The sequence below is a fragment of the Mesocricetus auratus genome, unplaced genomic scaffold (assembly GCF_017639785.1).
Source record: "Mesocricetus auratus isolate SY011 unplaced genomic scaffold, BCM_Maur_2.0 Super-Scaffold_100691, whole genome shotgun sequence".
Taxonomy (NCBI): domain Eukaryota; kingdom Metazoa; phylum Chordata; class Mammalia; order Rodentia; family Cricetidae; genus Mesocricetus; species Mesocricetus auratus.
In genome coordinates, this window is record NW_024429267.1 from 35423967 (window position 1) to 36577399 (window position 1153433).

The 1153433-nt window shown below is 43.3% G+C and overlaps 3 protein-coding genes and 2 long non-coding RNA genes across 9 annotated transcripts; 2 read left to right on the forward strand and 3 right to left on the reverse strand.

Moving 5' to 3' along the window:
- Positions 1-131202: 131202 nt before the first annotated feature.
- Trim42 (tripartite motif containing 42) lies at positions 131203-151637 on the reverse strand. The gene is made up of 5 exons (XM_040740359.1): positions 151104-151637; positions 147715-148412; positions 144973-145793; positions 141389-141613; positions 131203-131447 (listed from the first exon to the last, which is right to left on the reverse strand). Exons 1-5 carry the CDS (start codon positions 151442-151444, stop codon positions 131361-131363), a joined length of 2172 nt encoding a protein of 723 aa, XP_040596293.1. The 5' UTR covers positions 151445-151637; the 3' UTR covers positions 131203-131360.
- On the forward strand, positions 151598-270276 carry LOC110342865. 2 transcript variants are annotated; one of them, XR_005874982.1, is made up of 5 exons: positions 151598-151876; positions 172699-172783; positions 246139-246293; positions 269596-269696; positions 270071-270276. It is a non-coding gene; the product is annotated as an uncharacterized LOC110342865 (long non-coding RNA). The 2 variants fall into 2 exon arrangements; XR_005874983.1 differs by lacking the exons at positions 269596-269696; positions 270071-270276 and adding an exon at positions 259120-259204.
- Clstn2 (calsyntenin 2) lies at positions 220583-785983 on the reverse strand. Of its 2 annotated transcripts, XM_040740356.1 has the most exons (18): positions 785655-785983; positions 566744-566866; positions 354366-354561; positions 353291-353499; positions 341505-341654; positions 316056-316241; positions 307030-307278; positions 300886-301007; positions 259156-259318; positions 246084-246250; positions 238914-239062; positions 236830-237053; positions 233696-233866; positions 232926-233071; positions 232692-232815; positions 231794-231978; positions 230989-231146; positions 220583-221914 (listed from the first exon to the last, which is right to left on the reverse strand). In XM_040740356.1, exons 1-18 carry the CDS (start codon positions 785767-785769, stop codon positions 221854-221856), a joined length of 2898 nt encoding a protein of 965 aa, XP_040596290.1. In that variant the 5' UTR covers positions 785770-785983; the 3' UTR covers positions 220583-221853. The 2 variants fall into 2 exon arrangements, with proteins under 2 accessions (XP_040596290.1, XP_040596291.1); XM_040740357.1 differs by having other exon boundaries at positions 220583-231146.
- An 18058-nt stretch (positions 785984-804041) lies between these two features.
- LOC121137541 lies at positions 804042-951435 on the reverse strand. Of its 2 annotated transcripts, XR_005874820.1 has the most exons (4): positions 951325-951435; positions 950397-950739; positions 901729-901834; positions 804042-804172 (listed from the first exon to the last, which is right to left on the reverse strand). It is a non-coding gene; the product is annotated as an uncharacterized LOC121137541 (long non-coding RNA). The 2 variants fall into 2 exon arrangements; XR_005874819.1 differs by lacking the exon at positions 951325-951435 and having other exon boundaries at positions 950397-951318.
- A 74100-nt stretch (positions 951436-1025535) lies between these two features.
- Nmnat3 (nicotinamide nucleotide adenylyltransferase 3) lies at positions 1025536-1141234 on the forward strand. Of its 2 annotated transcripts, XM_013120984.3 has the most exons (5): positions 1025536-1025653; positions 1083643-1083792; positions 1129233-1129416; positions 1134079-1134158; positions 1139878-1141234. In XM_013120984.3, the coding sequence occupies exons 2-5, from the start codon at positions 1083684-1083686 to the stop codon at positions 1140240-1140242; spliced, it is 738 nt and encodes a 245-aa protein (XP_012976438.1). In that variant the 5' UTR covers positions 1025536-1025653; positions 1083643-1083683; the 3' UTR covers positions 1140243-1141234. The 2 variants fall into 2 exon arrangements, with proteins under 2 accessions (XP_012976438.1, XP_021089025.1); XM_021233366.2 differs by lacking the exon at positions 1083643-1083792 and having other exon boundaries at positions 1025541-1025653.
- The last annotated feature ends 12199 nt before the right edge of the window (positions 1141235-1153433 follow it).

Sequence of the window (1153433 nt, forward strand, 5' to 3'; positions counted from 1 at the left end):
AAAAAAGTACTATTGAGTTAAGGAAGCCAAAGCAAATACACTTAATGCCCTATTCCACATCTACTGTATCTAGAGTAGGCAAAACTGATCCTTAGTGAGGCGTTAGGATGGTGGACACACTTGAAGGGAGATAGTGTCTAAAAGGGGGGCATGAGGTATCTCTCTGCAATTCTGTCAATATAGAATTTAAGTGGAGGTTGCAACACAGTTGTACATGTCCATCCATGTCTACATAAACTAAATTAGTTCTCTTCTTAACAATTATGTGTTGTTTGCTAATTATGTCTTGATACAAATGTACAGAAAAACTAAGATCTGCCTTCCCCGGGAAGCCATAAAGGTGGCTAACAGTTGCTTCAGTTCCCCTGTATCTTTGGAGGCACTGGTGATATTCTATTCCTTTTCTGTGAGCTCAGCTGAAGATGTAAAAGAATATTTGTGGCATTTCCCAGCACTTACTACCTTTGTCTTGTGGATGGCTGACGGAAACCTGTCATATCGCTGAAGTCTCTTCTGACATAAATCAAGTTTTCAGGCATGGCACAGGTATTTTGTTGAGTGGAACATACATATTTTAGTTTCTTCTTACTTATTTTCTGAAAATCACACATATGTATAGGGTATATCGTGACAATTTGATACATAGACTCAATGTGCAATGATCAAATGCCATTCCCATCTCCCCTAACAGTGATCATTACAGTGTGTTGGGTAACTTCAAACACTTTCAGTTCTTCATAAAAGACATAGTGATTTGTTGTAAGCAAAGTCACCCCACTCATGTGTAGAACACAAGAAGTTATTCCTCCTGTTATCTGAGCTCTATCTGCTCCTCCTAGCCTCTAATGACTAGAATTCTGCTCTCTGCTTCTGTAAAACCACCTTTAACTTCTCTGCATGACTGAGAACATGTAACATTAGTCTTCCCATATCTGGCTCATTTTACACAATGCCCTCTAGTTCCATCCACATAGTTGCAAATGACAGTCTTTTTCTACTTTGTGGATGAATATTTTTTCACTGAGAACACAGGTATTTCTCTGGTCACTTTGGCAGACATTTGTTTTCAGGGAGAATCCCCAAGTGGGTCCCTCTGGTTAGGTTGCTTCCTAGTGATTTGAGAAAAGGAGCTCAGTGTGCCTTGGGGGAGTGATCCCTTGCAATACTCACTGCATTGAGAGGCAGCTGGAGAGGACAAACACACAGATTTCCATAGGTGCAAGGAGTCTTCTGTGAGGTAAGGGCCGAGATTCTGATGCTCACCCTGGGAAGGATCAGTTGTTTCAGGCAGGCTTCCAGGACTGACACAATCTAGCCTAAGATCTTTCAGTGGGAAAAGGGACACCTCTGAAGCTTTGGTCTGGAGTCCCAGGCTCAAATATGGGGTCCGAGGGACCATGAATGAACAATTTCTGATGCAGGGTATAGTTCTAATAAGAAGTCCTTTATGACTTAGTGTCTTAGTTAGGGTTTCAATTGCTGTGAAGAGACACCATGACCATGGCAACTTCCATTTTTTTTTCTTTTTTGGTTTTTTGAGACAGGGTTTCTCTGTGGCTTTGGAGGCTTGTCCTGGAACTCCGTTCTGTAGACCAGGCTGGCCTTGAACTCACAGAGATTCAACTGCCTCTGCCTCCCGAGTGCTGGGATTAAAGGCTCTCACCACCACTGCCTAGTGACCATGGCAACTTCTATAAAATGAAACCATTTAATTGGGGTGACTTAGAGTTTCAGAGGTTTAGAACATTGTCATCATGATGGCAAATATGGTGACACTCAGGCAGGCATGGTTCCAGAGAAGGAGCTGAGTGCTCTGCATCTTGATCTGCAGGCAACAGGAGGGGACTGTGTGCCACACTGGGCATAGACTTGAGCAAAGGAGACCTCAAAACCCACCCCACAGTGATACACTTCCTCCAGCAAGGTCATACCTACTCCAACAAAGCCATGCTCCCTAATAGTGCCACTTCCTTTGGGGGGCCCCTTTCTTCCAAACCACCACCCCTGGGGTGAATAAGCCGAGGTGTCATGGTAGACTCAGAGGCTTGTTTAACTCAAAGCCACTCACAGCTTTCTCCTTCCACTGCTTTTTTTAATGATAAAAGATGAAACATTGGGCTTGTTCAACATGCCAGGCTCTCCCGAAGAAGGAGTGGCTATGTGGTCTAGTTCTTGCCAATAGGATTAGGTAGAATTCTTATTTCCAATTAAAAGGGGTCCCAAGAGGTGGCTCAGCAGGTAAAGGTGCTTGCTAAAGTCCAATGACCTGAATTCAGCCTCCAGGACCCACCTTGTGACAGTAGGAAAACAGATTGCTGCAAGTATGTCAAGATATGTGTTAACCCTTAGTCCCCTACAGAAAAATACTGTAATAAGAAAAATTCAAATTAAAGCCAAATCACATTGTCCTTGGATTTTCTTCACTGGAGGTGTAGCAGCCTTTCTATGACCACGTATAACAGACCAAGGATCTAGACCTAAGACCTTGGATCTATGAAGATTTGCTTTAGTGACTTCCTGCCTTGTCCTGCCTAATTTGGTATCTTGCTATGGATTGGTGGCTTGCTATGGAAGGCAAATATACTCTTACTTGGATTAGCTCCTGTTAGTTGGGTTTTCTGTTGTTTATAGTGAAAACTGTCCTTTAATGCTGTAGGGATAAGGTCTCAAGGTGGCAGATCCTGCATTGCTTAATGACAGGGGCTTGCAGCTACTCAAGTGATTAATTGGAAAAACGAAAGAAAGGTACTCATGTGATAACCTCAGCTGGTGATGTGGATCATGTAGTTTTAGGCATTATCTCATCCTTTCCCAAAATAGCATCATGACAGGCTGGAAGCAGGCACCATCAACCTTGATACCCTTGGAGGCTAAAGCCCAGAGATACTCAATGAGGGATTTTCTAATTATATAAGCAATACATGAACTGGAACGGCTGTAATCATGGCAAAGATAATCTCCTGATGGTGGCACATAATCCTTTGTGTCACAAGCTCTTGGGTGATCACTGCTCGAATAGCTGTGTTTGGTAGACTATCCATCACCAGTTGGGAACAAGCGAATATCTGTACAAGGAGGCAGTTTACGTGATGATGTGCCTTCATAAATTCACAAGTCTCTTCTGGGGGATACAGGATTTCCCACTGTTTTTGAAGATGCCTGTCTTTTAGGAGAACTCCCACTTTTGACTGAGCGTGCACCCTCCCTAGAAGGACTCATTTAAAAAATTCATTGAGGACTTTGTGTGCCTCTCCCACAATGAGGGATGCTCTCTCAGCCTGGACACACAGGGGAGGGCCTAGGCTCCTCCCTGAATGAAACAACAGACTCTGGAGATCCCCCATGGAGGGCCTCACCTTCCCTGGGGAACAGAGTGGGGATTGGGAACGGGGGAGGAGGGGAGGGAGAGGGAGCTGGGATTGACATGTGAAGCAAGCTTGTTTCTAATTTAAATAAAAAAATTGATTGAGGAACCACTCTTGTGTATTCACCATATAAAGGAGTCTTTCTAGTCCCCTACTCTTTGTTTTCTTTGCCCTTTGTGGGAGACCCCTGTTTCTTAGGTGTAGAAGTGGTCCATGTCTACCACTTCTAAATGCTGATTTGATAGTTTGCCTTTTCTATCTGAAGACTTTACATTCATATCTTTGTTGTGTCTTCAGCATCTACTGGGATTTTAAGAGAGACCTCTTGATTTGTTGTTTTCATAGTTTTTTTTTTAATCAGCAGGACTTCCATTCTTAGTCCATATTTAACAACTACTGCTTCAAGGGCAGTCTTATTTACTCTTCACCTCCACATCTCCAGGTCTCATGGCAGGAATATTTACACACTAAGTGGCCCAAGGGAATTCTTACTGTTTCTGTATTTGGACCACCATTGACAAGCTTTCCTGGGTGATTTACTTCAACCACATCTTTCCCTCTGGTGGACGAGAACTGTAGTGGGACACAATGATCTCTGGCTCTTAGGGGGCTCTGGATCTTTCCAAACAGCTCAGTAGCATGTGTTGAGCCTTTGGTTGCCAGGAGAACCCCTTGTCAGATACAATTTTTCTGTAGCAACATTTTTACTGACTCAAGTCTTTCTGGGGTTGGAAATTATCTTTCCCACCTTTGAAAAGGAAAACCTATAGTCTTTATAAGGTCAGATGTGGAGATGACCTTGGGAGAAAACACAGTCCCATGAAAGTACTTTTTAAAGAGTGAGAATGCTTTTCTAAGAATGAGTTATTGCAAACAGTCAATCTATTGCTTCAGGGAGTAATTGCTTATTCTGGTTCTCATTTTTTTGAGAATACAGTCTATGGTGGCAAACAAAACCAAACAACAGTTCACTTCAAGGCAAACAGGAAGCAGAAGGGCCATAGCAAGGGGGTCATGGTCATCATACCCCAAAGGACCTACCTCCAGTGATTGACTTTCTTTAGCTAAACTAAGCCCCCAAAGTTTCCAGAACTTCCCCCAAATAGCACCATGAACTAGAAACCTGTTGTAGGAGATATTTCATATGCAAACCATCACACTCTACTCCTAGGTACCAGAGGCTCATTGCCACCTCACACTGCAAAATGCATCCAGTCTATCTCACTATCTCAGACAGCTCCCAAAGTTTATTTGAACCTTTTCTGAGACTCAAAGCAAACTCCTTAGCTGTAAGACTATATATATTCTTCAGGATACAGTGGCATATAATAAATTTGACTATTCCTCAAATGAAGAATAGGAAGATAAAAGGAAGGAACAAGACAGAAAACCAGGAGGAAAAACATTGTTTTGTAGCTCCATGTGTGACATTAAGAAGACACAGTGGGCTATGGGCTCCAAGAAGGACTAGGCATGCTCATCCTGGTAGCCTTGTCAGTTGCTGCTTATGCTACCTCTCTGTTGGGGCAGATACTGGCTGCATGTGACCTTCTTCAGCAGGTGTTCTATGCTCCTGATGTCTCTAATATTCTGAATTCAGGCTTAAGCTTACATCCCTCCCTAACAGTTTGACTCCTTACCTTCTCCTATTTACTTAGGGGTCAGGCTGACAATTAATTATTTTTGTAATGAAAGATCCTGGCTGGAGATGTGTCTTGGGGGTAGAGGACTTGTCTAGCATGCACAAGGGCTGGGTTTGATCCCTGACACTGCAAGCTAAGTAAATACAACTTTAGAAAATGAAATAAATAAAAAGAACCTTGGCTCCCAGCCTCTGTCTAGCTCCCAGTCTACTTGCCGCACTCCCTCAGAATCTACAGAGGCTTTGAACAGATACAATCTGCATTCTCGATGCTTTTTCCAACTTTTTTCTTCTCATCTGGATGCTGCATCTACGTTTGCTAAGAACTGTTCTTAGCAAACTTCCCTGTGTCTTCTGTGTGGACAAAAACATGGTCACTCGTCTTATTCCTAAAAATTTATTTGTGTGGGTGAGTACACACACACACACACACACACACACACACACACACACACACACACACACACACACACACACACGAGCCATGGAGGGAGGTCAGAGGTCAGTTTGGCGTCATTGAGTCTCTCCTTTCGTCAAATGCAGCTGGCTTCAAGCACAGCCTGCCAGTCTTGGCAGTACGAGCCCTTCTTGCTGAGCCATCTTGAAAGCCCTTTTCTCATTAGTTTTGACCTCTTCCTGGTTTCCACTTGGCAATGTCTTCCCTGAGCTGTTGTCGGCTCTTTGTGGACAGTTGTTTCTCAGCCCTTCTCTGTCATCACCTTCAGTCCTTTGGCTGGCTTCCCAATGAATGATGGTATTTATTACAGCAGTTTTTAATTGATTAATTAATTACCTAACTAATTTTACATACCAACCACAGTTTCCCCTTCTTCCTCTCCCTCCAACCTCATCCCCACCCCATTCCACTCCTCCTCAGTTTCTATTCAAAAAAAGGACAAGCCTCCCATGGATCTCAACAAAACGTGGCATATCAAGTTGTAATAAGACTAAGCACCTTCCCATGTATTAAGACTGGGCAAAACAACCCAGCATGAGGAATAGGTTCTCAGAAGCCAGTAAACAAGTCAGAGACAGCCCTTGCTCTCACTGTTAGGAGTCCCACAAGAAGACCAAGCTACAAAACTGTTACATATATACAGAGTGCCTAGGTCAGTCCCAGGCAGGCTCCATGGTGAGCCCCTATGAACCAGGTTAGTTGATTCTGTGAGTTTTCTTGTGATGTCCTTGACCCTTCTGGCTCCTACAATCCTTCCTCCTACTCTTCCACAGGATTCCCTGAGCATGGCTTAATGTTTGGCTTCGGGTCTTTGCATCTGCTTCTACCAGTTGCTGGATGAAGCCTCCCTGAGGACTCCTGGGCTAGGCACCAATCTATCTCATAGCAGTTTCAAATCTTATTCTCCCATCTCCACAGCCACCGTAGTAGTTTCATGGATGCACTCTGCTTTAAATGTTGCCTTTATTTTGTGTGTTATTTATTTATATATGTTTGTTTTTGCAGCTCTGGGGGGGGTGGAACCTAGGGCCTTGAACATGCTAGGCTCATGCGCAGACCCTCAGGTACATCTTCAGTTCTCTTTTGATTTTCTCATCTTGGCAAAGGGTCCCATTAGATTGACCAGGCTGGCCTTGAACTCATTCTTTAGCTGAGGCTGGCCTTGGATTTGCACTCTTTTTGCCTCTTGTTTGTTTCCTGAACAGCTGGGATTATAGACCCATACTTCCAGACCTGGTTGTTTTTGGTGCCCTTGAAATTTCTACCGAAGAACTCCAGACGTGACTCTCGGCATGCTTTTCAGTTAGTTACCCAAAGTGGCCATGTGCGGCCCCACCATGTTCAGACTGCTTAACCCTAGTCTTCCCTCTCCCTGGAAACAACCTCACTACTATCTAGCTACCTCCCAGTTCACGTCACAGGACTCTGAGGCTTAAAGACTGATGAGTGGCTTTGCAGTGATTTAGAAAAAATTGTCAGCTCCCTTCTGAGTTGGCCCTGCCCGCACGCAGGCTCAGATCCTTTCCCTTTCCCTATCTTTGTAGTGAGGCATGCTGGGTCACTCTGATTCCATTTCAGGTCCTCCGTAAGCTTAGTCTTGTCCCTGAGTCTGGGGCAGTCTTGCCCTCGCTCTCCCTGGCTCCTTTTCCTGTGAATATTCTCTGAATAACTGCCTAGTATTCTTTGTCACTTCACCCTGTCGGTTTTCATCATGACACTTATTTATTCTGTGTGTTGTCTGCTTTTCTCATTAGGGTATATGTGTCTATGTGAGGCGTCTACTGCAGTGCATACCTGTTGAATCAATAATAATGAACGAGGACCGACCTGGAAGGTCTACCTTTGGTCTCAGTTGGCCATGCCCTCCCAAACTGTGGAGGCTGCTGTTTTTGGTTGCTTAGCGCCTGCTCCTGTTTTGTTGTGTAGAAACACAGAACACATCCACATGGCAAGGGATGAACTCCGCTGGCCAGGCTGAGTTCTTCGTGGTCACCGCTGGAGTTGTTGCTCACTTTGGCCAACCTGAGTGTGTCTTCAAGCCCCATGGACTGGCCTTGGTGAAAGACATTCTTTCTTCACTAGGTGTGAGGCTAAAGGGATAAGAGCTCAGATCCACTGAGCAGATAGTTTGAGATAACAGAGAGGCAGAGATGTCAGGTAGAGAGAGATGTGATGGTTATGCAGCCCCTGGGTTCAGGTACTTTCAGGCCCAATTTGTCTTCCCTTTCTTGGTTTTGTTGGGATCTGTTCACCCCTCAGGGAATAGCTTTCTTCACTTATAGACAGACTAAATGGTGTACTGGAGTAAATCACTTATTCTCTCAGGAACTCAGTTTTTTCTTCTGTTAAATCAGATTGATGTTGTTTAGACAGCTTGGCTTAAGGCGCTCCCATAAGGTGTCTTAGTGTTTTATTGCTGTGAAGAGACAGCATGACCACAGCAACTCTTATAAGGAAGACATTTAATTGGGGCTGGCTTACAGCTCAGAAGTTAGTCTATTGTCACCATGGGAGGGAGTGAGAGCATGGGGCAGGCAACAGGAAGAGGAAAGAGAGTCACCGGGCCTGGTTTGAGCATTTAAAACCTCAAAGCCCACCAGTCAGTGACACATTTCCTCCAACAAGGCCACACCCCCTCCAACAAGGCCACGCCTCCTAATTGTGCCACTCCCTGTGAGCCTATGGGGACCCTTTTCATTCAAACCGATACATAGAGGCTTATGAGAAAGTGCTCATAGCAGGGCTTTTTTTTTCTTTATTGAGTCAGTGTTGGTATATAACCTAGGTTGGCCCCAAGCTTGCAATCTTCCTGCCTTAGCCTCTTATGTGCTGGGATTACATGTATGCTACCACACCCAGTTGAAACTTCCTTGAAATACCTATTGTGATCCCAAGAACTTGATTCTCTGTGTCCTCAATCACAGAAACTCACAGTTGCCCCCAATTTTCCCTAGAGAGGATTTTTGAACTATGCATGAACAGCCAAGCTGTGTAATTTGGGAGACTGTTATTTCGGGTCTGAAGGCCACAGTCTCTGTCATGGCCAACTCACTGAGCATGCTCGAATGCTGAAATGGCCACGCTCCATTCACTCATTACCCCTGACATTTCCTGTCCTTGACACACAATCTCACAGAAAATGTGAATATAGTGGAGCGAGCCTTTCTTGGATGAGTGTCAAAATCTTTTATTTTCATTATGTTTTCTTTGAGCTGTTGGGAGACTTCCTTCTTCATTAGCAATGTCACACTGAGAGCTTGTATGCTGTGGGCTTTGATCTAAAACTGTTTAAAGTAAAAGCAGCTGCTTTTGCTGAGCAGCCACAATCCCAGGTCCCCTGAGAATACAATAGAATCACAAAACGCTACAGCATGACCAGGACTCTGTTGGTGGAGAAGCCCTGTCCACGTCCCTAAATAGGGAACTATCAGAAGTCTGGCCTTTTGAGTCCTTTCCAAACTGTGTCCTTCATTTCTGGCTGCCCCTCCCACCAACTTGAAACACCCAAGATCTGAAATGCACACATGAACTTGAATTTCCCCCTTGCTGTTATATGCACCGAGACCATCACTTGACTATGTCCACTCCAGTGGATTAAAAACGCCTGGTACCTTCCAGTAACTGGTGTTTGCTGAGCTACTGTTATCCTCTGAACTCCAGCCCCCCATTTCTCCCTCATGGGCCAGTTAGCCTCAGCAGCCTTAATCACCTGCAAAGGGACAGTCATCCTACACATCACCAGATCCTCATCCCCACTGTCTCATCTTTCAGTCCCCCTTTTTGCTGGACCCCAGGCTCTGACCTTCACATTTATCTTGACTCTTCTTTAACTCATTTCTTTGCCCTGGTGCTGTTAGTTATTTTATGCAATCAAGTTACCAAGGACTCTTTGTCAGGTCCTGTGTAGACACCAGGGAGACAGAAAATAAGGCTGCTACCTGAACCACTGGGGCAGAACAGCTGTGCCTCCACCCGAAGGACAGATAAATGTTTCTTAAATTGCCCTTTTGTGCTTTTTACTTCTCTGGGAAAAAAATCCATCCAGGGTTTCTGTTGTCTATTTCTAGTGAATGAAACCCAACTATAGTCAAGAGTTTTCCAATACTGTGTTCGTCTGCAAGCACCTGAAATATGCTCGGCATGAACTGAGATAAGGTGTAACTATACACGTGGGATTCAAGAGACTGAACACAAAAGAAGAAAATAAAAGAATATGAAGTATCTCAGTGGGTTTTAATTACTTGTTAAAGTTATAATATGCTGAAAGTATGATGTAAGCTTGCATTAAAGGTAAAATAGTTTGGCTACATTGGGTTGATTAGAACACGGCTGAAATGGGTGACTTTTGCTTGGTGTATAAGGGTTCTCCTGAGGAGAGTTAATAGGATAGCTAGAGATGGTGGTAGGCTTTGGAGTGGCTCACACTGTTCTTTTAGCATGCTGGGGAGCCAGAGAAGCAAGTTGGAGCCCAAAGGCTTGGGAACCTGCATAGCCACAGTGTAAGTTTCAGAGTCCTGGGAACCAGGGCCTCTTATGGGAGAAGGCCAGGAATTCTCCCTTCCTTCATTTGATCTTGCAGCCCCAACTAGATTGGATGATGTCCATTACATTGGTGAAGAGGGTCCTCTTGGTAGTCTGATGGTCCTGATGCTTCTGTCTCCTGGAAACATCATCACAGGTACCACTAGAAAGAACCATTACCTGGGGGAATACCTTAACCCGGTTAGCTGACATATGAAATTAACCAACACATATGGCTGTTATGAAACTAGTGATTACACTTGAGTGTTGCATTTTGTTTCTGTTGTCAGCAGAGATTTATGTAACATGGGCTTTCCTATGGCCTTACTCTTTTTTTTTTAATTTAAGTTAGGAACAAGCTTGTTTCCCATGTCAATCCCAGCTCCCTCTCCCTCCCCTCCTCCCCCATCCTCCCCACCAGGCCCCCCAGTTCCCCACCCAATCCCCACTCCGATCCCCAGGGAGGGTGAGGCCCTCTATGAGGGGTCTCCAGAGTCTGTCATTTCATCCAGTGCAGGGCCTAGGCCCTCCCACAAGAGTCCTGACTGAGAGAGCCTCCCTCATTATGGGATGGGCACTCAAAGTCTATTTGTACACCAGGGATAAATACTACCCAAGTCCCCACAGAATACCTAGGCCTCCTCACTGACACCCACATTCAGGGGGTCTGGGTAAGTCCCATGCTGTACACTCAGCCATCAATCTAGGGTCTAAGAGCTCCCCCTTGTTCCGGTCAGCTGTTTCTGTGGGTTAAACCAGCCCAGTCTTAACCCCTTTGCTCATCAGTTCTCCCTTTCTGTCACTGGATTCCAGGAGTTCAGTTCAGTGTTTAGCTGTATGTGTCTGCCTCTGCTTCCATCAGTCACTGGATGAAGGTTCTGTTTCCCAGACTCTCTGGCAGTGGGATTGTAGGCTGGCACTCCCCTGATTAATGTCTAAAATCCATATATGAGTGAGTACATGCCATGTTTCTCTTTTTGTGACTGGGTTACCTCACTCAGGATGGTTTCTTCTAGTGCCATCCATTTGCCTGAAAATGTCAAGATTCCATTGTTTTCTTCCACTGAATAGTACTCCATTGTGTAAATGTACCACATTTTCTCTATCCACTTTTCAGTTGAGGGGCATCTAGGTTGCTTCCAGGTTCTGGCTATTACAAATAATGCAGCTTTGAACATAGATGGCCTTCCTCTTAGGGACTTAATATACATCATAATGTATACTATAATGTCATATAATCTGCATTAACTTACATAATAATTCATAGTATTGTATACACCATAACATATAATATACGTGGTTGTACATATAGTATACATCATAATGTATGTTAATGCCATTCTCAGAGAGGAAGTACTCTCAACTGCTGGGCCAGCTCTCTAGCTACAAGGGAAATTATGTTTTTATGAGAGTGTTGTCATCATCGTTCCCCTTCTCATTCTCTTCCTCCTCCACTGTCCTTTGAGACAGTGATTCACTATGTCACCAGGATGGCCTTGAGCCCATGAATCCTTTTGCTCCATCATTCCTGGTGTTACGATTACAAGGGTATCCCGCCACACGCAGCAGGTCTTTCCTTCTTCCTTTGGAAATAGATGTTTCCTGCTTTCAGCTCATTCTCTAATCATGTTTGCGCTGCGTCTCCTTTAACTAGCACGGCTTTCATTTCTTCTCTGATCTCCCTTAATTATGTCTTTACTTAATTACATTTGGCTCTTTTCTTGCTTCTGTTCCTTGCATTCTTTCTGTCTTTTCTGCCACATGTCATCTGCATTATCTGCTGTCCAATATCGTCTTCATTTCTTTATGTTTTGCATTTTGTCAACTATTTTCTAGTTTCTAGTGTTTGGCTAGCTGTTCATAGTTCTTTTTTTGTTTTTTATTTTTATTTTTTGGACAACCTCCTTTGATTCAGGCATTTCTCGTTTATGGTTTTCTGTTGAAGGTATTGTTTTATCACTGCCTAAAAACACTTTATTTTCCTGTGCATGGGTGTTTTGCCTGCTTACACATCTGTACATCATGTGCATGCAGTACCCAGGAGTACCAGAAGGGGGCGTTAGAGTATCTGACACGGAAATTATAAAAGGTTGTGGATTACCCCGTTGGTGCTGGCAATTGGACCCAGTCCTCTGGAAGAGCAATCAGAGCGCTTGACTGCCGGGCCATTCATTGCTCAAGGTCTCTTACTAGTGTTTTAAAAAATTCATGGCAACAGGTTTATGTATAATTTTTTCCCCTGAGAGCAATAGTTTTTGATGATTGTGATTCATTTATTGATAAATTTCTTCAGGTGTTTCTGCCTTTTAACTTCATATAGTGTTTACATACGCTATGCTAGTTCACTCTTTAAAAAGTCCATTTTCATGAACTAGTTGACTTTTTCAGTTTTCTCTGTCTATGTATAACTTCTGGTGGAATGCCTTACAGTCCATAACATTCTCTTCACTTCTTGTTCACACACACACACACACACACACACACACACACACACACACACACACACAGCGTGGGGGGCATAAAGTCCACCCATGGCATGCTTTGTGAGAAGTCTTCTTCCCTTTCCTCCCTTGTTTCTTGGGAATCCAGGGAGCTCCCCCACTGGGTTCTGCTCCTCTGCTTCTCATAAATTGATGATGTAACTTACAGATTCTAGGTGAGCCCTGACCTTCAGGGTTTTTTTCTCCCTGAACTCAGGTCTGCCATCACCATTTCTTCACAGCTCAGTTTCTCAGCCTTTTCTCCAGTCATTTGGCAACTTTTAAGCACCTTTTTTTTGTGGGGGGGGTTGAAAATTGTTTTTCATTCTGTGTTTCACTGAAAATGGAGCTTGTGTATTTTTCCCACATTTCTTCTTCTTTTCCTGGACTTTTATGGAGGAAATGGAGATGTAAGGGGACACATGCTGCCATGTTTGCACCAGAAGCCCTCCAGCTAATCCTAATGATATTTACCTGTGTCCTTTCCTGATGTGAAAAACTGAAGACCTGAAACCGAGAGTCCCCAGAAGAGTCTTTCCCACCTAGCAGGGAAGGCTAAAACAGACAAGCACAGAGCTCCACTCGACCTTGGCAACTCAGAGCTCCGCAGTGAGATACTTTGGTTGGCTCTGTGCCAGACTATACATGGTACAGCTTTGCAATTGGGCCACTTTGAAATGAAATCCTCATGCATAGTAACACCATTCTTGCTCTCTAGGACCCTAAGAGACCCAACTGTGTAAATTACCAGAGAGTATCAGTTACTACAGCAGTATTATATGAAAATGTGGTTTTCTCATTACAAGAGTGAGGCTGCTTGGGCTACGCGTACCAGTTCTTTCTTTTTGTCTTGTAAGTAGATTTCTGTTAGGTGGCTTCTTGTAGAGGTTACTGTGTTTGCCTATTAAGGCTCTTCTTGGAATTTGGTGGAGGCTTAGAATTCAGGGAACAATGATTGTTCAAATTATATATATATGAAGAGTAAATAAAGAACCTCAGCACATGGGCCTTGTAATTGCAGTCTTTTCTGGTGGAAAATTTGGTTTTCTGGATCCCAACAACACCCAGACCAACAAAAGATACTGAATTTCTAACCTGTCAAAAGTTACGTATGGTTAATTATATTACTGTAATTGTGCCATTGTGATTGTAACTTTAAACACACTACCATAAAATCTCATGGTCTAGAAATCTTATGTAAAGTCTAGAGAGAGCTTTGCCACAGCCTTCTGTTGCTTGCAGAGAAGGGTGTCTGCTGTCAGAGCCCAGTCTGTGTGTCTGGGGGAGTCTCAGGTGCTTGCTATGCAGCTGGAGTACATCGGGAAGGTTCTAAAGTTGTTAAGCGCAAGCTGCAAGATTCTAAGATTAATTGTGCTTCACTCTCCAGTGAGATTAGTGTATTATAAATCATAGAGGCATATCCCATCAATCTGGTGGTGCCTGGATGCAGAGAACATGATAACCCCTTGCTCAGCAGAAACACACCTTCAATCCATTACTGTATCTCTCCTGGAATAAACCATGTGCTCCTCAGAAAGAGCCAGGACATAGGACAGCATTTTAAAGACAATTTTTGAGACAATATGGATTCTCTTCCAAGAGGAAAATCATTTCTATGGCTCTTTCCATGTCCCCACCCCCCACAACAACAACTTGAAACAAGCAGGTTCAGTGATGTGTTTTCTGGTTACTTAGTACTTACTTATTTCCAAGATGAGTTCTCTGATGAAGGGATGTGTTAGTTTGGGTTTCTGTTGCTGTGAAGAGACACCATGACCATGGCAACTCTTAGGAGGAAAACTTTTAATTGGGGTGGCTTGCTTACAGTTTCAGAGGTCCAGTCCGTTATCATCGTGGTGGAGAGTGGCAGGGTGCGTGGCAGGTGTGCAGGTAGAGGTTATGCTGGCTACATCTTGATCAGAAGGGATGAGGAAGCCAACTGTGACACTGGGAGTAGCTTGAGCATATGTGGCCTCAAAGTCCACCCCCACAGTGACACACTTCTCCAATACCTACCCCAACAAAGCCACATCTTTTAACAGTGCCACTCCTTTTGGGGGGCATTTTCTTTCAAATCACCATGGGTGGTTGCAAAAGAAAGAAAAAAAATACATGATCTTCACTTTCAATGAGTCTAGTGTTTAATTGGTGAGAAATACATATAAATCTCAATGATAGCCATAGTTTATATAGCACTTATTATACACACAAATACCAACAGCATATGCTAAGAGATTACTCACAGAACATCCTTTAAAATAAACACTGGGATGTGAGGTAAGGCAGAGACCAGTGCTGGCTGGGATAGGCTAAATGGTCCCTGCAGAAGGGACACCGGTGCTGGGTCTCGAGGGTGAGCATTTGAGCGGTGAGGCCGAGTGTGCCTTGCATGAGAGCTGTGAGGTGACAGAGGCAGTGAGTTGATACCAGGAAAGGAACTTGGAAGCACCCAGCAGAACACAGAGCGGGAGGGCGTCTCATGCTGTAAACTTCTCATCTCCTGTGTCCTCTCCATCATCAGAGCCAGCATCTTCCTCTTTTGGAGAACCCCACCTAGTAGAAGATAATTCCACTAGGGTCACCTCGTTGAGATGAGGGGTGGTTAGGAAGGATAAACCGAGAAGGTCATTTGGCTAGTTTGTGCCAGTTGAGTTGTGTGTGTACACGCTGCTAGGGTCAGTGGACCGTTTTTTTGGCAAGGAGATGAAACAAATTTCCCTTCTTCCCCCTTCCTTTGAAATTATACTTTATTTGTGTGTGAGGTGAGTATATGTGCGATGGCATGCATGGAGACCAGGGCACAGCTTTCAGGAGTTAATTCTCTCCTACCACGTGATTCTAGGCTTTGAACTCAGGTTGTCAGGCTCGATGGCGAGTGTATTCTACTGTGGAGCAGGCGGTGTGCAAATGAACAGATACAGACTGTGTTAGACGCATGTTCTCTTGGAGCACCCTGCCTAGCAGGATACAACTCTATTGGCAGCGTCTCATTGGAGTGTGGCTAGGCAGGTATGGTAGGCTACGCTGAGAAGGTCACTTGCCTGGACTGTTCCGGACTGCACTCAGACCATAACTGTGCCTTTGCTCCTTCTTTCAGGTCATCCTGCATTTTTCCACCTGGGGAGGCAGGGTGAGGTGACCAAGGTGGCAGAGCACATTTAAGCTGATTGAGCACCTATTCTTGTTTGTGCTCAAGAGGGTGAACTGCTTGAAAAAGTGTGGTATGGGTCTCTTGGTGAAGATGATGGCTGAGCAAGAGGAAGTGATGTGCAGAGGGGGTGAACCATGTGGTTTTCTGTGTTTGAGGTAGTGCCCTGGGCAGAGGGAGCAGCCAGAGCTAAGTCTTTCTGTAGGAGGTTACACTTGTGTTGAAGGCTTGATGACTAGGATGCAAGGAGGGAACATAGTTGATGATGTCATATCAGCATCTGTGGTCTTGTCCCCTTGGCAAACTTCCCATTTTAAAAAGAACTCTTTGGCTGCTATGGACATCTATCCCTGAAGAAGCCAGAGGGTAAGGAGATTAGTTAGAGGGCTTGTGCCACAGTACAGGTGGGATGTGACAGGGAGAGAAGAGTGTTTGGAATCTGTATGTGTTGGAAAGAGGATGGGTAGGTGTGCTCATGGTTGGGTGGGGCATAAGAGACGGAAAGGCTCAATGGTGACCTATAGTGCTTTGGTTCGGCTCATTGGGAAAGCTGCCTTGCATGTCATTGTGCAAGAATGAATTTCAAGGGGGAATTTGGGGAGCTGATACTCCAAGCCATGAGGCAGGCTGTGATCCCCAAGGGAATGAATCTAAAGAAAGGAGATACAAAATCTTAAGTAAGCTCCCGGGACTCCATTGCTTCAAGGATCCTATAAAGGCCAATAAAGAGAAGCCATCAAAGGAGGAAAAACAAAGCGTGTACTCTGCCTGGAGGCCAGGAACGTGTTTCCAAGAGGAGGTGAATACACCTCTAAGAGGCCAGTGCAGGTAAAGAATGGAGCTCCCCCAAACCTACCGTGGCAGGATTGTGGAGAGGTGGAGAAAAGGTCTGGTGGAGCCTGGAGACAGCTGTGAGAGCCACACCTTTTCATGGAGTTTTGCCACAAAAAGAGTCTGAGAAATGGAGCTGTGACTGGTAGGGAAAGTGGGGTCAAGGAGGACTAGTTCTAAGACTAGATGGACACAGCAGGTGGCTCCTTCCTACACCTGGAAGGCAGGTGTGTGGTTGGTCTGGTGCTGCACAGGGCAGGGTTTCTCTTCTGATGCTTTGAAGTTTCTCAGCTGAGTGTGAGAATGGAGGTGAGGGAGAGGGAAGAAGGTGTAGGGTGTGAAGTGTGAATGTGGGGTAGCACTGACGGCTCTTGAAGTCAAAATGTGTCCAGACAGCATGCATTTATTTGGGTGTCAGTCTCATGTCTAGATACAAGCTCTACCTCCAACAGGGTAGCCTTTGGCGATAGCTCTGCAAATCATGTACAGGCTCAGGGAACCTCCCATGGATATGTAGGACCCCAGATGATGCCTATGTCATGGCCACCATAGACCTGCTCTCTCTATCCTTTAGCTATCTGGTGACGTTTGCTGGAAGGCTACAGGAACGATGCACATGCATTGGAAGGATTTTAAAGACCAACACATATGGACTTGGGGCAGAGGTGCATTGGCTGACATGTCAGAGCCTCTCATTGCCTAGGAGGTAACCAAGCAAGGATGAAGGGATGGGCCTGGTAGGGCAATGGCTCGATGGTCCCAAAGGGATCAAAGGTGTTTGGATGTTTGCATTGGTGTGCTGGTTAGTCTTCGACAACCTGATATAAACTAGAGACACTTGGGAAGAGAGAACCTCATCTGAGGAGTTGCCTCCACCAGATTGTCCTCTGGGGTGCTCTCTTGATTATTGTTGGAGGGGAGCCTGGCACACCGTGGTTGGTGCTAATCCTGCGCAAGTGGTAGAAGAAAGATAACCGAACAATCCAGAGAGCGAGCCAGTGAGCAGAGTTCCCTCACAGTCTCTGATGCAGTTCCTGCCTCCAGGTTCCTATCTTGCCTTCCCTGGATGATGGGCTGCAACCTGTAAGCCAAACCAGCTCTTTCTTCCCCCAAGTTGCCTTTAGTCAGTTTGTGTTTTAATTTAGTTAATTTATTTGCTTTACATTGGGACCACAGCCTCCTCTCCCCCCTCTCCTCCCGCCCCACCCTACCTCCCTCTGTCCCCTCTCAATCCACCCCTCCTCTGTATTCACTCAGATAGAGGCGGGGCTCCCCTGGGCATGAGCAGAGCAAGGCATAGCAAGCTTCTGTAAAACCAAGCTCTTATAATGAGTTTGCTCAGTTCTGTTTCCCAATTAACAGCCTCCTTTTCTGCTCTAAGCCATACTTTCCACCATGTCCTGAATTCCTCTCATATCCAAAGGGCAAAATTGTCTGAGTTATTTATATAAATTCATGGAGCCTAGCTAAATACTACATGCTAAACAATTATTCACTGTTTATCTGAAATTCACATTTAATTAGCACCTTGAATTTTTATCTGGAAGCTCAACTACAGTTGGATACTTAGGGGAATGACCCTTGTCTTCTACAGGCAGATCAAAACCTGTACTTAGGTCTCCAGCCAGGCAGGAATATGAGAAAATGTTGCCAGAGTTTCAGCTTGGTTAGATTCTAGTGTTTTGCAATTATGACATCCAGCCAAGAACTCTTTTAAATCAGCACACAGAGAAAATATGTGGTGAATTTCCATTGAATACTGTAATTTTCAACTTCAGTGATGTGTGTGGATGTGGACTCATTACCTTCCCAAAGCACAGGACATCTGAAAGCCTTCATTAGGGCTCACCTGCCTATGAGGAGTTTGCCACCTGCTATTACTACTTCCATCATCATCATTGTCAGTAACCTTGACCACAGCCAGCTGTGTAGGCAGAGGGCAGGTGGTACAATGGTTAGAGTGTGTATCCTGGCTGTACCATTTACTAGTTGTGTGGTGTTGAGAAGCTGTGTAATCTCTCTGTCTGTTCTGCAGTTTTCCATTGTGGGTAATCTACTTCCAAGAGGTTAGTGAGAAGGCTAAAGAGTTAAAATACAGAGTTTATAGAATAGTTGGTACTTGGTATATAGTGGATAACGTATTAGAATTAATTTTTTGGTTCTTTTGAGACAGGGTTTCTCTGTGTAGACCTGGCCGTTCTGGAACTCACTCTATAGACCAGGCTGGCCTCTTGAGTGCTGAGATTAACAGTGTGCACCACCACTGCCCAGCTAGAATTAATGTTTTAATATAATGTTTTATTAATTGAGGATTTCATATATACGATGTATTTTGATAATATTTACAGCTCCACTCCTCCCCAGCACCTGAGATCCCACCCTTACCCTCTCACCCCCTCTTTTTCTTTCATAACCCAATGTGTCCATTTTGTGCTGCCTGTGAAGCATAATTAATGCATGCAGCCTCACCACAGGAGCTCAGAGGAGGGAGTGGTCAAGGGAATGGTGAATATTCTCCAGTGCTCCTGGCGGCATCTTTGCATCTTTCCCTCAGTTTCCCCTGCACTGGTAAAGCCGAGTGAAGACTTGCTGGTGTGAATGCTAACATCGTTGCCAGCCCGGGAAATACCAGTGACATTTATAGCTGTTTCCCCAAGGCCACTGAGTTTCAAAATACTCTACATCCTGATCATTTCACTATCAACTTATTTGTCAAGTCTAAGGCAAATGCTCACGTGGAATGAGCTTTATAGATGTCTTCCAAATGAGAGCAAGCAGAGACCTCACTCAGCAGCCACATCTTAGTGTGTGTCAGTACTTGAGCGAGAGTCAGTTACAAGTGATGATGCATTAAAGAAGTGACCAACATGGCTTTCAACACTTGACACCCATGATCTCTGAATCCACCAAGTCTCTCTGAGAGCTGGGTGTTATTAGAGCTACACTAAATACAAGAAAGTGCAGGTGTAGAATGGCTAAGGCATGCTCAAATTCTATTTTTTCTAAATTCTAGACAGTAATAAGCCAATCTTGGATTCAAGTTCAATCTTGTCAGATTTTAAATTCCATGCTCCAAGTGTGTCAATGTGTTTCTCATCTTAAAAAGCTATTATAGAGGAGGAATTTGGTGGTTCATGGACTTAGTCAACTGCAGGGCCTACAGTGATCAGAAACAACAACAACAAAACCCTTGGTTTCAGATTGGTTTCTTCCAATGTGGATTATGCTGTGGCCCCGCCTTGATAGAGAAGGGGGTGTATGGTCTGAGGTATGTCCATATCTACTTCCCCATGGATGTCTCCTTAGGGGTCCTGGGACAGAAATGGAGACATGAGGAGGTGAAGGCTCCCTTTGTAGTCTTTTGCTCACCACCCATGGGAAGTGTCACAGGCTCCGTTCTGCTTCAGGCTGGCTTCTTTGCTGGCTGTTTCCGCATGGTATAGTGTGGAGCTTTGGGGCATTGTTCACTGAGATCCCTTCAACTTTTTGAGGACCTGTCAGACAGCAGCTCTACATCTCTTTGTCTCCCTTTACCAGCCTGGCTAACCTCTCCCATGGCTCTGGGGTTATCTGCTCTTTTTTCAGGGCACCAGTCTCTGTTTGGGAGCTGGGTCCTGGCTGTGGGGAATTCTTAGGGAGCGGCATTCTTACTTCTTTCATTCATGCAGAAAACTCTACAAGTGCAGTGCTTGGGCCCTTGCTCCACAATTCTGTGCATCCACTGTAGCCTTCCAGAGATAGGTGGGAAGGGGCTGAGGTATTTTTTCATCTGCCCCACACCATCTAGTCTCTAGAATTCACCCTGCAATTCAGCAGTCAGGGAGCAGCTAACCAAGGGAGGAGTTTTTGACATCTTAGTGATTTCTGGGTTTCCAGTTCTCTCCAGGATACAGTATTGTGATTGTCACCTTAGCCCCTCAAATGGAAACCCTCAAATATTTATCTGGGGAGGCCACAAACCTAGGCATTAAAAAGCAGACAGATCTTTGTATTTGTGAAACGTTACAATTAATATTTCATGGAGAAAGGATTAATAAAACATCATGCAATTAGCTGCTTCCCTTCAGCAATCTCATCTCATTAAAGGTTGTAGGAGGCAGCCAACACACCTCCTGAGCAAGCTGCTGGTTGGACTCTGACTTTCAAGAGGGGCTGCTGGCTCAGGGGAAGGCAACAGTCCCCATCCTGCCTTATTTGGTGAAGTATTTTCCCTTGTAAAAGGTGAGATAATTGGGGCCAGCTCTCAGTGTGGGATAACTTGTGACAGCCACACCTTCATCTGCATCTCTAGCATTTTCTCTTCATTTATTCACTTGTTATTCTATTCACTTTGTCTTCTACATGCTAGTTGCTGTGCTAGGTGGTAGGAGCAGTGGTCTGTGACTTCATCTCCACCTGCATCTCCACCTCCATCTCCATCTCCAAAGCCCTGCTGGTTCCCATAAATGACTTCTGTTCCCTTACCAGCTTCCTTGCTAACCTCTGCTCAGGCTTCTACACCCTGAATATATGGACAGGTGCATTTCGCTCTCTGGGGCTCCCTTCCAGCTACCCGTCTCTGTGTCCTAGAGCAGTACTAATGGACCTCTTGGCTCCTCCTCTCTTCATGAGGAACGGCATGGCAGGGGGAAGGATGGAGCTACTGAGAGCTGCGCTAAGAGGAATTATTTGAACTTAGTCTTTCTCACTTAGGCCTTTCTGTTTCTTCTTTGGTCATGTATCCTCTGGAGGCTACTGGTTAGAGAAGAAGAATGGCTCTTCCTTTGAGTCTCAGGGTTTATGGAGGCTGGCAGGTGGTCTTGGGTGGAGAGCCTCCTCATCTCTCCAAGCCTCTCCTTCCTATCTAGTGATAGGATGGGAATCGTAGAACTCACAGCAGGAGGTGGCAATAGGACTGCTGAGACATTTTGTGAAGGGGGCGCTGTGATTATGAATTTGGGCAGTGCTGTGTGGTGCCTGATACCAGAGGTGCTGGCCCACAAATGGCTCCTAGGGGACAGGTCTTTCCTGTCCATGTGTGTCACCAACCGTTTTTCCCCCCTACATGCTGTCATCTCTGAGTGGTGACTGTTCTTGTCTGTCACCCTCTCTGTTTCCAGTCTGATGTTCCTGTGTAAGACTTTGCTTGGTCTAGGATCAGCACGTTGACATGGCCCTAAGGCCCCCAGAGACCAAGCTCTCAGCACGTTCTGATTTCCATCAGACCACACTAGTTCCCTCCCCTCTGAGAAGCCCAATTAGGCATGTGGGATGAAAGGGAGGGCACTGGGCTGTGATGCTAATCCTGGCAGCTTGACAGTCTGTCTATGTCCCAGGTTCCCTCCTCTGAGCCCCTCAGGGCCAGAAGAAGAAAAGAGGACCTCAGTGACAGCATCTTCAGAGTCAAAGTGACAGGTGAGGAGATGCTTTGTCAGTTTCATTTGATCAACCCACACGGATAATCTGGATATCCTCTGCTACTCTAAAAGATGGATTATGAAAGAGTAGTAACCTGGTCGATACCTTCTGCTCACCAGCCGACTGCATGCTTACGGACACCTGAAAGAGATAGAACTGGGGAGAGATTAACATGAATTTGATTGGAATCATTGTGATGGTCAAGCATGAAGATGGGGTCTGGCAACCAATACAGCTGGGGTCACCTGGCAGGTTTACCTAAGGATGTGATTCAGTTAGGCATTTCTTTTTATGGGGAAGGTAATAATAACTGATGTCCTTGGTGCTTTGACAAATCCCCCTTCATGCTGGTGCCCCATTCCCTACTGAATTTGCTTCTATCAGCTCACAGCTGTCTTATGAATATCATTAGGAATAATCTTATTGATACTTTTAAATTTATTTCGACCAGTAGTGTTTGGTTTTACTTTAGGTCTCTGGCCTATCTAATCTCTGGTTCTTGGTTACACTAGCATTGTTGGATATGGGTTTCTTCTTGTGAAGTGGGCCTTAGATCAAATCAGACATTGGTTGGTTATTACTAGAAGTCCTGTGCCAACATTGCTCTAGTGTATTTTACAGGCAGGACAGATTGTAGATTGAACATTTTGTGGCTGGTTAGTGTTCACATCCCTCTTAAGGTAGCCTGCAGAATACCTCACCGAAGGTATCAGTTTGACTTCTTCATGTTCAGAGAATTATGTAGATATTGTCCTTGGCAGTGTGGTCCTGCTGTCAGTTTGCAGAGAGCAACTCTTTGTCTTAGCAACAGCCAGGGTTGTTTGGGGATTTCCATGGGACCCCCTTGGCCAACAACTCCAGTGAGTGCAGCCTAATCCTGCCACTGGAAGCAACATGAGATGGCCAGTTGAGACTCTGTATCCTCCCATATTAAGAGTCCTCATTAGGATCACCTTCAGGGATTCCAGGCAATTTCCCATGCACTCGACTTCCACACCACAAAGCTGGCCAATTTCAGCCATCTCTGCCTCCACTCTCTCCCTCCACCTCATCTCCCCACTCCCTGACCTCTATCCCCCTCCTCTGCTCTCATCCTCACCTGCTCTCAGTCCACCTGTAAAGTCTATTCTATTTTTCCCCTCCCAGGGAGATCTCCCTTAGACTTCCTTCTCTTTACTAACCTCTTTAGGTCTATGGGCCAATATCCCACTTATAAGTGAGCACATACCATATTTATCTTTCCGGGTATGGGTTACCTTACCCAGGAAGACTGTTTTTCTAGTTCTACCCATTTGCCTGCAAATTTCACGATGTTATTTTTTTTTAACAGCTGAGTAATACTCTGCTGTGTAAATGTACCATATTTTCTTTATCCATTTTTTGCTTGAGGGACATCTAGGTTATTTCCAGTTTCTGGCTATTGTGCATAAAGCCACTATGAACATAGCTGAGCAAGTGTCCTTGTGGTGTGATGGAGCATCGTTTGGGTATACGCTCAAGAGTGGTATCCTCTGGATCTTGAGGTAAATCAATTCCCAACATTCTGAGGAGCTGCCTTATTGATTTCCATGGTAGCTGTAAAGTTAGCACTCCCACCAGTCATGGAGGAGCGTTCTCCTTGCTCCATGTCCTTGACAGTTGTCACTTGTGTTATCAATCTTATATATTCTGACAGGCGTAAGATGGAACCACAAAGTAGTTTTGTTCTTCATTTCCCTGATGGCTAAGGGTTTCTTTAAATGTTTCTTAGACATTTGAGTTTCCTATATTGAGAATTTTCTGTTTAGGTGTGTACCTCCATTTTTAATTGGATTATTTGTTTTTTGATATATAGTTTCTTGGGTTCATTATATATTTTAGACATTAGTCTTCTATCAGATGTGGAGTCAGTAAATTTTTTCCCATTCTGTAGGTTGCCACTTTGTCTGATTGATGGTGTCCTTTCCCTTACAGAGGTCTCATTTATTAATTGTTGATCTTAGTGTCTGTATTACAGCTGGTCTGTCACAAAGTTGTCTCCTGTGACAATTCATTCAAGGCTATCACTCACTTCTCTTCTATCAGGTTCAATATATTGAGTTTTATATTGAAGTATTTGATCCAATATGAATTTATTTGTATTCTTCTACATACAGGCATCCAGTTTGACCAGTACATTTGTTAAGGATGCTGTCCCTTTTTCCAGTGTGTGTTTCTGACTTTTTTTAAATAAAAAAAATCAGGTGTCCTTAGGTATGTAGACTTATGTCTGGGTCATCAATTCAGTTCTATTGATCAATGTGTCTGTTTTTATGCTAATACCATGCAGTTTTTATTGCTATATCTCTGTAGTACAACTTGAAATCAGGAATGGTGAGAACTCCAGGAGTTCTTTTATTTTTCAGGCTCATTTTGGATATCCTGTTTTTTTTCATATGAAATTGAGAAATGTCCTTTCAAGGTATGTAAAGAATTGTGTTGGAGTTTTGATGGGATTGTATTGAATCTATAGATTGATAAGGTTTTTTATCATAAATATCTTTCACTTGATTGGTTAGAGTTATCCTAAGACATTTTATGTTATTTGTGGTTATTGTGAAGGGAGGGTGTTTTTTCTCTGATTTTTTTCTCAGCCTGTTATCATTTGTATATAGGAGGGCTACTGATTTTTTAAGTTAGTCTCATATCCACTTACTTTGCTGAAAGTGTTTATCAGCTGTAAGAGTTCCCTGGAAGAACTTTTAGGGTCACTTAAGCATACTATCATGTCATTTTCTAATAATGATACTTGTACTTCTTTCTTTATAATTTGTATCTCCTTGATCTGCTTCAGTTGTCTTACTGCTCTAGCTAAAACTTCAAGAACTATATTGAATATATATGGAGAGATTGGAAAACCTTGTTTTGTTCCTGATTTTAGTGGAATTTCTTTGAGTTTCTTTCCATTTAATTTGATGTTGCCTATTGGCTTGCAGCAAATTGCCTTTATTATGTTTAGGTATGTCCCTTATGTTCTTAATCTCTGCAGGATTTTTATCATGAAGGGGTGATGGATTTTGTCAAAGGCCTTTTGTGCTTTTTATGAGATAGTCATTTTTTCCTTTCAGTTTGTTTATATGGTGGATTACATTCACTGATTTTCATGTATTGAATCATCCCTGTACCTCAGGGATGAAGCCTACTTGATCATGGTGGATGATTTTTTTAATGTGATCTTGGGTTTGGTTTGTAAGTATTGAGTATTTTTGCATCTATGTTCATAAGGGAAATTGGTCTGAAATTCTCTTTCTTTGCTGAGTCTTCATGTAGCTTGAGTATCAGGGTCACTGTGGCCTCATAAAATTAATTTGGCAATGTTCTTTCTGTTTCTATTTTGTGGAATAATTTAAGGAGTATAAGCATTAACTCTTGTTTGAAAGTGTGGTAGAATTCTGTACTAAAACCATTTAGCCCTGGGCTTTTTTTGGGGGGGGGGGGGAGGTGGGAGCTGGGATGTTTTTAATGACTACTTCTATTTAATTAGGGGTTATGGCTCTACTTAAATAGTTTATCTGATCTGGCTTTAACTTTGATAAATGATACCTATAAGAAAAGTATCCGTTTGTTTTAGATTTTCCGGTTTGGTAGAGTACAGGTTTCTAAAGTATGTCCTTATAATTCTCTGGATTTCCTCAGTGTTTGTTATGTCCCCCCCTTTTTGTTTCTGATTGTGTTGATTTGGATATTCTCTCTGTCTTTTAATTAGTTTGGGTAAGGGATTGTCTATTTTGTTGATTTTCTCAAAGAACCAACTCTTTGTTTCATTGATTCTTTGTATTGTTTTCTTTGTTTCTATTTTGTTGATTTAAGCCCTCTGTTTGATTATTTCTTGATGTCTACTTCTCTTGGGTGTGACTATCTCTTTTTGTTCTAGAGCTTTCAGGTGTGCTGTTAAGTTTCTGGTATGAGTTCTCTCCAATTATCTTATGTAGGCACTTAGTGCTAAAAACTTTCCTCTTACACCACTTCTCATTGTGTCCCATAAGTTTGTGTATGATATGTATTCATTTCCATTGAATTCTAGAAAGCCTTTAATTTCTTAATTGTGTGTGTGTATGTGTTTCCCTTCTTTTGATTTTGTTGTGAGATTATTTATTTCAGTCATTTTCATGGGTGTAGTTAACTTCCATAGGTTGGTGTTCTTCTTCAGTATCTTCTTTAGGGCTGACTTTATAGATAGACATGATTTAAATTTGACTTTATCACAGGATATCTTATTTTCTCCATCTGTGATGATTGAAAGTCTTGCTGTATATAGTAGTCTGGGCTGGCATCTATAGTCTCTTAGCGTCTGCAGCACATCTGTCCAGACCCTTCTGATTTTTAGAATCTCTATTGAAAAGTCAGGTGTAATTCTAATAAGCCTGCCTTTACATGTTACTTGGTATTTTTCCCTGCAGCTTTTAATATTCTTTCTTTGTTCTGTATATTTGGTGTTTTGATTATTATGTGGCAAGGGGACTTTCTTTTCTGGTTCAATCTATTTAGTGTTCTGTAAGTTTCTTGTACTTTTTTGGAATCTCCTTCTTCAGGTTAGGCAAATTTTCTTTTATGATTTTGTTGAAAATATCTTCTAAGTGTTTGAACTGGGATTCTTCTCCTTCCTCTATTCCTAGTATTCTTAGGTTTGGTCTTTTCAAAGTGTCCCAGATTTCCTGGATGTTTTATGTCAGTAATTTTTTAGATTTAACATTTTGTTTGACTGACATATTTTCAATGCCTGAGGTTCTCTCTTCCATTTCTTGTATTCTGTTGGCAAAATTTGCCTCTCTGGTTCTTATTCAAATTCCTAAATTTTTCATTTCCAGAATTCCCTCTATTTGTGTTTTCTTTATTGCTTCTATTTACATATTCAGGTCTTGAACAGTTTTATTCATTTTCTTCACCTGTTTGTGTTTTTTTTATTTCTTTAAGAGACTTATACATTTCCTCTTTAAGACCTCTATCATCTTCAGAGAGTTGGTTTTAAGGTCCTTTTCTTGTGCTTTAGCTATGTTGGAATATTTAGGGCCTGCTGTGACAGGATAGCTGGGCTCCAGTGGAAAAATACTGCTCTGGCTGTTACTGATTGTGTTACTATGCATCTAGGCATCTGGGTTTGGGATGATTATAGGTCTAGGTGCTGGTTTCTGGGTTTGTCTTTGTTGGATGAGTATTTTGTTCCTTGATTTCTATTTCCTCCCTGGATTTTCAACAAGTGTGATGGCTGTCTGGTGCCTGTTTTCCTGGCCCGATGAGCCAGTATGCTCACAGGGAATGCCTGTGGCTGTTGAATTCTGGGCTATGGGATGAAGTTTGGGGAAGAAAGGTTGGAAAGGTCTTTGTGGTCCTTTGGGGCATGGGGTCATAGAGAAGAGGGAGACCACAGCAGGTTTCCTGTTGCAGAGCTGGGGATGAGACTGGAGTGGGGAGTGGATCTCAGGAGCACTAAGAGAGATGCGGGTCTTCTGTCTTCAGCCTACTTGTTGCCCTGGGAAGAGCTGCCCTTGGTTAACCAGGGCATGCCTGCTAGAGTTGGGGTCTGGGAGGGAGGTTAGGAAGGGATTGTCTGTGGGATCTATAGGAGATGGGAGCAGAGTGGTAAAGGAGGCTCCAGAGGGCATTCGGATGCAGACTTAGGGATGAGACTGGGGGAACAGAGAGAGAAAAAAGAAGGTCTGCAGGCAGCCTGCCTGGTTTTTTGGCAGGCATGGCCTGTGGGTTAGCTTGGGTCTGTCTTCTGGAGTTGGGGCTTTATTTATTTATTTATTTATTTATTTATTTATTATTTATTTGTTTGTTTGTTTGATATGCAATGCTGGTGTGTCCCCAGGGGATGCCTCCTGGTGTTGGAGGTGGGGATAATGGGATGGGTTGCTGGAAGGAGGTTCAGGGGAGATCTTTGTGCAAGGTTGGGGATGGGGTTAGAGAGGAAAAGGAGACCACAGCAGGTTTCCAGCTGTGAGACCCAGGCTGGGGTGTGTGTGTGTGAGTGTGTGTGAGTGTGTGTGAGTGTGTGTGTGTGTGTGTGTGTGTGTAAGGGGTGAATCTCAGGGGCAGAGGGACCCAGGAGTATGGGTCTGCCTTGTTGCCTTGGGAGGAGAGGCTCTTGGGTTAGCAGGGGTGCTTACTTGGTCTGGGACAAAGCAACAAGTTGGGGTTAAGGTTAGAAGGGGAAGGTCTGTGGGATTCATGAGAGATGAGAGTATGGTGTGTGTGTGTGTGTGTGTGTGTGTGTGTGTGTGTGTGTGTGTGTGTAAAACAGCCAAGGGTGTTCTGCTGCAGAGCTGGGGGTGAGGCTGGGGATTGGATCTGGGGGACAGAGCCCTTCCTGCCTCTCAATGGCACTCACCTCTCATTAGTCCACCCTTCCAGGCCTGCACCTGCCATTTGCTCCTGCGTCTTTGTCCCTGAATTATAGTCACAGACTGTGTTGTGTTGTTATCTTTGGAATACCCTATGCGTGTATTTACTGTGTGAAAGGAACTAAATGATGTTTGTTGATTAATTTCCTCAAAACACTTGCTGTCAATCACAAGCTTTGCTGAGTGATCAGGGCCACAGGCTTCATAGTTAATGATGCCACATTAACTGTTTGGCTTCCGAACTGTTAATCTGTCTAAAGTTACCAGTAATGAGACACGAGCTGTGAGTCAACAGTCCCACGTGGAGTTTATTGGTGGAGAAGAAAAGAAGGGGTGTTTGAGGTGGGATAAGTGAACCCAGTGGGGAAGGCCCTCAAGCTTAGCATCTGTTGGAGTAACAAGAATCACCTTGAAGGGGCCCTGCCATTTAGGAGACAGGAGTGAGGAGCGTTGGTCCAGAGAAGAGAGAAGGACCTGATCCCCAATATTAGTTGGGGATATACAGGGGTTGGCATGTGATTGAGGTAGGAAGTGATCAGTAAAGCCCCATGGGGGGAACGGAGATGGTGAAGTAAGGGTGTAAGCAGGTGGTCAGGGAGAGGTGAGGGTTTAGGTGAGAGGCCAGGTGTTAGAGCTGGCCGCCCGGACATGAGCTCAAAGGGTGAGATGAAAAGGGGTCATTTGGGGAGAGCCCTAAGCCTGAAGAGAGCCAGAGGCAAGAACTTTACCCAGTCGAGGTGAAGTTCCTGTGTCATTTTAACAAGAACATTTTTTAAAGAATGGTTAGTATGCTCTACCTTCCCTGAGGACTGGGGGTGACAAGGAATATGAAAATGCCAAGGAATGTTGAGAGCTTTAGATAGGGTTTGGGAGATCTGAGAGGTGAACTCAGAGAGCCTGGAATCCCAAACTGGGGAATAACTTCTCTGAGAAGGATGTCAGAGACTGTCTGGGCCTTTTTGTTAGTGATAGGAAATGATTCTACCCACCCAAGAAGGTATCAACTAGTACCAGGAGATATTTAACTCGCCTGACTATAGGCATGTGAGTAAAGTCAACTTGCCAGTCAGCCCCTGGAAGAAAGCCCCTAGCCTGGTGAGTGGGAAAAGGGGGGTTACGATACCTGTAGTTAGGGTCTGACATCTGACAGGTTTTACAGGAGGCAGTGGTAGTTCTTTTTTTTTTTTCTTTTGGTTTTTACGAGACAGGGTTTCTCTGTATTGTTTTGGAGGCTGTCGGTCCAGCCTGGCCTCGAACTCACAGAGATCTGCCTGCCTCTGCCTCCCAAGTGCTGGGATTAAAGGCGTGTGCCACCACCGCCCGGCTGCAGTGATAGTTCTTAAGAAATGTAAGTCCTCGGGAGTCGGTTGGAGGTGAGCCTTGACAAGATGAGACTGAGCCTGACTGTTGGGGTGAAAGAGCTGGTGTAGACATGACGGAATTTGCTGAGTGTCAGGAGGTGACTGTGAGAAGGTGGGTTGTGGTGTATGAACTCCCTGTGGTGGGTGAGGTACATCTGGGTCTCAGAGGGCTGCGGCCCTAGCTGCTTCATCAGCCCGGTTGTTGCCCCTAGAGATAATGGAGCTGTCAGTCTGATGAGACCAGCAGTGAATAATCCCTATAGCTTTGGGGAGGTGGGAGGCCTTTAGCAAGGTCATAATATAACCTGAGTCAGTTATGGACCCTCCTTTAGTAGTAAGTAGCCTGAGCTCTTTCCAGATAGCAGTGTGGAACAGGAGGATGTGAAAGTCATATTTGGAGCCTATGTAAATATTTAGGGAATGTCCCTGTGCCAACTGGAAAGCACGGGTGAGGGCTACTAATTCAGCTTGCTGGTTAGTAGTGTGGGCAGGGAGTGCCTGTGCCTCCACCACCCTGGTATCTGATATTATACTGTAGCCTGCTCTATGGGTCTCCCCATGTAAAAAGGAGCTGCCATCTGTATACCAGGTATAGGTGGCCTGGGGTAGTGTGCCTTCCTGCTGTGTGTGTGAAGGATGGGGTGATAGTTCCTCTAAGGTTTCAATGCAGGAATGAGATGGAGGTAGAAGGTTTGAGATATTGAGGGGTGAGCAGGATTTGAAAGTAAGGGTGGCATCTTCTACCAGCGCCACCTGGAGAGAAAGAACTCGAGAGGGGGTAGAGTTTGTCAGCCTCTGTAAGTTAGGAGGTGAGACAGGTTGTGGTGGGAAAAGACAGTGATGGGTGACCCAAAGGTTAGCTTCTTTCACTCACGAATGAGGAGCTCAGCAGCTGCTAAAGCGCGTATGCAGGGTGCCCACCCTTGGGGAGTTAGGTCTGGTTTCTTTGACAGATACACTACAGGAGCAAAGGAAGGTCCCAGCTGGTGACCTGGGACTCCAAGGCTGTTTCCCTCCTTTTCTGTTACGGAGGAGAAAGGACGAGTTAGGTCTGGAAGATGAAGGGCTGGGGCCTGGAGAAGAGCCTGTGTGAGTTTCTGAAAGGCCTTAGCAATGGGGTTAAGGAAAGGTTCGTGTGGAGAGCCAAGAGCTGCCTCATATAGGGGACGAGCAAGCAGAGAGCGGGAGGGGACCCAAGAGCATAGGAAGCCAGCTATCTCCTCTTTAGTAGAAGGAACTGCAAGAGACTGGTTAGGTTCTTTCTGTCTAAGGTAATAGCTTTGTGAGTTGAGGTGACGGTTTGTCCCAAGTAGGTGACTTGAGAAGTAGACAATTGGACCTATGTCCCCTGCTGGACAGTAAATTTAGAAGAGTGGAGGTGTCAGTCTGGCTAACTCCTAAGGACGGGCTGCAAAATAAAATATCATCTACATATTGTATAAGCTTAGATTTGGGGAGAGACGGAGAGAGCAGGTCAGAAGCCAGAGCCTGGCCAAATAAGTGTGGGCTGTCCCAGAATCTCTGAGGTAGAATGGTCCAGGTGAGCTGTGTAGAGGCGTGAGTGTCAGGATCAGTCCAGGTGAAAGCAAAGATATTTTGAGACTGAATGTCGAGAGGTATAGAGAAAAAGACATCTTTTTTTTTTTTTTTTTGGTTTTTTCGAGACAGGGTTTCTCTGTATTGTTTTGGAGGCTGTCGGCCCAGCCCGGCCTCTGCCTCCCGAGTGCTGGGATTAAAGGCGTGTGCCACCACCGCCCGGCTAGAAAAAGACATCCTTAAGATCCAAAACTGAGAAATGAGAGGTCCCTGAGGGGATAGTGGAGAGGAGTGTGTAAGGATTAGGTACCACAGGATTGAGGGGACCTCTGCAGAATTAATGAGCTGGAGGTCTTGAACCAGGCGATAGGTCCTATTAGGTTTTTTAAACTGCCAGTTTAGGGGTGTTAAAGGGAGAGGGTGTAGAACAAAGTAACCTTTTCCTTAGGAGGTCAGAGATGTTAGGCTTAAGTCCCCTGAGGCTCTGGACTGGGAGTGGGTATTGGACTTGATTGATGTACCTTGAGGGGTCCTGAAACTGAATGACAATGGGGGGATGGTGCCTAGCCACAGAAGGGTTTTGGGTGGCCCAGACTTTGGGGGTCTACCTGAGAGGCTGGTAGAGGAAATGGCTTACTGGAACATGAAGGGTGGGTGGCTAGGAGGAGGAGGAGGAGGAAGAGGAGAAGGAGGAGGAGGAGGAGGAGGAGGAGGAGGAGGAGAGGAGCCGCTGGTGAGTCTGGAATTAGGCGAATGTGGGGAGCAAGAGAAATAGAAGCTCCCACCTTTGCTAAAAGATCCCTCCCTAGCAAGGGCACAGGACAAGTTGGTATAACTAAAAAACGAATGAGTGAGGGGAATTCCCCTGAATATGCAGCTAAGTGGTGGAGTCTGTTGAGGTAAGTAAGGTTGTCCCCCTACCCCAACAATAGGGAGAGAGGTGGGTCCCCAAACCCCCTCAGGACTGAGTGGGTAGCACCAGTGTCCAAAAGGAAGGAGATGGATCGCCCTGCTACTTTAATGTCTACCCAGGGCTCCCTGTCAGATGACAGTGGTTGGGTCAAGAGAGCCCGGGCCCCTTCACTCATTGTCATCGTCCATGGCCAGGACTAGGAAGTCAGCTAGAGGGCGGTCCTCGTCTGATGTCCTCCTGCTATGAGGGGCACGGGGACAGTCCACTGACCAGTGGCCCTCTTCGTGGCATTTTGGACATGGTTTGTGAGGTGCACGGGGATTAGGGTGAGCCAGGGTCTAATGCCCTTCCTGACTACATTTGAAACACGGACACTGCGGTCCTCGAGCCCCGGAAGGAAGGGATCCCAGGAAGACTTCGAGGCTGGTCGGACGGCCTTGGCCAGCATCTGGTGCTTGTTCTTAAGGGCCCTATCATCTCTTCCGTGTTACACCTTGAAAGCCACTCTTAAAGCCTCTGCCTGTGGGGCTAGGGGTCCCCCCTCTAAATTCTTAAGTTTAGCCCTAATATCAGGATAGCTCTGAGTAAAAAATATGTCATAAGGAGCTGTCTTCCCTGTGTCCCCTCTGTGTCTAGGTTGGTGTACTGTAAGAAGGCGTGCTAGGAACTGAGAGAGATCCTCTGTTTTGTTCTGAACTACATCTAACTTTTCAAAGTTAATTGGTTTGGGGGCAGCCTTACATAGACCAGTCATGAGGCAGGTCGTAAACTCTAGCCAAAATTCCCCCTGGGGTGTTGTAGTCCCAATGGGGCTCCTGATCTGGAACGGCCTCTGTCCCAGTAGGGTGAGCCGCATTGGTTTGGTGTACTTCATCTGCATACGCCCTAGCCTGCTCCCAAACTCCCTTCATTCCTCAGGTAGTGGGTTATTAGTCAAAATCATGACTATATCATGAAAAGCAAGGCTATAGGGTTGAGCAAATACTGAAACTCCTTTATGAAAGCCGTGGAGTTAGCAGTATAGGAACCCAGTCTCTGCTGCATCTGAGAAAGCTCTAATAGTGAGAAAGGGACATGGACCTTGACCGGGCCATCCCCCCCGCCAGCCACTTCTCGCAAGGGGAGAGCTGAGGCTGGGCGGGCTTTGGCAGGTGCAGGGCCTGTAGGAGCTCTAGAGCGGGTGACAGGCGGAGTGAAGGTGGGTGTGAGGGTTGGGCCCTTGGAGCGGCCCAATACTGGAGAGGACAGAGCTGAAAAGAAACGGAAGAGGAAGAAGAAGAAGGGGTAGGAGAAGAATGAGAAGGTTTGGTCGAAGGTTGGGAACAAATTGGTGGAGGCTCATCAGCAGGGCCTAGATTGGTGGAGTTTTCCTCAGGTTTAGTTTCCATAGCTAGAAGAATGTGAGATTTAGAGGGAGAAAGAGAATGCTTAGCAGAGAGATAGAGAAAGGCTTGGACATAGGGTAACTCCTTCCATCTACCCGATCCCTGGCAGTCATTAGAGAGGTCCCGTAAAAATCAGGATCCAGAGAGCCATTTGGTGGCCAATGAGATTTGTTATCTAAGGGGTATCTGGGCCATTTCTTAGTACTGAGATAAGTGAGTCTGGATGTCTTAACGAGAGGCATTAAGTGAAAGGGCTTTAAGATTTCTAAGAGGCATCCCAGAGGAGTGGATGGGCTGACTTCCTTGGTTGGTTTGTTACCCATGGGTGAGGCAAAAAAAATAAAAAATAAAAAAATAAAAATAAAAGAAAAGAAAAAAGAAAAAGAAAAAGAAAAAGAAAAAATTGGCAAAATCAACTCTTCAGAGCTTGTCAACCCGAGAGTCTAGCCAGGGCAGAAGAAAAACTGCCTAACATAGGACCCAGGGTCTGAAGGCTGCAAGAAGCCATCGAAAGGCTGGAGAGAAAGCCCCTGAAAGAGCCGAAACGATTACCCATAGGCCCCTCCTGTGAAAAACAAACCAAAAGTGATTGTCAGGCAAGAGGGGTTGGCAGTAACCTGGAAGGTGGTGGCCGGGGGGTTCCCTGCTTCCAACAACACCAAGAAGGTTGCCAGACGCTCAACGGTCAATCCTTCGGGTTCAGGGAAATGTTTATGCAGACTGAGAGAAGGGTTCCTTACCGAATTGTAGCTGCTGTTGGATGGAGGGTTCCAGCGTTCGGGTTGATGAACTGTGGGCCGCTGGTTCAGAGTTATGGGGTTCAGCGGGTAGGTGGGGGAGGTCGTGGAGAGGGCCTATTCCTGGTCAGGGAACCATATGTTGTTAATCTGTCTATAGGTACCGGCAATGAGACAACAACCATGAGTCAACAGTCCCACGTGGAGTTTATTGGTGGAGAAGAAGTGGGGTGATCAGGGACCGACCTGGGCAGAGCAGAGGGGGCGGGGCCGATGGCGGTGCAGGTTACAAACCAGTGATGATGTAGCTGGTCACCATGCTTACCCAGCCTGTTGTCAGGGGGGCGGGGTCAGTGTAATGCCGGAGTTTCCTATTTCTTTTTTCTCTTATTAACTTCATTGAGAGGCAATTTATATAATGTCACATATTTGAAGTGCATGCATCAATAAGTTTTCTTAATTATCGAAATCTGTGAAGTCATTGCCATGGTCAAGACAAAAGCTACTTTCATTTTCATCACCTTCTTGGTTATAGTTCAGCCCTTCTTACCCCTAGGCCATTGATCTATTCTTTTCTTTAATGTATTCTTTTTTCAGTAAAGCCTAAGTTAAAGTAATAACTGTATATAGTTTATAAAGGTTATAACTTTCATATCAGTTATAGTTTATATACAGTCACACAGCGGTTTTTACTGCTTACTTTCCACCTCGCCTAGTAATTTTGAGATTCATTCATATTCTAAGTGTGGTAGCAGCCCATTCCTTTTCTAAAATTAAAATTTTGACATACTTGTAGAATCATATGCAGTTGTAATAAATAAGACAGTCAGCAAGCTATGTGTATAACATTTTGCAAAGTCAGCATAGAACTAAAACTAAGATAATGACAGTGATAGAGAAACCACAAAGAAGGAAATTTCCCATGTTACCTTTGCTGGACCCACCCATTTTCCTCATACCTAACACCTCTTTAAAAACTGGACTACTTTAAAAAGGGTTGCTTTATATATTTTTGTATGTTTGTATGTGTGTCTGTGTGAGTGCATGCATAGGCATTTATGTGAAGGTTTGCACACATATGCATGCATGCAGAGGCCAGAAGGTCAGGTGGCTTCTGATGCTGCTCTCTGCCTCTCCCTTTGAGGCAAGGTCAACCTGGAACTTGAATTTTCTGAGTCAGGATGGAAGCCATCAAGCCTCGGCAATCCAGTCTCTGGCTCTCTTGAAACTAAGGTTGGAGGTGGCAGGTATTTGAAGGGAAGCCTGAAGTGTTTGTTATGTGCGTGCTGGGATCTGGACTCTGGCCCACATGGTTGTACAATAAGTCCCTCTAGTTGCTGAGCCATCTAACTCTGGCCTCAGTGCTAAGTTGAGTGGAGGTAAGAATTTTCCATATGTACTCTGCCTAGCTACATGCATTACTAGCATCTTCCACTAGAGGGGGTGTTTGCTATAATTAATGAACCCACATTGCTATATCAAGTTATCACTAACCTCTTTCGTTTATATCAGATTTCCCTAGTGTTTTATGCTCTGTGGATCTGGACAAATGTGCAATGATATGCATCCACCGCTACAGTACCATGCAGAGTAGTTTCACAGCCCGTTTCTCCCCCTCCCCCCAATCCTCAGCGCTCTGCCTGGTTCCCTCCATCTCCTGGCTCCTTGATGCCAAGGGTCTTTTTATTGTCTCTGTGGTTTGCATTTTTCAGAATGCCGTGTAGTTGGAATTATACGTATATAACCATATCACATGGTATTTTTGCACTTAGAAATATGATTTTAAACTCCTTCATATCTTTGTAAGGTTGATCACTTGCGCTCAACGCTGGGTTAATAGTCAACTGTTGGGAAGCACACTGGTTTGGTGTCCACTCACTACTGAGGCATGTCTTGGTTGCTTCCAACTTGTGACCTTTATACACAGAGCTACTCTGAACACCCATGTGCAGGCTTTTGTGGGGTCATGAGCCTATAATTCTGGGTAAATAGCAACGAGCTTGATTCTGGATCACGTGCTGCTCGTTAAGTTTTGTCAGCCACATGTTCTCCCTGAATGCTTGTGCCAGCTTGCGTCTCCCCGAGGAAGGCACAAGGGCCCCTGTTGCCTGGTGTCTTAAGCAGCGTTTTCTTTTGTTTTCAGACTTAACCAGGCTGATAGGTGCCAACAGGTGTCTCATAGCTTTAATTAGCATTTTTGTGGTGACACATGTGAATCTTGCTGTGTGCTTATTTCCCATCAATGTATCTTTTGGGGGGCTGTTTGTTAAGGTCTCTTCCAGCCCATTCTTTAATTAGATTGTTTGGTTGCGAATTGTATTTTAATCGTTCACTCTGTTTTGAGCTATAGTCTTTTATGGCACATTTTGCCAGTATTCTAGTCTGGTCTGTCTTTTCACTCTAATGTGGTCTGTCTCATGACGATTCAGTATGAACCCAGAAGACTGTATGGTCTGCTGTTGTACATGAAGTGGGTTAGATGTCTGTTATAACTAGGCAGTTAACAGTGCTGTGTTCGACTCTGTCCTTACTGATTTTCTACTTCCTGGGTCTGACCTTTATGAATCGGAGTCACAGGTAGAAGGGTGGATTCAGCTGTCTCTCCTTTCATCTCCTTTATCTAGTATTTTTATGCTTTTTAAGGTCATTTTGTTAAAGATTGTCATATCTTGGAGAACTAACCTTTCTACCATCATGTGGTCCCCTGATAACCTTCCTTGCTGTGAACTCAGCTGTGTCTGAAATGAATGTACCCATCCTGCTTCCTATGAGTCTCTTTCTCCACAAGGTGGTTCTACCTGCCTTTACCTTAGAACAATCCTGAAAGCAAGACCCACTAATTTTAAGTGCCTTTATTGGGTCAGAAAGGTTCCCAGGATTAGGAGACTCGGTTAGTAATTCCATATAAGAGATTTTAGAAGCATTATCCCCCTGCTGAATTTTAGGGGAAAACATTCGAGAAAGAACAGAATTTCCAGAGAAAATCACAGCTGTTGCAGGTATGACTGACAAAAGTGAAACTTAAAGCTGCCCAAAGAATCAACAATATAATGAGAGAGGAAAGAGCCTGCAAGCTTCATGAATTCAGCAAAGCCCTACACTGCTCCCATGGTTCACTCGTTCTCGTGAGTGAGAATTGTGAGAATCGAGAATTGGGTCTCTAAAGTTCTTGCCCCAGGAGACCCACTGGATAGGTCATTCATATGCTGATCTGAGATTAGGCTGCGAATCTCTTGACAGTAGACATCAAACATACAATTAGGTCTTGTTCTTAAAAATTTTAAATTTAATCTTTGTGCTTTATTGGTGCATTTAAAATGTTGATGCTGAGTTGGAACTGTAGCTCAGTGGGTACTTGTATGGTCCTAAAGTTGATCTATGGCCCTGAAAACCATAAAACCCCCAAACACAATTGGTGTTCAAAGAGATCAGTAATACACTGGTTCAGTATCTGTATTCATTACTTTCTGTGTCTGTGATAAAACACCATGAGCAAAAGTGACCTATAGAAGAAAGGGTATTTTGACTTATGGTTCCAGACGGTAAAAGTCCATAATGGCAGGGGAGGCAGAGTAGCAAGTCACAGGCATGGTGACATATCTGCCCTTGCAACCCTCCCCCCATAAAATAAAATAAAATTTAAGGGAGAAAAAGAAGAGAAGAAACAAACAAAATTGAAAAGGAAAAATCAGTCTTGTCAGGGAGGCTGCAGTATGATGCAGCGATTCCCGCAGTACACGCTTTTATCTGTGTATGGTTGCCTGTAAGTGTTCATTGCAAAGAGGCATTGGTCTGGTTCGAGGCCTCTGGCTTCTACTACACTATTGATGCTGGGCCTCACTGGAGCTCCTCTTGGATATCCTGTTGTTGCTCTGTGTTGTGGAGATCCTTCAGCTTTGGGTCTGCAGGAATGATCCCTTCATGTGCTCCAGCAGATCACAGATGGGGTGGATGTTGAGGGTGGGCCAGCTCATAACCCTGGTTCTGGGCCTGGGTAATTGTAGGGTTGGTCAGCCCACCAGCTTTCCTTGTCCTCACCACCAGGGTGAGCTCTCCAGCATTTCTCTGGATAGTTCACCCTTTGCAGTGATGAGCAGGGTGAGCAAGGGGCGGGGCCAGTTCTCCTGCTGTCCTGTCCTGGTGGGGAGGGGAGCTCCATTCTCCCACACCTACACCTTCAGGGCCAGCTCTACTGTGCTGCCCAGGCATGGTGTAGGGGCCACATTCCTGAGTGCTGCAGCTGATGAGGGGCAGGGACAGCTCTCCCACCTGCCTCAAGCATCCATGGGAATGAGAAGGCTTGGGGGAGGGCATCTCTTCATTCCCCTCCTTGCAGCCACAGGACAGATGAGTAATGGGGACAACTCTCTCATGCTCACAACTTTAGAGTTGGCTGACTGACACTTGCCAACAGGATTGCCTCTATTGCACTGCCCAGGCAGAGAGCTCACATCTTTAATTGCAAACATGAAGCAGAGAGCCAGCCTATGATTTTTAGAATCCTGAATTCAGGGATATATTTCCTCCAGTGAGACTGAACCACCCCCAAAGACAGAGCCACCAACTGGGGGCCAAGTGTTCAAATGTCTGAGCCTATGAGATACATCTCATTCAAGCAGCTGTGATATCATATTTATTCCTTCTCTCTGTTTGCTTCTTTATTCTTGATTACTATTTGTGTCTTCTGCTTTTCATTCATTTTTGCCCTTTTGTGTTTGTGTATATGTGTGTGTTATATTTCTTTTTAAAGATTTACTTATGTTTACAGTGTTCTGCTTGCCTACCAGGAGAGGGCAGGGCACCAGATCTTATGGATGGTTGTGAGCCACCATGTGGTTGCTGGGAACTGAACTCAGGACCTCCGGGGGAGCAGCCATTGCTCTTAACTTCTGAGCTATCCCTCCAGCCCTCTATGTGTGTTTTAAAGGGCTATTTTGCTTGTATGTAAGTCTTCCTACCATGTGAGCACATTACCTGTACTCACAGAACCAGCTTGAATCTTCAGAGTCCCGTGTCCAAAGTTTGCAGTGTCTTCAGCAATAGGGACTTACCTTCAGCCTCTGAGACCAAGGACAATAGTAACAGCTTATATTGTTTAGGTAGTCACTTGAACTATTGTGACTAAATACTCAAAATTCTAAAGGAGGGTTTGTAAGGAGATTCCCACCCTGTTCTGCAGCCACCTCAGAGCCCTCAAATAACACACAAAGACTCTATTAGTTACAATGCTGTTGACCAATGTACTTCTGTCTTAAGTAGTAACCCATAACTACTACTAATATACTAATATATAATATACATATACCTATAAGGTCTTATCTTACCGAGAATGCCAGACTTGTGTCCTCTCCTCCTGGGATCACATGGTGACTCTCCACTCTAGACTACATTTCCCAGAATCCTCCTTGACTCCTAGTCCCGCCTATCTTGCTTCCCTATTGGCCAACAGTGCTTTATTCATCAACCAATCAGACAAACATATACACAGAAGGACTTCCCCCATCAAGGATTCTTACTTCTTTCTCCCTCCCTCTTCTTAGGCATCCATCCAGCACCCACATAACAAACACTTCAGGCATTCCTTTAAATGCCTGCCACATCTAATCTGAGTTTCGAGAGATTCAGAGACTGGATTGCCGAGGCTTGATGGCTTCCCTCCTGACTCAGAAAATCTAAGTCCCAAGTTGACCTTGCCTCAAAGGGAGAGGCAGAGGAAGACACCTGACCTTCTTCTGCATGCACGCATAGGTGTGCAAACCTTCACATAAATGCCTATGCATGCACTCACACAGACACACATATAAACACACACAAATATATAAAGCAACCTTTTAAAAGTAGTCCAGTTTTTAAAGAGGTGGTAGATACGAGGAAAATGGGTGGATCCAGCAAAGGTCACACAGGGAAATTTCCTTTGTGGTTTACTCATTATAATGTTTTCTAGTTCCCTCCATTTACCTGCAAGTGTCATGATTCCATTTTTCTTTAGTTAAATAGTATTCTGTTGTGTACATATGCCATGCTTTTATTACCTGTTCCTCTGCTGAACAATTAAGTTGTTTCCATTTCCTGGTTATTGTGAGTAGCAGCAATGAACATGGCTGAGCAGGTATTATGGAGTTTGAGTCCTTTGGACACATGCTGAAGAGTGATATAGATGGGTCATATGATTGATTTATTTTTAGCTTTTTGAGAGTCCTTCACACCAATTTGCACCAATTTGCGATCACATCAACAGTGAATGAGGGTCCCCCTCACCACAGCTTTGCCAGTATTGGTTGTCAATTGTTTTGTTGATCTTGGCCATTCTGACTGGAGTTAAATGACATTTCAGTTTTAAAAGGTTTTAATTTGCATTTCTTTAGTTGTTAAATATAATGAACACTTTTTTGAAATATTTCTTAGCCATTTTATTTCTTCTATTGAGAACTCACTCTGTTCAGATCCATTGTCCATGTTTTTTTAATTTTATTTTCCAGTTTAAATTTAGATAAGAAACAAGGTTGCTTCACAAGTCAGTTCCAGGTCCCTCCCCCTTTCCCTCCCCTCCCCCCGTTATCCCCTCATTCCCCCAGGGAGGGTGAGGCCCTCCATGGGGGTGTCCATAGTCTGTCATTTCATATAGGGCAGGGCCTAGACCCTTCCCCAAGAGTTCAGAGTGAGAGTGCACCTCACATTGTTCTATGGGAGTCCAAAGAAACCATCCTGAGTGAGGTAACCCAGTCACAAAAAGAGAAACATGGCATGTACTCTCTCATATATGGATTTTAGACATAGATCTGGGGAGTGCCAGCCTACAATCCTATGGCCAGAGAGTCTGGGAAACAGAAACTTCATTTAGTGGCTGATCGAGGAAGAGGCAGACTCCCTTGGTTAAGTACTGAGCTAAACTCAAGGAAGCCAGTAACAGAGAGGGAGGACTGATGATCAAAGAGATTAAGACTGGGCTGGTTTAACCCCCAGAAACAGCTGACCAGACAAAGGTTAACTCTTGAATCCCAGGCATCAGCCTGGGAATCCAGCATGAGACTGATCAAGACCCCCTGAATCTGGGTGTCAGTGAGGAGGCCTAGGTAATCCATTGTCCATGTTTTTAATTGGTTCATTTGTTTTCTTGACTCTGTGTTTTGAGTTCTTTATATGTACTAGATATTAATCATTTCTCAAATGTATAACTGTTCCTTCTTCACTCAATTGCTTCCTTAGTTGAACAGGAGCTTTTTAAGCATATGAGGTCCTACTTGTCAACTGTTGACCTTAATTCCTTGGCCAGTGGACAGAAAGTCCTGTCCCACACCGACACCATGTAGGGTACTGCCCATGTTTCCTTGTAGCAGCATCATGTTTCACTTTGAGGTTTCTGATCCACTTGCAGTAATTTTTATACAGCGTGATAGATACTGGTCTATTTTCATTCTTCTGCGTTTTGACATTCAGTTTTCCCAGCACTGTTAGTTGAAGGTGCTGTCTTTTCCCCAGTGTGTATTTTGGGCTTCTTTGTCAAATACCAGATGGCTGTGGTTACATGTATTATAGCTTGCCTCCTTCTTATATAAAATAAAATGAAATAAATACCTTTTAGTGACTATTGTCAAAGCCGCAACATATATTCACCACAAGTCTGACTCCACTTTCAAATGACTTTATGCTGTTTAACAAATAGTGTATTTTATGAGACTGACTACTGCTTACTGCTCTAAGTAGGTACTTATGAGTAATGTAATTTATAATATAAAGTGGTCCTAATTTCTCACTCCTGTCATTTCTGCCACTCATTTCACTTATACATAAACATATGTATTATATATTGTATTAGTTACTGCTCTGTTGCTGTGATAAACACTACAACCACGGGAGGGTTTATTTTGGGCTTGTGGTTTCAGAGGATTAGAATCCATTATGGCAGGGCAGAGGCAGCAGGCAGCAGTCCAGAGCATATATTGTGAACCACAAAGCACCCTCACCCCTTGACACACTTCCTATGAAGGCCACACCTCCTAGCCCTCCCTCCTAAAATAGTCACTAACTGGGGTTCAAGTATTCAAATGCCCAATATTTAGACTGGGTATCTCATTCAAACAACTACATATATAGTAGCTGTGTCTAGAAATATATAATAAAACACAGGTTTGTATTCATCATTTTGCAGAAGTGTTATCTATTATATCAACTGAAAATAAAAAATGAAAGTTTTTGCTTTCACCTATCCCTTCTGCAATATTTCATATCCTAATCTACCTAATTTCCTTTTCTCTGAAAAACTTCTAAAGTTTCTTTCAAGAAACACATCCTTCTGTTTTTCCTTTTCTGAGCCAATCTTTATTTCTTTTTTACTTTTCTAAGAATGCATTTCTCTTTTAACATTTTTTATTTATTTTATATCCTGACCACAGTTTCCCCTCCCTCCCTCTACATCTCCTTTGCCCCACTCCCCCTCAATCCACTCCTCCTCTGTTTCTGTTCAGAAAGTGGTGGGCCTCCCATGGGTATCAACAAAGCTTGGCATATCAAGTTGTGGTAAGGCTAAGCACCTTCCCTTGAATTAAGGCTGGGCAAGGCAATTCAGTATGGGGAATAGGTTCCCAAGAGCCAGACAAAGTGTTAGGGACAGCCCCTGCTCCCATTGTTAGGAGTCCCACAAGGAGAACAAGTACACAACTTGTTCACATATATTTTCAGACTCTGTGAGTTCCTGTGAGCCAGGTTAGTTGTTTCTATGGGTTTTGTTTTTTGTTTTTTGTTTTTTACAATGCCCTTGACCCCTCTGGCTCCCACAATCCTTCCTCCTTCTCTCCAGCAGGATTCCTAAAGCTCAACCTAATGTCTGGATCTGGGTCTCTGCATCTATTTCCATCAGTTGCTGGATGAAGACTCTCTGATGACAACTGGGGAAATTATCAATCTGATCACAGGAGAAGGCCAGTTCAGTAGCCACTATTGCTAAGCGTCTTAGCTGGGTCATCCTTGTGGATTTGTGGGAGTTTCCTTGGCATTCTTTCTACCTGACAACACCTCCCCCCCACTTTCCAATCATCCCTTTCAGTACCCCAATCTGATCCTTCATGTTCCCTCCCCAGTCCACCCATGATCTCCTCTATTTCCCCTTCCCAGAGAGATCCATTCATCCTGCCTTGGGTCTATTTGTTAACTAGCTTCTCTGGGTCTGTGGATTGCAGCATAGTTTTCCTTTATTTTATAGTTAATAACCACTTATGAGTGAGTATATACTACATTTGTCTTTCCGGGCTTGGGCTACTTCACTCAGGATGATTTTTTCTAGTTCCATCCATTTTCTTCAAATTCCCTGATGTCATTATTTTTAGCAGCTGAGTAATACTCTATCATGTAAGTGTATCACATTTTCTTTATCCATTCTTTGGTTGAGGGGCACTTACGTTGTTTCCATGTTCATTTATTTATTATGAATAAATCTGCTATGAATATAGTTGAGCAGGTGTCCTTGGGGTATGGTTGAGCATCCTTTGGATATGCCAAAGATCGGGATAGCTGTGTTTGAGATCAACTCTCAGTTTTCTGAGATACCACCATATTGATTTCCATAGTGACCATACAAGTTTTCAGTCTCACCAGCAATGGAGGCATATTCCCCTTGCTCCACATCCTCTTCACCTGTGTTTTAGAACTTAGTCATTCTGACAGGTTAGGTCTAAGATGGAATCCCAGAGTTGTTTTGATTTGCATTTTCCTGATGGCCAAGGATATTGAAGTTTTCTTTAAGTCTTTTCCATCATTTGAGATTCTTCTGTTGAGAATTCTCTGTTTAGATCTGTACTCCAGTTTTTAAAATTGGATTATTTGTTTTTTTTAATGTTTGTTGAGTTCTTTATATATTTTGGGAATTACCCCTTGGTCAGATGTGGGTTTGATGAAGATATTTTCCCATTCTATAGGTTGCTGTTTTGTCAGAGTCCTTTGCCTTACAGAAAATTTTCAGCTTCATGAGGTCCCAGTTTCATGAGGTCCCATTTATTAATTGTCAATCTTAGTTTCTGTGCTACTGATGTTCTATTCATGGAGACTGTCTCCTGTGCCAATGTGTTCAAGGCTATTTTCTACTTTTTGTATCATTTTATGCCCCCACCCAGAAATGTATGATTGATCCTCTCCCTCTACGTCCTTCACAATTTGGTGGTGTCACCATTTTTACAAATTTAACTACTGAAATGGGCATGTAGTAGTATCCATTGTGGTTTTAGTTTGCATTTCTGTTGATACTAATGATTTTGAATATCTGTTCAAATGTACATTTTATCTCCTTAATAGCCTCTTAAATATACTTTTATTTATTTTGCGTATTTTCTTTTTGGATAATTTTTACTATTGTGTTTTGAGTGTTCTGTATATGTTTTTAGATGTTGGTCATTTTTTGAGAACGTCCATCTCCATAGTGGCTATACAAATTTACTTTAGCAGTCATGTGTGAGGGTGCCTCTTTCTTCTCATTCTCACTGGCACCTTTGTCATTTATTATTAGCCATTCTGACTAATTCTGACTAGAGTGAGATGGACCTCTAAGCAGTTTTCATTTCCATTTACATGATATGAACACTTTGCCCAGATAATTTTGGCCATTTCTTTTCCTTCAAGGACTGTCTATTTAACTCAATAGCCAATTCGTTGAATGGATGGATGGATTGCTTCTTTGGTGTTTAATTTTTGGAATTCTGTACAGATCCTAAATCCATGCTGGATGAGTAGCTGGTAATATTTTTCTCTCCAGTTCTGTAGGCTGTCTCTTCTTTCTGTTGATTGTTTTGTTGGCTACACAGAGGCTTTTCAATTTCCTGTAATCCCACTTGTCAGTTGTAGGGATTATGTGCTGTTATTGGAGTTCTTTTTGGAAAGTTCTTGCCAATGCCTCGATCCTGAAATATCCTGTCCATGTTTTCCTCTAGCAGGCATTTTCAGGCTTTCAGACCTTCCATTAGACCATCATGTTGAACTGATTTCTGTGTGGGGTGAGAAAATTTTATTTGTGTGTGTGTGTGTGTGCACGCGCGCGCGCAGATTTTCAAGCCCCGTTGATGCAAGTGACTATCTTTCCTCCAGTGTCCAGTTTTTTTTTCACTTAAAAAAAGGGAGATCGGGTGTCTTAGCTGTATGGCTTCACTGCTGGATCTTCTGTCCTGTTCCATTGGCCTATATGTCTGTGAGTAGAATCCACTTGTTTTGTTGGTGTGAGAGGTAGCATAGTTTGAGATAAGGTATCATTGTTCAGGACTGCTTTGCCTATTCAGGGTCTTTTGTGTCCCTTTTAATTTTAGAAGTGTTTTTTCTTCCTAGTCCTGTAAAGAATATCATTGGAATTTTCATGGTGGATTGTACTGAACCTGTAGAAAATTTTCAGTAATGTAGCAATTTTTATAGTATTAATCCTGACAATCCATGAACGTGGGAGCTCTTTCTGTCTTCTGGTATCGCCTTCACTTTGTTTCTTCAAACTCCAAAGTGGCTGATGATGGCCTCGAACTCATGATTTCTTGCCTTTGCTTCCCAAATGCTGAATTACAGGTATGTACCATCAAATTCAGCTCTATTATCATTTGGCAAGTACACGTATGTACATGTGGGGTGTGTGTGTGTGTGTGTGTGTGTGTGTGTGTGTGTGTGTGTGTACACATACATGTGTTAAACATGGAGCTCACAGGTTCCAGCTAGTCTGGTTAGTTAGTTTGCTCCAGGGATCCCTTTTTCTACCTCCTGAGTGTTGGGATTACAGGTGCCTGTCATTCATGCTTGCCCAGCTTTTATGTGGATTCTGGAAATCTCAACTCTGGTCCCCATGATTGCATAGTAATTGCCTTACCCAGTGAGCTGTCTCCCCAATCCAAAGCCCCCATTTTTGTATGTTGACTTTATGACCTACTACTTTGCTGAATGAGCAATAGATCTAAGAGTTTTCTGGTGGTATAGTACATTACATGTAAGATCGTGTAATCTGCAAATAGGACCAGTGATTTACTCCTTTTATATTTGTATCCCTTTTGTTTCTTCCTCTTGTCATATTGCTCTTGCTAAGACTTTGAGTACTATTTTGAATATGGATGGAGAGACAGTGGTAATCATCTCACTCTGAATTTTAGGAGAAAGGCTTTATTTTTCTGCGTTAACATAAAGTTCTATAGGTCTGTCATATATAGTGTTTATTATGCTGAGGCATGTTTCCTCTAGTTCTAGATTTTTCAGGGATTTGGTCATGAAGGGATGTTGAACTCCATCAAAGGCCTTTACTTTGTCTTCTATTGAGATGGTTATGTGATTTTTGTTGTTAAGTCTGTTGTGTGTTGCATTACATTCATTGATTTATGTGTGTTAAACTGTCCTTGTACCCATCATATGGAACCAACTAGATCCTTGTATAAGATCTTTTTAATGTGTTTTGAATATAATTTGCATGTACTGAACATTCCCTTCATGTCTACCCCACAGGAGGAGATACATAGCTCCAACAAACATTTAAGGTTCCTGTACCCCTCTCACTAATCCATTTCCAATCAGCTACTATCTTAAAGTTAGAATGCAAAGCCAACCATCTTCACTCAAACTTATAAAAATGACAAGGGGAAGGAGCACAGAACACACTCACACATTCTGGTACTCACACACTTTTTGTAGTAGGTAGTAAGCAAGGAGAGTGTGCACAGCTCTTTCAGTCCCTGTGTCTATGATAGACAAGATGTGAGTGATGTATTTGAGTCCTTCTTCTACAATACATGTTCCATTTTCCTTTAAAAACATTGGCTGATATCTTTTTGGTGGTTGGACTTACCCTTTATCACACAAGGTCTTGAATTTTCAGTGGTTCTGCCTTGTGTCTTGTGGGATGGGGTTGAGGCTATAGGTATCTACTACAGTGTTGCATTAATTTAAAATTTTCTTTTAAAAATTACATACTTATTGAGTGTGCATGTATGCATGTGCTAAGGTCAGAGGATAAATTATGGAACTCTATTCTCTCTTTCTGTCCCATGAATGTTGGGGTTCAAACTTGGATTATCAGGATTGGTGCCTTAAAGTGTTCAGCTATCTTCCTGGGTCTTTTGTTTTGTTTTTGAGACAGGATCCTATTTACATAGCCCAGACTGACCTTAAACTTGTGGTTGTCCTGAATCAGTCTCCTAAGTGCTGTTGTTACAGGCATCTGCCACCTTGCCTATCTTATATTATTTTTTAATATTGACCATGGAAATACTAAGAGATGGACCAAAGAAACTATCTATGTTTTTGACATAATCCTATTCATTTCAACTGAGTGTGAGAAACCTGGTTTTCATGGATTAGTTGGGATTGATTCTAGGTAGTATAGTTTCATTTCCTTTTTTGCCTGTTGGTTTGAGGAAGCCAGGTGGCCAATGTTATTTCTCTCAATCTTCAGTTCAGTAAACCACATTAATCAATACTGGAAGTATTTGTGTGTTCTGAGCCACAAAGATTTCGAGACCTTCAGCTGTGGAGATAGAATTTAAGGTTATATTAGTGTGCTTTAGATACAACATTGAAAAGAGCCATGCTCATGTTCAATTTTGGATTCCTGAATCTGAAGTAGTCTGGCAGCACCAACTGGTCAACATTATAAACACTGTTTTGTATCTTGTGACAAAACCCTGTTCTTTCATGGTATTGTCTCCTATCTGTCTCTGGTATAGAATCTTCAGAAATCCAGCCCAAAATTCTGGGACAGCCATGCAATAGCATGGGCACAGGCCTATTGCTGCTCTTCCTGTGGATAAGTCCTCGTTCAGAAATAGCATGGGATATTATGATGGTGACAAGACATTTGCAATTCTGTTGACAGAAGTTCAAGAAAAACAGAGAGAAGACAAATTCCCTTCCAGAGTATATTCCTAGTCTATTGAAGACATGCTTTTTCCCCTTCCATGAAGAAATGTATGTATTATAATGCATTTGTTGGTAAGTGGCTGGCTAGGACACCTAAGAGAGTTCTGCTATTCCAGAGATCATGACTGCATTCTACCATTGGCAAACTAGGCTCTTGGCAACAGCAGTAGCTAACAGCCTTGGTGAGGAGAAGGCCAGGGGAGCCCATGTTTAACTGCATCCATGCTGCCCTGCCTACTTTGTACATGTTCTAAGATGGTTTGTGTTTTGTGTATACTATGAAGAACCTCTCAGCAGAGGCCCTCCTTTAGAGTCACCTGGAACATAATTATCTGTCACTTCTGTGTGTAATGAGAGGTTTTTTTGTCCTGGCTGGTTCAGCTGCCCTTGGGCCCCAAATAAACACACTGATGCTATTTGAATTATAAAACTGTTGGCCGGTGGCTAGGACTTCTTATTGGCTAGTTATGTCTTCATTATTAACCCATTTCTATCAAGCTATGTATTGCCACAAGGCTGTGACTTACCTGGCAATGCCTGTTACTCCTTCGACAGCATGGTGACTCTGCAAGGAGGGTTCACCTATATTCCTGCTTCATCTGTGTCACTCATTAAGGTTTATCTCACATCTTTCACAGAATTTAGGAAGTAGTTTTAATTATTTCTTTCATTTTTATATTTTAAAAATATATTTTTAAATTTATTAATTTTTTACATTCTAATCCCAGTTCTCCCTCCCTCTTCTCCTCCTGTCCCTCCCACTAACCCCCCATCTCTCATGCGCTCCCTGGAGAGAGTAAGGCCTCCCCTAGGAAGCCTACCTACTAAGTCTGTTCCATCATCTCCTTGAGGCAGGGCCAAGGTACCCTTGCCCCCATGTCTAGGCTGAGCAAAGTATCTCTCCATATAGAATGGGCTCCACTAAGTCAGCTTGTGCATTAGAGTTAGATTTTGGACCCACCACCGGTGGCCTCGTATATTGTCCCAGCTGCACCATTGTCACCTACATTCATGGAGTCTAGTTTGGTCTTATGCAGGTTCCCCAGTAGTTTTTTTCCAAAAATGGTTTTAAAGAAACGGTCTCCTTCGCCGAGACTCTGGTGTGCAGTGTCAGAAATGTTAGATGCTTTGCTTTGTGCTGAACGTTTCCTAGGTTGTTTCCATTGTTAAAGCCCTTATTTTTCTCTGCTCTTTATATCAGACAATTCTTGTTGATCTATTTTCTAGATTATTTTTCCCTGTGTCATTTCATGTTAAAAGGCTCACCTGGTGAATTTTTGGTTTTACACATTCCCCCTCCCCTACTCCTTCTTTGCTTTTTTACAGCTCTAAATTTTCTCCATTTCAAGAGTATTTGTTGCACATCATCTGGGGATGTCGGCACCCTCCTTTTTAAGAGGACTTTGCCTCATGGGAGTGTTTGTAACAGTTCTTGAAGTCCTTGCTGATCCTGTGGTCTGGATCATATTAGAGTTTGCCCATGTAGCATGTGTTTCCCCTGAGAGCTGATCACACTGCTGTGACTTTTTGTCTATCAAGTACTTTTAAATATCATTTTAGACATTTTAAGCATTATATTATAAATATTTTGGTCTTCTTATTTTCCATGGAGAATGTTTATTTTATTAGCAGGCAATCAGCCTACTTAGGCTCAAAGTTTTCTCCTGCCATTTGCTGATAGTGGTTGCAAGGAAAGTCTAGCTTTCAAAATATTCCCTGTGCCCCCTTGGGCCAGTTTCATGTATATAGCGTGTCAGGACAGAACAGTGGATGGTATTTTAACCTGCAGTCCTCAGTCTTCACACAGCTGTGCTGCACATGCCCAGCTGAGGGAAGATACTGGAATCGGGAGCAGCATCCCTTTCTCCAGCTGCTGCTCTCTCAGATCCCCATACTTTTTAGCTCTCAGAAATCTCTCCCATGGGTTCTTGACTCAATTTTCCTTTGGTCTTTTAAGGTCCTGGTCGGGACACAGTTCTTCAGTGGGATGCTTGTTGGGTCAAAGTCAGAAGAGAGAAGAGCCTCATCTAGGAAGTTCAACTCCTCAAATGGATCGTTCTGCTGTCTCCTCCCTCTCCCCTCCCCACTCTATCTGCAGTGGTTTCCTTTTTAGTCTCTGAGTAGTTTATGTTTGTGTCTGTGGTTTCAGCTGGAAGCAGTGGGGACAGCTGAGGTGGATTACTCCATTTTAACTGGCACTGGACTTTCTAGGCAATGGGGTTTTTAACAATGTTGCTAGCACACTGGAGTGTGCTGTCTGAGAAGTCGGGGATTTTTTTTGTACTAGTGAGTAGGGCATGTTGGTGAGTGAGAAGCTGCACTGATGGTAAAATGGAGAATTCCATCTCAGTGAAGTGGGGTTGGGACTTTATTCCTTTATCATTGATGAACAAACATCCAATTATTTTTGGAACATGCCATTGCTTGTTGTTCACTGCCAAACACATTGGAAGAAGATTTTTTTTTGCCTAAAACATGATGTCTGGTGGTATTTAAATAGCAGTTGGTGCTTATGTTTGCCAAGGGCTGTTGTAGTTTTTGTATGAGTTTTTGGTTGCTGAGTTCCTGAATGGAAACTGGAACCCTTGAGGCAGCTAAAGAACAGCCTTTCTTCCTTATGAGAACAAATAGAATCCATAATTGAAGTAAAAAATCCCCATACTCAAATAAGATAGGAGACCACTGTGTCCTCTCTTGGAAGGTTGCTTATGTCATTCTGGGGTGGGTGTGGGGAGACATGTCACCTCCTCTTTCTACATAGAGTGCCTTTGCTAAGAAACCTTGTTTCATCTTTTGATGTGTGTTGTTTATATAAAAGGATTTTCCCCCAATTTTTCTCTACAGCAAAAATGAATTACATAGACCTTTGTCCCTCTGAGTCCCAGATAAGGCAAACGAAGGTTGTAACTGGAGTTTGTCTTGAACCCACAAGTTTTGCTCAGTAGACATTATACAAAAGGTCATGATGCCCAAGCCCCTCTTTCTCCTGGCCCAGTTTCCTGGGACTCTGGGGACTGGGTTGTAAATTGTCGGCAACTCCTTGCCTACTGGCTTCAGTTACTGGTGGAGAAATGTCATAGCTGAGGTCAAGGCTTTTTCGATCAGGGAATATTCTTGCAATTTAGGGAAATGGTTGGACAGAATAAATGTTGTAGCAAGCTATTTCTTGCAGCTTGTGTTTGACAGAATTAAAAGACACAAAAAGCCCTTTGGCCAGTCTTTGTTGCCAAGGGTTTTGAAAATGTTCATTTTATTCTAATTAAAAATAACCAAAGTACCATTTAGCTGAGGCATAGAGGTGGGCTCCAGGCTGCTAGGCTCAGAAGTATTAGGCATATCTAACCTTCACAAATACCACATGTCCTTCCTGGGGTCTCTTCCTGGGCAGCAATTTCTTGTTATAGTCATTATGGAGACCTCACGTGAAAGAAGAGTCATAATGAGTATTCAGAGAAGGAAGTTAAAGACAATTTTCCATCTTTTCCACAAAGTAGCTTGCTGGTTACAGTCCCACAGCAAGATGGGTTGAACTATACAGTTTCATTTATAGACGAAATTTCTACCTCTTCTTAGCGCTGGGCACCTCCCAACTGCGCCACTGGGAGGGGTTTCTGCAGTGATCAGGTCAGAAGGGACCAGGGAGTAGCGCTTGAGTTAAAGTCAGAATCAGTACTCAGCCACATGTGAGCATAACAAAGGCAGCCTGCATAGGCAGTGGGGGCTGGACTGAAGGAGGGATGAAGGAAAGTGGTCCAGGAATAGAGTGGGGTGGTCCTGGGTAGTTCCCAGCATTGGGGAAGCTGAAGCTTACACTCGTTAGTTAGGGTAGAGTGGGGTGAGGTAAGGGTGGAGGCTGATGTCAGATCCTTCTAAAGGTTTAAGAAACCATCAGTCATTAATTGAGGGTTCTCTTCAACACTTTCATCATTTACTTCAATTCCTATTGTCCTTCCTTTTTGCCACAGAAGTGGCAGCAGAACTCATTGTAAAGAAACATTTTTCAGTTTTTAATTTCACTTTACAATGGTATTATTTTAAAATCTTTTCATCATAATATTAAATGTGCTAAGTGACATGCAAAGCAACAAGCAAAAATTTAGATGACGTGGAAAAGAATCAGGAATAAAGAGAGAATGTCTTAGGCCTTGGATCTGGGAGGGGGGAGGGGGACCTACGGGGCAACTGTGAGTGGGGTTTTAGTGAGTCTCCCTGGAATTTGGGTGAACAGCCTTCCAGTCTTTACACATGAAGCATAAATTTCCCTTTCTGCCACATTTTATATAGATTCATTGATTTTCAAAATGTGCCAGGAGGACCTACCTGAGATGGTGCTGTCCAGTGCACTGTTGACACATGTTAGGGATGGAGCCCCACAGAGCTCTGTCCCCAATTACTGGCATGTTGATGAAGGCCAGAAGAGGCAAGCCCGAGCAAACTCAGTAAAGCACACACAATGCAGATATGAGTGAAAGAAGGGAGTAGGGCATCAAACACACAAAGACTCCTGGCTATCTTAGGAGCCGCAGGGAAGGTCTTACTAAAAAGGCGACATTTGAATGGATGCTTGAGACAGTGACAGGGCCACGTACACACCTGGGGGATAGAATAGAAAATACCAGGGGCAAAGGTCCTGGGCAAGAGGTGTCAAAGGGGTCAGTGCGTGTGGTATTTGGATTCAGAACTGCCAAGTTCAAAGCAGAATTGACCAATTGAAGCAGCCCTGACTTCTACTGTGGGCATGATGAGAAGGCCAGAGCAGGCAAGGGATAGACCCGCCATTTCATCTCAGTCTGTCTTGCTCACGTAACCATGCTGCTTGCAGAGGGCTGGATTAGGAAGTGCATTCTGACCAGTGTTTTCCATTGGGGCATGCGTTAGGAGCAGGCATTGTCTTTGAAATAATGTTAAACTGATAAGCACAGTACCAAATGTGATTTGAACTTGACCTTGTGAGGTATCTAGGTGAATCATGCTACCCAGATGAACACTCCAGCTCATCCAACAACACCTTCTGGAGCAAGAAGCACACTCTGGAACACTTAGAGGTGACTTCAGCTATGCTTGAGCTTAGTAGATTGCCCTGTGGTGGTCCAACATTATTTTGTCAACATCCGTGGCATGTTTTGTCCTGGGAAGCATCTGATACCATTTAGACAAAAGGAGGCAGAGCAAAGTCCAGAATGATCTAATTAAAGTGGGAAGCTCTGCTTCCCATGCTGGTGTAAGGAGACTGATTTTTTAAATCAATGCCATTACAGTCACTCGGTGTGGGGAGCACAACTCTCCAAGAATCTTCTGCACTAAGACCTTATTATGATGATGGGTATAAGAAATATCCATGCGATGTGCACATCCGAGGATAACAAGAACTCCAAACTATGACAAGTCCAATGAACTGTTTAATTGGAAAGGATTTTATCAGAGATGGCTGCTGCTGCCCTGCTGGCTTGCTGGCTAAGATGGGAAGCTATGGAGTGTCGATCATCACCAACATTCCTACAACCCGATGGCAGAATGAAACCATATAAATGCAAATTATGCAATAATTAAAGAGGAAAGAGTCAATAAACAAAAACATTTCGATGTGTATGGCTTCCAGAGTCTTCCACTGCCTTTGAGATTCCAGCAAACTCTGAGGATATGCTCTGACACCTTCCTTTTCCACTGCTGACTGGAGCAGGAGGTTACCGAGGAGGAGTTGCAGGGGTGGGTGTGAAGGGCCCTGCCAACACATTGCACAGACAGTGTCAGAGCGATGGGAGATTAACCCCTCACTGGATGAAGGCAAACTCCTGCTACCTACCTACCACTTCTCTCCATTGTCTACTGTCCTGCCAGGGACCTGGCCCAGAGATGTTCTGAAGAAGAGAAAGAAGAGAAGCGTTTTGAGATAAGGAGGCCATACTAACATGGTGCCTCTCCCATGTTAGTGTAGAAGGTATGATGTGTTGCATTGTGCCTTCCTTTTGCCCCGTTCACAACAGTGTTTCTATTAATGGGCGACTCATGCTTTGCTGATCCTGTCTTCACAAACATTTAATTTATTTCCAGTATTTGTTATTGCAAACAAGTGCCATTGATTGGCACATCTGCTTTTCTTGATGAATTCTGAGCTCCACAATGGCAATGCTCATTTTGTTATTTCTAACACAAAGTATAGCCCTGACATGCAGCAGATGCTTGGTAAATGAAAGCCAATTAAACTGAACTCTGAGACTCCCAGATAATCAGCCATGATGAACATGGCTACAAATTGAGGGCAAGGTGAGGAGGCATGATAAGGTCTTCATTTGCTCCCCAACCCAATGCCTCTTTTATAACCTGTAGCTTTCTGCTTTTGCTCTCCTTAAGTAGGAAATGTTCCACCTTCTGTTCCCATTACTCACCTCTCAGTTGGGGCTCTTGAACCTCCCCTTTCTGGCCATATCTCAAATTCTGACCATAGCACTTGCTAAGAGGCACAGCCCTGGATCACAGTAGCTGTTTGTAGTGCCAAGTTAAAACTGGCTTATTTACATGCTTCCAGTTAGTCACTTAGCCAAGTGGTCAAGGTCCAAGAGTTGAGATTCAAACTCAAGACAGTCTGAGTACAACTACCAGCTGTCACTTGCTGCTGTGTGAAAGTGGGCAAGTCAATCTGTCTTTCCTTCTGTGAAATAGAGAATCTTACATAATATCTACTATCTTGATCCCATTGAATATTTATAACAATAGTCAAGGTAGCTTACCAATGGAAATTTACTTTTCATTGTTGTGGAGGCTGAGAAGCCCAAGCTCAAGGCAGATTTGATAATTGGTAAAAGCCTGTCTTAACAGTGTAATGGTTTGAATAGGTATGGCCCCCATAGACTCGTATTTGAATGCTTAGCCCATAGGGAGTAGCACTATTAGGAGGTATGGTTTTGTTGGAGTAGGTGTGGTCTTGTTTGAGGAAGTGGAGGCTGGCTTCAGGCTCTTATATGCTCAAGATAAGCCTCGCATGGCAGTCTCTTTCTGCTGCCTGTGGATTAAGATGTAGAACACACAGATCCTTCTCCAACACCATGTCTGCCTGCATGCCACCATACTTCTCACTGGGATGACAATGGACTAAACACCTGAAACAGTAAGCCAGCCGCAGCTAAATGTTTGCCTTTATAAGAGTTGCTGTGGTCATGGTGTCTCTTCACAGTAATAGAAACCCGAACTGAGACAGGCAGTAAATGCCACCAATTTCCAAGTTGAAAGGGTGAGCCATGCCATGGTGACAGCACATGATCCCTCTCTGTGCTCCCAGAATGACCCATGTTTAGCTCTGTCAATGAAATCAAATCTGTTTTCAGAAGTGATTATGCACACTCCTGGCTGATGCTTCATGGTCTGCCCAGTTTTTCAATGCAGAGGAGAGGGCTCTCCTTGGAGGGAGTTGTGTGGGTGGAGTTTATGCTAAGCCTTGTAGACTTTACTGAAAAGACTCATCTCAGGCTCTTGCTTACTGCATTTTCCTAGGTCTCATCCCAGAGAAACTGTACAGAAGATTCAGGCTTGGGTCTGCATATCACCAACAACCCTGAGTTTCTCTCCCAAGCAAGTGATGAGAGACCAGCTTAAAGCTGGTTGCCTGGGTGCCCTTCTAAAGCCTCTCAGTGGACAGCAGGAGTGGACCCTACTGCTGGCCCCGGAGTACCAGTGACAACGATACCATCTAAACCTCCACATCCTACACACAGCAGCTTTTCTAACTGCTCCACATGTATAAACTCATTGACCCATTCAACAATACTGGGGCAAATGCAATGCTCTGAATTTTGTGCCATCAGGAAACTGTCATACTGGCAAATCTGTGAGTTATTTGCAGAATGGTTAGAAGCTTAAGCTCTGGTCAGACCTTGCTTTGGATTTTGACTTTGACTTATTGGCTGTGTATCATTGGACCAGTTACTCCCCCTCCCTCAAATCGATCTGTCTCATCAACTAAATGGGTGATAATGGAACACATTTTGAAGGATTTTTATAAGTTTAAATGAGAAGATGAATGGAAAGCAGTTAGTACAACCCCTGGTACCTGTGACATACCACCCACTGAAATAGCTGTCTAGCATCCAGAGTGACACTAGAAGTAGGCATCACTGTTTTGACTTTCACTTTGAGCATAAGAAAACTGATGGACTGAGAAACCAATCAAGGTCGTGTGGATGGTAAGTAGAAGAGGTAGCCAGGCCTGAGGTTCAGCAGATTTGGGAGGGAATGAAACATGGCACTGGGATGTATGCCTTATGATTTGAACCTTTTCCTATAATATATTGGGAGTCAGCTCCAAATAATGTATAATGTAAAATAGCAGGATTAGAGGAATATATTAAAAAATGAAAATGATAAATTCAGAATGGATGAAGCAGTTTTCATTGCGTTGTAAGCAGATTGGAATCTGGAGGGTTCCCTTGTGGTTTCCAGTCTCTTGTGTTCTGGAACAAATAATTGGATCGGGGCACATGGATAGTGGTAGAAATAGAGATAGTTTTTAGAAGAGTATTTCTGAGATTCTGAGGGTAGAAGTGGGACAGAGATCTGGGTCAGCCTGGAAGATCAGTGGCACTGGGTCACAGTCATGACTGGCTTTTTCCTCTGCTCAATTATACAGCACTCACATTCCTCACATGAGGATATTGTGGGCTTTTCTCCTATATGCCTTGACCCTTATATGTAGCCTTTGGTGGTGGTGGTGGGTGGCTATAGGATTAAGGTTTTTTTGTGTGTTATTGGCTTCTTTCATTTGTAATGTTGATACCTCTTCCTGCCATAGTGTCCTCTCACAGCTTTTCTCCGAAAGCTATGGTCCCAGAAATATTTTGGGGGAGCTGAATAATGATGATCAGACTCCTATATTTTTTCATGCTGATGAACAGCATAGCACGATCAATCATCTGCCTAAAAGAGACCATATAAACTCCTTCACTACCTTGGAGAGGAGCCTTTGGATCTGTAGTAGGAGTTGGCTGGTATCCATGTGTCACAAGGAGTTTGAAAATGCTGTATACTAGAAAATTGTTTTAGAAACTTAAAGATACAAGGTCTAAGAAAGAGCAACTGATTATGTCCATCAATGGTCTCCCAGGACCAAGATTGTCCTAGGAGACCTGTCCTTGTATAGCTTGCTTCTGGATTGTTAAAAACAACAGCCACCAAACAATATATCACTAATGGCTATATATGGAGAATATAGCAAAATGCAAAAGAATGGTTTTAAGAAGGAAACAGTGGTGGACTAGATTAAAAGGTTGAACAGTGTGAAGCTGTAATAATGGATCAGATACTATAGCAACAGTGCCAAGAGAAAAACGGTGGCTGAAACCGAAACATAACGTTAAAGTTATTAAAATGTGGCTTATCTTTGTATTTCAGAAGCTGTCCTTTGTTTTCTTGTTTGAGGAGCTGGTACGTGCTTTTGCAGCTTTGTGTTTAAGCTGTTTCTGAGGCTGAGAAGACTAAGAAAGGCAACACTTTAATTTTACAGATGTACTGTTTGAGTTCTTTTAGTTTTCGTCGTGTAAGTATTATCCCTGCAAGGTGTCAGTCTCATCAAAATTTCCTTGACAGGACTCATCTATCAGCACTGATTAATGGTTATAGTTCACTTAAGTGTTCTAGATAACCACATGCTGCAAATTTTATCTGGAGTAGTGAGTTACATGTGTAAGAATGTTCTCTACCTTTCAGGTAAGGACTGCCATGCTGTTACTGGGCCATGTAGGGAGCTGGGTGGTAATAATAAATCCGTTGGCTTTAGGGCATTCCCATTAATATTGACTACTACACAAGATCATTTAGTAAGGAGTCCTGGTTATTGATTAAGGCAGAGAATGAAGTCCTGTTTTGGTTACCGGTAGTCACTGGAGTGGAACTTTTGCTAGGTAACCTTTGGAACTGAAGGGAACAACTTCCTGTTGCTAGGTACTCCACTGAGGGAACCCTCTGTTCCAGCAGTCTGGTTCCCAAGGCTGTGGAAATCACTGTCCCTTTAGAATCTCCCTTCTTCTGCCTGCCATGTCTCTGAGGGGCAGGTTGTTATCTGTCTGGGAAATGTAACATCCCCAGAGTTAATGTTATCAGTTTAGCCTATTCTCATTTCTATAATCATCTCCCCCAGGGCCTCTTGGACTTTTTTTACTTAATTTATGATACAACCCCTAATACCAAATGTAAAACTGAACTTGGGATGTCTGGAGACTCACTGCCTCCTTTTGTAGTGCCCTCCTACTGTCTGGAGGAGACTGACTTATGAAATAAGTGCTTAGCAGTAATCTGACCTTAAGAAAATATGCTAATAACCTTTCATCGTGGTAAGCTTAAGCTTAAATGTGTTATTATTAACTTTTACTTCTGATGATTAAGACTCCTTCCTTCCTTCCTTCCTTCCTTCCTTCCTTCCTTCCTTCCTTCCTTCCTTCCTTCCTTCCTTCCTTCTCCCTCCAGAGCATAGAAATGACAGACAAACCCTATATCGACCCTAGTAACAACCTAAGAGAGTGATAGACATACCTGTTGTCCTTTCCACCTTCCTTTTTCTCCACCTGTGACTGAGTGTCAAGAGTGCATCCTGACCACCACCTAACCCCTACCTGTAAGAAGACCAAGCTCACACATGATGAGCTCCAAATTTAAAGGAGGCATACAAGGATTAACAGCTACTGGTGCAATGTATATATATAAAGCCTGAGAGGTACAGGAGCCATGATTTCCTGGGAACATGAATCCCTAGAAATAAATGGGCTCACACAAGTGGAGTCATACCCCTCAACATGTTCTGGGTACCTGTTGTGGAACACCTTGATGTCTGTTCACCCAGTTAGCAGATAGCAATTGTGCCAGCTAAAGATGCCTCAGGCCGTGTCGTGGTACCCACATGGGGGTGGTCATGATGACTCTGCATCCACAGTACATCCAGACCCTTGGTTCCCTGAGCATCACCACACCCCCAGCCTTTGAAACACTGACAGCATTTATTCACCATCTCCGATATCTCTTTCTTCATTACATTTTTAATATACAAAGACATTTTGGTATTTATTTTAACATATACCTTAGAATTTGTAAACTTATAAAATAGAATTTGATACTAATATATCCCTTCTTAATATAATTGCACCTATTTTTAAATTTTTTTTCTTTTACTTTTGTGGTTATAATATAAGTACATCATTTCCCCTTTCCCTTTCCTCCCTCCAAGTCCTCCTATACACTCCTCCTTGCTCCTTCAAATTCATATCCTCCTTTTCATCAACTGTAGTGACATATATGTATGTGTATGCACTTGTCAGATGTTTTCAAATGGTACACTTATGACTCAGGCATTTATTTGTATGTGAGTTTTATCATGGAAGACATTTTTTAGCTTTATAATTTTTTAGTTCATAAATCACATTCATCCTAGATTATTTTAAATTATAATCATCTGTATATGTCTATGTCCTGGATGCCAATCATTCATGTATGACTAATGGTGGTAAACTGGATGGTTCAGGAAAACACAAAGTGAACTGTATAGTGAGTAAGTTAAAGATTCATAGAGTCACATCTCCGTAGTTATAGGCAATAAAATACATTTTTCAGAAGACAAACAGAAATATTAACTATAGTCATGATATACAAGCTAAAATATTTATGCAGCAGTATATTGATACCTACAACTTTCTTGCATAGAATAAGTTGACTCATATAATCAAGGAACAGATATGTGGTATAAAATTCTTTGGATTTGTTTGTATACTTGAAACCTTATCTGATGAAACACTGATAAAAAATTAAGGTGATGTAAAACATTCAGCTAAATGACAGCTGAGAGAATTTACTAATAATGTTTCAGCAGTATAAGAAATACCAAAGGAAGATTTCCGGCCAAAGGAAAAACGCCACCACATGAAAGTCTAGGTGTCAAAGAGCAAAGAAAACCAATGACATGAAATTGAAAGTGTTTCATATTCTTTAAAGCTAATTAATTTATTAAAGTAAATCTGGTGATAATATATTAGAATATATATATATATGTAAAATAAAAACAGTAGTACAGAGGATAGTAAACAGAATTTTACCTTTTTTGGTATGTGTAGTATGAAGTTAATTAAAGGTAGAGTGAGACAAACACATATTTACTCTGAATATATATATATATATATATATATATATATATTTGAGAGTAACTATAAAACAGAAACAGAGTTATAGCTAAAAGGACAGTAAAGGAGGTATAGTTTAGAACCAACAAGTGCTTGATTAACCCAAATGAAAAAAAATAAAGGAATAAAAAGTAGAAGATAAGTAGGAAATAAGAATTTATATAAACAGTCTGGACATGCTATTTAAAAGATAGAGACTGTTATGTTGAATAAGAAAGCAGTGCTCAACCTGTAGTTGGACTTTTTCATTGGGACCTCTAGCTCCCCAATAATGACATGGAGACTTATTATTAATTATAAAGCTTGGCTGATAGCTTAGGCTTGTTACTAACTAGCTCTTATAACTGAAATTAACCCCTTTCAATCAATCTACTTTATGTCTCGTGCCTTTATCACCTTTACTCTGTACTGCTCATGCTGCTTCCTTTCTGTCTGTCTGGTGACTCTGACAACTCCTCCCTTCTTCTTCCCAGCATTCTCTCTGCCCTGAAAATCCTGCCTATCTATTGGCCATTCAGCTTTTTATTAAACTAGTCCAATTGACACATATTGTACAAAAAGATTATTGCACAACAGCAACCCTATGTTGTTTATAAGATACACACTTGAAATACAGATAAAACCTAAGAAAATGTTTGAGAAATAAGAATGTACACTTGAAAACACCAAGCATTAGAAAACTGGTTTGGTTATATTAAAAACCACCTAAGAAGCATCTTTAGAGACAAAAGAGTAATTTTTTAGTAAGAGTCTGAGTTTTGGTTTAATTATCGCTTTAAAGGGTCCTGAATTTTAAACAGATTGGTGAACTAATTTTGTTTTGTTTCTAAGATCTGTTCTCTCTCTTTCTCTTTCTCTCTACTCTCATCCATCTCATTTCTTTACTCTACCATTAATCTACTCTTAAGTACTTTTGCAATTTTGTGGCCTGTAAAAATTCTTCACTAACTTAATGAAATTTTTTAAAGAAATATTGATAATTTCATCCTTTTAAGAATACAACTGCCTTCTTTTTCCCCCCTGTCCTTCCACAGCCCTTGACTACACACACACACAGACACACACACACACACACACATATACACACACACACACACACATATACACATACACACACACACACACACACACACATATATATATATATATATAGTTTTTATATCTAAGACTACAGGATGAATTCAATTTTGTTTTCTGGTTGTCACTCTATTAGTAAAACACCTTGTTTACACTACATTTAATTGTGGAAAATTTCCCCAACATTGGGACTTTGGTTGTTTTCTTTGTTCTTGACAGTTATCTTTCATAAGTAGTTGCATGAACACTATAATATCAATAGCTACTAGCTTCCAGTAGGCCCAGCCACCAGGTTTAAAAATCAAAGATGTCATTGCCAAGAATTCCCTAAGAGGTAAAATGGTCCCTAGTATAGAATGTTTATCCTCTAATATTATGTATATCCAATCAATGACTCATACACTGATGATTCCCTCTTACTGAATACCTGTATGTTTCCAACCTTTTGTGATCCTAAGTTTTACTACAGGAGACATTTCTATTGCCTGTCATTATTTAATTTGGACCCTTATTTCCTTTGGGTCAAATTCCTGAAGGAGGTGTATGTTACCATGTCTGGTGCAGCTGGGACTTGACCTAAGGTGGTGTGACAAGGGAATGAAGAGAGGACAGTGACACAGAGAAAACAAGAGACATGTACACAGACCAGCTGGGACCAGGTGGGCTGTGTGCACTCTGATAAAGTCAAGGCAGCTACCAGAAAACCCTGGAACCTCAGCACATTTATTATGTACACCATGGAGTGGGGGGTTGGGAGTTAGGTACTCTCCATAGGAGGTCTCTTCGGGCAGGCTATCTTAGGTTACAGTTATTTTGGAAGAGGAAGCCACAGTAACTAGTGTTTGCACTCACTGGTCAATCTACTACCAACATTCACAATCAGATTAAGAGGAGGCTTAGCCAATTCTGAGCCTGTCCCATAGAGGAATGGCTTTGCCAATTTCCTATGGGTCTGAGACCTTGGTCCTTGACATGGTCTTGTCCATATCAACAATACATGTTTTCTTAGGACTTCATCTGCTCATTACACATTCACTCAGGGCTTCCTTGACTCCCCACAGTATGTGGATAAAGAGATATCCTTTTTGGGCCTTTAAGGTGAATAGTGATTGTCAGACTTAAAGCTTGGGTTTTCCGTGGTCTCTTGCTTAAATTCGTCCTGTTAGTTTAATTTACCTGAAGTAGCTGTGTCACCAAGAAGAGTGTTTGACAACTTCTATATTTTGGTTCTGGGTTAACAAATTAGTTATCTGATGTATATATTACTATAATAATCCATAAATCATATCTATAGTCTATAAATCAGAGAATACTGACATGATGGGAATGTAAGAATATTAATTTATGGAATGCATTATGATAGACTGAGATACATGATAAAGAAAACTGTGGCACATCCATCAATGCCTCCACACTCAAGGAGATGGTAGATGCCTAGGCTGGCAGGGAGGGAGCCAGGAAGTAATTTGATGCTCATAGATTCTGCATGGAAGGGAATTAGGAAAATGCCGCTGAGTGGCATAAGGGGAATGCTAACGTAGTATTGACTTTCAAAAGACTTCTCAAGTGTGGTTTTCTTTTGTGTCTTTTCTTCCTGGACCACCAAAGTGTCTCGTGACTCTAGCTGTGGGAGTTATATGTGAATTTGGAAGGGAGATAAACTCTCTTGGCTGTCATGTGCACTGCTCCTCTAGCCCAATTTTCCTCCTGTGTTCTCTCTTCTCCATTTCATAACCATACTCCAGTTAACTTTCCTGTCCCCTCATCAAGGATGACTGACTGCCCTGAAGCCCTGATGGATCAGGTCATTTCGTCATGGGATCCCATCACTCTCAGCTTCCCTTCTTGGCTTCCGTTTCCATTCCCATTCATTGCTTGTGTGTTCGGCAGGGAAAAGCAAAGAGTATTTCTGCTCTTCTCCATAACACTAGCATCCACTGTGTTGCCTGGTGCCGAATATCCATGCAGGAGTGTTTCTAAAAATGAACAGGAAAAAGAATTCCCCAGCAGGGAACTGAGGACTGGAATTCTGTCCCTGACAGGTGCTGGTCAGTGAAGCACAGGGCTATAGTTTCTAACCATATCAGCTTGTTTTATAAGACTCGTTATAGGTTGTAACAAAAGGAATGCTTGGTACTTAGATATGGGAGAATAAGCTGCAACTCCCACCCCCTCCATCTCAGGAGGATTGAGACACTCTGAAGGGTCTTGTAGTTAAAAATGTAAAGTTATTTAGCGGAAGCCAGGGATTCCAGATAAGGGAACGTTGTGGGTTTTGCTGGATCAGACCACTACCCACAGATCAGTTGGATTTATTCCCCACATTCTGGGCTTTACGTGTGTGGGAAGGTGATGCTAGAGCTACAGGCTGTATAACCCTTTCCTAGTCAAGATCATGGCTTGTTATGGTTCCGCCTATTAGTACCAATTCACAGGTCGACTATTAGCATGCTCTGCATTACACAACAGGATTCATTTCCCACCAACCACAGCCTTCAGCCAGGCTCTGCTGTTTCCTTTCCCTACCCCTTGATGATAGCTTGGGAAGCTTATATAGTGTTGTGGTTCCTATAATGCTAGGCATGGTCATGTTGACAGTCAAGATGTACATTTAAGCAGCAAGGAGCCAGCTAAATTGCAACTTCAAAACTTGACCCTCTCTCCCATCCTTCTTCACACTTCTGAAGCTTAGCCTGGGACTTGGATCTCATTTTCCCACTGTTTTCATTCCCAGAATCTCATGGGATGGGTAGGAGGATGGAGAATTAGAAGAAAATGTATGAAGCTCTTAGTGGACTCTGCTGTTTTATGGTGCTCTCTTAGCCTGTGGGGTGGCTGTAAAGGTGTCCAATGCCAAAGAGGAGTGTGCTCACACTCTAGTAGGTACATATATGGGCTTTTCAGAAGCCTCTGAGGCACCTTCTCAATGTACATGTCCTTAATCCTTAGACTCTGGTTAAGTGATTCAAATGACCTCTCATGACCCTTATTCCTAACTCCAGCCTTCCAAATAGTCTCTTCCACAAGTTCCCCTGACCTATGGTAGATACACTCCTTCCTCTAAACTGTGGCTATCTGGCCTCATGGGCTCTCATGGACTGCTTTGCTAAACATTGTGTCTTTAGGAATGCTAAGACCCAGGAAACTATGCTCTCTCTACTACAAAGTCTAGGCAAGCCACAGCAAAGCCTCCCATAAAAAGGCCTTCAGTCTTCACTGGAGCAGCCTTGGGTCAGGAAAATATGGAAATCCTTCAGCTCAGCAAACATCCAGCTGGGGAGGGCTGCACACATGCTCTCTGTGGTGCTCCTCTCTGAGGGTACCCCAGAGTCCTCATCCGACCCAGGTTTCCAGTTATGCTCTCTGCCATGCTCCTTTCTGAGGGTGCCCCAGGAACCTTCCTTACCTGGCCTAGGTTTTACAGTAACATTCACCTTCCTCCATCCATGTCAATATTCTCTGATTTCCTGTATATAAAGGAGTGTGGGGATAGGGTTAGGGTTACAAGAACTTTTGATTCTTTCTTAGCGTCTCAGCCATGGGGTTGATTCTGGGCCAAGTAAGAAAATGTCATTATTCTCTTTATGTCTAGATAACACATGACCTCAGATAACACTGGCAAGGGATTGGGCTTGGCCATCTCCATGATGTTTTGCAAGTATTAAGAGAAAGGAAAGAGCAGCAGGGCTAGGCGTGTGGCAATACCAGGACCTGGGGCCTGAACTGAGCTTTGAAGGATTTTTTAGGTAAAATATTGGATGATAAAAGTAATACACACTCTTTATAAAAACGGAAGCACAAGTGAAATAAAACTGTCTTCCCTCCAGCCTCCCTTCTTTCTCAGGATGACCTGTCATGACCATGGGCTCTGCATCCTTCCAGACCTTTTTTATGGACATATGAACTCACTTCTAAACCACAAATAAAACACTCCCCCACCCCCATAGCATGCCATCTGCGTTGGCTTGAAGGGTTTTAAACAGTTATTTATCCAGGACTTGTACTCTCCAGTGGTTTGCTGTCATACTGCACTTGTCACCAAGGGCAGGGTGATAAAGGAGGTTGTCCCTAGGTGGAGAGATGGGCTCAGCTTGGCCCTGTTCAAGGATGCCAGGTAGGAGGGATCTAGAGGGCTGATAACCAGTCTGTGTCTTGCTGCCCAGCCACAGGCCCTGTGCATGTGAAGAAGGCTAGCAGACAAGGGGAAGCCAGTTCTGAATTATGATGAAGGTATTGGCTCTTCTAGAAAGTTCCAGGTTAGAGGTGGAGCAGAGAAGGGAACAGGCCCATTGAATGGTGGAACCTGCTGGAATGTGTCCCCTTCCCTGAGCAGGCAAAGAAGCTTAATAAGTTCCTGCACAAATGGAAAGTATGCATTGGGAGTCTCCTTGGGGAACTTAGAAGGCATGTTCCTGTCCTTTGGGAGCTGGTGGTCCAGCTGGGGAGGAAGTCAGGCTTGAGAGAAAGTGAATAATTAGAGTGGGGTGGAGGAGTGCAGTGTTGCCAGCTTCTGTCTGTAGGCACCCTCTTCCAGATTCTCAGAGAGTCAGAGTCACTGTCCAGTTCAAAACCTTCACAGGTCTAGTTTCTGTCAATTCCAGAAAAAAGAAAATATCAGCTCATGTTAGAGAACACTTAGGGAGGGAACATACTGACCTGACCTTACCCAATGCTATGGCTCCATTTCCATTTCCTGGTTCGTCAGAGATTCTAGAATTCTCTCCACATATGGAACCACTAACATCTGGCCTCATGGCTCTGACATTTCTTGGCTTAGCCACATACTGGTCTCAGACTGGATACGGTCCCATATGTTTACCAAATCTCTCTTGTCCTCCCTCTGTCTGGTTAGCTCTTACCCCAGTCACATCCTGTTTGTTTTTTTCTAGCCCTTCTCCAGATGTCTCCCTCTACATTGTCTGTCTAGTTCTTACCCCAGATGTCTCCCCCTACCTTGTCCGTCCAAGTACTGACCCAAGGTGTTGTCTGGGTGGTTTGGGATTTCCTCTCAAAATCTACCTTCACTCTTCCTTTGAGCTAATCTGGAGTCAAGCACATGGCCAGCATCCCCTCTGGTGCTATACTCTCTTCTGTAAATGGAGACCTAAATTGGTCTATATAATAAGAGGCCAGAGTCAGATATAGAGGGAAATACTGGTAGATCAGAGAGACGGAGCAGGCCACAGCACACCTTACCTTCTAGGCGTCTCCACCAAGAAGAGAAAAGAGCGATTTCCTGCTTGTCCCTGATCATATACTGATTCTGACCTGATATGTCAACTTCCTGCCTGGATCACATGGCGACTTCTCTTTACTACATTCCCCAGAATCCTCCTCGACTCCTAGTTCCACCAATCTTGCTTCCCTATTGGCTAGCAGTGCTTTTTTCATCAACCAATAAGACAACATATACACAGAAGGACTTCCCCATCACTCTTCTACTGCAGTGTTCATGTCTGACCCTTCGCAGAATGACACAAGATGAGAGGAGGCCCAGGTAGCCTAGTTCTCAGACAGGGAAGCCTGTAGGAAGACATACCGGCTTTTCTACAAATTAAACTTTACATGCAGTGACAAACCATTACATGCTCTGCTGAGGTAGAAAATGACATTCTTCTCTAAGCTCTGTTATGTTTGAAAGTTATTTGAATAACAGTGTACATGGACATCCCAATCATCTCCATGTATGAGTAACTCTACTTGGAGGCACAGTATTTTGTTTGCAAACATCATTCAGCTTGGTGTTCAACTGATATGAATTAGCTCCTAATTGCATTTTGTGAGTACTAAAACTATTAAAAAATAAAATTGCCTCAGAAAGAGACTATATTTCTTATATACCATGCTGTGGAGAGCCTAGGATAGCTTTCAAAAGCTATGAAGCTGGGGCCTTTGGCTCACTAGGTGACTGATGGATGCATTTGCTTTCCTTAGGAGGGTGGATGATGGAAAACAGTGACCCTCTGTCTGCACAGTGCCCTCCCATTTGCCCTGTTGCCCCCATCACCAACTTGTGAAATTCATCACTCATGTGTTGTTCAAATGGTCAGACCAACCAAAACAGTCAGAACCTACCAAGCAGACCAAGGGGAAATGTACCCACATCCACTGATCTTAACTTCCCAGAATGAGTTTTTCTGCCCTGCTCTTTGATGGATGATGTATGAAACTTATGGGGGAGACTCACTGTAGTATTTATTGTAGCTTTCTGGTAAGGATATTGTCCACTAAATCAGCAGATCTTGTTAGAAGAGTTACATGAAAAACAGAAGCCTTGAACATCAGAAGGGCATTGTTTCATCCCCAAAACTACCATGCTTGACTTTTGGTGGATAGATTCAATTTTGTAATTGATTGTCTTCCTTTGGCTGCCAGGAAACTCGGGGGCATATTTATAGCTCATGTTTTTTTTTCTTTTGCTAGTAAATGACCTTTGAATTCTATATGTATGTATGCTGCTCCTAGATCCATCTTTTCCATTTGTTTATACATCTCTCTGATTTTCATTGGTTCTGTGTTTTTGCTAATGTCTCCAGCAAATACACAGAATTATTGGAATACTATAATATACAAGATTATTTGTTTAAATAGGGCCTCACTCTGAATCCCAGGCTGGCCTTGAACTTGTAATACTTCAGCTCCTGTCTCCCAAGTGTTGAGATTACAGGTGTGCACCACTATGCCTCTACCAAAGCATTTATTCTTTTATACCTCTGTTCCATCAAAGTTGTTCTGTGTTCCTTTCTTCCTCTCATCTTGGATGAAACCACTGTGAATTCCATTGCTTCTATTGTCATTATTTGATAAAACCACTTCTGTCTGTTTACTTTCACAAAGATAGCCTTGTGTATGTTTTGTTTTCAATTGATATATAATATTTGTCTCACCATTGTTATTATCCTCTATTTACTACAGCAGAAAATGGGCAACTAAAAGACTGAAGAGCTTACCAGATCATATATCAAATGAAGCAACTGTATATCAAACCCAGCACCTGCATCTGGAAGCCCTTTCATAGTTACGGCACCTCACTAGACTGGAACCTGTTAAGCTATGCGGTGTCAAATATTGGGTTTTGTCTTATAGGTATTTTGTTTCATGCACATGAATATAAAAATAACCATAATGCCAGGGAGCTGGGTCAGCTGATCATATGTGAACATGAGGACCTGAACTCAGTCGTTGGTACCCATGTGAAAACAAGGCATGATGCTAAACTGTAGTATGTGGTTTTTTTGCTCAGTGTTGCTCTTGCTGGTTGTAGGTTTTAATTTGTGTATGTTTACCTTTCCTTTTTGTGCAATATGCTTGACATTTGTTATCATTGTATATAGTTTTTGCATCAGGCTTAAAACCTTCTTCTTTAGACTAAAAGGGGAATTGTGTTGGTATCTATCCTTGCCAGTGTATTTGTGTTAGTGGCCACACCCCTTTGGGCGTGGTTTCAGGTGATAGAAGGAGGGAAGTATAAAATGGTGGCTTGCTCTCTTGCACTCTCTCTCTCTTGGGTCATGGATCAGATTGGAAGGGCAGAGAAAGGCTACAGCTGTTCTTTATTATTACCTGTGTAAGTTGTTCTTCAATAAAACACCCATTTATCATTTATCTTGGGTCTATTGAATTTGTTATCACCCGCCTTCACTGTGCAGCTATAATCTTAGCATGGGGAGGCAGAGAGGAGGCCCACTGAGGCTTGGGAATGTAGCCTATAGTAGTTTATATACACCGTGGTTGCTGAGTATTGTTTTTGAGCATCATGCTGGCTAGTTTGTTTGTTTGTTTTTTGTTTTGTTTTTTTGCCAACTTGTCACAAGCTAGAGTCACCTTGGAAGAGGGAACCTTAATTGTGAAAACAACTCTATCACTTTTTAATCTGTATGCAAGTCCATGGGGGCATTTTCTTGATTAATGATTGATGTGGGAATGCCCATCCCTTTGTGGGTGGTGCTGCCTCTAGTTAGGAGATCCTGGGTGGCATAAGAAAGCTTGCTGAGCAAGCCATGCCAGGTAAACCCATAAAGAATTCTTCTCTATGACCTTTGATTTGGTTCCTGCTTTACATTCCTGCCTTGGATTCCCTCAGTGGTGGACTGTAAGCTTTTCTTCCCCAAGCTGCTTTGGTCATGACATTTACTACAGCAACAGAAACCAAAGTAGGAGTGAAGCATTGCTGTGTCAGACCTGACCATGTTATTTATGGGAGGATTGTTGGAGGAATTTGGAACTTGGGGCTAAAAGATCCATGTGATGCTGCGGAGTTTGGAAGGCAGGGATTCTGAGAGAGATGCAGGTGATAGAGGTCTGGAATGTGGAGTTTCAGAGGCAGGGAAGCAAAAATTCTATCAGGGTCATTTGTATGTGGATCAAGAGCCTGTGATTCTGGCCATCTCGGGATGAAGAACCAGCTGGGATGAACAAGAGCCCAGTGTCACTAAAATAAAACCTTTGCTTTACTGGGGCAATTGATATTGGTGACCTGGGCCAGAGAAATCAGCTGTGACTAAGAAGAGCTCAACATCACTGAAACAAATTCTTTTGGGAGCATTTCTTCTGGGTCAGTACTCAGCTGTGGTCCAGAATGTTCAAGGCTGCATCTCATACTGCATGCTAAATTTGGTGATGAGTGAGAGTCACCTAGGCAATACTAGTTTTGAAGGCATGAAGAGGTCATGGAGAGCAACTGAGGATCGGCATTGTGTGGCAGGGTTGAAATCCCTGAAGAGAGGTCAGGAGAGTCCATTGGTGAAGGTTTAGCCTCAGTGGCAATGGAGACCTCAGCATACCAGTACCACAGGACCACCACCAAGGACAGCTGTGGAGTGGAGCTGGGTTGAGCCTCTGAGCTGGAGAAATGGAGCTGTCCAGGGTCCTTGGAGCCCAGGGAATTTGTAAGTGGGTTCCAGAAGGCAAGCACTGAACTTTTTATACTGTTACATTTTGGTTTTGCTTTGTTCTAATTGTGGCTATGCCCTGCTTCTTCCCTCTTGGAACAAAAAAGTTTTTATTTATAAGAATTCATAGTTGAGAGAGTTTTGCTACTTTAAAGGGACTTTTTAGAGTGTTTGTAGTTTTTAAAGCTGTGGACTTGTAAAGCTACTTATATTTTATATTGTGATACTGATAATATGGGATCTTATGGATAAACAAGAAAGGAAGGGTTATGATTTAATAGTAATGTGTTGGCGATTGACCTGTTAGGTAGTTAGGTAGTTAGCTATACCTTGGAGAAATTGGATTACTTCTCCAAAGTGGAAGTTTATGACTATGTCGAGAGTGTAGGGGGTCCTTTAGGATATCTCTTGATATTATCATGTTCTGTGACTAAAGTCAATGGGAAACTACAATAACCCAATTCAGGCATGATGATAAAGGGCCCAGACACTTCAGTATGGGAGGTATGAGTCATTTCTCTAGGAAAAGAACCAAGACCTGCTAAAGTCCTTGCTGAGGATAGATAATAAAGAAAATTATTAATACCATCTAGGCCACATGACCAGTTGCAGAAATGAAGATTGTAATTGACATGTTTTTGTTCTATTTTTAAGAGTATGTTTGTGTATATATGAACATGTATTAATCTGGGATTGCATTTTATTTTCTTTATTTCCTTATTGTATAATGTAAATTCAGTTGAAACAATTTCAATGATTAAGCATTGTAAACTGATATTATATTTAAGTAAGGGACAATACAAGACTAACCATTTCTCAATGTAATTTGCCACCTATTATAAAATACATAATGCATTTGTGGTTGTACATTGAATAGTTACATCATGTTAGGTGGAATGGTGAACTAGTTATTGTTTTAATTTGGAAATTGAGCATGACATAAGGAAATGTGGTTTTGTGTTACGTTGACAGGGATTTGGTTTGAGACAGCTAATCTTAGTTGCCAACTTCTAGAGTCAACTAAAATGCAAGTGACTGGGCAAGTGGCGGGGTATTTTCTTAATCAGATTATTTGAAGCAGTGAGACCCAGCCTAACTCTGGGCCTCACCTTCTGGTGGTTGCCCACATGAAAGAAGGAAACTGATTCTTACCTCCTTGTTCCCACTCTTGCTGGAAACTTCATTGACTTATTGCTCTGAGCCATATTAAACTCAGGTAGACTAAAGACCAGCATCTCTCCAGGAGTCATCCAGGACTCCATCAGCAGACCAAGACTATAGAGACACCCAGACTTGCAGACTGGACAGCTACTGGACTCTCAGCCGTTCTGCCATGAGACTGTTACTGATGAACTACTTGGACTGCGTCCTGTAAATACATGAGTTCTATTCCTTTAGAGAACCCCAATGAATAAAAGCAGGAACTCTTTCAGTGGCATCCTCAGTTCAGGCTCTTTCTTTTCAAATGAATTTGAAGTTTTACAAGCTGGTTGCTGAGTTGAGTCTTGTTTTCAGTTAGCAGTGTCGAGCTTGAGGCTCTTCACTTTCGTTAATGAAGCCAATCTCTGACAGCTATAGCGGCTTCCTCTGCATCTGCCTGTTGCCACCGTCACTTATGTTCATGCTTCGTTTGTTCGTAAGCCGCATACTTTCCACATCTTTCTGCTTTGCTTCTTATCTCACTCACTGTGAATCTGGGCAGTGCCGTGAGTAATAACCATTCCACAGCCTGGATATTTGGCTGTCTTGAAGTTTCTTCCACCAAACTAGTTTGCCCATTGTTTTTGAATTCAGTTTCACTCATGTCTTCAGGACAGATCGAGAATGTGGGAAGATGCCGGGCGTTGGTGGCGCACGCCTTTAATCCCAGCACTCGGGAGGCAGAGGCAGGCGGATCTCTGTGAGTTCGAGACCAGGGAGTTCCAGGACAGCCTCCAAAGCCACAGAGAAACCCTGTCTCGAAAAACCAAAAAAAAAAAAAAAGAGAGAATGTGGCAAGATTATTTGACAATATATAACATAAATGACCTGTAGCATGGGTACCAATAGAGTCCTTGTTCCTCTCTGAAACCTCATCAGCCCTGGTTTTTACTATACACATTTATGTCTTCATTATAGACTTCCAAACTTATACCACAATGGCCTAGTAAGTTCCTCCTACATCATTAGAAGGATTCCCTACCTAATGTCCTCAACATTTCCCCCCCAAACAGTTCTAGAAGCCAAGAAATCACATGCTCATAGTCACAGCAATGGCTCACTTCTCAGCATCAAATTGCTCTTTTAGTTATCTTTCTCATTGTTGTGACTTAATATCACACAAGAAGCAATGGAAGGGCGAAAAGATTTACTTTGGCTCAAAGTATATTCCACCAGGGCAGTGAGGTATGATGAAAGGAGTAACTTTACAGCTATAGTGGGAACTTGTTTACATCAAAGTGAACCAGAGAGTAGATGGGGGAGGAGTCAAGGCCAGGCTGCAACTGTCAAGTCTTTCCCCTGGTGACTGTTGTGGAATATTATTTTAAGATGTGTTACATTATTTTATGCTGTGGAATATTTGTCCAATGATGCAAAGATGTGTTGCATTCTTTTAGGTTGCATTTGTTTAACTCTGTGAAGCTGTGTTACTTTGCCTGTCTAAAATGCCTGATTGGTCTAATAAAGAGTTGAACGGTCAATAGCAAGGCAGGAGAAAGGACAGGCAGGGCTGGTGGGCAGAGAGAATAAATAGGAGTAGAAATCTGGGAGGAGAAGGTCTAGGAGCAAGAGAAGGAGGGGAGGAGGACATCAGGGGCAAGTCATGCAGCCACACAGCAAGTCATGGAGTAAGAAGTAAAGAAAGGTATAAAGAATAGAGAAATGTAAAAGCCTGGAGGCAAAAGGTAGACAGGATAATTGAAATTAAGAAAAGCTGACTAGAAATAAGCCGAGATAAGGCTGGGCATTTGTAAAAAGGACTAAGACTTCCCGTGATTTATTTGGGAGCTGGGTAGCAGGCCCCCAAAGAGCCAAAGAGCAAGAGTAAACAAACAAGTGCAGGTGGCCCACATCCTCCAGTGATACTCCCAGCTCCTAGCAGCTCTTCATCCTCTCTGAACATTGTTATTGGCTGGAGACCAGGCATTTGAACACATGAACTCAGTGAGGACACTTAAACCACTAGGTCTCTTTTGAGTTCTCCTCTCTCATTGTCCCACTGCCCTTGTTTTACGATGCCGTGACCTCAATTCATGAGGCAGGCTGGAGGGTTGGGGGGGTCAGAACCAGTTTCCCTAGCCATCCATTTTACTCCTGCATCAGGTTAACTCTGCTTCCAATTCCCCCTCACCCTGCTCTCAGCACCTGAGGAAAAGTTCAACCTTCTGAATGGTCATTAACGCTGACTTTTCTAGATAATCCCAGAAAGGAGCAAAGAGGATTTGTCTCTCGATTTCCACCCTGTAAACTTCAGCTGGAGAATTGCACTCGGAGAGCTTGTTCTTTATAAGCCTATTACAAAAATAATACAGCTACATAATTGCAGGGGGGAAATGAAATTTATTCTCTATCTGTGATGGCCTCAAGGGAAAATAGAAGCACACAGAAAATTCACTACTTAGGAAAAATAACCAGAACCCTCTCCAAATGCTATGTGATTTAGTCATCAGGGGTTTTGGAAAAAAATCTATTTATCTTAAGCCTGTAAAGAAACATCTTCATTGAGAGATTATTCTGGTGAAATTTATTTTAAGGAATTATTTAAAGAGCATCAGTTTTAACAATCATTGATCAGAATTCATCTGCTGCTACTTAGGCTCCTCTTTAGTTATGGGTAATTATTTTAAGAGAACTGATTGCCTGTTATAAAATATAGAGGTTTATGTTATAAAAACATTTCAAATGATCTATTGACTGCTGGGGAGGACTGGGCTAGCTTCAGGAGGCAAATCACTTTAAAGCTGATTGGGATTCATCTGGGCCAACAGGGACGAATGTGTTGTTTTACACAGGTGGCCTGGTACAGAGTATCCACTTGTGACTCAAGTAGGAACCATGGCAGAGGGCTGGAGATAATGTGAGGTGACACATTATCTCCAGGAGGGAGGGGCCTAAGGCTAGAGGCTTCCGCAGAGAGACAACACTGATTCTTAGGGTCTTTCTTCAGTTTCCTGCCCAGGGCTCCAGGAAAAGCAAAATGAAAGAAAAAGAAATCCTATGTTCTGAATATTTTTCTGTGGCAGAACTTATGCCCTTATTTTTTCCAAAGACAAACATCAAGGCTGACTACAGTCTAAGTAGATAAGTGAGTTGTGACTTGGGAAGGGGAAACACATGGCGGAGACAGAGACAATTCATAGTGAGACTGGATTTGCCAATGGTGAGACCTGAACAAATCTTTAGGATGCCCCACGTCTCTGCTCACTTGTGCAATGGGTGGGTGGGTGGGGAAACCTTGTGTCTTACAGCTCAATGATGAAGAAACTGCATGATAATGCACATGAAGGCTCATCCCAGGGCATGATCTCTCATAGGTCCTCTGTCCACACCACTGTAACTGGTTTCTGTTCAATGGGCCAACAATCCCCATCTCAGATTACTTGCCATTGTGATGATTAAATAACATAATTTAGGCAAAGGACTTAACATGGATACACAGTAATTCCTCAAAGTAAGGGTTATGGTTAGGAATGTAAATGTCCCTAATAGTTATGTGTTTTGAAGCTGTGGCACTGTTGGAGTTAGGCCTTCTAAGAAGGCCCTTAGTGGGTATATTGAGACATCAGTCCCTTTTTTGTTGTTGTCATCTCCCAGATACATGAAATAAGCATCTTGTTATTACCGTGTTCTCTCCACCACGATGCTGTGCCTTGTCACATGCTCAGAGTGATAGTACAAGTCACTGTGGGTGGCAGAGGAAGGAATAAGGAAAGATGGCTAGAGGACCAGGTGCAGCTATGGGAAGGCAGTGCCTGAGATCCATGGAATCTCAGAATGGAAGGAGAGAGATGGCTGTGTGTATGAAGTGACAGATTTTCTATTTCTTGTGCTGCTGAGATAGAGGCTCCTGTTGGTCCCCCCTCCCTGTTTGACCATATCTGTTGTGTAATATTATTTAAACTAGGCAAAAATGCTTTTGCTTTGAATATTACTTTCACCATGTAAAGGTATGCTACATTTGTTTATGCTGCATTTGCTTAATTATGTAAAGATGTGTTGCATTTGTTTTGCCTTACCTGCTTAAGATATCTGATTGGTCTAATAAAAAGCTGAATGGCCAATAGCTAGGCAGGAGAGGGATAGGTGGAGCTCGTGGGCAGAGAGAATTAGTAGGAATCTAGGCTTGGGGGAAGAAGAGAGGGAGAAGGAGGCAGAAAAGAGAGGGAGATGCCAAGAGCTATCCAGCCAACTGCCAGTCAGCCAGACACTGATCAAGCAGTGAATAACACCGTGTGCGGTTGAAGGAACAGTGTTGAAGGTGAGTAAGACATGTGTAGCAGGCTTTCTTTTGAGTTACCAATCACTCCCAAATCATGATAAGGAGACATTATTAGTTATAAATGCATGGTCTTAGCTTAGGCTCATGCTTTGCTAGCTCTTTTAACTTAAATTAGTTTCTCTTCATCTATGTGTTACCCTGGGGTTTTTTTTACCCCTCTTTCATTCTGTACATCCTGCTGCTCTGTATAAGTCTGGCTTGCCCCTGGGCATCTCCCTCTAGCCTAGATTCCTCCTCTTATTCTCTCTGCCTGCCACCCCACCTAACCCTCTCCTGCTAAGCTATTGGCCATTCAGCTTTTTATTAGAACAATCAGATGCCTTAGGCAGGCAAGGTGAAATAGCAACACACCTTTACATAATTAAGCAAGTACAGCACAAACAAAAGCAACATACCTTTACATAATTAAGCAAGTACAGCACAAACAAAAGCAACACACCTTTACATGATTAAACAAATGCAACTTAAACAAATGTAACACATCTTCATATCATTAAAAATGTAGCTTAAACAGACATAATACAGCTTTGTCTAGTTAAAGTAAAATTCTACAACAGACCTGGTCAAAGCAGGGAGCAGGGACCAATAGGCATCTCTGAGTCTCAGCAGCAAAGGAAATTAGAAAATCTGTCACTCCGTACATACATACATCCACATATCCTCCTTTCTTTATTCTTTACATCTTTCCCCCTGTTTTCTACACATCATTTAGGCTAAGCACTTATCACCTATTGGTTGCTAGGTTACAGAAAGTACCAAATTCTTATTGGCCTTCGTTGCACTTCCGAGTTGGGAGATCAGCAGTGTGGGGTGGAGCGTGAGGTGCCATTGTGAAGACATTTTCCCCTTAGATGGAAAGAAAACAAGGAGGTTGATCTCCTAGCCATTTTGATTAGCATGAGTTCCACTGTGCCATTCCCGTGCATGTACATCATTTCATTGGGTCCTTGTTTGCTTCTCTTCTGCCGTCTCTTGCTCGGTGCTCTAGATCCTCCCCCAGATAGTTTGTGCTTTGGTTCTCATGTGTTCCTTTGCTCTCCCCTGTCCCTTCCTCACTCACCATCTACCCCTTGAGAGCTCTGCCTTCTCTATTGCCGTTCTCTTGTGGGGAAACATCTCTTTCTCTCTCCTCCCCCACCCCCTGTGTTACTTTAAAATGAGATTCTGCATATAAAAGTCACATGAGATATTTGACCAGGCCCTTGTCTTTCTGAGTCTGGCTTATTTTGCTTAACATAATGATCTTTTGCAGACATCACGCTCACTCTTTTCACAGTTGAACAAAATACCACTGTGTATATGTATCACATTTTTAAATATGATTTTTCAATCCATTAATCTGCTAAGTTTTAATTTGTTTAATGAGACAGGGTCTCATGTAACCCTGAATTAGTCTTGAATTCACCATTTGGCCAAGGCTGGCCTTGAGCGCCTGATCCTCTTCTGTTTAGGCATTTACAGGTATGTACCACCAGACTCAGTCTGTCATTCATCTGTTGCTAGGCGTCTCGGCTGGTTCCATTATCTTGCTATTACAACTAGTGCAGCAATAACCAAGTAGCTCTGTGATGTGCTCACTTAGCATCATCCTTCTGGTATGTACCTAGAACAGGATAACTGGATCACATGATGGTTTTAGTTTAGTTTTTCTGCTCCATACTGCTTTCTAAGGGGCTGCCCCAATTTGCACCCTCCCCAGCAATGGTGGATAAGGATTCTTTTATCACATCTTTGCCAGGGGCTGTTGGTTTTCTCTACAGTAACCCTCTGACCAGATGGAATCGCAAAGCAATTTTAACTTGCCTTTCCTGGAGTTTAACACTTTTGCCAGATATTTCTTGCCTAATGTGCTTCTTCTTTTTAAATCTGTTTATTCAGTTCATTAACCTATTTATTGATTGTATGATTTGTTTTAACAATGTTAAATGTTAAATGTTAACATTAATCGCTGCCGTGTGCCAGGGGAGTATTTGTTTCCCTCCCACTCTGTAGCCTTCTCTTCACACGGCCAATGGTTTGCTTTGCTGGGAGCCTTTCATTTCGTATAATCCCATTAGCCAGTCCTTGGGATTATTTCATGCACTATTGGAGTCTTTTTCAGAGAGCCCTGGCTTATGCCTATCTCTAAGTACCTTGCCTATGCTTTTCTCTAAGAATTTCAGGTCTTACATTTCAGGTCCTTGATCCAATATGTATTTTGGCGGTGGGGGGGGCTGTAGATTGAAGTTACAGATACAGTTTCCTCTCTCTCTTCGTCCTTTCCTTTATTTCTTCTGCTCCCTTTCTCCCTCCTCATCCATCCTTATTTCTGTCAGTTTTCTTGTCACTATTTGTTGAAGCTTCCCCCTCATTCTCTGTAATGTATGTTTCTATACCCTAGTCAAAGATTAGATGGTTTTTATCTATGTGAGTTTACTTTTGGATCCTTATTGTATTCCACTGGTCTTGTGCCATGACCACACTATCTGCACCACATGTCTTTGCAATTTATTTGAGATCAGTACTGTGATATTGCTAGCATTATCCTTTATGCTTAAATTTGTATTTGGCTATTATGGATCTTTAATGCTTCCATGTGAATTTAGAATTATTTTCTGCTTTTGTGAAGAATGTCACTGGGATTTTGATTATATTAAATCTCCAGATGGCTTTCAGAATTATAGTGATTTTTCACAGTATTAATTTTGTTAATCTGTGAGCATGGGAGGTCGCCCCATCCCCCAGAGTCTCCTTTAGCTTCTTTCTTTAGTGTTTTCAAGTTTTCACTGCACAGACTTTTTGCCTCATTGGTCATGTTTTCTCTAGGTACTTAATTTTTTAAAAGCTATTATGAATGGGATGTTTTCTTCCTGACCCTTTTTTAACAAGTTCATTATTAATATGTAGCAAAGCTACTGACTTTCATATGCTGATTTTTTACCATGCTATTTTGCTGGAATATTTCTTAGATCTGAGGCTTTTCTGGTGTCATCTTTAGGTCTACTTAGTGTAGGATCACACCACCTGAAAATAGGACAATGGTTTTTCCTGTCATACCTTCATCCTTTTATTTCCTTCTCTTGTTACTGTTCTAGGTAAGTTTTGCATACTACACTGAAGGGGGTAGAGAGAATGAGCACATTGTCTTATTCCAGAGTTTAGAGGAGTGCTTTGTTTTCCTGATGTCGGTATCACATTGGCTGTAGGTCTGTCATCTCTAGCCATCATGATGTTGATGTATGCCCTTCCTATCCCTGTGAACTCTGTCACGAAAGGATGTTGAATTTGCCCATGGCCTTTTCTTCATCTATTGAGACGAGCATAGGATTCCTGTCTTTTAAGTTCATTTATGTGCTGTATTACATTTCTCTGTTTGTGTGAGTTGAACCACCTTTATAGTGCTGTAATGAAACCAACATGGTTATAGTTTATGGTCTTATAAATGCTCTTGAATTTGGTTTGCAAGCATTTTATTAACAAGTTTTGTATTCATCTTCATCTGGTAAGTGGTCTATTGCTTTATTTTATGTCCTTATTCACTCTTGATTAAAAAATAAATAAATGAAATGAAAAGTTTTTCAGTAAAAAGAAAACTTATTACAAAACAACGTAAGTTTAATAAGGTGACTGAAAAATAAAAACATGGAAGATTTTTTTTTCTCTTTGAGTCAGGGATTCTCTTATATCCTTGGCTGTCCTTGAACTTGCTATGTAGACCATGCTGATCTCAAACTCACAGAGATCTGTTTGTCTCTGCTTCCTGAGTGGAGTGTTGAGTTAAAGGTGTGCACCACCACTGCCTGGCTAAAAGTTATATTTTAAGATAAAAATGACAAAGTTGAAATACTCTTTTTTAAATTAAGTTTTTTCCTTTACTTTATATACCAATCACTGTCTCCCCTCCCTCCTCTCTTCCTGTGAAAAAATATAGTAGAAAGACAAAGGCAAACACCCAAATGAAAATATGCAAAAAGAAAATTAAAAAGATTTCTCATTAACAAAAAATAGACAAAATCTTATAAATTTATGGAAATGAAAATAAAGGTTTTTAGTTGTAAAAAATGTATGACAAAGTGGAAGCTCTGCTAAAAGTATAATGAAAAGGAAAAGAGGCAACATCTTAGAGCAGCTTATTTTAAATGAATTAATTTTAGATGAATTGGTTTTATTATGTGTGTAGAAGTGCTTTGCCTCTCTCTGTGTGTGCCTATGTTGTACTATGTGCATGTAGAGGTCAGAAGAGGGGGTCAGATTTCTTGGGACTTGAGTTACAGACAGTTGTGAGCCACTGTGTGAGTGCTTGGAATTGACTTCTCTGCAAGAGCAGCGAGTGCTCTTACCACTGAACCATCTTTCCAGGCTCTATTTTGTGCACTTGGAAACTGATGATTGCCCGGTGTAGCATTTCTTGGGTTGGAAGTATGGACTCTTGCCTTTCCTGTGCTTCATGCTGGTGCTGAGCCTGTGCTAGCCATGTGTCCTGTGTCTACAGGAGCTGCGACTTTGGAGCCTGTCCTGGAACTCGCTCTTGTAGACCAGGCTGGTCTCGAACTCACAGAGATGCGCCTGCCTCTGCCTCACGAGTGCTGGGCTTAAAGGTGTGCACCACCACTGCCTGGCCTTAAACTCCCTTCTTTGCACATAGGTGCTTCTGTTGATCACACTTAGCCTTACGGTGTGTGGGTTCTAATGTTCTCCCAAGACTCCTCAGTTCATGCTTCCCGAGGTAGCTAAGGCTCTAACAGGCAAAGAGTGAGGTGGTTTCTCCAAAGTCTTTTGGAAGTTGGGAAGCAATCACAGCAGTGAGACCTGTGTAGATGGGTCTGGCTGGATACTTTCAAATCTCACTAAACACTGGCCACCCTGCTGGAAGCCTGTGTTTGCTAACGTCAAGTAGTGTTCTGGAGTTTCAGAGTTTGGGGACTCAGCAGTGATCCTTGTGACAGGTGGCTGCTTGGAGAGGTTGACTCATGCTCTGACCCAGGCTGAGGGCTTTCAAACTCCAGAGTTACTCTGGGTTGACGAGACCTGTTACCAGGCGCCTTCTTTCTCTATATTTTTCATTGTATGGACCAAGCCTCTTGCTGTGTGCACTTTTGTCAGCATCTAGGTATGCAGACTTTCATAACTGTGTCCCAGGGCAGTGTCTCACCCTGGTGCTGGGCTTTGAATTATGCTTCATGATTTGTGATAGTTCTCTGTTCTTAGCTCCCCTGGGCAGCTTGGTTTTAAATAATGGATTAAAAAAATTTCCATTGTATTTATTAATTGCACACAGTACTGTATCATCATAAGGACATTTAATAGATGATTCTTTTTAGGTGTTCACACTCAGGTATAAACTTTCCTCTTAGAACTGTCTTAGCTATATCCCAAAGGTTCCAATAAGCTATGCTTTCATTATCTTCTTGGAGTTTTTAAATCTCCTCCCTGCTTCTTCAGTGACACACTGTTCACTCAAGTGTATCTTGTGCCATCTCCAAGCGTGTAGGGGGGCCTAGATTCCTCTTGCTATTGATTTCTAGGTTTATTCTTGTACAAGCTGATCAGATAGGAGAATTTGTTTTGATTCTTTCCTGTGTGCTAAGTTGTGTTTTCTGACTGCCTTAGTTTTGTTTCCCGTTGCTCTGGCAAAATATCTCCACAAAAGAAGGTGTAAGAAAGGGATCATTTGGCTCACAATCCTAGGTTAAATAGTTCATTGTGATAGGGATGTCAAGGTATCAAGAAGCCAAAGCAGCTGGTCACACCACATCCAATTCCAAGAGGAGAGAGAAGAATTAATCCATTAATGCCAGTGCTCTGCTATATTTCTCCACTTTTATGCAATTCAGGATCCCCTGATGAGGGAATGTTGCATCCACAGTGGGTGGGTCTTCCTACTAATCAAGCTAATCCCACACAGACATGCCACAGGGCATCTCAGTCCAGATAATCCCTCACTGAGATTCCCCAGTTGACTGCAAATTACATCACTTTGACAAGTAAAGATAACCATCACACTGGCCTGGAATACAGTGCAAAAATTGTTAAGTTTGACCCCTGTTCCATTCAACAATGATGCCTTTACCTGGGGTGACTTTTTTTGAGCCCTGGCAGCTTTTGCTGGGCCTGGAATCATATACCTGATCTCTCCAGAGGAGGAGGTTCATCCTCTGAGGTTCCCCGTCCTCCCCACAGTGCTATGCATAGGCAATGGAGTCAAGCCCAGCGTCAGACAGGACATGATTGTAGCAGAAGTGCATCTCCAAGAACAGGGGCTGGCAAGAGACATGCAACTGCTGGAGGGTGTGACCTCAGGAAGGTGAGTCAGTACCCTGTAAGGGCGCTTTCTTATGAGTGTGCACACAGATGGCTGGATCCTCGGATGGCTCCGGACTGCTGTCACAGTACACACATAGCTTGGAGGTCAGTGCACTCTCAGGTAACTGTCTATGTGGCTAAAGTCTCTGACATTCATTAGGGGAGGTGCCCTTGCACTGCAGACAGAGTGAGCATCCATCAGCCCTGCAGACAAGGAATGATAAATGAATATAACCCACGTGGCGCGATAAGACAAAGGTGAGCGAGTGCTGAAAGGCATCACAGAGGGAGGTGCTCTTGAGCACCTGGAATGCTCTTGCGTGTCATTCACTCTTTTGTTGCTGTAACAAATATCAGAGCAGAAAAAGGAAGGAAGGTTTATTTTGGTTCACAGTTGGTTTCAGAGACCTCGGCTGCCTCTGTTGCTTTCAAGTTGGTAGCAAGGCAGAAACATCATGGAGGGCGTGATGGACAAAAGGCATGTACCTGACTGACAGCACCCAGGAAGCAGAGACAAGCAACAGGAAAGGGACAGCGATGCTCTTCAGGGACAGCTTGCAGGTGGCCCACTTCCTCCAACTATGGCCGTCTTCCCCTATTCAGCTGCCTGTTCAAGGCTTTTCATATTGAGTCTATCAATAGATTAAACCATTGATTAGATTTTAGATCTTATGTGTCAGTCACCTCTGGGGATGTCCTCACAGACAAACCCAGAGGTATGTTTTACTAATCTGCCAGGAGTCAGTCCAATCAAGCGACAGTCAGGGTCATCACCTCTCGGAGCCCACATGCTGCCTCTGGATTCCCCGAGTCTCTCAGGCTTGTGTCGGTCTATCTGCTTTTGCATCTCTGTGCTGTAGTGTCTGGCTTGTTTGAGTGGTAGAGTCTGAGTGTGGCCCAGTCCCTTAGGTCCTCATACCACATTCACAGATGGGGCATACCACACACCTACTCCTATTAAGACCCTAACATCCCCATTGTTATCTTGTCAGCGCTGGGCAGGGTGACAGCTACTTAGGCCTTGCAGGGAGGAGGTAGCAGCAGGTCTATTTCTAGAAGAAAAATCTGTCTTCCTTTGTAGTATGTTTCCTGGAAGACCATCATGGTCTTCGAGAGGAGCAGAGGGTCTTGGGGGTCTAAGGAGCGACAAGCTGGGACTGCTGGCGTGGGGGACACACGAAGGTTAAATGACCCTACATGGTGGATGGTGCTAGTACTTGCACCAACAGTGACATCACAGATCAAACACTTCAGGGATTATCTTTCTGGGTTAAGGTTAGCCCCAAGGATGTCACTGAGGATGGTGGTGGATTGTGTTTCTGGATTCATTTAATCACCTTCTTAGGGAAACTCGGTGCGGCTTATCCCTGCTAATAAATCATCACTTATTTAATAATCTGTCTGCCCAGGTATGAAAAGGCAACAACTAGCAAGGAGCGTTTGCCATGCCACGGAAACCCTGAGATACATGGGTGTTGTGATGGTGACTTACCATGGGTTCTCCATGGCCATGGCTGCTTTGGAGCTCCTGCACTCTGTCTGTGTGTAGAGCTTAAGTGGGGCAGGTTCTTGGTTACACAGTTGTCTCTCTCTCTCTCTCTCTCTCTCTCTCTCTCTCTCTCTCTCTCTCGTGTGTGTGTGTGTGTGTGTGTGTGTGTGTGTGTGTGTGTGTGTAGGGGGGATCAGAGGGTTCCACAGCTGAGAGTACAATAATGTAAGTTCTCTTCCTACGCATGCCAGGGCACACTATTTCCTAACATTTTCAAAGTGTTTCCATCAACACAAGCACATACTTTAGAAAGCAAGTGGTGTAGTCGGTGAAAGCAAAGGGGGAAAAAACCTGAGTATGGGTTCTGAGGCCAGGACCTGGGTTTGAATCTGGAAATACATGCTCCAGTAGGTGGGTAATGATGGACATTATGGTACATGGAACAATGATCCTTCAAAGATTTTCATGATCCAGTCTCTGGAACCTTTGGCATGCTATCTCACAGGACAGAAGGGACTTTGTAGACATCATTAAGTTAAGAACCTTGAAATGAGGAGATTATATTGGATCATCTAATAAACCAGTGTTATCACAAAGGTGCATATTAGAGGAGGAGGCCCTATACTACAGGATTCAAAGAGGGGCTGTGAGCCAACAGATAAGGACGGTGTATCTAAAAGCTGGAGAAGTCAAGGAAATGCATTCTCCTCTAGAGCCTTGGATTGCACGGGGCTCTTCTAAGACATTGATTGCAGAGAAATGCATCAGTGCAGGCTCTTCGACTGCTGACACTGTAAGTTATAGGATTTGTGGTTTGAAGCTGCCTGGTTGCAGTGTTTGTTAGAGCAACAGTAAGAACACATGCAGGGATGCAACTTTGTGTCTCAGCTTCAAGGAGTTCATGTCTAATGAGAGTGGAGAAGAGGAGGTAGGAATTGCTTTCTCGGTGAAGTTACTGTGAATGTGAAATCAGTAGCAAGTTTGCAATGCAAGCGGCAGAGAAGGAAGGAACAGAGAAACACCTTCAGCATGGGCTCCTAGACAGAACTTCCCCTCCCACATCTGACAGAGTGCCTGTGCTAATTAGCTTTTCATCAAGTTGACACAAAGTTAGAGTCTTCTGGAAATGGGGGAGCTCGGTTGAGAAGATGCCTCCCCCAAAGTGGCTCAAAAAATAGCATGTTGGTCATGTTTTTAATTGTTGATTTGAGAGGGTCCAGCCTAGTGTGGGTGGTGCTAACCCAGATTAGTGATCTCAGGGTGTGTAAGAAAGCAGGCCGAGCAGGCCATGGAGAGCAAGCCATTGAGCGGCACGCCTCTGCAGTAGTGAGTTGAGGGAAGTGGCCGCAGGAACCTGGAGGCAGAACCAAGTGGGGCCCATAGACCAGTGGTCCGCAACTTCCCTAATGCTGCCACCCTTTAATACAGTTCATGCTGGGGCTGACTCTCAGGGGCACCTCCATCCTCAATGCCTCCTGCCATGGTTGGTGGGGAGACCCAGTGAGCACCGAAAATAAACTTGAGCAGCTGACAAGCAGCACTGATAAGGAGATAATGACTCTTTTCCCAGAGAAACACCGTCATACCTTTCCTAAGCTAACCAACTGATACCTGCCCAGAGACTTTATTTTAGGAGTTTCTGTGACAGTTTCTTTAGGCAGGCACATTTGAGAAAGCTGTGTTCCAGAACAGGAAAAGGACAGCAAACCAACAAACACTGGCCTACAATTTAAAAAAAAATGAGCCAGTAATAATACCAAGAAAACAGCAGTTTAGTCCATTTGCGTAAACCATCCAGAAGACCTCCTGTAGTAATGACTTCCTTATGTGACACAGGCAGAATGCTGCGAGGCATGATCTTGCATGTATTAAGTGCTTTAAATTTGTTAGCAGAGGTGGCTCTTGTCCTGTGGTCCTGGCTTGGCAGGACCTGTGACTTCTTAGAGCAGACTGTGGGTCTTAGAGACAAATGCTGAGCTGGGACAATGGTTGTTTTCTTTGCCTCTGTGAATGGGCGGATGGAGGGCCACCTGGCCACCTTCTAACTAGTATCTAAACCGTTAATGGATTAAAACAGCGATTATACCCAAGCCCTTGTGATTTAATCTTCTCTGGACATGCCTTGACAGATAGACACACCTAGGGGAGTGCTTTATTAAATCCATAAACTTCCCCAAAGCAATTGAGTTGGCAATCAAAAATTAACTAGCACACTAGTTGTGTGCTAGTGAGCAAGCTAACTGTTCTCTTGGGTTCCAATCTCCACAACTATGGAGACAGATGGAGGAAGAGTCCGAGAAACTTCCCAAATTGTTTGGAGAGTGTGGACCATTGGTACTATGGGGTGATAGAGTGAGGCAAAAGCCTTACTTTAGGTAAGTATGAGCTATGGGTAGAATTTATTTGGTATTTATAATTGTGATATGGTATATACAAGACAATGACTATCTTTTTTTGCAATTTTTATTAAAACATACTTACATAGTTTTCCTTATTCCCTCTCCTTCCTCCAAATCCTCCCATGCCCCCCTCTTTACTCCCTCTCAATTTCATGGCTCTTTTCTTGAATCATTCTCTCTCTCTCTCTCTCTCACACACACACACACAATACATATATTTATATGCATGCACATATAAATACAGCTTGATGAATCTGTTTATCACTCAGTTGTTTTGAAGTGTGCTGTTTGATCATGTTAAAGCCATATAGCTATGTGACAAATTTGCAGCCTTCCTTCCCCCTGGTAGCACTGAGACTCTATACTCAACCGAACAGGGCGCCTCCCATTTCCCCTCTCCTCAGTCCCTGGAAATGACCTTTCTACTTTCTTGTACCTCATCTGAGAGGAATCATCGGTATTTATCTTTTTTAAAGATTGACTTATCTTCATTTGTGTATGAGTGTTTGCCTGCATGCATGCTTGTGTGCTACACAATGCCGGATGCCCAAAGAAGTCAGGGGATATTGGATCCCTTAGAACTGCAGTCATAGACAATTGTAGCCACCGTGTGGCTGCTGGGGTGGAACCTGGGTCCTCTGTAAGAATGGGAAGTGCTCTTAACTGCTGGGCCACCTTTCTTGCCTCAGTATTTTATTTTGTGGTTGGCTTGTGTAACTCAGCATGAGGCCCTCAAAGTTCATTCAGATTGTTGTCTCTGTCAAAGTTTCCTTCCAATTTAAGGATGAACATCATTTTACACTATGCATAAGCACTTGCTTATTCATTCATCTTTTGGTGGACACGTGGGGCATTTCCATAGGATAGTTTCTTAGTTTGAATTTCTGTTGCTGTGAAGAGACACCATGACCGCAGCAACTCTTTTTTTTTTAAGTAAGAAGAAATCTTTTAACACATTTTTATAGCATCTTTTGCCATTCAGCCATCATTTATTTTCAACATTTTAGGAAATCACAAGTCTCAACTTTGAATAAATGTTGCAGAAAGACATAGCCTCTGCTGGTTTTACTGATGTGGTCTACCAAACTTCCATAGAAAAAATGATTCTAAATGTCCTCACTCTCTCCCAAAAAAGACGGCAGAGGGAATACTTACTAACTCATTCTGAAATGATCACTGCTTAATGACCCCAAACAAAACAACATTCAGGAGAAGGTAAGTAAAAACAGGTATCTCTCAAAGATGCTACAATAGCAATAAATTTTAGCTAATGGATTATAAAATATGTAATTGAAACAACTATATTCTGGGAACAAGAGTGATTTCTTACAGTATTCAGGTTAATTTGACACTAAACACAAACATCCCTATTCCTCTCTACTAACACACTGAAATTCTACCATTATATCAATCAAAAAATCTTGACAAACACTAGCACCTATTGCTGATAAATCTCTTCAGTTATGAAAGAAGTGGCGTCACTCAATTCTGTCACTCAATGAAGAGTATTTATTGGGGAAAAACTACCCTACAACTAACATTATACTTACAAGTGGTAAGTGGTATAGTTTCTTACTTAAAGGAGAGGACAACGTGTACTCATTCACATTTTCTGTTTACCATTGTACTGTATAGTCCTAACTAACACAATAGGACAAGAAGAGAAATGCAAGAGATGGATCCAAGCTGGGAAGGGAGAAAGTGCTTTAAATTCACAGAAGAAATGGTTACCTAAGTAGAAAAAAATCATTTTTAAAATGTCTTAAACAAAAAGGGACTGTAAAAATTTGCATAATGCAAATATAACCTGCAAATGTCAATTTCATTTTTGTATATCAGCAGTAAAATTCAGAGTTTTAGATGAAGAAATTAATACCATTTAATATCACCATAAATGAAATTCTTAGCACAGCAACGCTTATAAAGGAAAACATTTAGTTGGGGCTGGCTTACAGTTCAGAAGTTCAGTCCATTATTGTCATGGTGACACACAGACAGACATGGTGCTGGAGAAGGACCCAGTAGTTCTATATCTGGTTCTGTAGGCAGCAGGAAGAGGAGAGACATTGAGCATCTGAAACTTCAAAGCCCACCCCCAGGGACAACCTCCAACAAAGCCACACCCACTCCATCAAGGACTACCTCCTAATAGTACCGCTCAGTGGTGACCAAGAATTTTAATTTATGAGTCTATGGGGTCATTCTTATTCTAGCGACCACAGATGGTTATTGTGAAAATGGTGCTGTGAACATGGTGTACAAATCTCCCATGAGGGTCCTGATTCCAGTACTACTCTTAGGCACTTGTCCAGAAATTCCACTTCTGGGTCATGTGGTAATTCTGTTTCCAAGTTTTTGAGGAAGCCGCAGTAGCTGCTTTACTTTATATTCCTACTAGAAATGTACAAGGGCTTCGGCTTCCCTCCTTCCCTCCTGCCTCCCTCCCTCCCTCCCTCTTTCTCTTTTTCTTACCCACCTTTTTATGAGACAGGGTTTATCTATTATGTAGTTCTGGCGGTCTTGGAACTGTGTAGGCAAGCAGGCTGGCCATGAACTCACAGAGATCCATCTGCTTCTACCTCCCAAGTGTTGGTATTAAAGGTGTGCACCACCGTGCCTGACTGGCTTTAGTTTCTTTGCATCTTTTTTTAAAGATGGGGGTCTCACTATGAAAACCAGGCTAGTCTTGAATTCATGATCCTCTTGTCTTAGCCCCCCCCCCAAATGCTGGGATTACAGGTATGTGCCACCATGCCCTGCTCATTTTCTTTATATTATTGCCAGTACTTACTGTGTGTATGTGTGTTGTGTGTGCTCATGTGTGTGTCATGTGTGCATGTGGAGGTCAGAAGACAACTTTCTGATGTTATTTCTCTCCTACTTTTTGGTTGGTTTCAGGATTGAATTCAGGTCCTTAGACTTGTAAGGCAAGCACTTTATTGGCTGAGACATTTTGCTGGCCCCCTTCAACCATTTTAAATCAAGTTTTTCTTATTGTTTAATTGTATGAATTCTTTGTATAGAACCCAAGCCAAACTTAACCTGGTTCAGGAAACCAAGACCATTTCCCCAAGTGCTGTGAAACAAATCCACACTTTCTGCCCATGGGGTCTCTCATTCAGTCCTCACAGCACAGTCCATAAAATTATAATTATCACCTTCACTGTCTTCACTTTAGGGGCAAGAGACCGAGGCTACGAAAAGTCATCACCTATGACCAGAGTCACAGGTTGTAACTGGCAGGGAAGGGACATCATGGCTGGGTCCCAAGTGGTTCAGAGTCCAGAGTTGAGCTCTGAAACTCTCATGTGTGCTTTTGGCCACTGCCCAGATCCAGGTGTGTTCTCGCTCTCTGCAAACACAATCTGTGCCCTCTGCCACTATCCTTGTCTTCCAGCTCTTGCCTCGAGACACATGGGTGTGAGCCATGGTTATGAACCTTTCTAAGACCAGAGTCTGGAGTCAGAGACATGAGACACTTTCAGTAAATCCTTACTAAGCCCCACCAGGTTCCAGGCATTAATGAGACTCTCAGGATTTCAGGACAAGCAAGGCTCAATTCTCTGATTGCTCATACACAGTGGAGAGGGTAGATATAAAGGCTCACATTGCTGTTAATTTACTATAGGTTTTCTGAGACAGGGTCTTGATATGTAGCTCAGTTTGGCCTGGCACTCACTGGGTAGCCCAAGTTGGTCTCAACATCATGGTAATCCTCAGTTGCCTCAGTTTCCTGGTGGTATGAGCCACCATGTCCAGCTCTTTGTTAACTTTTATGTGCCTACTCGGCTGGGTCATGGAATCCAGACATTTGGCCAAGTATTATTCTATGTGAATGTGAAAGCTGTTTGAGGATGAGAGAACTGAGTGACACAGATTTCCCTTGCTAATGTGTGAGGGCCTGATCCTCTCAGCTGAAGGCTTGGAAAGAACAGAAGATCCCTTGAGTGAGCAGGGACTCTTCCTGCCTGGCTCCTTGATCGGCATGTTGGGTCTTCTTGCCTTTGGGGAGATGCAGCTGTTCTTTCTAGTCCTCCATTCTCTTGTCACCAAGACACCAATAACCCTATCAACTTTATTAGGCTAAAGATTGTTGGCTGCAGATATAGATGTTCTTGTCTCTGTAATCACATTAGTAAGTTCTGGTAATAAATCTCTCTCTGCATAGGAACATAAATGTTTCCTCCGCTGGCTTCTCTACACAGCCTGGCCTCTTTGTGGCCCTAGCTTCTGGTTAATAGAATTGTCCCTTTACTTAACTACACAGGCTGGGGAATTACTGAGGGTAGGCACGACATCTCCTTTATTTTTCCAAGTCTAATTTCAGGGTATGCACTGTCATTGAAGAGAAATATCAAAATGAGTTCTCACTTGTTCCCAGTACCGGGGAGAAAACTTGACTTCTGGAAGCCCAACTTTGTGTTCCTGTCCTTGGTTAGGAAAAACTTGTTTGGAGCTGAGATGGTAAATGAAGTGCAGCGACTGACTCTTCCTCAAATAAAGACTGAGATGTGCTTGAACTTCAGTGATAAGTATTTTACCTTTACCACATGGCTGACCTTATGTGCAAAGCCAAATTCATTAGAACTCTTACAATAGTCTTGGTGTTGGCCTGATATTCAGTTCTGCTAGCCTTAATGGAAGAGTCTGGAGGCTTTAATCACAGCTTGTGAATCAGTCTGATTGACAGTGTTTCCATTTTTTAAAGGTCCCCATTTTTTTCATGAGAAATGAATGAGTCCCCTTTCATTTTGTCCCTATAATAGGACATGTTCTTATGGTGGAAGACGTCTCCACAAGCAACCCATCATAGGAGGTACCACTGCTGCTGAGCCTGAGCGATACTGTCATCCAGGGAAGCAGTGCCTGGAGGTGGGGTGGATCAGGCTTTTATTATTGTTGTGCTCCTTCAAAGGAACTTTTGGTTTGTGTATTAGTTGGGCATTCTAGAAACTTCACCAGCTCCACGTGAAAGGGGATGTGCAGGGGAAGATGCTTAGGGTATATTGTTCAGCTTGGCCTTGCTGGTAATGCCAGAAAGCAGGGTCAGAGAGACTTCACCTTGTGTCATTCACCCTCTTCCTCTCTTTTCCTTCGGTTTTGCAGTGGGCAGTGGCCCAGGCTTCTCTGTTGCCCAGTTCTCATGGTAAAACAGGCCATTGATCCAAGTACTTATGTTTGCATGGCAGACAAACCTCCTGGAGAGTCTGGCCTTTCCTCCATCCCCAGTGCGCTGTCTAGCCTGCACAGGCCCAGGTGTGCAGGGGTGGCCGCATAATCACATAGAGCTGCTGCTGCAAGCCAGTGGGTGAGTAGAGAGAGGACTCGGCTGCCTGGTGATCCAGGATGCACCAAACAGGAGCTCGGATTCCCACTGCACATGATAGCACCGTGCTGGGACTCACATCCATAGGACAGATTCATACCACAAACAGCAGTGCAGTGCTGGGACTCACGCCACACATTGATATCAGCAGCAAGAGGCCACAGAGGACAGACAGCATGGGTGTGGGGAACTGTGACTTACCAAAATGCTTGCCATCTCGCTATTAGAGCCCGTACCTCTCAGTTAGTTTGGTTCTGCGACCTCTCAGACCCCTCCTTTCTGAATCACCTTTTGCAGACAAGGGGCTTCTGAGCTGGAAGAGGAAGTGACTGATCCTCAGAGAGTCACTTCCACACAGTTTATGGAGAAAAGCTGAACCATTTGTTGATCTCATGCAGAGAGGAAGGTGGGGAACTTGGACCAGCCTTTGTTGTTTCAGAAGTCTTCATTTCATAACACCACGTTGCTATTTGCAGACCAGATATTTCATGGAGAAAACAGGAATAATGATCAAGAAAATGGGACCATAATGAAAAAGATGCTGAGATACCCAGGAGACCAGGTATCTGCTGGAAACACTGCCTGCAAGGACCTCAGATTTACTGAGTGCCAATCCTATGTCCCACAGAAGCTCACTGCCCTCCACTGGATGGTATGACTTGCCAGGGGACTTATGGACCAATTATCTCCTTGTCAGCAATACTCTTGGGCCTGCGGGTCTTTTCTCCTTGTGGCATAGCATCCATCCAGACATGGAGACAGATTTTACTAGCTAGTTCCTGTTCCATAAATCTGTTCACCAAAGGCTTCACTCATTCACGGCAGCCTCCGTGGACACTGGGTATCCATCCAGCCATGCAGACAGTCTAAATTTGAGTTTACTACTGTCATACCATATCTTATGTCATCACATTCAAGGACTTCTCCACTCCCTCTACCCTCAATGGAATCCCTTCACCTCTTATCACCCTACCCGTATCCATTTCCTATTCTCTAGAGTTTCCGGAGATCTTAGTCCACTGTGTGATGCTATAGTAGAATGTATAGCAGACCGAGTAGTTTAGAAAGAAAATAAACAAGACTGGTAAGTCAGAGAGGCCAGCACCTGTCACTTGCTGTGCCAACCTAAGGTAGAGAGAGTAAGGACAAAAGCGGGGAAGAGGATAGGCTCATTCTTTGATAACAACCATTAAGGTGAGACCCAAGGCTCTAATCGCCCCAGAAGCTTCCCAGCTTAGAGTGGCAATTAAATCTCAACACGAGCTTTGGAGGGGACAAACATCCAAACCATAGCTCAGTGGAACATAGGGGGTCTCTCAGTCACCGCTGTTTATGAACATCTTGCTAGTGCAGTCCCTCTCCTGGCCTCCAGGTGGAGCAAGAGCTTCCGTTCATAAACAGCTCTCTACTGTTTCACCGCTTGCAGTTTCCCCAGGTCCAGCTTTATTTGCCGACCCAACCGGGAGCTGTTGCCACAGGCTGCAGATGTTCACACCAGTATCTGCTGTTAGCAGTCATTTTCCTCTGACAGGAGTAGCACAGTTCATTGTCGTGCGACACAATTCCCGGGGAGACACAGACAAATGTCCCCTCACCCCAGTTAGGGAACCAGTTATAGACCGAAGCCCAATGTGGTGATCAGTGAGTTTTATTTACTTACCGGAGTATGGGTGAGGGGTTATGTCAGGAGCAGAAACCACTCCGAGACGGCTGTCATCAAAGCCCACGCCAGCATGGGTGGGAGCTCATGAAAGCTGGAACCCTGGAGCGCACTGCACAGCCTGTCCCTTCCAGGCAGCTTGGCTGGGCTGAGAGTGTCTCTAGGAGATTTTACTGCTCACCTGTATTTCGGAAAGAGAGTAGCTTAATGTCTCCTGTTGGTTTCAGGGACTTCTGAAGGCTTAGTTGTTTCTTTCCCCAGCTTAAGGAACTTCCCTGCAGGATGGAATGTACCACCCCTCTTCAGACCTTTCTGTGTCTTAATTAGCTTCCCTCCAAGAAGGGTTTTGTCTGGGAGGAGACACCCACCCTGCCTGAGTCTGTAAAAGCAGCCATCCTGAAAGCAGCCATCCTGCTGTGTGAGGGATGGCGCTTACTTCATCCAGGCACAGCAGCAGAGGCAGGCTGCAGGCCCTGCAAAGGTGTGCAAAGAGCAATGGGCACTTTGACGCAGGACTCTGCTGGTCTTAGAGGACTTCGTTTCTTATCTTGGGGCTGGACATGGGTGCGGGGCTTCTGGGTGAATCTACAAGGAGCCGTACCTTTAAAGAAAATTGACTTTCCTCCTTCTCTCCCACAAGTTTTCAACTGACTAGTGCTTTGGTTGGGGGGGAAAGGTTCTTGAACCCCTTCCTACTCTGTGCTGTAATGTTGACTGGCAGCAACAGGTCAGGAGCAGAAGCATTAGGTATGGGTCCCAGTGGCCACAGGAGATTCTCTGGAACCCCACTCTGCAGACATTTCCCCAAGACTAGCTCTGGGTTCAGAAAGGGCAACCCCTTCCTTCCCTTCCCCAGTATGTGGTGTGTGTGTGTGTGTGAGAGAGAGAGAGAGAGAGAGAGAGAGAGAGAGAGAGAGAGAGAGAGAGAGAGAGAGAGAGAGAGAGAGAGAGAGAGAGACAGAGAGAGAGAGAGAGAGAATATGTGTGGGTAAGCTGACTGAATCCAAGGACCAGTACTAGAGATCCCTCCAGCCAGCCAGCCAGCCCTCAGTCCTCCAAAGGAGAACCTCCCAGACAGAGACCTCACAGCCATGGGGTGGCGCCATAGTTCCAGCAAAGTCGACAGAGCCCTTTGAAAAGACTGAATTTCTGGGAACTTGTAACTGAACCCAAACTCCTTCCTCTTGTCTGTGAGACTGCACTCTCAGGGCAATGATGCTATGTTCTCAGCTCAAAACAGGATTAACACCACACTGTAGCTAATGAGAATGAGGAAATCTGTTGCAGAAAGCAGAATTCTAAGCCCATTCGTTCCTTCTGCAGGCTAAGAAGGGCCTCCCATGCTGGCAGGGACAGCTCCTCACAGCCGGGAGCTGGAGGAGGGGGAGCCTCATAAACTGAACTTCCCACATAGAGCTTGTGAGTCCATTGTCAGAACTAGAGAGTTCAGGGAGCTTTTTAGCCCGGTGCAGCATCTTGGTGATCATCCCAAAAGCAGCTGGGACAAAAGGAGGAGGGCTCCCCAACCTAAGCTCCCATCATTTATTCCCCAGCATTCTGTGTACTTCTCCCCACGTGTCCTTGTCCTACCAATCTTTCAAGGGCCAGTTCCCATCGTGCTCTGGGACCACTACCTTCTTCACATTCTGCAAAGCTGGAGGTCTCACTGTTGTTAATTATGGAACCAGCACCGGCACAATAGATGAAACACAAGCCATGGAGAGCATATTAACCATAGTTTATTATAGCGAGACTGAAAGAGGGGAGACAGACATGCCAGAGAGAGTAAGGTAAGAGAGAAGAGGAGAGAGTAAGAGAAGATGAGAGTAAGTGGGCAGGGGTCTGTCCTTTAAAGGGGTCCTTTGCACCTGCGTGCAGACTGGTTCTCAGGGAACTCTGGGCTGGTCAGAGTGCTGCCTGAGTGAATCCTGACATGTAGCAGGGCAGGCCAGGGTAATGCCTGAACCTTTCACTCGCTATGTAGCACAGGCTGGCTTTGAACTCATGATTCCCCTGCCCACAACCCCAGCCTCTGGATTTCTGGGTTCACAGTGTGCACCACCAGGCCTAGCCTGGCCACCTTTGTCTGCCTGTTGCTTCTTGATTCATCTCTGAGGTTGTGATTCCCCTGGGGTTTAGCTCCACTTCCTAAGCTTATGGTGTTTTCTCCACACAGCAAGCACTCGAAGGATATTTATGGATGTTGGAGAGCATAGTAAAACATGTTTGCTCCATATTCAAAGGGCTGGGAGATGTTTAATAGTAAAACATAAAAAGGGAGAGTATGTGGGCCATTACTCTTGCTCTCAGAAAGCTATAGATTATGGCTTTAGATCATAATCTATAAACTAGCAGTGTGACTGTATTATTATTATTAGAAGTAGCATTAATAACAGCACATTTATCGAGTGCCTGATGTGTAGTATTCACTGTGCTATGCATTTTATATATGTTCTTCATTTAGTTTTTCCCAACTGAACACTGGGAGGTGCTTTTGAATTTTCCTTATGGGGAAAACCAAGGCTTGGAGGACTAAATAACCTGTTTGAGTTTAGTACTCAGTCTCTGGGATTGGGTTAGCACTGGTTAAGATCAGGGATAGGATTAGTTAGTAATGGTTAGGATGTGGGGTAGGATTAGTACTGGTCAAATTCTGGGATTAGGTTAGTGCTGATTAAAATCTGGGATTTGGTTAGCACTGGTCAAATTCTGGGATTAGGTTAGTAGTGGTTAAAATCTGGGATTTGGTTAGTGCTGGTTAAAATCTGGGATTAGGTTAGTACTGGTCAAGCTCAGGATTAAGTTAGTACTGATCAAGATTTAGGGTTAGGTTAGCACTGGTTAAGCTGTGTGGGACTAGACAAACCCACATTGCTTTCCAAGGCCTCTGTCTGATGGGATCCGGCTCACACTGGGCCCTTTGGTTATGCAGAGTTGTACCTATTCAGATTTAATTCTGGAAGGGCTCAGGAGTCCTGCCTTGCAGTTGGAGAAACAGTTGCCTGGGGATTGGTGAGAGGCCGGCATCTTGGGAAGCTTGGTTAAACTGAAGTCCTGCATTGTCTTTTAGTAAGCAGCAGACTTGAGCTGCAGAGCTAGTGAAAAGAAGGTGGCTAGGCCTATTTTGCATGACTTGGAAGGGTGGGTGGGGTGAGGGGTAGTCATCTGGGTGATTTTCTTCTTGGTACATATCTCCTTCTCTGGCTATCATGGCACCCCAAATATCACCAGTAGTCTTTATTTGCCCTCAATATAAACCGCTTTGGTGTCTCAGCATCTTCCATGCTTTATCAAACCTTGTAAGAAAGCAACAGGACGGGAAGGGGTGAGGGAGTAGAGTGGAAGAGGGAGAGAGAGAGAGAGAGAGAGAGAGAGAGAGAGAGAGAGAGAGAGAGAGAGAGAGAGAGAGACTATCCAGCCTTCAATACAAACAGACTTCGTGTGTCCATAACACAAAGAGGGATGCTCTCTCAGCCTGGACTCTTAGGGGAGTGCCTGGACCCTGCCCTGAGTGAAATGACAGACTCTGGATATCCCCTATGTGGAAGGAAGTGGCAATAGGGTGGGAGGCTGGGGGGGATTGTAGGGGGGTGCGGGAGGAGGGGAGGGAGAGGGAACTGGGATTGACATGTGAAAAAAGCTATTTAAAATAAAAAAGAATATCCAGTCTTCAGGACCCTGATACCTACCCTTCCTGGACATCCTAGCTCCTAGAAATTGATTCTCTTTCACGGTGTCCAAAATGCCACAGTCTGTTTAGCAAACACAACAGATATTGCTGGCAGTGACTGGAGAAGGGAAGCCAGTCGTCAGTAACATCTTTACTGAGCCAAAGATGCTGAGGATGGAAGCAAGACTCTAGTTTGACACTGAACATTTCCTTGGTGAGAAAAACAGTCTTAAGGAATCGTGGTATGAAGCTCCCAGCACCCTCTGACGCTGGAAATCCCTTCTGTAGAGATCAAGAACTGGTGTCCTATCATTAAAAATTAAGCTGAGGTTGCAAGGTCCTGGAAGAGTAAATTGCTGATATCTTTCTTTGTTGAAAACAACTTGATGCGGAAGAAAGGAAGAGCAAGAGAAACCTGAGAGCAGGCAGGTGTGGGAAGCAGGCCAGCTATCAGTGATGTCTTTGCACTACGATGACAGGTGTCGCAGATATGCAACAGATTGGCCTCTTCTCTGAGGCCTATAGTGTGTGCTGGTGACCCTGTAAGTACTTAGTAGCTTCCTGAGTTGCTCTTTTAGAGTGGCTCAAATTTGATTGTCTTTGCCCTGCTTTGGAAAGGCATGCAGGATATCTTGAATTGGGCTGTTGAACAATGATCCTTGAAGATGCCCAGGCACTAATTACTGAAGCTCAGGGTAGTTTATACAGAAAAGGGGCCTGAGAAGACATGCTTAAATTAAGGATCTTGATATGGGACGATTATCTTGACTTATCTAGATGACCTCAAAATGTAATCATAGGTTTCTTTGTAAGAGGAAGGGAGATGAAAACTTTGCTCCAAATGGAGAACAGGCTATTGATGGAGCAGAGTCGAAAGAAGTTAGAATATGCTAGCTTTGATAATGGAGGAAGGGAACATGATCCAAGGAATGCAGCTGCTAAGGTTGCAAAAGCAAGGAAGAGATTGTCCCCCTAGAGCCTCCAGAAGAGTGTGGTGCTACCAATATGTTGGTTTTAGCCAGTGAAAGCAGTTTTGGTTTGTGACTTCTAGAATGCTAAGGAAATAAATATAAGTTGTTATAAGCCAGTTTGCAGCAATCTGTTACATCAGAAATGAGTTAATATAATACATGGGCTGTTGTAATTTAAAAAATGCCACGAAGAGAAGTCATGCCATACAACAGGACTCACATAGGAGGTTTATTGGAAGAGGAGAGAGAAGGGGCAGAAAAAGGGGCAGAGATGGGGGTAGAGATGGTCCCTGGGGACAAGAATGGTGGGAGGGAGAGAGGGAGAAAGGAAAAGAGATAGCAGGAGAGAAAGTGAGGAAGATAGAAAGATGGGAGGTGGGCTGGGTCCTTTAAAAAGGGAACATAGAGAATAGGCACAGGTGGTCTCTTAGTGGCTGTAGCTGAGGGCATATCCTGTCAGAACCCCAAGGGCAGGCTAGTGCAGATGCCTGAGTACTGACATGGATGAGAGTGAGGGTTTGCATGCATGGGATCCTGACCCATAGAAGCCTGCAATTTAGAAAGTATTTTAGTCAAGTTCTCTAGAAAGATGGCGCTCACAGAAGACAGATATATACAGAAACAAGAAGGGGGCATGTTTATCAGGGAAATCAGACCACATGATTATGGAGAATGAGGGAAACAGGTCCAAGTTCAAAGGTCCCAGAGCCAGTGAGCTGATGATGTGATTTTTCGTTCTGGAAGAGGGATGGGGAGCCCAGGGATAGGTCCACTGGAGTCTAAAGGCCAGAGAACTGGAGACTCTTTCATCCCGGGTCTCTGGAAGGGTGTGTAGAGTGAGGAGACGAGAGGGAGAGAAGATCGTTCCTCTGCTTTATTGTTCTGTCTGGGATTCCAACAGATTCTGTAGCACTGATCACAGTGAAGGCAGAGTTTCTCCACTCAGTCCACAACTCACATGTCAGTCTTCAGTGGAAATGCCTGGCAGATTCAGCAAAGTCACCCGACTTTTCCTTTTAATAGAAAAAGAAAGCGTTCCCTAGAAAGACAAACGTTCCATGCTCTCTCTCTCACCTGAGGCTTCTAGTTCCAAATCTTCAGATGTGAGTACATACCCTGGAGTAACTGCAGAAACCAGGAAAGTAAGAAGGGACCATTGTGTGGGGGAGCAATAGAGAGGGGAATAGCAGGGCACAAGTGATCTGAAGGGGGAAATAGGAGACGTGGGTGGCTCTAATTAGGGAGGGGTAGAAAGGTAGATGCAGAAGAAGGGGAGAATAAAATAACAGTATAGCCTGAAGCTTTTCTGTTGTCCACCTGGTCCTGCAGCAATTTATAAAATAATCACTCAAAGGCTTAATATTGATTGTTTGGTTGATGACTCTGGCTATTATTGGCTAGCTTCTACATTTAAAGGAACCCATTTCTATTAATCTGTGCATCACCATGAGGTCCATGACTTACAGATGATGCTTGGACATTTTTCTCCTTTGATAGCTAGATGGCATCTCTCTGACCTCATCTTTTTTGTTCCTGTATCTCTACTTGGATTTCTCACCTAGCTCTATTCTGCCTGGCTATTGGCCAAATCAGCTTCTTTGTTAACCAATAGTAATAAAACATATTCACAGCACACATAGAGACATCCCACATCATATCAGAAAGGATGTCTGTTGTGGTTTGAATGTAACTGGTCTCCATAATCTCATAGGAAGTGGCATTATTAGGAGTGTGGCTTTGTTGGAGTGGGTATGGTTTTGTTGGAGAAAGTGTGTCACTACGGGCCTGGGCTTTTAGGTTTCCCATGATCAGGATACTGTCCAGGGTCTCAGTCAACTTCCTGTTGAATACAAAATGTAGTACTCTCAGCTTCTACCCCAGTACCACCTCTGCCTGCAAGCTGTCATGCTCTCTGTCATGATGATAATGGACTGAACCGCTGAAACTGTAAACGAGTCACCCCGATTAAATATATTCTTTATAAGAGTTGCTGTGAGTTTGGTGTCTCTTCACAGCTGTAGAAACCCTAAGACAATGCCTGGAAAAGCCATAAGGAATCATTATTAACCAACTACCTAAATTGGTGCATAGATATACATATATAGTGTAAATGAAAATTTCCTATCTGGGATGACCGTACTCCCCTTCACCCAAGAGCCAAAGACCAACTAACAAAAACTCCAGCGATAGGCATGAGAGGCCCTCTTTTGAGTTGATGGTCAGGGATGTCCAAGAGACTCCCCAAAACATTGTAAGTTATTGTTATTGTCCTTGGTTGCCCCCAGAGTTGGAAGGTAAGTCCCTATTGCTAAAGACACCATACACCTTGGACACACTATTCAGAAGCCCCTGAGCTAGAGCTGATCAGAAAGCATCCTTCCTAAGGACTAGTTTTCTTGCTACCAGAAGAGGCCACACAAGCTTCCAAAGGAGAGAGGCAACCAACATTACTACTAAGATATGACACCTATGAACTTCAGCAAAGCCAGCACAGCATGGCAGCCCTGACAGTAATAGCATACACACTTTAGTGGGAACCAACAGCTCTGTAGTTGGACTCAAGACCCACTCAACAAGGGGAAAATTGTGCCTGTACTAGAAATCTGGCCAACTACTCAGGGCTCCTGAAGTCATGGATCTTGGAGAAGTTATAACTACCATTTTACTAGAAAAACATAATCTTTAACTATTTTCTAAATATTTGTCCTCATGCCCACAGGTAAGTGTAGTTCTCACCCATCGTTTAGGAAACTTCTATTTGCAGCAGATGGAGACCATGACAGAAAACCACAACTGGTCAAAATGCAGACGTCTGGAGCCCACTCCTAAATGATCCATCCACGACACAACTCCTTCACCTAAAAGATCAGGCAAGGATCACAGTAGAAGATGGGGCAAAAAGGAGTGTCAGAGCCAGAGGAAGAGGGAGGCTGCTGTGAGATTGTGTTTCCTACTAATGTCAGAAACCACACACATGAAGACTCACCCATATGGCTACCTAAACATGACCTGAGCAAGGGTAATACCAGTAGACATGCTAATGTAGACAGGGGAAAGACCATGAGGCCTCAACACAAACTACAGTGCCTAAAAATTGTCAAGAGCATGAGAAAATCATACCAATTGGTTATCCAATACCAAATAGTCCTGAAAAGAAATGCCAGTAACATTATATGGACTAAGCAGGGTGTATTTATGTATTTAGGAACACACAGTCACAGACACAGACACAGACACAGACACATAGACACACACACACACACACACACACACACACACACACACACACTTAAAGAGAGACCACAGGTCCTAAAGAGACTAAGTGTGGATACATGAGAGGGTTTACAGGGAGAAAAAGGAAAGGGGAAATGATGTAATTATATTGTTTCAAAAAAGTAAAAAATAAGCCGGGTGGTGGTGGTGGTGCACACCTTTAATCCCAGTACTCAGGAGACAGAGGCAGGTGGATCTCTGAGTTTGCAACCAGCCTGGTTTACAAGCCTAGTTCCAGGGCAGCCTCCAAAGCCACAGAGAAACCTTGTTTTGAAAAACAAACACATAAATGAAGTAAAAAATATAAAAGTAAGAGTTACACTTTTTAATAAGAAAATTAAAATGAAAAGGAGTGGGTCCTATGCTGATTGGGCATGAGAAGCAACACTGATTTCCCAGCTCCTGAGTAGTTTTTATCACATTAGGGACACCCTAAACCAGTGATCCCAGGCAGTAAGGTGAGAACCACTGGAAACTTTGAATGCCACCATGCTTAGAGTTGCTGTTTGGCCCCTGTGGTGCAGAGAAGTGAGAACCAAGAGGGGTTAGGCTCAGAGAAGGTAGAGTCTGCATCCTGGTGCTGCCATGTTGACATGCCGTTTGTCCTTGAGAGTGTCACTTGAGCTCAACTCCCATGATCATATCACAAAATGGAGCTAAGAATATAGGCTGCTATAAACTCTGAATGAAATATGGACTGTGATAAAGTCATGGCCAGATTGACATAGTCCCCACAGGTATAGGTATAATAGCTTTGAATGACTGGAAAAATGGTGATGGATTAGCAAAACATCTGAAGTCTATATTGTTTAGGGGGGTAACCCTAACAATTGCATTTTACAGGTGGAAATGGAGGGTCAGAAAACTATGTACATAGAAACTCTTTGTCTAGGGTATTATGTAAAGTCAGAGGCTGGCTGTGATCTGAGCTTCCTTCCATTAGGAGGATGTTTTGTGATATGATCTAAGCCTCCGTTTTGATGTCAATGACTGCAGTCTTCCACTCCATCCTTGTCCTTTAGCTCTCCTCCTTCCATAGGTGGGAGGAGGCAGGGCCAGGGATTAGGCAGAGAAGATAAATAGAAAAGCAATTGCTCTTAAATGAGCTTGGCATGGGTTTCATTGACATTAGGTAGGCACACTCTGGATTCTTAGTGATGTCATCTGCTGTGTCTTAAGGGATAATATGGTGTTTACAAAGAGCCCTGATGATGCTGAAGGACAAGGGTCTCATTTTCCTTGAGTATAGCTGAGCTTCTCTGTGCAGAAATACAAATGAAGAAAGAAAGCCTGCAGAGTGTGTAGGACCTAGCCAGTATGTGTTGAGTGCGAACACGCACAAGACTGAGGGGGTGTGGAGTGGGCATGTAAGTGCCCGTGCCCAAGAGAGCTGGCATATGTGCCCTGTCTTCTGCTGTCTGGGGTTAAGATTCCTGGGAACAGCAGAGGGGCATGGAGAGAAGGGGAGCGAGGAAGGAAAGAGAAGATGGAAGGTTGAGCTGTCTAAGTGGTCGCTGCTGTGCTGAGCTCTGCTGGAAGCCTCTGGACTCATTCTCTTTGGGGATGGGATTGGGACTATTAACCAGGTGTTATCTGCCTCTGCATCTGCACATGCTCGCACTTCAGGGTCTCTGCTGTGGTTTGGATGTTGACTGTTTCCCAAACATCAGTCCACATGAGAAAAAAATGCTGATCCTCAAGGTGACACTGCTGGAATGTTTTGGAAGCCTTAGGAGGGAGTGTCTAGTGGGAAGCCTGGAGGTCATTGAGGACGTGCCGTTGAAGGGGTGTGGAACCCTGGTTCCTTCCTTTTCTCTTTCATTTCCTGACTCCTGGTTGCATATGCACCCAGAGGATCAAGCAATGGCCTCTCTGTCTTGGACTGGAAGCTCAAAAACTGTGAGCCCAAACTAGCCCTTATTATCTTTTGATCTTAATCTCAGTGATTTCTATATAGTAATCCAAAACTGATAATACAGCAGCTGACCACACTGCCAGGGGCATTTCAGAGGCAGAGGGTGAAGAAGCTTGTTGGGAGTGGTGGGGAAAACTTGAGAGAGAACAGTGGGAAGGCAAGGGATGACTCATGTTTTCTTATTATTGGTAGCTTAAGCAATGGAGGACAAAGTGGCAGTGAGACAAAATAAAACAAAACAAAACAAAAAAACAAAAACCAGAACCAAAAAAAACCATAACAAAACAAAAAACCCATGAGATCATCCTTTTTACCATGACATTTGTTTTCATTGTTGAAGCCTCATTCATGAAATTACTAAAAGTGTATTCTAAACATTGGTAACTCTGAGTAGCGATCTAGTGGGTTTTGTTCAAGCTTGGAACTATTTAGACCTGTTCCAAGCTAATTGTAATATCAAAAGAGTGACATTGGCCAGGATCTCTTACTTGCTGGAGACTGTACTAGAAGAAGCAGGAGGCCATGAATATAACATGAGTTCTTGTTCTTAAGAAAGCATTGTAGCACAGTGGGGAGCTGGCTTGTTCCAGTCAGGAGGCAGTAGAGTTCATTTCAGCCCAACCTCTGAGCTGTGTGGCCTCCAATCACCGCATTGCCTCCGCAGACTTACCCCCTTAGCATCAAGACAGGACTAAGAGAAACTTCCCTACAGGAATGGCATCAGAATCAAAGGAGACAATGAGTGTGAACAGACTCTCAGTCCTGGCACTTGTTTGAAATGGTGGCTCTAGGAAGAAGGTGTGAGTGTCCCAGGGTGTCTATGCACTTGCCATCCTCTGTGATAAAGGGAGGAGGGTTCCTAGAGAAACACACTTCAAGAAGGCTTAGAGCTGATATAAGAAGACAGGAAAAAGATGAGAGAAAATGAGTATTTTGAGTAAGTATTAGAATGAGAAACAAGTTCAGGCATCTGGCTTCTTAGCAATAGTTCTTATAAAAAAGGAACTCTGCTCATGTGAGAGAAGGCTTGATTGAGGTTAACTGATATGCCCTGTTTCTGGGCCAGATTTAAAAGATGACAGCATTCCTCAAATTATTTTATAAATGTAGTTATTGATATTCATGGTTAGTGTGAGATTCACTGTTGCCTCATTTTTGGAAATAACTTTTTCAGCACATGCCAGGTGGTAATCTTGACCCAGCAATTCCCTTTTAGGCGTCCACCCTTCAGAACAGCCAAGGGAATGCAAACAAACACAAAGACTTATTGCAGTAGTCTGTCGCAGTGGGAACCTGGAAACCATCTCACTCCAGGGGACAGGTGTGACATACTGTGGATTGTAATGACAAACAGAGCTCTTCAAGTTTAAGCATTGGCAGCAAGACGTTTAGAGAGACTAAGCCACAGGCTATGATCTAACAGACATATGTGACCTTTTGACATGTGACACAGGCTACGATCTAGCAGACATATCTGACCTTTTGACATGTGACACAGTGCTGTCATCTATAGAGTTCGCACGTGAGAACTATTCATGTTGCAAAATTTTCTGATATTTAAAAAAATTGAAAATGTGTATTTATTTATTGTGTGTATGTGTGTGTGATATGTATGTGTGCATGTGGGTAGAAGAGGACATCTGGTGTCCTGTTGTATCTCTGTCTTCCTTATTTCTTTGAGACAGCGTCTCTCACTTGATGTGGAGTTAGGCTGGCATCCTACAGACCCCAGTGAGCTTCCTTTCTCTCCTACCTTACCACCAGCATAGCAAGTTTTGCGTTGGGCTGCACTCATAGATAACCTTAGTCAAATTCCCGTGGGCTTTGGGTTGGAAAAACCTGCTGGAGTATGATTCCAATTATGTAGATGAGCTCATAGGTATTTGCATGTGTGATCAGAGAAATGGGCCCCAAGAACACCAGATGGAACTAGATAATGTTAAACAGAGGTATAAAAGCATTGTTTCAAGTGAAAGAATACTGTTTGCTAGTATAAAGATGAGAAGGAGTAACATGTGTTTTCTTCACAGGAATGGTCTCACTACAGTTTTAACGTATATTGATTCCAAATCTTGATTCCTAAGTGATAGTACTAATTTTATGAAAATAGCATGGTCACTGCATAAAAGCCTAAATGGGATTATTCATATCTTGACTTGGGGCTATTGATTTAAAATATAGCTTTTAGTCCTGATTATTGAATATTGATTTTTCCATTTTCTTATGCTTTTAGATCAATTTCCTTATTCATATCAAAATCGATGTTTGGGAGACTTATTAAAGTTTTCTTTTCTTTTCTGTCTTTGAGCCTCCATAACTTTTTCTTTATTCATAAATAGCAATTGAAGGTTCTTGCTTTTCCCATTTTACTTTCCTTGCTGCTATGCTGTTTAAATTTGTTATATCGCCTCTGTTATATTCATACCCCCGTGTCTTATCTGACAGTCCACACTCAGAATCTAGGGTGTCATACAATTTCTTCCTATGTCTTTAAAGTCATGCACTAGGTGTCCCAGGCCCATGGTGGAAGGAGTTCAGAAGCTGTCTACACTGCAGTTTTTCCTTCTTTTTTTCATCTTCTCTGGGGTCATGTGGGAGAAGCCTGCAATCTAGGCAGCTAGGAAGCTGGGGATAGATACTTAGATTTGCTAGTCTCCTATGGAGCTCTCTGAGGCAAGTAAGTCTTGAGAAGGTAAACAAGGCAAGAGAGAGAGAAATAGTCGCAGCTTATGAAATTGTCAAGTTGTGGACAGACAGGTTTGCTAGGTCTTGGCAGAGGGTCATCCAGACAGGGAGGATGGCTAGGGAGAAGACTCAGGTAGGAAGGGTTGGGCCACACAGCTTCAAGTTGAACACGTGTCCTGGTTCCTTTGTCAAAGGGGTTCAGAGATTATTTTATTTTTGCCTCAGTTTCCCCGTGTATAAAATTCTAGTGTATATCCCACAAGGTTATTGTGGGGAATTAATGGGTTAATATTGGAAAGTGCTTATAACAGAAACTGGGCAAGAATGAGGATGGGGAAATATCTGAGATCTTAAGAGTTGAGGGATAATTTTGTTATATATACTTCATGTTTTCATTTTTCTTGGAACTCTTATTCAGTTCATGGAGAGAAAAGAACTCCATGCTTGCTACATTTAGACGCAATTCTTTTACTTCAGAAACACCCCGTATCTATTATCTTGTCCAGGTCAAATGCTTTCTTCAGTAGTTGTTTTTTGGCTGGGGTTTATCTGATGCAACCAAAGGTCAGCTAGCCTCTGAGCACAGCTTCTCTTTGCCACTTCTCTCTCCTTCTTGTGGGAAATCAATGGTGGCCATCAGTGGGCCCTTGGTCTCATGGGGATTGTGGAAAAGCCCTGGCTACTGTGGAGGGAAGCTGGACTTTTTGATCAAAGCACTCCACAGTGTTCAGTCACCTATGTCTGTGGGCTCTGAGGGCCTGGGGGGTTGGGAAGAGGGTGATATTTAGTTTACTAGCAGAAGTGCTCTGGAAACTGGTGTCTGGGCAGGGGTTCTGATTTGGAGAGCTTGCTGATTACTGTGTTATAAATAAGCCTGTCATGGTCGTTCAATAGGAGGTCACCCAGCACATAGCTGGATGAGATGAATACAGTGCCCCTCACCAACTGGTTCAAGCTGGTTCTGGAAGGACATGAGAAAGACAGGAGAACACTCAGGTCTGTGGTGAGTGACTGGCTAGGCACGGCTGGGAATATTCCTGTGGGGATTTCTGACTCAGTAGGGGATGCAGAAGGGATCAGAGGAGAATTAACAAGTGCTGGGTGTCTCCTGCCTATGCTGGGAGCTAGGTGACTTGTAGACATTATCTCATTTGATCTTGGTAATGACATTGTGAGTCAGCTAACTTCTCTCTCTCTCTCTCTCTCTCTCTCTCTCTCTCTCTCTCACACACACACACACACACACACACACACACACCAGTTTTCATGAGGAGACAGGGCCACTGAGCAGTTAAGTGACAAAGAGCATGTCCAAGGTGACACAGAGGTGTGTGAAAGCACAGGGACTCTGGGGTTGAAAGCACTGGAGAGTAATGCTAATTAAAAAGTTATAGGTAATTCTCTGTGGGTGAATCCATTGTAACTTTATCAGCCCCCCCCCAACTCTGACATAAAAATCAAGGATTTAAAACCTGGGAGGAGCTTTTTATTTAGCTCAGTCCCTCATCAAACAGTGAGGTAAGTGAGCCAGAAGAGTTGAAGTGTAGCAGAAGGGCTGACACCATGAGGACAGGGGCTTGCTATGGTAGTGAGGAGGGCACTCCATGATTGTGGAGGCAAGAGGCTGGGCTGAGGTGACTTCTGGGCTTCTGCTCTCCAGGGTACGATGTGAGGGTGCTGGATTCCTGACTCTGGGGAAAAAAGGACATCAGATGAGATGTGACTTCTTTCTTCTCCAACAAGGCATTGCTCACTGGCTCCATGATGTGAATTCTAGCTAAGGAAAAGGCAATGCTTGGCCACGGTGGTGTCATGTCAAGCCTCCAGGGAGACCATCCAGCTGGGGACTTCCTGGTTTGGCTCTGAGGAGGGTCACAGCGTAAGCACAGCCCCCAGCTTCTTTGGGTTGCTAGTCTGGCAGCCACTTTTGTGCAGAGGGCCTCAGAAATGGCTTCTGCTTAGATAAGGAGAGAAAATACAAGGTGATGTATTTCAGTCCTTATCTCTAAGGAAGGAACTGGGTGAGACATTTTAAACTACGATACCACCAGCCACCATTTCCCCTGTTAATGGGATTAACCAGCACCTAATTGCATGAGGCAATGTTTACTAGTCTTCAGGTTTGGAGACACGTGTCCCTGTCCTGAGTCCAACAGAAGTGGGTTCCCTCATTGCCCACGGCCCACAGGTAAGGTACTGGACACCTGGGCAATACCACTTCCTCAGTATTTGGCTATCACAGTCTTTCCTCCAATCTATATGGTTAGGTGAGTGAGTTTAGACCCACTTGTCAGGACCTGGTTGTTCTAATGGCTAATGGCAGAGATAGATGCTAGGTAGTAGAGATGGAAAGAATTCTTTTTTTTTTTTTAACCACATTGCCTTCTGGGGTGTTGAATATCCTCCTGTAAAACATGCTGCTGTGTTTACATGGTTCAGACATGCATTCATTGTGTTTATGCATTTGTCGACAAGCATTTTTGTTCCAAGACCGATGAACCCTTGGTAAGAGGTCCTTGCTTTTCTACTGCACCCCACAGAGGCCCTGCCTCGCGGCTGGTTGCGCAGAAGTCTTCTGCAGATTTATAGCTTGTCCTGCTTTTCAGCTTCAAGGGTCCTTTAAAGTTAATCCAGGCCTGCCACAGTCCTCAGATGCCCAGTTACAGGCTTTCAACCTGCAGGAGCAGACCATGTGTATCCCAGCCTGCTCCCCACTTGCAGCAGATATTAGATTGGACTATGAATCTCTGGGATTTCAAGAGATTCAGGCTTAATGACCCAGCTCTAGCTCATGTCTATAAAAGTCAGGGAACCTTAGCTAAGTTAGTCGGAACAGCTGGCTGGGAGATCCACAGAGAAACGGGGTCTCAGCAGCAGGGAGGAAGGGCTGGAACAAGGAGACCCACAGAGAAATGGGGTCTCACGGATGCATGGAGGAGGGGGCAGAGCTGAGGCACTTCTCTTGTGGGTGAGGAAGCCCATCTGTGAGGATCCAGCAAGCAGTCTGTGCTCCTTGCTCAATCTTACTTTCCCCAAGGACAGAGAAGGGAGCTGGGGGCTTTGCTGGATGAAGCCTGCAATCATTTTCCTTCCTACTGAAAGGGACACCTCATCCCAGTGGGAAGAAGGGAATTAACACTGTGTGAAGTCCTCAGTTTCTTAAGTCAGAATGTGGCGTGAGGGGAGCCGCCACACTTAGGGCAGATTTGGCCTGGCTGCCTGGTGGTTCATGACCTTGGGTAGACACCTCCTCTCTGAGCTCTGGTTGTCTTTTCTTTAAAGTTGGGAGCAGGAAAGCCTTCCTTACGGAGCTGTGGTGAGGACTGAATGGTGGTACTATTGAAGGGCATGGAAGAGGGCAGGGCTTGGTGTTTTGAAGCAGAAGTGGCTGCATCCATGTTAGAGGTAAGTCAGTAGAGATGCAGCGATGTGAACACGCAACCTCATTCAAGGTTGCCAAGCAATGAGAATAGACCAGGCTCTTCACTTCTGCCTACTGCTGATTCTCAGTCTCTGTGAGCTGAGCTTTCCCCAGTGTTTGTTCTGTATTTCCCCTGCTCGAGAGGCTGCCTTTGGAGAGAGAGAGAGAGAGAGAGAGAGAGAGAGAGAGAGAGAGAGAGAGAGAGAGAGAGAGAGAGAGAGAGATGTGTGTGTTGGGGGGGTGAAGGTAGATCTACTTTCCCTAAAGCACCAGCAGCAAGGCTTGCTGTTCATGCCCACAGAGCCTCATGGCTCCAAAGCAAGAACAGCAGTGTTCTAACAGAAATCCTGGATTTCTCAGCAGATAGATGGACTCACATGTAGCAGATTGGTTGGTTGGTTGGGCTTCTCTGAGGCTCTGTCCACCCCCATTATACATAGCTCTTTGTCTCCAGGATCCAGCTCACATTCTAGGGCTCTTCACCAATAGAACAAATGGCCTTGGGAGATATTAAAAGTGGGGAAGTCTGGGTACCACCTCTCCCTAAGGTAGGAACTGCTTTGTTTTAGGAAGCCAAAAAAATTTTGCTTTAGCAAAAATAGTATTTCAACTGTAATCCACTGTCAGATGGCTTTTGGGTCCCTCCCTGCCAACTTGTCTGGCTTTCCACAAAGGCTTAATTCAGGAAGAATCACATTGTCCAATATTAGACTGTTGTGGGTTATTTGTACACTGTGTGAAGATGTATTGCTGTGATTGGTGCAATAAAAAGCTGAACAGCCAATAGCTAGACAGGAGAGATAGGCGGGACTTCCAGGAAAGGAGAGAAGTCTGGGAAGAAAAAAGGTGGAGTTGCCAGCCAGACATAGAGGAATCAGGATGGACATTACAGAGATGAAGACAGAGGAAGCAGGATGGACAGTACAGAGATGAAGACATAGAGGAAGCAGGATGGACAGTACAGAGATGAAGACATAGAGGAATCAGGATGGACATTACAGAGATGAAGACATAGAGGAATCAGGATGGAAGGTACAGAGATGAAGACATAGAGGAATCAGGATGGACATTACAGAGATGAAGACATAGAGGAATCAGGATGGACGGTACAGAGATGAAGACATAGAGGAATCAGGATGGACATTACAGAGATGAAGACATAGAGGAATCAGGATGGAAGGTACAGAGATGAAGACATAGAGGAATCAGGATGGACATTACAGAGATGAAGACATAGAGGAATCAGGATGGACGGTACAGAGATGAAGACATAGAGGAAGCAGGATGGATGATACAGAGATGAAGACATAGAGGAAGTAGGATGGATGGTACAGAGATGAAGACAGAGGAATCAGGATGGGCGGTACAGAGATGAAGACATAGAGGAATCAGGATGGACATTACAGAGATGAAGACATAGAGGAATCAGGATGGACAGTACAGAGATGAAGACATAGAGGAATCAGGATGGATGGTACAGAGATGAAGTAACCAGCTTCATGGAAGAACACATATTAAAATGTATGAGTTAATTTAAGTTATAAGAACTAGTTAGGAGTAAGCCTAAACATTCATAATAATAAATCTCTGTGTTGTTATTTGTGAGCTGGTCACCCAAAGAAAAATCTGACAACATTAGACTTAGTTTGATCTAGGTCAGACTCATGATGCTATATGTCTCTGTAGAAGAAGGAAAGTTCTGGCACCTGTACAGGCAGCGGGAACTAGCCATATCATGGCTTTTAGGTGGTGAGGAAGATCAGAGAGTGTAATGGAATGATGGGATGGTCATTGTGGGGCAAGGCTGACACCAGGTTTAAATTTACACCAGGTATAAATCCACTTCTTTAGTTCTCAAGATGACTGTGTAAGGTATCATGTTTACTCACTAGGAAACTGAGGGTCAGAGATGTGGCCGACTAAGATGTCATTCATCCATCCATCCATTCATTCAACAATTATTTACTGTCTTAGTGTGGGTTCCATTGAAGTTTTCCTGAAGCAGAGGTTTCATTGCATGTAATTTGTAGAAGGGTTGTTCTAAACAATATGAGGTTCATGGCCTTCATTGGAATCCCAGGCCTTTTATAGCAAAAATAATACTGAAGAGTTGCCCTGATGATGTTGAATGTCTTTCTGTATGCTGCAAATATGTGTTGCTTTTATTGGTCGACGAATAAAGCTGTTTTGGCCAATAGTCAGTCAGAATAGAGTCAGATGAGAAATTCAAACAAAGACGGGGTGAGAAAGAAGGCAGAGTCAGGGAGACACCAGCAGCCACCAGAGAAGCAAGATGTGAGGTAATGCCATGGACCACATGGCAATATATAAAATGAAAAAAAAAAGGGCTAATTTAAGTTGTAAGAGTTAGTTAATAATAAGCCTGAGCTAATAGGCCAGACAGTTTGTAATTATTATCAAGCCTCAGAGTGATTATTTTATAAGTAGCTGTGGGTACCAGTGAGTGGGAGAAACTGACCCAGTGGGACTGGACAAGACAGAGAAAAGTATCCAGTTACTTGTGGCACTCAATGTAGGACTCAAACCCATGACCCTGGGGTTAAGAGTCTCAGGCTCTACTGACTGCATTTTTTAACTCTACAGCTCTCTTAAAAATGTTATAGTTAAGAAATACAAATTAATAGTCATCTATAATAGTCGTGTTAGACTTTCTAGATGTACAAAGATATATTTCAAATAGATAGGTCATCTTCAAACACTTCAGAGATCTACAAAATATAGCATTTAAAATTGTTTATTAGGGTCTTTCATGACAATGAGACACATCTGCTCCTGGTAGCACCAATTACTTCAAGAGGATGATGGGTATTGAAGAAGCTCCTTATGGGGTTTGTTTTCAATGTGACAAGACTAGCCATTTGGGCAAGAAACTGCTCTTGCCTGGACTGCTTGACAATATGCTGTATAAACTGGACATGCAGAACCCACAGAAAAATGACTGCTGAACTTTGCTAAAAGAAGGGGTGACAGTCTTTCAGGGTCCCTGCTTCATGAAAGAGTCTGCCAGACTTTCTGAAGGACACAGAAGAAAGTGACTGACAAATTTTGCCAAAATAGCAGGACAGCCTTCAGATTTCCTGCTTTTAAAAACTGGTTTGTCAGATATTCTAGGCATGTATCCGAAAGTGGATGCCCTAACCTTGCAGAGAAATATTGGGTGACTGTCCAGGCAATCAGCTATCTCTGTCATTTCTTGCATTTTTCAGAAGTTGCTTGCTTGCATTTCCTGTTCACTCAGGTAATATTATTTTCCTTCTCAGAATATCAAGTATTAGATTCAGATTCTCCATGATATGACAGCTATTGGAGTAATCTCCATAATTTGCCATTTACTCATGATTTGGACATTTAGTATGTGTTTCTTACTTGATGTTGCTCTTATTGGTTGTAGTTCCATTTTTGTTTATGTTATTACTCTTTCTTTCTCCTGGACGATATGTGATAATCTTTCTTATTGCAATATTTTTGTATTAGGCTTAGAACCTTCTTATTTAGACAAAAAGGGGAAGTGTAGTGGGTATTTGCTCCACCCATTACCTTGGGTTATCTGGCCAGATAGAGGCCATGTTTCTTGTCTGCCCATGTAACCTCTTATAAGGAAGGTGGAAGGGAGTCACTCGCTCTTTTGGGTGGTGAAGACCAGGTCAGATATAGTAAAGCTGTGTGTGATCAGTCCCCAAATTTCCAAGGAGTCTTAAACTGAATTTACCTTATCCTGTATTCATGAATATATTTCCCCCTGCATATATTAATAAATTCTTGATACCACTTAAATAGACACATGTGAATTTCTTATTACACCCTATCTAGTCCTGGGCTTCAGGACTTTCTCCTCTGAAACTGGGAGAGCCCTGGGAAAACTGGGGGGTTAGCTGTTTATACTCTCTCACAATGATGGGGCAGCTGGGAAGCCAGACAAGTTTGTCATATCATTTAAGGTCTTTGTATTACTTTTCTCATTGCTGTCACTGAATACCTGGCAAGTAGCAACCAAAGGGGAAAACAGTTTATTTTGCCTCAGTGCAGGAACTAGAGTCCATCATGGCTGAGAGGTGCCTTGAGGCTGTGGTGAGGGCAACTCCTGGATGAAACAGGAAGCAGAAAAAGACTAAATGCTGGTGCTCATTTGCCTCTTTTCCCTTAGCCATCTGAGAATCCCTGCCCATAGGATGGTGTAGCCCACATCTAGGTCAGGCTTTCCCACCTTGTTTAAATCTCTCTGGAAAAACTCTAAAAGACACACGTAGAGGTGTGTCTCCCAGGGGATCCCCGATCCAGTCATATTGGCAATGAAGATTAACCACCATCACAGTGCTGATGTGTGAAATCTTGCCCATGGTATGATGCTGTGGTCACTGGGTCTAGTCTCTGAGGTCTAGACTTGAGCTGGAAATGTCTACAAAAGTGAGCAGGGTACCCTGGGTATGAGGAGGCTCAGGGTACCCATAGATTCAGAGAAGGGATACTTGATTAGAATGTAGAGATAGAACATGGGGAGGGAGATAACTCTCCCAGAGGAGCAATAGCCTGTAAAGATATGGCGGCTAGGAAGGACTTGGCCAGCTGAAGATTCCAATCAACATTCAAATCAGGGAAATCACAGATGTAAAAGACAGAAGTGCAATGAAGGAAAAACATGAAATGTCCAAGCATGGATGTGGAACTGCCTTGTGCATGATGTCATCCATGTTGAGAAACAAATTGCCAAAATAGTTTATGACTTAAAAGAGTTTTTCATTTCATAATTGCTGGGGTCACCATTTAAGAGCATTATAGCAGGGTTCTGACTCAGGGTCTCTCCTGAGGTTGCAGACAGAACATTAACCTTGTGGCAGCTGATGCTATGACGGGCTGGAGGCCCCACTTCTGCTGCGGCTCATTGAATGGTTGTAGGCAAGCGTCTTCAGTTCTTTTCTGGCTGTTAGAAGGTGGCCTCAGTTACTTAGCATGTGGCCCTTTCAACAGGCCTGGTTGACTATCTTTTGCTATGGCAACTGGCTTCTCTCAGTGTAAGTCATCTAAGAGAAGGCAAGGCAGACGCAGCAAAGCCTCAAAGACATGCTCTCACACGTCACATGCTGATCTCCACCAGTCTGTTCATTGGAAGCAAGGTACTAATCCAGCTCCACACATTAGGGGAGAAGAAAATGGGTTCATCTTTGAAGGGAGATGTGTCAAATAATCTGTGATCATATTTTACATCAACCATACCTCAGGGTTGACTGGATCCAAGGACAGAAAGGAGTCTGCCATCCTTCCCCTCACATCTGGGGTTCTACCTCTCGCACTGACATCTTTCCACACTGGTTCCCCAGTTGTCACATAATAATGCTGATGGAGGGAGAGTTCCCACAGACAATGATGCCTATTACAAGAGGGGACGGTGGCAAACAACTCCTACAAACGTGACAAGTGAAGGATGTATCACTTCTTGGCTCACTTCAATTATGGGGGTGATTGGAATAATGGCTGGTATGAGAGGCCTCGAATCACCAGGGAAAACATAGAAAGATCCTAAAGAGCCAGTATCTATCCTGAAGTACCAATATCAGAATAAGGGCATAGCATGATCATATCTATTTGTGGAACAATTATCCTGGCAGCAATCGAGAGCTGGATTCAAGCAGGCTGATTAGAGACAAGAATTCTGGCTCAGAAATGATTTCTGTGATACAGCTAGAAAAAAAATTAGTAAGAATTTTAAATGTCATCACTGTGGTAGAATTTTACTTACTCTTGCTTGGGTGTTGGGAGAAGATTCCAGACAGGAAAAATTTCTCAGGCTGTTTATCAGCTACTTGTTAGAATACGAGGCTGTTCCTGTAAAGTCCTCATGGCCCCCATTTATCCACTGAGTGCTTATGAGCCACTCAGACACATCAGTGGTTAAGCCAAAGGAACAAGTTTGTAATGGTAAAGTGTCAGGCATCTAGGCAGGTTAGTAGGGAAAAGCTTTTTGCACAGGAAAGATAACTACTTTCTTGCCCTATGAACAAATTGTCTTCCCCCATGATAATTAAACGTTAGGGATCTCTGCTTTTGTATCTTTTTACATTTCATTCTCACAACCCTTGTGAGGTTGTCTTATATAAACATCAAGAGCCTGGCCTTGCGAGGGCAATTGCCAATCTACCTATGGCCTCAACACAAGTCCCAGGCTTATAAAACTGGGTAAAGTAGGGTACCACCAGCATCAGGAAGAGTGCTGGACAATGAATGCTTTAGGAACTCTTCTAAGTGTTCTATAAACAATGTCCCCTTTGAGTCTTACAACAGTTGCTCAAGTGAGCACTGCCTGGTACCCACTTCACAGCTGGGAAAACAGAGGTCGCAAGAAGGCAAGCAGTGCAGGCAGTTCTTGCTGTGCTGTTCTGTTCACACTGTCACCAAGTTCTAGAGCAGGAAGGAGCCTTGGGTACAGATTCATGAATGTGGGCTGCTCCGCTGTGTGCTCTGTGGCGGGCAGGGGGATGCGCCTGTGAACTAGCCACCTGGGAGCATTTTGTTCTCTATGAGTCTCCAGGCAGGGTTAGGGTTTCAACCACTGTCACTTCCCCTTGGGAAATATTTGATAAGAAATAGGAATGAAAAGATGGGAATAGCTAAACCAAAACCCAAAGCAAAACAACACATCCCTGGAAAACATAATAACAACAATAATGAAATCAATGGTACAACGTTAGACAGGAGATTATAGTAATATGTCATACTTTTTTCCCTTCTGCATTGAGAAGAGACTCTGAAATATTCTCTAGTACAATTTTGTGAAATCCCAATCCCAGTGAGGTCATTAAAAATGTAGCTTTCTGCATTTCTGGCTGTCCTCCTGGGCGTGGCAAGGTCACATACACCTGTTCCTTTGATAATAGATGTGCCATGTGGCTGCTGTTGGAGTTATGGAGTTGGCTCACTCCTCTGCAGGGGACTTAAAGAGTTAGTGTGTGAAAACCAGTACTCTTCTTTGCTGTGCTTCCCAGCAAGGTCTCAGAAGGTCCGAGCTATAACAACCTGTCTCAGGGCAGAGCAGAGATGGACATTTCTACAAGAGGAAAATGGTGACACATTTCTTATCATATGCTGTAATCTATCAGGCCATGACAAATGGATAGTCTCTTTGACTAAAAAAGCCCTCTGTTTCCCTGCTAAAGGGATTGGCATGAGTCTCAATTATAGCTAAGCTAGAGGACAGACTTTGCAGCTAGGCTGTGACTACATACACGGCTCACCTCAAAGTTACACAAACTGAAGTAGATTAAAAATGGAAAATAAGAAAAAAGATCATAATGACACTTGAAAGAAGCACAGAGATTTAAGTTTTCAGAGTTTCTCCATCTGTCATAGTTTTCATGCAGAATAGTGACAAAAACAATATGTGACAGATTTTCTTTTCCAGGGCAGCCTTGACAATATCTGCTAACCCATATGCTCTTCTGCAGAGTGACCTTGGCATGCCTCCATCAAGAGCTGGAGCTCATTCTGCATCATAGTGTCTGGGTGGGCTGTGGCTGCTTTGATCTGTAGGGTAAGAAACATTACTGCCCAGTTCTTCCTTCCTTCCTTCCTTCCTTCCTTCCTTCCTTCCTTCCTTCCTTCCTTCCTTCCTTCCTTCTTTCCTTCCTTCCTTCCTTCCTTCTTTCTTCCTTTTTGCTTTTTTGGTTTTTTGAGACAGGCTTTCTTTGAGTGTAACCCGGGCTGTCCTGGAACTCACTCTGCAGATCGGGGTGGCCTAAAACTTAAACAGAGATTCACCTGCCTCTGCCTCCCAAGTCCTGAGATTAAAGGCATGTGCCATCACTGCCTGGCACTGCCAAGTTCTTGAAGGGGTCTTTACTTGTTGAGAAGCTTCATACCACATCTCCATTTCCAGGCTTTTGGATAGAGAAATCTGATTGCTCTGAGATTGTAGAATTGGCAGAAGGTCCAAGGTCAATGTTATGCTCTAGGATGAGATGCCATCTCAGAACGGAGTTCTCTATCCTGAAGGCCACAGCAGATGTTATGCAGGCTAAGACAAGTAACCAGATGAGTCCTCAAGTTCTTAAGGTACATAACCATGAGTGAAATGAGTGGCAGAACTAGTGTGTTTCGTGGACAAACAAAAGACAGACAAGCAGACAGCACCACACACACACACACACACACACACACACACACACGCACGCACGCACACACACACACACACACACACACCCCAACAAAGCCCAGGTAGTGGAGGGAGTGTCAGTTATAACTAACTGCAAGAAACAACTCAAAAGGAGAAAGGTTTATTTTATTTCAACATATGGTTCCAGTTCATGATTGCTTATCTCCATTGTTCTCTGAGCTACAATGAGGCAGATGATGGGGGGGGGGATCATGTGGCAGAGTTGCTCATCCCATGGAGGCTGGGAAACAAAGAGAGGGAGAAATGAATTCAGTAGTTTCTGGCAGTAGCCTCTACAAGCTAAACTCTTCACTACCTCCTGCAAGAGCACCAGTGCCTGGAGGCCAAGTCTTCAACACATGAGCCTATGTGGGACCTTCTGATGGTCAGCCTAGCTTGGGGCTTTCCCACAACAAGCAATGGTCTGACACATGGATGCTCTACGTGTATCCACCAGATGACCTTAATGAGAAATAAAACAGCTTGGGAGGCCGAGGGCCTTGCTTCAGGTCACCCAAGCCACCTATTATATAAGACCCTTGTCCTCTGACTCCTCAGTCTAGTCCTCTCCTGTGCAGGGTCTGGTTTGATCAGTATCCATCCTCAAGAGGAAGAGCCAAACCTCTTGAACAATGGAAATGCATTTTGTTGTCTTTTTTTTCCCCTGGGTAATACTCTGTAAGAGCAGATGATAATTCTCAAAGGAATATTAAATAAAGAGTTATAAAATAATCTCTGCTGCAGGCAGAGCATTTGCAAGGAAATTTGCTGTGTGATAGTTGTAATGTTAGAACCAAGTGAACTAAGGAGGGGAAGAGGCGCAGGATTCATCTCTACTGCACAAGACCCCCACCCCACCCCACCCCCCGAGCCCAGACATTCACATTCTCCAGTTTAAAGCTTTATGAGCATACTCAATATGTACTATAGCAACAGTCTCCCAACATAAGATGGTTCAATTTAGGATTTTTCAACTGTAAGCTGGGATGAAAACTGTATGAACCTGGTGGAAACTATGATGCACACTTTGAATATCTTTTGTTGAGCTAGTCACATCTGACATAATACCCTCTTGTGATGCTGGGCAGCCAGAGGAGGCTACAGTTCCCAGTTAGTCATGCAGTCACCAGGGGATACAATGGCTCCCAAGTTCTGTGTCACCAGGGATGATGGTTGTGTTTTACATCTCATCATGTTTCCAATAAAATAAGTGCAACATTCAGTTCTTTGTTAGACAATAGACTTTGTGCTAGGTGATTTTATCCAGCTGCAAGCTGATTTGATGTAAGTGTCCTGAACCTGTTTAAAGAAAGCTCAACTAAGCTAGGATGTTTGGTGTGTTATGTGTCTTAAATACATTTTTGGCTATAGTCTCTTTTACTTAGCATGGATTTACTAGGGGGCATAAACCTACTGTAAGTTGAGGAGAATTTGTATAACCATTACACACTTAAAATGTACATATGCATATGTATAATGACACAATCATTTTATTAAATGGATTAAACTCCCATCATTGCTTTCAAACACAGCCTGTCAAATCTCTTAATTTTCCCCTCAATGTTACCTCCAAAGGATTCCATAACTTTTAGTCACTTGTCAGTTACAATGATCTCATTTTCAGGTGTCAAGACAAGTCATGAAACTGAAATACAAATTTTAATATTCTATCATATCTCCCTTTGCTTTCAAGTTAGAATGGTCCAGATATCTAGGGATCTCTAATGAGACAGGGGGACATGGTGACTTCTCTCTCTTCCTAACTGTCCTACTGCCTTTTTGTATCACTGGCTCCTGCATGAACTCCCCGTGAGCTTTTACTGATGGGTGTCTCACATGTAACTGATACTAATTGGAGCAAGATTCCATCAGGAAGACTGGGTCTCTCTAAGCCCTATGTTATCTACTTAACACATCAGAGCTGCATATCCTTGCACCTCTTAAATTGGCAGTGCTATGCACCCAACTTTGTTTCATCTCTCCTGTGCCAGCTGGGTATGAGTAATTTTCCAAGAAAGAATCAATCATGAGTCTCTAGACTGACTATGTCCCAGACTCACAGTGTCTGAAAGATTCTCTTCTTTGTAGAGTGATCAACTTCTGCTATCACAAACCACCCCAAACTCAGCAACACATAACTGCGTGTATTTATTCTCATCATCACAGGTTGCAGCCTTGCCAAAACAGCATGGCTGAAAACCATGGTTCTACCTGGTCTAGGCTCTTCATGGCTGAGCTCAGATTTGATGTGTGTGTACTCCATCTAGATCAAAGTACCTCAAAGCCTGCCCCTAAAGTGACATACTCCTTTTAACAAGGCCATACACACTCCAACAAAGTCATACCTCCTAATAGTGCCACCCCCTATGAGCTTATAGAGGCCAATTACATTCAGACTACCACAATGCCCAAGAGTGGGATAGTATAGTCTTGAGGTAGATTGATTCCCAATTTTCTGAGAAACCTCTATATTGATTTCCTAAGTGGCAGCAGTGAAGGGGTGTTCTCCATGCTCCACATCCTCTCCAGCACGAGCTGTCACTTGTGTTTTTGATCTTAGCCATTCTGACAGGTGTAAGATGGAATCTCAAAGTTGTGTTAATTTGCATTTCCCTGCTGGCTAAGGGTGATGAATGTTTAAGTGTTTCTCAGTCATTTGAGGTTTGCTGCTGAGAATTCTCTCTTGAGATCTGTACCCCATTTTAAAATTGTATTACTTGGTTTGTTAATGTACAGTTTTTTGAGTTCTTTATATGTTTTGGAAATTAGCCTTTGTCAGATGTGAGGCTGATGAGATCTTTTCCCATTCTGTAGGGTGCCATTTATCCTATTGACCGTATCCTCTGCCTTACAGAAGCTTTTTAGTTTCATGAGTCCCCATTTATTGATTGTTGATATTAGTGCCTGCATGATTGATGTTATGTTCAGGAAGTTGTGCCTTGTGCCAGTGCATTCAAGGCTGTTCCCCACTTTCTTCCACCAGGTTCTGTGTATCTGGTCTTATGTTGAGGTCTTTGGTCCACTTGAACTTGAGTTTTGTGCAGACTGATAGATAGGGATCTATTTGCATTCTTCTACATGCAGACATCCAGTTAGACCAGACCATTTGGCTTCTGTGTCAAAAATCAAATGTCCATAGGTGTGTAGATTTACTATTGGGTCTTCAATTCGATTTCATTGACCCACCTGTCTGCTTTTGTGCCGATACCATGTGGTGTTTTTCTTTTTCTATAGCTCTGTAGGAGAGCTTGAAATCAGGGAAGGTGATACCTTTGGAAGTTCTTGTAATGTGCATGATTACTTTAGCTATCCTGGGTTTTTTGCTTTTCCATATGAAGTTGAGTATTGTTCTTTCAAGGTTTGCAAAGAATTGTGTTGGAATTTTGATGGGGATTGAATTGAATCTGTAGATTGCTTTTGATAAGATTGCCATTTTTACTATGCCAATCCTGCCAATCCATGATCATGGGAGATCTTCCATCTTGTGACATCTTCTCTAATTTTCTGGATGTTTTGTGTCAGGAACTTTATATAGATTTAACATTTTCTTTGGTGTATCAATTTCTTCTATTGTGTCTTCTATGCCTGAGATTCTCTCTTCTATCTCTTGTATTCTGTTGGTGATGCTTGTGTCTGTAGTTGCTGTTCACTTACCTAGATTTTCCATCTCTAGGATTCTCTCAGTTGCGTTTTCTTTATTGCTTCTAGTTCCATTTTCAGGTCTTGAACAGTTTTATTCATCTCCTTCACCTGTTTGTTTGTGTTTTCCTGGATTTCTTTAAGGGACTTAATCATTTCTTCTTTAAGGACCTCTATCATCTTAATAAGATTGGATTTAAGGTCATTTTCTCGTGCTTCAGCTGTGTTGACTATCCAGGGCTTGCTATAGTAGGATAGCTGGCCTCTGGTGGTGCCATATTGCCCTGGCTGTTGTTGATTAAGTTCTTACATTGGGGTTTGGGGCTTAGGTGTATCTTTCTTGGATGGATGTTTTTTGGATGGCCCTACCCCTGTACCAGATTTCTGTTTCCTCTCTGGTCTTCTGGCCCAAGGGACCTGTAGTTCTGGTAAGCAGCAAGTCTTTCTGACCAGTAGAGTGTGTCTACTGTGGTTTTGGTGGCCTATGTGGCCTCTGAGGTTCCAGGTACTGGTTTGATCTCTGGGGTTCTTAGTACCAGCTTTGGCCTCTGGCAGAGCAGGGGTCTTCTGCTGGAGTTGTGGGCTGGGATATGGAGCTGAGGGGAGAGGGTTCTGTTGCAGGTAACTGGGCAGCCTCTAAGAAGTGTTAGTGGATGGTTGGGGGAGTCTTCCCTGGGATTCCTAGTATCAATGTGTTATCTAGTAGACCAAAAGTTTTCTGTCAGAGCTGTGAACCAGGATATGGAGCCCAGGGGAGGAGGGGGTCCTGTCTGCTTATCTAACATTTATATAGAACAGTGAATACCTTTCCATGCCAACACATATAAACTTCTCCCATTGCTATTTATGCCTTTATTGTACTTAAAGTAAAGGTTTATCACTATTTAGCCAAGACCTTGGATGGTATGCATTGATGTATTTATGTATGTATGTATGTGTGCATGTGTGTATGCCACTATTGTTTTAAGCAATATTTAATATATCCATATCTCTATATCTTTATACACATATTATTTTTATAGAATACATTCCTTTAGCAAGATTGCCAAAATAGCAATAAACTCTTAACCTCTTACAAAGATTGTACTAATTTTTACTTTTTTTATGGGAAGAAAGCTCACCATATTACTTTCATATAACTTTTATTTACAATGGCTGTTATAGGAGACATTATTCTTTGTCACCTTTACAGACTGGCAGTTCTGATATAAAAATTGGAAGCCCTGGTGGTAAATCTGATTTAGACTTGAGAGGATATGGCGAGGAAAATTACCATGGTTGCCCCCTTCCTTGCTGTCTTGTGTCTAAATTTTGCTGCACACATACTGATGGACAGTGAAAGATTGAAAGGCTGTCTCAAGGCCAGAGGAGAGCAGGGGAATCTGAAGTGCAGGCTCCACCACCGCAGCAGGTGGAGCCTGTCCCTCGAGTCTGCCTAACACACAATCAGCAGCCACTTAATGGAGTGGGCAGACTTCAGACTGTGATTATATCGAAGGTTCCTGAAAATGTCATGTACACCATGGAATAAAATACCAGTGTGTTCACTGGTTGTAATAGGCGATAGCCAAGCATCCATTTTTTTTTTTTTTGCTATCTGCTGTTTCCTTTCCTATTATAAGAACTTAAAAATATTTCCGACACGTTTCTTTTCTGATTATTGAATAAATACATTCTCCTTTGAAAATAGAAGAAAAGCACACAGATACAGGATAAGATTTGCTCGTAATCTCTCCCCCAGGAGCTGAAAGAGCAGATGCTGGTGTTTGGCTTTGACGTTATATACATGCAGCTGGCTCTCTGCACCCACAGGCCCTTCATCCAAAGATCCAGCCAACCGTGGGTCCTGATTTGAATCTTTCTGATACTAAATAGGCATAGTTTTTTTTATTGCTATGATTCCCTATATAATACCTATTTACAAAGCATTTACACCTTGTTAGATATTATATGTAATCTGGAGATGATTTTACATAAAGGGGAGGATGTAAGCAGGTTACATGCAAACACACAATTTACATAAGGGACCTGAACAACTGTATATCCTGGTGTCAGGGAGTGTGGCATGGGCTAGGGGGATGGATAGACCAGAAACGAATCTCTCCACATATTGAGGGAGAACTGCATTGCTGTTGGGTCTGTGGTAACCATGTGCCACTCCCTCGTGGAAGTATTTTGAGTTGCAGTTACTCAGGTGTTCATTTTCAAATTAATGAAAGGAGAAAAAGAAATGGCAAACATGTTCCTTTTGTTTCAAGAAAGAAGCTTCTGGGAGCTTAAGCAGAGGAGCAGAGAATATAGAAGAAGCGCAGGCTTGGGACTGGAGCAGGACTGTACACAGGTGCGGGAGAGGCTTCAGGAAGAGGTCATGGGATAGCTTTGCTGTTACTGGTGTAGGTGTTCTTCATGTTTTCATGAACTGAAGCCAAGTCCGCTGTAAGTGGTATAAACAGGCCAATTTGATTGCTTAGTGGTGTGGAGAAAAACTAAAACAGGTTCCCAGCTCTCTCTCTCTCTCTCTCTCTCTCTCTCTCTCTCTCTCTCTCTCTCTCTCTCTCTCTCTCTCTCACACACACACACACACACATGCATATACTGGAGCATGCACACATGCACACACATGTACATGCATGTGTGTGCGTGTGTGCATGTGCTTGGAGAGAGCAAGACAAAAGGAAAAGGAAACCAATAGACCCTCTTTGTGTCTGAGAGCTGGGAAGGTATGGAAAATTGGCCAAGTAGCTGTGAGCAGAGCGACCCAAGAACGCGGAGATGGTTTATTTGCAGGCTCTAAGGAAAAGGACTCTTGGCTGTGGCATGATTTGCTTCTCTTTGAAGCATGCTCTCAAGGTTTCCATTTTAATTACATCAGTTGTGACTAGAGGCACACTGCTCAGGCATTGCCTAGGCAACCCTCCGTCATGGATGCCCACCCTGGGCAGAGGCCAGGGAGAGGGCGGCTGCACCACAGCAGGGATGTCTGACCCTGCCACATTTGCGGGGCTCCTTAAATGTCAACACATTCCATTATCCCCACAGGCAGATGCTTGTGCTTTTAGCGGCTCTTTGTGTTTTGTATTTGTTGACACGATGGAGGCGCCTACCCTGGACAACAGAGCTCAGGTGTGGGTTCCTAGCGTGCCTTAGTTCTTGGAGGGCTTGGGTTGCTTTAGGACCCAAATGTTGGTCCTTTAAGGCCAAGAGACCCCTGGAAGTCATTTGTGGTGGAGATGGTGATGAGACTCCCAAGGTGTCCTGGGAAAAAAAAACACAGAGATCTTTTCATGGTGGTCTTGGACCAGGACCAAGCTAGTAACAGGCAGATTCTACATAGGCCTCTGAGCCTGGAAACGGAACTTTTCCCTTGTATTGTTTTTTTCAGTTTTCATTTTTTTTTTTATATATGGTTTTGCTATGTAGCCAAAGTTGGCCTAGAGCTCACTGGGTAACTCAGGCTGGCCCTAACCTCTTCTGATCCTCCTGCTGCAGACTCCTGAGTGCTAAGATCACGGGTGTGAGTCACTGTGCCGAATTCTAGGGCTTCTTCACTCCACTCCTGTGCAAAATCACTTGTGTTCATGGATTTCTCTGGGGTCGGCCATTTTCCCAGAGTCTCAAGAACTCAGGAGTCTGCCATGGTTCTGCACTGCTTCCTCTGCTTCAGCAGAGGCAGCCACCTGCAGACAGCAAGAATGGTGACATTGATGCATTACCACCATCTCATTTGTGAGAACTGCGTTAGGAGCCATGCTCGAGAGGGGCCTGGTTCTTATCCTGTGTCCGCATGATCTGTGAGACTCCTCCCCAGTAGGTTTTCCTATCTTCTGTTGCAGAGTTATATACAAGGCCAAGAAAGTAGAAGAATCATGAGAAGCTCCTACAGGGAGTGACAGAGAAAGGAACAAGGGAGGGCGCACTTGACTTCGCTGATTTTGAGGTGACAGTCAAATAATCCCTCTGGGAATCCCGCACATGTACTAGACACTCCGCTTGCCATTCAGGCTGCCCCTGGAGAGCTGGGCAAAAGGAGCTTGCTTCTGTAGGTGAGGCCAACCCACTGTGAAGTCTCCCATCACAATGGGTGTGGTCTTCTTAGCTTTAAGCCTCCTTCAGCACTCCTCTGGAGAGAAGCTGACCGTTGACCTCTCTGTAAACCATAACTGTTTGTGTTTGCCCTCAGCAGACCTGGGGCTTGTTTTGTGCTGGGAAGTAAACACTCTAGTTAAAGGCACGGAGTGCCTGACTCAGGACCCTTATTTAATCTTCTTGTCAGGAATGGGCACCCAAAACTGTGACTGAAGAGAGACGACAATGCAGGGGGAGAGGGAGCTAAAAGGCCTGCCTGCAACAATCAGAAAGCATGCAGAAAGGGCCTCAGCATGCAGAAAGGGCCTCAGCATGCAGAAAGGGCCTCAGCATGCAGAAAGGGCCTCAGCATGCAGAAAGGGCCTCAGCATGCAGAAAGGGCCTCAGCATGCAGAAAGAGCCTCAGCATGCAGAAAGGGCCACGGCATGCAGAAAGGGCCTCAGCATGCAGAAAGAGCCTCAGCATGCAGAAAGGGCCTCGGCATGCAGAAAGGGCCGTGGCATGCAGAAAGGGCCTCGGCATGCAGAAAGGGCCTCGGCATGCAGAAAGGGCCACGGCATGCAGAAAGGGCCTCAGCATGCAGAAAGGGCCTCAGCATGCAGAAAGGGCCACGGCATGCTGGCAGGGTAGCACTGCAGTTGAGAGGGTCTGGCCTCACTCCCGAGAGTGAGGTCACTGTCCTCAGCTTGGTGTCCCCAACACCTGCACAGTACTTTAAAGCTAGCACCTTGCTTTGAGAAATATAGGGTTTTAGGCGATCATCTAGTCCTCTTTTGATAATAAGAGGAGAAGGGACAGCATTTTGCAATTATCAGAACCCCTGATGCAATGGACCTAAGCCACAAAGCAGGACTTGATTGTGAGTTGGTCTTGATGCAGGACCAGGACAGAGTGGCCCCCTTCGGCCTCTCACCTGAGTTGCCTTGACCTTCACATTCTGTGAGCTTCTGTCTCAGCTGTGAGACAGACAAATTGCTACCTTCACCCATCACAGGCTCTGGGCCGGGGCTGTGCTCTCCCTCCACATCTCTGTGTCACTTCCCGACATCTCTGTGTCACTTCCCCCACATCTCTATGTCACTTCCCGACATCTCTGTGTCACTTCCCCGACATCTCCGTGTCACTTCCCCGACATCTCTGTGCCACTTCCCTGACATCTCCGTGTCACTTCCCCCACATCTCTGTCACTTCCCCCACATCTCTGTGTTGTTTCCCCCACATCTCTGTGTCACTTCCCCGACATCTCTGTGTCACTTCCCTGACATCTCTGTGTCTCTTCCCCGACATCTCTGTGTCACTTCCCCGACATCTCTGTCACTTCCCCGACATCTCTGTGTCACTTCCCTGACATCTCTGTGTCTCTTCCCTGACATCTCTGTGTCACTTCCCGACATCTCTGTCACTTCCCCGACATCTCTGTGCCACTTCCCTGACATCTCTGTGTCACTTCCCCCATATCTCGGTGTTACTTCCCTGACATTTCTGTGTCTCTTCCCCGACATCTCTGTGTCACTTCCCTGACATCTCTGTGCCACTTCCCTGACATCTCTGTGTCACTTCCCTGACATCTCTGTGTCTCTTCCCGACATCTCTGTGCCACTTCCCTGACATCTCCGTGTCACTTCCCCCACGTCTATGTGTCACTTCCCCCACATCTCTGTGTTGTTTCCCCCACATCTCTGTGTCACTTCCCCGACATCTCTGTGTCACTTCCCCGACATCTCTGTGCCACTTCCCCGACATCTCTGTGTCACTTCCCCGACATCTCTGTGTCACTTCCCTGACATCTCTGTGTCACTTCCCTGACATCTCTGTGTCTCTTCCCTGACATCTCTGTATCACTTCCCCGACATCTCTGTATCACTTCCCCGACATCTCCGTGTCACTTCCGTGACATCTCTGTATCACTTCCCCGACATCTCCGTGTCACTTCCGTGACATCTCTGTATCACTTCCCCGACATCTCCGTGTCACTTCCCCCACGTCTATGTGTCACTTCCCCCACGTCTCTGTGTCACTTCTGTGCCATGTATCCTCCCCGTGCTTCTGTTTCCCCACTAGTGAAACAGAGACAGCAGTGCCCACCTCATAGGCTAGTCATGAGCATTAAAGGAGCCAACATAAGTAAAATGCTTGGTACAGTGCCTGGAACACAGTTAAATACTAGTTACTACTCGTTACCTCTGTTACTCATTTCCAACTCCACACTCGCTGTCTGATCTTCATTAATGGCAGGATAAACTTAAAACCCTTTTCATGAACCCCTGCAATATGGCCTCCAGCATCCTCGTGTCTCATTCATGTATCTGATATATGAGGCTCCCACCTCTCTCTGGTCTACTCCCCTCCCTCATAAACTCACCCCTCTCTGGTCTACTCCCCTCCCTCATAAACCCACCCCTCTCTCTGCTCCTTGAACTCCCTTATTCATGTGACTCTAGGACTGTTCCACTCCTATGAAGCTTGGACTGGCCCTGCAAAGCCCACCAGAGTGAGCCTTAGTTCTCTCCACCATTCCCTGGCCATCAGCGATGGGGTGGGAGGGGCAGGCCCACTTTGGCCCAGGCTGGTTGGTGCTCTTCTGGGTTAGTTTTCATTGATTGGGTTTGTTGCTTTCTTTAGTGCTTATTGAGAACCTTCCCGTGCCTGACTTTATTAAGAGGAAAGACTTTATTACAGCTCTTTTGGAAGAAAAAAAAACCAAAGAAGTAAGCCTCTGAACAGCCACAGTTTTATAGAGAGTATTATTCCTGAGCCATGCAGGTCCAGAGCAGCTCAACACTGCTTTGAGGCCATTTTGCCAACTTCTTCGACTCCGTGGAGGCAAGGACAGGGAAGTTTTGCTGCTCTGTCTCCACCACAGCAGCTCGAGGCGTTAACTGCCAGCCTCGCCTCCCTCCTCCCTCAGAGAAGGAAGTGTGTCAGAGGGATTCAGGAGCAGGGACTGTAGGTGTGCACGCTGGCATGCGTGTACAGATTGTTTCGGTGTGTGGGTACAGGTGTCCCATGACTCCTACAATGCAGTTCCTGCAGGGAAGAGGGCTGGTCCTGGCAATTGCTTTCCCAGGAACCCATGTGTTTGACAGAGCAGGGACTGCAGGTTCTCACCACGTTGTCTTTGGTGTGTGCCCCCGTGGATCATCAGGCTCTCTCTTTTCTCCTAGGTTAAATTTAGGCCCTTCTCATCTCATGCTGAGTGAAGACAGCCGTGAAAATGATGGTGCTAGTCTAAATGATAGCAGCATTTTCCTATAACCCATGCTTCTCACCATCTCTCAGGAGACACGGGGAAGTATGTGGTAAGCAATGAGGGCTGAACAACTCAGATCAAGGAGTGTCCCCTGTGGATGGTCTGCTGTCCTGCCAGTCTGACTTCTGTTCCTATAAACTGCCACATCCAGGTGCTACCCTGCCTTCAAAATCCAGCTGTGGCCTTCACACTGCCAGGAGCCATGTCCCAGCATCCTAGGCCCCTGCCTTTGGGTTTCAGAATCTTATCAGGACCTGGGCCTCTGCTTAAAGACCCTGGAAGTGATGTGGAGCTCATCTGGATTTGAGATTGAGGCAAAGTCAGGTCCAAACACTGCTTTTCAGTTTCGCCATTGTCTTGTGGTTTAGAAGCAACCTGAAGATAAATAGCTTGGCGGTTTCTGGTCTACTCTGCGGAGCCTAGCTACATCCAGAACACTTCTGCATCACTGGTATTCTAGAACATAGTTGTATCTCCCAAGGTAGTGTTCACAGCCCCCAGTTTCGGCTCTAGTCTTGCCTAATGGCAATTTTTGAACTGTTTATTCTTGGCCCTAAAGTGACCTGTGTATACCATCTGGTGACACTGGGGCTGTACACATACAGGCAGTATTTTTCTCTCTGCCAGGCAACACTTCTAGAGTCTTCTACAGGGGGCGAAATGTCTGTAACAGAGGGAAAAAGGTTCTGATTGCTCACTTTTTTTTCTCTACGACATCAGGGCAGGATGCAGTGGGTGAGGATATGGCTCCTGTGGTCAGCTTTCTGTTTTCCTCTGTTCCTAGCATCAACCCCCATGGAAGCCCCTAAGACATGCCTGTACCAGCTGGGCAGTAACCTGTCCTTAAAAAGCCGAGTTTGAGTTCAAGAGACCCTGATAATCTCTTCATTCATCTCCTGACCCACAGAGTTGTGAGGGGGATTGTCACAGTTTTCCCAATGTCCCCCTTCTGTACTCTGGCCTCCAGTGCCCACTTAACCAGTTTCCCGTATTCACTTCTCTGCTAAGATAACTGGGTGGTGGCAGGGGGAGTGGATGCTGTTGTCATGACTCAGTTGATGGATGAGTACCCAGCTAACTTCTGTTAGATTCTCCTTGGTTGCCCCTCAAGCATTCACGCCATTTTTGCCTAAGTGCAAACTTTCCAGAAGCTTCCCTTTTCCGAATGGCTGTGTCTGTCCACCAGTTCTTATGTCACCCCTGCCCATTCATGCACCCCACTGTTCAGGAGAACTATTGCTCCACCTGGAGTCCCTGCCCAGACCAGGCAACTGCACACAACCCTCCCATCTTCCCTTAGCCCCCACAGTCCATTTCACTAACGAAACATGGACAAAAAGGAATCACAGCTTGTTTTACACCTGTTCTTGTGGCTTCAGAGGCCCTCATGGCCTGGATGCTCTTAGTCCCTGCAGAGGTCCTCTTCCTGCTCAACTCTTCCCTTGCTTCCCACGCGCCAGCCTCCCCACTATGCCCATTTCCCCAGCATGCCAAGCCCCTTACTGCTTCGAGGCTTTGACATATGCTGCCTCCCTTGCTGCTGTCTGGCTGGCTCCTACTGATGTGTGAGGAAGGAGCTACAGGGTTTTAAGGAGACACCCTGTCCAGAGTTCATGCTTCCCAGGTGCTGCCTTTTTCCTTCCTAGGGCTTCCGGTCATCAACTGTGTGCCTGCGTCTTTACTCATTTCTGTCCCACCCTTTAAATGAAAAGATCTGCAGGGCGGGCATTGGCTCTGTTGAATTCAGTGTCATGTTCCCATAGTTGTCTCCCCTCTTCATTACAGACATACTAAGGGAGAGGTTGAATATGGAATGGGTGTTTAAGAGATGAAGAAGCTTTCCTTCTTCCATTGTATAATTTTAGCTTCTTTGTCAAAAATTAGGTGTTCATAGGTGTGTGGATTAATATCAGGGTCTTCAATTCAGTTCCATTGGTCTACCTGCCTGTTTTTGTGCCAATACCAAGCTGTTTTAAGGACTATAGCTCTATAGTAAAGCTTAAAGTCAGGGATGGTGATGCCTCCAGAAGTTCCTTTGTTGTACAGAGTTGTTTTGGCTATCCTGGGTTTTTTGTTTTTCCTTAGGAAGTTGAGTATTATTCTTTCAATGTCTGTGAAGAACAGTGCTGAGATTTTGATAGGGATTGCATTGAATCTGTAAATTGATTTTGGTAAGATTGCCATTTTTACTGTGCTGCTCCTACTTATCCAAGAGCATGGGAGATCTTTCCATTTTCTGGTATCTTCTTAAGGAAATAACTGACAACTGCTCTGTCACACTGAGATGTTTTCAGGTATGCTCTGCTACTCATTCCTTTCTGAGCCACAGCCCTTTCTGTAAAGAAAGAATTCCAGAGGTGGTGAAATGTGTATCTATGTGGAGAAGATGGCTCAAAATACACACACACACACACACACACACACACACACACACACACACACACACACATACGCACACATGTAGAACACATAGCATGATCCTCAGAGAAGGATTTCCATGTGGATTGTAGCCTCAAGGACCAAAGAATCAACAAGAGAGTGTCAGTGTTCAGAAACTCAACTTACATTTGGAAGACTCAGTTCCTGGTTTGGTGGCTCCTCAGAGACCACTAGCTTCTCTAGTGCCCACAAGCAAGCTCATGAGGTCTCTAGAGACGTAGCACTGGGTGTACAGATGCTTTAATTCCAGCCCAAACCTTGTTGGTGCCATGAATAGGTGCGATCATTATAATGTGATATTCACGCAGTTAATTTTTTTCAAGTTTAATTTCACTTTAGTTTATCAGTGGTAGAATCCCTGCTGGCATGTCATTTAATCTACTTCCTGTGCTAATGATGATTCTGAAGCTTTTCAAAGAAATGATTATATGATAATACAAAATTTGATGGTGGATTGGAGCTATCATTTACAGGGATGGGATCACAGCAAAGCTCCCTGGAGCATCACTCTTGTAATATGGGCTGGGGATTCTGCTGTGTCTGCTTTGCTCTGGGATATGGAGGAGTGAGAAGAGGAAGGGCTGGCCCTTTTCCTGGGCCAGAGGCAGACTGCAGACCCTGGGCAAAAGCCGTGGGAAGACACAGACTTAATAGTTAGGAAGAGCACTCTCACGGTGTTGGCTGCTTCATATTGAGATAGATTACATGTTGAAGAAAAGCCTTTCCCATCGATCACTGACTTTTTCAGACACTAGACTGAACACCCAGGGGTCCCACATCTAGACAGAATTCTCTTTATCACCCAGCTACCTGCCACTTGTAGCCCCCATGGAATTCTGAGCCCAGGACTGAACCTGAGCTCTAGAGACCTACAGGCTTGCTGCTTTGTCTCTTAGTTTCATCATAATGAACCAATCACAGTAGTCTATGATGTCAGACATTTCCTTTTATTGGCTTTTGGGAGACTCCTTTTGGAAAACCCAGAGGTACTAGAACCATTCATCTACAACCTCCTTGAAGACAGTGGTGAGAAAAATACATACATATACATATAGATATGTCTATGAGCAGTGCAGTGGTGAGCGGAGTTCGAAGGCTAGAAGCGCTTCTGCAGGGCAGACTGGATATTCTTCAGCAGGCCCCACTTAGCTCGGTTCTTCCCACGCCCATCTGGTGTTACCACCTGCAACGGGAAGCAAAGATTGCATGGGCCCAGCCACCGAGGGATGGCGGCTCTTAGAGCGCAGGCCCACTCCACACACCATCTCTTTAACTCCCCATGACGACCATGGAAAGCTTGCAGGGTCAGTCCCCCTTAAAGATGAGGAGATCCAGCCTCAGGGTACCACAGGCCTTTTACAGTGCCCACAGCTGTTGTGTGCCATTGGCACTCTTCTACAGATCAAGTTCTACTTCTTTTAAGGCAGCTCGTTTAACCAACTGTGGACAAGCATGGTAAACTAGATCCCAAATGGGCTTAACCATAGAACCCCACTCCAGCCTCTGGAACTTTGTAAGTCATCCAATATTTTCCCTTTCATACAGACAGGAATGCTTTGTACTAACTTTGGTAAGTGAATGGTCAGTCAATGTACCTGGGAAAAGGAAGATCACACTGGGCAATGGAGCTAAGCAGGACTTTTTAGAAACCCCAGAGACTCAGCTTCTTGGTGGCTCCCATAGCTTACGTTGACGGTGGTGGGCTTCTCCATTTCTCCTACCTGGTAACATTACCATCCCCTAATACACATTGAAGTTGGGATGAAAGATCCCACTGTCCATACAAATGAAGACATTGATGAATGAATAGACGGGGTGGGATTGGATTTAGTGGATAAAAAGCAAAGCTTATAACAAAGCACAGAGTCTCTATGATAAAAATTTTAGTCTTGTATGTTTGTATTGGGCAAAAATAGAGGTGATATATAGATATAACCCTGATAAAGATGAAATGAAAAATCTAAGATGCACACAGAGCTACTGGGGATAATAGAAAACACCTAATGGTACTGTGAGTTATGGGGTTTGGAAATTCACTAAAAAGAAGACGTTTTCAAGTTTTGTCTTAAACTATAATAGGGACCTTTGAAGACAAAGACTGGGTGATATAATGGACAGAAGGGGTTGAGAGTGTTTATTAACAAAAAGATCAGAGAGCAGAGATCAGAAGAAGCAGGAAGACAGAATTTGAAATGCTACAGATATTGAAATTACAGGGGGTATCTAATTGTCCCAAGAGCCTGACTCAGTACCTGCCCGAGAGAATCACGCTAAAGCTGTGTGATGGTTCTGTTCCAGAAAAGGAGAGGAGAGCTAAGGCTCACTAACTCCTGGGAGCTAGATTGAAAAACTGATTCTGATTCTAGAAGCACATAAAAACAATATGGGCTAACAATGATAGTCCTAGTTCACTTATGACTGTAGATGTAATCATATAAAATCAGACATAAGGTAACTGAAGTAGCTGTTAGCATGGCATATTAAAGCAATACATGGTGATAGGCGAGGGCTGAGTTCATGAAGGTAAGTAGGATCCAGCATAGAAAAGACAACCCCGGTGCTGGGAGATGCTTAGCATAGAGCTTGGACTTAGTATGGGCCAGGTCCTGGGTTTAATTCCTGGCACCAAATCAAACCAAAACAAAAAAACTGGTCATAATTTACTTCATTGATAATGGCCTAAAGGATTTTTAAAAAGCATGTAATTATGTCAAATAATGCAAATAAGTCATTCTCTATGCACAAACTCTCAGAAGCCTGAAAGTCAGAGGACATTTCCTTAACTTAAAGGCTATGAACCTAAGCACTAAATAAAAACCAATGAATCAATGGAGAAAGTTTAGGATCAGCAAATGACAAGTGTATCTACTACCACTGCTGCCATTTTACGTATGACTCAAGGCTCTTGCTAAAGCGATTTGGAAAGAAAAAGAAATATAACCTCAAAGACTGTGAGGGAAGAGATAAAATCACCATTTCTTATATATGATAAGATTATATGCCTGGAAAAACAAGCTGAATTGACAGACTCTTGGGATAATGGAGTCCTTAAAGATTTGCTACAGTTCATTTATTGTCAGGACTGTTTTTGGTTATCCCAGGTTTTTTGGTTTTCCATATAAAGTTGAGTATTGTTCTTTCAAGGTCTGTGAAGAATTGTGCTGGTATTTTGATGGGGATTGCATTGAATCTGTGAATTGCTTTTGGTAAGATTGCCATTTTTACTAGGTTGCTCCTACTTATTCAAGCACATGGGAGATTTTTCCATTTTCTGATATATTCTTTAATTTCTTTCTTTAAAGACCTGTCATACAGGTCTTTCATTTGTTTGGTTAGAGTTACCCCAAGATATTTTATGTTGTTTGTGACTATTGTGAAGGGTGGTGTTTCTCTGATTTCTTCCTTAGGCCATTTATCGTCTATATATAGGATGGCTACTGATTTTTTGAGCTAATCTTGTAGTATCCTGCTGCATTACTGAAGGCGTTCCCTGGTAGACTTTTTCAGGTCACTTATGTATACTATCATGTCACCTGCAAATAGTGGAATTTTGACTTCTTCCTTTCCAATTTGTATCCCCTTGATCTCCTTTTGTTGCCTTATTGCTCTAGTTAGAATTTCAAATACAATATTGAATAGATATGGAGAAAGTAGACAACCTTGTTTGTTCCTGATTTTAGAAGAACCACTTTGAGTTTCTCTCCTTTTAGTTTGATGTTGGCTGTTGGCTTGCTGTACATTGTCTTCAAATTTATCTATGAGATAATTTCTGAATCAGCCATATATTTGGACTATACTAAAATATAGAACAAACACTTACATTATCAAAGTTTGTGCATGATTCACTTTTTTCTAGATATATTTAAGGGGTATGAAACATGTTGATACACATATACACGGTGGATCATTACAATAAGCAAATCAGTATATCTGTCATTTCACATAATTACTGACTTACAGTGTGGTTATAATCTGATACAGTAGCACATTTATCATATATGACACAGTATTGCACGTAGTACTCATGCTATTCATTAGCTCACTTAGCTATGTAGTTTACCTAGGAATATAGGGTTGAAGACCCCAGAAAACCTTACATAAAGCAGTTTGAATAAATGTTTGGATATGCAGAAAACTTATCAATTGCCTTCCAATTAATTGCTCAGTGGCTTTCTAACCAAATTCTGTCTGATTTAAAAAAATAATTGAAAAAATAAGCATAGTGAGTTCCTCCAAAGTTAATACAAATATGTCAGCCTCCATGGTTAGCTAATTTAGATTCTTGAAAAGAAACGAGGGTAATGGAGATGCCTGGCAGTTCCTCACAGCAGCACAAAGCTGACATTAATAGCCAGCTGTTAAAGCAGAGAGGTACTGACACATGAGTGGGGAGTCTTAGATGTCATACCCTGTCTTTATATTTGAATGTTTTCACTCCGGTTTGAGACAAAAACCTCAAGTCTTCTATTTTTCAGTTCCTTATCCCCGTAACTCACAGCTCTCTTAACTCATTTTACTGCCCAGTGGCTCCATGTACAGCTTATGGTTTTCATTTCATCTTTATTAAGAGTATACACACACACACACACACACACACACACACACACACACACACACATATATATGTATATATATATATATACCGTCTCCATTTTTGGGGGTGGGAGAAATGGGTAGTATGTCACCATATATACAATATTCCTTTTACCTTGCATACAGCCCTGTTACTGATAAAATTTTTTTGTTCAAAGTAGAAAATATAATGCTAAAACATACTAGGGGATTCAGAAATGAACCTCCAAATATATATATATATATATATATATATATATAGTGAATATAAGATCACAGTAGCACCTTGACCATGCACTATGGAGTCAAGGCAATCCTTGGAGATAACATTGGTAATGGGCTCATATGTGGAGAGCAGATACTTCTGTTCTCAGCATTACATTCAGAGGCAGACTCTGTATGCATACAACTTGAATGGTGAAACTACAAATTTAGTAAAAGAATATGTGGGAGATTATCTTTGTGCTCTAAGTCAAGGCAAGAACTTTTTAAACAGCACCCCAAAAGGTCAAACCAAAGGGAAAACAGTAATGACTTTGATTACATCAAAGTTCAAGACTTCTGCTATTTCATGGAGTACAGTATGAACAAAGGTGATAGACAAATATCAGAGGAGTGAAAATATGAGCAGTGTCTAAAACCACGATCTGGAATATATGCATCCCATGAGTCACCAAATGGAGGGATGGGTGCAGTAGGGAAGTGTGCAGAGGGTGTGCTTACAGGAGGGATCCCGGAAGGGTATAAGCATTTGAAATGAAATGTAGAGATGACATAGCTATCAGGGAGAAAAATAGAAGAGATCTTGGTAAACACAGGTGAAACTTAGGATATAAAGTCCCTCTTTAGTCATGGGCATAGCCAAATGAAGTACACCTCCTATTCCGTGACCCAGAAATTTCAGTCATAGTGCATTTCTTACATGAGATGAATTATGTCCCTCTGAAATTCATATGTTGTTGTCCTAATCTCCAGCACCTCGGATAATATTTTGTTGGGACAAGGCCCTTAAAGAGGTGATGAGGTTAACATGAGGCCATTAGGGCAGCTGTAATCCAACCTGGTTGTGATTCTTACAGGAGGGTTAGGGTTAGAGTGTAGACATTAGTAATGCATGGGGAAAGATCACTCAGGAGCACAGCGAGAGAGACTTCCAGTCAGACTCGAGGCTGTCTAAGGATCCCTGATCTATTATAGCACCTTGCTACTGCAGCTCTACCTGACATACAAAAACCAGAGAGATATTTTTCACACCTCCATCTCACCCACAAGTTGTCACATGTTGTCTATTGGAGAATTATTGGAAGTAGCCTACGTGTCCCCACTGAGTAGACTGGTGACAAGAAGGAGACAAATGCACACTAAGAAGGATGGTACCGCATCAGAAATTCAGGGACAAAATACCCAGAGTGTTGTACACCAGAAGTTCTCAACTTTATTTACCTTATGATTTATAACAGTAGCAAAATACAATTATGAAGTAGCAACAAAAATAATTTTATGGTTGGGAGGGCCACCACAACATGAGGAACTCTAATAAAGGGTCACAGCTTGAGGAAGGTTGAGAACCACTGATGTAGATGGGACATTCAAACACAGTGTTTAGAGAAGAAAGGGTAAGAGAAGAAAAGATTAATGCAATGCTTTTTGTGTGGACTAGTGATACATCACAATACATATCTTGTAAGAACACATAAAAGTAAAGAGATATAAGTAAACCCCTTTTGGGACAGACGTCACAATCTGGAACATAAAAATAAGGAACTGTCCTTGCAACAATTAGTGCAGATGGCTGAGACCTATAATATCAATCAAACTTTGGGTACATGAAGTTGAAAACCAAACCAGGTCCATCCTGAGCCTGAGTTACTCTTGTTCTCAGGGTTCAAGCTCCTCTGGCCACAGGGCATGTAGGGAAGGACCAGGAGAATTTTACTTCCAGGAAAGTTCCAGAGTTCTTTGGGAAAAGCCATGAGGACACAGAGAATGCAAAGTGTGTATGTTTCACTGCAGGGCCTGGAGCCCCTGTGCAGGAGTAGGTCCAGGGAGGAGGTGTCAATCCTGTGGGCGAGATAGTGGCAGTCACACAAGGCTGTCCTTCAGTCTCAACCTTCAAGATGTATGACAGTCTGGGGAGAGAGAAAGTTGGGACTTCATGGCAGACAGGATGCTCTGTTCTGTGTTCGAGTCCCAGCCGCATCACAGGCTGAGGAGGGGGCCCTGAAGAGACCCAGGGTGACCAAAAATGGCTTTTTGAGCACACAGATATTGAGGGACTGACAGACTGCCTGGGGACGGTGATGTCTGCATCCTCTGAAGGGTTATCAAGAGCCAGGTTCGAGGCTTTGCCTCTAAATCTAATGTAATTCAGTTATCCAATTTATTGATTAAAGTGGCAGACCAATGGACCCTTGCATATATCTTTGTCTGAACCCTCAAACCTCTGTGTTCCACAGCGAAGGGGACCTTAGGGCAATTAAGTTAGCTGTTTGGGGATGGGAGATTTCCTCATCATCGTGGGCTCAGTGTTATAAAGGCCTAGTAGGGGGAAGGTAGAGGCAGAAAGGAGCTTGAGTGAGGGCTGGTGGAGGGAGGACACAGCTGGAAGCCGATGTCTTGAAGATAGAGGAAAATGCATGCGAGTTAAGAAATGTGAGTGCCAAGAAACGGCAAGGAGTAGGTTCTTCCGTAGAAACTCCTCCACCAGGGGTATCCAGACATTGAAGGTGCCTTGATTTAGCCAGTGAGAACCATCTTGGACTTCTGAGCTGTAGAAATGTAATGATTTGTACTGCTTATTCGCTAATCTGTCATAGTCCAAAGGAAATCCACACACAGGTGAACAGGCTAGTCAGAATTTAAAGTGTGGTATAGAGACAATGAGCAGAGAAAGAGGGTGATAGTTAAGAATGGGAAGTGGTCAGGGGGTATAGAGGATATATTGAAGACCACGGGAGGATCAGGAGGAGAAACAGGCTAACAGGCACAGCAATTGAGCAGAACACATTCATCTGTCCTTTCAAAATAGACCGCCAGAGTCTTTGATGGTAGAAGCTTTGAGGTGGAGACCATGAGCAATAAGGAACCAATAAGACCAACACAGTTCATCGTCATGGAGTTTGGCCAGCTAGTGTTGTGGGGATTGGACCCAGGAGCCTGAGCCCCAAACAAGGAAGGCTCTTTCAATTCATAATTCTGCCCCAGAAATAACAATAGATCCATCAAACAAATAACTCTCATTGCTTTGATAGCACCTCCCCGGAGTCAGGTGCTCCATCTCCCGGGCTGGGCTCACTCCTGGACTTATGTATATTTGATTATGGTCTAGGAGGCTGGAGCTCTGGCTATGAATACAGACCTAGGTTCTACTCAACCCCACCTCCTTTGTTTCCTCCATTTGAGCTTCCTCCTTGAGGTAAAATCTGAGTATCTGGGACGATCAGTGATAAGGACACACAGCATCTGACACAGATTTGACCTTCAAATGAGACCTTTAAAGTGTTGCATAGCTAATTTTCTTGTTTCAGGTACTGTACCATGTGCCAAAGAAAATTTCTTAAGGAAATCAACAAGTCTTAGGCTATGCAAATCAAATATAAAGGTTTTATTTTGAGTCTTTTATAAGAGTCCATATGACGGAAGCATGGATAAGGAATGATTATACTACCTCATTGCAGCATTCAAATAAAACCTTTCAGAAATACGCATAGCACCAGTGCCAAAGGAAAAACTTTCGATTTTATAGGAAAGAGCTAAAGCCATTACTTTTATGAAGCTTTATAAATGTCATTCAAACACACCATCTTATTTTCATTTGCTGTTGAAGCCTTTACTTATGCAAATCATGACAAATGTTAAGGAAGCCTGTGTTTCCTCTGGAATGCTAATAGAACCACAAGGAAGGGAGGAAGAATTACTTCTGAAGGAAAAATCTATACTGTAGCTCCTTGAGTCAGATAAAAATGAAGCGTCCAGAAAACCTCATTAATTAGGGTTCTGCTCATTTAGATATTGTGCGAAAAAGCGAAGAAACAGGAATGCATTTCCCTCTGTTTCATCGAGGGCAAATTAATCGCATAAAGACAATTTTAGGGAAATGCTATTTCTTGACTGGCTGTATAAAACATTCAGTTTTCAGGCATCTTATGATACTTTGCGATTATTAATTTTATTTATCAGTTTATTTCTTCACTTCTTAATTTAGACACCCACTCATATATTCATTTGTTTGGCTACATTTTTACTCATGTATCCACTCAATAACCGTTAAGAAGCTGCAGCATGCAAACTGCTTCGGCAAGCACCGCAGGATAAAGAAAGATGGATTAGGCAAGAATTTTGTTTTTGAGGAGGTCATAGTGTGAGAGAGATGAGAGGACCCAAGAGGGTAGGATGACAAACTGATGACAGTCCTCAATCCATCCCAATCCTCACATCTAGAGATGACAGATGATTCATTAAAAAAATTAATAACTACTGAGTGCCCTTCATGGGCAAGACATTTCTGAAGGAGTCTAGAAGCGGAGAAGGCGGATGGGATCAGATTACAGGAGAGACCCACAGTCAAGAGCACAGAGTACACTAGGTAGTCACGAGTGTGAGACTTTGGGGCTCTGGAGTGAGGAGGTCTCTGTGGTGACTGATCAAGAGGCATGCAGGCTGGCTGAGAAACAGCTGAAGAGCAGTCAGACAGGCTTTCTCATCACGCTTCCTTGGCATGTGTCTGACCTCTGTGGGAGGGGGAGAGAGGCGTGACCGTAGGAGGCGTTGGGAATAGCCCCACTCTGCAGACGTGCTACATGACAGCACAAGCGTGACTGTTGTTATTTCCCATTCGCCATCGTTATCAGAGACAAAGACCAATCAGACTCTTTCACTCAAACATCTGAGAAAATGGCTAAAGTGGGATTAACTAGACTGATGGGTACTGAGCCATAGATGGAGACTATATAAAGCTACAGGAAAGCTGGGTTTAAGGGAGCAGAAACTAAGGGGTGACCAAAACTGAGGCAGATTCATAGAGAAGCAGACAGGAGAGCAGGAGGAGGAGAAGAGAAGGAAAGGAAGGGGAGTGGAGGATGAAAAGAATGAAGCAGAGGTGAAAGGAGGAGATGGGAGAGGAAAGGAAGGGAGGGGAAGGATGGGGGAGAGACGGGAGGGGAAGGGAGGAGAAGGAGGGGAGAAAAGTAGCAGGGCTGGGCAGGGAGGGGAGGAGAGTGATGGGCGGGGAGGGGAGTGGAGGGTGATAACTTTCTGGTTTTCATGGGTGTCAAGTCAGACAGACACATGTCTTCTAGAAGTCTCTTGAGTCCCCCTTCTTCTAAACCCTAAGAGAACGGACCTGTCCTCCTTTCTACATTTTAAAGAACCTCTAAGACTTACTCAGAACCCAAAGAGCATCTTCACAGTTACATAGGAGAAGAGCTCTTGACAGTCCGGTATTCTTAATATCAGTCTGATGGCATTCATGAGTGTCACTTGGGGATTCGAAGAAGAATCAGCTCTCCAGTACAAAGAAGAATAGCTTGTTTCCTTGCTTTACAGAGCTCACCTGATTTGCTCAGTGTCTGTTTTTTAACTCCCAGTTAAACCAAAAATAATTTTAGAATAAATATGTGTTAAATATTATACAGGACATACTTGTACACAAGTTTTATTTGCTGTCTGTGAGAAATGCTGACTTAACTGACTGTCCTGCCTCTATGCTGAATTTCACACCTTGTCTTTGCAGGGTGTAGCACTCCCTTGGAGTTTGTTTTTTTCAAATAGTAATTATTTCTTATTCTTCTCATATACAATGGTGTGTTTACTAGTTCCTGATTGTGGCAGAAGGAGGGGTTAAGCTTGATTTTAATTCTGATTTCTATATTCTAACATAAAGCCTAGAAAAAGTGGATTTGAGTTCAGCAGATCCTACCATCCTTAGATCTGGTTGTCAGAAATGGGTGGAGACCAGCAGCCCTGCCTCTGACTGAGATGTAGGCAGCTTTCTGAGTTTAATGGCAGAATTCTCAGTGGTCTCTGATGATCTTCAAGTCAAATCTGGACCCTATCAAGGTATTCCCACTTGATAGGCTAGAGAGATGACTCAGTTGGTAAAGGCTCTTGATAACAAGCCTGAGGACCTCACTTTGGTCCCCAGGACACACATAAAAGAAATGAAACTGACTTCTGCAAGTTGTTCTCCTCTGACATCCACATACACACCATGGCATGCATGTGTGGGTAGTGTGTAGGCATGTGTGCACATGTGGGCTCCTCCAATAAATCTGTAAGAATTAAGAAATCCCAGTAATGCTGGGTGTTGGTGGTGCACACCTTTAATCCCAGCACTCGGGGGCAGAGGCAGGCAGATCTCTGTGAGTTTGGGGCCAGCCTGGTCTATAGAATGTGCTCTATGACAGGCTCCAAAGTAGTACAGAGAAACCCTGTCTCAAAAAACAAAACGAAGAAGGAGGAGGAGGAGAAGAAGAAAGAAGAAAAGAAGAAGAAGAAGAAGAAGAAGAAGAAGAAATAAAAAAATTCTATCTAAGAAATGAATGTACACAGTACCTTGCAGATGTCACTCCATTGCCCAGGACCATTATCGTTGATGGCTCTAACCTTGAACAAATACTCTGTGTTGGGAGTCAGGTTGTGCAGCTCCAGGTTCTGTTGCATGATGTCCCGAATTTGTCCACAGAGTTCTGTTCGAACATTGTTAGGAGGGGTGGTAACAAGCTCATAGAATTCCATCTCAAAGGAGTCCACATCTTCTGTTGGGCATGTCCAGTAAACCTAGGAGAAATGTGTGTATGAGCACGGTGCCAATACACACCCCTCTGTTGTCTTCTAAAGATTTGTGTTATTGACTGTATGTGGGCTGTACTTAAGTTGACCCCTTCTACAGCTGCTGAGGGCTTTGACTTAGATCATGGGTAAGGGTCTTTGGATGCTCTGATGTGCTACACAAAATGGATTTCAGGAACAGAGTTTATTCTTCAGGGTTCTGTTATTGTCAATTAACACAGAGGCAATGGCCTTAGATACAGTTTATCAGATACATGTTGCACACCAACTCTCACATCAGGCTGCATGTCTCCAAACCGGGTAACCCTCAGAAACCTCTAGAAGGCAGACTTCATCCTCCCACTTTACAGACACAGAAAGGATACATTTGGCAAATCCCACAGAACATGGGAGAGTGACACACTTGTCTCCCAGCCCTTTAGAGTGAGCTGGGGTGCAAACTATTTCCTTCTCTACTCATGAGGAAATATCCAACAATGGATACAGAATATTTGTACTCAAATCAGAAGATATCAACTCCTCAGAAGAGACTTAGTGGCAAGTCTCAAACAGCAGATAGCATTTGGCATGGAAATAGTTTATGATAATAGTGTTTTCACATTTATTTATTTATTTTTATTGTGTATGTGTGTGTGCACGTGTACACTCACACCATGCCAAGTGTCTTGGAGTATGTGTGGAAGTCACAGGGCACCTTGCTGGACTCTGCTCTCTCCTTGTATTAAAATTTGTAAGTAAATCTACTCCACAAATAAAATTAACTAATTCTTTCTGATTATCCAAACAAGTACATTTATGCTAACATGCTTTGGGAATGCAGAAAAGGTGTAAGGGATGGAAATAAACACCCCTCCTAATCCACAGGTTGATTCATTACCGTGGTTTTCTATTATCAGGAGATGCGAACACACTAAAGCATGTAATTGTGATTACATGGCTTTAGTTCATTCTCTTAACTTACAGTTAACGTATTTTATATGTTAAAAATCTGGTAAGGCACTGTTTTTAAAAACTCCCATAGAGGCCAGTAAGATGGCTCAGAGAGTAAAGTGCTTGCTGCTAAGCCTGACCACCTGAAGTTTGATTCCCAGGACTCCCACAGTGTAGGTGAGAACTGACTCTGACCTTCACATGTATACTCTGGCATGCACACACACACACACACACACACACACACACACACGCGTGCGTGCACAGCTCATGTGCATGCACACATACACACACAAATAAAATGAATACATGTAATGAAGCTTAAGAAGGATTCTAGAAATAACTGACACCTTCTATAGCTGAGTAGTCGGGTTTTTCTAGTTTTATACTCAGACAAGTGCTGTAATGAATATTTGGGGGCATAAATCCTCGTCTGATTTTTTTTATAGTTTCTTAAGAAATTATTTCTAGAAATCAAATTGAATTTAAAAATCTCTAGGATTTTGCAATACAGACTAATAACTTTATAAGACCAACTAGAATATTTTCTATGCAGAAACCCTGAAGATTTGGGAATGATGTCTACATAGACTTAATCATTTTCATTGTATAGTGCAATGAATCCTGGGAAAGGCCATTTCATGACCCTAGATTGGGGATCTTCATTATTATTATTATTGTTATGGATTAAATCACTGTCTGACCATAGGTGAGGTGGCAGTGATCAGCTTGGTTGTCTTGGTAGGTCCTCCCTATAAGCTTATTCAGGGGGTAACTTCTAGATATCATAGGTGACTTCTCCAAGTTGAAGTATGGAGCCCTTCTACTTCATAGCAGGAGTTGTGGACTCCCTGTGAGCCTGAGTTTGCACTATAGTTCACTGAAGTTACCTAGGCCCTGCTGATTCAGCTGGTTACACAGCCATCTTTTGTGTAAAGGACAGGGGGCCACTGTACTGTGTTCGAGGGTCTCCAGGAGGGCACTTTCCTCCCTGGCACATTTCCTATGGTACTGGTTTTAAGCCTCTGAGGCAAAGATTACAATGTCTCGGAAAGACGGGAAGGTAAAGCTTGGTAAAGCTTGGCCTCTGTCTGGTTTTGATTTCCTTGTGTTTAGACTCTACCTACTGAAGCACAGTGTTCAGACAGCAGCCTTGGTAACACCTAGGTTGTGAGAGACAGACACTGAGGCCCCCGTAACAGGATGACACATAATCTACCTTCTACGGAGTCTCCAGGAGATGTTAGTGCTTGGGAACCATGGGTCTAGACTTCAAGATGCCTATTATCTTTGGGAGAGGGACAAAGGATGAGTTCTGCCATATGGAAGCAGGCCACAGACTAATATGGGAGGTGTGTCCCTGCAGGAACCTCAAAGGAGGCAAGAAACTCTCTAATCAAATATTTAGTTGCCCAGCAATGCTTTGCCTCTTTGAATTCAAATAAGGTACTTGGTAAGTAATTCAATTTAAGCTCAGTTGGATTTCAGAGAGATGATAAGGAATAGACCATTTGTCCAAGTTAGGTCAAGAAGGCCAAAGGCAAGTCTTAAGGGATGGCAGGTAAAGAGATCTAGGAGTGCCCCACTTTCCACATCACCCCTAAAAGAGAAGATGGATCTCATCAGAGAACTGGAATTTTCCTGGGTATTATCATTCTGATCTTCCCAAACCACTGGGAGCCTGAATTCAAGAGAGGCAGCAGTTTAGAGGAACACACAGCTGGCAGCCATTTCTAACCCATTCCTGGTCTCTACTTCCCATTTTCACACTCTCCCAAGGCGTTTTGAAACTTGCTTTGGTTCCAACTTGATTCTCTTTCTTTTTGCTTCTCTCTCTCTTATTTATTTAAGGAATGATCTGCATGAATGTGTGTGTGTGGGCACGCATGCGTGCGTTCACTTGACTTTTATGTTTGTGTGAAGATCAGAGGTCGATAACATCTATCTCTATCACATTATTATTCTATTATTTATTCATATTTATTTCCTAGACAATGCTGCCACTAAACCTGGAACCCCACTATTTCCACTAGACTGTCTGGTCAGGAAGACACTGGGATCCTGCCTCTGCCTCCCCAGCCCTGGTGCAATAGATGCACGCCTGAATCTGACATGAGTGATGGGGATGCAAACTCAAATCCTCATGCTCACACAGCAAGCACCTTGCCTGCTGAGCTGTCTTCCCTGCCAGTTCTCTTTCAATAGAGCAGGGCTGAGGATTTACATGTACTTACCGCTATGGTTTCATTACACTGATGGGCTAATGAACATTTCAGAACCCTACACTATTTGACTAACCTGACTGCTGCAAAGAGTCTAGAGGAGCAGATTCAAGCGACCACCTTCTAGAGGCCAAAGACCACCTTCTCTGACACCTTGCTTTCATCCTATGCCCCCACACCATCCCTTTGTCTTACCTTGGCAGCTCTTGGATACACCAGAGTCTGGTAGATGACAATTGGCCCCGGGGTCTTCACGGAGGTGTCATTGAATGAGTACCAGTTGTGGAAGCTATTGCTATTCTGTGGGGGCTGGGTTTCCCCTGTGGCACTCCAGTAGGTATAGAGGCCGTCAGTTTGTTTGACAGGTGCAGTAGATTGGGCCCTTCCAAAGGTCTCCAGACCCATCTTGGCCTTCTCGTTGGTGGTATTGAAGGACAACAAGGAGGAGCTTCGTTGGTATATCTGCTGGTTGCCGAAGCTGTGGGTGCTGAACGTGACCTTCCTGGCGATCATCATTTCTGAGTGGATAGGATACTGGGAAGGGAGAGAGTCCCCCGAGGAGCAAGCCTTCTTGGGTCCAGTGGGAAAGAGTTCATGGATGGCACTGGAGAGTTCAGCAAAATCCAAGGGGATGCAGTGTAAGGAGTGCAGCCGCAGCTGAGGGTCAGGCCTGAAGGTGTTCTGGATTCCCTCCTCGATCTGATCTACCAGAATCTTAGCAGACTGCAGGAATGCCACCTGTCCCGTTTCTTTCAGAGCTTCCTTGGAATAGGCGATCAGGCCGTCCATTTCGTTCACTTTCATAGTGGTGATGTCCACGTATTTCTCAATCTCCTTCTGTCTGGACACTTCCAGGTTCTCTATCTGCTCCATGATGATCTTCTCTTTCTCTTGAAGGATGGCTCGGAGTTTAAGGAAGCCGTTCCTGACCTCCTTCCGCTTCGCTTCCTTGTCGGCTTTAAAGCTGCTTTTTAAGATGTTGAATTCCATCAGGTCGTTATCAATTTCATATCGGACTGAAAAACAAGTTGGCTACTGTGAAAATTTTCATCCTCCCAGATGCCAAAGCTGTATCAAACTGAAGCAAATTTCTGGACTCAAAGGAAATGAATAGAGAGAGGGAGGAAGGGAAGACACTTGGAGGTAGGCTGACACAGGCTAGAACAGGCTTTTGAAATAAAGTCCCCTCTCCATGCCCCCAGATGGAACTTTCCCCTGCAATAGATCTCTTTTGTAGCAGAGGAAGAAGTAAATTTCTGATGACTGTTGAATACTGCCTTCAAACAAATAATGACCTAGAGTTCTTCAGTATAGACAATAGGCCATTCCTTATAGATATGGACTCTTAAGTGGCACTACTGTGTCCCCTACCTGCCCAGCATTCTATGTTTAGATTGTTTTATTGCTGTTTAGCACTGGTGTTGGAGACTGGGTGGGTGTGCGACTCACTAACTGCCCTGTGCTGACCACTTCAAGCACAGTTGTCTCATCCATGGAGAAGATTTTAACATATGCACTGTATGAGTATTGAAACTAGACATGGTATTCTCCAAAAGTATCCTGGCTAGTTTTATGTCAGCTTGACATAACCTAAGGTCACCTGGGAAAAAGGAATCTTAATAGAGGAAAATGATTCCATAGTGTTGGCTTGTAGGCAAGTCTGAAGGCATTATCTTGATTGATGTGGGAGGACTGTAGCTCACTGTGGGTGATCCTGGATGATATAAAACAGGGAACTGAGAAAGCCATGGATGAGCAAGCCATGGGCAGCATTCCTCCAGGGCTTGCATTTCTGTGTATGCTTCCAAGTTCCTGCCTTAAGTTCTTGCCATGACTTCCTCCTATGATAGATTTTGATGAGGACATGTAGGATAAAATAAACCCTATCCTCCCCAAGTTGTTTTTGGTCATGGTGTTTTATCACAGCAATAGAAAATTGCCTGATCAACAAAGTGAGTTCCTGGACAGCCAGAGCTGATACACAGAGAAACCCTGTCTCAAAAACAAACAAACAAACAAAAAATGAACAGATGGCAGAGGCTTACATAATCCCCTATAGAAGGTGCCATTTCCCTAAGTGGATTTCTAGATCTCAGTGGGGACAAAGACATGTCTGACCCGATGGAGACACATCAGAAATTATGAACCCTTTACTGAAGTTTATGAAGTATTATTGTACTTGGCTTTGGTATAAAAACCAGGGTTGGTTCTTTTATAGAAATTGTATTATACAGCTGCTATAAACAACTGTGAACTTGCAGACAGAAGGAAAACAGAGGCTGGGCAGAGCATTATTGGCTGTTTTGGGATTTTCCTGTTACTATTTATCCATTAGCAGCTCTCTGAATTCCTTGTCTACACCTTTGACAGAAAGTTCATAGGAGATACCTTCAATAGAGATGACTCAGGGTTAGATTAGTTATCCCCCCTGGAAATCGGGAAGTAGGAGATAACAATGACCTCCATGTTCAGTACCAAACAGAGCTTCAGGCTGTGACTAGAGAAAACTCACTTTTCCCCCTTTGGGTAATGAAGCCAAAGTTCAGGAAGATTGTGACAAAACTTAGAAGAGTTTTATGTGCTTATTACACACCAGAGCGTGTTCCTGCACCCCATCCCAGGGATGGAAGAGGGGTGAGAACCTGCTTCATAAGACTAGTTCTACTCACAAAATCCAGTGAGGGAGTTACCATTATCCTTACTATTTTATAGATGAAAACACTGAGTCACAAAGACACAGTGACTTCGTGACACTAAATGGCTGGTGGTAGTTGTCATGGACGCCATGACAGTGACATTCCGGCCATGTCAGGGTCTCCCAGTGTCTGGATTTTTCCACCAGGTGGAGTAAGGCTCCTAACATGTGCCACACACAAACTTCTGGTCTCTTCTGTAGCTGGGAGTTACCCTGAAGGGGAGTGGGAAACCGACCAGGACCTGCTTTGAACTTGGCGATGGCGCTGAAGAGGGCTGCAGACCTCTCGGAACAGGCATCTATGAGGCTGACCGTGTCATGACCGTTGTGGAAAGCGGTCTTGCAGAAGGCGCAGAGCAGCTGGTTGTCGCTGCGGCAGTACTCGTTGATGCGGCTGGACGGGTGGTGGATGCAAATCTTCTCGTCCTGGTCCTCGGCGCTGGTATCCACGAAGACATGGTCCTGCATGGCCACATCCGAGTGGAAGGCTTTGAGGCAGTCGTTGCACAGGTTGAGGCGGCAGGTGACACAGCGCTTGTAGGCAATGCGACGACTCCGGCACACTTGGCAGAGGATGGGCCCCGAGGATCGGTCGAAGCGCCACTTGAGGTAGCCATGCTGCTGCATGTAGCGTTTGGTGAGGCGCCCGCGCAGATAGTTTTCCGGAAGGTGCATCTGGTGGCTGTAGGGCATGCAGTGCGAGCGGCTGCACATGGGGCAGATGAGGATGAAGAAATTCTCAGTGACTTCGGCATGCTTTTGCAGCTGCCGCAGGCACTTCTCGCACAGGCTGTGGTTGCATGGCAGCATGAAGGAGTGCAGGCGCAGCCGGTTGCACATGGGGCAGGTGAGATGGCTCAGCAAGTTGCTGCTGGCGGGCATGGACTTGGGCTCCTCCAGCTGGGTTTCGCTGCTCCCTATGCGGAGGGCGGTCTTGGACCTGAAAGGAAAAGCAAGCACAGGCTTCAGGAACACACCCAAGAATTCCAGAAGGATCTATCCAGAGAGGTGGTCCACTGGAATGGTGATGAAATGGCTCCTGCTTGGTTCCTGGCTTCTTGACTTGCCTCCACTCTCTTAGAAAATAAACACAGTAAGGCATTTAATACCTGCTGCTGGTACCCAAACCATAGCATTTTTAAAGATGATTAAGACTGAATTTAATGCCTGTTTGGACCGAGTACAGCCCCTGGGATCAGCCAGAGGCCTGCAGTGCCCTCCTGCTCATTTTAATTTTGAGGGAAAGAAAAGCAGCAGATCAGTAGCGGTTTGGTGTGGTCAGCTGGCCCTGGGTGTTCCACCGCATGTTAGTAACCACCACAGAACATCGGCAGGAGATAGGGCCTCAGTGACTTTGATGGATCATGGCAGAAGTGATACCACTGCAGGTCTCTGGAACTCAGACCAGAACATTGTCCAAACCACAAACGTGACCTCCCACCCTCCTGTGCAGGGGGAATGTGAGTGATTAAGCCTGCTCTTTCTCTTTCCAGAAGCAGATTCGGGTTCCATACATTCTAGCCGCCTTCTAGACAAGAGTAAGAGAACCAACAGATTGACTCTATTCTTGTTAACATGAGCCCTAGTCCTGTTAGGGCCTATGGTGGCTTCTTACCCAGGTATCTCACCCTGGCGTGGAATGGGACATGTTCCCCCTTGACATAATGAATCAACAAATCCAGTCCTGCCCAGTGACAGGCACACTTTTGGTGCCTGTGCCTGTAAGGCAGTGACATTACCATTACTGTTGCATTCGGGATGGGACAAAGGGAGGTAGTAAATGGCCTTACTAAGATGAGACAATCTTTGAGCTGAGCTGAGAACCCGAGAGCTGACTTAAGGACCATCAATAACACACAAGGGTCTGCCCCTGGAAACTAACACGTGACGGGGCATGGAACTTTCAGAGTTGCTGGTTTAGAGAGTTTTTAAATCTCTTTTGTGCTCAGTTCCCCCACTGTAAATCAAAGATTATAGCACTTCCTTGGGAGTTTATAAAGTGTGCATGAGATAATCCATCGTAAGTGGTAATATGGTCCCTATAATCACTCTCCTGTGCTGTTCACCAGCTAATATCCACAGGAGAGGAGAGGAGAGGAGGAAACCACAATAGGAGGAAATGGTATTCAAGCCGGGAACGCTCACATATGTATCTACTGTTGTGAGTTATGGGTCTTTATTTGTTTAATATCTGAGGTCAGCTTCATGTATTCAATGCTGAGATCTACTAATGGTGGGAGGCTGTGCTTGTGGAATTCAAGTGCATGCTTGACAAGCTGCAGTCAGTGTAAGAACAGTTAGGGAAGTAAGCTCTTGGCTGTGGGAACAGAGATGCCAGCTGATGCATACATTGTAGCTATTCCTACCATTTCCCTGTTCATAGTAAGATACTGGTCTTGGTGTTAGCCTGTGTTCTCTTCTGCCCTAGTCTTTCTGATTTCCCTTTGTCTCCTTCTCCTCTTTCTTGGCCAAGGAACCTGTGTCTCAGAGCACTGGCAGTCAAAGGTACTTCCCAAGAATATTGTCCTAGGGTGGCCCTGAGTCACAGATGTCCCCGTATATCCTTAGGCATCTAGACAGTCGACTCATTCCTGAGGGCTTGGATGCTGAGATCCAGGCTCGCAGTCTCACTGTTTCCTTTGACTTCCTAGCCTCCTGCTTGTTCCTGGAAGGGTCACCTGGAGTTACAAGTCAATTGTGCATGTGGTAGCTGCATGGACTTCTTTGATAAAAATGTTAGATTCAGAATCAGTATATACTAAATGGAGAGAGGATAAGAGATCAGAAAGAGAGAGAGAGAGAGAGAGAGAGAGAGAGAGAGAGAGAGAGAGAGAGAGAGAGAGAGAGAGAGAGAGAAGATCCAGCCTTCAATACAAACAGACTTCGTGTGCCCATAACACAAAAAGGGATGCTCTCTCAGCCTGGACTCTTAAGGGAGTGTGCTACATGTTGGGCTTGCTACCTTACCAAGTGGCTGAGAACCTGAGTGTCAGGACTTTGGATGGGAAAGAAGGAGTGGCCAGCAGTTCAGAGTACCTCTGTAGGTTATTAGGGTCAAAAGTGGTACCTTCAAGTTCTTACTTCTCAGGTAAATGTTGTGGTACATAGGAGGGTGATGAAGAACAGTTGGTATTTTCTTTTTGTATCATATAACAGGCTACAGAACACACACTATATCATGGTCTCCATTTTGTAATATGGATTTTTTTTTAAATTAGGACCATTGGCCCAGCTCTGGATTCAAGTCATGACTCTACCCCTTCCCTGCTGTGTGGTTTTGGATGACTTAGTATCTCCCAGCTCTACATCCTCCTGGGTCCAGTGGGCACAGAACGAGGCAGAGGAATGGTTACATAAGCAGTTACATAAACAGTAAGTATAACCTATCACATGTTTGCAAGATGAGAGCCTTTGGGGTCAAAGGGTGCAGCATGAATTCACTATACCACCAGTGGATGTTTACTATGCATGTAACTGCTAAAAAAATTACCATTGATGTTTTCCTCCCACATAGAGTGCACTCTAGGAAACACCAGCTTGTTCTGGGGTCCCTACAGACCTACAGATAGCATGAGTTCCCTGTTTTTGTTTTTTTTCCAGTGTAACTACAGGATGGATGGCCAGCACTTACGAGATGCGGATGGTACGAAGGCGACCCCTTCTGAACGTGACGATGGCATTGCGGCAGCAGCGGCTCTCATAGTAGTAGCATTTCATGTTGGTGTTGGTTGTGCAGCAGCATTTACAGTTGGGGTCATTGGCCCAGGAGCAGCAGCACCAGTGGCAATTGGGGTTCTCTGCACAGGTGCAGTGGCAGAATTGGCAGTTCCGTTCATCCTTGTAGGGACAGGGGAAGCAGGTGCAGTTCCGCTCGGAGGTGAAGATGAATTTGCAGCACAAACAGGAGAAGAGCCGAGGGCAGCATCTCTGCCAGGTGCAGCACGGAGAACAAACACACATAGCCGTCTCCATGGCTCTTAGATCCTTGGTACTAGGCCTCTAGAGTTTTGACAACTTCCTCTACCAGATTCCTGAGGTCACTTCTCCCTCAGAGGAATCCTTGCCACCTCTAGTGAGGCTGGCAGTTTGGGAGTTGTGGCAGGAAGTTGGCCAGTTTAGGAGGCCGTTGCAGGTGATGTCTCTCCTAGGAAGCTTCTGAGCTGGACTTACCTATTTCAGCCTGTGGACATTTGCTTATGTCATAATCCCTGGCCCCCACCATGCCTTAACATGCTAGGTAAGAGGAGGACACCCAGAGGCAGTATCCAGTATGTGAATGCATACTGGGTGTTTTCCATGCGACCAACTCCACAGGAATGGTGGCACCATGACCTCTTGGATATGTGAGCTGTCATTTGTCACCTTTCAAGCTCTCACATGGATTTCAAGTGTGGCCTTTCCTTGGTAGGTGCTTTTCCTGATTTTTGGGTGAGTTGCCTTCAGGATTTATCTTTAATGACTGAAAGACCAGGGTCTGACTAATTAGAAATCCAGACTGACATGGTTTTCATCTTCCATCAACAGAACTATTTGACAAGCAAAGCACAATATTTACAAATAATGGCAGTGTCACAGTCACTGTAAGGAGAGGAACTGAAGGGACAGAGACACAGGTCACTCAGGCGTTCCCTTCTTTCAGTGGTCCCTGCTCATGTTCATGAGGCATTATTATGCTTAAATCACTCAGGTTTGGGACTCAGGTTTTGTTCCCTCTCTTCTGTACCCCTGCCCCACCCCACCCCACTCCACCCCACCCCATTCCACTGTATCCATTTATCAAGAGGCTAAGGTACATAATCTTCAGCTACTCTTCCAGCATGTACTCAGTAGCCCCAGAAACAGGGCCCTATATATTGGGGAAGAATTTTGCTTTCCTCTTGGTGCAGCTTGCAAAGATGAAAGGAGCAGAGGTTTCATGGCCACACCATCCTAGAACAGTTGCAATGCCTCATTAGATTTCCAAAAGACAGCAGAAGTGAGAGCTGAATTTGGCTGCAGGAGTTCTAGTGAATAATATATTATCTCTTCCCATGATTATCACCTTTGTAATAGTAAAGAACACTCACTGAGTGCTAACTGGGCCAGACTCACATAGAGTTTAGATCTCTACAATTGAAAACCCTGAATCCTAGGGTATGCTTTATTTTTGATAGATATTATTAAATTATTACTCCAAAGCATACTCCAGATTACACCAACACCAGGGGTAGGTGCATGATACCTCCCTTTGTGTTTGCCCAAATTCAGTGTTGTCAATAAGCTGCCTGACCCTGGTGGCACAGAGATCTGAGTTCCATTCACAGGCCATTTCAACATTGTTCTCTATAAGGCTTCCTTTTCTTTGTCTTTTTAAAAACATTGAGATGTAATTCACTCACATTAAAGTGAGCAAGTCAATGCCTTTTGGCGTGTTCATTAAATTAAATTAAATTCATTTTCTAATCCCAAAACATGTCTGTCTCCCCCAAAAGACACTCATTAGAAGTAATTTCCTCCTCTACTCCCCCATCCCTTATTAAACAATCTTTCTGATTTATGCATTTGCCTATTCTACAATTGGAATACTATGGAGCCCTTTTTTGTCTTGTTTCTTAACTTAGCACATTTGGGTTCATGTTGAACCACACATGAGATTTCATTGTGTGTGTGCATGTGTACATGTACACATGCAGGTTTGCTGTATGTGCTTGCCTGCATGTGTATATATGGAGGTTAGAGAGTGCTCTTAGACACAGCCAAACATATTTATTCTTGTAGTGGCAGAGGGTCATAATCGGTCAAAATGCTGAGAATATGTAAGTCTGAGTGGTCAGCTGTAGAGGTGTCATCCACATCAACTTCCCCCAACTCAAAGCTTGGGGACATTGAAGGAGAGTGGACATGAAGAATGTAAACGCTGGATGACGGGCAAGAGAGCTACGAAATGGCATCTTCTGGCATGAGATGACCTGCACAGACCAGACCACTAAAATTTCCAGCATTGTGGGAGGACTGGCTCTGAAGTCCTACCCTCATCTGAGGAGCTTTGACAGTTGTTGGCCACCTAGGGACAGAGGGTCACACTGGAGGTATATGGTATGCTCATGTCCTAGGGGATGGTCCTACATATGTTTATGGACAGCACTAATTGGACTTAATCATTTATTAATTAAAAACTAAGAGGACATGCAGGTGAGAGGGACAGCCCTTGGGGAATCTTGGTGGCAGTTGGAGGTAGGTAGTAGGTTGGAAGATACGATCAAAATCCACTATCTACATTATGAAGCTTTTAAAGAATAGTAAGATTAGAGAATCCCATGTGATCTGGCCAATTACAGAGACTATCAAATGAAGAGAGCCCCATAATTCTTTTTATGTGACCAAAATGAATTCATTAAACCTAAACTGACAAAAATGCAGTTAAGAAAAGGCAAACTGAGCCCATCTAATTTGATGGCAAACAAATAGAAGTTTTTAATAAAGTATCTGGCAGATTGCAGTAACATTTGAAAAGTAATGCAACTTATCTTTTGCCAGTTGTTCTAACAGGACTCTTCCCACAATCATTCAGAGTCACCTGCATGTGTGCAGAAGACACATTTGGCATTGTGTGTGTGTGTGTGTGTGTGTGTGTGTGTGTATTAAAAACACCAGACACTATGGGGGAGGGGCTTATATAAAGTTACTTTTTCAAAAAAGACAAATTCTTGCTAGGTGGCCCAGGGTAACACAGGCTAACAATTCTCCTGCCTCAGTTTCCCAGTGGGTGGTATTGGAAATCTGATTTAGAGTTGACTTCTTAAAGTAATGAAGTTTAAATATTTTAGCCTCAAAGTCAACAGAATGTTAGACAACACCTGTGATACCTAATGGCCACTACTACTCACCCTCATTTGGGGAGTTCTACACAGCAACCCAAGTGGGAGACAGGGCTTACAGAAAACAACTAGGGAAGGAACAGAGAGGTACTACATGAAGAGCAAAATCAGACAAGCCACACTACCTTAGACAAAAATACTGCATGGGCAAGGGAAAAACCACAGGTAAGGCAGTCTATAGAACCAGAAGAAAACATTTGCATAACATATATCTGAGAAACAGTTTGTATCTCTAAGGCATAAAGAATTTCTACAGCTCAATAGTAAAAAGCCATATAACCATTTTGTTTGTTTGTTTGTTTGTTTGAGACAGGGTTTCTCTGTGTAGCTCTAGCTGTCCTGGAATTCACTCTCTAGACACGGCTGGCCTTGAACTCGCAGAGATCCACCTATCTCTGCCAACCTGAGTGCTGGGATTAAAGGTGTGCACCATCATGGCCTGGTCCACATAACCTTTTAAGATAGACAATTTTTCACCCCAAACAAAGAAGACATAAATCTTGTCTGTGTGTGAGGAGGTGCTGAATATCTAGTCATTGGGGACATGTGAATCACACCCACAAGGACATAGTGGTATTTATACCACACAGACAAAAGCAGTATGTATTGATCAAATCAGAGTATTTAATGTTTCCTTCTTAATACTTGTGTTTACAACCTGTTCTATACCCCACCATCACCCATGGGATGCATACTAGGTCACTGTGGACCAGTGCTCTGCTTTGGCAGCTCTGCTGTAGAACGCTAGAACTTATTTTTCTCTTGTATTATTTTTAAAAAGATTTATTATTTTATTGTGTGTGTTTCCTGCATGAATGTATGTGTATCATATGTGTGCCTGTGGCCTACAGAGGGTTTTGTATCCCTTGGAACTGGAATTATAAATGGTTGTAAGCCACCATATGGGTGCTGGGAGTTGAACCCAAGTCCTCTGTAAGAACAAAGGTTCTAAACCACTGAGTCATCTTCCAAGCTTCCTTCCTCCTCCTCCCTCTTAACTCATTATCCACCCTCCCTCTACCTTCTCTCCTACCACCATATCTTTTAATAATCATGGTCCCACATTCAGACTGATTTGTTTATCATTCATATGTGAGGGAGACTATAAAGTGTTGGTCTTTCTATGTCTAGGCTATTTTACTTGACATAATATTCTCCTATTCCATTAATAATGTTGCTGATGATAGGATACAATTCTTTTAATGGGTAAGTAATATTACATTGTATGTATATTTTGTCACATTTGCTTATATTTTTGATGGGCATCTAGGTTGATTTACATCTTAGCAAATCATGAATTGTTTAAAAATAAACATAGGACATGCTTTCTTTGATATGACTTTACATTATTTGAGTTTACATCTAGAACAGTGGCTCTAAACCTGTGGGTTGCAACCCTTTTGGGGGTTGCATATCAGATATTTACATTAAGATTCATAACAGTAGTAAAATTAGCTATGAAGTAGCAACAAAAAGAATTTTATGATTGGAGGTTACTACAACATGAGGAACTTCATTAAAGGGTCACATCATTAGGAGTGTTGAGAACCATAAATCTAGAAGAAGAAAAATAGTTGAGTTGTATGATAGACTTATTTTTAGTTTTTTTAAAGAACCTCCATCTTACTCACTTAATAACTGTTTTAATTAACTTTCCTACCAAATGGTGGTGAGTTTTCTTTTCTCCATTTTCTTCCTAACAATTCATCAGCTTTTGAGGTAAGAGTTGTTCTAGTTGGGGTGAGATAGTAGCTCATTGTGGTTTTCATTTATGTTTCTCTCATAGCTAATGATTGGCGCACCAATGTGGGCCTACTAGAGAGGGTGACCACATATGGCGCCACAACATGGACCTGAGCATGGGAGACAAATTGATGAACATCACAGAAGAATAGACACCTCTGGCCGGGTGGTGGTGGCGCACACCTTTAATCCCAGCACTTGGGAGGCAGAGGCAGGCGGATCTCTGTGATTTCTAGGCTGGGCTGGACCGATAGGTTCCGAAACAATATAAAGAAACCCTGTCTCATAAAAAAAAAAAAAAGAATAGACACCGCTGGTGTACTTCTGGTAGTAGGGAAATGGCCAAAGCCAACGTGACCTGAGAGCCCAAGGATCCTGTATGGATGGTTTAACAGCCTTTAATAGAGGAGAGGATACTGAAATGCTCCTATTTTTGTAGTTATAAAAGAAATCTAAAGAATGGAGGTTAATACAAGATTTGAAAAATGTTCATGAGACAGCCTCAGGAAGCTGTTGCTCAGCTTCACCTAAGAAGGTCTGTGAAAATGCAAATAAGACCATGTCAGATAATGAAAACTTTACAACTTGGATTAGAAAGGCTACTTAAAAACTTTAAATAACTTTCAAAAATTATTGGGAAATATGACCCTACTTAAAATTGTCTACAGGAGATCTTGACCCCCTCAATTAGATTCTTAAGGGCAGTTGTGACCCAAGTTCATCTAGACAGCTCATAGAAGCTGCTAGATAAATGCTAACTCAAATGGAACATGCAATTGGCATGCCCATGGAGCTTTGAAAACACAACTTTAAAAAATAAGTAAAGGGGAGTTGTATCCCCAATCTCCACATAATGCATTAAATCATGCACTCTTCATTTTAAATTTTTGAATGTGGATGCCTGTGAGCAATCTGCTGCAGATAGATTCTGGCATGATGGTATTAGAGTGACTTTCACTCAAGTCAAATGGAAAAATCCTTATACTGGATTATGGAAAGAACCCGATCCTGTTTTAATATGGGGACAAGGGCATGTTTGTGTTTCCTTGCGGGAAGAAAATGAGGCTTGATGGATGCCAGAACATCTGATGAGGTGTGTGGAGCAGAGGCATGCCAGACCTGGTGATACTGCACGGCTGGAGCCCCCTGAAAAGAATTTGAGTGTGATCTGCTGATTCTGTGTTCCTGATGTCACCATTCTGCGTCTGAGGAGGAAAGGAGTTTACTGTTGGAAACTTCCAGTTTCTCAGAAAACCTGCTGCATTAACTTCCCAAACCTGTGAGTTTTCATCCTGGATCCGGCAGTTTGTCCACACCACATCTTGGGACAGACTCATCTTTCCATCTGGTATTCAGTACTCAAGGACTGCAGTATCTCAAACTTATCTTTAGAAATTACAAGTAGCAGTGCATTGGACTTTAAGCTAGGGAAAAAGAAAAGATTCAAAATTGTGGAGTTATTCATACTTCACCCACTAAGAGAACGTTTTATTGTCCCTTGATTGAATTGAAATTATGAGAATTCTAATCTAGCCAATTATATGTCTATTGTTAATAATCATACAGAAATTATTAATGTTTACAACCTTTGCTATGTAAGTGTTAATGGATGAAAAAAGTCAGCTCATTCTGATAAGAATTTGGCATGATATTTACGAGTCATTAGATACAATGTAATTAAGAAGGCAGATTTAGATTTTGATACAGCTAAAACTACTGGAGACATCCTAGACCAATTTTAAAAGGCCATTTCATTTTGATCATCCTTTAATCCTTTTATAGATGTTGTAGCCACAAAAGCATAGGCATTGCTTAGGATTATCTAGCTTGCTCGTGAACTCTTGACGGAAAGTTGGCTCAGAGGTGTGTGGCATCAAGCTATACACTATTCCCTAACATTTTTGATTACAGAGGCTGGTAGTTAAAGATGGGTAAGATCTTTTTGCCTCCAGGTGACCTAAGACAGGTCATACATGACAGAATGTGTGTTCCAATGATGGGTAAGGCTAAACGGTAGAAAAAGACAACCTAAGACAACAGTCATCTGTCCTGTAACAGAAATTTAAGTATTAGTTAATTAAATTTAGAAGGGGAAATTGTCAGGGCCCATAAAGATGGCTCCACTTCATCTTGGCACAAGGTCAGGGAGTTCAAAACTATCCTTAGTAAGTCATAAGACCTAAAGGTCTAAGGTGTGGCTACAGTAGGATGTTTGATCTTGGCTTTGGGTGTCTTAGCTAAATAACAACTCTTGACCCTCAAGGCCAGATAATGAGAAATTGAATCTAAAGTGTGGTTACCAAATCCTTGGAGAATTGAGGAAGTCTATTCCCTTTCATGATACCATGTTCCCCTTTTTGGTTAAGGTATTTAAGAATGGTGCAGAATAATCTTGGGGTGTTCAGTATGAACTAGGTTTTCCCTCCTGACTCTATCCTGTGACTTCATCTTTTCTTTTAACGTCTTTAGCTAGCCTTTCTCAATCTACACTCCTCGTCTCAGGTACAAACCTGGCAAGCTGACTGTCTCAGACCGTAGCTCCACAAAAACAGGCTCCCACAAATGATGTTGAATATTTGTCATAAATTTAGGGACCATTTGAATTTTTTCTCTTAACATGCATCTGCTCATATACATTGTCCATTTTAAATTGGATTATCTGTCTTTGCTACTGAGTTGCTTGCGTTCCATATATATATATATATATATATATATATATATATATATTGGGGAATTGATTCTTTGTTATTTGAATAGTTTGCAAAAATTTACCAACTTGGAGATTTTTCTCTACAATCTTGATCACTTTCCTTACTGTGTGGAATCTTTGTAGTTTGATTTAATCCTCTTTGCATATTTTTGGATTTGTTTCTTATGGTTTAGGGGACTTAGACAAAACAAAATGCAAAATCCCTACAAACACTGTCTTCCCTCCTATCTGGAAGCACTTCCCCTATAATTCCTTTAAGTAGTTTCATGCCTTATACTTATGTATTTGATCCCTTTGAGATTAATTTCTTCCCATAAGGTTCCAGTGGAGACCAAACTACAATATTTTGCATTTGCGTATCCAGTTCCCATCATAATAAAATCTGTAACATCCTAAAACCAAAATAAAACCTCAATCACTGTGAACAGAGACGGATCAAGTAAAACCAACCACATACGACATCTGTGAATGTTAGGAGAATGAGAAAGAACCCTTGTCTACTGGTCCAAACTGATCCCTGAGATATACTATTCAGTGAGAAGAGCAGTGTAGAGATTGTGTGTGGAACCACCATTCATTTCAGGGAAAACCTGGAGTCTTTGATTTATATTTCGTATGCTATGTAAAGATAAACTAAGTTAGATTTATGAGAATGCAGGAACAAAATGGAAGGGACTGTATATCTTAGTTTATGGAATTAATTTTAAAGCAATTTAAATATGATTTTACATAATTATAAACCAAAGTAAATGGCAAAGAATACATTGAAACAAATAAATTTAACTATAAGTCGAGTTTTGCACAGGAGGAATTATTTCAACAAAAGGGTTGGTACATCAACACAGTCATTTGACTAGACCCTCTGTGAATTTTATCCTTTATGATGTAACCAACACAGAACAAAAATGAAAGTGGATCTTTAACGCTGTGTTAATCACACAGGCTTTGGTGTTGATCATACTGTTAAACGGTTGAATGTACATTGAGCAATCATGTGAATGAGGAATGGGTAACCAGATCTGGATAAGAACACAATAAACTAGGATCTATGTCTCATAACACTTGACAGCCCCCTCAGAACTATTTTCATTTTGGTAGAGAGCACACAACAGGAAGGACAGCAAGCGAGTGAGGCAGGAGCAGGTGGCAGCCCAGAAGGGGAGGAATGAGGGCAGATGGGTGGTCTAGCACTGAAGTGTGATGGCCAGAGGCCTGATGAGGATTGAGGCACTTAGTCCCTCCTGTAACCTGGAGAGCCAGCTACTCATAGATATGCTGAATATTTTGAGAAGTTTCTTGCCATGAGGAGGAGCATCCTCAGCTAAAATTATGTCCCTATTCAAATGGCATCCCCAATTAAAGTGGAACAACTTTGAAAGATTACCCCAACTGCCCAAGAGGTCCTGTTTGGTTGGCTGAGGTTTACAACTTTGACTATGTTACAATTTGTTTCTTATTTCTGCTCTGTCCTATTTGCTTCAATCCTGGTGATGGTCTGAATGAGAAATGCAGAAGATCAGAATGCAGATCCACTAGTTAACCACACACCTAGTTAAGTGCTAAGCCACTAGTTAGCCACACACCTAATCCGCTAGTTAGCCCTAGAGGACAGACAATGGTGGCCACACCTTTAATTTTAGCACTTGGGAGACAGAAGCAAATGAATCTCTGTAAGTTCAATGCCACCCTGGGCCACATGAAAGTGAATCAGTCTAAGAGAGAAACAGCTCACATCTTTGATCCCAGTACTGGGATGGCATACCTTTAACCCCAGCACTAGAGAGGAATATAAGGCAGGAGCTCAGTGCAGTCTCAGGGCTATGTGACATTTGCTGGAGAGAATTGCAGTCTGCAGTCACTCTGAGAACAGGGTCACCCCACTTTGGTGTGAGTCTTGGTAGAGGTAAGAACACTCTAGTGGCTTGGCTGCTTTGCTTTTCTGATCTTCAGTTTGAACCCCATTATCTGTCTCTGGAGTTTTACTATTCATACTACAGAAATGCGCCCCATAACTCAGGTATGTGAATTCTTCAGCTGCTGTTGGTCACACGGTGTGAGGTTGTGGAACATTTAGGAAGTTGTCTTTCTGAAAGAAGTGCTCACTGAGGGCAGACCTTATGGGATTATAGTCTTCCCCATATCTAGTTCATTCTGCTTTGTGTTTGCTGTTGAAGATGTGATCTCTCAGCTTCCTGTTCCTGCCACCTGTTTCCATGCCTTCCTTGTCATTGTGGACTTTCCCTAGAACTGTAAACCCAAATAAATTCTTTTCTTTTATAAGTTGCTTTTGGTCATTGTATTCATCACAGCACAAGAAGCAACTAATATATTCCCAAGACTAGTCCCTAGTAGACCACTTTTGTGCAAACCCACATCTCAGAGTCTGTTTCTTGAAGAACCTGGATGAAGTAAACAGGTTTGGGAGCATCTGATTTAGAGGCCCACTGCCCATAAGACCCAGCTCCTTCATTTTGTCCCACAAGAACATCTTCCGGTGGTCCTACTATGGGACATGACCTGCATTCACAGCTCTAACTATGAACTCCCCTAGGAATTTGGCTTATTCACTGTCCACCTAGACGAGGTAGCTTATTATTTGAGGTCATTTTTATCATGAGCAATGTTGCCAGGTAACAAGCTGGCTGTCCACCTTTATTAGTTTCCAGGGGAACAGAGCTGGATAGTTAACCCAAGGTCGTATTTCTACAGAGAAAGAAAATGTGCTTTGTTAACCATTTATTCACATTTTAAAAGCCACGAATTCATAAAGATAACTGCAGGCAAACAAAAATGCAACATCCCTTATTTAAAGATTATTAGGAAATGAACTCATTATTCTGAAACCTGGTAAATAAACAGAAATGATAGTTGATCCAGACTTTTGCCTATATACTGTGCCTTAGGATAATGAATAATCTGATAAAAGGTTTTTTTTAATAGAACTATTCCAGCTGATAAAGGAAGAAGGACAAAATTAAGCTATCATCCTGTTGCAGCTTCTCATGAAAGAGGAATCTAGGCCTGAATCTTCCACAACTGCTAATAGCATCACAGGGAGGCAACTTGATGTTCTGTGCCTCTGATGGGAGCTCACAGTATGACTAACAGCATTCTTGCAGAAAATTCCAACCTAAATATGACCAGTCTTCCAGTTCGTAATAGTCACTGTCAGGGATCTAACATCATGCTGAATGACACTGTGATACTATTTCCAAAATCTAGACTATGGGAACTATATGAGACAAATGAGAAAATTTCTTCAAAGAAGACAATGACAGAAGAAGGGAGGAAGAGAAGAGAGAAGAGAGAGTGATGAAAAACAGATAAACGGAGAGACCAGGATTTGTAACTAAAAGAAAGCTCAGTGGTGTATTAACCAACTGCAACCATGAACTGCATTTAGACTCATTTGAACAGCCTGTAAAATGATGAGTCAGTTAAGGTAAATTTGAAATTGTCTGAAGATTATATAATACAAAAACAATATTAACATTTAGCTGTAACATATTGGTTGAATATTCCTTACCCAGAATGGTTGGAATCAGAGTTAAATCCAGAGTTAAATTTCAAAAAAAATTTGGAGTATTTACACACACATACCATTTAAATTTGTGTATGTATGTTGCATGTATGTATGTTTGTATGTATGCATGTATGTTGGTGGTGGAAAGCAAACCTAAAAAACAAACTGAATTATTTCATATGTACCTTTTGTTCATAGCCTGATGGTAATTTCATTCAGTATTTTGACATTTTGTGCATGAAACAAAGTTTTATGGTGTACTCATTTCTATTTGTATCACATTGATGTTGGAAACATTTTTTGAGTTATGGAGCATGTCAGAGTTCTGAGAGTCGGGATTAGGGATGCTCCCCCAGTCTGTTGTTCGTAGTGTGGTTATTTTAGATGCACTCTTAACTTTTAGATGTAGAGGCAGTTGAAATCACAGATGAAATGGTAAAAATTTGCTTTTCTCTCAAATAATCTACACTATGGGGAAATAGGTCTAGAATTAAATAGGATTAGTCATGCATTTATAAACAGTGAAACTGGGAATTGGTTTGTTGGCTCAGTGTTCTGTTTTCTTTACTGTTACATGTTTGACAATTCGTTTTCAAATGACTAGAAGCACAGAAGATTTACATTTTAGTACAATAATCTCAAGAAAAAAAATCTGTCCATAGGTACTTCCTGCATTCTTTGATTCTTACTATTTGTCTTAGTTAGGCTTTCATTGCTGTGAAGAGACTCCATGACCATGGAAACCCTTATAAAAGAAAACATTTAGCTGAGGTGGTAGCTTATAGTTCAGAGGTTCAGTCTACTATTATCATGGCAGGAAGCATGGTGGCATCCATGGATAGGGTCTGAGAATTCTACATCTGGATTCTCAGGAAGCAGAAAGGAAGAGTGGGACTTGGGTTTCTAAAACCTCAAAGCTTTCCCCCATTCCTACGCCCCATGACACAACACACTTCCTCCAAAAAGGCCACACCTACTTCAATGAGGTCACATCTCCCAATAGTGACACTCCCTGTGAGCCTATTATGGTGGCCAGTGCCATTCAGACCTCCACACTATTGTATAAACTTGTGGATAAAATAGGCCTTATTATAATACACAGGGGGATATGGACAATAGACCTTGGAAGGTTAGGGGAAGGTAAGGTGTGTCTTCTATGGCTACTCTTTGGCTACTGGTCAGCTTAAATAGAAATATGTTCCTTGCAATGCTGCATAAGCTTAAAAACATGAATTCGTGCATAGACCAGTGGTCTCAGATCAAGATGGTAACAGGACCATGCTCCATATGAGACTCTAGGGAAGTATTTGGTCCAAGCTCCCTGTTTTCTAATAATTTATTAATTTTTAGATTATTATTATTATTAATTCATAATAGTGACACATGTGTATTATGGTAATTCCTTCTAGCTCGTTCCCCTCCCTTGCTGTCCTTCCCAGTGTTCTGTGCTTTCCATCTTTTTTTTATGATTTTTTTATTCTTTTTTTTAAATTTAGATAAGAAACAAGGTTGCTTCACAAGTCAGTTCCAGGTCCCTCTCCTTTTCCCTCCCCTCCTCCCGTGCCCTCCCCCCATCCCCCCCCCCCGGTATCCCCTCATTCCCCCAGGGAGGGTGAGGCCCTCCATGGGGGTGTCCATAGTCTGTCATTTCATATAGGGCAGGGCCTAGACCCTTCCCCAAGAGTTCAGGGTGAGAGTGCACCTCACATTGTTCTATGGGAGTCCAAAGTCCGTGTGTATACTTGGTATGGGTACTGATCTGCTGCCCAAGGCTCATAGATTACCTAGGCCTCCTCACTGACACCCAGATTCAGGGGGTCTTGATCAGTCCCATGCTGGATTCCCAGGCTGATGCCTGGGATTCAAGAGTTAACCTTTGTCTGGTCAGCTGTTTCTGGGGGTTAAACCAGCCCAGTCTTAATCCCTTTGATCATCAGTCCTCCCTCTCTGATACTGGCTTTCTTGAGTTCAGCTTAGTACTTAACCAGCCACTAAATGTAGTTTCTGTTTCCCAGACTCTCTGGCCATAGGATTGTAGGCTGGCACTCCCCAGATCTATGTCTAAAATCCATATATGAGAGAGTACATGCCATGTTTCTCTTTTTGTGACTGGGTTACCTCACTCAGGATGGTTTCTTCTAGTGTCATCCATTTGCCTGCGAATCTCATGATTCCATTATTTTTTTCTGCTGAATAGTACTCCATTGTGTAGATGTACCACATTTTCTCTATCCACTCTTCAGGTGAGGGACATCTAGGTTGCTTCCAAGTTCTGGCTATTACAAATAAAGCTGCTATGAACATAGTGGTCAACATACGAAAATCCATCAACGTAATCCACCATATAAACAAGCTGAAAAACAAAAATCACATGATCATCTCACTAGATGCTGAAAAAGCCTTTGACAAAATCCAACACCCCTTCATGATAAAGGTCTTGGAGAGATCTGGGATAACAGGGACATACTTAAACATAATAAAAGCCATATACAGTAAACCAACAGCCAACATCAAACTAAATGGACAGAAACTCAACGCAATTCCTCTAAAATCAGGAACAAAACAAGGCTGTCCACTCTCTCCATACCTTTTCAACATGGTACTTGAAGTTCTAGCTATTGCCTTACGACAACAAAGGGGGATCAAGGGGATACAAATTGGGAAGGAAGAGGTCAAACTTTCACTGTTTGCAGACGATATGATAGTTTACATCAATGACCCAAAGAACTCTACCAGGGAACTCTTACAGCTGATTAACACCTTCAGCAAAGTGGCAGGCTACAAGATCAACTCAAGAAAGTCAGTAGCCCTATTATATACAGATGATAAAAGGGCTGAAAGAGAAATCAGAGAAACATCACCCTTTACAATTGCCACAAACAACATAAAATACCTTGGGGTAACACTAACCAAACAAGTGAAAGACCTGTATCGTAAGAACTTTGAATCTTTAAAGAAAGAAATTAAAGAAGCCCTCAGAAAATGGAAAGATCTCCCATGCTCTTGGATAGGTAGGATCAATGTAGTAAAAATGGCAATCCTGCCAAAAGCAATCTACAGATTCAATGCTATCCCCATTAAAATCCCAGCACAATTCTTCACAGACCTTGAAAGAACAATAATCAATTTTGTATGGAAAAACAAAAGACCCAGGATAGCCAAAACAACCCTGTGCTTTCCATCTTGCTGGCTTTGTTTTCCTTTCAGTCTCCTCTTCTATTTTCATATTACATGTGTCCTATTATCCTTTCCTTCTTCCCCACCATATACATTTATCTTTAAATGCCATACCAATATTTATCTTTCTGAGCTTGGATGGACATGGCTCATTCAAATACTACAGTGTGTGTGTGTGTGTGTGTGTGTGTGTGTGTGTGTGTGTGTGTATGTGTGCGTGTGTGTGTGTCTGGGTGTGTATACATGTGAAGGCCAGAGGACAACTTTTGAGCCTGTTCTCTCCTACATTTATGTGGGTTCCAGGAAATCACATTTAGGTTTCTGGGCTTTTAAGTTGACGGTTTGAATCCAGATGGTCCCCCTAGGCTCATACACTTGAACACTTGGTCTACAGTTGGTGTCACTGTTTGGAGAGGTTATGAAACCTTTAGGAGATGGAGTTTTGCTGGAGGAAGTGTGTCACTGGGCTGGGCTTTGAGGCTTCAGAGCCTTGCCTCACTTCTAGTTCATTTTCTCTGCTTCCTGTTTGATGTTAAAGATGTGATCTATCAGCTTCCCATTCAGGCTACATGCTGCTGTGCCTTCCTCACCATTGTGAACTGTCCTTCTAACAGTAATCCAAAATAAACTTAGTCTTCCTAAGTAGCTTTTGGTCACGATGTTTTAATCACATCAATGAAACGTAATCAACACAGACACAAATAATACATTGAAAGGATTCATTTTATTTTATGTATGCAAATGTTTTCTCTGCATGTATGTAAGCATACCATATGCCTGGTGCCTACAGAGGCCAGGATAAGGCACTGGGTCCCTGAAACTAGAGTTATAAGACTTTAAGACACTATGTGGGTGCTGGGAACTGAACTTGAATTCTCTGCAAAACTAGCAAGTGTTTTCAACTGCTGAGCCAGCTCTCTGTCCCCCAAAATAAATTAAAAGCTTACATATATATTGAACAACATCCAAAATTAATTTGTATATTCACCTGTGTACCTACATGAACAACAACAGCAACACACACACACACACACACACACACACACACACACACATTCTCTGGCAATAAAGGCGGCAGATGCATTCTCTTAGCACAAACGGTTGGACATCTTGTCTTTCATTTCCTGATACCTCGGACTTGCTCATAGCAGGGGCACCACAACATATTAGAGATGCCCCAGAATATATGGAGCAACCATGCTATGCTGTTCAGCTCTGCTTTGGGCAGGTGGGGTATTTGTCACTGTTGATCGTGTCAGTCTCAGAACTGGCTATTTCTACAAACCTCACTGTCCACAGTGCCTTCTACTCTCCATCACAGCCCACGGACCCTACTCGATTTCTTATTGGATTCAATGACTCCCTGCAGCCATGTCTTTTTTCTTCTTTTGGTGATTTCATCCATCTATCCAATGCAAGGCACAGTGTGCGTGGGGATCCTGCGTTGTGATCATTCCTGCCTTCTGGTTCCCAGAGCAGATTAGTTCCTAAGGACTGGACCCCTGGCAAGATGGCTCCTGGTTGATGTGCTCTGGGATGGCTGGGTTGAATTCCTCTACAGTTTGCTTGGTATACAGATGGAGTCTCCCCAAATCCAAGTCCCTGAAGTGTGTTCAAAGCTTGTAGGAACTGTGGGCTTTCCTGGCTGTTAGGTCTGCTGGTCTACAGCAGATTTTGTCAGTGCTGATATCACCAGCTTACCTTAAGTGGGCAGCCTATGACGTAACTTGGTCTCTGCTTTTCTCTGGGTTGCCAAACTCTCCTGCTGTGTCTAGCCTCCCCCACTTCTCTGTTGGTTGCTAAAGTTCTTCCAGACTTTGTCTGATTATAATATGAATTTTCCTCTGCTGTTGACTCTCTTCTCACTCACAGAATCAAGTAATAGATGTTAAATGATTGTCTAAAGAACCCGGGGTTTCTGAGGTTAGGGGATGCTAAGAAGAAGAACTCTTAAATACTCCAGCTCATCCCTCCACCCCATTGCCTGGTTAATACAAGATAATTCCTATCTGTGGCGTGTATACAGAGGTTTATGTATAGGGCTCTGTACATAAAGAGTACGATGGTTTATCTTTATTGGCAACCTTTCTGGATGTGGAAACATGTAGGGAACATGTGTCTGGCTAGATCATTGGGGGTGTTTCTAGAAGGCTTAATTAAGAACAGGAGATCTACTCTGAATGTAGAAGCAACATCCCCTGGGCTGAAGTCCTGGACTTTATAAAAGGGTGGAAAAGGAGGAACCAGTCTCTGCTTCCTCATCAGCCAAGAGATGTTCCTGTGAGTCGTCACTGTTGCAGAGTTCTCCCCACTGTGGTCTGCTGTATCCCCCTATCCCTTACTCTGAGCCCAAGCAAACCTTTCTCCTTAATTTGCTTTTTGTCAGGTATTTGGCCACCATAATGAAAAAGTAACCAATGTTAAGGTTTATCATAGGATTAAAGATTATCTTAAATAATTCCTCTTATTTAGTTAAATTTCCATGTGTGAAGGTTTTTATTTGAAAGTTTTTAGGTAATAAAATTCACTAAAAATTCTTATGTGAGATATTTTAAACCTTCTAAAACTAAACTATGAATGGTAAAGTTGTAGATACTATTTGTTGGGTGTCTCTGCATAGGCATTCTGGCCCTATTAGGCAGTGTTTCCATTTCTCCTGGTGTGACTACATAGACATTCCAGCCTTATTATGTAATGATGAGGATGACACTTACACTTGCCTATTGAGTTAGACTTACCCTGGCTTAGGATCCTACCTAGGAAACCAGAGGTTAAAAACTACCTGTTGTCAAAGTCACAGATACATAGAGCCACAGAACAGAGGCTCCTGTGCTCCCAAAGATAACACAGCTCTTTCTTGTGTCTTAGTGGACTAACTTAGAAAAGTCTGGGCTTCAGCAATGTCACTCCAGCAAGCCAGGTGTAAAATCCAGGTGACCTGTATTCCAGGTGCCTGCCTTTCCCAGGTGTCCTCAGAACAAGATAAAAGAGTGTCACTATACAGCTATGGAAATGAAGGGTGACAGGAAGAAAGTACTGAAAACATTCCATGTGACATTTACTATCCCAGGGAGTTCAGGGTTATAAGCCTTCCTGCATTCAAGAAGCTGTTAAATTCTCTAACTGCTCATTTACCTGATGGCAGAAAATCAGTCCCCACAGATACAGACTGATGGGTAAATAGCTTGATGAGGATGTATTAAAAATGATAAACTAACACAATATGCCTTCTCTTAAGAGAATACCAAAAGCATAGGATTTCTTTTGCAGTATTTCTTTTGCAGTCAGCGTTGACTGGAACACCCCAGTTTTCTTGAGGGATACTGCATTTTTTGATCCATGAAATATTGTACTTTAAGTAAAGTTGGCAGGTCCTATGGGGGCATGCAGAACAGAGCAATTTGGTGAAGGTTGAAGAAATTATGTGTAGGATTAGAATTGAACCTAGAGAACCCTGATCCCCTGTTTTAGATGTGTTTTACCTTGAGCAAGTATGTAATTTCATGATGCCTCACTCCTCCATCCTCACCCTAGATAATGAGAGCAAAAATGTATTATAACAGTGTCGCACCTGCTGTGCGGCCTGCATCCGAGAATGTAGTGAGGTGGTCGGGATAGATGACACAGAGACCGGTTGGTTGCTTTAAGAAAAACTTTATGGTTCCCAAGTCAGCTTAGGAGGAGACTCCAAGTCCGCTTAGGAGAGAGAAGTCTCTCAGGAGAAGTCTCTCCAAGAAAAATCGCTTCCCTTTTTAAGGACTTCTGCCATCCATCTACATACAATTCTTTCCAGACTTCTCACCCTCCTTGCTGGTGGTTTAATCTCCGGCCCCAGAATCGGGGGAGACACAGCAGGGGAACAGGAAGAGGCATCTAGCCGTAGGAGGTGTGAAAGTCATGGTATCTCAGTGAGTGAGCCCTTATCTGAGCCCTATCAAGAGCTTCATAGCACTGAATTGTTTTCAGTAAACATTACACAGCTGCCTGCTCCCAGGCTGAAGGGGAAGTGGGTTTCTGCTCAAGGTCTGGTGTCCCCACATAACAGTGTTTACCTCATTGGAGGGTTGTGGAGCCTGTACATCATATTCAGTGCCTGGCTTCTTATGGGTGCTTATTAATAGTGATCTACGCTATTGCAGAGAGGCAAAAGTGAGCACTGACTCTAAGTGCCAAGCTTGGACCAATGACACCAGTACACTACAGGTTCCAGCCACCTTGGTCTGATTTTGAATTCTGCCAGGCTGGCCCTAAGTTTGAATGTGGTTGCTAATTGGCTATGCAGCATTGCATAAATTGCTTAATATTTGAAAGTTGCTGTTAGCTCATCTGTGAAATAGGGAGCATTATGATAAGAGTATTCACTTTATGGACCATTTTTACATATAAATGAGTTGCTAGTGAATCCTCAAACTATGTCTTGCGTTTGACTGAAATAACTATTATGATTTTCTAGAAGCTACCACTCAGATAGGATAATCCAGTGGTAAAGGACGCAAATTATGTGAAAGCCCCTATAATCAAAGTGTTGGATGGAGCTCATGTGCTCATGTTTCCAGGCTACAGCCTACCACTTGTTTGTCATATAGCTGAACCCTGTGAGTGGTTAGTACACTCGTGGGTTGAGGAAGAAGCCACGAGAAAGAAGGGCGGTTGGCTTGAGAATACCAACAAGTGAGAGATTGTACCTACAGGACTGGAAAGGACCACAGTTTCATATGTTTCAGCCTCATGCTAATGTAACACCCCCATCCCATACTTCCCCAAACCTCTTTGCATTACGCTGGCAATGGAGACCCATTGCAGTTCATCTTGGGAAAGCCTCCAGTTAGTGGGAAGTTCCTGAGATCAGATGTGGCAAAGCCCAAAGAAACAGTCACTCAGGCACTTGGAAATACTGTTTTCTTCTTATAAAATACTTTAGATTGATTTTTATTGATCAGCCAATTTGGGGGATGTTAATACTCCCAATTGGTGAACCACAATTTTTTTTCCATGACATACTCAATGCTTTATTTGCAATCAAAAGCTTTTTGAATCACACAGGAAAATAAGTAGTTTCTTGTTGAATCAAATAAACACCCTATTTGTTTTGTATTAGCCTCAAGCTGCTCTCAAAATCAGTTTTTTCTTGTGCTACTTGTATGAAAAGGAGCATCAGTCTTACTATCTAGCCATATGTAATAGTTCTGAACTTGCTTAACAATAGCTGGTTAATGTTGTTAGTTTGAATTATCTGTGCCCATGCCAACTCTCAGGCCTGATTTCACTGAGTATAAAATGTTCCACACCAGACATGGAGACCCTCTGCAGTGATCCAGTTTCCCCCATGATTGATCATCCCAGGCAAGTACTTTGGGTCACTAGCATGCAGAGCCTGGCATGACCAGCTCTCAGATTTTCTCACCTAGTAGGGCCTGGAATTATAGGGATAGAATTACAACTTCATGGATTACTGATGGTGCTGATAATAACCTAATGTTGATAACAAGAGGGCTTCTGGTGTTTTCTTTGATTCCCAGACCTGTTGTAGAATATTAATTTAAGGTGTGTTACTTTTGTTTATGCTCTGGAACATTTGCTTAATGATGCAAAGATGTGTTTGATTAAATAAAATTCACCTGCGGTCAGGAGGCTGGGTCAGCAACTAGTCAACAGGAAGTTGTAGGGAGGAGCCAGGTAAAGAAGGGTTTATAAGGAGTGGGCAAGCATGCGCAGGAGGACTTTTTGGAAGACTCCGAGGAGGTGAGCTAGGTGAGCTGCATGCTATTCAGCTTCTTTGGGAAGCAGGATTCTACCTCAACCTTTGAATCTTGAGTTCTTTAGCGGGGTGGAGATTTAAATAAGTTTCCTTAGTAGCTTTGAAAGAGTCGGTGCCTGAGGGAACAGAATACTCTCAGGGTACGGCTCTTGTGGCCTAGTGGAGCTGCAGTTGCTGAATTGGATATCCATGGATTAAAGGTCGAAACAAACAGACCCACATAGAATAGTTACGGGGGAGAAAATACCATATACTGGATGTGGGTACAACAGCACCCTTTGCTAGACACCATAATGACTGATTCTTTGATGGTTCTTCAGCAGATAGCTGTGATCCTGCCTGCTGCAAGCATGGCAGCTATCCAGTTAATTCTTCAGTAGGCTTGCAACCCATTTAATCAATATGGATGCTATAATCAACTAGGCAGTACTAAAAGTTCCATAAAGTCAAAACATTCTGGTTGCCATTTCATCTCTATGTTTTAGTGTTAGCTAATCTCGTGTCTCATGACTTAATACCTTTCAGCCTCTATTATTCCTGGATCCCATTATTTCCATTAACATACAGAGGCATTAAAATGTCAATGATATTTCACATTATTCATTAAGATATTACTAAAATATGTTGACAGTATTATAATATTTAAATGTTTCCAATTATTTACTGCTATATTTGATTTTTATACATTGAACTTGTATACTATGATCTTGTTAAATGCATTTTTTATCATAGTAAATTAATTGTAGCCTTCTTAGGATTTTGTTCACATGTCATCTCTGCATAAACATTTTACTTCTTTTGGGGGGGGAGCATCGAGACAGGGTTTCTTTGTGGCTTTGAGGCTGTCCTGGAACTTGCTCTTGTAGACCCGATTGGCCTCGAACTCTTAAAGATCCACCTGCCTCCGCCTCCTGAATGCTGGGATTAAAGACATGGCACACCAACACCCAGCACATTTTACTTCTTACATTGTAATTTTTATAGATGTATAGACTTATTTCTACTTCATCATCAAGACTTCAGTACAGCATAAAATGAAGGTGGCAGGGACTATCTTTGCCATGCTTACTGTGTATTACCTTTATAATTTCCTTCCATCCCTACTTCTAAAATTTAAACAGATGCTACATTTTGTCAAAAATTCCTGCTCCTATTGAGATATTCAAGTGATTTTTTTTCATTTACTTAATCTACTAGTGAGACCATCCATTCTTTAAATTTTCTTTGCAGGATTAAAAAAATTATGAATTATACATCTAATAGTAGGGGGCTGTTCATATTTTGTATTATATCTTATCTGGTTGTGATAGGTTGTGTTTTCAAAGCAAAGTCTATTTTTTATGAATATTAACATAATTATTCATAATTTCTAATTTTTGAGAACTTATAAGCTCTGTAAGGATGGTCATGTTTGGATCTGTGATACTGAAAGTGTACCTTTTCCTTATTCTTTGTTAGTAGAAGACTTTCAACTTATCACAAAATGACTTGGATGCTGGGCATGGAGCTTCAGTCCTTCAATTCCAGCACTTGAGAAGTAGAGGTAGGTGATCTCTCTGAATTCATGGCTAGCCTGGTCTACACATCAAGTTCCAGGCTAGCCAAGGCTACAATAGTGAGACCCTGACTCAAGAAAAAAAGCAGCTTAGTTTTGTTGATTTTCTATATTGTGTTTTCCGTCATATGGATTTTATTTTTATTTTCATTGTATTTTTCTTCTACTTTGTCAATTATCCTGGCTTAGTTTATTGTTTTCTAACTTCTTGTGAAATAAATTTAGACTTTCATTTTATAACTTTCTTCACTTCTGTGTGAGTCTTTAAAGCTGGGGAGATGTGGTTGCTGATATTTGCTGTTTCTGCACTCATAGACGCACTCACAGGAGAGCCCGATCTAGACATGCCTCAGTTCAATTCTCTTCTAAGGTGACTTTGGGTTTTATGAAGTTGACAAAGCTGTCTCACTGACCCAGCATTGTTGGGGAACACAAATGAGAGCATGAGACAAACAATGACTATAATACTTTCTTTGGTTTCACGTGCTCTTCTTCAATGACAGCCAGGTTTTCATCTAGTGGTGAGGATATTAACCTTTGTGTATTCTTTGGGAAGTCACTAAGTTGTGGTGTTATGGGTAGGAGGACAATGCTAAAGGGACCTTTGGACAAACCCTTAGCTTCTGCCCTGGCTTCTCTCTCTTGTTAGATTTATATTTCATATTTTTATTTGAAAAAATGTAAATTTTTCAAGGTGCCTCACATATTTCATCTACACTTAGGATTTTTCCTTTATTAATTACTAATTTTCTAATTCTGTAGTTCCCTCTTAATCCTTAATTAGGTTAGCTAATGTTATATATTAATTATTATGGTCTTTTAGCCAAGGAATCTGCTCATAACACATTTAACCCTATTATTTAATTTTAAAAATTATTCTGTTATTTGTGGGTTACCAATCTATTATCTTTTGAGCTTTTAAAGATTGTTTTTCTCTTTTAGATTTCTGTGTTGCATGAACATATGTTCAGTAAAACTCTGCAATTTTGAATGTGGCCTGGTTCTAATTTATAATGTTATTTCTTTGTTTTTTTTAGATATTTAACAGTTTCAATGTATGTGTTATTTCTGATTCAACAGTTAATTAAGAGAGATCCCCCCCCCCCCCATTTCTAAAGACTTGACTTTTCTACATTTCCGTGCTTGTCACTTATGTATTGCTTTATTATGCTGCTGCTTAGAATGAGGTTTGTATTATAACAGCTTCCTGGGATTTATGTTTAAAAGATGCTAATTTTGTAAATGCACCCATAGCAACCTAGAAAGACACAATTTTCATGATATTGTTCCCATGTTTTGCTTCCTTGTTTTCATATGCTTTCTTTGTCAGAGAGCTAAAAAGGTACATTTAAGCCTCTTGTTTTACGCTTTTCGTTGGGTTCTCTTTGTGTTTCCCATGATTTTACTTTACAAATGTTGACATTTTGCTCTTCGATTACTAATGGTGTGTGATTGTATTAGCTCCCCAGTTTGTAGTTACCATCATTATCAGGTGACTGCTCCTACCCTCCATGCAGTGCTTGGAACCCAGAATTGCTTCTGTCTATCAGCAACTTCACAACTGATAACTTTCTCTACTCAACCATATGCTCTGGGTTAGAAGTATTGTTCGGAGGAAATAGAAGTGGTGTGGCTGCTTCTCTGCCCTAGGTCTTGCATGTATTGTTTGTCCTTGTAGTGAAGAAGATTTTCTGCAAGTTCTTGACTTCTCAGTCCAGTGAAGCCCAATGCTTCTATCTACCCCAGGTGGGAGTCCTTAAGATCCCTCACTTTTCTTTTTCTCCTCCTCCTTCTTGCTAAGTTTTATAAGCATTGAGAATAAATCCTTGAATAAGATACAAATCCAAAGCTGCCTCCCTTGCCCTGAATAAATAGGTTTATTATAATGCAGACAAAAACAGAAGAAACAAATGTATACAAAAGGAACATGTGAATATATAGGCAAAACTGGATAAAAGAAAATTACTTGAGCATAGATTGCTAGTAACATACCTTAAACATTTTATTAACATCTGTTTATTGCACATAATAATGGGTTTCATTATGGCACCTTCATACATACAGAATATGTGTTTATATTACATTTTCCCCAATTACCTTCTCTTGTTTCCCTGATGCTCCCACTGAACCTGTTCCTCTTCCTACCTCCTACTCCTCCTTTTATGCCTTCATTGGTTTGTTTATTTTGATGCCCCAATTAATGCTATAAGGATTGTTCACAGGGTACCAGATGGGGGGATTATTTATCAAAGCAGGAGTTCCTCACCAGTGGCTACAGCACTCAAGAAAATACCTTCCTCTCCCACTGACCATTAAGTACCTAAAGATGCTCAGGGAGAGGTGAGGTTCCATTATGTGCAGACAGATCTTCGTGAGGGAGCCTTAAAAGATTCCTTTTATCTACTCATACTCTCAACAGTCATGTTGACAGGTCCAATCTTGCACGGGTTTTGTGTGATAATCTCTACTGCTGTGTGATCAAGCCTGCAACAGTGATGGTATGTTTGAGATGAAGCATTCTCTCACTTCTCTCCTTCAACTGACTCTCACATTCTTTCCTTTATTCAGTGATGTTCTCTAACTGTGGAATAGGTGATACAGATTCTGTCTTTGGCTGGTATTTAAGTCTTTTATTCTCAGCTCCTTGACCACTAATACACCTCTGCAATTAATACTGACCATTGCAAAAAAGAAAGTTTTCCAACCAAAGCTGATAATAGCACTAATCTATGAGCATCGGCATAAACATTTAAACAACAGCATGATGGACACATTCTGTCCAATTAGCATAATGACGGCTTCCTCACTAGGGTCTATGACTTCCCCATCTTCGGATACCGTGACCTTCCCCTGTGGAACTGGTCTCGTATTTGATCAGAGAACAGAACCACCGTTACTGAGTTGCCGCTGTTGCTTCAGTGGGCACCTGTTTCCCTGCCACTCCATAGTGTGGTACTCAGAGTCTACAGCTATGAAACACCTTTGAAATAAAAACGGAAGGCAGAACACTGTGGGGGAAAAGGGTTAAGTGATGGGATGGCGTAGGGACATGGTAGACAGGAAGAGAAGGGGCCTGGAGATAAATAAAAACTAAGATTGTATGAAAAAAATCCAGAAATAAGTCTGACACTGGGTAAGCTAATTAAAAAAATAATGAAAAAGTGCTTAAGCAGAAGTGGGTAGATAAAGCTGCTCTCAGAGGCTATGGATTCTTAAGTGGGTCCCTCCTCTAGAAAACCCTGACCTATAGGGTGCCTAGTCTTCATCTAAGGCCCATTTGGCATTCTCAAAGCAGTTTTCCTCCATTGCTATTTGGCTGCCATCTCAGGTCGCGTGTAGTAACATGGTAGTGGCAATAAACTTCCACTGTCCTCCCTTCAGGATTAAATGCAGAAATTTAGATAGAATATTGTTTCTCTCTCTGGGAGCCCTAGCATGTTCCTGCCTCCTCCTAGCTCTGGTCCTTTTGTGTGACCATCTTTAAGCCAATCACTGTAGCCAGGAGAATGAGACATACAGAATATGCTCATTCTATGCTCACCTTTATATCTGGGCATTGGCGCATCTCAGGGTACGTGAACCACAGGGCAGGGGTGGTTTCAGAGGGAAATGGGGGGTACATCACCAGCACAACAGCAAATAGTGGGAGACCAAATGCTTCCAATAACATGCCTAATCTGTCCAAGCAGCTTTGAGCTTCTAGATATTAAACCAGATTGAAAGAAATAATGTGACACCAGGATACTGTCATTTATGGAACATATTTTGGGGGGCAATGATATATTAGTCACAGAAAAATCAGATTTATCATGATTCAAGTGCTGTCTCAATCTTTATAGTCTTTATAATCATTTAGTGATATCTTTCCAGGGAAACCAACAGAGGAGAAATGATGTCTCACTCAGTCTGGCTACCACTGGCAATTTTGAGAGATATTGTTTTGAAAACCTGTTTATTATATGTGTTGAGAAACTACAAATTGCTTTCAACATGTTTTTTCAGAGAGGTGTGAAGTGTTCTGAAAGCTGTCAACAAAATGTCAGGTGGGCCAATAGAGAGAGCAGAGGCATTGTGGTTTCATGGTGACTTACATTCCACCTCAGTCTGATTGGCCGACCCGAGCCAGGGTGAAAAGATGAAGTGCTGAGTGAGCTCCCTGCTAATGGTTTCTGTGGGAGACTCGCCACCTTCATCATTGTGATTCTAAGGGGAATACATAGCTCCAAAGACATCAGCATGCCTCTGCTTGCGTAGCAAAACTCATAGCGGGAAAAGAGACCTCAGCACAAATTTCTTTGGGCATCTTTTACTAACAGACTTGGGCCAACTAAGTGATTCTTCAAAAGATTTTCAAATTTCCACAAAGGCAAATAAAATTAATCATAAAATATTCATCATGATTTTTGCCAATATTTTAGGGCACAAGTGTAACTGTTGTTGTGCCAGGGCAGTGATCTGGCAGTACTGGCTGCAGAGAGCCCTGGTGCATAGACTACATAGCAGCAGAGGAATGAACAGAGGCAAGATAGAGCCATTAAATACAGGCGTTTCCAGGGCCTCACTGCCAGCCAGAGCAAGCATTTAGGCAGTCATTGAACAGAGAGCCGTAAACTGGAGCCATAAACTCAGTAAACTGGACTCATGATTTTAGGGCAATTTTTTTCTTGGGATCTTGAAGGGTGAAAATCACTGGGTTGAATTATTTGTCATTCGTGCTATTTATGCAAATTAAATTCACATACTGCAATACTTGTTGGAAGGATTGTGTGCCGACAAGACAATGGTCATTCCCGTGGTGCCAAGGACTTCTAAGGAACTGGCCTGCAAACGTCGATGGCCAAGAAGGAAGTGAGAAGCCAAGCGTGCTGGCATCCTAGCTGACTCAGATCTCTGATACCCACCCCCACCCCCAGTTTGTCTCTCCCTCTTTCTCATGCCTCATGTGCTTGGATGTAAAGGCCTGAGTAGTAGGCTCAAAAGGGGAACTGTTTGAGATATTTGCAGTTCCCAGCCTTGTATATTTTGGGTCCCTTCTCTTGGGATTACTTTCCCTCTACTTTGGAAGCCGTAGAGAAGAAGTCTCCCAGAAAGTTTTGCTTCACTCACACTTCAGCCTGAGCCTCAATAAAGAGAGAAAGGAGATAAGAAAAGTGACTGCAGTGAGGGCTTCAGAACTTTTGGAATCCTCGCCACAGAAAAATCCAGCCCCTTTCCATGATCATGACTAGGAATACACACTGGTCAGTCTGACATCACTGTTCACATCCTTTCTCCTGTTCTTTGCTACTCACAAATAGAGCGTGAAAGACAGGCAGACAGGTGCGGCAAGGCAAAGGATGTGATTGCAATGGTTGCATTAAGGATGGGGGATGGGAGCATGATGGAGGCCTCTGGTGCTGGGCTGGGGTTCTTGGGGTTGTGATGTTACAAAAATCATAGCAGAGAAATAACCATAATGAGGCTCTGTTGAGAGATGCCAGCAAGAGTGCCAGCAAGAGCCTGGTGGCTGCTGTGGTCAGCAGATGTGTCAGTCTTTCTGGACTTTTCGCTGACAAGCCTACCTAGAGTTTCCGCTTCAGTCACTGCCATTGAGAAGGGCATGTTGTTGGTTCTTCTTGTCTTCAGGGGATTGTGGGCCAGTGACAGAGGAGGTGCAAGCCCCAGCCCCCTCCCTCAACAAAGTCAGCTGGCGGAAGCTGAAAGCATAAAGACTAGAGAAGATTGACTCAGAGTCCTCAGGCAAATCATGACCTGATCAACGTTTTTACATTTAGTCGCAATGCTACAGAGATATGGAAGTCAAGGGAAATTAGTTCAGAAAGAAAAAGTGGCTCCTTATTTGCTGGCCTGTTTCACAAAAGAGCACAGATTTGAGATGAGGAGACATGCTGTACAAACCAAGAAGGTAATTTCCATAAAACAAGTTGCTTCCACCTGTCACTCTGCACCTGTCTCTAGTACTTTGGAGATAGCATGTTAACAGTGGCCCTGGCTTCTCAGTCACGGAAAGGAAAAGCAAACTGATGAAAGCAAATAGTGACTCATTGTCCAGAGACAGATGAAGACCTTCAGACACAAGTCAACCAGGGCTCTTCCCTTAGTTCTAGGCCTTTCTGCCTGCACTGCTGTCCTGTGGGATGTCTGTGTTTAAAGAGTGGCTTTCTACAGTTCAGAGGTTTCTTGTTTACACATGGCTCCATCCTGAGGAGGAAAGCTTCTCTTTTCCAAACAATGAAAAGTTCTGAAAGCAGCCAGACCAAATACCTTGACAGTGTGTAGCTGTGGCTTGTTCTACAGCAGGGCTCCCACGTGACTCCTCCAATGGTTGTCTTTGGGTGAAATTTCATTTCACATTGGAAATTGTTTTTCAGGCACAAGGGCCTACATCTACCTGATTGCATGCTTTGTCTTGGAGCTCATTGTTATCCTGGGTGTCAGGATTTCTTTGGCTTATTTTATTTTAATTTTCCTCAATATTTCCTCCTCCCATAGAAGCTAATTCTAATATGTTTTATGCACATTCTTTCACACCACCTTCCACATGTTTATTCAGATAAGTCTGTCTTAAAAATATAGACTGTGGTTGTGTTTTTATTTATGCAGATGTTTCTCTGCTGTAGACCTCATTTTGTTGTTTATTTTTCCTACTTAGTCTGTTTTATAGATTTATCCATGTTGCTGTACAAAAAAATCCAATTCATTTTCACTCCTCCTCCAGGATATCATTCCATTATGGGTAAATGCCACAATTATTTTTCCCGACAGAGAGAATGCCAGGTTGTTTTCTTTTCCGGTTATCGCAAACAACACGGTGGTGAACCTTCCTGCTGTTTTCTCAGTGTCTTTAGGTTTATGCCAAAGTTTCTTCCAGATAAATGTCAGGTATGAAGCTACTTCCTGCCCCTCCCTCCTGCCACAGTGCCTCCAGATGTGAGACTGAACTAGATTGTAATTGCTTTGTTTGGGCCAATAAATGGGTGTTTTGTGTCTGTATCAACTCCTTTGTGTTCCATTGAAAGACAAGCGACCACTATCTGAGCTGATGAGACCACAGGATAAAAGCGTGGTGTTTTACATTTTCCTCATTAAGTTCTCTGAAAATAAGCTGAACATCTCTTCATATTTTGGGATTTCTTTTATGTGATTTCCCCCATGTTCATTTGTGTCCCGCCCCACCCTTTGCTTGCTGATATTTTAGAGAAAATAAAGAATTTTACTTGGAAATCACAATGTATTTAGCTGTATTGTTGGCATCTAGGTTATTTCTAGTTTGATAAAACAGAAGAGTGATTTATTATTTGAAAACTCTATCAATATAATTTTCCTTAGTAACAGACCAACATAAAGGAATTAATTCATCTTAATAGGGAAGAAGAAACATTTGGCAAAATTTTGAAGTACTTTTTGATGAAACTCTCTGAAAGCCAGGAGCAAAATAGCATTTCCTCAACCTGATAGAATATTTATTAAAATCAACAACAAACAACCCAGGTGTGGTGGCTCCTGCTGGCAATCCTGGCACTCTGGAAGTCATGTTAGGAAAGGCACAAGTTTGAGGCCACCCTGAATTGTATAGCCCAGGTCTCAGAGAGGTAGAGAGAAGAAAAGAGAAGAGAGACAGAGGGAGGAAAGAGAGAAGAGAAAGAGGGAGAGAGAAGAGAGAGAGAGATGCTGCTTCCCCTGAAAGAAAAATGGAAAAGGAAAAAGACAAGAAGAAAAATAAAAGCTTACAGGTAGTGCAGTATTCATCAGTGGCAGAATAAATCACTTCTGCCCAACTTAAAAATGGAAAAGGCTTGATAACCCAGCAGAGTGCTGTCTTTCCCCCTCCTCCATGCATTCTTCCCTCCTTTTCTCTTTTATTACCTTCCTACCTTGCCCTCTATCCTCCTCTCTCTCTGATTCCTTTTTCTGATAGAAATTTGCTGTATAGGCCTGGCTAGCCTCGAACACTGGTCTTCCTGCTGCAACTTCACAGTTGCTGGGATCAGAAGTGTCCACAACCACACATGCCTCCTGGACTACTTTCATCATTGCCAGTGTAATAAAGCAAGAAAAAGAAATGTGGCATATAGACCTGGGGAGATGTGAAACTCTGTTTGTAGATGCTGCAACTACCTTCATAGAAAGTCAACATGAATTTACGAAAATGCTCTAAGAACTGTAAAATGAAGAAGCACAAGATCAATAATTAAAATTAACTTGTATTTCACTAGCATCAGAATTGAAGCTGAAATGCTACCAGAGGTTTTATCAGGAGAATAAAGTTATTTATATGGAAATTAAGAAGTACGAGAAAATAAAAATACACAGTAAGCATATGCTTGTATTTTTCAGTATATTGAAAATTATTGCTAGAGGAAATTTAAAAGGTTTAAGAAGTGAAACAATGCTCTGTGTAATGAATAAAAGGAGTCAATATTATTAAGATGCCAACTCTCTTGAAATGGTTCTATAGAGCCAATGCAATCCCCATCAAAATCCTAACACGTAGAACAGGAAACCATTTTACTGTGAATAAGAGCAACTGAGACTTTCAATATCTGATTTCCAGAATTATGAGGAAATAAGGTAGATGCTTAGCTCAATGGTATAAAGAGTCTAGAAATAAACTTGTACATGTCAATGGATCTTCAAGAAAAGTGTTGCAATCGTTCAATATAGAGAGGCTAGGCTTTCTAATAATCAGCTGGATTGGTTGGTTAGTCACAAGGAAATTAGCTTTCATCTCAATCTCATGCTACTGATAAAACATGAGCACTAAAAGGATTTTTTTTAATAAAGGACAAACCTATAAACCTTATATGAATAAAGACAGGATCTTTATGATCTTGGATTTGGTAAGGGCTTCCTAAGCCAAGACACACAAAAACCCAGGAACTTTAGAAAGCAAAATTTGTAATAAATTTGACTTAATGAAAACTAAAACCTTTTGTCGTTTGAAAGATTCTGTTAAGAAAAGGAGGGCATCTGCTTTTGGCAAGGGCAAGGATGTTTGTCAATTATATATTGGTGAGAAGATTTATTACTAGCATTCATAAGTTTCTTAATTCAGTACTGAGAATCCAAACAGTGCAGTTAAAACATGGGCAAAGGATTTAATAAAATTCCTTGACTGTCAAAGGGAGAAAACAAGATAAATAACCATGTTACAAATGATTAGTATCATTTATCCTAAAAGAATTCTACTGGTTTGTTACCATGCTGGTATTGTTTAGGTGACCACATTGTTGAGATTTTAAGAATGTAGCTTCTCTGTCATATACAGAAGATACTTCTCTAAGTAGATGTCCTGGTCCTCTGGCTCTTATAGCCTTTCTGTGCCCTCTTCCTTGATCCTCCTGGAGCCTGTAGGTGTAGGGGTTGTGCTGTATATGTTATCATTTGGGGCTGGAAACCCCATAGTCAGTTGTTCTCTCAATTTTTGCCCAGTTGATCAGTTGGTTGATGGTTTCTGTAGATGCTCTCTGTTTTTTTTTTAAGAAGCTTCTTTTCTGTGGGTATAAGGATAAGCATTTAGATGCAGTTAGAAATTATATTGGTTTGTGAAAGTCTCAGTAGTAGGTTCTCTTTTCTAGTGTTGACATGATGAAGTGGATGTGGGAATTCTCACAAGGTCCCACGCTAGGTGAAGAGCTACAGGCAATTAATGGCTGCTTAGAGAGGGAGAATCAATTTTCTCCAAGGATAAGACCCCTGATAAGATTATCCAACTCAAACACATACGCACATGAGCAAAGCTAAATGGACTCGGTGGGTTTTATATGTATACGTTTGTATGCATGTATGTATATGTACACATGTTTATATGCATATGTATATATAACAATAAGAAGCAGTCATGAATTTGAGGAGAGTGAAGGAGGCACAGGAGGAGTTGGCACAGGGAGAGGAAGGTGTAGAAATGATGGAAGTGCAGCATTCATGTATGAAATTCTGAAAAAATTTCAATTAAAAGATAAGACAGTGAGATATGACTACAGTATAGTTAACTTATAAAAGGCTAACAGTATCATGGTCAAAGAGGAAGTGGTGCAGGATACAGCTTGAACTCCCGTGAACTGCTGGCATGAGCATAAGATGGCATGATTGCTTGGGAAGATAGTTTGATGAGCTCTCATAAAGGTAAAGATCTACCATTATCTTGCTATTTAACACAGATATGATCTGAAAATAACCCACATGTTCTCTAACAAGTGAATGGGTAAGTATATTGTGATATAGTCACACAATGGAGTATTCGTTAGGAATAAAAAGGAATCTAATACTGCAAGCAACAATATAGATGTAGATGAATATCACCATACAAGATGAAAGATGCCAAAGCCCAAAGACAGTCAATGCACTCTGTACTTTCATCTGATGACACTCTAGGAAAAGCCAAACTGCAGTAAAGGACATGGAATGGCATTAAGTAAAGCAAGAAGTTGAGGTGGGAACCACAAGGAGCTGTCTGGGCTGATGAAAATGTTCGGTGTCTTCTGCGTGTTGGTTAAAGTTTGCATATCATTTGCTGGGGCTCATCAAAATACATGTTTTAAGATGGGTAATTTTTTGTATGTTGGCTACACTTCAGTAAATCTTATTTAAAATAGTGTAGTGTTTATTGTGTTGATCTAAATGTTTCTGCATTATTGAACAGTGGGTGAGGTCTTGGAACCCTTTGGGGTGTGGTGGAGTATTGTGAAGAAAGGGGAATGCTCTGGTCTGCAGTGTCCACAACTCTATAGCAGGTCCTAGCACCTACGTGATGATGTCATGGTTCTTACTGGAGCCCCTATCAGTGACTTGTGAGCCACACTTGAGTGCACAGGTGAAAGCCTCAACTTTTCTGGTGAGAGCTGCTTTGCCCCAGCACAATTTAAGGAAGGGGAAGGGAAATGTCAATGCTCTTATGGAGAGACAGAAGAATGTTCTGGAATGTAGGTCAGGGTCTACCTGACTCAGGTGCATCTGCTGGTTATCAGAGGCCAACTGATCTAAGAATCTCTGATCCATCAGGACTATGCTAGGAACTTCAATTTGCTTCTAATGTCAAGAACACCACATCCTAGAAATACAAGCAGACGGGCAATTACTGTAATGCTCTTGGTGAGTACTATAATGTAAGATGTGTGCAGACCAGCAGAGGGCTGGCGCTGTCTTGAGTCCTAGCAACTTCACCTATTAAATTAGAGCCACAACAATAGCAACCTCCCAAGACTGCTGTGAAGAATTAATGGCATATCAAAAATGTGTTCTCAGACTACATATGGCACATGTTGCAGATGATGCAGGCATTCATGGATGGCTTGTTTTTCATTCCTGCTCCGCCTTATCTTTATCAAATGGAGGGTGGCTTGTGCCTAAATAAACAATTCATAGTAATAGCTGCCAGGTGCTGTGTAAACATTATACAGTTTAATCCGTATAATCTTTGTGCTGAGCTCACACTGTCGGCCCCATTTCTCTGCAGAAGAGCGAGGGTTCTCAAGGTTATAGAACTTGTCAAAAGTCACCCAACCAGTGAGCATGGGCTTTAGTGGAAGGCATCTAAAATGCGGGACTACATTCATTTAGTTTCTTCTTTGTTAGATTTGTGTAGGCCTGGCTATGTCTTTATGAAGGATTGCAAATCCACATTCCTATAGGAGCTGTCAGATGATGTAAAAGAGGGGAGATACTCGGAGAGTAGTCTGTGTTGTCATAGTCACCAACCCTACCTACTCCTCCCAAATCCAGCCTCAACTCTCACCTCACTACCCACCCAACTTCAGGTTGTCTCGTCTCCTCCTCCTCCTCCTCCTTATCCTGACTGCCACCTTCATCATAACCCAGTGAATCCAATTTGTATTGCCCAGCTGCTCCTGGACCTGGGGCCTGAAATATGGTAGACCCACAGGAGTTCACACCATTAAAGAAAACTAACCCCTTCCAAAAGCTCTCAAAAGCCGATAGATTCTTTGATGGTGGTAGGATTTCATGCCTCCCTCTCCCACTCCAAGCTGGGAGTTTGTCTGCCTTGATCTTGCACAGGTTTTGTGAAAGCTGTCACAGTCTTTCCAAGTTTATATGTTCAACTGTCTTGTGGTGTCCAGAAACCAACACTCCTGGCTCTTAAAACTTTTCTTCCTTCTCTAAGATTCTTGAGCTTGGGTGTGTGTGTCTGATATGTACATCTTATTTAGGTATGAACATTTCACAGTCTCACCTCTGCATATTCACAAGTTGTGTGCCTCTGTTGTTTAATTGCCATTGATTCCAAGAAGCAGCTTCTCTGAAGAGAGGTGAGAGATGCTCTGATGTACAGGTAGAGCAGTCAGTCACTAGGAGGTGTTTAAATACATTTAGCGGAACAGCAGTAACTCTCCACTACAGCCCATCTAGCCATAAGATCTTGGATCTGTTAACAGTGCAAGAATGCATTCCAGCTTATGGAGTAGGTCTTAGACGCAGTCAAATGTTATAATTGTACCACTGTCATGGAAGTGGGCACATCTTGTCAGGCCAGTAATTATTAGAACTTGTGGGGTTTACGTCTGGGTGAGAATGATCATTTCTTTTCTCCTCACATGTGTGCATAGCACCTTCTGCCACCCTGAAAGCTAGACGGTAGAACTGAAGCTTCCAGATAGGTACCAGTGAGATTTCCCTTGTTCTGTGACTAAAGTATGGAGTGTTTTCAGCAGCAGGGTCGTACTGTCGAGTTCTGGAGATTAACCAACAGCCCTGGAAGAAGCCTGTAATGTTTTGGGGTCTATGGGACTTCATTTGCAAGCAATTTGAGAAAAAGAAAAGGACACCTAAGTGGCATTTACAACTACAAATACAATCACTCTGACAATAACCTCTTGATAACATGTAAAGTCAAAATGTAGAAAATACAAAGCAAAGAAATAATGCTAAAAGCTGTAAGGGAAAATGAGCAACTCCTCTACAAGGACATACACACATCAGACCTTAGCAATGTGAAAGCCCAGAGACCACAGAACATTATATTTCAAGGCCTGGAAGAAAAATGGCTTCACTGACATTGCACACCCAGCAAAGTTATCATTTTAAATTGATGAAGAAATAAGGGCATTTTGTGATAGTTCATAGCTACTGTGCCAGCATTACAGAGGGGTTTTCCTTCTTCCTGCACTGGAGGGAGCCTTACAGCTGGAGCCATGCTCAACTCTGCTGTCTTTGGCTTATCACTGCTTCCTCTTCTGCTCTTTCCAGGCATCCTTTGTGAGTCTTTAAAGTGTCTTCCGTTTCCTCCTCTGAGGAGTGTCTGTTTCTTCTTCTTCACTGGCTCACAAGGGGCAGCTTCCACTCCATCTCAATGGGAAGTGGTCCACTTTCATCTGTCTTACTTATTTGGTTCTTTTTTCTTAAAGTCTCTATAAAGGTTTTTAAGTTTTATCTTTCGGAGAAAAGCCAACTCTTTGTTTTGCAATGTTTTTGTATTTTGTGTTTCTCTTGGTTTTTGGTACATTGGTGTTTTTTTAATTGGCATACATTCATTGGATATATCAATATGTTTCATAAAGGCATCCAGATATATCATGTATTTTGAGCGTATTAACTCCTGTGTATCCTAGGATTTCCCCCTTCCCTACTCCTACTAGCCTGGTTTCTCAGGTGGTCCTTCTTGTACTTTTCATATGAAATTATATACATGTAGTCTAATGTACACATATGAGACAAAACATGCAATATTTTTCTTTCAGGGTTTGACTTATTTCAGGTAATATGATGATCTACCGTTTCATCTATTTTACTGAAAATGAGTAATTTTGTTCTTCTTTATGGTTGAATAAAATTCCACTGTGTATACACACATTTTCTCTTTTAATCTGCTGGCAGACACCTAGGCTGAATCTATAAATTCGTTGCTGTTCATAGTGCTGAAACAAACATGATGTGCAAATAGCCTTATATTATGCTGATTAGACTTTTGGAGTATTTTCCAAGGAGAAGAATAGCTGGAGTATATGGTAATTCTGTTTTTGATTTTTTTGATACTTTAAGTTTATTCTTGAGAAACTCAAACACCCATATATTTTTTCTCCTCTTTTTTTAAAATTTAAATTAGAAACCATCTTGTTTTATATGTCAATCCCAGTTCCCTCTCCCTCTCCTCCTCCCATGCCCCCCACCAACACTCTATCCCATTCCCTTTCTGGTCCCCAGGGAGGGTGAGGCCTTCCATGGGGAAATCTTCAACATCTGTCACATCATTTGGAGCAGGGTCTAAGCCATCCCCCATGTGTCTAGGCTGAGAGAGTATCCCTCTATGTGGAGTGGCCTCCCAAAGTCCATTCATAAACTAGCAATAAATGATAAATACTGATCCACTACCAGAGAACCCATAGACTGCCCAGGCCTCCTAACTGACACCCATGTTCAGGGGGTCTGGTTCTGTCCTATGTTGGTTTCCAAGCTGTCAGTCTGGGGTCCATGAGCTCCCCCTTGGTCAGGTCAGCTGTTTCTGTGAGTTTCTCCAGCCTGGCCTTGAGTCCTTTGCTCATCACTCCTCCCTCTCTGCAACTGGATTCCAGGAGTTCAGCTCAGTGTCTCTTTCCCCTTCTCTGGGGGACCATGCCATATGATATATTTTGATCATACTCATCCCCACTCCGATTCTTCTGGCATACTACTCTTCACATCCTCCTACCAACTTCTTGTCGTGTATTTTTTAATTTTTTTTATCACCCATTGAGTTCAGCTAGTGCATCCCATATATGTTTAGAAACATCCACTGGGATGTGGTTCACCAGGAACCACTTCCTTAAAGGAGCCACTCTCTAATAGCCAGTTGACTGTCTATAGCTCCTCCACTGTGGGTGGGTTCTCATGCTGGCCTTCTTATAGGGCTGAGACAGTACCAAGAGCTTTGCTCGCATGCATTGGCAAGTTTTTAAAGTCCTTAGCATTCTGTCCCACTTGCCTCACCATCAAGGGACCAGTCTTGGATCTCTTGTGCAATAACTTGTCCCCTATATTTTTTTTTCTTCCTCCAGAGAAACAATGTTTCTGTTTCTGTTGTGTTGCCCTGTGTTGAGGCATAGATAAACGTTGTAGTCTCATGACCAGCAATACCAGGATGTGGGACATATTCAGGGTGGGGAATCTTTGGGAATCTGTATCAATTATCTGGGTTTGTGATCTGTTGTCTGACATTTGGGGGTTTCATTCTATGGGTGTTGTATCTGAAATTCCACCCAGTGAAATCTATAGGGAAGTAAATGAAAAGGGACAATGGCTTGTCTGCATTCTTAATGAAGCTTGGAACAACTTCCTTAATCCACACTGGCCTCAGGGTTCAAATAAAAAATGCTGAAAGAAATCAAAGCTGAACTTTCAGACTTGGTGGTGAAGACTTCATCTGGCTGCAGAATTGTTGGTGATGCTTGAGAAATGGACGCAAAGACTTGACACATTTCTTATGAAGCAAATAAAACCTCACAGGTAAGTTAGACTGGGAAACGTGACTGCCTAAGAAGGCTCAGGGCTGTGCCAGCACAGGGTTAGGTTTGCATTCTCTCACCAGTGCTCAGTCCAAGCTGTGTCTCCAAGTGTAATCTCGAGTGGCTCTGCAAGATCAGTTGGGGGACTGGCGGTGCAGCTTCCAGCTTTGGCCAGCTTAATAAGCATCAAAATCTGGGGCAACTGTTTTTTCCTTCAATAACCTCATCTAAGAAACAGGTAAGCGTCCTGGACAAGCCTTTCTCACTACACCTCTCAGTTCCCACTTCTGATTCCCTTTCCATGGCTGCAAGTTTATAATACCGCTGTTTACCAGAGAATTAGGAGGTAATTTAGTCTTTCCGATACTGTGGTTGATCCAAGTCTGCTTCTTAGAATTTATATTCATGGAAAGCCAAGCAAATTTAAAAGCTGCCATCACCTTTATAAGATGTTTAATCAAATGTCTTTTATACACATCTCATCTAATGACATATATCCTTAAATATTTGTATATAAAATTACTAAATAAGACACTTCTGATCCTCTGTGTAATTTCTACATTTGAGGTATCTCTTTTCTGTCTTATTAAATATTTCCAAGAACTTTTGTAGTCAAATCAAATAGCTGTGTCCTTAGAGGAATTGACAGAGACATCTTTTAAAATGCTCAAAATAGAGAAAAAATAATAGAGATAAAAAGACTGCTTTTAGGGATTTACCCAGATCACATTGAATATGAAGAACAGTTTGTGTGATTAAATATCTGGAAAAGATACACATTAAGGTGAATTGCCGATGTGGGCCAGCAGCTGCCTGCCTGGTGGAACCACCCTCTTTCCCAGTGTGAAGCCTTTAAATCTGGTAGCAGTGCCCCAGGGACCCCACCACCCTGCTTTAATTTTCTAGAAATGGTACTGAGCGTGTAGGAACAAGAGAGAGCCTGTATGAGGACCCTGCTCCCCTCACCACCATGTGGAAAAGTGATGCTTCTGAATACCAATAGTGTGGTTCTACCTTATGCGAACCACGAATAACGCTGAATGTATTTCTATTTTTATTTTTGCCACTTTGAATTTCTTGTAAACCGTCTGACTTTAGTTAAGTGAGTCTGTATAGCATGGATTTTTAGGAATTCTGGCTTTGTTTCCATATGTTAATGGTTGCTAATGTCTCTCTCTCCTCTCTCTCTCTCTGGAATGCAGATTGGAAGGGTAACACTAACCCTTTCTGTAAAAATAATAACACCACAAATGAAAGTTGACATTTTGGAGAGAGATTGCTGAGTTGGAAATGAGCAACAAGGGCTATGAGTATACACTTTGAGATGAAAAGAATGAATTTTGAATATTGAAGAAATGTAGAGTAGGATGAGGACAGGGATAGAACACTACGGATGGAATCAGTATTCAAGATGATGCTAGCTAGAAGAGACAGTGTGCTGAAGTCAGAGGAAGGAAAAACGCTGGCTCAGGGATGGGGGAGGGGTGCTCAGCCACACCCTGGGGACAGCTCAGGGAGGGGGGAGGGGTGCTCAGCCACACCCTGGGGACAGCTCAGGGAGGGGGGAGGGGTGCTCAGCCACACCCTGTGGCCCTCTTGTTGCCTTGTCCTATTTTGTTAGTGAAACTTTTCATTGTTATCTGGAGATGTCTAAGGTTTTCCTCTTTATCTTCCTGTTGACATGTTGAGTTTGGACTTGTGTTCATCGTGTTGTGTTTTCAGAGCATGCTTTAATACTAAAGTTTAAGTCTTAAATCAAGGAAACCACTCTACTTTCATCTGTTCGGACATCACTTCTCATTATTTTCCACATCTCTTCCTGCTCTTCCTTTTACTTTTATCACTATAATTTTATAGTCATTTTCTGGGTTATTCTTCTGAGTCAATTTCATTCTGTGTCCAGTGGAGTAACTTTACCCATTGAGTTTATTTATTTAGCAATCTATATATTTCATTTTTAATATTTCCACTTGAGTTTTTGTGGTTTACTGTTATTTTGATTTCATATGATTTTTTTTTCTTCTAACTTCTGCTTGATAGCCCTTCTGAGGATCCTAGTCATGTTTCTTTCAAATCTTTGCCAACTTGTTTATAACTTTAGTTTGATCTGGGCTGCACTTGTGTTTGGTTATTTGTTGGCTTATTCTGTTTTCTGCCTTTCATTGAAACACATTTCTTGTGTATTGGTGCACAGGCTTATTTTATGAGGGAGGAGCTGCCTCGATTGCCCACTGACATGAATCCACAATCACACTCACACACAGCTGCAGTTAGCAAACACTTGACTTTATAGAAGAGCCCTCTGATGCACAGTGGAAAACCCACAATGGCATGTCTTTGTTTCAAAGTTTATCATGTTTATTCTTTGTGTGTGTGTGTGTGTGTGTGTGTGTGTGTGTGTGTGTGTGTGTGTGTGTGACAATATGCATGTTGTGGTCAGGGCTTAACCTCTGAACTCAGATCATTAGGCTTGGTGGTAGGTGCTCAGTGGGTAGTGCTGAGCCATCCTACTGGTCTGGCATTTCTTACTTTAGAAGCTAGAGGCTGAGTGTTTCAGAACTCACTGCAGGAGTTCATGGATGACAGATATAAGTCAGCACCTGTCCTTTACCTATGTAGCTGCAAGAGACTTGTCACTGCACCCCATTGAAGAAGAAAGACATAGGCAGAAAATGGAAGCCCCCCCTAAGTAATTAATCTTCTAGAAGAAAATATTTTGGATAGGTGTAGCAAGTCTTTCTTGGTCCCACCAGTCAGCTCACAATTCAAGACACGCGCTCCGGGCTTCCAGAAGAGCCGCCCACACAGGAAAGAGATCAGCTCCCCAAGACCCCAACCCAGCGAGTCCAGCTTCAGGTGAGATTGGGTCTCTGGCTGGGACCACCCGCCCACCACCCATCCCCCTCCATCTTCGGGGCCGCTCCCGGCTTCCACAAGAGCCGCCCACACAGGAAAGAGATCAGCTCCTCCAAGACCCCAACCCAGCGAGCCCAGCTTCAGAAGAGCCGCCCACACAGGAAAGAGATCAGCTCCTCCAAGACCCCAACCCAGCGAGCCCAGCTTCAGAAGAGCCGCCCACACAGGAAAGAGATCAGCCCCTCCAAGACCCCAACCCCAGCGAGGCCAGCTTCAGCTTCAGCTGCAGTAAAGAAGGAGACCAGTGGAGACAGAAAGCCCCCACCAGCACCCACTGGAAGAAGAGATGGGAAGAAGACAGAATAAGAGATCACTCAGCAATAGAAACACCAACACGACCCCACCAGAATCCAGGGATCCAACACCAGCAAGACCTGAAAAGCACTACATAGATGAAGAAGAGGAGACAGACCTTAAAAATTATTTCATGAAGATGATGGAGAGCCTCAAGGAAGAAACGAGGAAATCCCTTAAAGAAATAGAAGAAAAAACAAACAAAAAAATCCATGAAATGGGGGAAAAATTCAAGAAATAAACAAATCTCTCAAAGAATCTAAAGAGCACCAAGAAAAAACAACCAAGAAAATTAAGGAAACAGCTCAAACAGTTGAAGGATTGAAAGCTGAAATAGAAACGATAAAGAAAACACAGAATGAAGGGATGCTGGAAATAGAAAAGCTCGGTAAACGGTCTGGAATCACAGATGCAAGCATCACCAATAGAATACAAGAGATAGAAGAGAGAATCTCAGGTGTTGAAGACTCATTAGAGGACATAGCATCGTCAACCAAAGAAAATCTCAAAACCAACAAATCCTTAACACAAAATATCCAGGAAATATGGGACACCGTGAAGAAGCCAAACCTGAGAATAATAGGTATAGAAGAAGGTGAAGAACTTCAACTTAAAGGTACAGAAAACATATTCAACAAAATCATAGAAGAAAACTTCCCTAACCTAAAGAAAGATATGCCTATGAAAGTACAAGAATCTTACAGAACACCAAATAGGCTTGACCAGAAGAAGAAGTCACCTCGCCATATAATAATCAAAACATCAAACCTACAGAGCAAAGAGAAAATATTAAGAGCAGCTAAAGAAAAAGGCCAAGTAACATACAAAGGCAGACCTATCCGAATTACACCTGACTTCTCAATGGAAACGATGAAAGCCAGAAGATCCTGGTCAGATGTCCTACAAACGCTAAGGGAACAAGGATGCCAGCCCAGACTACTATATCCAGCAAAGCTCTCAATTACCATAGATGGAGAAAACAAAATATTCCATGACAAAGCCAGATTTAAACAATACGTATCCATGAATCCAGCTCTACAGAAAATGCTAGAAGGAAAACCTAGAGCCAAGGAAGATAACTACATTCACAAAGACACAGGCAATATAGAATCATACTTTACAAAACACTAAAAGAAAAAGGGAGGAGAAACTACACAAAATAACTTCACTAACAATAAATCAAGCGCAAACAAGGATCACCAATCAATGGTCATTAATATCCCTCAATGTCAATGGCCTCAACTTACCTATAAAAAGACACAGACTAGCAGAATGGATACGAAGACAGAACCCTTCCTTCTGCTGCATACAAGAAACACATCTCAACACCAAAGACAGACGTTATCTCAGAGTAAAGGGCTGGGAAAAGATCTTCCAATCAAACGGCCCCAAGAAACAAGCGGGCGTAGCAATCCTAATATCTAACAAATTAGACTTCAAATTAAAATCAATCAAAAGAGATGAAGAAGGGCACTTCATATTCATCAAAGGAAAAATACATCAAGACGAAGTCTCGATTTTAAATATCTACGCCCCAAATACAAAGGCACCTACATTCGTGAAAGAAACATTACTAAAGCTCAAAATGCACATAAAATCTCACACACTAATAGTAGGAGACTTCAACACTCCGCTCTCACCGCTAGATAGGACCTCCAGACAGAAACTTAACAAAGAAACAAAAGAATTAATAGAAGTTATGACCCAACTGGGTTTAACAGACATCTATAGAACATTCCACCCAAATACAAAGGGATATACCTTCTTCTCGGCACCACATGGAACCTTCTCTAAAATTGACCACATAATAGGAAACATAGCAAATCTCCACAGATACAAAAAAATTGGAATAACCCCCTGCATCTTATCAGACCACCATGCATTAACATTAGAATTCAACAATAACACAAATCGCAGAAACCCTACAAACTCATGGAGATTGAACAATGCACAATTGCACCATCCCTGGGTAAAGGAACAAATAAAAAAAGAAATTAAAGACTTCCTCGATTTCAATGAGAATGAAGACACAACATACACAAACTTATGGGACACTTTGAAAGCAGTGCTGAGAGGAAAGTTTATAGCACTAAGTGCCCACATGAAAAAACTGGAGAACAGTCATACTAGAGAATTAATAGCACAGCTGAATGTTCTAGAACAAAAAGAAGCAAACTCCCCAGGAGGAGCAGACGCCAGGAAATAATCAAATTGAGGGCTGAAATCAATCAAGTAGAAACCAGGAAAACATTGAGAAGAATCAATGAAACAAAGAGTTGGTTCTTTGAGAAAATCAACAAAATAGACAAACCTCTGTCCAAACTAACCAAAAGACAGAGAGAGAACATGCTAATTAACAAAATCAGGGATGAGAAAGGGGACATAACAACGGACTCTGAGGAAATCAAGAGAATCATCAGGGCATACTTTGAAAATCTGTACTCCACAAAATTTGAAAATTTAAAGGAAATGGACAATTTCCTGGATAGATATCACTTGCCAAAACTAAATCAAGAACAGATAAATAATCTAAACAGACCTATAACCCCTAATGAAATAGAAGCAGTCATCAAAAGTCTCCCAAACAAAAAAAGCCCAGGCCCAGATGGCTTCAGTGCAGAATTCTACCAGAAATTCAAAGAAGAGCTCATTCCAATACTTGTCAAAGTATTCCACACTATAGAAGCAGGAGGCTCACTGCCAAACTCTTTCTACGAGGCTACAATTACCTTGATACCCAAGCCACACAAAGACACAACTAAGAAAGAGAACTATAGACCAATTTCCCTCATGAACATTGATGCAAAAATACTCAATAAAATACTTGCAAACCGGATTCAAGAACACATCAGAAAAATCATCCACCATGATCAAGTAGGCTTCATTCCAGGAATGCAGGGATGGTTCAACATTAGAAAATCTATCAATGTAATCCACCATATTAACAATCTGCGAAAGAAAAACCACATGATCATCTCACTAGATGCTGAAAAAGCCTTTGACAAAATCCAGCACCCCTTCATGATAAAGGTCCTAGAGAGATCAGGGATAACAGGAACGTACCTGAACATAATAAAAGCAATATACAGTAAACCAACAGCTAACATCAAACTAAATGGAGAGAAACTCAAAGCAATTCCTCTAAAATCAGGAACAAGACAAGGCTGTCCACTCTCTCCATATCTCTTCAATATTGTACTTGAAGTTCTAGCTACAGCAATAAGACAACAAAAGGAGATAAAGGGGATACAAATAGGAAAAGAAGAAGTCAAACTTTCATTATTTGCAGATGATATGATAGTTTACATAAGTGACCCAAAAAACTCCGCAAGGTTACTCCTAGAGCTGATAAACAGCTTCAGCAAAGTGGCAGGATACAAGGTAAACTCAAAAAAATCAGTGGCCCTATTATATACAGATGATGAAGTGACTGAGAAAGAAATCAGAGAAACATCACCTTTTACAATAGCCAAAAACAGCATCAAATATCTGGGGATAATGTTAACCAAGGAAGTGAAAGACCTGTATATCAAAAACTTTGTGTCTTTGAAGAAAGAAATCAAAGAAGATACCAGAAAATGGAAAGATCTCCCATGCTCTTGGATTGGTAGGATCAACATAATAAAAATGGCAATCTTGCCAAAAGCAGTCTATAGATTCAATGCAATCCCTATCAAAATTCCATCACAATTCTTCAAGGACCTGGAAAGATCATTAATCAACTTTATATGGAAAAACAAAAGGCCCAGGATAGCCAAAACATCCCTATACAATAAAGGAACTTCAGGAGGCATCACCATACCTGATTTCAAGCTCTACTATAGAGCTATAGTCCTGAAAACAGCTTGGTATTGGCACAAAAATAGGCAGGTAGACCAATGGAACCGAATCGAAAGCCCTAATTTTAACCCACACACCTATGAACACCTGATTTTTGACAAAGAAGCTAAAACTGTACAGTGGAAAAAAGAAAGCATCTTCAACAAATGGTGCTGGCATAACTGGGTAATGGTATGCAGAAGACTGCAGATAGATCCATGTTTATCGCCTTGTACAAAACTTAAGTCCAAATGGATCAAAGATCTCAACATACATCCAGCCACACTGAAACTTTTAGAAGAGAAAGTGGGAGATACTCTTCAACGAGTTGGTACAGGAGACCACTTCCTAAACATAACACCAGTGGCACAGGCACTGAGATCAACAATTAACAAATGGGACCTTCTGAAACTAAAAAGCTTTTGTAAGGCAAAGGACACAATCAAAAAGACAAAAAGGCAGGCCACAGAATGGGAAAAGATATTCACTAACCCTACATCTGACAGAGGGCTAATCTCCAAAATTTACAAAGAACTCAAGAAACAAGTCTCCAAAACACCAAAGGATCCACTTGAAAGGTGGGGTACAGAGCTAAATAGAGAATTCTCAGTAGAGGAGGCTAAAATGGCCAAGAGACACTTAAGAAAGTGCTCAACATCCTTAGCCATCAGGGAAATGCAAATCAAAACAACTCTGAGATACCATCTTACTCCTGTCAGAATGGCTAGAATCAAAAACACCGAAGACAATTTATGCTGGAGAGGATGTGGAGAGAGAGGATCACTCCTCCATTGCTGGTGGGAATGCCGACTCATACAGCCTCTTTGGAAATCAGTATGGAGATTCCTCAGGAAAATGGGAATTAATCTACCACTAGACCCAGCAATTCCACTCTTAGGCATTTATCCAAATGAGGCAGGTTCATACAACAAGGGCATCTGCTCCACTATGTTCATAGCAGCATTGTTTGTAATAGCCAGAACCTGGAAGCAACCTAGATGCCCCTCAACTGAAGAGTGGATAGAGAAAATGTGGTACATTTACACAATGGAGTATTACTCAGCAGAAAAAAACAATGGAATCTTGAAATTCGCAGGGAAATGGATAGCACTGGAAGAAACCATCCTGAGTGAGGTAACCCAGTCGCAAAAAGACAAACATGGTATGTACTCACTCATATATGGATTTTAAATATGGATCAGGATAGTGCCAGTCTGCACTTCCACAGATAGAGAGTCTGGGAAACAGGAAAGAACCTAAAAGATATGCATATATGCATAGTACCCAAGAGAAGAGGATGGAGACAAGATCCTCTGAATGGATGGGGAACAGGGCGAGGGGGGGTAGTGGGACCTGGGAAGAGTAGAGGGGGTAAAGAGGAAGGGAGTTGGTCATGGGGGAACAGGAAGTTGAGGGGGTGGGGGTAAAATAGGGGGAAGAGGGAATCATAGGATCGAAGACAGATCAGGCACCAGAGTGACCTCGAGTGATCTAAAGGTATAACATCAATTGGCAAGCTAAGCAATAGTGGAAGGACCACCTCGAATGCCCATTCCTGATAATGAACTTGATGTCTATAACTATCCGGGAGCCTTCATCCTGGGACTGATGGAAGCAGAGGCAAACACACAACTAAGCACTGAACTGAACCCAAGGAACCCAGTGACAGAGAGAGAGGAGTGATGAGCAAATTGGCAAGGAATGGGCTGGCAAAACCAGCAGAGACGGCTGATCTGAACAGGGGAGTGCTCTTGGACCCCAGACCGACAGTGGGGAGGCCAGAATGGGACTGATCTGGACCCCCCAAATGTGAGTGTCAGTGAGAAGGCCTGGGCAACCTATGGGGCTCTGAGCTGTGGATCAGTGTCTATCCCTGGTATACAATCTGTCTTCATGTGCCTATGGCACAAAGAGAGATGCTCTCTCAGCCTGGACTCTTAGGGGAGTGCCTTGACCCTACCAAGAGTGAAATGATAGACTTTAGACATCCCCTATGTGGAGGGATTTGGCAATAGGGTGGGAGGGAGGGTGGAAGGGGAGTGCGGGAGGAGGGGAGGGAGAGGGAACTGGGATTGACATGTGAAACAAGCTATTTAAAATTAAAATAAAAAATGATTAAAAAAAAAAAAAAGACTCACAAAAAAAAAAAATTCAAGACACATAATTATTAATTATGAAAGCTTAACAGATAGCTTAGGCTTATTCCTAACTAGTTCTTATAACTTAAATTAACCCATTTCTATTAATTTACATGCTGCCATATAGCTTGTGTCTTGTTAACCTCATACTTCCTCTGAATCTCGCTAACAACTCCACCCTTCTTTTTCCCAGCATCCACTGTGCCTGGAAATCCTGCCTAACTATTGGCTGTTTAACTTTTTATTAAACCAAACAGAGTGATATATTTTTACACAATGTAATCAAAAGTCTTGAAACGTTTCCCTCTTTTTTCTAAATAAAAAGGAAAGGGTTTTAACTCTAACATAGTAAAACTATATACAATAAAAAGAACATTTATCAAGTAGAATTACATTTAAAATACCCAATCCATTTGTATTTGGCAGATTCAAAGAAAGTACTCCATTATTTATCCTATCTTGGTGAGTCCAAATTTTTTTTACCTAATTTACTTTCTATCATAACTAAGGAAAAGTATAACTATAACTATCTTGTCTTTAACTTTTCAAATACCCAAGAAGGATATAATGTTACTTGAGTAAACAGGAAATGTAGAACAAGCCACTTCAAAATCTCTACAAGTGACAGACATCTGACTGCCTGCGCAGGTACCCAAGGTCCTCTAACACTGTGGCATCCATCTTTAGCCTAGAATATCTGACAGACTTTCCTGTGAAGCAGGAATTTTTAAGGATTGTCCTGCCTTATCTTGGCAAAATACAGTAGTCTCTTTCATGTCCTGCTTGTCCAGTTTGGACAGCATACTATCAGCTTATCGATGCTTGGTGGGCAACAACAGATTCTGTAGCCCAGTTATACTTACCACATGAATCTCAAAATGAGATTCCAGAGCCAAAACTTGTTTCTTAATGTTTGCATTAGCCTCTGTAGTAGTCAAGAAGCACACCAAGGTAGTTGGCTGGGTTTTTTGTTTTGTTTTGTTACTTGTTTGTTTGCCTGTTTGTTTTAACTCTTTGGCTCTTTGACTCTTTAAGGGGTTTACCACCAAGCTCCCAAATAAATCACACATACTAATGAATGCTTGACTTGATTTTAGTCAGTTTTTTTTTAACTTAAATTAGGCCATTTACCTTTTGTCTCCGTGCTTTTACCTTTTCTATTTCTGCATATCCTTCTTTACTTCTTACTCCTGTGCTTGGCTGTGTAGCTAGCCTCTGGTGTTTTCTCTCCTTTTTTTTTTTTGTTCCTTGATCTTCTCCCCCCCCCCCCCCCTCTTTTTCTCCTATTTATTCTCTCTACCTGCCAGCTCTGCCTATCCTTTTCCTGCCTTGCTATTGGCCATTCATCTGTTTATTAGACCAATCAGGTGTCTTAGACAGGCAAAGTAACACAGCTTCACAGAGTTAAACAAATGCAGCATAATCCAACACATCTTTGTATCATTAAACAAATGTTCCACAGCATGAACAAATGTAGCATATATTATAATATTTCACAACACGCCTGCATTTAGCTTGGTCATTGGTACTAGCTGACAGAAATGTGGCTTAATATTTGAAAGGGTGGGTGTGTATGGTCACACCTTGCTCCATAGAACCCCTCCCCCAAGACAGGGTTTCCCTGTGTAACAGTCCTGGCTGTCCTGGCGCTTTCTATGTAGACCAGGCTGGACTCGAACTCACAGAGTACTGGGATTGAAGACATGTGCCACCACAGCCCGGCTTCCACAGAGCCTTTTGATTGGAAAGGTGGGAATATATGAGCACTCATGGGTATGAAATGGGGGTTCAGGCAGTGGGGGATACAGGGCAACCTTTCCTATTCCTCTCCCGTGGGTAGCATATTTTACACAAGGTTGTGACAGCAAGCACACAATACATTAGCTGCTGCTTCCATGCTATGCTCATCATTAGGTTTCCTGGGTTGGCTGGGTCAGGTTTGGAGTAGAAATGGTGGTGTTTCAAAGGCTTTGTTTTCAGTACATTTTCTACCTTCTGAACGCAAAAAAATAGAGTTTTGTACTATTTATTCACTAGCAGTTTTTCCAAAGGTTTAACTCACCATCTCAAATACTGTATTTTTGTAATCTTTCCTTTTCTGCTTTTTTCCAAAGAAAAATGTCCAGGCATTTTCTGAGGATGTTTTTCTTAAGGATAGTAGAGGGTGGCTTCTAATAGAGATAGCTCAGCTGACATTGCCTGATTTTTTTTTTTTTTTTTTGTCTTCCCCAGCTTTCATCAGCTGTTGTTCAAGCAAAAGTTCAGAGCTCTGTCCTGTGACTTCCGGCTGTAGCTGCCATGTTATGTCAATTGTCCCATGGTTGGTCTAGTTTATATAGCTCTTCTGCTTCTGGCTCCTCAGCCCCATCTCAACCTCTGCCCAGGTCCACCTTCATGTTCGTGTCGGGATGCTAGAATGATTTGGGTATGATCAAGGACTACCTCATCGCCCAAACTCCCCTTGTGAGCACCACAGGTACCAAGCACTCCTCATCTAACCCCACCCCCAACCATGTGGGGCAGTGGCCTATGTCCTTAAGCCTGAGAGCTTTCCCTCCTTTCAGCATGAGCTCAGAGCCACCGAGGCACTGTCATCTGCTGTAGCAACACATTGTTTCTCAGCCTCCACATGTCCCTTGCCCACTTGAAGGAGCTATTATTGTGTGTAGCTTCTCAGTGGCTGCCAAATGGAGGGGGACTGTTGCACTAATTGCCTGTAAATGATGAAGCTCACAGCAGATGTTGGCAAAAGTAAACCAACAGTTTACTTAGCTTTAAGGCTGTAAGTACTGCGGGGTGTAGGAAGAGAGTCTTAGGAGCTATTCAGCATTATAGAATGAGGTCTTCATATTGGTTTAGGGAGACTGCTGAAGCTTGCAGTAGGGGTGGGCAAAATGTGGCTGGGAAGTCAAATATATGTATAGCCTACTGCTTGTTCCTGTCCACCCAGTCACATCCGTGAGTGTGTGTGTATGTGTGTGTGTGTGTGTGTGTGTGTGTGTGTGTGTGTGTTTTCTATTGTTACTTTCTTGTCAAACTTGTGACCTATGGCCCAGGATGTTTTCCTCTGGTCCTTTGCAATGAAACTGATCAATCCCTGCTGTCTAGTCTGTTGAGTAGAAGAAACTGAAGACTTCCTTCTAACTACCTTCCTCCTCCCCCAGAGGTTACAGAAGTCTTCTCAGACTCCATTTGCCCCCACCCTCCACCACATCTGTTCTGGCTCCTATATCCATCTATGTACTGGGAGTATTGTAACTGTATTTAACTGTCTGTGTTAATGGCCAAGTTTAGGTATGAATTCTTTCTAAAGGGTATTATGAAGTGAGGTGCTATTAGGATCAATAAAAATTTGCTATTTTGTAGTTTTGTTTTTTGTTGGTTTGGTGTGTGTGTAAGTTTTTTTTTTTGTTTTTCTGCTTTTTGGTTTTGCTTTAGTGACTTCTTGTTAGGCATAGCAAGGCTGGCAAGATCTCATCATTGCCTGTGTTAGTACAGTTGGATGTGCTCAACTCTCCCTGGTGGCCTGAAGGCCAGAAAGGCCAACAGAGCTGTGGGTGTTACAACTGCTCTCCACCTAGGTCATGCATAAATCCAGCGCACTGGAAGGGTGAGCAGAACCTCTCATGATGGCAGATTACCTGAGGCAACAGGGTACTGTCTGTGGTGGCTCCTTTACATTGAGTGGCCTCACCAGCGTTCTGTTTAGCAGCTCTGCTGTTTTAAAGACATTCCCCCAAGCATGCTTCCCTTTGCACCTTCCAGGTTATCCTCTATGATAATGTTGTGTCCCTTAGAGGAATGTGAAGAAAAATTACGTAAGGCAAATACGTATGCAGCTCTTCTATTAATAGTGAATGGCACTGATGGAGGATTAATTATCTGTGAGAATGACCTGTACTTGACCTTGCTGTTTATGGTGAAGTCGAGCCCAGATATCATAAAGTTACATGCTAGTTTGTAGTTCTGTTTAATAGCAAATAACCCCTTCTTCCCACGTTATGGTTTTATTGCCTTGTAGACACTTAACTAGTTTTGCATCTGACCTAGAACAGAACCCCCAACCCCCCGCACTTCTTATTTAAATATTCTGTTTTTGAAATGCCGTTTGTTGTCAGATGATACACATCCTGCTCTTCATACAGTCTTGGAATGAGTGCTGCCATCTTTCACTGGGGGGGGGGAAGGGCATCATTTTAAGGCTCTTCTCCTTCAATTGTGTACACGACTCAAGGTGCTTCTCAAAATAGGGTGGGAATGAAGAGCAGCTGAACACATGTCTACCCTGACACAGGCTGCACCAAGGTATCAGCAGAATTCTTTGCAGCGAAGGCATTCTCCAGTATGAGAACAGATAAAAATGGTCATGCGTTGCATCTAATATGTAGCAGAGTGCAAGAAGACTCCTCAGCATCCCTGTGACAGCCACACGGGCCTGGCTAAGCACATTGAGGCTGATAAATACTTCCAGCCAATACGGACATGGCAGTGACATCATGATGCTGCTCTGGAAGGCCATTTGCTTTATCCTAGACAAATGTCAGCGTCACTGCTTTGTAGGGAACAGATATATTGTAAGGATGCTTAGGAAAGACTAGTACATTTTCTAAAAATGTCTGAGTTGCCTCAGAATTGAATCAGAAGGGGGAAATGTGACTTACAGGACAAATGCGGCCCACAATCACTTTTGGAAAGTATGAGGTTTTTTTTTTTTGGTAATAGTTTTATTAAAATGTAACCATATGCATTCTTTTATCTGTAGTCTGTGTGTAGTTGTGTGTATCAATGTCAGAGTTAAATAGTAACTTCAGAGGCCTTAAAGCCTGCAATATGTACGACCTAGATCTTTTTGTTTGTTTGTTTAAACAGGAACTGACTCCTGTTCCTGATGAATGCTGCTTTGGTGATTTTTGTCTCCTCTTGAGATGGCTTTGGGCATGACACAGTCTATAGATAACAGAGAGGGTAATGTGGCATGGATGATTGTCTTAGTTTTCTATTGCTGTGGTAAGACACCATGGCCAAGGCAACTTATAGAAGAGTCGGGGCTCACAGTTTCATATGGTTAGAGTCCATGACCACCATTGGGAAGAGCCTGGTGGCAGGCAAGCAGCCGTGGCCCGGAAGCAGGAGCAGAGAGCTCACATCGAGAAATAACCAGGAAGAAGCAGAGAGCTGACAGAGAGCTAGCACTCAGGGAGATTCCAAAAAGCAGCTCTAGGAGGACACCTGCTGGTAGGTCCTCCCTCCCTGTCCCTCCTCACGATCTACAGGAACATGCTTGAAGAGAAAAGTTGTGGAAACCACCATCCCTCAAGGGTAGGAAATGTTTACCTCCATCACATGCAGTGGGATGAAAATAAGGGATATTTACTTGAGGTTGTGAAAAACTCGATTCGCAGCAGCAGTGACAGGCACACACTGTGGCTGGCTGCTCTCTCCCCACTGACATTGCCAGGATTAAAAATAGCTGTTCTGTTTGTCCTTCAGTCTGGTATTGAACTGAAGCCTTCGAGCATTGGTCTTCTTAGCTTCATGCTTAATGAAGCATAATTTGTATTAATAGCAGCTATTAAATCTAGAGTGCCTAATAGGAATTTAGAGTGGAGGCCCCGAGTTACCGAGCTCCTCCAATGTGGTCCCCAGAGAGCTGAGCTCAGGCTTGAACACTAGCGGCAATGAATCACGGGTCTGGTACAATGAACCAGCTGTGGATGGGTAGGAGGAAGGAGGAGGAGGTGGGGGACAAGGAGTCAGAACTCAAAATGGAAGCATCATGGGGTTCTCTCAGCTTCCAGGTCCTGCAAGGTGGTTGGTCCCTCGGTCAGGCGATGACAACCTTAAAGAAAAAGTGACTTGATTATAGAGATGTAGGTTCAGTTCAGCCTCTAATCTGTGAGCTGGTTTCCATATCTGTCTGTCTCTGGACTTCCAGTTTCTTGTTCAAGACAGGCAAGACAAGGCAGCAATATCTGGGAGTTGTGTAGAAGATTGTGGACACACGTGAAGACCGGATGAGGCCTCCGAACCTCTTTGCTTGCCTCTTCTCTAGACCCGGTTCTATTTTCCCTGGACCATCAAGGATTTTGGCAAGAAATTCTTTGAAGAAGCAAAATACCTACTTTTAGTTCCTAATTGGCCACCATTTTCATGACTTGTCCCGGCCCTCCTCCTCCATTACCATCATCGTGTTTGTTTTGTGTTATACATTTCTCCATTCAAATCCCAGGCTCCAACACCTGCACACCCTTGTGAGAGTTCTTTAAAAATGTGAGAGAAATGTGTCCTGTTGCCTAGAACAGGCTGTGGCCCAAATAACTGAGTGATAGATCATGGTTGTCATTATTACTGTCATTTCATAATTAAGAGAAAGGTTTCCAACACAAGTTCTTCCTGCCTGTCTGTCTGAACATTCCCAGCCATTCTGTCTTGAGCAAATCGCTTAGCTCAGCAGGGCCTCAATGTGTACTTCTGTAAAATGGGGTTGCCCTTAAAAGAACCTGATAGGCTGTTGAGAAGGTAGCCATGAAATGGAAGACTCCAGGCAGTGCTTGTGTCCTAGCTGTTAGTCACAGAAGGGGACACTGAAGTGCCCCAGCTTGTAACCTGCCACACATCCCAAACATTGCACACTGAACACAGACATCCCTTACTGCACTAAGCTGTGGGTCTGGTTCTCAGCACTTGGGTAGGAACAGACTGCTGCAGAATTAAAGTTTTAGAGGAGTTATGTAGCTGGACAGGCTGCTGTTGGAAGGCAGCATTTGGGGCAAGTCTAGCTCCGCTGTATGTGCCCAGGAGAAAAGCCACTTTAACAGTCACGGAAGCCCTGAAGCAGGAAGATTAGGAGCACATTGGAGCAATGTGCCTGTTAGGAGGTACTACCTCTCCCAGGACCCCAGGGCAGGGACCGGCAGCATGGGACTCCTGTTCTGGTGACTGCTGATTTCTGTAATCTTGGCTAAGCTGTCCCCTCCAATCACAGAGGTGGAATCCTCATTTTATAACTTATTAATTACTTATTTTATATTTTCCCATTTAATAATTTCAGATCATAGCTGACCGTGGGTAACTAACACTGTGGAAAAAGAATCCATAGTTAAGGGAAGGACATTCATTTTTATAGTTTAAATTATACTAATAAGTATATGAATATATATACCATTTTATTGATTATTCCTTCATTTTCTATTTATTTGCTTTTATCTTAGATTATATATATATGCATGTGAGTCAGTGTGGTTATGTGTACTTGTGGGTGCATCTTACTGCAGGCTCCAAAAGACAGCTTTGAACTCCCTACTGGAGTTGCAGGAGGTTATGAGCCACCTGATGTGGGTGCTGGGAACAGAACTTGAGTTCTCTGTAAGAGGAAGAGGCATTTTTGACAGGTTTTCATGGCTGTTCTGGAACTTGCTTTGTAGACCAGGCTGGCCTTGAACTCACAGAGATCTACCTGCCTCTGCCTCCCAGGTGCTGGGATTAAAGGTGTGTGCCACCACTGCCTGACAAAGGAAGCACTCTTAACTGCTGAGCTGTCTCTCTCTCTCCCTGATCCCTTGATTTTTTCCTTCCTGGTCTCTCTGTGACTTGTTTCCTTGGTTCTATAGATCTTCCTAGTTGGTTGAGGTAGCATTTGTCTATAGTACTCTTGGAGTTGGTCTAGAAAAATCATGACTTGATCCAATGTGAAGGTGTTTTCTTCTAGTTTCATATCTTGAGTTTATGTTTTGATGTTTTGTGAGTTAATTCTTTAGAGGGCAAGAGAAAGGACAGGGATTGAGTTTTCAGCCATCTTCATGGAGATATGGGTTTTCCTAGCATCCTTCATGGGAGACACCTTCTTTTTCCCAAATATATTTTTGTCTCCTTGAGGTAGTCTCCCTTCTGGGCCAGTCACATTGAAAACAAAGTTTGATAGCTTCTCATGAAACTAAACAGTCTTATCAAGTGACTCAATAATAGCCTCTGTTGTTGCACGAGTTCTAATTGGTCTTAATAATAGAAACCCAGAGTCAGATATGAGGGGGTGAAAGCTGAAAGATCAGAGAAGCAGAGCAGCAGCCACTAGAGCTCTTACCTCTACGGAATCCTGAGACTGAAAAGAGGCTGAGTTCCTGTCTCCTTCTGCCTGTATTCCTCTCTCTGCCCAGCCATCTCACTTCCTGTCTGTCTGTATAGACCTCCAGACCTCTATGGTTAGCTAGTGGCTAGCTCTGCCCTCTGATATTCAGGCAAGTTTTATTTGTTAGAGTATAGACAACATATCACCACACTGTTGGTATTTATCTAAACGAATTAACAGCTGTCCACACCAAAACCCCCACACATAGATGCTTAGAGTAGTTTTATTCATAATTAACTGAATTTGAAAGCAACCAAAATGTGTCTCAGTAAGTTAGTGGGTAAACCATGGCACACCAAGACCATATCTTGTTACCTAGTATTAAGAGGAAATAAACTGGAAAACCATGGAAAATCATGGAGGAAACAGGTGCACATGAAGAAACTAAGGGACTCCATCAGAAAAGTCTCCATCCCCTTTGGTTCTGAAATGAAACTTTCTAGGAAAGGTGAAACTCTGGAAATAATAAAAAAGATCTGTGGTTGTCAGGGGGAAAGTAGGAGGGGAATGATAATAGAGAACTGGGAATGTTTAGTGAAAATACCTCACATGGATACATAATGATGAAAGCATGTAACTATACATGTATTCAGATCCATAGTATGTACAGCACTAAAAAGAAATGGAACCAACCTAGAGCCATTAGATGAATGGATAAAGTAAGCATCAAATACATCAAGGAATATTATTCAGCCACAAAGAGAAGTGAAATTCTGTCATTTGCTGCAATGTAGATAGAACTGGAAACCACTATGCTAGTGAAATAAGCTAAGCACAAAAAGGTAATACTCATGGCATTCTCTTAATCATAGTGATTACTAGAGGCTAGGAAAAGAATTCGGCTGCTGTCGATAAAGGGAGCTTGGATTTGATTAGTGTATGCTGGTTTATGTATGGCCATATCTCACCAAACTGCATTAATATGAACAGTTTTATTATTTTTTTTAGTGAAAACATGAACCTTAAGGTTAAACTAGGGATGCCAAATGATGGTACATCATCAGTTACAAAAATGGACCACTATGCTGAGGAGTGCTGAAGTTTGTAACTGTTACTCAGTTTTATTATGAACCTAAAGACTTAAAAAAAACAACAAACAAAGCCCTAAAAAATGAAACAAACAAGCAGTAGCAGTGAAAAATGGAAAGCTAAGTTGCCAGGATACCCTCATTGTGGAGTTGTTGTTTTTCAAGTCTGACAGCTGACTTGGCAGAACTTGAGGCAGATCTATCAGTATGAGGGATCACAGCTTTTGGAATATGAAAAGTCTCTCCATTTACAGAGGAACAGCGATCATAATATGCTGGTTCTCATGCTTTTTCCTTCACTGAGCAAGATCATTCTGCTAGCCTTAGGGCTGAGATGAGACAGAAACACGAAAAACAAGTTCTCACACACCTACCAGTGGGTCTAGATCTTTTGTTTTTCTTTACCCACAATAATAGAAAATCAAGAATATAAATATTGACATAAGTTAATAAGGAAGAAAACCCCTCATATTGTATGTTCTTAACAACTGACAAATTAGAGAAATAATGCTGCATTCCATCTCCAGACACAATACTCTGTATCTTTCACTGCTACATTTGGTCACTCTCTGGATGGTCTGCTCATGAGAGTGCTTCTGTAATGCTGTTTTCTGAGGACAGAAAGACAATCAGGTGTCTAGCAGAACTCTTGAAGATGTTTCACATTGTTGGTGATTGAGAAAAGTGTCATTTGTCTTGTACTTCTATAGAAATGTCACTCATGTAAGTATGGCACGAATTTGGAAAAATCCCTGTGTTAGTCTGTAGGTTCTGACCTCTCTCCCTTTGCATATTGTGTCTTGCTTGGTACTGTTCAGGGCCTTACATTATCTCTCTTTTTAATTTTTAAGCCTTCTGCCATTTCATTATATGCCCTTTGGTGAATATCTTGATTTTTCCCATATACTCATCTGGACTCCAGCTTTCTACTTTACATGATGCAAGATTTTGATGCAAGCCTCTACTTACTCTTCTCTCAATGGATATTCTTGTCATCTGTGAGGATGGTGCCTTCCTGCCATGTTACACTTTGGAACAATCATTAATTATGAAAATGTGTACTGAGTTTACCTGAAGTTAAGTCACATAAAATATTTTAAATATCTTTAAATCCATGCTCTGCATTTAGTCACTTAATTGAGACATCACCCAACTTTTACTCTATATAATTGACAGTCAAGGATTTTTGCTTGTTTTAAAACTAATTTTACTTCTATGTATAGGTGGGAGTGCCTGTGTATGTCTGACAGGAGAGAGCATCTGATCTCCCAGGTTGAGAGTCACAGGCAGTTATGAGTGCGAGGAACCGAACTTGATCCTCTGTAAGAGCAGCAAGTGCTTTTACCCACTGAGGCTTCTCTTTCGGCACCTGCTGGTTTCTTATTACTTCTTTATTTTAAAGATTTAATGAGTTCTCTGAGAATTTCACACAGTGTTGTGATTTGTTCATACTCATCCCCTTCCTCAACTCTTTCCAGATTCACCTCCCCTTCCTTACCCCCCAAATCAGACTCAATGGGTGCAAAAGTTTGTAATTTTGAGAATTTCGTATACGAGTACTGTATTGATGGCATTGCTATTCCCCTTCTCCCTCTCCAGCTTCCCTTATGCTTCCCAACTCCTCTTGATTTCCTGGTTTTGTCTGTAATTATTGTTACATACAACAATCTCTCTCTCTCTCTCTCTCTCTCACACACACAGAGGAAGAGAGAGAAGGGAGAGAGAGGAGAGAGGAGGGAGAGAAGAGAGAGGAGGGAGAGAAGAGAGAGGAGAGTTTCATTTAGTGCAGTTTGTATGTAATTGTATTTATGGCTGATCACTGGTATTGGATAACCTATCAGACAGCTTGTCCCTGGAGAAAACTGATTGTCTGCTCTTATCAGCCTTTGACTACCTGTGGCTCTTCATCTAGGGATGGGGGCTTGAGAAATTTCCCCCATCAATGTTGGGATGTCAAATGGTGCAGTCATTATGTAGGTTTTATTTTAGACACCCATGCTATTGAGATTTCATGGTGCATTGTCGTTGTCATGTCTGTAAGACATTGTCTCAAGTCAGCATTCGGGGCCTTGCACTCTTTCACTCTTTCTGTCCACTCATCCACAAGGTTCCCATGCCCTTGATGTGGCGGCTGTGTTTCAGAGGTGCCAACTGGAGATAGACACCCTATGGTTATTTTTTTTTTGTCTCTGCATTTTGATCAGTTTGTGGATCTCTGTGGTAGTCTCCATCTGCTGCAAAAAGAAACTTCTTTGATGAGGTGTACGATCTAAACTATTCTGTTAGTATCAAGATAAGTGTTTAGAATACAGTTAGAAACTATATTGATTTGGGAAAACGTCAGTAGTAGGTTCTTCTATAGAGTCTATAACCTTTCCAGCCATGGATAGTTGGCTATGCCAGACACGAATTCCTTCCTATTGAGCTGGCATTAAGTCCAGTTAGAAAGCTATTGGTTATCCCCAAGAAGGAAGTGTCACTATTGTACCACTGGGGTATCTTGCCAAGCTGTGGTCCATAGGCTTTACAACCGGGTAAGGTTATTGACTGCTTCCTCAGATATTTTGGTGACAGGTATGTAAAAGTATTGGATACATTTTGGGAGGGGCAAATTATGTCAGAAGTGGTGACTCATAAGGGTGGCGAAGCATACTCTTCACGTGGACTGCTGTCTGCAGTATTCGTGTAGGTTTGTGCCTTGAAGCAAAAGAATTATGATGCCATTTATTTTGTGGCATTCTCATAAATTTTTTTGAATATGCTTACCAGCTCTGTGACTGTGTAAACAACTTAATTTAAACCATTCATGAGAAGAGAGATATTTCTAGGTAGGTGTGGCTGAGCACTGTAGCCTTGTTTTCAATTTTATTCTCAGCAATTATAGGAATATCACATAGACCGACTTTTGCTGCATGTTTTCATCCTGGTTCTCCTTGGCCTCCAGGCACTGCAGGACACTCTTCTACAGAACTTTGTCAGGGTTTTCACTGTCATTAAAATCCACCAGTAACCCTGCATGAAATCGATTGCACACCCTCTTCTGTGCTATTTGCACAAAGGAGGTCACATGCAAAGAGATGGCTGTATTGACCAATCGTGATTAAATGTCTTTGTTTTGACAAATCACATGATCGTGATTCATCTGTTGGGGCAGTGCCCTCAAAGAATGTGGAATATGGACATGGTTGGCACCCTTGTCAGGGCCAGGGTCTGGGAAATGGAGGAAGTCCCAGCATCTTCAGCTTCTTTTGTCCTTTCCCATATTGGGGTGAGAGAGGAGAACAGATGGACAGGGGGACAGATGACAGCAGAATGGTATTAGTCACTCTTGTTAGGTGGGACTCATGTGTCTTACACCCTGCATCCTTTCCTCATGCACAAACTGCACTTTTAAATCCCCCTTATAAGCTTATGAAGGAAATTCTTTATCTTAGAGAAATACATAAACCAGCTCATTATTCTCTTTAAATTTTAGGCCTTAATCCTAAACCTAGTTATTATGTATATCCTGAGAAAAATGTAACATCAAAAGACACAAAGTCGCATTGCAGCTGTTAAGACAGCTCGCAAGGCAAGTCTTTCTCTCACTCCAGCTTTTGAATATGCCATCCTCTATAAACACCAACTTTGTGTGATACTGACTCATCTTGAAATCCTTATCTGTGGTGTAAGTCATGTTTCTGGCTACACCCAGTAGAGGCCTCTAAACAACTGGTGACGTCTTCCACACCCAGTGTCAGGTAAGGGTAGCTGTGTGGAAGAAGAGAAGGCACAGAAATTAGGTGACGGAGGAATAGAGGGAGAAACAGACGAAGAGATAGATTGGTTTTTAAGGAAATGTATTAGCTGCTTGAGGTTTTGAGGTTCCTACAGGTCATCTTAGTGAAAATTATCACCACACAAGCTGCTCCCACAGTGAGGAATCAGCCAGAGATGAGGAGGTCACAGGTAGGGATGAACTCACAGGTAGGGAAACAGCATAGAGTGTAGGATTTAGGAACACTAAATAAAATGCTGTCACATGTCACATCAAAGGCACAGGAGAGAAGGGGCAGCAAGTAGGAGAGGTGAGGAAGAGGCATTGGTCAAAGTGCTGGAGAAAGATTTCTCTCCAGCTTTTTTTTTTTTGAACATGAACATGGTCTTAGAGCAGGGTGTGCCCAGAAAGTTTTCAAAGAACGCTCCATAATAGTTGTAGCCCAAGTGGCCCAAACATGCTTTATGTTTTATAGTTGAAGATAATTTTCTATGTTGGTGTCATGTGTCTGTTGTACTGATAATTTAGGAGGGAAAATTACTCCTACTCTCAAGTTTTCCTTCCAAATGACTTAAAGAAATGCAAAAGCAAGGACTCTCAGTGTTAGACGCAGACATTCTATACAACACATACAGAACACATTTAAACATAAAATAAGGAGATTTTTACTTACAGTTTTCTGATACACATGTCTCTATGACCTATAATAGAACTAGCTTTTGAATATACTCATGTATTTATTAATATTGACTCTTTTTATAATTAGATTTGTGTTGAACTCTTTATATAAATGCACACAATCATTATCTCAATCGATCAACTGGACTAAAATTGCATAATTAATACAAGAAACATTCCTTGTCATTGTTCACATCTACCATGGGTCACTGAGGGTTGTGTCCCACACATTTACTCAAGGATCCAGGCTGACTACCTTATTGAACCTTTGTCACCCAAACACTTGGCTTCCCTTTCTAGGAAAAGGGAGTGGGGTGGGCTCTCTGTCACACCGTGGCTCCGAAATCCTGAAGTGCTTTGCCTTTGAAGAGACACATAGACACTATCGTGGTCCACAGCCCCGAACTGGGATATGAGCTCTGCAGTCACATCTAACTGCCTGGAAAAGCATATGGCAGACATCACCTGCCTCTGTTATATTGTATAAATAATTTATATTATATCAACCCAGAGTGCTAAAACCTAATTTAGAAGGTGAGAAAACATCAGCAAATTAATAAGATGCTTTAAGAGTCATACTAACAAGTATTATTAAAATGTTATTTTTAAAAACATCTAAACAAAACAAAATGGAAATGCACCTATATGATTTTCCAATGTCTGGTTTTATCAGAAGCAATTTATTTTCAAACTAGTTATTTGTATTTTGAGATGTCTGCAACACCAGTTGTAATATCATATTGGCATTATGTTATGTATTTTCTAATATCAGTATAATTAAGGATAACTAAACTGTTCCTATTGTTGCTTTTATATGAAAATAAGAAAAATTTTAGCCATAATGAGCTATTTTGCCTTTGCAAAATAAATCCCCATCTTAGCATAATTAAAGTATGTCATAATATGCTTCTAGCTTTTCTTTCTGTACTAACTGTACACACAGAGAAAACACGATCACTTATAAAGAACCGAATCCCAACAAAAGCTTAAATTTATCATTTTTCTCAGTAAATTTTGTAATGAAATTATTAGACTATGAATTGTTAAGTTTCCTACTTTTATTATATGATGCAATTTTTATTTCTTTTGAAATAAAAGTATTCAATAAAAACTGTCCTAATGTGGAATTACTGATTTAGAGAAAATAAAGCTCATATATAAGATTTTTTTCTTGGAATAGTTCTGTTCTCTCTCTGCCTCTGTCTCTCTGTCTCTTCAGGTCACATTTCATAGGCATGATAGAAAGTGGTATTTTTTCTCCACTTTGAAATAATTCTGTTAACCCTGGAAGAAACTTTAATGTTGTGGTAATTTTCTTAGGTTGCTATTACTTTGTCTTAGTATAATTTTAAAGTGTTGCCAGTTTTTGTAACACATCAGTTGCTCCCTTACAAAGAGATTATGTTTAAAAATAAGATGAGTAATTAATCACAGCTTAATCCTCGTAGCATCTTGTTTCTCAGTAGTAAATAGATGCTGGAATTGGTAAGAGCCATCAATTATGGTTTGTAAGAAACATGTGCCATGCCATTTTCCTCCTGGTCAGAACATATTTTTTAAAAGTCTCAAGCAGACTTTTTTTATTTTATTTTCCAGTTTAAATTTAGATAAGAAACAAGGTTGCTTCACAAGTCAGTTCCAGGTCCCTCTCCCTTTCCCTCCCCTCCTCCCGTGCCCTCCCTCCAACCCCCCCCCCCCGTTATCCCCTCATTCCCCCAGGGAGGGTGAGGCCCTCCATGGGGGTGTCCATAGTCTGTCATTTCATATAGGGCAGGGCCTAGACCCTTCCCCAAGAGTTCAGAGTGAGAAATACTTATTTAAAGTGGGGTTCTATGCTTCATATTAGAAATTCAGGAGAAACTTTACCTGTAATCAACTTCTCCATTTATAATCTCTGAGCATCATTTTAAAATTAAAAATTTAATTGTTCTATCGAATGTATATACATTGCAAAGCACTAACTTCACAGGTTTATCAAAAATATGAGAGAATATGTTTCCGTGGGAAAGGGAATGTCTCAAGAATCCATCTGTCTGCCAATGACAGCCAACTAATATTTCTGAACAATTGAGAGAAGTGGGAACAGTGGTGGGCAGTGGCTAGTGGTGTAGTTCACCGCCCTTTCATTATCACAGCCTGTGAGTCTCTAGTCCTGCCCAAAGTGGGTGTGGCTAGCGGCATGGTGACCCACACTATCAGTACCATATCCATATGCGCCTCTAGTGCCTGGCATGGCTAATGGCACAGTCCTAAGTCTCCTCCTACAGAAGAAGAAAGATTTTAAGAGCCAGAGGCTGGGAAGACCAAAGCTTAACAGTGTCTTCTAGACATGACAAGACTCTGCACTCATGAACCCACAGAGATTGTGGTTGCCTTCACAGGGCAACATTCTAGAGTAGAGCAGCTATGCATAGCTGATGCTTTATGGGGAAGGAAGAGTCGATTTTTTTTTTTAAAGATGTGGTAGGTCAATTATGTTCCATTTGGCTCTATACTCAGGAGTATATGAGCAACACAAATTGGACTTAGTGTTTTGTTAAAAAAAAGTTACATAGAATGGGGGTGGGGAGAGCTAGAGAGGTGGAGTTAGATCTGGGAATTTTGGGAAGGGGGTTGAATATGATCAAAATACATTGTATGAAATTTTCAAAGAATTAATAAAATATTGCATTCAAACATTAAAGTGATTTATAGTTTGTCTCCTGTTCTATTTTTTTCTCTATAAAGAGAATTTGCTAGACTGTTTTCAGATTCAATCTGATCATCTTCCATAGGTGTCACATAATTACATTTTGCAGAAAATGAGAAGGACTCTTGGGTGATTTGGCAGGGAAAATCAGGCAGATGCAAACAGACTTATCCAAGGAAAGGCTGTAATATAAATCCAGTGCACCATGGTTACCATCACCAGACTCCAAATTGTTGCCTGTCTGTTTTTGTCCTGAAGAATGTCTTGATTCTTTAGGGACTTGGTTGTGTGAAATCCACAGCCAGGTGGCTCTCCATAAGACTATTCATCTTTTCCTTCCAAGGCCACAAGCTAATCTGTGGCCAGTAGGGGGAAAGAGATTCACAGGAAGCTTCTGAAGGCAGATCTAGGAGTACCACTGGAGTTTTAGGATGAAAGCCTGGCAGCTCCAACAAGCTAGGTGTGGTCACTGGTCCCAATATGCTAATTAAAAAGACAATAGTGAAAGGAGGGAGGTTTGTTGACTGTGGCCACATTAGGAAGAGAAGCAACGGGGTCCAGTGGCCACTGTGTCTTTGGGGTACTGAGATGGATTTAAATAGAGGATATATATTTAAATAGAGGACAAAGGGCCAAGGTGCGCCTCTCACCTGTTCCTGGTCCACAGCTGTCTTAGGTCTTTTTTGGCCTACAAGGGGGGTTTCATTGGCTGTCAAAACCAAGTGCAATCTCTTCCTGGGAGATGCGTTTCTTCCCTCATTTGCATGAAGGCCTCTTCCCTTTTCCTCCCCCAGCATGAGATTTTCAGGGAAATTAAGTCTTTGAGATTCATTGTTTCAACAGCCTGATGACAAGAGGGGAGGCTAGGGGCAAGTGTCTCTGTAGACTATTGCCCCCCCTGCTGGGTCAGTTTCAGGAATGGTTGGCCTCCTTTCTATGACTCCCCACAGTCTAGAGTTCCCTTGTTCCACACGAAGATGGCAGCTTTGTGGCAAGCACAACTCTTGTGAAAAGCTTGTAAGAAAGAGGAGTGGAGGTGGTTTGGCGAAGACCCAGCTGTCACCCAGCTGATTTAAGTCTCTAATCTTCAGTTAATGGCAAATGCTGCTTGTGCCTGACATTTGGAGGCATGGAGTCACATGTCTCTCCAGTCCATGTACTGAACTGCCACTCTGTGTCAGTCTAGACTTTTTTCACTCACAGCCCACTCTATCTACCTACTCATTACCTACCTGCCCAGATTCCTTGATATAGCAAAGGGTGCTGCACCTTCATGCTATTTGTTATGAAAGTGTCTCTAGGGATTGCTCAGAGGGAGCTCCTGGGTTTCTGTAACCATTGTCTTTGCCTATGTTCTCATCAGAGTGCACAAGGGTCTCTAGGCCTCACCAACATTTTCACCACTGTCTCTCTAGGTTGCCCCAATTTGCATTTGTAAAATTACCAGTGACATTGAGTATATTTTGTGTGCTTTAATTTCTCAGGTTCCTTCTGTGAATCATCTTGTCATTTTCTTTGCCCTATTTTCTATGGGGTTCTGAAGAACCATTGTGGTCTCTTTTTAGCTGGTGAACAATCTCTCATAGAGTTTGATAATCATGTCTAAAGCATTTAACCATCTCTCTTAGGTGTGTGGATTCCTGTTTAGAGCATCTAGATTTTAATTCATCGCATTTCCTCATTCTTTCTATTTGTCTCACGCACACACACTTGCACAGCTCTTTGTGATAACTTTGAATGATTACTTGGATTACATAATAATCAGGTAGTTTTTAACTTGAGTTTTGAGAGTGGCTAATTAAAAAGCAACAGAAAACCAACAACTGTGTGTGTATGTGTGCCTGCTATCATTAAGCTGACAAAACCTTAGAGTATCTTCCACCATTTCTGAGTTGTAACTTCTGTTTTGTAGTCAGTTGGATTTACATAAAGAAACTGAAGAGAGGGGGAGGGAGCTGGCTTTGCTGCAGCCCAGTCTCTTTCCACCCATTTATCCTGCTCCCCCTTTTTCTCCCCACTTCCTCAGTCTTACCTCTCTGATGTGTTAGTCACAAGACTTCTGGAAATCAGAACCTAACAACTCTATGGTTGTTCCGAAGGCCTTGATCTTACCCAAAACTGATGTCCTTTGAGAAACATTTTTCATATAAGAATGTAAATTCTGTAGCCATACAATGCACATATAAATGGCATGGCTCTGAGTGGTGCATCCTTGGGCTGTCTCTCTTTTGTGCCTTTCACTCAGGAGGCAGACAACCCCCAGGCTAGTCTGTCATCTCTCCCCAGGGAGCACTGAAGTCAAGAGAATACATTCTCAGAGACCTGTCTCAGGTTAAGACTTCCTATGTACAGATCCAAGCCTCCAGAGGCCCTTATTGCAGAAGCCCGAATTGCCTTCCCAGTGTAGGAAGGTATAGGTGTAGGGTGATGGAACAGGTCCAGCCTGCTCCCTCACCCCAGCCAGCAAACAGTTTGGAAACTGCTACCTTACACTTATTTTTCTTGCCGAGGTGTGTCTTTATTGCAGCCAGAGAGGCACACTCATGAACACCTCGCTCCTTTTTGAGTCTAGACACAATATTTATGAAATGAGTTGAGAAAATCTGGCAGCAAAAACTGGTCCACACATGCTGGACACACACACACACACACACACACACACACACACACACACACAACTCATCTGTGGAATCCCTCACCAGAGATCTTGCTACTGAGAATTCTGTTCCTGCTCTACATGGAACACGTTTCCTGAGTGGGAGGCCCCTGTGAGTGAGAGAATCAGCTTCAGGTTGTGTTTGGGTCAAAATGTGTTAGAAGTTAGCTTTGATGATCGCGTTCTAGCAGCTGTTGGGAAGACAGAGTGTGCGTGGAGAGTCTTTTAGTGCGCTCCTACCAAGTGACAGAGTGATGTATTTGTATAAAGTGAAACATTACTTATCATTTATTCACAAAAGGAAAATGCGCATTGCAGTCTTTCCAGCATCTAAAAGTCTTGTCAGTGGCAGCTCGGGGCTGTCCATCACCTGTACGATAGATAAATAGCCACATTTTCCAGAAAGCAGCCTGCTTCTTTGTGATTGAGTTTCACTATCCATATCCTTGTGTTTAGCTAAGTCTGGTGAACACACGGAGAAGCCTGGGACTGCAGAATCCCACAAGATGAGAGTTGTGGGAGGAGCTCTGTACAGCCCATGGAAAGTGTCAGGAGCCATGCACTTCAGTTTCACATGGGGTTGAGGTCATGGAGCCGACCTCAGCAGGTGAGGAACATAGCCTTGAGTAATAAAACCCATGCCCAGGTGGGGGGGTTCCCATACCCACACCACACACTCACTGTTGTGTGTTCAGGTGGTGACAACCAGGTGAGACATGACAGACTGCCCTGGAAGAGTCACAGGAAGAGCGTGGCATGAATGCCTTCAGGGAAGAAACATAGAGAAAGGAAGGCAAAGATCCTTCCAGATCATCATGACCTAGTTTATGGCGGTTGCTGGAGGCATCTAGAGGCTCAGACCCACTGTTATCTTAAGAGTCTGTGAACTGTCATGTATTCCTCCACAGATGTCACTCATGGCTCCAGTTGTGCCTCCTTTGTAGCTTTCACAGCAAGGGCGACTATGCACTTACTATGAGACCATTTGATTTTGTGCCTCTCCTTCATCAGCCTGTGAATCCAGACTCTCTGTAAGGAGCTGTGGTCACCTTTGGGCAATGACTAGGTGAGTCAGTGAAGGCTCCACATTGCTATGTGTCCCCTGGACCTTTGTAGGTTTCAGGATGTAGAGGTCTACAGAGGCCCTGGAGACGATTTTCTGGTGTCACTGTTATGGGAGAGGAGACACATTTGCCCTAGTTTCTATGTGCATATTTTCACATAATGTGATCCCCACTGGCTCTTAGTCACCCCTTGGCTTACATTTTTTAACACAATTTTTACTTTTGAAACTGTAGTTATTGTAACTAGGGGTTTTCAGCTTGTGTCTGGCATTTGGGGGTGCTGGTTTTAGTCCAAGGTTCTAGAAAGGGAAACGGCATTTGTTACCAGCCTGGCACCTGCAGGCTTGGCTTTTGCAGAGGCAACACTTGACACTCAAAAACTGGTATTCCTTGGCATGGGCAGGTATTTGGCTTGGTGGGACAAGAACAGGACTCACAACATCATGTTTGTGTATCATCAACTGTGTGGCCTTGGGCAGGAGACCTGGTCATTCTGGGCTCAACCTTTTCTTTTATGAAACAGGGATGAAGGTTCTTTCTCCTGAAGTCATTGGATGGAACAATTAAGTTGGAAAATACCAGTGAAGTCTTGGTCCAAAATAAATCCTTAGCAAATGTGTGTACATCATCCCCCCTGGCCTTTTACTTTTCCTCCCTTTCTGCAGTCTCCATTGAGAGGGCGAGAAGGGCACCTATCACCAGTGAATGAATGAGTTCACTCGGTGAGAGAGTGTAGGAAGATCTGGGTGGATGAGGGTGTGACCCACACTATTACTTACTTTAGAGTGTTGAATGGATATGGTGAAATTTCCTTAGTGAGTACCCAAAGGTCTGAACGCTGTGGCAGACAATTGAAAGGCATTATCTCATTTAATCATCACAAGAATGCTGTAAGTAAGGTTCCATTATCAACACTGTACAAATGAAATGAAAGGTCAGTAAGAGTGCCATGGGATAATGGTGTCGGAAGTAAGAAGTGATCTTACTAAGGTACCTTGAAACAGGGCCATGAATGGGGCGTGTGTGCAAGTTACCAAGGGGAACCAATGAAGGGCCACTTATCAGATCAAGGCTTCTTTGTCTCTTTATTAACTCTGTGATGAAAAGGAGAAAGTACAATTTAGAATGATGAATATGCTGGCTTAACATCAAGTGGGAAAAAACACTGAGGGTATGAGTGATCTATCTGTACGTGTGAGAATCTGCACTGTGGTGTAGGAAGGTGGGGGTGGGTGGGTTTTGTTGGATACCAAGAGAGGAAGGGAGGATGATAAAGACACTCTTCCTAGGGAAAAGAAAAAATCACATCCTTTTTACATCCACCTGAGAAGGAAGGAGAGAGAGAGCTAGCAAGGGACCGGGGAGAAGGCAGATGGGGCCTGTGAGGGTGCCCACAAGGGGTTAGGAAAGCAAGAATGCCTCTTGTGACATGCAGCAGCGTGCTTGTCATGTTCAGTGTCTTGCTATGATTTGAATTTGTAATGACCCCCACTCTCATTATTTGAATGATTGGGACTCCAGATGCTTACACTGTTTGGGTGACACTCTGGGAATTTGTAGGGCTGAGCTGGAGGAAGTGGCTCACTTTGGGTGTGTCCTTAGAGTTGCATTATCTTTGGATACTTCCTGTTTGGATCTCTTGGTCATAAAGTATGCATCTCTCCGCCAGAAGCTCCTGCTGTCCCAATGTCCCACCCAGGTACATGGGACTGGATTCTGATCCTTACAAAGTTGGGAGCCAAAGTAACCCTTTTCCTTAAGTTGTCCCTGTCAGATATTGTATTAACCGTGAGATGAACACACTAATACAATGTCTGAGGACATTAACAAGTATTTATTTCTTATGTTATGTGTATGGGTAGTTTGCTTGCATGACTGCATGTGTACCACGTATGTGCCTGGTGCTGGTAGAGGCCAGGCAAGGGCATGAGCTCCCCTGGAACTGTTGTTACAGTTGGATGTGGGAATCTTCATGTGGAACAGAGCTCAGGTCTTCAAGACGAACAGCCTAGTGCTCTTGATCCCGGAGCCATCTCTCCAGCTGCCCAAATATGTTTTGTTTGAATTTTCCCCCCTTCCCTCTGATACTCAAGGGTGGGGCTTAGCCTTGTGTTGGTTAAGTAAAACTAGGAGGGAGAATGTCTGGCTGTTAGACATGGAAGGCCTGTACTTTTCTAACAGAAAGAGAGAATTAGTTGGATGGGGGGTGGGGGAAACAAAGTGGGAAGAGAGGAGGGAGGAGGGGAGTTGTGATTGGGCTGGGAAAAATTGATTGATTGATTAGTAAAAAATAAACTAGGAGGGAGAGTCTGGTAATGACAGCATCTAGAATCCGAGGGAGTTCTCTGGACTTCAGTCTTCTTTGGATGGTGGGAAGGAGCCCATCACTATGAGCACCTGTGCCACGGTGGCCCTGAGTGTCACCTGTGTCAGCATGGGGGGGACAGGGAATGGCTCAGGAGGGGAGGGGCCATATAGTGAAATATTTGTTTAACCGTACAAAGATGTGATGCATTTGTTCAATTGTGTAAAGATGTGTTGCTGTTTTACCTTGCCTGAATAAAGCACCTGACTGGTCTAATAAAAAGATGAATGGCCAACAGTGAGAGAGGAGGTATAGATGGGACTTCCAGGAAGGGGTGTAAGTAGGAGGAGGAATTTAGGTCCAAAGAAGAAAGAAAAAGATGCCAGGGGCCAGTCATGGAGGAAGCAGGAAAGTAGGACATACAGAATGAAAGAAAGGAAGAATAGGCTAAATCAAGTTAAAAGAGCTAGTGGGACAAGCCTAAGCTAGGTCTGAGCATTCGTAGTTAATAATAAGTCTCCAAGTCTTTATTTGAGAGCTGGTTGTTGGTCCAAAGAGAACTCCAATTCCTCTGGGTCTCAGGGTTACCAGGAAGAATAACTGAATTTAGGGTTCATAGCTCCAGCAACTCGTTGGTCCTCAATAAATGCCCAGATCATCGTTCTAGTTGTCTGCAATGGCAATACCGCCAGGCTCAGCTCTCATATAACAGGGGACCCGGAAGGAAGCCTCATGGGGTCAATCGCTGTCACATTCACCATGTCTCTCTCACCCACCTGGATATAGGACAGAGCCCCAGAGATGCTGACTGACCCTGACAAGGTAGTGTTCAGCCTCTTATCCCACCACATGTTCGAACAATAAAAAAACCCTCAGCAGTCATCTTTACTGTGAAATTCTAAAATCATATTTATTCACCAATTCACAGTGTCATAATGACCACCAACATGAATCAGTTTGTAGGCATTTACGAGCCAAGGCTGAAAATAAATATCTGTCTGTGTTGAATAGGCATTTAACAAATTACTCAGAAACTGCAAGAATCGAAATTGTTAGAAATTTAAAGTTTGGGAGTCAGGCATGATAAGATCACAGCCATGGGGAGAAACTCAACCGATTCCCGAGAGGTTATTTCCCTATTAAATCCTTATGTACATGTACACTCTGGGCATCCTTCACTCTGCATCAGTTAGAATCTAGTGCGTCAATTAGGCAGGGAGAGGGTACCAAGGGAAGGGGTGGAGGGTAAGGTTTTTCTCTGGTCCCCTGTGGCTGGGCAACCTTATTGACCAACAACGTAATACACGGCTCTGAAGTTAGATTAGATTTTCTATAAATTCATAAGTCCATTTAATAAGACATTTCAAGGTTTGCATTGTATCAGACTCATACACACACAGCCGCATAGTTACCAAATAAATACACTTGTAGACTAAGATGACTCGTTCTTGGAGGCAGCTCAAGAGGCTCAGAAAATGTGTGCCAGGGTGCGCTGGACAGTTCCCAGGTGAAGCTGGCTCCAGGTAAAGACACTCCAGCTGCACTGACCTAATGGACACTGCCCAGTCAGGAGCAGGTGGAAGGGGGTCCATACAATGAGGTTGCTTTTTCTTTCTGCAGGGTGGACCCCAGAGAGGCTCCAGTAGGGCAAGCAGCCTGTCTATCTCAGGTCTTTCCCAACTGAGGTTGAGTAGGTGGGTGGGAACAAACAGGCTTTCCACCCAAGGTTTTTAAAAGATGACATCATCTCTAGATATGGGAGGAGGGAAGGGCCTGAGATCGGCTGGACCCAGAACCTTTATATTTAGTCCCAGCATCATGACTGAAGATGACAGATTCAACAGTATCTATCATGTACTTAAGGAAAGGCGTAGACAATGGCAGGGTGGGCAGACACTACACAGTAGAAACAGCATTGTGGGTGTTATTCAGATAGGTTCTAAATGTGTGCAAGCCACTGTGTGCAACACTGTCACTGTTCACTGCCAGAGAACCAGACCCTGTGTCTGCAGCTGTCTGATTATTGCATGGGCTATGGGAATTCACAAAGGCTTCCTTAAGCTAGGAGAAGTGTGGGGCCAACCTGCTTCTATATGGCTCAGTCAATATGGAGTTTAGTGATCTGTCTTCACCAAGTAGGGACAAGCTAGGTGCATCACTTCCAAACGTTTATGACTCCTGCTGTGTTCCAGGTACTTTTTCCAGGGCTTTGAGAGCTAAAAGCAAATAACAATAAGAATAACCTAAGGATTCTGGAGGATTCAAATTTGTTGGGACTAATGGCCTTTCTGTTTTTTTTCTCACTTCCACATTATAGATATGTATATATACACATACACATATATTATCAGCTTCCCTTCACTCAGTTATGTCTGATATTTTATACTTAATACTCTAATACCATAAACTAATGTCCCATCACATCATTATGACTCTTTCTTACATACATTACAATGCCATGCAATAACATAACAAGCACCACTCTAGTACAGCCAGCTTCTATATATGCTTTCTTCTTTCTATTCTCCACCTGGCTTTTTCCCATCTCCAGCCATGCCTGTCAAGCTCAGGGCACCAACAGCTCTTTCTTGGAGCAGATCATATGGAAACCTGATCGGTCATTCACTTCAAGTGGTTCTGACTTGTAAAGTGATTGCAGTAACTGCCTCTGTGGTGTTCGCATGGCTACACTCCCCATGTTTCCTTTGACATGTGAATCTAAGTGTACACACAGAGCAGTACCCCCGCTTCCTAGTTGCTCCCAATACTGTCACTCCTAATCATCCTAATCAACTTCTAATCCCCTCTATCACCTTCTTAGTCAACATCTCTTCCCTTCCTTTGCAAGTGATGCACCTGGGTGCCTAGTCTAACTTTCTTTCCCCAAAACTTTTGTTCTATTTCCACCCTCTGGAGTATGTCTGTGAGAGTGCCATCAATACTCCACCAGGGCTCTTTGCATCATGGAGAGTGGTTAGTGGTGAGAGCCACACCCCAGCACTCCCTGATGGCCAGAATGGATGCATTGTTGCCTCCAAAGACAGATGCATGCATTTTACTCAGCTATGTGACTCATGGATCCAGTTGAACCCTCTTGGGTCCACAAGGAATCCTTCCAGAGGGCAGAGGCTACTACCTTCTTGTCCACCCCGTTCCTTTCCCACAGGGGTGCTGGAGTCTAGACCTAAAACCTATGTGTTGATTCTCTGCCTTTGCAAATAGACATAACCTCTTCACTTCTTTTTCTGACAGCTCATTCTGTTGGAGAAAAGAATCCTCTATTTATGTGTTTGTGTTCCATATCTTTCCGAAATGCTCAGTATAGAGGGTCCAGATAACAGAAGTGTGTTTTCTTTCTCAGATAAAAGAAAACAGACATTAAAGCCAACATGAGTTGGTTCCTGTGATTAATCCACACCATCTGTATTCTGGAGCCTCTCACATCTGCTGCCCTCTTCTCGTTAGACTTTCGGGATTAGAGCTCCATAGTGATGACTCCTTCCATGGTATATCTGATAAAGGGGGTGGTAGAGCAGCAAGGAGCTGGGCTTATCAACAAATTAAGGCTCCATTTCCTGAGTCCCATGACCCATAGGGTAGAGCAAGTGGGGCTCATCAAGGCCTAGCTATGCTTGCTCCTGTCTTTGGGGAGACACTTACTGGTCCTGCCTGGTAAGGATTGCTCTGAAAAGAAGTCCCTTCCTGTCAGGTGTCATCAGTCCTTCCCCCTTCCACTCTTCTCCCACTCCTGATTTTGCAGATGATGGCTGATATGCTAAAGCCAGGGCTGGGGGAGTCTTTCTCCACCAGGGCATCTTAACTTCAAACCATACTCATTCCCTGAGGCTGGGTGATCTCTGGGTTTCTATTCAATTCAGCATTTGTTGAGTGCATGCTGTGGGTCAGATGCAGTGCTTGGGACACATGGTGACATCCTTAGTGCAGGACCAGGGTCCTAAGACACATCAGTTATCTCTTCTTGCCTTAGGGAGGTGGCAAGTGGAGGTAGGGAGTGTTGGAGGTGTCATATTTTCTAGGGAAGTCTGGGAAAGTAGACTGTGGCTCTTGGGCTCATGGCTCTACCTCAGGATATAACCATGTCAATAGATCAGAAGTACCAGTTCACATATTCTGCTCGTTGACTGCATTATGTGCCTCATTCCTGGAGGGTGACTTTCAACTACTCACTCAGGCCTCCTGATACCCTGGCTGGATGTGATCTCCTGCCCCAAGAGCAAACTGTCTCCTTGTCCCGCATGACAAACCTGCCAACCAGAGTCCTCTTTCCAGGACTGCTCTCCATCACTTTCTGTTTTGTCCCTTAGGAGACTTTTGTAATAAACGGTTGGTGTGCAAGGGAAACAGAAAATAGCCTTAAGTCTTGGGAAAGAAGTGTTGTCAGCAGGGACTTCACTCAGAGAGGCCGGGCTGTAAAAGAAAATTCCCTCTATTTGGTTTCCTTGTCTTCTCACAGGTAAATAATAGGCATGCCCTACATTTTCTTTTCTGTTATTTTTCCCTCCTTTCCTTCTACTTAACGAAAAGGGGACATTCTGACTTCTTAGAGATGTGTGCCTTCACCATGGTCTCTCTGCTGGTATCCCTTTGGAATCCTTGGGAGCTCGGGCTCCCTTTGGAGTCCTTGGAGGCTCAGTGTGGCATCTGTCAGGAGGGACACTTTTCTGAGAATGATGGGTTGGGTTTATAGAAACTCAATATTACTAGTTCTCCTGCCTTAGGGTGTTCTTCATTCCTCTTCTCTGCCCTGAGCTCTGACCTTGACTCTGAGATCCTGATAATGAGGTTAGACTTAGGCCATGGGCACAGTGACTGGTAAAACACCAAGGAGTTCCAGCTGAAGGTTTATGGTGCTTATTCCATAGATCTTACCATAAATCAGGCCACAGGTAACTGGTAGTTCGAGGAAAGGACAATGGTTGGGACCTGAAGGCTACATAGACCACAGGGATGAGATTCCCACTGTAGATGAAACAGCAGGTTTGACTTTGTTATTTTCTCTTTCTACTTTTAGTAACATGGGTTACTGTCCTTCCAAGAGAAGCAGTCCATTCCCCATCCAATTTAGTGTTTGAATTGTGACTGCATTTCCCCGGTCTCACTACAAATGAATAGTGCTGCAGTAACCTGGAGTGTCCTTGAATGACCCTGTTTGCCTGGATGCATACTGGGAGCAAAGCAGCCTCCTAGTGGCCTGGGCTCATTGCTGCAGTGTGACTGCTGCCACATGAAACGGGGCTTTGAAGGAGGCTACTCAATGGACAGGAACTGGGCAGGTGGCCTCCCTGGAGCTGGGTGACTTCAATACAACCCTCCTGGGCAGTGCCTCTCACTACTGTGAAGGGGCACGCGGGCAGGGATCATCTCACCCCCAAGCAGAGGAGACAAGTTGGAATTGGGAGCAGGTCCTTTGAAATGACTGCTTCAGGGTGTGAACTCGGGCCCTGCTCTGTTTCCCTCTCTTACTGCAGCAGGAGCTGGTGATTTCCTCCAGTTTGTTAGCAGCGGACGCTGGTCTCTTCCTCCACAGCAATGGTTCTCAAACCCTGGCCTGCCCGAGAACCAGACTGCTCCTAATGCACAGCTTGCTAAGCCTCCCTAGTTCCCGGGTGCTGCTTCTGCTGGTCTCACCCCACAAATCACACAGCCAGAGAACTGGAGCTGTCCAATGTGCTCAGCAAACCTCCCTCCGCAGAGCCTCCAGAGCTCCTCCCTTCACATATGAACTCTCACATGAGGCTGGTCAGACCCTGGGCGTTGACTGTCAGCCTCCCGCCGCCTCCCCCCTCCCCATGCCCTCTTAAATCACTGTTCATAACCCATCTGCTCTGCCTGGCTGCTGCTGCGCCTATTTAAGGACTTCCTGTCTTAGGTTTTACCAAATCTCAGCCATCAGTCATTATTTCTGCATAGAGGGGAAGGCTTTCCTCTGTAAGTGTCCTGAACCATGATATCGAAGGAGCATTTAGGAGCACATTGCTCACGTCCCCAAAGAGCTCTGTCTGTTGATGGAGGCTGTCAGCACCCCATAGGATCATCCCTACCATCTTAGCTAAAACAGATGACTGTAAAGCAATTATATTATACCCCTAAACTTCTGCCCACGACCGTCCTAACTGCTTCTGACAGCCTCTGGCACTACAAGACCAGGGACCCTCTCTATATGCCATTCATTTGCTCTTCTCCTGCTCCTGGCTTAGACTCTAGCTCACGTGGGTTCTCAATGAGGACCTCCTGAATTTGTTGAACATAACTGCAAACAGAGACTCCCATCTGCTAATTGACTGAACACAGCAGCTATCTGATTGTTCTCAGAAATGCTGTCGAGGTAATTTCTGTCTATCTTTGTTACCATGGGACAAAGTCGAGCTTGGCTTCTATACCATAGCTCCTGTAAAACCAACTCTCCCTTTCTAACCAGTGTCAGAAGGAAGCTAATGCAGAATAAATGCATAAAGTAAAACAAATAAAGACAGTCAAATGAGGGTGCTGGAGTTGACTTCAAAACTGGCATTGCTCATTTCCTTTCCCTACAGCTGGACAACGCAAAGTGGTTACATGAAAATTAAACCATGCCAAGGGCTTTGGCTTGTCAGCCTCGATAAATGTCTGGCACACAGAGAGGAGCCTGTGCCACCACAACCTGCCTGAGCACATGCAGGAGACTTCCGGGATCCCCAGAGGCTGCATGTTATATGAGCATCATCTACTATTCACTGGCAAATTCTTTTAAAGAACTAAATTTATTCCCTCCCATATTTTTTTTGCAAAGCCTATCTGGCTAATTTAAATGGGGGAGATGATTAAGAAAAAGCACTCCTTTCTTTGCTGCTAATATTGAGTCATGGAGGCAAGAAGACTGTTAATTCTGGAGTGTGCTGGGCAGGGCTTTCTGCTGATTGTGTTGCTATTGATTCAAACAGCCACAAGTCTTTAGGATCATTTTTAGAGCAAAGACATGAACAGGGCCGAAATGAAAATCAGTCCCAGATAATGAACACTTCTGCTTGGAAATCATTATGGACTGAGCCCTGCTGGGAAGGTGCTGAGCCTGGGGAGTTAGCTCTTGCCTCAGCAGAGGAGAGGGAGTCAGTGCTCAGTGATTAGCCTGTTCCCTGGGTCTAAGGCATCCAACCCTTGGGAATAGTTGTCTGATTTCATCAATTCAAAAATAACAAGTGGGATTTTGTTGGTTCACTTATTTATTTTTCATTTTTCTCCAATCTCCTGTGCACTTCTAAGAGAGCTTCCACGAAAGACCCCAGAGTTTTCCAGCTGTTCAGTTCAAGGCACCAACCACTAGGGACCTGATGGATAGGCATGGCATGCTGATAGAGCTGCTTTTTTCCCTGGGAAATGGAGGGCTGCTCTCTGTGTCTGCCTCACATGGATCTGCCTGGTGGCTAGTTTCCTAGATGTCTTGCAGGCAAAGTTTTGAGTGGGAAATGAGAAATAAAAAGAGTGAAAAGTTGATGACATGAACTGAATTCAACGAATTCAAATTTCCTCTTTTTTTCCCTCAGTATCATAAATCAATTTTACTGAAAAATAGATGGAGGAACGAATTGGAAGGCCCTTTGTTTGGGCATTGCCAGTGGTTGCTTTCATGTGCTGAGGCAGAGTTCAGTACAAGTAACAGAGAGAACAAATGGCTTAGTACCCTAAGTCTTTCTTTTCTGGATGTTTCCAAACAAAGATTGTTGATCTCTGAAGCACAGGAAGGGGGAGGGATGACGGAAGTAGCAGTGGTCCCCTTCACAGAGACTCAGGTCCCTGGAAGACACACTGCCTTGTTAAATTCAGAGCCTTTGTTAATATTCACAGCATGGCTAATGTGAGGGCTGTCTCGGAAATCAGTTTTTGTATCTGTGTGGCTTGGGGCCTTGGTCAGACTTACAGAAGTTGTTTAAATCTGTTACAATAGAGTCAGCATTTCTGGAGAGACTTCTCCAATGGACTTAATGGCTTTACTCCACTGGGGCAGCCTATAATGTGCTGGCCTCTTCTGATCTCACCCTCCTTCTCCTTTTCCTCTCTGTCTCCTCGGTTACCAGAGAATGGCTGGTTACCTATTTTCAAGCTCTGATAGCAGACTCAGGTTGTCCATTTGGCCAGCTAAGCAATGGGCTGGTCTCTGGCCAAACCAGTCAGCTGCTTCTCCTGGGGCTGAGTCTGCCTCTGCTTGACGGCTCACCTCTTCCTGAGCAGTCACACAGTGTCCTGATCATCTGGGGCTTTTGGTTTTAAAATACGACCCTACAGAGACTGGAAAATGCCAGTGTGATTAGTATCTTGCACTCATGGCCAGAATATCTGATGGGAGGCATATGCTATTACCTACCATTCACCTGGATACCTGCTGAAGCTTACTATTTTATAACCACCCCCATCTTACCCAAGGTAACAAAGTGAGTGTTGGGAACAGGAGAAAAGCCTGTGGTCCCAGTAGCATCATCTAGACATCTCAGCTTTGGGAAAGGCTTTGGGTTCTTGTTGTCACCATTCCCCTGCAATTATGAGTCCAGCCACCGAATGCTTCCTGCAATGACATATCTTTGCTTGCTTATCCAGATGCTTCCCAACTTCCATCTGCTTCCCCCTCCCCCACCTCACACAAAACATAAAGGACTTTTAATACTCCAAACAGCTCACCTAACCATGAATGAGTAATGTAGCCACAAGAGGTAGCTCGGGGGCACAAGAACGGCTTTCCACCCAATCGGAACTGAAAAGCCAGAGCAGAGGAAAGTGCTCTCATAAACCCTAGACTTAAATATTTGCAATCAAAATCTCATTCAAAAAGGATTGGTTTTAAACATACAAAGTGTTCCCTTTACTGCCATAATTTTGGGAGAATTCAGTAGCTCCTAAATGCCTGACTGAAGAATGTCTTTTTATTTAAATAATGGGATTGTGAAGCCTAACTGGTCCTGTAGATTTTCCCCTTGTAAATGTGCAGAAATAGCTTGGCAGAAAAGGGGGCATTTGATTGGGGTAATTCATGGGAGATGTGTCTATTTCCTTTCAATGAATATCAAATCTCAAGTTTCTTCCAAGAGGGAAAAATCAGGGCACTGGTTGAGTTGGTAAATGTGTCCCTTTTCTTCCTGTGTCTTTTGTCACTTCCTCCTCCTCTCTCCTGTGTAATTTCCATGCCTGTTTGTGTCCCTTCTACAGGTCTCTATGGGGAAAGGCCTGTCTCAATCAGCTTCATCCCATTCCCACTGCTGCTGGTACTGTGCTTAGTTAGCACATAGTGGGTGCTCAGAAATGCACGTTAATACGAACATAAGTAGACCATAGTGTAGTCTGCACCTCTGAACTGACTATTAGCAGGACACTGACTCTGAGGCTCAGTTTACTCATCACACACACACACATACAAAACCCATACCTAATAACAGATTTCTCAAATATTTCACAGGTTTGCTTGGAGGCTCAAGAAAGGGAAGGTTTGCACAAAACACTTTGGAAGATGAGAAAGCAGCATAAGGTAGTTCTCCCCAGTGAGAAGCTTGCACAGACCTGGCATGGACCCTCACTGCCTGGAGGGCTGAGCAGAGTAGAGGACATCAGTTGTAACCACTCCCTGAATGCTATGTTTGGATGATGACAAGGGGAATAGTAGGTTGAACCTGAATGCTATGTGATGAGAGACCAACTGTGGATGTGCACCAAGTCAATTCAGGATGGGCTTGGGGCAGAATAGGAGGCTGGGGGTGACCCATACAGACTGAAACAAAGAAGAGCTCAAGGTGTTTGAAATAAACATGTCCTCAAAGCCTTGTGGAACTCTTACAACAGCCTTAATTCTTGCCTGCTATTCTCTAGGCCACAAAAGATTGTCCACCAGTTACTATAGCAACAATTCTCCTCACGAACTGCCCATGTTACCATGTTAGAATGGAGATGGAAAAGTCTTCCTTATTAAAATAAGAAGAAAGAAGAAGAAATTAGGGTTTTGATATATTTGCCCTCTATTCAAAGCATCTCCCCCTTTTATGAGAAGAAAAAGAGGCAGCTGCTATTATTACAAATATGCTTTGAATTCCCAGCAGTTGAATTTCCCAACTTTCATTGCAGACTGAGAGAGCCTATATTTGTTCTACTATATCTGAAAAATGGTGTTGCTTCCTCAAGAGAAAACAGTAACAGGTGATAAGGGACCACAGGCTAGGTGGTGACAGCCTTGTCAACCTTTAGGTTGCTTTTCTCTGGTGGAGTCCAGCCATACCAACCCCATGTCAAAGCAGATTTCTGTCCACCATGAAGCCTTGTTGAGTCACCCCATTAGCTCATTCTTTGGCTCTTGGCAACAGCCAAGTCCAAGCCATCACCTGAACAGTGCCTGTGTGAAATTCTTCCCGGGCCCTATGGTTCTGTGTGGTGATAGCCCTGGATGGGGAAGTCCCACCTGCCTAGACCTTCTCTAGGCAGGTCAGGATGCTTGTTAGCAAGCCCTGTGATGAGGATACACTCTACTTATGGTCAAAGACCAACTAACTTTTGGTTTTAAATTTTTTTTAGACCAGTTTATGTAGTCTCAGAAAGAAGTAAAAGGAAAGGCTCCCCAAGATAGGAAGTGTGTGGTGTGGTGGTGGTGGTGGTGGTGGTTTGTGTGTGTGTGTGTGTGTGGTGGTTGTGTATGTACATGTACACTATGAACTTTTACCTTGAAACTCAATTCTGTCTCAAGAAAGGCTTTCTTTTCAATTCTTAAGCCCTAAGAATTTGGGCGTATGAAATTCCACTGCCTTCCCTATAGAAAGCAACCTGGAGACCAAGCGTAGGGAGGACCTGCTGGTGTCAGTGGAGAAAGGCTATTTAGTCAAGTACATACACAGTGAGTTACAACCCAAGGAGTTCGAAAACACTGAGCCTAGGATAAGTGGCTTAAAGGTGGACCTTTTCCCCTGCAGAAAAGAACAAGATGCTCAGAACTCTGCAGACTGGGTGAGTGACAGGATTCTGGGTGAGCCCAAGGCAGAAGAAATGAGGGCCACAGGACAATGGAACCACCCTGAAGTCCTCACTGGTGGTGACACTGGGCTCTTGGAAGTGCCCCATGGTTGGGACACAGGCAGTGCCCCAAACATAGAGGGTAGATTCCAGGAAGCTGATGACCTTCCCAGACCCGACATAAATTAGAGGCTAGTGTGACAGGCTTGGGCATACATTGGGTTGGGCTTTACAAAAGGGGCACATGGGCTGGTCAGCAGGCCCATAGCACTAGTAGGAGAGGATGGAATCATCCCATTCCAGCTGGGCTTGCCTCGTGCCACTCTGCCCATGTCTGCCTCTGCCCATTCCTTCCTCCTCTTCCTCTTCGCTGTCATCAGAGCCACTGCTGCTGGAGCTCATGCCTTCCTCTGCTTCCTCCTCTTCCTCTCCTTCAGTCTCTTCTTCCCCATGCCCTGGCCCTTCATGTTTCTGGAAGCCAGGAGAGAAATAAAATACGCATCAAAGACAACTGAAATCAAGTAACCCTCTAAATCGTACTGCCGTGGGTTTGATGCTGGCTGCATTCATGTGAACGTGGTGCCAGTCTTTTCTCAGTTCCAACCTTGGGAAATGAGGGTGATGCTTCCCACGTCACACGGCGCTTGTATATACAGAACATCTGAACAGTGTCTCTCTAGAGGGGAGCTTACTAAGTGGCAGGTGGTGGTGTCCTGTTTTTGCTTTAACTTATCTCAACCCTTTAAGTAAACTCTGTAGGCCACCTAATCTGCACTGTTAGCTAATCAAGAGGTCAGTATCGAATTCCTGAGTGTTGGTCCTCTCTGAACTACAGTGGGGGTGAGGGATAGATACAGAATCACTGCTTGCTTTAGGAAAATTCTAGTTATGTTTGTGTGCGCTAAGAATGATGGCACATTTTAAATCAGAGAACACAGTTCACAGGGGAACAGGGTTGGTTCTTGTTGAGAGGAGTAAAGAAGAGCAGAGATGGGAGAATCACTGGCAATAGACCATCAGACTAGGAGGAGTCTGGATCCAGGATCTAGGCAGAGGAAGAACCAAGCTGATTAGCAAAAGCACCCCACCCGGAGCTCCCTTCCCAGAGAGAGGATTACCTCCATAGGGTTGACTGTAATAGTCAGTGCAGAGTCATCCCAGTCCATCTCGGCCTCTTTGGCAGCTTCAGTCTCTTGGAGAAAATGCTGGTGGGCAATTCGCACTCGGTACACACCCATGGCCACAACAAACACCAGCATGCACACCGAGATAATGATGACCACTGTGGCGATGCTCGGGACCACTGAAATATAAAAAGGTATCCAAATGACAAAATGATTAAAGCTATAACTCATCCTTCAGAAGGGCAAAAATCCAGGTCCACAATAAAAGCTTCCCTCTCATTTCCTAGCTGTAGGGCTTTGGACCCTTATCTTACTCTGTCTGGGATATACTTTTATCAAATGTGTATCAGATGTTATACTCACTCTGCTATGGTAATTGTGAGAAGTGAGGGAAATGCCTATGAGCTTCTATGAAGCACACAGTAGGCATTCAATAAATGTAGACTTTCTTCTACCCATGGCTTTTCTCCTCAAATTATAGGGAGGTCTCCACTAAGAGTCAGGCATTGTAAAATTTAGTAGGAATGCAAGTGCTCTCAGATGGTGGTACAGTATGGCATAATATGGCATGTGCCCAAACAAAACGCATGGGTAGATGACTCTGAATAGAGTTAAGTGTGTGAGGGGTTCACGGGAAGCTTCTGAGTTAGCCCTGAAATGACTGGCACGTTGTCTCAGCCCTTTGTACTGATCTCTGCCATTATGGAGTGTGTGAAACTCCTCCATTAGTTGATGGACTCCCTCTTGAAAGCAGGAGTGTTCAGAAAGAGGGTTTGTAGTTTCTCCATGGCAGGATTCCCTTCCTTAGTTCCGAGCACCTTTGGATGCTATAACTGTCTGCTTGGTGGCTGCTCTTGAGTCCCAGTGTCTGAATTGCCATTGAGTATCCTACCTGAACTGCGCTGGATACTACTCCGGGACTCAGGGTGATGGACAGACTGGAGGAATGGTGGCTGCACAATAAGGTGGTTGACGTGTTCCTTGTCAGAGACTCTGACTTCATGCAGGACACTGACCTGGGAAGAGCAAGGAGAGATGCAAGTAGGCAGTTGAGATAGTTCTCTGAATGAGTGAGGGGATGGGCAGGTGAGTTAGGCCTTCCCTAACAGTGGCAGGATACACTCACCTCCAAGTTGAACTCATTGCTAGTGTAACGCCCATTGAGTTCTGAACACTTGATCCGGAACCTCCGGGTCTCAAGGGAAGTGGGATGCCAGTTGCGGTAACGGAGGTGGTGCAGCACCTGCTCGTAGCGGCTCATGGACCCCACACCTGCACCAAGAGACCACATCTTCTATCAGGAGGCATAGAGGAAGGGGAACTGTAGGCAATCCAAGGGTAAAAGTCAGAGGGCTTATGGGTGGAAAATGAACAGAAGCAGAAGTTTCAAAGATTAAACCAATCCAAAGGATTTTCATGTAGACTAGTCTGTGATTGGAATGTTTGTCCTCAGGCTGCCAAACATGGCTGAAACATTTTCCAGGATCAAAAAGTGAAATCACGCTGGGCGTTGGTGGCACATGCCTTTAATCTCAGCACTCAGAGGCAGAGGCAGGCGGATCTCTGTGAGTTGGAGGCCAGCCTGGTCTACAGAGCGAGTTCCAAGAAAGCCTCCAAAACAATACAGAGAAACCCTGTCTCGAAAAACCAAAAAAAAAAAAAAAAGTGAAATCACTATCTTAGTTTCCACAGATTTCCAAGGAGCAAGGATATGGTACAATTTCCCCAGAGGCTGGAGTTACTCTAGAAAGTAAAGTGTAGAAACATAAGAATTTCCACTTGACCCCTAGGACTGTGCCATTTACCCTACCCCCAACTGCTGCCATACTCAGTAGTCCCTTGACAAGGCTGCTCTGAGATGCCACCATTGAGCAGAGGGGCTGTGTGAGACCTTACCATAGATGGAGTAGCCAGCCGTAGAATTAGTGGCATCCAGGTGTCGTTGGTGGAGTTCACTGTGGTTGAGCTCCAAGCACTCTTGTCTTGGATCCAAGTCCCCTCCAAGCACCAAAATGTCACAGAAATCCAAGTTGTGTAGCATTTCTTCCAAGACTGCTGATTTGGGGGCTGTAGGAAGGAGGGCGCATGAGAAACAACAGCATGAAGAGCTCTTGCTCACCATGACATCAGCCTCGCCCACTACTCAAACATCAGGTCAACTTCAAGAAGGTGGTATGAATTGGTGGGGAGAAGGTATGTGTCTCTGAAGAGCCACATAACATACTATCCAGTTCCTCATCTGAGAGACATTAAAAGCCATAGCCACAGCTTGCATTTGGGGAGAGCCAAGTGGCTCTTTATCAGTCTCTTGTAGTTCTTTTTCCATGTGGACAGTGTGTGTGCATGTGTGTGTCCTGGCCAGGCTCTGAGGATCTTGAGGAAAGAAACTTCTTTAGAATCTGGCACAGGAACTGCCATGAAGCAGCCACCACTATGATTTGCTCAAACAGAGATGGATCGTTCATTAATCATCACTGGATTCAATAAGATATAAGCAAAAGTTAATTAATAATTGATATATTAGACTAAATTAATTAGTTCATATACTCCCACAGGAACACATTAGCAAGCTGGTCAGTTTGGGGGTCCTTGCCCGATTTTGTAGCTCCAAATTTCTCAGGGAAATATCTATGTATTGGAATGTTAGACAGTCTGGCAGTCCTAACTGAAAACCCCATTTTAAGATGAAGGTGACGGCTGCTTATGAAATGTATGCTGTGGCCAGGTACAGTGCAAACATAATAGACAGTATTATTCACACCCCATCATTGGGGAAATAGATGATCAAAGAAGTGGGGAGAGTTGCCCGTAGTTACATAGGGAATAAGGGGAGGTATGAGATAGTGTTGTCCTGACCCTGTAATTGGAAACTTGTAACTTCTAAGACCAAGTCTTGAGATATTATTGGTATTTATAAAAACATGTAAAAAGATATTCAAAGGACAAGATAATTATTTTAATTAGAAAATTTCAGTGGTACCTAAAATAGTTTTATTATCATTAACTATATATTATTAGTTTCTGTGTGCCTAATTTTTTTACTTTTAGCCAACCACAATGGTTCCATGTGTTACTAACAATATAGAAAAGCACAATAATCTTCATTAACACTGAGGTCAGTCATTAACAGCAGTGAAGTGTAATATCAAATGTCTCCCAGGTGTTTTCTAACTTCCTTTCAGATAGGTCACCTTCCTCATAATATGGCTGGCAAGCCACACTAGGCAGGTGCACGGACCAGCTGCCATCAATGGCTTTCCCTATGGCACTGTCTTCCATTCCTACTTTCTTGTGTTGGAGGGACTGCTGGATTAGGAGCCCAGAGTGGAGTTATCCATGGTTGAACCCTGCAGGATCTACTGGTCTGGTTTAACAGGCAGGTAAGTCACCGCCAAGAGTGAAATCTACCGTGAGCTGAAGGGAAACACCAGGGAACAGCAACTCAGTCTGGGAGTCATTGTGGCGTTGAGCCAACATTTCCGAGGTAGTGTTGAATGAAGACATATTAGCAAACAACCAATACCAGGGGTCAGGACAGCAGTGGCTACAGAGGAGTTAAGTAGCACAGAAGCATAGAAACACGTATGTGTTGGGGCATTGGGTATGCATTATGTGTGCTCCTCCTGCATAATTATGGATGGCTGTGAGTATATGTGTGTATGTGTCAGTGAGGGGCAGAAGATGACCCTGGAACTTATCACTGTGGCCTAGTAGCAAACACAGTTAGCCCGCTCATTTAAGAGTCTCGTAAAAATGACTATTTCAACAGTAAGTGTAGAAATTTAGAAGAACTAATAATAGCTCTCGGGCACTGGGCTGTGTGCTCTGCATGCACCTCTCATAAATAGAAGGTGAACTGTGGGCCCAGTTAGCTGCTTTCTCCAGCATTGCCTGTGTGTGGGTGTCAGCTTCAGCAAAGCTCGATGCTCTTGGGCTGTGACCACTGAAGTCAGCAGGCCTTCCTTTTTCAGTCTGATTTTAGCCACAAATGAGGACAAGAGAGGAGGGGAGGTCACATGACTTAATGCACCTTGGCATGTAACTGAGAACCTCCCTGGCTGGCCAGGTGTGAAATACCAACTATTTTTAGGCTTTCAGGAGGTCTGCCCCTTGAGAACCTAATCACTGGGGACCAGGGTTGTTTAAGTCAGTGGGTAATTGGGATTATTATAGAAGCGACTCTTCAGGGACTCAGGCCTGCCCGTACCTACTAGTGCATCATTAGCAATGGCTTTGGGTGGGGGAGGGGGGTTGAAGCTGTGCTTCTGGAAGAGGCTTCGAAGGATTGCTCTCAGTTAAGCACTGTCAGGAAATGCTGAGTCCCTCTGAGTTGCAAAAGGCATCCCTCCCTTCCTCTCTACAGACTCCCTCTCTGTGGGTTTCTTTCCTTTTTTCTGCCTCCAGCATATGCTCTTGTTTTCTGTGTAACCTAGTGTTTCTTCCAGGCCGAAACTAAGCCTTCCCTCGGCAACAGCCCTAATAATGAAGCTGGTGGGAATTATAAGTTCCCCAAAAGCTTAGTCATACTGCCGAGTGAGCCCCCAGCCTTCTGCTGCGTGTATGGTAATGCGAAGCTGGGTTCTATCCTTGGCACACCTTTAGTTTTTCTTCTAATGATCGGAATAATACATAACCCACTACAGGACATTTTTGCAGTCACAGAAAATGGAAGGCAAGCAGAAACAAATTGTCTCTATGCATGCTCCTTGGGGGTCACTGCTGTTAGCATCAAGTATCTTTTCTTCCGGGCTTCTCTTTCTTACATGGCTGTGATCATGCTACATGGATACTTCGAAGTCTGCATGTCACTTATTTTCAATTATCATATAGCACAACTAACATGGGTGTGCCTACACTTCGGGAAGTTGTCTGTCCCTTTCCTGCTGATCACCTGAGTGTTTCTAGCTTTGTTTGACTTTTTTTGTATCATATATCATCCTTTCATGGGTGAGCAGTGTGGTTGCCCTGATGTATCATTTTACCAGTCTATACGGAGTTAAGGTCCGCCGTCCCCATGGCCCCATAAGCACCTGTGCCTGTGGTTCTTGTGTCCCCAGATGCCTCAGTTTTGGCAAAGGTGCTCACAATCTTGATGTCAGGGAAGAGAGTCACTCCTCTGGCACTTTCAAACTGGGCAGCAGGTCTCCAGAAGCGCTCTGTTCCCTGGAGGGTGATCTGAGGCTCGATGGCCTGCAGGACCATGATGTAGGCATCCACATCTGGGATGCTGATACACACATCTTCCCCGAAGCACCTGAGAAAACATCTCCAGTCATGGCCCTGATCAGCTGATGATTTAAACCATCCACTCCAGAGCCATGGGCAATGACTGTCACCTCCAGTCCTTGCCATGTTAGCAGTCTCTGCAGATGGCCGCACACCTTCACATTCAAGGCCACATTAGCACCCTAACCACTAACAGTGCAGGGACTTAAGAGATTGGCTCCTGGGAGGGATGGGACTTTTCTATACTAGCAACAAGTAACCACTAAAGCTTTCATTATCTTTTAGCAAAGTAATCCATGGCAACATTAATTAAAAGCAACTGCTTGCTTTTGTGCACTAGTATTTGGTAAGGGAATTGCTGTCTGGTTGGCTGTAGCCATTTTACTAAATGAGGCCCCAGGGCTAGATTCTCCTGCTGTGGCATATGCACGTGTTCTGTCTCTGTGAGGATATCATGGGGGCGTGCACCTCTTCAATGGGTAAGGGCAGAAGACTGAAGTAGTTACATTACTTTACCCTAGTGCCTGCTACATGAGTATCTGGGAGACAGTAATGATATTACTAGAACCAAGGCTTGGAAGAGAGGTAGGTGAGAATCCTTGCCCTGCTTGGTCACTCCTGGCTGGGTATTTCATTGCTCTGTACTTCAGCTTCTTATCATTACAATAGGAAGAGCAATGATTACCCTGTATTAGTAATAACTAGTTATGAAGACCTTCAAATAGCTGCTGACCAGAGCTTGCTATCCCGTAAAGTCCAAGCTTTCTCAGTAGAATCATTGGAGCCTACATGTCATCAATATTCTCCATTATCAATGAATTAGGAGACTTGGGCAAAAATAGTGAGCACTGCCTAGATCAACTGTGTGCTCTAGGCATCAGGCTAGATCCCTATAGAAGCAGCTATCATCCTGTATGCTGAGGGAAGCAGCCAACCAATGGAAGAAGGAAGGGTTAGCTCCCTGTGGAAATGGATTGTTTTCATCTATTTCATGCTCTAGGTAAATGCTGAATTTGGGTGCTACTGCAGGTGCCCAGCTCAGTTTCCTGTTGCCTTTGCCATGCCCATCCAGTGGGCTCCCCTTTCCTTGTGGTTTATGGAGAGCAGGTCTTAGGGATGGACACTGGGCAGCCTCTTCCCTCCTCTTTGCTCCAATTTGGAGCTGACTCAGAGGTGCCTACATCTAATCTCAGGCCTCTAGGTGGGAATAATCTTAATCACTCTATTCAGTGTCGCTTCCCACAGTGAGCATCTCTCTCAGGCCCAGAAATGCAGCCGTCAGCAGACCCATCCTTCCCACCCTGGGTCCTTTCTCCTGTGTTCTTCTATCCCAGTTGCTTGGTGACGCCACTTCCACCTTCTAGGAGTTTCTCTGGGGCTCCTTGCCTAGCAGTCATCTCAAGTAGCTGTCATATCTGGGAAGTGAGCTATCAAAAACTACAGTAATCTCATTAATTCAACTCTGCTCCCTGTGTACAAGAGCTATGCCTTCTCCTCCTCTGACTTACCCATAATATTTAGGAATTCTCAAAGCCAAGTTGGTTAATTTAATTGAATTTAATAAATATTTATCAAGCACCTACCATGTACTAGGTGCTATACCCTTAAATCAGACCATTTTAGACAGAGCTGTTGGAGAATTTATAGGAAATAAACCTTTCTAGGCATCAGATTAGATGTGGAATAGAACACAGAGAGGTGGGTTGGAATTGATGACACATTATTTCCCTTAAGAGAGCAAAAGGAGAGCACAGGTCCCTGAAGCATCCTCCCATAGATAGCAGAGTTGAGGGAAGTTGAATAAGGTAAGGCCTACTTGCAAAGGAACAGTCTTAAGGGACCATTGTTGCTGCCTCAACTGGGCCTGTGGCATTTGGCTTTCACTCACTGGACTTTGGAAGAGAGTCTGAGGCGCCGGACACCTGCTGTTGGGAACTGCCTGGAGTTGATGTAGGAGACCTTCTGGAGGGCTCGGTTGATGTTCCCAATGTCATCGCCTTCCATCACGAGGACAGACTGTGAAGGGTTGAAGTGATACTGGAAGACAGAAGTGGGCATCATAGGAAAGTGACAGGCATGGCTCTCTGACAACCGTGCAGCTCCACAAGGAGGCCACTACGGCCACCAAAGTTATCTCCAGAACATCAGAAGATGATGAATCGGCTATGCTCTCCACCTCCCCAGTAAGCTGTTCTACTTTCTTCCAAACTTCAGGACCTTCCCTAGGAGTTCAACCTAAGGATTAGACATCCCTGGTGATATCAGCCTGAACTACAGAATGAAAATCTGAAAACCCTGTCACAGTGTTCTTGCTAAGAGATATTTTTGTTTGGTTTTACAGACAGAGTCTCACCATGTAGGCATGACTGGCCTGGAATTGACTATGTAGACTAATAGGTATTAGCCTGTGCCTCCTGAGTATTGGGATGAAAGGTGTGAGCCACCATGCCCTGCGATAGCAAGGATTTTGTGCTATTTTCAATCTTTTACCGATATTATCACAATCTATAATCTCATAATAAACACATGAATGTATCCAGAAGACACATCCTGGCAAGGAAAATTTCTAGGTCAAAGAGTAATACATGTTATCTGTCCATGCTGGCAAATTTCTGATTGCTTGAATTGTTAACAAACACACACACACACACACACACACACACACACACACACACACACACCCCTTCCATCTACTTTAACCTCATCCGTCTGTATGCTATCAGTCTTTGGGAACCCAGCCAGGCTTATAGGTGACAAACACCAACTAACTCTAGTTTTAATTCATATTTATCTTACTACATGGAAAGGTGAATATATGTTCTCATGGGTTTAAGGAAAACTATATGCTGCTTTACCCTGACCTGACCCAAATGTCTTCAAAGCAATACTGTTGTTACATTTTGGAAACGGATGTGTCATTGTTGGTGACACTGAACCAAGTGAGTCACTGGCATGGTGGTCCTAGTCAACCGATGGGTCTTTCTTCGTTTCTTCTATCTACTACATAAGTGCTTTATTTCTGCCTACTCCTTAAAGCACCTAGCTTTCCTTATTTAGGTCCCACTAGGATTGTGTGCTTTTTCTTTCTGGTAGCACTTACAAAAGCATGGTAGTAGCGAGATTACATGGCACACTGATGAGGGATTGTCTCACTGAACACAGGGCTCTATTGACCCCTTGCTCCCAGAAGCTAGCGCTAGTGATCTGAGAACTCCTGTCAGATGGATAAGCGAATGGTTCCCCAAGCCTCCATTTTACTCCACAGCATCTCCTGTGCCCTAGCATGGCCTCCTTCTAGTCATTTGCTTTTCAGCAGAGCTTTTCACCACAGTAGCAAACCCGCTGTTTCCCCTTCCTGGGCACTGGAGAAGTGACACTTCCTACCTCCCCTGTGCCATGTGACACCTGACCAATGAGACACGAGAAGAGGTGAAGTATGATCCCCTGGGCCAAGGCAGGGATTGCCCTGTGGAGTTCTCTAGTTTTTCCCCTCCACTCTAGTGACCTTCAGCCTGTACACGGGAACTCTATGTCAGCTCCACTACTTAGTATAAGAGGAAATCACTTCTATGTGTCAGTCACTGAATCTGGAGAGTTACTACCACAATAGGTCAGCCTGCTGGAGGATGAAGTCAGCCCTTCCCAGTCATGATTCTTCTCTGAGGCTGTGTAGCGTGTCTAAGAGAAAACAACATTTGGGATTGTCATTCTAGATCCAATGCACACTATGAAGTACAATTTTGGACAGTTCCTCCCCCTTTCTGGACTTCATTTTCTCATTTAAAACATGAAGAAATGGATAGCTACCTGTCTGAAGTTTAAATGAGATAACATATAGGATGACTCTATTGCAGATGAACTACTTAGAGCTAGAAGTATTTGGGATGTTGTAGTTTTTTTTTCTTTTAGATCTGGAATATCTGCACATAAATGAGATGTTTTAGGGCTAGAATTCAAGTCTGTATATGAAATTCATTTATGGTTCATATATATCTCACCCACACTGTCTGAAGGTAACTGTATATAATATTTTTAATGTGCCTTTGGTTTGGCTTTGGTCTGTCACAGGAGACTAGCTGCAAGTTTTTCATTTGTGATAGCATGCCAGTGCTTATGGAGTTTTGTATTTCAGAACACTAGATTAAGGATGCCCACTTGATATAAAGTTTCTCGTATTTACAAAGCATTCAATATATGAAAACTTGGGTTACAGTTCCCAGTGTTGTAGTAAGTCCATCTTTGTTGAGTCTTTGCTGGTGGGGCCACTGGGCCTTTGCTGCCTTTCCTTCCCCATGCTCTAACCCTTTCTAGTCTCTCAGAGCCCAGGGTAGTGCCCCTCAGAGCCCAGGGTAGTGTCCCTCAGAGCCCAGGGTAGTGTCCCTCAAAGTCCAGGGTAGTGTCCCTCAGAGCCCAGGGTAGTGTCCCTCAGAGCCCAGGGTAGTGTCTCTCAGAGCCCAGGGTAGTGTCCCTCTGAGCTGTGACCTCTGTCCATGCCCACAGCTTCCTTGCTCTAGATTCAGGAGGTCCCAGGTAGATGTTTTACAGCCAGTCACTGGGTGTGTCTCTAGCCACTGTTTCACAGCCAGTCACTGAGTGTGTCTCTAGGCATGGATGCTTCTTCCACTCAGGATGCTCAGTCCTGAAGCCCCCACACACCAGTGGGTCACAATCAGATCTGAAACATTTTTACAAGTCATCCATTTTAGATGTGAGAAGATTTAAGGTCATCCTTCAAAAGACACTAAGAACTCTGGCCTCTCCTCTACACAGGGCCTCGGGTGCTTCACTGGAGTCTTGTGGCGCTGCTGCTGTCTGTGTGGGACCCTCAAAGACCTGGTTACTGGTTTTCCTCAGTTTTTCCACAGGGTCTAGAGTGTCACTAGTATGAAAAGGATGGTTAGCCCTGCACAGCAGGCTGAACTCTGAGTCTGGCATGAGGCTGAATGGGAAGATCTACAGGTTCATCCAGAACAGTGGTTCCCAACCTTCCTAATGCTGTGACCCTTTAATACAGTTCCGCATGCTGTGGTGACCCCCAAGCACAACATTATTTTTGTTGCTACTTTATAACTGTAATTTTACTACTGTTACGAATTGTAATCTAAATATCTGTGTCTCCCGATGGCCATAGGTAACCCCTGTGAAAGGGTCATTGGACCCATAATGGGGTCACCACCCACAGGTTGAGAAACGCTGTTCTAGAAGGATGACCAGGTAGCATTTCTTGGCAATAAACAGAGCACATGTCTCCACTGAATGCTAGCAAAGGCACAGGATTTCCAGGTAATTCCCAGCCCAAGCACAAGAACATCCTTCTAACCACAGAGCATAAAGATGGACGCTGGCCCAGCTGTCAGTATAGTTCCTGAAAGGTCAATAAAAGTCTCCATAGGCTCTCATATTTTTCTAGGTGCAGTATTCCATGCTTTGGGGATATGTGTGTAGTTATGAGGCAGACATGTTTGCACTGGCATAATCGTAGGGGTAAATGGTGTCCATAGTTTCTTAGGAATCTGTGCTGTGACCATAGCAAGCCAGGAAGATGCCAGACAGATATCTTCCACAATGGCCCCTTCTCCCAGACACTCAACTGGCTTCTTCAGCTTCCTTGCAGGTTGGACCATCAGTGAAATCCTGTCTAAAGCCTTCGTTCCTATGCTTCAGCAACAGGCTGGCTATGGCTTGTTGGGCATCTTGTTATTTCTTGATTATCTGCTATCTGCCAGCCTCTTTGATCTGTACCAAATGGCTTAGAGGGTAAAGGCCTTTGTCACCCTGAGGCCCACACAGTGGAAGGGGAAAACTGAGCCCCATAAATTGTCCTCTGACTTCCCCATGAGTAACATTGCATGTGCCCACCTCCAAATACATACGTAAATGTAGTAACAAATGAACAGAAAGGTCTACTGTGCTACAGAAGGACCTGTGATTTGTTGAGAACCCATTATGTTTGCTATAGTGATGTATATCGATATGTTTAGTAAATTAGTACATTGCTAAAAGACGCATTGTATTAATTCCATTTTGTACATGGCTTGGGGGCTGAAATATCTTGCCCGGGGTCACCACGGCAGTAAACAGTAAATAAATATTGGTGTTGAGAACAGTGTCTGGCTATGAGGTCAATGTTCTTTCTTGCTCTCCCACATTGTGAAGGTGATGATGGCAAGGATGGTGCCATGAAAATCAGAACAGGACAGTCTTCCAAAGTGGGGCTGCTCCATGGAATCTTGGAGACTCGTGGGTACAAGGCAACAGCCACCTCAACCCTGCAGAGACCGAAATGTGCTTGGGAAGTAAGCAGAAATATGCATGAGCCACAGGATGGCAAGTGGAGCAAACAGCTGGTGTGAGCCCCTGTGAGTGGAGAAGTTCCTTCAGCAAGTGACACCTCACTTCTTTGTAGGTCAGTCACACAGAAGGAGGCTAGTCACTGGCAAATCAAATGACAGCCATTCAGAAAGGACATGCCAGGGACACGCATGCAGGGTCTGAAGGAAGTTAGTTTTAACAGTGGTCAGGGCCATCTTTTAATCAGATCTGCTGGTGTGAAGGAAAGAGCATGGACTTATTTTGGACAAATCCCCAAGCCCCAGTCCCCTTGCTTTTGAAATGAGGTCATAATATTTAATTTGTTTTGAGGAGTAGAGATAATGAACATAAAACAGCCCCCAGTGAGCGCTCTGTAAACTTGAGTGTCTTATTAACTTCTCTCACAGACCTCGGGCTCTCACAAGCCATGCCTTAGGGATGGGAAAGGATAATTTGCAGTGACTTGGGTACGAGCAGGTGGGATGCTGAGAGCCTCCCCCTAGATCCCTCTATTTGTGTGACACTTAACTTAGCACCTTTTCTTTCCACAGGCTATGACTATTTGGTAGAAATCACTTTTGTTCTTAATTTATAATTCACAAATTGCTTGGATGTTAAGTCTAGCATCTTTGGGTTTTTTTTTTTCTCTCTCTCTCTGTCAAACCTGGAATTCTGCAACAGTGGCCCCTTGGGATGGTTCAATGCAGAGGGCGCATCTAGAGGCAGGCAGTGAGTTGGAGTGAGAAAAAAAGAGAGGGTTGGAGGCTAATCTCTGCAGCACTAGGTGGACAGTATCCCAAGGAAATAGCACATGCTGACCAGACCAGCTTTTCCCAGTAACATGTGATTAACATGTGTGTATGAGCATGCGTGTGTCAAAGCCATGGTAAACAATATCTGGAAAGTCAATTTTGCCTAACCATGCCTTCTGTATTCCTTCCATCTTCCCCTTCAGACCCAGTGTCCAGGGTAGGCACCTTAAACCTTCCTGCATGGCCAAGATTATTCTCTCGTGCTTGAGCTTTCAATGGCTCCTGGTGGTTGGCGGAAAACAAACAAAGACCCGCATCTAAATGTGTCTAGGACTGCCCATGGCATGGTCTTCATCCAGCTCGCTGGTCCCTCTCTTGTGCTACTATTTGGACACCCACAACACTGGCCCTGAGGTTTCTGTGCATTTCTGCAATGCTCCTAGCTCAAATTCCCAGATCTTCTTGGGAGAGGCTGCCCTCTTTCCCCTTCCTTTCTCAGATGGATTCCTACCTGTTCTTACACATTCGCCCCAGGCTTCCCCTCCTCTGGGGAGCATTCCCTGAAGGCCATTTATCCTGAATCTGGAGCTATGGAGTGAGCCTGCCTAGATTCAGTTTCGGGCTCACTGACGTAAGGATGAGGCTTGAGCACCCTTCATCCTTCAGTTCTCAGTATCTGTTTGAGAACATCAGGGTACCTTTATCAACGGGAAGGGGTATCACATACAGTAATAGTCATAGAGCATTTAGAATGAGCAGTGTCTGCCTCTCAGAGCCCTTGAGGAAATGCCAGTGCTCACTGTCAATGTAGTAGTACCCAAGCAGGTTTATTGACCCCTAGGGCCACCCAATTATCTGAAGACAATAAGCCGAGAGCATCCACCTATGTAAACTAGAACCCTATCCGTAGCCGCAATATGTCATGTTTGCTGAGATGATCACATTTTAATGAACATCACAGGTGCTCAGATCAGCAGGCCCTGCTTGCATACCCAGAGCCAGAGTCGTCAAACATCGGGTTCCTGTTAGGAACAAGTTCTGCTGGAAAACGAGTCCCTGGCTAGGAAAGGCAGGCCCATGGCAGACTGGGGACATATGGGCAACAGGAAGAGATCCTCTGTTATTGTCACCTTCCCTTGGGAAACAGCCAAGGGGAAACTACTCTGGCTTCTGTGGGCTCTAGATGCTGTCCTGGTTTCCAGGACACACTGGGTAGGCCACCCTGACTTCCAGAAAGCAGTTGGGGTCTCACCTTACATGAGCCTGTGTTGATTCATTAGGGCTCTTGATGGAACTGACCCTGCTCTTTATTCAGAACTGGGGCTCAGGACCAGAGAGAGCTTCTTACCTGTCAGAGAGAAGCTTCCCCCTCCCCCACCTTCTGGGAGATGCTTTTCTCAGAACACAGCTCAGATTTCCTGAATCACTTGAATATTTTTGTTTCACATAGGCAATAAAACCACAAATCTTTTCATGTTCCTTGTGACTTCCAGATATTGCTTGGAGGCGGGCTGGCTTCACTTTGACAATGTAAGACCTAGTGACTGTCACATCTGTTTCCAATTCTACCTCAGTCTGTCTGCTCTCTCCTTTCCTGTTTGGGTTTTGGAGTCCTAATTTTTTGTTTACATTTTATGCGTTTGAAATGTATTCTTGCCTGCCGCTTTAGTGCCTCTAGGCAAATGAATAGAAAAGTAACCAGCCAATCTGTAGACAAATGAAGTTTCGTACTTCCCTGCAGGCACACATGGGATGGCGTCTACTGTCTATGCTGGAGTACCTGATCTAGCCATTTCAGGATCCGGCAGCAGAAGTCCATCCTGGAAGTCATGGTCACTAACTGGTCTCTGCCAAGGTGTGGTCACACTTTAGCTGACCCACCATTTCTGTGAGGCTTCTCCGGAAACCATTACTTCCCAGCATGCTCAGGTACCGGGTAGCCTTCCACTCATAAATCAGTGTCTTATCCGGAGTGGCAGCGGCGCCTTCCTTACCTTTATTCCTTGCCCGAGGCTTTCCAAGGAATTAATATCCAGCCCTTCTTTGCAGGCTTGCAGACAAGAAATCACCTTCTGGCTTTCCATTTTGCCAGGACGGATCGTGAGGCTGGCGAGGCTGCCATGGAAAAACTGTGCAAAGCGTGGTTTGGCCACTTCGCCCCCTGTAAGAACAAGAAATACTATCATCTGCCTTGAGGAGACCAGGTAGGAAGCACCAGGAACCAAGGTCACTCTTACTGTCTGTGTCTTCTTTAAACCTAAGGGACAGAAACAAGCCAGTGTGTGTTTGTGTGTACACGGGCTGAGCACCGTGGGGACTAGGGTCTTCTACCATGTCCATGCAAGGTTCAAAGTGCACATGCAGCAGCTTCATCCCAAGCCACGCCCATCTCCTCCCTGCTCTCCATGCTGCTCTTGAGGTCTGCTTATAGCCTACCTCACCCAGACAGCCCGTTTCTGGTGTCTTTACTGTATACAGTCCTCCTCTTCCGTCTTTGGAGGGACTGCTTGACTTTTTGTTCAGAGAAGAAACAGAACTGAGTCCCCATCTTGATAGTTCCCAGGAGAGGTTTTGATGGCTCACGGAACACATTAGCGCCCCCTACCTCTCGTAGGCTGTTTCAGTACGAAGCTCTGGCTGCTTCTGTGGTTTTTGTTGCCTGAGGCTTGATAACAGACTGGGCATGCCTGTGAATGTCTTTCCTACTTCTTCAAAGGGCAGCTTCCCAGCAAGTGGCACTGTGGCACTTTGCTGCTCTTTGGCAAGCCAGGTGTGCCAACAAAGCCCTGTCTGTGGGTCGTGGACGCTCCTCGGGCACACAGCTCCTATATTCCTTAGTGTTCAGTATGACTTCATATGCGGTACTCCGCTTCTTTATGCTTTCCTATGGAAACTTCTTAGGTGCTGCCTATTGACTCTCTCCTGCAGTTTTACTGCATGGCTCTGTCTACTACTTGACACGGACTTGCCTGGGCTCTCCCCCCACCTGTTCCATTGCTCTCACTCTTGCTCACCCCCATCCTGTCCTCCCTGTTGCCCAGATGAGGCAAATTTCACAGTTTTTCAAGGTCTCTTAGATTCTCTGTCACTGCTCCTTCCTCAAACCTTACTGAGTCCCTGCTTCCCAAGCCCTGTCCCTGCCCTGAGACCCACTGGGCTCTAGGCTTAGGGCCTGGATCACTGTTAGTTGGTTCTCTTGCAACCTTCCACTTGACATTGCTGGCGAATTGTTTACTCGCATATGCTGTCCTTAGTAGCCTAAATTGTTATCCTCCACCTTGGCTACAAGTTTTAATCATCTGGGAATCTTTAAAAAGATAAACTGGCACCTGGTGCTTGGTCTGACCCCCTGGGGATTTTGACTTAATTGGTACGGGGAGTTTTCAGAAGCTTCTTGGGTAAAGCAGATGTGAATCCAAGGTTAAGAAGCACTGAGCCGTGAGCTTCTCCAGGTTGGGCCTTTTGCATACGCCTTATGTGATCTCTCTCCTTGATGCTACCCGCAGGCTTGCTCTTCGCAAGCTGCTATAATTTATTAGTTTAAGCCTCTCTTTCCTGGATAGCAAAGATCACTCATGCATTATTCATTTTAATGAAGACAATACTGAGCAAGTAAGTATTAGGGGCTGAGGGTTGCACCAGACACTGTGCATAAGTTGACTCATTTATTCTTCTCAAGAACACTTGGCCTCTTGTGTCCTCTTGGCATGCTGTAGTCTGCCTGGCATACAACAGACACTTTATAATTGCCTGTTGAATTGAAGCAGATGATGTGCAGAATGCCATCAGAGTCACCGTGGGCACTGCGGCTCTCTCACCCTTCCCTTCTTGCTAAGGCAGCCTGGAGGCTTTGGACATAGGCACAAGCTCCAGGGACAGAGTCTAAACAAATTTTATTACTCCATCATTGCTCCAATGATGGATTCAGGGGTGGGTCTTGGGCCAAATAAGATGATGAAGCCAATCACTACCTGGCATTCAATAAGCCATAATTATAGATCCGAGAATATGCATGGAACCAAATTTATACTACCATCGTGAGAGATGATGACTGGTAGCTTATGCATAATAGCTTCTATTTTGCTCTCAGAAGGCTTTCAATTAACTCTTGTTGTCCTTCTGTAGAGAACCCACAGCTGCATAAGCCATCTTGTCATTGGCCTAGGAGTGGTAAGGGCAAAGCAAAATGTAGGGCAGAGCTAGAGGAGTCACATGGGACCGAGTAGAACCTCAGTGGGTATCCCTACTGCTGTGTCTGGGATATCCTCTGCTATAGGAACCATCTGTCTTCATGGGTTAAACCATTTTGTCTCACAGATTGTTTCCTTGCCGCAGAAGGATTCTTTGCTTTGCAAGTAAAACAAGTCTTTCTAGTGCTTGGTTCCCAGGGAATCCCAAATAGATGTGACTCTGATGAATGGCCTGAAAGGGACATGGCTATGGGAGGACAATTTGGGGTTTTCTGATCTTGATGCTCCTCCATGACATTCACATGTTCATGCCCTAATGTTATGGCTTGGATGTCAGGTGCCCCCACCAAGAGGCTCCTATATTGAAGAGTGGGTCCCTCATGTTTGGAGGTTGGGTTTTTAGGAAGAAATTGGGTGATGAGGGCTCTGACCAAATCATTGACTTAATCCACTGAGGGATTCAAACTTTGAATAGATTGCGGGGAGGCAATAGAAGCATGGAGAGTGAGGCCTCTTTGAAAGATGCAGGCCATTCTATTGGTCCTCTGGAAGTCCTAGGAACAACCTGACTCCTCCACACCCTTCTGGCAGGATGTTCTCCCTCCACATGGCCCAGAAACAATGGGGAAGGCTGGTTAGGGACTGAAGGTTCTGAAGTCATTGAACCAAGATAAATCCTTCTGTACACGAGGATTTTATTTTTACTTGTATTTGTCATATAAACAAAATGTGTGGCTTATAATCATGTGAATTGATATCTAGAGATCTTTTTTGGCCTATAGAAAAGAGGTCTGAGCATGAATCATGGAGGTGCTATCCAGATGACCGCCTGTTTCCTGCCCTGGCTCTATCTTTGATCAGTAGAGTCAATGAGTATCGCCTACTAGGTGTGACCTGTGTACCTCACACCATGTGCAATCTCAACATGCATCATCTCCTTGAATCTTCATAACCACCCTGGAAGATAGGCAATCATTATATAGGCACTCCTATATAATAAAACTTAGGCTTGAAGTTGTAAATATATATCCCTTCAATCTGAGTACACCATCTATTATCTAGTCTGCCTCATAATCTTACTCAGAGGCTCCATCTCAAAGGCCAATATCTGTGACAGGGTTGGATGCCAAGATACCATGTTCTGTATGTCAACTCAAGAATCTGTGCTGCATTCTGTTTATGAGGCAGAAGTCTGTAGGAATTGGATTTAGTTAGCATTTTGCAATGGGAGAAATACATAAAATTTGAAGTACATTTTACCTAGTAACAGATATGATATAAGGTATCAAAAATAATAGATACACTGGCAATTTTCTCTTTTTAATATTGAAGGTGTCTATATGGGACACACAGCTCTTCCATCAAAATTCAGAATAAACTTGTTCATGAATCCTTTTAAGAGTACAAAAATATCAAAACTTTGTTTCCAGACATGAGCCTGGATACTTTAGACTAGATCAGCATTTCAAAACATTTCCTGTGCATCTAGTCTTAACATTAGGTTCACATAATTGTAGGCTGTGGGCTAGGGTCTTCAGGAGTTAATACTGAGAGGTGAGAGAGACTAAGGTGAATTAAAATATAAGAATTAAATGTCCTAAGATAACCTGAGGTTTCTAAGGCAGCACATGATCAATGTCTAAACTAGATGTCTACTAGGTCAGAGGAAAAAAAGAGCTACCTTGAGGACCTTGAAATGCATCAGGTTCTCTTATATGCTGTTTCACTGATCCTGAAAGATGAGTGTATTATGGAGATCTTAAGCTCTGTTCTTTATGTTTTCATTGGGTATCTCTCCCATCTTACTTCCATTTATGTAAACCTCTAGCCTTGCCACAGGTATGGTCACAGAAGAGGCCCAAGCTGAGTACCTACCCAAGCGTGGGCTTCAGAAACAAACATTTCAAAGGGCAAGGAGGACCTGACAGTGAGTTCACCTTTGGGAGGGATAGAGGAAGAGAATCAGGTATCTTCCAGATGAGGTAGCTTGAAGAAATGGAGAGGATAAATCACAGAATGAAATCACTTACAGGTGCTTCTGGGGCTGAGCCCCAGCACGATGTGTGATACCTGTATGGCACGAGGTAGACTGTCCACAGATGGACCTGCACAGAGACCATGAGAAACCCCACTGATATTTATGTAGCCCCATGGAAGGCAAGGAAATGCCGTGACAGCTCTCAATCCTAAGAGATCATTAGTGACTGCCCACCAAAAGAGGTAGGTGAGCAGCATCACAATGAAAAACCACATGGAAAGGTGACTGGACCACATTACCCTATAGCTCTACATATTCATCTCCCCAGTCAACCTACCATTACCCAAGGAAATGGAAAACTGCCAAATTTGAGGAGATTAAAGCTCCCTCACTCACATGGAATGGAAATTTGAAATGATACAAAGATGGGTGTGGAAAGAAAACCATTTCATCTTTGTGAATTGAAAGTCTGATCTGATTCACTGACAACTCTTTTTACAAAAGAAATTTACAGGTTTTCATAACTTTTCCCAGGTCATGTGGCCAAGAAAAAGTAACATTAAGATTCAGACTTGACCCAAACTTCTCCCTGCACATCAGCTAATCAGATGTGGCTGAAAAAGTTGAAAGAAGACTTACTGGAGGGGAACAGGTTGGGACAGATATGGTGCTGGCAGTGGATACCTGAGTTACGTGGCTTCTGTGGACACTGTCTGGCTTCAGCAGCAATTAGTAGCAGCTGGGATACAGTGGACTGGAAACCCAGGTGTTTTCAAAAAACAGCCAAACAGTTGACCCCTGAGTAGTTTCACACCTACTGGTTTAATCAACCACAGACTAAAATCATCTAAATAGTAGTAAACACAGATCTGTCTTTTTTTCTTGTCATTATTCTCTAAGCAGTAGAAGTCATTACAGAACATTTATACCCCGTTAAGTCTTATAAATAATCCAGAGATAATTTTAAGTATATGGGAGATAATTTGTTATGTTTATGCAAATATTCTACGACTTTATATAAAGAACTTAATATCTTTGATGTTTTCATACCTACATAGCATCTGGGGACCAAGCAGCAACAGATACTCTAAGACAATGGTATTTGGCATACATGATCTAATATAAGCAGTCCTATTCTGAAACAGAGCATTTAATGTGAATGAAGAGCTGCACATCCATCACCCACTGCCTGTGCCTGTCTTCTGAGAGGTGGGGTCTACCCACTATAAATGCAACTCTAAGAGAAATTTAAGGCAAAAGACCTATATAACATGCCACACTAAGTCTCCATCTTCTACAAAGGTATTCAGGAAGCTACCATCTTTCCTGCCATCTTTCCTTTTGCTATTTAGTCTAAGAAATACCTGGGAAAGAGTGGAGGCTGTGCTTTGTTTTGCTTGAGCTGAGCACTGCTCTTTGCAAGGCTTGTGGATGGGGATGCCCCTCAATGAATGCAATTTCACGGATGGCCAACTATCAATTTTGAGCAATGTAAATGGGCAGACTGTCTGAAATCTTGCTTTCTCTTTTTTCCTCATTTTGGTGATCAAGACACCCATGGAATGCAAAGACGAAGTGAAGTGTGTAATAGACCCTCACAAGCTGCGGCTTTAAAACTACGTGCATATAACCTCAAAGGGGGTTCACATAACTATAAGTTGCAGATGACTTGTGAAGAAAAATGATCTGTCATCATGGCTGGCCATGACACATTGTTATCAAGCTTTCTTAACCTTCTTTGTCTTAAAAAAGCTAGCATTTCTCTTGCTTTCATAGCAAACATTTCTATGATACTGCAGAGAACAAAACATAACTTAGGGATGACTCCAAAAGTCAGATCCCTGAAACTGAGAACCTAAACTTATGGAGTCAGAAGGCCACTCATGCATCATCCAGAATATTGATTTTAGTCTCCAGACAAAGAAATTGAGAATCTGAGCGGCAGAACTGTCTCCAAAGAACCAGAGTTGATAAACAGCGGCAGTGAGGTCTAGAGTTCCCCTCTACTCACTCCAAACTCCAGGCCCAGTCTTTTCCTACTGCAGCCTGATGTCTGTCAGGCCTGAAGTTATTATCTTTAGGTCTCAGCTGGAACTTGTCAGAACTCTGAGATAATACCAAGGACACTGATTTGTCCCAGATTCCAGTAGCCTCTCATCTCCTTTGGTGGTGATGTTCTGGTGGTATATATCTACATTCAGATCCAGGTGCTATGTTGCCCAGGCATAGTATAGAACAGGGTGTAGATTATGCCCATGCCACACGTTGTTGAGATGTCTATGGGAAAGTCCCCTAAGGTGCTCAGTACATTGCAAACATGGGGGCTTGATGTGGCGGCAGTCTGTGCTGTTTCTTAAACTTGACCTTGGCCTCCCTGTATAAGAGGCATCCTATGAAAATTAAGTTTCAGGCAGACACCTTGGGGAATGCTGTCTGGATAGAAAGTGCTCTATGCTGGTGTGTGCCTGCTGTTTTTCAGAAGCAGAGATCCAAGGGATGGAGAACAATTTGAATACAGACGTTATTAAGAGAAATTTGTACTAAATTAGAACAAGTTCATTAAGTGGAGGGATGTAGTCGAACTATCTGCACCAATGCTAGGGCCTTGCAGGAAAAAATTGACCTGAAAATGTATAACAAATCTCTGGGCCACATGTGGCTCCATTTGCACTGTGTAAGGCTCATGTATCACAGATTATAGCCCTTGGGCTATGTCTACCTCTTGATCCCTTTGAGGCCAGTCTTTGCTTTGTCTTCTCTTCAAAATTCCAGTGAGAATTTTGTTTGTGCCCTATTCAGCCTCCAATTTTTGGAAAAAAATTCTTCTCTGTCTACTCTTATCTTGTTAAGTGGAGGATAATATTCAGCAAGGGTAGGGCCTGGGATGGAATGGAAGTCTTCCTTATCAAAGATCAGTAGAATCGTTAGGAATGTTCTAGAAATCTAGAAATGCCAGGATTCCCTGCACTGGAGGAGAGCCTCTTGGCAGAAACAGGAATAAGTGATCACAAGGAAAGTGCCACAGGTGGGGACCCCTGCGCTGAAATACATCAAGAAAAATGGGGATCAGACAGGAGCAGTGTGATGTTCGTCTGAGTGTGCCTCTAAAGCTCTTCACACATGTAGCCACTTCACTAAAAGAATCCCTCCCTGCTCAGATGCCTAACACACACACACACACAGGGAACTCAGAGATACCCTAGCCTAGCACAGGATAAGTGTTCTGAACTGCTGCATTCTGTGGCATCTTCTAGAAACCTTAAGACCCTCTAAGACACTGTCATGAATTGGCAGCCATCTGATCTGCCTCCCTGCACAAGTAGCCTACAGGACGTATAGTTAGGTCCAATGTAGCTGTCCAGGGACTAAGCAGATGTGGCTATCTGATTTTTTCATAGTATTTGGAATTGAATTCAATTTGCTCAGTTTTATTCTTGTAAGCAAAAAGTAAGGAAATGGGATTAACCTGGTCTTTACTTTATCTACCTGTTGTGTCCTGCTGTTGTTTGAACGTGTCATCCCTAGGCTCACAGTTTGATAGCCTAGTTCCCAGAGTGACAATGTTGAGAGGTAGTTGGACCTGGTGGGTAATCACAAGACTGGCCTCTTTTCAGTGCTTTGGATTGGAGTTTTACCACTGCATCTTGTCTGCTTGCCTATTCTTTTGCCATTGCGATGCTACAACATATCACACAGCCAGAGGCCCTTGCCAGAGCCAGTTGCCATGCTCTTTGGAATTTGTTAATGCAAATGAAGAATTCAAAGACTTCCCTTGCAGCTCTGCGATGCTGCATGCACCAGGCCTCACTGGCAACACTTCTTAAGTGTAAATGAAGTCTCATTTTTTTAATTAATGGGAAAAATACCAGTGAAAACGAGGTTCCGCTGATTGCATGGCTTTCACATTCACTAACAGGACACAGTAGGCTAATTGGGTCTGCAGAACACAGACCAGCAATGGAGCTGGAGCCAGCTCCCAGGAGAACCCAACACCGCATCCATCAAATCATTTTCTATTCACTTTGTCCGATCTCAACCGGAAATTTCACAAATGAGAACAAGTTCCCTAGTCAACCTCAGAAGCACCAGAAAAGCTCCCCACATTTGCAAACCCGAGGCAATTAGAGGGGCATGCACAGAGCTTTGCTCTATGTATGTAAGCAGACAGTAGAGGGATGAGAGATGTCATGAAGAGGGCTGCTCCACAGGCCATCAATTTCATGGCACTGCATCTCATTGGAAGGTCTTTTGATATGTCATATGCAGGCAGAGATGTGGCTCCCAGAAGAATGTAGGGATTCATAGAAATCCAAATCCTTTACCCAGGCAGGCAGCATGGTGTCCTGAGACTTAGTCTCAAATCCTTTCCTCCACCTCTCCACCATCCCTCCTGGCCAAGTGCATTGCAGTGCTAGGGAAATCTGAGCATGCTCATGCCTCCCGCTGTCAGCACCCCTCTCTTCTTTGTGAGGTGTTACTCATTCTATATTTTAAAGATAAAATTTTGGGGGAAATTCACAGGTGTCATTCCTCTTGGGAAAGTAACCAAGTTTTCTCCATGTCCCCACAAACTGCATGATTACATCCCTGACTGAATTTCTAACTCTGTTTCCTAATTTTTCCTTCTGATACTGTTCTTCAGCTTTCTTTTTGACTTATGCATGGGCCTTAGGAAGACAGAGTCTGTGTATAAGGGCTTGCCTTAGGGGAGGTGAGGAAAGCGAGCGAATGCAGGAAACCTTAGGAGAGCTGGGGCCACAGGGGTTACAGTAGGTACAACGCCTGTAGATTGTCTATTGTGTCAGACTTAGATTAGATAAACAGAAAGGAAGGTAGAGGAAGAACAGAAGATATGTTAAAGAGACACATTCATTCACATGAAACATGACAAACACACGCATTCCACATGGAACCTTGAGGAGTAGGCTTTATTCTTAATTTGGTAAGTTAGAGTTTGAAACTCAGGAGCAAAGATGATGCTGGCATCAGCACAGTGCTTGGTTTCAATATACCAGAGGTACAAGACCAAAACAGCATGGTGTTAGCATGACACCAGACATGTGGACCAAGGGAACAGGGTACAGGACCTAGAGATAATTCCAGCCACCTATAGCCATCTGATTCTCAGTGAAAGTGCCAAAAGCATAAATGGAGAAAGGACAGCCTGCGCAACAAACAGTGCTGAGAGAGTGAGACATCTTCATGAAGTAAATTAAACCTAGACTCTCCATTATTGCTCATTCTGTATTTAAAAATGAGCCAAAAATGAACCAAAGGCTTAAAACTCTGAAACTTCTAGAAGAAAACATACCAGAAATATTGGCACAGGCAATGATTTTTTCTGAAGAAGACTCTAATAGCTCAGCAAACAGAAGCCAGACCTGACAATGGGATTACATCAAATTAAAAAGCTTCTGTACAGCAAAAGAAAAAAAAGAAGAGACAACTTACACGAAAGAAAATCTTTGCTAGCTATCCATTTGACAGGGGATCAATATCCAGAATATATAAAGAACTCAAAAGAACAAATAATTTCATCAGAAATTGCCAAATGATCTGAAGAGATACTGCTCAAAAGAGATACTAGAAATGGCTGATAAATATGTGAAAATTGCTCAATAGCTTTAGCTTTCAGAGAAAAGAAAATTAAATTTTATAATTCAGCTGTATATATATATACATATATATATGTATAAAGCTGCAAGCCTGTGTTTGCTTTAGCACTACCTATAATAATTAAGATACAGAATTTACCTAGGTACCCATTAACAGATAAAATATATAAGGAGAACACACACACACACACACACACACACGAGTATTATTTAGGACAATGAGGAATGAAATCATACTATTTGCAGGAAAATGGATAGAGCTGGAGATCATGGTAAAAATAAGGCAGACACAGACAACTATCATATCTTCTCTCATGTGGAAACTAGAAAAATAAAGCAAATGGCTCAGAGAGAAGGGTACTATGGACACAGAGTTAGGATCCTGTGTCCTGTGTAAACGTAGCCAGCAAGGGATGAGGCTGGGATGTAACTCAAAGGTTTTTTGACTCCCAGGCTGATCTCATTTTGTTGTTTCTTGGAGAATTGAGGTATGCAGCTGGTTAGTAGGAAGGCAAGTTTTGTGTTTTGCAATGAAAGGGTTACAGAAAGTTGAGTTTGCAGCACCTTCATCAGTACACATCCGCTCCTGGTGCCTACCAGGAATTGATATTAGGGACTTCCACTCAGTAAACATACAGAGAAAGACTCAAGACCTTATCCAAACAAGGAAGAACATCCTAGCACATGTCTGGAAAAGAACCAGAATGCAGATGAGTGTCTGTCTGGTTGGTTTTTAATGTCATCTTGACACAAAACAGTCACCTAGAAAGAACTGAGGGATTGGCCTGTGGTCATGTCTGTGGGTGTTTGTCTTGACTGATGATTGATGGGGGATGGTGGGAGGCACCATCCCTAGGCGGACAAGTCTGCCCTATCAAAGAAAGCTAGCTTAGAGAGTTAGGAGAGTGAGCCAGTGAGCAGCATTCCTCATGGTTCTCACCTCCAGCTTCCTTCCTTGCGTTCCCACCCTGACTTCTCTCAATGGTGGGTTATCGAAGTGTAAGGTGTGATAAATACCTTCCTCTCTTAAGCTGTTTCTGGTTTTGGTGTGTTTATCACAGAAACACACTGAAACTAGGACAACAATTTAGTGTTCAATCTTCTTACTATATATAATTGGGTTAAGTGACTTCAAATAAATTGTAATCATATGTCCATTTGAGCTGACATTTATGGAATCCTAGCACCCTCTTCAGATGTGGCCTGTGAAGGAAACAACTTCCAATAAATGGACTTAAAGAGACACAAAGAATATTCTCCATCCTCACTCATGTCTGCCAAAGGGGTTTTTCATAACTGCTATGGACCAAGACTGCTAGAATGTTTCCAATACCTCTTCTTTCTTAATGGAAGTGTTTTATGGTATGTGTATGTGTGTGTTGATTGTGATATCAGATTATTTGTCCTATTAATTTATCAAACACATATATATGTATTAATACATATTAACTAATGTATATTTATTGGTTAATTGGGAAAGACAGTCAAACAAATATTAGTTGACAAGGTGGGTAGGCTATGGTGTTTATATATGTTATTCATACATTACTTTCAGTTTTCCTTCCAGTCATACCACAACCATCACTTCCCTGCCCCCCTTCCTTCCTTTCTTCCCCCTTCCCTTCCTCCCTCCCTCCCTCCCGCCTTCCTTCCTCCTTTCTCTCTCTCTAAGTCAAAAGAAATGAGAGAAAGGTGACTGCTGTACTTGCTTGGGTCCCAAGCTGACAATGAAGCAGGGAAGAGATTGGTAAAGAATATGGAGACACAAGTACCAATTAACTGAGAATTGGAGCAGGCCCGTCACTGCTGGGCACCAGCCTATTCTAACTGATCCAGGGATCACCTGAATTATTTACAGAAGCACGTTTTGTTTGGTGGGACTGTTTTCCCAGGTGGCAAGCATGTGTAACCGGGGAGCAGTAGCTGTAACTGACTTGTGCAAGTAGAGGCAGGTTGCAGCTTGGGGTGACAAAAACCCAGATGTGATCTCTGAGGGCTACCAGGAAGGAATCGTGGTATAGTGTACCTAGTGTCTTTTCGTATAGGTTTTCTCCAGGCAGTGTTGGTATCTGCCTGGGCCACTAAGCCACATCAAGGGCCCCACTTTAGCACAGCTGTGTCCAGTGACTAATGATTTCTGTTCAACCTCCAAGTTAGCGCCTTGCTCTGTTAGTTTCATGGAATCTTGCCATAAGGTACAGTCTACTTCTCCTGGTCACCTCAGGGAGTCTAAAATAGTGAAACAACTCTCATACCCAAGTCCTGTAAAATGTTAAACAAGCCTTGTCACACTCAGGTCAAACATGTCAAACATGACATGGGTAGTCTCAGTTCAGGAGAACCTGTTTTAATTCCTCACTCATCTGTATCTACTCCCTGGAATTTGGTTCCCAAAGCTCATAGTGTAGACTGTATACTCCTTGCATATTTTATCCCATGAAGCTGCTCTGAAATCACTCTTTATCCAGCCCACAGAGAAACATGTCTCCTGTGTGTAACTCCTGGGTCCACAAAGTACAAATTATCATATGGTTGGCCTCTGACATCCACAGGTTCTTCAGGTGGCCCCAAAATACGTCTTTAAAGGTTGTGTCTGCACTTCACAGTTACAGACATTTAAAATTACCAAACAATGTGATACAACAACTATTTGTATTTATATTGTATTATGCACTATGAATAGTCAAGAAGATTTGAAGGATACAGGAGACTGTGTGGTATTATGGAATAGTCTTTTTGTACACTGTGAAGAGAGCTAATGGAATGGCTAGGCAGGAAGAGGTTAGCAGGACTTATGGTCAGAGAAAAAGAGAGCACAGGGATGAAGAAGGGTGGAGTCGCCAGGATGTGGAGAGAAGCAAGGTGAACTTGCCATGCTGAAAAAGGTACTGTCATGTGGTAGAACACAGATAAAAAGTATGTAGATGCCAGGGGTTTGGACACTTGAGTGACAATGAAATCCTTGGTTTCTAAGCAACCTTGAGACAATTAACAGTTTCAGAGATTCTACATTTAACCCTTGATGTATGCAGTCACAGTTTGGAACCAGTTACAATCCTAGAATAATAAATGAACTTATCTAGGCTGATCTAAAATAAAAATCCATTCTCAAGTCAGGCATTCCATTATTACTTAAGGCTAGTGTCTGCATTAATGCTTACTTTTGTAAGTACCAGTGTGCTAGTAAAGAGCTACAACTTTGGTTCTGGATAGATTTCATGTTACTTGTTCTTTTTTTCTCTATCAGGATCTCTCACAGACAACATACTCCACTTAGGGTTACCTTGCCAACAGGCGCCGACAGTAAGTTGCATGGCTATATGAGATGGATGAATGGGCCAGTCATTGGTCACCAGGTATGGTTCATATGTTGCTCCATCCATGTATAGAGTGACCACAGGAAACTCCACATTGATGACATAGTAATGCCACTCTTTGTCACAAATCTAATGGGGAAAAAGAACACAGAGAGAGAAGCAACACTTAAAATTGAATCTACAATGTGAGACCAAACTGCCTTTTAAAATCTCATTCTGAAGGGAAAAGATGTTTTTGGGTCAGTAGTTACTACCCCAAAGACTTAAAGAACATAATTTTGACATATACCACACATTAAGGTTATCAAACTCATTATCAAACACAATGAGAAGAAGAATTAAAAGCAGATCCAGTCACTGGCTGAGTACAGTCACCCTTCAGTGTTCAGAGGATTGGCTCCAGGAACCAATCTGAGTTTAAAAATCTGCGGATGCTCAAGTTCTTTGTATAAAATGGTGTTGCATTTGCAGGTAACATGCGCATATCCTTCTGTGTACTCTAAATAAACTCCAGATCTCTTATAGTGCCCAATGCAATGTAAATTCTTTAAATAATTGATCAGCTGTGTTGCCTAGAGACTAACAACAAGAAAAGAAAAAGCCTACTCATATTCAATATGGGAGCCATTCCTAAGTTTGGGTGGATTCATGGATGTAGAACCTTTAGGCACAGAGGGCATACTGCATTTGATGCATCCGGGGAAGCAGAGAAGGGCCACAAGTGAACCTTTTGGCCTGTACTGAGAACTGGATACTCTTAACATAGTCTTTTCACAGCCAGCCATACCCAGGGTCCTGTTCTTTTTCATGGCTGGAGACCAGCATTGATGGATTCGTAGAATGTGGGTGAGAGGGTGGTGTGACAGTTGATTTTGACTGTCATCCTCACTGGGTTGAGAAACACAGGGAACCAGTGAAGCACACCTCTGGTGTGTCAATGGGGACATTTCTAGGGATGATTGCCTCCATACGGCTCTGACTTAATGAATTAATTAATCCCTTAATGAATTCATAATATGGCCATATTACTTGGAGGTGGTAAAAGCTAGGGATGTGGGGGATGAGGCTAGTTAGAAGAAGAGGTTACTACAAGGGTGTCTTTGGAACTGTATCTCACCCTGGACATTTCCTGTGTTTCTTGACTACCAAGGATGGCTCTGCTCTGCCATCCCTCTCTGTTATGATGGACTGACATCTCCAAAACAATGAGCAAAAGCAGTTTTCTCTCCTCCATTTAGGTGTTTGGTTATAGTGATGTAAGAATAACTGATACAGCAGGAGACATATCTCATGGCCCCAGAGACCAGACTCACATTGTACAATCAGTAACAGAAAACGTGCGAAGGGAGGCAGAAAACAGAAGAGGCAGCAGGACTAGCGCTCCCCTCCCTCTGTGCAAGCCTGGGCTCTCTCCTTTGTGTTCAGTCTCCTCCACTCCCTCTGCACCCTGTGGAATCCTCTGAAGTGTCTTTCATCTGTATCATCTACTCTCCATCACCCCTGCCACAGATGGCAGGGGAGGCTGATGAGTTCTACATGAAGGTGACCTCAAGGTGAGGGCATCAAAGCCCTCCCTCCATTCCACACTGGATTAAATGTGCTGTTTCTCATGAATAGATAACACCAACAGGGATGCTAAATGATCTTTTCCCTTTCATTTTGGAATAAGAATTTTTTTCCTTAATGTTCTTTTTATATTGTCCCATTTCATATCCTAGAAAATTATTCCTTTTGAAGCCTATTAGTATGATAAAGCCTGATGAATATTTTAGGGACTTTAGTAGGTGAGCAGGATGAGTCCAGGCAGTATCTTGTTGAATTCAGTGAGAGTCTCTGACTCAGTTTATACTTCCCACTTTAATCAGACCATATCTAGATGCAGAGATTTGGGGTTGAGCCTGTGACTAAAAGGGGGGGTGATCCTAGGTCATAGGGGTACTAGACAGGAGGAACTATGACTTTAGGGCTGTTGGAAGAGAAGCATTTGAATGAAGCTTCCAACCCAAGGGATCTCAATGCAGCCTGTGTTTGGAGTTGGGGTCAAGGATAGCCAGGCAGCAGAAGAAACTTAGAATATGGTTTACATCTAAGAGGTATCTGGAAGCTTCTGGTTAGTTCCAGGGTAACAATGAAATGTTCTGGACACATTTCCTCCCCCGTAGAAAGTAAGTCATCAGGGAGAGCTGTGTCTGTAGCATACAAGGGCTCCTAGTTCTGATTCCCATCACTACCCTCGCAGCACTTATGGTCTCTGTGCACATGGCAGGTCAATCCCATGTGCTCCAGTCCATCATACTACACTCGGAGGCTGCTGAAGATGAAGTGCAATGGTCATCTGGCCCTCTCTACATTTAGCCTTTTCATAAGACAACAGAAAACATTTCCAGGAAGAATAAGAACCATTTCATATTTTATGAGCACCAGAGCCCTTCCCAATATGGTAGTTTGTTTCCTAGATACTTTTACTACAGTTTTTCTGAATTGTGCTTCATTGATAGGCAGCTTCTATGATGCCTTTCATAATACAGGGAGCCTGTGTCCTGGGCTGAGCCTCATGGTGGAAGTGAAGAGGCTTTCACTCCCTCATGAGTATATCCATGCTCCAAATAGACTTAAAGAATATGCCTTTAACACAGTTTCAACCTTGGAGATGGGGGCATTTCTAGTTACAGTGTTTGTATAAACATCCTGAGGAACAACAGCCATGAAAGCCCTGTTTGGATCACACTGTCTAATGATTTGAAAGTTTGCATGTATCAGTTAATGTTGGCATTGAAAACCCCATTATAAGTGGCCATGTGATGTGCCTATGAATATCCCATAATACACATAACTATTGTCTCATTATTAGATTAATTTCATAACAACGATTACAGATGATGCTATAATCAATTTCTTGGGCATAAATGTCTGTCTGTATTTCTGAATATATCCTTAGGAAAGATGCTTGGAAGGATATTAAATGGCTCAAATATCAGAGTTATTTTAGGTTCTTGATACACACAGTGATTTTTTTCCATATAAAGATTATAACTCTTTATTCTTTTACCCAGAGAATTCGAGAAGGTTCCTGTGTTGTACTGTTGTCACATTAAGTACCAAGTTGGGGAGGGGAATCTCAGAAGTTTGTAAAGGAACACATCTTGTCTTGTGTCTGTGAAGAATCACAAAAGATAGTACACTCATGTGTTGCCAAATCGAAACAGAGGCTTACTACCTACGTGAGGAGCAGCCAAGGCCCAGAGGAATGAGCCGAACTGTGCTCATGAGCTCTTAATTGGGCATCCAAACAGTCTTTTAGTTCACACTAAGCTTATGGCTGCAGACTTGTCCCAGTGAGCTATGTCAGCCGCTGAAGGAGATGCCTAATTAGAGTTTCATAAATGTGGATCTATGATCAGGAAGAGACCCACATTGACCCTTGGCTAGAACGGCAGGAACAGACTGTAATTGAAAAATGATCGAGCCAGGAGGCAGCAGAAATAGAAGTATTGTTACATAGGTCAACCAAGACAAGGAAAAAGGCAAAGTGACCTTTCCTTGGGGGAGAGACGAACTTTAATTCTTAGCTGCTTGTGAATCACTGGCAAACCTAACTAGCTTGGCACCTGTCCCATGGTGGCCATGAGTAGATGCCCAAGGCATGACCTAGACAAGGCCACCTCCTGCAGAACACCTGCAGATGGGATTCTTTGTTAGGTCGTTGTGGCTGCTCTTTAGGTGGTAGTGAAAAAGAGGCCAGAGATTCAGAAACACACACCAAGGGCAGGTATGATTCTGGAAGATTCTCTTCACAGCTGCTTACAGTCTGATTCAAATACCATATCCAGGTTGGAAGTTCTGACTTAGTTTCTCCATTAAATCAGGTATTTTTAAATGCAGCTATTTAGCATGTGACACATTGATTTTCTAAGTACTGTGTCCAATGTCTGTGTCTACTGAGGTTGCAAGAGACAGCAGAGCTTATGAGACAGATTCTTTGCCTTCCCGAGTTTCAATTTAGTGGGGAGGGGGAGAAGGATAGGAGGGTATTGCATACAAAAATATTCTAATATAATGGGGATTTAAATAAGTGCTGTAACTCAAGTGCAGAGCACTCCAAGGTTCCGGAGAATGGAGAGATCTTTCAAGCAGGGAGGAAGTGGAGTTTAGGGTGAATACTGCAGGACTGTTAAGGTTTCATTGGGCAGAAAAGGTAGAATAAATTTCAACAAATGAAGCAGAAACCTCTTATTCCTTTAATCGGTCATTTTTTTTCCTCACTGTTGGAGGCATCAGTTTGGCAGCATATGGTGTCTAATTCTTTCAGTCATTTCTGTAGAGACTTGCAAAACATATTTTGTGGAAAAGAACCCCTAAACCTAGCTAGAGTTTTCAGTCCAACTGAGGCATTGATAATAGGCTGGGATTCATAGTCATCCTAGGTTTGTGCAAGGTGCCGGGTAAATTCATGCTATAGGTGTGCATGTGCGTGTGATATATTAGGGAGATGGGAGGCAGTAGACACCGATGCAGGTTTGGGTGGGTAGGTGTTTGAGAGAGGTAAGGAGTGTGGGATGAGGCTGCAAGCATCCTTTGGAGCTGGAGGACTAAGGACCAGAGTTGCTTTTATTCGGAAGGCAACAGGATCTAGGGGAGGGGGAAGTCACAACAACAATTGTAGCAACCATCAATTTTGGAACATGCCTTCCATTTGAAAGCACCTTTCCATATTCTTGCCTAGGCTATCCAATTCCCTGTTAAAGCAGGAAGATCAATTCTGCTAGGGAGCTTTTGAAAAGGGAATGAAAGAGATGACAAGGCTCCCAATCACAAGGAGCTTGTAAACTTACTGGGAGTTGGAGGTGACATGCAGGCCACCATGGGGGTGGGATGGGGCTTCCATGTTTTGCTTCCTGTCCTTTCATTTCACATAAAGGCAGTGTTTGTGCATAACATTGGATCACACTAGGATCTCAGCTGCTGGGCAGTGGGCTCACATGTCAGATTGTCCCTGAATAGCCTCACCTGGAGATTCTGCGGGTATTTCAAATTCATTGTGTCCCAAATTGGACTCACCAGTGCTGCCCTCTCATACCAGCCTAAACATGCCCTCTGGGTCTCTGTCTCATGTGATCTGTCATCTAAGGCACCACAGCTGGCACGCACCTCTGCTCTAAGCTCTTCCCACTCTGCCATTACAGGTTAGTGTGTTGCTCTGATGCTTCTCTCTTGTCCTCCCTCCCCTCCCTGTCACTCAGTATCCCATTCCTTCTCAATACTTGCCATACTTAACTCAAGAGGGCAAAGAGGTAGGGAAGAGGGATCACTGACTGAGAAGGCAGACCTGGTAGAGACAGCAAGGAGGAGATGCTCAAGTGAAGGAGGGCTCTGTAGCAAAGATATCAGTGTGGGTTGGTCAGTGATCAGTTTGCCCTGGGGCTTATGCAAGGCCCCAAATTAGATGGATAAGGAAACAAAATGAGGGATTAGGAGAGAGTCCATGTAGACTGAGTCTGGGGTTCTGGGGTAACGGGTTAAATACCACCCATTCTTTATTAATTTCTTAGAATTTCTGTTTTGAACTTGGGGAGCAAAATCTTTCCAATTCTTTGCTGCTACATTGGTTGAGTGAGAATGATGATAACTTTTGGGGTGGTTGTGTGAGTTTAGTGTGAGAATTTAGTGAAGGCACCTACAATGGTCAGCATGTATTTCTAGTCTTTATTCCTTCCAAAAGACTGAGATGCTGGATAAAATGGAAACAGTAAGACAAACAAACAAACAAACAAACAAAAAAAAAACCAAGAATAAGACAGATGGAAAGAGAGCTCTTCAGACATCAAGCACAGAGGAATTAGAGATGGGAATTGAAACTAATGGCTGCTGAGGGCTGTGCCTAACCCCATCAGTGAGAGTTAAGAAGGCCCTTGGATAGAAGAATGTGCATTTAGGTCCTTGGCCCTCTGAAAAAAGAGAACTTGAGCTGGGATAGTTGCATGAAGTTGGTACATTGAGGAGACAACTTGAAGCCTGGATCCCAGGACAAATACTGTTGCTGACCCAGGGCTGAAGGGTGGAAGCCAGCCAAGTACTTTGTCTCCTAGGCTTGTTCTACCCTCTGTGTATGTGTCTCAGGTCTAGGTGTAGACAGTTGACACAGGACGGAAGCACTGAGCTCAGAAACTAGCTTAAAATGTATCCACAAAGTCTGTAGGGCCCCTGAAAGACAAATTCAAATAGGTTAAGCATAGATGGGAATGAAGATAACAGTGAGCTGGAGTCTCCATGCCATTATGTAGCATCTCTATCCTGCCACGGCGAGGGTGCCACTCTTCTTGCTAATTTATTTAAGACCTGCACTTCTGAGCCAGTGTACTTCCTGTGGAGGTGACCATGACAACTCAGATGCATTCTACCAGACAGCTGACTCAGGACCACTAGGGACAAGAGATATAGCAGGTGGCTTGTGTCCAAGAGACCATCCCTGTTTGGAATTTTTTGAGTAACATTTGGGCAAATCCCCAAAACAATCCTGAAAATTGTCCTTGCAACTTGTATTGGGAGCATATAAATCAAGAATTTCAGGATCTCAGCATATTCGGTCTCCACAGGGACAGAAAAGCACAGTAGTCCTTTGTTAGACACTGGTGGTGTGCCTGCGCCCTGGCACCCAGGAACTGTGGCATGATGCTCTATACAGTCAGCTGGCTCGTGAGTTCATTCATTCATTCATTCATTCATTCATTATTTTAAAAAAACACACTGCCTTTGAAGGATTCTAATTAAATCTCCCTTCCACACCCCTAGATGATGCTCATTTTAGCTCCTGTTGTTTCCAGTTACCATGATTTTTTTTTGAAGAGCCTGGTACAATCAGCCACTCCTCTAATTAAAATATTTCCCCTCATTCACCTTGGGGCTTGCCTATTAATTTGCCACAACCCCGTGATGGAAAAGTTAATGGCACTGGATAGGAGTCAGAGGTCAGAGCCAGTGACCCCTGGGACTGGGCCTTCCTGGTGCTCTCCGGCTCAGGAGTGGACAGCCAGGTGCCGTGAGGGCCCTATTTGCCATCACTCAGGAAAATGTTCTTCTGTGATCCTTTCAGGCCTTGGCTCCCAAACAGGAGTCAATAAAATGTTGCCTTGTGAGATGTACCACACAGATGCTCTTTGTAAAACCTCCCCAAATACAGCTCATCAGATTGATTTCATCAGGATTCCTCAGGGGTGGTCCAGGGCTCAAAGGGGACAGCATCTCTTGAGAACTTGTTAGGAATGCAGACTTCCCTGGGGCCAGGCCTCTTGTCCCTACTTCCAACAAGCCAGAAGCTCCAGGACAGTGCTTGGCAGGCTGTTTTGGCAAACCCACAGGCAGCTCTGGAGCTAATACACTTGAGAACCTCTGCCTGGAGATGCAGTGTAGGTAGGTGAGTCTCTGTGAGCTTGACTGGGCCTGGCTGTGTGGATCTTTGTAGCGATGTTTGACTGAGGAAGGAAGACCCACTCTGAATGTTGGTAACAGCATCCGATGGTCCCTGGGGAGAGCGAGGGGAGCACCAGTATTCATCTCTCCCTGCTTGCTGACTTCAGTACCTCGTGCCTTTCCCTGCTGTGATGGGCTCAACCCTCAAACCAAGAGCCAGAAGAAACCCTTGCCTCCTTAAGTTGTTCTTGTCTAGACTTTTCTCAAAGCCACAGGAAAAAAAAAGTAACTAATTTTAGAACCTTACTTGTATTGTTTCTTACTAGGCACTTGTAATAAAAATTCCCAGAAGACTGCTGCAAAATTCATTCATTTCCCCCCAACACATGTTTATTGTATTTTCACTATGTCTCAACACATCACGGTCCTGGGGATGTGACAATGAATTACTTGCCAACATCCCCTTTCCCCATCATCAGAAGCTGGAGTCCACATTTTCTTTCTGCCATTTTTCTGGAACTCTAGACTGGTTATCCCAAAACAAATGTCTGTCCTTGTCTGGTTACACTTTCTCCCTCTTTCAGACTTTGCCTCCAGCATGAGCCACCAACTTCCCCTGAGGATGTTTCCTCATGAATTTCCAGAGCCTGGTGACATCTGTCAAGGCCCTGGGGCACAGATTCAGAGCCTCAGGGGCCCCCACTGCCTGCTGGAGGTTGTAAACTTAAATGTACCAAGTGAATTCCTTATTTTACCAGGTCAGGAAGCGTGTTTTTAAGTCTGAGATCTAGGAAGGGGATTCTTTCTCCATGGGTGTTCTTCTCCTGAGCGAGCAGGACCAGCTGCACAGAACCAAAGCAGACAGTGCGTCCAGACAGCAGCAGTGTTGACAGGGAGTCATGTTCACATGGTGTGCAGGACAGAGTATGGGATCTTCTTCCCCAGGAGCCTGCAGACTTTCCAATCCCACCACACACAAGAAGAACTGGACAGTTAGCATTGACTACTTCTGCTTGTCCAAGCAGAGGCACCAGCAGGCACAGGGGCTTCTATACAAAGGGCCAAATCCTTGGAGAGCATGTGTGTAAAGGTTTACATCATTAGACATAGACACAGAGGCCCCATGAGACCCTGGCTAGGGAAGATGGATTGGGTCTTCTCATCAATACCTGTTCATCTAGGAGTCTGGCAACTCTACATTTCTATTGAAACCCAGAGTCTATGAGCAAGTCAGCTCAGAGATGGTATTTAAAACTCATTGGATGCCATTTTCCTTATGTTTAAAATGAGCAGAGCACTGGAGGGAGTGAAGTTCTGAGTGGATGTGTGCTGTTGACATGAACAAAGCCATGACGAGGACTCTAATGGCCCAGATCCATGGGAATGGCAAAATCTTCCCTGGATGAGGTTCAAAGAGATGGCAATGCCTTTCTCTGGTTCATGTTTGGACGCTGATAGTATGTGCAAGAGTGTGCACTCGTTTTCTCCCCACTGGATGTTTATGGTTTGAAGATTTTTCCCCCTTAGAGACTGCTCCTATAGAGATGAACTAAAACTGCCTTTTGTACACACAAACACACACACATACACACACACATAGACACATATATACACACACACCTCTCCACCTCCTGGTTTATCTCCAGGTAATAATCCCACCTCCTCAACCAGCTGTATGTCACATCCCTGACACTCTGTTCAAATGTATGTCATAAGCAAACTGGGCTTCTGTTCTGCTGTGGCTTCTCCATCAGAAGACCGGACCACCAGATTACCAGATTCCTAGCTCTCCTATTTGTGCATCTGTCTTTTCTCCATTCTCTTGCTGCTTTTAGTAAGGGACCAGGACCCAAGCCATGCACCAATCCTGTAGGAAGTTGTGCTTTGTTCAACAAATACTTATTGGTTCTAATGATCTGAGATCAGTGCTTTGCCATGAATTTATTATATAAAGGGAACAAAACAGATTTTATTTTTTTAAAAGAGAGACAGCAAGTATGATGTACATAGAAGCCGAGTCTCCATTGTGTCTGCTAGAAATCCTTTGGGCGAGGTTCAAGGTATAGCAGGGGTCCATACAAGGGAGTCCATGTGAGGCCCTCCACTCATAGCCTTCCACAACTTAGTTGTTGTGGCATGACCTCTCTGCTGGACTTAGGTATGGAGTCTGGCAAGTGACACTGAAAGAAATGAGGAGAGTAAATGGACTAACAGGGTATGGGTATTCAAGGCAGAGGGACACAGATCAAGGGGTAAGAGGGGGTTTGTCTCATAGGAGCAGGAGCCTGGGAGGGCAGGGGCCTGTAAATGACGGCTGCTTCCTTCTCTGAATCCTAGCAGCATCACCACCACCTGGGGTCACCCCAACCTTTCCTAATCTCCCCTCTTCCCATTCCTGTGGGAATTCCCTTTCTGACCCAAGAGAGGGCAGCAGGCCAGTCTACCCTGAAGCTGTGGACCTAGACCTCTCAGGTCAGCTTCTGATGGTGTCCTTTCCCAGCTGTGTGAACTCAGGTGAATCACAGGCCCTCTCTGCGCCTTCCCTTGCAATGCGGAACTGAGAACAGAAGTAGGGGCATCATGGAGTTGTGATAAACACAACCTCCTTCAAATGCTGCCTTACCTTGCCCATGCTAATAAAGGCTAGTGTCACCATGGCTGCGCAACCCTTCCCCCACTCACGGGCCTACACAACTTACATCATTATGGCCTGAGCTCTCTGCTGTTGCAGTCCAAGAAGAGCCTACCCACCCCGCTCCTCTTTGCACTTTGTAGAACACTTCCTCTGCACTAGCTGGTGTTTGTCCCTGCTGTCCTCATCCCTGCAATACATCCAAGGCATACACAGAAATTTACATCTTTATCTAAATATTATAATCTACCCATTTATCACTACAACATGCAAGCAATGCTGAAATTTAAGATAGTTTACACTTGTTTTTTTCTCTACTATTTGTAATCCAATCTGTATTCTCACAGTACATCTTAATTCAAACTAGCCACAATGGAAGTGCTCCTGAGGTCTGTGCGGACAAGGACCACCTCCATTCCATGTCTCTTATGGACTTCTGTGGCACCTTGAACCTTATCCAGGTAGCAGGTGGGTTCTCTGTAAATAGTGAATGCACAAGGGGGAAGCAGAGATGGGTGGGTGGATGAGTATGCTCATGTCTTGAGCAGCCCCTCATAAGGGTCTTGCTCTGTTACTGGGCACACAGCCCTTAGGAAACTAAAGGATCAAATGTGCTTGTGGGTCTTTTCAAAGAGAAGCTAGGGAGGGGCTTAGGGACCCAGGAGTCCAAGGAAACCTATGAAGAAGGAACTGTAAAGAAATGTGGGGTATCCCCAATACATCCCCTAGTTTCTTAGGGACCTTACAGGAGGCAGCCATGGACAGGCAGAGATGAAAAGAATACTTTGGCATAAAATGTTTCTTTCCATCCGTACTTTCTCCATTTGTTCCTTCTTACATAGATGACCATCATGGTGCTCACAAGTGATGTTCCTCACCCCCAGGGAGGTGACACTTTTGGGAAGTTACAGAGGAGCAGGTGGAGAACTCTCAGAGTACATCCAGCCTTTCTGTGTCCTAGAGGTGGTCAGGGATCTCAATGTAACACGGCTAGCTCAAGCTGTTCATGGTGGGCTGGACCCTAGGACTCTTCTCTCTTGTCTTCAGGCCTGGGTTTAAAAAGGTATTTCTTGGCAAAGAGAGTAAGTCTATAAGGTGTTAGATGGGAACCCCATAATATTAAACAAGCAGGGAGCTTGGTCATGTATTTGAAAAGAATTAAAATTTCATTCTGCTACTCTGATTTCTGAGGTTGGCTCTCCCTTAATATAGTCTATCTGTAAGTGATGAAGGGTGGAATCCTTGCAAGTTAAAAATAAAGGAGAAAAATCTCCGTGGATATCTTTAGAGAAACATATTTGTAATTTTGTTGACATATCTCATATCTCAGTCTACTGGCAAAAAAAATCCCCTGAATAATTCAAATAAAAATTTCTGAGCCCAGAAAAAATGGGGAGATCTAGAATTGAAATGTTTAAGTGTTTCCACTTTTAAAGACATGGTACCTGTTGGTGTAGATCATGTTCTGCATGTCAGAGCTCACAGGGGACTTCCTCAGCGGGTGACCCTGTGACCTGGCCAGTTACAGAGGTACATGCCCGTCTGTGTGGGCAGCAGCAGAGAAGAGAACATATGCGCAGAGGCTCTGTGAGTTTCTAGCACAGAGTGCTTCCTAAACGGGTCTTGCTCTGATGGGACTTGGGGCTGTCAGCAGGCCATGCTGTGATCATCCCACACCATGCTTCAGACAGGCAGAGTCATGCCACCACTGCTGAATCACCTGCTCCCCTGTAGAGCCATTTCCCCAGAGGTGGATATGTGTTTCACAACTGCTTTTCCAACGAAGAAGGCTTGCCAACAAATTGCCTCTGCTTGGAATTCCACAGCAAAGAAACTGGGTATTTACTCCAAAGAACCAATCAAGTCATTAGCTTTGGGGGAATCTGTAGGGCTCTTTTGGGGGAACAGTTGCAGTTTAAAACCCATGATAACATCCAAAATCTTGAGCACAGCCTCCTTCTGATAGTATGAATATTTACCAAGTGGAATTTTCACACCTGGGTTTTGAGCTCTGAAAAACTGGTTAAAATTTAGCTCATCTAGCCACCTAAATAAAAATAAAACAAAAACAAAATGAAAGGTGAAAGGAATTCCAGCATGCCCAGACTCCTCTCTCTGGCTTTGGAGAAGTAAGATATCTGTTCACATCCCTGCCCTGCTTCCCATGAACCACTCAGTATAGACTCCATGAGTGCCCACTATAGGCAAAGCATGGACCAGTTCCAAGCTTCAGTTTGTTGTGTATGGCAAGAAATGCAGATGTAAATGCATCTCCTCTTCCACAGATGTGGCTCATTCATCCTGGTTCCAAGAGCTACACTGTTCAGCAAGCAGATTTTATGAACTTTTGTACAAGTTGGGGAGGTCTCAGGTCTATGGCTTTATTGTTATGTTTTTTGTGTACGTGTGTGTTCCTTATGTCCCTCACATGCAGGGCTTTGCATAGAGAAGCTAAGGAGATGAACTGCATTCAAGGCCATCACTGTCAATGACGGAAAAAGCAAAGCAGAATCGAGCATACGCCACCTGATAGCTTGTTAGGGCCACAACTCAAAATCTTCCTTTCTACAGAGGCTGGGTTACTTGTAGGCACCGTATGTTTGAGGACTTCTGCTCTTGGATGGTGGAACATGCACTCAAAACCAAATGAAACCCCAACCATTTATTGGGTATGAATTTGAAGGGTATCTATCTAAGATTCTTGCATGTCAGAAGGAATTCGACACTGTGAGCTGTGGGGTAGTTCTCAGAAAGGAGCAGAGGTCCCTGAAGTGTTTTACTTACGCCCTAAGGACTTAGTTTGTTGGTGTCCCTTCTCCCACATCAAACCTCAGTCCAGGCGGGGGAAAGGAGCGTCTATAGGTTTGCTAGAGGACTGATACTCTGTGGTAGCCATGGGAGTCAGTGGTCTCTAAAGACTATCAGAGTGTGACTGGGCCTGCTCCTGCAATCGTCCGTTTTTCCAGGAAACTCTCAGCCTAAGCAGGGGATGGTAGGCATTGCATTAGGCACATGAACTGGCACCAGGCTGAAGAGGAAGACGGATGGAATGACCGGAGATGGGGTGCCCTGGTGCAAGTGTGACAAGTGAAAGCTGGTTATCTCAATAGCTGCATTATCCATCCCCTAGTGGTGGGCTTCTTCCTTCACTGGAGACCCAGAGAAAGATTGGTTGTTACAATGACTGCGTCTAAACCCGTTCATTTAGATGTTATTTACAACCACTTCATTCCTCTTCAGATTTAACATTAATTTGTGTTAATAATAGATCCTTAATAGCCATCATTAATGGCAACAAAACTAATTGTTTTTCCATTAATGAAGAATATTTTATTTTCAAAGTATTCTACAGATATTACTCCCTTCATTTCCCAGTCTCTCAGTGAGTGAGTATTGCAAGTATTGTACAATGCAAAAACCAAGAATGTTAAAAGTTCAATGATTCTATCAGAAGTGGCTTGGGGGTGGGTAGGCTGCAACCTGAGCCCAGCTCTCCTGAATCCTAATGTTGTTTCTTCTTGGCTGACTTTGCAAAGTGATTTCCAAGTAGCAAACATGGAAATCAAACAGACAACAACAACACAACACAGATCATCAAAGGCAGGCACAGAAGAGAGAAGACGCAGTATTGAGCCAAAAGCACTTAATTCGTCACCATGATCCTTGATTTAGGGTCATGACTTGAGTGGTTTTAGGGTTGGCTTGACTGATTTTCTGTGATTCAGTGCCACAACTGTCCTGTCTCTGTCTCTGTCTCTGTCTCTGTTTCTGTCTCTCTCTCTCTCTCTCTCTCTCTCTCTCTCTCTCTCTCTCCCATATAGATATTTTGATCATATCACTAATTTTCTAATATGTTTTTCTTCAGTAATCATATATAGCTGTGTATATTGTAGATATCACTTGTTTCCTTGGTTACAAGATATTTTTTGAATCCCCAGTAATGAGCAAGACTTCTGATATTCAATTAGATGAAATGCCTGTATTGGCCCTTGTGGGTGACTAAGGAGACATTTGGGGTCAGCATCCCTGATGCTGACTCCAAATCTTGGTGCTCAGGTTTGGGACCCCTTGACACGAGCTTTCCTGGCCTCCAACAAAGCATCTTAACTTCCAACCTTGCTTGCACCTCAGTGAGAACTTTTCAGTGAGAACTTTGGTTTTCTGTAGGGTTTATGTCAATGATAAACACTCAGAGAAATATTAGGTTCTATTACCCACTTCCGACACCCAGGGAGACTCTGCCAGTGAGTGGAACTGCCTGGCACGAAGATTAGCTTCCAGCATCTTCAACTGCATTCCAAGTATCCAGTGCTCTGGCTGGAACCAGCTGGGGTTTTGTTGCTTGGGGTACAGTTCTCAGCCCAGAAAAAAAGAAAAAGTAAAAAAAATGCCCGAATCCAATACATCCTCTCGTGCCCTTGGCTGACCATCTAATTACAAGGTCCAATTAAAGTAATTGCACATCGGGGACCTTGAAGACATTAGAAAATTAAAGGTCACTTTGCCACTGAGTTCCAGAAAGGTATATTGCTTTTGCCGCTCAGTAGGTGGGGCTGTGAGTCATACAGTTGAAAAAACAAACTTAAACTCCAGGGAATCAGTAGAAAAAAACCCTCAAGACAGCATACTATTTGAGCTCTGTATTGGACTGATGGGGATGGCACATGTTTCAGAGACAGGTATGCATGCATGATTGTGTGTGTGCCCGCTCGCACATGGACATTTTTAATACCAAAAACCCATAACCAGATAAATCAGGTTTCCCCATCCAATTATATAGCTGAGCCACAGCTGGTGAGAGTTGAGTTCCATGAAGATGAAGCAAAGTAAACCAGGTAATTCAGCTTTTATTTTGATATAATCATTATTAATTATTTAGGTCAGTGTGAAAAATTCATTCTATGTTCATAATTCAGGAAAAAATTTTGGTATTAGGGATTCCAAAGACTTGCTGTCTTTGTACAATTTTGAGACTTTTTAAAGGACAAATATTAACCAAGACAAAAAGGGAATATCCTCGGAAGTAAAAACTTAGCACTGGGCCTGAGATGGCGAGCTCAGGGATTCCTTGCATTGTAAAGAGGTGATGGCCTGAGCCATGGTTGTGAGCATTGGTTCTCAGGTGCCCACTTTCACCACTCCTGGGAGCACTCAGGGAGAGAAGACAGAAAGGGGGCCTTGACGGTGCAGTTCTTACTGGAGACACCAATGACCGATGAGAAAAGAACTGTTGCATTTATTAATATCTTGACCCACCCAAAATAAATCAAGTATGTTTTGTGAAGATAATACCAATATATCAAGTATGTTTTGTGAAGATAATACCAATACAAGATATATATATATACATATATACATCATATATACATATATACATACACACACACACACACACACACACACACACACACAGAGAAGCCGTGAAAAAGAAAATGTGGATTGGAAAATCTTGTTCTCTGAGACATTTTAGGTCTTGGCACCATCTGGAGCAAGAAAGGTTTCAGTCATGATTGCTTCTTGATGCCACCTGTCTGTGGAAAACAGTTCCATGTGGTCCACTAGCTGCCAGGCATGGGCATCTCAGGCACAACCTAGCAGCACATCCCATGTCCTGTACAATGTGTATTACTGTATTTTCCCTTCTCCCCTCATATAAGACATGACAGTTACTCATTGCTACTTCAAACTGTTTTGGAAGAGCACTAATCTCAGACGAATGCAGCTTCATAGCACCCTTTGCCTCTCCCTTCATCCCCTGCCTCACTCTATGCCCCTCCAACTCATCTTCCTACATTTGGTCCGTGCAGGGCAAAGCAGAACCTCCCCAGCTTCTACCTCAGGTCTCGCTTTAAGAGGACGTAGGATAAGACACAGAGTTAATAAAAACTTTGGAGGACGTATGCACAGCTTCTGCCATAAACATATGTTAAAAGTATTGACACATTTTCACAGAGGGAGCAGACGAGTGGTTGGGAACTTTCCAGCAGCCCACACAGAGGAAGCCCGATGGGCCATACGTCTTAGGTCCAGAAAGGGAACAGGTACCCACTGTTCAAAATGAAAACATCCCTTTCTTCCACAGAGTCTAGACAGAAAGCTGTCTGTGCATCATACAAAGGAGACTCCCTGTGATGTGGAGATCATTGTTCTCAATGCCCTTGTCCATCTACTAAGTTTTGTGGGCTGGTTTTCCTAATGCTCTTCAATGTGGTCTAAGGTAAACATTGAGACACACCCTCTAAAGAGCAGGGGTTTTGGAGAACAGTTAAGGGTTGGAGGCTGAAGACAAGCCATTCCGTTCTCTAGTCCCAGTCCCCTGAAGGGACATCTGTGCTGATTCTTCTTCCCATGTTGCTGTGGTGGTTAAAAGACCCTGGTGGAGGGAGGCTTAACATTTGTTCCTTTGGTCCCCCTTCCCAACGCTCAGCGTTACCTGATTACTATTACTACCCAGACCCTGATTTGATAGAACAGAGGGTAAGGGTTCTGCCTAGTATTCCTCTGACCCCCACAGAACCAGGCTTGATATCGAGGGTAAAGTAAGCATGTCTCGAGGTATTAGAATGAAAAAGCCGATCTTGCTCTTGGCTGCATGACTAAAGCTGCAGTCTTTGGAACCACACGGCTAAGATTGTAAACACCCCTGTACTGCATGTAAATGATTCTCCTCCATCCTAAATAATACCATAGATTTAATTAAAAACACTTTTAAAACATCCTTTCAAAGCCCAGTCCCAGTCCTCTGTTCTTTTTCCAGCTCTCAATTTAGTGACTTGAATGTGATTTTTGCTGAAACCTCTGAATGGCAAATCAAATCTTCATCCCCAAGTGTCAGAGATAAAGCTATGTGAGAGAACAGAATAATTAAAGGCCAAAGAGGTAAACCCGGACTTGGAGTGTAGCCTGAACACAGGAAAAAGGCAGTGTTGTTCACACACTTTCTTTGGCTGATTAAACCAAAGGTCTTGGTTATAAATTAGAACCTTGTTTTCCTGAAATATTAATCTGTGTCTTAAGTTTTTGTTCTTTTTTTTTAGTCTATAGCTGATGGCAATAATGCAAACTGCTGGAGAATGTCCTTAGCTGGGAGGCCTAAGGTTTGCTAGACTCTTTCTGGAATATTCCTTATATATGGTGGGAGGTCCTGCCCTCTGTAGGGAGAGGGGTAGTTTTCCTATAGACTCCCAGCCTTTCTCATCTATGTTCATTTCTGTCCCATGTACTTGTCAGCCCATACACCTCCCCAGACATCCAGCATATACTCACAGGGAGTGTGAATGAAACAGATGATACAGTAAGCACCTCACTGTCACTGAGGAGTAAGTCAGGAAGTCAAGAATGAAGACAGACAGACAGACAAGGATCTTCCCTTCACAGAGAGACAAGGAAAACTTAGAGAAATGGATGCAAGGTGAAAACCATGGATGTCCATACTGATATTCAACCAAAGAGCCAAGGTTTCCAGTTGCTAGGTAATAATTCCCATGCACTGTGTAAATTATGTTCTCATTGGTTTAATAAAGAAGCTAGCTGACCAATAGCCAGGCAGGATAAGGTTAGTCAGAAAAACCAAACCAAGAAAGGGAAGAAGGGTAGAGTCAGGGAGATGCCAGCCAGCCCCAGGAGAACAAGATGTGCTAGAGGATATGTAAAGCCATGAGCCACGAACCACAAGGCAAAACATAGATTAATAGACATGGGTTAATTTAAATATAAGAGCTAGTTACTAATAAGCCTGAGCTATCTGACAAACATTTATAACTAATATAAGCTCTGTGTGGTAATTTGGGAACTAGTGGGCAGGACGGGAAATGTCCCTTTACACCCAGTTGCTGATGTAAGTGGCCATTTTTGATTTGGTATTGTAGTCCCAGTATTCAGCTTGAAATCCAGAGTTCAATGTGCACCCAAGAAGGGTGCTCAGTGACAGGCACCTCCTCTCAAGGATGGGGACTGTGTCTTACCTACCTTTTCACAGAACACTACTGAATAGGTTGTAATTTATGTGCATGGTGTTTTCTGAGCCTAACTCATTTTTTTTTGAGACAGGGTTTCTCTGTGGCTTTGGAGGCTGTCCTGGAACTCACTTTGTAGACGAGGTTGGCCTCGAACTCACAGAGATCCACCTGCCTCTGCCTCCCAAGTGCCGGGATTAAAGGCGTGCGCCACCAATGCCTGGCTAAGCCTAACTCATTTTTTGAACACTATTCATGTCTTTGAGTGAACATGTGTGTATGTTTCTCCTAGGTAGATGCCCAAGCTGGACCAGCTGAGTCCATTTTAGGTACTGCCAAAGAGTTTTCGAGAGTGGCTACATTAGCTACCACTCCCACAAGCAATATTTAAGCCTTCTGTGTGCTCAGAGTCTCTGCCAGATATCTGTATTGTCCATTTTTCTTTTGTTTTTAGAAGTCCTGATAGATGTAGGGTAGTTCATTATGGACCTGGTTGACATTTTCCAGACATTTAATAAAGTTGAACACCTTCTCATGTGTGCTTTGACCATTTGGATAACATTCTTTATAAAATTGTTTGAGTCTTTTGGGGGTTAGTGATGGGGAGTTTCCTCTTATTTATTTTGTTTTTAGACTCCAAGAATAATGCCAATCAGTAAGTAGACACAGGAAGTAATTCTTAAATAAATGAGTGAACCCATATGCCTCTTCTGCTCTCATTTTCTTAATATTTTTCTCTAAATTAACTCACTTTAACTGACAAAATAATTTTTATATCATTTCATAGCTGTGAAGTCATGGTGTAATGTGAAAGTTACACATTTTCTTATACTCATTAAAATAAATGGGTGGCTATTAAAAATTTTTATGTCCATTCACGTATTTCTAATCTCTCTCCTTTAATGTCATTGATGATATATTAATGCCTTCCAAACTAAATGATTTGTTTTCCTTCAAACATTTAAGTATTCCTGACAAGCTGGTTCTGATGAGCCCTCTATAAGCAAGCCCAAGGCAAGCGTGGCCTAAAGATTCATGGAACACATATCTGAAAACAGCCATGTAACCACTCTGGTGATGAGTCTGGGAAGATCATCATGGCAAGGTGGCAGAGAGGACATAGGATTGGACATAGGACAGGAGAGAGAGAGAGACCCAGTGATACACAGGAAAGGCAAAGAGCACTTGACCTGGGTGATGGACAATCTGGACTTCCAGGTTTTAAGTGACCAATCGTACCCTGCTCGTATATAAAAGGCTTTAAGTGTATCGGTGACAAATGACGTGCAGGGGTTAAGACTGTGTAAAGTCATATTAAATGAGCAGCCTTTTCATGTCCTGCCACTCCTTGGATAAGCTGTGTGAGATGAAATGCAGAAAGGCTGCAGCCCAGAGTAATCAATGGCAAATGGCCATCAGCACGAATGCTGCCTGGCTCCACAAGAGCTGGTATAGGCCGTCACAGCTGGACAGAGTAGGTGGTGTGGCCTTTGTGAAGTGTGTGGTCTGACCCAGGTCAGATGGCAGATGATGTTGTCAGTGCCCAGCTGTGATACCACTCAGTGAACAGACTGCCCATTACTGAAAGGTGGGAGGTCACAGTGACTGCTCAGAACATAGGCCTCATGGAGGTACCACATCCCAAGCTGGACCAGGGCATCTGTAAAGGGTGAGAGCCTGGTCTATGGCTCAGCCTCACTTTTCTGAAGTAAAGAGGAAGTGGGATGCCTTTATATGGTTTCAGTCAGACTGGCAGGGACTTCTCCTATGGACACCTGGAAAGGGTCATCACCAGCCCCTTAATTCAGGGGCCCCAAGTCAGAAAGCTACACTTGGTGCTATCTTATACCAACAGCCCTATGTGGAAACTGCTGTTTAACAGGTGGAGAAACTGAGGCACCCATCACTCGGGTCATGCACCCTGTAGTGTCAGAGCTAGGGTTCAAACCCATGAAATCAAGTAATAGAATTTAAGCCCTTCCCCAAGCCAGGTTGCCATTTATAACCAAGTACATTTGAGGGGATAACGACTCATTTCCAAGAAGCCCAAATGCTAGACTCCCCCAGGGCAGGGCAGGGCAGATCTGATTCCGTCAAAATTCTCATCTGATCTGGGGCAAAAAAATAAGGCAAAAAAGACGGTAATGTTAAAACATTGACCATCTCTATTCAGTGGCTTTACATTCATATGTTGTGCTTCTATAACTACGACTTTTGTAGGTAAGGGTGTGAGGGCTGGAGGGCTGACTAACACTCCCAATTTCCCAGTATCAGAGAGTAGGTCCAGAGACATGCATAACAAGGGCTTTCTGCGCAAACCTTCGTTCTTTTCCATTTTTTTTTACATTTATTATGGGGGGTTCCTTTCACCATATAGGTCTCAGGGGTTAAATTCAGGGCACCAGCTTGGTGGCAAGTGACTTTGCACACTGAACCATTCTGACAACAAATAGTTGCTCACACATATTCATTTCTGCCCTCACAGGGCATTTTTGTTTTCTATAAGACCACCACTTGTGAAACTGCCCTTCTGAGGGGCCTTTGAAGGCGAAGCTTCAATGTTCCATGGAAAGGGGACTTGAGCCCTCAGAATACTCCTGGCAAACCTATCCCTTTGTAAAGTTGCCCATTGCAGCACATCTGTAATTCACCTATGCTGACACTAGGGTATTTTTAGTAAAACAAAAGCATCCACTTTGTCCTTTATTTGGGCAAAAATGACTCTTCTTTCAGGTGTGTGTATATGTATGTGTCTGCACATGTGTGTGTATGTGTACATGTAGAAGGCAGAGGTCAATGTCAGGTATCTTCCCCAGGCATGCTCTATATTACTTTATTATTATTCTTTTATTTATTTGAGTCATAGCCTTGGCTGGCCTGAACTCACTATGTAGATCAGGCTGACCTCATACTCACAGAGCTGTACCTGCCTCTGGCTCCTGGGTGCCGGGATCAAAGGCATGCACCACCACACCCAGCCTCACTGAAGCTGGAACTGAACAATAGGCTAGACTGGCTGGTCAGCAAGTCCCAGTTACCTCCTGTCTCCCCTTCCCCAGGGCTGGGATTACAGGTATGTGTTACCATGCCTGGGTTTTTTTTATGCATGCTAGGAAATAAAGTCAGGACTTCATGCATGCGTAGCAAATACTTTATCAACTGTAACATCTCTCCAACCCCATAAAAATTAATGTTTTTTTTAACTTTACATTTTGTAATTTATGCTTTCCTGTTGCAAACCTCTTTCATGCCTGGCCTCAGCTTTTCCAGTTTGGTTATCTATATATCTCTCAGGGACCCCAGACTACTACCTTCCTGGAAAAAATGTAGGCTTGATTCAAATATCAATTTTATGCTTTCTAGCAATTTCCATTCAGTCTCTCCAAGCCACAGTCAAAATGTGAATTCTGGATAACGGTGCCTGGCAGGGTGAGCTGAGACAGTGAGGGGGAGGTTACGTGAGCCCTGCCTATGAATTCATCCCCAAGAAACCCCTATTGTATTGTGCTCTTCAGAGCCAAGCAGGGTTGGTTACATCCTGTATCCTCAGAGTAGGCCAGCTTGCAGTAGGCATTCCAAACTTGTCAGGTCCTGCCCTAATGTGTAGTTCCTAGAGAATATGAGGTAACCCCTGCTGGCTAATTTAGCATCCTTCTCTCCATTCTAGTCCCAATCATGGTACTGTAAATCTTTTTCTCTCCTACTCAACTTCTAGCTTCAGGGCCAAGGTTGAGCTTCATTCACTCCCATAGGACAAAGGCCTGTGCAGAGATGTGAAGCCCTCAGCATACACTGCTTCTTCCATTTAAGCTATTTCCTGCTGAAAAATAAAGACATCAAACCACACAGCATCTAATGAAGCACTAGAGAGTGGGCTTACACATAGCCACACCTATACCAACAACTGGCAGTCTGCCAGCTACCCAGAAGTCCTTTCTTGCACCCCACCCCAACTAAAACACTCTGCCCTCCCCCCAGGACCCAGTTCCTTGGCATCCACGGTCTTTGCTTCCCTACTTTTAGCTCTTATGTCTATGTCTGCATAAAAGGTTTGACCACTAAAACCTTGCTTCCCAAATCTTTTGAAATCTAAAGGTCCTTCCTTCATTACTTTACTTTCCCCAGAAATTCATCTGTAGAAGAGTCCTGAGCAGGTGAGAACAGAATTTTTGAGTCTGGATTCTGTTACTTGCACACTCATGTGTAGTTTAAAATGGTCTTCTGTCCCACTCGGTCCTGTAATGAGGCAACAGGATCCAAGTACACTCTGGTCATAATTGGCGACAAATTCAGAAACAGCTATTTTCACCTAAATTTCTTTTGGTGCAAATTGTATTTTAAGACCACATCTACATACTGAGGAAAAGAACACTCTTGTTCTAGGGACCACTATATACTCTAGTTCTCACTAGGGCAGTGTTTTATGTGGAGATGCTGCAGACCAAAAGGCTCCATGAACTCAGCACTAAGACTATACTTATTCCATCGATAGTATCATCTACCTGTCATCCATCTAGTGTCTATCACCCATCTATCTATCTATCTATCTATCTATCTATCTATCTATCTATCTATCTATCTATCCATCCATCTACATACATATGTACATACATATACACATACAAACATGCATACATATATCTTACAGGTGAGCAAACTGACTCACACAGATGAAAAGACTCACTCAAGGTCACTCTGGTGATATGGGCCAGAAGTGAGTTGACCTGAGAGGTTACAAAGCCGGTGGGCCTTAATGAATATTTACCTCCAAAATAAAGTTTTATTTTAAAATTGCTCTTGCTCAGGACTTACTCATGAGTGAGTGACTGAATAAGTGTGTGGCTCAGTGGACACTCTGTAAACACAACATGTTCTGCATTTGCTCCTTTTGGGTTCCCAGCAAGATACATTATTTTTTATTTTGCTAGACACGGAAAAGACATTTTTTAGTATTCCAGAGTAAGCCTGAAGGCATACTTTTACTGGTGGCTTATGAGACTCACTTTATTCCTATGCTGAGTGATAGAAAAGAACCTTGGTTGGTTATCAGAAGATTCTTCAAGTCCCAAATCACATTTATGTTCCAACTGTGGGCTCACTTTTTGAGTCCAGATAATAGATAAGAGTTTATCTTTGCCTTATGTTCAAATAGCTATAACTTCATTGGCCCCCTGCATTTATGACAGTAATAAAACCTTTGATAAGGTAGCAGTTCATAGGACTCGGTCTAGCTTTTGAAACAGGAAAGGACAGGCTGATGGAAAGGTGTCAGTTTCCAGGACAACCTACAGAACAGTGTGGGCTGCTCTACATCCAATACTGTGTGTGATGCCCAGGAGGCGGAGGCTAGGATCTCCTCGGGGAGGAGGAGGCTGGCACGTGTAGACCCATGGAGTCAATACAGAGATGCTTCTAGCACTGCTCTCTGCCTTTACCTTTGGATACAGGAGTCAGGAGAGAAGCAGAACAAGTGTCACCTCTTCCTCCCTAATGCGAAGGCACAGAGGACAGATGTAGTTTTGCCTTTAACTTCTACTAGTCAGAGGAAATTACTGGAAAGCCTCCACTGGGCTGTCTCAGAAACCAGTATAGAGAAAGAGAATGGCCCAGACACCTGAAGGCAACTGATGGAGACTCAAAGAAATTCCCAAATAAATATGCAAAACTGCTGAGGCTTCGTGGACACCCTCAGCTCATGCATTCTTGTAGTTTCCCCTTCGTGTGTCAGTTTATATCTGGGACAAGCATTCTTGTAGACCTTATCACTGGTTCACACCCATGACCTGCACACACTATTTGAATAAGCAGCCATTCTGAGTATAGAGGAATAAATGATGCCCAGTGCGTCCTTGACAGTACCATAGCCCTCTCAGATCCTTAGCAGGGATCCACATCCAGACAAGACCAATGCCATTGCCTGCACTCCAAGAGCAGTGTACTCTGCCCTCTTGGGCATTCTCCATATCCTCACACTCCTCACCTCATTAGTGTTCTTGCCTATTCTGTCAACCCAACCCTCAGGATTTCCTAAGTGCTCTCAAATTCTGTTTCATGGTAACTTAGCAACTCTATATTCTCGAGTAGTGTGTTTGATGTACAGGCCAGGGGTTGAGCACATTGTCTGGAAAGTTCAAGCTTGACTTCTGCCTTCTGAATAGTGGCCCACACCCATGGATGGTGACTTTCACCTGCTAGCACCTTAGCCTTTCTCTCTGTTGGCTTTAAGAAATCTACAGTCTTCCAAGCTTAGACTTTTTGCCGCCATGGCCTTTTCATCTCCCAGTGTCTAACCTCTAACGGGCTTTCTTTAATGTGCATCTTTATCATATCACAGCACATTTGTGACGAACATTACAACACTTCACAGAAAATGTGAGAACCTTGGATCATTATAACTTATTTAACACTTCCATCATGACTCCATTCATTACACCTTCGTCTACTGTACGCCATGCAGTTCACCGCCATAACCACTGCACTTGCTGTTAGGCACTTAGAGAAGCAGAGAAGGAAGGAGCCTGAGTCCCGACATACTCAGCCACCACATCCACATTTCCAGAGTCTTCCTTCCTTCCAATAGACAATTCTATTTGAATCTCACTTCCTTTTGACTAGAAGGACTTTCCAGGCTGTTCCTTTTGTCTTTTGGCACCCAACATTTTCAGTAAAATTTTGCTTGTTACTTTATACTACTTGTTTTCCTGAATGTTCCTGAATGTGACACATTTTCTTTTCTGAGTGTTTTCAAAATAGTCTTCCTTATTTTTGGTATTCAGCAGGTTGTAGACATTATAATTAGCTTTGTTTCCTTTGTATCATTAAAGCCAGGAGCTTGCTGATTTCCTCCAATCTTTGAAATGATGTTTTCAACAAATTTGAAACAATTTGCACCATCACTGCCTGGCACACCTCTTTCCTGTCACTTGTAAACTCACCTGTTTAATTTAGGTATTGAATTCTCCACCGAGGCTTTCTAAATTGACTTGTAGCTGATATTTCTCCCTTCATCTGTTTAATTCATTGACTATGACAAACACTACTTTAAGCTGTTACTCTGGATCTTCATTTGAGTTTGGCTGTTAATTCATGTATCTAACAAATGTTGTTACACTGAACCCTGGGTTGATACTTTGGCTTCTGTTGTCACTGGGGGAGATTGTTGGCTGTAGTCAAATTACTAGATGATCTCCTAACACTTGCAGATGTTTGGCTTTATGTTTGACTGGGATAGTCTGCTGTTTTTGTTTACCCTTAGGCCTCAGCCAGCCCTTTAACACGGGTGCATGCTCATTAATATCCAAGAGTGCCTCTTCCAGACATTTCCTCAGCTTCTCTTACTTAGAAAAATTCCAAACTGTGACACCTTTGCCCCACACAGTGGCTCTAATGCCTGTGCCCGCTTTCCTATTTGCTGGTGTTGCTATTTCCCAGGCTCGTGTGGCTTCCCTATGCACACAGTTCAGAGGGTGGCTGACAATCTCAAGTATTCTAGGAGGCCATGTGCTCAGATTTTCAGTCTCCTTCCTGCCTCCCTATCATTTCTGGTATTTGCCCTTTCAGTTTCTAACAACCCTGGCATTTCTCAATGCCTTAGCACTTCAGGCTGAGACAGCGTGGCTATCTCTCTCACTCTCCTCCTTCCCTTCCTCCATCCCTCTCGTGCTTTTTTCAATTATTATTAATATGTAATAACTTGATGGAAGTATAATTATACTTTCTCAAATTCACTCATTGTAAGCATCCAGGTCAAGGGGTTTTAATAAATTTATATTATTATCATCAAATAATTCAGTTTTAGAACATCAGCATTGTGCAGTAAAATTGTCTATTTTCACCCTGAGCCCAAGCCCTAGGCAGCACAGGCCTGTTTTCTGCATCTATAGAATTTCCTTTATAGAAGTTTCCTGAACATGAAGTCAAGCAAGTATGTTTGCTTTGTGATTTTAGTCTTTTCAGTTGTTTATTTAAAAGTTCTGAATATCATTCAGAGAACAAATATTAAAATGTTGGGTGGATTTGGGTGTCGTTGAAGGCTTTTTTTCCCTAGTGTCCCTTGGATGTTATGCATGTAGCCAAACTGGTACTTCTACATCTCTTCAGGAACCGCAATGTAGATCCGATTATGACATACAGCCAAATTGGAAAATTAATACACATTTACTGAACACAATTGAAACTGAGTTAAAGATCAGGGGACCCGATACCCCAGGGTAGCGAAGGAACTGAACCAGCAAACAAGCCAATGCAATCAAACACAGGGGAAGTTGCAGTGAGTCTTTGTAATCTCTCCCTGCAATGGATGTAAAGTCAGTTCTCTATTGTGGAGGGAGTCAGAGGTCCAACAGGAATTGTGGCTCAAGAGCACAGTATTGACAGATGAACCAGGAACGTGGCCTGTCAGATAGTAGGAATGACTTGCTTCTGTGACACATTATGCTTCATTCTTCTTAGTAAGGCAGCCGGGTTCACAATGGTGCTGTCCAGTCTGTCTGTGCTATTGGCAATGGCGTGTCAACAAACAATTTCTGTGGCTTTCTGCTTAGATCAACAAATGAAGACATATGGTGACGGCTTTGTACTGCCAAGCTACATAAATCTCAACAAAATAAAAGCATTATGGTAAGCAACATGCTGCTTTATAGAATGGTGGGCTTGTCTAACACTTTAGTCAAATTACTTCCATTTCCTGAGCCTCAGCTGCAGAACTTATAAAATAGTCAAGATTGAACTACAAGAGGAACTGTGTAGTTTGGACCTAATGCTTATAAATTGGGAGTTTTGCAATGTAATACAATAGCATTTAGCAAACTCTAGTTTCCTTTTTATTTTTTAAATGTAGGGTGTTAACATGTAATTGTTTGCTATTCATGCCTCTAAGGCCACAAAGAGCCAAGGCAATCATAAGGCTTGCTTGTCTTTTGATTCCCATTTCTGCTGTCTCAAGAAAGTTACCATCTTCCAAGAAACCAAGGGATGCAGTTGCTGCTTCATAATGAGGCCTTGCTTCCTTCTAAATATGCACTGATTGTCAAGGTGATGGAGGAGGTTCATTATTTAGAGGCGTAATTAAAGGGCACTTCCTTTAGCTAAACTAATGAGCAGTAAGTGCAGCAATATTTGCATGTTTAGACATTAAGGATGGAAACAGATGACTCGTAGGAGATTAGGAGGAAGCAGAGAAGGTAGAACCAATTATTCTCACCACTGGGCCTCCAGGGTTATTGCTTTTCAAGACTTTTTCAAAGGAGATGCCTTCTCTGGGAAGTTGACTCAACTGTCTTCTCTTGCTTTATGGGACGAATGACTGTTTCATTACTATTCCTCAGAAGTAAAGTAATTATGGTGACTTGAACGAGAATGTCTCCCACTCACAGATGTTTGACTCCTTGGTCCCCAGTTGGTGCTGCAGTTTGGGTGGGTTTAGTGTGTGTGGCTTTACTGGAAGAAGTATACCACTGGGCATGTGCTCTGATGTTTCAAAAGTCTCATGCCATTCTCAGTGCACTTTCTCTGGTTCTTGATTATGTTTCAAGATGTGAGGAGCATCTTTCTTCAATTTTCCTGTCCCTGCTGCCATCCGTTCCTTCTGTCATCATAGATTCTAACCATCATGAACCATAATTCTAAACAAACCCTTTCTTCTTTAATTGTCTTGGTCACAATGGTCTATTTCTTATCACAGAAATAGAAAAGTACCCAACACAGTGATCTCTGCTTTGAAAAATGCTAATGCCTGATTCCTGGTCAATTGAGCTGGGAATCTATTTCTGAGTGGACTTCTGTGCCTTGTTCTAAATGCTTGGGGTCATCATGGATATTGGCTTATTCTTGTTAGTTTGTATATTCATGAAGATATTACAAATGCTTTTGTGTCAAGAAGAGTGACTTTTTTGAACAAAATCTAACATTTCTTCATGATAAAAGTCATAGGATTCAGGGGTCATATCTCAATACAGTAAAAAGCAATGTATAACAGTACCAAAGCTTAAACTGTGCTAAATGGAGAAAAACTCAAAGCATGTCCATTAAAATCATGAATGTCCATCTTTTCCCCTCCTATTTAATATAGTGCTTGAAATCTTAGGTGGAGCAGTAAGAGGAGATGAAGAGGATGCAAACATTGTGGTGGTGGTGGTGGTGGTGGTGGTGGTGGTGGTGGTGGTGGTGGTGGTGATGGTGTTAGTGTTAAGAAGTCAAAACATCCTTCTTTTCAGAAGGTATGATTCTATACATAAAAGACCCTAAAGACTCTACCAGGAAACTTTTACAGCTGGTAAACCTATTCAGCAAAGTAACAGAATACAAAGTTAACCCAGAAAAACCAGTAGCCTTTCTATATACTAATGATGTACACAAGAGAGAAATAAAGGAAACAATTCCATTCACAATAGTCTCAAGAAAATCTTACCAAGAAAATGGAAGCTAACAGTGAAAGTTTAAGACACTGAAGCAAGAAATAGAAGTTTCCAGAAGGTGTAAAGACAGTCCCCACCATGTTCATGGATCTACCAGTAGAATTAATATCATGAAAATAGCCATCCTACCAAAAGCAATCTATAGGGTCAATGCAATCCTCATCACAATTCCATGAAATTCTTCATAGACTTTGAAAAAACTTTTTTTTAATTCTTATGAAAACACACACACACACACCCCTAACAACACCCCCCCAGAAAAAACAGGATAGCCAAAGTGCCCTGAACAATAAAAACAATAATCGAAGCATGATTCCCAAGAGCCACTACAGAGCCACAGTAGTAATACATTACAACGTGGCATTAAAACAAACATACTGATAGAGGTAATAGAATTCAGGAACCACACACAAGCCTACACTCTTGTAGCCTCTGCTCTTTGACAGAGTCCAAACATATTATTGGAGAAAAGATGGAAGCTTCAACAAATGGTTCTGGTCAGTCAAAAGAACTACTAGATTCTCCTTTTTTTCTTGCACAAAACTCAACTCTGAATGGATCAAGAACTTCATAAGATGTGACATTCAGAATCTGATACAGGAGAAGTAGGGGAAATGCTTCAACTTACAGACATAGGAGAGGATTTTCTAAATAGCACCTTGGCAACATGGACATTAAGACCAGCAATTGACAAGTGGGACCACATGAAGCTAAAAAGCTACTCTGTACAGCAAATGAAGTCATCATTGAAGTGAAGAGGCAGCCTGCAGAATGGAAAGGTTTTTTTTGGTTGTTGTTGTTTTTACTAGCTGTACATCTGACTGAGGATTAATATCTAGATTATACAAAGAACTCAATAAGGTAAACACCAAAACAAATGAACAAACAAAAACCACTCCATTTTTTAATTGTTACTAAATAGAGAGGTCTCAAAAAATGTCTGAGAAGTATTTCTTAAATGTTAAACATACTTGCCCATTGGGAAATGCTAATTAAACTACTTTGAGATTTCATCTTACTCTAATAAGAATGGCTAAGATTTTTTAAAATGACAACACTGCTATGGATAGAGGGAAAAGGGAATACTTATTCATTGGTAGTAGGAGTGGAAATTGGCTCAGTCACTATGGAAACCAGTGTGGAAGTTCCTCAAAGAGCCAGAGAGATATCTATCTACCATATCTCACTATACCATTCCTGGGCATATCCCCAGAGGACTCTATATCTTACTATGGAGATGTCTGCTCATCCCTGGTCATGGTTGTGCTATTCACAATCAATTAAAAAAACGGAAACAGCCTAGATGACCATCAACTGATAAATGGATGAAAATGTAGTTCCTACATATTATTCAGTTGCAGAGAAAAATGAAAGCGTGAAATTTGCAGGCAAATGATTGCAGCTGGAAACCGTGAGTCTGCTTAGGTAATTCAGACCCTGAAAGATAATGCTACACATCCTCTCACATACACAGATACTAGCTTGGAATCTTTAGATATGCATGTTTAAAACTGAGGACATGTGAAGTCAGGAAAATAGCAAAGGCCCATAGAGGGGAGATTTCAGAGGAAAGGGCTAGAATGGTGTTGCTAAGAAAAGGGGAATAATGGAATTGATGGGGGGGGCAGGTTAGTGGAGGGATTTAGGGAGATGATAATACTCAAGACCACAAAAAATAAAGGTTGCCTCATCGAACCCTTCTACTGTAGAAACTTTCTAAGATATACAAAAGAAGTCAAATTGAGTTACCCTATAACTGAGAGTCTATACTTCTTCCAAGCACCATAGGTTAATAAATGAAAAGTTACTGCCATGTATGGGTGGTCTCTCTTTGAGCTGTTCTTCAGTGGGGTTCCATAGACAACCCCTCCAACAGTCACTGCTTTTGGATATCTTCCAGAACTTGATGGTAAGATCCTATTGGTGAAGATAACACATACTTGAGTCACAGGGCATGGAGAAATCATGCTGACACCTAGCTGGAGACTTTATCCCTATTTAGTTTTCACAGTGTTAGAAGGTGATATGCACACTACTGGAAGGAAAAAAAGTAATCAGCACACTTACTCAGCTGTGAATTAATGCAAACCACAATAATGACTGCTCTGGCAATGTATGCTCACTGGTGTAATAGTGTCATGAATGCTATGGGAATGATTGGGTTCAAGGCATGTTCCACAAGATGGAATTCACCTGTCATACCATTAACTGGGCCAAAAACTTTTGGCTGGGTAGGTTATAGGCCTTAGGGTGAAACCAAGTACTATTATTATAAATGGACAAAGTGTTAAACTCTCCCCTAAGTTCTTACTTTTATAACCACAGATTAGGGAATCTGTTACCCTGCATCAGAGAATTTTGTTTATACAGCAAATGTCCATTAATGCAGATACACAACTCTCCAACATGCAGAGAATTAGAGACTACCAAGTGCTCAGCTCTAAGTGGGAAACTCCTCATCTTCTCTCAAGACTCAGGGATCATCATGGAAGAAGGATTGGAAAGAATTCACAAGAGTCAGAGGTACTGGGCATTCATAAGCATAATTGTATTCTCTGGCCATGAAGGAGCTATTGTGCACATGAACTCAAAGTGGTTGTGACTGCATTCATGAGTCCTTCATGGGATCAAAACAGTTTAAAGCTCAGCAAAGAAGTCTCTGGGAGCTACTGGAAAGTGATGGCTGTTGTGGGAAGGAAAATTAGTTTTCTTCAGACATTCAGGCCCGGAGGGGCTACCTATGCTCTACCAGATGGTCCTACACCCATATACATACAGGGAACACTGATTCTACTCAGTTGGTTTTATATATATATATATATATATATATATATATATATATATATATATATGAAGTTGGGAGGGGAAAGTAGTGGAGGGAATAAGCAAGAACTTGAAGAAGAGGGAATGATAGGATCTGACAAAAATGCATTATATAAATAATGAAATTCTCAAACACAACAACAAAAAAACTTCTGATGACCTTCAGAACTAGACTGAACCACTCTCAAGTGCCTGCCCCCAAGAGTCAATGTATTACATGGTTAATATGCATCCCTGAGACTCTACAACAACCAATCACATTTTAACATGGTGCCTTTTTATCCTCTTAAGAGTATGGGCATTTAAAGTTATGCTCAAGACTCTTCTACTTGTCAGGTCAGAACTGTGGGAGCTCCTTGCTATGTCTTGTTCTTCATGCCCAGCCTGGGTGCTATGCCTAGATTTTGTAGAGTTAAAAGAAAGTGCCAAATATGAAACAAGAGCCTAAGTAACGCTGGTTCCAAGGCTCCTCAACACACAGGGACGTCTTACTGATCAGTGGTCTCACTTCTCCTAAGGAACAGGATTATCGTTAGAATTGGCCATTTTACAATAAGATTCAATTATGCTAATTTCATGTCTTTTCGGAGGGTGGAAACTATCAGCCACATAACTAAAGCAAACATTTGGGTTCTATGCCAAGGCATTAGCTTCCTTCCTTGCCACTGGCACTGATGCCTGGAAGAAACTGGAAAGACTGGAGCATGACTAAGCCAAGATGCCTCTGTTGGGGCCACTCGGGGCTCTGGCAGCTTAATTCATTATCTGAAGGGATATTTCATTTACTGAGCATCTTTAACTGTGTTGACACTGTCTCCTCATTTAACAATAAAACAATATTCTTTGTAATGTTGGTTTATCACCTTCCTTTTCACAGTGCTTTTAAAATACATATTAAGGGCTGTCTGTTGAAAACACACAGTCATTGCCTCTGGGCAGAGATACTGCAGGCTTAAACACAAATAATGATTTCATGGGAGTGAGAAGCTTTGTCTAGCAGGAGATATTTAGGATTAAGGGGACCTGAGAAGGGGCCAGGTCTGCCAGGAGCAGGGTGTAGATCAATTAGCAACTTCAAGTGGTAAAGGAAGACAACTGTGCAGTTCTAGACTCCAACAGGCAGAGAAAGGCACTGGGGCTGCAACAGGGGAGAAGGCAGCCTCGCTATTCTGGACTCGACACTCTGCAGCCGGGTCCATGCTTTTGCATGGGATTCTCAGGAGAAAATGAAAGAATATCTTTTGAGTAATGAGAGAGAAATTGGAGAAAGCCAGTTAAAACCTTCTCTTCAAGTAAATGGCTCAGGTGGGGCTGACTGATAAGTAGACACTCTCAGAGATGAGATGGTATCCCCAGAAGACACTGATAGGATTATCAAGTCCTGGGCATTTCCTTTGGGCAGGTATGTGGATGCTATAGTATCTTGCACTGCTAATCAATGCTTTGCTGATTCCTTCCACTTGATCTCTGCTTTGGTTTTCTGTTGATGTCTTCCTTTAGTCTAGTACCTCCTCTCCACAGAAGCCTTTTCATAATCATAGCAGTCTCTTCTGGCTAACTGCCTACCTGTGATCCCACACTTTTCTTGTGCTATGAGGTACTTAAAGTAGAGCCTGAATGTCAACAGGACAATGATTCTGGGTTACAAGAAAGATCCAGTGAGAAGACTTGAGTCAGAAAAGGAGGGGATCCAGTTAAATGAACATTGCCAATGTCATTATTGTAGACTGTGGTGTTTTCTTCCTATGTATGAACATTGCTAATGTCATTATTGTAGACTGTGGCGTTTTCTTCCTATGTATGAGTCCTCTGAGAGAGTACAGGGCACTTCTTATAGTTGCTTCCTGCCTTGGGACAGAGTGGTCTTTCTTTGGTTGGGGGCAAGGGGGATCTCAGGACAGTAATACTGCCTCCCTTCTTAGGCTATAGCTGAGTAGACTTATATTGCCATGGAGGAAGCCCTGGGACAGGGGATTTAAAGGCACAGTAGTATGTGAGTTTTTGTACTTTTGGGGAGGTGCCAATGATATCCAGAGAATTTGTGTGAGCTGGTATTTTGTTTTGTTTGGTTTGGTTTAAAGATATCTAAAAGAAACAACCTAAAGTGGAAAATATTTATCTGATTTAATGTGTTCCAATGTTTCAGTTTAAGGTGATTGGGTCTGTTGCTGTGGGCCTGAAGTAAAACAGAACAGGAGAGTGGTGGCAGTTTATGGGGGAGGTTATTCACCTCATAGTGGCCAGGAAGTAGAAGGACAGAGAAGGGTCTAGGTACAAGATGTAATCTTCAGAGGCTAATCCCAGTGACTTGCTTCCTCCATCTAGGCCCCACCTCCTAACAGTCCACTGGGACATGAGTTCAATGGATTATATTCCATTGATGAAATTAGAACCCTCACAATGCAATTGAGTCTCAAAAGGCTCATCAGCTAGAAACCAAGCCTTTGACGTGTGAGCCTTTGGGGACAGTTTCAGATACAAATCATCACAGCGTATGTTTGTATCAGTGCAATCAACTTTAAGCTGGGGAAAACGTTTTGTCAAGAGAAAGAGGATTTTCCAAATTTGGGTTTAGCATTTCCAGACTCAAGTACAGCTTGCAATCTTTCTTCCAATGAAGACTGGATCTTCTTTTCCTTTTCTCCTTGCCAGTCCTTTAGGCTTAAGTATAATGTATCTCAGAGAGGAAGAGAAGACTCACATCTGCCCCCTATACAGCCTCTTCTGGAGGCTAGTAAGGAACCGTGCTGGGTGGAAAGCCAGGCACAAACTGTGAAGGGGGTCACGGTAGGCAGCTTTCTTCTCCCTGTCCTATTCTTGAAGTAGAAGGGCTCAGGAAACCTGTGGCTGAGGCATCTGTCTACAGTGATATGCAGAGCAGTCTATAGGCCTCTTCTGAAAACATGGCTCAGGGTCACCTCAGTAAGATGCAAGGAGATGGGACATAGCTTGATTTATGATTGCAAGACCTCCCCAAGGCTCACAGTGATGTATTAGTTTCCTTTTGCTGCTGTAACAAATCACCTCTAACTTTGTGGCTTAAAACAACATAGATTTATGATCTTACAGTTTTGGAGGTCAGAGGATGAAATAAGTTTCAGTAGACTAAAATCATGGCGTCAGCATGGCCACATCCCTTCTGGGGCTCTAGGAGAGAAAGTTTTCCACTTTGTAAACATTGCCAGATTCCTTGGCTCATGGACCCCCACACTCTAGTGCATCACACTGGACCTCTCCTCCCATCTTTACATTTTCTGGTACTCCTTCTGTTGCCTCTCTCTCATTTAGACTCGCCATTACACTAGTCTCATAAAAATAATCCCAGAACAACTTTTCCATCTCAAGATCTTTAACTGCTCACAGATGCAACCCCTCCTTTTGCCGTGTAAGATGATACACCCACATGGGTTAGGGATCAGAAGATGAATGTCTTTGGGGGCCATTCTTGTTTCTGCCATGGGTGGCTGCCTCAGATCTCAAGTAAGGAGGTGTGCCATGGAGGAATTAGGGGCAGCTGTGCAGCAGGGACCAATGGCATGATGAAAGATTGCTGCCAGGCAAATTTAAGATGAAGGGAAGTCAGCTCAGCAATGAGTTGCATGCCACCATCTCTCAAAGAACACAGAACAAATGGAGTAAGTATGCCTCTGCTTTTTCAGAGGATAGATAACGGAGTGTCTGCAGTGCTGACCTGAGAGGAATGTGTGTCTTAAAGATCTGAGGACCATTCTCTGCCAGCACCATGAAGTCATGTAACTACCTCTCCCCCAAGAACTTGAAGAGATGTTGGAGATGGAAAGAGGATGGGTAGGGGTGGGTTCCAAGAAAATCAGGGTTTTGTAGTGTTTCTACTTATAGAGAAGTAAAATATCCAGGATCTCTTTGTATATTTTAGTGAGAGTCACTGTATTTGGGACCCTTTGGGTACACAATATTGACTCAAAATAACCATGTACATTGTTCACCTAAAAAAACACCTGTTTTGGATTCTACCTGCATGAGAAAACAGAGGCTCCATTCAACCTTCCCTGTGTGTTTGGGACACCTGCTCCCAAAGGAAGGTAGGCATCACTGAAGACAACTTATATGTGACTACATAGAGCAGGGCAGTGCTATCACGCTAGAAGAAACAATGCCAGTGTATCCAGGAGTAAGTCTTTAATAGCAGAATTAGAGTGCTGACAGTGCCCAATTATTTTGCTCATTAAGATGACTGGTCTGGACTGGACTGACCATTCTCTAATTAACTCCTTGGCACTGGCTATAATAATGATTGAACTAACCCATTTGACTCCCAGTGTGGCAGAATGGGAAAATGCTAGGAAACTGGCTTTGCATCATTATAACACTCCATCTCTAGGAATAAAGGATGGGGGCTTTTTATTTTTTTAATCTTCTAGGAACTTTCTCATTCCATGTAAGAACAATGGATGGACTTGATAGGCAAAGGCTGTGATTCAAGAAAATGTGTGTAAATCTTGGTTGTAGGAAAACACAGGCCTCTGACTAACTATCTCCTTTATACAGAAAGATAAAGGCCATTGTCAATACTGGAGGCCAGGATGAAGGCTCATAGCCCTCCCCTCTCAATGTGGCCTGGAAGCTACCATGCATGATTCCCTCTCCAGGGAGGTGAGCCATTGGCACTGGGAGAAGAAGAAGCATTAAGAAAAGCACAGTTAATGGCTGAGGAGATGGCACACAGGGTAAAGTACCTGTCACCCAAGCACGAGGACCTGGGTAGAGCCAGACACAGTAGAGAAAGTCTGAAATTCAAGCACTCCTATGGCATGATGGGAGGGAGAGGCAGAAGAAACTCTGGAAGCTTGAGAGGCAGCTAGCGTGGCAGAGTGGCAATAGGAGACTTCATTTCCTGTGTCATGGCATGCATGCACCCAAGTTCACACCCATACAGAGAATTTTTAGAAGGACACAATAAGCTTCATTTATGAAGATCCAGACTTCCTTTTTGAAAAGTATCTAAAGTGCCTTTATTCATTCAACAAACTCTACCTAATGGCCAGAAATTGAGGGTACACTGCAGAATATTTGGTTTCCTGATGCTACACATTTTAAAATGTATTAATATAATATAATATTATATATAATACATATAATATAATCTAATAATATAAAATAGTATTAAAAATTAGGATGACTTACATGAAAACCTGATTTTCAGCTTCCAGGCAGTTGAAAGTACAGTGCTAGGTCTAGATTTGTATGGCTGGAGATGATCTGTAATTCACCCAGCCAGGCAGGCATCTGGATTCATCGGGATGGGCCTCTCTAAGCCTTGCTGCTTCTCTAGGTAGCCCACAGTTTTTAGAGTCTGGGATTCCCACAGTTTTTAGAGCTGGGGACTCCGGCATGAGAATGCTACCAGGGAACATTCATTCACTGGCCATGAACCAGCAGATGAGCCTCCTCAGAGTGAGTCATACCCTCCTCGTCTCTGTCCCTGGTGCACAGGCAAGACAGTAGCTAACCAAATGAGACCAATTTCTGCCTCTCATGGGCTCTGTGTTCTTCACAGATACATTGTTTTCCTCATATGAATTGAGGAAAACACTCTTTTCTGTTTCACTGAGACTGTCACTCAATGTCACTCCAATGAGGAGTACCAGAGAACACCATTCTAATACCAACCAACGGGAAGATGATCATAATTCATAACACAGAATCAAACATATCCAGATAATATTAAAGTCAAGAGGGCCTGTGGATTGATAAACTGTCCCTGGGTATGCTGGGAGTTCTTGTCTGAGTTTGCACATGACTGACTGCCCGGCTTGAGGGATTTGCATTAGTAGATCTTGAGTAAAAATCCTATTAAAATGACATTCCCCTTGCTATTAGTATCACTTTAGTGAGATGCCCTGGATTCTCATGCATTTCCTGGGGCTACCTGGTTAGATTTACAGACATGGGTATAGGGAAAAGGACTGGAAGCATGTGATATCTCTGGGGTATGAGTAACTGCTTCACTTATGCCTTCCCTGGAGAGCTATGTGGGAAACATCCTGTACAATTTACCCTAGCTTCAATGCCAGTTAGGAGCCAGTTGTTCAAACACACCTATTTGGAGTTGGGTCCTGGCATGGCTGTGGAGGCTGGGGCAGGGGATATTAGTTCCTGCAATTGGTCCCATGCATTGTTCTAGCCAGAGTTACATTTGCTTGAATGTAATGCAGTGTATGTCATATCAGACTTTCCAAGTTTGCCCATCCATAACACCCATGGACTTGTTTTGAGTAATGGATACTTTGATTATTATCTGTTCTCCTGGGAGTGACATGACACAAAAATCTACTTGAACTTAATTCCTGCTTGCTCTGCCATTCCTGAATTCTAACACTTGGGTCCAATTCACTGGTACACTGTCTGTATTCTTTGATGCCTGTCTCTGCACGTGGACTTTTCCATTCCAACATTCCTTCTGGGTGCTTCCTTAGGCCCTTACTCACAGGTCCACATCAGACAGCCCTGCTCCTGTCCCTACCAGCTGTCCTGCTTTCTGATCAAGTATTGACTGAATGATACTGTCTGTTTGACCCACGATTATGGAAACTTCTAGCTCTGTACTGACCTTTGGAATGAAGCACAGAGGCTAATTTACAGAAGAAGCTACTTAGAACAGAAATGAAAAAGCCCCAACAGGCATTAGAACCATACAGGACTTTGAGAATTTCCAAGGTAGGCCAGGAGTTTAGTTGTACACAACATATTAGACCAGTTTGAATTCTTGGCAAAGTCCAGCTATAGACTCACTGGTGATTAATCCAGTTGGATCTTTAAAATAAGCTAAGAAGATTCAAGATGGACACGGTTTAAGAATCAGAGAGGAATATAAAATAGCTCAGTGAAATAAATCAAATGTTTGATTCACCATCAGAAGCTTTTTAAAAAGATCTGGGTTTTTCTTCTCTCCATTCTTCTCTTTCTTCCCCTCCTCCCTCTTCCTCCACATCCTTTTACTATTATATAGACATTTACTGTGCACCAATGAAGTGCTCAGAGCTACACTGTACACTGTAAAACTGAGGATTAGCAAGACACTACCCTACCCCCAGGAGCTGGGCACTAAGGGAGCAGGCAGGAGGGTTAACTGTTGTGATGGCAATGCTAAAAGAGTCACAAGGAGCCTGACGCGTGAGGGGACAGATGGTCCTCCAGATATGCCAGACTGATTCCTGGTAGAGAAGCTTCATCAGTCTGTATGTTCTTGGCATCAAGTAGTTTACATGCAAGGGAGCTGAGCAGGGAGAAAGGTGTTTCTACAGGATAGCCTGTATACACCCCTTGGTGTATACAGCATGGATACTGTTAAGGGTTCCTGTGCCCTCACTACAGCCTCTCTCCCTTCACCCGGCAACCTTCCTCATGAGCTGGGGCATCTGATAGCAAGGACTCCTTCAACTTTCAGAAGATTCATTTCTTTAACAGAGAAATGCTACATCGAATTTTGTCCTTCCCAAACTCTCAGTCTGAAATATTAAACCCTGGTATATTTGGAGATATGGCCTGAGGCAGGCAACCAATATGAAATATGTGGTGATATTTTGTTTGTGCTTTAACAAATAAAGCTTGACTGAAGTTCCGAGTGCAGAGCTAGCCACACTAGTTAAACAAAGGTGCCAGGCAGTGGTGGCACACAGGAGGCAGAGGAAGGAGGATTTCTGAGTTCAAGGCCACCCTGGGCTATATGAGATTGATCCAATTTAAACAAGAAACAGAACCAGGCAGCGGTGACACACACCTTTAATCCCAGTACTTCGGAATCACACACCTTTAATCTCAGTACTATGGAGGCAGAGACAGAAGTGATATGGCTGGGCAGAGAGAGGAATATAAGGCTGGAGGAGACAGTAGCTCATGGCATTCAGTCTGAGGATTTGTGGGAACAGGATCACCCTTTTGATCTGAGGATTCAGTAAGATAAGAGGTCTCTCTTGTGGCTGACTCCTTTACTTCTCTCTGGGTTTTTATTATTAAGATCTATTAGCACTCATACTGCAAAATGAGGGAGTGGGAGTAGGGACTGCATGTAGCAGGCTGGTTCCTTTTGAGAGGAGCATATACAGAGTGCCATCTTTCTCTCTCTGGAACCAGGGACAGAGTGGGGAAAGGAGGTCCTCCGCGTCCAGGAAAACAGCTCTTTAGGACATGTATCAATAAGTACCTTGACCTTGCATTTCCCAACCTTCTTGACCAAGAGAAGGTAAACATCTCTCCCTTAAGCCATACAGCCCAAGGTACTTGGTTAAGGCGGCCTGAGCAGACTTAGATGAAGACAGAACTTAAGCCAAGTTTGTAGGGTTCTGTGATGGCTTCAAATATTTTGCATAGTAGGCATAATTCTTATCTATGAAGTAATCTATTTTACATTTTAAATTAGCATGCTCACCACAGAACAACCTGAAAGGAAGGACAGGTGTTGACCATGGCTTTCCCTGAGCCCTGGGTAAGTCACTAGACTGGAGACCCCTGCCTGGAAGTCCCCATGGAAAGCCTGGAGCAGAACTGGGTATGGCTTCACATAAACAGCCTGCCTAGGACAGAGCAGGCAAAAAAAAAAAAAGGAACATCCGTGGGACCCAGGTAATTTGGAAAGTGCTCAGTGACTCAGCCCCTCCTTAAATGCCTGGCTTTCAGAATTGCTATATATTTATCTATACAACCAGGATTCCTTCTTTGTCTATTTTTAATTTCCAACCCTGCAACTTCATTTGCCTGTATCCTTGTTTCTCAATCCCATCTCAGAAAATGCCTCAGGGTATCTATAATTATCTCCACCAGTATGGCAATGTTCTTATTAAAGAACCCCTCACAATATGGAATTTATTTTAATTCACTTCAATTTGTATTATATATTTTAAAACATCCCATAAAAGCCATCTGGCACGTCAGGGCATAGCTGGGAGGTTGCTGAGAAATCATATAAACAATGTCAAGATTTTACTATTCCTCCAAGCCCCAGAATTCCTAACACAAAGAGAGAAATGCAGATGAACACAAATACTGTCTTTTCAATCTACCAGGATCTAGCAGGGTAGCATTTTCTGAGACCAGGCCAGACAGTTGCCACTGGCTCCCTACACTGTCCTTGCTTTTCTCATACTGAAGAGGTTCCATTAGAGGAAATTCCTGGGGCTGAGAAATCTGGACCCCACAGAGCATACATGTGAGCATCTGTAAGGATGGAAGGGGCAGCAATCACCCACATCTCAGTATGGGTAAGTTCTCGCTGAGGTCAGTCCCACCAGGAGCCAGAGGAGGGGGTTAGGAGAAGATGGGAAGAGGCAGAGAAATAAGGAGACAGAAAACAGGGGATTATGAAACACTCAGCCCCAGAAGGGGTGAGGTAGCAATACACATAGTGGGTAGAGACAGGAGAAAAGAGTTCTGTAGGTCATAGCACACACAGCTTGGGATGGAGTTGGAGTAGAATAAAAACAAAATAAGAGGTTGAGGCCTGAGACATTGGGATCTATAAAATGGGCATCATTACCTGAAACCTCACCCCTGTCTCTTAGCATTCTCCTTTTGCGGATTTAATACTGTTTTTCAAAAATAAAACCTGCCGGGCGGTGGTGGCACACGCCTTTAATTCCAGCACTCGGGAGGCAGAGGCAGGCGGATCTCTGTGAGTTCGAGGCCAGGCTAGACCGATAGCCTCCAAAACAATACAGAGAAACCCTGTCTCGTAAAAACCAAAATAAATAAATAAAAAAATAAAAATAAAACCCTGCCCACTTTCACCTCTGGGTGAAGGCCACATCAGTTTTGCTTCCTCAGTGTGAAATGAGTACTCTCTGGTAGTCTCAGCACTGTACGGTCCAGCCCTCAGGAACACACTCTTCAAAGCTCTGGACTCAGCCCAGTCACATGACTTGTTGTGGGGAAGTGTGATGTAGCAGGCCCCGAGATCAAGTCTTAACGCTCTGATGAGTCAGATTTTCTACTTCAGAAAAAAGCAGATACTGCTAACAATACCCTATGTCATTGCTTTCTTCAAAGTCCTCAGATCCCTGCTATCAATCACCTGTCACCAAAAGCAAGTCATTCTGTCCCCCAAAGGAGGAAGGAAAGCATCAAAGGTGAGACATGAGGCTAACTGACACAAAGACCAAAGACCTACCAACAGATCATCAGCTGGGCCTGGGGTCAGGACAAACACCTTCCCAGGAGCACAACAGAGAGTAAGTGGAACAGGCGAACAGGAACACAGGTCCTCTGACCCTGTGGCATCTCAGCTGGCACATGTGGCTCTTTCCCCTCCTACTGGCTTTCAGGAGGCAGTTTCCACCCTGACTTAAGATTCTGTGTGCCTTCCTGAACTGGCTTATCCAAAACCAAGAAATCAAGGAGACCTGGAGAGAGCGTACCCACTACCACCACCCTGAGAGCAAGCAGATGGTCCCTGCAGAGGAGAGAGGAGAAGACATGCCCCGAGAACCTCACCTGGTCCAGCTTCCAGTGAAACTCTGCAGGGCGGAAGGTGTCTGCCTGGTCGAAGTCCTTCCGCAGGAGGAAGACGAGGCGGCAGTTGTGCACATAGAGGGCATAGTGATGCCGGTTCATTTCTGAAAGGCAGAGATGGGGTCAGGGCAGAAGAGAATCTCTGTCCATTTTCACCCAAAGAGTCCTCCGTTATGTCGTTAGGCACAGCTTAGGAGACAAAGGAATGGTCTCTCTTATTTTGTCATCTATAACTAGTTCTGACGAATTTTCCAGAACATATTTAGGGGAAGACTTTCAAATGGAAGAAACACTGGGTGAACCCAAAGAAAACCTTCTGAGAAGCTGTCTTGCCTTAAGACACTGGCCCAACTTCTCCTCCATCAGATCTCAGAGAACGGTGATCGTGTTGGCAAGCTTGTGGTGTGTACTTACAGGGGCCCTCTGCCAATCGCATCGGCTTCCCTGGGCTCCTCCAGCATGGGTGATTTCTCCTGGAGTTCTGGGATTTGTTTTATTTTGTCAGTCTTGACACAGTGACCACACAACACATCTCTTTTGTCTCCCTAGTCTATGCTAAGAGTGCCTGCCTTGCTTTTAGCTGCTAGGAGGAGACAAATTGATTTTCCAGCATTAGACATAACTCTGTGGCTCTTCAAAGCGATAAATAATCCCCCCCTCCCCAGGCACAATGATCAATCAATGGAACTTTTCCTCCTCTGATGTAAAGACTTCCTTCCTGCTTAGGAAATCTTATCTCATGGTTTTAGCCATGACACGAAGAGCCATAAGACACTACCAACTGGCAGGAGAGGAGCTTTTCTGTACCAACATGGAGAGATCACACTTTACTTGGCTGTAGAACACATGGAAATAGACTAGGATGCACATGCACTCCAAGTGGACAAATGAGTACATGGGTCATGAATGGAGAAGAACATAGCTTTATATTTAGACTTCAGTGGAGGACTGGAGAGATAGCTCAGCAGTTAAGAGCACTGGCTGCTCTTCTAGAGGACTCATGTTCAATTCCCAGCACCTACATGGCAGCTCACAACTGTCCAACACTGTCACACTGACGTGAATGTGGACAAAACACCAATGCACATAAAATAAAAATCTTTTAAAAAAGACTTTGGTGGAACTGTTCTTTGATAACAGGAGTCATCTAGCTTCTTGGTGCCTTGGTTTCCTTATCTGAATTAGGGTAGACATAGTGGAGTAGCTTCCTGTATATCCTGTATAAACCTTGCTATGAAGTCAACATTGGCCTCATTTCTAGAGATGAGCTTTAATTGGCTCTATCTAAACAGGCTCCTGCCAATTCCCCAACACAGGACCTGGCTCAAGATGCCTGTCTAAGGTCAACAGAGAGGGCTATTCTCCTGGCCACATGGCCTCAGCTGAGAACTGACAGGGAGGGCTTGGTCCAGGCCAATGGTTAGTACTTTCCTATGCAGCTCTGGGACAGTTGCCACCAGAATGTGAACCTGAGCGATGCCTTCTTTCCTTGGGAGAAGTGAAGTATAAAACCAGAGGTCTGTGGCAGCTGCAGCCTTATCTGTTAATCTGAAACTGGCACATGTGTAGACATAGATCTGAGAAAATGCAGAGAAGAAGAACTTGGACCTTGATCACAATTTACTTACAGGATGCTATGAAGCCACCAAAGATCTGGGAGTTTTCAGGCACAGGAGCTCTACATTTTCTGCATTGGTTTGATTTTAAAGTTATCTGATATCATTTGATCTGGACTTCCCATCTCTGCAATGGATAGCATCTTAATTGCCACAATGAGGAAATGTGTATAAACCATCTGCCTGGAACAGATGCTTGGTGGCTGCTGGTTATTACAAAGGCCATTGCTGCGCCTCGAGACTACAGCAGTACAGACAGCCATGTCAGATGCTGTTTCTACCAAGCATCAGCATTCTCTAGAATCCAAGCCAAATATGGCAGGAGGGAGGATGGGCAGTGGCTATGTGTCCAGTGTTGGGGGGACAGAACCACTTAGCCTCTGGGTTGGCAAAATCCCTCCGGCTTGGTTATGGGTTCTTTCCCTTTTCATGAATGTGTAAATGATTTTCTGTGTTCCTGTTAATAACTGTTAGGAAAAGGAGGGAAGCAAGGTTTTTTGCTTTTGTTAGCTGTTGTTATTTGGAATCAACTGGGGTGAAGAGGTGGACCAGGAAGACAGGATGAACAGATCTCCTCTGCTAGAGCATTTTTCAGTATCTTTCTCCTTCCCTCTGCCTCACTGCTACAGACTCCTGGATCATCACACGGGCTAGGGAACATCTCCCGGTCGGCCAGCCAACAGGCAGCAGGGGATGGGGCAGTTCCCACCTCTTCTTACAGTTGCAATCCTTCTGAGAAGTTGTCTAGTCACTCCAGTGCTGTGGGCACACCCTTGTTTTCCTATAGGCTGGAGGGTCACTGTATTTTTCCCTACTGTGCTAACACTCTGCCAGTGCTAGGTCAGGTTGGCCCCTGTGTCTTAGAATTCCAAGCATCAAATGTCAAGAACTGTGGATAACCACTTATTCACTGTTTCCAGCTGAACTCAAAGTGAGCAGGGTGACATCACCCCAGCAGGAAGGGATTCCAGCTGCAGGGGCAGATGTGTGGGCATAAAGACCCTATGGAGACAGGGCAGAGCTGGGGCAGGGTGTTAGCAGGCAATAGCATCACTCACACACAGAGAATGGGGGAGAGAAAGGCCAGCAAAGGCCCAAGCATCCCTTGTGGCAGAGACACTGCTATGTGTGCACCTAACTCTGCTTCCTTTGCAATCAGCTATATGGTTAATTACATTTCACAGCTGGACACTGTGACCAAGTTCTGGAAAGTGGAAGGTAATGATTAAAGGTAAAACATACAGCCTGCTGTCTTTGTCAATAAAACCTTCTTATACTCAACACTGTTCTTTCTCTTTGATGCTAAGTATAGTCAGACAAAACAATGCAAGGATTCTTGTCTCAGAATACCTGAACCAAGCAGAGATTTGTCCTCCATACCCACCACTAGACAAATGAATGAGGGAAACCATGAGAGGAGAGTGGTGGCCACTGAGAGCTTTATTGGTGGTAATGGTAATGGTGGCCTTCCTTTCCCTCTCTCTTTCTTCCACACAGTTAGCCTTTCTGACTAATCAGTCCTGCTATCCAACTATTAATAGATGACTTTATAAAGGACAAGCATTAGTACATTTTGTTTAGTTCACCAAACAGAAAGCAATATGATGTTCATGAAGGCCAATTTCATAATTTTCTCAATGTTTATATTCTTTGACTTAGCAATCCAATCTCCAGCCAGGAAACAATCAGAAATGTGTGAAAGTTATGTTCTAGAATGCTCACTACAGCACTGTTTTATTTGCCTTTAAAGAGACACTCTAAGAGGCTGACAAAACCCATTAAATAAAGTATGATAAATCCACACGGCAGAGTTTTAAACTGGCATGCAATTTAGTTTTTAAAGACTATTTTATCTGGTAGGCATAGTGGTGCATGCCTGCAATCCTAGCACTTGGGATGTAGAGACAGGAGGCTCAGAAGTTCAAGGCCACTGTGGGCAACACGATATTTTTGTCACATACATGCTTCCAACAAGAATACTTTATTATATGGAGATACAACCTGGGTATAGTAATACATGAAACAATAATCCCATGTGTATTATGAAAATAAATTGAAATGGGAAGAACATTCTACTTATTCATAGAGATAAAAGTAACATTTTAAGGAAATAGAATGTTATCAGATAACATTGCTCCAAGAGTTTGGATTTTTAGGTGCCTTGTATATTTTGATTCTTTCCTGTGCTTTCTCCATCTCTGCTGCAATACATATCACCTTTCCACTTATGATATAAAGTAAAAGTCCTAATCAGACCCTGATTAAATCCCAATATTTTGTATTTATAGTACTTTCCTCCCAGGGAGCTAAGTTAGACTGAAACCTTCCCACCTTCTCTGCAACAACCTTTCTTTTAGATATGTATTTAGTGTGTGTGTGTGTGTGTGTGTGTGTGTGTGTGTGTGAGTGAATGTCTGCATATGTGTATGTATACAAAAGAACAACCTTGTACTTATGGAGGTCAGGAGACCATTTGAAGGAATTGGTTCTCTCCTTCCAAGATGTGTGTTGTAGGCATCACACTCCAGGCTGTCAGACTTGGAGGCAAGTGTCTTTACCCACAACACTGTTGCTCCAGCCCTCTGCGCTAACTGTAAGGTGTGACTTTCTGCAAGAGCAGAGTTGAGGCACAGGCCTTGCAGGTCTGAGGTGCTGAGCCCCTTGCCGGTGAGCCACTGTACTGAGGAGGCATTATTACAGACTGCAGCCACAGCTGCCAGTAGAGTCCCCCTGAGGCACTGACTGGTGGACCTAGGGTGGGGCCCTGGCACCCACACTTCATGATGCTCTGCTGGTTTTATTCTAACAAGAGCCTCCGGCGCCTCTTTTCTAAGAGTCTGGCTCTAGGATGTACAATAAGAGGTCCTAGATACACAAGGAATGCTCTAGACAGCAAGTGATGTTGTCATGGCCCATTGCGCTAATTCCCCTGTTTCGCTGGCCCTTATGTAGGCAGAAACACTGTCTGGTTTCTGTGTTTCCTTGCGTGCTCAACACACATCCAAGAAAGAATCATATCCGTGGCTGCTAAATCTTGATTAGCTGCCTCACATCTGTACCATGCTAAGATGTGGCCTCAATGTGACTTTGGCCCCAGAGCCATTATGTACAGAGCAGCCACCAGGTGTTGCTAGGACCAGGCCACTAAGCCCAGCACTAAGATCATTGTCACCTCATGTGGGTCCAAGAAATCCTTCCTGCATGAAGGTCCCAGAGAAAGTCCACTGCTGGTGCTGACATTTCCTACATAGAATTGACTTACGTGCCTGTCTAAAAGGAAACACAATAGCACAGACCATAGGGATCACCTGGGATGGAAAATGTGGAGGTCCTTGTGGTGGCATGAAATGGAATAATCCCAGAAACAGTGATGATGGTACCAGCGATACCACATAAACTAATGGTCCACTGCTTCTGTATCTGATTTAAAGGATTTCATATTTTATTTCATACTTATTTCCTGCACTTGGCATGTGGGGACACTGAGCTTAATAAGTCCTCAGAGGTTATACTTACACAGCCATCTGGTTGAGCTGTGGACCTGGGCAACACGTACTAGGCTGCCAGTTATCCTCTGTACTGCCTTACAGCTATAAACATGGAGTATTTATGTAAATAAATACATGAAATACTTGAGCATTTTAATAAAAGTTACATTTGAAATAGAAGACATAATGAAGGCAGAGTTGTAAATCTGGCAAAAGCTCTCAAGACACACGCGCGCGCGCGCGCGCGTGTGTGTGTGTGTGTGTGTGTGTGTGTGTGTTGCACGTGTGCACATGGAGGCACAGTGACACATGCTTAAGATGTGGACTTAGAAGAGCCTAAACTGACACTCCAGTTCTGGTGTTTATTGGCTGCGTAACTACTTGGCACAAGATGCATAACCTCCTTAAGATGGGAAACTCAATGACACATTCATAAAAATTCCCTGTAAAGGTTCAGAAAAGGAATAGTTTACACCATGCATACATTCCAAGTGCCCAACACTGCTCTGAGCACTTCACATATATTTAAGTTACTTAATCAGTAATAGCTCATGAGGAAGATGATTCTATAACAATATCACCCATTTAAAAGTGATGGGGCATGGTCAGTCCCCAGAGTCACCTTGTATGAGAGAAATGTGAGCATCTGTTAGCTATCACTGTCCCTTTTCAAACTACTGCTTTAATGCTTTCATTCAATACTTATATGATATAGTAAATGTGTGGTTTCTTTGTTGCAGGAAGGATGAAGAAGTCCCCCCACCCCACCCACACCCACAGCATCCCTAAGGTACTTCCATAGACATGTGCATTCTGAGGAGCCCAGTTTGAAGACCATTGATTCAGACTGCTCATTCTCTCTATTTGCAGCTTTTCCACTCTTTCCCAGCCCTGCTTTACCTGAACCTTAGAAAATGGGCAGCTGGAAAACCAGAGAGCAGACTACACGCTCCCTATTGAGTTTCTATTTTAGCACAGCCTCCATGTCCCAGCCATGGGGACACAGCAGGTTAGAGACTCACCAGTTTTATCCGAATTACAGAGGATGGTTTCCTTCTCAGCTCTCACCCCGGGGCTGGGACCATGTTTCATCCACATGGTGATGGTGAACTGGTCTGTCAGGTTCTTGGGCACAATCCCATCGGGGATCTTGGCACCCTGCCTGCCATCAAACTTGAAGATCATCTCACTGCTGTCCACCAGCAGTCCTGCAGTCCAGTTGGTAGCCGCGCTAGGGGATGGCAAGAGGTCAATGATGCCCGAGGATGCTCCTGCAAGGGGAAGAGATGAAAGCTCAGTGGGTTTTTCCTCGGAGTGGGAGGTGTCCTTATCTTTTCACTTGTGTTTCCATGTCAGACTGCAATTAGTGTACTTAATGAGGTCTGTGCCCACTCCTGACCTAGGTGGCCCAGGAAAGAGCCCAATATCATTCTCGTCTCTGAATTGCTTCTGGTCTGCTTGGGCATACTTGCAGAGGAAAGTGATACATATGTCCAGGCAGGTGCAATCAACTACTGTACAGGGAAAGGTGTGAAGGGAGCCTAAAATGTTGGAGAACCATGGAACTTGTGTTAGCTTGATTTCCTGCAGACAGCGTTTCATTTGGATGAATGGATTCATTCATGCACCCATCAATCAATTAACCTGTCAGTCATTTATTGAGCATTAACCCTATATCCTGACCCTTGCTAAAGTCTGTCCACATGAAGGTGAACCAGACACTTATTGCTATGGAGACTCTAAGAGACAGCATAGTATGATCTGGGTTATGACTGGGGAAGAATTCTGAGTTCTCATCTCGAGAGAAGGTGGCAAGCCACATTGTACATACTACATTTTTCTACAACAATTTTTTGAAGCCAAATGCTGCAGCACTTGAGAACAGGGGCCCTGAGGTCTGAGGCACTTGAGCACTTGAATTTGACACTTGGCAGCTTGACTTGGCAGCTTTGTGACTGGGAGTATGTCCCTTAATCTCTCTGACTGTATTCCCTTTCTCAGTGTATGTGGGGCCTGAATGGGATTATGCATTCAAGCTTGCAGCTATATGCTTAACACATGATAAGTGCTCACTCGGTGTGAGCTACAATTTTATCATTACCATTACTGTGATTTTTCCAGGTTAGAGCAGGAGGGTTTATCCCAAACCAGCATGACAATACAAGACCCACCAAGGGCAGCTCTGTGGAAGGATGGGGAGAGGGGACCCCTGCCTGTTCTTCAGGGAGGACTCTTGGGACCCCATTTGTTCCATAGAAGCAGGGCTCAGATGCTCAGGTAAGATGGGGAGTGGTTGGGAGTTTCCTACTATGTTCAGGCATGAAGAACTGACAAATGAAGGCTTTGCCAGGGGTGTGCATGAGGCTGTCTCCTGGCAGGCCACTCAGCAGTCATTGGAAATGTTGTGTTGGTGGTATGAAAGTGAGAGCGGCTGCCTCCCACTGTACAAGCTGATGGATGGTGGTCCCACTGTACGTGATGATGGATGGTGGGACCTGTGCACCATCTGATGTTTGAGGGGTCAGTAGCCTTTTGACTTCTGCAGAGCACAACTGTCATCTCACCCAGGGTTTGGGGTTCAAGGTCAGCTGTCATGAAGTCTCCTACAGTGGAAACTCCTCAGGAAGGGACCACATTGGAAACTATATATAATGTTCATTCTAGCCAGACTTCCCTTTGACTTTGGAATGGATCATCAGACACATATTCATTAGCTTGGAGGAGAAGATTGTACTACATAAGAAAAATGTGGTTCCTTTGAGCACAGATGCTCTGTTTAGCATATGAAGTTCATTCTGAAAAGGCCTCTAGAAAGGCCATCCTTAAAAAGGTGGGGAATGTGGGCTCTTTATTTGTGATTCTCTGTAAGAGGTATGGGCAGAATTGATGCATGATTCGCATGGGCATTTTCTAGGGATGTTGGCTGTAACTGCACTTTACACATAGTAGGTACTCAGTCCTTATTTACAACTGTCTTTCCTCTTTTCCAGCACCCCCTCCCCAGGATATTTGAGTAGAAACTGGGGAGATGACTTAATCAGCAAAGGGTCTACCTTTCTAACATGAAGTTAGGATCTCCACAACCCACATAAAGAGCCAGGCACAGTGGCGTGTGTCTGTAAGCACAGAAGTAGGAGGGAGTGGGTAGAGACAGACAGAACCTGGAAGCTCACAGACTAGAGCCGGCCTAGCTAAAGCAGTGAGCTTCAGTTCAGTGAGAGACCCTGATTCAAAATTAAGAAGGAGAGTGACAGAGGAGAGATACCTAGTGCTTACTTTTAACTTCACACACACACACACACACACACATCTATGTGCTCATGTATGCACATCTACACCAATAAATACATACAACATACATACACATAACACAACATATACACAATACAACACATACATATATGATAAAAAGGAAAGAAGGAAGGAAGGGTGGGAGGGAGGGGCTCTGACAATCACCTAGTGCTCAGGCGACCATCCTGCTCTTGTTCATGTCTTATTGCTCTTATCCTACCTACTTATTCTCGCGTCACAGTGCTCCGCATGGCATATACTACTTACCTGAAAAAGAAGTTCACATTATCATTTTGCCTTCCTTGGGCAGTATTCTCAATATATATTGGTAAAAAGGACACCAGTCATGGTGGTAGTAGAGAGAGCTCAGTGGGCGGTTTGGGAATGACAGATTTGTGGCATACTGAAAGGTTCATTTTCCCATCATGTACAGAATCGCATCACAGCAGCCTCTTTTACTGATGAGGGCACTAGATCTGATGCTGGGATTTGTGCAGCATGAAGACAACCAGTGACTCAGGCACATATTATTTGTTCTTGAAACCCGAGGTGGCTGTGGAGATGCAGGCTGATCATTTAGAACCCCAGAAAAGTCACGTACATTGTCTTGTGGGGGTTGTTTTGCCATTAATGGAGCAGCCAGGGTGGCACACAGGGGACCCAGGGTGATGCTTGGCAGGGCTGGGAACTTACATATGAGGATCCCTCTATCAGTTAAGAATTTTTCTATACCTGTAGAATTCATACAGCACTTAAGAATTTAGACCAGTGAAGGGATTGGGTGAAAAATTTCCCCCAAACATTTGGAATGAAATACAGAGTAAGGACTAGTGTGACAGAGTAGGAGAGGCGTGAAAGGTGTTTTGTCAGCAAAGTGGCGAGAGAGTAACCTAACCCAGAATGCAGGTGTTCTATAGACAGAGCTGGAACCCAGAGAACATCATCTTTTTTATACTTTTACTTTATTTTATCTCAAGGAACTTTCCATGGGACACTGAATGGATACCAGACCAGAATTAGTAAACTACCACGCCTGTTCCTTTGTTATGTCTGTATGACGAACACCACTAAGATTCTGGTTGGTAGGTAAGAGGTCCTGGGCTGAGGGAGTCCAGACTTATAATCAGCTACTGAGTGGGCCCATCATCAGGGTTTTCCATTTCCACAGCCCAGGCTCCTGCCTGAGCCTCCTCAGTGACATAGAACAAAATTCTACAACTTTTTGTGTATTTAGCAATTGTGGAAACTGAAGGTCAGGGAGAAAATGACTAGACCAGGGTTGCACCATGACATGTCTAGCTAGAGACAAGTATAGCAGTGACATGCAGATGATGTGTGTCTGATACACGACCAGCCACCCAGGTCCCATGAGATGCCCTTTCTCCATACAGGTGTCTGCTCCCAGAGAGGGACGCTGAGATCACCCAAGCAGAGCTCCAGTGTCTTCCTGTCTCCTGTGAGGGGATGACAGTCCCATTCCCTGTCTGCAGATGTTGCCTGCTGGAGAGCATGATGCATTTAAGCAGATGGGGCAGACTTCCACTGACTTAACAGATTGAATACAGTCCTCGGTATAGTTAAACTGAGGAAGATTCATTTCCACCCAACGTTCTGACACCTCTTCTTCCCTGAGCAGCCCACGGGAAAAACAAGACATGGCACTTGCAGGCATGGTGTGGCAGCAACTGCCCATCCAAGTATGCTTGCATTGCACCTTTAAGAGTCCTCGGTGACAATAACGGGAGCCACTAGATGCAAAGAGTTGATGTCCTTCTGACGCACTACGGCTTCAGTGCTAGGGGCTCCAAACCATCAGCAAGTTCTGATTCTAAGTCTCCAGGCTCTATCAGGGTGGAGTCGCTGCTTTGGGCAGCAAATAGAGACAAGGCAGAATGGGGGAGATTTATGGGCACTGGACAGTGTTGGAGGTCAAATGGAGCATGGCGAGGTGGCCACTTAAGTCTGTATTCTTCTGTGCATGGCCTCTAGCATTCCAAAGTGGGACTGTGGCCAATAGTCATGTGCATGGAGCCTTTGAGTCCACTGAGGGCACAAGAGGGGTGAAGATAAAGTGGGAGGATCTTGAGAGAGACACTGTCTCATCTAAGATCAAGGCTCATCCTATAGTATTCTCAGAAAGACATATTGTGAGAATTAAGCAAATGTATGACGTCACTCCATATCATCTCAATAATTGTGTATTCAATATCTAAGCCATGCCGGGCACTGCCATGAGAGCACAGTATTTAGTCACACAGAAATGGCTCCACCTTTGGAGACCCGGTAAGCCTTGTACTTTGTAGGTGTAACAGTTGAGTGGGGTAGAGTACTTCAAGGTAGAGGTTCTTGGCAGAACACAGGAAGGCCTTCTTCGAGTTCCCGGTGTATCATTGGGCCAGGGTGATAGAAGAATGTATGTATGCATGACATAATTCTCTGACCCATAATATTTACTCAACCACATGTCCAGAGAAATGAGAATGCAAGTGACATACCATATCAGGGAAGAAGCATAAAGTGGTAGTCCACAATTCACCATGAATCTTTCCCTTCTTTCTGGGGATAAATGGTATTCTAGACAAAGGAAACTCCATTAGCTGGGATTTTGTTCAATCCAAGGAGAACATGTGTTAGAAATGACAAACCTCTGTTATTTTAAGCCAGTGAAATTGTGAGGCCATTAGTTACTGAAGCCTAACCTGGCTGACCATCCTTGCTGATATTTCACAGAAGCAAATGGTTTCTATTTTTCCATCTACATGCCTGAGGTCTGAAGGAAGGTCTTGAGAATAGAAACTTGAATTTATAGCCGAGACAAGCTGGGCATTGGTTGGCAGGTAGGTAGCCAGGCTCCTGGGGTGGAGTCATGGACACCTACTTAGTTGGGGTATCGGAGCTTCTGGTGGTATTTCTTTGGACAGGCTCTGCTAAGCTACAGGCTATCATAGAGAACCATGGACTCTCATACTTCTTCAACATAACATTGCAACTCCTTTTCACATGTCTGTCTTCCCAGGAAACCAAACTATTAGGTGGTTTAATGTTATAGATGGTTCTATATTATTTCAAGAGTTACACAGCATTTAGACAAACAAGAACATTTGTTGAAGCAATCCATGTATGAATGAATCCCCGACACTCCAGTGTACACACAGGGTTGGGTTTCCACCCTGCTCTGGCTTGGGGTGCTTCTTGATTTTAATAGCATGCTCATATATCATGGCCTTTCCTTCAACAGGATCTGTCCTGGGACCTCTTGATTTACAAACAAAACAGCTGCCCTTGGCATTATATTCAGGAAGTAGTGGCCAGCTGCCAGGAGCCCTTGATCCTCTGAGGAACAGCCTGGCCTCTGTGTGACAAAGGCCATATGCACCACAAAGTGTTTTCCTATTTCATATAATACATAGTGACATGGGGTCAAGGAAGGGAACCTTTTCTTGGGCCGTTGTTAATGTCAAATTTGATTTGGCTGAGAGCTTTCCCCGAGGGCTGCTTCTTGCATGTCATCCTCAATACAGTGCTGTGACATTTCACATCTGGAAAGCCAGGTCCTGAGACAGGACCCTCTGAATTCCTCAAGATGGAGAAGGCAGTGGCCACGCCTTCTAAGAAACCTGTTTTCATGTAGAGTCTGGAAGATGAGATCAACTTAAGCTGTTTCTGGTCCATGATCTGAAGGAGATAGGTGCAGGGAGCTTTACTGTATTGTTCCAAGGTAGAATGGAAGTGTCTCCATGTTTAAATCTCAAGAAGCAAATGTCTGCCATCCAGTGTTTCTCCAGGTCCATCTTAAATGTTGTCACATCTTCCCAGGTGCCGTTTGACACCAGCAAGCATCAGCTACTGCCCTCTTTTTCCTTAGCCAGGATTGCTCAGTGAGCCTCTTGGGAAGTCGCTCTGGCTGGGCCACTGTGTAACCACTCTGATACAGAGGATGCTGCAGAGCCCCAGCTCCCACAGAAGCAACACAGGACTTCTTGTAACTGGGCGAGGGCACAGGTGACTGAAGGGAAGGGCTTGGGAGAGAAAAGCAAAGACTTGGAGATGAGAAGAAACAAGGAAAGGGGACAAGATGGGAGGCAGAACTTCGAGGCAGAGTCTCAGGAGAATGGAGAGGAGGCTGGAATGTGGGCTTCCACAAGGTGACTGCCAGTGCTGTCCTATCAATGTACCCTGGCTCCTGGGTTTCTGGTTTAGGTTGTGACCCCTGTGGCCCTATTAGACACTGATGCTGGTACATTATATCCCTTCTATCTTCCTTCCAACAGCTAACCACTTGTTAAATCTTGCTGATTTTGCCTCTTAACTGTCCTAAATTCATCCCTACTGTCACTCCCCTGGTTCAGAACTCATTATCTGTTGCTTAGACTATGGTAATAACCTCCTAATTGCTCTCCCTGTTTCTCTCCAAAGTCAATAAAGATTTGTAGCATGAAAAATGCATGAATGCTGAGGTGTCACAGCAGCTCTCTAGTTGGGAAACCCAGCAAGAAACCTCCCTACCATCTACTGAAAACACAGATGTCTGCCAACAGGAACCAAGGTGCCCACAAGAGTCAGGCAGCACCATCCAGCATGTGTGTTGACATGACCCAGCCCCTATCTTTTCCTTGGGTCCCAGAGGGTCTGACTTCTGATATTCTACCCTTTGCTTCTGCCCTGTTTTGCTGGGTTCTACTCCAGGCCAATCAGAAATAATGCTTCTAACATGAGGCATGACCCATCTGGCCACTGTGGTTTCTGGGCAGGGATTTCCACAAGAGTGGTAGGCAGTGCTACTGAGGAGGTGGCTGGGGAGAAACAGCCTTGTTTCATTCAAAGGGCAGCTCTCAGGACCAGACGAAGCACACCTGGAGGGAACTGTTCCCAGCTGAGTTAGCCCAAGAGGCTGGCAGTCCAGATGGAGGGAGATGACGGCACACCATGTGCAATTTTGTTCTGCTGCTTCTTCCCTCAAAGCATTCTGCACTCTACCTCCCATCTCTCCCCAGCAACATTCAAAATCAAGTCACAGGTGAGTGCCTGTGGGCCTCTGATCTTCAACAAGCCGATTCATCATTCCTCTCTAACCCAGAGGAGTTCAGGAAATGAGTACAACCCATGGTGGTCATGTGGGGTCAAGTTCACTGACACCACAGGTACATGGAGAATGTAAAGGGATATTCATTCCGAGTAAGATGTCACGTTGTGTGGCTTCTGTGAACTAAGTGGAGCAAAGGGCGGGGTTTGAAGCATTGTGTGAGCATTGCAAACACCTACATATCCACTTTTGAAATAGCTGTTTGAAACACTATTTCCCCTGATCTACTGAATTGTGCAGAGGGACAGGCACCCCCACGGACATTCCATGAAAGCCTGGTGTTGTGATGAGCATAAGATGCTGACTAATCAGGGTTTCTGTTGGTTCTAAAATTTTCACTTGATTCTTTGGGCAAGAACAAACAATGAAGAAAATTTCCCAAAGAAAGTGGTGGAGGCCCTTGTGGAGGCAGCACACTAAACACGGAGGGCCTCGCTCTCCTCTTGAAGAGGTGCAGCTACTGCCAAATGCAGCCCACTGTAGGAAGGAGTCCTTTCCTTAGCTCCCACAATGAGACTGGATTACCACATGAGACCCTGGGTATTCCTGTGGAGAACGAGGGAGAAGTGCTGTGTGTTCAAGCGAGATGAGGACCTCCATCAACTTCCCAGATATTCAGCCTCTCCTTCACAGACTCACTGGAGAGCTACCGTTAGCCCTAGGGACCAGGCTGGCTCTGATAAATGCTTGACTAATGACCCTACCGTTCACATATGCCACTTCCAAATCCTATCTCTGATACTTTCTATGTAAGCTTCAACACTTCTCATATTTTGGGTCTTCAAGTTTCCCATCTTTGAAGCTAAGTAAATATATCCTCCTTACAGTAATCATGGGAAAACCAGATGAAGTATCATATGCTGAGATCACTGGATGTACACCATGGGTGTTTAGTCATTACTGGATGTATACCACGGGCATTCAATAAAGACAGGTTTTTTTCTAAGCCACCCACCAAGGCATCCTCTTATCAGTCCAATTTCCTCTCAATAATTCCTGGCCTTTCTCCTTTCTTGCAGCTCCCTCTCCCTCTCCATTAATAGCCCCTTCCCTGTCTCCCTTTTCCCTCCATGTGTGAATATCTTTCCATACCCACCTCCATCATATCTGAGGCTGCTCTACTGTGGACGGCTGGGTTCAGCCCCACAGGCTCGTCGTACCCTGAGCAGCTATTTAACCTCAGACACTTGGTTTAGTGTTTCGCTGTTCCTATATTAAAATCCTTAATCATTTTGTTTGCACTCAGCCTTGGAATTATACAGTCGCCTGGTGGAGGTGAGCCAAATGTTTTTGCAGGTACCTGGCGCCACTCTTTATAATGATCATAGGCAAGCAGCTCTGCGGAGCCTGGCATGGCAGGGGGACCGTGAGTGTCACTTGGCTCTGTGCCAGACCTTTTAGCTGAATTTTACCATTTAATCCCCGTCTTACCAGTGAAGAATGGAAACTCCGTCATGGCGCTTGCCTAAAGCCACAGACTCTGAATCAGTTGAGTTTGAAACCAAAAGCTGAGTTTTCTGACCCTTCTGTCCTAAGCAAATATGCACCTAGGAGGGCTGGTGCAGGTGGGGAAGGCTGGTAGCTCCCCTGCCCCTCCATATAATTAGATACACTTCATTTGCTTGTATCACTTGAAAGCTATTAATTGAACAAATTCTCAAAAGAAAAGCCTACCACATAATTTCTGAAGGGATTTCTCGGAGTAGGTCTCACGGTCACAGCCCTTGCCGATGTAATTAGTCTGCAGCTCGGCGGTGACCTGGAGGGAGGACACAGCGCCATCGCACGTCTCCAGGTGGATGCTGGGAAACAAGGGCATGCTCCCCGAGCCGGGCTGGTACTCAATCCTTTTGGTCCAGTCTGAATAAACAAGAAGATTAAATCAGTTACAGTCAGTCCTGCTAGACCATTTGTTTTGAAAAGATGAATTCGTTCCAATAAATCATGTTTCAACAAATAGATTAGCGAACAGTCTGAGGATAATGGAAATTTTACATTTGCTGGATTAAAGATCCTACCCGCCCTAAGAAAATAGCAGGTGAGCAAGAAGGCTGTATCCAGTTTCAAGGAGCCACAGAAGACTAGGCGGAATAAACATCCGTGTACAACTTGGCCATTACTGGCTTCTCAGTTCACTATGTATGGTGGGGAAAATAGAGGGAGGCATAGTATTAAAAACCATCAGTAATGCATGGAAAAGGCAGAAACAAAAGCATTAGCACAACTGATCCAAGTATTACAATGACGAAGTCACTTGACCTTGGAGATGCCTGACATTTGCTGGTAGAAATGAATGGGGAACACTTGGAGTGTGTGTGTCACTGTGGGATGATGGGGAGGAGAGTCTGAAAGGGATGGAGAGGGGGCTGATGGTGTGGGTGAGCTGATGCCTGTGCTCTCCCCTTTCCCCTTGTATGTGCATTACTGCAGGCATTTTAGAGAGCTGCATCTTCCCCCTTTACATATGATGATTATTAGGAATGTATGTGTTTTATTTCCAAACGAAAGGCTATGTGAGGTGACGGAGGAGGGCGGAAGGGTTCTCAAACATTCAAAACTGACTCAAGTCTCGGTGATCACCCTGTCACTGCTTTTCAGTGGGAAAATAATTGTGAGGTGATAAAGCATTGAGGAGAAGCAAAAGTCACAATCAAAATGGCAGCACAGAAGAACAGAGCAATCAAGGAGAATAAATACTGAGTGGGTTCACGGGGAAATTGCTTGATACATAATAGAGGCAATCGACAGTCAGAGCCACTGATTCAAGACGAAGTAAGCTCCCAGAGACTAATAATGCATTGTCCCTGATGACAGCCGGAATTCCATACTGCAGGGATACCTGTGAGAGGCTGTGTAACCACTCTCGACTACCTTAAATTCAGAAGGGTGAGTGGAATCGGCAAAGGATGTAAACTATGGGTACAATGAGCTGACAAGTCCCAAGTGTTTGTCATATAGAACATCATTATATGGCATCCTTTTCCCAAATAGAAATGGAAATCACTGAAATGCCTGATGTCACCTGTACTTGTGGAACTTCAGTGTGCAGCCATCAGGTTCATGAGTCCCTAGTGGGACACTGGCATCCATCAAAGAGATACCCGGAGAAAGCCAGCCTTAGGGACCGGCCACGTGGCTGCCTTTACTGATGAGGCAGTCGTTTGTTTGGTGTTTCTACATGCTACACATGGATGCAACAGTGAAAAAGTCAGGAGTAAAAGAGAGAGGTATGTGATGATAAGGCTGTGCTGGTCTATCAGAAGGGTGACAAAGCCCCTTTAGATATTTCTCATATGAACCTGAGGTCTGAATGCCAAGGACTGATGTGTTCTGCTTGGTGTAGTGACAGCAAGGATCTTGGTTTGCTTGGTAAGGTCACCAGCAGGTCTTAAGGGTTTCTAAGCTGCAGGCACCTCATCAACATAGCAGGGACATTAATACAAGTTTTACAGAGCTGGGATGAGGGTCAAGTGTTACAATGTATTCCTGCATACAATGGGTTCTATCTGAGGTGTCCTGGTGAGGAAGGTCTGCTTGTAACAGATCCCTAAAACGCTCTAGATAACCATGTAATGCAGGGGTAGCTCAGAGCTGCTATGTTAACCAGCTGCCCTTGACAGGCATTATCGCAAGTCACATCATGAGCGCAAGTTGCATATCATGTTTGTGAGGTTCAACCCCAGGAAACTGACAATGGGAGAATGTTCTGGTGAGTAGATCCAAACCCACAAAAGAAAATATACCTGATCCCAGCCTCCAGGAGCTGAGACTAGACCATCCTGTCACACCCACCAAGCCATCTGCACCCCAATTGGGGTCCAAAGGCTGCAATCAATCCCAAGAGGAGACCATAGAACAAAGGAGAAGACTTTTGTCTGAGAGCTATGGTATTCTAAGAAGGCACCCACAGCTAGCTAGGGATGTGTACCAGATACAGGATGATCCAGGCCACTGTGTTTGATCCTGATGCTGTTTCTTCTACATGGCATCTCCTTCCCTCTTGCCACACCCTTCATGCATCTTCTGAGATTTCCACAGTGCTCGCCACATCATCATCATCATGAAGTATTAGGGCCTGAGTTTGGGAGGTGACTGAATCACGTGTCCGGATCCTTGTTAGCTAGCAGAAAACATGCTCTGAATCCTCTAAGATGGCGCACTGAAATGATCCACCTGTGACTTGTCTCCCTCAGGAACTGGGAATTCCTTAAAAGCAGGGTTGTGATGTTTAGTTTTGAATTCTCCACAGCTAGCTCCTGATGCAGGAAATATATGGCAGCCCATCTTGAGCCCCAGCAGAATCGAAAGCCTGTATGTCACTCCCTATTGCTGCCTGTCTGCCCTCTCTTCAGTCCTCCCCACAGCAACGCAGAACACATTTGCTTTTTTTTCCTTTTTTTGCTTTTTGCAAAGCATTTGGTCCATAGCTGACAATGGAGGAATCTGCATCCTTTCAAACAAGATACAGCATCAAAGAAATGGCCTGCTTTCTTCCCTCCTGCCCGGGATCCTCTCAGTAAGTTGCAGATGGTTTTGTGAAGGGGAATTTGATTCAACTGCATGAGTTGAGGGTTTTCTAGTGTAAAAGTTCTCCCCTACATGGACTTTGGCCACAGAACTGACTCCATTTATCCTATGGGCTTTGAAGCCATCTTTACGACTTAGATATCTGAATGATTATTTCTGATGAGAAATTCCATCTCAAATATCACCGAAAGAGAGCAGATAAAGTGGAAACTAAATTGTGATGTGGAGCCAGTGGAATGCCAGAACAGCAGATCTGTCCTCGGACAACCCCTTGATTGGGAGGGCTGCATCCTCTTCTGGCCACTATGGGAAAGTCAGGTACAACAGGGCTTTAAAAGTAGCTCACTGCCAGTTGCTTCGGTGATCTCACAAGACTTGTTTTTGAGGGTTACGAGGAACAGGCAAAATTGCTACTATCCAGTAAAATAAATCGATGAAGCTTTCCAAATACAGCATCCTTGAGAGAGTGGGAAGCTCACACAAACACCTCCAGTTCTTGCAAAAAGAGAGCCAAAGGGAAGCCATCACATCCAGCCACATGACATGTCTATTCCTTCTCATTTTCTGGAGGGTGAGAGAGCACGCTGTTTAAACATAGACCCCTCAGTCCAGTATCAACCCCAAGCCCACCACCTACTATGGAATTTCAAGGAAACCATCTGCCCCTCAAGAGTCTAAGTGGTCTAAATAAATTTGCAACAACAACTCAGAATTTGGGGAGAGGGAATTAAAAGCAGGGTTATTTCACCATCAAATACAGGGGGCATTTTCCAAAGATACATTGCTGTTAAGTTACCACTTATTAAATGATATTGGTCAGTTCATCCACAGTACACTTCTATGTCTGCAATTTCATTTAATCCTCCCTGGGACCCAGCCTGGGGATGTTATTGCCTTAATTGTACAAATGAGGAGGCTGACAGCTGAAAATTGGTGTGACTTGCCCAGGGCCACACAACTCATTTGCAGAAGTTCCCTGCTAAGCCTAAGAATCCACCAGAACTGAAGACAACTGCCACTTTTTTTTCTTTACAGATTCATTTTTAAGGACCTATTTGCACTGGCTTCTTAAAGGGATAATCCTGTAATTGGCGAAGGACCTAGGAGTGTGGCTGGCTTCAGCCTGACTCTGAGGCAGTTAGTAAATCCATGGCCTCTGGAATAATGATGAGACACACTCGGGGACAGCAACAGCGATAGGGCTCCGTGGCTTTGTGCATACCCATGGTCAAAAGTGAATCTGTGAAAACGGCAGTTATTCTCAGTCCTGGCAAATCCCCAGGCTCAGTGGAGGAGATTTTACTAAAGAGCTGTGTGACCCTGGGGAAGTCACACCAATTTTCAGTTGTGGCTTCATGAGGCCTGAGGGACCATTCTTCTCTAGAAGGCTGGAGAGGCTTGGACTTGAATCTCAACTTCTCCAAATGCAGACATGTGACCTTAGCAAAGTCACTGTCACCTCACAGCCTCTGTTGACTCACCTGAAATGATCCCAATGTGCTCCTGGGCTGGTCATGAGCCTCAAAAGAGACAGGGAAGCCTAAGGGCCCATACCAGGGACCTCTCCACAGTATCTCTGTAAGAGCATTTCACTTCTGGGGTCACAAGCTTCCCAAACTGTCCCTCATTGTAACCAAAGATCTTGTTGACCTGTGAAAACTCTAGATGCTGGTTTATAAACTGACTCACTTTTTTTTTCTTAAATGAACAGAAAGAAGTCAACTGCCTGCTGTTTTAATAACGAGGCCTAAATTACCCTGCTAGTTTTCCTGAGGATGCGAAGAGAGGAATGGCATTGGGATTTAAACTCCTTTCTGTGGATAAAGGATTTGGAAACATGATGATTTTATTAACATTCTTGCTAAAGGTAGGGCTCACACATTTTCTTACTGGAAGACCTAGCTGAAGGAAGACCTTTTCACCTAGTTGGAAAGGAGTGAATCAGATTTCTAGGAGGCATAGCTTTGTGACTTCTCTACCAAGACATTCAAGTCATCATTCCAACCTGGCCTTTGGGAGTGTCACAGAAGATGGAAGGGACAGGCACAGACTGTCCTCGACAATCTCCTTTCTCTCGCTAGCTGTGCATGTGTGGATGCCTCCAGCTCTCCCAGCCTCAGCTCTCAGCAGCTAAAGGAGTGTCAGAAACTGGGAATCGGCCATGGAGTAGGAAGGTGAGAAAGGAGTTTCCTGATAGGTTTGAACAGTAATCTTTCAATGCTTTCTCTAAGAGAAACTAAGTAACTTCAATTTGGACCCCAAAGGTCTCACCCTGCTAGCGGGAGAAGCTGGTACCTTGGTACCAAGCAGTGGCCATCTTGTGCATCCAAACTGGAACAGTGGGTAAGGAAGGGCAGGCTGCAGCAATTAAGTGGAAATCAGACAGCGAATGCTGTGTAAGAGGTTTAGATTTCATTTCAGGGCCAAGGAACAGACAGAAATATGTTAGAGACAACATGAAATACCCAGACTGAGCTACAAGGCTGGGCCTCTGCATTCACTTTTAGAACAGCAGAGCACACCTGCAAGCTACCCCGTGATGCATCGGTGCAGGGTGTCAGCTCTGCTAGGCGCATGCAAAGGGGTAGGACCCTCCATCCAGCACAATTCACTCAACTTTCAGGGTCATCTCTGCATCTGGATGGACAGGTGTTGACACTCTGGCTCTGCCACCTGTGCTCTGGATGTGAGGGCTAACTCACTGGACTCCTCTGAGTTTCATTCCTGAGTTCAAATGTGGTTTCTCTGGGAGTGTGCCAAACACCAAGAGTGGAGCCTACTGCTGTTATTATCGGCAAGTATGTTCCTTTCTTGTCATTATTCCACAGGATGTGAATTTACTAGGCTCCTGCTATGTACCAGACAGAATCTGGAGTGCGGGAGACATTTATTGCCTCTTACTTTCAGGAAAGTGACACTCATGTACCAGCTTAAGGTGGACAGGAACAACAGACAGATTGCAAGGAGCAAAGAGGAAATGTTTACTGCTAAGGACACTCAAAGGCTTGCTGGAGGAAGTGACAAGGGTGTTTGTTTCAATCCAGATTTTTATCATCATTATTATTATGTGTTTAAGGGCAACATCAGGATACAATTGCTGCAGGAGATAGTGCTCTCCACACAGTTTTCCCAGGGAAATGAGTGACCACACATAGAAGTAGTCATGCCACTGGAGATGTGTAGGATGGCAGAAACCACAGACAAGGTGCTTTAGTGTTGTCTTCCATGGGAAGGACCAGTAAAGGACAGCAGTACATATAGGCTAGCCTTGGCTAGTTAGGGAATTTTAGAGGTCTCTCGGGTACCAAGGCTGTACTTATTGATGGGGCAACCATGTCTGAATTATCGGGGCAGGCAGAGGATGGGCAATAGTGTGAGGGTCAGCTATGGAATGTTTAGGGTAGGCTATGGCTTGTACTTTACAAGGCAAGCAAAGCCCTAGATATCAAAGCATCAAAACACAGAAAATATAAGATACAGTTCATACCGCACTGTGTTATCAGCAGAAAGCCATAGGACAGAGAACTCTAATATGGCTCTCCTGGGGCTGTGTAAGTTCAGGTGGTGTGTTGTAGGTAGAGAAAGGTGTGAAGTTCACCCAACCCTGGCTTGAACAACCTACCATCCTGGCATTTCTCAGAGTGTGCATAAGCTAGAGGCCCTGTTATAAGCACAGGCTAGAAAGGGGTGTTGGAGGCAGGTGGCCAGGACTGTGAGCGTTGACTTGGGAAAAAAATTCTTTGATAGGTACAAAACAGTTTCCCAAGGTCTGTGTGGAAGAGAGACAAAGCCTGCAATCTCTCCCCATTTTGCAGAAGAAATAGTAAATATAAGAGGTAGTGTCTGCACTCAGGACCAAGCTGCTCATTCTATATCATACAATCTACCAATCCCTTGGCCCTGACCTAAGCGGAACCCAGATACTGAAATGGGGACTCATCCTGTGAAGCCACAAGGGGAGAATGCAGTTTCTTCTGCAAAATAGGGAGATAGCAGTTGTATCTCATGAGGCTTTTGTGCACTGAGATGGTGCCTTTTAGAAGCTCAGCAGGCCTCAGGAAATATGGGCTGTGTTTATTAGCTTCTGAAAGCTGGCTCCTTTGCATTCATCCATGGGAATCTGAAGGCAGGCTCTGCTATCCTTGTAATCAGCCCTCTGGAGAGGTGAGGAGTGCTGTTCTCAGGTTGGGCCATAATAGCACCATGAAGAAGCAGCTTTAGAAGAAGCAGGGCTGTTTGGAGGGTGTGTTACAGCCAGTCAGAGGCCAGCTGCTGTACCGGATTGACCTGAGCCCTAAACTAGACTTCAAGAAGCCTTCCTTGCTTTTCTGAGTTGATTTTCTTTTCCCACCTCATCAGCCACGGTCCCGGGTCTTCCTGTGTTGGGGGGAGGCAGGAGTTGGAGTCACTGAAGAGCCTGGGAATATGGCAGGATCTGAAATCTGAGCTACTGCTCAAAGGGTCCCTGCTTAGTTAATTGGCTAGCTGTCACTGTCATATAGTTCCTAAAGATTTCAAAACAACAGGCCCCTGGTTTCCATTTGCAGCAGAACACACAAATGGCATGACTTTCCCTCTTTGCCAGCTTTCATTGGTCACATTCTTTCACCTTCCTAAGCCTTGGTTTCTTCATCTGTAGAATGGGAAGACTAAATAACTATCCCAAAGGTAGGCAGCAGAGCATAACTGCCACAAAGACTAGGGCTTTGAAGCTAGCTCTGGTGTGATCTCAGCTCTGCTGTTTACTCCTGGGGGCAAGTCATTTTTTTCTCTGTGTGAATTTATTCACACAAACACCTAGTTCAGAGTCAATTATAGTGTTTATATGAGATAATAAATGCCAACCACTTAGCCCTGCGCCTGATATGCATAGGCACATACATTCTGAGTGTCTGAGTGTTAAATTATTTGCCTTTCTCTTTTCCAATTAAAAACAATTACACACAGAAACCATTTAAAAAGAAACACAACACAAACTCTGTGAACTCAATTACAAATGTAAGGACTACCCTCTCTTCCTTTATGACTGACCCTTTGCCATTTGCTATATTTAATTCTAGCAATAGCATTTTTACTACCTTTTAATTCCTACTAAAAGAGATAATTAACTACAAAAGCAGAGGGGGGGGTGGCACAGCTCTCTGTACCCAGATCTTTGGTTAAGCCTCAGGCCATGCTCTTGCCGGTCCCTCTCTCTGGGGTTCTGACTCTTGTCCTTCTGCTCTCACCTCCCAGGGGCTCTGGAAAGGAAGCTTCTCAGGTTTACATGGTGGAGAGTTTGCCCTCCCTCCCTCCAGCCCCACTCTTGAGAAACAGATATTTACCTATTAGTTTGTGACCCAGTCCTGTTCTAGAGTCTGATCAGTATGTCACACACTAAGCACTCAATAATCATCAAGAAAATAGGTGGTCACGTGTAGGACTCGGGTCGCATGCACACAGGCATGCACACATACATATACACACATGTGCATGCTGCAATTCTTGCTGCGCAATGCTAGGAATCTGGTACCATCCTTACGGTTTGTCACACACCTTCTCTCTCATCCCCCTAACTCCTGGTCAGCTGCTAACTGACAGGTTGTCAGGCCTTTAAATAGGAAGGATTCTAGATACACCAATTCTGAGAGAGAGAGAGACAGAGACAGAGAGAGAGACAGAGACAGAGAGAGAGGGAGGGAGAGAGAGAGAGAGTAGGGGTGAGCATGTGTATGGAAATTATTATAAACTTCTTTAATATTGGAAATCTCCTTCTATTCTCAACCCTATTTAGTATCTTTATATATTCTCTGAAGGCCAGATGAAGTAACTGAAAATTTGTCCTGCTCTGTCATTTTCTCTACTTTCCAGGGAACAGAAGGGATTTTATCCTGTCCCTGACCAACACTGAGATTACTGACTCCTCTGTCTCAATCTACAGGTGTCAGACTCACACCCATCAGCAGATAATTCCAGGCTCATCCAAGCAGCACTAGGAACCTATAGGCAGCTTTCTGCCCAGAACCCAGGCTTTTCTTAGACCCTTTTTCCTGGCTTGTCACTGTCACACAGAAGAACTTGTGCCACCAGGTCAGGACATGCTGAAATGGCTTGCCTGGCAAATGGTGTAATCCTCATGTCTACTTCACCCTGTAGAGTGTGGGGGAAAGTTCCAGAACAGGCTGCTCACTTGCTCTGTACCCTGACCCAGCCCCTCACCTGCTTGCTACAGGTCTACCAAGCCCTGAGATGGAATAAGGGCATGGGCAGCCAGCCGTACTTCCACAGAGTAATTTCGTTTTGGTTTTTTTTTCTTTAGTCTAATAACAGTAATAGTATGGGTTGTATATTTGCTATTCATTCCTGGTTTTTCTAAACTTGCTTTTCTTACTGTTTCATGATTTGCTGGTCCATGACTGATTGTGAGAAAGCACAGCCCTTCCCTGAAGATACCTTGAGAATCTCTGCTTTAAACAGTATCTATTCAAACTATTTCCTAAGACCTACTTTCAAGGACCTCAGCTCCAGTTTTAGAGCATTGCAACATTTTAGGCTGTACATCCAGGGTTCCTTTAGAGCCTACTAAACCTGTAGCATGGTTTAGACAGCTCCCAAGGCAAATGTGTCTTCATTCCAGTCTTACAGCCATCGCCATTTCTCACCTGGACCAATTACTATGGTAACCTCTTTACTTCCCTTTGTCCCTGAATTCTATACCAGACAGCATTATCCAACTACAACTCTTAAAATTTCTCTTCTGGGATGTCCTTTGTTGACCTGCAAGCCCAGACGTTGCTTTCTCTTCAGAATTCATACACAATACAAGCCCTTTATCGTTCTTCTCAGATTTCTGTCTGTAGACTGCATGGCATGGTGGCTGGCTTTGGAATCACCCGCCCAAAAGTCTTCTAATGTTTCTTCTTTTCCCAACCCCAGAAGATTTTAGTAGGAAAGGGTTTCTTGAAGGAGGATAATGTCACTTGAAATGGTCTTCAAATAAGTAGACTTGGAAAACACAGGCCTCGACAATATTGGGCAAGAAGTTTCCTCACACTCGTGAGCCTTGGGCACAGAAGACCACCTGGGGAAATTCATACCTTGTGATTGAACAGGTGCTCAGGGGACTCTGTAGTCCAGACACTGGCACAGTGGTGTGGGACAGCATATCAAAGGATCTTCAAAGAGGTTTTCCTTCCTTCCTTTCCATCATACAGGGCAGGACATAGATGCAGCGCAGGGTTATTGTGACATTCTAGAATATGCTTTCCTGATTCCAGTAGAGGTACACATCTATGTCCCTACTCATTTGGGCTTTAGTGGCATGATTCATTTTGACCATAAAACAAGAGTGGATAGATCTGAAGGGAGAATTTATCAGGCTATGAGTACTATGGAAAAACTCTAAGGCTCCGGTATTCCTGGGTAGAATGCAGGTAGAGAAAAGTCGTCAGCTGCTGAAGAACATTGCTCTCCAGGGTGGCTTTTAGATTTGGTACAGATGGGTAATGGAAAAGGAAGGACTTCCCAGAGTTGGAGCCAGGAACACTAGAGAACAATGAGCAGGACTGTACCCAGGATTTGGAGTCAGGGCCCCTGCACGAGCCCTCCTTCCTCACAGTAGGGAACTTCATAACCTTTGTATGATGGGTTGCATCAGTGTCATGCAACACTGATCGACAGTGGAGGCTTCTTTCCTTCCCTGTCCTGAATGAGACTGCTCACTGGTTACCCTGCTCCTGGACTCTGTGCTATATATCGTATCTGTATATAGCAGATACCATGTTCTTTTTGAATCACAGGCCCCTGAACAGAAGTTCCCCTCTTTAGACCTTATGGGCATCATAGCTTTGGGCAGTAATCTGAGGGATTTCTGAAGATGCTAGGGAGGCCGTGGATGTATTTTATAGTCGCTGAGAAAGGGCCACTTGTGATGAAGTGGGGCCTGCAGAGATTGGATTATTGCCGTAACTTTGGGTTCGGTTTATTGTTTGACAAGTGGAGTGCACATGGATGTGACAGTGGGCAATTCGGTGTAGACGCTTTGTGAGGCAATGTGTGTTTATTCACTCTTGGTGGTTTCTACGTCTGCCAAAAGAACCGCTTGCACCAGACAGGCTCCTAACCAGTGAAAGCTCTGGAATGAGAAGATGGAATAGATGTCCAGACCCTTGTGATCTGGATCACTGTTGTAGACAAACACATCTGCCATACCCCCTCAGAACACAAGTAACAGTGAGGGATAAAGAAGTCCATGTAAGCTGCCGACACTTGCTGCACAGCACAGACTAGTGCACATTGGTGAATATACTGGGATAGTCCAGGCAGAGGGGTCACCTGGGTTTTACAATCATGTTAGAGAAATGAACCTTTTAGAGTCTCAGAGCCAATACTAAGTTTGAAAGTGGGGCTAAGCATCCTGGCCCCAGAAGGGACTGCCGACATGGATTGACTGTGGTGTGGACAAAATGCTGGGGGTCAGAGGACTTGGGTGGAGCTGGAAGTCAAGATCCTAACCCTAGTGGAGATGCATCCAGGTCAAGATGGGTAAGTATTATCATTTGCCTGTTAAGGAGGCAGTCTGGGGGGTCTGAATCAGTAGCTCTATAGATGATGATATGGACTATTTGTGATTATTTAAGACCAGAATGCTGTCTCTCTTACTCCATGGGTGGGGCTCAGTTGCTTTTAGCTTCTCTCTTATGTGCTGGAGGAAAGGAAATGGACTACAGCATGTCTCTTTCCTGACTTTGCCCCCCCCCCAGATTCCAAGGCTCAAATGAGGTAGACAAGGAGTCCCTTTGGGACTTAGCTTGAGCTTTCTTCCCACCTTGCAGTGTTCTTGCCTCACAGTGATTTTCAGTTAATCATAAATACAAGTAGATGCAGACCTTAGTCAGGTTGGGTCTTTTAGCATCTTCCACCCTTTGATTGCATTGTCTGTCTACCAGGTGATTTTCTATCCACCGATCTTTATGATGGTGTGTGTGTGTGTGTTCACGTGGTTGCCCATGCTTGGAGAGGTCAGGGGTAAGCCTCAAGTATCATTCTTTAGGCACTGGCTACTTTGATTTCGTTTTGTTTTTAGACAGTTTCTCATTGGCATAGAGTTTACCAACTAGGTTAGGCTAGCTGGCTAGAGAGGCCCAGGAATCCACCTGTCTCAGCTTTCCCAGGACTGGGATTATAAATGAGTCCCACTATATAAAGCCATTTGGTAGGCTTCATATGGCTTCTGAGGGTTGAACTTAGGTCCTCATTCTTTCATGGCAAGCAGTTTACCAACAGACATCTCTCCTTGAGACTGTTTATCTGCAGCTGTTGACTCCATATTCAACCAAAAGTGCCAGATGAGCACAGACTGTGTCTATTTTGTTATCCTTTAAATCTCCAAAATCTGGACCAATTTCCAGAACATGGTAAGTTCTCACTAAGTATTTCAGAAATGAATGGCAAGGACACTTTAGGAAAAGCACCTGTGCCTCCAGGAATCCCTGGTCTGCTTTCTTCACTGTGTGCTCATGGCAGAGTCCCTCACTCATTCTAGTCCTTCTGAATGGAAGATGATGCCATTCCGCTTAACGGCTTTGTTGCTCATTCTGTATGATGCCTCCCCAGGCCCCACACACCTGTGCACAGACCTTAGGTAGGTTCTGCAGTGGCCCAGGATGTGCACCCTAAGCAAAGCATCACTGGCCTTCCATGTGTTGGACAAGAGAACCGAAGGAACCATTCTGTTCTGCACAGATCTGTCAAGCTAGGATGAGTGTTCCAGTTCTCCAATAGTGTGTGCTCTTGTGAGTATGGGTGCCGCCTCATTCAGCCCCCAACAACTCTTTCCTTCCTTTCTTTCTGTTCCATGGCCATTGGAGGGCAGGTTGCAAGCAGTCAAAACTAAAAAGACCCATATGGTGTTGAGAAAACAGGGCCTTCAGCTTCCCTCTCCCCCACCCTCTGAGCTATCCTCCTCCACCTTCATGCTTCTCCAACAGAACTGGCTCAATGTTGAAGAGCTGCCGTCAGTTCAGAGCAGCCCTGATGAAAGATACTTTTCCCAAAGGGGAAATCAGTAACTCAGCCAACTAGGGTACTTTCTTATGGATTTATAGAAATGCTTCTCTCTCATGCCCAATAAACATGAGCATTTTCCAGGCAATTTTCTTATCTTGGGAAAAATGTATTATTGGTGTAAGATGGAGCATCTGTTCTTTCAGAATATTTACTTTTATGTCTCTGAATAGCATTTACAACTGAAGAGTATGGTTTTTTTCATGCATGCATTTTCAGCCTTTTTGAAAGATGGCTTGTGTATGTTTTGTCACATCCTAGCCACATAAATCTCATTAGTCTATCCGTTGCACACAGCTTCAACATTTAATTTTATACAAAAGGACCTTGACTCTAAGTGAACCAAGAACATGGGACTGAATATTTCACCAGATAGTATTCTCAAGTTAGAATCAAATTCTCATATTTTTGGAAAATATGGCCCAAGTCCCAGTCTACTGAATACAGGGAGACCCCAGTGTCCATGTGTGTTGCACTGGGAGATGCTCCTTCTCACTGCAGGAGGCAGCACTGAGCCACCCGAAGGTTAGGGAGGTGCTTGGTAGCATGTGACTCAAGTCAGAAGCCTTAGACATTGGCCTAGCCCACACACTCCTGAGAAAGTCAGTAAAAGCGAGAAGACTGTAGAGTAGTATTTGCGAATATCTATGCTTTGAAAAGAAAACTAGACCCATGCTAGTGCCTGACAACCACCAGCCTACAGGACACTGCCAAATGCATTTGCATATTCCTCTGTGCAGGAGCGTTATACAGCTGGTGAGATTTTATAATGTGGGAGATATGTGCACCATGCAGTGAGGAAGAACATAAGGTTTGCATGGTTGAATAAAAGGAGAAGGCACAAGGATGATAATACTACATTATTAGGTGATGGGTATTATTATTCTTAGTATTACTATTATTACCACTATCAATAATAATATTTTACCTTTGTGTAAATGTGTTTATAATTGTGCAATTAGGTGTATATGTGAGCGTGTGTGCACTGGTGTGTGTGTATGTGAGAGAGAGAGAGAGCGAGAGCGAGAGCGAGAGAGAGAGAGAGAGAAAGAGAGAGAGAGTGTGTGTGTGTGTGTGTGTGTGTGTGTGTGTGTGTGTGTGTGTGTGTGTGTATGAGAACTCTGGTGTGCCACAGTGCCTGTGGCGGTCGGAAGACAATCTCAGGTCAGCCTTTGCCTTGTATATCTTCTAAGGTTTTGCTGCTCTGTCCTCCAAATTACCTGGCCTGCAAGCTCTAAGGGACTCTCCCATGTGCACCCTTTATCTCCCTGCAGGAGCATGGGGACTACAGACCTGGCCCTACCACGTCCCAGTACACATGGGTTATGAAGATTCACAATCCATTCCCCACTTGCATAGCACATTCTTTACCTAATGAGACATCTCCACTGCCCAGATGTGGGAAAGTTTTGTGGTAGTTATTACTCTACAATTGTCTTAGTCTTTTAAAAATGATCATAAACTCTATAACAAAAATAGTAGCATTAAAAGTTTTGGTGGCCCAAATGCCACTTACCTTGAAGTTTCCTCCAGAATGAAGAGTGTGTAACATTCACCTGAGAAACACTGCTCCCCTAAGGCCAGGTATCTGCCCTGTCTTTGTCACAAGGCCCACCTGGCATGTGTGAGTGCCACGAATGCCTCTCACACCGAGCACTTTTGATTTGATGTTGGGGTCTTATACTCAGTGTGGGTGCCAAGACAATGAAGTTCCAAAGTCTTAGAACCTGAGCAGGAACAGCAAACCGTCAGTGTTTGCATCTGGTTTGCAGTCTGGATGAAAAGCTGGTTTGCCCAAAAAGTTCATGGCAGGTGTGTATCGGGGGGATCCTGTTGTTATTATTCAAGTCTCCCAGCCAGGTTACAAGTCAAGTCCCAGTCCTAACCTAGTAGCTTTGACCCAAGGGTTCAGAGTCTCAGGCCAGAGACAGATGCTGACATTGGGAGCACAGAGGGTATCAAAGCCATTCTGGCATCTGTCCTCTAACAGAGGCCTTGGTACTAAAACAAGACAAGCAAAGCTTGTTTAAAACTATACCTGGTGATTAGGTCACCATGGCAACACCCTCCAAAAAGATTAAGGGTTTTGTTAAAATATTAGGTTAGGGCTGGAGGGAGCAAATCAGGACTCACGGGACTCCATCAGTTACCAGGACAGTGGGTTATTATCAGTTAGTTCAACTCCACCTTCCATCTCTCTCACACAGGTTCCTCTTACATGCTCCCATTTCCCGTTTATCTCCCCACCATGTATGTGATATGGCATAAGACCAACATCCTACTCTGGCACTTTGCCTATTCTAGAACCGTATATAAACCTCTGTTCTTTATGACTTATCCAGCCTCAGATATTTGAGTATATCTGAGGATACAACAGGCAGAGGGAAGGGATCATTTTTGCTGAGGCTTATTTTGCCTTTGAGAGCCAGGGAAACTTGGTCATTATGTCCACCACTTCATAGAATCCTTCTGAAAAGTTTGGAAGTTCTACTTCATTAGCTGTTAGAAGCCCCATTGAAAACTAATAGGCAATAACTTTCCCAAGATCTTCAACTAAACTGTGGATGTTCTCCCCTTCTGTCTTAAAGCAAGGCGTGTTGAGTAGATGGAAACAAAGTCCTAGAGGGCACAGCAATTAATCTTCAAGCTCTCCTGCACGTACTCTCCCTAGCCTCCACTACTGCACCTTCCCCAGCCCCTCAGGGCACCGGGCTAACTTCTCTAACCTTTAGAACTCGATTCTGGTGCCATCTCCCGTGAGAAGCCTTTCTAATGCTGGTCACCTCCCCCAGACAGCTGAACGATAGAACAAACACCCTTGACTTCAACTATGGAAGCCTGGATGCACTGTCCAGTGCCCTAGTAACTCTGTATTGTGACACTCTGATCGCTTGCATGCGTCACCTCAGCCACTGAAGCTCAGAGTTCCCAGGATCTCATCATTGGCTGTGTTTAAGCAAGCTCTGGGGACATTTTATTATTGAGCTTTGGGAACTTTCTAATTGATCCAGGGTCACAGTTGCCCCTTTGCTTGGTAGGATGGCATCAGAGTCTCTATCAATGCAAATCCAAACCTCTCTCCTTCTACAAAGAACTCCATATTGTAGATTAGGGAGCCGTGGGGGCTGTTCTACCTACTTCAGAGATACAGACCGTGTAGGAAGAAGAAGAGGCGTGGCCTGCTATATGTTTACCAGAAACCTGAGTCTGTCTGGGGTACAGACAACATGGTGCCAAAGCTGGCTGGGCTATCTACAAACTTGACATCAGAGAGCAAGAAGGAAACAAACATCCTTTGCTGTATTTCTTATGTAAGCCATCAATGCACATATACCCATCTAAGGAAGGCATTGGCAGGAGATACTTAAGGCTGAGATGTCCAAGGTTGCACAGCCAGCAAGCTGTACTAAGATGTTGGCCAGACTCCCCAGATACATTCCATTGCTACTAGTATTAGCTTAGTCATTCCTGCATGGAAAGCACAGTTCTTCCTTGTGACAGCCTCCTGTTAAGTGCTACTACTATTCTCATTTTAGGGACATCACACTCAAGGACTCAGAGAGACTGACTTGTCCGTTCAGTGTTCTGGAGTCAAGGTGTGGTAGACCCTGAACTTGAACCCAGTTTTTATGAGGTAAGAGGCAGCACTCTGACTGTAATCCTGCAAACTTTGCATAGAGTGACACCCACGGGCTATAGATATAAGAACTTGTAACTTATATCAGTGGAAACCACAGTCTGCTGACTAAGTGGCTCAGCCAGGTTCATGAACAGGTAAGGTAGAGCACAGTAATTCTAATGAGGGATCTGGTTTTAGTCATGGTTTCTCCTCTTAGCATTTCACAAGTGTATCTTTGCACAAGCCCTTTTCCTTTGTGGTTCCTTTGTGGTTCCTAAGGAGAATGAGAATGAGAGCTATCCATGCCTGTAACCCTGAATGCAGGCATGTCTGAAGGAGGACATACACACACCCATTCTGCAAGGCTGCCTTGTGCAATGATACCATGGGACATGGGATGGTTCTAAGTGTAGACTCTTCACCTGCACAGCTCTGCTGCTGAGCTCCAAAGACAACTGTGCCCTGCATTTGCTGCAGAAGCATCTGAGATAACCAGGCTGGGGAGCCTAGTGTTCACACACAGATGGCACTGCCCGGATAGTGTGAACTTTGGAAAACCTTAACTTCATTGTCCTCATCTATAAAATGTATAAGCAGCTTTCAGGATGTGGTGAAGAAAGCATGGGTTCTCAGCTGGCACTTGGCAAACGGTGATTGCTCTGACAGCAATAACTATTGTTATGGCCTTTAACACCATGTAGGTTGTGGCCATTCCCCTCCCCCCCACTTCTTCCAAACTCAGGGGCCAGGTGGAAGATGGCTCGAGCCTGGTACTTTGATCCAGCAGGTCTTTAAGCACATTAGAACACCACTGAGTAGGTAAATCAGCATCCCTTACAGAGCCATTTGTTGCACCTTAATGATCGGCTGTGTCAGAGATGTCAAAACAGGTCGTTATTCACAGTGGAGTGCCCCAGGAGGCCTACAGCCAGAGCAAGCTGCCTGCCTGGTGGCTCCCAACAAATGCAAAGCTCAGGGTCACCCGCAGCAGCCAGCAGTGCTGGGCCTTTGGGATAGCTTTGCTAGTTATTTGGAACAAAATGACCCATTGTGGTTTTAAAAATCAGAGGAAAAGGAACTCGAATAAAAGTGTTGCTGTTTGCTGCGCCTGCTGTGTGGTTCTGTGCAAGGTGCTCCACAGTTACTTTCTATTTAATCCCTGAGAGTTCACAAGTTAGGAAGCCAGGGCCAGATGGAAGTCACCTTCCTAGCTCCCAGCTAAGCTGGGACTGAAAGTTGGGTTCTCCTTCTCTGGGACAGATTTGTTTTCCCATGGTCTCCTTTTGGTTCTCATCTACAGCACTAAGATGTGGGGCATGGTGTACAATCCACACGATCTTGGTGTATTCAATGAGGTGTGTTCATTTGTAGGGCATCATTTATTTCCCCAATTTTAATCACAGCACTGTTTGCCCAATGACTCAAATTTTGCAAAGTCTTTCTACAGGACAATCTCTTTTGGTTTTGACAATCCTACGAAAGATAGTTTGGCCGAGAATTATGATTCATAATTTATGGTTGAGGAAAGCAAAACTAGGTCAGAGAAATGGCTGAAACAAGTCCTGTGGCCAGATGGGAGGGAAGGCAATCTTAGAGTCAGTCTGCATTCTATGCCCAGCTTGGTAATCAATGGCTTGTGTTTGACCCCTGCACTCCTCCACTTTCCAGGGCCCTGGGGCTTTTGCATGTGGGGATTAGGGTGCATTGCTTGGGAAAGGGAGGAACAGGGATGGAATCAGAGGAAGGTCTAGAAAGAGAGAAGGTCAGATGGAGATGAGTGGAGAGAGGGCCACGAAGAGAGAGACCTAATGGGGAGAGTGAAGAGGTCAACAGAAGCCTGATGGCAGAGGAGACAGAAACTGACTCCCCAGAAATGAACCTCAAATAAGCCAAGCACAGCCCTGTTGAACGGAAAGGAAAACAGGGAGTTTTCATGCTGCATTCTCTTTGAGGGGAAGGTGACATCCTCTCGTCCCACTATAAGGAGCCACACTCAGAGCCAGCATCTTTGTATTGGAAGCTAGATATCCAAGTTCCATGTTTACTCTGTGTCCTCTGGCCTGTGAGATAACCTGAGGCAACTTTTGGTTTAGGCAGGATGGTGTCTGAGAGATAGGCAGGCTGGAAGCATGGGTCTGTTTCTTAATGAGCTACTTGACCAGCTTCATGAAGGAAAGGTGGGTTGGGTGGGGCAGGGAGAGGAGCCAGCGCTACTGTGGTGGGCACTTCTTAGGTGTCGTTCCATTGAATTCCAGTTAGCCTCCCACACTAGCATCCCCATCGTTTTGTGGAGTAAGTGGGAGGCTAATGTGCTGCCCGACGATGCCCGGGTCATGTCTGTCTTCGAAGCTTTCTTAAACAGTCTTTGTAAAGATAGTAATATCCCCATCTTGGGAATCCCCAGCCTCTTTCCCCTAGCCCCCTTCTTACTCCTTGCATTCCACTATGCTTTCTAATTGATAAGTAGGAATTTGAATTCCATCCTTGCTATTCAACAGTTAAGTTGGAGCAAATCCCTTAGTCTCTTTTGAGCTCATTTTCCTATGAGTAGAATTGCTTATATCACAGGGTTGTTCCTGTCTTCTGTGTGCAGATGCTTAATTTTGCCTTTTAACAATTTGTCCATCTAGTGTCCTGGTCTTTCTAGGACTGTACTAGATAATGCAGCAAAGCACTTCTTCCTAAAGTGACAATGAACAAACATTAACAGCTTCACAAAGGGGTCAGGAAGCTTTATCCCCACCCCATGGGCTTGAAAGTGAATATTTAGATTTTGAGGGGCATATGACCTCTGTAGTGAGTTCCACTATTTCAGGGCATCTGTATGCAATCTGCAAGGAGAGGGGCTGTGTCCCAGGAGCCCTTTGGCACCAAGACTTGAATTTCTTCCAATATCCACGTGTTATAAAATATTCTTTTGATTTTTTGTAAACATTTAAAATATAAAAATATGTTATTTTAGCTCATGGTGCTACAAAAACAAGTGGTTCCCTTGACTTACCTTTAGACTACAGTCTTCTGAACCCTGGTTTAATTCAGTATCACTGAGAGAGGTATTTGCATTTTTAAAAAATAATTTGTTTATTTTTATTTTATGAGAGTTGATTGGCGTTTTGCCTGCGTGTATGTCTGTGTGAGGGCGTCAGATCCTCTGGAATTGGAGTTACAGACAGTTGTAAGCTGTCATGTGGGTGCTGGGAATTAAACTCTGGAAGAGCAGCCAATGTTCTTAACCGCTGAGCCATCTAAGTGGTGATTATTCCGTTAAAAAAAGAGTCAGTAGGGTAATGCGGGCGCTTTTGACACCCAGCAGGACAGCAAAGGAGAAGCTGCGTGCATTCCTTCATTCCATGTTCCCTCCAGAGACCAGCAGAATATCATCGCCATACAGTCCACCTTCTCAGCCCTCAATGACTGGGCTCCATAAGCAGATTTGGACATCCCACTAGACCTGTCCCCCATCGTTTTAAATCAGTGTCCTTGAGAAAATAAAATCTAAGCCAGCTCTTCAGTGTTAATCTGACTTTTGGACAGGGCAAAGATGAAGCCAGCTGGCCACTTCTCCCTTTATTCTGGGCTTTATTCTCCATATTTGGGCCCATGGGGAAACTCTAGCCACAGAAGCATGGCATGGGGTTTGAGGTATGTCCTTGACAAAGCTTTGTAAGAGCATCCTTTACCCCAGACACATCCAGCTGCAACTTTGGCCCTTCCATTACGGAGTCCTAGGATAAGGCTACAAATCTAACCTCCTTTTTAGCCAAGCACTCTAAATTGGTTTTGGAATAAATACTTGGCTTTAGCAGAGCACACTCAGAAACAATCATTCTTTCTAGCTTGTCCCTGTTCACTTCATGTTCACCCAGATAGTTGGTGAAGCCATTCCTCCCTGAAATCTGTGCTGCTAAGTTCACTGATGCAGGAAAGTCTCTGGGGCTTCTCCCTGCCCTCAGAATGACAATGAAGTCTTTCTCCATGATCTTGGCCCTTTTGATCAGTCTAGTCTTCCTCCTCTGTGCTCAGCCATACTGTGGTCCCTTCCACTTTCCTAACACTTGGTAGGGTCTGTAACATCCTTCTCTTCTGTGTTCAAAACCATCTACTGATCTAGATTTGAGCCAGGTATGGCTCCCCAAGGACTCCTGCTTGTTTCAAGTTCAGTATCTCATTTGTACTTCCATAGGTCCCAATACCATGTCCTTTATCTTCAGTGTGCCATTGTTTCCTCTGATAGGTCACATCTAGATAGGTCTTTGTAGGCCCTGCCTTTGCCACACAGACAGCCTCTATAATGAGGGAACTGTTTGGTGGTCATGGGAATGTTCACTCTATGACCATCTTCTGCATTGTAATATACACATGCTCTGATCTCTCTACCGGTATGACTAAGGTAGGAGTATTAATACCAACCAGTAGCTTTTCTGTTGCTGTCCTTTCAACACAAAAGTTAAAGACACACTCTGTGACCTTAAAGGTGCCTTCCACATGATCATCTTATTCAAAATGAAGTCCATGCACCTGCATTCCCTGGGGCCCTGTCTTGTTAAGTCTGGGCCTGCATTTTATCCAGCCCCCTGGCTGATTTGTGGGGACATTCAGGTTTAAGAAGTGCTCCCTGAAAGATGTCATGCTTCCTTCCCTAGGCAAGCGTGGTGAAACCGTGGAGCATCTGGGGTGATTTGATGTACCTGCAGAATCATCCAAATCAAGGGAACACAGAAAGAGTGTTCAACTACACGACCACATCTCTCTTCTTTTTATATAAACGGGATGCATCATTGTGAAGGTTTAAAGAAAAGGTGTTTGACCCCACGGAGAATCTTGTAATTGAGTGGACTTCCAAGGGAGGCATGTCTAACTTCCTTAGGCCTCTGTTCAGGGCTAAGGGAATTTTGTGGGGATTGGAGAACTGACTCTACAGACTGGGAAGCTCAGATCCACTAGTCTGGTTGTCTGGGTCAATTACAAGTCCAGGGAAGAAATAGTGAAAGGCCACCAGGAAGGCCCATCTCCAGGGCTGTCTTTTGTAGGGGGAATCATCTTGCATGAAGGGACATTGAGTTTGGGTCTCAGCTGGCAGAATCAGGTAGAAATGATCTAACTTAGTATGTGTTACCAACAGTAGCAGCCTGAGACTCAGTGTTTCTTTTATACATCTGTATCAAGGAGGTGGGTTTCTTGTATGCAGCTGAACAAAAGGGAAGGTTTTGCTGATCTATGTAGGGGGTCTCTTTCATGGAGCAGCCTCAGGCTGTACATATCATGGCAGAGGAAGCTGCTGTTGACACTGTCTACATACATTGTCAACATCTGCACACAGCCCCAGGGAACAGGGGAATGTCCTGCCATTCCTGTGAGTCAGAGGTCCTGGGGTCCTTGACATGGCTGTGCTCATATCCACAATACGCATTGGCTCGGGAGCTCATCTGCTCCCCACAGGTGTGGATCCTGCTCCGTGTCCTTGTAGAACACCCAGGCCAGCTGACAAAATTTCACCCAGCAGCAAGAGGGAAAGGCATGATGCTAGCCCACCTCTGCCCAGCGGTAAGCTAGCTACGGATGCACTTCTTTGCTGGTTTCTGGTAGAGTCCTTCATCCCACAACTGTATGTGCCTCTAAGCACATCACTTCTCAAACTGTCTCGCACAACAAAGATGCACTTTGTGCTTTGAGGTCCCTTCCTCCCTGTCCAAATAGGAAAAAGAATACTGACCCCCCCCAAATAAAAGTGAGCTGCCACCTTTCACTTGTCAGTGTTACTGCCTCAGAGTCATCTTTGAGAGTCAGATAGATTAGCATGCTTGGTACCCAGAGTTCATGTTTTGCATACAAATCCTTCCTTCTCTTGCTGCCAGCTGGATCCCTGACTAGTCCCCCCTCCACCCACAGGGGAGTGGAGCTAGCAAGTGAGTCTTAGCATATGTGTAAGTGATACATCAGAAGCTGTGAGAAGTACAGTTCTGCCCTCCAGGAGCTCATGTGTTCTCTGAGAAGACAAGACCAATCCACAGAAAAGAGATCGGAGTTAGAAAACCATAGTCTGAAGGGATCACACCTTGGCTAAGTGTGAAATAAATCTGATGGCCGAACCAGTGCCTTATACGTGGGTGAGGAAGGCCAGGCGCAGGTGAGCAAGGCAAGGGCCATCATGTGGGAGGGGTTACTGTGACAAATCAGGGGCCACTGCTCCGGACCATCATTGGTGTCTGAGAGCAGATTCCCTGTGGGCTCCAGAGACTCCTATGAGCAGGTCCCCTTGCTGAGCAGTGACAGCGCCCTGAGAGGAACTGGCTATAATGAAGGCTTGGTGGGGTGCTGATTGGGAGTACTCCCAGGAGGCAGGGCTCCTGAACATGATGGATTGCTCTCACTGTGTTACAAACCCTCCTGCCTGCAGGGAAATGGCTTAGAACAGGTACACGAATTTAAACTGCCAAACTGTGTTGGCTGACTTGAGCTGCTAGCAGAAGTGAGCTGGGGAGGGGCTTGGGCGCTCCGACAGAACTACAGGGAATCTCACTGGGCACGCGTATGTGATTCCCCCATGGGGTTCCTCACCCTGACTCAAGATCTCAGCCATCTCACCCAATCCTGACCTCTCCAATCATGCCTCCTCCATTTCCTAATCATTACAGCCTCTAAAAGCTAGGCTACTCTTCTTCCCCCAAAGGACATCCCCTTTCTGGGCTCCTCTCCCACACACAGTATTCCCTCAACCATGCTCCTACCATGAGAGGTGGCCTGTCTGGTCTATAGGCAGCAGAGAAGCCTGCAAGGCATGGCTCACTACAGGTTGACCTGAAAAGCTGGGAGAATGGACCAGGCAAGAAAAATATATCCAGGACCATGTGAGATCAGAGCCTGCAGCCTTGCCCACGGTAGAGAGCTGGAGATGAGAGGTGCTTACACACCTGGGACCAGCATGTTAGGTGGGCAAGAGAAATGTCCCCTTGTGCTTCAGGGGTGGGGACATAAATGGCAGAAAGGTACTGTGACCACTCCTGCACACAGCAGATAACCTAGAGAGCACAGCTATGACCGGAAAGGCTGCTGGGGTAGTAGGTGGGGGAGGGACTTGGTGGAGCTTGCAGAGGGTAAACTGGAAGGAGAGGCTCTCAATGTACAAACCACGTACACCACTCTTGTACAGCACCTGCCACCACAAGCTGTCAGCTTAGGCAAGGAACCAGGGGGAAAAGTTGAATCCAGTATTGAACACGGGTAGCTCACTCACTGCCGACACGATGGACTGACACAGGGACCTGATTCCTCCCACTTTCTTCCTGGAAAGTCTTTTTTATTTTTTTGGTTTTTCGAGAAAGGGTTTCTCTGTATTGTTTTGGAGGCTGTCCTGGAACTCGATCTGTAGACCAGGATGGCCTCGAACTCACACAGATCCGCCTGCCTCTGCCTCCCGAGTGCTGGGATTAAAGGTGTGCGCCACCAATGCCCGGCTACCAGGAAAGTCTTTTTTATTTCTGCTTTTTCTGTTTTAAACTGAGGTCTCCCTGCCATTCATTGATTCTCTAAACACTGTGAGGGTTTACTGTGGTCCTCTGATGATGCTGGAGACAGGACTGGCAGCTGGCTCCACTCTGGCTGCCCAAGCTCTCTTACAGGCATTGTCAGAAGTATTACACATACATCTTTCATACAAAAAATTAAGATGTCAAGCTTTTTTTCCCCTCCATACACTTTAACACTAAATTTGCATAGATTTAACAAGTACAAAACTCTATAAATAAATTTTGTTTAAATATAGGCATGAACACTGTAAGTGCCTCATTTGTCAAAGACAAAAAGTACTGAGATGATTTTTTTAGACACAACCTTATGTTTTGCTTTTCCCATTAAAAACCCCATTGTGATCATGCACTGTGCTTACTAAACATATATTTTTTTCTAGACTTTCTTTTTAAAGTCCAGGCTTTCACTGCTGATATTTACAAGTTAAAATAAAACACAGTGACTTCTTACTCAGGTATTCATTCATTCATTCATTCATTCATTCATTCATTCATCATTTCTTAAGCATCTTCCATTAGGGCCAGACATGTGCTAAGCCTAAGAAGTACAACAATAAATGAGATAAAATCCTCCTCTCACATCCTAGTGAATTACACCCACCAGAGCTCAGGCTGGAATTGGGAAACCAGTGTCCTATTCCAGCCTGGCTTGTCTGCTCTGTGGTCCATTCTTTCCTTCATTACTAGGAATTAAGCTTGAGTGATAGCATCCTTAACATATGTAGAAGAAACAGAGAGGTCTGCACCAAACCTGAGACACAAAGACAACACTGGCCCTCCTTGGCCACCAAGCCCATTGATGCCACTTAGAGCTATTGCTATTATTCTAAAGATTGCTCGGTTCACTACAAGAGCCATCTATGCAGTTACCCGTGCCTTCCTTCCTTGTCCTCAGTCAGCCACCTGGGGGTGGCTGGAGAGTGCTTGGTCTTTGCTTCCTGAAAGATCTAAACTGACCATTTCTCTGCCCTTCCCTGAACCAGGCTTTCAGAAACTCCCTTGCCCAGAGACCCAATCCTTTTCTCCCAGCCCTGTGTGATAGGCACTGTGTCTAAGCACAAGGACCTTGCAGACATTCCCTCGGTGCTGAGCAGCGATGCAGAACTTGAAGTGCATCAGCCAGGCTCAACAATTGGTCGACAGACCCTGACAATCTCTTCCAAGCTCTGAAATGTAATGGAATTTGAGTAAGGGAGAACTGTGACTAGAATCAAGTTGCCTCTGACATCCTCAACTATAAAATGGGGATTGTACATCCTGGAAGACTTATGAGAATTCAAGAACTACCACTTTTCACCAGCCCCGACTCTACTTTTAAACTTCCTTTAGACATGTGCTGTGAGATTTGTAGGCACGCGCAGCACCCTCTGTGCCCAGGTCAAGCAGGACTGATAAAGCCAGGCTCACCTTGCCAGCCAGGCTTGCACACTGGCTTCACATCCACTTGTACCAGGGTGTCCTGAGCAGCAGGCTTCTGTCCACAGTCATAAGCAGTTACCAGGATCTCATACTGACGTTGTTTGTCAAAGCTCAGCTTCTCTGTGTTCCTGATGTTGCCTGAAGAGCAGGGATTGCACAATCATTTCCGGTCAAAGGAAGCAGGCTGCAATTTTTCCAAACCCTTTTCCCATCCCATCAACCTTTGGGGCAGGGGGATGAAATGGTTCTTTTACCTCCCCCCCCATCCCAGTCTCCTTATGAAAAATAAAGGGCAAGCAAGAGTGTGGGCTGCTATGCATAGTCTCTTTGTGCTTTGGTGGTAGGTTCCAGGAGGCCACTGCCTGGAGCCGTCTTTCTGTGCAATGGGGCTACTACAGAGTTCCAAGCAGCATCTGGAATCCAATTGGCCTGTGCTTACAAGTAATGAGTTGCCAGAAAATGACCCCTGAAAGTACACAGGTGTCTCTGATGCTGGGTGCAGAGTGTTTATCTACCATGAAGTTTCTGGGAAAGAGATGGAATCCAGACAATGTCCTGGCACATAATTTTTAGCATCTGGGCTTGTCGCCAGGAATACGCACTGCCTCTTCTCACATTATTTTGCTACCAAATAGGAAGTAAAATCAATACAAAAATGTGTGACCTCCCTTCTGAAAGCCACATAGAATAACAGATTTCTCGCCCTGAGGAAGGAGACATTTTTCTTCTCCAAGAGAGAACAAACAATGTATTCACAGCCATTTGTGTGTATTTGCCACAGAGGAGTTTAATATTATGATCAGAAATAAATATTTGGTCATTAATGAGCAAAACTTACACTGGCTGGTTTTTTGTTTGTTTTTGTTGTTGTTTTTATGAAACATTATTCTTGTTCCAAAGGAAAAAAAAATTAAAGACCCCAAGTTTAATACTGTTTAGTGCTAAGACATTAACATCTTTAACTTCTAGGAACCATTTTCTTCTTATATATTCTCTCTCTCTCTCTCTCTCTCTCTCTCTCTCTCTCTCTCTCTCTCTCTCTCTCTCTCTCTCTCTCGATGTTAGTGGTGACAGCAAATAGGAGCTCAGGTGCTAATCATCTCTTCCCCAAATTGAAATTTTGAAAACAGAAACAAAACAGATCAAGATCAATAAACACAGAATGGCGGATTCTGATATCTATGTTGTATTTCCCTAACACTAAAATAAATACGCTTTCTTCATTTCAACACTTAATTACTACTTATCTGAATTGGGGGAATCTACTACAACAAAAAAAATCTCAGAAAATTCAAAACTCAAACTTTGCCCTAAGGCCTGGATAAACTGACTCAGCAATCACATCCATCAGCAAATCCCGGCGGGAAAGTGGAGGCTGCCCAATGGCAGAGAGGTTGCCAAGGCACCCAAGACGCCAGGGCAAAAGCACACCTTAGCTGTGTGCTCTCAGCTATTTCTGGAAACACATTTGTATCTATTGATGTGGGACCATATTATCTGAGAAAAAATTGGCTTCCTACCCTGCCTGATGTGTAGAATTCCTTGTGCTTTCCTCCAGATGTAGTTTTACTCTGAAGGTCTGCACAGGTCTGGAGTGGCCCCTGTAATTGGTAGCCATGGTAGCATTACTCTATCTACTGGCTGCAACCTCTTTGGGAGTAGAATGACCCTTTCCTAGGGGTCGCCTAAGACCATGGGAAAACATAGATATTTACATCACAGTTCATAACAGGTGCAAAATTACAGTTATGAAGTAGCAACAGAAATAATTTTATGGTTGGGGGGGTCACCAAACCATGAGGAACTGAATAAGGAAGGCTGAGAACCTCTGTCCTATGGACTCTACAAACTGGTCTGTGGCTGTCCTCATCACAGGAAGGGACTCTGGCAAGTAGAAACACCTTAAGCTCATTGCAAGAAATATTTCTGCAGCATCGGATTGAATTCTAAACAGAAGTCTTAACTCTTTCTTCAGTGTGAAATGACTCCAGAAAGGTGGGGGCCACTAAAAAGAGGGGTCTCAGGGTGACAATCCATGTAGCACTAAGCAGACAAAGCACTATTGATTGTAACAGAAAAATAAACACACAAACGGAATCTTTGGCTCAATTTGTTGTGGCTCTACTTCCGGAACAAGTCTTAATGAAACTGTCTGGGAGACTAATTTACTTTCTCCACCACCACAAATTCCATGCATGTGCAAATGAGTTTCAAAGCAAAGAATATGAAACATTAGGTCACAAATGAGGGTATAATAATATGGCCCATTGTTGCATGGGAGAGAGTTTCTTGGGGAGAGGACACACATTTGACATGCTTTGAAACCTCAGAAAACCCACCTCCTTTGTGTCTGTTGCAAATGTTTCTTTTACTCCCCGTTTCGAATGAGCTTCTACCTCCTGGCTGCTTGCTGGAGCTGGGCCACATTAAACTCAGGTGAGCTGTGGTCCTGGGCCTGTGTTTATCAAAGCTCACCCTTAATGGCCAATCAGAACTCACCTTGAATATTGATTAAGTTTTTAATTCTTGAAAAAAGTTCAAATGTCAGAGAGGAGGGTGAAATCAGCACACTGATATCCACTCTCTTGCAGGAGGAATTTAAGTTGTGGCTCTTTGTGGAAATGTTTTTGGTGTTCTGTGGCACACTGTCTGGTGTGTGCGTGTGTGTAACTGCTCAGACCTTTGCAGATGCAGTTCCTCATCTAAAACTTGGTTCTAGAAAATAACAAAGGAGAACAAACTGCAGATACTTGTGTGATTCTGCTCACTAGGTGTTCTTCACACACTCAAAACTAATCTGGTAGTTAAGAAACAAGGAAGTCGCCGGGCGGTGGTGGCACACGCCTTTAATCCCAGCACCCGGGAGGCAGAGGCAGGCGGATCTCTGTGAGTTCGAGGCCAGGCTGGACCGACAACCTCCAAAACAATACAGAGAAACCCTGTCTCGTAAAAACAAAACAAAACAAACAAACAAAAAAAGAAACAAGGAAGTCACAAGTCTATACATCTATGGAATGCTGGCTAGGTATAAAATACAGAGGGTTTTTAATGATGGGATGATGGGTAATATATAAATAATTTCATTTTAAGTGAAAAGTGGGGGCTAAGATAATGTGGGCTTACTTTTATTTTAAAATTAAAAAAATATGGTAGACTGTTAAATCTGGTTTGTGTGTATGTGTGCACGTACGCATGCATATCTATTTTATTTTTTTCCATTCATCTGTCTACAAATACTTTAGAGTTCTATGTCTTGGCTACTCCAGATTATGTTGTAATAAATCATAGGAATGAATTATCCTCTCAAGAAGGCAACTTTATTTCCCAGGACTTGGAGTGTTAGATTATATAATAATTCTATTTTTAAGTTTTGCTTTCTGTAATGAATAGCCATACAAATTTATTTTCCAGCCAACAGTGTACAAGGACTTCCTTTTCTTCAACCACCTTACAATATTTGTGTAATCAATCTCTTGGCTTTTTGATAAAAGCAATCATAATAGTTGAAGGGTGACATCTCATTGAGGTTTTAATTTATGTTTCGTTTATGGTTGATGACACTAAATGTCTTTTCTCATGCCTTCTGGCTGTTTAGATGTTTTCTTTGGGAGGAAGTCTATGCAGGTGCTTGGCACTTAACTTTCCTAATGAGTTTTATGAATCTTGTATATGTTTTGCATAACTCATTATTGTACATATGGCTTATGAATATTCTCTTTATCCTGTAGGCTGCTGTTTTTCTTTGTTGATTGCTTTATTTACTGCAAAAATCTTTTTTTAGTTAATTGTTTTTCTTGTTCTTAGTTTGCTGAGAAGTTTTTGTTTTACCATGGAAAAATATGGAATTTTGTCAAATATATTTTCTGCATTTATTGCATCTATTCAGATGGTCATATGTTTTTTTCTGTGTTTGGTAAATATGGTTATATTACATCATTTCATTTGTGTGTGGTGAAACTTCTTTCTATCCCAAAGATAAATTCTACTTGGTCATGGTATATGATCTTTTAAATATGTTATTGAATTTAGTGTGTTTGATAGTTTGAATGTGAAATGTGCCCCACAGGCTCGTGTGTTTAGCCACTTAGACACTAACTGATAGTACTATTGGAAAGGCTGCAGAACCTTTAGGAGGTGGGGCCTCACTGGCAGTAGTGGGTCATTTGGAATGAGCCTGAAGGTTTTATAACCCAACTACATTTCCAGCTAACCCTCTGCTTCCCGAGTGGGGATACAATGTGGCTAGCCAGCCTCCTGTTCCTGCCACTATGTCTTACATCTGTAGCCCTTCCTTACCAGTATGGACTGTAGCCCCATGGTGGTTTGAATGAGAATGGTGCCCATAGGCTCATAGATCTGAATGCTTGGTCATTAGGAAGTGGCACTACTTGACAAGGACTAGGAGGTGTGGCCTTGTTGGAGGAAGTTTGTCCCTGGGGATGGGCTTTGGGGTTTCAAATGCTCAAGTCAGACCCAGTGTCTCTCTCTTCCCCATCCTTGTGGATCCAGATGTAGGACTCTCAGCTACTCCTTCAGCACCACATCGGCCTGTATGTCTATGGACCCCACCATGATGACAATGGACTGAACCTCTGAAACTGTAAGCCAGTCACAATTAGATTTTTTTTATGGAGTTGTCAAGATCATGCTGTATCTTCATAGCAATAGAACACTAATTAAGACAAGTTCCTGGAAGTATAAGTGAAAATAAATTCTTCCTCCCTTAAATTGCTTTTGTCAAGGTATCTTTTTTTTTTTTTTTTTACGAGACAGGGTTTCTCTGTATTGTTTCAGAGGCTATCGGTCCAGCCTGGCCTCGAATGCACAGAGATCCGCCTGCCTCTGCCTCCCGAGTGCTGGGATTAAAGGCGTGCACCACCACCGCCCAGCTTGTCAAGGTATCTTACAACAGTGATAAGAAAGTTACTAAGACACAGTTTGGTATTGGGAAGTGGGACTTGCTATGATGAATTTAGCCATGTGGGTTTTAGGTATTTGGGATTGGTTTGCAGGAGGAATTTGGCACACTTAAGAATTCTGGATTATAAAATAATTTGAATAGTGTAAAATGCGCCTAATGGGCTACTCTGGTATACATGTGTATGTGGGAGGGTGGGGGGTGAATAAGCATGGCCCCCATAGGCTCATAGATCTGAATGCTTGGTCAGTGCTGGAAGAAACATAGATAGTAGAGACCTGGTTCATAAGGTTTCAGAGAGGGGAACAAGGACTCTATTAGGAGCTGAGTTAGGGCCAATTTGCATGATATTTTATCTAAGAATCTGGCTTCTATCTGCTGCTTCATGGGAACTTGTATGAAGTTGAACTTAAAGATAACCTGTTTGGCAGAGGAAAGGTATTCGAACAAGCTTAGAGTTCCAGACTAGGAGAGTACCAACAAGGCAGCTGTATTTCTTCTAGTTGGTTGGCATATAATAATTTTTTTAGCAATTTCTTTCTTTGTATTTCTGTGGTATCAGTTTTCTTATTTCCTTTTTCATCTCTATGGTATAGCTAAAGGTTTGTCAGTTTTATCTTTGCAAAATTCCCTTCACTGATCTATTCTCTCCTTTTGTCTAGTTTTTTTTTTTCATTTATTTCTGTCCCGATCATGGCTAGTCTACCCTTCTGCTAATTTTGGACTTTCTTTGTTCTTTTTATACTTCCATGAAGTATAATATTAAGTTATTTGAGTTTTTGGTCTTTTTAAAACCTGATTCTTACCGCCATAAAATGCCTTCCTAGAACTGCTAACAGCGTAAGTATGGCACACTTCCACTGTCACCTGTCTCCAGGTGCTCTTCAGCTCCCCTTCTGGTAACTTCCTCCACCCATTGGTTGGTCAGGTGAATGCTACATAGCTCCCATTGATTTGTGAATTTTCCATCTTTTGCTTTCTTTCCATTATTATTCTCCAGTTTCATACAGTTGTGGTCAGAAAATATGGTTGGTATGATTTTATTCTTAAATTTAAGGCTGGGTTTGGGCTTCAATATTATCTACCCTGAATACATCTCCTGTGTGCTTTGTCTTCTCCTGGTTTGAAAAAAATGCTCAGTGTATATTGGGATTCAAAGTATAATTTAAGTGCAAGGTTTTCCTATTGATTTTCCGTTCAGATTATACATCCATTTCTAAAAGGGGATATTAAAGACTCCCACTATTGTATTATTGTCTGTTTTTGTTTCAGCTCCTTGAGTATTTGCTTTGTATATTTAGATGCTTTGACGCTGTATGCATGTGTTTTTACAATTGTTTTAGCCTCTTGATAAATTGATCCTTATCATTAGATATTGACCCTCTTTGTCTCTTGATACAGTCTTTCACTTAAAGTCTATTTTTAATCATTTAATCACTCTGTGAATTTTGATGGGTGGATTTTGTCCATTTACAATTAAAATAACTATTGGTATACAAGGACTTACTATTGGTATTATAAATTATTTTCCAGTTGTTTTCTAGATCCTGATTCTATTCATCTCTCCCTTTTCCTTGTGACTTGACACTTTCCTACAGTAGTATTTTTTATTGCTTTCCCTTTTGTGTATCTACAAGGATTTGCTTTGTGATTACTATGAGACTTACATGAAATATCTTATAGCTATACTGGTCTTTTTAAAAATGATAACAACTTAACTTCAGTAAAACTTTGAATCATCATCTCTCTTCAAGCATGTGTTTTAGATGTCACAGATTATCTGCTTTTGCATTTGTTGATATATTATCTTAGTTGTTCTCATTCTTAATACTTTTGACTGTAAGATATATTTATAGGTAATTTACCTACCACCATGATAGTATCAGAATATTGTAAATTTGATATGTACTTACTGGTACCAATGACATTATTAAACAGCATAGTTTTGCTTCAGGTCCAGGAGTGACATACCATTTCTTATAAGATAGGTCTAGTGGTAATGAACCGTCTTTATTTTTGTTCATCTTGGGAAATCATTGTATTATCTCTCTTATTTTTGAAGGATGGCTTTGCCACATAAGGCATTCTTTGTTGGCTGGGGCTTTTGCTTTTGTGTTATAATTTTCAGTATATTACTTTATTATCTCCAAGACTGTAAGTTTTTAAATTATTTTGTTTTACTTTTATCATGGTGTGTGTTTTGTTTGCATATGTGTCTATGTACTGCATGCAAGCTTGATGCCAGAAGAGGGCATCCATTTCCCTGAACCTGAAATTGCATGTGGGTGGTGAGAATGACTCTTGCAGTCTTCAGTAGTTGCCTGAGCATTTGAAGAAATAGCCACCTTTTGTAGTTTTTGGGAATGGCTTCAGAAATGAAATGCCTTCATTGTGTGAGTTGAGGAGAAACATTGTGACACCGTATTTAGTGTTCAGCATGTGATTCCAGGTGTGACAGGAAGAACATAATGTCTTGGTTCAGGAATTTGGCGTTTGCAACATCCACAATATGTGGTCCTTTGTTCTGCAAGGGATATGGTGGCAGAGGGGCATCTTGGTATCCTCAGTGGTAGCTGTGACAAGAAGCTGACACATGTTCAACAACTGTCTCAGTATCTTATGTAACTACCTGTAGGAATGTACATGGTGACAAGGATTGAGGTAGGATCAACTGTGGCTATAAGGGCAGGGTGTATCTATAGACATAAGTCTGGTAGTGTGTACATATCCCACTATAAAGACTGGCTTTGTGCACCCATTTGGTGCATGGGAGTCAGCTACACAGATTAAGCCAGTTTTCCATATATGATAACAGCAGGGCTCAAGCTGGCAGCATGAATGCAGGGAAATTCAGGAACTGGCTATGAGTGCAAGCACAGTAGTGGGGAAAGTGATGGAGTGATGCAGCTGGGGCTGGTTGTGTACATTTGTGTCGCTACAAGGGTTGACTGTGAGCACATGAGCCAATTGGTATCGATGGTAGGTTTAGTTGCTCCATGGACACCTATAGCTAGAGGCATCAGAGCTTGCAATGCACACATTTATGACTAGGGGGCCAGCTGTAGGAGTGAACATGATTGTAGGGTTTCATGATGGGAGTTAGGGCAGACAGGCATGAACATGATTACTGAGATAGCTGAGAGCTCTGATAACAGGAGTTGAGGCTAGCTAGCTGCTCATGGGCACATGGCTAATGGGTTATTTACCAGTGCATATATCATGGTCAGTCTATGCTTGCATTGAATACACAGGTCATTTGTTTATGACCCACTGACTGAACTGGTGTCTGGTTGGGTGCTCCTGGAGGATGAATTTAGGTTATCTCCTCAAGAGAGAAAGAAGAGGAGTAGTGGCTCCAATGACTGGAGACTGAAAAAGTGAAAAACTATGGGTTCCTTAGTGGTAAAAGGATGGGCTCTACTTCTTCTGTGCTTTTGTTGGATTCCTATGTGGTGAATAGTGCTGTCATCTACCAGGCCAGACACTGCAGGGTGCATGATAATGAAAGTTACAGGGACTGTGCAGAATGACCAAGAGGGTGGTGGAGGTGCCCAGTGAAGGCTGCTGGTGTTCTCTCCAGAGCAGGCCACTGGAGATCATGGTGATTTCTGCTACATGCTGACACCGAGGGCCCCTGGCCATGTAATTTGTTCCCAGATACTTCCTGATATCTTGGTTATATTGGCTTCTCCAGATCTGGGTGGGATGAGGCTGAGGTAAGCCATGTGGGAACTGTTCTGAAAGACTAGGGAAGCTGGCTGTTCAGCACGTTCTACTTGTGTGTGTGTGTGTGTGTGTGTGTGTGTGTGTGTGTGTGTGTGATTTGTGAGTGAGGGAATCCCTCCCTGTGCTGGGCACTGCCAGTCTGGGTGATGGGATGATATAGATAAAACGAAACAGATATTCTTACCCAGTTTTTGTCCGCTTATTCTCAATATCTCTTTTGTTGTTGTGTGATTTCTTAATTCAATCCCAAGGTGTCCTAGACTAGCCTATTTCATTTGTGCATGGCTATGTACTTGCTCTTTGTTGGGCGGACAAACCTGCAGTCTCCTTCTCGGCCCCCTTGCTGATTTCACTCTATCGTGTTTATGAACCTAAACTCTATGTCATCTGGTCCTTTCCATTATCATCAAGGAAGAGGTGCGTAGTGGGAATCCCCAAGTGCCAACAATATGACAAAGTATTAGGAAAGTCTCCCTGTTTTAGGGCTCAATTTCTCCACTTGTCAAATGAAAATAGGGATCCAGGCTCTATCTATCCCAGAGAGGCTGGCCTAGAGCCAGCAGATGGTGCCTGTATACCACATGATATAGATCCAGAACTTTCCAAGATGGTCATAAAAACTTCCCTTTATAGTTATATGCTCATCACCTCAGCCCAGATTTCATGGAGAGTGACCGAAGCCCACGGCCGCAGCCACAGAACAAATAGCTAATGACCATAGACAGCAGCACTACTCAGTGCTGCTTATGTGGTGAGCCCTCTCAACACACCCTCACCTATGGCCGTGGAACCCCACAATGAGTTTGGAACTGCCAAGGTTTCCATGGAAGGAAGTGAAGGGGCTACAGGAGACGGAGGTTGAGTAGGTCCAGGAAGGCATTGTACACCACCTGGTGTCTTTCACCCTTCCTGCTGCTGTGTCTCTTCCTTTCCCTCCATAAGCAAAGAGCCTGACTAGTCGAAGTAGCAGGAACATCTGCTTTAGCTGTGGGATGAAGAATGTGGAGAGCCTTGTGGTCAAAGAAGGCACCAGAGATTCAGCAGCACTTTCCATGATGGCTCATATCCAAAGAACTTAAGTGATAGAGAAGGGTCCACTGAGAAGCTAATCAGAATGGGAGCTGCCTAGGTCCTGTCTTCATTACTTAGATTGCTGCTTTTGTAAACGTCTCTGCTGGGAACCCACACTCCCTAGGAGTGCCAACACTCCTCACCATCTTACATTGTAAACCAAAGTTGGAGGCCGAGGCCTGGCAAAAGCCCATTACTCACTTTTAATGAGACGGCCAGAGAAATAAATTGGCATATGTTAGCAAAATGGCTCACCAAGGTGAGTAATTGTCTTCATGACTGGGGCTGTTTACCCTCAGATGAAAGAATTCGCATCTCATCTTTTCCTTGTTCTTGAGAACAAGGACCAGGAGGCCAAGTGGAGCTTGACCACTTATCACAGATGTCTCCACTTTTGCTATTTGTCATGTGCTTGACATGCCCCAAATTCCAAAGCTTTTGTGGGGACAGACTGAACAACTGATGGCAGGGGAATAGAAACCTAACATGCTAGAGGAGAAAAACACAATATTCCCTTTGTATTGTATGGTGTGGAGTGACGGTGGTGGTGGTGGCGTGTGTGTGTGTGTGTGTGTGTGTGTGTGTGTGTGTGTGTGTGTATGTAAGTGTACACACTGCAGGCACATGTGTGTACATGTATGTATGTGCATGTATGCATGTAATAGGTACAGACCAGCCTCTCAAAGGGGTTGGCTTGCTGGAGAAGCTGTGAGGGAGTGGTTCTGGAAGTTTCTACAAATAGAACTTATCTTCACTTCAGTATTTTCATCTTTCCTTCCCTGTGTACCAATCTCCTGCCCCACACAATTAGCATTTAAAAATGCCCAGATGGGTAACTCTTAGTCCCATATCTTTTAGCCTTCTGTCATAACAGTAAGGTAGATCATCTGAGAAGCTACTTGAAAGTGGGGATGAAGGTGTTCCCTTTGCCTATGGACTCTGGTATTGTTCTTAGGACACAGATTATATCACAGAACAAGTTTCCTTCTGGTCTCAATATTTTGAAGCATTCCTGAAGATTTAGGAGCACATGACTAATGTGTTCCCCCTATAGATGTTGGGTAGCAAGATTCTCAAGGCTAATTTGCAATGTCACTCCAGTTCCAAGAATTCTTTATACGTACTTTCAGTTTTCATGTCCCCTTGATTCTCTTTTGCTTTTCCTTCCTCGTTACTTAGTAATGAGGGCCTATCTTGAATTCTATTTTAGCTCCATTAGGAGTCCATCATCAAACCTAACACTTGGTTACAGAATGCTTCCGGTCTTGCAACTTTTGTATCCTTCTGTGCTACTTAAATGATATATGAAACAAAGTAGGGATAATAAATAGATACCCACATAACTCACTACAAAAGAGCAATGCACTCAGCAATGTACTTGATTTCATTACAATCAAGTTAGAGTCCAAGTGCATTGAGTTGATTGGATCTCTGGCTGTGTGTACACTATAATAAGATTCATATTAATGGTGATGAGAAATGCCCAAATGGCTTTATGGGACCATTTTCAGTTCAATTCAAACTGGAAGGCTCTACTATGGTTGAAATTCTCAAAGGGGATGTTGGCAAGAGTTTTAGAGATTTCTTAACAAAGTTATGGTTGAAACATGGCTTAAAATTCCCAATTCTATTAGTATCTCTTTGCCTGGAAGCAGAAAGCAGATTGTTGTGGTGGTGATTGGTGGTGCAGGCTCATGTTTTAATTGATAACATTGGGGGGACCCAGATATGGGCAAGGTAATGATGAAGCTCACATCTGGACAGTAAATAATTGCTCTAGGAAACCATCTTTGTTTTGAATACAAATATGTGTGACTATGAGTTCTCCAGACCATATTAATTGAGGTTTCTTGGACTTCCTCGAAGTAGTTTAGACTTAGCAATTTTCTAATTATAAATGAGCCATCACCTCAAGTGCATAATTGGGTCATGAAGCCTAGATAAAAAGTTTCAAGGGAGGTACCACTGTCAAGTACATTTGGGGTCCTCTTGGCCTGGAGAGCCAAGGGACGGTGAATTTGCTTTCCTGACTGTACTGGGATCTTCTCAGGACACTCACCATTTCTGTCAATGGCAAAAGGCACATCTGTTGTGACAATTTCATAGTTGCAAATCTGGCTGTACTGGGGGGAGCAGTCTTCATCAATGGCTTCTACCTGCAGGATGCTGTCATAGATTTTGCCTTCTGTGACGATGACCTTGTAGGCTGGCTCTTTGAAGGTGGGAGCAAACTCATTGACATCCTTCACCTGGATGTGGACCACAGCCCTGGAGCACAAATAAGAAAGAAGATACGATGGTAAAGAAGGAATCACACCATATGTGGGGCATTGATCCAACCCATAGCCATGTGAGTGATGAGGCCTCAAGGCTCTCAGAGCAGTTGTTGCATGAGTGCCTCTGTCTTCCCTCCCTCAGGGAACCAACCACCTACCTGTTCCTGCCTTGAGACTGAGCAAGGCTGCCCTAGAAGATCCTCCCCATTCTTTATCATTCCCTATTGCCTACTTCAGGTTACAGATTCCCTTCCCATCTTCTCCACATTCCCTATTCCTTTCATCTATTCACTCATCCCCTACTCAGTAAGAAGTCAAACAGCTCCGACATTGTGTTATGCTCTGAGCCAAACTCCACACAGAGAGAGCAGAGTTGAGACATGGTAAGACATACGTGACAAAGAGAAGAAAAGAGTTTTGCAGAAATGAAGAGAGGTTAGACTGGATATGAGTCGAGGGGTGAGCTTAGGGAATGCTTCTTGGAGGAAGCATTGCTTTCCCTTGGTCCTGGAGGTGGCTTAGGAGTCTCTTCCAGAGAACAAATGAAGGTTCAGTGTTCCCAGGGTAGAAATCGGCTGTGCAAATGCTCTGGGGGCACTCACCATCACCCTGGTCACATTTGGGTCTTTTTCCAATGTGACCATTTATAACTTGAGCCCCACCACCACCACTCATCACTACCACACAATCAACTTCCTGCTCCTAGTCAAAGAGATGCTAATGGAATTGGGAGTTTTAAGCCTTCTTCCAGCCATACCTCTGGTGTGGCTCAATGATGGGCATATTTTTTAAAAAGTTTATAAATAGAATAAATGGAGGTGGGTGGCCCAGGGTAGAAGGGGAAGACAGGGAGCTCACTTGTGTGACTTCTTCCAGGCTGCCTCCCGGGGTCCCACACCACAGTCATAGGCCTGGATGATGAAGGTGTACTCCTTCTGCAACTCACAATCGATGGGACTCTTGGCACGAAGCCGGCCCTCTCCAGATGTCTTATTGAGTACCACGGCCTCAAAGGGCAGCTCCTGCCCGTGGATCTTGAATGCACAGATTTCCCCTGCAGAAGAAGAGAGTATAGTGAGTGTGAATACTGGAGGAATCTCCATGTTGAAGACAGTGCTCTACTGAGCCAGATCCATAAGCCCCAAAACTTCTACACAATTTCCTCCACACTCAGAACTCTGTAGACTTGGCCTCTACAGATCAGCCCCGCACACTCATTTCACAGAGAACAAAATGGAAGCGTTTCATGCATGGGGATGTCACACAGCAGGTGCTCGTGCAGTCTCTGTATGGCGAGTGATTTTTTTCCCAGTTTCTCAGTCTTCCTGGCAGATGTTCCCTTGCCCTTTGCCCAGTCTTGGATCAGGGACTTGCTAACAGTCGAAAGACAAAGGACAGTTGCTGGAAAGAATTGAAGGCCAAAGATTTGCCCAGTCTATTGTCTTGTGACATTTTCAATGCTTGGAAGTATGTTTCGTGCGCCGGCAGCACTGGTGACTGGAAGATGGTGAGAAGGAGGGTCCCAGGTCCTGCCAGGCCTATGCCAGACCCGCATTCTTCTTCAATATGAACATTGCTTTTCTGTGTCCTCCGCTCTTGTTTACACATAGCATATTGCTGCAACTGAATCCCCTCCCCCTGCCAGCCTCCATTATGTCTCTCTACCCCTCTTCACAGCGGGGGTAGGCAATTTTGTCTTCTGAAACAGTGGGAGTGAGTTTCTGTGAGTTCAAGATTCCCCATGGAGCTTGAACCGCTAACTTCTTAAAGAGAAGAACATGTTGTGAAATTAATGCATTTTGCCCCTTCTGCTGGGTTAATGTTCATTATAACTGTTTCTCCGCAACAAAATTATAAGGCCATAAGAATCTTCTTTTTTCCTCTATTTGTGAATATTTATTTTTTGAACTCTGACTATAAAGCAGGCCCTGTAGGAAATGTTTTGAAATGTGTTGAATATTTGAGACATGGCCTCTTAGGGCATTGAGAGCACTTGTAGACCTCAGGAAATGGTGCCCAGATATATGCTAGCACTCTGAGATGGGCAGGAAAGCCCATCTGTAGGTGACTGAAGTATGGAGCCGATATACCTGGGTTCAGATTCCAAGTGTATTATGTATGAATGATAAGATGGTTCAGGGGATGAAATCAGGGAGAAGGACATCTACTCTGAGATGCCTCACCCTGGGGTTGACATTGCTTCAGGTATATGCCTGGACCATGGAGAGGCATGTGAACTGCCTGACATGCCTACGAGAATTTGCTCTCATGGTGACAGAGGCACTGACTTGTCTCACTCTAGCCCAGACCCTGTCTAGCTGTTGCTAGGAGCTGACAATTTGAGGCAAAGGAATAATGTGATTGATTGCATGCCTGCTTTGGGCAATGACCTTTGTATCTAGGCAATCTTATTTGACCTTCATAACAAACCTACAAGGCAGTTGTTCTATACAAGCTTATACAAACCATTATTGTCCTTTTGTTGTTGAGACTGAGCCCTACTACTTAGTCCACGATGGCCTGGAACTCACAAGCCTCCTACCTTAGCCTCTTAAATGCTGAGATTATAGGTCTTCACAACTCAAACTTATACAAATTGGAAAAAGAAAGAGGAGGGGGAGGGAGAAGAGGAAGACTTGCTCAGTGTCACCAAGGTAAAACTTGGGCATTAAACCCAGGTATGGCTGGCTTGTAAGCTCACCCACATGTGTTCTACTCTACCACTCTACCTCCTAAGAACACTAACATGTCTAAAGAGCTCCCCAGGGATGCCTGTGGGAATGATTCATATTCTAATTCAAGCGTGGCTGAGTGAGTCCCTCATTTTCCATAGAGACAGCATGCCCCGATCTCTTTCTAACAATGTTTTCTAAGATGTTCAATCAATACCAATCTTACCTGTGGGCTTCTGCTTCTCTTATTATTTCTTTGATCTTCAATTTCTTTACGAACATTCCACTTTCACTACCTCTTTTCCTGGCTGTTTCTCAAATATAGATATACAATAATGGATAAAATAGGTTGTGAGGCAGGTTCTAACAGGAACACAGGTGCCCATTCACTGCTGCTACCCAAGCTTCACTGGGCATCTTGGCACTGCTCACCCTGCCAAGGGTAACTCTGTAGCCTTTAGGACAGAGTTTAATTCCTGCTCTGAATTAGCTAGTGTGCCCTGTGATTCTGTCCCAAGATTAGTACCTCTCTGTGACAATATTGCCAGTGTCCTCCAACTGTTTGTGGGGCATTCTCTGGAGTGTCCAACCACCATCATGATTATAATACTAATCAGACCATTTCATTCTGAAGAGCCAAGTTAGACCTAAAATAGATGAGGGTAATTTTCTGCTGGGAACATCTGATCACAACCAAAGTAGTTCACAAGACTCAGCAATCCTTAAGAAGAAAAGGGGGAGGAGGGAGGGGAAGGACACAGAGGAGACCCAGGGGGAGACAGGAGAAGTAAACTTTTGGGTCACATATTTCCATCTTGCTTAGTTCAATGTAATTCAGTGGAACTAACATTTTGGAGGACCAACTATTATTGTTTGGATATGAAGTGACCTTCCCCCCAAGGCTTGATTCCATATGCAGCAGTGATCAGAGGTGTGGCCTTGGGTGGTGGTTGAATCATGAAGGCACTAACCTGGTGGATGGATGGATTGATGATCATTGATGAGTTCATAAACTGAAAGGGCTGTTAAGAGTCAGAATCTAGCTACACAAAGTATGGTCAGTGGTAGCACACTCGCCCCTGCCTCCCCCTTTTCTCTCTTGTTCTCCTTCCTGGCTGCCATAGGGTGAGCAGCTGTGTTCTACCACGATTCTCAGTCTCACCTCAGCCTAAGGCAATATGGCCAAGGGTCCAAACAGCTTCACCTGGGGCCCAGAGAAACAGGGCTAAGGGTCCATGCATTGAGGTCTCTGACACAATAACCCATAACAAACCATTTCTTTTTTTTTTTATGAGACAGGGTTTCTCTGTATTGTTTCGGAGGCTATCAGTCCAGCTCGGCCTTGAACTCACAGAGATCCGCCTGCCTCTGCCTCCCGAGTGCTGGGATTAAAGGCGTATGCCACCACCGCCCGGCACAAACCATTTCTTTTCAGATATTTTGTTAAAGTGACAGAAAGCTGATGATCACATCAAATAAACCCTCAACATTACACTACACTAGAAATACAAGGATGGATGACTTGGGTACCTTCAAACATAAGGATCAGGGGCTTTCAAGCAGCCCTTGGACTGACCACAAACAGGACTGGCTCAGGGACCACTTAGTGTTCAACCTCTCAGACTGAAACAGAATTTGGTCCCCTTAGAGCTCATATCACACTAATTATCAAGTCTTTTTACAGAAAGCTTGGGCTCCGGTTACACAAACATTTTCTTGATAGATAATTCATCCACTCACGCGATAAATATTTGACAGGAGCTAAGTGCCAGGCATCAGTGAAACAGTGGTGAACACAACCAGCCCCAGCTATGGTCCACACACTACTGCTTGCAAGAAAATACACAGTCAGATAGCCACACCCCTAGATGAGGAATAGGGAGTAAGTACTACACTCACACTGAAGAGATGCGGAGTTCAGATCTGGAAGGACATGCTCGCCTAAGCATGTGAAGGCCATGCAGAGACTGCTGGAGGAGAAAGAGGAGACACAAGGCTACTGAAATGACAACTTGTTTCGGGCAGAAGTGACAATATGCTTTGGGGACCTTCAATAGGAAGGGCAGGGTGAGTCCAGTGTGGTAGGAATGGAAACTATAGTAGGTAGGAGCAGCTTCTTGAGTGTGTGATGAGAGAACACACAGGGCTCTCTGGTCAGAAAGGCACTGGGCTCCAGTTAAATATTTGTTTAGACTGGTGCTGCTGGGCTGGGGAGATGGCTCCTGGGTTAAGAGAGTGTGCTCCTCTGTCATAAGGACCTGAGTTTGAATCCCCAGGACCCATGTAAAAAGATTGGCGTGTCTATTCATACATGTTACATAGTACTGAGGAGGGGAGACAGATTCTGAGAGCCTCCATGTGCTCACACCCAGGCACATGGGGTACACGCACCACACACATAGACATCATGCACACAAGCTAGTGCTACTTAACAGAGAAAAGGTTTTTCATTTTTCTATGGTTAGAACTATATTAACTAGAAAAATTAATATACCACAAATTGAAAAAAAGTCAAGAGAAAGATCCAGGGTAGGATTTTGGAATAAAGATGCTTACACAAGCTCTCAGCATCAATATTTGACACAGTGGGTCACCTTGGTCTAGAGTTTGTTACTAATAAAGGTTTTCTGTGGGAGGATGAAGCACTTAAAAGAAAAACAAATCAGACTGAATGGTCTCCAGATAAAAACATCACTACCAAAATCCTGCTTTCCAACATGCTGTGTGTGTGTGTGTGTGTGTGTGTGTGTGTGTGTGTGTGTGTAGGAGCTGGTGTGGCAGAAACGGTGTATGTCACATACAAGTTAGCTGAGGTCGTGAGCCTCTGGGTGTCATTCCCTACCCACTGTGGCTGAAGGTAGATGAAGCAGGGGTGTGACCAGAAGGAACAGTCACAGGTCCCGGGTGGGAAGTGCTGGCTTCCACCCTTGCAGCTTCTGTTTGGGGTGTACAGTTGCCTTCTCTTCTGCAGTAAGGCACTCCCCAGACTCAGCAGAAATTGGTATTGCTGTCTCTCCCGCTGTTAAAAGTTTCTGAGAAAATGTCTTTAAATTGATTTTCTTTATTTTTTAAGATTTATTTTATATGAACAACTCTTTTGCCTGCATGCATATATGCCTGGTACCCACAGAACTCAGAAGAGGCCATATGCCATATGATCCCCAAAACAGGAATTACAGATTATTGTGAGTCTTCATGTGAACACGGGGATCTAACTTGGTCCTCTGCAAGAACAAGTACTCTAAACTGGTGAGCCATCTCTTTAGCCCTCGTTAGGTTTTCAAAGAATATTGTGAAAGCATAACTCTTACACGTGAACGACTGTGTTGATTCCATCTTTCAGATAAGGAGACTGAGTTTGGGAGGGGTCAAAGGGCTCCACAGAGGTCACTTTGACTGTAAGGAATGAAATGTTCGTGTGTACACTTAGACCCAGCACCCATCATCTCGTCACCAAGTCACTGGGATGCTTCAGCACAGAGCCTAGTCTGTAGACATCCCCCAAAGCTCTTTCCAGGGCACCACAAGGGCATGGCAGCATCCTATTAACACTAACATGGTATCTGACTTTTCACTATGCCCAGCTTTGTGGTGTTGATGTAAAAGAATGGCAAATAAAGATGTGGGAAGCTGAGTAGTGCCTGACTGTGTTTTCACCACAGTATTCTCATAGTTAAAAAAGCAAATCAGTTAAGATCAGCAGAGAATGACTTCGATTTTATCGAATTTGTTAGTCTAAACCCTTGGGCTCATACTTTCTTCTTGTTACCACTGTTTTGAGACAGGTTCTCATTCTATTGCCCAGGCTAAGCTCAAACTTGTGGTTCTCCTGCCTCAGCCTTTGAGGGTTGGCATTGCAAGCATATACCACCACACATAGCTGACTTTGTGTCCTTTAGAGTTCCATGGGATGAAATTGGAAGTGTGGTTAAAACCCCTGGCACAGCAGGTGTGGTGTCTAACAAGGTGTGAGAAAGGTAACTTGTGAGCCTAAGCACGGACTTTCTAGAGCATCTTTTTTCACTTAAAAGAATAGCAGATGCCTAGGCACATTGGGTCCATGAAATGAAAGTGTTTATTAACTATTTTAAAATTTGAGCTTTTGGTTTTTGAAAACTAGTGTCTGCTGTAGTTAGTTTAACAATCTTGGGCAGTGATAACCAATGTGACCTTTTGATACCTCATCATGAAAGGGTTTCAATTTTGAAAGATCCCATTTAACATGATAGGTGGTATCTATAAATGACAAATTCGAGTGTCATATGGTTATATATGGTTAAAAATTCGAAGTGCAAGACAGATTAATGGCTTTTTGTTGTTTGTTTGCTTCTTGAGACAGGGTTTCTCTGTGTAACATCCCTGGTTGTCTTGGAACTTGCTTTGCAGACAAGGCTGGCCTCTAACTCAGAGCTTCACCTGCCCCTGCCTCCCAAGTTCTGGGATTAAAGTCCTGCACCACTACTGCCCAGCTCAGATCAATGGCTTTTCATGTAACCGTGCGCACTGGGCTGAGTGACTGGGTTTCTCTAAATTCTTATTAGAAACCCAACCCTCAGAATCATCATATTGGAAGGGGATGTCTTTGGGAGTCAGCCGTTCAGGTTGTGTCTTCAGCTCTTGCACAAGATTCTGGGGAACATGTCTGTAAGTTGGTCACTGACTTGCCTGTGTACTTACAGTGAGAAGATGCCACTTAAGAAGAAATGGTCCCTTGGCAGACAGAGTCTTTCAGCATTTTGATTTTATTAGGCTTCCCAGCCTCCATAGCTGTGGGAAGTAGACTTCTGCTTTTTAAAATTCTAGTCTATGGTATTTTGTGGTGGCACCCTTTTATGGAGCAAGACAGCTTGTATGATAAGTGTAGTGATTTAATTTCACTTTCTGTATTTATCTCGTAAGGAGCTACAAGAGGACTTCAGCTGTATGTGAACAAGAATGTCTACAGTTATCAGAAAAGATTACTAAAGTGCTTCCCCCTTCCTTACTGCATAATTCACTTTTCTAATTGTCAGATTTTCTTCACAAATTCCAGCCTAAATAACCTAATAATGTACACGGAAGGCAGAATCAGGTTTAGGGATCTAGATACTTCTATTAAGCTGGATAATGGAGAGGTTACAAAAATGTTGGCAATGCTATTTATTATAAATTGCTTTGGAAAATATATTTGTCAAATCATGTTATTTATGACAACATGCAATGAGTTTATTATCGCTATTTTAAATAAATGACTGCACATTTCAGAATGCTTCAGATTTAGTTTCTAATTGAATAAATATTGATGGATGACCCACATAAAGGAAAATGCTTCAGGGCATTAATAGTATTTGAGAACATAAAGAGGTCACGAGAACAAAATTCTTGGGAATTGCCACTCTTACCATTTCCCAGACGTAGCTGTCACATAGTTCATGGGGTCACATCCTGTTTCTAGTGTGCAACTCTGACCCCTCAACCCTGAAGAGAACTTAGAGACTCAGTTTGCATCTCACATGTGGGCCACTGGCAGAATTTTATATCCACTCAGAGAGGTGCTGTGGTGAAGGGACATCATTTCTGCTTCCTGTGAGTCTAGGGCCAGTCAGGCTAGGCGGGAACCTTAGCTCTATGGCTGATTGCTTTGTGGTCTTACCCGAGTCCCTTTCTGCTCTGCCTGCTTCCTCATCTCTAATGTGAGGTAATGTTAATAGTAGTGACCTCACAGAGTTGTTGGAGGGCTTAGTGACTTGAAATATGCAAAACATTTCATGTCTGGCCTGGAGTTAAGTGTCACTGTTTTCTGTGACCTCTGTCCTTCTTCCTGCTTGAAAATCAAGAGAGTGAATGGGCAGATCATTTATCCATCAGAAATAATTCCAGTGCATGGCATATGTGCCATCAAAACAGCCCGACAAGGCAGAACATCTTGCAGCAACTGGCTACAGCTCGTCCACTTTTTTTCCCTCCAGAATGCCACTAGCCAATGACAGTACCTTGAGATTGACATAGCATCAGTACTGTGCCATAGGGGAGCTCAGAGTGGAGTTGGAATGGATTTTACTATTTTTGCTTATCAGAGTGACTGGATTTGGTAACAGACTTTTTGGATAAAGTTACAAGAACTAAATATGTTGCCCTAAGCAGACCGTTCCTGCATCTCCATCCTAATGGCTCTACTGTCCCCTTGAGAAACTGCACCACAAACACAAAGGTAGTCTTAGAGTAAACATCTTCCAGGTCCATGCTTCCAATAGAGGAAAAGATGGGTCTTGGAAAGCCCCTCTTCCAGATTGGGGAGTTCCCCCTTGAGTTTGACAACTTGCTGTCAGCTGCATACTCTGTCCTCCCTAGCACCCATTTGGCACTCAGTTAGCACTGACTGCATAGTCTGAGGGTTGAGTACAGGCTTTCAAGAATACATTTACAGTCACTATAACTATAATACAATGGGAAAGGACAAATGCTAATTACATCCCAGGGTAATCATGCCCAGCATATTAAATTAGAGCTGAACTTAGAATAAGTTTATACTCAAATAAAGTGACTTGGAGCCCTCCTACTTCGGATTAAAAATTTATGACCACCTAGGAGTAGAAAATTAAAGGGAAAGGTGTATGGGGTTGTCACTGTGGGTGCCTCCTCCAAGACCGGGCAGTGGGGAGTTGTTCAGACAGACCAAGTACTGAGTCTTTCTCTGTTCCCCCTGAATGTATGACCTTGTGTGTTTCCTAGGCCACTCTTCCTTACAGACAGGAGTACCACCCATGCCTCATCCTGAAAGTACCATGAGGCCAAGGCTGCAATTCCACACTCAGTGTGTAACTGGGGAGTTATGAAGGTCACTCAGCTTTCTGACAGAAAGCATATTGTCACCTTGCCTCAATTCCCAGTAGAAGCTGGAGTGAGTGGGTTGGCTGTCACTGTTTATAGCTTTCTTTCTGCCAAGGACTAAGCAAAGCAAAGACATATTCTTTAATTGAGGAGCCGTTTTCCTAAAGTTTTGTGCTGAGATCAGTGCCACACCCTCTGTTTTGTTTGTTTGTTTTTTGAAGCCTCACATAGCACAGCTATACATTTCTGAGAAACTGAAGACAAGGCATTTTTCCTCCTTGGCAGTGTCTGTTGAATAAATAAATGATGCAACAGCTTATATATATTCTGGAGATGTGGAAAGGTCCCACAGCTCAGGCAGCCATTATTAGGTCAAGCAAAACCTGAGCAGAGGTTGAGTGGTCATCTGGTCTGCCTCATGCCCAGTTATTCTGCAGCTGAAGGGCTTCCAGTACACAAAAGAATACTGTGCATATTCTTATAGGAAACCACTCCTAGGTAAAAAGAATACAGCTTAACAGAAATGAATGGTAATGATTTTTAGAGATCATGGCTGCTCACATCTATTGGGTGTTTACTGTGGGGCAGGGGCTTGGGAATGTGGTGAGAACAGCCTTCATTTCTGTGCATTGACCTGCCTGTCTGGAGATAGCAGGCTTGGAAGAAACAGACAGAGGAGGCAGGCATGCAGGCAGGCAAAATTCCCTGCCAAAGCATCAGTACTCAGTGCGAGCAAGCGAGCGAGCGAGCGAGCGAGCGAGAGAGAGAGAGAGAGAGAGAGAGAGAGAGAGAGAGAGAGGGAGGGAGGGAGGGAGGGAGGGAGGGAGGGAGGGAGGGAGGGAGGGAGGGAGGGAGAGCGAGCGCCCTGGGATCACATGTAAGCATGACTCCATCTCATCTCAAATACATTCAGACATGGTTGCCTTGTGTCATAGAGCCACCTCAGAGGATACTGTTGCTGCAGAAAAGGAGTTTCAGACTCAACGGCTTTGTAAACACAAAATCCTGGCCTGTGTTCCCAGGCATGTCTTTATAATACGCTTCAGGGTTAGGGTTAGGGTCTTCTATTCCAAGACTTTGCAGGTATGCCTTGAGGCAGATAAGCCTAAACTAGAACTCTGACTTGTCACCTTTAGGACCTCTGAGGGAGTCATTCTCCCTTTCATTTCCCCATCTGCATAATGGAAATAAAATTGCCTTCCTCCTGTAGAACACCACATTGTAATTAAAAGTCGTGTTGTTTTTTAAGCTAAGAACTAGTGAGAAATGGCAGGACCTGGGCTCAGTGCTTTGTGTGAATCTCTCTAATTTAATCCCCCAGGCAGTTGTCACTTTCTGGCTTCAGAAAGGCAGCAGAAGGTGACAACAAAACAGACACAGGCCCTTCTCCAATTTCACCATGTGCTCTTACCAGCATCCCCGGTTCACTGCTTTTGGCTGCCTCACTGGGATTGGGAGAGCCTACCAGTACAGCCAGGTGTCATGGCACAGAGACAATAGAAGAAACAATGAAATCACACCGGATGGGACTGAGTTTGTAATGGTTGCATTCTTGATATCTGCCAAAAGATCTTCAAACCCGAGTATCTCAAAAAAGTGTATTCTCGGGATCCAATTACAAAAGTGGGAAAATTATCTTTCTACTGTCAAGCCAGAACGGATCATGTTGAGTAAGGTGGGGAGTCTTGCTGTAAGAAATTGCTTTCTATTTGTGCACAGCATATAGTCAATAGTTAAGCCAGACTTAAGCCAAAACTGTGGTCTAGAGTCTGCCTCTTTCAAGTCTCACTTGCCATTTAGGAAAATGAGTAACAGATGCCTAGATAGCTTGGAGGGTGAAAAGTTACATGCACATATAAGGGTTCTTAATTATTTTTGGATTGTCTTCATACACTCTGGAGTAGTGCCTTCCTCCCATAGGGAGGGGGTCTTAACAGTTGCAGAGGCTCCTAGAAAGCCCTCCAGGGACTGAGAACTGGGTTTTAGAAACAGAAGCTAAACCTAAAAACTGAGATCATTGATCACTAGAGGTGTCTGGAGCCAACATGAACCAGTGAGATCTCAAGATAGAGGATTCACAATTACAGAGGAGGGGTAGAGTACAGACAGAGATTTTCAGAATTGTGCTGAGAAATCAAACAATTTTCTTTTAAGATTTATTTTTTATTTTAGTTTATGTGTATGGGTGTTCTTCCTACATGAACCTGTGTCACACACATGCAGTGCCTATGAAGGCCAGAAGGGGGCATCGTGTCCTCTAGACTGGAGTTTCAGGTGGTTGTGAGATGCCATGTGGGAGTGCTGGGAACTGAATACGTGTTCTCTAGAAGAGTAGTGTTCTTTATCCCGAGCCATCTCTCCAGTCCCAGGAACCAAATCTTCCGTGGTTTTTTGTTTGTTTTGTTTTGTTTGTTTTTCGAGACATAGTTTCTCTGTGGCTTTGGAGGCTGTCCTGGAACTCGCTCTATAGACCAGGCTGGCCTTGAACTCACAGAGATCCACCTGCCTCTGCCTCCTGACTGCTGAGATCTCCTTCTACAGCTTTTTACATTGCCTGGTTTGCAGTATGTCTGGGATCTCAGAGAGGCCCAGGAAGAGATACTTGTTGAACACTCCGTGTTCACTCTCTTAGGTATGGAGGCCACTCCCCACACATGACTCCCAAATATGTGCCTAGTCTAAACAAGGAACTATATTTTATATTTTAGTCAATTATTTCTTAAGTTCAAAATTAAGAGCAGATACTTCACTTGTGGGAAACTTTAAAGTATGTGATTAATTTTTTGAAAAACAAATTATTCAAGATCAAAATGCCAATCAAGTAGTCCTGATTAAAATTTGGTGTTCAAATTGAGATATTTTGTAAGGATCAATACTTTTAAAAGGAATACTACCCAGACAAGTATTGCATATCTGTAATCCCAGAACCAAGGAGGTTGAGGCAGGAGGGTCATCTGTTGAAGACTAGCCTGAGACACACAGTGAGACACTATCTCAGTGAAATAGAGTGAGATAAAATGAAATGTTGATACAATAGTAAATTTTATTTTATGGTCAGTAATATGTCTTAATTCAACTACCTGAGTCTTAGTCACTTTTCTATTACTATAATAGAACACCATGACCAAGACAACTTATAAAACAAAACATTAAATTTGGCTTACCTCATCAGTCTTACTTCTGAAACCTTGAATCCCACCCCTAGTGACCCACATCTAATCCTTTCCAAACAGTTCTGTCAGCTGTGGACCAAAAGTTCAAATATCTGAACCTAGGGGAGTCATTCTCATTCAAACTGCCACAACCTGTTTCTTTTTTATCTGTGTGATTTAGTTGCTAGAAAACATACAACTATCTCTGTGACTTGGGTTAGGAATCAGGTGGACAGCTCTAAGATACATAATTAATAACTCATATCATCAAAGGCCAATTTTCCTATTGAAATAAATTAAGCTCAGAAAGGATGCATCCTACGATAACTATAAACGTATTATTTTATGTTGATGGTTAGTTTCCTGGCATTATTTATCGCCTTTAGGATAGCACTGCCTCTTAGAATAACGGCCCATTGACCTTCTTCAGAGAGAGAAATCACATTGAACTGCAGTTCCCAAAGTGCTCATCGCCAGGCCTTAAATTAGCATCGCTTTTTCATGACTGTTTGCAGAGAACTGTCACAGATGAAACAGTATTTTAAAACCTTAATAACACTGAAGATTAAAGTGACAGCTTATGGGTCACTTGTAGGCATCGAGAAATGGCATTTACTGCCCTCAGCTAAGGCGCAAGCATTGGAGATAGAGGAGTCTAGTTTATAATTCACAGTCATCAGAATTGAAATTGGAATTATTCCTAAAAATTATGAAGCCAATAAATTTAACGCTATTACACTAGAATTAGTTTACCAATAAAATAAATATGTTTTGCAGATGAAGTCATACTCTGGCAATATTTTGATTGCCCCATTTCTAACTAGAATAACAGGGTCATGCAAACTGTCTCACATATTGCGTTGTTAACTGATGTAAGGCCAGAAGCTAATAAGGGATCTGGGGAGTTTTGTGTGACCTGGATGAGTAAACTGACACATAACACCATAAATATGCAAAAATGGGAAAGGCTGAGCCTTGAACCCAGTTTCTGCACTAGTATTTTCTCTCCTGGATGCAGTGGGTTTACTGGCCTTAAGTTGAGATGGTTTGCATTAATTCCTATGGATTTATCAATCCTCATTTATGACAGGATTTTTGTACTCATGTCTTTAAAAGACAACAAAATTTTTGTTTTCTATCAGGCCCTGTTCTGAGCTGGCCCTTTGTACCACAGTTCTGAGAGGAGACCAGTTGTCTGTCTGGCTTGGCAAATATGATGCCTGGCGCAGAGGTCTGAGGAAAAAACCCAGGGAAGGGAGACTCCCCTGCTCATGGCTGGTGCTGGCACTTAGACATTTGGCAGGTGGGTGTCAGGCTTCAGGCCCTGGGAAGTGGGTTGAAATGACTCCATGACAGGCAGAACACAGCTGCTAGTTTGAACCTAACAGAGTTAGTGGATTGCTTGATGAAAATATCAACAAAATTTGAAGAAATGGGAAAATTCACAGTGTTTTTCACATCACATTTAAAATATAGAAATGTGAAATACAGAAACTGGGAAATGGGGTCCTTTCCTAAAGGAAGAGATGACAGAGCCCAACCTTAGGTTAATGCAAGTATTTGAATTCTCTTTTTTTGCCATTTTTTTGTTGAGCTATATATTTCCCCTACTTCTCTTCCCTCCTCCTCTCCTCTCCCCTTTCACCCTCCCTGCTCCCCATGCTCCCAATTTACTCAGGAGATCTTGTCATTTCCTCCTATATCTCTCTTAGGATCCTTCTTGTTACCTAGGTTTTCTGGGGTTGTTGTCTGCAATCTGGTTGTCTTTTGCTTTATGTCTAATATCTACTTATCAGTGAGTACATATTATATTTGTCCTTCTGGGTCTCGGTTACCTCACTCAGGATGGCTTTTTCTAGTTCCGTCCATTTGCCAGCAAATTTCAGGATGTCATTTGTTTTCCACTCAGTAGTGCTCCATTGTGTTAATGTATCACATTTTCCTATCCATTCTTCAGTTGAGGGGCATCTAGGTTTATTCCAGGTTCTGGCTATTGAATTCTTAATCTACTACTTTAAATAAATTACTGTGAACATGCTTTAAACAGTGCAGCAGCAGTGGACAGCATTAAAGGGAGAAACAGACAACCCCACACTCACTATTGGAGAACTTTGGCACTATCCTTTTAGTAATTAATACGACAAATCCAAACACACCATTAAAGTCACAGATGATTAACTGATACCCTCAGCTATGCTGTCCTGCCTAATATGTAATAATGGAACACTCCACTCAAGTGCAGAAGGCACATTCATTTCAACCTTACATGACTGAGACCATATACTGGGTCATAAAATGAATCCTACAGTTTACAAGGCTGAAAATGTACAGATTATATTCTCTGAGCACAAAGGAAATAAACTAAACACCAACATTTAGCTGTAAGTAACCTAGGGAAACTTTAGGTATTTAGAAATTAGGCAATATGCATCCTTCATGCACAGATAAAAAAATAAAAGAGAAACAAGAAAGTAAGTAGACCAGAATGCAATACAAACACCATATATCAAAACTTGTAGGGTGTAGTTAAGCCTATACTTAGAGAAAAATGTAAAGCTGTAAAGTGTGTTCTAAAATATGGACAATCTGGGGGCTGCAGAGAAAGCTCAGGTTTAGAGTGCTTGCTGCTCTTACGGAGGACTTGAGTTTAGTTCCCGGAACCACATGGCAGCTCACAACTGTCTGTAACTCCAGTTCCAATTTCCTGGTGCCCTCTTCTGGCCCCTGCAAGCTTCTACATGTATTCTTACTTGGGCTCAAATACACACACACAGACACACACACACACACACACACACACACACACACACACACGCCCCATTTCTTTAAAGTGGGCTCAATGTTCAATAAATCTCATAAGTGCAAATTTTAATTTCTATTTCCCTGGCTTTAGAGTCCACAAAGGTCTTCTTAGCTATATGATAATAATCACTACAGTAATTTAGAGCCAGGAGCAAGCCTTTGTGCTTGGCATTTTCTTCACACTTTCCCCTCCCACAGACCCAGAGGCAAAAAATAACCTCTAATGTTATTCACCAGGGAAGAGGCAGACCCAGGCTCGAGGCGTTTCCACAGCTGTAGTGAGATTTACGCCCCTCCATCAAAGCACTGTGCTATCTATCAACAGAAACATTCAAGTCACAAGGGCCTTTTGCTACTAGAAGTAAGCCTAATTTGCTCATTTTCATTATTTAGAGGCAGTTAATTAAAAAACCCAGCAGATTATTTATTTGGCTACCTCAAGTCACTCTTCACTGTTCACTGCCTGGCTTTTACACTATTACTGTTTTATGGCCTGATGGGGCCTGAAGTGGGTTTCTTATAGCCATGTTTCCATTACTTTAATTCCAAGCAGGGCATTAAAGCCTGTAAGGTTTCAGAGGTTGGGGAAGGGGAGCAGCATTGTTGCTGCTGTCTTTACAGAAGAAGGAACACCCTTGGCAAGGGTTGGATTCTTTCCCTTCCACAGCAAAAGGGTACTCCCCCGTCCTGTGTGTGAACTGGCTTGACCCAAATCTTGAAGGAAATCTGAGCCCAAGATCCATGTCATCATTTCACTGTCTCCTAATAATGGACGAAGAACTAAGAACCATGCAAAATTTTCAATTTATAAAGTACCCCCTTAGAATGAAGTATTGCAACTTCAAATAGTATTAGCTGTCCAGGGATATGTGTCTTGTTTGCTGAAGGCCACTTCAGGAAGAAAGAGGCTTCACTTTGGATCAGTTAGTTAAAGATTAAATGTCACAGAGGGCGTTGGCAATGAGAGGGTAAGATTCTCTCTCTCTCTCTCTCTCTCTCTCTCTCTCTCTCTCTCTCTCTCTCTCTCTCTCTCTCTCCTCTCCTCTCCTCTCCCTTCATTTTTTCTTCTCTCTCTCCCCTCCCTCCCTCCCTATTTACATATTTATTTATTTTGAGACAGGGTCTCTCATCATAGCCCCAGCTATGATGGGACACACTATGTAGACCAGGCTGACCTTAAACTCACAGAGATTCACCTGCCTCTGCCTCCCAAGTGCTGGGATTAAAGACAGGCACTGTGCCTGGCTATACTGGGTAAGATTTGGAAATTAAGAAAAACAAAATACATTCCAACAAGCAAGCTGACTTTGGCACTTTATCAGCACACAAGAGCCCGTGGAGATGCACGACTTTCAAAAAGCAAGAGAGGTCTTAACCCATGGGCCATCCTACCCTCTGTAGCATTCCTCTGACAGCTTCAGACCTCAGTGTAAGAATGGTCTCCTCCAACGAGCCTGTTCAGGCCTCTCAAGCCAAGATGGGCACCACTAAAGGAAGAAAACCCTAAAGCTAGGGTCATAAAATTGACTCCAGCAAATTTGCTCCCCATGAAACTCTAGGAAGCAGCTCACACCTACCTCCCTAGAGCCTGGAGGTTGCAAAAACAGGTGATGTGACTTATCTCTGCTCTGCAGTTTAGAAAAGCAGTTTATCCAGAAAAAAAAACAGTTTCTGGGTCTGGCAAACCAATGCTGCCCCATTACTCTCAGTTGCAAAAACTTAGGTCTGTACATCACTGAGATGCAGGACTTCCAGGAGCCAGCTCTCCCAGCAGGAAAGTCTGTTCTCACTCCCTGAGGTCGAATTGCATTTGTATTCTTTCATTTCCCCCAACCCTTTTGTTTCTTATCTTCATTTATTTCAAACAGTTACCTCTTTGGGTTGCCCTTTTTCTGCATTGCTTACTGTTATCCTTTCCTCAGACCTCTTTGAGGTGAGAATATGTACTTAGTCATCTCCCTGACTTTCCCACATAGCTTAAAGAGAGGCCTAATAACCCCAAATGCTCCAGAAATCTTAGTTGGGTGTCAAAGAAACCACATCTCAGTGAAGTCCAAGGAAGCATGGCATCGTGCTTAAGACGGAAGTTTATAGAATCAGAATGTCTTGGCTCTGCCAAGTCCCTGCTAACTGTGACTTTGGCCCAAAAGACTTCACTCCACTGCAACCTCCATCTTTCATCTATAAGATGGGAGCATACCAGAGTCTACCATACTGAGCTATGATGAAGGTTAACATCATCATAATGCACTCTGCAGAATTCTGGGCAGGAAAATAAGCAGTGTTGGTCATTGTTGGTGTCAGTGAGGGCAACTTCCTGAGAGAGCCGAAACCCACTTTCTTCTGGTTTGACATACTGAGGTCAAAAGGGCCTCCTAGGGGGCCATCATTCTGTGTTCAAAATACCCTCACACACTCACTAGAGTCCTGCCTCCTTGCTCCTTCCTCTAGTCTGCCGGTTGTCAATCATCATCCCCGTTAACCAGCCTCATTTCTAGGCCCGTGTGACCATTGCCTAGTTTGCTCCTAGAGCCTTGTGCAGACAACAATCTCTCCTGGCTGCCAGGTTTCGGGGCCTACCCAAGCATGATGCCATCCCTGACCTCTGGCTGGCTGGCTTGACTCCTCCACACCAGTGATGAGGCTGAACAGATACATGGCTTAGTCCCAAGTCCCTCTCAGACTCACTGGTGGTCCTTGTGCCTGCTGTGACCCGATCTCCTCTCTCTAGCAACAGCCTGGCCTTTAAGTGTATTCAACCCATTTTACAGATGGGATGGCTTGCTCAAAGTACAAAATCTCCTTGCACTTCCCTTGTCCCCGCTCTGGGGCTAGCATTGCACTGGCTGCATCTTTGTGTGATGGAGCCCCTGAAACCCATGAACAGCTGCAGGTCCAAGGGACTTCATATTTCTACTCTCTGACAAGCCTCATGCTCTGTATGTTGTACTGAGGTTCTCAGATGTTTAGGTGAGGAACCCCAAAGGGGCAGAGGTATATTTAAAATGTTTAATTTAGGCCAAGGCAAGTGCTAGGAAAATCCATATTTTGAGCTGCGAAAGAAAGAGAAATGGCAGTACAATCAATGCGACAGAGGTATATGGACTCTTTTACTGCTCCATCAATGGCTGGAGGTAATAAGTCAGCATCTCAGGGGACAGTCTCAAACTCTAAAACAAAAGTTCAGAGGTCTGCTGTCCACTGAGCGTGATTTCTCCTTTATTCTACCCAACTGAGTGGAAGAAACGGCCTTTCTCACACAGTGTCCGGGAGACCTCCAGCCCAGTCCAGTCACAGCCAGATCTGCTGGACTGATAACGAGAGCTTGTGGCTGACTAATCCTTCATTTCCCTGTCAGCAATACAGTCTGCAAAGCTCCCACCGAAGGCATGCAGATTAAAATGTTAAATCAAATCCAGAAGAGAAATTTGGAAATCAATTTCAGATTCCTGCAGCAAAGGCCAGGGAGGATAATGAAGACTGAACTCCCAGCTTCAGTTGTTTCATTTTCTAATTTGAGAGGAAAATAAAACTAGTGTTTTCCAAAATTTCAGCTGGTGCAGGAGTGAAATGGCTGTAAAGGATGTGCCCTGGCTTTCCCAGTTCAGGGGCACTCACTTCTGCAAGACAGCCTATCAGCATCCTGGCTCCCAATGTCTCTTATTTCCTTATTGTAACTTTCTGTCTGCTTGTTTAACTCCTGACAATAAAAAGCTGATACAAATGTAAATAGATTGGCTGCTTCTAAGTTCATAGTAAATAACTTGAAAGAGCTATAAATTATGGTGCCTGGAGCTAATGCCTTCTAAACCGGAACCCACTGTTTCAGAGCCAAACTCCTGCTTTGACAGTTTGCTGCACTATGTGTATTAGAGGTACCTTGACTGCACTCTAATTAGCCTATTGTGACTCGCACAGACAGACCCAACAATGTGAACAGATGCTCCATTTCCTAGCTGGGCCAAGTCAAGATAAATCCCAGCCTTATGATTCATCTCACTGCAAAAGAGCTTCACACAGTTGACTTTTTAAGCAACCTAGAGGTGAGTTAGAAGTCCTCCTTCTCTAAGGAGGGATGGTCACGTGAGCATATCTATCCACTGTGAGATCCAAACTCCAGAATATGTCAGAGAAACAAACCCCACAGTTGTTTTTGTAACTCTTCAAAAAATGCCTATGATTTTATCGATCGGGAAGCCTGCATTGCACAGTTCCTCACAGATTTATCAGCAGTAGTTTTTCATTCTACTCCTGCTAGGAAAATAGTATCCAGCTCAAAATTTCCAGGATGAGCTTAAAATACAATCACTTAGATTATTTGTAGATTGTTCTTATGGCCACTTACCCCAGGGTCAGGATATTAAGAATAATTAACTAGTGCCTTCCTGTACTGAACCCTGCATAGGAGGCAAAAGAAGTATGCTTCTATCCACCCTGTCCTTCAAGCTGACATCTCCTTACAGAGATGGATTCCCAGATCACCCCGGAGATGACTACCAGATAGCCAGAAAACTAACAATGCCCTCAACTGGGATGAACAATAGAGACCTCTTCATTCTCCCTCTTCTACAGTCACACCCCCACCTCCACAGGGCAAACACAGATATATTTGAACATAGAGTTTGCAGAAGAAGCACAGCCTGTAGTGTTGGTTTCTACCACCTCACTTCTTCCAGGAGACAGGTTATTTTGAGGGTTACTGCTGCGGCCTGAGTGTTTAAACCAAATCCCCAGTGGATGGTGTTAAAGACAGTACCTGCGGGAGGTGACTAGGTTATGAAGACAGAGCTCTTGTGGGTGGAATTAGTGTCCCCCAGAAAGAGGCTCAGGGGGCTTGTTTGTCTCTTACACTGTGTGAAGACACACAAAAAAGACTTTTCCCAGAACGTGATCACACTGGTACCTGGATCTGGCCCAAATTAAGAACTGGGAAGGAGAAACAAGTGTTTTTTTTTTTTTTTATAAGCCACCCAGTTTTTTGCTGTGTATCTCTTTTACATTTTAATGCCATCCTTAACGGACACAGACAATTATCTCATTAATATAAGTCTGGAGGGAAATGAGGTAGAGGACAAAAGGTAGGTGCTGCCCGAAGGGGAAAGAGCTGACTTCTGTTATCAATCACACTGATTGAAATACAACCCAATGAGAAGCAGACTGTGAATCATTCGTGTTCCCTGGATGATCAGCTGCTCTTAGTGCTAAATGCCCACACATCTGGGGAAATAGTGAGGAATTCCATGCTCTGCCTATACGTCTAGTAGTCCAGGCACCTGCTCTGTTCAATACTTGCACCAGGTGTGGAGGAGTCCATGGGGACTAAGGATAAATAGATCTACTCTTAGGAGCTGGCCTGATGGATAAGAGGAGAGAATGAGTCTGCGATAGAAAGTGTAATTGCACTAAACGTTAGGGTCCGGTCTCAAGAACGATGGCATAATCCATTCCCATTAAACGAGGACCTAAGGGCCTGGCATTCTTCTTATGACAGCGTTTAGCAGACAGACCTCAGACCAGAAAATGCACCCTGCTTTACAGCTGGCAGAACCACAACTATACTTCCCCTGCAGTTTTACCTCCCGCCCACCTGGGTTCCATGGAGGAAGAAAAGGCAGAGCAGCCCCTAGGAGGAAGGCATGGTCTAGGCCCTGAGTGAGCTGTGTCTTCTTTGCCCCCTGGCGGCCCTGACTGTGCAGCTTGGGGAATCCTTGTTCAGATAGTGAGGAGAGGAATTATTAGTGATGTCCATAGAAGCACGGTCCACGAGGCAAAGGAGGTAGTGCTTCAGAGAGAGGAGGGGCTGGTTTGCTGAAGGTACCTGAATTGGCTTCAGGACTGGGACCAGATTTTTGTTAACGTTTCAAGGCATTTCAGAACACAACAACAAAGAATCTCAAAATTTGTCAGTAAACAGGCTATCAATAATCCTATTATTATTGTGTTATTGTATACTGTCCCTTGAGGGGGGCACTCTGATACTCTAACTGTGATTCATAGTCCCTGAGCCTGGAGTGAAACTGTCCCATTTTTGCTTGAGCATTCCCTGGACACTTATTCGCTACACTTTGGCCAATTATTAGTTTCTGTGTTAACCACCATCCATTGCACAAAGAGATTTCTCCAGTAGGGTCTGACAGATGTAATAATCTATGGGTACAGAGATATAAATTTAGAGGGATGTTTGACATACTGTCCATTTAGTAGGACAGTAAGAGCAGGTTCATCCCAGAGCCTGTGATTGCCCAAATCATGGGTTCTTGGCCAGATTTATAGTGCCAACACGTGTTTCCTCCAGCAGAGTCACCTTAAATTCAATCTGAAACCAGTTGGTTATCCCTACCACTGTGCCACGATCGCACCCATGGGCATATCTTGCCATGCCTTTCATCACCGTGTTCATAGCGCAGTGAAGCTGCTGATGACCTTCCTTCCCAGAATCCTGATAGTAGCTTGTAGTAGTATGCAAGCCAGCCAACAGTGAACCTTTTTGGTCAATATGAAGTTTATTGCTCCATATCATGGAACCAACATGTGCCACAGTGGAATATTATTCAGACGTGGGAAAAAAAAAAACAAAATAAAAAAGGTTTTCATGCCAACAAATCTTCCCCTGATGGTACCTGAAAATCTGCCAAGAAAGCCTATTTTGGGGTTTGCCCACACTGACTGATGCCTCTCACTTTTATTTTTGTTTCATTTTCCATTTTTATATTTTTGCCACCTTTGTAAGAAATATACAAACAGAAACACATCATAACCCTTTAGGAGAAGCAACTGATAGTGCCTTCCAGGCATATTTATTCTCAATCTTTTCCCAGTAAAATTTTTTAAACATCAGACAGCATGGCTTATGTATGGTTCTATACCTGGATCTATATTTCATATCATAAAAGCATTTTCTTACCTTATTAAGACTTCCTTCTAGCATTATTGTAATGGATATATAGTATCTCATTTGATGGATATGACAGTTGTGTGTAACCTGTATCCAGATGGTTGAAATGTAGGTTGTTTCCAACTTTACACAGCCATACATAGCATTGAAATATTTTAAAACAATCTGACAAATGAATGATGAATTCCTAAAAATGGAGGTGCTGTGCTTTGCTATTTTACCGTAAGACACAGCCTCCCGATCCCAGCTTCTCAGCAGATACATCATCAACCACACCACCACTTCAAGACATGCACTCAGGACACTAGCAAGAACCAACTTTCCCAGTCCTGGATGAAGCCAGCAGCCACAGCAAGGAGGTCCCAGAGTTGACTACTTAAGAACCAGGAAATCCTCAGCCACTGAGCTATTCTGATGAGTTACTGTCCAGGCACCCTCCACCGTGACTGTGGCCTCTACTGAGATCATCTCCTATGAGACTCTGGGATCACACTGTGCTCAGTATAGAAGTCATTTCCAGCCTGGGAAAGCAGGGCTCATGCTTGGTACCAAGATGTTCTTGCCTCCTCTGGTAAACACCAGGCAGCAAACAAAAAAAATGCCTCTCCATTTCTTAAGGATGGGGGTTCTTTGGGATTTTCAATTAGTCCCTCTCACCAGACATAAGGCTGCGAATAGTTTGGAATGTGTCTGGGAAACCCTGTTGTGAAATCAATACTAATGGTCAGTAATGGTTGATGATGGTGGCCCTTAAGAAGAGTTTACTAGGAGCTGACAGACTTTGGGGTGTGATTTAAGTCACAATGATCACTTCAGGAAGGGAGGAGGGGAGGAAGGTGGAAGGGAAAATTCAAGTATGTTTGAGGGTCTCTTACACACCAGTGTGTGCGCAGCCGTGCACACACTTGACCCTGGTGACAGTGTGGAGAGCTAGTTATTCTCACTGAATTTTCAAGAACAAACTGGCACATAGTTTGTCTATGTGACTCACCAAAGGCTTTACAGTCAGGGAACTGATTTCCACACACAGGTTTCTTCTGGGTTCCGGGGTTCTGGTCACTGAAGAACTCCTTCCTGTCTGATCCTCATAGTCTACCTTGTGCTTCCCTCATGGCTAAGTTCAGATGGGTTATAGAATCCTAGTCTGTGAGAAACTTTGTGGGTCTCTGGAAGATGGGTATGATAACTCAACAATACAGAAACACAGGCTACTGTGCTGGTCTCTCCCTTCTCTATACCAGATGCAGGGAGCTCCTGGTCTTTAGGAGGGCTCCATTAATTCAGGAAGGTTGTGGACCCTGGCCTCATACACACTAAGTTTGTAAAGCACCCAAAATGTAGTAGATGTGTTCAGTCCTATTTCCTTTGCTCCACCAGGATCATATGGCTTGTGGTTTACTGAGCATCTACTACATGTCATCCACTGAAGGCATGGAAGCATGGTGTGTTGGGCTAACCTGCAGATCTGTTTCTCTCTCTGTGTCTCTCTCTTGTGCATACCCACACACAGAGACAGAGAGAGAGAGAGAGAGAGAGAGAGAGAGAGAGAGAGAGAGAGGGAGAGAGAGAGACAGAGAGAGAGAGAGAGAGAGAGAGAGAAGTACTACTTCCTAGTATTTGTAACTTGCTAACAGTTACAAATGAGTAGGGTAGATCATAGAAGGCTCTTGACTGAAAGGCCTGCAAATGAGTTGAGTTGCCAAGTGATATCCTGGGCTGCTTGGAGGGACACATTGAAACACCAGCAGAGAGAATCCAGACTGCCAGGCAGAGGGAGATGGTATCTTGACTAAAAAGTATCCCTTTGGGAAGCTTGGGGCTTAGGGTGTTAGTCTGAGTGACTTACTTACTGCCACTTAAAATATTGCTAAAACACTGGACATGCCTCACAACCAGTTATTTGCCTCAGCTCAGACTTTCTGTCTAGCAATTAAAGTGAATACAAGACAATAAAGTAACAGTGTGCTCTCAGCAAAAAGATGAATTGAGGCAAAAGTCATTTAAACCAGCATAAAAGGCAAATAACAAATCCAGAATCAAAACGAGTAAGATAAAAAATAAAGTTCAAAATACACATGACTGCAGTGAGGGGAGCGGATAAAATACAAATCAGGGATAAGAGTCGAAGGGAGACAAAGGAGGGCTGGGGAAGTGGTAAGTCAGCAGAGAACAATTAGAATACAGGAAAGAGAGGAGCAGAATGGATGCTAAGGAAATCCAGTCTACACGTTATAAAGCTAGCAGAACCAGGCAATGGGAGGAAACAGAAAACAAGATAGAGCTCATGTGGCCATGAGGTGTGTGCTTGAGGCTGTGTCCCAGGAGCAGATTGCATGGCCTTGCCAGCCAAGGCCGGTTTTCAGGCCTCCCACTCAGTTTCTCCAAGGTAAAATATCAAAAGACATCCTCCAGGTGGCGATCCCCAAGGGTCGGACAGCAGGGCATGCATCCTTCTCCTTTAATGGGTGTCTCTCTCCTTTCTAGCTCCTTTGGTGTAAAACATGGCTCACGTTTCAGGTGGAAACTGAGCCAGACCATCTGGTCTCTTTCAGCTCCTTAGCTATGCTTCGTGAGCTATAAGGAACAGTGCCTGAGCATGTGCATGTAGTCTGTGCCAGCCCAAGAATTAAGATTCAGAGCTGCCATCGTAGATGAGGAGGCGAGAGGAAAGGCTGAGGAATCTGTCTGGAGTCTGCAACACACACGGGGCCTTTGAAGTTGGCCTGCATGGTGCAGGAAGTGCTTGGGGCAGGACAGGTGGCTGTCTTCCTTGCCTCTCCACTGGTACTAAGATGGTAAGGAAGCCTGGGGACTAGCAGTATGCAGGCAACAAGGGGGGGGACATATTCATACAGAAACCCACCTATGGAAAAGTACTCATGTCCCATGTTAAAGAGAATAGAATTACGTAGGCTACTCCTTACATCCATTTTGGTATATTTTACTTTGGGGAATTTCTCATGTCACTCATCTTCAAATTTATTGTCATGCATTATTTGCACCACATCTTATTATCATTTAATACCCGGTATCCACCTTTTTCATTTTTGTTATGCAGAATATAAGGATTAAATTAGGTTATATTGTTCTTTACCTTTTTGCTTTTATAAGCAAAAGGTTTAGGAACAGCAAGTCCAAGGAGTGAAAATTAATAAAATAACAGATAAGCATACAACACAGAGACAAATTAGGGTAAAAAACTTAAAATGGGTGTTCAAGTTAGCTAGCAACAAGACAGAAGGGCAGCTCCTTGCAGGGCATGGTAGCACTCAGTCTGTCAGGGTTTTCTATGAAGCCCCATTGGCAGCATAGGGAGCTTGGAAGGGGTGAGTGGGGAAGGCTTGAGCCAAGGCATGAGACAGTCAGGTCTATTGCCTTCTTTTCTGCCATCATACTGAAGGTCAGAGGTCAACAGCAAGAAAGGGCTAGATAATCAAGTCTAGATAATCAATGTAAAATCTTGGGGTAAGAGTTGAGGTGCATTCCAAATCAAATGAGGAGGGTTTTCTGGTGGCTGAGGGATGCTGTCCTATAGTCAGACCTTTCTGCTAGGGAGCAGAGGGAGATCTGGCTGGGACAGGAAGAGTTAGAAACTGCTAGAAACTATACGGGTCCAGGGACAGATAATGCAATGAAGTTGGAGAGAAGGGTCTGGAGCCCCACCTGAGGGAACGTGGTTTTCCAGACTATCAGGGAGGCCTATGGAGAATTCCAGAAGGTGTAAGTGACTGTTTTAGCACTACTGGGCTGGTAGAACAGTCCTTCTTCTTTCCTTGCACAGACCTCATTTTCTTTTGCTGGCTAGGAAGATGAGCTCCATTCTGCTCTCCCAATAAACCATTGTACCTTCCTAATTTAGAGCTGTCAGAGCCTCATTCAGGATGTGTATGTAGGTCTGTGTGATGGCTCCTTGAGCCAGTAGGACTGATTGCCAGTGTCCCTTATATTTAGAGGGCTCTTTTCCTCAAGGACAGTGTTCTGGATGGGTAGCCCCACATCTGGAACCAAGGAATATTTGGAGGGAAGGAAGATTTCTTTTGGATTTTGGTTTCTACTTCTGTTCAATGTTACATACAGCATGAGAGAGAGAGAGAGAGAGAGAGAGAGAGAGAGAGAGAGGGAGAGGGAGAGGGAGAGGGAGAGGGAGAGGGAGAGGGAGAGGGAGAGGGAGAGGGAGAGGGAGAGGGAGAGGGAGAGGGAGAGGGAGAGGGAGAGGGAGAGGGAGAGGGAGAGGGAGAGGGAGAGAGAACTATTAAGAATGGCCCTGTCTTGGGAATGCCGTGATAATGCAGAAATCTGGTCCTTTTGTTTGAAAATGGAGTGGTGGAGTGGTAAGTGCCGGGCATGTTTCTGCCTCTAGAGACAACTTAGAGATGCAGGAGGAAGAGGCCATCTTTCCCTGTTGCCTGAGCATAACTTATCCTAAGAATAAGGAATTTCAGAGCTCAGAGCTCCAGTGCAGTTATCTCTTCCATTCTCCAAGTTGGAATGCAATGTGACCATGTTTGCAAGGTACGCTCTGCTTTTCACAGTGGGTGTTATGCAAACTCACTGTTCTTTTAATCACTGTATCCATTTGGGAAATGCTGAGTTAATATCACACTTCTTAATGGCAAGACTTTAATATGCTAAATGGTATTGTAAATTTCTAAGGCAACCATGTTCCCCTGCATTCTGGAAACAACCTTCCTAGAGCATTATTGTGAGGCACCCTTGGGAAGGTAGTCAAATGGCCATCTCCCCTGCACATTGATGGAAGGCTTGAGCTCTGGGGGATCATATGCCACTCAGCTCCTCACTTTCCTCTAGATCAGAGCATCACTATACAAGGGAATTGTAATATGTCACCATTAGTAATATTAAATCCCCCAAAGCCATGAAGGCAGTAAAATGTGCAGGCATGTCTCTCCAATCTTCTCCACATAGTTCTTCATTCTTTCTGCCCATAAGTTTGTTCTTATAAATTTTTAACAAGCACACATAATTTGCTTTAACAAGCACAAATAAGATGTAATGGCTGTAGAATGTTCCCTGAGCTACCTATGTTCACAGCCTCACAGCCATCTCTTTTAACCATTGATTTTTTAAAAAATATTGCCCTGCTGATATGGTAGGCATGGGATGGAGGCAAAAAGTCAGAGACCAAGTCTGTCTGTGAGGTAGCGAGGCACCAGAGAGCTTTTCTCTTTGCTGCTCTACCATGAAAGCAGGTGCATCAATGGCAGCCCACAGAATGGGAAAAGATATTTCATTAACCTCACATCTGACAGAGGGCTGATTTCCAAAATATGCAAAGAACTCAAGAAACTAGTCACCAAAATACCAAATAATCCAATTAAAAAGTGGGGTATGGAACTAAATAGAGAATTCTCAATAGAGGAATCTAAAATGGCTGAAAGACACTTAAGAAAGTGTTCAAGGAAATGCAAATAAAAACAACTCTGAGATACCATCTTGTTTCTATCAGAATGGCTAAAATCAAAAACACTAATGACAGTTTATGCTGAGAGGGTGTGGAGAAAGGGGAACACTCCTCCACTGCTGGTGGGAGTGTAAACTCGTATAGCCACTTTGGAAATCAGTATGGCAGTTCCTCAGGAAAATGGGAATCAGTTTACCACAAGATCTAGCAATTTCACTCTTAGGTATATACCCAAAAGATATATATTCATACAACAAGGACATCTGTTCAACTATGTTTGCAGCAGCATTATTTGTAATAGCCAGAACCTGCAAGCAACCTAGATGTCCCTCAGCTGAAGAGTGGATAAAGAAAATGTGGTACATTTACACAATGGAGTACTACTCAGTGGAAAATAACAATGGCATCTTGAAATTCACAGGCAAATGGATGGCACTAGATGAAACCATCCTGAGTGAGGTAACTCAGTCACAAAAAGACAAACATGGTATGTACTCACTCATATGGATTTTAGACATGGAACAAAGGAATACCAGCCTACAATCCACACCACCAGAGAAGCTGGGAAACAAGGAGGACCCTAAGCAGCATGGATTCCATCCTGGAGGCTGGCAGAGCTTTGCAACTGAGGACAGACACGAGTGGACGAGCAGGCAGAATTCTTGTTAGCTAAGACCCTGTTATGCTCTTTGGCTCTGGGACTGGTCAGGTTTGCTGTCGACCTCCTCTATATTCACCCAAATCTATGAGAGTGGCCCGGCCTGCCACGTCCCCCACTTATAAGCCCCATTGTTACGCAGAGTTGTTTACTTGGTCTCTCCAGCACCCAGGCTCACCATGAAACTCTGAAATAGGACAAAAGCTCTGTCCAGGGAGAGATGGCTCTGATCAAATATTTTCTTTGTTGAACATTGTTGAGCTATAACTGATTTGTTAGAGAGATTCTGGAATTAATGAATGTTTAGCCCTAGGCTAGTTTTATAATCTCCTTGAGTTGCTACTGTTCTTCTGACTGTAAGTATTTAATTTCCCTCTCAGGCTCTCTTCAGAAAGGTTGTATAGGGTGATATGCATCTGAGCCTAAACTGAGATACAATGTGCCTAGACACAGGTGGCCACCCAGGATATTGTGGGCTCACTTGTGCTGGGCTCCAGATGTAGTCATTTATATCCCTAAAGGAAGTCATTGTGGAGGTAGCTTTTTGTTTGTTCGACTGATTGATTGATTCTTCTTCTTTTTAAGAATTTATTGATTTATCCTATATACAGTGTTCTGCCTGCTTGCATGTCAAAAGAGGGCACTAGATTTCAGTATAGATGGATGGTTGTGAGCCACCATGTGGTTGCTGGGGATTGAACTCAGGACCTCTGGAAGAGCAGTCAGTGTTCTTAACCTCTGAGCCATCTCTCTGGCCTGGTGGATTTTCTAGAACTGCTATAACAAATTACCATAAACTGAGTGGTTAAAAAGTAGAAATGTATTGTCTTGTGTTTCTAGAGGCTGGAAGAAATTGTCAAGGTTGACTTCTTCTCAGGGCTGTATGAAAAAGCTTTCTACACCTCTTTAGAAGCTTCTAGTGGCTTCTCACATGTCTGTGTTTGGGCTGTCATCTTCCCATGATGCCTTTCCTGTTTACAGCTGTGTCCATACTTCCCTTTTTCATAAAGACACTCACTCATCATGTTGGATCAGAAGCACAGAAAGTAGTAGCATGACTTCATCTTGACAAATTACATTTGAAATGAGACTCTTATTCCAAATGAAGGCCATTTTCTGCGGTACTTAAAGTTAGAGCTTCAGTGCATGGACTTCAGGAGTCACAGGAGGAGATGGCACAGCTCCTAGGAGAACACGGGGCACCACGGGAACTCAGAACTTCTATAGTTTGTAACCCACCCACATCTTGCCAGTGCTAACTACTGATTGAGGGTAGTAGCCATGTGGCATATTCCTAGTTTCTAGAATAGGTGGTCCTATGGGTAGCAAAGATTGCCGAGGCCTAGGGAAAACTGGTATAAAAAAATGCCTGGTGACTAGTTCTTAACACAGGACTGACTTCACAATTCTAGTCAGCTATTGACTCTCCCAAATCCTCTTGTGTAGGTATGACCCCTGGCCCTTGACAGATTTGTTGCCACAATGCTAGAGACCATGTCTTCCAGGTTCAGCCATCACATGTAAACTCAGGATCAGTCTGCATGCAGCCCCAAATCCCTTGCTTCTGAAGCTTCTCAGACTCCTGCCTCTGAAGGTGCCTCAACTCCTGGAGGGTACCCCTCACCTGGTTTCCTTTTATGACTTGGCAGTGTCTGTGGCAGGGGAGTCTCCCGTGAAATACATCACCTCTGAGAAGTGAGAAAATTCCTGCAGAAGGTGTTTGCCACAAAGACAGCAAAAAGGTGTTGTTTTCACTTAGCAGGTGTTTAAATTTTTATGAGACACAAACTTTGTAAAAATCACAGGCCTTCCAATAAGTGTTTGGTTGATGGAGACACCACACTCTCCCACCACATTGCTGGAGGTGGGTGTAGTGTTTTGCATGTGGCTGGGTCAGAGCATGCTCTGGAGTTCTGATGGAAGCGGTGTGCTCCTGGGCTCAGCATGGATCCTGCTTGGAACTGGGCTGCAGAAGTAGCTGTTTAGTACTCAGAAGACAATTCAATCTTGAAATGGGTATTTGTTCTTACAGGCGTGAATGGCTGTCTTTTTCACAACTGTGTATATTTCTCACTTAAGGTAAGATCTAGACTACTGGTAGGAGGGCATGCTGGGTTAGTAAAGTTCTCTCTGGCCAGTGGAATTACACTAAGGTTTCTCCCTCCCCCCTCAAACATAACACCATAATCATATCCTAAAACTACCAATCAGGTTGTGAGCTTTCCACATGGATTATATGGCCCCCATACACATTCTTGAGTTTCTGCCAGACAGACACAACGCAGAGTTGGGTGAAGGAAACAGACTGAACATAAAGTCATCATGAGTCTTGCTCTTGTGGGGCAGGCAGAGCCCAAGCTTTTGATCTTGGACTATACCCCAAATTCAGGATTACTGGCTTTCAGAAGCCAAGCTCCCCAGGGATCCTGCACACAAAGAATCACTGTGAAGACTTGACCTCACCACTCTTTGGAAGCAATTATTGACTCCCAGAACAAATACTTTCATGTTTTGTTACCCATGAAGTATAGTTATAAAACATAAGGTTATCCTCAGAAACAAATGGCAGAGAGGATGTACTGTCTGCTCTACATAGGGTTACCCATGGGATCATATGTGTACCTTTGCAAACACAATGCTCTTCTATCAACCATTAATTCCTGGTGGGTAATTCAGAACCACGTAGCATAAGTAAAGTGGCTGAGTGAAAGATGCAAGTTGAGGGAGAGGCCTGTAACCACTACAACACCAAGGCTGGCTCCAAAACACACAGGGTACTAATTAGGTTCAAGTGATGTGTCCAAACAAGAAATGGGGTACACTCTGGTAGATCTTCAGGGATATTTTGTTTTTAATGTGAAGTATCCTACATTCTAAATGTTGAAAATCAATTTTTAAAAAACCTTAGGGTATTAAAACAAAAAGAAAACACATAATCTACCATGTAAGTTAGACATGTCAAGAGCTCAGAGGACAGCACACACGTGGCCCAGGCAGTGCTCAGTCCTGTGATGAGACACACAATTAGCTGATGCTGCTCCCTGATTCACAGTCACTTCAGAAATCTGGTGTCCCTCAGCTGCCTGTCATGCAATGCAAGGAACAGAGTTCATCAAGACCTGAGACATGAAATTCTCTCACTTTCATAAATGTTGATTTAAAGTGGCTGTTGATGAACGGCACCCAAGACAATTAGACGGTAAGCTACAACAAGTGAAGTGCCTAGGATCCAGTTCATCAAGCGGCTAATTGTTCTTCAAAGAAACAAAAAATCCTAGATGTGACTGTGTAACACTGTGCATCCACCGTGGAGCCGACTTCTGAACCTCTGCTTGAAGAATACACTGTGACACAGAAGATACTGCAAGCCCTGTCATGAGAGTCCACTATCCCAGAGAAGAGTAAATAGGAAAGCAAAATGCCTCAATTATACACAGTGAGGGAGGCCACTGCCCAGATGCTGCAGGGAGCTTCCTTGCTTTCATGTTAGAGCCAACCCTGAACATGGAAAAAAAATCCACAAATGACAATATTATTCTCTCTCTCTCTCTCTCTCTCTCTCTCTCTCTCTCTCTCTCTCTCTCTCTCTCTCTCTCTCTCTCTCTCTCTCTCTCTCTCTCTCTCTCTCTCTCACACACACACACACACACACACACACACACTCTGAAATTTCTTCATCAAATGAGCTAGCAGGCCGTAAGGAGAGGGTGCAACACAAAGACCTTTCCATTATGGTACCTGCCTACTTCTCCAGCCTAAATACCCACAGTCTCCCATGTCAAGGCCTTGCGGGACCAAGTCCCAACTAGTGTGTTCACATGTCTGGGTGCAAGTCAGAGACCCATAATGTAGAGCAGGTGGAAGAGAGCCTTGGGTGCAGATAAGCAACTGTGTGTTTGAGATTCAGGGGTGCAGGTTTACTGTAGGCCTTGGGTGGGGATGAGGAGGCAGTTCCAGAGACCTGAATGGGTATTGTTCTCCTACCTGGCTCTAGTAGGCTGTACCACTTGAAAGCTGCCAAAGGTGCTCATTGCTGAATTTGTGGAGCAGGCAGGAGAGATGAGGAGGGTTCTTAGGGGAAAATAGAGTCCAGGGTACAGTTACTAGTCTTTTAACATCCAGTCATGCACTCTTATCTGGGGGGCTCTTTGGGCTATGACTTAGGCCAATATAATTGCTCCTCCTCTATGCTCCCAAAGCTTAGGGACTGATTAATTTCATGTGTTCATTGAAGTTGTGTTGAGTACATGTATGTTGAGTATATTTACGTGAAATTACATAAAATACAAATACACACACATATATGTGTGTATATATGTATAAATTAAAGTTATGCCACTTGGGGAGGCAATGCTCCCTACAAAATTTACATACTAAAACAAACAAACAAACACAAACACTCCCCCACATCAGGCATGAAGTAAAACAAAACCTCTGTTCAAGTTATTGGTCAGGGTGGTCCAAGTGACTCCCATAATAACATAGATGATGGCTGTTGCCCTTGGTTAGCTCTCAAAGGATGAAGGTAAGCGTCTGTTGCTGAAGACACTGCATACTTAGACACAGGACTCAGATGAGTGGAGCTGGACCAATCCTGAAACCACCTTCTTATACTCTAGCCTCCTTAGTGCCAAAAAGTGCTGTGCAAGCCACCAGAGGAGAGAGGCAGTCAGCAGCCCTATTCAGCTGCAATGGCTGTGAACTGCAGCTATGACCAGCGTGGCAAGGGAGCTCCAAAGGTGCAACAGTGGCACTAATATCTTGGTGGTAACCAACAGCTGTCTAGCAGGATGTAATGTCTGCTCAACAGGAGGGAAATCCTGCCTGGTTCTAGAAATGTAGCCAACTACCTGAGAATAGTGAGGATCATGGGTCTTAGAAGAGACCCTAATGTGAACACTTTATTGTCTACCAAAATAATTACTAACTGGGTCCTAAAATGTATCTTTAACCCCATAGGTAAGTGTAGCATTCATCCCTTAGCAAAGAAGCTTCTCTTTACAGCAAATGAGACCATTACAGAAAACCACAACAGGACACAGTACACAGAAGAACAGATGGCTGGGAGCCCAGCCTCAACAGATACGTCATCTCTTTCACTGAAGGCTCAGGAAACGTCAAGGAAGAGGTGGTGGAATGCCTGTAAGATCCAGAGGACCAGGGAGTCTGCTGTGAATCTGTGTCTTTTAGAAACAGCTGCCTAAAGGAGTCTTGAACAATGCTAATGTTAACAATGCTAAAATAGAAGGGCAAAATCTTAGAGCCCTAACCACAAAGAACTGCAGGTAACCAATGAAGGAAGTGAGAAGGAAAAGTAGCGTCTCCCAGGGGTGAACTTATTCAAAGTGGTTAGTCCTGAAATCATATTCAAACTAATAATGAAAATGGGATCAGCAGGATGTATTTATATACCTGTATATTTATCTATCTGTCTGTCTGTCTTCTACCTAACAATAATAAAGGAAAAGAAGCCATCAACTTGGGGGGGAGAGGGATACATGGGAAGGGTTTTTAAGGGGGAAACATAAGAGAGATTGAGAGAGGGAAAGGCAAGAGGAGAAATGATATAATTATATTCTAATTAAAAACTATATACTAAATAAAATAAAGGCTACAGAGCCCACAACTTTCACAATTCCAAATATGGCAAATAACTCAAGGCATGAACATAAACTCAGGAAGACAGTAAAAATAAAGTTGTTTCTAAGTTGCAGGGTTCTAAAGTCGTCTGTAGGGTAGTTCCTAACTTGTATGATTCTAAAGTTCCAGATACATTTCCTGTAGCAGACCTTTTCTCCTTTAGTGTAACCCCCACAACTCTGCTGGGATACCAGTGTCCCTGTGTGCCATCCAGACCTTCAATGGATGTATGAAAACCTGTGTGTGGTGTGTGTGTGTGTGTGTGTGTGTGTGTGTGTGTGTGTGTGTGTGTGTGTGTGGGTGGTGTCTCAGTACCCAGTTCTTAATCAAAAAGCCTACAAGTAGTGTGCTTCAGAGTGGCCACTTGCTGAGTCCATTTTCTGATGCTGCCTGGACCTGTACTGGTACTGGTTCCACTCTGGATTAGTCCATGAACATCCTTTTCACACCCAGTACTCAGGGCATCTCATCTCCAGCACTTCTCTAGTTACTGCCTGGTTCCTGAGCCTGAACAGGAAACATTCAAATATTGAAGAGAGGTCAAATACCAAGAAGGAACCAGCTTGGGATTTTGAGAGGGGAGAGTGTCCATTCCCAGCTGAATGACTCTGCTGGAGCAGGTGGAGAAGTGTCTGGACTGGTGCAGATGGTAGAGACCATTCCAGAAAAAAAGGGGTTAATCCCCAGGGCTGGTACCATCCAGGGTAATGGAGGAGAAAGGAGAGGCATGGATGAGAAGTGACAGCAAACAGGGCTCTTCCTCTTGGGGTCCTTAGCATTTCTGTCTAACACCAGCCCTGGGGAGGGGGTAGCCTTTTGCCTGTGCCTTCTAAGTGATTTGGTTCTAAATAACATATTTTTCTTTCTAATATTTCATCCCTTCCTTCTAAAGTGCTCTCTTAAAGCAGAACAAATCCCCTCTCCTCTCTTCCTGTGGTGGTTCATGATAGTTTCCAGTAGAGAAAGCAATGAAGTTGATCACTCCAGACTTGGGCCACGGCCTGAATGTGAAGGGCTGCGTTCTCCTCCCATGCTGATGGTGTCTCCTGTTACCCGTGTGGCTTTTCTAGTACAGACCCACGCTAGTGGTTTCTGGGAAGAAAGATTGGAAACACTGTGACCATTCATTCTGACGGCCTGACAATCAGCGCGATGGGGGTGGGGTGCATATGTGTGCCTCTCTCGAGCCTGGTTGACTTCAGAGCAGGCTGTCACAGAAAGTGTGGTAGAATGAACATGAGAAGCTCCTCCACCCCCACAGCTTCATGGTTTGTTTTAGGGGTGGGGGAAGAAGCTAAGATGGGGTTTCTCTGTGTAGCCCTGGCTGTCTGGAACTCACATTGTAAGCCAGGCTGGTCTTAAACTCTGAGACCTATTTGCCTCTGCCTCCAGAGTGCTAGAATGAAAGGCACACGCCACCACACCTGGCTACAAGGTTTATGTTTTTTCATGCTTTATCTTGAGATATGAGGGAGGTTGTTAAAGTTTTAGGAGGTAAAACCTGTTACTATGGCCTCATCCTATTACACATTATCTGCTTCTACTACAATATACCCAGCGGTCCCATGCTCCTTCCAACAGGGACTGAGTCACTCCTACCACAGTCCTTCCCTGGCACAATAGACTGAGATTCCCTAAATCTTTGAGTCAAAATAAATCCTTCCTCCCTCAAATCACTTCCATCAGGCACTTTGTCATGAGAAAAGTAACTGACGTGCAAGGCCACTGCCATTTCCCTTTCCAGGCAGGCTTGCCTTTGCCCAGCTAGCATTAACTCGGGTGCAGGAAGCACCAGCCTCCTTCTGAGAATCACACTGAGAAGTGTTCTGGCTCTGGTCCCCAAGCAGGCAGAACATCTTCCTGGGGGTACCCTCTCTCTACCCCCAGGGCATGTGTGGGCTCACATCTTGTATTCCTTCTAAATGTTTCCCAGGCCCATGGCAAATCCTTGTGAGTCCTAAGCAAAAAGACAGTTTTGTTTGAAATGTGAAACTGACTGCTCCCATCCATCTATCTTGGAAGCAGCAGGGATTGAGTGGAGCTGCCCATGGTTTGGGTTCTCAGTGACACTGAGGGAGTGAGCCAGTGAAGAGGGGCCCAGCGAATGGATCTGGAAGTTCTGTGTTGACACTACCTTTACCGTCTGTGTGAGCTCTCCACCTCTCTACAGACTTGCTACGTGAAGGATCACAGCAGCTCTGCCGTCCTCCTTGGCTGTGGAACACAGATCATATATACCTTATAAACCAGGTCAGATTTACAAAGCCTTTGAAAATAGGACTACTTGCTTGTCAATAAACTTCTGAAACTGCCTTAGTCATTTCACATTTTGAAACTAAGGAGCTTTGAATTTGGGCTCTGGAGGGTAAATGGATCTTATACCCTAAACTGCTCCTTTCAGTCCCAAAATAAGGTGGTGGATGAGATGGGTGACTGAAAATCTGTTCTTGGAGATCTAGAATCAGGATCTGAAAAAAGGATAGGGAAGTAGACCACAGGACACTTGCCAGTTACACACTTACGAAGAGCTGGCTGATTACATGCAAGACACTGGGAATGGCACAGGGGACTGACTGCAATTTGCCCCATTTGGTGTGCACATGAGAGGTCCAACTGAGGTTCCAGTCAGCCAAGTGACAGTTAGAGTTTGTGTTGCCCTCCTCTCCTCATCTCCTCATTTTTCTAAGTCAGCCCTCATCTCAAAGTGGCACACTTGGTCTTAATCACCAGCGTTCCTGTCCTCTTCCCAGAGCACCTCTGCAACACTCAAGTTGGATCTTTTTACACAGAAGCTTGAAGTCTTGGATAACTTCCCATCATCCTTAGTATAAAGCCCCAAACAATTTTTCCCTTCATTTTTTTCTCCAAATCTCACCTCTTTCCTGCTTGGAGAGACAGTGGGGCTGGGAGAAATGCCAATGAGGAAGACCCAGTGACTCTCAGGTCCCCTTGTCTGTCAGGCATTTCCACTATCAGGTGTCCCAGAACCCAAGGCCCTGCTACTCCACTGATGTAGGCCAAAGAATCAGACATTTTGATCTCTTTGTTTTTTAGCAACTTCATTGGAGTATCATTTACATACCCCAGAATTCATCCATTGCTAAGTGTACATACCAATTGTTTTTCAATGAGTTTATAGAGTTGTATAATGATCCCAATCCTGTTATAGAACAGTGCCTTCCCTCCAAAACAGTCCCTTGTGCGCATTTATAGTCACGCCCTACACACATTCAACCACAGGAGACAGATGCGCTTTGTGGTTCTGTAGATTTGTTTTTTCTAGGTATCTGAAATGGGTGGATTTTATTCAATATCTACTCTCTTGTGGTGAACTCATTTTATACAGCTTAATGTTTTGTGATTCATTCATTTTGTACTGTGCATAAATAACTCATCCCTTTTTAGTGCTAAATAATAGTCCATGGCATGATATACTCCACTTCATTTATCCACTCACCAGTTGAGCTGTTTATTCTTTTAGGCTATTATATCATCAAAAGTACCATTATAACATCCATGAAGGCATTTGACTTCATGATCTTGTAATTAAAAAATTACTAAAAATTCCATTCCAGGAATGGGATTTTAGGCAACTTCTTATTGCTTAAGACTATGTGAGGTGCCTCCCTGTTTTTGCTTCCCCTATTCTCCAAAGTATGGCAAGCATAAAGGCTCTGACTTCTCTGTATCCTTGCTTATACTTCTTCTATCAGCAGTGTCCCACTATTATATCCACTTGGGGATCCTGAAGTGGTAGCTGATTCTTGTTCAAATTTTCATTTTCTGATGATTCATGATGTTGAGCATCATGTAAAATTCTCACTGGATATCTGAGAACCTTGATTCTGAAAAATGTCTGTTCCCATCTTTGGCCCTTCTTCAGTTTGGGTCATTCATCCTTTTAATACTGAATTATAAGAACTCTTTATATAGTTTTCATTCAAATTCTTCATCATACCTGAAAGAAAAGTCCATGACTTATTTTTCATATTCTTTATTATTCTCAAACTGCTAAAAACAAACATTGCATGTACTTGGCATTTATATTGAAAAAGAATCATTTTATCACAGCATAAAGGCTTATTTGAAGACTCGTAACTCTGTTCTATTATCTATGTTCTTGCCTGGGCATTCGTACCCCACTGCTCTGGTCACTGCAGACTGATGCTGAGTTTTGTAACCATGAAGTTTGAGTCTTCCCACTTTGTCCTTCTATTTTGAAAATGTTTTTGGCTATTTTGAATCCTGCTCATGTCCAAAATCATCTTGTCAATTTCTGCAAAAACACCTGCTGGGATTTTGATAGGGATTGCATTGAATCTGGAGACGAATTTGCAGAGAGCCATCATTATAATGATATCAGATCCTCTCACCTATAAGCCATGGCTGTTTCTCCATCAAGTTAGATACTCTTTCTCTTCTCTAAGTCATATTTTAGTAGCTTTAAGTGTTTAAGTCTTGTTCTTCTTTTGCTAAACGTATTCCTATATATTTAAGTGTTTTGTGTCATTTGAATGTAATTATTTTCCTAACCTCACCCTCAGATTGTTCATTGCTAATAAAAACCACTTTTAAATATTATCTTGATTCTGCACCTTTGCTCAATTTGTTGGTTCATTTTAGTAGAGGTGAGTTCATTCTGTGGATTTGTCTACATTTGTCATTTTTAGCTTCTGCTGACAACTTCACACAAACCTAGAGTCACTGGGAAGGGGATAGCCTCAACTGAGACTTTTGATTGCCTCCATTAGATTGCCTGTGACATGTCTGTCAGGCATTTTCTCGGTTGCTAACTGATGTAGAAGGGTCCATATATAGACAGGTGAGCCTGGGATGTAGAAGAAAGGTAACTGAACTGGGAGCAAGCCAGGAAGCAAACTTCCTCCATGGTCTCTATTCCAGGGTTTTAACTTGAATTTCTGCCTTTGCTGTCGTTGATGACAGGCTCAGACTGTCACCTATATGACGAAATAAATCCTTCTATCTCCAAATTGCTGTCGGTCAGTGCTTACCAAACTAGCAGAAAACAAACAGGATCAACTTCATTTCATGCTATTGTGAATAGATGTAGTGGGTTTTTTCACCTTTTCCTTCCCAAATTGAGTGTATTATTATCTTTTTAAAGCATTGGTTAGAAGCAGTGTTGAATGTTGAGCAGATGTATGAGAGTGAAAGACTGTAAGAACCAGTGGTGCTGGGTAACTACAAGCAAATGGAATGTTCCAGATACAACAGGTCAGCTGCACCTATGAACTCAAAGCATTTGTGGCAGAGTGCGAAAGACTATGCAAGCTCAAGCCAGAAAAAAAATCCCAGCAAGGTGGAAGGGAGGTGGGCACAGAGTACTGCCCTTAGCTGAGGAGCTGTTGAGAGTTGGTAGCTGCCAGGAGAGGGGAGAGTTAGCTTTCTTTATAAATGAGACCCTGGTAGGCCAACTACTCCCCAGTGGATGGTTATACACTAACTGGACTGGGCTGCTTTTTAAAAAGTGAGGACACAATGCTGATTGGGTATGGAATGGGGTAGATCTGGGAGAAATTGGGGGAGGTGATGAAGATGATCAAAATATAATGTATGAAATTCCAAGAGAATAACATATGTATTAAAAATAAATAACAAATTTAGAAAAGTATGCAAGTAAACATCTGTACACTGCCCCATCTTCTGAAGAAATGTTCTTCAGGTTTTTTTCCTTTCTTGTCATTAACATGACATTAACTATAGAGTTTCTGTCTTTTCTAAATTGTTCATTATTATAAGATAGCATATTATTTTGATTATTGCAAGTGAACCCAAATTTTGGCTGCTGGGATAAATCCAGCTTGGTCATTGTACATAATCTTTTAAGACTTGTTATAACCCAGGGGGTGGTAGGGCACACCTTTAATCCCAGCACTCAAGAGGCATAGGCAGGTGGATCTCTGAGTTCGAGGCCAGTCTGGTACACAGGACAAGTTCCAGGACAGCCAGGGCTACACAGAGAAACCCTGTCTCAAAAAGCAAAACAAAACAAAACAAAATGAAAATCATCAAAAGTATTTGTTTTATTATCTACTCATGTATATGTGTGTGGGACCTCTCTCTCTCTCTCTCTCTCTCTCTCTCTCTCTCTCTCTCTCTCTCTCTCTCGTGTGTGTGTGTGTGTGTGTGTGTGTGTGTGTGTGTGTGTGTGTACTGTGTGGTTACTCTTAGAGGCCAGAATAGGGTGTCAGATCCCCCAGAGTTGGATTTACAGGACATTGTGAGTCAACTGGCCTTGGGGCTGGGAAAAAAAGTTAAGTCCTATGTAATAGGAACAATTACTCTGAGCCACTGAGTCATCTCTCCAGTCCAGCATGCTAGTATTTTGTGAACAACAACCATTTCCATGTTCATGACAGATATTGGCCCATGGATTTCCTGGGATTTTGGAATCTGAACAATGCTCTTCCCACAAAAGGAATCATTTCTTCTTCATTTTCTGAGAGGGTCTACAAAGGAGGGACATTGTTTTCTTCTTCAAATATGTGATAGAAATCAAGTCTTCTGCATGGGAGGTTTTCTGGAGGCATATTTCTAGTTTGAGTTATTTCCTTACTAAAATTCGTTCTGATTTTCTTTTTCTTTTGAGTCAGTTCAAAGTATTTGTGTCTTTCTAGAAGACACACATCATTGACATTATGTAATTTGTTAGCATAGAGTCGTTCATCATATTACTTGCTAATTATGTGTATTTGCTTTCAATCATTTTCCAGAGCCCTGAAGTGGTTGATTCTGATGAACTGGTTTAGCTGGATTGTCCTTTTCTCTTGGGAAGAGCTGCTGATCTCTTCCCTCCACCACTACAGGTGTGGTATCATTTCCTTCAGCTTTGACACCACATTCTCATTTCTTAACATAGAAGCCTGTGTGAAGGACACCTTCGGTTATCTTCAACACCTTTGAGAGCTGTTCTTGGCCTGCCTTGTTTCCTGCCTCACCTGTCTCTCTTCTCCCCTAGGTACTTGTGACCACATCAGCTAGTTTTATTTTGGCACAGTGCTCATCACTAAATAGATTTTTTTCTGTTTATCTAGGAACGTCCTTGTGTGGGCACTGACTGCTTGTACCCCATGCCCACCTGTACCTACCTGCCAGGATGTCAAAACCAGGAAGGCAGAGGCTATGCTTAGACTTATGGAAGATAGAAGGACCTGTTATCTACTTGTGAATGAATAACTGAAGGAATAAAAAAAAAAAAAGAAGGAAGCCGGGCGGTGGTGGCACACGCCTTTAATCCCAGCACTCGGGAGGCAGAGGCAGGCAGATCTCTGTGAGTTCGAGGCCAGGCTGGACTGGACTGACAACCTCCAAAACAATACAGAAAACCCTGTCTCATAAAAGCCAAAAAAAAAAAAAAGAAGAAGGAAGGAAGGATTGAAAAACGAGCTGAGTCCTTATAACCTAATTTCTAACACATTTCTAAATTTGGGATGTATTTCTGGGGTAGCCTGATAGAGACCAGGAGAAAGCAGGGTATAGAGTCAGGCTCCACAGGAACTGAGAGTAGTGAGTGTACAATGCCACACCTCCCTTAGAGTTAGGTTGAGGCCTAATGACTAGTTCTGGCCAAGAAGATATAATTAGAGATGAAATATTGTGCTTCTTTCTACTCTTATAACTCAACAAGATAAATACATTGTCCCCCTCTGAAGATAAGACTGGAGTGTGAGGCTAAGCATTGTAACAAGCTCTCCCACCTGACTGGAGCTGGAGCCAGCCTTCCTGTCAAACAGCTCAACAGATCTGAGAATCTTCTGTGATTTTGCTGTTCCGGGAAGCTTACACGGGAGTAATTATGCTGTTAGATTATTATAAACAATTAACACCATAGATGGCTTATTGTGAATTAGGAAGAGAATCAAAAGCCCCATTTCCTCCTCTTTTTCTTTTCTTAATGTGAATACACATAATGTTTAGCATCAGCGAAGCCTTGGCTAACTATCAAAATTATTTTTTTCATGTGCTGACTCAATTAAAATGTAGGGCAGATGAGCTAGTTAGGCATAGAAATGATCTCATTATATGACATACATGGCTGAAGCCTCAGCCTGTGTGCAAGTTCTTCAAGGGTTTTTCTTCACTCACTCCCTCATGTAGTTTTTTTCCTGTTTTGATTCCTCAGTCAGGAGATGCAGAGACAAAGAGACTTAACTAGCCCTGCCCTATAAGCTCAGAGCCTAAAGGGGGAACCAAAGCTAGCTTCTTCATGTCACTCCAAATGCCAGTTGATCAGACACCATTGCCTGCTTCTGACCATAGTGCACTGGGCAGAGATTGTGGGTGGTCATGAGTTGATTACAGACTCATAGATGACACTTTTGGGCAGTAGGAACTCTGCTCTTCGTGTAGATGTTTAGATATCACACAGGACTGGACACTAGCCCTGCTTAGGAGAGTGCTAGACAATGGCCTCTATTGATCCTTTTGTCCCCCGTATCTCGGTGTGTACCACACAGAAATCTCTGCTATTCTCAGACCTCCAGGGCATCCATACCTACAGAACAACTGGCTGGACCAAATCAGTGTTTTCCTCCCACAACGCATGTCAGCAGCATTAAAAACCACCCTGGCTGTTATCCCACCTTAGGATATAGGGGTCTGGGTCTGGAGTGATGGTGTTGTCAATAGAGGATGGGCCCCTGTAGATCCTCTGTGGTGATGATAACGAACTACTGAGATTGAGAACAAGAATAATATGAATCTGTCCCTTCCAGCTCTATATGGAGATTCAAATAAGTAAGACACAGCCGGTCAAGAAAGCATCATGGTCTCATGTCACATGTCCATGGCTGAAAGGTATCTGGAGAATTGTGTTTCAATAATGCCTTGTTTTTTCCATATCTGTCAAGGGAATGATCTTTAAATACTAAGGTCATAGGGAGGCAGGTGTTTTAGACAATTTTTGCATAGAAAAATTTCTAAAGGAGTAATTTTTCCAAAAAGGACAACTCAGTTTTTTTTCTCAAGATCACTAGCTGTTCAGACACCCCCAGGGTTTTAAGTGGTCCCTAAATTCATGAAGCTTCCAGAAAGTTCCCCAAGGAGAAATGTAGGAAGTTAGTTATATCACCAAGATACTCTGATAGACCTCAGAACCAGGTTTCACAAATTCCAGGCAGAGAAGACCCAGTGGTTGGCCACCTTTGACACAAGGCGTGTGGAGAGACCCAGCAGGCACTCTGCTGGCTGTCAGCTCCGAAGGGGAATCAAAGACAGTTTAACCTGGATGTGACATGAACAGCCTCCCTCAGCATCAGCACCAGGCATGCCATAACAAGGAGAGACATTCTTGCCAGGGCACTTCACACTTAACCCCTTGCTGTTGGTTAATGGGCTGTCAGAAGTCATACAGGACCGCCTCTCTGCCATGTAATCCTGAAATACATCCTTTCCCCCTAGACATTAAGTTGTTCAGGCCGATCAGCTCAGCTCTGGGTTTACCAGCTCAGATGGAGAAATCTGAGCCTTCAGAGTACCATGGAAACCCTTGGCTATGCTAAAAATGACAGAGTCCAGTTGTGTTCAATCACAGTCGTCTGCACCATGCATAAGACAACCAGGGTCTCAAGTATCCTGGTTCCTAACCCTCAGTTTCTACATAGCATCTAGGCTCTCATGCCTGCGAGCAGCACCCTGTCATAACACAATGGTGCTCTTTCTTTTTCTCCTAGCACAAGGACCATGTTGGTTTAAAGAGTCCAGAGTTAAGGTAGCCACTATTATCAAAGTCTCACTGTTGAGTTGACACATTCCTGGGACATCCAGCACAGACTAAGTCAGGGGAGACTGCCTGGAGGAGGACACATCTGAGCAGAGTCATGGGAGAAGCATACACAGGCACTGAATGAGCCATGCAAAGGGAGGGGAGTGTGACTTGTGAACAGCCCTGAAACTGAGGCTTCTTTCTGTTCCATGGGGTCCTCAGGCTTTCATTTTGCTTTTTGAGAACATAGGTGAAGTAGTATCATCCGACCTGGCAGCCGGGCTCTGGGGCACAGGGACCTGGGATTCTCAGGCTTGATGAAGTTGAATAGGGGAACAACTTTGTGCATGGTGTCCTCTGGTTCTTCCAAGCCCCACCCCAGGATACGGCCTCAGGAGACTGCTGCACTCGGGGCACATATCAGATCCTACTGTCCTTTAGGCCTTTCTGAGATTTTATCAGATGAATCTGGCTGCAGGAAAACTACACCCAAGTATTGAAGATGCCACATCCACATTCACGATGTAAGCAGGCAGCTGCTATGCCTGAATCTCACCTGCTACTCTGGGAGGTTGGACACACAGACACCAACATACCCAACCTCTCCAAAGAGCCAGTCCAGCTTTCTGTCAGTGGCTGGAGAAGACTGGAACATTCCAGACTGTGGTAACCTTCCCCAAGAGACCTTTGTGTGTGTCTGTTATTAGGGAATAACACATATGGAATATCTTTCTCCAAGAAAAAATGCATTCTGAGAAATGCAAATCTCTCATTTACATACAATCCAATGACAGTGATGTTCTTTTCTGTGAAACATTCTGACTCACACAGAAGCCTGTCTGACCTTCTGATAACTCAGTAATAGGCGCATGGCTCGTCCCCAGACATGCAGCTGCAGACTATCCGTGGAGCCAGGCCTCCTTCTCCTTCTGACCCTTCTCAGAAGGATCAGATCAGAGCACGGGAAGATGCTGGAGGCCTCCCTCATCTTCTGGTATCTGCCAACTAGCAGAAGGCCAGACGAGGTCAGATAGATGAGCTATCTGTGAGGAGATTTCTCTAGAAGTCCAGTCTTGGAAAGACACATTGGAGGCCATAATGACAATCAATGATGGTAATGCATCATTGGAAAGGGAAAAGTAAAATCTCTTCGATTCTCTCTCACACAGAGGAGGTTAGAATGGAATCATGCACTTGATTCCCATCAAACACAGGTCTGGACCACTCCTGGCTCTCCCCTTCCATCCAGAAACCTTAGACATGCCTGCAGCTGCCCTGTGGGGCCCCTTGAGGGGCCTCAGGGGATATCTCAGGAGGGGGTCAGGGAACAGTGAGCTAGGCAGAGGTTCACTTGCCAACGGAGCTACCCAGAGTTCTAGAGAACTTATCCAGATGGGCCTACAGCCAACATGAGCACAACCATGGCAGTGTGGCACAGAAATTCACTCACATGGCTGTCACAAGGGTGCAGAAATGGTTGATACTCTTGCATGTAATGCATGTATAGTCTCTTTACAACTTACCATAGAGATTTGATAACAGTTTAAGGGGATAGATATGATGATTATTCCAAGTTGACCACTTGTACACATGAATCAAATTACACATTACAGCTCATGAATATACAAAAATATGTAACAAATACTTTCATGGGTTCTGAGGATTTGGATGTGGTGGGATAGAATTATTCTTTCTAGTACAAAGAACTTACTCATCAGGTTCTTTTGATTATCTGAAATTAGTTATGTCAAAGCATAAAAAGGAAGTGTCTAGAAAGTCTTTAACTACAAAAGATACAGAATCTTACAAAGCTAGATACATAAGCACAAGGCCCATTCTTAGCAGTGTGACCCCTGATCCATGCACTGTGGATGGCAGGGTCACCCTGAGACAGATGCTGCCACGATAAAAAGCTCCAGGGGGTCTTATACAGGGCTTCCTGGCCTGACCTCAGTGAACAAGAGCTCCCAGGAAAAAAGAAATTGCATCTTCAACTGAACCTTCTGCAAGGCTGAGTACTGATTAGAACTGTGGCGAGGTGGTGATGTGGCAGGTCCAGAATCCAATTGCAATTTAACTTGAGCTATCTTTAGCCACATAAATAGCCATGACTTGGCCACCACTGTGAAGGACCTAACATCCTATGAATGGCATGTAAAAAAACCTTTTGGAATATATTAACTTAACAAATCCCCAGTTCCTACCAAACAAAAGGCTAAAAATGTCATCAGATAACAACTGAGGCCTACAGCTGAGTTTCTCTGCTTTGCTCTGCCTACTTCATGCTTCTACTCATGTATTTAAAAAACACCTTAATTCATGACTTCCTTTGCTGTTACAAAAGACAAACAAACAAACAAAAACATTATCAAACTGTTACCACAGTGAAACATGGAATTTGGGGTAGCCTAAATCTGTGTTTGTGAGCCACAGTCACTCATGTTTACCTCCAGAATAAACTCTCCCTCATCCCCTTTGATGTGACAATTGTGCTTTTGCTTCAATAGCTCCTCCATCCCTTCTGTCTTTGGAAGACAAAAGCCATATGTATGCCCTAGTAGTTTCCAAATGCCAGGAGCCACTGCAAAATAAGCCAGCAAGATTCTGAGTGCATCGTATTTGATACATGAATAGGAAGCTTGCTTCCCAGGCTAAATAGTTTCCACTTGATTTAGTCTTTAGATCTACACGAAGTTCCCTCTTGTTCAGCATCTCTACAGCCTAATGTGCCTTCAGCATGGTGATACTGTTTATTGTTCAGGGTCACAAAGCAGTGGTTCTTGACTGAATCTGGGCAGAAAGAGACAGCAGCCCATAGTGTTTTTGCATCATCAGTCTCTGGGTATTATGTCTGGAATAAAAATAGAGTTACATAATTGGCATAGGGAAATATTAGCATTGTGTATTACTATCTTATTGAGCAATCTGAGTAAGCTTTAGAGCTGCTGGAGTGGGAAGAGATGGGGATATTCCTGGTTATAGTGTTCTCTCCCTGCCTATGGTGCAAACGGATTAAAGCAAGACTGTTTCTTGGAACTGTGGAGAATGGTTGAGTTGGGTAGAAAGATGGATTTCCTTGCTCTGAAAGAGATAACTCGTCCCAATTAGAGAAAAGTCCAATAACAGATAGCATCTTAACAGTTGCTCTGACTGAGCATAGGACAATGCTGACCTGGGCACCTGTGAATAGAGCTGCAATGTTTCCTAGAGAATCTTAGCAGTTTAATGAATAGGTAGGGATCCTTGTTAATTAGCACATCCATTGTTGAGATGCAGATGTGGCTGCTCACTCCAGTGGCTTCCTCTAAGTACACTAGCTGTGTCCTAGTTTGCAAGGCAATTGTCCCCAGAACTCTCCCTGTTTATTAATTGCTACTTTCATAAGGGTGAGGAGATTCTTAATAGGAACTACAGGAAACTGAACCCACCTGAATATGGGGGCAAAGACTGAAGTGTTTTAGAAGAAAGCCTCAAGAACCACAGACCTTACCTGGGAAAGAAATGATCAAGACCACCCAGCATGCCTCTTGGTCTCATCACAGGCCTTTTCCAGCCAATGATGTGAGTTCATCTGGAAACCTAGGACCTCAGTTTGATTTTGATTGCTTATTTTGTAGTTGAAAGCTGCCATTTGCTAGAACTGAGAATGGATCATCGCCTTTAATTGTCACAGTGCCCCTTCTGCAGGCTGATTCACTGTCCTTATTATTCCCAGAACAGATCTAAGATTGAGTAAGACTAGCTTAGTCCTCTCAGCTTACTCAGCAAGTTAGAATCAAGACTGCCTCACTGCCCTGCCTAGGTATACATCACACACTAAGGAAAGATGGCGACTCTCTTTTTCAACTGATTGGTAATTCAGGATTGTTTTTTCTTGCTTGTAACTTCTAGGAAACGATGTCTGAGTTCACACCCCAGCATCTTTGCTTCGTTGATTGGTTCTTTATGAAAACACATGAAAAGATGATTTGATGATCCTCAAAAGTCAAGCTACATCAGGACTCTGTAGATTTGAGGTCAAATGTAGACAATCGCTTAGATTCTATAAATAAAGTGCTATTTGACCACGGACACTCAGTTTAACATTGTCTACTGTTGTGCTACAATGGCTGGACCGAATAGTTACGGTAGAGCCCCTAAGCCCACAGTGTTTAAAGTATTTACTATGTGGGCCTTAAGAAATCATTCGCCTACCTCTCCTTAAGGTGAGCCGACTCTGATTTATTATTTACTATTGATTAGAGCCTAGGTGTTTTCTACTCTGTTAAAGTTAATGGCAAGCTTGTAGTCTGACAAAGAGATGTTGTTAGAGAAGAATCTTGAAGTTACAGTTTTATCACCTTGGAAAATCACCCAGCTTTGTATCAACCTTAGCTATCTCTTCTTAGCAGACCTTTTATTTCAGACCATATAAAATCACCTTGCTCATATTCTTTTCTGAAAGGTTTTGCCATCCTAGTGGTTGTTTCATTAAAAAGTTAAATCCAATTGTGATACATGTCGGTTTTATATCATCTTTTCTCTCACAAACATTTTCTTTCTCACATGCACACACATACTAGAGAGAGAGAGAGAGAGAGAAGAGAAGAGAGAGAGAGGGAATTTGAGAATTTAACTTTGACATGCTCCTCCCACCATGTTTAATTTCTCTTCCCTCCTTGGCTCTTTTTCCTCCCTTCTCCTGCAGCCCTTCACGATGATAACAGGCCTCCATCCTGCCCTGCTTCCTGGCCTCGGTTCCTGAGCATTCTAAGACTACTTCCTCAGCTCTTGGACACAATTTGTGAGCGAAGCAAGTCTAATTCCAGGTCTAAGATGTCTGGTGAGGGCAGAGAGGGTGTATCTGTGTTCTTGGGTTGGCTTTGTCTCAGTGACAATCTTGTAGCTGATATTATCTTCAGAGATTAGTGTGGATTTCTGGCAAGAAGTGTTCTTGGCATCATTAGAGACTTAACTTTCTGGAATGGGCTCCTTCAGCCTTGCAAAGTTATTATCTTTCTTTTTGTCCACCTCCACCCTCACCTGCCACAAGGGAAAGAAGCAGACTCACATTTGCTGTCACAGATAGCTTATTTTTCTTGAGGACTGCAGGGTGCATTGTATATTAAAAAGAGGTCATTAGCTCTTAGACACTGTCTGACTCCAGGCTCTGCTTTCTGGACTTCAGACAAAGTTTGAGAAACTGTCATCTGAGGGAGTGCTCCCTTTAGTCTATGTGAGATAGAAATGAGATGAGACACAGGGAAAGTCAGAGAAGGTCTCGGAGAGAAATGCCATGATGTCAGAGAATGCATATCTTCTGTTTAGAAGTCAGCTGTGAAGACAAACAGGAGAACAGGTGTATGCTTGGGACCCCCAACTCTATGCATTTTTCAGATCCTTGTTAGAGAAGGCAATGTGTGTAGGATCTAAGTTGAAGAAACAACAAAGGGCAGACTGGTGCTTGTGGCACTGGTCTGGGTACTGTCTCCTTGCAATTCGATGCACATACCTGCAAGTTCACATGTCTGAGCAAACACTTCAAAGACGAGTCATAGGTTTCATATCTAAGCATTCATGGTTGGGCTCTGGGTAGGAAAGCTGAGTGTGCATGTGAGTGGAGTGTTCGTGGAAGGAAGTTTCCCAGCACAGATGAGGAAAACAGCCTCCCATTGAGCAGATCCTTGTGTTACAAATGTGGGATAAGTTAAAATATAATATGTGGTATAAGTTAGAGTATAACAGAAACATTTCCCTGCATAAAGTTATGTCCCTATCTATTACTGCATCCTATCTTCTTATAACAAAGGGGAAATCATTCTAAGAAAAATTTTAAGAAAATCCCTTCAGTGAAAAAGAAAAACATGAACCAATCTCATGCAGAGATGCTTGTCACTAACACCAGAACCATTCTGGAGGGCAGATTGGTGCTGGTTCAGGGGAAGGAACAATGCCCTGGGCACAGACAACCGGGGGGAAATGTTTGCTAATTGATTTTGGATTAGAGCAAGAGAAAGCCCCTTTAGGACATTTAGAAATCTAGGTTGGAAAAGAAATGAAGCTGTGGCATTCAGCTCATCTACCCTCCTTAGATTAGACCAAACCACTTGGTTTTAGTCTAAGAAAGTGTTTCAAGTCAAAACAGTAGAGTCACACCTCCATCTTGAAAATACAGCCATTTTGAGAGTAGGAGAAGAATATTTCCATGAGTTAGAAGTCTGTAAGTTGACCAGAGTACACCTCCATCTTGAAAATACAGCCATTTTGAGAGTAGGAGAAGAATATTTCCATGAGTTAGAAGTCTGTAAGTTGACCAGAGTTGGTCAATTTCTCAAGCATAGGAGACATGCATTAGAACCATATTCTTCCTTATTTCAAAGTGGCAGGCAATGCTAATTCATCAATTCATCTTTCCAATAAAGGTGATAGTAAGTTTCAGAATTTCCTAGCTTTACAGGCTCATAGAATTAATTGCTTGAATTTGACTCTTGGGTCAAAATATACTTCTCTTTGTTGATTAAGAACACGGAAGACGGCCCACACATACACATTCTAGAGGTCCATTTCTGTGTTTCTTTCTAGCTAAAAGGAAACTCAGAAGACTGCACTTACATGTAGAGTATGTCTACTTGTATTTGATGAAATTTCATGTGAAAGACAGGATGGGAAAGACAGCCCATTAGCAACAGCCCTTGAGAGTGCAATGAAAGAATGCATTACCTGGAGATCAGGGGAGTGAGTTTCTGTGGTTGCTCACTCTGTTGCCTCTCGAAGGGAACTGATCCACTGAAGCTCTGGCTACACACAGCTCCAGTCATGCCGAACAAGGAGGAAATGTGGTAGGCTGTGCTTTAATGAGGAATCTGAGGTTTGCCTCTCAAATACCAGCAGAATCTCAGGGAGTTAATACATCCATAGCAGGTGGCTTACCATCACTGATTCTCTGGCCCAGACTTCCAGGAAAGTGACTGAAGTGCCCCAGGATGGTGTGCTTTGAAGTGTCTCTTTCTAAATGACTATGGCACAAAAACCACAGTGGCCTCTGGTTTCAGCAGCCATGAAAAACCTGCTCAGGGATGTCAACTCTCTTCATGTCCATATTCCTAGGAATGATTTAATAATCTCTCTTGTTTAAGAATTAGAAGTTCAAGAGCTAAGTGCATTTTGTTGTTGAAGATGGTGAGTCCGTAGGAGATATATTACTCATGCTTCAGTCACTGGTATTTTGTGAAAGAACCATCAAGAAAAACAATTCTTTTGGAAATGTGTGTGATTCTCAGGAGAAAAAGAGAATTCAAGCTCCCATTCTAAAAAAAAAAAAAAAGGAGCCAAAAAACAAAACAAAAAAACCCTTCAGTTGAGCTGTGAAATCTCTCCTGGGAGAGGAAAGTCGTGAAAAATAAAAGTTAGAAAGATATTCTTCTAGTATTCACTATCTGCTTATTGGAAGGAATAGAAAGCATGGTGGACTCAGGTGCTAGTCGAGGGAAGTTCATACCTTGAGGTTAGGTGAGTAAGGTCATGTGTAGAGTCTCAATATTAACCATTATTCTAGAGTCTGGACACCTAGCCAATGCTATGACATTTCACTCCAGATCCATACCCCTAATCCTCACAGTCAACTTCAAAGTCATTATCATTTTTCTCTTCATAGGCAGATACCAAGATATTCAGACATAAAGCCTGACTGAAAAGCTGCAAGTGCAAAGATACACAAAGGAAACTTTCGCGTCTAATTTGAGATAAATAAGGACTGATGATGTCATTGTTCAGAGTCCCTGAACATTAGAGTCTTACATTAAAACTTCTTTACTTAGTTACTCAATTCCATCCCACAACTTGACATCTTCTGTTCCTGTCATTTACGGCAGTAAGACACACAGCTCCAAAGATCTAAATGAGAAAAGCTAGGCCCTGGGCTACCAGAGAATAGGACAGGAGGGTAGATACATGAAGGGGGATGTCAGGGAGCAGACACTGGACTGCAGGTCATTGAGGCACTGAAAACGTGGGGTACCCAATGTATGCTGTATCTAATTACAGTGAACTATATGGAATAGTCCCATATATTCTTTTCCTTTAATATTACATTTTATTTACTAATTATGTGTATTGGGGATTTGCATGTCAAGGAACATGTGTAGAAGTCAGAGGACAACTTATAGGAATTGGTTCTCTCCTTCAATGAGAAATATATGGATTTAAGTCATGTACTCAGGTTTAACAACAAGCACCTTCACTCACCATTTCATCTGAGAGACCTTATGTTCATGTTGTAGCTTCTTTAGCCTTCCCTTAAATGAAATGATGCCCACATAATTATTTTTGGGCCATTTTATGTGGGATGACTGCATGAAGTTGGCTAATTTGAAATTCTAAATTTGAGTAAATAGTATGACAGTCAATCTTTGTCATTTTACAGCCATTTCACCTGGCATGGAAATAGATGTGTGTAAACTGCTGAGGGTCATCTAAATGTTTGCACGCTTGGGGGATCAGAGACGGCATAGGAAGAGATAGCAGAGTTTGGGGCTCAGCCATATCTGCCACCTCTATACTCTGTATATTGATTTGGAAGAGATTTCTGAATCTCTCACTCCCTTCTTTGGATGAATGCTGGCCTGGAAAGCCATGAGTGGTTTCAGTAAGCTGAGATGACAGACTATATTGTATCTAAGAGCACCATACTGAACCGGCAAACATAGATAATTGAGTTACCTCCGGAAGCGCTTGGGCTTCTCTAAATGAGGAACAGCTGTGACTTTATGGTACCACACCACCCTGCAAACAGATACATTCCCGTTTCCAAGCCCACTTTGAAGAAACTAAAGTCTGGAGCAGGTTAAAAGCAGTCAGCAAGTCTGTCTCTCCCATTCTCACTTTTGTCTCTGGGAAAATCTGAAGAGGGTTGAGTGGCAGCCACACATGCTGCATCTTTGAACAGATGCACAGCCTGGTGCTCCATGGCCTGCAACCATAAATCCACACAGAGCCACCAGGGGCAAAGCCTGTAAAAGAACCTGCCTCTACCAGTTGCAGTTGCTTCCTTTTCATGGATCTGCAAATTACTTGTGGGGAGTCAACTGGTAACCAAGCAGATCTTCTTCCCCTTATGCAAGACAAACAGAGAAAACAAAAGGCAAAAAGGCAAATGAGGAGCTGATGCCATCCAGAACAGAGCCCGCCACATGGTCTGCACTGATTTCTCAATCTTGATGTGCCCCCACAGCAGATGGCATTTGTTGGGCACAGTCAGATGCACCCAGACGGCTCATATGGTTCATTCCAAATAGCCTGCCTACTTGGAAATGGCAAAGTTCCCTAGAGATGCCAGTGCAGAAGGGCCCAACCCCTCACCTAGCACCACAAATAACAGCATGCATTTGCTTTTCCATTTCTCTGAGCTCTGTGCTGAATGCTGCCGAAGTAACAGCTAAAATACAGCTCAATATTCACGGAATGATTGGGTAGTAAAAACAGATGATTGGCTTTGTTAAGTACCATGGGGATCACGTGTGTACCCCAAAAGAAAAGGCAAGGAATGCTTCACTGCTAAGTGTGTTAGCAGAGAAGAACTCCCAGAGGAGGTGGCCACTGACTGGAATCACAAAAGATGAATGAATCAGACAGCATGGTTGTTTCACACCCAAGAAGATGCTATTTCAGGGGAGGAACATCATACCAAAGACCCAGAGACACTTGTATCAAAAATACTGGGTGTGGTAACTGAGATCACCATTGAGGAGATATTCATGCACTCTTCCTCAGCTCCTTCAGAAACCTCTTGGAATGCAACTTGACTTTGGACTGGGAAGACACCTTGTTTGGGCCATTGCTATGTGAGTAGACATGATGTCAGCAGAGGTTTACCAAGAGCTTTAGTCCTCACCTTCCCGTGCCACTGTGAGGAGGAAGTCATGTCTTAGAAAGCTCTGCATGTTAATAGCAAAGAGGTGTGTACCAGATTAGACACAGACTCAACCTCAGCTGAACTCAGCTCAATCCCCCAAACTTAAAAGCTAATAGACCCTGTGTTCTATTTGTAGCCGATCAGTGACCTCTGGGTTGGTTTTGTTATTTAGCTGTAGTGGAAATCCAGGCAAAGAATGGGGAGAAGGAAGAAACTACCTCAATTGAGTAAAATGCTACAGCAAAGAAGCAAAGGAAGACGAGGCTCTGAGTCGTGAGGTCCAGGCTTCCCTTGGATGACCATTTGACCACACATGATTAGCACTTGGCTTTGGTTTTAACACATAGCAACTGATTAGTAGGCTGACAGATCAGGAATCCAAGGGAATAGGCTGTGCATGCAACAGAGACTATCTGGATTGCATCTCTGGATTGAGTAGGCAACACAGCCAAAATTCAACTAGGGCTCTAGCCTAGAAATGTGTTCAAGTTCACTGAACAGTCAAACAAATGTACACAGTTTAATGAATATGAGTGTTGAGTCAGGATTCATATTTGAATTGTATTTAGTCTAAACTCTTCAGACTCAAGAAAAATGAAATGAGCCTCTTCTAGCTAATATTGTACATAAAGAAAGGCCCAGTTACTGGGGTCAAATATATGTTCCCACACACTCAGTGAGTCTAATACATTGGCAGATCTTGGAAAATAAAAGCAGACTCTTTAAAATGGTCTTTTAGAAATAAGGATAGAAATGCAATTGCATTTTTGGCATATTGTCACCATAACCCACGGTTGAGCCAACCTCATAATAGTCGACACTGTGACTTTGCCTTAGAGAAACTTTCTTTCTGAAACAGAATAAGCCATTCTCAGGGTCTGTAGATTAGCAAGTTCAAAGGGGTCTCACTGAGGATGCTTGGAGGGAATGTGCCAAATGAAACGCAGCAGCAGCAACATCTGCTGGCAAGGTTGGAGGTAATTTGCTTCTTAATCTCTCAAGGGTCTATGGGGAGGAGAATGAAACCAAACAGAGTCTGAGGAAAGACAGTCAGGATTGAAATGTCTGAAGGAGAGGGGCAGGAGGACAGCTGTATGGGGATGGACACATACTACAGAAAGATAATATAGAGAGAACTGTGATATATGTCACAGAGCTGAATCCAGCCCTGTATATGCTTTTAAAAAGGTGACTTTTACCTTCCTGTCACCTCAAGGGCTGGTGACCATAGTCAAAACAATGCCAATGAGTCACAAGGCCTCATCATAAAAGGAGACAGTTTTCATGTGACACGCTGGAGCTCTAAGACACAGCTGAATGACCTGTCTAGAATGTTGTATGGAATCCCAGAACACTTAGAGAGCTTGTGAGTACATATTTGGACCCCAGGTCCAGGGTAGCTCCAGATGACAGCTAGCATCAACTTAATAATAGTTTTGGGTGATGCCAGGTCCCAGGGCCAGTACCTTTAACCTTTGCATACTGCTGTTAAGAAACCCTGCCTTTGCTTGCTTTCTGCTGCTGTGATAGATACCATGTCCAAAAGCTACTAGGGGAAGAAAGTTTTTATTTCAGCGTATAGTCAGTTGTGAAGGAAAGTCAGGGCAGGAACTCAACACAGGTACCTGGAAGCAGGAACTAGTACAGAGACGGTGGAGGAAAGGCTGCTTACTGGTTTGATCCCCATAGTTTGCTGAATTTTATTTCTTATACAACCTAAAACCACCTGCCTAGTCGTATCACCCATATTAGACTGGCCCTCCTGCATCACTGATGAAGAGCTATCCCACTGACATGCCTGTAGACCAGCATGATGAAGGCCTTTTCTCAGTTGAGGTTCCCTCTTGCTACATGACTCTCAGGTTGTGTCAAGTTGACAAACAACATAACAAAAACCCAAACCAGCTACCACCAATCAACCAAACAAACAAACCCCAACTAACCAGTGCTGACCCTGACAATTAGAAAAGGGATAATCATTCCCTTTTTGCCCCTTTTAACACCCACTGAATCTGCCATGCCTCACTAGGTGTAGGGGACTTTGTTACACAGCAACAGACAACAGGAAGAATGATATGGTGGGGGCAGCATCCCAAGTGTTTTCCTGTACCCCCGGGAATGAATAACTAATAACTCCTCTGCTCCCCCACAAGGAGGAAGAGTTTTTACCTTCCAGTCCTCAGGTCAGAAGGAAAAGCAAATGAAACATGTACGGATATGTTGTAATGCTCAGGGCCTGGAATGGTGCTAATCCAGTCAGAACAGTGGTTCTCAACTGAGGTGATTTTGTTCCCTCAGGAAAATCTGGCAAAGTCTGAAGACATTTTGGAGCATCACAAGTTGGGGAGGCTGTGCTACTGTGGTACAGTGGGAAAGGACCAGGGATGCCAGTAACAGGTAATCATCCAGTCCACAATGTCAGTCATGTTGAGACTGAAAAAAATTCCTCTTTAGAAGATGACAACTGCCGAGTGCCAGGCACTTTGCTAAGAATGTACCATTTCACAGAGGAATGCTACCTGGGCCAGGAAGACAAAACGATGACAAAGTATGATTGAAGCCTCTTGCTGGTCTTCTGGGTAATAAAGGAAATGGCATCTGCAGGCTATCTAGCTCAGGGTGCCCAGCACACACACCACCCTTTCTGAACCTGCTTTCTCCAGCAGGCTCCCTTTAAAGTGGCATCATTAGCCACCTGTTCTTAGACTCACTCTGAAGAATAACTTCTCTTGCAAAACATATATATTCATTAAAGATAGTGGATTGTAGGATTGTGTGTCTGCTGCAGGTGGCCAGGAAACACAGTGTAGTAAAAACATTTAATTTCTGTGTAGCACTCACTTGCTTCTTTGTCAAAAACCTAATGGAGGTGGGGAGAAGGAGGATGCTGTGACAATCGACTCCTTTATCCCAGTACAATTGAACAGGATGCACCTGGCTCCGAGCCGAGGACTGGCAGTTGGAGAAGAAGGAGACACTGTCCTCCAAACTGCTAGGGTGTTTGCACGTGGCAGGAGGAGAGCCTCCTTCAGTGAGATTTACGCCCTGTTTACCTTCAGTGTGAGGAGAAAGCACCTGAAAATCCCCTTCCCTTTACAGGCAGGGCAGAGATTTCCAGGCTGATTTATGGGCCTGCTCATGCCACACTAGGGGAAGTTATTTTGCGTGATCCACCCTCTGTGAGGCGGGCAGCATGGTCAAAGGTGCCCAGCTGGAACCGAGGACAGAGCAACTACACACATTCCCAACAGACTTCTGAAGGAAGGGTGTTCCAGGGTGCTGAAAGTCATGGCGAGACAAGAGAGAAAAGGAGGACAATAGATGGCCGAGACTGCCAGTATTTCTCTAAAGTGACAGTGGCCTTTGTGTCATCAGGCAATATAGGAGAACAAAAAAAAAAAAAAAAGAGAGAGAGACATAAAATACAATATGGAAAAGGCAGTGAAGAAACCGGACAGACACTCCTCCTGCTGGCTGTCAAGGTCACCATCCACAGTGATCTGCCAGACAGGTTCCCTGAGAGGATGAGAGAAGATAGCTCCGTCTTGTCTTTAAGGGCTCCCCCAACCCCACACTCCATAATCCAGTCTTAATCACGAGAAAGCTCTGAGGCAAATGGCAATTGAGAGCCTTTCTCCACTTCCTGAAAACACCTCACTATTACTTCAAAATTGTCAGTCATCCAAACCAAGGAAAGTCTAACAAACTGTCGCAGCCAAGAGGAGCCTGAGGAGATATGGAGACTGTCTGGATGTGAGGCCCTGGATGAGGTTCAGAATCAAGAGGAGGACATTAATTGGCAATTAAGGAAATCTAAGTGAATACTAACATTAGTTAATAATAACTAATTTATAATAACATTAGTTACTATAAATACTGACTGATTATATCAAGTATTTCTATTGATATTAGGTGAACACAGTAGGGTAAATGGGTTTATCATAAGTCTATGTACTGTTATTTGAAAAAAAATCCTATAAATCTAAGCTTACTTTAGTTTTTTTAAATAAAGCTGTTTAAATAAAAATGGGAAACAAAAGTATCTGTAATGTTATCTTATTCACAGAGCTGTTAGTAACACTATCTACAGTTACCTCTGCATTTATGAAAATTCATATATTTTTAATACTTATTCTTTACTGAGAGGTGGGTTTGTGTGTGTGTGTGTGTGTGTGTGTTTGCTGTGTTTTGTTGTTGTTTGTTTTCCAACTCTCTTAAAAGAGGTTCCCTGGCCCTCCTTTGCAAGCCTGGCCAGCATACATTCCCACCATGTTTTGTGTCCAAAGGAAGATAAATGAATTTAAGATACATGTTAAAACTGAAAGAAAGTCACCACACTTCACAAACTAGCCTAGGCTGGGAAAAAACATGTTTCAGGAGGCCATCCACTAAGCAAGAAGCAGGTTAGACAAGAACAGAGGTGTGCCATTCTGCAGGGGTAGCTGGGGTGGACCCCAAACTGCACCCCCACGGTTCGCAGCACTCATTTCACCAGGAGCTCTTTGGACTCTCACAGGAATTCTGCCATCTATCAAGTCCCATCACCAGTGTAGGGAACTGGGATTCTGAAGGCTCTGAAGCATTGATGTTCTAGACAGTAGTAAGTCAGGACAAATGGATATGTGAGTGACTGCAGCTTTACTGCTAGAGCAGCATGGGTTAACCAAGTGATGTGCATTGTCTTTCCAGGGTCTGAATATCTGAGTGGGGCATATAGTCCATGTGCATGCTGGGAGCCATAGGGCAGGTGGTGTTCAGCCAAGGACCATAGCTTCTAAGCCTGTGTTTTAAGGCCCATGGGCTTGGAGAAAGCCCAGTGCCTGATAGGATGCTAAAATCCCCTGGTTCCAGCCTAAGGGGTCTCATTCAGTACATCTAGTTTATGAACTGGAAGTGGATTTCAAGTTTCTCAGGTGAAATCAGATTTAGAAATTACTGAGATGGGCAGTCCCTTCTCTATTTAAATTTCTAAGAACAATTGATTAGCAAATTAAATCCCTGTAATTAATCTTCACAAATCTCACTGTGATTCCAATGGGCCTCTTCTGGCCTTCTCACTACCCTTTCCTTGGAGAAAGAGGTTGTGTGTGTGTGTGTGTGTGTGTGGTTGTTTATGTGTGTATATGTGATCTGTCTGCATGTATGTGTCTATGTATGTGTGTGTATGTATATATGTGGTTATATATGTGTATGTGATGTGTGTGCATGTGTATATATAGTATGCTGTGTGTATATGTGATATAAGACAGAAGAAAATAAAATTAGGGACTGTTATCTGTGGATTTCTTTTTCTGAAAAGTCTAATTTCCTTCAGGTTTACCATCTTCCCTATTGTCACCTCTTCCAGGATGTATACATATAAAAGTTAAAATATTTCTTTAACATTAATGTTTGAGTTTTCCAGAGAACAAGGGATTTCCAGATGAGCCAAGCTGTTTTCCGCTGCCGAACCGGAAGACAAACTCCAGGAAAAAGAGACCGAGACTTCCTGTGTGCTGTCTTTTATACCTTCCCCCGTAACGTCCCCTAGCCATGCCCAAAAGTGACGTAGTTCCGCCTACGTACGTATACGTCTTTACGTCCAGCTGTATAAGTCTTTAGTCCTGCCTAAAGTGGGTGTGGTTAGCGGTGTGGTAAACCACCCTTTTATTACCTCATCTGTATGCGCCTCTAATAAGTCACATGTTTAATGGCGGCATACAGACTTCCTCCTACATATATGTGTGTATGTGTTATGTGTATATGTGTATGTATGTTTTTGTGTATGTGAGTATGTGTGTGTGTGTGTGTGGTATTGTGTGTGTATATGTGTGGTGTATATGTATGTGTGTGAATGTGTGGTATGTGTGTATGTGTATGTGTTTTTATGTACGTGTGTGTTTGTATGCATGCACATGTGTTTCTGTGATTTCAGAAAAGCATTAGCAGTTCAAATGAGAAGCATGTCTGTGTTCCAGCCACCCACCCATTATGATATAAATGAGGTCCGAATTCCATGCTTAAGCCTGCACTCTCCACCTCAAAAACAAAGAAGTAGAGGGTGTGGCTGTTGGTTGTATGTTGCATGCATTGGGGGTGGGGTGTTGTTCGACTGAGATGAGACCCTGCATCATACAACACATTCTTATTTCTCCTAATAGAGCAGAATATGTGGGCTTGTGTCTGCTAGCCAGAGCCTTCATCTCTGCCCCCTACCTCATTAGCGAACAGCACACATACATCTCACACTCCTGTCTATCTGGAGGAGCAGACAAGCTCAGTGTACATTAGGTTAAGGAAACAACTAGCTGGCTTACAGTGGGTCAGGGAGGGGACTGCATCTACATGGTGAGCACTTTGTGGCCCCAGGGAAAGATGGCTCACATGACCCTTTCCGTTCCCCTTGATGTGTATTCCTGGTGTTATGCAGCAAAAGCTTCCTAGAGAGCAGTGCTCAGACCAAAGTACCAATACCACTTAGCCTTTGCACAGTTATCCAACATGGGATCCCTACAAATAAGATTCCTGTGATTGAGTACCTGGTAATTTTCAGAAAGTACCACTTACTGAGTAGAGACACATGGGGTCTTATTTCATTTTTCAAACAAAAGAGTGCACCAAGAAATACGAGGCAACCTAGGGTGGCCCTGTCTCCAGAGCCTGAAGTCGGTTACTTTCTGCACTGGCTGAGCTAATTAGCAATAAGTTACCTTGAAATTCAGATGCTTTGGCTTCACCTTGGATTTGCTGAATTTAAAACTCTAGAGGAAAAGCCAGATAGGTATCTAGATTTTCAAGAATCTAGTCAAGAGCTCAGGCTTTGAAGTCAGGCTGCCCATGTCCTGGTTGGGCAAAAGAGTCAGCTTGCATATCATATTAGTGTTCACCTGTATTAGCTTCATGTTGCAACAATAAAATAATTAACTCAAAGGGAGAACTTAAATGTGATAGTTCACAGATAAGGGAGTGAGAATAGTAGCTCACAAATCTGAAGGTTCTAGCCCAAGACCACAAGGACTCATTGCTTTGGGCCTTTGCTGGGGAATCCAGGTAGCAACTATTATGGGTACATGGTACAGCAGACTGCTCATCTCATGGCCAGGAAGACAATAACTAACCATAAAGAAGGACCACCTGCTGGGATCCCACAGTACCCCCCAAGTGCACACTTCTATGGCCTAAAGACCTCTCAAAAGGGTCTACCCCAACCCAGCAAAAATTCCCATTATACCTATAGTGCCACCCTGATAACAAAATGTTGAAACACTGGTCTTTGAGGGACACTCATCCAAACCATACATAGCATCAGTCCATGCAGAAGTTAACCTATGCAGAAAGTTAAGCCTGTTTTCATAAACAAATCCCTCAACTAGCTCTAGGCTCAGTTACTGCTATCAGATAACCTAAAAATGATATGCCACCCAAATGTCAATAGTAGAGGTTTAGGCACCATGACACCTTAATCATGGGTCCAGTCCGAGGCTCAGGAAATTAGAATAACAGCTACTATGCTCTCCATCATGAGGAGGACAGTCTCCAACTAAACCTGGGTGCACCTCCATGAGCTGTGACTCCCAACAACACTTTCTTTACTCAAGGAATTGCAGTTATGAAGGGGTTGGATCTTACTTGGCCTAGGGTTGAGTCTGTCACCCTGTCTGAAACCATGCGTGTGCCTTGCTTGAACACAAAGACTTGCACTTCACCTAATACAGATGAGAACACCATGGACACCCCTAATCAAGTATAATTGTTGTCTTTAATAAAGCGGTAAATTTAAACACAAAGAAAGGTTTGTTCAACTGGGCATGGTGGCACATGTTTGTATTACTAATATCTGGGAAGTAGAGGCAGGAGGACCAGGAATTTAATGCCAGGTCTTGAGGCAACCTGGGCTACATGAACCGTAGTCTCACAAAAAACAACCAACCAACCAAACAAGAGCAATAACAACAAAACCCAAAAGTCACATTCAAAGAGAAGAAAATGTAAAGACACAGGAGAAAAGGTGTCTGTAATCTAAGGGAAACATGCAAGTTCCCAGGCCCTTTCAGTCCTCAGAAGGAGCCAATCACAATGAACCTTGGACTTTCAGTTCAATGAATGGCCAGACAACACATTTCTCTTATTTGAGTCACCTAGTTGGTGTTTGTTTCTGGGAAACAGCTCTGGAAAACGAAAATTCCCAACAACCTACAGTCACCTACTAGCTCCTGGGGCTGTGAAAAGCCTGGGATTTCTAATTTTAAACTTGCAAATGGCAAGTTCCTGCAATTTGTGTCCAAGGCATGGCTTGCTGAACCCCATCAGGGACAGGGGCCCTCCTGGAGCAATAGCACTACTCATGGGAAGAGGTGACTTCACACGTTTTCCATGGGCTTTCTTTTCATCCACTCAGGAGAAAGGTAGTGAGGTCAGCAGCCCATCCCTTCCCGCGATCATGCCTGCTGTGTTATGTGGCTCATGATGGCGGCTCGAGGGCACTCAGCAGACCCTGAGCTTGCTGCCCACTGAGTCCAGACAATCAAAGCCTTTTGTGGTCATTTCTCTGCAGCACATTTTTCACACAGAGCAGCAGCAAATGGTCCATGGAGAGAGAGAGAGAGAGAGAGAGAGAGAGAGAGAGAGAGAGAGAGAGAGAGAGAGAGAGAGAGAGAGAGAGAGAGAGAGAGGAAGAAAACAGAAGCCCTCCTCATCTAGGGCTTCAGCCTTAATATACCAAAAGCAGTTGCTTTACAATCAAACCTTGGCAAGTGTGCACAGCCCTGCCAGGCAGGTGCAAGCTGGGATGCTGTATGCTTGGCAGAGAGTCAGTTCCTAGTCCATTAGAGAGGGGAGGTTGTGGCAGACATTGCCGTTAGATCTGTATGCTGAACAGTGGAAGAATCTTCCATGCCACATGTCAGAGGGTAGGCACTGCAGGCCAGCTACTGGCTGAACTAGAAAACTACAAACAGTGAGTTCTAAGCCCCTCAGGTAGTTCTAGGGGCTCTTCACAATTCTTTAGACTCTTTTTCTCACTACTCCCTGCTTGGGCTTCAGCAATACTGAAAAATTGGTTCATTCCACTTCAGTTCAAATCTTGTTTCTATCACATACCTGATTGGTGGCCTTAGTGTCCACTTCTAAATAATGAAGAGGTAAACATAAACTCTTTGAGACCATTAAAGGGATGATTGTGTGAGACAAGCCTCAAGTGCTTCATGGTGTCCAATGTTGTTCAGTGGGAACTGTGATCAATCATCAGTTTGTTCAAAAAATAGGCTGATTTACCAGTAGTCTAAAATAATTGCCAATCCACAACAGATCATCAAATGAGCAGTAATTGGCTCTCTCAATTTATTTTCTCCACTCCAAAACCCCAGTCAGGGTACTGTCAATGATTACATTGCACTTTCCTGGGGTCTATTCTAAGCTAGAGTCTGGAACCATGGTTCTATGAGGAGAGGATTTCTGACAGCTACAGAGTTCAAAGAAGTAAAGTTATGTGAAGATGCCCACCCCTCCTCAACCACACAAACACAGTCCTGCCTACTCATCCTCTGTGGCGATATATTTTTTATGATCTAATAAAGCTTTCCTGGAGATCAGAATGCAAAGCTAGTCACAGCCATAGAAGCTGGGCAATGGCAGCATTCACCTTTAATCCCAGGACTCAGGAGACAGAGGCAGATAAGTGAGTTCAAGGCCACCCTGGGCTACATGAGAGTGAATCAGTCTAAACGAGAAACAGAGCTCACACCTTCAATTCCATCACTAGAGAGAATATAAGGATCTCAGTGCAGTCTCAGGAGCAGTCTGAGATTTGGTGAGGAGCAGTACAATCTGAGGTTGGGTAGATCAACCCTTCAGTCTGAGCATTGGTAGAGGTGAGGGCTCTCTGGTGGCACAGTCCTGCCCATCCCTCCTCCAGCACACACACAGTCCTGCCCACCCCTCCTCCAGCACACATAGACAGCCTGCCCACCCCTCCTCAACCACAGAGACACAGACCTGCTCCAGTTGTCTGTCAGTACACCCCTTCTCTCCTCTTCTTGAGTTTCTTAAGTGCCTGGTTCTAAAATTACATGTGTCTGACTAAATTAATACTGATACCGTGAGGATGGAAGCCATCTGACAAGACCATTCGAAGTGATTTCTTTCTCCCTTCTTATTATAAATAATGGCAAATTGATGAGCAGAGTGACATCTGAAGCTAGGGACTAGTTACTTGCTGCCTTTAACTATCTCTGAGACACTGGCTGGTTCAGTCCAAATCAGGCTACCAAGCAACATCACATGGAGGGTCCAGAGCATGCAGGACCCAAGAATGGGCTGAGTGGGTGCCCAGTCACAGTGAGACTCAGAGAAGAAAAAAAGTCTTTTCAAGTCACCCATAACTTCTGAGCAGGTGCATGTGACTTTTAAGAGTCTCTTCAGCACCTTCTCTGCTACCTAGAGCCTGTTGTAACAGAATAAAAAGTGGCTTGTATTTCTCCAACTCCTGCCATCCTAATAGCCCACAATCATTAAACGATAAGCAGGTGTGGCCCTTTATTTTCATTTTCTAATGTCATTGGGAGCTCACAGGTGGCCATAGTCAAGCTGGGCTGCCTGCTCTGTGTTTGGATAGTCGTTAAGACAAGGGGAAGCCTACCATGGTATTTTCCCTCTCTGCCAGTGAAGAGTTCTGACATCGGAGGCCCCATCAGGATCACTGTCAACAGAAAGGCTGTCAGAACAAGGCCAGGAACTATTCATCCTTTTGCAAGGCACCTTAGCTGTGGCTCTACTAACTATGCCTTGGATTTGACTCCTGCCCTGGATATTCGGGCTGAGTTTACCTGCCCGAAGGAAGCCACGGATGCTAACTGTGATGACTATGAGGCTCTGGCTACATAAAGATTAACACCCAGGGTTAGCTTTCAGATTGTCAACATGGATTTTTTTTTAGCTTGCTTACTCGTTGATGTCCCATCTACTTCTCTTGCCTCCCAGCCCAAACTCCAGAGCCTACCTGACCTGCCCACTATCGATTCATGGCTTACCTCAGTGGATATCTCTGCCATCTTTCAAGTCTCCTAAGAGTAGTTCTGCTGAGAGGCTGGAGGGGAAGGGAACCCCAGTTTTATACTTCTCACCTGCAAAGTTGTATTGATTCCTCTGGAGCGATTTACTCCATGACCCATTCACTCTGACCCTTAGCAGCTCACATTGTGATTCTTGTTCACCGACCTCCCTCTGTAGCTTTAAGGGCCTCGGGGGCAGAAGCCCTCCCTTTCCCTTTGTGCTGTCCGCCCCAACCAAGGCTAGCCTGGACCCTTGTGCAGAACATGATTGTTTGCATATTCATTATGCAAACATGACGGTTGCCACAAGAGTTGCAATATAAGACAGACCAGAACTTTCAGCTAGGAAGTGATGATGAAGCCACCCCACCTGCTTTTGTGTGCTGCTACCTCATAGCCACTTCCATTTATTCAGGTGATATCTGTGGAATGAGCTATTCCTTAGTGGTCTGAACAGGTGACTGCCTCTGCTCGTTCCAGAATGCCTTTCTGTAATAAATGACAAGCAATGACTTTATGATTACATGCCTCCTTTTGCGGGAACATTGGTATGCTTCTCCTAGTGTGCATTTATTGTTTATTACCATTACAAGATCTTGAGACAAGATCTTGTTATATAACCTAGGCTAGCTTGAACTCATGATGCCCTGCCTTAGCCTTCCAAGTACTGGGATTATAGGCATGTACCACTGTACTTGGCATTTTTATATGCAATACATTCTCTAAGGATGGAGCATCTTCCCAGAAATAAGAGAACTGTCACTTTGCAGATGACAAAAGTAAGGACCCAGAATCAGTCACTGCACTGAAGGTTAAATGGAGAGCTAAGATAAAGTCAAAAGTTTGCTCTGCTATCCTGTGCTGATCTTTCCACAAGGCTCTGCATGTCCTTGATTGAAGTGGCGTATCATCCAGACAGAAAATCCATGCATACATTTTCATTTTCCCAGACTTTCTTCTTTCTAGTCATCTTAGGACAGCTTCAACAGCAGACTGAATGTGGAGTTACAAGTATCTCTTAGGCCACTGTTTTAGCCCTAACAACTATCTGTAGCCTAGCCTAATTAACTCGCCCACCATGACTGTGATTATAAAACAGGACTCACTTTCTCTTCAATGCAGTATTCATCATAATGAAATTTCAAAATAACTCATTAAAATACTACTACATATAAAAATATAATTATAAAATATTATTATAGTACATATTATTATATTAATAATATTATTATAAATATGTCTCCTCCATGACTCACACTGTAAATTGCTATGGCAGAACTGATGACAAGTAAGGATAACACATCTTGTGTGGTGGTAGGGAGTGTCCCAAGTGCCTACACAGCATGCCCCCAGGACATGAATATAGAAGATGGGTAGTAAGAGAAGAACCAGAGGGGTGATGAGAGCAAGACTGTGGTCATTCCACAGCACTGAGCTCCCAGGAGAGCTCACATGGGAACTCGACAGTATGCTAAGATGTCTGGACTTTGATGGGAGCCACAAAACTACAGAATCTATATGTCCTATCTGGAAGAAGTCTCAGGAGTAATGTGTTTCAATCATCTATCTTAAGGATTGACACATGGAGTTCCAGACAGGATGTGTCTTGTGAAAAGTAGCAAATCGGAGTTCTAATGCAGACAGTCTAAGGGTGGAAATAGATTAGCCTATAGGGAGATGCACAGGAGGGATGATGCTGATCTGCTAGAGTCTGTGTGCTTACAGTAAACAAGGCAGACACCTGGAAAGAGGCCTCCAAAGGAGAGGCAGTTGGAAAGGAACGGCCCATCATCCCGTGAGCTTTATCTGTACCCACTTGGAATCAGGATTTGCTGTATGGGCTCCTTCAGTCCTGTAAGCAGCTCAGGAAATAAAGGACCATGAACTTTGTTGAGATGGAGATGAAACTTTTAGAGAAGTTTGACAACCTCCCTAAATGCACATAAACTTGACTTGGAGTGAAGTTCAGTAAGATCCCCAAACTCAATCTCTTCATGCTCAACTGAACTCCCTAAATTTTAAAGTGCCGCTAAAGTCTGGAATGAAAGGACAGTAGAAGTCTTTCACCTGTGCATAGCTACTTTTTTCTCCTGCCTGTCTTTGCCTTTCTGTGGAGGAAGGGCAGAGTGACCTCTCTATAGATTTTTCTCACCATAAAAGGCAATTAAGCTCCCCTGGGAGCTGTTTAGATCAGAAAATCCAGCTTGTACTCTGGGAAAGGCATGCGGGTCAACAGAGGTAATCACAGCATCTGAACTGCTTCATTGACTCTGCAGTATCCAAAATAAGAAGACCAAGCCCATGACTATAACACTTCTTGTCCACTTGTGACAGACAACTGCTCATCTAAGCACAAAGAAACATGAGCTTTCCATATGGAATCATACAGATTTTGATCATTGCATTTTTCCTATCTGCGAAACATCAGCGTATGTAGACCTCACTGAATACACACATCTTCCTGTTCCATGCAATGTTGGGCTTCAGATTGTTAATGAGCTTTTCCTCTAGAACAGGACTTTGTATCCTTTGCCCCCAGCCTTCTTCCTGACTGCACTGACTGGTTTCTCCTGCAGTGAGACTGCATAGCAGTGCATTCTGTGTGTGTGCATTTCCCCACATCCCTGCACCTTCTGTTCTTCCTTCCGCTGATGGTCCCTCCACAGCCCACTCTTACTCCCCGACTCAGGGTTAAGACCTCTCGGAAGATAATCTGTCAGTGCTACTGCCAGGGGAGGGATCCTGTCTGTGCTTTCAAGGCTCTGTATGATACTTCCCTTGTCACTGTGCTGCCTTTTATTCTCTGTTTCTTCACTAGAGCAGTGATAGGATTGACTCATGTCTATAGACCCAGAATATATTATTAGAAAACACTGAATGTACTCCTCAAGAAGAAGCAGACAAATTGGCAAATTCCAATAAGCACTGAAGTGGTTTAGAGGGAAGAAACACAGTGTGATTTGCCTTGGTTTCTTACTGACTTGATGGAGAAGTAAAGCCTACTGATTTGGGCCTCTCATGGGAAGGGAACTGAAGGAGGAGGTCAACATTAACCAAGGGCAGATTCAGAAACAAAATATCATATTGGCACAGTTGGCATGGTGGTGGGAACATCAGTTACCTTGGCTATACTGTGGGGGTTATGGGATGAAACTAGTTAAGACACAGGGCAGAGCCTTGGCCCTTCTTTATGATGTCAAAAGTTCCCCTTTTGTGGAGATGCCAATCTGAAGCCCTATGTTTGGGGGAATAGTCAGTGATTTTGCGTCAAGAAAAGGGATCTTTCCTTTGGTAGATGCAGCTCAATACTTGAGGACGCTGCTTGGTGAGCAGAACCAGTGACAGATGGTAAGTCTCAGGGTTAGAGTAAGGAGGTGTCTTGTACAATGCCCAATATGCACAACTGTATGCAGCTACCCAAGCTTGAGAGGTCAGGCCAGAGGTCAAGGGGCCAGACACACACAGCTGGAGCTCGGTTCCTTGTATGGACCCTGAATGTTTAGAGTTACATGATTTTTAAATTAAATGAGCTTATTTTTATGTTGTTGTGGGAGGGAAAACTGGGGACTTCAGTCCTAGATAAACACTCCACTACAGAGTTACACTCACAGCCTTACTGGTCTTTTCTCTCTGATCCCAGGCCTGCAAATCTCTATTGCTCTCCAGAAGTCTTCACACTGTGGAATCTATCATGGTATGGGTTCCTTGCAACCACAGCCTGAGTCAAGGAGATGGCCCAGGTGATTTACTTGGGGGATGACTTTAAAAAAAGAGAGAGAACAGAAAGAAGACAAAACCACTCAGTAATTCAGAGTTGGCTGCTTACTTTTGTGGATAAATTGCAGTTCAACCCTGTAAAGAATGGTTTGGAGAAACACACAAAGTGCTCATCAAAAACGTCCTTCCAAAATAACCATGCACATTTCCCCATCCTCAGTTAAGAGTGGCAACTAGGAACAGTCCTTCCCAGGTCTGGAAGTATGAGTGTGAACTGAGAGACCTCACTGACATGAAGGTACTGCTGAGAACAATGACCTACCATTCAGGTGGACAAAGGGGTGCACAATGGAATACGGAAAGGATCCAGCTTAGCTTAACTGTGAGCCATGGGGATCGTTGGGAACTTCTTTATGGGAAGAATTCAGTAAGTGGAGCAGACCCTCTGAGCCTCCCCTGCCACCCCCAGGATAACTCTTCCTGCCAGCCTGGTCCCAGTGCCATGTTAGCCCCAAATAACACAGAGAAACTCTATTAGTTGTAATGCTGCTGGCCTATAGCTAGGGCTTTTTATTGGCTAGCTCTGTCTTAAGTATTAACCCATAACTACTAATATAGGTATTTATACAAGGTTTTATCTTACTGAGAACACCGGACTCATGCATCCTCTCCTCCTGGGATCACATGGTGACTCCTCCTTACTACATTTCCCAGAATCCTCCTCGTTTCCTAGTCCCACCTATCTTGCTTCCCTATTGGTCAATGGTCTTTTATTCATCAACCAATAAGAAAGACATATTTACAGAATGACATCTTCCATCACAAAGATGCTACTCAAAGGCATAAAGTAGCAATGAAAATAATTTTATGTTGGGGGTTCACTACAACATGAGGAACTGCATTAAAGCACTGAAGCATTAGGAAGACTGAGAACCAGTGAACTAGAGTAGACCTTAGAAGCAGATATTGTAAGCACCTTCTAACCAAGGGTAGGCAGCATATTTCAGAATCAAGCAGAGTACCATGATATGCATAATGGGCAAGAGAGGAAGTCATAGAAGTGTGCTATTGGGACCCATGGCCAATGCATATGGAGAAACTGAGGTCCTTAGAAGTTATGTATTAAATCAACAGAAGATCTATAGCTAGAACATAGGTCTAGATTTAGTTAGTGGTCTTGGAAATTCCGTATTATCTCCCTGAGGAAACCCTGGGTAGAATATCAGGGAATTTATTGAATTCATACTACACGTGAGACATTTTTCTATGACTCTTCCACACTGTGACTCATTACATGTTCACAGTGATCATATTGATGGGGGAAGTCCTGTACATTTGTCAATAAAGTACTGTTGAGCCAATAGGAATCTAGATAGGTGGGACTAGGAGTCCAAGAGGACTTTGGGAAGGAGAAACACAAGAGAGTCAACATGTAACGCCATGGGGTAGGAGCCCAGAACTATTCTCTGGTAAGAGACATACTTAGATTAACAATTATGGGGTGATTACTTAAAGCAGAGCTAGCCAGTAAGAGACAAGCAAGGCCAACAGCTTCATAACTAATATAGCCTCCTGTGTGTTTATTTGGGACTGATGCGACTCTAGAACCAGGCTGGCGGGAAGGCTTTCCCTCAAAGAAAAAGCTTCTCTTAACACCATATGAAGAAAAAAAAACAACAACTTCTCTGGTTTGCATTTTGCATGCAAGCAAACTGAAGACAAGAGAGGTTAAGTAATGTGACTAAGGTAATTCGGCAACAGAGGTAGGTTCAACTCTAGATTGGCCCAAGTACACTGGTTTATCCTTGTGTTCACATACTTCCTATAAGGATGCTCCATCTTCTGTATTTCCGGAAAGCCTCCATCTACAAATAGCATTAAGAATCTTGCTATGAGGAGATATTTTTCATCCCATTTCCATTTAGCTCTCCTAGGCTCTAGCTTCAGCAAAACTGAAGAAAAGGGTGAGCGAGGAGCATGGGAATATATTGAATTTATGATTCACAAGACTTCCCACAATTCTATAACCCACTGAGGGGGTGCTGAAATAGGAGGTCTGTACACCAGGAAGCTCCTGCAATGTGTTCAGAACTGAGACTGGAGAGTGAACAGGACTTGGATGAAGGGGATAGTTTGAATGCTTTCAGTGCCTTTCTGAGAACTATGGGGAGGATCCAGGGATGGACATGTTCACTTACCAGATGCCAGGGGATATTTGTCTGCTATGGTTGGTCTTAGAATTTATTAGCCCAGGTTCATAAGGATAACTTGTTACCTTCTAATGAAATTATACCAAGAGCAAGGTCAGGGTCCCTGAAGGTACACCCTACAGCAATTGCTGAGGTGACTTTTGATTCTTTGAGTATCTGGGAAGGATTTAGAGTATGAGGTCAGGAATATGGGGATACATGTCTTTCTCCTGACATCTCAGCTTTTGATGAGTCTAACTATTAGGCTTCTACATGCAGCTTCATTAAACAACCTGCTACTAGCTAAGTGTGTGTGTAGAGTAGGTTGAAACAATCTACAATCATCTTACACCAAATTGTTCAGACCCCAGTGCTGGAAGAATGGAAAGTAAAGGAAACAAGCGCATGGTGCTTCTTTGAATTAATCCCCACCAAGCACTAGGAGGCAGGCTTCACAGCTGCCTTCACCTCAGTGATTAGGACACTGAAGTCATGGAGGTAACGTGGCTTGTCAATGAACATATGACTGTTAATAGAGTCAGGATTTGAACAGGCATTGTCTGACTCCAAAGTCCACATTCTCTGGAGTATACCAGGGATTGCATCAGACTTCTTTTCCCTGACCACCCTTTCTGAATTTTGAAGTGAAACATAAAGAAGCTGTGGCTAGAAATGTGACCTACATCCTCAAACTGAGACTAGTAGGACACTGACCCTATCTAGGTACAAGCAGGCTTTGGGTCCCTGAAAGGCATGAAGATGTTTCATAAGCTGCCTGTTGCTGGGGAAACAGGAAAGACTGTGAGTGCAGAATAATGACTATGATGTGGAGAACCATATGAGGATTTGTTACCATAGTGTGAGGCCGAGTATGAGCTGCTGATTGGATACAGTAAGCTTGGCTTTAACTCTAATGATTCTCTGTTTTCCCCAAAAGAATTAATCCTGTTTCATAGTCTCTCCATGTGTCCCGTCTGTCTCTCTCTCTCCTTAACTCCCTCCCTCCTCCTCTCTGTGTTTATGGTTAGCTTACCCCCATTGTCCTTCTGCGCATGTTCTAACATTTCTTTAATGATACCAACCTGTTTGCAAGAGCTACTACATACATGATCGCGTTAATAAGTATTTTTTCCTGTGCTATGGGTAATCAGATTTAATCACATTTTTTAAAAGTTATTCTTCAGGGCAAATGGTTTTTATTAATCTTAGCAATGATGGATAAAAGGTCAGGTATAAAATATTTCACATCTAGGAAATTGACCTTTAACTTTTAAAAGAGATGTCTAGTGCAAGCACGGTTATAGAGGGCAGTTTTGGAAAATGTCACACTAAATTGCACAGGTCACCAAGAGCTTTGTCTGAAAGCACAGGAACGAAAGAAAGCTGTGGGATCTAGTCAGCTTTTAGCTTTTCCTCTTGGGTCCCATATCATCCGCAGAATGTCATGACATTCAGGACAGTGGCTAGCACCATGTCAACTCCTCCTTCATGAAGAGGACAACTGAGGGAAAAAGATGTTGGCCTTGGGAGAGTAGTCCATTGGAAAGGAAATCTACAGGCAAGGTTGGTTAGCTGAGTTTGATCCCTGGAGCCCATATCGTGGAGGGAGAGAACCCAGTCTTTTGAGCTGTCTTCTGACCTCCACATGTTAGTGGATATTCACACCCACATAATTAAATGTAATAATCTCTCCTCCACCAAAACATGACGGTTTTGGAGAAGCCTATCTCTAAAGTTCTTGGGTCTTTGGAAGAAATAAACCATAACCCTGAACTCTATCTCTACTCTGTCTTAGTATGCCAATCTTCACATTCCTTAACTAAACAGAGCTGATCATTTGGATATAGGAAAAGATATGCATGGGAAATTCCCAGTACTGTCATGGTTACATTTTTCTTGGTGTCACAAAAGCATGAGGTAAGAAAGAGCCTTGGATGACTGTGATGAACAATCATCTTTGAAAGCTTCAGACAAATATGAATGAAATATGAAAAACTCCACCTTCCTGCCTTGCCAACCTTCTCCACCAAGCCCACCCCTAGAAGCCATTCTTATCAGCAATTAATTACTAATGCATGAAATGCTGTCAACAGTGACAGAGATTTATCCTGTCATAGGAAAGTATTATTTGGGGAGACTTCAGAAGCTGGGGAGTATCAATAGATTACATGCAGATAGAGTACTTGGAGGGTGAGGATATTTTTAATATATTTGGATGGTGAAGTCTGGCATACTATCAGTTACACTGCTCTGGGATGGTACTTCTTGTCTTTCATAGAGCTGCAAAGAGGAGAGGAGTATTTTGGCTCCTGAGAACCATTTGGTGTGAGCAAGATATTTGGAGAAGGAGGGGTCCACAAGTAGCCTACTGTTTTGAGTGTGAAACATCCCTCATAGGCTCTTGTGTTTGAACCCATGGTCCCCAGTTGGTGGCCTTGATTTGTAGACTCTTTGTGGAGACTCACTAGGGAAGTAGGTCATAGGAGGAGGGCCTCAAGGCTTAATATCCCCACCCTTCCATGTGATTAGCTGCCTTGAGTTCTTGCTGCCATGCCTTCTCCATTATGACAAGCCAACAGGGACTCTTCTTCCCTTTAGTCGCTTCCTCTCAGTTATTTGGTCACAACAGTGAGAAAACTAGCTAAGCAATGTGTGATGAGGTAATTTTCTTCTCCACTGACACACCACAGTGTCTGCTCTCTGACACTACCACTCTATACGTCTGACCCATCTCATCAAATTCCATGTTTCAGGACCACACTCAGTTCCTTAAGCTTTTCATAATCAAAGAAAATCAGTCCTAATAATGATGCACGTCAATCTTTTAAAATTTGTTCCAGATATTAACTGTGGTTTCCCCAATCAAGAGCATTTTTATACATTTGCATTCCCAGACGAATCCCCAAGTCTACATTTCCATGGCTCCCTTCATTGCAGTTTCACTTCTAGTTGATATGTGTTCTCGGGGCAGACAGGTCCCTACTTTATCCCTCACTTGTTTTAATAAGTCTGTTTAAAAATACATGAGATGAAGAGACTTCTACACAAAGTCTGGACTGCCTCTTCATAAAGATTTGGAAAGAATAAAAATATATAAATATATATGTATGCCTGTGCCAAGCAGTTATTCTCTGTGGTCAAGCTAAGCACCATTATTTTACAAAAACTTGTTTTTCTTCCTGTGGAAATAGTAAACATGTAAGTTATAGAAAGGAGAAACCAGCTGATCAACCTTCCACTATCCTACAAAGGTTACCATCAGCCTTTGTCTACCTCTGGTACCACATTCTTCCATTATACATAATTTTATATTTATCTTTGCTTTCCTCCATAAAAACATTGTGAGATATATGCATCAATATATTATCCATTCAACATTATCTAATAACATGTCTGCATGTTAAGTAAAATTATTTTAATTACTATAGATGTAGGAAGGTTTAACATCGATTATTCTAGTGTTCTATTATAACCAGTTTGTTGTGGAACAATCTTTTTGCACACTGTGAAGATGTGTCACTCTGATTGATTTAATACAAATCTGAACAACGAATAGCTAGGCAGGATTTTCAGGCACAGAAGACTCTCAGAAGAAGGGCAGAGATGCCAGGGAATGCAGAGTAAGCAGGATGGGCAATATGGAGATGAGGTAATAAAGCTACAAGGCAGAAAGTAAATTAGAATGGGTTAATTTAAGTTATAAGAGCTAGTTAGAAACAAGCCTAAGCTATCAGTTGAGCTTTCATAATTAATGATAAGTCTCTGTGTCATTACCGGGGAGCCAATGGTCCTGACAAAAAAGGCCAATTACACTAGTTAATTTTTTTTTAAGGAACTCATATTAAAGTGGGTATGTTTGTATCAAAGAGTGAATATTTCTAAGCATGATATCTCTTGAAGAATTGAGCTCCATATAACTCTTTTTTAATTTGTAGGTGTAATGTGTGCATAGTACTTTTGAAATTGGTGAGGAAGATTTAGCAGTACCAAGTCTTAGCCCTACTAAGACACACACTACATTTGAAGAGCTATGACAGACACTTTTATCTGGTTACCCACCACAGATCTACTCATCAATTTTTGAGGGAAAATCTCTTAGCTATAGACTTCAGGAGAGATCTGCTTCTGTGCATTGCCTTTGAGGATTGTTGGATGAGGGTGTAAGTTAGAAACTACTGCAACCATTTGAGAAGAAAAAGCATGGAGTTTGTCAAAGAACAGGAATCAGCAAGACAACATAGAACATTGGTTAATATTGCAGAGATATTAATTTAACTCATTCTTAGCTGTCCTGCCATGAGACTTCATATTAACTGAGAGAATATTCTTTGCTTATTGTTTCTGGATGGCTTGGACTTTTTGTTACCTGCTATCAAAAGCATCGTTTTAAAATTTACTCTTAAAAATTTCATACAATATATTATGGTTATATTCTTTTCCCTCCACCAAATCTTCCAAGGTTCCTATTTCCTAAACACAAAAAAAAACCTTAACAGCAGCAACAACAAGAATAAAAAATGGGGAACTCCCTAAAACATGGGATTCATTTTGTGTTGGCCAGCTATTCCAGATCTTTCAGTCTTCCTTGGGGTGTGGTTGATACACCCAGTGCACTCTATTGAATAAAACTGATTACCCTTCACTCAGAAGCTATCAGTTGCAAATAGCTTCTAGATTTGGAGGGTGGGTGGGACTTTGTGCCCACTTCCCCTTCTCTGTGCTGGGAATTGTGCTAGGAGATTGCAAGAGCCAGAGGTGGTGGATGACTCTAAAGAAACAGCATCTTCCAGCCCCGACAGAGCTGATGCACATATGAACCCACTCACGGCAACTGTGACAGCATGCGTAAGACCAGTGCTGAAAAAATATCAACAGGAACCCAGAAAGTCACTGCTGGGGAAGCCTGCTCAGGTGATAGACCCCTCCCCTGCTGCACTTCCTTCTTTAGTGCCCAGTAGTCAATGTTCTTATTTTTCCAAGCACAGCATCCACCCTGTGGTGCTGTTAGCAAATATAAGACATAAGGAAAAGAATTACAAATATTTATGGCTGCAATAACTTTCCACTCCCCAAAAGGGGGCATGGACAAGTTCATTAGAGAAAATCAACTCAGCATGCAGTATGCTTTTTTTTTCTCCCTTAGATTTTAATCCAGATAATGTACATGACTTTTTGGGGATGAGACTCTTTAGTTCAGGGAAAGATGATTTTTTGCAGAGGGTGATGGCTTGAAGACAAAGGATTCTTTCTATCCCTCCGTCCCTCCGTCCCTCCCTCTCTCCCTCCCTCCCTTCCTCCTTCTCTCTCTCTCTCTCTCTCTCTCTCTCTCTCTCTCTCTCTCTCTCTCTCTCTCTCTCTTTCTTTCTTTCTTTCTTTCTTGTAATTGATACATTTTGTTACCGATAGATCCCATGGAGGCCTTACAACTGGGGCTTGGGGATTCCAGGAGTGACAGCATCCTGATGGACATGGTGTGTCCCTGTGCACTCACTGTCTTACAACCTGCATTTAGGAAAATCTTTTTTTGTCCATGTACTTTTAAAGTTCGACAACAAATGATAACAAAGGACTCTTTCCGAAAGATGCACACAGTTCAATGCCATCTGTCCTAGGAATTTTCCTGAAAGCCACTTCCCTCAGGCTGGTTTGATACTCTTCCTCTGTACTGCAATCCTATGAGATGGTCCTCATTCAGCATCTGTCACTTGGCATCACAGTTGGCTATGTTTTTGTCTGTCTCCTCCACTGGACCCAGAAGTCTTTAGGCAGACACAGTGTATCTGTGTTTGTATCCCCTGGCCTCTGTGTGGAGCTTGCTCAGATACATGCACAGTAACCCTAGGAGGTACACAGCAAAGAGATTTGGTGTGCTTCCTGGCTCAGTGTTCAGATCTGGAAGTTACCTCTGGTATATGTCCATGTCTGAGTGACACAGGCAATGCGAGCGTCCCCAGAAAAGCTCCTGCCTCTCTCCAACATGTGGTTCTGGTTCTTTCCCTTATCTGGAGCAAGGTTGGGACTAATGCTTTCCCTCTCAGAATGCTTCTGGCCCTAAGGGCTTCTCTTCTCCTCTAGGGAACAGAGAGATGAAGTCGGAGGTAAGAGAGAGGGAGAATATGAGATTTGGGGAATAAATGCCTCCAAACCCACATTGAGTGTCAATGGCCACAGTTACATTGCCGAGGAAGACGTGGGACATTTCCAAGATGACTGAGATCAAGGCTTGGCTTTCCTAAGTAGATTGAGACCATTATTGGAAGAGTGATTAGATTATAAAAGTGGGAATCCCAGCACCCCTTCTCTCTATTTACTGCACAATATCATTTGCTTTTTATCACACAGGAATTAATCTCTTTCCAGGTACTGCCACTTCCCTCTTGAACTTTCCAGCCTCTAGATTCTAAAGTTTACAACCTTGAGTCAAACCAACCCGTGCTGTTTGCAACTTTCCCTGTATCAAGCATTCTGTTATAGTAGCAGGAAGGACACTAGGACCCAGCCAAAGTCTATACATGACCCAGAGAAGGCTGCAACCTTATAGCCTTCCATCTCTTGCAATCCAGAGAAGCCAGGCACAGTGAAGACATGTGGAGCACATATTTATATTGGTAAATAAAATAGTAGAAATTGGGGGAAATGTGTGCCAGAACTCTTCCCATAGGGACCAATCCTAATCCCCCGACAGGTGCTGTGACAGTAACTATTTGAGGACAGCAGGCTCACGGTGTGGTGTTCTGCTGCTCAATTCCTTGCAACCCTGTCCAAATCCCCACTGATAACATGCCCAGAAAACATGTAAGGGATGTTGATCTGAAGGCAGGGTCTCTACTGAGCTCTCTCAAGTTGGCAGAGAGGAGAGGGCAGTGGACTGAGCAGAAACTAACCACTAAGGTATAGGAAGCAGGTGGGGAGGGGACAGCAGGGGCTGTTCAAGGTCGGCAAAGAGGAGCAGAAAGAGACAGGCTGAGACAGTGGGTGGTCAGGTAGGAGTCACACAGGAGGCAAGCAGAAAGGCATGTTAAGCTAGACTTACTCTCAAGTAAAGTTCAAAGACTGAGCCCAGTTCCAGAAACAAGCTGTGCTCCACCCATATGGATCTGCAAGTCCAGAGAAGCCAGCCATTTCCACAGCATCTGTGATATTTTAAATGCAATTGGTCCCCATAATCTCATAGGGAGTGGCACTATTAGGAGGTGTGGCTTTGTTGGAGTAGGTATGGTCCTGTTGGAGGAAGTGTGTCACTGTTGGGATGGGCTTTGAGATCTCTTATGTTCAGGATACCACACAGTGTCTACATTGACTTATGGCTGCCTACAAGACGTAGGACTCTCAGCAACTCCTCCAACACCATGTCTGCCTGCATGCCACCATTCTCCCTGCCATGAAAAAATGGATTGAATCTCTGAACTGTGAGCAAGCCCCATCAATGAAATGTTTTCCTTATAAGAGTTGTCATGAGCCAGGCGGTGGTGGCACACGCCTTTAATCCCAGCATTCTGGAGGCAGAGGCAGGCGGATCTCTGTGAGTTCGAGGCTGGGCTGGACTGACAGCCTCCAAAACAATACAGAGAAACCCTGTCTCGAAAAAAACAAACAAACAAACAAAAAAAAGAGTTGTCATGACATGGTGTCTCTTCACAGCAACAGAAACCCTAAGTAAGACAGTAACTCTCCAGTGGTTACCAAAAACACCTGACCTTTTCCACTTGTGCTTTGTAACCAAATCCATTGATTTCAGCTCCACACCTCCAAAAGCATGAGGATTCCTCAGTGCTCCCAACATAGCTTTTTTCTTTTGCCACTATTGGGTGGAGTGTTACTCCCTGGTATCCCATAAAATTATTTCAGATCCTTTTTTTTTTGCCATATCTGATCACCTTTCATCCAACAAACAGCAGGTGTCACCACCCCATGTTCTCAGGGGCTCTGCCCCCCGTTTCTGCCCCCCGTTTCATTTCTGTCACCTTATTGTCCACTGCAGAAGCTATTTGTGGCTATGCTTACACTTCCTTTGACGCTCATTCCTCACTTTTAACACGGTTTCGGGGGATCTAGCCATTAATGCACTTGTTTTGGAATTCCATATAACCAAGAGGATATAAAATGCTCCTCCATATATATACCATTCCAATTACAAACAAAGAGAAGACAGCCATTACCCAGTAGGGCCTGCTCTCAGGGGCACCACTCGCTGAAGGCTGTATGCTCAATGGCACTGGGGGCAAAGTGTGCCCTGGAGCAAGTGACACCTGCATCTGGCAGTCATCAAGTGATTATAAATCATGTCACTGTATCATGTGCTTTATCAGCTCTACCACTAGTGATTTTTTTCCTTCAAGTAAAGGTGATTGGCTGTTACTTTCATGTTTGTGTCCAGTGTGGTGGCTGCTTCTGGTTTCCTGTTTACCAACTATGTAATAATTATACATGGGGGGAAAAACCCTTACTTCTTCAATGCCCAGAGTCAGGGATCTCCAGGCAGGCGGTTGTCCTGGCAACACTGTTCCTCTGGGTGTAGTTGTCAGCGTCTTGTGCTGGTGTGCAACATACAGGATTACTAAAAGGCAGTTGAGCATAGGAGCTGTCAGAGCCACTGAGATGAAGGAAGGTGCCACGCATCAGTGCCCACAGCCAGACTCGAGCATCCTTCAGGCTCTACGATGACACTTTCAGACGGGAATGCATCTCACACTGGGACAAGGACATTTGTTTAGGACACTAGAACACAATGTTCAAAGAGTGCTGGGACTTCACTTGCAATAAATAGAAAAGCCATAAAGCAGCCGAGAAGAGTTTGTAGCTGAAGTCTTTTCTCTGAGGCGGCTGGGTTGCCACTTCTCCAAAGCATCAGTAGAATGCTTGCCCAGGGCATGTTTCAAAAGAGCAAGGCAATGATTATTTGAAACAGACAGATGGAAATTCCTGGAAGGGCTTGCACCTTTGCTTATTGTTAGAGTGATCTAAAACCATGCTAAGGCACATGCTCTGAACTTTTCATACCCTACTGCTTCATTCCCCAACAAAACTTTGCTGTAGTAATTACAGTAGATTCTATCGCTGGCTCCTCAACATCCATTCCTCCTTCCCTTCCCAGTCAGATCCTAATTTGTTCTGCAACCAGCTCACCTCTAACCACTGGAGCAGCCAGGAAGGGGACTCATGATTGGAATTCCCCTCACCACTGTCACTTAGACACATCAAAGACAAGGATTCATGCCAGGTGATGTCAGAGGCACATAAACTAAAGTAATCCTGGTGGCCACCTTGTAATCTCAGGGGACCTGAGAGGGCTCAGGGAAAAGGAGACAAGGGCTTCTGATGTCACTGTGGAGCTACTCACCAACTTCCAGGCATCTTGCAGTGGTAATTCTTAATTCATGGTAAATTGGAAGTACTTTCAAACTTGTAAAAATCCTAATTTGACCTAGCACTATTGTCATCCTTTTTTACTATGAAGAAATAGGTGTAAATACAATTAGCTTAACCAACATAATGAAGTTAGTAAACCCTACAAAATCCAAGGAGAATTTGACTCAAAGTGCTAACCCTTCATTGCTCTGATACATAGGTTCTTTCAGTAATAACAGAAATCTCTCAGTTTCCCTTCATGGATGCAAAGAAAGCTATATTAAGCCAATCTTGTCCTCTAACAACTTAGAAAATAGATTACTTTGCAGGGCAGATTGCTTTTAAAAATTACTGTCACTTTTTATTCAGATTCCTTCCAGAGTGGTACAGGCAAGCCTATGGGCAGAGTAGGCATTGTACGTGTACTTATTAAATAAAACACCTACAGTTCTCTGGTGGGGAAAACCTGCAGGTCTCTGGATCACTTCCTGCCCCACACAAAGTCTCTGGAGATGTTAGCACCTGGAGATATTCACATCAGCCGTCCTATTTAGTAATGTACTCACACTCTCATTGTTTTTAGAATTGGTCACTAATATTTAGGTCATATCATGAGAGCTGAATTGTTTCTGATGATCTCTCAGGAGTAAACATCTCATTCAGATTCTTCCAGAACTGTTCTGCCAGGCTCCATGAGCCAACCTCTCTGCATTAGTACAGCCCCCACCACTACCTCTTTTTGAATGCCCATGCTTCTCAACATCTGCTTCCATCGATGAGCCTGGCCTTGACCTCTGTCTCTCCAATAGTCCAGAAATCCATCTAGCCATTTCACTTCTGCTTCTTTTTGACCCTTCACTAGGTTTCATATCCCCTTGGCTACTTGCTGGATCAAGTGTTTGCATTTGCCCAAGATATCCTGGGATTGCCTTGGAGTTGACCTTGCTGGGAGATCATGGACCCAGAACCAGGTGCTGTTTACTCTGGACAGATCACCGGATTCTGCGCTCCTCACTGCTCCCACTGCAGATGGGAAGAGTCTTAGTCTCCCTGGCGAGAAGGTTATATATGGTTTACCGAGGTCAGGCAGGTTATATATGGTTCACCAGGGCCAGGAGGCAATGACTGAGCTGCTCACCTTTGAACTACATGATTGATAACCACACCGCCTGCACATCAGCACAGGAGGCCCTGACTTTCATGCAGTAAGCAATTAATCCAAGATCTTATCGTGGAAAATAGATGTGGTCTCTTAAAGTTTCCATTTCAAGTTACAGAATCAAAAGCACTGTGCATCTTCCCAATGAGTTGACAAGACTTTATGACTATAAAGGAGAGCACAATTGGATTTGTTTTAGAATGTGATAAACAATTTTATTGTTTGTATGTTTTTATTTTATTTTAAATTTTTATTCATTTTACATACCAACCACACTTCCCCCCTCCCTACCCTCCCCGTCCTCCATCATGCACTCCTCAGAGAGGGTAAGACCTCCCTTGGGGAGGCAACTAAGCCTGGCATATCAAGTTAGGGCAGCACCAAGCCCCTTCCTCTGCATCAAGGCTGAGCAAGGTATCCCACTATAGGGAATGGGCTCCAAAAAGCCAGACTATGCACAAAGGATAAATTATGGTCCCACTGCCAGGGGTCCCACAAGCAGACAAAGTCATATAACTGTTACCCACATTCAGAGGGCCTAGTTGGGTCCATGAGCTCCCACTCGGGTCAGCTGTTTCTGTGGGTTTCCCCATCATGTTCTTGACTGCCCCCCTTAATCATATTATTGTTTCTCCCTCTCTTCGACTGGACTCCAGAAGCTCAAGGTGGATTTTTAATATGAACCCAGCACTGGCTCATTTCTTTAACCATCATACTCTGAGTCAGTGATAATAGTAACAAGCTTTACAGATTTAAAAAGGGAGTTGAGGTTCCAAGATTTGTTATGTACACACTATCTATTTGGGACCCATGGTTTTGAGCAAGTACAGGCAGAAAGATTCTGTTATGCTTATAAAAAGGATCAAGGCCAACTAGGTTGGTGTCCCCTAACTTAACGGGTCACACATAGGCCTGATTCTGGAATTAGTAACCAGGGACCACCATGCTGGAGGGTCTTTTTTCAAAGGGGAAGCTCCTCTGTGTAGACTGGAGTTGAGTGTGGGATCTCTTGGAAGGAGGATGTCGGCCCTTTTCTATGGCCTCAAATGCCTCATCCCGACTTCCTGGTCTCTGTGCCTGAGGTTACACTACAAAACCAGATCTTACAGATGACTTGAGGTGATTTATTAAAACGTCCTCCCAGAAGATGCCATGAATGTATGCTGCCTGTAGTACCTTTTGGGGGATTTACTTTTTTATTCTCTAACAGTGTCATACATGTATATAATGAATTCTAGTCTTTCTCACTGCTGCTTTTCCCATCTTATACCTCTCCTTGCTGAACCACATATACTTTCAATAAACAGAACAAGAAGAGAGGGCCATTTATGCTTGTGTAATACAGTATATACTTAGAACTTCTTTGGTCTAATTCATGGAGATTATTGATGTTTGTACATTTGTTTTGGGGTTTAGTTCTATTAAAAGGGATCCTTGTTTATAAACAGATGCAATAATTAGGGAAATCACTGAAACATTTAAAAGTTAAGAAACACTGCTACTAATTTACTGCATTATGAGTCTGCCTAGCAGCAAGAATTTACTTTCTTGATTTCTTGAATGTCTCCACAGTGAGACAATTTTCCCATCAGTACCCTGACTGACTGTCTCTTTGGCATTATTTTGTGACAAGCTTTTTGCAACCACAGTGAGTTTAAAACTTGGAGTATGATGATAGGAATATGAGGTGTCTCTTTCAAAGCTGAGTGGGGTAATGATTTAGCAACGCCTCCACATAGTAAAATGAAATATTAACTTCACAGACATAGTGACAGATTAGATGATCATCCATCTCTAAGTCAATTACAGCATCTGATCACACATGAGTGCCACTCCTGGGAAATGTGTGACCCCCACACATCAATCAGAGTACCTATTTGCATCCCTGTACTGCTCTGAAAAATCTGAGATACATCCCACCAGAATTAGCACACTATTATATGGCACACCATTGAGAGGCAACATGGTGATAGGGACGGTAAGAGATAGCAAACAAGGAAGACAGTGAGGGCCAAAGAAAGGGCTTCATGGAATGAAAATAATTTTCAAGAGAATGGGGTTGCTTAGTAGGAGCTTACCCATGTTTACACTACAGTAGGCCTCTGGCATATGCTTCTAGATTTGGACTTGATCTTAATCCTATGCCGAGGCTCACCTGATTTCAAGCAGGTATTATAGGTGGACCTGACATGACCTTAGGTTTTGTCTAGGACTTGATGATCTCAGATGGATGTAAGATTCCTTTCTCTGCTTTCATGTGTGGGATTTGAGTCTTTAGGCCACTGCTCATACCCAAAATGTAACTGTATGTTCACTTGCCTGTGTACCGGCTGAGTGTGAAGTACAAGGGTGGGTTCCACTTATCACTTTCTTCCTCATCACCGTGCAGGCAAGGTAGAGCTGGCACTCGGTGAGTATCTACTGAATGAAGGAATGCGCATACAATCTTTAAATTGTTTCTAAACCAGGATCAGGTGAAGGCATGACCCTTAAAAGTCAGTCCTGAAACCTCTCATAACAGTTGGAGGTGTGACTGCTGACAAAACACTAGTCACAGTTTCAGATATTTATGCAAAGTTAGTATCTGGAAGACCCCTGGAAGCAGCCTGCTAGAGGGAGTCCCAGTCCCAGGAAGCACCTGCTTAGTGGACTCTCGCCAGGACCTTTGGCCCTTTTACTCCTTACTCTTTAGTAATTAGAAATGGGTTTCATAATAGAAGGGCTTGAATGGGGGAACAATGGGAGGGCTTGCATTTGGCACAGTGAGTCACAGTGGTGAGAGGGTAACAGCATCTACACGAACAGATAAACATTTTCATAATTTGTCTACTAATTAAAATAGCAAATACAATCAAATTCAATTAACAAGGATTGGTCTGTGGGGCTTTAAATCAGAGGAGCCTGGTTGATTGCTCTGGAGTCATTAATTAGGACAGGCGTGATTTCTCCCAAGCAAACCCTCTTGGCATTCACCTTGCTCAATTACATGGGCTGCGTGACTGGCTGGGAGACCACAGGTGCTGTGGGGAGCTGGACTTTCAGACTCGGCTGTGAAGACTTCCCAGGATCGTGCAGGTGCTCGCTCATTTACACGGTCACAGGTGGCTGCTAAGCTTACAGATACAATCCTGCAACTGTAGGAAGGCTCCAAGGTGGCCAGGAAAGGCCACCTTCCCGATCCTCACCTCTTCTCTCCTCAGCAGCGGCTCACTTGTTTGTCCTGTGCAACTTGCCCCCGCCCTGCCAATGTCCATGTCCTTTGGGCCACTCTAACTTCCTTGTCCTAGGCTGGAAAGCAGTCTGGCTCTCATTTCACTGTGGTCACAGAAGTTGAATATTGACCATGGCTTTCTCCCAGATACTGCTCTATGCTTCATTCCAGAGAGTGGCAGGCTTACTCGTGGGGGCGGGGGGGGGGGGGTGGGGGCAAATTCTGGTTTCATTCATGGAGGTGATCATTTATAGATATGATTACTTCAGTGCCCTGGGGCAAGCAGGCACAGTGCCAGCAAATGGACTTGGTATAAGAACACAAAGGTTTGGGAACCATGGCCAATGGAAATGCATCATGATGGCTACGACCCACTGAGTTCCTAGATATCTGGGTTTCATCAACGGGTAAAAATTTAGATCCATAGGCAAAAGATTGTGGTTTGGGTTTTACTTTATGCTTTAGGATTGAATTTTTCAAGAGAAAGTGTAACATAAATTGGGTGATGCTGCGGGCTATTCCACTCTGCTCCTCCCTTCACAGAACTATGTGCCTGGGGAAGGGCTCATGGCAAGATCTATACAATAAGCTGCCCTCATTTAGACTTAAAAGAGTGGGTCAGGGAGAAGTCTTAATAAGTAATAAACAACTTAATGCCTGGGTTCTGAGGATAACCTGACATCTTTGCCAGGTCTGTAGCCTTGGATTTAAACCATGATTCCAGGAGCAGCTACAGGGCATCCATGCATGGGAGCAGTGGGTCAGGAGGTTGGGGGTGTGTGTATTTGTGTGTTGGGGGAGCACAGTGGGTCTCATGGATGCTGAAGAGTGTACTGTTTTGAATTAAACTCCAGAAATTTCACTTCTGCGCGCCCTTAGGAGTTCAGCTTTGTCGGTATTGACTTCTTTTCTCAAAAGGAGGATGAGGTAAAAACAACATACCTCATGGAATTGTTGCAACTGCTCCGTGAGCTGGTGTGGGAGAAATGCTCAGGGCCTGTTCCCTGGTGATGTGTACCCTTTGGGTGGCAGCACTTATTGCTCCTGAATATCTCAGTGGCTCAAAGGACACTTTAAACTCACCTTAAATCTCCCTGCACTAGGTACTCTATTCACTTGGCCCTGTGGCCACCCATCAATGGCGATTGGAGTGAGCAAAAGGGTAAGGGGCAACCCTTTGCTGTCCATTCCACATTGATCTGCCCTCAATATTCTTAGACTGAAAGGGTCACCGTTTGAAAGACGAGGTGACCAACAGCAGGAAGAGTTGCCAGTGCCTGCCTGTGATTTGGAGATCAGCGCTCTGTGCTGTATGTTGCAAAGCCATTATGTTGTCTAGACTTTTTACCAATGACACACTTCACATTGTGAATGTAGAAATAGCTCCTGAGTGCCCGGGACAGATGCACTTGAAAGCTGTGAGAGCTGTGCTGTCAATCTCCCAGTCTCCCACTCCCACGATCGTTAGTCCCCTTTGCTACAAGTTTATAACCCATTTGTGCTTCTTCCAAAGCACTGGCCATGCTACCACCAGCACTCAGCAGCCCTGCCTCTCCTCTGCTCTCAGATTCTCCATCGTTATTTGTCATATCATTCAAAATGACAGTGCTTGCTCTGCTGACCTGCCATCTCATCTGTGGAACCTTTCACAAGGCTGCTCCCTGAGGAAAAAGAAGATTCTTCATCTGTTGGCCTCTTGGGCACTGAACTGTGAGGAGAGTAGAAGGATGAATGGAATAGAGTTTGGGGTCAGGAAGCCTGGTGCCCAGTCAGAAATGGTGGTGGATGGCTATAATCCCAGCACTTGGGAGGGAGGCAGAGCAGGAGGATGTTGAGTTCTAGATTCACCTGGGTTACATAGCAAGATCCTATCTCAAAAGCCATAAAAAAATCCTGTGTCCACCATACCTTTCTCTGTCACCTGGGTCTGTCCTGCATTTCTGAGCTAGCATGCCTTATTTGCAGGGTCACTTAGAAGATCAAGCAGCATTGTGTCTGGTGTTCACAGCAGTTGACAAAGAATTCTAAAACCATCTGTCACACTTGGTTCCTAGTTCCTGTGCTAGCTTTCATGTTTTGGGCATCTGATTCATCCATCTTGACAAGCACACCACCCAGGAGGACCATGATGGTTCATGACTTGATTTACCAAATGCAATTATCTATTCTTTTCCTCTGCAAGAATCCTACATTGCAAGCTGGGCGTTGGTGGCGCACACCTTTAATCCCAGCACTTGGGAGGCAGAGACAGGTGAATCTCTATGAGTTTGAGGCCAGCCTGGTCTACAGGTTCCAGGACAGCCTCCAAAACAATACAGAGAAACCCTGTCTCGAAACAAACAAACAAACAAAAGAATCCTACATTGCTCCTTCAAAGTATTTCCTTTATGTTCAAAAATAAATTGACAAATATCCCACTAATGCAAACTAGAAATTGCCCAGGATTAGGGTGGGGACCTTTAGAATCAAGCTAACCAATAATCCAATTGCTGAAAATGTCAACCCATAAGAGGTTTTGCTCTTGATTTTCAAAACAAATGCAAATTTCCATGCCTTTTTCTCCTGCACAGTCCCTGCCAGGCTCTGAAAGCAAGGCAAACCAAACCATGTTTCTCCTCAAACCCCCAATTTTTCCTTTGGCCCCGATTAATTAGCATTCCATTATCCTTTTAAGAGTTCACATCACCACTGATTGCAGCACACCAGCTTCTCCCACCTCCTGCTAATGTTCACAACAAGATGGAAGGAGAGACCCCAAGGTGGCCAGCCTGCATTTTTTATTATTTTTTAAAAAAGGGCTCAAATTGTTCTCGCATGCTTCAAATGTAGAGTGATTGCTTCAAGGGAGTTCATAGTTCGAACTCCACAAAAAGAGTTGTAAATGGAAGGTGATTGCCATGCTGCCAAAACAGTTTACTCATTCCCCTGGGGAGAACACTAAAGAAGGAAAAAAAATCAAGAGAAGAAAAGTCCAGCTTTGCACATTCCCTGGTGATAGAATGGGGTCAAAGGTTAATGCTGGTGAGTAAACTAATTGCTAAGCAGCAACTGCTCAAGTCAGTGTCATCAGGAAGGCCAGGGGCCTCCCAGGGCCTCCCAAGGAGTGAAGCGCTTCTGCTGTGTAGCAGGGACCTGATTTGTAAATTAATGCCCGCCTGGTGATTTGAAACCAATGACTTGTTAACCAACCAAACAAACCAACCAACTAACCAAACAACAAACAAACAAACAAAGCACAGAGCAAACAGTTACCAAGAAGAGACTCCAGCTTCCATATCCTAATGAAACTCCTGGATCTCTCATTAAAAAAAATCAATGTCTGCATGGCTTCCATCCTTCTATATACTGCTGGGAAAAGTGGAAAGCGCTGGGGGTCTGGATGAACCTCCGGCTACAGAGCTGGAATTGATTGGATTACCTCTAATTGGGTGACTCTAATGAGAATTAACAACGCTGAGTACACACACAGTGGAGGAACTGGAACAGTCTTCATAACCGGAGGAAACAACCGAAAAGATGTGTGCTCCCTGGATGCTTCCTAAACAATGCTGGCTCTCAGGTCCTAGGTCCAGGGCAGGGGTGGGAATTTTGGGCATACTCACTTGGCTCAGCTTTCTGCTCGGGTGAGTTAGCTCCCTGCCCCTCACTGTCCTTCTCAGCAGGATGAAAGTTATTAAAATCAACAGATCTCTAGAAGTCCAATGCGCTATCCATTGCGCCACGGAGCCACCACCTCGAATGCCCATTCCTGATAATGAACTTGATGTCTATAACCATCCGGGAGCCTTCATCCTGTGACTGATGGAAGCAGAGGCAAACACACAACTAATCACTGAACTGAACCCAAGGAACCCAGTGACAGAGAGAGAGGAGTGATGAGCAAATTGGCAAAGAATGGGCTGGCAAAACCAGCAGAGACAGCTGATCTGAACAGGGGAGTGCTCTTGGACCCCAGACTGACAGTGGGGATGCCAGCATGGGACTGATCTGGACCCCCCCAAATGTGAGTGTCAGTGAGAAGGCCTGGGCAACCTATGGGGCCCTGAGCTGTGGATCAATGTCTATCCCTGGTATACAATCTGTCTTCATGTGCCTATAGCACAAAGAGAGATGCTCTCTCAGCCTGGACTCTTAGGGGAGTGCCTTGACCCTACCAAGAGTAAAATGACAGACTCTAGATAGCCCCTATGTGGAAGGATTTGGCAATAGGGTGGGAGGGAGGGGGTGGAAGGGGAGTGCGGGAAGAGGGGAGGGAGAGGGAACTGGGATTGACATGTAAAACAAGCTATTTAAAATTAAAATAAAAAATGATAAAAAAACAAAAAAAACCAAACAAACAAAAAAAGAAATATAACTAAATATGTTAAATGAAATAAAGTAACAGGTTTTTTTCTGAAAAAAAAATCAACAGATCTCATTGGGTTACCAGACAGAGTTTGTGAATTATTGTGTGTGAAGCCCTTAGAATAGTGCCTTGAACATAGTAAGGACTGGTCATCTTAGCCGTAGTGGTTGTGGTTATTAAGCTACACACCTCCTGTCACAGACTCATGCGAAGACCATTTACTAGATAGATATTCTTCATGTTCCCAATCTGAGGGTGGACAAAGATAAGTTTGTCGATACTAGCATGGATTTAAAGGCTTCTCACAATTATAAATTTTTTACAGGTCTGTGTGTGTGTGTGTGTGTGTGTGTGTGTGTGTGTGTGTAGAGAGAGTGGGTCACGCAGGCAGGCACATGCCATGGCTTGCATGTGGAGAATCACAGGTATCACATCTTGCCTTCCACCTGGAATGAGATGGGATGTCTTATTCCCTACTGTGTACACCAGGTTACCTGGCTTATAAGCTTCAGGCTACTCTCCTGGCTCTCTCTCTCTTATTTCATTTTAAAAGAGTTGAGGCCATAGACATATGCTACCCCTTTGGGTTTTACATGGGTTCGGAGGCTCAAACTCAGGTCCTCATGCCTATGTGGCATGCACTTTGCTTTTATCAACTGAAGTGTCTCTCCAAATTCTTCTCACTGATTAAAAAGAAAGACTCCACTGGCTCCTGGCCATGCCTGCTTGCCTGTTTCTCCCTCTGTGCTCGCAATACTAGCCCTCCTCTCATCTCTGGCTGGCCATGCTTTTCTTCCCCCTGATGACGGGCGGGGCCGCACAGTGACGCGGCTACATCATTACTATATCACTTGTTACTGAACTCAGTGCGCATGTGCAGCCCACCCTTTTTAAGCTCCTCCACCATCTTCCCGGTCTCTCTGCTCTCCCTGGGTTGGTCCCTTCTCAGCCCCCCTTCTTTCTCTCTCTACCAATAAACTCCACATGGGACTGTTGAGTCCCGGTTCACATCTCATTACTGGTAAACTTTAGACAATTTAACAACACCCACCCTCCACAGGACCTCAGCATATACTATTCCTTTAGTCTGGGATACTCTTGGAGGGTATAATTAATAACTGATTTTGTGCATTCTTGTGCACAACACTGGTTTATAGTAGACACACAGTTAATATTAATTGAGTTAATAAATAAAATAAAGTTTAACAATATCACTATATATAAAATTAAAGAGCAAAGAATAAGAGTTAATGTTGTTTATTTGGGAGGTGGCTGATGGGACAGAAAAATCTGCCTACAAATGACATCCAACTTGGAGCCATGTATATCCACATGAGACCTGAGAAAGCTTGAAAAACGTTTCTAAACACACAAAAACAGAGACAAACATGGATTCCTACTCTCGTGTCTCCCATGCCGGTTGTGGTACAGAGACATATCAGCTGGCAGCTGCCTGCATTATTGAGCCGTATGAGCTGAGCCACATGGTGGGTGTAAGGTTTTGCTCATGTGGACAGAAAAGGTTACAAATATGCAGTAAAGCAGGCTTAGACAAAAAAATCAAACCAAAACAAAACTCTGAACAGGTTACAGTGTGCTTATCAATGTCCACAGGCTTAAAAAATGGGTATAGACAATCAGAGAAAAAAATTAGTTTAAAAATAATAAAGTAAATTCTTTAAAAAGAGAGTAAAGAATTAGAAAAAAACAAGCCACATAGGATGGAAAATACATAGGGAGTCTGGATCCTATATGGTGTCTTGTTACCTTTAAGTTTTTAAATGCTAATGTTCAAAAAGAAACAATAGCTGGTGGGAGACATTGGGTTATGGAAACTGCTAAATTAAACCAACCTATATATTTTAAAAATGTCTTAACTTCAAAATATAAGTTGGACAATGTGTTGCATTGGGTAGAGGTTATGTTTTTGTTTCCACAGGAAATAAAAGGCTGTGGATTCCTTCCAGATTAATGAAGATCAGATTTGACTTGGGAGACCTCCTGAGTATCTTGGCTGCAGACATAGGAGAAAAAGCCAAAAAAGATTATAGGACAGGTGACATGTAAGCTGATCCTTTGACATGGGGACAGCTCTGAGATAAGACATAATAAATCTTGTTGATTACAGAGTCCTCATGACATTATTTCATGCCGTCCTTTCAAATGGCATGGGTAGAGATTTATTTTACAGTTTAATTATATAGTCCAAATGGACTTATAAAGTTGACAGATGCCCTTTACCTGCTCAAACACAAAACAAAAATCATCTGTGCACACAGCACATTCCACACTTATATTAATACAGATATGTATATTACCTTTTCAGAACAAGGGGATCAGACACAAATGAAAACAGGTGGCCCTGGCTGGGTGGAGGTGGTGTAAGCCTTTAATCCCAGTACTTGGGAGGCAGAGGCAGGCAGATCTCTGTGAGTTCAAGGCCAGGCTTGACCGACAGCCTCCAAAACAATACAGAGAAACCCTGTCTCATAAATCCAAAAAAAAAAAAAAAGAAAGAAAAAAGAAAAAAAGAAAACAGGTGGCCCAGATGACCAAACATCTCAGAATGTCTCTGTTACAGATTCCTCAGATTTCTGCATTCAGAACAGCTTCAAGGCTGCTGGCTGAGATAGTCCTGCTTCATAGACTACTCCAGCCAGGAATTCAGATAAGTCTTACACTTTCCCATTGCACAGAGACTGGATAGCAAACAATACAGCTGACTTACCCAGGACTTGATTACTCAGCATCCCCCAGACTACAGGAAGCAGTCAAGAGAACATGATGCCCAAATTCCCAAGAAGTGAGGTGGATGGATTTTTGTCATTTGATGGGTTATAGATGTTTGTCATTACTTAGGGGTTTGGTTACAACTTGTCATTGGTAATGGTCAAGAAAAGAGCTCAACAAAGGAAAAGATTCATAGATCTTGTTCTGAAAAGAAAAAGGGGGGACATAAAAATGATGGGATGAAAGTATAGATTATTGAATCTATTTTTAGACTAAGAAAGGTTGTTTTTGTTATACCGTATATATGTTTCTATTTTTGTTTAAGGTATTGCACCTATGCAGCTCGTTTGAAAAGTTTATGCAGTTTCAGTCTCTGAAAGCTATTTAGGTTAATAGTCATCTATAACTATCAAACTTACGGTTATGTTATATTTTCAAGGTAATTCAGAAATTTCTTTTAGATAGATAGTTGATCTTCAAATACTTCTACGACCTACCAAATATGGCATTTTTGATTTATTGATTTAATAACATAAAGTTTTCCTTGACAATGAGACATGTCTGCTTCTGGCAGTACCAATCTACTTCAAAAAAATTGAACATCAAAAAAACCCTCCATATTGAATTTACTTTCTTCATGTCAAGAAACTGCCCTTGACTCAACTGCTGACAGTATGCTGTCCAAACTAGACCAGTGACACACAAAGAAAAGAAATTGCTGAAATTTGCCAACACAGGATAAGACAGTCCTTCAAAAATTCCTTCTTCACAGAAAAGTCTGTCAGATATTCAAGGCCTGTAGCCCAAAGATGGGCCAGATGTGTCTGTCATTTCAGTCCTGACAGACCCATACAACTTGGTCCTGCCTTGCCTTGAGGCAGGGATAGGGGATAGCTTAGCAACTTCAGACTCCACTTACTTTGAGCTATGAACTCATGCTTCCTTGGAACTTGGCAGCCTAGGGCTCTAGCCTGCAGGTACAATGTGCACACATCCCTCTGCAAACGATGCAATATGTTTATAGATGGAAGAATCCTACCTGCACTGAGTTGCATGCACACACTACTGTGAACAATGGAGTAAGTCTCTTTTCCCCTTAATGATCATCAAATTTAGACAGATTCTACTCAGTCATTCTCTGTTTATGTCTGGATATGAAATTAGGGAGGCAATCTGGCCTAGTCTGGGATGCACTTATAATAAGGCAGCACTATGTTTCCAAGTGAAGTCTTGGGAAGAACCATCTATTATCTTATTGCCATGCATAATTGGGTATGTATGCATGCTTCTACCCAACTAGACTTTATGAAAAATGTTTTCCTTAGGAGGTCAGCTAAGCCATGAACCCCTATAGTATGCTTCCAGTACCATGTACCTCTCTGTATCTCCCTTCTCAAGACTATTTCAGATGATTGGTTATATAATAGTGTATTTAGTGTCTGACTGTACTGCCTGACTAATTTGGAGAGAACAGAAATCTAACAAAACACAGCCAAGTACATAGCATTGTGCTCAGTGAATATCTGTTGGGTAAATGGATGAACAAATGAATGATGGATACAACTATGGCTCAAAGATCACACAGCTAGCAAAATGCTGAATCAGTGTTCAAATCATCTGATTTGTAGAGGCTTCAGGCCAGACACATTAGGAAACAATTCTTAAAGGGAAATGAGCATGCCCTGGGATCTACAGTAGATCTGCTCTCAGGGGGCAGAGGGATGGGAAAGGGCATGAAGAGATTAGGCAGAGGGATTGGGAAAGCCAGGAAGGTATTCTAATATGTCAGCAATATAGATTTGCTGGAGATATTGGGAGGTTTAGCATTAGAAAGGAATGCCAAGAATGCTTCTAAAATGTTAAACATTGTTTAATAATTTGGCATTGTATAATAAATGGTTTCTGTCAGCATGGAACATGCAGCCTTCCAGCTGGCTGAGAATGGTGCAGGGCTGGTTTTGAAAAATTCACTAGCTCTCTTGAGTAGGCCAACTAATCTGGTTTTAATGCCTAACACAATGCTTTGGAATTGAGCTTATTCACTTGAAATGCACCTGTTAGAAGTGGCTAGGTTGTCTGTCCCAAAGGAAAGGTAGCATCCTCCACAAACACCAGACATGGATTTCTCCAGAGAGAAAAGTGCAGCCCAGAAGGCACTGGGAACACTTAGGGGCAACCTATCCTATTCTGAAACCACAGGATCAATCTTATTCTGAATGGCACTTTCTGAACTGGTGGCTCTCTCTGGGATTCACATCTGCACTGTGATTTACCTCACTTGCCTCAGTTCCAACATCTTACATGGAATAGAGCTTGCCCGAACAATTTAAACTGCCAGGCCCTAAGTCTATATCACTGTGTCTACCTCCTGAACTGACAGCAGTATTATACCACTGTTGTAGAATTACAACCTCTCCATAGGCTCTCATTGGCCTACATTCTAAGTTGGTCTAAAAGGCCCAAGTTAGAATCAGCAGACTCAGATGTTCAGCAAGGGAGGCAGATTTTTCCTTGGGGGAGGAGGTTTATTTCCTCATCTGAGGTCAAGAAGAGCTCACACTAGGACCCTCTGCTCTTACTGTGAGGCTCTATCTGCAGACTGCTGAAGGTGTTCTCAGCACATTGTAGAGGAAGGCTTTGCTATGTGTTAGCATCTCACAACTGTGACAAATACTCAAGGGAAATAGTTTGAAAGGAGGAAAGATTTATTTTGACTCATGGTCTCAAAGTTTTCAGTCTAAGGTCTGCTGGATAGATTGCTTGGTCTGACTAGGAAGAACACGATGATAACATCAGGGTACAGCAGAGATGCTCATCTTTGGTGGCCAGGAGAGAGTGAATGACCTACTTTCTTTAACTAGGCTCTCCTGAAAGTTTCCCTTACTACCACTCATCTTATAAAATTATGAATGTATCAGTGATCAGTCCATTGATTATGTCAGAGCCCTCAGGATCAGATAACTTCCCGATGGTTACATTCACTAGATGAGGGCAACATCTTCAAAGTGTAAGGCTTTACAGGGAAACATTTCACATCTGAGACACTCCACACTACATGTAAACATTAATGTATACATAGGAACTGGAAATCAATCTTGTACTGGTTTATTTTTAATTTACTAGAAGCTCCCAAGTAGAAACAACTTAGATCCGTCTGCTCACGTGAAGGATAAAAGAAACAATATTCACGAAGTAGGGTCTGGATACTTTAGGGGAGTTTGTTTCAGCAAAGAAGGCAATGAAATGTTGAGAAGTGAGAAAAGGAAGGTATCAGCCAAGTAGAGGTGTTGAACAAATGCTCATGTCAAAGAACTTCTTAAGTGTGGAAGGCACAGCCCCATGGACATTGCTGAATCATGCTGTCTCCAAAGTCTATCAGGGTTTTGAACACTACTACATACCATGAACCTTCTTCCAAGTCCTTAAAGGAATACCTGGACTAGTGATTAGTAGATAGACTTGTTTTGGTCTGTGTAGAGCAGAAAGGTAAGCTGTTACAGTGGAAATGGGCACTTTCTATGGCCCTCCACAAGGAGACAGGACACAGAGTCAGGAGACCTCAGAAAGAACAGCCAGGAAGGCAGAAGAGCAGTATGGCTCTGGTTCTGCAGGGCTTGCAGCAGGCAGCTAGTTAGCAAAGATCTGAGAAGAGTCCTAGAGGTCATGGGCTGCAAGTTACTCCGTCGTTCCCATAGAAACAAAGACATGAATAAAACAGGAAGAAATAAAAATTAAACAGAAAACAACAAAACCCCCAAAACATGCCCTAGACCACCAGATACCTGATGGGAATAAAACAGTGCCTTGAATAAGCAAATATTCACAGCAGTGAGTGAGATGTGAACTTACTGGAGCAGCTACATTATACGGTGCTGAGACCAGTGCTCTGAGCAGTGATGGGGTCTGTGTCTGACATATACAGAGTGACCTGGCCAAACAAGTTCTTGCTAAAATAGCAGGGCAAAGAGGCAGGGGCAGAAGCTGGTGGAGGAACTCACAGGTGGCAGACACAATTTCTTTCACACTCATTTTCTCCTGCTTTCAGGCCCTGCAGATCAGGTTCACAGTTATGTCCATTTACAGAACCTGGGACTCGGGTTTAGAATGTGCCTACATGCACAGAGCAAAACTAGGACTGGATCACCATAGAACTTGGGTTTTCCTGTGCACATGTTTCTATCCTTCTAGAACCCAGGCAGTGGATGGAAGGAGTTACATCCTCCGGTGAGAGAGGATAGAGATGGCTTATTACACAGGGAAGCATACAGGGGAGCTGTGCGTCACAGTATTTGATTCATAGGTTCAACAGCTGCTGCTCAGAGCTGTGTGAGTTGCAGAGACACCCAAAACCATCGTATACAACGGCAGCATCATAGAAGCTATGACTACATGGGACAAGGGCAATTTGAAGGACATCGGGCCTCATGAGATGTATCAGGCTTGGAGATGTATGGCTTGTGGGACCACCCTTGAGCCACATCTGAGGGGATGCCTAGAATACATAGCCTGTCCCTACACAGAGTAAATAAATGGACATCTCAAACGCCATTCCCTTTCTCATTAAGAAGTAGTATATGGTAACTGCAAAAAATCCCCAGAGACAGAGAAGCCTTTGACAAAATGAAAAAGTTATCCATCCATTTCTTGGGTCTAGTCTTCTGGGCTTTGTCCTATGCAGCCTTTTTTTTTTTTAAATAAGGCATACTGTGATTGGATAGTATATACAATCTCATGTCATGCCCTTTTTACTGAATAAAGTATTTGTCCTTATGATATGTAATTTTACAAGAATCTGGGTTTCCATGGCTGCCTAGTACTCTCTGAAGGGCTCTCCAGTTCTTCTTTGGCTCTGTGAACATGCTGACCTATGCTGAGAGATGAGGACCATGGGGCTCTGGGAAAAAGAGGTGAATTCCATAAGGTCTCCTTGGGTTCCTTTTGTTTCCCAAGAGTTCCCATGCCCTAGGCTTTGTTAGCTGAGCGTGATTTCTTTCCTCCTACTATCTGAATGCTAAAGAAATGACAGGCAGAATTTACATTCTTCTAGAAGTAAGGAACCTGAAATATCCACCCCTGTCATACTATAAATACAGCAACCAGAGAACTGTAGATAACACTAGTGGCAGTAGGATTCAGAGGTGCCTGCTTTAGACCTCTGGAGATGATAAGAAATGCAGTTTCTCTAACATGAATTCTAATAGGTCTTGTTAAAATCTCGGAGTCAGATATAGGGGTACAAGGTAAAAGATCATGAAGATGAAGGAGCAAGTCACAGCCATATCTCACCTCACCAACTTCCCAGCTAAAAAGAGAGCAATTTCCTGTTTCCTCCCACCTATAATCCTTCCTCTGCTCAGCCATCTCACTTCCTGTCTCCACCCAGCCATCTCACTTCCTGTCTGTCTCTTATCTAGTGGCAGGTTCCACCCTCTGATCTTCAGACATGCTTTATTTATACAAACAAGTTATCACCACAAGTTTCTATTTTCAAAATTACATATTTATTTGCTTTATATGTATGTATGTATATATGAACGTGGGTTCATATGCCACATGGGTGCATGTGGAGGCCAGAGGACCATGCGTGGGAGTCATTATTTCCTTAAATCATGTAAATCCAGGGAGCTGGAACACAGGTCATCAGGTTTTGTGTCAAGTATTCCTACCTGCTGAGCCATCTTGTAGACCCCCCCCCCGAAATATAGTTTCTAGTCCAGATCCTTGTTAGTGATGACCATTCTGAAGATATTAATATATAAGTGGAACCTTTCTGACCCTGTCTTGTGTGATGGCATCTTGAACTCATTTATAGGATACTCTACACAGGATGGGGATGGATGCTTCCCAGAGATTAGCACTCCAGATGGGGGATGGAGTTTGTATGTATGTGTGTTTGTGTGTGTGTGCGTGTGTGTGTGTGTGTGTGTGTGTGTGAGAGAGAGAGAGAGAGAGAGAGAGAGAGAGAGAGAACATGTAGTATGTGTGAAAGTATCTACATGTGGCAGGAATTTCTAGCATTTAATCTGCATTGTATTTCTTGGTTATCACTTGACTCAAGCTGTTTTGCTCATTATGACCATACAAATAATAGGTTATACCACATATGTATACCATGTAGCTTGGGTACACAGTAGGCTCTACTATCTATATTTGTAAGTACTCAACACATTTTCTAACGGAATTTCTCAAGATACATTTTTATTGTTAATGGCTGTTTAGCTATATTTTGTTATATCACTGGTCTAGGACCCAGGCATTCAGAGCTCTACCATCATTAAAGGACTCCATTAAGAATTAAAACTAACATTTTACATTCTGTATGATTAGAAAGAAGCACAAAGAACTTTTGGGTTAGCCCCAGTAATCAGACAATTCAAAGCAAAAAAGTTCCACATAGTTACAGTCGAGTTGTGTCATCTTCCCACCATGCCTCTCTTATCCAACCACCTTGATCATACATACCCTTTTCTGAGCATCACAAGCACCACCTCATTTAATCTATATGACCACTCTAAGGAGTTGGTTTTCTGATTTAGAGACAAAGGGAGGGGGCCTCAGAGAAAAAAGGACCATGCTTAATCATAGAGAAAAAGTGTTAATACAATACTTCAGACCTCACTATTCTCCAGACTCTAGATTCTTTAGCCACAGGTCTTGTCCTGTGAGCAATGGCTCCACTGAAGTCCCAAGTAGGATACTTTGTCATGCTTCTCCTCATGTGTTTTGTTGGAGCAAGTTAACTCATTCCCAGACATAGAAGCAGTACCCCAACATCCAGCCTAAGGAAACTTAGGACTCTGAAAGGTCCCTTTGGGGGTCAAACTTTCTGGATATGTTTTATAGACATTTCTAGAAACCATCACTACCTCCTTTGACCTCCAGATGGGAACATCTTAAATTTCGCAGGCAAAAAAAGTGTTTTATAAACTGTAAAGACCTCCATGTTTTGAGAATGTGTTTATAATTACACTTACAAAAAGGCCTATAAGAATTATTTATGTATTATTCCTCTATTAAAACACAAAGTATCCAATGGTCACCAGATTGGGCAGTGGTAGAGTTGAACCTTCTACCGGACCTCAAGCTGAGTTCCAGCAAGTGTAGTCCTAGAGCAGCATCCACTGGGGAGCCCACCCTCCTATGAGGCACTAGAAGCATGAGACACAGGTACCTCACGGGGGAGACTTGTATTTTGATATTCTCTTCTCCCCAAGTCTAGAGGTGTGAGCTGTACAAAATAATCACTTAGGAAATATGAGCTGACTACTGGGGCTAAAGAGATGTCTCAGTGGTTATCAGTACTTGTTGATCTCGCAGAGCAGGGTTTGATTCCCAGAACCCATGCAGCAGCTCACAACTATCCGTGAGTCCAATTCTGGGGGACCCAACACCCTCTTCTGACATCATCAAGGAATACATACATAAATGCAGGCAAACACTCATACATGTGAAATAAAAATAAGTGGAAAATTCTTAAAGAAAAAGCTGCATGAAATGAATGCTCAGCTGATACATTCTTGCCCTCTTATTTGCTCTCACAACAGTTAAAGTTTAACCTGTATACATGAAAGCTCAACTCAACACCAGAATGCTTCAGGTTTTCATTCTCTTACCCCTACCCCCACCTTGACCATCTCCACCTCTAACTGGTCTGCCGTTGGAGAAACTTCTGTTTGTTTTCTACACTTGTCTTCCTTCGCATCTACAGTCCTGACCACAGTAAGTACATGTTTTCTATACCCCCAACCACTCCGACATCTAGATCAATGCTTTGTACCTGGCAAGTATTCAATAAACTTGTGTTAAACACAGCAACCATCTTCACCAGCATGTTTGACTTGTTTTCAGCCAAGGTTTACTAGCCTTTGAGAGTAAATGCTTTGAAGACCATATTTTTCAAAGAGCTCCTATGCAAACCCAGAATTAATAAGCATCTAAATTACAAATCTCACCATGTAGAACAAATTGGATTTCTTTTCATTAATAGCAAGGAAGCAGAAAACAAGCCCAGTCCCAAGGGAGGCAAGTGAACAGTTATTCACCATTTTCTCTCATTCTTTTTTATTCCTTCTATAAACTCATCTTTATTCAATTATGTAGCTCATAAATATGGCCCCTGCATGTCAGCACAGTAAACATGTGGTCTCCAATGGCAGAGCACCTCTCATAACACAACCAGCTTCGCAATGATAGAGTCTGGGTTCTGGTGGTAGGAATGTTTTTAAGGGAACAATAAAACAATGAAAACGAGCAAACTGCAACCGAGCCTCCAAATGATCACCACAGTCCTGGTACAAAGATTCAGGGACAGTGGCTTTTTAATCAACCAAATGTTAACATTGTTTCCCATAATAGCATAGAAACTGCATTATTGATGGCAAAGTCCAGTCATGCAGAGAATGCTTTTATATTTTCCTTCTTAAAAACATATTTGGTTTATGTAAAGGCCTGGAACTTTTATACAAACCCTTGCACTGTAATAACAATGCATTTGAGGAGATCCCAAATGTTTTCTTTTAAGTTCCCACTTGCTGATAGGTGGCTGGGCAGGGGAGGGGTGAAGTTACTACTTCACACACTCTCAACCTTCTGGAAAATCCCTCGTCTCCCTCCTCACAGAGGAGAAGCACATAGCATGGCACCTGGCTGTTTGCAAATCCACAAGCCTCTTGCATATATTGTAGAAACTCTTAAAGTGTGGTCCAGTAACCTTTGGGCTCTGCTACCCTTTGTGGGGAAAGATCCATGAAGTCAAAGCTATTTTATAATTACATGAAGATGTTATTTGTTGTTTCACTCACTCTCTTCAAAATGCACAGTGATGTTCTACAAACCCCACATGAGGTACACTACTATAATAGAGCAAATGAAAATGGAGAAGTAAGAGTCCTGCTGGCTTCTATTAAGCTAGGCATTAAAGAGATGTGCAGTAATGTAAATCAATGCAATTATTTCCATAGGAGTTGCCCAATTGTACAAAATACAGTTATTTTTCATAAGATGTTATTTATGTCAAATGTAAAGAGTTTGCCATTGATTTTAAAACACAAACTGAGTAAAAAGTTTCAAAATGTCTCTTTAATTTCTGAAAGTGCTGAGTGTTGATGGTTGTACAGCTATGATGGCTAATTTCTTTGTGTTGACTTTGAGAAGGAACTGGGGTTTCCGAGATTTCTCCGTGTGTCTGTGAAGGTATGGGTGAGACAAGCATTTGAAGCAGTGTACTCAAATGGGGTTCTCTCCATGTGGGTGGACATCATCTACTCTGTTGAGATGCTGAGAATGAAAAGGTAGGCAGAGGAAACAGGTAGCTGCCCTTTTGCTTTTTGCTTGCCTGCTTGAGCTGGGACATCAGCCTTCTTTTGTCTGAATTGAGAATTGTACCGTCAGCACCACTGGTCCTCAGATATTCAGATTTGGAGTGATGGGAAAATGGCAGCAGGGATTTAGAACTTAGGTATACTCTCTCTCTCTCTCTCTCTCTCTCTCTCTCTCTCTCACACACACACACACACACACACACGTTTTACTGGTTCTTCTCTCTGAAGAAACTATGAGTTCAAACCTATCGTAAATAGGTTATTTGATGTATTCAATAAAACTTTAAAGAGTCTAAAGAGAACCAAAAATAAAAAAGCATGAGAACCCCTGATAAAACTGGGAGAGCTAAGCTTGATGAGGTCTTTGTCGAAGAGTGTTAATGAATATCAAAGATCTAGCACACTGTAGACAACTATTCATTGAAAGCCTAATCTGTAGTCAAGGCTTGGGTTCCTATAAAGGTTCCTTGAGTTGCTTATTAAATGGCAGATTTGGACACACTATGCCCAGAATAACTATCAAATTCTATATGGATGGGGTTGGAGTGGAGAAAAATCCTGCATTCTGGCCACATCTTTGACTGAGGAAGCAAGAGCTACAGTTCTATCATTCAAAAGAAACCATTACAGATTATATACAATTTTGAAGTAGTTCCACCCCCAAAGATACTCGCTCAGTAGTTCTCACCTGTGGGTCATTACTCCTTTTGGGTGGGGTCACATAACAAATATCCTGCATATCAGATATTTTCATTACAATTCATAACAGTAGCAAAACTATAGTTATGAAATACCAATGAAATAATTTTATGGTTGTGGGTAACCACAACATGAGAAACTTATTAAAGGGTCAAAGGGCTGTGGCATTAGGAAGGCTGAAGACCACTGCTCTAAACAAAACCCCAGTCACTCAATCAAAGCATTAGTATTACAAGAGAAGTTAAAGAAAACTTACTCCGAGACCCATCATGGACATTGACAAAGGTCACGACAAGTTTTAGGATTATCCATGAACACCAAATTGGAGGGAAACTAACTAGTGTGTTATAGGGACCCCATTTATCATTAGTCTACAGCAATGATGGTCAGGAAGATTGAGTTGTCTCTGCAAACCTGCTTCCCATCCAGTAGGACAATTAAGTATGCAGAGCAAAGTAGGGTGTAGGTCAGCTAGTGAAGAAGCAAAAATTAAGGGCCAGCAGAAAAACACAGCAAGAAAAGATAACAAGGGAGGGAACCGGGGTGGGCAATGCCTATTCCTAATATCTAGCTGAGGCTTCATTATCCTTGGTCAGCAAGGATTACCATTCATGTAAACCCAACATTACAGATGGATTTAAACATGAATTCTCTCTGAATATGTACATAGCTACACACATACATGCATGTTGTGATTACGGATAGTGGCCTAGTAAATTGAATAGAATGCATTGTATAAGGTTGTTTTCATCCTAAGCTAATCTTTAAAACATTTTCTGAGCAAGGAGTCCTGCAGGGTTGGTGAAGAAAGATGGATGGAAATGAAGAGTGCCTATGTAATCACTCAAGTTATAATCTGGTGAGCAAGGACTATGTAACCCCTTCTTGCCAAGGCAGGACTACTTTCAATTCAGACAGTCTACATACCACAATTATTGAAAACTGTGCCATGGAACAATGTGGAACGGCTTCCTGTTGGCTCTTGGCACTGTGTTGTGGAGAACCATCAGCACTTTGCAGAGAGATAAGGGGGGAAGAGGACATCTCAGCCCAGTAGAGACCTGTGGCCTGCAGGCACCAGAATCACAGGGCAAGAATGGTAAGGACCAAGTTTGTCCTGGGCACTCTGTGTGTATTCTGGGGCCTCACTTGTTAGAGCACTGAGTCTCCTTGCATTCCAGTAGCTGAAGACATTTCCACTCAGCCCATCCCCAGAGCTCAGATTCCCAGGGGAGCTTTGGGTGTGGGCTGAATGAACAGCTTCCCTTGTCTCAAGATCCTTCTCATCCTCTCATGCAGTCTCTCTCCTCGCCTAGGTGAATATCTATCCTCCTGCCTCTTCGCTCTGGCCCTGCAGCTAATTTCCCCTCCCTCCAGACACCAGCATGCATTCCGGCTTCTTGCGTGGTCACCACTCCCAGCAGATTCCCATCTGCTGCCTCACTGAACGTGGCATTTCTCAGGAAGTGCCTTGCTCTTTGTGGGCCAAAGAAGGATTTTGTGAATGAACAAACAACTGAATGTGCACTCCTGGGCATGTTTCCTTCCCTTCCTGGTGTCAGCTTATGGGTCTATGAAGTCTGGCCACAGCACGGCCTCCTGGAGTAAGGCAGGAACACTTCCAACCAGACCTTTTGGTGCCTCCCGCTGCTCAGCCTGCCCCTGGCACACAGCCTCATCACCCTGCCAGACACACTGCAAGCAGCTTCTCCCTGCTGACTTAGCAGCTCTCGTGCCCTCAGTGGTTGTTATCACAGTGTCTACTGCAGCTAAGTACACCATGGTGTGTCCTCTAGATCAGAAACGTCTTGTGTGTTTGAAAGCCAATGTAAATGATGGCTTTTGTTGTTGTTGTTTTTGTTTGGTTTTATGATTCTTTGTTCTTTCCTTCCCTTTAAGGGACATTTCATGCCAGATTTTTAAAACTTTATGTATATTATTTCCTTAAATATACACAACAGTTCAGTGAGGCTCTTTTATGCCATTTCCAGCTGGATTATGCTATGCCCATTTTATAGATGAGAGAGTTGAGGCGCAGAAATATTAGTGGGTTTGGCTAAGGTTCCACAGCACATACACAGCAAGGACAGGACATTGTGTGCAGCCTTGTCTAAATAAGAACCAGATTGGGTTTTTGCTTCTTTGTTTGCTTACATTGTTCTACTTATTAGTGCTAGGCCCAGCAATCAGTAGAAACTCAGTAAATGTGGATAAATATAAGAAATGAATGAATGAATAGCACTGTGATGTAACTCAGAATTCCTGTACATTGTTCTCTGGGCTCAATAATATAATCCATGACGAGTCTCATAGCTTCCCTGTCTTACCATCTGTTAACTAGCCCATTTGGTTGGAGGAGCAAATCATGGCATGTAGGAAACAATGGCCTATTAATTGAGAATTTATACATTTTTCTAAAATAGGAGTTTCAGAAGAAAGTAAAACTTGCTTTTCATGGGAATAGTTGCTTAATTTATTAATTGGACTGAAAAGTCTATTTTTTTTAAAATTTGGTCTTTTATAGAAAAAAAAGGAAAAAGCTGCTGACTGCTATACTGATCCCTGGGCAAGCTTACTCTGAGTCAAGCACATTGTGCTGGAGGCAGCCTTCTGGAAGGTAGATGTCATGAATTCATGCATACACTTGGTGGGTATTCATTCTACTTAGCGTTCTGAAGCAAAGGCATGCATCTTTCCCAAAGTCCTTTGTGTCTGTTTCCAGACACTGACTTTGGCTTTCATGGCCTCCTGAATCTGTGGGTGCTCTGTAGAGGATCCATCTTCAGTTCTGCAAGAGCCCTTGAAGGCCTGAGGCTGGCTGAGTAACCACATTGGACTAAAATCCTTGGCAAGCGAACAAACCGAACTGCATCCAAATGCTTCTTAATTAGGGGAAAATTCCTAAGGTAATTACTCTAGTGCCCAGAGAGCTTGGAGGAAGGTGTGATGGAGGGTCTAAATTTCACCTATAGGATATCAGCACATGCAGGAGAGGATTTTGATAGACAATGTTTGCCTGGCTGCCAGCTAGCTGTCTGTCCATCTGGTACAGCTCAGCAGGGCTGTCTGAGTGTGGGTCTATCTGTCCATGCTGACCCAGCCCCAGATTGCTCTTGGTTGCCTGCCTGAACCTCAGTTGTAAATCTGTAAATAACTTGTTAGACCTTTTCTGTCTACCTAACTGGGAGGCTACAAAGAACAAATGGAAAAGCAGATTATGACATGTAGCCTTTGCTAGGATTAGAAGTAATTTAAAAAATGTTCCCATGGGAGAGAAGGTCAGAGCCAGAAACCACAAAAAGTTGGTGGTTTTGCTCTATTAAAGGTCACTCACAATATAAAGAATCAAAATTCCTACAGGAAAGAAAATGAAAAGGCAAATGCATGAAAAAGTGTTTGCATTATAGTGGGTAACCTCTTGTGAATCTGGAAGAAAATAATAGACATCCCCATTAAAGTAGGGAGGGATGTGACTTAGGAATCCATGTGAATCTTATGAAGGGGCTGCACACCTTTGAAGAAATGCTCAATCTTGGTCTAATTGACGAGACACAAATTGAGTGACAGTGATATGTCATTTTCCATAACTGACAAAGTCCCATATGGACAGAAGTGTGAAGGGATTTTGGGACCATCACTGAGTTCAACTTCCTAGAGGGCAACCTGTCAGTGTTTTACATCTATGGGCTTTGCAAGAGGACATCTTTAAAGGAGTCAACACAGTGGGTTTTTTTTAATCTTTGTCACAGATAAACAAGGGTTTCAGATACTTTCGGAAGAGAAAGCATGAGAAGGATGCACCTTTTCATATCTGAAGATAACTAAAGGAACTGTAAATTGATGGTGTGAAAGATGACAAATGAGTCTAAAGACTAGCATGAGAACCCACAGCAAAGTCAAGGCGGAAGGCTTCTCAGTAGCTGGCAGTGGGGTGGAGTGCAGAGGGTTATTGGGCAAATAAGAGTTGGGGCAGCTGTGGAATTCCCTGGGAAAGAGTGAATCTGGATCTTTATACCACCTTTTAAACCAAAATAAATTTCAGACAGACCAAAGATTTATGTGTAAATAACACCAGTACATAAATATTGAACAAAAAGGAGTGAATATTTTAAAAATAATTTTGAGGTATGAACTGCAAGAGCCAAAGGAAATCTATGCTATGTACACTGAAAGATAAATTTTAAAACTCAGAGAATAACTTATGTCATGGATAAAAACTCCAATCCCCATAAACAAACTGATTTTAAAACTATATGGAAAGTTCAGAATCTTAACAAAATGATTGTCAAAGGAATATATAACTTCTAGAAGAATTATAAATTGATAATAAAGATAAAGTGTGACAGCATTTTCACCCTGGATTATAATAAAATGAGTGAAAAAATAAATCCTTCACATTTCCAAAAAAGTTGGTAACTAGAGATGAATCTGCAGTTTTCAGGGAGCAGTGTCAGTTTGTTCATTTGTAGAGGAGTTGGTGCCTATCCAGCAGTTTATAAATTGTTCAGAATACAATGGTGTGGGGCTGAATTAAGCCTTGAGTGAATGTGTATTGTTTGATATGGGTTCATATCAAGTACCCTAGAGGCAGACACCACTGAAAAGTGGCAAAGCCTCCCCAGCATATGGTGAGGTTCAGAGAGACACTGAGCCTTCCTAGAGAGACACTAAGCCTTCCTTGGGAGAGTCTGTGTGAATGTTGAAAGTGTGTGGAGAAAATTTCCACTGTAGCTTTGTTCCCTGAGGATATTTACAGTCTGAAGACTGCAACCCTACAGAAACTGTTCTTACCAAGATTTGATAAACCTGTCAGAGAAACTCAACTATACACCATAAACCTTGCCTCTTTACTCAAGTGTGTGCAACGACCTCTGATCAACTATAAATGATAAACACTCTGAGGCTCAAGAGTGCTCCTGTTTCTCCATTAGAGAGCCCAGTCCACCCAATCCCAAGTCTTGTGAATCTAGGTATCTCTGTGTTGCCTTTTTTTCTCATTTCCTGGACACCCCAGTCAGTTCTATTCTTGGAGTCATGCTGGACAACGCACAAGTTATTCACGGAAGACAGTATTCCTGTATTTGGGTATTGTTTCAGTGGGACAGATATAAAAGAAAAAATATCAAAAACATCATTGGCTAGATGAACCAAGAAAGCCTAACTGTAGTGGAGATGTTTGGGTTGAAGAAGGCAGCAGTACTTAGGACCACATAAAGTGGCTCAGCCTTATAGAGTAATGGAGGAAGATTAGAGATGTCTCGAGTGTTCTGAGCAAGGAAAAGAATGCCCTGGTAGGGAAATTGAGAGGCAATTCCCAGAGAGGTCATAGGTAGGGCTAGCAAGGCCGTGAAGAGAATTGTTGTTTCTAACCACTAAAACATTGGAGGGTCTTTAAATTAAGCAGCAGAGAAAGATGATTTACATCTTTATAAACATGCTTTACAAAGATCCTCCAGGGGCTGGAGAGATAGCCAAGTAGCTCAGAGTGCTTGCTACTCTTCCAGAGGACCCAAGACTTTGGTTTTCAGCACCCATGTTGGGTAGCTCACAACTTCTTGGCAACTCCAGTTCCAAGGGATCTGAGACTCTCTTCTGACTTCTGTAGGCATCCATACTCATGTAGCATATACAAATGCAAATACACACACACACACACACACACACACACACACACAGTTTTTAAAAATGAGATCTTCCAGCTTTTAGTGGGAAATGCACTGAAAGGGGCAAAGTTGTAACAGGAGACCACTAAAGAGACACATGATGTTTGGGAGTGTAGTTCAGTGGTACAGTATTTGCCTAGCACACATGGCAGCCTGTGGCCAAACAAATAAACAACAACAACAAACACCAGGAGGCTCACGAGTCCCTCCTGCTCATAGAGGCCATGCTGTGGAGAGGGAGAACATGAGCCAATTTGAACTATAATCTGAAGTTGCAACTGGTAAAATCTGTACTATGGTATGGACAGGCTGGGAGACTCAGACATGCTTCTGAGTTGGGGTGGGTAGAAACTCAATGTTTTAGATGAGAAAGATAAAGGGATACTCGTTTGAGGAGAAAGGAAGAAACAAGTTCTGCTGTTGATATTGGGCATAAGATCCTTATGAGTTTGCCACAGAGGTGTCAAATAGGCAGGGGAATACAGAGGCCTAGAGACCATGGGAAGCCTGCCCTGTAGGAGGTGGAAGGCATCCATGTATCTATACAGCCAGAATTTAAAAAGTTAAGAGAAATGTGAAATCGATGAGCAAAAAACTTTGCAATATGTGTGTCTCTGGTAGAAGAGGAGAATAAAAGGTAACTGAGAAAGGAGATCCAAGACTACAACAGCATCAAGCTATCAGAGAGAGAAAAGTGTTCCAAAAGGGAATGGCAGGGCGTGGCTGAATGCCCTGAGAGTTCCAGCAGGGAGTGGACAAGGGGGACATTTACATGAGTTAGCTTCATTTCATTTAGTGGTGACCTTGGCAAAAGCAATTTCAGCTACCTGTCTGGGAGGAAGGATGAATGAAATGGAGTGAGAGGCTATGAAGGGAAGAGATGGGACCAAGAATAAAGGAGACTGATTGAAGATTACTAATAGCTAACCTATCAGGAGATATCAGGAGATCTCTCCCTACAAGACCTAGCACTGCCTAGGTCCTTTCTATGTGAATTACTTATATCCTTTCTCAACAGCTCTATGAGATTGTTATTCATATTATTAATATCTTCCCTTTTGAAGACAAGGAAGCTAAGAGAGGATTGTTGGTGTGATGCTAGGAAGCTTGGTAGGAATTCTGGATGTAGGTGAAGATAAGATAAAAAAGGATGTTTGATTTTATTTTTAAATACTAGTAGCTGGCTGGCTCTCTTCACTTGTGGTTGGGAATGGTGCATTGGAGAGTGGCCTGAAACTGGGTGTGGGGTATCCTTGCAGGTCACGTGAAGCAATTTCTGTGAGGGATCAGATGTTCCTTTCAGGAAGAGGCTATAAGGTATCAGTGGTGTCTCTAGAGAGCTTCTGTTGCATGATGAAGAATGGGGTGGTGTCACCAGAGGCCAAGAGTGAGGTCTGAGGACAAAGAGTTGGGTGTTGGCCATGATATTTGTTACACATTGGGCTATTGGTTTCACATTTCAATGTAATTTTTACAAAGCCATTTTATTTGTATTGTTTTATTTAAGCAACATGGAACTAATACAGGCATGTTAAATTGGAAAGACCTGTTAGTTTTCAAGTAAATATGATAAAGTTCAGAAGGGAGAGCAGGAGTAGAGAAGTAAGAAAGGTCTGTTTGAATGATAGACCATCTTCTCCCCATTGCCAACACCATACTTAAAAAAATCACATTCATGTGTTTCTCATAATTTTCCAAGTATTAAAGAACTTGATAACAATAGAACTCGGTAAAGTAACAGCAAAGCAGCCCATTCTAACGTCACAATCACTCCCTCCTCAAGAAGGAGAAAGTCAAGTTACATTTAACATCAAAATTCCCTTTCCTGAATTCTAATTGTTGGAAGAAAATCAAAATATCACAGAAATGCCTGACTTAAAAGGCTCAAATCATCTACTGCCCACTGTCACCCTCAATAAATAAAAGAAATAATTTCTTTTAAATTTAAGAAGCAAGGTTAATTTTGAAAAAGATGAACTGAGTTTGTTTCAACATTTAAAAAGGACTCATGGCACATGGGCCAAATACTTAAGCTAGTTCAATGTAATTTTTTTAAAAGATTATTTTATTTTGTGTCAGAAACAACTTTCTGGCCCTTGGTCCATATTTCAAAGTGAAGGGCAAAAAAGAACTCTGAAAGATCCAAATGGAAACAGGCTTTTGCTTCTAAGGCATCTGTTGGCCACTAACTACACTACTCTCTGTCTCTGTCTCTCTGTCTCTTTTTATGTCTCTGTCTATTTCTTTTTGATGTCTCTGTCTCTCTGTATATGTTTTCTCCATTATTTCTCACTTCTTTCCCAATCCACCACAAAGATCATCTTGTCCACGTAGCCTTCTAGAGTCCACATCAAGGGATCCTCTTCCGTGGCTGCTCTCAGTAGATGGGAAGTACCTTAAAGAAAGCCTTTCCCTGTTTATAGCCTTTAGAATTCCCTGTTTACTGGGCCACTACATTCCTACCCCAAGACTAAGTATGGTGCCTGATTCATGGGAACTGTTTCCTAAATGACAGTAAAACTCCATCGGATTCCAAACTAGCTTCAAACAGGCATTCCAGGGCAATTCCAGAATCTATCATTTAAAAAACTCAAAGAGATAATGAAGAGCTTTGCCTACTAGCAAAATTAGAGCACTAAAGAGACCTTCAGTCGTGATTTCTCCACCTTCTACATTAAGTCTATTTTAAAAGCCTTAAAAATAGCTGTTTAGCATCTAGTATCCTGGTCAAAGACACTTCTGAGACTATTTCACATGCCTCACAAGGCCTGTTTCTAATCGAGAAACACATTTTCTTCTAACACAAAATGAAAAATTGTCATCGTTTTACATGTATAAGGATCTTGATACAATCTTGTTCGGGGTTTTTAAACCCTGTCTGATAGTTAAGAAACATGCCTATGAAACTGTTGACAGGGTTATATTTTCTAACCTATATTTTACTTCATCATCAAGCTGGCAGTGGAAATGACTCACTCTATGCCCTCTTGCACATGTATCTCCGAGTGCAGACAAGCATTTAATTATTTTTTCCTTCATTCAGCAAATGTTAGCTCATCTAGGGTATATCGGCTGGCCACTGCCTCTTAAAGAGAGAATGGTACAAAGGTTTGTTAAAGTGAAGGCAAGGAGGTTCCAGAGGAGGATCTGAAGCAGGGGAACAGGCCACTAGCAACAGAGGGAATTTTGCCATGGAGCTGTATATGACTAAGGGTATGTTGTTTCAGCAAACTCAGTCTCTGGTCAGTTATAAATGGACACAATGCAGGTACCTGACAAATTCCATTTCTAAAATTACACCTAGATGGAAGTCAAATAAACAAACAATTAAGAAGCAAAATAAATAAAAACAATGCAAAAAACAAAACAAGAAACGAGGCTCTGAACAGGTTGGCTGCGTTTGAAACCTAGAGTTCTTTAGATGTGTGGTCTTAAGAGTAACTAATGCTTTGCATTTCTATGTCCTCATCTGTGCAATGGGGCAATCACACAGCATGTCCAGTGAGGCTCACAGTGGCTGAGAGACGATTCATTCATTAGAGGACTTGCTTCACAAGCATGAGGACCTGAGCTTGATCTCTAGCACCCACAGAAAAGGCTAGGTGTGGTCGCAAATGTCTGCTATCCCAGGGCTGGGGAGGCAACAGCATGAGAATCCCTAGGGCTTTCTAGCCAGCGGGCCTAGCTTACTCTGTGATTCCCTTGGTCACAGTGAAAGACCCTGTCTCAAAACACAAGCTCCTGAAAATGACATGGGAGGTTGACTTCTACTCTCCATATACATGTGGGCACACAAATATGTACCAACACATGCTGAACACACACACACACACACACACACACACGGAGCCAGTAGAGACAAAATATTTAGAATCATGTATGGTGCACAGTGGGGCGGGCCATCCTAGCTCTACCAGGTTACTGAATTCTGTGGGGTCTTAGAGCTAAGAAGGGAACTCCCATTACTCTGTCCTCAGGCAGCAGCCAGTGCCAACACCAAAGGGTTTCATCACTGTGAACCAGGCAGCAGTAGAGCAGTATCTGGCTCAGATAGTGAGGACCAAGAGATAGTGTAACAACTGGATATAACGAGAGTAATCTCACTAGGGGTATTGTGGCCAGCTCTATGGCTGCTCTGAACCAGCTGGTTTTTCCACAGTTACAGATTGATTCATTCACATCCCAGCCTGGTTCACAGTCATTTTCATATACATGCCTTGGAAGGTGTTATTGGGACCATCCACAGCAGAGATCATAGCATCATAAGAAATAATTAGTCTGTGGCGTGGGTGGGAGGCAGGGGACACTAACTGGGGCATGGTGGGAAGGAGAAGCAAAAACAATCAATCAGCATTTTCTCATACTGGAAACCAGGGTTAGCTCTCACACCTGAGCTCCATCAAGATACCTGGTGTCTTAGTTAGGGACACCATGGCCTTGGCAACTCTTGTAAAGGAAAACATTTCATTGGGGCTTGCTTATAATGTCAGAGGTTTAGTCATCATGGAGGGGAGCATGGCAGCACACAGGCAGACATGGTGCTGGAGACGGAGCTGGGAGTTCTATATCTTGATCCAGCAGAAGCAACTATGTCACACACTGGGCACAGCTTCAGCATGTGAGACTTCAAATCCTGCCCCCACAGAGACACACTTCCTCCAGGGAGGCACATCTACTCCAACAAAGCCACGCCTCCTGATAGTGCCAGTCCCTATGGGTGCCATTTCTTTCAAACAACCACACCAGGGGAGTCAGAGGTCTTGGCCAGAGATGGTCACTGTCAGAACTGCAGAAGGCTCCAGAAGAAGTAGGACTCTGTGCTCAGTGGTTGCAATGGGGGCCATGTCTATGGAGACGCTCCCAGAGCACTGGTGCCCTCAATTGCCACCCTTTCTATTGAGGGTTTGGGGGTGACAGAGGCATCTGAGAGGGCAGCTGGCTGCATATTAATCTATGCCCACATCTGCCCAAGAGTATGTGCTTTCCCTTCACGCTCTCCTCCCATCCTTCATTCCTTCTACTCTCTCCCACCCTCCTCCTTTTCCAAGTTATAAACAAAATGTCTGTTTATATGACACAACATTCAAAGACACCTGCAGAGATCCAGCTGTAAGGCAAGTTCCTCATACCCACTTCTGACCCTCCTGAGTTCTACTCTGTCACAGCTGTTTTCTAACTGAGGCTAAGCTTCACTGCAGAAAACAGGGAAAGACTGGAAGGGCTAAAAATTCAAGCTAGAATCATTTTTTTTTTGGTATTTTTATTAGTCATTATCCACAAAGAAGGCATCGCTTAAAGAATTGTACATCCCCCACCCCCAAATTGTAAGCCCAAAGTCGTTCATTCTCAGAAACCTTCATTCACTGTTCCATTCTGCTCTAACTCCTCCTCAGCTGGACTCTCTGGACTGAGTCAGTCTCTCTCCTTCTCTTGCCCAGCATGATTCCTCATTCCACACTGTTACCTATATGCCCATCTCAGGATATCTCCAGGCCGGGCTACTGCTGTCCAGGCTCCGGAACATCAGGTAACAACTGATGTCAAGTCTTATGAAGCTTATCTACCTCCTCAGGACCTGGCTGATCCCCCAGCTCCCCACATCCGGTCCACTTCCGGGCATCTTTCTCATGCAAAGCTGCACAGGTCCCTCCCCTTGTCAGCGAGTAACATATTCAGGAGCACTGCCTCTGCTCCAGCCTCAGCTATCCCCCTGAGCTCTCACGGTGTTCCTGCTTCTCCAACGTAGCAGTTTACTTCTCAGGAATTACCTGTACTCATCCAGACTGATTGGAAGTGTGACAGCCTAGCACCCCAGGAGCAATGGCAGCAGAGGTAAGCAGATGTTGGGGGCTTGTGAGTCCCAACAGACAGCCCGAAACCACATCTCTACAGACGCACACACATCATCTAAGAATGAAGACTGAAATAAATTAAGGAGCTACATTTCAAGTGCTTGCAAGCCAAATGTGTCCGGTGTTGACAATACTGGACCTGACAGAGAACATTTTCATCTCAGAGGAAGTGTTACTCAGCAGGTTTGTTCTACACAGCTCCTTAGAAGAGCCCAGGGAGACCGGCCCCTGCTATAGAACAATCCTTCTCTATACTATGAACATGTATTGTTTTCATTGGCTAATAAAAAACTGACAGGACAGTAGCTGGGCAGGAAGTTAGGTGGGAAAGCCACACTGGGAATGATGGGAAGAAGGAGGGTTGAGCCAGGGAGATGCCAGCCAGCCATCCAGGAAGCAAGACATGCTAAAGGACAAGTAAAGCCATGAGCTATATGGCAATACATAGATTAATAGAAATGGGTTAATATAAGTTGTAAAAGCTAGCTAGTAATAAGCCTGAGCTATTGGCTGAGCATTTATAATTCATATTCAGCCTCTGAGTTGGTTATTTGGGGCCTGGTGGTTGGGACAGGAAATATCCATTTACAGGTCCCACTTGCCCACAGCAGTGTCCAACTGGAGAGCATATTTTAGCACAGACGTGTGCAGCCTCTCCTGTTTTAGTCTCATTCTATCCTACACATGTTTTCTCTCAGGCTAGCATTCTTGGTTCCAGGTAAGCATTCAGAGTTTCAGGGTACTAAATTGCAGCTGCAGCTCAGTCCATTCTGTCAGTCTCTCCAGCATCAAAATGAACAGGCTGGGCTGCACAGGCTGCTGCTGCCAGCCCGGCAAACATGGGCTGTTGACAGAGGAGGCTTTATCTGGAGAAGTGAAACCTGAAGATTATGGAGAACAAAGCCCTGGAAATCACAGAGGTTTGCATTGACTTTGAGAGAGGATTAGTGGTCCTGGAGCTTTTCTCGCCACCAAAAATAGGCATGGAAGTAGGGCGCGTCTTGGTGGAGTGGCACTTAAGCTGGGAAAGCTGCAAAGGCAACACAGCCCACACTTGAAAACTCCAGCCCCACCATCCCTGCAGCTTGTGGATAGTGCAATTTTCTTACCTTTCATTTAGAACTCCATCAATATCACATGTGTAGAAACCGCTCTACAAATAGGCTTATATTACCTGAATGACTAGTTACGGGTGATGGTGTTTTGATGTTTTTTTTCAATTCAGTTCAATTTGACAGGTAATTATGGGGGACGGGAACCTAGCACCATGCTTTTTAGTCCAGCAATAATTTAGAAGCCCAATTTAATCTTTCATTAAAAAATAACAACCACCTAGTTTTCGTATGTCACTGCTGCATTTTTACCTTTGGAGTCAAGGTTTATCTCAATAATAAGTACCTTGATGTTTGCTCTTAAAAACAAAGCAGCACGCCCCCACCTTTACACACCCCCACACAAGCTGCTCTTTTGGATGACAGTTTCATTTGATCAATAATTGCACCAATTCCTGGCAAAAACACACAGTAGCTGCTCAAGGTGAAGTTTAGCAGCTTCCAATTTTTAATTAGCCAGTATCTCCCTTACAGTTGGCTCTTCTAATAAGAATTAAAGCAAAGGAACTCACAGAAGAAAGGCAAGTCATGCAGAAAATGCCAATATCAATTTCCTAAGTAAGTCATAGCTAAAATGCCACCCATTCAATCCCTAGCCTTAAGCTTTACAGGGAGAGGCAGTCTAAAGACTGGATTGGGCAGGGAGTACTAGCGATTCATGGGAAAAGTTAAAGAGAAAGGGGGGGCAGGCATCAAGTAAATTGATATTTTCAGGCTGAGGAAGAAAGACATCTCTGTGTGGACTCATCTGACTTTGAACAACCCTTAGCATATAGGGGTCACAGGGAGACGTCTGGGAGGAAGCTCATCTGAGGACCTGAAGGAGGAAGGCCAGACTATGAATCTGGCTCTGCTATCATCTGCTTATCCTTATGCCTATTAGCTAGCTTCCCCTAAAGTTCCTATTCCTCCTCCAGAATGTATTGTGATACAATCCACCCAGACTCTCAGGATTCCTTCAAATGCTGAGCCAGGTCCAGGGATGAGCATGAAACATCTCCCGTTGTCCGGGAGCCTTCATCCTGTGACTGATGGAAGCAGAGGCAAACACACAACTAATCACTGAACTGAACCCAAGGAACCCAGTGACAGAGAGAGAGGAGTGATGAGCAAATTGGAAAAGAATGGGCTGGCAAAACCAGCAGAGACAGATGATCTGAACAGGGGAGTGCTCTTGGACCCCAGACCGACAGTGGGGAGGCCAGCATGGGACTGATCTGGACCCCCCCAAATGTGAATGTCAGTGAGAAGGCCTGGGCAACCTATGGGGCCCTGAGCTGTGGATCAGTGTCTATCCCTGGTATACAAACTGTCTTCATGTGCCTATAGCACAAAGAGAGATGCTCTCTCAGCCTGGACTCTTAGGGGAGTGCCTTGACCCTACCAAGAGTAAAATGACAGACTCTAGATAGCCCCTATGTGGAAGGATTTGGCAATAGGGTGGGAGGGAGGGGGGTGGAAGGGGAGTGCGGGAAGAGGGGAGGGAGAGGGAACTGGGATTGACATGTAAAACAAGCTATTTAAAATTAAAATAAAAAATGATAAAAAAAACTGGTAAGATTGCATGTGTGTCCCTAAGTATGCATATGTGTACACAACCTAAAAGAAAAACAGAGACTGGTTCCCATAAATATCAGTTTGCATGCAAACTACCAAAATTCCAGTTGGTGCATGTCTGGGAAGACACACTAAAAGGGCATGTGTTTTCACCTGAGCTGTGGATGTTTTCACTCTGGGCAACAGGAAAACCATGCTTGCTGAGTAAGTTCAGAATCTCCCACATCATGAAATACTTTTATTTCTATTAAGGGACAGACAAAATGGCAAGCCTGGGTTTGCAGTAGGGAAGTAGACATTTTGGATCTTGGGATTTCAGATTTTATCTCATATCCTGCTCAACTGAGCAGTCCCTACAGGTCACTGCTAGGAGCCAGGCCAGCCTGGTTTCAGCAGACAAAGCCACTGGGTGGCGGTGGCGGGTGATCATCAGTTTCCCTCTACAAAACGGGAATGTGGAAGCTATTTTGCAAAGGTTGGCGACCTTGATCAGTTTTGTCAGGATGGATTGAACATGGCAAGAGCCCTCAAAAATTTGAAGTTTCATTTCTTTGGGATTGGAGTGTTAACCACACAGCTCCTCCAAGCAAACTGTCTCTGTTCCAATAACATGGTCCCCTTTGGATCAGTTAGCTAATGATACGGCAGCTTGGGCCGAGAGGTTGGTTTTTGAGAGAGGCAGGCAGCAACTTTAAACCTGGGCTATCATGGGCTTCATGACTGTTTGTGTATTCTCTCTTACTGTCTTCGACAGCTTCCTTTCTAGCATTGATCAGAGAGCTCCCTCTAGGACTCTGCTCTCCCCACTCCAGGTGCAAAACATGACCATTCTAATCAGCTGTGAACAGAGGGTTGACAACTAAGCCTTTAAAGTGATGGCTCTTGCAATATGTAGGCTCCTTTTCTGTGTATCACAGAAACTCTTGGGGATTTTGCTATGTTCTAACCTATGACACCTGGAAACATCTCCCAGATTTTTTTTTTTTTTTTTTTTCATTTTTATTTTTATTTTTTTTATATTAATATTTTTTTTATTTTCCATTTTAAATTTAGATAAGAAACAAGGTTGCTTCACAAGTCAGTACGAGGTCCCTCTCCCTTTCCCTCCCCTCCTCCTGTGCCCTCCCCCATCCCCCCCCCCGTTATCCCCTCATTCCCCCAGGGAGGGTGAGGCCCTCCATGGGGGTGTCCATAGTCTGTCATTTCATATAGGGCAGGGCCTAGACCCTTCCCCAAGAGTTCAGGGTGAGAGTGCACCTCACATTGTTCTATGGGAGTCCAGAGACCGTGTGTATACTTGGGACATCTCCCAGATTTAGGTGAGGAGATTACTGGACGTGTTCTCCCCCCCCATGACCTTCTAGATTAAGCAATACACACAAAATAACAGTAACTACAGAACTGTCTGCCCTCCTCCACCACAAGTCTGGCAGTCAGCTAGCTACCTGGCATCAAGTGCTCCGAGGCTACAACACAAATAGTGAGGTTTGGACAGTGAGAGTTTCTTTCTGATTTTGTTTATTTTCATTTCTGAATGTTCCTTAAAACCCACAAGTTCACCAAAAGCATGAAGTGGGCACCTCCTACCACACTTGTGACACTAAGGAAATACTTTAAGATGAAAAGAATCTCAGCCTACTGTACTCCTGAGGCTGTTACACTCACAGATCCAAATGCATACCTAGACTTCGAGCCGAGAGTGAACTAGAGAGAACCTTAACCCTAGCCATTGTACTGCCTGAAGCATCCAGAACAGACATTGCTAAGAGTGTCCATCACCTCATTCTTTCTTACTGATCCTGGATTCTACTCTGTACTATGCCCTGGGCATCACCAATTGGTCATCACCTTATTCTTTCTTACGGATCCTGGATCCTTCTGTGTTCTATATACCCTCGGCATCATCAATTAGTCACCACCTCATTCTTTCTTACTGATCCTGGATCCTACTCTGTACTATGCCCTGGGCATTACCAATTAGTCATCACTTTATTCTTTCTAACACATCCTGGATCCTTCTATGTTCTATATGCCCTGGGCATCACCAATTAGTGAGAACTGGCTTTTAGCTGCTTATTTGCCATCCAGATCAAGGCCTGTTTCCCAAGCTTTCTTTTACTAAGGCTCAGACTAGCCTCAGATGTAAGCATCTACTTGCACAAATTCTTGAGATTCTTTAAATTGTCCCGCCTCTCCCACTCCAGTGCCACTTTCACTGCATGTCTATGCAAGCAGACTTGCCTTCCCCATGTCACCACACTGCACACTGGAGGAAGCTCCAGTTCTACATGGCAGGCCACTAAGCAGGACCTATCTCCACTGAGCTCTCTCAGAACCTGTCCAGCAGGGATTTGTACACACTGCACATCGCCAGAGCATCCTCTTTTTCCTCCCCAGTCCCTCACAGGCACAGCAGCTACTTCCCAGTTACATCTTGCCTTCCATTTCCGCTACCTTCTAGGTAGCTCTTACTCTGTCTATCCATAACCCATATGCCTTTTTCATGCAAATAAATCCAGCCAGACTTGCTTCCTGTCGGTTTTCCTACTTCCTCATTACCATGATTCTGTACAAAAAGACCCAGGATTCAAACTGACAGAGTCAGCATCCTGCCTGTGGGGCAGGGAACTGGGAGAGAACATGGGTATTGAAATGGTAATATTTATTTCTTTTTGCACTCATATCTTTATGTAGGATCCAAGGATTTCTGAATGTAACCTACTTTGAACATTTATTCTTCCTTGCCTAAAACAGCCCTTTATCTAACAGGACATGAATATTTCAGTTTGAACTGCTCTTATCTGGCCTGGCCCCTGGGCTGGCTGTAAGCATGGAGTGCACAAAGCCAGGAGGGGTTAGAGCCTGGTGGTGGAGTTCTGGCTCAGGGGCAGAGGGACCAAAGAGTGGAGCTAGTCAGGGATGGTTTGGCTTCTAGACAGTAGCCTACTGTGCTTCTGAGGAGTCTTTCTTTTCTCTGGGACAGACCAAGAGGGCACTGGTGGGCCAGAGGAGGAAGCCACCATCATCTCATATACTATGACAAGGGTGTTTTAAAGAGGCAAAGGATGACTCCTGACCTTGTTAGGGCTTCATTTTTATCTGCCAGTAACTTTACTGAGTGTGTAACTACTGCAAGAGTCTGTCCAATGCCAGGACTATGGAAGCAATTTGGCAGTGTCACCTGAATTCTTGAGTTCTCCCTATGGGGGGCACATGGACACAGACCTGAGTTACTGATCAAGATGTCAGGCCCAGTGTGGTGATGTGGCAGAGCAAGTTAGAGATTACCACAGCACAACCATCTGCCTACCACAGACAGCTCTCTGCCTCTGTTGATCTTCTGGTTTATGTCAAAACTCCCAGGAGATCACCCTGGGGTGTTTCCCCTTAGAGAGCCAAAGCCTATGGCATCTTCAGCCCATGAACCCAGATCAGGTTTCCAGCAAGGCCCTGGGCACTTGGCACCGACCCAACCACTGTCCAGATCTCCAGTCCTGCTGCTGAGCTTTGGTGCCCTCTGCGGCCAGTGGGTGAGACCACTGCCCACAACCCTGGGCTGCCTAAGGATTCTCTCAGCAGACATTTGAATAGAGGGCTAGGGAATTCCCATAGAGGAACAGCCTTGGGCAGAGCCCCATAAGAATGACCTTATGCACAATGTCAAGGGAAAGCAGCCCCAAACAAATGCACCTGCTGTGTGATGCTACTTATATGGAGATAGAGAGTAGGCTAAGCTCACTCTAGTGATAGACACTAGAAGAATGGCCTTCTGGGGTTCTGGGATTGGGCAGCATAGGTTTTCAAGGATGAAGTCTCTCTGAGGGGTTGGGCATGTTTTATAATTTCATACAGTAGCTCATGTGGATACGTTAAAACACACCCCCTCTTTGCACCTGAAAGTTTTGTGTACTTACCATGTATAAATTATACATCAGTTAACAACATCAACAACTAAAATCACCTTTACGACTTTGGCAAAGGTGTCACTGTGCTTGCACACAGAGAAGTCATTTTACTCTAGTCTACTCAGTTCATTCCAGTCAACAGACAGCTCCCACACAGTCCTTGTGCCCTCCTTGTTAGGCTGTGAGGTCATAAATGAAGAGGCATAGTGACTCTCTTTCTACAGTTCACGGCCTGGTAGGGACATGGGACTTAGGCTGGACTATGAGAAGAGGCATGGTGAGCCCCGAATGGTAACAGCCCCTGGCTTAGGACGTAAGTGAGGAAGTGAGTGGCTTGAGAGGAGTAGTGGGGAGAGGCACAGAGTTCCTGGCAGTCTGCTGTGCCCAGGGAGGAGAGAAGGACCTGCTGCAACAGGCAGGCAGAACAGAGAAAGAGAGTACATGGAGAAGATCGAGAACTCATACCACTGTGAACATCAGCCAGGGCTGCCCGGCATCTCTCATTATTCAGGCACCAATTGTCCAGGGATCTGTGATTTACCCTAATCCAATTTAATGCCATTAGGTCTGAATACCAAGTAATGAAAGCACTCAGGAATGGGTCCTCTCAGACTGCTCTGCTGCTGCTTGCCGTCTTTCTCCACAGCCTGCAGAGTTTGCAGTGGGGCCTGCCTTGGAGTTAATGTCTGGTCTTTATGGCAAGTGTCTCATGGCTGTGGGGGCCTGGGCTGCAGGGCTAAGATGCAGGTTAATCCTTCACTTGAAAGCACAACTGCCATGACCAACAAAGAATTATTGCTTGTCTACATGGATTGTTTATTTCCTCTTTCAATAAAGCCTCATGGAACATGGATATTCCTTCATTTCCATTTCTATTAATTGCAGTGTCTTTGAGGTTGAATAATAAGACTGTGCAATCAATAGTAATGATGGAACTATCCAGCACAAACAATATCTCCTCCACCGTCTCTCTCTTGGCATCTATCTGCTTTATTAAGTAGCAAAGTATATTATTTTTTTCCCTAAAAGTGCACCGGCAGGGGAAACAAATCTACAAATAATTATTTAAAAAATTAATCTGTGGTATAATTCAATTATGCGGCATGCAATGCAGAAAAGTTCTCTTAATTACAACAGAATCGAGTAGAACATTCTTCAACCTTAACCTTGTTATTTTTCAAGGTGAGCTATTACTATCCAGATTCTAGGATGGTTTTCAATAGCCTCTCTTTACAGTAGTTGTCTGCAGATCCATTCAGAAGCAATGGGTCTAGAGCGAGGTGTAATTGGAGATCCTTGGAGGATAACCAGGTAATGAGGACACTGTGAAAAGCAGAGCGTGGACTACACATGCCCCCCTGCAGAAACAGTCACTAACCCTGGGGGAAAGCAACATGTTTCTTTGATCTCCATGCTGTTCCTGTCACCCCTACATATCAGAGCTCTGAGCCCTGTGCAATCACATGTGCCCACACTGACATGACCATGTTCTCTTGGCTCAAGTCCACTTTTACCTAAAGCTGCAGAGATCCTGGCTGTATATGTTGACTGCTTCTTCCCTCAAGGACTTGGAGGTCTCTGCTTCTCTAAGCAATCCTTTTAGTGTCATGATAGCTTGTGAGAAGCAACTGGGAAGTGCCTACCTACAGGAGCCACTTGTTCATTCTCTGTGCCAATCACAGCCGTTGTGAGAGATGGAGAAGATTGCCGAGGTATGGACACTTAAGCAGCAGACTGGATCTGTCTGGATACAGCAGAGCACTGGTCTTCATGACTGTGGCTCAGAGGGTCTCCAATGGCATGGGTCCCTGTCCCTTTTGCACCGCCACTTGATTGGCTGTTCTACCTTTCCTTGCTCATGTGCTCCACCCTGCTTGGGATACTGGGGTCACCTCCCAGATAAACTTATTCAAGGACAGCAGACATAGACAGTGCTTTGCTACATGAGTTTCCCCTTCTCCTTGTTCTGTTTTGGACTTCACTTCCTAAACTGGACTGTGAAGGATGTTGCTCATAAGCTAAGCAAAGGAGGTCATGGAAATAGAAAAGAGGAGAGGGAGCCAATGCGACTCAAGCCTTTGATGCTGGGCAGGCCGAGGGCACACTTGTGCGTCTTCAGTCACCTGTGAGTGGATATGGTGGTTCTTGCGCACGATAACCCTGCTTACATGTTACACACAAGTTACTGCCACAAAAAGGCAGTGTTCTGAGTTTGTCCTTGTTTCCAGCTTAAGTTGCTCTCTGCTGTATATTGCTATCTGTTTCTCTGGTTCCAAGGGTTTTTTGTTTGTTTGTTTGGTTGGTTTTCTTATTTATTTTTTGCCTTGAAAGTGTTCCTTTTTTGTATCTGCCAGGCCACTGTTTCTCAGGCCAGGGCTCTGGCACTCTACCCCACATGCTACTTCAGGTGCTTCTGGTACTCTGAGTATCCCATGTCTCGTGTCAGGACCTGGGAAACCACATGGTTTCCCTGTGTCTTAGTGGCTCAGACATTTGGACTTTCAAAACACCTGCTCTCCTGCCATATTCTGCTCTTACTATTTGAAGACACTGGCTCACACTTGGCAATAAGTTCTAACAGGAACAATTTCCACAAATAATTACTGCCAAGATTAGCTGAATGGATAGGGAAGTGGCAACCCTCCCATGGGGTGTTGGGCCTAAAAAGGCTTGGACTTGAGAACCAGTGTAACCTCCTGAGCCTGGCTAGAGTTTGGCAACCTGACTTTGGCCAATAACCTCCACATGGGAGTGACTCAGCAAGGCCTGATGTAAGATTGTCCCCTGCCTAGCTACCTGCCAACTTGGTGGGATATTATTGGTCCTTACTCCTCATGTCACCTCACCCCATCCTAAGATCCCCATCCCCTACCTCAACCCTATATAAGTTCCTGCCTGTAGCAATAAAATGAGATCCTGCTTCGACAGGTCTCCCAACTCAGTGTGTTTCTCTCTGTTAACTAGGAGGGGGTCTGGGTCATCAACACTCACCATCCCAATCAGTCCCAGGAAGACACCAGCTGGACTGACCCTTCCCCAGCCCTACCTGCCAGAGAATCCGGCACTGGGGACCTGGCCTGGCCTGGCCTCTCCCATAGACAAAGGGCTCTGGTGTCTATGTTGTTCTCAGAGTTCTGCCTAAGCTCTCAGGAGAGGCAAGGCCAGGGCTCCTTTGCTCTGAAGATTGCTTCAGAGGAAAAAGAGCAGTGTGATGGCCTCTGCGGCTTTTCGTTAGTGAGCATACAGTTCATTCATTAGTGAGCATATAGTTCATTCAAACCCTCTTAGGAAGGCCTGTGGGTGGGGTCAACAGACCTTGAGCTCTACGTGTTAGTTCATCGTACCCGTGGCCAAGTACTTTGTGGCAGACATATCTCAGGCTATGAGGTGGTAGTTGGGCTCTTCCTGATTCATGCCATGGAACTGCAAACTTTGCTCAATTCTTGTCACTTGAGGGTGTTGATGGTGAGGTCAACCATCAAACATTCTCTGAGTTTTGTGAGCTGAACTCCTCTAGAAGTTAAGACAAATGCTCAGAGTCATGTGTTAATGTGACCAACGAACTAAAAAAAAATGCCTTCTGTTGCTAATCTTGGTGATCCAATGAGTTGAAGGCTTTCCAGGGTTCTGACTTTCATAACTATGAGTCAATAGAGTAGTTGAGTTACCCAATGAACTATTTATGTGGTTTGCAGAGGAAACCTTTAATGGTGTTGAGAAGAGGACAATCTAGCTGCAGTACCCATTAGGTACCCATCTTATACCAAGCCCTGAGTTCTGATTTGGCAGCTCATTGAATCAAACTGGAACATGCATAAGTGTCTCCTGTCCTTATTATCACTATTCATATGCCACACAAAACATTATGAGTTCCATTTAAGTTACAAATATGGGAGGCTTTGGCCTCTTCAGATATGATACTGTGGTGAGAATTAATTGAATTTAACATGAAAAGGCATCCTGAGGCATGAAGGATGATCAATATCTTTAAAAAATGAAAATGAGAATATTTCCTAGCTCACAGAAATTGTCCGATGGTATGTCTGATTTCAAGGGTAATGCTATTCTTCAGGAAGGTCCCTCCAGCACATGAATATGCTTCCCTCATCTTGGGTGCCTCCTTGTCTGCATCTGATCACATCATAAATGACCATGAAATAACTGGAGTAGGGTATGGGATGGTTCTGGAATCTAAAGAAACTAAGTCAGGAAATTCAAGAGCCATTTCCTTCAAGGTTTTCACAATGGAACAGAAAATAAAAAGGACACCACCAGTTCCAGCCTTCCTCAAACAGTTCATTCTATTTCCATCCTGTAGTCAATACAATGAAGTACAAAATATTGAATACTGAAGTTTTAAACAGTCATTCTAATCATTATAAGTTTACTCATTAATGTTGTGCGACATTTGCACACTGTGTAAATTATGTAGCCTGAGCTTACGTAATTAAGAAGTCTTCATGTCATTATTTGGGAGCTGCCTGGCAGGACAGAGATAGACTTTTTGCACATAAATGATCAAATTCCACAATACCCCTTTCTGTATGGAATATAGTTCATTCTTCCCCACCAGGTTATTTATGATGTGCACAGATTAAAAATGTTACTACCCTATATTTTGTAACCTAAAGGAAGAAGCTAAGGCTTTAGAACTAGGTGGCTTGCTCAAGGTTAGTCAGCCAGTCCTGAGGAGCTGGGATTTGTATTTTTCATTTTCCTCCAAATGATATCCCAAAGCCCTTTAGGAATCTAGATATGAGCCAGAAGAGCAGTAACAATTGTCCTTTTCTAGCTTAAGCTTCTACACCTGCACCCAGGCCATCTGGTAGATTCTAGAATTACAGGAAGTTGATGGTATTCTTGTGCAGTAGACCTGGTAACTACTCTAAATACTTCTATTATTGTGACTATGGAAAAGAAAGAGCTTAGAGAATGTAGATCTGGCTTCTATTTGTACTTCTGTACTTCAAGCTGCACTAGTTGATTTAAGTAAACATTTTTTTTGTCCTCAGCTGAGAAACTATGTACATTTGAATGTTGGTATTACATAGACATGGCTTGAATTTCATAGCTTTCCTTTTTTAAAAATGGAGTTAGGCCCGAGCAGGTAGCTTTATGTGTTAAGGATTGTTTTAAATCCTCCAAAATCAGTATATGGAAATTAAATTACAAAGGGGCTAGTATTAGAAGTGAGACCTTAGAGGGGTATATGATGTCATGGGGGTGGAGCCCTCATGAACTGGATTAGTGCCCTTATTAAAGGATACTGAGGGTACTTGTTGGTTCACTTTCCTCTTCTACCATGTGAGGACACAGAGAAGGCTCCAACTATGAGGAAGATCCAGAGACTAAATTGTTTTTCTTTTAATCTCGCACTCCCCAAGCCCTATAAATTCCCGTGGTTTACAAATTACTCATTCTGTGATATTTTGCTTGGCAACTTAAACAAATCTTTCAATAATATAAAAACACTATGAAAGAAGTAAGGTGGATCATCAAACAAATTGCCATTTGTCCTTTCCTGTTTGGGAACCACCTGACACTCAGGCTTCTGCCCTGGTAGATCTGGTACCTTGGTGAACAGAGGTGACCTCTGAGAGACTCAGGGAGATGATCATGGAATGTGTGTCCCTAACTGGATATGACTGGGGGCAATGATGTACTGACTACTCAGCTGTTTGGTGAGCCAGTATCAAGTAATTATTCTGCTCCCCAGGAAGGATATCCCCAGAGATGTTGCAAAGAATTGTCCAGGTTGAGCATATGAGGAAGCAATTTCTCTTAAATTATTACTTTCTTGCCAGATTATCCTATGATGCCAGATTCTCTCTGGGAAAGGATGAGATGTCAAAGCAAAAATATTTCCAGTCTGTTGAGAGGAGTGATATTGGAGATAGACAATGGAGTCATACCACCTCTTCAGTGGTGTGGACCACAGGGTCTGTAATTCTGCTCTCAGAAACCAGGGGGCAACTCAAGTCCTTTTAAAAGAAGAGGGAAGCTTAGTTTGTCCTGTGGACTGTCATGATATTACTTGGAAATGTTGAGTGTCCCTTGTATTTGCTACATTCCGGACCAGAAATTCCAGTTGCCTATCTAGAGACCCACCCCATGGATCTATTTGTTTCCACCCTGCACCTCCTTTCCACATTCTTGTATGCACACACAGGTCTAATGGGAGGAAGTACATGTTCTTTGTTGGTACAATGTATGAATCATTTCTGTGGAGTCATTAGGCTCAACAGTGGGTGCTATGTAGTCTTCTTAGTTTGTTTCCAGCTCATGCATTGTACTCTCATAGATGCATTTCAGGCACCTCTCCAATAGGGACTTGCCTTCATTTTGTTACAAAGATGGCTACTACCATAGATCACAAACACACTTCATTTAGCCTCATCCTTCCCAGGGCTATTGGGTCCAGGGCATCATATGGGTGATGCTCAAAAATGGTACAAAGAGCATTGGGGCTCTGACACATTCTTTGACCCCATGGTATCTACCTCCATATCCATATCCACAGCTTCTGTGTAAGGCAAATGGACAAATGAGTTCTTGAGTGAAAAGCCCTTTTGGATTGGTGACCATCAAATATTTATTAACCAGGGTGCTTGTGAGTACTAGTCTGTATTCTTCCTAATTCTCGTGACATGTTCATCCATGAACATGGGCTTGATGATACATGTTGGCCAAGAAACTCACACATGCTCCTGCAAGCAATGGATCAAGTTACATTCCTGTGAGTCCTCCCTGTATGCTTTCTTTTTTTTCTAGCTCTATGGTTTCAGAAATCAACAGATCTTCATAAAACTCTAGACATGTGCAATTATGACCAACACATTACAGGTGAGGATGGTGAGAGTCCTAGATAAAAGATATAGCTTTGTGAGGATCACATAGACAGTCAGAGATGGACCTGGGCTTTGAATCCAGGAGCAAAATTTCTCTCTTAACAATACACCAAGCTCTGAAGACAGTAGAGACCTGGCCTGGAAAGTGCTTGCTATCCAAAAATGAAGGCTTGCATTAGGAATCCCAGAACCCATGTAATACAGGGTGCAGTGTAGTGTTTTTCTACAATCCTAGTACTCCTACAGCAAAAGGATAAGCAGAGATGGAAATCCCTGGAAGCTATTCTGGTCTATGCAGCTATAAACAACAGATTTTGTCTCAAACAAGGTTTTTTCTCTGACCTCAACACACACACATCCTGTGTACATGTGCCTGCACTCACATGTACCTGTGCATGTGAGTGCAAGCACACACACACACACACACATACATACACACACACACTTAAAACAATAACACAGACTATAGTCCCAATTTCTGATAATGCTTGGGGTAATTCTCCATTGGTTCAAGAACTGGGTTTATGCTCTTAGAGTTTGAGTCAGCAATAATGAAATCTTTCCTTCCAGAAAAGGCTATTGCTTAATTTCTTCCTGTTCTGTCACCACACCACAGGCTTGAACCAATCTGCCCTGAATCTGTGTAGACCATTATATTTCTGTTAATTAATACCAAGTTTAATCTTCTTTGATTACAACATTGACTGTCAAGGATCCCTTGGCCATCTCTGCCAGCGGGTATATATCTGAGTCCCCAAACACTCAGGCACCATAGTGCCAAGAGAAAGGTGAAATGAAACATTAAGCTGGGTTTATGGTCAATTTAATTAATGCAAATGTTCAACTTGGTTCATTTGGCCCAATAATGCTTTCCAATAAAGTGATTGGGGACAAACACTTCCTGACTGTTTATTTTCTATGTCCTCTTAAAAAATACTTTCTGTCAAAACTAAGCAAGGTGTTGCCAAAGGGACAGGATAAGTTCCAAGCTGTTTCCATGAAAATCCTACCTCTTGACTGAAAACCTGAATGTGAGGTGTCTCAGCAGAAGAGTAAACAGGGCCGTGTGTGTGTGTGTGTGTGTGTGTGTGTGTGTGTGTGTGTGTGTGTGTGTGTGTGAGACAGAGAGAGAGAGTGAGAGAGAGGGAGGATACAGAGAGTGTAAAGAGACACAGGCACACAGAGAGACAAAACAATGAAACAGGGTGACAGAGACACAGAGACAGTGAGATAGACTAATAGAGACATAGAAAGGCAGAGACATAGAATGAAGCAAAGTAACAGCGATGTAGGGAGAGACACAGAGAATAACAAGTAGAGGAGAAGAAATACTATAGAAGTTTAACAAGATTTCCCTGATCATCTAACCAATGACCAAATAATTATTGAATAGCAATATTTAGCATCCAGAGGGCACAGCTCAGAGTCAGAATAACTACACACACCATCTCATTCTGCTTCTGTTCATAAGAACTAAGTTAGGTACACACCATGATTTCTATTCTGTACCTGTAAGGGAATGAGACTGAGATCAAAGTGGGTTACCTATTACTGCATATCTCACACTAAGGATACCATCATCTTCTTCTAAGCCACCTCCACCATGTGCAGTTGTGTATGCTGCAACCTACATGAGGGCACCCAACAGGACAGTTTTAGACAGCATCCCCCAGAAGGCAGGATGTAGTTATCTGCCTTCATCTTCTGTCACTACTGCCTTTTCCTGAGTCTCTCTCAGCTCTATGAGGTTTAACTTTTCTCCCTCTCCATTCTTCCTTCATTTTCACAGACTTTCATGTTGTTCTCAAGTCAAGGTTTGCATCAGATAAAGGAATTGTGGTCTATGGACAGAGATTTGTAGACTGCAACAAAGGTGCTTACATCAGATACACTGTACATAGTGGCGCCAGGTAGTTGAGCAGACCACAAAGCCACGTGTATCTGTACTTGATTCTTTTGTGTCATTTTCTTTATCCTTATGGAAGATCTGAGGCTACAGGTGATGGATGTCCACACAGGGGCCAATGGGATGAAAAGAGGGACACTCAAACATGATAGCCTTTGAAAGTCACGGTTCATTCTCCATCTTGGATTCCCAGGTAGAGCCAGTCTTCTCCTGACCTTGCATCTCTAATAAAAAATGACAAACTGGAACATCAGTTGTCCCAGGCCTCTCTGCTTGCACTCAGAGCAGCCATTACTAATAGGTTATGATGCCATCCACTATGGAGTTTGTTTCAGATCTAGCACTCTTTTCCACAAGTTCCAAAAGTAAACAACCAGAGAGGATCCAAGAAATGCTGTATATTGCTTTCTGCTTGCTAGGTAGACCGAGATAAAGCATCTGTACCCAGGCATAAAGACCAGTAGATCTATGAAATGGGTCATGATTTAAGCTTGCAGTAAAGGATAATAACTGGTTAGACAAATAAGCTCCCATCTTCTGACTATTAGTCTGACTCTAATTTGTCTTAGGCTTAACACCTGGCATAAAGAAAATGAATGAGGCCAAATACACCACTGGAAATCCAGACAGAGCCTACTTAAAACTAATGAGGAAATAGAAGAAGAGCTATGTAGACAGGATCCCAAAGATGCATCTCTGAATTGCTCTTTGGTTCCTAAAGTTAGGATTGTCCTTCAGGCATTCACACAAGTGACAGTTGAACAAGACATTCTTTAAAATTAACGTTGGAAGAGCCTAGCTTCATTATTTAACAATGTCAAAATCACTTGCGTCTAAGATTGAGCTCAACCTTTTGTCAAGCTTCCCATTGTGGCTTTGTGTCTCACTACTGCTGTGAATGAATGCCTTGCTTCATTTCCTTCATTGTTGCTAGGCTCTTTGTTGCTCTCATTCATGTGATTAAGTACTTGTATACTTCCACTCAAGGAACAGTGTCTTTTCTGTATCCATTTCTCTAAGCAGACTGATGATAGGACAAAGTGGTCCCAAGACACCAGCATGGAGAAAACCAGACAGAAAGACAAGGACTAAGTCACTCTCGCTGCCCAGCATCTGTTTCTGGGGTTGAGCTCGCTGGAGTAGCAGAGAGCACTGGGAAGGTTTAGAAGTCCATCCTTTATCACCATAAGTCTATCAATGGCTGGCTGACTGAGCATTGCAGTAATGATGTCTGAACTACCTATGACTGCCTGGCGAATGGCCTAGAGCCTGAGAGCCTCCATTTCCCAGTGCACAAACCTTTCAGAATTTATCAGCTTGAATCATGGGAGGGGAGTTTAGACTGGTGAAAAGGCCCCTACTTGCCTAATTTTCCAGACTCCATCCCTGAATATCCTTTTGATGTATAATGTTCCTGCTGACTTACAAACTTCCTTCTGCAGTAGCTCTAGTGGGAGCGGGAAGAATGATAAAAACCAGCCCTTACCTAAGAAAACTCAAAGCACTGATGGTTCTATTTTTCTTCCAGACAGAACTGGCTTTTATGTCATAGCAGAAGCAGGAGAATTATTTTTAAGAGTCAATACCAATGGAAAGTACATTCAGCTGCACTTAATCACACTCAATGGGGATAAGCCACCAGAGCAATTACCATTTTTTGACAGACCTGTTTTGTTGAAGACTAGCCTTACTGGGTTCTAATGGTCCCCATACAGCTGGGGTTTAGAAGTCTAATCCCAGGGCACCTACAGAGGTCCAACCCTCCACATTTCTGTCCTTTGTTGACCTTTGCTCGTGTATTCTCTCTCTTCCAATTGGTGCCAAAGCCCCCAGGAATGAACTTGACCTTAGAGCTAGCTCATCTTTTGGCTTCCTTCGACCCTGTATTCACTGTCAGAAGACAGCATCCACAAATGGGAACTGCTTTTGTTTCCACAGGAGACTCTCCAAACTTAGGGCAGTGTGTTAGGTGGCTTCATATGTGGGGTCCAACTCCACTGTGTGGGACAGTTGTTGGCTTAGCCACATGCAGAATTAATTCAGGCCCATTACCTAACCTCTATGAATTCCTCCAAATAATAGCTTAGTACATCCTCATAGGGTCATCATGCAGGTAGAATGGTTTGAGGTGCGTAGCACACTACAGTGATGGCCAGACCACACTCAATGCTGCTTACCTGCTGGGGTTGGGAGGAAAGTATTGATACAAGACTGTGAACTCTCACATCAGGTGTCTGTGGTAACATATCTGTGAGCTCAGCATTGGGTCATTGCAGGATGAATGCCTGTACTCTCGATTCTTCCCCTGGTCTACCTCCTATCAATTATAGTAAGTCAGTAAGAGTCATTATTTCTCAGCTACTCCCCAAACCAAAGGTTCAGAGTTGTCCTCTCTGTCTCAAGAATCTTCTCTCTGCCCCAGGATCCAGGATTATCTGTTTTAGAGCAAGGCAGTTAAGAATAAGGATAGTTTGGCAGCCTGGTATCTTGCTTGGCTTGAGTTATACACACCTTTCTTTCATAGAAAAGTACATAACCTGATATCCCTGCCTGCATCAAGTAGCATTCACACTTCCACCAAAAAAAGCATGCTAGTCCCTCTGATGTAGATCTTCCTAGCAACCCCTAGTAACTCCTTTGGGATAAAATGCATCCTGGAACATATCTGGGAAATATGGTCAATGGTTAATCCAAATCACACCAGTTAGGGGAATATACACAAAAAGACAATTGATGTCCCTAAAATAAGCCTTGAGGGAAAAGCCCCTATTTACCATCATATGCTTAAGCGTGATTAGATATACAGATGATTAAACTCAGATTCATCATGAGAAGGGATATGAACAGCATACTAAGGCTTACATAACCCAACCAGTTAATCAAAACAAATGTCAACTATACCCTGACCTCAGTACCAGTTCTCCTCTCGTGGACCTACAAAAGGAAGCCCTAGGCAGTAACCAAGTGCTTTTGAGCAAATGTCACTCAGAGCCCACATCCTCTTTCACGCACGTGAACTGTACTTTAGGTTGCCTTCTGAATAAAATCTCTTGTTGCTTTACTATCTGTGTGCATCTTCACTTCGTACAGTAAGATGTCAATAACTTGGGAAGATGCTGTCCAGACAGAGACCACCAGTAACAGTGAGTTAAGGTGGCCTCCCACTGACAGGCAATAGGAGGCAATGGGAGCCAGCAGCAGCAGCAGCAGCAGCAACAGCCAGGACTTGTTTTTGGCAGCAGTCATGCAGTCTTGAAGCCACTGCAAATGCTGAATCAGACAATGCTAAATCATTCATTCATCCTGGATTCATATAGGGTTAAGTATCTTGAGGCCCATGGTTAAAAGTTTTGGCAACTGACCATTGCATACCTTGTTTTATGTCACCGTGTGTATGTATGATGTGTACTTCTGTTTAAAGATGTCAGTTCAATAACACTGAGCTTGCAGTAAACAGCACTATGTGACTCATGCCTGAATGAAGTTAATCTAACACGAGTTTTGTCCATCGGGCAAATCACAGTCATTTTGTGCCTAGAAATAACAGGCAGAATTCCAGCACTGTGCTCATGGGAAGGCACACATATTCTAAATGGCAAAATCACTAGTAAAAAAAAAAACACAAAACTCATGGCCCAATTAGGCAGTAAAAGGATGCCTGTTTACTGCAGAGCTCCCACAAGGCAGTCTCATCTTGTTTGATCTCAGCTGAAAACAACTGTGTGATAGCTCTGTACATGACCATGAATGTATGTGAAAGTGTCGCAAGTATTAATATGGGATAGAAAGTTTTAGCAGGTTACAAAGTTGGGGTACAAAGTCTACACATAACATCACTGTGCATGATTTTGTAATATGTCAAGAACACAGTAGGATGCCCATAGGAACACCTGTAGGTTGACAGCTTCAAATAGTGGTGGAGTGTCAGAATTAGACATCAGACTTTCTTTCAGGGAAATGATCATCTCAACGGAGTTATCCACATGCTGTTAAAATTAATGTTCTGTTGTTTTAATATGGAGCTAGATTTATAGAGCAGAATAATCAGGTTGAGCTAGTGTTAACTCACCGAGGAAAGACAACTTTAGTTTCCTTGTAGTCAAAGAAGGGACGAGACCTCTTGCAAGGTTTCATTTGTTTGTTTAGGTATCTACTCTCTGGTACAAGCAGCTATTGGTACTATACTGTGTATCTGTTTTATTAAATCTGCTTATTTGGGTATAAATAACAGGTGAAGCTGCAGAATCTCTATCTTCCAAGTCCTAGAGTTCTACTTTGGATGCTGCAAGCTGCCTGTGTGAGCAACCACTGACAGATACACAAGTGACCCAGGAATTCCTCTACTCCAGTTATCTTACTATGACCCACAAGGGTCAAACCCATCCATCGGCTCACCTATTCTATTCATCCACAAGTTTCCCACATCTGCTCTGAGAGTTACAATAACCATCACACATAGTCACCATACATTTTCTACCCTGGATCAAGTTCCTGATTTACCAAATTTGCCTACTGTTTCCCCTTGAACAGTACCCACACTTGCTCTTCTCATTGGAAGCTATTTGTGGGGTTTAATAGAGGCTTAGTTGATAAAAGCTTGCTGTGCAAACATGAGGACCTGCTCTGGGTTCCCAGAACTCATGTAAAAAGTCAAGCATGAAGGGACATGGCAGTAATCCTGTCACTGGAGATAGCCAGCTATTACTTTTGACAAATTAGCAAGCTTCAGGATAAGTGAGAGATTCTATCTAAAAAAAAATGGGGGTGGAGAGTAATTGACGAAGATACCCAACTTGATTGCTGGCCACTCTGCACTCACACATGTGTGTGTGAACATCTGCACATACATATACATGCACAAGCATGTGACCCCATAGGCATGTTAATAACACACAGAGGAAGCTGTTTGTTTGTTTTTGGTAAATAGTACTTTTTGTTTTTGTTCTTACTTCTTTACAAGTCTTGGCTCACCCTGTTGTACTTTGCCCCATTCTCCTCCTTTTGACTATCATCCTCTAAACATCTAGTCTCCATTCTTGATGATGCCAAGAGGCTATCTTACATCCCGGCCTCCTCAACTACATCTGCACCAAAGCCTACATTCTCATCCAGTTCCAGCTATCTATTTTCCTCGTCAGGGTGAAGATCCTTTCTTCTCTAATAACCACACTGCCATCACAATATGGAAAGACAGTCTTATTTCTCCACACCATCTCCCGCCATCTCACGTTACTTTTTTTAGTAACACGATTCTAATCACCCTATGGAAATGTCCTGTTCAATCTTGCCACCTTCTTATCAATCACTATCAGTTCCTTCATGTCCACTTTTTGCAAATTGATTTCTTAATTCAGTTATAATAATTAATCTGTTTAAAACACATTTAACTTTCCTATACTCTCTTCTCCCTATTTTCCTCACCAGAACAAACATGACCGGTAGTTTAACCTTCTCTGCTACATTCCTGCAGTTGAGCAGGTGAGTATACTGTGGAAAACACATGACCATGCTGACTGATGTTGTGCAATTCAGATACATGTACCTTTGCTTTTATTTAAGGCCAATGGGGCACCTTAACTCTAGTAATCAGTCCCTCTTGTTTCTACTTTGGCTCACTTTCATGAGCAAAACTATATTTAAGGGAGATCTATCTACCTGCCTATCATCTATCTACCTACCTGTCAATCTATCATCTATCCATCTACCTACCTACATCATCTATATATCTATCTACCTGTCTGTCATCATCTGTCTGTCTGTCTATCTATCTATCTATCTATCTATCTATCTATCTATCTGTCTATCTGTGTATCTATCTATCAATCAACTATCTAATCTCCATAAATATAAAACCTTCTACAGTTTTTTACTATTAACCTCATTATCTAAATGGAAAAACTGAGTCTCAGGACTGTGAAGAAACTTGATGAGGTCACACAGCTCACTGACTTTGAAAGCTGTAGCTTTTATAGTTTTATCCTTCTCAGCTTGGGATGATGAGCAGCTTTAGTGTAATACTTAGCATCAATGATAATTGGTAGATCAAGCTCTAATAACATTTTTGCACCAATGATAAGTCACAATACTACATGGGGGTTAAAATACAATTACAAAGGGATTGACCTTTGCCATATAAATAAATACAGAACTGTGGTATAAAAATCCAAGATGAGATATTATCAATTTAGTAAGAAGGGTAGGTCCGTATGTGACTCAGAGATTTCTCTGCATAAAGAGTCATGATCTTATATGCACATCATGATTTTATTAGTAACAGAGTAGTTATTGTAAATAGGTTTTTGAAAATAAAGGCAGAAGCCCCTTCCTAATTACTCCTTGTCATCAGAGAGTTTTACAGTTTCTGGGAATCATATGGCAAGTGTCAAAATGATGGAAATTTCCAACATATTGTGAAAACCCAAAGGAGTTGAGCTTCAAAGATACTAAGATGGAAGTTTCCACAAAAGACATTAAAAGAAGGTGAGGGGAGAAAACGAACAAGGAAGAAGTAATGGAATTTAATCAGAAGTAGGAAATCCATCCTCACTTCAGCTTTGAATGGAGTGCACATCGCAGGGACAAATGTGACAAGACAAAGCTACTGTTGGAACGTGACTCCTCATTCTCATGGTGACACATTTATAGCTTTTCCAGGATTTAACTAAGGAGAGCTTGAAGAAGAAAAGGAACAAGACAAATGACTTGGAAATGACCTCATCTGTAATCTACAGCCACGTGGAAGAGATAATGTCTTCCCAAAGCTGAACCATGGATTAACTGTCAAATGAAAAACCTATGTATAAATATTTGACCTAAGCACAAAGCATTAAAGTAATTTCAGCCACATATGTCTATGAGAAAGTCAATTGCCCATCTGGAATTAGCAAATTGGTAAGATGAAAGTTTCCTCAAAGGGCCTTTTCTTAATCTTCAGTTCTGTTTAAATAACCAGGAGGCCGAGGAGCTAGGAAGAATGTATGCAAGAGGAAATTAAAAGCATTATAAACATCAGGGGAACAGAACAGTCAATAAGTAATGAATAACAAAGATGAGAGAATTTTGCATTCAAAAAGAAGTGGAAGCATTCATCATTAGCAAGATTTTGAGAAAGGCATACATGGACATTGTTAGTGGGAATATAAAATGACAAACTGTAATGGTATAGGAAAAACCTTAAAAGTGTCTTTGGCCCTGTTGTGTGGAGCTGCCCTCCTAAGAGAAAATTCAGAATTCTAGCTTAGAAGTCATCATTGACCAGGAGTGATCCTTGTGTCCAAAGAGATCATTATAGCACTTTAAATATTTTTAAATATGTTACTACTATTAACTTTTGAGTGACAAATCATGATGCTATTTTTAAATCAGTTTTTAAACTTATTATCAATTTGTATGTGTGTGTGTGTGTGCAACATGGATATGTGATGTGTGCCTCTATGTATGTGTATGTGAGAGAGAGAGTGGGGGTAGCATGCATATACAACAGGACACACTTGTGGAGATCAAAGGACATTTTTGGGGAGTCAGTTTTCTCTTGCTCCAGTGGGATCCAGGAATTGTAATTAGGTTATCAAGGGTTGTGAAAAAACGCATTTACCCACCAAGTCATCTCACCCTCACTAACCCAACAATTCAATATTTTGAAATAGACATGAAACAAGGCATAGTTAAATCAGGCTAATTAATATTTACCATGCTATTACTTATTATAATCACTCTGCTGTTCAACAGACCTAAAAGCCTATTCATCATATCTATATGAAATTCTGCACCCTTTGATGAAAGCTTGACTCCCTCCCTCCCCACCCTGCCCTCCGATGTGAGGTGAGCATTGTTCTCCACGTCTTTGAGTTCAGCTTGACTAACTTCTACATGTTATTGATAGCAATTGCTATTTTTCTGGCTTACTTCTCTTAGCCATGATGGTCTTCATATGTATCCATCTTGTCACAAATGATAGGATTTTCTCGTTTTTAAAGGCAAGACAATATTCTCCTCTTTCTATAAAACGCATTTCCCTATCTATAACTCCATTGATACACACTTAGGTTATTTCTATTTCTTGGCCAAGGAGGTAAAAGATGGGCACACCAAAAACCATAAAACATACAGAAAAGAAACAAACACAAATAAATAGAAAAATGCTTCACATTCATGAGTTAGAATCACTGTTACTCTGAAAATGTCCATGCTTCTGAAGTAACCTACAAATTCAATGCAATTCCAATGTTACATTCTGAAGGAATGGAATAAACCACTCCATAAATTCATAGCTACTGTATAGAGAAAACAATCTTGAGCACAAAGGACAAGGCTGGAGGCATCACATTCAGGTTCCAAAATATATCTAAAACAATTATGACCAAAGCAACGTGATACTAGTCTGAAAACAGACGCAGCGGCTAATGGAACAAGACAGAAACCCAGGAATAACCCAATACAGTCGTTATCAATTGGTGTTTGACAAGTGTGGCAATAATAAACAATGCAGGAAGAACAATCATTAATAAGTGATATGGAGAAAACCAGATATTCCCATGAAGAATGAAAATGGACTTTTATCCAATACAACATATATTAAAACTAACTCACCACGAATTAAAGCTTAAATGTAAGATGTGAAGCTATGAAACAGCTAGAAGAACAGATAGGAAAATCATCTTCATACAGTGCCATTCTGGGCAATGTTTTGTTTGTTTGTTTGTTTGTTTTTGTTGTTTTTATCAAAATACAACCCAGGCAACAAAAGCAACAGTAAGCAAAGGAGATTATGTCAAACTAAAAGCTAACCACATAGTGAAAAGACAATCCATAGAATGGGAGAAAATGTTTGCAAACCATTTGTATAATATGCAAATAATCCTCAAAGTAAACAAGGAACTTAATATCAAGAAAAAATGATTTAAAAAGGTCAATAGATCTGAACAGACGTTTCTTAAAATGTCTCAAAATAGTCAGAGGGAACATGAAGAATTTCTCAACATTGCTGGACAATAGGGAAGCGCAAATTAAAATTGCCGTGTACTATCATACCACAACCATTAGAAATCTTTTAGCAAAAATAAAGAAAAAGAATGTTGGAGAAGGGATCTTGGTCTTCTCTCCATCTTTCTGGGTTGCATACGTTGTGTTTGTGTGTGAATATTAATTAGCACAATCATTTTGAAGAACAGTATGAAGGCACCTCAAAAACTGGAAACTAGAACCATCACACTTTCCAGCAGTCCTGCTCTTTGGTATTTATCTAAAGGAAATGAAAGCAATATGTCAAAAGGATAGCTGCACTCTCATGCTCCTCATGACATTTTTTAATATGTATGTCTATATCAGCAAAGGTTTGGAAATAACCTGCATGCCCAGCAGCAAGAGAATTGTTAATTAAATTATGACATATCTGCATGTCAGAACAGTTTGCAGCCACTTAAAAACACATTTCAAGACACGAGAATTCTTTAATCCTGAATAAAAATGATAATTCTGAATACAAAATGTGATTACTTAGCAGATGTACATTCATGGGTGTGTGCATGTACACACGCGAGCGCGTGAGCGCGCGTGCGCGCGCGCACACACACACACACACACACACACACACACACACACAGAGGAGGAAATAGGCCAGAATACTACTTATACTCACTGCCACATGACAATGGGATTGGCATGATTTCAGCCTTCTTCTCTATTAAACAGCTGAGAAAACATGAATTTAGAAGCCAGAAGTTATGATTATTGTACCAATGATCTTTACTCCATCCTGTCCACCTCTGCCTCCAGGAGAACTTCCCTCTAAACATGGGTGACTGCTACAGTTGACTGTGTGCTGCCAGTTGGATCACAGTTTTCCATTTTTCATATAAACACTTCCCTTATTAGATCATTTTAATCTCTGAAGTGATCCTCAGAGACTTTCCCATGTAGTATTCTCCATGGGCTCTTTATAGTGCATACACTTAATTATGTAAGGTCTTTTGTTGGCAGATAGTGTAAAAAGTTTAAAGCGGATCCTCTCCTCTTTTAAAATGTTGTGAACTGTTAATTTTTAAATGGTTACGTGTATGTGTGTGTTGGGGGCGGGGTGGGTCATTCACTTGAGTGCAATGCCTATGCGCTGTGAACTGTCTGGTGAGGGCTGGAATGAAACTTGGGTCCTCTGACAGAGCACAATGTGCTGTTAGCCATGCAGCCATCTTTCCTGCCCCACTTCTCACCCTGCCCCTCTTCAACGGTTCCGTGAACACTGAACTTAGTTTCATGAATAAAACATTTTATTCATGAATACATTAGCTTATTGCTAAAATATTAGTCTAGTGTCCACTACCCATCGTTCTGAAGCACACTCCTCACTCTGAAAGCTTCCTTTTCATTGTGTGTCTCCTCAGCTGGATTTGGGAATGTAAAGGTCACCATGAGGCACATAACATGGATTCTGGACAGAGCAAACACATGGCTAGGAAGCCTTTGCTTGGAGAAGACACTCTCTTCTTGAATCCCAGCACAAACGAAACAACAAAAGCTCAGTGCGCTATAAAGCCCAATGGTGGCTCTGGTAGTATTTTTAGTTAATGCTATTTATTTGGTGCTCTTCATATTTGATTGAATCAAATAGAAGTCTCAGTCAGAAACTAAAACTAAGGATGGCGTAGCGCAAAAAAGAAACACCTTGGACGCCTTGAAAACTATTCCTTTCTTTGACTTTCCAGTTTACATGTTCTGGGATGTAGAGCAGAATGACAGAGAATGTAAGTGACAACTGGAAGCCCATTTCAGAGATTGTGAAGATAAGCATTACTTTTTCTGAGGTCTGCTTTGCGCCAGGCATAGTCTGATGCTACTACTTTATCTCATTACATTTGCACAAACAACCCAGGAGGCCGATGTGAGTAGGGGGATGTAAGGGACCACACACCCATTTACACGCTGTAACAGTGTACAGTAAGCACAAAACAAGTTTTGAAAATGGGTTCGATCACCTTTTTGGAGAAACAGCAGTCATTGAGGTGGATTTTGAAGCAATGTGTCTCAAACTGGAATTCAGTCTCCAGCAAAGAAGTAAAGGAAGAGTTGAGGTTCTTGTGATTTTGAGCAAAGAGCTTTCTCATCTTCAGATACCTTACCAAGGTCTCCCTTAGACCTGGAAACAGCTTTGTTGCTTCACTTAGGTACATGTGATGCTCAGATCAAAGAAAAGCAGGAATGAAATGATGTTCGCAGAGACATAGTTTATACACAAAGAAATGTCCGGATTTAGGATTTAAGAACTTCAATATTTCAAAATGTCCTGGGTTATAGAGATGAAATATTGTCTTTTCTTAAAGCTTACGTTAGAATTTAAAAAACAGCAATTGGAACCTTGGGCATGGGGCTCAATTAATTGGTAGGATGGTTGTCCTGAATTCAGTCTCTAGGCCTGCATAGGCTGAGCTATACTGGGGCATGCCTGCATTCACAGCACTCTGGACATGGAAGGAGGAGGATTGGGAATTCAAGGTCTTAATGCTCTATATAGTGAGTGCAAGGCCATTCTGGGACACATGAGCTCCTGTACTTAAAACTTGTATGTAGCTAGCTTCTAAGGATCAGTGACATATGATCAACAGGGACTTAACAGGTCTGTTCAAAGAGGCATTGTGTTCTGTTCTACCCCATTCATGTAGAGGACATGAGGGTCACATGAAATACATCTGAAGTGTCTTCACATGCTTCAAAACCATTAACACTGTGGAAGATCTTCAGATATTTTGAATCACAGCCTTGACATTTTATGAATGGCACAGCTCTTCCCACCAAATATACAAATACATTGTACAAATATATAAAAATTATCTATGAGACTTCATCTTTCTATGGGATGAGCCTTTCTTCTTGCAGGAAAAGAACAATATTAATAATATGACAGTTTTGATCAGGGCCATGACAATCCATTCTATCACCAAGGGTGTCATTCAATTAAAGGATAACCCATTGGTCTGAGGACAGAAATAGCAGCAGTCAAATTTGTAAGGTGCTTTATTTCTTTGTGAGATAATACACCAACCAAGACTCACACCTTTGGGTGGGTCCACTGATCCTAGTATCTTAAACTTTCTATTTCCTTGTGAGAAAAATAATAAAGTTGAGTATCTTTAAGGTCCAGCTCAACTGAAGTGAATGAGTCATGCCTTATTTGATAAAGGAGCCATTTTGTAGGGTTCCTTCTGGCTATGTTCTCAACTCAACACACTCTTGCCAGTGGCGTCTGCAAGAAATAGACAGGTCCGTGAGTCTCTGCTGGTACTCTCCCTGCCTGCATCGAGTGGCTTGATATTTTTAAATGAGCTATGAAAAAGCAATTATACATATTTGATTATGTAACATTATAAACAAATATAGATGCTGACAACACTAATTAGGAAACATCTCATTCTTCTGGCACCAAGTGCACAGTTCAGATCCTAGGGTAGACAACAAGGTTCATAGGGATGGAGACAGCTGCCATGGTTCACCCTGTGGGCCAGAGAAGAACCAGTAGCTACCAGCCATGACTCACATACTGACCTCGACTCTCCCATCCTACTCAAACTCCTATCTATGACTAAGACCAGCTGACTTTGCCTTTGTGGCTAAAACTTTGAAATCTGAAATTTGCCCTCTATACTCCACCCTTTGCCCTAGTGATGGCTGTGACTCTATCTTGTGCTAACTTATTGGCTTTATTTTCTTTGCTTCTACAGAGTCACACAACCATATAAATCCAGCCATCATTGGCTTGTCTCCTGTACCCCACCTTAGCCTGGGCCATGGTTGGGATTCTGACTATATTGTGCTAACTTATCGGCTCTATTTTCTTGGCTTCTACAGAGAAACATAGCTATATAAATGCAGTCATCATTGACTTTTATAAAATGGTGTGTCCCAACCAAAATTATCCAGCTGCCCTATGGACCCCAAAGTCTCTGAACTTCTTTCCTTGAAGAACAAACAACCCTGTAAGATGGATCTGTATTTACCTATTTACAGCCCAGGCAATTGCCCTGGTACAACTGTGTCCTCCTTCCAGGTTCTTGGGGCTCCATGCATTCCTTGATTACCTAGACAGTGTGTGAATGTGTGAGGCTCTACATTTCTTTTGCTTATTATTTTTTGTTTGTTTATGGCAATGTTCTACATAGCACCAGGTAGCACTGATCTTAATTTGTAGCTGAGGTTAACCTAGAACTCCTGATCCTCTTACTGCCACCTCCAAACTAAAGGCTGAATGTGCTCCTGGCTTATGTACCACATTTTAAGTAAGGACAGACTCAGTATTAGTTTGTGACTTCAACAAAGGTGGACTTGCAAAAAAAACATCATAGAATTTGAATTTTTGTCTTGAGTTCCACTATACCTCTCCTATCTAATCGATCAGTCTTGGAATTTGCAGATGTTATGTAGTTACTGGTCTAACTTCTTCCATCACTTACCCTCTCCACTTAATTTTCAGCATTTTCTTCATAAATAAAACCAGTGTGTTGTTACTTGAAATTCTCCAGTGTCTCTCCATAAGTCTTAGAAAGACTTGCCAAACAATGTCACAGCTGGTTATGATCTAGCTTGTCACCCACTGCAGACTCATGTCCTTCTCCTCTGTCTTTTCACATTCTGCTGCCAAACCCATCTATGGCAATTTGAATGTATTTGGTTCCATAATTTCATAGGGAATAGCACTATTAGGAGGCATGGCTTTGTTGGAGTGGGTATGGCCTTGTTGGAGGAAGTATGTCACTGTGGGGGTGGGCTTTGAGGTTTCCTATGCTCAGAATACTCCCCAGTGTCCCAGTCTACTTCCTATACCTAAAAGATGTAGGATTCTCAGCTACTTTTCCAGCATCATGTCTGCCTGTAGCTGCCATGCTCACTGCCATGATGATAATGAACTGAAACTCTAAATTATTAGTGAGGCACTCCAATGAAATGTTTTCCTTAAAAGGGTTGCCGAAGATTTTTGGAGATTTCCCTAGTGCCAGATTTCTCTGAACCAGGCCCCCTGAATGTGGATACCAGTTAGGGAGCTTGGGCAGTCTATGGCAGTGGAACCAGTATTTATTCCTAGTGCAGGAATGGGCTTTGGGAGCCCATTCCCTATGGAGAGATACACTCTCAACTTGGATACACAAGGGAAGGCCTAGGTCCTGCCCCAAATGATGTGACAGAATTTGATGATCCCCCATGGAGGCCTCACCCTCCCTGAGGAGTGGATGGAGGGTAGAATGATGAGGGGAGTGGAAGGACAGGAAGGAGAGGGAACTAGGATTGGTATGTAAGATAACATTGCTTTTAATTAAAAGAAGAATTGTGGCCATAGTATCTCTTCACATTCATATAAACTGTAAGACATTACCCTACATCCCTCAGCTGTGTTCTGGCTGCTATGTCTAGGCATGACACATGTTGCTCTGTATCTATACACCATGCAGTAATTCCCTTCTCTGAAGTGGTTCTTCCTGCCACTTTCCAGCTTGGTCCAGATTCCAGTCTACCCATTCTGTTTTTGCCTGTTGCCATGTTTGAGTCCTTCATTGACTGAGTTCTTTGCAGCAGAATCATGTATCATTGACAACAGACAACATGGGGCTTGACCAAGGAGGGTGCCTAGTATCTGAGGAAAGAAGACAGGAAGAAGGAAGGAAGGAAGGAAGGAAGGAAGGAAGGAAGGAAGGGAAGATAGACAAGCAGGCAGGACCCTATAGATTTTTTTCCCTGCCATTCACAAGGGACCAAATGTGAATAACGAGACTAAAGACATTGTCTCCAATCTTCATTAAATAATTTTAGCACTTTCTTCCAAAGACTAAAGGAAAGTAAATTAGTTCTTTAGATTCTTAGTCAGAATGCACGCATTTAATGCTGAGGCCGAACACCAAATTACGGAAGCAGATACTGAGTGTATCATGCAGGCCAAAGCAATTTTTAATGGAAGATGACACTTATGATTATTATTTTAAAATTTTTCTTATAAATAACAAACTCCATAACTGTCTTGCTCCAGGAGAGATGCCAGGTTTAGTGATGAGAATCATGAGCTCACTTCCTGGATTTTGCCTCGCTCATTCCTGCCTGCCACAGTGCCTGAATGTGTAATGGTAGACTTGGGGAAAGTATGCTGAAGATGTGGCTGTCACCCTCACAGAAGGGACCACCAGTCCTCAAATAATCCCCACATGTTCCCAGCCATATTCTGGGACACAATCTGACACATGTGCACAGAAACCCAGTGGCAGAGGGTATGGGTGTGTGGGGGGACTCTTCTTAGAATTCATCCAAGAAAGGATTCCTTTTTCTAATTCCATATTGTCATTCTGGATTTATTAAAGGTCACACTAAAAGCAATATTCTTTTCCACACACACAAAAAGCTCTGAATTAAGGTCTGCCTGAAACTACATTTCACATTCATGAAGACTATATTATTAAAATAGAATTTAATTTTCCTGTTTGCCTCTGAAGTTTGAGAAAAGAGTGATTAATTAAAGAGAATGCTTCCTTTCTTTTCTCCCCTTGAGTGGGGTTTCACATTTGGTCTAATTATCCTTGGCCAACAGCCCATCCAATTGAGGTTGAATGGAGCTCTGTGCTCCCAGTGTGCAGAGGCCTGGCTCTTTCTCCGGGGCCGAGACACTTGCAGGGATGGTGTCTCTCACACTCTGGGGAAGCCCATCATGAATAGCATTACCTCCAATGATTATGTAAATTTGACTTCTACAAAGTAATTGAAATAGATTGTTCTCATTTTTCCCTATGAAAACTTCATGAAACATTAGTCTCAATCCCCAAAGGAGATGTAGCCAAACAGTTGTGACATGCAGCTGTGACTGACATGAAAATGTTCTCCAACTTGCTCTAGAATAGTCCAGACACATTTTGCCAGGAGGGTAGGGGTAGATTCTCTGGGAATTCCCAGACAAGTATGAAATCCTGGAAGTCCAGGCCAGATGTGGCTTCACTGCCTCCAGAACCATCTCATCAGGATGGAGTTGGTACACGTGAGATTGCGCTGAGAGAATGCATTATCCCTCAAGACACAATTGTGGGTACCAAGTAACCAGATGCTGAGTAATTTCTGCATTCCCAGTACATTGTCTGTTAGTCTGGTTTGGAACAAATTGCTCCCACATTTCCAATAAAAAGTGAAGCAAGTTCTTGTGGGGTATTTTCTATTCCTTAAAGTAATTTTGCTCTTGCCTAGCATCCAAGCTTGAACTGACTGTTTTTGGGCATCCTGCATCCCAGCCAGAGGCTACAGACACAGTGGTCTTCTTATTGCCTCTAGCTGATGCTGTGCCCAGACAGCATCTTTATTCACTGACCAACACTTATGGGTTTAGAAAGCCCTCCTTGACATCCCTTACTACCAACACTACCTTGCTATCTTCCCTGGGACCCAAAAGCTGTAGTCGTTTTCAAGAATGATAAGATTTGCAGAGCATTTCATTTCTGACATCCTCTCATTATCAGGCTCCCTAAGCCTCAGTTTTCTCATCTGTAGAATGGTGATAATAACAACACTGATGTGGTAATATTAAGTTAGGGGAAATGTGCAAAGGGTCTGCATTGTGCCTAGAGCATTATCAGAGGCACAAATGGAAGTAATTTGCTGTGAAATGTCCTGGCCCCAGTCATGTCTGTTTATTAGACTACAAAACATAACTCAGTTTCCCCCAGAGAGCTGTAGCTCCCAAACACCATGATGCCAGGTGAGCCTTCAGCAGTGCATGGGCCCAGACCATGCTTTCTTAAGACTCCTTATTGACACAGCTGCACACACTCACTCACCATCCCCATGTGAGCTCAGGGCAATTGTTCCAGTCAGAACATCTGTTGGTGTTCATTTGTCTTCATCTGGGCTCAGATTTTCAGCTGGGTCTGTCTGAACAGGGACAGGGCGGTCTCCTATTCATCTTGCCTGTTAGAGTCATAGCCTATGGAATTAAGGTGTCATTTGCACCAAGATCTGTCTGTGAGTATCTCAGGGAAGATGGAAGGCAATGGGGAAGATTTTGTGGTGTCTGTTTCCTGGGAATTAGAGCATTGGATTTGACACCACACAGAACAAAGGGGCAGAGATGGAGCCCAAGGCACCATTTTATAGTGAGAACACAAGCCACAATGTTCAGGGCCCAAGAGGAAGAGTCATTCATCAGAATACAAGACACTGCCTGACTCCCACAAGCTGTAGATGGCTAGGTCTGCAGGGAGGATGTAACCCAGAGCTAAAGGATAAGACAGCCAGGTGTAGGTTGGGGCCACCAAGGAGGCTTGGGGTTTTACTGAGATGCCTGTGTACAACAGGTATTACAGGGTGAGGGGGCATGGAGAACCCATTTAGTGGACTTGTTGTTCTCCAAGTTCTTCAGGAGACAGGTACCTGGGAAAACATGAACCTGCACACAGGACGCTGAAACCCTGCACCTAGTTCCATAGTGAGACTCAGCTATGGACATGAAAACAGGATGGGGGCCTGGCGACAGCAGTTTTACCAGTTCACTCTGTTGCATTTCCTAGACCTGCTACCACCACACACTCGTCTATGAATTCTCCTATCAGATGCTTGAAGGTAGCAGGTCTGAACTTCAGTGACAACGGTTAGCGCCACTATCAGGAGCCGCATTCTTTCCTCATCACAGGCCAGTTAAATCAGAGCCTCTGACGTGTTACCTGGGATCATGTCTGAAAAGCTATGGATGACATGCAGGCAGGGTTCCTAAAGGGACATTTATTGAAGTCAGTGGGACACAGGAAACCTTCTAAGGTCCTGGAGATGCTCTTTGCCTTCATTTCTTGTCTCACTGGAACGAAGGCTTTCTCTGGGGAAGACTGTGGTGGGTAAAGGTATCCTCAATGTTGACACTCTCCCTGCCACTCTTTTGGGCTCTTGCCTTTGCCCCTTGGAGAACAAACAGCACCCCTCAAATCACTGGGGGGCACAGAATAAAAGCAAAGGAAATACTCTGCCTTTTTTGTTTGACATTTTAGGTTTGGGTGCTCTGTGTTCCTAAGCTTGTTTCATATTGTTTGCTTGTATTCATTTGTCTATTTGTTTTTGAGATGGGTAATCATATAACTCAGGATGGTCTGGCACTATGTAGCTGAGTATGACCTTGAACCTCTGACTCCCAAGTACTGGGATTACAAGTATGTACCCCATATCTTGCTATGTATGCTCATTTTTGTAATAAAGAAAATTGATCTAAATACAACAGTCTAAAGTTCTTTTGGGGCTTCAAATAGTTTTCATAATGTAAATATAGACCTGTTTACTGTAAGGATGCCAGAGGCCTCTGAAGGTCAACCCATTGGATGGAGCAGTTGAGATCAACTGTCCTACTGGCTTGGGGTGCACCATGATGCATAGATACTCACAATGTAGGATTTCTCAGTCCTAAAACTAAGAAAGTCTCAAGGAAACCTGGGCAAACTGGCAATTCTATCAAGATCCTAACTACTGCTAGTGTTTGGCTGGGTTTTCAATAGGACCACAAAAGGAATGCATGTTAATGAATTGGAGCCTTTTAGGATAGGCATTACTGACAGCTATTTAAGCCAAAAACCTCAAGATCCGTGGCAAGGCCCTTCATTGAAGACCAGCAGCCCTAGCTTGGTGTAGCATCATAATAGGAAGCTTCCACGGGCTATCAAGGTACATGTGCTCTTCTTCACTCTGTTTTCTAGAGGTATTCACACTTTGTGGATTCCCAGAATCTTCATAATGCTTTCAGACATTATTCAGAATCCCCTAGTAGCTGGCAACAGTGGCTACTCTCTTTTAAAAACTTTGATATCATATCCTAAATTCATATGAACTCATATCCCATATACTTTTGGCTGGTTCTGCTATCTCTGAGAAGCAGGTTAGGAGGCCTTAATATCCAAGTGGCCCCAGGAAACTGCTAAGGAGACCAGTGCTCTCTTCTGAAATTTCACCAGACTCTTCTGGTGCCTTCTACATGCCTAAACATGACCCTTCTACTCTCTTACAAGCTTCTGGGTTGGTTGTTTGTGATTTTCCACTTTTATGGAAAATTTAATAAAATCACAACAGTCATAGTAAGGTAGAATGGCCCACGTGCTGGGTATCTTCCCAGGTACTGTACAGCCCTGCCTCATGAAATCCTTGCCTGGGTGGGCTATCATGCCCACTGCATGGACAAGTAACTTCTGCTTAGGATGATAAAGCGACAAAGCTAATGGACAGCTAGCTACCCGACATTGAATCCACCTGCTTCTAATTCTTCACCTGACTTCAAGACACCGGAAGTAGGAAGATTTCTACATGTGTCAATGGACCCCTCACCATGAATGCTCCTCCCCCAGGGGCAGTGTTCATGAAGAACCACCATTATTTAGCAGGGATATTCCGTGATCGAAGGGGTAGGCGAGGCATTCAATTAATGTTTCAGGAAGAATCAAAATTCATGACTCTCCTGGGGGAAATAATAAAACGTCACCTTAATCATAATTAAAAAATGATCCCCAGCTTCCATCTGATATGCATCTAAATCTGTTTTAGTGTTATTAGTGTGGAAACAGATTCTCCATCAGTGTCCTCCCTGGCTCATAAATAAGCTAAAGTAAAAGCAAAATAAATTTTAAGTTGGAAGTATCAATGTAAATGCATTTTTACAGGTTGTCTTATTTACAGTTACAGATTCACAGTTTATTGAGTGTAAGTTTTAAAAAAAGCCACATATTTGTACTGCATAACAAGAAGACTTTAAAGATACAAGAAAATCAGCAATACTTATGTCTTAATCTTATTACTAGCCATCTGGATTACAGAGGCAGCCATTTAAAGGCACTATCTCTCAGGTCCCTGAAGAACAGCACTTGGTGACAGACCCTGTCCAATGTCCACTGGAGACCAAGTCAGGAAGAGCAACACCTTCTGTAATGAGAAAGGAACACTCTCATTGTGGAGTGTCACTGCCTCTGAGGAAGAGGTCGAAGGTCTGTCTCACACTGACTGCACACTTTCAACTCACACATCTGTATCATGATGCTTTCCTTTTTGATTGTCTGTGGTCTCTGGATCTTGGCAATCAATTCATAATTTACATCCTTTCCCATCTATACCTTGTCCTTGTCATTCCAGTAAACTCACTGTTACCATTCCAGAATAAAACTTCTTCCCCCCACCAAACTCTAAACTTTGTACACCCATTATTTGTCTTACTTATTCATAGTTGGGCAGCTTTTTTCTTTAAACGATGGTCTCTTCTTCAAGCCTATACTTCATGGGCATTTGACTTAGTTTCCTTTGGGTCTATATTCACTGTGTCTATCATAGGGCCAGGCACAGAGGCAGCTGCCTAAACAGACCCACTCTCTGGAATTAGAACTGCATTAAATTTTCCTTACCTTGGAACTTAGGTTCTTTGAATTTTTAAAATATAGACATTTGTCTCAGCATTCTTTCAGAAAGTACTTATTGAACACTTACCAAACCCTCAGTCTTGGAGAAGAAAAACCAAGTGTAGGGTTGGTGAGATGGCTCAGCAGGTAAGGTGCCTGCCACTGAGCCTGGGGACCTGATTTCCATCCCTGGAACCTACACATTAGGAGAGAACAGACCCCCTCAAGCTGTCCCCTGACTTCCAGCCTTGTATGCATAGATAGTCACAGAGCCAGACAAACACACACACACACACACACACACACACACACACACACAGAGAGTGAGAGAGAGAGACAGACAGACAGAGACAGAGACAGAGAGACAGACAGAGACAGAAAGAGAGAGACAGAGAGACAGACAGACAGACACACACATACAGAGAATGGTTCTGTCTTGTTTTTGTCGACTTGACATAAACTAGAGTCTCTTGGGAAAAACAAGTATCATCAACTTTGGGGTTGTCTCCATCAATTGTCTGTGGGCATGTCTGTTGGGGCGTTTTTTTCTCAAATAATGATCAAAATGGAAGGGCCCTGACCACTGTGGGTGGGGCCACTGCCTGCAGGGAGTGCTGGGTTGTGTAAGAAAGCAAGTTTAGCAAAAGTATGGGAACAGGCCAGTAAGCAGCACTTCTTTGTGGTCTCTGCTTCAGTTCCTGCCTCCTGGTTCCTGCTTTAATTCTTACCTCACTTCACAGAGAGGAACTGTAACCTCTAAGCTGCAGTAAACCCTTTCCTCCCCTAACTTGATTTTGGTTAGTGTTTTATCACAGCAATAGAGAAGCCAAGTGGGACAAAAAGTAAGTGTAGGCCAGTGGCATCTCTGAACTATGGTGCTGTCGAGTGCACATATGTAAGAGAACAACTCAGCAAAGGCTTCAAAGAATCATCTGAGATTCAAGGTCTTTCTAGGGAAGGAGACATAGGCTGGGTATGAGGGAAACTTGGGCTTCTATACACCCGCCTCCCTGAAGAGGCATCGGCATGTCAGCAGAGCGGAAGTCTGAGAAAGCCACAGCAAGATACTCTGGCATTTTGAAATCACGGCATTCCAAAATTTACTCAACTAAAGAACTTTAGAAATACGAGATAAAATTAACATTCTCTAGGAGCAAGTATCTCTGAGAACAAATTGCAATAAACATCAAACTAGAATTGCAAACCTGGTAAAATATAAACATGAGTGCAGGCAGACACCTGGTTGGGAAGGGGTATGATGGAGCACATGCTTGAGTGAAGATTCGGGCACTCTCTTACTCTTAAATTTCTATCGGTAAATTTTTATTAGGGGCTACTATGCACCAAGGGATGATCTGGGCACTGGACCAAGCATAGAGTCTGAATCTGTCCCCCCCTACCGTGTGTGTGTGTGTGTGTGTGTGTGTGTGTGTGTGAATGGGATAGAGAAGAACAAGGAAGAGGGAGATGGGGAAGACTTGATATGATATGATTCTCTCTCCTCTCTCTCACAAGTGCATGCATGCAAGCTGCCTAAGGCAGGCATTTTTCCATAAACATTACAGTCAGTTAATGTACAGAACAGAAGAAAATGGGGAGATGATAACAGCATCTCAGAATGGGAGTGTGGCAGGTCCCTCATAACATAATGCCCCAGTGAGTCTAGCTGTATATGAATATAATTCCTTTCTTACTAACTACATCATAAAATCAGCCCCTCTCCAGGCTATCCTCTCTCCCACACATTTAAGGCCCTGACCCTGACACACCAGTTGGGCAGTACAGACCCACAGCAACACATCCTGGGGTAAACAGTGTTGAGAAGACTGTTCCCATGTAGCTATGTAGTCCTGGAAGACTTGAGCTCATTTGAGCTACAACCGAACTCCTTTGCTAGTTCATAGCACCCTTCCTCTCACCTAGTACTTTGACACTTCTGATGAGATGTATCCGTTGACAGCACAAGAGCCATGAAGTTGGCAGGAGATGTGTGGATCTTGGTTGGACAGGGAAAGCCAGATATATAACTGGTTTTCTGGGCTTGGCTATAGTCCTAACTCTGATAAGGCCTTTCTGTAAACTTGTTTTCTAACTCATGAAATGCAGCAAGGTAAACTTAAATCATCTACATCTCAAGCATGAATATGTTTATGAATTATCCATGTGTAGGAGTGAACCCCACAAAGCTATCCGCCCAACAGGGCGTGGTCAAGGTAGAGATAAAAGGAAGTGAAAGGTAAAGGGGCTTCCCCTTTTCTCCTGGAAGCCAGCCACGCTTCTAACTCCTGGTCTGTGCGACTCTCTCTCTCTCCGTTCTTCTGTTTCTAAATTCCTTTAAAGCTTTTGTCATTCTATGTGGAAATTCAATCCCGCTCTGACACCATTTATAATGAGAGGCTTTTTCCTTGAGAGAAAGCCTTCCCGCCAGCCTGATTCCAGAGCCCCATCAGTCCCAAATAAACACACAGGAGGCTATATTAATTATGAAGCTGTTGGCCTTGCTTGTTTCTTACTGGCTAGCTCTGACTTAAGTATTTATCCCATAATTGTTAATCTAAGTATCTCTCTTACTGGAGAGGTTTCAGGGCTTCCTATTCCATGGCATTACATCTTGACTTCCTTGTGTTTCTTCTTCCCAGAGTCCTCCTGGACTCCTAGACCTACCTATCTAGATTCCCTATTGGCCAGACAGTGCTTTATTGACAAATGCACAGGATTTCCCCAACATCCATGGATTGTTATATGTAAAATCTCCCATAGGAAATTGGAACCTGAGATCATACACTCACTGTAGCTAAATCCAGGTGGTGCTAAAACTGCTGGCCTGTGGAGCATACTCTGAGAGACTCTATTTTTTTTTTTGTTCTGTGTGAGTCTACAGTATCTAGTCTCATCACTCTTTGTAGAGGCCCCTGTACATGTAAATAGAAACCAGTGTGAATCAATATTCACACCAGATATAATATGAGAAGACTGAATGTAAGATTTTTGCTATATATTGGCTACCCAAGCCAATGAGGTGTCCATTCAACACACACTTGATATAAGTTACCCGTACATCTGTAAATATGTCAGATACCCTTTCTCTTCTTCATTCTATGCCTCATAAGCATCCCCTTTGTCCCCTGATCATGAACCAAGGGGACCATTATTCAGACATCCCAGGCTAACAAGACCTCTTCATGGCCTGTTTATGGGGAAGCACATCATTTACCCATCAGCAGCTTTATGGTCTGGACTTAAATATTGATTCTCCATTGAGTCCTTGGATAACAAGAGATCAGACCTTAACTTGGGAGGAGAAGATGAATGACAATTTCTATCCCTGGCCATAACTGATAAGCTTTACCATATCTGACCCCTGTGCTGCTGACTAAACATTGCACCCCACCATGATTTGAAGAAGGGCAGGTGAGACTCTGGGTTTCCCTTTTCCCCAGACCATGGTTAGAAAACTGGGGTTGCAATTCTCAAGCACACACTTCTGAGTCTCAGGGAAGATCAAACAAACACGAAGGGAGAACCTGCATTTTGTAAGAATGAGAGTTGAACTGTGACTAAGGCAGAAAGGACAAGAGTGGGTATTGATAAAAAGAAACACATGAAAACCTATGTGCAGTAGCCATGGCAGGTTCATGTGCTACATTCAAATGAGGAAGAGCATGGGTCAGTTCAGGCTTTTACCCAGGGCAGAGTTGCAACGTTGCAATGATCCATGGGAATAGAGGCACTCAGAGAATGAAGGACTCTGTCAGGCCCCATCGCCTCTGTGAATGCCAGACATAAGCAGCCTGGGGAATGGGAGCCATGTCCTCTCATAAAGTTCAGAGTCCCATGAGCTCCTGCTGCCTGTTAACTGTACCTGAGGGATGGTGATGACTGAATGTCAAAATCTTCAAGGTCCATAAAAACGCTATAGTTCCCAACCAAGTGGAGTCAGCAGGGATGGGAGCTGTATATCTATTTTATTGTAAAAAAAAAAGTTAACTTCTATGGGCTTTGAGAGACTGAACACGGAATGGACACTCAGGATGAAACAGGACAGGCCTTTAAAAATGGTTCTTTAAGCAAAAAACACTAGTCGATATTGGCCCATGGAAGATATAGGGCTAATTTTCTAATATTAGATTTCAAATATGCTGTATATTTCTGATTGTGTAAATCATATATTTGGTGGAAAGTATTGAAACGGTACCTAAAATGATAACTGTGGGTATGGCTCAGAGGGAGCACATTGCTTAGCATGCACCAGGCTCTGGGTTTGACTCCACAGCCATATCCTACCCCCGCACACACTGTCATGTCTATTGTCTGAGTTCCCCTTTTCTTTCCTAAGGAAATCTTCACTAACGCCAATATTAAATTAGGCCCATATCTCTCATTTTCTGTATTCACAATATATTGTATAGTTTCTCTGCAGTACATAAAAGGACTGTCAAACAACCCAAGAATTTATTCCTTACCAACAAAGACGCCAGTGACTCCATTTGTTTTGTTCACTGATACATCCCAGATTCTATCACATCCCCCCTATACAATAAGAACCCCCCAAAATCTGTCAAATTAGTGAATAAATGATTGGATGAATCATTTACAACACACTGGTCTTGGGAACTAGGATCTGGGCAAGATGCTGTGAAACAGTCGTAGTACGTGAGATTGGAACTACACATAGGATCGGTTTCTGCCTTGGCCATCGCATATCATGCCTTCTTCACACTCGGGAGACAAAGGTGCAGTGTGAAGTTCATTACCTATTCTATCTCCCATGTCCTCCATCAGAGCACTGTCATAAAACACCTTATCGCTGAACATGCACACACCTTTAGAATACCCATAACCAAAATATTCCCAGTATTAACTAACAATTGACCACAGACTTGAAAACAATACACTGAAAACTTGAAAATGATTTATCATCTGACTGTGGCTGGTGGGTATAGGTAGTTATAATTAGACAAAATGGACATGAGGCACACCAAAAGATGTCATACCTAGTGTTGCTTCTTGTATTCTTTTATTTATTTTGGCTCTTTTTATTTAAAATAATTATTAACTATTTCAAATATTGAGTTGAGAAATACAGAACCATAGCTATAAGTCACAATTTCTAAATTGATTTAATCCATTGCTTTTTATATTACTTTGTCAACAAATATAATGTCTAGTCTTCTAAAAAACAGTCAGTACATTTTTCAAACTCCTAGCCTCTTAGATAATGGTTAAAATGTTTTCTGGAAAGAAGAAGGTTCTTTCATGGAAAGTACACAGCCACTTAAACTTTGGTTTCCTCTTTATCTTACTTGCAGAAGCCCCTTTACTCTTGCTCCAATCTCTCAAGGCTACACTACTTCATTCTTTTTTCTTCCTGGCTTCATGCTGTTAATCTAAAAAGCAAAGTCAATTATCACTTATTATTTGCAAACTCCCTGCCTCTAGGTTTGCAGAAAGCATGTCATCTCACTGGTAGTCTGAGTGTGCATATATGTATAAATGATATCTACCCTCTGAGCAAATGTGTTAGTATAATGAATGCATTACAGGCATTTTAATTGGAGAAAATGTGGCCCATGATGAGTGGGTAACTTTCTCAAATGGCAAAGAACACAGTTAGGTGGAGATTAGAATCTTCTCCTTCTGTTTCTAAGCCTTATTGTCTTTCCACAATATCATGTTGCCCTTATGCTTATTTTCTTTATTCATAGCAATCTGTCCAATAAGTACTACCTCTTTAAAAGTGGCATGTGTAATTGAGTTAGAGGCCTATGGCCAATACTGGGGCTGGGACATAGGGAATACCAAGACCAGAGGTAAGCAGGTAAGTGAACAGATAGAATGTCTTTGCCAGGGTACATAGAAAGGGCATCCTATCATCCTATTCTGCAGAATGAGATCTTACATGATAGACTCTTTCCTCTTCATATGCAGATAACACACACACACACATACATACACACACTCACACACACAAAATCAAAATATATTCAAGACTTAAATATAATGCCTAATGCTATAAAATTACTAAAAGAACACATTTACTTTTCATGACACCCAGTACCCTGTCCCCTGCTCACAACCAATTTCTATGAGGAATGTCAGCAAAAACTGGGATTATTGAAGCCTTTGTGCAACCCAGAAGAGGCAAAGGTTTTTAGAATGGAGGAGAGGTGTGGAGTACAATAGGGAAAGGTATGGAAATATCTGTCCCTGTGTCACTTTGATTTTCTTCTCAAATGAATGCCTTTTATTTAGCTGGACAATCAAACTTTTTTTTCAGATTCAAACCTATTGTATTTTATACCATGAATATTGAATTATAACTCTGGAATTCAAATCCTTTCTTGCCTTAATCGGTCTATTATTTCAATGCATCACAAATGACTTTGTAGCTAAACTCAAGGCTCTGAGGCATCCTTGAAATCCTTCTTTTAAAGTTGACATTTTTTAATCACTCTCTAAGCTCACATTAAAATGATTTTGACATAACGTCTAAGAAGACACTGTGCTTAACAGTAAATACTCCTGTGTATTGAGCAGAATGAGCCAGTCTGATTCTAAAAGATGTCATAATGAGTATGCTGCAATGTATGTTTTAAGATTTGAGCCAAATTTTCATATAACATTCTTATTTTGATGTCTTGAAACATGAATGTTTCCCACTTACAAAATGAAGAAAAATCAGCTGATTACCAGCCATAAAACAAAGTACAAGGAAAATGTGTGAGTTTTGGACTTATTTCTTTTTCCTTGTAGAATGTATTAAGCATAGTTCTGTTTGGACAGTATGGATATTTCTCTGCTCTGTTCAGGAAACATTCCTAAAATAGAACCCAGAGAACTTTACCTAGCTGAAAACCATGCATAATTCAGCACAGAGAGTGAACTGCAATCCCTTTCCACTGTTTGGGTAAATGCCTTGTGCTCAGAAACGGAAATTTTTTGGAGAGCACAGAAAAAGTCAGAGCAGATTTCTGTTTGATACCAGGACCCGTCACAACCGGAGGCTCTGGAAATCTATCCTGTGACCCCTAAGGGTCAGGAGTGACATCTTCAGTCCTCGTTCCTGAGACAGGTACAGGGAATGCACTGGGCTTGATTCTTGGGAAACCTTCATGTCTAGTTCTGAGCATATGCAGGGGCTTTTGAACTCTACAGGCCTTATGCAAACACGTGCTGATTTCCTTCCTCTGTGTGCTGAAGACTGTAAAACTGAGGGTAACTCCACTGCATGATCTTGGGCAAATTGTTCAGTCCCTTTGTGCTTGCTTGCATTTAAGAAACAAAGGTAAAAACAGTGACTCCTAGGACTTCTCTTGCATGCTGTGGTGGAGCAATAGAGCTCTCTTACCTTAAAAGAGTGAACACTGGAAAAACATGTAAACAATGGTCTTCAATAACTGAGCAACAAATAGCAAGGGAAAAATGGGGGTGTGGCCTGCTGCCTTATCAGTAAGTACTTCCAGGCTTCAGCTTAGCTAAGGAGGGAGAGAGGGAATCTAGACGGGATGAAGTAGCTTAGAAGATATCCAGAAGGTTTTCCTCGGGTCTGAATACTCATCAGAAAGTGTGTAGAACAATGGTACTACCTACACTGGAGAGAAAAAAACACTAAAATTAAACAAGCAGAAAAACTGTATGCAGAATAGAAGCAGTCCATCAGCCAGGAAAGAGAAACTCTGTGATAGATGAGGTTGGGAGTATTATCTTGAGAGTAGGGGCAAATTATGCTTAGAAAATGCTCATCGAGTTCCATATATAATGATGCTAAAAAGCAAGTCTTGAAAGGTAAAGACTGATTTCAAATAACTTAAAGACATTCCAGAGAAAGGGTCTCCAAAAACTTAAAGGGTTACAACACAGAGCAAACAGAGCAGCAGCTCAATAACCTCAAATCCACAGTGTCCAGAATCCAACAAAAGAATTACCTGGAGTTTCAATAAAAGAGGAAAACACAATGCACATTAAAAAAAAACCATTCAACAGAGAGACTCTATCATATTGTCAGAAGTGACAATAGGAAAGAAATAGGAGAAATGATTATTAAAGCAGCCTTGAAAGTATATTTTACATGTTGAACAGGGAAGTGAAAGGAAACATGAGAAGATAAGGAAAAACATGGAAATCATCTCCCAACTCTCTCTCTCTCTCTCTCTCTCTCTCTCTCTCTCTCTCTCTCTCTCTCTCTCTCTCTCTCTCTCTCTCTCTCTCACACACACACACACACACACACACACATGCTAAAGATGAAAACTCTACTAGGTAAATAAACAACACCGGATAAGATACTATAAGTAGAGATGAAATTAAAGACAGCAATCCGAGAGAGCTGACACTAGTGAGGTCTCCAGAGATCTACAAGGATAACACCAACTGGCAAACTAAACAATAGTGGAGAGACTACATTAATAGCCCCTCTTTGGTGAAACCCACAAAGACAGCTGACCGGATAAGGGGGAGCTCTTGATTCCCAGACTGATGGCTGAGAGGCCAACAGGGGACTGATTCAGACTCCATGAATGTAGTGCCAGTGAGGAGGCCACAGATATCACTGGGGCCTTGGGTAGTAGATCAGTGTTTACCATGTTGTATGAATGATCTTTGGGAGCCCGTTCCAAATAAAGGGATGCTCTCTCAGCCTGGACACATGGAAAGAGCCTCGTTACTGCCCTGGATGAAACGACAGGCTTTGGAGATCCCCCCAAGGAGGGCCTCACCCTCCCTGGGGAATGATGTGGAGATTGGGTGAGGGGCTGGGAGGGCTGGTGGAGGGACAAGGGAGGAGGGGTGGGAGAGGGGATTGACATGTAAAACATTCATGTTTCTAATTTAAATAAAAACATATATCGAGGAAAAAATAAATAAAATTAAGTAAAAAAAGAAATACATACCCAAAATAGAATACAGAATGGAGAAACACTGAAAATGTAATAAATGGAACATTTATGGTTCAGGACAATATTGTGTAGTCTAACATGCAAGCAACTGAAGTATCTGAAAATGAGAATGTAAATAGGAAACTATTTGAAGAAAAAGTGGCTGAAATTTAACAAATTCAACAAAAAGCATGAACCTGGAAGACGCTCAACTCCACCAGCTAAACAGTACTGGTGCCTGGTAGCACAGACAAGGCTGACAATGAGGACTCCCATCACAGAAGAGGGTAAACGTAAACAGCTGTCAATCACAGTACAAGATAAGTTGCTCTGACTCTCAGGTGGGTCCCCAGAGCTTCATAGCACCGAGCACAACATAGACTCATTTAACACTGCTACCTCTAAGCATGCGTTTTAATTTCTCCTCAGATAGATCAATCTGTTTCCATACCCAGGAGCATCTAAGCCACTGGTTCTCAACCTTCCTAATGCTGTGACTCTGAATACAGTTCCTCAAGTTGTGATGACCCCCCCAACCATAAAATTATTTTAATTGTTACTTCATAACTGTAATTTTCTACTATTATGAATCATAATGTAAATATCTATGTTTCCTGGTGGTCTTAGGTGACCCCTGTGAAAAGGTTTTTCGACCTCTCAATTTTGGGTTGCAGCCTACATGTTCATAAGCTATACTACATCACAGCCCTTCTAATTGGTGAGCTCAAGACTGACCTGAAAAGGAAGGGTAGATAGAAAGAGAGGGTATGAATGGGTTGGTGTGGGACCTGTTGGTACATTCTATCTGGCTCTCAGAGCCAAATCATTGGCAAGTCTGTTGTTTGGCACACATTAATCAATCCATGACACCTTGCTGTGAAAATAAATTATGTATTAAAAGCATCAAGGATGAAATGAACATATTTTAAACATACTATGTGTAGAAAACCTGTCTATCGTAGCTCATCCTCATAACCATCTTGAGAGAGAAATATTACTGCTCCTAATTTGTGGTTGAGGAAATCAAGGTTCAGAGAGGCTGAGTCACAACTAAATAATAGCTGGAGGGACTGGCAACTTGTACACCCACTTTGGAAATCAGTATGGAGATTCCTCAGGAAAATGGGAATCAATCTACCACAAGACCCAGCAATTCCACTCTCAGGCATATATCCAAAAGATGCAAATTCACACAACAAGGACATCTGTTCCACTATGTTCATAGAAGCATTATTTATAATATCCAGAACCTGAAAGCAACCTAGATGCCCCTCAACTGAAGAGTGGATAGAGAAAATGTGGTACATTTACACAATGGAGTACTACTCAGCAGAAAAAAAACAATGGAATATTGAAATTCACAGGTAAATGGATGGCACTAGAAGAAACCATCCTGAGTGAGGTAACCCAGTCACAAAAAGACAAACACGGTATGCACTCACTCATATGTGGATTTTAGACATGGATCAGGATAGTGCCAGTCTGCACTTCCACTGACAGAGAGTCTGGGAAACAGGAAAGAACCTAAGAGAGATATGCATGGTACCCTAGAGAAGAGAAATGAGACAAGATCTCCTGAATAGATGGGGAACACGGTGAAAGGTGGGGGGAGGAGTGGGAGCTGGGAAGAAGAGAGGGGGAGAAGAGGAAGAAAGAGTAGGTCCTGGGGAACAGGAAGGTTGAGTGGAGGGTAGAATGGAGGGGCAGGATGAGAAATACCATAATAGAGGGAGTCATAGGTTAGAAGAGAGATCTGGCACCAGTGAGACCTCTAGTGATCTAAAGGGATGACACCAACTGGCAAGCTAAGCAATAGTGGAGAGACCACCTTAAATGCCCATTCCTGATAATGAACTTGGTGTCTACCCTATATGCCATCCTAGAACCTTCATCCAGTGACTGATGGAAGCAGAGGAAAACACCCAGAGTTAAACACTGAACTGAACCCATGGAACCCAGTGACAGAGAGAGAGGAACAAAGAGCAAATTGGCAAAGAATGGGCTGGCAAAACCAGCAGAGACAGCTGATCTGAACAAGGGGTAACTCTTGGACCCCAGACCGACATCTGGGAGGCCAGCATGGGACTGATCCAGACCCCCTGAGTGTGAGAGTCAGTGAGGAGGCCTGGGCAACCTATGTTGTTTATCTCTGGCCTGGACCCTGCCCTGAGCTAAGTGACAGACTCTGGATATCCCCTATGTGGAAGGAAGCTGGGATAGGTTGGGAGGCTGCTGCTGCAGGGGATGGTGGGAGGTGTGGGAGGAGGGGAGGGAGAGGGAGCAAGCTATTTAAAATTAAAGTAGGCCTGGCATTGGTGACACATGCCTTTAATCCCAGCACTTGGGAGGCAGAGGCAGGCGGATCTCTGTGAGTTCGAGGCCAGCCTGGTCTACAGAGCGAGTTCCAGAACAGCCTCCAAAATAATACAGAGAAACCCTGTCTTGAAAAACCAAAAAAATAAAATTAAAGTAATAAAAAAAGCTAAAAGAAAAAGAAAGATGCATCACCGATTACAGCTACCTCTTCTGGGGTCTGGGTCAGCAGGAAGTTAAGCAGCTGCTGGGTGAGAGACAGAGAGGAGTGACATGCGTTAGGTGAAAGAGAACCTAAAATAAAACAAAATTAAAAAGGCAAAGTATTGTGTATGACAATATCCATATATGGGGACTGGAAATGGAGTATGGGTAAAACGGAGCCCAGTGTTGACATCATTTAGGCACTGGGGTGTGTAGATAACCTCAGGAAGGAGAGTAGTAGGACGGCAAGAAAATTTCAGGCAAGGAGCTGTGAGAGGGGAACCTGAATGTTCAGGTCACCTGGCAATCTCTAGAACACACCAAACAAAACTCTACCAGCTGACATTAATGAGGGATTTAGATAATCCAACACCATGACAACAGAGCCATCTGCATCAGTCACCCACTTTCTACTATGACTTGGCTGTGAGGTGTTATTAATAATTTCACTGACTGCATTTTATGAAGGAGGGAATTTAACCCCTTAAAAAGCAAGTGCTTTAACTTGCTCAAATTTACATGGTTGATAGGAGGTAATTTGGGCTTAGTTGTAGGCTGAAGTTCCAGGGCCAGTCCTTGGTAGCCCTACAGCTGGAGTCTGGTCAACACTACAACAGTTGCCACTTCCCCATGAGAAGTAGTATTTTTATGGGCATAGTATTTTTCTTGGTGCCTATGAAAGCATTTAGGAAGATATCAAAAGCATTGCCAAAGAGAAATATTAGAAATGGCTTTTGGCCATGGGAATTGGATTTGAGATTGTGACCCTTTCTTGGCCTGTGCCTCATATGTTTGAGTCTAAGAACCTAGAACAGGCATCTGCTACCTTGAATGTTATGGTCAGAGAGTAAAATCCCTAGGCTTTGCAGATCATGTGATCTCTGTCATGACTACTTTGCCTCTGTGGTATCAAAGCAGCCATTAGAAACATGTATCTGAACGAGTGGGGTTGTATTCCAAGTCAGGTTTATTAACCAATCAACCTGGTTCTTATTGTCAGGCAACAGCTGCTCTCTCCCTATCCTAGTGCGCCAACTCTTCCATTCTAGAAGAGGATCCATCTGTAGAGGGAGAAAAATATATATACATTTAAATGGGTATCCTGCATCCAGCCAGATGTGGGCCATGCTGGTAGCGAGCTACAAAAGTTTGCATTCTTGGTGTGTCGGTGAATAACAACTTCTAAAGAAAGTAGAGAAGCAGCAGACTGTTTAAGACAGTCTGCCCACAGGGAGCTCTTATTATATGGATTTTGTAGAGTAGAAGGAAATGTCAACTAATGTCAGTTTTTTTTAATTCATTCATTTTTAGTGCATGAATGACTATGAATGACTATGATTTGACAGACCGGATAAATGCAGGTAAATTAGGAAGTGTCCCTGTCCTCAAAGGACCCATAGCTCGTGGAGAGGTAAGAGACAAAGAGACGGCCATACTGGTGCAATGTGTTGGAATGGAGACAGCCATGGGTTGTGCAGGACTCAAGGGCTTTACACAGACCAGAGGCAAAGGCTTGGAAGCAGCTTCTAGTGGGATGGTCAGTCTCTATTAGACCCGCAAGCTTGGAACATGCAGGGGAAACTTTAGTCTCTAGACTAAAGTCTAGAGACAGGAAGACCATGGAGTTAAAGGAATGCTAATGAGGAACTAGAGAGTTGGGACTGAGGAGAGAATGTAGGACACTGTGGGAAGAGGGTCTGGGACAACATTATCTTACACACATGTACCCTGAGGGAGTTGGGTTAGACGCTTACCAGCAGCACATGCCAAAACCCTTCAAGCGATGGAGAATTACAGCTGGGTTTCTGTTAGAAGAACATTTTTCTATGTGTTCACAATAAAAAATGGTTCTTGGGGGTGGGGAAGAAGCAGTGTAATCATCAGCAAAGAGCTACCATCCTGAGCTAAGCTAGAGTCAGGGTCAGAGGTGGTGCTGATACAGTTAAAAGTGATCAGACAGCAACGATGAGGGTTGTTAAAGAAACCCCATTACCTGCTCAATGACTGGCTAGTAATGACACTTTAATGCAAAAGTTGGCAGAGGAGAGTCTTGGAAGACAGGCAAGGGATTCATCCTGGGATCTGTCGATTCCAACAGTACTTGTCTCCTCAGTGGGTAGGGACATGAGGCTAAGCACATGAAAATCTGCACTGAGGGGATTTGGAACTTCAGTCTGTGGAAAGTGTGATCAAAGCCCATGGCAAGCATGCGATCAGACAGTGCATTCAGAAGGCAAGAAAGCAAAGGACCCAGAGGGGCCCTAGGGAGATATGAGCAGAGCAGGAAAGGCATGTAAGGCAAAGGAAGGGAGACTGTGAGACAGGAAAGAAATACCAAGACACACTGTCACAACTTTCACTGTCAAAGGTGGCACATAGATTATTCTGCAATGTTTCCAATAACCCCATAGCTATATCTGATTGTTCTAATTTCACATGAAGGAGAACTGGGATAATTGGGGTCAAGTAACCATCATTTTCCTCCCATAGCAATATCACAATTCTCAATAAAATTAATATCTAATACACAGTTAGTATGTATTGTGCTCTAGGCACTGTTCTAAACATTTTAAATATATCCACTCCATCAATAATAAAAACAATCTAATATTATTCAGTGCCAATAATCCAGTGCCATTATTCTCATATTCTAAATTAGAAAAAAAACTGGCAAAGGGCACAGAGACAGAAAGTACCAGAGATGGGATTTGAACATTCAAAGTCTGTTATTCACGTATGAACTGTGAACCACTACACTACAAAGCCAGACTTTATCTGAAGCCTTCCCCTCAGCAAAGGTTAATCCAAAGACTATTGTGTACCAGATATTGTTTTAGATGTTGTATCCCAACAGTGAGCTAACATTCCACAGTTTCTATGTCAATGAATCTCAGTTCAGTACCTTCCAGAATGGATTCCAACCCTGTCTCAGAAATGTTAACAATAGAGAGACAATGGGGATAGGTGACAAATGATGGAGGGCAGTGGAGCTGGGCACTAGCCCAGAGGAATTCAGTCCTTTATTGAGGGCCCTTGTGCAGAGTCCCTTTCTAGACCAGAGCCGAGCTGTAATGGATAAACTAGTTCAAGTGCCTAATCACTGAATATTTCAGACTTGCCTTGACCTGAATTTATCTCCCCTTGAGCGTTTCTCAGTGAAAGGTATTTCTGTGTTGCTTAATTTGTTGTTCATAAGACAGTCTACTTTTAAAAGTAGCTTAAGACCCCCTTTCAATCTCCTCTTAGTGATGAGATGAAATTTAGGCATTGGAAACTTAAAAGGGTCTCTTGGTTAGACTTTTGTAAACTCGATACCATTAGGGTCAACTGGGAACCTACCTAAGATATTGCTTCCATTGGATTGTAGGCGAGTTTGTGGAACATTATTTTTTTAATGGATAATAGTGGAGGTCCCAGACCATTATGGGAACTGCCACCCCTGGGCAGGTGGCCCTGAGTAGTATAAGAAATCAGGTTGACAGATTCATGGAGATCAAGTCAGTGAGTAGCATTCCTTCATGGTCTCTGCTTCAGGTCCTACCTCTAAGTTCCATGCTTGTGCTCCTGCCCAACTTCCATTTACAGTGGACTGAATGCTGTAAGATGAAATCAACCCTTTCCTCCCCAAGTTGCTTTTGGTTGAGGTGTTTATCACAGCAACAGAAGGGATCTAGGGAAGAGGGTTATGATGGACAGAACTGTGGAATTCCTCTGGTGATGGTGGAAGGATATTGATAACTCTAGACCAGGAAACTGAAAAACTACATTTCTTTTAGGAGGAGGAACTTGAGATATGAGTATCTCCCACAAAAACACAAGACACCTATAGATTCCTAATAGCAGCACCCTCAACCTCCCGATAATAAGCAGTCCCCCGAGGGCTCAACATGGGACCTGACTGTTATGATGTTTGAAAATGTCTGAATTAAGAACAGGGAGAATCTACAAATAATTATTTTCAGAGAAATAGTTCATTTTAATGGGAAAATTATTGTTCCTTTTAAAACCAAATTAAGGACATCTCATTATCTACCAGAACTGCCAGGCTGACCTCTCATTGCCAATGAAGTCTCCTAAGAACCCAGCAGTATTTTGCCCCTACAGTGGTACAAGACCTTAGGGAGACCATAATTCGTTTGGTGGTTCAGCAAGTTTTCCCTCTGAGGATGCAGCTTAGCATCATCGGTAGGGGTTCTACACTGTCCAAATGAGGCTTTAGAAGTGACTATGGCTATTTTCACTGTAATAAGAAAATACCATTTACCCAGAGGCTTCTAAAAGAGGAAATTTATTTATCACAGTTTTAGAGGCAAGGAAGCTTAATATCAAAGGATTGAAACATTTGGGGTATGCTAAATTCTTGTGCCCTCACATGGTAGAAGGGGCAAAGGTCTCTTTGAAGATCTCTAGAAATAAGGGTACTAATGCTATTATGACATAGTTACCTCCCAAAGACTAAGTCTTCCATACCATCGCATTGGCAGTTTGATTTCCACATAAAAATGGAGGCAGGGGACATTCAGACCATAACAAGATGCATTTTGGCTTGCTTCAAGCACTAGACTAGCTCCAGTTATTACTGAGGTCTGAAATGCCCACCATGTTGATATAACTCTCTGCTATTATGCTGACTACTAATAGACCTGACTATACTGCCATGTAAAAAAATCCCACAAAATGCATCAACCTCATGTCACTAAAGTCAAGATATAATGTTTTATATGTCAGAAACCAATGCCCAAACTACCTTTTGTCCTCTATCTGGCACCCTCTGTTCCATTAGTGACCAATTTGTGCAGCCAACCACACACCCACCTACCTATCCCAGCATGCATTTGCAGAGCATGTATTTCATCATACCTCACCCTGGGGCAGGGGATAAATCAGGCATACCCCTCAAGCTGCTCACACACTGTTAGAGCAGATACACAGAAAGCAAGGATTTCAGCACAGCATTATGGATTCCATAATGGCAGTACATCATAACCAGAAAATAGATCAGGCTCCTTCCTCACATTCTGCTCAAAGTGACATCTATGACAGATTATGTGGGTGAGAAAAATTAGCCAGCTGTTCTCCATGGGGCAGGAAAGAACACTTCCTTGTTAGTGCTTTGTCTTTCAAAGACCATGAGTATTGTTCCCCTGAGTGAGGAGTATCTTGACTTGGAAGAGACTGGGACTAGGGGTAAGCCCAAGGGGACTTGGGGAGAAGCTATGTGTGGATGCTGCATTCTCAGGCAGTCAGAAGGACCCCCCCACCTTTCACCTGGGTGTTCTCTTCCTTCTTTGCCTCAGTGGTTTCTATACTCTCAAGCAACAAAGCATCGATTCTGACTCTATTTTGTCTAATGAAAGGTAACTTAAGAGAAATGTGGCCCAGAGGCCTGGGATGAGAAGAAGAGTACCAAAACGTGTACCAAAACCAATCATGGCACAGAGTGTTTTCATCACCAAAGGATGCATACTACACTCTTCTCCAGCCACTTCCGTTCCTCCAGTCCCCATTATCCTTAACCCCTAGCAACCACTTCCACAATTTTGTACTTTAAGACCATTATATAAGTGGAATCATGCAGTATGTAGCCTCTTGGGATCGGCTTTTTTCCCTCTGCATGATTCTTTGGCCATCTATCCAAGTTGTTTTTCATTTTCCACAAGCCATATAATTCATTCTCAATAAGTAGCATCATCCAAAACAGGAAAAAAAACACTCTAGCAATTTTATGGAAGGAAGTATAGTATTTAGACTCTTCTTTTTTCAAACAGCCAACTTATGGAGGTTTTTAATCCTTAGAAATTATTGGCCAAAAACATTTTGAAATGTTTCTAGTGTGAGTTTTCTTACATGTGTGAATTTGGAATGAGAATAAAAATGTCAGTGGCCATATTCATCTTGCATGAAATATTTGAACTTTATGCTACACTAAAACAATAAATTGTCTCTGTAATAAGACATGGACAATTAAACAAGCAAGAGAAACAAATCTTGTAGCCTGAGTTGAATGGAAGCAATGCAACAGCAGTAATGTAATCACAGCCTGGGAGCCAGAGGAGGGATGTATGTCCAAGAGAGGTGTCTGAGTGATGTTTCTTTATATAACATAGAAGAAAAGTATAATTTAATTTGCAAACAGCAATCTTTAGATATCAATTAGAAGTTTATTCCAAAGAGGGCAAACACTAACCAGAGATTTATGGAATTCTCCACAAGAGGATGGAAACCTTACCCTCCATATATCCTCAGGAAAGATGCCAGGCCACAAGAAACATTGTGGCCAGCTTCCTGGTGGTACTGATTGAAGACAATGGCTATCTGAGCTTTGTTTAGAAGAGCCAATCAGCCATACAAGAAGAGCCTTTCTTTGTATGGTTGACAAGAGTCTGTTTACAAAGGACCAAGTGAGTAATAGGTAGAGAAGGATGTGATCCTGTAGTCCAACGCTGAAAGGAAACTTACAGAGATGGCTGGAACTCATGTTTTTGTGCAAGCCTTAGTTGAATTCATAACCAAGGAGAGAAAACTGAGTCAGGCCCAAAGTTGCTACGTGGGAGGACTAGCTGGCACCTGCCAGAATAGGGAGCCTCTTAACCCTGAGGGCAGGAAAAGCCCTCTCTATGGCTGCTCCTTCCTTAAACTCAGGCACAGACAAGCTGGTATTCCTTACTATGATGTGGACCTGCTTTTTTTTTAATCAATCTGTATCTCTTCTAGCTCAACATTTGCCTTCATAATATTTCTCAGGACACAGAGCTATAGAAGTCTGCAGGAAATTAGCAAACATTATCTGTGGTCCTGTAAATTTAAGAAATTCTGGTTTAATTAAAGTTATTGTTGGACTGCTAGGATCCTCACCATGAAATTATCTAAGGAACATCTTCAAGATCTCAAGATTGCTACAGGCAAGGATGCATGATTACAACCATTGCTTAAAGCTTTGTAACTAGGAATCTTATAACTAATTTGAAGAGGCATCATTTTTATGTGAAGTCCTCAATGAAGTTCTCTAGTTGTGTGTCTGTGAACATGAGAACAAGAATAAAAACTCCATCCTGGTGGGGCTGCCTGATTATGCTCTACTGCCTGTACTGATTCAACCAATACCTCCTTCATAGTGTATACTAAATAAATGTTTGCTAAATGACTAAACAATGTTTCTTCAATTTCAACAATGGTGCTAAACTTTGATAGGGAATTCTCATGTGACTTCCAAAATGATCCCAAGAATTAGTTTCCAGTTCAACCTCCTTCTACAGATGTAAACAACAGAAGATTCCAATGGTTGAAAATTTTGCCTAAGGTCATATAACAGGAGAAGGCTAGAATCTGCCTATAGTAGTTATGATCCCAAAGCCCACACTATTAATTGTTCTATTACATTGCTTCCAGAAAGGTTTGGCTAAAATATAAACCCAAAGCCTGTACAGGGATGAATGATGAATGTGTCCTCTGATGATCAGGGATTCACATACATTTCTGGAACCGTCACACGTGCAGAAGGTGAAATGTGGGAAGGACAGCAAATAAAGTACAAGGTTCACCTGGAGTACTGAATTTTTACTCTAGTTTTGTGTGATTATTTTTGAGAAAGGCAACCCTATAGGACTTAGAATAGAGAGGCTGCCAGCTCAGGGTTGCACAGAGGGAGCAGGGAAGATGAAGACCTTGGAAGCAACCACATAATGTCTATGGCTTTCCAGCCAGAAATTAGAAACATTTGTTTTTTAACACATTAGCTGGAGGTCTAGGAAGGAAACCTTCACAAGCTCCTCATGTTCCTAGTGTGTCTATATGAGACTTCTCCCAGCAGCATAAGGAAATAACAAATCATCTAGGAACATCTAGGAAAATAGATGTTGACATAAAACTCTAGGTGAACACAGTCCATCTCTCAAAGGTTGAAGAGATAGTACCCGGCATTAAAAAGCTTTCTCAGCTCTCTCCAAAGGCTGTAAGCAAGAATGAGGGGCAGAAATGGACTAGACTGGTCTAGACTCTGGGAAGTGGCTGCTTTGCAGGAATTCTTTCTCCACCAAGACTTAATCAATAGTCGTCCTGCCTTGAGTAGGAGCAGTCACCAATTGTGATAGCACTACAATGCAATTCAAATGCATTGAGCAATGCCTGTTGTTAGGGATCAAGCCGTGTTGTTAGAATTTTCCTTTGGCCAGTGGCTTCTCTACCTTATCTGTATCTGAGTCAAAGATGAAGAAGCTGATTCTAGGTGGGCTATCAGATTCCACCCAGGAGGGCAAGTCCATTTTGGTGACTAAAGGGGACATTTCTTTACTGATATTACTTCTACTCAGCATGCAACACTAGTTACTAAATTGAGATTCGAGTTTGGTTTTTAACTCTACCATTTACTAAGAATGTCTGCCTTGAGTGTAGTTTTATCTTTTTTCTGGGCCTCAATATCCTCATAATCACAACAGGGATTAAAAATGGAAGCGTTCAGTTGGGCAATGGTGGCACACACCTTTAATCACAGCACTCCACTGGGGAGGCAGAGGCAGGTGGATCTCTGTGAATTTGATGGCAGCGTGGTCTCAAAAAAAAACCAAAATGAAAATAACAAAACAAAAACAACCCAAAAAATGAAAGCATTCATTTCTAGGAAAAAATTACAAAGAAGATTTACAAGTGTAACAGTGGTTACTAGAGTTTGGGGGGAGTTGGGAGTGGGTAGGTCAATGGTTACCAAGTTATAGTTATATAGAAAAAAATGAGTTCTGGTATCTTAACATACAAAATAATGACTATAGATAAGAACCATATTCTTTAAATTAAAAAAAAACTAGGAGGTATGATTTTTAACTTTTCCTCCCACAAATAATTGATAAAGGTTTATAAAGATAGGTGTGCTAATCCTGGTTAGACCACTATATAATTATAATTATGTATTTACAAAAGCATCAGATCATCAGATGGTACTCACAAAATATATACAAATACTTTGTATTGGTTAAAAAAGAAATAATTGACTTTTTGAGAAGGTGGAATACACTTGAAAGGCATTTAGGCACGAGGCCTGACATACAAGTGTCAACTGACATTATTTTTATTCCTAGTCTGCATTTCCTTATCCAAAATTATTTTAGCCAGCTGTGCTCCACAATTCAGATATTTTTGGAATTTAGAGAGGTGACATGGTGTGTGCAATTTACATTATGTGGCACCACATGCAGAGTTGAGAGCAATGCCTCATCATCAAAAATGTTTTTTTTAATGTGGCTAAACCTAGGGATGTTTATATTAATCAACATAAATAATCTTCCAACTATATGAGTTTGAAAAACAAACTTATGAATAGACTTTTTATCTTTTTGAATTTAGGACAGTAGGTTGTTGACCTGTCAGGTACTCTCATGATGGGCTTTGGTGTTTATCCTGGAAAAGATGTTGTCCCATTTGGGTTTTTTTGAGATTTGGTTCTGACTAACATTGGGGACTTGTTTCAGCAGAAGAAGGCTCTTATCTACACTTTGTCCATGAGCCTCTTAGCAATGACAGAGAATTCACAGAGGTTAGGGTCTCCATTCTGAGCTTGGTGTCTAGTGTCCAGTGTCTAGTACCTGCCCAGGTCCATTTGCTAGCTCCTGATATTCTATGGGCAATGCCAGACCCTCCCTTCTACCAACTTTAACTAGTCATGGATCTTTAACAACTATGTGGTCCTCATAGAGCTGAAAGCAATCCAAATACTCAACAGGCAGGGGAAAAAGGATCACAAATTCGAGGCCATTCTGGCCTATATAAGTTCCTGTCTTGAGACAAATAAATGCTTTATGAGCTAGAACCATGGTCTGACTAAAGCCTTTTCTTATGAAAATAGAGTCAGCCTGGAGATATAACATTGACTGCAGGAAACCAACAAGGCAGGATGCAATTTCTAGGACATGTGCTGTCCTTGTAGATGGCTGATTATGAAGTGCATGTAAACAAATCAGAACTTCAATATGAGTAAAAAATGAACATGTTGAATTACCTAAGTTTATTAATAGCCCTGATATTAGAAATACAATGGCATTGTTATTTAGTGAGGATAAAACTCACCTTTTGGGCAAAACTATACTGATCTTATGCATGACACTACGACTCACTGGTCTTCTGGACTTCTCATCAGCAGTTTAGGTAGTGCATGATGGACTCATTGTATTTAGTTAATTCTGCAGAACCACTAAGTTTAAGTTTCTTGCTGTGGCCAAGTCCTGGCCACAATCTGAGTGTTCAGAGTCTGCAGGCCAACCAGCTTTCCCAAGGCTCTGACCATAATGCCCAACGAGTGTTCAGTAGAAGCAGTCTACATTGCAGACTATGGGTATCACTAAAATTCCCAGGAACAGTGACAAGTCCTGTTCAACTTGCTGCCTTCCAGGATTCCTTAAGTTTGAAATGTCTGCTCTGTGTCCATTTCTACAGATGTACTCTGAGCAATGTCTATTGAGAATTAAAGTCCTTGACAGCAGTGATTATCACTCTTAGTTTTCAGGTCTTTGAGTATCCAACATGTCTGCAAGTAGAAGCCCACAAATGGTATAAATGATTTTTGCTTTCAGTAGCAGAAGTCACCTTAAGGCATTGGTTCTCAACCTTCCTAATGCTGTGACCCTTTCACACAGTTCCTCATGTTGTGGTGATTCTCCCACCATAAAATTATTTTCATTGATAATTCATAACTGTAATTTTGCTAGTGTTATGAATCATAATGTAAATATCTGATATGCAAATGATCTTAGGTTCATGAATCTTGAGCTTAGAGCATTTGCAGACATTTGACTGAAATGAATGGAAATGCTCTTGGCTAATAGATCTCAAGATATTAATCAAAGAATATGAAACTAATAATAATACACATGGGAGGGCACTTGCTAGGCTTTCAAAATAGAGATGCTTGCTTTCTAAGCTAAAAGATATATAGACCCATTTATGTTGCAAGGGGGAGTGTCTGTAAACTAACCATGAAGCTCATGTGGGGAAACTGATTTAAATCCACTAATGTTTCTGATAATGCCTTTGATTCTCTTCTGGAGTCAGGACTCTAGAGACATGTAGCTCAATACAGGATGATGCTGAAGTGATAGTAGAGTTCTACGCACAAGAAGACACCTCACAGAAAGCTGAGCAACATCCATCCGTGGATGATGTGGGCAGACAAGCTTGAAGACATCGAGAGGTTCAACAACAGCTGGCATGATACATTTGTTTTCATCTTGGGTTTATTTTGCTGACTACAGAGAAAGGAGGAGAGGAAGGGTAGCATTGTAGTTTGTAGCATCACACCCAGAGCTGGATGCTATCGTTTCAAGCCAGGTTCCTCTACTTAAAACCATCGACAACACAGGCTATCCCTGTTCTGCTACCATTTACCCATCTGTAATATGGCAACAGCAACAATGCACACTCACCCTGCAGCTGGAGTGATGTGGAGTGAGTAGATGTGACAGGGGTTATGCTGTGCCTGCTACCTGGAGTGCATGGCCACAATAGATCAACCAAGAACCTGGGAGAAACAGGGCTTCTAAGAGTATGACCGATGGGAGATTCACTTTCCCAAACGCGATATCCAGGAGAGCATGCTGGCCCATGACAGAGGGAACCTACAGCACTGCATACAAGGCTAGGTGCCATATCACAGTTGCACCAGAGGGCAGCCTTCTCTCTGTTATTTACTCATCTCTAGGACACTGAGGCAGCAAAGCAGCAACGCATGAAATATTAAAAATCACATCAAGAAAAAGAACTCTGAAAATAAGATCGCTCTCAGATAAAACACCACCATGTTTCCTTAAGAAGCTTTGAACCCTTTGAATTAAGGAAGTGTAGCTGGAAAGGTTACCTGCAGGGAATCTGGAGCTTTTAAAGCCCTGGGCTTTAATTAAAACTCACCCGTGTGCAACTAATGTGTGAGCCCCTGGGTCCCCTGCGTGCTCAGGGGGAAAGCAGGGTCAGAAAAGGTCTTTGATGAGAAACTCCCAAGTCCTCAGCTGCAGCTGCGCATTAGGGATTTCCTTGTTCTTTTCTATTCCTTAGGAAAGTCCACACACCTTTCTGTGCAGATGTGGATGTATTTGGTGCTTCCTTGAACTCATGAACTGTGTTCCTGAGGGCCAGATAGAGTGATGTGCTAACTACACCAAATTTGATTCTCAGTTAAGAAGAGTTTGAAAAAAAAAAGCAGTTCCATGAGGCACCTACAATGACCTTGACTGTGACTCCACCACTAACAGTTGGGAATCATCCCCTTGAAGGTGGAGTTCCCCTCCATTCTTGCTCCGCCCCCTTTCCTCACTCTACTGTTTCCCAAGATGACACAAAGGGCACTATGCCCTTTAATCTCAGCTCCTTGACTGTCTGGGAAGGTTACTTCTATTATCTTCCTGCCAGGCACCCATAGACCTTCCTATCAGAAAACAAAACAAAACAAAGCAAAAGACCCAAGTCATCATTTCTCTCAATAGGTGCTGGCCCCAGTACTGTCTCTTCTCCAAGTTTCCATTAGGTAGTTTTAAAGGGTCTCCCAACTTTGAGAGGGGCTTTGCAAGAACATTCCCCAAGGCTAGATTGACCCATTTTTCCTTGATCTACTCTGTGTTTCAACACTTTGAACTAGATGTTAATGTGAGAAAATCACAAGATATGGGGGTTATCCTGTTTGTTTGTTTGGTTATTTTTTTCATATTAACTCAAAATCCTCTCCAAAGACCAGAACATCTAGCTGTGTGGCAGCTATCCAACAATAGCACAACTGATAGACCTTTTTTTTCAGTGAAAGCCTTCCAACAGTTCTAACAGCCCTTTTGATTGCCGCACTACTGCCTCACCTTTATTTCTCACAAAGGCTTTTCAGGGGCTGGATGGCATTGAGTGATGCAATTGAGGGGGACAGGTGAGTTGCCTCTGCCCCACCTACACTGGACATTAAAACAGACAGCACAGCAGCAAACAGGGACAATAGCTGGAATCACTCATCTACTAGGGTGTGACTATTTCTGACAAGAACCGGACAGTTTCTGCTGCCAAAGGAGTAACAACAAAAACGCCATGCTTCAGAAATGACAACTGTCACATTTCTCATCAAGGCTTATGTGGTTTTGCTTTTACTTCCCAAATTCCATCCCCTTGATGGGAAAAGGGCTGCAGAGTCTCACTCAGGAGTCCACTGCTGTTGAGGAGAGAGTGGTCATTTTGTGTCTGCTGAGTCATCAGATGAAGGTTGGGAGAGGATCCTGCCCATTTCAAGTCCACTTGAGTTGCTAATAGGCCTCTCAGCGGAGGGAGATTTGGATTGACTTCTTCCTTCCTGCTGGGAAGAACTTCTCAGACTCAAAGTCATCATAGTCAAGCTCCTCTTGCACTTGACATTTCTAAAGTAGTTTCATTTTCTGACCCAACAAGAGCTCTCTGGCTTTCTCAGGCAAACACACCCCTTTCTGCTCTAGAAGCTGCTGACCGGGGGAAAAAAGGCAAGAGAGGGATATGAGGAGACATGTGTCATATGAGCTGCCCATCTAGGGCCACAGCTCTCTGGCGAGATGACAACCCTTTTAAGTTCCTTCAGATTTTGAAAATGTACCCAGGACTTTAGAATCACATGGCAAGCCAAGGGGCACTTGGCTTCAGGAATTTCCTAGTCTCTGTTTTTTGTCATCTACATAGTTATTAACAAATCTTTCTTTTTACAGTAGCCGTTGAATGGTAATCTATCTTCCCTGGATCTCAGAAGACCCATGGAGAGGGCATCCCTGTGGGTTGAATGAAGATGAATCTATCAAGAAGAGTCAGTTCTTAGGGTGGGTGGCAGCCTGAGGACAGTCACCCAAGGGTATATTTGCCTCGTTTCCTTGACCATAGCACATACTTGCTTCTAGAAGACTGAAGCAGATACCTGTGCTTTAAAAACTAGCCATTGCTTTAAGGACGAAAGACTTTCAGGCCAATGAAAAGATGCTTAGTGGGATCCAGCTCCAGCGTGAGGTCGGCAGACCTCAGCTTACCCATCCCTCTTTCTCACAAGAATGCACCAGTTAAGAACATGAGCCCTGAAGTCACAACTCTGGGATTCAGTCCTGCCTTAACCATTTACAAGCTGAGTAACCTTGGGCCTATAGTTTCTCGGGAGCATAGTTTTCTCACCTGTAAAAAATTCAGGATGATATTATCTCCTGTATAGATTTTGCAAGGTTTCAAAAAACTGGCTTATGCAAGATAACTGTTATGGAACCAAGAGTACATAAGTCCTTAGATGTGTCACATTCTCTGTGGGACTTTACTGTACTGCATTGCTACTTGGGTTCCAGCATTTCCTGTCTGGTTTTGGTTTCACTGTCTTCCTGTTTCATTTCCATTGCCACTAACACTGAATTATCTGCATGGAACTTAAAACTTGGCAGTATGCACTTACATTCCCACTCAGCTTGTCGGATCAGGGCAAACCAGCCTGCCCCCCATCCACTAGTCCTGGGAACTGGATTTCCTAGAATGGACTCAGGAATCTGTCTGTCTGTCTGTCTCTCTCTCTGACTTGGTTTTCTGACTTTTTAAAAACAGTGTCAGTCAAGAGATTCACTGGTAGGGATGTACCCGAGGGTGCAGAGGCAGAGCTTATAGTGCCCTGTAGTGGTGATACATTTAGACCACCAGCAGAAAGCAGATGGAGAGAGTGAGGCAGAGGCATTTGGGCATCTCCCCCACCCCCACAAAGGTGCCTTAGAAATGCCTTGTGGAGATTCCTTTATCCTCTCAGCTTTCTTGAGACAATAGAACCTCTAATTCTCCCCCAGGAATTCCCTTGCTATGTTAAATATTAAGAGTGTTTTCATTTTGCCAACAAAACCCAGACTGATGCACCTGCCTAATATTAGATGGCACATGGGGAACACTGTTTAAGCATCTTATATAAATAAATTAACATATTTCATCTTTAGCAATGCAGCTTGAAAAATACCAATTCCCTGGGCACAAAAGATGATGAAATAGGCACAGAGAGGTTAAGGATTTTTCTTGTATGTGAGTGTTTCTATGCTCTACTGATACTCTCAGCTTGCTGTTTGCAATCTGTCTAGCATTTTGTAGAATGGGCAAAGAGTCTAAATCTTCCCCCAGATCACCAAGTCATGAGACAAGGGGACACTGCTATCTCTGTCAATTCTAGATATAAACTCAGACTTTTCTCCTAAACCTTGGTGCTGAGAAAATAAACAACAACAAAGTGCTAATTCAAGGATATCTGATCAACGACAAGTTCAGTGTCCCTATTCTATCTGCTCTTCACATTGTACCAAGGAAGCTTCTTTAGTCTAAAAAATGAGCCTGTCATGGTGGGCTGTGGAGTCCCAGAAGTTTGCTCCTGTCAGAGAAGGCAGAAGGGAGGTGAAACAGAGGAGCTTTGAGGAAGTGGAGAAAGAAAAGGAGAAAACAGGGCTTGTGGGTGGTAGAGGGACACAGAGAACAGTAAGGAAAGGGGCAAGACACAGGAAGAAACAGATAGGTAAAGTGACAACCTTCTGACCCTCAAGCCTGCTGGTCATGTGAGAGAGCCCAGGCACACTGAACAGCCTTTCTGTTTCTTCCGGGGACTCAAGTTCTCTGTGGTCTCCTGACATGAGTACAGCTACTGAAATTTTCATTCTCTATTGCTAAATTTATGTCACAATGCACCATACATATGTGTTAGCTATTTTAGATCCTTGATAAAAATTTGATACATTCTGATTAACATACACATAATAAATAGTCTAATTTTATTATGTGGTAAAAAGATTTAAAAAATATACGGGGCCCATGCTTTTCCAAAGTGTAAGAAAAGCAGATAAGACTTCAGACAGTCAAGAAAGATTGCTTTCATTAAATTACAAAGTTATTGGATTTCTCCCCCTGTTCTGCCTCTCTCTGTTCTCAGAGCTGTCTGCCATGTGAGTAATCACTTGGGTGGGGATTTTCCCTGGATCTGGGAAGGGATCCTTGAAGGCACTATTTAAATAACTAGGAGGTCCTTCAGCAAAGGTCAGTGAGCAGTGAGGATATGGCAAGTAGAAGTCAGGGGAGCTGGCTAGTGTCACTAGGAGGCCATTTGCAAGTCATGCAAGCTCTGGCTCTAGTCCCTGGGACATCTTAAAGCTGAAGAACACTGATCACTAACTGACTTCCTATACCCCACCAGGCACCTTTAAAAAACCCTTCCAAAAGGATGAATGTAATGAATGTATACTCTTTCATGTTCTTCCTTTCTGTCTTTCCCTTCCTTCCTTCCTTTTTTCCTTCTTCCCTTTCTCTCTGTTTTTCCATCTATAATAGATAAGGAAACTGAGATATGGTAACAGAGCTAATATGGTTGCCAGGGATGCCTTACACACATGACTTCTTATTTTAGATTAGAGATATACAGCAAATGAACTTTTCAGATCACTGCATACTGAATGAATTGACTCTGGCACTGAAACTCAATGCTGCATCTCCAGCCTCCTGAGATGTCTGCATGCTGGCTCAGCTCTCATAGCCTTCTAAACCATGCTATCCACTGTCAGCTCCTCTGACTCCACTGTTGCTTGTAAGAAGGCATGTGGACTGGTCTACCCAACAAGCCTCTACCTTGTCTTTCTGAAGTCAACATACAGGCCACACTGACCTCTGGTGAAGGAAAGGGGGATTCCTTCTTATTATCAAACACATCAAAGAACCCTGCATTCTATATTGCAAGGTCAGACATGAGTTAGGTACTAGAAGGGAGAACCAGGCCCCTCCCTTATGCAACAGAAACAAACTTTTGACAAGAGCAGAGTTTCCTTGGCATGAAACCCCTGTCCACATCCCAGAGTGGCACCAGCCCCAAGTCTCTGTACAGATTTTGGGGCAGGAGTTTATCCTAGGAAGAACCCATAGACAGGACTACTGGCTTCTTTCATTACTCAAATGCTTAAGTCAAGGAGTCATATACTCTGCTACGTTTTTGTTGGCACTGTCCAGAGTCTGTGAAATCTTCCTCTTACTTCTGACCACCTTCTGAGGGCTACACCCTGGGAAGAGTCGTTTACCTGTCCATCCCCAGTACTATCTGAAGTATTCATCTTTCTTACTGTGAGGACCAAACTATGTCCATAGGGGTGACATTATTTGCAGTACAGTAGCTAAACCAGCGGAGATGATAATCTAAATTCCTCATAGCTGCTTTGGTCATATTTCATTTAGTGTACTGCATTTGATCCCAAGAGTGACAGTTTATGGGATGATGTTAACATGGCCTCGAAACCAAAGGACTCAGCAAGGATTAAGAAGAAAGGTTAGTGGAGGACATGACAGCCCCTGTCATACAATGAAGTACAATTAGTAAAGAGGTTCTAAGGGTCAGAAGAAGAGTGAGAGCTAAAAGGAGAGGGTTTTGGTTTAACATGGAGACAGATGTCCTTGTTGGATGATCCTTCTATGGTAGTAAGATCCCACTCCTGTAATAATCAAAGCAGGAGTGGGTGACGACTGTCCCCCCAACTTCAGAGAATTTTCAAGATCACACAGTGCACTTAAATACTGATAGACAATAGGGAAGTAAGTAAATAAGATGTTTCAAGTACACTCTGAAATCCTGACAGCCACTAAAAGAAATGAGTTATAGCTCTAGGCGCTGCCACAGGACCAAGTTTACAGCTTGATATAAATCTGAAAAAGTAAGCTACATACATATAGATATTTCCAAATAATACTACATGGAAAATAATACAGATATACTTTAGATGACATGAGTACATATGAATACAAATGTGCAAACACATGCACAGGTTACAAAAATAACCCCAAATATAGAGGAGGATCTCAGGACTGGAAATAGCTAAAGAGGCATTTGCTACATTTGCAGGGTTCCTCTTCTTTCCTATTTTAACAAGGAGAAATGTCCATATATTACAAGTGAGATTCAAAATGAAAGGAAAAGTGCTGATAGCTATGAGACTATTTGAGGTTTAATTGCCTGATAATTAGTTTATCCCTTCTCCAATATCCATCAAACAGATGCTGCATGGTCAGTAGACACTGAGTTCTTTCCCTCATGAAGCCTATAGTCGAGGACTACTGACAAAGCAGGGTATTCAGGAAGCTGTGTGTATCCCAGAACCTGAAGGCCAAGGCCTGATGGGCCTTCGAGTAGTAAATGAATATCTTAGGGTTAAGAGTCAATATGTGACCAGGTCTGCAGTGACAGAAGCATGATCTAATTGAGAAAGCCAAGTAAGTTTGCTATAGATGATGGGAAGGAGAGTAAGAGATGGAGCGATGGGCATGGGCAGGAAGCAGACAATGGATGATCTTGTGCATCTCTTTTAGACTTTAGTGTAAAGACATGAACAGGTGTGAGTAAATGAGTTTTGTCATGTGATCTAAGGTCAGCTGAAGGAGTTTCCCATGCTGGGAGGCTCTCAGTGTTCTCAGAACACAGCCTGAAGCTTCCTACTTCTATATACAGAGGCTTAATTTCAAAGAAGCACAGCTGAATCAACTTATAATTACCTGTATCCAGATAAATTGCCTTGTGGATTACTGATGGCAAATGAAGAATGCTAATCCCAAACTGACTTTCCATTCTTGCACAGGACACTGATGGCTGTCTCTCTGTCATCAGTCACCACTCCCATAGGTCTACAAACTCATTTTAACACTGGACTGAGCCAAGCCAAATCTGGAAGGTAATTTTCTGCTAAAAATGATTAGCATAATGTACCAGAGAGCCAAGTGCAAATGACTGCTTAACCAGAGGAATGATTATATCATACACCATGAATAGCCACGCCTCTGGGGCAGCACTGCCTCCACAGAGTGTAACTGTGTTTGAAACGTGCACCTTATCAGATCTGTAATGTTGACACTTTATTAGTTGCTAGGCACCTGATCCTTCATGTGATGTCCGATAGGATCGATGCAGGGGACATTGATGCAGGTTTAGCATCAAAAGTCATCAGGCATGGAGGGAAAGGAGAATCAAACACAGTCCAAACCACGCTTGCAAAAGCCCCTTAAATCTTCTTTAAAATTCAAGCATGGGGTCCTCAGAAGTGTCAAGACATCCTTTCTCCATTTTTAAACCAACTCACTGATGGCTAAAAGTTTACTTTGAAAAGTTGGAGAAGAAAGGATAAGTAGGGTGAAGGGCAGGTTGGATGGAAGATTTTTAACTATCCAAATACAGCCTAATTCAAGGAAAAAAAATGTGCCCTGTCATGTAAACCCATTTTACTACTGAAACTTTAAAAAAAAACCCAAAAGCTTCTTTTCAAATTGTGGGACTATAGATAAACATACATGTCACACACATTTCTGTATGTATGTGCCTGTGTGAACTATCTAGCACACCTTAGGTGTTCTGAGGCTTCTTTCTTTGTCTCTTACTCTTGGATAGTTGAAAACTGATCATCTGTCCTTCTCAAACACTTAGCCTAGAATGAACTGTATAAAACAGAACTAGAAGTTTTGTTGAAATGATTGTGATTGCTGATCTTGGTTGCCAATTTACTACATCTGGAATCAACTAAAAGCCAAGCAACCGGGCAGACTTGTTGGGGATTTTCTTGGTAGGATATATTGAGGTGGAAAGATGCGAAATCTGGATCATTTGAGGTCGAACTAACTCTCATCCCAAATCTGGGTCACTTCTTCTCATGGAGTCTACATGAAAGGACATGAAAGAAAGAAGCATTTTACTTTTTGCCAGGTTGCCCTTTCTCTTGCTGGCAAGTTCATCTATCCTGTTGCTGAGGCATTCCTTTGCTGGTATTAGAACCTACTTCTTCAGGATTCCAAGGTAAACTGAGGACCAGATTAAACAACTGGCTTTATGGACTGAACAACTACCAGACAGCCACTATTGGACTAACAGGAAAACAGCTTGTAAGCCACCCCAATAAATTCTGTGTGAGTGTGTGGGTGTGGGGGGTGTGACACAGAGAGAGAGGGGAAGGGAGAGGGGGGGGGAGAGAGAGAGAAATAGAGAGAGAAAAAGGGAGAGAAAGAGAGAGGGAGAGAAAGAGAGAGAGAGAGAGAGATTTTACATATGGAATTGGAATTTATTTTTTATCATTTCTGTTCCTCCGGAGAATCCTGACAAATAAGATAATCTAATGTTAGGCTCTTAAATTATGAGAAGGAATGTGAGGCCAGGACAGGGAGCAGTCCACAAAGTCACCCTGTTCAGAATCAGAGAGCTGAAATGAGACTGGCTTTCCCAATTGCACCTCACTGACTCTATACAGAAGTCTGGCTCCATCTGTTTAGGGAACAAGATCACTCTACTCAAAGCCTATAGAACATTAAATAAAAACCATACTCCCATTAATGTAGCCAGTGGATTCTCTGGATATTATCGATGGTGTTGTGGGGGTAGGTAAAGTGAAAATGTCCTTATGAACTAGAGGCTCAAATAGTCCTAGGAAGCTGACTTATCATCAGCTAAATGGCCCTTTTAGGTTCTGTCACCACCTAATCTCTATCCCCAAACCCCACCTCAATAATTTTAAGTAGGTCTCAATAATGACCCTCTCTTTCAAACCCACTGCATTAAATAAAGAAGAAGATCTCCCAAGAGGAAATATCCAGAGAAAACGATTCTTTCCCAGCCTGACTCCAAGGCTGCTCATAATCCCAGGACTCTCCACAGTGGATTAAGCAACAGGGACAGAGTGGCTTGGGACTTCCAGGTGCCTCTGTGACCTCAACTCAGGCAATTGTATGATTTCCCAGAGGAGTACATGAGGAAATCTGAAAAGTGTTCTCAGATTTCAGGCAACTGTACCCTAACAGAGACACCCTTCCCTACAGCTTGTGAAGTATATCAGTTGACTGGCTCATTGCTACCAAACACCTGCCTAAAAGTGTGCCGCACTTCCAAACGTGTCTTGGGAACCAGATGTGCGGTGACTGCTACATCTGCCACACTGAATGCAGTGTCTCTGTTTTAGGAGCCAGAGCCTCATAAATACTGTGACTGCTCGTGGCATATGAGAGGTGGTGGACAGAGAGAGTACACGCTAAAGGCTTGCAAAGGGTCAGATCCTAACTCCTCACTTCACAGTCAGCAATGGGAAGAGTGGCAACAACTGCTCTTAGATACTGCACAGATGCAGTAATGCATATGAGTGTTAGTGATGCGCCAGGTATGTAATGATGGATAGATCTTCTTGGAAGAGAGAGAGAAGGCTCTGCCCTGTTCACTATTATATTCCAGCACTTAGAGCATGGGCCCAGTGTACAATAGCAATAAGTAAGAAAAGAGTACCTGGATGGCTTCTGATTTATAGTCCTATCTGTGCTTGGGAAATTGTTTGAAATCCATACTGGTATAATCCAACTAATGAAAGGTCCACTGTGAAAATAAACATAAGATCCATACTTCTTTAATGTTGAATTGCTGAAAAGCCTTCTACCCCCCAACCAGAGCTCACTCCCTTTCATTGTACCTGCCTCCTAACAATCCCTCTGCTAACAAGAGAGGACAATGCACACTTGTGATTCCCTTCATTCACTAACTGAGAGAGCACTGTGCCCTCGGGGCCAAGCTACAAGTTCAGACAGCATTGCAGTCGCCTGGCTTCTAAAAGCCTCAACCAGAAGCAGGTTATGTATCACTTGTCATCCATGGAAGTTTACACAAAGCCACAAGGATGACGCCTAGTGCTTACAGCACTAAAACCTAACCCTCAAAAGAACCTATTCCAGAATTGAGAGGAGAGGGATATCTCTTACCAATGCACTAGAAATAAAAACCCAATGGCCAACAAGGCTGTGAGACTTAGGGGAAACCAGATTGCTGACCTAAAAATGCAAGTTATTAGAGTCTACCCATTCCTTCTGTTCCTCCAGCAGGAAGTGAAAATTCTATGTCCACCTAAATACTGGTGTGGTGATAATATATAGCAACAGCTTTTTTTTTTTATAAATGAATGGTGCTGACTGGAAGGTGCTACAACGGTGACAAAGAAGCTAAGCGCAACCAGGAGCTGTGCTCTCGACATGCTGTCCCTTCACAGAAAACGACATAACCAGAAAGTGCTGGGGGGATGCAGTTTACAGTCCCAGGTACCATTTTCTGAGTCTTCCCTGTGTTCTTGGCAGTCATAGCATTTTGTGATTGTTGACTCATTGCCTTCTCCCAAGTTCCCCTCTGAGAAGGCTTTGGAAACTACACAACTTACTGCAGGGTCTTGTTTATATAGAATTGTGTTCAAAGTCAGGAAAGAATATAAATGCACCGTGGGGTGAGCCAGAAAGGATGGGAAAGAGAAAGGATCATGGGGGGAAGAAAGCCACAAATCAGAATCAGACTGAAAATTTACACTGTTAGCACACACACAAAAAGAACACTGCAGAACCGCAGAACGGAGTCAACGTAAAGCATAAAGCAAGCACCTCAAAGCCACAAGTGCAGAGTCGGAATGCGCCATGCACACAGGGGATCCAAAGCATTTCCTAGATTTGTGGGAACAAAATCAGTGAAGTGGTAGCAATGCTAGAGTAAACAAACCTTGCTTAATGCAGACCAAAAAGACCACAGTAATGGCTGGAGTAAGAGAGTCCGCTGTGTTACACAAAAGGGAAAGGAAATCAACAAAGAAACCCTTTCCCAGAATCAGAAGCTTCATTGTGCAGGCTACAGGTTAGTACAAAAGATCGCAGAGACAATGAGCTATTGTTATTGAAAAGGAATTAAAGTCTGGGGATCTAGCTCAGTGATGGAGTGCTAGTCTGTTAGGTACGTGGCCCTATGCTTAATCTCCTCTATGAGAGAGAGGGGGTGGGGTGGAAAGGCAGGAAAAGAAATTAAATTGGAGCCTCATCTCCTGTCCTAAACCAAAACAGATGCCAGTAGATTAAAGAACTAATTTTTAGAATAAGTCTCAGAAAACTTATAACAACATTTGGATTTCTTAAATCAAAGAGGGTTCTTTCACTTACAGCAAAAAAAAAAAAAAAGGAAAATAGGAAAAAATGAGTCTTGAAGGAAACATAAATGGTTTTAACCGATACAGTTCAAATTTTATATCCCATACAACCTAATCAAAAATTAAAAATCCAAGGGCCAGAGAGATGGTTCAGCAGGCGAAGGTGCTTGCCATCAAGCTTAAGAACCTGGACCATCTCAAGCCAGCTCCCACCAGTTGTCTTCCACCTCTGCATCTACACAGTGGCACATGTGAGTACACACAATGAATAAACAATTTTAATAAAAACCAAAAGCACAACAAGAATAATAATTTGTGTTGTCAAAACATGAAAGGTCAAAAATTGGTAGGGTTATTACTAAAATAAGAAAGCTTGAGATGGACTTTTTGGTATTTTAATAGAGAAGCAATAATCACTCTGATAATAAGCATAGTCGATAGGAAGCTTACCACACAAGAAATGCATAATCATTTTTGCAATGTTCCCACTCCCCAATAGCCAACAAGATACAAATTAAAATGTGATAGCAATTGTGTTTAGCAAATCGGCAAAGCAGGAAGAAAAGCAATTACTTTCTTAAGTGGTAAGGAGCCCGTTTGTTCTGGACAGCCCAACCTCACAGTGGGGAAAACAGTGAACACTAATAATGCCCATGTTTGTCCCATCATTTCGACTCCAATGGATCTATTTATTCTATGCAACAATCAGCAACTGCCTCCAGATGTGTATAGGAGGGGTATACAACAAACTCAAATTGTTCTAGTTACTCTGCTCTTTGCTGGACACAATAATTTAGAAAACCTGTCACCCACATCAATCAACAGGTGTTCTGAACCTCTGACCCAATCAGGCACATTTAAAAATGTCAGCCTAGTGTTTTCAACTTCCTGAGGAAGGCATGATGATGATGATGATGATGATGATGATGATGATGATGATGATGATGATCTGCCTTTGAAAACTGAAAGACAGTAAGAGCACAGAAAGTGTAGTCTAAGCTGAAGGTTGGAGAAATGTCACTACCAGGTCTGAAATCATACCTTGAAGACTGCAAATGTGTCAGAAGGGAATGGGGGTGTCTTGTGTACCACCTTTCTCTTGCACACTGAAGAGTTGTCATTTAGAGGGGGCATGTTTCCCATGGGATTCTGCAACACCCTTTTTCATGAGGCAAGCATGCCTGGCAGTGGGGGTTGGGTGAGTGGGTGGGTGACTGGTGCCACTTTTTTTTTACAGGTCTGAAATTCACCAGGTAAAACATGGGCATCCTAGAAGTTGGAAATGGGACAAAGAATGGCCAGTTCTCAGGGAGAAATAGGGAAGAGCTGAAGACACATTTTGTGTCCTAGATGGACACAAAAGAAGAGATCCAGTACCAGCTGCTTAATCATCCTCTTAGGCCAGGCATGCCAAGGCTGGGAATAGGAATCCTGGTGCGGGCAGGGCTCCAGTACTGTGTTCTGGATCCAAAGCTGCAGACTTCTGAGCAATCTCTAACAGAGCCTTGAGCTCACAAACCAGCAGATTTTCCCCTTGTCACTTACTCTAGCCCGGCAATTTTAAGTGCTACAGGACAGCCCTGGAAGGGATGCTTCCTAGATTGGGAACTGGGTCCCAGCCTCTTTCCTCCGCTGCCCTGAATCCACTTTACAGCACATTTATCAGATGCTTCATTATTTAAAAGAGGAAACCCTGAAGAATTGGCTCAGAGAGCCCTGTTTGCTTTGCACATGTCAGGTGTCTTCTCGTTTGATGAGTGCAGAAGGGTATGAAGGAGTTCAGGGTCCTTCTGTGGCAGGGTTAACTCAGTTCGCACAGGCTGGAGCCAATTCCTTCACAGTCCTTTTAAAATCATGTTGCCAAATCCCTGTCTTGCCACTTTTTCTTAGCCCCTGCTGCCTTACCCTGGCCTCTGCACAGGACCCTGGGGGAATATAGCTCGGGGGCTCTCTCTGCAGGGCCAGCCCCATCTGCTGGGGGAGCCCTTTCCTTCACAGCATTCTCCTGTCTGTCGAGGTGAGAAGGAGGAGCTGGCTCCCCAACTCCATCTTTGAAGGGTTCACTCCCTGGACTCCATTACCTGACAATATCCCTCCACCCCGCTTCCATGAACAGACTAATTTGGAGTTGTTTGCAGCTCTGCATCTCAGCAGCAGAATTTCCACAGGCAGAAATTTGTTACTAATAAAAGCAAAGCAAAGGCTCTGAAGTTGCAAACAGTGTCTTTTTAAAATTTTTGTCTTAATAAGAGTGGATTCAGGGTTACATCTATGATGAAATCCTTACTCCTATGCCATCTGCCATAGGAAAAGAGATGGAGCTCCCCATCCTGCAGGAATACAACGCATGCTCCTGTGTTATTTGTAGCTTTGTGAGCCTGGCTGTTTACATAGATCAGGCTGCTCTTGGAGGCAGGAGCCTTCTCTGACTAACCCACAGTCTCTAGTTCTAGAGTTGGTGACAGCATGGTACCCAGTCATCTTGGGTGGATAGAAGGCAGTGCTCAGGGAGACAGGCTCACTGGGAGCCCAGACTTGTGATCATGAGCATCTAAGGAAGGTGTCTATGCAGAGGTCAGGTCCATGTAGCAATGGTGCCCATTCTCCCGTCAGCCTGTCTGCTTTTTTCTTTCCTATCACTAGCTGATCTCCAGTGTCAGTTACAGCATCCCCAACAGGACATCTTCCCACAGCCCCCACACAAGCTTTGGAGTCCTTTCACTTCTTGTTTTCAGTTAATATAACCACTGAACATTCATCACATAGCCAGAGCTTCAGATACAATGGATGTGTTTGGCCTTGTCCTCATTCAGTGTCCACTTTACTCACTGAGTCACATTCTTTCAACAGAACCCAGAGCTCACTGACACAGCTAGATCGGCTTGCTTGTTGCACGGATGCCCTGTCTCTGCCTTCCAAGAATTACAGCTAGGATGAGGATGCCATGCCTACCTGGAATTTAGGCTGGTTTGGGGGATCCAAATTCTGGTCCTGATGCTCACCTGGCAAGTGCTTTATCCATTGGGAAATCTCCCCAGCTGTTTAGCCTACTAGTCTACACTTTATGTGCCCCAGAGGGCAACATCTTGCCTATAGCTCCTGCTGAATATGTCCTCCATCCAGTAAGGGGGATTTAATGTGAGATAAGGAAGTATTAGAATTGAGTTGATAGATACATTATACATATAAGGCATAAAATTAAAAGACAAATAAGCCACAGGACTTGAGTATGAGATCCTAGCAAAACTCTTCTGACATTCTATGGTATTAGATGAGTTAACATCTCTGACTTTTCAGTTCCTCCATTTTAAGATCCAAATAATACATTTTACTTCTGCACGAGTAAAGGGGTCATAATTAAGATGAAATACCTGACATATTTCCATGTGTTCACCATCTAAATTTCTGCCTACTTCCCCTCTCTCCTGACTCTTAGATTCCCCTCAGATTTTAAGCTTTCTAAGACTCATTAACAAGCCAATAATGTTTTGAAGACCCTCCATTTATTGTCATTTGTGAGTGCCAGTCCCTTCCTGGTGTCCCCAGATAGCCAAGAATGGTATGGAGAATCATTGACTCAATTACAGCACTGCTGCAGTCTGTTTACCTGTGGGTCAATGGTGGAGGGAGACGTATGCAACTTCAAGAACCTTACTGGGATGGTATTGCCCTCAAGATGGGTGTCTACTCACAACACTTTCAACTCCCTCAGGAAGGGACATCAGGGATGACAAGCTAAGAAGCATTTTTATTCCAGATCTCACTGTCACCCCAAGTTCTATCATTGATAGGAAAGTATTTCTTTTATAGACATCAGCCCACATTAGCACAAAAGGGCACACAAACATGCAAATAATTCTAAAAGGTAATCCATTGACAAGTAGCATGAAATATTTTACAAGGTTTCTTTAGTAACTTCTGCCATCAGGTATGTGACTTTTGTGCCCTATTTAGCCCCCACACTCCTGCTGAAAAATGATGGAACAAGGCACAGAAAGAGAGCAAGACCTTGGTGCAAAGTGGAAAAAAGGAACAGGTGATGACTTGAGGCCATCACCTCATCCTGGAGAGTCAAGACAACACCAGCTACCACCCATGAGCGCCTTCCATAGACGTATCACATACTATTGCACACATAATTATTTATATATTCCAGACAGAGAATTTAGAGATTTGGAAAGATCATGAATAGAAAATGGTGGAGCAGTAACTGAAGTTGAATCTTTCTGACATGCCAACCTATAACCCAGAGGATTTTTTCCTTGATAACAGGAACTTGGAAGTCAAGGAGTGATCCAGGAGATTAATTATAAAATGATAGTGCATAATTGGGTGGTCTTAGATGCTGCTTACTAGTTGATCCCTCAAGAGACATTTATCTTTGTCTTTGCCCCCGCCTCCTACCATCTACCAATAAAATGAAGTACAGATGTGTGGTTTATCTACTTCCCATTCTCCAGGACCTATGGCAAGTAAAATCTTCCCAGTCTGGCCTTCTTCTTCCTCTTTCCCTTCTATCTTTGTGCATAACACCATTCATTACTAACCTGGAATCTCTCCAAGACAAGCACTGCCAGGAGAAGCCATTGTCTTGTCAGAAAAGTCCATTAAGGCTGTCAGGCTCCCTAACAAATCAATCAGGCACCAGGAGGCCTTTCAAAATGATATCATTTGCCATTCAGGCGGAAACAAATAACTATCCCAGGTGAGCAGTGGCAGCATGGGCCAGGAGCCAAATTGCACAATGGTCTCAGGAAAGGAGCTAACAGTTTCCACCAACAAGTGACACAGTGTGCCTATTTCTCCTATGTTAAAAACTCAAAGAACAGAACTTTGTCTTTCTCCCCATCAGCAAGCATCCTATTCTTTGTTCTCCTTTGCAGTCTTGTTCCTTAGAAGACAACAGGTCCCAGTGCGAGGTCTCCAGCATCTCCTATTTTCTATTGAACTAATTTCAATCAGACTTTTGTTCACTGTTCCCCTGAAACTACTTTTTAAAGCCCTTAGTGAGTGCCAAATCCAATGGTCCTTTACACAGTTGTTATCTACTTACCAGCAGCATTTGACAAATCCTTATCTTTTTCATGGTCTCCCAACTGCTATAACAACAAAATCTTCTCCTGAGATCCCCAAGTGGATTAAGATGACACCCCAGTGCTCATGTGGGTCCCTCATGTTCATCATCTACCCGAGTGAAATTTTTGAGGGCAAGGACTATACTATGTACATCTCAAGCAATAGGCCTTTTGAGACTTGGTGTCCTTGCTTCTCACCAAGCAGTTAGTGGTACTCTGTGCAATAACTAGGAACCAGTAAGTAAAAGTGGGAGAAGAGAATGCTGGCTGAACAAGCAATTTCAAAGTCTTGTTGAGGTAAAAACTAGTGACATGTCATCTCTGATAGGAAAGGAGATAATGGAAGGCTTAGTAGAAGGCAGGATAAGAACTAAACAGAGTTGGACACTGAAAGGAAGAGGTAGGTGAAAGGGGATAGTCACCCTAAGACTGGAAAGTTCATGCCTGCAACCCTGACATTTAGGGGCTAACACAGAACCACAAAGTCTTTTAGGTCAGCCTGGGCAGCAGAAGTTTCCAGCCACTCTCAACTTTAGAAGAAGACCCTCCTAGCAACAGCAGACTTAATACTATTTAGCGAACCTGAGTCATTGATAAATGCTATTTTAAAATTGAAATATACAATGCCTCAATAAGACAGGGAGCCCATGTTGTTTTAGAACCAGAAAGAAAGTATAACCTATGGAATTAGGATGACAAATACTTACAGATGCTTTTATGTGCACAATGTACCCTCTTTTACCACAAGTATGTTGGCAATATTACAGCATAGCATGGTATTAGCATTGTTAATTCATAGCCTGAGAAATGAACTTGGAACTGGCGTGTGGCTAGGGGACTACTGACAAGCACACCACTCATTTGCAATCCAGGATCTCTCTCTTCCTCTCCTAAGACTTTCTGCTACACTTTGAGGCCATGATCCTGAAGCTAAGGATACAGCCCTTTGAATGCTTCAGCAGCTCCCTAAAGTCTCTGCAACATATGTAAAATTTTTCAAGAATTTTTTCAGGGCACTAAGTTCTGTGCTTTTCATTAGATTTCAAAGAGACTGTGATTTTTTAAACATCTACAAACCACTGCACCATACCACAAGCTGAGGCTGTTTAGAAAAATCAAAGGAATCTTGCCTTTCATGGAGTTTCCTCTGAACTGAAGCGATCCGTGGCCTAGACTAAGGCCTCCTAGGAGACACCTGGAACTGAGCCACCATCTGCTCCCATCCTAGCATAAATAATACCTGCCAGCAAGAAGCTGAACTCTATTTCTGCACACTGTTTGGGTTCAGTGCCACTAAATTTAAAAGACCTTTGCAATTTCTAACACCCACTGTCTGACTTGGATTAAATGTCATTACAGTCTAATTAAGTGATTGCTGGAAGCAAAATATATGGAGTCTACCCTACCTCAGGTGTGCTTATTTGGTTTGTTCATCCCAGTTGTTCCTGTATTGTGGAGATCACCAGACTCACATGGGTGCTTATGTGCTGTGGAGACCACCAGACTCACATGGGTGCTTATGTGCTGTGGAGATCACCGGACTCACATGGGTGCTGACTAGCTCTCTAGTCTGTGGCTGCTGATCTCAGAGAGACACAGGCGTTGACTCAAGTACGTGGGGGAACTGAGATAGAAGGAAGAAAAGATTTCCAGTGTGCCCTAGACATCTTAGATGACAATAACCACCTGGGCAGGGGCCTGGATGGTACCAAGTTTCACAAGCACTCATTGGCAGATGAAACTCTTGGGAGATCTTAGCTGTGCACCAGAAATATCTAGGTTTCAAGTCAGTTCTTTGAATTGAGAACTACTTGGTTGAATTGGCTAGGGAGAAGGCCCAAGACTGTGATTTTTTAAAAGCTCATCTGCTGATTTTTATACTCAGACAAGGAAAACTTTTAGTTGTGGTATAAAAGAATGGTTTGATAGAGGAAAGTTGGGCTTCTACCAAGACTATGTAGAGTCACTTCTGCCTCAGAGATAATCTAAATTCTCTCACCCACCCAATCAGATAGCGTCCATTCTTCCAAAGGAACCAGACCATATATAGAGCTATATTCTGCCCACCTGGGAAATGAAGAGGCTGGAACACAGAGTGTTCCACATCAACGAGATCTGTAAGTGTAAGACAAAGATATTCTATATCCTGGCTCTGCTACCCTTTAGGGACCTAATAGAAAGGGAGAGAGCTAGGATCCCCAATTAAATCACAAAAGGGTAGTTTCTGAACCCACAGTCCCTGATAATTTGAAGAATCCAATCCAAGAATTAGAATCAGATTCCCATCCCCACTTGGCCTCCACCCCTCAATCGTGAAATCAGTAACCCACAGGCATGTGTCTCTTAGTCTTCATCTCTGAAGAAGGTATAACATCTATTTCAGTATAAAAAATCAACAAGTTATATCTCAGAGGCCAAATTCAGCCAATGCAGTGTACAGCCTGCAGGGTAAAGCAGTGCTATTTTAAATGTTCATGTTGGGTTTCTGCCTTGTAGCTATAATATTCTCAATGTCACCCCTCCATCTAGGGAGCAAAAAAATAATTAACAATGGATCCTTTAGGAAAAAGTTCGATGATCCCTGGATTAGGGGGTTAAATCAACTAGTGTCTCTGGTACACACTACCTGTTACTGTCTTCACAAAGGATACACAAGGAAGCAATAACCTCTCTCTGAAAGTCAACAACAAAGTTGGGACCCTATCTGTGTATCTGGAAACTGAATTTATCAAGTAACTAGGGAATTTGGAGAAGGACTCAAGTTCCATGTGAGGTGGCAGACAGGCTCACCCAGAATTTCAGCCTGGTGAGCTTATAAAGAGAGGACCCAGTCTCTTGTCATGTTAGATCTAAAAGACAACAAATGGGGTTACATTAAATCACTAGATTGGTGGTTCTTTGCTACACAGCAATAGAAGATGCACATAGATGGTCTGCTATCTAAAATCCAACCATTCTCACCAGGAAGAGGTACTGAGTCGTGCTGTCTCACTTCTGGCATATTTCTCCCCCAGCTTTCAAGTTCCTTGTCATCTATAAAGTGCCAGCTGGCTACCATTAACCTCAGGGAGTTTGAATCCTTGAAATACAGGGATTTTGGTAGTACTGAAGGATCAGTCTCTTGCCAGGTATCCCGTAAGCCAAGTGTAGAGGATACTAAGGTGAACAGGTCAAGTTAGGGCTCCGGCATTCCCTTGTGGAAAAGCAGAACAGAAGGCACCAATGTACCTATGCAGATATACATGGAATTATGGGAGTTGGTCATGGGGGCCTTTGCTTGCCCTTTACTCTGTGCATCCCTGAACACACAGCGACAATGAAGCACACTAAAAGGCCCCAAGTTTCTGTTCTCCTCGCCTGCTGCATATCTCAAGGGCCGCATGAGCAACATTTTTTTCTCCTACCCAGGCTCTGAAGTGCCTCACCATCAAGAGATGGTTTTATCCTTTGATCCATACATAGCTACATTATACTCTCTGCCTCCCAAAGCCTTGAAGACTTTATTTGCCAATAAATGCATTCTAAAAATGTACCCCTTCTCTATTAAAGCAGATTCCTATCTTTTTCCTTTCATCGACATTCACAATATATTTTCACTACAACAAATGTCTGTTCTCCACAATTTCAAAACCATGAAGTTATAAAACAACAAAGTTGCTTTTATAAACAGCAATTTACATACTGTTGTTAAGTATGTGTGTTAATCTTGTGTATCCAAGGGTATGGTATGCTGGTGCACATCGACCAAGAAATTTTTGTGACAAGGCTGATGCTAAGAACCCTAAGCCAGGTTCAACTTCATGTGGTCAGTTCCATGCTTTCTAGTCTACATGCCCATTATACAAATGTCATTGGCCACAGCTCTACTCTTAATGATACATCTTCCCCAAAAATCTCAACTGGACCAACTCATTGAGATGGGCTTTGCTGAATCACAATTGGCAGTTATCTATTGTAATAATTAAAACTGTTTTATGTGAGGACTTTTTGCTGTAGATGGATGCAGAAAGTTTATCAATATCTATCTACCTATATATTCATATATACATATTTATACACATGTACACAATCTGTATTATAATGCCTTCTGTGATAGTTTAAATGAGAATGACCCACATAGGCTCATGTATTTGATTCCATGGTCTCCAGTTTGTAGAACGCTTCAGGAAGAATTTGGAGGTATGGTGGTGTTGGTGGAAATACTGCAAAGTTTTAGAAGTTTTGGGTCATTGCTAGTCTCCTGCTTTTATATCATGATGCTATTTCAAGCTGGTCTTTCCACTTTGCCTTTGCTCCACTGTCATAGACTGAACTGCAAGCCTAGTTAAATATTTTTTATAAGTTGCCTTGGTCTCAGTGTTTTGTTACAGCAATAAAAATCCTTACTGATATACCTTTCAAAAAGCTCTCTCTATTATTTTGTTTTGAAGGACCAGTAACAACTATAAGGATTTAAGAACACTTCAAAATCTACTAATGAAATTCTAAAGTTTCCTACGAACAAAACATATTACAGGCAAAAATAGATTTAGATCATCCAGGCCAGCTCATTTCACACAGGAGGAAACTGAGCCTCCTGGAAACAAGATGGGTTGTCCAAAGCCAGATTGTTAACAGGACAGAGAGCAGATGCAGGAACCAAGACCCCTCCCCCCTGTCTTTTGTACCTAGGCTCTACTATTTCAACACTGTTGACATTTAGGTTCAGATGGTTATTTGAGATGGAGGCTCTTCTGCATAGTACAAGGCATTGGGCAGCATCCTTGGTCTTCACTTACTAGGTACCAGAGCAAACTCCCATTATAGCAACTAAGAAATGTCTCAGGACCTTGTTTGGTCACTTCTGAGGAGCAAAATCACCCCTGGTTGAGAAAAAAGTAGTTATCTGAATTATGAATAATGCAAATCTTTGGGAAATCTAGCTCTAAATGTATCTATCATGTGACTATAGCAACTCATGCAACCTTTGTAAGCCTGGGTTTCCTTACCTTTGATGTAAGCAAGCTGCTGCCTTTATAATTTCATATGGCTGGTGAATAAAAATGAAATTATTTCTATCAGTCCCTTGGGACAGTGCCAGACACACAGAAGGTTGGCACTAGCTATTATTTTTATTGTTTTTTATGAGATGTAATAGCCTGATACCAGGGTCCAGTCTGTCTGTATCTAGTAAGCTCTGTCTCCACTCTGCAGTCTGCTGTAAATACCACTGAACAATCAGTTCATAGTGGGGACAGCTGCCTTGGCAGCCGTGAGCTGAGGCTTTGGCCTTCTCACATTTAAGGGAAAGAGGAATATGCGCAAGCCAGGCAGAGTTGTGTTTGCCCACGCAGGAAAACACACTATGTGCTATTTGTTTGTTTTCGTCACATCTTTAAGCTTCTTTATCTCAAAAAAAAAAAAAAAAGCGGTGGCAGGAGTCAGCAAAGTAAAATTCAATTAGTATTTATCATCCTTTCCTTGCTAAGTAAGTCAACTCTTTCTATTTCAGAAACACATAGAAATCTCCAAGGATTTCAAGGTTTTGAGGTAGAAAGGGCCTCAGTGTGAGAGGAAGTCAGCAGTAAGCTTTTAAATAACAATGTGTTGTTCTTGTAATCACACCTTGTTACATGAATATTAGCAGAAACTCCACTTCTGGGGTTGAAGTGGTTGGATTATTTTCTATTGTTGTGGTAAACACCATGATCAAAAGCAACTTGGTGAGGAAAGGGTTTATTTGGCTTACACATCCTCATCAGAGTCCATCATCAGAGGAAGCCAGGACAGAAGCTCAAGGTGGGAACCTGGAATTAAGAGCTGAAGAAGAGATCATGCTGTTTACTGGCTTCTCCCAGATACTGAGTTCATCATGATTTCTTAGATCACCTCTTACCCAGGGATAGCACCATCTCTAGTGGGCTGGACTCTTCCGAATCAGTCTTTAAACAGGCTTGTGTATAAGGCAATCAATGGAGGCATCTTCTCCATTGAAGTTCTCTCTTCCGGGATGACTCTACCTTGTGTCAAACTGACAAAAACTAACCAGCACAGGGGTTTATTGTCAGCCTCTCTCTACACACCGGTTGGATAGCAGCTCCAGTGTTCAGTATAGCACACAACACAGGAGGGTAGGGTGGCTGTACCTGCTGGGCCTGCCCCAGTCCCTTTATAGCCCCACTCCCAGTATTTTTGATGGTTAAAATCCCAGGGAATTCAAAGTCACATATGCATCTCATAGTCAAGACTGGTTATCTCAAATCCGTTCCTATAATCAGCAAGCGTTAAAGAAGCATGGACCAGCAACTTCCTGTGTCCAACCCTGCCTTCTTTCCCCTTTTTATCAAACTTGGTCTGGTCAGGTAAGACTGTGCTGAGGCAAATGTCTTAGTCTTCATCCCATCTCCAGGGGCTTTCAGGCAAAGGCATTCTTGTTGTAACCCTATACCTTGTCTCAGTTCTTTTGTGGTTTTGGTCTTCATCAGTATGACCCTGTGCCCTCATCCTCCATTTTCATTACCCTACTGTGAGACTGGCGAAATCCCATAATCTCTGGTAATAAACAGCAGCAAAGATAGGACTTGATCCCAGATCTTGGTATAACTAAGATTTACCATCCCCATTGATGAAATAGGAGTCAGTGCAGCTGCCCCATGCCATTCTTTGACAAAACAAACAATGCCTGTGGCTCCTAAAGAAACTCATGTAAAACTAATCATGGGGAATAAGATGGCCCACCTAGGGATCTGCCTATAGAGTCCAATCTGGTTCTGAAGTAGCTCCATCATGACATTCACCATAGAAGAATGTGTCTTGCTTTCTTGTTGATGTAGGCTCTTGCCCATTCATCATCACTGTAGTTCGTCTGGAGTATACATTCAATAATTTCTTATGAATGGGTGAATGTGGGATCGAGGAACATTGCTGTTTGGAGTGTGCAAGGCTCCAACTGTACCCATCTCACAGTGTCTCAGTAGCTTAAATAATAGATCACAGACTGGTGGCCCGGGGACAAATTCATCCTGCAGCACGGTATTACCTATAGACTGTCTACACAGTGCATTATAGGTAAGAATGAATTAGTTATCTTTTTCAAAATATTTGGAAGCATTTCTGAATTTGTTACTTTGGAAAATGATGAGAGAAGCGGTCTTGATCTTAGCTTTCTGCATGGAAAACATTATAAATGTAATTTTTCTACTAAGTACTGAAAACTGGGGGTAAATAAAATGACACAAGGAGACTCTAAATTTGGAGAGTAGAAGCCATGTCATTTAGGGAACATTTTTGGAGCCTAAGAAATTACATAATGCTGAGATCCCTGAGTTTTCTTCTTGTCTCATATGTTCCAAGTTTGGAAATGAAGAAGTCAGCAGTGTAGAGACGTTGATAAGTTTAGGAAGAGATAAGAAAAGAAAAGCTGCTCTCTTCAGCCAAAGGACTGGGAAATGTGCAGAGCAACAAGATGGAGAACTTCTGAAAACAGCCAGTCTACTCAAGTAAACAGGAGGTAAGGAGATTCAGCCTTACCCCTACCTATACCACCAAAGGCCAGACACTTCAACCACACATACACATAGCAGTAACGAAGGGTCCCCTCCCCAACACACACACCCCACTCCATGCTCATATCAGTGAAGGCTAAGTAGAGAACTTCAAAGTCTCAGGTGTCAGTAGGGTGAGGGCAAGCCCACCTCTTTCATTAATTAAGTGGCTCTTTAATACAATCCAATTAAATCATAAGGTTTAACTAAGACCCACAGCCTCATATAACAATCTAAAATTCTAATAAAAAACACTTATTTCCCAAGGAATAGAAACACCTACTACTAAATGAAGAGAAAACACCAATAGATGCCACACAAAGCCTATAATTTTTTAACCCATATAGACTGAATATTTATAATCCCTCTCCAAATTCATATATTGAAACCTAACCTCAAATGCAATGTTATTTGAAGGAGAATCTCTAATAGAAAAATCATATCAATAGAGCGAGATCCCATGATCTTACAGAAAATAATTCTAAGAGAGATCATTAAGAACTTCCTTATCCATACTGGCATATGAAGATATTAACTGAGAAGTCTTTGGAGTCTAGGAGGACTTACCTAAACCACAGGCTATAAAGACAGTCGTGGGAAGCCTCAGCCCCTAGTATGCCAGGGACAGGGAGTGGCTACCAAAGAGGATATAGTTCTCGAAAACACCAGACACTTTAATGTTTTTACTTATATTACATTTTTACATGTATCTAATTTTGTTTACAAATTTTGATTATTGCACAACCAATTTTTTATCCCATATATTTCCCCCTTTTCCTTTTAATATACTTTTAGGAGCATTTTGACTTTAACTTATATTTCAAAATCTTTATAATTTTATTCCAATTGTATCTAAGTTTGTTAAGTTTTATACCTAGGAAACATTTTCCTCTCTCTTTTTAAAATCTCTGGCTCTTTCCTCTTCCCCTTCTTCACACTTCATCACTCACCATCCTTTAATCCAATCTGTGAGTCCATTCGTGCCAATTCTCCCCAATCTCTAGCCATTTTACTTTATTTCATTCACATTTCTATATTTACCACAAATAGTCTTGTCTTCATATCACATTATAGATTATTTCCCATTTTTCTGTTCTGTAGTCCTTGGTAGTACATTAGTGGACTTTGATCAATTTTAAATGTATTTTTCCTTCTCTATCTTGTTCAGTTTGGTATTGTTGTGACATTGTTGCTGTCACAACAGTCACTGTTATTGTTTGTTTTCTTCTCTAGGTGATACCCCAGACTGGGACCCTGAGAGTGGGCTGTTCATTAAGATCCTAAAATAAAACTGAAGAGATGTTACATAAATAAAAAGGAGAGGAATACCACCAAACTCATTCTATGAAGCCAGAATTATTTTGACATGACGGACACAACAACAAAAGAATACTATAGACAGTTTCTTTCAGGAACATAGATGCAAAACACCTTAATCAAGACCCCCTGAATCTGGGTGTCAGTGAGGAGGCCTAGGTAATCTATTGAGCCTTGGGCAGCAGATCAGTACCCATCCCAAGTATACATATGGACTTTAGACTCCCATAGAACAATGTGAGGTGCACTCTCACCCTGATCTCTTGGGGAAGGGTCTAGGCCCTGCCCTATATGAAATGACAGACTATGGACACCCCCATGGAGGACCTCACCCTCCCTGGGGGAATGAGGGGATAACGGGGGGGGGATGGGGGGAGGGCACGGGAGGAGGGGAGGGAAAAGGAGAGGGACCTGGAACTGACTTGTGAAGCAACCTTGTTTCTTATCTAAATTTAAACTGGAAAATAAAATTAAAAAAAGAAAAAAAAGATTATAAATAAAACTAAAAAAAAAGAAAACTTGTGCAAAAGAAATCCAAGAGCACATGATCAAAACACATTGCATACATGTATGCATACATACACACATGTACACACACACACACACATATGAGTCTTATTTCTTTTATTGGATGAATGGTTAAACAAACTGTGTTATATCTGTGTCATGGAATACTACTGAGCTATACAAAGGCTGGATCAGTAGCTGAAATTAACTTCCAGTGAAAAGTGCAGAGTTAAAACCTAATTGTGATGGTTTTAAATAAAATGACCCCCTAAGGAAGTGGCTCTATTAGGAGGTGTGGCCTTGTTGGAGTAGGTGTGTTCTTGTTGGAGGAAGTGTGTCATTGTGGAGGCAGCTTTGCGATCTCATATATGCTCAAGCCACACCCAGTCAGGCAGACCATTTCCTGTTGTGTGCAAGTAAGGTGCAGGACTCTCAGCTACTTCTCCAGCACCATGTCAGCCTGCACATGACCATGTTACACCATGATGATAATGGACTAAACCTCTGAAAATGTTAGCCCCCCAATAAAATGCTTTTCCTTTATAAGAGTTGCCATGGTCATGGTATCTGTTCTCAGCAATAGAAACTGTAAAACACCAATTCAAAAGAGTTGTTTATTGTGTAATTTCATCTATATAACATTTGAAATGATTAAGTCACAAAATAAGAATAGGAGTGCAAAGTTGTGGGTAGGAAGGGAGGAGGGATAGCTGTTTAAGTGTAACACAGAAATGTTCTGTATCTTTATTACAATCTATATCAATGTCCTGGTTATGATTTTATATTATAGCTTTATAAGATATAAGCAATGGTGGATACTAGACAAAGAACACATAGGTACTTCATATGCCTTCTTATAAGTCAATGACAATCTACTATTATGTCAAAATACCTTAACTAAAGAAAAAACGCTTCTTTGTAAAGATTTAGTCCTGGCTGAGAGGCAGCAATCTATTCTATTGAGCTGTTTCCTCTTTGGCCACTGCAGGCCTCTCCAACTCAGATTTCCCTTAGCCAGGACTCTTTATTTATTGGATACTTCAGTCATGGCAGAATTACATGAGAAAATAGAGCCCCTGCCCCTGAGTCAGCTCTGTCTCTTGCAAGGTGAATGTCAGAAGCATGGCTGACCTCAGCCCTCCCTGAATTCCATATCCTTCTCCTCTGCCTACCCCCATGCTGTTTAAAACTGGGTTGTCAGCCACTGGTCCTTTGCAATTTGAATCAACCAATATTTACAGAAAATTTCTAATCTAGAGGATGTGCTAGGACTTATAGATAAATAAGCCTGTTCTGGTAGAAGAGCAGACAATTAAATAGATTGCAGGCAAATTACAGCAGAACCGGAGACTGAGCCCGAGAACAAACACATCACAGACAATAAGATAAGCCTACAGGTCAGTTTAAACCTGTGGTAAGTCAAGCTGTCTTTCAGCCAGTCACCAAATGCTAACTGAGCATCGGCTAGGACACTCCTGCTCAAGAAGACCAAGGAGAAGGCAGGCTTGTGAATAGGCAAGTAGGGTTCATGTGTAAGTGCTGAGGCAGAGGCGAGCACTTCATGATTTGGGGGCCTTGAGAATCTCCCTTGGAGAGAAGAGTCCATTTCTCAAGAGATCAGTGTGGAAGTGGGAGTCTGATAGAGGGCAGAGGAATGATTGGGCCTCCATAGCTAGTGTCCTACTGTGTACTTACAGATACTGGATGCCAGGATGCTCAGGAGCTTCTCTTAATCAGATTTGGGTATTTTGTTCATGGGTGTGAGAGAAGGAGGTGAGTTAGGCATATAGAAACTATGTTGGGGTAGGAACATCTGAACTTGAGGGCAAAGAGACCATTCTGCACAAGGGGAAGGTCAGGATGTAAGGACACACATGAGCAGCCAAGATGGAAGTGACTGAGTGGCAACTTCACTAGCCCAGGACACTCAGAGCTCAAATGTGTCCACAATGCTCCTGGGTGGTGCATTATCCACTTTGAGATGCATACAAAGAACAGGATGGCAAGGCACAAGCACGGAGAAGTTCTCTATGGGGACATGATGGGGAGGAGGTCGCTAGAAGAGAAGAATCTTTGTCCCCTGGCTCCCCAGGAAGATGTGTGCATGTTTAAGGAAGGGGAGTCAGTTTGGCTCAGTGCTGTCTGCATGGGCTGATCCAAGGGAAGGTGAGCATCAAGGTGGGGTAATGAGGACAACTTGTAGTAATTAACATCCAGTGGTAGAAAATGGCCACCAGTGGCAGAGAAGATAGAATACATTCCAAATGACACAGCAGCTCACCAAATGAGTGGCTGGCATTGACTCATCTCCAAGAGGCAGATCAGTCTAGGTGGCTGTGCAGTAGATCCACTGCAACCAGGAACAACTGAGAAGTGCCCCAGGAGACAGCAGACGTGCAAGCCACTTGGGATTGCTGTGGCTGAAAGCTAACTTCTTCAGGGACTTCAAGTAAGACGCAAAAATAAAAGGCTAAGTGGTGTTGTGTGTGTGGTAAATTGAGGGGAAATGGGTGTATTCTACAGCCTCCTGGGTTTAGGAGAACAGGTTTGGTATGTTCCAGATGTATTTTTGTTTTTCCTTTCTTGTCCCATTAATACCATCCATGTGCAGAGTGAGTCCCTGCCACACTAGCATTCATCTTTCCATTTTAAAAAGGCAAAATATTGTGTTTTGATGAAGTTCCTGGCCACCCAAGTCAAGCATTTCCAGGGATGTCATTTACCATGGCACTCTTGTGGGAACTTAGGTAAATAATAATAACTTTTAAAGTTTGTAGATCATATTGAACTTGGCTTAATAGGCCCTCTCTTCAGAACTCTGAAAAGATAGCTCATAAAAAAGTAATTAGTTTATATAGACTGTCAGGGTTCATGGGGGACAGCTGGCCTTTGATGCCTCATCTGTGATTACAGGCAGCTACAAGATAATAAGGCTGAGCCCTGAACTCACGCCAAAGCATTCGGTGATCTCAACCTCAGTCCGTTGCCAAGCAGAATGAACTATAAATGCCTGCTTGTACTCCTGTCCTTTGATGTGGGTCTCAAACAAGTCTAAGATATTTGGAGCTTGGGTTCACAGGCTCCAAATTCCTATTAAAGTAAAACCACTGACCTTACAAAAGCCTATTCATAATTAATAACTGTGGTGGGCTCCATTGCCAGGCCTACTCAATATGACTACTGCAGTATGCTGCCGAATGGATTCTAAGGCAGACATCTGAGTTGGTATTAACTTTGTAAGCAGGACTGTTAAGTGGTCCAATTATTGACAGTCAGAACTGATTTTCAGTCATTGATTTCGCTGTGATAATCACCCACTACAGCTTTTAAAGAGGATTTTCTTCATGCTTTCAAATTCCCAGTTCATGTTCCTCTATGCTGTCCACTTAGTTGAGCCTCGACGGACCCTGTGTGTTTCTGTAGCCCAGATGATACAGCAGGTGTGGTCATGCTAATACATGATTTTCATTGGCTTCTTTTGCTTCCTGAGAAATGAGAAAGAGGCATCTCAGGGGACAGAGAGAAGATCAAGAGCAGTGAAAAGCAGCATGGAATTGCATGACCACCGGGGCACAAGGGCCACTTGAGAACTGAAGCCCATCAGGGATGCTTCAATGTTCTGACCTTCTCTTCCTCGAGAAGCCTCATTTCCAAATCCACTCCTGAACCCTGTGTTCAAACAAAAAGCCATTTGGCCTCTTTCATCTTTCCAATCCATGTAGTAAATCCAAGGTTGGTACAGTAGATTCAGGTACCCACCCCAGATCCAGTTACCAGTAGGTGGTGATCAGGGTCATGTGGCTTAGAATTTGGCCACCAGAACACTGAATGAGAATGCCCCATAAACTAACTGATGTGGAAACTGTCTATAAGGTATGCTATAGATTTGAAGTTCTTGGCATGTTAGGATATCATGAAGCTTGGAACTTCATAGATCATCTGAATTTCTTTTCCAACAGAGAGCCAAAATAGTTTCTCCTGTAATTTACCTGAATTGCCATGTAAGGCCCGTGCTTTGGTATTCTAACTTGGGTCCCGGTTCTTCAATTGAGATGGGACAGAGTCTCAGATGATGACATGGAGACAAATGAATGCCCCAACATTTCAAAGAAACCTTGGGTGTCTGTCTAAGCAGTTAGATGTATTTGTCATTTCAATAGTTTTACAAGTTGTTTGTTTTGCACTTCCTGTTTACTCCAGTAATATTTTATCCTTAGGTCTCTGATGGAATAGAAGGTGAGATAGTTATAGTTTTCTTGTTACCAAATTCATAAAATAAACTTATGTAAAATATATAAATTATAAGGTTGAGAAACATAACAGCCTAATTTGTTTATTTAAGAAAATGTTTTGAGGTCTAAAAGATAATTCTGGGTTCATAACACAAGTTAGGATAGAAAGTAAATTAGGTAAACAATTTTTAACTCAACAAGATAGGATAGATAATGGGGTATTTTCTCTGAATTTGCCAAATACAAATGAATATTGTAAATATAATTCTTACTTGATAATTTTTCTTACTGTATGTAGTCTTATTATGTTACAGCTAAAACCTGAACCTATGGCTGGGTATGTCTTATGGGGTTCTAGAACAGGGGAGAATGTATTTTGCATGTAGAAAGGTTATGAATACTTGCAGTCTGGTGGTGGGTTGTGACAGAACAACAGTCGTGACTCTAAAGTCATTCATCACTGACTCTAGTAGTGGGCATGTGATTTGAGTTAGCTAGTGAGACAGGGACAATACTGTCACAGGTAGTTGTTGAAATCTGCTTGTACATGTGTGTACTTTTAACTTCTCAGGTAGGCTATTGAAAGAGCACACAGAGAACTGTGTCATCCTAGCTGTGGCCTCCCTAAACTAGCCTTTCAGCGTGCCTGGCTTCCTGTGGGTCCTTAAACAAGGATCAGCTGCACCCAGATTAGATTGGCAGAGCTGCCCAGTCAACATGCAGAATAATGAGTGAGGATGAATGGCTGCTGTCCTGTGGTTCCTAAGTTCTGGTGTGACTGCTACAAAGCAGTGCTTAGCTGAGACATCTGGGCTAGAATTACAACTTCATTACCACTGTGTCCTGGGCAAACTATATGATCCAGTTTAACCTCAGTCTCTCCTATAAAACAGAGATAATAATGATGCCTATTTCAGAGGATCGCTGCAAAACTTAAAGAACACAGTGTCTGAAATATCTTGTGTAGTATGGAGTAACAATAAGCCTTGGCCAGTTTTCTGTGCTGCTTGTGCAGGCTGTTTTCTGTATGGGGATACAAGACCAATGGGACACATAGGGGCTGAAATGGATCTATTGTCACTTACCAAGCTTTGTGCTATGGAGTGGGATGGTGTCTGTCTGTAAGAAGGAACACCTGTTTCCAATTTGTATGGTCACCACTTGGGCTGGCAGCACTCCTGCCATTATTTTTAATTTCATTGTTTACATTTCATCTTGTTTTTTTATATAGCACTGTCATTAATGCAGTGTCCCAGAATACATGGAATTTCTATATTCAAAGGCTTCTCTCATGCTGCCTCCTAGCATGATGTTCAAACAGCTTATTCTGAGATACCACATTTCTGCTCCCAGGGGTTTCCAGCCCTGGTGTACCACCAGCACATTTACAGTTTTATCACTGACAATTGCACACCCTAGGATACTCTTCTGCACTGAGAAAAGAGGATGGTGTATCTTCCGGAATGCCTCTTCAGCCTACTGCTGGAAAATGGGCACTAGCACCAACAGGCCAGTCCTTAAACATGAATCTAACGTAAGAAGGACTTACCCAGAGTCTTCTCTTTATGAAGTTACTGGGTAAGGTAGTGCTTACCTGTTATAGTAAAAGCACTCAAGAAGCTGAGGCAGGAAGATTTCCAATCCAAAGCCAGTCTTGCCTAGATAGTGGGATCCGGTTTTACAAAATCAACAGTGCCTGGGAGGCCTGGATAAGCTTATTGGTGGATACTATTCCAGCTCCTCAAGCCCTTCTCCTGCTTTCTCCCCACTTAGACACAGATCCTAGGCCCCTGGGATGCATTTGATTCATCTAAGACCTAGATCCTCTTTCTTCTCTGGCTGATCTGCTCTGCTGCCTCCTGACTCTGAGCATGAAGTTAATGTTGGCACACTCTCTTGATCCAGACCCCCATAGAGATGATGTGAGTCCCAGGGTTTGGCACAGAACCTGAGTAGAAAATGAGAATGGACCATCCAAATGAAGTTCACTGAGGCTGAGCTGCCACAGAGAAAATGTACAAACATCCTAAGAAATTAAGAGACAAAGTACAAAAGCACCTAGTGACAGAGGCTACATAGGCAGACAAAGTCAGGGATCCTGAGAATAAAATCTATGCTTCATCCCATACTAATGGCACACAGGGACTTACTCTCACAGCCTGATTGATAGGACCCCCAAGCTCCCACAGAACAAGGCCCATGGGTACTGTCACTATAAAGGGCCTTCCTGGTCCTTTAGGACCACAGGTCTTTTCTAGAAACCACAAGTGTCACAGCAGCTAGGTCTTCTATCTTATTTACAGTCTGCTCCTTACATTATCCTTCAATTGTTTCAATTTTAAAGCAATTTCTATATTACTCCTGAATAAACCTGGGAGCCTTTAGATCAGAGTATTGCAATAAGAATGAAAACCTGGTCACAGGGAAGGACCTGGGGACCTGGGACTTGTGCATGGCGCTCCTCACAGGTGCAGACAGCTGTGGGAATGTGGGTTCCCATCTTCCCTGTCTAATATGAAGCCACCATCTGCTGTGAAATTGGCAGTTGCAGTTTTTTTCATCAGCCAAACACTTGAGGACACAATCTCAAACTACCCCTGAAAGAACACATTTGTTTTCATTCACTCTCTATGAATTAAACCTCAAGATGAAACCCGAGTTATGCTTATTTAAGAAAGTCATTTCACACATTTGACCATGGAAGAATTATTTTCTTAAAAATGAAAATTATTAAAAACAACCTATGGAGCCCAAAATAGAAGAATGACTAAATAAATATTTGTGTGATACACAGTTATGCTCGAAACCAAGCCTGCATAAGTCAGTTTGGGAAGTAGTCATAAGCAGTAAAAACACAAAGACCCAGAAACATAAAAACTATGACCTAATTCACTTTAAAAACATGAGTCCATGTAGGAATTGTAAATTTTTTTAGATAAACTGTGAATGTTACTTTATTTTTTATTTTTCACATACACTCAGACAAATGGACGTTTAATAGTTTATGTCTTCCTGTCTTATTCTAGATTTCAACTTTGTGAGCTGTGAGGAAGTAGCCTCTATTGTGGACACTAGATAGATCTGAACCCAGTTCTTTGCATGGCTGGATAAGATCTACCTGGGGTTGAAGCCAGTTACTATTTAGAGAGGCCAGGGACACACTGCTGAGTGTGCTTTCCAAATTCATGGCCTTTTTCATTAATTCTTAATGCATGCATACATTTATGCTGCCAGGACTATATGTTAGAGAGTCACAGGGCAACACTAGACTGCAGATGGCCTGGGTCCTGCAGCCATTCCTGAGGACACTGGATGAGAGCAACCCCATGATGAAGTTTATCCATCGTGTCCCTTGTGTTCAGTCCCAGAGTTTGTAATGCTTCTGTAAGCCACTGAATTACTATTTGCTTTTATTTTTCTTTTAGGTTGGAGTTTTAAAAACTCAATGATTGTTTAAAATGAAAATGCCAGAAATGAATAACAGTAATACTTACCTCCATAAAAACTGGCCTAACTAAAATCCAAAAGTTTGATATTGTCTATAGGAGGCTCTGTGGTAGATCTTGGTCCTGCTTTACCAAAAGAAGAGACTATCAGGTAAAGGAGATGCTGGTGTTTATTTGAACCTCCCAAACTACATGTTTCTTCTTGGAATGATCAGAAAAAGTAAAAAGAAGTCATAAGGGAGGAACCTAGCCTGAAATTTAGTAAGGCTGTGTCTGATGCCTAGCAGACTTTTTTTTTCTCAATATATGTTTTTATTTAAATTAGAAACATGAATGTTTCACATGTCAGTCCCAGCTCCCTCTACCACCCCTCCTCCCTTGACCTTCCACCAGCCCCCTAACCCCCTACCCAATCCCCACATAATTCCCCAGGGAGGGTGAGACTCTCCTAGGGGGGGTTTCTAAAGTCTGTCATTTCATCCTGGGCAGGACCTAGGCCCTTCCCCATGTGTCCAGGCTGAGAGAACATCCCTCTATTTGGAATGGGCTCCCAAAGCTCATTCATAAACCATGGTGAGCACTGATCTACTACCCAAGGCCCCAGTGATTTCAGTGGCCTCCTCACTGGCACTATATTCATGGAGTCTGGATCAGTCCCCTGTTGGCCTCTCAGCCATCAGTCTGGGATTCAAGAGCTCCCCCTTGCTCATCACTCCTCCATCTCTGTCACTAGATTCCAGGAGTTCAGTTCAGTGTTTAGCTGTGGGTATCTGTCTCTGCTTTCATCAGTCCCTGGATGAAGGTTCTAGGATGGCATATAGGATAGTCATCAACCCTATCATCAAGGAGAGACTATTAGTGTAATCTCTCAATCAAAGCATCATTATATGTAATAGCTAGATCCTGGAAGCAACCTAGATGCCCCACAACTGAAGAGTGGATAGAGAAAATGTGGTACATTTACACAATGGAGTACTACTCAGTGGAGAAAAACAATGGAATTGTGAAATTTGTAGGCAAATGGATGGCACTAGAGGAAACCATCCTGAGTGAGGTAACCCAGACACAAAAAGACAAACATGGTATGTACTCACTCATATATGGATTTTAGATATGGATCAGGAGAGTGTCAGCCTACAATCCATCCCAGTGCCAGTGAGTCTGGGAAACAAGGAGGTTCCCAAGAAAGATGTATGATACCCCAGAGAAGTGGAATGAAGAAAGATCTCCTGAGCACACTGGGAACATCAGGGGAGGGGAGAGGGAACCAAGAAAAAGAGAGGGGGATAAGAGGAGGGAAGAAGAAGGCATGGGGGAGCAGGGAATGTTGAGTCGAGGTAAGAATAAAGGAGAGCAGGATGAGAGATACCATAATAGATCGAGACATTATAGGCTTGAGGAGAGAGCTGACACTAGTGAGATCTCCAGAGATCTACAAGGATAATGCCTTGCAGACTTTTAAAGCCAGTAAGAGTAGCCTCCAACAATGGACAACTGAGAGAGGGGAGAGAAGATGAGGCCTGTGGCCGGAGAGCCTGGACTTGGATGGATGAACTTGAGGACCTCACAAAATTTCCCAAAGTCCCCTGTTCCCATGCTTGCAAAGCAGAATCATAATAGTTGGTCTCCCATTTCACAAGACATTGAGAACTGAGTTGCAATTGACTAAATGGCAGGCACACATGTGCGTATATGTGCATTTATAATAAAAGGGTGCATGATTTTCAATTCTCTGAAAATGCAGCTCACAATAGATTATTCCACAGGGATAAATTATTGGTAGAATGTAAGGACATTTATTCCTAGATAGCTGATATTTATTTATGGAGTTGCACATAATCTCCAAACTATACAATGTAGCTGGCTGTTCCCACTCCACCATGCCATTGAGGAATCAAAACAACAGTCTATATCAAGCCTTAGAACTGACTCTAGAATAATGTTTCTCCTTTCTTTTATCATCATCACCCCAGATTATAATTGCACCATTGTAATCAACCAAAAAGGAAGCAAACACTTGTGGCTTATTGATGATAACAAGAATCACAATTACTCTGATGACTCTCATTATTACCACTGCTATGACTAACACAACTATGATTTATTGGGCACTTTCTGGCTGCTAGACAGGGATCTAGGCACTTTTCATTAATATCTAATTATATCCACATATTAATCCCAAGCGTAGATGCTGTGAATGCCATCATTATAAACATTCCCTTGGAAGAGTTTAGTGACAACTCCAAGATTATAAAGCTAGCAAGTGCAGAGTCTAAATGCAAAAACATATGTGTCTGGTGAGGGACATAAGCCAGCAAAAATAGACAAATGCAGCTGATTTCCCTCTTTTGTGGAATCTAAAGAATGCTGAAATCAGATGTAGAGAATAAAATGGTGGTCCCCAGAGACTGGAGTGGCTGAGGGGATGTTGGTTGGAGGATACACAATTGCCATATAATAGAAATGGTACATTAAGAGGTCTACTGTAGATCAAGGTGACAATGGTTTGTAATAATATATTATACTCTTGGAGAATGGCTGGATATGATAGCCTATCACTAAATGATGACAACTATGTGTCCTAGTTTCTTTTCTGTTCCTATAATAAAGTACTCTGACAAAAGCAATTTAAAGGAGAAAGAGCTTATTTTCACCCACAGTTCCAGGCCAACAGACCATCTTGCAGTGAGCTCACAGTGGCAGTAGCTTGAGGCAGGTGGCTATCCACATGGCACCTGTACCCAGGAAAGAGAGAGCAAACAGTACCTGTGCGTACTCTTCAGCTCCCTCTCCTTTATGTTCACTTCACCCTCCTGCCTCAATTACCTCAGTGAAGAAAACCCCTCATAGGCATGTTCAGAGGACCATTTGTCAATTTGACAACACTAACCACCATACTATGTGAGGAAATATATTTTCCACTTACTTAGATTTAAATATTATACTGATATGATTTTAAGCATAATATTTTATATATTTTAAAGCATACAATCTAAAAATAGTAGAAATAATAAATGCTATTACCTCTGCCTTCTTTGCTTACTATAAGATATTGTGACTGGATGAACCCTTGACGGTCTCTGCCATTAGGCTCCTACTGAGCCCTAGGTAGAAACCAGTTCCCTGGACATGCCCAGGGAATAAGCTGATAAGAAGACATTGAACTGAATAAGAGAAATGGAGTTAAGCACGAAAGAACGAGCAATCCTTGCTACAGCCAGCACTGTAACCAACTAATCAAACCAGGTCAAATCATATTCCAGACAATTTTCTGGGCTGTCTTCAGAGACTAACTCTGCCCACAAAGCTGGCCAATTATGCCTGATCATCCTCTGCACCCCTGTCCTTACTAGAGACAAGTCTAGATGGCCCAATGGAGACAAATGAGGAGTAGTTCTATTATCTCTGAAAGGCCAGCTAATTCCCCTCAAATTTAAAAGTCTCCACAGTTTCCTAACAGGCCTCAGTGGGGCACATGTGGAAATTAATAAGTTCACGGTGCACCCAGCCTGCTTTCATTACCATTTTTTTTGTCTTGCAATGGACAGGGTTTCCATTATTACTTGAAGAGTTTTCTGTGTCTGCTTCTTTAAGAAGGTCAAATCTGCAGAACCCAGACTCCAAGTTGAGAAGTGAGCCAAGCAAGTTTAATAGAACTGGCTCAAGTCTCATGAGAGAAGGATTCAAAGCAAGATCACAGAGACAGGAAATCCAAGTGTCCTACAGGAGATAGGCTCCTGTCCCTACCTCAGGTTCACCAGGAATACTGGGCAAGTTACTTTGGCAGGTATAAAAGGCTGAAGATGGAAACTTCAATTCATTAAACACTCACCATTTTCGGAACATGTGGCATAGACACTCTTTAAATTTCTTTCTTTTTAATATTTTTATTTTAATTAGCTTGTTTTACATGTCAATCCCAGTTCCCTCTCCCTCCCCTCCTCCCGCACCCCCCACCATCCCCCATCCTCCCACCCTATTGCCAATTCCTTCCGCATAAGGGATATCTAGAGTCTATCATTTCATTCAGGGTAGGGTCCAGGCACTTCCCTAAGAGTCCAGGCAGAGAGAGCAACCCTCTTTGTGTTATGGACACACAATGTCTGTTAGTATTCGAGGGATAAACGCTGATCCACAGCTCAGGACCCCATAGGTAGCCCAGGCCTCCTCATTGACTCTCACATTCAGGGGGTCTGAATCGGTCCCATGCTAGTCTCCCAGCTGTCGGTCTGGGGTCCAAGAGCTCTCCCCTGTTCAGATCAGCTGTCTCTGCTGGTTTTGCCAGCCCATTCTTTGCCAATTTGCTCTTCGTTCCTCTCTCTCTGTCGCTGGGTTCCTTGGGTTCTGTTCAGTATTTATCTGTGGGTGTTTGCCTCTGCTTCCATCAGTCACTGGATGAAAGCTCCAGGATGGGTATAGACATCAAGTTCACTATCAGGAATAGGCATTCGAGGTGGTCTCTACACTATTGCTTAGCTTGTCAATTGGTGTCATCCATTTAGATCACTAGAGGTCACAATGGTGCCTGATCTGTCTTCTCACCCATGATTCCCTCTTCTCCCTATCCTACCCCCCCCAGTCGACACTCTTTAAATTCCTACCAAACTAAATGTCAGGAAAGCCTCCATCATTCACAGATGATATTATTAAAGATAATGCGGCCAGCTACTTTGCCACACTGTCACCAAATCACCATTAGAGTGAGCAATATGGGATCCAGGGGAGGAGGACTCAAATGGTGTGAATAGGAATTCTGTGTCACACAATTACTTTTGGAAAAGCCATCTAATGTGTTTCAGGAGCTCAGAAATGTTTGACCATTTAACTGTACTATTGAAAATACACCTACCAGTAGACACAGGAAGGCAAATTGTTGAAAAAAATAGAAATGGAAATAGATACAATAATTGGAAAAAGTAAATTGGAAAAAGTAAACTCGAGAACATTCATTAGGATATTGATAGCGTTAACATCATTTAAAAGACAACAGTAACATTGAATTCTAATATTAGATGCAAGATGTGACAGTAATTTTTAACAAGGAATAGAAACATGACTGAAAGGAAGTACACTGAAATGCTAAGAGTCTCTATGCTTTCGTATGTGTACCTCATGTGGCTTGCCGTGCTCTCTACAATGAATGCTCGCCCTTCTATTTAAGTGAGCATTGATTGTAATAGCATATAATTCTAAATTACTTTCAAACAGAATTTTTATGGAAGAACTTTTTGTTTTCTAAAAATCCTAAAGGGTCAGAGAAGATCACGGAAAAACAGAGAAAAAATGAAGGGAATGGTCTTCCAGGAGCCTAGCTCAGTTCACCCACTGGACAGGAAGCAAAGATGCAGGAGAAGAGTAGGAAGTAAAGATGCAGGGGAAGGCTGGGAAAAGTGACCCCCTAATTCAAGAGTGCTTGGTACGGGGGACCAAAAGCTCCAGTTGACGTGCAGGGTGATGAAGCTGGCAGATATAAATTTTTCAATTTCATGAGAATGATAGGGATCTGAAATAAATCTTCAGTATTTTCTTTTTAAGATAAATGTTTTAAAATAAATGCCCATAGCTGGATGGATGGCTAGTGTCTCTGTCCTGTCTTACAGCTGGCCATAAATAATACTGAGAAAAATAGCTTTGGCCATAGTAAAAAGCACCTTTATTTTTTACTCTTAAGAGCTTGGCAGATTATATTTTGATGCATTAAAGCCAGATTTTTTAAAGGCAGCTGCAAAAATAACAGGTGGAGTATAGAAATTGCCTCTGGATGGAAATAGCTACTCAGGGCTTGGCTGAGAGGCAAATCTTAGTTTCAAAACATGCCAGAACAACTGTGAGCAAATCTGATAAAATACAGTCTCAAGTTTAAGGCACTTGATGAGGCTTCAACTTAAGAATGCTCAGATGAATCTCCAGATGAATTTTTTAATTGTCTGTATGCCCTAATGACCGAGGGAGCTAAGGAACCTGCTGTGAACATAAACTCTCAAATATCAGATTTGCTTGAATTTAAATTTATTGTGTCCTCTCTGTTTGAGAATGGGCCACTTTGCTGTGGACTTCAGCTCTTTGCTCATGACCAGATGAAAAAAGTGTCCATGAGGGGTAGTCACAGCGAATAGGCACATTGCTCATCTTTGAACTCCTCTGCCTCCCGGCCAGCAGTTCACTCTGTTATGCTTGAAAGAGAGGTCAACCACCAGGAGGGAGGGGAAAGACTAAGCCCTACTTGGTGGGAAGGTCCCTGTACATACACTGTGAGATAAAGGGCTAGGAGGGAGCTGGAGTTCACCCACGGATGAAAGAAGCAGACGACCAAGTGTTATGATACAGATTTGTGATCCTAGTACTCAGACGGCTGTAGCCAGAGACCACAGGTTAGAGGACAGCCTGGGTCTATACTGAATTTCAGTCTAGCCCTAATATACCCTGCTTGCAATGAAGGAAGGAAGGAAAGGAGGGATGGAGTGAGGGAAGGCGGGAGGGAAGGAGAGGAGGGAAGAAGGGAGAGGGGGAGGGGGAGGGAGGGAATTGTGACAGCTCTCTCTATATATTTGATATCTGATTCATTTAGATTAACCAGAATCTTAAAATATAAGATAAATCTACTGGTTTCATAATGCATATGTTGAAAGTTAAACCAAGCATTTCACATAACCCCAAAAATATTTTTTCTGGTATTTGCTTCAAAGGTCTTATTTGTAGACATTATTAAAGGTGTTGGTTAACCTCACTGCCACATTACCTATGTCCAGAAGAATGTGAGTTAGATTATTTCTAGGCTGCCAAAGAAGGATAGGGGTGGAAGCTCATCCTTTGTAGAAAAAAAAAAACCCAAAAACCAAAAAAATGGCATGAGAGTTGTACTTCAAAGTGTCAGTTGGTTGGAGAACATTTGGAAGACATTTGAAGATTCCAAATCTCCAACTTTAAACATCACGGGAATCACAGTGAGGTGCCCTTGGTAGTTTTCATTTTATATAAAGATAAAGCCTTGTAAGTGGACCCCCCCCCGTCAGAATGCTTATGGGCTTACCTTCACGTAACACTGAGTTTAACCCAGCCCATCACTCCTGCCATCATAATCTTCTGTAATGAATAAAAGGCCTTCACAGAGCATGTCTCTTAAAAGTGCGAGTCATTTTTTTTTCTGCCCAAGTAGCTCATAATGTAACAGACAAACTGTCAGAAAAAAATAGACTTCATCATGGTGCAAACCCCTGCCTGGCACCCATCGATCATAAAGCAATCTTCTAGAGGTTTTGAAAACCTTCATTAAATTTCCTGTCTCTCTCTTGACAGTTATAAAATCCTAACAATATTCCTCGTGATTTAGGCACCCTCAGACATTCTTTGTCTAAGGCCTCCTACCCAAGACTTTGTCTATTTCCTTGTCTTTACCCAAATCCAGGGAAACAGATGATAGTGTAGTATCCTACAAACACAATTTCTAGGGTCTGACTTTTGCAGGAAGTTAGGGTGAGAGGAGCAGGAATGGCCTTGAAGACAGCAAGAAAGCTTCCAGCCAAAAGACACAAGGGCACCTGACTTCAGATTCCTCCTCTAAAAGCCACATTCTTGTTGAAGCTCAAGGATACAATATCACCTGACCTTTAGCAAGTCATTTTTGATAGCTTTATATTTTTTCCTTTCTTGCCAATCTACCAAGATACAAGGTCCCAGGTGGTGGGGACAGTGGTTACTTCATTTTATTATGCCTACGGGCCATCTCTCTAGGAGCAAATTTCACTCAAGGAGTTTCACTAGTCTAGGGGTCACTTCAGTAATTTGTCACCTCTTAGAAGAAAGAAAATGGACATGTGGCACATGACTTTAATCTTTGCATTCGGAAGGCAAAGACAGAGGCAGGCTGATCTCCATGAATTCAAGGCCTGTCTGGTGTACATAACAAATTCCCAGATAGTCAGAGATACATAGAGAGACCCTGTCTCAAAAACAAAACAAATCAAAACGAACACAACAACAAAAACAAATACAAAAAGAAGGAGAGTGGGTCTTCCAGAGGAAGCAATATGAAGGAGAATAACCATAGTGCGATAAAGAGTTCTCACTAGCAATGAGAAGACATGCACATCCTGAAAAGCACAGGGTGCCTATACAGGTTGGCGACAATAGCTTTTAGGTCCTAGCTGGGCTTAGGGGAGGTTTCACATCAGGCCTCCAGATCAATCCATCCCAAGCTTACTATCAGTCATCTTACCTGCAAAAGGTACTGGGGCATCTTTATCCAGGGCTACCAGTGGAGGGTCCAAAATGACTGTGTCATTGTTCTCAGTAATGACTCCATGATACGACGTCTCAATCCATGGCTTATGTTTATTGACTAGAAAAGCAATATAAAACAAAAATATGAAGTGAATAATTTATCTATAATATAACTATTAATGTTTTATATTTCCCCCATCATAGACTCAGAGTCAACTCTTAGGTCCTAAAACACATTAGCCCACATGATATGTAGAAAAGCTTCAGAGATGTGCACCAACAGCCTAATGACGCATGCAGGACCATGTAAGGTAAGGGGCAACATCAGTATAGACAGATATTATTGAGTTAAAACTTCTAATGTTACCTATTAATAAATGCTTCTGAGTTAAAATTCATTATCAGTCAATGAACCAGTAGATTATACTATGAATGCTGGGAATTCTGATCTCAAATTAACTGAATCCATCCATAGATGCCATTAGTAGGTTAACACACATGCATATATAAAACATATATGCACAAGTTACAATATATATTCCAATATTCAACAAACACTGAGTATTTTCTGATCATTTAAGACTATTCAAATGGTCTAAAATATATATCAATTCCTAGAACTAGGGAGGCAAATACAGGTGGATTCCTGGGACTTGCTAGACACCCAGCCTATAAGTGAGTGCTAGACACTAATGAAAGACCCAGTGCAAAGAAACAAATTAAATGACAAGATGGGCAGTACCTGAGGAATAGCATTCAAGCTTGACTACTGACTTCCTCTAATAGGAGACATGTAGCAGCACCATGAAAACACACACATACACACACACACACATACACGCCACACACACACCACACCACACACACACACACACACACACACACACACACACACACACACAGTAAAGTGCTTCTACTAGTCACCAGGTACTATCTAGAGTAGGAGCACCAACCTGATCATTCCCTAGAGTACAGATGAAACATGATCTTGCAGTAACTTCATTATTTAATTTTAGGTGTCAGGCATCCAAAAGTGTGACACAGTACATTTCCATTTTTCTAAAGGTACTTAGTTTATGGCACTATGTAGGAATCCTACCAAGCAACTGTAATACATTAACAAAGATCAACAATGGCTAGAGGCTTGAGATAAGATGTGACAAGATTTTGTATGGTCACATGTGTATATCTCTGGTGAATATTCAACTTCTTCCAATCATCTCTTTGGTGAGTGTTGCCTAACTTTTGTTCTAATTCCCTATGAGCCACTTGGATATCCATACAGGTATTTTAGCTTATCTCCCAAGAAAAGACCTACCCTCTCTAGTCAACACCCCACGTAAGCATCAAGAGTGGTCTTGAATTGTGAATTTCTGTGTCTCCTTTTAATGACCCACATACATCTTCAGGATAAAGACAGCAAAGAAGATATTTTTAAAAGCAAAATAACATGTTAAACCAATAAGAGCAACCCTCATACTCTACTCCAAAGATTCAGAATTCTGGTCATATACATTCCCCACAGAAACCTACAAAATAGGGATGTAAAATGGTAAAGAAAAGGCTTCTTCAGAGAGTGACATCTCAAAATAACTACATGTTTCACAATGGGCAAGAAAACCAAAACTTATAGCACCTCACCATATACCAAAAATATTCACAAACACAAACACACATATATTATTTCATGCATCTAACACATGTATTACAGAACACTGTTCTCATAGCATAACAGCCATAAGCATCTAAATGAAAGCATCTGTGATTATCCACAAGAGTCCCTCATGTTGGACATATTGAGGTTACCTCATATCACTAGACCCTCACCAAAGATTCCTAATTCCTCATATCACCTCTCCTCGTGGCATGAAATTCTTCCCGAGGTGCATGTGCTCTCTAAAGGCACTACAGTAGAGAGTGGAAGACTAAATGGAGGGGGAATTTCATCTATCCAATCACGGGGAAGTCTTCCTTTGTGCTGAGGTGAGACTTTTTTAATGACATGGCTCTTTGGGGTTCATATCCTACTGTAAATACCCATCACTTATGCGGCTGCAAATAAGCTTAATAAATTCATTAATTCACCAGGCGATATTTGATTGCAATCATTATCCTGACCTGTCATTGGTGCCTCATCTAGGGTGAATAGATGTTTGTTCAGAGCTCTCCAGAAAAAGTTCCTGGAATACCACATTACTGTAATGGATTATACAAAACTTTCCGAGTCATAATCAAGGACTCAGAGAATTTTGATTAATTCTGTTGCCCCTTCCCTTTCCCAATCCATTATCCATTGAAAGTTCACTTAAGAGTTGTCCCAGGATTAGTGGGGAACCACACCCTGAATCACCATCATCCTATTTCTCACCCATTCTCCAGCAATCGCAAATTGAGTGTCAGTCTTCTGTAGAAGGGATATATATATGCTCAGCAAGTCTCAGGTCTGAGCCCCTGAGATCCATTTTTGCTGATTGAATTCTGCTCAGAGCAGAGAGCAGCTCTGCCCACTCCAGGTATGCATGGGGCAGCAGGCTCATCCATTCTTATATTTTGTCGTTCAGACCTGCACTTCATTATGGACTCTGTAAGAATTACAGTCATCCTGGGCTGTCCCTATCCTCCTTTGCTCTTTTATTAGCCATCAACACAAATGCAATGTAAATAATTTGCAGCTGTTGGGAGAAACAATTAATCTCCTTTCTCCTTAATTAAACCTAGGGGCCTATTCATTAGAAATGTGTGTAGAGCAGACACCAGGAGCTCAGCTAGAATATCTGATCCATTGTGCCACCCAGCTCAATGCAGGCAATATTCCTGGTTTCACTCTGGCTTAGTTACTTCTGGATGGTATAAGGTGAGTCAAGAAGCATGTCTGAGTTTCAATGCTTCAAATAACAAAATACAGGTGATGATGTCACACAGCCATACCGACACTCAAATATCCCATGCTGGGTCCACAACCTCAGTCTTTTCATTAGTCTCATAACAAGGCCCTCTGGGCAGCGATAGTGATGGTATTTGCATGAAGGGGGTTTATACAATAACTTTAAAGCTGAGGTTGCTCCCTCGTCAGTGAAGGTTGATTTCCTTCTACTACAGGCTTGCCCCCTTTCATTTCTGTCACCGCTGCAGTTAGCCAAGTGTCTACTTCATTCTAGGCATTTCCCTTTACGTGTCTTATTTATTTTGTATGTGTACGTGTGTGGGCCTGCATGTGTCATGGTACATATGTGCATGTCAGGGCACAGCAGAGAGAGAATTGGTTCTCTCCTTCCACTGCCTGAGTTGTGTGGATGAACTTAGGTTCTCACGTTGGGGGAGGCAAGCTCCTTTTCCCACTGAGGCACCTCACCCCAGGGCTCATTAATTCTTTTACCAATTACAGTGGTAAGACTGTGGTTCTGGTCTCTCAAGTGAGGAGCTGAGGCTCAAGAGGGTGTAACTGTCCCATTTGATTGATCGTGTCTGCAGTTGTCTTACTTCTCTCCGACATTCAAACTTTTTTTTCAGGGTTGAAGAATGTTTTCATTTTGATACATAAACAAAAACATATCTATGCTTTGTTTGTTAACCAAATCCATGGGGTTGTACATCAATAACTTAAATGTGCATTTTAAACTTAACCATAGTGTGGTGGTCTGAATGAGAATGCTCCCCACAAGCTCATATGTTTGAATAATTGGTCTAATACTACTAATAATATTAGTAGTAGCAATATTTTTGTTTTTTTTTTTTAGACAGGGCTTCTTTGAATTGCTTTGGAGCCTGTCCTGGAACTTGCTTTGTAGACCAGGCTGATTTTGAACTCACAGAAATCCACCTGCCTCTGCTTCCCAAGTACTGGGATTAAAGGTGTGCACCACCAACACCTGGTTAGTATTAGTAATATTATCAACTAATAGTAAATAGTTTGTAGGACTTCTGAGAAAGGATTAGGATGTGTGTCACTGGAGGCAGGCTTTCAGATTTCAAAAGACTAATGCTATCCTCTCTCTCTCTCTCTCTCTCTCTCACACACACACACACACAATGCATAAAACATGGAAAGCATTCTCAGCATTGAGATAAAATGGGGAAGTTTTTGAAAAAAAAGTTTATAAAACTTCAGCATCTATGTATACATATGCCTATCAAAGTACAATAAGTAGGTTCCTTAATCTGATAAAGAACATTTGGAAAATCCTAAAGATAACTCCATGTTTAAAACTGAAGATTGAATGATTTTTCCATATAAATAGGGACAATTCAAGGATGTCTGGATGTCTATTCTCCATTTACATTCACATTTCACTGGTGGTTCAGATCAATGCAATAAATAAAGAAAAGAATCAGTTTGCATTGGAAAATGTAAAATTGTCTTTATATACAGAAAACATAATTTTCAGTTTTAAACCTCTATATACTAAAACATTCGAACTAGAAATAATAAGTGCATTTAGTAAAGTAATAGGAAACACAGTCAATATAACAAAACAATTTGTTGCTACTGACTAAGGATAAATAAAATTTTAAACAAAACAATATTGTAATAATCTCAAAAGACATGAAACACTTAGTAATAACGCTCTTAAAATGCATGTGAGGTCTTTTGTCAGAATGTATCAAGCAACAGTTAGAGAGTGAATCTTCTTATGTATAAACCTAGCATTACTATGTGGAATAAGAATACAAATCTTATCCTCAAAGGACTGCCAGACCAGGAGAGAATCCATGATAACCAGAACATAAAAGGGTGCAGGCAAGAAGAAGCAGACTCAGGCTACAGAAAAGATCAAATGCATTAACAGAGCGAGGGTAAGACAATTCTCCAGGAGGAGAACTCCAATGGATGGTTACAAACCTGTGGTCACACATATGATCCTGGTTAAAGTCGGGTCTCAAGAAAACCCCAAATAAAACAAACAATAAAACAAATCACCAACAATAATAACACAAAATTCCATGCATTCAGGAAGTGGACGTGTAGGGAGGTTGAGGGATAATAGGGGCAATATGGAAAGGTTATAATAACCAGAATCCACATACTCAAGAGAAAAAGACGGGGTGGGGACGGAAGGAGACAGAAACAGAGATAGACAGACATAGACAGTCATAGACAGAGAGAGAACATAAACCAAGCAGGTGTAAAGGAAAGAGAGAATACCAGTCAAGGGACCATAGATGAGCAAAGCCCCAGTAGTAAAAGCAGCTAGTATATTATGGGGAGACATGAGTAGTCAAGTTTGGCCAGAGACCAAAAGGAGTCAAGACACCAGTGGGATGAACTGACAGGAAATGTCCACATGATACAGAGCTCATTCACACACAGAAATCTACAAGCTAATTCCTATCTCTGGTTTCCTGAGAAACTGGAGAACTACCTCTTATCCAGGAAGAAGTATTAGGTATTGATGCTTGTGGGCTATCTGTCATTTCTTACCCATTGCTCTCCTGTAATGTTTGAGTCTTGAATAAAATACTTTGCCTGTTTGTGTCAAGACACCAAGGCCAGCCAGCTCATGCTTTGCTTGATTTAGATGTAACTTCAAACTGACCTTGTATCAGTCCCCCACAGGGTTGTATGCCTATTTGCTGGGCATGCCTTCTGGAAGCTGAACCCATCACATCCTGACCCTTTAGGTCTGCTTCTTGCCTGTCCTGTCACTTTTTTGTGTTTCAGAATCTGGAAAATGCCTGTGTCTTTGCACGTGGTAGTGGGGGTAGGGGTGGGGCGCCAATGTGATGTTTGTGCTCCATTTACTGAGAAATTAGGTCTCACCACCCAATTTGTCTCTAACTAGAGCACGAAACTTTTCTCACGGGAGCCATGTGATGCTCCTCTCTTTGCTTCTATCTCTGCAAAAGTGTGTTAATGCTCCCACAAGCAGTAGAGTCTTGTGACTGAGGGTTTACCCTTTGACCCCTTCTCCTTTCATCTTACAGTTCACCTGTCTGGCCACGGTTAGCTCTCAAATCCTCAGAGCTCTAATACTGATTCCTGTGTAAAACTAGGTAAAATGTATGGCTTATAGATGGCAAAAGCTTTCACAGGGTTAACTATACCATCAAATACGGTATTCTGCTGTCCAGTCTGGTGCTTTGCATGATATAGTTTGCCTTCTGGTGTGATCTTCTGATGGCTGCTCAGGTCAGGGTAGCCATCACATCCATGAAGAAATGTATAGATGGAAAAGGGCTGGGCTAATTGTATCTTGACATTTTTGAGGCCCAGAAATTACAGTTTGTTTTGGGATGGGCACATTTCTTTGATGTTTCTAAGGAGTTGGAGCTGATACTAATGCAATGATCACTAAAAGTTTGGAGAGAAACTGGGAAGTCACTAAAATCACAGAAGTCAATATTTCAGAAGACCTAGGATTAAGGAGTGGTCCTGGAGTGGAAAGCTCCCCCCACCACAACTGTAGAGCTATAGAAGCCAGCTGTGCATTCCTGCTTCCCCAGCTCTGTCCCCCAGATCTCCAGCTCTGTCCCTCAGATCACTCTTGGAGACATATCAGTCTGATGTGTGTAAATAAAGACTCTATCAGTTCTTTCTAAAACCACTATCTTTTTCTTTAAATGCTGTGAGTGGGTGTCTATTCTTGCAATGATTCCTAACTACAATAAGTACTGTCACATTTTAAAAAGTATTTATTGCCTTCTTCAGAGTACAGTTGGGGCCCCTGTCTAGACAAGGCTATTTCTACATTTTCAGGCCTGGGTTCCTTCACCAGCTTCCCTTAGAGATCTGATGTGGTCATCCCATTCTATGTGTGTGTATTCATTTCTCCATCTCCTGGCTTCCCTATCTCTCATTCTGTCTTTCCATCCTTCCAGATTAAGTCAGGCTCTAAATGCCCCATTGCCTTCTGCACATCCACATCTCCCTCTACTGCCTGCTCTCATACATAATTCATAGTCATTAGCCCCTTTCCTGTCATCCTTCTCCATGAACAGTGCTCACCCTTGAGGGTAAGCAGCATCTCGGACCTGAGGATGCCTGTAGTTACTAACAGTTCCCAGAATATTACAAATCATTAGTCAATGAAGCAGACAGACCTTTACTTTCAAGACACCTCCAAAATGGCACATCAGCAATGTGTGATTACAATTAGTAAGTATCCATCGTCCCCCAGATAGAAAGATGTCTTGTTCCACATCTTAAAGTAACCCTATCACTTAATGAGAGGTAATGCTGTCTGCTGAAAGAACCAATTAGAGAGTTTTAAATATAAACCCCATGTGTGTAGCTCATTCATGCTAAAGTTCAGAAGAAATCAGACTTATTTGCACTGCTATAAATGTGTTGGAAGTGTTGAGAAAAGGATGACTAAGTCATTAATCCTTAACTGCTATCCTTGATAGCAGGCTTATACTGAAGGCAGAACTTTTCTTTCCCTCCTGTTCTCCCTCCCCATAACTATATCTCCCTGCCTCTCTGTTCACCAGCTTATCCACCATTCCCATTTTCTTATTTCCTTCCATCTTCCCATTCCTGTCCAAACAATTGTGAAACATATGAGTACTTTCAAAATTGTTAGTAATATCAGGATAGGTCATGTATCACTATCCCACTTAAACAGTGGGTCAGAAGGAAGGTCAGAAGAATTATATATTGGGATGCTCTGTATTGTTACAACAGTGAGCATTGAGATTGTCTCTATACAAGGCTTTTGGACAAATAACCAAAGTTCATCCTAGATTGACCCTGAGGTGGAGTGGAGGGAATGCAGCAATTAGTAGATTCATTGCAATCCCAATCAAAATCTCCATGCTCAGAAATAGACAAAACCATCCTACATGGGAACCATAAAATACTCCAGATAGCCAAAGTGACCATAGACATCAAGAATTAAGGGGGATTATCTTATCATATTCCAATCTATAATACAGAGCCACAGTAATAAACACACCATGGTACTGACATGAAAACAGACATATAGACTAACAGAACAAAATAGAAGACACAAACATGGGTGCATGCAACTATAGCCATCTAATATTTTACAAACAAGCAAAACCATGATATAGAAAATAAAGCATCTTTAACAATTGTGGCTGGGGAAACTGAATGTCTACATGCAGAATAATGAAATTAGACTCATATCAGTCTGTGCATGCATGGGTGCATACACACACACACACACACACACACACACACACACACACACACACATACCTCCAAATGGATTAAAGACTTCACTGTGAAGCTTGGAATGCTGAAAGTACTAGAAGAAAGCATAGGCAATACCCTATAAGAAATAGGGAATGGAATGGATTTTTTCTCTAGGACTCCATTTGCTCAGGAATTAAGGCCAATGATAAACAAAAATTGACCTGATGGGAGAAGTCCTTCTGTACATATGTTGTCTTATTGGTTGATAAATAAAGCACTGTTGGCCAATAGGGAAGCAAGATAGGTGGGACTAGGAGTCTTGGAAATGTAGTAAAGAGTGGGCAGTCACTATGTGATCCCAAGAAGAGAGGACTCTCAGGATGGATGATAAGTCCATATATATATATATATATATATATATATATATATATATATATATATATGTAGGCATGGATTAATACTTAAGACAGAACTAGCCAGCCAATGAGAGGCCCTGGACATTGGCCAACAACATTGAAACTAATAGAGTCTCTGCATGTTATTTTGGGGGCTAAGGCATTGAAAGGACCCTGGCAGAAATCCCATAACATTAACCTCATAAAATTATAAAATTTCTGTACATCAAAGGAAACAATCAACTGGGTGAAGAGAAGCCCACAGAGGAAGAGGGGATCTTTGCTAATTAGTTTCCAATTTCTAGCACTGCATACCAACAGAAGGTCTTTGCCGAGTCTTTCAACCCTCCCAGAACTCCACTCTTCTTTCCAAAAAGGGGAGTAACTACAATCCACAGGCTTGTTAGGAGCTTAACTATCAAAGTTGCTAAATGGTGAATAACACCTCAAAGGTCCTTAAGAAGTCCCAAGCCCACAGGCTGAGATCGAGGTGTAGATGATGTCCAGGGTGCCCCAATTAGACACTCCCTAATTGACAAATGTTTCTTTGAACAAAGAACCTCATAATTTGTAGGGCCTGTGGAAATGAGAATCTTTGAAGACCAAGAGTCATTCAGAAAAGGATGGTGTAGAGCAGTTCAGGAGTCTGCATTGTTTTATGTCCCTATTCAGCAGCAGGAACTAGCTCATTTTTTCCACGCAAAACGTCTTACCTACTGAACAACATTATTGGAATAAAGTGTGCACTAAATTGTTATATCTGTAATTCCCCGAGATTGTTATTACTTCAATATCTCATACTTCACTGCATTTTAAACATTTGAACTTCTAAAACCAGACAGTAACTTACTTTCAAATTTATGCTCCTGAAGATAATTGTCTAAACCTCTTCTGTAATTGCCATAATCAGAGCAGAGCCATCATATAATTAATTAAAAACTACTGCTCCTGAGGACCTACTGTGTGCCAGGCTAACCAGTCACCATCTCACTGAATCCACCCAATTACTTCATGTGAGGGCAGCATTAGCTTCACTTTGGGGACAAGGGTATAGATAAGGAATGCATGTGAGTTCATGGTCCCTTGATGGAAGAGATCATATTTCCACTCCAGTTGGCCTTTTTTCTTCTAGATATAGGTCAGTGTACCAGCAGGCATTTGTTTCCATTTCCTGTGGGTCATGCCTGGGATCAAGTACTTAGTACTTGTGCTAGCACTAGGAAATGGCAGGGCAAAGACCAAAGCTGCCTGAAGAGCAGTTAGGACCATCCAGGGAAGCAGAAAATTTATTATGTCTAAATCTACATATCTTTACTTCTGTTTCTGTATGTATATAAACTGTGGCCAGCCTACCCAAGCCACAGTCACCTGGTCCCTGGTGACCAGCCCAGCCTACATGCCCATGTGCAGCAGGCACTTCCTCCCTGAGCCAAGTCTGCCCCAATGCCCAGAGATGTTGCCAGAGAGACACCTGATCTGGGGACAGCAATGGGAAAGGACATACAGCAGAGTCAGCACCTGAGCCAATGGAACCTTGGGAGGGGGTATAAAGGCAGGCCTAACTTCCTGAATGAACGAGTCTGCCCCAAGTTCTACCACTCACTGACTCCGGGTGCCTAAGTGATTGGTGCTGCTCTTCTCACCCCCTCCCCAAGGGGTGCCCGAGTAGGGTAACCCACAACACATGGACATTGGGCAATATATATAATACATAGAGGGGGAGAGGAAGAGTAAGGGTATGTTCATTCCAGGAATTAACTCATGCATCATCAGTTTCAGGGTTTAGCACGACTGAAATATGTCAGCAGGCTGGTAGGCTAGCAACTCAGTAAGAGTAAATGCTACAGTCCTAAGACAAACTTTCACCTTTTCAGGAAAAGGTCAGACATTGCTCTTCAAATGTATGTAATTGAAGGTAATTGCCATTAAAGTTAAGTGAGTGTAGATGCTAACCAGATCTAAACAATTACATATTAGCACTCTACATTAGGGCTAAAATAAATAACTAGTCACTATAGCTTAACCAAGAGGAGTTTGTGAAATGTCATCTTCCAACTGAGGCAGAGAATTGGATGGGAATATGTATTCTTGTTAACCTTAGGTAAAGACACAGTATTTTTGTTTCTCTACTGGAAAACTAATGAATAAAACCTCTGTGACTTATGATATCAGCTTTGTTCTAGAAAATAGCAAATGTGCATGACACATTTTTGTTGTGAATTCCATCCCATGCCTTAGATGCTGAGAAGTTCACGAAGATGGATGGCAATTATCTGGTTTACAGTATATTCATTGCAAAAAGCTCACCTGCCTTTCAGTGCTTCAGAAAGAAAACACTGGCAGGGCAATTTCACTTCTTATTTATGGGAGCTCTTACCGCCATTTCTCCAGCTCTGGATTCTACCCGAGAAGGGGAAGAATATCAGAAATAGAATGAAAAAAAAGGCCTGCCCCCCCCATATCATAATATTAAAGCTGAAAGACAAATACTCAGGGTCATCCTCATGTTTAGTTTGAGTACAATACAGCTGACAAGAAGGTTCCAGTCTCCAAGAGAATACTTGTGCTCCCACCTGCTCAGGTTAGCAAGTGAGTCAGGGATTTGGATGCCCTTCCCGGAAGATGCATCACGAGACTGAGTTAGATCCTCTCTGTGCCCTCCCATTACCGCTGGTTATTTCCAGCATGGCATGGATGGAAATGCATGTAAATAGCCTTTTGGGTCTCTCCACTATAAGATGGGAAAGATGATGCTGGGTCATTTCTTAGAACAACTTATCTTAGAACAACAGTTATCAAAACATGGCTGTGCATGCTTGGGAGGGGTCCGTGAGACCCTTTCTGGAGGTCACAAGATCAAAGTCACTTTCATAAACGTACTGCAGTGCTATCTGCTTCCCTTGCTTTCATTCTCTTGGAGGGAATTTTCCCAAGGAGTGTGATGTTGCTGCAGACTGACTGCAGACTCAGATATGAAAAGCCAGCTGCCTTCTATTAAGTCAGACAATAATGACATCTGCAAACCTGTAAAACAAGGGCACTCTCCTACTCTTTAAATTGTGATATAATTTTCAATAAAAGCATGTTCTTTTACCTGTACGATGGTTTGGTTGTTTTAAGATGAATTAGTGAATGAACATGTTTTATATTATAAGTTTTAATACCTAAAGTTGTAAATATAATTGGTAAAAGTCTATAACAAAACAAAGTCTTCTGGAAGGGTGTTAATGCTATTTAAGAGCATCAAGCTGTCCCAAGACCAGAAAGGTTGACATATAGCCTGGCAGAGGATTTGAAAGGAGTGCAAACAACTGAGGGGCTGGGGGTGAGGAAGAAGAAGAAAGAGAAAGAATGAGAAGTAAAGAGCAAGGGGCAAAGAGGAGAGAGGCAGAGAAAGACAGGGAGGGATGTGGTCACCAAGGCAAGGCTCCCATTGTCAGCTCTTGAATCCTACTTACTGGGGGGAAGTGGATCACTGTAGTGACTTTAGTGATCAGTTCTCACCGCAAGGAAAGCCAACTGGTTGAGCAAGTGACTTTACAAGCAACTTCTCAGACAGCATGCAGGTGATACAGCCTCTGAATCTTGGGAATGGAAAGGAGGTCCTTTCCTATTGTATGAACTGGAATGGGTGCAGTAGGGACGACTGATTGTCTCAGATCAAAACTTTTGCATCTCTTGCAACCTAGTATTAGAAACAGCCACATAAAGTAACAAACTTCATAAGTCATCCCCATTAAAGATGTGGAATCTTAAAAGCATCATGAATTTGATTTCTGAATTTTCAGAGCATTCATCAGGCAACCATTGCATGGTAAGAAAGAAATCACAATAGTAGCAATTTTAAAGGAACTGAAAACATTCATTTCTCACAGATGTAAATAGAAGAGGCATTTGTTGAAACTCTCAAAGCCTAAGGTATCCTGCCCCAAATTGATGCGTGAGACCTCTGTTCTTGCTGATGCCAATCATGGCATCTGTCATGAGGCTGGTGTTCCAGGAATGTGCATTAAAATATTTCCAATGAATGGCAAGCTCTTACTGCTAATGTTAATTATCTAGATAAACTTCATCTATAGTGATACTTCCCAAATGAACAAAATTGTCCTAACCCAGATTTCTGATTTAGAAATGTCTAAGGATAACTATGGGTTGATTAAGGAAACTTCAGATTCTATATACATCAATATCTCTGGAAATAGTTAGACAAAGGGGCAGGGAGAGCAGAGAAGGTAAATGAATAGAGTAAATGAAAGAAGGTGGTAGATAATGAGCATGGACCTAGAATGGTCTTTGCATGGAATGAGAAGAATTCTACAAAATCCCATAGGTTGTAGCAGGAAGTCTAATTCTTAAGTCACAATATTATACACTCATTAGAGATTTGGTTTATGAATAAGAAATGTGTATTGTCTGCCACAGAACACACGAAATGTATGAGCAATAACTTGATTTAGGATTGAGATAATCCAAAAGGGTCTTATGAATATGGAACAATAAGTGGAATTATATACCACAAGGCTCATTATGTTGAGCTTCAGAAGGGTGCCTTGCCATTGATGGCATGCCATTTGGTGTGTTGTATAGTGATGAAAATGAATATATTTATAAGAATAGTTACATGCTAATTCTTAGTATGTTTCTTCAAGTCACTTTAAAAAGAAAAAAAAAAGAACTGAAGTTCTTAGCAGTGATACCTCCCTTCCCTGAACATTCAAGGGATGCAATCTGTTTCCCAATGTGTCTTTTATAAAGGATGGGAGTGACATTTCCTGCATGCCCAACTGGCATCTTATGGAGTTCAGAGGGCTCTTCTAACTCTGTTGTTGGCACCATGCATTAGTCCAGGTCCACAAGGCAGACTTCAATGTGAGATTAAACATGCAAAGACTTTAATGGAGACAATGCTGTGTGAAAAGAAAATCAAAGAGGGAGCCATGGCAGTCTGGGAGGAAACAAAGTTTTCAGCATCCTTAAGTCAAACCTTGCATTCAGAGGCATACCATTCCGAGGAGTACTCCCAATATCTTCACCCACAGTCACTGGATGGGAAAACATGGGAAGGATGGCCAAGGTATTTATTTCACTGCCTAGAACTGGGGCCTCTACTTGTATACTCTGATGTAATAGAGTCTGAAAAATACTTCCTAAGGATGGGCACAGTGCCTAGCCATGCCTTCAGTCCCTTTAAAAACTATCATCAAATGTCATTCATTCATTCATTTGTAAAATACTTATTGAGAACTTGTGATATACAATACCCTGTTCCAAGCATGAAGCAGGAAAAAAAGTCAAACTTGTATTCCCAGAACTGCCTAAGGAAATTTGATTATAATTTACTTATACTAAATTATAATTGCAATATCTTTTAAAATGTGGACAGAAAATGTTCTCTTCTCATACCCATTGCAGACATGAGTTATCAATCCTACTGAGCTTGGACATGACCTCAGACTCTTTTCTGAGTAGGATGTTTCTGGCAACGTCTACAAATCAATAGTAGCACTTAAGACAAAACTCATTTGATATCGTTGTCTTAGTAGCTGGGGATTGTGGGGGCGGGGGCTGGATTATGAAGAATATTACATGTTCAAATGAAGTTGTCTATGCAGTGAAAGACTGTCCCCAGAGGTTTGTAAATAAATCTGTTTTGGGGACAAATAAAAGTATAATTAAGGAAATAAAGTTAGTTAGCTTCCTACTCTTTCATCTTGGTCCCAACTATCTTCAGATATTCAGATATTCATACTAGAGACGTTCTGGTCTCATTATGAATGTCTTGGAATCATATCATCCCTTGACTTGTGGGTTTTCTTGTGCCCATGGTGTTACTGGATGGGGAAAGTCAGCTAAGAATGGACACATGGTGAGAGTACAACAAGTTGGTTTGAGTATTGTTTTCATGATAGTCATTCAGGTGTTACCAATGGGCCTTTCCAATGCACCAATCAAGTATGATAGTTGGACACAGTCAAGAAACTCACAATGTCCAATGAGAAGTGAAATGCCATGATGTTTAGCCAGCTTTAAGATATGACTTGGCTGTTATTTTTTAAGAGACAAGTCCAGACAAGGAATTTTACCATTTGTCAATGTTATTTATCAGCACCACTCAAATATTCAGGAAACCTCTCCCTAACCATTGTCATTTGGAGAAGGAATAAATTTTTTATGTCTTCCACAGTCTTATGCTTATGCCTTTCCTCATAATTCCCCCACCTGGAAATTTCAACACTTTAAGAAGCACCTTTTCCTGCCTTTCTTTGGCCACCTGTCCATTCACAAGCATAAGCAAGCGCTGAAAGTTCCATACCAACACAGCAGAACACAGAACTTCCCTTCTCCTACCCTGTCCTAGCCAATGCCATTGCCTCTTATATTCCCCACAAGAGCCACCAGTTTGCCTCCTTATGACCACTCTTAGCCGCCACAATCCCTTCCACGGAGCTTCTAGGGTAGTCATTTCTACAAAGGAGTCTTATCAGAAACAGTCTCAAGACTGCCACCACACAGTCCACTTCAAACTGCTGAACTTGCGGCTGACTCACTGCCCAGCACTCTTCTTGCCCCCTGTGGCCTAAGCCACTCTAGTTTATTCTATAGCCTGCAATTTACCATAGTCAGTTCTACACTGGGCAATCGGCACTAGTTGCTTCTCTAAAGCTTTTCCCTAGTCACATGGCCAGCTCCTTTGCCCCACTGCCCTCAGCTTAGACCTCAAGGTACCTGTTCTTGAATACCCTATCTGAAGTATCTCCGAGTGGCCCACACAAGCTATCCTAACCCTCCTGTATTCTTTTTCATCATAACAATCACATGGACAATTATCTTTTGTCAGGTTGACTTTTCTATTGCCTGTCTTGGTCCTCAGGAATGGAAATTCTAGAAATAGGAGTCTTGTCTCTCACCCCGTCACTATTTATCCAGAGCTCAGATAGTACCTTGGCCATGGTAGGCACCAATAAACATGTACCAAGTTAAAGAATGAACTAGCATCCATCACAGCTGTCAGTGAGGTCAGAAGTTTCTCTCTGACACTAGTTCTCTTTTATAGAGCCCTTTTCCCGGCCAGCCAAAGCTTCTGGAAGCCCCTTTCTCAGTACCCACAGCCTGTCATCACAGGCCTCTTGTTACCTATGACCCTGTGCCACCAAGGTATCAGCATGGATCATCTCAGATGCCTTCTACATTTAGGCTTTCATTTTTTTGTCCTAAAAGAATTTGAAATGTCCAACAATCTATAGGCAAGGGACTCTCAAGGGAGGGTAGGGATGAAGTGAACCATTTTAAGAATGGCCTCTTTGATCCATCGATGCTTGAGTTCCTTTATCCCATACATACACAAACATATTGGGGCACTCAGACCTCACAGCCAATCCTGGCTGACACCTACCCAGGCTCGGGGGGAGGAGTTAACCAGGCCTGCCCCAACATGGCAGGGGCAGCCCTGTACTTGTTGCTACTGGGTGGAATCCTAAAGCTCCAAGCCAGTGTTCTTGCCAAGTTTCATCCATACAAAGGCAGCTCCAGCCCATGTGCTGTCTGGCAGCCTCTTGCATGCTCTGTGCCAGAGGGAGCACGTGTTCTTCCATCCCTATCTCTGTGAGGCAGCACTGGCCCACACACAGTACAGGGCCAGAAGCAAGCTGAGAAGAATGGTACAGGGGTCATGTACCAGGACCCTCCCCTTCAATGGTGGATTCTGAGACCTTCTTTTCTACTAATGTTTAACAAGACCCACACCATGCCCTGGCATACAACTCTTCATCATATGAACCAGACAGGGACCTAAGCCTCACTGCCTACAGGCTTCCCTAATGGGGAACAGGCTTCTTTTTAGTCCATATGGCAATAGAAGTTGCCAGAAAGGTCTGTCTCCAGAGCTTACCATAAGCGGCTCTTTAAATAGCCCTTAGATTATGAAGAATTTGTGCTTTGGCTATACTGATTATCCCCAACTCCTCTGAGCAGAGAGTAGGTAAAAGTGGGATCCCCTGCAGCACAAAGGATGGACACTTTCAAAGTAAAGCTCGTGAAGTGCTTGCTAATTTTATGTCAACTAGACAGAGATTAGAATCATTTAAGAGGAGGGAACCCAAATGAGAAAATACCCTTTATGACTGGGCTATAGGCAAGCCTGTAGGGCATTTTCTTAATTAATGATTGATGTGAGATGATGTGAGAGGAGCCATCCCATTGTAGGTGGGGTCACCCCAGGCTGGTGGCCGCAGGTTCTATAAGAAAGCAGGTTAAGCAAGGCAGGGAGCCATAGGGAGCAAGGCAGTAAGCAGCACCACTCTATGGCTTTTTTTTTTTTTTTTTTTGGTCAGCTCCTGACTCCAGGTTCCTGCTCTGGCTCCAATGATGGACTACAATGAAAAACTGTAAGCCAAATATGGTGTTTCATCACAGCAATAGAAACCCTAACCAAGGCATGAACTTTATGCTTAATCTTGAGGTACGTGGTCAGAGGAGGCAGTACCATCATCACTCTAGACATAACTTCCAACCCAGATTACACCCACAGAAAGAACAAGACCCGTGGAACTCACACACTGACTTCCCCAGACACAGTGAGGTCCACAGCAATAATTTCATCCAACAAATACTATTTCGTGAATATGTGTATATGGCAGAAATTTAGATGCACGGCACTAATAATTATATTGATAATTATACTAATTATACTAAGTAATTATACTAATCATTTTAATCAGGGTAAGTGCTCAGAAAGAGGACAGGATTTTATAAAGACATATGTCAAAGGGCAGATACCTAATTGAGTGTGCTAGTGAGGGCCATTTTTTTAAACTTACAGATGTGCAACTGAGGGTATAATTCAGATACAAAACACATCCCTAGAACATGAGTGAGACACCTGGGTTCATCCCCAGGTCAATACTGGTAACTCTATTCATGGTGAGGAGGAAGACTCCATCCCTGGCTATGGGGAATTTCAATGACAGAAGTCTCAGGTCAAACTTGCTCCCAGCTAGTTTGCTTGGATCCATTTAACTGTATCCAAATTTCTCACCAGACAGTTAAACAGCCAGTGCTTGGAGTGTTGGCCCCTTTGGCAGAGTGTTTTTACCACTCTAGCTGACAACATGAACATGGGGATCTGGGACCTAGAAATGAGGTGGATTAAAGTCTCATGCAATAGTCAGCTTTACTCAGAGCCTCAGACAATTAAACTCTCAGGGTTAAAAAGAGTCACACGAGTAAGATGTTCAACCACAAGGACAAGCTACATGTGACAAAGACATGCTTTTCCATAGAGGGGAATAACAACAGCTGAAGGATTAGCTACACCTGGGAGTTACACGGAAACACATTCCAAGAAGAATCCATGTTATTGACGAACAGAGATACCAATACTCCTGTGGTGTTTACTTGGAGTTTTCTCACAAGCACTCAGAAATCTCCTCACATAGCTTCATTCACGAACTGTGTTCCCGACAGCAGAGGAGAATCAGGAGTCATGCTACTGTCAGTTGGATACTGAGGCACAATTGAGCATCAGTGACATGGAGGGAAGGCCAGGAAACATTTTTTTTCATGAGGTCAAGAGTTCAAAGAGAAGATAAGGTCAATGGTGTAAAAGGCAGTCTCTTAGTAGGCTCCATTTCCCCAATAGTTAAGTATCTGTCAAAAGACTCCTATACCTCCCTTTGTCTGGGAATAAGTCTCAGGATTCATGCCTACAATAGCCTCCTGTCACCTAGCTGCCAGATGTATCTGTGGGCTGTATATAAACCTGAAAATCTGCTCCCACTTCATCTGGGACAGACAAAGGACTGCAAAGACCCAGAGCTTTCCCCACCATGAACTTGGCCTAGAATTTGGACTTTCTTAGCAGCGGCTATGTGATAAGCAAGACAGGTATACATAATCAAAATGAAGGCAAGTGACCAGAAAGTCTTCCATTCCTTCCAACCTTCCAGAAGAGCCATTCCCTTTTATTACCTGGAGATTCATAAAAATGCATAAGTGAATGCAGTAGTTTAAATAGTTTTCTTTTAGGAGTTTGGCACTAAATACATTAAATGAATTCCCTCAGCCCTTGGACAAGAGGCCATTAGACATGGACTATTACTTGCATTATCATTACATTAGTGAGTCATTATGACAAATAAAAGTTCTAATCAGCATGAACATTTATAAAGTGCCACGATAGGGAATATGCCAGGCTGGGCTGTCTCAAACATCTAACCTAACCACAATGAGTAATGACTTTGAACAAAAAAATAAAAGATCGAACACAAAGAATCACTTTAACAAATCCCTCTCAAAGTCATTAGCAATTAAGGTCTTGGAAAAAAGAGGAGGCCCACCCCCTAGCTAAGTGGGAGATTTCCTCAGCTCTGCTTGGTGGCTGATGATAATACTTACTCTATTTACCATCCCCCTATAGCCTCCAGATGGATGAGGATCCTGTAAGCCCTGTAAGTTCTAGGTAGCCCTGGGGTCCTTCACTGGTGGTTCTGAGGCTGAGATCAGTCACCAGAGCAATGTGCTGGGCGATTCACTCCTGCCCACTGACTAAATATAGCTAGGTCAGGGTTGCATACCTAGGAATAAGGGCCCCTCAGGGGGAGTACCCTTGTTAGGCTAGAAGCAAGGTAGAAGATGGGCAGGATAGGCAAGCTAGATTATCTCAAATGGCTAAGCCTCAAGGATCCGCTCATCCTCCTCTAGACGTATCTTATGACTTCCAAGGATGAGTTCTTCTCAGGAGGCTCAAAAGGTCTCCCCAGACCTCTATGTAAATAAATGGAAATAGCCTTGTCCCACTTCCTCGTTTCCATGCATTTGATGGTGACATCTGTTATGGAAGACAAGTATCCATGACGACTCACTCCATTCATTTGTCCATCCACCTGTCCAGACAGACAGACAGCCACTCATTTAACTATTGAGTCACTGAAAACTGACATGTTGCATTCAGTGTCAAACTGTTGCCTCTCTATTTACAGCACTTAAAACAAATTCCTGGTGTCAGATGGGCACTCACTAAATGTTTATACATAAATACAGGAGTATTTTAAATAGAGGAATGCTTGGGGACTTGTTCTATAAACAAGTGTGTAAGGTGTCCACTGGTGGAGGTTCAGGGGAACGGGAGATGATGTTGGCATAACAAATAGTTTCAAGTTCTGGACTGGGACTGATACAAACATATCAAATGAAACGAAATATCTCCTTCGCTCACTTCCAACCAGGAGCATGGGGACTCATATCACCAATATCACTACTCTTAGATTAAGGTATTTCTTCCTTTACATCGCCATTAAAATGTTAGTTGGGCAATTTTGCCACTTTTTAATGCAACATAATTTCTTTCAATTGCCTATCTCCAAATTACCTACCTGCTTTACTTAAGGGCTCAAGAGGCCTCTGGAGAGGAAAGGACTCCCTGTTTGCCTGCACATCACTGCCCACCCTAACTAACATGTTCAGCAGAACACCTGGCTATTCCTGGTCTCTCTCATTGTCTGGGCCATCCATTATCTAGCCCTCCTACTTTTCAGCAACAGCTCAACAATGCTTTGCTGAGCTCTTGCTATCCCTATTGTATCCTTTTTCCTAATAAAAACAACCTGTGTTGCACACATTTTTAACTTCAAATTCCTCCTCCCTTATTGTATGTTCAGCAACTTTGGGGCATCCTAGCCACTGTAACTTATTAAATGCTTAGTTAAACTTATTAAATTCTACTTGCCTCCAGTTTTTGTTGATTTCATTTCTGTAATGTAGTCTGGGTCCCATCACACACATTGTTTACAGTAGCTTTGTAAACCAGCAAAGATTACAGAGCATGAAGCCTCACTAGAGGGTTCCAAGTGGGATTGTAGCATTCTGATGAAAAAATGTACTCAGCATTTGTGTTGAAGCTCCAAGCATTCCTCCCCCCATGTCCAAGGTGATCTACTTGACCTCCAGAAATAAATCGTGGCTTTTTAAATACCAGAGTACCAAGGGAGCTGGGCAGTAGCCCACATGGACAATGATTTTCACTGGAAAGGGTGCTCTGGAATGCTGTTTGTCTCATAAGAATTAGATGTCACAAAGAGCATCCCCTACCTCTAAGACTGACACTCCTTAAACTCAGGAAATGCTCCTGTGCTTGGAAGAGGCTCAGGAATATTGCACAAGACCTGTAAAACTGCAGAAGTTTGGGGAAAATCTGCAAACAAAGCTGTTTGACTTTGCCACTAGGACTTCTGGGCTCAAGGCCAGGGAAGCCCTGTGCTTGCCCTTTGAGAATAACTACTAGACAGAATGTAAAGACACCTTTCCCATCACAGGTCTGGGTCTGCTAAGACAGTTGAGGGTGATTCATCATCTAATTAGTCATTTAGGAGCCCATATATTTATCACAATGATTTGGGTGGCTGAAATCATCTGGGGAGCACTTCTCTTCAGAATCCATGGGCCTTTTAGTCACTGCTATTCAGGAACCATGTGTGCTGTCTAGAGAGCCCGACTCACATCATAAATTTCTCTTAGAAACCATGTAAGTCTAGGAATCATTTTATTTCTTGTATACATAAAGAGATATTAGGCGCAGAGATGTGGATGATGTCCCCATGACTCGTCTGATTCTATGGGCCCCCAAAAGGAATTTGACACCAAGGCTGAATTGTTTCTACCTACTGATGGCAAACAAATATTTGCCAAGGTGGTACCATATATCACATTCTGTGCTAATAGAGGGCTTAGGAAAGCCCCAGAGGTCTGATCTGAAAGGAGTCACATTGTGGGAACAACATTGTAACTAAGTCACACAAGATAGTAAAGGTACCAAGGAGTAGATAACAACACTAGAGGCTCAGAGGCCAGGGCACTGTCTCAGCCTCCTCAGGGGGAAGTATCACAGTACTTCATTCAGAGAAGATATGAGATGACTTTTCAAAATTAGCAAGTCTTGAAAGAGAGGGAAGTTGCTGCAAACAGCAGGGAGTCGTAGAGATAGACTATACAGTCTGATGAGTGCTTAGAAATACTCTAGAGCAATGGTTCTCAACACATGGGTCACAGCACCTTTGGGAGTGTTGTGCAACCCTTTCAAAGAGGTCACCTAAGATTATTGGAAAACAGATATTACAATTCACAACAGTAGCAAAATTAGAGTTATGAAATAGAAAGAAAATAATTCTGTAGTTGTAAGTCCCCACAGCATGAGGAACTGTAGTGAGTGGTAGGCTGAGGCACTAGGAAGGTTGAGAACCACTGGTTTAGAGGGACCTGGACTTCATTTCTGAGGTGGTATGAAATTGTGTGAGAAGAAGAGCCCAGGATGGCTAACTTACTGTAGCATTTTGAGCTGGGTCTGGCCAAAATCATCTGCACTGAGCATTTTCTAACAAGGGTGCTTTGATACTTGCACTATAGACAGAATGAGCATTCAGCCTGTGAGGCAGCCTGACTGCCACATATCAGCCTTCATTGAGAGGCCTTACATTAACAGGACTTGTCTCCTCCCTTCATAATTTTACCTGTCATCAGAAACACTGATGGAAATCAGTTCTCAGCAATTTCTGTTGACAAAGCCCAAACTCCTAATCTTTGGTTTGACAGGGTTTGTTGCCTATCATGTGATTTGGGAGCTTGCTGGTGTGTCTCTCTCACAGCCTTGGCCAGAGAGAAGATCTTGAAAGTGTTTGTTAATTTTATCTGGCTGGAGCACCAGGGAGCACGTTTGGCTCAAAGAGATGTCTATTAAGTTGTCAGTCATGATATCATTTGCCTTTGCAGTGTTTTAGTATCTACCAAGCAGACGATGACAGACAGCACAAAAGCCCTTTGTGAAGGAGACAACATACGACATGCTAATTAGCAAGGAACCCTCCACATGCCCTCCTACTAGGAAAGCTGTCATAATAACATATCTTTCTACGCTTTTCTTTCCAAAGCTTCAGGTAAGAGGCTTTCTGAGTATCCTACCTTTCTGCAGGAATGATCACAGTCTTAACCAAAATCTGCACTGCATGCCAATGGGCCCAGAAGCACTCCCTAAGACTCACACGGCAGGAACGATGGTTAAATCCCTATGTCAATGTGACTGGATCAAAAAGACACTCAGAGAGCTGGCAAACTGTCATCCCTGAATGTACCTGTGAGGGTATTTCCAGAGTCCATGGGCAATTGAATCAGTAGGTTGAGAAAGGAAGACTCAAAGTCTCAGCCTCATGGACAGGCATCATTCAGCAGAAAGGCAAATTCCTTTCTTTAGTTGGAGGTGTGATAGCCATCTCTGCTGTCTTCAGACACTGGCATTTCTAGGGTTAAGACAGGGTTTCTTTGTGTAGTCTTGGCTATCCAGGGACTCACTCTGGCCCTGAACTCATAGAGATCCACCTGCTACTGCCTCCCTAGTGCTGGGATTAAATGTGTATGTCTCCACCACCTGACTAGCACTTCTAATTCTTAAAGGAAGTGGGACTCAGTCTGAGTTAGACATCATCATGTACATACTCAGGCATATGTCCACTACTCACACTGCAGAGTTGCTGGGACTCACACCATCAGCCACTTGAGCCTCACACCTTTGATCTAGAGTTGATTATGCACCACCTTCATGAAGATAGTTTATAAGATGGGACTCTTACCTCTCCATGGTGGTGTTGGTCCAATGGTGGGGGTAGCAGAATATATATATATATACATATATATATCCTGTTCATACTTTCTCAGGAGAACATTGACTAAAACAAAGTGGGTAAATTGGAGCAAGCATGAGATGAGCTGAGGAGTCCTGGGAAATGCTCTTCATTCAGCCTGCAGGAAGACACAGTCAGGCTTAAACAGGGGGCTTTTAACCACTGTAGTGAGAAGGGAAAAGGCAGTTCCACAAGAGATGGGTCGACCTGGCAGAAATACCCATGTTCACACATGTGATGATTACATACATTCCTTGTGGTGATTACAGTCATTATATCAGCAGCTGCTGCTTCGGGTTTGCATTCTGAAGGAGTGCCTTGCGGGACGCTTTACACATACTTTGTTACCATAGCAGCTCAGCATCCTGCTGTGGTGAGGCCTTGTCCTCCTCAGCAGCCAGATGAGAAAACAGGACTCAGCAGTCACTGACTGCAGTCTTGGTGCAATGGTTGATGGTTAATCTTGGTCATTTGACTGGGGTAGGATTTACCTAGGAGGCAACTCTCTGGGTGGGTCTCTGAGACACTTCCCCAGACCATCTAACTGGAGAGAGAAGTCTAGAAAATGTCCACTGTGGACATGCACAACAAATTCCCATGGACTGGGACCCCAGATGGAAAGAAAAGGGGAAAAGGGGAGAAGTGAGTTGAACTCCAGAAATTATTTCCCTCTGCTTCCTGATTGCATACAGCAGGTGATCCCCTGCCTCGTACTCTCAGACCGGTGCTTTCCCTAGTGTGGCGGATGTACATCTTTTTAGATCTTGGGCCAAACAAGCCCTTTCATCCTAGGGCTGCTTTTGTTGGGTATTTGGTCCCATCAATAGAGCTGGTACACAGTAGAGATGCTTTCCCACACAGGTTCATTTACTGCTGCTTAAATGTGAAGAATATAGTCGCCCAAGTTGTCCGTGACACTCCAACGCCCTGTTATGTGGACCATCACATCTAGCTTCCCAGGAGGTGGGCGGAAAAGGTGTTATTATTCCCATTTTACAGCTGAGAAAACTAGGGGCCCACAGAAATGAAGAGCTTTTGCATTGTACGTGATGATCTAGGGGCCATTTCCTTTTCCCCAGAGTTTCTCTGCAGATCACAAGGCCCAACAGTTTAAGGTTGCTTTTTCTGGAGCAGAATGCCGAGACAAAGTCAATGGGATGATTCTCAGAAGAATTTAAAAACAGTAAATAAATGTATCCCAAGAAGCCATGGATACAATAGTCATTCATGATGTTTGCTGTAACTTATGCAAATAGAATGTAAGGGTCTCTGGCACCTGCCTTGAGTTTAGGATCCTGCAGGTACAGTTCTCTTTAGTTTCTCAGTATTGTTCAAGACTATTCTGTCCCTAACACCTAAGGAGAGCCTTCCCACCACCACAAAGCCCATCCCAGCCTGCAGCTGGAACAGTTCTGCATTCATCTAGGTCCCATTCAGGCTGAGAATTCTTTAGCAAGTGTCCCTTCTGCACCCAGATGACTACTCCCTGGGACATTCCAGTCTTGGGCAGTTACCTCCATTAGTTCTGATGATATTAACAATGAGACTGTGAACCCTGCTCTCCAGTCACAAAAGAAGCAACAGGAGCCAAGTTAGGACATACAGACACCTCAGGACAGACTTACAGATCCCCTAACCTACTTAACTCTTTATGCAAATGACAAATGGCAATTATTACCTAACAAATTCGCAAATGAGGCCAGAGGATGACTCCAGTTGTCCAAATGGTTGGGCTATGGAATGGGCTTTGAGATCTTCGAGAATATTCCAGGAATATTCTCACTCCCTATATCTCCCTCTCCTTCCCCAAAGTTAGGACACTACTCAAAACAAGACCATGTGTGGGGTCAGCACAGGTCCTTGAAACACTGCAACTCCCTCCGGGAGAGAAATAAAGGTCCTTTATTACCATGAGCTCTGCAGTATGCAGACAGATGCTGGCTTCTCCTTCTCTGGTGGTGAGGAGAGAACAAAATCCAAGAACACCAGGCCACCTGCCAAACAGAGACATGTCCCGTGCTGTTGTTCACTGAGCGCTGAGTTCTCACTGGGATCTGGGAAGGGCCAGAGGCTGAGTCTCTAGTAGATGAAGCTTCTGGAGCTGGTTGGCTCTACTTCTGGGACTATGCAAGCCTGTTTTCCATCAGTCACCTCAGGAAGTTAGTTGGGGACCCTGTCAGTGGCTGATCCCTGTGCTGGCCAGACCAATGTTCTCTCGATGTTTGCTATCTTCATTATTGTTCTCCTAAAACAAACTGGCTTCCCAGAAATCCAGCCAAAGAGACTTGAGGCAAATATTGCTGTGGCCAAACCCCTCTCTAACAGCCCTGTGCTAAGCCTATGCAGTTGCCACTCAGCTTACCTTCCCCAGAGTGGCCCCTATTGTCCCTAGCACTATCCAATCTGTTGATGACAAACAATCCATCTGATCAAGGAAAAAGGAAGAGCCAAATGTACCAGGCTAGGTGACACTCCAGAATAACAGAGCGGCCCCAAATAGGAATGGAGATTTGCTTTCAGGCTCTCTCAGACACTACAACCGAGGCAGGGTAGAAGTGGGAGTTCCTCGGTCTGTGCTCTAACTATGGCCATTATGTCCTACTTCCCCCAAGGCTTTTCTGAGCCTCAGAGCCCATAGCTACCTCAACTCTGTGTTCTGCAGATGGACCTTCTGTGCCCTGGTCACTGGAATGCATAGGAACTGTCAGATCTTAGTATTGTGATACAAACCTGGACATCATTCCAAGCTACTTCCTTGATGGAGGCAACAAAAAAGATTGTAAATGAGTCAGGAAAAGGTCACTTGTCAGTGACACCAGAGACACAACTGAAAATAGGGCAGTATAGGAACCTTTCAGAAGCAGAGTAGTTTCTGGAAAAGGGTAAGTTTTGGAACAAGACAGTCCTAAATTCAATTCTGACTGTTCTTTCTAACAAGCTACTTAGCAGAAGAATGAAACAAAACAACGGGCCATTTCAGAGTTCCCTCAAGTGGCAAGTTTTTCATGATCACATAATGTTTTGGAGATTAGAGGTAAATAATCAAAGGACCTAGATGATATAGGAAGGTGGTTCTCCAAGTGTGGGCCCTAGACTACCATCTGGAAACTTGTTAAAATAGTAACTCCAGCTTACTGAACCCAAACCCCTGAGGATAATGTCCTGAAAATGCATTTTAACCAGCACCTTGGGGAATATTGATCTACATATCACTGCCAACCTCAGTAAACAAGAGCAAGCATTCAGCCCATACCAGCATCCCACTACCCAGCCAGAAATGAAGGATGACCTTATGTGCTGGGTTTTAGACAGAGCTGAGATAAGGACATGGCCAGAAGCCAGACCAGTCATGTCATAACCATGATCATTTAAGACAAGTCACTGGCAAAGGAGGGGAGCCTGATTCCACTGACTTAAACATGAGCCAAGAGTGTGTCCAATTCAATCTAGTCCAATAACAATTTGAGCAGTTGCTATTACACAGAGTAATGAACTTTCCCTGAAAGCAAGCACTCAATACACACTGATAGAGTCAGAGCTAGTTAAATACGGAATGCTACATATATTTCTTTAGATCTACTGTCCTCTAAAGGAGTGGTTTTCAACCATGGTTGCACATTAGACCTACCTAGGGAGCTTTGAAAACTACAGACACTCTGGGTGCCCCCTAGACAAATCACATGCCCACACATGTGAAGACAATAAGACATAGGTGTCAGTAATCATTAATGCTCCCTAGGTGACTCTAATGTGCAGTCAGGGGCTTTAAACTATGAAATCAGGAGCATTAGCCTGCTGTGCTGGGAACCTGAAGAATCCAGGAAAGGGGCCAGCCACTCATGGTCTTCATTCATATCCGTCTGGCCACAGGTAGAAAAGCAACTCAAACCAGAAGTCACTTGGATGCAACAGAAACCTTAGAGAAAGGAAGGGAAAATATTTTGACTCCACTTTTGTGGACTGAAAATATTAGCATTGCTTCTCATGATCCGGGGAGGTACTGAGCTGTTTGCCTGAGTTGGAGGACAGTCAGGCACTGAGCTAAGACTTGATTCCCTGGTCTTGGTCCTCTACGATGCAAGCTCCTTTCTACTTCACTTGACTTTGTCCCTTCTGCCTACAAAATTTCATGTACCATATGCTGAGCACCTATTGCATGACTAGTACTTGCCATCATCCCTCATCCTCAGACACTGCATTGTCAGAAGGTATGAACATAATACTTTACCAACCAGAACACATAGGTGCAGAGAAATGCCTCACTTCTATATATCACAATTGTAACTGATCAGGTAAGCAGTAGACTCAAGTCTTTTTGTTCTAAGTACAGTAGTACCCTTTCCATGATACCACACTGTCATTGTTGGAGAGAAACCATGAGAAAATATCAACACGGAGCCATCACAATAGAGTAAATCAGAGCCAGAAAGAAGTTTACAATTTTGGACTTTCTCTCTTCTTGTACATTTGATTTGACCCAACCAGGAGCAGAGGAGCTTCACAAAAGCCATATTGATCTGGGTCAGAGGGAGAATAGCTCAGGAGTAGGAAATGGTTCAAGGAAAACCCATCAGAGGAAGGGTCTACACTTTCACGACTTATTCACCTCTAAAACAGGCAGTGGCAATGTGTTCTAATTCTTGATGAATTTGACTCCATGTTGGAGATTAACTCTGATATGTCCATTTCTACCTGGATTTATTCAACCTTGATTTCAATACTCCTCTCTTGCAGTGCTACCTAAGGATGCCTACAATGTGTATCACCTTAGATGGATTCTGACCCAGGAAAGCAATTTCTCTCTGTTCTTTTGCCTGATATAGGGATCAAGCTTCCATGTCACTGGCTCTGGTAAAAGCCAACCAGGTGGACTAGAACAGAAAACTGTTTCACAAGGAGAAGTCTTAGAAGGATAACAAAGATCATTTCCTTTTTCACTTGTCCCCATCTTACTTGCAAGGTATATTGTCCTCCTTTTAAGCACATGCATCTTAAGAGCAACCCATTGTCCGAGATTTGGAATAGTTTCAAATATCATATCTGCAGCCTAAGCCATACTAGGTCATCACTTCATCTTATGGAGATATTTCATCTCTCTGAAATTTAAGCAATGGTAATTAACGAAAAGTAAGGTGTTCTTCAGATAAGGGGACTCTGATTCTTAATCTTGATTGTCAATCCAATTAGATTGAGAGATGACTAGGGATAATAAAGGCACAACCCTGGATGCAAGAACACTTCCAGAGGTAACCAGCATGCATGTCGACTGATGGGTGAAGGCCCCCTTTGAGAGTAGCAACACAATATGCTGGGGGCATGAATGAAACAAAGCAGAAGGAGGGACCCTGTCAGGGCAGGCTGAAATATGCTCCTATCTCTTTCCAGCCACCATCAGGTGACATGCTCTGTTCTCTCTCCTGGATGTTACTTCTGCATTGTCATAGCCTAAAGACAATTGTGCCATTTGATTATAGACTGAATCTTCGAACACTATGAGAGGGAGTAATTTCTCTCCCTTCTAGTTTGTGTATCGAAGATTTTGTCACTTCAGTAGAAGTCTGAGTAATGCAGTGCTGTGGTTTGAAACTGAAACATCCCTGCAGCTGCTTGTGTTTAAACAACATAGTCTCTGATGCCAAAAGTACATAGTCATCAGGGTGTCATGGCTCATGCCTGAAGTTCCACCATTCAGAAGGCAAGAAGATTGCCACGGGTTCAAGGTAAAATCGATCTGTTGAGCAAGTCTCAAGCCAGCCAGGGTGACAGAGTGAGGGTTTGCTCAAAAATAAAATAAAACAAACAAAAAACTAACATATTTACAGACTGAAGTCTAGAAAAAGATATATTCCAACTAAGAGTGCTGCATGTTTTTCTAGATGGTGAAAGAGGCACAAATCAAGAATTACTATTCCAGAAGAAAAGGTCTTAAAGAAGTCTGTGGTCCACAACGGCCTCAAGAATGAAGTCATCGTTGAGCTATTCTCAGGAAGATGCACTATAAGAATGCTAACTGGGAGGCTGAGGCTGGTGAGAACCATTAAGGGAAGAACATCATATGTGATAAGGCAAAGTGTAGATACTGTGGGTAGGAAAGCTGAACAAACATCTGGAACTCCAGTAACTTGACTTTTACAAAAGTCCTCATTCCCTTCCTTGTAATTTCATATCACAGGGCACTTAAGCATTATTGAGGCTGGGACAGGAGAGAGATCTCTCTCTGCTTCTGAGCTGTCTCTCATCAATAGGTTTCTGTTCATAATAAATCATCTTATTGACAGTACCAGGCCCAGGTCACTGCATGTGGTTGGTATGCATTCACTAATGAAGTAAATAAACATATCCTCAACTTATAATCTGGAGATAGCAGGCTATGTTTATGACAAGAATAACCAGAACATCAAATAGTTTCCCACGCTTCAGCCATTTCATTTAAAAACTGACTCAAGCTATGTCTTTAATGATCTGCCACATTTTCTGCTACCCTTTACTTACAGTCTACTCCTGAAATTAAATCCAGCTGTTCCTGCTCCATCCATCCACCACACTCACCGCTCAAAACCAGAGTAAGACTAGCTGACAGTCATTGATCCTGCCTGGGTGAAGTCAAGGGAGTTTCTGCTTTCCTCCACTCAGCTCTGACACCTCTTCAGGGAGGTTGGGCATCACATTGGGTACTGATGAAGGAGCCAAAGCCATGAGAAACCAGTTGATATTTCTGAAGTCAGACAGACGATAAATACATCTAATCAAGAATCTGATCCATGTCTCTGATTTCAAACCTGAATTCTTTGCTTATTTTTTCTGTTTCATATGTATGTGAGCATTGTACCTGCTTGTATATAAGTGAACCATATGCATGCAGTATGCCAGCAGTGGTCAGAAGATAAGCTAGGCTCCCCAGGAATGAGAATTATAGAAAGTCATAAACATCCATGTGGGTGCTAGAATTTGAACTCAGGTTCTCCGAAAGAGCAGCCAGTGCTTTTAATCACTGAATCATCTTTACAGTCCCCAAAGTGGAGCTCTTCACAGCACTATCATTCAAGCTTCTGCCTGGGTAAAAGTCAAGGACCCAAACAAAATAACAACAGCAATAATGAAGAAATGTAGGGCTGCATTTCTTACTTAGCACTGCTATCTACACATGGCGGTAAACACTATTCTCCCCACTTCACAGTGGGCCTTCAAGTTCAAAGAGCTTAAGTCACTTTCTCAGAATTACTTTTCCATAATTCCAAAACTTGTCCTTTTAGCAGTTTCAGTTTAGGGCTGACTTACAAACACAGCAAGAATCAAGAGAGAAACTTCCTATTGCCGATTGCATACAAGATTACAGAGGCAGGGTGACTTGGGGTGATAGGCACACATTGTTTATAGCAACATCTATAACTGTGTCTATAGAAACAGCTACACCATCTGTATGTGCTTTTAATCATGAGAGCACTGCTATCTACCTGAATCATATCAGGGCAGCATGTCTGATAGACCTAATCAGCCTGACTCTATTTTATAAGCTCTGGAGGAACGGATACTGATGAATGAAAATGACCCTCCTCCTTTTGCCTTCCTGAAACTAAAACCTTAAAATCCTCTTAAGTCCAAAATAAATAATGACTCACTCATATGTATACAATAAAATATGATCATATCCTCCTCTCATTTCCTCCCTTCAAATCTCCCTGGATCCCTCCAACATGTTCCCTACCCCCAATTTCATGTCCTCTGTTTTTGTTTTTATTTTAAATAACTCACTTAGTGTATTTAGTGCTGCTTCAAATGTGCATGAGTGTGAAGTCATCCACTGGAGCATGGACAACCTACCAGCGGTCACACTCTAAGGAATGATTCTCCATCCCTCAGCATCTGTCCACTGTCAATAACTCCTCAGTTACGGGTGAGGCCTTGTGAGCCCCTCCCTACTCATCCTGGAACCTTTAACTGGTTTGATCTTACACGGATCTTGTAGTTCATGTGTGTAATAGCCATGTCATGTCCAGAGTGCAGCATTTCATGGCACTCCTATCTATCCTCTGGGCTTTAAATTCTCTCTCCCCTTTTCCAAACTGTCCGCTGATCCCTTTAAGGGGGATGTGGTGATGTAGATGCCCCATGAGTACACGCAGTCACTTACTTTCAGCAAGTGAACAGTAGCAAGTATCTGTATTAACTACTACACATTGCAAGAATCTTCTCTAATCAAGACTGTGATCAGCATAGATATGTAGATAAAAACATAACATACGTAGAAGGCAGTGTGACATGACCATTAAAAAACAAAACAAAACACCAGTAGGTTTTCCCATTGGGCCTATGACTTATCTAAGCATGCTTTTTTAAACCCTTTCTGTGGACCAGGCCTCAACTCTAATCAAGAGAACCATTGGTTAGCCCTGTAATTGTCTTTCCCTATTGCACAAGTGGGTGCCTCTTGCTCGGCAGATCAGTACTGTATGACGCAGGTACAGTTCTGCATACAACTAGTGATGCCTTTTTCTCCCCAGCTGCATGCATAGCATCTTCTAGCAGTATGAAACATAGTCAGCAGGGAGAGAGTTTGCTGGTCAGGGAAAGATTGTGTGGTGTCTTCTTTGGTGGGTGTTATCATTCAGTTATGTTAGACCACCAGGAGCAATGGCTATCACCTCTTTTTGGGTGCCTCTTGGATCTTTGGAGACAACAACTCATAAAGAGGTAACCCAAACCTTCTTAGCACTCATTTTTGTTCACAAAAGGAATCATATCCTGGGCTAAGGAATGCCATATGGTCTTCTTTCTTAAATGTTCTTATATTCACCTAACAATCTCTCTCTCTCTTTTTTTACAAAGCAACTTAGAGAATTATTCATTAACTATTGTGGAAGAGGTCACTGCATGCCTTTTGATGAATATGATGTTCCCTGATGGATTAGGGGCATGCCAGGTCATGTATCTCTGAAAGTGACAGCTGTTCTCTCCATTTTCGCTTCTTCCTCCAGCCCAGTTCCACACTGGAGAACAATGTTGCCTGTGATATTAGTTGATAGCTTCTGCCGTATTGAGAAAAACCTATATTGAGGCTACTTAGCAAGTGTCAAGCTATGTTTCTTGAAGATGATGCCCAAATGATAACCCCTTTATGCTCAAAGAGACTTCATTAAAATCCCAAGATTTCTCAGCTCTAGCCCAAGACATGTTCCTATGGAAACATTATTTTCTGGGGTATGGCTCTGTATCACTTCCATAGTCTTGTGAGGCACACATATGGTTGATTCCTTCAATGAACCAGTTGTGTGAGGTATAGTCTGGAGACCAGTCCTGACTTACAGAAAACTGTTCTGTCTGATGGCAGCTAGAGAACAAAGTCAGTCAAGTAAGGGATAAACAGACTCAGGTAGACAGAGTTCCTCAATCTCAGCAGAAAGATCACTCCCATGTCCAGAAGGGGGGCATTCAGTGAAGTTCAAGGCATAATCATAGAAGTAAGAGGGCAAGGAGATAATATCATCTTCAGGGCTCACCTTATATTATAAATTGATACTGAAGAAGTGAGGATTCAGAGTGGGAAAAATCATATCCCAAGCCCCCGAAATTAAAGACCTTGGACTCTAAAGCAGATGAGATTAACTCCAAGAGCAATTCAGTTGTTCTTACAACTCTAACAATGACCTGTTACCCAATGACTATGGATAGGAAGCATGCACTATGTCATCTAACATCTAGCATATCCAAGTCCAAGTTGTAGTCAGAAATGTTCTAATGCTGACTCAGTGGGCTGCAGCTACTCTCCTACAGACAGATACTGCTAGAGAGAACATGCCAGGTTTTCTGCCCTGCGTGGACAACCTTGCATGGAGTTCCTTACTACTCCTTTTGTAGCTGTCCCAGTTCTGTCTAATATAGTTGGTCTCCTAATACCATGACCTATAAGTACTTTTAAACCTGGCAATGGAGGCAAAATCCTGGCCACTCCATATCTACACTTTTCTAAGAGTCAGCTTGATACACTAGGGGAGAGTCCCAGGCCTTCCTAACTTCTGCTCTTTTTTATTGGGTTACCAAGTGCCAGCTATCTCCAGGTCTCTTTGGAGACATCTTTGGGATAAACAAAGATAGCCTGGGTACATAGCAGATTCTTTTTTTCCTCTTCTTTTTTATTTAAGTTAGAAACAAGCTTATTTCACATGTCAATCCCAGCTCCCTTTCCCTCCCCTCCTCCCCTGCCCTATCTACCAGACCCCCCAATCTCCACCAGACCCTCCAGGGAGGGTGAGGCTCTCCATGGGGGATCATCCAGGGCAGGGCCTAGGCCCTCCTACAAATGTCCAGGCTAAGAGAGCATCCCTCCTTGTGGGATGTGCACTCAAAGTCTATTTGTATGCCAGGGATAAATACTACCCAAGGTCCCATAGTTTGCCTAGGCAGATTCTTGTCTTTAATTTCACTGCAGAATCTGACCACTATCAACAAGAACCAAGCATTGTCTAAGAAGCACACAATTTAAGGGTGAACTCCATCTCCACATCAGAATCTTTCACAATGAAGACATCCCCAAACACATCAAAAACACATTTCAGTACAGTAGCTCAGATATAGGAGGTCTCTCCATATATGGATGAGTTTTGCCACCTCCACATGAACAGGTCTGTAATTACAAGGGGGCAATCATTGGCAAACTATTGATATTAGTTGAGCTGTTCCAGTAATGCTTTGGATGCCCTTGCAGTTAACAATGTACTTCAATCTGAGAAAAAGAAACCAACTTTAAGAATTACAAAAGTGTTTTTAAAAACAAATCCTGTCTCTGGAACAGCTGTTTCATGCTTCACTTCCACATCACCTCATTTAATTTTTGTGAGACCATTAACTTTCTAAAAAAATACAACCAAACAAAACAACAAAAGCTTCCACAAAACCAAATTCAAAACTGAATCTTAGACACACTAATCAACTCCCCACATCTAGATAGCAGCGGAGACTAGACCGCAGTGCCTTCTCTTATCCCAGTTCTTCCCTCTTCCATATATTACAGTGCAGAAGAATAATTCATCTTCTCTTTCTTCCATAATACTGGTTTACAAAATAGTCTTAGAAAGATTTATGCATTTAAAGTGAGGTTAGATGTATTAGCTTGAAAAAATAGGTGGATGGTACATCTGATCTACTTATCAGTCACCTTCAAAACCAGAAACAAAGGGAATTAATTATTTAAGTGCTACTGGTGAAGTCATTGAAATCAAAGGAAGGCATCCCCTCCTTCTGGAAAATGAGGAGGCCTTCACATCCCTACTCTCTTGTGAAACTTCATACCCATGTGATGAGTTATGTGAGCCCGCCATGCAGAATAGCGATATGTATCATAATTGCAGCTCTCCGTGTGGACTATCTATCAGAAACCTTAATGTAATTGCCAGACTAAATCCTAATTCATCTCTGAGAGAGGCTTATTACTTTGGGGGTGTTGTATCACCTGCTTTTAAATCACACACAAGTATAGCTGCAATGATCTATTTAGTCTTCAACATTTTAAATGTCCCTGCTTGTGTCTCCATTAACTCTCCATCTGTCCCCGGTTCAGACAAGATACTGGTCAATTGTAGGGCAGTTTTAGGGCCCTATATGCTAGCCTTCCCACCAATTTATCCTTTCCCACATAACTGAAGAATGAGTTCTCCAAAACAAAACAAAGTTGTCTGTGGGACATTTTGCTGAAGGCCATGGGACAGCGTCCCATCACTCACAGATGAAGCCATGGCTAATCTGCAGCACTTTCAGCTGACATTGAGACTTTCACCAAAAATAGCATTATAGACCACAGTGGAAGTAGCTGAGAGCAGGGTAGAGAATAGCCAATGTGCTCAGGCCTGTCCATGGCTTCCCAGGAGCTGTAGATATGCATTCTACTGTGGTCTACAGTGTGACAACTCTCAGACTACAGTGGAAAAGAACAAAATTGTCAGGACAAAGGAAATGACCAGTTAAGATCACAAGCAATTCTGCAGACACTGTGTCCACATGGAGAATATTCTTGAGGAACAACAGATTCAAGAAAAGGAACTGGGTAGAGTAAAAATGTCTAAGAGAATTATTATCAAAAAATCTTTGAAACACTCGTTCTTAGTGACCTATAAAATTTTGTGTTTAGAGGACAAATTATAATCTAATTACAGAAGCAGAAATTATAGAATGGATTTTCTGCCTGTGATGTCTAATCTGGGTTGTTAACTTGACTGGATCTAGGATCAACTAACTTTACTTCTTGACAGGATTAACTGACTCTCACCCACCACGGAGTAGTAGGCAGTAGAGAGGCCTGAAGGAAAAGTTGTACTGTTTTTGGCTGCCCATCCTCCCTCCTTGCTGGCAAGTACATCTGCTACACTGCTGCTGCCACCATCTCCTGTTGACATCATAACCTACCTTCTTCAGTGGTCCTGTGTAAACTGAAGAACAGCAGCTCTCTGGTGACCCCCTGACTTCAGCATCAGATTGTGGCTGCTAAGGCATCTGAGGCAGCTGTTGTTGGACTAGCCAGCCTGCATCATGCAAGCCAATCCTCTCCTTAAATGCATTTATTCTATGACTTCTGTTCCTCTAGGCAGGCTTGACTGAGAAATGCCAGAGATATGAAGTCTGACTTCCCTGAGCTTCTCCTTTGGTGTCATGCTATAGCTAGATGAAATTCTGACCCGACAGAAATATGACAACTAAGTTCATTTTTGAAAGAAGAGGAAGATCAGTGTCATTCCTTGACACTCAGAAAGCAAAGCTCAGATGTGTTCATCTGGTGGTGGTAGGAAAAGGGATCCAGGGACCTGAACTTAGATCAATCAAATCAAAGAGAAACAAAGAATGTATGAACAAGGGGTGGCTATGTCAGGACCTCTGATGACAAACATTAAATTGTGCTAAAAACTGTGAGAGTCAAAACTTGGTTTCTTTTTAAAGCACAAAACACTCAAATCCACACATGAAAAGGGCATTCCAGCTACCCCTAGAGAAAGCCTTCAGGACCCCGCAGCTGGGGTCAGGGCTCCATCCTCTCCTCCCATACGACCCTGTCTCAATATTGCACATTAAACTTGTCACAGCCAAATCAATATAGGAAGAAAGGGGTTTATTCGGATTACTCTTACGCTTCATAGTCCATTCCTAGAAAACAGAGGCAGTAACATGTTCAAGTTCACTGGATGGGCATGATAGAGTTTCCCTGGTTCTAATTAAGTGTCAAGAATATGATAGGTCCCCTCTTTCTGGCCCCAATCCTGTCCTCCATCAGAAAAGTCATGTCAGAAACGGTCATCTTATGACACACAGGAATTTTACCTCCTGAGTGTCAGCAGCCAAATCCAGCGTCTCCCAAAGCCAGGCACTTCACCACTGCCATTCAGTGTGCTGTAGGCAGACTTCATGTTCACCGTACATTAGGCAGTTTAGTTTACCAGAAGAATGCTGTGTCCCCTTGATAAATGGGGTCCTGGCTGCATTTACATGAGAGGGGTACTGGAGAGCAGGCTTCCTGAGCATGATAAGGGCCTTGGCAATGCATCACTCCCAGTGTTGCCAAAAAGAAGTCGGAGCTGATAAATGAGGCCTCAGTGGGAAAAACTGCTGGAGCCTCCAAGCTTCAACACACCAGCCCCAGCTGATCTAGTGCCTGATTAGGGGTTCAAGAACACAGACTCATTGAAGATCCAGCCCCTCATACAGTCATCCATCTATCAGAAATGGCATGTGCAGCTTGTTTGTTTGGGGGCCTGCTAGATACTGTGAGAAGACACAGCTTTTCCATTAACCCGCCACCTAACAATGCAAACATTAATAATTGAGCACTTAACCCACGCTAGCCCTTTTGCATGTACTGTCTCAATGAGTCCTGTACACTTCTGTGAGAGGTAGACACACATCTCACTTCAACAAATAGCCAGCCTAATACCAAGGAAAAACCACACATCCCAAGGTCATCATGGGTCCATCTGTCCAAAGTCTTTACCGACTGTAGACAATTGAAGCAACTGAGGTGCACCAACGTATCAGCCATTCTGAATGCTTTGTCTGTTTATCCTCATGTTAAAAATAGGGATACAGTTTTGTAGCTTCTTAAAAATCTATAATTGGCTCAAAATAAATTTCAGAAATGTACATTGTACAAATTAACTCAATGTGTCAAACACTAATTAAATGCTCAAACTGTGCTAGCTCTAACAGCAGGGGGTGCTGACGCAGCCACTGGGTGTCCTGGTGCTTAGAATGGTAAGTTTGGGCTAGAATAAGACCTATGCTGCTCAAACTGTTCAAGCATTAGCTCCTAAAGGCAGAAGCACTACTTATTCCTCTTCCTAGAGATGAGAATTCACTATGGACCACACCTCCATCTGGATTCCCCCAGTTCCCCAAACCCTTCCCCTGCCAAATTCTCTGAGCTGACTTCTACCCATGCAGACTGATCCTTCTGTACCCAGATTTGGGGCCACATGGACTATAGAAAGAAACTCTGGTGATAGGCTACCCACACTGGGTTAGTACTAGGGAATTCTGCAGGCATGGAGGAAGGAAAGAGAGAACTCAGCTTCCTCCTCACAGGGTCAGGATTATGGTTGGTTCTCTGCTCCAAAAGGTGTCCTGTGGCCCACCTGCTCTGGTCTTAGCTTTAGGTTCTCTGATGGGACTGTTGCCTAGTTCCTACCATATCCAAGCCCAGACCATCACATTCCTGTAGTCTACAATGTCCTGCTCACACAGCCATAAACGACGCCTTTAAAAGCCTCTCCTTAAACAACCTAATCAGAATGCATTGCTTGTTTCCTGCCAGGGTGAATGTGACACCATTCAGAGCAAGAATCGTACTTAATGCATTGTCTCATTACTGGTAGCACCAGCCTCAGCTGAGTGGGTATCAGTGGGTGGTGATTACTTGATTGGCTATCTCTTTGTTTGCTCAAAAGTTGGCCTTAAGGCATATCTATTTCAATGTATTATTATACACCTATATATTTACAAATGGAATTGTCTTAATTGGGAGAGCTTAATGTTTCTCAACCTATTGGGGGCACATGGATTTCTTAGGAAATCTGATGACAGCTTAACCTAGAAATTGTACAGATGCATGTTTTCATCCACATTGCATAAATTTGCAGGCAGTTAGTAAGTCACAGGTTAAGAGCTCCTGTGATGAAGCCTTTATTTATTAAAGCAAAGAACACTACCCCGGTGCAAATCCTTGCTTTACAATTGTAGTTCACAGACATTCCTAAAGGGCTTGCCCTTACAATAGTAATTATCATTAAACTGATCATGACACTAGAGTTTGGTCACCAGTGTCTTATTGCTAGGACTTTTGTTTCATGATATCTTCCTTCAACAGTTTCTATAGTCTAATTAAGCTCATATGCTACATAAGAGAAAAAAATACATGAACACATATAGCAATTCCCCTATTCCCAGGACTGGCCTAGTTTCTTAGCATATGTCAACTCATTTAATGCCCATTCCAACACCACTAGTTCAGCCTGATTCTCATTCCACTTCAGCTCCTCAGGCTCTGGCGACTACCCTGGTCCTGTCCATAGGGGAGTGGGACATCACTTGCTGACTGAGATTCAATTCAGGAAGGGCCCAAGGGGTGTGACCACTGACAACCCTCCCATCCTGAGCCCTACAGCACTTTCTTCTTAGCACTTTCTCAGGCTTGGCCACCACTGGTATATCTGCTGCATGGCTACCTGCTATGCCATGAGTGTTCTGCTTTCACAGATGGGATGGGGGCTTTCTATAGGCCTGGAGGGAACTAGGTAGAACGTTCATGTTTCTGCTCTTCATTCATGACAGGACACAGCATCCAGTCTCCACCAAGAACACAATACTAAGGTGCCATTTTAGAAGCAGAGGGATCAGCTCTGACCAGACAGAAAATGTGCCAGTTCCTTGATCTTGGGCTCTCCAACTTCAAAACTGTGATCAGCAAGTCCCTGTTGTTTGTAATGCGACACAGACTCCAGTGCTTTGTTATAGCAGCACAAACGGAATAGCACACAGATGACCTGAGTGACTCTCCGAGACTCCAAGACAAAAATCAGCTGGCTGTGACTCTGCACTCTGCATTCCTGGACACTGTGGAGCTATAAACTAAAAATGACTTTTTTTTTAATATTTAAAGGCTGAAAAGAGGGGGAAGAGGAACAACAAGAAGAGGAAGACTGCAGGCCTTTGGATGTGTGCCTACAGTTTCTCCACCCTCAGACAACATTCTTCCCATGTGACCTCCTTGGCACGCCCTCTCCCTGTGCCATTAATGCCAGGTTTCCAGCCCATTAGGGAAGCTAATACAGCACTTAGAAAACGCTCAGGAGGCTTGTGCATGGGAATTTTCTAAGAATGCATTTCTTGGGAGTAAAGACATTCTTTATTATCTAATAAAATAGTTATATCGTGCATCAGGAGTCCATGATTCAGCTAGCATGATTCCATTAGCCGTTACAGCCAACCCACGCCGTTCTTCTGTGGTACACCAAATGATCTTCACCTCACATCCATTCACTGCATTTTGCCTGCTTTGAAGTTAAGCAGGCCACCTAGGCTTGCCTCCTCATCAATGCCAAGCCCACACAGCTAATAGATTCACGCTGTTAAGGATGCACTGACAAGCTTGTGGCAGGGACTGTACCTCCCATTGCAAAACATGCGCAAATCTGGGTGGCCTACAGAAACTCCACTGTAGGTGCATATGCATCCTAAGGATAACTGCTGATGTGCAAAGCAAGCCAGCAGGAGAAGGAGCCAGAGAAAGGCTTCACTCTGTTCCTGTTTGGACCTCATCAAGCCCCACCCCCATGATTGGCACTTACTGGCTCCTCCTCTTAATCAAGGCTTGGCAAGACTGTTTTTCTCAAAAGGGAAAGTACAAGCAGGCCAGAGTCTTCTCTGGCCTTATCATGGAAGCCAGACCTTGGAAGACAGGATGTCTGCATAGCTGGACAGTTCTTTGTGTGGACATTCCTGATGACAAGTGACACTCTTCCACTCAGCCCAAGGATCAGTGTCCTAGCCACTCCTGTTTTCTTTCCCTGACCCAAGAACAAGTTCTCTTGTCTCACCTTCTCTTCACTCATATGTGAAGGGTGAAAGGGGCTGAGGCCTGGGGCCAGGAGCTGGGAATCTGGACCACAGAGCCTCATGGGCCTTGCTTCTTAGACCTTGGGATCCAGCTTAGCTAGTTCTCAAACTCCTCTTGCCCTTAGAGCCATCCCCACCCCTTACCTCATCAACCCTATGTTTTGCCTAGAGGGAGAGGGGCTTGCTGTATGAAGTCCATACTGTGAAGTCTTGTGCAGGGATCCTGTCCAAGCAGATACCCTCTGCCCTGTCCTATGGCTCCGGGCTCAGAGACTGGCCTCCTTGGTCCATATTAGCAGACTCCCTTGCCTCATACTTTGGATCTGATCATCAGAAAATCTTAAGGGGACTAGGAGGCCAGCCCGTGCTGCCAGCTGCATGCCTCCACTAAAGACCACAGTGCTCTCAAGAGCTCTTTCTGCCTCAAGCTTCCTGGATCCTTTCTACTGCTGTGGCACTTCTTGTTCAGAAGAAGGAATATTGCATTGCTCCTACGCCTGCCTGCCTGCCTGTACTGAAGGACTAGTTTATTAAACTGGTCAGCCTCTTCAGATTCACCCAGTTGACTCTCTAACCCATTTGCTACAAACACTCTCACCAATAAAATTCTTTGTCTTCACTCCAAATCTGTAACCATTTCACTCAGGTAGCATCCCAAGCTTGAGGCTACTCTATAGGACTCTAGAAATGAGTAAATATCTGGTGGCCAAGGATTCCCAATGCCCCACAAAACATCGGACAGATCCTATTACATAGAAGGAGTCTCCACTTTAGAAGGTGAATGTCAGACCCTGTTACATGGAAGGAGTCTTCACTTTAGAAGGTGAATGTAACCTTCACTGATAACAAGTAACATCCTAGACAAAAAGCCCTGATGACACTCATTCAATGGGAGGGGAAATCTGGGCTTCAAGATCCTCCACCCAGATATTATGTGGCAGTTAAGGATTCAACCCACATCTACTGAGTGTCAGCTTGGTGGTCTCTGAGACAATAAGGCATCCTCTGTCTTTCATACATTCTGCAATGAACCATGTTTTCATCAATGACTTCTAATAACTGAGCACATCTATGTGCTAGGAAATTTAGAGCCTCACTTTTCTTCATTATGTCATGTCTGCCAGAGCAAGGCTAGGCCCACAGGTGCCCTTCACTAAAATTAACTGACCTGGGGTGGTAGTGGCTCTGGTATTCAACTGAGTCTGAGCTGGGGAATCATACCAGGTCTTTCTGCATCTGATCCAGGAGAAAGACATTTGGAAAAGCAAGCAGTTGACGGAGAAAAACATCTGATTGTTTCCTGATGATTTTGAGCTGTGAAGTCCTGAGTAAGCACTTGTCCTTCCTAGGCCTCTCAGCTAACGTATATGTCTTCTTTCTCCCTTAATCCCATGGCCTTCTGGCTATACCTGCCTGTCCACAATTCAGGGCCACCTTTCTGGCTTCTTCCCACCTTTGATGTGACTGTCCTTGCTCCCTGTGTCGAGCAATGCGAAAGGAACACTGGGGGAGTGAAGCAAGTGCTGTGTTTGTCGGTGTGGCTACTACTCCTACATTGTTTCAATTCCAAAGGGAGAAAGTTAATCCCTCTTGGCTCATGGTCAACTCGTATCTGTAAGAAGCACCCATGCCTCTAACCTGACTGCACTCCGTGTTCTGAGTAGACATCAGCTGGGTTGTAACACTGTCTAGCGTGAATTCAGAAAATTGCTTTAATTTCATCATATTTACTTCTACTGATTCCTAGCAAGTACTATTAGTTTTTCCATTTGCACTCAAATATGTTTCTTTCAAAATACAATTTAAGTTTTCAAAAGTCAGTTTGTCTGAAGATGGGAATGGAGAAATGGCACTGTTGGCAGAACGTGTCGTGAAATCATGAGGATCTGACTTCAGTCCTTAGAACTCCCATATGCAGGTCAGGTACACACATTTAATCACAGCACTGGTAGGGGCAGTATTAGACAGGCAGGCAGACTCCTGGGAGAGACCAATGACAGACCCTTTCTCAAAAGAAAGGAAAGAAAGAAGGAAGAAGTACCCCAAACTCAGTGTGTAAATGTATGAAGTTGCCAAAGAATACATGGGGGGGGGCGCAGAAATGAGGAGGGGAGGAGGAAGGTGTGTGGACAGTTTCTGAGGAATTACTCACAAGGATTAATCTCTTGCTTGCATATGTACATACATGCATGCACATTTATACACATGTTGAACAGCTCCATGCTAACACTTCTGCATACATTTACACAAGAATGTGCGCATGCACGCATGCACGCACACACACACACACACACACACACACACTCAGAAAGTCAGAGAGTTGGATTTCTTTGAAGAAAACTGTTACTGATGATAGACCAAAAGACACAGAGACGGAGGGAAAGCAGGGATAGCAGGGTGCATGTCCCAGAGGCTGGAGACACTGAATCCTCCCATGTCAGGAGGTCAGGGGAAGGACTGTGGCTGCTGGGAAGGACATCTCCCTGCTATGGTGTCAGTTCACCAACACTGAACCCAGAAGCCACTCTTGCCTCAGCATCACAGAATGAATGCTCTCATTTCTAGCCAAAGCCCTGGGTCTCTATTATTGTGAATTTCCAGCACAGTTCCATACAGCAAGGCTGCCCTGGGACCACCTCTGTCCACTCCTTTTCAGCCCACTTCTCTGCTGAGATCCTCCTTGCTTCTAGGAAGCACTTTTCATTCCCTGACATATGAGAGCCCCTGACAGGTTACACTTGAGAGAGGATAGCCAATTGTTGGTGGCTCAGGCCTTTAATCCCAGCACTCAGGAGGCAGAGAGAGGCAGGCAGATCTTTGTGAGTTCAAGGAGTGCCTGGTCTATAGAGTGAGTTCCAGGACAGCCTCCAAACCAATACAGAGAAACCCTGTCTTGAAAAACAAACAAAAAACAAACCAACAAAAAACTTGAGAGAGGATAATAGCATGGGGGAAACTTCTCTGTAAAGACTTCTTCCCCCCACTTAAAACCTAATGTTTCGGTCCTTCCTCGATATAGGGAACATTAAGGAGGGACAAGGAACTGGCTCAGATGCTTCAGTTTGAGAAAAATCTCAAACTCAGAACTTTTGGAGCAGAGAGTTTTTGTGCAGGGGACTTTGGGCACAAAAAACAGGGATCGGGGGACAAACTGGCTTGGGGAGATTTAATCAGATGCACAGTCTATTCCTATCTGCCCTCTCAAAGATATCTGCTGTTTGTTTCCTCAGCCCTATGCCAGTGAAGGGTGGTGAAAGAGCCCTCATTCTCCTAATGAGTCAGACAAGTTGACAAATGGACAGTAAATATGTGACATCCCCCCACACACATCCATATGCGAAGCAAGTAAACTTCCCTGTATTTCATGATTTTATACATCTGAATTCTAAAGGAATATGTGTGGAGAAACATCTGTGGATACTTTAGACTATGACACACGCCACTACAGTGTCTTCTCAGCTGGGACACAAGGCAGGATAAAAAGAGCAGTTGTAGACTACCCCACCTCACTTGTTCAAAGCAGAAGATTTCTAACCATCCTTCCAACTCTCTTGGAGTCTCAGTTTCCTTGACTATAAAATGAGTGAGGGCTTCTTCCCTTCAGAAAATAACACATACCTGCCTTCAAACACGTGTGCAATGAAGTGTTGGTCAAAAGGAGACCTTTGTGGAAGGAAGGAAAGCAGTATGGAACAGGCACTGGAGAGGGCTGGGAACAGTCATTGTGTATGTCACATCAGAGCAGGAGAAGGATATTGCACCCAGTGTTATTAGCAGGGTCCCAGTGAAGGCTCCCAATGAAACTGCCACCAGGTACTGGAGAACTCTGACCTTGCTAATGAAAGAGAAGACAGCCTGGGGAAGATTTCCATGTCAAGTAGAGTAGTACAAACTCTATCAAACCACTTGCCATTCATGGTCATTGTTCATCGGTTAGTTTCTTGTTACCATGACATTCATCATGGAGAAGGTATGGCAGTAAGAGCATGAAGCAGATGGTCACATTGTGTCCACAGTCAATAAGTGAAGATCAGACAGGAAGAGGGAGCAGTCCTCTTGTGTGACTCTACATCCTAAAAGTTCTGCAACCTTTCAAGACAGTGCCACCAATTGAAGACCAAGCCCATGGGGAGACATTTCACATTCAAGCCATACCACTATTCAACAGATAGCATACCTACTGTGTATTAGGCATGGTGAAATGACAGAATTAGTACATCCTATCTCAACAGATGCATGCCCTTTACATACAGAGGCCTGCATAGAATAGGCATGCGATGAATCTTCAAAGGAAAGGACTCCTAGTGCATTAGTTCAAACATGCAATGTGTTGGGTCTTATTTTGAAATTCATCACTCTCTTGTCCTAATCAAATTTATCAAGAAGCTTACAGTAGGAGATATAGCTTCAAGGCCTAGCTTCATAAAATACTGTTTGTTGAGAGTCTATAGACCTACAAGACAGAAAAAGCATAAACAAAAGATAGGAAAGATGCTACTCAATAAAAGTCATGATCAACATGGGGCAACAGAAGAGCATGGGGGCAGAAAAGGGAAAGCATCCTTGATGAGGGACAAATATATGCAAAAAAACCACATTCTGGGGACAGTAGGCTAGACATGAGAGACCCTAAGTTCAGCCACATTGATGGAAACTTCCGAGGCAGAAAGAGTACCAGAAGAAAGCAATGGAGAGAGGCCCTCTGGAGCCTTGCTGGCAAGCCATGGACTGTAGGCCTGGTCGAGAAGACATGCAGGAAGATGGGCTACAACTATACAAGTCTTCTCAAAGACAGTGTAAAAGTTATAGATGATCACAGGTCCTCAGAGTGCATCAACTCATATTCACCAGCTACTAGTCTGATATAAGACTTCTCCTATGGCTTCCTTAGTTATAAATAATGTCCTCAACTTCATGTCACCTACTCACATAAGTAGTAACACAGTCTATGTCTCTATCTATCTATCTATCTATCTATCTATCTATCTATCTATCTATCTATCATCTATCTACCTCTGCGCCATACACATTTGCTTCATTTACTTTGTTGTGAAAATGAATCCCATTGCTAAACCTGAAAGTCCTCTTAAAGCGGTTTTATTGTTTTGCAGTGTCTCCAACCATTACATGATGATTTTGTCAGCAAAATGGGAATGATCATAAAATATTTACTTACAGGTTTAATTAAAATGTAACAGAAATGCTTCCTTAGGAAATCGGGGACATCTCGTGGAAGCCAGAATGAATCCTACTCCATAGCACCAATTCCCATGAATGTGACTGCTATAGACATGTGGTAAGAAATGGGGTGAGAGGGAGCATGGCTTATGCCAAAACCTGGATAAGAGATAAGTATGCTCTCAGGATGGTACTCGGAAGGAATGGCCCTGAGATAGGAACCCAGGAGAGGGTCATATGTAAAGCCTTAACTGTGACATTTGGAAAGTGACTGTAATCTGGAAACCAAAGTAAAAAAGAACCAAGAGCCTTGTAGTCTATGAGGGAGCAAATTGGGGTCAGCATTCCCCCTACACAGGAACTCTGGACTTCTCCAGGGCTTATAGGGTCTTCACAAACATATGGGGCACATAGTCAGGGCTGCTGCCAGATGTTCTGATTTACCAACACCTGGCACAGTAGTATGTTACTAAACTGGCTTGGGGGAGCCAGGGGGAACAGAGACCTCAATTTGTAGTGTTTGTTGATTTCCCTGGTGTAAAAATGACCAATTTCAAGTCACTAACAGCTCAGCAATTGAGTACAAAAATGTCAGAATATTTAACAATTGGTTCCTGGAAGCTGGCAGGAGCTACTCCCACAGAATATGGAGGAGGCAGCCAGCCATCGGAAGGATGGCTTTGGCTTCCTACAGCCTCTCCAGGAAATTACTACAAACAGATTACCAGCCATTTTCTGTAATAAGCATTCACACTTGAGCTTGGTTAAATGAAAATCAGCTGCAAAGGGATTTCTATAGTGTGTTTTTCTCATGCTCCCTGTCTCTAATGGCATGTTTGCAAAGCAGAAAGACGGATTCAAATTTTCTCTTTCACTGTGTGGACAGACAGGATTTGCCTGGAGTTCTAAAGGGCAGACCTGCCTGCCTGCTGTTCCTACCAGCAGGATGCTCAATAGCTCAGGTGGGCAGCATTCCACATGTTCATGTGCCTAAGCATTTCCTTTGAACTATGCACATCCACAAGAGGCCAGAGGCAAGAATGAGTTGGACTCATCCAAAGTGGACAAGAGGCTGGGCGGCCCCTCCCACACTGAGTTCAGGAAGTAAGTGTGGTATTGTCAAAAAGCACTGTGTGGCTGCCTGTGCAGACACAACTGGCTCACTGAGATTTCCCAGTGAAGAGGCAAGCACTCCCATGGATTAGAACACTCTTAGAACCTGCAGGATTTTGAAGTACATAAGCTATTCTTAGAAATTTAGGGGGAAAGTAATTATTTGGAGTCAAATGATAAACACTTTGAATATTAGCACATTTTCTCCAGACTCTCACTTCATCTGTGATTTCAAAAGCAAAGTAAGCTCTGAAAATATTGTGATCCTGAAATCTCTTAGAGACAGGTAAAGAAGATTTTTTTCTTTTCTTTGTCACCTCCTCAAATTCTATCAGAATGAACCTTTCTCCTCTTTGAATGCAGGAGACGAATGACCATTTAATTCTGAAGATCCTAGCTTCGGTCTAATGAGGAATCCCTTTTAGTACTTGTACTGGGATTTTCAGTTGGGTCACAGAACTGAAGCTTGGCATCTGTGTCCTTGGTCTGTTCTTTCACACCGCAAGGAGGTTAGAGCACATGTCCCAGGGTTGGCGTGCAGCCCTCCCTATGTGGTTTTAGCTAGTCCTCTGCACTGTGTATAACTAAGCTTCCTCATCTGCAGTGACTGTACCTTCCACAGACATTCTAAGCATGAGGTGAGGTACTAAATGGAAGCCTTGAGTACAAACACTAGCTAAATTAGGAGAACTCAATTAGCCAGTCATGACTGACTGACACTCTCTAGTTGGCCCAAGCACATATATCTTCTCTTTTCAAAGAGACTTTGACTTAATGAAGTGTTGGGCTTTATTTTTCTCCTCTCATAGGTCTTAGGAAAATGTGCAGTCTTGGGAACAGAGAGGAAGCAGAGTTCTATGACTCATGTGCTGTTGAATTAGGAGAAGGAGCCATGAGGAAAGGGGGCTGGGCCCCTTATAAGGATGGTCTCATGGAGGGCTGTATCCTCCGAGGAAATGGCAGTGCTTCCCTAAGCTGGCACATCCCTTCTTGGGCTTCATCAGGAACCTGCTGTCCAAGGTATTGAATGATCTCCCTAGGCTCCTTGCCCTGGTGGCTCATTTTTCCACTGCAGCGATGGCGTCTCTGACTTTAATGACAACATGGATATAAGAGCTATTTGGCATGGACAAAGGAGATGAACAATCACACATCACCTCATATGGAGAGGGCAGGATAAGAATGAACAGGTGGGTCAGGAATAGGACTGTATCTATGCTGGCAGGAGGAAAATTGAAAAGCATAAAGGATGTAACCTGGGCTCAGGGACACAGTTGATTTCCTACATCTCTGAGGGCATCACTGCCCATTCTCTGAATAAAAACCACCTCAAAAAGAAAAGCCCACAATGTGGGAAGCATGGTGTGATGCCAGCAAAACCCAGAACATTTCTCTCTCCCTGGAAAATAGGAGAAAGGGTTCAAGGAGTCTCAAATCCCCCTTGGAGCACAGCATACAATACATGCTAGGAATTCTTGTTTCCAGTATGAAAATTGGACAATGTCTCTGAAAATCAACTTAGCCTTCTTTGCTTTTCTAGGCATTAATTGCAAGTCTCAGCTAGACTGAGGCTATGAGGGAAACAGAAAGAGGAGTCAGTATTCCAAATTCCCAGATGTTTATCATCTGGTTATGTCACTCCCAGGTGGAGATGCAGCAGAGGGCAGCTATGACTGGGAGTTAGAACGCTAAGTCATTACTCCCAGAATGACAATAAGGTCTTAAACTTGAGGAGTCTGGGATTTCCCTGAGCTAAACCCAGAATTATGATAATAATGGTATCAATATTTTCAGCAACCTACCTACTCTCCAAGGGAACTGTTTCAGAAAAATCTCTTGCAGCGTTTTTGTTTTTTCTCTAATAATATAGAACAAATGAAAAAGCTTTTGAATGAACAACAAAGTGCAAAGTCTTGACCTCAGAATTAAAGTTCTATCCTCACTGTAGAAGCATAGAAGTTAATTTCTTAATCCAATAACATGAAGCCCCGTGGTGTTCAATGTTTACATTTTCCTTTGTGCTTTTGCCAAAATACTACTGAACAAATAACACTGAGCTTCTCTATTAGAGAGGCCCATTCTTGATCTTGGAAATTTTCTTATTAAGGATCATGGATGACTCTCTAAGGATAGTTCTAATTTTTTTGTTAGTTTTTCTTTGTTTTTAGTTCCTACCATGCGACAAAATGTTTATTCACACTTTCACAGAGGCTTAGCTATTACTAAAAATGCTAAGGTCCAATTAAAAGCCAACAAGTACAAGAAAGCCTTGACTCACCAAAACAGGCATGAACCCCAAATTTTTTTTTAAAAATTGAGAATTTCATTATGACTTCTGTATAGTTTTTTTGTGTGCTTGGTTTTGTTTTTAAGAGAAGGTTACATGTAGTCAAAGCTTCCTTAAACTTTGGACTTCTGATCATCCTGCCTCTACTTCTCAGGCGCTAGGATTGCAGACATATAATACCACACCCAGTTTTCTGCAGTGATGGGGACCCAACTCAGCTTCATGCATTCTAGTGTCTTAGTTACTGTTCTATTGCTATGAGGAGAAACAATGACACCTATCTACTGGTGTTTGAGGAATAGCCCACACCAGGCTCTCTCCTCCCTCTCTTCCAGCCCAACCCAGTGTGTGTGTGTGTGTGTGTGTGTGTGTGTGTGTGTGTGTGTGTAAGGATGTAAAGCTCTCAGCTACTGTTCCAGGACCGTGCTTGTCTGCTTCCCACTATGATAATCATGGACTAACTCTGTAAAACTGTAATCAATACCCCAGTGAAATGCTTTCTTTTATAGAGTTGCCTTGGTCATGGTTTCTCTCAGTCCTCCAAGCATCACTGGCATCCAGAGTCACTATCATGAAAAGAGATTCTGGATTTACTTTTACAGAATTATTCTCTAGTCAGACAGGAGCACCTTCCCTGACCACAGCAGATCAAGTACTCTAAGCCTGGTCCAAAGGCTTCCTCAACACATGTCTTAAGGTTTCCATTGTTGTGAAGAGACACCATTATGTTGGCAAATCTCATACAGGAAATAATTTAACTGGGTGACTTACAGTTCAGAGATTCAGTCCATGAGACATGGTGCTGGAGAGGTAGTTGACAGTTCTATATCTTGTGCAGGCATCAGTGAGTGAACTGAAACACCGGGTGAATTTTGAGCATATATGCGACCTCAAAGCCTGCCTCTACAGTGATTCACTTCCTCCAACAAGGCCACACACACTCCAACAATGCCACACCTCCTAATTGTGCCACTCCTTTGGGGACCATTCTTTTTCTCAAACCACTACAACACCTAACTCATTCCCAGAAAGCTATTCAGATCCTGAAAATGGACTGTGGAGTCTTCTGACCCTGCCAGGAAGTGATTCTGAGGCTCCACAGCAACAGATTTCTGGAGAGCAGAGAACTCCACCCTAATGCCAGTAGCCTCAGAGTACAAGAAGATCAATGGTTAAGATATTTCCCCCATCTGTACAATAGGACCATAGTGCCTAACTCTGAGAGCTGCCCCCAGGTTGAGAGGGTATAAATGGAGTCCTTCCAGTGTCTGGGACTCAACAAGAGTACAACAAAGCCTGAGCTATTCCTTTCTCTTTTGTGAAACTGCTGTCCTCTTGAGATTCAACTTCTACAGTGACTATGTATAAAGAAGAAATACAATGGTTGCATTTAGATGCATGCTTGTTACCAGAAGATATGGGAATTCTAGCTACAGGGACAGAATTAGGTGGACAGGAAAGGAAAGGAAAGAAAAGGAAAGGAAAGGAAAGGAAAGGAAAGGAAAGGAAAGGAAAGGAAAGGAAAGGGACCATGAAATGGAAGGGTGAAGTAGGGAAGTAGATCCAACCCCATCCCCACCCCCAGGACCCATTGGATCCAGGAATCTCTAAGGGACTTTCTCTCTATGGCTAAGGTAGGTAAAATGGAAGCATCTCTAAGTACATAGCTTCACAGTGCACAGTATTAAATGCTGAGATCTGAGACTCCAAAGAGCATGCATATTTGATGGTGAGAACTTCAATTTCCCCATACAAGTTCTCATTGAATGTTTGAAATGGCCAGTGTTAGCTTCTGGGTTGGATGATAAGGTAGTTCTGCCTACATTTGCATAACTATTAGAAGAGTAGGCATTAAAATTTCAGAAGAAGATGCTGCCTGAGAACTTAATTACTGCATTTTCTGTGAGTAGAAGAGGAATGTGTAATGTTTGGAACACAACAGGCCATCTTCCTTGAGGGGCTCTATTGTCAAGCCTTCCCTGTTCCAGCAAAGACAACAGCAGAAATTGTTCAGACTGACCTTATGTGTTGCCTCCTTGCTGTCTCAGATAAGTCCTTTGGCTTTGCTAAAACTTCATTTTCTTAGATATCAAACTGGGAAATTGATGCCTATGCCCTTGCAGTCTTGTGGAAATTGAAAGTTTAAGGAGAACAAAATAATTTATTCTCCAGACAAAATGATGAATCTATTTCTTTTAGAGTAAGAGAGTGAGTAGCCTTAGAGAACAATGTATCTTGTACCCTACTGTTCAGGTACAGATAGACAGGCAAGGAGCCAAACCTTACTATGCCTATGGAATTCATTGACTCCACAGGAACAAGGCACCACTGGCTAATAAGACAAGAAGGGATGCTTCCTTCAACTAGCACTGAGAAGATATAGCTGTATTAAGAAGACTACTATCATCCCTATGAAATGAATATGCATGCGTAGGACAAAGAAGACCCTATGCTGAAATGATCAGATAAGTTTGAATTGTAAAACAGCAAGAAACCATGCCCTATAAAGTCACCCTATAAGACTTTTCATGGCATCAAAGAGCAGAAGGGACAAGGCTCTGCTCTTGTAATGAGGAGAGCTTAGGAATATCTAAAGAGGAAAGTAGACTGGGGGAGAGAGATGTCTTGCATTGGAACAGGAAAGAAGAAAACATGAGAGGTGTGTAGAGACCCAGGGATTCCAAGGGACAGGTTATCCTTGGTGAAGAAAGTAGGGTATCTAGGGATGGACAGCGAGGATTGTCAAGAAGATGCCTTCACAAAAGACCATGCTATTGGGGAAGCCTCCTGGGGTCCCCATATAGACGTGAAATAGGAGAACTTTTAGGCTATTCTTAACTGCATTTTGGGGCTGTCCCAGCATTCAGCCAAAGAATCCATAGAGCTTTCGTGACCATTTTACAAAGAAACTTTATAATCAGTGTCCCAAAATTGTGAGAGTGTGTAAAGACAGACAAGTTGACATGCCATTTACTGAAGGATCACTGATAAGACGGTTCGCACTCACACATCTCTCCCTCTCCTTAATGCTAGTGCTGGAGAGACGCTTGCAGCACTTGAGGAAGCAGAAGTAGAACACAGAGGCAATTACAATTTTGTTAAATACCATAAGATAAAATTAACACGCTTTCATGATTTTAATTATGGTTTTCATAACAGAATGCTAAAAACTTATCAAGAAATTTTGCCATCTTTGCTTTTATATAGATTTATTTTGTAATTGGTCTTATTTCTGTATAAATTATGCTCAAAGAAACACAGGCCTATGCAATGTACAGCCTGGTATAGTGGCTCAGGATGTAATGAATGACCCTCTCATATCCTTTCATGACAACTTGGAAAATGGCTTCTTCAATGTTACTGTCTAAATACCAGGTAGAAATGAGCATTGTGATACGTGGGCAACACTTGCCTCTAGAGTATTTGTAGAGACATAGGCACCTGGAAGAACAAAGACCTCACTTCTGGCTCTAGTTCTGCTCTGTGTTTTAGGATAGAAGATCATGTCTAAGAGGATGGATCTGGAGATAGCTAATAGAATACCTATGATGGTCATTCAATGATTGGTACAGGAGTTTTAGGATAGTGAGAAATGTGATATCTTCACTCCAGACACAATGTCTGTGCCTGCGACAGGAGCATGGATGAAAACTCTGAAGTACCACCAGTGGCTGCCCTAAGCATGTAGCAATTGTCTTTCATTCTCTACAATGTCAAAAACTTTAGTAATTAATGTAAGAAAGAGAGAGTAGTATCTAAAGAGACTTTCTGCTTGTGAGTTTTATTACTGAAATGTGGAAACATCACAAGACTTAAGCAGAACACTTCTAAGTCATTCTGACCCCTGCCCTATGACTAGAAATTGATATTCTTCTTTTTTCTCTTTTGCATCTCAGTAATAGTGTCTCTCTGTCTTATTTGGTTTAGAGATTTTCCTCCATTAAGCATAGCTGTATGTCCTGGGGAACCCTGTGGACACTTGGCATGAGCTGGTATTGTGATGCTTGGCCCAGCTCTAAAGCTAGCCCTAAGGTCTCCCTCATCTCATTGGTCTGTAGGAGGCAAAAAGGGAAGATTCCCTCTTGCTGGGTGATGCTTAGTTGTGGAGCAGAGAAAAGACCCTGGGTCATTTGTTTAAAAGGCAGAGTTAGAGTTTCCACTGTTGCCAGCTCTTGTTTGAAGTCAAACAGAGACCCTCCAAGTGTGGGGCTTCTCTCTTTCCCCAGACCCCAGCCTGATGCTGGGTATCAGAACAGGGCAGGGAGCTGTGTTTTAAGAGATTTCAGGTCGTCCTTGGGAAAGTGCCATCTGACTCTTCTCACCATGAAGTTCAGCAGAGAGAAAGATATCCTCACTAGCTATGTGACAGGGAAGTGGTTCCTTCCATGCTAGCTAAATGCACCAGCTTTTAATGTGAGCATGTATCTCCTTGTTCCCTGATAAGAACAAGGTGAAGATAAAGTTCTAATCAGCTTGTGAACTTCCCTCTACCTTCTCCATCAATCACGCTCCACTCTCAGAAGATCAGAATGGCACACTGTTTCAATTACTCTTAGGCATTCTTCTCTACTTTTGTGCCACTCTCAATATCATGCATCTTCTCTTCATGTGTTTATCGACTTCCTCCAGCTAGTCCAGAGAAACATCAGTGCTTGACAAACTGACTAGGGGTGGGTATACAGTGAATGCCCCATAAATGCTGATTATATTGGGTTGATCTCCCAAGAGGCCATGAGAAAAAAAGTAGATACCAGCCTTTGAAATCTGTTTTTTTTTAATCACTGTCAATCTAGGTACAGATTGGCATGTGAGATGGCATATGTGAGATGGCATAAGCAAACTTCAAGTATTGTGACTAGATGCTGTCTTCAAATGGACACTAAAATATACAAATGTATATCCCACGTGTTCATGCAGCTGATGGAAAGTTCATTGTGCCATCTCCAAATGAAGCCACAGGACATCTATGATGGCAGAATTAGAGGCACTGTAGAACATGAGGGAGGCTGGCAGGAAATTGTGGACAGCAACTTCCGGACTCTTCAGGAAGCATGCTGTGAGGTACTGTGGCATCTTCTCCTCTCACACAAGGGCATCCCCACACCATCTATTCTGTTCTGTAGTAGACAGTGTGAAAGTGGGCTAGCCGGGTTCTGACACTATAACAAGAAGAGATTTGTTTAGACTTGTTTAGCTCTAGCCTGTGATAATGCAAGACTCCTGCTTTTTGGTTTATTGGCGGGAGGTATGGAAGTACATCATAGTGCAAGAACTGGCAAGAAGTAAATAGTTTACCATATGGTGGATAATTTGGGAAGAAAAGGACAGAGCCTGGGCCCCACCACCCATCCCCTCGATGACCTAAATACCTCCTTTTAGGCTGACTCTCTTAAAGGCTTCATCTTCTCTGGATAACACCATGGTCACAGGACTAAGCTCTTAATGCTGGATACCTAAACAATACATCCCAAAGGCAAAAATTGGCAATCCTTGGTTACTGGAGTATAGACTCACTTCTTATCACTACCTCTCCAACTATTGCCTCTAGCCACTGGAATCCCACATATTAAGCAGCAACAAGTACTTCTCAGACACGGTGAGAATGGTCAAGTAGAACAGGAGAGGCCAGCCTTAGAGGGGCCCTTACAGCAATAATGCTGACTCCATCCCTATATTGAGCAAATAGTTATTCTGCAAGCAAGAGGAACCCAATTTTCTTACTGTTGCAAACTTTTGTAATAAAAGTCAACATTAATCTCCATATTTGATAGATGAAGAAATTGAGTGTGAAAAGGGCTGAGCAAATTACCTATTACAAAATATGCTTTAGATTTAGGAGAGTCAATTCCAACCTATGTGGGTCCAATGTTCCTTCAACTATGACCACTCGACCTTTTCAAATGACACTCTGAATTCTACAGTCAGAGTTTTCTTTCCAAGTCACTTCCGCCATGACCTTGGTGATACTGAGAGATATCTGTCCCCCACCTCTTAATATCATCATGTTCAACAAAGACAATCAATGACAACACTGACCTCTAGCAGAATTTTTTTCTTTTTAATTTTGCAATCAAGAATCACCTCCTGCTTGTGAGAAGTCTTGCTAGGTAATACTCATTAATATATTTAAAGTTTCCACGTGAAATCAGAGGCATGCTGTTCTGCAACATAGCCCTTCAACCTGCCCTTTCCCTGTGTTCTAAGGGCCTGAAATGGCCTGCTCAGTCACTATATAGAACCATGGCCATGGCACTGAGATTTTTGAATTGCTGAAATGATCCCTAAGAACAAAATAATTCCTGACCCCGAATCATGAACAGCTGTTCTTCTATTTGAGGATGCCAGTTCCACCTACAAGTCTCCTTAGAGGCAAGTTTCTAAAACAGTCCCTCCACGGAGGAAGCAGTAACAGTTGACTGGCCCACTGTGGGCAGTTGTTTACAGGAAGCCTATTGGCTGGCCTGCAACTTCTGTTTGACATGTGTTACCTGGTTTGAAGTGAGAACCTGGGCAAATGGCATGTCTCAGTAGTTTGAATGAAGTAGCGACTAGGGAAGTTATTGAAGAGCTGCTCACACTAGATATGAAAGGCTTTACGCACCCAAAGTGTGGTAGAGGTATTCTGTTCAACTAACATGCACATGTTCTCCATGTTCCTCAGTGACTGAGCTGGGCTACCGGAGTAATTCGAGCCAATGAACTATGAGCAAAAGTGATCTTGCTCACTTCTAGTCTGCTACAGCTCAATGATGTGTTTCCTTCCTTTCAGTTTAACCCCTTCTTTGGCTATAGACTAAAGAGGGTATACTTTAGATGGAATCAGTTTAAATCTTCAGGCCACACCTTAGGAGAGAGCTGCTGCATAATTGAACTGGCCACAACAAACTTTGTAAGAATAACAAACTTTTATTCCATTCTACCTTTGATTTTAGAGGCGTGGTTGTGCTACTTGGTCTAGTCTGAATAATATATGGAGGGGGTGGCTAGTAGAAAGAAGGAAGATTATGACACACAAAGAAACTATGTTAACTTGATAGGTATCTAAGATTATCCAGCCTGGAGCAGGGTCTGGACAACCTTATGGCTGCTGGTGTCCTACTTTTTCTGAATTCCTATGGAATGCAAACAGTAGCTTAGCAGATGCAGTGATGTCCAATGTTAACATTAGTGTTGTTGTCTGGTGACTAATTGATATTAGCAAGTCAAGGTAAGTAAGTCTGTGGCCAGAATAAGGCAAAATAGTCCATCAGTGTGGAAGGGATTCCCAGAGGGAAAGGATGAACAGTAACTCAAAATAACTGAGTGAATGGCTACTGCAGACCAGAAATATGACCTCACATGATTCATATAAAAGTCCTAGGAACAGCATGGTTTTAAGACAAGAACTAATAGTCCTGGATATCATTAGTGAAGCTGCATTTGACCTGAACTCACAAGCTTTCCCCCACGTGCTCTCTGCAACCTCACTTCTCTGTCCACAAGGATCTGCAGTCATACATCCTGACCAGTAGGGGCATCATAAAAGCTTCCAAGCAAGATTCTCTAAGTTTCTTGGTTAGAAGAATAACAGGGCACAAGAGAGTAGAAGGGTGATCATGTATTCACATGTGGGCACTGGTACTGTCAGATGTTACTTCAGACTTTCTAGTATGCTATAACTCCATAGCAGCCTCTCCTCATATTATGCTGTCACTACAAAATACCTCAAGCCTCCCAGCTCCCACCAGTGTGTGGACATTAGCATTGCCTTCTGCAGGCAAGGCTGTGTGGCCTGATATTTCGCCTGGCTCTTTAGCAGACTGTGTGGGAGGGTGGTTAATCAGAGGCACATTTAAGAGAGAAAAAAGAAAATGAAACCTTTCAATACCTTCAAATTTATATTGTCTTATCTAAGGTTGTGTTCTGAATGGGAGTTAAGAGCATGGCAGTGTCCACTCCTTTCCTTTTATCTTTTAAGTTTAAAAATGAATATTGAGAATCATACTTTAAATAAACATCTTCACTTAAAGGAAAAGATATCCACCTTGAACACTAACTGATGCTAACAGTGGAAGACGGCATAACATCTCAGCAGAGGCACAGGTTGTAATTGTAGTACCTCGGTGCAGTGAAAGCTATCTCAAGAGGCTTGGAATGGGTAACACTACATCATGGAGACAGAAGGATGAGGGAAAGGAGGATGGATGAAGATCGGGGGGAAATAAAGGATGGTGATGAGGGATTTGTCTCTAGAGGTAGGAAGAACATTATCTTATCTCAAAGTAGAGCAGAAACAGCCTGGTCCACAAGCCAGCACCATGTCCTTTAAAGATGCTTTTGCGAGTCTGAACATCTTTTGCCAAAGAAACAAGGTCACTAAGTCAGTGTGCCTACTCTTTAGAAGCTTGTCCTGACAGGGCGGCTTAGACGCTGAGCGAGAGAAGCTAACCCAATCTCCTAAGTCCACCTCTGGCCCCAGTGCTCATCTGACCTTCAAACCCATGGTGGCCATTTTTACAATTTTTTTTTTTTGGTTTTTCAAGACTGGGTTTCTCTGTATTGTCTGGAGGCTGTCCTGGAACTCGCTCTGTAGACCAGGCTGGCCTTGACCTCACAGAGATCTGCCTGCTTCTGACTCGACAAGTGCTGGGATTAAAGGAGTGCGCCACCAATGCCTGGCAGAACTTTCTGGTTTGGTTTTTGTGGTTTGGCTTTTGGTTTTTGGTTTTTTTTTTCCTTTGGTGGCCATTTTTCTCAGAGTGATCACTCAGTATTCTTGTGGTATGTCACCTCTAGTTGAGCCTATATAGAGAGGAATTCTGCAGCAAATAGGAATTCATTTGAAAATGGAAGTGACAGTGTGACCAGTTCATGACAAGGAGATGGCAGCAGAGGTTTCAGGGCATGCAGTGACTTGAATGGTGGGTCCTCTAGAGATATATTTATATCTGTGCCCCATAACCTTATTTAGAAAGGGCTGCTTTTAGTGTATAAAGTAAGGATCTAGAAACAAAATCACCCCTCATTATCCAGAGGGACCCTAACTCTAATAGCAGTGTCATTACAAGGAACATATTACCAGCTACATGAAGGGTAGAGGAAAGGGCCGTGTTAAGATAGAGGCAACATCTGTTGCTAGGGGCCATTCAAGTTACTGGTGTATTCATTTGAAATAAGACTAGTTGTCAATACTTTTAGAAGTACAAGGTCTATAGTTTGGTAATTCAGGGCCCACAGGAAAAAACATATTTGGCATTCAGATGAAAGACAAAGGATTTCATATCTATTACAAAATTGTGAACTGTATCCAGGGAGAATTACATGTTTTAAGTATTTAGTTATTGCTGAAAAAGTCAGAGGAATAAATAAAGTCTGTAGCAAAAAAAAAGTTTTACTGCCTTCAAAATAGTAAATATTCAGTGTCTATACATTTCCAAGCAAACATATTTTGATTAAGTCATTAATGTCACTTTATTGCTCTTTCTCCCTCTCCCTCAGTCTTGCTGAAGGATTTAACGTCAAACAATTCAACAGTGACAGCTGGTGAGAAATCAGCTTTGAGATTTCTCATTAAAAGTAATGCTGTGTTAGTAGCCAAATACTTGGGAATGTGAAATGTTAAAATTTAATGGTGTGGAAAGGCTTGTTCTAACTTTGCAGATTGTACCATCTCTGCAGAAGTTGTGGGAAAATAACAACTGACTGTGGCAGGCCTGGCATAGCTGTAAAACTGCCAAGAGCCTGTAAAGTAGGTACCCATGAGTACCCCGAAGTGAGTGTGCACCTGAGCTTCGATGCATAATGTGTTCTGCTCTGGAACACTCCTGACACCTCCAGTTAGCTCCACACTCACACACAATAAAACATCTCCTGGGTCTCTGCTTCCTCCCTCGACACTGTCATCATTATTGGCCAGTATGCTGAACAGACAAATTTATTCAGTTTGCATTATCTCCCCAGTGACGTTTGCAGGAGTAGTCTCTCCGGTGTCCTATATCACTGCATTGTGCTAAGCGTTTAGGAAATTCATTTCTCTGAGAGAAATAGCAGGAAATAAAGTTTCATTGTATTTTTGATGGAGAGAAAAAATATGAGGACTCACATCCAATGTAATCAAAGCTGCCCATTTGCATTTTGGGGAAATAATTGCATTCTTTATCTCCTGATCTTAAATCACTTCCAGAAAGCCTTAACCACCTGTGGCAATAAAAATGTACAACTAGACAAATTATTCAATAGATCCCATCTGTAGGTTTTTAACACCAGCACCTCCCAGCCCTATAATTACACTGTACCCAAGGACAGCTAAGAAAAAGGGAGTGTATTTGAGTTCTCTGACTCACATTCACTGCGTAGTTTCCAAATCGTGGAAGCATAGGGAACTATGTATGCATCTGAGTAAGTTATGTGAGGCTATATCAGTAACCCATCTATGTCTCATCTGAACAGTGTGTGTGTGTATGCGTACACATGCATGTATGTGCAAGAGCACATGCATTCATGTGTGTAGATACAGGTGTGTACATGTCAGAGCAGAGCACATGTGTGAAAGTCAACAGACAACCTTGCATACTGGTCCTTACTTTCTGTTTTGTTGGAGATGCTCTCTGTTGCTTTGCTACTGAAAGCACCAGGCAACCTCACTAGTGGGTCCCCTGTTTCTAACTCCCGTCTCCACACAGGACCGCTGGGATTGCAGACATTCATGCCAATCATGTGTATGTGTCTAGATTCTATACGGGTTTTATAGATTGAAAATAAAGTACTTGTAGGAAGCAAGTAAAGGTCTTAGTGGATGTGCACAGTTTGACATGAGCCAGTCAGATGCAAGGCTTCAGATCTGTGGGTAATTGGCAAAGTCTTTTCCCATAGGGGGTCAGGCTCAGAATTGGAAAACTCTTCTTCCTCTGGTCCATATATTTATGTGAAGGATTGATTTATGTTTACGAAATCTAGCAATTGCAGCTTCCTCCTCCTTGATGTTTACAGGCTGAGAATGCTCACCCACAGTCACCCTCCCCATGACACACACAATAAACACACAGAGATTCCGAGCTGTTAGATAGTTGGAGTGGCTCTATCAGAGTCTGCACAACTCAGGTGACCCCAGGTTTCCCGCATGTGTCTGTGTGTCTGTCCTCTCTCCCTTCCCTTGCTGCTGCCCCAAGCTGTAAGAGCGGTGGCAGATATTCATGCTTGCTGAGCCACCTTCCCAGTTCCCAGCCCCCTCCAACTTGATGGTTGGAGGTATTCAAGGACATAAGGGAACAGCTGAAAAACATTAGCTTCACGGGTATTATGGAGATGACCATGGTGATGAAGATGATGATTAGGAGGAGGAAGAGGATGACTAGAAGGAAAGTGACCCCAAGAGAATGAGTAGTCCCTAAGGAAGGCTGGAAATACTTCAGTAAAGAAGAAAAAGCCCAAATCAGGAGGTCACTGTGTTCCTACTGACCAAAGATGGGCAGAGAGACACAGGAACTGGAACCACCGAGTTAGAGACAGACCTAGTGCCTCAACCACAGGACCTTTTCTGCTTGATCTTAGATCAGCCACCTAAAGTCGCTGAAGTTCATTACCATTTATAAAAAGCAATAGCAAATTGAGGTTACTTTAGAAAATAATATGTGAAATCCAGGCATACTGAAGAATTCAGAAATTATCCACTGACTTGAAGTAATAATCTCATAACACTCCATCTAATGTTGGAATTGGGAGAAGCCTGAGAACACCGTGAGACTATGACTCCTCCTCTAGAGGAGAAATCAGGGCTCAACAGGGCAGACTGTCTGTACCTAACTACCAGTAACTAGCCTACTCAGAGTTAAAGGTGCAATAGGTATAAGAATTCAACTGACTGTGAGACTTCCACTGTTCCACAACTTTCTCATTTCATGCATCTCTAAACAGAACCTCAAGGCTTAGAGGAATGAGAAACTGCCTCTCTGTCCTTATCTTTCCCCAGAAGAGCCTCCTAGCCCATGCTAAGAACCCAGCCCTAGACTTGATGTGAGCTACAACAAGACCAACTCTGAGCCAATGCCTGGGATTGTTGCCTGGCTTCCTCAGTGGGCCACACCTAGCTTTAGGAGTTTCTGCAGGATCTCTATCTGCGACAACATCCCATGCCAGAGAATGCTTCCAGCTGATACAGTCTTGACTCATCATGTAGAAAATTTCCCCTCTACATCTACAACAGGAAGTATCACAGAAAAGAGAGTCACCAGCCAGCCAACTAAGGCATAGAACAGTCGGAAAGTTCTGCCCCATGCTCTCTCCCACCCTCTAGCACTAGCGACATAAAGCCTACAATCAGAGCTTCATCCTTTCCAGTCGTGGCATTTGTCCTAATATGTCACAGAGCCTCTTGGGGCATGGAAAGTATTACAAACCATTACAATCAACTGCATTACCAGAAGCATCTTAGCAGAACACATTTTCACTAGATAGTGTTGGCTTGCACTAGGAAGAAAAAAAGGCTAGAAGCAGTATTCGTTATGTTCTGAGCTGTTTGGGGACCTAGGGACCTCATGAAACCACTGGACACTGGAGAGAAAATTAGATTTCAGGAGCAGGAGGCGTGAGGATGATGAAGAAGAGAAGTGGGAGTCTGGACTTTGCAGGCATATGGTGAAATCAGATTACTTTCTGAAAATCTTTTCTCTGAGAAAGGCACTTTTGTCTTCCAAGAGGCTGACTAAATCACCATCCAATGTCCTTAAATTTCCTCTCCTCCCCATTTTGCCTTATCTCCCAAGAGAGTGGCACAATTGCACAGTGTTAGACACAAGAACCCACTGCAAACAGCCCACTCACCCATGGAGTGGGGGGCCAGCTTGTCTCTCAATTACATCCAAGTCCTCAAGCTCATTTACAGTTTTTGGAAGGGCTGTCACTGTCCTTGGCAAACACATAGCACTAAAAGGACACAGATGTTTGTCACTGATCACTAACATGGTCCAAGCAGCTGAGCATTTATTTCTAATCACCCATTCTCTCTCTCATTTTATGGAGAAATTTAGTGCACTGGCCAACACTTGTTGTTAGAACACAGATGAGAATATCCACACGGTCTGAGAACTGGAAGTGCTTGTAGCCAATGTGGAATAGTATTATCAATAATGGCAAGGTGTGAAAGACTAGCTAAGGGGGAGGAAGCCTGTTTCTCATCTGCTGTTAGCTGATGTTAGTAGTAGAATGATAACAGCCAATGGGAGCCTCCAGTTCTCCTCCAGCAGCATCACATTCTCTTGTGCTAAAAACCCACCGACAATGTCTCTGTCATCTGGGAATATATATGGCTAAGGAAACTTTTATTTTGAGGTGTTTGCATTAGAGCATTAAGGAATATGGCAAACAATCTAAAGTGTCAAAAGAGGGACGTTGCACTGACAGATTCGGAGAGGACACCCCCCACTTGGTCAGAAATCAGGAAGACATTTCAGAACAAAAGCTCACAGTCCATATTGTATAATCCACCACCTTTTTAGTACTCTGTCCTTTGTGATTGTCCCTAACCCCTAGATACCCTTAACATACTAATTATGTTTTGGTATTGAGGGGACAACCAAATGAATCAAGAAAGGACTGAGAAATTCTGCTCATAAATATCCATCAGTAGAGTTAAGGATACTGGATACCTCTCATAATGCAGTCAATAAAATCTGATTAAGGTTTGCAGGCTGCCTAAGCATCAACACTGCCACTTCAAGACCTCAGATGGGAAGTGCTGTTTCCGCCAAAGACTGTGAGGTCCTAGCTGTCTCTGGACAAGAGTTATATGGCAGCATCACTCAGGAAAGTTATTTTTCTCTAGATGACACCTGTCACAAAGGGGGTTAAGACAGAGCATTCTGAGACCTTAGAAAATTGTCAATTTCCATATTAAAGGGATCTGCCTGACAGCATAACTGGCGCATGGACTCCCAAGAGGGCTTTAGTCTCCTTTCTAATGCCCCCCCCCCAGCATTTGTCTGCCATGTTGGAAGAAAGGGCACAGTATTAACACCATAAAACTCTCTAGATGCTTAATTTAGCCACTTATGATGTTGCATTTTTAAGCTAAAAAGTTTTGAATGCCGAGCATTTCATTTGCTAGATTTTCCCCTCTTTTCTTCCTTACAGAGGCTTCCAAACTCTTTGAAATAAAAATTCATTTTCTTGAATACACAGAATTGATACTAATTAAAATGCTTGTGAGAGTTAAAGGAATCTGCCAGCCCTGGGAAAACAGAAGGTCAATTTTATTTTTCAAAGGGCATGGAGAGAAATTAAAATACCCTTAATTCAAGTCAGAGTTGAATATAGTTTGAAGATACAGATACTCTACAACCCCTCTAAGGAAAATAAGAGAAAAGGCAAGGTCTCTGGAGGCAAGCAGATGGATTTGATGCATGGCCCTGCTCCTGGGTCTGTTACCTCAGGCAAGGACAGTCACCCAACTCCCCACAGCATGAGCTCTGAAAGAGGGGTGTATTGGGAGGGCCTGGCTCCAAGTTCTCCAGTATATGCTTCATGAGGCTTGGGTTTGGTGTTCCTCTTAAAATAGGAATTCTGGTGGTTAAAACTGCAATTAGAGATTTATCAATGAGCAGAAGTGTCCATTTCTCATGTGGAATAGATGCATTGGCATCACAGGAAGCTCCATCCTTGGAGACCTAAGATTTTTTCTATCTTAGATTTCACAAGGTTGGGCTCCAGCGATTCTTTCCTCTCCATAATATATTATCAAGTTCTTGACCTGCCTGGCCACAGTCTGTACGTTATCTAGGCCTGGTTCTTAATGTTTATTCCATTTGAATGAGCTCACTTTATCAGCTTATCCTTAAGGTAGAATTGCTTTTATCTGATAGGTCGGGCATAGCCATCACATCCATTTAATCACACAGTGAAATAAACACGGAATTCTGAATAAGCCATGCTCACCTGTGCCACTCAGAATCATGCCACTCAATGCCTGTTGGAAGATGCTTCTCCAGGGAGAGGTAGAGTGGGAGGGTTCCATGGTTTCCTCTCATCTCACCAACATGATGAGATCTACAGAGAGCAGAGGGTGCAGAGGCAGAACCCTCTTCCTAGCCAGCCCAGTCACTGGTGTTTGGAGGCAGTGAGAGTCAACAGTAAAGAGCACAAGACTAAAGACTCAGACAGATCGTATGATCCTGAAGCCACTGTTTAATGACAGGGAACCAAATAAAAGCTGGGGGTGGGAAGAGGTGAAAGGGAACGCTAAATGGCAACAGCAGCACAGATGCCTGCAGGCCATCATGGGAATGGAGTTTGGACCTACCTGGTGCTACAATGTATCGACTCAATTATCATTTACTCAACTTGGTTACTTTGTGTTTACTTAGTCTCAATTAGTACTACCCAGGAATTCAGCTTGGAAGAGATGAAAGGTGCTCAGCCTTCACCGGAGGGGCTGGGCTCTGAAGCCTATTAGGTAGACAACTGAGTCTAAAGCCCTCTCTATCTTCCTCCTCTCTCCTGTTCTGAATCTCATTCTCTCTCTTGATCTGTAGCTCTCATTCGAATATTTTAGGTAGTAAAGGGCCTTAGCCTTACTAGTGTTCAGGTATCCCACAGACATTGCAGGAAGCCCGGTTGCCTCTAGAAGAGTCAGGCAGTGCCCTCCCAGCGAGCTTCCACTCCTAGCTAGGGTGTTCAGAGAAAAAGACTCTGTGTTGGACAGAATGTCTACCATCCAGGCAGTGCCTTGTCACCAGTCCCCTTGACGAAGTCTGACATCCTGGCTATAAGGGCTACAATGGGGATCAGTAGCTAACTATAGCACTGTTTCCTTGTGTGTGTGAGGAGATGCACAGTGCATGAACTTTCTTCACCCAAAACCCACATACTACCTCATAGTTTGTGAGCTTCTGTGGTGTACAGGAATCAGCCTAAAAAGCGGGAATCTTTTGTAAAGGTTCTTTGACTCCCAGGCCACTTCTTTCTGAGAAGCCATTTCTGCTGATAGCTTTGCAATTCCTGTTATCCTGGAGTGTATGGCACTACTCTCAGCTGCAACCGGGGCAAGACTATGCCTTCCTCTATGGCCACTGCCGGAAATGGCATATATGTGGTAATAGACTACATATTTCATGCCATGAATGGGACAGTGCTGAATGCCATGCCCTCAGCAAAATGGGTATATCTTTTTCTTCTACTGCCTTGTCTCTTTTTCTTGCTATAACAGAATACCTGAAACTAGGTGATTTATGTAGAAGAGGGGTTCATTCTTGCTCATGTTCTGAAGGTTCTCACACCAGCATCTACATATCTTGTGGTGACAGTCTCCTGCTGGTTTAGTTCACTGCAGAAATTGGAAGTCAAGGGGGGAAATAGGACAGGCAAAGGATAAAATGAAGCACAGTTCCTGTAATTGGTAACTGTTATATTCAGAAAAAGACATAAATACACTGATGTTCACAAGGAAGGACTCTGTCCCATAAAACCAACATCTCCTATTATCCCACAGATTACCAAATGTAGCATCATCAAGAAGTTCACATGTCCAGCTTGTCACAGTGTTCCCAAGTGAGGGCAGGGAGGACTCCCCAGTCACTTGAACAGCTAGACAGCACTGCAGTTCTAAGCTTCTCCAAACAGTCTCAGAAGGTTGGAGGAATACACTCAGTGCTCTCAGGAGCTGCAGCTCATCTGAGATCTACATTCTGAATCCTGACTTTGTGGTCAGATGTGGATGGTATTACCAATATAATCACCATAAGGGAAGTCTAGGGCACACTGTCTGTAGAATCCCCTCGGTGATTTTTAAGGCATAATTGTTCTTAGAGGCATATTAGTTTATTTAACAAATATTTACTGTATACCTACTGTACTCTGGGCATTGGCTAGGGCCTGGGAATTCTAAGACAAATGGAGGGAATTAGGCACAACAAATGGAAATTGCAATATTATGTGGTAAAGCAATAAAGGTGAACATAGTAGACCATTGTCCCCATTCATAATAAAACTTTAAAACGCAACATAACTTTTAAGCACATCATCAATAGACTCCCTAATGGGACATTGTTCCTTTTGTTCTAGTTTCTGTGGCTTTGTGCTTGGCTCTGCAGCACTGTGGAGAGCCTGGGGTGGTGCATGGCCCACACTCCATATATCTCAGCATCAAAACACCAAGAAACGGTTTTCTTTCCCGCATGGTTCCATAGAGAAACACAGCAAGTCAACAGAAACGTTCTTAATCTATCTCCAAAGTGTAAAAACAGTTGGATAATGGAATGCCAGAGACTTCAGACAGGAAGGAGTGACAGAGGTACAAATGTGGTACTGACAACTGCCATGGGGAATAGACTTCCTTTGTTTCTCTGCAGTCACAATTCTGTGAAAGTTAGATCCCATGACCTTAAATGTCAGTGCAACATGGCGGCCATAACTATGGAATGGAGTGGGGCAGAAGACTGTGGCTCAGCTGAATTTCATATTGAAATAAAAGACTTGCAGAAAAAATGTCTCTACTAACAAGTTATGGTGTGTCTAGGTGTCACATAAAAGTCAACCTTGATTTATATGCCCTGTCCAAGAATAAAGGAGACCCTGGATTACAAACTATATCTAAAACTCATTTTCTGGCCATTTTCAGAAAAAAAAAATCCCATTCCCAGATAATAGACATCTGTTAAATCTTCCACTGTTAATAGAAAATGCTGCCTATGGGACAGAGGTTTTTTTATGACAATACTGTCTATTCTGTGATTTAAAAAAAAGTGTTCTAAATCTTATTTTAACCAAGCCACTGTGTTTGCAGCTGCTTTTCTAAAGAGCGAAGGATAATGGGCCTCAAAAGAATCCAATGTGCTAGTGATGCCACTGCATAATGAGGGGAATTCTCCTGCCTTCAGGCTTTTGTTCAGTCACAGACTATGTGCCCCCAACTCCTTGCTTTCCTCACTCCTGGTCCTGCATGATGGGATCTATGGGGCTAGAACTCCTGCCTCCATCAAGCTGGCTCCACTGTAATTTGCAGTGTAATCATGCTGGCATCTTGACATATTCTGAACATTCCAGATGCTTCCATCTCCCCTTGGTTTGTTGCACGCTGCTTCCTCTGCCCCAAACTCCTGCCCAGGTCACAAACTGCCTTATTTGATTGGGCCAAACCTCACCTCCTCTGAGAAGCCTTCAGTGGTGTGCTCTTTCCATTTCCACTTAAGAATGGAATCCTCTCTAGAGAATTCCACTGAGAAGTAAAAACTAGACCTTTAGATACAGAATACTTACAAATAACTAACTAGGTAGAGAGTATACTAATTTTCTCTGTGTGTGACCTCAGGATTCGTTCCTTGGGTGCCAGCCACCTCATTTTTTTAGGCAATGTCTCTTATTGTCTTGAAGCTCACAGAAGAAGGTAGGCTGCATGCTGCAGGCCAGTGAGTCTTGGGGACCTGTATACCTACCTTCCTAGTATTGGAAGTAATGTCATTGATCACCATGTTCAACGTCTTACATGGGTTCTTACACTCAAATTCAGGTGCTCATGCTTACACAGTAAGCATTCAGCAACTGAACTATCTCCACAGGCCCTTACCTAGGACCTTAAAAATAAACATCCAATGTGAAACCTACATAAGCTTTTAATCAGCTAGCATGCCTGATCTTGGAGTCATAGCCCTACTCAGACTCAGTTCCTAGCATCAGAAGCCTATTCCATGATTTAATGAGGAAAGTTAAGGCAGAATCAGAATATTGCTCCTACTTCCATCCTTAAACTCTACAAAATCTGAATAGTCACATGTCACAATCAGTCTATGTGGTCTTAAGACACTAGTTTTTAATTTAGAACTTTCTTCCCAGTTCTCTATCCTGTCTTTAGACATCAGCCGTCACTCTCCTCCTTCTTATTTAAGGACTTCAAATCAACTTTCAGGTAAGCTATGTCCTGAGTTCAAATTCAGGTACTTCCCTTTGGCTGCTGAACAATCTCTACCAAGAGAATTAAATCTTCAATCTTAAAATTCTCTTATTTGTGAAACTCCAGATGATCACAGTGTCAATCTGAAAGAAAAGGCTGCTGCAAGAAAGAAATCATTAGAAGCGCTTAGGAGTGTGTGATGCAAAGTAACTACTTAAATGTGGTTGCAAGGTTTGTCAATGACAGCTGTGGAATGACAGAATTAGAGCAATGTCTTATGAGCTGGCAGTAGCAGAAGTGTTAATTTTGAAGCATTTGAAAAGCATTCTTCTCAGAGCACACATCTGTTAAATGACCAGGGCACCCAGGGAAACTAGTAAATCCATTAAAGAGATGGCATATAGATAGGCACCTAGAAAACAGTGTGCTAAGACCTGAGACCCCCCACATAAACTTATCATTGACAAATGTATGAGATGAGTTTTAACAACTTCATTGGCTTGAAGGCCAGAAGTATGTGTTAATGATTAATTAGAGTAGAAGTAAGTATTCATATTCACTCTTATGCATGGAGTACCATCCATGTGAATAGCATACATTGGATGGTTCAGTTCACAAAAAACAAGGTGCTCTGGTGTTTACACTATCAATTTACAGGTGAAGATACTTAGACACAGAAGGCCGAAGTAGTTTTTCTGAGACCACTACAGAAAGCATAAGATCTAGACTTGACTTGGTGAAGTCTTGCTGCAAAGCCTGTGGTCTATGTACAATACCATGCACCACTGTCACTCTGCTGTCCCGTTCTTGTCACAGACGTTGCTGATTAACATGGTCATTGAACAGAGACATCACCTCAACATTCTTTTCAAGATAGATATTAAGAGGTCCTGCATTTGCCTTTTGGCATTATCACATCAGACAGGAACCCATTGCTACTTCATATCAGCACAATGTGTCCAAATGTATCCATTAGATAGTCAGTATTGGGTGTGGGAACACCAGACCTTGAGCAGAGACCCACTTCCCCTTCTGCCTGGGAGTTGGCAGCTGTAAGACAATCTAAAGACATGTTTGCTAAAAACAATACAATGCCTGGGGGCATTAAGTTCCTGGAAAAGGCCTGCCTACAGAAACCACTCTGACCTCGACCTTGTCCAAAGACTAACCGCCCCTTCTGCCACGCCCAGATCAGTTTCTGGGGTCAGGGCAGAACCAGCCAGGGTAGAGGAGAGAGCAGAAGCTTCTCTGGTGGAAGCCTTTCTTAGGAAGTTTTCTTGAACCTTTTTGGAGCCTGCTTAAAGTTTTCTTTACATCGTTGAACGAGTCTCTGTGTTGTCAATCCCCGACACCCTCCGCACGTTCTCGGACACAGGCCGCGCAGCAGACGCGACAATTGGAGGTCCTACCGAGATCGTGAAAGTGAGGTAAGTGGACGGGGTTAAGAAACTATGGGGAATAGTTCCGGGAAGCTAGAATCATTGCAGTATCAACTAAAAAAGTTACTTAAAGAACATGGGACTGCAGTCAAGTCTAAAACCCTAGAAGGCTTTCTAAAATCGATCGAACGAGCCAGTCCATGGTTCATTACTGGGGGAAACTTAAATATTCCAGATTGGGAGGAGGTTCGCCGTGATCTTCACAGACTTTTACGAAAAGAGGGATCTGAGTCCTTACCCCCTACGACATTCTCCTTATGGAGATTAGTGAGGGGAGCACTTTTGACAGATAAGGTTCGTCACCGCCAGGTAGTTCAGGACACAAAAGAGGCTTTTTTAGAATTACAAGAGACTGAGACTCAAGCCTCCTTGAGTTCAGGGGCAGAGAGTGATGATGAATCATCTGAAGGGACCCTGACTGAAACTAGAGGCTCCATTGTTAGTGAGGATGAGGAGGAGTCTCTTAGTAACAACAAAAAAACGGGTAGAGATCTCCGGGCGCGACCCAAACAGAAGAACTCAGGTCAGAATCGGTTATATCCTTCTCTATCAGACCTAGAAAATGGAAGTAGCTCAGACTCAGACTCGTCACAGTCTGAAAAGGAACGGTTACTTGCTGAGATCGCGGCCCTTAAAAAAGAACTAAAAAGTTTCGATTTAAGGAAAGACAGGACAGGGAGAGAAACCCTTCCCCATACTCTGAAAAAAGGGACTCCTATGAGATAACTCAGTCCTTCTCGGACCTGGAGGGAAGACCCAGAGGAGGGGTCCAATGCTGCCCGGTGGTGGCCCCAGTAATGGAAGTTCCAGACCCAAACAATGCTGGACAGGTCATTCGGCATCATAACCCTTTAAATTTTAAGGATATAAAACAACTTAAGGAGGCAACTTTAAATTATGGAGCACAGGCTCCCTTTACACTTTCCTTAATGGAATCTTTTGCGTCTCTTAACTTGACACCTAGTGATTGGCAGCAGCTTTGCCGAGCGACTCTATCAGGGGGAGATTATTTGATTTGGAGAGGTGAGTTTCAGGAAAGATGCAGCCAGACAGCCCAAAGAAATGCACAGGCCGGACAGCCCCAGAGAAATGTGGAGATGCTTACCGGGAGTGGTCAATATGCCACCATTCAGCAACAAATGCAATATGACATCGCAGTCTATGCCCAAGTGGCAGCAGCGGCCCAAGGGGCTTGGAAAGCATTGCCTTCCAAGGCAGAAGGGGAAGTGGGTCTCTGCTCAAGGTCTGGTGTTCCCACAATTGGGTAGCCAGATTTTACTTTCCTGACTGCCAATTCCCAAATAACTGACTTGGAGACTCAATATTAATTATGAATGCTCAGCCAATAGCTCAGGTTTCTTACTAGCTAACTCTTACAACTTAAATTAATCCATTTCTATTAATCTATATGCTGCCATGTGGCTTATGGCTGTTACCTCTCTTCCTGCATGTCTTGCTCATTCTCCGTCTCTGGATGTCTCCTCTTACTCTGCCCTTCATCTTCCCACCTTTCTTTCTGGCCCAAAAATTTTGGCAAGCCATTGGCCAATCAGCTTTTTATTAATAATGAGAGCAATACATATTTACAGTATACTAAAATTGTTCCACGGTAGTATTGTGTTGTAATATTCCTATGAATTAGGTGGATAAGAAGCCTCAAGGTAATTCTGTAGCTGGTTAAACACAAGCACGTAAAACCTTCGCACTTGACAGTAGTGAATCAAAGCCCCCTCTGGAGGCCTTCTCAGCATGTTGTCTTAGGTGATCCGCACTTTAGCTGATGATGTGCAACAAGGGTGACTATGCACTTTTGGCATGGTTGTGTTCCAAAACACAACTCCATTACACTTGAGATTCTAATCTAAAGCCTCTCAAAGTTACACATCCCCAGCAATCTTTGGGGTCCAAGTTTTAGTCACTAGGCATACTTTGACTGAGCATGTATTCACAAAGGTCAGTATGGTACCCTGGGGGCAGTCATGGAGAGAGGGACATGAGAGGAGGCAGGTCCTTTAAGGGACAGGTGGATAACAGAAGACACTGATTCACCACTGAACTCCAGCATCAGTCTATAGACAGCAAGTGGTGTCTGCTATCTGGCTATGTTAAGTTGCCTCCAGATAACTGGATTCTTTAAGAAAAGTATTCATAGTACAAAGGGCCCCTCTCTGCTTCCATACAAGGGTAGGATCGAGAGCAATAGACTTTGTGTGGTAAAGTATCAGCTTATATCCACAGCTTTGCACACATATGCCCAAAGTAAGGCATTTGGGACTAGCCAATGAGTGTTTCTGTGAGGCAGTGAGGCTTTCCAATTGGAAGGAATCCTGGTTGCAAAGAGAACAAAATGTTCCAACCCACCATCTTTCAGCAAAACAATGCAGTTTCAGTGGCAGCCCTCTGTTTGCTGATGTCTTTTCTACGGCAGGAAGTAAGGTGTCTACAGAGACCTGAATGAACAACACAAACAAAACCAACCCTCAACAGAACCAGTGAAGAGAAACTACAAGAATTCTAAGTATCTGACAAGCCAAGGAAAGTTCTACTTCTCTTTGGAAATGCTGCAGTGGCAAATGGGAGATGCAGCTGTGCATGCAGAGAACAAAATTCAGGGATCACATATACTCCATTTATTTCTTCAGACAAAAGCCTGCATGCAGATGTACATATCTACGCTTGGGTACACAACCCCCACAGGTTGGCTGAGTAAGTTTTCTCAAATTCAATTCAAAGCGATTGAGATTTCTCGGCAGTGTTGCATTCCTTGTTACAGTGAGTGAGAAACGAAGGTAAAAAGATATCTGTTGCATATGCTCAAAAAGCAGTTTCAAGCAGATTCTCAGAAAAATATCTTTACCTTCTTTCCTTCCCAGACTTTTAGAACTTGTGGTCTTAGAATTTGCTCAAATTCAGCAGCTGGTATGCTGATTCACTTGTATGTGCCCTCCCATTCTTCTGGGGTCATATAGTGTCATGAAGTATCTACAATTCCCAGATCAAGAGAACTTATTACCCCTCTATGGCAAGAGCCTGCTGGAGGCAATGAAGAATGATTCCCACTGATATCCAGTTTATATGTCACATAAAAATGTAAGTATCAAGAGTTCATCTTTGATTCTTATTGAATAGAGTCAGAAGATCAGAGTGAATCACTTAAAGAAAGAATAAAAGACAGATAAAATGCTAAAAAAATTGCTAAACTTAGGATACATGGTCATAATATTCTTCCTATTTATTGCCCAGGACTGTGTCCAGTCTGCAAATGCTGCACAGGTAGTGTGACCACCAGAATCATGTGACAATCCTGAGCTAAAGGAGGTAACAAGACAGTGGCTAGAAATCTTCATGGAGAATACAAACTCCACATGTACCACTGAGCACAAGCAGCAAGTTCAGCTTTAGGAAGTGGGACACTCGCAAATTAAGGACACTGGGGCTGTGGAAGACATGAGGTAAAGAATAGGTGATGATTTGAGAAAATAAAGGCACACAGCAAACATCTGGTCAGAAGTTGCTGCTTGGGAAGACCTACCTTAATGCTAACATCTCTTAATCCAACCATTTGTGAACTTATACACTAGTATATTTAGCTATCCTGCTATTGGTTTGACACAAATTCATCATGTAGCACCATGGTTGGCCCCTGTCTCTGCCAAATACTGAGGATAGAGTGGCACCCACAAAAGATTGCTCTGAACAATAGTGACAAACTTGAGAAGGGTCATGAAATGTAGGAACCATAAAGCAAATCAAATGAACATAAAATAAACATGATGACTAAAGAGTACAAGAAGCTTCAGTGCTTCTAAAAATAGCCCCATTCAATTGCCAGCAGTCGAAAGGTTTACCATGAGGAAATTAACAATTCACTAATACATAACAGGGTTTAACAGGCCAAGAGATGGGAAAGACATCTTCCAGCAGAGGAAATAGAAGGGTCTTATTGGACACATTTCCTTCAGGCTCCTTAAGGCAATATTTGAAACTGAGACAAAGATGAATATATAAAGACATATCCCAGGTATGAGGCTACCATAACAAGTGAATATGCTCAATTTTTGTTGTTTTATTGTTTTCATCTGTATATGTGTGATATGTACCTGTGCTTCCAAATGCTAGAATTACTGGTGCGCTGCCACACTCACCTGACATTATCTGGGTTCTGGGGAGTTTAATTCCAATCTTAATGCTGGCTGCTTGTGTAGTAAGTACTTTAACCACCAAGGTGTCTTCCCAACCCCTTTTTTGGTTTTACTTTTCTTAATGCCTAATTCTTCCTCATCTTCTAGCACCTATATCACGACTGGCAGAGGTTATGCCTCAGACTGAGACATAAGTAGGAGACTGTGTATCCTGAGGCTCCTGCCAGGATTGATGCACCAGAGTGGCTGGGTGACTCCAGAAATATAACAGTGGTAGAGCATGGCTTGAAATCAGGTACATGAGTAAGTTGCGGGAAGCACTAGAAAGCAATTCCTTTAACATAAAGAAGTACATAGTGTGGCCAAACTTACAGAGGTAAACAGGGACCAAGTCATGAAGCTCTTGTAATCCAGTGTGGACCCAGCTCATACTAGCTCCACAAGTGAGGTGTCATGGGATGCACTGGACAACTTTTCTGCATTGCCACACCCAGAAACACCGCCCACTTCTAAGTTATCCCATAACCAAATGCTAATCCAGAAAGCAAGGAACATTCGCATCATGTCCGGGTCTACCAGGGCAACCAGGGTCCTCTGTGGTCAAGTAATGGGACAGAAGACACTACCAACCACAGGAGAGGAGCCTAGATTAGGCAATTTTCAGGGAAAATCTTTTCTGTAGAAAAGAACAGAATAGAACGCATTCCGGCAAGTTCTCCTGCCCAGGGACATAGAGTAAGAGATTTGGGTCAGGAGTGCCGCCTCACACAGGGCCTCCTTGCTGCGAGTCAGGTTCTATGTAGGTCCTTTTCATTTAAGTATTTTTGCAGCATCCTAATAGGCTTTCTGTCTCTAAAAAAGTAGGAAGAAATGTCCTGTTTGTCATTAACTCAAGGTAGGTGAAAGGTAGACCAATACTGGGGTTATAGACACTTAAATAAACCAGCTAATGGGCAGTTACAGCTGCATTGTATAAACAATAATAAAGATTAATAGGTAAGATGCATGGGGGAGGGTAACAATTTACTGATGGTCAAATACCTAGTAGATTACAGAACTTGATCATGTGACCCCCAAGTTCTCTGTGGGTCTCCAGAGAAGAATGAAGGGTGATTCTGTCACCTGGATTAATAGGGCAGATGTCTGGGGGAGGTCAGAATGGGTGACAAGATATCTGGGTACAGTCTAGGAGGAAGAAGATGTAGGAGGATGTGCAGGGTGGGGGACTGGCATGAGATAGAGGCAGCAGAAAAGGATTCACTAGCATGGCCCACCAGTGCCTGGGGTCTCCACACAGAAACCCAGCGATTTCCTCTCCCGACTCCCTACTAAATAAAATAAATGTCTTTGCCTCATGTCACAGTTTGCATTTTAAATCTGATTCATGGAGAAAGCATTGGCAGGTAATCTCTATCCATTTCAAGTGTTTAACTTTTCACGCAGAATACTAATGCAAACATGCAAAAGAGGAGAAACATCAACCTTGGCACCAAGAAATCAATCTTTCAACACAAAGAATAAATGAAACTTCCCAACACTTTCAATACTTTTGTATTCTTTGTCTTTCCCTCATTATTCATTGTTAGTGGCTTCTTGACAGTTGAGACTGATTTGCCCCAAGGAGGGTAAAAATCTAAATTGACAAATTCTGCTAAGATACAAAGTTTTAAGCCATTGTTTTCTTGCAGGGAGCCATCATTTTCTCTGACATTTTCACCCTAGCACCGAGAGAAGCAAATTCCCTTTCTTGAAGGCACACTTTCCAGATAGAAATTTGTGTGTGTATGTGTGTGTGTGTGCGTGTGTGTGTGTGTGTGTGTGTGTGTGTGTGTGTGTACATGTCACATCTCTGGAGGCACTACAAGATGTGGGTCTTGAGGATTTGAGGAGGCCAGATAGCCATCTATGCCATCTTTACGACACCCCTCTGAATAAAATATTCTCACAGTCTTTGAATCAAATGGGTGCCTTGGGAAACTTATCTCCTGATATAGATCTTTCAGTCTCTTGTGGAGATGAGGAAAAGCAAGCTTAGAGAGTTACATGTCCCACAGCTGCTAAATGGCAGAAGTGTGGTTGAAATGGACATCTTTCTATTCTTGCAACACTGTGCACTTATCTTGTTATGGTAGCAAATCACAGATGCTGCCTAAGCTGGAGGGTTGACAGAGCTCCAGACTGGTGAGAGAAGTGACTGAAGGGTATCTGGAGAAGTGGCCTCCTGTGGTCCTCAGTAATAGAAGAACATACACAGGTACAAAGTTGAAGCCTTTGGAGGCCCATGAAGCTGGCAGCACCTCGACAGAGCACAAACATCAGAGGAGGTCATTGATCTTGAGGGACAATAGACGTAGTAGACTGGGAGAGCATTGGTCTTAGTGAAAAGAGATACAGGGGCCAGGGAAAGCTGCTTGAATGATACTGACAGAACCCTGAGCAGATGAGCCCATGACCCATTGTGTCTCAAAAGAAAGGCTGGAGAGTTGGATATCATCTTGCAAAATTAATTCAACCTTCCTCCAAAACCTCCTATCTGTTAGCCACCCCTGCACTAAGGTTCTGAGAAGTGAATATTGTTTATCAAATTATAAAGTTCACTTTAAGACTGTTAAGCCAGATAGGCATGGTGTAGTGAGTTAGATGGACAATAGTAAACTGCTGTCAGAGTCTAGCGGGAAGGACTCTAACTAGGCCTGAAGAGGAAGGATGGTGTTCCAGATACCAATATCCTCTCATGAAGTAGAAGAGCATGAGACTGGAGTGTGCATTCTGGCTCACTCTAGCTGTGCAACTTAAGTCTCCATGAAATGTGCTATTCTCATCCTCAAGGAAGGGAGAGACAGTCATTGGCAAGCATATGCTAGGGAGGAGAGGTCCCAGGATAGAGCTGAGACCAGGAATCCAGATCTTCTGTGAATATCTGTAAGAACTTCAGGCTCACCATGAGGCTTTCTTCAGTGGCATCAGCAGTTGATCAGAATGTGATATTTTGTTACTTTGCCCAAATTTACTTCTAATAGGCTCTATAAGTTTTGTTAGCTATGAATTACATGTCCTGTATCACTGAATTATTGAAGTAATGTCTAATAGCATACCTAGCTTAAAACCAACATGTTAACACCCCCTGATAATAGTAAAAACTAACTAACCTTGCATATAATAGGTCATTTTAAAAGTGAAATGTGATAATCAATGCATTATAACTTCAAATATGTTCTTTAAAAAACCAAAATTAGACGTCTGAAACTTATTGTAGATTTTTTTCTCTCTCTCTCATGCTACAGTTCAAAGTCTTAACATTAATCAATATAGGGTACTAAATACCATGCTATACCACTATATGATCATAACTGCAAGGTTAAAATTAAGGTGCTTTTCATTGTGCTAAAGATATCTGACAGTTTTAAGAGTGTTAATGCTTTCAACCAAAGCATTTCTGACATGAGTATACTGCTAATGTGTCTAAAATTTATGTTTTCATTAAGTCAAAGAATACTTATGAGTTCCAGGGAGTTGAATTTGACCCACCCAAATAGGTCAGATTCACTTCAGCTATTATTCAACCTTTCCCTGGTCCCAGGATTCCCTTCCCTCATCTTGGGACCTCCTCAGGAACCCCTCTCTCAAGCACCAGGACTTAAGGAAAAAATTCTTTTCCTAAACTTAACTTTGTACTCTCCTCTTGGCAGGTCTAAGAGGCTCCAGAGAGTTTAATACAGCTTAGGCTTCAATGAAACAATCAGCTACCCCAGGACATGGCAGCACCCCAGAGTTCTCAGGTCCCCCAAAGATAGCCAGTGCCCCCCAGGTCAGCAGGAAGTAGTCTTGGAAACTTGCTCTCCTTATTCCCTAACCCGCCATGCCTAACTCCTCACATTTTGAATAATAATTGAGAATATAAGGATTCAGGCATTATGCCAGCCTGCCCCTGTCACCTGGCAGAATTCACTCAGGCAGCACTCTGGTCAGCCCAGGGTTCCATGAGTACTAGTCTGCACAGAGGTGCAAAGGACCCCTTTGAAAGACAGACCCTGCCCACTTACATTCTCTTGCTCTCTTTCTGCTCTCTTTCTAGCTCTTCTCTCTCTCCGCTCTCCTCCCTTGCTGCTCCTGTCTCCCTCTTGTCTTCTGTCCACCCTCTGTGTCTCTTTACCTCTTTTTTCTTTCCTTCCTCCTCCCTCGCATTTCTAATAAAACTTCTCACTAAAAACAAAAACAAAAACAGACTAAAAAACAAAAACACAGACTCTTGTTTTTAATTCACATTCAGCTCAGTGTTCCGTCTATGGTTCCCATGACATGGACTCAATGCATGCAGATTTCCAGATCTGGCCATCTTTTAGATAGTTATCCTGTCTCCTAACATTAACCCTAATGTTACTATTGTTAATTAATTAGCACATGGAATAGGGCACTTATTGTGTATACCTCCTTATTGTGTTTTGGAAAAAAGGTACCTGAACTGGGGGAGCAAAATGAGGTGTGAAATGCCAAGATGTCAGCATCAACAAACTTCAGTGAGGAGCTGCTTCACCAAACACCATATGGGACATTGTTACAGGTATATGTGATGTTTTCTGAGTCAGTAACACTGGCTATTGGGAGTCTGTTTCAGAGAAGAAACTTGCCAATGGCCATGCTGTTCATAATAGAGCCAGAATTCAAACCTCCTCACAGGAAAAAAATTCACCCTTGGAGTAGCATTCTCATGGTCTCCTGCTGTGGATATATGCTCATCTCTTGATGGGAGCATTCTCATGCTCTCCTGTTCATGGACACATGCTCATCTCCCAGTGTTCCTTTAAATAGACTATGAAAATTCTGCCTTTGGTCATCATGGATGGTGTATCTAACAGACAGTTTGATTTTTCCCCTCCAAATCTTATTCCTTCCAACTTATAATATAAAAAGTAAAGGATCAAGTTCAAAACTGGTTCAATAAAAACCGTGCCAGAAATAAATGATTGCATTTATTACCACGACTGTGTTAATACTATTGATTTTCCCCTGCTCCATTTCCCTTTTCTTTGCTCTCTTTACAGACCACTAGCAGTGAGAGAGCTCACCATTAACCCCACAGACAGTGCTAATAGATCACCAAGCTGTCACTCTCACCCTCCTTTGTGTGCAAGCGTAATAATTCCAGGCCACAGCAAAGCTTTCTGCCCATCAGTCACTGAGGCCTTCTATTGGAGATAACACACTCATTACAGGAAGCTCCAGAGATGGGCTGCTGTCAACTTTGCAATCCCCGATTAAAAAGTCACTTTAATTTTGTAATGCTTCCAATAATATCTTATATCACACGTTGGCTAAAATATGGTTCAATTCTTCCCCAAACCACAGTGACTACATGCTATGAATTGGACAATTCCAAGTTCTAGTTCTTAATTCATTCCTAAGTAATCACTAATCAGGCAGCAGAGGAAAGTCAGTATCTCCAGGCTTACTATCAGCTTGAGTTAAGCTAAGCTCACATACAAGGCTAAAGACTAGAGCTGATCAGTAGAGAGTGAGGAGCTGATGCAAGTATTTGCTAACATTGGTCCAAAGGAAGAGAGGGGTCAGGATGTCTGTAGAGCTAGAGAGAGGGTGTAGCTTAGCTAGTCTGGAGTGAACTGCCAGGTGCCACCAGTGCACATGGTGATCCATGCTTCCCCATATACCTCCTTGCACTTCATCCTTCTGAACTAAAAGTAAGTTTCTCACTTCATCGCCAATCTCAGCAACTACACAGTTGATTCCTTCCTGTCCCATTCCAGCCTCTTCCTCTGAGATGCGACTATAGAGACTTTAATAAGCACATTAAAGTTCAGATCGGAATCCAGGAGAATAAACTTTTCAATGTGGTGAGGGAACTAGCAAACTCCAGGTGCTCTCAGCTCCTGTAAGGTGACTGAGATGGTGTCTATTACATCTGCCTGAAAATTCATGTGTGGCCTCTGTAAAAGCAAAGAGCAGGAGCAACAGAAAGCCTACCAGGACTCTCAGATTCTCTAAAAGCCTTGACTTCAGTGAGAAATTAGAGCATCACTAGACAGAAATACGGGGAATATTACAATGCATCTGAGAGGTGTTACGATAAGAAACCAATCAGTCCAGCATGGTATAGAAGACATTGGAGCAATAGAGGAGAGCAGCACGGGTGGTCATAAAAGCTAAAACTATGGAGAAAACCCACAATTAGAACTAGAACTGGAACTCAGGCTGTCTCGGATATCATCCATTGGCTAAATTGCAATTTTGTCTCAATGTTCTTCTAATAGCTTCTATATGCTTTGCATTTCATTGAGACAATTGAGCCTATCCCCTCTCATCTTAGAGTCAGTTGCTCATGTAAATTTAGTGTTGAGCAATGTACTGCAACCATTAACATCTAGAGAATCCCATTAGGGAAGATGAATAACCAATGGCTAAAAAGTGTGATTCCTGGCTGGGCCTGGTGGCATGTGTAGAGCAGCCTTGGGTGTGAGATAGCATCTTGGCTGTGAGCACTTAGACAAAGAAACCACGGTGTTCGTATCCGCAGTGACCCTTCAAGGTGTTCTAGCTAGGGAGGTCAGAGAGAGCTATTAAATATAGAAAATAATTCATACTGCCTAAGTTAAATGGCAAATAAATCACATTAAAGTGAATTCATAATTTTAGGTTTGCCTAGAAAGGCTCAGAGTGGCCAGGGAGACATCAAATTAAGTTGGGCCTTGAGGAGGGAGAAACCACTTCCAGTGGGAAGTCAAACACTGACTCTACAGTTCAGTTACATATAAGCTGGGATTATACCCCACTGTGTCCGCTGAAGTATCCCCAGTGCCAGGAAAAGGGCCCTGCACACGGATACTGGAAAGGCATTTATTAAGTGAATGCACATGGTGATCTTACTGAGTTCTGTCTCAGAGTTATAAGATAATAAGAATCGTTAGCTTAAATAACTTTGGGTCCAGTGGGAAGGACAAAAGAAGAGCAGATGATTATCATCTAATATGGTTAAAGTAGCTGCCGGGAGGCTGTGACCCGGATGTGCACGGCCAGTGGGCCCCCGGGGCTCTCTTCCATTTTGTCATAGCACTCCTTCATATTCAAACCACATGAATACAGGCAAGGGGGGGGTGTTAGTGGAGTACTCACCCAGTTTGAATCAAATTAGTTACAAGCTGGCAAAGAGAAAACAGCAACATTATAATTTCAGTTAAATACATTATGCTATACTCATATACCAAAGTACAATACAGTCATTAACACCCTGTGCCAGAGTGTTTATTGACATAGAACTCTGCCTCCAATATATAGTTACTTGAAATGTAAGATTAAAACAAATGCATGCAGTGTGATTCATTTTCCTAAAAAAATAAAATAGTTCCTCATGCAAAGTAGGAAAAGATGTACTCACAGAAGCTGAGTGGTAATTTATAAATAATGAAATTATTACTTTCCTTTTTCTTCTTTTTCCTTTTTTTCTTATCTGTTCTTATCCCAAATGAACATATATTTTAATAAGGAAAAAGTTATGCTAATCATAGGTTTTTTCCCTTTGCCCCTCATGAGTCAAAGAATGAAATGTGTGGAGAGCACAGGGCTCTAAGGGCTGCCTATCCTGGGCAGATCTGCTGCCAGATTCTGGCTCCAAGCTCTTCCCAGTCTTTGAACATCTGTGGACTTAGTGTTAAGCAACCCCTGAACAACCTGACAGAGGCAGGTTAAGTCTCTAGCTCTCATCTGTTTGTGACACATCTCCTCACCCTTTCTCCTTGAACACATAGCCATGCTACTCCAAGCTTGAATGGCCTCATTAGAAAGCAGAAGGTTTTATAATAAACCCCCAAGTTTATTGTTATTTATTGATGATCTCTTAAAGGAGTATGCAGGAACAAATTCTCCACCTTCCTTGGGTAATTTAACAGCAAAGACATTACTTCAGGAGGGCAATGAAAACATGCTGGGAGACAATACAATGAAAATCTGTGCACCAAAAAATGATCATATGCATCATTTTTCATCTTAATATTTGCAAAATATAAACCACCTGGGTGGGGGAGGCATCAAGGTGCTGCTTGCTGACAGGTCTATGGGTCAGCTGGAGTGTGGGAGGCTGGCATTGACATCTGTAAGCTCAAAAGACATGTGACTCACATCTCAGTCAGGCTCTTCTCACTAAGCGTGCTTACTCCCCCCTCTTTCCCTCCCTGTCTCTCTTCTCCCTCTCCCTTCTCTCACTCCCTCTGCTTTCCTTTTTCTGTCCCTCCCCTTCCCTCATTTTTCTGCCTTAATAAGAAGAATATGTGATAAAGACTAAGGTTTCTCAAAATCGCCCAAGAAATATAGAGGAAAGCTTTTAAATAGTTTGACAATGAGCAGGGTATGAATGGAAATCAACTCAATTTGTGCACCAGTGGATACATGGATTAAAAAAAGCACGGTGTGCACTCAGGAAGGTACATTATTCAGCCTTAGATGAGAAGGAGGCTGCCGTATATAACATATGGGTGAACCTTAGGGATCTACATTAAGTGAAATGAGCCAGTCATAGGACAAATATCATATGATTCCACTTACATGGTATGTTTAAAATCACCTAATTATGAAATACAGACCACCAGGAGCTGGCAGAAGAAAGAAATGGGATTTTCCCAGTCAATACGTAAGTACAAAGTTTCAGGAAGGCAGGATGATTAACTTCTAGAGCTCTGCTTACATCCTGGTGCCTACAGTTAGCAATACTGTGCTGCACACATAACAGCTGGTTCATAAGGAAGAGCTCTCATCCAGTGTTCTTCCTACCAGTTCTAATGGAAAATGAACCCAGCACTAGAGGAAACTGGATAGGATGACATCCATATGGATGAGGATAATGAGGTCTCCTACTGCCCCACCAAAGCTGGGATCTCAAGTCTTAATGTCCAGTGTCTGTGTAGTGGGGAGAATACAGCATAGCGTTGGGAGCGACTACTCTCAAAAACCCACTGCAACTCACGTGCCACAGCTTCTGACAAAAGGTGACAGATGCCTTTAACCTCAACTTCTCCATGATCTGATGGAACTGACACTTCCCGAGGAAGGTGGTAAAAGAAGCTGCCATGGTGAGGGCTGGGTCCTGCCAAGACTGGGGAGTGGTAGAAGGGAAGCATGTCTGTTTTGATACAAGAGTATGAATGCTTAAAGAATAATCAATAATACAAACAAACTAGAAAAATCCACCAACCCAGTATGCTTGGAAGTTAAGAGCATTATCTCTGAATAAACCATAAGTAAAAGAGAAGTTCTGATACAAATAGGAATCACTTGGGATTGGTTTTATGACAACATACAGGTCAAAAGACACAGGATACAGCAGCATTTAGAGGATGGTTCAGAGCCTTCAGGAAGAAAGGACAAATGTTAATGGCTCAAACCTCCATCTTCCTAAACTGGAAAAAGGATAGCAAGGGGGAAGTTAAGGATGAAACAAAGTTTTATATGGTATCTTTAATGTTAAAATTGTAATTTTCAAAGAGTAACAACAACTAGTAGAAGGTTCTTAGAAAAGACAAATCAAACTGACAAACATCTAATGAGGTTGAGAATGGAGAAACAAAGCGTCACTACCAAGGAGTATTAATGAAGACATTTTCTAAGCATGGCTAGAGTATCCAGGGATGAGGTCATGGCCCCTACTTGAGAATCTGGAGAATGTAGAGGAGAGATGAGCCATGAAATCATGAAAGGCATTATGAAGCAATTTGGCAGAGTACTTCAGGACCATGAAAGAGCAGACCATGACAAGAAAGTCATTGTGGAAAACCAAGGAACCTAAAGACAATAAGATGGGAATCTATAATGACCAAGTGGACCCAGATGATGTGAATGAAGACTGCAGATCACAATGTCCCCAAGTTCAGGATGCAAACCAGGAGGAACTGAGTTGACATCCCATCTCAGCAACTAACTAGTTGCATGACCTTATACAACTGTCACCCGTGTCCCTTTATTCGGTTTCTCTCAGAAAGTTGTCATAAACATAACAGATATTGATATCAAGCATTTGCTCTAGGGCAGCATTACTGAATATTGTATTTTTATGTGTTGTTTATTATAATCCAAACTACCAATTTGGACAGAAGTAGTCAACAGGCCAAATAACAGAGCACCCCTCATCCCCCTCCATTCTACTCAGCATCATCGCTTAAGTATCTCCTATGTGCTAAGATGACTAGCCTTCCACTAGGCTATCCATGTGCTCCCCAGAAGGAAGGGGGCCCTTTGCTCAATAGTCAAGTCACTGGGCTCCCCAAAGTGGGTCTTCTGTCCTTTTCCCATTCCACAGTTGCAGGTACCTCTATAAGAACAGTGTGAGATACTAAAAAAAAAAAAAAAAAGTGTTGAAGATGCAGAGGATGCAAATATCCCCATGCACCAGCAGTGGGCACTCTTCTGAAATAACTTTTAAGAAAAAACAAGTGTCAAAGGCTAGGTTGGAAAACAAACAATCCAAAGCAACGGAATTGGAAGTTAGTTGTAATTTTAACCTCTGTTTTCCTGCCACGAGCCCTGGTGCTTCTGTAGCCAATGACCAGAAATAGAAGGGGACAAGACTGGCTGACCAGCTACCAGGTAGCAGCCCACGGGAGTGAGCCTTCCTGAGCAGAAGAAGGTGGAGCCATGCCTTCCTCAGTTCAGAAGAAAGAGCCCTGCTTCCCACCAGGGCAAGTGTCTGAGTGGACTGAGCTCAGAGCTTTCCAGGAGAGGTCTGCCAGCCACAAGCATCATAAATCTCAGAAATGGAAAGCAAGAGTGGAAAATAAAACCCTTGGCTTCCTGCGAACTGCCAACCACTTTCTTTTGGTTGTAAATAACCACAGTTAAACCAGGCACCCTTTGCACTTCTCGGTAGGAAAGTGCATGAAACATATGATGGGAGGATTTTAAATGCTTTCTCCCAAAATCAACCTCACCCTCCAGAGCTTAGGTTTTCTGGCTTAAAGGGAGTCTGGTAAACCTAATCCAAGAGCTCCCTCTGCTCATGCCCCTGGTCCATTTAGAAGAGGCATTATAGGGGCGTATACTGCATGGCATCCTGAATGAGGGCTCAATTAGGCCTGTAGGAAAGAGTGGGGGCCCTTTAGCTGAAGGCCCAGATACCCTTAGTGTCGGTTCTTGCCTTCATCATTCTGTAAACCCCAAAATACATGACTGAGCCTGTATTAGAACCTACATTGAAGGTCCATGTTCAAAGCCCATGTGCACTGTACACATCGCACCTGATTCAAGAAATACATTGGAGTTACAGATGTGATTGTGTTTTTAGAGTTAGGGTAATTCTCTTCTCTCCTTTCCCCTTTCCTATTCTTTCTCTGAAGCTTCAAATATTGACCATACTGCAGAGCATCCTGGTAGACTGGAGCTAATACTCAGTTCTGCTTGTTCATACTGATGATCTCAGGTCCAAAGGAGTTAAAATAGAGATGGACAGGGGCCATTAAGAGGGCTGTCTTCTAACCTAGAGCTGCCTACACTTTTGTGCACACCCAAGAGGAACTGCAAACTAAGATCAAACGACATCATTGCAGTCTGGGGAGACAAGTATCTCGGCATAATTTGAGAAAAAAAAGCAAAGTACAAAGAGAAATTATGTCCTCTGGGAAGAATAAGAAAGAAATGGAATTTGAACACCCTTGCCAGCGGTCTGGGCCTTGGTGACAATGTGCCTTGGATCATTAGCAACAAGCATAGCAGTAAATACTCCAGGAAGAATGTTAGGCTTCTCCATCCCAGGGATAATTAGATTAAATACTATTTAACTCGCATTTAGTAAGTCACAACGCCAACCTTTTCTTCAAATAAACTGTGTGGCTTGAGAGAATTATCAGTGACAGCTCATTAAAACTGGCTTTTGAAGAGTTTGATTCATAATAGAGTTTAGTATGTGGAGCTAACAAGCAAAGTATAAATATATTAATATAATTTTAAAACCCATTTCTAAATGTAGTCCTTCCTTTCACTTTCGTTACTGAACTAAAATGACAGATTTCATGTAAAACCAAATTTGTGTTTATACAACCCCATGATTAACCCATCTACTCTTTAGTTTTAGCAGAGCATGTTATATACCATACAAAATTAATATGGTTATTTTATATTTTATTTGCATTAGTTATTTTGCATATAGTTAATATAGTTCATTTTTACTTAATCATAAGAACCATTTCTTCTGATGGTCACACTTAGTTTAATAGTTTAACATAGTTAAGAAACAGCAGATTAAGACCAATTAAAATCAACAGTAAGGGTTTCTGAGAATTTCCTTCCTTTAGTAGGTGGATTCCATATGTTCCTCAGACATGATAAACACTAAAAATGAGACCTCACTGGTGGCATATAAACTGTTGCCCATTAGTTCACTAATGCAAACATTGTGCAATTAATCTTGTCTCCTAGGCTCTATCTCTGACTGAGCATGCCTATAGGGTGAAACTCTACACATGGCAATGTTGGGTCAAACTGTAGACAAATTTACAATGTTCACAGATTCTGTCCAATTACTGTCCAACAAGACTGCAATTACACTTTCCAAACTAGGCACAGGACCACCTACTTTCATACAACCTTGACATTTTTAAAATCCTTGCCAATATGCTAATCTGACAGAGAAATAAAAAATCCATAGCTATTTAATTTATATTTCCTTAATGGAGAGGAGACTGAAGAAGCTGGCATGTTTATTGAATATTTTTCATTTCTGCAGTGTGCATGGATGGCCTGCAGGCTGATGCCCTTTGCTGATCTCGTACTGGACTGTTTTATTATTTTCTCGTTGATTCCTTGGGATAATTTGCACATGATCTACCGTGGGGGACACTTTCTCACGTTCCTTTGCTTTCTTCTTCACCGTCATCATCACCATCATCACCACGATCGCCATGGATTGCAATATCATTTTGGCTATTGTCATGGACATTTTTCTGGAGACATTTAAAACTGATTCTTGACGTAAAATCCACCAATCCTCTTTGTTTCTTTTCATGATTTTATTGATAATTACTGTAACTGATACTCATCTAGAATTTCTTATTATGGACGATTGTGAGCCACCATGTTGTTGCAGGGATTTGAACTCAGGACCTCCGGAAGAGTAGCCAGTGCTCCTAACTGCTGAACCATCTCTCTAGCTTACAGAAACCATGATGAAAGTAATAAAATATCCTTCCTCTTTCTAAACATCAACCTAATAACTTGAGTAATCCTTTCCTACTGATTTGAAATTTCAAGTTATGTGTATTATACATGAATTTTCCTAGAATCTGGCATGTGTCTTCATTCTTCTATTGCACTGAACTAGTCCTCTAGCCCTGCACCAATACAAAACCTATTTAAGTTTTGTGTATTTAAAAAGCACTTTGCAACTTAGTAAGGATAGTTTTCTGCATCCATCCTTTGTTGTTTTTTCATGGGTTAATTAATTTTCTGGATCAGAGATCAGCAAACTATTCCTCAAAGGGATGGAGAAAATATTTTGGAACTTTTGTTATATAAGACCTTCATAGTAACTACTCAGCTCTGGCTTTGTAGGAAAAAAATCAGCTATGGACAGTCAGTAACCAAATGAGTATGTCTGTATGCTACTAAAGCGTTATTGTCAATAAATGTCATGTGACACATTTGACCAAACCACAGATTGCTAAGCTCTGCATCTAATGAACTCTAGTCGGATATTCGTGCTCCTCCATCCAAACAAAAATTATTTGGTGTGAATTTTTGAGATTTCTTAGACTTTCATGGTGAATACTATGAGAGTTACTGTTATATGTTGAACTGTACTACCTAAGAATGTGTTCTTTTTGCTTACAGGCAACTGTTTGTTTTTCAATGAGATTTTGAATTTCCCTTCTAAAAGCTCCTGCACAACCCTTGTAAAATTTAGTGTGAAGTGATTAACAGTTTCTGAGTCTGTTTCTATTGACTTTTTTGCAGGCTCCCAGAGTTCAACATTCAATACACTAATTTCACACATGGCTTATGACTAGGTCTACAGCCTTTCTTGGGGTAGGTCTTGTGACCCTATGTGTCCTCTGGTCATTGTATACAACACTTGTAAAAGTGTTTACTTCTATGGGGAGAAAGTCTAGACTTTTTCTCAGAAGTTCAAGATCACTATCCATTTGCCTTCTCCAAATATGGGATCTCTGACTATGATGGATAAAGGCAAGGGCTTTGGCACTGAATTAGAACCTGCATCTAGATAGTAAGGAATAAACCAACTTCAGGGTTAGGGAAAGTGAGTCTGGCTCATACTCTCTCTGAGCAGGAAAGTTGTACAGGTATAAAGAGTGGTTTCCCACTGCTGAGCTGTCTGAGGGCTGAAGGATCCTTGAAAGCCAGGGTCATCTGACCTTCTAGTGTAGGTGTCTTCTCATCTCTTCGCCCATTCAACCTGGTTCTGCCAGCTTGTAAGGGTGGTAAGACTGACCTCAACTCTTGCCAGGATAATCTCTTGGCCCAGTATTTATCATGTCGTCCTAGTCTCATGGAAATGAGCAGTATGAGACAGAACAATTTAACACTGGCTCTGAGGTTCAGGAAAGCCATGTTTAAATTCTACCGTGTCAACATGTGCTACAAGGCAAGATTTGATTTTGTCTGACCTCAGCTTTTTTTTTAATAACAAATGGGTAATAGGAATACCTCCTTATATAGCTGTAAGATTGAAAAAGATAACAGTAGGAGCAGAAAGTCACCTTTGATATGGTACTTGTCACTCAGCAATGGGATGGTTGTGGTCACAACTTAATATACAACCTACTATTATTGGCAAGCTGTCTTCGCTTTTGAGGTCAGTGGAGGTGGAGCCCTGCCCTACCCATCAGTAGAGGCCTGCTTTCTGTGAAGCTGCATTTCAGAAGTCTATACTTAGGAGAAATCTATTCTGGTCTTGCCATTCATCTGGTATCTTGGTGCCATTCTGCACTCAAGATCCACCATGTGGTCAAGTTAAAGTGGGAGACTCACTCCATCTGCATGTTCCATGCTGGCCAGCGATGCGCCAGATTGGTTTGCTGCATGCTGTACACGAAGATGGTGGCCTCAAATTTTAAATGACAGTGAATCATCCTGAGATCCATAGTTGGATCTTGGGCCTGATTTAAACTTGAGGACTTCTTCTAGAAGAAGAGGACCCTCTCCTTTCATTCACCCTTTTCAAGACCTGGACTGTTTATTTGCAAGATATGGATTTTAAAAAAAAAGAGGATAGTAAAAACAGTTATCAATCCCTTACATGACAGGAGAAGATTCCTACCCAAAACATATGAGAGATGTTCTGTTATCATTAAAGAGCACAGAGTGGATAAGTCACATACTTGAAGTAACAAAAATAAAACCTGGGCCAGGTGGTATGAAGTTAGAACTTCATGTAGAGATGAGGCTAATGCCTTTCCCAACTTGGAATAATTCTTTTACACACTCATATTTCAGTGCACGTTACAAACAAAGTTTATAAATTCCCCTAAGTGAATCCCTGTTCTATGATTGGATATAAAGTTTTCTGCAGAAACATTCGTTGACTGAAGGTTAAATCTCCCCATTGGTGGTACTATTAAGAGGTTTTGGAATATTTAAGACATTGGACCTAGCTGGAGGATATAAGTCACTGGAGGCAAGTTTGGGGGGTTGTGTCTCACTCCAGGCTCTATTCTGCCTTTCTGTTTGTCTCCTGTCTGTCATGAAGAAAGCTGCTTTTCTCAATCACACATTAACTTCATAATGACCCTTCTGCTTGACCTTAGCCTGGGAACTATAAAGCCAAAGTCTGTGGATTGAAAATGTGAATGCAAATAAATCCTTCCCCTATTTTGTGTTTCTGACAGACATTTGTCACAATGGCCAGAAGCCTCGTTGACAGATCATAGTAATATTCAATTATAGTAATTGCTCTTGTTTGAAGAAGAAGAAATTGGTCCTTTCTACCAATAACTGACTTCATACCGGAGGACCATCACACGAAGAAATGGTCAGATCTTCAGACACTGGACACGGCATTAGAAATTGGGCACTAGAGGTCTATGAGGCTAATTTAAAAAATCAGGTCCCTGGCTAACATTCCTGAAAGAATCAGAGTGTCAGTTCATCTCAGTGAGATTAAGAGCTGAGAAGAAAAACATAGAATGTCACTGCAATCATAAACCCATGGCCTCAAAGTTTCTCTGAGCTCATCTGAATGGAAAGAATGGGGCAAGGACACGGGCTTAGGGTGTGTCACCCACATAGACTCTTCAGGTATTCTACTATGTGCTATGCTCTAGGCCAGGGACTTCTGAGAATCAAACAATTGGGGCTTCATAGTGATTCTAATTAGTTCCTTACAGATAAAGATTCCAATGAGGTAGAATGGGTTATTTAGATTGCTGAAGTTGGTAAGTGACAGATTCAAAAGCAGTATCTCAGGACTAGGAAAATAGCCAAGTCTGCAAAATGCTTGTTTTTCAAGCATAAGGATCTGAATTTGGACCCTCAGGACCCCTGTATGCCAAACACTATTCCCATCTGCTTAAACATCTATTAACTCCTGCATGCTCCACTCTAGGGAAAGGAAGAGGGTCCTTCAAATACACTTGCCAAGTGGCAATGGACATATTGAGCCCAAATGTTAGAGATGCAGAGAGAGGTAAGTCCATCGGCCACATACTCTAGCCACCTCAATTAGCTCTACATTCATTGTGAGATTCTATCTCAAAGATTAGAACAGAGTGATCAAGAAAGATACCTGGTACTGCTCTTTTGTCTATTCATACTAACTACACACATATGAACACACACACACACACACACACACACACCAGGGGGGGTTGGAGACAGAGACAGAGAGAGACAGAGAGAAAGATTAATGGGTACAGGTCATGTCACCCAAATGTCAGTGTCATCCTTCACTTGGCTACAATATGTCCCAGAAAGACTGACAGATGCCCAGAAAACATTGTGCCTCCCTCAGAAGTGAATTAAGTCTCAGTCTGCACCAGTCTCTTTGAAGCATCCCCAAGGGGTATCTGGTTTTATCTGTTTGCTATTGCCCTTGGCTTGTGAGTCTTAGGACAACAGGGCTGTGTATGTATATCCAGCACAGAGTTAGAATAGAGTCAACAGAATCTCATACAAATACTATAAAGACTATGCCAACACAACTCCTGCCAAGAGGGCAGCACCTCTATGCCTGCCAAAGAAACAGTACCTAAATGCACACTGCCATGATTTAATCATTTTTAGCAAGGCAGAAATGCAGTGAGGAGACATGTTATTTCAACAACCTGGTTAGCAGAAGGCAGTAAGGCAAAGATACAACATCAAAACGATGGAGATGGCCATGTTTCTCTCAGGAAATTGCCCTTCCTCAAATAACCCCTCCCAGGGGAGCCCTCGAGGTGAGAGGGTGGCAGCTTCTGCCACTGAGCACATAATCACCAGGCACACTCAGATTCATATCCCAGCATCAACTCTTTACCACGTTTACATGTGTCTCTCACAGGGTCATTTGCCTCTGGGAGCTCTCCTTTCTTAGTGGTAGCAACAGTTTTGACACCTGCAATAGATTTTTAGGTGTCAGAGAGGGACTTAGGAAGCTATGGAGGATCACATCTGCAACTCACATATGGCATTGCCAGTTAATTCACACCACGCACACACACACACACACACACACACACACACACACACACACACACACCACCACCACCACCATCACCACCACCACCACCACCACCACCACCACACTAAAAACACACACCACACCACACTACACACACACACACACACACACACACACACACACACACACGCTGCTACTAGGGGCTCCAGGATGGGACTTCACCACAATACTCTGTCTCCACCTCTGCCTGTCTGGAATATAACAGGGTGGTAAAGTTAAAAAGACAAGAATCTTATGACAAAGGTATAAGTCTTATATTAGCACTCTCTAGCTGAAATCTCACTGGCAAATTATTTAATTACTTAAAACTTCATTTCTCCATTCTGGTGCCTGGAGATATCTGCTTATCTGTAAGGATGAGTGTTACATGAGCAGGGACTCAACATGGATTGCCAAAGAACCAAAGATCTACTGATTCTTCTATCTCTCCACCATGGTTGAGGAGACCACATAGTATTAAAGATGGTAAAAGTAGCTAGTGGAGGTCTAAAGTCCTACATTTTATTTTTCATTGGGACAGGTGCCCCTTATTCCCAAGGGTCAACGTGCTAATAACATCTATTAAATAAAGCAAAGCAAAATGATGCATCTCACTATTTCTGGAAATTGAAACTTCTACATTTTAGCCTCCCTGGCCTTCTAGCTTAGAGAGAATTAAAGGGGTTAATGGGGGGAAGTTAAGATCAGGTATTGACCTGGAGAATAGGTGAATTTTCCTCCTAGGGCATCTCGCCCCATCTGCAGCTCATTTGGCCTCTCCTTTCAGTGTAATACACTGAAATGCAGTTTTGAAGTTGCCAATATAATAGCTTTATAGGAATAAACTTTCTAGCCACGAGGAGAGTAGTTCTTGCACCCAAGTTACTGTTAAAATCATTGTACCAGTCCTCAAACTCTCTCAGCCCTTCTGGTAGGCAGTCACAAACTTGCTAATGAGATATAAAGAGACTGGCTCCTTCCCTGGGTGGCAATAGATATGACAAACAGGATATAAATGGTTTACTTCAAGCAGAAAAACTCATGGCTTTGTCTCCAAACTCAGTCAGTGTCAGGGTATCACTGGCCTGAACCTCTGCCATGGCACTGGCCATCTGACCTCACTCTGACCTTTCCATGTCCTGGGACGTGCCCTAGTGGTTGATTTACACCAACATTATTTTCATTCCTCCTCGGAAATTCATTTCTTTCTAGTTTTTGAAAGTCCATCAAGTAAACCAATGAGTCCAATCTGAAAATGAGTCTCCACTTAGTACTGCATGAGTTTCCTTCTTGTAACTTCATTTCATCTATCCCATATCCATGGATTTTCCCCCTTCCTTCATTTTAATTTTGTGCTTTCATTCTTATTTTCTTTATGTATTAATGATGAGCATGCCCATCTTGTAGTTTTTGCTAAAAGATAGCTTTATATTTATGTCTCGATTAGAATGGTATTTTCTAATGTGTTAATTACCACTACATTTTTATTTGTTTCTAATGTACTCATATTTCTCTTTTCCTAACTTCTAGTGTTGACTGCTTTATGGGTTTTTAATTTTTCTCCTTGCTTATGAAAGCACTTTGGTCTATGGGTTTGCTTCTCATACAGCTTTGCTTACATCCCATAAGTTCTGCAATACAACTCTGCTCTATTAATAGCTTGTAGTTCTGATTTTGATATTCATTTGTATCCAAAAGTCATTGGCAGAAGCTATATTTTTCCAAGTCATTAGGTTTTATATGGCATTTTTAAATTATTGTTGCTAAACCATGATTCTCCACAGGTGTGAAACACAGTCTACACCAGTGGTGAGAAAGAACTTGAAAGATGGTGAAGCTGAGGAGCCAGCCCAAAACTTCAGGAACAATTAGCAATAAGGCAGAGAAAAGAGATAATCAAACTTTCCTGCAAGCAAACACCTCACCCAGCATCTTTCTGCAGCAGAGGCTACTTCTCAGTTGCTGGTGATTTCTTCTAATTCTGGGAAGAGAATCAAAGAGATTTCCTAGAAGGGTTTTAGCAGTAGAGCCAGGACTAGAACAGAATGGCCAGGCTGTCAGTCTGATTGTTTGAGACTACACCAGAATGTTGTGCCCTCAGTTCACACTCATTCCCTGGGTATGATACAAAGAGGCCAGAGGTCACTGTCATCTTTCAGATGAGGCCCAGATCATCAAGACCACAGGCTCTACAGCATTCTTTAAGATTGAGCATGGGTCACCAAGTGTAAAGACAGCACCTGTTAAGTCACTGCCAAAAATGTCCTTAGGAAGGCAACTGGACACACTGTTCTACGGGTGATGTATATTCCATAATCATGTCGTATGACTCATGAACAAAAGTTGAGGCTCAGAAAGATGAAACTTCCTAAGTCAGGGTTGATGATACAGGTGGACTTTCGTATATGGGATGATACGTGGAGACATTCTCTGTTCAGAAGAACATTTAAAGACCTTCTTTAACAATGGACCCATGGGTTCTGAATTATCTTTTACACATTCAACACTGTAATGACTTATCCCCCAATCTTCATTTATGCTTCTTGCTCCCTAAGATGAGGGATGATTGTATTTGAATCTCAGTGACTTGAACTTCTGGATTCCAGGGACCATCTGGGATCAACTGGGAAATGTGACCTGCTTCTGTAGATGTACTGATCTAGACAAGAGCAGGGACTGCAGCTCTTATAGCATTTCTGAGTATGTTTCTGGGAGGGCCCTAAACTGTAGATTGGAAACTCAGACCAGCAGTCCTAACTCTTAACTTAGGACCTTATAACTAACAGAAATCACAGACATTTGTGCAGCTCTTAGAGCTGCCCCAGGCATCTCAAAATACCATTTATATCCATCACCACTTCAGAACTTGTCACTTCATGTGCTGATAAACAAGCACATGTATATCACATAGCACAGTTTTTCACATTTTCATAATTCAATATAGTTTCTTTCATAATCCAATGTATTATATTTTAACTATGAGAAAACATTACTCAAATAGATCTCATAAACTTCCCCAGATTTCTGCAGATGATCTGGTGCAAAAAATATGTTAAAGCTTGGGATAGAGACAAAGAAATAGGTCCAGAGGGGAGAAAATATTTACCCAAAGTCACAAGGTAGAGTAAGGACAATAACCCAGTTTATCAACCTGACTGGTATATATGTGCTATGATAAGGGGGAATGGTGAGCTCACAGTTCAGGCATACAGTGATGCTCAGCCAGGGTGGGCAAGGGAGGATGGAAAGCTGGTATGTGCAATCTGCAGACATGCTAGCTCAGCCAGGGAGGCTCAGCACAGCAATTACAGGTATTTATTATTTGTTTTCCTGAGGTCTGCTCACGTGGAACCAAGTAATAGATTAAGTGATCCTCCAGTGGCCTCACGAGAAGATTGGGGAGGGATGTATGGATTTGGCTTTATACTTGAAACCCACAGCACGCCCTGCATTCTGTATGTTTGCATCAGATCAGTTTCTGGAGCCAACACATGCCTCAGTATTGTATCTCACACTGACGGCCAAGGCCGTCTATAGGATAGGAACCCATAAAATCATATCATGATCTTTTCTTTTGCTACCTGAGATCAACAGAGTGGAACCAGAGGAAGCCACTCAGAGGAGAAGCGTGGTCAGATCTTTAGGGAGGACCGACATCGATGTATTTTGCAAGGCAGACACTTAGTATCCAGGGCACCCTCCCCAAATCCCCAGGTATGTTGAGCTCTTACCTATCTTTCTCGTCACTGCTTCACCGCCACCACTAGGAGTCATAATAACAACGATAATTAGGCATCAAGTCAGACAGCTTGGAGACTACTGGCAGGCAGGACTGCTCAGTGTATACAGGCAACCCTATGAAACAATGGGTGATGGATGCTGCAGGTGAACCCAGGTTTCTGGGGAACATGGAGGAGCACAACTTTTAGCTATCAGTGAAGAGGTGTGTGAACAGAAAAGTTCTAAGTAGATAGCACAACACATGTAGGGAATAGTGGCAATAAACAGTGTGACCCATGCAGGGTACAAAGTACTTTTGACAGCATGCCATGGTCTGTGCAGGAAAGGTCACCACAGGACACCTGGGTATTCTCAGAGATGCAAGGGTTTCCCTTGGTCTTTACTAGAGTCTAGTAGGTATTTTTATATGCAGGGAAAAGCAGGGTGAGTACAGTTAGAGGGACTGAAGCCCAGAAAACAGTGGTGCAGAGGACTTCCTGTCTGCAGCTGCAGGTCACCTGCTCAATGTGTTAGGATGGAGCAAGTGTGGTAGGTACTGAGGAAGTCAGAACTGACCTTAGCCATCAACACCCCAATACCCACTGAGGAAGTCTTCCCTACCTAAAAGCCAGGAAGAGCAGGATGGGTGAGTAGACCCTGGCTCCTCTACGATGGGCAGTCAGACCTTCTCATGTAATGCTTTTATGAAGCATGAGTCCACTCGGGTCTTATGGATGGGTGCAAGCCCATGGCTGATAAGGAAAGCTGTGTACTAACACCACTTCTTCCCCGTTTTTTAACTCCTCTCTTTGGAGTCTTAAATTCCCTACTGGTGGGAAAATACATTTTGATCTGGAAAATCCCACCTTGAGACAATATTTTCATATGAATTGAGGATCTTGGGACCTTTAAGACTGAGGAGAATTCAGGAAAGCCCTGGAGAGTCTTATTTCCTGACTCCCAGAGTGTGTAGGCTGTGTCTCACTCCATACTCTGAATGTGTATTATTGGCATGAGCACAGCGATGTCAGGAATCCCCATGCCTCAAGCCTGAGGGAATTGGCAGGCTTCTCCAGGTCAGGCTCAGGGAACTGCCAAAGCCTTTCTCTGATTTTTCTGCAGATACTGGCAGTGTGCACAAAGAGCATGTACAGCATCCTCCTCCTTGGGGTACCTGCAGCCTAAGACTGCTCTCTTACAGAGACTGCCTACCTAGCTGGCCCCTCCTTCTGTGCTGTGCATGATAAAAGCTCTGAGGTTCCAGCTTGCTGCTATATTTGGTGCTGCTCTGTCAGAATGGCCACAGCCCGTCTGATCCCAGCATTTCTGTATGTGTGTTCATGTCTGTTCTGCTTGCATTCCCTCATCAGCCCAGTCAGGTTTCTGGAACCAAGTTGTACAGGATGCAGCAATTAGTGAAGTACAAATCAAAGCTGCATCCCAACTTAATCTTACCCAATTGGAAAGGCACCCATCAATATGAGGAAGAATTGTGGGGAATAGAATGGGCTCTTTTATGCTTGAAGATTTTGGTGTGTGTGTGTGTGTGTGTGTGTGTGTGTGTGTGTGTGTGTGTGTGTGTGTGTGCGGGGAATTGAGTGTTACACCTTTTGAATCCATAAAAGGCAGGGGGTATTCCAGAGCTGGAGGTTCAGGCAGTTGTGAACCACTTAACATGGCTGCTGGGAATTAAACAAGGGTTCCCTGTTAGAAATGTACTCAATCTCAACCACTGAGTCAAATTTCTCCAGCACCAAAGGAACTCTTTTTTTTTTAATTTTATTTTCCAGTTTAAATTTAAATAAGAATCAAGGTTGCTTCACAAGTCAGTTCCAGGTCCCTCTCCCATTCCTTCCCTTCCTCCCGTGCCCTCCCCCCCCCCGTTATCCCCTCATTTCTCCAGGGAGGGTGAGGCCCTCCATGGGGGTGTCCATAGTGTGTCATTTCATATAGGGCAGGGCCTAGACCCTTTCCCAAGAGTTCAGGGTGAGAGTGCACCTCACATTGTTCTATTGGAGTCCAAAGTCCATGTGTATACTTGGGATGGGTACTGATCTGCTGCCCAAGGCTCAATAGATTCCCTAGGCCTCTTCACTGACACCCAGATTCAGGGGGTCTTGATCAGTCCCATGCTGGCTTCCCAGGATAATGCCTGGGATTCAAGAGTTAACCTTTGTCTGGTCAGCTGTTTCTGGGGGTTAAACCAGCCCAGTCTTAATCCCTTTGATCATCAGTCCTCCCTCCTTCTCTGTTACTGGCTTTCTTGAGTTCAGCTCAGTACTTAACCAAAGGAGTCTGCCTCTTCTTCGATCAGCCACTAAATAAAGTTTCTGTTTCCCAGACTCTCTAGCCATAGGATTGTAGGCTGGCACTCCCCAGATCTATGTCTAAAATCCATATATGAGAGAGTACATGCCATGTTTCTCTTTCTGTGACTGGGTTACCTCACTCAGGATGGTTTCTTCTAGTGTCATCCATTTGCCTGCGAATCTCATGATTCCATTATTTTTTTCTGCTGAATAGTACTCCATTGTGTAGATGTACCACATTTTCTCTATCCACTCTTCAGGTGAGGGACATCTAGGTTGCTTCCACGTTCTGGCAATTACGAATAAAGCTGCTATGAACATAGTGGAACAGACATCTTTGTTGTGTGAATGGGCATCTTTTGGATATATGCCTAAGAGTGGAGTTGCTGGGTCTTGTGGTAGGTTTATTCCCATTTTTCTGAGGAATCTCCACACTGATTTCCAAAGTGGCTGAACCAGTTGGCACTCCCACCAGCAATGGAGGAGTGTCCCCCTTTCACCACATCCTCTCCAGCATAAATTGTCATTGGTGTTTTTGATTTTAGCCATTCTGACAGGGGTGAGATGGTATCTAAGAGTTGTTTTGATTTGCATTTCCCGGATGGCTAAGGATGTTGAGCACTTTCTCAAGTGCCTCTCAGCCATTTTAGACTCCTCTATTGAAAACTCTCTATTTAGTTCTGCAGCCCACTTTTTAATAGGGTCCTTTGGTGTTTTGGAGACTTGCTTCTTGAGTTCTTTGTAAATTTTGGAGATCAACCCTCTGTCAGATGTGGGATTAGTGAATATTTTTTCCCATTCTGTGGGCTGCCTTTTTGTCTTGCTGACTGTGTCCTTTGCCTTACAGAAGCTTCTCAGTTTCAGTAGGTCCCATTTATTAATTGTTGATCTTACTGCCTGTGCTACTGGTGTTATGTTCAGGAAGCTGTCTCCTGTACCAATTCGTTCAAGGGTATCACCCACTTTCTCTTCTAAGAGGTTCAGTGTGGCTGGATTTATGTTGAGGTCTTTGATCCATTTGGACTTAAGTTTTGTGCATGGCGATAGACATGGATCGATCTGCATTCTTCTACATGCCAGTCTCCAATTATGCCAGCACCATTTGTTGAAGATGCTTTCTTTATTCCGTTGTATATTTTTAGCTTCTTTGTCAAAGATCAGATGTTCGTACGTGTGTGGGTTAATACCCGGGTTTTCAATTCGATTCCATTGGTCTACCTGTCTATTTTTGTGCCAATACCAAGCTGTTTTCAGGACTATAGCTCTATAATAGAGCTTGAGGTCAGGGATGGAGATGCCTCCGGACGTTGCCTTGTTGAACAGGGTTGTTTTGGCTATCCTGGGTCTTTTGTTTTTCCATACAAAATTGATTATTGTTCTTTCAAGGTCTGTGAAGAACTGTGCTGGGATTTTAATGGGGATTGCATTGAATCTGTAGATTGCTTTTGGCAGGATTGCCATTTTTACTACATTGATCCTACCTATCCAAGAGCATGGGAGATCTTTCCATTTTCTGAGGGCTTCTTTAATTTCTTTCTTTAAAGATTCAAAGTTCTTACGATACAGGTCTTTCACTTGTTTGGTTAGCGTTACCCCAAGGTATTGTATGTTGTTTGTGGCAATTGTAAAGGGTGATGTTTCTCTGATTTCTCTCTCAGCCCTTTTATCATCTGTATATAGTAGGGCTACTGATTTTCTTGAGTTGATCTTGTAGCCTGCCACTTTGCTGAAGGTGTTAATCAGCTGTAAGAGTTCCCTGGTAGAGTTCTTTGGGTCATTGATGTAAACTATCATATCGTCTGCAAACAGTGAAAGTTTGACCTCTTCCTTCCCAATTTGTATCCCCTTGATCCCCCTTTGTTGTCGTATGGCAATAGCTAGAACTTCAAGTACCATGTTGAAAAGGTATGGAGAGAGTGGACAGCCTTGTTTTGTTCCTGATTTTAGAGGAATTGCGTTGAGTTTCTGTCCATTTAGTTTGATGTTGGCTGTTGGTTTACTGTATATAGCTTTTATTATGTTTAAGTATGTCCCTGTTATCCCAGATCTCTCCAAGACCTTTATCATGAAGGGGTGTTGGATTTTGTCAAAGGCTTTTTCAGCATCTAGTGAGATGATCATGTGATTTTTGTTTTTCAGCTTGTTTATATGGTGGATTACGTTGATGGATTTTCGTATGTTGAACCATCCCTGCATTCCTGGGATGAAACCTACTTGATCGTGGTGAATGATTGTTTTGATGTGTTCTTGGATCCGATTTGCCAGTATTTTATTGAGTATTTTTGCATCAATGTTCATGAGGGATATTGGTCTGAAGTTCTCTTTCTTAGTTGTATCTTTGTGTGGCTTGGGGATCAAGGTTATTGAAGCCTCATAGAAAGAGTTTGGCAAAGACCCTTCTGCTTCTATTGTGTGGAACACTTTGAGAAGAATTGGTATAAGCTGTTCTTTGAATTTCTGGTAGAATTCTGCACTGAGGCCATCTGGACCTGGGCTTTTTTTGGTTGGGAGACTTTTGATGACAGCTTCTATTTCCATAGGGGTTATAGGTCTATTTAAATTGCTTATCTGTTCTTGATTTAGTTTTGGCAATTGATAGCTGTCCAGGAAGTCATCCATTTCCTTTAAATTTTCGAATTTTGTGGAGTACAGGTTTTCAAAGTATGACCTAATGATTCTCTGGATTTCCTCAGAGTCTGTTGTTATGTCCCCCTTTTCATTTCTAATTTTGTTAATTTGCGTGTTCACTCTCTGCTGTTTGGTAAGTTTGGACAAAGGTTTGTCTATCTTGTTGATTTTCTCAAAGAACCAACTCTTCGTTGCGTTGATTCTTTGTATTGTTTTCCTGGTTTCTACTTTATTGATTTCAGCCCTCAATTTGATTATTTCCTGGTGTCTACTCCTCCTGGGGGAGTGTGCTTCTTTGTGTTCTAGAGCTTTCAGCTGTGATGTTAATTCTCTGGTATAACTGTTCTCCTGTTTCTTCATGTGAGCATTTAGCGCTATGAACTTCCCCCCGTAGCACTGCTTTCAAAGTGTCCCATAGGTTTGGGTATGTTATGTCTTCATTCTCATTGAATTCGAGGAAGTCTTTAATTTCTTTTTTTTATCTCCTCTTTGACCCAGGGATGGTGCAGTTGAGCATTATTCAATTTCCATGAGTTTGTAGGTTTTCTGCAATTTGTGTTGTTGTTGAATTCTAATTTTAAAGCATGGTGGCCTGATAAGATACATGGAGTTATTCCAATTTTTTTGTAGCTGCTGAGGTTTGATATGTTGCCAAGTATGTGGTCGATTTTTGAGAAGGTTCCATGTGGTGGTGAGAAGAAGGTATATTCTTTTTTATGTGGATGAAATGTTTTATAGATATCTGTTAATCCCAGTTGAGCCATTACTTCTATTAGCCCTTTTGCTTCTTTGTTGAGTTTCTGTTTGGTATTCCTGTCTAGTGGTGAGAGTGGTGTGTTGAAATCTCCCACTATTACTCTGTGGGGCTTTAGACGAGATTTAAGTTCTAATAATGTTTTTTTAACGAATGTGGATGCCTTTGTATTTGGGGCATAGATGTTCAGAATAGACACTTCCTCTTGGTGGGTTTCACCTGTGATGAGTATGTAATGACCTCCTTCATCTCTTTTGATTGATTTTATTTTAAAGTCTAGTTTGTTAGATATTAGGATTGCTACCCCGGCTTGTTTCTTGGGTCCATTCGATTGAAAAATTTTTCCCAACCTTTAATTCTCAGGTAATGTCTGTCTTTAAGGGTGAGGTGTGTTTCCTGTATGCAGCAGAAGGAAGGGTTCTGTCTTCGAATCCAATCTGCTAGTCTGTGTCTTTTTATGGGTGAGTTAAGGCCATTAATATTGAGGGATATTAATGACCAATGATTGCTCATCCTTCTTCGATTTGCGATGGTTGTTGTTGGTGGAATTATGTGTGGAATTTCACCCCTTTGTTCTTTTGGCTGTTGGTAGAGAGAGATTCTCTAATGCTTATGTTTTTCTGGTTGTAGTTAGCTTCCTTGGGTTGGAGTTTTCCTTCCAAAATTTTCTGTAGGGCTGGGTTAGTGGACACATATTGCTTGAATCTAGTTTTGTCATGGAATATCTTGTTTTCTCCGTCTATAGTGATTGAGAGCTTTGCCGGGTATAGTAGTCTGGGCTGGCATCCGTGGTCTCTTAGTGTAGGTAGAATATCTATCCAGGACCTTCTGGCTTTCAGCGTTTCCATGGAGAAATCAGGTGTAATTCTGATAGGTCTGCCTTTATATGTTACTTGACCTTTTTCCTTAGCTGCTCTTAATATTCTTTCTTTATTCTGTATGTTTGGGGTCTTGATTATTATGTGGCGAGGGATTTTTTTTGTGGTCCACTCTATTTGGTGTTCTGTAGGCTTCTTGTACCTTCATTGGCATGTGTTTCTTAAGGTTGGGAAAGTTTTCTTCTATGATTTTGTTGAATATGCCTTCTGCCCCTTTGTGCTGGATTTCTTCTCCTTCTTCTATACCTATTATTCTTAGGTTTGGTCTTTTCATGGTGTCCCATATTTCCTGGATGTTTTGTGTTAAGGATTTGTTGGATTTAAGGTTTTCTTTGGTTGATAAATCCATTTCTCCTAGCGTATCTTCAACACTTGAGATTCTCTCTTCCATCTCTTCTATTCTGTTGGTAATGCTTGTATTGGTAGTGCCTGTCTGTTTGTCCAGCTTTTCTATTTTCTGCCTTTCTTCAGATTGTGTTTTTTTTAATGACTCTATTTCAGTTTTCAACCCTTGCAGTGTTTGCATTGCTTCTTGCAATTTTCTGTTTATCTGTTCGTCCGTTTGTTGCCTTTTATGAATTTTTTGGTTTGTTCTTTCTTCCATTTCTTGCATTTTTTGGTTTGTTTTTTGTTCCATTTCTCGCATTTTGTGCTTTGTTTCCTCTTCCATTTCCTGCCTTTTTTGGTTTGTTTCTTCTTCCATTTTTTTCATTTTTTGCTTTGTTTTTTCTACCATTTCTTGCATTTTTTGCTTTGTTTCTTCTTCCATTTCCTGCCTTTTTTGGTATGATTCTTCTTCCAATTCTTGCATTTTTTGCTTTATTTTTTCTTCCATTTCTTGCATTTTTTGCTTCATTTCTTCTTCCATTTTCTGCCTTTTTTGGTTTGTTTTTTCTTCCAATTCTTGCATTTTTTGGTTTGTTTTTTCTTCCATTTCTTTGAGGGATTTTCCAATATCCTCTTTTAGGGCTTCTATCATTTTCATGAAAGTGCTTTTAAGGTCGTTCTCTTCTGCTTAGTCCGCATTGGAATGTTGGTGTCTTGCTGGTGTGGAGTCTCTAGAATCTGGCGGTGTCATATTTGTTTTTCTGTTGCTGACTGTGTTTTTGTATTGTCTCTTTCCCATCTCTTCTTCTAGTGTGTGCAGAAAGAGCCCCTTACTGGTCTGGGGACCAGAGTTCCCTTTTGGTGGGTGCTAGCAAGTCCAATAATCTGGTGGTTCTTCTATTCCTTGTCCGAATGCTGGTCCCGTGGGTGGAAAAGAAGAACAGGAATCTGGGGCGCTTATCCTCTTACCTGGTCCCCTGGACCCTATGCTGGGTCCTGTTGTACTTGATCCAGAACAGCTACTCCCCTGGTCTCCCTGGGTCCTCTGGTTTCCTGGTCTCGTTGGTGGGAGAGAAGACCTGGGGTCTGGGTGCTTGGCTCCCGCCGGGATTGGGAGCTCTGTGCAGGTCCCAGGCGATCTGCAGGCACTGGAGCACAGGCCGGGAAGCCGGCCTGTTTACCTGATGCTGCTGGAAGAACCGCCGCTTCCCTGGACTCCCAGCCTCCTCTCCTTTCCCAAAGGAACTCTTATACACAATGTTAGCAATGTAAATTAGTTGTTACCATGGAGATTCATATAGAGACTTTAAGATATCATAGAGACTATAAGATCCAGACACACTACTCCTGGGAAGGCACACAGAGGACTGTGACTCAGCTTCCTACTGGGGCCTTGCACACCCATGTCTCTTACTGCACCACTCAGAACACCCAGCCATTAACATCCACAAAGGATGGATGAAGAATAAAATGTGGAATGTTGACTTACATGCAGTTGTAAAGGATGAAATCATGTCATATGCAGGAAAATACATGAGACAGAGATTATCCTGTTCAGCAAAATTCAGCCAGAATCAGTAAGACACACATGCTCTTAGATGTGGACTTGAGATTCAAAAGCATGTATGCTGTGAAAGCAGAAGGAAGACTATCTGGGAAAAGGAAGGAGGAGACCTGAGAATGGGTAGCAAAGAGGGTAAAGATGGTGAATACAGTTCCCGTAAATGATATACTTGTATGGAAACATGGTAATGAAAACCTTGATTCAGATAATGGGTATGCAGTAAGACAAAAGAGGAGAAACAATGATGGCAACATGTTGGATTCTTCTAAACGCGTTGGTAGAACTTCAGGAATAGGGTTCATCATTCTTATGTTATATATGTGGAAACTGAGATGCTCGTGTGTTAAGTAAATCACTCAAGGTCACAGATCTCATCAGAGGAAGAGCTAGGCTGTGGCTCTGGTTCCTCCCAGAATCTGCTACCATGTTATTCTCACCCAGTCACTGAGCAGAGGTTCATCCCAAATGAGTGCTTTCTAAGCTACTAAGTCCCCAATTTTTCTTGCTTAAAATTCTTTCTTTGAGAAATTTGACTTATAAATAAATGAGCCCCTCCCAGTATAATATGGGAAAGTGAAGATTTACGGATCCTGGGATGGAAGAAGGGCTGTAGAAGGGAAGGGTACTGTGCCAAGGACAAGCACCTCCTCAGAGGGTATCTTAGAAGGGCAAACTTCCTTGTTGCCCATATCTCAACCTCAATTTGAAAACTAGGAAGCAACCACACCCACCTTGTCATCCAGGAGGACTGACTGGTCAAGATGAGTGTGCATGAAGCTAGATATGCGCAAGCCTAGGGAGAAGGCCAGGTAAGGTCTGTGGTCCCCTGGCACATTCTCCACTGAGCCCCCATTGATCCTCTGCTCATGGACACCTTTATTTCTACCCTGCTCATTGCACATCAACTGAAAACACACTTGCTATACTGAGTACAACTTTAGGAGACACCCTCTTGTATTCAAAACATGTTCCAGGTCCTGGAGGGCAGCAGCAGACAGAAAAAAACCTGCCTTTGTGGACTGCCGCCTTTGGGAGTAAGACTAACAGCAGAAGTCCCCATGGCCTTCTCCAGGTCCTGTGTGTATAATTTCTCCCTCAGTCCTCTTGCCTTAAGTCCTTTGAGAGAGGAGGTAATACCACAGGTAAGGAAACAGAGACATGGGAGAGTGTGGTATGTAGCCCAAGTTTTTCAGGCAGGAAGAAGCAGAGTCAGGGTTTGAACTTGGGAGTCTGACACCAGAACCCACGTTAACTATCCTACCCTGTCCACTGTGTCTTACCTGCTAATGACACGCTGGGCCATTTCCCTATGGTGTTTTTATACCTCCCTGCCTGGTCTGGCTTTCATCTCAACTCAAAACACAGCAGCCTCCCTCTGGCTTCCAGGCCTTCATCTGTGTGGGGCCTGCACAGAGCCCACCTAGCCCCTCCCACCTCCCCCTTTGTCCCATACCCTCTTGTGCATGTCTCAGGAGCTGCCTCCCAAACAGCATCTGGATGTGTTACCCTGCCTTTCAAGGCTCTCATAGTCACTGCTGCACACCCTTCAGTATCCCTCCATGCCCCACTGCCCAAACCACAAACGACACCCTCCACACTCCACTCTCTAAACTTGGCGAGAACTGCTGCCCGAGCTGAGTAGATAACAAAGGGAGAGTCTATCCCTCTGAAGGACAAGTGTACATTAGTGCCTCCCAACCTCAGATCTTTACTATAGGGCTTTGCTAGTTTAAGCTGTCACCCAGAAGAGACTTCTTTAGCCTGCACATCCCATGACAGTTCTTAACCCCCTAAACATGCGCATTTTTCTGTACCTCCCTCTCAACACTAACAGCATTCCATCTGTCCTCATAATGAAATCCTAATGGCATCATACTAACTGGCCAAAACTCCGTCCCCAAGTCACCAAGCTAGACAATAACCTTCCCTTAAAGCCTTTCTCCCACAACCATCTGCTTATGATTGCAACACCCGCCTGCCTGGAACTTGGGATCATATCTCATTTCCTTAGCCAAATCAACCCCTGCACCGGCTTAGTCAGCTGTCCACATCTCCCTCCACTAAGCACAGGGCTCGTAGATAATAGTTACCCAAGGTTCAGCTGTTGAGAGATTAAAAAAAACAGAAGGAGCCATCTTTAATGTCAAATAAAGAGTGCCTGGATGCTAATGAGATGGACTTTTTACCATCCACATCTCACTAATAAGGTTTTTCAGAAAGTAAGCTTCTGAAAAAAACCTCACCAGATGTGATTCTTGGTCATTTGTTAGGAAAATAAGCACTCATTCCCCTTACCACAGCTCTTAGGTGCCCACCTAAATTCTCCCCTTGCTGGTAATGTTAACCTAGTTTACAGGAATGTATGGCTTCGAAATAAGGTCAAATCCTGATAATTAGCTGTGATCCATATTTTGCATCTGATAATTGGTGCATAGCCACGGTCGTAATTGGCCTCTACATTTTAGAGAGGGGTACATCTTAAGAAAGCAAGGTACTACTCTTCATGTGCTCTGATCTTGTCTCTCCTTTGTTAAGAGGTTGTTAAACTGAGAACTACAAGCTAGGAGAAAAATTAATGCATTTGCTCTCGAGGATGCAATTAAAGCAGAATGTAAATATGACTAATGAGGCGATTAGCTTTTCTGGAAATATTATGTGGGAAAATAAATTTCTGGCTTGTAACATTTTCATGCTAAGAAATTCAGTTTGGTAGTATTAGTGACCAAGGGGATCTGGGGAGAAAAGGCATTGCCACTGTCAGAGTAGGCCAGAGAGAGCAAAGTCTATGAAAAGAACCCCCCTTTTTTGTTTCCAGTCTGATTTTCTCAGCTATAACACAGTCACTGTCACAAATGCTTCCAATGTAGGCTGGCTCATATACTACTTCCAGAGATTCTTTTCAACATGGCAACCCTAGAATGACATTAACTCAAGAGTCAAGAATGCTGAAGTCATTGTCACAGCTCCTCCCTTTATAATGGGGTGACTTTGATTTACCCACTCCTCAACTTCTTTCACAATTTGGGATCATTCCCCCTGACTTGTTCATGGGAGCCAATGAATGTCAAGTGCCTGATGCAATAAAGAACAAGCCTGTGTGTCCTGAGGAAATTGTATCAGAAGCAGCAAGCAAAAGAACTCGCTCATTCAAGGAAGAGACCCTAACATGAAGTATAGGGCTCCAACAAGGACGATCCAATTGTCAAGATCTTAGGCTCCACCTGCCTTCCAAGGCCAAGCTATGTGCTCGTAGACACTGGTGTCACATTTGCACTATCTATAAGATGACAACATTGCACCAAGCAATTCCTAAGGCTCTCATGGGAAACCAGGATTGTACTACCCAACATTTTGGTAACTATATTAACACTAATTAGCAGGAGTTTCTTCAAATAAGACCTACTATCGACCGAGTCGGGTTTAGGTGCATATCTGGAGGTGCTCATGATTACATAGCATGTACACGGTCACAGTTATGTCCCCAAAGGGCCTGTTAGCAAAAACGACCCTCTTCTCTGCTCTCTTGGTTTCTATCTAGAAGCTGTTCCCTGTCCTTTCAGCATGTCCATGGGCATTATCCAACCATGTGTCTGTTGAGTCAAGCTTACCACCCAGGCCAAGAATACGGGGCAGTCACCTTCTCAAGAAGACTGGAGGTGACAGATGAGAGGCCAATAAGGCCAACCTAGAGTACAGAGAGGTGCACCTGCAGTGGGAAGGAGGAGTCACCTCCCTCAGAGTCAGAACTAGACAGAGGCATAGGAAAGGTTCCCTCCTAGGCCACAGCTTGGACTGAGCCTTGGTTTTCCAATCATTCATCCAGAAGCAGACAGAAGCTATTTATTAGGCACCTACTATGAACCATACAGCACTGATTGATACCATTCAGTATTCGAAACCAAAGAGCCACACAGTGGCTTGCTCTGCCACTCCCTCTAATTTCCCCCTGTAGTCTTCTGCCTCCCTGGCATGACTTGCCCTGTGTGGTCTAGTCTTCCTAATGAATAAGCCGTATATATCTTCCCAAATATCCCCAACAAGAGAGGAATCTCCCCAGTCTCCTTATGCCCAAAGCCCTCAGCATTCTTATTCTCAGTTTCCTTTCTAACCTCTTTATCTCTTCAGCTATACACAACACCCTTAGTGGGCCTGACCTGACCTGATGATCTCTCTCTTTCTCTCTCTCTCTCTCTCTCTCTCTCTCTCTCTCTCTCTCTCTCTCTCTCTCTCTCTCTCTCTCTCTCTCTCTCTCTCTCTCACACACACACACCACACACACACACACACAGAGTAGACTAGACTAAGAAAGTAGGCTCTGATAATGAGAAGCTTCCTCCTTCTTGCTACCACCTTCCTAAAGGGGAGCTAAGCATAATGCTTTGTTTGCTTCAAGGAGGTGAGCAGAGGAAAGGAAGGCTGAGCCCTGCTCCACACAAGGACATGCTGGAGGCTTTAACTTCATCCCTGCTCTAACTCCCAACACAACTCTGAATGCAGGCGCTGCTATTGATTCTTGTACCTGCAGAAACCAAGGCTTTAAGGAGGTGGGTTCGTAAGGCCCCAGTCTCTGTCTATAAATGGAGACATAGGGCTTTCAACACAGCAATGAGATTCTGAAATCTCAGCTCTTCTCCTCCACTGTTTCGTGCCGAGACTACACGTCCTCTTCCACCTCCAATGACATACTTAAATGCTGCAATCTGGAAAGATAAGAAGAATTATTTGCTGTGTGGTGGTGGCTCAAAATCAGGTGACAACCCAGGGCTCCCTCAAGGGAGAGGCAGGCCCCTCAGAGCCAGGGCTTAAGCAAACAAGATAAGCGGCATAGGAAAATGGCCTCTAGACTGCCATCCATCTCTGGGAAGGCTTAGATAGGAAGCAGCAAGTGATGAAATGGAATAAAATTCTGAGAGGAAAAAAAGATGAAAATGGAAGTTTTACACATCACTGAGCTGCTTCCTATCTAGAGGGAAAACCCAACATTAATAAAGAAGAAAACCTTCAGCAAAATCAAAGCCCATTTTTCTGTCAGGCTCAGAAACAATACATAAACCTACAGGCATATCCCAGGTGAGTTCCAGAAATAGCCACATTTCTGAGAAGTTGAGTGAAAATAAAATTTGGAGTGAACTTGGCATCATGACACAGATGAGGAAAGAGTTGCCCCTGTAGCTGAAGAATTGTGTAGGAGTCACTTTTATGACATCAGCTTTGGGTTTTTTCTCCTACTTTGTCCCCTTCTTGCCATCCCAAACAAAGTCATGCAACCAATATCATAATTTGACCAGAGAGTACTTAATTTAGGAGCTAACAAATTTGCACACACACACACACACACACACACACACACACACAGAGTGAACTTCACTCTTGCACAGTGGCTTTTCCTGTTGAAATACTCACATGCATTCTGGATATTAGTTAATATGTGAGACATTGTCTCCTTACATTGCAGAGATGGTAAGCAGGTGACTGCCAAGATGCGTGGGATTATCTGGTGGCTATGAGAAATGTTTGTGAAGCCAGTGGATATAGGTTAGTAAGCTAGCTCATCCTTTGCTGGCTCTTTGTCCTTGAACAAATTACTGTCTCATTATCACTTGTGGTTGAGCATTTTCTCAAGGGTAAGGAAGGATGCTTAAGGCTTGGGTTAAGATTATGATCAAACACCCAAGTATGGTGTCATGGAACTGTCATCCTAGTTACTCAACAGGCTTAGGCAGAAGATTTACTTGAGCCCAGGAGTTTAAGGCCAGCCTTGACAACACAGTGAAATCATGCCATGACTAAATGACAATCAAAAGTGCTGGGCTCTTCCATGGAAGAACTCAACCTCCCTGGGGAAAGGAAGGTATATTGGGTGGGTGGTGGGAGGGGGTGGGAGGAGGGAAGGGAAAGGGAGAGGGACGTGAGATTGACACGTGAAGAAACCTTGTTTCTAATTTGAATTTAAATTTTAAAATAAAAATTTTAAATAAAAAAAGTGCTGGGCATTGGGAATTAATTGGGAAGACACTTCATGACTACCTGGCTGCTAACTCTCCCTACATCTGGTCTACCCTTCAAGATTCAGCTCAGTATCAACGCCTCCAGGAAGCCTTCCCAGACCCTGTGGAGGAGATCCATGTTACTGCTGGCCACCATTATCCCCTGGGCCTTTATCACTCATTGCCTTACCCTGTACATCTGTGTATGTGGGACACCTGAAGACTGACAGGGGAATCTGTTTGTGTCAGCCCTGGGCTAACTCAGAGAAGGTAGCCTACAAAAATGAACCTATAGATGAGGCATGTCAATATCCAAAGGAACCTCAGTGACAAAAGGCTCCTTGATGGGCTGAGCCTCCTCTCAATGCCAAAACCTTTCTATGGCCAGTCTTATTCCATTTGAGACAAGTTTATCTACTCTTTTTCACAGAAGATGGAAGGTAAAGTAGGAGCTTCATCAGAACCTCACAGCTCAGAGCAGCAGGAATGGAAGCAGGACCATGGGAGAGGAAGCAAATATGGGGCGAGGACAGGGGAGCAGAGGAAAGTGAAAGTCAAGCATCCAAGAGAAAATTCACCATCCCTATTCTTTTGGAAGCTAGCCTCAGGCAGACTTTGACTATTCCCTTCTCTTCACACTCATCACCAAGCTGAGGCAAGTGACATGTTTGGGACTCTTTAAAGCCTTTTGCTTGTCATGTCCAATGGAAGCTAGCCATGCCCTTGACCACTGCCCCTACCCAGCTAACCAGTGAGTGTATACTCAGACACAAGCCAGTAGCTCCAGGAAACCAGAATTGGAACTAGATTGCTTTAGTCTAATAAAATTTATGGTGTATACAAATTCAATTACATCATCCAGTGCGTGGCTGGTGGCTGGAGAGGCAAGGTCACTTACACACATCCATCACCAGGGTGCAGGGAGCTAGGAGTGTGAAATTATCTCCCACCCAGAGCCCAGCAGATAGCAGGACAGAGTTGAAGCTGCTGACTGGAAGGACAAGGGAAAAGTTGGATCTAGGCCTTGTCCTTCCAGCACTCAGAATAACACCAAGTCCGGGTACACACATGGGGTCCTTGACTGTCAGCCTGACCATGACAATGGGTTCTCTGTACCTCTGCAGGTTCTCAGCTGGTTTGGATTTCTTAATGTAAGTCTACCTCTGTTTCATATAGAAACAGGAAAACCAACAGGTGTCTTTGAGCCTGAAGTAACCTGTTTAAGGATCGCGAGTGTTGGTGTGGGACTTCTAGAAAGTAAGGGAAGTCTCAGAGAGGTCAGGTTACATACCCAAGAACACACATTTGGTATTCAAATAAGTTGGGTTCCAGAGCCCAACAAAGCAATGAATCTTCTCACAATGGCCAACTGAGCAAAGAAAGTCTGCTTAGAAGAACTACACTTCAAACATGAGGCCAGAAAGGCCAACATATCTTAAGGGCCATTTCTAAACTACTCACTACTGGTTCTAAAGCAATATATTTTAAAAGCAAATAGTCCTCATGCTGCCTACTACCAAGGATGCTTAGGATCTGGGAAGTTTGATAAGATGGAGCTAGAAGAATAAACCTAGAACAAATGTAAAAATAGGGGACGATTGGTTAGTAATTTGTTATAGAATTACCTGAAGAAAAACAACACCTTATGCACAGGCTCAGCCAGGCAGGCCTGGAGAGATCAGCAGACTTTGATTCTCCATCCATGGAGGGCATTTGACACTTACTCTCTTAATGCTTCTAACTCCATAAGGGCACTAGTTCTCAAAGTGTAGAACTTGGATCTCAAAGCAATAACATCCTCTGGGAATTTGGTAAACATGCACATTCTTGAATTCCACCCCAGATCTCCTGCATCAGCAAGGCTGAGATCCAGTGTTGTGTGATTCCCCAGTCCTAGATGCAGCAACATCTCATGGTAGTCATTGATATACTATACCCAGGACCTGAAGAACTAGTGATCCAGGGGTCTGGGTCACATTCCAGACCAATGGTATCACTCACTACCCCTGATGAGAATGAAGTGACCCATGTATTTATGTATCTTCATATGTGTCTTCACAGGGGAAGGTGCATGGAGGATGAGAACCACTGCTCTGTTATCCTCACAGTGAGTGAAGAGCCAGGAGTAAGACCAGAAAAAGAGCAATGTGAGTGGTAATATTCCATTCTCAAGGTCCTGGTAGCCAGCAATAGGCCATAGTCTCCCTCTTACCCCCTTGATACTCAGCAGACCTCTCCATGCTACAGGCAGGGGAGAGAGTAGGATGGAGAGAACTGTTCAGAAGATGCACAACAGCCATGCTGGGGATGGATCCAGAACAAATTGAAGGCAGGACGGGTTTTAACTCTGATTTTAATGGGCTCCAGGAAAGTCTGTGATATTTCATCCAAGTCCGATTGTCTCACATTCATCAAGAAAAGTCCTGAAGGTCTGCAAACTTGAGCAAATTGCACATGCCACAAAATTGATGGCTTCTCCCGACAGCTTCTCCCTGATGCAATTTGCTATTTAAACCCCAGTTCTACCAAAGACCTTGAAGCTGTTCACACCATCAGCCAGGTTTGGCCTTTGAACAGGCATTGGAGACTGTTTCCTGTTCCTTTGAGCAGAAGGAGACCCTGAAGATAAGCAAGAAGACAGGCCTGAGCAGGTTAACCTCATTGGGAAGTCAGAGGCTGTGTTGAATGTTCACTAGGATAACCTGCAAAGGTGTATGCTTTGTGTGGCTACTCCAACACTGTATATCTTTCTGTTAGTTATTACTGAAGCTTTGAATGCTGGTCACCTACACATGCCCTACAGAACTGCAACATAGCAGTAAAAATAGAAAGACAGCTGGAGACCAAAGTCTGCGTCCTGTGGACTCATTATTCCTTTGTATAATCAGGAGTTGATTTTGCCATCACCTTCCACATCTCCACTTCCATCCCTTCTCCTGTCTCCTGAGACCAACCCTGCTGGAATTCAGTCATGGCACCTATGAATTACCTTCTTGCTCAACTAGAGTTATCCAAGAGCCTAGAATTTGCTGCTGGTGACTTCCCTTACCCCTTCTACTGCAGCATCAAGCTTCTACCTTGATGACCCTGAATGTTTCGCTGTACCTTACCAGTAGGTAGCCTGTAATCTTGACTGCATTTTTAATTCACATGGAGCTGCTGTGTATGTTTGTTAAACAGTGGTCACCTTTTTATGTCTCAACCTAGAAAACAGTGCTGCCCTTAAATGACCCCTACTTGCCTGCTCTGAGTGGTCCTTGGTTTTTCAGTATTGGAGATTCTGCCTTCCATATAGGTTCCATAATAGAGTTAAGGGGAGAGCCTAGAAGAATGCTATATAATGATAATGATGGGTGGAGAGTGTGGAATGTGCCAAACCCTATGGCTAGTTCATCTAAACTGTAAGGTAAGGGGTGATATGCACCACTGCTGCTGTAGCAGGATAGAAAGTGAAATTGGTACCCAATCTAGGGCATCCTTTGTTAGGACTCAGCCAAAGGTAAGGAGGCAAGTGACCTACCTGAACCAAACCAGTCTGCAGAAGGCTGGTGCTGGTGAAGACCAGAATGTGGAAGATGGAAGAGAGGTATGGAGGAACAAGAGTGGGATAATATAATCCTGTGTTTTCATTTGAGGTAAATGTTGTTTAAATGCCTGTATCTGGGTCATTTTGGAAGAACCATTGGAATCATTAATGCCATGAGATTTATTTTGCTCCTTCCTATGCCCCCATAAAGTTCCAGAGCAGTAACTAGAAGCCTGGTAAGCTTCTTGTGAAGAACTATTACCCACATCTGGCCTGCCTCTCTGCATATCAGTGGCTCTCTTCCAAGAAGTGGCCATGCTGAGTAGAAGAAATAAAGATAGTATGGACAAAATGGGTAGACTCTAATAAGCATTTAATAAATGTCTGCTTCTGTTCCCTTATTCTAGAAATAATATTTTCTAATCTAGACACTGTAATTGGCATTTTAAGAAGGAAGGTTAAAACTGTTTATCACACATTGATTTTTCTGCACCTGGAATTAGAAATCTCACCTTAAGTGATGGTTTTCTTGATTTTACTGTTAAGTTCCAGAATTTCCTTGGCAACAGCCTTCAGGAAGACAAGGGATTCAGTCAAAGGCCACCCTAAGGGGGAGGAGAGTTGAAGGCGATTTATTCCTTTTGGAGCAGGGCCTCTGCAGGGTGCATGGCTAGTATGGTCTCAGTGGAGGCAGTTTGCTTGCCTCAGATAGAATTAATCCACAACTCCCTATGCTGCCATCTCCTTCTGACTGATCCTTAGGCTGGTAGTGGCAGCTTCTTGGGCCTCCTTAGAGACAGGGTCTGGTAGGCAAGGACTGGCATAAGGAATGTCCACAGGGGTCAAACAGAATAGCGGGGCCGATCATTTTAGGAGGGAAAATAGACAATGAAACAGACAGGGATTGAAGATACAAGGTGAGAATCTAGGAGAACTGCAGTCCTGGGAAGAAATGGGGACTTGTCTTTCCCTCTAGGCATGGGCAACCTAATGCAGCTGCCAGAGAGCCACAGTTTCAGCACAGAAGAGCACAGCGTGAGCACGCAGGCTCCTCCTTTGGCTGCTGAAGTCTCCACCACTGGGCAGCACCCAGAAGAGGGGCTCTGCATCTTCACCAGTTGATGAGCTAAAGACACTGAGATAAAGGCAAGCAAAGAATGCAGAGGTGAATTCATAGCCAGCTCTCACACAATAGCTGTGTAAGCCCAGACAATTCATTCAGCCTACTTTTGTCTCAGATTCCTTATTTTTAAAGTGGAAATCATAAGCATATCTACCCATTAGGGCTGATCAGAAAACTAAATTAATATATATAAGTAAAATACAATGAGTACTTCCTGGTCCCTGGTGAGCACTGACTTGGGCTAGCTGCCTTTGCTGTTAACAGGGATGTCATCTCTGAGAGTCATCATGTGGGAGCAGGACCAGAGTAAACCTTTGATTCGCATAGTAGTTCATCAGCAGATATGGGAATGGTATCTTAAGCACTACTGAAGATCGCTTATGTATTTATTTGTTCAATGTGAATATGCTGCATATGCCAAAATATAAAGTATTATATTAATTTAATGCACCTTAAAAGTTTTTATTTCAATCATCTAAGGCAAAATATCAGGTTAATAATTATACCGTATCATATAAGGATTTCATCCGTTTGAGCACAATCCCTAGCCATATTCCTTTCTCCTCTCTTCTATCTATCTCCATGGGAACAATATCCTGATCATTTTTACATAACATACTTTAATTTTTATAGCCACAAATTATTATTTTATTATATCATTATTTTAGGTAACTTACAATCATTTTACATTCATGGTGGTAATTCATTTAGCTTTCTTCTCAAAATAAGTTACATCAGATGTGTGTTAAAAGAAAATACTAAGTAATGTTGGCTTCAACAAGAGAGAGAAATGTCAGAGTCCCTAGAGAACAATCTGGAGAAAGCTTAAAAACTACACAAAAGCAATGTACACTCTGAACATCTGGACATTCCTCCAAGTGGCAGCTGCAGGAGGAGTAGGAGAAGCCAGGTAGTAGTAGAAGAAGAAAAAGAAGAAAGAGGAGGAGGAAGAGGAGGAGGAGGAGGAGGAAGAGGAGGCGGAGGAGGAGGAGGCGGAGGAGGAGGAGGAGGAGGAGGAGGAGGAGGAGGAGGAGGAGGAGGAGGAGGAGGAGGAGGAGGAGGAGGAGGAGGAGGAGAAGAAGAAGAAGAAGAAGAAGAAGAAGAAGAAGAAGAAGAAGAAGAAGAAGAAGAAGAAGAAGAAGAAGAAGAAGAAAGCACCCTGGCCTTGGAGCTGGAGACACTGGCAACCAATAGAGTAGATGCAAGATGTCAGAATGACTTCTGGTGATGAGGCAGTTAGACAGCCTGAGGCTTCAATTAGCCACAGTCCTGGAGGACTCAAAGTTTTGCAGTACCACATGCTGAAATCTGAGAAACAGAATACCGTGAGATTTGGGAAATTAAATTTTAAATCATATCTCCACACTACTCAGTGAGACAAAAAAGAACTAAAGTCTATATGTGAACTTTCACAGAAACCAAGCAGCTCACAGGACGTTGGCAAACACTGCACAGAGGGGCTGGCATTAACAACTGGAATCCTGAAGGAGGTCACAGCAGTGGGACCAGATCTGAGACTCCACTGGTGAAGACTACCCCAAACCAGGATAGCAGCAATGCACTCATCCAGAGGAAGAGACAGAGAGAAGTGATGTCATCACAGAGAAGCATTCAGAGATGAGACAGCTTTCAGGAGCCAGGTAAAGTACACAGAGCCTGCATAAAGGCAACAAGCAAGTCATCAGTTTTCATCACCTGTATCTTCATCCAGCTCTCTCTTTTTGTGTCTATACCATCTTTGTTTAATGTCAATGCATTTGTAGGGGGCTAGCTTGGCCCATCTCTGTTCTGGCCTTATGTTGCTTTTATTTTTTACCTCTCCCTCTTTACTCTTTCATTTACTTTTTTCTCTCATAAAGAATGTTGTTTGCCCAAGTTTTCAGGATCTTTGTACCTCAGCTCCTTGAGAAACAGGACTGTTCTACATTATATAATAACATCTTGTTTTCTCTCCAAGTCTCCATTTAGTCAAAATATCCTCATACTTTCCTCCATGCTTTCTCCCCAAATTCCTCTTTTTATTGGCATTCACCTCCTCTATATTATAAATATTAACATTAGTCTTATTATACAATAGTAATAACTAGTCTAATTGTGTTCTTTTTTCCTTTTATTTTTTCTTTCCACTAATATCTACAGTAACTGACAGTCTAGGACACTCAGTACTGAAAATGTGCCTTTACTTTCTAAAAGTATTAGTGTGTAACACTTGACTATTACTCTGTTCATACTGTGTCTATCCATGAATAGTGACTGTTGTTACAGAGAGTGTTCTACTTGTGTGGAAGACTAGTGATAATTTGTGGCACTCAGAACATCAGTCTAACAGAGGAAAATGGCATGCTGAGTTGATTAATCTAGTCCCTCCTCAACATCACAAACACTTCCACTGAAAGAAAAAAGTGACTTTTTAAGAAATAAAATAACAAATCTGATGCACAAGTCCCAGTGCAAAAACATAGGTAGCAAAAGAAAGAAAGAAAGAAAGAAAATAAATAAATACAACATATCTCCTACAGAGTCTACCAATTCCAGAATAATGGTACCCATGACATTGACTCAGATAAAGTTCAAAAAAGGGACTAGACAAATATGCTCAAATACGTGAAGGAGGATATGAATAAACACCTGACTAAATTTCAAGGGATTACAAATAAATGATGAAGTGAAAGCAAGACACCAATGTATTATATGGGAATGGAATTTAATACACAAATATAAATACTGGAGAAAAACAAAACTGAAATATGCTGGAAATGAAAAACTCAATAGGTCCAAATAAGTTTAGTTGAAGGCCTTGCTGATTTAATGGATCACACAGAAAACAGGGGATCAGAGTTTAAAAAGGAAGAAAACTTGGTACATTCGGTTAAGGACAACAATACGTTAAAAATAAAATGTATGAACAGAATATGCACAGTCTGTGGTATGCTATTAAAAGACCAAATCTAGGCATAATGGGTACAGAAGAACTATGTCAAAAGAAGAGAAAATATTTTCACTGCAATCATCCCGGAAAATTCCCCAAATCTAGGGAAAGAAAAGCACATCCAAATATAAAAGGCTTACAGAACACCAAATAGACAGGACTAGAAAAAGAAAACCCCCAAAATTATAATGTAGTTAAAATTCTAAATAAACAGAACAAAGAAATTACACTGAGAGCTCTGAGAGAAACATGAAATCACATTAAGTCGGGTCTATCAGAATAACAACTGATTACTCAACAGAAACTTTAAAGCCCAAAGGGCACGGAATTATGCATTGGAAGTTCTGGGGAAACCACGTCTGCTAATTCAGAATAACATACCAAAAAATAGTTGGTGGAGAAAGAAAAATAACCATGATAAAACCAGAATAAAAAAGTTTGAGTCCACTACTCCAGCTCAACAGATGATACTGAAAGGAATCCTTAGAATGGAGACAATGAAAAACACACTTATAGATAAGGAAAAACTATGAAAATGCTAAAAACTACAATACCAACAAAATGGCAGGAATCAATACACATCTTCCAACAATGACTGAATATTACTATCTCAATTCCCTTGAGTAAAAGACATAGATTAGCACACTGAATTAAAAAGCAAAATCCATCTATTTTCTACTTCCAAGAAACACAGGTTACCACTAAAGGTAGTCACCTAAAAGTGAAATGAAGTACTAGGGATAAATTCAAGCCCATTCTTTTTGGAGGGATATCTTTCTCAGCCTAGATAGAGCAGGGGGGACCTTGGTCCTGCCTCAAAGTAAGGTGCCAGAGTTGTTGACTCTCCATGGGAAACCTCACCCTCTCTGAGGAGTGGAATGAGAGTGAGGTGAGATAGGGGGTACCAGGAAGAGGGGAGGGAGAAGGAACTGGGATGGCTATGTAAAATGAGAAAAGATTGTTTTAAAAATTTAAAAAAATGACAGGAAATAAAGAAATGTTATAAGCAAGCAAAGCAAGGAAACAAGCCTCTCTATTCTAACACCTTACAGAATAGACTCCAAACCAAAGCTAGTTAGAAGAAAAAAGGAGAGCAATCATGTATTTGCATTTGTGTAAGGATATAAACACCAGAAAACTAGAAAGGGACCTATGAGAACAGGAAAAGGGTTCTTTGAAGGGCTTGGGAGTAAAACATTGAAAGTGACACATAAGTGGGAAGGAGAATACTGAGGGAGCAAAGGTTTGAACAAAGAAGGAAATAAGCCAAGGGAGAGAAGGGTGTGAAAGGCAGGTCAACCAAAACTAGAGATGAATCAAGCACCCTTAAGGGGATCTGATACTTGATAAGCTAATACAAATAAAATAAAATGAATTCAAATAGAGGTACTCTATTGTGGATAAAACTGTTCCCAGAAGCCAGAAGTAATTAAAAATGCTAGTTCCAGTGGTGAGCTAACTCCCTATGAGTTAGGAAGGTACCAAAAGTCCTTAAAACTTTATCAGCAATTGAGCTGTTGTTGGTTGTCTAGCAGAACTAGATGGTAAAATTCCATTACTGAAGACAACAGATGCTTTGGTTGTAAGACAGAGAAATCAAGCTGCAATTGTTCTGAAAATTGTTCCTCCTTGTTGGCTATTCCTCACAGTGCCAGAGGTGTTGTGTAGGCCACTAGGGAAGAATTATCATTCCCAACATTGCTCAGATGTGGGCCCTGTGTGCACTAATAACACCTGGTCAGGCCAGATGAGCCCACTGATGCAATATTACTAAGTCTGTTATAGGGGTAACCAACTGCTTTCTGATTAGATCAGTGACCATCCCATGGGAGTGAATTCAGGTCCTGTTCTGTAAATCCAGTGAAAAACCCCTATAGTTCCAGAGATCATAAGCCCTGGTGGATAGGATAGGTCTTTTTGATTGATTGTTTTCTGGGTATACATGATATATGCAGCACATTACCTTCTAAATGGCTATTTATGGCTATAAATTAGAGTTGCTGTCAGCTTTAGCCAGAGAAGTTTCCTTTTGTGGTGGGCAGCAATGACTGCCAAATCTCATAACTGCTTAAGATAAATGACTGTTGAGGGTTCAGTCACAAATAAGACATCTACATTACCCACTCCATGACTAAGGAAGTGGGAAAGAGCATGTCTGGGGTGACATGGCCATTGCAGTCTGGAACTCATAACAGCTATGATTGCCTGCAGATATGTACAAGATCTGACCCACAATGCTGTACCATGGAAGACGAAAGGGCTCCTAAGACAACACTCATCACTGAAGATGAAGTTGATGGAACAAGGAAAGATACTCCTTCAGTGGTATAACCACTGGTAGGATGTCAGTCCTCCAGGAAGTAAACCCTCCTCTATACTCCTGTGAACACTCTTAATGAAACTCATTGGGTCACAAGAAAAGACATGAAAGTTGAAGGGGCATAGTTCAGAAGAGGAAGGGGATCAGCAGGAGACAAAAACTGACATTGGAACAGGTATTATTGGAATATATTATATACAGCTATGAAAATATTGTAATATGACCTGGTATTTCATATAATTAATATATGCTTAAAAACAACCCCACCCCACCCTAGGAAAAAAGTGCTTAACTGCAAAGATGAGAAGCATCTCTGTTAACTGTCCTCCCAAAATTTTGTTTTGTTGCATGTTTTGGGGGTATATAACCAGAGTAAACCTCTTCCCAAATCAAAGCCCTGATGTACTTTTGTTATGCTTAATTCTGGTCATTTAGTATTTAGGAGTTTTACATTTGAGTCATTGATCCGTTATAAGTTGGCTTTTGCAGGTGGGTGTCTGGTCTACCCAGCACCATTTCTTGGGAAACGCTGTACTTTATTTATCTAATGCACATTCTTGCAGACTTTATTGAAATTAGTTAGTCAAAACATGTATATTAATGCATTTTAAATCTGTTTCATTTTTCTGTGTGTCAATATTTATGTGAGTACCATGTTGTTCTGGTTACCATAACCTTTGTAGTTTGTTTAGAGGTCAGCTCTTGTAGTCTCGAGCTTCATTCTTTTGCTCCAGACTGCTTTGGCTATTTAAAATTTAAAGTACTCTGAATAATATATGGCATCTAGAAAAAGGGAAGTAGGCTGATAACCCAACACATGAAGTTAAGGCTGGCAGATGACTAGATAAGAAATCTGTAGAGCAGCATATACTCTATAACAGCTATGAAAATCTTCAACTATATACAAAATAGAAGTAACTAATGATTTTCATTACTAATCATGTTTATCTATAAATATGGACAAAATTATCTTAGAAAGCTGGTGCTTCTTGGGGAACATCAAAAGCAATAGCATTGATGATCAAAAATGATATAAACATACTGAAGGCTTTGATTCTTTTCCAAAGTCATTTTAAAAGAGAAAAGTGATATCAAGGAAATAGGACACAGTGTTAATGATCTGAATAAAAATCAATGTAGATGTTTACTAAATACTCTTGCCTTTCACTTTAGTTTGTAAATCTCTCAACATAAATGATAATTTAGATGATATTCAGATGTTTAAAATCTTCCACAGGCAACTATGGAATATTCCTTAACTGTGAGAAGTAATAAATCACCAATCCATGTTACAGCATGTTGAGTCTTGACAACATCCTGCCAAGGGCAAGTGGGAGAAGGCCAGCCACAGATGTCCCCTTATTATATGACTCCACTGATATGAAATATTCAAAATAGACAAATCCACAGGCAGTGAGTGCATGAATGGTTGCTGAGGAATAGGGAACATGGAAAGAAGAGTTGTTAGTGGGTAATGGAGTTCTTTGGGGTTTCAGAAGCACAGTGCATCAAATAAAGTTAATGATGCTGATTGCTTATGTGTATGGAGTTTCATCAGTGAAAAGGTTTTTAAATTATGCTGTCATTCACACAACTCTTGTGTTTGTCCTGAAAACTATAACTACTCTTGGAATGGTAGAATTACATGGCACACAGATTCTAGCTCAATACAGATGATATATATTAAATTATTTACATATTAAATATGGACTTTATGCTGGGGTGTAAAAGGAGCAGGACAGAAGGGTCATGACCTACTAGAGCATCTTCTATCCAGGAAAAATGTGCCCCACCTACTCAGCATGAGCTGTGGCAGGGGACAAAGCAGGCATGGTGGAGATCTACTGGCTCTGAGCAGATCTCTGCTTGGGTGTTGAAAGGAGAGATGACACTCTTGACTTTAGTGCCAATATGTCTAAAATATTTACAGGAATTGGTCAGAGCCAGAAGGGAGAAATGACATTTTAGGCAGAAAGAATGATAAGCACAGAGCTGGAAAGCAAAAGAGGAAGAGATGCCGGGAGATTGAAAGTATCTATGCAAGCTGTAAGTACTGGAGTCAGATGAACGAGAAGAAACAGCCAGGGACAGACACTTCATAATGAAGCCCCTGCTGAGGTGCATCTCTTGTCTCTTCTGCACCATGAAACCCTTTCTATAGCATACAAAGAAAATACAGCATTTTCCCAGTGACCGTTTTCTGAGAAGTTGTTCCTGAAGCAAGAATGAATTATCCTGTTGTCTCAACTTGCTAGATAGATCTGGAGTGATCCTGTCTTGTAGGAGCTTCTCCTACTGACCTCTCTGCTTCCTGAAAGTTTAAAGCATATTCATAGAAACAAAATGGTTAGAAGTGCCACAGAGTTGCGTATCTCAGCCATGAGCTGCCTAGACATGGCCAAGTGTCCTTCATAGAGTCCTCATACAGCTTTAGTGAGTGAGTCTAAATAAACTAGCTTCAAGCCAGTTAATGAAAGTCAAGATCACAGTCTGTGTGTCTCAAGATGATAAAAATGAGCAGCTATGGGTGCCCAGTGCTCTCCTGATTTAGCGTGATGAATGGAAGAGGTGGCACACTGTAGGGAGAACTCACAGGCACTCTGGCGGGAGATATCTCAGATCTTTATTGCCATGCCTCTCTGCTCCACTCGGGTGCCTGATTTGGAGGGTGCTTATTTCCCTCATTCATCACTGCTGTCTGCAACATGAGCTTGATGTCAAAGCTCCATTTTCTTTCCTCATCTCCCCATCATGCCAGACATGACTGATTCACTGCCGGGGCTGCCTACCAGCCAGATGCACACACTCCACCTTGTAGTCGTGAAAAATACTCTCTCCCCTCCTGCAGGGCTGTCTCTTGCTCTGCATTATCAACAGCCTCCAAGCCAAGGCTTTATTCTTTTTCCTTTGCTGCTGGGTTCAAGCTAAGGAAGAAGTAAAAGCACGTTTCTAAAGAAGCGTTCCATTTTCTTTAATCTCTTTAAATTGCTTAGCTACCAGAACCTTCCTTTTCACCAGTGGGAAAAGCCACCAGTGCTGAACAAAATGCTTGGGCCGCTGGCAAAATCAGGATGAGGCAAGTTTAGGCTGCCTGGGAGAAATGTTAACAGGTGCACATGTGGACCATTCATCATTGACTTTCCTCTTTTCACCTCCCAGGCAGAGAAGTATAACATCATGATGCAGAGAGTGGAAATCTGATTTTGACTAGAAGTACATCTTGTAAACATTGCACGCACGCGCACACACATACGCACACACACACCACGAGGTGTACCACTGAGTTATTTCCCCAATCTAAAGCTGATTATATTTATCTAAAGCTGATTATATTTAGCACATGGGATGTGTAGCTTGGCTTCAGTGTTTCATCATTTACATATGAACACTCTAGGAGTACTGAGTGAAACTTTACTGAGGTGTTTCTCCAACAAATTCCAAAGAGGAGTTTGAATATAAATAAAGTAGCAAATTCTGTGTCAGGGATATTATCTCTGACATATGCAGGCAATCATTATTTAAGACACAAAGTTGAGAATAGTGAGCAAGGCATGTGATCTCAGTCTGAAGGAAGGGAGGGAAAGTGGGAAGAAGGAGAAAGGGAGGTGGAGAGAAGGAGGGAGGGAGGGAAAGGGAGGGGGAAGAAGGATACTTCAAATAAAAAATAACCCAAAGAAGAGAAAGGAGATGCATAAGAGCTATCAGCACCAGGTGTCTAGGGATGAGTGGTTCAGACTGTCAAGATCAATGTAATTAAGGAAAGATAAATCCATTGGGCTATGTCAGTGTGTTGTCCCTCAAAAATAAGTTCAGTGGTATAAAATTCTCAATAAAATACCACTTTAATAACACATCAATTTTGTATAATGTAAGCTGATCCAATTTTCCTAACTCCAACTAATGTTAAGAGCACAAAATGATGAAGAGCCCAGTAGCAATGAACTATCACCTCTAGTATCTATAAATGCATTTTCTAATAAAAGGAAGGAAAGAAGACTCCACAGAGAAATGTATGGTTTCAGGGCTGGGTCAGAAGAGGACCACAGTGAGCCTGGAATATCTTACCACGGGAGAAAACAAGGATGTAAAAGAAAATATAGAATCATGTCTCAGAGAACAAAGATTCCAGCCTGCATGGACTTCTATTCATTAAGAATTGGGAGATTTGGAGATTAATAATAATGTTGACTGAGATGGAAACACATGAAATATTGTGAAATTCATAAATTCACAGACAAACAGATAATTAAAATAACATTAATTAGCTTTCTTTGAAGAAGAAAGATGAAAAAACTAACCCTTGTTTTGAAAACTGACAGGCATATAATTTATGAAAGGAAGTTTATCTTAATAAAAGTCTTTCAACTTGCAAGTGAGAAGAATGAAAAGATTGGATAATCACTGTTCCCACAAATAATTAAATAATAATCTTCAATGACTGCTAACTTCACAAGAATAAAGATAATTGGACATTCTATAACACCTGATAGAAATATGCCATATTCTATGAGTCCAACTTACCAAAATTCAAGCCAAAACCCAGCAAGGCTGGAGCCACCTGTTAATTCCCACCCCTAAAAGAAAGAGAGAGAGAGAAAGTTAGGAAGGGAGGAAAGAAGGAAGGAAGAAAGGAAGGAAGGGAGGAAGGAAGGAAGGAAGATCAAAACACTACATACAGAAGACAGATGCTCCAGTACACACACTGTCAGATGTGTGTGGAATTTCAGGTGGTGGGAAACTACAAAAGCCAATTAACAGATGAGTTACAATAGGAAAAGCACATGTTGAGCAGAAGAAACTTTATATTAAAATACATCTATGAATCAGTTACAATTTATGGATTTTGTTTGGATACAGATTCAAACAAACTAAAAGCTTTAAGGGCCAACTGGAGCAAATTGCAGAGTGACTGTTTTCATGAGTTGAAGGCATCGCCATCTTCTAAATGTGCCAATAGCATCATGTGTGGGCAGGTATTTAATTGAAGAGGTCTTTCCTTGTCTTTTAGACATCCATGCTGACATGTTTATGGGAGCAATACAATGCTGAAAGTTGCTTCCAAATATCTCAGTGGCAGAAAAGAGAGTGACAAACTAGTCAAAACTGTTGAGTCTGAGTGATAGGGACCCATCATTTTCAGAGTTCTGTTTCTTCTCATACATGTTTGAACACTCCAAAACTTTAGAAAAAACTTTCTAGGTTTTCATAGAAACCTTTGAATTTTTAGAAGGTGAAAATAACATTAAGGATGTTACAAAGTTTCCTTATTTCTCATTTTCAGCAAAGATACAGAGACTGTATAATTCCAATTTCATATATAAATATAGTCATAGGTATAAGAGAAGAGCCTGAAGGTCTATGCTCCAAAATGAAGAGTAATTATCTCAGACTAATTATCTCAAAATGAAGACTAATAGCACACAGGTACTATTTATGACTTTTCTGCTCATCTGATACTTTAATACCTTCTTTATAACTATCATGTGTGTTTTAGTCAAATATTATGTTTTATATCTTTTAGCATACTTTTAAGGATTAGATAAACTCTGCCCATCTTGAATAACTATATCCTAAAGTGTGTCCATAAATTAACAACAACATGTGAGGTATTGGCAGCTTTCCAGTGGATGGCAGATGCCTTGCCTTTCATCTGCTGTTCAACTTCCTGTAGAACACATCTAGTATCCTAACTTCTGTGACTGGAACTCTAGGTGGGGCCATATATGATGCTGTGATTTGGGTTTTGGGTATACATTCACTTTGTGCATAACTAGGCAGAAGGGTGAAATTGTTAAACAAAGATCTGTTTCCAGAAGAGTGAATTTTACCCAGATTCGGGGTCTATTCCTTCCACATCTGAACGACAAGACTGTGTTCCCAAGATTCAAAGCAACAAAAATGGTGAAGAGTAATGCCATCTGATTCTTCAGAACAAATGCTTGACAAGGCCCTGGGGATCTTCTAAACCTAGGCTTAGCTGTCTCAAAGTTTGTCCCAACTAAAATCAGCATAAATCATCACTCCACCAATTTGGGGATGGGCTATAAATGTTTTAGTTAATGGGATGGAAACAATTCTAAGGATGGAACAGAATGTACATAGAACATATGTGATTGTTTAAGCTTTGTAAGGTAAATGCTAAATCACTCACTCACCAAATACCATCTATCATCAGATTGGTGTTGACTGCCAATCCGGACAATGGGAAACCATGATGGCTGGGCAAATGAAATGACCATGGCCTCCCAGAGTGAGAGGATGACTGAGTTAGAACTGATGATTCATTGTAAGTGTGACAGACTTGTGGATAGAGAGAAGAGGCTACCTGGCATCCCCATGTGTCGGCCAAAACTAGCCTTTCTAAGCTGAAATGTGTGAGCTGGTGGGGTGCCTCTGTCACCCCAGGAACTGAAGAACTGAGTAGGAAAAAATGCATCAGGCAGAAAAGAATTTGTCTGAACTGGTACTTTCTAGGAATAATAACAACAATGAAACTGGGCCCCAGGCTAGGACCATTTCGTTGAATATCCACACATCCAAGAATATGTGTACAGCACAAATTAGATTATATATGTTTTTGCTTTGATGAGGACACAAAGTTAGGTGGGTAGGGGAGGGGAGGATGATCTATTAGGGGCCAGGGGTAGTTATGATAAAAAATACATTGTATGCAAATCCCAAAGAATTTAATTTTAAAATGTGCTAATGGCCCCTGGATGGAAGAGTTACTAAACACATCATGGGAATGCAGTAAAGAAAACACCATCAAATGTGAGACAGGGAAGAGGAAGGAACCATTTCTCTTGAGGTGAGATCCTGGCACATGGTATTTGGTAATGGTTTGTGATTCTGTTGTGAATATCTTGTCTTCAAGGTTGCAGAAACTATCTTCTTCCTGATCTTCTGATGAATGGGGTCAACTCTGCCACAGTACTGTGTCCCTTCTGCCTATGCAGGAGGACTGAGCCTCACTGCTGCTCTCCTGGGATATCCCAAAGCATGTAACAGTGTTTATGTTTTATCTATGATCTGCTAGTTCCATTTATTTTCTAATATTGAAACAGCTCTCTGAAGTCTGTGTCATAATCCAATTTTAAAAATAAGAAAACTGAAATTACAAAGGCCAAAGGGCTCACACTGACTTGTGGGCTGGCAGTGGGTACGGTTAGATTCAGTGGGGACCATCTCATTCCAATGTCCTTGCTCTGCCCCAAGGGCCAAGCTGCTTTGCCATCTCCACGGCACTTTTTACCCCGCTCACATATGAACTCATTTCTCACAAACAAGCCCAAAGGAGTATTTTGTCACTCTTGATTGCCATTCTATAAGTAGAAACTTGAGGGGCAGTGAGACCGAGTGATTTGTCCAAGGTCATACAGTGGCTGTATGGCTACTAGCTACTTGACATCCTACCCCATGCCTGATGCCCAGCTGGCAGAAAGAATAAGAACACCTCTGCAGCCCTGGGCCATATTTGGACCACCTAGAAGATGTATTGATTTGCCCTAGAATCTAGTCTTTGTTTGGACGGAGAGAGAGAGGAAAAGAGACAGAGACAGAGACACAGAGAGACAGATAGAGACAGAGAGACAAACACAGACAGAGAAGAAGTCAGAGAGGCAAAGAGAAGTTCAGGGGGTCCTTCCCACTTCCTGTTATGCTCAGTGTATATAAAGTGCATCATGTCACAGTATTCCCAGAACTACCAAAGACTAGTGTACAATTTGGGAATCTTGGTTCCATGAGTGTTATGAGGTTCACAAGAGGAAGGAGTTACTGGAGATCACCCAAAGATGTGATGTCTTTGTTCTGGGCACTTCTTGAGAACTGTACTATGTTCCTCATTCACAAAGAACCAATAAAAACAGAACAAGGCTGTTACCTTCTCATGCCATGTGCAAGTACAGCTTCATTTCGACTATAACCCTTAGAAGAAAGGGTTGGCCACATGTTGTCTTCTTATGAACATTGCTGCCTGCCTTTAACTGAATTTGTTTAAGGCCCATATGTAACTAGGAACATGTACTGATGTCCTTGACAGAAAGATTTCTTAGATTTCTGATATGGAACCCTCCAGACTTCCCAGAAAGGAGAGCAAGGAGCGGCAGTGTGAAAGCCAGCTCATCTCCATTGCAGCACTCATATGAGAGAGGGAAGGAAGTGCCTATTTGTCTTTTCCCTCAGGCTAATTTATGCTACAGAGCAATTCACATTTTCTTTAATAATGTGTCCCACTGAAGGGAACTCAGGGTGGAAGATGCAATTTATCTGCCATTTTGGATAGTTAGCAAAGACATTGTTGGGCATGCATTTTTAAATTAACAATGCCAAAGGTGTATTAAGGAATTTTGGCTTCAGGTAAATTATCTCCAATAAAGTGAAGGTACTGCTTTTCTTCCTTAGAATCACTGAGTGTCAGGATACCTGAGTAGCCCTGAATCCTATCCACCCTTAGAAAAGGAATGTTTCGTCAGTATTAAAACTATACAAACTTCAAATTCCAACAGTCCCTCAGCACTTCCAGTGATATTTCTTCCACTGTCTATTGAATGCTTCACAGTAGGTCTTTAAGACTCATTAAAGAGCAAGGAAAATGGACCACCTTCTAGGCCCTCTCCATCTCTTCTTTTTAGCATAATGATGATGCAGTTCATCATTTATCCAGTTTAGGAGGTCAATGCCAAGGAAAGAGGGAGAGGACACTATGGCCTGGGGTCAGTCACCATCTTGGGGAGTATATTCTACTTCATTCCAAAGGCATAATTTCAGAGATACTACCCAACTCTCCATATTCTTATTTGTATTGGATATATTACCCATCTCAAAAAACAGCTTAGAGGCTGACATGATATGATAGGAAGTGTATAGGACAGTGCTGGTATTAAGTTAGCTTAATAGGTAGGAAATAACAATTTCTTCTCCATGGGATTATGGAGGTCCTCCATTCTATCATTCTTGCAAACTAGAGCAGCTGCCAGTTCTTGGTACTGCCCAAAGATGGGCAGTGTGTTTCATCACTAAACAAAGAAAAGAAGATGTGACATCGAACACAATGGTAAGTGAGACAGTTGAAACTGTGGCCTCACAGGAATAGCTCCAGGTTTGTAGAAGTCAGTATGTGTGGGGTTGGGGGTGGTCTGGCTTTATGACAATCCAATGATGGCTCTGTCTCAGATCTTTGTAGAACTCGTGTTGGGCCAACATCATGATGTAGAAATACCAGCAGATGGAGAATGGAAATAAATTATTCTAAAGGGATCTGAGGGAAGAATATAGTTATAAATACAGATGATAAAAGTATTCCTAACCTATAAAACCTTGAGGAAATTTTAATTGAAAATTTGGAGATAACCTTCAGTAGAGGCATCATCTCATCTCTGTGTGCTTGTCTTCTATGTTGTTTTATGTTGCTGTGTTAAAACACCATTTCCAAAAGTAGCTTAGGGAAAGGGCTTATTTCAGCCTACATGAAGGGAAGTAGGGAAGTCAGGGCAGGAACACAAGGAAGCAACCTGCAAGCAGGAACTGAAGCAGAGATCATGGTATAATGATGCTTACAGGCTTCCCCCTGCTGGCCTTTTCAGCCTGATTTCTTGTACTCCCCAGGACTACCTGCCAACGGTGGCAGTGACCTCAGGGATCTGAGCCCTTCCACATCTATCATTAATCAATAAAATTCCCTGTAGACTTGCCTACAGGCAATCAGATGAAGTCATTTTCTCAATTGATGTTCCTGTTCCCAGATGACTCTAGCATATGTCAAGTTGACATAAAACTAAACTGTGGCTTCTAAGCACACCATATCTATGCTTATTCCTAAGCCCATAACTCTGAACAAATTCTTAATTCATTAAGTCAAATAGTTATGGGAGGACCCTTCTGAAGAGATCTCTGTGCTTTCTAGAAAATAACTCTAAATTTTAAACACTGAAGTTAAAAATCTCACATAAGGAATTCAGGCCCTGAATGCATGAGCCAGATGCCCCTGTGGGTAGCTCTGTTTCTTCCCCAAACCCATTACAGATCTAAATTTAAGTGTTAATTTAAGAATACAGTCATACCATATGTATAACAGACTTTCAGTTACAAAAATCATTATTTTATTTTTGCCATCATAAAATGTTTTTAAAAAGTAAAATCAGAATGGATAAGATTGATTTTTTCCCACAATATCTTCTACTTATTTAAGACCATTCCTACTTTTACTCTATGCAACCTGATATGCACTTAGTAGAATATGCTGGATTCTCAGAATGAGAAGGTCCCAGACCCTACAAAATTCGGTAGGCAGGGAAATGAAGAAATGGGTACAATTTTAAGATAGAAATCATCAGCAAGACTGTGAAAGTATCTACACCAGGTTATGTAGGATTCCAGCACATGACCTTGGCATGTATGCAGTCATCACCATGTTCTCTGTGAAGTCACTCTCCACCACTCTGCTTGACACAGAAGGCTCAAATTCTTCACACTTCTCAACATGCTAACAACAATGGCCCTCCTCAGGCAAGCTGATCCAGGGTCTGCCCTTCTCTGTCACGTACACTGCATCATCTGCCAACCGCATGATGGTGGATGTGCTCCTCAAACAGCAGTGGTGACACAGAACCAAGGATCAGTTCACAGTCAAAGTCAAGGGGCCACACATCACTCCAGCTCTCCTCCATCCTATCCTCTGACCTCTGTGTTAGTAGGATATGTCATTCCTGTTTCTCCCGGTGTGCTGCCACTGTAATAATGACCACTAGAAGATACACTAATGGAAGATAGCCAGGGTACATTGAGGTTTCTAAGGTCTTGGTTCACATGGCACAGGCAGATGTTCCTCCTTTCTTTATGCTTAGAACTCATTCAATTTTTTGCAATTCACTCACCCATTCTTGTATCCACACGTACACCTACCTCAGATTTCCATTTCTGCCATCAGTTGTTCATACATATGATTTCCAGGTAATGAAGAGGTATGCAGTCCCTGAACAGTATCCTCATTTTAATACAACAGCCTCCCCTCCCTCTTTCCATGCCCCACATTTGCCACGCAAAATCCCTCAGGTCAAGTGTACATTGAATCACAAGGGAGTCACACTGGGAAATGTGGGTAAGGAGATAGATAGCCACCCTTATGCATGAAGTGAGAGAATCTGGGAACACAGGCCCAGAATTTCGAGGGGAGTCCTATGAAATGGTGCAACCATATTACCCTTTATGAACCCTTGTTCTGCTAAACATCAGTAAGCTCTTAGGTCTCACACATTCCTCAGTATGAGAAGAGTAATCAGTAGAGAAGACAGAGCCTGTCAACATCTAATGCCATACTCAGCCCTCCAGCCTGCAGCACCATCTACAGTGGGGTCTAAAACCCTAATAGGCCAGAATTTCTGAAGAGTGGGGCCATTCACCTCCCACTATAATCCTTCCCCTATGATCAATCCAAACAGAAGAAAGTAATGGGTCAATTCCTCAAGCCCCACAGCACTCTATGACAGGGAAAGAGACACAGAAAAGATAGCCCTTTCTCTAAAGGCAAATGTTTTTGTCCATTGAGCTTTTTCCCATTCTTCGAGTCTTGGGACACATTTAGCACAGACAGGGTCTGGTGATGTATTTTACAGAACTTCCACATACTATTTATTTTACCTACTGAAATATCATTTCTGTCTGGGAAGGATATTGGGTATGGTTGGCTTTCATGCTCTGGGCCATTTTCCCTTCTAACAAAATCCTTCCCTATAAATCTATGTCCACATCCTGACTTCAAAAAGCACGTTAATAGTCCCCCACTCCAGTGTTTTCCATAACAATATATCTACATGTCAAGAATACTGAAGTGTGGAGCTTTGAATTTATCAACAGAACTCATAAATACCCTGAGAGTGAGATTTACTTCATCTATTCCCAATTCTTGGGGAGTAAAACAGGTGTAAGGAGCAGATCAGAGAGAGCAGATAGACCCAATATCACTCCCATCTCTATGATCTGGCAGAGAGCTAGATAGATGGCTTGGTGGTTAAGAGCACTGGCTACTCTTCCAGAGGACCAGGGTTCCATTTCTAGCACTAGATATGATGGCTCACAACTGTAACTCCAGTTCCAAGGGATCCAGATCCCTCTTCTGAACTCCATGAACTCAGCATGCATGTGGTGCACATACATACAAGCAGCTCAATATCCATACACATAGATTCTGGCATTTTGGGGCTCATGGAGGGACCAGGGTCCTGGACAGTGCTAAAACCCACATACAGGACCTATAAATTCCCACAGCATGTAGCCCACAACCTGTCACCATTTCCTTCCACGGCACCCCAGAACTTCTCCATCCCATCCCATGTCTAACTCTACAGGATGCACCATGCCCTCATGCCCACAAATCCATCCCAGACTGATGGGGAGCGTCAAGTGACAGATGTGGCTACAGACTTTGGAGTGACAGCATCAAGCACACCAAAAGCACCTTTAAGTTTTCTTGAGATCTTCACAGCCATGAACTAACTTCTTTCTGTGTTTTCATGAAGGACACATCAACTCCCTCCACCTGTGTTGGCTAGGTTTTTTTTGGGGGGGGTTGATGGGGAAAGTTTTTCTGTGTATATGTAAATAAAGCACTGTTGACCAATAGGGAAGCAAGATAGGTGGGACTAGGAGTCGAGGAGGATTCTGGGAAATGTAATAAAGGGACGCCATGTGATCTCCAGGGAGGAAAGGACTTGTCAGGAGGGTGTTCTCACAAAGATAAGCCCTTATAAAAATATATATTAGTAATTATGAGTCAATAATTAAAGCAGAACTAGCCAGTGAGAAACAATAGCAAATGGCCAAGAGCTTAATAATTAATATAGTGCCTCATGTGTTATTTGGGAGCTTAAGCAGCAATGGGACCTAGGCGGCTGGCAGGAAGAATGCATGTTACTGGGGGTAGGGGGGAGAGGGTGTTGTTTTGTCAGTTTGACACAAGCTGAAGTCATCTGAGAAGAGACAAACTAAGAAAATCCCCCTATCAAATTGACCTATAGGCAAGCCAGTGGGACCTTTTCTTTGCTTTTTTTTTTAAAAAAGAACTTATTTATTATGTGTACAGCGTTCTGCCTGTTTGTATACATGGAAGACAGAAGAGGACATCAGATCTCATTACAGATGCACCACCATGTTGTTGCTGAGGATTGAACTCAGGACCTCTGGAAAAACAGTCAGTGCTCTTAGACTCTCTCTTTTCTTGACTGATGACTGGGATGGCCCAGATCACTGGAATGGTGCCCCCTCTGGGCAGGAGGGTCTAAGGAGAGGAGCTTGGTTCTGCCTCAACTTGATGTACCATGCTTTGTGCAAGGCAACAGAAGACCTACCCCTTTCTGAATGGAGATGGAGGGGAGTGGATGGCGAGGGGGTAGATGGGACAGAGGAGGTGACAGAAGCAGAGGAGGGAGGGGAAACTGGTTGGTATATAAAATAAGATTTTGAAAGTTATTTAAAGAAAAATTAAAAAATAAGTTTTATGAACCTCAAAAAGAAAGGAAGGAAGGAACAAAGGAACGAAGGAAGGAACGAAGGAAGGAACGAAGGAAGGAAGGAAGGAAGATGAACAAACCAAGGAGAGCAAGCCTATGGTCACTGTTTCAGTTCCTTCCCCCAGGGTCCTGATCTAGCGTCCTATGACAGTGGACTGTATTTTATCTGCAAGCTAAATAAACCCTTTCCTCCCCTAATTGCTTTTGGCCATGGTGCCTTACCGCAGTAATAGAAAGCAAACTAAAATACCACTTAACACTGTATGAATATGAAAATCCCTGGGGAGGAAGTAGGATGTTAGCTACAGCCATCTGTCCTACTGACAATAACAGGCACCATGCATGGTAGTGCTGATTTAGTCCTATTTCTTCATTTGTTTCTTCAGATGAAGAAACTGAGGCAGGGGGAACATACATGGATGAAGGTCACAGAGCAAGACGCAGCCCAAGCTCACTGTCTCCATCCCTCTGCTGTGCAATAGTGACTCACCGGCCTGATCTCACACTGTTAGTGTGAGTCAGCATGCCAGAGAAATACATTCTGCTGAGCAAATTTCTAATTTCTAACATACCCAAGGCAATAAACAGATCCAAACCCACTTAAAGATAAAAGATCAAGGTGACTTTCAAACTTCCCATCTGCAAACAAAAACTGAAAAGCACTGAGAAACATGGCCCAGTTACCCAAGTAAGAAAACCCTGGACAAGTTAGTTCCTGGGCCTCTGCATCTCAATGTTCCATCCACTAAATATTGATAAATGACTGGCTTTTTCCATCTCTAAAATGCCTATTCTAGTTCAAGTAATCCTATTCATACTCGCTGTTTACAATAACATAGCAAATCCTTGGCACTAGGTATACTTATTAAATAAATCGGCAGCAAGTGCTAGTTAATGAGCATCAAGCATATACTGTGCACTTAACAGTATCTTGACAGTATTTTTTTACTTTTTCATTAATTTTTTAAAATTGTATATACCAACCCCAGTTCCCCCTCCCTCCCCTTCTCCCATCCCTCTCTTCCTCATCCCATACCCCCTTCCCCTCCTCTGAGGGGGTATAGCCTCCCTTGGAGTCTCAACAAAGTCTGGCATACCAAGCTGAGGCAGAACCAATACCCCCCTCCCTGTATCAAGGATGACAAGGTATCCCACCATAGGGAATGGGCTCCAAAAAGCCAGTTCATGTACCCAGAATAAGTCCTGGCCCCACTGCCAGGGTCCCCCCACCAAAGATCAAGCTACATAACTGTCACTCACATTTAGAGGGAGAGCCTAGTTCAGTCCCATGCAGATTCCCCAGATGTCAGTCTCTTGAGGTTTAAGAGAAACTGTGAGATTAGAATTATCATCCTACTATAGAAATAGTAGACTCAAAGTGCCTGGTTAGAGCTGAGGTTTGAGCCTTCACCTCTCTAAACCAATAGCTTCTATCTCCTTCCAAGTCAGGATCCCATAAGACCTAACTAACTTTTCTGTTCTGAGGTCTTCATAGGAGCCGCCCAGATCCAGTCTGAAGCCAGGTATACATGGAACTTCTTAGAGAGGAACCTCCTCAAGGTCAGGCTGAGGTTGCCTGTGGGCTGAGCAGATTCGTATAACACTCCCCCCCCCCCCCCCATTATCCATATAGGAGAAAACCTTGCTTCACATGTCCAAAGATACCCATCTGGTACTGAGACCCTCGAAGGAAGATGGAACATTTCCCAGAATGCCCATGTTTGTGAGGGACAAAATGAAGATGGCAGGCAGACATCTAGAAGGTGTGGTATAGAAAATTCCTTCACACTGAAACAATCCTAGGGGAGGCTCCTTAAGACTCAGGAAGAAAATGAATTTACAAGGCTCAAGAAGTAAACATCTCACAAGTCTTGGGATATTCCTGAAACTTAGGATTCACAAAGTCCCTCTCTAAAGGTATATAAACAGAAAAAAAAAGAGGAGACCAACCAGCTTAGCTATTTGCCATACAGCTTTTGTGTGTTAACACGCATGTTAGGGTGGGCTTTTCTATGAAGCATCTGGTTTTGAGTCACCCATGTTCCTGAAACTAACTCCTCACCCACACTCTTGTCACCCAAATAAACTTACTGGTTCACTGAGGACTTGATTGAAATCATTTCTTTGGTCTGTCTGTCATCAGTACCCATATGAACTGGGAAAAGTCAAACACCAGGGGAGGTGCCCCAGTGTTGTGTGTCACCTTCACTATGGAACATTCCTACTTCAATGACACATTGTAGCATCCTGTTAGCAATAGCAAAGTGTCCAACACATGAGAATGCCTAAGGATGGGTCAGAAAGTCTGGTAAGGGCTTTCCATATGCATGTTCTCATTCAGCCTATTCTCACTATTCTGTAAAGTCAGTCATTATTGATAAGACTGAAACCAAGATTGGACACAAGCTATGGTTTGAACATGACCCCTAAATTTTGTGGGTTGATAGTGGAAATCTCCAAATTTCTGTTATTAATGTTTAGAAAAGGAGTTTTGTGGCACAATATGGATTAGCTAATTCTTCCACACAGAGGGTCTAGGATGGAAGAAGAGAAAGGGGAGCTGAACTCCCACATATGCTGCAATTCTCCACATGCAGCCCATCAACTATATTAGGATGCAACAAGAAATTCCTCCTTAGATGTTGCTTCTGTCTTCTATGAATTTCCACAGTCCAGAAACATGTGCCAAACAAACTGCTATTTTTATATAAATTACCCAGTTTTCAGCACTCAGTTATAACAACAGTTACAGAGCTGGTGTTGTGGTTTGGAATGGGTATGGCCACCATAGGCTCATATACTTGATTGATTGATGTCCTATTGATGGAACTATTTGGAATGATTAAAAGATGTAACCTTGTTGGAGGCAGTGTGTCACTGGGGTGGGATTTGAGGTTTCAAAAGCCTATGCCATTCCCAATCTGTCTCCCCCACACCCCTTCTACATTTAGATAAGGACAAAATCTTTCAGTAGCTCTATTGGATGCAATGCTCCCTACCATGATGGTCACGGACTCTGACCCTTGACAATGTAAGCCCCAATAAATTCTTTCTTGTACCAGTTGCCTTGGTTATGGTGCTGTGTCACAGCTATAGAAAAGCAACTAAGATAGCTGGGATTCAAAACCAAGCAGTCTGGCTTCAGAAGATGAATACCTGAGGCTGCCTTCCTCAAAACACCTGTGTCTACACCTCCCCAAATGTCCCTTTGGCTATAGATAGGAGAATTGTGGCCCACGATGGGGAAATTGGCAGCACTGAGACCCAAAAGAGAGGATCCCAGTTCTGGTGCCTAGTGAGGCCACACTCAGGCTCAGTGCTTTCAACTTTGAGTACCACTTTCCTTTGGGACCAGTCTTCTGCCAAGCAGCAGCAGCACACTGATGTAATCCAGGTAGGGAGTAGGCAGAGACAAAGCATCTAGGGAGCACCTCCAGGTAAACAAGGAGTCTACATGATGCTCCACGTAGCTCCAAGATGCCTGGTGCTAGCCAGATCTCCTTTTTGGTCAGCAGAGTCAGCTCCAGAACCCATTGTTTCTCAGAAAGCTCCTCCTTCCCTGGCCTTGTCAGGGGGATGGGTAGGAAAGTTCCAACCTTGGCACATGTTCTAGTCTGCTTTATAAATGGAAAGGGGATTCAGAAGGAGCAAGGGCCATCCAAAACCAGATATCAATTTATGAAGTCAGGAAAACTGCTGATGTGTGCTGCTCCATTGAACTTCAGAGTGCAGGGTTCGGGTCCTCCTAGGACACATGTCTCCCAGTGACAGGAAGACTACTCTATGAAGGCTGGAACATTTTCTTTATGATTTTCCCCTCCCACACACCTACCACCTTCCCCACATTGAAGAAGTAAAGAAGGGGTCCTGAGAGTTTAGCCTATGGATGGAGCTCAAACAGAGGGAAAGGCTCCTATACATCCTTAATATTTTCTCAAGGAGTCTGGCTCTGGGGTGCCTAAAGAGGCCCACAGACTCCCTCCACAGGTTCAGACATCACATTAAGCAAAACAGTAGGAGTCTATAAATCACAGCAGCATCTTTCTCACTTTCCAGGAGGGGCTAGATACTCTTAGATAACTGTCCACACTTCCAACCAGTGTTTCACACACGGGTCCTTCAGACATTAGTCACCTCTCAGCACTCCACGATTACCATCACAGCAGACAAAGCTTAACAAACAAACCTAGCCTGGCTCATTCAACATTCAGCCTCTTCTAGCCTCAATTTCAGCCTCACCTGGCACACTACAGCTGCCATGCAGTTTGGACTGTTCTATGCCAACTCCTCTCTGCTGGGAGTGCGCCTGCATTCATCCATCCAGTTGGCACCTTAGATGTCTTGTTTCCACTTCAAGGTTGGGCTCCTAACACTTTCTGCAGGTCAGTTACATACATCCATATATAAATTTCAACTGGCAACTACTCATGACATTATGTTAAAACTTCTCTCTGTTCCTCTCGACTCCAGTGTTTTGGGAATGGAAGATACACGAAGGCTAACAGCAAAGGATAAATGGATGTCTGTAACAATTTAGGGCTCTGTAAAATATCTAAACCTACAAGGAAAATCACAATTAATCATTGTACCAAGTTTTTTTTCCTTTTTGGGCCATCAACCGGGTCTCAAATCATGATATGGAGACTTCTTATTAGTTTGGGATGCTAGGCGTAGCTTAGGCTCATTTTTGGCTAGCTCTTTTAACTTAAATTAACCTGTTTCTCTTTATCTACCTTTCGCCTTGGGGATTTTTACTTCTCTTTCTGCATAACCTACTTTAACTGCTTCTCATATCTGCTGACTGCTGTCTATCTGGCTGCTCCAGGACATCTCTCACATTCTCTCCTCTCTTTTCCTTCTCTCATTCTTTCTTCTCTTCCTAAGCCTAGATTTCTCCTCCTATTTATTCTTTCTGCCTGGAAGCCCCACCTGTCCCTCTTCTGTGTAGCTATTGGTCATTCAGTTTTTTTTTATTAATCAGTCAGGTGCCTTAGGCAGACAAGGTGAAACAGATGCAACATATCTTTACATGGTTAAACAAATGTGACATAAACAAAAGTTACACCCCTTTACACAGTTAAAGTAATATTCTGCAGCACAAACAAATGTAACACATCTCTGTCTAGTTAAAATAATATGCCAAGCAGATTTGCTCTTGAATTTGCCTACATTGAATCACTTTGCCTGTTTTTAAATACCACTAAAAAGCAACTTTGAGCACTTTCTGCTACAAATCACAAATGGGCCATGACATCAGTCCAGGGAATATACCCTACATATTACATACAACATCAATTCTGGCCACTGGAGCAGGTCCATTCTTCCATGGATTGATGTCACTACAGAGCTGGGACTGTATCTGGCAGAGAGTGTGGAAGGAAGGAACTAAGAAGTCAGACAGCCTTACATACAGAGGAGGACCAGTTGTTTCAGTGATTTGGAACTTTTGAGGCCTCTGCTTTTACCCCTTGGCCCAGCAAGCTGCCAGTCTCTATATAGAGTCAACTATAGAGTGAGGAGCCATAAGCATCAGAGGTCTTAGCACCCCTGTGTTCTTTTATCTCCTTCAGAGCTCTTTGGAGCTCCCCAGTTATTCACCAGCTACAAGCTATTCCTTCTTCACCACTTCCCCGTGACCCTGACACCCTAGTTTAGATCCACAGTCCCCAATATAATCTTCTACTTACTCTGGTCAGAGCACTATGGCATGTGCCGTGTACTTCCAACATGGGAAGAGCTGTATGCGGGTTTCAGTTCACCCGCTATTCAATCCAATGCTCAGTTCAGTCTGTGGTGTTCTTGTTCCCAGAACGAGTGTACAAAATAGCACTGTCCCCTTTTTGACATTCTATCACTAATTGACTCTAATAGACAAAGATGTTAACATGGAGACAACCTTATAAGGACCCTCTCATCTGGATGTTAGCATCAGCCTCCTTGAACTTCAAAGCAATGTGCAGCTCATGGGCAAATTATCAGATGGAATGGATGAGAATAAGCTTCTAGACATGGGAAAAGAGAACCCCTCAAGTGACCCCAAATATGTAATATGAACCTACTTAGTGCAACCCAGGCACATATTAAAATCTAGCTCCAATGGATACACTCCTCCCCACACATCCTGTCAGGGACCACGCTGAAGTAGTAGGCACACATGCACAGCTGTTCCTGTGATGAAGAAACACTCTCACAGAATAGCACTGCCAGGTGTCTGATACTAAGTATAGTGTCGCACTCGCCCATCTCATTATAGTACTTCAGGCAAGCCAGGCCATGGAGTTACTTATGTTGATGTAGTGATTCTAGACTGCTTTTGACCTCTTGTTGGCAAGCACCTGCCAACAGAATCTACTTTAGTGTTGTATGTGAGTGTCGAGCCTCTTAGAAAGCCCCAGATCCCATCAGCTCACAGGAGCCTGAGTGGGCCACAAGGGGCAATAATTCAGGATACTCAAGAGGACGCAATAACATCATAGCACTCAGGAGGCTGGGATGGTCCACAGAGCTAACAAGGATGCTTGCCTCCAGGGTGGAGACCTAGGGAAACCATGACTACAAGAAACACCAGGCATCACTAGGGAGAAGCACTGAGCCTCATATCATAAAAGTTATCATCTCATAGGGGAGTAGTTTTTTTCTCTGATTTGTATCTAAATATTAGGTAAAATGAGTGCTAGGTGGAGAAGGGCACACATGGGCATTTAAGTCATTTATAGTTTACATTTTTACAGCACAGCAGAGATCAGCATCCGCTTTCCAACTGCAATTAGTAGACAGAGCAGTCTGCCAAGCTGCTGTGTAAATTGTGCCTATTAAAAGAATCCACACCATGCAATGATTGATCAACACCAAGGATTTATTCACTGAGTGAACAGCGGTTTTTACTTTTGCCATTACCCAGGGTGATGCATAACAATTTAGATAATGTACTTAGACAGATGCATTCACAACCCGATGGCAGGACCCTGCTTTCAGGGTGGCCAGCCTGAAGAAGGGAAGAGGGGTTATCGATACTGGTTAGGACAGAAAGCCTGTGGCTCATAAGATCTTGGGTCTGCTGTCCCAAAAAAGGGCTCATACTGCAACCAAAGAGAAGACGGCGTGGGTTACAGCTGCAGCCTGCCTCTCCAGCAGCACACTGAGCCTATCCACAGGCATGTAGCCATCACTGTCCTCATCTGTCAATGGAAATGACCCAGCTGTCACAGGGGTGGAGGGAGAAGACTTCCTAAGTTAAACTGAAAGCAGGATAATGGACCTAGAGAGATGTTGCTGTTCAAAAAGGCACATGTGGGTGTATGTAAAGGGTTCTCCCTAGCACACACATGTACATATGCATGCATACACACAGAAAACTGCCTCTGGCATTAGCAACAAGCTTCTCTTCTGCAGCACGGGATGAGTCTTTTTCCTTCCTCTTCTATTTCTTGGCTGGCACCAGATGGTGGTTAACACTTTTTCCTAGTCAGATGACAGGCTCAGCACTGCCAACATAGACTTTGTGTCTGCAGGCTCCTGGATGGCAGGCCTCAGGAGGGCAATGCAGATGTTCTAGGGAAAACCAGCCCAGTAACAGCAGGGATGAACTCTGCCCACTCCACTGGGCTCAAACCCCCACCCATACATAGACCCATTGTTCCCATTTCCAATCTGTTTCATGGGAGCTCGCAGGATGTCCCAGAGCACGCCACGTAGAAAATCCACTATCTCCATAAACTACTGCCCGAACTTTTCTCATCTTTGACTACTGTCATCTTCACCACGTATGTACTCATTTAAGCTAAGACCCTGGTTATATTGATACTCCCCTTCATCCATGCAGTGGGGCCTGCTCCCTATAGGCTTCTCTGCTATACCACCCTGAAGCATGATCCTAATTAATCTTATCAATAAAACCTGGAGTCAGTATTGGGGAAAAAGGTAAAAGATCAGAGAAACACTAGAGTTCTTACCTCTACAAAATCTCAGACTGGAAGAACTGAGCTCTTGTCTATGCCATGGCTTATTACTTCCTTTTCTGCCCAGCCATATCACTTCCTGTCTTTTGTCTATACAGACCTCCAGACCTCTATTGTTAACTAGTGGCTAGCTCCACCCTCAGATGATCAGTTTGTCAGAACACAAACAAAATATCATAACAACACCCCTCTTCCATTCTCTAACACCTCCTAATACCAGTCTCCATCTGAACCTCCCCAGCATTTTCCTATAACACAAATTCAATCATGTCCTTCTTTCACTTTACATTCATCAAGGGCTCATCAAAAAGTAGGTTGGGCCCAGAGAGCCTTTCCTGGAAATATGCCTGGCAAACATTTCTTAAAAGACTTGACTGTGTCCCTTGCATGTTCTAGGTTCCCCCAGAGAAACAGATCCAACAGTGTGTGCGTGAGTGCATGCGTGCGTGCGTGCGTGCATGCGTGTTTGTGTGTGTGTGTGTGTGTGTGTGTGTGTGTGTGTGTGTAGAACTGGGGAGACTAAAATGTTTTAGGTAATTGGCTACGTGCTTTGGGGAAAACTCCCAAAAGAGTTGAATTTGCTGCTCAATTTCAAAGATAGTTAGGGTCAGAAGCCCTTCTTGTTCAGTAAAGGAGGTCTTTAAACAAAAACTCAGAATGCACACAAATAAACGGCTTATTCTGTCCAGTAATTTCAGTGTTAAACATTGCTACAATGATACCTCCCAGAAGCACCCGGAACATCATTTAGCCAAATGTCTAAGCAGCTTAGCTTAGGCAACAAGATACACAAAGCTGACCATCACACATCTGTCTTCTGTGGTCACAGGGATGAGGTCTGAGAAGGAAGCAGGGCTTGTCTTCCTCTTGTGTCTCATATGGACTCAACTGAGTAGTTCAGGCAAAGGATTCCAAAACTTCAGAGTGGGGGACACCCCAGGATCCTGTTATTGGAGCCCGTCTTGAAACAATAAGAAGAGAGCTTCAAAGAAGGCCAGCGTCCTATATAGATGCAATCGTCTAGAAAGAAAGGCATGTTGTGTCTCAATTCAGCAAATACTTCAAACGATAACAGCATTAATGAATTTGGAAGTTGAGTTTCTCTTGTAATGTGACATTTATCACAGAGTACAGATAGTCCTCAACCTGAAACGGTTCCAACTTATGACTCCTGACCCTATAATAACAGGAAAGCAATAGCTCAGTAGCCAATATACGCCTAATTTTAAGGTTTGATTGTTTCCTAGGCTAGCAAAATGTAGCATGAAACTCTCTTGCAGTGCTAGGTAGTGAAAGCAGCTACAGCTGAAGTGCTCTGCACTAGATTCAGTAAATACAGAATACTCTGCACCATGAAGTTGCCAATCTATGGTGTTCAATAGATTAGGTAAATTCAATGCATCTTCAAACATAGCATTTTACATTTATGAGATGTTCATGGGATCTAACCCTTCTGTAAGGTGAAGAAACCTGTGTCTATCTTTAAGGGGACCAAATGTCTACTATCAGTCATTATGATGTACATGTGATTGGTGGGAGATGTAGGAGGGTGGGAAGGCTGGGGATCCCATACAGTAGAAGTAAATAGGAATGAAGATGGGTGTGGGGTAGCCAGAACCTTTCCTTGGGTTGCATTTCCAATGCTAGCATGCCACCTTATCCAGAGAGATTTGACACACACACACAAAAATGAAAATGAGGGTGCACAATTCTCGATGATTTTCTCAAGCTGGATGTACCATTGTTTGCCTACAGCCCGGATCTTCCTCTATAGATAAAAAGCACTAGGTGTTTATGAAAGTGACTGATCAGGATCATACAGCAGGATGCAGGGACTCAGGATCATACAACAGAATGCCAGAGCTCAGCTGGAACTGAAACAAGCCATGGGCTACCCTCTTCCTTCGACCTATCACCCTCCTTCCTTCCTCTTCAGAGAGGCATTAGTGCATGGGAGATCTCTGCACCCTCAGCTCCTCCATGGAGACAGGGTCTCGCAATGTACCTTAGAGTACAGGATATAAGCCCAAAGGAGGGCAAACCTGTCACTCACATGCTTTCATGTCTGCTTGTGTTCCAGGTTACTTAGCATTATAGCACCCTACTTAGAGGAGGGGCTCCCATTAGGAAAAAACAGCTGTAAATATTGCTGATCCCAGAGTTAAGCTAAATGTGCCCCTTCAAACCCCAGGGCTGGCTTAGAGACGTGTCATATTGCAGCTGCAAGAGGATCCCGTCTGTGATTAGGCGACTGAGCAGAAGCATTCTACAACTCTAAAACAGCTTCTAGACAACACACACAGCAAGTGGAGCCAACTGCCCAGCTGCTACCACCCAGTGTAAGGGGAGAACGATGACATGGTGACTTATTTTCTGAAAATCTGTGGAGAAAAGGGATACCCTGAAGTAATACTTTATAATTTTAGATCTGCTTCCCAGCCTCAGAGCACATACCACTCTACTGCTTCTGTCCTTAAAATAAATAAAAAGGGAAAAATAGACTGTACTAGGACTGCTATGCACAGCTACCAACACGCCATCTCCCACTCCTGCTGAGTTATTTAGGAAAAGCTATCTCTGGCATAAGCCATGTGCTCACAACTAACCCTGGACAAGGAACCTCGATAGTTCCCAGTTCCTGGAGTGGATTTCAGCCTTGGGACACTGGTCTATGTCTCCTAAAACAAAAAGGGAAAGTCAGGTCAGAGCTATAACCTACCTTTGCTTATAGAGGAGGTTGAAACAACAAAACCAATCACTCCGAGTCTCCTTCACATGTCTTGTGTCTGAAGTGCCACCTCTCCCATTATACTGCATCCTGGGCATGGAGAGTTTGGTGAGCATGACCCCACCCTGAAGAGTGCATCTAGTCTATCTGAGCTCTATTGCATGCCCATGTCTACACAGGCACCTGATAAGTAGAGTTAAGTTCACCCAGCTCATAATTCTTAAGATGCTCTGTAGACTAGACAGGAGATAGAACTGGGACCACATGGCTAGTGCCCATGGAAGATCAGAGACAGGTGTGTTATATGTGTGTGCCTATGAGCAGGTGTGTGTGTGTGTGTCCATGTACATGTCCTTCTTTCTAGCACTTCCCAGCCTTCTGCACCTTAGCACACATAGAACTCTATGACCTCTGTACAGAGCAGTGGCTAAACAGGAGGTTGTCACAGTTTCAGGGTCACTTGGTCAGACTTGGGTCATCCCCAGGGATGAGATGCCAAACCAGCATATACTTCATCAGCTGAGAACACATAACTAGGCCTTCTAAATGCTTAACAAGATTACAGAGAATCACACAAAGGCATGAAGCCAAGACACAAGCCAGGCATTCTTAAAGGAGCATTCAGGGAAGAGTGTCCTCACTATAATCTATTACCATACTATCTGCATCCATCTATCCCCACCGAGAAACACTGGCTGTTTCCTATTAGATTGTGTATAGCTAGCCAGTGGATCTTGAGCCAGTTTGAAATGCTGCCAGATTTCTTGGCTTGTCATATGGAAAGATTTCAAGGCCAGCCCTGCCCTCCTCATTTCTTGCCAACTTTCTTCACTCCAGTAATTTCGTGTCCTGAAGCTCTTAAAAACTCTAAGTGCTAACCTCATCCAAACCAATGCACCAGCTACTTCCTGTCTAGCAGCCAAACATGCTTCATGGCCTGGCTAAAAGTCCGAGTCTCTAGTGCCTGCAGATATGACCAGACTGACCCCCTGGGCTTAGAACCCTTGGCAGCTGGTATGTGTCCTTCTCAGCTCTGTGCCCAGAAGGACTTGTGGGCATAGGCTAGACAGTACTGCTGAGCAGGCTTCCATGGGGAACTCAAAGTCAATACCTCTGGCCAGAAGGACAAGTGGTGAGCAAGGTGGCGGGCAGCATGCTTCTGCCAGGAGTCCCTCCTTTCATGACCAGAGCAGCCACCATCATTGTCAGAGCAGCATCTGAAGCACACGGGTATGACTGACAGGCCCTGGGCTCTGTTTCAAGCCTTTGTTTTGAGAAATGCACAGGCTTAAAACTGTGTCTACAGCTCCCAGTCTCTCTACTCACATCTATTCTTCCCATTGTGCTTGTCAGCTAGGTTGAACAGATATTCCATCCTGCCTGCCATTGCTCAGACACAACCTTTGTGGTCCTCCTGTCTTTGTCTTCTCTCATGCCTCCGGTCCAGTCTGCTGGGAAATCTTGCTGACTTCACCTCCACTGTACACCTAGAATTAGGCGTTGGTCCTCCCATGTCCCACACTGAGACCATGGTCCTGCACATCACCTATTTCTCAGGTGACCCCCTGTACTCACTCATCCTTCTTCCTGCTTTCCCATCTTCTTCCTGTTTACACATCACACTGCAAGGTCAGCTCTTCCTGTATAACAAGCCTTGATGTTTATAAATAAGCATCTGTGGAAGACAGAGTAGGACATCCTTTCTGTGTTCCTTTAACAGAGTCATAAAAATACTGTCTTTCTCCAGGACAAAGTTCAGACAAGTTCCTAATGCCCTCTTATATGATTGGGGTTTTCTAAGTTCACAGATCCTCAACTGCTATAAAGTGTACCCAGGAGACATGAGCAAGAGGACTGAATGCAGGCAGGAGCTGGATGCTGTTCCATCAGTAAGGAAGCCGTCTCTGAGGGGCAGCCCCAGTGTTCACTGGCCCCCGTGAATATGCATCAAGTTAGCTCATTACAAGCAGACAAAAAGGGTCAGGTCACGCCTCTGTCCTACCATGATATCCTGTCTCACTCAGAGGAAAACCCAAAGTCATTACAATGACCTAAGACCCTGCATGGCCTTCTCCCACCTCACCTCTCAGAAACTGCCCCCTTTCCAGCCCCTCTTTCAACCCCTCATTCTGACCCAACCTAGAGCCTCCTTGCTATTCCTCAGACATACAAACCTTCCTGCAGACCTGTGACTTGACACTCTTTATGCCCCATACCCACAGCATTCTCTCCCTCGTATCCTTAGCTCTGTTTAACATCACCTTTCCCAGACTGCCCATAGTCCTAAAAGTAAAATCGCACCCTCCTTCATCCTATCCATCCATGACACCATCTCCCTGACCACAAGACTCCAGGGACGACTTGTTTGCACTTTGGCAGATGCCACTCTTGTCTCCCCTTCTGGGGAACTTTAATGACTTACACCACCAGCTCCACACTTGTCTGACATGAGGGATAGATGGGCCAGCACAGGCTAAGGTCTTGTCTGTGAAGCATGAGAAGAGCACCAGGGGCACGGCAGCAGCCTTCCTTTCCAGAGGAGCCAGGGCTGAGAGATCAAGTGGCAGCTGACGCCGGCTGGTATAAATGTCAGTCTCACATGGGGCCTGCAGAACGCAGGCAGGGAGGCATGGCAGCTCCAGCCAGCCCCTTGGAAGAAAGCATTCAAGGCCCACAGAGAACTTGCCTCACCTGGCACACGTGCTGGTGAGCCCTGGAAGAGATGGCTTGCTTATTTAACGGGTTCATTTTCTATACACCATCTTCTACGCTTTCCATTTTGGGTTCGGTAACTCTGACAGGCCCTTTCTGCTATTTATGTTCAGAATATTTTTAGTATTTTGCAATGAGATTTTCTTAAATTAAAACTCGAGATCTAAGCACTGTGTTGTCTGTAATGTACCATGCTGTGTTCATAGATGCAGTTTATATATTTGGGTTTCAAAAGCCTCAGAAAAGATTATTTCCGTATTTGGCACTGAGCACCACATTTCCACGTCACCTACACATCTCCATGTCTCCAGGCACTGCTTTCTGTTCCCACCCTTGCTTGGAAGCAACCTTCAGATCCCAGGGAGCCAAAACAAAGAACAGAGAGATGAAGCAAGGCTCATGTCTCTTCCCACCCATAGTCACCTCCACTCACCTGTGGATCTAGTCCCAGATGCCTTTCCCACCTATTATCACCTCCACTGTGCCTGCAGATCTGTGAGAAACCTTCCTGGCTTTTACTTCCCACAATGAGATTCATCAAGTCTCTACAGGGCTCACTTCACAGTGTTCCTGTATTTAATTCCTGGCATAAAGAGATTACATGATAAATATCTGCCAAAAGGGAGAGACCTGGCTTTCCTGCTCTGCCCTGTGTCCCTTCCACTCTGTCCCCACGAGTCATGCCCCTGAGGAAGTTCTCTTCCCTCCATTTGTCTTGAGCTTGTCCATCTGCTGGCAGACCTCCTGGCTTGGGTCCATCACTGAAGACAGCATCCCCTCCTGCTTTTTCCTAAGACCGTAACATCAACCTCCTGTCTCTATGCCCATTGCACCTCATGCTGAGTTTCCATAGGAAATGAATCCCAGACTCCTCCACTTCCTCCCCAATGCCCCAGTCCTCCACCCCTCATGTGTTGATTCAACCTGCTACCCCTCCACTACCCAGCTAAGCCAACAGGGAATCCACAGAGCTTTCCCTAACTCTCTGAACACCCATGTCCAACCCTGTTTATTTTCTGGATCACTATGGAAGCAGTAACCACCAATGGCTCTCCTTCATTGCAGCTGGGAGTGGACATGAGGCACAGCTCTGTCTGGTGACCTGATGTACAAGCCTGCCTGTGAGTCTGTGGTGGCTACTGAATTAAATGAGCAGATGGAGGAGCTGTCAGCTGCCTTCAGTTTCCCTCCCAACACTGATATGCTATCTACAGCCTCTAGAGCCTGGGGCAGGGGGCAGCAAGTGTACAGGCTGAGTGTTGAATGAAGGAATTAAATGTCGGGGACTTTAATGCCTTTGCTACAAAGCTCTGAACGACTTATCCTTGGAAATGAGCATGTGTTTTTTTTTTCACTGTCTTCCATTGCCTGATGTGATGACACGGGGTTATTTTGTGTCTCTTTCCTCCATTCCTTCCCCTCACTTGCACCCTATTAACTTGTGATGCCTTTGACAAGTGCTTTTGAACATCCAATCTGGGTGGGCTCAACTCTACATGGTAGAGAAAAAGCAGGAACAGCCACACATTCAAACTAAAGGCAGAAACCAGCCACATATTCAAACTAAAGGCAGACATGCTGTCATGCCACTTATAACAAACCTGGCTGTAAATTTGCAGCGCTTGTCACTATGCAAACAAAACACCAATCAAGGGAATATACATCCCTGGAGACACTGCTTCCTAATAAGCAGTCAGGTTAAGAGCACCTTAGTGCAGGGCAGCCCTCCGAGGGATCCTTGAGGAGAATCTGCAGAAGCAGCTTGCAGGCAGAGCAACATCCCACATAGGTGGGGAGGGTGGCTTCTGCAGAGATCAGACACTGCCATTGCAGTTGCTGACACTACAAGCCTCAGGCCACCTGGGACACATAACAATGGCATTGACAAACCTAGAAAATGAAGAGCCCTTGTCTTTCCAAATCATCGTGTAATTGACAAGTGTTCCAGTTTGGGTAGTGACAGCAATAAAGTCGGTGTTACTTTGCCAACTTTCAAACTAGTCATAGACACCAAAAGCAGGGAGTTGAGTTCTCTAGAAAGCCAAAGCCAAAACTCAGGAAGACTCTGGGAGAGATGGATTTTGCCTTCCTCATCCCTCTGGTTCCCTGTGGGATCCAGTGCCCAGGGGACCCCCTCACATCCAGAACAATAGGATATTCAAATCAGCATCTTCCACGGGAAACTTTGTGAAATGATCAAGATATAAAAAGATGTCAACTGGGAAGAAGGAGGGCATCCTTCTTACCCAAGACATGAGCCTCACACAGAGGAAGGCGACTCCAGGACTTCTGAGAAGATAACCGAACTCACAACTCCAGCCATGCCTGAAGCCAGTTCTTCCTCTGTACTCTCCAGGAAAGGGAGTAGGGATTTTCTCATGTTATTTTGGACAGAATATCCATACAAAACAGGAGTAACTTGGGTCTCCTCTCCTGAGAGTCAGAAGGTGAAAACAGTATACCTGACCCTAAAAATTCTACCTGGAAACTCCCACAGCTGATGAACTTTCAGCAAGGTATCTGGATACAAAACTAAGTCTCAAAAGTTATATAGACTCCCTGTATACAAATGACGAATGGACTGAGAACGAAATAGGGGAAATAACACCTTTAATGCCTCAAACAATAGCAGATATCTTGGGGTAACTCTAACCAAGCAAATGAAAGACTTGTGTGATTAAAAACTTTAAGACAAGGATGAAAGAAACTGAAGAAGATACCATAACGTGAAAAAAAATCCCATACTCACAGATCAGTAGAATTATTATAGTAAAAATGATAATCTTACCAAAAGCAATCTATGGATTCAATGCAATCCCCACCAAAATTCCAGCACAATTCTTAACATATCATGAAAGGGAAATTTTCAGCTTCAAATGGAAATATAAAAAACCCAGGATAGCTAAAACAATCCTGGATAACAAAAGAACTGCTGCAGGTAGCCGGGTGGTGGTGGCGCATGCCTTTAATCCCAGCACTCAGGAGGCAGAGGCAGGCAGATCTCTGTGAGTTCGAGGCCGGGCTGGTCCGACAGCTTCCAAAACAATACAGAGAAACCCTGTCTCATAAAACCAAAAAAAAAAAAAAAAAAAAAAAAGAACTGCTGCAGGTATCACTAGCCCAATCTCAAGTTGTACTACAGAGCTATAGTAATAAAAACAGCATGGTATTGGCACAAAAACAGAGATGTTGATCAATGGAATAAAATTGAAGACCCAAACATAAATCCACACACGTATGGATACCTGATTTTTTATAAAGAAGCTAGATATACACATTGGGGAAAAGACAGCATCTTCAATAAATGGTGATGGCCAAATTGAATGGCTACATGTAGAAACATGCAAATAGATTCATACTTATAATCCTGTTCAAATTTCAATTCCAGACAGATAAAAAGACATCAATGTAAAACCAGATACACTGAACCTAATAGAAGAAAAAGTGGGTTACAGCTTTGAACTCATCAGCACAGGAAAAGACTTTCTGAACAGAATGCTGTTAGCACAGGCATTAACATCAACAATTAATACACGGGACTGCATGAAAACTGAAAGGCTCCTTCATGACAAAGGACACCATCATTTGGACAAAGCAGCAGCCTATAGAATGGGAAAAGATTTCTACCAACTACACATCTGATAGAGGTCAAATATCCAAAATATATAAAGAATTTTCTAAAACTGGCTATCAAGAAAACAACCAAATTTTAAAAATGGGGTATAGGTATAAACATAATTCTTAAAAGAGGAAACTCAAATGGCTGAGAAACACTTAAAGGAATGTTCAACACCCTTAGTCATCAGGGAAATGAAAAACAAAACTACTCTGAGATTTCATTTTATACCTGTCAAAATAGCCAAGATCAATAAAACAAATGACAGCTCATGCTGTCAAGAATGTAAAGTAAGTAGAACACTTAGTCACTGCTGATGGGACTGAAAACTTGTACAGTCACTATGGAAATCAGTGTGGCAGTTCCTCAGGAAGATGGGTATCGATCTACCTCTAGGTTCGATGATACCACTCTTAGACGTACACCCAAGAGACACTTCATTCTACCACAAAGACACTTGTTCAAACTTGTTCATCGCTACTCTATTCATAATAGCTGGAAATAGGAAACAGCCTAGTTGTCCCTCAACAAGTGAATGGATAAAGAAAAATGTGGTAGGTTTACTCAGTCATTAGAAATAATGAAGTCATGAAATTCACAGGTAAATAGACAGAAAAATTGTCCTGAGTGAGCTAACCTAGACCCATAAAGACAAATATAGTATGTATGTATTCACTTATATGTGGATATTGGCTGTTAAGTAAATAATAAACAAGTTACAATACATAGAACCACAGAGGTTAAGTATAGAGTAAGGGTCAAGGGGATACTGATAGATCTTATTAGGAAAGGAAAATAGAGGGCGGCAGTGGTGGCACATGCCTTTAATCCCAGCACTCGGGAGGCAAAGGCAGGCGGATCTCTGTGAGTTCGAGGCCGGGCTGGACCGACAGCCTCTAAAACAATACAGAGAAACCCTGTCTCGTAAAAAGCCAAAAGAAAAAAAAAAAGGAAAGGAAAATAGAATATCTATGAAAGGATAGGGGACTGGGATTAGAGGTTCAAGTGGAGAGGGGGAAGAGACAAATAAAGGAGGGAATACAGTGAGGGAGCTAAAATCAAGCATTATTTGAGGGTAGTATGGAAGCCTAATGTAGTAGACATTTCCTAAAATATATACACATATGAATGTGATATATATGAAATAGCCAAATAATGGGTGAGACAAAGCCACAGCTGGACATCTCTTATAACAAATGAAACTTCCAGTACTGGGACTGGGTTACATCTAATTGACTTGTTGGCTAAAGGATTCCAAAGGAACCCTCAATTAACCCAAGTTGTTGCCAAGGCTATAGGTTGTTTTTCACCAGCCACAATCCTTTGATCTGTAATAGAATCCTGCTTGTGAGATATGCAAGTGCAATGGTGACAGAAAGCTTGCAGGATTAGCAAACCAATATCTAATTTGACTTAATGCTCCCTCTACAAGATGGAACCCACACCCAACACTGCTTGGGTGACCAAGAACCTGAGACTAGATCTCCCAGGGAGCTAGGGTTAAACCAGACACCATCATTATAAAAAGTAAAATAAAATAATGTAGCAATAAAATGACTCCTAATGACATTCTGCTATATTCACAATCAGTGCCTTCCTCAGTCATCATCAGAGAAGCTTCCTCCTATAGCAGACAGGAACAAATACAGAGACCCACAGCTAGACAGTATGCAAAGAGTGAGAGACTTTGGAATACTCAGCCCTAAGGAGGATGTCACCATCAAATCCCTCCCTTCCAGGCTCAGGAAATTCTATGGACGAAGAGGTGGAAAGAGTGTAAGAGCCAGAGAAGATGAAGGGTACCCAGAAATCAAAGCTCTCTAAAGCAACAGGATCGATGCACACATGAACTTACAGCATGCACAGAGCCTGCATGCACCACATGGGGTCCTAGAACTGAAAGGAGACATGGGCACATGTCCCATCCCTAACCCAGAAGCTATCTCCAGCTGACAGCTAATTACAAATGAAAGACTGGTTTTCTCCAAAGAAGTTTCACTGAGGAAACAAACTACTCTTAAGGGTAGACCGTATGCTCGGCAGTAGATGGCCAACAGAAAACGATCTCAACAACATCACTGGCGATTCCTTGTCTCATGAGGCTGTGTCAGGTTTGGGGCTTTTTATTTTATTTTATCTATATACATTTGTCTCTCTTTTTACCTTCCAACTACCTTATGACTTCCAGTTTAGTGTTTTTATGGGATTCCTGAATGTACAAAATTGAGTGAATCTCTATTTCCGTTTCTTATGCTTTTTTCCTTCTGTTTGTTTTATCCTATTCCAATGCATTAGTTTTTGTTTTATCTTATTTTATTTTAATCCCTTAGAAGCTTGTTTATTTTCTAATGAGAGACAGAAAGGGAGAAAATCTGGATGGGAAAGGAGTGGGGAGGAACTGGAGGAATAGAGTGAGGGGAAGCCTTAATCAGGATATATTATGTGAGAAAAAAAGGTAATTTTCAATTAAGTGGGGGTGCATAGTTTCTGTTCCAGTTTGCTTTCTGATACTGTGATAAATGTCATGACCAGAAGCAACTGCCATCAATGAAGAAAGGCAGGATAAGGAATCCTGGAGGAAAGCTGCTGGCTGCCATACTTTCTGGCTTGCTCTGGGCTCATGCTTAGCTAGCTTTCTTATATAGCCAAGGACCGCCTGCCTGAGGAATGATGCTGCCCACAGTGGGCTGGCCTCTCCTACATCAATTATTCAAGACAGACAGTGTCCTACAGACAAATGCACAAGCCAATCTAATCTAGACAATTCCTCAGCAGAGGAGTTCTTCTCGGGTGACTCTAGACTGTCAAACTAAAGTTAACTACAGCATTTTCCAAAGACACACAGTTACTTTCATCCATTCAACAGACTGTATATGCTTAATGATGATAGTTAACTGGGAAGACTCTAAGTGATCTGGAGAGACAATTATTTTCAGTGTTTGGTGATCATAACAGAACCCTTGGAAGTCTGGGGAGTCTTTGTCAGGAATTCAAACACAGGTTAGGGAATTGTCAAGAAAGACTTCCTCAGACAACCACATTTAAATTAACCATGATGGTCAATCCAACCCACACCTCAAGAGACAATTCTGGGCAGGGCAACAGCAGGCAGAACCCCACTGCTGAGACAGCAACTTGATTATCAACTGCTCAAGATCGCTGGGGCATTTTCTTGAAGGGCTATATGTGGATTGTGCATCTTGTTTGTACCTGGGAAGTAAACTGTATGAAAAACCTTCCAATCTGATTGGATAAGCACACAGAGAAATACAACAACATTTGCACTGAGGGTATTTATACTAGCTAGAGCCAACAATAACTGGAACAGAAAAATAATGATGAGATATGTCAATAGGCTCTTACTACTGAAAACCATTGTAAAAGATACTGTAAACACATTTGCTGATGTGGAAAAATGCACATTTCTAGAAGAAATCAGCAAGTCTCAAAGAATATGTATAGGATGACTCCATGATGAGCACAAAATAGGAATTCAATAAATATTAGCTGAATGAATGGCAAATAAAGATGTCTGAATAGATAAACACCAAACAAAATGTTCACATTCATTATTCTTGGGTGATGGGATTATTGGTGATTTGAAATTCTTTTCTGTGCCTGCCTGTCTGAACTATCTGGTATTTTTTTTGATATTGCACATGAATTACTTGCACAGTAAAATGGAATAAATTTTTTAGGACCTATCCAAGGAAAGCAATGACTTAGCAAGGTCAATTTTAAAGATCAACACTTGTAATTAGAAAGTGGAACTTGAGGAGAGAACAGAAAATAATGTGGCCATGTGGGTGAAATGACCTACCCTCAATATCACAGCAAAAAAAATGCTTAACACAAGTCTATCCCACATTTATTATTTATTCAGCTATGTGTGACACAACACATTAGTTAAATATTAGCAAAGGAAAACATTTACACTGAGGCAAAATGAAGCCAATAGGGCTTATGGCTGTATGGTGCCAACAGTTTTAACTGAATAAAGATCCTGTGTGCCAAACATCTAAATATCTGGGAAAATCTGCAAAACAAATGCCATTTGGATCCATTTCCGGGGTGACTGATTGGACTGCCCATGTTTCTCTGATGATTTTGCATAATAGCAATGATGGCCTCCAATCAAGCCACTGACTGGACACAAACACAGCCAACTCTGCCACTGCCATCACGAAAAGCATGTGCTGGGCAAATAATACAACTGATTCTCTGATGTCCTCTCACAGCCAAATTGTAATCCTCTGATTGTTCGTGTCGTTAGGAAAATTGTGTTAACTCTGAAACTCTGGAATCCTGATGGAGGCAAAGCACTGGCTCTGATCCATGCCAACCTGAAGAGCGCAGGCAGCAGGTGCTATGGAGAGTCATCCAAATGGTGCCACTGTGTCCAGAGGGACCCCTAGAGATTGCAGGAACAGCTGCTGCATCCACCATGGTCTCCCATACCCTGAGTGAGCAAAGTAGCTCCCACCTTTCTGAGGTACCTCCTGGACCAGGATGCAATCTCTTCACTCATGGAAAATATACACAAGAGGATAAAGAGATCAGTAAGGTAGACTACAAGATCAGGAGGTGGCCTACGAAAAGGAAACGAAAAGTGCAAATATAGCTCACTGGTAGATTATCTGTCTTCCACACACTAGGCCCTAGGTTCAATCCCCAGCAGCACACACAGGGTATATGTGGGGGGGAGGGCGGTGCTGGGATATGGCTGCATTGCCCTAGCTTATGAGGCATTCATGAAGAAATTCATACAGTTCTCAGCTGCTCCCTTGAAAAAAGCATTGGGGCAGAGAGAGAGAGAGAGACAGAGAGAGAGAGAGAGAGAGAGAGAGAGAGAGAGAGAGAGAGAGAGAGAGAGAGAGAGAGAGAAAGAACACATACAGACAGACAGACAGACAGACAGACAGACAGACAGACAGACAGAGATCTGCCTGCCTTCTCAGAGAAATGGCAGAAGCAGAAAGAGACAGTAGGCAGAACTTGTGTCTTAAAGGAACCTTTTGGCCGGCACACAGAGACAGGGTACCACCTTCCATGCGTGCACGGGTGCCCACTCAGCCAGGGCAGGGCCAGGTTTGAGTTTCCCTGCATGATAACCATGGGTGCATGGGAGCTGAGGCCCGCTGAGTGGAGTACCAGGTGAGCCTTCCACTCTCTTTTGCATGGCCGTCCTCGTCCTCTTTGGATACACTCCCTAGCAGCAACTATTCTCATCTGTTCCTCTTCAAAATAGCATAAATAAGCCAATGAGTTAAATTCCTAGTCCATGAGACTCAGCTGCATTTCTGTAATTGGATTACCATAAACTCAAAACAAAAGAGGGATGGGCTGGCGCAAACAGGGGGCTGGCCCTTCAGGTCACAGCTTAGTCAGCGGTCACAGCTTAATCAGCAGTCCCCGCTGGTGCCCCTTAGACTTGTGCTCACCACACCACTAGCCAGCACCTTGCAGTCCCTGCCCCTGTAGCCACTTCCACAGGGCCTCTATGCCCCACCCCCAAGCTGGGCTTGGCTTAAACTTACACTATTATTCAATTTTCTGAATCCTGAGCACACCATGATTTCTGAGCACTATTGCTTCAGTAAGCCCAAGAGCATGGAGAATGTGTGCCCAAGACAGACAACCTCGACGCCATGAGTCTCATTTTCAGACTATGGTAATACAAAGAGAACTTGGAGGTAGATCCAGAGAAGAATGAAGCTGTAGGAATAAGCATCCATTACTACCTGCACGTGCTCAGTAGAACTGGAAACAGAAAAATTAATAAAAATAACTTTGATCTTGTTTTGATTAAAATTTTTGATATTTTGTTCTGCATGATATTGGTGGATATAATGATGTTCTAAAATATTGCACTGAATATTATTTATCTTGATTTCTGGGATTTTTGTTGCTGTTGTCTCCATAGAGTTCTATAACTTTGTGCCTCACTCACGTCATCCTACTCTCTACAGTTGCTGTCTGTTGAGTTCTGATAGCAGACACTGCATTTGAAAAACTACACATGGCCCTTGCAATACTCCTGCCAGGACTGAGGAATGCTCTGGTTTTGCAAATAGAGAAATGGAGACTCGAAAGGTAAATGTTATGAGCAAAGACCCCAACAGTTGTTAAAAGGTAATAGGGACACAGTCAGGAAACAGTGAAGGGGAGTAGGGATTGGGGCAGCCCACTGGGGATCTTCCTTAGGAAAATCTGGCATGGGGAATGCATGAAGAGGTATGCTGCAGGCAATCCAAGATTCAGGGTGGGTTCTAGGGTACCTTCAGAGGCTCTAAGGGAGTTGGAGGGGGCTTGAAGACCAATAGCTGACTTCAGCATTCACACATGGGCTAAGGAGAGCTTCCCTCCAAGGAGGCTCATACTAGTGGGTGTTTTAAAAAGCTGGCTTTACATTTTTTATAAGATTAGTTTAGATTTGTGGGTGGAAAATTATTATAAAAATCTGTGACCAAAGTGTTTTGTTGCAATTTAATTTTTCATAAAGGATAAAACAAAGTATTTCACACATGCACACAAAACGTCTACTTTGAATTAAAGCCATGGGTCAGCGTCTTCATCTGTCATGAATATAACATTCTCATTAGCTTCCAGGAATCCATGGAAACCCCACTGAGAAACCACAAAGCTTCAACACAGATTGAACTGGGAACTGTTTTTTTTTCTCCCAAGAATGTGTATGTTATATTGAATATCAATACATCAACTCTGGCTCCCGAATGATCATTCTGCTAATATTAGCGCTATTATGAATGAGTTGTGATGTTGCTAACACTTAGGCTACATCAAATATGCAATGTTGATCAGCATAATCTGTCAACAGTGGAAATGGTTGGCTATCAACATTCTGCTGTGTGGGGGCTGGCACCTTTCCACAACTCTGTTGACTGTATCCTTTGTGGTGGTGGCATTCCATTCACAGTTGACTATGTCATTAGCCAAATTCCAGGGTGGACAGAAGGCACATCCCAGATCAAGCTCTGGTGCTTCTCTCACTTCAAACCACATAAAGTTTTCCTTCTTCAGATATTGCCAGAATCTGTCAGCACCACACCATTCAACACTTAGTTAAATGTGTTCTATCTCATTAAGAACGAAGGCCTTTTGTTGCAACTAGCTGGTCAACAACAGGAGTTGTGTTTCACTTGCTCCCACATGCTCTCATCTTACACAGGAACACAAACTAGGCTAGCAGGCAAATGACTTACTGGGACCAAAAAGCAACAAGAAAGGCACATATGGCTCTAATGCGTGAAGAGGATCTTAGTAGACTGAGGCCAGGGAGGACTATTCGGGGCAGTCTATGAAAATGTACGCTCAGGATGAATCAACAGCAAAGTAGTGAGAGGCCAAGGTCATTGGAGAGTGAGTACAAATGGGAAAGGCTGGGATCAGGAAATGAACAACAAACATTTGAAGGGTCTGTAGTGAATAGAGGTCAACAATCAGTCTAGTACGTGGTTAAGGACCTAGATCATGCCTAACGTTGAAAGTGATGACCAGTGAATCATGTGACTCTGTCTACCCACTATGAAATTCCGCCATCTCTAGGACAATGTCAGTGCTCTGTTCCTTTATCACCTGGTTCCTGGGACTTAGCTTAAGCTCCTTGTTCCCTGGTTACATCAGTCTCCAGGACTAGGCACATTCTCCCTTGCCTACCATTGACCATGAAAAAAAGAGGATACAACCATACTTGCTTGTGATGCATAAAATTCCATTCCAATTGATCACTATAAGAGAGTTATGTGGCTAACACATGGAGAATTCCATAACAGCTCTGGACACAGCCAGAGACTATGCCACTTGTGGTGTTTGTTGTTTTGTCACCAATGCTAGTACTCAATCCAGGACTTCATGCATGACAGGAAAGCAATCTACCTGAGAAACAACCCTCATTGGTATTTTTATACTTTACTCAGTAGCCAGTGAATATCATCAGTAAAGCAGTTCACCAGGCATTGTTATAAAAGGGCCAGGGGCAATGAATAAATGACTACAGCAATTCTGTACATCATATTTTTCCCGTATTGACTGGAGGGTTAGAAACCAGATCTTTCTAACTAGAAATCCCCATCTCTGCTTCACACAACTTCTCCCACCCTTTGCTTCCTGATTCAGAAATCCATTGTGTTAGTGGATGACTATAGTCCATGAATAGCAGGAAACTAGCTCCCAGAGAGGACTACCACCCAATTCTTCCAAATATTCCCAGAGGTCCATCCTCCCTGCCACCTGTGACAGTTGCTAGGTGGTGATTTCTGGAGAATCCCTGTTAGAATCGAGCTGGTCAGAGGTGGATTTGTACTTCCTTCTTCCTTGTCTCATCTCATCAGATGGCATTTGTCATAAATGAAAACCAAGGTCAGATTACTAATGTGTTTACATTAAGGAAGTCACCTTCAAAATCACCAGTGTTCATTCATGTTCTCTCTCTCTCTCTCTCTCTCTCTCTCTCTCTCTCTCTCTCTCTCTCTCTCTCTCATTTTGGTTTTGTGAATAAGCAAGGGTCAATATTAATGAATTGCTTATTTAATCAGCTGCCTAGGAAAACTTCACAAAGACCACAAACACTGACAGTTGTATAAAATGCAAGTGTATTTTAACTGAATTAAAAGTTCTTTCTTGCTCCATCTAAGAGGGAATGGAGGGCATTTTCTGGTGGGAATGGAGGGCATTTTCTGGTGGGTTGGCTTTTAAATATGCATTGACTAGCATATTATAAAAGTATTCTGGATATATGAAAAGCAAGGAAATTTTGATCAATAATCAAAGGTAGAAACCACAGCAAAAGAACCACAGATGACTTAGGTAGAAGCAATGGAAAACAATGATGGAGAATGGCAACACATGGCAGATAATGGAACTTATAAAAATGTTTAAGAACAAAGCTTTTTTCCTTTAAATGATGTCTCATAGCCCAGGCTGGCCCTTAACTCCTTATGTAGCTTGAACTCCTTGTTCTCCTGCCTCCAAGTGCCAGCACTGCAGGCCTGTATTCCCATGTCAGGCTAAAACAAAGCATGTGAAGACTGAAAGATGCACTACATCAAGTTAAGAATGTACCTGAATTACTACTCTGTGAGAGAAAAGTCAGAACACAGCTATAAAAGCCACAAAGGAAGGTAGCAAACTGGCAAACACATGTGGGTAGAACTAAGCCAAGTTTAGAGTTCAGACAGGCCTCAGCTGAGCTCATGGGTTCTTGGTCAGCATGAAAGCAGGACAGATGGTAGAGTTGTAGAGCAGTTTCTCCTGTCTTGTGGTAAAAGTAAGAGATGGTACAAACTAGGACACTGGACAAAAAAAGACAATGAAGGCCAAGGAAGAGCAAGATGGCTACCAACTAGAGCAAGTGCCAGCCAAGTGCTAGTCCCCCAGGGGTTACATGACAATAGCTCAGCTCTAAGGGATGCTGTCCATGAGATTTTCTGATGATGATCCAAGAATGGATTCCCTGCAGAACTCAGGAAGAATACTTTCCTGGGGCCTGAGCTTTCTATGGAGTTTCCTACTTCACTCTTACTATTTGGTCAGCCTGTTTTATGGATCAAGTTGAATAAAATGGGGTAATAATTCTAATACTGACTGTCTGATTTTTTTATTGCATTAGTGTTTAACTGTTAGGGATTTTTTTATTTACTTAATTTATAGTGAATATTTAGTGAGTTTGTATGGTGGACTAGGTGCCTGTCTTAATAATTCACGTGTACATCCATCATTTATCACAACATTCCATGAAAAGTGTTAACTAAATATTTACCTTGAGCCACCAGCTAACAAGGGTTTCTCACAAACCCAAAGGACTATTCAAGAGATGTGAATGCCTGCTGAAGGTCACTTTGCATCAAGAACTACTTATTGGAGCCCAAACAGCACCACTGAGGTTCAGATCCCTCATCAATAAATATAGGTCTGCTATTGGGTATCAGAAGCCCAGAAGTGATAAGCTCCCCTGCTGTGATGCTCCAAGGAGTTAACTGTAGGACAGGGACCAGTAACTGTCAAGCCCTTCCATTAATTTACATGAAAATGAAATCTCTGGAAAAGGAGGAGGGAGAGGAGGATGAGAAGCAAAAGGAAGGAAGGGAAAGGGGAGAGAGAAAGGAAAAAGGAGGAAGAAACAGAGGGAGGGATTGAGGGAGAGAAGGAGGCAGGGAGGCAGGGAATGAGGAAGGCAGGGAGGCAGGGAGGCAGGGGAGGCAGGGAATGAGGAAGGCAGGGGAGGCAGGGGAGGCAGGGGAGGCAGGGGAGGCAGGGAGGCAGGGGAGGCAGGAGAGGCAGGAGAGGCAGGAGAGGCGGAACCTGGGATCTGAAATTAAAAGTTCCACATATTTAATTCATATGCAGAGTGAAGCAAACAGGAAAATCTCTTTTGTTAAGAGAGTGATAAATTTTCCCCCCAATTAGGGGTTCTGGTTGTCAATGAGAATATCAGAGCTTATTGGGATGGCATTGGATGAAGCTCCTGGACATGAGAGTGAGCTACACACAGAGGCTGGGCTGGGTCTTCCACGGATGCAGACAAGTTAGAGAAGAAGAAACGTAGGGATCCCGGACGAGGAAAGAGGAGAAGAGTGGGCTGAGGAAATAGTGTATGCACAGTGAGGCCACCATATGGTTCCTGCTTGAGAGCGCTCTGGGCACTCCCTGCCATGCGGAGCTCCCTGTCTACCCACACTGGTTCTTGAAAGTAAGAGAAGATGAGGACAGACAACAGCATATTTAAGTTGACATGTGGGAAATATGCTATGCCATGAGGTGTAGAAGCTGGAAATGGAAACCAATTCCCCAAAGAAATATCTCTCTTCATGGACGATGGGGTCATTTGGGGTCCCTGAGGAAAAAATGGATATGGAGAGCTCGGGGGGAAGTGTGATTCCTCTGCCACTTCCCCGAAAGCTCCTAGCAGACAGGGCCCTGACTAACAGATGATGCCAGAGTAAACCAGAAGATGTGGCCAAATCATCAGCCTTCAGGCCTCCACTGGCCCCCCAGGCTTGTCTAAGCCAGTGCTGGGGCTCAGAGTAATCATCTTGAAAATACCAGGAAGATAAAGGCACAATGACCTGTCCCAAAACCTTTGAGTAAGCTTTGCTCTCCACCCCTAAATCTAGCTAAGGCAAAAAGCACCTGACCCCTGGGACACTGTCCCTAAGACCTTGTGAAGACCCCATCATAGAGACCCCCTGCGGGCTAAGCAGTGACAAATCCCGGGAACACCCACAGGACTGAGCTGGCCCTAATTCCACGACATCACTGTAGAAGTCACAAACCTCCATGTGCAGCACTCAGCTACTTCCCACTCAGCGGTCATAAGCTTTAACAGAGTTCTTTCAACTCCACCAGGTAAGTGAGAATTTTTAGTTCTATTGGTCCGATGAGGAAACAGAGTTGCAAACTGGTCCAAAGTAACATAACTGGGTTAGGCTAAATTAAGATTCAGTACTTGGTTAGTCACAAAACCACCATTGTGTCCACTAATAAAACCAATAATCAAGAAACACAAGCATGGTTTATGAGTTTTCCTTTGTGTTATAATTTTGGAACAAAGAAGAAAAAATCTCTTCAGGAAAAAAGTGAGCTGGGAGTTAAGGTTTTGATGCCACAGACCCATGATTGGAAACTAGCTGGTGTCCTTTTCCTTGCAGGTTCTAGAGAAAGAAGAAGCAGATTAACAGGGAGAAAATGGGTTACCCAGTCTCCCTGAGTGCAGAGATCCACTGATGTAAGCAAGGTTTGGAGGCACAGGCCTCATGAATGTAGTAATGCATTGAAACTTCTGCATGCTGAAAGAAAAGGAGGTCAAGGAACAAAGGGGTTTGACCTAAATGGCCCATATGGTGGTCCTTTTTTAATATCAGGGTAGGAGGAAAGACCACGCTGGACCTTCCCATGGAGGGAGAAGAAAGGAAGACCTATGTCCCTGACATCCACAGTGCTCCAACCACAGATACTGGGGTACCCTTCTCCCTTATTGAAAATAGGTTTGGGAAGAGAGGTGGGACTATCAAATGAGCTTGATAAATTCTTTTTCATATCCATGGGAAGCAGAATGAGGACATAAAACAGCATATAAGCATCCTTAAATACAGCATCAGGGTAAATGGGAAAGGAGTAACATGAAGACTTTCCCCAACGGCATGTAGTCATGAGTCCTGGTAGAATTGCCACGCCTCTACGTACCTCTCAATAGAAACCTGGTCTCCTTGAATGAAATTAAGGAAGACAATAAAGAAGGAAGAAAAAGAAAAGAAGGAAGGAAGGAAGGAACACAGAAGTTAGTTTAAAGGACATCTTTCCATTTTCCATGCCTTGCACCCCCAAATCTCAGATCTTCAAGAACCCTCTCCTATTTAAGGCTTATGCATCCTTTCCTTTGACTTCTCACCCATAATAGACACTTCCTCTTGACTGATCTTCCCCTGGCTACTTATGGGATACATGGTTCCTAAACCAAACTTAGTAAATAATTGTACCAAAGCTAAGAGGCATCTGAACTCTGATTCCATTAATAAGCAATGCATGCAACAGGCGTTCAATAGATACTTGCTGAGTAAACAGCCGAGGACCCCATTTTGCCTACGGGTGGACAGCACAGAAGCTTCCAGGACCCCAGGAGAACTCTGGAACAGGTGGGCTCTGCACAACAGACTTCATCTTCTACTGAGGTGCTTTAGCCACCATTCCCTGAAGCCACCAACTCTCAGGAGAGGAGGGCCGAGGACCGCCCACTAAAAGGATTTGTTCTTTATTCACAGAAGACTCTGCTATAACTCTGTCTTATCTCTCCATCCTTACAATTTCCAGCTTCTCATATATTCCTCATTTTCACACAAACCTCCACGATGTGAACCCCTTTGAAACTGTCCTCTCCACACTGCCCATTTGTCAAAAACCTTGCTGTGAGATTCATTCTCCCCAGGGCCTGTGAAGCCATTCTCAAGCCTCTAGTAGCAAGGGTACTGGCATCCTGTGGAAAACCATCTTCTATAATCACTACACACAAGTGACCACATCCCCAGACCGGGTGTCGAATAAAGCAACCTAGCTGATGAGCCTCAGTCCTGAGACTGATTTCAAAGCTGTCCTAAAGACTTCTTTGTCTGAGACTCAGAATGGACTAGATCACCCCAAGTTGCCAAATCACTCATGAAAAACAAAAGCCAAGCTGTGACATGGAGGTGGTTCTATATCTGCCATGCCAATCACAGCCAGAGTGGCACTCCAAGTCTAGACTTTTTACCACACAAACCTACAACGAGTTCAGCCAGTGCTGAGCACATTTCTGTCATTTGCATCTAGTACGATCTAGCCTGACTTCCTCACGAGACCTAAGAGAACACAGCCCACGGTACCCATTCAATAAATATTCAATTAAACCCAGCAATCCTGTGGCCTCCTATTGAAACCTAGCCTCTAAGTGCAGTTTAACACCAGCCCATGACCCTGCTCAGTCCCAAAGGCTCATCACTTTGGTTCCTCAGGAGCTACTGTGAGGAGAAGCTTATTGTCTTCTAGCTTTCCCAAGAGCACTTCTGACTAAAGCAATATTAAACAGCAATAACTGTCTTATCGTTTTATGGCAATGCCCATGATCACATAAATAAGCATTTTATATCCAATTAACATTTTATATTTATTCAATCCTAAAACAATCTAGCATTTTTATTAATCAAATAAAATAGCATTTAATAGATATGGTTGCTTTAGTCTCTGAAATTAGCTGCATATAAAGTAGCACTACATCCAATTATGCAATATATCGCCCCAAAAGAACAATGGGTGCTCAGCAGGGTTTTCATCAACTCAATGCCCGTGTTTACCTAAATGACTTAAAGCCAACAGCTTCCAAAAGTCTATCATTTACATAATACTTTCATAATCTCTGCTATGGCAATGAGCCACCTGTACCATTGTTTACTTAAAGTACTTATTTAAACAGACCTGTTTTGTTCACTTAAATTATTTTATTTTAAAGGAAAAGTTTATATTATGAGTTTGATGGGCTAGCTATGCTTTAAACTATATTAAAATAAAAGTGTGATTATCAACATAAAAGTAGTTTACCCTATACTGCTCTAAAGCCAACATACATACCAACATCAGGATATGTTGGGGAAATCATGTGACTAAAACGATCATGGACACCTCATTCAGCGTGGTTTGTTTTTTAACCTACCTGTGCCATACCACATCTCCTGTTTTTATACTAACGCCCCCACCTTGGGTCTGTCTGTAGTGAGCCTATGCCTCCTCATTAAGCAATGGCAACTGATGTATCAAGAGTTTGGCAGTAAAAGTAAAATCTTTTATGTGTTGGGTAGGCCTTTGTCCTTGCAGGACAAATGCATTCTAAGCAAAAGATGCATTTCTGAGAGGGGGAGACAACTTAAAGCAGAAATATTCAGGACTCCTGGGTAAAAAGGAAGGTGAATCAAGAAGAATCAGAAACTGCAAGCAATTTTGCATATTTGCTTTGAAAGCTGCTTTTTGTTTTATCAGCTTTGGCCTTAGTAGCCCATGGAGTCCTCCAGCCCACATTTGCATGCAGAGGATCATGACAGGTAGCTGGTCTTCTCTGTGATTATTATCGGCTTTACCTTCTGGACCAAATTTATTGGCATTTGGGGTTCAATTTTTAATACTGGCACTGCTCCTTAGTGAACATTTAGATGGTACTGTTATGGTGTATAAAAAAGGATTTCCAATTATAATAATAGTAATGTTAAAATAACAACACAAAGGTTACAGAAGTTGATTTGAGCCCTCCAACGCTAGCAAGCAACACAGGGCTTTCTCAGGATGTTGACACTGAGTGTTAGCTGTTCAATGGTAAGTATAGTTCCCAGTTCTGCTCTTCAGCTTTGAAATAATTTAGTTTATTAAGAAAAATGGATCATGTTATTTCCAATTTTCTGCACGAAGTGACACTTTCAGAACCATCATATCACCCCTTTAGAATCTATTAATTCAATTTCACATGGATTACATTGTTGCTGGCCAGGGTCTTTCAGAAAGGAAACAATTCAGAAATTCCATGGACTAACGGGATGGGAAGGAGAGGCCTGCTATGGTACCCTAAAGAGAGATTTACCAAGTACAGAGAGAATGAGGGAGTTTGTGACTTGTTAGCGCTACAGATGCAGTTAGGGAAAGCAGAGAGCTGATTGTCACATTCCCCTTTTAGACATAAAGGATTGGAGAGTGTCCAACTCTTAGGGACAGAAGTGAGACCTCACTTAAGGTAAAGGAAGGCAGGCTAGTGTGTCCTTAGCATACCCAGAAGTAAAGAGAATCAGACAGCAAGGTGAACTACCACATGGGGGCAATGGATACAAGCTTTGGGTGGACAGTGAGTTCTCAATCAGTGGGAGAAGAAAGTCACACAGGAGTGAATGGAAGGAGTCAGGCAGGCAGGTGGACCAGATCACAGCTGTGCAAAGGCAACAGACAGGAGTGAGCAAGGGAGAAAACAAACCTTTGACCTGGGATAGGCACCCCACTCCTGCAGTGGGAGAAAAGAACCCTGGGTATGTAGATGCAAAGGTGAATGTGAGGCCTGGCCTGACCTGGTCTGATGCAAAGAGGGGGATGCTCTGATGGGCGTTACAGCAGCAGAATTAGGACCCCAGCGATTTGTGGCCCCGCCTATACCATGCCTCTGCCTATCTCATTGGCTGCTATAAAGACTGACTGAACAACACAAATCAGGGCACAAAGCAGGCAAGAAGGGCTTCCCTGGCATAGCGAGTTTTCCCTGGCCCTGATGAGGACACAGTGAGGTTGAACTTCCATCTATACCAAACGTGTGAGATCTATCATTTTCTCACTGTGAGCAACAAAACCTGGACTGGAATAGCATTTTCATGTAAATACTTCCAAACTGAGGCAGGACTGCAGCAGCCCCAGTAGATACATACTTATACTGATCTTCATTTAACCCTCTACTACTCAAAACCATATCAAGCTCTCCAGTGTCCCTTGATAACTTTCTCTGCTAGGACCTCACCCTGCTATCAAGTATCACCCTGCCTCTCTGGGAAGCTATCCTGTGCTAACTTCATAGACCAGCCGGGTGCCCTCCCCAGGGAGCACATGGCCTGCAGATGTCTGTTCTTGTCTTTGTCTCTGCCATGAAGTCTCTCCAGTCTATATTACATCTTACTCATCCTGGATCTTGCCAGAGCCACTGCATATATTGAACACAACTTTTGAAAATACTCGTTTGCCAAATAGTACTTGACATGAGTGATGTTCCACAGACACCACAGATACAGTGGGATGGTCACCGTATTTGGCCGTTCTCTTTATAGTTGCCCTCATTGCCATTTAAAAATTCCATCCAGCTAAAAATTGCCTGACCTTGGAAAGTAGTGTGACTTATTTTTCTTTCTTTTTTGTTTGTTTGTTTGTTTTGAATGCCTAAAATATAATGAAAGGGAGAGTCTAGTTGGGCCCCCATAAGACAAAGGAAGGGTTTGAGACTCTAGGTGGCAGTGCACTGAGGGCAGTAATGGCTCCTCCATCAATTCTGTCCCTCCTTGAGCAAATCCCTAGCACTGAGAGCCACAGGACCATTAAAACACCAACAGAAAAATGCCACTTTTATTATGCTAACCAACCAGGAAATCAGAGAACCACCTAGCACTGGGCTCCTAACACAGAGATTCTGGCCTTCCTGTTTCTGAGAACTGTCACCCCATCCCCTCTTTTCACTGTAGTTTGGAGGAACAATGGCAACACACAGGGATAAAGACTTTCTAGAATGAAATCTAAGCATCTTACTAACATTATTTCAATTCCTGCAGCTCATAGTCTGCACTCCCTAGAAGGCTGGTCACGAAACAGCTGTCATCAAAGACACAAAAGGACAATCAAGGTTAAAGGAGACAGCAGGACTGAAGACTCTGACCCCGGCTGGAGTGAAGAAGACACACCCCTCACAACTGCAATTTCCCTACTTTATATTCTCATTGGAAAAAAAGAGTATCTTTAAAAAAAAAACTTTTACTCTTATTTGTTTATTTTTATTTTTAGATAGATTTTTTATTAGCCATCTGAACAAATTTTTTTAATTTTGATTTTTTTACTATAATAACATTTTTTTTCATTTAGTTTACATGCCAACCAGCTTTTACTCTTTAGTTGAATATATGCTTATCTATAAAATGTAAGAACCAAACCAGAGATATAATATGGTGGCTTTTTGAGAGAGACCCTGATAGTGGCTTTATTTGCCTTCCAGCTTTTATGTTATGGATATGAAACGGTTTATATTTTTAATATTCTCCTGCCCAGTTCTAATATCCTTTCCTCGTAGTAAGTTCCCATGGCTTCACTTAACAGATTCAGGGGAATGACTATGTAGAAATCGTTTTCTCCATCCTTCCAATGCCACCAGCAGTTTGCGAGGGTCCAGAACCAGGCAGATCATCGCTCATTATTTTTCCAAACTACACAAGCAAAAAGGGAGAAGAAGTTCGACTTTCAGTTTGAATTAATTGGATTTTCAGAAACACCTGACTTTGCAGTCGTCAGCAGAACTACATCACTAGGGGTGATTTTCTTCTTAGGATGAAGATGCCAAGGGGAACATTTTTAAATGGAATTGAGCTAGATTGTGTGTGTGTGTGTGTGTGTGTGTGTGTGTGTGTGTGTGTGTGTGTATGTGTGTGTGTGTTCATACATAAGTCAAGGGAGTGCATAAGAGCAGCTGCGGGCACAAGCAAGAAGTTTATTTCCTATAGACACCCAGCCTTCACGGCAATGCTGCCTCTCAGGCTTCTTCTCCACTTTCAAACATGGTTTATTAATACCACCTTACCGTCAACCCCAGGGATGTAGTAGTTTCTTCCACAAACCCCAGCACTGGAACAAAGGCAAGCCACAAGAGGCTCACTACCCTTACACTCCGGGAAAACACACATAACCACAAGCTTCCAGCATGGCTGAGTCTCACCAAGCACTACAGTATGCAGAATTTTAAGAAAATTATATAAAGGTTGAGGGAAAACCCCACTAAGAGCAACAGAAAAGAACTTAATATGTGCTCTGAGCAATACTCTGTCCTTTAAGGGAGAGAGGAAAACCATAGTCCCCAGTACTAGACATTAATGCCAGGAGTACCGAGGTATACCATGAGATTAAGTGGCAGGGTTGAACAAGCACCTCCCACTCCCTCAGTCACATGCTAACCTGTGTCAGGCAAAGGGAACTGGAAGTTGAAGGCTGCCTGGAGGAGTGCAGATGCCCAAAAGTCAAAAGGCTAAGTCTGTCTCTTATATTGAGCAAGGGGCTCCAGACTCTAGGGCTAAGGGAGAAATTATTAAGAAAACTGAGCACAAAGCCTGCTACCACACAAAGGTATTCAGAAGAGGATAGCAGTTATTATTAATAATTACAGCAATGATTTACAACGAAAGCCTTTATGTGAACATACTAATTTACTTGAAGCTTGTCAATACATTCTGGAACTTGCTCTATAAAATTACAGCTCTATTCTCAGGAACTCAGGCAAAGCCTACAAACATGAAACATTTTTCATCAGTACTATCACAGAAGAAAACACAGCCTTCTACCTCCAAGGGAAGGCTGTCTTGAGGTGAGAAATGCTAAGGATCTCGGAAAGATTTCAAGTGCTGAAAAACAGCTATGATCTAGAAACACTTGCACAATACAGCTTAAGTCTACAGTGCCCAGCAGAGCAGCCAGACACTGCACAGCTATTCCAACTGAAGTTATTTAATGGAACTTAAGCATTCAGTCTCTTGGTTGCACTGGCCACACGGAAGTATGCATGTTACTAAAGCTGCCACGCTGAACAGCAAGAGGTTGGAATGTCTATCACACCAGGGCATGCAGCTGCTCTACTGATTCATCCCAGAAAAGAGTTCCTGAAACCAGTGCCAAGACTCTAAGACTGGAACTGACTTGTCCGTTTGGTTTGCAGTCAATGGTACCTGCAACCGTTTATGTCCCCTGCCTTCCCAGACACACCCACTAACTTCCTCAAGTTCCTCTCCCATGATGAATGTTTTCACAAATACCACTATTTCGGGTATAATAAGCCATTGCTTATTATTGGTCCCATGAGAGACTCAAGAGTGGATAAAAATTAAATGTAATAAGGAAAGATCATTCTGGGAGGTTGAATCAAATTACAGATGATTAAGTAAGAGAATCACATGATGCATACATTTTAGAAGCGTTTGACAGTTGGGTTTGAATTTCATGTTATGAAAAACGTACAAAGCTAATAGCATACTATTGACTGGGGAAGTCCACATTCAGAATGCAGAACACTATTAAAACCAAAGCATCATACACAACACCTAATAAGTCGATTTTTAATTATGTTTAAAAAACCTATATATTAAATTATTACCTAGCTGACTACTCTACAGTAGCACAGTGAAAGAAACATTTTTGATTCACCAGAAAATTTAAATCACAACCGGGCAGTGGTGGCACACGCCTTTAATCCCAGCACTCGGGAGGCAGAGGCAGGCGGATCTCTGTGAGTTCGAGGCTGGGCTGGATCGATAGACTCCAAAACAATATAGAGAAACCCTGTCTCGTAAAAAACAAAAAAATAACCACATGATATTTAAATATATTCATTTCTTAAAATAAGTCTCTTTATACATACAATTTCGTAGAATCCAATGGTGTCTCAGAAACATGAAGCATTTCTCCTATTCCCCAGGTTCATACTTTCATGGCACATGGGTCTCACAGTGGTTGGTTAAATGGAATTACTTCCAGGAGGACTTGGAATGAACACATAAACCCAGTCATGATGCTGAGATAAGGGCAAGGCTCTCTTAAGGGTACTGCAGGTACATTTTTTCAGGTGAAACTAACAGCTTGGCATTTCTTTCCCAATTAAGATTTCAATACACATAGATTATCTTCTAAATAAATAACATCATCCCCATAATTTTATAAGCATGTTTTTATTTATTCCTTGAGAATTTCACACATAAATGCCGTGTTTTCACAAACTTTACTCCCTCTGTCCTTCCTTTCAACGCCTCTTAGTACATCCTCTCAGCAAGCCTTACTCCCAACTTCAAATATCTTTTTTAACTCACTGGGTCCAAATTGTGCGCTTATATGCACATGGATTTAGGTTAGCCACTGGAGCATAGAATAGTATGTCAGGAGTCACATCCCTGAGGAAAACGGATACTTCCTTTCCTATAGCAGTCATCAACTGTCAATGCTAAAGGTGGGACTTTTTGAAGCCCTCTCCCATTCATATTGGTATTTTGACTGGCTTGATCATACACAGGTCTTGTGCATTGTGAACACAGCCATTGTGTCTTGTGAGTACAATGGCCTTGTCACATTTAGAAAACACTGTTTCATGCTAGTTTTCTGCAACCTCTGCCTACTACAATCTTTCTGACCCTTCTTCTGTGATGGTCCCTTAACCCTGTAGGAGTGTGATGCAGATGTCCTATAGAGAGTTAATTATTCCATAGTTTCTCAATTTCTATGCTTTGACCAGTTGTTTCTGTATTGATCACCATCTACACCCAAAGAGGCATCTCTGATGAGGGTTGAGAGTTGTATTAATCTATGAGTATAAAGTAAGTAGAGGACAGTTTGCTATTTTGTCCTTTTAGAAAGATAATAGTAGCAGGTTCCTCCCTAGGGCCTATGACCCATACAGCCACAGGTCCTCATCCCAGTTAACAGTAGTAGGCAAGAGTTTCATTGTGTTCAATGAACCTTAAAGCCTATCAGAAAGCAACTTCCTACTCCCATAACATTCATTCCACCAATGATCACATCTTGCCAGGACACTCACTATTGTAGCTCATAGGGTTCATAGATGGGTAAGACTTTCGATGGCTTTACTTTCCCCAACAGCCTCCATAGGAACCTCCAACACTAGGAAAGTTATCCAGTAGGAGAAGCTTCTAGACCAGTACCAGCTTGAGTTCTATATGTCCTGTGATTCAAGTATGTGATGTCTTGATGTCTTTAGCAATATGAACTCATCATCAAGCTCTGGTGGGTAACCAAAAACAATGGCAATAGGCTGTATTGTTTTGGGGGGGGCTTAAGGACCCCATGGCCAACAACTCTAATGATGGTAGCCCATACCTAACATTGATTTTTGACTGTCAACATTCTGAATCTTAGAGAGGGATTATCTCTCTATATGGAATAACTCAATTCAAACTCTTTCTATATACATTTATAGTGTGTTTTAAGATGATATTTTAAATGATCTTTAGTATTAGTTATTCCTCCATGCACCCATTCCTCTATACTGCCCTTCCATCATCCAACCCACTTAACCACCCCCTCTCTCATGGCACTCTCTTTCCTCGCTCAGGCCACATGTATTCAACTCTCCCATTGCCATAAAATCCTCCCTGGACCTGTTCTGGTTTTCCATCTTCTGCACAAACTCCAATTTAAATACACAAATCTAAAGATTCAAAGCTAGGTTCCATAAATGAGAGAGAATATGCAGCATGCCAAGTTCAGTGTGTCCATAAGATTTCCACATGAGCAACTGTTTATTAAAGGCATGGGGGTAAATACATAGTCACATTTACAACAAAAACTGTGGCCAGACCAAACTAAAATCAACCAAAACCTTGTAGGAAAGGAAGGAAAAGCACTGTCTGGGGATAATGTTATACAAGAAAGAGTGAATCTCTGAGGTAATCATTTGCTTTTTTTTGCAGTATGCTCATTAGAAACTCCAAATCAGAGAGGGACAGACTAACAGGTGGCCCTCACCCCCACCCCTGCAATACACTCTTACACAATTTGAACAAATGGCTACCACTTGCCCAGCATTAGCATTAGCCCACTTGTTTCAATATTTCATGGTCATGTCTAGATCCTGCTCATTTATATTGAGTCTAGGATGAGATTTTTCTATAATATCTGTGTTGTATGCACATTTCTATTTTACCGGCTGCCACAAAAATTGGTTTCTTCCATAAGGTGACTTTCTATATGGTGATTTTTAGCAATGATTCAGTGAAACTATGGCTGGAGCTCACCTCATACAGGAGGTCCCTGAACCTCACCCCTGGGGAAGATGAAGCTTTTGGCCTCATAGAAGGCTTGCCAGATATATGAATTATGGTCATTTTCAGGCAGGTGCTATTAAATAAAGAACCTCCTCTGAGCGTTGTCAAAACTGGGCTCCCCAGCTATAGACAATCTTGTCAGTAGGAAGGAAAACTTCTTGGAGACATGTTAATTACAAAGATATTCTATTCACGTAGAAATACATGAGCACTTTTGGGCTAAAAACAAAATTAGGTTCATTTGGCTAATTTGTCTAAAAATAATAATAAAACTAATAACAATTGAAAACAAAAAAATTCAACCCCAAACAAAGTGACAAGAAATACACAGTACTCCTTATACAAATGTCTGGGACCAGATGTGTTCCAGAATTGGCTTCTTTTGGCTGAGAGAGTATTTGAATATACAGAATAAGGAATCTTAGACAGAAGATCCAGGTCTAACCATGGTTTTCATTTAAGTTCCACATACACTTTATGCACATAGCATGATGCTAATTCCATACATTTTAAAAATAATTTTGTCCATAAAACAAAGTCATAATTTTTTAAAATTCTCTACTTAAACAGTGTCGCATTATAGCTCAGAAAGTTTTAGGATTTGGTGTCCTTGGGATTAGAGATTAAATATGTTCAAGTCGTGGTATGTCTTAATTTGCTGATGAATACTTAATTCACTTCAGAAATTCTGCCTGCAGTGAATTTGGCTTCTTCTGAAAGCAAATGAATCTTATTGGCTGAATTGGCAAGCTCCCCATCTCCCAGGGCTGTCTGTTTTGCTTTGCCAAGAGAGAGTGTCAGACACACAGATCACAGCAGGCCTCCACCCCAGCCACACTGAGCTTGAGGTCAGTAAGAAACTGAGGTGGGAGGATGGAGTAGTCTAAAGGCAGAATTGCCCTACATGTCTGTGACTCCTGAGCTCCAAATCCACATTTTCACTGCTTATCTTCAAGCATGAGCCCAAAAAAAGGAACGCTAAGGGCTATGGATGGCCAAATCAAAATGTATGTGACTGAGAACAGCAAAGATTCCATCGGTAAAGAAACCATCTTGCTTCACAAGGAAGCCAAGCGAAAGGCTTTAGGCAGCTAATTGAAATTGATTTAGCAAATGCAGGAACACAGTTTGGAAGCCTGAACCCTTTTTGTGCCTTTGATTTAGTCTGCCTAACCTCTCTTACCATTTAATTCTAATTAGATAGAACCAGAAAATTGAACTAGCAGGAATAGTCATTGACATTTAATTAATGTCTGGCTTTCCATTTGGTGAAGAAGAAAGTCAACGTAATGGGGGCTTGGCACAGTCATCTTGAAATGCAGACTGATAAAAGCTACACACTGCCTGTGTTTCCAAAGGGCACCTTTGCCCCAAGTAGATGTGTGCTCTTTTATGTGGCTCATGCTAGCCCCTATAAGGAGGCATAAACCTAGGGTCAATGTTCCACCTGGCTCCCCACAGCCTAAAACAGAACTAAGAATGCAGCAATACTCAGAAAGTTTTCCTTAAATATCACTTTAACAAAGAGGGCAATTTGGGAATGGGGGCTGTGTTACTTCCCAAGTGCATAGCTAAATCTTCTCAAAAAGTCAGTTGAGAGAATGACATTTTCCAAAAAAGGTGAGAGAAAAGAGACGATGCCTTCGAGACACATCAGTAATACTCACCTATGTGCAGATGACCCATCAATTGAGATGGCTTTGCTTTGCCCAATCAGACCTACACATAAATCCCTAACTGCAGGGAATTCTTTGTCATATATCCCATAATACCACACACCATTTATTCCAGCCAACAAGATAAGAATTCCAAGATGGATCTGAGATGATATACCCCATCTCTACAGTCCATTATAGAAGCCAGTGTGGCATTTCCCATCAATCATCAACTTGAAGTAAGCCTGAGTCCCAAGTCTGTATGTCCTGTGATGCCTGAAAAGGCTCTTCTCACACAGGGTATACAATATATTCAACAAGAATCTACTAAGTACCAACTAAGATGACCCTGTTATGGGGCTGTGGATAAGTCAGAGGTCCAAATGGCAGAAGTTGTCCTGAGATCATAAGCTACTGAGGATGACACATAGATAGATATACACAGTAAAATAGAAATAGCAAGTGCTATGAAGATATATAAGAAAGAAAGGGGAGTAGACAATGATGTACAGAGGAGGGAGGTCCTTTTATGATGAGCTTATATGTAAGCACAGAGCCACATGAAAAAAAGAGCAAAGCATCTGATTATCTAGAGTCTAGTAAAAAGCAAGAAGGAGGGTATGGCTGGAGCAGAGGAAGCTAGAGTGAACAAGAGAGCCAGGAACAAAAGAGCTAGGACAGGCTTGAAGAGGATGCTCCTCACTGGGAGGACCACAGACTTGAATGTGACAGAGCTTTAAGATCTTCAGTGTGTGGTGGGTGGGTGGGGGCAGGTTGGAATAGAGAGAGTATCCAGAGGTCAGTACAGTCATTTAGGTCACCTGAGCAGAGTGTTGACAATACAAGTTGAGAAGTGGAGAGGCTCCAGATGTAGATGGAAGCAGAATTCACAGGCTACCCTCGGGTGTAATGTAGAGTAAGAAAAACAATGACCAAAAAACAATGGTTTGAACAATTACATTCATGCCAATGCCATTACTGGGATCTGAAACACTGAGTTAGAGGGAAAAGGAGGCCAGAAAAGAAAAAGCTGATACCTTAGTTTTGGAACACCAATGATGGATTGACAGTGGTGATGGTAATGTGAAGAAAGTACATCTTGATTTTCAAACAGCCAAAACAGAAGTGCCTTTACTGCACAGGGTTGTTTTGGCTATCCTACATAGGTTTTTTATTTTCCATATAAAGTTGAGTATTATTCTTTCAAGGTCTGTGAAGAATTGTGCAGGGATTTTGATGGGGATTGCATTGAATCTGTAGATTGCTTTTGGTAAGATTGCCATTTTAACTATGTTGATCCTACCTATCCAAGAGCATGGGAGATCTTTCCATTTTCTGGTATCTTCTTTAATTTTTTTCTTTAAAGACTCAAAGTTTTTGTTATACAGGTCTTTCACTTGTTTGGTTAGTGTTACCCCAAGATATTTTATGTTGTTTGTGGCTATTGTAAAGGGTGATGTTTCCCTGATTTCTTTCTCAGTGCATTTATCATATATATATATATATATATATATATATATATTAGAGCTACTGATCTTTTGTAATTAATCTTATATCCTCTCACTTTACAAAAGGTGTTTATCAGCTGTAGGAGTTCCCCAGTAGAATTTTTAGGGCTACTTATGTAAACTATAATATCATCTGCAAATAGTGAAACTTTGACCTCTTCCTTTCCAATTTGTATCCCCTTGATCTCCTTTTGTTGCCTTATTGCTCTAGCTAGAACTTCAAGTATAATATTGAAGAGATATGGAGAGAGTGGACAACCTTGTCTTGTTCCTGATTTTAGGGGAATCGCATTGAATTTCTCTCCATTTAGTTTTATGTTGGCTTTTGCCTTGCTGCAAAAACACCAATGACAGTTTATGCTGGAGAGGAACACTCCTCCATTGCTGGTGGGAGTACAAACTTGTACAGTCACTCTGGAAATCAGTATGGCAGTTTCTCAGGAAAATGGGAATCAGTTTACCTCAAGATCCAGCAATTGCACTCTTAGGCATATGCCCAAAGGAAGCTCATTCATACAACCAGGACATCTGTTCAACTATGTTCACAGCAGCATTATTTGTAATAGCCAGAACCTGGAAACAACCTAGATTCTCCTCAACTGAATAATGGATAATGAAAATGTGGTACATTTACACAATGGAGTACTACTCAGCAGAAAAAAAAAGCAATGAAATTTGCAGGTAAAAGGATGGAACTAGCAGAAACCATCCTGAGTGAGGTAACCCAATCACAGAAAGACAAACATGGTATGTACTTACTCATGTGGATATTAGACATAGAACAAAGGATTATCAGCCTACAAGCCACACTTCCAGAGAAGCTAAGAAACAAGGAAGACCCTAAGAGAGACATATATACTGTGCCCCCCCCGAAAGAGACATACATAGTGTGCCCCTCCAGAAGGGGAAAGTGACAAGAGCTCTAGAACAAACTGGAAGCACAAGGGAGGGGAGAGGGGGGAGAGGTAGGAGAAAGATGAGTGGAGAAGAGGAGGGGAAAGGAGACCATGAGGGATCAGAAAGAATGAGTCGGGGGAGGAACACAGGAGAGCAAGAAAAGAGATACCTTAATAAAGGGAGTCATTATAGGTTTAAAGAGAAATTGGGCACTAGGGAAATATCCAGAAATCCACAAGGATGACCCCAACCAAGAATCTAAGCAATAGCAGAGGGGCTACCTTAAATGCCCTTCCCCTATAATGAGATTAATGACTACCTTAAATGTCATCCTAGAGCCTTCACCCAGTAGCTGATGGAAGCAGAAGCAGAGATTCACAGCTAAGCACTGAGCCAAACTCCTGGAATCCAGTTGTAGAGATGGAGGAATGATGAGCAAAGGGGTCAAGAACATGCTGGGGAAACCCACAGAAACAGGTGACCTGAGCAAGTGGGAACTCATGGACCCCAGCCAGACAGTTGGGGAACCAGCATAGGACCGAACCAGACCTATGAACTTGGGTGACAGTTGGCAGTCTATGGAGCCTCTTGCAGTAGAATCAGTATGTATTCCTAGTGCACAAACGGACTTTGGGAGCCCATTCCCCAAAGAAGGATAGTCTCTCAGCCTAGACACACTGGAGGGAGGGGGCCTCAGGCCTCACCCAAAATGATGTGACAGACTTTGATGATCCCCCATGGAAGGTCTCACTCTCCCTAGGGTTGGGAGTGGGACATGGGGAAGGGGACAGGGGGTTGGTGGGAGGCATGGGAGGAGGGGAGAGAGAGGCAACTGGGTTGATGTGTAAAATAAGAGTGTTTCTAATTTAAATAAAAAATATCAAATGGAAGAAAAAAGAAAGAAAAAGCAAAAAAGAAAAGAAGTCCCCACAGCCAAGCAGGATGCCCCCGAGCTTTGTCTAGGAGCCTACTCTGCAACAAAAAGAAAACAAAATGGACGGAGGTTATTGAGTTCAATGAACAAGGAAATACAAAAATAAAAGCAAAGTTGCCCCAAATTCCTCCTGGGCAATTTCCATGGGCAGGTAACAAAGCTTTGGGGCTCTGGTTTCTGAAAATTTGGGGTGTCTATGGGCAGGCTGGGAGCCCGGAATCAACAAAAAAAATCTTCCCCAAAGTCCTGGCTTTTTGTAGCAGATCAGATATCTCTATACAGTGGCCACAGATGGCAGAGGATCAGGTACCCCGAGTTACCTAGACCTGTCATTCCCCAACATGGGGGCATGAGCAAGGGAATCCATTAGGAATGATACTTTTAATATTTTCTTCTTTTTCATGTGTGACTACATTTAATTTTTTACTTTTATACATTTTAATTAATTACATCATTAATCTAATTACATCATTTTCCCTCTCCTCCCTTCATCCCCTCTTTCTATGTGCCGCCCCCACTCACATTAATAGCCTTTTTCTTTGATTATTATTGCTGCACGTGTATACATAATGTCTATATAATATATATTGTGTGTGTTGTGTGTGTGTGCCTCATATATTAACATTACCCACTGAGTTGGTTTCTGTTATCTGTGTATATATGGTATGGGGCTCACCCTTGTATACTGGTTGTTACCAATTTCATCAAACCTGTACATGTATGTTGTTAGGAGGATCAAACGATTCTAGAGGGTTTATTACGAAAAATACTCCAGTATTTTCCTCTTCTCAGACGCAAGAGCACAGCTATTTCAGCTTATTCTTTACTGACCTCCATATCACCAAATGACATCTTATGCAGCAGTATTCACTGCTGGGCCTTGTCTATTTTCTGCTTGCAAAGATGGATATTTAATTCATGCTCTCTGCCCTCCTGTTAGGATTTGGTTCTTAAATGCTAACATGCTCATAGGTTTAAGGCTTAGTCATCAGCTTGTGTGGAGACTAGCAGGTGGTGAAATCTTTAAGATAGAGTAGGAAGTTAGGTAATAGGGAGAGTGTTCTTGAAGGGATCTTCAGCATCCCCCCACCCTTTTGTTTCTTGGCCATCATGAGGTGAAGGAGTTACCTGTCATATACTTCACACCAGGATGTCGTGGGCCCACGGTGGAGCCTGATCATGCATTCTCTGAAAGCATAAGCCCAAAACACCTCTTCTTTTTAGTTTCAGGCATTCTGTTCAGTAACATTAAACTGACGAACGCAGGTATACATGCTGAGGTACACACACACACCTCTCCCAGGAAAGAGCAAAGTCATAGTCAGCCACATTCCACTTGGATCAGCTCAACATTCAGTGGATGCAACTATGATAATAGGACATTCATTAATCAGAGCTGTGCCCTACAGATAGCTACAGTTACTCTTTTCTGACAATGGGTTATATGTTTCAAACTCAATACTCATCTTGGTTTGTCTTTTCTGCTTCCTAGACGCTTCCTATGCACACGGTATAAAAAAAGCCAAACCTGAAGCTCTCAACAAGAAGTTTCCACCCTTACTCTCCTACCTGCCTCTGCCCCATGTACCGGCCTCAGGGAGTTCTTAGTGAGGGTGGAGATATAATCCCCATGGCAACATTTAAAAACAAGACCTCCCCTGAGAAAAGGGCTTCATCAGGAGCAAGACTGCAGAAAACACAGCACTCAACAGCAGCAGGCACTTGGTTATGTTGGATTCATTTTTTCTTTTTCTTTCTTTCTTCCTTTCTGAACTTCTGAAGAGATGAGTTCAGGATCCCTTGCTTTTTTTCAGTTAAGACAAAATGCCTCTTGTGATAGCTTGTCCATGCTGCAAGAGGCCTTTGTCTGATGTCCTCTCAAGTTTGTACTTGACACAGCGTTTCTCACAGGCAGACGCTGTGATTTGGGATCCTAAGACCAGGCCCCTCTTACAGTCGAAATGAGAAATATCAATTCCTCCCATGTACCATGTGTCGTGGAAATCGGACAGCAAAGGAACTATCAAGGGCACACACACACACAGCAGAGAAGATAAAGAAATAACCTCAAATTCAAAGCTATATTTATCTCAGCAGGTAGAGATGACAAAACAATGTGGCTGACCTCTGCCCTGGCCAGGGTGAGAAGCGGGTATGGTCTGCCCTGTACCAGCTAGCAGCTTTTGTGCAATGCCCAGACCACATGGCCAGGCATCCCCCACTCCTCTTGGCCTCCAGGCAACATGGACTTGGCAAAAAGCCAGCATCAGGAAAGGGAAGGACTTTCAAAGTGTGGGATCCAAAAAGGTGCTGGCATGCAATCTGTTATTCTGATGCCAACACACTTCATCTAAGAGCTTCCTGGAATGGGATGGGATAAAAAGGCTCAAGTATAAAATCTACTGTCCCTTTCTGAATTGAGATGGAGGAGGAATGGATAGGGAAGGGGTAGATGGGAGTGGGGGGGGGAGACGGGAGGAGAGAAGAGAGGGGAAACTTCAGTCAGTATGTAAAATAAATGAAAAAGTGACAATTAAATAAAAAAATAAGTAAAATAAAATCTAGCCCCCTGCACTCCAGTCAGGTGCAGTAGGACCAGAAGTTAAGTTCATCCTTAACTAAAAAGTTGGAAGCCTCGGTCATAAGACATCTTGCCTCAGCAAGATGCTGGCCGTGACCCTGTTATGTGTATACCAACTCTTAACTCAAGCCAAACTGAGATCGGTGAAGGGGAAGTGCAGAGAGTGATGCGGTGACGAGTGGGGAACGTTGTGGGGCCACAAGGCAAGGGCACTAGTCAAAAGGTACCCATACAGCCTCTCCCTTCTTCCTCCCGGCTACTGCCCCTTGACTCTCTCTACCACCCCACTCATACTGGCAGTCAGCTTGCCTGTGGGGTTCTGAAAGGCTGCCCAGGCGGTCTGTTGATGGAAAGGAGTGGAGGGGAAGAGATCAGAAAGGACCAGGGTTGAAACAGCAGACATCACACTGTACACATTCTCTCCCCTGCCCACCAGTATCAGTGCTGCCAAGCAAAGCTGCAGGGTTTGAGCGGTGGATGTCTCCCCACTGTGCTGGCTAGTTTTATGTCAACTTGACACAGCTGGAGTTATCTGAAAGGCAGGAACCACATTTGAGAAGACATTGCCATACGATCCAGCTGTAAGGCATTGCCTTAATTAATTAGTTATCAATAGGAGAAAGTTCAGCCTATTGTGGGAGGGGCCACCCTGGGCTGGTAGTCCTGGGCTCTACAAGAAAACAGGCTAAGCAGCACCCCTCCATGGCATCAGCTACTGCCACCAGGTTCCTGCCAGTTTTGAATTCCTGTCCTGACTTCAGTGAGGGACTGTGATGTGGAAGTATAAGCTGAAATAATTGTTTCCTCCCCAATTTGTTTTGGTCACAGCGTTTCACCACGGCAATAGTAGCCCTAACTAGGACATCCACTGTTTCCCATTTGCAACTGCAGTGGCTGTTGTCCCTCCCCAACAGGTGCCACCCTGCTGGAGTAGGAGGAGGAGGCACATGGAAGTGTGTGGTGTTTCTCTGTTGGAGGCCTTCCAAGAAGCAGGGTGGAAATGTGTTTCTAGGAAGTATGACTGCCAGGAAGAGTCAAAGGGCTTGTTTACCATTATGTATTATGTGCATATGCACACAAACACACACGCACATGACAGTGCACAAACATCCACAGAGAACCTCCCCTTGGCATGTTCAGCACGTGTCTATCACTGTTAAGGAAGCAGAGGCTCAGCGATGTGCAACAATTTGCCTCCAGCCACCGTACCAGATGTGAGCTGAGCGAGAGCTGTCACCACTGTTCATTCTTCTGATGTAGCTGTCCCTTGTTAGGTGTATGTGTTCATTATGTTTACAATGCTGTCATCAGACCCTGAGAGAACAGCCTAGGGGAGAAGAAGATTGTATCGGCTCATGGGACATTCCATCACAGTGAAGAAGCCAAGGTAGTGAGGGACCTTGGTGTGGTGTGAGGACACGGACAGTTAGCTGCTACCTGACGATGAGCAGGAAGCAGAGAGAAGACTGAGACTGGACCCAGGTGGTAAACCCCGTGCTTCTACCACTGTGGAATGACATTCTCCAGCCAAGCCTCATGTCCTAAATGTCCCACAGCCTCCCAAAGTACCAACACCCCTAGCTGGGGCATAGATGTCTCTCGGACGAATCAAGCCATAATAGCATACTCTGTGCCTAGAAAGGATCCTGGGGTTCTTCAGCCACGGGCAGACTCCATCTGATTCCTTGCCCTACTACTTAGACACAAAATGGCCCTGGGCCAATTAAGTACCCCCCCCACGCCACCTCAATTCCTCTCGCTGTATATTTAGGAGAATAGTTGCCTCTTCCTGTATCATTTTAGGATTCTGTGAGACCCCATATGAGCAGCACCTGACCAAGTGCCTTGCACACAGCAGCTGTTTCCTTAAGTAGCAGATGTTAGTAATTCTTGCCTTAATATTCATTCATGGAAAATTTAAATGGCTCCTCCCATTTTTGAAGAGCTGCACTGCTCGATGCACAACCAAGGGAATTGAGTCACCACACTGTGATATGGAGATGCTCCTGCCCTCCTCTACTCTCACAAGGGAACAGGCCAGGCCCTTCCCACAACACCAGTTACGGTCATTGTGGCAAAGTATTTGATAACTGAGATTTGGCTGAATTCTGAAGTATTGATGATTTCTATCTCCAAGGGTCATGGTACCTTAATTTGTCTTTTCAGACTTTTGACTTGAACTCTCAATGAATACCCATACTCTTGTCCTAGGACCCACCTCATGACTTAGAGGATCATCATGAATTTAGGAATCAGAAGCCCTCCACAGAGCTCAGGGGTGGTATTGGGAACTCATGAAGGCTTATGGTCATTGGAGTTCTCAACCAGAGGCAGCAGTTGTGATGATCGTAGCCACGATTTGGACATTCTCTGCAGAAAGGCCACAGGAAGGTGTTCATCCATTCACTCATTTGTTCATCACTGAAAGAGCACCCCTGAGTCTTACTGTGGAACCTGATCTCCATGCTGGATCACACATATGAGTGTGACCTTGTCCTAAATATTCATTAATGTCCTTAATACTCATCAATTACCTCCCTGTCTTCATGGAGTTAATTTTAAAAGCCCAAAATGTGTAGCTTCTATTTCAACATATGTCTGAGGATCAAGACCATAGGTCTTTTTAGGACTAAGGTTTATTTTGTAGTGTTCCCAACAGCTCCTCTGGCCTGATTAAGGTGAATAATTTTAATCACATTTCTACTCCATGCTTGGCCTTAGTATCAGGTATAGCAATACCCACACCTTTACTGTAAGTACCTATTCTACTGTACTAGAGAGAGAGTGGGTCCATGAGAGATGCTCTCTGCCCCAAGAGCACAGACAAAAATAAAGCTTATAGTCCTCACTTCCCTGTCCTGGACCTGAGGGACTCACCCAGTTCCTGCTAGAGACTCCCTTTGCCCAAGATGATGTTCGCCCAACACCCACAGCCTACCTCTCACTCTATTGAGACTGTGCCTGCTAAACTCACCCATCATCGGGACTCCAGGAAGCTATATGCCTCATAGCAAGAACAATGGTGGAGATCCCCATGCCTAGCTCTGTATAACCAGCTGTGAGACATTGCAGAATGCATTTCTCCACTTGGAACCTTGGGTTTCTGTCAGCAAAGGGGAATGTAAGTGATGACCCATGATGGCATGAGATAAAGCACAGGAGTATACTGCCCAGAGGAAGGTAGCTTGCCCTCTCCTGTGAGTTCTGCACTACTGTCCATACTGCTACCAGATGAAAGCCCCCTCAGCTTGCCACTCTAAAAGGAACATGGCTCCGCAGTCAAGAGAGCTTGGAACTCTTCCTGAGGACCCAAGTTCAATTCACAGAACCCACATCAGCTTCAATTGCCTGTAACTCCAGCTCCTGGTGATCTGACACCTCCTTCTGACCTCTGAAAGAACCCACACCCATAGCATGTGCACACACACACGCACATACTCACACACACATATACACTCATATACATACATACATATACATAAATAAAAATAAATCTTTTGATTAAAAAGAGCATCCAATGCATCTTCACAGGGCTAGAGGCTGCAGTGTGGCAATACTCTGTAGGCCTGTTAATTCATGATCAATTAGAACACAAGATATTCAGCTTTTTAGCAGGAACCCAGACATTGATTTTGTATATAATTTGGGAAAAGAAGGTATTACTATACTTGTTTTCCTGTGGCTATTATCCCCCAGGAGAGCTCATTTCTACCTCTTATCAGGGTTTTACTTAGACTGATGAATTGGCTAAAAACCTTTCTACTCAATTTCAATCTTTTTGGTTTGGCACATGTGGAAAGTATTGTAAATCGGACCAGGCTCTCTGGGGAAGAATGCTGCTTGTCCATGACACTTCTCCCTTGGGCAGAGTCTTGGCAAGGGAACCATGTGACAAGGGCAGATGCTCCAAACTCCATGGAGTAGGACAACTAGTGGCATTTCTCAGACCCCATCTTCATGTAGGCAGGAGTGCAGACAAAGGGTGTCCTCATGATTGGATGGAAGGTGTGGATCTATCTTAACTGAGTACAGGTGACAAGAGATTTTAGCTGTTCACCTATAGCTCCTGTTACCTAGATCTTACAGACTATAGCTTCATCCTGCCATGTCAAGGTCTTCCCAGAAGGTTTATATGAAACTCACTTTCTCTAGACCAAACTGATGGGGGAAGTCCTTCTGTGTATATGTTGTCCTTCTGGTTGATGAATAAAGCACTGTTGGCCAATAGGGAAGCAAGATAGGTGGGACTAGGAGTCAAGGAGGATTTTGGGAAATGTAGTCAAGAGTAGGAGTCACTCTGTGATCCCGTGAAGAGAGGATTCATGAGGCTGCACCCTCAGTAAGATAAGACCTTATAAAAATATATATTAGTAATAATGGGTTAATAATGAAGTCAGAGATAGCCATTAAGAAACCATAGAAAATGGCCTAAAGCTTTATATAGTGTCTTGTGTGTTATTTGGGGGCAGAGACAGCAACAGGACCCAGCAGTTGGCAGGAAAGAAATCATGTTAAAACAAACAAGATCCTAGGCTTGAGTAAACTTGCATAGTCATCAACTTGAAATGGAGAACAAAGGATATCATGGACAACCCAGGGACATCCATACCAAGTCCCAAGACATGAGTCTACCAATTCTAACCAAGACTACTCTCTTGCCCCTTTCAGGTTGGGCAACATCAGCTTTCCAAATCATGCCTCTTGTTTATTTCCTAGCTGCTCTCTGCTATACCTCCAACATCAGGTGGCAAGCCAGCTGGAGGCTCCGTCTTCAAGAGGACAAATGTTTTTCCTTCACCCTTGTCCCTCATATTTTGCTTTAAGATCAGACAGGTTCACTCTTAAAACCATACTCTGATTTGAGTCCTCTTGGCCTTGACTGAGTTCCTAGGTTCTCACAACTAAGCCATGTTGGCCATTAATGCTGCTGTAGCTTGCTCACAGTCCTTGGAAAGAGTAGGTACCTGCTTTGATTCTCAGTCATGTAATTGCCTTATCATACAACTAGTTATGGAGACAGGTTCCTCAGTAATGAAGGATGATGTTCAGGGCTAACTTATAGCAGCCCATCACTGTCAGGTCCCATGTTGGGCTAGAGCCCTTGGAATCAAAATTAGGTGGTTTCAGCAGGGCGTTGGTGGCGCATGCCTTTATTCCCAGGACTTGGGAGGCAAAGGCAGGTGGATTTGTGTTAGTTTCAGGACAGTCTCCAAAACAATACAGAGAAACCCTATCTCAAAAAACTAATAATAATAATAATAATAATAATAAAGATTGATTAGTTTCTAGGTCTTGCTCAATCCATCCCAAGGAAGCCTAGTCAGCAGTGAAAACAAGTCAGTTTCCCTTCTCACTAGCCTGATGAAGACCCTAGTCATCCAACACCTCCCTCATAAAACTCGGCAGGAATTCTTTTCTATTCTAATTTATTTTTCAAGGTAGAGTAAAAGAGTAATTAATTTCTAACTACACTGAGAAATGTGCAGAAAAAAAAACCCTACCAGGCCCTAGTAAAGAGTACTGAAGGGACTTTTCCTCTAGTCGCCCATTCAAAAGTTACCAAGAACTAACTGTAGGGTGTGTGGGCCTCGTGCTCCAGCATCCTTCACCAGCAAGTCAAGAGCTGTGGAAAGTACTATGGAATTGGCATTGTCACTGATTCCTATTTGCTAAGTATTGGCAGTAGACTAGGTCCTCTGCAGAAGTTTGTTAGATGATCCTGTGGAATCTAATAATCTTTTAACTATCATGGATACCCTCATATTGTTGATGAGAAAAGAAAACCATTCAGAAGCAGATGATTATGTGGCAGAGCTGGTTCTGTGGCCCTGATCTTTGCTCTTTTCTAGACTTTGAAAGTACAGAAGACTCGAGCCCTCAAACAGATGCTCATAATAGCATCATTACTCACTGAGAGCAGCCTCTGCCTGTAACCCGGGGGAAGGGCAGAGGAGTCCAGTGCTGCTAAGATGAGGACCCACCAAACTGTGAGACCTTATCTCCCAGGGTCTTTCAACCCATCTCTCCCATGGAAGCAGTCTTTTTGACCCTCCTTAGCTACTGTGGTCAGGAACACAGTGACCATCAGAAGTGAAATTTTGCAATGTGACAAGATTGCTGATGTCTCATGGCAGGCCTCACAGAGAATCGGTGTCTCTTGTCTTATTTCATTGCCTGCTGATCCAGAAAAGGTGGTCTTGTCCAGCCCTGAGGTGCTTAGACCTGGTCTGACTTATGGCCAAGTGAGGGCTCAGAATTCAGGGCACCCAACTGCTCATCCAAAAAAAACACTGCTACCATCCTTGGTGAATCCAGTTCACCTGGCTATAAATCTCTGTTTTAACAGGTATCCCCCAGCCCCCGCCCATGAAGCCTTGCTCAGGCCACATCTCCATAAGTCTGTCTGCACTGCTGCCTATCCTGTACCTTTACACATTCCACTCTGTATCGATAGCCCTGAGTCCAGAGCCTAGCATAGAAGGACACTCAATAAGTGACTATTGAATAAATTTTGTTGAATATACGAGAAATGATACAACAGCCTCAGGCTCAGATAGATATTAAATTATCTCGTGAGGAATTAAAAGATGCCAACTCATCTTTACAATAATTGACTGCTCTTTTATGAGGCCTCTCATCTCATTTCTCTCCAGCCCTGCAGAGCACCGAAGCTCTTAAATATCCCCCATAATCAGAGGTAGTATTTATTCATTTAACAGTACTAAGACCCCACATCATCAGTGGTCATTCCTTTTCTCTGGCACCAGGAATGACGACTAACAGCTCTTTAGTCTCGGAAAAAGCAGATGAATGCAAGGAACAAAGCCTGGTAATGCTAAACCATAATCTTCCTTTTGATTGATTTCCTCAAGGGAAAAGCTGGCCATTAAAAGCAGTGCTGCCTACCCAACTTTTTCAGAGGCCATCAGCCCTCCATAACACTAGGCAATGCATTGACATGGAGCAAAGGGCAGTGCACAATGGGCTTCATCTCTGGAAATGGAATCTCATAATTGCATTTAAGAGCTATTCCTAAAGGGTACATCCTCATCTGGCCACTGGCCCATCATCACTTGAGACCTGGGATGGACCATGATTGCCCCCAGATACCACAGTATCAGCGCCCACTCAGCTCTTTCCAAGTGAGATTGAAAGTAGCAGACTCAGGTAGAAATTCTACAGGAACCCACTAAGGCTGGGAGTCTCTTATGGCCAATACAAATGTGATCAAGTGTTTGAGAGCCTTACAACAAGCTGAAGTGGCACCGATTCCCGGGACAGAGAAACCCTCAATGAAAAGCCAAGCCCATGCTAAAGGTTCCAAGATGATCCCACGAGATCTTCACAAGCCTTTGTGAGCTTACCAATAGTCAGTTTCTGCCACCAAAATATGCACTTTTTTGTGTTTTATATTTTAGCACTAAACTATGGGCTCTTTATCTGTCCAGGACAGATTGATGGGGGATGTCCTTCTATATATATGTTTCTCTTATTGGTTCTGAATAAAACACTGTTTGGCCAATAGAGGCAGGAAGATAGGCAGGACTATGAGATGAGGAGAATGCTAGGGGGAGACACCCCAGGCATTCTCTGGTAAGCCAAGACCACATAGATTTATAGGAATGAATTAATAATTAAGACAGAGCTAGCCAGTAAGAAGCCCTAGCTATTGGTCAACAGTCTTATAACTAATGTAGCTTCTATGGGTTTATTTGGGACGGAGAAGGGTGGCAGGACCTGGTGGGACAAGAAACCACCAGCAACAGTAGATGTTGTAAGAGTTACAAAATTCAATTATTACCATATTGAACACCACTTATTGGCAGCAATAGGGGCACTCCCTTGCACACTAGCTCACACAGCTACAGGCACTCTGGGTAGGAGGCATCTCATCATATGGTGAATTCCACCCATCTGCTCAGACATGGGAAACAAATGGCTCAGAAACTGCTGCACACTAGACTCACTGAAAAGCTTTCACAATGCTGATATCCAGGTCACTCCACGGGGATACAGCATCAAGAGGTTCTTGTGGAGGACACCAGCATTGCTTTTCAAGTCCTCCAGGTGATTGCCATAATGACGAGTCCCTCCGCTGGTGAGAAGAGGGACAGACAGACAGGAACCCAGAGGATTTGACTCCAAAGCTATTCTTTCTGTCACTGTGTTTGATGGTCTCTGCCATAAGGGTGAAAGGGGCAGTCTATGGTGCTGCAGAGTCTGTTGATACTGAACTGTCAGTTCTACTGGATACAGAGTTCAGAGAAGAAGACATCCCTGAAGTGGGGGCCAGAGATGGTGGTTTCTTTAGGAAACTCTCATTTGAAAAAGGACCAGATGTACCTCTAGGAGTGGGGGAGTGGGCTGCAGAAAGACCACTTTACAGTCACAAAGCAAGAGCACAGGACAGCAGACAAGGTCCATAGTCAGCTTACAGTACTTCCAAGGGGTAGAAAGAAGCAGGAATAGAAAGACAGTTTGAGAAGTCAGGAGTCCTGTGCAGGGGAGGAAAGAGGTGATGCTCCTCATGGTTGGTAACAGAAAACCTAGGAAGCCAGCATCTTGCAGAGGTTCAGTGAACTCAAGGAAAAATCATGTGCCCATGGACAAGGGAAGGCACTCAGGCCTGCTGTACAGACAGAAGTATTGAGACAATAGCAGGACTGAGGAAGAAAACCAAAATAGTAGAAAGGTACAACCTGATCTAGGGTGGGGCAGGAAGACTAGGAGTGAGTAAGTAGGATGGCAGAAGGATAAGACAGGGACCTACAACAGAGAGGCTTTGCTTTGACGAGAAGCCCTAACAAGTTAGGAGACATTAGGCCTGCCTTAGCATTCAGGTCAAGGCTTGCTTTGAGTCTCAGGTGAAATAATGATGCACGTGGAGACAGAGGAATAAAAAGACATTATCTAGAACGCCCTACACAGTTCATGGAGTTACCAATACTCCGCATGTTCATTTTACATTCCTGAGCTCTTAAGCCTCAAATCTATGCAACCATATGAGAAAAAGGTGTTAGTAACGATGCCTTTTATGGCTCAAAGTTATGAACAAATAAAAAGGCTTTATGTCTTTTGCAGTTTCTGGGGAACAGACTTACCAACATGAATATAAATGAAAGTGTCAATAATTTTACTTGAGCTTCTTAAAGTATATTTAATTTCTTTTTACATCCCCCCTTATTTTATGAAGCAATATATTCTACATATCAAGTTTCTGGCATACGTCAAGATCCAAACTAACCAGAACACAAAGTCGTTGTCTTACTCCATTTGTGCCACTATAACAGAGCCCCATAGACAGAACCATTTCTAAATAAGAGAGATGGACAACTCAGCTCTGGGGACTGAGAAGTCTGCAGTGAGGGCAGCGGCATCTTGCATCTGCTAGGGGCCTTTGTGCTTCCTTACATGGAGGAAGAAGGGAAGGCAAACCAAGGGGATAGATACTGTAGCATGCTGTGACAGAAGAGCAGAGGACAGCAAACACATTCCCACAAGCCTTCCGGTAGCAGCATCAATTCATTATAGCTGAAAGAAACATCTCCCATCTGCCACTGCCCCACATCGCTATGGCACTAAGATTTGTTTCCAACAAATGAGTTGGGCAAGGAGACACTTGATATGAGAAAAAAGTTACTTTGTGACTTCATCATACACAACAGAGAAAATAAATTAGCTATGAAGGCTGTCAGAAGATGTGGCCAGAAGACTAGTAACATTAATGCCAAGGGTCCCTAATCAATTATGTATTGAAACTTTGTAATACATGAAAGGACTGGAGAAGAGATCTGAATTATCCAAAGAATTTCATTGTTTAGTACTATTCCACAATTGCAGGGAAGCCCCATCCTTGGAACTGTATACTTCTAGTTAATCCTGACTTCAGGTTTATTTTGTCAGTAACTTCTAGTTTACTTTATTTCAAATTTGCCAAGGGTTCCACAAGACATGAAGGAAGACCCACCATCTAACTGGAAAGTCTCATTCAAGAGTCTTAACCAATTCTAAGCCAAATTTTCAATGGCTTATCTTCTTATGTCAAATATTAATTATGTTAATACCCACACATATTATATGTGTACACACACACACACACACACACACACACACGTTTGTCCTCACAGCAAAAATAAAATGACTACCTGCTTTGTCAAGGGCTACACAGTAGGCATCTTATGTTGTCAAACACCTTATCACACACAACATCCTGGCTTCACTCTGCATTTTCAAAGAACCTATGTATGAGAATATATGACCTATGTAGTATTATGTGTGGTTGTTTTCTCTACAGCAGAACTGACAGAACCATTTGCTACACTGGCCCTCTGACAAATGAGTGGTTTTTTTTCTGTACACCATCATGTGTAATATTAGTGTAGATGTGTAAAAACATGGAGTAGTCCCATCTTTTTAAATAACTGTTAGCTGTGACTTCCAAATGCCCAGCATATAATTGGAATAATTTACTCCTAGGAAACTCGGCGTTCTCATTTTCAGGAAAAGAATAAACTGGCAACTGCGTATGACAACAGGTGGGAAGGCAAGAAGGCAACATGGAAACAAACAGCACGGAGAAAAGAGTGGCTTTCCCAGAATCCACGGATATTCTCCTGTGACTGCCTTATAAACTGCAAGCCAAACCCCCAAGGCTTCCTCCCAAAAGACAAACATGGGGACAGCCTCACACATTCTCCAGGCATCTTTCCTCAGCAGCCTTGGTATGGCAGAGAGGCAGCTGGAAGACGGCAGTACCCACTCCTCAGGCAACCTCACACTGACCACAGTGCCCAAGAGGGAATATGGAAACACAGTCAACCAGAATGATCATAGCTTGGTAAATGGGAGGAGGTATTTGGAATTTTATATGTTTGAGAATTCCATACAAGACTATATAGCATTTGAAAGGTATGAGTTTTCAAAAATAAGGTCACTGTGGCTAGGGAAGGAATTGGAAGATGGAAAGAGTTTTCCATTCATTCATCAGTGAGTGGCCTGATCTCAGGCCTCATCTGTCATCCCTGTAGCTTTTGTGCAGAGCCCTGACTTCTGCCATCAGCTGGATGCTGTTTGGGAACAGCACCCTGGAGCCAGCCCTGAGAGGCCCTGTGCCAGCAATGGCAGTAATTTATCTATCATTCCTTAGAGAAAGCTGCAGGCTTCTTCTGACCTCAACACGTTTACACATATCCATATTCCTAGGCAGTTTCTTTCTCTGGTATCTTTTTCAATTTCCCAGTGGAAGGTAGTCTAGAACCCTGGTGGTATAGTACCAGTGTTGATGGGGAGTAGCATAGTCTGTGACAGATGGACACATGTGACTTCAGAGAGAAAATCATCAAACCATGTTAAACAAGTTGACAAAGAATTTTATCTTGAAACAGAATATTGAGTAAGAAAGCCATAGACTTGGTGAGTGATAAGTGCAGGGGGTGGGGGTTTGCCTCAGAATGCTTATATGTATATAGCACATGGACTTCAGGAGGACTCCTATATGTATATAGCACATGGACTTCAGGAGGACTCCAGAGCCCTCTGAGGGCAGTTGACAGCTACATAAGATTCTGGACCCTCCCATGACAGTGGGACAGAGACCATAACATAGGGCAGCAAAGACCCTATGTAATGCTGTACTGGCAGGGGAGTGGGTCTGTCCCCCGCCTCTGAGAAGACAGGATGTTCTTTGGATAGCACCTGACAGAGGTGTCCTGCCTCATCTCCACATAGGACCCTGATGTTCACTCACAGCTATCTCCCTCTGCCTGCCACATGAGAAGCCCTCAGGCCATGGCTCTGAGGCCCAATATATGGAGATGTCACTTCCCCCAGCACACATGGAAAAAGAAATGCCCGAGAGTGGAGACAGAACTGTCTTGATTCTGTCTCCAGCGCTGCTCAAGACCCATGGATCACTCAAAGTACAGCGAAGGCAAGATTGCCTTGTGTACAGGGGAAGGAAGTTGGTTCTGACAGGCCTCTTGTCAAGGGATCAATCAATGCCAGTTCTTTGCCTGCAGAGCCATTGCCTGCGACCAGTCTTGAGGAGTGATAGAGCCTTTGATTAATTCTTTTAAGCAGTATTTGAACAGAATTGCAGGAAAGCATTTCCTTTGCCAAATGACACTGTAAACATTCTGGGGACCACGGGAAGGTGGCACGAAAATCAAAGGCACACCAAAGATATCACTGAAGAAAGCTTCTAACGTACAAAATATCAACCACAGCGATGTCGTCTGAAGCCTGCCATCAAGATGAATGGGGGCTGGGAGAGACATCAGATGCCATTTATCAACTCGCTGTTCTGAAGGACAAAGCAGGTCATTTTCCACTGAAGAGAAGTGAGGCAAACCAGCTGCCACAAGCCAGAGATGTGGGCTGTGGGCAAAGTTGAAACGCCTGGGAGCAGCGCTGTGCACCACTGGGGAAATGCCTTTCCTCTCTGCTTAAACAAGTTAGAGGAGAAAGAAACAAAGTCATCACAAAGACTATTTGAGGGCCAGGAAGATGACTCCACAGGTAAAACTGCCTGCTACAAAGCCTGAGGACCCAAGTTCAGAGCCTGGAACATACCTCAAAACAAAGTAACAAGCCTGAATGTGGTAGCATGCATCTGCAATCTCAGCATTCCTAAGGCAAGATTGGAGGCAGAGACTCGAGAACTGCCCTGGAGACTGCAAGCCAGCCAGAGTGAGTATACAGCATAGCTGCAGAAACGAGAGACGCTGATCTCCAGACACATGGCATGACACACATGCACCAGCACTTGCACACACTTCATACACATATATCAAACAAAGACTGTATTTTCTTGTACACACACATCAGACAAAAAATTATAATCTTACACACACATTACACACACAAAAGTGTTTTAGGCATCTTGATCATAAGGAGGTCTTATGTAAGTCATCACAACTGCCATGGCGGATCAGTCCATAGTCAGATCACATCCATAAGTCAGCATTTTACAGATCTCCCATATCCCTAGCCCTCTTTTCATCCTCTCTTCTTTGAATTTTCCTGGACCTTGGATGGCGAACATTGATATGGATGGCTTATCAGCAGTTGACCACTCGTTATTTATACTCGATGCCTGGATGTTATGAGTCTCTGCATTAACCTCTATCCACTGCAAAGAGAAGCTTCTCTCACCACAGAAGGGAGCAACAAAAATCTAGGATATAAACATAAATATTTAAAATGCAGTCTGACAGCATGACCATTTAGCAAAACAACACAGTAAGGCATGCACACGCACACGAGTGCGCATGTGCACACATACACACACACACACACACACAGATGTAGGGCACTCAGGGGAGGAGTTGGAGGGAGGTAGTGTAGATGGATTTGATCAATATACATTTCTTTGAAACTTTTAAAGAGTTAAAAAAGTTATTAAAAATGGCTTTGGGTTGCACAGCCTCTAGAAGACACGTTATCAGCCCTCCAGAGCACAATGGATCTTGTTGCTTCCAAGTTCAGGCAATGTGACTTTTGTCCAACTTGACAGCCCCACCCCTGAGCACCTTCTGGTGGGTTGCTCCTTGCTGGATGCTGAGGGACAATGACAGGATCAGCCGTTAACTAACTTCTTCCATCTCCTTCCTCCCAGCTCACACCCAGAGACCAAGCTTACTGCAGTGGTGTTTCCACCCAAAGATTCCTCTGGCTTTGGATTGGACAACATTTGTTTGTACCATGCCCACCCCTGCCTCTTCTCATCTCAGACTCTCTAAAGATTCAGTGACGTCCTCCCTGATGCTAGCATTGCCCAAGCTGCAGTATATCGTGACCATCCCTTATTCATCCCATTGATCTGCTGAACTGGGAGGTCCTGGAGGACACCACCTGAGGTGAAAGGAACAGTGCCACCCTGACTCCATACACAGCACTGTAGCAGGATTCATGTGATTAATGTTAGAACATAAATATGTATTGTATTCCTTAAAATGATCCATCTAATCACCAGAATTGATAAGCATTTCTAGGATCACTGTAAAATACACACACACACACACACACACACACACACACACACTGAGATACACCGGGTACTACTATGAACCATGAAGATGGGGAAATTTCTGTTCTCAGGTAAGGAAAACATACAGAGTGTAAACTCACAGGCCTCCCCTAGTAACATCATCCAAGCCCACCTACAGTGATACTATGTCTGTCCACCAGTTCACTCAAACTAGTACTGAGCTCCCTACTGTGGGCCAAGTACTGAGTTCAGGGTGGAGAGGGGGTGGTCCAGGGGAAGGTCCTACCATAGTACTTGGCCTAGCAGCTGGACAGAAAGCTCTCTCAAAATGGCTCTTTGATGAGCTGAACTGGCTGAGAAGTGCACAACCATGCCCATTGGCCCTGGCATGGCCACAGCGCCAAATGCAACACTGTCAATAAACCAGAAAACTTAGGATAAATGTGATGAGTAATTCCAAGCAGAAGCCCTAGAGAACATTAAAGAAAGACTAGCATGGGGACAACTCTGGTTTTTTGTCCATCTTCCATTCCCCAAGTAGCCCCAAATGCTGGGATACAGGGCCCCCAAGACAAATCATATGTGAGACAGTCTCACTTCTCCCTGACCATTGCTTAATGCCTCCCCCTATATCAGCATGGAATAGAGGAGAGAAGACAGCAATGTGATTGGCAGAGGGAGACCATATCTTTTAATTATGAAGTACTATAATTAGGAAGTAGAATCCAACCAAAATGATCAAATCAGAGACCAAAAAAGACCTGCATCTGCTCTTCTGAGAGAAACAGGGAAGGGGTCTGAAAATATCAGAAGTAGAGCTCAGGCTACAGTTCTGTTGCATGGAACTTAAGTGGAAGCCCCCACGAACACAGCCTCTGACTCCCAGTAGAATATAAGTGGCAAGGAAGCAGTCTCCAGCCTCCTCCTAATTCTTCTCTTTGAATGGAGAAATTATGAATTTCTCAATTAAAATTATTTAATATATATCAATAATGATACTAATACATCCATGCTTCACCATCATAAGAGTGAATCTCGGTAATAAAAGACTCCAGTCAGATATTAACGCAGATACTATTCAACACACCTGTTCCATTCCTAAGCATTTATCTGAGGGAATAAACCACACATTCACTAACGCCTTGCACATGAGTAGTTACAGCAGCCCTAGGGTCCATCAATCAAATGCCATGCATCTATATAGTGGAATACTATTCACCACTTAAAACAGTGAGTCAAGGCATCAACGGGTGAATCTCAAAACTCTTATGCTAAGTAAAAGAAGCCAGACCAAAAAAGAAGAAGAAGGAGAAGGAGGAGGAGGAGGAGGAGGAGGAGGAGGAGGAGGAGGAGGAGAAGGAGAAGAAGAAGAAGAAGAAGAAGAAGAAGAAGAAGAAGAAGAAGAAGAAGAAGAAGAAGAAGAAGAAGAAGAAGATGCGAATATGCTGTATATTTTGGTGTGTGTGTGTGTGTGTGTGTGTGTGTGTGTGTGTGTGTGTGTGTAAATTTCTCCCTAGGGAGTACCAACTAATTCATAATGAGAGACAGCAGATCAAAGTTTGCCTGTGTGGGAGGGAGTAGCATGAAGGAAGACAGCAAGAAGGGAATCATAAAAAAAGAATGTGGAAATATGGAAGACAATGAATTTGTTCATTGTCTTATTTGTGATTATGGCTTTAGGGGTGTGTATGGTGCCAACAGTGAGAAAAAACTACACTCTAAATAGGGGCTGCTTGCTATATTCTAGCTACAACTGTTAGGGAAATGCTAGTAGAGAATGTTCTAAAAGGCTGTACCCAGAAATATAAATCGATGGCTCGCTCTTAGAAAGCAGTTTGGCTTTTCTGTGATACTACTTTTAAAACTGTATCCTAGAGACATAAAATGAGATACAGCAGCTCCACTCCTGGATCATTTATAATGGTGGGGATAAGCTAGGAAACATTAATGTATCTGATGAAAAAAAAAAGCCCTGTCCCTATAAATCATGGTACCTCACATACTGAAATATTATGCAGCCACTAAAGGCCATGCTTATGAGAAGCTTTTAATAACCTGGAAAAATACTTACGTGATAATGCCAACTGGAAAGCACCAAGATACAAATTGTATATACAGTATGAATTGAATTATGTAAAATTATGCACAGAAAAAGCCTCTGAAATATCTTTAGGATTATTTCTGAGTGATAGAGGATATGGGTGATTTTTAATCTCAGTGCAAATCTTAAAATGTTCCTATTTAAAATGTATTTTCCTTAATTTTCTACAATAAGATTGTATTTTTAAATTGTGAAATAAATAAGCTATCTTCAAGGAACTCTAATTTTTCTACTTCCTTGAAAAAGCAGGCTCTTCGAAGGCAAAGAAGCAGATAGCATTTCTGCAGTCTTCACATCTGTGAGGATGTTGGGAAGACCCGTCCACAAGCTCCAGTCTGTAATTTGAACCCCCATTCCTTTCTTTTCCCATTTGTAAAGCACCTAGAGACTCAATGATTGACAGCACACGTTATCATCATCTCACTGTCTCGCATGTTTTGTTTAAATCTGCTTCTATCCACATTACAAGGTGTGGCCCCAAAGGCAAAAGGATGGGTCTCCCCTTTGTTTCTGCACAGTTCCCATTTCCACCTTGCCACGGGATCCAGGAAAGACATCAGGACACATACACAAACAGCAACAATGCTGTATGTTGTGGGTTTTTTTCTTTGTTTTTGGAGACAGCATCTCTTTGTGTGGCCCTGGCTCTCCTGTTACTCACTCTAGGCCAGGCTGTCCTCAAACTCACAGAGATCTGTTGTGATGCTTTTGATCTTTTGTGTTTTGGGAAACCCGCCACCCAGCTCTCAAATAAATCACACACAGTCTTAATATTACTTATGAATGCCCTGCCTGAGCGTGGTTTATTTCTAGCCAGCTCTTCTTATTTTAAATTATCCCTACTACCTTTTCCCTCTGGATTTTATCTTTCCCTTCTGTAAATCCTACTTTCACTCTTATTCGGCCCCTCAGGTCCTCCTCTCCTTGCTTTCATGGTTCCTCCCACTCTTCTTCCTTGTTTCTGCTGCTATTTACACTCTGTGTCTGCCAGCCCCACCTATCCTTGCTCCTCCTCGCTATTGGCCATTGAGCTCTTTATTGGGACCATCAGGTGTTTTAGGCAGGCGATGAATCACAGCTTCACAGAGCTAAATAAGTGCAGCATAAACAAAAGTCACACACCTTAAAGTAATATTCTACTACAGAGATCCACCTGCTTCTGTCTCCCAAGTGCTGGGATTAAAGGCACATACCATCGCCACCCAACAAGTCGTATTTTTAATAATACCCATCCCCATCTCTTTTACCAAAACCTAAGAAAAACCACAGCCTGGGCTATGTGAATGAGCAACTGGGTTGGTGGCTCTTTGGGTCGATTTTTGGAAGAAGATGGTAAGATCAGAGCACAGGCATGCTGATACTGACCCCAGGAATTGTCCTGACTTGTCTATTTGGACAGTTGGAAACACTGGGGCTCTGTGGTCACACCACAGCCGATCTCATGTTCTCTCCATTTTTCTATCTCTGGAGTCCAAGACAAGGATTTATAAGTTTCTATTCAGTGATTTTTAGAAAAATAAAGCTAGGAAATTGCTAGAGAAATGACTATGAATCTTGTTCTGCATTTTCAATTTAATAAACCTATGAGAATTTTCAGTTTTCTTTTTTAAATAATTTTTTATTTATTCTTTGTGTTTTTCACATCATGCATCTTGATCCCATTCATCTACCCATCCCTTCATATCCACCCTCTGCCCTTGCAGCCTCCCCCACAAAACAAAAAAACAGTTAAGGAATGTTTAGTTTTTCAAGACTTGCCACTCTGTTAAAAGTGTGCCTCAGTTAGGATTACTATTGCTATGATGAAATACCATAACCAAAAAAAAAAACTTGGGGAAGGCAGGGTTTATTTGGCTTGCACTTCCATAACCATACCCATAAGCTACCACTGAAGGAAGTCATAATAAGAACTCAGACAGGGCAAGAACCTAGAGACAGGGGCTGATGCACAAGTCATGGCGGAGTGCTGCTTACTGGCATGCTCTCACAGCTTGCTCAGCCTGTTTTCTGATAGAACTCAGTGCCACCAGTCCAGGGATAGCATCACTCACAACAGGCTAGGAACTAATGTAAAAAAAAAAAAAAACAAAAAAACAAAAACTGCCCTACTGGCTTGCCTACAGCCCAGTCTTATGGAGATGTTTTCTTAATTGGGGTTCCCTCCTCTCAGATGACTCTAGCCTGTGTCAAATTGACATAATATTGGGGAGCACAAGGTGTGAGCCTTGAAATAATCATTTATCTTCTGAGAGTCTTTGTGGTGGTCCTAAGTGATTGACACCCCATGGTGATCTTGTTCCCTTAGCTGAAGGGTCCTCCAGGCCCTGTTCTTTGCCCTCCTATGGCACAGCTGAATCACACTGTAGCTTCTATCATGGTCACCGATCTTCATCAGCAAACTGTGTAAGATGGCTATGTACTCCAAAAAAAACCTCTTTGATGAACACACAGAAGGAAAGGACAGCAAAGGCTAAGAGTCAGCAGGTGGGGGTCAGTGACTAGGGATACAAGACCACTGTCAGGCCTTGAGGAGAAGTGAAAGTAGAAAGACATTGTGAGCTGCTGTGAAACAGTCTATTTGTACACTGTGAATATCTGTTACTCTCATTGGTTTACTAAAGGGCTAAATGGCCAATAGCTAGGCCAGAAAAGGTTAGGTAGGACTTGCAGACAAAAAGAAAGCACAGGGAAGAAGGGGGCAGTCACCAGGACATGCAGAGGAAGCAGGAGATGAGCATGCCATGCTGAAAAAAGGTACCACCACATGCTAGAGCTTAGATGAGAAATATGGGTTAATTTAAGTTGAAAGAACTCGTTAGAAACAAGCCTAAGCTATTGGTCAAGCATTTATAATTAATAATAAGTCAATGTGTGGTTATTTGGGAGCTGGCTGGTGAGACAGAAAAGCCAAGCCTACAGTAAGCCATGTCCTCTAGAATCAACACCAAGAAGATTCAATGCCCAGTACCTTTATAAACTGATAAACCACTTAAGCTTTCAGGATCAGATATGCTCAGATCTAGTGAAGAATATCCACACAAAGGAAGGAAATAAGACCACAGTGAGGGCATCTCACCACAGTGGTCTAAGATGAAGATGATTCTGTCTAAACTAGGGTGGGATGGATCAGGTGGCAAAGAACATCTTTTCACTTTGAATCTCGGGGTGGATGAGGCTATTCCTTAAGATAGAGAACTGAAGAGAATAAGCTATGTACGGGATACAGTGAGGAGAATGAGCTAGCTCAGCCAAAGGCACTTTAGTATGTGGGATCTGTAAGACAACCCAAGGGATGGAGCTTGAGGCAGTGACATGTGTTGTTGGCTTTAACATCATGACCAATGCAGTTTATAAAAAAAAAGCATTTATTGTACTTACAGTTCCAGAGCGTTAGAGTCCATCGTGTAAGACTGAAGACAAGCAAGACTGAAGAGATGGCAGTAGGAACAGCTGGGGGCTTACATCCCAATTTAAAGGAAGCAGAGAGCATACTGAGAATGGCATGAGTCTTTTGAAACCTCAAAGTCTGTCCACACTGGCACACCTCTTTCAATAAGACCACACCTCCTTATCCTTCCTAAATGGTTCCACAAACTGGGAACCAAGTATTCACACACATGACCCTTTGGGGACCATTCTCATTCAAACTACAACAAACAAAGAGGTAGTATAAAAGCCAAAGGGATAAAGAGTGGGGGTGGGTGGGAGGCACTACATGGATGACTCAGACTCTGAAGAGCTTACCACAGTAAGGGTCTTACTGAATAGATGACTGCAAAAGAGAGTAAGGGAATTCAAGAGCCAAAGGAAAAGTGGGGTTGAAGACTTGGAAGATGAGGAAAGAGAGGGAGTTAACAGACAAGGCAAGCTATGCCGCTAAATGCTGCAGATCTAAAAGAATTCTCTGAGCTTGGCACCAAAGGGATCACTGATGATCTGAAGTAGCCTATATTCTGCAGAACATAGACATTTGGGAAAAAAAAATAATACTTGCTCTATGCCTAGTTTTGTGATGATGTATCATTATACTGATCATCATCCAAACTGGAAAACAGTAATTACCCCAGGTGTTTCCAGAGAAATTTAATATAAAAAAAGTCAGACAACCAAATATATAGCAGATGGAGGGATACTCACAAGGCTCATTAAACCTGCAAGAAACTTACAAGGATCGGGGCTTATTAAACTTATAAAAGTCAGGAGGTCCCTCACTAGGGATGTACAAGTACTAAACAATTTGGAGAGAAGAGACTCTTGTTTAGTGTAGCCACTTGAAAACTGGCCAAAGAACTCTAGAGATGTGCCTTTTGGGTGCGCTAGGTGAGCTTTTTGGACAGGAAAAGAGCTGCCCAAGTCACCCATGCTCTTCAGGAAAACTCTTATCCATGCTCTTGTAAATAACATCAATAAATTCTTTGGTTCACCTAGCTGAACTTGATGGGATCATTTCTTTGGTCTATCTTTGATCTCTATCTCTGGTGAATAAAACTAAGTCCTCAGAAAAAGTTACTCAACCAGATCAAATGGCAAAGCAGGAAACTATTATAGGACTGAAAGGATAGAAGTAGTCAGGGATACCAGAGCAGAATATTAGAAGAAGTAGGCAGGAAGACAGATATAGAACATTAGATGTCCCCTTTAAATAATTGAGGCAATCTAGGCAAAGCGTTAGTCCATAGCTACAGGGAGGAGGAGTCGCTAAAGTCACCCAAAAGAAAGATGGGAAAACAGATAATGGCTTCCTATCACCCTCTAGTTTTCCATCAGTGCCTCATCTTAGCTCTTCTTAGATAGATGCAAACTGGCCAGATATCTAGAAGATGTAGTTCACTACCACACAGCACAGCATCATAGGTTTATGACCAGATCTGAACAAACCAGGTAGACAAATGACATAATCATTTATCACATTGCTTCTCTCTAGGATATTGTCGTAGAAGACCTACCCTGACTGCAGAGATGTTAACTTCTGGAAAAAAGCAGTCATCCCAGAAAGATGAAATATTATATACATAGGGAAATAGAATCAGATGGTGTAATGTTTTATAGTGTACCTATTCTCACAACATATTGCACATCCTTTGCATGAAGTTGTCTAATCCTGAGTCCATACAAACTCCAGGCTGCTGAAAGGAGCAACGGGCTTCTGGGTGCATGGATATGTGTCTCAGTGGGTTCCTAGTTGTTATTTCTTGCTAGCTTCTCATTGTTCAACATATCAGTATGTCAGGGACAGCCATACCTTCATGTGCATGTGTGTTATCCCTGACAGGGTCAAATTTCTAATTTTACCCATTTATACCTTTCCACATTCTTCGGTCGATTCCATTCTTTTATGTATAAATGTATGCTATGCCACAAGAGAAAAGTAATCACTGAAAGAGAGGAAGGGAAAATATAGGCTGCAGAAAGCTCAGGCTAGGAAGAAAATGAAGCACACCCAACTCATTCAACACCTCCTAGACATGTGATAGAGGTATAATAAATGCACCAGTGGCTGAGAATCCATACAAAGAGGGGCCAGTAACATCCCTGGTCTTCACTGGCAGTTCTCCAGGCTACTAGAAGATTATAGTGTTCTGGTCGTCATAACCCTATGATGGGCCATGGAATACATACAGATTAAGCAAATGCTGTACTGATCAGTCTCAAGTAAGAGTTGATCCTGGGCATTCTGCCTGAAGGAAAGCGAGAAACTGGGGACGCTTTTATAATGGCCCTGAGACAGAGTGCATAGGAATGTTCCTGCTCAGTAACAGGCATTGACCCAGCTCCTGTAACTCAGGACCATGGGCCCCAACATTATAGAGTCCCTCTTCTCTGTAGGACTCAAACTTGAAGTTCTCACAAGAAGACTTGCCTAAATTTGTGCCCTGTAGGAGGAAGCCTGTATGCCACCACTAACCATGTGACTTACTAGAGGCGCATACAGATGAGGTAAGAGTGGTTTACCACACCGCTAACCACACCCACTTTAGGCATGACTAAAGACGTATACGGACGGACATAAAGACGTATACGTACGTAGGCGGTGAACTATGTCACTAGCCAGGCCCACTTTTGGGCATGGCTAGGGGGGCGTTACAGGGGAAGGCATAAAAGACAGCACACAGGAAGTCTTGCTCTCTTTTCCCCGGAGTTTGGCTTCCGGTTCGGCAGTGGGGGGGGGGAAACTACTTGGCTCATCTGGGTTACTTGTTTGGTATCTTGTGAGTAATTTCTACAATAAATACTTAGTTTTACTTTCAGTAAGTGTGTCGCTTATCGTTACAGCATCCTTTGGAGCCACAGTGCCCAATATGCCATAAGTCTTTTGCTGGTTTTGAACTTTTAACCAACAATTATTTCCTATCTCTAGAACCCTCTCTAGCTTCATGACCCCTCAGAACTCCATGTGTTCTAAGACATCTCATTTAATTGTTTCCTTCATACGTTTGTATGCAGGTACTAGTTCAGATGCTGAGGCATCACCAGGAATTAGGAAATGAGCTATGCTCCCTCACAGAGTTCGCTGTCTGGTGGGCCAATCAGGTCCTCAGAGTTAAAAAAGAAGAAGAAACACTTTATGAACTCTTCCTGAGGCATGTGCAGCTTAAAGTTGGAGAAACTTCATTTTAAAAGGTATGAGTGTTAAGAGACTTCTCTTCCTAGTGTTTGGGATGTAGAAAGAGTAGGGTGGAGGGCGAGGGACCCAGAGTCCTGCAGGGGGAGGAAGTGAGGCTTCTTAGAGAGGGGGAACACCTGCTTGTACCCCAAGTTTTAAGTGTCAGGTACAGCAGAGGCCAGGCTGGGGATCTGGGCAGTCCTGGAGTGCCCTGCCCAGAGTGAGTGAGCAACCCCTGGTGCCATCACCTCCACCAACCTTGGCTCTAGTTTCACTCCCAGTCTAGACTGTGCTCCTGCACATTATCATTTAATACTTTAATCTGTCATCTTGTTGCTTTCTGTATCAAAACCAGATCAACTTGAGGACAAAGAACTGTCTTTCAAATAGACAACATTCACTGAAGCATATGCCCCAAGCAGTCTGCTAAACCCAGAAGGAGGGAGACAGGGGATTATGAAACAGACACAGCCTTGGTGAGTTTAAGTTCAGGAGATGATATCCTAGCCTGAATAGCTCCAGAGGAAAAGAGAAAAGAAAAAAGAGAGGCATTTACCAGCAAAAATAAATTACGTATTTATTTAATTAAGATTTTAGCGTTTCAAGGAATCCTATTACTGGTGAATGACAAGCAGCATTGTGCTCAGAGTTTTTGTCATGTAAATGTTGCATTTATGCATCAGCTTTAACCTGTCAGCCATTCACAACATTCTTTAGAGAGCTTCCTTTCTGTTTGCTTCATGGTTATTGCTTTTAGCCTGAAAACAGGAAAAAGGAGAGTCCCGTTGCAAGTGGGACATCCCTTTGTAGACCTTCTGTGTTGCGATTTCAAAACCAATACTTGAACAATAAACCAGAACAAAATCTCCTACAGAGAGTAGGATGTGAATGACAATGCTTTCCCTGTTCTCCCTGACACCCAGGGCCAGCAGGTGACGCTAACAAGACAATCACCATGCTGAGCCACTTCAAAGGGATGGAGGCCTCTGTCAAGCCCCAGCCCTCATTTCTAAGGCACTCAAATTGTGCAGGAGAGGAACATAAAAAAGACACACTCTTGCTTTCAGTAAGTACAGATAGAGTTGGGAGCGCGATTAATCACACACACACACACACACACACACACACACACACACACACACACAATAACAGCAAGGGCTCTGAAGTCAGTGATCAGGGATCAAGTCTGGAGCCATTACTTGTGGACTCACTGTTTCCTCAGCCATATAAAGATATGCACTTCACAGAGTTCACTGGGGGTTGACAAGAGCTGACACATGTAAGTATCTAGGACATGATGGCCTAACGTACAGTGCTCTGTGTTAGCTGCAGGGCAGCTTGAATGCAGCTTAACAAAGTAGAGTAACTGTCTTCACAATCTTATACCCCTGACACTGTGCTTCCCTCCAGCCCTCAGGTCTAACTTACCAGTCTTCCCAGAGTTCTCTTTACAGATGCTGAGCCTCTCATAGGGACTATTCAGGATTTTTTTTTCTCCAGAAAATGAGCATCTCTATCTCCCTGTCCTTCCTTGAGGCATAAAAGCCACTTAGATAAGACCAAAGTTGGGTACAATAAATCAAGGATGGACAGACAAACTTAAGGTGAGAAGTTCCTTGCTCTCGCTGCCTTAGGAATGGGATCCAGACAAGTTCACAAGAGACCTTGCAGATTCGGTTTTGTGCACTGGAGCCCTGAGCTTCCAGGCAAAAGGGGTCATCATCCTTTGTTTCCACTCATTGAGGGAGTCAAACCATATGTGGAGGCTATCACAGGACCTGGCTGGTTTTCCCAGTATGGTCCAGCCCTTGAGATAACCATCCCGACCATCTGAAGAAACATTCAAATGGTCTCAACCTCCAGTCAGGTTCACAGACATCACAGAGCAGAGGCAAACTATTATCACCAACCCATCTCTAAGTCCCTGGACCATAGGACCTATGGACATAAGAAGGCTGTCGCTACTCGATTGTTGGTAACCAACAGATAAGCACCAGCCTCTTGTAATCCAAGCTCTATAACCTTGAACTTATTTTATAGCCTCCTCTTGGGCTAAGATTTATTGTGCCCATTTCCCAGATGAAAACATGAGTCTTGGTCAGTTCTACAGCAGCTTCCAGGTAATATAATCCAGATCCAGACACAGTTCACATACCATGCACCATTAGCTACTCAGGATTAAGAGAATGTTTCAAATAATCAGATGTTGAACTCAGTTCCAGCAATTCCTATTAGCATATATTTAAAAAATAAAGTCATTTGCTTGTCCAAAATTATATATATATATATATATATGTATATATATATATATATATATAATCTTTGTGAGCTGGCCATGATACCAGACTAAGCTGATAGGCTAATTCACATCAACCTGTGCCTGTGATAATGGCTCAGAATATCTAGTCTTTTAGAGGAAGGGCAGAATTTTTATTAGTAATGGTTTTCAGTGCCTTGCCTGCAATATTTGAACAGCCATAGTAATTCAGACCCATGAGAGCTCGAGGCAAGGAGTGGGGGATTTCAGTTCTGCGGGCTGTTCCATACTGGCAAGGGAAATGCTGACAACAGACCTAACTGCTTCACAAATTCACTTATAGGTACTCTGAGAAAATACTGAGAATAGACACTCAAAAAATCTAGCTATGATCAAGGGTGTCAGATGTTCCCCCAGACATTTGGATTATGTGGGCTACAGGAACCAGGCCTAGTTCAACTCTTCTCACAGCCAAAGGGGGCCTCCATAGGCCAGACATGGTGAAAGGAACCAGGGCAAACCTGTCCTCAAGGAGCCTTCTGAAGCCTGGGGATAGAGGATAGTTTCCACTACCTCTGGGCCCCGTGTCTGCATCAGCTGCAGATCGCTGCACAGTGCATTTGTTCCAGCAAAGTCTTCCAGGCCCAGATGGTATGAAGGCGGGTTCTAAGTCCTGCACATGAGCACTGAGAGTTCCCAAAAGTTATACACAGATCTCCAAATGTCCCACAAAGCCTCATAGCTGCCAAACAAGTCTGGCCGAATGTCTGAAGGCACCGGGTGTTCCAGTCTTGATGGATCTGGCTCATGAGAGTTAGAGAGGTACAACAAGGACACTCTCTGTAAATGGGTCCCTTGCTCAGCCTCTCTTGGCCTGGGTTCCTACAAAATCAGACTCTGAAACTAGGCTCTAGTATAGATTTGGTGGGGTGGAGTGGTGATCTCAGGCAAGATGAGAAAGGAGTATGAAAGTGATACAGGAAGAGAAAGGAGCCAGTTACCCCCTACAGGCAGCTAGGACACTGGGCCCTTCTACCTGCAGGGAAAGGGGTGGGGGTAGGGTGGGATGGGGTAAGGATTTGCCAACTCTTGGTAGCCACTGCTAAAGACAGGTTCTAGGAATGGAAATTTCCTAGAACTTGTGATCTGTCATAACTGCACGTGGAGTGTGCCAGTGGCCAGAGAGAACCCATGAGTAAAAAACTGAATCTGTTTGAATTTGGGTTGCAGACACAAGCAGAACAGAGGCAGTAATAGGAGCTGTTACAGCCACCTTATGTGCTGGTAGCAGAGACTTGACTCTCTCCATAGGCATGCATCTTACATCTTGGCTTCTAGCAACCTGCACCTCATTGGACCTGACACAAATGCATTCAACGGAGGAAGTCGAGACAAAGGTACAACATATCCTGAAGCTCACTTCCTCTGCCAGGAGGAGGCTCCAGCTTCTAAGCCACTGCTAGCAGGTTCTCCCTGACTCAACAACACTCTATTCTCCCAGCTCAGCACAGTGAGGTTGGTGATAGGACCAGCCCTTCTTCATCCTCAGCTGGCTAGAGGTGAAATATGGGGCCATTCCCCACCCACCTCGTGATACAGGGAGGTCTAGGAACACTCAGAATTAACATGGAAATAGAAAAGCCTGGTACCCCATAAAACTACCACAGCACAGGACTGCCCGTATGAGCTTCTAACCTTAACCACTGCCTAATACTGCCATATTGAGAGCTTAATGTTCATTTTGAGCAATATCTACCTGGAAGTGGCTAGCATATATGCTGAAATACCAAAGAGATGTTAAAATAGCACACCCAAAACATCTGTTTTACTCTTCAAAATTGTTGTTTGATGTACTTGTGTCTGGCTGTCAGGTATTTTATAACCCCATGCTTTTGCTGCCATGATTGTGTGAGGGAGGGGAGTTCAACTATTGTTGAGGCATCAGGAGGTAAATACTTCAGAAAATTACAAAGAATGCCTTTGTAAATATACCGTATGACTTCAAGAAGAAACCAGTGTGGCAGCTTTGGGTTGGGAGGCACAGCCTCAGAAGGAAGTGTTTGGTAAGTTAAGGCAGAGGGGTGGGTGTGAGGGAACCCCCCCCCAGCTTTTCTTCTTATACACACAAGCCGGGTCTGTGCGGGAGCTTCCAGGAAAGCCATCTTGAAATTCATAGCTCATCGTCTATCATAATTGAAAATATGGTGCTGCATAAGAAATGATGTTGACTTTGGAATCAGAATGTCAACCAGGTCTTTTCATTTCAAAAATACATACACCTCTTGGTGGCCCAAAGTTACTGTTAGACTGAATTTTTTATAAACTCAACTCCACGTCAAATATTACAGAACTACCAAATGTCACCAAGCCACTTAGTGAGAGAATGTACTATCTCCCCATTAAATCAAACCATTTGGTTGCATTTTTATCCCTAAGTTGCTGAATCTCTCTTTGGCAATATAGTCACTTCTTTAGCAATGTTTCATTCTTATAAAGAAGAGGGAAGGAGATTTTAGTCCCAGCACTTCAGAGGCTGAGGTAGGCAGTTCTCTGTGACTTACAGGCTAGCCAAGGCTACATTGTGAGACCCAGTTGTCAAAAAAAAAAAAAAAAAAGGAGGTGTGGTGGGTGGATAAACCCACATCCAGGGATTTAAAAACAGAACAAAATCAAAACCCTCCTCCCTCTACGTCATCAGTGAAAGCACGAAGAAGAACCTGTCCATCAACAAGACAATGTTTCATCTCTAGAATATCAGTGTTGACCATATGTCCAGCCAGTTGTTTGAGTATACCGTTTCTTATTTTGGCCCTACCACACTGTTGAGCTCCTCTTTCCCAATGGATGGCAAACACCTAAAATGTATTCCAGTGAGGTTCACATACTCTAATTTACTTTTGGTTACAGACACAGTCCAAATCATTTTAGTCTTCTAACTGACACAAAGGAGTCACCATAACCAAAGGTGTGAGGTGTGCCACGGCCTGCCAGTCCCACCTAACACTTCTGTGTGTCAGAGGCAGCTGGAGGGAAGCAGGAGTCTCTGTATTGAACCAGGCTAAGAAATGTTCTCTGTATCCTTGATCTGAATGATGCTCTGTTGCTTGGTGGCTATGACACCTGTGCCCTGTGTGACTTAGAGGCAGCTATCCCACTGATGGTTGCCAACACTCACATTCATCATGCACATCTGCATCACTGAAGAAGCCCCTAAGCAACTGCAAGCAGCTACACTACTGAAAACTTTCAAGTTTCTCAGTCAATTTTTCACCCGTTATATAGGTTTGGGGAAAGAAAGGACAGGTCTCACAAAGATCTCATGGAGGCTCCCGAGCCTGTGAGCATCCCAAACATTGTGAGCATCCTGAGCCTGTGAGCATTCAGAGTCTGTGAGTATCCTGAGCACTGTGAACATCCTGAGCACTGTGAGCATCTTAAGCCTGTGAGCATCCTGAGTCTGTGAGCATCCTTAGCCTGTAAGCATCCTGAGCACTGTGAACATCCTGAGTCTGTGAGGATCCTGAGCACTGTGAGCATCCTGGGCCTGTGAGCTTTCTGAGCCTGTGAGCATCCCAAACACTGTGAGCATCCTGAGCCTGTGAGCATTCTCAGCCTGTGAGCATCCCAAACACTGTGAGCATCCTGAATCTGTGAGTATCCTGAGCACTGTGAGCATCCTGAGCCTGTGAGCATTCTCAGCCTGTGAGCATACGGAACACTGTGAGCATCCTGAGTGCTGAGTTTCCTTCTCCTTCCCTGAGGGAATGTTCATAGACCTTGTCTCATAAGGGACTCACGTGAGTGACCACAGCTGCTCATATTCCCATGCAGCATGAGTCTGGACCATGCTGAAGAAAGCTGTGCAACATCTGCTAAAGCCAACCTGTTTCACTTGGCCACCGGCTGGTAGAATTTTCCTCTTTCTCACTGACAGTCCCCTGAAAAGATATATTTACAAAAGCTGTATATATTTCCAGGCAATTTCAGCTTGTGAGCATATATGAAATCCGTCATTGCTATCTGATGTTCGGGGTAGCCATGAGAACCAGGCACCTGTGCTTGAACATCTCCACCTGGTTTGTACTGTTCTCTTTTTGACAGCAGCCACACCAGAGCAGGTCAGCTAAATGTCCTTTGTGTAGCTCTAACAGATCCTGACTCTTCTGTCCTAAGACTGAGGTTTGCACGTGTCTTGTCTTGTTCGAGTGTTACCAGATACACTTCACCAGTAGTAAAAGTTGCATTACCACCTTCCTGTTCTTCATGCCATTAGCACTTGGATATTAGACACCTGGATGTGTTGGTGCCTATTGAATTCACAGTGACTCGCGTCAGATCACTGTTGAATTCACGGCAAACATCTACTTCATCTCTCCCTTTAGCACAGGAAGGCCAAAGCATTTGCACATTGGAATGCATGTTACTACACATTGTTTCCTTTTAATTTTCATATATTTCAGCTGAGGTATTATATTGACTTGTTGAATTATGCATGCAAGTTTTTATAAGTGTCTGTAAATTTCACTTCAGGATAATGGTGGCACTCTAAAATATGTGTGGCTAACCAAATGTGATTCTTGGTTCTAAGATCCTTTCTGCTTACTTCCTGTTACATACTCTAAAGCTAGTAAAGCCTGCATAATCAGTGTCCCAGCCTTGATATCCCAAGGCAGCCCTGTCCCCATTTCCTAGAGTTGTGGAAAGAAAGGTACCCTGGATGAGTACAGACCTAGCCCACATGGGGAATAATAGGATTAACTAGAGAACAACTGTTACCTCTAGGAGAAAGGGAATTTCATGGGCAAAATCATGGCTTCCAGTAATCTACCCTCCACTGCAAGTCACATATCATAGTCCAAATTTCTAGCTACTGTCCTCTAGGAGCGATCCTTCCTAATGCCAGTCTCAGAAGTTCTGGGTTTTTATTTAACTGGGAAAAGTAGCATTTCCCTGTGCATAAAGTCATGCATTGATGCTCAGACTTGAACTAGCATATCCTTAGATCCCAAAGTAAATGTTCTGGTTTCAGAGAGATTCCCATTTGTGCATTTCTGTGGACTGTGTACACAACCTGGAAAGCTCAGCCAGGAATCAGCACCTCCCTCTGCTCCCTGATGCCCTAGCTGTGGGCTTAGAAATTCACAGACCTCGTTGCAAGCGGCCATCCCACTTTAATTGATAACTAAGCTTTTCCAATTAAGAACCTCGTCCTTGCTTCTATGTACACGTGCATCCAATATTACAAATTGCAAATCGTTTCTAACGATCTGTTTGGAAAGCAGGCGTGCTTTATCCACTTAGGATGTGTACAGTCTGGGGATTAATAGAATGCTGACGGGAACAAGGAGGATTCAAGGGACAACATGGAAGAACATCAGATCTGCAGCGGTAGATAGTTACAGCTCAGTTCTCAGCAGTGCATGACAGACAATGTTCTTCAGTGGTATATGATGATGTTCTGTGATACGGAGAAGCAGGTGGGGCTCAGTATGACATGAATCCACTGGTGGTTAATTTACAAAAGACATTGATGGTCACACACTGAATGACAAGTGCTGAGGAACCAGGGTTCTGCAGACTGTTGAGGAGGAAGTGCTGAGATTTACACAGAAGTCAAACCCCGTGCTTCAAAGTTTCCAGAAATTGCCTTGGTCCAGGAAAAGAGGTACATGATGGTTGTCTGTATCCTCCCACAGCCACAGAAACTTCTAAGACAAGCTTTTCTTCTATCAGAACACAACTCTGAAAAGACACTTAAGATCCGCCATAGTTGGCATTTAGCATGGGCAAGAGCCTTGTTCCTAAGGACAGGCAGCCAGCCACTGCCAATCTATTTTAGATAATGAAAGATGGGTCCCACAGACGCTGAGATGGGTCCCAAGATTTTGGCATAGAAGCTGCTATTTCTTGAATGTGGTTTAAACAACAACAGATCCCTGCCTGCCTCATATGTCCACCTGCACTGCCCCAGATAGTCTGCCATGCAGCATTACCATGTGAAATGCAGACCCCCAAAGACAGCAGGATGAGAGAGGGTAGGGTATCATGTGCCACTACCACTTGTCAAGGTCAGAGATGTTTCTTTTCTGCGGAGATGATGAAGTAGACCATAAAGATGACAATGTCTTATAGACTTGAGTCCAGAGCATGGCAACTCCAAATTTTCTATGTAGGAGGCCATGTGAGCCAGGTGACATGGAGTAAAGATGATGAGCATAGCGAACCCCTATCTTTGGTAAGGTTGGCTTGTTCTGTTCAGTGAACATGCCACATATTCAGAAAATGCCTTTATTCACTTTGTCCAATTGACTGAGAAAACATATCATAAAGCTGTCATGGTGACAATACTAGTCATTATTGGTGGTGTGTTAGGGGATGGCTTCCAGGAAGCAGCCCTTGGTGCTGCCAAGGATAAAAAGAGAGAGATTCTGAAGTGCTTGGTTCAGGCAGATAGATATGTTGCAGGATGGAAAGGGATGGAATGGAGAAATATTGAACATTGAGGCACTAATTGTGCAGACTGTAGTACAGTTTAGGAACAAAATGGTGGGACTTGGGTTTCCTGAGAAGAAAATTACAGGAAAAGCTACCCCTTCATAGAAAGATTTTGGGTCACTCCCTGGATCTGATTAACTTCCTAAAGGAAAATTATTGCAGGGGAGCTGCAATTAAACTTCTGGAATGGAGGAGTCAAGATGAGGCAGGAGATTGTTCAAAGGGGGATAGGATAGAAGTGTAATTAAAAACAAAGTTTACTTACTGCATCTAATTTAAAAAGGATATATATATGTATGTATGTATAGATAGATAGATATATAGATAGATAGGTATAGATATCACTGAAACGTCCTAAATATAATTCTAAAATCAGTAATCAAGAAATGGCCATCCTGACATTGCTGCTGATGCTGCAATAAACCATGAATAATTGGCTTTCCTTTTGGAAAAAAAAAAAACAAACCAATATGAACGATAAGAAGGAAGTCAGGAAAATGTGCCAGGCCTTAATTGTAGCATTCTTTCACTTTGGCTATGAATAATATTAGCCCCCTTTTCTGTTCTAAATGAAAACCCACATTGCCACAAACAAAAAATACCCTAAAGGAACTGCAAATAAAACTCTGTAAATGCCATTCACTGCGAATGCAGCATGCACCCTTTTCTAGCAGACCATAAGCTCCAGAGAAGTAGCTTGGCTCCCTGGTCTTGGCTCTAAAACTTAATTCAACATCTCTCCCAGATGGCGGCGTAGAGTGAAGCCAGGGCAATCTGAAGCCCAGAGATACGAAGTCAGACCCTGGTACCGACTATGTGGGCTTCATCTGTCCTTGCAAGTTGTCTGAAAGGAACAAGACAGTGATTTCCTAACTTCAGATGTCAGGAGGAGAAATCGCCACACTCCAAAACTGCTCCCTCTCCCCTTAATTTTATGTCTAGTCATGAGTGATCCAGATCCATCAGTTTAGGTTAGTCATTCTCTTAGTAGGTTTGGCACCATTAATTACAAGGCAAGCCATTCATTAAATGAAACTTATTGCATTCCAGAGGGGCGAGATTTGTGGAATGTAGTCTGAACCCATCCCTAAGAAAGCACTGTTTAGGTCTGAGACCTTGAAGTAAAAAAAGAGTTGGAGAAATGAACTGCCACCAAACCCATATGCACTCAACCTGGGGAAATGCTTAGACCCCTCCCATGAATATTCATAAGCTTCTAAACCACAAAACACTCCATTGCTTTTCTTTCTCCATGAGCATATCTGTCTTCAGAAGCCTCTACAATGACAGACTTTCAAACATCATGAACCCTGTGTAAGACAGGGTAATCCAAGTGTCAAGCTATAGCTTGACACCCAAGCTACCAACTCAGTACCCATTCCAGGAGAAACAGGTGTGGAGCTCAATGGGAGTATTGGGTCCTCCTCTTCCTCCCAGCAGTTGAAGGAAAGGGAATCTTGCCTCTCTCCAGGGCAGACTAAAGGAGAAACCTGGAGCATGAAGGTTAAGCCTCCATCAGCGCCTGCTTCTTCTCCACTGACCTCTTAACGTCTTAATCAGGAATCCATCCTCTGACTCCACATCGTCAAGTACAGGGAGTGACAGAGAATCAGCACCCTGGGAAAAGGCGACCACCCTCTGGGATGTTCACATAAAGCTTGAAGCTGTCTACCTGCACCCTTTTGAACGGACCCTGTCCCTCACCAAACCTTGAGTTGATGGGATGCACCTTACTCAATAAACCAGAAGTTCCTTTGCAGCATTTGGTCTGAGAATGAGGCAGACTTGTCTCTGACTTCAGATATAGGGTGCTAAGTGGTTCCTGGCAGCAGGAGTGAGAAATCGTGAATACCTACCCATGTTCTCCAGCTATGCAAGTCCAGAGAAACTGCTGCTTCAAAGGAATCATAAATAACACATCCCAAGGCTAGGACTTCAATATTTCTGAAGGGTTTCTTTTCTCCTCCCTTCCAACTTTGATATATGTACTTACTTATCAAGGGTCTGTGTTAAGAGAAGCTTTTTCCTTGCTAGCCGCTTTGGTTTATCCCCCGCCAGTCGCCTGGGCTCTGCCGCGCCAGCCTGTTTCGAGATCCGCATGAGTCCCAAATAAACACACAGGAGGCTATATTCATTATGAAGCTGTTGGCCTTGCTTGTCTCTTACTGGCTAGCTCTGCTTTAAGTAATTACCCCATAATTGTTAATCTAAGTATGTCTCTTACCGGAGAATAGTTCTGGGCTCCTACCCCCATGGCGGTTACATGTTGACTCTCCTGTGTTTCTCCTACCCAGAATCCTCCTGGATTCCTAGCCCCACCTATCTAGATTCCTATTGGCCAGACAGTGCTTTATTAGCATAAGACTTCCCCAACAGGTCTGGGGAGGGTTAATTGAATTAATATATGTAAAGTGCTTTAAGTTTTCAGAGAATGCACAATATAAATGGAAGTGTCACTAAAAAGGTTAATCTAATTTACATCTAACACTTTCAGTTCGTGGTGTTAATGAACTATATCCTTTTAGAGAGTGATTAATTTATAGAAATGTGATTATTTTTCCTAATGCTATATATGGGTCAGCTTCTCCTATTACTATATCTAATTTTATAGGAAAACTCAATGAAGATAATAAATCAAATGCTTCTGTAATGGTTATAGTTCATTAATTACAAGGAGACATGCATTAGATTAACATTTATCTGTTTTAATTAATTTGCTGCAATGCAGTAATCCGTGAAAACTGGGGAATGTACACATCAGATTGACATAATGTTAACAGTTTTCCGGGTATTTGGCTGAAAAATTCTGGGCTTGACACAGCTGGATTCAGTGGATAGCCATGGGGACCATCAGCAGTGTGCCGCATGCATCAGAGAACTGGAGAGGGACTCCTCACTAAATTCAAACTTCAGAAAATATAATTAACTGAGTCTATAAGACAAGATGAATGGAGAATGATCTAAGGCTTTGTTTGGGGGTTTGGAGTCCCAAAGTCCCAAAACAAATTTCTTAAATATGATCACTTTATTTTCTTAGCTACTTTGTCCCTTTAAAGGACATGCAGAGCTATCTATCTGGATACCTGGGACTTTTGAGGGATGTGGGCACCATGGAATCCCTCCCACTACAGAAAACCAGATGCCCGGAGGAGGATCTGAGCCCAGAGCCACTCCCAGCTCATCAGTGAATCCAGAGCACAAGAACTGAAAGTCAAAGCCTTTCCCAATACCCCCTGGTGGTTTTCTAATCAGACTTGCAAGAAGGCTGAATATTTATTTAAACACATAATAAAACAGACATCATGGCAAGAAAGTTGTAGAAGACACAAAAATGATGTGCTTTTATTTTAAATTGACAATTTTCACATGACAATTCAGTGCAATGATTCCAAAGAAGTAAACCAAAATTTTAGCTGATTAAACATTCTCAGTTGTGGCAAGAACAGTGTCGGCAGACTCCAAGTGCAATTTAAGGCAGCATCTTCAAGGTCTTAGTGTATGGTTAATGTCCTGATGCATCTGCAGGGTTGGATATTTTAAACCCTACAAAGCAGAGGCTGTAAGTTGGTAGAGAAATGGCCAGACCAAAATCAGGAAGCAGCCTGAGTGCAAGGTTGACTCTTGGAGGATTTTCAAGTGCTATGAGAGAGAGGAACACTCTTGAATATAGAGCTTAGCAACAGTCTCAAGGGGATCCCCCTGGGGATCCAGTCTTCTGTGGAAATAGGAAGATGGCATGAACTTTGAAGCAGGAAAAAAGACTGAGTAGCAGAGGCCACGGTATGGGAGCTCGGATGATTCTCACTCCCGTCCCAGGCATTTGTCTGCCTTTTGTCCACTCCTGCCTCCTATCTCTGTCTTCTGTCTTCACCATAGCTCTGTCCTCTCTTCTACACAGTGCCAGTGGCTTCTAAGCCCTCCCCCACTGTCCTTTCTTAAAACCTAATTTTCTGATGGAACCAACTCCAAAGGGTCCAATTAGTGCTGGGCTAAGCAATAAAGAAGAAAACAATAAAGAGACAGACTCAAGCTGTCTTTTAGCCATCCTAGTCTGGGTCACCCTTATCCACGTAAATGCAAGTCATCTCAAAAGCCGTGAATGTCACTGATGAAAAGGAACACTCTCGTGCTGTCGAGGACAGCAAGTTGGGAGGCAGGTGGCAGCCCGGCAGATGAGGTTTTATAACCCTAAATCACACCACATGAGCTCCTCCTCCAAGCACCCCAAGTTCCCACATCTCTGGTGTTTGTGCTTGGAGATACACTGCCCATCCTTACTCCTCACTGGCTCTGCAGCAAGTTTCAGGCTGGCCATTCGGGATAAAAGGGGGTTTTCAAGGCACTCATAGTGCTGTGAGAGAAGCAGGCAGCTTCACAACTTACACCAAATGTGTGTATGTGCATGCGTGTTTGTGTGCATAGGGGGGATTTCCTCATACAACGAGAAACTAAAAGACCCAGAGACCGAGAGAATCAAGTTTGAGCAGATTGGACAAAGCTATTGAATTTCAATGGTCAGAAAAGGAAAACTTCAAGTCTTGGACACTATGCCCAGGTGTTTAGAGGATTGACAGAGTTATTGGTTTTTGGTTTTTGTGTTGTTGTGTTTTTAGTGTGTAAAAGACACTAAATCTGAGATAGAAGCTTTCTGAATACTATTCTGCCAAGCACCTTGCAAGAGAGGGTTCTGCATCCCCACTTTATAGATGTGAAAACTGAGGCTCAGGGGATTAATTCATCTGTCTAATATCATCTAATGAGGGAGTGATAGAAGCAAGATACAAAGTCAAGTTTCTCTGGCAACTGAACACAAATTTTACTTTACAGGACAGGAGAAAAATCTAAACTGTCTATGTCAAAAAAAAACAAAACAAAGCAAAACAAACAACAAAGAAAAAACAAGGATACCCCCCAGGATTGTATGCAAGTACATACACCAAGCCAGACACTGTTGGATGCTCTTCTCACAACTCAAGGCCAGCCCAAGCAAGACAGCAGAGCCCTGAGGGCCCACAGATCAACCTGGAATTGTGCAAGGAAACACGGGCATGCCTGAGGCAGAGGCATAACTTTTTGGGAAGGGCCAGCCAGGAAGGTTCCTAGAAAAGCACACACACAATCAAGCTGAGGAAGACCTTCTAACCATAAGGCAAAGGTGACCAGGGATAAATGCAGGCCAGAGTCTAGCTAACTCAGTGCTGAGAACTGTTTGGTCCCTTGTGTCTCAGTTGGAGAAGAGACTCTCTATTCACCATCACCACAGGAGTCCACATCACCCTCCAGGATGGCTACTGCAACGTATAACACTGCGCGGTATTCAGAGGTGGTGTTGAGTCTGTGGGTGAAAGAGTGAGGCTGCTTCCTGGAGTCAGAAAGCTGGTTTCCACAGACACAAGTGAACTGATTCTCCACACACAGGCCTGCTTGCACACTCATTAGGGTAGCAACTGCTGGTCTATACTCCAGGACTGTGCTGAATGACCTGTCTGCTGGGAGTCTGGCAACTAGAGAGAGAATGAATATGAGCCCTTGAGGTTGTGAGAGCACGAGAATTTTATTGTGTAATCCTTCAGGTGACTGTTTGGAGTTCATTGTCTTTCTCTTGGATAAGTTGTGCCTTTCTCTAGAATAGTTTCCAATGTATATAACCTGGTCTCTTCAAGGAATCCAAGAAGAGGTGGTCTATTTTTTTTTGCCTATCCTAGGGACAAGAGGGTGAAGAAACAGGTCCTAACTGTCCAATCACTGTGTTATTTCTGATATTGGTTGTCAAGAAAGCTCAACATTCAGTGAAAACCCCCAACAGTGTCAGCTTCTGGGTCCCCTGCAGCAAGAAGCAAACAATATGAAGGCAGAACACATTGCTATACAGACACACCATCTTACAGGGGTCCACGGCCAAAAGAGCACTTGCAAACAGTTGCCCAGAGGGTGTGTAGTGTAACTCAGAGAGTATACAACTCAGCTAAGTAGCTGCATGTAAGCTCCCAGCTGTCTGTCTTCTACCTCCGCACTCGGAGGTGCATTGAGAAAGAAAGGTATCTCTTTCACACAGGCCTTCCTGGGTCTTCTCGTTCTTGATGATGGGAATAGAAATTATAGGGACCTTAAAAAAAGAGTCATATCAGAGCCAGGATGTGTTACAGAGAAAACACAGTTTTATTGTCCCTCCCAAATATTCCTCAGGGATTATATGATTTAGCAATGTAAACTTCAAGTGTACTGAAATAAGGAATGTCTGCCCTGTGAATAGTAACTAAACTGTTATTTTAAAAATATGTCTGCTGTGACCAAATAGTACTTGCCTCAAAATAAATAAATAAATAACAAACCGTGCTCTTTGCATCCCCCTAGTGGCTGGACGGGGAATGACAAGAAGAATTCAGAGAGTAGTTCCCATCCTCAACGCTAATAAAACTTTTAGAGTAGAATGACAAACTGCTTGCCTTTAAACTATGAAATGGATATGTTCTAAGTGAAGAAAAATGAAAGATGTGAGTTATAATAAATAAATATGTATTATATATAATATATAATAATATAATGTGAATAAGATATATATTCACATACTCTAGATCAGTGAAAGCCTGCATTATTGTTGATTACTTTCTCTCCCTAGCCTCTGATTTCCCATTCTTACCAAACAACTCAGCAACGTGTTGCACACAAGGAGTTCTCTCCCCAAATTACATCTTCCTTAGTCTTTACTTACTGTGGGCTCCCTATCTTTGTAGACAAGTGCTTATAAATATGCCACTTTGCACCAAAGTGGTAGATAACCTTGGAAGACAAGACATCTGCCTGCCTATCAAAGTGTCTGTACCTGGAAGGAGAGCAAACCATTCGGGAGGTCCTTGTACTTTTGTTCATATTTCACCAGAATAACAGCTTATAGATTGCATTGATCCCTTCATACAGACACCCCTTTGCCATGCCACTTTTTAAAACACATTTTCGTGATGGTCTTTTCTCTGCCTAAAAAGAAGAAAGTCCTTGTTAAGGAATGGTGGGGGTGAATGTTAGGAGGACGCTTGTGTATTAAACTTTCCATATTATGCCACCAAAAAATTAATAAATGAAAACGAATAGAAATACCTCCTGTCTCAAATGCATCACTTGCAAAGACAAGAAGGGCACTTTTCAAAGCCCAGACAAGGCAAATGCCCTGTTTCCCCAATCTCCAGAGAACAGTCTGCTGTGCGCTCCTCCCCTGGTCTGCTAGCAACCCTCTAAATCAGGCTGCCTCTAGTTGTTAATCTTTTTCCAACAAGGACAAACCCTCTGTCTTCAAATTATCGCCAGGCATGATTCCAAGGACCACATATCCCCCTCACCTTCACCTGGCAGGAACCAAACACATGCCCTGCACATCAACAGCACAGAGAATCAACAAGTTACCACTTAAGCCCTTAAGCCTAGCGCTCCATCCAGAAATCAGCCAGTGCCTCGCCTGAGTCCACCACCAACCACCCAATCCTGCTGCTCCTGCTTTGCCTCCCAACCTCTGGCTACAGCATGACCTTCTGTTCCAGACCCGCCCTCCAGACACCCGCCGGCTCCTCAGCATGCCTTCCTCCCAGCGCTCCCAGGCTGCTGTCAAAGTCTGGGGCTCGCCGGCTACTAGGCTCCCCCTGATAGCGCCAGCGTTCTTGAGAATCTTAGAGGGTTGGAGAGGTCAAGATCAATTAGAAAGACCAGAGAAGAGCTCCGGACATGGAGACTCGGACCTCCGAAGAAAAGAGGAGAGAGTGATTGCAGTAGGGACCATCACATCCCGCGCTTCTTCCGGACTCTGCCCTCTTGAGGGTGTGCGTTCCCAGGAGAGCCAGAGCCCGCGCTGCAGAGCGCCCGGGTGCGGGTGCAGACAAGGCTTTCAGAAGCCTACAAGTTCCCACGCCATCCCCAAGCTTGAGTACCAATCCATCTCGGCTCGCTCCTCTGAAAATGTCCCTGATTCTTGCCCGCAGGGCAGTAACAGACAGACACCTGCCTCCCCTCCCCCGGTACAGCGCCCAAGCCGGGCCCTGCTCCAAGCATCCCTGAGCCGAGTCCGCGATGCTCCCACCCAGCACACAGGGACCCCAAAGTTCTCTGCACTCCATAGACCTCGCCTTCTCCTTGGCGCCAGGACCCCGCCCAGAGATTGGGCTGGAAAACCTCAAGGGTCCACAGCTAAGGGCGCTGACTTCGGGGACCGTGCGCGCAGAAACCGAAGCTGCCACAAGAAAGGGTGGGTACCGCACGCGTTAAGTCCGCGGTCTGCAACCTCAAGCCCGCCCTGCCTGCCTCCCTCCCGGGGAGGAAGAAACTTCCCCAGCACCCACCTTTCGCCGCGAGGAGGCGGCGCCGCCGGCTGTCCCCGCCGTCGCCACTACCGCCGCCGCTCCCCACGCCCAGCGCCAGCAGGAGCGGCACCAAGCACAGCCTCCCCGGCAGCATCCTCGCCGCCTGAGCCTCCACCGAGCTGCCGCCGCCGCCGCCTACCGCCCGCGCCGGCCTCGCCTGCGGGTGTCCGCCGGTGCCCGCCGCCCCGCGGGTCGCCTCTCTGTAGCCGCTGGGTACGCTTCAGGCGCCGCCGCCGCCCTCACCCGCTGCCTCCGCTGCCCTCCGCCGCGCCGCTCGCTCGCCGGCAACAGCAGCACTCACTGGCGCGGACCCGGAGCGGCTCCGGCGCTCACCCCGGGACGGCCCGTGACGTCACGGAGGGAGGGAGGGAGGTGGCTCGTGAATATTCATGAGACGCGGACACTGGCGCGGGGTTGCGAGCTCCACAGCCCCGCAGCTCCGGCCCCCAACTTTCCATAGCCATCCCCAAAGCCTCGCACTCCCGTGATCCCCGGGGTCAGGTGCTGGCTCCCGAAAGACCCTAGAGGGTGGCTCCAAGGAGCCTTAGGGCCTGTACCCTGCGACTCTCCAAACTGCAGCTGCGAGTACCGTGAGCTTCTCCAAAAAGTAATCACCCGCGGCCTGATGATCTTCTGTAGAGATGCAGGCGACCCTATCCTGAGGCGCCCTTCCACCCTGCGGAGGGGGCAGGATGCTGTCTCTGCGGGCCCTGCCCTTGGCTGTGGTCTAGGGATGGACGCTCTATGCAGCCTGGTCTGGGGAGGGCGCCAGGCGCTCGCTAGAGCTGCAAAGCGCCAGTGCCTCTAGGAGTTGTAGGGCAGAGATCGCCTAGCACCTGCATGGCAATGCCCGGCTCTGCGCCATCTCAGCTACTGCTCCGAGTCAGGGACTAGCTAAGTCGAAAAGGCGACCTTCAGTCTGCAGTGGGAACCCCATTCAAACTTCCCCCTCAGAAGTTGCCACCTTTTTGCCACTGCCTCTGTAAGAACATGCCATGCCTTCTAAAATCTCAGGACAGGGAACATCGTCACTGGAGGACGGGTTCACACTGTTCTCCACACCCTCAACCACATTCGGGCTTCAAGAGGACCAAGACTGTTCCCAGCAAAATCAGCTAATGGCTCAGAATAAGTCCCTGGCTGTATTTCCATAGATGTAATATTTTCTCACAATTCAAGGGTCATACGTAGTTGAGAAATGAAGTAAACAGAAAAACACAGAAACAAATTTATTCCTTTGTTCACCACTCATTCAAGACATTTCCTGAACGCTAAGCATGCTGTGAATAAATCCTGGGTTAGGCGATGAAGGGCACAGAGGCTTTGATCCTCTCTGAGAAGCCAAGGAAGGGGGTGGAAGCAGTTAAGAGCCCACATGTTATGGTCCTGCACATTCTTTATGTTGCTCGATATGAGCCTATACAAATTAATTAGCCAAATGTGTATATTGCAACAGTGACTAAACAGCATCTCATAATTAATAAGTGTGGTTTAGAGCACACAACCAAGCCATAAAATGCATTAGGAACCTTCTGCTGCCTCCCCGTGTGGTCCTGGCTGCACATGCTGGGCCCTGTGGTGGTGAAAGCAGACACTTGAGCGTTTGAGGTAACAAGAGGCGCTTGCAAACAGCTGCAAAACCCGGTGGCTGCACGGGCTCTCAGAATACTCAATGCTCTTCACCTGCAGGTCCCCCTGAGAACACCATGCAACACCTGCCCAATGGTTCCCGTTTCATACAGGTGGGAAATGGGGACTTAGGAAAGTTAGGAAAGGTCTCTGTCTTGCCTGAGGTACAGAGCTGGCAAGTGCCAAGCCAGCTTCAAGACCTCACCCTTTTCAGATTTTAAAGTCATAATCCAGAAAGAATGACCTGCAGAAGTGGATGCTAACGATGGAGTCAGAGGAGTCAGCGGACGAGAAAAAGTTGACTAGTCTTTTATTTGTGCTCCATCCGGTTCAGCTGATATTTACTTCCCTTGTTTACTCGAATAAGAACCTCCTTGTTGATTAAACACTCTCTCTTGAGGAACTTATACAGACTTTTGTTAGAAATCAACTGGTCCCAAATATTTGACATGAAGTTTCAAATTCAGAACAAATAATGAGAAGTAGGACATAGAACTAATTACCAAACATCCCCAAGCAGGAAATGGCCAGGAAAGAACACTACAGGGGAACACAGTGAGTAGGGATAGGGCACTTAGAAACAGGCACAACATGGCTGCCATCCATCTCGCCTCCTTGTCAAGGAGGGGTAGGAATATTTTGCTAGATCAAGTGCTGCAGGAGTTTTAACTAAACATGCTGTTTAGTCATGCCTCTCTGGACTTGTTCCCTGTGGTGATGCTCTGCTAATCCAAGTCTGAGCTTGGCTGTGTGGTTTGCTTTGGCCAGAATAGTAGCAGGCTTAACATTTTTTTCTTTTCTTGGACTCCTGCCACTGCCATGAGAAGAAACTCATGCTGAACCTGCAGGAGGGTCAGAGAGCAACACGGGGCAGAGCTAAGCTGTCCCAGCCAGCCAATGCCTCTTACTTGGTCAGCACAAATGATCCACAAGTTGACCCCAGACACATGAGCAAGCTCAGGCAAGATCAGCCAAACCTGGCCCACATCAGAACTATCCAACCCACAGGTGAGAAATATAAATAGTTGTTCCATTAAGTCACTGTGTTTGAGAGTAATTGATTAAGCAATATTATATCCACTGCATAAGGTCAGTACAAGAAGTGAAAAATGAATATGAGACACTCAGTATGGCTGTGCATGGTCAGTGTTTAACAAATATAAAAGAAAAAAAATCTCCTTCTTCACCTACTTTCCAAGTCTCTGAAATCCCTGTCACAGCCATGACTTGGTTTGCTTGGGTGGGGGAAAAGACAAAATGACCCGGGTTAGAGTAAATGAAAGTAAGAGAATTTATCTTAGAAATCCTCAGACCACAAGAACTTCCAGCCATGCCATTTGTACAACACACCACTATGCTGTGCACTTCTGCTGGGCCACTCCAGATACAATAATTGCATTGAGCAACCAGTAGCCAATGGATCCCATTCTCCCAGCGCTAGACTGGATAATGGAGGTCATATATTTCATGGGTCCTTTAATTCTCACAACAGCAGTTGCTATTTCCCATTTTATTGTGATCAGACTTCTACCTCCTCAAGTTTGAATAACTTACCAACATTCACATAATTGTGCAAAATATCAATTCACATCTGCCGAATTCCACATTTCATCTTTCCCTGAAGCGTGATGGTTTCAGGGAGAGGCACAGGGGATGAATAAGCAATGAAAAATAGGTTCAGATCAGAAAGGCAGCTTTGGGGTTTGGCCTTTACCATCATTATCCTTCATCACCACTGAGCAATGACCATTCAAATAACCAATTATCACCAAAGTGGTGATTCACATCTCTGAGTTTGTTGAGGCCACACGGTTATCCTCGACTCTTGTTCTTTTAAAGGCCCCTCTCAAAATATCATGAGCAGGATGATGTAAGGCCTTGGCTGCTAAAGGCCTCAAGTCCCAGGCCCCACCTGCAAGGCAATAGTGAATCTCAGGCAATTCATCTGGGTCAATAGTTTTAATAAATAAATAACTCCTCTGTTCCAGAAAATAGAATCTAACAGGAACAGATCTTTCACATAAACACAGCAGCTCCCTCATTTTCACCAGGGTCATTAATGCTTTGCCCAATTAAGGTCCAAAACACAACCCCTGAATAATTTAAACTGAATAAATGAAGAAAATAAATAAATTATACCTACTTATGGAAACTGATTTTTTAAAAGGAAATTAAATGGAAACGTTCCATGTGACCGATGTTTAATTCAACTAAGAGTAGCTAACTTTCAAAGAAAGGGTGGAAAACTGATGTTTAAAAAAAGTTAGACCCACATATGTTTCCCCAACCCCATCTCTGCAGGGAAAACAGGGGCTCTATGGCCCTAGAGCAACTATCACTCTGTGGCCCTAGAGTATATTGCTGAGTTTTTCACATTGCTCTGAAAATTTTGACACAAAAGTAGATGTCACTGCTTCAGTAGAAATTTGTGTTTGGTTGGTTGACTAGTTGGTTGATTGGTTGGTTAGCTGGTTTTGTGTGGAGAGCCTGGGAAGCCTTGAATAAGTGTGTAAAGAAAGGATGAAGTCTTGGATTAATGTATATTGTTGACATGGGCACAGTCATGTCAAAGACCTAATACCTCAAACCCATGGGAATGGAACCCCCCCCCACCAGGCAGGACAAGGCTCAGAGGGATGATTCTGGTCTGAGTCAAATGTTGGCAGTATGTGAAAAAAATCTAGCAACTGTGACTTCCTCCTCCCAGATGTCTACAGCCAGAGACCGCTGCCTACAGACACCTGCTAACTCCGTCCCTGTACACTGAGGGTCTAGGTTATTGAGTAGTCAGCGCCATGCCATCAGAGTGCATATGGCCCCAGGTTTTCTGTATATGTGTCTGTGTGTCTGTCCTTTCTTCATTATGCTGTCACCCCAGTCAGGTCAAGTTTCACCAGTGCTGAGCACAGAAGTTTGGGTTAGGTTTGTTTGTTTTTGTTTTTGACAATGTATTTATTTTTAAACAGAAGTAAGAAATAATTCTTTGAAACCTAATCCAGTTCATGTTCACTGCTGTTTGGGATTTGATATTTTATGCTCAGCAAGGAAGAATGCTGTGATACAAAAAAAAAGAAAGAAAGAAAAAAGAAAAGAAAACCAGATATCACTTATTACAGTGAGACATTATTAAAATAAAACCAGATATAACTCATTACAGTGAGACATTATTCCTAAACATTGTCCCACGTATATGTGTCTATATGGGCATACAAACATACATAAATAGATAGATAGATAGATAGATACATACATACATACATACATACATACATACATACATACATACATAGGTACATAGGTACATAGATAGATACATAGATAGTTAGAGATCCATCCTGGGGTAGTCTCTGTGAAAACAGCCATATAATTCAGCAACACTACTTCCATTGTAAGACAGAATCTCGGTCTCCTTCCTTTGAATCTGAGCACTGACTTCAGTATCAGTGACATTATGTGACTTTCCAGTGCCAATCATAATAGCTTCTGCTTTGTTTGCTAGGATACTTATGTATGAAGGTTGGAGCTTACTTGTGAGAAGCCCAGCTACCTGAGACAACTATGTGGGGGCATTGCAGGCATTTGAAAAGGCTTCACGACATAACGTTGATAGTCTGAGTTAAATCCAACATTTGAGTAAGCCCAGAACCTCCAGATAATCTATTTGCTAGCTGTAAAGTGACTGTATCCCCAAGATTCACCCCTAACCAAGATATTTGGATCTTCCCAGATATAGCCTTAGGTACTGTGGAACAAGGTCAAGTTATTTCCTCTAAGTCTTGACCCAATTCATGGTGACAGAATTCAATAGTGCAATCAAATGGTTGCCTATACCATTAATATTCGGATGGTTTAATATACATTAAGAATAATGAGAACATCTTTATTTTATTTTTCCTACCATAAAGACTAGGAGGAAAGAAATGGGCTGGGTGAGTCAAGGGTAAGTAGCCCTTTTGGGTAGCTCAAATGTTGAGACTTTCAGAGGTAAAGCAATGCAATCAATTTCTAAAAATTGAATCAGTGGAGCTTAGGTACAAGAAATAAAGAAACTTCTAGACTCAGACGGGCTGTAGTTGTAACCATACTTCAAGTGTTTTCCTCCGGGTATCTCCCAAGAAGGCTACTTACCATTTGTACCCCAGAGACCAAGGAAGCCTGCTTTCTTTCAGAGCAAAATGAAAAGAAAGCACCCAAGTCCACCTTCTGCCATACAGTAGAATATCATCCACTGGTAATTGTGGTGGTCGCTCAGGGCTGTGTAGGTTGCTGATAGCTTATACTGACTCTTAATTTGTCGTGTGGTTTCTGTGCATGTAAAATATAAATGGTTATCAACACACATGGAACCACACTAGCCCCGGCACCACCAGCATCTTTGCCGGTGTTGTCATGGGTGCACTGGTCTGCCCCACCTAAATCTAGCCAGCCTTCCATCCCAGTGTTCTACACCATTAAGAGCTGTTAAAGAAACCCTTCCTTTATTCACTACCAACTATGAAGCAGGTACAGTATACTCTACTTCACTGAACTCAGCAAAAGACTGAAAAAGATTTGTTATTTCCAATAGACACCTGGGAAATTTAAAGCTTAAAGGTATTAAGTGACCGGCACCAGGAGATGAAGGAACCTTCTTGTACAGAGTCAAGGAAGTCCTGAGTGAATTCATATTGTTGACAGGCTCACTCTCATATCAAGGATCGCAACGCCTCAGATCCATAGCAATGGTAAGACCTTCCCCAGGCTAGGTTCAGGGAACTGGAGAAGCCTTCCCTTGGTGAGAATACTGGTGTTGATAAAGTGTGCAGAGAGCATCAGCTACAGCTTCCTCCACCAGGATCACTGCGGCCCGGGACTGACACCGTACTGAGGTTCACTGGCCTGCCTCCTCATTCATCAGTATATAATAAACCCACCTCCTCATCCATCTGTATATAATGGTAAACTCCATCAGAGTGCATGACCCACCCAACCCTAGTTTTTCCATACATTTCTTCATTCCAAGTCAAGCTGATCTCCAAGGCGTGCAGGTTTGGCACCTTCTACAAATGAAGGAGCTGAGATTTGAACTGGGGTGTGTCTGATTTTAAATGCTTTTCTAACTAAGCGAAGCAATGCTTCCTCCCTCCCCTCAGCTGTAGGTGTGGGGTTTGGACAGACACAAGGTAGGTGTGTGGCCTTGATTCACCACACTATAACCCCAGTACAAGTTTAGCAGGCAGTTGTTATCAGGCCTCTTGTAACTTCCCAGGCTGGTGTCCTCTGTCTCCCTTATTCCTGTCAGTGCTGGCTGTCACTCTCTGGGGACATTCCTTTCATTCCTTCTTATTTTGTTCCTTTACTACCCCTAAGGGCTCAGAATGAGTCTCCTGTTACAAGTTACCTCCCCACCCTTTCCTCTTGCTCTTGACTTTTCTATATCCAGTTGCTCTGCCATCAAAATCTAGCTCTTCATTACTGCCGAGACACTCCCCCCAAGGCCGCATTTACACCTATAAAGCAGAAAGCCAAAGTTTTGTATCAAGAATTCAAGACTTTGGCGAGGATGCCCTCCATGTCCATTGATAACCTGACACTGACTCCATTACCAGTGTTTTCTGCCCCACCCAGGTCCATGTCTTCATTATTGACCAATGGAGACCAGTCTTCCTGCTACACCTTTGCTGAGATTACATTGTCTACTGTTATGGCCTGGATTGTGAACCTCAAATCTGCAACAATGGAGTCTTAAGACGCAGTACTCCAGAAAGTGGCTGCATTAAAAAGAAGAGGCTTTAGAGAGGTGGGTAAGTTAATGAGGCCCTAGGATGAATCCTGATCCGATCTGGCTGGACTCTTAGAAGAAAAGTTGTACTCACACATAACAGAGAGAAGGGCATAGGAAGACAGAGAAGATTGCGGCTTCTGGTCCAGAGAGTTCTTAGAAGAAGCCAAGCCTCTAGATAGCTTGATCTCAGATTCCTGGTGACCAGAACTGTGCCACCTCCCCATCACACCACACACGAAAGATCTTTCCATCCAACTCACAAAACCCTCCTGGACCAGCTCCTGCCAGCTTCCCCAGACACTCTCTCCTCATCACTGGACATTGATCCCTTGAGCTTTAGTTCTTCTTTAGCTTTAAACCACACCCAGGATGATACTTCCTTCATATCGCCACAAGGCACTCAGAGCTTAATGTCTAGAAGTCACCCAGACACTTTCCAGAATCCTGTCTTTAAATCATCTGCACCACTCCTTGTTAATACTGTTCTTCTGCATGTACTCCCCTTTGTTACTTTCCTCATTAGCTTCCAGTATTACACCAATAAAAGGCAGACTGGAGGAGAGGAGATGCCTGCATGCCCCAGCACAGGAAGGCAATGCCATTTGGCAAACTGTAAATGAAAGAATATTTTGCCTTTACATTTTTCTCCATAACTCATTATTTTTACTACATTCCTAACAGTTGGTTGCAAATCCACTTAAATGGACATTGCTCTCACAAATGTCTAGGATTTCTATGTCCATGCAGCCTGAGTGTGATGATGACAGACTCTTTAATGGGGGCTGGGGAACAGTTCCTGGAGAAGGCAGTGTTTTGAAGAGTAGCTAGCGTGAGTGGTGCTTTCATTTTCTGCTAAGAGAAATTGAAGCAAAAATGTTGCATTACTGGTTTGAGGTCACAGAGTCGGGGCTAGATTCTAGTTCTCTTGAATCTCGGTAGAAAGCAAAGTCATAAATACACAAACACTGGTGCTTCAGATGCCTGGGGCCGGCTGTGCTGGGAGTCAGGACTTGCTTTCTACTCCATCAGGAAAGGGTCCCTTGTAAGAGAGTGAGGCCACAAACATATATTCTCTTTCCTAGCTCATAGAAAGAGAGGCTGCCTGTGCCTGCTCTTTAGGCCCCTTCTGAGGATGATAAGCTGGCCTTCAAGAGCACTCCAAGGAAACCATTCTGCCTAAGTAATTTTAAAATTTTATATCTTTCAATTTCTCAGTATTTAAGAATTTCTTTTCCAGGTTGGCATGGTTATGGGTAGTGAATCATGTGTCCAAAGGGAAAGGATATATTATACCACCTTCCTATGACATTCTGCAACATCTGGGAATGTCAAAAGCAGTGTGGAGTGGACTGCACATGATAAATGGTAGGTATTCACCAGTGGAGGAACTGAAGAAGGTTGTAAACGTGGTGCCATGCCTCAACGGTGATGTGTGGTCCCATTCCTGCTCTAGTCCACTAGTAACCTAACATTGGAACCTAACAGCATTATTGGAGACTTGACCTTTCTTTAATTTCTTTAAATTTTGATTTAGAGTTGGAGAATGAATACTGCTAAATGAGACTATTAAATTCCAACCTAAATACATTCCCTTCAAATTTATCTGAATGTTGAATTAATCCTGCAGCTGCCTAGAAAGAATGGTGTGATGGCATACTCAAAAATTAGCTACATAAACAATGGTGAGATTGTTGAGGATTTACATGTTTGTCCTTTGCAAGCAAAGATTGGGACTTCTTTTAAACCTTTTAGAGAAATTAGATACTTCTATCATCAAAGTGTTTGAACAGGCCCACAATTAATGAATTATCTAGTAGTCATTTTCTTTGTTAAAGTGTGTTTGTCATATAGATTCTTTTCAGATAGTCAGTGCTAATTTACAGACATCAGGCACCTGCATGAAAGGAAACTTCAAGACAAACAACGAAGTTCCGAAGATAATGTGTTAGAAGATCAGAACAAAGAGGTTGGAGAGATGGCCCAGCAGTTAAGAGCACTGGGGCTCTTTGGCAGGACCTGGGTTCAATTCCCAGCACCCACATGGCAGCTCACAACTGTCTGTAGCTCCAGTTCCAGGGGACATGACACTCTCGCACATAATAGATACAAGCTAAACACCAGTTACATTAAATAAATAAATAAATCTTAAAAGAAAAAAAGAAAAGAAGATCAGAACAAGCTCTAAATAGTCTAAAAATGACAGTTGAGATACTGCGTGCTCCGTGTGGCATGCGGCAAGCTGCTAGACAAAACTCATGTGGAAACTCGATTGGAAGGGTCAGGAATAAAGTGTTCTAATTTTTGTGTGTTGTCCAAAAGCATAGACACTGACCACTCGTCAATATTTCTCATGAAAGTGTTCTTATCAAAAACTGTGAGACTGGGCCTGTGAGACGGTCCAGTGGATAAAGGCGCTTGCTGCCAGGCCCAATGACACAAAGTTGGTACCCAGGAAGCACAGGGTAGAAGAAGAGAATAATCTCCTAGGGCTTGCTGTCAGGCCTCCACAGAAGCATCATTACATGTGTACCATGGCATGTAAGCCAACACCTCTTCAACACAGTAAATAAATAGATAGTAAGTGTACTTTTTTAAGTTGAGGGTGAAAATTTAACAAGATAAAGAACAAATGGCTCAGCTTGCAGAAACTTACTGAGAAAACAAAAACAGAAGAAAACGTCATCTATCCAATAAAGCAATGACTCTCAACTTTCTAATGCTCCTCATGCAGTGATGGTGACCCACAGCTATAAAATTATTTTTGTTGCTACTTCATAAATATAATTTTGCTACTGTTATGAATTGTAATGTAAACATTTATGTTTTCTGATAGTCTTAGGCGAGCTTGCCCTGTAAAAGGGTCCTTCAACCCACCAAGGGGTTGTGTCCCACAAGTGGAGATCCCTGTAATAGACAATAGTAAAGGAACAGAGCTAATGCTTGCAGGCACCTGAGAGATGGCTCAAAGGTAAGAGTGCTTGCTGCTCTTGCAGAGTACCAGAGTGTCCTTCCCAGTACCCCATCAGAAGCTCCACCCATCTGAAACTCCAGTTCAAAGGGATCCAATGCTCTCTTGTGGTCATCATAGGTGCCTCACGTGTGCATGCACAAGCTTCACACACACACACACACACACACACAGATAAAAACTGAAAAATATTTGTATAAAAGCACACAGACAGAAGACTGATTAGTACAATGTATATTGAAGTGACAAACTCAAATATACTACTACTAAATAGAAAATGATTAGTCTCGTGCATTAATTATAGAGATTAGAAACATTTTAATGCTGCCTTAAGCTGTTCATAAGTCATATGCTTACAAACTACAGTACAAAAAAAGTTGAAATTTATAATATGGTAGATGGTAGAGTACATATTTATATCTGTATGTTATCTGTATCATGTGCATATATGGTACACACACATATGGAAACACACACACACACACACACACACACGATTATACATCCTAAGTGGGACATTTCATTTCTAGATAAGACAGAATTTAAGGCAAAAAAGTATTATTAAAAATGATTACTATATGAAAGTAAAATTTCAATTTGTTGGGAAGGCATATTAGTTCTATGCTTTTCTTAAATTTAATAACATAATCTCAAAATGTATAAAACAAAATATATCATAAAAATCCAATTAAAAAATCATAATAAGTGTCACTATCATACTGTATTTTTTCAATCTGTGAGTCAAACTAATACAATTTAGTAAAGCTAGAGGGAATCTGAACACCACTCTTACATTTTTTTCTCAAGTGACAAACTAAAATGCAGCAGTTAACACTTAGAGGAGATACAGCTTCATTGTCAAACACCAGCCAAAGATTCGCAAAGCAAGTCCCAAGAAATACCAAAGAATATATCATGTAGATAGTATTCTAATACCATTAGTAAAATACAATTAATAACAAGAATTCTTTTAAAGTATTGACACAGTTTAAGATACGGGAACACATATGAGTGGTTACTAATCCACAGGGAAAGTAAAAACAGAAATAAAAAGCGTTTAGAACCAAAAACTGGTGAAAATACTGTCCAGAGCTTACAGAAGATGCTTAAGCATTAGTGAGAAACAGTAACTTGAGGGCATCCCAGAAGGAGGAAGGCTGGTGTTTCCCACTGCACATTCGAATTAGGATGTTGGCAAATGAATAAAAATAGTTAAGATTGTGCAATACCACTGAGTGACACAGCAATGAAGCATAACAGAAAACCAAGAAATAGACAAAACATTAACACGTACATAGATGACAAGGGAGAAATATGAAGTACCACTCTGTCAATGGTAAGTGAAAGAATACTAGATGGAAGGAATGCTTAGGTGTGAATGTTTAAAAAACATTTCTGTAATAGAGATAGGGAAGAATGTATTAAACAAGCAGCAAAATACATGAATTATTGAGGAGAATATTGATATATTCAGAACATTGAGAAGAAGAGCCTGTGTTCATTTTGACTCTAAAAATAAAGTGAAACAAGACACTACTGGCTGAAGATTAGCATCTGCAACTGTGATGAAGAATTGGTCTGAGAATTTATGAAGAATTCTGGGGATCCTTAAGAAAGGAATAAACAATTAAGAAAATTTACTTGTAATCCATTGAAATGTAAATGGCAAATAAACAGTAAAAATTGATGATAAATATCCTGGGTCATTAGGGAAATAGAAATTCAAACCATGAACATGTCACTTTATCCTTACCAAATCAGTAAAGCTGTAAAGGTTTAATAACAGTGGATGGTAATGAGAGTGAAGAATGTTGGGACTATCCAGGCATGCTTATTAAGAATATCCTGGTACAACATTCAGAGAACATCACATAAATGCTACTAAAATGGAATGAGCAATGGCATGTAGTCACAGCACTGGTATGACAAAGTGCCAGACACTGGCAGGTCAAGAGCAGTAGACATCTGTTCTGCCACAATGCTAGAGGCTGGAAATCCAAAGTCAAAGTGGTGGCTGTACCATGCTCTCTTTGAAGCCTCGAGAGGTATCTTTCTAGTCTCTTCCCTTTCGGGTGACTCCGGATGTCTGTTGGCTTGTGTGGCCAACTTGCTCTAGTCTCTGCCTTCCCTTTCATAAAGGAGTTTTCTCCATCTAATAGTCTTCAACCTGACCATCTCATTAGAGAATCAGTCACACTGAATTAGGAGCCTATCATATACCACTGACCTCATCTTAACTAATTACATACACAATGATGGTTTCCAAATACGCCCATATTCGGAGGTACCACTTTTTTTGTTTTTTTTTTTTTGTTTTTTTTTTTTTTACAAGTCAGGGTTTCTCTGTATTGTTTTTTAGGCTGTCGGTCCAGCCTGGCCTCGAACTCACAGAGATCCGCCTGCCTCTGCCTCCCGAGTGCTGGGATTAAAGGCATGCGCCACCACCGCCCGGCTTTCGGAGGTACCACTTTTAAAGAAGACAAAAATTTACCTGTAATGCCAAGTTATGAAACATCTTACAAAAACAAACAACACATAATACGCATTTAATATTTTCTTTAATTATGAATTAGGAAAACTTCAAATGCTTTCAACAGAACATGAGTTTGTTGCGATATTTTCATTCCAAGGAATATTATGTAACAGTTAAACCAAATACGGCTTCTCATATAAAATGGGACAATCAAAGTCATGGTGACAAAGTATAAGCTAGAAGTTTCCAACTTCAGCAGTAGGATGGGCAGAAATGGATGTACCAGACAGAACAGTTTGAAACATCTGGCTGAGCTGAGGCAAAAAACAAGGTTTCCGAAAGACCCAGAGTGAAGTAAAGTGGGAAGTCATGGAAGCACATGAAACAAACCCTGGCAATGGGAGGGATTTGTGCAGCCTGAGCCTTTTACTCAATCAGTTCACAACCTAAAGTCTAAAGGTACCCTACAATAGCAGCTTTACAAAGACACTGATGAGACCCAGTGTTTAAACCTTAGTCCTGGGTAGATGAAGAAACAGTAGCTCCCTTGAACATTCACCTATAACCAGTGTGTGTGTGTGTGTGTGTGTGTGTGTGTGTTTCATCAATTTTTCTTGGGCATTCTAGAAGAACTTGAAGCAGAAATTTAAAATTTCAAGGTACTAATACCAGCAAGCAACAGAAACAAATGTATTCACCAAGGAGTATAACTTCACATGGGTTGTTTGGGGTTAAATACACAGCATGAATTTTAAAACTAACTATACAGAACTGAGTAGGAAGCAGCAAGAACAACATATCACAAACTCGTCACATAACTAGAATCCAGAAAGGTGAAATCTAAATAATTAAAAATACATACCCTAAGATATAAGAGTTTAAAAGCATTCTAGGAGCCACTAATGAATAACCAGAAATGTCATTGTCAAAATAAATACCCCAGCTGGGGAAATGACTCAGTGGGTAAAACTGTGTCTCCCAAGCCTGAGGACCAGAATCCATATCCCAAGCCAGGTGTGGTGACTCACACTTGGAAGAATGCAGCAATGCCAAGATGGGAGGCAGAGACAGGTAGATCCCTGGGAACCTAATGGCCAGCTAGTCTATCTCACTTGGTGAAATTGTAGGTCAATGAGAAACTGTCTTAAACAAAAGGTGGAAGACCCAAGGTTATCTTCTTCGTTACACACACACACACACACACACACACACACACACACACATACACACGTTTACACTGCCCAAAATGTACGTGTGTGTGTGTGAAAAGAATTTTAGAAATAAAAAATATTTGTGGAAATAAAAAGCACCAAATGTACAAATCAATCAACAAATCTTATATAGCTGAGAAGAAATGTTTATATAAAAAATAGTTTCAAATAAGTACCTAAGATAATGAGAGTAAAAAGATACAAGGGTAAGAGTACTTGAATGATGGGAAAGAATCTTGTCTTAGCAGACTGCAGAACACAAGAGAGAAACACTAGTACAGACAATATAAAAGCAGAAAGTGTTTAGGAATATCCCAGAAATGCTGAGAACCACAGAGTCGTGAGTACAGAATTTCTGATACGTACAAAATAAAGCAATGTTTTTGAATCCAGACCAAACTACATAAAAGTTTAACCCAAACAGTTAATAGAAAAAAATCACAGGCTACCAGAGAGATAAATGGCAAATGGGTGACTTGATGCTGACTTTGCTGTGGTAATAGTAGGAGTCAATATGCAGGGGCTGGATGAAGATGACTTCCAAGCTACCTCTCTAAAAAATTAAAATGGAATGTAGCCATCTGCAGGTAAAAGAGGAATGCAAGAGTTTATTGCCTAAATGATTCTTGCTTATAGCACTTGTAAAGAAACAAGGAAAGCAGTCACAGACGCCAGAAGGAATGCTGTGGTGGGCACCATTATCCTTGGGACCTCTGCCTTACACAGAGAGGTGACGCGGAGGTGAGTTAGTGCAATGTGCAGACTGACGATGGAGAGTAAGAGCCACTAGCCATGGGATGTAGATAACTTATAAACTGAAAAAGGCAAAATCATGAAGACTTTCCCCAAACTTCCCTGGTTTTAAGCCCAGGGAAACATCTTGGTTATAGTGCTACAAAATTATGAACACGTTTTGTTCTGAAGCACTAAATTAGTGATTTTTTACAGAATTGATAAGAAACTAATACAAACAAGGAGTAAAGGTATTGATAGATACTTGTCTAAATATAAACAAATAGTTACAATATAAAATAACAAGGTTAGTTTCTGTTTTGAAGGAAATAGACTGCATTTTAAGTATTGAACAATACTATGTAATTTCTAGAAAATAAACTGTCAAAAAACTATAAAGAGATTAAAACTCCACAGTTATTTCAACAAGGAAATTAATATAGGTAGTGCTTATCAGGGAAATGGAATAGGAGTTAAAGAGACTAATAAATCATATGGATATAACATATATGAGAGATAGCCAATATCCTTTGGGTTGGATTTAGTGCCCAAGGGTGAGATTTCAGTTTTCTTAGGGCTCAGATGCAAACATCACCACAGAAAGCAAAACCTGCCTCAATAGCGGGTGGAGAATAATGTGGGTTTAGTGTTATTGGGACCTGCTGGGATCTATCCTCCAGGATATAAGTAGAGGTCATGATGAAATAGTTATGAAGCCTTAGAACTCAGAGGTTCTAGGGGAAGCTGCTGCCAGATAATGAAATCATAGGCTGGAATCATTGTTCCCTGTGGTTCAAGGCTAACTACATGGGCTGAAAATCAGGTGGAGTCACTATAACCTGCTATAATTTGTAAGCTGTCCATTTCATCCTCTGAAAAGGGAAGCATAGAAGGTGTGACTACCAAGCAAATATAGTCTTAAAGTAGCATTCAAATTAATACAAACAAAAGAGCACACACAAAAAGAAAAAATAAAGTATTCTCACAGAAAAGTAACAAAGTGAACAGACAACCTAGAATAGAAAAATAGAATAGAAAAAGGAGTTAATAACTAAAACATATAAACAACTTGAAAAAATAAACACTGAATCATTTAATCAATATGTGAAACAAAAACACCAAATCATCTAATCAATGTGTGAAACAAAAACATCAAAGCATCTAATCAATATGTACACTGATGAGCTGAGCAAATAGTTCTCAAAATAAGAAAAATAACTGGCCGGTTAACATAGGAAGAAATGTCTAACACACATCTGATGTGGGGTAATGCTCTTATACACTGTAAAGATTTGTCACTCATATTGATTTAATAAAACACTCCAGGCAGGAAGTATAGGCAGAGCTACTAGACTAGGAGAATTGGGAAGAGGAAAGGCAGAGACACAGTGGTCAGCCAGATGCTGAGGAAGCAAGATGAGAATGCCTTACTGAGAAAAGGTACCAAGCCACGTGGCTAAAAATGGATACGAATTATGGGTTAATGTAAGTTGTAAGAGTTTGTTAGTAAGAAGCTGGAGCAATAGGCCAAACAGTTCATCATTGATATAAGCCTCTGTGTGTTCGTGAGACTGAATGGCTACAGGACCCTCAGGAAAGAAACTTCAGTCTACACCCATCACCATCAGAGAAATGAAAATTGAAGCTTAATTTTATGACAGCCAGAGTGGTTATCACCATGCTAACTAACAAGAAATGTTAGTGAAGATATGGAGTGAAAGCAACTTCTGTATGCTGTTGTTAAGAGTATAAATTAGTATATCCACTCTGGAAAACAGTGTGAGTTGTTTTCCTCAAAATACAAATAATAAGATGACCATGTGGCCCAGTGGTATTATTTTTGGTATATACGCCCACAGGGATCCAAGCCAGAACATCAAAGAGATATTTGCATACCTGTGTTTACTGCAGCACTGTCCACAATAGCCGAGGTGCAGAATTAGTCTAGATGTTCATCAATGGGTGGATGGATAAGGAAAATGTGGTTTTTATACATAATGGCATTTTTCAGCTGTAAAGGAAATGAAGGTATACTGGAAAATACATGCAACTGGAAGATTATCATACTGTGAATATCATGTCTTTTATCATACGTATGATCTATGTAAAGTCATATGTTTACAAATGACCTGAAAGGAGAAATAAAATTGTAGGTGAATGGAAAGGGGACTAATGGGAGTTGCTTGAGTGTGATGGGGAGGAAATAAAGATATGGAAGGAATTTGCTCAAAGCATATTATATAAGTTATGGCTTTATGAAAAAGAAAGGAAAAATAAAATGCAATGCACATACACAATAGAGTTTTAGTTGACTGTCAATAGGAATGAAATTATGTCAAATGTGTGAGACTGGAGACCATCATGTAAAGTGAAATAAGGAAGACCCAGAAAGACAAATATTGCATGTTCTCTCTCATCTGCTGAATGTAGATTTTTTTAATTAAAAAAGAGACATGAGACAGAAGGAGGGCTTCTTAGGAAGAGAAAAGGGACCAGATAGAGAGAAAAGCAAGGGAAGGCACTGAGCACAGTGACACATGTATGAAAACGCCATTATTTCTCTCTGTTAATTTTAAAACGATAGTAAATGATATCAAACTTTCATTTCTTAAATTAAAAGATAAAATCTAGGAACTGGAGAGATGGCTGTGATTTGGCTTCCAGCATTCATGTCGGGTGGCTCACAACTGTCTGTAATGCCAAGTCTAGGAGATCTAATGCCCTCCTCTGGTGTCACACATGCATAAATTCACATGCAGACACACATAAAAGTGTAAAGCATACAAACTAAAACATGAGTTACAAAATTCAACACCTTGTATATATTTATTAAACTATACTACATCAAATATAATACATATGCTATATATTAATCAATTCAGTTATTACTAAATTACTGCTTAGAGAGAAAGTATAGCCCTAATTCATTCATTAGAAAATGTTTTTAATTTGTATTTAATGGGTTAAAAGCATTCTACATAAGAAGTAAAAAACACTATAATACCATAAACAAGTAGAATGAAAGGAATAATAATGATTTACAAGAGAAATCAGTGACAAAAAAGAAACAAAAGATTAATAAAACTGAAGACAGTGCTTTGAAAACATTGAATTAGGCAAAACTCTGGCACTATTAATCTATAAAAGGGAATAAAATGCACATTAGCACTCCTAAGAATGATATGAAGTATAAAACCAAGTGTGCTAAAGATAATTAAAAGATAATAAGCTATTTTATGAATAATATATGCTAATAAAATTTTAAACTCTGATGAAATAAATAAATCCTAAAAAACTGAAGATCATCTTAAAATGTTGAAATTATTTAACATATTTTGCAAGCTTGAAATCATTCTAGTGTAAAGGAAAGTAGTAAGAAATGACGATGGGGAAAGTTCTTCTGTATATGTTTCTCTTATTGGTTAATGAATAAAACACTGATTGGCCAGGCAGGATGGTAGGTAAGAGTAGGAGACAAGAAGAATTCTGGGAAGTATAGGCAGAGAGGAGTCACAATGTGATCCCAGGAAGTGATGTAGCTGGGCAGAAACTGCCACTAGCTAACCATAAAGGTCTGGAGGTCTGCATAGACAGGCAGGAAGTGACATAGCTGGGCAGAATCCGGATTAAAGCAGGAACAAACAGGAAATAGTTCTCTTCTCTACTGAGATGCTGAGCAGTCATCAAGTCGCAGGCAATGGAGCTGCAGGTCCAGCATTCCTGTTAAGATAAGATCATGTGGAAATACTTAGATTAGTAGTTGTGGGTTAATAATTAAGTCACAGCTATCCAGTAAGAAGGTCTAGCTAACAGCCAACAGTTTCATAACTAATATAGCGTCTCTGTGTTCATTTGGAGCTGACAAGGCTCTGGGACCAAGCTGACTGGAAGAATGCTTGCTACAAAATGGAAATTGTAGCATGTGCTTTTTCCTTAGCACTTACATCAATGAAAAAAGCCAAAAACAAACAAACAAACAAACAAAACATAGACTTTCAAGCCTGTGACATTTGGAGCACTAGGGATATGCGAGTCCAGGTTGCCATTAGGTTGCAGAGTTGTAGTGATGAACTGTGCCTGAGAATGGTACCAAGGGCATGCTTAGTAAAACATTTTTGAGGGTAAAAATCAGCACATCTACAACTAACTCCTATGGTCCCAGAAAATATGTGTCCAGGTGTAGTCATGCATATATTTGCGTGTCTATGAAGAACAAAGGAGAGATGGAAAGAAAAATAAAAGAAAATAGTTCCATGCAAGCAGGTGAAACAAAGTGGTGAGTTTTGACAAGCCATGTGTTAAAGGAAGTGTTCATTAAACTGGTCTTGTCACTTGTCAGAAGAACTGAAAAGTATAATAACAATTTAAATGTAATTTCACAATATAAAATACATTCCATACAAATACAATGAAGCATTATTAAGAATTCTCTAACAATATAGGAATTGATCCAATGATTTTAATATTTGAGCTCAGGTAGAGAAAATTGAATACTCTATTGAACTTACAGGAAGCTGATAATTTCTGTTTGGCATAAAAATTTCTGAAGAATGGGAAAAAGACAGGAATAACTCCAAATTAATTTTGAATTTCCATAGTATTGATGACCAAATCTGACAAGGACAGTGGAGCAAAAGCCAAACTGAGGGGCCAGGTCACTCATGAACATAGCTGAAATATCCCTCTTCCCCGAAAGGATCAAGTTGACTTAATGGAGTGTTGAAAATCAGGGCTGATTTCAGAAATGCAAAGTTCATTTAATTTTACCAAATAGAGTAATATAATTCACCATATTAACATATTTAAAGAAATAAATGGAATGGTAATTTAAGAGATGCAGGAAGGTATTCTAAAATCCAATATCTAGTCATGACTTTTAAAATCTCAGGAAACTATAGATAGACACTTCCTTCCCCTTACATGATGAGTAGATGTATGTCTGCATACATACATCTATATGTGTCTTTATATAAATATGTAGTATGCATTATTCACTAATGATTATTAATTGTGTATGAAGTATCATCTAAAATTGAGAAGTGCTGTTAGGCTGTTCTTGTGTTACCTGGACTAAGAAAAAGATGACACCTTTCCCATTTGGGCTGAGCTTCATCCTGGAGGACTTAGTAAGCATGACTCAGAAATAGAAGGAAGAGGAAGGTGTAAGGACTAGGGAGGAGAAGAAAAAAGAAAGGGTCAACTTCTATGACGCACATGAATGAGGCAAGTATCTAGAGACAGGGCGTTAGAGTCAGTAAGAGCCTGAGTAAGACTGATACAAAAACAACGCCCATATGAAAGAACCACAGACAACTACAAACCAAAATGATTTTTAACTTTAGGCACTCAAAATATGAAATAAATGAGAATAAATAGATGAGACTTCTCAGTAGACATTATAAAACATTGTCAAAAAATACTTTAAAACTGTTGTCTGTTGTAAAGATGTAATTTCTCCAAAACATACATGTTACAGGAACCCAATTAAGAATCAAAAGCAGCTTGTTGCTTGTTTTGTAGACCTATTAAGTCTAGTCTAAAATGTGCTTATAGATATAAGAAAAGAAAAAACTCAATATATTCTCATGCAAATATTCTAACTATGTTTCTTAAAAAACGTATATAAATCTGTGCTTGATGGCTTGGGCTTGTAGTTCTTACATATTCAGGAGGTTAAAGAAGGGTGATAGCAAGTTCAAGGCCTGCATGGACTGCAGAGTAATATCATAACTTAGGGAGACACTATCTCACATAAAATCAAAAATGAGAAAGGGCAGGAGAAGATTTAGCTCAGAGGTAGTGATAATTTTTAATTAAATTAAGGAAGTTTTTTTAAAATAAGGACTAACTGTAAAAGGAAAGTATCAATAGATGTGACTGCGTTAAAATTAAAATGTATGTGCTTATCTATTAGCATAAGAAAAGTTAAAAAGGGAGGCACTCATGTTAAAAAAAAAGTTGTGTGTTGTATACTTCAGTGATATCTTGTTTATACTCTAACAAATAAAGCTTGCCTGAAGATCAGAGAGTGGAGCTAGCCACTACTTAACCATAGAGGTCTGGAGGTCTGGACAGACAGACAGGAAGTGATATGGTGGGAGGAGACAGGAACTCATTCTCTTTTCAGCTAGCAAGTTGAGTAGGTGACTGTGGTTTTGCTCCCTCATTTCTCTGATCTCTCAGCATTTCCCCCCTATATGTGACTCCAGGTTTTAATTATTAAGACCTATTAGAACTTGTGTTACAATAGACACTAACTTATAATGAGAAGAAGGACCATCAGAATGTCTGGAATTAAGTCTGATTGCATCAGACTTTATTTGTGGCAATGGAAATCGCTACAACTCTTTGACCATTTTCTGTGTAGTGAACTTTAAGGTGCATATCTAGTGACCCATCCATACCACTCCTAAAGTATCATTTATGCCTATGAATCAAGATGTACATAGAACAGTGTTTGTGGGGTTCTGTTGGTAACAGTTAAATGAGAAGTACTCCCCAAAGTCCAGCTACAGGAGTAAATCAACTGTGAGAACTTCTCACTCAGTGGAATGCTATAGAGCAAAGAAAACTAACCGCAGCCACAAGTTTACCAATACATACAACACTGAGCAAAAGAAAGCCAACACAACCAACTCCGCAGCATCATTCAGTTTATATGAATTATAACATAGGTAAAAGTAAGTTATATTGTGAATGCAAATGTATGTATGAAATCTACATACCACAAAAGTCTCTATGGCAAAAATCAAGATAAACTTCACCTGCAGAGCTTAAGACCCCCCTAAAGGAAAGGACCAAATCTTTTCATCTTCATCTCTAATGTTTAGCAGAAACCAGATACATACACAGTTAGCATTGGAGAGACTTCTTTATTCGGCTGTTATTTTTATGAGAGCTTGGTTGTTGTCTGTTTCAGTGCTACACTAATCTCCATTCCTGGTAGCAGGTTCTAGACAGGACATTAACAAAACTGCTCCTGCTCATGATGGCTCCCTCATATGTGCTATGGGAAGTACTTACTGTCAGGTGTCATATTCTTGTAGGCAGTGATGTATTTTAGTTAATGACCATTTTGTTTAAAAAAATAGCATTCGAAGATCCTTTCCATTGTATTCTCACTCTGCTTGTCACTTTCCTAAGTCCAACATAGCCTGTCCCAGTGTTTCTATAACTTTGAACTGTTGTCACCTAGTTCTTCAGGAAAATTCCAACCTAGACAGTTCTCCCCCAAAGCACAGACAGCCTCCAGATGATATTTGAGAGGTCATCATGACAGAGGGTAGGGTGAGCAGGCAAGAGACAGTGACCACAGAGCTGAAGACATTAAATAATGGTCTGTTGTTAAATACACCACATCTCTTGTGAAACCACATGACTTTGCTAACAAGATTCTTAAGTCTGTTAGCTGAGCGGTCATGGAGGAGGTGTGTGTGACACCATTTGACTATTTGAAGAGGGAGGAGAGATCAGCCAAAGATCTCAAATCTTATCGCCTTTACTTATTATTACTATTACACAATACTTAACTATAGGAACAAAATGTACTATTGTCTCTCTCACTCATTTTCTCTCCCTGCCTGCTAGTCTGTATATAGCAGAGATTAGGAAATTGTGGTTATGTGACATTATGTGACATTATTATACATGGAAGGAGATACTGCATCTTTGAAGGAGAACTGAGACAAAAAAGGGTGGTACCAATCTCTCTAGTGAGGGCAGCAGATGGAGGTAGCCTCTGACTGGAGAAATTCAGCCCAGGTCTCTTGTAGGAAACCCCAGTGTATAGAGATGTCCATGACTTTGTGTTCCTTTCTTTACAGTTATTCAGAAATTTAAAGCAGAGTCTTGGTTAAATATTCCTAGATGATGACAGCTGCTACCCTCAGGAAAATTAGTGAAGAGCTTTAAGCCATCAGGATTTAGGAGAGTGGCATCACCTAAGGTCACCACAGTGCTGGCTGTGGTGACCTGCCAAGGGCTTTCAAGAGGGTACTAAATATAGAAGACAAATAAAGGCTGTAAAGCCAGTCATCCCTCCTCTATCCAAGTGCCTCCTTGCAGGGCCAGCACCACAGGCCAGCGTACCTGTTCTCTTGGGTAAATGACTTGGTTGCTATCTGGAATAAGATGGTGGGTGAGCATGTCTCTGCTTCTCCCTACGAGACTATATATTTCTAGAACTCAGAAGAAAGAGATGCTGAGGAAGTTGTGTAGTGGATGATCATAAACATAACAGATGGGCAGATCAAAACGTCTTTTCCAAATATATCTTGAAGGGTATTTGAGACAACTGTGGGGTAGCTCTGCTGGGGGCAGATGTGGAGACACTGGTGAAATCTGTCCCAAACCCAATCTTTCAGAGGCCTAATTTGTCACTCTCAGGTCAGAGAGCAAGCGTGGGCATGTGCCTGATTTAGTCTCTGCTTGTCACTTGCCCAAATCTAACAGATCCTGCCCCTGAGTTTCCACAGCTATGATCTGTTGTTGTCACCCAGTTCTGGAAGAGACTCCCAACCTAGACAGTTTTCCCAAAAGCACAGACAGCCTGCAGAAGATAATTTAGAGGCAACAACTCCCCATCCACTTAGCCAGGGAACCCGGGACCCATTGTGTGGTAGCTCAGACTAAAGGAAGAATGTTCCATTTTCTCACTCATGATTCCAGGCTTAAGCTGATGACACCCGGGGACTCAGACACTATGCAGAAGCAAGGTGTGGAAAAGGAGTGAAGCTTTGCCTAGCAGTTTTAATTAAGTAGAAGTAGAATAACAATTAACTATAGTCCTTGACAAGCAGCTCTTAGAATACCACCAAGAGCAGTCGGATGCCACGTGAAGGCATATTGTGCCATCATAGCAGAACACGGGTCTGTCAGATAAGGCTTCTCAGCTAAACAACCAGGCTGGCTTTCAACCCAGCAAAGAGCCCAACATTGTGACTCCAACAGCGACTTACACCAGAGAGCACTGTCTCCATGTTCCTCTCATTGGGACACAAAGCAGGAGTTTCAGGAAAATGATCTTATAAATCTGGAAATGTCTAAAAACACCACACTGGTTTGAAGCTTGCAGTTCTGCTTAACCTCTGGCCTTATTTCCACTTTGGGTATTTGCACATACAAGATGGGTATGGATGCTGGAGAAATGAGAGTGGGGTGAATGGAAAATGCATAGAGAGCAACTACAAGGGAACTGGATTCAGTTGGCACCAGGGCCCTGCCCTTCAGAATACTTTTACCTCTGTTAGACTGAGATGCCCCAACTGGAGAGAAAATTTGGAATCCATTTCTGCCCAACAATAAAGCAGTCTATGTGCCCTCATGAATGAGTGATGGATTGAAAGATGTGTAGAATTTTCACTTCTGATAAACATAAAATGGAATCGCCATGGAGGGGAATGAAAATGCTTTCCTGCAGGGAAATAAATTTGGTAGTTCTGACCAATGGAACAAACCCAAATACCTATTATGGAACAGTGCACAGAGCTACATCCTGTAAAAACTGACAACTCCAGGGGATACAAAGAATATGGGAATTATGGACAAGCTGTATATTGTAGGCTGGACAGGAAACTTGGAATTAAAGAGGCCAGATGCTGGCCATGCTTGAGGAAGTATCTTATTTGGCCATTTCCACACTAGTGCTTGTGGCAGGCAGTCTGAAATCTATTCTATGCTTCTGTCCTTCTAGCATGCTGTGATTTGCAAGCTGACAGACACTGCCATTTGTCCAGTGCCCATAGCCTGGCCTGGCAGAGTTCTCTGTGCCTTGCTAGCCTGGCCAAGTTCATCAGGAAGCACTTTGCCAAGCTCCTGCTTACCACCCTCCCAACTGTGGAGATGTGTCCTGGCCTCCTATCCAGGGCTATCCCTATGCCACTTGGCAGCTTGGACACACATTCAAGAATACAGATCGGCATTGTGGGAAGCTAGCCTCTCCATCTACCTAACAAAGAAGGGACAGCAGGTCTCTCCAGAGGAGGCTAAGATAGCATATGTAAGAAATCTTTCCTCTTCTTAGATCTTGGAAGGCTCTTGCTTTTCAAAAGCAATTCAAAATTAAAGAGAAGGTCTTACAAGTGTTTCCTATAAGAAGCAATAGGCAGGTGATTGATTTGCTACCAGTTGGCTAATGATAGTTCAGTCTTATAAGCTTCTATGTGCAGAGCCCCCTAAAGAATTTTCATCTTCCAGAAAAGTTAATCCTTTTAGCTTTGGAATATTCATTATCCATTCTTGTCACACAAATAAACATATACAGACATATGACAGACACCACACACACACACACACACACACACACACACAAACACACATATTTTTCTGGGATAGACAAGCATTATAAAATCTGGTATGGCTCACTAATGGGAATATAAGTGTGGATTAACCCCATTTCTTAGCAGAACACCATATTCGAAGTGGTTTTAGTAGAAACAAATATGCCATTGTGATGATTTACTCTTATAATTTAATGCTTGGAGTTCATGGAGCGCTTACTCCAACTGAACCCTGGGAGGCAGAGATGGAGTATAGCTTAGACTTATACAAAACTGCCTTGGAATGGCTGGTAGGTCCCCCAGCAAGCTGGGCAACAGTTCACAGGTTCATGGCTGCAGGATGGTTCTCAGTGACAGACAGTAAGAACTTTTGGAGATCCATGCTGGGTCCCATGCTTGAGCTGGGCTAATTCATGAACAGGATAAAAGTTGAAAAGAGACACCACTTCCCAGACCCTGGATCAGTCTGGAACTGCTGGCCCTAGAAAGAGAGGAAGAAGAATTGGTTGTGGGAAAGGACTCCCAAACTTCAGAACAGGACTGAGCTTTGGGAGGTTTCTGCCCTTATAGTTTGAGAACTACCTATGATTCGTGAATAATATAAGGCAAGCCACACCATAGGTCTTTCAGGGGTGGCATTCTGTAGATGCTGCTACCTGGTATGATACAGATGTCACTCTCAGCAGCTTTGAGTACCTATAGGACACCTGGGACCTGTCCAGTCATAGGGGCAACTCACAAGGCTCTATCCCTCCTGGAGGATGTAAGGCAGTTAATGGTTGCTAGGAGAGAGACCTAACATAAATACCAATACTTCTGTAGGATAAGCTTCACCTACACTCAGGTAAGCAACCCTAATTAAACTCATTGTTCCATCAAGCTAGACTTAAGTGGAATTGTTTCTTGGGTCTACTGTTGATACCCTACATGGGGTTGGTAGACCTTTGTTCATCTACCAAGCAAAACTTGACATAGCACACTATAGTAAAATGGGTGTTGGGGTTGGTCTATTCAAGTGCCCAGAGACAGAAGGTAAAGGAAAGCTGAGACTAGGATTTCAGTCTTGAAACTTAATTGTCTGGCTGAACAGCAGGCTTGTAGTATGGAAAGAAAAGGGAGTTCAAACAGCAACGGGTTGTTGACAGGCAAGCAGAGGGAGCCTTGGAGCCCTAACTCATCATCATTCATTTCCAGAGGGTAATTGCTCCTCAGAGACAGAGACCCAGTAGTTGCAGCCGTTTTTGCTGCCATAATGGGCAATTTCATCTGTGATCTAGAGCTGAAGCTCCAGAGTGGATATGTTTAGGGATGACTTCTGACTCTGACATACAGTAAGCCTCACCACTTCTCATCTATAAAGGAGCATGGTAGTAATATCACTTCCCCGACAAGGATGTGTGAGGATTCAATGAGATCATTGAGGCACAGTTGGGCCTATAAGAATCCTTTAGCACACATTGGCAATCTAACAATTTTTTCACTCATTTCTTCAACAAATACACCTTGTGTGCTTATTAAGTCTGAGCCAACCCCAGTGTTCTGGGGCAGTGCAGAAGTAAACCCAGGGAATTTTTCTTTCTAGGAACAGACACCCACAGGGAGGAAAGAGCAATGAGTGCCACTTCTAACACAGGAAGGAAGTGCAAAGAGAGGAAGCCAGAAGCATCTAAACCAAAGAAGAAAGTTGTCACCCAGGCTGGTCAAGCAAAGCTTCGGGAGAGTTCGATTCCCAATTTCCCTTTAGGTCAGGGGTGTTAGAAACTAACGTGGTTAAACCAAGACAATAGACAGAAGGGAATCTCGGAAAGAGCCAACACAGGCAAAACTGCAATGATTTTAATAAGCAAGGTGATCTGGGGAGAAGGACAAATGTGCTCATGGATGGGGACATCACTGTGGGACAGGTGGCAAAGGCTGGGCAGAACTGGAGTTTTACAAATAGTACCAAAAGGCCTGGCCTCTCTCTGGGAGTAATGAAGACTCTGGATGCACACAGTCAGGTCCTCAGTCTTGGATAAGTTGCTGTGGTACCCTGGGAGAGCATAAGAAGGCAAACTATCTAGGAATTTCTGGCAGCAGTCCATGCCTGAGGGCAGTGTAGTACAGAAGCAATTAGGAAACAAACTTGACAGACCTCATAGGTGAGTTGTATATCAACAATGAAGGGAGAAATCTGGGCCTCTGGCTTGGGGACACTGAGTGAGGGGATGGTGGTCTCTAAAGCAGGGAGAAAGCAGGCTGAGGAGGGGAGTCAGGAGAACTTAGATCTGGGCCAGGCTGGGGTGGATAGGTTTAAAAAACCAGGTACGGGATCTTAGGAAGAAAGGGGGGTGAACTTGCTAACAGACTGAGGAGGCTCACCAGCCTGACAGTTCCCAAGCACAAAGGACTAGAACCTGGCTCCTGACTCTCGTTCACCCTCTACCATTTTATCCAGGCCCCAAATGTGACTGCCTGCCTGACTTTCCAGTCCTTGCAGACGTAGCTTGTACCATGATAATAGCATCTTCACTGGTCCTTTTACCTTTTATCTGCTCTCAAATGCATTTTGCTCCTCATTGCTCCTGCAGACTGACCTTTCTAAGATGCTGCATAAACTGGGTTAGTTCCATGCTTAATAAACTTCAATGGCTCCCTATTGCCTTCAGTATTCCAGTAAATCTTTTCAGTGTGGTGGTTTAATAACTTTCTACTCACATAGTCGCTACATGCTTTTTACAAAGAACTAAACAGAAACAGGAAACAGAGCAGTCAGCTGCCTGGTGTTTGGAAATGGTCAAAGGTGGCCACAGAATTCCTCAACATACCCACAATCCCTCCATGTCTATCCTATTGCTGACAATTTGGCCCCCTATGTTGCCAAGCACCATCATGCCCTAGAGTTCAGAAACAGGAAGGTTCACAGACACTGAATAATTCCTTGTCTTGGGAAGACATTAGTGATATGGCCCTGCTTCTTTATATAATTTTCTCATTATCACACCTACTGCCATTCTCAGAGAAATGCTTAGGAACTGTAGGCCTCTGGTGCTATCCTTTATCCTTTTACAAAGTCCTCCCTTGGTCCTTCCATCCCCAGAGTCTAATGTCCTTTCACTTTGGTGTAATTACTGTTTACTATTTAGACTTCATCTTAAAACTTTCTCCATCACTTCAGAAGCATTCTGTGATGCCTCTGGGTGAATTTGTCATGGGTCTTCTGCACTCTCACCCCTGGGCTTCCTTTTCCTCCATCGCATGTCCTCCCCTCTCTTGTCCTCACTCTCCTCCTCTAAGCAGCAAGTTCTCTAGGGTGAATGCCGAGCCTCATTCATGTCTAGATTACTGCTAATATCAGAGTAACCCTGGAGTAGACAGTGGATACACTACTGTATAGTGGATACACTACTGTCCATGAAATCCCACGACTAAGCCTGGCTCTCTGACCATGCAGATGCCGGACCCCCTAAGGGTTTAACTCTTGCCTCCTCCAAAGAGTCAACAATCCTTGCAGTAGCACAGGGCATATCAGCAGGATGATTCATTAACATACCAGGGGGAGTCACTGTAGGAAAGATGTTAGTCCTATTGAGGCCGGAATGGGATTATAAACCCAGAGCAAGTGAACTTTGGGGAGTTACATCATTTAATTGTTGTAGCTTGCTCTCTCCATTATTCTAAGAAGCTGGGGGTGGAAATGAACATAAAACAGTTAAGCCATTCCCAAGAGGAATACAGCTTAGTGACTTTCACTGGAGACATGTCTAAACACTGAATGGAAAAGGAGAAAGTAAATCAATTGTGTAGCTATTTTTGACTGGGTGAAATGGTCTCAGAATCTCTCAACATCCTCAGCCGTTATAATCCAGCAAGTGATACCCTGATCCTACACAGCCCAATAAGCCAGACAGTCCTGATATTTTAGAATTAGAAGGATCTTGAAGACCACATAATCCCCAGCTTCATTTCAAATATCAAAGAGTGAACATTTTGACACATAAGTGTACATGTGCTATATCCAGTGAAGTATAGGTTTCAGGGAGTAAAAAATTGGAGAACATTTTAAGGGGTTGAAATAATACCCTGAGGAATGTGGAGCATGAGGTCCTCCACCAAGGAGCTCAGAGGCTACATGTAAGAACAGATCTTTTAAATGGAGGATTACCCCAAACCAGGCAGAATCTGGCCTAGCCTTTTAGAGATGGAAGTGTGTGGACAGCCACCCCAGGTAGGAGTCAGCCAGGCAAAGAGGGTAGTGTGGTCCCTAGGCATAAAGGAACCACACTCATAAAAATGCAGATCTTTCCCTGCAGTTCTTGAGGAGAAATTGAAGGGAATGTGGTCAGAGAATGCATCCACCACCAGCTGCAGAATGAACGACAGGACATAGAAGCCGGTGGGAAGCTACAGCCAGGGAAGGGATGCGCCGAAGAGGGGACAAAGAGATGGGAAGCCAAATCAGCACAGAAAGAGTTAAGAAATGCTGAGTATCAGCTTGGAAACACTTGGTTATGGATTGGTCTGAGTGGTCCAGAACAGAAAGGAGTCGTGGGATGATGTAGTATTCCGGTTTTGGTGGCTGAGTAAAAGGTGATGCCTGCCACTCACTAAGTGGGGAACACCCAAGTCCTATGTCAGACAGAGAGACTGGGGGAGGGCATTGTCATTTAATGAGAACTTACTGTGCTCCAGGCGTTAAGATCAGTGCTTCGATTGTTACTGCCTCATCCAACCACCACTTTAACAGTACGTATTAATGATATTCAGTTCACAAATGTAATATTGCACAGGCATGTGTATGCTTAAGTGACTGAGCCCAACTCATACATGAGGCTGGATAGAAATCAACAAGCACAACTGTGTTTGAAATGCTAATTAGACATACGAATTGGACAGTAGCCAAAAATCTAGATTTCAGGAGAAAGATTCACTGTGCTGTCCCAGAGGTCAAGGGAGGAAAAGTTTCAAGATAAAGGGAGTGAGTGATTGACAACACAAATTCAACGTGGGGATTAAGGCAAGTGCTGAGATAGGTTACAGGATTTGGCCACATAGATGTTATTGATCTCAACTGGAGTGACTCCGGAAAGTGGTGAACACAGACTGCTTGGGGTGAGCTCCCAAAATGGGATGTGGAGACAGTGAACATAAGCCTTCCCCAAGATCTGTAGTCTAAAGAGGAGCAAAGAGACAGGGCACTGGAGAGAAACATGGGGTCAAGGACAGGACCAATTTTTTAAGGATGGAAGTCTGGGCTATATGAAAAGAGAACATTGATGTTAAGATAAAGAGAGATCAGATCTTAAGTGGATGGACCTTGAGAGGCACGAGGTAATGTCCAAGTCATTACAGGCAGAACATTTGGGTCCAAATGCAAATAAGCTGATAAAGGTACTACTGGGTGACTCAGGCAAGTTTCTTCTTATTCTAATTTCTCAATAAAAGAGGCTAAATTACAGATTTAGAGCAAAGAGATACAAAGAGATACTGGGATGCTGAGGAAATGTGTGAAAGAGTTGTCCAGGTCTGTAACCCACTTGAGATCTGTGGTCGTAAGCTTAAAATGAGAAGTAGTGTTCTTCCTCAACCACAGTGAACCTCTCAGATGCAGAAATTCAATGGATGGGCAGGTAGCTTTAGCTAACAGGAAAGACTGAGGTTTAATTAGGGAAGTACCAAGAAAGGGAAAGGAAGACAGGGTATATGCAAAAGAGAAACACAATGATGGACAGAAACTAAAACGCTTACTCTGGGCAGGGATAGTGGTGCTGGGTTAGGCAGAAGTGGCAGACATAAGCTGGAAAGCCCTTGTGTTCAGAATGGCTGGGCTGCAGGTAGCAAAATAAGCAATTTAGAAAGATAGAATTGTCCAGAGTTTGTTGCCCTTAAAATTAAGACTCTGGGGTTGCAGGAATTGACTGATGGCAAGGTTACAGGCATTCCTGTAGGTGAGGGTGATGAAGGTAGAGTTGGAGGAGGTGTCATTGAAGAGGAGAGGTCAGTCATGAAGGGGAGTGAGTCATTCCCACAAATGCTGCTGTTAGAAAAAAAAAGTAATGGCAAATGCAGTGATCCAGGAAGCCAAATGTTTGATGACCAATAGCTGAAAAAGAGTGAATACAGGTCAGTATACGATCACAACAGACAGGGTCGAGGGTGTGTTATCCAACAGTGTGCTAGTTGACAAAGGTTACTAGGAAGAAAAAAGGCTCATCAGGAAATAGCAGCAGGAAGTGAGGAGGGTGCCTACCTCAAGTGGGGACTCTGAGGGGGAAAGGCATTCACTTGACAAGGCTGCTAGAGCATTGCGTTCTGGGTGGATGGCAGGTGTCCTCGAAGGCACACGGATAGAGGAGTAATTCAGCTGCATTCCAGAAGGCCTAGGAGAGCTGGGCAGGGGCTTGGTCTGCAGGCAGCAGTACAGAGTTGTGTGGATAGACCTTTTGACGAAGTTCACGGTAAGGTAAGGCCTAGTGACGAAGTTCATGGTAAGGTAAGGCCACAGTCATTGTCTCTCAGGACTGTGGTGTCCTTAAATGTCTTGAGGTTGTTCTGCCTGAAGGAGATCCAGGACATTAAGGTCTAGAGCAAGGAAGGAGCTACCGGTCTGACAGACGAAAGGGTCAAGCTTAGCTGGAGGCTAAGAGCTGAAGTCAGGCAGCCTACCCTTGGGTAGTACTGCTGTTGGAAAATATGAGACCACCCAATGGTAGGCACGGTGTGAAAGAAGAGAAGTGTGTCCTGTAGAAGCCCCACCCAATTACTCCAACACCCATAGGTGAGAGAGATAAGAAGAGCTAAACAAGAGACAGGGGAGCATCCACAGGAGATGGGAAGTCAAAAGCACGGGACTATGCTGAGGACGAGGTCCCTGGCCAAGGCTGCAGAGAGGTCACTTAAGGTAAGCACTGAAAACTTTCCATTGGGTTTTACATAGTGAGCCACTGGTGCTCTTGATACTGCAGCTCCATGCAGGAAGCCAGACTGTTAGAGGTTGAAGAAGGAGTGAGAAATGGGGAGAAAGAAACTCTGTTCTGTGTCTCATCCTAGCTAGAGAACTCTGAGAAGCCTGCATGACCACCCCTCACCTCTGTTATCATACCCACAACTAGGAACATCAATACTGGTTCACTGGATTGTTATGTTTAAATAAAATTAGGTAAAACACCGTCTTTTAAACAAAAGGTATGCCATGAATAATCATGCTAAATATGGCATAAGTAATCGCCACTGCTTGCCTAGGAAGAACTTGAAAAATAAAATTGCAGTAGGAATGGGTTGTAGAGTTGGTAGATATAGTTTAATTTTATATTTATTTTTCCCATAGAATAGATTCACTGGAGTGACTGCAGGCTTAGAGACTGAAAATATAGCTGTAAGAAGTGAAAACTACTATCCCTTGTTGAAATGAACCCTTGACCCAGGATGTATCCGCTCATATTATAAGGAACAGAGCTGACTTGAAAAACCTCAAATGCATTTGGAAAAAGTCGTAAGGGTTCCAAGAAAGTGTGGCTGCTCAGAAACCTCAAGCGCTGCTATCCACGGCTTCAATGGGCCTTATCGCTCCAGCTGTAATATGCTCTCTGGAATGAAATGCTGTTGATTATACAGCCAGGCTATGATTTTCTGATTTGTGCAACAATATCTTGCTGGAAGGAAGATGGATTGTCATGCATTGAATTCCTAATCCGGTGCCTAATTCTGTCCCAGGTACAGTAAATCTTGATATGTTACCTGAAGGGAAAGCTTCGATTTCTGGAAAATGAATATTATTGAGTTTTCTATGACCCAAAGAGACTAGTGCAGCAGGCGCTGGCTGCGCACTGTGGGTTTTTGCCAGCTGCATTTCTATGCTGCCTCTGGGAAGCAGCACATGTGCATCCTGACTGACTATCCTGTGTCCAGTGGCCTCTCGGCTTCAGTAAACCTGAAGCACAACAGTCAGATTAGCAGCTCAAAGATAAAGTATGCAAAAGTCTAAGTGTGAATGTCAGTGTCCTGGATAATAACAGTCTCTGGCTTGGGAGGAGAAAGGGAAAGGTAAGGAGACCACAAGGGCAGCTGCAGAAGGTTGGTGGGAAACAGATGCCTATAAACATTTCAATAGTAACTCTGTTTACTATCTACTGGGAGTTCTCTGTCTTCTTTTGATGAGCTCAGTGGACAAGAGGGATGGGACACAAAGAAATCAGGAGAAAGTACCCTCTGTTCTCTTGTCCCTGCCCCTGGAGGCTAGCTGTTGTCAGCCCATCCCTGGCACTTAACTACTGGAAACTGCTTTTACTGTTGGCTCTAGAGCAGTGGTTTTCAACCTTCCTAATGTGACAGCCTTTAGTACAGTTCTTCATGCTGTGGTGATCACCAAGCATAGAAATATTTGGTTGGTACTTTGTAATTGTAATTTTGCTACTGTTATAAATTGTAATGTAAGATCTGATACATGACTACAAAGGGATTGTGATCCACAGGTTGAGAATCTGTGCTCTAGAATCGCTCCACATAAATGGGGTGATGGCTTCAGTATGGAGCTGTGGTTCCCTGTCAATTTCCAAAGACTTCAGGAAAAGCCAGTTGTCTCAGTCAACTGGCAGACACTTGGTCAGAAAAACAATGGAAGCCTTGGTCACTGGCATGTACCTGCCAATAATAAGGACCTAAAAAGACTCTAGAAGAACCTAGTATTGAGATGGCTTTGAGATCAGAATGAACTCATTCCCCACAGTTCACTGTGCTCCACATCTTAGTTTGCTCCCCTGTCCACTCCTCCAAGAAGCCCTGGGTGCAACAACATTGAATTGGTGTAAAGAGATATAAGATTCTAAATTAGTTTCTAACAAGAAGTGAGGTGTTGAGGGTAAAGGGGGCACTAGAAGAAGTATGAGCAAGTGGGGGACCTTGAGCAATGGGGTGGGTGAGTGATCTAACATGGATTGAAGTAGGTCAGACATAAAATGGAAGAGAGGCTAGGGCTATGTTGTTCAGAGGTCTAAGGGTCAGATCCAGAACTTTGGAAGTAATATAGTATGCAGTTGGCATTAGTATTTAGGTATTTGTACTGACCTGCCCTTGGAGTTCTGACAGGATACACCCTCAGCTGCAGCCACAAAGAGCACCACCTGTGCCTATTCACTATTTTTCCCCTTTAAAAGGGCCCTGCCCACCTCCTATCCATCTTCCTTTCTTTCTTTCCCTCTGTCTTTCTTCTTCTTTCTCTCTGCCTTTCTTTTCTCTCTCCCACTTCTCCTGTCCCTGGAGACTATAGTCTCCCCCATCCCCTTTCCCTTCTTAGGGTACCTTTCCCCTAATTAAAAAAAGAAAAACCCTGCTTGAACTCTGTTGCATGATGTCTTTCTCATGTCACTTTTTGAAAATTACAGCAGTGGGAATGGGAAATGATAGCTCTGGAACAACAGAGGATTGACAAAAAGCTGTTACAAGACATGGCTGCATCAGTTTGTGCTAAAAATGATAATGTTCTTTAATGCCTATTGTTTGAATCGTGAGCATTGTTAGGGATAATCATTATTTCTTGGAGAATGTTATTAATGTGTGTGCATCTATTTCATAGATAATATAAACAAGGTCATCTGGGTATATTTTCCATTTCAAATAGACCACTTAGCTGAGAAGCTCATAATTGTGTCCCTGCTGAATCTATCACAGTGCTCTGGGTACTGTGAGGCTGCAATACACAGAATCATATTTCTGCCTCCAGCTGAAAACTTTGGTTGTAGAAAAATGAGGCAAGAATAATTCACTACCACAGTCATCCAATTTAGTCAAGATTCTTAAGGTCTTAAGTAGCAGAAACTAGATCAAGTAATCTACGACTAGTAATGGATGTAAGCCACAGAAGTCTTCATTAAAAGTTATGGTCCTGACTCAAGGGGACCCTGGAATGTCAGGGAGAAGCTGGTCTCTCCAAGGGCTAGCCTTGGTGACACTGTAGTTTGTTTGCCTCTGTTGGCCAATGTTTTCTACTTACATGTACCACATGGCTATTTCTCAGTGCTTTGGGTCCAGCCATACTCAAAAGTCCCCATGAAGCCGATGCTTCTCAGCTCAAAGTAGAGCTCCCAAGATAGAAACTGGACAACTTCTCTCCTCACTCAGTCAGTGTTGGAAGAACAGTGGATATGGCTCATGTGGGATAAGCAGTGCCGAGCTCAACTGATGCCTGTGGGGTGGTAGTCAGTGCAAACAGGGAGCATGTGTGAATACACGCCAACTATTTTACCATCTTTGAAAACTTCAAGGATAAGATTTTAAGGATAAACAGTCACTTAAAGTTGAATTCTTGGAAGCCTTCCTGAAGAAACAGGCTTTGAGATGTGTCATCCAAGTGTCACAGAATTAAGAACCTCAGATACATTGAGGCATCTCTTAAAAGAAAGTTTCTAGTGGCAAAGATCAGAGGGGAAGGGACTCACACACTGCATTCAACACTGCAACTTTCTCTCTTCATGAAGGACTCAACAGTTCACACATGGGCTGGTAATTTCTTCATGAGTTAAAAATTATAAGCCTGAAACAAGGAAATGACCTCATCAGGCATCAACTTGGACACCAGACTCTGCATCTATCTCTAAGGACATGAGGTAGCTGTTAGACATCTAAAGGAGTCAGGAAGAGAAAACCCTAAGGCCACAGTAGATTCTTCAGAGATAGCCGTGTCTGGCCTACTCATCTGGGAGGGTGGTCTCCAGGGTAGAGCTGTCCCAGAGGGTAAGGCCTCCCACCCCGCTCTCCCTGGAAGTAGTTCCTAAGCCAACAAGCCCCACCCCCAGCAGAGATAAAGTTGCAACATTATGTGCATAATCTACAGTTTGCTCAAAAAGAGTTATGCATCCACAGACATGAGGACACCTTGGAGGCTGATAGGTACAGAAACCCACAGGAGATTGCACAAAGCTTTCAAGCCAAAGACAGATCCTGGACCTTAAGCTCATAGCTGCCTTGGAGGTGGGCCACCCAGACTCCCTTTGTTCAGTACTTTTCAAGGGTGCCTGATGCTCCTCTGGCCCAGACTACCCAGACGTGCTTGGTTTCAGTTGGACCAAGGTCTATATGATATGATGCTTTATCTAACAGTTGGCATTCGATTCTCATCCCCATCCCTATGTTCTATCTCACTCCTTTCCTTGTTTCTCCCTTCCTTCCCAGTTTATCAATCAAGTATTTGTTTTACTACTATGTGTCAGACAATGTCTGAAATCACGTAGACCCAACAGAAGGCCATCCTCCTCTTGTAGAACTTGGGCAATAAAAACAGAAACACACACATAATCAAATATTAAAGTTTAAGATAGACAAATACTATGAACACAATTGCCACAATGAAAGCTATAAAAGGCCAATGTTTACATTAGGTAGTCTTTTACTAGTAAGTTGTCCCTCCAATCTGCTTTAAAGGGTTGTAAGAGGTAGGGGATAGTTTAAATTTTAAGAGGATTCCCTGACAGATATGTGAAGATGCATAAGCAGTGTCAACAATAGGAGAATGTAGCAATGACCCAGGTGAGAGGCAACAATGACTGGACCAGAACAGCAAGGTGGAGAAATAGAGAAGCTGAAATGATATGATGCAGTTATGACTGGCCGGATGAACTGATGTGCTATGAGAGATGGGAGAAGGCAAAGTGGCCATTACAATGAGTAGAATGTGTGGTGGTTGAATAATAATGCCCCTTATTGGCTCAGATATCTGAATACTTGATACCCAGTTGGTGAAACTGTTTGGGGAAGACTAAGAGGTGTGATTGTGTTGGAGGAGGTATGTCACCTGGGGTAGAGGTTTCAAACGGCCACACCATTCTCCATTATCTTTCTCTGACTCATGCTTGCCTCTCAAAATGTAAATTCTCAGCTACTGCTGCAGCACCATGCCTGCCTGCTGACATGCATCATGCCATGATGGCCATGGACCCACTCTCTGAAACTGTAAGCTCCCAATTAAATCTTTTCTCTTATAAATTGCCTTGGCTATGGTGTCTTATCACTGTAAGATAAATGTAAATGTTCTTTCTCTCTCTCTCCCTCCCCCCTCTCCTCTTGAACCACCTTTGTTTTGTGCATATATGCATATGTGTGTAGTTCAGGTACATATATTTGTGCAGAGTCACATGCACATGTATGGCTATGTATGAGGATGGAACCTCAAGTTGGACCTCAGATGTACGTTCTAGTTTCTCAAATACTGACCACCTTGACTGTTACTATTATTATTACTTGTCTTTGTTTTGAAGCAGGTTCTTTATTGACTTGGCACTTACCAACTAGTTTAGGCTGGTTAGCCAGGCATCTCCAGCATATACCTGTCTCCACATCCCAGTTCTCATGCAACAATCATGCATCAACCCACTTGGCCTTTTTTTACATAGGTTCTGGGTCTTGAACTCATGTTTTCCTGTTTCTGCATCAAACACTTCACTGATTGAGTTCTCTCTGCATTCCCAAACCTTCCTCTTTTACACTGTTTAAATCTTACTCTGCTTTTGTGTCTAAGTGGCCAAACATAGCTGTCCCACTCAGCCTTCGTAGTATTTTCCAGTTCACCCGCCTAACAGATACTGACCAGCAATTTTGAACCATAACTCCAAATTCCTTAGGAGAGAGGATCTGTTTGGCCCACTTTGGGCCAGATACTCATTTATGGCTCAATTCTACCATGGTTAGGAATGCATAATCCAAGGGTAGGGAAATGTCACAGACTTTAAATGAGTTTGTAGCTGGGTGGTGGCTCAGGTATATAATCCCAGCACTGGGTAGGGGCTCCTAGCATAGAATGATTGCCATGAGTTTGAGGCTACTCTGATCTTCATAATGATTTAATAACCAGCCTAGGTTATAGAGTGAGACCTTGTCAGAAAACAAGCAAACAAAACCTCAGTGGTTATAATTAATTGTATGATACTGAGAGAGGAGAACTTGGAGAAAAAGTTAAAATACTCAATACTTGGAAATGTCACAGACATCTGTAAATACCAGCAAAGTCAAACAGTAGAATAAGAAAGTCTGACAAAGATGATAGGTTTGAGAGCCACCTCAATAATCATCTCTTTAAACTAATAATAAACCAGGATTTTTTAAAGATACAATTCATATTGTTAAATTTTTATAAAATGTATAGGATTTTAAAACTTCCATGGAAGAAACCTTAAAGTTCTAAAATAAATAAATAAATAAATAGATAAACAAAAGGAGTGGGCTGGAGAGATGGCTCAGCTGTTAAAAGCTAGGCTCACAACAAAAAAAAAGTAGAAGTAGGAGTATAAATGATACTCTGCCTAAGAGCTCTGTGCCGCAGTCCCAGATGGCATAGCTAAGTTCTTCAAGAACACAACACTTTCCATGTGTCTATTGGACATTTGTACGCCATCCTTTGCAAGCAGCGTGCTCATTTCATCAGCCCGTTCATTGACTGGGTTATTTGATTTGTTAATCTTTCACTTACTGCATTCTTTTAAGTGTTCTAGATATCGATGTCTGACGTATAATTAGCAAAGATTTTCTCCCATTCTGTAGGCTGTCTCTTTACTCAATTAGACGTGAGAGTAGAAGTGACATAGTCTAGGGAACAGGAGAAGACAAGGAGAGGGCATGGAACATGGTGCTTACAACGCGTCAAAGTCTGTCATGTGGTCATCTGGAGAAATCCTCATGGAACACAGGACCATGTGTACTAAATGCATGCCAACAAAACAGAAGAATACTGACTGTATGAAGTCAGCCTATAAATTCAGGACAATTCCCAGCAATTTTCTATGCAGAGCTTGGAGGAGCTTTCCAAATATGTCATATGGTTTACTTGGAAGCAAGAGGACAGGAAGAATTCCCTGGGGAGTCTTCAGAGCTTCCACACAGGGTACCTGGAGTCAGCTGGGAGACTGTCCTTTGTTCCTCACTTGACCTGCAGATGTGATGCAACCCAATCAAAAACTTCAGGAGACTTTATATAAAGAAGATAAAATGGTGATTCTAAACTACAAGTGGAAATCTGAAAGATCTAGAAAAGGCAAAACTGTGTAGAAAAAGAAAAGTGCCTATACTACCTAAATCTACAATGAGAGTAAAGTAATTGGGATACTACGCTGTTTGCTGGTATACAGATTAAGAGAAAAGGAAACCCCAATGTGTCCATGATGCATTGATGTTTTATCAAGGTTCCACACTAATTCCGTGGGAAAGAAAAACAATTTTAAAAGAACACCGAAATTTCTGTAGAGGGGAAATTAACATTCAAGTTCATCTCAAGCTTACATACAAAAACAAACTTTCTTAATTGAAATAAAACACAGCTTTGTGATCATGAGTGGTGACCTAGTTAGTTTCAGCCATGAGTTTGGCACAGCCTAGAGTAGCCTGAAGGAGTCTAGATGGAGGACATCCCAGATCAGATTGGCCTGTGGCTATGTCTGTGAGGGGTTGCTTGCTTAATGATGGAAGTGGGAGGCTCTAGGCCACTGAGGTTGGCACCATCCCTAGGCAGGAGGATCCTTGCTCTAAAAGAAAGATAGCTGAGCATAAGCCAGTGAGCAGCACAGAGCAGAGTCACACACCTCCATGATTTCTGCCTTTGAGCTCACCCTGACTTCTTTTGTAGGGGATTGTCACCTGGAAGTTTGAGCCAAATAAATTCTTTCATCCCCAAAGCAGAGTGTTTACCACAGCAGCAGGAAGCAAATCAGAACAGGTGGGTAAGAGTCTCTTAATCAAAACTCAAAAGCAATTAACTCTAATTTTCAATTTTAAAAACTTGGCAAATTGGGAACCCACGAAATTAAAACTTTCTCCTAACCAGAAAGAAATGAAAGGGCAAGGCAGACTGGAAAGAACACTTTTATTTGTTTGGCAAAAGCTTCAAATCCAACAAATTGAAAGGAGAAAGAAGACTGAACGTTCTTATAAGTCAACCTTGGAAGAACAATCCAACAAAAAATTCAATCAAGTACCTTTAAAAAAATCACTCCAAAATAGACCAGCCAATAAGGTGCTCAGTATCATTAGTCATCAGGGAAATGTAAATTAAAAGTAAAACAATATGTTCCATGCTCACTAATATAGCTTCTTTTGAAACACTAGCATTACCCAGTGTCAGTAGAGTTGGGGCAGCTAGGACTCCAAGACTTCAAGGTAAAGCGTAACTATTACAATGATTTTGAAATGTGTTTGTCATTTTTTTTAAAGTAAATGTAAGCCTACTCTAAGAAACAAAGATCTTTTACTTGGATATTTTTTCTTTTTTAAAATTTAAATCAGAAACAAGTTTGTTTTACATGTCAATCTCAGTTACTTCTCTCCCCCCCTCCTCCCCTGCCCCCCACTGATCCCTTATCCCATTCCTTTTCTGCTCTCCAGAGAGGGTGAGGCCTTCCATGGGGATCTTCAAAGTCTATCATATCATTTGGAGCAGGGCCTGGGCCTTCCCCCCCATGTGTCTAGGCTGAGAAAGTATCTCTCTATGTGGAATGGGTTCCCAAAGTCCATTCATATACTAGGGATAAATACTGATCCTCTATTAGAGGCCCCATAGATTGCCTAGGGCTCCTAACTGACACCCACTTTCAGGGGGTCTGGATCAGTCCTATGCTGGTTTCCCAGCTATCAGTCTGGGATCCATGAGCTTATTCAGGTCAGCTGTTTCTGTGGGTTTCTCCAGCCTAGTCTTGACCCCATTGCTCATCACCCCTACCTCTCTGCAACTGGTTTCCAGGAGTTCATCTCAGTGTTTAGCTGTGGATCTCTGCTTCTGCTTCCATCAGCTACTGGATGAAGGCTCTAGGATGGCATCTAAGGTTGCCATCAATCTCATTATTGGAGAAGGGCATTTAAGGTAGCCTCTGGACTATTACTTAGATTGTTAGTTAGGGTCAACCTTGTAAATCTCTGGACATTTCCCTAGTGTCAGATTTCTCTTTAAACAGATAATGGCTCCATCTATTATAGAATCTCTTTTCTTGCTCTCCTCTACTCTTCCCCTGACTCAATCTTCCTTCTCTCTCATATCCTCCTGTCCCCTCATCTTCTCCCCTTCTCTTTCTCCTAACTCCCTCTTCCCTCCCCCCATGCTGCCAATTAGCTCAGGAGATCTCGTCCCTTTCCCCTTCTCCAGGGGACCATGAATGCCTCTCTTAGGGTCCTTCTTATTTCCTAGCTTCTCTGGCTGTGTGGATTGTAGACTGGTACTCCTTTGCTCTATGTCTAAAATCCATATATGAGTGAGTACATACCATGTTTGTCTTTCTGTGACTGGGTTACCTCATTCATGATGGTTTCTTCTAGTTCCATCCATTTGCCTGCAAAGTTTGAGATTCCATTGTGTAATTGTACCACATTTTCTCTGTCCACTCTACAGTTCAGGGGCATCTGGGCTGCTTCCAGGTTCTGGCTATTACAAATAATGCTGCTATGAACATGGTTGAACAGATGTCCTTATTGAATTGGTGTATATCTTTTGGGTATATGCCTAGAGTAGAATTGCTGGATTTTGTGGTTGAATGATTCCCATTTTCCTGAGGAACTGTCATACTGATTTCTAAAGTGACTATACAAGTTTGCACTCTCACCAGTAGTGGAGGAGTCTTCCCCTTTCTCCACATCCTCTCCATCATTACTTGGATATTTTACAAAGAGTAAAGGAAAACATGTCCACAAGACCTTTACAATAATGTGTATAATGACTTTTCACATAACATAAAACATTATGAGTGGTCCATCAACTGAAAATGAAAAATACTTACTTTACAATAAAATGGATCAAATATTAATACCTGCAACAACAAGGACTGATGTGAAACCTAGAAGATAGTGATAGTCTGACTCCATTGACAGGAAGTTCTCAATCAGGTAAAAAACAATCTATGGAAGTCATAAACAGAAAATGACTATGGTGGGGAGGAATTGACAGAAAGTCACAAGAAAAAATGGGGAAGGGCTAATAAAATTTTTTATACTTTGAGTTCTCTCAGATAATTACAGGTTTTTATATTCTACATAAATTGTTGAGGTGTTCCTTGAAATATAATCCCTGAGAGATGATAAACATTCAGTTGAATGAACTTGAACCTATAACTTTTGATGTATGCAAGTTATACCTCAATGACTTCTATGGAAGAAATAAAAAATCTATAGTTAAATAAAAACAACCCAGAGAAGAAAAATAAACAGGATAAACCCACTTTATCAGATAATAAAATATACTATAAAACCAAAGTAATAAAAACACTCAGGTATCGGCCTACAAACAAAACACAGATCAATAGCACACAACATAGAGCCAAGGCAGACCTATTATCATATTTCTTGTGTGATAACAGCAGTACAAATCAAAGACAATAATGTTTAATAACAGTATTGGAGAAGCTAGAACACAGGAAAAGTAAAGATAGATCCTTACCTAATATATTACTCTTTCCTAATGGAAGAAAGACCTAAATGCATAAAATAACCATCTAAAATGGTCAGAATTAAATGTAGAAGAATGTATTGCAACACAGTGATAGAGAACCACCTTCTAAAACAGTACTTCAGAAGCACTAACCGCTGGGTAGACCCAACTACATCAAAATTATTCCATTTTCAGTTGGATGAGAGAGATTTGGGAAGTGTTTATAGGTGACAGAATGGAAGAATGGACATTTGATAGCAATAGAGAATCTGTTACTTAGAGGCTATGAGAAAGTCCTGTAAGTCAGTTAAAAGGCAAGTAAATAACCCCAAATTAAAATATTCAAAGGCTGTGGCTTAACCCCTTAGAAAAGGAAACTCAAAGGGCATATGAATACATTCAACCACTTTAGTAATCAAAAAATGTTAATTAAAAATTTTATCAGAGCTTTATTAAGCTGCTAAAACTGGAAAACTAGATAATGCCAAGAGCTGGTGGGAAGGTTAGGGGCATTACAATTTCCACGTGCTGCTGTACAGCCATTCCAGAAGCCAGCCTGTTGGTGGGCCATCAAATTAGATATCTGAAAACCCATGCTAGGTCTCAAACCTGGGACAAATGGCTGAGGTGCTTGTTTAACATGTCAAAGTGGACCTGGCTGCCAGGTTCTTCCTGCATCCCCTACTTGTTACAGGGTCCTCCTGGTTGGCATACCCTGCTCCCAACCCTAAACATCTCCATCCCAAGGCCTGGGCTGCCCTTCCCTACCTAATCCAGCCATTTTGGTTATTCCTTCTCTTTTGGGCCTCCTGGCTGCTTCACCTGGTTCCCCTCTCTCCCTTCCTTCTTCCCTACCTTCTCCTTATGTGACTAAGGATCATGTCCATTCAGGATTCTTCCAGATGTCCCTGCCTCCAGCTATGCTCTTCCTTTTACCTACAATAAACCTTCTCCTCCATCATACCTAGGAACACTCATGTCCTTTCTTTTTCTATGTCTTTTTTTTCCCAGCCATCCAGTGCTGAAACCTGGGGCCAGTCATGTTTATTTCCTTTTCTTAATTTCTCTTTTCATTTACCCCACTCCTCTGTTCTTCAGCAAGGTCTAAAGGGCACACATATAAAGATGCTGAGCTGTTTTAGGCTTCGGAGGTGGAAGACTGTCTATGTAAACCATAGTGGATGCTCACGGTGGCATATATGTATGGCTCAAATATCTACCAGTCAGAGTTTAGTGCCAAGGAAGTATGTTTATCCTCAGTTTTATTTGAAAATATTTGAAGCTCCAAGAACCTAAACAATTCACCTAAGATCTCAGTTTGCAAGAGGCAGTACTGGTGTTCAGACTCAGTCATCAAAATGGGTTACCCCTTCACTGTCACCACCCCAGGCCAAGCCAATCTGAACCTCCGAGCCAACCTCAGCCTTTCCCACCCACACCCCCGGAGTGACAGCTTACAATGCTTATCTAATCCTGACACTGCATAACTCAAAACCTTTTACACAGCTATTCTGGTCCTATGACGTTAGGAATGGAATCCAAGATGCCCATGTGTCCTGCAAGCCCTGGAAGCCTGGGCTCCAGCTCATCTCCATTCATGTTCCATCTGGCTCTTTCAGCCTGGCCATACCGAACATTTGGCTCTCCATTAAATAGCTCCAGAACACTCCAGCCCTAGGGCCTTCCCACTGGGCTTCTCCATGCTTTATATCCCTCAGCATCAATTCTCCTGGTCTCAGGGCATGGAGGACAGCCTTGCTCAGAGCAGCCTGATGACCACCATATCTGAAATACTCCATCTTCTACTTTTTAAAATTTTTAATGCTACGCATTGCTTTGTTTTTGATACAGAACCCTACCCTGTGTTTTCGTTTGTTTTTTGGGTTTCATCTCCCATATTAGAATGGAGACACCACTCTGACTTGCAATCTGCACAAAGCCTCATTCAGAAGATTCAGAGGAGTATTTTTATATCTGAACCCTAAATCTATGTCCCTTCCCAGGACACCACTCGTGGCCTCCAAATTCAGCTGAAGATTGCACAAGGTCAAGGGGTCCAAAAGTGAAAGTACCCTTGACTGGAGAGCAGGTCTGTGAACCACAGAGGAACTGTTTACCCTGAGCCTCGTTGTAGGAAGAAAGGGAGCTGAAGCTCTGAGATTTCAGTATCAAGATTCTCTGAGCTTCCTGTCCCAAAATATGAAAACCAGCTGTCCAATCTGGCCACCTTCCCCAGCCAGCCATCCTCTCTGAGCCTGTTCTCAGGAGCCCGAGGGGTGAAAGAGACTTCACAAAGGGCCCACAAAATTCCTTTCCCAAGTCTACTGCGCAGCACAATAACAAATGCATCCTTGTTGTGAGCATAAATTTCTCTGCTGCAATTTTATCTCATTTCCTCCCAGTAATGTACTAGATAATCGAGAAATAAATAAAGGGATAAAGTGCTATGGAAGTACCACACATCCCTAATCAAACAGGAGACTTTATCCTGGATCGTAATGGCACCTCACTTGTTAATCCCAGCTGGCTCTCCAAATCTGGCTCGTGGGGCTGAGTTTGGCAATCATCCTCCATAAAAATGCCACTTTCTGTAGTCTCTCCTAAAGGAGCTATTGAGTAGAGGATCATTAGGAGGAGAGCTTCTTCAGTGGGAAAGAGAACAAATCATTTCTCCAACAGCATAATGTCCTTCTTCTAAAGGCACATTCCTACCCATTTCCACACTCATGAAATGTGACATTAGGAGACTCCTGGAACTCTAGCTGGGTCATAGAACCACTCTGTTCTTGCTTCTATACCTACTGAAGTGCCACGTGCATGAGCATGGGTTCACAACTTGGAGTTAAGCTTCAAGTCTTCAGGCTGTGCATCTACGCTGTCACCAGCTGCAGGCAGAAGCTGCCAATCATTCATGTATCAGGGCAGTGGCCATTTGTTGCTCCTGCTGGTGTAGCTTCTACTTCTGGGGTAGTCATTTGGCTGATCGCTAATTCAGGCTGGCATCTGCTAATATGGTTGGTCTGACTCTGTTGCATGTGTCTGCCATGTGCTTAGCTATGCTCGACATCATTGTTAGAGACATAAAAGAGGATGGAGAAGCTTGTAAACTCTCTGAGGATTGGGCACAGAAAGTCACATGGCCTACTGAAAAACTGGGGAAATTGTACAGTACATCAGGTTACCCAATTGGTTCGGGAGTTCCTATAACTCAGGATTAACCAGGCAGATCTCAGCTCCCTCCTCAAACAGCAGCTCGTGTTTCAGCTATCATTTCAGTCAGAATTACACTTGATACTTCCGATCCTTCTCCACTCCAGAGACTAGAGCAGGCATCCACGCGGTCCTGCGGTTACCATTGATTGCACATCTACCACTCCTAGAGACAAAGGGAAGTTAAGCGTGCCGTAACTGTATTTACCCCTCATTGCTTTCACCTTTTATAATGAAAGCCTACACACTTCAACCCTACACACCATCATCATTAGTTCATGGTCGATAGCCATTTGCATTTGATCTAACAATGATCCTGGTGGTCTGAGTCACACTTATAAAAGCAATTGCCTTTGGAGTCTTTAATTTGGTTTTTCCCTGTTAACCACACAATATCACCAGGATTTAAAACAAACAAACGTATTCTAAATTGTGTTACGTTGCCAAGATGTATTGGATGCCTGTTTCCTCATCAATTTACCACAGGTTTAGGAACATGACCCCAGGACAAATTGAGAAGCATCTGTGTGTGCATCAGTACTTCACTAATTGTTCTGCCTTCATTCACACTTGCTTCTTTGTCCCGTTAAATTCATTCAGTGGAGGTTTTTTGTTTTTTTTTTCATGCCAGCTATTGTATCTTTCACAATCTAAATTTTCTATTTTGTTCCTTTTTGTGGTTTCTTTTTTTTTCTAACGAGATTTTTTCTTTTCTTCATTGAAAGCATGTTTTTATTTACCTCATCAAGCCAAATGATGATAGCTTCCCCACCTTTCCTGCAGTCTTATGCAAATAAATAAATCATCCCTTTGCTGACCTCAGTTTACTGTCTCCTTCTGACCTTGGGTCACATTGCTTTGTCCCCCCCTGCTGGGGGTTTTGAGTAGTTCCCTGGCTATTTGATGTGCAGACTCAAGAGTGTGTTGTACTCCTCTGTAGAATGTACATACTTACCTTTGAACAAGTGACTCCTTTAGTGTGGAACACAAACACTTATCTTTTATGTAGCTCAAGACTACTTAATACTTTGGTTTGGGCTGAGCTTATTTGAGCCCCACACCAGCCTATTTCTTCATGTTTCAACCCTCCAAATCCTTCTTCTTCCCCCTCCCTCCCTCCCTCCCTCCCTCCCTCCCTCCCTCCCTCCCTCCCTCCCTCCTTCCCTGCCTTCCTAACTACCAAGGACCTCCAAGCACTTGGGTGAATTTGTACATGTCCTTTCAAATAGTGTTTTTTTCTATTGGAGATTATCTTAATATTACTCTTTTCATGATTGTGCGTGTGTGTGTGCTTGGATATGTGCATGTATTTGCATATGATTGTGGTAAATATGTGATATATATGAAGGCCAGAGGAGAACCACAGCGTTTGAAGTGAGGTCTCTGTTGATTTTCTGCCGCATACACCAGGGCAGCTGGGTCTCGGGCTTCAGTGGCTATCTCATCTTTGCTTCCATGTTCCCCATAGGGGCACCAGGACTGTAGACACTTGCCCTGAGTGTCCAGCTTTTATGTGAATTATGGGAATCTGAGCTCAGGTCTTTACTCGTGGGTGGTAAGTTTTTCACCTACTGAGCCATCTCCCTGAACTCTCATCTTTATTTTTGAAGATCGTTTTGCAGACTATGTAATTCCAGATTCTCATTTGTCATCTTTCATCATCTAAAGACACGTTTGTCATCTTCTGGATTTAACAGTTTCTGTTAAGAAGGATGCTCTTGATGGAATTATTGTTATGAGAATAGCTAGCATCTTTCCCCCAACTCTTCCAGACACTTAACAGAGATTTCCCTTTGTCTTAAATTTCCAATATCTTATTACACTGTGTCTAGGTATAGTTTTCTTTGTGTGAGTTCTGGTTAGGTTCTGCAGAATTTCTTTGATGTGTTTCTTGGTACCTCTTTTTTTCAACCCTTAGTCACTTGAACTTCAGATACCTGCTTTGTCCATGTTTCTGTTCTCATGGTACAGCCAGGTTAGACCTTTTCATTGTGTCTGCTATATCCTTCTTACCTGTGTGTGGTTGTGTATGGTTTCATTCTTTTTCTTTACTATACCTCAGTCTCACTCTATCCCCCCAATATCTACTTTACCATTTTCTCTGCTTTTTATCTGATCTAACCAAATGTCGCAACTAATTATTGAGTTCCTTATTACCATATCTTTAGTTCCAGAATTTTCACTTGATGCTGTTTAAATATCATTTATGTCCATTGCTGCAATTACTCCCTTTCCTTATATTTTTTTCTAAAATATACCAGTTGTAATTTAATTTGCAATAACTTGATACCCTACAAGTATTTTATATTATAAACTTGCTAATATTGATCATTAGTCATTTCACTTTCATCTTTTTTCTAGATTCACTAATTTTATCACATATCAGATAATTGTGTATGAATAATTGAAGTAATAATTTGAGCCACCAGATAATATCATTTTCTTCCCTAAATAATTTTCTCTTATTTCTTCCAGAAATTTAGGAAGAGCCCAGGTTAACTAAACTCAGACAAAAATGCAAATGGCTCAAACTGGATGTATGATTGTTGGTGTTTGATAGCCTTTATCCAGTTTAAATCTATTTTCAGGTTGTACACTTTTAGCCTTTACCAAGAGCCTTGAGTGTTTACCAACCTTTGCCATAACTTGTATTCTGAATTTCCATTATTTCCCCCATACATCCATCCTCAAACAACTCCATTCATCTTCCCAGTTTCAGTTTAATCTCTCAAGTAGGCAAATACCCCCAAGAGAAGAAAGGGTCAGACATTAGGCTTTCTTTCAGCCTGACTCACTAATTTTCAATGTATGTGGTTTTAGCTACATCTTTTATTCTGCTTTTCTAACTTATTCCCAGTCTGCACAGCAACAGTAGACATCTATAGTCCTCTGTTCTCATGACTTGAAATTTTGAGAACATAAATCTGGAGGTTTGGGCAACCATATTACCAGCCTGAGGGGTAAGCTGCCCAAGAATGATGCTCCCTATTTGTTATACTGCAAAATGATGGAAGTTAGGTACAAATCAGACGTGTAATGGCTGATCTAAGGGTTCAGTTAATATTTTTATGGATGGATAAGTGAACATCACTGTCCTCAGTGAATTCAGGGTGAGACAGGAGATATGAGATATGAGGTGGGGAATATACACAAAGCAAATGGGAGCTACAGAGTGTCATGAGATGGGTGAGGGCAGCAAAAACGTACCAAGCACGTGTGAGAAGGCAGCTCTGTTTCTGGTATAGCTGGCCTCCATATTCACCTCTTACCTCTACCTCTTCCCCCAAGAAAGAATTCTATGCTGAGTGACAGAGTGATTGAGGAGTAAGCAGGCCCACCCACATCTTTAAGGTGTTATATCCTAACCAGATTTCATCTAAACATTTCCTCTGTTGCTCACCAGTAAGTGCCTGCTTCTGTTAGGATACCCAGAGGCAGCTAAGCCTAGGTCAGCAGCTTTTATTTGGTAGCTGGACCAGGAAAAACAGAATCACTCAAGAACTTCCAAGAAGTGCAAATTGTTGCTTCTCACTCCAAAATACCTAAATTAGCAACTGTTTGGAGAGGGAGACCTGCCAACTGGCACCAGAAGGAACCTTCCAGATATGTCTGATATACAAGTTTGAGAACTATGGCTGTCTGGTATATGTCTTTCTCTCTACTTTAATTTCCTTTTCTGCACCTAGAATCTAGAGTTTGTTGTTGACCTGGATCAGTGTATGAAGTTAAAACAACAATAACAACATAAATAAATAAAATGTCAGATCACACATAACAGTCAGTAAAATTGGAGCAAGAAGTCACCATTTCTCAAGAACTGTATGTTGGTTGCAGCATCAGTCTCTGGTCTAGAGCACCATAGATGAGGAATCTGGAGGACCCATGCTGCCTCTGAGAGACAAACCAGTAACGAGGCATCCCTTAAAGGTCTTGTCTGTCCTGCTTTGGGGTCCAGGGCACACCTGGCCCTGAACGTCTCTTCAGCCCATCTCCCACGTCTCTATGCCTTTCACCCACACCCACAGTGGGGCATGATCTTATTGAGCCTCTCAGACTGAGGGTACCACTGACTCCTGAGGCCTGAGCAGCAGCTCAGGGGGACCTAAGAATGGGAACGGGGGCTAGTTATTGTTCTGCTTTGGTGTTCCTATGTGGAGACAGGTTTCATGATCTTAACCCATACTCTAAGTGCTGCTTCGTACAAGTGCCAAGCTCTTACATGAACTTGGGACGGATTTCATATGTATTCAGGAAATGGAGAAGCATGGATTTCTGCTCTGTGTGAAGTTTATGTTCACCTGAACTCAGTTTTGTATTGCAATACACCCATGTACCCTTGATCTCACCTGTGTACAGACACAGCCAGAGACAACCTCAGGGTTCCCTCCCTCAGTCAGACGTGGCCTATTGTCAGGAGTGTCCCTCTCATGTTCTGTTATCTCCCCATCAAGCTCCATGTCTCCCAAATGTCACTGTGGCTCCCATTTGAGATGATGATGATGATGATGATGATGATGATGATGATGATGGAGTTTGGCCTTTAGGGATTCAGAGTTCCTGACCTGTTCTAGATTGATCTCCAAGTCCCAGTTGTCTGCTGTCAAAATGATCCTGTGATAATTAACCAAATGTGCTGTAAAAAGATGTTGAGAGCTGTCCTGGTTTTCTTGAACTACTGTTATAAAACCATAACCAAAGGCAACTTGGAGAGGAAAGGATTTATTTGACTTACTTATCCCAGGCCATAGTCCATGAGGGAAGCTAAGGCAGGAACCTGTAAGCCATATCTGATACAGAAGCCACAGGGAAATGGCTTGCTCCTGAACATCAAAAAAAGTTAAATGTTTTCTTACTACAAGAGAAAAGAACCAGGACACAGTCACAGTCAAATCAAAGCAAAACCAAAATTCAACAATGTGAAAAGTGGCTCTGGGAGCCACTCGCAATCCTCTGAGCTCTAAAAGGACTGAACAGAGGCACATCTCTAGCCCTGTCAGCCACAGCACACAGCTCACCTCGGGGCCGGCTCCACCCTAGAGCTGCTGCTGCTGCTGTGTGTCATCACATGGCACGGGCATCTCCAACCTGCTGGAGTTTCCACAGGCTCTCTTGCCACATGGTGTCAAGCTTCAACCTCAGACTTTCTCCATGGCCTTTTCAATCTGGGGTTACCACTGCAACTGAGGCTATATCTTCACCAATAGCGTTTCCCATGATTTCAAGCCTCAGATGCTCTTCGTGATGCCTCCATGCCTTCAAAACCACCATTATGTGAGAAACTCTTACACACTACTGTTAACACACTCAGCTATCAATACAAGGTACAGTTTTTACACCCTCAGGGCTACAGATTCTGTGAAAAAAACCAAAGGAAATATCTCCCTGAAAATTTCATCTCATGGATGTTGGTCTTGTCTTAATCACAGCTGATTCTTCAGCCTTATCAAAGTAGCTCACTTGTCCCAGTAAAGCAAAGGCTTCACGTTAGTGGTCTTGCCTTTTTGAAATCACAGTTACCCAGCTCCAGATGACCAGAACCACAGTTTCTTAACTGAAAATATCTCACGAGCAGTCCTAATAGGAACTTTGCTTCCCTCTGAGACTTCATAAGCCAACTCCACTAAGTCTGTACTGCTTTCAGCATTGTGTTCCATGATTGTATAACAACTTGTTGATTTCTGAACACTTTTCCAGACCAAAACTCCAAAATCCTTCATAATCTACTCGTAACATGGTCAGGTCTATCACAGCAATACCCCACTCCTTGTACCAATTTCTATCTTAATTTGGTTTCTATTGGTATTATAAAATGTTGACAAAAATCAGTTTGGGGAGTAAAGAATTTATTTCCTCTTACAACTTTCATGTCGTATTTATCACTGAGGGAAGTTGGGGTAGGAACTCAAACAACCTGGAGGCAGGAACTGGAGCAGAGACCAGAGAGGAACACTGCTCACTGGCTTACTCTTCCTGGCTTGCTCAATTTGCTTTCTTGTATACTCAAAGACCAAATGTCGAGAGATGGTACCACAGTGGTATGGAACCTTCCACATCTATCATCAATCAAGAAAATGACACATGTGTTTGCCTACAAACCAATCTGATGGGGTCATTTTCTCAGTTAAGGTTTCCTCTTCTCAGATGACTCTAGGTTGTGTCAAGTTGACAAAAAAACTAACTAGCACACAGACTACAAACTCAGTTACTGTTTATTAGTGGCTTTAATTGTCAACTTGGCACAGCCTAGCATCACCTAGGGATAGTGTGAATTGAGGGATTGCTTAGTTCAGATTGGCCTGTGGGAATTTCTGTAGAGTATTACCTTATTAATTGACGTGGGAAGACCCAGGCCATGGTGACTATATAAGAAAGCTGGGTAAACCTGAGTCAAAGAATAAGGTATAGCGTGAGTCAGCAAGCAGAATTCTTCCATGGTTTCTGCTTTGGGTTCCTGTTTTGATTTCTTTCCCTGACTTCCTTTATGATAGGCTATGACCTGGAAATATAAACTAAATAGACCCTCTCCTTCCTAAATTGCTTTTGGCTGGGATGGTCTTTCACAGCAACAGAGAAGTAAACTAGAACAATTACTTTAACAAGCATTTTTATCCTGCTCTTTTTACTAGATATTGTCTTATGTATTTTATAAATAGTAACATATTTGATCTCCATAAAACTCCAAAGCACAAACATTTTTATTATTCCCTGATATTGTTCTGTATTATAGATTTGGAAATGAAGGCAGAGAAACTAGATGCCTTACGCAGGACCACATGCTAGTGACGAGCAGAGCAGGACTCCTGTCCTTCCTCTTAGCCCCTGTGGGGGATGGCCCCACTGTCCTCCCTTCCATCTCACAGGCTCTTTACTCACTCTTGGCCTTTCATCTGCAACTTGTATCCCTGTCTTGTCTTGGCCAAGTCCTACTTGAGTTCTGACTGCAGATTGTACAGCACTTCCTGAGGTTAGCCTGCCTTAAGCCATCCAACCAGAAGTTGCTTCCATCTGCATCTCTAACTCATCTGCTCTTGTCCTTCACATACTTCATATGGAAATTAACCATATACACAGTCATACCAGTTACCAAACAATTCAAATGTAAACAATTCTAAGGCACATTTTATACTCATCAAACTGGAAATTCTAAGCAAATATGGAAGCAGAAATTGAAGAAGTAAATCTGTTATTCTTGGTGGAAAGGTGATCAACTAACTACAGTGATAAGTCAGTCACATTGTGATAGATGTACAAAGTCATGAGGTTTATCTTGAGCAGTCAGAGAAGCATGCAGAATTATACACATGCATCTAGTGCAATCACATATAAATATGCAACATTATAAAATAATACTTGCATGTACATATGTGAATGTACATATACATGTGTTTGTATGTATAAATGTTTGTGTGTGTATACATTTGCTTTTGTGTATACATGTACATATTTGTATCATATGTGCTTACATGTATATGTGTGCATGTGTATAAATGTGCTATATGTATACATATGCTTACATATACACGAATGCAAGAATGTATACATGTATTAGTGTGGACACATGTGCTTATGGTATATACATGTGCTTGTGTGTATAGATGTGCTTACATGTATGCATGTGTATATGTATATATGTGCTTGTGTGTATATATATGCTTACATGTACATAAGTGCAAGCATGTATACATGTGATTGCATGCATACATGTGTTTGCATACCTAAATGTGCAGACATGCATACATGTGATTGTGTCTATACATGTGCTTGTGCATATACATATGTTATTCATTTCACTATGTCAATGAGGATTGATGCCTGGCTCCCATGTGGACACAGAATCTGCTCTAAGCTGTGTTAATTAAAGAATACAGACATTTGTATGTGTTCAATACAGACATCATTTTCTTTTTCACATATTTTCAATCCATAGGTTATTTAGAATATGAGCTAAGTATATATACACATATATGTGCATGTGCACGCACACACATATATATGTGTGTGTATATATATATATATATATATATATATATATATATATATTGAGAGAGAGAGAAATTCCTGTCATTTCACTCGACTATTTTCCCACAGCAACTGCATTATTCATTTTTTAAGGCAGGCCCTATTACCTCATGGCCAGTAATGCAGCTTCATCCATTCTGATCAACATCTCTTTACCTTTCTGCTTTTCTAAAAGTGTCTCCTCACAGTGGTTTCTAACATCTCTTACCCCTTAACCTGGCACAGCTGGTCAAGCTGGCATTATGGTCATAGTTCTCTCCAGTTTCATTACTGCAAATGTCTGACAATGGGTTTGAAACCATTTAACTCAGAGAATGGGAGAGCCAGCACCCTCTGCCCCACCTCCACCTGAGCTCATTTGTGCTACCTAGAGGTTGCATTCTGGAACGCACCTGCACCTGGGTTATGTTCCATTTCCAACTTCAGGGTGTAAGCACAACCCACTAGGCAAGTGGTTCTGAACAAGAGTTGCATATCAGATATCCTGAATATGGATATTTATGTTATAACTCATAAGAGTAGCAAAATGACAGTTAGGAGGTAGCAATGAAATAATTGTATGGTTTGGAGGTCACCACAACATACAGAACTGTATTAAAAGGTTGCAGCCTGAGGAAGGTTGAGAACCACTACACTAAGCTGAGGGCCTTCCTAGGAGACATCCTGGCCCCAAGGCTGCTATCAGTCACATATTGGAAATAGGTCACGTGCACAGAATGCACCACAGAGTTCATTACTCAAAGGCTCCCTGTGGCAAAGCATTTTGTAAAGTGAGCAAACTGTTTGTAGAGTGAGTAACCACTCTCCTGTTTGAGTTTCACTCATAAGGATTGCTAACAGCACATTGTAAACATGATAATATTGGGGTTTTCCAATCCTTCACTTTGAGAATGAAACGTTATTCATAAATTCCTAGTATATACACTTGAAAAAATATGTTTTCAGATTATATTTCAAAGTCTAGATAGGCTTTGATTGGATGTTTAACACTTGGATGACCTCTTAGGACTGCAGGAATTTATACTGTGGCACACAGGAGAATAGAATTATGGCAAAGTTCAGATTTGGAGCTTGTATGGGCACTGCTGAGCACTTGGGGATGAGAAGCTAAAAGGCTCTGTAGGAACCAGGAAGCAAAAGTGGAGCCATGAAAGGAGTGATATGAAAACATGAAATATAAAAGTAAGAAGGGGGGATACTAGCACTGCAAAATGGATGGGGGAGGGTGGGGATGAAAGGATGGGTCAACCAAACCTAGGATACAGGGTGTATTACAAAAGACTTAATTTTGAAAAGTTTGAATGAAAGTGCTCTGCATGAATAAGTAATACTATTTCCAGAATCCATACGTCTTTAAAAGAAAAATTTTAATGCCAGATACAGGGTATCTTCCTATGAGTAGTTGGCCAAGGAGCCCCCGGAAGCTCTCAAAATATGCAGGCTATTGTAATTATTCTTGGCCACCTACTATAACTAGATAGTGCGAGCTTATTGCTAAAGATACTACATACATGTGATGCATCAGTCAGCTAAATCAAACTGGAAGTTAGCTGGAAACCTCTACCCCACTGATTAGCATTTGTAGTGCCAGAAGGCACTATGCCAGCTTGGGGAGGGGTCAGCAGCCTCACCTACCCATGATTCCTAAATTCTACAGTATTGAGCTTCCACCCAAAAGTACCATAGTTGTTGGTAGTAACCAACTACTTTCTGATTGGATTTGCAAACTGCTCCATGGGAAGATACACACTCCTGGTACTATAAACCTGGGCAAAAATCTATGGCTCAGGGTGTCAGTAGTAAGAAGAACTTACTATATACAGTAAAAAAGTATTCTTTATATATAGCCAAAGTGCCTAATAAACATTATATGTATACTTTATCCTAACAATGCTAGCCAGCTTGCCCAGATAAACCCCTTTCTTTTGTGAGCAGTAGTTAATACTAAGATGAGCAATTGACCAAGATGTTGAGAATAAACAACTATTGAGCACTCAGCCTTAAACAAGATATCACTAGTACCCCATTCAAGATCTAGGGTACATCACAACGAAGAAGACAGTAAGATTGTAAGGACTATGTGGGAGGATCCTGTGAAATACTGTATTCTGGGTGTGGCATGGGCAATGTAGAGGACTATTTTAGGAAGAAAGAGGTTCATAGGGATAAGAAAGGGATAAAGGAGTGAATATTTCCATAATGCATTGCAAACATTGTGAAACTTAAATAACAAAAACCTTTTTAAAAAGAGTACAAATAGATGGTCAAATAAGTAAAATAACCACTGTTTATTTTATAAAACCAGAATTGTGTTAAGTACATTTCTTTGAACTTTACTTTCCTATATTCTAATTCATTGTCTGAATTGTTTGTCGTCTGCTACAGTATGCATTGTAGGTTTTTAAGATGAGTTTTTTTCACACATATTCAAAAGAAGCTAGAGAAGTAGGGTTGCCACCAGTTTTAACATTATCAATATTTACCCTTTGCAAAGTTTGGCTTATGAATCCTCTCTGCTGTAAGCATATTAATGCCCAGCTCACTCTTACCCTCTCTTCCACTCCTAAAAGGAAGTCTACGTCCTAGCCCTCTGTGAAAATATTATGTGATGTGGCAAAGGGACTTTGCAGATAGTTAATTTAAATAGCTTGACATGGGGAGATCACCCGGATCATCCAGATGTACCCAGTATAATCATGTGAATACTGAAACAGAGAAACTTTTGCTGATTGCACTCAGAGAAGATATAACTATGGATGAATGACCCAGAGATGAGACCTTGATGGCATTGGAGAAGAGGACTGCAAACGAGGAGGGGGGGCATAGAGACTGGAAAGATCCTGAAAATGGACTTTAAAACTTCCTCAGAGAAGAGCACAGCCTTGAAAAACCCTTGATTTTATCTCAGTGAGATCCACGTCAGATTTCTAACTCATGGAACTGCAAGACAATAAATGTGTAGTTTTTTTTAGGTTAATATGTCTATGACTTTCTTAGAAAAGCAACAACGATCCCTCTCTGTGTCTCTGTCTCTGTGTCTCTGTCTCTGTCTCTCTCTCTGTGTCTCTGTCTCTCTCTCTCTCTTTCTCTCCTCCCTCCCACTCTCTCTTTCTTGGCAGAGACTGCACTATTTTAAAACCAGCTTCAGTTATAACATTATTTTATTCATAAATAATTTACCACATACCTTAACCGATGAAGAATTAAAAACTAACCACACTAATCACTGTATTATACCTTAGAAGATAAGTGTTAATGACATGTACTACTGTCACAGAATTTCCGTGTTTTCTAAAAAATCAACCTATTTTGTATTTGATATATTTAATTGGGTTCTAAAGAAAATCTTTCTGTTATGTTTAACTAGTATTTCTCTTAAGTCACTTCTAATTTATAATAGCTTTCTCCTCTAGACTATGGTGTGCATGTGTTCTAAAGAACCTAATATACTCACTCAGTAGAAGTCATTATGTGTCTGAATTAAGTTATCCACACCTTTAAATACTAATTAACCCCAATGGTGGATCAATCCCCTTCATCTTGTTTTATATGTGTGTGAATGCCTTTGTGGAAAGCCAGAGTTGAAGTCAAGTATATTCTACTATTGCTCTCCACATTGGTTTTTGAAGCACAGTCTCTCATTAAACCTGCACTTCACATATTGCTAAACTAGCTATCCAGCCAGACCCATATATCCTTCTGTCTCCACACCTCGCCTCCAGAGCCAATGCTATTGGCATGCATCACCATGTCTGGCTTTTATGTGGGTGCAAAGGGTTAGAACTCAGCACAGCAAGCACTTTGCTGCTAAGGCCTCCCCATTCCTCAGGCCTGCTATCTTCTTCAGATGAGCAATAACAAACTAAATGAAAAACAATGATTTTAATTGGAAGCAGTACGGTGGTTTCTAGAACAGGGATTCATGATGGGAAGTGGGGCTAGATGGGACTTCCCAGAAGCTGTCATATACCCACAATGCAGGTGATAAAGGGAATCAAGGAAGAATAAGGTCCCCAATGTGGAGGGATACTCCAAACACTGATCTCATATACTTCACTAAGTGCTAAGGACCACTTGGAATCCCAGCCACCCACCATCCCTGCTTGAGTTTCTCCCTCATCTCTTTTCTTCTTCTCCCTATTGGCCAGGTGGTGGGCAGTAGTTTAAATGTGATTTAGAACTGTGGCCCAGACACAGCATTTGGACTTTTTCTGGAGTCAAAAATTGTGCAGTTCATGTGATCAAGTGTTGTGAATGTCACAGACTAGTAAGTGTAAAGAAAGCAAAATCTTCCATTTCATCATAGGCTGCTTGCCAACATAGTGAATTATCACAAGGGCAGGCCAAGTGCAGAAACACTCCTTTGGAGGGAGGGGGAATAGAGAGAATTATTTATGCTGTAGATGAAAAAAAGGGAGGAATCACACCATAGAGGTGGGAGAAAACTACTTCACCTTCAGTGTGAAATTAGTTTACCTTCGCTAAGACTCTGATCCCATAAAAGCTATAAATATAGCGCCCTGATTATTTAAGAGAAAAACGCTAATTTTCAAGTTTGTGCTATTTCTAGAGATTCCAATCTGCTATGCAGGAAGTGTGAGTGTGCTGATAATTAAGGAACACCGTGTTGGGCGATGATAGCACGCTGCCTCTGGATCCCAGCTCACAGTACCTTGTAAATATGTCAGGAATGCACGTTAACAGCTCTCTGATTTCCATACAGTTCAGTGATGTTTAACTCTGTGCTGCAATCCTGGTGTCAGCGTTCCTTGTCATAAAGCTGAATGTAAATTCAAGATAATTGTTACAAGGGAGCACCGAAAAGCTACAAGCTGAAATAATTTATAAATCACCTCTTCCCGTGCTTTCTGTCACCTGCCTGTATCAACTGCACAAACCACAGCCATGAGGCAGGGGGACATTGAACTTCTCAATGGCCTTTGAAGACTGAAGCACTAGGCAATGAGTTCACAATTACCTTCACTCGTCCATCTGTTCAATCTGAGCCTTGCCAATTACTCAATCCATATCACTCAAGCTCCACATTACTGGACTGCCAGACTGCCCATCTCGTTCTGATCTCAGTTTTGGTCATCTTTGCCAACTCCTCCACCTACAGGTTCTACCTCAGGCCTTGCCAGTATTTGGAAGTTAGGGTCCCCCTTAAGAACCACAGGAAAGCTCCCTGGGCTTATGCTCCAGTATGTATGACAGGTCTGACCTTAGAAACCTGCGCACATAGACTCTGTGTCTCTGGGGATGTGTACCTCTCACCATATGCCCCTAAGAGAGGTGCCAAGCCATGTATGACTCCCGTGTATCCCAGCCTGATCCAGCAGCATGATTGCATCCACACCTGCCTCAGCCACTGCCATCACATGACAGGTGAGCCTTGAATGCTCCTCTCAGGACTCATTCTTCATCACAGAACATTGTTGCTTAGCTTCCCTTCAGCCCTGACAGCTGGGAGACTCTGATGACAGTGTTTCCTCCATCTTCGTATCCCCGTGTAAAACACTGAAGGATGACGGAGGCTCCTTATGTATTTTCAAAACTCTTGGTAGCATGGACAAGTGGTCTAAGGTACTGGATATAGAGTTTAAATCTGGATGTGACTTTAACTAAGTCACTGGAATGGACTGCACAGACTTAGAACATATGAGGGCATTGCGCTGCCTTCAAACCTCAAAATTACTATATTAAAGGAGCTGAAGAGGAGATTTGAGCATTTATTTAAATGTTATAAAATTAGTAAGTTCCTGGACTTTATACTAATATATATCCAATGTACATTGTTTTATACTCTAGAATGAAAATACTGGTCACATAAAAGTGGCACTTTTTGTTTTAGCTCACATTTCAGAGACTTCAGTCCATAGTCACTTGGCCTTGAGCTTTTGGACCTATGGTGAGACAAATCTTGACATTGGGAGTGTGCGAAGGGGAAGCAGTAGGGACTCCTCAGGGAAAGGACAGGACACACTCCTAGAGATAAACCCCCAAAAATGTCATATTTAATGCTTTGAGATAAATCTTGCTTTCCTCATTCAAAATATTTTTTCGGTATTGTCAGTGTTTCCATATTGAAAATCTGGCCCATCTCTATATAATGGCTAATATACTCCTCACTGTTACATTCTCTTGGTGGAATATTTGATAAATGCATAGGAGCTTTTAGTATCTGTTAAAAATCTCTATGCATCAAATTCTCCACCACTGTTCTCAGATTGGAAATGCTACGAAGCTCACTTCCTTCTGACATATTTATGGTTTTAGCTTGCCCCCCTCCTTATGTGCAAATGTTCTCTATGACTTTGGATTAAAGAGATCTTTAACAACAACAAGCTTGGTTTTATTATTTATGGCAAGTATACTAATTACTGTTGTCTATGTTTTATAAGTGATTTTAAATTTATGAATGCTGATATATTTAGATCTAATTATTGTCGAGTAGCTTTCTGTTTATTTGCTGTTTGCTTCTTTCAATTTCCTGTTTGCCTTCTTTACACCCCCCCTTTTCTCCTGAGCTGTTTGGAAGTTATAGACTATTTTTACACTAATTGTGTTCATTTTTATTTTCTTAAACAAAAAAGGTGTAATCCATACATAATACAATTCACCACTCAAAGCATGCAAATAAATGTTCTCTAATATGTTAGCGGAACTATGAACTATGTAACTAGCTACTGGTCAATTTTGGAATGTTTCATCATCCTGAAACCTGCACCTACTAGCAATTACCTTTCATTCATGATTTACACTTTTACCCTAGCCTTGGGCAACCTACACTATTTTCTATCCCTATGGGCTTGTTTGCCCTGGATATTTCTTATGAACAGACACAATATATGTGCTTTTATGACTGTTACACTCACTGAGCATAATTTTCAAGATTCCTTGGTACTGTAGGCTGTATCAGGCCATCATTCCATTTTTATTGACAAATAGTATTCTGTTGTATGAACAGAACACATCCTATTTGTACAGAGATTCATTGGTGAACAATAAGTCATTAGTGCTATGAATAATGTTTTATATTTCTGTATAAGATTTTGCATAGGTCTATATTTGCATGTCTAGGGGTATATGCCTAGAGGTAGGCCATATGACAATTCTGTCCTTATTCTGTTGAGGACATGCTGAATATTTCTAGAGTGCCCATGCCACTATGCATTCTCACCAGAAACTGGTGCCACCTGTCTTTTACTGTAGTTATTTTAGGGGGTGATGTGGCACCTCATCGTGGGTGATTTGCTGTTCCTGATGGCTTATCTTGTTGAACATCCTTCCATACCTCTGTGGGTATTTTGAGTGCATTCATTGCGAAAATACTAACTGAGAGGTTTTCCAGTTTTAAAAAATAATATGTTCTATTTATGCTCCAAAAACACCATGGGTGTATACAATGCATTTGATTAATCCACTACCCACTTCAACTAACCCCTGCCCCCAAGTTCCCCACCTAGTTTCATGTCTTCTTTTAATTATCCACTGAGTCTAACCAATGTTACCAGGTGTACATAGGTGGGGTCATCCAGTATGGCACTGACAACCTAACAGTGTCCACATACAAACCATCTCCAAATAGTGACTATCCCTTTCTCAGACAACATCAACTGTCAATAGTTGCTTGGCTAGGGGTGAAGCCTCAGGAGCCCCTCTTCTACCCATACTGGTATTTTGATATGTAGATGCTGTTCAGGTCTGTTCAGGTAGCCACAGCTGTTGGGAGTTCATGTGTGCAATGGCCAAGTCACGTCCAGCAAACAACATTACACAGCAGTCCTTCCCACCCTCTGGCTCTTATATTCTTTCTTTTCTTTTTTTTGGTTTTACGAGACAGGGCTTCTCTGTATTGTTTTGGAGGCTGTTGGTCCAGCCTGGCCTTGAACTCACAGAGATCCGCCTGCCTCTGCCTCCCAAGTGCTGGGACTAAAGGCGTGCACCACCAACGCCCGGCTCTTATATTCTTTCCACATTCTCTTCCACTCCTTGGGCCTTGGGTGGGAAGAGGTTAATATAAATGTCCTATCTACGGCTGAGCACTCACAGTCAACTATTCTCAATACTTTGACCAGTTATGAGTCTGAATTAATCATCACCTACTGCAAAAAAATGCTCCTCTGACCGGGGTTCAAAGCAGCACAAATCTATTGACACAAGTATAAATATTTATGAGACAATTTGATAGCCTAGCCATTAGCAAAACAACAACAGTAGGTTACCCATTTCCACACAAGGAGTATAACCTCCCCAGCCATGCTTTGACCAGGCTTACAGTATTGAATAGTACTTGAGCAAACCTCAGATTCAGTCAGAAAGTGGTTACCTCCACAACTTCATGCCACCATTTCCTGTCAGGTCAGCATTATCACATGCAAGGTCTATCATCTTTGATGTCTTCTCTCCCTCAACATCCTGTGTAGTGCCTTCCCCATTATGAAAGACAGCCAATAGGGAGAGAGAGAGTTCCATGGTCAATTCAAAATTGATTTCTCCATCCTGCAACCAAAACATATTGTGGCTTCAGTCATAAGGTCTTACTATCTACTTACAGTGGACACCCAAGAGCAATGACAATACCCTGTGTTGTTGTGATGCCCCACACCCATGTGTTTCTAATATACCTCACCTCCATTGTTGACATTGCTCCAAGAAGTGGAGTTTCCTATGTCAATTCCCTTTCCTTTTTCTATCTGTTAAGAAGACTGAGGCTCAAAGAGATTAAGAAGCTTTCTTGGTGAAGATAAATGTGGCTGCTCACTGGGAAGCTAAGGCAGAACCATTGCTATGAGTTTGATGCCAACCTGGGATATACAGTGAGTACCAGATTAGCTAAAGCTACAAATCAAGTCCTTGTTTCAGGCAAAGAAGGTAAAGGAGGAAGAGACAAAGAAGAGGAGGAGGGAAAGGGAGAGGAGAAAGAGGAAGAAGGGGAGGAGGAAAAGGAGGAGGAGGAGGAGGAGGAGGAGGAGGAGGAGGAGGAGGAGAAGAAGAAGAAGAAGAAGAAGAAGAAGAAGAAGAAGAAGAAGAAGAAGAAGAAGAAGAAGAAGAAGAAGAAGAAGAAGAAGAAAATCTTGCTCAAAACCACCAGCTGATAACTCCAAAACCCAGACTCCTACCATGTGCTTAACTGCTCTGAAGGAAGCAAACAGTTGGTGACCTAGGGTCCTGGTCAGAAATGAAACCTACAGTCACAAGATGAGAGGAATGCCCTGGATGGTAGCTATGACATATTCTTTCTTCTGATTGAACCAAGTGCCCTAGAACCAGTTTGATAAGCCCTGAGCCCCCACTGTATTCTGGGTAGAATGGTACAGTTCAAACCCAAGCTCTGCCTCTGACTTCAGAGCCATTAGGGTGGAATATAACACATCTCTGAGGCCATATCCTTAGCAGTGAGGTAAGGACAGCAATGTTCATCTTGTTCAGTCATAGCAAGGGTTGTGAGCTGATATACACAGAACATGTCCTGTCATTGGGTGCTTGTTTTTCTTTCTATAAACATAGTTGATTTTGCACAGGAACCTAAACACTCTTGGTCACCTCTTTTCCTGGAATCTAAAGGAAGTACTTGTCAGAAGAATCTAAGTCACAGTACAACAGTTTTTGACATAGTCAATGTTATGTGACACGTTTCTCCATTGATTGGTGGTTTGGGATTTGGCAAAGAGGGGCAATAGAGAAAAGTAAGAACCATGTTCTTGAAGGCACCCATTTTAGATCTCAGGAGAGACATTTTCCATTGATAACCTGGACTAACTCAGAGCCCCTGGGAGCCAATAACTCTGTAACTGTCCTGAGGGACAAAAGGGACAACTAGAAATACAGTGTTTTCTTGAATAGTGTATCTGAGTTGCATCATGTGGACAGTGTTTGAGCACAAACATTCATCAGTGTAAGCCCATTTCCCAGGGGCAGACAAATGCTTCCCATGACATTAAAATGATGGCTAAAGAATCATTTACAGATTACATTTCATTAAGACATCTGTGGCTACCACCTCTTATTCTAGAGCATACAGCTGGACCTCATGTCCCAGCTTCTTTGGAATTGGGGAGGCTTTGAGTCTGGCCAGAATGAGACCAGAGTGACAGTCACTCTACCCATGAAAAGAGACCCAAATTTACTCCGTAGGTTTTTCCTCTCTAGTTGAGTGAAATGTAAACAAGTCACTGCAGAGTGACTTTGAAAGGGAGCCATGTGTTAATGGTGACAGTCAGCCTGCATTTCTGAATGACAGGGTAAAACATCTCCATGAATCCATTCACCTACCTCAGCAATGAATAGTATAAACAAGAAATAAATGTATGGTTTGAGCCATGGTTGGTTACTGGGCAACCGTGTAATGTTTTTCACAATGCTTAGCACACTCTATCACAAGTTAGTAGGGTCTTGTGGTATCATAGTGCCATTTGAGTTTCTCTCTAGGTTAATGAGAAAGACAGGAGAAGAGAGGGAGAGGAACCCTTGGAAGAAGAGAAAGGTTGGATTTATAGTCCAGGCTTTAGGTGTGCAGCTACTGATCAGTCAAGAAGTCGTTTTCACTGTCTTAGAGAGAGTTGATAGTGGTTTGGGTGGAAGCTTTAGAAAATGTGGGACTGGGAACTGAGGACATGGCTCAGTAGATGAGAGTACTTGCTTGTAAAGTATGAGTTCAAGTCTTCAGTGCCCACATATTTAAAAAAAGGCCTGCATTGACTGTAACCCCCAGTGTTTCAGAGAGTGAAGACAGGCAGATGCCTGGAGTTTAGTCTAAAAAGTGAGCTTGAGGGAAGGCAATGCATCAATGTGTATGTTGTAGGAGACACTGAGAGACTACATTGACTGTCTGCAGGGGAGAGTGTGACAAAAAGACAGCTGAGCCCTTGTCTCTCTGGCATCCGGAGTGCTGGTGAGGAACAGCCAGTAGTGGAGACAGAACTGTGCCATCTGAACAGGAGAAATGTCTGGAAAGTGTAGAGTCCCCAGAGCTTGGTTGGGTTTCCCCAGTCATGTTTGGCACCCTGCGTGTAAGTGAGGAACACACAGTTTTAAATAGCTGGGCATTCTCCAGTACACAAGCGGGGCTGGGTTTATCTCCTGCTGCTGTCACTGTAAACTGGCAACAGAAATTAAGGCTTCCAGTTCTGAGGGTCAAAAGTCTGATATCAAGGTGTCAGCAGCATTGGATCCTCCAGTGGATTCCTGAGGCAAACTCTTCTGCTCCTCTCCTAGCTTCTGGGTGTTCTTCAGCTTGGAGGACCCTGACTCCATTCTCTGCTTCATCATGGCATTACCTCAGTTGGCTGTTTTGTTTTGTTTTTGTTTTTTGTTACTCTCAGCATGTTCCTGTGTTTGTTTCCCCTTCTCTTCTCTTTAGAACTCAGGGACTCTTCCTAACCTGTAGGGTCACCTGTGCCGGCACCATGAGCTTGATTGTATCTGCAAAGATTCTATTTCCAAACAAAATCATGCTTCCTGGTGGAATTTTATTTGGCAAAGGAGTACATTATTCAACTTTCTATGAAGAAAGGCAAGTGAGATAAACTCACCCACAAGAAGTCTCTAGGGCTAGACAGGTGGGGTTTCAAGCTCAATGAAGAGACAAAAGAAGAAAAAAACAGAGGCGAGTGAAAGGTAAGTTCAGAAACTATAAAATAAAACCAACGATCTTCTTCATCTCAATGATGGTAGCTGTATTGACTGACCCTATTACAAACAACAGTGTAAAGGTCATTAAGCAACCACTAAGGTGATGACTATGGTGATTTTTCCCACAGGTGTATTTTATTCTACATCAATTATACTTCAGTAAAGCTGCTTTAACGATCAAACCACAAAGACTCTAAGATTGGGAAGAAATGGACTTTCTGTCCAATGCCATCCCCTAACCATGAGGAGAAAAGTCTGCAAGGATGGCAAGCATCAACAAGCAGAAAGCAGGGCTGTGGACCTATAGCATATGAGGTAGATTAGAGGGTAAAAGGGGTTGGAATAAAGTAGATTGTTTTATAACAAAAGATAACATCCACAAAGATGTTCTCACAGCAAAGGGTTCCAATGCATCGCACACAACATGAGATGTGTAGGATGATAGTTCCTAGAAAAGCATCAGATTGGCAAATCTATTCTCTTTCAGAAATTCTAGAGCCTTTAATCACAGTGCTAGGGCGGCAGAGGCAAGTGGATCTCTGCAAGTTCAAAGTCGGTCAGAGCTACATGAGACCTTGTCTCAAAAAGAGGGAGGGGGAAGACATGCTAACATACAGCTGAGAATGTAGATCTTCAAGTAGAGTACATACCTAGTGTATGAGAAGCCAAGTTTGATTCCCATTATTGCCCCCCAAATATCAATATACCATGATATGCTTCTTTTAGAAATATTCAAGCTTAATACATAACATAAAGTAAACTTATGGGAAACTTCAGCACTAATTAACAAACTTAATACATTCGTATTATACTTCATCTCAATAAAGAGAAAATATACATTGCTTATATATCTTAGAACATTGTCAGTGTATTGGGGCACAGAGAAAATTACAGTTGCTTCCAAAACAAATACAAAACACGGAGTAAGATGAGAAAATGTCAAAAAAAATTGTGCACGAAAGGTAAACAAATAAAAATCCTGCTTTACATTTTTGAAAACTTATTTTCCAATGATCTGCAAATTAAAGAAAAGTAAACGTTGGGATTTTAGCTAAAAATAAAAATCAAGGAGGCTGCATATTAAAACTCTCAAGAACACCTGAATATTGATACTTTGTAGAAAATATGTAACCTTATAATATAAAGATTTTAAAAAGCAAATTATCCATCCCAAGATCATGAAAAATATCCAAAATGAAAATGTATAGAAAAATAGTAACAGTAACAGCAGAAATATTTAAATAGAAAACCCTTTGCTCACAGATAAATTAATTTTTTTAATTTAGAACAATGAAAAGTCCATGTTTTAACAGTAAAAATCCAGCAAACTTCAACAAGAATAAAAAGAAGATAAAATTAAAAATACTAACAAGGTTTAAAAATTGTAACACAGTGCACTATACAAATTATTTTCAAAATCCAGATGCAATGGATGGCTTTCTTGAGAAAACACTAAATGCTAAAATAGACTCAAATAAGTAGGAAACTCAAACAGTCTGAGACACAAACAAAAAGCTAAGTCACTTTTAGCAAATCTCTGGAGGTGACACTTGGTCTATTTGAAGTGAGTCCTGTGGCATCTGGAACCACAGGAACTCAGCTCCCATCCTCACTCACTTATACCTGAGTGCGGATGCCAGATTTAGCAAGTGAAAATATAGGACACTGAGTTAAATTTGAATTTCAGATAAGGAAGGAATAATTTTTTAGTACAAATAGTCTCGTGCAATATGTAAAGCATACTGTACTAAAAGTGGTTCATTGTTTAGCTGAAATTCTAATTTAACTGGGGATGCTGTGTTTTAATTGACAATCTAGGCTTTAAGTCTCTTATTTAACCTTATTGTGCCTCTGTTTCTCTCAGCTCTGGGTTGGTGACAGTGATGACTACCTACTTCACAGGGATAATGTGAAAATTAAATGATTCCTTGAGACAATACAACACATAATCATGCTATAAAGCTAGTTATATTAGAAATAACTAATTTCTCCTTTCTTTCCTTTATCTACCCCAACAATTGTGTACTTGCCCCTAGGTTGGATATTGAAGCAGACACAGATAATAAAATTTGAAGTACTTCGTCTTCTTCCCATCCACCCTGTCCATCCCAGAACACAGACCCATGAGCCCATATTAGCTGCAACTGTAGCTGATAGATCACCCGCTGTATTCTTCCCTCTTTACAGGTAGGACTATTGGGATCCTCACTGTGCACCACTCAAGAGACCAGAGAGGATTTCAAATCCTTGGATGGGTGTTTTGCATTCATGACCTTGGAGTCCACCATCTGTGGTGTTACTGGGGGCTTTTAATACTTCAAGCCCCATTGTGAAAAGCCGGGTATTTCAAGGAGGTAATAAATGCATGTGAGTGCCGGTCATGCCAGAGGATGCTAGAAGGTAATTACTGGCATAGGTAAGTCCGGGGTGTTTTCGGACATGGCTGTTCCCTGGGATTAGTTGTGCTTGCCACTTTCTGGTGAGAAAAACAGTAGCTAAGGGAATAACTTGGCCCAGATTCTGCTCTGGGCTTTCCTCAAGCATCCTGTTCTCTGATTGCAGCATATCCTTTTGGAACCAGGTCTCAGAAACCCACAGGCACACGGCAGCTCCTAGCTCGGGCCTCCTTCCTGCCTGTGGCTTCCACCATAGTGTACCTTTGCTCCTCAGACCAGCCTGCTCCTTTAACTGTGCAGATGCATGCCTGGCTCACCGCAGTCGGTTACCTCCAGGAGGACCCCAGTCAGCCAGTGCTGCAGAGTCCTCCTGCAGCAGCCGTATACCTTCTCTGGGTGGCATTTCCTTTTGCTGGGCTGCCCCACCGCTAGACTCCTTTTCTGTCCAGCCCATCCCCTCCAGGTCCATTTACCCCTCCTTCCCATCACTTCACCACCCACCCAAAGCCCTGCATCCCACCCCATCAAACTCCATCTCCAGAACTAATGGAGTAATTCTTTTTACTTCGAAATGACTGCTCTGCATTAAGAAGTCTATCCTTGGGTAGTTGGAAGAAAGGCATTGTCTCCACTTGAAAGAGAAGTGTCATCTATAGAGTTCCCACCAAGTGCAGGCACCAGGCCAAATGACTTTCCACGTCATTGTTTCCTTTAATTTGCTAATGATGTGGCAAAGTCTGTGTCAGAATCGTCATTTTACAAGCCCAAAAGCACAGGTTTATGGAGTATGAGTGTTGTGTCATGCCCAAGGTTATGCATTAGTGACAGAAGTTGGGATTTAATGCAGGTTTCTTCAAATCTAAACCCAACTCCTCAACAATATCCCAAGGTGGTTGTCACCTTGTGGAAATGTGCCTTCATATGTATATATGTGTGTTGGGACCTTTAGTGTCACCTAAGTCTACTTCCAGTCTTCCACTTTCTCTCCCAGCTCTTTATGGTGTCTTCTTGTTCTGAGTTGAGTTGGTAGTCTTTGCACTCTGCCTCTTCACTGTCTCTTCAGTCCACTCTCTGTTGGGTCCCAAGAATAGCTCAGGAAAAGCAGGGTGCCCCACTACACTTGCTTCTGTCATGTCTCAGACTCCAAAAAGAACCAGAGAGTCTTGCCTTCGCTGGAAACACAGATGCTATGGATGTGGGAAGCAAGCAGCCACCCTGGTATCTCCCCAGCCTTGCCCCTCCGTGCGTGCATGCACAAGCCGGCAATGTCTTGTCTGCATGCTTGCCCACCCTGAGACAGTCCCTCTCCTCTTTCTATCTTCTTATCTTTTTGCACAGGGATCCTGGAAGTTTCAGGGTTGTAGGGATCTTAGCCAGGTGAACTTCCCACTTGGAGAGTGAAGAGTGCTACAGAAATCAGAGGAAGACATGGGACTGAGGCAGAACTATGAGCATGGCCCTACTGGGTTCTATGACTAAGCCATTTCAATCAAAGTCCACTGTTATAGCCATAGGGCCCTTAGAGCCTCAACCAGGTGATTTTTTTACATTTGCATTATTATTTCAAGTAACATCTAAGAATAATAACATAAGTAATTTTGAAATATTAAGATCACTCAGATGTAAGAACCATCCACCATATCCCATCACCCATGTCTTTACTCATCTCTATCACTGTGTTGGTGTGAAAGAATACTATTTTTTCCAGACCCAAAGATAAAAGAACATATTTGAAACCTTGCTTAAATATAATATTTATGTAATGCAAAGACTAAAGAGTACCACAGCACATAGCATTAACTGGAGTTTGACGTATTTAGTTTCTGGAAAAAGGAAATTAGATATGAGAACTAAGTTATCAGCCAGTTGATTCAAGACCTGAGCTCGCATATTTAAATCCATCCTACATCATACTAAGCTAACAATGTTTATTGTACAGTTCTTATTTTACCAAATTTTAAGTGGCTAACTTTGTTAGTTTCATTGCTTAAATTGTGATTAACAAATTTTGATTGTTTTGGTTTCTGTTGGCTTAAGCCTATACGTATGAGAATTTGACTCTTATTTTATGTTTTACACATCTAAGAAACAGATTTACACTCACAGTTAAGAGAGAGTAGATGGCACCCTAATCTTCTCCTTAAAGAAACACCATAAGAGCTCTGTAATGATAAAAACAGGTAACAGCCTTGGGGGAGTAACCAAAGCATCTGTGACTATAGGGACCAGAATATCAAGTAAATGAAATACTTTGTGATGAGTCTTGCACCTGCAACAAGCCTTCTCTTTGGGTCTGTTATTCATTTCTGGCATAGAAAATATAAAACAATGACCCAGAGTTCATAGCAACCTTCCTGGGTTGGATAGACTAAAACTGAAACTCAAGCAAAGAAGAAGAAGAAGGAGGAGGAGGAGGAGGAGGAGGAGGAGGAGGAGGAGGAGGAGAAGAAGAAGAAGAAGAAGAAGAAGAAGAAGAAGAAGAAGAAGAAGAAGAAGAAGAAGAAGAAGAAGAAAGCAACCCCAACCCCAAGATGCTAGAGGAAAGAAATGGGGGGAAGGGAGGGGAAGAGGGAAGAGAAACAGGAGAAGGAAAGGGAGATGGAGGAGAGGGAGAGAGTAAGCACACTCATTCATACCTCTCCCTTTTGAGTCATTTTGTGATGTCAAAGCTGCATGCTTAGATAAAGTAAAGAGATGCTTCCAGGTTAGGAACACGTCTGAACACAGGATGTCCAGCTTCAGGGTGGTCAGGAAGACAAAATTTGAAATGGCACCTGCCATGTATACAGCCATGGTAGAAAGCCAGAAGTTCAGTTATGTCCCAAGAAGGGATTTGTCTTCAGGGACAAGAAAAAGAGCAATGGAAAAGTCCTCACTGGTCACCTGGCTTCCCCACGCCCTATCTATGTGCAAAGGAATTTCACTCCCATTCTGGGTCTGACCTGGAGAGACTGGGAATGTGAAAGGACTCACCTATAATCTGCTAAACTGTTTAGTGTGGGACTGAAATGTTGAAGGTTCATCCTATGCCTTTACGGCTTGGAGATTTACCCCAACTCTGTGAAATTCAGTCCTGGCTTTCTGCTGTATATAATAGCAGGGTGGAAGTGGCTGACAGCTTGTATCTGGTAGACCCAACCCAAAGGCCAATCCAGAGGTGTGAGCACAAGACATTTTTAGGGCCACACTCCACATGTTGTCAAGGGCAGAACATTGTTGGAGAGCATCCTGCCATGAGTGCAGTCTGAATGCTTGTTCTCCATCTTGGATGAGTTCTCCAACATACAGCTTCATTAAGAAGAAACTGACCTTAGCTGGTAGTATTTCATTCTGTGACTGAGTGGATCTGTTTATGTTCCTGGTTCTTTCCCATGGGCACCACCAAACATGACTCAAAGACAAGCAAAAGACCATTTTGAACTTCATACTATTATGATTTTCATTAAAGATCCAAACCAAATAGAAGAGGAGGAGACAGTAATGACATATTCTCATCTTAACATTTTAAATGCATTGTTACAATGCAATAGAAATTTAAACACAAGATAGAAGATCAAATCACTGATGCCCATAAGAAAAATTGTTCATAAGTGAGCCTAATATCAAAATGCTCACAATTATATTCTAGAAAATATATGAAAGAACATCATATGAGAAAAAAAGTAGTTTAAAAAATCAAGGGGCTGGAGAGATGGCTCAGTATTTAAGAGCCCTGGCTGCTATTCTAGAGGTCCTGATTTCAATTCCCAGCAAACACTTGGTGACTCACAACCATCTATATCAGGATCTGGTGCCATCTTCTGGCATGCAGATGTACATGCAGGCAGAACACTGCATACATAATAAAAAATCAATACATTCCTTTTAAAAATCAGATATGGGTAAGTGATGACTATCCAGGAAGTCGTCCATTTCCCTTAAATTTTTGAATTTTGTGGAGTACAGGTTTTCAAATTATGACCTGAAGATTCTCTGGATTTCCTCAGTGTCCATTGTTATGTCCCCCTTTTCATTCCTGATTTTGTTAATTTGCATGTTTTCTCTCTGCCTTTTTGTTAGTTTGGATAAAGGTTTGTCTATCTTGTTGCTTTTCTCAAAGAACCAACTCTTTGTTACATTGATTCTTTGTATTGTTTTCTTTGTTTTGACTTTATTGATTTCAGCCCTCAATTTGATTATTTCCTGACTTCTACTCCTCCAGGGTGAGTTTGCTTCTTTTTGTTCTAGGCCTTTCAGTTGTGCTGTTAATTCTCAGTTTCTTCATATGAGCACTTAGTGCTATGAACTTTTCTCTTAGCACTGTTTTCAAAGTGTCCCATCAGTTTGAGTATGTTGTGTCTTCATTCTCATTGAATTCTAGGAAGACTTTAATTTCTTTTTTTATTTCTTTCTTGATCCAGGAATGGTGCAATTGCGCATAGTTCAATTTCCATGAATTTGTAGGGTTTCTGCAATTTGTGTTGTTGTTGTTGAATTCTAACTTTGAAGCATGGTTGTCTGATAAGATACAGGGGCTTATTCCATTTTTTTGTACCTGTTGAGGTTGCTATGTTGCCAAGTATGTGGTCGATTTTACAGAAGGCCCCATGTAGCACTGAGAAGAAGGTTTATTCTTTTGTATTTGGATGGAATGTTCTATAGATGTCTGTCAAACCCAATTGGGTCAAAACTTCTGTCAGTTCCTTTGTTTCTTTGTTAAGTTTATGTCTGGTGGTCCTGTCTAGTGGTGAGAGTGGGGTGTTGAAGTCTCCCACTATAACTGTGTGAGGTCTTATGTGTGATTTGAGTTTTAGTAATGTTTCTTTTATGAGCGTGGACACCTTTGTATTTGGGGCATAGATGTTCAGAACTGAAACTTCATCTTGGTGGATTTCTCCTGTGATGAGTATGTAATGACCTTCATCTCTTTTGATTGATTTTAGTTTGAAGTCTAATTTGTTTGATACTAGGATAGCTGCACCAGCTTGTTTCTTGGATCCATTTGATTGGAAAATCTTATCCCAATAGTTTACTCTGAGGTAATATCTGTCTTTGAAGTTGAGGTATGCTTCTTGTATGCAGCAGAAGGATGGATTCTGTCTTCATATCTATTCTGTTAGTCTGTGTCTTTTTATAGGAAAATTAAGACCATTAATATTGAGGGAGATTAATGATCATTGAGTGTTAATTCTTGTTTGTTTTTTATTTGTTGGTGGTTATTGTTTGTGAATTTACCCCACTTTTTCTTTTGGCTTTTGGTAAAGTTGGATTATCTATTGCCTATGTTTTTGTGAGTGTAGTTACCTTCCTTAGATTGAAGTTCTCCTTCCAGTACTTTTTGTAGGGCTGGATTAGTGGATGTATATTGCTTAAATCTGGTTTTGTCGTGGAATATCTTGTAATTTTTGGTTTGTCTTTTCTTCCATTTCTTTAAAGGATTTTCTCATTTTTTCTTTTAGTGTCTCTATCATCTTCATGAAATTGTAAAGCCATTCTCTTCTGTTTCATCTGGGTTGTGATGTTCAGATCTTGCTGGTGTACAGTCCCTAGACTCTGGTGGCATCATATTTGTTTGTCTGTCATTGAATTTGTTCTTGTATTTTCGTCTTCCCATCCTACTTTCAGTGTGCACAAGTGGGGTCTCTCCCTTTCCTGGTGGGTACAGGTCCAAGGTTCTCTTTTGGTGGGTGTAAGCAGGTCCAATTCACTGAAGCATCTCACCTCAGATGGGTCTGAGGCACTCCTCTCCCGGTAGGTGGGAGCTCTCTGTACTCTGCCCTCTGTCCTCTGTCCTGAGTGGGGTGGAGTAGGCTGGTTCTTTCAGCAGGCTCCTGGTCTTCTGGAGGCAAGTTGAGTTGGCTGCAGTCCCCAGTCCAGGAGATCCAAGAGAGGGCAAGCAGCAGGAAGCTGGGACCAGGATGGGGACCCAGAGCTCACCTCTGCCCTCTGCCCTCTGCCCTCTGCCCTCTGCCCTCTGCCCTCTGCCCTGAGTGGGGGCAAGAATAGGCCAGCTCTCTCAGGAGGCTCCTGGTCACTGAGTCCTCCAGGGACAAGTCCAGCTTGCTGCATTCCCCAGTCCAGAAGATGCCCCGGATGATATGAGAGATTTTGGAGATCCCCCATGAAGGGCCTCACCCTCCTTGGAGAGTGTAGTGGAGATTGGGTTGGGGGTTTGAGGGTCGGGGGAGGAGGGGAGGAAGAGGGAGCTGGGATTGACATGTGAAGCCAGCTTGTTTCTAATTTAAATTTAAAAATGTTAAAAATCAAATATGGGTAAAATGGGGAGAAATGGAGGGAAGTCAATACAGGACAGGGAGGGAAGGACAATGAACATGTAACACCAAGGATGTTTGGTAAAGTCTCAAGGACTCTTTATTATATATATACCTAAAATTATACACAATACACACATACATTTATGATACATGGACACATACACACACACACACACACACACACACACACACACACACACACACACACAATATGTCTTGGACTGACAATTTATGTCCCTACAAGAGATGTAGATTATCTAACAAAAACCCCAGTAACAGACATGAGAAATCTCCTTTCCATATTTGGTCAGGATTGCTGGTCAACGTAGTTCAAAGTGGCTCCTCAAATAATATTGCTGTCACCCTTAGTTGCCTGTCTATATACTTCAGACACGAACTTAGAGGATTCATGCTGGATCTGACCTGAAAACCATCTTCTATGAGGTCTAACATTCATAGTTCCATAAGGTACTGTATACACTGCCAATTACAGTACATAATCAAAGGTCCAATCCATCTATGATACCTATGCACTACAACAATGGCCAACAAGCCCAGATAGCCCTAAAGATTCATGGGTGGCACTCACATCTTGGTAACCACCCATAAACAATAACTGTCTAATTAGATTTATGAACCACTCTATAGGAGGGAAATTATGCCTGTTACTAAAACCTTAGCTAACTATCTGAGGCTAGTGAGGTCACAGGTCATAGAAGAGAACCTAATGCCACACTTCATTAGACCAACATAAATCCTAACTACATCACAAAGCATATCCTATAAACATAGGTAAGAGCAATTTTTACCTCTCATCAAAGAGGCTTCTTTCACCGCAAACAGAGACTATTACAGAAAAGCACAATGGTTATAATAGAGACAAAGGGATCATGGGGACCCCAGCCCAAACACATATACACACAACAAAACTCCTATATCTGAGGCTCAAAGACTATTGGGGAAGAGAGCTTGGAAAATTTGTAAGGGCCAAAGGACCAGGAAGTCTGCTGTGAGAGTATGTCTCTAGAAATGATAAAGAAGCTATATCCATGATACCTCAACAATATGACTACTTAAATAAGACCTAAACAAAATAGCAATAGATATGTTGATGCTGAAGAGGGAAATTTTCCTGGGTCTTATCCCTGGACATACAAGCAACTAACTGGGAAAAGAGGGAGAATTAGCTTCTCCCAAAGATGAACTCCCATTTGTTAACCAATACAAAGTGTTACAAAGTGGAAAACCCTGAAATCATACATGCCCAAGCCACAATAATGGATTCAGCAGATTGTATTTATCTATTTACACATATGTACACATTCATGTGTACCTATTTATACATACATACACACATCTACATGTTTATACATACACACATATATATATCTGTATATATATATATATAATAATCAAAGAAAAAGAGACCATAAATTTGAGAGGGAGGGAGCCATGGGAGGTATTTGAGGGAAGAGTTGGGAGGAGGAAGTGATATAATAATATTTTAATTTTTAATAAAAATATCAAGTTGAAATCCTTTACCACTAATCTTTCAGTAATTTGGTTTTGAAATTCAGATGATCCTGTGTGTGTGTGTGTGTTTGTGTGTGTGTGTGTTATTCACATGTGCATATCGGTGTACATTTCTATGTGCCCAGGTGTCCTTCTTTATAACTCTGGAGACAGAGTGTCTCACTGAACCTGGTCCTAGGCTAGTGGCCAGCAAGCCCCAACAATACTCCTTTATCACTCACCTAATGCTGGAGTTATAGGCACCCAAGTTATACTTGCCTTTTTATGTGGGTTCTGGGGATTTGAACTCAGGTCTTCATGTTTGTGCAGCAGGCCCTTTCACCACCATCATCTACCTTAGCCTGTTAGCACCTCCTCACCTCCTTCTTTACTAACCACCAGACTCTGCCAGTTCCTAATTAAGATCAGTAACACGTCTTCCCTGTCCCTACACATTGTACGATGGGATAAGCTTCGTCTGCACACACCTTCCCTGGAACTGTTGTGAATGAACTCCAGCTGCTCAGACACACCACCCCTTCTCTACTTCCTTAAATCTGAACATATCTTTTCCTTTCAGTGATACCTTCAATCCTTTTCTCTGAGGAAATTTCTGTCTACAGACCAGAAACTTGCTTTCAGGAGACCCCCTGATCCCTTGGGATCTTGTTAGGCTCCTCCAAAGACAGCAAGCCCTTCCTGAGCATCTATGATGTTCCCTCCCTGAACAGGAACACAATAAGTTCCAAGATGTTGGTTCTTTGAAACTCTGAACCACTTATATAACACAGAAAAGTCTCAGGACTGGTGGCTGGCCGGTGAAACCATAGTTAAGGTCCTGGAAATAGAAATGGTGTTTTGAAAGGAGGACCTGGCCCACCGGCATCTACCCTGGTCTCTGGTGCTAAGATTTGTTGACACTTGTGTGTGTCTGTGGGGTGAAGCCAATTCCGTGGAGGCTGGCAATTACAGACCTCTGGGAAACTCCCTGTCACACCAGGCTAGGGTCAACAACTCAGGGTCAGCAATCCAGAACCCTCAAAGGACAAGTGTGTGAAGCCCAGACTTCAAAGGTCCCTTCAGAAAACTGGAGGTAAAGGGTAGTAGGGGCTGTGTATGAATGCAGTTCTTTCCAGATATTCATGAAATTCTGCATTCTCTCCCTAAATGATCTTCCCCTCGACACTATGTAGCCTGCTCGCCTCAAGGGGCTGCATGGGGAAAACTTTGTTTGGCAAAGATATGCAAACAGTGGGGCAAACTGGCATTATCTAGACTATGATCAGCAGCATCCAACCACGGCAGCCTGAGGTTGTCCCCATGTCTTAGCTCTCAAAGCTTGGCCGCACTGGTCTTCCTGTACTGCCACCAGATCTCAGGTGCATCTCAGAACCCAGGGGCTTCAGAGAGAGCTGAAACATTTTCCCACCTCAGCCAAGCCAGTTGTGGAAATGACTTTGGGGCCCAATTTCCATCTTTAGTGGCTCTTGGTGAGTGTCACCTCCATTTCAGAGACAATGTGAGGGTGAGATACTTCTCAAGTAGCTTCTGAAGTCCACTCTAGCTGAGGTGCCTAGAAAGAGACACACCCAGTTCCGAATCCTTGATATATAAACTCTAACCTGCACATTGCAACCCCTGAAAAAACACAAGGAGTGAAACCATTTACACTCCAGGGAACTGTGGCTGAAAACCTAAGGACCATCTGCTCCATCCCTGAGACAGCTCTCTTCTCAACAGCATCCTTCTTGCCTGGGTAGCGTTTGTGCAGAGCAATGGCCCCCATGTGAAAGGCACAGGGCTCCCCTGAGACTGTTAAACCAAATGTTTTTGAGACTGAAATCTCCTTCCAAAGAACACAGCCCTTCCTGGTCCTCTGCTCAGACTTGATGACACAGGATAAAGTGGAGAAGAAAGCTCTGTAATGAAGATGCAGGGCTTCCTGATGCAGCCGTGGCAACAGGAGACCTGCCACAGCCCCACTCACAACATGGACAGCAGCAGCCTGGTTCACTTCAAGGTAGAGCCGTTATTAGTTTGTGAGCCAACCATGGAGCCAGGTGGCTGTGAAAAACAAAGTGTTAAAAACAGAAAAAGAAGTCTCCAGAACAGATCCCTGACAAAAGGTTTACAGTTAAGTTTAACAAATCTTACAATAATGATATTTTAAAAATGTGTTTCTTATGATCTGCTTTGCAACACAGAATACAAATAAAGAAAAGTGCCATTGGTAACATTGGAATTGCAAACAGATTACCTCTGTCCCCGAGCTGATGGTATCAGCACATTACTTACTCCCTGCTAAGTCCGTAAGTGCTGATATACCACCATGTGACTGTCACAGTAGATACTGTAAATCCCCACAGGCTGCCTCTGTCCAGTCAAGCCACTGGAAAGCTCCATATGGTTGTAGGCATGGTGGCAGCAGACTAGAGTCCTCTAAACACTCACTCAAGAAAACAGAATTCAAAACATCCCAGGGCGCCATGGAAACAATAGAAACCGAGGAAATGCCAGCAGCTCCCTGAGCAGTTTGGTTGGATAAATCTAAACTGAGAGGGGAACATGGACCTGTATAGAGGGAGCAGAGATGCTAGTCTGACCCAGAGAAAGAACGTAACTTGTACGCATGGTAGATGCCCCAAGTTAACTTTTCATCAGGACCCCACAGACAACAGTAAACCATGCCCCTGTCACTAATTCACAAGAGGGGAGTTTATTTACCTATTATAACTCGATGTTCCTACCAAAGCTCCATCCCACAGATGGTTACTGGGGAGGACAGGATGGTGAAACAGGGTAGCATCCTGGCAAGTGAGGAGATGTCATTAGCTGCAACCACTAGAATAATAGGAAAATTGGGGTCATTCAGTACAGAGACCAGTACATATTAACTTTCCCCCAAATTTCCCAGGCACGGTGTTCTAGGAAACCCCTCAGTCTGAGGCACAATCCAGCACCAGGCACTCTGTTCAGTGTCAGCAGCTTCCCTGAATGGATCCACAGGTACCGGATATTGTAATTTAAGAAAAGCAGCATGAGAGAGAAAAACACCATGGGACAGGGTTCAAGCAGAGGGCTTTTTTAAATTAGAGAAATGAGTCATAAAAAGGGGAAAGGGGAAGGGGAGAGACCAATGTCTGGGAACAGGAGCAGCAGGAGAGAGGAAAGGGGAGCACATGGGGTGGGGGATGGAAAGTGGGTAGGACCCTTTAAAAAGGGAACCTAGTGAAAATCCACAAGTGGTGCTCTTACTGGCTGCAGCTGAGGATGTATACTGTCAGAACCCCAAGGACAGGCCAGTACAGATGCCTGAATACTATCACCAGGCGATGAACAACTCAGGGGAAGCATGGTAATTCCTCCCAAGGCTGCACTAGTGTGGAATTCAGACACTTACAGGAATGTTCCAAGGACACTTGGCACTGGGTGTCTGAAGTGACAATGTAGATTGCTTAGACAAGCTGTTCTGGGCCACAAGGGCAAATGGGAGAGGCCTGAAAAGAACAGCTTGATACACCAGTTCTCCCAAGTTCTTGTAGGAATTGGAAATGGAGAACAAAACCCACTAAAAATCTCTTATGGTTTATATAGAACTATGCCAAGAAAATCATTGTCTTCTCTCTGAGTGTGGGCCGGGCTTGCTCAAGGTCAATGGAGTCTATGTCCTCTCACCAAGTCCTTGATTAAGGGACCCTTCTTAATTGTGATTATGTTACAGCTGAAGACCTATACAGAGCAGGCATGGCCATTCTACTGTGCTAGTAATTTTACTTTACTTTTGTTTCACCCCCATCCCACCATTCCTCTTAGGGTTTTGTCTTACAGAGGTGCCTGCAGTCTGTGTGTATTCCCATTACACAGATCACATTTCACAGCTAAGGTAGAGACAGAGCTTAGGGTGACACAAAAGTGATCCATCTAGTGAGTTTAAATGCAGGTTCACATAGCACTTATTTTCGTAAGGGATGACAACTGTAAAGTCTTTGGCCATGATATAAAATTGCCTTAATAAAAGGAGGAGTCCCACATACACCTTTTTCTCTTTAATTGAAAATAAATTCTTTTCTCATACAATATATCCTGGTTATAGTTTCCACTCCATCTACTCCTCCTAATCCCTCCCTACCTTCCCTCCCCTCTGGATCCACTTCCTTTCTGTCTCTCATTAGAAAAGACAAGTCCTCTAAGAGATAACAATCAAACACAACAAAACAAAACATAATAAGATGAAACAAACACTATTATACCCAGCAGGAGGAAAAGAGTCCAAAGAGCAGGCACGAGAGTCAGAGAACAACTCATTCTAACAGTTAGGAGTCCCATAAAAATGCTAATCTAATAACTATAATATATACAGAAAGGACCTTGTATAGACCCTTGCTCCTTAGTCTCTATGAGCTCATAGATGCTTTGCTTAGTTGACTTAGAGGGCCATGTTCTCTCAGAGTCTTCCATCTTATAATATGGCTCTTATCATCTTTCCTCCTCCCCTTCCTCAGGATTCCCTCAGCTCTAAGGGGAGATATTTGATGAAGGCCTCCAATTTAGACTCTCTCTCCCCATAATGTTTGGCTGTGGATATCTGCACCTATTCCCATCTGTTTCTGGAGGAAGTCTCTCTGATGGTGGCTGGATAAAGAACTGATCTATGAGTATAGCAGAATACCATTTGGAATCATTTAATTGATTTCTGTTAGACCAACAGTGTTTGGTTTTATCCCAGGTCTCTGGGTTATCTAGTCTCTGGTTCTTAGCTACCCAAGTAGTTTCAGGTATGGCTCCAGTCTCCTGGAATGTGCCTTAGGTCAAATCAGTAGTTGGCCCCCATAGGCTCATAGAGAGTAGCATTCTTAGGAGGTATGACCTTGTTGAAGGAAGTGTGTCACCAGGAGTAAGCTTTGAGGTTTTAGAAGTTCAACATAGGCCTAGTGGCTCACTCTTCCTTCCTTCTGCCTGAAGGATTCATTTGTAGAACTCTCAGCCCCTCCCCAGCACCATGTCTGCCTGCACTTCACCACGCCTCTCAACATGATGATAATGGACTAAACCTCTTCATTGTAAGCCAGTTCCCAATTAAATGTTTCCCTTTATAAGGGTTGCTGTGGTCTTTTCACACCAATAAAACCCTAAGACAACTGGTGTAGATAGGTCTTGAGGTAGATCGATTCCCAATTTTCTGAGATAACATCTTGTTGATTTCCGTAATAGTCACACAAGTTTGCACTACCACCAACGGTGGAGGAGTATTCCACTTGTTCCACATCCTCACCAGCATGAACTGTCACGTGTTATCGATCTTAGCCATTCTGACAGCTGTAAAATGGAATCTCAAAGCAGTTTTGACTTGCAAGTCCATGATGACTAAGGGTGTTTAATATTTCCTTAAGTATTTCTCAGCACTTGAGATTCCTCTATGGAGAATTCTCTATTTAGATTTGTTCCCCATTTTTTATTGGACTATTTGGGGGTTTTTGTATCTAGTTTCTTAAATTCTTTATATATTTTACCTATTAGTCCTCTATCAGAAGTGGAATCAGTAAAAATCCTTTTGCATTCTGTAGGTTGCCTCTTTGTCTGATCAACAGTATCCTTTGCCTTACAGAAGGCATCTGGCATCTCACAGATGCCAGATAACCCTTTGTTAGAAGGTTCCTGAATGAGGAAGGCCTAAGAGGGAGCTCTCCTTCAGTCCCCTCACTCAACTTGAAGACAACAACCCTGGGAAACTGGACAGAGACAGTAGTGGTCACAGTTCACCATTCAGAGGCAGTGATTCTTTGCTATTCAGAGAGCAAGTCAAGGTATTTGGGGCTGCTGTGGATGACTGTGCAAGTTTGCACCCTGAACAAAGAGCTCCCTGGAGAAGCGAGGGGGAACTGGATCCCTACCCTGCTCCACCCACCAAGCGTCCCACAAAAAGCAATAATAGGATCACATTTGTCTTTGCACAAATATATCTACTCAACCACCTCCTATGTTCCAGTGACTGCCCAGCAGGAGTGTCACTCTCAAACACAAAGAGGAGTCCTATAGGTCAGCTTGTTGCCTGTGAGCAGTGCCATTGGTGTTCCTACTCCGCTTTGCTGTCCCCTTCTGAGTGTTAGTAACCCACTGTGCTTGGGGACACTAAACCAGCAGGTGCATTCAAGTAGAAGCTTGCACTCTGCACAGACAGCAGACAGGGGCATTGCTATCTGCCATGATTCCAACTGCTCTTCTTCACTTGTCCAATTAGTAACATGCCGAGCCTCTGGACCTTTCGTATAGAGGTTTTGTTCATGCCTCACTTCGGTACCAGCAACCATGGGTGGGAGGTTCAGCTGTTACCTCCAGAAACCCTGAAAAGGCCAGAACAATGCACTCAAGAATATCGCACCAAGTCCCCCGCTGAACCCTGGGTCAAAAATTCATCCTGATTGCATTTCCCATCTCAGATTTCAAGCCATAGAATCAAGTACACTTCAGCCAAGAGAGCTGCACTGCAGACACCACATGGTGGTACAAAAATATCTACACAGTCGCCCAAAATACCCAAACCTGAACTTGGTGGAGCACTCCATTATTAATTTCCAAGGCAGAAATTGAGGTTCAAAGCCAGAGCACCCTTCCTTCCACAGATTAAAACTCCAAGAAATCCAAGCTTGTCCTGAAGTTGGCTTCCCATGGAGGGGGCCAGCCCATCTGATAGGGGTATGTCTGGACATGGCTGCTCTCCTGTCCTCTATGCTGTCTACCCCAAGTGGGTGTGTCTCCAGAAGCAGGGGGGCAGATTTATCTTGTCCCAAGGCCCCCTAAAGTCAGGATGTACAAGAATATCCCAGCCCCAGCCCCAGCCTCAAAAACACCAAATTTAGAACACAACAGTATGTTCTCGGAGTCCATGTTTCAACTGCCAGCCATGGGATACAGCAGATGCCTGGTGACATCTGGGGAAAGGAGACAGAGAAAACAAATGTGAGACAGAAAGAAAATATTCCTCTCAGCCGCACCGGAATCGCCAGTCAAACTAACTGGCATCTTCCCGGGTATAATTCCAGTCCCGCCTGTCTTAGCAAGCCCTATCCCTGTTTGTAAAATCCTTTGAATTCACAGGTCCCCTTTGAGCCTTCTGCAAGCTGGGGACTATTTCTATCATCAGTGTCCCCTGCCCTTCCCTTTAGAGCATGTCACGCCCATACCAAAGTGGGGATACTCTTGCCTCACATCCTCACCTTCCTGTGTGACCATTCAAATGCACCCCCAGAAGCATCCTGGCTTGTGCCACATTAACTGCCACTCTGCTTCCTGCTCAGATTTTAGGAGCTCTGTCTGTTGGGACAGCTTTCGTCTTCCGCTTTACTTGCCTTGTCTAGAGGAACTCAGGGAAGCTCATCACCTGCTCTCCACACCACCGGCTTCCTCTCAGACTCCTGTCTGCTCATCCCAGTCCTGCTGTCCCTGCCTCACTGCCTATGATAGCCAGACTGCCTTCTGGCTCCTATTCAGCTCTTGGTGCCTCCTTGACTCCTGCCAGGTTCTGCTGTAAGGTATGCCATCCATCCTGCACTCTGAGGCTGGTCCTTCTCCGCCATGGAGGACTATGTGCCTCTTGCCCTTACCTTCTTTCAACTCAGGCCCAGATGTTTGTGGTCCTTGCTTTCAACATTACCCGTCAAGTCTCTCCCCAAAACAACAGACAAAGCCAAATTAGACACCAATACTCCATTATCCACACTATGCTGCCTGCTGTGTTGCTCTGAAAAGGAGGACATCTCCAGAATGCATCTCTTCCATAATCATTTATCAAGTGTCCATGGACGTCCTATTGTACGCTCAGAGATGTCCTGGCTGCAGGGATACAGTAGCGAACAAGGCAAGTTCCTGTCATCTTAAAGTTCATGTTTAGGAGCAGATTCCTCCAGCATCCAACCCACACCTCAATCAATCATGATGTCCCTAACAGCACCCATCCTTCCCTCCCTGCAACGCTCTTGACACATTTCAGAACTTGTATCACGTTTCCCACTCACAAGAGCCATAGCTGGAAGTTTGTCTGAGCATGAGTATTAGTTACTTTTTGGCTGCTGTGAGAAAATAACAATGTCCAAAAGTGGTTCAGGGAAGAAACCGCTTGTTTCAGACCACAATACCAGAGGGCTATAGTCCACAGTAATGGTGGGAAGACAAGGTATTGCAGCAGGAGCAGGTAACTGGGTGATCACGTTTCCATCCACACACAGCAAGCAGAGCAAGGGTAAGAAGCTGGACAATGCTATAAACCCACTGCCCTGACTTACTTCCTCCAGCAAGGCAGTGGCTCCTAAAGGTTCCATCACCACTTCCTCAAGTACTGCCACCAGCTATAGACCAAGAGATCAGATGCACACAAACCCATGGAGGACATTTCTCATCCAAACCACAACAAATAGGCTTGAAATACTCTCCTTATGACAATTGAATCTTTCCTTTTGTGGGAACTCAGCCTCTACACAGGTAACCCAGCAGTTAAGCATGGGTCTCATCGCTTCTATCACCAACTCTTTCTATCAAATCCTTTGTGAGCCACAGCATGGCACAAATGGCATCTGATTTTCTTTCAAGGCAATTCAATCCAAGAAAATGAAATATTCTTCGTGTAGCCATAATTTTCACATTTCTTTGTGTGCTGGTGAACTGAAGTCTACCATCTACCATTTCTCTGGGGAAAACTCCATGTTTCAGGTCTTAAACACACCATAGTAGAGGGTTGTGTGCAATGAACACCCCAGAGTCAGTTTGGGAGCATAAAGGGAAGAACTTTCAGGAGCCTGTGAAGCAGGTGCAGGATCCTAGGCAAACATCTCTTTGGTCCTAGAAGTGGCATAATACCAGATGAAAAAGCAGTACCTGAAACACTTGAGCCCATGCCATTGACCAATGCGTGACTCAGACAGTTTAGAACTCTAAAGCTCTGCCACTGGGTATCAATTCTATATGGAACACACACATATCTGGCAAGTAAAAGTCCTCAACACCTCACTAGTTTTGGTATGCTACACCAGTATCCACTTTGCCTGAGTTGCTGAACCCATATTGGTCAATGCCATGGACTACAAGTCAACATATAGAATAGGCCATATTGTAGTTACCAAATATGCTGATTTTCCATTGATTCTACATTTATGTCACAGGACATCTGGGGGAAAGACATTCCTTGCTCCGATGTTCTTTGTTTGGGACATGTCCAAAGGGAAGGCCTAGACCTTTCCATTGTCAAATTGTTGCAACCATCATCATCACGTTTATTTCTAGGAGAAAGATGAACTTCACATAGAGTCAGATGATTTATCTTGGTCCTAGTTCCACCAGTCAATAACTATATCGTCTAATACTACACAATGTCCTCTCAGCCTCTGTCTCCTCATTTATGAAATGAGAAGATAAGGTCACAAAGAATTTCTAAGGCCACTCACATGCATGTTTCCCAGAAGGGAAAGGGAATTGTTGAGTGTTGAATATGGATTCTCTACAATCATCTAGAAAGCAAACTATTCTCACCTTTCAGAAGGCATGCTTGGAGAAGTTACCTCATTCAAGATCACAAACAATTGGCAGCAGATGTAGGATTTGAATTCAAGACCGTTGTATTGCAAAGGGTGTGTGTGTGTGTGTGTGTGTGTGTGTGTGTGTGTGTGTGTGTGTGTGATTCCATCATTTATGATTTGGCAATGTACAGAGAGAAAAGTGGAGAGAAACAGATACCACTGAGTCAAGAGTCAGACACTGTAGGATAGTCTTGGGATTAAACAAAAGCCATGACTTCATTTCTTTTATGATCCAATTGACATTGGTAACTGCAATATTTAGCACACACTTAGAGCTGGGCTCTGAATAAGGGGCTGGATACACAAATACTAAATGCACTTGGAAAGGGATGAGGACACAAATCAATTATGGAAATTTTATAGATTTCAAGAGGCCATGATTTATTTGAAGGTATTACAAAGAAAGAGAGAAAGAGAAAGAAAGAAAGAAAGAAAGAAAGAAAGAAAGAAAGAAAGAAAGAAAGAAGAAAGAGAAAGAGAGAGAGAAAGAAAAGCTACTCATCGTATAACCAGTGAGAGGACTAGAAAAGAACAGCTGTGGCTATCTAATGCAGGCTTTCAAGGAAGGAGAAGATGGAGAAAATGACAACAATGGCAGCTCCCTGCCACTCCTGAGATAAAAACATTCTTTTCTTTTGCCTTCAAAACCTTCTACCCTGGATTCCAATTCAAAAAACTATATAACTGGAGCTTTAACCAGTCTTACCTCACTGCAGCCCTTGTTTGAAGAGGGCAGAGATGATGCCACCTCTGCCAGGAAATGAATCTGGATAGTTTCAGGACTTACAGTCTCTATGACATATGTTGAAATTCAGGGAAGCTGGTGAGTCTTGGCCCCCAATAGCCAGCACAGTGTTACCCTCATTCCAAACAGAAGGGCAGCACTATCTCATGAATGTAGTATGAGCTGTCTCAAAATGAACAAGGAGAGAAGCCTCCTTCAGATGGAGGAAAAATAGAAGGTGGCCACCTCCTAATGAACACAGGTTACAGGGTGCATACCAGACAGTTGGGATATGCCAAGTAGCTTCATCTAATGGTCAACCATGGAAAGTCTTGGAAGGCACAGTGATAGAATTGGATGTGTTGCTTTAAAGACTCCATTGTGAACATTCAAAGAAGATAGAGGAGAAAAAGAGAGACCAGTGAGATGAGTTAATCCTCACTCAGAGGCCAGACAATGAGAACTCAAAAGAGCAATGGTCATGAGGACAAGGATGAAGAGAACAGGTTTGGGATACAATGCACAGGTGAAGGCTGAGTAATTCGTGGAATATAGAGGTGAAAGTAACCCACCATGCTTGAAGATTGGCTGGTGGCAGGATGGTAGGACATTCATTGAAATGGGAACTTGGAAAGGGGAAAGTGTTGGGGGTAGCGGGATTAAGGGCAGGGAAACTGCTGCATTCGATTCCTCACAAGTTAATGTGTGCACGTGTGGAGTTTGGGACACTGATGGGGTGTGCATTGGTACCCTACTAGCAGTGGTCCTGTGTTCAGTATCAGGAATGGAATATGGAGAGCTATGTCTCAGAGGGGCTCCTGTGTCATCTGGCCTATGAATGGCTGGCTGCCAAGGAGCTTGACAACAGAAATCTACTGGGAATACTCAAGTCTCACTTGAAGTGAATGTTTCAGTTCTACAGTGTCCCCAAGCAAAATTTCCCTGGAGACTCTCAGAAGCACTCTAAAAATTGAGTGAAAGTCCTCAACACCTCACTAGTTTCGGTCTGCTACACCAGTATCCACTTTGCCTGAGTTGCTGAACCCATATTGGTCAATGTCATGGACTACAAGTCAACTCATAGAATAGGCCATATTGTAGTGACCAAATATGCTGATTTTCCATTTATTCTACATTTATATCACAGGACATCTGGGGGAAAAACATGTCTTGCCCCAATGTTCCTTTTTCTCTAGGTCCCAAAGTTACAGGAAAATCATGATAGTTGGGTGGACTCTCTCTTCTCTGCTCTGAGTGTATTAAAAAGTCCTTGTGATTAGGCGTCAGACAAGAATGCATCTAAACTAAGGCTTTGGAGAATTTTTAAGCCAGGTTTAGCTTTGCCCAACCAGAGCACACTCCGCAGAACAGAGAGGAAAACTCATTGACACACAATTGGGAATAATAATTATCTATTGAGGAACAGATGTGGGCACAGGGTTCCATTGCCTCATGTGCTTGTGCGTCTAGGATCTGGGCTGTCAATTTCCCCCAGTCCCAAACTTGGATAGATGCCCACCCAAGGATTCTGCATGGATGAGTTCATGTAGATCAGTGGTGTCTCAACACTCACCCTCTGCCAGCAGTTTCTGCAGCTCCAAGCAGACGTGCCTATCAAGCCCTGGTCCCATTTCAGTATAAAGTGCTTACCTGGGCCTAACAGATGCAAGGCCCTGAGTTTTACCCCAACTACTGTGGAATGAAGGAAGTGAGGGAGGGAGAAAGGGACAAACGCAAGGATAGAGGGACAAAAGGAAAGAAAAACTAGGATCTTCCTGATTTCATATTTATCATGAGCCACAGACTCCAGCTATTTCCTGGTTAGTTTTCTTCTTGTAATTTCATAATTGTGTATAATGCATCTTTATCACATTCACTCCCTAAGACTCTGTCTTACTTTCCCAGTCTTAACGACTTCACTCTAGTCACTCAACTAGTCGCCAACTACTTCTGTGTCCTCCCTCCTTCCCTTCCTTCCTTCCTTCCTTCCTTCCTACTTTCCTTCCCTCTTTCCTTTCCTTCCTTCCTTCCTTCCTTCTTACTTTCCTTCCTTCTTTCCCTTCCTCCTTCCTTCCTTTCTTCCTCCCTCTCTCCTTCTCCATCTCCCTCCCTCCCTCTCCCTTCCTGGCTAAAGTCTTGTGTAGGTAGTCATAGCTGTTGGCTTTAAAGGTATTTGTGTTAGCAACAGTCACATCATATCCAGAAAACAGGGATTCACAACATTCTTCATTGACTCTAACAGCCTTGCTGTTCCCTCTCTCACCCAGTGTTCTCTGGATCTCCGAGGGGCTGCTTGAGTTCTGGATTTGTTCCAGAGCATATCTCAGTTTCTGACATACTGTGGGATGCATGTCATCACTGTGTTTAGATTTTTGGTTTTGAATTGTTTGTTTGGGTGATACTGGCGATTGAACCTAGGATCTCATGCATGTGAGGCAATCACTTTACCTCTGAGCTACAGCCCCAGCCCTAATTGTATTGCCTATCCTGCTGTACTGGAATAGACTCTTTGCAGGATAAAACATTTAGCTGTCTCTGGTTCCTGTATCTCACAGTCAAGTTGTCCATCTTAAGCCCTCAGTATATCCTGGTTGAAAGGATGGCTAAATCCAACACTCAATCTATAGTGTTTTAGAAGGAATATGACCAATCCTGATTTTTTTCAATTCAAATGAGACAAGGAAACATTTGCATTATTTCATATTCAAAACCGACTGTTGACACATTTAATCTTGCTAAACTCACCAAGTGTGGTGGCTTTCTCCTGCCAGCGGGGTTGCATAATCTTCCAGGCACACATTTCAAGCACCAAGCTAACCTTCGCGCATGGCAGCTATGGATCGGTAATTGCCAAGGGGGTGTCTCTGAAGGACTGGAGGAGATTGGCCATCTGCTACAGCATCAGGGGCAGCCAGGAGCGAGGATGCAGAGACTCCTGTAATGGCTCATCTGCCAATGTGCTCTCCCCACACCAGCTGAGTAGGCTCCAAGCTTGGTAGGCAGGAGTTGTGGCTTGAACAGAAAGGTCACCAGCATAGTGACCAGACAGTGGTTGAAGTAGATGCAGGCTTTTCTTATAAGGAGGGAAATGGAAGACAGTGAGGCATGGAAGAAGCCACAGGGCAGGCAGCTGTATATCCATCTTCTGTGGCAGGTTGTGACGAGCTTAGCTCCTGGAACACACTGCACCTGGTGTCACCCCTGTGTTCTCCTGTATGTAGATTTTGGCACAGCAGTGCCTTCTCACTCTTGATGACCCGGTGACTGAATTTTTGCCATTCAGTGTGGCTGATGGGTACTGAACTTGGGTCTGTGAACTGCTGAGCCGTCTCTCCAGCCCCAGCTTTAATGAGGGGTAATGATGTGCCATCTGCTTCCAGATGTCTGAGGTAGGACAGGCAACCAGAAGGATCTGATGAGGACATGAGTCCAACAAACAATCCAGCAGAATCTTGGCCAGCCACAGAGGTGCACAGTCCTGCCCAGGCTTCCTGAGAAGTGGTGGTGTCTTTAGCAGCCTCTGGGGATACCAGCTTTCTACTCCAAGACCAGTGACAACAGACATAGTTACCCTACCTTAGCTGCCATAGGGTAACTGACACATGATCCCAGATAGAGGATAACTTCTCTGCTCCCACCTCAAAGGCTCAGATAATGTTTTGTCCTTTGAGACAAGTGTTCATCCAAGATACAGGTTTACTGGGAGGCCATAAAGGAGGTGGATATACCAAATAGCATCATCCCTTTGTTATATAAGGCTCAGCCTTGACACAATGGTAGGCGCTCCATCCTACCTCAACATGACTGCCATGCTTTGTGTAAGCCCATTGGAGGCCTGCCCCTTTCTGAATGAAGAAAAGAGGAGGAGCGGATGGGGGAGGGGTAAATGGGAAGGGCAGAGAATGGGGAGAGGAGGGGAGAGAGGGGAAACTTCAGTCAGTATGTAAAATAAATGAAAAAATGTTATTTAAAAAATAACAAAAAGAAAAACCCCATGATACACAGTCTAGAAGAGCCAGCCAGGAATGAGGAAACACCCATCAAGCACCCTGCTTACAATAACTGCTATCATTACAAAGAAAACAGACACAAGAACAAAACAGGAAACAACCAGTGCTCCCTTGTGCTCAGAGCTCTTAATGCTTTGGCCCCATACTGCACCTGCTCCTGCACCTCTGTCTGTCTCCAGATGTTTGCATCTGCACAGCTTGCCTTTTTCAGGTGTGAAAGAACTGAACAAATACATGAGCCTCCCCTCTTTTCCAAGGATGCCAGGAGCCACGAGCTAAATTTAGAGATCGCCCACTCTTTCCCCAACTCCTTTTTTCTCATTTATGTGCCTTCAGTAAGCTCTTTTCAAATCTTTGTCTTTCCTTCCCTAGTTCACATGTAAGCTGCCTCTAATCCACTTGAGGGAAAGAGAATGAATAACAAAATTTAAATATTTGGTGTCTGCAATACCACTTGATGTACAGCATGTGTGTTCAGGGAGTGAGGTCTGCCAATTGGGAGCACAGTCTGGTGAGCAAACAGATGAACAGGCTCCATCCTCAAGAGGAGTAGAGTATGATGCTCATAGTTCAGGTGATGCGATTGGTGGGGCTTGTAGGAGGAGCATGATATGTGTGACATAGGGCTTTCCCCATCCTGTGACACCTGAAACACCACAGTTTCATTCTTTTCTTTTCATGTTCAGCTTGAAGCCTCTTAGTAAATGTGAAAAGTAAAAGGGAAAAGGTGGCACACTCTAGCTGGTTTCAGACATGACTTGAGACCCTATAAGGTCCCTTCTTTGGGGAGGATATGACAAGGATGGAGACACCATGTCTACATCATGCCATCTGCTAGCTCCAAGCCAAGGAGCATTATCATGGCTGTTGTGGTGTTTTGTTTGTTTGTTGTTTTGTTTGTTGTTTGTTTTGACACAAGCTAGAGTTATTTGGGAAGAGGCATCTTTTTTTCCTTCTTTTATTTTTAAATTTAAATTAGAAACAAGGTTGCTTCACATGTCAATCCCAGCTCCCTCTCCCTCCCTTCCTCCCAAGCCCTCCCACCAGCCCCCCATACTCCTCCCCCAACCCCCACTCCTTTCCTCAGGGAGGATGAAGTCCTCCATGGGGGGTATCCATAGTCTGCCATTTCATCCAGAGCAGGGTCTAGGCCCTCCCCCAAGAGTCCAGGCTGAGAGAGCATCTCTCATTGTGGGATGGGCACCAAAAGTCCATTTGTATGCCAGGGATAAATACTGATCTACTACCCAAGGCCCCATAGATTGCCTAGGCCTCCTCACTGACACCCACATTCAGGGGGTCTGGATCAGTCCCATGCTGGATTCTCAGCCATCAGTTTGGGGTGCAAGAGCTCCCCCTTGTTCAGGTCAGCTGTTTCTGTGGGTTAAACCAACCCAGTCTCAACTCCTATGCTCATCACTCCTCCCTCTCTGTCACTGGGTTCCTCGAGTTCAGCTCAGTGTTTAGCTGTGGGTGTCTGCCTCTGCTTCCATTAGTCATTGAAGGTTCTGTTTCCCAGACTCTCTGGCAGTGGGATTGTAGACTGGCATTCCCCTGATCCATGTCTAAAATCCATATATGAGTGAGTATATACCATGTTTGTCTTTTTGTGACTGGGTTACCTCACTCAGGATGGTTTTGGGAAGAGAAATCTTAACTGAGAAAATGCCTTCATAAGATTGACCTACAGGCCAATTATTGATATGGGAGGGCACAGCCCATTGTGGGTAGTGCCACTCCTGGGTAGGTGGCCCTAGGGCGTATACAAAAGTAGTTTGAGCAATCCAGAAGAAGAAAGCAAGCAAACAGCATTCAACGGTGACCTCTGCTTCCATTCCTGACTCCAGATTTCTGCCTTGAATTCCGGTCATGACTTCCTTCGTTGACAGAGTATGACCTGAGGGTTGTGGGATAGAATAACCTTTTCTTTCCTACCTGGGATGGGCACCATCTTTTCTTTCAGTGGTCATGATTGCATTCAGCCCTTCCTCTCACTGCCCACTGCCTCACCCTTCCCCTCCCAGCATCTGACCCCAGCACTCAGGCTACCATTTCTGCCACCACTGATGGGGCCATTTGCCTCTTCATCTTAGTTTCTCTGTCCAGGGATCCCGTCTCCCATTCCTGCAATAGTTCCATCCAGAGAAGACTTCAGAGTACTGTTCCTGCCTATGAGCCTGTCTTCAAGAGTTCACCAGGCTTTAAGATTCTCCATTTCCACCAAGGGCAATCCAGCCTCTCCTGTCTGCTCAACCCCAAGGTAGCCAGCCGAGGGGCAGGGCAATGGTCTAACAGGCATCATGGGTTTATGGTGGCTCACACCTAACTTTAAATGTGTTTTCTGAAGTGTGCTGGAGAGGCAAGTGAGGAAGCAGGGCTGGGATGTCTCTCCCTTCTCTCCTCACCCATCCAGAATGAGCTCTTACCTGCAGCAGACATTCTTTCCTAGAGACAGGAACCACCTTCCACCTAGTGGCTAACAGTGGAACACAGGATTGACCTTGCTTCCTTCTCCTGATCCAGCCCATCTTATCTCCATTTTCTCACCTGGACAGTTTGCCACAGACTCCTAAACAGTCTCCTGCTTCTCCCTGGCCCCAAACCACCAGTTCTCTACAGAAGAGAACGTGTGACCCACTGGGTAGTACATTATCTGACTTGCTCAAATCCATACTCGAGAGCCTGTTTCCTGCAAGACCTTATTATGTCTTTACCCCGTTTCCCTCTTATCTAACACCACCCTCTACCTCTATCTTCCTTCATTGTCCTTGGATTATTTCTGTTTTATAACTCAACAAGTTCATCTCCCCATCTGGGCTAAAAAGAAAAGAACAGGCATACAGAAACCCAGAGAAGAAGTGAGAGGCAGGATAGAGATGTGTTGATGCCTTAAGGAACAGCAACAGCAACAGCAACCAGTGACCAGTGACAGCTAGGTCACACTGTGTCCTTGATCAGGAACCAAAGGGAGACAAACACTCATGCTCAGAAAACTTTTCCTTTTTAATTCAGTCCAAGAACTCAGTCTGGGAGATGGCACCACCATACCCAGGATGAGCCTTTCTTTGTTAAATCTCCCTGCAAAAGGCCTCACAGATACAGCAACAGTGTGTCTGCTGGGTGTTTCTATATCCAGTTGGAATGAAAATGAAAATCAACCACTGCAAGTCCCACAGAGTAATGGCATACAATTGAACCTCACTTCTCTGGAGCCCTCCCAGTGTGGATAGTCTCTGGTCCTATGTTGTTCCCATACTTGGGCAGGTGATCAGCTTGAAACACTCACTCCTCCAGATGACAGAGCTATTCTTCCCTGCTCCTGGGTTCCATGTGTTGGTGTATTTACTCAAAGGATGCTTACAAGGCCGACAAGACTCATATGTGAAGAATTTTGGTGTATGGAAACTAAGCCTCAGATCCCTTGGGTTGATCCACAGTAGATGGACTGAAATCTTGGAGCCCTTCCTGCAGTTGTCTAGGCAGCAATCCCCTCCCTGGCTAGTCCCCTGTAGGAGGGAACAGAGGCGCAGGTGTCTGGTCTGGAGAGGAGGAGAAGAACTCACTCTGCAAGGCTTTAAGTATCCCTTTCATCTGCATCTGTGGAGCAGCAGATTTCAGATTGCAATACTCATCATCCATAGACCAGGCTCTTTGCCAGACTGTGGGGGTAGTGAGCAGGAGCAAGGGGAGAGCTGTTACTGACTCACTCTCTGTTCTCATGAGATGCATAGTACACAGTGATCATCCTGCCTCTGCCTCTACCGGTGGAAGACCTGGAGCAGAGCCCACGCAGACCCCCTTTGTCAAGAGTTGGATGAATGCAGAGGGGGGGGGTTGTTTTCTCAGGCATGGCAGTCACTCTGGGTGTGAAGACTCAGGTCACTTTGGTTGGCCCATGGAGAGATCATCTCTATCTTGCATCATACTGACCTGCTCACAGATACTACAGGGAGAATCTTCTTTGTGTACATCTGAAAAGACATGGCTCCTCAGTCAGGACAATGTTTTCTGTTCATGCGTAGATAGACTAGAGGCTTTTGTGGGCTCTCTGTTCACATCAATAAAATACCCCTGCACTTTGTTGGATCTTTGTCTAATATTGTGTGGGACTATGTGAGTGGATATGTAAATTGAGATAAATAAAAAAGTATGACTTTTAATCCTGGCTCAGATTTTTCATTCCAAAGATGAGAATTTGACATTCATGTGCTCTTTTGCATTCTGAGGCTCCTTTGTCCTTAGGACAGTGTTCCAATTAATTTATTATTGAGTAAAGTAAAATAATATTCTACCGCACAATCTAGTTTGACTTTAATATACAAAATTCACTACACTGCAAGTCATGACTAATTACCACAGAAATGTTTATTGAGCATCTACTACATAGTTTACGGTAGGTAACATGCTTTGAGTCTTGGGGGAAAGGGGAGAGATAACATAAAGATGAAGAAGACAGTTTCTATTCTCATACAATATCCTAAAAGCAGTAAAATGCAAAGGCATTACTATAATTCAAGACTGGATATAAAGGCAATGAGATAAAGTACAGAGTGCTTGTAGGAGAATAAAAGCATTAAAAGAAGAACAGCTGAAGTGTAGTGGAGAAAATAGACAACCCAATCCCCTGCCTCAGTAACCCAGGAGAGAGTACCAAACAGCCATTAAAACCAACAAGTAAGTTTAGGGAGGTGATTGAGCATAATGCACAAAGCAGCCAGGAGGCTTTCTCCATGCCAGCAACAGCCAATTATCAATTGTCCTGAGAGGAAATGCTTCCCTCATGTCTGCAACCAAAACTATAATAAACTGAACAACAAATCTTACAAGAAATATTCAAGACCTGTTTGGAAAAAGCCATAAAACTGTATCAAAGAATATAAAAGGTATTGAATAAATGAAAAGATGCCTCCTATTGTTACCATGAAAAATGCAATATTTCAGAGAATGACAACTCTCTCTGAATTAACTTACTGTTCAGTATAATACCAGTCAAAAGTCCAATAGATGCTCTGCCCTCTGCTTGAGGTGAGTGTGGGCTCTCTCTGCTCAGCACTCCAACTCCCTACATCCCCCTCCTTTAATAATCCTGGGTCTGCCCCTTGCCTAGAGTGTCTCAGACCCATCTGCACCCATCATGAGATCCATTGGAGTATTGGACCTGCTTGAACCCACCAGAAGAGAACCTTAGGCCCATCTCACCAGGAGAGGAAGAGACCACATGTGCACCCACTGAAAGAAGGGATGGGAAGACAACAATATACAAACGCATTCAACAACAGAAAAACCAATATGACACAACCAGATTCTAGGGACTCTACAACAGCAAGACCTGAACATCCCAACACAGATGAAGCAGAAGAGAATGACCTTAAAAACAATTTCATGAAATTATAGAGACCCTCAAAGAGGATATGAGAAAATCCCTTAAAGAAATGGAAGAAAAAAAACAAAAAATGCAAGAAATTAACAAATCTCTTACAGAAACCAAGGAAAGCCAAGAAAAAAACAAACATATGAAGGGAACAATTCCAACAGTTCAAGACCTGAAAACTGAAATAGAGACAATAAAGAAAGCACAAACTGAGGTAATGCTGGAAATAGAAAAGCTGGGTGAACTATCAGGAACTACAAATGTAAGTATAACCAACAGAAAACAAGAGACAGAAGAGAGAATATCAGCTGTTGAAGACTCACTAGAGGAAATACAGTCGTCATTGACCAAAGAAAATCTCAAGTCCAACAAATCCCTAACACAAAATATACAGGAAATATGGGACACCATGAAAAGGCCAAACCTAAGAATAATAGTTATAGAAGAAGGTGAAGAAATGCAGCTCAAGGGTACAGAAAACATATTCAACAAAAACATTGAAGAAAACTTCCTCAACCTAAAGAAAGATATGCCTATGAAAGTACAAGAAGCTTACAGAAAACCAAATAGACTGGACCACAAAAAGAAGTCCCCTCACCAATTTTACACAAAATTACATAATAAAGAAAAAATATTAAGAGCAGCAAAAGAAAAAGGCCAAGTAACATATAAAGGCAGACCTATCAGTATTACACAGACTTCACTATGGAAACTCTGAAAGTCAGAAGGTCCTGGGTAGATGTCCTACAAATGCTAAAGGAACATGGATGCCAGCCCAAACTACTATACCCAGCAAAGCTTTCAATCACTATAGATGGTGAAGACAAGATATTCCATGAAAAAAAAACACATTGAAACGATACCTATCCACAAATCCAGCCCTACAGAGAGTACTGGAAGGAAAACTCCAACCCACGGAAGATAACTACACTCACAAAAACATAGGTAATACATAATCCCACAATACCAAACACCAAAAGGAAAAAAGGGGAAGGGAGGAATCCACAAACAACATCACCAACAACAAACCCAAAACAAACAAGACTTAATAATCAATGGTCATTAATATTCCTCAATGTCAATGGTTTTAACTTGGCTATAAAAAGACACAGGTTAAAAAATGGATATGAAGACAGAAACCATCCTTCTGCTGCATACAAAAAACACATCTCATCGTCAAAGACAGACGTTACCTCAGAGTAAAGGGTTGGGAAAAGGATCCAAGAAATAAGCTGGTATAGCAATCCTAATATCTACCAAATTAGATCTCAAACTAAAATCAATCAAAAGAGATGAAGAAGGTCATTGCATATTCATCACAGGAAAAGACCATCAAGATTAAGTCTCAATTCTGAAAATCTATGCCAGAAATACAAAGGCACCCACATTCGTAAAAGAAACATTACTAAACCTCAAATCACACATAAAACCTCACACACTTATAGTGGGAGACTTCAACACCCTCTCACCTCTAGACAGGACCACCAGACAGAAACTTAACAAAGAAACAAAGGAACTAACAGAAGTTATGACACAATTGGGATTAACAGACATTTATAGAACATTCCGTCCAAATACAAAAGAATAAACCTTCTTCTCAGCACCACATGGAACCTTCTCTAAAGCTGACCACATACTTGACAACGTAGCAAACCTCAAAAGGTACAAAAAATTGGAATAACCTCCTGTATCTTATCAGATCACCATGGTTTAAAGTTAGAATTCAACAACAACACAAATTGTAGAAACCCTACAAACTCATGGAAATTGAACAATGCACAATTGCACCATTCCTGGATCAAGGAAGAAATAAAAAAGAAATTAAAAACTTCCTAGAATTCAACTAGAATTAAGGCACAACATGCCCAAACTTATGAGACACTTTGAAAGCAGTGCTAAGAGGAAAGTTCATAGCACTATGTGCATACATGAAGAAACTGGAGAATGGTCACACTAGAGAATTAACAGAAAACCTGAAAGCTCTAGAACAAAAAGAAGCAAACTCACTCCGGAGGACTAGATGCCAGGAAATAATCAAATTGAGGGTTGAAATCAATAAAGTAGAAACAAAGAAAACAATGCAAAGAATCAATGAAACAAAGAGTTGAGAAAATCAACAAGATAGACAAACCTTTATCCAAACTAGCCAAAAGGCAGAGAGCATGCTAATTAACAAAATCAGAAATGAAAAGAGGGGCTTAACAATGGATACAAAGGAAATCCAGGGAATCATCCTATCATAATTGGAAAACTTGTACTCCACAAAATTAAAAAATGTAAAGGAAATGGGCAGTTTCCTAGATAGATATCACTTACCAAAGTTAAATCAATAACAGATAAGCAATTTAAATAGAGCTATAACCCCTAATGAAATAGAAGCAGACATCAAAAGTCTCCCAACACCCCCCAAAAAATCCCAAGGCCAGATGGTTTCAGTGCAGAATTCTACCAGAAATTCAAAGAAGAGATAATACTAGTTACTCCTCAAACTATTCCACACAACAGAAGCAGGAGGGTCATTGCCAAACTCTTTATGAGGCTACAATTACCTTGATACCCAAGACACAAAATGACACAGCTAAGAAAGAGAACTACAGATGAATATCCCTCATGAACACTGATGCTAAAATACTGGCAAATAGAATTCAAGAACACATCAAAGAAATCATCCTCCAAGATCAAGTAGACTTCATCCCAGGCAAGCAGGGATGGTTCAACATATGAAAATCCATCAATGTAATCCACCATATAAACAACTGAAAAAGAAAAACCACATGATCATCTCACTAGATGCTGAAAAAGGCTTTGACAAAATCCAACACCCCTTCATGATAAAGGTCCTAGAGAGAACAGGGATAACAGGAACATACCTAAACATAATAAAAGCAATATACAGTAAACCAACAGCCAACATCAAACTAAATGGAGAGAAACTCAATGCGATTCCTCTAAAATCAGGAACAAGACAAGGTTGTCCACTCTCTCCATATCTCTTCAATATTGTACTTGAAGTTCTAGCTAGAGCAATAAGACAACAAAAGGAGATCAAACTTTCACTATTTGCAGATGACATGATAGTTTACATAAGTGACTCAAAAATTCTACCAGGGAACTCCTACAGCTGATAAACACCTTTATCAAAGTAGCAGGATCCAATATTAACTCAAAAACATCAGTAGCCCTACTATATACAGATGATAAATGGGCTGAGAAAGAAATCAGAGAAGCATCATACTTTATAATAGTCACAAACAACATAAAATACCTTGGGATAACCCTAGCCAAACAAGTAAAAGGCCTGTATATCAAGAACTTTGAGTTTTTAAAGAAAGAAATGAAAGAAGATACCAGAAAATGGAAAGATCTCCCACACTCTTGGAAAGGTAGGATCAATGTAGTAAAAATGGCAGTCTTACCCAAAGCAATCTACAGATTCAATGCAATCCCCATCAAAATTCCAGCAAAATTCTTCACAAGACCTTAAAAGAGCAATTCTCAACTTTATATGGAAAAAACAAAAGACCTAGGATAGCCAAAACAACCCTGTTCAACAAGGCAACGTCCAGAGGCATCACCATCCCTGACTTCAAGCTCTATTATAGAGCTATAGTCCTGAAAACAGCTTGGTATTGGCACAAAAATAGACAGGTAGACCAATGGAATCTAATTGAAAACCCTGATATATTACCACACACACCTACAACCACCTTATTTTTGACAAAGAAGCTAAAATTATACAATGGAAAAAAAGAAAACATCTTCAACAAATGGTGCTGGCATAACTGGATGCTGGCATGTAGAAGATTGCAGATAGATTTATATCTATCACCATGCACAAAACTTAAGTCCAATTGGATCAAAGACCTCAACATAAATCCAGTTACACTGAACCTCTTAGAAGAGAAAGTGGCAGGTACCCTCGAACAAATTGGTACAGGAGATTGCTTCCTGAACTAACACCAGTAGCACACTGAGAACGACAATTAATAAATGGGACCTCCTGAAACTTAGAAGCTTCTGTAAGGCAAAGGACACAGTTAACAAGACAAAAAGGCAGTGCACAGAATGAGAAAAGATATTTACAAACCCCACATCTGACAGAGGGCTGATCTCCAAAATTTACAAAGAACTCAAGAAGCCAGTCTCCAAAACATCAAATAATCCAATTAAAAAGTGGGGTACAGAACTAAATAGAGAATTCTCATTGGAGGAGTCTAAAATGTCTGATAGACACTTAAGAAAGTGTTCAACATCCTTAGTCATCAGGGAAATGCTAATCAAAACAACTTTGAGATATCATCTTACTCCTGTCAGAATGGCTAAAATAAAAAACACCAATGGTAGTTCATGTTGACGAGGATGTGGGGAAAGGGGAACACTCCTCCACTGCTGGTGAGAGTGCCAACTTGTACAGCCACTTTGGAAATCAGTATGACAGTTCCTCAGGAAAATGGGAATCAGTCTACCACAAGATCCAGCAATTCCACTCTTGGACATACATCCAAAAGATGCACATTAATACAACAAGGACATCTGTTCAACCATGTTCATAGCAGCAGGATGAGGGGGGTAAATGGGGGACATGGGAGGAGAGGAGAGAGAGGGAACTGGGATTGACATGTAAAACAAACTTGTTTCTAATTTAAATTAAATTAAAAATTGTAAATAAGAGTAAAAAAAAGTCCAATAGACTTTCTTTGGATTTCAAAAGTGAACTCCGGGTTTGTGCTGGACTTGAAAATATTCAGTAAGAACGAATAAAAGGGGTTAGGGAAAAGAATGAAGACAGAAAATAAGGGAATTGGGTATTTTTGTCTGTTTTGATCATGTATATGAAGTTACAATTATTAACCAGTGTGATATTCATGCAAAAGTAGCAAGTTGAGGGGTATAGTTTATTGCAGAAATGGAGTCTACATGCTGCATCCTTGTATAGCTACTTGGACCTGACAGGGAGTGAAGAAAAGACAGACAGATGCATACAGACAGAACACTGGGAACAGGTGGTCTGTGGTCTCAGCGTGCAAAGTCACACCCCAAAGTTCAGTGTGTTTATTATAGAGTTGAACAAGGAGGCAGGGTGTTTGGTGTATAACTGGGTCAAGGAGACAGGTTTTTGTTGGTCTCTGTAGTAGCAATCTCTATATGGAAACAATGTTCAGCTTGTAAATACCTAGGGGAAGCTATGGTGGACATTTTTTTTTTGGTTTTTCGAGACAGGGTTTCTCTGTATTGTCTTGGAAGCTGTCCTGGAACTCGCTTTGTAGACCAGGCTGGCCTCGAACTCACAGAGATCCACCTGCCTCTGCCTTCCGAGTGCTGGGATTAAAGGTGTGCGCCACCAACGCCCGGCTATGGTGGACATTTTATACATGCATTGTCAACAGTCACACTTAGTCCCCTAAGGAAGGCTTTGCCAATGCCCTGAGACTGAGGCTATGTGGCGTCAGGTATGGTGGTGACCGTGTCAGCAGCACATAGTCACTCAACTCAGGACTCCCTCCCTCAGGGCTTCTTCCACCCAACCCCCCACCACACGCATGCACGAGTGTGCACACACACACACACACACACACCAATTTGATATGTGATAAAAGAGGCACTTTGTTTAGAGAAAGAATCCACAGCCCTTGTAAATATCATTGTCCTTCAGACAATATTATACCTTCTTTTCCATGAGAAAGGTACAGTGCAGAGTGAGAAATCTCTCCCTTTAGTGGCAGAGAAGACTGAATTTTGATTCCATCTTTATTAACCCTACATCTGTATGGTATTTTAAAGGGGAAGGAACACAATCCCTGTTTACTTACCTCACAGGACTATGGTAACAAACAAAGCCATCTGTATATAACCAACTCAAGAGTTGTAATTTTTCAGGATGCTGGGCATGAAGACTCCCGGGTTTAAGATACACAAATGTTTGTGTGTCAAGGGACCAGTGTCACCACTACAAAACCTTACTCACATTTTCTCACGGGCTCCTCCAATAGGAGACCACAGTGGAGGAGGATGAAAGGGGTGAAGACATCCATGTCTTTCTTCCTGTGTTCACTACCTGAAGTTGTGTCTCAGTAAGGGATGGGGGCAGTGGCTACTTTCCCCCCTATGAACCTAGCTCTGAAGTAGCAGACTCTCCCTGTCTGGACAGACCTCATCATGTTTCCAAGCCAGCAGGAGCCTCAGTTCTTCTGGTATTTGCCTGTCCATTCTCTGTATTAAATTTACTATCTGAAAGGTTTAGAGTCAGCTCCACCCTCCTGACTGATGGCCAGCCTCCTATGGAAAACATTAAACACCTAAACTTGAATAATCTGAACCTTTCTGATGATGCCTGAGCACCAAAACTTGCAATGAGGACCTTTGATCATTTTTTTCTTTCTTCACTTGATCACCCTTATGAGATATATAATTACCCTGAAATTACAGATTGTAGAAATTGAAGCTTATATCCAAAACTAAGGCCTTTCTCTGAAAAGAGTTCTTAATAGGACCTACATAGTTGGTGTACACACACACACACACACACACACAGAGAGAGAGAGAGAGAGAGAGAGAGAGAGAGAGAGAGAGAGAGAGAGAGAATTAAAATTAAAAGAACTCTTAGTAGGACCTACATAGCTGATAGCTAGTTCTGGAGAAAAAAAAGAGACAGAAACAGAGAGAGACAGAGCGAGAGAAACACAGACAGAGAGAGAGACAGAGATAGAGACAGAGAGATAGAGAAACAGAAAGAGACACAGAGAGAGAGCCAAGTCAGTCCCAAAGTCCTATATTGGCACATATCCCAGTGTTGGCAAGTATATTACCCCCCCCCAGACCTCCAGTGTAGCTAAACCATCTTCAGCCACCTCGTCTGGCTGGTGACCCATGTTGTCATGGACTCTGAATGAGGAAGGACAGTCCTGACCAGCACACAGCCGTCCTTCCTGTTTGTTGAATGTCCAAATGTCTCAGTGATGACTTTGGTGAGAATAGGGCTGGCCCCTCCAGCTACTGCTAGTAAAAGAGTCTTTCATTAGCAGCCTAGAACTTTGCTGACGTTTAGGGCAGTGGGGATCTGTCACATCAAAATCTCGACTTTGATCATTTTGCTGAAAAATTATGGGGTGTTACTCAGATGACAGAAAAGCCTGGAAATTGTTCCCCTCTGTCCTAATGCATCTCTAAAACATTACTTCCCCCGCACTCTCGGAGCTTACACCTATTTTCTTAACATCCTCTCAAGGTGACGTATCAAAACCTCATAAAGGCTATTCTAGGAGGTCTTCAGCCTATCCCATCTGCCTCCTCCAAGGCTGAGAAAGGTAGCTATTGTCATTTCATGCATTTTCCACATGCATCTCTCTTCTTCGGCACATCTGGGATCTGGAATTCTTGAGCTCAACACACACACACACAAATTCAATATATTATTTCCAAATTTGCTTTCTGAAACTTTCTAGAGAGCCTTGTACTGCACCTGCTGAATGGAAACACATTAATTCACTTCACTTGACTGGATTTGGGGTAGAGGGGGATGTGAAGGGAATAGGGGAAGACAAAAGAGAAGGGAAGGAGAAAGAGGGAGGGGGAGAGGATGAGAGGTCCAGTTTCACTCATATTCTGACTCTGGGGAGTATAGAGGAACAACAGAACCGTGGCAAGGTGTTTGTATTCTGGTAAAGCGAGTTGTCCCATGTGCTCTAAGGCTTAGTTTTCTAGCAGGGGATAAAAGAGTGGTACAATAGTTTAATGGTAGAGCACTTGCCTAGCATGTGCAAAGCCTTGGGTTCAATCTCAGCAACACACACACACACACACACACACACACACACACACACACACACGAGGCAATTATGAAGTGTGGTGTTGCACTCATGCAATCCCAGATCTTGAGAGACTGAGGCAGAAGTATTATGGCTTGAAAGCCAGCCTGGACTACACACCCAGTTTGAGATCAGTATGAGTATGGAGAAAGACTGCCTCACAATAAAGACAGGCCATGCAACCAAAAGCCTACCTTGGGCTCAGAACAGACATTATCCTGCTATCTCACAGTGAGTGACTCAGGCTCTGGCTTACTCCCAGGCTTCCGGATAGTACAGCCACCTGTGTCTCCATATAGGAGGATCCAGCTGGGACAGATTCAGTCTGTCCAGTGCTTCCCTGAGTTCTACTCACTTTTAAAAGCAGTTAAGCAGTGTAATGGGAACAATGTAGGCAATTATTTTAAACTAATAAAACTTCTTACCTAGTTAGGGGATCTGCTTCGTGAAATGGGGAAAGTGAGCGCATTTTCAACAGCCACTCTCCAAGTACAGGTGCAGACTTGACCCTGTGCTGGCTGTGGGAGGGTAGAAGAGGCTGACTGAGCCCTTGTACCTGGAGTTTTCCATGGGATTTTAGAAGATACGATTCACATAGCCATCCCTCCATTCTGAGCTGCTCGCCCCTCGAATTTGTCAGACATACTGTTTGTCTAGTGAAGGGTGTGGGAACTCAGCTAGGATATGGTCCACCTAAAGGCAAGGCCCATTGAAAGCCCAGAAGTATGGCTTTAGGCAGAGCAGCCAGGTTGGTACTAAGGGAAACTAGGGAACGATTCTGAGCCTAACCTGGCTCCATGTCCTCTCACAGGGAGAAGACAGGGAAAACTCACTCAAATGCTGGGTGAGGTAAATGACAGAAGCAAGCATAAATCGAGGGAGTTCACCTATCTGCCGGACCTCTGCTTGCAAACAAAAAGTGGTGGAGGTTATATTAAACAGGGAATGAGAATTTGAGAATAAGATCTGAATGGCAGTGCCCAAGGCTAAGAATGTAGCCAGAGAGCAGAAAAGTGTAAACTAGGAATGGGAAAATTCTAGGAGGTACCAGGGATGTGCTCTCTCTCCAGCTCTCTCCTCTGCATCTCTACGCGTATGAGAGACAGACATGGTTTTTTGTGAAACGAGTCACTTCTGCTGCTCACTCAACTGGCTTTGGCTTAAATTGTTGTTTGAGATTGGATGTACTAGGAGCCACAAAGACTCCTCTTGGTCCTCACATATCCATGGAAACTACAAGCTGAGGTTAGCGAGGGGGCTTCCTTGGTCCCCGTTGTCCATGGCCAGGAGAAATGGTCACCCTGCAGCAGTGTGAGGCCCGTGGGCTTCTGCGACAGAGTGCACTTACATGGTACAACCAAGGCATTGTAGTAAGCTGAGCAAGCTGTTTTATAACCAGCCCACCATGAGCAAAAGCACCAGAGACCCTGCTGAATTTGGCAGGGTCAGGAGGCATGCTATTCACTGTGGCTGTAGACACCTACGAGGGACAGGCTGTCTCATGGACACACAGTGTGGGTGGTTCAAAAGGGACAGCCACAAAAGCTGCAAAACATGCTGTACCACCGAATTGTCACTCACAACACATCCAGTAGGACAGATGGGAATGGGAGGATATGAAGGGGGTAAAGTTCTTGCAGAGGAGGTGGGGGCAGAACAGACCAATGATTTCTGCCTTCATGGTGGTGTGACCACACACACACACACACACACACACACACACACACACTGAAAATACATGGGAAGTAGTTACCAGTACAGGCAGCTTGAGCTGAAAGCATCCTCTATGAGAACAGAAGGCTTTTGGGAAAGCAGCAAAGGCTTGCATGGCCACTTACGGAACCTTTAAATGTTTTATTACAGGAAATGTAAACCATGCACTAAAGTTGAAGGAATAATGACCCCTCTCTCTTCACACAGCCAGTGCCCAGTCTCAGCAATCAACAACTCATGGCTAGCGCTGCCCCACGCCCGCTCCAACCACTTCCCTACCTTTATTATTGAGAAATAAATGCTTGATTTCATAGCCTTTATTAAACACTTCAGCATCAATTTCAAAAATATTAATATATCTGCAATTCCATTGTTGCACATAAACCTCAATAACTCTCCAACATTATCAAATAGCTCATGTTTTAAAAGAATCAATTTTTCGTAGATTCTATACTATTTTTATGAATTATTTATTTGAATCAAGAACCAAACAAGATCCATACATTATAAATGAAGATATGTTTTTAAACTATCTGTTGCACTGTGGAAGGCTCCTTCACTCATCTTTTTCATTTTCTCTTTCTGAAATCTTTAACGACCTGGGGTCATTTTGCCCCAGATTTGACCATGGTCTGATCAAATGTAATTGTATCTATCTGGTATAATTTAACTTCTCCCCTTGTTCCTTAGAATGAATCAAATGAGACAAGTTTACCCTCGCCTCCTCCTTGACTTTCCAGTTCACAAGTGGAAGGTGTGGCACATGTTTCTTTGTTGTTATTTTCAAACGATAATTGAGTGATGAGGGCTTCAGTTGTCTATCCTTAGAAAGCAACCCCAAAATAATCCGCTTGCATTACTCCTCCGAATTCTTCTACACTCTGGAGCTGGCCCCACCCAGTTGTTCTGCTCTGTTTGATGTCCACAGGGACTGGACCACTCATGCTGGCTCTGTCACTCATTTGTCTCTCATTCAACTAAGACCGCACGGGGCTGGTGAGGTTTATGTCTCCACTGTACAAACTGTGCTTCCTCATAATTTGATGGTCTCCATGTACCCAGGCTTTTTATATGGCAGCCAGGTTTTGGGAGGGAGTAGGGGGTATGCAGACATCATAGGTCTCAGTCTTATTCTCAGAAGTTTACAGTGTCACTGCCACCACATCCCTTGATGGACACAGAGACATGACACTACCTGGACTTAGAGAGACACAAACACCATCTTGCTGGAGGAGTGGCAAAGACTTCTAATCATTCCTACATCTAATGCCTTTCAGTGGTCGGCAATTAAGACTGATGTTTTCTTTGCTTTTTTTTAGTGTTGTTTTTCTTGGTATTATTATAAATATGCATATATGTGACACACATATATAACCACATATATGATTCTTTAAGATTTTCTTTTTTGCCGGGGTGGTGGTAGCACATGCCTTTAATCCCAGCACTTGGGAGGCAGAGGCAGGCGGATCTCTGTGAGTTTGAAACCAGCCTGGTCTACAAGAGCCAGTTCCAGGACAGCCTCCAAAGCCACAGAGAAACCCTATCTCAAAAAAAAACAACAAAAAAAAGATTTTCTTTTTTAATTATGTGCATATGTGTATGTGACTATATGCATGTGGGTGTAGAACCCTCAGAGACCAGAAGAGGTCATCAGGTCCTCTGGATTTGGAAATACACTTAGTTGTGAGCTGCCAGATGAGGGTATTGGGAACCAAACTCAGGTCTTCTATTAGAACAGTACACACTCTCAACCACTGAGCCATCTCTCCATGCCAATATTTGATTTTTTTTAATCTGTTGTGGTCATTTCCGTTGTAGATGCTCAAATTGTTTCCCATTTGGCCAGTAGGGGATTGGTTGCTTGAGTTTTCTTGTAAGTCTTTTTAATATAGCTGGGATGACTCACTGGTTCCTGCATTTCTGTGTAAGAGTGTGTTTCTGGCTTATTTGGTAGATTCCCTGCCCCAGACATAGATTCCTGATTCCTTTAGTGGGAAATCTGGAGACTATAATCTGAGTACTAGATATACTTGCTGAAGGCTAGGGAAGATGGTTTAAATATTTTATCCTAACTCCTCTCTTATATTTGACTTACTGTGACATCTGCACCAAATACTTCATGGCTTCAAGAGCATCAGGTATTTTTCCATGTTTAGAATAATATATGAGCTGGGTTTAGTACGACTAGCCTGTCATCCCAGACAGGCCTGGGGCAGAGCCTTAGGAGCCTGAGGCAGAAAGATTGCACATTTAATGCCTGCCTGGGTGACAGAGGTAGTTCAAGCATAGGCATGATTGCTTAGTGAACTTTGCCTCAAAATTTAAAAAGTAGTAAAAGGATGGGAATATTGGCAAGGTACCTTCCAAGGCTCAATCTCCAGTGCAGAAAAAGGAATGATGCTGATGCTGGACTGGGCTTCTATGCCACACTAGCCCTCAGAAGATGATATGGACTGCTGTATGCTGACATTTCATGTACACGCTACAAAACTATTCCACTTTAAAAAGTTTAACATAGCCTGAAAATCCTGGCTTCTTACAAGCATGTACAACCTGTGACCCAAAGGCTATATGTGATTGCATATGGCCAAGGGGAGCTACGAAAGAAACCCAACACAAAATTATAAACTACAGATGTATTTAAAGCATTGTGAAAAACACATTATTTTTAATGTGAACTCTGTAGATGACAATACTGTGTCACAATGTCACCAAGTTGGACATGCCTGGAAGGCTTACACTGCTGTATCAGTGTTCAGGTTATGAGTTTCGATTTTTTTCACTTTCTAAAACTCAGTAACACCTTATCCTTTCTGCATGTTAGTTTCCAGATGGCTTATACTTATCAGGGGAATCCTCTTAAATTGTCCCAGCTAGAAGAAATCCAGAAAAAGCCTCTGGTTACTGTTAGAAGAGACATCCTCTCTGTGGCTAACACAATGTTTGAGTGTCAACTGTGTAGCAATCACCACCATTTTGTTAAAGAGGGCCACCTAGCAATGACAACATTTTTTTCTACCTTTCCACTCACTCAGTGTCAGCTTCATCCTTTGCTAGGTGACCCTTCTTAGCATGTCTCTATCAATGAGACTACACCAGGTACCTCCCATTAGGGAAACTACATGTTTCACTATGTGTAATATTTCATTATATAAATAATCATATTTTGTCTACTGGAGGCATTGTAGTCACTTTTTTGGATACATGCCCAGAATTGAAATTACTGAATCATATGGGAAAAATATATGTCTTTTAGAAGCTGCCATACTGTTTTCCATATCAGCTATGCCATTTCATAATCCAACAACCACAGGAGATCTGGTTTCTCCTCATCATCACTAACACTGTTTATATTCTGGTTTTAGAGGCGGTTGCTTTTTATTGTTATTATAGCCATCCTCACTGTATGAATTATGTAATTCCTTTCCATCTTTGAAAGCCTGCTCCCTGGCCAGGCAAATGTATCAGGAGGTCAGACCTTAGATAGCAGCTGGTGAAGCAACGGGGGTCTAAAGTTGAGTCCCCCATGAGCATGGAATTAACAGATAGGATTATTCATTAAATAATAAAAGAACAAACTAGTGAACAACTTATTCAAAGTGAAACCGTCTCCTCACCAAAGAACAAATAGAAATAAATACACCCTGAAAACTCAGCTCATGTGGAATGAGTGGGGATCTGAAATCAGGCTGGTTTTAGAGTGAGCAAGCATTTCAGGGAAGGGTAAGTGGGAAGGGTGAATATTGGGGTATCTCCCTAGGAATGCCTGATCAAAGCACCCTGTATTAATACTGTCTGTTGCTGTGATAAAACACTGACTAAAAACCATCTCAGGAAGAAAGAGTTTATTTCACCTAACATTTTACAGCCCATCATCAAAGTCAGTCAAGATAAAAACTTCCTGGCTTGCTTCCTCTGGGTTGCTGAGCTAAATTTCTTATGCAGCACATGCCTACCTGCCCAGGGTTGCACAGCTTACAGTGGAGCCCACCTACATCAATTAACAATTAAGAAAATGTCTCATAGATGTGGCCACAGGTCAGTAAGATGGAGGCAATTCCACAATTAATGTTCCCTTTTTTCAACCATATCAAGATACCATCTGAAGCTAATTATGACACAGCCCAAATCCCTTCTGCATCATTTTCCCTACTGGTCTCCTTTTCTCTCTATTCAGAACCATCCTTGACTGTTTTTGTAAGCCCCAGCCTTCTGAAATTATACATTATAACCAAAATTCCAATACTAGCCATGCTTTAACCTATCTCAACAACACATGTTGTAGTGAACACCCAGGTAGGAAATCCCTGCACGGTCTACATGCATTAGTCTCCCAGGCATTAGCAAAAGGAAGTCTTCCAAGACTGAAGCATAGCACACATGCCTAAAAGCAGCGATGGAGCTCTCCTTAGACTGTGAAACTAGGAAAGACCAAACTGGTACTGCTTCCATTGGGAAGATCCTGGAGATTAAATTGAGAGACAGTTGACTGGCACCAAGATTTATTAAAACATCTGAAAATCTTGCCTCACTGTGCTGTAGAGGCAATCAGATATTTATATGAAACTCTTCCAAACAACTTTTCTCTAGACAGCAGGCTAAAACTCTCCACAGGAAAACTCCCTTCTAAAACTGGCTCTAGAACAATGCAATCTGGGCAGGGAATGATGCCCTGCCCATTGCCCACCAATGCCCAAGGTAAGTGAGAGAGCTGGTCCTGTGGGCATAAAAGTGGGAGGGCGAATCCTGCCCCCCATCAGCTGCAACACTAAGGAGAGCAGGCCCTGTATCTCTCCAGGGCAGCACAATAGAGCCAACCCTGTTAGCGTAGGTGTGGGGGAGCCCGCACCAAAATTGTAAGCATGAGAGAACTGTCCCCATTACTCGTCTGTCTTGTGGTGGCATGAGTTGGGGAGGGGGCAGGGAGAGTTGCTTCTACCCCTCAAATCAATACCTGGGGCAGGTGGGAAAGCTGGCCCTCTGGTCATAAGAGCAAGAGAGCCAACCCTGTTAGCTCAGGTGTGGGTAGGTCAGCCCCAAAGTCGTAAACATGGGAGAACTGTCCCCATTTCTCATCTGGTGGACCAACCCTACAGCTGCCCAGGCCCAGACTCAGGGTTATGACTTGGCCCGCCCCAGCACCCACCCCAATTATGATCCTCTGGAGTATGTGATGGGACCTGACCTGCAGATCCAAAGCTGCAGGATCTCCACAACACAGGGCAACAACCAGATACCCAGGGCCCAGCATCAATAGTGTAGAAACTGGGGGCCTCAAACCAGACCGATGACTCTTTGCAATGAACACCTGCAAGGAAATATATACGGACAAAGGGGCTTATGGCATGACTAACTGAGTCACACTGTGACTTCCATAATGCGATTTTTAATTTTTTCCTTTCTCTCTCTCTCTCTTTTTTTTTTTTTGTTTTTTGTTTTTGTTTTTCGAGACAGGGTTTCTCTGTGGCTTTGGAGGCTGTCCTGGAACTTGCTTGGTAGTCCAGGCTGGTCTCGAACTCACAGAGATCCGCCTGCCTCTGCCTCCCGAGTGCTGGGATTAAAGGTGTGCACCACCAACGCCTGGCTCCTTTTTTTCTCTTAAATTTCATTTTATTTGGGGGGATGCAAGGGCAGAGGGCAGATGCAAAGGTATGGGAAAATGAATCTGATCAAGATACACCATGTAAAAGACACATAGAAGAAAGGAAGGGAGGGAGAGAGAGGGAGGGAGGGAGAGAGGGAGGGAGGGAGGGAGGGAGGGAGGGAGGGAGAGAGGGAGGGAGGGAGGGAGGGAGGGAGGGAGGGAGGGAGGGAGGGAGGGAGGGAGGGAGGGAGGGAGGGAGGGAGGGAGGGAGGGAGGGAGGGAGGGCAATGCAATCTTGGTTATGAGGCGTTGCTGTTTCCCTATATCCTGAACTCTGCTCTGGGAGTTCTAATGTATCTTTCTTGACGCTTCATTCCTCACACCCTGTCTCTTCCAAACCTTTGTCCAATCTTCACCCTTCTCACTAACCCTGTCCCCATGTGGCCCGTCCTGATCTGAAATCCATCTACTAGCAACCACAGGAGTTTCCAGAGGTATGTAGACACCTCACTCCTTCTGGGAAAAGAAGAAACAACGTTTGAACCCCAAGGTCTCAAACATCCAGGAGTTACTTATCTAGAATGTCCCTTGTTATAGCGGGATGGCTTCCTTGGAGAGTGCTACCAAATGCTTTAGAATGAAACACCATTGCAGATGCTAACTGTTTTAGACAACAGAAGAAACAGCAGGGAAAAGGAATGACTACATGAATCAGCAAGTTCTAGGATCACATCCATAGTTTCACACACACTAGGCAAGCTCTTTGCCACTGAGCTACATCTCCAGCTCCACATGCATGAATCTCAAAAGCATTATGCTGAGCAATGGAAACCAGGTATAAATGGCTCCATCCACTGGTTCATTGTATGTCTGTCTGTCTGTATGTATGTATATATGTATGTATGTGTGTGTGTATGTATGTGTGTATATGTGTATCCATGTGTGTGTGTGAGAGAGGGGGGGGGCGAGTAAAGGGATAGAATTCAGATCAGATATCAGAGGTTATAAGTAGGTGGAAGAGATTGAATAAAGGGGGCCACATAGAACTTGGAGAACTTTGGTCCTAGTCTGCATGTTGGCTGCATTGCTGGTTGTGACTGTATACATTTTCCCAGCAATTGAGCTTTACACTTGAAAGGTGTTAATTTCATTCTATTAAATTATCACTGTTTTGTTGAATTAAGAAATGTGACAGAGGGACATTAGATCTTAGCTTATTTTAGTTAACACTTGCTTTTTAAAGTACACTCTGCATTTATTATAAAATATATACATATCTTTATTCACAGATATTTGTATATACTTTTAGTCTCATTTTAGGCTACTACATCATCCCCAAAATCTGGAAGCAGAGCAGCTTCTAAAGCAGTCTTGGCCTCTGTGAGCCTCTCTCCTTCTCAATTGTCCCTGCATAAGGAAAGCAAACCTATCCCAAACTCAGCTTTGTGAACAGAACCAGCAATGAGACAGCCAAGGCCAGATAGTGCCCTCAAGAAACTTAAAACTTAGCAAGTACAAAGGAAATCCAGTGTGCTTGAGAACTGTGTGGTCTTTCTAAAGCAATAGAGATGTGGTGAGCATCAAGGGACACAAAGTGTATGAACTGCTATGCACAAAGCCAGCCCTTCACAAGGAGAAACTTCTTTGATGCTTTTACTCACACATTTACACCTATTTAGCTTTCCATCAACAGGCTCCACTTGATTTTTCCATGGTGTCAGGTGTCATTTGTTGTCAATGAATCAACCTTATCTTGGTCAACTTTCTACCTGCAGATGTGAGCAGAGAGTGGGGGACTCTGATTCCAAACAATTAGGTGGTGGTTTCGAGCAGCAGGCAGCATGCTTCCTCGTGGCAGCATGAACCTAGAAACTCCAGAGTGGTGGCAATAAGCATGAAGCTAGTCTCTCAGAAAGTCAAGGAATAGAATGGGGACAGCCACCACTTTGATGTTAGCTATGTTGTTTAGCAGATAAAATACTTGTAGCCAGAAAAAAGATAGAGATATACAGTAAAGACTGATTCAGAGAGAAAAAGAAAAACATCTAAATGGCTTATAGTGTGTTTACAAATATACATAGGCTTGGGAGAGAAAAAAAATGATAAAGTCCTTTAAAAGGAAATAGAGTTGCACATGCCTTATCCTAGCACAAGGGAGGCAAGCAGATTTCTGTGATTTTAAGGCCAGCCTGGTGTACAGAGTCAAAGTTACACAGAGAAACCCTGTCTCAAAAAATGAAAAATAAAAGTAAAAGAAATAGAGTAATAAAGAAAAGCCATGTAAAGATGTAAAATACACAGAGAGTCTGGATACTGTATGTAATTGTGTTGTCTTTGAATTGTTTTGTTGCTGAGGAAAGAGCAACAGCTGCTAAAAAAATACACGATTATAAATGCCGCTGGATTAATCCAACTTACGTATTTTGAAAATGCCTTGAATTCAAAATGTAAGTCTAAAAACACATTACTTTGGAAAAAAGATTCTGATTTTTGTTTTCACAGAAAATGAAAAGCTATGGATTCCTTCCAGACTAATATGGTTTGATCAAGCAAAACCTCATGAAGCAGTGGCCCAATTGATCCAACATCCAAAACTGCTGAGATGATGTAGCCTCAGACCACTACAGCCAGGATTTGGGCAGGTTTCTGGGTTTTCTCAGGATCCACATGGTATCGACAGTGCCCCCCAAATAGCAGGAATCAGTTTGGACAGAATTACACCCAAATATTATTTATAAATGCTTGTTTTCATTTAAATGGGGTTTATTATAAATGGTTAATAATCACAGTCAATATCCTTCTAAAAAGGGGGGTCATATGAAATAGAAATGAACACTCTGTATTGGTATGGATTTTGATTTATTAATACAAATTTAAGGTCAATTTGTTATAGGTATGTTTCTCTTGCTTAGGTATTGTGTTTATACAGCTCTTTAAAAAACGTAATGTGTAATTAAGATTTCAGTTACCTATAAGAGTCAAAACTTATGTTAGTTAGATTTTCTAGATATATAGAGATATAATTCAAATGGATAGATATTCTTCAAACCTTTCAAAGGCCTACAGAATATGGCATTTAAAATTGTGTCTTAGGGTTTTTCATGACAGTGTGACACAACTGCTCCTTGAAACACCAATTACTTCCCTGAGGAAGATGGGCACTGAAGAAACTCATTAGGGAGTTTGCCTTCGACTTTGCAGAAATAGCCATTTGGGCAAGAAACTGCTCTTGCCTGGACTATTTGACTGTATGCTGTCCAAACTGGACAAACAGGATCTACAGGAATGCGATTGCTAAATTTGCCAAAACAAGACAGGACAGTCCTTCAGGGTTCCTGCTTCATGGAAGAGTCTGCCATACATTCTTCAGGACACAGAGAAAAATGACTGACAAACTGCCAATACAGGCAGGACAGTTTCAAATTTCCTGCTTCACTGAGAAGTCTTCCAGACATTCTAGGCCTATAGGCTGAAGATGGATGCCCCAACATTACAGAAGAACGTTGGGTGACTGTCCAGGTAGTGAGATGTCTCTGTCAATTCGAGAGTTTATATATTATCCTTCTGAGGTCTTTGATGGAATTGAAGACAGATAGTTATGATTTTGGTTTTCCTTAGTTATGATAAAAATAAGTTATATATAAAACTTTAGACTCACAAAGATAGGATAGAAGACAGAATATTTTCTTTAAATTGGGCAAATGTTAATGGGCTAAATATTGTTAACTATAGTTCTTGCTAGATAACTGTTTTATTATACACATACACACACACACACACACACACACACATATATATATATATAAAACTTTACTATGTCAAAGTTAAAACTTTTCTTTTTATTTAGACAGAAAGAAGAGATGATGGATGATGGGAGATGTCCTTCTGTATATATGTTTCTCTTACTGGTTGATGAATAAAACATTGTTTGGCCAATAGCCAGGTAGAAAGCATAGGTGGGGCTTCAAGGAAGCCTGGGGATAGGACAGCAAAGAGGAGACACCATGTAGAGACCAGGAAGATAGGATGTGGCAGACATTCTCTGGTAAGGTGAAGCCATGTAAAAATACATAGATTAGTATTTATGGGTTAATAATTAAGAGAGAGCTAGCCAGTAAGAAGCCTAAGCCATCGGTCAATAGTTTTATAATTAATAATATCTGTGTATTTATTTGGGGCTTATCAGCTGTGAGACCAGGCTAGAAAGAAACTCTAGCAACACGTTTGCTTTTTCATTCTAGCCCAAGGTGACCTATATAAAGGAAACTATTACACTATCAGTCATTCTGCTAAAAGAAAAGTTAAAGGGCTATGGAACAGCTCATTTTTTTTTAGTTTAGAGATGTTCCAATATTGGACAGAGAATTAGCCTAAAAATACTAGAGAAAAAAATCCCTAGGAGAATATTCCAAGCTGTAGCAATGGTATAAAACCAAAGAATAATTCAAACACGTTAAAGAAATAAACGTGCTTACACTTTAAGTGCATGTGCCAAACTTAACAGTGTGCAGATAAAAACAAACAGAACTAAAATTAGCAGCACATGAAGGATAAAGTTAAGCCTAAGAAAGTACTGAAGGTTTGATTGTAGAGAAGGTAATGTCCTTGTTCAGAATATCCCTAGAAAATGAGAGACACTTTGACTTAAAATTCAGAGGAGGCATCTCTCACAGTTTCCTGGGCTGCCTCAATTTGAGGTTATATGCCCTGAGTGCCATAGACAAATTCCTAATTGTCCTCAGTAGATATCACATTAAACATAAACCCAGTAGCCTTGTTCTTCCACTGTATCCAGGCATATAATGTTAGAACTCATGGGCCTCTGGATCCAATGAAGGGGAGGCATGAGCACTGAAAGGAGAGATCACTGTGTTTACAAAAGGGAGGACAGAGCTCGGGGAGTATAGCCCTTCATTCTGCATAGGAGCCATGAAAGGACCATAGGAGTTCACCTAAGATTAATTTCTCATGATATGTAAAAATGAAGTAGTCAAGAACCAGAAAAATGCTTAGACTACAATTAGTGATTTTCAGACTTGCACCATGGTCTCTGGCAGTATTCACCCAGACACTCTGGGGGCTTCTTGAGAATAGGACAATGTGACTGGGGTCTCAGATGCCACTTCTCCTTGAACCATAGCAATAAACCCAGGTCTGTTTTATATCTTACAAGTTCACTTAAGACTTTATATCAAGTATACTGGATCTCAATGCATGTCATAAAACATAAAGCCAGTAAACATATCCCAGAGTCTGTGCCTCCTGCCCTGGGGTATGCTTTCCCAACCTTGAGACTCCACAGCAAAAATACAAAGGCAGTTTCTTGATGGGGAGTGCTCCCAAGAGCCGCAGAGTCAGCCAGGCTTCCCCAGGTCTGCCATTTCACATGGAGATGAGTACTTCAATCACAGGATGAGATCCAAGGGACCCAGTTCGTTTCTATTTCCACAGAAGTCCTGTGGTTATAGAGGAGCTATAAGGACCCAGGGCAGCCCAGGTGCTACATTGGTGTATGGTTTCCTGAGCCCTCACTCATTGCTCTAAACAAATTTTTCTGCACCAAAGGCAGCCCCCACCACTGAGCTACACACCTTTCACCAGGAGTCTACCTCCGAAGCCATCCTTACCCATGCCTTACTCCACCCTCCTGAGAACTGGTGTTGTGTCTCCCCAGTTATGGGAATCCTGCCTCCACATTTAGCTTTCTCTTGGTTCACCATAAAAGCAGGCTCTGTGGAGCCTAATCATTTCCCTTTTAAATTGAACGATCTCTTTTGATTCGGAGATATAATTAGCCTTAGTAGCATGCTAAATATAAAGACACATTACTCACAGCCAGGACACGATAGTGAGAGATCCGCAGGAGGGCCTTCACATCTACTGTATTGTCCAATAGGTGCCAAGGAAGCAGTCAGTGAGCCACCATTGAGGAAAATAGCCTGTGGATGGGGACGGGAGTGTCAGAAAGGGGATCTCACAGATGAAGGGGAAAGTGCATCTCAGTACAAGCAGCGTAAGACACAGACTCCTTTGTCACAGGGAGACCGTCCATGGTGCATGAGAAATGGAGTCACTGCCTAGGATCCTAAGGCATGGGATGTTTGGTCAGAGGCAAAGTGGGTCAGTTGCTTATCAACAACGTTCACTTTCAGATCTCATGGGGAGGCCTATAAAAGTGTGACAGACATTTGGTTGCACCCTGAAACAAACCTCAGTAGGAAACGGACCAGTCGCTTGGGTTCTCCAAGGTTTTTTTTTGTTTTGTTTTGTTTTGTTTTGTTTTTATTTTCAGAATTAAAATGCATATGACACTCTCCTTTCCCCAGAGCATCATTATGAAGATGAAGCGAGGCTACTTACATGAAAATACCCAGCCCCATGCAGGTGCACAGTGTGAATTGAGAAATAGTAGATACTGTTCTGAGCGTTCTCAAGGAACTCTTTGCAGAGGGAATGGATGTGGTTTCTAAGAGGCTTATTAATGGCTGTCTAGAAAGCACAAGCCTCTCCCTCCATCTGCTCATCACTGCAAAGGTAGTACGCTCTAAACTGGCTCTTGGCAGCATCAACCATGCTCCAGCGGAGTCAGAAACAGGTCAGTAAGTTTTGTATAGGGGTCCTCGATGGCTCTTCCAAATCGCTGGCTTCTCAATTACAGAGGAAATGGGCCTGAAAAAACGTCTATAGCTTAATCGTTAAAGGTACCTTTGCTGAAAACCAAAATCTATAGATCCCCCACCCTTAACTAGAAAGTGATGGTTAAGCATTTGCAATACTGAGTCAGGCTTGGCCCCTTCTGCGTGGATGTGAATTCATTGCCCCATATGTGCCAAGTGGAGTGCCTGGAGGCCTTGAGTCTGTTTGGTGCAATGGTACTCCTCATTCATGGTGGCAAACTTGCTAAACTTGGAAAACTTTGAGTGGAGAGGGAGGTTAAGATTGAAAAACATAACGCTGTTAGATGGGAACAGCATCTCAGAGGGCACATTAAGATGTTCTGGGATTGCCTGCAAGAGCTTGCATCTGGTACCTTTAAGAAGAAGCAAAGTGATGACTCAAAGTGCACAGATTTTTGCCTAAAGTGATTCTGCCAAGACAGAGGCAGTCTGTGGATGCACCGAGGAGCTGGGCCACACTTCCTCTCCCGGTAGAATCACAGAAACAAACCCCCAGTCCTGACAGCCTGCCTCAGCCTGCCTCAGCCTGCGATCTCCTTGTCCCAGCTTCCCTAGAGATGCAGAGGGAGACAAGCTCATCAGTCTGTGTTAGGCAGGCGAGGACTCTGGTAGTCTTATAGTGCCTTGTCTGGAGGCATTTACAACCTCCTGTGCATCAGACAAAGCCAGCGCTGTTCAGAGGGGATGCTAGAGATGCAAAGCCCTCAAGTGCAGCTGTGGGGTCTCTGTTTATCATTGCCTGCTGCTATGTCTGTCTTCCTCACTGGGCTCTGCACATCCCCCGCTGGTCTTCTGCTACTTATGGGCCAGTTGCTTTCATGTCCTCCAGGGAGGGCCCTGCAGGGAACCTGCCGATGGCTTAGCTTGTGACTACCTCCCTTGGTGAAGCGGCCCTGCATTTCTGGCCACCTCACAGCTCCCTGTATGCTTTGAACAGATCTTTCTTGAATCGGAACTGTGCCTTTGCCCAGTCAGCTATCGGTTCTGTTTCTCTGAGCTGGAGCTTAGGGCAGACCACCGTCTGTGTGCGTCCCAAGATGGGCACATCCAGGACAGGACCTCTCCGACAGCGTGGCTGGGCAATGATGGGGATAAACAAAGCAAAATCATGCCATGTGTCACAAAATACAGAACGATGCATGCACATGCCACCTGCTACCCGAGACCACACATAGAGTACAGTGGAGATGTGCGAATTTGGGAGCAGACGGCGTCTTCCTCTCTATGGTGCTCTCTGTTGTACAGGCAACCCAGCAAAGGTCATTACGTGACCTTCGGGATTAGTTGTCTTTCTCAGTGCTGTGACAGAATACCTGGCAGAAGCAACTTAAAGGTGTATTTCAACTCTAGATTCGCAGGCACAGGCCGTCCCGAGAAGGCAGGAAGACATAAACACAGAGCAGGTGGTCACACCTCCCCTACACTCAGGGACCCAAGAGGGATGAATGCTGGTGTCCCACTCTCTCCTTTGCCCCAGTCTTCTTGTCAGCAAAATAGGGATATGAATTAAGTGATTAAGATGGTTAGTTTTATGTAAGTGTTTGAGACAGTATTGGGCACTGGGCCCTTAAAATTGTACCTGTCACTCATTTTCCAGAGGGCATGTCTAGAAACTTTCTGGGCCATTCCCCATTTAGAATTCAGTGTAGGATAGTGATGTTAAGTGCAAAAAATAAAATAAAATAAATAAGGCAAGTGCTAACCTGTAGATTTGGGTCTTAAAGGATGGCACTTGTGGGTACATTAGGACCAAATAGCTTAGCTCAAGCAATAGGGATCATCCACAGCAATGAGAAATGAATATCAAACGATTCCCCAGCCAAATCCAGCCCGAGCAGGGGCATCTCCCACATCAGGAACAAGTACTTCTTGACCGATCCCTAGCAGCAATATTAATAGAAACCCAATCCTGATCTATCTGCTTGCCTCTGCCTAAAAGCATATCCTTTGACACCCTTTATCCCTCTCACTACCTGCCCTCCACACTTATTGTCACCCAAGCTGCGAGTGGAGCACCAGCATTCACTTCCTGTCAGAGTGAAGATGTTTCCATCGAAACAATGGTCCCCACCTAGTTAAAACTTCCCCAGGAATCTCCTGCTGGGGAAAGAAATCGTAGACTCCCAGATAATAATAGTCAGTAGCTGACCAGAAGGACTTAGTTATACAAAACTCTAGCCCTCTTTGTTTAAGACAGGATTGGAAATCTCTGAACCTCTTTAGTGGCGCCTCTTCCCAACGTGGCCACATTGAGTAAATCTCCGTCCTCTGCTTGTCGTTATAGCTTGTTATAACTCATTTACTGGTATACTGGGGACTGGTGGCCAGGACTGGCTTGTTAGAGCTGCCAGGGCTCAGGCTCTGACCAAACAACTCCAGTAACGTGTCTGCACCATTGTCTCTGTCTCCCCTCTATGTCTTCCATACTCGGCATCCAAATGCTCTCTGAAAGACACACATCGGACGGGGTGGTTCTCACACCCCTGACACGGAGTGGCTATGTCCCTCCACCAGTCAGTTCTCACTCGCTACACACACCCCTCACCACACTGCTATACAGCCTTTGCGGAATGCTTCAACAATGGCTCCGTGTGGGGGGCTTGGCACCGGTTGCCAGCAGGGCCCAGGAGGCCCCTGTTCTCTTTGCCTGGGTCTCCCGGGGGCCGTCTCTGACTGTGCTCCCGGGTTAATGCTGACTCGCTGGTACTCATCTCTTACACCTCCTGCGTTTCATTCTTGGCATGTGGCGGTTAGCCTTTATTTATTAATGTGATTAGTATCTGTCATACACTCCCCCCGGTACACCCGAATCTCAAAGCCCAGACCATGCCTGTCCTCTTTATCATTGTAACCACATTGCTGAGCTCAGCTCAATAAATAAATAGTGGTTGAGTGAATAAAATTAAATATCATCTCTGAAACCAGAGGCGGCCGGTAGAGGAAGTCCCTAGGTCTCCAGGAATCACAGCAGTAACTGCCCCAAAGCTCCCCTGAGTAGGTGGAGCTGGACTGAGGGAAGGCCTACTTTTAAAGGAGACTATTGATTTTGTCACATAATGTGGTCCAGGAGATCTTCCTAGAGATTTCAAACTGATAACAGGGTATAATGGTATGCCCCCACAATGATATCATGCTGGAGTCTGAGAAAGGGGGAGGGCGTCATGAGTTAAAAGCCAGCCTGGATTACATTACTAATTTGGGTCAGAGCAGTAAGACCCTGTTGAGAGAGTGGGAGATGGGAGAGAGAGAGAGAGAGAGAGAGAGAGAGAGAAAGAGAGAACAAACTGAGGGTCACCACACTCAGACATGTTTTCTTTTGTTTATGTTGTTAGTAATCTTTCCATTGACTTTAGAGAGTAGAGAAATGGTTTAGTGGTTAGAAGTGATTCCTGTGTGCATGAGGACCTAAGTTCGAATTCCAGAACCTATGTAAAAAGCCAGTCATGGCTGCCTGTGCCTGTATCCCCACATTTTGGGGCAGAAACCAACATATCCTGGGAGCTTACTGTCTAGCCAGCCTAGCTGAAGTGGCGGGCTTCCAATTCAGTAAGAGACTCTGTCTCAATAAAGTAGATGACAGTAGAAGACTGTCCTCTGTCTTCCTCACCCACAGCCACGAGCACACAAACATATCTGTGTATACACACACACCCATAGGCATGCACCATACATAATATAGACAAACTCACAATATATACACATACACCCCACATAAAATACACAAATACCAAAAGCCCCAAAAACAGATGACAAAGGCTTAATGTGGCCCCATAATTTATTGCAGTATAACTGTGGACTTAATTCTCACACTGCTCAAAATATTTACCAAACACAGACAGCCTCTTTTCAATAAACAGACTAGACAATGCCTCCTGTCTCTGCCACTCCCAAGACCTTGAGAAAATTGCCTAACCTTCTTTGCTTCAGTTTCTTTACCTACAATAGGATGCAGTTTTTAGTCTGATTGTGAGAATGAAATGGCTAACACATAAAGCTGTTCAGAGGGTGCCTGGCCAATTATAAGCTCACGATGTTATGAGGGTCTTCGAATTAGATAGTTCATGTCACTAAAACAAACCACCAACACAAAAGACAATTGTGAACACGCAGTAGGAACACAACAAAGACTAGCTTTCTCCCTCTCCTCATTCTGATCAACAAGGCTGCCCCAGAGCAGGCAATATTCAAACTGCAGTCACAGCCACTTTCAATAGACCCCAAATAAGAATTACATGGGATTTTTGTTTATTATATTTTGTTTGCCTGAGCTTGCTGGTTCTTATCTGAAATTCAAAACTCTCTTCCAGATGCCAACTCAAAATGTCTGTGTGCCAAGATGCTCCTCAAAATGCACAGGTTCAGAAGAGACTCGTTATCTCTGTTCTGTGCTCTACTCTGCACTGCTACTCCCTCAGCCTGTCTCAGTTAATACTTCTTCCATGTGTCTAGCTGGGGGATGGAATCCTCCCTGATGCTCCCATCCTTCCTTCATCCACTTACCCAATTAGTTCCCCGGGCCCATCGTTTATGTCTGACTCAGTGCCCACTGTCCCAGAGAGACACCCATCAGATCTAGCCCTGGTGTCTACAGTAGCCTCCATGCTGCACCTACTGTCTCTAACTGTACTCCCTTCACGTGACAGCCAGCATGAACTTTCTAAATCACGCCTGATTCCCTGCTGCCCTCCTTACCCACTCAGAATGCAGGCCAAGTTCTCCCCTAATAAGTTCCTTTCCTGGTCCTCCCTTGTGTTTCCAGCATGTGAGTTGCACCTTTTGTTGCCAAAAAGAGTCATTTCTACCTCCTCACCTACTCCATGGACGCCTTATCCATATGACAATGCTTGCAGCACTCCTTGGGCAAGGATAATAAGCCTTTGTGCTAATTACCAAGCGAGAAGACTGCAGTGATTCACACATCCTATTCCTTGTGCCCATCCCCTGCTGAAGAGAGTTAGCTCTCCAGCAAATGAGTGTTGCTGAAGTGGCTATGTGATTGCCAAGGCTGGATTGCGCAGAGTTTGCCCATCTTACACTGCTCAATCTGGACAAACCAGCCTCTGTATTATAAGAACTCTCTAGCAGCTCTGTAAATAAGTGCCCCAGAGGAACTGACGCCTCCTGCCAATAGGCACATGAGTGAGCCAGTTTGGAACCAGTCTCCCAGCGCTGTCAAGGTTTTCAGACCACTACAACCTTATACATGGCCTGAAGCCAAAACCACCTTAACAAGAGATGCTGGATTCCTGGTACATAGAAACCAAGCTAGGAAATGTTCAGTGTGGCTTTAACCCACTGAATTTGGAGGTGACTTGTTGAACTGTTTCTCCTTGACTCTGCCTGCCAGACTCTAATGTGCTCTTCAGATTCTGCTGGGCCACAAGCTCAAGGAAACAGGTCCACACTTGTGATAAGAGCTCCTTCCAGTAGCTCCTCCCCATTTAACGCAGCATTCTCTTCTCTTGCTTCTTTGCTTCTCCACTGGACCTAGGGTGCTACAGCACATCATCCAGGTCTTGCCTCTGTTCCCCTTCATTTTCCAGCTTGCAAAGGTCCTCCATCTGCCCGATGAATGAATGAATGAATGAATGAATGAATGGAGAGAAAGGTGACTGGGGGTTTCGGGAGTGGACTGGGAGGGCATTATTCCCATCCAAAGGCTGTTCCCAGTCTCGGCATTTCCTCTAGAACTTGATGGCTCTTCACTTGGGAAAACCCTCTCTATTGATCTGGGAATCACTTCCAACCCCACCTCATCTTCCCAAGCTCAACCTCACCTGGTGACCCAGCCCTGTCCTGGGAAAGCTTACTGGCCTTCTCCTTCCCTGAAAAAATGCCTCTTTACCATTCATGGATAGACCAGGGAGGACATTTTCACAGAAACCCCAATCCCTTACCCCTCTGTTAAGTTCTTAAAGGATCCCTCTGCAAATCTTCTGGCTGCAAACTTAAAAATGCAAATGATTGGAAGGCCAGCCTGTCCTCAGGTGTGGAGGTCAAGCATGCCATATGGACCTCAGAGCAGAACCAAATGTTGGCTTCTCCTGTGGTGCTGGGCTCCTGCAGGCTCAGGTGCTGCTGACCCTCCCCTGGCAGACAGAGGCAGCCTGCCTGGCTTCAGTTAAGGATACTCAACCATCACAATACTCAGTGGGGCCATCTTTAAATAAAGTAGGTACTTCAGAGGAGTGCAGAAGATGGATACAAGCCATCTTCCCTCCCTCCCTCCTTCCTTCTTTCCATTCTTTTTCTCTTTCTCTCTCTCTCTCTTTGTCTCTGTCTCTCTGATTGACACATAGTAATTGTATGTCTTTATGAGCTACAGTGTGATGTTTCATTACCTAAATGCAAATGTCTAATTATCAGATCAGGGTAATTGGCATATCTAGCACCTCAGACATTTATCAACTCTTTACATTAAATATTCAAAATCTTCTTTAGTACTTATTTTGAAACCTGCAATTTGTTCCTTCAAACAGTTATCCTGGTGTGCTGTAACACAAGTTGGTCCTCTATCTAATTGTACTCCTGGACACATTAAGTGGTTCCTTGCCTTCATTCCCATTGCCTGGGTATCTACAGCAGCATCCTTGCTAGTCTCTTGGCTTTTGGTCCCATTCCCTCCAATGAGCATCCACAGACACCGTTTCTAGTCTGCAGTGACCTGGGACTAAACAGAAACTTAATCACAAGGACAGGACCACCATCATCTGTTTAGTTTGACCTCTCCACTCACCTCTCTTCCCTCTCCTAATGCACTTATCAGTACCTCTGCCTGATACCTATAACCCCAAGCCAACCTCCCCAAACCCACCTCTTTTCTGGAGCCTCTGAGTTTGTGTTCTTCTGTGTTCAGCCAATAAGCTTATACCTGAATGTCCCTTGGGTGCACAGACTCAATCCACTTTAAGCTCAAATCAGGTTTCCCCATTTCTGAACTAACCAACCCTCTCTAGCTCACAGGAACATGGCTTCTGAACCCCAGATTTCCGAAATCTTATTGTTCTCACTCTACAGTGTCCCCTTTCCTTGTATACCCACATGGCTTGATTTTGGAACTCCATGTTCAGAGTGTGGTGAGACTGACCATGGTGTAGCCATCTTTAGACCAACCTGTCTGTACCAGGCCCCGGGGCCCCAGTTCCTAAAGCACAGATACTGATGCTTTGGGCAATAGTGTGTGAACTTTTCCTGTGGAAACATGAATGAACATTTTCTCATCCCAGTCATGTCACTAATGATAGACCAAAACTGCCATTCTACTCAAGTCTTGCTTGGCAAACCAATGAGTTTATTGCCCTTACAGGAGCAAGAGTGAGGAGGATTCATGGTAGCATGGGTAACACCCAAACTGCCAATTACTAAAAAGTCTCACTCTAGCATAGATGACAACTTCCCCATAGTTGTAAAGATGGAAATCCTCCTTCAGTTAACTTCCCACACTCTACACTCTACCTTCTAGCAACCCTCATAATACATGTAGCCAATGGAAATACACACCTGGATAAGAGGCATAGCAGAACATGACTAGAACCACTGGTGAGTATCCAATGATCCTTCCCATCTGTGCTAGTCGCTTTTTGTCAACTTGACTCAAACTGAGGTCGCCCTGGAGGAGAGACCCCCTCAACTGAGGAACAGCCTCCATCAGATTGGCCTATGGGCATGACTGTGGGGTGTTTTCTTAATTATATTGATATAGGAAGGTGCAGTCCACAGTAGGCAGTGCCAACTGTAGCTACGTGGACCTGGGTTGTATAAGAAAACCAGATGAGTAAGCTTGGAAAGCAAGCCTATAAGCAGCATTCATCTATGGTTTCAGCTTTAGTTTCTGCTTCCAGATTCCTGCCTTGAGCTCCTCCTTTGCTTTTCTCAGTGATGGACTGCAAGATGAAATAAACCCTTTCCTCTCCAAGTTGACTTTTGCCAATGTTTTATCACAGCAACAGTTAAGGTAGGTATGACACCATCCCTCCCTCTATGAGGGAACATCAGCAGGCCAGATCTTGGGGATCTCTTATGGGTACTCACAGCTGCTCTGCTCAAGATGGCAATGGTCCCTATGCTGAGTCCAATGCTCTAGAATATGCAAAATCTTTGGTGTCTCCTCATGCTTTATGAAAATAGTCAATGAATGGTCATTTATTATCACCAGGCATTGATTTATTTAAATATCTCTTTACTACAGAAATAAGCAATAAACCAAAGTTATTGTTTTTACCCAGGTTGCCTGCCAGTGGGAACAGAAAATGGCAGGTATACAATTAATAGACAGGGAAAGCAAAACTATGAAAAAAAAGTTAAGAATAGTACAGAAAAAGTGACAGAGTTGTTTTATTTGGCGTGTGAGCAGGGAACAAGACCTCTGAGCAGATACCTTGGAGGGAGAAAAGAGAAGTGAGATAGCACTGGAGACTTCCATGCAGAGGGAACAGTGCCCTTAATATAATGCCTTGATAGGCATGAAGAAGAGTGTGGCAGCCTATGTGGTTGGAGCATAATGGGAAGGGGAGAGTGAATACTGAGACAGAGAAAAATGCAATCAAATTGGTAGGACATAACAGGCCTTAAATATATTTGAGTACGGTGACACACATGTCTGACTCTTTCAAAATTACTCTGGTACTTCATGGACAGGAGATGAAGAAGCAGGAGAAGGCTATGGCTAAAATCATGGACGAGAAAAGCACACTACCCCATAACTCCACTCTTGGTTCTTTGAAATTGATAGCTGAGTTCAGATAACACACTCTCCCAGGAACCCTTCCTAAACTCACCTAACTCAGGGAGAATGGTTTGTATGATGAACACTTGAAACAATCTGTGTGATGCCAAGGTCTTCCAAGGAAACATAGGTTTGATGTTTTGTCATGACTGTATGAAATTTTTACAAATTCTTAAGCAATTTGGTAGGCTAAACAATTCATGTTTATCTTCTTGCAGTTCTGAAGGAGAAAGTCCTAAAATCAAGATGTTGGCAGAGCTATATTCCTTCTGGACTCTAAAAAGCAGCCAGCCCCCATGGATTTTCTAGCCTCTAGAGTCCTCCTGTATTGCTCAACTTATGGCCCATCCATCTTCCAAGTCAAGAGCACAGCATCTTCTTTCTAATCTTGCACTTCTTCTACCTCTCATCACTTTTCTGATGTTAGTACTTCTGTCTCCCAGCCCATATCCAGGTTAGTGGTCTCCTGCCACAATCCTTAACCGAGTCATATCTTCAATGCCCCTTCTGAAGATGCAAACTAAAACACTCAATATTCTGGAAATTAAGATACAGACATTTTTCAGGGGTCATTGTTAGAATTACCACACAGCTTGATTCAAGTTTTCTATTTGCACAGGCAACCTGTCAATCATGGTTGTTTAGGCACAGAAGAGTGAATTCGTCTTCCAGGGTCACTCTTCTTTTGGAGTCTGCCGTTATGGACTCTGTGAGTCTTCCAATCAGCTACTCTCTCACTCAGACACCTTTGGAGAGCATAGAATCCAGCCACAATTGAGCACTTCTTCCCCACTGATGCATGGGCTTGACATTTCCCAACTGCTTCGCGCTTGAACCCTTTCACATTTCTGGGAAAAGACACCAAGCCATTCCCATGAGAGTCTTGCGGTCTATTTGTTTTGTGTATGAATCTTGCCTAGCTTTTTTTTCTGGTATCTAGACTCATGGCTGAGGCACATGCTCCATGTAGAGTCTGTTGGACTGAAGTGAGCTGAGACGCAGCTCAGCAGCTCCAATTTCCCATATATTCACTCTGCTATTCTGATACCGTTACCATCTTCTATATGCTTCACGGTTCTGGGCAAGAAATGCCTCCCATCAGACTAGGGGGCCCAGCTGAGTGCTGGAGATTTGGGTTGAATGTGATCTTCTTAAAGTCAAGCTCTCCCCTATGATGCCACACAGTGAGAAACCCTGGCCATTTGGAGAGTGTGATTTGGATCCATAAATACTTGTTGCATAGAGCAAGTGCCTGCCAGGTCTCGCAGACACAGGAGAGACTCTAAATGCACTAAAGGAATGAGCTTTTGCTGCTAAAGTCATATTAAATATTTATGCCCAAGCAACTGTAGCATTTTCACCCACAGAGGAAGAGTTAGGAGCAAACTCCAGAATGGCAGTCACGAGGGGGAAAACAGCAGCAGAAACAAGCAAATGGCACAGGCAGCATCCACAATCTTGTGTTAGTAACTGAGTGGCTGAAGAATTATTCATTTGTTCCACAAATACTAATGGAGTGACTGCTATATGTCAAACAATTTTCTGGACACCAAGGAATAGGAACTGAACAAAACAGTCAAAACATCAGGCATTGCAGAACTTGCTATTGTGCACTCAAAAGGTAGGGCCAGACAACAGAAATTGCTGCCATTTCTTGATTGCTAAGAATATGCCAGGCACCATATTCTAGTCTGTGTATGTTCACATTTTTGTCATCTAGAGACTTTTATTTTTATTCCTGCTTTATGAAGGGAGAGAGGACACGAAACAGTCAATTAACCCACTGAAACTAGCAAATCTTCCAGCTAGGCAAGCTGAGATTTCAAGCTGAGCAGCCCTGATGTGTTAAAGGTGAGGAATTTGGGGACCATCTCACTTTTGCAAGAGCAGAGACAGACGATGTTTCTAACTTCTGGCATTGAGGTTTGGGGGGCAAACGAAGAATGAGAGGGAACAGGAAAATTATAATAGGAATGCCCCAGCCTGAGGCTGACTTCCACAGAGCCTGAAGTCAGATAGGAACAGAGGCTTGTTGTCATTTGACTTATGACAGCAAATTTTAAACACAAGAAAAGAAAGCAACTCAGATCATCTCATAGTAGCCTAGTTACATAAATTAAGAGAACTCATTTAACAAAATCAATGTAATACTTTTATAAAAGATACATTTAAGCTTAGAGAAATTTTCTAAGTAGATAAGGCAATGATAAATCAAGTTTTGAAATAAAAGTTGTGCATGTGTGTGTACATGTAATTCCTGTAGTTAATAAGAATAAAGAGAAGGAGGAGGAGGAGGAGGAGGAGGAGAAGAAGAAGAAGAAGAAGAAGAAGAAGAAGAAGAAGAAGAAGAACAAGAACAAGAACAAGAACAAGAACAAGAACAAGAACAAGAACAAGAACAAGAACAAGAACAAGAAGAAGAAACAACCTGGAGATGGAGATATGGAGATAAGGTTCAGCAGTCAAGAGTGCTGGCAGCCCTGGCAGTGGACCTGGGTTTGGTTTTCAGCACCCACATAGCAGTTCCAGGAGATCCATACCCTCTTATGACCTTCACAGGCTCCTGGATACATGCAATACACACACACACACACACACACACACACACACAAAACAAATAAATACTTTTTTTTAAAAAAATCTGATGGATACATGCCAAAATACTGTGGTCATCCACTCAGGGGAATCATGGGAGGATTTCACCTTACCGCTTGTGATAATTTATGATCACATATTTTTCTAAACAGAACACATACTGTTCTTTCAGTCAGAGGAAACCTATTAGATACAAATAATTAGGAACACAGATGATTTTGGCATTTCTCCTCAAGGAGTCTGTCGACCTCTCAGGTGTTATGATCTCAGAATAGATTTTTTTTAATGATCCAGTTCCAGTGATTAAATTGAAAACTCACAACAAAAAAAATTGAGCAGTTGGGGAAATTGATTTGTGAAATGACTTTTTTTCCCCTTCTGGAAACATTTTGAGTTGGGAGTTATCAATCAAATTACGTGCAACCTTTAAGGTAGTGAAATCACTGGGCCATCCCAAACTGCATGAGATGGATGCAGCTGAGCCCTGGCCTCCAGAGACCTTCTAACTGGCTGAATTAACCACAAACCAGCTAATCAGAGGAGCCTTCAGATCTAAGGGAAAGGCTGGTGTGTTGATCCAGCACCTTCCCCAGCAAACAGAACCATGCTGCATGGAAGCCAGGAACTTGCTCTCTTCCCTTAAGGTCAGAGGCATAGTGGCTTCAAGCCTTCAGACTCTGAGGCACTGGGAAATGCAGGATCAACTAGACTATTGCTAGGAAAGATGAGTGAACACTTTATTAAATGTGCCTCAGCAACTGTGTTCCCAATGCAGAGGAAGGCATGCAGGACTCCTGCGTCCTAACAGTGGCATGTTAAAGGAAGCCAGCATGTGTTTCCTGTAACTGGGTCTTTATGTCACTTCATCACTCTGGAACTTCAGCAAGGCCACCATCTTTTTAAAGCAGAGTCTGAAGGCTGCAGGATCATGCCTCCGAGATGTAAAAGCCTTCGGAGCTCTCTGCTTTTCCATGTTCAGGCTGACTGGCTGGCTCTTGCATTTCCTCTCACATACTGGTTTGCTGGTTGCTTTGTTGGGATTTTTCCTTTATTTGCAAAAGTGAATCATCAAGGACTGTATGCAATTCTATGCACATCACAGATAAAATGGAAAACATTTAAGTGTGGGCTTCCCACAGTCTCCAGCATAACTGATGTGTCTCCAAAGCTGGGGAAAGAAAGGATGGAGCCGAAAAAGAATGGCTATGCAATCTCTTTCAAATGAGGAATCAGAAGTAGACACCCCACCTGGGGCAGATAAGAGAAAGAGAAAGTGAAACAAAGGAAGCAGATAAGATCTGTTCTGAGCTCTTTCTCAAGGCTGGGAGACTCACAGCTAAGTTGAGGAAAAGGAAAACTTGTCTTGCTGCCTGAGCAGGGCTCTCAAAGTCACCAGCAGACACACAAGGTCTCCACTGGTTCCATATGACCTCTGGTTAAAAGAGCCCAGATGAAGGGTTGGGGTTTCTCTTAGTGGCAGAGTGTTTGCTGGGCAAGCTCGGCACTGAGGTTGGTTCCTCTGCTCTGGGGGAAAAATAGAGCCCAGATGAGCATTGCAACTCCACTCAGCTCTTGTGGTCACAGCAGGAACATGATGTCTCTGACTGAGTTAGTCAGACTGTATTTCTCTGCCACTGGCTCTAGCACCCTGGACTCTTGTGGGAGGGCCTAGGCCCTGCCCTGGATGAAATGACAGACTCTGGAGATCCACCACGAGGGCCTCACCCCCCCCTGGGGCATTGGAGTGGAGATTGGGTAAGGGTCTGGGGGGGCCTGGTGGGAATGGTGGGGGAGGAGGGGAGGGAGAGAGAGCTGGGATTGACATGTGAAAAAAGCTTGTTTCTAATTTAAATGAATGAATGAATAAATAAATGAATAAATAAATAAATAAAAAGAATCATGGCTATCCTCCCAGGGCTCCCACACCTTTCCTGGGCCTCTGAAGCCATGCCCATCTGTCTTCAGGCTTGTCTGTCATTTGCTCAGTCTAGTAGGAGACTGGCAAAAGAAATTGAGAAGCAGCAGCCAGCCCTGGGGTTCCCTCTCTTGCTGGCAGGGCTCACACTGGCTCCTCCCATGCCATCCGGGGAGCCCTGCAACCTCCCGGGAAGTCTTGACTCCATCTCAGGCAGCCATGAGCTAGCTGACTCATATCAAAGTAGAGCAATCACCCTCTGGGGAAAGAAGCAAAAACATTACACTCCAGCACACGAAGAGCCTCTGGTTTCCCCCAAAAGAATAGAAATCAAACATCCCACTTACCATCCCTCCTCCACTGCGCCAGGAATTGATCATGCTCCCCAAATATTTATGCCCTATGGAATGTAATACAAGCACCAGACTCAAACACAGTCCGGAGAGAGACAAGCCATGCTTTGTCTCAAAACCTGTTACCAGGAAAGAAGGCTGCTCTGTCAGGGACAGGGACAGGGAAAGAATTTATGCCATCTTCTCTCCAGCCCCTGACACAGCTTAAGATTCACAGCTATTGAATGCTCGAGTTTCATCCACACATCCAGCCCTCCGGCCCACTAGCACCAAGCAGACGCTCCCTACAGGCCAAAAATCATGCTCACTCTCCAAAAACAGCAGCAGCAGCATCACACCCATCCAACCATGGTTGAGAATACAGAGTGGGCAAATGCTGACACTTCTCCCAATACTGCACATCCATGTCTCAAGGCTGGGTGAAGAAAGCAGTTCCTTCAGGCCCCAGAAGGAACTTCTGAAGGGTTTTGGTCCTCTCCTATGGATCTAGTTGAAGATGATATGAGGCTGTTTATTTTTGGCTTGTTGATGGCTACATACTGACGTGTGCCAGAGTTTTATTATTATAACAAGTACCCCCAAAACCATTAACTTATAAAGAAAAAAGGTTTGCATTGTCTCATGGTTTCTGAAGTTTCAGACATGCTAGTCCTGTTGGTTTGGGCCTGTGTCTACACACAATGTCAGAAGTATGTGACAAAACAAACCACTCAGCTCAGGGCGGACATTTTACAAAGCAGGAGAGAGGAAGAGGCCAGGGTCCTACCATCTTCAATGACACATTCCCAGTGACCCCAAGATGTCCCACTGGGACCTATTAAGTTTTCTACATCTGTAAGTTGTATTTGGTGAGGACCACCTTGGGACCCTTATCTAAACCATACAGTATTCCACTCAGTCAATGTGAGATCCCCACTGGAAGGGTGGAACATTCATTGTTGGCTTGGTAGGTGGACATCACAGCACCAAGACTGGCATGAGCTACTGCATAAACCAAACATAACTTTGGCCCCTGAAGCTGGGGAAGGCAGAGTCTATTGTGGACACCAGCATCCTGCTGAGCTCTTAAAAAACCACAGGATCAATCACTCGATGCAGAACAAGGCATAGGGAAGGACCAGAAGGAGATGGAAGCAAGGGCTCCTGAGGCTAGCTCCTGGTCAGCTGAGAATGCAGGGAGGCATCTTCAGTACAGAGAGATGTCCGACTCACATTACACATTAGTCCCTAGCTTTTACTCTGTGCTGTCTGGGACTCATCCGCAATGTTTAAATAATTAAATCTATACTATTTACTACTCACCAATAGTATGTGCTGCTTGAAGTTGCCCAGCTTGAGGCAGCTTATTACAAACCAGCCAGCGTACCTGGGAGAATCTGCGCTTGGGATTTAGATTTGGGAGCACACTTTGGCAAGCTGTTTGCCCTGTGGGCCACGGCGTGTTAATATGTGTGGTATGTGTCCTCTGCCTGGCAGTCCCCCAGCCTCTCTTTGTAGCCCATTTCAGCTCCTGCAGAGATTTCTGCTTAGCTTTGAGGTGTCCCCAGGGACTCCCAAGGATCTCACAGAGGCCACAAGGCCTATGCTTTAAGACAGTTCTTCCCACACAGGCTCTCTAAGCATTGTGAAAATCAAACCAACTGCTTTTATGTTTTGCGATAACAGATAAGCACGGGGGCACTTGGTTTCATTTATATAAATTCTAGTTCAATTTCTGTCTGAGCATCAGAGGCCCCCTGTGGAATAGACGAATCTCTGCCTCCAGGGGAGAGCTTTATCCAAAGCTGCTAGAGACACCATAGACAATTTGGAGAACTGGCCTGCTCCTCCAAGCACCCATGTTTAGAACCAAAGGAAGGAAAACATCGAAAGGGAGGATGAGCTGCCAGCTTGCAGCCAGGGGTGTGCATGGGGATGAAAAGAAAGTAGGAATGGGCAATGGGTCAGGGAGGCTGCTCAGAACTGAAGCCCAAGCACTGAGAGCCTGACCCAGGATGCCAGCTGCTTCAGCAAAAATACCTGATAAAACGGCATGATTATCTCTCCATACATATTTTTCACAAGTGTGTGTGTGTGTGTGTGTGTCTTAAGAGGGTCCATTACTTAATTTCGTGTAGTATCAGATGACCTTTACCCTTTCTTTTTTCTCCCAAAATTTTATTTAGAAAATACTAATCTTAAAGAAAAAAAAACAAACAAACAAAACCAAAACCAAATAGGCTTGGAAAAACCCACCTACATCTGTTTTGTCATTTAATTTCAATATATTGAAATCAGCATCTTTCCTTCCTTCCCTCTGTCTCTAAAGGTTTGACTATGTGACTTGAAGCAAAGGTACAGACCCCAGGTCATTTCTCTAGCAAATGCACACCTACTGTTTTAAATTTTGAAAACTTCATTTTATTACCAAAGCATATTTCAGCAAACAATTCAATTACAGACTCCATATCTGATGTGCTGTGTTCCTCTGTCCACAGAGTACTGCCTAATTTTTGTACAGTACAATTTGAAACAACACTGCATCTTTGTAGACACATGGAATAGTAGATGCCCTACTGATCTTTCCAAAAATCAAAGTGTCGATTATTCAGGGCTATGGTGATACAGGGACAGTTAGTGTCTGTCCCTCCCCCAAGAGGAAGTCTGGAGCTGTGAAAGGGTGTGGCCTGGGCAGGGGTAGGTGGGGCAGGGAGAAGGCCAGAATGCAGTCACCTTCATGACCCCTCTACGTCTCCGTGTGTGATGCGGTGAAAACAGACATAGTACATGGACAGCTTGGGAAAAGCAATTTCCTGACTCAGTATGAAGACTAGAGAGACTGGAAAACTGACAGAGAAGGCAGAGCACAAACACTGAGGGGAACAGTGTTACTAAGTGTCACAGCCATCCTGTGATACTTACTCTGGCCCTGGGAACAAAAACCCAAGAAAGTATTTCTATGCTTCTAGACTCCAAGTCTATCTTTGTTTAAAAGGAGCTACTTGATTCTGGTCAAGGGTAGAAAGCTGTATTTAGGGATGTCCCCCTTGCTGACAGAGTCCCATTGTTAACCCTCAGAGCATCTTACTGGCTTGAGACATCTTCTCACCACCAGAGCAGGGCCCTCTCTGTCCCTTCACAAGAAAACTAAAGGGCAGATATCTTCTTAAACAAAGGGACCCCAAGTTCCCCTATTCCGGCAGCCAAACCCAAGCAAAATACCCCAGGAAGACCTATTGAGAGGACAAGACTGCAGCTGAGGAAGCCAGGGAAAGCAATGACCCTGAAAAGCCAAGCTATGAACACATATTCCATGACTCTGGAAACCCCACCCTGGTACCTAAGCCACCACCTTCCACCTCTAAGTAGTCACTGAAAGGAGAGACTCTCACTAGCCTTGGTCTGTGGGGTCCTGCCATCTACCATGCTAGCTGCTATGAGTGGTCCCTGTAAATGTCACCACATGGAACTTAACAGATCACTCTCATATCAACTGATGTCATGTCATAGATTTAAACGAACCTTGGCTCAAAAATATCTGGGAAAATATGTCCATATTGAACAAGTACAGTTCTTCCTTCATTTTATTCCCTGAACAATCAGGCTGTTATAAAGCATGGCATTCACATTGCAATAGGAATTATAAGCAATGTAGAAATGGCTCAAAGTATATGTGAGGGTACATGGTGGGTATGGGCAAATCCAACAGCACTTTATACAAAGGACTTGAACATCCAGGCATTTGGTGTCATGAGAGTCCTGGAACCCCCCCTACACCCAGAACCAGGGGCTACTCTACTACACACTGAGGGCTTACACAGCAGACACTTGTTTGCTAAATGTGAAAGTTTAAGGTAGCAGCAGGCTTGGTTTCTGAGTTCTGTCTTGGGCTCGTGAATGTCTTTCTTCTCAATGTGTCCTCATATGGTCTTCTCTCTATGCATACACCGTTCTAATATCCCATCCTCTTCTTGAAAGAACACCAATCATAATGAATGCATGGTGATCATAATAGCAGGCTATGGCATCATTTAGCATTGTTTCCAAACATAGATACGCGGAAGCTAAGACTTCACTGTTTGAATTTGATGAATACATAAATTTAATTTATAGTCACTTCTTATAGGCTTTTCCTGACCACCTCTTTTCCATCTTGCCCTGGCACTTAATTCTTGCAAGAAAGAAATGTAGGATTCAGGTGTCAGAATATGTATGCCAGCTCATACCCACCACCCAGCCACGCATGAAATAGAAGCAGCAGTCAGACCAGGCAGCCATCTGAGTTCTCCCTCTAGGACCTTCCCACTGGAAGCTCAGTACTTCACCAGGCCAGGTTTTGTCTCTCTCCTCCATTTAATTAAGGAAAGAGGCACAGGAGTGCTTTCTCAAGTTTAATGACTGATCTTACTTAGCATCATCCGGCAAATGACTCCTTAAACTGAAGACCAGAAAGCACTCAATTTTCTGGATATTTACTGTCACATCTACAACAACACAGCTGCCACTGAGTATGTGATTCCCAGGGCTCCTGCTGAGATGGGAGGTGACGCCTGTCTCACAGCACTGAGCCCTCCAAATGAATATAACAGCTGCCTGCCACTCTCCAGGGCTGGCAAGTCTGGCCATTAGCCCCAGACACTGTATTCCAGCTTAGTCTGACCATCCACACAGCACAGTGTGTAGCCACTGCCAAGGGAGGCTGGCAGAGAGCAGCAGATCCCCAGGTGAGGAAAATTCCCTTCTAGCGAAAACCTCACCAGGAAGCATGGCCTTGCTTTGGTACTGTCCTCAAAAGTGTTAAAATGTTTCCTCTAAGGAAATGTCCCAGAGTGGGCCTACAAAACACGGCAACCCATGTTTCTTCTCAGCAAGAGGCTTTGGGTAGAGAGTGAAACTGGGTTTGCAAGTTCTACTGTGTGTCTGCGTGAGAAGTTCATGCTTTGTTCCTGGATTTCTGCTTGGCTGACTCCAGAGAAACAACTGCTGGTATCTCTGTTGGACCTCCTTTACAAGGATGCTCAACTGTCCCCTCCCTCGCCTCTGCAGTTTGGAGCATTTTCTCCAGCAACTGAGAATGATTAAAAGGCCCAGAATTCTCGGCAGTAGCCACAGGTTCAGGAGGAGGGACAATACACTTGCAGATATTCTGTTTAAAATTCTCTTTTGGTTTCCCTCATGTGACTGTCATGGCCCTAGGAGACAGAGGCCAGTTGTAAATCTACCCTGGGTACCATATTTTCTTCCATCAAGGTTCTTATCAAGCAGGATGCTTCAACCTTTGCAAGCATGTGCTCTTGCCACATTCTGTTCCTTTTGTCTAAAAGACCCTCTTTACTCCCTTGCACAATTGTTGACAGGACAACTCTTGCTTGGGAAACCCACTGTTTCAGGAATGCCATGGGAGCCTTTCAAAAAAACTGTGCATCCTGCATCAATTCCTCTCCCAAATATGGGACATTTAATCCTTCTGACTACACAACAGTTTTCAGCCCTTGTCCCCAGCTCTGACCCCACAGTTCTCAAGGCTGTCGCCTGTCTCCCAAACTTACACCCTCATCGATGCCTCTTTGGACTCCTCTGTGAGACAGTTTCTGTTTCCTGGAAGAACGATGCTCTCCTGTTCTTGGGGCTTTGACTCAATACTTTCTCCCCCTGGTGGCTCCACCTCTCATTCTGTACACTCTCTGATCAGCTACTATCTGTCCGTCAGAATTCTGATTAGATGCCATCTCAGCCAGGAAAACTCCTAGATTTCTCTAGAGAGACTGGGCTGCCCTCTTAGGGGCTCCCAACTCTTTCGTTCTTTCTCTATCAGAATCCTTGTCACTGAGCTCTGGTCTCATCTGTTCACTCATCTGCTCTATGACTTCCTCGAAGGCAGTATCTCTGTGTTCCCTAGGCCTGGCTCATGCTAACAGTGACAAATGTGGGCTGGCAGTGGTAATCACCTGCCACCCACCTGCCCCTCCAGCTGTCTCAGGACCATTTTGCCTGTTCACTACACCCATCAAATTTGTCTGAAGACTGTACCCTGCTATTTCTGGCCCAGGGCCTGGGGTTATGACCCTGTTTTCCCTCAGCTGATTTCAAAGATATTGATTTTGCTTGGCTCCAAGGCTGTTGAACATAGGAAGTTTCTATAAGAGGCTGAATAAACACAGCGTTCCTTTCCCAGTCCCCAGCAGGCATATGCTCATGGCTACCCAGGTCTGAAGCATCCATGAGCAGGCTGCTCCTAAGGGATTCTGGAAGTCTACTACCGACAAACGTTTACCTGCTTATTTGGCTCAATTCTAACCTCCAAACTCTTGTCTTCCTATACCTTAGCTGAGTTCACATTCCAGGTAAATGCTAGAAAGAGCAAGACATAGGTGCATAATAAGAATGGACCAAAAGGCGATGGGCCAACTGCTATTTTAACAAATGGAATTCAGACAAGAAACCTAATTTCCTACTGCACAACAAGTCCCCAGAAACTAAAAATGGAGGAAGATCATCTCTGGGAGTCATTAGATGAAACTGGTTCTTAGACATTTGAGATGGCTTCATGCAAAGTGAAAAGTATAAGACCATTGTTTAAATCTATTGCACTGGCAAAGATCACAGATCTGGATTCCACATTTTTCTGGTGAGAATATAAGAACAAATGCTCATGTGCCTCAGGCAGGAGAAATTGGCATGCCCAGGCTAGACAGCAGAGCAGCAATATGGATCTGAACTGGAGACACCAATATAAGTGCCTCCTCTAGGAATATATCCTATACATACACACACATACACACAATGTCTGCAGAAGTATGCAAAGTTTAAAAGTCCATCAAGAAGAGTGGGGCTAAGTCAACTAGAGCATAAACATGCAAAAGGAGTGTTCACTACAGCAAAATCAAGAAACTGTTCATACTCATTGGACATTCTCTGGGGTGTGTTTATATGTGTATGTACATAGATATCTAAATATGTGTTTGTAGATGCACATGCATAGACACATGTGGGGTAACATATCTCTGGGTGACAGGGAAGGGGACTTCCTTTTCACTTTCTGCTCCAGTCTCCTGCTTACAGATTTGTCATGGGCTACATGGTCTCACTTCTCTGGCTGAGGGTTTCTCCTCTAGGAGGAGGAGGAGTCTTTGTCCATTTGTCATCTGCTGGTCATGAAGATATTTGATGGGAAAGGCAGACCACATGGGATCAAGGTTGGCTGTCTTGGTACAAATAACAGGCATGGCATTCAATGGTGCTGTCAGCTTAATTGCTGATGGGTCCCTGCTTCGTTTCATGGCCTCCTTCAGGGACTGCCTGTGTGGTTCTCTCTGTCAACTGTAATGGACTATACCATATAATTCACTTCTGACTGAGGTTTCTCTCTTAAGTGGACATGTCCCTGGATACACTCATTTGCCTGATTTCCAGAAGCCCCCTCCCAATGAGAATGAGCACACCTTTAATCTCAGTACTCAGGAAACAGAGGCAGGGGGAGCTCTGCGAGTTCGAGGCCAACCTGGTTTACAAAGCAGGTTCTAGGACAGTTAGGGTTGTTATACAGAGAAACATTGTCTCAAAAAACAAAAAATAATAATAAAATAAAGATGGGGTGTCATTAGTCATTATAATCAGTCTTTTTCCATTATTTGGTCCCAAGTCTTTCTATTATTATTATTATTACATCCTTATTCCAGTTTCCCTTCTTTCCTCTCCTCCCAGTCCCTCCCACTCACCTCCCGTCTGCCATCCCCCCATCCACTCCTCCTCCATTTCGCTTCAGAAAAGTGTGGGCCTCCCATGGATATCAACTACGGATGGCATATCAACTTGCAGTAAGACTAGGCACCTCCCCTCATGTTAAGGATGGACAAGGCAACCGAGTATGTGGGAAGTGATCCAAAAGGTAGCAAAAGTATCAGACTCAGCCCCTGCTCCCACTGCTAGGAGTCCCACAAGAAGACCAAGCGACACACTCTAACATATATGCAGAGGGCCAATAACAGTCCTGTGTCAGCTCCTTCTTAGCTGTCAGTACAGTCTCTGTGAGCCCCTATGAGCTCAGGTTAGTTGATTCTGTGGGTTTTCTTGTGGTGTCCTTGACTTTTCTGACTCCTACAATTCTTCCTCCCCTTCTTCCACAGGATTCCCCAAGGTCTGTCTGATGTTTGGCTATGGGTCTGCATCTGTTTCCAACAGTGACTGGGTGAAGCCTTTCGGATGAAAATTGGGCTAGGCAACAATCTGTGAGTAAAGTGGAATATCATTAGGAATCATTATACTGGCATTTTCTTTTCTTTTGTCAGGCATATTTAGTTCTGTCCTAGGTCTCTAGGATATCTATCCTCTGGGTCCTAGCCCTCCAGGCAGCATCAGGGGTGAGCTCCCTTTCATGGCATAGGTCTCAGGCTAGACCAATCATGAGTGAGCCATTCTCACAATTTCTGCACCACCTTTACCCCAGCACACCTTACAGGCAGGACAAATTACAGGTCAAAGTAATGTGACTGGGTGCGTGTCCCAGTCCCTCCTCTGGAAGTCTTAGCAGTTACAGAAGATGGCCAGTTCATGCTCCGTATCCTCCATTACTAGGAGTCTTAGCTAGGGTCACCTTGTAGATTTCTGGGCGTTTTCATTGCACTAAGTTCCTACTTTACCCCAAAATGCTGCCCCTTTTCCAGTTGTCTCTTTCAGTACTCTCCTGGTCCATTTGCCCTGACATGACCCTTTCCCCCCTTCCCATACCCATCTACCCCCAGTCCATCTGCAAAATGTATTCTATTTCCCCTTCCAATGGGGATCCAAGCAACACCCCCTGAACTCTCCTTGTTAGCTAGCTTCTCTCACTCTGTAGATTGTAGCATGGCAATCCTTTACTTTACAGCTAATATCTCCTTATAAGTGAGTACATACCATGTTTGTCTTTCTGGATCTGGGTTGCCTCACTCAGGATGATTTTTTTCCAGCTCCATTCATTTGCCTGAAAATTTCATGAGGTCATTTTTTTAAACAGATGATTAATACTCCGTTGTGTAAATGTACCACATTTTCATTATCTAGTCTTTGGTTGGGGAACATCTAGGTTGTTTCCAGTTTCTGGCTATTATAAATAAAACTACTATGAACATAGTTGAGCAAGTGTCCTTGTTGTATAATGGAGTATCCTTCCTGTGTATGCCCAAGAATGGCATAGCTGAGTCTTGAAGTAGATCAATTCCCGATTCTCTGGGAAACCACTATATTGATTTCCAAAGTCTGGCCCCAAGTCTTATGGCTTCAATCTCATTCACAATCTCAAATGCATCCTTCCACCATGCCGCTATCCTAGTCCCTTCCTTCTACTCTAAAAGCTCACAGCCTCTTATTAGCTCTTGCTTCTTCCTGCTCAAGCCACCCTACCCATTGCTACCAGAGATGATGCTCCTAAAGCTCCAAACTAAATAAAACCTGTCCATAAATTCTCTCAGAGGCTCCATGTGCCCTTGAAAATAAAGTGATCTGACTTATGTCTTCCCAGGAACCTTGCAATGAAGCTTTCTACCATCTCTTCAATACAAACACAAATACATTAGTGCACTTGTGTGTGTGGGGGGGGGCACATGGCTGCAACAGTACCTATTGAGGCCTTCTGATGCTAGTCACTGTTCTTAGCTGGGGATTCAGTAGTGAAAAGAATGGACACCCTGTCTGAATATGCAAGAGATGCAGTTCAAACTAAACCATCACAAAGGCAAGAATTATAATTTCAGATTTTGGCAAATGCTATAATAAAATCGTAGGCCTACATTGCACAGTAGAAATGAGGGGAAGCCTGGGGGAGACACGTCTTAGGTGTGCAATAGAGGAGGCTTCTCTGTAATGGTGACTGTGAGCTGACCACATGAGAGTACTAACCATATCAAGTGTCTCAAATGTATTGCTTTGTGGTCAACTGCCATTTATTTGGCCTGGTGACACTCTTTCTTCTGCTCCCTCATCTCCACTAATCCTCCAAGACTCAAGACTCCAAGATCTCTGCCAGGAGGTCTTTCTTAAGCCCAATTTGCACTGAGCACCTGTCCACCTCTTTGAACAGTCACTCTGAATCCTTCTGTCACACACCTAGCCTCCTGTGACCTAATTTTTTACCCACTTTGCATTCACCCACACTGGTGGGGGCTGCTCCAGGAACAAGTAATCTGCAAAGCTAGAAACCCTAGCCAGAAGACTCTGCCCTGCCCACTATAAAAGCTGGAGCCACCGGGTTGCAAAATGGAAAAGAACTAGGTGTGCGTCTGGGCTGTTTCCACCAGTTCATTTTAATGACTAAAAGGAAAAATTCACTTGATGAACTTGGATCCTGAAGATGCTTGAAAGATAAATATCTTTTGAAATGTAGAAACACGCCCCCACACTTCTACCCTGGATTTGAAAAAAAATCAAAGCGCTTCTTTCATGTCAGTTTAAAAGACTTCTGAGGCTTTCTCCTTGCTGTGTCTCCAGGTAGATACTCCCCACAAAGACATAATGGCTGGTAGATAGCCCTCATAGCAGCATGGTAAGTATGTGCTGCCACAACCAGAGCACTATCTGAGGCTGAAGGCTGATTCTTAGGCAACTACACAAAAAACCTCCATATTAAATCTCTTCCACAAGCCAATATGGGCAGTATCTTGCTACAAATAAGCCTGGAACTTGGTGAGACCTAGATAGGAGAGCTTTGACGCACCTGAAATCCCAGATGCGTCACCATCCATTTGGATTCAAGTTCTAGGAACCCAGTTCAACTGATACCAGAAGGACTTGATAGGTCCAGTTTCACAAAACTGGAAAGTCTAAAAGTATGCATGCCCTCAGATCTGAGCTGACTCTGGAGTTGATTCAGGTCTGCTGGGACTCTGATGTTCTTCATCGGCTCTGCAGGGTTCCATGCCGTCCTGGTTTTCACCATGGCTCTCCATATAAGTCAACTTCAGGACTCCAAGATTCCATCTAACCCATCCACAAATCCACTACTCTCATCCCCAAGAATTTCATTACCCAAGACTCACCCTGATTGGCTAGCCTGGGTCACATAAGAAACTCCAACACAGAAAGATTGAGTCTGCTCAAGCCTACCTCATGGCGCTGGAGTATGGATCTGCTCTTCATTAAAAATCACATCAATGTGACCTACAAGAGGGAACTAGACCCCAAAATCAAGAAATGGCCACTGTGCTAGACAAGTCATTGCATCTCCCTGGTTCCCCAGTTTTCATACTCTACAATTCAGGAAATTGGCTTGGCCTAGGCAATTTCTAGAATTTCTAAAAAATACTTTATCAGTAATATCAGAAACAATTTTTTAGAGAAGATTTAGTGAATCAGACATGATTCTTTCCTGGGGGCATTGATGTTTCAGAGATGAGGTAGTGAGATGTCAGAAGGGGAAACTGGGATCTCCAACCTTAGAGCCAAAGCCAGCCTGGAACTGACATAAAGGTAGGATGTATGACTCCCTTCTCTTCTGCTGCCTATGGCATCCCATGAGTCTGTCTCTACACAATGCCTCTGGTCTTACAATGCTGTTTCTCAGTTGAGAATGATTTTGTTTCCATGAGGCATTTGAACATGTCTGCAGGCATTTTTGCTCGACATGATTCAGGAACAAAGAGTAGATGCTATTGCCATCTATCAAGTAGAGGCCAGGGAAGCTACCAAATGTCCCAAAGGATTCAGTAGAGGCCTACAGCAAGAGTGATATGGCCCCAAAAGACAACAGAGTTAAAGAAAAGGACTCAGTGCAAGAGAGATAGTTATGCTCACTCAGACCTTCACTCTGCAGAGTGAGGATCAGGGCCTTGATTTATACAGAATCACAAGCAAGGAAAGTCACTGTGACAGCAGTATGGAAAATGGCTTAGAGAAGAACAGGAAAGGAGGCTGGGGTAGTTGTCAAGACCTGGGTGAGATCAGGGCTGTCTTCATGGGGGTGTGACCTGTACACACACACAGCTACCCACACTTAGGAACACCTGCGCTTGGTTTATTGCTTTCCTATAACTGTCTTGGAATTCCTAACACTCATTGAACCAGAGGCACTCATTTTAACTTTTCCCTGGACCTTGCAAATTATGTAGCCACCAGGGTTGAATCAAGGCAGCGACTATGAGCATACAGTGCCTCTCCCTTTCTCATAGAAGCATGGCCTTGTCTTTCAGGTCTCTAGAATCCTGGGCACAAACCTATTTAGGAATAGGACCTGGGCATGTAGGAAGTTGATTGGTACATGTCTGGCACAATCAGTGTTGGCTTGAGTAAAAGATCCAGAGGCCAGAGAAAGCTGTGACCTTCCTCTAATCAGTCAGGAAAGGTGCTCTCAACCAAAGAGGATTGCTTCTGCCCACATGGCATGCATTGGGAGAGAGAAGAAACACAGGTGAGCCATGAAAAAGCATTTGGAATTTTAAGGTAGAGAAATGAAAGCACATTGTACCCAAAAACCATAGGCTAAATGCTGGGTAGCTTCCTGAAGGCAGGGTGGAGGCCAAGACTTAGAAGGGCCTCTGGGGATGATCATTCTGAGTTTATAGTCCACAGACAAAAGCAGGATGCCCTCTGATCCCACCACTTTTAGCTCTGTGACTCTGAGAGTGGTGAACTCTGAGTCCATTTTTATTGGAAGAAAACCCAATAGCACCGCCAGCAAGATAAATTGGGTGAGCCCAGTGGCAGGTACTTGTAAAATCCTTAGCTCAGTGCTACTAAAGGTTCCTATACTTCAGTCCACTCAGATACACATCATAAGGGCATGACACAGTGTGTCTGAAGGATTAAAGCAAATGGCTCACATTGCAAGGCTTACATGTGTTTGTCCGTGGTATTACCACTGCCTGGACTCCCCAACTCAGAACCATTTTCTCTGATGCCGATTGCCCAGATGAAGCTGCTGCCATTAGGAGATGTCAGAGGAAGCACAGGCTCTGTCCACAATGAGAACTCCTTCCCCAGCCAAAGGGCCAGGAAGGAACTGTGTGCCTCTCACAAGGATTCTTATGTTTTGTCAGCAGTCCCCTAAGTGATGCTCAGACGAACCTTTAGTCTGTATTTGTAGCCACTTCTTTATCCTGCAGCACACTGCTAACACTGTGGTATTCAGGAGCTGGAGTACATAGTGGCTTTTATGGAATTTTGGGTTGAGGAGATATTTTCTTTACATGAACGAACGTGGATGCACAGGTTCCCTGGAGGCGTCTGTCCCTAGGAGAAAATGACCCAGGAGGCATGAGCTCTGCTTCTCCCTCTCCACCCCCACAGAGACCAGCCTGGACCACTGGCCATTCTTGTACTTTAGAACACGGATCATCTTGAATCTATTTCTGAAACTTTGTGCTAAATAGTGTGAAATAACAAACTGCCCTCCAGCAGCTGCTGAGGTCATTTAATAGAGAAAGCATTCTTTCAAACGTTTTTCAAATATTCTTCACCAGGAAACTAGGTAGAGATCAAAATGACCAGAAATAAGGTGACAGACATAGAAGGAGCTGCCTCTGAGGCCCCCTCTTGCTGTTCTACAAAAGGGTTCCACCTTGCCCCAGAAGACGGACTGGAAAGCACACTGGTGACGCCATCACTGACATAATTTCAACAACAGCTGTCATTTTGAGCACCCGCCATTTGACAAGTACTAATTCAATCAAAAGTGCCCTAGCTAAGCAGGCTCAGCCGCACAGGCTTACGGCCGGAGCTCTTGGAAGGCTGGGGAAGGAGGACAAAGACTGAGAAGACGGCTCAGTGGGTAAAACAATTGCCCTGGAAGCCTGAGGCTGAGAATTGGGATCCCAAGAACCCACAGCACTTGGGAGGTGGGGGGGGGCTCCTGGAGCAAGCTGGCTGGTTAGACCACCTGACTCTGGGATCTCTAGGTTCAAATGAGAGACTCATTTCTGCAAATAAAATGGAACATCATGGAGGAAGGTAGCTCACCTCAACCTCTGGCTTCCACATGCATGCGTGCACATGTACACGTAAACCCACACTTATATGTGTGTGCCGATGTACATGTGAACATTCTTACATGCATGCCACATACATACAGAAACAAAAATCCTGCTCTGCTTATATGTGGTATATAATAGTTCCATAATTGGGTGAAGCAGAAAAGCCGGGTTTCAGAGGGACAGACTGAGCAAGGGGCCTGCCCTGTCCTCAGTACCTATGTGAGCAAGGGAGGTCCCTGAGGTCACTGAGGCTGAGTCTCTGTGTTCATAAATACAAGTAACCAATGATGCTTCCCCCCTCACTCCAAAGGTATGCCAGGTGCCAGCTCTCACGGCTTAGGGGAGTTCACCTTACTTTTCGGGTTTCAGCAGCATCAAGTTGGTAGGTTGAAATTAGCCATGGTGAAAAACGCTTACACCCTATAAGTTGGCAAAGCACAAATTAAGGCTTGCTTTTGTAGAATCGGTTGTTAAAATTTCACCAGCACACCATCTCATATGTATGGAATCTGAGGGAGACAGCATCTGTACGGCTCTTTATATAACATGTGGGAGGGAAGTGCCCAAAAGCTGATATCTGTCTGGTTCCCATTTTCATCCAAGGAGACCACTATCAGAGAGACTGCATCACTCATCCTTGGCCACATTGGACACACTGGCTGAAGCCACCAGGCTCCACCTAGTGCCATTGCTCTCCTCAATCTTCTATACCAGCTCCCAGCCAGGGCCCTGGGGGGTGCAGAGAGGAAGGTAAAGGTGTTGGCCTACGTGGCAACCCCTGGATGGAGAGGCAGGTACAGCAGCAGAGAAGCTTTGAGTATATCAAAGAAGGGTGGGACTCAGGAAGGCCCAAAAGCATCTCCAACAGAGACAGGGAAATGGAATGGGTGTGGTTTCTGGCAGGCAGGTGTCTGCACAAAACACCACCCTCCACCCCACCCTCACTTTTACAGTTCTCTTGTGCTGGCAAAGCCCTGGCTGTGAACTAGTCTCTTCCTTGACTTGCATTTCTCCGCACTTAAGGGTACTAACTTCCTAGAAGCCATGTGCCCGTCCTTCCTGGAGTCTCTCAAACAGCTCCAATTATTCCAAACTGTTCCTCCATGTCCCATAATGTGCCATTTGGCTAGAACATGTTTATGAATTAAATAAAATATGACTTAATTATAGTGAATGTAAAGTAGTAAAGCTTTTAAAATAAAGCCATAATTTTTATTAGCCATAGTAGTTAGTGCCTTTCTAGAACATCACTGTCATACTGTGCAGCTCTCCCTCTGAGGCGGGTGCCACTCTGCCCATAGGACAGGTAAAGAAAACAAGGCTTGGTGGGCAGACTATACCACTCCCCACAGATGTGGCTGTGGCAGGGCCAGACCCATGTCTGTCTGACACCAAGGTTCCTATTTCTCACCCCCAAAGTCACCTCCTCTTTTTCTTCAGACTGCTTCACAACACATTTGCTTCCTGACAAGAGTTCTGACTGCCTTCTTCCAGGACACCTGCAAAGAGCCCAGAATGCACGTCTCGCCACGTCTTGCTCCATCAAATCGATTTTGAGACTACAAAGTCACTCCCAGTATGTGGCCCTGCCTGGCAGAGCCAATGATACCTGCAGCTATGCTCTGCCTTGATGGTAAGGTGGTCTCTGAATCCAGAAGAAGACGGCTCCCTGGTGCTGCCAGCCCCAAGCGGCTGCCCTGGTGATTTGCTGCAGTGGCTGCTGAGACATGAGAGCAGAGTGGACCAAAGCAGCCTGGCAAGGCCAGGTGTCTCAGCCTTGCTGGCGCAGTCATTTCAGACAAGCAGTCCGAGGATGAGGGCAGAGAGATAATGAGCAGATGACCATAGGCTGTTCTGATTACCAGGCAGCTGGGTCCAATGAAAACCCCATGTGTCAGGAACTGGGAGGTGACATCTCTTCCTGACTACTAATGCTGGATGCCTGACCTAGAGCAAAACGTTTACCCGGGGCCTGAGGCTCCCCAGCTGCCAAATGGGACTAGCAAGACCCACTAGGTTTGCTTTCTACAACGACTGTGTGTGTGTGTGTGTGTGTGTGTGTGTGTGTGTGTGTGTGTGTGTGTGTGTGTGTGTGTGTGATGTGTGTGGGGGTGGGTTCCTTTTGTGACTCAGTTCATCCAGGAAGCATCTCCAGATTGTTCCAAAGCAATAACGTTCCAATCCCTGAAGGTCTAGAGAATTTACTCACATATTTTGATTCTAAACATAATGTCTAACAAAGAGAATATAAAGTTGGGTGGCCAGGGAAAGGGGGTGGATCTGAGCAGGGTTGTTGGGAGCCAAACATGATATCAAAATACACTGTAGAAAATTCTCAAAGAACTACTTTAAAAACAAAAGAAATAAGCATAATGTATGATCATTGGGGAAAATAGAAAATACATAAAGGAAAACCCATAAAATTATTCACAGTCAGCATTCAATATGTATTTTAACATCTTATTATCCATGTGTATATAGAAAAATTGGAAAGCATAGTCTTGTATTTTTCTTCTTCAAATGATTTAGAAGAATTTCATGCTTTTAGTCTAAAACTATTCCATTGTCTGCAGAAGCCTATCTATTTAACTCTCCCTTTATTGCTGAACATTTAAAGCTTCTAGTATCATGATACTATAAAAAACATTGCATGGACACCTTTACCCATAAAGCTTTTCCTTTTCTACCTTTGCTCACCCCTTTAGACAGATTTCTAGAAATAATGAAATCATCTGCTCAAAGGGCAGCAGCACTCCAAAGTTCTTGCAGCATACAGACATGTCACAGTAATGTGAGTGCCCATCAACAGTGCAGGACACGCCAGTCTCCTACAGCCTCTCCATCATCTAATTATTTCACGCTTAAAAGGCTTGCTATTCTGACTCAGTAAAAAAAGAGTCTCGCTGCTACTTCATTCAGATTTTAAATTACTTGTTGAGTATTCCACTCATTTTCACAGTGGGTTTAATTCTGCTTCATAGATTGATTTATTTACTTTCCCCTGTATAATCTTCTCTCTAATCTCTTTTGAGGCCAAGCCCAAGCCCACAGAGGTGAACTATACCAAAATTCCTCCTTTGGCCCATGTGCTGATGTTCCAGTACATTCCAGTTACTTTCCCACTTTTATATGTTGGTTGTCTCAGAATCCAAAAGGCTACTATCAGCAGGGCTGGCAGTCAGGTGCTGTGATGGTTTACTCACCTTCATCCCTACAGGAAGTAGGGAAAGAAACTCCTTGGGGAATTCACCTTCAGAGTCTCGCCCCATGGGAGACACACATGTCCCAACTTCCCTGAGTTAATGAACCTTGGCTACAGCAAGAATGTCCAATTGGGAATTCTCATCAGTGATATTAAGAGGCAGGCGTCTCCTCCCGTTTCCCAGATGTCCATGCCAATGTATGAGCCAATCTCTAGTGACATCTTCTCAGTCTCCATGTGTCTTCTCCATGCTTGGACTATGGGACCCCCAAAAGACAAATTTCTCCCCATTACTGCTACCAATATCAGCAGAACTTAGGGGAGACTAGGAACAAGAGGCCCCAAAGGCCTTGTATAGGTCTATCTTTGCCATTATCCACATTACCCATAATGCTGGTATTTGGGCCCCTTCCCAGCTCTGGTTGAGAGTCATTAAGAGCAAAAGAACTCTTGGTACCCTGAATTCTGCAATATACACCAAGTAGCTTTGTGCATTAAAAGGGTGTACCCGTGGTCTTGCTGTGCCCTTCTAGAATGTTCTAGAATTAGCAAAACATTCCTAAAGACATGAAACTGATTTTTTGTCTTAGACTATTATTTCTAAAATCTGTCTCTGCTCAACTTTTGTACGTAATGACTGAAATTCACATATAAAAGATAACTCCATTTTGCTGGTTCTCATTAGACTGTCCAGGTAAGTTAGCTTATTAGCTACCAGACTTCTTTAGGCTTTTGAAGTAGATACATTGTGACTCTTCAAGAGAAGGCAGAGGAAAGTATTTCTCAACTATCTTTGCTTTCTTAAACTCTTTGTTTAGGGGATTCTTACAGAATGAAAGTTCAACAGAATACCCACATCATGCAGCCCATATTTCCATCTTTATACGTTTGAGAAAAATGGATTTTAGAAGGAAGAGAATCTCTGACCATAAGTCCCTAAATCAATTCCTTTTCTATCCAAGTGCCAGTATGGGATCTGGTGCTGAGCCTGTGAGACAATGTGTAAACAAACAGATATAACGATATGCTAAAAAAACTTTATTAGATGTTGGCACACATTTGGCTCATGAGCCATGATTGGTGGTCTTTGTTGTAGCCCATTGCAGGCTAGGAAGGAAGAACCTTTAGGCCCTGAGTGTAAAAAGCAAGTTCTGAAAAGGCCAAGTCACCAGAGCCTGTCAGAGGGCATCACACTCTCTTAGGTGAAAAGACTTCACTCACAGTTGTCAGTTTAACTGATGGAGAAACAGTCCTGTGCTTTCCCAGTCTTTAGGATCAGGAAGCATGCTCCCCACACCCAGTAAAGCTGCGGTACAATCCTAGGAAATCTATCATCAAAGCCCCAAGAGAAGCTATTATGAGACTTTCTGTGAAATCTCAGTTTTACTGAAGAAGTGGGCTTATTTAGGTGAACTAAGTGCCAACAGCCTTGTCTGAACCAAGATATTTAAACAGGAAGCAGCGGTTACATTCTTAGGGGAGAACAGTGGGACTGAATGTGTCTACATGTCCTCAATGTGGTGTTCTTCTCCCCTGACCAAACCACAGAAGAATGCACAGGAAATGTAAACACTGTCAGCAATGGGAACCTCAGTGCTGAGCCACGTAGACTGTACATGCTTCCAAGCTAGCAATGCAAGCAACTATTCTCATCGTCACTCCATTTATAATGGGAAGACAACGAATTCCTATCACTTAGAATCAAAGACAATGCCATGGGTAGGAGGGGTAGCTGAGGAAGGGGGTCACTGCAGATGAATATAGGCTAGAGAGCTTCTTGAAGGACACAGAGGACCTATACCTCCAGCAATCATCCCCAAGTGCCCCCCCCACCTCTGGACATCATTGCTTCCTTAGAGATTCTTTTATTATTATTATTATTATTTTATTTAGGTTAGAAACAATCTTGTTTTACATGTCAATCCCAGCTCCCTCTCCCTCCCCCTCCTCCCCCTGCCCTCCCCACCAGGTCCCCCAGTCCCCACCCAATCTCCACTCTGATCCCCAGGAGGGGTGAGGCCCTCCATGGTGGATCTCCAGTAACTGTCATTTCATCCAGGGCAGGGCCTAGGCTCTCCCCAAAGAGTCCCGGCTGAGAGAGCCTCCCATATTGTGGCATGGACACTCAAAGTCTGTCTGACCATTGCCTTATCCACAGCCCAGAGTAGACCTTATCATGCTGGTTTCCTCTTGATCTTCTTGAACACTCCTGGTTTCCTTTCCCCATGTTCACCATGAACTATAATGAGTAACTTGGAAATGCACAATACTGCCACATTTGTGAGAATAACTATGAAAACCTAAAGTCTGGTGAAGAATTTGGAGGCCATAGCTACAGAGAGGCAGCTGCCTTGGAGGTTTGGCTGGAAAGATACAGAAATTTGGAACTTCCTGGGTCATCTCAGGCATCAAGAGACATGCTGGTAACCATGGCACAAGACGTCTGAAATGAAATGCCATTGAAAAGGCCTTTGTGTGGGTAGACAGCAGGATTTGGGCAGAGCCCCAATAGCACCCATGATAATTATCTAAACTATAAATAAAGTGTTCAAGCCAGAACCAACTTGGTGCCAAGAATTTCACAAAGAACCACAGACAAAAAAAAAAAAAAAGAGAAATCTAAATCAAGGCAAAGAGGCCTTTTCACACCCCCTAACCAGGCATTTATAGCAACCATACAGAAAGCCCTTTGAGGGATGAGGCAACAAAGAACTTACCTTAAGGAGTTTATCATCAGCCTGAGTCATCAAGTAATTAAAATCACTTAATAATGTATCCAACAATGTACCAAATTAAAAACAAGATTACCATTAGGCCATGTTCTATAAAAACGGGACTGAAGAGGATAAGGAAGTCTGTAAAGAAATAGGAAGATGACATTTGACAGTCAAGGAAAGTTTTATGGCAACTCTCTCACATTTCTGAGCTGGAGAAGACCTTCAAGAAAGTCTTCTGAGGATATAATCACTGGACGAGAACCTTCTTCCTCATCCATGGTCAGTACCACTAATCAGATATCGAATTGTTTTTCAGCTGTTCCCGGGAGTGCACTACTCCAAAAAGGCACAGCTAATTGACCAAAGCATGCTACACAGAGTGAAGACTGCCAACACTGGGAGGAAACAGGCGCAGTCAGTCATCCAAGGTCTCATCAAAGGATTAAGACAACAGCCCAGACAAGAGCTCAAGGACCTGCTGCCAGTCCTGGGTGTTCTCTTGACCTCATTACAGGGGTTCCAGGTTCCCCAGTGTGTGTCAAGGGGCCTATCCCAGCCACTCCCTCGCCCACTAGCTGTGTGCTAGTCCTCTTTTGACAGTTCCATATGTAGATGTGAAAGAGACATAAATTAGGACAGATCCACCTCATTTTGTAGCTTCTCTTTTATTGTACTAAAGCTCCTGGTTTTGATCTTAAATGGTTCCTTAAGGCTCCTATGTTGAAGGCCTGATCCCTAGATCAGCAATGTTCAGAGATAGAGCCTTTGGGGGGTGGCTGTATCATGAGGGTTCTGGTATCATAAATATGTCAACTCACTTAGTATTCATAACTGGATGGGCCACTTGGAGGTGTCAGAGATTGTAGGAGCTGGGACCTAAGTAGAGGAAGCAGCCATTGAAAGAAGCCCTTGAATGGTATATTTTGTCCCTAGGCCTATCCTGCACCTGTGCCCTGGCTACCATGAGGTAAGCAGCTTTGTTACACAAAAGACTTCCCACCGTAATTCCACATGCCCAGCACAGTGAGACCAAAGAACCATGAGCTGAAATGTCTAAAACTGTTTAACCTGCTAATAAGGTGTTACATCTAAGGAATAGTAACACAACGTGAGAGTACACAAGACTTCCTAAATATTCTCAAGCTTTATGTGCATGATCACTGAAGGGTATAAGTTAAGGCAAGCTGTGGAGCCCTGTACAAGGATGCCTTAGTGACGGACATGACTGACAGTGGTTCCTGTGGTAAACAAACTCTGCTTCCTCTGTAGGGAATAAAGTCCAATACCACTCTTGACCCAGTCGGTTCTACATCATATCTCATCCTAGGGGCTTCCATAATACACTCTTTCTATAGAGGACTGGACTCTTTGCAAAACACTGGACTCCTATGATCACATGTGTGATGGTTTTCCCACAGTTTGTCTTCTCCTAACTCAAGTCTAGAGGCAAGAACTCAGTGGGTTTGGTTCCTGAACTAACAAATGTTTGCTGAAAGTGGCTCTATCATTGTGCCATGTCCTTACACATGTAGAGTCCCTGTCCAAAATTTTATTATTTACAACATTCCACGTCAGGAGACAGATTCTAGGCACATCAGAATAAAACCTCTACCTCACGCTTTCTCACACATGAAGAGTTGTGGATGAGTGGTTATGAACACTGAGGCCGTCTCTAACAACATCTTTGGAATGCCAAATGTAAACACAATGCCCAACCTTTGAATCTGACCCAAGAATAGAGAAGAATTTTCATTCTTAAGTCCATGTTTTCCATCATACACACTACACACAACATACAACACACACACACACACACTCCTGTCTTGAGAAAAAGGTAGCTTTGAGAGGTTGTGACTGAAAGGGAAGTTTGGTTTCTAAAATCTTGATGAAATTCTGTCCCTGCATGTCATCTTTACACAAGGACTTTATTGAAGACTCTTGGCAAACCAAATGCCAAAAGCCAAAAAGTGTCTTCCCCCTTGAAAATGTCTTGTTTTCATGCTAAGGTATCCTAGAACTCTACCCTCCTGTGGCATCATGGAGCTGGCATTATCCAAGTCATTTTACAAATGGGAGGTGTCTTGGTCACTATTCAAGTCACTTCAAAGTTATTAATCCCTTAGTCTAAACCAGATCGGCCTTTTACAACAGGAAGAACACACTCATAAGGCTTCCTTCAGCTAAAGGTTTGAAATGAAGTAACAAAGGGTGCAGTGCCCCCTCTACAAAGAGAAATCTGGGGCTGAGATGCAGAGGGAGACTTGGCAAGGCCACAGGTGTTCAAGCATCCTTTACCCACTGTGAAGAGCACTCAAAGAGTTAGATTCTGATACTGCCAGAAAGACGAATCTGTACCAGTTGAGGCATGTAATTGTAGTCAGAGAGTCGGGCATCAGACCAGACATGATGCCTGGGCCAAGACTGGCCTTAAAGGCAGAGAAGATGGCTGTCTCTAGGACTGTGGGTGAGGATACAGTGGAAGGCCACTGAGTATCAAACACCTGCATTTCTAGTCTGTAGCAGAGCCTAAAATCCTCTCATGTTTCCTTCTGAGCTAAGGCTATGTCCTTCTCATACATAACACCCCTCAGAAAGCCATTATATTCTGGAAAACCAATGGTGCACTAACAACAGAAAAGTAAAACATTTAGAAGGATTAAAAAATAAATCTGGGACCCAGACAATACAGGACCAATTACATCAGATTCTCTGGAGCAGTAACTCAAGCATGAGTTGTTTTTAACTTCCTAAATGTTCCCAACATGCTGTGGAAGCACCCACACCTTGGCAAGGATTTTCTCAGTCTAAGAGCTGCGGAACAGCACAGGACAGCGTGGAGAAAGCAGCAATCGGCAGGTGTCACAAAGATTCGGCCACACCCCATCCTCATTTTACAACAGACCCATGAGGTGCTTTATTACCTATCTTCAGGAACCAGAGTAAAGGTCAAGGGGGGAAGTAGCAGAGTGTGAGGGAACATCAGGAGACATTCTCCAAGTACACTCCATCACCGAGTGTCTGGCACAGGAAAAGAGCATTGTTACTGAGGACACTTCAGGGTCAACTGTTTGTCCTACTCTAGAGATGTTCAGAGTGCACCCTGAATGACAGGCTCTGCCCTGTGGTGAGACTGGATTTCATCGTCTTCATTCTGATCTTCTGAGGAAGATTTCTAGCTTCTGCCCCTTAAATGAGTAAGTGAACTGGGCCTTTTTAAAAATATAGATATGTTATCAAATTGAGACAGTGCCTTTCTATCCCCAGTTTACTGCATTCTTATGAATGCCAGTTGAATCTTTATCAAATGCTTCTTTGGTACCTTTTGATACTGCTGTATGATATTTCTTCTTCGACCTGTTGATATAAAGTATTCCATTAGTGTTTAAATTTTAGCTAGGTTTGCATCACTAGGACAACTCCCACTCTGCCATGGTGTGCAGTTTGGTTTGTATTTTGTGGAATTGAAATTGCTAATGTTTTCTTGAGGATTTTTGCATCTATGTTCATGAAAGAATGTGTTCTCTATTTTTATGTCTTTGTCTAGTTTTTGCATATTGCTGATCCAATTTGATCTTCTGAAATATAAGGTGAAGGATTATTATAGTTTCTTAACTATCGGTGTAATTCATCCAATGTGCTTGTGAACCTACCTGGGCCTTCCAATTAGGTTACTAATTGATTTAACCATTTTAACAGATACAGACCTGTTCTTACTGTCATGTCCTTCTTGGATACATGTTGACATAAATATTTTGAGAGATTGCTCCACTTCTAAGTTACCACATTTGTGAGTATAGAGTTATTCATAGTATCCCTCTATTATCTTTTCAATGCTCGGGATGTGCTGTTACATTCCCTCTTTTGTTTCTGATGTTCATGATTTAATTCATCTGTAGAAATTAGTCTGTCTAGAAACTTATTGATGCTTTTGATTCATTCATAAAGCCAACTTTTAGTTTACCGATTTGATTTTCCGTTTTCAATTCCGTTGGTTTCTGATCTAAGCTTCGTTGCCTCCTATTTACTTTGGATTTCATTTGTAATTCTCCCACTTCTTCCCTGGTGTGGGAGCCCAGGCTTTTGTGTTCTTGGTCTCTTCTCATCACCAACCTCACTAACATGCGCCTTCCATGACCCCAGTTTCCCTCTAAATGCTGCCCCCACTCTAGTTCACATATTTTGATAAGTTCTAGTTTTCGTTTTTATCTACTGCATCTTACCTTTAAGTTTCTAGAAGCCTGCTGTTTAATGGTCAAGCATATTAGTATTTTTCTAAGTATCTTTCTAGCTTAATTCCATAGTAACCCAAAATCAGGCACTGTGAGATTTTTGATCTAACTTCACAAAATGTTCTAGTGCCTAACCACGGCATTTTTGCTGAATGTTTTGTGTTTGAGGAAAACAGGCATCTTTCATTTAATGAATTATTCTATAACTGTCCAGAGAGCCCCAGTGACGAGTGGCAACATCAAGTTCAATGGTATCAATATTCATTTTCTACCTACTAGAACTGTGTACAATAGAAAGGGTGTTGAGATTCACAAATATAGCTATAAATTCATCTATTTCCTTTATAGATCTTTAACTATGTCTCATGTCTTTTAATGTTCTTTTGTTAAGCACACATATGCCAAAGATTGTTGAGTCTTCCAGAGAATTGAGCCCTTTATCATTGTGTCATACTCCTTTTTATATATGACAGGCACTGTTATTCAAGTCTGTCCTTTCTGAAAGCAGCTATACTTGACTTCTTTCATTAGTATTAGCATGGGATACCCTTTTAAGTTGTCTACCTTTTGGTTGATTATTTAGTATTTACATTTAAAGTAGCATTGCACAAACAAAATAGTTGGTCTTATGTTTCAATGCACTCAGCTCAGACAATGTCATTTTAATATTTTCACATTTATCTATCTTCTGCATATGTGAATGCATGTACACATGTTACATGTATTCCACGGTATGCATGTGGAAGTCAGAGGAGTTGGTTCTCTTCTTCCACCATGTGGATTCCAGGGATCAAAGTCAGGTCTTCTGGTGTGAGAATAAACACTTTACCCAGTGAACCATCTCACTGACCTAACAATGGATTTAGATTATTGACATTTAAAGTACAATAATAGCTGAATTAATATCTACTATATTTGTTGCTGTTTTTGTTCACTTTACTTGGACCTTTGTAGCTTAAATTAAGCACTTAATGGAATTCTATAAATTATAAATGGAATTCTATAATCTAGTTTTTTAATAGCTTAGTAGTTGAAATATTTACATTTACAACCAGTTCAACCAGCTTTCTCTTTTTAGTTTTATTTTTTGTTGTTGTTTGAGATTGGGTCTTCCTAGGTAGGTTGGCCTCAAACTCTATGGGGTCTCAAACTCTCAATCCTCCTGTCTCAGCCTCCTGGATAATGGGATCATAAAACTTTCTTCCCTTCCTCTCCCTTCCCCACTCCCCCTACGTTTCCTCTATTTTCATGCAGAGAATTAAATCCAGAGAATTAAATCTGCTTACCTTCACAAACTGCCCTAGGAGCAGCTCCTTGACATTGGTCTTGGCAATGATTTATTGGATATGACACAAAAGGGATAGCAACAAAAGCAAAAACAGACACACAGGTCTGTGTTAAGATGCTTCTGCAAACTAATCTACCAAGCAACATGATCACCTTCAGAAGTCTCATCCTTTGTGAGTGAATACATGTAGTGAAGCCCATCAACCCATGTACATTAACTGTGCAATTTTCTACTAAAAGGAAACAATTTTTAAAGCACACAGTTAGGACGGAAATAGAAAAATGTCCTCAGTAATTTCCTAAGAACATTAAATGCATTACTTTAAAGAGAAAACACAAAGGAGGTTAAGACAGAAATTGAGTCTATATAGAGCAAAGAAGAATACTGGAGAAAAAACAGCGAGAGTGTGATGAAACTGAACTACTGAATTCCCAAGCAGTCTGATTGATAACTCTATGATCAAAATAGCAATGGTATATCTAATAATGTATACATATAGAAGCATACATGTGCTTGTGTATAAGTGAAATGAATGGCAGTGACACAAGAGAAAAGATAGGTGTTTAGGACAGTTACCCTGCAGAAGTACATGAAGTACAGAGTTGTTTGAAAGTAGGCTTTAGGGGACTATGAGATGGCTCAGTGGGTAAGGGTGCTTGCTGCCAAGCCTGATGGCCAGGGTTCATCCCTAGAATGTACATGGGGAAAGGAAAGACCAGATTTCTAAGAAATTTCCCATCAAAAACACCCCTTTAAGAAAAACTGCCCTCCAAAGGTAAAAAGATACAATGCTTTTTATTCATAACTTTGTTTCCTAATTCCATTTATTTAATACATACCAGGTAAATGACCTGAACAAGGGGGATCTCATGAACCCCAGACTGGTGACAGACCAGCATGGGACTAATCCAGACCCCTGAACATGGGTGTCAGTGAGGAGGCCTCGGCAATCTATGGGGCCTCGGGTAGTAGATCAGTATTTATCCCAGTGTACAAATGGACTTTGGGAGCCCATTCCACATGGAGGGATACTCTCTCAGCCTGAACACATGGGGGAGGGCCTAGGCCCTGCCCCTGATGATATGACAGACTTTGAAGATCCCCTATGAAGACCTCACCCTCCCTGGGGTAGGGGTGGGGGAGGAGGGTAGGAGCTGGGATTGATATGTGAAGCAAGCTTGTTTCTAATTTAAATACATATATATATGTGTCAGGCAAAATTATACTATATTTTGCGTTATAAATATGTTAGTGAACAGACAAAAGATTCATCTTTATAGGCGCATGGCAATGGAATGCAACAACAGATGGACCAATCCAGAAGTTACAGGTCACATCTTCAATGACTTCATGCTTTTTAGAGGCTACATGTTTCTTCATGTGTAGATAAGACACTAAGTCTGTAGCACAGCTAAGGTACATAGTTCAGTCTGATTTCTGGCAATTCCTCCTGTGCCTGTGGTATATGGAAGACGGGCAGAAGCTTTGGTTACACGGGGCACAGGTGTAAGGCTTCTCTGTGTGAATCTTCTCATTAGCTAGCAGATTAGTTTTATGATTGAAAGTACTTCCACATGGACTACAGGTGAAAGGCTTCTTTTGCTTGCATAGAAAGGAATGTATTTTCAGGTCTGATTGATTTTTGAAGCCTAGAACAAAAAAATGACCTCTCCTTGTGTCTTCTCTGGTGGACTAAAAGCCTAGACAGATGGATATTTGTAGGTTCTGGAACATTCCTCACATGTGTATGATGTCTTATCTCTCTGTGGAATATCTCTTGGTGACCCTCACATGTGGAGTTTTCCTCATGATCCTAGCAGTCTTCTGTCTGCTCTGGCCTGGAGGTAATCTCTGGTTGCACCCCTTCCATCTCCATTAGGACAACTTAAGAAGATGGCCTCTGAGACTCTTCCTGTTACCTGGAGGTGACTTGATATGATCTTCTGAAATCCTGAGAGATTGCATCAGAAACACATCCCTCTCAGGCTCAGGACAATTATCATTTGGAATAATGAAAAGGGAGTCTATCTCATTTCCAGGACTCCTACTACCAACTTTCACTTAACTAATATCCACGGAATTGTTGTAGCCATCTTCACTGTTTTCATGTCCTCTTGGCAATAACATGTCTTGGAGGATCTGCAAAGGTGTCCTTGCATTCTCTTTTGATGTCGTTGCTGATTGCAGTTCTTTCAGAAAATTGATGACTTCGTTTAAGGGCATGGGCTTCCTCTCCCTGCATGGAGACATGAACCATGATAGGTTTCAAGCACTCACCTGTCAAATCCTCAGGAATCTTCCATGTTTCTGCCACTTGACTCCCACCTCTTTCATGACAAACTTGTCCCTGTCATAACTTTTTATAATAAAGTTTTGAATAAAAGTGAGAAGGACCTGGCCAGACAAATAACATCTTGCTAACAGGATTGCTAACAGACCCACCTCCAAGAAATGCCATAGGAAGTCCTTCATATACAAACACAGGAATTAAATAGGACAGAAGCATATTAACATACAAAATGCGCTGGTGGTGCTACCTGCATAGGCAAAGTGCCACAAGACTGATGGTAGTCCACACATCAATTGTAATTATGTATAAAAGCCAAAAGACAAATTTATTAAGAACAGGAGTTATAAAAATTTGGTAAGACTAAAAAGACATGAGTTGTAACAAATAACACAAAGTTTGAGGGGAGCAGCAGAACAGAGGTGTTACATGAGTGAAGTCTAGCTGTTGCCAGTTTATATTGCTAGAATTACTATAATTATGAAGTGTTTTATGTCACCCTCATAGTAATCACAAAGAAAATACTTAAACAAAAGGAGATCAAGGGGATACAAATTGGAAGAGGTCAAACTTTCCCTGTTTGCAGAAGATATGATAGTTTACATCAATGACCCAAAGAACTCTACCAGGGAACTCTTACAGCTGATTAACACCTTCAGCAAAGTGGCAGGCTACAAGATCAACTCAAGAAAATCAGTAGCCCTACTATATACAGATGATAAAAGGGCTGAGAAAGAAATCAGAGAATCATCACCCTTTACAATTGCCACAAACATAAAATACCTTGGGGTAACCCTAACCAAACAAGCAAAAGACCTGTATCACAAGAACTTTAATTTCTTTCTTTAAAGACTCAAAAGAAAACATCAGAAAATGGAAAGATCTCCCATGCTCTTGGATAGGTAGGATCAACATAGTAAAAATGGCAATTTTGCCAAAAGCAATGTACAAATTCAATGCAATCCCCATTGAAATCCCAGCACAATTCTTCACAAGACCTTACAAGAGCAATTCTTAACTTTATATGGAAAAACAAAAGACCCAGGATACCCAAAACAACCCTGTTCAACAAGGCAATGTCCGGAGGCATCACATCCCTAACTTCAAGCTCTATTATAGAGCTATAGTCCTGAAACAGGTTGGTATTGGCACAAAAATAGACAGGTAGACCAATGGAATTGAATTGAAAACCCTGAAAAGCCACACATGTATGAACACTTGGTTTTAGGCAAACAAGCTAAAATTATACAATGAAAAAAAAAGCATCTTCAACAAATGGTGCTGGTATAACTGGAGGCTGACATGTAGAAGACTGCAGATAGATCCATGACTATTGCCATGCACAAAACTTATGTCTAAATGGATTAAAGAACTCAACATAAATCCAGTCACACTGAACCTCTTAGAAGATAAAGCTTCCTGAATATAACACCATTAGCACAGACACTGAGATCGACAATAAATGGGACCTCCTGAAACTGAGAATCTTCTGTAAGGCAAAGGACACAGTCAGCAAGACAAAAAGGCAGACCACAGAATGGGAAAAGATATTCATTAACCCCACATCTGACAGAGGGCTGATCTCCAAAATCTACAAAGAACTTGAGAAGCTAGTCTCCAAAACACCAAAGGATCCAATTAAAAAGTGGTCTACAGAACTAAATAGAGAATTCTCAATAGAGGAGACTAAAATGGCTGAGAGTCACTTAAAGTGCTCAACATCCCTAGCAATCAGGGAAATTCAAATCAAAACAACTCTGAGATATCTCACTCCTGTCATAATAGCTAAAATCAAAAACACCAATGACAGTTTATGCTGGAGAGGATGTGGAGAAAGGGAAACACTCCTCCACTGCTAGTGGGAGTGCCAACTCCTACAGCCACTTTGGAAATCAGTATGGAGATTCCTCAGAAAAATGGGAATCAGTCTACCACAAGACCAAGAAATTCCACTCTTAGGCATATACCCAAAGATGCACATTCATACAACAAGGATGTCTGTTCCACTATATTTATAGCAGCATTATTTGTAATAGCCAGAACCCGGGAGCAACCTAGATACCCCTCAACTGAAGAGGGGATAGAGAAAATGTGGTACATTTACACTATGGAGTACTATTGAGCAGAAAAAAAAAACAATGAATCTTGAAATTTTCAGGCAATAGGAAGGAACTAGAAGAAACTATCCTGAGTGAGGTAACCCAGTCACAAAAAGACAAATATGGTTTGTACTCACTCACATACGGATTTTAGACTTGGATCAGGGGAGTGCCAGCATATAATCCCACTGCCAGAAAGTCTGGAAAACAGAAAGGACCCTAAGAGAGATATGCATGGTACCCCAGAGAAGATGGAATGAGGCAAGATCTCCTGAGCAGATTGAGAGCATGGTGGGAAGGGGAGAGGGAGCCAGGAAAAAAGAGAAGAGGAGGGGAGAAGAGGAAAGAGGAGCAGGAAGGTTGATTTGGGGGAGAATAGAGGAGAGCAGGATGAGAGATACCATAATAGAAGGAGTCAGTCTAGGTTTGAGGGGAGATCTGGCACTAGTGATATTTCCAGAGATCTACATGGATGACACCAACTGGCAAACTAAGCAATAGTATAGTGACTACCTTAAATGCCTCCCCCCCAATAATGATTTTGACAACTATCTTATATACCATCCTAGAACCTCCATCCAGTGACAGATGGAAGCAGAGGCAGACACCCACAGCTAAACACTGAACTGAATTCCTGGAACCCAGTGACAGAGAGGGAGGAGTGATGAGCAAAGGGGTCAAGACTGGACTGGTGAAGCCCAGAGAAACAGCTGACCTGAACAAGGGGGAGATCTTGGACCCCAGACTGATGGCTGAGAAGCCAGCATGGGACTGATCCAGACCCCCTGAATGTGGGTGTTAGTGAGGAGACCTAGGCAATCTATGGGGCTTTGGGTAGATCAGTATTTATCCCTGGCACACAAATGGACTTTGGGTGCCCATCCCACAATGAAGGATGCTCTCTCAATCTGGACACTTGGGGGAGGGTCTGGGCCCTCCCCGGAATGAAATGACAGACTCTTGAGATCCCCCATGGAGGGCCTTACCCTCCCTGGGAAATGGAGTGGGGATTGGGTGGGGGGCTGGGGGGGGGCTGAGGGGGAGGAGGGAGCCTAGAGAGAAGGAGCTGAAACTGACATGTGAAGCAAGCTTGTTTCTAATTTATATAATAAAAAGTGTTTCAAAAAAATAAAAGACAAAATGTATCAAGACATATCAGCAACAACAAACCAGCAAATCAAAAACAATAAACATGAAAAACAGAATAGCCTAGAAAATAGTTAATAGAAGTGAATGTCCTTCCTTGTCAACCATCAGTTTAATATAAATGGATTAAATAGCTCAATAAAAGGACATAGGATGATTCAATAGAAAAACTAAGGCCAACCAGTTTGCTGTCTATGGAAAACTAATTTACATATAATACACTTGGTGCACACCTTGAATCCCAGCACTCAGGAAGCAGAAGCAGGCAGAACCGAGTTCGAGGCCAGCCTGGTCTCCAGAGCAAGTTCCAAGGCAGCCACAGCTACACAGAGAAACCCTGACTAAAAAAAGTAGAATGATAAAGGATAGAAGATTGTATTTTGTGAAAATGATGGAAAAGAACTTTGTTCTCTTCATTAGGAAACATAGAATTTGGGTAAGAAACTTGCTCAGGAGACCTTGAGCAGCATAATGTAACAATCAAGTGACAATTCATCAGTAAGATTCAGCAATTACAAATAGTATGTGTCCTATCAAATACCTAAATATATAAAGCACATCTGTATAGCACAATATATGCATACATATGTACACATATATACTGAGAGATGGTAGTAGACTTCATTAATCCAGTTTCAGCACTAGAATATTCTGACAGAAATTCAAAGCTGGAAACTGCAGACTTACATGTCCCAGTAGACCAAATGGACCTCACAGAACGGCAGAACATTCCACCCAAAGCTACCCACTAAATGTCCTCTCCAGGGCACATGGAATTTCCAAGACAGAGCAGGTATTAGCTGACAAAGTGAGCCCTAACTGCTTTGAGAACTGAATTTATACTAAATATCTTTTTCTAGCCACACTGAAACAAATCTATAGATCAAGGACAGAAAGAAAATCAGAAGGCTCACACACAGATTAACAGACTGTTAACAAATGAGACAAAGAACCCAAAAGGGAAGTCACAAAATATATGCACACACATAATATAGAAACATACCAAAACTTAAGAGTTCAGAAAAAGCAGCTAGATAACTCAGTGATAAATTCCCCACCACAAAAGAAAGGTGTCAACAAACTACACCTGGAGGAACTAAAAAAATCAGGAGAAGGAAAGATTACAGCAGAAATAAATGAGAAAAATACAGAATACAATAGAAAAAAATCAATGGAACAAAAAGTGCTTTGATTTTGTTGTTTTCATTTCAAAGATAAATGAAATCAACAAATCTTTTGCTAGAGTCAACTACAGAAATAGAGAACACTCAAATAAATAAAATCAGGATGAAAGAGGAAGCATTATAACTGAGGGCAAATATATAAACAAAACCATAAATACTGCTAGCAACTGCATACCAACCAACTGGATAACATCGATATGAACAAATGCCTAGAAATATACAGCCAGCCCAAACTGAATCAAAAAGAAAACACACTAAACAGACCGAAGATGAGGAAGAAAATTCCCTCAACTTGTATTTTCCCAAGAAAATCTCTATTTGTCTTTCACTTTGAAAATTTTCATAGAACATATAGTTCTAGATTGAAGTTTTCTCTCAGTGCTAAACACCACCTTCTTACCTGGCTTAAAGTGCACAAAGCCAAGGAGGACAGTATGATGTCTTAGAAATAAACATGATGAAATGGTTAATAAAAATTCAACATCTTTCAGATATTCTTTGTGTGGGAGGGGCCAAGGACATCCAAAATACAATATTTTAATAAACCAGTAAATGGTGGGATATGATGGTTTTAGTCCTGTATTACACATTAGAAGTCTAACTTATTCATACACTTGCATCTAAGTTTGTTCCCTTTAACCACACCCCACAATTTCTTATGTCCCCCTCTCCATCTATACCTAGCAAATGCCATTTTATCCTATGTTTCTATCATTTCATATCATGAGGTTTGTGAAGGTAATTCTGGGTCTCTCTCACCTCCGTCCCTCTGCCATGTGTTTGTCCTCTGGCATCTTTGGAGGTTTAATTCACCTTTGAATTTATTATAGTTTGAATGTATACCTAGATGCAAAATTACAGCAGTTTATAAGGCTTTCAACTGACTATCAAGTTTCCTGGATCTGTGGAGTGGTGTCTTACCTTAGTTTGGGGGAAATTCTCAGTCATTCTCTCAGTGTTTTTTCATCCTGTCCTCTCCTTTTTGTCCTTCTGGTGCTCTCCTTATATGTATGTGTTATATTTGTGGTCACCCCACAGTTTGAATATTCTGTCTCATTCCTTTTTTCCTGGTCTTTTTACTCCATCAGTTTGGGAGGTTTCAACTGAGATAGCTCAGCCTCTGAGATTCATGCCTCAGCTACAACCAGGCTGCTAACAAGCCATCGAAGCAATCCCCAACATCTGTTAGTGCTTTATCCCTAGCGTTCCATTGGCTGTATTATCTCTGGCAGTGTGCACTGGTTAGTTTTCTGTCGGCTTGACACAAACTGAAGGTCATCAGGAAGACGAGACCTCAGTTGAAAAATTATCTCCATAAGATGGGCCTGTGAACAAGTGTGGGGAAATTTCTTGATAAATGGTTGGTGTGGGAGGGCCTCATCAATATGGGTGTGACATCCCTGGGCAGGTGGCCCTGGTTTGTGGAAGAAATAAAACTGAGAAAGCTATAAGAAGTAACCGGTGTCTTAGTTGGGGTTTCTATTGCTGTGGCAAAACTCTGTGACCAAAGAGCAAGTTGGGGAGAAAAGGGTTTGTTTGGCCTGTGCTTTCAGATCATAACCCATCATTGGAGGAAGTCAGAACAGGAACTCAAGCAGGGTTGGACCTGGAGGCAGGAGCTAATGCAGAGCACATGGAGGAGATACTGCTTACTGGCTTGCTCACTCTGCTTTCTTGTAGAACATAGGACCACCACCCAAGAAATGGTACCACCATTGATCCCCCATTGATCAATAAATGAGAAAAATGCCTTACAGCTGGATCTCTTGGAGGCATTTCTCAACTGGGGCCCCTTCCTCTCCGATGACTCTAACTTGTGTCAAGTTGACACAAAACCAGCCAGTACAACTGACCCCTTGTCAACTTGACACACAAGCATATCACTATTACGCCACAAGTCTTCCTTTCTTATTCAAACCTAAGATCTCACATTAAAATAATTTTAAAAGCTCCAGTCTTTAAGAATTCAAACACATTAAAATTTCAGTCTCTTTAAAGTAGCCAATCCCTTTTTTAAAAGTTCAAATCTTTCATCTGGGGGCTCCTTTAAAAATCAAAATTATATTCAAGAGGGAAGAACCAGGGCACCATCACAATCTGAACCAAGCAAAATAGACACTAACAGTATAAATAACTCAATATCCAAGTATCTGGTATTTACTCACTGTCTGTCTTCTGGACCCCTCCGAAGGAAATGGGTCATTTCTCCAGCTCTGCCCTCTGCGGTACACACAGCTAGTCTTCTAGTCTCCAACTGGCTCAACTCCACTGCGGCTACTATTCTTGGTGATCGTCCCGTCATAGTGGCATCTCCAAAATGCTTGTTGCATCTGGGCTGCACTGTCACCAATAGCCTCTCAGTTTCTCTTCTTGGTGACAAGGCCCAGCTTCTTTGCATGATCACTTCAGTTCTGGGCTTTCAACTGCTACTGAAGCTGCACCTTCACCTGGCTTCTCCTGGCCTCTCAGAGTGCCAAGCCGCAGCCGTTCTCCATGACCTCTTCATTCCTTCAAAATCAGTACCACCTGGGTTATGCTTACACATTACCAAGTCCTGCTGCCAACACAAGATACAACCGTGATCACCTCTGTAACAGATTCTCTGTGCTCTCAGGAAACACTTCCAAGAAGAGTTCACCTCAATGATACTGGTCTCTTCTTTGTCACCATTAATTTCTTAGCTCTGCCAACCAGCATCAAGTTTCCCAGCAAAGCAAAGTCTGCTTTAGTAGTTCTGGTATCTTATTAATCTCAGCTGATTCCTCAGCCCCAGCTACCAGAACTACAGAATCTTAATTCAGAATAACAAATGTCCTTGAAAGGGCAAGTCAGGCCTCCATCCTCTGCACTGCTGTCAACATTCTTATCTTCCAAGCTCCCACAGAACATCCCACAAAGCTCTTAACACTCAATGTCTCTTCTAGCCCAAAGTTCCAAAGTCCTTTCACAATCCTCCCAAAAGCATGGTCACGTCTGTCACAGAAATACCCCCACTGCACTGGTACCAATTTGCCTTAGTTAGGGTTTCTACTGCTGTGCCAAAAAGCAATGACCAAAGAGCAAGTTGGAGAGGAAAGGGCTTATTTGGCTTACACTTCCAGATCATGGCCCATCATTGGAGGAAGTCAGAACAGCAACTCCGGCAGAGCAGAAGCCTGGAGACAGGAGCTGGTGGAGAAGCCACAGAGAGAAGCTGCTTACTGGCTTGCTTCCCCAGGCTTGCTCAGCCTGCTCTCTTATTGAACCCAGGAGCACCAAGCCAGGGATGGCACCACCCACCATGGGTTGGTTCCTCCCCCACTGATCACTAATTGAGAAAATGCCTTACAGCTGGATCTCAGGGAGGCATTTCCTCAGTTCCTCTCTGATGACTGTAGCTTGTGTCAAGTCGACACATGAAACCAACTGGTACACCCAGTGAGCATCATCCCTCCAAGAACTCTGCTTCAGTTCCTGCCCCCAGTTTCATGTTTTACTTACTGTTTGACTTCCCTCAAAGATGGACTGCATCCTGCAAGCCAATTTCCTCCCCAAGTTGCTTTTGCTCTTTCATAGTGCTTATCATAACAACAGAAACACTAGCTGGCACAGAAACTGGTACCAGGATGTGTAGTATTGCTGTGACTAGACATGGCCATGTTGTTTTTTCTTTTGAGAGAGGATTGTGGAAAGAAACACTTTAACCTTTGGGCTGGAAAAGCCAGTGAGTGCTGAGCACTTAATGGACTGCTCTGTGGGAACTTGAAAGATAAGAATGTGGAGGAAAATGCAGGTGTTGGAGGCCTGGCTTGTGACATTTCAGAAGGAAGTGAGAATCCCTCAAAGACTATCAGGGAAATTTGTGTGATATTTTTTACTAAGAGTCTATGGTTTCTGCTCATCTAGGGCTAAAGAATCAGCTGTGATTAGCAGGAGATCAGCACCACTAAAGCAAAAACTTTGCTTTCCTGGGACGGTTCATGCTGGTTAGATGGGTGTGATAAAAATGAGCTGTGATTAATAAGAGATCACCATCATTTACATGAAATCAACTGGGAAGTACTTCCTTGGAATCATCACATGGAGGCTGTAGTCCAGAGAGGGCCGAGGCTACTCATCAAGCTCATAGCAGGACTTGAAAAATAATGTATGGAAGTTTCCCAAGTGGTACCAGTTATGAAGGCACAAAGATGTCACAGAAAAGGGACAGAGGTTTGGCATTCCATGGCAGGTTCAGAGTCTCCCTGAAAAGAAGCCGGGCAGGATATCATTGTTAAAGGTCCAGTCTCAACTGCACTGAAGCAACCTCAGCTCCTTGGAAATCCCAGAACTGTGGGATGATCGCCAAGGACAGCAGCAGGTGTTGTTTGTATCTGGCCTGAGCCTAGAAGACAAGCTACATGTGTTACAAATAGTAGAGCTGGAGAAATGGATCTGCCAAGTACCTTGGGGCCCAGAAAATCAAGAGTCCCAGGCATTGGACACTGACCTGCAGGATCTGATTGCCTGTTAGCTTTGGTTTTGCTTTGACCTGATTGTAACTGTGCCCTGGTTTTTCTCTTTTGAAATAAGAAAATATGCAACTTATTTTGGATTTTGTAGGAGACTACAGATATGAGTTGGGATTTTTAAGGAGAACATAGATCTTTAAATCATTGAAATTTCAAAGGATTATGGGTGGAACTTTTAAAGTTATATTGTTTTACATTGTGATATTAAAATGAAACCTTGAGGGTTATCAAGAAATAAAAGATTGTGGTTTAACTGTGGTGTGTATTTGTGTTCCAAGTTGACAATCGGTCATCTGTGCTGTTTAGTATTTTGTGAACTTGACACAAGCTGGGGTCATCTGAGAGGAGGGAACCTCACTTGAGAACTGGCCCCCTCAGACTGTCCTGTGAGCAAATCTGTAGACCTTTTTTGGATTGATGGCTGATGGAGGGCGGCCTAGCCCACTGTGGGTGGTGTCACCCTTAGGCAGGTGGACCAAGATCATATAAGAAAGCAAGCTGGACAAGCTATGAGAAGAAATCCAGTAGGTGATGTTTCATCATGGCGTCTGCTTCAGTTCCTGCCTCTGCTCCTGCTTGAGGTCCTGATTCCGCTTCCCTTGAAGATGGGTTGTAACTGGTAAACTAAAGAAACCTTCCCTTCGTTGATTTCTTTTGGTCACAGTGTTTGTTACAGTAACAGGAAACCTAACTAGGGCACAGTATTTTATGTCTGCATTTGTGCTGCAGTGTGTTATCTCTGACATGTGTGTGGAGGTGTCATCACCCACATGTCTGTTGCAGTATGTTGTCTCTAGCATGCCTCCTACAGAGTACTGTCTCTCTCTGGCTTGCCTGCTGAGTGTTTTATCTCTGATATTTCTGCTGCAGTGTGTTATGTCTAGCATGTGTGCTGTAGTGTGTTCTAGCATTTCTGTTGCAGGGTGTCAAGTCTAGCCTTTCTGTTGTGGTATGTTATTTTTAGTATGTTGTCTATCTGTTGCAGTGTTATTTTTAGCATTTCTTTTTAAATCTTCTATCTCTTGTTTATGTTTCCCATTTGTTCTTGCATGATGTCTAATTTATCAATTAATGACCTTCGAGTACTAATTACAATTTAAATTCCATTCTGACAGTCTAACATCCCCATCATCCATGAGTCTGTTTTCAGTGATTTTCCTTTTTCATACTCTTTCTCTTTTCAGCTGGTCTGGACATACTGAGTCCTGCGATAAGTTGTGGGATGGAGGAATAGTCTAATAGTTTATAACCAGGTTTCCAATGAACTGGCTCATGGGACTTTTGAGTTCTGTGTTTCTCATTTTCCCTCTCCCTTTGATAGAAAAGTATAGCTTTAGTGATCTGGAACTGAGTATCTTCTGCTACATAGGCTAGTGTGGTGGTCTAAATGAGAATTCCATGGGATCATGTGTTTGAATAATTGGTCCCAGGTGTTGGACCTACTTGAGAGGTCATAGAACTTTTAGGAGGTGGAGCCTTGATGGAAGACTGTGTCACTGGGGCATGCCTTGAAGGTCTGTAGCCTCACCTCAACATAGGGATAAAATGTGAACACCTAGCCTCTTGCTCTCTTGCTTCTATGCCATGCCTTTTCCATCATTGTGGACTCTAGATCTCTGGAACTATAAACCAAAATAACTCTTTCTTTCTTAAGTAGCTCTTGATCATGGTATTTTATCACAGTAGCAGATAAGCAGCTAATAGAGATAACAAGAGCTGAAGTTAGCCATTTCCTATGTTCTGCTCATTTTTTGATAAAAATCCTCACAGCTAGAAATGATTAAGATATAAAAAGAAGGAGGAGATTCAGATAAATAAATACAGGATGAAAAGGGAAACATAAACCATTTGGGTTCTTTTGTTAAGAACAGAGTCTGACTGCAAACAAAATTATTCCTTTCCTGTCATGTGGACAAAAATGTGGGGAACTTTTTCTAAAGCATTCACTGTGGGAGCACAGTAGAGATCTCTAGGAACCAAAGCTCATGACCATTCAGAGCTTTCCTGTGCCTAGGTTCTCTCGGAGCTTTTATCCGTTTGCCCAGGTTGAGCCTCGAGCATCCCACCAATCACACCCATATCTGCTCACCCAGACCCTGGTTGGCTCAGAGATTCTAAACGTGAGGGTGTGCCTTAGTAAGTTGCAGTTCTGTCCCACATACAGATCTTCCCACTTTGCGTCCAGTCATCTTCTATCACATGTCTAAGATGAGGTATTGTTTTTTCATATTGTTTAACTTTTTACTTGTTAGAATGAGGTGGTGGCTTCGACTTTTGGCATGTTGGACTGAAATCCAGAAGGCACAATAGAGATTCTAGATAAAAAGGAACCCTTGAATCTCCAATGCCTTCAGAGCAAGTGAGAAGGAAAGACTATAAAGGAAGGCCCTAGGTGGTGGTGGGGTGCTCGGGGAACAGGCTAAGTCGGATGGGACCACAACTCATGGTCCCGAAGGGAGGTAACCTTGATGATATGTGAGAGTCTAAATTTTAGGCCCTTTTTGTCCAGATAAAAAGCTCAGTGTAATCCACGATATTGCTGGGCAAGGATCCACATTAGGCAAACTGTTCTCTCATTACCTCTCTGAAGGCTGAGCCTCACTTGTTCAATCAGCTTCGTTTGCTGTCACTCGGACAGGCAGCAATGAAATAGTGCTCAAAAAATTACATTCCCAGCAATTTCAGCGCGTGCTCGACTCATGAAGCATGCACACAATTGCTGCTTCGTAAAAGTTTGATAAATGAGATGCAAAATATACAGTGCCTTCCTCTGAACAGTGTAGGGGGTTTTATTCCAAGGGTCGTTTTGGATAATGAAAAACACGATTAATGAGTTTGATGGAAGGATTCATTAGCAGTGGAGAATGTCCAGATAGTAAACAAGAAGAGGCTTTGTCTGGGAGTATCAAGCAAGTCACTCAGCTTAAAGCCATGGTGGTTTACCTTTGGGTTACCAGCTTCTGGGGTGTGCTCAGCTCCTTTGACCTTGGGCAAATATGTAAAGACCTTGGGTAAGCCTTGGACACTCTCTTTGCTTTCCTTTACCTAAAGGAGGAGTTGAGATTCTAAAATGTGCTCCCTCGATTCTTAGATTCTTCGGGGTTGAGATTTGCTGCAGAAACTAATCCCTTGAGTCTGTTTGCTGTCCAGTAGGACATCCAGGGTGAAATGAATGGAACTAGGCTTTCCATACAGGAGTCCAGTGTGTGACCACAGTAAAGAGGGTAATATTGGGAGAATTTGGCAGGTTCCTTCTTAAATGATCATTTCAACCTCCCATAAAAATAAAGAAAGGCACAAGTGTTGGTCTGAATCTGTGTGCGAGTGTGTACAGTGATTTGTGTGGGCATTTTGTATGTGTTTATGCATAAATATATGTGCATATGTGGATATCAGTGGGTGAATGTGTGAGTGTGGCTGTCTGCAGGAATTAGTGGCCATGTGACTGTGGATAAGCATATAAGTCAATGTGTACTCATTTGTATGAGTGGGTTGCATGTGTGTGTGCTGTGTGCTTATGTGGACATATATATGTGCATGCATGAGGATGTGGGGGGTGTCTCTGCATTTATAGTTGTGGGAATGTGTCACAGCATTTAGGTACAGGTTGTGCAGAGGTACATCCATTTGAGTGTCCTGCTCCCCTCCCCTGCTGGCCCACTCCTTCATGGGCTCTCTCTTTATAGTATGTCCTTTGGGTGCAGTAACCAGAGCATGTTAAATAATGCAGCCTGCAGGTACATAGAGAGAAACTTGTAAAAACCCTTGAAAGTGTTTTAGGCATAAAACTCCAGCTTCCACAGCAGTCCTCTGTTGAACTCATTCATTGTTTGTTGGGGGACAAAAAGAGCAGGTTTACAGAGGAGGAGGTCAACTGGGCCCCAGGACTGAAGAGCCTGTCAGCTGTGAGAAAACAACTTATATTTAGAAAAGGGACCAATTATTTCCATGACACAAACAACTACATTATTAACCCATAAATGCTTCCATTCTTAAAATGTCTGAGTATTTTTTTTGCATGAAGACCTAGACATATTTGACCTGAGTCCATTCCAGATTTAACCATGAAGAGCAAACCCTCTCAGAGGGATGAACTAAGGACACATGATTTGAAGTATGCAGTGTCCTTGCATCTGAATAAGCAAATGCAAAAACACTGGCCAAGTCCTCACCACTTTCTGAATTTAAAAATGCATCTGTGGAAGGAGAGCCTGGCTGGCATTCTGGGAAGAGAATGACAGGTTCATGGAGAGATGTTTCAAGAAGGGAAAAGATACTGATAGGCTAGAAGGCAGAAGGTAAACTCCCTCCTTTCCAAGTTTTAGCATGGCTTCTGGACATAGTAGAAGCTACAGTGTTTAGTTTTTCAGAGTAAATAAGTGCATCATTGGATGAGTCAGTCAACTGATAAATAAAAGTATTCCATGGTGGAAAAAGGAAGAACCAACTCTTGGCTTTTAGAACAGTCTTCATGAAGAGCAACCTGCCCAAAGGTGTTTTGTCCTCAAGCTCCCCTACTCCCCCAACATCACAGTTTCCTAGAATGCTCTGTAGCAGTGAAGTAAGAGCTTTTAGATACTACTATCCTTATGAACCTAAAGGACTCAGTCCCATGGACATGGGGTGCAGCTCTTCCTGCTGCTGCAGTGATTGTCCGGCTCATTATGGAGATATCCGAAAGACTGCTGTAACCCACTGCTGTTGAACAACAAAGGGCAGAAGCTAAGCTACCTGTCAGAAATGAGAGACCCATCCCTGTCATAAGACGCCCTGAGTCCTGACTCAGACAGAATCTGTCAACTCTGAGATAACACACAAATCTTGTAAATGGGTGACTCTCCAAGGTTCAAAGGCTTGATCCTTAGTTAGAGGGGAGATTTCTAGAGATAGGCATAATAGTATATGTAATAAAATTTGCCACCTATAAAGATGAGGAGTAATAAGTTTTTAAGCTATTATAGAGGAATCTCTATAATAAATCAAGTGAGAAAGCAAGGGACAAGGTAGAGTGAAGCCTTCCCGCCAGCCTGGTTCCAGAGCTGCATCAGTCCCAAATGAACACACAGGAGGCTATATTAATTATTAAGCTGTTGGCCATTTGCTTGTTTCTTACTGGCTAGCTCTGACTTAAGAACTTAAGCAATAATTGCTAATCTAAGTATTTCTCTTACTGGAGAAAGGGTCCGGACCTTTTACTCCTCTAGAGGCTAAATCGTGACTCCCGTGTGTCTCTCTTTCCCAGAATCCTCCTCGACTCCCAGTCTTACCTATCTTGCTTCAAGACCCAGCTACACTACTCTTGGACATATACCCAAAGGATGCTTAATCATACCCCAAGGACACTTGCTCAACTATGTTCATATCAACTTTATTCATAATAGCCAGAATGTGGAAACAACCTAGATGTCCCTCAGCTGAAGAATTGGTAAAGAAAATGTGGTACATTTACACAATGGAATGTTACTCAAAGGTTAAAAACAATGATCTCATGAAATTTCCAGGCAAATGGATGGAACTAGAAAAAAATCATCCTGAATGAGGTAACCAAGATCAAAAAAGACAAACATGGTATGTACTCACTCATAGGTGGATATTAGCTGTAAAGGACACCATGCTAAAATCCACAGATCCCAAGACAGTAGATAACAAGGAAGGCCAAGGGGGATGCATAGATCTCCTTGGAAAGGGGAAATGGAAGAGATTTCCTGGGTGGACTAGGGGCAGGGTAGACTGGGGACAGGATGGACTGGGGGCAGGGTGGCCTGGGAACTTGAGAGATTGGATTAGGAGGTGGATGGATGGGGAGAGTACTGAAAGAGATGACTAGAAAGGGGGACATTTTGGGTTCAGTAGAAACCTGATACAAGGGAAACTCTCAAGAATGTACGAGGATGACCCCAGCTAAGACTGCTAACAATACTGGATATGTAACCTTAACTGGTCATCCCCTGTGATCAGAATAGTGACTGCCCCAATTATTATCATACAGCCGTCATCCAGTAACTGATAGAAACAGACGCAGAGACCCACAGTCAAACATTTGACTGAGTTTGGGGAAATTCTGCTGAAGACAGGGAGGAAGGATTGTAAGAGCCAGAGGGGTCAAGGACATCACAAGAAAACCCACAGGAATAACTAACCTGGCTCATGGGAACTCACAGAGTCCGGACCAACAGCCAGGAACCCCGCATGGGACCTACCTAGACCAGATATATGTATAGCTTTGTTTACTTGTGGGACTCCTAACAATGTGTGCAGGGGCTGTTTCTAAGGCTTTGGCTGGCTCTTGGGAAACCTATTTCTCATACTGGTTTGCCTGGCCCAGCCTTAATACAAGGGGAGATACATAGTCTTACTATAACTTGACATGCTATACTTTTTTGATACCCATGGGAGGCCTGCCCTTTCTAAACAGACACAGAGGAGGAGTGGATTGAAGGTCATGGGGAGAGAGAGAGGAGGGGATGGGAGGAGAAGAGAGAGGGTAAATGTGGTTGGAATGTAAAATTAGTTAATAAAAATTTTTAAAATATACATGTATAAAGTAGTCTCTCAATATACCTTGCTTTATTAATTTAATTTTAGAGCCATGTAAATATTATATATGAGACAACATTAAACTTTAGGAAAGTAATCCCTAAATATCAAAATATAAATAAAGTAAGTGAACCTAACTCCATTCTATGGCTAGAATACCCACCCAGGCAGATTCTGTTAAGATGTCTTAAAATACCTAGATCTCTGATGGAAAATAGCCTAAAATTAGAATCAACAGCCAACTTCTTTTTGCTTTGTTTAATTCATACAGTGCCTTTGGTTTTGTTTATCTCCTTTACTTTTGACAGTTTAAAGCATATATAATAACGTAATGGGATTATATTCACCTGGCCCTCATTGCCGTCTGGTATCTCACTTCCTAGTCCTCTGAAGCCATCCAGTTCATTGACTACACAGCCAGGAAAAACAAAACAGAACAACAACAACAAAAACCAACTCTTATTGCAGCAATCATTATCAGGTCATAGCTCCTCAGGAAGTGCCATAGTCTGGTGGGCACCTCTGTCCATGATGGGATGCTTCAGGGCCTAATCTTGTCAGGTGTCCATAGCAGCTGAGTGTTGCAGATGCAATGACAATGTCATATGTAGATAGCAGCTTTTGCATTTCCTGACATCATTCTTCCCTGTCCTCTGGCTCTTAAATTCTTTCCACCCTACCTTTTTTTTCCTTCCCTTCCTTCCTCCCTCCCTTCTTCCTTCCCTCCTCTCTCTTTTGCTTGTTTGTTTGTTAAGCCTTGCTTGGGTGGCCTTAAATTCAAAATTGCAATCCTGCCTGTTCCTCCAAGTGTTTGGTTACAGGTATCTACCAATAATTCTTAAACTAGTGTGTAAGTTTTTGTATCATGGAGTTGGTGGTGCTTTTTACACAGTGATGCTTTTGCAGTAGTGTGTATTGCAATAAAGCTGAGTAATTATGTAGTGACAGTGAAAAATGATGTGTTCGGTAAGGGAGAAAAGGCATATAGACAGATGATCAATGAGGCTAAGTAAAATCCTATAACCCTAAATTTGAGTAGGTAGCAGCAGAATTAACTCACAATAAATTTAATCTTAAATATATTTACCTATGCATCCCTGTTTCCTTGGTTTTTACCTATTAAGAAGGCCTAGAAACAAGGGCTAAGACATGGCACCGAGCTCAGTTTCACATTAAATGAAACTGGAAATCCTTGAAGAAATGTTTGATGACAACTCAGAGACAAGATCTACAATTTGGGGACATTTTCTCAAAATTGAATAGCAAGAAAACTCTTAAAAGGCCTCTAGCATAATATCAAAAGGGCTCGGGAGAAAGCTTAAAGATGTTCCCACCAGCCAATGACGATAATGACTGAAACGGAAGAAAAGACATCAAATATCCTTAAATTCATGAGTTTATAAAAATCAAGAATAAACTATTTACCATTGGAAGGCACAAATTAACCAACTAATTATCTTAGAAAATGGTAAGCGAGAGATAATCAAGCATTTATCTTGTTTTTCCATGAACTATCCCTCAGGGTAACTGCAGAGTTGATGGAGGGAATTATCCATTTATAGATGTATTCTAGCTAATAAGCGAAGGCGGCAGGACTGAATTAGCATATGAACATCTTGCCAACTCCAATAAATTCATGGATCTAGACAGTGAGCATCGACGTCTGCAGCATCACATGCAAACTCTGAACACTGCTGCCTCCTGATGCAAACACAAACGCTGCTGAGGCCGCCAGCAGTAGCCTGGATGTAAGCAAGCTTCTAGATCTAGCTGTCAATTTACAAAACTTAATAAGCAAGTAAATAAATTAATAAATAGATAAATAAATATGCAAACAGGTGCATGTTAACTATGTTAAATATGCTAACATGCACCACAGGAAGCTCTATTAGCAAAACCCAAAGTGTCATGAACTCTCCAGGACAAATCAAATGACCCAGGACCTCCAACTGATACATTACAAAGATAAATGACTTTGATTGACAGGAAACCAATACATTAAGATGACTTAAACATGATATCAATTCATCACAATATAGGAACTTTATACTTTAATTCAAACAAACTGTAAAGACCATATAAAGCACCAGAGAATTTTGAGTACAAATTGGTTATTTTATAAAATGAAGAATTGTTGATAATTTTTTGATATGAAAATAATGTCATGGCTATGATTTTTTAAACATTCCTTCCCTTATTAGAGGCATAGGGATGTAGTGATACAATATCTGGATTCTCTCTTCAATAACCCTATAATTGTGTGGGAAAGAGTGGGTAAAAACTACAGGAGGAAAAGACTGGCACTCGGTTGATATTCTCTGAAGCTGGGTGATGAAAAGGGGGTCTGTTATTCCATATTCTCTACTTTTTTATAAATGTGAAACTTCTCATAATGAAAAAGAAAAGAAAAAACATGGCAACTGGCAGCCTCATAAATGCTAGATAAATAGACACCGAGACAAATAAAAGGCAATAAGCAGTGGGGACTAAGAAAGCAGAGACATGTCATAGGCTGCAAAAAGAGTCTTTTAAATTAAAGATGAACCACAAACCCCACAGAAGTTCCATCTCATCTGAGCAGTGTCATTTGTGGAAGATTTTAGCACCTAGTGGCATCACAAATGGAAATTCATAAATGTCTATGGTTATTTTTCAAATGTCATTTTTACAACGGATCATTTGGCATTCTAGTTTGCTTCCTATTGTTGTGCTAAAACACTGACCAAAGCTAACTCTGGGGAGGAAGGGTTTATTTTACCTTACAGATTATATAGTCCATCACTGATGGAAATCAGGGCAGGAACTCAAAGCCAGAGCCTGGAAACAGGAACTGATACAGAGACCATGAAGGATACTGCTTACGGACTTGCTCTCCATGGCTTGCTCAGCATGCTCTCTTATACAACACAAGATCACCTGCTCACGGTGGCACTGTGTTAGTGGGTTAGGCCCTCCTACTTCAATTAGCAATTAAGAAAATGCCCCATGGACATGGGCCACAGGACAATCCAAGGAGGCAATTTTTCAAGTGACGATCCCTCCTTCTAGGTATATCAAGTTGGCAACTGAAGCTACTAGTGACATAAGGTGTGACTGATTTAGACAGCTCCTTTAAGAGTCTTTTGTGTGATGGCATCTCTCTTCAGTATCACTGTGTGGTGATATCATTCTTGCACAAATAAAGCCTGTCTTGGGGTCAGAGAATGGAGCTTGCCACTAGCTAACCATAGAGGTCTGGAGGTCTGGACAGACAGGCAGGAAGTGATGTAACTGGGTAGTAACAGTAAATAAGCAAGGACAAACAGGAAATCACTCTTCTCGTGGAAATGCTTAGGAGTTAAGGTATGCTGTGGCCTGCTCCTTCTCTCTGATCTCTCAGTATTTCCCTCTATATCTGTCTCCAGCCTCTTATTATCTAGACCAGTTAAGGACTCCATTTACATCACTGTGACTCTTATTTTACAAATAAGAATTATGAATCTTGGGATGTTACTGACTCCTCCAAAGTCACACAGTTGATTGATGAAGCCTGGACCACAGAATGGGTCTTCTAGAACCATGTGGTGCAGTAGTTCTCAACCTTCCTAATGCTGCACATTCAATACAGTTCCTCATGTTGTGGTGACCCCCCTCAAACACCATAAAATTATTTTGCTGATACTTCATAAATGTAATCTTGCTATCTGTATGAATCATAATGTAAATATCTAATATACAGGATATATGACATGTGGCCCCTGGAGGGGTCACGACCTACATGTTGGGAACCACTTCTGTGGACCATTTGGTTCGTACCCATTCTTGTTATCTCCTCTCTGGAAAAGATACCTGTGGACTTTAATAAACACACCAGACAACAAAAGCCATTTCTGATCTTAAACCATCCAAGATTTCTTCTTTTGGGGGTGTGTGAAAGACACCCAAATGTCAGCGTATTTATTGCATTGAGGGGCAGATTATACATGTGTTTTTCTTTCTTTCTTTATTTGTTTGTTTTTGTTTTTGTTTTACGAGACAGGGTTTCTCTGTCTTGTTTTGGAGGCTGTCGGTCCAGCCCAGCCTCGAAGTCACAGAGATCCGCCTGCTTCTGCCTCCCGAGTGCTGGGATTAAAGGTGTGCACCACCACCGCCTGGCTATACATGTGTTTTTCTTTTTCTCTCTTGGAAAAATGGCACCGTTATCTGCAAAACCGCATGTCAAGTGTGAAATAAGCAAACCCCCCAGTCTTTTGACTCCCACACACCCTTTCACACAGAATGCCATTGCTGCCTAGTGTATTCAGATCATCTTACTATATTAAAGGATGCTTTCCCTTAGTGTTGGGGCTTTACTTCCCACCCCTCAAAGTAGCAATGTTTATCTGCAGGTGGAAGCTCCCCATTCCTAAGAGGCCATATTTCATCTCAATGCACACAGTGTGATAGCATGGAGCATATATTCTAGCATAGTGTGAGATACCCCTTTGTGAACTAATAGCAATTCTGTCTTTAAAAGGGTGTCTCTTCTAATTTTGGTGGACACTTGGTGCTATGGTTTACATGTGTAACCCAAAAAGCAGAAGGGAGCTTTGACCCTGGGTCTTCTGATACCAAAACATCACAGAGTGCTAGCCTCTAAGTGCAACAGCCATCATCTTCATTAGAGCATATGTAACTATTTGAAAAAGACCCTCAAAATCAGGCCTGTTGACTATTCCCTCATAGGAGGCAAGAACATCATCAGACCCTCCCTCCCCTGAGATTCTAGCTATTCCATCCTGTGTCTCCCAGACAGCTGTGATTTTTGTCTAATGGTGCATAGTGCTGGGGTCTCAGGAGGTGCTAGGGTATAGAGAATGGAACGTTGTCTGAATGATGGATATAATCCATTCAGCCAAAGAGAAAACATCCATCCTGAAGTGAAATTTTTCTGGCTTGGCTGCCTTTGATTCACCCACATTCGTATAACCTCTTCTCCAAGCTTTGTAACTAAGTCCAAGAAACTCATTGTTTCCTGCTTTTTGTGGTAAATAATATGTGTTTTCGGCAGAAATTTTAAGTAAGTGCAAAGAAGTGTAAACACAAAAGAGATATATGATCCACTGCTATTAACATTTGAATTTAGTACAGAAAACTCTGGTGGCCTAATGCCTAAAGTGCTCATTGCTATCTCCTCAAAATCTAGGAAAATAAGTTGTGTACAAATGGTGGGATTCAGCAGAAGGACAGTGTTCCAATCATTACAATGATCATAAACGTTTCCATGGCATTTGACATATTGCTGATATTACTCTAAGTACTTTGTATGCTGATTTACTAACAGGGAGGAAAAAAGCCAACATAGTTGATATATTTCAATATTTTATACCATCATAAAATTTGCCCCAACAATTTGAAACTCTCCTCTTTCCTTCCCCTGACACTCAGCAGAAAACAACAACAGAATCTCTCCATTAACTTATGGCCAGCAGCTTATTAAGCATTTGCATATCAAATCACTGTGTGTTGCTCGTGAATAGGCCCCTTGTCCACCAAAAGTGTTACTGGACTACTAAGCATCAATTGTCACTTCACACCAGCCACATCTGTTCATTGGTTGAAACCAAATTCTTCAGTTCTCTCCTGGATCTGCAAACCAGAAATGCTGGAGTGAGCTCCCCAGTTTGTGCCTCAAGAAGCCTTCCAACTGTGCTGATGCATGCTCCAGCTAGAGAACCCGTGATTTAAAGCATACTAGGAGCCCCCTGCACTCTGGAGGGTAAAGTACGGGGGTCATGTTTTCTAGGAGAGTGTGGGCTGCATGGTGAGTGCCTTTATGCGCCCTCCTGCAAAAGATATAGTAAAATGTTGATAATGATCACACCTGCTATTGGACTGTGTGTTGATGTAGTCAAGTCAACCCTTGTAGAGGAGATGTACTTGCCTGGCATTCAAAGAGGTCCCTTCTAGAGAGAGGTAGAAGTAGAAAGAAAGGCAGTGCCAGGCTTTAGGATTTGGACAATTATGTGGGACATCACTTGCTCTGCCTGGTGTAGGAAATCCTTCACTCTCACCTTCAGCTCAGCCTTGTCACTGCCAGTCAATAGCTGTCAATGGCCATTACTGTAAGGAAGCAGGGAAACTCTGACTAGGCAGAAAGTGAGTGAGAGGTGCAGCCAGCAAAGGGCCAGAGGTGGTGGAGAGGTGAGCCCTGGCATCCACAGGCAACCCTCATCGACTGTCCTGCCCATGAGGTCATCCTGTTCTCTGCTGCTATCAGGCTACTCAATCTACACTCCCAGACCCGTGACCCCCAAAGGCAGCACAGAGAACAAACAAACAAAAGAAGTATGTTCCTGAGAACAGTTATAAGGTGAGTCATTTCTAACAGGCATTACTACTGTTTATCCCAAAACGTCAAGCCATGGGACGCTCATCCATCAAGGGAAACCCTGCCTCAGTCTGTATCTGCTGGGTGATTTGAAGTGCCCAATTTGATGATACTATCTGATGCTACTTGCTTTTCCTTGGAAGCCTTACCCAAGAGGACATTCTGCTCAGCCTGCAACTCCCTTGATCGAGAAATCTAGCTGGCTGTCTCAATGGGATGTTTCTGGTTAATTTCTCTTGGATGTTTATAATCCTTCAACTTGATGTATCTTTTCATGTGCTCTCTCAATTGGCCTACTCCCATCATCTCTACTGGACGTTTCCAGCAACTGATTTGATGATGTTATATGATGGAGCCACAGCTTCTCTCTGCTGCTTGCTCTTTATTCTTTTACTTTTGCTTGTTGTCTATGTAATCAACTCATTCATTTAAATATGAAAGCACCATTATCATAGGTCATTCTCTGGATCATACAGAGCATCCACTTAGCTTGAGACCCCCCTAAGATTTTGGTACCCTGACTCTGTCATCCTACCAGTTTCTTAGTTCCATGGACAGGATGCAGGAGCATGGGATAGAAGCACTAGATCTTGTGTGCTGAATGCTGATTGAAAAGTAACAAGTGTATAGGGTCATCTTCAGAAAGACAGCTCTTGGCCGTCAATAAGCAATCTCTGGTGAATTGCCTCCCCTACTTTCCATATCAACTATAACCAGTCTTTCTTGTTGGATTTTCTTTGGACCACCAGCCCCCAAATAATGACACAGAGACTTATTATTAATTAAGAAAGTGTGTCCTTAAATTAGTCTTGTGTCCAACTAGCTCTTATAACTTAAATTAACCCATTTCTATTTGTCTACATTCTGCAATATGATTCTTTTCCTCTCCTCCATTCTGTACATTCATCTCCCTCCATGTCTTGCTTGCTTGATCCCATGTGCCTTGAATTCTCCCAAAGTTCCTCTCTCTCTCTCCTTGGCAGTCCTGACTATTTTCTCTCCTGTCTAGCTATTGGCCATTCAACTCTTTATTAAACCAGTAAGAAGGTGTTTAGGCAGGTGAGGCAAAACAGCAACACATCTTCACAGTGTTATCAAATATCCTGCAACAATCAACCATGTCACACATCCCTCTAGCATGTGACCTTGTCTCCTGATTCACATAGACATACAGCTGATCCCAGAAGTTTATTTCTTCCACTAAGTCAGATGCTTCCTTCCAATTGCCATGGTATCCAAGGCTGAAATAGCTGTGTATAGAGCTTTCCCTCCAGCCAGACTAAGACAACCTTAAGGGCCATCTTAGTTATCCTCCTAACTCCTCAGCCCAGCACATAGTCTAAGCCAGAGTAAGTGCTCAGGAAACATTTACTGAAACAAAAGGTCCATGCCTACTTAAAGAGTATATAGTAAATACCTGCATCATACAGTCAAAATCAGATATGATGTCATTACTTAGGATTAGCCTGCAAGTAAGGGAAGAACTCAACATTAAGAACAGAACTTATAGCCTGGTCTACAGAATGAGTTCCAGGACAGCCATGGCTACCTGACTTTAAAAAATCCAACAAAAAAGGACAACATTTCTAATACCATGGGTGGCATTCTAGGATTTTTGTAGTGAGACAGGACAGCCTGCTCACCAGGCTGACAAGCTGCCATTAGCCAGTAGGATCAGAGGTCCCAGGACAGCTGTAGCTGTGAGCTGTGCATCTGTTCATTACTGGTCTATACATTTGTCTCCCTGTCACTCATCCTCAGATGACACAGGATGAACAAATGTGTCTGGAGGAGCTGTGTGGATGGAGGCAGACAACATATGGCTCCTATGCCTTCCCATTTAGACATGCTGGTATTTTCCCCATACCATGTACTGAACCCACAGACACTGTTTGTTTTGAAGTTAGTCTAATTAGTGAACTGGGTCTTGCTTCATTCTGTGTGCCAAGTTTTAACTTAATTTTAAAAAAGTGTTCCTGGTACATGGCCACTGTTGTGGTCCCCTCACTCTTTAAGAGATGTGTCAATGGACCAACACCCAACACTCACAGAGACACCCAAGTCAACAAAAGCAGGGAGGATAGACCACAATGTTGTCCCTCACTTCAATCTCTCTCTCTAACTGCAGGTATCAAGATACAAGTTCTCCAAAAATGTGTTTTCAGCACATGTAGGTAGAAGTGACTCATATTACTGTGCTATTTCTTGGCTTAAACATTCTCAAAGACACTGTTGTGACAATGGGCTCTTCAGAAGTACCGTCTAATGCCACTTTGTCACCTTCCACCCTACCCTTCTACTTCTTTTCTGCTCTCAACACTCCAGCCAATTCACCAGGCACCAGCCATTTCACTAGCGCACATTGTATGCTCACCATTCTTAAAGCCTGGAATGCTTTCCCTCCTCTGCCCCACACCTAAGAATCATCCCATTCAGCATCACCCATTATGAACAAGCTGGCGTGCTACCTCAAAGTCTGATTTGTTAGACTCATTCTGCAGATGAAATAAGGGAGATTCAGAAAAAAAGTAGTGTGACTTGCCGATGGCCGTACAGCTATTAGCTACCAGAGCTGAGGCTTGACTTCAGATCTCTAAGCTACCAAGGTTCTTAGAGATGTCATGTTTCAGTGTTGGGACCTCACCTCTCAGGATTCAGTTTGTTCTTTCTGCCTTCTCTGAAGTCTCTTTTGAGCCCTATACATCCTGTCCAAAACTCACCCCAACCCAAATGTTGTACACACACACACACACACACACACACACACACACACACACACACACACTTCTAGGCAAACTCCTAGCAGAGCCTTGAAATCACAAAGCACTCTGTCTCACCCTTGGTCTAGAAGCTCCACAAAAATTGGAAAGGACCCAGAGCCTTGGCACTTGCATGAAGTTCTGACACATCTGTGGGTGTCTAGTACATTGTTTGTAAATGAGCTAATTAATGGATGACGAAGACAGCCCAAGTCTCAGTAGATGCAAAGAACGTCAGGAACAAAAACACACTCTTCCAAGTGGCACAGCCTCCTCTCATCACCCCAGTACCTGGCGAGCCTTCTGAGTTTCTTACAAAACTACCAGTTTTATCTTGGACAGCTTATCTGCACTGCAGGCATAGTGATCTCATAGGATGAATGATATGGCATTTCTTACAAAGCTACCAGTTTTATCTTGGACAGCTTCTCTACACTGCAGGCATAGTGATCTCATAGGATGAATGATGTGGGATCAGAAGCTAGATGGTGGTGACTCCTGGAGACACAACTGAACCAACTACTCCTCCTCACCTTGTTAGATGCAGCTAGGATAAAGTAATATGTGACTGGGATGTAGACCCTTCCAGGTCAAGCCTGCCTCGATCATTGTAATATATGATTATGAGCATTTGTGGAGTTGTGTTCCTAAGGGTCCAGGCCAGAGCTCCCCGGACTTCTCACAAGCATGTACCTGAATGAAGCCACCTCCATATGCAAGTGTGAACTGTATTCTTCCCTGCAAGGAGTTTCACACAACTCCTGTGCCCAGAAGCAGAATTCCCATCCTTCTCTTTCATTAATGTCACTATCTTTCACAGCAAAGAAAAGACATGCTTATTATTGTTCTCAACAACCACAAGAAAATGAGCTTCAAATGTTGTTCTTTGTCTTCCCTAATCAAAAAGTAAAGTCTATGGAGTCATTTCATTGAGACAATTATGGCTGTAGAAACCCTGCTAGTGGAATATTCAGATCCAAGGAAGAGTGTTCTCATCTTTTTTGATGACATTTGCACATGTTATTCTCATGCTAAAATTTTGCCATTTTCACACTACAAGGACACATTGAAAAGGGAGGCAATCACCGATCTGAGCAGATCACATCTTGCTCCCTGACTTCCTTCTTGTACATCCCCAGAGAGCAGTTGCCATGCTATGATGCTATGTTCTTGCTGTTTCTGTTCTCAGGCCCTTCCCCACTGTAGAATGAGCTTCAAGAAGAAGGGATTTGCCTTACCACCACTATTTCCCTGATCTTAAGCCTTATCACTGTTTAGGAAGATAGTCTTCACAAATACGACACGTTGATGGATTGTACCTCTGGAGTATCCCAGGAAGGAATTATTTTTTTAAATAAATGAATGTGTGAATGTAAAAATGTGTCAAATTAAGAAGAACTCATGATCTTTAGTTCAGGTAGTTCTCAGATAGAAGCTTCATTTTGATGTATTCGCCTTCAGATGCTTTACAGAGAAGACAGAACTACAGAGTCCACACGAGTCAGCTCCTTCTTTCATGTCTACTCTCCACTGTGTGCTGGTACCATGCCAGGGATGTAAAGAAGGGTCACACAGTTCTGAGCACTGCAGGCCCACAGTCTTCGTGTAGAACTGTCTAACTGAAGGTTTCATCAGGGCAACCACATAGTTTGCACATTTCAGAAAAAAATGAAACTACCAAGTCTTGGCCAATAGCCAGTAAGTCAATCAGATCTCCTCAAAGATCAATGCCTCAATTCACAGCCAATGGGTCATACTCAAGATATTGCTTCCTCCACACTAGGACATGCTTGGCAGCTGGATTTAAGATGGAGAAAGTGAGAAAGAGGCCTTTGTGAGTCTCTTCCAAATGTGTTATGGCATGTATACCCCAGAATGACAACAGTTTCTACCTGTTCCATATTGTCACACTAATATAGCACTCCCTCTACCTGCATCTAGACCTTTAGGGGCAGACGATAATCTCAGACCACAGTTTCCTCATAGCAAGGCAACCTGATCCCTCCTCCTGAACTGTATAGCCCAGGGATAAGAGGAGAGTAGGTAGTGTTCTTGAGAGTGGTGGGCAATTGAGAATTCATATAAAAGAGGACTCAAAGGTGAGACCACATATGAGCCAAAGTTCAGCTCCCACATGATCCATGTCCCAGATTTAGATATAAACAATAGTGGATTTCAAGACAGCAACACTGGAATATTAAATTACAAATATGGGAGCATTCTGAATACAAGGACTGTGTGTCTACATGGTTACACTTGTTATGTACCAATGATGGAGGACCGGGGCTGGGTAGAGCATCACCAAATGTAGGGTTGCCTAGAGGATCAGGAAAAGAAGGCAGGAATAAGTGATGGATCAGGAGATGAGCCCAACTCTACTGGAAAGACATGAAGGACAGAGTCATGGAGATGTTCTTACAGCCCACATGCTGGGTGCCAGATAAGTCCCACCTGGCCTTCCCTTTCCCACAATGCTCAGAGAGGCATCTTAGAGAAGTAGCATCAACTTCACAACATTGTGCATCCTCCAGGCTCATCCAGTCCCTCTGAATGAAGACCTGGAAAATGATACCTTAGATGTGATGTGACACCTCTCCAGGCAGGCCAGTTCAAGCTCAGCTGTGAGATCCCCAGGTTGAGATAACAGTATTGAAAGCCCATCAGTATGACATCATTCCAGAGATCACTCAACAAACTCAAGCAGCACAGAATAATTCTCAAAATGGAGGCCATGGAGCTGGGCTGCTTGGAGTGGAACCCTCTCCTTTTCCATGGCCTAGCTGTGTGTCCTACATGGCTAACCTTTCTGTACACTGACTATTATCCACCATCTGTAACATGACCATGCTCCTGTCTCTTGGCATTCAAAACACCAGGAGATTCCCAAAGTTTTTGGCAGAGTGCCTTGAACACAGTAAGTGCTCTGTATTTGGTAATCAAAATAACAAGATAACTATGATAGTTAACACTGATCAAAGACTACAGACTTGGCACTGGTCATATGCTTATGATAAAGATCTCATTTTGCCATACAAGTTTTTTTCACCTCTTCTCAACCTATTATGTGTTTTTTTTTTAAAAAGTATTGCCAAAGAATCCACAAGGATAAACAGACATGAAACTCTTTTGTCCTAGGCCTGTGTTTGAATCTATTGTTGATACATCGAGTCTCACTCCTACTCTCTCAGGAGGGCCAATCAAGTAAAATCTCCTTCTATCTTGGTTGTAGGAAATTAGACTAAGTACTAAAGAAATCTGGCACATAGTAGGCTCTAGATCCACACAGGTTCTTCTATAGTCACACAAAACCTGCTGCATATTAGTAGGGTGGCCTGTCACCCCCTGGCTGACATGTTATTTGCAGAATGAAGATTATACCACAACCTCAACCCTTGACTTCCACACCCCTGCTAATCAAACAAACACCTTCACTTGGTTTTAGTCCTTCCTGTTGGAAGTTCTGAGAAGAGGGGGGGCCTCATTTTTCCCCTCTGTCTTGGCCATTCTTGCTGCTTTTCTCCTTGAAGAAAGCATATAAATATATTCAATGAACACTGGCATTTAGATGCCCTACAGTTTAAGGACCTATTTAAAATTAAGCATGCTGAATAAAAGTCCTTTATGAGGTGTTCTAAACCCCTATAAAATACCATCACTGACACCTGAGGAAGTGGGTTATTTGCAGCTTCATAAACAGGGCTACGTAATGGTGTCTCAGGCAGGTTGGAATTAGGAAAACCCACACATAATTCTCAATATCTGAAATGTTTTATCTCCTTCATGCCTGAGGATTGTAGCAAGCTTGGACAACCTTCCAACTCCCTTGGACATCACCCTTACGGGTCCCATGTGTATGAAAGGGGCCAGTATAATCTAGCCAGCTGCTTTTCAACCAATGGGTGCTCAGGGCAGCCTTTCCACTGACTTACTGGAACCCTCCTCCACATTCTCAGAAATTAGGGGTTAAGATTCAGAGGGGAAACTACATACACATTGTACTAATGTCAGTTCTGTGATTTTACATTATGTGCCTATCACGTAAGATGCAACGGTTCTGAGGAATTGGTGTTGTACAAAATGGGATTTTTTGTACTGCCTTTGCAATACCCTATGAATCTGTGGAGGCTTATTCTAAATGAAAAGTGAAATTCTAAAGGAGATTTTTTTTTAGATTTTAAGAGGATTTCATGGCTCCTCAGTAAATGACCCATAATCCACTAGACAATGCCCTGCCTCATTTTCTGGGGAACCAATTCCTAAAAGAATTGGGAGGCCTGTCTTTTGTAAATTGATCTTTGTTTAAACTCCAAAATGAAATTTGACACATTATACATCTACTAAAATGTCTGCAATATCCTAGATTGTTGAGTTTGGTTCTTGGGGGGCTTATTTATTAATTATACCAGATATCAACATTATGTTCTAGACTCTAGGGCCTAGAGAGTGTGATGTTTTATTCTATATTAAAACCTACAAATCTTCACAAGGGTTAATTCCTTGGTCATCATTTTATTCAATTCTGCTTTATTCTATATGTTTCAATTAACTTCAATTCAATAACCAGTAACTATTGTTCACCTACTATGTTAAGTAAATCCTCAATATGCATAGCAACAACTCTGGGCTAGGTGCTATTGTGCCATGGATAAAGTATGAAGAGCTAACTCTCCTGAAGTTATATAGCTGGTGGACAGAGTTCTTTGGGCTGAAATAATCTTGTGACACCCAAGAACAGCAGGAATGCCCTTAGGTACTCAGAGAAGTTTTTTTTTTTATTTTAGTAAAAGGAATGTGATGGGGAGTGTTCTTCTGCATATATGTATCTCTTATTGGTTAATGAATAAAACACTGATTGACTGATTGGCCAGACAGGAAGTGATATAGCTGGGCAGAATCAGGATGTAAGCAGGGACAAACAGGAAATAGCTCTCTTCACTGCAGAGATGTTGAGCAGTCATCATGTAGCAGGCAAAGTAGTTGCAGGTCCGGCATTCCCCAGTAAGATAAGACCACATGGAAATACTTAGATTGATAGAAATGGGTTAATAATTAAGACAGAGCTAGCCAATAAGAAACCCTAGTTACTGGCCAACACCTGAGAAGGGCAACAGGACCTGTTGGGCCAGAAGCTCATGTTACAGGGATGTGCCATGAACTGGTCTTCTTCAGGAATTCCGGTCTAATGCAGTAATGCTAACTGTAGATGCTCTGTTTGAAACACATCTAGCAGAATTGAAACTCAGCTAAGAATTTGAAGACAATGACTGGGTTATAAAGTGGTGGGGACAAGTGGAACACTGTCCAGGCTGAAAAACACTGAAATATGTCTGACTAATCTTTAGAAAGTTCCCAGACAGAAAAAAAAATCTTAAAATCTTAGCTGTTATCTTTTGAAATATTTTCTTAACCAGTGTTAAGAGTAAGTTAAGAAATCAAAGGAATGGAGGGGGAGTTCAAATGCTTTCTTTAGATAAAATAAAAGAAAAGATACAGGAGAAGACTTTGGAACCTTCAGTGTTACAAAGGAAAATTGTTTTCCAAATAAGACATTACAACCCTTGTCTGATAGGCACTGGGATGAGAAGTCACTGGACTCTTGTTGAAATTCCTGTTCTACCTCTCAAATAATGACAGCTGATGTTTCAGCCCCACAGAGAGAGAAAATTAAAAAGGAGATGCCACGTGAGGAATCATTTTGTATATTTTAAATGTATTAGCACATACGATACTGTTACTGCTAATAAAGTAATAAATGGTACAGCAAACATTATGGGGTTACATCAATTTATTACTACCAAATAAAGATCTATTAGTGCTCTATTTTCTCACTGATACACTAGAGTAAAGCTCAAGTCTCCTTTTTATGAGATCAGCAAAGCTTGTTAATAAAAGGAAGGCCACTCATGCCTGGCAACTACTGAGATATAAGGCAGAACATTCGATAATGATCTGCTGACAGGACAGGGAACTCACCTTCTCAGGGCCAGAAAATGAGCGATATCTGAACATGGAGAAAGGTCTCAGTTAGATGTCGTCAATCAGAACAACAGACTAACCAGGTGTGAGGACATAGTATCCAACTCCAACCTAAAACCCACTCCACATCATGTCCACAGAATCAAAGCACTCAATTGATTCGACAAGCTCTGTAGACATCTCCCCTGCAGTGTGTGGTCTCTGTCATTGAGAAATGTATGGAAAAGAGTGGCAGAAGTGAAACTATGAAGCACCTTGAGATTTCACTTGAAAATTTTAAATATTACCTTGGAAATTTGGCTGAATATTATAAGTAAAGAAAAACAAAGTCGGGACTGGAGGTTAAAAAGTTAAGACCTGCCCTGCCTTGAGAAAGAACTGGTGATTAAGGGTGGCTGTCTTTATAAAATAAAATGAATCCCAAACTAACCGTTAAGACAGATGGACAGGAAGCTTCAGATTCTCAGAGGAATTGGATGAAATAACCTACTGGCTTAATGTCTGCTATGATTCGGAGGGAAAAATGAATTCTAGAGTGTTGCCTAATTTTCTGATGACTCCTGAAATTACGTTGATATCACACAGCAGTATACAAGATACAGGAGGAGGAAAATCAGATTTGAAGGCAAAATGGAACTTCCTCCTCCATCCACCCTCTCCCCTTCTCCTTCTCATCCTCCACTTCATCCCAATCCTCCTCCTCTATTTCTTTGGTGTTGACATTGAATTTAAGGCCTTGCAAATGCTAAATGAATGCTCTATCACTGAGTTTAATGCCCCCTCATGTACACACACACACACACACACACACACACACACACACACACACAAAGACCTTTTAAAACTTTTTTAAAGATAGGGTCTTACTAAATTGTCCAAGATAGCCTTGGATTTGCTCTATAGCCAAAGCAGGCCTTCAACTTGGCACCCAACCTCCTGAGTGTCTGGAAGCACCTGCCTTCTGCTGGCAAAAATGAGATTAATAAATGAGGGGTTGGGCTCTGAGAACCATGAAGGTCCAAGGAGGAGCACAGACAAGCAGAATTGGAAGAAGGTTTTGTAGGAGGACACAGGAAAAGTGATGCTGGATTGGGAGTCCAAAATTCAGGAACCTGTGGGATGCAACTTGCCTGGAATTTGTGCTTTCTTTCTGGAATGCTTACTTTCTCCTGTGCAGACTGATATGCAGTCCCCCTAGCATTTCAAGCTGCCATGCTCCTGAGCCATTGCACATTCTGGTGTCTTATTCCTGGGATGGCCCACACTCTACCACACAGGGAAGCCCTGCCATCCTGCCAGAATACCTTGGGAAGGAATCGGTGGTGCTCATGCTCACCCTGGACTTCATCAGTGCATAGCTCTTATCTACAGGTCTCTGACTCCAAACTCAGAACTATTAAATTAGCAATATCACTTTGACGAATAAATAATTGAATACTCAGAAACAGCATGAAACCAATTGGAACAAGCAGGGAAGATGCCCTGAGAAGAAACGTGAGTTTTAACTGATTCACCAGATGTTTGGGTTTATAAATTTTCTTTATAATACTCCAATGTGAGTCAAACTGACAGATCAATAGATGTGACAGAAGCCATGTGAGGCCTGAATTTGATTTGGAGAGACACAAATATCATCTCTAGAATTATAAGAAAGCCATGTTTTTATTAGCCTATCAACTTTTAAGCTACCAAATGAATTTTAATCTAAAGCACCCTAAATAGTCCCTTCTAAAATGGAAGCCTATCATTGTGGAAAAATAAATGTTTTCTTCTTTAGCTTTTAAATATTCAGTGATTATCTTGATATAATTGTAGTCTGCCAGTTGCTCCTTCCTCCTGGGTAGGGCTCTGATACTTTGTCACTCCGACCCTTTCCAAGGCACAGACTAAACCTAGATTCCAGGGCATCCAACTCAGCAGCGATTTCTCCTCAACTCCTTGCTGGAATTCTTTCTGACCTTTAACACTCTCACCTGAAGTTGTTTGACCACACTGATTGAATTCAGAACCAATTTCTAGCATTTTTTTTAGGTAAGTCATACTAAGGAAGCCACTTCACTGTCCTGAGACGTAAGTGAGGCTTGTGTCACACCTACCTCGTAGGACAATGATTCTCACCTAGGGCAGTTGTGATCCCAGTGGACACTGGGCAGTTTGGTCAACACAGCATGGTGTGGTTTGGTGTGGTTGTTGCCAACCTACTGTGCACAGAATTGCACTCATACACACACATACACAAAAATTAGATGGCCAACCATGTTACAGTTGAGAAACCCTGTGTGTAGAGTTCTCAAAAAGCACTGAATGCATGGTGGCAACTCGTCACTGCGTTATCAGAATCCCACCCCTCCTCTTGACTTCTTGACTTCGAACTGAAAAAAAAAATCTTACCCCGTGCATTCTAAGTTTTTCAAGAATATGTCTCTCCAGGGACATTTGTCTCCTGGAGATCTTTCTTAGCTCTCACCCTGGACCAAATCTGCCCTGTGGAACAAGGAACTCTTCATGGCCCAGAGAGAGCCAATGCTTTCTTGCACAGATCTTCAGCAGTGATCACAATGAACAACACAGGGATGCTGGGGGAAGAGTTGCCTGACCAGATCGAGATCCACAGCTTTTTGCACCACTAGAGCATCCACATGTCTGCTCTGGCACACCCCAGGCACTAACCCCCAAGGAAAAGATATCAGGAAAATGATTTAGGCTTCTTTTCCCAAAGCGCCAAGCCCACTTCTAACTTCATTCCCCACCATCCTACATAAGCCTTTCTTTAAGGTCAAACTACTATGCTTGTTACCTCCAGGACTCATTTCGGCTTGTTCCCACACATTGGCTTTATCACTATCCTCTGCCTCAGCAGCTTCTGCCTCCTTTTTACATGGCCAGATTCCATCAATTATCCAGATCAAAGCCTGAGTTTACGTCATCCTTAAAATGCTTTCTGGTGAGCCCAGTCCATCAGCCTCCAAGCCAGTCATCTGTCAGTTTGAGTTCTTCTGCAGATAGTCACTGTGGCATTTTGGTCATCTTCCTGAGATTCAGATTCATTGTCTGTGAATCAAGTACTGGTCAGATCTTTTGTGGATACCAATATTCATAGCTCTCCTCAGAAAACATATCAAAACTTCCAAGAAATAAATCCAAGTTGAAGAGAATTTTGGGAGGAGGCTAATTGCACTCAGGTCCACAGCTGTAGACTTTGCTAATGCTCCTAGATGGCATCTGCTGTTTCCTTGAGTTTTCTGACTTAAACTGGACACTTCTCCCCTAGAAGAGTAGAGTTCTTTTATTTAATTGTTAGGAAGACAAGAAGAACCAAATGTTTATTAAAATCCCAACCTCTTGTCTTCCCATGTTCCTCAGCCACAGGCTCTCAAAGGTTGATGGTTGAACATATGTTCAAATAAGCACCACCCTCAGAAGCTTTTAGTTTCCATTAATAAATGTAATTGAACGGAATGAAACATTTGGATTTCATTTTAATAAGTCAATAAAATGGAAATGGAGGTTGTGGTTGGCAGTACCACAAGGAGTACCTTTTCTCTCTTCCACTATTGCCTGAGGATGGAGATGGGGTGGAACTCTTGCATAGAGACAGCATCTGCTACTGACAGTCAGGAGTTCTCCACCTGGCTCTGGCCTTCATCTGAAACTATCAGCGGTAAGTCCATCATTGTCCACAGCTGGCTCTTCCCACTGGGTTCTCTTTTAACTGTTGCTGAGATTTTTTGTTTGGGGGAATAAAGAGGGACTGGGAGTGTATCTCAGTACAACACTTCTCTGGCATGCCCAAGGACCTGGGTTCAGTCCCCAGTACCACACAAAAGAAGGAAGGAAGGAAGGAAGGAAGGAAGGAAGGAAGGAAGGAAGGAAGGAAGGAAGGAGGGAGGGAGGGAGGGAGGGAGGGAGGGAGGGAGGGAAGGAAGGAAGGAAGGAAGGAAGGAGAGGATAGGGAGAAAAGGCACAATGGGAAATGCTACAAGGAGCAACCGTCTTGTGAATGGCTGATAAAGATGTCTGTTTACTTGGTGATGACTAAATTGTACTCACACACCATCACAGTTTGAGTCTGAAATGTCCCGTGTTTGAACACTTTATCCTCAGTAGGTGGCTCCAGGAAGCTGTTGAATTTTCAGGATATGGGACCTACTAGGAAAAATAGGTCACTCTAAACTATGAAGGTTATAGTCTGGCCCAGCTTCTGGGTCTGCTCTCTGCTTCCTGTAAAGCCTGCATGTGAGGATCCCCAGAGGCTCCTGCCCCCACTAATAGAGGTACTCCCCATTTCATGCCATTCCCAACATGATGGGCTAAAACTCTACTGTAACCATGAACCAAAGCGAACATTTCTTCCCTTAAGTTGCTTCTGTCTGGAGTCTGGCCACAGGCATGAGAAGCACCAGCTTTCAGATTTCACAGCTGAGCTATGTGGACCAAAGTGGAAAAGAACATCCTATCTTTGACCTTCCTTGTCAAACTCCTGGAAGTCATTCCCAACAGAACAAAAGCATCAGAGAGTAGTTAAAGACTAGCCCTGGCTCTGAGAGGCACTTCGGGGAGCTGAGAGCTGCCGCAGGAATTAGCTGCCATGTTTGCCGGTGGCCGAGTTCTTTCATTCACAAGCAGCAGGTGGAATGCACTGAGTGAGCAGTTGTGTAATGAGGAATGTTTGCAATCTCTGAGATGGCTATCTCCTGGATGTCTCTGAGGTTGATCCCCGTGGAGGACAGGTGTGTGGCAACCATTGAACTTCAGTGCCACAGCAATCTCACCTCTAGGGATTTAGCACACAGATATACCAGCATGTTCAAAGTACCACGGGTACTTGTGACTTCACTGTTCACAATTGCAAGTAATAGGAAACAACTTAAATGTCTGTCAAAAGAAAAGCACTTAATATACTACAAAAAAAAAAAAACAAAAGCAGCTATAGTCTACTCCCAAGTGGAAAGCTCTCTGCCATGTTTTGTTTGATGAAGAAAGCGTGGCACAGGCCCGAGGAGATCATTCAGAATGTCTATGTTTGTAAACACACAGACATTCTCTGAAAGCACATGGTGCCTACAATAGTGGTTGCCTCAAACAGCTGCAACCCTGGCTTCTGCTTTGTGTTTTCAGTTTGTATACCGTCTTAGTAAGGGTTTCCGTTACTACAGTGAAATACTACGACCACAAAGCAAGTTAGGGAAGAAAGGGTTTATTTGGCTTATACTTCCATATTGCTGTTCATCATCTTAGGAACATAGGGCAAGAATCTGGAGATGGGAGCTGATGCAGAGGCCAATGATAGGTGTTGCTTACTGGCTTGCTTCCTGTGGCTTGCTTTCTTATAAAACCCAGGACTCCCAGACCAGGGATGGGACCACTCACCATGGACTGGGCACTCCCCCATCAATCACTGAATAAGAAAATGCCTTACAGCTGGATCTTATGGAAGTATTTTCTCAATTGAGGTTCCCTTATTTCAAATGACTCTAGCTTGTGTCAAGTTGACGTTAAGGCTACCCAGCACATATACTTCTGGATTTTTCCAAAATATGTATATATAAAGAATAAACAGCATAGCAAAATGAAAGAGAATGAAGTCTGTACTTAGACAAGGGCATGAATGCTGGCCCCCTTCTCCCTACTAGCTGTGTGTCTAGGGTGTGCTGATGTGCAAGTTTCCTCATTTCCCAAACAGGAATAATGTTATCTATCACACTGCATTATTTTGAAGTTTGGAGGAGACAGCAAACTTTGCTAAGGGTTCAGTAAGTTACATCAGCCACCACATGAGAATCACATCACAGCAGCGCCAAGCATCATTTGTCCGTAGCATTGACTATGGACCACCCCTGACCTTAAATTCCATCTATATTCAACATCCTGTTCTGCTAAACCCCTATACATGACCCCCATTATGGCCAGGGCAGGGTGTTGACCTAAATGGAGCCTACAGGGAAATTTTTAAAAGGTTGTAGAAGGAAGCCAAATGGTACTGGCTTCAAAGCTCTCCAACATAGCCACTCACTGCTTGCAGGAGGGAAAATTGCTTTAATACTTAGCAAACTGCTAGGTAGTATCAGCTTATGTTAAATACAAACATGTCTTGTAACCAGTGGCTTTATTTCTCAATGCATATTCAACAGAAAAGAATGCATACATCCTTACAAAGACCTATGTAGCTCACAGTAGCTCCACCTTCGATAGCCAAGAACTGATCAAGCCAAAAATCTACTCTTTAGGAGAATAGAGAAGCATTGACACAGTGGAATGCTATCCAGCATCAAGAAAGAAGGAACCATGAGTGCCCAACACAACACTGATAGCCAAACTCAAATGTGAGCATGTCAATAAATTCAGCAAGTGCAAAACAACAATGGTGACAGAAGTCAGATTAGTGAAGACCTTGGGAGAATAGATACCACCTAGAGAATTACACAAAGGAAGTTTCTGAGGTTCTAGCAATGTTCAATATCTTGATCTGAGTGATATTATGCAGGTATCTCCCTAATAAGTAGCCGTCAACTGTGTGCTTACAATATTGTGCCCACCATACATCTGAACTATAGATTATACCACAAATGGAGAGTAAGTAAGTAAGAGTAAATAAGTGACCATAAAAATGAGTGGGGGGGGATTTTCACAATCTCTCCCCATGCTGAGCCCCTCACTAACCAAAAGGTCCATCCTGTTATCTAACTTGTTTTTCTGGTGAGTACTGAATCTCTCTCACTTGGCTCTGTTAATATTGCCCTTGAAAACATTTCTCCTCAAATAGTCACTTTCTTGAGAGGCCATCTCCCTCTCCAGGTGTCTGTGACAGCACACTTGTTGTCTTCATTGTGTGAGGGACTCTGGAGGACCCGGTCAGTAGGTTCTGTGTAGGAGGCTCACTACAGAAAGTGTGGAGTTCAAGGGAGACTGAACCCCTCTGAGCTGCTGAGGGGCTTACATCTAGAGCTCTAAGGAGGGCCCCTTCAGTGCTTGGTTGGTGTCAGAAAGAGAGAAACAGATGGGAATCAGAATTGCTAATGCTCCATCTGAGGCCCTGGGAGGTCTTGGCTTCTGTTGCCTGCTCCCTCTGCTGGTTCTCAGGGAAATGCAGCCTGGCCAGTGTCTGTTCCAGATGGAACTGGCCTAGGGGAAGGCACTGCAGCCTGGAACCAGCCCACAATATCTGCTTGTTGTGCCATTTCTTCCTCTAGAGCCCCAGTGTCAGGGTTAACTGGATCGGCATCACTGTAGGATAGTCAGGAGACTGAGGAGACCCCGGGATGGCTTTGATTAGGGTGATCACTTGACTGCCACCTCCCAAAACACACTTTCTCTCCAACACATACACCACAGGGCAGGAGGCATTTGTACAGACACCTGTTAAAGAGGCTTGAATTGTTCCTTCACAGAGTTTTCCCAGGAAACATGAAAAAGCATTCCAGATATCTCTGTCTCCAAAGCTTATGGAACATACAGAGTGGAAAAGTGGGAAAGAGGTGGTCATTAAGACCAGGGTTGCATACTGTTTAAAATAGATAGTATCTATTTCCATCTTCAGGAAATCTCATCTCTTGGGAATTCTCAAGACTTTTTATCTGGAGAAAACTAGATTTGTGGACCACACCCAAGTGAATATAGGCACCTGCTCTGTCCAACCTCAGATTTCAGAATTCCCTCTCTTGTCATTAAAACCGCTTGAGGGGTAATTATAGCTTGCTGTCCACTGACCCTCAGGATCAGGAGCATGGAGGCCAGAAATGGAACGCATTCTTAGTGGATTCCACAGTTCTCTTTCAATAATCCCTATTTAAAGCCCTAAATAGCACACCAAAGGCTACAATATTATCAAAGATACATCTGCCTTCTTATTTTTTGTAATTTGAAGTCTTGTTTGGATTTTGGTAAAACCTGCTTCGATGCCCTCAATGGTCTTTTTATAAGGAAATGAGCGTGTGGATCCAGTGCAGAACCACCTCTGCTCTGCTCTGCTCTGCTCTGCTCTGCTCTGCTCTGCTCTGCTCTGCTCTGCTCTGCTCTGCTCTGCTCTGCTCTGCTCTGCTCTGCTCTGCTCTGCTCTCTGTCTGGGCCAGCAGCCAGGACTTTGGCATCTTCAGTGTTTGTTCAAATACTTCTCCAGAATGTATTTATTCAGATACACAGGACCTGGTAGGATGAAATGTAAACATCACAATAGCCTGAGCCTTGAGGCAAGAGATTCAGAAACATCTGGTTGATTATATAGTGTTATCCAAATAAAAATCCCTGCCATTTGTGTCTAACAGCAAGGATTCAGATTGTGTGCAGTTTGGACCCACGTGATGGATAAGAGTCACATGTGTCCCGAAGGCCTTTCCTGTGCTATCTAAGATCCCCTTCCTGGCTCCACTCCAGGCCACCTCTCAAGCTTGAGGAAGCAGCTTAAATCAATGGGATATAAAATAAAGTTACCCTAGTCTGTTGGAAAATGAATCTGTTACTCAGATAACAATTTGTCGCAACAGGCTATGTTTAAAAGTAGGTGTCCAGGAACCCTCTGCTCCTGAGCCCAGCAGTTTCCCTCTCTGCGCACTGTCATCTGCTGCCAGAACCAAGACTCTCCCTGCTCATCCTGTCCGTCAAATTGAGGGAGCTCAGGCCCCGTGCTCCTGTGAGACCTGGGAACAGGACAAGAACCAGTAAGGGAAGATGGAGGAAGAGGCTTCAGCTAAAGAGTCCTCTGAGAGAAGATCTGTGGTGAGAGGGGTGCAGCATATATCAGGTAGAGGCCTGTTTGACAGGGCAGCCACCAGGCACCAGCTATGTCCAAGAGAAAACAGGCAGAGTGGACAAAGAATTCTTGGGGGTGCTCAGTGAAAGTCAATGTGATTCTTTCTAGCCACATTTGTAAGAACCTTCGAGGGAGCATGACCAGGATTAGGTTATGGTTCTTGGCTTCCCTTTCTCATGGAAGGTCACAGAAGTTAGTGAGCTACACCATCAAAAGTTAAATTCTTGTAAAGTGGAGGTAAAGTGGTCTCTCTCTCTCTCCCTGTCTCTCTCTCTCTCTCTCTCTCTCTCTCTCTCTCTCTCTCTCTCTCTCTCTCTCTCTCTCACACACACACACACACACACACACACACACACACAAACAAACACTCTTTCACTCACTCACTTTTGATCTCTGAGGAAAAGCAGAAATAACACGTACCTGGTGGGTTCTAGCTTGTTCTCCAAACCCTGTTCTCCATCGCAGAAATCATCTCAGACCCAACACCAAATGCTCAGGAACCAGGCAAATGTCACGTATGGAGATATCACAGCTGCCTGCACACCTTTCTTCCTTCCATGCAGTTTTCCATTGCCACAGCTGGACCTATCTGCTCAGACTTTCCTCCTAAGCTCCAACATGTCCATCCATGTCCAGAATATAGGTAGTAACTGAAAATCTCCTAGAAATGTGAGAAAACACACATTCATCTCAGGTCTGGGAACCAGCAACAGATCAAAGAAAAGTTCCCACTCAAGCCTATCTTGGTGAGCCAATGGGGTTATAGGAATTATTGACAGGAGTTTGGGCAATATATAAGCATATACAGCACTTAAGGGAGAGCCTTGCTGTCCCAGCAAGCTAAATGTCTCTATGTCACCAGGGAGGTGTGGGGCCTCAGAGCCCTTCCCACCCTGCAACAGAATGGTGATGGACCCCATCCTGTGCAGATCTGATTAGGTAATCATGACTGCTGAGAGCTCAAAAATGCAATAGCCATGCCATACTGGGAAGAGAGCATTACACCACTGGGTGCCATAACAGACTAGGGGGGCACGAATGATGGAAATTTATTTTCTCGTAACTCTGGGGTCTAGAAGTCCATGCCCAAGGCTCCAGCAGCAGGAGTTTTTCTCAGGTCTCTCGCCTTGGCTGTCTTCTCTTTGGCCCCCGATGCTCTCCCTCTGTGTGTATCTATTTCCTAACATACCCTCCTCATGCTCACACTCAATTCTGCCAGGCTTGAAACCCTGAACCCTTTATGAAATTCCATAACTCCATGCACACAAGTGTTGTCTAAACTTCCTATTCACCTTCCAAAGCAAAACTAGACTTGACTCTCCAGAAAGGCCATCCCCATCTACCTTTTATGATCAACCACCCTCCCTTGCTGTATTCTGCATTCTATATTCTATCAGATTACAGTCTGTCCAACTGACTTCATTTAACCTTAATTCTCACTGTAAATCCCCTGCCTATAAATGTCAGGACTCAGGCCCAGGACCAGAACTTTAACATGGGAATATGGACAGATATAATTCAGCTAATAATGTGGGCTTTCAAGTCACAACTCTTCCCATTAGTACGAAAAGTCTAATTCTTACAACAAATTTGATTTCCTATGACATATGCAATATATGAGCGTGTGATACCAACACTGGGGAGGCAGAAAGAGGTGGATCCCTGGGGTTCACTGGCCAGTCAGCCTCTCCTAATGAGAGAGCCATGGGACCCAATGAGAAACCTTATCTCAAAACAAATGAATAAACAAAAAACAATGTGGATGGCCCTGAGGAGCCATACTTGAAGTTGACCTCTAGCCTCCATTTCAACCTACTCTTATATACATATGAGCACATAACACACACACACACACACACACACACACACACACACACACACACAATGCATTGGCTAGGAACCAGATGGCAGAAAGTCCAAAGTCAAGGAATGTCCCAATTTACAACCTGCCTGTAGCCAGCTAGGACCCAGCAGAGGGTGCTGGCTAAGGGGTGATCTGTGGCTCCAAGGGTTAGGAATTTCTATGGATTAAAGCAAAGTAAGGTTTCTGTTGCTTGCTAATAGCCCTTGCTCACTATGCTACTGGCTAGACCCAGACTCTTGAGGATGCTATGATGCCATTCACAGAGAACTTCCGGCCCAAAGGGAGCAGTCATGTTTCCCAGATGACTATACACACACACACACACACACACACACACACACACACACACACACGCAGTGATTGTTGTGTGCCACCACACACACATCTCTCCTCTCCCCTACATTATTCACCAGCAGACATAGCTGCTTCAAGTTTCCTAGAATGTCAGGCTATTTCTTGGATGCTTTACTCAAATACTCCCTTCTGCCTAGGAACCCAACTAGCAGAGATGCCCAGCAAATCTCTATTCATCTTTCAAGTGCTCTCTTCTCCACGATGTGTTTTCTTTTATTTATTGTTTATGGAGTATTTTCTATGCACCAGAAAATATGCAGCCTATTTCATTTGACTCTGTTAAAAATCCTGATATAGTTATCCTCTGACCCATTTACAGTTAAGAAAATTAAGGTTCAGAAAGATGATTTTCCCCCAAGTTATAGCCTTATATTTGCTATAACTTGGCTTCATACTTATTGCGATCCAAGTGTGGTTTAACACACAGTCATACATGCCATGAAGACCATCCTCTGCAGTTAGTGCTGAGCCAGAGACTGAGTCACCCTGGGTCCTAACATACATCCTAGTGACTTCAATGGCAGTCTGCAGGTCAGAGCCTCATCTGAAAGCAATCCTTTCTAAGCCTGGCTCTCATCAATGTCTAGATCTCTCTAGATTACCTGGACAGGACAGAGAGATGCCAGCATGAATCAAGAGTCACTCTGCTGCAAGGTGGCTCCTGTTTCTTGGGATTTCTCACATCTCCTTAGAGTTCAACTACTCCTGACTTCTCCATGGGGCAGCAGCTATACCTCCTGCAAAGGAAGCCATCAGAAGAACATGACCCAAACGTAAATCATACTACTCCCACAACCCCCACTGCTCCCACGCTCAACTCTGCTCTTAGTACAAGTACATGTTGTGGAGAAGAGAGTTTAGTTCCCTGCCTTTGTTTTTAAAAACATAATTAGGACTTTACCAGGTTGTGCCTAATTCTTTCTTCTGACAACCAACTGTTCTGAATTCTTGTGTGCAAATCATGTGTAGTATATGTGAACATGTGTTTGTATGAGGCAGAATATACAAAATATTTTACATGCATTTCTAGTCAACACTAAAATATCCTGATGATTAGTACTACTCACCCTGCTTTGTACATGCTCTTCAGGGGTAAATACATTGCTCAGCAACACTCAGGCTGTGGGGACTAGACTCTCGCCTGCTTGTGTCAAACTTGAAACCCTGGATCCAAGGCCCCACATACTCAAGTTTCTCTAAACCCCGTTAAAGTCCTTCAGGGCAAACAACCCAAGTCTCCAGAAAGGCCATCCCCATCTCTCTTGTTAGAATAATTTGTCAACCTCCCTGTATCTAGTGTTTCCTCTCTGTTAGTTAGTGTCTCATCCACGTGTTAGTTGGGTACCAACCCCACTGTCAAAGCTGAATTGTGACATGGTGTCCCTCACTCCTACCTACAATGTGAACTCTGAAGAAAGAGGACTAATTCATTAATAAACTGACGCTTGCTCCTCTGTGTGCTGCTATACAAATAGAAATGTTCAAGGTGGAGACTAGTGAGAGGTGTTCAGATCACTAGGGTATGCCCCGTGAGAGGACTTTAGGATCTCCGAGGCTCTCTCTCTCTCTCTCTCTCTCTCTCTCTCTCTCTCTCTCTCTCTCTCTCTCTCTCTCTGTCTCTGTCTCTGTCTCTCTCTCTCTCTCTCTCTCTCTCTCTGTCTCTGTCTCCCCTCTCTTATCCTCACTTGTCTCCCTCTTCTTCTCAGCCCTGATGGTATTTGATAACCATTTGGCTCCAGCACATTGTACACACACACACACACACACACACACACACACACACACACACACACTGAAATGCTTGGATGTAGTCCCGAAGTAATGTAGCTAGCCATTTGATCATGGACTGAAGCTTCAAAATTGTAAGTTAAAGAGAACCTTTTCTCTTTATAAGCCGATTACAGTGGGAATTTGTTGCAGTAATGGAAAGCTATCAGAGAAAATTGCTACCATGAAGTGGAGTGAGCTCTGCTATAACTGTCTTGCCTGACAACGTAGAAACACCTTCTGAATCGGTTAGCGGGAGGATTTTGATGCCTTCTGAATTGGTTTTCAGGAGGATTTTGGAAAAGCTTGGAGGAGCAGACTAACTAAAACCTAGAATGATTAAAACAGAGCTTTATGGGTGATTATGATGGGCCTCAGAAGATGTGAATGCAGATCGAATGTGGATGGCAAAGACTGCCCTTGGGGTTTCCAGGTGGGAGTAATTCTAACAGCAATCAAATGAAAGGCCATGGTTGTCATGCCATGGCAAGGAATTGGGATCATTTGGTCCAACACCTGCAACGCTGTGGGATGCCGAGTGTAAAGCTGATTGGCTAGTTGGTCTGGTCAGAAAGTGAGCAGTTCTCCCAAGAAACACCATCCTTATCAAGATGTAGCATCTTATACACGCCTGAAACAATGACCAGGAGTCACCAGCAGAAACTTCCCAAACTGAGCCACATATGCCTTGTTTTCTTTCAAGTTCATGATCTCAGGCGCCTATCACAGACACGGGAGGCAGACCACCTCAATCATTTCTGTCTTCCGGCTGTCTGTCGGATGATCTGTCTTCACTGAAAACCCGTTCTTCTGCTCCCTGCAGCTCGCATTCATGAAGCAACACTGGCATCACGGAGACTCCCAAGGCTTCCAATGCACATCCTTCTTATGAGAAAGAGAGGCTGTCTTGAAAACTTTGAAATAAATGAAATTCAATACACAGTACAGAGTTGACCACATAAGCTCCTGATACCAAAAATGCTAATTGGTTGGATGATGCCTAAGCACTCAAAGGCACCCAAATATATTCTTAATCAAAGAATCTCACTTTACCCTAAGGAAATAAAAAGAAAACAGCAACGTTCATGCTCAAGTGAGAACTGCTATATAACTCCCTAGAGGCAAGACAGTTACACTTTGCCCTTTGCTGTTTTTTGTTTTTGTTTTTTGCCCACTGACCTCCACCTGTGTCTGTGTGTTGTTTAGATGCAAGGGAGGCCAATGCTTTAAAATCAAGAGTTAGATGTTAGCTATTTCCCCAATAACAATAGTAAACTTTCAAAAGAAAAGTACAACCAAATCTTAATGGAGGACAAGGCCACTTGTAACCCCAGAACTATGATCTGTCAAGTCTACAGGAGGCAGGAGAGATTGACCCTATCAAGATTCACTGCACAACAGCAAAGAAGGAAGTAGCCTCTGCTGTCCAAAGCCCCATTTAACAAGACATTGAAGGTCATTGCTTATGCTCTAAGCATAAGAAAAACAGAGAGTAAAAAATTTTTAAGTAAAATACACTGATATCACTTAAAGAAAATAATGTACTTCTTACAGAAGTAGCAAAATTCTATTTCCATTTACATACCCAAGAAACTGCATGTGTCTTGTAAGGGAACCTGTGTGAGGATGTTTACCAATGGTGTTATTAGTTCTAATAGTAGGAGATTAAGCTCAGGGATCCATCATTGGAATGGCAATTAAGTGAAATGTACTGGAGAATGAAATGCCAGGCAACAGTGAGAAGCTGTGGACTAGATACACATAAATCAACATGGATGGATTTAAAAGCATAGATTTGAATGGGAAAAGTCAGAACCAGAATGGGTTTTATGGGACATTACTTTTTATACAAATGAGAACCTCTATACATTTTTTAAAGAGACAAGCCTATTGTCACCCCAAATAACAAACAAAGATTCTCCAAAGATAATGAATTTAATCAGGAACGAACACTGCCATGGGAGTAAGCATGTCACAGTAAATTATGGGCATGTTCAAGGAGGGAAATGAAGACAAGAGTTTTTAAAGGGGAGGCTTCCATTATTTACTTTAGAACAATTATCATGGCTATGGGGATCAATAATAAGAATGGTGTCAGTCCAAGGTTGAACAAGCAATTGCTGGGCAAATGGCCTTATAGATGTAGTTATTGTGTAAGACCAGGGCACTCTGGTGCAATGTGGTAGTTCTGGAAAATTCTGTTGTAGCATTGCTTATTATGGTCCAAATGCATGTACTATCTTCTCCACAGTCCCTTCCATTTATAGTTTTTATTACAATTTGACTCTGTTAAGAGCTCCATTTGGGCTCTAACAACTTTTTACTGTTCTCACTTTTGCATAAAACTCTTAGCATAGAAGACAGCATAGGCTGATTAATTATGGAGATCAGAGAAAGGAAAAATAAATAAATAGGCAAATGATAGACAGGCCAGCATGAGAGAGATGATGCTGCTGAAATACAAACCAAGAGTTTGGCACAAATGAAGGAGGGAAGATGACCAGCAAGAACAGCAGACACTCAGCAGTGGCTCTGGAGGAAGGTGCTAGGTGTCTGATGCCGACTCTGCTGCTTAAGGCACTTGACCTTTGGCAAATTACCTCACTAGACTTTGCTTCTGCTTCCTCAGCAGGAAAACGTGAATTCTAATAGTACCTATGCCAAAGGACATCCGTGTAAGTTATATGATGGGTAGCTAGGGTTTGGTGAACATTGTGGCCACTAAGTTGTTTCTGTGCTAGTGCTGTGTAATAATAATTTAATGCATTTTGAAAGCACAAATGAAATATCAAAGGGTTCACAGTGAGATCTTTTCATGGGTCAGCTGGAAGATTGAAAACAGTATCCCACAAAGTTGTTATGAGAGGGCCATCAGGATGGCTTAGTGGATAAAGGCACTTATCATCAAGCAGAACCTGAGTTCAATCCCAGGACCTGTATTTTAGCTAGGGTTTCTGTTGCGGCAGCAAACACCCATGACCATAAAGCAAGTTGGCGAGGAAAGGTTTGATCCAACTTACACTTCCACATTGCTGTACACCACTGAAGGATATCAGGACAAGAACTCAAACAGCAAGATTCTGGAAACAGAAGCTGTTGCAGAGGCCATGAGCATGAAAGAGAATGGCTTACTGGTTTGCTCTTCATGGCTTGATCAGCCTGCTTTCTTACAGGATCCCATCCCTGGGCTGCCCCCCTCCCCCGCCCTGATCACAAATTGAGGAAAATGTCTTATAGCTGGATCTCATGGAGGCATTTATTCAATTAAGGCTCCTTTCTCTCTGATGACTCTAGCTTGTGTCAAGTTGGCGCACAAAACCAGCCAATAAAACTGACCCCTTGTAAACGTGACACACAAACACATCACTATTAAGTCGTAGCCCTTCCTTTCTGTGGTCATTCCCAGAGCTCACACCAACTTCTGTCTTAGTTGGGGTTACTATTGCTGTGAAGAGACACGGTGAGCACAGTAACCTTTATAAAGGAAAACTTTTAGCTGTGGTGGCTCACTTACAGTTCAGAGGTCTGATCCATTATCATGATGGTGGGACATGGTGGTGTGCAGGCAGACATGGTGCTGGGGCTGAAAGTCTTACAACAGGAAAGGAAGCAATACTCTGGAGTGGCTTGAACACTACCCCCACGGTGCCTCACTTCCTCCAACAAGGCCACACCTCCTAATAGTGACACTCCCTTTGAGAGCCATTTTCTTTCATAGCACCACAATCTACAAAATGAAAAGAGAGAGCCTACTCCCACAAGTCATCCTTTGAACACCACAGGTGCCATGGCAGTGTGTGTACACGCATATTTATTCAATCTAAATAAATAAATATAACAAAGTTGCTCAGGGTTAGATGTGTACAGAAACTACTTACTGAGCAGTAACTGTTCTGTAAATATTAGTTACTAGCGTAATTGACAGAAGTGACAGAAAAGCCACCCAATACCTTAAAATGGAAAGAAGATTCCATGGCAAAGTCCTTCTTGGGTAATAGTGAAATCCTCCAAAGATTCCTAAGCATGACCCCATATATGAGTGCACCACCAAATTCATGATGTCACCTCTTCAGAGCCACGAGCATACCAGGACCTCCCAGTGTTTAGGGTCTAAGTCCCGAGAAAGGGGACCATGGATGGATCCAGGCTGTGCTATCCTGAAACTCCTTCCCTCTCCTCCCAATGAACGTGGCATCGTGGGGAGGATTTTAACAGATGGCTTCTACTTTTGGAATTAAGTAGCTAGAAGTGAGTCTAGGAGCCAAGTTTTAACTCTCAGGATGTTATTTCCAATGGCTCTAAAGAAGTCTGGTACAACTTTGCTAGAACTATTGCCTCTTGCCCAAGGAAAGGATGGTTTCCATTTCCCAAGTTGTTCATGTCTAATGTCTATTTGACAAATGATATCTCTTCCTTTCTGTTGAATCTTATTCTTCCAGGTCCTTGATGCTCACATTTCTTAGGTATGAAAATTTCAAAAACCTTTAGTCAAGTGACTGACATACCTTGGCATGCTAAGTAGAACATGAAGATTTCTCTGCCTTGGAAGACCAGGTCCTAGTTCCTAGTTCCTAAGCTCCTACTGGGCAACTGGGCCCACACTGAACCCTGAGCTCCAGAAAAGCCCTATCCTGGAGACATCATTACACTGCTACTAGTCACCCCATAGATGGGCCTGTCGACTAATGTGTACTGGACCAGATCCTGACTATAACATTGTGGGGCACTTTTGATTCCATGGGTCTTAGGTACTGCCACCCCTAGGCATTTCCGATTTCATAGACCACTTTCTCCATTAAAATTACATTTTATGATTGCATTAGTATAAATATGAATACAATTCAGGTTAAATTTGTTAATAAACCTACTGAGCTTAGTGAGTTCTCCCTGAACATTGATATCTCTTCAGACTAATAATAGCTGTAGGGATATGAGAAATGATGGTACAAAGAAGGCAGGAGGAAGACATGACAATGACAGATGCCATCAATTGGGAGCTTCCTTACATGACAGGCACTATGGAAAATGACATACAAATTATTTTTTAACATAGCAACCTATGAGTTTGTTGTTGTCATTCTCATTTTATACATACGAAATTTGAGTCTCAGCAGGATTATTCACTTATATAAGTCAGTCAATGGTAGAGCCAGAGCCAGTTACCTAGAAACTACTCCTACCCCCACTACATCACACACACACATACACACACACACACACACACACACACACACACACACAGAGTGAATGTCCTCCTCTTCCCTAGGCTTGGGTAAAAATGAACTTTGATGGAGAATGTCCTTCTGTATGCTGTGAATACTTGTTTTTCTTATTGGTTGGTGAATAAAACTGTTTCAGCCAGTGGACAGGCAAGATTTAGTCAGGCGGGAAATCCAAACAGGGATAGAGAAAGTCAGACAGATGCCATATAGCTGCCAAGGAAGCAAGAGGCCCAGACATCACTGTTAAGTCAAGACCATGTGGAGATAAACAGCTTAATAGAAATGGGTTAATTAAGAGAGAGCTAGCCAATAAGGAGCCCAAGCCATCAGTCAAGAGTTTACAATTAATATAAGCCTCTGTGTGTTTATTTAGGACTAAATGACTGTGGGACCAAGCAGCACAGAAACTTCTGTCCATGGTACTTTTCAATCACAATTCAAGGGAAGGATCAGAGACATCACCAAGGCTAACACAGATAGCTCAAGTGATGGCTCACGTAAGGGCATCAGTAAATGGGAACAAACCTGAGGTCTATAAATTAGCCAAGGTTCTCTAGAGAAACAGATACAATAGGAGGTGGGTGGGTTTATCATTGAAACTGGCTCATGTCATGGAGGCCAAGAGAACTTCCTATCTGTCATCTGCCAACCAGAGATCCAGGAGGTTCAGTGAAACGGTTCAGTCCATATCTAAAAGCCTGGACCCCAGGCAACAGGATAGATTGTGGATACAGATTTCAGAACCCAAAGCGTGAGACTCAGGAGCTCTGATGGCCAGAGATGATGAAAGTCCCAGTTCTAGAAGAACAAAGAAGAATATGCCCTTCTCTGCCTCTCTGTTCTGGCCTGGCCTCTGAGACTGGGTCATGTTCACCTTCATTGGTAAAGAGACTGGCCCTCATTCAATCTATCACTTCTAATGCCAAACTCAACAGATGAGATGATGCACATATGTAATCCCAGATGTGAGATGCTAAGGCAAGAAGATCAAGAGTTCAAGGCTAGCCTGGGCCACAAAGCCTCAACCCCCTCACCCCAAGTGCCAATCTCTTCTGGGCCCACCCTCTCTGATACATACAGATATAATGTTTACCAACCGACTAGGCATCCCTTAGCCCAACCTTTCACAAAATTAATAACTACAGTCTAGACCGGGGAAGTGCATATGAGGGGGCAAGGGGAGTATTTAGATTAGGTGATAGTACTTAGACAACAGCGGGGGAAGGAGGGAAAGCCCACAAGTAATCCCACTTCCGTCTAGTTTCCTTCTGCCTCTCGATACAAGCTGAAGGGGTGCTGTGGGCAGGCCTCCACTGTTGAGTGACCCTAGCAGTTCTGCTGTGCTAAGGGATGGAGTTTGTTAGCGAAACAGAGTCCCAAGAATCAGCACCGGCTTCGCAGCCAAGTCTATTGGGAAACATATGTTGTCAAACAGAGAAGACGATTTTATTATTCTTATAAATGATTATTCAACTTCTCTTGGGAACTCAAAAGAGCTTATAAGGGAGAAACTCACTTCCCAAAGACAGGCTGTTTTCAAATCAGGGCTGGCATTTGAGTCAATTCTGCTGAGCGTGAGCAATTCTCTTCCCCCTTGCCCGTATGATGGGAGAGCCTGGGTTCCTTGCACAGGAGAAAAATAATGTTTGAAACTGCAGCCTGGCGGAAAACATAAAGACTCATAGGCTCAGTCCTTGTGATAGAAAAGATATCTGTGATGAGAAACACTGTGTGGGTCTGGCGCTGTCTAATAGCAAGGACTTTTAGTGGGACTCCTGGTTTTCCCTCCATAACAGCATTGGTAAGGGAGAGGGTGATGGGAGGGGCACTGCAGCACTCCCTGGGGTCTCTGCCTACTTCACAGCATGGATGGTATCCAGAAACTGATTTTCTGCTTCCTCCTCAGAGCATCCTTGTTGTGGAATATTATTTTAACTAGACAAAGATGTGTTACATTTCTTTATGCTGCAGAATATTACCTTAACTGTGTAAAGGTGTGTTACTTTTGTTTGTGCTGCATTTAATTATGAAAAGATGTGTTGCATTTGTTTCACCTTGAGTGCCTACAGTACCTGGTTTGTCTAATAAAAGCTGAATGGTCCATAGCTAGGCAAGAGAAAAATAGGTGGGACTGGCCGGTAGAGACGGGATAAATAGGAGGAGAAATCTAGGCTCAAGAGGAACGATGGAAGAATGAGAAGAGGAAAGAAAGAGGGCATGGAGTCAGGCAGACACCAGCCAACCAGACATACAGAAGCAGTGAAAGTAAGATGAACAGAAGAAAGATACATAAAGAGAAACAGGTTAAAGTTTTTTAAAGCTATCCAGAAATGTGCTCAAGCTAGGCCAAGCATTCAAAACTAATAAGAAGTCTCTGCATCATGATTTGGGGGCTGGTTGGTGGCCCAAAAGAAGCATGGGACACATCCTGCTCACAGTCTCTCTCATCCCATCAGAGCCTGAAGGAATCCTTCAACGGACCCCATCTGCATTCGCTGGTTTTTCCAGCATCCTCACCGTCTCCCAAATCAGACTTTCCAGGTAGCAAATACAGATTCATGCTGCTGCCTGACATTCAAGGCCTGGCAATCTTGTCTTTCTGGCCTGGTGTCCCAGAGGCCTTCAGGTCCTCTACAGATTCCTGTCCCCTCACATTGCTATGCTGTTTTTCATGTGGCTACCTAACCTGAGCTGTCCTCTCCATGACTTTCCGTGTTGTGGCAACAACACAGTTCAGTGAATTGAACGCCTATGTGGGGCCAGTCCTGGCTTGCAGGTCAGGGGCAGACATAGAACAAAGATGGCTCTGTTCTCATAGATCTAGAGTGGATCAGAACAAAAGGCCGTCATGTGTCCTGTGCACTCTGATGGAACCTCAGAGTGCCGATAGGAACAATAGTAGTCAGTTTGTCTCAGGAGCCTTGAGCATGGGGAATCCAGAGCACTAGCTCCTGGCCAGGACCTTCATGCCATAGCACTCCATGCCCAACAGTGGACATACAAGCAGGGTTGAGCCCATGCAATGACAGGCTCATACCCTAATGTCGTTGACCTCATCATAAGGACAAGAGGGTACATCTTCCCTTATTCATTTTAGACATCCCCTCCTCACACTGCTACTCAGGGGGTCCAATTTTCAGCATGTGAATTTGCTGCAGGGAGGGGCACACTCAAGCCACCACACAAGGCAAAAAGAAAACAGTGGGTTTTGCAGTGAAGTAGGAAAAAGCACAACAGCACTTGGAGGGTGTCCTGGGGGTGATGACCATGGGAAGCAAAGCCCTTTCCAAGTGTCACAGCCACTCGACAACTTCCACCATGTCTGGGTGGCTATCCCTGCCTTGCCAGCATGGCCTCCTTGGACATGCCTTTAACAAGCAGTGAATGCAGGGCTAAGAGCTCCCACTTTGAGCCTGACTGCCTGGGTTTTGATTCCCAGTCCCACTTAACCTCTGAGAACCTGTTTCCTCGTTATGACATGGAGACGATAATAGAGCTGATTGGGTAGAGTGATTACATGGATGAAAGTGTATAAATATGTAGCGTTCCACTTAAAACAGCATCAAGTGCTACAAACGATCTGGGTTCTTCATTACACATTCCCTGAGGGTCTTCCCCAGCACTCCATAGGGCCCCGCAAACATTATGGGGAAGCAGGATTCAGGAAGACGCTGATTTTGTTTACTTAGATGTATTTATACTGTAACACTCTATCTTTGCCTCTATAATAACAAGCTACTCTATCCCGTTGACTCATGCACTATCATAGACACACAAAGAATGCTGATAGCATTACATTTTGATTGGCGTTATAAAAAAAAATGAGGAGGGGGGAAAAGGAAGCTTCTGTCTCGGATGCCCAAGAATAGACTCTGCATAAGCCTTGGAGCTCCAGGCCCGGGATGGAGCTGGAAGAGGAAGTGATCATTTGTCGTCTTTCTTTATAGCCTGCATTTCTGGCATCACTTCTATGCTAAATGGGACTTCTTAAAAATAGACTTAACAAGCGTTTTGACAGAGACTCCATTATGGATACCACAGGGAGGGGTCACGGAGAGTGAGCATGCGTGAAATCCGGCCAGTGACCACAACCACTTCCGAGAGTATATTGGGTAGCTGTGAAGAAGCTGTCTTCGAGGAGTGCTTGGGACTGTGGTATTGGTGTGATGGTAGCTGTCCAATTGCCTAGCCTGAGAAGTAGGATTAACCACATGTGCCTACTGCTGTGCTTAGCAAATCTCCAGTGTCAGCAAACACTGTGAGTACCTTCATCCGTTGGTAGGCTTGCCAGGGATGAGACTCCAGTACAGAGAAGAGAACATCTAGACAGTCACAGAATTTTCCAACATGGGGTGAAAGAAATGGAGCCCCATTTTCAAATACAGTGGGGCCCTAGGCAGTTTCTAGAAGTGTCTCCATGGTTTTGCATCCCCATCTGCAGAGTGGCAGCAAGTCAGTTCCCTCATGGAGATAGGTAAGGAGTTGAACTGCTGACTGCTGTGAACATGGGCGGCTGCTGTGATGGTGGCGTCACTAGGGTATAAGGCCTATGGGGACAGGATGTCTCCAGACACAAAGAGGACCACAGCCAAGGTGCTTCCTTCCCAGAAGAAAGGACCCTGCTGCCATCCAGGATCCCAAAGTAGTGACTGTAATGGCACCACCCACCCAAATGTCTCCAAGGGTGACCAGCTGATGCCCCCAGCTCACTGTCTGCTGCTGTCCCACCCTCCTCAAACCCCTAGTCAGAAGCTGAGTCTGGTTCTAGCTGGTTACAACTCCTACAGCCAAAGCCACTGGACTCCTCATCTGGTCCTCCTCCTCTTCCTCCACCTCCTCTTCATCCTCCTCCTCTTCCTCCTCCTCCTCCTCCTCTACCTACTCTAATCACCCTGTTCTGCCTTTTTTCCTTGGGCCATAGGGAAACTGAAAAACTTTGGGGTTGGGAAGTAGAGGAGAGAAGAACCAGGGCTGATTTTTCTCCACTCTAGCACGTGTGACTGCTGACACAGTTAGAAGCAAGGCTGGTGTGGGGGCGCTGGAGGATCACTGTCGCTAGCAAGGTGGCCCCAGAACCCAAAACAACCCAACTGACAAGGGGACAGAAGGGCCGAAACTGAAAGGGGATTGAAGCCTTGCAAACTCCTGGGAGAGCTAGCACTGCGGATCCCAGTCAGGGTCTTATCCGATCTCAAAGGCTGAAACCACCTCCCACCTCTTCTTTCACTACCAAGGGTCAGAAACAAGCACCATGTGGGGCCAGGAGCCGGCATCTCTCTCTCTCTCTCTCTCTCTCTCTCTCTCTCTCTCTCTCTCTCTCTCTCTCTCTCTCTCTCTCTCTCTCTCTCTCTCTCTCTCTCTCTGTCTGTCTCTCTCTGTCTCTCTCTCTCTGTCTCTCTCTGTCTCTCTCTCTCTCTCTCCCTCTCACACACACACACACAGGAAAGAGAGCCACACGCATGCACACAGATGCTCGTCTGCATAGGCAGGTTGATAATGGTACACAGATGTTGGAATTGTTTGCCTATCTGTGGCATATCTGTCTATGATCTGATAAATCTCTGTGTGAACAGGCTTCCTGGTACTTATCACTGGGCTTACTACTCTGGGCAACCCAAAGTGACAGAAGGTGCCAGTTTTTCCCAGAAATAACTCAGAATTCAAGTGCTATAGACCAGCAGATTCACAGAATGCACACACCATACAATTCACCCGCTACAGTATAAAGTAAAGTTAGAGTTGACGTAGTTCATACAAGTGTGACAAAACCACAGTCTTCAACCTAGAAACAAACTGTGCCCGTTAGCAGTGACTCCTTCCCCCTTGCTTCTCCCACTAGCTAACTACTAATCTGCTTTGTGTCTACAAACTTGCCTAGTGATCATTATATATTAATAGAATAATGCAGTGTTGACTGGCTTATCTCACCTTCCAGAACGTCACTCCTTCTGTGGCTAAATGATATCCCACTGTGTGGCTTTACCATATGTGCTCCATCAGCTGATGAACACATGGACTTTCTCCATGATTTATCTGTTATGAGTGATGCAACTCCAAACACCCTAAGACAAGTTTTTGTGTGGACATATGTTTTTGCTTCTTGCAGGTGTACACTTAGAAATGGAATTTCTACGTCTTATGTAACTCTATGTTTAACATTTTGAGTAACTGCTAGACTGTTTTCCAAAGTGGCTGTACCATTTTACATTCGCACCAGCAGCGTGGAAATGTTCCAGTGTCTCCATATCATTGCCAAAGCTTGTTATCCATCTAAGTAGCCAGTGGGGGTGAAATGCTTAGATGTGGGCATGTTTTTTTTTTCTACTAACTGGCTGTGCTGAGCACCAGTTCGTGCAGTTACCGGCTATTTTTATATCTTCTTTGGATAGCTATCTATTTCTATTTCCTTCTGATTTTTAAATTGTGTTATTTGTATGCTTGGACCTTAGCCCCTTTCAGTATGAAATAGAGTGTCTTTGATTGATATTAAATTTTGTAAATATTTTATTCTAATCAAGTCTACAACTAGTCACTTTAAAATATTTATAGGTTCCCATGCCCCAAACCGTATGATATTTTTCACAACAATTTAAAGTTTTAAGATGAAGCAAAAAAAAATGCCCAACAGTCAGAAGAACAGAAATTAACTTCTAGGTGGAGAGATTAAGCATTCTATTTGTGTGATTTTTTTCTGAGTAATGGACTGATGCCTATTCATTCCAGATAGAAACCAGCAACAGGCCAAAAGACGACTCTCCTTCAGTCTAGCTTGGTAAGTTGATGAGTTTAATTGAGGTTGCTTCTGGGAGCATATGCAACCTGAGGTGAAGAAAAATCTCTCCAGCTCAGACACCATAAATTACTCATCCATGCTCAGGGAGGCAAAGAGCCTCATGAGTCCCTCCCACCTGCACGTGGAACGTTAACAGTCCCAACCTTGCACAGATCTCCAGATAATCACAGCCGCAGACAGTTCAAGCAGATGATCGGTGGTCAGGTGGTACCCGAGGACAGCATCCCACCACGCCCTCCTTCCTACACTGACCACATAAAGGGGACCTGAAAGGCCCTGTAGCAGGACCAAGCATTGCAGGCAGGTCTTGCCCACCCCCCTTCTCTCTGCCTTGCTAAACCATCAGATTACATTGCTAAAGTTTGCCCCGGGTCTATTCCATTATTTGGCCACTGATTTATTCCTGAGATTAAACACCTCAAGGTTCAGCAATCAAAATTCATTATTTGGCTATACTGGCTAACGTGACCAATAAGAACTTACCAACATACCCTAGGAGAGATTTCCCATTTTCTCTTTAAAAAATCAATTCCTGAAATAAGGGAGGGGGGTGGAACAAAACCAAACCAAACAAACAAACAAAATAGCAAAACTGCTGCTGCTTTTGCCTGATCCACCTTTGCCCAATCCAGAGACATACACACTCCTTACCCTTTTTCCTCCAGTAACAAACATTTGTGTTGAAAATTCAGTGTCTGAATGTGTTCTGAGTCGACTCTGAGGGGTCCCCAAGGCCTACAGGACCAGTGCTGCCTGTCTTTTCAACAACTATGCAAGAAGGAACCAACTAAAGGAAGTGCAAAACTGGCACCTGTCTCTGGGCTCATGGCTCCATCTGTCTTAGAGCCCATGGATTTGGCGATGACTCACACCTGTGGGAAGCTTCTATGCTTCCAAGTCTATCCCCATTCACCTGTTTCCTCACTGCCACCCTCACACTAACCCAGCCAGCTTGCAGGGGAAGCAGGTGTCCATTCTAGCTTGCAGAGGAGAGCTGGTACCCCATTTGGTGCAGGCAGGACCCCTGGGTACCTGCTGTATGTCAGATTCTGGACCACTATCATATACAGCAAAACATCCCGATTTCTATTAGTTATGGTCCAGTGGGGAAGTGTGATTATATATTATTTATGATTTATTAAAGCTTGCCTGAGAATATAGAAAGCAAAGCTAGCCACAAGCCATAGAGGTCGGGCAGTGGCAATACACACTTTTAATCCCAGCAGCCATACTAGCTAGCTATAGAACCACTTGGTGGTAGCACATACCTTTAATTGCAGGACTCAAGGGAGAAGCAGATGGATCTCTGCTAATTCAAGGCCACATTTAGCTACATGCAATTGATCCAATTCTAAAAGAAACAGCTCACACAAAGGTGGTCTCAGCACTTGGGATCACACACCTTTAATCCCAGCATTAGGGAGGTATAAAAGGAAGAATCAAGGGGTTCCATGGAAGATTTATTCTCCAGTCATGTTGAGGAGAGGCAGTAAAATGGGATTGCAGTCTGAGAATTCGTAGAGCTAGCCTGATCGCCCTTTCAGTCTGACATAGAGGTAAGAGCTGCTGGCTGGCTGCCTTTCTTATCTGACCATCACCTTGAACCCCAATATCTGTCTCTCTAGGTTTTTATTTTTTGAGTTATAGGGAAGCAGCCTTTTATTTCCTTGCAATCTGTGAATTGATGGAAGGACTTTTGGAGTGGTTGGGACCAAGGAGGAAGGATGTCCTCCTCAGCCTGGATGTCCTCAACGTTTGCCCAGAAGGAGCCTAGGCTGGCTCTCCACCATGTAGTAGCAGTTATTTAGGTATCCCCAACACAGAGTAGTGTGTATGTCCAAACTACGGAAAGGGGGGAAACTGCAGTGACTGCAAATTCAAGTTTATTTGATCAATAATGCTGATAATAACAGAACATCTGTACGTTAGATTTTTTTATTTGTGTGTAAATTTAATAAATCTACAGCAAAGAAAAAGGACAAAATCCCACTTACAAAAAATTCCCCAGGTATGATTGTTTTATTTGCCTGCCCAGAATTCCTTTCCACCCAGCTCAGAATTTAGACAGTGTGCTTTGTGTTCATAGATGGACTGGAGCTTCCTCAGAAGCAAATTCAACTTAGACCCCTTGCCTATTTCCCAAGTCCCCCACCAAGACAGTGGCCTTCCAGAAGGTGTGGGACTATGCCCAATGTATGTCAGCACCACTAACTTGAAAACTAGACCATGGCGGCTGAAGGCCCAGGTAAAACCTGAGCATGAGGAGCAACCACGAGACTGAGCTGAACCTGGCAAGCCTGAGCCCCATCATGGATGCTTCAGGGCAAGGGCAGGTGTCATTCATTTGAAATCCCTCCAGTGGTCACTCCCTCCAGTGCAGAGGCTTGTCCAGTGCGCAGCGTACAGAACACAATGGTATTCGTTATGTGGCTGATGAATGTGGACAGAACATTTAGAACATCAAACACGGATGAATCATTTCTGACCGAGTTTTCTATGTAGGCCTTCTGTGCAGGTGACTTGGAGAAATCAGGGCTGGACCAGCTGTATTTCTGTAGGAGAGGCTCCACCTCACCAAGATTTCTTACCTGATTCTGTCACCTGGCACAGAGCACCCACAATGCTGCCCGCTGCAGCCAGAACTTCCACGAGGCTGCAGGAGTTATGAGGAGTTACCATTATGTCAAGGAGCCTCAAAAGACTGAACCTTGAGAACAGGGGCAGGGCAACAAAAGGGAGGTGGAGTTTGTTTGTCTTAACTTTGTAATTACTGGAACTCTTAGTTAAGCAGCCATAAACAAGGAAATTCACCGCAGCCCTCTTAAAGTGGGTAAAGAACAACCTCACATGATGGAGGAAGGCCTTCTGTGTATATGACTGTCTTATTGGTTGATGAATAAAGCACTGTTGGCAAATCAAGATAGGTGGGACTAGGAGAGGTGGAGGATTCTGGGAAATTGAGGCACAGCCAGTCACCATGTAGGATGTGAGAGAAGTAAGAGGTCTGGGCCCTTTCTCCAGTAAGAGAAGACCATGTGGAAATATTCAAGTTAGCAGTTATGGGTTAATAATTAAGTCAGAGCTAGCCAACAAGAAACCATAGCAAATGGCCAACAGCTTCATAATTAATATAGCGTCCTACGTGTTCATTTGGGACTGATGTGGCTCTGGGACCAGGCTGGTGGGAAGAATGCTCATTACACGTGTGCTTTAGGGTAGTTATTTTCTCTTCACTGTGACCAAATTCCCAACAAGAAGCCACTTGAGGAGGGAAAGGGTTTACTTTGACTCACAACTTAAGGATACAGTTCAGCATCATGGTGAGGAAGTCACAGTGACACGAGTGGTTCCCAGATGCGGTGGCAGATGTATGAGGCCACTTGCTGACATCCAAGAGAATAGGAAAACAGAGGAGGGGCACAGGAGTGAAACCTGCTATATAACCCGCCTTCCTGGAACCCACTTATTCCAGTGACTTCCCTCCACTCCTAAAAGTTCCACAGCCTCTCAGATCAGTACCACCCATGGACTTGTATAGAAACAACTCACATCCAGACCACGACATCCACCAAGGAAGGACCAATGATCCACAAGGCCAAATCTTTTGTCCCCATGGCAGACATACAACCAAGAAAGGGTTATTGAAATGCTGTGTCAGCTGGATTTCAACAGCACGCTCACTGTTTCCTTTTTAAAGGTGTGTATGTGGTAGCACACGGGATGCTAGCACACGATGATGAGCAACATGGATTTCTTTCCTGTGACCAAGTGGCTCCAGAACTCAGTAGTAGATGCACCAAAAACCACTGATGTTCGGCTTCTGAGCCCCCGTTTAGACAAACCCCTCCTTTGTGTAACTCTCTTTCTTGAAAGGCCCCACATGGTGCAAGCTTCTGACATCAAAATGTCTAGCTCTAAATACCTAGATGCAGTCTGATCAGTCTGCACGATGTCACCTATATGCGCATGTTTTGTATTTAGCAACAATTATTGGAAAAGGAGGCTCTGGATTTAAAAGAGAGCAAGTATATAGGAGAGTTTGCAAGGAGGAAAGGGAAGGGGGAAATAATGTAATTATATCAAAAAGTAAAAGAAATAACTTTTAAAATCCAGCTTTGCCTGTTTTACTGCCTTGCACTGCCCACACTGCAGTCCAGCACCTCAGAGTGAAATTAATCCATCTCTTGAACATTTTCCTTGCTAGCATTTGCATCTTGCTAAGCAAGATGCTTAAAAGCAGAGCCTATTTTAAGCCTTATCATATCAACTTCTACTTAGAAAGGTGGTGGGTAGCTGGGCAGTGGTGGCACACGCCTTTAATCCCAGCACTCAGGACAAAGAGGCAGGTGGATTCCTGTGAGTTCGAAGCCAGCCTGGTATACAGAGCGAGTTCCAGGACAGCCACAGCTACACAGAGAAACCCTGTCTTGAAAAACAAAAAAAATGTCAACAAAAAAAGGTGATGGGTTGGGTCCTCTAGCATTCCCCACCCCTAACACACTCATGTGCACACACACACACACACACACACACACACACACACACACACACACGCTGAAGTTGAGATCACCTTACTTTTTCCTTTCCATGTATTTTTGCTTTTTGTTCGTTTGGTTGGTTGATTGGTTGACTGGTTTCATTTTTCTGGGCATCAATCACTAACTCAAACCAAGCACAGCCCAGATCTACAACAGTTCTCATTGCAGTCAAGTACACGAGACAGATCTCTAAGTTTCAGTATTTTTCTGGCCATGTTTCTCCCAGATCCCTGTACCCACTGCCCTGGTGTGCCAAACCATTTCTTTGTTCTCCTGCACAACTCTCATCCCAGTGCACGCTTTCACCAACTTACGGATCCCTTCCCTCCTCTCTGGCTCCTCTACTTTTCCTTCCTTCCTTCCTCCTTTCCTCCCTCCCTCCCTTCCTTCATTTATTTATCATATTTTCACACCCTCCTTAAAAAATCGGAGAGATGCCCAAGAGGCAATTGTTTTATTCTTGACAGTTTGGTCAATTCTAGGTGGGTAAGAATTTTCTCAAGATAGTATACCTTATCTGACAACATTCAACATTCTGGGCTATACATTTAAGTCTGGTGACACTCTGATTCCCACTTATTTTTATATGACTCTGCTTCTCTCTCTCTCTCTCTCTCTCTCTCTCTCTCTCTATATATATATATATATATATATACACACATATATATATATATACCTTCCCTCTTTCCTTCCTCCCTCCCTCTCTCTTATCCTCACATCATCTCTAATATTTTAACCATCATAGAGCTAATTCATTCATGGTACGGAACACCTGCCCAGGCCTTTCTATCAACAACTTACATTGAGCAGTTATGTAAATTATGTAAAATGCATTTACATTAATGACTCTTCAATGATTTCCTCTCACCAATCTTTTGCTCTCTTACTCTCTTTCATTATCCCTGGCCCCTTTTCTCCTCTTCCAATTAGTTGGGTTTATATCTCAAAGTTTATACATCATATATTGAGCCCATAACTTCTGTCTCTTTTCTTCCCTCTTTGTTTTGTTGTTGCTGTTAATTTGGTGAGAGTCTTGTGTCTGCTCTTATTCTCTGTCCTGGAATTTATCTACACAGTAAGTGAAAATATTTAGAATCACAAAACATATGAGATCTGACAGCTAAGCTGACAACATTCCTGTGGGACCTGGACAAGGAGGGGGGCTGTTCTCTCCTATCTATTGTGGGCTTTCACTTGGTCCCTCTGTCTCTGGTGTCATCCTTAGAGGTCCCTCTGCTCAGTTTTGAATGTTCTTTTCAGGACCTCCCTAATACAGTTTCTACATACTGATCTCCTGTGATCGGTCAAAGAAGGGGAGATCCAGAGTCCACCTGTTCTCTATACATACTTGCGGTCTGTCTCTCTTCTGCTTCCGACCTGACCTTGAAGGAATCTTAATCTCTTCATCCTGAACCCCCCTTACCTCTAGGTGAAGAGGGATCAGGTCCTTTCTGGTTCCTTTGCAGTAGACATAAAATTCCACTGTCTCCACCGCCCACGTTCCCACACTCCCAATCATGTGAAGGATTTATATCACTTGAATTTATTTTTTCTGTCATTTTATTGGTATCTCAGGGGAGAGCAAGAAATATACATGTGTGCAAATCACCCTGCTTAACTCAAATCTCTGTTTGTATGTCTTTTGTTTAAAAATTGCAATTTGATTTTGCTTCATACCAAACAGAGTTATGATTTGTGTTTAACAATTTAAAATGCCAAATCTCTTACTTTTGACAGTTCTAGCACATTTTAAAGAGCTTTTTAAAAAATCTTTTCTGGGAATTTCACAGATACATTCAGTTCTCCCTACCCCAAATCAAAACCCGATATGTTCCACATAGAATACAGCCATTAAATGTGTGATTGGAGTCAAAAGAATTGTCACTACATCAGTAGAATCCTGGACTCTCCAAGATCTCAGGTGGTACAGTGAATATGGAAGCATGGGTTTCAGGCTGGCACAAGGAGTTTCGTGATGGGAGTCTAGATGGGTCAGAAGGAGAAGGGAGGAGGATGTAGCAGAGATATAACATTTCAGTCCTTCTGCTGTCTCTCACACCTGACCATCAGCAGATAGGCCATCAATGTCTGTAAGGGAAGAGTGGAGGTGCGGAGTCTAGCTGTCTGACTTCTCCAGAAAGGAAGTGGTCCATCAGTTCTCAGATTCTGGAAGACTGACGTGAGCTCATAAATCTAAACACTCTTGGAAAATAAAGGGGCTATATAAATGCAAAGGGTCATTATCAGACCCAGTGCAACACAGACAAGTCCAGTCCTAATCTTATGGCATTATCATGCAAGTATGTGCCAATAATCATTTGTGGAGATAGATAGGACAAGCTTCTGGAATTGTCTGTGAGGAAAGGTGCCATTCATTAAAGAAATTCAAGCCCATGTCATCTGAGACTGTGTGGAGCTCTCAGAAGACTCTTGTGAAGATGATGACATCTTAAGAAGATGGACTCCAGGTCCCCGAGTGACTAGGTGGTGACTCTCCATTGCTGGCCCCCATTAGACTGTGTCTGAGTGAGAGATGGACTCATGTGTGTCTAAGCCACAGGGATTTGGGTAGGTTTGTCACAGGGTAGCCTATCCTTCCCCAGATGAGAAGCCTGGTTCAGAAGGCTGCTGCAAGGCCCTGGTGCCCAGGGGAGGGGTATGAAGAGAGGAGGGTATGAGGACGCTGAACGCAAAGCTCTTCTCTTCTCCCTGGGGACTGAGGTGAGAACAAGAAGGGACTCTAGGTTTTGGCTTCTTAAAACTTCCTGGACAGATAAACAAGGAGTAAGAGGTCTAGAGACAAAGCATCTCAGAACATTGCTTCCTCAGCTTCAGTACAAGGCTCCAGGGAAAGGTATGGTCCCATCTCATGGTCCCTCCTGTGTGACAGGCCCTCCAGTGCCTTCTCTTAAACCTGCCATCCTCAGAAGTCCTTTTCTGGCTTACCTGTTTAGGCAGAAGGTGTGACATCTCTAGAAATTTTACCCTTTGGTCAAGGATGTGCTTGTCTGAAAGGCAGCCCACATCCTCAACTGCTAGGATCAGAAAGAGAAACACACACCCCCTTCTCTCCTTTGGATTTGCCTAAGGCCTTCCCTAGGGAAGACAGACATTGGTTCCAGGAATTGGTGCGCAGATTCAGTCTAACAACAACTGGAAAGGACAAGAAAGTAGTGAACCATGGATAATGGCAGAGAAAAGAAACAATTGTCTTAAATCACTCCAGGTGAATTAAGACTGTGCAGCAAACCACACATACTTCTAAAGTTTGCCATCTGATTTCAATGTCTTTATAAACAAGCCGTTTTAATAATACTTTATTATTAAAACTCAGTCTACTCATTTTACAGATGAGTAGAACTAGAGAGGGGATATGACTTAGCCAAAGACACATGTCAGCTTGGACTCTGAATAGCTCTCACCTGTTGATGCAGGACAGGACCAACAAAGGTGCCTCTTCTTGGCATCGAACTCAGTCAGTGATCTTAACATGTGAGGGTAGCACTTCATACCCAAAACACCTAGCAGTTTCTGTGTTAGTGTGCTCAGCGCAAGTCAAGCCTACACTGCATAAAAGTGTACTTCGCATCCATCTGAGACTGGAGGCCAAGGATCCAGGGTGGGCAGATGAGCTCAGCCATGCTTCTTTTGTGCATGGGGCCCATGAGTTTCAGACACTCACGTCCTTATCCACACACAGTTGCTGTTGTGTTGGCTAAAGGCCAAAGCAAACTCAAACTGTGAAGGTGTTTTGGTGCTTTACCACTTGGGACAATCCACCCACTGAGTATTAAATTTTAAGATTCAACTGTCCCAAAGCCTAATTAAGGAAAGAACCAGAAAAAAATGTGAATAAAGAATAGAAACTGCATGCCTAAATCATAGGGAGAAAATGTGTTTTCAAGTTTATTATAAATATCACCGGACTGTTTCATTTTTCAAAAATTACCAGCTGGCTTCCTCTTCCTTTTAGACATTGAGCAAGCACAGCACATCTCTGGCATGCCTTGCTAACCACGGATTCCATTATGTGTTTAATAATTGACTATTCAATAGAGCATTGATGCATTTTTGTCTGGAACTAATTCACCTTTGTCTGTGCCTCAGCACGGATGTTCAGTGAATCACAGATAGGATCGGGGAAGTGTTCTAGCTCTGGCTGACTGATACAGACCCACATCCTGGGGATTATTCACATCAGGCCCTGTGCTCAGAAATGTTCTAGCATGCTAAAATCACCTGAAGATGTGATTTATGAATGCCGTGGAAAGCAGGACTACACCTTTTCCCTTCTAATGAGAACTAACCAATTTCAGTCTGTAGGCAACTTAAACCGGCAAAGAAATTGTCAGCCACGAAGGTAACAAAAATGAACATCATCAGAGCCCATTAAGGTACCAGAGTTACCCAGCTGAAAATTGGGCTATGATGGTTTGGCTGGAGAAGGGAAATTAGCCAATGGGCATGTCTTAACTTCTCTGTGGTGAAGGGGAAATCCCCCACCCTCTGAAGAGTTTCCTTGTATTTCTCTGTTGGATTTATGGATTTGAACAGCACAACAAACAGCCCAATAGTGTATAACTTTGAGATGGACCAGGTGCTCCATCCTGCAGGGTTCTTGTTTGTGGACTCAGAGATGGAGCAGGACCAGTGTGGCATGGATCTCTCAGATTTGAAAAGGGGCAGGATGAACATATTCCATGGCAGTCACCTTGGCTGTGTCTGTAGCAGAAGCAGAAGATTCCACAGGGGCTTGTGGGAAATCCAACACCAGATGGAGGGAGAGAATGTACAAGAGAAGAAGATAGTGGCCTGGTCTTACAGCCAGCTGTGAAACATTTGAGATATTAAAGACAAAGGGACTATGGTGATTTCCACTCTTCTATTGAGTCGTTAGTGGAAGCGAGGTATACAATTTGGTAGCTTGTGTATTATTTTATAAAGTTATCTATTTGCTTCAAAATTCCAGTGCAAATTCCTCCTCCTCCTCCTCCTCCTCCTCCTCCTTCTTCTTCTTCTTTTTTGTTTGTTTTAGAGACCAGGTTTCTCTGTATTATTTTGGAGTCTGTCCTGGAACTTGCTTGGTAGACTAGACTGGTCTCAAACTCACAGAGATCCGCCTGCCTCTGTCTCCCGAGTGCTGGGATTAAAGGCGTGTGCCACCAACTCCTGGCTAACTTCCTCCTTCAAGCAACTTGGATTTTCTCACGAAATTTCCAAGGCTTGGGATATTGGACCTGTTTTGTTATTTACCAAGTGCCCTAAAGTAATGAATGGCAGTCTCTCTTTACTCTGCCAAGGGATTCTATGCCTCTGTTAAGTTCTGGAGAGGGAAGGGAGTGCACTTCTCTCCCAGCTCTGACCTGTTGTGTTCAGTTGACTCTAGTGCAGCTGTGGAAGTCAGCACACACCCTCAGGCCAGGCCTGAGGAAGGCTGTAGTTACTGTAGGAACTTGGAGACTCAAATACGATTACAACCAAAGTTGTACCTGAGCCAAGACTGAAAAGATTTGGCACAAATGCATTGCCCTGAAGGCCTCTTGAATGAAACAACTTGTTTTTTGTCTTTACTAACTTTGCCAAGATGTCAAAACCAGAGAACCTAATATTTCCAGATATAGCAATAACTTAAGCTGGGTGTGATGATACATGCTTATAATCATGGCACTTGGAAAACTGAGGCAGGAGAATCACCATGAATTTGTGATCATGGGCTACTGGGCAACATAGTTATATAATGAGTTCAAGATTCACCTTTCCTCCAGTCAGACTATACTGACAGACAATGTCTAGAAATAAATAAATTTGTATGGTACTTCCTAAAGAGGATGCTCTGTTGTTAAGTGTGTGTATCTATTATTTAATCATAACTATACATAGTAACTCCCTTAAAATTACACATGTGATAACTGAGGCACAGAAAGGTTAAGCAACTTACTCCAGGCTATGCAGTCAGTGGTACTCAAGCCGCCTGCAGCTTGGTACCCAAGTCATCTGCAACCGTAGCCTATGCACCAACATGCTGCTATCTCTCATGGGGAGGGAATTATGCAGAATCACTACTGATTGGAAGGACTTTCGCCTTTGAGCCAGAAATTTCTTTATTCAGTCTCTTGTAAGTGCACGACATTGTGACAAATCTTTAAAAACAATGACAGAGTAGGATCTTCCTCTCTGAGCTTCAAATACAGGATGAGTACCTAGGAAAAAGAGAGGGGAAGAAGAGGAGGGGGAGGATGACTTGGGGGAGCAGGAAGGTTGAGTTGGGGGAAGAATAGAGGACAGCAGGATACAATAATAGAAGGAGTCATTCTAGGTTTGAGGGGAGATCTGGCACTAGTGAGATCTCCAGAGATCTATAGATGACACCAACTGACAAACTAAGCAATAGTGGCGAGACCACCTTAAGTGCCCCTCCCTGATAATGAGTTTGATGACCACCTTATGTGCCATCCTAGAGCCTTCATCCAGTGGCTGATAGAAGCAGAGGCTAAACACTGAACTGAACTCATGGAACCCAGTGACAGAGAGGGAGGAGTGATGAGCAAAGGGGACAAGACTGGGCTGGTGAAACCCAGAGAAACAGTTGTCATGAACAAGGGAGAGATCTTGGACCCCAGACTGATGGCTGAGAGGCCAGCATGGGACTTATCCAGACACCCTGAATGTGGGTGTCAGTGAGGAGGCCTAGGCAATCTATGGGGCTTTGGGTAGTAGATCATATTTAACCCTGGCATACAAATGGACTTTGGGTGCCCATCCCACAATAAGGCATGCTCTCTCAGCCTGGAAACTTAGGAGAGGGCCTAGGTCCTGCCCTGAATGAAATGACAGACTCTGGAGATCCCCCACGGAGAGCCTCACCCTCCCTGGGGAAAGGAGTGGGGATTGGGTGGGGGGCTGGGAGTGCGGAGGAGGAGGGGAGGGAGAGGGAGCTGGGACTGACATGTGAAGCAAGCTTGTTTCTAATTTAAATTTTAAAAAATTAAAAAAGATAGAAAACTATCAGAGGGAACTGGAATTGATATGTAAAACAAGATTGTTTCTAAATTAAATAAAAATTTATAAAAGAAAGGATGAGCACCATGGTATTCCAAAGGGCATGTTTCCAGCCATGCCTCTTGGCAGCTGTGGGTACTTGGCAGAGTACCTTAGTTTGCAGAACTTCCATTTATAAAAAAGGACAATGTTGAACATGGCCCCAAGGCATCCCTCTCCTGGTATCAGGGCTGCTCTGCCAAAGACCTGAAGTGGGTGTTCCCTGTTAGTGTGTGCTTGATCTGGTAGGACAGAAGGTCCGGGTCTGGGGTAGCTAGTCCTCATGGTCTGGCTTTGGTATGCTAGTACTGGGTTTCTTTAGAAGGCATCCCAGAGCCTTTTGTGTGGGACAGGAGATGATAGTTTGAACAGAATCCCTGGGGTTATACAACATGGAGGATTTGTATAAGAAAGAAAGGCACCTCTGGAAAAGCTGAAAAGGAAAGATCTAGAAAGAGGGAGGTGTGGAGGACATTGGCAATGACTTAAAGGGATACCTAGAAAAGTTTGTAGCAGACATGTGGTATAACTGCCCCCTCCATCTTCCTGTGAGACCTTTGGGGAAAATCATGCCACTTGTTGCTTTTTAGAGTTGAGTAGGGGAGGGATTTACAATGGGTAACAGCAAGAGTAGACACAAAGTAAACTTGACCTTTCAGAAAGAGCAGAAAAACCAGAGGCCCAGCCTCGGTTCACTACAGAGCTGACTGCCCAGTCATACTGGATATCAGTGTATCTAAAGAGCACACTGAGCATCAGTGCAAGTGTCTGGGATCACACTGGCATCAGAGTAAGGTTCTAAGATCACACCAGGCATCAGTGTAAGTGCCTGAGATCACACCAGGCATCAATGTGTCTGAGGTTACACCAGGCATCAGACATTAGTGTGTCTGAGATCACACCAGGCATCAGCATTAAGTTTCTGGAAGCCCATGCTACAGAAAGGAGGAAGGACACTGGGAGAATTCAGGATAGGATCCTTAGAAGAGACAAACTGACTGGAAGAGGAAAGTAATATACATGGTTTTCAGAATATTTGGAGACAAAACTTTCCTGTGGTGTGAGCTCTGGAAACTCAGCTCTCAACTATCCCAGGCCTCAGAGGCCTAACAAAATGATGCCATTCTGTCCTAAGCATAGAAGGAAGTCCTTCTAGGAAATTAGGTGTGACCAAATGGTGACCAAACCTATCACCATTTTCCCTGGATGCAATGGGAAAAAAAATTGAAAAGGCAACAGGCAGACATAGTTTTAGGATTACCATCCTGTGATGTAAGGCTTCCTTCAGAGGGGAGTGGGGAATGATTACTGGGAAGAAACAGAAAATGGGATGGGAGAGTGTGAGGAACAGATGCACATGTACTGACTGAGTCCCCTACTTCTGGGCTCTGAGTCAGACTCTGAAAGATGCTGGGGTGCAACCTGGTCCCCCTCAAAAGAACTTCTGTTCTAATAAGACTATATAGATATAGCCAGTACTTACATGCACCAATTCTGTTAAGCCTATGAACATGCCCACCCTTCCTAAGGCAGTCACACAGCAATCCACCTGCACAAATGCAGAGTGAGCCCTTCAACTCTACCCCAACAGAGAGGTTAGAAGTTAGAGACCACCAGTTCTTGGTGAGTTCTCTTGTTCTCATGTAGCATGGATTTCAAAGGACTTGATAGCTCTAGAGAGAAGAGTACTGGTCAACCATCCTTGGTTTCCCACTCCACAGTGGTCCACTAACCATGCCTGTGGAAGAGAATGGGGTACCATCTATAATTGCCTGGCTTGGAAGGGTACTATATACCTGACAAAAGCAACTTAAGGAAGGAAGGGTTTGTTTTGGTTTATGCTTTGAGGGGATACTGTCCAGTGTATTGGGGACGTCATGGCAACGGGATGTAAGGTCACACCGAGCCTGCAGAAAGCAGAGAGGAAAATTCTCATGTGCAGCTCATTTTCTCTTTTTTCCTTATTTTTGGCATGTGCATATATGTTTGGTGTGCACATGAATATATATGTGCTTGGATATGTACATGCACGTGCACATGTGTGCTTGTGCATGTGGAGGCCTGAGGCTGACATTAGGTATTTCCCTTAATGGCTCTCCACCTTAAACATTGAGGTCAAGTCTCTCACTTAAGGTGAGAACTTGCCAATTTGGCTAGCCTCATTAGCCAGTTTGTTCTGGGGATCCTATGACTACCTCCCCAAAGCTGTGGGTACAGGTGAACTGCCATGCCTGTCTGGCATTTACACAGGGGCTGGGAATACAAACTCCAGTCCCCATGCTTACATAGCAACCAGAGAGCAGGTCCCAGCTCCCAGAATAGTGACACTCATATCCAGGGAAGGCCTTCCTTCCTCAGTGCTGGGTCTGCAGGGTTTCCAAATCTAATCATGCTGACAATGAAGATTCACCATCGCAGGTGTCTTATGAAGCAGAGGTTAGACCACTTGTATAGGTCGGGAAACAAGAGTCTCCACATAAAAAAAAAAAAGTCACACATCCAACTACCAAGCTGCAGCACTGGGCCTTGAGGCCTGAAATTGCCAGAGCAGGCTGACTCACACTTCTCTTGACCTGACTTGCGGATTCTCCCTCTTGCTTCACCTTCTCTGTGCTGTCCTCCATTCATGCCAAATAGCTCCTGTTTCCCACATCATGGGCCACTGCTCAGGTTCTTCTAAGCCCCTCCTCTGTCTAGCCAGAACTCCTAAGAGCTTGATCAGGCTGATATTTCTTCTGAAATGTTTGGCGTCAAGGCATTTCATACCAGCAAGGCCCACTGTCACGCTGGTCAATGCAAGCCATGGTCCTTTACTTCTCTTGAGACCGCAGCCAGGCAACTTGACTCAGATCCTCCACCAGAACGTGGCTAAACTGGGACTCCTCCGTGATTCTTTGTAGGAGAGAAGGGAAGGAGCGGGAAGGAAGAAGAAAGAAGGAAATCTATCCCCAGGCACTGGCGTCCCATGCCATCTGACCTTCCGCTACAACCACCACCTGGTTTTTCGGTCTGACAAAGACAACGACGTCCCCATCCCCACATCAGGGCACAGATTCCCAGGCTGGGGCAGTAAATTGACACTGCAGTCAATTTTTAGTCTTCCCAAAGGGCATGCTTTGTTAGCTGGTGATCCGCAGTGAATTTGTAATCACAGATCAGCCGCTCCCACTCCCGCTGCCCTGACAGCTCTCAGTGCTGCTGTGTGCTGAGGGACCAGGATTCTGTTTGACTAGGACCTGCAGAGAACCTAGTGAGGAAGGGGATTGTGGCTTAAGCCGCAACGTTGGCTGCTGAAGCCTTGTGCAAACATTTCCTCATGATAACTGTTCTCTTACTCCGGGGATAGTGCAGTGTGGAGACTGTAGGGAGGGTTTTCTTACTCTGGACTACTAAGTAAGGTGGCCATTATCACCAGAGGGGCATGGACATAGATGACATTATGACAGGGTCCAATCTGGACCTAGGGCTTACTGGATTATAAAGTCTTTTTTGTCTGTGACCTAAGTGAATCCTCATAACAATAACATGATGGACAATATCACAAAGGTTACTGTGTTACTGTCTCCCTGGATGTTTAACAGATGCCAGGTGGGACAGCAAGGTGGCTCAGTGGGTAAGGACACTTGCTGCCTAGCCTGGCGATCTGAGTTCGACCAAGACCCTCATGGTGGCAGGAGAAAACTGAGTCCTGTAAGATTTATTTTCTTCTTTTCTACACACACACACACACACACACACACACACTATATATATATATATATATATATATATATATATATATATATATATATATATATCTGGCACCATGCTCACTGCCTTTAAAATGCGCTCTTTTGTGAACATGGCATTTTGGAGACAGATATATTTTGTGTTATAGCTGGTACTTCGGAGATGTTAAGTTCTTTGTGTGAAGTTGCACAGACAGAAGGGAAGTCTGAAGCTTCAAGTCTGGTCTGTCTAATAATAAGGGTCCTTTGCTTGACCTCTTTGACAAGCTACATGTCAATTTCACAGATGAAAAGTTAGTCCCTGGCAGTCAGTATTGGGTTTGAGCAAATATGCAGAGAGATGAGCATGGAGGCTGGGACCAGATGATGTGGAATTTAAATCTATGTTCAGTCACTGACAAGAACTTGTGGCTTTGGGCAAATTGTTATGCCTCTATAAGACTGGGACAATAGTTTATGTGGGATTATTCACTGCAGAACCTTTGAAGAGAACTGCTCTGAGAAAATCAAGAATCCCATTCTGATGGTCTTCTATGTTTGGGGAGTCCAAGAGTCCCTTTGGGCCAACAAGCCCCTGTCAGCTGACATTCTATCATTAAACTCATTCATCCAGTGGTCACAAGACGAAAGAAATAAACAATGTTATTGAGGTCTGGCCATGCTTCAGTTCTGAGCTGGGGTACTGTCACGTGTTTGAGAGGGCCATGCAAGGGGTATACATATTCACAGACCCGGACAGTGAGGCAGACAGAAGTGAGGTGCTAGTCTTAAGTCTTGTCTGGGCAGGGTTCACCCCCTTGGCTGCCCACTTTGCCTGCAGTTTGCCACATCAAATGCCAGTCAATCCTCCAAACTCTTCCTTTCCTTGTTCAGGGCACTTGCCCTCTCACTAACAGAAAAATCTTTCCAGGCCAAGTTTTGCTAAATTCTAAACAGCGTGGCTCCAGTAAGTTAAGAAGTTAATACTCACCTTTTTCTTTTTGTAGTTCAGGATAAATGCATTCCATGTGTGTGGGGAGAGGGGGGGTGGCTTTTTCCTTCTGTTTGCAAATAGTGTTACTCAGTTTTCTTGTACCAAAGGGAATTTACTTAGGAGTAAAAAGAAAGAAAGAGGGGGAAAGAGGAAAAGAAAGGAAGGAATTACAGTGAACAAAAGACCTGGGGGACATAATTACAGAAACCCTGCAGGTTCAGCATTAGCTGGAAAATTGAAGCCATTTCATCGTGGGAGCAAAGCTATTTTCTTTTATTTTAAAGTGGATTCTTCACCTTCCAAAGGGCTAATTATGGTACTGCCTACATGTTGTGTTCATAGGCTCCAATTTCATCTTTTCATTAACCACACCAGCAAATAACAAAATTGTACCTGCACTCTGGAAGCATCTTCGTGCCAGGTCCAGAACGCAGAGAGAATGTGGCAATCACTCACTTGTGACTCAGCCCATGTTTTCCATAATTGGGCTCCCCAAAGTCCTCATCAATGGCCCCTCCTCCAGCCCAGCCAAGAGAAATTCATAAAACAAAACAGGTGGGTAGCAGGAGCCAGAGGAGGTACGGGGAGGGTGAGGTGATTTTTTTTAAACCTTAAATGATAACGTAATGTTCATGGAGAGCTTTTAATGATGCAGGAGAATCTCAGATGCAATGCATTAGAAGAAGAAGCAGATTTCACAGCATGTGGGCAGTATGTTTTCAACTATGTTGATTACATACACACATGTCATTGTAGATCATTAGAATGCTGTGTGCTTGCTGCAAGTCAGTGAACAGAATTCTTCATTATCTCACACTATCTCAAGCCTAAATCACATAGGAAAGATGGCATCCAAAGCCTCTTCCTTGAGATGGCAAGGACACTCTCAGAAAAGAGAATCCCTTTTTCTAGTAGTTACCGCTGCTGGCCTCATCTTCCATATCCTCCCCTTGTCTGGGCTCCTAATCCCTGTTGAGAGAACTCCACATCTGCCCAGTGTGTGTCCTGTCCCTCTTCCTAAACATTCCATCTCTCTCAGGGTAAGTGTCTCTCTCCTGCATTCTCCAGGGCTCCCTCCACATCAGGTTGTCAGGTGGGATAGGCTTTACGAAAAGTTTTTTAATTAGCAATGGCTAGGGGCGTGACCCGGGCAGAGAAGTAAAGCTCTTTCTGTCACCATCTTGGGATTTCCATGCTGTGATCAAACACTGGCCAAAAGCCACTTGTGGAGAAAAGGGTTTAATTTCACTTTCTAGCTTGTAGTTTGCCATCCAGGGAAATTAGGGCAGGAACTCAAGGCAGGAACTGATGCAGAGGCCATGGAGGAGGGCTGTTTACTGGCTTACTCCTCATGGCTGGCTCAGTCTGCCTTTTTATTGCACCCAGGACTGTCAGTAGTCAGGACAGATGGCACCACCCACATGGAACAGGGCCCTCCCATATCAACCACCAATCAAGAAAATGCACTGCAAATTCACCCACAGACCAGTCTAGTGGGTGACATGTTCTCAATTGAGGTTCCTTCTTCTAAAATGTCTCTAGCTTGTGTCAAGTTGATGTAAAACCAGCAGTGGGGCCCTCTGTCCGTTCCTAGTCTGCCTCTATCTCTGCCAGCCTCATGCTCTCTCTGCATCCCTCACCTTCTCCCAGCATGCCTCTGTCTTGGGTGAGCTTTTAGGCAATCCAGCATGCTCAAACCTGTCTATTCCGGTTTCCAGAGCCCCAGGTATGGAATACCCCTGCTTCTAAGGGAGCACTGAAAAACTTGTTTGATTAATATTCAGAGAACTCAGGAAACACTTTTATCCAACGCTTCCCATACAGACTAGCCGAGGAGAACAAGAGATGGGAGCTAACGAGCCCATTAAGGTGTCTTCCCAAACAAATGCTTTCCTTGTCCTTCCACCCCAAAACAGAAACAGCTGCGGTTTTAAAAATAGCATGCTTTCATCCTTTGAAGGAAATATGCCAAGTTTTTAACACCAGCTATCTTTAGGTGACAAGGAACGGTGTAACTTTATTTATCCCTATTTTTCTGAATTTTCCAAATTGTCCCTAGCTAGCATGAACTGCTTTATCATAATAAAAATCTCCAATGTTCTATGCATCTGTCCAATATCTGATTTAATCTTCCCAGCAGCCCTAAAAAGGAGGTATTTATAGTCTGCTTTAGAGGTTCTGAAAGGTCAGGCAACTTGTTCAAGGTCACACAAGCAAAGTATGTACAAAGTCCTTCCACAATCCCAGCAGGACCTGGGTGTGGAAATGAGTGAATGCCCACCATTTTAAGTGTCTTTTAGTGTCTGTGTTCATGGTTCAGTTTCTAAAGAGGGGTATAGGATCATGCCAGGTAGGGTAGGTGTGGTGACTTGATGGACAGTCCTGATGCTCTAAAGTGTTCACAGAATGATCTATAATTGCCAGACCTCTCATTTGGATGAATGAGTTCATTAACTACAGAGCAAGCAAAAGTAAAAAAATAAATAGTGAGTGATAGAAAAACATCACCAAATCAGGGGCTTGCAAGCATCCATCAGAAACGGCCTAGAAAGCCCAATTAAGGCAGCCAGCTAGAAGGCAGGATCAAGGGAAAAGAACAGAATGTCCCCTCTGGTGAGGCTTGTATGCAAGATGACAAATGGCACCACAGAGAGACAATGTTATCAAATTAGGTGTTCACAATACTCACTAGGAAAGTCAAGGCAGTCAACTGGAGTTCTCGGCTGAGCTTTCTCTCCACAGATGAACTTCTCATGGCTGGAATCCCAGGTTCTCTTTCCCACTGGAAGCTCTTTTATACCACGGATGAACAATTGTAGCCTCTGTGGTTTGCCTTCTAACTGTGTTTCAAAACTGTGATGCTTTTACCCTTGGAAAGTTTTGTTCCTTTCCTGTCATGGATGAGGAGGCCCAGCTCACACTAAGACAAGGAGAATACTTTGAGACAAACATACTTGGGTCTGAAATGGGGTGAAGTAATCCTGCTTCAAGGGCCAACCTCTCGTTGAGCTCAAACAAAATTCGATAATGTACCAAAGTCATGTATATTTTGACAAGACAAAGTGCATCTCAGGACACAAAAAGAAGAGAAAGAGTGCAAGGTCACAGCTAAAGCAGGACTTGTCACCTATGAAGCCAGGGACCACCATCACCCAGTGTGGTACACAGGTTTGGGGAAGATTAGGAGGAACTGACAGACAGGCAGTTCTGGGTGCAGGCAAGGACAGACAGTAGGTGCTGGGATCTGAGGATTAAGTGGAGGAGAGAAGATGTGGGCAGAGCCCTCCTCTGAAACGCATAGAAGAGGAGGTGAAGATGTAAAGAGGTGTCTGGTAAGAGATTTTCTAAGATAGGAGAGCCTTGAGCCTCTTTATGAGTTGAGAGAACAAGAAAGATGAAGATACACCAGAGAGTTGTCACAGCAGATGGGGGACAGGTCTGAGAGGAAGGGCAAGAAGGCCTGAGTCCTTGCTGTCCTTTGAACTCAGTCTTTGCCATTCTAGTGTATCCTAGCTAAGAATGGATTATAGGGGCAAGAGAGATGACTCAGCAGATTAACACACCTGCTGTTCTTCTGGTGGGATTCCTGGCACCTATGTTAGGTGGCTCACAACTACCTATAACTCCAGCTTGAAGTGACCCAACACTTCCTTCTGAGATGCAAGGAGGCCTGCACTCATGTGGCTGTGTGCACACATGTTTTAGAAAATGGACTGAATTAATTTCTTGGAGAGTAGTTAAACATTATTTCTGGGTGACATGAGGATGAGGGTGCTTTCCGAGGAGACTGGCATTTGAATCAGGGACCCTTTTTCCCTCCCTCCCTGCTCCCTCCCTCATTGCCTCTGTCCTTTCTTGAGTTGAGTTGGGCACCCACATTTTCTTCTCCTGCCTTCAGGAGCTTATCCTAGTATTCTTGCTGCCCCACCTACACCTGCTCCCCACCCCCAGCTGTTAGCCTCTTCACTCTGGTTCTCAGGCCTTCAAACACGGACTAAATTCCACCAGTTTTCCTGTCTCTCCAACTAGCGGAAGATCGACAGATTGTAAGACTTCACAGCTTCCATAGTCACGGGAGCCAATTCCCATAATAGATCCCCTCTTCCATAGCTCCAGAAATTATATTGGGTCTGATCTGATAGAGAATTTTGTATAATACAACCTCAACCTGACCTTAAAGTCAAGAACTGTGACTTTGTAAGTAGAAAGAATGATACCTCTTTCTTAGGGTTTCTATTGCTGTGAAGAAACACCATGACCATAGCAACTCTTCCAGGGGGAAATCATTTAACTGGGGTGGGTTACAGTTCAGAGCTTCAGGTCATCATCATCATGGCAGGACATGGTGGCATGCAGGCAGACATGGTGCTGGAGAAGGAGCAGAGAGTTAATACACGTGATCCAAAGGCAGTGGGAAGTGAACTGAGGTACTGGGCAGTATCTTGAGTATAAAAGACCTCAAAGCCCACCCCCACAGTGACACACTTCCTCCAACAAGACCAACCTTACTCAACAAGACCACACCTCCTAATAGTGCCATTCCCTACCAGTTTATGGGGGCCAGTTACATTCAGACTACAGCAGCTGGATGAGGATCAATTTGTACTGTGGGATTATTCTAGACTGTGCGTTACTAAGATCAGTGACTCAGCCAAGTCAGCATTCAGTTTTCTTGTAAGACGTCATGGACAGGAAGTTCAGAGCCAGTGCAGCTGCTCATGATGCATTTAACCTATGTGACTTCATTTGCCTACTCTTCCATTCTTAGCAGAGAGTTTTAGATGTTCTGTTGTCATCCCATAGATTTAACATGCATGTCTGGCCTCCAGGACCATATCCACATTCCATGGCCAAACAAGGAAGAAACAGAGCTACACATCCTGTATGTGGAAAGCAAAGCCTTCCTAACTGACCCAAGCCAAGTCCAGTTTGCCTCTCACAGCCACTTCCAGCTACATGAGGGCTGCCGCTCTAAACTAGATGAAGTTGCCATCATATGTGGCTTCTCTAGTCCTTGTCTTCCTCTAAGAGCATTCTGGGCTTCCACTGGGAATAAGACCCCACCACCACACACACACACACACACACACACACACACACACACACACACACACACACACACACACACACACAATGTGTCTCAAAAGGAGAGTAAAGTAGATATCTTACTCTCAACTTCCCCAGATGGTGGAGTGGATCCTAATATCCGCCAGTCAGAGGGCTTCTCTCGGATTTGTCCCCACGTGTGGGTGTGAAAAGGTCAGAAGAAGCACCTGGAGCTTTATGCTCTATCCTTGCAGCCTAAATACCAATTAGGCCATTTCCACTTAGGGCTCTTTTTTCTAAAGGTTCGTATTCCAGCCTTTCAGAGCTGCTTCTCCCCACCTCTAAGTCCAGGTTGCCCGTCTGCCTGTACGTTCTGAAGGGCCATTCATACCAATGCAGTCCCTTCTACTCAGTGAGGATATTTCTGCTGCTTATAACACACAAGAAAAAATTTGACTGACACATGAAGGTCATCCCTGACCACCTGTGTGACCTTGAGAAAAATCACCTCCTGTCATAGGGCACTAGTTTTCACCTCCAAATGATAGGCTAGTCCCAAAGTGTCTTCTTTTCTCAGTGAGGACGGAGGTTTTGATCACTTACAGATTGACTGTTTTGGTACCAAGGAGGTTCAAATGAACATCAAAGTCTGGATGCGGGTCCATTAGGAAAGCTAATTTAGAAATGGGGTGCCCTTCAGGACAGCCAGGTCTAGGTGGATACTGAGACCCTCTTGACTTTGGGTGGTACCACAGTACAAGGTTTCCAGGAGCAAACATGCACTAGTTGATGCCTTCCTGTCTTAATTGCAACACGGTCATTTCATCCCTGTTTGATTGTAACCGTCTGAATTACACCTGTGAGACAGGTCTCAGGGAGCATGAGCTGTCTGGAACTTCTGTGTCAAAGAGTTGTAAAAACTCAGTGTGGAAGGGGAGAGTTGCTCTGTAAAGCCAAGAGTCTGCACCTTCAAGGAAAAAAATATTTTGTTAAAACAGCAGAGTGGCCTCAGTCTGGCCTTATGTTCTAGAAAAAGCTTACTGCTTAGCTACATTTAATAATCCATGAAACATTTCTATTAGCTTTGGTGTGAACTGCGCGATTGCAGGGGTAAAAACAAAGTGAGAAGCAGAAATACAAAAATATGTAAAAAATGAAAATAAGTGAGATCTTAAATATTTGATCAAGGCCTCTATTTTCAGGTAACCAGTTAACATCATGGGGTCTCAAACACCAGCAGGCGCCATAGAACACCATGCTGAATTATTCAAATGACCGGGGGAACCTTGCCCCCCCTTTACTATGTTTAAATGAGTATGCAGCCTTCCAAGCTAACCTTTACTTAAATATTTAACACAGACACTGGGTCAAATGTAATATGGCAAAATTTCTCACTCAAAAACTCAAGCTGTAATTATGAGTCAGATTATGGGATGCCGTTTCAGCCTCTTCCTCTTCCCCTCTGTGCTCCAACAATTTCTCGTAGTGTGAAACGAACCTAGTTTACATTAGCTGAATTTTAGAATGACTTTTATTTTGTGTTTATGCTTATCTGAAATGTTTTATTTCATTCACTCAGTCCTTCATTCATTCAACACATACTTTTGGAATATGTGCTGAGTCCCAGGCATTGTCCTAGATGTGGGGGAATGTATGGGGAAATATTCAGACCCTCCTGACTGTATGCTAAAGTATAGAATAAAACATAGAAATGTGCTTCAAAGACAGGTAAAAGAATAATACTGTGGAAGGGGTAGTGTATGTGAGGTTTCCCTGTTGTGAGGGCAGCCTGATTGAATGGAAAGCTAAGGAGTTGGGCAGGTGGTCTGCAGAGTGGCATATCCCACCAGTGAACAGGAAATGCTGTGCCGGCCAGAGTGCCTGTATCAGTGACTCTTTTCAACGTGACTGTGACTCACACCTGACGTGGACAATTTAAGGGAGAAAAGATCCACTTTGGCTCATGGCTCAGAGGGTTGAGGCCAGTGTGTGTGTTGGGGGGAGACATGGTGGCCAAAGCAGATTGTGGTGGGGGCTTGGGGTATGGCTTTGTTCATAGCTTGTCAGATCAAGAAAACAGAGAGAGGCTCAGAAGCCAGTTACTCTAACAGTCAATGCCTGCCCCGGTGGTGTGGTCTATGTCTGCCGGTTAAGCACCATGTTCTAAAATGTGCACAGCCTACCAAAAAGGCACAAAGTAGGGATCAAGCACCCAAAAACACCTGCATGGGGGACATTTCCTAGTAAAACTCCCCCCAGTGTCAGAGGAAGCACAGCAAAACCAAGGAGAATGAAGGTGAGGAAGGGCCAGTGTGCAGGGCATCATTTGAGTGTCTTGTGGGTCATGAGGGAGACTTGTGATCTTAGCCCAATTGTGATGAAAGCCAGTAAGGCTTCTGTGTGGTGTGGCCTGATTCAGGGTTTGAAAGGATTAGTCTTGCTCACATAGAGGCTTTCTAGTGGAGGCCTGCTTCAATAGCCATGAAGAAAAGACTTGGCATGAATGTTACCTGTCTGGTCTTTGGTTCTAAGACGGTACCCTCCTTCTGAAGCACTTGCAGTGGTTGAAAAGCCTGCCATCTTTAGTCATTTTAAAAGTCTACCAATATTCTTTCACACATCCTTTTTTTTATTCAACCAAAGCTGGCTCTTTCTGAATGAGGGCTTAGAAAACAAGTTAAGAAGGGTTCATCCAAGTGTGGATGTTGGTCAGTCAATGGTCCTATGCACAGTTCTTCTGAGGACCAGTTCTTCAGAAGGTCCTCAGAACACAGCCTAAGACCATCACTGTCAGCTAGCTATACACTAATGGCTGCCCAAAGAACTCCAACGGAGGGAGACAGCCTCAGAGCCTCTTGGGTGACAGAAGACAAAAATGGGGCAGTGTTACACAAGTGTTGCTCTCATGTTGGTAATCAGAATTTTATACCTAGAAAAAATTTTGAATTATCAGCTTGTTTTTATTCCTTGGGGACCTACCTCCTGCAGATCCCCTTGGGTGGGATAACCCCAAGCCCTGTTCTGCATACTGCTTTCTAGAACATTCCTTCAAGATTACACTTCTAATCACCTGTTAAACAGGAGTGGTAGCTTGACAGTGCCTCCTCACTGAGCATTTCCCCTACCCTTTATACCATCCTCCTTAGCTGTATTCTTATTATATCTCATGAATAAACTACTTCCATTCAACTACTTGTACTCTGTGTATGAGAGACCCAGACAGACACTTCTCCATCAAATCCCTGCCTTTTCTGGGATGTCATTTCCTAGACTTCCTCCTTTAGTGAACAGAGTGGTAGAGAAATTAAATTTACCCAGAAGCTCCCATTATACTTATGATCTAGCAGCCAGCTGTGACCACAGTCAAGGGACCCACTTATTCCCCTTTAGAATGCCCAGACTGGATTTCTCAGGCCTGCCTCTCCCCACTTCGTCTGCTAAAGCCTGGCTGTTACGTGAGGGTCTCACTGCCTTCCAAGAGCACACACTACTTCTTGTCCAAGGAAACCAGCATCCTCCTCAGCCAGGCCCTAGTCTTCACCGGCACAGGTTAGAATGCTTGTTCTGTGGGAGTCATTGTTCAAACTCTCTTCTGTCTAGTCTCTGCCTCCCCAGCCCCAGGTCCTGACTCAGAAAAACTTGGCCTTTGATTAATTTATGGGAGTGAACCAACCTGTAGTACCATATGCTACATACATTCACAAAAGTCTCCAAGCTTGGGATAAACCACCTACTCTGCTGGCACACAAACTGACATCAGTGAGAGACTAGCGAAAGGACGCTACACACTCAGCTATTAAGCCACTTAAACCTCCAAATCCAGTGTGTTGGGGGTTTTTTCCTGCTGATTTTAGGGAAAACCGGAACTGGAGTAGGTAAAGCTGCTTGCTCGGGGTCACCTTATGGAGACAGATTGTACCCTAAGTCCTGAGAATGGACCCAGAGGGCATGCAGTCTACTACCTGAGTGGGGAGGTACCCTTTTCCTGGGTACTAGTGGGGGCTACCTGTGTGCCCACGTATTGATTAAAGACAAAGGTGTGGCCCTTCCTAAGAGTGTGGGAAGACTGTAAGGGGCTGGAGACAGCAACGGGGTCCAGTGTCAGCTTCATGGAGCACTCCCCACACCCGGGAGTCCATTTGTCACTGGTTAGGAAGAGCGACAGATTAAACGTTCAGCAGTCACAGAGCCTTGACATCATCCTCCATGGCATTATAATTATTATTTTTTGCATGCTCCATAAGCATTGACAGATGCAGGTGAACTTGGTCTTAAAGACTCCTCCCCACAAGATCCTTGTGTTAGGCAGTTATGGAGGGCTATGGGGAGGCTGAAAAGCTACACACTGTATTAGCAAAGCAAATGAGGGTCCTAAATTATACAAAGGCCTCAGGGAGTAAGACCCGATCTCTAAGGATTTGGTTGCAATTTCTTAGTATGAATGAATATACTCAGTAGAAAGCCCTAATTGTATTTTCTTTCTAAAATAGCTCTCATTTCCCCATCCCCCAAACTGTGTGAGCTTAAGGACCCCATCCCCCTCAACCTTCATCCTCACCAGGGCAGAGCTGGAGAACAGAGGTATAAACGTGTCAGAAGAGGGAGACAAGGGCACAGGAAGAGCGTAAATCCTCATCTAACACGGCAGAAAGTCAATAGATAAATCAAGAAATCGCTACGGAAGCTTTTGTTTTCTTTTCTTTCTTTCTTTCTTTTTTTTTTTAGCGACGAGAAGTGACCGTGAAAATTAAGAAGGGACTGATGAAAAAGGGCTGTAGGTGGAACAGAGCAAGTGAGGTTTGGGGCTTTCATAAGTAAAGAAGTGTTCATACATTGCTTGACATACTTTTAATTCACACTTCAAAAAAAAGTGAGTAAAGTTATCTAAAAAAATAAACGGAACACAAAACCGAAAAATAAAAACAAACTCGAAGCAGTAACGGTCAACGGTACTGGGCACCTGAAGAGAAGGGGAGGGGCACTGGGCGTGGTCGTGGGCCGGTGAGAGGGGCGGGGCTCCGTTGGACCCACCCTCAGGGAGGGGGCAAGGTTCGGAGCCTACCCCTCGCGCTCCGCCCACAGCAGGAAGCGGGGAGCTCAAGGTCAAGTTCCCGCTAGGCCCCGCCCCCAGCCTGGGTCAAGGCGAATAACCTGATCCCCTCCCTGGCTGAGCAGCAGGTCGGTGGTCCCTGTTGGTCCCCGAGAATCTCCTGGTGCCGCCGCGGAGCGAAGCGACGCGCAGGTAAGCACAACGGTCTTGGAGGCCTGCTTTTGCCCGCCTGGGTGCCCACGAGGTCCTGGATCCCGCGTTCCTCCCGCGCCCACGTGACGTGCGGCGGCAGCGACTCGGGAGCGCACGCGCACAAGTGCGTCAGGTAGCTGTCGAGCGCAGAACTGTGCCTGCCGCAGTTTCGTTTCTGACCGACGGTATAAGCGTGACACGGGTTCGGATCCCTCCTGCAGCATGTGTACCGTCAGTTAAAAATAAGCGTGCAACAATTACAGTGTGTTATGCGGTATTCTCCTTCCATTGGCTTAAGGAGCGTGCCACCCCGCCGAGCTCAGACTAGAGGGGAGACCTACAGCAAAGATAAACCACATACGTTAAAGTGTGGAAGTTCAAGTTAGTGCGAACTGTGCAGATGAAAAGCCCAGAGTGCTGGAGAGGTTTTATCAAGTTCCCCGCCTGCAGACCCTGTCGAGTTAAAGCTGCGTGGTGAATCACTGAATTCCAGGGTGGAAACGCAGGAATGCGTTTTCTCTGGAGCAATGTGGGCTGGGGAAGGAGGGTCAGTAGGATTGGCCTTCAGAGAGCCTGCGAGTTCCTGTGATGGTTAGTTTTTATCAGCTTGACACAAGCGAAACTCATCTGGAAAGAGGGAACCTCGGTGGTAAAAATACCCTGTCAGACTAACCTAGCGACAAGGGTGTCAGGGCTTTTTTCTTGTTTAAGATCTATGTGCAAGAGCCCAGCCCATTGTGGGCGGTTCCACCACACGGCTTCCAACTTCCCCTACCAGGAAGGTGGTCCCGGGTTGTATAACCTCAGCCAGCCTTGGAGAGTAAGCGAGGAAGTAGCTGTCCTCCGAGCCCTCTGCTTCAACCCCAGCCTGGATTTCCATCATTAATGGACTGTGATGTGGAAACATAGGTCAAATACAGGCTTCCCTCCCGAGTTGCCTTGGTCATGGCGTTTGTCACAGCAGTTCCTCAACCTTGCCTCTGCTCTAAAATGGGGTTGCTTGTACCACGGGGAAATGGGTTTGTGGAATGCAGCTACCAGAACTGTTGAGGACAGCAGCAGGCTCGGAGGGGGTGGGGGTGGGGTGCAAGGGATGGGGGTGGGGAATGCCTTACAAGGAGGCTAGGCTCCTCAGGACTGAACTTGGGGGTCTGTCTCCCCTTCCTTAGTCCATTCTCCTCGGACATATGATTTTCGTAGCTGAGGATCGGTTCAGTCATGGCCTTTCTTCATTAATTGTTGTTATAATATATATATATATATATACATATATTTGTGTGTGTGTAACAATAATCAGTACATACAATCATGCATACATATATGTATGTAACAATAATGATAAAGAAAGAAGCTTGGTATGCTTTATGTTTTGAATGATGTCTTCTGTGGTCATTGTTCACAGTATTGATACAGACTTGGGATTTTCTCTATGAGAACAGAATGGGGAGCACAATTAAGGGAGGAGCCTGGTAGCATGGGAGGGTTGTGGTCAATAGAGGACTATTAAAAGGATGCTGGGAGGAGAGGAGGAAGAATGGCCATGGCACAGCACCTCTGTTCCCCTCACAAGCCATGGCAGTGTGCTGGCCAAGACTGGAAGAGAGACTTCAACATGGTGGCCATAGACCTGCAGCTTCCCAGCTTTCACTGAAGAGGTCACTTGTCCTCTGGGTGGTGAGGGTTGTGCAGGCTTAGCAGGGTCTTGGCATATTGTTCTGCTCTGAAGAAATACTCATCCCTGCCCCTTCCTTCTCCAAATAAACTAAAGCAAGAATAATAGTGCGTGCTCTAGAGGCCATTGGAATCTTGAGTACCCAGAATACTTGGCATGTAGCCGGCATGTAGGAAGTTACTATGCTACTGTTGTTGCCCCTTCCTTATCTTGGCAGACACTGATGAGGTGGGGAGGGAAGTGTGGTGGAGGATGAGGAGCTGGGTGGGATGATTAGTGGGGGTAACTTATCTATGGCAATGGTTTCCTCATAAAGCACCAGCCTCCAAATGAGAGGCGTGTTCTGTATGATAGTGGACCTCTATCCAGCTGTGCTGTCAGAAGGCCCAAGAGACTGAGAAAACTTGGGCCAGAGAAAAAAGAAGAAAACAAATGGAGAAAACCCACAGATCTAAAATTGCCTTAAGGATTTGTCTTTAACTCATGACTGCATGAGTCCCCTACAGGGGGCTACTGTTGCTCTAACTGACCTGTTGTCTTTATGACTATAGTAGTATGGCTTTGATAATTGCCTGAGGGTGATCTTATTCACCAAGTAGCTTGGGAGCGATGGGACTTTATAAGCCCTGCACTAGGCAGCCATGCTCAAAATATCCGAACAGATGAATGAATAAACAAATGAAAATAAGTCCGAGAACTTTTTGAAGTTGTGTGTGTGTGTGTTTTAAATAGGAGTATAAAGTTTTGTGTGTGTGTGTGTGTTTTAAGTAGGAGTATGAAGGCAGAGAAAAATAACTAATGTGCTTAAACATTTGCAGAGGACTGAAGCTTTCATGTAGGAGGCACCCTGGTGGATAACCCCATGGCTTTCCAGTCACATAACACAGCCTATGACTAAAGTCATTTATTTTATTTTATTTTTTCATTTCAGGAATCATACCCAACTCATAATAAGCACGATAAGTACCTGAAGGGCTAGCCTTAGCACACAAATGGGGTATGGAAAAGTGCTTAGCAATAGCCGTTGGTATTGCATTATGTTTATCAGTCCTCCCATGGACCATGACTACACATGGAAAATGAAGGTCACAGATGGGTGTCCCCAGTTCCGAACCAGGCCTGTCCGTTAGCAGAGGCTCTTTAGACAACCAGGCCATGTGTATGAAGTGCAGTCAGCCTCATGTGGTTTTCTCTTATTACTTAAAACTGTAAGATTTTTTCTTTTCTTTTTAAGATTTAATTTCATGACCTCTCTCTTCCCTCCCCTCCCTCTAAGCCCTCTCATATACCCATCCTTGCTCTTTTTCAAATTCATGGCCTTTTTTTCATTAATTTCAGTCACATGCATATATGTATATACATAGACATTCCTAAATATAACCTGCTCAGTCTGTATAATGTTACTCGTAAAGGAAAAATAAAACCTGCAAAATCATAATTTATGTGCCTTTTGAGTGCAGGTGTTTTATCATCTAGATAAATCTTCCATGCATCTATGTTAAACCACTTTGGGCTGTCAGAGCTCTTAAATAAAGTGGCTTGTCCTGACCAGTGTCTGTCTCTGCTCATTTATCACCGCTCCCTAGTAAAGATGGACAGATCCCATTTCACAGGGCAGGCCCTAGGCCAGCAGCTCCCACCCCTTGCATTAGCCAGGCAGCCCCTGAATGGGGTGGTGGTTAACAAGTCACAGTGGAGACCACCTCCCCTCGTAGGTGGGCATTTTTCTTTCTTTGTCCCTCTGTGGTGCTGGGGATTGAACCCATGACCTCATGCATCCTAGGCAAAGGGTCTTCCACTGATCTGCATTCCCAGTCTCAGATAGCCAGGCATTCCCTGGCAGTCTTAAGTTCTCTGAGGTGATGGGTTTCAGGGTACAAGTGCCTGGCTTGAAGGTGTGTCCACATCATCCGGAAGTCATAACTGTCTGGTCTTGCCATCCAGAGGTGCCATCTCTGGGCCTGGCCTCTTGCCCAGGGAAGCCAGCTCTGTTCCTTGCTGCCCCGCCTCTGGCCACAGCTACCCCTGAAATCTTGACTCACAGCAGCTGTTGAGGCACAGCTGTAGCAAATGAGCCTTTCTCCGTCATCTCCTCTGACTTCATGTGGTGGGATGCCTGGCTGCAGGCCCCAGTGCCGCTTCCATTGCCTGGAGCTCTTCCACAACTGTGGGACCAAACGTTCCTGGGTCCTAGCACTGACCTGGTCTGTTGTCCTGCCTGCCTGTATCATTTCCTCACACAGATACCTCAGCCAGGGTCCTAGGGATTTGAGTGGGGACTCAGACATGGCTGTCTTGACCCACATGAAACCTGGACACAGACATGGGCATATAAGCAGATACACGGCAGCAAATCGTCAAGGTGGGGTCCCAGGACAGCGGGTGAAAGTGGGCCTGCAAATACTGTTGGTTGGAGGCTAATGAATGCTCATGCCATCACACACCTTCGAAGACCACTGCAGATCACTTTTGTAAAAATTCTGGTGAACTTACCGAGAAGTACACTTTTAAAATGGTGGGCCTCCAGCTTCCAAGCAGAAGAGTAGGTCTCATGCTCGCTGCTAGTGTTTACTATGCAGTTCCTGGTTGCATGTTGTCTCAGGTGTCATTACTGCCCATCTCAGGCTCCATCAAGGTCACAGCTGGCCCTGACTCAACTAAGGGCATATCTGGTGAGGTGAGTGCTGGACCCCTCTTCCTTTTGAGGGACAGAGTGCCCAGAGGGCTTGTTTTATCCTATGCCTAGGCCTACCAGGCTGAAGGCTCACATAAATGTTAACATTTGACGGCCAAGGCCTGTCACCTCAGAGAGGGAAGGGCAACAGTACCTGCTGCTGACCCCCAGGGTGGGCCTTGTTTATCTGCACCTGTGTACGCTGGCTAGGCTAGTGGTATCAGGGTAAGCCTGGTCTTCCTAGAGTAGTCACTTGTGAGGGACACCATGTCTACCTTCTACGGGTAAGCCATGATCCAAATGCCTATGGAAAACATTCTCTCTCTATGCCTGAATATTATCAGACTAACATAATTTGCTTGGCTACGGATGTTGACAAATGGCAACCTTATTTAGAGAGCTGAGCTGCCTACTTCCCCAGAGCAAAGGACAGAGGCACGGGAGGCTCCGACCCCTCCTGGTAGGGAGTGTTTGACTGCCACCCAGGCCAGCGGGGCAGGCCTGGATTCCCAGGGCACAGCTTTAATAGGATTGTAATCGTGTGGCTCATGGCCATGGAGCAAAGAAATAGCTCTGGCAATCTCCCTTCCATAAAGGCTGACACGCAGGAGGTATTTATGCCTCCTGAAAGTGCATGTTAAGTGGTAGATATTTATGAAAGGGGTGCCAAGGAGTAAATGTGTCCATCAGTCAACCTGAAGCTCTTTAGAGCTCCTAAGATGCTTTTAAATTAGAGCCAGTCTCCCCCCTGCCTTACACCTCCATCAGCTCCCCCAACCTCGCTCCCGCGCCTCTTGTGAAAACCAAGTGCCAAGGCAGGACCAGTCACAGACAGGGGGCTGGAACTCCTGTGCAGAAGAGAGTGAGAATGTGTGTGGTGATTCTTCCCCATCTCAGCGCTCTGGGGATTGGCAGAGTGTGGGACAAGACTGACAAGCAGGGTTCAGCGTGATTGTGTCCTACCATAGCCACCAGCACGCCGCCATCTGCACTCCATCGGCCAGGGTGTTTGCTCCGGAGGATGCAGAGGAAGAGGGTGAAAACAAGTGATGCAAACAGCCTCAGTTTGAGCTCAGTGAGGGGTAGATGGGAGAATGGCATTGTTGTAAGAGGCAGGCCCTTGCCAGAGAGAAGGCTGCTGGAGGCTGGGAGCTCGTGAGCAGGTGATCATTAGCACGAGTACCTGGCACGGAGGAGTCTAGCTAGAAATTGTTATTGACTTCTGGGTGCTCATTTTAAAGATCAGAGGTAGGTGTTTGTCACAAGAAGCCTATCCTTAGTAGCCAAGCCTGCTTAGCTTCTAATTCCCATCTGGCCTCTTTTATGAAACTATTTTGGCCGCTTTCTGTCTTACTGCTTTTTTTTTTTTTGGTCTGTGGGAAAAAAAGGATGCTAATGTCTGCTCCCCACTACGCGTTTGTTAAGAGTTCGGAGAGCTGTGGAAGGAGGGGCAGTCACTGAAATGCGACTACCTCTCAGCTTCGTCTGGAATTCTGCCTTAAGAAAACAGTCCAGAAAGTGGAGAGTTCTGCAGAATGACACTCTGCCCATCATCACTGTGATGGTGAAAACTTGGGCATGGCCTGAATGAACTGTGTAGGGAGACAGTGAGATCACGGGATACCACACAGGTGGAGGCGTGTGCAGTGCCGAAGCATGAAGCCGAGCCCCCACCTGCAGAGAGAGCAGAAGCCATTAGATTGATGCTATTCAGAACAGCAGCCTGCCTGGGGTTCCTGTGGTATCCTGTGAGCAGTGGGACAATGGAGAATTCATTTTCATGACTTCGCATTTTCTGTGTTGTTGTATCAGTCCTGTTGGTTACTTTTGCCTCACTGGGACCACAGATTAAGGGAGGAGGGAAGGTCTATTTGGTCTCAGCCCATCATTGTGGGAAGGGTGGAGGGATTGCGGCAGTGGGGGCACACAGTAGTGGCTGTTCACGTGACTGACAGCCAGGAAAGAGAAAAGAAACCACCCCAGTTCCTCATGGTAGACCAATAAGCTGAGAGGGAGGGGAAGAAACCAGAGCCTGGGTCTAACCTTCAAAGCTTCCCCTTTTAACCTGCTTTTACCAGTTTGTTCCTGCTTTTTCAAAACTCCCAAAGTACTGACGCTGGCTGGAACAAGAGGAATGATGCTGTAGGGAGCAGTAGTTGCCCCTAAGCAGGGCTGAAATACAGCAGGGCACACTTGCACTATTGCGTCTCCACAGCTAGCATCTGGGCATGCACTCCATCTTGAGTTCCAACAGGCTTGTGCAGCCCCACCCTGATGGGCTTGCTGTTCGAAGCCTACATGGCCTCTCCATTGGGTAGACTCTACTTGGTACCTGCAACTTTCTTCAACAGATGTCCTACACCCCTGACACCTCTAAGATCCCTTGGGTTTCCCTAGAAACTTAGACTTTACTTCAAAGCCTTTATGCATCACATTATTATGAGCCCCCCCCAGTAAGGAATCTGACCCTCCCTCTCTGTATAGCCTGCCCCACTAGGCTTTCCTTAAAAATCTGAGTGCCAGGCTACATGACTTTGTAACTTACATTCCACTTGCTTACAAAACTAAGACCCTACGGGCAATGCCAAATTCTGGCATTAAGCTGGGTCCCTTTGGACCATGCAGTATGTCCTTCAGCTGCTGGGCCAGGAAAAGCACTTTCCTAAGCATCTGTGGGTGAGCAGGGTACTCTGGAGGGTGCCTCCCTACCAAAGGAAAATCTTTGAGTTTACTGGAGTGATAGATGAGGGGATTGCTATGAATTCCCAAAAAGTGTTCTCAAGGCCTATTTCCTGTGGTTCCATTACAGATTACAAAGCGTTTGGCCTCTTTTTAATGAAGTTAATCTTTCAAACACTTATAGCCTCATTGTCTGGAACTGTAAACACACCCCTTTCCTAGCTAAGCTGCTGGTTTTTCAAGTCCTCCTGCTCTACATTTTCATTGTAAATCTGAATAAAAGTCAGCAATTACTATGCCAAAGCCTAAATGTTATCTGTCTTGAAATTTCCTCTGCCAAATTAATCAGTCTATTACTTTTTAAAACCTTGCTAGTAATTATGATTTTATGTGTGTGGGTGTTTTGCCTGCATATATGCATGTGCAACACATGCATGCCTAGTGCCTGTGGAGGTCAGAATTGTATATCAGAGCCTCCAAGGTTGGAGTTACAGACAGTTGTGAACTGCCATATCGGTGCTGGAACTCAAGTCCAGGTCCCCTGCAAGAGCAACATGTGCTCTTAACCGCTGAGTCCTCTCTAGCCCCCTAGTCTATTTTTTTTTTAACTCATCCTCTCTCAGATTTTCTGGATGTGGGTACAATGTAGGCAATTGGCTTCTTCTCCATTTCCCAATAGAGTCCATAATCTTATTTGAACCCTCACACTGTATCTGACAGAAACAACTCAAGGGAGAAAGACTGACTCTCACCATTCTGAGGAGGAAGCCTTGGTAACACAGCTCAGTTCCTAGTGATGCAGTATGTTACACAGGCTGCACACATCACAGTGGGCCAGGAAGAAAGCAAAGGTTGAGTATAACCTCCAAAGGCCCATCCCTGGCAGTCTCCTCTGCTCACTAGGCCCTACCCAGGCCTCTCAAATTAACACCATCAGCTGGAGACTAGCATTCAAAACATGTGCTTATGGGGGCCATTCTAGATTCAAAACCTAACGTCATTCCTATAGATATTTAGATGAAGCAAGTTAGATAATGTTCTTTTCTGCTGTTTGTACTTAGTTGTAGCTTTATCCTGAATTAAATCTTGCAACCAACTATTATGGTGTGTTTGAGTTAAGGTAGCCATAGCTGGACTGTGAAATAGGTTAGTCTTGAACTTGTGATGATCCTCCTGCTTCAGACACTTGGGTGCTAGGATTAGAAGTATGCTCAATTGACTACTTCTGAAGCAGATGTGGCTTTCTGCCTCCATGCCTGTAGTTCAAGGTCATATTCTGGGTCCCTTGAATGTATCACCTATGGATGTGCTTTCCTCAGCCCTGTGGACTTAGAATCTTGGGTTTTTTAAGGTGAAAAAAGGCTAATGCTGGAAGATGGAAATTTCTGTCCTGCCTGGTCTCACAGCCCATTTAGCCCCAAATAAACACACAGTGACTTACATTAATTATTAAACTATTTGACCGATGGCTCAGGCTTCTTATTGGATAGCTCTCTTAATTATTAACCCATTTTTGTTAATCTAGGTTTTTTTCACGTGGTCTTTATCTTACCAGAGAAGGGTCTGAATCTGTTACTCCTTCCTCAGCTACATGGTGTCTTCTGGTGGCCTCACTCTGTGCCCTCTCCCCAGGATTCTTCTCATCTGGTAGCCCCACCTATACTTTCTGCCTGGCTACTGGCCAATCAGTGTTTTATTCATCAACCAATAAAAGAAACATGTATACAGAAGGACATCCCCCATCAAGTGCCCCTCCTGGTATCCAGTGGTTTTGGAGGGGTTGATTTGGGTTTACAACTTTTGAGAGCATCATTGATGGAGTTTTGGTACTCTCTGTCCCCAAGATATGTGGATGTGCACACCACATACACACACACACACACACACACACACACACACACACACACACACCAGTAGTAGCAGCAGCAGCAGCATTGGACCACCCCTGTACAATTCTGTCTTATTGTGCAGGCTTTGATGCCTCAGAAATTGAATACCATGTTCTATATGTAGACTTCCATGTATTATCCACATACCTTTGCTGGCCAAAGTCGGGAGCACAGCCGACAATATGTCCTGAATGAAGTGCATTCAATCATCTAGATACTGGGGAGTTTTGATATGTCTTTATTTGAGACATGGATTTGAGTCTGAGTGATTTATTTGGGAGAGAGTCTAGGAAGTGCTAGCAGGGAGCAGGGGAATGGAGCCAAAGATGTGCCCTGTTGAGCAGGAGCCCAACCTGGGCAACTAGAATTTAACTGGTGGCTACAGATGATCTGTCTTGGAGTTGTCCTCTCAGGAAGTCTGGGGACCGAGCACACACACACACCAGTGCTGTCAGTCATTGTTTGGGCATCATTTCTTAGGGGTGAGTTAGTGGTCTGATTCTAGGCACCTGGACAAAAAGCTGCAGGTCCTGGTGGATGGAAGTCAAACTGGCTCATCTCAAGAAGACAAAACCTGAAGCGAAGGACATATCACAGACAATGCCTGCTGTTGTGCTTAAGGCCACAAGTGTTACCCATGTAGGAGGCTGAAGATAGTCCAGTTCATCATTCCACACTAAGTCCCAGCCAGTCACACCAGGTTGAAGACCACATTAAGTAGTAGCCAACACAAGATGTGTGAGAAAGACAACCTTAAGAAGAATATGATGTTTTCCAGTGAATATTGACCAGAGTCATAATGCTAGTGTTCTGCAGCTGTGGTTTGAGACCCAGCACTTCAAAAGCATGCCTGATGGTGTAATCAGATTTATCTGTTTCGTGGCAGTGTTTTCCCTTCTGTTGATTACTCCTGCTATTTCTCTAGTACACTGAAATGCATTCAAAAGAAAAATTCACTGGGAGAAAACATTTAACCTCATTTGTATCAACTCACGGTTAAATCTCCGATGCCATGTTTTACTGTTTACTGGATTTACTACACTGGTGCTGATGCCAGAGTGTCAGGGAATTTCTGTAGTTATGGCTTTTGGTGCCCAAATAAATGATTTATAGTCACTGCCTCTCTACTGAAACACTCCATCTCCAATTAAAGATTTTGTCAGTTCTTTATCGCAAAATGGCTGTGCACAGTGCACAGTTGAGGTAGGGGCTGTGGATATGCTGACATTTTGACTTAATTCACCAGGTAGTTGTGTCTCCCTAACCATCCCATCTATTTTGTTTTCCTAAACATAGAGGAGGGTTATCAGAGGCAATGTGGGGCATAAGAAAGATCCTAGGAACACTACATGTGCTTATTATAATTGTGTCTACTGGAATATTTACCACCACAACAAGGCCTTTACTCAGTGAGGCTAGTGGCTAAAGTTCATATGCTTCGGGTTATGGGTACTTTAGAATTTATATCAGAAGATTTCAAGATTCCACTATTTTAGAAAAATGAAGCCATTTCCCTTTAAATTGTGTTCTGGGGTGCATTCCACAGCAACCAAGATGACAAATACTCTACTTCATGCCCTATTGCTATGCCCTGTGCACACACAGACAGCACTGACTGATGCTAGGGCCCAAACCCTGCTCTGCAGAGGCCTCCAGCAGCCACTTAGTAAATCACAACTGGCTCACAAGCTCCGGCCTGTGGATGCTCCCTGCTCTACTCTGTACCCGTCCTGACTGTTGGTTAAAACAGTTACTGCAGGACTGACCTGAGAGCACATATGCAACTAACATCATACAGACGGAACAGGTTGTTTATGTATATAGGAATATGTATGTGTGTAACAACGATTAATGAAAAAAGAGGCTGTGAATCTGAAAAAGAACAAGAGGGTACAGGGGAGGATTTGGAGGAGATAAAGGAAGGGAAATTCATGTAATTATGTTTTCAAAAATAAGATAATCTAAATCTAAAAGATAGTTACTGTATACACATATAATATATGTATGATTGCATATACATATATACACACATACATACATACATACGTATATATGTATATGTATATGTCTCATGCAGATTAGTGTTGGTGGGAATGCTTTGAGATGCTGAACATCCCGGTTCAGGGTGACACAGCTGCTACGGTCACAGGTGACCGCCACATTGCCAGGTCTTACAGGCATTCTCCCAGCCGTGTCCTCCAGCAGGGTTTTCTCCCTTAAGCTATTCTTGTCTTTTGAGCCATTCTTGGACTTTCTCATTCTCCCTGCCCATTCTTTCTTTGCCTCCCCAGCCTGCTTCCTTTCCTTTGCTGTTTCAGTAGGGACATCCTCACAGCCCCCTCTTTATCCACTCCATCTGTAGCCTGGAAACCGACGGTCCCCTTTCCGTGAGTGTCGTCTGCATCCCGGTAGCCATCACATATCCTCCCAGAGTCTGAGTCTCTGAGTCCAGCAGCCCATTGTGTGCTTCCTCCTGTGACACCCATGAGCATGCAGTCAACATGTTTCATTTGTTCTAGTGTATTCCTTCTTCCTCAGGGCCAACTAAACCCTTGCCCCACTGGGGTGTTTCTGCTACCACCAAGTGAGCTAGTCAAAGGTAAACTTGTTAGAAAGCTCCTGCCCTAGGAAAGCAAGTATAGGTCACCACTTAGAAATTAAAACAATCATTTTACCATTATGTCACAGTGTGGGGAGCTGGGCTTGGCTGGGCTTGGTTAGGCAGGTTTGCTCTGGGTCTCTCACTCAGTTACAATTAGACAATTGCTGGCTGAGGCTGGCCCCTTCTCAAAGGCGTTCTCACTCCGTGGCTCGCAGACGACAGTGGCTTTCATCTGGAACCTTGTGGTATGACCTGGATTTTCCCACAGCATGCCAGCTGGCCTATGGGAACAAGTCCCAAAAGTGCCAGGTAGAAGCTGGATAATCTTTTCCACCTGCCATTGAAATCTCATAGCATCGCCTCTGCCATGTTTACTGGACTACTTGGTTTCAAGAGGATAGAATATAGATAGACCTATCCCTTGATGAGAAACAATCACCACCACTTTGTAAGGAAAGTTTGTGCGTGGAAAATGATGTCATTGGCATAGTAGAAGACTATATAGGCCCCCTGCCCCCATATCTAAGAAATGTCAAACAAAGTTTCTAGGTTGGGTTTGTTTTGTTTTGTCTGTTGTCACTGTCATGCAAATAGGAGCAGAGTGCGACTGCTCTAGCAGAGGATTTGAGTTTGGTTTCTAGCACTCATGTTGGACAGCCTACAACCACCTGTAACTCCAGACCCAGGGGATCTGATGCCGTCTTCTGGCCTCTGCAGGTACCTGCACGCGCTCGTGAGTGCACACACACACACACACACACACACACACACACACACACACACACACACACACACACTTTTAAAATTCTTCAAAAAAGATAAACATACACACAAGTACAGGAAAATGTTCTCCTACCCCTCCCTGCCTTTCCATAGACAGCCGCTGTTTATTTTTATATTCTTTTGGAGTTTGTGCTCTCATGTATCACTTTGTAACTAAGCACTTTGCCCTCCCAGCAGTGTATCTGGGATGGAGTGTCTTATCAGTAGGCAGAAGATGTCTCTTCCCACCTCCCCCTCTCAATTACAGATGCACTCTATTCTATAATGAATAGTATTCTACCTTAGCTTGCTTAATCAATTTTCTGTGGGTGTGTTCTAGTTGCTTCCAGTCCTTAGTTATTGCAGACAACCTGCAGTAAATCACACATATGCCCTCCTCCCTGAGGAAGAATAAATCAGGATACTTCCCTCAAAGGCCCCTGGACACAGGCCTCTCTTCATACCACACCTTACATCTGGCCCCATCACAGATTTTTTTTTTCCAAGTCTGGGTTTCTCTGTGTACCAGCCTTAGCTGTCCTGGAGCTGGCTTTGTAGATGAGGCTGGCCTTGAACTCAAAGAGGTTCACCTGCTTCTGCCTCCCAAGTGCTGGGATTAAAGGCAGGGGCCATCACTGCCCTGCCACAGAATTCTTGTGATGATTAGTGACTTCTCCTATTTTTGTCATCAGGCACCCAAAGGAAGCAACTTCCAGAAGGGAGGGTTTTACCTTGGCTTACAGCTCAAGGAAGTGTAGTCGTGGTGGTGGCGGGAGCGTGGAGTGGCAGGACACATTGCACCCGCAGGAAGTGAGCAGGTAATTGCTTGTGCTCAGTTCATGTCATCCTTTTCATTCATCTGGACTCCAGCCCATGGGTAGGTAGATCCTCCCTCCTCAGTGAAGCCTTTCTGGAAATCCCTTGTAGACATGTCCAGAGGTGTGTTTCATAGTGACTCTAGATCCAGACAAGTTGATAGTGAAGGTTAACCATCACACCATGCCTCCTCTCATTGGTCATGAGCTCCCAGAGGTCATACAGTGTGTCCACCGTAGTCCATGTCCATGCTGCCCATCACAGGAGCTGGGTGTTCACACTGAGCAGAGGAGGTCAGCCAAGGAGTAGTGGCAGGTGACTGGGTGACTATACTGCCTAGTTTTTATGTCAGCTTGACACAGCTAGAGTTATTGTAGAAGAGGGAACCTCGATTGAAGAAATGCCACCACCAGATCAACCTGGGGGAAGTCTGTGGTGCATTTTCTTAATTAATGACTCAGGTGGGAGGGCCCAGGTCACTGTGGATGGTATCACTCCTGGTCTGGTGGTCCTGACTGCTATAAGAAAGCTTGCTGAGCAAGCCAGTGAGTGGGCCTCTACTTCCAGATCCCTGCCCTGACTTCCTTCTAGAATGGACTGTGGTAATAGAAATAAGCTCTTTCCTCCCCCAGTTGTTCTTGGTTATGATATTTTCATCACAGAAACAGAAACCCTCAGAAAGACATCGACTCAGGCTCGACTTCCTCTAGTTGTGTTTTTCACTGTGTCTCAGTAGCAGTTAGCACTTTGGGCCTGTGTGGCTCCTTCCTCAGTTTGTTCCTGAAACTGGCTGGTTCTCATGCCTGGGGTAGAGGAGGCTCAAGCCCTAAGACCAGTGTTGATGCAGACAGGCTTCTCTATCAGCCCGGATGCCTCCCTGGCAGCTTGTCTAGTTCAAAATTGCACCACACTGGACTTTGTGGTACTTGACAGTGGAAATGGTAGACTTAAAATATTGATGAATTGCTATCCTCTAAAAATCCAGCAAAATGGAGCTTCTACTTCTCGAGGAAGCTTGTGTTGTTTCTGTTAGGAAATGTATTCATGAAAAACATGCATTGTTTCTGTTAAGTGAGGAGAGCAGACTCCAGTAACCACAAGGAAGACTGACAGCTGCGCTCATTGCTCCCTAATGCTTTCTGGAAACGCAGTGGGCAGGAGTGTCTCTGTCGTCCGAAGTAAAGTTTCCACTCTCTGAATGGAGCAGAAGCAGGGATGTGACTACTGCTCCTCGCTGGACCTCAGGCGCTGCTGGCCCCCATGTTCAGGTGACACGAGGCCTTCCCTGCTGTCAGTTCTCACTGCTGCAGTTCTGCTCTCAGAGGTGGGAATGTGGCAGCCCCTGGCTTCTTAAGAAGCTTGTATCCAGTGCCCAAATCCAATCGGAACTCTGGCCTGTCCTGCTGGGCTCATGCATCCATGAGTGTTTTGGAGGTGTAGAAGTCTCTGCCATTTTGATTGTCAGACACTCCGGGATCATAAAGGGCTGCTAGCCCAGCAGTTCAGAGCAGAGTGGGTGGGGCTCCACTCACAGGGCATGTCCTAGATGGTGTTTCCAAACGTGAGTGAGTGCAGACAAAAAAGCACCTAAATTGCAGGTGGGGGTGGGGGATGGGGTCAAGGAAAGACTTACTATGTTAATCTTTCCCCTTTGGCATCAGTTAGAGAAGTTCTTTCTTAAAGCACCTCAGCAAGAAAGGAACCTTTCCTACCCTGATATGAGGACTCTCAACAAACCAATCTTCCTGGCCCAGATTGCCTACTGTCCCGACTTTCTCACCGTTTTCAAAACTTTTGATTGTGCGTAAGAATCCTTAATCCTTCCTTCCCTCTCAGCTGAGGATGGGGAGAAAAACACAGTGCTCGACTTCAGATCTGTGGGGTGTGCTTGGAGCGGTAGAGAAGGCAGAGAGGGGCCCTCAAGCCTGTTTCTGAGACGGAAGCCTTGAAATTGGAGAGCAGGGTGCCCTCACCTGAGCGAGGTCAGTGTGGAAGGACACACAGGCTCGTGTTTAATTGTGCCCTGGACTTTGTGGTGCAGACATGAATGAGCCCGGATGCTCCGTGCTCTGTGATGGTCACTTTCACTTAACCTTCATGGCCTGGCCACGCCCCTAAGCAGGTCCTTTTTATGCACATTGAAACACATAGCCCAAGGGTCTGAGAGTTCAGACAGCCTGCTCAAGATTACACTTGGGTCACCAACTAGGTATGCCTGGCTCTAGATTTGGCTTTTAGACACACCTAGTAAGCAAGTGTCATATCTTCCACTGCCAACTGCAGGATCCTGTGAAGATGTGTTTAGATGTTGTACCTGTGCCCGGGAGTGCCAGTGTCCCTTCTCTCAGTGGAGGCTCCTCCCATTTTCCTGCATCTGGAAATGATGGAGCCTACATAAGACAGGATGTGACACACTTTTTTTTTAAGGTATGGAGACAAGTCATATCTGCCATTCACTGGGTACTCAATGACAACTGTATCTACATTTTATTTTACATAAGAGATACAGTCATATTTAACTGGTATTAGACAATACTGCAAAATTTTGTGAATTTTGTTAGGTGTGAGCATGATGCAGAGATATAAGAAAATTTCATTATTTTATGAAGAATCTTTGTTTTTGAAGTAGAGACAAAAATATCATGATATTTTTAATGGGATTTAATATACTTCAGGGGCAAACAGTGAAGTTAACATAGAAGTATGCTCGTGATTACCTGAGGGCCTGTATATGTGCCATTCATTATACTGTTTATTTTTGTATGCTTGTAATTCTTCATAATAAAACACTGTAAAAGGCATTCTCTGTCACATAGGATATATCCAGTCTGAAATGGACACAGTCCCATAATCTAGGAGAAAACACACAAATAAGTCACTTTGCTGTAGGGGAAGATGCACCTTGCGGGACTGTGGTTGGATGGTGGCTAGGAGCAGAGGTAGGGCATGGCCTGGGAGAATGGGCTGGGAGAAAGGGAGATGCTGGAGGGATTCACTTCCAGGTGTCCGGGTGCTCAGGCATGTGTGTTGAACAGTTTGTAGTCAGTCCTGACTCTTGGAGAGAAAAAGCAGTTGATGCTGGGGTGGCAGATCATTGTCCTTTGGGGGGGCTCTTTGCTCCTCACAGTGACATTTATCCGTGTGTGGCTTTATGATATTAGAGAAGAACCACCACGATCCTGTCAGACATGTTCTCAGGCATTGCGTTTGTCACCTCGGATTCCCCCATGCTTTCTTTTGGAGGAGGGAAAAGATCCTGTGATCTCATCGCTTTTACATGAAATTCATTTTTCAGACGTAGCTCTGGAACTGATAATCAGATTCTCCCATCTCCCAGTAGCTTCTTACTTTGTGTTTTCCCTTATCAAAAAAGCCGGCGGGAAGAGGCACTACTTCTTTTATCTTCTCTAACTGTAAGCTAAGAACAATGCCAAGGACACTACCAAATCAAAGAACTGTGCTGGGCATCTTTGAATAGAGAGATCACTGCTAACCAAAAGGTCAAGCTTGACAAGCATTGGTTTAGCTCCCTGAATTCCCTGTTAGCCTTGAATGGAATTCCACCCTTTTCTTCCCAGTCACTGGCATAGGAACACACACCCAGCAACCTCAGTGTGATTTCCTAAGTTCTTGGGGGAAATGAATTGTATCAGACGAATGTATCCACAGATACACATGCTTTTTGAGCTGTGAGGGACTGTCAAATGAATCTGGTACAGTTCTGTTAGTGGAGGAGACATTCTCTTTAACTGCATAGTCAATTCTCAATTAACAAGGGTAATGGAGGGGAAGGAGGTCACTGATGATCAAAAATCATGGTGAATGTAAGATTATAGTCAACACTCAATTTTCTGGGGGCCGATTAACCAGTTTTCAGGTTAACTATGGTTAAGGCACAGTGGACCTTAGGATGCCATCCCGTTGCTAATTGGCCAGCAGCTGCTCAGCACTTAACACACACCAACCTCCCCTATCCCAGGCAGAAGAGGGTTTCCCTTGGGGAAACCATGGTGCGGTCAGATGGGACCACACATCTTGGCTGTACTGGACTATAGTGACACAGAGAGATAATGGTTCTGGGTGTGAGGAAGAGATGGCAGTTAGGGCTTGCCCCACCAGCCACTTGAGCAGTGACTCGCAGTGCCAGCCATCAGACTTGCCAGAGGGCTTTGTAAGCTCCAGACTGCTGTCCCCAGCCCTGCTTGCTGACTAGATGTGGAATGGGACTTGGGGATGCACAGTCCTAACAAGTGCCCAGATGATGCTGATGCTGCTGGACTTGGAACGCTGCTGCTTCCTAACATGTGCTTTCCATGCAGGTTGTACATCAGCATCCCTCAGGAGCTTTAATAGCTATCGTTAGCCGATGCACTTGGCCAGTTATATAAAAGGCTCCTGATGTGGGACCCAGGCAGGACTAGTGTTAGCACTCCCTTGGGTTTCTGTTGTGCAGCAGACATTGACAGCCGTTGCTCCATGGAGTACTCCTACACGTTAGATATCCACACCTTGGGTCCACAGATCTGCACCTCAGTCGCTCAGACCACATCTTCGGTTTGGTTTGGTTTGTTTTTTTCCCCCCTTTCCATGGATCATAAATGGGAGATAACTGTAAGTACAAATTAACTGTCTATTGACATGTAAGGTCTAATTTGGAACTACTGTGCACCTTATCACACCTTGGGACTCTCTAGAGCTGGGCTTTTCAGTCCCTTTTCTATCACAAAGGTGTGACATACACCATTTGTGTCCTTTGTCCAGGAAGGGCTGTGCTGACAGACACCTGGTCTACCTCAGACTAGATAAGTAAGAATGACTGTGTCAGTAGGTCCAAACCCTTACTGTTTAAAAAGGGAACTGCCTGGTAAGAGCATAGTTATGACAAAGAAGCAAACTCCCCCAGGAGGAGTAGATGCCAGGAAATAATCAAATTGAGGGCTGAAATCAACAAAGTAGAAACCAGGAAAACAATACAAAGAATCAATGCAACGAAGAGTTGGTTCTTTGAGAAAATCAACAAGATAGACAAACCTTTGTCCAAACTTACCAAACAGCAGAGAGTGAACACGCAAATTAACAAAATCAGAAATGAAAAGGGGGACATAACAACAGACTCTGAGGAAATCCAGAGAATCATTAGGTCATACTTTGAAAACCTGTACTCCACAAAATTCGAAAATTTAAAGGAAATGGATGACTTCCTGGACAGCTATCATTTGCCAAAACTAAATCAAGAACAGATAAGCAATTTAAATAGACCTATAACCCCTATGGAAATAGAAGCTGTCATCAAAAGTCTCCCAACCAAAAAAAGTCCAGGTCCAGATGGCCTCAGTGCAGAATTCTACCACAAATTCAAAGAACAGCTTATACCAATTCTTCTCAAAGTGTTCCACACAATAGAAGCAGAAGGGTCTTTGCCAAACTCTTTCTATGAGGCTTTAATAACCTTGATCCCCAAGCCACACAAAGATACAACCAAGAAAGAGAACTTCAGACCAATATCCCTCATGAACATTGATGCAAAAATACTCAATAAAATACTGGCAAATCGGATCCAAGAACACATCAAAACAATCATTCACCACGATCAAGTAGGTTTCATCCCAGGGATGCAGGGATGGTTTAACATACGAAAATCCATCAACGTAATCCACCATATAAACAAGCTGAAAAACAAAAATCACATGACCATCTCACTAGATGCTGAAAAAGCCTTTGACAAAATCCAACACCCCTTCATGATAAAGGTCTTGGAGAGATCTGGGATAACAGGGACATACTTAAACATAATAAAAGCCATATACAGTAAACCAACAGCCAGCATCAAACTAAATGGACAGAAACTCAACACAATTCCTCTAAAATCAGGAACAAAACAAGGCTGTCCACTCTCTCCATACCTTTTCAACATGGTACTTGAAGTTCTAGCTATTGCCATACGACAACAAAGGGGGATCAAGGGAATACAAATTGGGAAGGAAGAAGTCAAACTTTCACTGTTTGCAGACGATATGATAGTTTACATCAATGACCCAAAGAACTCTACCAGGGAACTCTTACAGCTGATTAACACCTTCAGCAAAGTGGCAGGTTACAAGATCAACTCAAGAAAGTCAGTAGCCCTACTATATACAGATGATAAAAGGGCTGAAAGAGAAATCAGAGAAACATCACCCTTTACAATTGCCACAAACAACATAAAATACCTTGGGGTAACGCTAACCAAACAAGTGAAAGACCTGTATCGTAAGAACTTTGAATCTTTAAAGAAAGAAATTAAAGAAGCCCTCAGAAAATGGAAAGATCTCCCATGCTCTTGGATAGGTAGGATCAATGTAGTAAAAATGGCAATCCTGCCAAAAGCAATCTACAGATTCAATGCTATCCCCATTAAAATCCCAGCACAATTCTTCACAGACCTTGAAAGAACAATAATCAATTTTGTATGGAAAAACAAAAGACCCAGGATAGCCAAAACAACCCTGTTCAACAAGGCAACGTCCGGAGGCATCACTATCCCTGACCTCAAGCTCTATTATAGAGCTATAGTCCTGAAAACAGCTTGGTATTGGCACAAAAATAGACAGGCAGACCAATGGAATCGAATTGAAAATCCGGGTATTAACCCACACACGTACGAACATCTGATCTTTGACAAAGAAGCTAAAAATATACAATGGAATAAAGAAAGCATCTTCAACAAATGGTGCTGGCATAATTGGAGACTGGCATGTAGAAGAATGTGGATCGATCCATGTTTATCGCCATGCACAAAACTTAAGTCCAAATGGATCAAAGACCTCAACATAAATCCAGCCGCACTGAACCTCATAGAAGAGAAAGTGGGTAATACCCTTGAACGAATTGGTACAGGAGACAGCTTCCTGAACATAACACCAGTAGCACAGACAGTGAGATCAACAATTAATAAATGGGACCTACTGAAACTGAGAAGCTTCTGTAAGGCAAAGGACACAGTCAGCAAGACAAAAAGGCAGCCCACAGAATGGGAAAAAATATTCACTAATCCCACATCTGACAGAGGGTTGATCTCCAAAATTTACAAAGAACTCAAGAAGCAAGTCTCCAAAACACCAAAGGACCCAATTAAGAAGTGGGCTGCAGAACTAAATAGAGAGTTTTCAATAGAGGAGTCTAAAATGGCTGAGAGGCACTTGAGAAAGTGCTCAACATCCTTAGCCATCCGGGAAATGCAAATCAAAGCAACTCTGAGATACCATCTCACTCCTGTCAGAATGGCTAAAATCAAAAACACCAATGACAATTTATGCTGGAGAGGATGTGGTGAAAGGGGGACACTCCTCCATTGCTGGTGGGAGTGCCAACTGGTTCAGCCACTTTGGAAAGCAGTATGGAGATTCCTCAGAAAAATGGGAATAAACCTACCACAAGACCCAGCAATTCCACTCTTAGGCATATATCCAAAAGATGCCCATTCATATAACAAAGATGTCTGTTCCACTATGTTCATAGCAGCTTTATTTGTAATAGCCAGAACTTGGAAGCAACCTAGATGTCCCTCACCCGAAGAGTGGATAGAGAAAATGTGGTACATCTACACAATGGAGTACTATTCAGCAGAAAAAAATAATGGAATCATGAGATTCACAGGCAAATGGATGACACTAGAAGAAACCATCCTGAGTGAGGTAACCCAGTCACAAAAAGAGAAACATGGCATGTACTCTCTCATATATGGATTTTAGACATAGATCTGGGGAGTGCCAGCCTACAATCCTATGGCCAGAGAGTCTGGGAAACAGAAACTTCATTTAGTGGCTGGTTAAGTAGTGAGCTGAACTCAAGAAAGCCAGTATCAGAGAGGGAGGACTGATGATCAAAGGGATTAAGACTGGGCTGGTTTAACCCCCAGAAACAGCTGACCAGACAAAGGTTAACTCTTGAATCCCAGGCATCAGCCTGGGAATCCAGCATGGGACTGATCAAGACCCCCTGAATCTGGGTGTCAGTGAGGAGGCCTAGGTAATCTATTGAGCCTTGGACAGCAGATCAGTACCCATCCCAAGTATACACACGGACTCTGGACTCCCATAGAACAATGTGAGGTGCACTCTCACCCTGAACTCTTGGGGAAGGGTCTAGGCCCTGCCCTATATGAAATGACAGACTATGGACACCCCCATGGAGGGCCTCACCCTGGGGGAATGAGGGGATAACGGGGGGGGGATGGGGGGAGGGCACGGGAGGAGGGGAGGGAAAGGGAGAGGGACCTCGAACTGACTTGTGAAGCAACCTTGTTTCTTATCTAAATTTAAAATGGAAAATAAAAAACAATAATAATAAAAAAAAAATCATTGAAAAAAAAGTGAAAAAAAAAAGAGCATAGTTATGGTATAGCTGAATAATGGGATAGCACTAGGCAATAAAAGAGCAAACTATAGATTCACACTGTTATGTAGATTGTGCCAGGTGAAATCAGGCAATCAGGACTGTGTGTACAGCTTTACTTCTGTTTAAGGTTCTAAAGGACAAATCCATGGTGAGAAAGCAGAGGAGAGGTGGCTTCTAGGAGGGGGACAGTGAGACTGAATGGGACTGACATAGGGTCTCTGGAGTGAAAGAATGTTTTACATGCCAATGGGGAGGAGTGGGCTGACATGGGTGTGTTTGTTAACACTCACAGAATGGCGTCTTCCAGATTTCTGCATTCCATGGTACGTGGAAAGGGCCGGAGAGAGAATGCCAACATGTAGCTTATGGGAGCATACAGGTTGTAGGGCTAAGAGCACCGTTGTCAGTATCTAACTTTGTTGAGTGTCAAAGATCAAAAAATGGCTAAGAGGCCATTATTTATTTTGTAATGAAGTAAGAATTGTGCTCTTTGGGATGCGGGCAGGCAGGTGTTCACTTTACAAGTCTGTGAATGTTGCTTCGTGTTTAAAATCCTCGTTATCAGGAAATTGACACATATATTCAAAACAAGCCCTGCACCCACCTGCCTCACCTCCTCTGTGCTTGCCACCCATTAAGTCATGCTAACAGTAGCTGTCCATACAGACATTAGGTGGCCAGAGACCCAGAGGCTGAGCTTGGAGTGAGAGCAGGGTCATTCATGAGGAGCTGCCATGTGGTGGAGGGCAGGTGTCTTACTTAGGGTTTCTATTGCTGTGAAGAGACACCATGACCGTGGCAACTCTTATAAAGAAAACATTTAATTGGGATGGCTTGCTTACAGTTTCAGAGGCTCAATCAATTAGTATCATGGCAGGGAGCATGACAGCAGACAGGCAGACATGGTGCTGGAAAAGTAGCTGAGAACCCTACAACAGGAAATCGAGTGAGACACTCCTGAGTGTAGGAGACCTCAGAGCTGGCCCCCACAGTGACATATTTCCTCTAACAAGGCCATAGCCACTCCAACAAAACTGCACCTCCTAATAGTGCCACTCTCCATGAGATTATGGGGGCCAATTGCATTTGAACTACCACAGCAGGGGAACCCTGAGTCTGAACTTCCTACTGCTGGACCCCTCTGCAGAGAGAAGGCCAAGGGTATTTCCTTCTGTCACCTGTACTGGGTCTGTGGGGGTTTCTAGGGAGGGTCACCTTGACAACTAGACCTGGAGGAGAATCAGATGAAGCCATGCCAGATGTGAGCTATACATAAGCCTCTAGGGTAGTAGTTCTCAAATCATGGGTCACAACTCCTTTGACACACCTCTGTCTCCAAAAGTATTTACATTATGATTCACAACAGTAGCAAAATTACAGTTATGAAGTGGCAAAGGAAGTAATTGTATGGTTGGGGCTCCCTACAACTTGTGGAGCTGTACTAAAGGGCCAAAGCATTAGGAAAGTTGAGAACTACTGCTTTAGGGCTTTGTCACAAGGGGGATTAGTTCCCATGCCTCTACTAAACCCAGAATATGCTAAAGCTAGAATATTAGGGTGGGAGCTTTCTTGCCCAGGGATTAGGAAGCTGTATTAGGAGAGAATGACCTTGGGCACAGTTGCTTGCAGTATGATACCATAGCACTGCCCAGAGACCACACTGAATCCCAGCACTACCCCACCTTGAGCAAATCACAGCTCACCCACAGGATACCCACAGCACTCACAGCACACCCCTGGCACTCTACAGGATACTTCCACAGCACACCACAGCACAGCACACCAGAGCATGCTCACAGCACAGCACAGCACAGCCCCACAGCACACCAGAGCATGCTCACAGCACAGCACAGTACAGCTCCACAGCACACCAGACATGCTCACAGCACAGCACAGTACAGCTCCACAGCACACCAGACATGCTCACAGCACAGCCCAGTACGCCTACCTCATGCCTGAGTATACAGTCAAACTGGCTTGTGTCAGATTCTCCTGCATCCCTGCAGCTCTCTCACAAAGGTTCCCATTTCCTCTTCTTAACATGATGCCTACAGTTCATAGTGGAGCGTTTATCTCTGTCCTCTGCCCCCACATTCACAGAACACCTTCCATGGCACACCCCAAAGACCTATCCTTCATCACAGCTCTCCATGTCAGACACTTACAACATCCCTGCACACCACAGACCTCAGTGTGACACCTCTTGTGACTCATACTTCCAACATGCCACAACACACTCCCCATGGCACATCCCAGAGGGAGCCTGACAGGCCCCTGGCTGTGCCCTTGGAAGAAGCACTTCCTGGGGTCCAGCTGCAGTAAAGCTTGCCCGCTTTTACCAGCCTTACTTTTGCAGAGCGTAATATACTCCTCAGGGAAGAATTTATGATCGATGTCTAAGGGACTGTTAACATGCTGATTACATCTATTGTCTCCAACAAAAATGAATGAGCCCCGCATGAATACCAAAGAGCTGAAGGCCAGGGTGGGCAATCGGGGCTCTTCGGGGCTCCTCTCACCTCCAGAGATAGCAGGAGTAAGTGATTCCTTGGGTCCACAGAAACTGCACATGCTCTGTTGAAATGAATCTTTGAACCAGGCCTTCAGCCTCTGAGTTTCCATCAGAAACAGCATAACCTGACCATTTTGTCGGCACAGAGTAAAGATCATATGCAGGGCAGTGTAGATACAGGCACAGAATATGAGTTCAAAACCATACACAGTACCTGTTAGATAGCATGCTGTTTAGCTATTTTTACTATTGTTGCTTATATGGCCGTGATTTGTCTTGGTTACTGTAGAAGTAACTGTTTTTGTTTTGTTTTGTTTCCTGCATCTCATTCTCCTTCTAAAAGATAACTTGAAAGCAGGGACTGGATGTACCCTACTCATCTCCATCCTCTAGGACCAAGTAGTTACACACGGACCTTAGAAATCTGGATGTGTGTACAATAGCACACTTTCTTGGTGAGTAAGCCGTCCCAGGAACAGCATCATTTAGCTTATCTGTGCTGCACTTTCAAAACCAGCTGTCATCAGAGCACATTCTCATTTACATCTACTCTGCCAGTTAATGTCACATGCTAATTAAATGGGTCATTAAGATGCCAATAGGTCTGCAACTCCATGTGGTACAATCTTTTCACTTTCAGCCAGTGACCTGAACTCATTACTTCCTATCCATTACCAAGGCTTGTCCTCAACCCCATCACCCTTATCCCCCACCACGTGTGCCCCTGCCCCAGTCCTGCCGGGAAGAGGCCACATAGCCGTTAACAGTGCTGGTTCCAATTACAGTATGACCAAGCATTGGAGCTACAAGTGTGCATCTGAGTGATAGATGTTGTCATCTTTAAAGTGTCGCCCCCTAGAGGCAGAAAACACAAAAGCTAGCGTGCCCAGCCATCAGGAGGGGCCTTGTCACATCGGGCCATCCAGCTTCCGGTGAGCTGCTCTTGGAGTTACAGTTGCTGCCACCAGCCAAGCCCTTGGCTCTCTGCAACCTCGCCCAGGTTTTAGGTGGAGATCACTGTCAGCAGATGCAGCCCTCTGGAAGGCCCCTCCAACACAGCCACTAACATGCATGGCAGCTTTTGAACTCTTGTTATTTTATTGCCCTGGGCAAAAGGATGTGACTGTGCTTACTTCTCCCCCCCCACTGTGGCTGGAGCACTTTAGTAATTTAAAAATGCATTCCTCCTCCTTCATCTAAAGAAGTAAAAATAATTATAATAGAAAACGGGTAATTTGCAGCTGCAATGCCAGGCTGATAATCAAAAACTTGTAAATGGAAACATGAGCATATGTTTATCACTTCTTGAAATTAGAATGCAATTGAACAGAGCTGTGGCCTCTGAGAGAGGGCATTATGGGAGGGAAGGCAGGTGTAGTTGTTAGCTGGAGACCTGCCTGCTAATGAGGCTTTTAAGCTGAGTTTGCCTCAGGAGCAGTGAATAAAGGAGTCCCAAGAGAGGCCCAGTTGTTCAGAGGCCCTCAGGTAATGGCCCATGGATTGACCACTCCCTTAGGTAACAGCTCACCAGCCACTGCCTCCAAGAGCAAGTTCTTCACCAGCCTACCCTGCCTGCCCTCTGACTGTCCCTACGTGCCCCAGAGCCTCTCACTTTCCTGGATTTATTCCTCCTCAAAGCACCTGTTACTTCCTCCTGGTCCCTCTCCCTCAAACCGACCGGGCCACCGCTCTCTTCCGTACGTCCACTCTCCTCTGTTTCCACTGTGACAGCTCTTGCCCTGTGTTGTGACCCTCTAGCAACTGGTCTTTCTACCTTCCTATTACTAACATCTACCTATTACTAACCCTCTGGCTCCTGGCACCTGATATATATCACATGTGAGGTTTGTGATATAAAAAGCTAATTAATGGCACTAAGGACTTGGAAATGGTTTTAAAGTCTTTGAGATAGAGCTGTTAGGACTCAGTGCCATTTATACAGTAAGCCCCACGATGCGTTCCACAGCCAGGCGGGTGGTCCGGAGCCCCTGCATCCAACTTCACCTTTGTGTTGGACAAGAGATGGCTCATGAGGTACACCTGCTCAGTCTTCAAGCCAAATGGAAAATTGGGTGGTAAATGCCTCCTGCCGTTCTGCTGTAATCAGGACAGCAATGCGTTTGCTGCTCGCCTCTTCTTGGGATATTATTAGAAGCCTGAAGGATTCACAAATGCTTTCCATGTCTGAAGGAGGTCAGTCCTATTACTGAATTGGTTGCGAGCCTGAAAAAACTTCTTTTTAACCCTGCTTGTGCCCTTACTCTGAAGCCCAGTGCCCAGCTCTCTCTGATGGGTCCCCAGACCCAGCATCTGTCTGTAAGAGGCATGTCTGTGTGTGACCTGACTTTTCATCCCTACCCTATTGTCATTTCAGGTCTGTGGATGAAAGAGCAACATGTTTACTTCTCAGTCAGCCCCTGGTTTGCATTTGGCTTTATTTTTATCAATAGTTCATTGCCAGGTAGTTTTTTTTTTCTTCATTCTGGCTTTCCATTGCCCTGAGCCATGGATAAGACAAGAGTGGTCAATCATGACTCTTGCTTTGATCATCTCACCCCTAAGACCGCTAGTGGGGACATTCCAGAGCCATCCTTGTTGGTTTTTTTTAGGATTTCTATTGCTCTGATGAAACACCATCACCAAAAGCAACTTGGGGAGGAAAGGGTTAGTCTCATCACACATTTCCTGATTATGGTCCATCATGTAGGGAAGATAAGATAGAAACCAAAAGCAGGAATTAAAGCAGAGGCCCTGGAGGAGTGCTGCTTGCTCCTCATGAATTGTGCAATCTGCTTTCTTATTAGAACCCAGAACCACCAGCCCACAGGTGTAATCGCCCACGGCCATCTGGGCCTCCAATATCAATCATCAATCAAGAAAATGACCACAGGCCAATCTGCTGGGGACATTTTCTCAACTGGAGTTCACTCTTCTAAAATTACCCTAGCTTATGCCAAGTTGACACAAATCTGGCCTGCACATTTGTTCACTGTCCCAATCCAGAACCCTGCTGTGATAGCTATCAGAAATTTTAATCTGGACCACAAGGAGGGAGGAGGAGATCTGGACACCAGGTATCATGTACCCTTGGTTAGATGCCTTACCTTGTCTTCAGTGTGCTGACATGCAGACTAGCAAGGGCCAGACAGCGCTGTGGTCCGGTCACTGTCCCCTAGCCTAGGAATGCTGTAGCACTCTGGATCTGAACCAGAACATCTTACCCTCGTGATGCAGGTGGTGAGTGAATGGAAGCAAGATGCGGAAGGCTGGGTAGCCATGTGGGTCTTCAGTGGGAGTTCTAGGGAGGCACAAGCTGGACTGTGGCCCATTATCTACTCAACTAGCATTTCCAAGCCAAGGCACTGTGTCAGTTCTGTGCAGGGCACAGAAATGGGAAGGCAACAAGCTGAGCCCTCTGCCCACACCCTGCTGCTCCTATCATGTGGGCTCATACTTACCAGGCAAATGTGTGGTTCCAAAATGTATTAGAGCCAGTGGTACTCAATCAATGTAGCCATACAACCTTATTAAACACTATAGAAGTCAATGAGCTGTGAGTATAGAAGGACGGGACTTTGAGCACTGAATTCAGTACTGTAGAAAGAGTCAAGCTAGGAGTGGCTGCCCTCTCATCACCTTCTTCCCTCCAGGGGCTAGTGAGGGATATAGTTCAGAAAGATGGTTGGAGGTAGAGGAAGGGAAGGAAAGCCTCATGTGGACTCTAGCCTGCTGTTGCTTCCATTCTGTAGGTCACTTCTCTATCTCAAACAACCTGAAGTGGAGAATTGTTACTGATGGATAGGGTTTGTGGAAGTCCCATCCTGGTCTAACTGAGTACCTGGCCCTGGGTGCAGTGACCTTTTTGTTTTAATTTTAATCTAAAGTTCATTTAGACATTTTAAAAAATTCTCTGTTTTGTCTATTTCTTTCTGTGGTCCTATTCAGTGAGGAGGGATATTCATCACTGGGGTGGGGCTGAGGGACTAGCACAGGGTCAGCAGAGCCCGCTCAGGGCCCCTCTAGGCTCTGGACGAGGAACAAATGATGTGAACAGTGTTGAGGGCCTGCACAAAGGAGTGGGAAACCCCGACCCCAGAAGGGCCTGGCCTGACATGGGGGCAGGTGGAGAAAAAGGAGGCAGACAGATGTCCCAGAAAGGGAATATGTAACTTGGTATGGATTCATTGAGAAAAGGCAAGACTAACATGCTGGATAGTTTTATGATGGTGTTTCATTACAACAATAACAATCCTAAGACAAGTTGGTACCAGGAGTTGGGTATTGCTATGACAAACCTGACCATGTTTTTGGGAGGGCTGTGGAAGAACTGGAAACTTTGAACTAGAAAAGCCATTGAGTGTTGAAAGCTCAGTGGGCTGTTCTGTAGGAGCTTGAGAGATAAGAATGTTGATAACTGTGCAGAAGATGGAGGCCTGGCTTGTGAAGTTTCAGGGAGAAGTTAAAAGATTCTACCAGGGCCATTTTGCTATTTTGAATAAAGAGTCTATCATTCTGGTAAGCTGGGCCTGAAGAGTCAGCAATAATAAACAAGAGACCAGCACCATTGAAGTGAAACCTTTGCATTACTGGGACAGTTGATGCTGGTTAGCTGGTGATTAAGAGAGACCAGCATCATCGAGGTGAAATCTTCTGGGAAAGTGTTTCCTCAGGGTTAGCACACAGAAACTATTCCAGAAGTGGTCTAGGTGTACCTTGTACTGGTAGCCAAATTTGGTAGTGTAAGAGTCAGCCAGGTAGTACTGGTTTTGAAGGCATGAATGGATAGCAGTTGGGGCTCAGGACTGTGTGACAAGACTAGAGTCCCTCAAGAGCCCAGGAATACGCTATTGGTGAAAGTGTTGCCCAGTTACAGCAAGGGCCCTCAGCAGTTTTGGAGATGCCAGTGTGATGGGAAGACCACCAAGGACAGCAGTAGCTGTGGCGTGGAGTCAGCTGGAGCCTAGAAGACAAGCTGTGTGTGCTGCAGGCGGCAGAGCTGGAGAAGGAACCCAGGCCCTTTGGAGGATCCCAGAAGATCACTGAGTGGATCCTAGGCATCGGACACTGAGCTATTTACACAGTTGGAGTTTGGCTTTGCTTTGTTCAGATTGTGACTGCCCTGGTTCTTCCCTCTTGAAGTAAGAAAGTATTTAATTTAAATTTGATTTTATAGGAGCCCACAGATGAGAGACATTAAACTAAAAAGAGAGAGAGAGATTTTGAGGTTTTACAGAGAATTTAGATATTAAAAGAGACTGGAGATTTTTTGGTTTTTGCTTTTTTTTTTAAGTTAACCTTTAAAGTGTTTGAATTTGTGAGGCTGTGAGACATTTTAGGTTTGTAAAATGTTTTATATTGTGATGTCTTTATTAATATGTAATCTTGGGGACGAATAAGAAAGGAAAGATTGTGGCATAACAGTGATATGTTTGCATGTTAAAATGACAAGGGGTCAGTTGTGCTGGATAGTCAACTTGACACAAGTAGAGTTATTAAAAGAAAAAAAGGAGCTTCCACTGAGAAAAATGCCTCCATAACTCCAGCCCTATGGAATTTTCTTAGTGATTGATGGGGAAGGCCCAGCCCATTGTGGTCGGTGCCACCCTAGGCTGGTGTCCTAGGTTCTATAGGAAAGTAGGTTGAGCAAGCCACGAGGAGCAAGCCAGTAAGCAGCACTCCATGGCCTCTGCATCAACGGCTGCCTCCAGGTTCCTGCCCTGTTTGAGTTTCTGTTCTGGCTTCCTTCAATGATGGACTAGAACATGGAAGTGTAATCCAGATAAACCCTTTGTTTCCCAGCTTGCTTGTTGGTCATGGTGTTTCACCACAGCAATAGTAATCTTAAGAAAAATGGACTCTGAGGTGACTGATTGGATAATGTTGTTCATGGGGAATTGGAGTCAGTATGACTACATCAGGGACACAGGACCTTCCAGGTGAGGGAAGAGCCCCAGGGAAAGGAAGGAAGCAAGCAGCTCTAGGCCACATATATCATGAAAAAGGGTCCAAGATGGTGGTACCATTTATTCAGGAAGCATTAAACATTTTCTGAGTACCACCTTGAAAGCCATGGATATAAAAAAGGTAGATTGGTCTCGGAGTTGCAGGAGGACAGCAAGAGACAGGGTGTCTACTTACCATGCCATGAGCAGAGTTGATGAAGGACAAAGCCATCATAGTAAAGGAGTGGCAGGTTGAGATGTGGGAAGTGGTGCGTGAGGGATGGCCAGCATCAGGACCTAGGCAGGAAAGGGAGCAGACAAAGACATTCGACCTGAAGGAGGGCTTACAAGGACTAGACATAGAGTGAGAAATGTCGGTGTCTCATAATGCAGATGTTTTTATGATTGAAGCTGATTCAGGGAGATAGTGGCCACCAACCTGCCGGTAAGTGATCTGTTAGGTACTTAGAGAATAATGGCTTCAGCTCACACAACCATTTTATGACTTCTGCTTTCAATTATTTTTTAGTTGAACAGTTTTTAAAATGATGATGTTTTTAACAACACCCCCTTTTTTTTGCTGTTCTCTGACCCACTGAGAGGTGTGAGATTGTTTTGCACTTGAATTTAAAAATAAAAAAGCATCTTGAGTCCCATTTCAGCTACAAGACGACTTCTTAAGGACCAGTTCATTCCAACATGTATTTCTATAGGATGCAATGGGAACAGAAATTGACAGAGTAACACCAGTCATCTGTGACCATTGTGAAACATCAAGTCCTTGTACATCTGACACTCCTGGCTTCTGTCCTTCCCCTCTCACATTTGAACTCCACCATTTTGATAAAACAGGAGGAAGGTCCTTTCCAAGACACTCATTCTGTACTTTGAATCCTTTTCAGTCCTAAAGATTTGTTGCTACTCTGAAGTGTATCCTGTAGGAAGGGAAGTGGAAAAGCATTGCCCTGGGTCCTCTTTAACTTCTCTCAAGTCCTACTTTCAGGGAGAGGATCTCCTGTGTTTGTCTCCTGGGGATTCGTGTGGGGCAGTGACACAGTCCTCAGATATATCCCTCCCCCCCACAGTCTGGGACTGAAGAACTTGCATTACGTATGACAGTGTCACCATGTGGTAGAAATCCCCGTGCTGAGCTTGTAGTCTGGAGTCTACGGCTCTGATCTCACTAGCTCCTCAGATAACCCAGACCAAGGAACATCGTGTCAGTTTCCTCAGCAACAAGACAGGTGGGGTTTGACTCAGACGTTAGCACTCTGAATGGAAGCACAGAATACGCGGGGCTGAACATTTTAACTCATCGTGACTCATGCTTTAAGATGGAGTCGCTCGCTGTACCATAGAAAAGCCAAGCTCCCGATGCTGGGTGTCTGTGTGACAGTTTGTTTTAAATTCAGGAGATGAAAGTCTTGACATTTCTATTAAGGAATCTTGAAGTGTCACTGCTGTTAAGTTTTGCGGCAAATCTTGGCAAAATATACTCTGAAGAATAAACAGTTCATCTTGTGTGGGAGAAAGAAGTGCTTGGTGTCTTTTATAAGCAAAACCCAGTAATTTGATGAAATGCCATCTTAAGTAGTGTGTGTCTGGACTTGTGACGGCCAAGCAGCACCGTAGCCTGTGTTGCCAACAGGAGCGATCCATGTCTTTATGCATCCTAAAGGGACTAGAATCATAGTTTTATGTGTTTGTTTGTTTGTTTGTTTGTTTTGAGACAAGGCCTCTATGATGTAGTCCTGGTTGGCCCAGAACTCTTGTGTGGAGCAGGCTAACCTCGAACTCACAGAGATCCACATGCCTCTGCCATGATGGAGCTCAGTGTACTTTTCCTGGCAGCAGCTATGGAAACCAAGAAGGCCACCTATGGTGGCAAACCCTGCAGGGACTTACTAGGCTTCCTTCCAGGGGTGAAAGGACCTCTATAGAGGTTTTTCTCCATCACGATCATGCATAACTCCCTTCCCCTCTGGTGGGAAATTGCTGAGTTAGTAAACAGGGCTGCTAGGATGCAGTCACTGGGAGATCTCCATTGTTCCCTAGGCTCCGTGCCACACAAGGACCAAAAGGTTTATGTTTATACCATCTTTATCTTTCTGTTTCTTCAAGTATAGAGAATGACTATGGCAAACCCCCCACCCTTCTGAGGTGATGTGTTCAAAGACACTCGGGGGCCGCTTTAAAGGACACGTGGCGCATTATGCTGCCCTCTAGAATGGCATTCGGCTTCCTTCTTAACCAAGCTCTTTCTGGGTGCTATGGCCAGGACTGTTTGTTCTTTGAGGAACAATAGCAAAAGCTGCCATGGGTTTCTTCACAGTTTCCTGGAGGACATTTGTTCCCACTGTAGATCTCCACGTGGGATTGTTTTCAGATAGATTATTATTTATGTGTATTTGTGACTGTATGCCACAGGTGTGCAGTTACCCACAGAGGCCAGAAGAGGGCCCTGGGTCCCTTGGAGCTGCACTTACATGCAATTATTAGATGCTTAGAGGAGGGTCTGGAAGAGGAGCCAGGGCTCTTAACATCTCTCCTGCCCAGGAATTGTTTGGGTGTGTGTGTTGAGAGTAGCACATACATGTTCTTGTGTAGGAATGTTTATGTGAGTGGGGGTGCACATGCCATGGCATGCATATGGGGGTCAGAGAACAGCCTCATGTGTTAGTCCTCACTGTCCACTTTGTTTGAGGCAGGGCCTCTACTTCACCTCTGTGGATGCCTGGCTAGCTGGCACGTGACTTCTGGGCATTCTCCTGTCACTGTCTCTCATCTTGCCATAGGCATGATGGGATTACAGACGCACACCACAGGCACCCCATTCACCAGGCTGCCTCCCCAGTTCAGGGTGGTTTTTGTTGTTGTTTTGCTTTGTATTTTCTTTCTTTCTCTCGAATGTTCACTTTATCAGAAAAAGGACGCACCTTGCAGCTTTCCCATACCCAGCTGCCAGCCAGCATCACTCCACTTGTACATGGCAGCCATTTCTCAGTAAAATACAGGGTACTTGAGCATAAGTGTCGTGGTGCTATAAAAGTCAGACTTAGAGAGCAGATGGCTCCTGAGTGATTAGTGGACAGGTAGCATATACAGGACAGATAGTCTGGACTAGGGGATGGTTCCTATGATGGGTAGATTGGAGCAGAAAAGCACAGAATGGCATATTTCACCATGCTTTACAGAACAACATAAAATAGAAACCTTTCAAAGTGTGTGAAAAAAACTCATTTCAGCTTGAAATGATACGGCTATAGCCCAAGTGAGTCCACTCTCTTACCTTCTCCCAACAAGCCTGCTCCTTCTTACTGGACATTGGATGCATTCCTACCCAGTGAATTCATAAATGTGTATAGATGTATGTACACTGTGTATCATTCCTATCTATTATACTAACATAGATTGCTTTAACATGAGACAGTGCTGTAATTCTGCTTCTAACTTGCATTTCTTCATCTAATATTTACTTATTAATAATCTGCCAGATCAATAAATATATAAACATACCACTATTGTTAACAGCTATTTAAAACTCTGTGGCATTTAACCAGCCCTCTCCTGGCACACACATAGGTTTCTGACTTTTTGTTATTGCAGACAAGCCTTCAGAGAACAGCCTGTTGAAATACTCTTATAACTAGCTGGTCATGCTTATTAATAATTACGCTTCATTTGTTTGAAGACGTGCTTCCTACGTAGACACCCCCCAACCCACACCACACACAGACATGGCTGCACTGTGAAGTTAACTTGTGGGAAGTGTCTTAACTCTTTGGTGTCCTCTGCCCACTTCACATTTACCTGTTCAGATGTTAGCTTAAGAACCCAACACCTTTTCTTCATGCTCGCTACTTCCTGCTTCACACACCCAGAGCTAGGAGGTGGGTGCCTAATATTCAGCTGTCTTGTAGTTCATTTGCTGGCGGCTGAATCCTGTTAAAATACCAAGGAGGGGCTGAGGACGTGTGACACAGCATGAGGCTCTGACTCCGGACCCTCAGCACCCATGTGAAAAAGGGAGGCATGGCCATGCATTTCTAATGCTAGCTCAGGAAGGACAGAGATAGGCAGTAGGGGAGGGATAGGTGACCCCTAACGCTTAGGGCAGAGATAAACACACCCCTAAAGCCAAGGGTAGACATGGGACCCCTAAAGCTTGCTGGCTATGTAGTCCAGCCAACCAATAAGTACCAGGGTCAGTGAAAGACCCTGTTTCAGAAAACAAATAGAAAGCCACCGAGGGAGAATCCTGACATGATCTCTGGCTTCACATACACCCACAGACATGTGTAAGTTTCCTCCAAATGACAACATGTCCTGATGGGCAGGTGGATGGAGGGTCATGAGACTCAGGAAGTAAACAACTTGCAAGTCTCAAGAAGTTCCTGAAACAAGGCTCACAAAGCCCTGCCCAAGGCTACGTAAGTGTAAACACTACTGTGACAGGAGACTAACACATCTAGTTGCCTATAAGTTTTGCAGAAAGCTCCATGGTAGCAGCATCCCTGAGAAGTCACCCATGTTGGAATGGGCTTTTCAGTGATCCTGCTACCTCTGAGTCATTCAGACTCCTATAAGTGACTCCTTACCCACCCTTACTTCTCTAAGTAATCTCAATAAAACTCATCAGCTCACCGAGTTGGACTTTGGTGAAATGGTTACTTTGTTTTACCAGCAGTGCTGTATCTGGAGTGAATAGATGCTTGTTCATAACTTCCGGGAACACTGAGTCATGCAGCAGCAACACATGTGTGCAAGTTCACTCACATACACACACACACATGTGACCACTGAGGAATCACAGAGTCTTTAGGATGGCTATTGTACAAAATGACATTCTTTCTACCAATACCTCTGGGATAGACCAGTTTCTGATAGCTGCTACAACAAATGACCTCAAAACCCAGAAATGTACATTTTTACTCACAGTTCTGGAGTCCAGAAGTCAAAAATTAGGACCCACAGAAGAAAAATCACAGTGCCAGGGGACACATTCTCATGGAAAGTACCAAGGGAGTCAGTTGCAGCCTTGGTGGCGTCCAGCCGTCTATCTTGATCAGGGCTGTCTAGAGGAAGAATACCATAGAAAGGAAGTGGATTGTAAGAGAGTTTATTAGATTGGCTCATACAGTAAAGGCTCGAGAGGCCAGCCTTGACCATCTGCACACTGGGAAAGCTGGAACCATAACCGCTCAGTCCATGCAGCTAGATGCCTCTGAAGTTCCAGGCTGGCTCAGAGACCTGGAAGATTTCCGTAGGGGCCTGGTCTTCAGCACACATTGGAAGGCTAAAGAAGTGGAGCCTGTGTCGGCAGAGGGTGGTTGTGCTGCAACAGCAGCAGTGATAGATGCACTCACCCACAGGAAGCCAAGGCTCACAGGCTCACACTGCTTTTTTCCTCAGACCCTTTATGTCAGCCCCGCCCCCAGTTAGATGGCATTGTCTATTCTGAGGGAAGAAGATCTTACCCTACCAGCAAATCACTCTTGGAAGCCTTCTCACAGACATGCAGAGGTCTCTCTTAGCTGATCCCACATTCCATCAAGTTGTCAGTAGAGATTAACTGTCACACATCCCTTGGTTTATGACCTTGTTACTGCTGTCCTCAGTACCAGCCTTCCCTGGATCCCCCTGTTGTTTCTTCACACAGCCTTCTCTTTGTGTGTGTGTCAAATCCCCTCTTCTCTCCCTCTTTATAGGGAACATGTAGCACTCCCATCCCAATAGCCTCAATGGCATCTGCAAAGACTCCCTTTTTTTAAAACAAAGTAATGTTTAGTCTGGGCTCTGGAATACGATATCTTTGGGGGACTTTGTGTATCCGTTTCTGATATGTGTTAGTTATGACGGGGACATCTTGGTATTCCCTTCGAGCCCTTTGGAAGAATGCATGTCCATTCACAGAGAAGCCAGGTGCTCTGCTTTATGCACTGAAAAACTGGCCTCAGAGATGAGGTGTGAAGTCAGGGTCAGACAAAATTTCTGAACCAGAGAGTGCTGGCATGAGCAGGGTGCACACCTCAGCTAACGGCCTGTCTGCTCTTTAATTAGGGCTGCTTAACTCTGCACCCTCTGTGAACAGGTTGAAAGGAAGTTGAGAAGCTGCCTTTTTTTTCTTATAGAAAAAACTACACTCAAACAATGAGGTCGTTTTCAGGCTATCCGGATGGACACACGGGTGTTCTACTGTTGTTGAAAAAACAGTGGATGTACTGGACAGTAGCAAGGGCAGAAGGCCAGGAGAAGAGCATGCCTGTTGGGCAGGATGCACCATTAAAACAGAGGATGAGCTTGTGCGCACACATGGCTTGACAGTGCCCAGCGTCTGCACCTTCTGACTCTCATCCTCCCCAGGAAAGGCCTGTAACAGCTTTGGAATTGGCCCTGCCCTGGTCACGTGAAAGCTAATGTCTTATGCTTCCATTTTGCAATTTCACAGCAGACCCACATGCTCCTAAACTGTGAAGCTCAGCATACTGCGTGCATTCTAGGATTTGGTCCAAATGGCTCCAACTACTGCCTATTTCAGCAGAACTCCCTTTGGCCATGGCTTGTTAATACATTATAGAGATATTAGGACAGCAGTTCGGGGGTGTGTACAGGCAGGTGCAGAACACGTTTCCCTGAAAAGCTGCCCAGCCAGATAGGAGTGGTCTGAGGGACGGAGGTAGAGATATTACTGACCAAGTCAGTTCAGAGGCTACAGCACACAGGGACCCCTAAACCAGGGGCTGGGCACATGTGCCTGAGCCCCCATATTTGTAAAGAGACTCCATTGTAAGGCTGACCTTCAGGGATACTTTATCATCTGCGAGAAGTTTGTAGAGGGCTGGAGGACTTGCTCTAAGACATGGGTCTTGAGAAGACATGTGCCTGTCAAAGGGCACACACCATGGTGCTCACGAGAAATCAGAGCCTTCACCTAGGGCCTGTTGGCATCAAGTGTAGGTTTGTAATCTTAATGAGGTCAGAGCATGCTCTGCAAGTATTGCATGTGAGTCCCAAAGCATAACTGAAGAAGCAGCTAAATTGGTCTGTTTCCAGCTCAGGCTGTAGTCCTGACTGAACTGCCCACCAGCCAGGTCACATGCCACACAACACAGCAATTATGCATACCATGAAATAAATGTCGGGTGAACACAGTTAAAATTGTTAATTAATCACAACCCCAAACCTGGCTCAGATCTCTGATTTCATAGATCATTGCTTGGATTTGCAGCGGTCTGCTCATCGCCATGGCAGTCTTCATAGCTCCATAAAGAGAAGGTAGGCTGCAGGGCTTCTAATTTAAAGAGAAGGTAGGCTGCAGGGCTTCTAATTTCTGGAGGAACTGATGTTCAGAAGGTTGGAGAGAATGGCTCTGTCGCTGGTTATGTCGTCCGCAGCAACCGCTCTTAAGCGAACACCTGTGGTTGAGTGTCAGGCCTTTGCCTGCTTCTCTTCGTGTGATGCTCTGTTCTGCCTTTGTAGAGCGCCTGGCTGCGTTTCTACCTCCCTGGTATTTTGAGGTCCTCATAGTGTCCTCTTGTGGCCTTGAAAAATTTGGCAGCACTGACGGCTTGTTTTATATTGGGGCAAGCAAAATAATGAAAAAACTAAAACAGGAATGTTTTTAGAATCCATGTGTGTGTGTGTGTGTGTGTGTGTGTGTTATGTATAGTGTATACATATATGATGTGTGTGTTGCGTATAATGTGTATGTGTATATGATATGTGTGATGTATAGTGTGTATGTGTATATGATGTGATGTATAGTTTGTATGTATACATGATGTGTATGAGATATATAGTGTGTTTGAGCATATGATGTGTGTTATGTATAATATGTATATGATGTATGGTGTGGATGTGTAGATGATGGTGTGTTAGATATATAGTGTGTATGTGTACATGATGTGTGTTGTGTATAGTGTATATGATATGTGTGTTATATATAGTATGTATGTGTGTATGATATGTATTACATATAGTTTATATCTGTATATGATGTGTGTGTTATGTATACTGTGTATGTATATATGGTGTGTGTTATGTATAGTGTATAAGTGTATATGATGTATGTGTAAGTGTGGGTATTCTCATGCCACAGAACATGTGTGGAGGTTAGAGGTCCCCACTGTCCACTTTGTTTGAGACTGTGTTTTGGTCACAGCTGTGTATACTAGACTAGTTGGCCCATCTAGGCATTCTCCTGTTTTCCCCTCCTATCTCTCTGCAGGAGCACTGGGATTACAGACTCACACTTCGGGTCTGGCTTTCAGGTGGGTTCTGCAGATTTGAATGCAAGTCCCAGTGCTGATGTGGCCAGCGCTTTGCTCACTGAGCAATCCCACAGCCCCTCTCATTTAGAATCCTTATATTCTATTTTAAAGCATGTCTGAAAATAACCAGTCTAAGAGGATTTGAGATCATATAGGAAAGACAGCTGTCATGCCATATCCCTTGGCAGAATTGCCAGAATCCTCCTACCTTAAAACAAAAAGAAGCCTAGCTGACCTGTGAGTTCATGGGACAGACATGGCCACCAATGCCTTCTGTTTGGCCCCATGCTGTGGCCTGGAACCCACTAGCCACCCATTGCTGTAACTCCTGGAAATGTCTGAGGTCCTCTAATCAAGCACAAGTGTCCTGCGTCCTCTCTAGGCTCAGGTTTCCCTAGTCACCTTCCACACAAGGACAGCTGGGCCACTCTTGTGTATACAGTCTCTTCCTTCCTGTCAGAAGTAAAATGATGGCGTGGCATATGGAGCAAGTGTGGTCACGGCCTCAGAAGTCTTTCCTGACAGTCCTCCTCAGTTGTCCTTCATGGGTCATTGGGGCAGTCCAGAATTTATTTCTGTGTTTCTCAAGAATGGTAAAGGGCTAGGAGTTCACCCTCCTTACAAATTACTAAATTGGCATGTGGCAGCCTCATGAATACTAGAAGAAGACATAGGAATCCTGGCCAGAGACAAAGGACATTGCAGCTGTAGTAACATCTGGGTAACCGGATTTTCTTGTGCCACTACCCTTGGCTGCAGCTCCTTGGGGTGAAGGGAAGGTCAGCTGATGTCTCTGTGAGCAGTAGATTTGGTTACAAAAGCGGAGCCCTGTGCTGGCTAGTTTTATATCAGCTTGACACAAGCTAAAGTCATCTGAGATGGGACCTGAATTAAGAAAATGCCTCCAATAAGAGCAGGTTGTAGGGCATTTTCTTAGTTGGTGATTGATGTGGGAGGGCACAGCCCATTGTGGTTAATGCTATCCATTGGTTGGTGGTCCTGAGTTCTGTAAGAAAGCAGGATGAACAAGCCGTGAGGAGCAAGTCGTTAAGCAGCACCCTCCATGGGCTCTGCATCAGCTCCTGCTTCCAGGTTTCTGCCTGATTGAGTTCCTGCCTGACTTTCCTCAGTGATGAACTATTACCTACAAGAGTAAGCCAGATAAACCCTTTCCTCCCCAAGCTGCTTTGGTCATGGTGTTTCATCAGAGCAATAGTGACCCTAACTAAGACAAGCCCTATGCTTAGGGAGTCCAGATATTTCGAGTGATGGATGAACCTGCCTGCCTTTTGTCCCAAAGATAGGCATCACCTTTATTATACCATTCAGTAACCACACGTGCTTCTGTCCCAGAAGATGACAGTGTGTCCAGCTTCCAAGGCTGCTGTTCTCTGCACAATGTCCTTGCAATGTTAATCCAGAACAGCGAGCATTTGATGCTTTGCTTATAAAATCAGAAGTACAAGTGATCCGTGGATAATTGGTCCTCAGTATTGTCCTGTCTGAACTCATCCATGCAGTCTTAGTCCATACATACTGTTCTCCTCTGCCTCTCTGTAGCTGTGATAAAACACTGACCAAAAGCAACTAGTGAAGGAAAAATGTTTGGCGTACACCTCTAGGTCATAGCCTGTCACTGAGGGAAGTTGGGCAGCAACTCAAGTGAGGACTGGAACAAAAACCAAAACGAATGCTGCTTACTGGCTCCTTCCCTGGCTCATGCTTGGCTAGGTTTCTTACCCAGCCCAGAACCCCCTGCCTAGGGATGGTGCCACCCACAATGGACTGGATCATCAATCAAGATGACACCTTACAGACATGACCACAGGCCAGGCTGATCTGAGCAATCCTTCAGCTGAGACTTCCTCAGATGTCTCTGGGCTGTGTCAAGTTGACAGCCAAAACTGACTAGGACATGTCTTAACCTTCTCCAAGCATACTCTGTATTTAGATCTGGGGGATAATAATAAAACATGTTCTCTGCCCTCAAGGAGTATACTGTCCAGTGGATAAAGTATTATAGGGTTGGCTATAAGAGGAAGGACTCAAAGGACTGAAGACCTGGGGAGGGTCCCCACCTCTGCCTGGAAGGAATAGGCCTTAGGAGGCTCCTAGAGGAGATAGGCCCTCAATGCTGTTGGTTTGAACACATGAGAGTGAGCCCAGTGTTCAAGGTGGGGAGTAAGCAGATAGGATGTCAAGGGAAGGGAAAAAGTACAGGTGACTTCCAATTCCAGTTTGGGTACTAGCTGGCCTAGGGTGCCATCCCCTCCTGTCATGAAATGCTTACTACATTTTTCTGCCATACATAGGAAACCCCAGAGCTGTAGTAGTGTGGGACTTCTCTCTTAATAGTAAATGTGGTTATGTGCCCAATGCCAGACCAGAGCAAAGGCCCTATGCACAGATTCCAAGTTAGACATGGGTATAGGCAGGAGGGGGACAGAGGCTCTGCTAAGACCTTTTGTTGAGACTGGGAATCAAGGTCCTAGGATGGGGTCACCCAAGCAGTGACCCATTTATAAAAATAGAACAAAGTGTACATTCAGAAGGGAGTTGTCCCCAACCCCCCCTCCCTTCACCCTCACTCCCAGCCCCCCCCCCCCCCCACTTAGGAGGGAGGAACACTACAAGGGTAACACAAACTGGGCAAGATGGCGGGGTGTGCCCTGTGTAGAAAGTAAGAACAGAGACAGGAGGATGGTACCTAAGCTTGGGGCTCTGTCGTTTTGATTGTGGGACATTTCTTCTTGTAGCTGCCACCTGTTCCAGCCTAGACCCTTCCACGAAGGGCTGTTGCTCCCAGGCTCCCGTTGGATCTGCTTTTAACCCTTTTCTTCAGAGAACAAAGCAACTTTTCTTTCCATTATGTACTACAGCCCAGGAGACCCCTGCCCCAGGGATTCAGTGTGCCAGGCAGAAGAAGGACGGCATTTTCACAATATAGATCAGGTGTCACCTTTATGAGGTCAGAAGAGGAAGCTGACTTCCGGGTAGGCCACCAAGAGACACTGACCAGGAGGGAAGCCAAGGAAGAGGCATTTCAGCAGAGGAAGGGGCATGAATAGGAGCCCGTGAAGCAGGAATACTCAAAAGCAGTGTTAGGTGATCACAGCTTGGTAAAGACAGGGAGGACATGCAAGCAACAAGGCGTTGCTCAGGGACAAGTGGGAGACGCAAAGTGAGACCAAAATCCCCAAAAGCCTGAAGCCAGATGGAGGATGTGACCTGTCAAATGAGTGTCGTGAGACTCTACCACTGGGTGGACATGAGGGCCAGGGTTCCATACACCAAGCACACGGCCAACACTCAAGTTCATCGTGTCTGTGTGAGTAACTGAGTCTAAGCTTCAGGACTGGGTCATCAGCTTAGCATATTGGACTAGTGCCAAATCCATAGCAAGTGGTGACTTCACTTTCTGTCACCTTAACAGGTGTGGAAGGCTTCTCTGGAAGGCGACTGTCTAGTGTTTATTGTCTGCTCCTCTCTGGGAACAGCTTTGTATGTGTTGGGCCCCATTTTCCATGCCTGTCTCATGAGCTCTTACCCATGCTGAGACCGTGTCATTGCCCTGTCCCTTGCCTTCCCAGAGAGAACATTGTCATCTCTATTCCTTGAGGTGGCCTGGACAGGCCATGTACCCTGTCAGCTTCGCCTTTGCTGGGGTGGGGGACTGGGGTAACCAGAGATTTTTGTTTTCTCTTGTTGGCTATCAAAAACCCTTTGATAACTGGATGGTGGTAGCATACATCTTTAATCCCAGCACTCAGGAGGCAAAGGCAGGAGGATCTCTGTGAATTTGAGGCCAACCTGGTCTCCAGATCTGCAGAGCAAGTTTAAGTCCAGGACAGGCTCCAAAGCTACACAGAGAAACCATGTCCAAAACAACAACAACAAAAACCAACAACAAACAAACAAAAAACTTTGATAGCGGAAGGTAATGAACTCCTGAAATGGTTCTGTAGGGATACCTGAAGGCTGGCTGCATCAGGGTAAGCATTGTGGTGAAAGATGGGAAGATGTGGGGCTAGGGGATGGCTCAGTCAGTAAAGCATTTCCCGGGCAAGCAGAGTTTGGTTTCCAAAACCTACATAAGAAGCCAGGTTTGGAGGCATACACGTGTCATGCCAGTTCTGGTAAATAGAGACAGGCAGATCTCTCGGACTGACTGGCTAGCCAGCCTAGCCTACTTGTCAAGCTTCAGGACAGTTAGAGAAACATACCTCAAAAAAAAAAAAAAAAAGGTAGATTGTACTTGAGTGTGGTCTAAATGAGAATAGCCCCCACAGGCTCAGATATTTACACGCTTGGTCCCTAGTCAATGGAACTGTTTGGGAAAGGACTGGGAAGTGTGGCCTTGTTGGAGGAGGTATGTCACTGGGGGTAGGCTTTTGCCATGCCATTCCTAGTCACTCTTTCTCTCTCTGCCTCCAACTTGTGGATCAGATGGAAGCTGTCATCATGCTTCTCACCATGGTGGTCACAGAAGCACACTCTGAAACTATAAGCAAGCCCCCAATTCAGTATTTTCTTTTGTAAGTTGCCTTGGTCCCAGTGACTCCTCACAGCAAAGAAAAGTAAGACATTGAGGAATGATGCCTGAGATTCTTCTCTGGCCTCCACATGCACGGCCCACAAGTGTGCACTAACACACACACACACACACACACACACACACACACGTGCACGCGTGCATGCAAGAGAAAGAGGGGGGAGAGGGGGGAGGGAGGGAGAGGGAGAGAGAAAAGAGAAGATACGAACGAGGAGTAGTTGAATCTTCCTTTTTCAGGCAAAGGGTACAAACAGCCAGAACAGGTTTGGAGGTTCTAAACACAGAGAAAGGGAAAGCATTTTCTGAAGAACCTTCTGTGAGCCAGGCTTTCTACTAATTGTTCATCATGGTCACTGCTGCCAACCCTGGAGATGACTTTAGGTCTGTGATTATCTCTGCTTGTGGGTCACAAGGCTTGGGATGACTGAACCCACTGTAGTAAGTACAGCATAGTCAGATGCCTCCAGCCCTCTGCTAGGATGTCTTTTCTCACTCATTTTAGTAGCATGATGTCTATGGAAGTGACATGTGCCAATTTGTAACCAAGGTACAGTTCCTGGTACGGGACCTCCTGGAGTCCTCTTTGTCTACTAGTGGCTGGCTCTATTTGAGGAGATGGTTGAGCTCTTGTTTTGAGTCCTGGTTTGAGGAATAAGTATGTACAGAGTGGATGTCTCAGTCGGGGTTTCTATTGCTGTGATAAAACAGCATGACTATAAAACAAGTTGGGGAGGAAAGGGTTTATTCAGCTTACATTTTGATATTGCTGTTCATCATTGGAGAAAGTCAGGACAGGAACTCAAACAGGACAGGGGCCTGGAGGCAGGAGAGATGCAGAGGCCATGGAGGGGAAATGCTTACTGGCTTGCTTCCCATGACTTGTTCAGTCTGCTTTCTTACAGAATGCAGGACCACCAGCCCAGGGATGGCACCATCTACCAGGGGTTGGGCCCTTCCCCACTCCTCACTAATTGAGAAAAATGCTTTACAGTTGGATCTCATGGAGACATTTCCTCAACTGAAGCTCCTTCCTCTGATGACTTTAATTTGTGCCGAGTTGACACACAAAACTAACCAGTACAGTAGAGTTCTAAACTGCTTGGAGTGAGTGTATAAACCAGAAGTAAGCTTGATCTTAAAGTTCGGGGATGTCAATGCTGCTTACCTGTCTTCTCTGTGGACAGTCATTCAAAGCAACTCAACTTGGAAGTTCTTCATTTGAGTCCTTGTCTGTCTGACTTGCTATCAAGTTAGTAGGGACCTGTAGGCACCTGTAAACAGTCAAGACCAGAACTGTCTTAACTGTCTATCCTGGCATCGTTTGCACAAATGTGGCGAGGCACAGGTAAAAAGGCATATGGGTTTATTCCGTGAGCTTTGGAGGCAGATTTCTCACCCCCATCCCCCTCCCCCATTGATGGTAACCTCTGCATGGCCTCCTATCAGACACAACTGCTGTTCACAGGCTCTGGTGGCTCTGAGATTTTGGCTGGAGCTTGTGGACAGCTGAAGCCTTCAAACATTGCTAAAAACTTCATAGTCTCTGATGTCTGGAAATAGCCCAAGTAGTAACTTGAGGTTTTGTTCACTTGTAAATGTTTGAGTATCGTGTCCACAAATTGCAAATTGAGTAACTCAATTCTGAGGCACAGCTGTTATTTGGAAAAGACCCATCTAGGAGCACAAGCTCCTTGCAAAATGATTGTGCTTCATTTTTGTCAAGTACCAGGAAATGATTAAACCGCCAAGCCATATGGCAAATGCCCACTCGAAACAGAGTGCAACGGCACTGTGTAATGAGTCGGTTCTGGGGGAGTGGATGGGGCAGCGTCTGGCTTCTGTGATGTACACAGGAACAGACTTGCCTTTGCACATTTCAGGGTCCCACGGTCCTGAGTAAGGACTTTTCCATCCATGAAAAATTCATACAAAAAATTAAGTTACAGCAGAGTTTCTTTTCCCCCTTAGGTGTATTTCTCTTTTTAAATGATATACACTTGAGTCACTACATACAAAATGAATTTAACTGAGGCCACAGAAACTTGCAAAAATTTTGCGTTTTCATTTCTGTTTATGCTACTTAGATCAACATTCTTTAACTACCACTCTCTCAGTCAGAATCACGTTAAACTGCACATAACAGGAAAAGAAAATATGGTGACTTAGATTATTTCTCCTTCAGTTGGAGGACACGAAGAAGTAAGCAGCCTCAGGCTAGTGTGTGGTCATTAGGTTTCTGTTTTGTTTTGTTTCTTAGTTAGTTCTCTGCCCAACTGGAGTTGGCTCTTGCCCTCAGCATCCAGTATAGATAGCTGCCATACTCTAGCCATCACATTGCAGGCAACAGAAATGAGGGATAGGAGAGGACATGCTTTTGTTGATCTTGTTTTTCTTTGCTTTGTGACAAGGTCTCAGAATATAACTAAAGTCAGCCTGTATCTTTTCATGTGGTCCAGGCAGCCTCAACTCATCATCCCACTGAGTGCTATGATTATAGGCATGGACCACCATGCTCAGCAAACCACAGCAAATCTCTCTCTTTCCCAAAGAGTATTTCTGGAAGTGTACTAGTCAGTCATCCAGCCTCCTGCTGCTGCTAAGGGGACTGGGAAAGGTAGTAGCTGCCCAGTTAGAGGCAGGGATTCAGTGACTAACAAAAAAAGGAACAAGTCTGTGGTGGTCTCTTGCTTCTTGTTTTCAGCAAGGAAAAAATTCAGTTAAGAGACACAATCTGGGGTAAGTATATAGTTCAGTGGTAGAACACTCGCCTAACAGACACAGGGGCCTGGGTTCAATCCCAAGAGGCATAGACAGCTTGGGATTTTTTTATTTTGTTACATTTTTTGTTTTGCTTTGTTTTTCAAGACTTCTTACTGTATAGCTCTGGCTGTCCAGGAACTTGCTATGTAGACCAGGCTCAAACTCACTGAGATCTCTACCTGCCTGTTTCCCAAGTGCTGGGATTAAAGGAGCATGCCACCATGCCTGGTGAGACACAGGCAGTCTAAGCAGAGGTTTACTTAGCAAATCAAAGCAGGTGTTTTAAAGTGAGATTGGAATGGGCTCCCCTGGAAGTGCACAGCAGCTCAGTGTGTTCTGCAGTGTGGATTTTATAGGTGTTTATGAATATGGAGTGAGTGGCATAGTCACGAAATAAGGTGATTTCCTTTCCTTCCAGATCACTGTGTGTCAGAGTTCCCTTCAGAGTATTTATTCCCATGATCCTCTAGCAAATCCATGGTAAGGGAGCAAACCACAGTCAAAATGATACTATAATGAAGTCAGGATCCTCTGAGGATGCAGACCCTTCCTTAGTGCACTTGTGTAGCAATTGGGTAAGTGCCCTGGCACCTTAATTTTAGATATAGCAGGAAGAACCTATCTGAAGCTTCACGGATGTTTAAGGACTAAAACGGCCAGGAGACAGGGCTATCAACTGCAGTGTTCCTTGGTTACTTCATATCCAACTCCCTGTCTACCTGATGTCATCAGGCATGCAAGTCTGAGTGGCCTATGTGACAGCAGGAGAATGCAGGTTGTGTGCCCAAGGGATGCCAGGTTTTACATACAGGCAACTGGAAAAGTGATGAAATCTTTTTCAAGCAGAATAAATAAGAATCTGGAGGCAGGTGCAGAAATGGGCAATTAATGTATTAAACATCATGAAGGGAAACAGAAGAGGACTCTGGAGAACCCTGTGAAGGGGAATGGGAGATAACCAGACTCAAATTAGGAATGGAGTCACTTGTTCTCTTACAAGATGGCTTTCTTCCATGTTCTTGTCAGCCTGTACATTTTCCATTCTTTTCTCACCAGGAGGGCCCTGGAAGGTGGGGATTTTAAACTTCCCACCTCTGTGGTACCCAGCCAGACCCCTACTTTAATTCAGGTCACCCAGTCAGCAACTGCATCCTGTCAGTCCACTCTAAAGAAAGAGGAAAACCCAGCCCTCCTGGCACCCTACCTAGAGAGACAGACAAGCACAGGCTCTCAAGCCAGGTAACTGGCCTCCAGCTCTGGGTCCTTCACCTCAGAGTTTGTCTGGCTGCATGCTGGGCTGTGGATAGTGTGATTATCACTTTAATGAGTCTTGACAGAGTGCTGTGTCTTCAGACTTCTCAGCTTGTAATTCTTTACTCCAAAAAGAAATGAACCCAAAGGAAGACACCCTAGACAGCATAATTCAAGGTCTCACTCAGGACTTGCAGGAAGCCCATCTTCCAATTGAGATCAGTCACAACCAGTCCAAACTGCAAAGGGAGCTGAGAACATGCTGTGATTGTCTGGTGCTTCTCTCGCCCCCAAAAGCATGTGGGGACAAGACTGCCTCCGCTAGCAAGGCTGAACTTGTAGGCCAGTGCTTCTCATTTTTCTTGGGAGGAAGCCCACTCCCCGTCCTGAGGAACCTGACCCAAGGCACATTTCCAGGTGGTCTGCAGGAGCTAATCCAGGAGCCAGTCTGGCCCACTCATGCCAAGAAGGTGTCCACTGGTAACTCTGCAGCCCCAGAATTAAAACAAAACTAGAAAAGAACAGTAAAGAATGTCCCCTTCTCTTCTCTTTAACCCCCTCATTTTTTCCCCCTCCTTCTCCTCTGTGCTCTTACCACATTTCCTCATCCTAAGAACCAGAGGTATTAAAACACCAAGGGAAATAGCAGAACACTATGTTGCCACTGAAATAAATGGGCAGCATTCTTTAAAGATATCTAGGTGGCCACTGTTAGTTCACAATTGGAATATCTCTGGGGATGTTTTTATATCCCAACTTCCCCAATCCCTTCTGTGACCCAGATGAGGCTGGATAAGCCTCCAGAGAATCCCTGGAACAGGACTTCCTGCCCTTCCCTTACCATCTGAGTCATCACACTCTACTCTGCACCCCACACACCCCCAGGCCCACTGAGACCTCCCACCTTATATGAACCTTGAGAATATGGCCTTTTTTGGCTGGCCGCCACCTCTTTAGCATATGAGCTGATCTGGGAGTACATTCCCCACTGTAATGGACGTAAGTCTAAGTTTTACTCTTCCTCATAATGCAATTGTTTAAAGACATCTAAGGTCACAGAAGAAGACCAAGATCCTTTCCCTGGAGCTTTTCATAATCCTGGCCTCAAGTCATCCGTTCCTAGAGAAAATAAGCCTACAGCTATCATTTTTCCAAGAATAGAAGCATCAAAGATGGCTAGGACATAAGCAAAATTATCTGAGTCCTGGGCCACAAAGGTGGGTAAGCATGAATCAGTCCTCCTTTGGGAACAAAAGTGCAGGGCCGAGAAGTCCAAGGAGGCATAGGTGACCTTCCATCTACCTCTTCCATTCTGTTTTTACCTTTCAGAGGTGTTTCCCACTAGCCCACCCCCTGGCTAACTAGAAGAAGTTAGGTCCCCAATTCTCATAAATGCCATGACATTCCTCTCTACCTGCTCTTGGCCTGAATATCCCTTAGAGGACAGAGAAAATGGCCACTAGAATGGACCAAGAATTAAAACACTGTTTGCCAGTAATACTTGTTCTAGAGTCTTCCCTCCCCTCTGTTCAGCTTTTCTTCCACCTCTAGAACCATCCCGAATTAACAAAGAATAGAGACTACACTTTCAGACTCCAGAACTACTATGCTCTCATCCAGAAGGTCCACTCCCTGACCAGAAGGAGAAATCCCCATGGATGCTCTCACACCTCCACCCACACATGCTTCCTGACACTGCCAGGAGCCCTCTGCCCACAGGACTTTGTCCCCTTCAAGTCCCCCACACACACCCCTGGGCAGGATAGGAAGCCATGAGTCTGTTTCTCCTTGACCAAGGTTAAGAAGATTATAAAGGGAGGTGTGCTAGGAATCTCTACTGATGTGTACAGCTATATGAACTAGACTGGAATGACTCCTGTCACTGTTGGAACAAACCCCATAACCCTTCTAGGTAAGAAAAGGATCCAAGACTGGCTGTCAGGTGGGGGATGACTTCTCCACTGTTGAAGTCAAAGGAGGGAATAACAAAGACAGGACACCTGCAGGGACATGCAGTCCCCTCTCAAAAACCTGAATGGAGCCTGGGGAGTGGAAGAGCTGAATGGCTCAGGAGTCCCTTTAGTCTTGTATCATAGAAGGGCTGCAGTTAAAGCTCTAAACTGCTCTCGGATTTCCCTCATCTGTCAGGAAGATAAGGATTCCTCCATTGCCTTCCTGAGCAGACTTCAGGAGGCTACAGCAATGTTTACCAACACAGAGGCAGGGTCATAGGAAGAGGAGATCCTCTGAAGAGACAGTCTCTCACCCAGTCAGTCCCAGACATTCCTAAGCTGACTTAGTGCAGGCTGTAACAGAGGGTTACAGTCAGGGACAGGGGGACAGGAGAGGAGATGAGAAACTGGAAAGTTGACAGCTGCTGTGAGTCAGCCTGACAGAGGGTCCCCTCTCCCCAGGGACCCATCTGATCTGGCACCTGCTTTTTCTGTGGACAAGAAGGCCATTTTGAAGGGATGTCCACAACGAGAGGCCCATGCCAAGACCCTGCCCCAATTTCAAGGGGAAAGCTGCAGGACTCAGTGCTCTGGGAAGCAATTGGGTTCCAGATATCTCCCCTCACCACTACACTGGGTCCTGCTTTCTGTTTCACCTGTCTGCCCAGAGGATCGCAAGAAGTTGGCTGAGGAAGACTGACAGAGCCACTTCCTCACTGACACAGAAGCGCAATTCCCAGACCTGCCCTTCTCCCCTGGACTCCAATCTCTCAACTCTACAACCATCCTGGTTTATATATCAGGCAAGGCCATCAAATGTTACTTTATTCAGCTACTTGTTTCCTCGTGGGGAGAAAACCATTTCTGCCATTCCATCCTGATTCTGCCCAATACGCCTGCTCTTTGCCAGGGACGTGCTTGCTGTCCTGACTTAAGGTTGCTTCCCCCAGTATATGGCTGCTGCCTGTGCTTAGTAGAAAGCAACATGTCCCCATCAGTCTGAACAAATGGGGCCACCATCATCAGTGCTGAGGCAGCCACCCCGTCTTAGAGATTCCTCCAGTTTTCCCATCAGACCCCACTCAGATCCAAACCAAGGGAAAGCTTAATCCCCATCATAAAACCTAAAGAAGCAAGGACTATTAATTGAGTGTTGTAGCTCCAATCTTAGGTGTCCAAAGGGTCTCACCAAATGGAGGCTGATCCTAGACCTGTGGTTAGTTAATTGGGCAGTGTGTCCCCCAGTGGTTACCAATGTCCAGATTGTCATGACCCAGACACTGCAGTATAGTCTACTATTCAGTGCTTGATCTTTCTTTTATTTATTTATTTTTATTTTTATGGGCATTGGTTTTTCCTGCATGTATATCTCGGTGAGGTTATTGGGTCCTCTGGAACTGGAGTTCCAGATGGCTATGGGCTGCTACATAGGTCCTTGGAATTGAACCCAGGTCCTCTGGAAGAGCAGTCAGTCATTGCTTTTAACTACTGAGCCATCTCTCCAGCCCCCAGTGCTTGATCTTAAGGGTACCTTTTTCTGCCTCCTACTTTACCATTTTAAGGCAAACAACATTTGCATGTGATGCTATGACTTGGAAAGCTTGCTAGGTTATATGGACTCCTCATCTGCTTGACAGAATTTAATGGAATGCACATATCCCCAAACCACCCTAATTCTGTATGTGGATAACCTCCTGCCATATGGGCCAACTGAAGAGGCCATCTCTTGAGGGACAGAATTCATCCCCAACTGTCTTAGATGATGGAAGCTACAAGGTTTCATGGGAGAAAGCTCAACTATGTCAGATGAAGGTCTCAAACTTAGGTGTAGTTTTATCACAAGAATCTGGTGCCCTGGGACCAGAGTGAAAACAGCCAATCTTGACCCTTCTCCTCCCCCAAACTCCCAATTAAGAACCTTTTGCGGGGAGCTGGGATGTTAAAGAATTTGGATTCCCGGATACACATAGCTAGCTAGCTAAGCCCCTCTTTCAAGTTTCCAAGAAGGCCTGGCTGAAGGTCTTAACCAAATAGAATGGTTCACAGAGTCATGAGGGAGCCTCTCCGAAGCTTAAAGAGACTTAAGTTTATGGATATAAAAGCATAGGCTATCCAGGGGCAGACGGAGTCAGCCCTGGATCCCCTTCCCTCCCTAAGACTCTGAGCCATGCCGTGCGAGCCGTGCTGTGCCGTGCGAGCCATGCCTTGCCATCTGCGCTGCCTTGTGCTACTTTCTCTTTAATAAATCTTGCCTGAGTTCTGTCTTTGAACTTCTTGTCTTGTTATCCTTTACTCTGGTAAGAAATGAACCTGAAAAAGGAGCCTGTGATCGTTTGAATGAGAGCGACTGCCCCCACCTCCATAGGCTCACATACTTGAATGCTTGATTCCTGCTCCAATGGTTTGGAAGGATTAGGAGGTGTGGCCTTGTTGGAGTGTTGCTGGGGGTGGGTTTTGAGCTTCAAAAGCCCACATCAGGTCTCCTCTTTGCCTGCTGCCTGTGAATCGGGATGTCAAACTTGCAGCTACAGCTTCCTTATCATGCCTGTCTGCTTCCCACCATAATGACAATGGACTAACCCGTGAAATTATAAGTCCCAATCTAATGCTTTCTTTTATAAGTTGTCTTGGTCCTGGCATCTCTTCATAGCAATAGAACAGTGACAAAGACAGAATCCTAGATGGCATCCCCTGTATGGGCCAGATACTGTGCAGTGGTTAGTCCCAGTCCTGAGAGTTCTGTGGGGTCTCTGTAGTTATTTCTGTTTGCCATGGGGCTCAGTGAGGCTTAGAGAAATGAACTAGGCTGTTTACCAGAATGTAGGAGCTAACCTTTCCCTTCCGGGTGTGTTGAAGAATTAGCCTCAGTATGTGCAGCATCTTTAACACAGTGTGGAGCCTATTGCTCAATAAACCCAGGAGCTATTACTCAGCACCCTTTACAGCAGCAGCTGAAATCACACAAGTGTGGCATGGCAAGGGACCTCCCTCCTTTCCTCATGCTCCTTCAAATCTTTGGAAAGTTCTCAAAACTGTGGCTGCCTGCTTCCCTGGGAGTCTCATAATTAGGACGAGTGCTTAATTGGCATGTTTGCTCCCTCCAATGGGAGGTTGGCACAGGATCGTCACAGAGACATTGAAGGCCCGTGTTGCTTTTGTTCTTAGCAGCAATGAGTGCCCATAGCAACAATGGGCAGAGCCAACCAAGTTAAAAAGAAAAAGTGGCTTAGTTCTCATGAAGGTTGATTGCCCCAGAGAGGTTGACACATCCACACAGATAAAAATGATCACCCTGGGGTCCTGAAAAATGTGGTTGCCAGCCTCTCCCCACCCCCAAATACAAACTATGTCTCTTGTTTCCTTTAAGATGAGGACCCTGGACAAGAGGTCGATGTAATGAAAGACATGGAAGATTCTTGCCGAATCCATTTCCATTCTGCCCGAAGCCATCTGCTTTATGTCTGTAATAAACGGTGTTTGCAGCCCCGTTCCAGGGCTGGCTGTCAAAGCCACTCACTGCCCTGCACGGACAGGGAAATTGACAGCCTCCCGAGCCATGAGCATTAACACATTAGGTCCGCAGTGATGGCTCTTAACCTGGCTCACTTGCCTTTCTGTGTCTCAGTGAGGACCTTAGACAGATGGTCACAGGGTGTGTGCTGGGCTAGAACTGAGTATGTGGGGGCCGTGGCCAACTTTGAATTACCTGACAGCAGAAAAGACTATCTTCCCGGCCATGGGGACCACCTGACCCTCGCCAAGACCATGGCAAGGTGGGGGCCTCCCCAGAAGGCTCTTTCTGGAACACATACAACTGAAATCCGAGCAGCTCATTCCTGGTTTAAATCTCAAAGAGGTTTCTCCTTGCCAATAGGTTAAAATCTATGCTTCCCATTGCTCTGAGCCTACAGGATCCTCCTGCCTCTGCACCCCCATATTGAGCCTTATAGCAGTTTCACCTGCTTGGGGCCATACTGACACCGTTTTTCTTCCTGCCTTCTGTTGCCCTGTGGTTTCTATAATAGTATGTCCCGCCTCACCCAGGCTACATTCTCCTCCTCCCCACCTGGGTTCCTGGTCCCCCTCTGCCCTGACTGGGAGCTCTTGGGCAAGCTGCCCCTAGACAATGAATGGGTGATTCCTTATGACTTCTGAGACAAATAACTACGAACGGTAATTATGGAAGTTCAAAGTGTGCTATGAAAGTGATGGCAGGCCTGAGATACCATGTCCCCTCTGCAGGCTCTGAGGGCCATTTACGTTGTTTGGTGTGGGCTCCTTCCTACAGAATCCCTCCTTTACTGACCACTGTTCATCCATATGTCATCTCTTTCCTCCTGCCTTGATAAAACTGGATACTTAAGACAACCTCCTTGTTTCAAGACTGTGACAGTTTCTGAAAATGGCCTCCATAGGCTCATAAGGAGTGGCTTTGTTTAAAGGATTAGGACAGATGGCCTTGTTGGAGTAGGTGTGGCCTTCTTAGAAGAAATGTGTCACTTCGGATTGGGCTTTGAGGTCTCAGAAGCCTCCAAGCAGGACCAGTGGCTTCCTCTCTCTCTCTTTCTGCTGCCTGCTGATCTGGATGTAGAACTCCTAGCTACCTCTCCATGTCTGCCTGTATGCTGCTGTGCTTCCTGCCATGGCAATAATGGACTAAACCTCTGAACTATTAGCCAGCCCCAATTAAATGTCATGGTGTCTCTTCACGGCAATAGAACCCCTAACTAAGACAGTGACCTTGTGTTTAATCACTTCTGCAAAGTCCCATAACATGTAGCCCCACATAAGTCCAGGTTCCAAGAATTAGGATGTGGGCATCTGGGAACTGTTATTCTGCCTCTTGTGGTGCGCTGTTAAACTATAAGCCCTCCCCTAATGACGTTGAATTGTGTCTCACATCCGTGACCCAAAGACCTGTGAGGACAGAGACCACATCTTCTTTACCTTCTGTTGTATCTGATGCCCAGAGTTCAGACACTGGATGCTAAATACAGTTATCTGGTAGGTTCATGGAAGAGAGGCAGTCCCAGAGGCCTGGCCATGATACAAAAACTGCATAGTGTCTAAAATTTGCTGTGACATTCCTTCAGAGTGTCAGGGCAGCACTGGGGGAGAATGATCTGGAACAAACTGGCTGGACACTGGGACTGTCAGGCAGAATGACCACCATCAATTTTCACCTCTTCAAAGCAAAAGAGTGACTCTGGAGTTAGCATGTTGGGGCAGCAGTATCCCTGTTGACTGGATCATTGTGTTGAAAATGGCACAGCAGGCTGGATTTGTTTGATTACAGTCTAAACTGGATGGGTGTGACTGTTGCGTGTGTCTTCAGAAATCTCTAAGTCAGCAGTTTCTAACCTGTGGGTCATCACAACCCCTTTGGAGACTGAACGACCTTTTCACAGGGGTCACCTAAGACCCTCAGAAAACACAGATATTTACAATGGTAGCAAAATTACAGTTATGAAGTAGCAACGAAAATAATTTTATGATTGGAGGACATCACATGAGGGACTGTATTAAAGGGTCACAACATTGGCGAGGTTGGGAATCCCTGCTCTAGGTCCTTTCGTTGTTTCTGTTTACAGAAGGCCCAGTCCAGTAGCAGTTTGCAACTGAATAAGATCAAACAACAACAAAGGATTGACCATTAACAAAATGACTTGGTTGGGGCAGTGGCCCTCACTGATGTTACAGGCATTTCCTTTGTCTCTGTGAGGTGCTGGGTGCAGGGCACAGAGGAAAGAGGATGGAGACCGGTACAAACCACACTCTAGGACCCATCTTCCACTGGGGAAGAGCCATGGGAGCAAAGGCAGCAATGTCTCCATGATTCTGTGACTGATAAAACTGGGGAAATGCTTGCAGTTGCACATTTGCTAGATGGGGGGGGCATAGGTAAACATCCCAAGAGCACCTTTAAGGGGGACCCACAGCATGATGGGGTGAGGAGAGCATTTCAGGGGGCCTCAACCTCATTACAGAAGCAGCGGGTTCTAACTGACAGTCCTATGGATCACTCTCCAGCTGACTCTGAGGTGGGCGGCCATAGCTGGAGAGGGGAAGGGGGGCAGAGGTGGAATCCACTCTGTCCCTGCTTAATGATGAATTCCAGGAAGGACCCCTCAAGGTGTTAAATCCTCCAGCAGCAATTATTGCTCACTCTGCAAGCCTCTGCTGAGTGCTTATTGATGAGCAGTCTTTCCCAATCGGAGAACTCTCCCGCGCTTCCTCACCCTATCATTAGAAGTGAAGGCAGGTGGGTCTTCTCTCGTCTGCTGTCTCTCAGAGCCGGGTGTGTGCTCTCGCTTGGCCCCAGAGTGAGTGCTTTCCACCGGATGTGTGTCTTCCTCCTGGGTTTGCTTGTGAGAAAGTATAACTGGAGCCGGCCGGGAGGCACAAACAAAGGGCAGGGCGCAGCCGCACTGACCTTCTTCTTGAGCCAACTGGGACCGCCAGGGTCCCCTGCAGCTGGCCTGCGTTAGCTGTTTCCTCCAACCCACTATGGGCAGAGCAGTCACTGCTGAAGCAATTATGCCCATGGCAAGGAAGAAAAAGGAAGAGAGTCCCTTTGTAAAAGCCATTGTTCCTCTCAGCGTGACACTGTTCCACTGTCGATGGCACCTTTCAAACAACTGCTCTAATTTCCCTTTGGAACAGTGAACCGAAACCCCAGGTTACCTGGGATGTTGTGGTTACATTTTGGTGGTTCTAAATATTTGTATTTTGTCGGAAATGAAGTAAGATATTGAAAGAAAGGCTTCAAGATAGCTGTGGGAAAAAACACAAACAAAACCAAAACAAAAAACCAGCCATTCTTTCCAGACACCCTCTTCATGAGGCTGCTCCTGTGGATAGCTGGTACATTTTGCATACACCTCATTAAACCACCCCCCTCCCCCAGGAAGAAGCCTGCAGCAGCCTGCAGCCCGCCTTCTTTGCACACAGTAGGCGGTGTTCCTGCTGCTTAAAAGGAGCTTGGAGAGCCCAGCTGTGCTGCATCTGGGCTGTGAAGCTGCAACCTCGCAGGTAGCTCAGGATGCATCCAGAACAACTTCTCTGCATTGCAGACCACTCTTGGCCTTCTCATGGCCAGAGGCAGGCCCCTGGCTAGCAGGCAGAGCCCTCTTCAGCATCCACCAAGCCCTATTGCAGGCCAGACTGCTTGGACCTGAGATCCTCTGATGAACACAGAGGAAAAGGCTGCTCCCCTTCACATGGGGTGTACCATCCAGGAAGCACTGAGCTTTTTTTCCCCCCTTCAGTAATGTGTGACTTAAACTCCAGGCAGAAAAGTCATCTTAGCTGTCTGCCCTCTCAGCATCTGGGCAGCTGTTCCCCAGCCCTGTCTCAGCCCTGTGGATTAGCTCACCCTGTCCCAACCGCCCTTCCTTGCCAATTCCTACCGGAAAGATAGCGAGGCTAAATCCATAGCTGTCCACCAACCCCCCCAGAGGCTAGAGCAGCTGTGAGACCTGGTTCTGACCAGTGACACAGAAGCAAACATCTACAGGGAAATTTTTAAAGCGCTTGTGTTCTGAATAAGGACAGCCATTCTAGTCCTTGCTCCTTTAGGTTGCATCGACCTAAGGTCATGATAGTAGCTGCAGCAGCGATCTTGTGATCTTGAGGAAAAGCCAAGATCCAGCATTGTCACCCAGATACATGCTTTCTTTTAGGCCTTCTGTCCTGAGAGAAACAAACTGCCCTCCATTTGTTTCAGCCTCCAAGGTTAGCCCTCTGTGACTTGGAGTCAAATGCACCTCTAGCTCTATAGTAAGCTGTCAATCAACAGGAAGAAAAGTCCTGGGTGCTGAATATAAACAGGCGAGCTGGGGCCTATTCTGATTAGAGGAAACTGCAATAGCTTTAATCTGGAAACGTTAAAGGAAAGTGTCCTAGGGATCTTACAAAGAACCCAGTGATGTCAAGTTCACTGTTGCTAAGCTTTAAAAATGTGGCAGGTAGGCAATGCTTGGATCAAGCTGGGGAATGTGGACAGTTACACACAGGCCTCAGGCCCTGTTGACTAAGAACCCTCTCTGTTCCCCAAGAACTGCATTCATTAAGTGTGGCCAAGGCCACCATGGCAGGAGGAGCAAGAAAGGAGTGGATGCCTGCCTCTTGTGGCCAGGCCCCTGTCAGTTACTATTACTGCAGAGTAGACTGCCCCCAAGTGTAACAGCATGCCAAGAATGTATTCATTTATTATCATGGCTTATGGCCCCGCAGTGTCTATGGGTCAGGTGTCTAGATACAGTTTGGTCACATCTTCTGGCTCAGAGTGATAGTTCAGGTTTCTGTTGCTGTAATGAAACACCATGGAAAAAGCAGCTTGGGGAGGGAAGGGTTTATTTGGCTACACTTTCCATACTGCTCTTCATCACTGAAGGAAGTCAAAACAGGCACTCAAACAGGGCAGGAACCTGGAGGCAGGAACTGATGAAAAGGCCATGGGGAGCGGGGGCGGGGTGAAGGGGTGCTGCTTACAGGTTTGTTCCTCATGGCTTGCTCAGCCTGCTTTCTTATAGAACCCAGGACCACCAGCCCAGGGGTGACATCACTCACAATGGCCTGGGCCCTCTCACATCAATCACTGGGCCTTTCAGAGTCCTTAGGTCCCAGATAAGGTACAACGGGTCAGAAATCATGATGACATGTTTGTCTAAAGAGATACTCTGTTTACTCCTCGCAAATATTTTAGGGAAAATCTTATGTGTAGGGGTGTGTATGTGTGCAGGGGAGAAGAATGGATGTTCAAACATGTGACAAAATGCTAACGTTTGGGAAATATAGTTAAAGAATATATCATAATTGTTTACACCAAAGTCTTTTTGCAACTATTTTATCAGTCTAAAATTATTCCAAAATACAAAAGTTTTCAAAAGTACCACCCTGGAATGTATCACAGATGACATTGTGAAAGTCATTCAGATCTCCTTTGGACCCCAAGGTGATGCAAGATAGCCTAGAAAGGAAGTCAGAAAGAGCAAATACAGAGTTTGGGCTGCCTAGACCTGCCCCAGCAGCTCCTAGGGACTCTGAGCTACCCAGCACTCTGATAGAGGAGTTTGGGGAAAGGTTTATGTCACAATATGGTTTGTAACACTGGACTCAGTACCCAGACTATGGTGAGCACTCCATAAATGTTACTGTTATTGCCTCCCTCTATATCTTTCAGTGACGATGATAGGTCGTGGCTGTGAGTGATTTAGATGCTGATCTAGTCCATTGTCTCCATGCTAACTTCCTGACATGAGTTTTTGTCCCTATAAAGGCAGGGTGGCCACTGCAGTGGGTGTGGATGTGTGTGACAGCATGAAGAACCGGATCCCTGTGGTGCTTCTGGCCTGTGGTTCCTTCAACCCCATCACGAATATGCACTTGCGATTGTTTGAGGTGGCCAGAGACCACCTACACCAAACAGGTTAGTCAGAGACCCAAGTGTTGCAGACCTGACGGATTGGGGCTTTGTTTGATGGTGTCATTGTCGCTTTGAGTTAGACTGCTTGTTGGTTCATTCTCTACTTAAGTTGTAGGATACATCTCCTCCAACCTGGGCAGAGGGCTCACATCCTTTAACTGTGTGGTATGTGCAAGTACAGCCCCAGCCGTAGAGTTGATACATCTCAGAGTCCCCGCTCCTGGCCCACCTAACATTGCCCATGAATACTATGAAAACACAGGGAAGGGCAGTTTAGGGAGACTGTACCCCACCCAGAGCCTCTTGGCTGCTCCACACACTTACCCACACAGCCGAGAATAGGTTACATGTGCCTGTGAGAGGTCCTGCTACCTGCAGCAAGTAAACCAGTGTTCAATAACAGGACTAATGTTTCTCTTTCTGAAGAATAGGCCTTTCCCTATAACAAACTGTTTTATGTATTCATAAATATATTTTATGTCTGCTTTATGTTTTCATAAATGTGTTTTGTATTACTGTGTTGCCCAAAATTTTTGCCTTTAAAGGCATTTTTACACCAGAATCAATTCCTATTTATTTTTAATATAGAAAAAAGTATTTGAATAACATGTCAGTCATTTCTTCACAGAAATCATACACAAATGTTGGCTTTCTTATACAAAATAACTTTGTTTACAAAACTTTTATTACTGAACAAATGATCACATATGCCTATTCATACAAATAAATGGTTTTACAAAGGAATTTTTTTGAAATACAAACAATGCAGTTAAAATTGCTCATTGAACATGAGTAGTCAGTTTACGAAAGAACTGTAAAGGGCCAATAAACTTTAGATAGATACTCCACATCACTAGGAAACAGTGAAAATGCAAATATAACATGGGAAACATGGTCAGGTTGTATGTGTCATGAGGGCAGTAACTGTGGCTGCAGTAGTGCCACTGAACTGCCACCACCTGTCGCTGGTGTCAGTAAACTCCAGCTGTAGGAGTCAGTACTCTCAGGCTATGAGACTGGTAAAGGTTAAAGGTTAAAGACTGACAGAGCCTGGCATTCGCAGCACAGGGAGGAATTAGACCCTCGTGTTCTGGTAGTGATCCAGTCAACCGTGAAACAGCTTTGAAGGGCTGTTTGGTATTCTGTGACCAAAAAGTATAGAACCATCATCCATAATCATAAAAAGTAGATAAATCAGTCATTGAAACCAAACCAGAACCAGCAAAGACTGAAGCAGATGTTAGAATTAACAAAGAGATGATGATAATCGATAGCCATGTGCCATATGTTCAGTGTTTAAATAAAAGCATAGGAAGCATTAGAAAGGGCCTGAATCAAACTCCTAGAAACGAGGAAAATGTGTGGGGCGAAAACACACCTGTTAGTGTTGGTAACACATCAAACAATACAGAAAAGAAAAAGGAGCAGACAGATAAAGCAGAGGGACCAGCCAAAAGAAAATGCAGAAAGAAAAAAAAAAACAATTTTAAAGCAGGGGTCACCATGATCTGTGTGATAACTTCAAGCAGCATTATACACCAGTCACTAGAATCTCAGAAGGAAAAATCAAAAAGGGTCGGAAAAATGTTTGCAGAAGTCACGGCTGAAATGTGTCCAGATTTGATGGAAATAGCCCACAGGTCCAAGGAGCCTAGCAAAGCAGGGCTTAACAGGCAGGAAGGAAACAGCCCAAGGGATGTGACCGTCATATTTCTCAAGCAAGAAGGAAGACACAAATCTTATTAACAGCCACAAAAAGAACAAAGATAAGGATGACAGCAGATGCCTTGTTACCGAATTCACTGGGAGAATTCAGTAAAATGACTCCCTTAAAGAACAGAAGGAAAGGCCCTCCAGTGAGAGTTCTGAAGCCAACTCTGTATCCAGCAGAAACGCCTTTGGAAAACAAAAGCAAAGTCAGGAAACTAGCAGACACAGAAGCAGGGAGGACTCACCACCAGCAAAGCTGTACTTCAAAAGCCATGGCCCTAATGCCCCTGGGCAGGGGGTTGACAGCTAGGGATGGGGGTTCACCCGAGGGACGGCAGAGAGTTAGAAACAGCGGCCACATGAGGCATCATGCAGTAAGATGGGGTAAGATGGAAGCTTTTTAACATTTAAGTGTCTTTAAAGGGAGGTTGACAGTTTAAGCAAAAATCCAATACTGTGGGATCTAGCCTGCAGAAGTAAGATCAGGACAGCATTCATGCACTGGTGGGGAGGGACAAAATACAAGTATTCTGCCTGTGAAATACTTCAACATTACTCAAAGTTAGACTTCAACATTACTCAAAGTTAGACTCTGATACATTAAAGATAGGTGTGTGTGTGTGTGTGTGTGTGTGTGTGTGTACACGTGTGTGTGCATGCTTGCGAATGCTCTTACATGTGTGCATCTGTGGAGATAAGAGGACAACCTCAGGAGGTTTCCTTAGGTCCTCTCCCCCCCCCCCCCCCCCCATTTTTTGAGACGTGCTCAGTCACTAGCCTGGGGCTTGGTAAGCAACCTGGCTACCCTGGCTGGCTAATAAGTTCAAGGGTTTTACCTGACTTTGCCACTATAGCACTAGAGTATGAGTCCACATAAAACCATACCCGGTTTTTTTGTTTGTCTGTTTTGTTTTGTTTTGCATGAGGTCTGAGGATTAAACTCAGGTCCTCATGCTAGAAGACAAACGCTTTGTAGATTGAGCTATTGTCCGTGCCCTAAGCCCCAAAAGATCAGAGCAGATGGCTATGGTTAATAGGTATACAAAGGAAATAATATAGTACCCAGATATACTTAGTCAATTCAGAAGATTAAAGAGGAGACAGAAAAAGGTGGGACCAACAGAAAACAAAATGAGGCCTCAAAAGCTAATGATACCAATAATCACTTTACATACAGACTAGTGACACCTAATAATTTTCAGATTATCATCTAGTAAAAGAAGCAAGTCTCAGCTATCTCCAGCCACCCTGCCCCCTCCTCTGCAGGGAGATGTGTTCCAACACCACCAGTGGATGCCTAACCCTGAAGATCGCATCAAATGTGGCCTACTGCGTTTCTTCCTACACACCCTTCTCTATAGTAAAGTCGGATTTATGTATTAGGCAAAGGAGAATATTAACAGCAGGAGCTAATAAAATGGAATGACTGTGTAATAGTATACTATAATAAAAGTTATTTAAGACATGTGAGCTATTTCTGGAGACTTCCATTTAATATTTTCAGAGAGTAGTTGACCATAGGTAACTGAAATGGTAGAAAGTAAAACTGCAAATAAGAAAGAACTGTGATAAAAACCACACTTTATATGTAAAAATATAGATATATTAAGGGGAAAGGAATTGAAAATTATCCCACATGAACACTAATTAAAGAAAAGCTAGAGTTAATATAATATCAGAGGACAGAAATTTCAGAGAAAAGAATATTACCAGGGATAAGATAGTTTTTCCATAATTGCAAACTTAACCCCAGTTCCAAAATACAGAGACCCACAGCCAGACAATATAGAGGGAGGGAGGGAGAAAGGCAGAGAGGAAGGAAGGGAGAGAGAGAGAGAGAGAGAGAGAGAGAGAGAGAGAGAGAGAGAGAGAGAGAGAGAGAGAGAGAGAGAGAGAGAATGAATGAATCTTGTAATGCTTAGCCCTAAATGGTTGTCTTTATCAAATTTCTTTCCTTGTTGCTCAGGGAATCCTGCAGAAGAAGAGATGGGAAAGAGTGTAAGAGCCAGAAGGGGTGGAGGACACAAATCAATGTGAACACACATGAACTCACAGAGAATGAGGCAGCATGCACAGAGCCCCCACAGATGTGCACCAGATAGGGTCCTAGAGCTGAAAGAAGTAGACATATTTCCCCATCCCTAACCCAGAAGCCATCTCCAACCGGTAAACACTTGCAAATGAAAATTTAGTTTTCTCTAAGGAAGTCTCACTGGGAAACAAACTACTCTAAAGGGTAGGCTGCGTGCCCAGCTGTAGACGGCCCACAGAAAATAAACTCAGCAGCATCTTTGGAGGGTCTTTGTCTCATAATGTCATATCAGGGCTTCTTATTCTCATTTTTTAAAATTGTAGTGTATGGGGTGTGTGTGTGGGGAGTAGTTCAAATGAAAATGGACCCAGGGGCTCACAGGGACTGGCACTATTGAGAAGTGCGGCCTTGCCTTGTTGGAGTAGGTGTGACATTGTTGGAAGACATGTGTTCACTGAGGGCAGTCTTTGAGGTCTCAGAAGCTCAAGCCAGGCCTAGTGTCTCTCATTCTCTTCCTGCTGATTGAGATGTAGAACTCTCAGTTCCTCCTCCAGTACCATGTCTGTCTGCACGAAGCCATGCTTCCCACCATGACAATAATGGACTAAACCTCTGAAACTGTAAGCCAGCCCCAATTAAATGTTTTCCTTTATAAGAGATACTGGAACCATGGTGTCTCTTCACAGCAATAGAAACTCTAAGACTACACAAACATACATACACACACACACATATACACACACACCACTCGTTTTTTTTTTTTACTCTACAGGTCCTTTGCATATATATTATTGTATTTCTTGTTTAGCAGTAACAATATATTCTAAATAGACATTTAAAGCTATACCATTTACAATTGTATAAAAAACACTTGGGACTTCCAAAGTGTAAAAAAACTGTACAATAAATAAGACATTGATGAAAGAAATTAAAGACCTTCTCATTAAAATGGAGAAAACTGAGGATGGAGAGATAGCTCAGAGGTTAAGAGCACTGGCTAGTCTTCCAGAGGTTCTGAGTTTAATTCCCAGCAACCACATGGTGGCTCACAACTATCTATAAGGAGATCCCATACCCTCTTCTGAAATGCATATGCATAATAAATAAATAAATCTTAAAATGGAGAAAACTTTGTCTATGGGTTGGAAGACTCAAAATGTTAAGAATTTATTTTTTGTAGGCTTTATTAATAAGTTTTATTATATATTCACTGCTCATGGTACTGGGTTTTATAAGGTCATTTTAATACAAAGTATATAATATGCTCAGCATGTCTCCCATACCCCTCCACCGTCTTCTTTCTCAGGAAAATCTCCAGATTTTTCTGTAGATTTCTTCCTAATTGCAATAGGTTCTTGGTAACAGTAAGCCGATTGTAATGTTTATATAGAATTGAAATTTGTTGGGAGAGTAATGTAACTGAAAGAGCTCAGTAGTGAGGTGACTTCAGAGCTAATTACCAAGCTGCAGCACCTGTGACAGTATCGAATTGCTGAAGATAAACAGATCAATGGAACCTCGTGACCCTATTTATATAGACAACTGATTTTCATAAAGTACAAAAGAGAAAAAGTAGAGAAGAGTAGTTTTTTCCATAAATGGCACTAAAGTAATTGGGTATCCATATGCAAAACATATTTAATCTGTAGATCACCCGTGTACTCTAATTCAAATGGATCATAAGCTGTAATATAAAGCCTAAACCCACGGAATTCCCAGAAGAAAGCATAGGAAACAATCTTGGTGGCTTGAGGCCAAGATTTCGTAATGAAAAACGATGATCAGTTGGAGTCAATCAAAACTAAAAGATGTTCCCGAGAGAAAGAAAGGACAGCCCACAGACTAGAAGATTTGCAGAGTTTAGATTTGATAAAGGACTGGTGTCCAGAATGGAAAGGGACCTCTTGACTCACTAATTAAATAAACAAGCATTCACTCAACATAAATTAATATATTTATATTAAATTTAATATAAATTAAAAATTTTAAATTCACCCAAAAGATAATGTGGATGGCAATTTTCACACGCAAAGATGCACAAAGGACATGCAGTTAAGACCACAGTGTGGCACCACCACACCTGTGAGGAAGATCCTGGGGACAGGAAGACAGGAGAGTTCCCAGATCCCATGCTGAGGAATGTAAATGGAGCAATGCCAAGTGAAGCCGCATTGCAGTTTCTTAAAAGCTAAATGTCTTCCTACTATGCGCATGCCCAAATCTGTGCTTGAATGCTCTGAGCAGCTTGAACTGTCAAGCAAGCCAGCTTGTGAGTACCTAAGCAGATTGTGACTTTGTCAAATTATACGCAACAGGAAACAGATCAGACCAACAATAGAGATGGATCTCAAAAATAATTATGCTGAGTGTAGTTGGAAGTTTTTTTTTTCTGTCTTGCTTGGTCCCGTTGGACCAGTTTCTCTCCCTCCTGTCAATTCAAGCAGCCACTTATGAAATAATCACTCAGAGGCTAATATTAAATACAGTTCCTTGGCCAATGGCTCAGGCTTCTTTGAGTGAATGAACTCAGCTCCAAAGGAGCCTATTTTTATATCACATTTCTAGTAAATTCTAGAAAATGCAAGTTGCCTAGTGTGTAATCTACAGTGACAAAAAAAATATAATAGGAGCTGAGGGGAGGAGAGTGGCCTATGGCAAAAGGTAAATAGAAATTTATGTTCCTGAGTTCAAGGACATGTCGGGGTGGGGGTGGAGACAAATGGATTCTGGGAGCTAACTGGCCAACTGACTTAACCAGAACCAGTGAGTTAATTCACTCACCAAGGTATAAGGCAGAGAGCGATAAAGAGACCCCAAAATCCTGCTCTGGTCTTGATGTGAATGCATATGAGCATGCACACCTTCACATTCCTTCATGTGCAACCCCTCACAAACACACAGACATGCACACACATGCACATACACACATATACTTACCAGACTTTAAAAAGTTGACTCCACAGAGTTAGCTCAGTCTAATATAAAATTCTATAAGTTCTTTAGGACAAATGGCCCAATTTATTTAACAAATAAATAACAAGGAAGAGGAATAAGAAACTGTATAATTCAACAGAAACTCAGAAACATGAATGAAATATTGTATATGGACCTAATTTGAATCCTGATTCAAACAAATCAACTAGAAAATGATATTCATGAAGAAATTTAAATCCATACAGGTATTAGATGTTATTAAAGAATTATGTTTCTCAAGAAGAGCTATTACTTGCATTCAAACAAAACTTGCCCTTTATTGTACAGAAAGAAACATACACAGCTGTAGCCCAGTATTCCCTGCACACCTTAAAAGGCGACATAGAACGCTGTTAGTTATCTTCAGGGCATGGAACTTCCATTTGGGTTACACTATTGGTGTGTTGTAAGTGTGCTATAAACATCTGTCTGACTGTAAGACCTGCCGGCTGAGTAGTTTTCCCACCAGCCATGACTCATATGAAAGGCCTCTGGCTTTAAGGGTGCTGTATTATGAGGTCCTCAGGGCAGGGTTTGTTCTTCACAGCCAGCTCCATCTAAACACAATCTGAAGACTTGAAGTACTTGCTGTTAGACCTGCAGGCTGTCCTTCAGCCTTGTGGGAAGGCTTTACCTGGTCCAGTGCAGTTTCAGAGAGCTCTGCTCTCCCCAAAGGTCATGGCAACCATCAAATGCATAGATAATCGGATCCTAAGGCTACACCATGTATTTATATTAGGTTGGATTTCTGTCCCTTGGTAGTGTTGGATAAAAGGTGGTGTTAGCTGGGTCACATACCACCTCAGCCACCGCTTTGTTTTTGTTCACTGTCCTTTGGAAAGCAGCTGGCCATTTCTACAGATACGCAGTGGACTCTCCTACCTGTCCCCGGACTATTGTCTGGTTTGCTTTCAGCATCCCACAGACACTTATTTCATCTTCTTCAGACTAAGCACACACTGCAAATAGAGTTGGCAAAAACCACCTGCTGCCAGACAGAAGTGCACAAGAGGATGAAACCCAAAGATAGAAGACTTAGTGTAGGGCTCGGTTTGGGGGTTGGGGTGGGTAAAACCCCAACACAGGAGAATCACATCCCCGCACACGGGAAAGGCAGCTGACTATGCGGGAGTCCCATACATGGAGTCTGTGTTGCCACTATAAGGTGGTGCTCTGTGAACTTCACTTCTCCAAACAGTCAGGCGTCATCTCCTCCTACCCACAGCCCCAGATGCCTGCTACCATCTCCCATAGGCAGACTTGTGCACCTGACACAGCCTCTCCAGGAACAGGCATTTAAATGGCGCCCCTTCTCTCCATCCTAAACGCATCGCCATTAAGGCTGAGTGGAAATCTGGCCCCACGTCTGACTTTTTTTTTCATAACAGAAACAAAATCTCTCTTCTGTTGATGTATTCACCAAAAACAACCCACAAAACATTGCTGTGTGGTACTACATACATACAAATTGAATTAGACAGCCTGACACCATTTGTTTACCGCCTGTAAGTAGACACTGTACTCTCCTGCTGTAGCTCTCTCTGCCCTTTTGCTTTGAATCTGTTCCCTTTTCATAGCTAATCCTTCTTCCAGTTGGAACTGTCCTTCATTTACTTATTTCCTTGTTTCTTCTTGAACAGAACCTTAAAAACTGCCAGAAGCACCACAATACCTCAAAGCATTCGCCCCTTGGCTCTGTGGTAATGTACCCCCTGATGATGGACACTGAGTATAGTAGATGAGAAAAAGTGGAAACCAAGTTTGTAGATTTGCCTGACCAGTCACCCCTCACCAGAGTCCCCTCTCAGTGGATTCAAGCTCCTTAACTCGAAGGCTATTGGGGAATACGCTATAGGCTATTGGGGAATATGCTATAGGCTAGAAGAATGAGAAGTGTCCACGGCTCTCCTGTGCCTTTAATCTTAGGCCCACCCAGCCTTGCACCTGTATTCTTGGGCACCACAGAAACTCTCAAAGACTTCATGGATGAATGTGCATAGTGAATGTCAGAGATTCTTAAAAGTCTGTTTGGAATTTTCATTCTTGTTTTCTGATTTCAAAAGAAATTATTCAGCCAAACACATGGCTAGTCAATAGCTTCAAACATACCTAAAGCATTCACTGAATCCGTTAAGAATTCAAGACTGTTTCTCAGAAGATGTTGGATATATTCCCAGTTGTAAGTGGTTGTTTCCCAACATGCAGTCACAAACTTACAAACGGAGGCTGAATAAAATTTACATGTTGTTTTCTGCTATTTAGATGGCTTGGTGTTTCTGATCAATATGTTTGGTCATTGGCCTATGTTTCAACAAGTTCATTTGTATTTCCTTTTTAGCATCAAACCTTGTCAGCTTAATTAAGACATTCCTTTAGCAATGAGTTAATGCCTATTCATTTTTTGTCTTTAACTACTTATGTATCGTCCTTACCACACTCCGGTAGTTCTAGGTGCCCTATAAGACCTCATTTACTCTTCATAACAACCCTATGATATTACTGACTTTACGGATGAGGAAGCTTGGGCAAAAGCTCAGAGAGTTGAAACGTCTTGACTAAGTCACACATTTAGCCAGTGGTAGAGCCATTCTCCCTCATTGCCCATAACTACCATGCCATGCTTCCTTCATTCACTAAGAATAAGAAGCATGTTACTGACGGACTGTGCTGGGTGCTATGCTAGACTGAAGGACCCATGGGGGAGAAGTAATCCTCATGATGGGGACAGACAGAAATCGAATCTTACAGAAGTAAAAATTACCAAAGTGATATATTCCACTATCACTGTGAACAGTGTGGTGATTTGGCGTACACAGAGAATCCAGGGAGGTCATTTCTAAGGTTATGAGTGACTGAGCTGGAGTAGAACCATGATGCATTACTTAGGTTAAAAGTAAGGTTAGTCAGCTGGGGCCAAGAGATGCAAAGACAGTTTCTGCCGGGGGAGGTACAAGTGTGAAGACCCTGCAGCAGATGACACTGTGACTCTTAGAGCTTTGACAATCCATTACACATCTCTCTTTTTCTCTCTGTTGCACATGGGAGCCTACACACTGAACAGTGGATGACTGGAAGCTGGTTGGAAATGGCTGAAGCCGTGTTTGTAGCATAGTAGTTGTCATGGTTTGGCTATAAACTGCCCCTCACAGACTTGTGTATTTGAGAAGTTGGTCCCCAACTGGTGGTGCTCTTTTGGGACTTTGGGAACTATGGCAATACCCACTTTGAGTACAGGCCCAAGCTTCCATTTCCTGATCTTCCATGATGAGAACAAGCTGCCGCATGAGCCCCTACCACGACAGAGCCAACCACTGTGCCTCACAGCTCAGTGTCAGCCACAGGCTTTTAGCCTCTCTCCATGAAGGTCACTATGGGCACCAGGAGACAGAACTGCCCCTTAAAAAACCTGGAGTGGATGAGCAGGGACAGGATGGGTACTCTGGAAAGCAGTGCTTGGAGCAGGAGAGAGAGGCCACTCCACTGTCTTTCAAGCTGAACGTCACAGTCCTGAGAGAGTCCTGCAGAGAAGGGAGGATGTTGAAATGCTGTGTGAGACCATGTGACCCAGAACCTCTAATGTCCTCAGGGACAGTGTGGCAAGTCCACCTGAGGATGTGTCTCAGCAACCCTGGAAGGCAGCTTTTCCAGGTGACTCTCTGGGGTAACGTCAGAAAGAAGAGAGTAATGGTTGAGCAAGAGGGTGTGCTACTGAGGTTGGTAGCGTAGGGGTGGCGGTGGTGGGGCCTTGTGCTGTGGGTCTTTCTGGGAGTATCCTTAGATGATCCTGGAAATATCAAAAGTGAAGACAGCAGATGGCTGGGGAGAGCTAGGAAGAGGGCAGGCTGAGCCCTCGAGAGGCGGAAGCACATCGTAACCAGTGACTGATGCTGTGGAGGTCCAGTACAGGAAGGGGTCTCAGGGTCTCCAGACACTGGGGGACTTTTAGAAACAAGAAAGTGGAACCCCAAGGTGACTCTTCTGTGCAGACCTGAAGTAGACCAGTGGTGTAGTGGTCAGATTAGGGGTGAAGAGAAACATGTCGGAATCTAAGGCCAGTTTGTGACCATGGTTTTGTGGGTTCGTGGCAGGATCCCTCAGGACAAGGAGAAGTGCCGTGATGGGAGGGAGTGGAGAAGAACTGAGGCAAAGGTAACCGTCCAGGCCAAGGAGTGTGGAACCTTAGAAATGACTGTGGTGTAGGCAGAGAGTCTCCAGAGACGGTGCAGTAAGCACAGTTGCATTTGACAAAGAAGCTGCTTCTGCATCTCAGGACATTTGAGTCGAGTGGGCCACAGAGGAGACTGAGGTGGGACCATAAGATGGAGTAACAGGGATGCCTAGGACAGTGTCTCGTGGGGGATAAGGAGAGGAGGGTGTCACGTGGGGAACTGTGCACAAGGATGAGGAGCAGCTGTCAGCATGTAGGGTTACTGCCCCTTACGCTAAGACAGGGAAACTGAGCACAAAGGTTGCACAGCTAATATGGGGGACACTGAGGCCTGTCCTCGGCTCTCTGTCCCCATGGCTGGTGTTCTTTTCATGCCCCACCCCATGCTGCAGAGAGCCAATATCAGGTTATTATGAGGTCTCCAGATGTGGAATCTGGACAGGGACAGACATGGGCAGGGCAGAGTCTGAGGCAACTAATGAGAGTGGGAAGTGGTCACGTGTTATTCTTGGAGTCCAAAGTGCCAAGTCAGGATAGACCTTAGGTGAGGGGACTGAGTACCCACTGGACGGAATCTGCCATGACTCAGGAATCCTCAGTCTTCAGAAAAGACGCCTCTTTCAGCCTTGGATTGCTGCCCACAGAGCTCAGCTGAGGCGTGGTTGCCTCCGGGTACCAAGATCTTTCTGATGTCTCTCAGATGCCCAGACTCACAGAACAAAATGTGGTGGTGGTACAATCCAGAGCAGATACTGTACCCTCGCTGTGATCATGGGTCACAGAAAGGCCACTGGCTTTGCAATTGGTCTTGCTGTCAAGCCCACTCAGTAGCCACATGACCTTGGGTAGTTTACTCCACCCAAGTCAACTGAAGTGGAGTGTACTCAGTTGTCACATGGGAACAGCATCTCTGACCCTCACAGGGTTATTTATTTTAAGGTTTAAATAAAAGGCTCACACTGCCTACCGGTGCGTATTCGACCTTGCTTACATTGTGTATAAGCCCCAGCTCAGAGCCGGCCATGACCACAGGGGTTAGCATAATCTTCTCATATCTATGCATGGAAGAGCCAGAAGCCTCAGAATGGTGTCCCCTGTTTTCCCTTAGTCCTTTCTTGGTACTTTATGGTGTTATTTCCTAACGATCTTGCCCCACATGCTTTGTGGCATACCAGATTAAATTGCATCATAAAGATAACAACAGCACAGCCCAAAGCCTTGTCCTTTTTTGTTCCCCTTTGGACAACCTTGAGGAGGGGAAAGGTGTTTTATGGCTCCCAGTTTTTCCTCACAGTGACTTGCATTTTAAACGGAGGCGTATTTATCATGACATCATTTACACTCACAGTTTTCCATGTTAAGTAAAAATGTCTGATCAGTGTTCATTATGATACATAGTCCCTTTGCTCTCCTTTCCATTTTCATTTTAATTCTCTGTTGCACAGTGCATATGGAGAGAATTAAATGCATCATGATAAGGCAGTGCAGTCCAATCTGAGATAAGGGGGAAATTAAGCTATAATAATTCCATTTAAGCCAGTGACAACCCCAGCTCTGGGTCTTCTGGGCTTTCAGAGATACCATGAGAGCATGAGTAAATACTGTATAAGCTCAGCATGTTACTTTAATCTTGGGCTCACACGGACGTGTATTAATCAAACAGAGTGATTTTAATATATATTCATGGGCAGTGTTCCAGCTTGGTCTGAAGGAAAAAAAAAACAACTTAGTTTTCACATTTCTAATTTAAAAGAATTTTCCAGAGGAGATAGGTTTAAGAATGTTGAATTACTCCAGCAATTGTTTTGAACCAAGATGATTTTCCCCATTACATGAGGCTTCCAGGAGTTGAGGTTGTGTGTCTTATATTCTTTCAAAAAAAAGGAGGTGTTTTGCTGATTTAATAATACATCAGCATTTTTCTTGTCCTTCTGTTTCTTCCTTGAGATTCTGTTGAAGAGAAACAAATCCTAAAAGTGTCTGCGAGAAGGCAGTTTCTGTGGCAGGTGTCACAGCATCCGACTCTGCCACTCAGGGCTAGGGTGTGAACGTTATTGCACTGGCGTGTGTGCTCTCTGCCCTCGGCTCTTCACAGAGCCCTGCATGTGACCATTCCTGTCCAGCGCTGTAACATTGGGGAACCCATTGTTCATTAACTAAGATGCCCCCAACTCCTTCTCCTGCCTTCTCATCTTCTCCTTTCTTCCAAACGAATACAAAACTGAAACATATCAGTGTTCTTGTTTATCTTCAAAAAGGGTTACTGTAAGCTGTATCTAACAAGATGCTAGTTTCTGGGATAGATAAGAAACTCTCCAGACTGAACCATCTAAACATTCCGCCCATCCAAGAAATGAGCCAAGACACGACGAGACATTTCACCAAGGAGCATACCCAGAGAGTAAATAGTACCTGGAAAGATAGTTAGCATTCGCCTGTAAGAAAATGCAGCTTTAGAACCACAAATGACATTATGACACCACCTTCTAAAGTAGCTAATATGCAAACTCCTGGCATCAGCAGGTGCCAGGAGGAGCACTGGGAACTGGCTGCCTCCTAACTGATGGCAGGAGGGTAACATGGAAAGCATGTCTGATGACTTCTTATGGAACTAAACATCCAGCTACCATATGACCCAGCAGTTGTACTTTTGGGCATTTATCCCAGAGGAATGGAAAGATGCTCACATACGAACTGCTACACAAATGTTCATTACAGTTCCACTCATGCAGCCAAACCCCAGAAATCACCCAGCTGGCCTTCAAGCAGTGGCTGTAGCCACATGGCAGAATTCTCAGCAGTACAAAGAGATGAACTACTCATCCAGCACCTCAGCTGAATTTCTGGGGAATAGGACTGAGTTAAAAATGACATTCCCAAAAGGTCATATGGTACATGGTTATACTTATTTAATACTCTTGAAATGACAAAATTGTATAAGACTAGATTAATGGCAGCCAAGGATGAAGGGCAGGGGCTCAGAACCAAGGGAGTAGGCATGGCTATTAGCAAGCAACATGATACCAAGACAAACACAACATGAGACTCAGATAAGACAACAATGTCTTGTCCTTGCAGTGATGAAAGTGTTCATGTTTTGATTGATGGTTACATGGAAATTGTAATGAGATAGTCTCTGCAGAACTGTTCCACACTCACGCCTGCTATATGCATACCTTTGAATGAGTGCATGTAAAACAAGAGAAGTCTGAGGAAGGCCAATTGATTATGCCAGCCTCAAGATCCTGGTTGAAACATTATGGTATACAATTGGCAAGCTAAGCAATAGTGTAGAGACCACCCCAAATACCCATTCCTGATAATGAACTTGATATCTATAACCATCCTGGAGCCTTCATCCAGTGACTGATGGAAGCAGAGGCAAACACCCACAGTTAATCACTGAACTGAACCCAAGGAACCCAGCGACAGAGAGAGAGGAGTGATGAGCAAATTGGCAAAGAATGGGCTGGCAAAACCAGCAGAGACAGCTGATCCGAACAGGGGAGAGCTCTTGGACCCCAGACCAACAGCTGGGAGGCCAGCATGGGACTGATCCAGACCCCCTGAATGTGAGAGTCAGTGAGGAGGTCTGGGCAACCTATGGGGTCCTGAGCAGTGGATCAGTGTTTATCCCTCGAATACTAACACAAAGAGGGATGCTCTGTCAGCCTGGACTCTTAGGGGAGTGCCTGGACCCTACCCTGAGTGAAATGACAGACTCTAGATATCCCCTATGTGGAGGGAATTGGCAATAGGGTGGGAGGCTGGGGGGGATGGTGGGCAGATGCGGAAGGAGGGGAGGGAGAGGGAACTGGGATTGACATGTAAAACAAGCTATTTAAAATTAAAATAAAAAAAACATTATGGTATAACACTGTAGGCTGTTACCATTGAGAGTAGCCGTATGAATGGGTACATAAGATCACTCTGTTAGTTCTTTAAAACATGCAAATCCATAATCATCTCAAAGAGTTTGACCAGGAATACACAAGGCACAGCGAGAACACACTGGGTGTCTTCCAGCATCACTCTCCTCTCTGCCAGTGCCCTTCGTGCCCCACATAGTCCCAGAGGTTAAGTGCCAAGGACCTTGGGTTTGTGAGTATTTAGCAAAGCCCAGGGACTGCTGCTGTGCCAGCCCATTAGGCCAAACTATCAGATCCCTAAGGAGAGAGCGCCAGGGCTAGTAACCATCTCTGCCTTACAGGTAGGTAGTGACCATCACTCAGAGTCAGGGGCCAGCATTTGGCGTCTCTGCCTAGCAGACTATCTCGGCCACCCATGCAAAAAGCATTCAGCAAAGCCAGGGCAGCATCAGATCAGACAATCGGCAAAGCAGAATTCCCAACAGCACAAAGGGCATTAATTAAAACGAACTGAATAGATGTGTCTGTATAAATATTCCTAAAGATGAGGTTGTCAGGATAGAGTTAGACCTTTGGGAAATTTATGAGTTACTGATAATTATAGGGAAAATAAATTTAAGAGGACAAAATCATTTAAGAATAGATTTTATAAACTAATGAGATTGGTTAGTTAGGGGATGGATGGGAGGGAGTGGGAAGGATGGAAGATGAGACAGGTAGAAGTGATGAGCAGAGACTCTGTTCTGGGTACTGCGTTTCACAGCTCTGACTTTCAGAACATGGAATCACATGCCAGAGAGGCTAAATGCATATTGAAAGTCTCCCAGGATGCCCTGGGTGAGCTCAAGATGAAATACAAACAGTAGCAAATGAGCCTCACTATGTCACAAATGAATATTTAACTGCCTGGAGGAAGAGAAAGGAAGAACCTAGCCTTGGCTCTTTGAAAACAGCACCAGGATGGATCCTGCAAAGCTCAGGACAAGCATATGCAGGTTCATTCTTCTTCCTGCAGGGAGTGCTTGAGCAGCATCCGAATATAAATATTAGAGTCAAGCAATGGAGTTTGTGATTGTAAGTAAGAGGCAGGTTTATTGCTACCGAAGAAAGCCATTCCAGCAAAGGAAGGGAGTCTGTCATGGACTCTAGTATTGACTTGAAAATCGAGGTTTCCATGTGAACACATAGTTCAAATACACACACACACACACACACACACACACACACACACACCATAAGTAGTTATAAAGAGGTGTGAGAACTTGTGTTATAATGGATAGATAGGTAAATATACAGATTAGATGTAGTAAGGAATATGTATGTGTGTGTATGCATACATACGTACATATATGTCCCCAAGCCTAAGACCGGGAAGATGGCTTAGGTGGTAAAGTGCTTGCCACACAAGCATGAAGACCCGACTTTAATCTCTAGGACCTACCTAAAAAGTCAAGTGCAGCAGTGAACACCAGTAATACCAGTGCTTATGAGGTCAAGACAAGAGGATTCCACCTCTGGAATTCACTAACTAGCCAGTCTAGTCAAACACACACACACACACACACACACACACACACACACACACACACACACACGGAGGGAGAGGTGGATGGAGAGAGGGAGAGGTGGATGGAGAGAGGGAAAGATGGATGGAGGGAAGGAAGGAGAGATGGATGGAGGGAGAGATGGAGGTGGTAGGAAGACATCTCAAGTCTAAAACAACAAAACTTCAGTAGCAATTGGTGCAGTTAGGCCTCTTGGCTTCTAAATGCCATTCTGTAAAAGACAAAAGAGCTCCTTGGAATGTTTGGACTGTTCCCTGGCCAGGTGGCATAGGAACTGTAAACCCTGTTGCTGAGACAACAGAGGCAGGAGGATCAAAAATTCAAGGCTGCCCTGAGCAACTTAGAGAGAGCCTGTCTGAAACACAGAGAAGACTGGGATGTGCCTCAGTGGCAGAGCATCTGCCATGCATGCCTACAGCCCTGAGATCACACCTAATACCACAGAGAGGGGTGGGGTGAGGAGGAGGCTGGATCAGGGAAATGGTGAGCTAAGCCTCCACATCTTAGGGTTCCAGAAAACAATGGCATGCTTATACAGTATGAGCATGTGTCAAAAAAAGATGCAGAACCAACTCTAAGGCATTTCTATCAGGCTCATCTAGGCTAGTTTAAGAAGTGAAATAAGTAAGAGACTAGATTGCACTCTCACAGAATAAAATAAATACCCCGAGTCCATGTTGATCAAAAAATATGCAGATGAAAGGACAGTTTTTTCTTACAGTAGAATTATAATTAATACTGTGGAAAGAATATTGGAATAAGAAAATTGCCTTTCACAAAACATCACAGTAATGATTGTCATGAACCAGAATCATCAGTGGATGCTAAAATTAGTAGGCAGATACACAATAGCAAATAGGGTATTTGCATAGTCTCGTGGAGTTTTTCTACAAGAACTTACTAATTACATATTCACCTGAGAAAACAGTACTTCACTGCTGGGATCTGGCAGATACCAGCTTAGCCACCATCAAGGTTATGCCCCCAAGCAAGACACTTCAGCATCCCAAGCCCTCTGATGGGTTGCACTGAGAAGGACTCAGCCTGGCTTCTCAGGTATTCTTGCCTAAAGCATGTAAGCGTCATATAACTCTGAGAAAGCATCAGTCAACACAAAGGCTCCACACAATAACTGACCAGAGTGTTCCTAGAGTTCAGATTCTGAAAAATGAGAGCTGTTTAAAGGAGACTAAAGATGCAGGACTATTTGTGCAACAGGGGGCATCGTGGGAGGTACAAATCATCTGTAGGTGGTGTTGGAGTCTTGGTAACTTTCTGCTTTAGGAAATCTGTAGTTTGGCTATTTAAAATGTTAAAATTAGCAATAGCTGAGTGAAGAGTATGTGAAAACTCATTATACTTATTATCTTTACAACATTATTAAGTCTAAAATTAGTCAAAGTTAAAGTAAGTAGGATTGCAAAGGGTGTGCCTTATGCTGGATTCATTATCTAGATCTTTAAGCAAATGTGTTAGACTAAAATAAATAATTTTATCACATGAAACCAACAAAGTAATAACAATAAGAATCATTTCTTATATTTTTCAGAATATGTCTTACCCTCTAAATATCCAAAATAATCCCATGAGTTTGGCTTTTTTCTTCTCCCATCCCTCTTCCTCTCCCCTTCCCACTCTCCTTGCCCTTCCTCCCTCTCCCCTATTTCCCTCTCCCCTCCTCACCCCCCCCTCATTTTAAGGATGTAGACTCCTAGGAATCTTAATCTGAGAGGTTCTTGGTATACTTAAAATAATCACAGGATGCATAAACATGCAAAACCTCCAAAGCCAGACAAAGGACCTGCATCCAATCCTGTTGCTAATGTCTCCAACCCTGAAATGGCCTCCTTGACCTCCCGAGTTAGTAGGGAATGCAGAGGAATGCTTGGACAGTTGCTGTTTGAACTTTCGCAGGGATGTAACCTGTAAGCCCTGAAGGAAAATAGACCATGATCTGACCTGGGCACGGACAAAAAGGATGGGGACTCTGAGCCCTGGGCATCTTTGAGTTCAGCCCATCAGCCTCTTTCAGTACAGGGTCAGTGAAGTATGATCCTAATTGATCTTATCAACAAAAATCTGGAGCTAGATATTGGGGGTGAAAGCTGAAAGATCAGAAAAGCAGCCATTAGAGTTCTTACCTCTACAAAATCTCATGTGTAAAGGCTAAAATCCTGTCTGTGCCCTGTCTTTACCACTTCCTGTGTACACACAGCCTTATCACTTCCTGTCTGTCTGTACAGACCTCCAGACCTCTATGGTTAACTAGTGACTCACTCCACCCTCCGATCTCCAGGCAAGCTTTATTTATCAGACCACAGAATATCACACAACAGGTCAGAGCAGCCCTGACAAAAGTCAGAACCACCTGTGGATTCTTAGCATGGGCCATAGCTTAACATTGCATGAGGATATCTATCTCCTTAAATAAAATGTACTCAGGTCAGTATATGTAAAAGAGTGTGCATATTATAATTGAGTTTTGTGTATGTCAAAGAGTGAAAATACTATTTTAATATTATTTACAAAATAGTAATTTATACCAACCTGTGGAAGGAATGAACAAGGATGAGAAAGGATTGATAACCATTTTTTGGCATCTTGGCAACCCCCTTAGACTTGCTGCCCATGTGAATATCTCTACTGACTCTTGCTGTTGGGCAAATGCCTGAAATTCATATAGCTCTTTGACCCTGGGGTGTTTATCTCGAGGCCCGTTCTAGATATCAACACATGAAGTACTCTGAGATAAGTGCAGGAGGGTTGACGTCGCCTCGCGTTGCCTCTCATTGCTTGGAATTAACATGAAGTACTGAGGATTCGTCTACAGATAGCCATCTCTCTACAGTCATCCTATACTACAGTGTTGTGCTTTGCATTCCTTTTCCCCTCAGGAAAAGGTGCTGTGCTCACACACCAGCAGGTGTGCTTTGCATTCCTTTTCCCCTCAGGAAAAGGTGCTGTGCTCACACACCAGCAGGTGTGTGTATACAGCCAGTACTTAGACACTGCAGCAGTGTGGTACTGCATATTCATTAAAACTACATGGATCCAGTTCTTTGACCAGCAATTGGTCAGCTCTGTAGTGCTGGAAAAATTAAACTCTCTGTATGATGACTTGACGATGAGGCAAATAGACATGACAGTCTCAGTTCTTCCAGAGGACTTGTAAGGATTAAGAAGATAGTAAACGTAGGGCTGGGGAGATGGCTCAGTCAGTAAAGTGTTTACCTCAAAAACAAGAGGACTGGAGTTTGACCCCCAGTGACCACTTAGAAAAGTCAGATGAAGTGGCTCATACTTGTAATCCTGGTACTGAGGAGGTAAAAATGGAAAGCAAAGACTTAATATTTTCCTACCACCATTTCTCAATGTGTATGGCATTATTCCGTCTTTGAATCTTGCTATGGCAGCCCTGGGGTTCTGTCACCTCCTAGGAGTTACTGTGCACGCCCACGTATTCAGGACTCTCAGAGGATCTGCAGTCTACGGGAAAGTCCTGACTCACTTCACCTACTCCAGTGTCTGCCCTGCACACTCCCTCCCTGAACATGCTCCGTAGAGGACAGTCTACAGAACAGAGAAGCACTAAACAACACTTAAAATGAGAGGAAAAATACAACTAAAGAAAAAAAAAATCTCGCAACAAGGACCAGTTGTTTTAAGTGTTTGTTAAGAATAGTTTGCCTTCCGTTAGTTTAAATTATGTCATATATTACAAGTGGAAGGATCATCCTAAATTTACATAAGCAGAATTGTCCAAGGTCTGTATTAGGCATGTAAATTCGATGGTATTATTAGGAACAAAACTCAATAGTGAAATTGCATTAACTCGGGAAAGCATTTACAACCTGAAAATGCAGGTCCTTTTATTCTGCACTCATAAAATTGCTAATCTGAGCATTATACAAAGTGTTCCTTGTTTACTTGGGAGCACTGGCCTAGGTGAACAAAATAACCTTGGGTTCCTGAAAAGAAGCAATCTGTCTCCATGGTTAAGGTTCATCTGATTCCCTGCTCACCTGGGCAAAAGCAAAACTCCCCCAGCTCACTGTCAGGGAGCAGCTGGGGTGTGCAGGGAAGGCGCCCTCTTAACAGGCCTCCCCTTGAGCAACTGATGTCAGCGACAGAGCCACCATGCCCTCCTCTGTTCATTCTCCCCGCTGTCAATCTTGGGGGAAAATCCCTGCTCCAGGCTTTTGTTCCTACCCAGTTTCAGGAGCAGCCAGGTGGGAGAGGTTGACCACTGGGCCACTCAGGTCTCTTCCTTAATTCAATGTCTGTTAACCTTGAGGGCAGAGTCCACAACCCTACCAGATGTTCTTAAAGAATTAGCAAAATGGTTCCCTGGCTTCTGTACACTGGGTAATTATTAGTCTTAACACGAATAAGGGGGAAGGGGGACAGCTAAGCAGTTTAAATTTTATCCATAAAATTAAGCCCCATGTTCCAACATAGCATTTAACTCCATGACCTATTTTATTGAATCCCCTGGCAGATCTTGGATAGTTTCCTTGTGTAAATTACCATGAAGGTAAATTGAAAATGTATGGAGAAATGGGCAGGGGTACTCGTGCAGAGTCAAGGAGTCACCAAGCTTCAGTTCTTCTGGAAATTTTTTAAACTCTTCCCCTTTCAATATAATTAAGGCAGAAAGAATTGATCTGATTAGCAAGCTTCCCCCTTCCTTAGATCCCATCTGCACTGAGAGTGGCCCACTTAGCTCTTCAGCCCCCAGAAAAACCACTCCACCGTTCTCTGAGCCTCTTCTAATATCCCAAGACTATCCCACTTGCTTCTGCCCAGCACTAACTACCCTGTGTGTGGCTGCCTCCTTGAGGCTGAGGATCCAGACCCATGTGGACTCTCTCCTTGTTTATTTATGAATGCCTAAGAGGAAATGGTGCTTGTGCTGACAAAAGGGGCGGGGTTAAAATTCAAAGTCAGTAGTATCTCCTGTGTGCCATCCACCATGGCTGCCCATGACCTAGTTTCTGTTCCCTATACTAATGCATTTGATTACTACACCAAGGCTTTTGAAATGTGTGCTATCATTGATTCTCATTGTATAGGTAAAGGAACTGAGGTACAGAGAAGTGACATAATTTTGGGGGTTCTCTAGGAAACCTGACTTTAGGGAGCAGATGTTCACAAGGACCAGAGCCACTTTGCATGGGTTCCACAAATAGAGGAGGACAAGGCAGAGCTGAGCTGCTTGTCCCATGAGTTAAAGGGCCACACACCCAACCAAAAATGCCTGCTGACAACTGATCCCTACAAGTCCCTCACACCTGCTTCCCTTTCTATGGAAAGCTCATTGCAGATCCAAGGCCCCCAAGGAGAAGGTAGTTTCTAAGAAGCCACAGGAGCCTGGCATTTTCCACATTCTTAAAAAAACACACATGCACACACCTATATTCCCAGAACTTAGGAGATGGAGGCAGGAGTTTGAACCCCAGTATAGGCTAAACAGTAAAGTCAAGGCCAGCCTGGTCTACCTGAGACCTGTCTGAAAATAAACAATAAAGCAAAAAAACGTAAAAAGCACCTGCCTACTCTTGAGACAGAGGACCTAACTCCCATGTCCTGTATTTAGGAGTTTAGCACTGTTAAATACTGCAAAGAATGTTAAGTTTCTTAAATCCTTACTGCAAGCACCCTTTAATTTTTTGCCTCAAGTCAACAAAACTGGGGAGTAGGCATATGTCCCCTGGAATAACAACAGTTAGAATTTTCCCTTTTGCCCAGGAGTCTAATAGGTTCTCAATTGAGGGCCCTGTTATCCAAAGCTTAGTGCTTAGAAAGGTATTATGGGTAAGAGCCATCCAAAGCTCCGTAGCACTAAAGCAGCAGAAGAGCTCACAACCTAGGGCAGACTACCAAGGATGACAGAGGGCAAGAAACACTGGGAGAAGCTGAAATTGTGGGGGACAAAGGGCTACAGACTAAAAGGACTTCAATCCCTGGTCACTGGCAGAATTCAAGAGTACCGCCAGGGTTAAAGACCCCAATCAAAGCTCTGGAGTGTAATTCCATGCTGCTTGCCCTAACCTCAACCTGAACACCCAGAGCCTCCATCTTTGAAAGCTTTGAGCCATAAGCCCTGGTTCTCAAGGCTTGCAGACAGAAGCCTCTGGATGTGTGAGCCCAGCATGTGAGCCCCAGGAGCTCAGGGACATCAGCGTGAGGAGCTGCCACTGTGCCTATCAGCATTATATCCAGATAGAGTAACAGAACTGCCATACATGTGTGGCATTCTTAAAAGACAGATATAGATTCATCAGCACATTAGATGCACATCATCACTGGATGCACACAGCGGGTGTAGGGACGGGGACATTCAGGCATTCATGCAAATTAATAGGTTCTAATAGCCCACACATATGCAGGCCCTAAGCAAGCAACCACCCTACCAGGGGCTTTGTAACCACTGATTGAAGCAGAAGCACTGTCATCCAGCCAATGACAAGTGCATGTAAATGATTACAGATAATGGGGATGGAGCGAGGATCAAAAATCATATATATATATATATATATATATATATATATATATATAATCTTAAAAGGGCCAAAGAAATGGCTCAGACCGGATGACCAAGTTTGATCCCCAGAACCCGCATGGTATAAGGAGAGAATGAGCTCATGAGCTTTGTCCTCTGACCTCCACACCAGAGTCATGATGTGAGCACAGACACAGACACACACACACACACTCTCTCTCTCTCTCTCTCTCTCTCTCTCTCTCTCTCTCTCTCTCTCTCTCTCTCTCTCTCTCTCTCTCTCTCTCACACACACACACACACACACACACACACACTCACACAAATACAAACTTTTAAAAAGGTTTTAATCCCTTCTATACAGACTGGCCCAGAAGGAGAGTTTAGACCACAGAAAATACTGCTGCTTTCTTGTTTACTTTCCCAAATTGTCACAAAGGTGTACACAAAGAAAGCAAGGCATTTGGAAGTGGATGAAAGAGAAAACGCCCACTGGTAAGCTCGGGCATTGAAAGGGTCTGGAGGGGACTTTGTAGCCTGCTGGAGGAGGCTGCTTGTTGAAAGGAAGACATTGCACAGAGAGATCAAGGGCAGACAGAAGAGCTGCCAGCACCCAGGGCACCAGGGAGGGAGGGTGGTGCCCACACTTGAATCAGCACACTCGCTTTGGGGCTGCAGGCTACCTGGACCTACTGTCCTCTGTACCCCAGGCCTCCACAATCCAGGCACACTCTGGCCTTGGGAAGGGATGAGAGCTGCCATCCCAGGAGCATCAGGCTGCAAAGGGCTAAAAATTCTGGCTGAAGAAGCAAACAGATGCAGAGTGTGTTAAATGCACTTGGAATCTGATAAGGAAATTAAAGAAAAGATTGCCCAAATGGCCCCATAACCTGGGCAGCCTCAGCGAGAGCGTGCTCTCCAGGCTTTGCTTGGAAGCCAGGTTTAATCACAATAATCTCTTCTTAAAAGCAGGCTTATCATGTGTGGTTGAAATCCTGACTTTTTAAAGATGTGCTATCCTCCAGCCCTCTTCCGTGTTTCGTCAACTCCCCAAAGCATTTGCAGCAGTTACTGTTGATATGTCTTGGATATTTCCCTTTCAAGGCCTTATTTCCAGGGTGCTTTTTCAGCCAGCACAGCCAAAGAAAGAAAAATGAGCAAGAAGAGAGCTGGTGTGGGTGGGGCTGACTGTTGGGAGCTCAGGGGAACACTGTGCTTCTCCTCCCATGCTGAGCCCAGGACTAGGTCTATGAAAGAGAAAAGGAAATTAGCCTGTGCTCCCAGACAGCCACCTCGTACCTTACTCACCTCTCATCTCAGTTGTTTTAGTATGTGTAGCTTTGTTTAAAACATGTATGGTAGGTCTTAATAAAATGTTGATAAATGTGCCAAGGCACTCTCTGTGGAAATAATGCAGTTTTTAGTTTGGAATGCCATTAAGGTTTTGCTTCCGTGGTTTGTGAGCCTGCCAGCGTTTTAAGTAGCAATAACGTTTTATTAAAGCCCCATCTTGCTGGCAGAGACGGTCACATTTTTCAGGTCAGCTCCAAAGAGGCCTGTTTCTCTGTCACATTCCCCAAAGTAGCGCGCTGTGAGGACCACACTCCCACAGGTGAACAGTCTGGTGGTATCCTTCTTAGCCTTGGCTAGCTTAGTCACCCCCTGTCTAGACTTCACTGGCCCTCATCAGTTCAGTGCATCGGGAGAGTGGAGGCAGACCTGGTTCTAATCTAAGTCCCTCATTTCCTGGTGGTGCCTACAACCACATTTTATGGAGACATTTTCTCACTTGAGCCTCCCTCTGCTCCAAGGACTCTAGCTTGTGTCAAGCTGACATAAAACTAGCCAGCACTGCGACCATACCAAAAACCACACCAAACTGGATGGCACAAATTGACCATATTGTAACATTCACCAGTTCAGTGAGTCAGGAATTTTGGCAGAGCACAATGGATGGTGTTCTCATCTCTTGGCCAGTTTCTCAGCCAAGACAACTCAAAGACAAGACGCTGTTTCATTCATGCCTGACAGATGATGCTGTGTGCCAATGCTATAACATGGACATGTGGCCACTCAGTTCTCTCCGGGTAGGCTGGTTTAAGGCTCTCCAGCGTGGTACCTACATTGAAAAGATCAAGTGTCTCCAGACTCTAAAATGGAAGTGTCCAGTCATCAGACAGTATCGCTGCTGTCGTGTTGTAACATAGTCACATAGAGGAATAGCTGATCTCTCATCAAATGTGCTGTTGAAGGATAATGTGGGCGTGTTTGGCCCAGGCAGGTGCCACAGTTCCTTCCCCTGCCAAGCCCACTGGGCCAAGAAAGAGAAAGAGAAGCCCATAATGATCTAGTTATGGAGGTATTTAAATTTTTGTTACCAGATAGAGCATTAGATACATTTAGATTACAAGTTCTCAGTGACATGACAATAAGCGGTTTGCTTTTTCTTTTTGAGACACTGTCTTGTTTTATAGCTCAGGCCTCAAACTTGTGATTCTCTTGGTCCAGCCTCCAAAGTGCTAGAATTACAGTCATGCACATCGCACCAAACTGGTAGTTTGTTTCTTTAACACAGGTCCTTGGGTCAACAGGACAATGAATCCCTCCTCTCTTGGTCTGTAGTCTAGGAAAATAGCAAGGGAGTTGGATGGCTTTAATGTTCTTCTAGTGGAGACAGCAGAGGTGCAGGATAGCAAGCGTTCCCAAGCAAACAGGTTTCACATCACACGCCAAAGTCAAAGGGTGGAAAAGTACATTCTGTCTTTGTATAATGCTATAATGGAAGCATGAGGAGTGGGGCCAATGATTCAATCTACCATAGCCATTTTCTATCTCAGAGAAAATTGGATAAGGATATTGTGGCATTACAGCTAGTGTTTAACAGCATAATCGTGGACACAAAATACTCATATAAAGTAGAAGGTTATCAAATTGCTAATAAAAGAATAATTCAGCAAGACCAGGTAGCTTTTACCCCCAGTATTAAAAGACAGTTTCCTATAAAGATCTCTATTCGTGTATCACATTACTAAGACAATATATTTTTATGAAACCTAAATCATCATCTCGATACATACTTAAAAGTCATCATGTAATATGCAGTACCTACTCAGGTGGGCTTTTTCATACGCTTAGTAAATTAGATCTATAGAAATACTTCTCTAGCTGGTGTGCAGTGGAGCCTTGCTTCAGAGGCTTCACCACTGAAACAAGGGAACAGAAAGGAATGTCTTTCCACCGCCGTGCTTTTCCAACGGTATGAGTCCAAAACAGGAAACACACAACAGAGGTACCGTCTTCATTCCTTGCAGGTGATGTCACTATACCCCTTGGGAGCCCAGAGGCATTTGAGAAACCATTAGAACTAGTAAGTTCAATAAAGTAGACTAAAGTATGGTGTTTCCTATGCAGTGGTTATAATGCAGCCTAATGAAGAAGATATGACAAACTATAACAAGAATAAAAATCAGTCACAGAGTAAACACCCTGGGTACATATCCCTGATGGTAACCTGCATCAGACAGGTAAGAAACATGCTAAGTGCAACAGCCTGCCTTTGAGACACTTGGAAAGTGGAAGTATGTCCTAATCTCCTTAGAGATGGCTCTCCAATGAAAATACCAATGGGCATGTTTATTTAACTTCTCAGGGTTCTCCTGGAGAGCTAAGCAGGTTTCGGAAGCGCTCACACATAGTCAAATACGATTTTTCGGAGAAAGGACTGAACAAGTATGGTACTGACTCCAGGCAACAGAGCAGAGTATGAAGTCTGTGTTAAAGGATGATGAGTGGGATGGGAGTAAAGTTGCAAGCATGATAACATGTGTTCCGATTCTTCATCCATGCAATAAAAGAGACAGGGTCTCACATACCTGTGGTCCCAGCTTAGAGGAGACAGACAAGATAATTCTTAGAGCTTGCTGGCCAGCCAGTCTAGTCAAACTGGTGAACTCCAGGTTTAGTGAGAGATCCCACCTCAGAAAATGAGGTGGAGAGCAACTGAAGAAGACAGCTGCCATCAACCTCTATCCTCCACATGCATGAACACACATGTGCACATTCATGAACATACATAAATCCATACACCCAGTAAATGTGGCACACACCTATGATCCCAGCACTTTGGAGACAGAGGAAGGTGGATCTCTTTGAGTTAGAGGCCAAGCTGGTATACAGAGCAAGTTCCAGGACAGCCAGGGCTATACGCGTCTCAAACAACCCCCCAAAAATTATTTACAAGATAATTTACAAAAGGAGAACATTTTAGTATAGATGGGAAAATGCTTATTTAATAAGATGTATGGCATAATCACATGTTTAGAGAGAAAATGGAATTCTATTTTGCATTTCATATATTTCCCTCAGTAAAATGCTAAAGAGAAAACCACAAGTGGAGAGTCCCCTGCCAATGGCTGTTTGCTTTGAGCCAGAGCAGCCTCCTGGGACTATATGAGTATATGTCTTGAAGTCAAAGAAAAGTGACAATAAGCCTGAATGTAGCCTTTTTGCCTTCTCAGTGGACAGAATAATTAAATAAGGCCCTCCCCAGGCTCTGGCGGGACTGCCCAGCAGCCAGCAGCACTGCCCAAGAAGAGGGCACAGATGGGATGAAAAGGGCCATCGACTCTGGTCAGGGAGCTTCTCTTTAAGAAAATGCAATGTGGCAGCCCCTGCTTCCCACTCAAGAGGAGATGCTGATCATAACCAGAGAGTCTGTCATGAAAAGGAGAAGTCAGAAATCAGGATGGCTTTAGGAATGAAGACCCCATTGTTCATCTGACGCTCAGGGGAGGCTGGGCAGCAGAGAGGCCATTGTCAGCAATACAGCATCACCTCCAGAACTCAAGAAAGACATGAGATGAAACTGAGGCAGAGAACTGATGCAGGCAGTAGAGCAGACGTACAGAAACAATCCTAGGAAGCACTGAAGACGGGGCTCCAGAGACGCTGGGAACAGGGAGGGATGGGGAGATCCCCCAATCCGAGACGGACTTAATTCTCCCCCCTCTCCCCAAGCCAGACAGTAGCTTGTTAGAGCTCTGTGGTGGCAGAAAATCTTCTCTATATGACCGCCAGCAGACTCAAAAAGCAACATCAGTTCTTCATCGAAGAGTTTGATAACTCTAAAATGGCATGATTTTAAATACAGATTTAAACCAGAAAAGGATCTTGATAGCTGCTGATAACTTTCCTTGTTCACTGTGTGTGTGTGTGTGTGTGTGAGAGAGAGAGAGAGAGAGAGAGAGAGAGAGAGAGAGAGAGAGAGAGAGAGAGAGAGAGTTTGGAAGTTGAACCCAGGGCCTTACTTACATATACTAAGCAAACACTACAGTGAGCTACATCTCTGTTCATTTATTTATTTGTTTGTTTGGGGGGGGGCAGGGTCTCATGAAGTCTCCCAGACTGGCCTTGAACTTCCCATCCTACTGCTTCGGCCTCCCACATAGCTGGGATTATAGGTCTGTCTACAGGGCTCACATGTGTTCAGAATTTTTAAGTGTAGGAAGAAATAGCTCCTTAGTTTTTTGCTTTCGCTTTTTCTATCTCTCCTAAATTATCCAAAACTTGGGACCACCGTCTCCAGAGATGGTCAGCACATACTGATTCTAGTACATGTTTTTTTTTATTTCCATTATTATGAAGACATATAAAATGACATTTTCAAGAGCATTATTCCCCAAGGAAAAAATGTTAATCATATAAAGAAATTGTAAAATAGATACAAATAGTGAATGTATAATAGTAGACTTACATAAGATGAAGGACAGCATACAGGACAAACTGAACCAGATAACCAGTATAACCATATGCGCTTTATTCTGACCCGTCCACTTTTGAGGTTTAGATACTATCTGTACGGTGCTATCAGCTTCCTGAGATGAAAAATGAGGACTTGACTCTCTCATGCCTCCATCTTCATGTTCACCCACACTGCACCCCCACTGCAAACTCCCCAATGGATTGGCTCACGATATTTGACTGATATTCTTCCTGCAGACCTTTGGGTTAGTGTAAACAGCTTTAACTAGACCACACAGTTCCCTATGACTCCATTGTCTCTCTGTGAAGCTTTGTTTTTCCCTAGAGTTATTGACTACTTCATTTGTTTATTTACCTGTGTTCTTAACACCTGTCACTAATTCAATCCCAGCTTCTCCAAAAGATCTCTGAAAGTCTTCTTGTGTCTGCCCGAAACTCCCTCTCCCCCCTCTGAGCCACTCAGCTTGGGTCCCAAAAGCCAGTCCCTCATGCTGCCAAACACACACTGACTTCCTTAGTTTTCCCAGGAAATCCGTGCCTGGTTCCTGGGCCAGAACCCTGTTTCTTGAATCCCACGCTTTCTGCTTTTATTGATTTACGTTCTCATTTTAGGAAGGTTGCATCCTCGGGCATCTTCCTGAGGAAGCTGCATAGCGGGTACATTTGCTAAACCCTTGCATATGCATGAACAAGGTTTTATTCAGTGTTCACAAGGGCAGTAAACTACAGCGCACAAGCTACAGCTGGCCCATGGGCTATTTTTCATTCAGGTTATGAATTAAGAGTTTTTATGTTTTCTTCCTATTTTTTTTTGTTTGTGTTTTGTTTTGTTCTGTTCTGTTTTGTTTTTCAAGGCAGGGTTTCTCTTTGGAGCCTGTCCTGGAACTAGCTCTGTAGACCAGACTGACCTGAAACTCACAGAGATCCGCCTGCTTCTGCCTCTGGAGTGCTGGAATTAAAGGCATGCGCCACCACTGCAAGTGCTATTTAAATGTTTTTCAAAAGAAAGACTATCAAGAAATATTATACAAAGCCTAAAAGGCCTAAGCATTTATCATCTGTTCTTAGTAGAAAGTCTGCCAGCCCCTGTCTTAATTGATTGGTAATCAACCAAATACAGAACTGTACTTTGGAAGTCTTTTCATTTAACACTTCGAAGATTTTTCTCCACTGTCTTCTGGGTTCCCCTGCTGGGAAGAAGCACAGTGCTTTCCAGCCAGGCATGGTCGACCTATAGTTTCCTCTCTGGAAACATCTATGCTCTTTATTTTCAAACTAGAAGTCTGGAATCTCTAAGGGGCATGGTGCAGACCTTCTTTTTTCAGAGAGCCAGTGGTCAACCTGAAATGTGACATCTAGTCTAGGAAAAGATGTCCTCTCGCTCCTCTCAGGGTTTCTGCTCTATCTGGAGTTTCTGTTAACGACAGTCTGCTTCCTGGATTGAACGTCTAGTGCCGTCTTTTTTCTAGCAAATGATTCTCCTACAGTTTTCTTCTAGGTCTTTTAATTTATGTCACTGCCACTGTCATCCAGGGTGGAGGAATCGGCCTGTGGCATCACCACCTGCTTCCCAGCGTCACCACCACACCCAGCATGTACTAGGCAATTCATAAACACTGATGAGTGAATATCTTCTAATCTCCAAGAGCTGTGTCTTATAATTGTTTCTTTATAAAGCTCTCATTCCTATTTCATGGATGGGATATAGTCCCTGAAGTATTTTTGACAATATTACTTTAAAGTTTTGTTTTGTTTTTTTAACATTTATTGAATTTGTGTGTTGTAAGGAGCTAGTTAGGTCCTGAGTGAATGTGTATTACTGACATGAGCATGACTATATCAAGGACCCCGATGCTTCAGACCTATGGGAGTGGCAAAGCCTTCCCTGGGTGAGGCTCAGAGGGAAGGCAAACCCTTCCTCTGATTCTTGTGCCAATGTAGACAGTGTATAGAACATGTTCACCAGAGATTACCCCCCCCAGATGTCTATAACCTAGAGACTGCCGCTCCCATGATTAGCTACATCTGCCTCCCTAATACCATAAACCTCACCTCCATCTTCAGTTGTATATGATAACCATGCCGAGCTTTCAGGGTGCTGTTGCTTCTCCATCAGAAAACCCAGACTACGAATCTCAGCCTTTCTGTGCCCATGTCTCTGTGTCTGTCATTTCTTCATTCCATTATCACCCTTGTTTGGGTCCCAGGACCCAAGCCGTGCCAAGGGCATGGCAGAATTCGGGGGAGGGCGGGGAGAGAGACAGCTTGCCAGAATCAGTTCTTATCTTCCATGATGTAGGTCCTTAGTATAGAACTCAGGTTGCCACTTTGTTACAAGTTCCTTTACCCACTGTCCTCTGAACCATCTCTTTTCTCCTGGAAGACTGTTTTTCTTTTCTTTACTTCTCTGTTGCTCTCTACAATCCCTGTGACTTCCAAAGAACTTTTCTTCCTGTTGGCTGTTTTAGTCTCTGTCTTTTATGGTAGGACTCCTTCCCAAATTCATCTTGTCTTCTGCTTAATCCATTATCAGTTGTGATAACAAAATTGCCTGGGGCTGAGTTGTTGTAGTTTTGGAGCCTGGAAGCTCAAGATCAAGTTGTTCATCTTCTAATAAAAGCCTCATGCAGGGTATGGCATGACATGAGGGCTCACCTGACAAAAAGGAGAGCTGGAAACTAGGAGGAGCAGGTCTCTCTCTCTCTTTTCTAACAGCTGTCACGATAACTCATTCCATGAAGCATCAGTCCCTCCGCGCTGTGACCTGATTACCTCATAGGCCCCTCCCCTTAGTATGACCCACACTGATGACCAAGCTTCCAACATGTGAACCCTGGGAAGATGCACTTAACCCACAAATAAACTGTAGGACCCTTCCAGACATAGCTGCAGGTCAGGTCTCAATGCTGACCTGAACTCTAGGCACATGTGTGAAGCTGTCCTTACAACCTTACATATTTGTAGGTACAACGTCCTCAAATATGAGGAAATGCCCTAGGAATCTGGATAACGTCCCACAGGGTCATCTCCACTTGTATACTTGTATTCTGGAAGACAAATTTAAATGACCGTGTCTGGGTATGTCCCCTCCTTTCCCCCCTTCAACTGTACTTACACCCATGAATCAAAGTTCTCTTTGGTCCAGCCTAGTAAGAAAGCCCACATGTTGCCTGCCAGGGTGGGAGATTTAAGGTAGGCAGCGGGAGGCTGGGACATGACTTGGGCTCGGTATGTAACTTGACTTCTGTTGGCCTCTGCTGTCTCCACTTGGTCTGTTGCTGTCCTCAGCTCTCCAGATTCCAAAGTCTTGCTGGCTCTGCTACAAAACGCTTTCTCTTTCACACCCCCATCACCCCCCAACCCCCCCACCCCCGTGATCTCAACTTTACTTTATTCCCCTTTTTCCATCTTACTCATTTCCAGAGGGAGTGGAAATAAAAAGGAACCCTATTTGTCACGGTAAATTCACAGCCCTGTATTGCTTTAATAACCCCAAGAAGAGGCTGGTAAGGCTTCATACTAACAATGCTACCCAGGAAGAAATGACAATTGCATGTCCTTTAGGAGCTCTCAGTTTCTTGGGGGAAGATAAGGGTGGACAGATGCAATCATATATGAACTATAATGGAGGTGAGGCTGAGCAGCAGGGGTCACAGGAAAAGAACTTGCACAGGATGGGAGAGCAACCCCTCCCCCCCCCCGTTCATATAACCGGCAACACTGAGGTTGCTGCCAAGAACAGCACAGAAGAGAAATAGCTCGGACTCATGACCCATTTGGAAGGCATTGAAGGAGTCTCAGCTTAGGGTGTTATTTTGATTGAGTCTCCTCTCCTGACTGCTATAAAAGAGCATTGATTTCTGTATGTATGACCTGCTGTCAAAATGAGCTAACCCACCAGAGAGACACTTGACTGTCCAGGATACTCAGGAGAGTGGCAAGTTGGTCTTTGTTCTTCTACCCTGCTTTTCTATAAATGAGGGATGAACATGGAGGCCAAATGTGTGTAAATTGCCCCCAGACAGCCCTCCTAGGCTCCATTTCTTCTTAACAGGAAAACACACCTGTCCTCTGGAAAAAATGGGACACAGATTTTCAGGGATGTCACACACTTTGCTTTCTGTAATGTTTCACAAGTGTTGGAGGAAAAACTCTAATTTTAAGCCAGTTCTATTACAGGTCAGTTATTAATGAAGTTTGTCTTTCTCCACCAAGCTCTCCAAGAGCAGCTTAAGCATCCTGGGAAGCTTTGCATTCTGCCTCTAAAAAGATGCACCTGGTCCTCACTGCCTCCTCGTAGGTGTGAGCTCCCATCCGCTTTGCCTCCCCTGCTGAAGCTTCCTCAGCATCATTGGCACAGGCTATGTGCCTGCTGTTGTGCCTGGGCTCGCCGTGGTCCCTGTACTCTGTACCCTCTGAGTGTTAATTCTTAGCCTCCTTTGCCACTGCACTTGAAGAGCCCTGAGAATCTGTGGCTCTCCCTGAAGCTGAGGGAGGGTATCTTATGAAGCACTCTGCCTATACATGCCACCCTGAAGTTCTGTTCTGTTCTCAGTGACTTGGGATAGTGTGGATGCCTTTTCTCACAGAATTCCAGGAGGAAGGCAAAACAGGAGCCTACCAGCCCTATAGCTTCCAGATGGCCCCTAAGCTGTACCCATCTGTCCTAGTTAGGTTTCTTTCTCTGTGATAGACACTATAACCAACAGCATCTTGGGAAGGACAGGGTTCATTTGGCTTACAGACTACAGACCATCATCAAGGGAAGCCAAGGCAGGACTCAGACCAGAATCCTAGAGATAGGACTGAAGAAGAGGCCACAGAGAAATACTGCCTACTAGGTTTCTTCTCCTGGCTTGCCCAATTTGCTTTCTTATGCATCAAGAGCACCTGACTCTGGAGTGACACTGCCCACAGTAGGCTGGACCCCACCATATTGATCATTGATCAAGAGAATGCCCTACGGAGTTGCCTATAGGCCAGTCCGATGGAAGTAGTTCCTCAGTTGCGGTTTCCTCCTCCCAAATACGTCAGTGTCTGTGTCAAGTTGACAAGAATCAACCAGCATACCCCCAGTCCCCTCACCAACACGGCTCATCCCTGAAAGGTACCAGTATAGGAGCCTTCTTCATGCTGTGGCTGTAGTCTGGGAACCATGAGCACTTCCAGGCTCTCCTCTGCTCTAGTCGACCGGGCTCAGAAAAGGCCTTTCACCTCTATTTCTGTGGTCTCCTATTCCTACTGCTTTCTGGACTTTAGTGAAACCCTGTGATCTGAGTCGTTAGGTGCTGGTTCACATTGTCAACAAGCACAGCCCTTGCAGCGAGAGCACTCACCCTCATAAGTGCTTCCATTGAAAGGAATTGGAGCCACTTTTGGAGTCAGAGTGGAATGCTGCTTCCTCATTCTGAGCTGTTCTCTTCCACCCTTGAGATTGTGGAAGATCAGAGTCCAGGGCGGAGGGCCTAAGGCAGCCAAGCTGTCAGGGACACAAAATGCATCTGAGAGCTTCCAGTTTCCAGGAGAGAAAGCTATACTCTGGAGTATCTACTAGCACAATAAGAACATCTTTCAAGCTTCACTTTTAAAGCTAAAATGAGCTATTAAGCATCTGTACTTACTGTGATAGCATGGGCCTGCCACTTACAGACCACTCTAGAAGAGACCTGACAGCCTAGAAAAATCAGCGCCCCCTTCACCCCCACCCACAGTGCACTCTCTCTGTGTCTCTGTCTCTCTGTGTCATCTCTGTCTGTCCCTCCCTCCCTCCCTCCCCCCCCCTCTCTCTCTCTCTCTCTTGCCCCCTCTCTCTCTCTGAGACAGAGAACTAAGAAGTTAAGTTCTGTAACGTGACCTCACAGCCACTCCCCCTCTAAGCTGAAAGAGAACTTTAGCCCTACCAAGTATCTGGTTCTATGCATCAACTTAACTAGACTAAATCAAACTAAATTAGAAAGTGTGGCATTTACCACCAGTCCCTAAAAGCTTATAAAAGCAAGGCCATCTCCTTTGTTCATCTCCTTTGTTGATGCTCAATTTTTCTCATCCTCCTGAAGAACCCTGTCCCCAGCATGTCCATGGTGGCACTCTCTCTTTTACTTTAAGCTGTCTCTCTTTTTTTTTTTTTTTTTTTTTTTTTGGTTTTCGAGACAGGGTTTCTCTGTGGCTTTGGAGGCTGTCGTGGAACTTGCTTGGTAGTCCAGGCTGGTCTCAAACTCACAGAGATCCTCCTGCCTCTGCCTCCCGAGTGCTGGGATTAAAGGCGTGCGCCACCAACGCCCGGCTTAAGCTGTCTCTCTTAATGAAGCTCATCCCCAGACTTAAAGGGGACCTCTTTCCATTAATGCCCAGTCATGCTGCCTCTGATATGATGGGCTGTCCCCTTTTTATGTCCTCTCACATCATGATCCAGTCATGCCTCAACATGTCTATCTTAGCTCTGTCTTAGGAGTCCACAGAAATAACTGCCAGGGACATTAGCCAGCAAGCATCTAAAATCAGCACAAAGGAAGCAAAACCAAGGCTGAGAACAAAAGGCATAAAAAATAGCATTTGCACATGCTGAAATCGGGTCATCAAATGAAGATGCTGACGCGCTTATATTTAAAGAAGAAAACTATGAAAAATGATGCACCAGACTGCTGAAGAGCCAATTAGAATTTCTGCCAAGTACTACAACAAAATTAAAAGTTCAGTGGTAACCCCCTAAGACATAACAACCCTAAATATGTGCACACTAAGAATAGAATCACAAAAACACATAGAGTGAAAACAGAGTTGAGAGAAAATTATCAAATTCACAATTGTAAATGAGGATCCCAGCACTCAACTCTCAGCCTTCATGACCACTAGGCAGAATACCAGGTGGAAGGACACAGGAGAACTGTTCTCCTGCATCCAACTGAACTGTACAGAGCTCAGCAGACAGTACAGGTAAAATATGTATTTTCTTCAAGAACAATTAGGAAATTCAGTGAATCATACCATGAACTAGAAACCATAGCTTAAGAGATTTAAAACAGTTGAATTCACATAGTGTGTGGTCTTTGGTCCAAGGTGTCAAGCTGATAGTAAAAAAGACAAATCAAATTATTAAAACATTTTGAAAAGTTTTAAGTATATGGAACTGTGTGAAAATGAAAGTATAACCAATCAAAATGTTGGATGGATTTAAACACTGGCAAGAGGGGAAAACATACCGCTAAATACTTATATTTGTGTGGGAGGAGGGGACTCAAAGAATAAAAGGCACACATCAGGGAGGAAAACCTAAAACATGCCATCGTTGCATGTGCCATGCTTGCCTGTATAGCACACCCCAGTTCCATTGTAGTTTAAGTCTGAAATCCACCACCACCACCACCACCCCAGCTTTTGTAGTTTGGGTGTTTGCTGCCCAGCTTGGTAGCACTGTTTTGGGAGGCTCTGGAAATGTTGGAAGATGGAAGAAGTAAGGCACTAAGGACAGGTCCTTGAAGCTTCCTGTCTGCTAGGAAGTAAAAGCTAACCAACATGTGTCTGTCACCATTAACTAAGCTGCTCCACCATGAATTCCCAGCTACCATGCACTAAAATCCTCTGAAACCTTAACCCAAAGTGAATCCTTCTTCCTTTAAGTTGATTATTTTAGGTTTAGTCAAAGTGAGTAACCATAAAATAAGGAATACAAAAATTGGTTCCAGGAGTCGGGTTATTGATGTAATACACGTAATTATGTGATTCTTTGGCCTTTGGGACTTGGTTTGGAAAAGGAATTGTCCTAGAATACTTTAAGCAGAGCTTTATGAATGATTCTTGTGGGCTTCAAGATACCAAATACCAATAGAAAAGTGTGTAATAATGACTATGTTTATAAGATTTCATATGTAGAAAAGAAAATATGGGGGAGAGGATTATATCAGGAAATGTTTTTGTTGCACTTATCAAAGCCACTACATCTTACTGGTGTCCCAAAATTTTAATTAAGTCCAAACTCAAAAGTAATGGGCTAATTAAGTTGGTAAAGGAAATCTGAAGATAGAACAGCATTCAGCTTATGTGTGGCATGGTTATTGCTGAATACCTTTATCTAGGTTTTTAGTAAAAATTGGGAGCAAAAAGCAGAGCAGAATTTCGTGGAAGGCATGAGAGTTAGCCAGAAAAAGAACTTGTTTAAAACTGAAGCAAAAAGGGCCCATAATTAAAGAGGCTGGAACCATTAAAAAGAAGCCAAGTGCTTCAGTCTGGAACAATAGGAAGAATGCTTTCAAATTATTTCAGGATTTATTATGACCAAATAAATCCAGCTCCACAGTGTAAAACTACAAACTCATTTAAAAGACCTTATTTTTATACAAGTGTCCAGTTTATACAACAACAGTCAAGCAGTACAGGCAAAAGCAGTTTCTTGCCCAAATGGCTAATCTTGCCATGTTGAAAGCAAACTCCATAACAAGTTTCTTCGATGCCCATCTTCCTCTCAGACGTAATTGGTGCTGCCAGGAGCAGACATTTCTCATTGTCAAGAAAAACCCTAAACCATTTTAAATGCCATTTTCTGAAGGTCTTTGAGAGGTTTGAAGACTGTTTATCTATCTCAAATATTATCTCTATATATCTAGAAAACCTAACTTACCTAACTATAAATTCTGACTATTAAAAGTAACTATCTATAGTCTGTATTCAATTATGCATTACGTTTTAAAAGATCAGTATAAGCACAATACTTAATCAAGAGGAGAAATATACATATCACAAAATTGACCTTGAATTTGTATCAATAAATGAAAAACAATACCCATACTATAATTCCCCTTTTTTCCATTAACAAGAGATCGGCTGTGATCATTAGCCAATTATAAACAATCCCATTTAAATGAAAACAAAGATTTATAAACAAGATGGGAATTGGGACGTTGCTCATTCCAAACTGCTTCGTGCTGGAAGGGGGCGCCGTTCATACCATGGGGATCATGACAAAACTCAGGAACCTGTATAAGTCCTTATTTTCGTGGTCTGTAAAGCTCCATCATCTTAGCTGTTTCAGTTGTTGGACCACCTGGTCCACTGCTTCCGGGGGTCTTGGTTCGTCAAACCACAGAAGCCTGGAAGGAATCCCCAGCTTTTCATTTTCTGTAGAAACATAAACTAAAACTCCTTTTCCGAGTAACATATCCTTATACTTAAAATTTGAAGTCAAGGCATTTTTAAAAGATAGAAGTTGGATTAATTCAGCAGCATTTATAATCAAGTGTACTTTAGCAGTTCCTTCCTGAGCAATCAAAAAACTGAAAAACACAATAGCGTACAGTATCCAGACTCTCTGTGTATTTTTCATCTTTACGTGGCTTATTTATTTATCTATTATTACTTTATTTATTTTACTTTTATTTATTTTTCTCTGAGACAGGGTTACTCTTTGGAAATCCGCCTGCCTCTGCCTCTGGAGTAAATCCTACCAGTGTGTGCCACCACAACGCCGGCTTTTGTATTTATTTACCACTTTGCCGTTTCATTTTTTCTCTCAATCTCACGTATATTTTTAAACACACTGTAAACCTTTATAGGTTTTCTTCATCCAAGTCTGACTTTACTGTAAATCTTTACGTTTTTCTGGCCACGTGTCTTATCTGTAAAACCGAGGCTGTTTTAAACTGCCGGTTTTTCGTCAAGATGGCGGGCGTAAGCGTGACTCCAGCTTACCGCCTCAGTCCATGCTGACCTCCAGCAAAAGCTGCCACTTCCAGCTGTACGTACAACTTTTCAATTGTTAGCAGAGTCTCTTAAAACAACCTTGCTGGGTTTTTTTTTTCTTTTTATGCCGAGTCAGGAAGACTCCCGTAAGCGAGCCGCGTGAATCTCTGCTTGTAGCTAGCAAAACAGAGCACACCTGAGAAAATGCTGCTACCAAAAATCTGTGCGTCTCTCCGTTCTTCTGTTTCTAAAATTCCTTTAAAGCTTTTGTCATTCTGCGTGGAAATTCATGATCCCACTTCTGATACCATTTTGTTAAGAGAAGTTTTTTCTTTGCTAGCCGCTTTGGTTTATCCCCTGCCAGCAGCCTGGGCTCTGCTGCGATGTAGTCCCCAAATAACACACAAGACGCTGTATTAATTATGAAGCTGTTGGCCTTGCTTGTCCCTTACTGGCTAGCTCTGACTTAAGTAATTACCCCATAATTGTTAATCTAAGTATGTCTCTTACCAGAGAATAGTTCCGGGCTCCTACCCCATGGCGTTACATCTCGAACTCTCTTGTGTTTCTCCTTCCCAGAATCCTCCTGGACTCCTAGTCCCTCCCATCTAGATTCCTATTGGCTCAACAGTACTTTATTGACAAATAACAGGCAAATAACAGGACTTCCCCAACACCCATGCACCTGCTTAAACAGAACCTCCTAAGGAAATGTTTCCCGGGGCTGGAGAGATGGTCCAGCCATTAAAGGCTAGGCTCACAACCAAAAATGTAGTGTTTCCCCAGGTTGAGTCACCAAGATACTCACAGACTACTACAGTCACAGCCCAGAGGGCTGGGGGTCTGACTTTGGATTAAGCAGCAGCAGAATTGCATATGATCTCCATGATGACATGCAGATGCAAATTACAGGGTCCCCCAAAATTCCGGGGGAAAACCTGTGAAGCTAGTCAATCAATGTGCAGAGGGTCAGATTTCATGAAGGAAGCTCCTAACAGGTTAATGTATAAAACTGGGCAAGTGAAGGCTAAGTTGTAGAAGTGACCCTGAGATATTGAAGATTCCAGGCATGTAGGATATCTGTGAGCTTGGAGTTCAAATCGTGTACCACATGCCTCAAATGTCAGCATGAATCTGTAGGATTTGCTGCTTGTTCTAATAAGTTTCAGTTTTGTTTTGGTCCTAACTTTTCTTGATGCCCCCCATTCCTCCTTGGAAGAATGTGATTTTCTTTCATTTGTACAGGGACTCATAGCTAAGAGTTGTCCTTGAGTCTCAGTGGAGACTCTGGGCTTAGACCTTTGACCATTACCAGAACAGTTAAAAGACTATGGGAACATTTGCAGATAAACTAAGTGCATTTGTATTATAAGATTATCATAAGCCTTTGTATGACAATAGTGTAATTTTGTGGTTTGGCTCTAAAATTCTCCACACAGGCTTATGTTTTAAGCATCTATTACTCAGTTGATGGAGCTATTTTGAGAAGTCTGTAAATTTTGGGAGGCAGAGGCCAACTAGAGGAAGTAGGTCACAGAGCTGGGGAGGGGATGGGTGTGTTGTGCTCATTTCCCGCCTTGCTCTCTGTTCTTTGGTCTGCTATGGTGTGAATTGCTCCCACCACACACTTTCAACATCATGAACTGAGCTGGTTTGCCCTTTCTTCCTCATCATGGTAGACTGAAACCCTCAGAAATGATGAAGCAAAATTAACCCTTCCTCCTTGAAGCTGTCTGTGTCAGTTAATTTGATCACAACATTGGAAAAGTAACTAACAGAAGTTTCAAGGTGAAGATCAACACACAAATACATATATGTGTACATTTATATATATATATATCAATAACAAATATGAAAACCAAACTTAAAAACATCATACTTAAGTGGTATATGTGGTATGTGTTGGTTGAAGAAAATTAACTACCTAGATTAAGTCTAAAAGAATGTGTATAATTTGTGTCTGAAATGATAATAGGCCAATGAGGAAATCATAGGAGACCTAAACAAGCAAAGTATTGCCATTTTAGTAGACTAGAAAACACTGAAGCTCAGTGCATGGCTTTGAATCAGGCTGTTTGATAGACTGGATGGACAGGAATATAAATCAGGTGAAATTACCCACAATAGAACACAGAGATTTTAATAAATCCCAAAGAGGGTGAGATGTGGAGGCCCCCTATATCCAGTAAGAAAACTGGAAGAAATAGAGACCTAGGTAATTTCTACAGAAATAATAACTAAGAATTTTCCAACTCTAATGAAAGCACTAATCCACATGTTAAAGAGATTCCAAGATGATATAAATAAAAGAAAATCTTATAGACAAAGACTATATATGAAGCAACAAGAAATACAGATTGCCTGTCCAGGAATGGCAGACATATATGGTACTTCCCAGCAGCAACAATATAGGACAGTAGGATAATAATTGGAGAACACTGAAGACAAATAACACTTCAACCCATTAATTTTATACCCAGAAAAAGTATCCTTCAAGATTACAATGTAGAGCTAGGCAGTGGTAGCCCACGCCTTTAATCCCAGCACTCAGGAGGCAGAAGCAGGCAGATCCTGTGAGTTCGGGACCAACCTGGTCTATAAGAGCTAGTTCCAGGACAGCCTCCAAAGCCATAGAGAAAGGCTGTCTCGAAAAACAAAACAAAAATTATAATGTAAAATGAAGTCACCAACTTAAGGAAATCCTGCTGCTCTGCCAAAAGGAGGGTAATTCCAAGATAGAAAGATTAGTGTGTAGGAAGAAAAGTACAAAGAAAATAGGAATTGCAGGCATATATTTAAATGAGCATTGATTACATTAAACAAAATAATAAGATCTAACAGAGTAAACAGAAATATGTATTTAAAGCAGTCACGAAATTAACCTGTAAATTAGGAGGGTACCAAGTAGAGTGACAATACCTTTAAGTCCTAATGGTATAGCAAGGTGGCAATGAACTTGGTCTCCTTAGGTTGTAAAACTGCAAATAATGTCTACTCTAAGAGACAAAGAGAAGGAAACAATAAAAATTTGAACAGTCAAGAAAAGAAAAAAAAACATAGGATGTGTGCAAGAAAATAAAACGCAAAATAACATGTTACCTTTATGTGAAAATTCATCACAGTAAGTGTAAGTAAATTCAGTGTTCCAGTTTAAAGTAAACATTGTGAAACTTGACTGAAGATGTCTTAATGAGCTACATACAAAGGCCTACCTTTAAAAAGGGATGTAGAAATATTGAAAATTAAAAGGTAAGAAAATTGCCAAGCATAGCAATGTACAACTTTAATCCCTGCACTAGGAAGATAGAGGCAAAAGGATTTTTGTAGGTTTGAAGCCAGCCTTGCTAAACATAGAGAGTTCCAGGACAGCCAGGGCTACATAGAAACTCCCTGTCTTCAAGAAAGAAAGAAATAGAAAAATGCATTTCCATGTGTATATTATTATCAGATAGACTAAATTTTAACGCAAAATTTACTAGCAATAAAAAGCTTCATATAAAGACACATGCTATATATGAGTATTCACCCAGTCATGTATTATTAAACCATGTCAAGTGAAAGTTTAAAAAAGAGAAAAGAATAGAAAAATTCACAATGCTAGTGGGAGATTTTCTAGCTTTTTTACTAATACCATGGGCAGACATAAATTCAATACTAAGAGATTTAAACAAAGCAACCACTTACCTTTCCTGAATGGACAGCACTGAACATCCACAGAATTAATGCACACACTTTTTAAGCATGCATGCAGCATTTCTAAACTCTATTGTAGTTCATTAAGTACGTAAAGGAACACACAACACAGTTCAGGCGATTGTATCCACAGACAGCGTGTTCTCTGACTATGGTGGGACTGAGCCAGAAATTAATACCAAAAATATAGTTCCCCCAAATCAGGATATGCCTGGAAATTAAGAAAAATGTTCCTAGATAGCTGATCAAAACAGGCATCACAAGAGAGCTTAGAAAATGATTTGAACTGAGAGATCGTGAAAGCACAGATACTAAAACAAACATGGGACATAAGGGAAGATGGGGGATTTTACAGCCTGAATTATTTATTTTAGGAAATAAGACAACCTTCGAGTTAATTAGCTGGGCAGATACCACAGAAGTTAGAAAATGAACAGCAAGAGAGTAGCAGGGTAGAGTCCATAAAAAGAAGCAAAGAAACTGGTGAGACAGAAAAGAAACATTTAGCAGAGAAAAATCAATACAGCACACGTTGTCTCTTTGAAAAAGACTAAAAAAATAACAAACCTTGCAATCTTGTGAAAGGCAAAAGAAAGGAGGCCACCTATGAATGAAAAGGGTCCACACTACAGATGATGCAAATGTTAAATATTTGAGAAGGTTGTGTTGAACCTTATGCCAGTAAATTGAAAACTTTAACTGTAATGGGAAAAAAATCTGAAAAAATATGCAAGTTACCAAAAATCATAATAAAAAATGAAAAACCTGAATCATCTTCTAGCCATTAAGGAGATTAAATCAGCAGTACGAATTTTCATACAAATTGCACTCCTTGACTGTCGAGTTACTGCCTAAGGGCAGAGTGCTCGCACTTAGTATGATCCCCAGGACAGAGGATGAGAGAGAGAAGGAAGCAGAAAGGGAGACAGGGAAGAAAGGAAGGAGAGAGGAGGAAGGGTTCATCCCTCATGCCATCCTTTTAGAACATAGAAGAGGAGTGTATACCCTTGATAGAGAAACCTGATTAGGAGAGCTAGAGACATTTCTTCATTCCTAAAAATAACTAGCACCCAGAACCCATCAATACACAAAAAGATAAGACAGGGCCAACATGGTAGCACACACCTTTAATCCCAGCACTCAGAAGGCAGAGGCAGGTGGCTCTCTGTGAGTTCCAGGCCAGCCTTATATGTGTAGTCAGTGTCAAGCTTGCTAGGTTGGTATACATAGTAAATTCCAAGCTAGTCAAGGCTCAGAGACCCTATCTCAAAGAATTATATAAATAAACAAATGTTTAAGTATACAAATAAATAGCACTTCCTGTGGGGCTTGAGAGGTAGCTCAGTGATTTAAAGCACTAACTGTTTTTGCAGAACCACAGGTTTCATTCGCACACTGCCTGTAAGTCTAGCTCCATGGCATCTAATGCCCTCTTATGGCTTCCACAGGCTCTTACACACTCGCTGTTCTCATATTCTCCCACAGGCGCTCTCTCTCTCTCTCTCTCTCTCTCTCTCTCTCTCTCTCTCTCTCTCTCTCTCTCTCTCTCTCTCTCTCTCTCTCTCTCATACAAATAAATAAATCTTAAGAATGCAGGGTTTACAATTAGTAAATTAATCAGTGCTATTCCCCTATAGTAACTGACCAGAGGAGAAAAGCCACACAATACTTGTGAAAAGTGGCAGAACATCTTAAAAACTTGTCCATTCACTGTGACGGCTGGTTTTATGTCAACTTGACATGAGCTAAAGTCATCTGAGAGGAGGGAATCTCAATGAAGAAAATGCCTCAGTAAGACAAGGCTGTAGGGTATTTTCGTAACTGGTGATTGATGGGGGAGGCCCAGCCCATTGTGGGTGGTTCCATCCCTGGCCTGGTGATCTAGTTTGTAAGAAAGCAGGCTCAGCAAGCCATGAGGAGCAAGCCAGTAAACAGCACTCCTCCATGACCTCTGCATCAGTTCCCGCCTCCAGGTTCCTGCCCTGCCTGAGTTCTTGTCTTGACTTCCTTCAGTGATGAACAGTGATACGGAAGTGTAAGCCAAATAGACCCTCCCCAAGTTACTTTGGTCATGGTGTTTCATCACTGCAATAGAAACCCTAGGACACATGACGAATGCCCTTAAGCTGGAAGTCACAGGGAATATCTTTTCTTAAAGCAGCAGCATCGGGGTGCACAGGCATGGTCACTTACCCATGTTTAAGGACTTGTCTCTCATCAGGTAAGTCCCACATAGGCTCCCAAGATCCTTAGGCAATATCTACTGCAAACAGCTCCGCCTCCTCCCTTTCCATCAGCCTCTCCTTCTATCAAGCTTCCCTTTCGTGGCCACACATCACTCCAGAGTCACAGTGGGCCAGTACGGTCAGGGTAAATCCCATCACCCGCCAGTCCTGCTTCATTCCAAACTCCTTCTGTCCTGGTTTGCTTCCTATTGCTGTGATAAACACCATTACCAAAAGCATCTTGCAGGAGGGAACGGTTTGTTTTTCTTATAGGTTATAGTCCATCACTGAGGGAAGCCAGGGCAGGAACTTAAGGTGGGAACCATGGAGGAGCACTGCTTCCTGACTTGCTCTCACTCAACCTACTTTCTTTTACCCTCCAGGACCCCCTGCCCAGGAGTAGCACAGCCCACAGTGGGCAGGGCCGTCCATATCAAACATTTATCAAGAAAAAGTGCTGCACCATGCCCTCAGACGAATGGAATAATGCCAATTCCACAGTTGTACTTTGTAGCAAGCTTTTTGGCTATCTTAGTCTGCCAGCCCACAAATAATGACACAGAGACTTATAAAGGTTTGGCTTAGCTTAAGCTTTTTCCCAGTTAGCTCATAACTTTAATTAATCTGTTTTTATTAATCTGTGTTCTACAGTGTGGCTCTTGCCTTTCCTCAGTACAGCATGTCCGTGCTCCCAGGCGGCTGGTGAAATCCACACACCCAGATTCCTCCACCTCTTCCTCTCTCAGAAATCCCGCCTACCCTCTCCTGCCTTCATCCTTTTATTAAACCAATCACAGTGACACGTCATCACAGTGTACACAAAGATCATCCTACAATAGAGATTCTCTCTTCCCAGATGACTCTGGTTTGTGTCAAGTTGACAAAACTAGCCACATTCCCTCCCTTTGCTTCCCAGCCCCAGAACCCTCTTCTTGGGATAAGGCTATACAAATGCAAAGCACTACAGAAAGACACCTCCTGATGTTCATCAACCGCATCCTGATGCTATTTGTCCTATGATCTGCTGCCTGAGCCCCACCCTCACAGCCTCCTCTCAATAAAGTACCATTCTAAGTTGTCGAAGACACTAGAGAGAGGCCCAGGGTCACAGAGGTAGTACCCTGGCCCTTCCTTGAAGCCCTGGGCTCACCAGGAGGGACCTCCATGTCTGTTCACATGTAGCATGAGGTGTAACCATTGAGCACCAGCTTCAGTGTGTTGCCAGACAGCAAGCATCTTTCCTTACACACAGCATCTCCATCCCCCCTGCCTAGGAATGTACCAGGTGATCGAGGGCATCATCTCACCTGTCAATGACAGCTATGGGAAGAAAGACCTGGTGGCTTCCCATCACCGGGTAGCCATGGCCCAACTAGCCCTGCAGACATCTGACTGGATTCGAGTGGACCCCTGGGAGAGTGAGCAGGCACAGTGGATCGAGACGGTGAAGGTGCTGAGGTAACAGGTGTCATGTTGTTCTGTAGTAACATCTGCAGATTGAAGGGATGGGACAGATTGCCAAGGTGGCCCCAGCTGGAACTTCCTAGCTAAGACCAGAGAAATGCCTCTACTTATAGGGAGAGAGACCTGCAGAATCACCTTCTCAGAGGGGTCCCTGAACAAACATAAATGAGCAGCTTCTGGCACTTGGGATAGTCTTGATTCCAAGGACTCCAGCACCTCTTACAGTTTAGCAGCTCTGTGACTTTGAACATGTGACTAACCTCTCGGAGACCTCTTTGTCATTTGCAAAATGAGACTTGTGAGTGAATGAAGATTTTAAAACAACTTTCCTTTCCTGGAACCAACAAATGGCCTTCAGTAACTGGGACCTTTAACTTCTTGTCGTTGAACCTATATAACAAACTAAACATAGACTCTAATGTCAGAGGGAGGGGTTATTTTAAGACCAGAGATAGGTACTCTACATTATCTTTTGACTTTTCAATTCTTACTAGTGTTCGGTGTAGTCAGCACAGATGTTTGAAAGCTCTGGACCAGCCCTGCACGTTAGGACAGCCAGTGGGTCACTGTCCCGGCTGTTGGAGGGGAGGAAGGCTGGCCTGCTTCATCACTGGTAACAGGCTGCTCTGCTAGAAGTCACTGCAGTCATGTGACCTGTGCAGTCATGCAGGTTCTACACCTTCTGTTAGGGAAGGGACCACAGAGCACTCAGCAGTTCCAGTGCCGTCTTAGAATCTGTTGCCAGACTGCTAGGACAAGTGTTTAATAACTGTGCCAATACACGGTCCCTTATTTTTTAGTACCAGAACATCCTTTTAAAACGAGCCTTTCTTGCCACTCGCTTCTCCAGGCCAATTGAGAGGAACAGAGGCAAGACAGCAGATTGTCCAGCAAATCATTTACCTTTAGTAAGTACTCAGTGACTAGGCCTTTCTTCCCATCCCTATGAGAGCCACAGTTGTGTAGGACACAGGCTTTGAAGCCAGATTTAACTGAATGAATGACTTTCTAACGATATTCGATGCTATATAAGGAAAAAGATATATTTATTTACCAGAGAGAGAGAGAGAGTCGCACTGACCAGGAGTCAGAAGCGTGGCTGGCTTCCAGGAGAAAAAAGGGGAGCCCCTTTTCCTTTTGTTTTTATCTTTTATCTTTACCTTGACCACGCCCTGTTGGGCGGATAGCTCACTCCTACATGACTTGATGAAAGTGATTTGGCCTCCGCGAGCCTCACGCAATAAAATGAGAATATCAGCACCTAGCTCACAGGTCACCATGTGGTTATGATGAGATGGTGCAGGAAAATCAGCTGGTGGATGGTAAGTGCTAACTAGTATCACCTGCCCCCCTACATCCTCACACCCAGAAAGCCATGCACAGACCCAGAGACAATGACGTGGTCACTGCTGCTTCTGCTGCAGAATGTCCCTGTGAGCAGAGGCACTGCCAAACACTGTTTCTCCTTTTTTCCTGTGCCCTTCGCTCAAATGCTTCTGGATCCTGGGCACACAGCGTACTTTCTAGGTCCCCCACCCATGTGCCATCCCAGAGTTGGTGATCTCATGGGTCCGGGTGAGGAGGGGAGAGATCCAGTATTTCAGTCACTCCTGGTGATTCCAATATGTATCTAGGCTTGAGCCCCACAGCTTCGGTCACTGGATGAGAGAATCAGTGTTGAGATCCACTTAAAGAGCAATTAACACATGGTCACAACCTTGGCTGCCAGAATCACTTGGAAAACTCTAAGGTTTTTCTCCCAGGCCAGGGCTTCCAGATTGCTGGCACGGACACTAACCACAGGCATCTATTTCAAGGTCTGGATGATTGATGTTGTGCTGTTGTGCTTGCAACTTAACCAACAGAGTCACCAGTTTCTTTCAACAGATAGCTGATGAAGATTTTTTAAAAGGTTAAGAATCAGGCTAAAATTGTGAAGTCAAGTGGTTTTAGAATCATGATAAAAATCAGCCCCAACATCTGCTGCGTTTGGTGTCCCCTTGATGCTGTCACAGTGGATTCACAACACAGCATAACAAAGGTCACTGTGATACCAGCTCACCGAGGGACTTGGTGGAGACCCTTTATTCTGATGATGTTCACCTTTTTTGCTAATGCCATAAAGTCTAGGCCAACTTTAATGAGAGAGCCTTGGGTCCTGGGTTGTCCCTTCCTCCTTACAGTGGGAATTAACTAAAGAAACCATTTGACAAGAAATCTTTTTTTGCTCATACTTCGAAGGTCTTCAACCCTCATCTAATGTTGCTATTTCTGAACCACTGTGAGATAGAACAGGAAGGTGGAAGGCTGAGGTGGTCCCGATGTACTTATTTCCTGGTGGCCAGGAAGCAGAGAGACGGAGCAGAGCCAGAATAAGGCCCCCAAAGTCATCTCCCCAATGACCCACTTTCTTCAACTAGGCCACAACTTCCAAAGCTTCCGTCATCTCCTAAGAATGCTATCAAACCTCACACCTGCCAGTAGCCATCACTGATTAAGTGAGAGCCCATCTTACAATGACTGAACCTACAGCTAGGGCCCAAGCCTTCAACACACAGGCCTTAGAGCGTACACTTAACCTCCAACCGTAACAGTGGCTTCCCTTTTCCCCGTGTTGTGGGGAAGGCCTTAGTCAAAGTGCAAACATGGCCTCATGTCCTTATTTCACAGGGGAAAAGCACAAGGCTCAGAGATGCTCAGGGACCACAGTTACACATCGAATAAGCGAGAGGTGGAGCACCAGCCTTATGGGAGCCAGCCCCTAAAGCAGAGGTTCTCAGCTTATGGATCATGGTCCCTTAGGGGGTCAAATGACCCTTTCACAGGGGTCACCAAAGACCATCAGAAACACAAATATTTGTATTATGATCCATAATAGTAGCAAAATTACAGTTCTAAAGTAACAACTAAAATAATTTTATGGTTGGGGCCACCATAACATCAGGAACTGGATTAAAGGGTCACAGCTCTGAAACAGAAGCTGGCTGGCTGGAGAGATGGCTCAGTGGTTGAGAGCACTGGCTGCTCTTCCAGAGGACCTGGGTTCAATTCCCAGCACCCACATGGCAGTTCATAGCTGTCTGTAACTTCTGTTTCAGGGGATGTGACACTTTCACAGATATACATACATTCAAAAACATGAATACACATGAAATAAATTATTAACCGGGCAGTGGTGGGCACACACCTTTATTCCCAGCACTTGGGAGGCAGAGGCAGGAAGATCTCTGTGAGTTTGAGACCAGCCGGGTCTACAAGAGCTAGTTCCAGGACAGCCTCCAAAGCCATAGAGAGACCCTGTCTCTGGGGAGGGGGGAATCACAAACAAGCAAACAACAACAATGATGCTGGCTGGGAACGTGAGGTGGCTGACTTTTCTTTTGCCATAGTTACCCATTGCTGGGGCTTCCCTGGGCAAGTTTCTGAAGAGGCAGAAACCATGCCTTTGGGGTCAGTTCAGAGGCCTAGGACTGTGCACATCGGAGTACCACTCAGGCAGGCAGCAAAAAGGCAGCCACGGCCACTACCCCAAGGAACAGAGTCCACAGGGTAGATGCACTGAGTCCCGAAAGTGAACTGCCTCTCTCAAACACAGCTATAATAATACTCCATCGAGTACAGGGATGGTGGAAGATAAATTAGCTCGCCCAAGAGTGCTGAGGTTACCTGTGTCTGGTGAGAAAAGAAAGTGCAGGAGTCTCAATTTGAAGATAGATTGCTTAAAATTGAGCATGTCAAATTTGCATAAGTCTGATCGTACCTAGCATGCTCTGTGACTTCCCTTGGATTAACTCCCTCCATCTTCATAACTACCCGTGGTGGGGGGCACTGCCGTCACTCCCCATTTGCGCACGAGGAACCATCCATGTGACTGAGACTTGAAATCATTCATTAGGGTGACAGCCAGCATGGGGGTTGGGATTCAGCCCAAGCTGTCTCTCTCCAAGCCCAGGCTCTTAGTCACCATGCGTAGCATTTGAAGAACAAGTTTATGATAAGAGTATATCTGGAGCCAGCCGGAGACCACACAGTGCCACGGCTTACTGTGTGTAGTTCATTTACCTTCCCAGAATCCTGAAATCAGGCATTAGCACTTACACTTTCCAAAGGAAATGCATGTCTAAACTTACATCTGTTTTTGTTGTTGGTTGTGAGGTGTTTGTTTGTATTTTGGTTTTTATAAACAGGGTTTCTCTGTGCTGTTCTGGCTGTCCTGGAATTCCCTGTGTAGACCAGGCTGGCCTTGAAGACACAGAGATCCACCTGCCCCTGCCTTCCAAGTACTGAGATTAAAGGTGTGCGCCACCACTGCCTGGCTCACATCTCTGTTGAGAGCTGATGCCTTGGGCACCTATTTAACACTAGCGCCTATATTTGCAGTAGAGAATTACCTAGATGTGTGGGCAGGGCAGCATCAGGCTTACCTGTCCACTTCTGCCAGCTTGTGTAGACTGTGGTAAAGTGAACTGAATAGGACTCTCTGTGGCTTATGCTTCCTGTCCTACCCCTGGAGCACTGCCTGGCACATGGTGGATCCCCAGTGATTTTCAGTGAATGGTGTAAGATGTACAGAAGCAAGTCTTAAATTCTCAGACGCCGGGATGGTGTTGAGGGTCTAGAATACAGCACACCTGAGTCTATGTGTTTACACCACAGGCACCATCGCAGCCAGCTGCTGAAATCCTCAGCCCAGACGGAAGATCCAGACCCCAGCAAAACGCCATCAGCCTCTGCAGGTGGGTGCCAGCCCCCTGGTCCATAATGGGGGATGCAGGTGAAGATTGACGAGCCAATGGCGTTTGTCCAGCTCTCTCAGCATGAACTAGAACTTGAGACCTGTCTGGTAGTGCAGGTCTACCTACACGATGTATGGTGTGTGTGTGTGTGTGTGTGTGTGTGTGTGTGTGTGTGTGTGTGTGTGTGTGTGTGTGTGTGTGTGTATCCAAGGTCAAGCGGTTAGATTAGACAACCTGTCTTCCCCACTCCCACCCCAACACCATTATTTGTGCTGATTTGAGATTTATTGTCCAAAGGAGTTTAGCTACCCTGTGACTTGTGCTCGTGACATGAATTCCAGTGAGGGCCACACAGGGACAAACTGGTGACTGGTGCCAGGGTTCCTTAAAAACCTTAGCCTTCTGAGTTTAGAAGGATAAAGTCGGGATGAGAGACTCACACTTCCTAGCAGCCGCTCAGTGAATTCCTCAAGTAGGAAAGTAGTTTTAGGAGAGCTTGAAGTTCTCTTGGGTTATCTTCTGAAATTAGAAACCCTAACCTCCACTCTTTGTTCTCCTGCTTGGTAGAGGCAAGTCCTGTGGTTACAGAGTATGCAAAGCCCTGGGGTCAAGGGTCAAAGGCGAGGCTCTCAAGAGTGTAGGATGGGTGCAGAGGGAAGGATGTAAAGCAAGCTGGGAATCACTGGCCCCACTGGCCAAAATCCCAGCAGGCCACATGCATGGTTTTCTACTAGAGGGCTCCCCCCTCTAGTTGGTGGGACACTTTCATATCAGAAGGGTTCAAGAATGCCAAGGATAGATGCGACTGAGTTTCTTTACTACAGAGTTTCACAGAACCCTTACTGTGTCGACATGCATTGTGGCTTAATGAGAAAAGGACAGAGCCTACCACTCTTTAACCATGACTCTTATTTGTCTGTTGGTCCTCAGAATACTCCCAAATACATCTCAGAAAGGACTTGGGAATGTCCTGAAATTGCCATGTAACCCTCAGATGCTGATCAAAGACTATACACAGTAGAATTGCCATGAGTCTTGTTAGAAACATGAATTGCCAGACCACTCCCTAGACCTCCTGAGTGGGAAAGACGCTGGGAGCCTGATGTTTAAGATCACTCAGAAATTGAGACTATATACCGGAATGAGAGCCTAAAAAGGAGTTGCAGGGCCACCAATATAACCAATCCATAAATGTAAAATGTACTATATTCCTCTGGCCTGTCCTCCTTACCTGTGTGGGCTCCTCCATTTCCAGCCCCAGATGTGGACCATGGACAGGATGTCCTCTGCACATCATAGACACAATGCTATGTCCTTTCTGCATCTCCTTCTACAAAGTCCTACATAATGCTGGTGGACACTATGAGAGCAAGGCTCTAAGTCCTACATGATGCTGGCAAGTGCTATGAGAGCCAAGCTCTGAGATCAGGGGGAGTAGGCACTCCAGCAGCCCAGCCCATGCCTTGAGCTGGACACAGCTGTGGGGTGGAGGGAAATGCAGGCATTAGTGTGAAAGGCTGCTTCGTGGAGGAGCAGGCAGCTACACTCATGTGTACAAGACCAGTGGACTGTGGGGTTAGAGCATTTCAGAGCAGAGAGGCAGAGATGCAAGAGCAGGAACGTGTCAGCATGGGACATTGTAGACCTGGGAAACATCAGGGACTCTAGGGGTAGCCCCAATAACTGCCTAGGCACACCCCACTCTTTTTTTTTTTTTTTTTTTTTGCTTTTAATCTTGAGACAGGGTCTCACCAGGTTGCCCAACTGGCCTTAGACTGTTGTATCCAAGACAGCCCTTGAACTTGCAATCCCCCTGCCTCAGCCTCTTGAATAACTCAGATTGCAGGCTTATACCCTCAGGTCTAGCTAGCATGGCAGTTTTTACGATGGCAGAAAATAAAAGCAACTAAGAATGTAAATACAAAGGAACACTGAGTAAATTACACTGGATGCATCAAAAGAGTCTGCATCGGAAGTTTCAAGGAGATGGAAACACTGAGGAAGTGAGAGACCCACCATATGATAGTATATGTATGACTTTAGGTGACAATGAGTGCAATTCCATATTGTCTGTATATCTAAATCAATGTGGAAACCTACGAAAACACACCAAAATGTTGATGGCTGTAGAACCCAGAATCAGCCTGATGGGCTGCTGTTGTTGTTTTCAGTTTTCAACATTTACAGTTCCCATATGTTCCATCGTGAACACGCATTTCATGTTCATCATCAGTAAAAGGAAAAAATGAACATTTTTAAAACAGGAAGGTGGGCCTTTCTCAGCATAAGCTTGGATCTTGATGGGATAGCACAAATGTTGCCAGTGCCATATTTATTCCTAAGGGCCACTTTGGGGGCTGTGCATTTTATTGTGTGTTGTCACACTCTGGGATAGCAGATGACATGCTGAGCACAGCACTGGTGGCAGCCAGATCTGATCCTCACTGTCACTTCTGTAACTGGCAGACCTCCTTGAAGTCACCTGTCCCCATGTGGATTGCTGTGATCCTGGTGGCTTGGGTGACACACTGGAATAGGTGACACCTCAGGGCTTTTAACAGCAGCCAAGCTTACTGTCTGTCATCTGTCCTGTAAGGGTGGCCCTGCCCATGGCAGATAAGACTGAGCCTTTCTGTAAAAGCATCCAATCTTATGCCTATTTCACCAGGGATGACTAGTTTGGGTGCTGCCAGGTGTCATTCCTGGATTCATCTCTGGTGTCCTGATATGAAGATCTCTCTAAGTGTGTTAGTTGGATGTCATCATCCATGGCTGTATTCATACATCGCAGTTGACAGGCTTTCTCTCCACCTGTCACTTCCTGTAACTTACATGGAGCCTTTACCATCCCCATCTTACAACTGAAGAAATAGGCCCACAGGCAAGGTCACTTTCCCAGGGTCCCAAGACTGACTAGCCTTGAGATTGATACTCTTCAATGCCATTAACTTAGGACCATCAAAACACAGGCTTCTAGGTTCTGGGATATTTTCCTTACAGCTTGTATAAGTTTTGGCCCATTTGCTTTTCAAAGCCCATGTCTACTCAACACCATAGTAGACTACTCAGCAAACACCCACAGACCTCCCATTTACGTCACTGTGCAACTGTTAGGCAAGTCACACTGGCAGCCTTTATTCGTTTTCATTATTTATTTGGTGGGGGGTAGTGCATGTGCATGCTGTGTCCACAGAGGCCGGAGGAGGGCTTTGGATCTCCCTAGCACTGCTCCGGACAGTTGTGAGCTGGAGGAGCAGCCAGTGCTCTTATCTGCCGAGCCTCTTCCCATCCTCCAGCCTTCATCCTTGACTTACCTCCTTTGAACTTTGGTCTAAAAATTCTGTAGCCTTTTATGCATGAATTTGAAGGAGCTATGTGACACAAGCAGCCCAAAGTTGTGGGCTGAGGCACATGTGGCCATGAGAGTTGGTCACTTCATTGTCTTGTCCCAGGTGTTAACAGGTGCCTCCAGCCTCACAAATGGGCCTTTGATTGGGGGGCAGAGCTCAGTCCTTTCTAGTCGTCTCTAGTCACAGCTCAAAGTGAATATTATTTCTTTCTGTCAGTATTAATGAATCTGTCTAGTGTGGAAGCTGAATGTCAAAACTTTCCCCACAAAACCCACTAGGAGAATCTGGGGAGATGGCCACATGCTTGCTGTGCAGGTGTGAGGATGTACCTGTTCAGATCCTAACACCTGTACAAAAAGACATGTGCAGCTATGTACTCCTGCAACCCTGCCCATGGGGGGTGGAAAACAGGAATATTGCTAGGGCTTTCTGGCTCAAACATGGTGAGCTCCAGGCCCTGCCTCAATGAAATAATGCAAAGAGAGAAATAGAGGAAGAAATTCAACATCCCCCTCTGACATGCATACACACACACACAAAAAGCGGGGAAAACAGCAAGAGAAGACAAAGTGTCTTGTCTGTTCTCTGACCTATAGAAACAGAGCGGATATGCCCCAGGCCCCAGGAGATGATGAAATCAAATGAGTATCATTGAACCAGTTGTTTGAAAGGCCAAACCCTGGTCCCTTACTATCCTGCAGTGACTCAATAAATAAGAATTAGAGCAAATTAGTAAAGTGTGAATTACTGAATAATTTGTAGCACAATTTTATTGCTGTAGAAATCAGGAGATAATTTATACTTACTGGGTGAATATTTCTGGGTAGATGGGTAGATAAGTGGATAAGTAAATGGATTAGTGAATGGATGAAAAGCAGTTAAAACATATAGCATCCTGTGCTGGCCATGGTTCTATCTGTCTTAGTAGATAAACTCATTGAGTGCTAAAATAACCCCACAAGCTGAGCACTACCGACATGCCCATTTGAAAGTGAAGATGACAGGAGCCACCAAATAGCAGAACCAGAACCGAGCCTGAGACATGCGGGGCTATCTGTGTAGCCACTGAGAGCCTTGTGAACACTAGTCAAAGAATTCTCCAATGTCGTTCATTAGGCCAGGATTCCAAGGCTACAGCATTGGAAAAGTCCTTTTGTGTGATGATATCTGCTGCTGTAAACAGTCCCCTGGCCTGTTGTCTCTTGTAGGTGAGGAAGTGAGGCCCAGGGCAGGGAGGACAGTGTCAGCCCCACAGCAGCATTTACTCCACGGGGGCTGAACCTCAGACCTCTCCAGACCCTGCCAGGATCTCTTCTTTCCCAGGCCAGGTCCTGCTTCTCTGTAAGCCCATCCTCTTCCATGACCAGAACCTGTTCAGTAGTCTAAGCAAACCCTTTACATCATGTTTTTTCCCCAATGTGTGGCAGTCCATAATCTCTTTCTTGCCACGTCTTCAGGATGACAAAGATGGAAGGCCAGCCTTTGCCATCTTCTGGAATCAGTTTCTAGAAGTACCAGGGACACAGTGTGTGCTTCTAACATGGCTTGGCTTTCCTGTTCAGATTAGCCAACACCAGATGAATGGTGTCAGCAAGTCAGCTAATCCTCTAGTGCTCCCGGGCTTCCTGTTCATAGCACATGTGCAGATTCTCACCAGCAGGCGGCAGCAGAACCTCGCAGCTACAGATGCCCCACCTGGAGACTGCCAGTTTGCACCCAGTCTTCCCAACTGAGCCCTCCTTGGTTTCCTTTCTGCAAAGTGGACACAACAGACCTACCTCATAAATCTGTTCTGAGGGTCATGTTATTACCCATGTTGTGCCTAATAGTGGTACCATACTAAGAACCTAAAAGAAAAATTGTAACAGTCAGTGTTCCATTAGAATAAACTCTGCAGGACTGCCACACTGACCAACTGTCCTAGAGCTTTGTCATATTGCAAACAAAAATGAAAAGGCCACCCGCTGGTAGAGACCTTTTGGTCATCCAGAGAGCCTGTTCATTTTCATGAAGCTATGAAAATGCTAGATCCTTGGGACCTAAAATGACAAGAGCCGAATTGGATGTTGGGGTGGTGACTTGTACAGTGCTTGTAGCTTCTTGATGTTGGGAATTTAAAAGTCTAACTTATCATCAGATAATGGACTTCTGGGGACAGCATGGTTACCTCTGGGACTCTCTCCACCCTGATCCAAAGCAACCACAGACAGACTTCTGTAGTAGCACTGAGCACTGACAGGCAAAATCTGTTTTGCTTGGCTTGACACTTGGCCAATATTAAACAAAAGCTATGATGTTGAAACCTTAGAACTGTAAGTTATGTTACTTCAGATTTCTGTAACCTCACTGAGATCGCCCTTGTTTTTCAGCACTGCCTGAGTTGAAACTCCTCTGTGGAGCAGATATCCTGAAGACCTTCCAGACCCCCAACCTCTGGAAAGAGGAGCACATCCAGGAGATAGTGGAGAAGTTTGGCTTGGTGTGTGTGAGCCGCAGTGGTCATGACCCGAAAGGGTACATCTTGGACTCACCCATCCTCCGACAGTTCCAGCACAACATTCACCTGGCCAGGGAGCCCATTCAGAACGAAATCAGTGCCACAAAAATCAGGAAAGCCTTGGGCCAAGGGCAGAGCGTGAAGTACCTCCTCCCTGATGCTGTCATCACCTACATCAGGGACCATGGCCTCTACAACAATGGCAGTTCCTGGAAAGGAAAAGGAAAGATTAGCTAGAGGGCCTCCCGAAGAATGGCAGTTAAGAGCTTTGTTTTGCTTTGGGGTCTGTGTTTCCCTGTTTGTTTTGTTTCTATGATGATTATACCATGGTTGACTCCCTACTGCAGAAAGAGATTGTTTCTATGGCTGGGACTGTCATGTATCAGAGCAACTTAAATGGCGCAGCAAGTCATCGGATTAGGCAAAATCTCAAAATCTCTCAGGGCCACTGATGAAGAGACCTACTTACTTGTGTAAATGGTAATTAAATGATGCACTTATGCTATTCTGAACATGGCAAGTACCTGAGAGGTTGGATCACAGTTGTCCTCATGCATTTTTTTTTTCAACAGACCAGGTGCAGCATGCTGGTCTTAATTGGCAGGATTTGACAAGGTGCTGATTACTGAACAGTAATTAGCCTTTGCAGTGTCCTTGTTCAAATCATAATACCAGCTAAGGATTTAGAAATCTGGAAACAGTACATCATTGATTTCCAGTTTGTCCTCCCTTATAACCTTACAAACCATGGTCTGCCTGCCCGCCTGCCTACCTGCCCGCCTATGGTATAGCAGTAAAAAACTTTTGATCACCCCCTTTCTATGTTATGGTCAAGCAATATTTGTAAGATTTATTTTAATATGTGTGTGTGTGTGTGTGTGTGTGATATGTGAGAGGAAATCAAAGGGACCTCAGAGTTCCTGAAGCTGGAGTTATAAGCAGTTGTGCACCACCTGATGTGGGTGCTGGGAACCAATCTTATAGAAAAGAAGCCAATGCTCTTAGCCACTGAGCCATCTCTCCAATCCCCTCAAGCTATATTTTTGATACAGCAAGTATTTTTACATTGCTATACTCTAAACCCCAGGGTTCCCAATATCCTGATTTCTAAAAAGGGACTGAAGTAAAACAGATGCTGGCTGTTTTAGAAGACTTTTTGAATGTTTTATGACTGCCTGACTGTTGGAATATTGGCAAAAGGATAAATAATAAATCGACATCAAAAAGTACTAATGAAAAGTTTCTCTGTTTTTCCTTTGTTATATTATTAATGCCCAATGTTGCAGCTGTTGCTCTTCTATTCAGCTACTTTGAAATGTGTCCTGTTCCAATCTAGGTGGCATGAATGTAAAAGTTTGTGCCCTGAGTACCAGCAGTAGAGGAATGTCCTAGTCAGATTAACACAGCCTAGAGTCACCCAGAAGGGTATGTAAAATTGAAGGGTTATCCATATCAGAATTTTGCCTGTAGGCATGTTTGGGGGTAAGGGGTGGGGTCTTGATAACTAATGAAGAAGTGTCCAGCCCACTATGGGCCACACCATTCCCTAGGATGGTGTTCCTGAGCTGTATAAAAAAGCTAGCTGAGCATGAGCATGAACAAGCCCGCAAGCAGCATGCCTCTGTGGTTTCTGCTTCAAGTTTGTGCCCTGACTTCCTCAGAGACAGACTGTGTGACCTGGAAGTATAAGATGAAATGACCCCTTTCCTCTCGACTTTCCTTTTGGTCCAATTGTTTTATCACAGCAACAGAGATGAAACTGGAGCAGAGAAGGAATAGCTTCTCAGTATAACCCAGACGGTTTTCCAAACTAAAGCAGTCGGCCATGGCTCTGTGTGTGCACCCTGAAAGGTGAGAAGGAAGTGTGTGGGATTTGCCACTCCACTCCTGGGTTAATCTTTGGGAGTGTCCTCTTTGTGCTGAAGGATTGGCACAGACTCTGAGTCCCCATGCTCCATACTGGCTCTTCTTTGCTACACATTTAGTGACACGGGAAAATAATAGGCCAAGCAACGAGGATCTAGTACCCCTGAAAACTCCCTGTGAACCTTGAAACAGGTAAGAGGAAATACAGACACAGTGACTGTCCTATGGAGTCCTGCAGACTTCCCTCCTTGATTGCGTTCTGCCCACCAAGAGGTCCCTGAAAGCCTTGCTCACTCAGGGAAATACGGATCAAATAGCTTGTCTAAAAATGGTTACAGCACATAGTAGGACTTCAACTCCTTTTACCACTGTGAGCTGCAGTTTCTTTAACTCCACAGTGGAGGGTTTGCTTATATGTGCTCTAAACTTCCAGCTCTAATTTTCTTTCTCTTTCTCACTTAAAAGAAAGAAAGAAATGATCTATTCAGATAGTCTGGGTTTAAGCTTCTGTTTTGGTTATTGTTTGTTTGGGGTTGTTGTTGTTTGGCAAGGTTTCACTCTTAACCCAGAATGTAAGCCATACTGGCCTGGCTCCTTTTTCAGCAATCCTCCTGCCTCAGCCTACTAAGGCTGGGATCCATAGCACACACCACCATTCCCAGCTCAGCCCTGATTTTCTAAGACTCTGGGCACCCTGGTGTCAGTTTCCCCAGCCTTCTTTGGGTCCAGTACCCATCTAGTCGGACTGGAAGGTCAAAAAAGAGATGTTGTCTTTTGCAGATGGGAATGCTATTGGGTTCCAGGAACTGGTTCCAGAAAGACTCTTGGGCCCCTTGCAAATGAACCAACAGAATCGACTTCCTAATGAGATTCATTGGCCTCAGCTTCGCTCACTCCAGATGATCACTTGTCTCTTTCTCATTTATTTATTTGTTTGTTTGTTTTAGGTGTATGTGAGTGTTCTATCTGCCTGTACGCCTTTATGCCAGAAGAGGGCATCAGATCCCACTAGAGATGGTTGTGGGCCACCATGTGGTTGCTGGGAACTGAACTCAGGTCCTCTCGAAGAGTAGCCAGTCTGAGCCATCTCTCCAGCCCCTGATCACTTGTTTCATTAAGCTGAAGGTAGCATGGGAATTACTTGGCACTGATGAGTACTGCCTCTTACCTCCGAGCCGCATTGTCCCACTGTTCCAAGTGGGTCAAGAAGGGAGAGAACTCAAGCCTGCAGACAGTGTATCCAGAAGGTGAGGTGGAAAAGGGGTCCGTAGGTTTGAGAATGGGGTTCTTAACCTCAACAACAGACATTCTGGTATGCTAACTGCCTGGGTAATTCTTTCCCGGCCCATGCATTGTAAAACTCCTTCCTGGCCTCAATGCACATGATGCTAGTAGTATCACGATGTGGGATAATGCTCTTGTATGCTATAAAGATTCTTCACTTGTATTGGTCTAATAAAATGCTAATTGGCCAGTAGCCAGGAAGGAAGTGTAGGTGGGCCTGCCAGACAAGGAGAATTCTGGGAAGAGGAAAGTCAGAGATGAAGTCACCAGTCAGATACAGAGGAAGCAAGATAACAATGCCTTACTGAGAAAAAGTACCAAGCCACATGGCTAAACATAGATTAAAATGATGGGTTAATTTAAGTTGTAAGAGTTTGTTAGTAATAAGCCTGTGCAATAGGCCAAACAGTTTATAATTACTATAAGCCTCTGTGTGTTTCTTTGGGACTGAATGGCTGCTGCATGGGGCAGGACAGAAACTTCAGTGTCATTAATAGCTGTGGCAACACAACTGCCCAATACATATGTCAAACATTCAGAACACCAGTTCCAACCACAGTTGAGACCCACTGGCTCAAGGCTACATTGAAGATGTGGGAAAGGGTGGGTTTTTTTCTTTCTTTCTTTCCAGTTGAGGACATCAAGAGGCTGCAGTGTCCAAAAGAGCTTTCAGAGAAGACCAGTGAGAGTCCCCCTGCCATGCATGAAATCATGTTATTCTAGGGCACACAGTGCCATTGCATAGGAACTGGAACTCCCAGGCACCCCAGCTTTCATTCCTCCCCCTCTCAGCACTCACAGCATGTTTCTGGGCTAGTTTTTTACAGCTGAGAATTCCAACATAGCCAAACCTTCTGTGCTAGCGTCTAGGACCTGACAAGTGAAAGCTTCGCTGCTGGGAGTTGGTTGTTTCCTTGTTGTTATTGAACTTTAGGATTCATTTACTCAGATCACACTTACTGAGGTCCTCGCATGTGCCAGGGATGTGATGGTGAGCAGATGCAGTCTCCATCCATAAGAAGCTTAGAGTACAATGGAGAGCACACAAGATACCAGTGACCACAAACTAAGGTTGTGAGTGCCAACAGTGGTGAGGGCTCGAAAGGCGACCCTGATATGCTGATGGCGGAAGCAGCCAGTTCTCTGTAAAGCTAACAGAGCTTGCACTTTGGCTTCCCACTTTTCACTGTCCTCCTTATATAGGTATCTAAGTTCCTGATTCTTGGTCCTTTTTTGAACTCATTCGAGGTATAGACTCTCATAAAGTGGTTTTCCCTAATGGGTGTATCCCAGAGACTTTGGGATGGGTGGGGGCAAATGGCTTTGAAGAAGAATGGGGCACGCAGAGGCCCTGAGGCAGAAGAGGCAAAATGGGCACCATGGAGAATGAGAGTCGTCCATGCCTCTTTAACAAGGTGCTGGCTACTGCACTGCACCTAACAGCAGGTGCCCTGCGTGCCACAGTCTCTCTGCCAGCCTTTCCATAGGTTTAATAGCCTTTGAGGGCATACTTTAATCTCCATGATCCATATCTGAATTGTGCAGTTTCTACCAAACATTAGCTATTTCCATAATAAAGCACAGGAAGACCTATGCTTTGAATATATGTATATATACACATATATGTGTGTGTATTATGTATATATACACATATACTCACATATATCTTAATTTTTGTCACCTGCTCTGTCTCACTGATTCATGTCATCTCCCTCCCTTAGTAGCAGGAGGGAAAATGTGTGTCACTGCTCTGCCCCTGATACATTTCCTGGCACCACCCCCTGTACTGATTTCACATTCCTCTCCACTCCCTCAGGTGTCCTTTGCATCTTGATGCCTGGGTATTTTGTTTGTTTTGCAAGAACAGAAAACAGTGGTTCAGGCTCCTGGGTAAATAGAATTTCCAACCTTAAATAAAGATTCTCCTATGACACTATTCCATACCCAAATGAGAACAGTGCTGTCTCTTTGCCTGGGGAAAGACATTTTCATTTCTAATACTGTCTGTATCACTTGGGACAGAATGATGTGAAATCCCATTTCAAACCAATACAGCTTTGGCTTTGCAAGGCACGTTTGGTAATTGGGTTAATGCATGAATGTGTATCTCCTTAGCCTTGTCCTCACTTTCTATGCTGACAACGTTGCTGCCCCTCCCAGTTGGAGAGGTCTTCATACATCATAGTATCCAGTGTCAGTCATAAGGTTATTTTCTTAGCCCAAACCCTGACATTGTAGATGCAAATATGGGTGACTGATAAATATGTCTCTGCAGTGACTCACATAGGCGCATGCCTCTGAATAGTTTAGTATTGTTTAAATAACTTCAGAAAACATTGCTCTTGACAGCCCAGGCTGCAGGGACTATGAGAGGGACCCCCGAGTTCACCGGGACTCACATCTCTGAATTAGCGAACACTGAGTGCGAGAGGGTTAGAGCATGAACAGTAGTATGCTCTGGGACAGGCTTGGGAAGCCCTGCCTTACCTTCTGTTGGAAATGCAATGTGCCTGCATGCCTTGTTGATACTACCTTCCTGTGCATCCGTGTCACCTCCTGCTCATTTCTGTTGCTGTGAGAAACAACATGATCAAAAAGCATGTTAGGGGAGCAAAGGGTTTATTTAATCCTATACTTACAAGTTGCAGTTCATCAGGATGGAGTCGGGTAGGAACTCAAGGCAAGAACCCGGAGGCCAGACTGCTTGCTAGTCTAACCAGTGAATGACCTCACAGAGAACACAGAAGGAACCATGGAGGATGTGTGTCCAAACACAGCCATAGTCCCTTCTTGCATTCCTTCTGGAAGAAGCCATTAAGGAAATAGAAAGATACACCACAGACTAGGGGGAAGCATTTACAAAAATGTGTACATCTAATGTATGTATCTAATAAATGAATTGTTTCTAAAGACTGCCAACAACTCTAACAACCAAGATAATAGAATCAATAACCCAATTAAAAGATGTTCCAAAGAGTGACATGCTGGAAAGAGTGATGCTTCCAGCCCCTGACAGTGCTGGTCAGAAGGTCTGCTGGGAGGCTGGTCTTGCTCTGCATCTGAGAAATCACCTTCCATAATGCTGCCTTTGTTTCTAACCGATAGGCTTTTGCTTCTTCTTGGGACACTGAAGCCTGCTATGGCACCCTACCTGGGATGTTCATACAATGCCATTTATGGTGATCATCTGCCTTCTAGGTGGCTGGAATTTTACTAGCCATGACTGGTTGTATACCAGGGTGCCTATATCCCCGATCCAGGAAGGAATCCTGGCTTTGACTCTCAAGCAGGCTTCCTGGGCAAAAGCAGTGTGTCCTGTTGTTTCATTTTGCTGCTAGAGAACAAGTGTGTTCTGGGGAAACCCCTGCCCTAGGGAAGACTTCAAAACCTGCCCCTGGGGTCGGTCCTCCACACTCCGTCTTTGCCCCGGCTGTGTCCTTCAAAGCCCGCACCGGGAGTCCTCCATGTTCCACTTGTGTCTTTGCCTCTGCTGTGTCCTTTGTTTCCAGGAATCATCACCATGGTATAACTAACTGCCCCTGAAGCCAGATGTCCTTCAGGCAAGTCACCTAATGTAGAATACCCCCAAGACAACTTACCAAAGAGGATATACTAGTGCTCATCACCATTAGATATTGGAAAAATCCAAACCTAAACCAGAATGAGACAACATGTCACATCTACTAGGTGGGCTAAAGTCAGCCCAGCAATTCTACTTCTAGGAGTCTACCCTAGAGAAATTAAAACAGATCCACTCAGACCTGCATGTAATATCTCTGCAAAATTACTCATTTAAGGAAAGCAAGATAAACAACTTGTGTCCATTCAAGTGAATGGAGAAACAAGTATCTTTTTTTTTTTTTGCAGTTTCTTTCTTTTTATTATTATTATTATTTTTTTTTATTTTCCATTTTAAATTTAGATAAGAAACAAGGTTGCTTCACAAGTCAGTTCGAGGTCCCTCTCCCTTTCCCTCCCCTCCTCCCGTGCCCTCCCCCCATCCCCCCGTTATCCCCTCATTCCCCCAGGGTGAGGCCCTCCATGGGGGTGTCCATAGTCTGTCATTTCATATAGGGCAGGGCCTAGACCCTTCCCCAAGAGTTCAGGGTGAGAGTGCACCTCACATTGTTCTATGGGAGTCCAGAGTCCGTGTGTATACTTGGGATGGGTACTGATCTGCTGTCCAAGGCTCAATAGATTACCTAGGCCTCCTCACTGACACCCAGATTCAGGGGGTCTTGATCAGTCCCATGCTGGATTCCCAGGCTGATGCCTGGGATTCAAGAGTTAACCTTTGTCTGGTCAGCTGTTTCTGGGGGTTAAACCAGCCCAGTCTTAATCCCTTTGATCATCAGTCCTCCCTCTCTGATACTGGCTTTCTTGAGTTCAGCTCACTACTTAACCAGCCACTAAATGAAGTTTCTGTTTCCCAGACTCTCTGGCCATAGGATTGTAGGCTGGCACTCCCCAGATCTATGTCTAAAATCCATATATGAGAGAGTACATGCCATGTGAGAAACAAGTATCTTAAATCCACTCAGTCAAATACTGTGTTAACTTTCCAGATACAAATACCTAAGAAATCTAATAAAGACAGAAGGCTTATTTGGGCTCATAGTTTCAGACATTCAGTCCTTTGTTTTGTTCTCTGGCTATTTTTCAATTATGCCTGTCTATCTTTTACAACTATTTTAAATTATGTTGATTTTATTTAATGGGGGGGCACTGTGAACTATGCACGGTGTGTCAGAAACAACTTGTGTGGGTTGGTTTGCTCTTTCCACCATTTTTGTCCTGGGGGTGGAAGTCAGGTCTTCAGACTTGGCAGCTAGCCATCTCACTGAGCATCTCACTGGTCCTATGCCTACCTGTCTTGTAGCTTTCTGGTTCTTTGTTCAATATGACCTACTCTGCTATTGATACCATCTATCATTTTTTAAAAATCTCATTTAGTGTACTTTTCAGCTCAAGAATTTCAGATTCATTTTTTAAAACTCCTTCAATCTCTGTTCAGTTTCTATGGCATAATATTGAATTGCTTCTCTATATTTTCTTGAAGTTCTTTGTGGTTCCTTAAGACAACCATGTTGAACTCTTTGTCTGGAGTGGGGGTGTCCATATTCATTGTTATAGTGCCGCATTTTGTCGATTGAGCAAAGTTATTGTTTCCTGCAAGTTGCTGTTTGTTGGAGCCCATTGTCATCTGTGATTGAAGGGCAAGACATTTATTCCAGCTTCATTCCAGCAGCAGATCACATCCTAGCCTGGGGTTGGGATACTGTCAGTATTTCAGCACTAGAGGGCATCCCAAGTCCAGATAGTCCCCCAATCTAGCATTGATACAATGTTCTGAATGCACCAGGAGACTGTCAGAGTGGCCATCCAACCCTGCAGGTCTCCACTTGAGGTCATCATAGGTCAAGTCTCATTCACAGTCACTGGCCTATGGTCGGGAACCAGGAGACTTTGCTTGACTCTGGACCTCACCACGGAGGACTCAGCCTCAGGCTATGCAACAACTTGGTGCTACTGTCTCTTCCCCACCCATGGACAACTATTCTGTGTTGTGCTGCCTGGATTCCAGGGTAAAGAAATGGGTTAGGCAGCTTGGTAGCTCCTGAGAACTTAGTGCTTGGTCATGCTCAAGAGCCACAGTTCATGCTGATCAGCACAATACAGAGACAAAACCTAGCGTCACACTGCTGTGCCCTGCCTCCTGCTGTGCAGTGCTCGTGACTCCTGCTACTGCATCAAATGACAGGTGATCCAGCCAGAATAGAAATCCATCAGGCTGGAGTGATAGGTCTCTCCTTGGTAGGTCCTGAAACTCTATCCATGGGCCTAGGCCAGAAGATAGGACCTACCAGGATCTGCGCAAAGTTGGGTCTCACTCGCCCATATTAATTCCCAGCCCAGAGTCCTGGTCCAGTGCTTATCTCTGCCCTGCTCCAGCAGATGAAACCTTTCTGTACTATGCTGCTGGGAACTAGAGGAAGGATGGAAGCAGCTCCATGGCCACAGGACTGAAGATCCAGGGCTCAGGTAGGGTCACTAGCCTGGAGGTAGAGGCTCTCGGCTCTGCTTGGTATTGGGCTGTACATTGAAAGTCTGGGCTTACTTCCCTCTTGTTCCCAAGGATGAGAGCATCTCTTTCTGTCCTCAGGCTGGGAAGCAACAGCAAGGCCAGCTTTGCTTCCTCCCTCCTTCAGTGTGTCTTTTCCTATAATGTTAAAAGCAATCTCTGTGATATTAACTCATATGAAAGTTGGTTCATGTGTGAATATTTGCTTGAGTTCATGTTTCTGTGAGGAGACAATTACCCAAGGTACTATCTTCCAGCAATTCCTGTGCTTAAATATTTTAGTGTCTTCTCCACTTCCTCCAGGATGGGATGCACGTAGCTTGTTAGCATCAACTCTAAGGCTGTCCACTGGCCATTCTGAGCCACACTTATTTCTTCCATTTTCCCTGAAGATGTCAGCTTTCCTACAGCATCTGGGTCGGACACATGCCTATTCCTCCTTCAAACTTGGTTCCCATGTTCCCACAATTAACTTGAAGCTCACAGTTGCATCTCTCTCTTTCACTAAACATCAGCTTTCTTGTCATTGGCATCTCACTCATGAAAATGTCCTCAGCATCCAATCAGTTCCAGGTACAGGGGGAGTGGTCCTCGGGGTTTGCTGGAGGTTCCATAAGCACACAGTTTTGACAGTCCCAAGTTCTGTCAACACTGAACTCATAAATATGTGGCCAGCTCTTGACAGGGTGCTGTGAGAAAAAGAGAATTTAAAGCAACATCTAGCTAAAGGAGCCAAATCAGGTACGTACAAGCACACACATTCGAGGAAGCTCTCTGTTCACTCGGGGCAGTACAAGTCCCATGACTGTGAGTACTCAAGAAGCAACTGTGATGAAACTAGGATGGGGGAGGGGCTGAGAGATTGCTCAGTGTAAAGTGCATGAGGACCTGGGCTTGATCCCCAGCACCCATGGAAAAAGCTGGTCTTGGCAACACATGCCTGTAATTCTAGCACAGGGAAATGGGGACAGGATGATCTGGGGCTGAGTAGTCAACAAGTCTAGCCAATCAGGTTCAGGGTCAGAGAGTCTGTCTCAAAAAAAAAAAAAAGATAGGAGACCATAGAAGACACTTGACTTTGACCTCTGGCCTTCATTGGAACATACAGAGGTGTGCACATCCACATATCAATAAATATATAAATTTGATATTGACAGGTGCAAGAGAAGAAGGGGAATTTAACAAAAAGGATATAAGAAAATAGGACTTAGTTGGGAAGGCAATGAGGGAGCCAACTCGATAGAGGAAACAGATGCAGGGCTTGGAGAACATGCTTCGGTGGGATGGCAGAAGCCACCACTGACAAGAAAAAGAAACAGCCTAGAGCTTATAGAGGACGTATGTGCCAGACTCCTTACACCTCCCTTATGAGGGTGACACCTCTGAGACACCAAGAGGCTGAGGTCAGATAGACAGGCAGCAGTGGGTCTAGGGTTTAAACCCAATCTAACTCTGAAACCCAGCCCAGCCATTCTGTGTGATTCAGTCACAAAACAGAGTGGCAAGGTCACAGACAAGAAATGCTGTGCTGTTTGTGTGGTGGTCACTGTTTTGAGTCCGTGAGCCCTGGCCTGCTTCTCGACTTTGCAGATGCCTGGGTTCTCTGCAGCCTGTCTAAAGCCATGTTTGACCTCCACTGTTTCTGAGGAGATTGGATCCAACCTGGGGCCTTAGCAGGGATCTCAGCCCAGCCCTCTGAAGCCAGTTCCTGCTGGCCAGTCAGCATGAGCAGATCTTTATTCACTCCTGAGGAATGTCTCGGAGGTGTGTGTCTGACTAGATGTCTCCCTTTCATCCCTTCATTGTATAACTCTACCCCAAAATCACAAAAATATCACTCTGGCTAGAATTCTTCTTTTTAAATCTGGTCAGAGCCTTACTAAGGTGAATTAATTCTTAACAGCTTATAGATTTTTTTTCCTGCTTAGAATATGTGCCCAGTGTTTCCATTTCACATGGGATTCAGTTTCTACTTCCATATTAATGATGACTTGGGAGGCTTATTTCCTCTCCATGACTCCCTTCCACAGACTTATTTATCAGATCTGGCAGACCACGGTCCCTGTAGATCCTCACCTCACTAGAGAGACAACAGGTGGTTAAGATTGGAGACTTTAGAACTAGACAGAGCTAGACACAAACTCTGACTCTATTCAGTGCTGACTTTCCACCCATGTGACCTGCCAGAAACCAGTTTTTAAAAAAATTCTCTCTCCAAACACCATGCCCCTCTGAAAACCAAGACCCAATAGGATTGTCTTACCCAGAATTCTACAGCTGTGTGTGGTTAAGATTCTTGGCGTCTGAAAGGCCATTAACTCTGCACAAGGACTTTGGTCTTGTCTCAACTCGCATCTCTCTCCACCTCTCTATTTCCAAGGGTCAATGACTGCTGTTGTTGTGTCTCCCAAGCAGCCATAAAAGCCCATCCCCACACCCTTCATTAGCTTGAAAAAGTGATCACATGACAGTCTTGCTTATTATAGTGAGAGATGAGACAAAGACGAAAACAAGGCTGGCCGTGCTTTTTATTACTAGATGAGGGTTTGAGTTTTCTCCTCCTCCTCCTCCTCCTCCTCCTCCTCCTCCTCCTCCTCCTCCTCCTCCTCCTCCTCCTCCTCCTCCTCCTCCTCCTCCATACTGTAGCCCAGGCTGGTCTTGAACTCAGGGGAATCTTCCCAACTCAGCCTCCCGAATGCTATGGATACAGGAGTAAGCCATCACTAGGGTTTTTCTTGTTCCCAGGTGCACAGGTAGAATTACAACCTTCTCAAAGGTGCCCAGGGGCTACCCTTTGAGACCTGCAAATCTGCTACTGCTTCGGTTTGGATAAATATCCCATAAAGGTCCATATATTTGACGTTTGGTCTTCAGGGTGGAGTCTCAGGGAGGGGGTGGACCTTTGGGAAGTGTGGCCTCGTGGGAAGGCCCTTAAGTCATTGCTCTTGACAGAGATCATGATAACATCCCTTCCTCACTTCTGTCTCTCCAGCTTGTTCTGTCCCATGCTCCTCAACATCGCTACCTGGGATGGCCATCCAGGCTCAAAGCCACTGGTCGGTCTGATGTTAGACAGGAACCTCCCACCTGTGAGCCAAGATGAGTCTTTTCTCTTCCTAAGTCAGTTGCCCCAGGGGTTTTGTTTCAGGGGTGGAAAGCCACCTGGCAGCTTGTGACAGAGATCTGCAGATGGGATGATGGGCACAATGGAATCACACAGTGGAATTCTAAGCCAGCCAGAGGGTTGGAAATGCAGAAGATGGATGGGGAAGGGGACAACAGTCAGGATGTTGTGGTCCTGAGCTAGAGAATGTAGGCAGCATCTAGAAACTGGAAAGTGGGGGAAACAGGCTCTCTTATAGAGTCAGGAGCAGATGGATCTTGATTTTAGCCCATGAGACCATGTGAGACTCTGACCTTCAGAGTGGAAGATAGTAGATCCATGTTGCTTTATGCACACAAGCATGAGCCTCTCTTTTCTTTATGCACCCAAGCACGAGCCTTTGACTTTGGGATGCTTCTTAAAATGATACACTGTATCAAGTTTGCTTTAAATACTTTGCAAAGTGGGAGATGAGAAAGAAGAAACAGGGCTGGTCATGCTTTGATAGTTGTTAAAACTGGGAATGAAGCCATGTTGGAGGACTAAATATTTTTTTTTCTTTTTCTGGTTTGAAATTTTCCACAATGATATAGTCTATAAAGCAAAAAAAAAGGGGGGGGAGGGGAGAGGAAGAAAGAATGGACCCTAAAGTGGGGTCGTTCTCCAGAGTGTGACTCCAGATACATTTGACCAAGCTACAAGTCCCCAAAGCAGGCTCAGCCCTTAGGGAGAGGAGCCGAGATACAACATGAGCACTCAGGACAGAGGGCCAAGCCACTGGTCCCCTGCATGAAGTGAGGGTCCTGGCTGGGGTGAGAGACCTGGCAGAGAGACCTGGATGGTGTTGGCACACTCCCTAGCATCTTGACAGAAACATTTTCTGAGGAGGGACAGAGACTCTGTCCCATTGCCCTTGGAGAACTCTGTAGTTCCAACAGCTGGGAAAGACCCCAAGCCAGCTGCCTGCTGTGCCAGTAGCAGGTACAGAGGACAGCTCACCGTAAAAGGCAGGCATGTAAGAGAGACACTTCCCTTGCCTCTGATGTTATCCCATGGAGAAAGCTGATCAGCTGAAGAATCTAAGTCATGCTTC

Excerpts from the sequence above, each read along its gene's own strand:
- Clstn2 (XM_040740356.1), bottom strand. The coding sequence starts at position 785,769 with ATGCTGCCGGGGAGGCTGTGCTTGGTGCCGCTCCTGCTGGCGCTGGGC. Across the intron at positions 566,867-785,654 it reads CCGCCTCCTCGCGGCGAAAG|TCAATAAACATAAGCCATGG; the intron begins GTGGGTGCTGGG and ends TTGCTTTTCTAG. Across the intron at positions 353,500-354,365 it reads GCCTGGAAGAAGTCACACAA|GGCTGTGGTCCACATCCAGG; the intron begins GTGAGCTCCCTG and ends TTTGTGCTCCAG.
- Trim42 (XM_040740359.1), bottom strand. The coding sequence starts at position 151,444 with ATGGAGACGGCTATGTGTGTTTGTTCTCCGTGCTGCACCTGGCAGAGA. Across the intron at positions 141,614-144,972 it reads TGTATCCAAGAGCTGCCAAG|GTTTACTGGACATGCCCAAC; the intron begins GTAAGACAAAGG and ends CATTTCTCCTAG. Across the intron at positions 131,448-141,388 it reads AATGGAGTGACATCTGCAAG|GTGGTAACACCAGATGGGCG; the intron begins GTACTGTGTACA and ends TTCCCGTTGCAG.
- Nmnat3 (XM_013120984.3), top strand. The coding sequence starts at position 1,083,684 with ATGAAGAACCGGATCCCTGTGGTGCTTCTGGCCTGTGGTTCCTTCAAC. Across the intron at positions 1,083,793-1,129,232 it reads AGACCACCTACACCAAACAG|GAATGTACCAGGTGATCGAG; the intron begins GTTAGTCAGAGA and ends CCCCCTGCCTAG. Across the intron at positions 1,134,159-1,139,877 it reads AACGCCATCAGCCTCTGCAG|CACTGCCTGAGTTGAAACTC; the intron begins GTGGGTGCCAGC and ends CTTGTTTTTCAG.